General features: G+C 43.5%; 23 protein-coding genes, 3 long non-coding RNA genes, 4 pseudogenes and 10 gene segments (V, D, J or C); 29 read left to right on the top strand and 11 right to left on the bottom strand.

Annotated features, from left to right (window-relative positions):
• Nucleotides 1–40,299: 40,299 nt before the first annotated feature.
• LOC122734937 lies at nucleotides 40,300–40,888 on the top strand. The segment is given in 2 exon segments: nucleotides 40,300–40,408; nucleotides 40,539–40,888. Coding segments are annotated over 2 exon segments (396 nt in total).
• Nucleotides 40,889–55,714: 14,826 nt separating this feature from the next.
• LOC122734989 (zinc finger protein 333-like) lies at nucleotides 55,715–76,375 on the top strand. The gene is made up of 5 exons (XM_043976225.1): nucleotides 55,715–55,877; nucleotides 60,024–60,112; nucleotides 66,773–66,899; nucleotides 75,877–76,226; nucleotides 76,361–76,375. The coding sequence occupies exons 1-5, from the start codon at nucleotides 55,715–55,717 to the stop codon at nucleotides 76,373–76,375; spliced, it is 744 nt and encodes a 247-aa protein (XP_043832160.1).
• On the top strand, nucleotides 76,347–78,315 carry LOC122733786 (annotated as a pseudogene).
• A 2,685-nt stretch (nucleotides 78,316–81,000) lies between these two features.
• On the top strand, nucleotides 81,001–84,734 carry LOC122735064. The segment is given in 4 exon segments: nucleotides 81,001–81,100; nucleotides 81,231–81,576; nucleotides 84,384–84,533; nucleotides 84,707–84,734. Coding segments are annotated over 4 exon segments (570 nt in total).
• A 1,493-nt stretch (nucleotides 84,735–86,227) lies between these two features.
• LOC122733912 lies at nucleotides 86,228–86,849 on the top strand. The segment is given in 2 exon segments: nucleotides 86,228–86,336; nucleotides 86,467–86,849. Coding segments are annotated over 2 exon segments (396 nt in total).
• A 4,998-nt stretch (nucleotides 86,850–91,847) lies between these two features.
• LOC122735108 lies at nucleotides 91,848–93,835 on the top strand (annotated as a pseudogene).
• A 15,266-nt stretch (nucleotides 93,836–109,101) lies between these two features.
• On the top strand, nucleotides 109,102–120,229 carry LOC122735131 (immunoglobulin omega chain-like). Its single transcript, XM_043976459.1, has 4 exons — nucleotides 109,102–109,147; nucleotides 109,278–109,617; nucleotides 119,647–119,744; nucleotides 120,042–120,229. Exons 1-4 carry the CDS (start codon nucleotides 109,102–109,104, stop codon nucleotides 120,227–120,229), a joined length of 672 nt encoding a protein of 223 aa, XP_043832394.1.
• Nucleotides 120,230–123,261: 3,032 nt separating this feature from the next.
• Nucleotides 123,262–139,194, top strand: LOC122734013. The gene is made up of 3 exons (XR_006353982.1): nucleotides 123,262–123,288; nucleotides 129,957–130,083; nucleotides 139,151–139,194. It is a non-coding gene; the product is annotated as an uncharacterized LOC122734013 (long non-coding RNA).
• Nucleotides 139,195–139,719: 525 nt separating this feature from the next.
• Nucleotides 139,720–141,832, top strand: LOC122735172 (zinc finger protein 883-like). The gene is given in 2 exon segments (XM_043976531.1): nucleotides 139,720–140,619; nucleotides 140,672–141,832. Coding segments are annotated over 2 exon segments (2,061 nt in total).
• A 2,756-nt stretch (nucleotides 141,833–144,588) lies between these two features.
• LOC122735278 lies at nucleotides 144,589–145,154 on the top strand. The segment is given in 2 exon segments: nucleotides 144,589–144,674; nucleotides 144,805–145,154. Coding segments are annotated over 2 exon segments (396 nt in total).
• An 11,198-nt stretch (nucleotides 145,155–156,352) lies between these two features.
• Nucleotides 156,353–167,602, top strand: LOC122733998. The gene is made up of 3 exons (XR_006353980.1): nucleotides 156,353–156,441; nucleotides 160,185–160,311; nucleotides 167,559–167,602. It is a non-coding gene; the product is annotated as an uncharacterized LOC122733998 (long non-coding RNA).
• A 561-nt stretch (nucleotides 167,603–168,163) lies between these two features.
• Nucleotides 168,164–170,710, top strand: LOC122735299 (zinc finger protein 850-like). The gene is made up of 2 exons (XM_043976735.1): nucleotides 168,164–170,031; nucleotides 170,434–170,710. Exons 1-2 carry the CDS (start codon nucleotides 168,164–168,166, stop codon nucleotides 170,708–170,710), a joined length of 2,145 nt encoding a protein of 714 aa, XP_043832670.1.
• Nucleotides 170,711–179,480: 8,770 nt separating this feature from the next.
• On the top strand, nucleotides 179,481–952,952 carry LOC122733853 (immunoglobulin lambda-1 light chain-like). 4 transcript variants are annotated; one of them, XM_043974598.1, is made up of 5 exons: nucleotides 900,365–900,442; nucleotides 900,606–900,901; nucleotides 919,604–919,606; nucleotides 950,973–951,012; nucleotides 952,524–952,952. In XM_043974598.1, the coding sequence occupies exons 1-5, from the start codon at nucleotides 900,397–900,399 to the stop codon at nucleotides 952,841–952,843; spliced, it is 705 nt and encodes a 234-aa protein (XP_043830533.1). In that variant the 5' UTR covers nucleotides 900,365–900,396; the 3' UTR covers nucleotides 952,844–952,952. The 4 variants fall into 4 exon arrangements, with proteins under 4 accessions (XP_043830523.1, XP_043830516.1, XP_043830528.1 ...); XM_043974588.1 differs by lacking the exons at nucleotides 900,365–900,442; nucleotides 900,606–900,901; nucleotides 919,604–919,606 and adding exons at nucleotides 179,481–179,582; nucleotides 179,713–180,032 and having other exon boundaries at nucleotides 950,979–951,012; XM_043974581.1 differs by lacking the exons at nucleotides 900,365–900,442; nucleotides 900,606–900,901; nucleotides 919,604–919,606 and adding exons at nucleotides 179,481–179,582; nucleotides 179,713–180,031 and having other exon boundaries at nucleotides 950,975–951,012.
• On the top strand, nucleotides 198,022–203,761 carry LOC122736492 (annotated as a pseudogene).
• Nucleotides 207,713–223,480, top strand: LOC122733815 (zinc finger protein OZF-like). Its single transcript, XM_043974517.1, has 4 exons — nucleotides 207,713–207,907; nucleotides 209,768–209,812; nucleotides 217,423–217,518; nucleotides 221,644–223,480. Exons 1-4 carry the CDS (start codon nucleotides 207,769–207,771, stop codon nucleotides 222,915–222,917), a joined length of 1,554 nt encoding a protein of 517 aa, XP_043830452.1. The 5' UTR covers nucleotides 207,713–207,768; the 3' UTR covers nucleotides 222,918–223,480.
• Nucleotides 254,544–255,148, bottom strand: LOC122736504. The segment is given in 2 exon segments: nucleotides 254,544–254,893; nucleotides 255,024–255,148. Coding segments are annotated over 2 exon segments (396 nt in total).
• Nucleotides 266,612–267,200, top strand: LOC122733922. The segment is given in 2 exon segments: nucleotides 266,612–266,712; nucleotides 266,843–267,200. Coding segments are annotated over 2 exon segments (396 nt in total).
• LOC122736518 lies at nucleotides 276,059–276,578 on the top strand. The segment is given in 2 exon segments: nucleotides 276,059–276,104; nucleotides 276,235–276,578. Coding segments are annotated over 2 exon segments (390 nt in total).
• On the top strand, nucleotides 285,141–314,996 carry LOC122733757 (zinc finger protein 345-like). Of its 5 annotated transcripts, XM_043974470.1 has the most exons (3): nucleotides 285,141–285,275; nucleotides 287,435–287,578; nucleotides 308,737–314,996. In XM_043974470.1, exon 3 carries the CDS (start codon nucleotides 308,784–308,786, stop codon nucleotides 310,614–310,616), a length of 1,833 nt encoding a protein of 610 aa, XP_043830405.1. In that variant the 5' UTR covers nucleotides 285,141–285,275; nucleotides 287,435–287,578; nucleotides 308,737–308,783; the 3' UTR covers nucleotides 310,617–314,996. The 5 variants fall into 5 exon arrangements, with proteins under 5 accessions (XP_043830405.1, XP_043830389.1, XP_043830397.1 ...); XM_043974454.1 differs by lacking the exon at nucleotides 287,435–287,578 and having other exon boundaries at nucleotides 285,144–285,275; XM_043974462.1 differs by lacking the exons at nucleotides 285,141–285,275; nucleotides 287,435–287,578 and adding an exon at nucleotides 285,922–286,047.
• Nucleotides 341,489–366,161, bottom strand: LOC122733736 (vomeronasal type-2 receptor 26-like). Its single transcript, XM_043974411.1, has 7 exons — nucleotides 365,984–366,161; nucleotides 364,589–364,613; nucleotides 359,787–360,078; nucleotides 354,730–355,524; nucleotides 352,091–352,318; nucleotides 345,844–345,967; nucleotides 341,489–342,459 (listed from the first exon to the last, which is right to left on the bottom strand). Exons 2-7 carry the CDS (start codon nucleotides 364,597–364,599, stop codon nucleotides 341,489–341,491), a joined length of 2,421 nt encoding a protein of 806 aa, XP_043830346.1. The 5' UTR covers nucleotides 364,600–364,613; nucleotides 365,984–366,161.
• Nucleotides 380,628–443,419, bottom strand: LOC122736526 (vomeronasal type-2 receptor 26-like). Its single transcript, XM_043978811.1, has 8 exons — nucleotides 443,313–443,419; nucleotides 439,444–439,564; nucleotides 438,920–439,095; nucleotides 415,058–415,349; nucleotides 402,110–402,904; nucleotides 391,719–391,946; nucleotides 385,581–385,704; nucleotides 380,628–381,598 (listed from the first exon to the last, which is right to left on the bottom strand). The coding sequence occupies exons 1-8, from the start codon at nucleotides 443,417–443,419 to the stop codon at nucleotides 380,628–380,630; spliced, it is 2,814 nt and encodes a 937-aa protein (XP_043834746.1).
• Nucleotides 449,981–480,347, top strand: LOC122733684 (vomeronasal type-2 receptor 26-like). Its single transcript, XM_043974294.1, has 5 exons — nucleotides 449,981–450,235; nucleotides 466,415–467,209; nucleotides 467,704–467,931; nucleotides 475,141–475,264; nucleotides 479,413–480,347. Exons 1-5 carry the CDS (start codon nucleotides 449,981–449,983, stop codon nucleotides 480,345–480,347), a joined length of 2,337 nt encoding a protein of 778 aa, XP_043830229.1.
• LOC122733651 (zinc finger protein 883-like) lies at nucleotides 509,646–531,117 on the top strand. 7 transcript variants are annotated; one of them, XM_043974256.1, is made up of 5 exons: nucleotides 509,646–509,672; nucleotides 513,487–513,530; nucleotides 519,237–519,363; nucleotides 521,490–521,585; nucleotides 526,924–531,117. In XM_043974256.1, the coding sequence occupies exons 2-5, from the start codon at nucleotides 513,498–513,500 to the stop codon at nucleotides 529,023–529,025; spliced, it is 2,358 nt and encodes a 785-aa protein (XP_043830191.1). In that variant the 5' UTR covers nucleotides 509,646–509,672; nucleotides 513,487–513,497; the 3' UTR covers nucleotides 529,026–531,117. The 7 variants fall into 7 exon arrangements, with proteins under 7 accessions (XP_043830191.1, XP_043830200.1, XP_043830165.1 ...); XM_043974265.1 differs by lacking the exon at nucleotides 509,646–509,672 and adding an exon at nucleotides 511,218–511,244; XM_043974230.1 differs by lacking the exon at nucleotides 509,646–509,672 and adding an exon at nucleotides 511,584–511,834.
• LOC122733988 (zinc finger protein 883-like) lies at nucleotides 538,544–557,067 on the top strand. The gene is made up of 6 exons (XM_043974682.1): nucleotides 538,544–538,788; nucleotides 540,455–540,498; nucleotides 546,506–546,632; nucleotides 548,798–548,893; nucleotides 554,989–556,261; nucleotides 556,430–557,067. The coding sequence occupies exons 2-6, from the start codon at nucleotides 540,466–540,468 to the stop codon at nucleotides 556,752–556,754; spliced, it is 1,854 nt and encodes a 617-aa protein (XP_043830617.1). The 5' UTR covers nucleotides 538,544–538,788; nucleotides 540,455–540,465; the 3' UTR covers nucleotides 556,755–557,067.
• LOC122734005 lies at nucleotides 557,096–561,219 on the top strand. The gene is made up of 3 exons (XR_006353981.1): nucleotides 557,096–557,772; nucleotides 559,419–559,545; nucleotides 561,169–561,219. It is a non-coding gene; the product is annotated as an uncharacterized LOC122734005 (long non-coding RNA).
• On the top strand, nucleotides 564,128–587,968 carry LOC122733710 (zinc finger protein 883-like). 6 transcript variants are annotated; one of them, XM_043974337.1, is made up of 5 exons: nucleotides 564,128–564,372; nucleotides 566,036–566,079; nucleotides 575,149–575,275; nucleotides 576,899–576,994; nucleotides 584,409–587,968. In XM_043974337.1, exons 2-5 carry the CDS (start codon nucleotides 566,047–566,049, stop codon nucleotides 586,100–586,102), a joined length of 1,950 nt encoding a protein of 649 aa, XP_043830272.1. In that variant the 5' UTR covers nucleotides 564,128–564,372; nucleotides 566,036–566,046; the 3' UTR covers nucleotides 586,103–587,968. The 6 variants fall into 6 exon arrangements, with proteins under 6 accessions (XP_043830272.1, XP_043830309.1, XP_043830282.1 ...); XM_043974374.1 differs by lacking the exon at nucleotides 566,036–566,079 and adding an exon at nucleotides 574,980–575,025; XM_043974347.1 differs by having other exon boundaries at nucleotides 564,128–564,309.
• On the bottom strand, nucleotides 608,080–645,554 carry LOC122736538 (vomeronasal type-2 receptor 26-like). The gene is made up of 7 exons (XM_043978840.1): nucleotides 645,304–645,554; nucleotides 644,178–644,469; nucleotides 622,816–623,610; nucleotides 616,542–616,752; nucleotides 612,925–612,938; nucleotides 610,824–610,947; nucleotides 608,080–609,050 (listed from the first exon to the last, which is right to left on the bottom strand). The coding sequence occupies exons 1-7, from the start codon at nucleotides 645,552–645,554 to the stop codon at nucleotides 608,080–608,082; spliced, it is 2,658 nt and encodes an 885-aa protein (XP_043834775.1).
• On the bottom strand, nucleotides 657,214–657,774 carry LOC122736543. The segment is given in 2 exon segments: nucleotides 657,214–657,530; nucleotides 657,694–657,774. Coding segments are annotated over 2 exon segments (363 nt in total).
• Nucleotides 665,147–698,764, bottom strand: LOC122736557 (vomeronasal type-2 receptor 26-like). The gene is made up of 8 exons (XM_043978874.1): nucleotides 698,748–698,764; nucleotides 698,077–698,165; nucleotides 697,561–697,840; nucleotides 694,669–694,960; nucleotides 679,137–679,931; nucleotides 675,002–675,229; nucleotides 673,550–673,673; nucleotides 665,147–666,117 (listed from the first exon to the last, which is right to left on the bottom strand). The coding sequence occupies exons 1-8, from the start codon at nucleotides 698,762–698,764 to the stop codon at nucleotides 665,147–665,149; spliced, it is 2,796 nt and encodes a 931-aa protein (XP_043834809.1).
• LOC122733729 (vomeronasal type-2 receptor 26-like) lies at nucleotides 701,943–725,808 on the bottom strand. Its single transcript, XM_043974399.1, has 6 exons — nucleotides 725,600–725,808; nucleotides 724,542–724,833; nucleotides 717,385–718,179; nucleotides 711,534–711,761; nucleotides 706,483–706,606; nucleotides 701,943–702,913 (listed from the first exon to the last, which is right to left on the bottom strand). The coding sequence occupies exons 2-6, from the start codon at nucleotides 724,617–724,619 to the stop codon at nucleotides 701,943–701,945; spliced, it is 2,196 nt and encodes a 731-aa protein (XP_043830334.1). The 5' UTR covers nucleotides 724,620–724,833; nucleotides 725,600–725,808.
• On the top strand, nucleotides 739,489–776,455 carry LOC122736558 (vomeronasal type-2 receptor 26-like). The gene is made up of 6 exons (XM_043978875.1): nucleotides 739,489–739,739; nucleotides 740,572–740,863; nucleotides 754,586–755,380; nucleotides 761,057–761,278; nucleotides 771,622–771,745; nucleotides 775,485–776,455. The coding sequence occupies exons 1-6, from the start codon at nucleotides 739,489–739,491 to the stop codon at nucleotides 776,453–776,455; spliced, it is 2,655 nt and encodes an 884-aa protein (XP_043834810.1).
• LOC122736568 (vomeronasal type-2 receptor 26-like) lies at nucleotides 783,112–794,784 on the top strand. Its single transcript, XM_043978893.1, is given in 4 exon segments — nucleotides 783,112–783,259; nucleotides 791,534–791,605; nucleotides 792,186–793,025; nucleotides 794,762–794,784. Coding segments are annotated over 4 exon segments (1,083 nt in total).
• On the top strand, nucleotides 795,355–826,402 carry LOC122736574 (vomeronasal type-2 receptor 26-like). Its single transcript, XM_043978899.1, has 8 exons — nucleotides 795,355–795,419; nucleotides 796,408–796,496; nucleotides 796,733–797,012; nucleotides 799,613–799,904; nucleotides 815,150–815,944; nucleotides 820,194–820,421; nucleotides 821,829–821,952; nucleotides 825,432–826,402. Exons 1-8 carry the CDS (start codon nucleotides 795,355–795,357, stop codon nucleotides 826,400–826,402), a joined length of 2,844 nt encoding a protein of 947 aa, XP_043834834.1.
• On the top strand, nucleotides 828,076–828,686 carry LOC122736580. The segment is given in 2 exon segments: nucleotides 828,076–828,218; nucleotides 828,376–828,686. Coding segments are annotated over 2 exon segments (357 nt in total).
• On the top strand, nucleotides 832,968–947,165 carry LOC122733881 (immunoglobulin lambda-1 light chain-like). Its single transcript, XM_043974602.1, has 4 exons — nucleotides 832,968–833,048; nucleotides 833,212–833,506; nucleotides 945,240–945,277; nucleotides 946,734–947,165. The coding sequence occupies exons 1-4, from the start codon at nucleotides 833,003–833,005 to the stop codon at nucleotides 947,051–947,053; spliced, it is 699 nt and encodes a 232-aa protein (XP_043830537.1). The 5' UTR covers nucleotides 832,968–833,002; the 3' UTR covers nucleotides 947,054–947,165.
• Nucleotides 952,953–955,887: 2,935 nt separating the features above from the next.
• Nucleotides 955,888–957,848, top strand: LOC122735364. The segment is given in 2 exon segments: nucleotides 955,888–955,963; nucleotides 957,420–957,848. Coding segments are annotated over 2 exon segments (381 nt in total).
• Nucleotides 957,849–985,290: 27,442 nt separating this feature from the next.
• Nucleotides 985,291–995,986, bottom strand: LOC122736247 (protein DGCR6-like). Its single transcript, XM_043978368.1, has 5 exons — nucleotides 995,804–995,986; nucleotides 992,800–992,960; nucleotides 991,586–991,686; nucleotides 989,628–989,768; nucleotides 985,291–987,111 (listed from the first exon to the last, which is right to left on the bottom strand). Exons 1-5 carry the CDS (start codon nucleotides 995,911–995,913, stop codon nucleotides 987,028–987,030), a joined length of 597 nt encoding a protein of 198 aa, XP_043834303.1. The 5' UTR covers nucleotides 995,914–995,986; the 3' UTR covers nucleotides 985,291–987,027.
• Nucleotides 985,742–985,842, bottom strand: LOC122737697 (annotated as a pseudogene).
• Nucleotides 995,987–1,001,599: 5,613 nt separating the features above from the next.
• On the bottom strand, nucleotides 1,001,600–1,039,199 carry SCARF2 (scavenger receptor class F member 2). The gene is made up of 11 exons (XM_043978349.1): nucleotides 1,038,864–1,039,199; nucleotides 1,023,643–1,023,701; nucleotides 1,023,143–1,023,244; nucleotides 1,022,357–1,022,876; nucleotides 1,021,824–1,022,042; nucleotides 1,020,836–1,020,964; nucleotides 1,017,524–1,017,627; nucleotides 1,017,106–1,017,223; nucleotides 1,016,563–1,016,678; nucleotides 1,007,198–1,007,350; nucleotides 1,001,600–1,004,858 (listed from the first exon to the last, which is right to left on the bottom strand). The coding sequence occupies exons 1-11, from the start codon at nucleotides 1,039,043–1,039,045 to the stop codon at nucleotides 1,003,777–1,003,779; spliced, it is 2,784 nt and encodes a 927-aa protein (XP_043834284.1). The 5' UTR covers nucleotides 1,039,046–1,039,199; the 3' UTR covers nucleotides 1,001,600–1,003,776.
• Nucleotides 1,039,200–1,044,335: 5,136 nt separating this feature from the next.
• KLHL22 (kelch like family member 22) lies at nucleotides 1,044,336–1,074,298 on the bottom strand. Its single transcript, XM_043978181.1, has 7 exons — nucleotides 1,074,159–1,074,298; nucleotides 1,064,730–1,064,965; nucleotides 1,058,307–1,058,472; nucleotides 1,054,697–1,055,415; nucleotides 1,051,701–1,051,893; nucleotides 1,046,200–1,046,433; nucleotides 1,044,336–1,045,261 (listed from the first exon to the last, which is right to left on the bottom strand). The coding sequence occupies exons 2-7, from the start codon at nucleotides 1,064,954–1,064,956 to the stop codon at nucleotides 1,044,884–1,044,886; spliced, it is 1,917 nt and encodes a 638-aa protein (XP_043834116.1). The 5' UTR covers nucleotides 1,064,957–1,064,965; nucleotides 1,074,159–1,074,298; the 3' UTR covers nucleotides 1,044,336–1,044,883.
• Nucleotides 1,074,299–1,082,462: the final 8,164 nt, after the last annotated feature.

Here is a 1,082,462-nt window from a genome sequence, read left to right on the forward strand (position 1 = left end):
GATCTGCAAATTTTTGGTGCTTCCAAGGTGGTGTGATCTGGGGAGAGGTGTGATCACTGTTCTCCCCATCTGCACTCTGGGAAGGGGCCTTTCTTCCTCTGCAGCTGCAAGCACTAGCGCTCCTCATGGTCCTGGAACAATGAACAGGGTCCATGCTCTCCTGCAACCACCAGTGCTGGTGTTGCTTGGAACTGGGCGTGGGACCTCTGACCACAGGCACTCCTCTCTACCCTGGAACTGTGACCACAGGGTTCTAAAGGGTTGGAGTGGCTCAAGTCCCCATTCTGAATGTCTCCCCCACCCCTGCCATGGGGTGGCACTAATGGGTCGTGCCCCGGCTCCATCTAACTTTAATGGCATCAGTTTGCTTTTACAAGGGAACATTTCCTTTGAAGACAGAGCAACAATAAAAGTACAGACATTTCCCCCAAGCACCTCCCAGGCACATTCAGTCCCTGGGGAGAGTGGACTCAGCCTTAATGAAGTTAAGCTTCTCCCTGACACATGACCACAACTCTCCCAGAGAATATGGTGGGACACAGGGTTACACATGACATGACATCAATTCCATCAATTTCATATTCAAATGGGGCATCACTGCTGGATGAGTCTTCTTCTCAGTGACTGTGGGCGCTGGTCCCTGAAGGTCACTCCTGGGTCCTTGGCTCATTATGCTATGCTGACGCATGGATTTGATTCCTGGACACCAGCTCTCATCGAGGCTTATTCTCCTGACCTTCGAAACTTACCAGGTCATAGTTTCCAGATAAATATCCTTTCCCTATAGTGAAGGAACAAACACGGAGACAAAGGACTAAGGCTTGTATTCACGATGACCACATGTCAGCTTCTGAGGGGGATGGTGGTTCTCCCTCTAGCTACACCGTCACCACTATTCCAAGAGGCTCCTCTTCACCACATGGTGAGCCCACTAGAACTAATGGCCAAATGTCTATGCCTGCCCAAAGCTTCTCCCTGACACATGACCACAACTCTCCCAGAGGCAGGAAGCCCAGATTTTTCTATATGAGGAACTTCATCAGTGACATTCTGAACATGATTATAAGGATCAGCTTATTGATCAGTGCCACCTTTTTCTTCCTCTCCCTCCCCCCAGTTCTATGTTAGCATTTAAGGACAGTTAGGTAGTGCAGTGGATAGAGTACAGGGCCTAACGTCAAGAAGACTCCTCTTCCTGGGTTCAAATCTGGTCTCAGACACTTACTAGCTGTGTGACCCTGGGCAAGTGACTTCACCCTGTTTGCCTCAGTTTCCTTATGTGTAAAACAAACTGGAGAAGCAAAACCAGTCCAGGATGTCTGCCAAGAAAACCCCATATGGGGTCATGAAGAATCGGACATGACCAAAAGATTGAACAAAAGTACCTACTATATGCCCAGCGTTGTACCAAGTCTGGGGGCTACAAACAAAGACAAACAATGGTTCCTACTCTCAAGGATCTCACAGTCTGATGGGGAGATACCATGCAAACAACTAGATACAACCGAGGTATATGGAGAATGAATTGAGGGCAGCTCAGAGGGAAGGGCCTAAAATGAAGGTGGCCTGGGAGAGGCCGACTTGAGGGAAACCAGAGAAGCCAGGAGGCAGGAAGAGGGAGGGAGGGAGTTTCAGGCATGAGGGATGGCCAGAGAAAGCACTTGGAGTCAAGAAATGAGTGTCGTGTGGAGGAACAGCAAGGGGCCAGTGTCTTTGGATCCCAGAAAATTTGGCGAGACTCAGGGTTACAAGACTTCTTACATTCCTTTTTTTTCTTTTTTTCTTTTTGCGGGGCAATGAGAGTTAAATGACTTGTCCAGGGTCACACAGCTAGTAAGTGTCAAGTGTCTGAGGGCATATTTGAACTCAGGTCCTCCTGAATCCAGGGCCGGTGCTTTATCCACTGTGCCATCTAGATGCCCCCAACTTCTTACATTCCTAATTAGGAAGAAGGGCTTGTTCTTGACCTGCCCAGTCTCTCTGTGTGTAGCCAGCAGGAGCTGGGATGAAGAATGTGCTTGTTTGGACCCACTGTGAAAGCACGTGGTGTGGGGAGTGGCCAGCCCTGCCTAGTTAGGCCTAAATCCACACACCCACCCATCGGCCAGTCAGTCGGCACCAAGTAAGCACCTACTATGGGTCAGGCATAGCCGTGTTGGGTGCTGGGTCCAACTCTCTCAGAGTCACTTTTCTCATTTCACAGAGAGCTTGAGGGCCTTGATATTCTGGCTCTTCAGCTGGAAGGGAACTCGGGTCATTAGTCCAACCCCCTTATTTTACAGGCCATGTGTGACTTTGGGCAAGACTGCCCTGGGCCTCAGTTTCCTCCTTTGTTAAACACAGCCTCTGTGGTCCTCCAGGAGGATCCCTTCCCTCTGCCTTGGTTTCAGGATTTTGCCTTTTCCCACCTTAACCAGTTGTGACCCCTGAAACTGTAGCCAAGCCCCTAAGCTATACTGGCCAGGCAGGTTCAGAGAACTGACTTGTCTGGTTCTTCATTATCCATCCCCCTCCTCCAAAGGCTGCCAGGCACTTCCACTGTAGTGCCATCCTCTTCCCTTTCCTTCTCCCCTCCTTCCTCCTCTCTCTTCCAGACAACCCTTATGCACTTTCTAGGGCTTATTTACAAGGAAAAATAGAATACACTGACTCCCCAAGAGGGCAGTGAGGTGGCGTAATAGTGCACAGAACTGCGGGCCAGAGTCAAGAAGACTCATCTTCCTGAGTTCAAATCTGGCCTCAGACACTTACTAGCTGTGTGACCCTGGTCAAGTCATTTAACTCTGCCTCAGCTTCCTGTAGGCAGAAATAGCAAACTACTCCAGTATTCCTGCCAAGAAAACCCTAAATGGGGCCACAAAGAGTTGCACATGACTGAAAACAACTGAACAACAGCAACGTGGTCTGAGCCGTCCTAACTGGTGCCGGGCAGGGGCAAACACCTCTCTGTCAGTGGTGTTATGGAGCTAGCTTGAACTGGTTTGAAAGCTGATGGTCACATCTTTAGTGTTGTTCTGGTGATTGTCTAGACATAAGAAAGTGTTGGAGATTCAGTACCTTTTTTATCTTTTCTGGAGACCTGGTTGTTAAACATTTACCACAATGCCCCTGCACCAATCACACTTTACGTCCCATCCAGCCTCAGAAAATGCCTTGCCATATTCCTTGGCAACTTGTAAATGCCCCCCTCCCAACCCTTTCTCTCTGTTGCTCTGGAAATGAGAGTCAAACCCAAACACTTCTTCCTAGCAAGGGCATGATGTTCAACCCCCCTAAGTCTTCACTAACCATCCCTGTGATTTCCCAGCTCCAAACTCCTTTCTCTGACCACCACTCCCAGGAAATATCATCTCCCCCTTTAGAATGTAAGCTCCCTGAGGAAAGGGGATGTCTCCCTTTGCTGTTTGTTAGTCAAATGCCTGGGCTTAGTCAGTCCATTTGTGTTCATTCGTTCATAAGGGGCATCCTGCAATATAGTTTATCTAGATTGTAGCAAAGCATTGAATGCCATTCTTGTGGAGAGGAGAGAGAAAAGTAGATGAGGTAGTAATACAACCAGACAAGTTCAGAGCTGCTTGAATGAATGAACTTGAGTCACATCGTGTGTGCTTCTGGGACAGCATGGTAGGCTTCCATTGGAGTGCCCAGGTCTCTATCCTTTTCCCTATATATACTGTTTAAATTTATTATCACCTACTTGGATATTGTTGTAGGTAGCACGGTGGCCTTTCTGTGTATGTATATGTGTGAGAGCATATTTTACATGTATGTTTGTGTATGAGTGTGAGTGTGAGTGTGAGCGTACTTATCTATGTCTGTCTTGACCTCTCTACCATGGCTTCCTTCTCTTTTGGAGAATGCAGAAGAATGTCAGTCTTTTTTTGTTTTCCTTTTGTCTCTCAACAGGCCTTGAGAAGACAGCATGACCTTGGGTCTGGTCAAGGCCTGGAGAAGCTGGCGTGTGCCGATGTGGGTCTTGGATTACAGGATTATGCCTTTATGTGGCTGTTGGCATTTGAGAAGTAAGCAAGCAGTCATTTCCCATAGATCCACATGCTGGTACTGAGTTAGGAATCCCCACTGGTAGGACATGGGTTTGATTATTCCCATTGACTCTCTCTTTGGAGCAAAACTGTTTCTGCATGTTGGGGGCTCTGCTTCTGGGAGTTTGCGTGGTCCATGCCCAGGAGATGCTGGGGGATTTTGCCTCTGACAGACCGGGAGTGGCCAGGCCAGGCTCAGGCCAGTTCTCTGGCAGTTTTGGTTCACTGTTGGAAGGAAGAGTTGACAGTTTACTTAGTGATAGTAGGGGAAGGACATTTAGAGCAGACCCGAGGGTTGGGGCCTGATTTGACCGAGTGCAGCTTCCTTCTGCTGGAGCTGGTCACCCACTGGTCCTTAGACATGAACTGAAGGAAGAGCTGGAGCCCCAGGCAACCGTGTCAGCAGGCAGAGTTGGCTTCCTTTGATAATCAAGTCTGAAGGACTTGAATAGGACTGTAGTGGAAGCTGGCCCAGCCTCTGCTGGAGGGCTGAAGGAAATGATGCCTCCATCCCAAGGGCCAAGGATGCAGGGCCTTTCTCTGGAGGATCACAGGCTCTGGAATTGCACACCGGAAGCTCCCCACCTCTTCCCAATGCCAGTTCCTTTGGGCTGGTCTGATCTCAGATCTACTCCCAGCAGGCAGCCCCCATTCCAGCGCTCAGCCAGTCTTGCTTGGGATTCTGCTCCTCAATCCTGGGCTCCTGCCTCATCTTTTCCAGGATGTTTAGCATCTGGATTCTCTGCCTGGTTGCTTAGTGCCCCTGCTGAGGCTATATTGTGTCCTCAAATCTCGGACTCTTCCACATGTGGTTACAGCAACCATCAGACCCCCCTTAAGGAGCATCCAATCCAGCCTCGCCCATAACTCTATCATCCATTCTTAGCCTCCATAACAAAGGTCATTATGCATCCTCTGCTTATATACTTGTAGTGACAGGGAGCTCATTACCATCCCATCCTCGAACCACTTTAAAAGTTCTTTCTGAGATTGAGCCAAATTCTGCCTTCCTACGAACTCCGTTCACTGATCCTAGTTCTTCTTCTTGGGGACAGACAGAATCAGTTTTATCCCTCTTACCCATGACACTCCTTCAGGTAGTACACGACAGGCTCCCATTTACCCTAAGCCTTCTCTTTTCAGATACCCAGAGTCCAGAATACACCATGTGTGGTGCCGTGGTGTGAGGACAGAAAGAGGAAGGAGGCTTTGGTTTTGGGGAACCCTGAGTGCCCATGTCATAAGAGTGGTCTCTCTAAGACCTGGAGTCATCCTCCCTCACTTGAAGGAAGAGGGATGAGACGCAGGCTGTGAGGAGCCCAGACCCATCCTCAAGGGACCGCCCAGGACGTTTTGTAGTTCAGTGAACGGAGGCCCAGGAAAGGTAATCAGGGCTGAGTTGGAACCCAAACTTAGGTTCTTTGACCCCAAATAATAACAGCAAGCACTGTGAGTGTTTATATTTCTGTAGGCACTTTATGGTTTCCAAAGTTCTTCACAAATATACCATTTCATTTGGCCCTCACAGCAACCCTGGCATAGAAGCTATCATTAGCCTCATTTTGTGAATGAGGACACTGAGGCAGGCTGAGGTTTAGTGACTTGCCCAAAGTTACATAACTAATGTCTGAGGCTGGATTTGAACTCAGGTCTTCCTGACCCCAGGCCCAGTGCTCTATACCCTGTAACACCTAGATAGTACTTAGTCTCAAGGAGCTCACATTCTTTTTTTTTTTTTTTGTAGGGCAATGGGGGTTAAGTGACTTGTCCAGGGTCACACAGCTAGTAAGTGTCAAGTGTCTGAGGCCAGATTTGAACTCAGGTCCTCCTGAATCCAGGGCGGGTGCTTTATCCACTGCGCCATCTAGCTGCCCCAAGGAGCTCATATTCTCATGGAGGAAACAACACATATTTTCTTTTTTTCCATAAAAGTATTTTATTATTTTCCAGTTACATGTAAAGATAGTTTTCCACATTTGTTTTCATAGGATTTTGAGTTCCAAATGTTTCTCCCTCCCTCCTTCCCAAGAGAGAAAGTAGTCTGCTACAGGTTATCTATGTATGATCACATTAAGCATATGTTTGCATTCGTCATGTTATGAAAGAAGAATCAGAGCACAAGGGAAAAACCTCAGAAAAGGAAAGAAAAAAAGCCCCAAAGTAGAGACAGTCCGGTTCCGTCTGCATTCAGAATCCACAGTTCTTTTTTCTGATTGTGGTGAACATTTTCTATCACGAGTTCTTTGAAACTGTTTTGGATCGTTGCACTGCTGAGAAGAGCCAAGTCTATCCCCATTGTTCATCACACAATGTTGCTGTTACTATGTACAATGTTCTCTTGGTTCTGCTCCTCTCACTCAGCATCAGTTCATACAAGTCCTTCCAGGTTTCTCTGAAGTTCTCCTGCTCATCGTTTCTTACAGCACAACAGTATTCCATTACATTCATATACCACAACTTGTTTAGCCATTCCCCAATGGATGGGCATTTCCTTGATTTCTAGTTCTTTGCCACCACAAAGAGAGCTGCTATAAATATTTTTGTACACATGGGTCCTTTTTCCTCTTCTATGATCTCTTTGGGATACATACCTCGTGGTGGTATTACTGGGTCAAAGGGTATGTACAGTTCCATAGCCCTTTGGGCATAGTTCCAAATTGCTCTCCAGAATGGTTGGATCAGTTCATAGCTCCACCAACAATGCATTAAGTATTCCAATTTTTCCACAGCTTCTTCAACATTTATTATTTTTCCTTTTTGTCATATTAGCCAATCTGATAGGTATGAGGTGGTACCTCAGAGTTGTTTTAATTTGCATTTATCTAATCAATAGAACAACACATATTTTCTTTTCTTTTCTTTTCTTTTCTTTTTTTTGGTGCGGCAATGAGGGTTAAGTGACTTGCCCAGGCTCACACAGCTAGTAAGTGTCAAGTGTCTGAGCCGGATTTGAACTCAGGTCCTCCTGAATCCACCGCACCACCTAGCTGCCCCTAAACAACACATATGTTCAATACAAAAGGCCTGTAGTCCTTAGGGTACATGGCAAAGCAGATGTTCAGGCCCCCTCTCTTATGTCACTTCCTCAGAATGAAGAGCTATGGGTAGAGGTTTCTAGGAAGCTAATTCAGGGTTGATGTCAGGGAGGACTGTGCCAAGTAGAACAAGATATCATCAAAGATAGTGAGTCCTTCCCTCCATGGAGTGTGCACACAAAGATTAAGGGGCCACCTGTCAGCTATGTCAGAGAGAAGGTTCTTGCTCAGTTATGGAGGGACACAATGGCCCTGGTAAACCTCCAGGAATCAGGGACACCAGTGAGCTAAAGAAGGAAAAGCAAAGGCCTCAAAGGACTAAGAAGAGGAGGAGAGGGGCCCAGGGGCCCAGGTTGTGGTGAGGCCTGTGGGCTCAGGAAGCTTAGTGCCTCCTGAGCTGGTGTGGGTGGGGGGAAGGGAGGAACCTCCTGGGAGAGGCCTGCACAAGGCATGGGAGGGGTGACCCTGTGTCTGGGGGTCCCTTGGAGGCCCACCACAGAGACTCACAGGGACCTGTCCATCCCTAGGACAGCTGGAAACTGCTCCTGACTTCCCAAGGCACCTCAAGAGCCTGAGACCCTGGGGAGTTTTCACTTTTTCTCAGATCTGGACACCTTCTCTTTTATCCCATAGGGCAGGCTCATTCTGGCCATCACAGTCACCCAAGGATCACTGTGGTGGAAAGGACTCTGGGCTTGGAGCAGGACATTTGAGTTTCATTCCTAGCATGGATGGTGCCTGGCTGTGTGCCCCTGAAAGTTAGCTCATCCCCACCTCCTGCTGCTCCAATTCTTTGGGTTCTTCTCAGTGTGGTAGAGTAGAAAGGCCCCGGAGTAAGAGGACTCGTGTTTAAATTCTGTCCATGCAGCTGTATCGCTGTGTGACCTTGGACAGCTTATTTGACCTCTCTGGGCTCAGTTTCCTCATCTGTAAAATGAGGGCATTGTGCTAGACGGTCTCTGAGGTCCTTCCAGCTTTGCATCTGTGACCCTGAGTTGTAAAACTGTGACGATAGAACCCACAAAACCTACCTCGCAGGATTGCTTTGCTGTGTTGTTGTTTTGTTTGTTTTTAGACGAAGAATGTCCTTTAAAACTTCATATTCTATAACTGTGGATTTATGACTTGTCACATCATTAAGCATTCATTAAGCACCTACTGCATACCAGGCACTGTGGATACAAAGAAGGATAAATATACGTTTCTGACTTTAAAGAACTTATAGTCTAGTGGGGAGACAACACACAAATAGCTATGCACAAATAAGAGAGGGTAAACTGGAGATAACAGAGGGAAGGTACTCTCATTGATTAAGCACCTAGTGTATGCCAGGCTATGCTAAATCCTTGAGATACAATGAAAGACAAAACACAGGCCCTGATCCCAAGGAGCTCACAGTCTAGTGAGGGAGATAACATGCAAATTACAATTTATATACAACTATGCAGAAACAAGCAAATGGATGGTGAAAATGGATGAGCATCTTGGAGGAGCACTAGCTGGGTGTTGCAAGGGAAGGCTTCTGCATCAGGTGTTGTCATCCCTGTCTCTTAGTGCCATGCGCTGAAGAGCAATGATAGCAGGGGCATGGTGGCACCCATAATCTCAGTTATTGCAGGGAATGAGGTGAGTGGATTGCTTGAGCTCCGGAGTTCTGAGCTGTTGTAGGGCTAGAACAGATGGAAAGTCTCTACTAAGTCCCACAGCAATATGGTGGGAGGGAGGGGAAGTTTTTGTCAGGGAGCAGCAGAGAGGGAGAGAGAGCAGGTCCAAGCTTCCAGGCTGACTAGAACTAGGGTCAGCCAGGGAGTGGCCACTGTACTTACAAGCTGGGTGAGGCAGGGAAACCCAATATCCTCAAGGACAAACAAAGGAAATGAATGATGAACGAGTGAACAAGTGGGTGAGTAAATGACTGAATGAATAATGACAGCTAACATTTCTATATTTTGCACCAATTTAAGGTTTGCAAGGTACTTTACCTATATTACCCAGTTCTATTCTCACAACAAACATGGGAGGCAAGGGCTGCTTTCCTCCTGTGGTGTCACAGACACTTACTGTCTGTGTGATCCTGGGCAAGTCACTTCACCTCTTTCTGCTTCAGTTTTCTCACTGATAAAATGGAGATAATAATGCCACTTACTACCCAGGGCTGTTGTGAGGATCAAATGAGATGATATTTATAAAGCACTTTGTAAATCTTAAAGTACTATATAAATGCTACTTTTATTATTAATATTAATTTTACAGTTGAGGAAACAGGCTGAGAGATGTGAAGTGACTTGCCCAGGGTCACCTTGCTGATAATTGTCTGAGGCAGCATTCAAACAGGTTTTCCTGACTCCAAGTCCACTCGATCCAATAGACCATAATGCCAAACCTTTTATTTGTTGAGTTGAATTATTACCCAACTCAGCTCATTGCAGATCCCTCCTCCTCATCATTAGTGTCCACAAGGCTCCATTCTTGCATTACTTTCCCTGCCTCCCAGAAGTCCCTGAGAGGGTGACGCAGGGCCCTGTTGAGGGCTACCTCACGAAGGCAGTTTGGCTCAGGGGAACCGGGACACCCAGCGCCCATTCTTCTCCTTACTCACTTCCTCTGCTCACTCCCCAGGGGTCCATTCACCCCTGCCTGTTTCTCTTGGAGCTCAGGGGGTCTGTGAGTCCCCCAGACCCTGGTCTTTGTGTCCCCTGGCATGCTTTTTCCTGTTATTACCTGGGGGTACTCTGCTCAGGCCTGGGCTTGTAGCCTCTCTGGGCTGGGGGTACCAGGCCTCTTCTGAACACAGAGCCAGAGGAAAACCTGGGGCTCAGGTGTCAGGCAGGAAATGAGGACTGGGGGAGAGAGTGGGGATAGAAGTGGGCGAAGTGGAAGCCACACACACACACACCCCCCCAGGCAACCAACAAGCATTGATAAAGTGGCTCCTGGAGGCAGGCCGCAGAGATACGAAGTCAAAGGAAGCCGCACTCCTCAGATCACGGAGCTGCTGCTCCGAGCCTGTCCTTACAGAGCTTCCTGGGGAATGTTCTGTGGAGACCCTGCAGGGCCATAGCCTTTCCAACTTGTGCAGAGGTCGCCAAGCTCCCTGACATCCTCAAAGCTCTTCCTCCCATTCCAGCAAACACCTACGGGAGGTAGTCACATTCCTGAAGCCAGCACTAGTTTCATGGCCTCAGGCCCAGTCAGACTGGTTCCTTTTTGGTGACGGTGAGTCTGGAGGCTGCTGCAATCTAGCTGCAATTAAGGCTGCACAGCAGGAGAGTGGGTGGAAATCCTGGGAGAATGAAGGGGGGGGGCGGCAAGCTCATGGACTTCCGGGGCCCAGTGAGACCAGAGAAGCCATCCCGACTCTGCTTCACTGGGACACAACATGACGTGCAGTGTAAGGGAAAGAAAAAAAGAAGTCACAAAATCTTTGAGATGGAGGGGTCTTGGTGACCACATTGGACAAGGAAACCATCATTTGGAAACCTGGGGCCTTGTCCTTGATCCGCCCCCAAATCTCTGAGAGGCTTCGTACAAATCGTGTCCCACATCTTGGGACTGAGTTTCTCTGTCCCTTTTGTAAAATATGACTCTTGGGCCCTAGAAGCCTGCAAGGTCTACAGGAGCGGGGTTTGAGTCAACCTTGGGAATGCATTAAAGGAGTGTATTCTGTCTGATTCAGCCTGTTCCTCTAATCTGACGGGCCAGGACTGCCAGAACACAGGCTTGGCCCTCAGTGGGAGCCCTGATCTCTCTCAGATGCTTGTTTGTGCCAACGTACCCTGGGCGTCTCATCATCTGCCCTGCCCCTCTCTTCCTCCCCACACCAGGACCTCAAACACCCTGCCCTTTCAGCCTGGAGGACCCCACTGATTCAATTCAACTTAGCCAGCACTTAAATGCCTACTATGTGCTGGGCACTGTGTGAGGTAGTGGGCATACAAAGACAACAAGGAAACCATCCCGGCCCTTATGGTCCTTAAATTTGATCAATTGACCAAGCAACCAATCAACAAACATTGATTAAGCACCTGCTTCATGCTAGGTGCTGTCCCTATCAATTCCAAAGAAAAAGTGAAACTATTCTACTAGGAAGACACTCAAGTAAACACATAGGAATCAATACAAAGTCATTTCACAACATTCACTTCTGAAGTCATGATGGAGAAGAATGAGGACGAGGCAGTGCCCACTTCTTGGCCAAGACAGGGGCAAAACAGTAGCCATTCTTTCTTAGTCACACACAGCAAAGGGATGTGGATTGGCTTTACTTGGCTAAACAGATTTGCTGTGGGGTAGGCCTGCTATCGGGAGGTCAGGGTGCTGCGGGGTCGAGGAGAGGGCAGCGGAGACATTGCTCCCCTCATCCCTAAAAGCATCAGTCAAACAGATGGCAATGCACAGAAGAAAACAAAAACAAGTCCAGGACGCACAAATGGACACAGGGATTTTATTCCTTGTTGGACACGTATATATACACGTGTGTGGAGATAGAGGTATATTCATGTACACTTGGGCACATACACACACAGAGCTTTGTTTTTTTTGGTTTTGTTTTGTTTTGTTTTTTGGGGGTGAGGCAATTGGGGTTAAGTGACTTGCCCAGGGTCACACAGCTAGTAAGTGTTAAGTGTCTGAGGTCGGATTTGAACTCAGGTCCTCCTGACTCCAGGGTCGGTGATCTATCCACTGTGCCACCTAGCTACACACACATAGAGCTTTAAAAAGGAAAAAAAAAATGTGCATATATACACTGCGAGCTTGGTCCCCAGCTGGGATCCTGAGTTAAAATACACACACACATATACATCTCTCTCTCTCTCTCTCTCTCTCTCTCTCTCTCTCCATCTCTATATAGATATATGTGCACACATGTTTATATACACAATATATACACATGCATACACATATACATGCATGTCCATATATACACATGAACAATATATAACACACCTGCATGTATACATACCCCACAAAACAACATACACATGCACTTACATACATACACACACACGCGCACACACGCACACACACATGCACACACAGGCCTCTTGAAGAGGACCATGACATCAGGAAGTGCTGTCATGACTTGAAGTGAATTGGATTGAAGTGAGGGAAGGCTGTGCAAAGCCATCAGCCTCACTCTCTCCTCCAGAGCCATCTGGGTCCAGTGGTAAGACATACACCAGGACGACTGGAGATGGCCCCAGATGTGTAAAGCAATTGGAGTTATGTGACTTGCCCAGGGTCACACAGCTAGTAAGTGTCTAAAGTGAGATTTGAACCCAAGTGCTCCTGACTCCAGAGATAGTGCTCTATCCACTGTGCCACCTAGCTGCCCCTATACCTATATATGCAATATACTCTGTATACAACACACAATTATGCATACATACATATGCACACAGTTCAATATATAACACACATATCCATACCCACAGACATGCACAATACACATATACTTACATGTATCTACTCATACCTCTATATGCTTACATAGTGTACAATATACACGCATGAACCCATACATGCACACATGCCCAATATACACATATGAACATTTAAAAAACTTTTAAGATTTAAAGATTAAAAAAACCAGGAAAATATTTGAGAGAGTCTGTGTTTTATCTTCTCTTGAGCACCTTCTTTTTCATTCTCTCCTAAGTTATTGGTAAAATCCTCCCACTCTAGGTTCAGCTGACTTCCTGAAGAACAGGGATGCCCAGGGCTATAAATGGCTAAGGTTTCTGAGCCCAGTCTGACCCCGACTCATGGCACCTGGCCACCATACGGGACTGCTGTTCTGAACTATCCATTCAAAGAGGACCCCTGAGTCCCCACTGCCCCAGGTTGTAGGTGTGCCTCTGGCTAGGACAAGGATGGATCTAGGCGATTCAGTGAGTCCATATTGGCCTAGAAAGAGTTTAAAAAACAAACCTTTTGGGACATTTTTTCTTTGCCTTCGCATTATGAATTGTCTTGTCCCTTGACTGTATCTCTGAATATTGTGAAGTCCTTCCTTTGAAGGAATAGGGAAATTATATCACAGAATCACTGAAACACTCTTACCTCAATCTCTTCCACAAACTCTATCCCCACATTTCTTTCTTTCTTTTTTAAAAACAAATTTTCTCTTACTAGCTGTGTGACCTTGGGCAAGTCACTTAACACTCATTGTCCCCAATTTTTCTTCCTTTTTATGAACTTGACAAACAACATCTATCAATATTTCCACATGTGCCAAGTGCCTCTGGGACATGGAGAAAAACACCCTAAGGGTGTTCCCCCAGCTGGAGCAGAACCTTTGGGGTCGTGAGGAAGAGCATGAGTCCCTGGGTTCTGTGGGACCCTAGCTGAGGCACGTGAGCACAGGATAGGAAGGGGGGACGACAGGAAGGCAGTGGGAAACAGAAATTTCAACAAGCCTAGAGATAGTAAGAATGGGCAGCTGAAACTCCTCGAGCTTTCCCTGCTTATTGGCTCCTCTGCTGTGAAATGGGGATAGTTGTTACCAAAATCAAATGGGATAATCATTGTAAGGTGCCTGGCACTGAGTAAGGGCTCTGTAAGTGTCAGCTATTAGTAATAATAGTAATAGGCTTGCTGGGGCACTAGGTGGCGCCATGGTGCACAGAGTGTTGGGCCTGGAGTCAGGACACTATCTGACTTCACATGTGGGCTCAGACACTAGTTGTGTGACCCTGGGCAAGTCACTTAACTCTGTTTGCCTCAGTTTCCTCCTCTGTCAAATAAGCTGAAGAAGGAAATGCAAACCACTCCTACACACACACACACACACACACACACACACACACACACACACATATGTATTTTGCTCAGGGCAATGAGGGTTAAGTGACTTGCCCAAGGTCACACAGCTAGTAAGTGTCAAGTGTCTGAGGTCAGATTTGAACTCAAGTCCTCCTGACTCCAGGGCGGGTGCTTTATCCACTGCACCACCTAGCTGCCCCCCACTCTAGTATTTTTGCCAAGAAAACTCCAAATGGGGTCACCAAGAGTCAGATGTGAGTGAATTGATTGAAGGGCAGCAACAATAAGCTTGTTAAAAAGCAGGGCACTTTTCTCAGAGGCAAGAGGCCTCAGGGAGAGTTGGCTTCCTTTTTTGTTTCTTTTGAAGCTGGTTTGCAAAGGGTGAGGGGTTCAGTGCAAGACTGAGAGCTGCCTTCGTGATACCCGAGGGAGAAGCTGGGAGAGAGAGATCTGCCCAGCATTCCAAAGGGGGTGGGGTGGGCCAGGCTAGGGTCACAAGGAATAAGTGGTTCTATCCCTCTTTTCCATTTTCTGTCTTAAACTTGCAGACTCTGATAGACATCACCACCTGATGGATAAAAGAGGCAATCTCATCTGGGATAATTTCTTTTTTGTGGGGGGGTCATTTGGTTTTTCTCTGTTTGGGGAGCTTAGATAATATTTAAATTCTTTCTTCTTTTGAAACAGAATTTCCCTCATTACATGTGCAGGCATTGAATATGCCTGTACTACAAAATAATTTTTTTTTTCCCTGAAAACTGAACAGTGGATTTCAAGTTCCCATAGTGTCCCAGTCATTTTAGGGGAGACGTTAGGAAGACAACACCTCCGCAGCCTCTAGAATGGGGTTTGTTAACCTAGTTTGGGTCCTAGACCCCTTTTGGAGATCTGGTCAAACCTATGGACCCCTTTTCATAATGATGGTTTTAAATGCATAAAATAAAATAAATTGAAAAGGAAAACAAGTATAGAAGGATCTGCCCTTCAAGGACCAAGTGACAAAAACCTACCAATATTTAGGATCCATTTAAGTGACCTTGGAATTTCCCAAAGAAATTGCTATTCTCAGGGTAGATGGGAGCCGGGCTACTGAAGCCCGGTCCCTAGTACATGAGCAGAGTATCTGTCTGATGCCAGCCATAGGGAGAGGGTACAGGAGACCACTTCCAGTCATGTGACTGGTTGTGATAAGTAAGATGTCTAAGAGATTTATAGCTGTACTTTTTGTGGTAGCTCAGAACTGGAAACAAGGCAGATGATCAGCAATAGGGAAATGACTCAACAAATTGTGGCACAGGAATGTAATCGAATACTATTAGGCTGTAAGAAATGATGTGTGTAATGAATGCAAAGAATCACGGAAAGATCTCTATAAACTGAGGCAGAGGGAAGTCAGCAGAGCCAAGAACGCATGATGCTCAGTGGGCACAACAATTTAAATGGAAAGAACAATGACACAAGAACAAAATGATAAGCGGGATTCAAATGCAGAAATATGAGAAGATACCCCCAACCTACTTCTTTTTTTTTTTTTTTTTGCAGGGTAATGAGGGTTAAATGACTTGCCCAGGGTCACACAGCTAGTAAGTGTCAAGTGTCTGAGGCTGGATTTGTACTTAGGTCCTCCTGAATCCAAGTGTAACAATTGGAATGACGCCACCTGCTGGAGACTTACTGTAGAAAGGCTCCGCCATGAGGTGAAAGCCTCTGAGGGCAAGCCATGTGGTCAAGGTCCTTAGCATCAGGAAGTGACATTTGCTTGTGGGTACTGTCTATCAAGGCTACCAGCCAATAAAGTTGAGCCTCCCATTTCTGGGAGGGGGACACAAAGTAGGAAGCAGACGCTGGCGGAGGGGTTCTCGCTCTTTTGGTTCCTGACCTCACCATGGTGGGTCGGATGATAGGGTCTCTTAGAAATAGTTAGATTTTTACCTTTCTCTCTGATCCTAATGCTCTTTAACAAATACTTAAACATTTAAATACTCGTGCTAAAGCTTATAATTTATAGGTAACCACTCATTAGATTTTAGATGGTTCAGCTAGAATTTTAGCCCTTACACAAGGCCAGTGCTTTATCTACTGCGCCACCTAGCTGCCCCGCCCCCAACCTACTTCTGTATGGAGGGGAGGATCCCCAGATGTGACATATTTTGTATGATTTCAGACCTTTTCAATGTATCAATTAGTTGCACTTTTTCCCCCCTCTCTAAAAAAATACTATTTGTCATAAAGGATGGTTCTCAGGGAGGGCTAGGGATAAATAGAACACTATGGTAAGATTTAAGGACAGGTATATAGTGCACTGGTTAGAGCTGTGATGTTTAAAATCTATATTGTGGTCTCCTTAAATTAGAAGCTTCAGCACCAGTCTTTGGGCATTAAACATTTATTAAAGCATACAGATATTTAAAAGGAGTTCAGAAAGTTAAGAAAAAGAAGCCCTACCTAGCCTAGAGTTCCAGCCTGGTTGGGTTCTTCCTCAAGTCCTCCTCCACCAGCCTGCTTTAATCAGAAACTCTCTAGCAAGCTGATTGTGGAAGCTTTTTATAGGTCTGGAACAGAGGTGGTCCTTACACACTGCTTCAAGGTGATTGGTTGGTGTCATCCAAATCCATTGGTTCTGAAGGTGTTCTCAAGGTGTGATTACAGTCCAGTTAACTTGAAGTAGGCTAATCAGCAGCTAATCACTCTCACTTGATTCAATCAGTCTAGATTAATCTCCAGTTGGGTGTTTGAGTATCTGCTAAATCTCATTATTTCATCACAAAGCATTGGGTTTGGAATGAGGAAGATCTTGGTTCAAATCTAGCCTTAGACACTTACTAGCTGTGTGTCCCTGGGCAAGTCACTTAACCCCTGTTTGCCTCAGTTTCTCATTTGTAAAACACGGTCACACCAGAGAAGGAAATGGCAAACCATAGACAAAGTCCCTGGGGTCATGAAGAGTAGGATATGACTAACTAAACAACAAGAATGGTGACATACCAAACCCCAGAAAACAGGAATTAAAATATTTCTTTAAAAAAAAAAAGAAAAGAAAAACAGAAACCAGAATAAAATATGAAAGTGTGTGGAGATCTGATGAGTAACATGCTATTCCAGTCATCCTCTGGGCTTCTGGGTTGGTATCAATGAGGTTCCTGAATCTACAAAAGATGATTATATAAAATGACTAATACGGTCATGTTTTACATAATTGCAAATCTATAACCTATATTTGAGGGCTTATCACCTCAGGGAGGGAGGAAAGAAAGCAGGAAAGGAGGGATAAAATTTGAAACTCAAAGCTTTTTTTTTTTTAAATAATCAACATTTTTATTTATTGTTTTGGGTTCCAATTTTTATCCCTCCTTTCCTCCCTCTGCTCCCCCATGTGAGGCAGCAAGAAATATACAAATTATTGCCATAATTATCATTTTGTACAAGAAAACTTGATTAAAAGAAAAAATGAGAGAAAGTGAAAAATAGCATGCTTCAGTTTATTCAATCAATATCAGTTCTTTCTTTGGAGGTGGATAATATGTTTCATCAATAGTCCTTTGGGGTTGTCTTGTATCATTGTATTGTTGAGAAAAGTCAAGTCAAAGTTCTTCATCAAACAATATTGCTGTCTCTGTGCACAATGTTCTCTTGGTTCTGCTCACTACAAACATCATTTCATACATCTTTCCAGGTCTTTCTAAAGTCATTCTGCTTGTCATTTCTTATAACACAATAATATTCCATCACCATCATATACCACAATTTGTTTAGCCATTCCCCAATGGATAGGCATTCCTTTGATTTCCAATTCTTAGCCACCACAAAAAGAGCTGCTATAAATATTTTTATACAAATAGGACTTTTTCTCTTTTTGGGAATGTTTTTGGGCTCTAAACCTAGTAGTGGTATTGCTGGATTGAATGGTATGAACAATTCTATAGCCCTTTCGGCATAGTTCCAAATTGCTCTCCTTAATGGTTGGATCTTTTCACAACTCCATCAACAGTGGATTAGTTGTTCCAGCTTTCCCACATCCCCTCCAACATCCGATATTTTCCATTTTTGTTCTATTTGCTGCTCTGATAGGTGGGAGGTGATACTTCAGGAAAGTCAAAACTTTAAATTAAAATGTTTATTATTTTTAAAAACTCTACATAAGATGAGTTGATACCCCAATCTCTTATTCAATTACAAAAAGCAGCCATTATGTCCCCACAGAGCATGAAATGTAAAAAAGTAATAGTAAGAAAGTGACTTATCCTCAGATAGATTTTATGGGAATAGCATCATGGAATATGAGAGCAAAATAACGAGGACAGGAAAGGCAATTAAAAAGAAAACAATGAAAAGAACACTAATACTAAGAGCATGCTCAAAATTCGAAGCTATGTCCATTTCATGGAGTGAGGGTTGAGATTGACCAAAAAAGGAGGATTATCCAGGATGGCGGATAGATAGCACAGAATTTCTGTGCCTGGAGACAGTTCCGGCAGCTATGGTGACCTCCAGGAAGCCAGCAATGTTCCTCACTTGGGCTCTGGAGATGCCAGCATGCCAACACTTGCATCCACTGCTGGCTGACTAGGGTGAGTGCTGGGCCCCAGTGCACAGAAGAGGGTGAAGGCCACCCATAAAGCTGTAGCTAATGGAAGATCTCTGCTTTGGGTGGAGCCAATGTAACAGGCAGGAGGGGCCTTCTGGTTCTTCACTGCCTGAGATTTGCTTACAGAAGAGGGTTAGATTGGGGTCAAATAGTACTGGACCCTTTTGCTTTCTTTTGTTTGCTCATTGGGTCAGTTTTTCACAGCTTGGCCCCAGCCTTCCCCTCTTATTACACATTGCTCTCCTATCATTATGGTACGGTCAAGCTCTCTCTTGTTCTTCCTATGAGATGACCCATCCCCTAATCTAGTAGCTTCACTTTGGGTGCCCCCTCTGCCAGGAGTGCCCTCCATTCTCATATCTTATGAGCGAAGGATTCATATATGAATTAGTGTAAGATTATCCAGGCATAGACCTAGTTGAAATGACCTCCAGTTCACCCTTATGTGACTGGAATTTCACAACCTCCAAATTATCTTTAGTGTCCGGAGTAGCCTGAGAAGGAGAAGGATAATAACCTTGATGGACCCTGGCCAGGCCCTCCAGGCTGTGCCTGATTAAACTGTCCTTGAGTTCCCAAAAGTAGCCATTCCTGGGAATCAACATTAATTCTTCTGGGGTCCTGGCAGGGTTGGCCCCTCCTGGGACTTTATGTGAGGACTGACATTATTCCAATATTCTTGGCAGTGAGCCTTCTTTGTCCTCAGACTTTTTAAGCATGGACCTTCCCCAGTATAGCTGAGTCTCACCTATGGGGTGAGCGGGTGGGTTGCCCAGGACCTTCCTAGTCAGGACTCTAGAGGCCGCAAACTGGGACTCCCCAGCTAGAAAAAATCCAGATGTTGGTGCTCTCCCGACTCGGTGATGTTTCTATTTTCTGTTTCTTTTGGGAACCTCACCCATGGGGCAGACATGTCATTTCCTGGGACCCTCCTGATCGGGACTCAAAAGGTGTGAATAAGGGGTTTCCACAGCCACTAAATTGAGATTTGTTTCTTTCCTGCTTCAGTGATGTTTTTCTTTTCTTTATATATATATATACACACACACACACACATATATATATACATATATATATGTATATATATATATACATATATATATATTTGCAGGATTTGCTTTATGTGTAATCATACTAAGCTGTATTGGATATTTTCTTTATAAAACTGATCTGCTTTTACCTTTCCTTTAATTATTATTTGCTTTTACCTTTCCTTTAATTATCATATTCTATTAAAAATCACGTTAATCTCTGAGACCGTGTCATTTTGTAGGAGTGAATCAAAACCAAACTTCCTTAATTAAACAATGGGCTGAATGTGTACATTGAAATTCCCAGATGTGAGCACAGGGATCAGGCAGAGAGGAAGCCTGAGAACCTGGTACTTAACTCCTTGGGAAAGGACTGAAAATGACCTGGCACCTGGTAGGTGACTGACAGAGACCCAGGATCAGTAAGAAAGTTAAGAGCAAACATTTATACTGTCAATGCCAGTTCTTGTTCTTGTCAGTATCATGAAGTCCATCACTCTCCTAGCTCACCATGCACCCCCAGGTCTCAGAGGAACTAACACCTTGGGTTCCCTGGGATACAACAACAAAAGACTGAGGGTCCTATGTGGGTCCACACACCTCAAATTATGGGGTGCCAGACCCCCCCAATGTGTTTGCTTTCAGTATTCAGTGAGAGGACACAAGTGACTTGAAGCAAGGGTATTTTTCAAGTGGCATCACTGGGGAGTGATAATTTAAAAGCATTTCCCCCATAAACCTGGAGGGGACCCTCTTACAAAGATGCCCAGCATCAGTGGTCAGAAAGGGCACAGCCATGTAGAACATTAGGAGAGAGATACATACATAGGGAACCTGTGACCAAGGTTGCCCACTGCTGAGGCTCTGCAGGGTCCAAATGTCTTTACTCTTCAATGCATGCCAGTCCCCATGGGTACAGTCTGCCTCGTGATCCACTAGCATTTATTAAATGAAATTGTATTTCCAGCTCTGAGCATAATGCCAGGGATACAGTAGGTGCTTAACAAATGTTTATTATTGATTTTCTCCTCTCAGGACACTGGGGAACAGTCAAGACAATCCGAGCTAAGGAGCACAGAGCCTAAATGGGGAGACAACACGTAAATTCTTATGTACCAACAAGCTATGTAAAGGATAAACTGGAGATAATCCCTTGAGGAAAGACTCTAGAATTAAGAGAGATTGGGAAAGGCTTCTTGTAGAATGTGGGATTGGAGCTAGGACCTGAAGAAAGACAGGAGGTCAGCTTCCTCACACACATGACAGAGCTGTCGTCTCCTGAGCCAAGGCCGGCTCTGGCCATGTTGAGAGGTGCCAGCCCAGAGGCCTGGGGGCCTGACCTGTACTAAGGGATGGAGGGATCCATGAAGCTCATTGCACTGGCTTGCAGAAGCTCGAGCCACAGGGAGTCCCATGATTCCATCCATAAACTGGAATTTCTGGATTTGGGTAGGACTGCCACTGAGATATTCAAAGCTCTCTGTCTAATGCACCCACCTGCAAGTGGGGATTTACAACAATGCACTGACTCATCTTCTGACCTTTCCAAGGGGTGTGATGTTTGCCAGATAATGGGGAGAGACTCAACGAATCCTGAGTTCAGGCTGGTGACTCCTTACCAAGAAAGGCAGTCCTAGATAAGGGTCTGAGCACCTTCATCCCAACTCCCACTTTCACTAAACATCTCGGCTCATAGACAAAGTCTTCATCTTCTCTCAGGGTTCTGGGGGTTTCACTGAGCAGGTAGAAGAGTCTTTTTTTAGTTGTTTGGATTCAAGTTTCCTTGTGTTCTGTTCCCCTCACTTGAACTTTTCTAATGAACTACTCAATACAATTAGTTTTTTTTGTTTGTTTGTTTGGTTTTTTTTTGGTTTTGTGGGGCAATGGGGGTTAAGTGACTTGCCCAGGGTCACACAGCTAGTAAGTGTCAAGTGTCTGAGGCCAGATTTGAACTCAGGTCCTCCTGAATCCAGGGCCAGTACTTTATCCACTGCACCACCTAGCTGCCCTACTATTAGTTTTAATAAAGTGATATTTGCTGAGATGATATAGCACATACACAGGGTGAATAGTCCCCCTTAATAGCCAGAGCCTCATTCTCCTCTCTATGACCTAAGACAACATGGGCTCCACCAGAAACCATGTTGTATTGAGTCCATCTCACTAACTTTCTTCTTCCAAATGAGGACTGGCCCCTGGCTCAGGCCTTCCCCAAGTTCTACTGGCCTATGCCCATCCAGGCATTGCTTGGTTCTTGCTGCTTGACCTCTGGTGCTCGGTACCTTAGCAGCTCATCATTGCTACCGTTGGACTCCTAAGGGAGGGACCATCTCCCATACCTTTCACGTCAAACAGGGCAGCACAAACACCATAAAAGAACAGACCTCCCCCTTCACAGGCCATTTCTTGTCTCCTCCTTATCCTGAGGCTGCCAGCACATCCCTCCTCACACACACAAAGGAAGAAGGGCGAGAGCACAGGACTCTCCTTGGGTGAGGGGGCCTGGAGGATGCTCCCCAGCTCTGGGCCCTCAGCCAATCAAAAGGCTTCCCTCCTTCACCACTTTGTCAGGGAGGGGAAGCAGGGACAGAATGTGGGCACAGGTTCCATTCTGGGAGCAGGACCGGCCATTCCAGGCCCTCTGGTCCCTGTGGGAGCAGGTTCCCCAGGCTCTTCCATATGGGGATGGCCTCGGCAGGACATGGGGAGGATGATCCCAGACCCCTCACATCATCCCCTAACCCACTGACACTTTGATAAGGGGCTGTGTCTGCAGGTAACGGTCAGCTGATCTGGTGCATTGGGAGCTGGTATAATGGAGTGAACCACACAAGTGAGGACAGATTGGAAGGGAAACTGAGACTAAAGGCCTCAGACTCAGCCAAGAGCCTGTGTCAAGGCCCCTAGTGAATGCCCCAAGAGGGGCTGCCCTAGTCTTGGCCAGGGGAGCAGAGAAAGGCCTTGGAGATACTTAGAGATTATCACCCCTCTTTGCTGGGGTGTGGTCTTAGCATTCCTGATGCCAAGCACAGTCCCTGGTGCCGCGTGCAGAATTGGATAGATGTTTCATTGGTTCATTGATTGGCTGAACACCCAGGACACTGTGGCTTCTGAGAGTGTGTGGGGAGGCATCCAAGGAGGCCTGGGAGCTCAGGGGGAAGGGCCCTTGGTGGCCCATGAGGAGCTGAGACACCACAGGCTGGCCTGGCCCCAGGGATGAAGGAAGGAGGAAGGAGCCCTAGAAGGAGCCCAGGGTTTGCAGGAGGCCCTGGGGCATTATCAGGCTGTGCCCAGCAGGGAGGGCTGGGCTCTGGGAAGGTTCCATGGGCCTGGGAAGGTGAACCTGGTCCAAGGGAGGGCCAAGATTTGTGACCCTGGAGCTAGGCATGGATCCCTCCCTACTGGCTGAGGGGGTGAGTGCAGGGCCCAGCCCGGAGGAGGGGGCCAAGGACCAGGGCTGGTCTGGTGCCCAAAGCTGTAGCTCAAAGGATGGTTCTACCTTTGGGTGGGGGGAACAGAGCAGGTGTCAGGGGCTTCCTCTGACTGGGGGCCCCCTGAGTTTGCTTTCAGAGGTGGGGTGTATACGGGGCCTGTGGCCTCAGGGAGGCACTGTGGGGCTGGTCCTGGGCATTCAGGGTGGCCAGAGGAGTCTGGGGATGTCAGGTAGGGATCTACCCAGAAATATATACAGATACAAATATAATTTCACTTGCAAAATATATACAAAATAATTTATACAAGTTTATAAATAGAATCTTATGACAGAAATATACTAGAAAATTTTGCAGAGGTCACAATGAGTGGCAGGTTAGGACAGGTAGAAAAGAGCCTCAGAAGATGTCAAATTCCAGAAGTTTCATCTGGCCTTAAGGACCAGTGTCAAGTTCCTCCCCCTTGTTTCCTTAGCTCCATCTTTCCCAACTTCCTTTTGGATTTTGCCACTGAGAGGCACTTCTGACCATCGTCCTTACTGGCTCCAGCAGAAAGCTGACCAAGCTCCCAGGAAGCACATCTATGAAACAGTCTTTTAGGAGGAGTCCCTGGCTGGTTCTCAGGACCCTCATTAGAGACAAGGCGGCCATCACCATGTTAGGGCCAGATCTGAGGACGAGATTGTCCACTGATGGGCCTTGGCACAGTCAGAGTCTCAAAGGAGGAACCGAGACAAAGAGAGACTACCTGGTATCTGGGAGACTGGCTGCTTCTAGTTCTGTCCTGGAGGGGCTCCAGACTCTCTTCAATATCTGTCTCTTCCTGACTATCAGACCTTGGAATTGTGTCTCAAAGGGCACAAACCTACAGGTTGGGAAGCAGGACTAGAAAGCATCTTAGAGTAAAGATATAGAGAATATACCCAGAGAGTCTCTTAAGCCTTCCATCCATACGCCCTTCTCATTCTACGCTTTTCATCCCAGTGTCAAAGCATATTTAAACCTTCCCTCTTATCTGAACTGTGAACATTTAGACATAACCTTTTTGGGAACCTGAAAAGCTTTCCAGACTTTTCCCTAGCTTCTACCAAACTAAGTTCCAATTTCCCCAAGGGTTTTTGTGGAATAGTGAATTTTTGCCCCAATAGCTGGATCTTTGAATTTATCAAATCTAACTTTCTGTGCTCATTTGCTTCTGTATCTTGTGTGCCTAAACTGTTCTGCTGATTGACTTACCCATTTCTTATTCAATACAACATTGTTTAAGTTATTATGGCTTTATAGTATAGTTTGAAATCTGGTAGTGATAAACCATCTACCTTACAACTTTTATTTCCATTAATTCTCTTCACATATTTAACCTTTTGTGCCCCAGATGAATTTTGTTAGTCTTTCGTCTAACCCCCTAAAGTAACCCTTTAGTGGTATGATATCGAATACATAACTCAATGTAGGTAGTATTATCATTTTTATTATATTGGTTTGACCTTCCCAGAAGCAATGAATATTCCTCCACTTATTTAGATCTGTCTTTATTTGTGTAAAGAGTGTTTAATAATGGTGTTAATATGGTTCTTGTGTGTCTCAGCAGGTATACTTCCATGTATTTTACTTTGTCATTATTTTATTTTATTTTATTTATTTTAGTGAGGCAATTGGGGTTAAGTGACTTGCCCAGGGTCACACAGCTAGTAAGTGTTAAGTGTCTGAGGCCGGATTTGAACTCAGGTACTCCTGACTCCAGGGCCGGTGCTCTATCCACTGCGCCATCTAGCTGCCCCTGTCATTATTTTAAATGGAATTTTTCTTTCTCCTCCTGAATGATTTAGTTGATACTTTATTACATATACTGCATAAAATGCAGAGGGCAGTGTACATATTAATATTTTTTTTAGAAATATACAGGCAGGGGAAGCTAGGTGGTACAGTGGATAGAGCACCGGCCCTGGAGTCAGGAGGACCTGAGTTCAAATCGAGCCTCAGACACTTAACACTTACTAGCTGTGTGACCCTGGGCAAGTCACTTAATCCCAATTGCCTCAGAAAAAACAAAACAAAAACAAAAACAGAAATATAGAGGCAGCCTCATGATGGGAGAGTGGCTGGTGCCCTTTACATAGCTTCATCAACAGCGGCTGATGTGGGCACCTGCAGACCAGCTTTCTGTCATCCCTGATTAGAGCAACACCAAAGTCCCTCCAAGTCTAATGACCCCTGCCTTCCAGGGTCATCATGAGGATCAACTGAGATCATAGAATGCTCTGAAAACCCCAAAGTGGAATGTAAAGGCTAACTGTTCCTACAGTTGCTCTTTTTGCCAAGATCCTCTGAAGGGATGCAGTTGGTTTATCTGGTCAGGGGCTGGCTGGGCTGTCCTTAAGGACAGAGAAGGGGGATGGGATCCCAAGGCCACAGCCCAAAGACATGGGGCCATGGAACCAAACGACTGGCACATCCAGGTGTCTGCTCTAAGTCATCTGTCCTTGGTGTTTCTCATTGAGAATAGATGGCTTTGGGGGCTTGACTCCAGCAGGGGGCACTGTGGGACAACATGGGGTGTATTATGGAAGGGCATGATCACTGGAGGGAAACCATGACACCACAGGCCGAGTTGGCATTGCTTGGTCCTGAATGCTTGCTGTCCCTGCAGCTTTTTCCTGGCTGGCCCCAGTGGGGTATCCCCAGGGCCACTTCACTGTCTGCCCCACCTACCTCATTATTAACTCTAGAGCCAGCAGGGGCCCCAAACCAGGGTCCCAATACATGCAATGTTGAGTTATTTGCACCAGCCTCCCAGGGTGGGGTGGGTTGTGGGATAAGAGGGATGAGTGGGAGCTCAGCCCAAGGTCTGGGGACCAAGGAAGCAGAGGGTCTCCACCATGGCCTTGATTCCTCTCTTCATCCGCCTCACTCTCTGCCAAGGTTGGGGACAGATTCCTTGGGCTCTTGGGGGAGACAAAGGGGTGAGCTGGACATGAAGCTGGGGCATTGGGCAAAGTTGCTCCTGTCTCTACACCTGATATTTGTGTCTGTCTTGTTGGTTTCGGGGCTCAGTTCTCTGGCTGTGGTGACTCAGGAGCCATCTCTGACTGTGATCCCAGGAGGAACAGTTACCCTGACCTGCAGCTCCAGCACAGGGGCGGTCACCTCTGGGCACTATCCTTACTGGTTCCAACAGAAATCTGGTTAGAGTCCCAGGAGGCTCATCTATGATACCAGCAATCTCATATCAGGTGTCCCTGCCCGGTTCTCAGGGTCCCTGCTTGGGGACAAAGCTGCCCTCACCATCAAGGGGGCCCAGCCTGAGGACGAGGCTGACTATTATTATATGCTATGGTACAACAGTGGTACTCAGCCTCACACTGATACACTCAGCTGAGGAACTGGGACAAAAACTTTCTCTGGCCCAGAAAAGTCTCAGATGTAGAAGTTACCCACTATTGCTGAGAGCTCCAGCTTCTTGCCTAGGCTAAACCATGGATGACTTTCCATTCACTTCCATGTCCTTTGACCTGGCCTGCATGTATTTCCCAGGCCTGTCATTAGAGTGAGGTTTCCAGAGATTGGACCTAAGATGGTGGGGAAAGTAACTCTTACCCTTATAGACAGTTTCTGAAACCTTCCAGCTCAAAAAATTCTGAGGTCTCCATTCTCATCCCAGGCACAGCAATAGAGTTCTTTCCTGTCTCATCACCAGGTCTTTGAGGGCTAGTGAATCAATGCACTAACAATTAAAGAGGGGATGAACCTTCAAACACATCCTCATTCCCAGAGAAGGGCATCATTTATACAGATTTCCTTTACATGAGTTTTCAATCTAGTTTTAAAAGTAGAGTCTAGTAAGCTTGATTTTGATTCTGGTAAAAACTCCAGAATAGACTATCCCTCAATTTCTTGGAAATTTATTTTATTTTTAATTTATGTGATAAAACAAGCAGTTCCTTAATATAATACAAGAAAAGATGATTGCAAATGAAATTGTATACCTACTATTTACAAGTGACTATTCCTTTCAAATGTACAAAAGAAATTATCATGTGAATTTTTTCCTTTTTTTCCCTTCTCTCCCTTACTCCCCAGAAATGGCTACTATTAGACACAAATAGGTCTGTGTGTGTGTGTATACATACATACATACATACATACATACATACATACATATATTTAAAGAGTCAAATGTCTCTCATATATACATATATAAATACACACATATATATGTAAAATTATTATATGCATACTTCTTTTCATTAGTTCTTTCTCTGGATACAAATAGTATCTTTCTTTTTTTTTTTTTGTGAGGCAATTGGGGTTAAGTGACTTGCCCAGGGTCACACAGCTAGTAAGTGTCAAGTGTCTGAGGCCGGATTTGAACTCAGGTACTCCTGAATCCAGGGCCAGTGCTCTATCCACTGTGCCACCTAGCTGCCCTGTGGCATCTTTCTTTATAGGGTTTTTTTTTAGTGAGGCAACTGGGGCCAAGTGACTTGCCCAGGGTCACACAGCTAGTAAGTAGTAAGCATTAAGTGTCCGAGGCCGGATTTGAACCCAGGTACTCCTGACTCCAGGGCCGGTGCCCCATCCACTGCACCACCCAGCTGCCCCTCTTTATAGATTTTTTTTTTTTTAGTGAGGCAATTGGGGTTAAGTGACTTGCCTAGGGTCACACAGCTAGTAAGTGTTAAGTGTCTGAGGCCGGATTTGAACTCAGGTACTCCTGACTCCAGGGCCGGTGCTCTATCCGCTTCGCCATCTAGCTGCCCTCTCTTTATAGATTTTTAAAGGTAATTTGGCTTGAGTCAGTGGAAGATGAGATTTAAGAGACAAGTTAGGAGTGGGGGAAGGCTTAGAGAATTTAGACTTTGACAGTGCTCTTTTGGAATTTTAACCTGAAATTCACTTTTCAGTTCTGATGAAGTGAATGTACAACACTTTCTTATCAGAAACATTCATCATAGATTTGAGACAGTTATCACTGCCTAATACTTAAGTATGTTTGGTTTCTAAGCATTATACAATGTAATTCATAAGACCAATGCCAGAGGTTGCTATGATGTACAGAAACTGTCATAAGTTAAATTCAATATATAAAGCCTCAGGCAAACAAGCAAGATAACATTTGATTCACAGGGGTTCTATCTGCCAATAGAATGGGTCAATGGCTGCTTTGTTTAGTCAAGGAGCACAAAATGAAGATGAGATTTCCTTTTCATAAGCATAGAACAAAGAACAGAATAGGGTAGGTGAGGAAAAACACAATTGATTGTAAGCCTGGTGATATCATTGAGGACCACATGATTGGTTACATAGTTGAGGTGTGGGGAAAACATGATTGGTTAGAAACTTAGAATTAGGGGTTAGCAACAATGCCTTTCTTCCCTCCTGTGACTAAAAATGTTCATTGTTTGAGTCAACCTGCAAGAGCATAAATAGTGTTCCAGATATCCTTGAAGGATAGCTTGGTGGTGTAGAAATACTGGACCAGATTCCTTGGTATCCACTGTATTCCTTAGCAATGCCAATTCTTTTGAGGCAAGAATAGAAAAGTGATTTACCAGAGAACTAGTTTTCTAAATTTAAACTCTTTCCAGGCCAGCTGAAGTTCTGAACCCAGTTGAGGGACAAAAAACCATGACATACTTACAGGACAAAATCAATTCCTTGTAAACAGGATCAATTACAAATGATACAGAATCAAGTGAATCTTCTCAAAATGCAGTGACGACCACAAACAAGGAAACCCCCCTTGCCCCTCCCCAGATGGCCTTTTCCTCCTGCCCAAATACAGAGCTTAGCAATTGAATTAAATGAGTTAGCCAGGCAGCAGTCCAGAAGGTCACTCTATCCTTACTCTTCTATACTTTATGTATGGTGGAAGGATCTTAAAAAAAAACAACTTTTTTGGGGGTAAAAGACTAAATACTAAGAAAAAAATACCTTTTTCTACAATTCTTTCTAGATTCTCAGGGAAAGCCCCTTGGATTTGTGGGTAATAATTCTGGTATATAAAGGCCTTCCTTAGTAAAATGTATTGAAGGTTGTACCCAAAATTTTAGCAAAAGGTAACTGATCTCCTTTACATAAATGTCTCCTCATCCACCCGAGGTAGTTGCTTTTGCCCACCTTTCTTCATTGAGAAAGGCAATTGATTCCTTTAAAGGCAGCGTCATTGTTTACTTCAGGATTAGTGCAGGAGGGGATGAGATCTTGGCTATGTTTCTCACCTCTTCCCAGAACTTTCATTTACATATTATGATCTTTTTCTAGTTCAAAACTGAAAAAGAATTCCTCAAAACATGTTAGAAGGCATGGGAGAGAATTCTACATTGCACAGATCTGTATTATTATATATTCTTTCAAACCTAGGTATAAGTTTCTTCCATGCACTCAGATCCTTTGCACTGAATGGGCTATATGTTTTTGCTGTGCTCTTCTGCAGGTAGGGTCTGTAACATCCTGCAGGAGGAGCTGTTTCTGTTGATCTGATTCTAAAGACTGGTCTAAATCTGTTTCTGAACTCAGGTCATCTCCACTAGAGGGAGCTGTCTCAGTGTCTCTCTGACCATGTGGTCTAATATGGTCACATCCTTTTCTCTCTTTCCACATTTTTATGAAAAAATGCCACGTCACAATATTGCTAATAAAGAGGATAAAATTTATAATCACTAGAGCTATGATTATATTTGGATAGTAAAGTTCAAATTTAGTTGTAATGCCTCCAGTAATATTAAACATGTGCTCAGTGGGAAAGATAAACTCTCCCATACCATTGTTCCAAAGATTTTTTACTGTGTTTGTGAGGAAGAAGCCAGTAATGCTAGGAATAAGTATTGAACAGCCTATTAGTTTAAATTGGGACAATATGCTGTCCCCAAATATGCCAATTAGAATATACAAGGGAGGAGCCAAATATTCAATCATCGTGCAGTTTCAAATGGAGTGACTTTTCTCTGACCAGCAAGATAAATGCTAAGGTTTTTTAAGAGCAAGGGAGATTGCCTAAGGGGGCAGTGGGTAAGAGGCAAGAAGGTACCCCAGATTAGTTGGCTCAAGGCCAAATAAGGGGGAGGGGGGTTAAAGGAATTCACTAGGTTAATCAACTCCAGCCTGGCTTGTCAAAACTGTAGGGACCAATTTTTAATTGGGAAGTGTTAGCTATGTGGCTCGCCACAATATTGGGGCAAGTAAGCAGATGGACAGCCTCCCTCAAAAACAGAACAGGATTTATTAACAAGAATGAACTTAAAAAACATGAGCAAGATCAGTATAATTAAGGGAAAGGAAATAAAATGGGGGAAGGGATATGATACAACCTGAATAAACACCACTGTCCAGGAATCAGCTGAGAACACACATGGTTGCATCCTGTCGTCTTCCAGCTTCAAGCTAGAATGGTGAATCTCCTCCCTTCTTCTTCCCAGCAGACCCCAGGCTGACCACACACAGCCCCAAGTCAATTGGCTGGCAGCCCTGACTGACAGTCACATGACTACCCTCACTGGGCTTCCAGTCATTATAATTTTGCCAGGCCCATGTAGGTGTTGGCGAGTGGTGATGAGGTGAGGTGCCAGCACCATGGCGATGGCTACCACCAGTCGGTTGAGCACCATGCCTTTTGTGGAGGCACTGCGCCTGAGCCCCAGGCCAGTGTTCACACTGTTTTTTTTTTTTAATTCTAGCCAAAAGATGGGGTCATAAAAACCTCAAATAACAATTAATTGTTTAAAATTTAGAGGTCCTATGTAGTCCATTTGATTATTTATAATACGATAACTTAGTTGCTCACAATTGTCCTTTGAACAATATTGCTGTTACTGTGTATAATGTTCTCTTGTTTCCACTCATTTCACTCATTATTTCATGCAAGTCTTTCCATGTTTTTGTTTGTTTGTTTTTTGGGAGTTTTTTGTGGGGCAATGGGAGTTAAGTGACTCGCCCAGGGTCACACAGCTAGTAAGTGTCAAGCGTCTGAGGCAGGATTTGAACTCAGGTCCTCCTGACTCCAGGGCCGGTGCTCTATCCACTGCGCCACCTAGCTGCCCCCCATGGTTTTTGTTTTTTTTTAATAAAATCAACCAACTCGTCCCTCCTCACAGCCCAGCAGGATTCCGTTACAATCATACATCACAAAGTACTTTATCCATTCCCCAATTATGGTCATCCCCTCACTTTGCTCTTCTTTGCTGCCACAAAATCAATATTTTAGAACATGTAGCTTCTCTTCCTTTTTTCCTGAACACTTTGGCAAACAGACTTGAGTGCTGTTAATGCATCAAAGGGGATACTCAGTTTTCTAACTCTTGGGGCATTGTTACAGGTTTGCCTTCCAAAATGGTTGGTCAAGGGGGCAGCAAGGTGGTACAATGAATAAAGCACTGGTCTTGGATTCAGGAGTACCTGAGTTCAAATCTGACACTTACTGTCTGTGTGACCCTGGGCCAGTCACTTAACCCCCATAACCCTGCAAAAAATGGTTGAATCAGTTCACAGTTACACCAAGATTAGTATCAGTCTCCTAATTTTTCAACATTCACAGTCTCTCTAACCCTGCAGAAAAATAGGAGGAGAAGAGAATAAAGAGAGAGGGGCAAAAGAAGGAAGGGCAGAGTGGGGGAGGGGACAGACAGAAGCAAATCCCTTTTGAAGAGTGATAGGATGAAAGAAGATGGATAATAGAATAAATATCATGGGGAAGGGAATAGGATGGAAGGGAAACAGTTAACAATAGTAATCATGAAAAAGAGAAAAGGGGGAAAAATTGTACAAAAAATATTTATAGCAACTCTTGGTGGAGGCTAAGAATTGAGAATCAAGGGAATGTCCATCAATTGAGGAATGATGGAGACAGCTGTGCTATATGATTGTAGTGGAATGGTCTTGTGCTACAGGAAATGACAAACAGGATGATCCCCCCAAAACCTGGAAAGACTAATGAACATCAATGTATAGTGAAGTGAGCAGAGCTGGGAGTATTGTTCAATGAGCAATTGTGAATGACTTAACTACTCTCAGCAATGTGATGATCCAAGACAATCCCAAGAAACTAATGAGGAAGCTTACTCTGCACCCCTATAGAAAGAACTGATAAAAAGAACACTTGTGGATTGTACATATATAACCTGGTTGTGATCTTGTGGAGGGGGAAGGAAAGGGAGGGAGAAAAATTTGGAACTCTAAATCTAATGAAAATGAATGTTGAAAACTACCCTTACATGTAACTGGAAAATAAAATAAATGTTTGTTGCTGAAATAAAAGAAATGGGGGAAGCTGAAGGCAAAAAAAAAAAAAGACACCTCCTGCAGGAAGCCCAGCTGCTACCTAGCCTACCTTTCCAAACTACCTTATATTTAACTCCTATGTGTGTATACATATTTTTGTGTGTATAGAGAGAGATATTTATATATCTATATCTATCTATATATTTTTTACTTGATGTTCACTTTATGTATATTGGCTAGTTTTGTTGTCTCCCCCTTTAGAATGTAAGCTCTTTGTGAGTAGGGATCCATTCATTCTTTATGCCTACTGGATCTCCAGCAACGTGGCTGATACTAGATGGATAACTCTGTTGTTGTTGTTACAAATATAAAAAAAAGGGGCAGCTAGGTGGTGCAGTGGATAAAGCACCGGCCCTGGATTCAGGAGTACCTGAGTTCAAATCCGGCCTCAGACACCTGACACTTACTAGCTGTGTGACCCTGGGCAAGTCACTTAACCCTCATTGCCCTGCCAAAAAAAAAAAAAACAAATATAAAAAAAAGTTCCTTGATTTGGAAGGAACAACTGCCATTGGCTGGTTGAAAATTTGCCTCGTGGACACAGCTAGGGGGCACAGTGGATAAAACACTGGCCCTGGAGTCAAGAGGACCTGAGTTCAAATCTGGCCGCAGACACTTAACACTTACTAGCTGTGTGACCCTGGGCAAGTCACATAACCCTCATTGCCCCAACCCCCCCCCAAAAAAGAAAGAAAAAATAAAATGGAAAAAAAAATCAAAGAAGAGGCCTGGCCATCGGCTGTGCTGCTGCACCCTCAGGACCATGGACAGAGCCCATCTGACCAGCAGACAAAACCCTCCAGCTCAGTGGGAGCTCCTTGAGGACAGGAGCTGTCTTCATTTTCCACTTTTCCAGGCCTTAGCTTGGTGCCACCACGACACACACTTAATAGTTATTTTCCTTTTGTGTGAACAATCCATCCTTGTGGCTCTTACTAGACTCCTAGGGCAGAGGTGGGAAGGTCAAGAGTGCTTTGTATGAATCTGTCCCAGTGGATTCTCCTTGTTTGCAGATATGCCCCCAGTCTTCTTGGGGGCACCTATCACATTCAAAGGCTGACGTGGAGACATGACCTCTATGCATGTTGATGGCATCCTACCCTTTGGGAAAACTCTGGAAGAAGATGAGGAAAGATGCTGAAGGTGTTGGATCAGCCAGAAGAAAATGGCCTGAGACTTTTTTTTGTTTTTGTTTTTTGCGGGGCAATGGGTGTTAAGTGACTTTCCCAGGGTCACACAGCTAGTAAGTGCCAAGTATGTGAGGCCGGATTTGAACTCAGGTACTCCTGAATCCAGGGCCGGCGCTTTATCCACTGCGCCACCTAGCTGCCCCCATGGTCTGAGACTTTCAACAGTCAATGACTAGAGCTGTGCAGAGGCTGTTATAGATTTGACTTCATGTATCACAGGCAGGTGAAAACACATGCCCAGTGTAGACAGAAGTGCCCCTGACGACTCTATCCAAAGATCCTTTGAAACCTCAGAACTTCCTTCCCATTGGGGGTTACTCTTCACCACTGGTTAACAATGATGGAGCTTCTACCAAACCTCTAGATGTCCTCACTGGACCGTGGGTGACTGAAGAGTAATGAAGCAGAAGAACAAGAAGCAAACCTTTGTTTGAAAATGAGCTAAGCCTTTGGGTGACTATTGGAGAGTGAAAAAGAAGCCTCCAGGACCTGGTCCTGCCCTCACACATGCAGAAGGTTTTCCTCTCTTGAGCCCATCCACCTTTTGTCCTGTGGACAGATGCTACCTTGGGGGATGGGTGGGCAGTGAGCAGAGGTCTGTGGGGCTTAAAAGGATTGGGGTGGAGAGGTGGCCTGCAGCCATTAGGGGGCACTGTGGGGCTAGTCCTGGGCATTCAGGCCTGAGGAGCCTGGGGATGTCAGGTGGGGACCAGCCCAGCTGGCTGTGCCTGTGGCTGCCCTGACCCTGTGATGCCTCATGTGTGACATCTCAGCTGGGCGGGGCCAACATTTATCAATGAACCACCCCCATCCCCAGCATGACAGGCCCTGCCCACAGCACCTGTGACCCCATGGTTAGGATCCAGCCTTTATTGGAGAAGAGGCTGGATCAGACCCAGATTTGCATCCAGGCCCCTCCCACCCTCCCAACCCCCATGCCAGGCTTACAGGGGCAGGATAAGAGGGGAGTTTCTGTCTCAATTTCTGTCTCTTCTCCTCTGTCTGTCTGTCTCTCAGTCTCTGTGTCCATCTCTCTTTCTCTCTCTCTTTTTTTTTTTTTTTTTAGTGAGGCAATTGGGGTTAAGTGACTTGCCCAGGGTCACACAGCTAGTAAGTGTTAAGTGTCTGAGGCTGGATTTGAACTCAGGTACTCCTGACTCCAGGGCTGGTGCTCTATCCACTGTGCCACCTAGCTGCCCCCATCTCTCTTTCTCTTACATTCAAGGAGTTTCAATGACATCCTTGAGGTGTCACTGATAGTAAAAGCCAGCCACGGGCCTTGACCCCAGGTCACCTGACCCCACAACCAGTCCTTTCCCCCTGTTCCAAGCTGCCCTGGAGGATCCTGCCCACAGGAGGGGCTTTAACTGGGCCTTCTGGCTCCAGGATGGAGCTGACTGAGAAGAGGTGACAGGGAGGCCTCTGTCCTGGCTGCTCCAGCTGGGCCCTTTTGGCTCTCACAAGGAAGAGTCTTGTTGGGCCCAAATTTAATATATGGAGCATTAATTGGATGATTGGCCGAAATATTGGGGTCCCGGAAATAATGAGGGACCTCCGGGTTCAAAGCTCCCTCCCTGAATGGCCCTTTTAGATATTTCTCCCAGGCCAATAAGAAAGGAGCCTTACAGCTTCTTTTCTACAAAAGGATCAGATTTTATTACTTGGGAATTAATTAAACAACAAAGGTGAAATTAATAAAAAATCAAAGATAAGGAAATAGGGAAAAAGAAAAACAGATAAATCCTCGTAATTCTATCCTAAGTCTTTACAATCCCCAGATCATTTCTAATTAAGCTAATTCAAAGGAATGCAGGGTTTATTGTGTTCACTCACCACACCTGGAAAGTCTGCTAGCTATCTCCTCATCACAGGGAAGAACTGAGAGAGCCAGGGGGCTAGCGCAAGAGAGTTCTCAAAGTGACTAGTTGCCTCCCTTCAACAAGTGTTCAATCTCCCTCCCCCAAAAGGGGAGGTCCTTCAAAAACTGCCTATGGGGAGTTCTCCTGACCTTGGTAGCATACATAACTTCAGGGTGGGCCAGGTGTGGCCCCTCCCAAATGAGTCAGCTGAGTTCTAGTAATTTTTACCACAAATAATTTTTACCACATTCTGGTTTGTCTAAAGTGACCCCTTGGACACCTGCCACTTCTCATGAGTATGTGACCACACACACCTCCAAGGGGAAGGAAAGGGGCATCCCAGGCAGTGGAGAGGAAGCATGGACAGAGATCCTGACCTCAGCTGCTGACAGGGCCTGGCTATGTTTGCACCCCTGTGATCCAGGAGCCCCCCCTCCAACAGGCCTTGGCCATGAGGCCTCAGGGAGGCTGAGTCCCACACACTCCAAACCCCTCTCCCAAGTGTGAAACATCAGGCCAGCCCCCAACCAAGCTCTAGGAAGCAGGAGATGGTCCAGCACCCCCTGGCCCCTGGGTCATAGTGCCATGGCTTTCTACTTGGCCATGTCTACTCAGCCTCCACACCAATGAGCTCAATCCCCATCTGTCCCACAAAAAATTCAGGAAATGAAGAGCCAAGTATATTAGTGGTAAGGTCCTCCTCTTCAGGAAGTTTTGTGGGCTTGGGGATAAAGGGTCAGGACAACCTGACTTCAAAAGCAGCCTGAGGTAATTGATAGCTCTGGGACTTTGGCTAAACCACTCAAGCTTCCTGGGTCATTTCCCTAATCAGTAAGGCCAGCATAGTAATGTATCTTCCACTTAGTGTAGTTCTGAATACAAAGTGAGACAATGTCCATAAAGGATTGGCAAACTCTATATCTCTACATACACACTATTTGTTCTTCTATTTTCTTTTCCTACAATGGTGATGACCATGACCACAGGATAGCTGTGCGTGTGTGTGTGTGCGTGCGCGTGTGTGTGTGCATCTGTGTGTGTGTGTGCGCGTGTGTGTGTGTATGTGCATCCGTGTGTCTGTGCGTGTGTGTGTGTGTGTGTGTGTGTGTGTGTGTGTGTAGAAAATCAGGGAATGAAACAAAATCTTTCTTTGGGGAGCCCCTCTTTGTGCACTCCTTCAGGGGCTTGGCACAGGCTCTCCCATTTCCATGACAGAGTTGGGGCAAGATCTTTTCAGCTCCATTGGACTACATCATCACCAACTCTATGCACATGATTCTCAGATATCTCTGTCCAGCACTGCCCTCTCTCCCAACTTCCAGTCTCCCATATCCAACAGTCTATTGGTCATCTCAAAGCCAGTGTCCTATAGACATGTTTTAAAAATAAAAGTATTTTATTATTATTTTCCATCCTATAGACATCTTAAACCCAACACATCCAAAACTGAACTCATTCACTCTCTCTGTAAAACCCTTCAAGCTGTGCTAAGCTCTGAACAAAGAAAGGGAAATGACAATCCGTGTTTCAAGGAGCTTACCATGTAAAGGGGGAGACACAGTGTAAACTGCTGTGTACAGAGCCATGGACACTGACTACGCTGGAGGTATTCAGTGGAAGGAAGGTGCTGGAGCTAAGAAGGATGGGAAAGGCTTCCTGCAGGCTCAGATTTTATCTGGGAAGTGAAGGGTGTCAGGGAGCCAGATATGGGAAGGCAGAGCACTGCAGGCTTTGGAGGCCAGCCTGTGGAAATGCTCTGAGGAGGGAGATGGAGAGTCTGATGAGAGGAGCAGCCTCTCTGCTGGTCCCTGCCTCCCCTCAGCTCTCTAGGCCAGACAATAGGATGCAGTTTGTGTTGGTCTCTGCCTCTGTCTCTCTGCCTCTGTCTTCCCATCTCTGTGTGTCTCTCTCATACATTCCAGGAAGATTCAGTGAGATTCCCAAAGTCACTCTGATTGTAAGTGCCAGAAATGGACATTACCCTTAAAGCCAGGACTTCTGTCCCCAGAACCAGAACTTTCCCCTGTTCAGGTTCCTTGGCGGAGACTGAGCCTTCATGCCTCAGGATTTGGGTGGGGAAGAGGAGATGAGGGGGAGGCCTCTGCTCCCACTTTCCCTTGGAAAGAGCAATCTCAGGTGTCCAAGGTGAGCCCTTGGACACCTCCCTGTGCTCATGTAGGCATGAGGACAGACACCTTCAAGGGAAAGACAAGGGGCAGCAGAGACTCTAGAGGGGAAGTGTGACTGTAGCTCATGACCTCAGCGGTGACCATCCCTGGCCACATTTGCCGACCTTTGTGAATAAGCCCACACCCCCAGTAGGCCTTAAGAAGCATCCCCCTGGCCTTGTCAGTGCTCATGGGACCTGCAGACTCTTCTGGCCACAGGCAGTGCTCCTTTCCCTTGGTGCCCACCCAGACCTTGAGGCCTGCTCAGGCAAAGCTCAGCTCATGCTTCTGGGTTTGGCAGCTGGAGGGAGATGAGGGAACAAACCAAGTTCATTTCCCTCCCACCTCCACACCTGAGAATACAAGGTGCTATGACATGGAGAGAGGACCTGCCATTTATCCCACAACACAGATAGCACAGAGTCAGGGAAAGTCCACAGGATGTGTGGGTGTTTGTGGGGCAGGGAGTGACGCCTAACCCTGGAGGCCCCTTTGTCCTGGAGGGACCAGAAAATCATGTGAGGAGCAGAAGGCAAAGCTCTCAGACAAGAATGGGGTGGACTGCTGCCTGCGGCAGGAGCCCCCTGGGAATCACAGTAAAAAAAACAAGAAGTTTAGCATTTATACACGACTTTAAGGTTTGGCAGGCACTTTATAGATAAGGCCTCCTTTGAATCTCACCACAGCCTTGGAAAGTACATGCTACAAATGAGGAAACTGAGGCTGAGAGGATGCTTGTGATGCCCAGGGTCAAACAGCTAATATCTGAAGTGAGATTTGAACTCAGGTCTTCCTCATTTCAGGTCCAGCCAGGAACCTCCCTGGACCAAGATGTGCTCTCACTCCACTTGGTCTGGATCCCCTAATTCCTGTCCTATCCTGTGTCCCCTCCTCAGTCTCTGTCTCTTGCTGTCTCTGTCCCTCTCTAGGTACCATGTGTGAGCATCATTCCCAGCTCAGTAACCCCTGTCCCACCCAAGAACGACCTTGTCTGCCCTCTCCTGGACTCAGTGAAAACTGCAGGTGACTGCCCCACTGCTTGCATCCCCAAGGCTCATCACCTTTCCTGAATATGACAAGGGATTCTGGTCTAACACAATTTCCTAAAAAAAAAAAAAAAAAAAAAATCCAGGGGAAAGGTAGGTGGTGCAATGGATAAAACACTTACCATTGATTCAGGAAAAACAGTTCAAATCTGGCCTCAGACATTTGACACTTACTGGCTGTGTGACTCTGGGCAAGTCACTTAACCCTCATTGCCCCGGGGAAAAAAAGTTCATTAAAAAATCTAAATTTCCTTATTTATTTATTTTACATTAAAATTTCTGAACCATCTCCCTCCCTCCACATCCCTTACTGGAGAGGGCTACCTTTTGACACATACATACATACACACATATGTAGATACATACATACAAATACATACACACGTAATACCATAACATGTATGCTTCTATTTATTAATTCTTCCCCTTGAAGGTGGATGGCAATTCAGAGGTCCTATGGACTCCATTTAATTTTTTATTATACTTACAATTATGTAGTTGTTCACAATTGCTCTTTGAACAATAGTGCTGTTATTGTGTAGAATGTTCTGCCACTTCCACTCCTTTCACTCTTCATTATTTCATGCAAGTCTTTCCATGTTTTATCAACCAACTCAAGGAGGAGCGAAGATGGCAGAGAGAAGCCAGAAGTTGCCTGAGCTCTGCGTTTCCCTCCCATGAACATTAAATCAAGCCTCTACATGGATTCTGAAACTACAGAACCTACAAGAAGACAGAGATAAATCTTCTAACTTGGGACAATTCAGAAGACTTCAGGAAAGGTCGGTCTCCCTCGGGCAAAAGGGGAGCACGGCATAGCTCAGAACTGCAGAGTGGAGCATCGAGGGGGCTGGGCAAGTCAGCAGAAGGCTCTTGGCCACAGTGGAGCAACTGAGGCCCCTTGATCCTGGTTCAGCAAGCTGGTGGTGCATCGGGCCAGTTGTGAGTTCTACCAGCACAAGCTGAGAGGCCAGGCTGGCAGCTGGAGGGTCACCCACAGTCCCAGCCACCCCAGGGCCAGAAGCAAGCAGAGGGAGCAAGCCCAGGGTGGTGAGGAACCCACAAGGTACAGAGGCCTCAGAGCAGAAAGCCAGTGACACAGCCCCTATCCCCCAGCACAAGAAGCTTGAAATAGTGACCCTGGTATCCCAGGAGCTGACCACAATTAAAAAAAAATAAGCCACAATATGAGTAAGAAACAGAAAAGGGCTCTGACCATTGAGAGCCTCTGTGTCCACAGGGAAGGGCTAAACACATACTCAGATGAGGACAATACTCTCAAATTGCCCACATGGGAAGCCTCAAGAGGGAAGATGAATTGGTCTCAAGACCAAAAACGCTTCTTGGAAGAGCTCAAAAAGGATTTAAAAGATCGATTGAGAGGAAAGGCACTAAGCTTTCAGAACTCATGACATGATCGCTCCCAACCCCCTCCAAATAATGCCATAGGACAATTCCTGGAACAGCAAAAACCAGAAAGGAACAAGCTGAGATGATTCTCCAGCCAAAGATGGCTTTGAAGGTCAGCAGGAGGGGGCTTTGGGGTGGGATGATGGCCTGCAGCCACTAGGGGGCACTGTGTGGCTGGGCCTGGGGATGTCAGGTGGGGACCAGCCCAGCTGGCCCTGCATGTGGCTGCCCTGACCCTGTAATGCCTCATGTCTGACATCTCAGCTGGGCAGGGCCAAGGTTTACCAAAGAACCACCCCCATCCCCAGCATGATAGGCCCTCCCCACAGCACCTGTGACCCCATGTTTAGGACCCAGCCTTTATTGGAGAAGAGGCTGGATCAGACCCAGATTTGCATCCAGGCCCCTCCTACCCTCCCCATCCCCATCCCAGGCTTACAGGGGCAGGATAAGAGGGACCTGGAGGAGCCCAGGCCCAGCTGGGAGCTCTTTGGGGAGCAGAGCACTTGGGGTCCCCTGCACCATGGCCTGGCCTCTTGTCTGCCTCTTCCTGCTCACTGTCTGCTCAGGTCAGGGCTGCCCTCAGACCCCTCCCTGTCCTGCTCCCTCATCCCTGCCCCTGGTTCTCTGCTGAGGGTCTCAAAGCCCCTTCCCCATTTCTTCTTGTTCTAGAACATTAATGAGTATCTGTGTTTGCAGGTTCCTTCTCCCAGCTTGTGGTGACTCAGCCTCCCTCTGCCTCTGCATCCCTGGGAGCCACAGCCAAACTCTCCTGCACCCTGAGCGGTGGGGACAGCAGCAGGAGTATTTATTGGTACCAGCAGAGACCAGGGAAGGCCCCTCGGTACATCATGTATGTCACTAGCTATGGAAGTGCAGGCAGGGCCGATGGGATCCCTGATCGCTTCTCTGGCTCAGGCTCTGGGGCCACCAGATACTTGTCCATCAGCAACATCCAGCCTGAGGATGAGGCCGATTACTACTGTCAGTCCTATGATGGTGCTGGTGGTGGTTATTATCACACAGTGACACACTCAGTGGGGAAGTGAGACAAAAACCTCCCCTGCCAGCCCAGGCCCAAGTGCCCCCCCATCCCCCTCAGGGTCCCAGAGGTCTGCAGCCTCTGCAGCTCTGACCTTCTCTGTCTTTGTTTTGTTTTCTCAGTCTCTTCCTTTCTCTGTCTCTCCCAGTCTCTGTGTCCTTCTCTCTTTCTCTTACACTCAGGGAGTTTCAGTGACTTCATTGAGGTCTCGCTGATAGTAAAGGCCAGACATGGGCCTTGACCCCAGGTCACCTGACTCCACAGCCAGTCCTTTCCCCCTGTTCCAAGCTGCCCTGGAGGAGCGGGACTGCAGGAGGGGCTTTAGCTGGGCCTTCTGGCTCCAGGATGGAGCTGATTCAGAAGAGGTGTCAGACCCCTGAAATCATCTTCCTTGTCTTTTTTTAAAGCACAAAAATGTTCCATCACTGTCATATACCACAGCTTGTTTAGCCATTCCCCAGTGGCTGCACTGTCCTTTCATTTCCAATTCTTAGCCACCACAAAAAGAGCTGCTATACATGTTTCTGTACAGATAGGTCTTTTTCTCTGGGAGATGTCTTTGTCCTATCAACCTATAGTGGTATTGCTGGATCAAAGGGTATGCACAGTTGTGGAGCCCTTTGGGCATAGGTCCAAATTGCTCTCCAGCATGGTTGCATGCTTTCACAACTTCTCCAAGAGGGGATTAGTGTCCCAGGTTCCCACATCCCTTCCAACGTCCAATATTTTTCTTTTATTGTTATTTAAGAGGCATTTTAAAAAATTTTTGGAATGAAATAAGCATTTCAATTAAAAAAGTATAATGAAAAAGGTGATTACACATGAAATCTACTCTTCAGAACTTGCTATTCCTTTCAAGTATACAACAAAATTGCCATGTAAATTTAATTTCTTCCTGGTTGCCCATTGGGGTGGGACAGCCGAATCCTTACCCCCAATCCACTGGTACCCCTGTACTTACCCCCCCAGGCCAGCCATTCAGTCCAACCGCACGCTCAGTTCCAGAAGACACCGGTGCTGCAGCCGATTCAGAGGCACTGGGGCAAATTCCTCTGGCGGGTGTCTGGTGTGTCAGCCCGATTGTGTGGTTAGGCTTTATTCGTGGCCCAGCACGGCCCCCTGAAATCTATCTATAGCTGGAGAAAACTCTCAGCCCGTATTTTTGTGTGTTTTTCTACCCCAAGGGTTCTTTTATTGCTATTTTTGGGGTTATTGTATCAGGAGCCCTGTGAGCTTAATGTCTTTCCTCTGCCATCTTGGCTCTGCCCCTGCCCCTGCCCTAATCTTTTTGATATCATGTAGTCTCCTACTATCTTCTTTAGGATTTTTACATTCATATTCATTGTTTTTGCTCTTCCTCATTTAGATATCCATACCATGTCTGGCCCTATTCAGTTTCCTGCTTCCCTGCTACTGTCTTCCTTGGGCAGCCCAGCTGCCTCTCCTCACCAGCCCAGCCCAGCCTGGGCCCAGGCTGACCTGAGAGAATCCTTCAAACTCATTTTTGGGATTTGAATGAATCTGAATTCCAAGCACCACCTTTCTGGCTCGCTCTAGCTTCCCCAGGCTAAGTAGATTCCTAGTGTCTTTGGTCTCCACTGCTCTGCCCTTCTCTCAGGGACTTTCTCTGGCCTCCTGGTCATTGTCTCTTCCCATCTTTAAGTGAAGAAACATGAAACCCTCTTGCCCCCTCACCCCAGTACTGGCCCATTTTCAAACATTGATCAAAGAAGCCCTGTTGGTCTTAGCACAGTGCCTGGCACAGGGAAAATCCTGTTTTCTTGTCCTTTTAGAGGTCTTTAGTGGGGCAGCTAAGTGGCCCAGTGGTTAGAGCACTTGCCCTGGAGTCAGGAGGACTCAGACTCTTGACACTAACTGTGTCACCCTGGAGAAGTCACTTAACCCCAATTGACTCAAACATGCAGGGGTATCTCCAGTTGTCCTTATGTATTGTGTGAGGGAAAAATCCATCCTCTTCTCAATAATTCTCAGGAACTCAGCAGCAAAGTGACAAAGGCTCTTTATTTCATTCTCATGAGAAGGAGGCACCCTAGTGTGCAGCTAGTGGGTGCCCAGAAAGGGGGCTTGAAGGCCCTGTTTTATACCCTAGTCCCTAATGCAAAATGGACCCTGTGAGATTTAAAATTGGATATTAGATCATAAATCTCCCCTACTTAACCCTTCCCTTAATTCATCTCCCAGACTAGTAAATGGAAGAAGCTTCTGGTTTTCTAGATAGAGCCTTTATTGTATATAAGGTGTTGTTGATTAGAAGGATAGGAAAACAGAAATACAGTACAAATCGTCTTAAATCTAGGCTGTCTATATTCCTTATAAAAACTCACCAAACCGATTTAGGCCACCTTTGGAGTGAGTCAGACCGTCTGTGCCGCGCCGCCCGGAGTCCCGCCAAGCCGGCAAAAAAAAGGCTACTCCCGTTCTCTCCACCCCGGAAGTCAAAAAAACCCGGCAGGCAGTCTGACATGCGCAGCAGGCGCACTGTACCTGGCAGGCAGTCTGACATGCGCAGCAGGCGGACTGTACCCGGCAGGCAGTCTGACATGCGCAGCAGGCAGACTGTTCATCTCCTCCCCAAAAGGGTGGTCCTTGAAAAACTGGCGTCTTTCACTTATCCTAACCGACTGTTAAAAACTTTCATATTTTACCACATTTCCCCCCTTTGCTTCCTCAAGAAACGGAATGTTTCCTTGATGGAACAGTAAAAAGAATATAATAACTTTTGCTGACTAATAATATGCGAACAACAATACAGAAAAGGAAGAGAGGAAAGTTTTGTCCAGAGGGGCGATTTTTTTTTTTTCCTCATGAACCGACGCTTTGACATTAGTCTTGCAAAGGGAGAGCCTCTGCAGAGAGTACATGTTACAGATAGTATATAACAGAAAGGAGATAGTAAAAGCTAATAAAGCAAAACAGTTCATATAAAGTCTCTGAGTTCTCTTGTCTTCTTGAAGTGGTAAGATGTCATCAGGAGGAAACTGGATTCTGGTCTGGAAAACTGGATTCTGGACTCTGGTCTGGAAAGCTGGATTATCTTCTTTAACTGTTTGAATTGCTGTATTTTTAAAACCTTAGCATAGCATTGTCAATGATCAAATTAATAAATTCCATTACATTCCCTCCTTTATATGGTTAGACTTGTAATAGAGGGTTGAGGTAGTTATGCAATGTGTAACACTTTTTACCACCATGTGTCTGGATCAAAGCCAAATTTAGTATGTGTTCATGACACCTGAAAATGTTATGGAAAGGTTATCATACCATATCTCATGGTTCTGAGACAGCCAGTGATTGTGCTAGGCCACAGGTGAATTCAACTGAGTGAGATAAAAAGATAAATAAGTTCAGTTAAATTAGGTTAAATTAGGAGGGAGAGAGGATGAATACTGGACTGTGCCTAGTAATTGTGCTCTACATAGTCACCATCATAAGCAAACCATGGACTTACGTATACCTGTCTCTCCTTTTGTTGCACATATATTCTCTCCAGGGCCTGCGTCAGAGTTCACAGCAAGTTAGTCTCTGAAATGATAAGTTTCCATATTTCTGAAATCTCATTAATTTCACCAAAGACAATATGATGGTAAAAATGTGTGCTATGCTGCATAACTGAGAATATATTAGTGATATATACAATAATTCCAAACCATACCCAGAGTATAATGACATATAAATGATAAACGAATGTAAATAGCTGATTATATTAGACATTGTTACATAATCTTCTTTTAGACATTATTACATAATCTTCTTTTAGCAAGTAGACCACATCATCTTATACATGAATTCTCTGGTATAACAGTAGCAGATACTTAAAGTGGTGATTAATTCATCAAAAAGAAATAAGACTTCAATTAGCAAGATTCAATATTCAATGTTTTCAGTGAGGTATCAGGCAATTTCTGGTACTTTTTAGTTAAACAGAACAACATACAAGAGAAAGGAGAAAAATAAATAAATAAAACAAAACTCATTAGAACTCATGGTTCTCTCAAAAAGAAAGAGTAAATAAAAAAAAAGAAGAATTCTGGTAGCTTCTGAGGCCCGATAGCCTCACCCACAGCATATACTTAAAATGTCTTTGAATAATCACTTAGTCGTATGAACTATGGATGTGGTATTAAAAGGTATTTCAATTGCAGGCATAAAATTTCTACTTATATTAAACGTATTTTCCCAAAGATTCTCACGTATACTATTATACAAAAAACTTTTTGCTGCCTGAATGAGGAAAAAACCAATAATGTTATGAAGGACCATTGAATAAACTATTCCTCTAAGTCGGGATGTTATGCTGTCCCAATACATTCCGATGAGAAAAATCAAAGGGATGGTAGAATATTCGAGCATCTTGCCCTTTAAACTGGGCTGGCTTTTCTGTTTAAAGCAAGACTTTTAGAGGCTTAAAGTCTTTAAGGGAGATTAGACAAAGGGAAAGTCCGCGGGGGGGGGGGGGGGGGGGGGGGGTATTTGGAAAATCCACCGAATTAGCCGGCTTATGGCCAAACTAGGGAGGGTGGGAGGGTCCTTAAGGTCCCTTCGGGGTCGCCAAACTGTGAGATTTAAAATTGGATATTAGATCATAAATCTCCCCTACTTAACCCTTCCCTTAATTCATCTCCCAGACTAGTAAATGGAAGAAGCTTCTGGTTTTCTAGATAGAGCCTTTATTGTATATAAGGTGTTGTTGATTAGAAGGATAGGAAAACAGAAATACAGTACAAATCGTCTTAAATCTAGGCTGTCTATATTCCTTATAAAAACTCACCAAACCGATTTAGGCCACCTTTGGAGTGAGTCAGACCGTCTGTGCCGCGCCGCCCGGAGTCCCGCCAAGCCGGCAAAAAAAAGGCTACTCCCGTTCTCTCCACCCCGGAAGTCAAAAAAACCCGGCAGGCAGTCTGACATGCGCAGCAGGCGCACTGTACCTGGCAGGCAGTCTGACATGCGCAGCAGGCGGACTGTACCCGGCAGGCAGTCTGACATGCGCAGCAGGCAGACTGTTCATCTCCTCCCCAAAAGGGTGGTCCTTGAAAAACTGGCGTCTTTCACTTATCCTAACCGACTGTTAAAAACTTTCATATTTTACCACAACCCTCCCCTTTTTCATCACTGGTGGGGTTACAATCTACACACCAAAACTATCTAATGGGAACACAGTATTCCCATCCCTCTTCCTTGTATGGGAATAACTCAGGAGTGGACATTATACTTCCTTATATGGACACAACTCTGGAGCGGACCTTATTGAGACCAGGGCTCTTTGAACCATGTGACCTTGCTAACCTGAGGGGGAGGAGGGGATCTGAGACCTATGTCCTACAAACAGGTCAGGGGGAGTATGACTGACTGTTCTATCCACATTGAAAGGAGACAACTACCCATTTCTCACATATTGTTAATATACAAACCACCTGGATTTCATGGAGCTTCACTATTATCCAAAAGAATGTTGTAAAATCTTGGATGAATGAGATCCAAATGCCATCCAAGGGAACTCCAAGGTGAACCCAGACAATGTGCCCGTTAGTGGATATCAGGAACACCCCAGAGTCATTTGGGTGCTATGGATCAATTGTCTCCATTGTCTCTCTGAATATCTGGGAAAGCAAATTAAGTCCCTATCTACTGATCTCCTTACCTAGAAGAATGAGTAAACTTCATGGCTAACTCAGAAACACCTTCCTCTGCTGGAACCATGCTTGTAAATTGCTAACACTGGAATGAAGAGGGGGTGGAGGCTTCCTGCAGAAGGGGGGATTTCAGTTAGGAGTTAAAGAAGCCAGGAAGGCGAGGGATCAGAACAGTGGATGAGGAATATTCCAGGCATGGGGGACTGCTGTGATAGGGCCTAGCACCCCAGAAGTTCTCTGGGATAAATCAAAGAACCTGCCCCTTGAGAAACTAAACCAAAAGACAGACACACCTAAAGAGACAAGTGAGCTAGACCTGGGACCCCCACCCTTTATTCCAGTCTCCCCCACCCCTGGGGAGATAAGATTAGGTGTGGCTGCTACCTTTGTGGCAGGAGAAGAGAGATGACTTGAGATATCCACAGCCACCCCTCACCCAACTCCCCCAGCCACCACCAGTGGGGGATGGTCCTCCCCCAATAAGGGAACTTTCCCCAGTCAGAATGATGTGGGATGGAATTTGGGGTCAAATTGATTGTTAGTCCTCCCAAAAGAATGACAAGACTCAGTGACTCAGTTTCCCAAGTTTTATTGCAATACTGTGAGTGACCACAGGAAGAGAACCAGAATGGTGGAAAGGTATCTCTCAAATAAAGGAAATGAAAGACAGTTATATTTATAGTATGGATAAATGGATTATCAGGCTCATTATAATATTCTCCACCTTGGGGAGGTACAGGGGAGGGCTTCTCCTAATTTGGATTTCCTGGGATCCTAAGCCAACCCCTGAGGCAGGTACCTTTTTCTGTGAAGTTTTAGTTTTGGGGGTTTACATGTCATAAGGTGAATCTAGGGAGAAATTTGACCTTTTCTGCACCTGTCTCTTTCTGATTCCCATGGCTATTTTAAAAATGATATGGGGAAAATAGGGTAGGGGGTTCGGGATGGGGTAGGGGTTTGGGGTCCTTAGGAATTCCTCTTTAAAGAATTACACCCTCTTGCACACAAAAGCAATTAGAATAAGATAGTAGTTTATTTAGGGTCTGGGGAAGGGAAACCAAGAGAGAAATCCTTGCACCTCATGGGGATGATGTAGGAGGCAAAAAAGGGTTAATAGAAAACTATAAGACCCAAGCTCTAGTACAGACATTAGCTCTAAAAGGGAGTCAGATCCCAGTTAATGGATAACTTATGTTAGGTTCTCATACCCATAGTGATCAGCATCCATAATGGACCAGAACGGGTCAGGTCAAAATAACAATAAGGGAAAAAGACAACCTATAGAAATTCTAATGAAAAATGATTCTATTTTGAAACTAGCCATGGGAATCGGAAAGAGACATGCGCAGAAAAGGCCAAATTTGTCCTCAGATTCACCTTATGACATGTAAACCCCCGAAACACACCTCCACTGAAAAAGGTACCCGCCTCGGGGGTTGGCTCAGGACACCAGGAACTCCAAATTAGGATAAGCCCTCCCCTGAAACACCCCTAGGTGGAGGATAGTATAATGAGTAACAGGCCCTCCCCTCTACCTCCCCAAGGTGGAGATTATAATAAATATAAGCGTCTTTTCTTTCACTATTCCAGAGATACCTTTCCACTATTCTGGTTCTCTCCCTGTGGTCACCCACAGTATTGCAATAAAACTTAGGAAACTGAGTCACTGAGTCTTGTAATTCTTTTGGGACGACTCACAATCAATTGGACCCCCAAATTCCAGCCCACATCATTTTTCATTACAACTTTTACACATTACAAAGAGTTCCTGATTTTTTTAACCATTCCACTACAAAAGATTTCAAAGTAGCAGCATTTTCAAACCAGCTTTTACAATGTGATATGGTGTGAAAATGGGGTAAGGGTTGGGGTTCTTAGGAATTCCTCTTTAAAGAATTACACCCTCTTGCACACAAAACTTAGTTAGAATAAGGTGATAGTTTATTTAGGAGCAAGGGAAGGGAAGGGTGGGGGGAGGGAAACCATGAAAGAAATCCTTGGACCTTTCATGGGGAGATTTGGCATAAAGCACATGGCTCAGAGGTACCAAATCTCCTAGAACAGGAGACTGGAAGGTACTTTTATAGAGGACTAATGGGGGTGGACCATCTGCCCGTGAAAAGTTCCTTTAGTGAGAGAGGACCATCCCCCACTGGTGGTAGCTGGGGGAATTGGGTGAGGGGTGGCTCAAATGTTTTCTAAGGCTATTGTCATGGGGTGCAGAGCACCCCAGAAGTTCTCTCCTTGAGGAACTAACCCAGAGGGCAGATAACGCCTAGAGAGATGAGCTGAACCAAATCGGACTGAGCTATCTTGGGATTCCCACCCTTCATTCTGGTCTCCCTTACCCTGGGGAGATAAATTTGGGTGTGGCTGCAGCCTTTGTGTTCTGAAGAGGGATCCTTAGCCACCCCTCACCCAATTCCTTTAGTCACTACCAGTGGGGGATGGTCCTCCACTCCTCACCCAATTCCCCCAGCTACCACCAGTGGGGAATGGTCCACCTTCACTAAAGGAACTTTCCACAGGCAGATGGTCCACCCCCATCAGGTCTCTCTCTATAAAAGTACTTTCCAGTCTCCTGTTCGAGGAGATTTGGTACCTCTGAGCCATGTGCTTTGTGCTAAATCTCCCCATGAAAAGTCCAAGGATTTCTTTCATGGTTTCCCTCCCCCCACCCTTCCCTTCCCTTCCCTTGCTCCTAAATAAACTATCACCTTATTCTAACTAAGTTTTGTGTGCAAGAAGGTGTAATTCTTTAAAGAGGAATTCCTAAGAACCCCAACCCTTACCCCATTCCCCACCATAACATCTGGCGCCCGAACGTTGTAGGGACGTGGGATTTTCCTCTTAGCACACAAAACTGGGGGGTGGGAACCTCCCTTCTGGGTTTCCTTTCTCCCTCTCCCGGCTGACTCAACCTCTCGTTTGAGTCACAGAGAGGTAGAGAGAGGGTCAGCTTTCGCACGCGACAGTGGAAGGCAGCCTGAGTTTCTCTCCCTCACTGAAAGCTCAAACAGACGTCTGGACCACGCTTGGCACACAACCTGGAGGTAAGACCCTACCTTCTGGGTTTCTCTTCTCCCTCTCCCGCCTGACTCAACCTCCCCTTTGAGTCACAGAGAGGTAGAGACAGTCAGCGTCTGCACGACAGCAGAGAGCAGCCTGGGACTCCTAGATGTCCGAACCACGCTCGGACCCTCAGACTACACGTTTCTGGGTAAGAACATTTATGTTTATGTGTCTATCCCTTACCAGCTCTCTGCTCTTGGTTCAGACTATTCTCCTTAGACAGTAGTTATGGGACAGAAAGGGAATGTTCTGAAAAATTCACCTCTGGGGTGCATCCTAAGAGATTGGACTAAATTGGAACTTAACCTGAGAAAGAGGTGCATGATACATTTTTTTTTTTTTTTTGGTGAGGCAATTGGGGTTAAGTGACTTGCCCAGGGTCACACAGCTAGTAAGTGTTAAGTGTCTGAGGCCGGATTTGAACTCAGGTACTCCTGACTCCAGGGCCGGTACTCTATCCACTGTGCCACTTAGCTGCCCCATGATACATTTTTGTAACAATTTATGGCCACATTATCCTCTAGGAAGTGAAGGAAATTGGCCTGTACACGGCACCCTTAATTATAATACCATCTTGCAATTGGACAAGTTTTGCAAGCGTGAAGGGAGATGGACAGAGATTCCATACATATCGGCTTTTATGAGTTTGAGCCAGAAGTCAAAGGGAAAGGATAAGGTCCCCTTGCCGGTTGAGAATCACCACAAGCCCAAGCAATTCGCTAACTCTTCGGGCACCTACTCTGAGACCTCAGCCTCCCCTTCTCCTCAAACTCATTCCCTACCTGTTTCTCATTCCTCTCGTTCCACTCCTTCCCCGCCTGCTTCCGTACCTATGGGTCAACCACAGTCATATCACTCTATGACTGAGACCTCTCCTTGCCCACTGGCTGATCTCAGAACCAATTCCCTGTGCCACACGGGGAGTGGATATCAGTCTCCTTCTATCCTGCTCTACCCCATTTACAATGGGGGGGAACTCCAATATGTTCCCATTTCTCCTGTTTTTTCCATTCAGCCGACCCCATCTGCTTTACCTAATCTGCAGTCACCTACGGCTATCTCCCTTTCCCCATCTCCACCCATGCTGCAGCCAAAGACTGTTTCCCCTCCCCCACCTACTCCACAGCCAAAGGCTGTCACCCCTCCCCCACTGGGCCCTGCGCCCAATCCTCTGTCTCCACCTGAGCTATCTCCCCAACCCAGGTCTTTACCAGTGTCTCCCACTGCTTCCCTGCTTCCATTAAGGGAATTTCCCATTGGGAAGGGCACAACAGTAAGGCATGCCCCTTTTTCTATAAGCAGGTTATCTCGGATTAAAGAGAAATTGGGGAGCTACTCAGAGAACCCCACAAAGTTCATAGATGGCTTTAAGTCTGTGACACTGGAGTTTGACCTTTCCTGGACCGATTTGCAAATTATTCTTGCCAGCTGTTGTACCCCTGACGAGAAAAAACAGATTTGGGACCTGGCGGTATAAGTTGGGGATGAACACTCGCAGGTTGGAAATTGGGTTGGGGTCCCTGGTTTTACAGCTGTCCCGGTCATAGAACCGAGATGGAACTATGATAACAGGGAAGACAGGGCTCGTAGAAATCACATGATCACCTGCCTAGTTGAGGGAATGAGAAGGGGGGTTAAAAAACAAGTCAATTATGGAAAGGTGAGGGAGATAACACAGGGGTCTGATGAAAATCCTGCTGTCTTCATGAGCCGCTTAGCAGACTCTCTGAAGAAATATACTAACCTAGACCCCCAAAGAGATGTAGGAATTACTGTCCTCAATATTCATTTTATCAGCCAGTCTGCTCCTGACATTAGGAGAGAGCTCCAGAAGTTAGACTGGGGTCCCCAGATCCCATCCTCACAGCTACTTGACATTGCTTTTAAGATTTTTAATAACAGGGACCTTGCAGTAGCCAAAGAGAGAGAAAAGATGGCTCGTGCCGGCTCCATAGACCAAGCTTCTATAATAGCAGCAGCCATCACCACATCTGTTACCAGCAGAACTCCTGCTGGCCGAGATTCTGGCAGCTGCAATAAACCGGGACACAGAAGTGGGGGACACCGCAGGAAGGTGAGGCCTGCCCTCCTACCTCTTTGTCCCCAGGGCAGCACCCCAGAGATCAGCTTAGCAAAAATCCAGGGCTCTGCAGCTTGCTCTCCTGACCAGCATCGTGTCAGGTCTATGGCCAAGCTGGACATAGGAGGCAAGCCTAGGAATGGTTTTGGGGAGACCTCTGTCTTACTCTCTGGTTCAGGTCCTAGCATGCAATCAAGGCACAAAATGGGGATGGGATAAAAGGGACCCTTAATGTAGACAGACACTGCCTATCACAGAATTAGGCTTGAACTCCCTCCTGTAAAGCAGGCCACACCCTGTCCTGCAAAAAGGTCCCACTTGACTCCTGATCTGATAAAGTCCCTTTTTGTTTTTTTGCTCTGGTCAGTTTTAATTTTTTTGTTTAAGTCTGTTCCATCTAGGCTCAAGGATTCATGGCAGATACCCATTGTGACTGTGTGTTGACTCTGGACTCTCTGGGCCCCTCACAGCTCTGTGCACTCCAGGCCTTCTCCACTTCTCTCCCCTCCCCCTCCCTTGCGCCATAATTTCTTTGACCCCCGGTCAGCATGAAGCAGTTTCAGAAGAATCTTCGTCCCCTTTCCTCATATATAGAGAAGTGGGGAATGTCATGGGGTGCAGAGCACCCCAGAAGTTCTCTGGGGCATACCAAGGAATCTTCTCCTTGAGGAACTAAACCAGAGGACAGATAACGCCTAGAGAGATAAGCTGAACCAAACCGGACTGAGCTAGCTTCAGATTACTACCCTTCATTCTGGTCTCCCTTACCCTGGGGAGATAAATTTGGGTGTGGCTTCGGCCTTTGTGTTCTGAAGAGGGATCCTTAGCCACCCCTCACCCAATTCCTTTAGTCACTACCAGTGGGGGATGGACCTCCACTCCTCACCCAATTCCCCCAGCTACCACCAGTGGGGAATGGACCACCTTCACTAAAGGAACTTTCCACAGGCAGATGGTCCACCCCCATCAGGCCTCTATAAAAGTATTTTCCAGACTCCTGTTCGAGGAGATTTGGTACCTCTGAGCCATGTGCTTTGTGCCAAATCTCCCCATGAAAAGTCCAAGTATTTCTTTCATGGTTTCCCTCCCCCCCACCCTTCCCTTCCCTTGCTTCTAAATAAACTATCACCTTATTCTAACTAAGTTTTGTGTGCAAGAGGGTGTAATTCTTTAAAGAGGAATTCCTAAGAACCCCAACTCACACCAACCCGTACCCCATTTCCCACCATATCACTATGAATGCCTAGCAAAGAAGTTACATCCCAATTCCAAATTCAAAACTCTTAGGTAGACACACACCTATAAAGATATCCAGAAGTCAGAGACTTCCCTTTCCCCACCTTCAGAGCCTGGCCACCGCTCTGAAAGGCTATGGGGGTACAACCAAAAATTCCCCACAGATTGTACAACACAATTGCAACATTTGACAGACATGCATGAGACAACAAGCAGGCTAGCAGCTGCACACAGACAAGCAAACAAACAGCCAAACCTTAAATCTTTCTCTCTTGCAAATAAGTCCTTTTTACCCATGTCCAACTTTTTCACTTTTTTCTCCCTTTTTGTAAGGATACAGCTGAGGGGTCATGCAGAATGTTTTCTCTCCCTGTCCCTTTAAGGTAGGTTGGGCAAAGACCACACCTGTGAAAAATCCTACCTCAGACCTTGGGGGGCCACCCAAGGTGACTGAGGTTTCTGAGGCAACAGAGGGGAAAACCACAATGCATACTCCATCTCAGGGAATCCAAGAGCCCAATGAGGGGGTTGCTGTGGTCAGACAGTATTGCAATAAAACACCCATTTTCTTTTCCAGGTCAGTGCTATCAGACTTGTCCCAAGTTTTCAAGATACACCCCAATGGGGAGTTATTAGGGACGCTAGCCTCCTGATCCTTCTGTAACCTCCAGGAGGTTACTGGCACCGCACCTGCGTCCACGTGGGTGTCCCAAAACAGCAAAGAACCCAATCCAGGGCATCCCCCAGACTACTGGGTCTTGCCAACCAGGCAATTGCTTTCTTCCCTTTTCAGGAAAAAAAAGGAAACCCCTCAGGGTAAATCGCTTGATCCCAGATCACAACCACCAACTTTCTCCCTGCCTCCAATTTTCCAGGCTGAGTAGATTCCTCTGGGGCTTTGTTCCCCATTCATCTATGCTCTGGCCTTCTCTCAGGGACTTTCTCTGGCCTCCTAGTCATTGTCTCTTTGCCATCTTTAAATGAACAAACAAGAGACACCCTCTTCCCCTCACACCAGGACTGGCCCATTTAAAAAATTGCTCCAAGAAGCCTTGGTGGCCTTAGCACAGGGCCTGGCAGAGAAGATGCTGTTTTCTTGTTGTTTTCAAGGTTTTCAGGAGCATCTGACTCTTCAGGAACTCTTTTGGGGCTGTCTTGGCAAAGGTGCTAGAGTAATTTGCCATTTCCTTCTCCAGCTCATTTTACAAATGAGGAAACTGGGGAAAACAGAGTTAAGTGATGATATGGTGGGAAAATGGGGTACGGGTTAGGGGTTGGGGTTCTTGGGAATTCCTCCTTAAAGAATTACACCCTCTTGCACACAAAACGTAGTTAGAATAAGGTGATAGTTTATTTAGGAGCAAGGGAAGGGAAGGGTGGGGGGAGGGAAACCATGAAAGAAATCCTTGGACTTTTCATGGGGAGATTTGGCATAAAGCACATGGCTCAGAGGTACCAAATCTCCTCGAACAGGAGACTGGAAGGTACTTTTATAGAGGACTGATGGGGGTGGACCATCTTCCTGTGCAAAGTTCCTTTACTGAGAGAGGACCATCCCCCACTGGTGGTAGCTGGGGGAATTGGGTGAGGAGTGGAGGACCATCCCACACTGGTATTGACGAAAGGAATTGGGTGAGGGGTAGCTACGGATCCCTCTTCAGCACACAAAGGCCGAAGCCACACCCAAACTTATCTCCCCAGGGTAAGGGAGACCAGAATGAAGGGTAGGAATCCCAAGCTAGCTCAGTCCGATTTGGTTCAGCTTATCTCTCTAGGTGTTATCTGTCCTCTGGTTTAGTTTCTCAAGGAGAAGATTCCTCGGTGTGCCCCAGAGAACTTCTGGGGTGCTCTGCGCCCCATGACAGTGATGTGAAAAACAGCATTTTAAAAATTTTATGAAACACAGAGCTAGGATGTTAGAAAGAAAAAAACAACTTTATTTTACATTTTCACAAAAATGGGCTCCTCTGCCCCTAGTGGGCAGAGCAATGTGCAAGATCACAGGCCTGTTTTTATAACTGGGGATGCTGGGTAGCCCATCAAGGCAGCAGCATAAATTACCCCCCACCTGTGGACATCAGCCCTTGAGTGCCTCTTTGAATCTGAATTCACTTCTCAGACACTTAAGTCACCTGAGATTGTCCCCAGACAGTTTCAATTAACTTTGAGGGGGCCCACATTTTTCCTCACAAGTGACTTGCCCAGGGTCACACAGCAAGTAAGTCTCTGAAGTTGGATTTCAACTGGGGTCTTCCTAAGTGTAGGCCAGGTTCTCTATCCACTCACTGCACCACCTAGTAGGTGCTTAATTAATGTGTATTCCTGGGTTGGCCTGTTCTCCCTTATCAGCTGAGCTGCCCATGGGAGTGGATGGTGTCTGAGGTTCCTTCTGAATCTAAGAACCAGGAGCCTTGGTGCCCCTGCTCAGCTTGACTTCTTTTTCTTTTTTTAGATAGGCAATTGGGGTTAACTGACTTGCCCAGGGTCACACAGCTATTCAGTGCCAAGTATCTGAGGCCAGATTTGAACTTAGGTTCTCCTGCATCCAGGGCTGGTGCTTTATCCACTGCACCACCTAGTTGCCCCCCCACACCCCAACTTATCTCATTAGGTGTGTCTGTCTTTTGTTTTTGTTTTTCAAGGAGAAGGTTGTTTGATGTACCCCAGAGAATTTCTGGGGTGCTCTGGGCCTATAACAGAGTGAAACAATCTTCAGGCTTAAGGTTACCCAGAAGGTCTTCAGGAAAGACCTGTCTCACCTGGGCAAAAGGCCGAGAGGGAGGACCAAAACATGAAGGCAGAGGAGGACAACCGTGATAAAACAGCTGCCTGTGAAGCCTTTAAAAGGGCAGAGGGGTTGGTCCTGAGACCAAAAGGCCTCTTGGAAGAGCTCAACAAGGATGTGATAGAGCAAATAGAGGCAGAAGACAAAGTGGGTAGACACTGCTGCGCAGGTATTCAGTAAGCTTCCCCTAGCATCCCCCCTGCTTCTTCCTTGTCTGGAAGCCCAATTCCCCTCTCCTGTTCATTCATAACTAACAAAGAGCCCCTTCCCTTCAGGCTTCTGGTCTTCCCTGGGATCTGGTGGGAGTCTGACTTTCAAAACGTTTTGAAATGCTAATGACTCTCCCCAGAATCTGTCCTGCCCATGTCCCACCCCCTCCCCTTCTCCAACTCCCTGTTGGGAGTTTTTCCATGTGTTTCTCATCAATAGCCCCATTGATCTCTTTCTGAATCCATAGCTCTTGGAAGTTCCAGTCTGCTAATTACAGGAGATTGTGAGACCAAAAGGGTCCTTGTCCTGGGGAGTTCACCTCTAATGGGATGATATTGGGGTTGACACATAATTTATGGATATTGGGGAGATCTCTGGGGCATGGAGTGCCCTGACTCCTGGGAGGTGGTGCCAGATTCCTGAATGTCTGAGCTAGGCCAGATTTTGGAAATATTCTAATCCCTTCATCTTTGTGACTGGGGAAAGTGTCCCTGACAGCCTGGGTCTGAGGCAGGGCTGGAACCCAAGCCTTCCTGAGTCTATTGAAAACAATTCCACAGATCAAGCCTGTAGAGAGGACACAGATGGAAGGTGATCTCTGAGAGGAAGGCACTAGCAGCTGGGGAGGGAGGAAGAAAACCAGGGCAGGCCTTCAGAAGGGGGAGTTTGAGTAAAGGAGGAGGGGAGAGCCCTCCAAGCAGGAGGGAGCAGAGCTTGTGGGTTGTTTTGTTTGGCAAAGGGAGGGAAAGGCTAGTGAGTGTAGGACATGCCTGGAAGGGGGAATAATGGGAGAAGGAGAGGTGTGAGAGAAAAACTCAGCAGCCATGTGACAAAGGCTCTTTTATTTCCTTCTCTTGAGAAGGAGGCACCCTAGTGTGTATCTAGTGGGTACTGATATGGTGGGAAAATGGGGTATGGGTTGGGGTTCTTGGGAATTCCTCTTTAAAGAATTACACCCTCTTGCACACAAAACTTAGTTAGAATAAGGTGATAGTTTATTTAGGAGCAAGGGAAGGGAAGGGTGGGGGAGGGAAACCATGAAAGAAATCCTTGGACTTTTCATGGGGAGATTTGGCATAAAGCACATGGCTCAGAGGTACCAAATCTCCTCGAACAGGAGACTGGAAAGTACTTTTATAGAGGACTGATGGGGGTGGACCATCTACCCATGAAAAGTTCCTTTAGTGAGAGAGGACCATCCCCCACTGGTGGTAGCTGGGGAATTGGGTGAGGAGTGGACCATCCCCCACTGGTAGTGACTAGAGGAATCCCTCTTCAGGACACAAAGGCCACAGCCACACCCAAACTTATTCTCCCCAGGGTAAGGGAGACCAGAATGAAGGGTAGGAATTCCAAGCTAGCTCTGTCTGATTTGGTTCAGCTTATCTCTCTAGGCCTTATCTGTCCTCTGGTTTAGTTTCTCAAGGAGAAGATTCCTTGGTGTGCCCCAGAGAACTTCTGGGGTGCTCTGCACCCCATGACAGTACCAAGAAAGGGGGCTTGCAGGCCCTGTTTTATACCCTAGTCCCTAACATGAATGGACCCTCCCCTTTTTCATCACTGGTCTGATTACTCAATTTGTGGAATTGGGGGTTGGATTGGATGGCATAACATCCCATTTATATAGGGCATGGGGTTTTAAAAAGCCTTTGTTTCTGTGACAAAATCCATACTATTAACTTGTCCAGCATGAACATAACAGTGTCAGGGTGGAATCTGAGCTCTGGTCTTCCCTTCAAGGAGGCAGCTAGGTGGTGACAGGGTGGATGGAGCACCAGGCCTCTACAGTGTGTAAGACTCGCCTTCCTGAGTTCAAATGTGGCCTCAGACACTTTGTAGCTGTGTGATCCTAAGCCAGTCACAGAACCCTGTTTGCCTCAGTTTCCTCCTCTGTAAAACAACCTGGAGAAGGAAATGGCAAACTGCCCTGGTACCTGTACCAAGAAGCCCCCAAAGGAGGTCAGGAAGAGTTGTTCCTGCCTGAAAATGACTGAACAACAGCTTCCTTTCAGCATTCAATCCACTCCAAAAAAGGTGCCAGGCCCAGAGTTTCCTCATTAAAAAAAAGAAAACAAAACAAAGCCACACCTACCTGAAAGCCTTGCCCTCAGAGGGTATGATCTTTGAACTCTGACCTCAGCACAGTCTGCTCATGGACCACCCTCAAGTCCAGTAAACCAGTAGATTGGAAGGATGCTAGCCCATTAGCTTGGAGTTGTCTGGAAGGACCATCTCTCCTTCAGAGTGGGAGGTAGGTAGTGAGGCTCTCAGATGGGCTCATGGTGGAGGAAGAAGGAGGCCGGGCTGACCTCTACCTCTCCTCTGGGCTAGATAGGCCTTCTTCACTTCTGAGCCAAGTGTTGTCTCGACTAATATTTGGTATGCTCTTGTCATGGGGTGCTCTGCACCCCAGAAGTTCTCTGGGGCACATCAAGGAATCTTCTCCTTGAGAAACTGAACCAGAGGACAGATAATGCTTAGAGAGATAAGCTGAACCAAATGGCACTGAGCTAGCTTGGGATTCCCACCCTTCATTCTGGTCTCCCTTACCCTGGGGAGATAAATTTGGGTGTGACTGCAGCCTTTGTGTCCTGAAGAGAGATCTGTAGCCACCCCTCACCCAATTCCTCTGGTCACTACCAGTGGGGGATGGTCCTCCTCTCCTCACCCAATTCCCCCAGCTACCCCCAGTGGGGGATGCTCCTCCCTCACTAAAGGAACTTTCCACAGGCAGATGGGCCTCCCCCATCAGGCCTCTATTAAAGTACCTTCCAGTCTCCAGTTCGAGGAGATTTGGTACCTCTGAGCCATGTGCTTTGTGCCTATCTCCCCATGAGAAGTCCAAGGATTTCTGTCATGGTTTCCCTTCCCCCACCCTTCCCTTTCCTTGGCCCTAAATAAACTACCACCTTATTCTAACTACTTTTTGTGTGCAAGAGGGTATAATTTTTTAAAGAGGAATTCCTATGAACCCCAACCTGTAACTGAACTGTACCCCATTTCCCCATTACACTTTCATAAATGCCTAATGACCCAAACTGGTGCTAAAGCTTCTAATTTTTCAGTAGCAATATATTAGGAACCAAACCTAATTTTCCCTAACCTTGGGACAGAAATAAAGCACCCACATGTAATTTTAAATGCCACAGGTCACAGCTGCCTGACCTACATATCTCACCCCTAGTATCAGATGGAGGTAGACCTCTGGGTCTGGGGTCAATGGGGCACTGCCGGGTCTCTTCCATCTGGGATCCCAAGCCCCTTCTGCCTCCTGGGTCTCTGCAGGAGGATGGGGGAGGGGCATGAGGGCAAAAGGAAGGAATTAGAGGGGGGCAAGTCCCCTTCCTGTTCAGACCAAGTTCACTTCCAAGCCTGACCCTCTCTGCTGCCCTCCCATTCTGGTTAGAATCTCTCTCTCCCCAGAGGACAGGGCCTTTGTAAGTGCTCAGAGACTTTAAGCTCTGTAATTCCATGTTGGCCAGTGTCTATCCTAGGACAAAAAGGCTGTGGTAAAAAGTTTTAACAGTTGGTTAGATAATGGACAGATGCCAGTTTTTTTTTTTTAGGACCACCCTTTTGGGGAGGAGCCCAACAGCGTGAGCTAAGCACACCAGTCTGCCTGAGATGCATGCCAGATTGCCTGCTGAGCACTCAACTTCCGGGGTGGGAGCTTAAAAGGCAAGGAGAGAAAGGAAGTGGGGCCTTTTTTCCTGCTCAGCTGGTCTCCTGGCTCTGCTGCACAGACAGACGCTGACTGGAGTTTGACTCGGCCAGGCTCTCGGTTAACAGCACGCGTTTGACTTGGTCTCTCTCCCCAAAGGTGGCCTTGGGTTCTGGTGAGTTTTATACGGAATATAGACTAAGCCTAGACTTAAGATGATTTGTATTGTATTTCTACTTTCCTATCCTTCTAATCGACATCACCTGGTGACTACCATACAATAAAAGCTCTAACTAGAAAACCAGAAGCTTCTTCCATTTACGAGTCTGGGAGATAAATTAAGGGAAAGGTTAAAGAAGGGAGATTTATGATCTAATATCCAATTTTAATCTCACAAGGCAAAGACAATGTCTCCCTCACCCTGAGATCCTTTTCCCTCCCCAGGTCAGCTTGCAGACAACCAAAGGCTATTCCAAGGAGAGAGCCTGGAGCCAGAGAGAATGGCCCCTGGGACCCAGACACCCTCATCCCAGGTGAGTGCAGCCCATCCACAGAGCTGACCAGCCTCAGCAAAGGTGGAATCCAACAGAGCCCAGGAAGCTTTACCCTGTTAGACACAGGCTGTCCTCTGCAGTGCTGTCAGCAGAGCAGACATGGTCCCCCTGGATCTGCTCATTTCCTTCTGCCTCAGACCACCCCAGTCTTCCCTGGTCTCTCTGAATCATCCCTCTTTTGTTATTCTTAGGTCAAGTCAGTGAGCATTTAGACAGTGGCTCCTGTGCCAAGCACTGTGCCAACTACTGGGGATGCAAAGGGAGGTTTAAACAGTAACAGGCCCTGCCCTCAAGGGGCTCACTGTCTACTTGGGAGATGACATGGCAGCAGCTGGGTGCACACAAGGAGTCTCCACCATATAGATGGGAGACCCCCTCAGAGGGAAGGCTCCAGCAGTGTCAGGGACCAGGGAAAGCTTCTTTTCAGAAGGTGAGATTTTTGCTGAGATGTGAAGGAAGCCAGTGTTGGGGGGGCTTGTGACCTGGATCTGTGGACTAGCTCACCCAAAGAATCACAGGCTCTTCACGAATCTTGTGGTAAAATAGAAAATCATTCATTTCTTTTCACCTGAGTCCAGTTTTGTCCAAGTTTTTGAGGTGTTACATGCAAGGAGGGAGGGTCACAGTGTAAAGAATTAATTGTGATTTGAGGTTCCTATGACCCCATCTCTGGCTAAAATTAGAAGCTCCAGCATGTGCCCCAAGCTGGCCTCAGCCTCTGCCTCTGTGCCGGCACAGTGCTCCACCCGGCTGTGGCAGATCTAACAAAAAAGGGAAATCTTGGGTGATGGAGGGCATGTAAGAAAGCTGGAATTTCTCTTTCTATCTGGTGTTGCAGGATTGTTGGTAATACATAGCCACACTGGTGATTTATGTGGGTTTACTTTGTATCCTGCCACTTTGCTTTTTTGTTAACAATTTTGAGTATCTTTTCAGTTGATTTTCTAGGGTTTTGTAAGTAGAAATCACATCATCTGCAAAGAGTGGTCATTTTGTTTCCTTCTTAGCTATTTGAATTCCTTTCATTTCTTTTTCTGCTCTCATTGCTATGGCTAACATTTCTGTACAATATGAAATAATAGAGGTGATGATGGGCACCCCTGCTTCACCCCAGACCTGACTGGCACAATTCTCTTTGCCACCTAAGTGCATCTGTCTTCATTTCTAACATCAGAAACAGGATGTTTTCCCTTCAAAAGGTGCTGAGCCTATCCTGCAGGCTAGGCAACTCAGGCAACTAAAGCCTGGGGCTCTTGGTTTTGCCTCCTGCTCTCCTGATTTGTCACAGCCACAGTGAAGTCCAGGTGTGCCCAGGTGATTGGTTTATGTGATGGAGTCTGATGGGAGCCTCACTGAGCTGAGGCTGGTTGTAGCAATCTGGTAGTGACTTGCAAAGATAAGTCAATGGATCCAAGAGAGGGAGAGTGTGGAGGGAGAAGAATAGAGGGCTTAGAATGGAGCCTTGGGGAATATGTACCAGTCGAGGTTGTGGTGTGGTTCCTGGGCCATCAAAGGAGACTTGAAAAGTGTGGTCAGACATGTGAGAGGTAAAGCAGGAGAGAGAACCCTCAGAGGAGAGAGGAACCTGGGGGAGAGGGTGGTCAACAGTGTCTTCTAAGGAAAAGAGTTGTTAGGACTGAGAAAATACCATCATATTTGGCGATGAAGAGTTCAGTGCTGAACTGAGAGAGAGCACTTGGGGGTGAGGAGGGAGTGACAGAGGAACAGGGAGTTCAGACAGATTTTTCAAGGAGTTTGGTTTACAATAAGATGTGAGACAGGAGGATAGCTCATGGGGTGGTAAAAGTTTAGTGAATTTCTCCTTAAAGGTGGGGAACACTGGTATGTTTGAAGTCAGTAGAAAAGGGACCCTCCAACAGGGAAAGGTTGAACATTTGAGAGAGACAGAGGGCCTAAATTGTTGGAGAAGACAATGTGGGCTGGGGTCAAATGCCAGTGTAGATGGTTGCCAAAGAGCCTGTCTTTGCAAAGACAAGAACTCCCAATTTCTTAGAGAATGGAGGAAAGACGCCACTGTAAGGTGACCTGAAGAGGGTTTGAGTAGGAGACAAAGCAAGCAGTTATTCAATATACACTCAGTAAGTGCCTCCTCTCCAGCAGGCACTGTGCTCACAGGTGACAATAGCAGTGTCTGGCCCCAAGGAGCTCAGTCTCATGGGGAGACAAACAAGCACACAAATGTGAACAAAGGAGCTACGGACCAGTCCATAGGATGTGATTAAAAGAAGGAAGGCGCTATCTAGAAGAGGTGGGACAGGCTTCCTGTAGAAGGTGGGATTTGGGTGAAGACTTGAAGGGACTGAGGAGGCAGAACATTGCAGGCCTTTCAGAGCCAGAGAAAGTGCCTGGAGCCTAGAGTGTCTTCTTCCTGGCCTGGCAAGGAGGCCTTTCTCATTGGATCAAAGAGGAGGTGAAGTAAGGGATAAGAAGACTGAAATAGTAGGGGATGTGTAGGTCATGATGGGTTTTTTTTCTTTTTTGTTTATATACATTTTTAAAAATTGTGGGTTTTTGAAAGAAAATGTTACTCAAATGAGTGTGATTGGGTAATCAATGGTCAAGAAGCATGGCTTAAGCACCATCTATGGGCCAGGCCCTGGGTTAAGGCCTGGGAAGTTAAGGACAAGGCAGTCTTTCTTCTTTTGTATTTAAGGAGTTTTCATTTCCTTTCCTTTTTTTTTTTAAATAAAGTATTTTATTTCCTTTTTTCCCATTACATGTAAAGATAGTTCTCAACTTTTGTTCATACAAGCTTTCCAATTTCAGATTTTTCTCCCTCCCTCCTCCCTCCTCTAGACAGCAGGTAATCTGATATAGGTTTTAACTATATATATAACAACATTAAACATATTTCTGCATTAGTCATGTTATAAGAGAAAAATCAGAGCAATGACGAAAAACCTCAAAATAGAAAAACATCAGCACCAAAAACAAAAGAAATAGTATGGTTCATTCAGCATCTATACTCCGCAGTTCTTTTTTTTTTTTCTTGGATTTGGAGATCCTCTTCCACCATGAGTTCCCTGGAACTCTTCTGCACCATTGCATTGGTGAGAAGAATCTAGTCCATCACAGTAGATCAGCACTCAATGTTGATGATACTGTGTACAATGTTCTTCTGGTTCTGCTCATCTCACTCATCATCAGCCCACGCAAGACCCTCCAGGTTTCTCTGAACTCCTCCTGCTCATCGTTTCCTATAGCACAATAGTATTCCATTGTATTCATATACCACAACTTGTCCAGCCATTCCCCAATTGATGGGCATCCCCTCAACTTCCAATTCCTTGCCACCACATAAAGAGCAGCTATAAATATTTTTGTACATGTGGGTCCTTTTCCCCTTTCCATGATCTTTTTGGGAAAAAGACCCCAAAGAGGTATTGCTGGGTCAGAGGGTCTGCACAGCTTTATAGCCCTTTGGGCATAATTCCAAATTGCTCTCCAGAATGGTTGGATCAGTTCACAGCTCCACCAACAATGCATTGTTGTTCCAATTTTTCCACAGCTTCTCCAACATTTATTATTTTCCTTTCTTGTCTTTAGCCAATCTGATAGGTATCAGGTGGTACCTCAGAGTTGTTTAATTTGCGTCTCTCTAATCATTAGAGATTTAGAGCATTTTTTCATATGGGAATAGATAGCTTTGGTTTCTTCATCAGAAAACTGCCTGTTCATATCCTTTGACCATTTCTCAATTGGGGAATGACTTGGATTCTTATAAATTTGATTTAGTTCCCTCTGTATTTTAGAAATGAGGCCTTTATCAGAAGTACTGGCCATAAAAATTGTTTCCCAGCTTTCTGCCAGGAGTTTTCATTTTCAAGGGGAAGCCAACACACAACAGGAACCAATTTTTGGCAAAAGACACCACATACTGCGACCTGGGGAAGTCAGTCATTAGTCCCAACATAGTGCACCCAGGTAAGAAATGGCCTTCCCTCATGGTGGCGAAGTGAGAATGAGGGAGCATGGAGAATGAAAAAGATGTGGAAAAGCTTCTGATGAGAACAGGTTAAGGATTTAATAGATTTAAAGAGGGATTGCATAGATTAAAGGGTTTTAGATTAATTATCAAACAACAAAAGGGTGACCTTCCTACATGATTGTTCATAACTGATGTGAACAGTTATGGCAGGGGACTCTCCCTGAAACGGAAAATTGGTAATTTTGTGGACTAGCTAAAAAATGGTTAGACTCTTCCTTAATTGCTCCAATTTTCAATAATGGAAATAAATGAAACAATGAAATATAAGTTATAAATAGGACATAAATTACATATTTTTTGGTGTTCTTTTTTTGTGGGTCAAGGAGGGTTAAGTGACTTGCCTGGGGTCACAGAGCTAGTAAGTGTCAAGTGTCTGAGGCCAGATTTGAACTCAGGTCCTCCTGAATCCAGGGCCAGTGCTTTATCCACTGTGCCACAATTATGTATTTTGAGGAAAGCATAAAAATGACAAAAAACAAGGCAAAGATATGTTTATTTGTATGAAAAAGAATTGCTGCACACAATAATCCAGTACAATCCCAAAGGACGAAGGATCAAGCAATACTCTGCACCTCAAAAGAAACTGATTGAATCCTATTGATTGAACACAGACTGAAGCAAGCTATTTTTCAATTTCATTTTCTTTTTATTCATGTTTTCTTATACAAGATGACTAATAAGATAATGGTTTACATGATTGCACATGTATAACCTATATCTGATGACTTGCTGCCTCAGGGAATATTTAGTTTGGTTCTGATTCACTCCTACAAAATGACACACTCTCAAATAGAGATTAAAATTATTTTGAATAGAATATAATAATTAAAGGAAAGGTAAAAGCAGATCAGTTGTGTAAAGAAAATATCCAATGCAGCTTAGTATGATCACATTAAACAAATCCTGCAAATATATGTATATTAAGCAAAGAAAACATCACCAAATTGGGAAACAACTCTCAATTTAGTGGCTGATGGAACCACTTATTCAGAGCCTTTGAGCCCCAATCGGGAGGGTCCTGGGTGACAAGTCTGCCCCTCAGGGGAGGTTCTCAAAGGAAACAAAATAAAAACATCACCAAGTCAGCAGAGCACCAACATTGGATTTTTTCTAGCTGGGGTGTCCTGGTTTACAGCCTCCAGGGTCCTGACTGGGAAGGTCCTGACTGGACTACACTGGGCAAGGGCTGAGCTTAAAAAGTCTAAGAACAAAGAAGGCTCACTGCCAAGAATATTGGAATAATGACCTACCCTGCCAGGACCCCAGAAGAATGGATGTTGATTCCCAGGAATGGCTACTTCTGGGAATTCAAGGGCACTTTAATCAGGTGCAGCCTGGAAGGCCTGGCCAGGGTTCATCAAGGTTGTTATCCTTCAAGTTCTCAGGCTCCTCCCAATATAAACATGCACTGTATGAGAGTCGAGTCACACTAAAGATAATTTGGGGGTCATGAAATTCCAGTCACATAAGGGTGAACTGGAGGTCACTTCAACTAGGCCTATGCCTGGATAATCTTACACCAATTCATATGAGAATCCTTCAGGAAGGGAAGGAGGCAAGGAGGGGAAGAATTTGGAACTCAGAACTTTAAATAAAGATGCTAACTACCCTGAAAAAATTAAATAAATAACTAAAAAAAAATTGAAAAATTTAGGTTATTCAACCTAAATAAATATATTATTTTAATAAGGATTATTTAACAAGAAAAGTAAAAGAATTGCTCCAAAATAACAGAACCTCAAAGAGTGGATCATAACATTCTGATTGAAATGGAAGAGCATCACAACCCAGGTGCATTGGCCAAACTCAGGTTTTACAAGTAGCAGAATGGAAAAATAGATGACCCCTCCTATATATCAAAAGATTTGCTGCCCCCAACAATATTTCTTAAGAATCCCCTTCATAGCGGGCAGCTAGGTTGTGCAGTGGATAAAGCACCGGCCATGGATTCAGGAGGACCCAAGTTCAAATCTAGCCTCAGACACTTGACACTTACTAGCTGTGTCACCCTGGGCAGGTCACTTAACCCTTATTGCCTTGCAAAAAAAAAAAAAAGAGAGAGAAAGGAAAAAGGAAAAAAAATCCCCTTCATAATTGGGTAGGACTTTTTTTCAGCCTTTCAGGAAATTAACTGGAGTTTTTTTCTTTGCTCTCTTCTCAGTAGTGACTAGTAATATGTTTCATGCCAGAGCACACAGTATTTGATAATTTCTCACAAACTTTTTATAAAATTTCTCAACATGCCTTCTATGACATGTAACATCGTTTCTGGTGAGGAGCAATTTCACATCACCTTGCTTTCTTCTCCATAGACTCTCATACCTCACTCATAGAGCACATACCTTCTCCCTGAGTCTTTGGGGAGAAGCATTTCACAGTAAGACATTTCTCCAGCTTTTATTCTTCCAAAATGATTCTCACTTCAAATATAAAATGCTTTTCTCAACAAAGATTCCATCGGGCTCTTATGGGATATGGTGTCAAGTGTTGTCTCTGACCCTCATAAAGATTATAGGAGTTTGGGGTAAATCCCTTCTGGGCTGCAGTTTCTTTCTCTAAGTTGATGAGGGTTGGACTAGAGGAATTCTGAAGACTTTCAGCTCTAAGTCATGTGACTTTTGATGGTTTAGGAGTTGGTGACATTCAAGGATGTGGCTGTGGAATTCACCAAGGAGGAGTGGCACCTCTTGGACCATTCTCAGAAAGAGTTGTACAAGGAGGTCATGCTGGAGAATGCCCAGAACCTGCTCTCTGTGGGTAAGGACCTTTGCCTCTCTGAGCTACTAACATGGTAGCTCTTTGCTCCTCCTCCTGCCAAGGCATAGTGAGTTTATCCTGATTCTTCCTTCTTTTGTTCCCTCAAATTCCCATCTAGATGTTGGGAAAGGAAGAGAAAGGAATCAGCATTCATACATACCGGCTTTATATCCAGCACTGGGCAAAGTGAATTATACTTCTTGTCATTTGATCTTCACAACATCCCTATGATTTTGCTAGCATTTTCATCCCCATTTCATACTTGAGGGAACTGAGGCAAGCAGAGGTTATGTAAGTTGTCCAGGGGGACACAGCTACCACGTGTCTGACACTGGTTTGAAATGGGTCTTTCTGACTCCAGGGCCAGGGCCGTTACCACTGCAGTACCAGCAGCCTCCAATTTCTAGGTACTGGAAGCTAGGCAGTGTGTGCCCATCCTTCTTTTTTTTTTTTTTTAAATCTTTCAACAAACATTTATTTTATTTTCCATTTACATGTAAGGGTAGTTTTCAACATTCATTTTCATAAGATTTAGAGTTCTAAATTTTTCTCCCTCCCTCCCTTTCCTCCCCCCTCCACAAGATTGCAATCAGGTTATATATGTACAATCCGCAAGTGTTCTTTTTATCAGTTCTTTCTATAGGGGTGCATCGTAAGCTTCCTCATTAGTTCCTTGGGATTGTCTTGGATCATTGCACTGCTGAGAGTAGTTAAGTCATTCACAATTACTCATACAATGTCCTCTCAGCTCTGCTCACTTCACTATACATCGATGTTCATTAGTCTTTCAAGGTTTTTTGGGGGATCATCCTGTTTGTCATTTCCTGTAGCACAAGTCCATTCCACTACAATCATATAACACAGCTTTTTCCATCATTCCTCAATTGATGGACATTCCCTTGATTCTCAATTCCTTAGCCTCCACCAAGAGCTTCTATAAATATTTTTTGTACAATTTTTCCCCCTTTTCTCTTTTTCATGATTACTATTGTTAACTGTTTCCCTTCCATCCTATTCCCTTCCCCATGATATTTATTCTATTATCCATCTTTTTTTATCCTATCACTCTTCCAAATGGATTTGTTTCTGTCTGTCCCCTCCCCCACTCTGCCCTTCCTTCTTTTTCCTCTCTCTCTATCCCTTTCCCCTCCTATTTTCCTGCAGGGTTATAGAGATTACTTCACCCAATGGAGTGTGTACCTTATTCCCTCCTTGAGTTAATTCTAATGAGACTGAGGTCTTTGAGCCAATTTTGATGAGTGTTAGGCTCATTTGCTGTCCAGATTAAATAGATGACTTCAACCAGTTGGGTGTGTCTATTGGTCCCTCCTTGAGGCAGCTCTGATGAGTTTAAGATCTTTGAACCTTTTCTGATGAGGCTAAAATTCATTTACTGCCCTACACCTCTCACATCTCTTCCCCCACTCCATAAGCCTTGTCCTGTTACTTTCATGTAGGATTTCGCTTCTGCCCTTCCCCCTGCCCCAGTGAATTCTCTTCACCCCTCAATTTAACCCTAAAGATGTTATCATCTAGCTAAGTGACACAGTGGACAAATCATCACCCCTGGACCCCAGGGGATCCCAGCCAAAACCTGGCTTTAGACACAGGACAGTTGCCCACTGTACAACCCCAGGTATGTCCCCCAGCTCCAATTTTTTTTTTATGGTTCTCCAGGGTCTTGTATTTGAAAGTCAAATTTGCCATTCAGTTCAGGGCTTTTCATCACAAATATCTGAAAGCCTTTTTCGTGAAAGTCCCATTTTTTCTGCTGAAAGATAATGCTGAGTTTTGCTGGGTAGGTGATTCTTGGTTGTAATCCCATTTCCTTTGCTTTTGGAATATCATATTCCATGCCCTCCAGTCCTTTAATGTAGAAGTTGCTAGATCTTGTGCTATCCTGACTGGGGCTCCACAGTACTTGAATTCTTTCTTTTTGGCAGCTTGCAATATTTTCTCCTTGCCCTGAGAGCTCTGGAATTTGGCTATTAATATTCCTAGGAGTTTTCTTTTTGGGATCTCTTTCTGGAGGTGATTGGTGGATTCTTTCCATTTCTATTTTAGCTTCTTATTCTAGAATTTCAGGGCAATTTTCCCTGAGAATATCTTGGAAGATGGCCCAACTTCTGTATTAGCACAGCACCTCCCTCCTTCTGACCTTCCAAGCCTTTCTTGGTTAGAAGATGATTTCAGCACATTCTTCTGTGAGTTTTGCTACTCAGGGCATTTTCCTCTGACCTTATTTGGATGTTTCTTTAGCTATTGTGTCATGAGTTCGGGAGCTCACTGCCTTTCCTCTGCCATCTTGGCTCTGCCCCAGAAGTCCCCTGCCCATCCTTCTTGGAAAGGGGTAAATAAAGGTGAAGGTTTCTGATTCCAAATGGGCTGTGTGATGTCTGCCCATCTCCAAAGATCCCAGCATTCAATACCATGGGAACCATCCTGTCATCTTTGTTTACATGTCTTCTTTCCCTAAAGAGGAGTAACTTGTTTTTTCTCTCCATCCTCATCCCTTCCTTATTCTATATTCCCAAGACTTCCAGTTTTAAGAGAAGATTTGAGCTCCCCTTTCCAAGAAGGGGAACTACCAGGGATGGCAGAACAAAAAGGTCCAAGGAACTCCTGCCCAAGTCAGTGACATAAATGTGTCAAAGGGCTGTTATCATTAGACTTCTCTAAGTGTTGTGGCCAAGGGAGTGCTAGACTTGAGGGCAGGAAGGTCTGACTTGGAATTTGTTTTTAGACGCATTTCATCAGTGGGATCCTGGGCAAGTAATTCCCCTTTTACTTCCCTAGAAGATAAGATAAAATTCTATACCCTACTCAGTGTGTATCTTATTCCCTCCTTGAGCCAAATAAGATGAGAGTAAGGTCAAAACAATGCTCTCCCCTCCCTTTTCCCCCTTTTTACCCCTTAAGGGTTTTTTTTTTGTTAATATAATTACATAAGAATCAACTTATACCCACACTTTCTATCTCTCTATAGCCCTCCTATCTGCCTTGATAAAGAAAGATACAGTTCTCAAGAGATATCTTCTTCCTGTGTAGGGATGTAAACATTTTAACCTCATTGAGTACATCATTTGTTTTTTCCCCTTTTTACCTTTTCATGCATCTCTTGAGTCTTGTATTTATAGACTGAATTTTCTGGTCAGTTCTGGGCTTTTCTTTACGAAAGTTTTAAAGTCCCCTATTTCACTGAAAGTCCCTCTTTTGCCCTGAAAGATTATGCATAATTTCTTTGGGGAGTTCTCTCTTGGTTGTAATCCCAGTTCCTTTGCCATCCAGAATATCACATTCCAAGTCCTCTGATCATTTGATGTTCAAAGTGCCAGGCCCTGTGTGATTCTGATTGCTGTTCCAGGATATTTATTTATTTAAGTTTTTTTTTGTTTTTGGTTTTTTTGCTGAGGCAATTGGAGTTACACAGCTAGTAAGTGTTAAGGGTCTGAGGACAGATTTTTTTTTTTTAGTGAGGCAGTTGGGGTTAAGTGACTTGCTCAGGGTCACACAGCTAATAAGTGTTAATTGTCTGAGGCCAGATTTGAACTCAGGTAGTCCTGAATCTAGGGCCGGTGCTCAATCCAGTGCTCCACCTAGCTGCCCCTGTTCCTTCATATTTAAATGGTTTCTTTCTGAATGCTTGCAGTATTTAATCCTTTACTTGATAATTCTGGAATTTGGCTAAAATTCCCTGGAGTTTTCCTTTTTGGGGTATCTCTCAGGGGGTGATCAGTGGATTCTTTCAATGACTAATTTTTCCTCTGGTTCTAAGACATTGGGACAGTAACCCTTGATAAAGTCATAAAATATGCTGTCCAGGCTCTTTTTTTGGTCATGTTCCTCAGGTAGTCCAATAATTCTTAGGCTGTCTCTCCTGGATCTATTTCCCAGGTCTCTTGTTTTTTTCTGAAAAGGGATTTTACATTTATTTCTATTTATATATTCCCTTCATTCTGGTTACTTCTTTCTTCCTGTTGTCTCATTAAGTCATTAGCTTCTATGTGTCCATTCTGATTCTTAAGGTATTATTTTCCAGAGTCAGCTTGTGTACCCACTTTTCCATTTGTCCAATTGTATTTTTAAGGCATTATTTTCTTTTTCCCAGCTATTGACTTTCTCTTGCATAACTCTCATTTCTTTTCCTAATTTTTCTTCTACCTCTCTTATTTGGTTTAAAAATTCCTTTCTGAGGTCTTCCAAGAGGACTTTTACATCTTGAGACTCATTCTTCACCATTAAGGCTTCACATGTAGGCATTTTATCATTTTTGTCCTCTGAGTTTGTTTTGATCCTCCCTGTTGCCATAGTAATTTTCAGTGCTAAGGGTTTTTTTTTCCTGTTTCTTGGTCATACCTTAGCCTCTTCTTTACCTTTTAAGGTTGAATTCTGCTCCTGGGGTATAGCATGCACTGTCCCAAGCTTCTTTAAAGGGAGAAGGTAGGAAGGGCCCAGTCATCCACTCAGTGGCTTTCTGCTCTGAGGCCTCAGCAGCTTGTAGCTTGCTGACTACACTGGAGTAGCCCAGCCTAGTTTTGTGTGTTGGGCAGCAGATACCATATGTGGCAGATAACCTTCTGCATTAGTATGAGTGCTGGAGGTCTCACAACTGGCCTGCTGTGCCACTAGCTTGAGGACCTCAGGTCCTCAGCTGTATCTTGCTGGCTTGCCCAGACACCCTCTGAGCTGAGCTGTGCTCCCCTTTTACCCAGATGAAACAGACCTTTCCTGAAGATCTTATAGGTTATCTTAAGTCAAGAAATTATTGCATCTCCAGAATCTGTTGAGAGGCTTAATTTAATATTGTTTCTGAGGCAAATTTGGGAGAGTTCAGGCAGCTTCCTGGTTTTACTCAACTATCTTGGCTACTTATCAATTTTTTTTTTTAACTAAGTGTGTGACCTGAGGCAAGTCTCACTGAACCCCAGTTCCCTTAAATATTCTGGGTCATCTCCAGTAGTCCTGATATATGTCTTGTCACTGTACCATGTCATCACCCTAATTTCATGGTCCTCATTGAGAATGAAGGATGTACAACCACCTACCCTTAATCACTTTGCCTGAGGCAAAGTGAGACCTGAGAAAGTCCTTAATTGAAAAGGCCAAGGTCTCCTACTGCATTTAGGGCCATCTCCTGTTATACCGATGAATATCTTGCCACTGGACTCAGATGGCTCTGGAGGAGAGAATCAGTTTGGTGACTTTGCACAGCCTTTAGTCACTTTAATCCAATTCATTGCAAGTCATGACATCACCTTCTCAATATCATTGTCCTCTTCAAGAATGAAGAACAAACAACAAACTAACAACAAAAGAAACCAATTGTTTTTTGATAGCTAGATAAAAATAAAATTTATCTGGATGAGCAAAAAGTCAAGAATATCAAGGGAATTAATTTAAAAAAAATGCAAGGGAAGCTGGCCCAGCAATACCAGATCTAAAATGATATTATAAAGTAGCTATCATTAAAATTATCTGGTAATAGCTGAGAAATAGATTGGCATGGGGCAATTAGGTGGCAGAGTGGTTAGAACACCAGCCCTGGAGTCAGGAGGACCTGAGTTCAAATCCATCCTCAAGACATTTGACACTTACTAGCTGTGTGACCCTGGGCAAGTCACTTGACCCTCATTGCCCTGCAAAAACATAGATAGATAGATAAAGTTCTTATTTTGGAAATACAGTTCTGGCCTCAGACACTTAACACTTACTAGCTATGTGACCCTGGGCAAGTCACTTAACCCCAGTTGCCTCACCAAAACAAAAAATAAAATAATTTGTAAGAACACAAGGCATTCCCCAATGGATAAATGGTCAAAGAATATGAACAGGCAGTTTTCAGATTCAGAAATCCACATTACCTATACTCATATGAAGAAGTGCTCTAAAACCCTTGAGTAGAGAGGTGAAAATTAAATCAACTCTGAAGTACCACCTGGCTTCTATCAAATTGGCTAATATGACAGAAAAGGAGAATGATAAATGTTGGGGATGTGGGAAAATTGGAACACTAATGCATTATTAGTGGAGTTGTGAACTGATGCAATGCTTCTACAGAGCAATTTGTAACTGTTTCCCAAAGGGCAATAAACCTGTGCATAGTCTTTGACCCAGAAATAGCACTACTAAGTCTGTATCCCAAAGAGATTGTAAAAAAGAGACCTACATACTCCAACATTTGTAGCTGATTTTTCTTTGTAGTTGCACATAATTGGAAATGGAGGGAATGCCCATCAATTGGGGAATGGTAGAATAAGTTGTGCTATGGGAATGTAATGGAATACTATTGTGCTGTAAGAAATGATGAACAGGCAGATTTCAGAAAATCCTGGAAAGACTTAATTAAGTAGACTGATACTTAGTGAAGCAAGCAGAACTGGGAGAAAATTGTACACGGGAACAGCAACATTGTATGATGGTCAATTGTAATAGACTTAGCTCTTCTCAGCAATACAGTGCTCCAAGACAACTGCAAAGTCCTCATCATATGGTTTTTCCCCTAAATGTTGTGAGTGAGATTTTCCCACCCCTTAGATACAAATGATTTAATAGTAGTACTAATCAGTTTGGAGACTAGAAACTGATTGAAATTATTTAGATATTCTTGAGTAGCTTAAGAAAGTGATAATGAAGTAAGATAGATATTGAAAGGCATTAAGATGAATGCAAACTTGCCTACTTTACAGGCTTAAGCCCAGATTCCACTACCTGACTTCCAGTTGTGGTTAGGTATAGCCACCAATCCACATAAGGGTCAGATACCTAATAGAGTAACTTCTGAGGTTTAAGGGACCAGTCAGAGCTGGAAACAAGTTGAAAAGCCAAGCTTAACCAATATGGTAGAAAGTCTTGAAGTAGGCCAGAGAGGCTGCATGCAAGATGGGAAAGAAACAATCCAGAAGATGGCTTTTCATGCTACATGAGGCTGTTAAGTAGTAATAGTGTTATTTTGAGTAGGATATAAAGAATGGCAAGGGACTATGCTAGTATCCGACAGATGGTTTCTTTCTTCCTATCCCATACATACTCAATTTGTACCCCTTGGATTATGTTAAATAGTGGGAGGACTCATTGAGTATAAATATCCCTGAGTCTTGACATTTGGGATATTTGGGTCCTAGATGTGATACCAGCTTTATTGTGAGACAGGTTCCCTCTCTCAATAAACCTACTTTCTTTTGGCTTGGAGAAATGTATAATTTAAGATTCTAAATTTGGGTTCTAATCTGTTCCCCCAGTTTTGGGGGGGGAAACTGACTAAAATCACTGATGAAACGAGTTTAGGTTTTTAAGGGTTTATTGAAAGATAGAAAGAGAAAGATTGAGAACAGAATTCCAACAGCATGGCAATCCTATCTTTCCTCAATTTTCCTGTAAAGTCCTCTGCTGCCACCACCACCACCACCATGAAGTCAGAAACCAAAAGAGACAGACCTCTCCATGCAGGCCCTCCTTCCTCCTTTTTGTCCCCTCCCAGAAAATGGGAGACTCCTCAGGTTGATTGGCTGGTAGCCTTGATAGACAGTACCCATGCACAAGTGTTACTTCCTGACACCAAGGAAAAGCAGCATGGCCTTGCCCTCTGCAGCATTCTCCTCATGGTGGAGCTTTCCTATAGTCAGTCTCCAGTAGGTGGCTTCTTTCCAATCATTACAGAAATTTTCCCAACAGAAATTTTTCCCTTTTGTCCTGTTTCTTCTTTGACAACCTGACTAATGTGGAAATGTATTACACATGGTTCTACATGTATAAGCTATATCAGATTGCTTGCCATCCTGGGGAGGGGGAAGGAAAAGAAGGGAGGGAGAAACATTTTGAAACTCAAAATCTTATGGGAAATGAATGTTGAAGGCTATCTTTATATGAAATTGTAAGAAAGAAAACCCTCATAGAAGAAAATAAGCCAACTCTGTATGGGGCAAATTCAGTATGGGGATAGTTAATTGGGTGGCTCACTGTCATATTGGGGTTCAGGAAATAATGGGAGACTCCTAGGTCCAGTTTCCTCTCTTCCAACTGCCTTTTCTTTAGTTATTTCTCTCAGACTGATAAGAAAGGAGATTAACAGCCTCTTTTCCACAAACAAATCAGGTTTTATTTATGGGAACAAAATTTATAACACAAGTGAAGTTAATAGAGCCAGGGACAGTGAGAAAGGGGATAGAGAAAGGGAAAAATATGACCCAGTTCTCAGATGGTTAGAATCTAGATCTCTAGGGTAAATGGCCCCCAGGTACCTCAAATAAGCTCTGCTTCCTCAGCTACAAAAACTCTCTTAAATCCTAACCTTGCTTCTAGGTCAGCTGGCATAAAGAGCCAGCCTTGCTTCAACAACACAAACTCACCACCACCTGGAATCTGTATTTCCAAGGAGAATCAGCTGTGCAGTGTCTCCTGGTTTGATCCCAACCTCAACCACCACCAGCTCCTCTCTCTCTTTCTCTCTCTCCCTTTCTTCCTGCCTCTCCCACCAGAAGGGAGGTTCTTAACCCTGCTGAGTCTCCAATTAGTTCAACATACCCACTGACTGTCCCCATAATAATTTGGCCAGGCCCATGGGGGTGTGGGGGAACTCCTACTTTATCCTACTTTTGTTGGATACTTTGACTCAATAAATGTTCTTTGTGTTATTCAGTCTCACCTAATATACATGACAAATCTGATCAGAGCTCCTTTTGATTGTTCTCTGATCTCTTCAAGTACACACCCATCTTCTCTTAGGCTTTTCAAGATTACATCTCTTTAGTCTGACCATAATGAAGCAAAGATGGGGTCATGAAAACCCCAAGTCACAATTACTAAATCACCTTACATGTTGCAGGTATTTCCAAGGATTGTTTGTGCCCATTTTACTTTGAAAATTCTTCACATTGACTGAGGAAATGGAATATAAGTCAGTTGACATTATGCCACTAGGGAAAAGCATATATATTTAGGTGTACATGTCTTTCTATTAATACATACTTGTTTTCTTCAGGTGGACTGACCAAGTTTGAAGTGAAGGAGATGGCTACAAAGGTGAACATTTTTGTGGAAGAATTTAGCCAACATAGATTTGAGAGTGATGGTGCCTGTGACCTCACAAGAGAAATCTGTGACTCTAATTCCAAGTTGGAGAAAAATCCTAAGACAGTCTATGAGTTTGGTGAAATTGGAAAGGGATTCACACAGTCCTCAGTCCTAAATCACAGTAAGAGAGTGACTTCATGGAATGAGTCTTTTCAGGACACTGAAGATCATGAATGGTTTCCTAAACAAGTGGAGCCTTTTCAGTCTCAAGAGAAGTCACATGAAATGCAAATATGTCAAGGGAATCATCTGGAAATGGTGCTGAATTTGAATTCTGATCTCATTAAACATCAGAAAAGTGATACAGGAGAAATGCTTTATGGAAATAAGAAAAGTGAAAAAGCCTTCAGTCAGAACTCTAAGGTCATTAATGTTGAGAAAATTCACATTAGAAAGGAGGGTGTTGAGTATAATGAATTGAAAGCAGTGATACCCCATGACTTACCTCTTCCTTGCCATTCTGGATTTTACCATGGAATGAAAAGATATACAGGTTATGAGTGTGGAAAGGCCTTAACATGGAACTCAGATCTTATCAGGTATGAGAACATTTACAATGGAAAAAAGTTTTGTAAATGTAATCAGTGTAGACAGATTTTCACACAAAGCTCCTGTCCGGCTGTACATCGGAGAATCCACAGTGCAGAGAAACCTTATGGTTGTAATCAGTGTGGAAAGGGTTTCCTAAGCAGCTCCTGTTTTGATGAACATCAGAGAATCCACACTGGAGATAAACCTTATGAATGTAAGCAGTGTGGAAAGGCTTTCACACGGAGATATGGTCTTGCTAAACATCAGAGAATCCACACTGGAGAGAAACCTTATGAATGTAAGCAGTGTGGGAAGGCTTTCACACAGCGTTCTCATCTTACTATGCATCAGAAAATCCACACTGGAGAGAAACCTTATGAATGTCATCAGTGTGGAAAGGCTTTCAGAAACCACTATACTCTTGGTAAGCATCAGAGAATCCACACTGGAGAGAAACCTTATGAATGTAATCAGTGTGGAAAGGCTTACATATGGAGATCTGGTCTTGCTAAACATCAAATTATCCACAGTGGAGAGAAAACTTATGAATGTAAGCAATGTGGAAAGGCTTTCACATGGCGATCTGATCTTGTTGAACATAAGAGAATCCACACTGGAGAGAAACCTTATGAATGTAATCAGTGTGGAAAGGCTTTCACTCAGAATTCCAGTCTTGCTAAACATAAGAGAATCCACACTGGAGAGAAACCTTATGAATGTAAACAGTGTGGAAAGGCTTTCATACAGAGATCCCGTCTTGTTGTACATCAGAGAATCCACACTGGAGAGAAACCTTATTCATGTAAGCAGTGTGGAAAGGCTTTCAGACACTACTCTACTCTTGCTAAGCATCAGAGAATCCACACGGGAGAGAAACCTTATTCATGTAAGCAGTGTGGAAAGGCTTTCACACAGAGTTCTCACCTTGCTATGCATCAGAGAATCCACACTGGAGAGAAACCTTATGAGTGTTATCAGTGTGGAAAGGCTTTCACGCAGAGATTCAGTTTTGCTGAACATCAGAGAATCCACACTGGAGAGAAACTTTATGAATGTAATCAGTGTGGAAAGGCTTTCAGACACCACTGTACTCTTGCTAAACATCAGAGAATCCACACTGGAGAGAAACTTTATGAATGTAATCAGTGTGGAAAGGCTTTCACAAATAGTTTTCATCTTGCTAAGCATGAGAGAATCCACACTGGAGAGAAACTGTTTGAATGTAATAAGTGTGGAAAGGCTTTCATATGGAGATCTGGTCTTGCTAAACATCAGAGAATCCACACTGGAGAGAAACCTTATGAGTGTTATCAGTGTGGAAAGGCTTTCACACAGAGATCCAGTTTTGCTGAACATCAGAGAATCCACAGTGGAGAGAAACCTTAGGAATATAATCAGTGTGGAAAGGCTTTCACAGAGATTTCTCACCTTGCTAAGCATGAGAAAATCCACACTGGAGAGAATCTCTATGAATGTAAGCAGTGTAGAAAGGCTTTCACACTGCGCTCCCATCTTGATAAGCATGAGAAAATCCACACTGGAGAGAAATCTTATGAATGTAATCAATGTGGAAAGGTTTTCACAAGCAACTCCAGGCTTGCTAAGCATGAGAGAATTCACACTGGACAGAAACATTATGAATGTCACAAGTATGGAAAGACTTTCACATTGAGTTCCAGGCTTGTTGTTTGCTCCAACAAACCTCCACCCCTCTCCCACCTGGGCCACCACTACTCAAGCCTACTTCTTGGTTCCCAGCAGGGGTAAAACACCCAAGTTCTACCTCAGCTCTACCAGGGACTCTTGTAATACTCCCACTGGCCAACTGCTCAGCCTTCTCACCAGACCAGGAGCTTAGGGCTAGATGACAGTGTTGCTGCACCTGATTAAGAGGCTCCAAGGGTCTTTTTCTCTGGTGAGGCCTGCCTGGTACTGGATCTGTGTCAGCATGCCTGTGGGGTTGGACTTCACTCCTGCCCTGGCACCGCAGCATTTTGACTTGTAAGTTATCCATTAACTGGGATCTGAATCCCTTTCAGAGCTAATATCTGAATTAGAGCTTGGGTCTTAGGTTTTTCTAATAACCTCTTTTTGCCTCCTACATCACTAGGAGCTAGAATTACAAATGCAAGGACCACAACACAAAGCACAAATGATTAACAAACAGACCAAAGGGCAACAGGGACCCCAATACAATATAAATCTAAGAGTTCTATGAAAAACTGGGTCAAGCAAACAGTTGTGAACAGTTCCAGCCATCCAGGTAACCTCTGTACTGGAGCTCAACCTTCAAGAGGTGTTCTGAACCACATAGACTCCATCTCAGTCCAGGACCACATCTGCCAGAGAATTCAAGGACTCTTTCAATTCTTGTAACCCTCATGCAGTGGAATTAGAAATTTATTCTATTTCCAAAGTTAAATTGTAAGCATAATTTTATGTTCAAGGTACCCAACCCAGGGTCTAGTAAGGGCAGCAGTTTTTCAGACCCACCAAAGGAAATTATCCCAGGTTTCTCTTCTGACTCTAGAATGAGAAGAGGCAGTAGAATATTTCCTCTGAAATCCAAATAGCCCTTGGTGCCCTTGGCAGTACATAACAGAGATCTGACTGGGCAGATTTATGGTAAAATCTGAAACGCATAACTGTATCCCGTAGTTATTATCCTCCCTCTCATCAGAATGTGTTTGAGAGATAACCTGTGTTGGGCCCAAATTTGATATCTGGAGCATTCAAGACCTCTGTGAGTAGCAGCATCCTCAACACCAGGGGTCCAGTTTCTAGCTCTGTCATCATAGCCATCATCCATGAGAGTAATTCTTATAGAGGAGGGCTTAGCCATCTTTAATAACTGTCGGTCAACTGCCAGCTGCAGTTCAGATGAGCCAACCTGGCTGAAGCTGCTAACCCCCTCCCTTCAGGGAATATACAGGAGGTAGCTTGTGCCAAGCAAGTCAAAGCTCTAACACCACCTTGACCAGCCTCTCCCCTCAGCTCATAAGGACAGGGGTCCAGGAAATTGAACCCAACATCTTTAGGAATAGCAATGCTCCCAGCCCAGGGTCCATAGTCAGAGAGCTAAGATTCAAACTTGTGGAGATGCATGCTGGTAACTGCTGCTGCATTTACTACCGTCCCAATATTGGAAGACCCCCAAAGTGTTTAGTTCTGTGACATGGATTCCAGCACAAAGTGACCTCCTGTTATCAGCACAAGTGGTGCTAAAGAAGAGGCCTGGCCATCGGCTGTGCTGCTGCACCCTCAGGACCATGGACAGAGCCCATCTGACCTGCAGACAAAACCCTCCAGCTCAGTGGGAGCTCCTTGAGGACAGGAGCTGTCTTCATTTTCCACTTGCAGCCCCAGGCCTTAGCTTGGTGCCACCACGACACACACTTAAGAGTTATTTTCCTTTTGTGTGAACAATCCATCCTTGTGGCTCCTACTAGACCCCTAGGGCAGAGGTGGGAAGGTCAAGAGTGCTTTGTATGAATCTGTCCAAGTGGATTCTCCTTTTTTGCAGATTTGCTCCCAGTCTTCTTGGGGGCACCTCTCACATTCAAAGGCTGACGTGGAGACATGACCTCTATGCATGTTGATGGCATCCTACCCTTTGGGAAAACTCTGGAAGAAGAGGAGGAAAGACGCTGAAGGTGTTGGATCAGCCAGAAGAAAATGTCCTGAGACTTTCAATGAGCAATGACTAGAGCTGTGCAGAGGCTCTGTTATGGATTGGACCTCATGTCTCACAGGCAGGTGAGGACACATGCCCAGTGTAGACAGAAGTGCCGCTGAGTTAGATCAACCCAAAGATCCTCTGAGACCTCAGGACTCCCATCCCATTGGGTGGTAACTCTTCACCACTGGTTCACAATGATGGCCCATCTTCCAAACCTCTAGATGTCCTCACTGGACCATGTGTGACTGAAAAGTAATGAAGCAGAAGATCAAGAAGCAAACCTTTGTCTGAAAATGAACTAAGCTTTTGGGTGACTATTGGAGGGTGAAAAAGAAGAAGCCTCGAGGACCTGGTCCCTCCCTCACACATGCAGAAGTTTTATTGTCCTGAGCCCATCCTTCTTTTGTCCTGTGGACAGATGTTATTTTGGGGAATTGGTGGGCAGGGAGCAGGGGTCTGTGGGTCTCCTGATGTTGACTTAAATAGGGTGGAGTGATGGGCTTCAGCCACTAGGGGGCACTGTGGGGCTGGTCCTGGGGATGTCAGGTGGGGACCAGCCAAGCTGGCCCTGTATGTGGCTGCCCTGACCCTGTGATGCCTCATGTCTGACATCTCAGCTGGGCGGGGCCAATGTTTACCAACGAACCACCCCCATCCCCAGCATGACAGGCCCTCCCCACAGCACCTGTGATTCCATGGTTAGGACCCAGCCTTTATTGAAGAAGAGGCTGGATCAAACCCAGATTTGCATCCAGGCCCCTCCCACCCTCCCCATGCCCATCCCAGGTTTACAGGGGCAGGATAAGAGGGACCTGGAGGAGCCCAGGCCCAGCTGGGAGCTCTTTGGGGAGCAGAGCACTTGGGGTCCCCTGCACCATGGCCTGGCCTCTTGTCTGCCTCTTCCTGCTCACTGTCTGCTCAGGTCAGGGCTGCCCTCAGACCCCTCCCTGTCCTGCTCCCTCATCCCTGCCCCTGGTTCCCTGCTGAGGGTCTCAAAGCTCTTTCCCCATTTCTTCTTGTTCTAGGACATTAATGAGTGTCTGTGTTTGCAGGTTCCTTCTTCCAGCTTGTGGTGACTCAGCCTCCCTCTGCCTCCACATCCCTGGGAGCCACAGCCAAACTCTCCTGCACCCTGAGCGGTGGGGACAGCAGCAGGGATATTTATTGGTACCAGCAGAGACCAGGGAAGGCCCTTCGGTATATCATGTATGTTGGCAGTGGTGGAAGTGCAGGCAGGGGCGATGGGATCCCTGATCGCTTCTCTGGCTCAGGCTCTGGGGCCACCAGATACTTGTCCATCAGCAACATCCAGCCTGAGGATGAGGCAGATTACTACTGTCAGTCCTCTTATCATGCTGGTGGTGGTTATGCTCACACAGTGACACACTCAGTGTTGAAGTGAGACAAAAACCTCCCCTGCCAGTCCAGGCCCAGCTTCCCCCCTGCCCCCTGAGGTTCCCAGAGGTCTGGAGGCTCTGCAGCTCTGTCCTTATCTCTCTCTGTCTTGTTTTCTCACTCTCTTCTTCTTTCTGTCTGTCTCTCAGTCTCCGTGTCCATCTCTCTTTCTCTTACACTCAGGGAGTTTCAGTGACTTCCTTGAGATGTGACTGATAGTAAAGGCCAGACATGGGCCTTGACCCCAGGTCACCTGACCCCACAGCCAGTCCTTTCCCTCTGTTCCAAGCTGCCCTGGAGGAGCCTTCCCACAGGAGGGGCTTTAGCTGGGCCTTCTGGCTCCAGGATGGAGCTGATTCAGAAGAGGTGTCAGGCCCCTGAAATCATCTTCCTTGTCTTTTATTAAAGCCCCAAAATGTTCCATCACTCTCATATACCACAGCTTGTTTAGCCATTCCCCAGTGACTGCACTGTCCTTTCATTTCCAATTCTTTGCCACCACAAAAAGAGCTGCTATACATGTTTCTGTACAGATAGGTCTTTTTCTCTGTTTGGGAGATGTCTTTGTCCTATGAACCTCTAGTGGTATTGCTGGATCAAAGGGTATGCACAGTTGTGGAACCCTTTGGGCATAGGTCCAAATTGCTCTCCAGAATGGTTGCATGCTTTCACAACTTCTCCAAGAAGGGATTAGTGTCCCAGGTTTCCCACATCCCTTCCAAAGTCCAATATTTTTCTTTTATTGTTATTTAAGAGGCATTTTTTTAAATTTATGGAATAAAATAAGCATTTCAATTAAAAAAGTATAATGAAAAAGGTGATTACACATGAAATCTACTCTTCAGAACTTGCTATTCCTTTCAAGCATACAACAAAATTGCCATGTAAATTTAATTTTTCTCTCCCCCACCTTAGAGATGGCTACCATTAGATGTAAATAGGTTTATAAGCAGTATATATATATATATGTATGTATGCACATATGCATGTATAGATTTCTAGACACACACATATATGTAAAATTTTTCAATACATGCTTCTATTCTCTTTCAATTCTTTCCCTGTATGCAGATAGTATCTTTCTTCATACATCCTGTAAGGTTTAAAATCTAATTGCGAAGTCTAAAAATCTAATGAGGGGTCCCCTTAAATTAGAAGCTTTAACACCAGTCTTTGGTCAATAATAGTAGTAGTAGTAGGCTCCCACCAGTGGTGGATGACCACGGATCAGCGCCTTGAAGAGCCACAGGCCACAGTGTGGCTGTGCAGTCTGATAGGGGAGCCCTGGCTCCTGCCACAACGAGGACATCTGAAAACTGCGCTCTCTTGCCCGTCGGTTCCTGCATCTCATTCGCTTTTCTTCCTCCAGAGCTTGGAGGCCCATCTCAGCTGCGCACAAGCTGCTTCTGAGAACTGAACTCCATTGGGCGCGGTCCTTGGCCATCTCCCAGCTGCCGGTGTCCATTCCCAGAGCCCCCAGGTCTCGCTTGCAAACATCTCTACAGCGAAGCTGGGGGTGTCCAGCAGGCCTTTGGCCTGAGGCTAACTCGCCATAGAGCAGGTCTTTAGGAATGTGCCCATCTTGCATGAGGAGCACATGACCGAGCCAGCACAGCCATCTTTGTTTCAGTAGCGTGTAGATGCTCCGAAGTTGCGCGCCTTGGAGAACTTCTGTGTTGGTGATCCCATCTGACCAAGATATGCCAAGAATGCGCCGCAGGCAGCCAGCGCCTGTGGAAGCTGTTAAGCTTCTTCTCTTGTCTAGTCCATGTTTCACTGCCATACAGTAAGGTACTCAGGACGCATACTCTATAGATGGCAAATTTGGTTCCTCTTGTCAGTTTACTGTTTGCCCAGACATGCTTGGCAAGCTTACATATCACAGAGTAGGGGAAAGTCCAAAGGATGTGTGGGTGTTTGTGGGAGGTAGGGCAGGGAATGACACCTAACCCTGGGGGCCCATTTGTCCTAGGGAAAGTAAACCTAGGTCTAGAAAATCATATGAAGACCAGAAGGGGAAAAGGTGACGCTTCCCAAAGCTCCCAGAGAAGAATGGGGTGGACTGATGCCTCCAGTAGGAACCACCCTGGGAATCACAGTAAGAAGAACAAGTATAGGCACTCATACATCACTTTAAGTTATGGCACCACAGCCTTGGAAAGTACATGTTACAGATAAGGAAACTGAGGCTGGGAGGACTATAGTGATGCCCAGGATCAAACAGCTAATAATCTGAAGTGAGATCTGAACTCAGGTCTTCCTGACACAACGCCCACCCAAGCACCTCCCATGTTTCTATTTATTAATGCTTCCCCTTGAGGGTGGATGGCATCTTCAATCAGAGGTCCTATGGACTCCATTTAATTGTTTATCATACTTACAATTGCGTACTTGTTCACAATTGCTCTTTGAACAATAGTGCTGTTATTGTGTAGAATGTTCTGCCACTTCCACTCCTTTCACTCTTCATTATTTCATGCAAGTCTTTCCATGTTTTATCAACCAACTCAAGGAGGAGCGAAGATGGCAGAGAGAAGCCAGAAGTTGCCTGAGCTCTGCGTTTCCCTCCCATGAACATTAAATCAAGCCTCTACATGGATTCTGAAACTACAGAACCTACAAGAAGACAGAGACACAATCTTCTAACTTGGGACAATTCAGAAGACTTCAGGAAAGGTCGGTCTCCCTCGGGCAAAAGGGGAGCACGGCACAGCTCAGAACTGCAGAGTGGAGCATCGAGGGGGCTGGGCAAGTCAGCAGGAGGCTCTTGGCCACAGTGGAGCAACTGAGGCCCCTTGATCCTGGTTCAGCAAGCTGGTGGTGCATCGGGCCAGTTGTGAGTTCTACCAGCACAAGCTGAGAGGACAGGCTGGCAGCTGGAGGGTCACCCACAGCCCCAGCCACCCCAGGGCCAGAAGCAAGCAGAGGGAGCAAGCCCAGGGTGGTGAGGAACCCACAAGGTACAGAGGCCTCAGAGCAGAAAGCCAGTGACACAGCTCCTATCCCCCAGCACAAGAAGCTTGAAATAGTGACCCTGGTATCCCAGGAGCTGACCTCAATTAAAAAAAATAAGCCACAATATGAGTAAGAAACAGAAAAGGGCTCTGACCATTGAGAGCCTCTGTGTCCACAGGGAAGAGGCTAAAGACAAATTCAGATGAGGACAATACTCTCAAATTGCCCACATGGGAAGCCTCAAGAGGGAAGATGAATTGGTCTCAAGACCAAAAACGCTTCTTGGAAGAGCTCAAAAAGGATTTAAAAGATCGATTGAGAGGAAAGGCACTAAGCTTTCAGAACTCATGACATGATCGCTCCCAAACCCCTCCAAATAATGCCATAGGACAATTCCTGGAACAGCAAAAACCAGAAAGGAACAAGCTGAGATGATTCTCCAGCCAAAGAAGGCTTTGAAGGTCAGCAGGAGGGGGCTTTGGGGTGGGGTGATGACCTGCAGCCACTAGGGGGCACTGTGTGGCTGGGCCTGGGGATGTCAGGTAGGGACCAGCCCAGCTGGCCCTGCATGTGGCTGCCCTGACCCTGTGATGCCTCATGTGTGACATCTCAGTTGGGCGGGGCCAAGGTTTACCAATACCCCAGGATGAGGAAAGATGCTGAAGGTATTGGATCAGCCAGAAGAAAATGGCCAAAGAATTTCAACTGGCAATGTCTAGAGCTGTGCAGAGCCTCTGTTATTGATTGGACCTCATGTATCACAGGTAGGTGACAACACATGCCCAGTGTAGACAGAAGTGCCCCTGACTTAGCTCCACACAAAGATCCTTTAGGACCTCAGGACTCCCATCCCATTGGGTGGTTATTCCTCACCATTGGTTAATAATGATGGTGCTTGGGGCAGCTAGGTGGTGCAGTGGATAAAGCATGGGCCCCGGATTCAGGAGGACCTGAGTTCAAATCAAGCCTCAGACACTTGACACTTACTAGCTGTGTGACCCTGGGGAAGTCACTTAACCCTCATTGCCCCACAAAACAAAACAAAAACAATGATGGTGCTTCTACCAAACCTCTACATGTCCTCACTGGACTGAGTGCGATTGAAAAGCAATGAATCAAAAAAAAAAAAAAGAAAAGAAAAGTAGTGAAGCAGAAGATCAAGAAGCAGACCTTTGTTGGAAAATGAACTAAGCCTTTGGGTGACCATTGGAGGGTGAAGAAGAACAAGCTTCCAGGACCTGGTCCCTCCCTCACACATGCAGAAGGTTGTCCTTTCCTGAGACCATCCAACTTTTGTGCTGTGCACAGATACTACCTTGGGCGATGGGTGGGCTGTGAGCAGGGGTCTGTGGGGCCCTGATGTTGACTTACAAGAGTTGGGGTGGAGTGGTGACCTGTAGCCATTAGGGGGCACTGTTGGGCTACTCCTGGGCATTCAGGGGGATGTCAGCCCAGCTGGCTGTGCCTGTGGCTGCCCTGACCCTGTGATGCCTCATGTGTGACACCTCACCTCAGCAGGGCCAAGGTTTACCAAAAAACCACCCCCATCCCCAGCATGACAGACACAGCACCTGTGACCCCATGGTTAGGACCCAGCCTTTATTGGAGAAGAGGCTGGATCAGACCCAGATTTGCATCCAGGCCCCTCCCACCCTCCCAACCCCCATCCCAGGCTTACAGGGGCAGGATAAGAGGGACCTGGAGGAGCCCAGGCCCAGCTGGGAGCTCTTTGGGGAGCAGAGCACTTGGGGTCCCCTGCACCATGGCCTGGCCTCTTGTCTGCCTCTTCCTGCTCACTGTCTGCTCAGGTCAGGCCTGCCCTCAGACCCCTCCCTGTCCTGCTCCCTCACCCCTGCCCCTGGTTCTCTGCTGAGGGTCTCAAAGCCCCTTCCCCATTTCTTCTTGTTCTAGGACATTAATGAGTGTCTGTGTTTGCAGGTTCCTTCTCCCAGCTTGTGGTGACTCAGCCTCCCTCTGCCTCTGCATCCCTGGGAGCCACAGCCAAACTCTCCTGCACCCTGAGCGGTGGGGACAGCAGCAGGGATATTTATTGGCACCAGCAGAGACCAGGGAAGGCCCCTCGGTACATCATGTATGTCGGCAGTGGTGGAAGTGCAGGCAGGGGCGATGGGATCCCTGATCGCTTCTCTGGCTCAGGCTCTGGGGCCACCAGATACTTGTCCATCAGCAACATCCAGCCTGAGGATGAGGCCGATTACTACTGTCAGTCCTATTATTACGATGGTAGTGTTTATTATCACACAGTGACACATTCAGTGGGGAAGTGAGACAAAAACCTCCCCTGCCAGCCCAGGCCCACGTGCCCCCCAGCACCCCTCAGGGTCCCAGAGGTCTGCAGCCTCTGCAGCTCTGTCCTTATCTCTCTCTGTCTTATTTTCTCAGTCTTTTCCTCTGTCTGTCTGTCTCTCAGTGTCTGTGTCCATCTCTCTTACACTCAGGGAGTTTCAGTGACTTCCTTGAGGTGTCACTGATAGTAAAGGCCAGACATGGGCTTTGACCCCAGGTCACCCGACCCCACAGCCAGTCCTTTGCTAATCCCTGTTCCAAGCTGCCCTGGTGGAGCAGGACTGCAGGAGGGACTTTAGCTGGGCCTTCTGGCTCCAGGATGGGGCTGACTGAGAAGAGGTGACAGGGAGGCCCTTGTCCTGGCTGCTCCAGCTGGGCCCTGTTGGCTCTCACAAGGGGCAGTCTGGGTTGTCTAAGGTGACCCCTTGGACACCTGCTACTGAGGCCATGACCACAGACACAATCATGGGGAAGGAAAGGGGCATCACAGGCAGTGGAGAGGAAGCATGGACAGAGATCCTGACCTCAGCTGCTGACAGGGCCTGGCCATGTTTGCACCCCTGTGAGTAAGGAGCCCCCCCCTCCAACAGGCCTTGGCCATGAGGCCTCACGGAGGCTGAGTCCCACACACTCCAAAAGCCTCCCCCAAGTCTGAGACATCAGGGCAGCCCCCAACCAAACCCTAGGAAGCAGGAGAGGCTCCAGCACCCAGAAAGACTCATACATGAAATAGTGGAAGGTTATCCAGCCATAGGCCTAGTTGAAGTGACCTTACCTGACTGGAATTTCACAACCTCCAAATTACCTTCAGTGTGACTCACTCTCATCCAGTGTATGTTTATGTCTGGAGGAGCCTGAGAAGGAGAAGGATAACAACCTCGATGGACCCTGGCCAGGCCCTCTGGGGTCCTGGCAGGGGTCTTTAGTGGGGCAGCTAAGTGGCCCAGTGGTTAGAGCACTTGCCCTGGAGTCAGGAGGACTCAGACTCTTGACACTAACTGTGTCACCCTGGACAAGTCACTTATCCCCAATTGACTCAAACATGCAGGGTTATCTCCAGTTGTCCTTATGTATTGTGTGAGGGAAAAATCCATCCTCTTCTCAATAATTCTCAGGAACTCAGCAGCAAAGTGACAAAGGCTCTTTATTTCATTCTCATGAGAAGGAGGCACCCCAGTGTGCAGCTAGTGGGTGCCCAGAAAGGGGGCTTGAAGGCCCTGTTTTATACCCTAGTCTCTAATACAAAATGGACCCTCCCCTTTTTCATCACTGTTGGGGTTACAATCTACATGCCAAAACTATCTAATGGGAACACAGTATTCCCACCCCTCTTCCTTGTGTGGTAAAAAAAAATGAAAGTTTTTAACAGTCACTTAGGATAACTGAAAGATGCCAGTTTTTGAAGGACCACCCTTTCAGGGAAGAGACCAATGGCATGAGCTACGCACGCCAGTCCACCTGCTGCGCACGTCAGAGCACCAGCTAGCATTCCACTTCCGGGGTGTGAGCTTAAGAGGCAAGGAGAAAATGGAGGTGGGACTTTTTTTCCTGCTCTGCTGGTCTCCTGACTGCGCTGCACAGGCTGATGCTGATGAGAGTTCGACTGGGCCCAGCCCGCGGTTAGCAGCAGCACGGACTTGACACAGTCTCTCTCTCCCCAAAGGTGGCCTTGGGCTTTTGGTGAGTTTTATACGGAATAAAGACTAAGCTTAGACTTAAGAAGTGTGAGATTTAAAATTGGATATTAGATCATAAATCTCCCCTACTTAACCCTTCCCTTAATTTATCTCCCAGACTAGTAAATGGAAGAAGCTTCTGGTTTTCTAGATAGAGCCTTTATTGTATATAAGGTGTTGTTGATTAGAAGGATAGGAAAATAGAAATACAGTACAAATCGTCTTAAATCTAGGCTTAGTCTATATTCCTTATAAAAACTCACCAAACCGATTTAGGCCACCTTTGGAGTGAGTCAGACCGTCTGTGCCGCGCCGCCAGGAGTCCCGCCAAGCCGGCAAAAAAGGCCACTCTCGTTCTCTCCACCCCGGAAGTCAAAAAACCCGGCAGGCAGTCTGACATGCGCAGCAGGCGGACTGTACCCGGCAGGCAGTCTGACATGCGCAGCAGGCGGACTGTTCATCTCCTCCCCAAAAGGGTGGTCCTTGAAAAACTGGCGTCTTTCAGTTATCCTAACCGACTGTTAAAAACTTTCATATTTTACCACATTTCCCCCCTTTGCTTCCTCAAGAAATGGAATGTTTCCTTGATGGAACAGTAAAAAGAATATAATAACTTCTGCTGACTAATAATATGCGAACAACAATACAGAAAAGGAAGAGAGGAAAGTTTTGTCCAGAGGGGCGATTTTTTTTTCTTTCCTCATGAACCGACGCTTTGACATTTGTCTTGCAAAGGGAGAGCCTCTGCAGAGAGTACATGTTACAGATAGTATATAACAGAGAGGAGATAGTAAAAGCTAATAAAGCAAAACAGTTCATATAAAGTCTCTGAGTTCTCTTGTCTTCTTGAAGTGGTAAGATGTCATCAGGAGGAAACTGGATTCTGGTCTGGAAAACTGGATTCTGGACTCTGGTCTGGATTCTGGACTCTGGACTCTGGTCTGGAAAGCTGGATTTCTTCTTTAACTGTTTGAATTGCTGTATTTTTTTTTTTTTTTTACTAAACCTTAGCATAGCATTTTGCAATCAGTAACACTTTTTACCACCATGTGTCTGGATCAAAGCAAATTTAGTATGTGTTCATGACACCTGAAAATGTTATGGAAAGGTTATCATACCATATCTCATGGTTCCGAGACAGCCAGTGATTGTGCTAGGCCACAGGTGAATTCAACTGAGATAAAAAGATAAGTAAGTTCAGTTAAATTAGGTTAAATTAGGAGGGAGAGAGGATGAATACTGGACTGTGCCTAGTAATTGTGCTCTACATAGTCACCATCATAAGCAAACCATGGACTTATGTATACCTGTCTCTCCTTTTGTTGCACATATATTCTCTCCAGGGCCTGCATCAGAGTTCACAGCAAGTTAGTCTCTGAAATGATAAGTTTCCATATTTCTGAAATCTCATTAATTTCACCAAAGACAATATGATGGTAAAAATGTGTGCTATGCTGCATAACTGAGAATATATTAGTGATATATACAATAATTCCAAACCATACCCAGAGTATAATGACATATAAATAATAAACGAATGTAAATAGCTGATTATATTAGACATTGTTACAGAAGATTTGTATTGTATTTCTACTTTCCTATCCTTCTAATCAACATCACCTTGTGACTACCATACGATAAAATGTCTAACTAGAAAACCAGAAGCTTCTTCCATTTACTAGTCTGGGAGACAAATTAAGGGAAAGGTTAAAGAGGGGAGATTTATGATCTAATATCCAATTTTAAATCTCATACTTGTATGGGCATAACTCAGGAGTGGACCTTATACTTCCTTATATGGACACAACTCTGGAGCAGACCTTATTGAGACCAGGGCTCCTTGAACCATGTGACCTTGCTAACCTGAGGGGGAGGAGGGGATCTGAGACCTTTGTCCTACAAACAGGTCAAGGGGAGTATGACTGACTGTTCTATCCATATTGAGAGGAGACAACTACCCATTTCTCACATATTGTTAATATACAAACCACCTGGATTTCATGGAGCTTCATTATTATCCAAAAGAATGTTGTAAAATCTTGGATTAATGAGATCCAAATGCCATCCAAGGGAACTCCAAGGTGAACCCAGACAATGTGCCGGTTAGTGGATATCAGGAACACCCCAGAGTCATTTGGGTGCTATGGATCAATTGTCTCCATTGTCTCTCTGAATATCTGGGAAAGCAAATTAAGTCCCTATCTACTGATCTCCTTCCCTAGAAGAATGAGTAAACTTCATGGCTAACTGATGAGAGGGACATAGGGATGTGACCCTCCACTGAGATGGAAAGTGCCCCCCCCTTCGGCCTAGTGATCTGATCTCAAAGTCTTAGAGCTCCTTAGAGCCCCTTATTTCTCTCTCTGTTTTTTTTTTTTCTCTAGAGAGAGGCAATAACGGGAAGCTACTATCCCCCGTTCTAAATATCGGCATATCAACTTAAAAATTGCTTCATAGGGTCTGCACTGAGATATTATGTAGATATGATAAATTGTTGCTGAAAGAGGAAATTTTGAAAAATAACCTATGGCTGAACCCCTGAGGTTGGGGCACTCTGACCCAGGAGAGAGACTTATCGCTGAACATGCCAGGAGAAAGATTTATTGCTGAACATATAGTATTAACCTAATTACCTCATTTTGTTCAAATTAAATGTCTGTAAAGAGTATAAAAACTGCTTGGTTTCCTAATCTCGGTGTGCCACACCTCCTGGTTGTCCCAGTGAGTGTGGTACACCTTTCTTTCGAAAGAAATAAAATCAGTGCTTTGGCCTCTTTCTCCTCCAGTCTCTATTACAGGGGTCAGTGGGTGTACTTCCCATCCCACTCACTGAGAAACACCTTCCTACCCCATGACTTCTCTCTTCCTTGCCATTCTGGATTTTACCATGGAATGAAAAGATATACAGGTTATAAGTGTGGCCTTAACATGTTAAAAGCCTTAACATGGAACTCAGATCTTATCAAGTATCAGAACATTCACAATGGAAAAAAGTTTTGTGAATGTAATCAGTGTAGACAGATTTTCACACAAAGCTCCTGTCTGGCTGTACATTGGAGAATCCACATTGGAGAGAAACCTTATGGTTGTAATCAGTGTGGAAAGGGTTTCCTAAGCAGCTCCTATTTCAATGAACATCAGAGAATCCACAATGGAGAGAAACCTTATGAATGTAAACACTGTGGAAAGGCTTTCTCATGGAGATCTGGTTTTGCTAAACATCAGAGAATCCACACAGGAGAGAAACCATATGAATGTAAGCAGTGTGGAAAGGCTTTCACACAGAGTTCTCATCTTACTATGCATCAGAAAATCCACACTGGAGAGAAACCTTATGAATGTCATCAGTGTGGAAAGGCTTTCAGAAACCACTATACTCTTGGTAAGCATCAGAGAATCCACACTGGAGAGAAACCTTATGAATGTAATCAGTGTGGAAAGGCTTACATATGCAGATCTGGTCTTGCTAAACATCAGATTATTCACACTGGAGAGAAAACTTATGAATGTGAGCAATGTGGAAAGGCTTTCACATGGCGATCTGGTCTTGTTGAACATAAGAAAATCCACACTGGAGAGAAACCTTATGAATGTAAACAGTGTGGAAAGGCTTTCACACAGAGATCCCGTCTTGCTATACATCAGAGAATCCACACTGGAGAGAAACCTTATACATGTAAGCAGTGTGGAAAGGCTTTCAGCCACTACTCTACTCTTGCTAAGCATCAGAGAATCCACACTGGAGAGAAACCTTATTCATGTAAGCGGTGTGGAAAGGCTTTCACACAGAGTTCTCATCTTGCTATGCATCAGAGAATCCACACTGGAGAGAAACCTTATGAGTGTTATCAGTGTGGAAAGGCTTTCACACAGAGATTCAGTTTTGCTGAACATCAGAGAATCCACACTGGAGAGAAACTTTATGAATGTAATCAGTGTGGAAAGGCTTTCACACAGAGATTCAGTTTTGCTGAACATCAGAGAATCCACACTGGAGAGAAACTTTATGAATGTAATTAGTGTGGAAAGGCTTTCAGACACCACTGTACTCTTGCTATAAACATCAGAGAATCCACACTGGAGAGAAACTGTTTGAATGTAATCAGTGTGGAAAGGCCTTCACAAATAGTTTTCATCTTGCTAAGCATGAGAGAATCCACACTGGAGAGAAACTGTTTGAATGTAATCAGTGTGGAAAGGCTTTCACATGGAGATCTGGTCTTGCTAAACATCAGAGAATCCACACTGGAGAGAAACCTTATGAGTGTTATCAGTGTGGAAAGGCTTTCACACAGAGATCCAGTTTTGCTGAACATCAGAGAATCCACAGTGGAGAGAAACCTTAGGAATATAATCAGTGTGGAAAGGCTTTCACAGAGATTTCTCACCTTGCTAAGCATGAGAAAATCCACACTGGAGAGAATCTCTATGAATGTAAGCAGTGTAGAAAGGCTTTCACACAGCACTCCTATCTTGATAAGCATGAGAAAATCCACACTGGAGAGAAATCTTGTGAATGTAATCAATGTGGAAAGGCTTTCACAAGCAACTCCAGGCTTGCTAAGCATGAGAGAATTCACACTGGACAGAAACATTATGAATGTCACAAGTATGGAAAGACTTTCACATTGAGTTCCAGGCTTATTGTTTGCTCCAACAAACCTCCACCCCTCTCCCACCTGGGCCACCACTACTCAAGCCTACTTCTTGGTTCCCAGCAGGGGTAAAACACCCAAGTTCCACCTCAGCTCTAGCAGAGACTCTTGTAATACTCCCACTGGCCAACTGCTCAGCCTTCTCACCAGACCAGGAGCTTAGGGCTAGATGACAGTGTTGCTGTACCTGATTCAGAGGCTCCAAGGGTCTTTTTCTCTGGCGAGGCCTGCTTGGTACTGGATCTGTATCAGTATGCCTGTGGGGTTGGACTTCACTCCCGCCCTGGCACCGTAGTCCTCTCCTGCCAACCTTCTAAGCCATCTTTGAAGGAAAATGATCTCAGCATGTTCCTTTGTGGGTTCTGCTGCTCTAGGAATTATCCTATGGCATTATTGGGAGGTTTTTTTAGAGTGATCCTGTCATGAGTTCTGAGGGTTTACTGCCTTTCCTCCATCATCTTGGCTCCACCCCAGAAATCCACAAGATCCTCCTGAACCTTGAGTCCAGGCACTCTTTCTATCACCTCCAGTGTTGTTGTACATCAGAAAATCTACCCTGGAAAGAAACCTTATGAATGTAATCAGTGTAGAAAGGCTTTGACACAGTACTCACATTTTGCTGTACATCAGAGAATTCACACTGGAGGGAAACCTTATGTATTTAATTAGTGTGGAAAGAAGTTCAGGTGCAGCTCTAGACCTGCTGCACATCAGGGAATCCACACTGCAAAGAAACATTAGGAGTATAATCAATGTGATAAGACATTCAGGCCCTAATCTTCTTTTATTTCCCACCTGAGATTTCATATTATATAGATATCTTATAACTGTGACAAATGAGGAAATGCATTCACTTGTTGTTTAGAGCTTGTTCAAAATTAGAGAATTCTTTTTTTTTTTTTTTTTTAGTGAGGCAATTAGTGTTAAGTGATTTGCCCAGGGTCACAGAGCTAGTAAGTGTTAAGTGTCTGAGGCTCAATTTGAACTCAGGTCCTCCTGAGTCTGGGGCAAATGCTTTATCTACTGCGCCACCTAGCTGCTCCTGAGAATTCATTTTTCTGAGCAGCTGTATATGAACTCAATGTGGGAAGGCTTTCAGGCAGACACCTTATCTTTATCTTAGAGTACATCAACATCCTTCCTACATTTGAAAGGCTTTCCACACTGATTACATTCATAAGGTTTCTCTTCAGTGTGAATTCTCTGATGAGCAGTAAGATCTCTCCTATCTGGAAAAGCCCTTCCATATTGTAGGAAACACCCTGTGTTTCTTGAAGAAACAAAGAGGGGAATGTGATAAAAATGAAATTTAACAGATGCCTAGGGGCCCTACCTGCTTCATTTATGATTGTTTGAATTGGGTGAGAATGAGAAATGGACTAAGTACCTACTTGGGATTAGATATAGGCCACACATGGCCTGCCCTGAGCGATATGTTAGTGTACTATTGATATTACTAGGGTGACCACTCTCAGCCAAGCAACTTGAAGGATCTTCATTTTAGGGGAAGGAGAGGGGGAAAAAGTAGAAAAAGGGAATGCTCACTCGGAGAAGTTCTCTTTCCTTTTGGTGAGCTTAGAGAGCACACCAGAGAGGGACTGCACAGCTGACTCCCATTGAAACCATGGGCCCCAGGTGGTGAGGTATTATAAGCATGGCCAGCTCTTTGTGTTAGCTGAACTGGAAGCAAGTTTGGGGTTTGAGTCAGTCTTTGCTAGAGCTAGGGAGCTTATCCATTTTTCTCTTCCCCTATTTCCTTGTCCCTGGCTTTATTAACTTCACCTTTGTTGTCAATTTTATTCCCATTAATAAAACCTGGTTTGTTTGCGGAAAAGAAGCTGTTGACCTCATTTCTTATTAACCCGGGAGAAATAACTCAAAAAGGCAGTTTGGAAGGGAGGAAACTTTGGACCTAGAGGTCTCATTATTTTCTGAACCCCAATATTATGGTAAGCCACCCAATTAACTCTCCCCATAATAAATTTAGCCCCAACAATATTGAATGCATTCATATAGTTTCTCTCCTGTTGGGATTCTCTGACGTGTAGCACAAATTTCTCTCTCAGTGAAGTCACTGAGACCATTACGCATGAAAGTTTGCTTATGAAACAGCAGAGATGTCTTCTTTCATTCAATCACTGTGCCAGGGGAGGTCTTAGAAACACAAGGGCAAGGAGATGACCCCAGAGCTCTGTGTATTAGAATTCTGGGGCTTGTATCACTAAGGCCTTCTGAAATGCTTAATGACTTGACCCAAGAAATGGTAAGGGAGAAGGGGTTCAGAGAGATGTGGAAAGGCTTGTGAGACCTGAGGTAGGACAGGAGCTGCAGCAGAAGAACAATCTTTGCTCTGCTGACAACAGTGCAAAGGACAAGAGCTGGGGAAGCCTTCTGGACTCTGCTGCAGACCTGTCCAGACAAGACTCAGGTGCAAAGTGGTTTCCTGGACCTTTAGTTGCCACAAGGGAGAGCTTGGCCTCATGAAACAAAGAGGGAGAGAAGCTGTATGTTTGTGGGGGAACCATGGCAGATAGGCATTGAGAGAGCAAAGACATGATCCCTAGGGAACAGAGACTAATGAGTGCTCATCCTCATCAGTCAGTTCTATTGAGAGAGAACTTAAAAATAAACAGGGCAGGGCAGCAGTTTGGAGGCAGGGGCTTTGGTGCTCAAGATACCAAGGGGCCAATGAATCAGTTTCAAACACAGGAGCAGGGAGCAAGGTAGTGTTGTTACTACTTGGTTCAACTTAATGCCTGTTTTTGTAAAGAAACAATCCATAAGGAAGGTATTGCCAGCTTTCTAGACCTTCCCCTAGGTCTATGGGAATGGCTTCAGCTACTGGTGTTAGTAGAGTCTGTGCAGAGACTGCACTTACCTGAGGTGGGAGTCTGAGGCTCCCAGGGGGCATTCCCTCTAGCTCCAGTCTCCCTGTGTAGGTAGCGAAGTAACCAACATGACTCCATTTTGTAAAGTTTTTCCATCTTGTCCCTGGTCTTTATCTACCTCAGGTTCCTGCTTCCTCTACCCTTTGTGTTGCCACTAATGTAGCAATATCCAAAGCTCTTATAGATAGATGTCCCACCAAACCAAGAAGGTTTGGATTCTGTGCCTTTCCAACAACCATGAAAGAGCCTGGAGCCACCCTTCTTTAGCTCAGCATAGAAAAGCCCATCCCTGCCATCCTGTCATCTTAATCCCATACTGACTGCTTTTGTGCCCATACCCTGGGGGATTGCTCTTTGTTGACTCCCATAACAAACCTGAATGTGGGATGGACTTAGGGTGATCAGATTGATCATGAGTCATCCCCAAAGAATTACAAGACTCAGTGACTCAGTTTTCCAAGTTTTACTGAAAGACTGTTGACCACAAGGAGTGAAAGGGAAAGAAAAGACAGTTATATTTATAGTATTGATAAATTGATTATCAGTCTCAATATAATAATCTCCACTTTAGGGAGGTAGAGGAGAGGGTCTCCCTTCTTATTATAATAATCTCCACCTTAGGGAGGTCCAGGAAAGGGCTTAGCCTAATTTGGAGTTCCTGGGGTCCTAAGACAACCCCGAGGTGGGTCCCTTTTTCAGTGGAGGTGTGTTTTGGGGGTTTAACCGTCATAAGGCGAATCTGGGGACAAATTTGGCTCTTTCTGTTTCCCATGACTAATTTCAAAACATATTCATTTTTCATTTATTTCTGATCTAAATTTCTATAGGCTGTCATTTCCTTTTTTGTTCTTTGGCCTGACCCTTTATGGTCTGGTTATGGGTACTGATTTCTGTGGGTAAGAGAACCCAGCATTTTGACTTGTAAGTTATCCATTAACTGGGATCTGAATCCCTTTTAGAGCTAATATCTGAATTAGAGCTTGGGTCTTAGGTTTTTCTAATAAGCTCTTTTTGCCTCCTACATCACTAGGAGGTAGAATTACAAATGCAAGGACCACAACACAAAACATGAATGATTAACAAACAGACCAAAGGGCAACAGGGACCCCAATACATAATAAATCTAAGAGTTCCATGAAAAACTGGGTCAAGCAAACAGTTGTGAACAGTTCCAGCCATCCAGGTAACCTCTGTACTGGAGCTCAACCTTCAAGAGGTGTTCTGAACCACATAGACTCCATCTCAGTCCAGGACAACATCTGCCAGAGAATTCAAGGATTCTTTCAATTCTTGTAACTCTCATGCAGTGGAATTAGAAATTTATTCTATTTCCAAAGTTAAAATTGTAAGCATAATTTTATGTTCAAGGTACCCAACCCAGGGTCTAGTAAGGGCAGCAGTTTTTCAGACCCACCAAAGAAAATTATCCCAGGTTTCTCTTCTGACTCTAGAATGAGAAGAGGCAGTAGAATATTTCCTCTGAAATCCAAATAGCCCTTGGTGCCCTTGGCAGTACATAACAGAGATCTGATTGGGCAGATTTATGGTAAAACCTGAAATGTATAACTACATCCCCTAGTTACCATCCTCTCTCTCATCAGAATGTGTTTGAGAGATAACCTATGTTGGGCCCAAATTTGATATCTGGAGCATTCAAGACCTCTGTGAGTAGCAGCATCCTCAACACCAGGGGTCCAGTTTCTAGCTCTGTCATCATAGCCATCATCCATGGGAGTAATTCTTATAGAGGAGACAAAGTGTAAACTGTTGTGTACAGATCCATGGACATTGGCTATGGTGGAGTTATTCAATGGAAGGGAGGTGCTAGAACTAAGAAGGATGGGAAAGGCTTCCTGCAGGCTAAGATTTTATCTGGGAAGTGAAGGGTGCCAGGGATCCAGATATGGGAAGGCAGAGCACTGCAGGCTTTGGAGGCCAGCCCGTGGAAATGCTCTGAGGAAGGAGATGGAGAGTCTGGTGAGAGGAGCAGCCTCTCTGCTGGTCTCTGCCTCCCCTCAGCTCTCTAGGCCAGACAGTAGGATGCAGTTTGTGTTGGTCTCTGTCTCTCTGTCTGTCTCTCTGCATCTGCGTTTCTGTCTCTGTGTGTCTCTCTCCTACATTCCAGGAAGATTCAGTGAGATTCCCAAAGCCACTCTGATTGGAAGAGCCAGAAATGGACATTATGCTTAAAGCCAGGACTTCTGTCCCCAGAACCAGAACTTTCCCCTGTTCAGGCTGCTTGGGGGAGATTGAGCCTTCATGCCTCAAGATTTGGGTGGTGAAGAGGAGGTGAGGGGGAGGCCTCTGCTCCCACTTTCCCTTGGAAAGAACAATCTCAGGTGTCCAAGGTGAGCCCTTGGACACCTCCCTGTGCTCATGAGGGCATGAGGACAGACACCTTCAAGGGGAAAACAAGGGGCAGCAGAGACTCTAGAGAGGAAGTGTGACTGTAGATCATGACCTCAGCGGTGACCATCCCTGGCCACATTTGCCCACCTTTGAGAATAAGCCCCACCCCTCCAATAGGCCTTAAGAAGCATCCCCCTGCCCTTGTCAGTGCTCATGGGACCTGATGACTCTTCTGGCCACAGGCAGTGCTCCTTCCCCTTGCTATCTCTCTTCCTCTCTAGGTACCACATGTGAGCATCATTCCCAGCTCAGTAACCCCTGTCCCACCCAAGAACGACCTTGTCTGCCCTCTCCTGGACTCAGTGAAAACTGCAGGTGACTGCCCACTCTGCTTGCATCCCCAAAGCTCATCACCTTTCCTGAATATTACAAGGGATTCCTGTCTAACACAATTTCTTTAAAAAAAAATCCAGGGGGAAGGTAGTTGGTGCAGTGGATACAGCACCTACCATCGATTCAGGAGGAACTAAGTTGAAATCCTGCCTCAGATATTTGACACTTACTGGCTGTGTGACTCTGGGCAAGTCACTTAACCCTCATTGCCCTGGGGAAAAAAATGTTCATTAAAAAAATCTAAATTTCCTTATTTATTTATTTTACATTAAAACTTCTGAACCATCTCCCTCCCTCCACATCCCTTACTGGAGAGGGCTACCTTTTGACACATACATACATACACACATATGTAGATACACACATACATATATTTATACATATGTAAAACCATAACATGCATGTTTCTATTTATTAACTCTTCCCTTTGAAGGTGGATGGCATCTTCATTCAGAGGTCCTGTGGAGTCCATTTAATTGTTTATCATACTTACAATTACGTACTTGTTCACAATTGCTCTTTGAACAATAGTGCTGTTATTGTGTAGAATGTTCTGCCACTTCCACTCCTTTCACTCTTCATTATTTCATGCAAGTCTTTCTATGTTTTATAAAGTCAACCAACTCAAGGAGGAGCGAAGATGGCAGAGAGAAGCCAGAAGTTGCCTGAGCTCTGTGTTTCCCTCAAATGAACATTAAATCAAGCCTCAAAATGGATTCTGAAACTACAGAACCTACAAGAAGACAGAGACACAAACTTGTAACTTGGGACAATTCAGAAGACTTCAGGAATGGTCAGTCTCCCTCGGGCAAAAGGGGAGCACAGCATAGCTCAGAACTGCAGAGTGGAGCATCGAGGGGGTCTGGACAAGTCAGCAGGAGGCTCTTGGCCACAGTGGAGCAACTGAGGCCCCTTGATCCTGGTTCAGCAAGCTGGTGGTGCATCGGGCCAGTTGTGAGTTCTACCAGCACAAGCTGAGAGGACAGGTTGGCAGCTGGAGGATCACCCACAGCCCCAGCCACCCCAGGGCCAGAAGCAAGCAGAGGGAGCAAGCCCAGGGTGGTGAGGAACCCACAAGGTACAGAGGCCTCAGAGTAGAAAGCCAGTGACACAGCTCCTATCCCCCAGCACAAGAAGCTTGAAATAGTGACCCTGGTATCCCAGGAGCTGACCTCAATTAAAAAAAATAAGCCATAATATGAGTAAGAAACAGAAAAGGGCTCTGACCATTGAGAGCCTCTGTGTCCACAGGGAAGAGCTAAACACAAACTCAGATGAGGACAATACTCTCAAATTGCCCACATGGGAAGCCTCAAGAGGGAAGATGAATTGGTCTCAAGACCAAAAATGCTTCTTGGAATAGCTCAAAAATGAGAGGTAGCACCCTTAGAGACCTGTTTTTTGCTGATGATGCCGCACTTGCCTGTCATTCAAAGCATGAATTGCAAACCTTGATGGATCACTTCTCCCAAGCTTGCACGGACTTTGGCCTAACCATAAATCTTAAAAAGACAAAACTCATGTGTCAGAGTGCTATGTCGCCTCCATTGATACACATCGGTAGCTACCAGTTGGATGTTGTAAGCCAATTCTCGTATCTTGGCTCTATTGTCAGTGACAATTTTTCACTTGATTCTGAGATCAATCAGAGGATTGGGAAAGCTACTTCAATCATGGCTAAGCTTGCCAAGCCTGTCTGGGCAAACAGTAAACTGACAAGAGGAACCAAATTTGCCATCTATAGAGCACGCGTCCTGAGTACCTCACTGTATGGCAGCAAAACATGGACGACATATACTAGACAAGAGAAGCAGCTTAACAGCTTCCACATGCACTGCCTTTGGCGCATTCTTGGCATATCTTGGTCAGATAGAATCACCAACACAGAAGTTCTCCAAGGCGCGCAACTTCGGAGCATCTACATGCTACTGAAACAAAGATGGCTGTGCTGGCTTGGTCATGTGCTCCTCATGCAAGATGGGCACATTCCTAAAGACCTGCTCTATGGTGAGTTAGCCTCAGGCCAAAGGCCTGCTGGACGCCCCCGACTTCACTGCAGAGATGTTTGCAAGTGAGACTTGAGGGCTCTGGGAATGGACACCGGCAGCTGGGAGGAGGTGGCCAAGGACCGCGCCCGATGGAGTTCAGTACTCAGGAGCAGCTTGTGCGCAGCTGAGATGGGCCTCCAAGCTCCGGAGGAAGAAAAGCGAATGAGACGCAGGAACCGACAGGCAACAGAGAGCACAGTTTTCCGATATCCTCGTTGTGGCAGGAGCCGTGGCTCCCCTATCAGACTGCACAGCCACACTGTGGCCTGTGGCTCTTCAAGGCACTGATCCATGGTCATCCACCACTGGTGGAAGCCTACTACTACTCACAATAATTTAGTTGTTCATAATTGTTTTTTGAAAAATATTGCTGTTATTGTGTATAATGTTCTCTTTTTTCCACTCATTTCACTCTTCATTATTTCATGCCAGTCTTTCCATGTCTTCTTTAAAATCAACTCATCACTCCTTACAGCCTGGTAGTATTTCATTAAAATCAGGGGCAGCTAGGTGGCTCAGTGGATAGAGCTCTGGCCCTGGATTTAGAAGGACCTGAGTTCAATTCCAGCCTCAGACACTTAACACTAGCTATGTGACCCTGGGCAAGTCACTTAACCCCAATTCACTCACACACACACACACACACACACACACACACACACACACGAATCATATGTCACAGGGCAGCTAGATGGCACAATGGGTGGAGCACCAGCCCTGGAGTCAGGAGTACCTGAGTTCAAATCTGGCCTCAGACACTTAACACTTACTAGCTGTGTGACCCTGGGCAAGTCACTTAAACCCAATTGCCTTGCTAAAAAAAAAATCATATGACACAAAGTTGTGTTAAGGGTTAAAATTCTAGCTAGTCTGTCTAAAATATCTAATGAGTGGTCGCCAATAAATTATAAGCTTTAGCAAGAGTTAGGTTTTTAAGTATTTATTAAGGAGAATAAGAATTTGGTAAAGAGAGAGAGAAAGGCCTAGATTCCTATCTATTAAAGGGAGAGCACATTTCTAGCTCCCTTCTCCGCCAGCGTCCTCAGGAAAGAGAGCGAGACTTGAGTGCCAGTCTCTTCCTTCCTCCTCCCACTAGTCTGCGTCACTTCCTGATGCCTGGTCTTGCCCTCAAAGACCTTCGCTTCATGGGCAGAACTCTTCTACAGTAAGTATCCAGCAGGTGGCGTTATTCCAATCGTTACAGTTGTTTATCCATTCCCCAATCAATGGGCATCCTCTCATTTGCTCTTTTTTTCTGCCACAAAAATCAATATTTTAGAACATGTAGATACTCTTCCTTTTTTCCTGAACTCTTTGGCAAACAGACTTGATTGCTGTGGATGCATCAAAGGGGATAATCAGTTTTCTAACCCTTTGGGCATTATTACAGACTTGCCTTCCAAAATGGTTGGATCACTTCACAGTTTCACCAACATTAGTATTAGTGCCCTAATTTTTCCACATCCCTTCCTACATTTGGCATTTTCTTTTTTTGGCATATTAGCCCTTCTGATAGGTATGAGATGATATCTCAAAGTTATTTTAAATTGCATTTCTCTAATAATAATTTAGAGTATTTTCTTATGTGACTATATATTATTTTGATTTCTTTATCTAAAAATTACCTGTTCATATCCTTCAATTCTTTCTCAACTGGGGAATGGTATATATTCTTATACATTTTAACTTTATCATATATTTGAAAGGAAAAGCATGTTGTACATAATAGATTTGCAGATTTTGTGCACTCATCTAGGTGACAGAAATGCTTGTTTTATTCCATATATTAAAAGTAAAATATCCCCCCAAAAAAACCTCCCCAAAACACTACAGTGGATCAATACACCATCCCAAGATTCAAGATGTTCTTAATTAGTTATTACTCAATAAGAAGTTTTATCTTTGTAATGTTATACAACAAGGACATCTGAAGGAGAGACAAGACATAGCATGTGCCATACAAGTTGAACACCTATCACTACTGTGAGATTAAAATTGGATATTAGAGGCCAAGATGGCGGAGGAGAGGCTGTGACTCCCACAAGCTCCAGATAAACCCGTCCATTCACACCCAAATAATGCAGTAAAAATCAAAACCCAGAACAGCCTAATGCACATAAGAACAGAGTGAGACTATTTCTCCGCAAAAGAGGGCAATTCTGATCACCTACTGATCAGGCTGAACAGCTCAGCGTGCGGTCGGGATCCAGCCAGGGACACTGCTTCCAGCATATGTCAGAGTCTTCAGCACCAGCAGCTTCTGAGGCTCCGATCACGGACTGGTGAGGGGGTTCAGAGGTAGGCCGGGGTGAAGTGGAGGCAGTATCTGCTAGAGTTGGGGCAAAGCGCCCTGGGTCTAAACCAGTGGGCTGAATCGAGTGGTGGTGGCCCAGTGGGGGAGGGGTAAAAGCACGCCAAGCTTCCGACCATAGAGAATCAGAGTTCAATCAGACTTCTGTTTCCGGGTCAAAGAGAAAGCGGCTGTGATTACTCACAAGCCAGGCAGGCTGAGAAGAAGCCCAATCACCCCTTGGGCCACGCTGTAGCACGAACGGTGTGTCCGGGAAGCAGCGCTACACTTTAAGGAGTAAAAAGCCAAGAAACAGTAAGCCAGGATGAGTAGGCAGAGAAAGCAGAAGACCATTGAAAACTTCTTTGGGGGAAAGGTAGACCACAATACATCCTCAGAAGAAGAAGATAATAATAGGGTCAAAGCTCCAACATCCAAAGCTTCCAAGAAAAATATGAACTGGTCTCAGGCCATGGAAGCTCTCAAAAGGGACTTTGAAGAGAAAGTAGGAGAGATAGAAAGAAGATGTAGAGAAAAGGAGGAAAAAATGGAAAGGGAAATGAGAGTGATGTAGGAGAGTGATGAGCAAAAAGTCAACAGTTTGAAAAGCCAAATGGAAAAGGAGATTAAAAAACTGTCTGCTGAAAATAATTGCCTAAGAATTAGGATTGAACAAATGAAAGCTAGTGACCTTATGAGAAACCAAGACACAGTAAAGCAAATCCAATTGAATGGAAAAATAGAGGGCAATGTGAAATATCTCCTTGGAAAAACAGCTGACCTAGAAAATAAATCTAGGAGAGATAATTTGAAAAGCATTGGACTACCTGAAAACCATGACCAAAACAAGAGTTTAGACACCATCCTCCAAGAGATTGTGAGGGAAAATTGCCCTGATATTCTAGAAGCAGAAGCTAAAATAGAAATTGAAAGAATCCACCGATCACCTCATGAAAGAGATCCCAAAAGGAAAACCTCCAGGAATATTATAGCCAAATTCCAGAATTCCCAGGTAAAGGAGAAAATATTGCAAGCAGCTAGAAAAAAGGAATTTAAATACTGTGGAGCTCCAATAAGGATAAAGCAAGATCTAGCAGCTTCTACATTAAAGGACCAGAGGGCATGGAATATGATATTCCAGAGGGCAAAGGAACTGGGACTACAGCCAAAAATCACGTACCCAGTAAAACTAAGCATCATCTTTCAGAGGCAAACATGGAACTTCAAGGAGAAAGAAGACTTTCAGGCATTTGTTATGAAAAGACCTGAACTGGATAGAAAATTTGACTTTCAAATACAATACCCTGGAGAAGCATAAAAAGATAAACAGGAAAAAGACTTCATGAGGGATATTAAAAGATCAAACTGTTAACATTCCTATATGGGAAGATAATACAGAGGACACAGGTCTGAACTGAATACGAAGGGAAGTTATGTTTTGTTTTTTGTGGGGTGTCTTATGTATGGGGCCGAATTTGGGCTTGGGGCCTCCTGGGTCCAGGGCTGGTGCATTGTCCACTGTGCCACCTAACTAACCCATAATGACATCCTTAAAATAGGGTTGAGGTGTAGGAAAAATAGACTGGGGGAGGGGGAAGGGGAAGGGGAGAGATGGATTGGGGAGAGGTTGTTCACATGAAGGAAACAAGAAAAAAGCTTATGGAGGGGAGGGGAAGAGGGGGAAGGAATTGGGGAGTGATTGAACCTTAATATCATCAGAATTGACTCAAAGAAGGACTAACATACATACTCAAGTGGGTATAGTAATATATTTTGCCCTGAGGGAGGGGAGGGAGATAAGGGGGTGGAGGGAGAGGGGAAGGAGGGAAGGGCAGATTCTGGGAGAGAGTAGTAAAAAGCAAAATACTTTCAAGGAAGGTGAAAATGTTCTGCATAATGGAACAAGTATGAAATATTGAATTGCTTGATTTCATAGGGAGGGTTGAGGAGAGAGGGAGGAAGAAAATTTGGAACATAGAATTAGCTCAAAGACCTTAAACTCATCAGAGTTGGCTCATGGAGGGAATAACATTCACACCCAGTTGGGAGGAGTAATCTATTTAACCTTACAGGAAAGTATGAGGGGAAGAGGATAAGGAAGGAAGGGTGGAAAAAAAAGGTAGTGCAGAGTAGGGGAGGGGACAGTCAGAAGTAAAATACTTTTGAGGAAGAATAGTTTAAAAGAAGATGGAAAATAGAGTAAATATCATGGGAAGGGAATAGGATGGAGGGAAATAGTTATGATGACTTTGCTGGGCTAATATGAAGAAAATTCTTTGTCAAGTTTAAGGTACATTATTTAGGTTATGATGAACAGGATACTATTAGAAAAACCTGGAAAGACCTACATGAACTGAAGCAGAGTGAAATGCACTGTATACAAAATAACAGCAATAGTGTAAAATGATCTGCTGGGAAGCATGTGGTTATTTTCAGCAAGGCAATGGTCCAATATAACCCTGAAGGACTATGAAAATGGCAACCCATCTACAGAGAAAGAAGTGATAGTATCTGAAATAGATGGAAACACATTTTTTTTCTTTTCTTTTTTTTTTCTTTTTTGGTGAGGCAATTGGGGTTGGGTGGCTTTCCCGGGGTCATGTGGCTGGTGGGTGTTGGGTGTGTGGGGCCGGATTTGGGCTCGGGTGCTCCTGGTTCCAGGGCTGGTGCTCTGTCCGCTGCACCACCTAGCTGCCCCTGGAAACACATTTTTTAAAAAAATGTTTTTTCTCTTTGACAATTCCTCAGTCTGAAGTTTTGGGAGTTTTTTGACTGTTTTTTTCTCACAACGTAGCTAATGTGGGAATGTTTTCCATGACTACTCATGTATAATTTATTTTGAAATGCTTGAGTTCTAGTGGGTGGGGGTGGGAATAGAGGAGGAAGAGAAGTTGGAACAATTTTTTTTTTAAATTGATGTTAAAATTTGTTTTTACATATATTTTGGAAAATAAAATTCTATTCTAAAAAAAATAGAATGTAGTATCAAGCTATTAACTCCAGGCCTATGATGTGATAGATGCTATCAGAAAAAAGAGCCCATCTTGCTTTCAAGGAGATACAATATAAGGAAGGAACCAAGGTAGAAAAAACTATAGAATAAGATGGAAACAAGAGGACACAGAGGATGGAGTACTGGACTTGGAGTCAGGAGGACCTGAATTTAAATCCTGCCTTAAGTATGTACTAGCTTCGTGAGCCTAGGCAAGTCATTTAACTTCTCTCAACCTCAGTTTCCTCAACTATAAAATGAAAAGAATATCATTAATACTTAATAATGTTAAATTATTATTAATAAGAGTTAAACCTCCCAGGGTTGTTGTGAGGATCAAACAAAATAACATTTGTGTAATGATCTGTAAACTTTAAAGTGATGTATAAATCTTATGCATTATTGGTATGGAATAAAATACTATAACATTCAAAAAAAAATTGGATATTAGATCATAAATCTCCCCTACTTAACCTTTCCCTTAATTTATCTCCCAGACTAGTAAATGGAAGAAGCTTCTGGTTTTCTAGTTAGAGCTTTTATTGTATGGTAGTCACAAGGTGATGTTGATTAGAAGGATAGGAAAGTAGAAACACAATACAAATCCTCTTAAGTCTAAGCTTAGTCTGTATTCTGTATAGAACTCACCAAAAGCGGAAGGCCACCTTTGGGGAGAGAGAGACCGTGTCAAGCCCGCGCTGCTGCTAACCGCGGGCTGGGCCCAGTCGAACTCTCATCAGCATCAGCCTGTGCAGCGCAGTCAGGAGACCAGCAGAGCAGGAAAAAAAGTCCCACTTCCGTTCTCTCCTTGCCTTTTAAGCTCGCACCCCGGAAGTGGAATGCTAGCAGGCACTCTGACATGCGCAGCAGGCGGACTGGCGTGCGTAGCTCATGCCATTGGTCTCCTCCCCAAAAGGGTGGTCCTAAAAAAAAACTGGCATCACTCCATTATCTAACCGACTGTTAAAACTTTTTACCACACTACACTGACTCTTATCTCCCCACAGACTCTAAAGGGGAAAGCACAGAACCCTGAACACAGGAGCTTTGGAATAGCAATGCTTCATGAGCCACCACACCTACTTCTAGCATAGACCCCACAGCTATCCCTAAGGGGAGGCATCATTTGGGAGAAATGACCCATCATCCTCAGAATCAGAAGCAACAGCTGCTTACCAACTGCCACCAAAAGTAGACAAGCCCAAGAACCCTGTGAGTATCAGGATCCTCAACACTAGGGGTCCAGCTTCTAGCTCAGCCATCATAGCCATCACCCCTGGGAGTAGCCCTTATGGGGGATGGCTTGACCATCTTAGCAACAGTCAGTCAACTGCCACTCACAGGTCAGAAGAGCCACCCTGGCTGAAGCTAACCCTCTCGCCTCAGGGAAAGGACAGAAGGAAGCTTGTGCCAAGCAAGAAAAAGCAGTAACACCACCCTGAGCACCCTCTAGCCTCAGATCATGAAGACGACAGTCCAGGAATTTGAACCCCACAGCTTTAGGAGTAGCAATGCTCCAAGCCTAGGGTCCATAGTCATAAAGCAAAGATTCAAACTTTTGGAGATGCATCCTGGTCTTTACCTTTGTGACATGGATTCCACCATCAGTACAAGTGATGCTAAAGAAGAGGCCTGACCATCTGCTGTGCTGGTGCACCCTCAGGACCATGGACAGAGCCCATCTGACCTGCCGCTAAAACCCTCCAGTTCAGTGGGAGCTCCTTGAGGGCAGGGGCTGTCTTCAATTTCCCCTTGGACCCCCAGGCCTTAGCTTGGTGCCACCACAGTACACACAATAGTTATTTTCCTTTTTTGTATACAATCCATCCTTGTTGCTCTTGTTAGATTCCAATGCAGAGGTGGGGGAAGGTAAATACTCTTTTGTCAGCATCTGTCCAAGGGGATTCTCCTTGTTTGCACATAGGCCCCAAGTCTCCTTCAGGGCTCCTATCATCTTCAAAGGCTGATGGAAGTTACTTGGAGACATGACCTATATGCATGTTTATGGCATCCTACCCATTGGGAAACCTCTGAGGAAAGATTCTGAATGTGTTGGATCATCCCGAAGAAAATGGCCTGAGACTTTCAATGGACAATAACTAGAGCTGTGCAGAGACTCTATTATGGACTGGACTTCATGTATCACAGATGGGTGGGGACACATGCCCAGTGTAGACAGAAGTGCCCCTGACTTGGTTCCATTCAAAGATAATTTGAGACCTCAGGACTTCCTTCCCATTGGGTGGTTTCTCTTCACCATTGGTTAACAATGATGGTACTTCTACCAAACCTCTAGATGTCCTCATTGGACTGTGTTTGATTGAAGAGTAATGAAGGAGAAGATCAAGAAGCAAACCTTTGTCTGAAAATGAACTAAGCTTTTGTGTAACTATTGGAGGGTGAAAAAGAACAAGTTTCAAGGAGCTGGTCCCTCCCACACACATACAGAATATTGTCCTCTCCTGAGTCCATCCATCCTTTTGTCCTGTGGACAGATGCTAGCTTGGGGGATTGGTGGGCTGTGAGCAGGAGTCTGGGGGCACCCATGTTTGCTTAAAAGGAATGGAGTGGATTGGTGGCCTGCAGCCACTATGGGGCACTATGGGGCTGGCCCTGGGCATTCAGGGGGGCCTGAGGATGGCAGGTGGGGATCAGCCCAGCGGGCTGTGCCTGTGGCTGCTCTCACCCCTGTGATGCCTCATGTATGACATCTCAGCTGGGCGGGGCCAATGTTTACCAACGAACCACCCCCATCCCCAGCATGACAGGCCCTCCCCACAGCACCTGTGACCCCATGGTTAGGACCCAGCCTTTATGGAAGAAGAGGCTGGATCAGACCCAGATTTGCATCCAGGCCCCTCCCACCCTCCCCATGCCCATCCCAGGCTTACAGGGGCAGGATAAGAGGGACCTGGAGGAGCCCAGGCCCAGCTGGGAGCTCTTTGGGGAGCAGAGCACTTGGGGTCCCCTGCACCATGGCCTGGCCTCTTGTCTGCCTCTTCCTGCTCACTGTGTGCTCAGGTCAGGGCTGCTCTCAGACCACTCCTTGTTCTGCTCCCCCATTCTTACCCTTAGCTCTTTGGGGAGTATCTTAAAGCCCATTTTATCTTTCTTTTTATACAAAGCCACTAATGAGTTTTTATGTTTCCAGGTTCTCTCTCCCAGCTTGTGCTCACTCAGCCTTCCTCTGCCTCCTCCTCCCTGGGAGCCACAGCCAAACTCACCTGTACCCTGAGCAGTGGATTCAGTAATTATGGTGTTGGTTGGCACCAGCAGAGCCCAGGGAAGGCCCCTCGGTATATCATGTGGGTAAAAAGTGATGGAAGTGTAAGCAGGGCTGACGGGATCCCTGATCGCTTCTCTGGCTCCAGCTCTGGGGACAATCGATATTTATCCATCAGCAACATCCAGCCTGAGGATGAAGCCGATTACTACTGTGGGGCAGATTATACCATTGGTAGTAGTAAGGGTTATTCACAGTGGTACAGCCAGTGAGGAAGTCAGACAAAAACCTCCCCTGCCAGCCCAGTCTTAGCTTCACACCTGGCCCGAGGCTTCTCACACTCCCTGAAATACCAGGGGTCTATCCTGGTCTTTCTCTTTCTGTTTCTTTCTTTCTCTGTCTCTATCTCCCTGACTGTCTCTTTCTCTCATTCTGTGTGTTTGTGTTTGTCTGTCTTTCACTACAGAAATTATCTGATATACTTGAGATCATACTTAAGAGTGACAGAAATGGACCTTGAACCCAGATCTTCTGATCCCAGAACCAGTATTTTCCCCCATTCCCAATGCTACCTCTGAGGAGACTGATACCAGGCAAGGGCTTCAGGCTTTGGTTGGTGGAGATGGGATGAGAGGGGTGCTTCTACCATGATCTGCTTTCAACAGCTGGGCCTCTGCTTCTTGGAAAGAGAAATCATGTTTTCCAAAGATATACATTTGGACAATTGGCCCTGATGAAAAATAAGGGACATGGTATCTGGGTAATTTTATCATTTTATTCATATCTCTGGTTGGTTATTAATAGCATGATCTATCGCTTTCTCTCTCAGACTAAAGAGCCCTTATGGTTGGGGCCTCAGTTTATAGACCCTTCTAACTATAGGGAGTCTGTCCCATAGCAATCAAATCTAATTGGTTGACATGATTGGAGGTGGGTTATATTAAAATCAAGTCCAAGGATGACATCAAATAAAGAAATGCAAGAGCCCCATTCAAAGTGGTCAGGGCAAAATTTGTTCATCTAGGTGTGGCTTAATCTCATCAGTAAAGTGCTTCAGTTTATCCAGAGGAAGTCATCTGTCTTCATCCAAGGTTCCTTGGTTGAGCTTGGTGTTGGGTGGGGTTGGCCTAGATAAGATTTGATAGAATCTGTCAAGGAGAGCTCACTTTGAGTGGGGGGGGGGTAAAGGAGAATTAAGAAATCTCTAGGTCCTTCAAGGTATTTATCATTAATTATTATTTCTCACATAGTATGTGAGAATTGGAGCGCCACCACCCTGCTGTGAGAGACATTGCGAGAACCAGGGTGATGCCCCCCTGAAAAGAAAACATTTGACTAAGTGTCTGAAAGCTGTCTGAAGTCTGGAAGTTACCACCTGTAAGTCTTGTCTATCAATGTTATCAGCCATTTGGCTTGGAGCTGTATGTGTAGGGACCATGCCTGGGTGGGCCTGCAGAGGGCTTCCCTTTGAGAGAAGGTCCTTTCCATTGGAGGTGGCAGGAGGAGCAGCTACAGGTGCAGGGAGCTAGGGTTTTTCCTTTCTTTCTTTTTTGTTTTTGTTTCTGTTGTTTTTTTTTTTTTGTGGGTCAATGGTGGTTAAGTGACTTGCCCAGGGTCACACAGCTAGTAAGTGCCAAGTGTCTGAGGCCGGATTTGAACTCAGGTACTCCTGAATCCAGGGCCGGTGCTTTATCCCCTGCACCATCTAGCTGCCCCTTTTCCTTTCTTTCTACTCATGTTCCTTTTACTAACCCCTAATATACTTTAATAAATACTTAATGCCCAAAGATTGGTGCTATATGTTTCTAATTTAAGGTGACCACTGATTAGATTTTTTTTTTTTTAGTGAGGCAATTGGGGCTAAGTTGTGAGATTAAAATTGGATATTAGATCATAAATCTCCCCTACTTAACCTTTCCCTTAATTTATCTCCCAGACTAATAAATGGAAGAAGCTTCTGGTTTTCTAGATAGAGCTTTTATTGTATGGTAGTCACAAGGTGATGTTGATTAGAAGGATAGGAAAGTAGAAATACAATACAAATCGTCTTAAGTCTAGGCTTAGTCTATATTCCATATAAAACTCACCAAAACCCAAGGCCACCTTTGGGGAGAGAGACCGAGTCAAGTGCGTGCTGTTACCCGAGAGCCGGGCCGAGTCAAACTCCAGTCAGCGTCTGTCTGTGCAGTGCAGCCAGGAGACCAGCTGAGCAGGAAAAAGGCCCCACTTCCTTTCTCTCCTTGCCTTTTAAGCTCCCACCCCGGAAGTCTAGTGCTCAGCAGGCAATCTGGCGTGCATAGCAGGCAGACTGGTGTGCGTAGCTCATGCTGTTGGTCTCCTCCCCAAAAGGGTGGTCCTAAAAAAAAAACTGGCTTCTCTCCATTATCTAACCGACTGTTAAAACTTTCTACCACATTCCCCCCATTTGTTCCTCAAGAAACAAAATATTTCCTTGACGGAACAAAATGACTTGCCCAGGGTCACACAGCTAGTAAGTGTTAAGTGTCTGAGACTGGATTTGAACTCAGGTACTCCTGACTCCAGGGCTGGTGCTCTATCCATTGCACCACCTAGCTGCCTCAAAGAATTGAGTTTAAATCTGGTTTCAGATTTTTACTATCTGTGTTACCCTGGGCAATCACCTCACCCTATTTCCCACAGTTTCTTTGTTCATACAAACAGACTTGATGTAGGAAGCAAAAAGGGGTTAACAGAAAAACCTAAGGTCCAAGCTCTAATTCAGATATGAGCTCTAAAAGGGATTCAGATCCCAGTTAATGGATAACTTACAAGTCAAAATGCTGGGTTCTCTTACCCACAGAAATCAGTACCCATAACAGGAACAGAGGGAAAGAGGCCATGAAAACTTTAGACTATAACAATGAAAAAAATGACAGGCTATAGAAACTCAAACTAGGAATAAATGATAAATGAAGATGTTTTAAAACTAAGCATGGCAGGGGCAGCTAGGTGGTGCTGCAGTGGATAGAGCACCGGCCCTGGATTCAGGAGGACTTAAGTTCAAATCTGGCCTCAGACACTTGACACTTACTAGCTGAGTGACCTTGGGCAAGCCACTTAACCCCCCCATTGCCTCATAAAAAAAGAAAAAAGACAAAGAAATTAAGCATGGGAATCAGAAAGATACATGCACAGAAAAGGCCACATTTGTCCCTGATTCACCTTATGATGTTTTTGTTGTTGTTGTTACTGTTGTTTTTGGTGAGGCAGTTGGGGTTAAGTGACTTGCCCAGGGTCACACAGCTAGTAAGTGTCAAGTGTCTGAGGCTGGATTTGAACTCAGGTACTCCTGACTCCAGGGCTGGTGCTCTATCCACTGTGCCACCTAGCTGCCCCTCACCTTATGATGTGTAAACTCCCAAAACATACCTCCACAGAAAAAGGTACCTGCCTTGTGGGTTGGCTTAGGATCCCAGGAACTCCAAATTAGTTTAAACCCTCCCCTGTACCTCCCTAAAGCAGAGATTATAATAATGAGACTGATATTCAATTTATCCATACTATAAATATAACTATCTTTTCATTCCCTATTCGAGAGATACCATTCTATATTTCTTTTGGTTCTCTCCCTGTGGTCAAAAGTCTTGCAATAAAACTTGAGAAACTGAGTCGCTAAGTCTTGTAATTCTTTTGGGACGACTCACTATTGATTTGACCCTAAATTCAGCCTACATCAGGCTGAAGAAGGAAATGGCAAACCACCACAATATCTCTGACAGGAAATCCCCAACTGGGGTCACAAAGTGTTAGGCATGACTGAAAAGCAACTGAACACATCCTCGTAGCCTGAAGAGTGTGGCCTCAGATTGAAAACCATTGAGACATAATATTCAGGGCACAAAGGCCATTTCTCACCATGGTGTGGCCACTGCAGAAATACTTTTCCCAAACAGTCTTTGCTTCCTTGGGGCAGGGAATGGGTCCTCTGATGGTGTTCAAGCACCTGAAGTCTATTTGTTCTGGTGAGCCAGGTAGGCACTGAAAACAGATACAGCTCTAGAAAATGGTGGGAGCCACAGCTTTCCACAGAGATCTGTCCCCCAGTCATATACTCCTCTCCCTTTTCTCTTTTCAAGATCATATTAGTGAATTTTTATCTATTTCATTTATTTTTTCATAAAACCAACTCAGTTTTATTTATGAATTCACTTGTGGTTTTAGTCTCAACTTAATTAATCTAATCTAATTTTTAGGCCTTCCAATTTAGCACTTAATTGCAAATTTTTAATTTTTTCTTTTTCTAGTTTTTTTTTCCTTTTAATTGCATACCCTGTATTCCACATTTTATGTCCACCTGATTCACGCGACTCTTATGTCTGGTTCTAAGAAGTTGTAGCATACTCAGTGGGCACCTCCCAGTAAACCATTGGACAGACAGGATAAATCAGGGTATTGGTAATTGAGGACTCTGTGATGAGTAAAACTAAATGTGGTCACCTATTCCTGTCCTAAGTGTAGGGAAAATTAGCTGGGGTTTCTAATATATTTGTGTGAGGGAAAACAATGCTCTTCTCAATAATTCTCAGGAACTCAGCAGAGGTGTGACAAAGGCTCTTTTATTTCCTTCTTGTGAGAAGGAGGCACCCTAGTATGCAGCTAGTGAGTGCAAAGAAAGGAGGCTCACAAGCTCTGTTTTAAACCCTTGTCCCTAAAGCAAATGGACCCTCCCCTTTTTCATCATTGGTCCAATTACTCAAGGGCTACAATCTATGCGCAAAAACTAGCTAATCAGAATGCAGTATTCCCATCCCTAAGCAGTTCTTCCTTATATGGGCACAAATCAGGAACAGACCTTATTGAGACCAGGGCTCCTTGAACCATGTGATTTTGTTAGCCAGAGGGGAAGGAGGGGATCTGAGACCTTTGTCCTAAAAAACAGGTCAGGAGGAGTATGATTGACTGTTATGTGTTGTTTAAAAATCTAAATGTGGGTTGTAATCTGTTCCCCCAGTTTTGGGGGAAACTGGCTAAAATCATTGATAAATTCACCAAGAGTTTAGGCTTTTAAGGATTTATTAAAGCTTGGATCTATTAGGTATAGCCAGAGAGACAGAAATCTTTCCTAACAGCCCATGTGAAATCCTGCCACAAAGCCAATGTCTCAAACCAAAAAAGGAAGATCCCCTCTGCCAGCATCCACTTCCTACTTCCTGTCCTCCTCCCAGAAATGGGAGGTTCTTCAAGTTGATTGACTCATGAAAAAGGGGAGGGTCCATTTGCCATTCTTTTGATTCTGCTTGACTGATTCCTGGTGTCTCATGGATTCCTTATCTTCCAACTGTCCAATTTTAATTTTAAGGCATTGTTTTCTTCAATGAGATTATGCACCTTTTTTTTCCATTTGGCCAAATGAATTTTTTAAGGCATTGTTTTCTTCAGCGAAATTATGTACCTTTTTTTCCATTTGGCCAGATGAATTTTTTAAGGAATTGTTTTCTGCAGTCAATCTTTGTGCTTCATTTTCCAAGCTGCTGATTCTTTTTTCATAGTTTTCTTGTTTTGCTTTCATTTCTCTCCCCATTTTTTCTTCTACCTCTCTCAATTGATTTTTAAAATCCTTTTTGAGCTCTTCTAAGAAGGCTTTTTGTTCTTAAGACCAATTCACCTTCCCTCGTGAGGCTTCACATGTAGACCATTTGAGGGTATTATCCTCATCTGAGTTTGTGTTGGCTTCTTCCCTATTGATACAGAAGCTCTCAATGGAGAGGGCTCTTTTTTGCTTCTTATTCATTATTGCAGCTTATTTATTTATTTTTTAAGTTGAGGTCTGCTCTAGGAGCACCAGGGTCCCTGTTTTAGGCTTCTTGTGCAGGGGTATAGGTGCTGTGTGACCGACTTTTTACTCTGAGGCCATTATAGTGTGTGCATTTCGTCCCCCTGCACTTCCTGACTGATCATGCTAGATCAGTGGGCCTAGTCGTACCTGTCCCGTTCGTGGCCCTACAGCTGGCAACTTGCCCTCTCGGCTAGTGCAGGTAGGTTTTTCCACTGTCCTACTGGGCTACCAGATTTTTGAGCCAGGTTCCAGGGGCCTCAGTTGTTTGGCTGTGGCCCGCAGCTCCTGCTGACTTGCCCTGACCCCCTCAGCACTGGGCTGCTGCCCTGCGCTGTGCCTCCCTTTTGTCTGAGTCAGACCAACCTTTTTCTGAAGTCTAAATTATCTCTGGTTGGAAGACTGTGTCTCTCTGTCTCTTTGCAGGTTCTGTAGTTTCAGAATCTGTCCAGAGGCTTGATTTAATGTTCTTTTTGAGGGAACAGAAGGAGATCTCAGGCAGCTTATTGCTTCCTCTCCGCCATCTTGGCTCCACCTCCAATAAATCCAGCCTATTTCTTTTTTGTTGTTGTTGTTTCGTGAGGCAATTGGGGTTAGGTGACTTACCCAAGGTCACACAGCTAGTAAGTGTTAAGTGTCTGAGGCCGGATTTGACCTCAGGTTTCCTGAATCCAGTGCCAGGGCTCTATCCACTGTGCCACCTAGCTGCCCACCCCACCAGCCTATTTCTTGACTTTTAACTCCTTGTTAAGGTGGCACACTGGTTCCAGGGTGGAGAGCCCACTGTCTCAAGCTTCAGGGATTTTGAGCAGCTGTTCTTCAAGGTATTTCTAGGAGTTTGTAAGTTTTTAGTTCTTCCAAGGTGGTAAAATTTAAGAAGAGGTATGTTTACTACTCTCCTGGCCCTTGCTCTGGTCTGCAAGCAACCACAGACATGCTTTCCTGCCCTGGAACTATGAACAGAAAATTGTTCCCCTGTGGCTTCAAGCTCTTATGTGCTTGTTGACTCAGTAACTGAGTACCAAGGGCCTAATCTCCACAGACTATGGTCAATGGGAAAGGGCCAAGTCTACTCAAACCATAAGGCTCCTAAGACAGGGCAACTATTGACACACCTCTCCAATCTAAGTAGGTACATGTTAGCATATACACACATCATGGAAGTGGCCAGAGAATCCTTCTTCCTCCATTGGCTCCTCCAGGGCCAATGCTCTACCTACTGTGCCCCCTAGCAGCACCAACTCAATTGCCTCTTAATTCCACTGTGTCTCAGGGCTGTGTTTACAAATCTCCCTGTTAGTCCTAGCTAAAGGCTTCGTTCTACTATTGTTTTAGGCTGTACCCTTCCTCCAGGCCTTAAGGACAGCAGTCAAAGCCTCTGTAACTCATTGGCTTGATTCTGCCTGGTTCAGGACTAGGTCATTCATTCCTGCTGGTTTTTATAATATGCAGGCTGACTTGTTGATTGATAAGTATGTCACAACATTGCATGCACCAAGTTGGCGTGTTATTGGTGCTTTAGTAAAGCTTAGTTACCATTGATTGAGGCAGAGCATTTACTAGGCCATTGTTATATGTCTATCTAGGATATATTACAAGAAGCATATTCAAGAATTAAATATCTCCCAAATTGAAATAACATTGATGTTGCCTTCTTTTCATTTTCATGTAGCATCAGGCCTTTTAAAGGCAGCTGTAGAGCTCTCTCCAAGGAGAGAAGCTAGATAACTGTTCCCATCTGTCTCAGCTAGATAACAGCAGGGAAGAGATGAAAGATGGGAGACCGACTCTGGAAGCTACTGAAATAGAACAGGTACAAAAGTAAGTTTTGAACTGTGCAAGATGTCAAAGTAAAAGGGTGAATCCCAGAGACCTGGTAGGACTTGGATATGGGGATAAAAAGAAATGAGTCTTAGAGGTTTTACAGTATCTACTGTCAGTGCAAGAGAGATTAGCTCTTTGTAAGCACAGCAAATTCAACAGTTCCACTGCTCACAGTATTCTGTGGATGTTGAAGGCATTTCTTCAATGCTGTAAGATCTATAAAATCCATCCTCAGTTAGTCTTTCTGAGACCCTCACTTGGCTACCTGGTTCACATTTATTTCATTCTGCTTGAATTTCTCATCTCTCTCTCTCTCTCCCTCTGTGTATGAGTGTGTGTATATATATATATATATATATATATATATATATATGTAATCCCTCCCTATGCACAGCTTGGCTTTGGCAACCTCCTGAATCCAGGGCCAGTGCTCAGTGCTTTATCCACTGTGCCACCTAGCTGCCCCATAATATTTCTTATAGCATAGTAGTATGCCATCACAATCATATATTATAACTTATTCCCACGTTTACATTATCCCTGAAATTTCCAGTTCTTTTCTAGAGATAAAGGGTCTCTTTTCTAGCACACAGAGTGCTGTTATACACATTTTAGACCATATAAGTTCCTTTCCTTTTTCTCAAATCATGTTTGGAAATATATCTATTACTGGTATTCCTTGGTCAAAGAATATACCCCATTTAATAATTCTTTGGGGATAATTGCTCTCCAGTGTGCATTGTCTGCTCTAGAGTAAGAGTGGCTCTCCTTGTAACAACCTTTTCACACTGATTGCATTCATATAGTTTCTCTCCAATATGGATTCTCTGATGGGCAGCAAGATTGCTGCTGGATCTGAAAACCTTTCCACACTGGTTACATTGATAAGGTTTCTCTCCAGTAGGGATCTTTCAATGAACATCAACACTTCCTAGATTTGATATCCTTTTCACACTGATTACACCCATAATATTTCTCTCCAGTGTGGATTCTTTGATGTTTGGGAAGTGTCTCTCTGTGTAAAAACCTTCCACATTGATGTCATTCATTAGGTTTCTCTCTAGTGTAGATTCTCTGATATAGTGCAAACATAGAGTTCCATGTGAAAGCCTTTCCACACTGATTACATTCATAAGGTTTCTGCCCAATATGAACTGCCTGATGTTGGTTAAGACCAGACCTCCCTGTAAAGGCCTCTCTACACTGATTGCATTCATATGCCTTCTCTCCAGTGTGGATTCTCTGATGTTCAGCTAGACTGTAGCTGGATCTTAAAGCCTTTCCACACTGATTACATTCATATGGTTTCTCTCCAGTGTGGACTACCTGATGTCTCTTAAGATAATGCCTCAGTGGGAGCAGCTAGGTGGAATAGCACCAGTCCTGGATTCAGGAGGACCTGAGTTCAAATCTGACCTCAGACACTTGACACTTACTAGCTCTGTGACCCTGGATAAGTCTCTTAACCCTCATTGCCCTGCCCGCCCTGCAAAAACAAACAAACAAACAAAAAGCCTCTGTATAAAGGTTAACAGTCCATGGTTTCTGCATTGATTGGTTTTGGTCTGTTGAGAACACTTATGGAAGTGTTCAGCCCATCTCTCCAGAATCATGTCCTTATCACTAATCAATGTAGCTCTATCAGAACTGAGTAGTTGAGATGCATCATGGGTTTGTGGCCCATAAAAAGCTTTCAGGGCATCAGAAAAGTGCTTTGGGTTGTTCCTATATGTATACAACTGAATATCATCTGCCATCTTACTGATCCAAGAATCCTGCATCTCTCTAAGTTTCACTTGTATTTTAATTTTTGATTGAATTAAATTCTGCCTTCTCAGGGATAGACAAACTATCCTGCTTTTAAAACTTAAGGAGTGGGGGCAGCTAGGTGGCTCAGTGGATAAAGCATTGACCTTGGATTAAGGAGGACCTGAGTTCAAATCCAGACTCAGGTACTTGACACTAGCTGTGTGACCCTGGGCAAGTCACTTAACCCTCATTGCCCTGCAAAAAAAAAAAAAAAAGAAAAGAAAAGAAGTTTTTCCCTATGGCCATGAAGGCAGCTTAAGTAAGGGCTGGGCAGAGCTTGGGGAGACATCACAGACACTCGGGTCATCCACGACGGCTCAAGTCATTGCCAGTTGTCTTGGCTGTGTCCGGCCACTGGACTGTGATGACTCTGGAAGAGATGGTGAGGCCGATGACTTTGTGAAACACAGCCTCACTTTCATCCACTTCAGGCACCCTCACCATTTGACCATTCTGACCAGTCTCAGCATCCTGTGCAGCACTCAGGCAGCCTAGGTCATAGGGTCTTCTTCACACTGGAAGTCGCAGGAGGATTCAGGTGCCAAAGGAGCAGGGTGGATGAACTCAGGTCCTTCTGAATCCAGGGCTGGTGCTTTATCTACCACGCCACCTAGCTTGCCCCATGTCTTAGCCTCTTCTAACATGGTCCCAGAATTAAAAACTGATCCTCTTGTGGCACATTGATGAGAAGGTTCTCCAGGTCTCCATAGTTGTTTGTCATGGTGGGAGCAGAGGCACTGATGTTGGCATGGCATTTTCCTGCAAGTGGCAATCCCATTGTCATGAAGCTGTCATTCGCTCCTTTTGATAGGCATACGACCTTGCTGACTAGACAAGTTTTGATGGCTCCCTCTCATTGTGGCTGCTCAGCTCCAACTTCAGTGAGCTGGCCTTCACTCGCCAGCCTTGTTTCACTCAGGGCTGCTATTTGGATGGATTACTTCCTGAGTTCTCTTGCAACAAGAAAGGTTTGTCTTTCAGGTCTTCTGGATTTGGGGCTGTCTAGAAATGTAGGCTCGTTCTCCATAGTGATGGAGAGTGGAATCACCTTTGCAGAAGTTTCTCTTTTGTGTTTTGACCCCATGGAGGGGTCCCTGCATAGTGTGGTAACCCTGCCAGAGTCAGCTAATTTTTAGGGCACATTTTCTAGCTTCTTCCTCATACAAGCAGATGAGTTGACCCAGTCCTTAAAAGGCTGCACACACACCCAGGGGGCTCCTGAATCCTCCTGCGACTTCCAGTGTGAAGAAGAGCCTATGACCTAGGCTGCCAGAGTGCTGCACAGGATGCTGAGACTGGTCAGAATGGTCAAATGGTGAGAGTGCCTGAAGTGGATGAAAGTGAGGCTGTGTTTCACAAAGTCATCGGCCTCACCATCTCTTCCAGAGTCATCACAGTCCAGTGGCCGGACACAGCCAAGACAACTGGCGATGGCTTGAGCCGTCGTGGATGACCCGAGTGTTTGTGATGTCTCCCCAAGCTCTGCCCAGCCCTTACTTAAGCTGCCTTCATGGCCATAGGGACAAATTGTCTCATCTTCTCATTCCACCAGGGGATGCCATCACATGCTTGGGGTGGATGCCACCCTAATTCACCATCAGGTTTGAGACCCCTTGATTCCCCTCAGCCTGGTGTAGCCCGTGTGCCGAAATGGTTTACCAGGGTGTGTCTGCTGGATAGACTGCAGCTTCGTGGAAACAAGCTGAGAATGGGTGAAAGCAGCCCTCACACCAGAGGTACCAGTCTGCCCTGAATACACTCTATACCCCATTCCTGCTATAAATCCCACTTGGTCACGATATATAATCTTTTTTTTTTTTTTTGGTCAGGCAATGACAGTTAAGTGACTTGCCCAGGGTCACACAGCTAGTAAGTAAGTGTCAGGTGTCTGGGGTCAGATTTGAACTCAGGTTCTCCTGAATCCAGGGCCACTGTCCACTGTGCCACCCAGCTGACCTAATCTTTTTGATATCATGTAGTCTCCTACTATCTTCTTTAGGATTTTTACATTCATATTCATTGTTTTTGCTCTTCCTCATTTAGATATCCAGACCATGTCTGGCCCTATTCAGTTTCCTGCTTCCCTGCTACTGTCTTCCTTGGGCAGCCCAGCTGCCTCTCCTCACCAGCCCAGCCCAGCCTGGGCCCAGGCTGACCTGAGAGAATCCTTCAAACTCATTTTTGGGATTTGAATGAATCTGAATTCCAAGCACCACCTTTCTGGCTCGCTCCAGCTTCCCCAGGCTAAGTAGATTCCTAGTGTCTTTGGTCTCCACTGCTCTGCCCTTCTCTCAGGGACTTTCTCTGGCCTCCTGGTCATTGTCTCTTCCCATCTTTAAGTGAAGAAACATGAAACCCGCTTGCCCCCTCACCCCAGTACTGGCCCATTTTCAAACATTGATCAAAGAAGCCCTGTTGGTCTTAGCACAGTGCCTGGCACAGGGAAAATCCTGTTTTCTTGTCCTTTTAGAGGTCTTTAGTGGGGCAGCTAAGTGGCCCAGTGGTTAGAGCGCTTGCCCTGGAGTCAGGAGGACTCAGACTCTTGACACTAACTGTGTCACCCTGGACAAGTCACTTATCCCCAATTGACTCAAACATGCAGGGGTATCTCCAGTTGTCCTTATGTATTGTGTGAGGGAAAAATCCATCCTCTTCTCAATAATTCTCAGGAACTCAGCAGCAAAGTGACAAAGGCTCTTTATTTCATTCTCATGAGAAGGAGGCACCCTAGTGTGCAGCTAGTGGGTGCCCAGAAAGGGGGCTTGAAGGCCCTGTTTTATACCCTAGTCCCTAATGCAAAATGGACCCTCCCCTTTTTCATCACTGGTGGGGTTACAATCTACACACCAAAACTATCTAATGGGAACACAGTATTCCCATCCCTCTTCCTTGTATGGGAATAACTCAGGAGTGGACATTATACTTCCTTATATGGACACAACTCTGGAGCGGACCTTATTGAGACCAGGGCTCTTTGAACCATGTGACCTTGCTAACCTGAGGGGGAGGAGGGGATCTGAGACCTTTGTCCTACAAACAGGTCAGGGGGAGTATGACTGACTGTTCTATCCACATTGAGAGGAGACAACTACCCATTTCTCACATATTGTTAATATACAAACCACCTGGATTTCATGGAGCTTCACTATTATCCAAAAGAATGTTGTAAAATCTTGGATTAATGAGATCCAAATGCCATCCAAGGGAACTCCAAGGTGAACCCAGACAATGTGCCGGTTAGTGGATATCAGGAACACCCCAGGAGGCAGCTAGGCGGAGACAGGGTGGAGGGAGCACCAGGCCTCTACAGTGTGTAAGACTCACCTTCCTGAGTTCAAATGTGGCCTCAGACACTTTGTAGCTGTGTGATCCTAAGCCAGTCACAGAACCCTGTTTGCCTCAGTTTCCTCCTCTGTAAAACAACCTGGAGAAGGAAATGGCAAACCGCCCTGGTACCTGTACCAAGAAGCCCCCAAAGGAGGTCAGGAAGAGGTGTTCCTGCCTGAAAATGACTGAACAACAGCTTCCTTTCAGCACTCAATCCACTCCAAAAAAGGTGCCAGGCCCAGAGTTTCCTCATTAAAAAAAAGAAAACAAAACAAAGCCACACCTACCTGAAAGCCTTGCCCTCAGAGGGTATGATCTTTGAACTCTGACCTCAGCAAGGTCTGCTCATGGAGCACCCTCAAGTCCAGTAAACCTTTAGATTGGAAGGATGCTAGCCCATTAGCTTGGAGTTGTCTGGAAGGACCATCTCTCCTTCAGAGTGGGAGGGAGGTAGTGAGGCTCTCAGATGGGCTCATGGTGGAGGAAGAAGGAGGCCGGGCTGAGCTCAGTCTCTCCTCTAGGCTAGATAGGCCTTCTTAACATTCTCAGCCAACTGTGCTCTCGAGTAATATTTGGCATGCTTTCATAAATGCCTAATGACCCAAACTGGTGCTAAAGCTTCTAATTTTTAAGTAGCAATATATTAGAAACCCAACCTAATTTTCCCCAAACTTGGGACAAAAATAAGGTGACCACACAGGTCACTGTTGCCTGACCTACATATCTCACCCCTAGTATCAGATGGAGGTAGAGTTTCTAGGTCTGGGGTCAATGAGGCACTGCCAGGTCTTTTCCATCAGGGATCCCAAGCCCCTTCTGCCTCCTGGGTCTCTGCAGGAGGATGGGGGAGGGGCATGAGGGCAACAGGAAGGAATTAGAGGGGGCAAGTCCCCTTCCTGTTCAGACCAAGTTCACTTCCAAGCCTGACCCTTTCTGCTGCCCTCCCATTCTGGTTAGAGTCTCTCCCCAGAGGGCAGGGCCTTTGTAAGTGCTCAGAGAATTCAAGCTCTGTAATTCCAGTTTGGCCAGTGTCCATCCTAGGACAAAAAGGCAAAGACAATGTCTCCCTCACCCTGAGATCCTTCTCCCTCCCCAGGTCAGCTTGCAGACAACCAAAGGCTATTCCAAGGAGAGAGCCTGGAGCCAGAGAAAATGGCCCCTGGGACCCAGACACCCTCATCCCAGGTGAGTGCAGCCCATCCACAGAGCTGACCAGCCTCAGCAAAGGTGGAATCCAACAGAGCCCAGGAAGCTTTATCCCATTAGACACAGGCTGTCCTCTGCAGTGCTGTCAGCAGAACAGACATGGTCCCCCTGGATCTGCTCATTTCCTTCTGCCTCAGACCACCCCAGTCTTCCCTGGTCTCTCTGAATCATCCCTCTTTTGCTATTCTTAGGTCAAGTCAGTGAGAATTTAGACAGTGGCTCCTGTGCCAAGCACAGTGCCAACTACTGGGGATGCAAAGGGAGGTTTAAACAGTAACAGGCCCTGCCCTCAAGGGGCTCACTGTCTACTTGGGAGATGACATGGCAGCAGCTGGGTGCACACAAGGTATCTCCACCATATAGATGGGAGGCCCCCTCAGAGGGAAGGCTCCAGCAGTGTCAGGGACCAGGGAAAGCTTTTCAGAAGGTGAGGTTTTTGCTGAGATGTGAAGGAAGCCAGTGTTGGGGGGGCTTGTGACCTGGATCTGTGGACTAGCTCACCCAAAGAATTGCAGGCTCTTCATGAATCTTGTGGTAAAATAGAAAATCATTCGTTTATTTTCACCTCAGTCCAGTTTTGTCCAAGTTTTTGAGGTGTTACATGCAAGGAGGGAGGGTCACAGTGTAAAGAATTAATTGTGATTTGAGGTTCCTATGACCCCATCTCTGGCTAAAATTAGAAACTCCAGCATGCGCCCTGAGCTGGCCTCAGCCTCTGCCTCTGTGCTGGCACAGTGCTCCACCCGGCTGTGGCAGATCTAACAAAAAAGGGAAATCTTGGGTGATGGGGAGGGTATGTAGGAAAGCTGGAATTTCTCTTTCTATCTGGTGTTGCAGGATTGTTGGTAATACATAGCCACACTGGTGATTTATGTGGGTTTACTTTGTATCCTGCCACTTTGCTTTTTTGTTAACAATTTTGAGTATCTTTTCAGTTGATTTTCTAGGGTTCTGTAAGTAGAAATCACATCATCTGCAAAGAGTGGTCATTTTGTTTCCTTCTTAGCTATTTGAATTCCTTTCATTTCTTTTTCTGCTCTCATTGCTATGGCTAACATTTCTGTACAATATGAAATAATAGAGGTGATGATGGGCACCCCTGCTTCACCCCAGACCAGCCTGGCACAATTCTCTTTGCCACCTAAGTGCATCTGTCTTCATTTCTAACATCAGAAACAGGATGTTTTCCCTTCAAAAGGTGCTGAGCCTATCCTGCAGGCTAGGCAACTCAGGCAACTAAAGCCTGGGGCTCTTGGTTTTGCCTCCTGCTCTCCTGATTTGTCACAGCCACAGTGAAGTCCAGGTGTGCCCAGGTGATTGGTTTATGTGATGGAGTCTGGGAGCTTCACTGAGCTGAGGCTGGTTGTAGCAATCTGGTAGTGACTTGCAGAGATAAGTCAATGGATCCAAGAGAAGGAGAGTGTGGAGGGAGAAGAATAGAGGGCTTAGAACGGAGCCTTGGGGAATATGTACCTGTCTAGGTTGTGGTGTGGTTCCTGGGCCATCAAAGGAGACTTGAAAAGTGTGGTCAGACATGTGGGAGGTAAAGCAGGAGAGAGAACCCTCAGAGGAGAGAGGATCCTGGAGGAGAGGGTGGTCAACAGTGTCTTCTAAGGAAAAGAGTTGAGTTAGAACTGAGAAAATACCATCAGATTTGGCCATGAAGAGTTCAGTGCTGAACTGAGAGAGAGCTCTTGGGATGAGGAGGGAGTGACAGAGGAACAGGGAGTTCAGACAGATTTTTCAAGGAGTTTGGTTTACAATAAGATGTGAGACAGGAGGATAGCTCATGGGGTGGTAAAGGTTTAGTGAATTTCTCCTTAAAGGTGGGGAACACTGGTATGTTTGAAGTCAGTAGAAAAGGGACCCTCCAACAGGGAAAGGTTGAACATTTGAGAGAGACAGAGGGCCTAAATTGTTGGAGAAGACAATGTGGGCTGGGGTCAAATGCCAGTGTAGATGGTTGCCAAAGAGCCTGTCTTTGCAAAGACAAGAACTCCCAATTTCTTAGAGAATGGAGGAAAGACGCCACTGTAAGGTGACCTGAAGAGGGTTTGAGTAGGAGACAAAGCAAGCAGTTATTCAATATACACTCAGTAAGTGCCTCCTCTCCAGCAGGCACTGTGCTCACAGGTGACAATAGCAGTGTCTGGCCCCAAGGAGCTCAGTCTCAGGGGGAGACAAACAAGCACACAAATGTGAACAAAGGAGCTACAGACCAGTCCATAGGATGTGATTAAAAGAAGGAAGCTGCTATCTAGAGGAGGTGGGACAGGCTTCCTGTAGAAGGTGGGATTTGGGTAAAGACTTGAAGGGACTGAGGAGGCAGAACATTGCAGGCCTTTCAGAGCCAGAGAAAGTGCCTGGAGCCTAGAGTGTCTTCTTCCTGGCCTGGCAAGGAGGCCTTTCTCATTGGATCAAAGAGGAGGTGAAGTAAGGGATAAGAAGACTGAAATAGTAGGGGATGTGTAGGTCATGATGGGTTTTTTTTCTTTTTTGTTTATATACATTTTTAAAAATTGTGGGTTTTTGAAAGAAAATGTTACTCAAATGAGTGTGATTGGGTAATCAATGGTCAAGAAGCATGGCTTAAGCACCATCTATGGGCCAGGCCCTGGGTTAAGGCCTGGGAAGTTAAGGACAGGGCAGTCTTTCTTCTTTTGTATTTAAGGAGTTTTCATTTCCTTTCCTTTTTTTTTTAAATAAAGTATTTTATTTCCTTTTTTCCCATTACATGTAAAGATAGTTCTCAACTTTTGTTCATACAAGCTTTCCAATTTCAGATTTTTCTCCCTCCCTCCTCCCTCCTCTAGACAGCAGGTAATCTGATATAGGTTTTAACTATATATATAACAACATTAAACATATTTCTGCATTAGTCATGTTATAAGAGAAAAATCAGAGCAATGACGAAAAACCTCAAAATAGAAAAACATCAGCACCAAAAACAAAAGAAATAGTATGGTTCATTCAGCATCTATACTCCGCAGTTCTTTTTTTTTTTTCTTGGATTTGGAGATCCTCTTCCACCATGAGTTCCCTGGAACTCTTCTGCACCATTGCATTGGTGAGAAGAATCTAGTCCATCACAGTAGGTCAACACTCAATGTTGATGATACTGTGTACAATGTTCTTCTGGTTCTGCTCATCTCACTCATCATCAGCCCACGCAAGACCCTCCAGGTTTCTCTGAACTCCTCCTGCTCATCGTTTCCTACAGCACAATAGTATTCCATTGTATTCATATACCACAACTTGTCTAGCCATTCCCCAATTGATGGGCATCCCCTCAACTTCCAATTCCTTGCCACCACATAAAGAGCAGCTATAAACATTTTTGTACATGTGGGTCCTTTTCCCCTTTCCATGATCTTTTTGGGAAAAAGACCCAAAAGTGGTATTGCTGGGTCAGAGGGTCTGCACAGCTTTATCGCCCTTTGGGCATAATTCCAAATTGCTCTCCAGAATGGTTGGATCAGTTCACAGCTCCACCAACAATGCATTAGTGTTCCAATTTTTCCACAGCTTCTCCAACATTTATTATTTTCCTTTCTTGTCTTTAGCCAATGTGATAGGTATCAGGTGGTACCTCAGAGTTGTTTAATTTGCGTCTCTCTAATCATTAGAGATTTAGAGCATTTTTTCATATGGGAATAGATAGCTTTGGTTTCTTCATCAGAAAACTGCCTGTTCATATCCTTTGACCATTTCTCAATTGGGGAATGACTTGGATTCTTATAAATTTGATTTAGTTCCCTCTGTATTTTAGAAATGAGGCCTTTATCAGAAGTACTGGCCATAAAAATTGTTTCCCAGCTTTCTGCCAGGAGTTTTCATTTTCAAGGGGAAGCCAACACACAACAGGAACCAATTTTTGGCAAAAGACATCACATACTGGGACATGGGGAAGTCAGTCATTAGTCCCAACATAGTGCACCCAGGTAAGAAATGGCCTTCCCTCATGGTGGCGAAGTGAGAATGAGGGAGCATGGAGAATGAAAAAGATGTGGAAAAGCTTCTGATGAGAACAGGTTAAGGATTTAATAGATTTAAAGAGGGATTGCATAGATTAAAGGGTTTTAGATTAATTATCAAACAATAAAAGAGTGACCTTCCTACATGATTGTTCATAACTGATGTGAACAGTCATGGCAGGGGACTCTCCCTGAAATGGAAAATTGGTAATTTTGTGGACTAGCTAAAAAATGGTTAGACTCTTCCTTAATTGCTCCAATTTTCAATAATGGAAATAAATGAAACAATGAAATATAAGTTATAAATAGGACATAAATTACATATTTTTTGGTGTTCTTTTTTTGTGGGTCAAGGAGGGTTAAGTGACTTGCCTGGGGTCACAGAGCTAGTAAGTGTCAAGTGTCTGAGGCCAGATTTGAACTCAGGTCCTCCTGAATCCAGGGACAGTGCTTTATCCACTGTGCCACAATTATGTATTTTGAGGAAAGCATAAAAATGACAAAAAACAAGGCAAAGATATGTTTATTTGTATGAAAAAGAATTGCTGCACACAATGATCCAGGACAATCCCAAAGGACGAAGGATCAAGCAATACTCTGCACCTCAAAAGAAACTGATTGAATCCTATTGATTGAACACAGACTGAAGCAAGCTATTTTTCAATTTCATTTTCTTTTTATTCATGTTTTCTTATACAAAATGACTAATAAGATAATGGTTTACATGATTGCACATGTATAACCTATATCTGATGGCTTGCTGCCTCAGGGAATATTTAGTTTGGTTCTGATTCACTCCTACAAAATGACACACTCTCAAATAGAGATTAAAATTATTTTGAATAGAATATAATAATTAAAGGAAAGGTAAAAGCAGATCAGTTGTGTAAAGAAAATATCCAATGCAGCTTAGTATGATCACATAAAGCCAATCCTGCAAATTTTATATATATATTTTATATCAAGCAAAGAAAACATCACCAAATTGGGAAACAACTCTCACTTTAGTGGCTGAGGGAACCCCTTATTCACAGCCTTTTAGTCCCAATCGGGAGGGTCCTGGGTGACAAGTCTGCCCCTCAGGGGAGGTTCTCAAAGGAAACAAAATAAAAACATCACCAAGTCAGCAGAGCACCAACATTGGATTTTTTCTAGCTGGGGTGTCCTGGTTTACAGCCTCCAGGGTCCTGACTGGGAAGGTCCTGACTGGACTACACTGGGGAAGGGCTGAGCTTAAAAAGTCCAAGAACAAAGGAGGCTCACTGCCAAGAATATTGGAATAATGACCTACCCTGCCAGGACCCCAGAAGAATGGATGTTGATTCCCAGGAATGGCTACTTCTGGGAATTCAAGGGCACTTTAATCAGGTGCAGCCTGGAAGGCCTGGCCAGGGTTCATCAAGGTTGTTATCCTTCAAGTTCTCAGGCTCCTCCCAATATAAACATGCACTGTATGAGAGTTGAGTCACACTAAAGATAATTTGGGGGTCATGAAATTCCAGTCACATAAGGGTGAACTGGAGGTCACTTCAACTAGGCCTATGCCTGGATAATCTTACACCAATTCATATGAGAATCCTTCAGGGAGGGAGGGAGGCAAGGAGGGGAAGAATTTGGAACTCAGAACTTTAAATAAAGATGCTAACTACCCTGAAAAAATTAAATAAATAACTAAAATAGAAATTGAAAAATTTAGGTTATTCAACCTAAATAAATATATTATTTTAATAAGGATTATTTAACAAGAAAAGTAAAAGAATTGCTCCAAAATAACAGAACCTCAAAGAGTGGATCATAACATTCTGATTGAAATGGAAGAGCATCAAAACCCAGGTGCATTGGCCAAACTCAGGTTTTACAAGTAGCAGAATGGAAAAATAGATGACCCCTCCTATATATCAAAAGATTTGCTGCCCCCAACAATATTTCTTAAGAATCCCCTTCATAGTGGGCAGCTAGGTTGTGCAGTGGATAAAGCACCGGCCATGGATTCAGGAGGACCCAAGTTCAAATCTAGCCTCAGACACTTGACACTTACTAGCTGTGTCACCCTGGGCAGGTCACTTAACCCTTATTGCCTTGCAAAAAAAAAAAAGAGAGAGAAAGAAAGGAAAAAGAAAAAAAATCCCCTTCATAATTAGGTAGGACTTTTTTTCAGCCTTTCAGGAAATTAACTGGAGTTTTTTTCTTTGCTCTCTTCTCAGTAGTGACTAGTAATATGTTTCATGCCAGAGCACACAGTATTTGATAATTTCTCACAAACTTTTTATAAAATTTCTCAACATGCCTTCTATGACATGTAACATCGTTTCTGGTGAGGAGCAATTTCACATCACCTTGCTTTCTTCTCCATAAACTCTCATACCTCACTCATAGAGCACATACCTTCTCCCTGAGTCTTTGGGGAGAAGCATTTCACAGTAAGACATTTCTCCAGCTTTTATTCTTCCAAAATGATTCTCACTTCAAATATAAAATGCTTTTCTCAACAAAGATTCCATTGGGCTCTTATGGGATACGGTGTCAAGTGTTGTCTCTGACCCTCATAAAGATTATAGGAGTTTGGGGTAAATCCCTTCTGGGCTGCAGTTTCTTTCTCTAAGTTGATGAGGGTTGGACTAGAGGAATTCTGAAGACTTTCAGCTCTAAGTCATGTGACTTTTGATGGTTTAGGAGTTGGTGACATTCAAGGATGTGGCTGTGGAATTCACCAAGGAGGAGTGGCACCTCTTGGACCATTCTCAGAAAGAGTTGTACAAGGAGGTCATGCTGGAGAATGCCCAGAACCTGCTCTCTGTGGGTAAGGACCTTTGCCTCTCTGAGCTACTAACATGGTAGCTCTTTGCTCCTCCTCCTGCCAAGGCATAGTGAGTTTATCCTGATTCTTCCTTCTTTTGTTCCCTCAAATTCCCATCTAGATGTTGGGAAAGGAAGAGAAAGGAATCAGCATTCATACATACCGGCTTTATATCCAGCACTGGGCAAAGTGAATTATACTTCTTGTCATTTGATCTTCACAACATCCCTATGATTTTGCTAGCATTTTCATCCCCATTTCATACTTGAGGGAACTGAGGCAAGCAGAGGTTATGTAAGTTGTCCAGGGGGACACAGCTACCACGTGTCTGACACTGGTTTGAAATGGGTCTTTCTGACTCTAGGGCCAGGGCCGTTACCACTGCAGTACCAGCAGCCTCCAATTTCTAGGTACTGGAAGCTAGGCAGTGTGTGCCCATCCTTCTTTTTTTTTTTTTTTAAATCTTTCAACAAACATTTATTTTATTTTCCATTTACATGTAAGGGTAGTTTTCAACATTCATTTTCATAAGATTTAGAGTTCTAAATTTTTCTCCCTCCCTCCCTTTCCTCCCCCCTCCACAAGATTGCAATCAGGTTATATATGTACAATCCGCAAGTGTTCTTTTTATCAGTTCTTTCTATAGGGGTGCATCGTAAGCTTCCTCATTAGTTCCTTGGGATTGTCTTGGATCATTGCACTGCTGAGAGTAGTTAAGTCATTCACAATTACTCATACAATGTCCTCTCAGCTCTGCTCACTTCACTATACATCGATGTTCATTAGTCTTTCAAGGTTTTTTGGGGGATCATCCTGTTTGTCATTTCCTGTAGCACAAGTCCATTCCACTACAATAATATAACAGCTTTTTCCATCATTCCTCAATTGATGGACATTCCCTTGATTCTCAATTCCTTAGCCTCCACCAAGAGTTGCTATAAATATTTTTTGTACAATTTTTCCCCCTTTTCTCTTTTTCATGATTACTATTGTTAACTGTTTCCCTTCCATCCTATTCCCTTCCGCATGATATTTATTCTATTATCCATCTTTTTTTATCCTATCACTCTTCCAAAGGGATTTGTTTCTGTCTGTCCCCTCCTCCACTCTGCCCTTCCTTCTTTTTCCTCTCTCTCTATCCCTTTCCCCTCCTATTTTCCTGCAGGGTTATAGAGATTACTTCACCCAATGGAGTGTGTACCTTATTCCCTCCTTGAATTAATTCTAATGAGACTGAGGTCTTTGAGTCAATTTTGATGAGTGTTAGGCTCATTTGCTGCCCAGATTAAATAGATTACTTCAACCAGTTGGGTGTGTCTATTGGTCCCTCCTTGAGGCAGCTCTGATGAGTTTAAGATCTTTGAACCTTTTCTGATGAGGCTAAAATCCATTTACTGCCCTACACCTCTCCCATCTCTTCCCCCACTCCATAAGCCTTGTCCTGTTACTTTCATGTAGGATTTCGCTTCTGCCCTTCCCCCTGCCTCAGTGAATTCTCTTCACCCCTCAATTTAACCCTAAAGATGTTATCATCTAGCTAAGTGACACAGTGGACAAATCATCACCCCTGGATCCCAGGGGATCCCAGCCAAAACCTGGCTTTAGACACAAGACAGTTGCCCACTGTACAACCCCAGGTATGTCCCCCAGCTCCAATTTTTTTTTTTATGGTTCTCCAGGGTCTTGTATTTGAAAGTCAAATTTGCCATTCAGTTCAGGGCTTTTCATCACAAATATCTGAAAGCCTTTTTCGTGAAAGTCCCATTTTTTCTGCTGAAAGATAATGCTGAGTTTTGCTGGGTAGGTGATTCTTGGTTGTAATCCCATTTCCTTTGCTTTTGGAATATCATATTCCATGCCCTCCGGTCCTTTAATGTAGAAGCTGCTAGATCTTGTGCTATCCTGACTGGGGCTCCACAGTACTTGAATTCTTTCTTTTTGGTAGCTTGCAATATTTTCTCCTTGACCTGAGAGCTCTGGAATTTGGCTATTAATATTCCTAGGAGTTTTCTTTTTGGGATCTCTTTCTGGAGGTGATTGGTGGATTCTTTCCATTTCTATTTTAGCTTCTTCTAGAATTTCAGGGCAATTTTCCCTGAGAATATCTTGGAAGATGGCCCAACTTCTGTATCAGCACAGCACCTCCCTCCTTCTGACCTTCCAAGCCTTTCTTGGTTAGAAGATGATTTCAGCACATTATTCTGTGAGTTTTGCTACTCAGGGCATTTTCCTCTGACCTTATTTGGATGTTTCTGGAGCTATTGTGTCATGAGTTCGGGAGCTCACTGCCTTTCCTCTGCCATCTTGGCTCTGCCCCAGAAGTCCCCTGCCCATCCTTCTTGGAAAGGGGTAAATAAAGGTGAAGGTTTCTGATTCCAAATGGGCTGTGTGATGTCTGCCCATCTCCAAAGATCCCAGCATTCAATACCATGGGAACCATCCTGTCATCTTTGCTTCCATGTCTTCTTTCCCTAAAGAGGAGTAACTTGTTTTTTCTCTCCATCCTCATCCCTTCCTTATTCTATATTCCCAAGACTTCCAGTTTTAAGAGAAGATTTGAGCTCCCCTTTCCAAGAAGGGGAACTACTAGGGATGGCAGAACAAAAAGGTCCAAGGAACTCCTGCCCAAGTCAGTGACATGTGTCAAAGGGCTGTTATCATTAGACTTCTCTAAGTGTTGTGGCCAAGGGAGTGCTAGACTTGAGGGCAGGAAGGTCTGACTTGGAATTTGTTTTTAGACGCATTTCATCAGTGGGATCCTGGGCAAGTAATTCCCCTTTTACTTCCCTAGAGGATAAGATAAAATTCTATACCCTACTCAGTGTGTATCTTATTCCCTCCTTGAGCCAAATAAGATGAGAGTAAGGTCAAAACAATGCTCTCCCCTCCCTTTTCCCCCTTTTTACCCCTTAAGGGTTTTTTTTTGTTAATATAATTACATAAGAATCAACTTATACCCACACTTTCTATCTCTCTATAGCCCTCCTATCTGCCTTGATAAAGAAAGATACAGTTCTCAAGAGATATCTTCTTCCTGTGTAGGGATGTAAACATTTTAACCTCATTGAGTACATCATTTGTTTTTTCCCCTTTTTACCTTTTCATGCATCTCTTGAGTCTTGTATTTATAGACTGAATTTTCTGGTCAGTTCTGGGCTTTTCTTTAGGAAAGTTTTAAAGTCCCCTATTTCACTGAAAGTCCCTCTTTTGCCCTGAAAGATTATGCATAATTTCTTTGGGGAGTTCTCTCTTGGTTGTAATCCCAGTTCCTTTGCCATCCAGAATATCACATTCCAAGCCCTCTGATCACTTGATGTTCAAAGTGCCAGGCCCTGTGTGATTCTGATTGTTGTTCCAGGATATCTATTTATTTAGGTTGTTTTTTGTTTTTTGTTTTTTTTGTTTTTTTGCTGAGGCAATTGGAGTTACACAGCTAGTAAGTGTTAAGGGTCTGAGGACAGATTTTTTTTTTTAGTGAGGCAGTTGGGGTTAAGTGACTTGCTCAGGGTCACACAGCTAATAAGTGTTAATTGTCTGAGGCCAGATTTGAACTCAGGTAGTCCTGAATCTAGGGCCGGTGCTCAATCCAGTGCTTCACCTAGCTGCCCCTGTTCCTTCATATTTAAATGGTTTCTTTCTGAATGCTTGCAGTATTTAATCCTTTACTTGTTAATTCTGGAATTTGGCTAAAATATTCTGTGGAGTTTTCCTTTTTGGGGTATCTCTCAGGGGGTGGTCAGTGGATTCTTTCAATGACTAATTTTTCCTTTGGTTCTAAGACATTGGGACAGTAACCCTTGACAAAGTCATAAAATATGCTGTCCAGGCTCTTTTTTTGGTCATGGTCCTCAGGTAGTCCAATAATTCTTAGGCTGTCTCTCCTGGATCTATTTCCCAGGTCTCTTGTTTTTTTCTGAAAAGGGATTTTACATTTATTTCTATTTATATATTCCCTTCATTCTGGTTACTTCTTTCTTCCTGTTGTCTCATTAAGTCATTAGCTTCTATGTGTCCATTCTGATTCTTAAGGTATTATTTTCCAAAGTCAGCTTGTGTACCCACTTTTCCATTTGTCCAATTGTATTTTTAAGGCATTATTTTCTTTTTCCCAGCTATTGACTTTCTCTTGCATAACTCTCATTTCTTTTCCCAATTTTTCTTCTACCTCTCTTATTTGGTTTAAAAATTCCTTTTTGAGGTCTTCCAAGAGGACTTTTACATCTTGAGACTCATTCTTCACCATTAAGGCTTCACATGTAGGCATTTTATCATTTTTGTCCTCTGAGTTTATGTTTTGATCCTCCCTGTTGCTATAGTAATTTTCAGTGCTAAGGGTTTTTTTTCCTGTTTCTTGGTCATACCTTAGCCTCTTGTTTACCTTTTAAGGGTGAATTCTGCTCCTGGGGTATAGCATGCACTGTCCCAAGCTTCTTTAAAGGGAGAAGGTAGGAGGGGCCCAGTCATCCACTCAGTGGCTTTCTGCTCTGAGGCCTCAGCAGCTTGTAGCTTGCTCACTACACTGGAGTAGCCCAGCCTACTTTTGTGTGTTGGGCAGCAGATACCACATCTGGCAGATAACCTTCTGCATTAGCATGAGTGCTGGAGGTCTCACAACTGGCCTGCTGTGCCACTAGCTTGAGGACCTCAGGTCCTCAGCTGTATCTTGCTGGCTTGCCCAGACACCCTCTGAGCTGAACTGTGCTCCCCTTTTACCCAGATGAAACAGACCTTTCCTAAAGATCTTATAGGTTATCTTAAGTCAAGAAATTATTGCATCTCCAGAATCTGTTGAGAGGCTTAATTTAATATTGTTTCTTAGGCAAATTTGGGAGAGTTCAGGCAGCTTCCTGGTTTTACTCCACCATCTTGGCTACTTATCAATTTTTTTTTAATTAAGTGTGTGACCTGAGGCAAGTCTCACTGAACCCCAGTTGCCTTAAATATTCTGGGTCATCTCCAGTAGTCCTGATATATGTCTTGTCACTGTACCGTGTCATCACCCTAATTTCATGGTCCTCATTGAGAATGAAGGATGTACAACCACCTACCCTTAATCACTTTGCCTGAGGCAAAGTGAGACCTGAGAAAGTCCTTAATTGAAAAGGCCAAGGTCTCCTACTGCATTTAGGGCCATCTCCTGTTATACTGATGAATATCTTGCCACTGGACTCAGATGGCTCTGGAGGAGAGAATCAGTTTGGTGACTTTGCACAGCCTTTAGTCACTTTAATCCAATTCATTGCAAGTCATGACATCACCTTCTCAATATCATGGTCCTCTTCAAGAATGAAGAACAAACAACAAACTAACAACAAAAGAAACCAATTGTTTTTTGAGAGCTAGATAAAAATAAAATTTATCTGGATGAGCAAAAAGTCAAGAATATCAAGAGAATTAATTTTAAAAAAATGCAAGGGAAGCTGGCCCAGCAATACCGGATCTAAAATGATATTATAAAGTAGCTATCATTAAAATTATCTGGTAATAGCTGAGAAATAGATTGGCATGGGGCAATTAGGTGGCAGAGTGGTTAGAACACCAGCCCTGGAGTCAGGAGGACCTGAGTTCAAATCCATCCTCAGACACTTGACACTTACTAGCTGTGTGACCCTGGGCAAGTCACTTAACCCTCATTGCCCTGCAAAAACATAGATAGATAGATAAAGTTCTTATTTTGGAAATACAGTGATAATTGAGTGAAATTTATATGAACACAGGGCAGCTAGGTGGTTCAGTGGGTAGAGCAATGGCCCTGGATTCAGGAGGATCTGAGTTCAAATCTGGCCTCAGACACTTAACAAACACTTACTAGCTATGTGACCCTGGGCAAGTCACTTAACCCTAGTTGCCTCACCAAAACAAAAAACAAAAAAATTTGTAAAAACACAAGGCATTACCCAATGGATAAATGGTCAAAGAATATGAACAAGCAGTTTTCAGATTCAGAAATCCACATTACCTATCCTCATATGAAGCAATGCTCTAAAACACTTGAGTAGAGAGGTGAAAATTAAATCAGCTCTGAAGTACCACCTGACTTCTATCATATTGGCTAAAATGACAGAAAAGGAGAATGATAAATGTTGGGGATGTGGGAAAATTGGAACACTAATGCATTATTAGTGGAGTTGTGAACTGATGCAATGCTTCTACAGAGCAATTTGTAACTGTTTCCCAAAGGGCAATAAACCTGTGCATAGTCTTTGACCCAGAAATAGCACTACTAAGTCTGTATCCCAAAGAGATTGTAAAAAAGAGACCTACATACTCCAACATTTGCAGCTGATTTTTCTTTGTAGTTGCACATAATTGGAAATGGAGGGAATGCCCATCAATTGGGGAATGGCAGAATAAGTTGTGCTATGGGAATGTAATGGAATACTATTGTGCTGTAAGAAATGATGAACAGGCAGATTTCAGAAAATCCTGGAAAGACTTAATTAAGTAGACTGATACTTAGTGAAGCAAGCAGAACTGGGAGAAAATTGTACACGGGAACAGCAACATTGTATGATGGTCAATTGTAATAGACTTAGCTCTTCTCAGCAATACAGTGCTCCAAGACAACTGCAAAGTCCTCATCATTTGGTTTTCCCCTAAATGTTGTGAGTGAGATTTTCCCACCCCTTAGATACAAGTGATTAATAGTAGTACTAATCAGTTTGGAGACTAGAAAGTGATTGAAATGATTTAGATATTCTTGAGTAGCTTAAGAAAGTGATAATGAAGTAAGATAGATATTGAAAGGCGTTAAGATGAATGCAAACTTGCCTACTTTACAGGCTTAAGCCCAGATTCCACTACCTGACTTCCAGTTGTGGTTAGGTATAACCACCAATCCACATAAGGGTCAGATACCTAAAAGAGTAACTTCTGAGGTTTAAGGGACCAGTCAGAGCTGGAAACAAGTTGAAAAGCCAAGCTTAACTAATATGGTAGAAAGTCTTGAAGTAGGCCAGAGAGGCTGCATGCAAGATGGGAAAGAAACAATCCAGTAGATGGCTTTTCAAGGTACATGAGGCTGTTAAGGAGCAATAGGGTTATTTTGAGTAGGATATAAAGAATGGCAAGGGACTATGCTAGTATCCGACAGATAGTTTCTTTCTTCCCATCCCATACATACTGTATTTGTACCCCTTGGATTATGTTAAATAGTGGGAGGACTCATTGAGTATAAATATCCCTGAGTCTTGACATTTGGGATATTTGGGTCCTAGATGTGATACCAGCTTTATTGTGAGACAGGCTCCCTCTCTCAATAAACCTACTTTCTTTTGGCTTGGAGAAATGTATAATTTAAGATTCTAAATTTGGGTTCTAATCTGTTCCCTGAGTTTTGGGGGGGAAACTGACTAAAATCACTGATGAAACAAGTTTAGGTTTTTAAGGGTTTATTGAAAGACAGAAAGAGAATGATTGAGAACAGAATTCCAACAGCATGGCAATCCTATCTTTCCTCAATTTTCCTGAGAAGTCCTCTGCTGCCACCACCACCACCACCACCACCATGAAGTCAGAAACCAAAAGAGACAGACCTCTCCATGCAGGCCCTCCTTCCTCCTTTTTGTCCCCTCCCAGAAAATGGGAGACTCCTCAGGTTGATTGGCTGGTAGCCTTGATAGACAGTAGCCATGCACAAGTGTTACTTCCTGACACCAAGGAAAAGCAGCATGGCCTTGCCCTCTGTAGCATTCTCCTCATGGTGGAGCTTTGCTATAGTCAGTCTCCAGTAGGTGGCTTCATTCCAATCATTACAGAAATTTTCCCAACAGAAATTTTTCCCTTTTGTCCTTTTTCTTCTTTGACAACCTGACTAATGTGGAAATGTATTACACATGGTTCTACATGTATAAGCTATATCAGATTGCTTGCCATCCTGGGGAGGGGGAAGGAAAAGAAGGGAGGGAGAAACATTTTGAAACTCAAAATCTTATGGGAAATGAATGTTGAAGGCTATCTTTACATGAAATTGTAAAAAAGAAAACACTCATAGAAGAAAATAAGCCAACTCTGTATGGAGCAAATTCAGTATTGGGATAGTTAATTGGGTGGCTCACTGTCATATTGGGGTTCAGGAAATAATGGGAGACTCCTAGGTCCAGTTTCCTCTCTTCCAACTGCCTTTTCTTTAGTTATTTCTCTCAGACTGTTAAGAAAGGAGATTAACAGCCTCTTTTCCACAAACAAATCAGGTTTTATTTATGGGAACAAAATTTATAACACAAGTGAAGTTAATAGAGCCAGGGACAGTGAGAAAGGGGATAGAGAAAGGGAAAAATATGACCCAGTTCTCAGATGGTTAGAATCTAGATCTCTAGGGTAAATGGCCCCCAGGTACCTCAAATAAGCTCTGCTTCCTCAGCTACAAAAACTCTCTTAAATCCTAACCTTGCTTCTAGGTCAGCTGGCATAAAGAGCCAGCCTTGCTTCAACAACACAAACTCACCACCACCTGGAATCTGTATTTCCAAGGAGAATCAGCTGTGCAGTGTCTCCTGGTTTGATCCCAACCTCAACCACCACCAGTTCCTCTCTCTCTCTCCCTTTCTTCCTGACTCTCCCACCAGAAGGGAGGTTCTTAACCCTGCTGAGTCTTCAATTAGTTCAACATACCCACTGACTGTCCCCATAATAATTTGGCCAGGTCCATGGGGGCGTAGGGGAACTCCTAATTTATCCTACTTTTGTTGGATACTTTGACTCAATAAATGTTCTTTGTGTTATTCAGTCTCACCTAATATACATGACAAATCTGATCAGAGCTCCTCTTGATTTTTCTCTGATCTCTTCAAGTACACACCCATCTTCTCTTAGGCTTTTCAAGATTACATCTCTTCAGTCTGACCATAATGAAGCAAAGATGGGGTCATGAAAACCCCAAGTCACAATTACTAAATCACCTTACATGTTGCAGGTATTTCCAAGGATTGTTTGTGCCCATTTTACTTTGAAAATTATTCACATTGACTGAGGAAATAGAATATAAGTCAGTTGACATTATGCCACTAGGGAAAAGCATATATATTTAGGTGTACATGTCTTTCTATTAATACATACTTGTTTTCTTCAGGTGGACTGACCAAGTTTGAAGTGAAGGAGATGGCTACAAAGGTGAACATTTTTGTGGAAGAATTTAGCCAACATAGATTTGAGAGTGATGATGCCTGTGACATCACAAGAGAAATCTGTGACTCTAATACCAAGTTGGAGAAAAATCCTAAGACAGTCTATGAGTTTGGTGAAATTGGAAAGGGATTCACACAGTCCTCAGTCCTAAATCACAGTAAGAGGGTAACTTCATGGAATGAGTCTTTTCAGGACACTGAAGATCATGAATGGTTTCCTAAACAAGTGGAGCCTTTTCAGTCTCAAGAGAAGTCATGTGAAATGCAAATATGTCAAGGGAATCATCTGGAAATGGTGCTGAATTTGAATTCTGATCTCATTAAACATCAGAAAAGTGATACAGGAGAAATGCTTTATGGAAGTAACAAAAGTGAAAAAGCCTTCAGTAAGAACTCTAAGGTCATTAGTGTTGAGAAAATTCACATTAGAAAGGAGGGTGTTGAGTATAATGAATTGAAAGCAACAATACCCCATGACTTACCTCTTCCTTGCCATTCTGGATTTTACCATGGAATGAAAAGATATACAGGTTTTGAGTGTGGAAAGGCCTTAACATGGAACTCAGATCTTATCAGGTATCAGAACATTCACAGTGGAAAAAAGTTTTGTAAATGTAATCAGTGTAGACAGATTTTCACACAAAGGTCCTGTCCGGCTGTACATTGGAGAATCCACATTGGAGAGAAACCTTATGGTTGTAATCAGTGTGGAAAGGGTTTCCTAAGCAGCTCCTGTTTTGATGAACATCAGAGAATCCACAATGGAGAGAAACCTTATGAATGTAAACACTGTGGAAAGGCTTTCTCATGGAGATCTGGTTTTGCTAAACATCAGAGAATCCACACTGGAGAGAAACCTTATGAATGTAAGCAGTGTGGAAAGGCTTTCACACAGAGATCTGGTCTTGCTAAACATCAGAGAATCCACACTGGAGAGAAACCTTATGAATGTAAGCAGTGTGGAAAGGCTTTCACACAGTGTTCTCATCTTACTATGCATCAGAAAATCCACACTGGAGAGAAACCTTATGGATGTCATCAGTGTGGAAAGGCTTTCAGAAACCACTATACTCTTGGTAAGCATCAGAGAATCCACACTGGAGAGAAACCTTATGAATGTAATCAGTGTGGAAAGGCTTACATATGGAGATCTGGTCTTGCTAAACATCAAATTATCCACAGTGGAGAGAAAACTTATCAATGTAAGCAATGTGGAAAGGCTTTCACATGGCGATCTGATCTTGTTGAACATAAGAGAATCCACACTGGAGAGAAACCTTATGAATGTAATCAGTGTGGAAAGGCTTTCACTCAGAATTCCAGTCTTGCTAAACATAAGAGAATCCACACTGGAGAGAAACCTTATGAATGTAAACAGTGTGGAAAGGCTTTCATACAGAGATCCCGTCTTGTTGTACATCAGAGAATCCACACTGGAATGCACATACTACTCTACTCTTGCTAAGCATCAGAGAATCCACACTGGAGAGAAACCTTATTCATGTAAGCAGTGTGGAAAGGCTTTCACACAGAGTTCTCATCTTGCTATGCATCAGAGAATCCACACTGGAGAGAAACCTAATGAGTGTTATCAATGTGGAAAGGCTTTCACACAGAGATTCAGTTTTGCTGAACATCAGAGAATCCACACTGGAGAGAAACTTTATGAATGTAATCAGTGTGGAAAGGCTTTCAGACACCACTGTACTCTTGCTAAACATCAGAGAATCCACACTGGAGAGAAACTGTTTGAATGTAATCAGTGTGGAAAGGCTTTCACAAATAGTTTTCATCTTGCTAAGCATGAGAGAATCCACACTGGAGAGAAACTGTTTGAATGTAATCAGTGTGGAAAGGCTTTCACAAATAGTTTTCATCTTGCTAAGCATGAGAGAATCCACACTGGAGAGAAACTGTTTGAATGTAATCAGTGTGGAAAGGCTTTCACATGGAGATCTGGTCTTGCTAAACATCAGAGAATCCACACTGGAGAGAAACCTTATGAGTGTTATCAGTGTGGAAAGGCTTTCACACAGAGATCCAGTTTTGCTGAACATCAGAGAACCCACAGTGGAGAGAAACCTTATTCATGTAATCAGTGTGGAAAGGCTTTCACAAATAGTTTTCATCTTGCTAAGCATGAGAGAATCCACACTGGAGAGAAACTGTTTGAATGTAATCAGTGTGGAAAGGCTTTCACATGGAGATCTGGTCTTGCTAAACATCAGAGAATCCACACTGGAGAGAAACCTTATGAGTGTTATCAGTGTGGAAAGGCTTTCACACAGAGATCCAGTTTTGCTGAACATCAGAGAATCCACAGTGGAGAGAAACCTTAGGAATATAATCAGTGTGGAAAGGCTTTCACAGAGATTTCTCACCTTGCTAAGCATGAGAAAATCCACACTGGAGAGAATCTCTATGAATGTAATCAATGTGGAAAGGTTTTCACAAGCAACTCCAGGCTTGCTAAGCATGAGAGAATTCACACTGGACAGAAACATTATGAATGTCACAAGTATGGAAAGACTTTCACATTGAGTTCCAGGCTTGTTGTTTGCTCCAACAAACCTCCACCCCTCTCCCACCTGGGCCACCACTACTCAAGCCTACTTCTTGGCTCCTAGCAGGGGTAAAACACCCAAGTTCCACCTCAGCTCTAGCAGAGACTCTTGTAATACTCCCACTGGCCAACTGCTCAGCCTTCTCACCAGACCAGGAGCTTAGGGCTAGATGACAGTGTTGCTGCACCTGATTCAGAGGCTCCAGGGGTCTTTTTCTCTGGTGAGGCCTGCCTGGTACTGGATCTGTGTCAGCATGCCTGTGGGGTTGGACTTCACTCCTGCCCTGGCACCGCAGCATTTTGACTTGTAAGTTATCCATTAAGTGGGATCTGAATCCCTTTTAGAGCTAATATCTGAATTAGAGCTTGGGTCTTAGGTTTTTCTAATAACCTCTTTTTGCCTCCTACATCACTAGGAGGTAGAATTACAAATGCAAGGACCACAACACAAAACACAAATGATTAACAAACAGACCAAAGGGCAACAGGGACCCTAATACAATATAAATCCAAGAGTTCTATGAAAAACTGGGTCAAGCAAACAGTTGTGAACAGTTCCAGCCATCCAGGTAACCTCTGTACTGGAGCTCAACCTTCAAGAGGTGTTCTGAACCACATAGACTCCATCTCAGTCCAGGACCACATCTGCCAGAGAATTCAAGGATTCTTTCAATTCTTGTAACCCTCATGCAGTTGAATTAGAAATTTATTCTATTTCCAAAGTTAAATTGTAAGCATAATTTTATGTTCAAGGTACCCAACCCAGGGTCTAGTAAGGGCAGCAGTTTTTCAGACCCACCAAAGAAAATTATCCCAGGTTTCTCTTCTGACTCTAGAATGAGAAGAAGCAGTAGAATATTTACTCTGAAATCCAAAGAGCCCTTGGTGCCCTTGGCAGTACATAACAGAGATCTGACTGGGCAGATTTATGGTAAAATCTGAAATGTATAACTGTATCGCGTAGTTATTATCCTCTCTCTCATCAGAATGTGTTTGAGAGATAACCTATGTTGGGCCCAAATTTGATATCTGGAGCATTCAAGACCTCTGTGAGTAGCAGCATCCTCAACACCAGGGGTCCAGTTTCTAGCTCTGTCATCATAGCCATCATACATGAGAGTAATTCTTATAGAGGAGGGCTTAGCCATCTTTAATAACTGTCGGTCAACTGCCAGCTGCAGTTCAGATGAGCCAACCTGGCTGAAGCTGCTAACCCCCTCCCTTCAGGGAATATACAGGAGGTAGCTTGTGCCAAGCAAGTCAAAGCTCTAACACCACCTTGACCACCCTCTCCTCTCAGCTCATAAGGTCGGGGGTCCAGGAAATTGAACCCAACATCTTTAGGAATAGCAATGCTCCCAGCCCAGGGTCCATAGTCAGAGAGCTAAGATTCAGACTTGTGGAGATGCATGCTGGTAACTGCTGCTGCATTTACTACCGTCCCAATATTGGAAGACCCCCAACGTGTTTAGTTCTGTGACATGGATTCCAGCACAAAATGACCTGTTATCAGCACAAATGGTGCAAAAGAAGAGGCCTGGCCATCTGCTGTGCTGCTGCACCCTCAGGACCATGGACAGAGCCCATCTGACCTGCAGACAAAACCCTCCAGCTCAGTGGGAGCTCCTTGAGGACAGGAGGAGCTGTCTTCATTTTCCACTTGCAGCCCCAGGCCTTAGCTTGGTGCCACCACGACACACACTTAATAGTTATTTTCCTTTTGTGTGAACAATCCATCCTTGTGGCTCTTACTAGACTCCTAGGGCAGAGGTGGGAAGGTCAAGACTCCTCTGTATGAATCTGTCCCAGTGGATTCTCCTTTTTTGCAGATATGCTCCCAGTCTTCTTGGGGGCACCTCTCACATTCAAAGGCTGACGTGGAGATATGACCTCTATGCATGTTGAGGGCATCCTACAATTGGGAAAACTCTGGAAGAAGAGGAGGCAAGATGCTGAAGGTGTTGGATCAGCCAGAAGAAAATGTCCTGAGACTTTCAATGAGCAATGACTAGAGTTGTGCAGAGGCTCTGTTATGGATTGGACCTCATGTATCAGAGGCAGGTGAGGACACATGCCCAGTGTAGACAGAAGTGCTGCTGAGTTAGATCAACCCAAAGATCCTTTGAGACCTCAGGACTCCCATCCCATTGGGTGGTAACTCTTCACCACTGGTTCACAATGATGGCCCATCTTCCAAACCTCTAGATGTCCTCACTGGACCATGTGTGACTGAAAAGTAATGAAGCAGAAGATCAAGAAGCAAACCTTTGTCTGAAAATGAACTAAGCTTTTGGGTGACTATTGGAGGGTGAAAAAGAAGAAGCCTCGAGGACCTGGTCCCTCCCTCACACATGCAGAAGTTTTATTGTCCTGAGCCCATCCTTCTTTTGTCCTGTGGACAGATGTTATTTTGGGGAATTGGTGGGCAGGGAGCAGGGGTCTGTGGGTCTCCCGATGTTGACTTAAATAGGGTGGAGTGATGGGCTTCAGCCACTAGGGGGCACTGTGGGGCTGGTCCTGGGGATGTCAGGTGGGGACCAGCCAAGCTGGCCCTGTATGTGTCTGCCCTGACCCTGTGATGCCTCATGTCTGACATCTCAGCTGGGCGGGGCCAAGGTTTACCAAAGAACCACCCCCATCCCCAGCATGACAGGCCCTCCCCACAGCACCTGTGATTCCATGGTTAGGACCCAGCCTTTATGGAAGAAGAGGCTGGATCAGACCCAGATTTGCATCCAGGCCCCTCCTACCCTCCCCATCCCCATCCCAGGCTTACAGGGGCAGGATAAGAGGGACCTGGAGGAGCCCAGGCCCAGCTGGGAGCTCTTTCCGGAGCAGAGCACTTGGGGTCCCCTGCACCATGGCCTGGCCTCTTGTCTGCCTCTTCCTGCTCACTGTCTGCTCAGGTCAGGGCTGCCCTCAGACCCCTCCCTGTCCTGCTCCCTCATCCCTGCCCCTGGTTCTCTGCTGAGGGTCTCAAAGCCCTTTCCCCATTTCTTCTTGTTCTAGGACATTAATGAGTGTCTGTGTTTGCAGGTTCCTTCTCCCAGCTTGTGGTGACTCAGCCTCCCTCTGCCTCTGCATCCCTGGGAGCCACAGCCAAACTCTCCTGCACCCTGAGCGGTGGGGACAGCAGCAGGGATATTTATTGGCACCAGCAGAGACCAGGGAAGGCCCCTCGGTATATTATGTGGGTTGAGAGTGATGGAAGGGCAGGCAGGGGCGATGGGATCCCTGATCGCTTCTCTGGCTCAGGCTCTGGGGCCACCAGATACTTGTCCATCAGCAACATCCAGCCTGAGGATGAGGCTGATTACTACTGTCAGTCCTCTTATTACGATGGTAGTGTTTATTATCACACAGTGACACATTCAGTGGGGAAGTGAGACAAAAACCTCCCCTGCCAGCCCAGGCCCACGTGCCCCCCAGCACCCCTCAGGGTCCCAGAGGTCTGCAGCCTCTGCAGCTCTGTCCTTATCTCTCTCTGTCTTATTTTCTCAGTCTCTTCCTCTGTCTGTCTGTCTCTCAGTGTCTGTGTCCATCTCTCTCTTACACTCAGGGAGTTTCAGTGACTTCCTTGAGGTGTCACTGATAGTAAAGGCCAGACATGGGCCTTGACCCCAGGTCACCCGACCCCACAGCCAGTCCTTTGCTAATCCCTGTTCCAAGCTGCCCTGGTGGAGCAGGACTGCAGGAGGGGCTTTAGCTGGGCCTTCTGGCTCCAGGATGGGGCTGACTGAGAAGAGGTGACAGGGAGGCCCTTGTCCTGGCTGCTCCAGCTGGGCCCTGTTGGCTCTCACAAGGGGCAGTCTGGGTTGTCTAAGGTGACCCCTTGGACACCTGCTACTGAGGCCATGACCACAGACACAATCATGGGGAAGGAAAGGGGCATCACAGGCAGTGGAGAGGAAGCATGGACAGAGATCCTGACCTCAGCTGCTGACAGGGCCTGGCCATGTTTGCACCCCTGTGAGTAAGGAGCCCCCCCTCCAACAGGCCTTGGCCATGAGGCCTCATGGAGGCTGAGTCCCACACACTCCAAAAGCCTCCCCCAAGTCTGAGACATCAGGGCAGCCCCCAACCAAACCCTAGGAAGCAGGAGAGGCTCCAGCACCCAGAAAGACTCATACATGAAATAGTGGAAGGTTATCCAGCCATAGGCCTAGTTGAAGTGACCTTACCTGACTGGAATTTCACAACCTCCAAATTACCTTCAGTGTGACTCACTCTCATCCAGTGTATGTTTATGTCTGGAGGAGCCTGAGAAGGAGAAGGATAACAACCTTGATGGACCCTGGCCAGGCCCTCTGGGTCCTGGCAGGGGTCTTTAGTGGGGCAGCTAAGTGGCCCAGTGGTTAGAGCACTTGCCCTGGAGTCAGGAGGACTCAGACTCTTGACACTAACTGTGTCACCCTGGACAAGTCACTTATCTCCAATTGACTCAAACATGCAGGGGTATCTCCAGTTGTCCTTATGTATTGTGTGAGGGAAAAATCCATCCTCTTCTCAATAATTCTCAGGAACTCAGCAGCAAAGTGACAAAGGCTCTTTATTTCATTCTCATGAGAAGGAGGCACCCCAGTGTGCAGCTAGTGGGTGCCCAGAAAGGGAGCTTGAAGGCCCTGTTTTATACCCTAGTCTCTAATACAAAATGGACCCTCCCCTTTTTCATCACTGTTGGGGTTACAATCTACATGCCAAAACTATCTAATGGGAACACAGTATTCCCACCCCTCTTCCTTGTGTGGTAAAAAAAAATGAAAGTTTTTAACAGTCACTTAGGATAACTGAAAGATGCCAGTTTTTGAAGGACCACCCTTTCAGGGAAGAGACCAATGGCATGAGCTATGCACGCCAATCCGCCTGCTGCGCACGTCAGAGTGCCAGCTAGCATTCCACTTCCGGGGTGTGAGCTTAAAAGGCAAGGAGAGAACGGAAGTGGGACTTTTTTTCCTGCTCTGCTGGTCTCCTGACTGCGCTGCACAGGCTGATGCTGATGAGAGTTCGACTGGGCCCAGCCCGCGGTTAGCAGCAGCACGGACTTGACACAGTCTCTCTCTCCCCAAAGGTGGCCTTGGGCTTTTGGTGAGTTTTATACGGAATAAAGACTAAGCTTAGACTTAAGACGATTTGTATTGTGTTTCTACTTTCCTATCCTTCTAATCAACATTACCTTGTGACTACCATACAATAAAATGTCTAACTAGAAAACCAGAAGCTTCTTCCATTTACTAGTCTGGGAGACAAATTAAGGGAAAGGTTAAAGAGGGGAGATTTATGATCTAATATCCAATTTTAAATCTCATACTTGTATGGGCATAACTCAGGAGTGGACCTTATACTTCCTTATATGGACACAACTCTGGAGCAGACCTTATTGAGACCAGGGCTCCTTGAACCATGTGACCTTGCTAACCTGAGGGGGAGGAGGGGATCTGAGACCTTTGTCCTACAAACAGGTCAAGGGGAGTATGACTGACTGTTCTATCCATATTGAGAGGAGACAACTACCCATTTCTCACATATTGTTAATATACAAACCACCTGGATTTCATGGAGCTTCATTATTATCCAAAAGAATGTTGTAAAATCTTGGATTAATGAGATCCAAATGCCATCCAAGGGAACTCCAAGGTGAACCCAGACAATGTGCCGGTTAGTGGATATCAGGAACACCCCAGAGTCATTTGGGTGCTATGGATCAATTGTCTCCATTGTCTCTCTGAATATCTGGGAAAGCAAATTAAGTCCCTATCTACTGATCTCCTTCCCTACAAGAATGAGTAAACTTCATGGCTAACTGATGAGAGGGACATAGGGATATGACCCTCCACTGAGATGGAAAGTGCCCCCCCCTTCGGCCTAGTGATCTGATCTCAAAGTCTTAGAGCCCCTTAGAGCCCCTTATTTCTCTCTCTGTTTTTTTTTTTTCTCTAGAGAGAGGCAATAACGGGAAGCTACTATCCCCCGTTCTAAATATCGGCATATCAACTTAAAAATTGCTTCATAGGGTCTGCACTGTGATATTATGTAGATATGATAAATTGTTGCTGAAAGAGGAAATTTTGAAAAATAACCTATGGCTGAACCCCTGAGATTGGGGCACTCTGACCCAGGAGAGAGACTTATCGCTGAACATGCCAGGAGAAAGATTTATTGCTGAACATATAGTATTAACCTAATTACCTCATTTTGTTCAAATTAAATGTCTGTAAAGAGTATAAAAACTGCTTGGTTTCCTAATCTCGGTGTGTCACACCTCCTGGTTGTCCCAGTGAGTGTGGTACACCTTTCTTTCGAAAGAAATAAAATCAATGCTTTCGCCTCTTTCTCCTCCAGTCTCTATTACAGGGGTCAGTGGGTATACTTCCCATCCCACTCACTGAGAAACACCTTCCTCTGCTGGAACCATGCTTATAAATAGCTAACACTGGAATGTAGAGGGGGTGGAGGCTTCCTGCAGAAGAGGGGATTTTAGTTAGGAGTTAAAGAAGCCAGGAAGGCGAGGGATCAGAACAGGGGATGAGGAATATTCCAGGCATGGGGGACTGCTGTGATAGGGCCTAGCACCCCAGAAGTTCTCTGGGATAAATCACAGAACCTTCCCCTTGAGAAACTAAACCAAAGGACAGACACACCTAAAGAGATAAGTGGCACCAGATCAGGACTGAGCTAGATCTGGGACCCCCACCCTTCATTCCAGTCTCCCCCACCCCTGGGGAGATAAGATTAGGTGTGGCTGCTACCTTTGTGGCAGGAGGAGAAGAGAGATGACTTGAGAGATCCACAGCCACCCCTCACCCAACTCCCCCAGCCACCACCAGTGGGGGATGGTCCTCCCCCAATAAGGGAACTTTCCCCAGTCAGAATGATGTGGGATGGAATTTGGGGTCAAATTGATCGTGAGTCCTCCCAAAAGAATGACAAGACTCAGTGACTCAGTTTCCCAAGTTTTATTGCAATACAGTGAGTGACCACAGGAAGAGAACCAGAATAGTGGAAAGGTATCTCTCAAACAAAGGAAATGAAAGACAGTTATATAAGGATACAGCTGAGGGGTCATGCAGAATGTTTTCTCTCCCTGTCCCTTTAAGGTAGGTTGGGCTAAGACCACACCTGTGAAAAATCCTACCTCAGACCTTGGGGGGCCCACCCAATGTGTCTGAGGTTTCTGAGGCAACAGAGGGGAAAACCACAATGCATACTCCATCTCAGTGAATCCAAGAGCCCAATGAGGGGGTTGCTGTGGTCAGACAGTATTGCAATAAAACACCCATTTTCTTTTCCAGGTCAGTGCTATCAGACTTGTCCCAAGTTTTCAAGATACACCCCAATGGGGAGTTATTAGGGACGCTAGCCTCCTGATCCTTCTGTAACCTCCAGGAGGTTACTGGCACGGCACCTGCGTCCACGTGGGTGTCCCAAAACAGCAAAGAACCCAATCCAGGGGGTCCCCCAGACTACTGAGTCTTGCCAACCAGGCAATTGCTTTCTTCCCTTTTCAGGAAAAAAAAGGAAACCTCTCAGGGTAAATCGCTTGATCCCAGATCAATGAGAAATACCCTCACTGCCTTTGGTGAGCCGGCATGACTCCCAAAGGAGCCAAAAAAACCAAACCTGTGTACAGGAGGTTAAAAGCAAATCCCAAACTTACCTTTGCAAGATCTCACCCCTCTGAGTCTGGGACTTGAAGTCACATGGGGCACTAAATGATGTGGGCTGGAATTTGGGGGTCCAATTGATTGTGAGTTGTCCCAAAAGAATGACAAAACTCAGTGACTCAGTTTCCTAAGTTTTATTGCATCAGTTCCACTTTTCTCTTTAGGTGTTTCTGTCCTTCGGATTAGTTTCTCAAGGAGAAGGTTCTTTGGTGTACCCCAGAGAAGTTCTGAGGTAATCTGGGCCCATGAGAAAAACATCTTCATTTTTCTTTTATTTCTAGTCTACGTTTCTATAGCCTGTCATTTTATCATTGCTACAGTTGAAGGTCTTCATGGCCTCCTTCCCTCTGTTCTAGTTATGGGTACTGATTTCTGGGTAAGAGAACCCAGCATCCTGACTTGTAAGTTATCCACTAACTGGGGTCTGAATCCCTTTTAGAGCTCATATCTGAATGGGAGCTTGCACCTTAGGTTTTTCTATTAACTCGTTTTTACCTCTTACATCAACTTGAGGCAGGCGGCCCCCCTCCCCCAGCAGCTACTGTAATGGTCCAGATGTGAGGGGAGGGTGTTTTCCTGAGAGCCCATTGAGAAGCCTTAATGTGCAGTATAAATGGGAGGGATTCTAATTCATGATCATTTTGTGGGGAAGGAGGGGGTTGAGTGTGTGTGTGTGTGTGTGTGTGTGTGTGGTGGGGGGAACAAGCTAAAGGTCCCTGTCTCCTCCTCCCAGGCATGGAAGGGTCACTGAGATGTCTCTGGGGAGTCCTAAACCTGATTCCCTTTGGGGGAGAGGCACCTGGGATCACCCCCCAAGCCCAAGGAAGGAGGGGTCTGCTTGGAGACAGGTCCGCTTTTCTGGGGCAGGGGGGGCAGGGCTGAAGCCAGGCCACCAGACTAACCCAGGCTGGGTAAAGGCAGCTTTGGACATTCTGCCCTCCCCCCACCTGGGCTAGGAGGAGGCTGAGCAGGGTGGAGCCAAGTTTGGCCTTGAATGGCCAGGAAGGGTGAGGGGGTGGGGCAGAAGAGATGTAGATAATGGGAGGGTTGGGGGAGAGATTTCTGGAGCAGCCTCCATCTACCTTGTTTCAACTCTGGCTAGACCAAGAAGACACCAAAGAAGCCTGAGTCCAAGGCCAGGAAAAGTAAGTCTGGGTCTCAGGTGCTCCCCTCCCCCTCCCCCTCCCCCTCCCCCTCCCCCTCCCCCTCCCCATCTCTGGTGCTCACAGCCCCACCAGTATCTGCCCTCCTCCACACCCCAGGACCCGGAAATGAAGCATTTTTCAGAATCTTTTTACAAGTCTCTGAAGTTGGATTTCAACTGGGGTCTTCCTAAGTGTAGGCCACGTACTCTATGCAGTCTCTGCACCACCTAGTAGGTGCTGATTTTTAATGTGTATTCCTGGGTTGGCCTGTTCTCCCTTATCGGCTGAGCTGCCCATGGAAGTGGATGGTGTCTGAGGTTCCTTCTGAATCTAAGAACCAGGAGCCTTGGTGCCCCTGCTCAGCTTGACTTCTGACATGGGGGAAATGGGGTAAGGGGTTTGGGTAGGGATAGGGGTTTGGGGTCCTTAGTGTTATGGGCCCAGAGCACCCCAGAAGTTCTCTGGGGTACTTCAAGGAACCTTCTCCTTGAGAAGCTAAACCAAAGGACAGACCCAGCTAAAGAGATAAGTGAACCAGATCTGACTGAGCTAGTTCCTGGACCTCCACCCTTCATTCTAGTCTCCCTCCAACCTGGGGAGATAAGATTAGGTGTGGCTGCTGCCTTTGTTTCCTGAGGAGTGGGATGGCTTGAGAGATCCCCAGCCACCCCTCACCCAACTCCTCCAGCCACCACCCGTGGGGGATGTTTCTCCCTCACTAAGGGAACTTTCCACAGTCAGATGATCACCCCCTTCAGTCCTCTATTAATTATCTTCCTGTCTCCTGCTGGAGGAGATTGGTATCTCAGAGCCACACTCTGTGCCATGCCTTTCTACCCATGAAAGAAGTCCAATGATTTCTCTCTTGGTTTCCCTTCCTTTCCCCTGCCCCAAATAAATCACCATCTTATTCTAATTGCTTTTGTGTGCAAGAGGGTGTAATTCTTTTGTTTGTTTGTTTTGTTTTGTTTTGATTTGGTTTGGTTTTTTTTTTTTTTTGGTGAGGCAATTGGGGTTAAGTGACTTGCCCAGGGTCACACAGCTAGTAAGTGTTAGATTTCTGAGGCCAGATTTGAACTCAGGTACTTTTGAATCCAGGACGGGAGGGAGCTCTATATACACTATGCCACCTAGTTGCCCCGAGGGTGTAATTCTTTAAAGAGGAATTCCTGAGGACCCCTAAGCCCTTTCCCAAACCCCTATCTATCCCTATCCAACACCCCTACCCCATTTTCTCCAGGACATTAGGAATTCCTCTTTTAAAGCATCACACCCTCTTGCACACAAAAGCAATTAGAATAAAATAGTTTATTTAGGGGCTGGGAAGGGAAACCAAGAGAGAAATCCTTGGACTTCTCTCATGGGGAGAAGGCATGGCACAGAGCATGGCTCTGAGATACCAATCTCCTCAAGCAGGAGACAGGCAGATACTTTTATAGAGGACTGATTGTGGTCCAAGGAGGTGATGAGCTGACTGGAAAGTTCCCTTGAGTGAGGGCCCTCCCCCCTGGTGGTGGCTGGGGGAGTTGGGTGAGGGGTGGCTGCAGACCTCCAGCCATCTCTCCTCCTCAGGCCACAAAGGCAGCAGCTACACCCAATCTTTTCTTCCCTGGGGTGCAGCAGACTTGAATGAAGGGTGGGGTTCCTGGAGTTTGCTCTGCTGCCTTCTGGTTACACTTCTCTCTTTTTTCTTTTTAATTTTTTTTTTTTTTGCTGGGAAATGAGGGTTAAGTGACTTGCCCAGGATCACACAGCTATTAAGTGCCAAGTATCTGAGGCCAGATTTGAACTTAGGTTCTCCTGCATCCAGGGCTGGTGCTTTATCCACTGCACCACCTAGTTGCCCCCCCCACACCCCAACTTATCTCATTAGGTGTGTCTGTCTTTTGTTTTTGTTTTTCAAGGAGAAGGTTGTTTGATGTACCCCAGAGAATTTTTGGGGTGCTCCTGGCCTATAACAGAGTGAAACAATCTTCAGGCTTAAAGTAACCCAGAAGGTCTTCAGGAAAGACCTGTCTCACCTGGGTAAAAGGCCGAGAGGGAGGACCAAAACATGAAGGCAGAGGAGGACAACCGTGATAAAACAGCTGCCTGTGAAGCCTTAAAAGGGCAGAGGGGTTGGTCCTGAGACCAAAAGGCCTCTTGGAAGAGCTCAACAAGGATGTGATAGAGCAAATAGAGGCAGAAGACAAAGTGGGTAGACACTGCTGCCCAGGTATTCAGTAAGCTTCCCCTAGCATCCCCCCTGCTTCTTCCTTGTCTGGAAGCCTAATTCCCCTCTCCTGTTCATCCATAACAAACAAGGAGCCCCTTCCCTTCAGGCTTCTGGTCTTCCCTGAGGTCTGGTGGGAGTCTGACTTTCAAAACGTTTTGAAATGCTAATGACTCTCCCCAGAATCTGTCCTGCCCATGTCCCACCCCCTCCCCTTCTCCAACTCCCTGTTGGGAGTTTTTCCATGTGTTTCTCATCAATAGCCCCATTGATCTCTTTCTGAATCCATAGCTCTTGGAAGTTCCAGTCTGCTAATTACAGGAGATTGTGAGACCAAAAGGGTCCTTGTCCTGGGGAGTTCACCTCTAATGGGATGATATTGGGGTTGACACATAATTTATGGATATTGGGGAGATCTCTGGGGCATGGAGTGCCCTGACTCCTGGGAGGTGGTGCCAGATTCCTGAATGTCTGAGCTAGGCCAGATTTTGGAAATATTCTAATCCCTTCATCTTTGTGACTGGGGAAAGTGTCCCTGACAGCCTGGGTCTGAGGCAGGGCTGGAACCCAAGCCTTCCTGAGTCTATTGAAAACAATTCCACAGATCAAGCCTGTAGAGAGGACACAGATGGAAGGTGATCTCTGAGAGGAAGGCACTAGCAGCTGGGGAGGGAGGAAGAAAACCAGGGCCTTCAGAAGGGGGAGTTTGAGTAAAGGAGGAGGGGAGAGCCCTCCAAGCAGGAGGGAGCAGAGCTTGTGGGTTGTTTTGTTTGGCAAAGGGAGGGAAAGGCTAGTGAGTGTAGGACATGCCTGGAAGGGGGAATAATGGGAGGAGAGGTGTGAGAGAAAAACTCAGCAGCCATGTGACAAAGGCTCTTTTATTTCCTTCTCTTGAGAAGGAGGCACCCTAGTGTGTATCTTGTGGGTACTGATATGGTGGGAAAATGGGGTATGGGTTGGGGTTCTTGGGAATTCCTCTTTAAAGAATTACACCCTCTTGCACACAAAACTTAGTTAGAATAAGGTGATAGTTTATTTAGGAGCAAGGGAAGGGAAGGGTGGGGGAGGGAAACCATGAAAGAAATCCTTGGACTTTTCATGGGGAGATTTGGCATAAAGCACATGGCTCAGAGGTACCAAATCTCCTCGAACAGGAGACTGGAAAGTACTTTTATAGAGGCCTGATGGGGGTGGACCATTTTCCTGTGGAAAGTTCCTTTAGTGAGAGAGGACCATCCCCCACTGGTGGTAGCTGGGGGAATTGGGTGAGGAGTGGACCATCCCCCACTGGTAGTGACTAGAGGAATTGGGTGAGGGGTGGCTGCGAATCCCTCTTCAGGACACAAAGGCCACACCCACACCCAAACTTATTCTCCCCAGGGTAAGGGAGACCAGAATGAAGGGTAGGAATTCCAAGCTAGCTCAGTCTGATTTGGTTCAGCTTATCTCTCTAGGCCTTATCTGTCCTCTGGTTTAGTTTCTCAAGGAGAAGATTCCTTGGTGTGCCCCAGAGAACTTCTGGGGTGCTCTGCACCCCATGACAGTACCAAGAAAGGGGGCTTGCAGGCCCTGTTTTATACCCTAGTCCCTAACATGAATGGACCCTCCCCTTTTTCATCACTGGTCTGATTACTCAATTTGTGGAATTGGGGGTTGGATTGGATGGCATAACATCCCATTTATATAGGGCATGGGGTTTTAAAAAGCCTTTGTTTCTGTGACAAAATCCATACTATTAACTTGTCCAGCATGAACATAACAGTGTCAGGGTGGAATTTGAGCTCTGGTCTTCCCTTCAAGGAGGCAGCTAGGCGGAGACAGGGTGGAGGGAGCACCAGGCCTCTACAGTGTGTAAGACTCACCTTCCTGAGTTCAAATGTGGCCTCAGACACTTTGTAGCTGTGTGATCCTAAGCCAGTCACAGAACCCTGTTTGCCTCAGTTTCCTCATCTGTAAAACAACCTGGAGAAGGAAATGGCAAACTGCCCTGGTACCTGTACCAAGAAGCCCCCAAAGGAGGTCAGGAAGAGGTGTTCCTGCCTGAAAATGACTGAACAACAGCTTCCTTTCAGCACTCAATCCACTCAACTAACATTAAAAAAGGTGCCAGGCCCAGAGTTTCCTCATTAAAAAAAAGAAAACAAAACAAAGCCACACCTACCTGAAAGCCTTGCCCTCAGAGGGTATGATCTTTGAACTCTGACCTCAGCAAGGTCTGCTCATGGACCACCCTCAAGTCCAGTAAACCAGTAGATTGGAAGGATGCTAGCCCATTAGCTTGGAGTTGTCTGGAAGGACCATCTCTCCTTCAGAGTGGGAGGGAGGTAGTGAGGCTCTCAGATGGGCTCATGGTGGAGGAAGAAGGAGGCCGGGCTGACCTCTACCTCTCCTCTGGGCTAGATAGGCCTTCTTCACTTCTGAGCCAAGTGTTGTCTCGACTAATATTTGGTATGCTCTTGTCATGGGGTGCAGAGCACCCCAGAAGTTCTCTGGGGCACATCAAGGAATCTTCTCCTTGAGAAACTGAACCAGAGGACAGATAATGCTTAGAGAGATAAGCTGAACCAAATGGCACTGAGCTAGCTTGGGATTCCCACCCTTCATTCTGGTCTCCCTTACCCTGGGGAGATAAATTGGGGTGTGACTGCAGCCTTTGTGTCCTGAAGAGAGATCTGTAGCCACCCCTCACCCAATTCCTCTGGTCACTACCAGTGGGGGATGCTCCTCCCTCACTAAAGGAACTTTACACAGGCAGATGGGCTACCCCCATCAGGCCTCTATTAAAGTACCTTCCAGTCTCCAGTTCGAGGAGATTTGGTACCTCTGAGCCATGTGCTTTGTGCCTATCTCCCCATCAGAAGTCCAAGGATTTCTGTCATGGTTTCCCTTCCCCCACCCTTCCCTTCCCTTGGCCCTAAATAAACTACCACCTTATTCTAACTACTTTTTGTGTGCAAGAGGGTATAATTCTTTAAAGAGGAATTCCTAAGAACCCCAACCTGTAACTGAACTGTACCCCATTTCCCCATTACACTTTCATAAATGCCTAATGACCCAAACTGGTGCTAAAGCTTCTGATTTTTAAGTAGCAATATGTTAGGAACCAAATCTAATTTTCCCTAACCTTGGGACAGAAATAAAGCACCCACATGTAATTTTAAATGCCGCAGGTCACAGCTGCCTGACCTACACATCTCACCCCGGTATCAGATGGAGGTAGAGCTCTGGGTCTGGGGTCAATGGGGGCACTGCCGGGTCTCTTCCATCTGGGATCCCAAGCCCCTCTTGCCTCCTGGGTCTCTGCAGGAGGATGGGGGAGGGGCATGAGGGCAAAAGGAAGGAATTGGGGGGGGGCAAGTCCCCTTCCTGTTCAGACCAAGTTCACTTCCAAGCCTGACCCTCTCTGCTGCCCTCCCGTTCTGGTTAGAGTCTCTCCCCAAAGGACAGGGCCTTTGTAAGTGCTCAGAGACTTTAAGCTCTGTAATTCCATGTTGTCCAGTGTCCATCCTAGGACAAAATGGCAAAGACAATGTCTCCCTTACCCTGAGATCCTTTTCCCTCCCCAGGTCAGCTTGCAGACAACCAAAGGCTATTCCAAGGAGAGAGCCTGGAGCCAGAGAGAATGGTCCCTGGGACCCAGACACCCTCATCCCAGGTGAGTGCAGCCCATCCACAGAGCTGACCAGCCTCAGCAAAGGTGGAATCCAACAGAGCCCAGGAAGCTTTACCCTGTTAGACACAGGCTGTCCTCTGCAGTGCTGTCAGCAGAGCAGACATGGTCCCCCTGGATCTGCTCATTTCCTTCTGCCTCAGACCACCCCAGTCTTCCCTGGTCTCTCTGAATCATCCCTCTTTTGTTATTCTTAGGTCAAGTCAGTGAGAATTTAGACAGTGGCTCCTGTGCCAAGCACAGTGCCAAATACTAGGGATGCAAAGGGAGGTTTAAACAGTGACAGGCCCTGCCCTCAAGGGGCTCACTGTCTACTTGGGAGATGACATGGCAGCAGCTGGGTGCACACAAGGAGTCTCCACCATATAGATGGGAGGCCCCCTCAGAGGGAAGGCTCCAGCAGTGTCAAGGACCAGGGAAAGCTTCTTTTCAGGAAGTGAGGGTTTTGCTGAGATAAGAAGGAAGCCAGTGTTGGGGGGACTTGTGACCTGGATCTGTGGACTAGCTCACCCAAGGAATTGCAGGCTCTTCATGAATCTTGTGGTAAAATAGAAAATGATTTGTTTCTTTTCACCTGAGTCCAATTTTGTCCAAGTTTTTGAGGTGTTACATGCAAGGAGGGAGGGTCACAGTGTAAAGAATTAATTGTGATTTGAGGTTCCTATGACCCCATCTCTGGCTAAAATTAGAAGCTCCAGCATGTGCCCCAAGCTGGCCTCAGCCTCTGCCTCTGTGCTGGCACAGTGCTCCACCCGGCTGTGGCAGATCTAACAAAAAAGGGAAATCTTGGGTGATGGGGAGGGTATGTAGGAAAGCTGGAATTTCTCTTTCTATCTGGTGTTGCAGGATTGTTGGTAATACATAGCCACACTGGTGATTTATGTGGGTTTACTTTGTATCCTGCCACTTTGCTTTTTTGTTAACAATTTTGAGTATCTTTTCAGTTGATTTTCTAGGGTTTTGTAAGTAGAAATCACATCATCTGCAAAGAGTGGTCATTTTGTTTCCTTCTTAGCTATTTGAATTCCTTTCATTTCTTTTTCTGCTCTCATTGCTATGGCTAACATTTCTGTACAATATGAAATAATAGAGGTGATGATGGGCACCCCTGCTTCACCCCAGACCTGACTGGCACAATTCTCTTTGCCACCTAAGTGCATCTGTCTTCATTTCTAACATCAGAAACAGGATGTTTTCCCTTCAAAAGGTGCTGAGCCTATCCTGCAGGCTAGGCAACTCAGGCAACTAAAGCCTGGGGCTCTTGGTTTTGCCTCCTGCTCTCCTGATTTGTCACAGCCACAGTGAAGTCCAGGTGTGCCCAGGTGATTGGTTTATGTGATGGAGTCTGATGGGAGCCTCACTGAGCTGAGGCTGGTTGTAGCAATCTGGTAGTGACTTGCAGAGATAAGTCAATGGATCCAAGAGAGGGAGAGTGTGGAGGGAGAAGAATAGAGGGCTTAGAATGGAGCCTTGGGGAATATGTACCTGTCTAGGTTGTGGTGTGGTTCCTGGGCCATCAAAGGAGACTTGAAAAGTGTGGTCAGACATGTGAGAGGTAAAGCAGGAGAGAGAACCCTCAGAGGAGAGAGGAACCTGGGGGAGAGGGTGGTCAACAGTGTATTCTGAAGAAAAGAGGTGAGTTAGGACTGAGAAAATATCATCAGATTTGGCCATGAAGAGTTCAGTGCTGAACTAAGAGAGAGCACTTGGGGTGAGGAGGGAGTGACAGAGGAACAGGGAGTTCAGACAGATTTTTCAAGGAATTTGGCTTACAATAAGATGTGACACAGAAGGATAGCTCAAGGGGTGGTAAAGGTTTAGTGAATTTCTCCTTAAAGGTGGGGAACACTGGTATGTTTGAAGTCAGTAGAAAAGGGACCCTCCAACAGGGAAAGGTTGAACATTTTTAATAGAATATAATAATTAAATAATTAAAGGAAAGGTAAAAGCAGATCAGTTGTATAAGGAAAATATTCAATGCAGCTTAGTATGATCACATAAAGCAAATCCTGCTATATATATATTTATCAAGAAGAGAAAACATCACCAAATTGGGAAAGAAACAACTCTCACTTTAGTGGCTGAGGGACCCCCTTATTCAGAGCCTTTGAGCCCCAATCGGGAGGGTCCCAGGTGACAAGTCTGCCCCTCAGGGGAGGTTCCCAAAGGAAACAGAAAATAAAAACATCACCAAGTCAGCAGAGCACCAACATTGGATTTTTTCTAGCTGGGGTGTCCTGGTTTACAGCCTCCAGGGTCCTGACTGGGAAGGTCCTGACTGGACTACACTGGGGAAGGGCTGAGCTTAAAAAGTCTAAGAACAAAGGAGGCTCACTGCCAAGAATATTGGAATAATGGGCGACCCTGCCAGGACCCCAGAAGAATGGATGTTGATTCTCAGGAATGGCTACTTCTAGGAATTCAAGGGCACTTTAATCAGGTGCAGCCTGGAAGGCCTGGCCAGGGTTCATCAAGGTTGTTATCCTTCAAGTTCTCAGGCTCCTCCTGACATAAACATACACTGGATGAGAGTCGAGTCACACTAAAGATAATTTGGGGGTCATGAAATTCCAGTCACATAAGGGTGAACTGGAGGTCACTTCAACTAGGCCTATGCCTGGATAATCTTACACCAATTCATATGAGAATCCTTCAGGGAGGGAGGGAGGCAAGGAGGGGAAGAATTTGGAACTCAGAACTTTAAATAAAGATGCTAACTACCCTGAAAAAATTAAATAACTAAAATAGAAATTGAAAAATTTAGGTTGAATAAATGTATTATTTTAATAAGGATTATTTAAAAAGAAAAAAAAAAAGAATTGCTCCAAAATAACAGAACCTCAAAGAGTGGATCATAACATTCTGATTGAAATGGAAGAGCATCAAAACCCAGGTGCATTGGCCAAACTCAGGTTTTACAAGTAGCAGAATGGAAAAATAGATGACCCCTCCTATATATCAAAAGATTTGCTGCCCCAAACAATATTTCTTAAGAATCCCCTTCATAGCGGGCAACTAGGTAGTGCAGTGGATAAAGCATCAGCCATGGTTTCAGGAGGACCCAAGTTCAAATCCAGCCTCAGAAACTTGACACTTACTAGCTGTGTCACCCTGGGCAAGTCACTTAACCCTTATTGCCTTGCAAAAAAAAAGAAGAAAGAAAGGAAAAAGGAAAAAAAATCCCCTTCATAATTAGGTAGGAATTTTTTTCAGCCTTTCAGGAAATTAACTGGAGTTTTTTTCTTTGCTCTCTTCTCAGTAGTGACTAGTAATATGTTTCACGCCAGAGCACACAGTATTTGATAATTTCTCACAAACTTTTTACAAAATTTCTTAACGTGCCTTTTATGACATGTAACATCTCTTCTGGTGAGGAGCAACTTCACATTACCTTGTTTTCTTCTCCATAGACTCTCATACCTCACTCATAGAGCACATACCTTCTCCCTGAGTCTTTGGGGAGAAGAATTTCATAGTAAGACATTTCTCCAACTTTTATTCTTCCAAATTGATTCTCACTTCAAATATAAAATGCTTTTCTCAACAAAGATTCCATTGGGCTCTTATGGGATATGGTCTCAAGTGCTGTCTCTGACCCTCATAAAGATTATAGGAGTTTGGGGCAAATCCCTTCTGGGCTGCAGTTTCTTTCTCTAAGTTGATGAGGGTTGGACTAGAGGAATTCTGAAGACTTTCAGCTCTAAGTCATGTGACTTTTGATGGTTTAGGAGTTGGTGACATTCAAGGATGTGGCTGTGGAATTCACCAAGGAGGAGTGGCACCTCTTGGACCATTCTCAGAAAGAGTTGTACAAGGAGGTCATGCTGGAGAATGCCCAGAACCTGCTCTCTGTGGGTAAGGACCTTTGCCTCTCTGAGCCACTAACATGGTAGCTCATTGCTCCTCATCCTGCCAAGGCTTAGTGAGCTTATCCTGATTCTTCCTTCTTTTGTTCCCTCAAATTCCCATCTAGATGTTGGGAAAAGGAGAGAAAGGAATAAGCATTCATACATACCGGTTTTATATCCAGTACTGGGCAAACTGTATTCTACTTATTGTCATTTGATCGTCACAACATCCCTATGATTTTGCTAGCATTTTCATCCCCATTTCATACTTGAGGGAACTGAGGCAAGCAGAGGTTATGTAAGTTGTCTGACACTGGTTTGAAATGGTCTTTCTGACTCCAGGCCCAGGGCTGGTACCACTGCACTACCAGCAGCCTCCAATTTCTAGGTACTGGAAGGTAGGCAGTGTGTGCCCATCCTTCTGGGAAAGAGGTAAATAAAGGTGAAGGTTTCTGATTCCAAATGGGCTGTGTGATGTCTGCCCATCTCCAAAGATCCCAGCATTCAATACCATGGGAACCATCCTGTCATCTTTGCTTACATGTCTTCTTTCCCTAAAAAGGAGTAACTTGTATATTTCTCTCTATCCTCATCCCTTCCTTATTCTATATTCCCAGTAATTCCAGTTTTAAGAGAAGATTTGAGCTCCCCTTTCCAAGAAGGGGAACTACCAGGGATGGCAGAACAAAAAGGTCCAAGGAACTGCTGCCGAAGTGAGTGACATAAAAGCATGTGTCTGAGGGCTGTTATCATTAGAGTTGTGTTGTAGTCAAGGGAGTGCTAGACTTGAGGGCAGGAAAGTCTGACTTGGAATTTGTTTTTAGACACCTTTCATCAGTGGGATCCTGGGCAAGTAATTTCCCTTTTACTTCCCTAGAGGATAAGATAAAATTCTATACCTTACTCAGTGTGTATCTTATTCCCTCCTTGAGCCAAATGAGATGAGAGTAAGGTCCAAACAATGCTCTCCCCTCCCTTGCCCCTCTTTAGTAATAGGTCTTTTATGCCTCTTCTTGGGATGTGATTTACCGCATTCTGCCTTCTCTTTCTATTTCTCCCACTATAATCCTTTTTTTTTTTTACCCCTTAAGGTTTTTTTTTTGTTAATATCATTACATAAGAATCAACTTATAGCCACACTTTCTGTCTCTCTATAGTCTTCCTATCTGCCTTGATAAAGAAAGATACAGTTCTCAAGAGTTATCTTCTTCCTGTATAGGGATGTAAACATTTTAACCTCATTGAGTACATCATTTGTGTTTTCCACTTTTTACCTTTTCATACATCTCTTGAGTCTTGTCTTTATCGACTGAATTTTCTGGTCAGTTCTGGGCTTTTCTTTAGGAAAGTTTTAAAGTCCCCTATTTCACCCCTGAAAGGTTATGTCTAATTTCTTTGGGGAGTACTCTCTTGGTTGTAATCCCAGTTCCTTTGCCATCCAGAATATCACATTCCAAGTCCTCTGATCACTTGATGTTGAAAGTGCCAGGCCCTGTGTGATTCTGATTGCTGTTCCAGGATATTTATTTATTTAGGTTTTTTGTTTGTTTGTTTTTGCTGAGGCAATTGGGGTTACACAGCTAGTGTTACACAGGTAGTAAGTGTTAAGTGTCTGAGGCCAGATTTTTTTTAAATGAGGCAATTGGGGTTAAGTGACTTGCCCAGGGTCATACAGCTAGTAAGTGTTAATTGTTTGAGGCCAGATTTGAACTCAGGTACTCCAGGGCCGGTGCTCAATCCAGTGCTCCACCTAGCTGCCCCTGTTCCTTCATATTTAAATGGTTTCTTTCTGAATGCTTGCAGTATTTAATCCTTTACTTGATAATTCTGGAATTTGGCTAAAATATTCCTTGGAGTTTTCCTTTTGGGGATATTTCTCAGGAGGTGGTCAGTGGATTCTTTCAATGACTAATTTTTCCTCTGGTTCTAAGACATTGGGACAGTAACCCTTGATAAAGTCATAAAATATGCTGTCCAGGCTCTTTTTTTGGCCATGTTCCTCAGGTAGTCCAATAATTCTTAGGCTGTCTCTCCTGGATCTATTTCCCAGGTCTCTTGTTTTTTTCTGAAAAGGGATTTTATGTTTTCTTCTATTTATATATTCCCTTCATTCTGGTTACTTCTTTCTTCCTATTGTCTCATTGAGTCATTAGCTTCTATGTGTCCATTCTGATTCTTAAGGTATTATTTTCCAGAGTCAGCTTGTGTACCTACTTTTCCATTTGTCCAATTGTATTTTTAAGGCATTATTTTCTTTTTCCCAGCTATTGACTTTCTCTTGCAAAACTCTCATTTCTTTTCCCAATTTTTCTTCTACCTCTCTTATTTGGTTTAAAAATTCCTTTTTGAGGTCTTCCAAGAGGACTTTTGCATCTTGAGACTAATTCTTCACCATTAAGGCTTCACATGTAGGCATTTTATCATTTTTGTCCTCTGAGTTTATGTTTTGATCCTCCCTGTTGCCATAGTAATTTTCAGTGCTGAGGTTTTTTTTTTTTTCTGTTTCTTGGTCATACCGTAGCCTCTTGTTTACCTTGAATTCTCCTCCTGGGATATAGCATGCACTGTCCCAAGCTTCTTTGAAGAGAGAGGGTAGGAGGGGCCCAGTCATCCACTCAGTGGCTTTCTGCTCTGAGGCCTCAGCAGCTTGTAGCTTGCTCACTACACTGGAGTAGCCCAGCCTACTTTTGTGCAGATACCACATCTGGCAGATAACCTTCTGCATTAGCATTAGTACAACTGGCATGCTGTGCCACTAGCTTGAGGACCTCAGGTCCTCAGCTGGTGATCTGTGCTATGGTTAAGAGTCTTTTGCTGGCTTGCCCAGACACCCTCTGAGCTGAGCTGTGCTCCCCCTTTACCCAGATGAAACAGACCTTTCCTGAAGATCTTGTAGGTTATCTTAAGTCAAGAAATTATTGCATCTCCAGAATCTGTTGAGAGGCTTAATTTAATATTGTTTCTTAGGCAAATTTGGGAGAGTTCAGGCAGTTTCCTGGTTTTACTTCACCTTCTTGGCTACTTATCAATTTTTTTTTAACTAAGTGTGTGACCTGAGGCAAGTCACTGAACCCCAGTTGCCTTAAATATTCTGGGTCATCTCCAGTAGTCCTGATATATGTCTTGTCACTGTACCATGTCATCACCCTAATTTCATGGTCCTCATTGAGAATGAAGGATGTACAACCACCTACCCTTAATCACTGAATGGACATTGCCTCAGGCAAAGTGAGACCTGAGAAAGGCCTTAATTGAAAAGGCCAAGGTCTCCTACTGCATTTAGGGCCATCTCCTGTTATACTGATGAATATCTTGCCACTGGACTCAGATGGCTCTGGAGGAGAGAATCAGTTTGGTGACTTTGCACAGCCTTTAGTCACTTTAATCCAATTCATTGCAAGTCATGACATCACCTTCTCAATATCATGGTCCTCTTCAAGAATGAAGAACAAACAACAAACTAACAACAACAAAAAAAAAAAAAACCAATTGTTTTTTTAGAGCTAGACAAAAATAAAATTTATCTGGATGAGCAAAAGGTCAAGAATATCAAGAGAATTAATTTAAAAAAAATGCAAGGGAAGGTGTCCTAGCAATACCAGATCTAAAATGATATTATAAAGTAGCTATCATTAAAATTATCTGGTAATAGCTAAGAAATAGATTGGCATAGGGCAATTAGGTGGCAGAGTGGTTAGAACACCAGCCCTGGAGTCAGGAGGACCTGAGTTCAAATCCATCCTCAGACATTTGACACTTACTAGCTGTGTGACCCTGGGCAAGTCACTTAACCCTCATTGCCCTGCAAAAACATAGATAGATAGATAAAGTTCTTATTTTGGAAATACAGTGATAATTGAGTGAAATTTATATGAACACAGGGCAGCTAGGTGGTTCAGTGGGTAGAGCAATGGCCCTGGATTCAGGAGGATCTGAGTTCAAATCTGGCCTCAGACACTTAACAAACACTTACTAGCTATGTGACCCTGGGCAAGTCACTTAACCCTAGTTGCCTCACCAAAACAAAAAACAAAAAAATTTGTAAAAACACAAGGCATTACCCAATGGATAAATGGTCAAAGAATATGAACAAGCAGTTTTCAGATTCAGAAATCCACATTACCTATCCTCATATGAAGCAATGCTCTAAAACACTTGAGTAGAGAGGTGAAAATTAAATCAGCTCTGAAGTACCACCTGACTTCTATCATATTGGCTAAAATGACAGAAAAGGAGAATGATAAATGTTGGGGATGTGGGAAAATTGGAACACTAATGCATTATTAGTGGAGTTGTGAACTGATGCAATGCTTCTACAGAGCAATTTGTAACTGTTTCCCAAAGGGCAATAAACCTGTGCATAGTCTTTGACCCAGAAATAGCACTACTAAGTCTGTATCCCAAAGAGATTGTAAAAAAGAGACCTACATACTCCAACATTTGCAGCTGATTTTTCTTTGTAGTTGCACATAATTGGAAATGGAGGGAATGCCCATCAATTGGGGAATGGCAGAATAAGTTGTGCTATGGGAATGTAATGGAATACTATTGTGCTGTAAGAAATGATGAACAGGCAGATTTCAGAAAATCCTGGAAAGAATTAAGTAGACTGATACTTAGTGAAGCAAGCAGAACTGGGAGAAAATTGTACACAGGAACAGCAACATTGTATGATGGTCAATTGTAATAGACTTAGCTCTTCTCAGCAATACAGTGCTCCAAGACAACTGCAAAGTCCTCATCATAGGTTTTTTCCCCTAAATGTTGTGAGTGAGATTTTCCCACCCCTTAGATACAAGTGATTTAATAGTAGTACTAATCAGTTTGGAGACTAGAAAGTGATTGAAATTATTTAGATATTCTTGAGTAGCTTAAGAAAGTGATAATGAAGTAAGATAGATATTGAAAGGCATTAAGATGAATGCAAACTTGCCTACTTTACAGGCTTAAGCCCAGATTCCACTACCTGACTTCCAGTTGTGGTTAGGTATAACCACCAATCCACATAAGGGTCAGATACCTAAAAGAGTAACTTCTGAGGTTTAAGGGACCAGTCAGAGCTGGAAACAAGTTGAAAAGCCAAGCTTAACTAATATGGTAGAAAGTCTTGAAGTAGGCCAGAGAGGCTGCATGCAAGATGGGAAAGAAACAATCCAGTAGATGGCTTTTCATGTTACATGAGGCTGTTAAGTAGTAATAGGGTTATTTTGAGTGGGATATAAAGAATGGCAAGGGACTATGCTAGTATCTGACAGAGAGTTTCTTTCTTCCTATCCCATACATACTGTATTTGTACCCCTTGGATTATGTTAAATAGTGGGAGGAGTCATTGAGTATAAATATCCCTGAATCTTGACATTTGGGATATTTGGGTCCTAGATGTGATACCAGCTTTATTGTGAGACAGGCTCCCTCTCTCAATAAACCTACTTTCTTTTGACTTGGAGAAATGTATAATTTAAGATTCTAAATTTGGGTTCTAATCTGTTCCCCCAGTTTTGGGGGAAACTGATTAAAATCACTGATGAAACGAGTTTAGGTTTTTAAGGGTTTATTGAAAGATAGAAAGAGAAAGATTGAGAACAGAATTTCAACAGCATGGCAATCCTATCTTTCCTCAATTTTCCTGTGAAGTCCTCTGCTGCCACCACCACCACCACCATGAAGTCAGGAACCAAAAAGAGACAGACCTCTCCGTGCAGGCTCTCCTCCCTCCTTCCTGTCCCCTCCCAGAAAATGGGAGACCCCTCAGGTTGATTGGCTGGTAGCCTTGATAGACAGTAGCCATGCACAAGTGTTACTTCCTGACACCAAGGAAAAGCAGCATGGCCTTGCCCTCTGCAGCATTCTCTTCATGGTGGAGCTTTGCTATAGTCAGTCTCCAGTAGGTGGCTTCATTCCAATCATTACAGAAATTTTCCCAACAGAAATTTTTCCCTTTTGTCCTTTTTCTTCTTTGACAACCTGACTAATGTGGAAATGTATATACATGGTTCTACATGTATAAGCTATATCAGATTGCTTGCCATCCTGGGGAGGGGGAAGGAAAAGAAGGGAGGGAGAAACATTTTGAAACTCAAAATCTTATGGGAAATGAATGTTGAAGGCTGTCTTTACATGAAATTTTAAAAAAGAAAACACTCATAGAAGAAAATAAGCCAACTCTGTATGGGGCAAATTCAGTATGGGGATAGTTAATTGGGTGGCTCACTGTCATTTTGGGGTTCGGGAAATAATGGGAGACTTGTAGGTCCAGTTTCCTCTCTTCCAAACTGCCTTTTCTTTAGTTATTTCTCTCAGACTGATAAGAAAGGAGATTAACAGCCTCTTTTCCACAAACAAATCAGTTTTATTTATGGGAACAAAATTTACAACACAAGTGAAGTTAATAGAACCAGGGACAGTGAGAAAGGGGATAGAGAAAGGGAAAAATATGACCCAGTTCTCAGATGGTTAGAATCTAGATCTCTAAAAGAAAAAAAAAAAGAATCTAGATCTCTAGGGTAAATGGCCCCCAGGTACCTCAAATAAGCTCTGCTTCCTCAGCTACAAAAACTCTCTTAAACCCTAAACTTGCTTCTAGTTCAGCTGGCATAAAGAGCCAGCCTTGCTTCAACAACACAAACTCACCACCACCTGGAATCTGTATTTCCAAGGAGAATCAGCTGTGCAGTGTCTCCTGGTTTGATCCCAACCTCAACCACCACCAGCTCCTCTCTCTCTCTCCCTTTCTTCCTGCTTCTCCCACCAGAAGGGAGGTTCTTATCCCTGCTGAGTCTCCAATTAGTTCAACATACCCTCTGGCTGTCCCCATTATAATTTGGCCAGGCCCATGGGGGTGTGGGGGAACTCCTACTTTATCCTACTTTAGTTGGATACTTTGATTCGATAAATGTTCTTTGTGTTATTCAGTCTCACCTAATATACATGACAAATCTGATCAGAGCTCCTTTTGATTGTTCTGTGATCTCTTCCAGTACACATCCATCTTCTCTTAGGCTTTTCAAGATTACATCTTTTCAGTCTGACCATAATGAAGCAAAGATGGGGTCATGAAAACCCCAAGTCACAATTTCTAAGTCACCATACATGTTTCAGGTATTTCCAAGGATTGTTTGTGCCCATTTTACTTTGAAAATTCTTCACATTGACTGAGGAAATAGAATATAAGTCAGTTGACATTATGCCACTAGGGAAAAGCATATATATTTAAGTGTACATGTCTTTCTATTAATACATACTTGTTTTCTTCAGGTGGACTGACCAAGTTTGAAGTGAAGGAGATGGCTACAAAGGTGATCATTTTTGTGGAAGAATTTGGCCAACATAGATTTGTGAGTGATGGTGCCTATGACCTCACAAGAGAAATCTGTGACTCTAATTCCAAGTTGGAGAAAAATACTAAGACAATCTATGAGTTTGGTGAAATTGGAAAGGGATTCATACAGTCCTCAGTCCTAAATCACAGTAAGGGAGTGACTTCATGGAATGAGTCTTTTCAGGACACTGAAGATCATGAATGGTTTCCTAAACAAGTGGAGCCTTTTCAGTCTCAAGAGAAGTCACATGAAATGCAAATATGTCAAGGGAATCATCTGGAAATGGTGCTGAATTTGAATTCTGATCTCATTAGACATCAGAAATGTGATACAGGAGAAATGCTTTATGGAAGCAACAAAAGTGAGAAAGTCTTCAGTCAGAACTCTAAGGTCATTAGTGTTCAGAAAATTCACATTAGAAAGGAGGGTGTTGAATATAATGAATTTAAAGCAACAATACCCCATGACTTCTCTCTTCCTTGCCATTCTGCATTTTACCATGGAATGAAAAGATATACAGGTTATGAGTGTGGCCTTAACATGTTAAAAGCCTTAACATGGAACTCAGATCTTATCAGGTATCAGAACATTCACAATGGAAAAAAGTTTTGTAAATGTAATCAGTGTAGAAAGATTTTCACACAAAGCTCCTGTCGGGCTGTACATCAGAGAATCCACATTGGAGAGAAATCTTATGGTTGTAATCAGTGTGGAAGGGGTTTCCTAAGCAGGTCCTGTTTTGATGAACATCAGAGTATCCACACTGGAGAGAAACCTTATGAATGTAAACACTGTGGAAAGGCTTTCTCATGGAGATCTGGTTTTGCTAAACATCAGAGAATCCACACTGGAGAGAAACCTTATGAATGTAAGCAGTGTGGAAAGGCTTTCACACAGAGATCTGGTCTTGCTGCACATCAGAGAATCCACACTGGAGAGAAACCTTATGAATGTAAGCAGTGTGGAAAGGCTTTTACACAGAGTCCTCATCTTACTATGCATCAGAGAATACACACTGGAGAGAAACCTTATGAATGTCATCAGTGTGGAAAGGCTTTCAAACATCACTATACTCTTGGTAAGCATCAGAGAATCCACACTGGAGAGAAACCTTATGAATGTAATCAGTGTGGAAAGGCTTTCACACAGAGATCTGGTCTTGCTAAACATCAAATTATCCACAGTGGAGAGAAAACTTATGAATGTAAGCAATGTGGAAAGGCTTTCACATGGCGATCTGGTCTTGTTGAACATAAGAGAATCCACACTGGAGAGAAACCTTATGAATGTAATCAGTGTGGAAAGGCTTTCACACAGCATTCCACTCTTGGTAAACATAAGAGAGTTCACACTGGAGAGAAACCTTATGAATGTAAACAGTGTGGAAAGGCTTTCACACAGAGATCCCGTCTTGCTGCACATCAGAGAATCCACACTGGAGAGAAACCTTATACATGTAAGCAGTGTGGAAAGGCTTTCAGACACTACTCTACTCTTGCTAAGCATCAGAGAATCCACACTGGAGAGAAACTTTATGAATGTAATCAGTGTGGAAAGGCTTTCAGACACCACTCTACTCTTGCTAAACATCAGAGAATCCACACTGGAGAGAAACCTTATGAATGTAATCAGTGTGGAAAGGCTTTCAGACACGACTCTACTCTTGCTGCACATCAGAGAATCCACACTGGAGAGAAACTTTATGAATGTAAGCAGTGTGGAAAGGCTTTCAGACACTACTCTACTCTTGCTAAACATCAGAGAATCCACACTGGAGAGAAACTTTATGAATGTAATCAGTGTGGAAAGGCTTTCACAAGAAGTTCTCATCTTGCTAGGCATCAGAGAATCCACACTGGAGAGAAACTTTATGAATATAATCAGTGTGGAAAGGCTTTCACACAGAGATCCAGTTTTGCTGAACATCAGAGAATCCACACTGGAGAAAAACCTTATGAATGTAATCAGAGTGGAAAGGCTTTCACACAGAGTTCTCATCTTGCCAAGCATGAGAGAATCCACACTGGAGAGAAACTGTTTGAATGTAATCAGTGTGGAAAGGCTTTCACACAGAGTTCTCATCTTGCTAAGCATCGGAGAATCCACACTGGAGAGAAACCTTATGAATGTAAGCAGTGTGGAAAGGCTTTCACACAGAGTTCTCATCTTGCTATGCATCAGAGAATACACACTGGAGAGAAACCTTATGAATGTAAGCAGTGTGGAAAGGCTTTCACACGGAGATCCAGTTTTGCTGAACATCAGAGAATCCACAGTGGAGAGAAACCTTATGAATGTAATCAGTGTGGAAAGGCTTTCACATGGAGATCTGGTCTTGCTAAACATCAGAGAATCCACACTGGAGAGAAACCTTATGAGTGTTATCAGTGTGGAAAGGCTTTCACACAGAGATCCAGTTTTGCTGAACATCAGAGAATCCACACTGGAGAGAAACCTTAGGAATATAATCACTGTGGAAATGCTTTCACAGAGATTTCTCGCCTTGCTGAGCATGAGAAAATCCACACTGGAGAGAATCTCTATGAATGTAAGCAGTGTAGAAAGGCTTTCATACAGAGTTCCAGTCTTTCTGCACATCAGAGAATCCACACTGGAGAGAAACCTTTTGAATGGAATCAGTGTGGAAAGGTTTTCCTCAGCAGCTCATATTTTGCTGTACATCAGAGGATCCACACTGGAGAGAAACCTTATGAGCGTTATCAGTGTGGAAAGGCTTTCACACAGAGATCAAGTTTTGTTGAACATCAGAGAATCCACACTGGAGAGAAACCTTAGGAATATAATCAGTGTATTTCTCGCCTTGCTAAGCATGAGAAAATCCACACTGGAGAGAATCTCTATGAATGTAAGCAGTGTAGAAAGGCTTTCACACAGAGTTCCAGTCTTTCTGCACATCAGAGAATCCACACTGGAGAGAAACCTTTTGAATGGAATCAGTGTGGAAAGGCTTTCCTCAGCAGTTCATATTTTGCTGTACATCAGAGGATCCACACTGGAGAGAAACCTTATACATGTAAGCAGTGTGGAAAGGCTTTCACACAGAGTTCCAGTCTTGCTACACATTAGAGAATCCACATTGGAGAGAAACCTTAGGAATGTAATCACTGTGGAAAGGCTTTCACAGAGAGTTCTGGCCTTGCTAAGCATAAGAAAATCTACCCTGGGGAGAAACCTTATGAATGTAAGCAGTGTGGAAAGGCTTTCAACCCAGCACTCCACTCTTGCTAAGCATCAGAGGATCCTCACAGGAGAGAAGCCTTATGAATGGAAACAGTGTGGAAAGGCTTTCACAGAGAGTTCTGGTTTTGCTAAGCATGAGAAAATCCACACTGGAGAAAAACCTTATGAATGTAAACAGTGTGGAAGTACTTTCACACAGCGCTCCCATCTTGATAAGCATGAGAAAATCCACACTAGAGAGAAACCTTATGAATGCAAACAGTGTGGAAGTACTTTCACACAGCGCTCCCATCTTGATAACCATGAGAAAATCCACACTGGAGAGAAATCTTGTGAATGTAATCAATGTGGAAAGGCTTTCACAAGCAACTCTAGGCTAGCTAAGCATGAGAGAATCCACACTGGAGAGAAACTGTTTGAATGTAATAAGTGTGGAAAGGCTTTCACATGGAGATCTGGTCTTGCTAAACATCAGAGAATCCACACTGGAGAGAAACCTTATGAGTGTTATCAGTGTGGAAAGGCTTTCACACAGAGATCAAGTTTTGCTGAACATCAGAGAATCCACAGTGGAGAGAAACCTTAGGAATATAATCAGTGTGGAAAGGCTTTCACAGAGATTTCTCACCTTGCTAAGCATGAGAAAATCCACACTGGAGAGAATCTCTATGAATGTAAGCAGTGTAGAAAGGCTTTCACACAGCGCTCCCATCTTGATAAGCATGAGAAAATCCACACTGGAGAGAAATCTTGTGAATGTAATCAATGTGGAAAGGGTTTCACAAGCAACTCCAGGCTTGCTAAGCATGAGAGAATTCACACTGGCCAGAAACATTATGAATGTCACAAGTATGGAAAGACTTTCCCATTGAGTTCCAGTCTTGTTGTTTGCTCCAACAAACCTCCACCCCTCTCCCACCTGGGCCACCACTACTCAAGCCTACTTCTTGGTTCCCAGCAGGGGTAAAACACCTCTGCTCTAGCAGAGACCCTTGTAATCCTCTCCCTGGCCAACTGCTCAGCCTTCTCACCAGACCAGGAGCTTAGGGCTAGATGACAGTGTTGTTGCACCTGATTCAGAGGCTCCAGGGGTCTTTTTCTCTGGTGAGGCCTGCCTGGTACTGGATCTGTATCAATATGCCTGTGGGGTTGGACTTCACTCCCACCCTGGCACCGTAGTCCTCTCCTGCCAACCTTCTAAGCCATCTTTGAAGGAAAATGATCTCAGCATGTTCCTTTGTGGGTTCTGCTGCTCTAGGAATTGTCCTATGGCATTATTGGGAGGTTTTTTTGGAGTGATCCTGTCATGAGTTCTGAGGGTTTACTGCCTTTCCTCCATCATCTTGGCTCCACTCCAGAAATCCCTAAGGTCCTCCTGAACCTTGACTCCAGGCACTCTTTCTATCACCTCCAGTGTTGTTGTACATCAGAAAATCCACACTGGAAAGAAACCTTATAAATGTAATCAGTGTAGAAAGGCTTTTACACAGTACTCACATCTTGAGACATCAGAGAATTCACACTGGAGGGAGACCTTATGGATTTAATTAGTGTGGAAAGAAGTTCAGGTGCAGCTCTAGACCTGTTCCACACTGCAAAGAAACATTAGGAGTATAATCAATGTGATAAGACATTCAGGCCATAATCTTCTCTTATTTCCCACCTGAGATTTCATATTACATAGAAATCTTATAACTGTAACAAATGAGGAAATGCATTCACTTGTTTACAGTTTGTTCAAAATTAGAGAATTCATTTTTTTTTTTAGTGAGGCAATTGGGGTTAAGTGACTTGCCCAGGGTCACACAGCTAGTAAGTGTTAAGTGTCTGAGGCTGGATTTGAACTCAGGTACTCCTGACTCCAGGGCCAGTGCTCTATCCACTGCACCACCTAGCTGCCCCTGAGAATTCATTTTTATGAGCAGCTGTATATCAACTCAATGTGGGAAGGCTTTCAGGAGACATCTTTATCTCAGAGTACATCAACATACTTCCTACATTTGAAAGTTTTTCCATACTGATTACATTCATAAGGTTTCTCTTCAGTGTGAATTCTCTAATGAGCATTAAGATCTCTCCTATCTGGAAAAGCCCTTCCATATTGTAGGAAACACCCTGTGTTTCTTGAAGAAACAAAGAGGGGAATGTGATAAAAATGAAATTTAACAGATGCCTAGGGGCCCTACCTGCTTCATTTATGATTGTTTGAATTGGGTGAGAATGAGAAATGGACTAAGTACCTACTTGGGATTAGATATAGGCCACACATGGCCTGCCCTGAGCGATATGTTAGTGTACTATTGATATTACTAGGCTGACCACACTCAGCCAAGCAACTTGAAGGATCTTCATTTTAGGGGAAGGAGAGGGGGAAAAAAGTAGAAAAAGGGAATGCTCACTCGGAGAAGTTCTCTTTCCTTTTGGTGAGCTTAGAGAGCACACCAGAGAGGGACTGCACAGCTGACTCCCATTGAAACCATGGGCCCCAGGTGGTGAGGTATTATAAGCATGGCCAGCTCTTTGTGTTAGCTGAACTGGAAGCAAGTTTGGGGTTTGAGTCAGTCTTTGCTAGAGCTAGGGAGCTTATCCATTTTTCTCTTCCCCTATTTCCTTGTCCCTGGCTTTATTAACTTCACCTTTGTTGTCAATTTTATTCCCATTAATAAAACCTGGTTTGTTTGTGGAAAAGAAGCTGTTATCTCCTTTCTTATTAGCCTGGGAGAAATAACTCAAAAAGGCAGTTTGGAAGGGACAAAACTTTGGACCTAGAGGTCTCATTATTTTCTGAACCCCAATATTATGGCAAGCCACCCAATTAACTCTCCCCATAATAAATTTTGTCCCAACAATATTGAATGCATTCATATAGTTTCTCTCCTGTCGGGATTCTCTGATGTGTAGCACAAATTTCTCTCTCAGTGAAGTCACTGAGACCATTACGCATGAAAGTTTGCTTATGAAACAGCAGAGATGTCTTCTTTCATTCAATCACTGTGCAAGGGGAGGTCTTAGAAACACAAGGGCAAGGAGATGACCCCAGAGCTCTGTGTACTAGAATTCTGGGGCTTGTATCACTAAGGCCTTCTGAAATGCTTAATGACTTGACCCAAGAAATGGTAAGGGAGAAGGGGTTCAGAGAGATGTGGAAAGGCTTGTGAGACCTGAGGTAGGACAGGAGCTGCAGCAGAAGAACAATCTTTGCTCTGCTGACAACAGTGCAAAGGACAAGAGCAGGGGAAGCCTTCTGGGCTCTGCTGCAGACCTGTCCAGACAAGACTCAGGACCTTTAGTTGCCAGATGGGAGAGCTTGGCCTCATGAAACAAAGAGGGAGAGAAGCTGTATGTTTGTGGGGGAACCATGGCAGGTAGGCATTGAGAGAGCAAAGACATGATCCCTAGGGAACAGAGACTAATGAGTGCTCATCCTCATCAGTCAGTTCTAATGAGAGAGAAAATAAAAATAAACAGGGCAGGGCAGCAGTTTGGAGGCAGGGGCTTTAGTGCTCAAGATACCAAGGGGCCAATGAATCAGTTTCAAACACAGGAGCAGGGAGCAAGGCAGTGTTGTTACTACTTGGTTCAACTTAATGCCTGTTTTTGTAAAGAAACAATCCATAAGGAAGGTATTGCCAGCTTCCTAGACCATCCCCTAGGTCTATGGGCATGGCTTCAGCTACTAGCGTTGGTAGAGTCTGTGCAGAGACTGCACTTACCTGAGGTGGGAGTCTGAGGCTCCCAGGGGGCATTCCCTCTAGCTCCAGTCTCCCTGTGTAGGTAGCGAAGTAACCAACATGACTCCATTTTGTAAAATTTTTCCATCATGTCCCTGGTCTTTATCTACCTCAGGTTCCTGCTTCCTCCATCCACCCTTTGTGGTGCCACTAATGTAGCAGTATCCAAAGCTCTTATAGATAGATTTCCCACCAAACCAGGAAGGTTTGGATTCTGTGCCTTTCCAACAGCCATGAAAGAGCCTGGAGCCACCCTTCTTTAGCTCAGCATAGAAAAGCCCATCCCTGCCATCCTGTCATCTTAATCCCATGCTGACTGCTTTTGTGCCCATACCCTGGAGGAACCCATAACAAACCTGAATGTGGGATGGACTTAGGGTGATCAGATTGATCAAGAGTCATCCCCAAAGAATTACAAGACTCAGTGACTCAGTTTTCCAAGTTTTACTGAAAGACTGTTGACCACAAGGAGTGAAAGGGAAAGAAAAGACAGTTATATTTATAGTATTGATAAATTGATTATCAGTCTCAGTATAATAATCTCCACTTTAGGGAGGTAGAGGAGAGGGTCTCCCTTCTTATTATAATAATCTCCACCTTAGGGAGGTCCAGGAAAGGGCTTAGCCTAATTTGGAGTTCCTGGGGTCCTAAGACAACCCCGAGGTGGGTCCCTTTTTCAGTGGAGGTGTGTTTTGGGGGTTTAACTGTCATAAGGCGAATCTGGTCACAAATTTGGCTCTTTCTGTTTCCCATGACTAGTTTCAAAACATTCATTTTTCATTTATTTCTGATCTAAATTTCTATAGGCTGTCATTTCCTTTTTTGTTCTTTGGCCTGACCCTTTATGGTCTGGTTATGGGTACTGATTTCTGTGGGTAAGAGAACCCAGCATTTTGACTTGTAAGTTATCCATTAACTGGGATCTGAATCCCTTTTAGAGCTAATATCTGAATTAGAGCTTGGGTCTTAGGTTTTTCTAATAACCTCTTTTTGCCTCCTACATCACTAGGAGGTAGAATTACAAATGCAAGGACCACAACACAAAACACGAATGATTAACAAACAGACCAAAGGGCAACAGGGACCCCAATACATAATAAATCTAAGAGTTCCATGAAAAACTGGGTCAAGCAAACAGTTGTGAACAGTTCCAGCCATCCAGGTAACCTCTGTACTGGAGCTCAACCTTCAAGAGGTATTCTGAACCATATAGACTCCATCTCAGTCTAGGACCACATCTGCCAGAGAATTCAAGGACTCTTTCAATTCTTGTAACCCTCATGCAGTGGAATTAGAAATTTATTCTATTTCCAAAGTTAAAATTGTAAGCATAATTTTATGTTCAAGGTACCCAACCCAGAGTCTAGTAAGGGCAGCAGTTTTTCAGACCCACCAAAGAAAATTATCCCAGGTTTCTCTTCTGACTCTAGAATGAGAAGAGGCAGTAGAATATTTCCTCTGAAATCCAAATAGCCCTTGGTGCCCTTGGCAGTACATAACAGAGATCTGACTGGGCAGATTTATGGTAAAATCTGAAATGCATAACTGTATCCCGTAGTTATTATCCTCCCTCTCATCAGAATGTGTTTGAGAGATAACCTGTGTTGGGCCCAAATTTGATATCTGGAGCATTCAAGACCTCTGTGAGTAGCAGCATCCTCAACACCAGGGGTCCAGTTTCTAGCTCTGTCATCATAGCCATCATACATGGGAGTAATTCTTATAGAGGAGGGCTTAGCCATCTTCAATAACTGTCAGTCAACTGCCAGTCGCAGTTCAGATGAGCCAACCTGGCTGAAGCTGCTCACCCCCTCCCTTCACCTACAATGGTGATGATGACCACAGGATAGCTGCGTGTATGTCGGTGTGTATGTGCATCTGTGTGTATGTTTCTGTGAGTGTGTGTGTGCGTGTGCGTGTGTGTGTGTGTGTAGAAAATTAGGGAATGAAACAAAATCTTTCTTTGGGGAGCCCCTCTTTGTGCACTCCTTCAGGGGCTTGGCACAGGCTCTCCCATTTCCATGACAGATTTGGGGCAAGATCTTTTCAGCTCCATTGGACTACATCATCACCAGCTCCATGCAAATGATTCTCAGATATCTCTGTCCAGCACTGCCCTCTCTCCCAACTTCCAGTCTCCCATATCCAACAGTCTATTGGTCGTCTCAAAGCCAGTGTCCTATAGACATTTTTTAAAAATAAAAGTATTTTATTATTATTTTCCATCCTATAGACATCTTAAACTCAACATGTCCAAAACTGAACTCATTCACTCTCTCTGTAAAACCCTTCAAGCTGTGCTAAGCTCTGAACAAACAAAGAAAGGGAAATGACAATCCGTGTTTCAAGGAGCTTACCATGTAAAGGGGGAGACACAGTGTAAACTGCTGTGTACAGAGCCGTGGACACTGGCTATGCTGGAGGTATTCAGTGGAAGGAAGGTGCTGGAGCTAAGAAGGACAGGAAAGGCTTCCTGCAGGCTCAGATTTTATCTGGGAAGTGAAGGTGTCAGGGAGCCAGATATGGGAAGACAGAGCACTGCAGGCTTTGGAGGCCAGCCTGTGGAAATGCTCTGAGGAGGGAGATGGAGAGTCTGGTGAGAGGAGCAGCCTCTCTGCTGGTCCCTGCCTCCCCTCAGCTCTCTAGGCCAGACAATAGGATGCAGTTTGTGTTGGTCTCTGCCTCTGTCTCCCTGCCTCTGTGTTTCCATCTCTGTGTGTCTCTCTCATACATTCCAGGAAGATTCAGTGAGATTCCCAAAGTCACTCTGATTGTAAGAGCCAGAAATGGACATTACGCTTAAAGCCAGGACTTCTGTCCCCAGAACCAGAACTTTCCCCTGTTCAGGCTGCTTGGCGGAAACTGAGCCTTCATGCCTCAGGATTTGGGTGGGGGAGAGGAGATGAGGGGGAGGCCTCTGCTCCCACTTTCCCTTGGAAAGAGCAATCTCAGGTGTCCAAGGTGAGCCCTTGGACACCTCCCTGTGCTCATGAGGGCATGAGGACAGACACCTTCAAGGGGAAGACAAGGGGCAGCAGAGACTCTAGAGGGGAAGTGTGACTGTAGATCGTGACCTCAGTGGTGACCATCCCTGGCCACATTTGCCCACCTTTGAGAATAAGCGCCCACACCCCCAATAGGCCTTAACAAGCTTTCCCCTGCCCTGGTGCTCATGGGACCTGCAGACTCTTCTGGCCACAGGCAGTGCTCCTTTCCCTTGGGGCCCACCCAGACCTTGAGGCCTGCTCAGGCAAAGCTCAGCTCATGCTTCTGCCTCCTGGGTTTGGCAGCTGGAGGGAGATGAGGGAACAAACCAAGTTCGTTTCCCTCCCACCTCCACACCTGAGAATACAAGGTGCTATGACATGGAGAGAGGACCTGCCATTTATCCCACAACACAGATAGCACAGAGTCAGGGAAAGTCCACAGGATGTGTGGGTGTTTGTGGGGCAGGGAGTGACGCCTAACCCTGGTGGCCCATTTGTCCTGGAGGGACCAGAAAATCATGTGAGGAGCAGAAGGCAAAGCTCTCAGACAAGAATGGGGTGGACTGCTGCCTGCGGCAGGAGCCCCCTGGGAATCACAGTAAAAAAAACAAGAAGTTTAGCATTTATACACGACTTTAAGGTTTGGCAGGCACTTTATAGATAAGGCCTCCTTTGAATCTCACCACAGCCTTGGAAAGTACATGCTACAAATGAGGAAACTGAGGCTGAGAGGATGCTTGTGATGCCCAGGGTCAAACAGCTAATATCTGAAGTGAGATTTGAACTCAGGTCTTCCTCATTTCAGGTCCAGCCAGGAACCTCCCTGGACCAAGATGTGCTCTCACTCCACTTGGTCTGGATCCCCTAATTCCTGTCCTGTCCTCTGTCCCCTCATCAGTCTCTGTCTCTTGCTGTCTCTCTCCCTCTCTAGGTACCATGTGTGAGCATCATTCCCAGCTCAGTAACCCCTGTCCCACCCAAGAACGACCTTGTCTGCCCTCTCCTGGACTCAGTGAAAACTGCAGGTGACTGCCCCACTGCTTGCATCCCCAAAGCTCATCACCTTTCCTGAATATTACAATGGATTCTTGTCTAACACAATTTCTTAAAAAAAAAAAAAAATCCAGGAGCAGCTAGGTGGCACAGTGGATAGAGCACCAGTTCTGGATTCAGGAGGACCTGAGTGCAAATCTGACCTCAGACATTTGACACTTACTAGCTGTGTGACTCTGGGCAAGTCACTTAACGCTCATTGCCCTGAAAAAAAATGTTCATTAAAAACTGGTTCTTCTACCAAACCTCTAGATGTCCTCACTGCACTATGTGTGATTGAAGAGTCATGAAGCAGAAGATCCAGAAGCAAACCTTTGTCTGAAAATGAACTAAGCTTTTGGGTAACCATTGGAGGGTGAAAAAGAACAAGCTTCCAGGATGTAGTCCCTCTCTCACACATGCGAAGGTTTTCCTCTCCTGAACCCACCCATCCTTTTGTCCTGTGGACAGACGCTATCTTGGCGGATTGGTGGGCAGTGAGCAGGGGTCTGTGGAGTACCCTGATGTTGACTTAAAAGGTTTGGGGTAGAGTGGTGGCCTGCAGCCACTAGGGGGCACTGTGAGGCTGGTCCTGGGCATTCAGGGGAGCCTGGGGAGCCTGGGGATGTCAGGTGGGGACCAGCCAAGCTGGCCCTGTATGTGGCTGCCCTGACCCTGTGATGCCTCATGTGTGACATCTCAGCTGGGCAGGGCCAAGGTTTGCCAACACCCCACCCCCATCCCCAGCATGACAGGCTCTCCCTACAGCACCTGTGACCCCATGGTTAGGACCCAGCCTTTATTGGAGAAGAGGCTGGATCAGACCCAGATTTGCATCCAGGCCCCTCCCACCCTCCCAACCCCCATACCAGGCTTAAAGGGGCAGGATAAGAAGGTCCTGGAGGAGCCCAGGCCCAGCTGGGAGCTCTTTGGGGAGCAGAGCACTTGGGGTCCTCTGCACCATGGCCTGGCCTCTTGTCTGCCTCTTCCTGCTCACTGTCTGCTCAGGTCAGGGCTGCCCTCAGGCCCCTCCCTGTCCTGCTCCCTCATCCCTGCCCCTGGTTCTCTGCTGAGGGTCTCAAAGCCCCTTCCCCATTTCTTCTTGTTCTAGAACATTAATGAGTATCTGTGTTTGCAGGTTCCTTCTCCCAGCTTGTGGTGACTCAGCCTCCCTCTGCCTCTGCATCCCTGGGAGCCACAGCCAAACTCTCCTGCACCCTGAGCGGTGGGGACAGCAGCAGGAGTATTTATTGGTACCAGCAGAGACCAGGGAAGGCCCCTCGGTATATCATGTATGTCGGCAGTGGTGGAAGTGCAGGCAGGGGTGAAGGGATCCCTGATCGCTTCTCTGGCTCAGGCTCTGGGGTCACCAGATACTTGTCCATCAGCAACATCCAGCCTGAGGATGAGGCCGATTACTACTGTCAGTCCTCTTATTACGATGGTAGTGTTTATTATCACACAGTGACACATTCAGTGGGGAAGTGAGACAAAAACCTCCCCTGCCAGCCCAGGCCCAGCTTCCCCCCGTCCCCCTGAGGTTCCCAGAGTTCTGCAGCCTCTGCAGCTCTGTCCTTCTTTCTCTCTGTCTTGTTTTCTCAGTCTCTTCCTCTCTCTGTCTGTCTGTCTCTCAGTCTCTGTGTCCATCTCTCTTTCTCTTACACTCAGGGAGTTTCAGTGATTTCCTTGAGGTCTCACTGATAGTAAAGGCCAGACATGGGCCTTGACCCCAGGTCACCCGACCCCACAGGTAGTTCTTTCCCCCCATTGCAAGGTCCCCTGAAGGAGCCTGCCCACAGGAGGGGCTTTAGCTGGGCCTTCTGGCTCCAGGATGGGGCTGACTGAGAAGAGGTGACAGGGAGGTCCCTGTCCTGGCTGCTCCAGCTGGGCCCTGTTGGCTCTCACAAGGGGCAGTCTGGGTTGTCTAAGGTGACCCCTTGGACACCTGCCACTGCTCATGAGGATGTGACCACAGATAACTCCAAGGGGAAGGAAAGGGGCATCCCAGGCAGGGGAGAGGATGCATGGACATAGATCCTGACCCCAGCTGCTGATAGTGTCTGGGCCATGTTTGCACCCCTGTGAGCCAGGAGCTCCCCCCCTCCAACAGGGCTTGGCCATGAGGCCTCAGGGAACCTGAGTCCCACAGACTCCAAACCCCTCCCCCAAGTCTGAAGCATCAGGCCAGACCTCAACCAAGCCCTAGGAAGCAGGAGAAGCTCCAGCACCCCCTGGCCCCTGGGTCACAGTGCCATGGCCTTCTACTTGGCCATGTCTACTCAGAGTCCACACCAACGGGCTCTGTCCCCACCTGTCCCACAAAAAATTCAGGTCATGTAGAGTCAAGTACCTTCATGGTAAAGTCTTCCTCAGGCAACTTTGTGGGGTTGGGGATGGAGGGTTAGACCTGGGGTCAGGAAAACCTGAGTTCAAAACCAGCTTCAGGTGATTCATAGCTCTGGGACTTTGGCCAAATGACATAACCTCCCCAGGGCATTTCTGTATAAGTAAAACCAGCCTGAAAATTACATTTACCTCTTAATGTTGTTTTGAGGACAAAGTGATATAATATTCATAATGGATAACTGCTTACAAGCTATTTGTTCTTCTTTTTTTTTTTAATACAATGATCATGATGATGCCAAGTTCCAATTGTAGTCCCAGGTTTTGTGTTTGTGTGTAGAGAAGAAGGGAATGAAACAAAATCTTAACCTGTTCTCTGAGTAGATATTTGGGGAGCCCCTCTTTGTGCATTCATTCAGGGCCTTGGTACAGGCTCTCCTGTTTACATGGTAGAGTTGGGGAAGGATTTCTTCAGCTCCATTGGATTATATCATCACCAGCTCTGTGCAAATGATTCTCAGATATCTCTGTCCAGCACTAACCTCTCTCCCAACTTCCAGTCTCCCCTATCCAACAATCTATTGGTCATCTCAAAGTCAGTGTCTTATAGATGTCTTAAACTCAACGTGTCCAGAACTGAACTCATTCTCTTTCTTTCCAAAACCCCCCTGTCTCCAAGCTGTGCTAAGCTCTAAGGATACAAAGAAAGGGAGATGACAATCCCTGATTTCAAAGAGCTTACAATCTGTGTACCTTACCTGTGCCCCAGTGTGGGGGAAGCTAGCTAGGATTTACTTATAAATTAGAAGCTTCAGCAACAGTTCAGGCATAAAACATTTACTAAAGAATATTAGCTTGGGCAGCTAGATGGTGCAGTGGATAGAGCACCGGCCCTGGAGTCAGGAGTACCTGAGTTCAAATCCGGCCTCAGACACTTAACACTTACTAGCTGTGTGACCCTGGGCAAGTCACTTAACCCCAATTGCCTCACTAAAAAAAAAAAAAAAGACTTTATAAGAAAGAATATTAGGGGTTAGCAAAGAGAGAACACATGACATCTCTGAAAGGATAGGAAAGCCCAGCTCAGATCTACCGAAGAGAGAGAGAGAGAGAGAGAGAGAGAGAGAGAGAGAGGAGAGAGAGAGAACAGAGAGAGAGAGAGAGAACAGAGAGAGAACAGAGAGAGAGAGAGAACAGAGAGAGAGAGAGAGAGAAAGAGAGAGAGAGAGAGAAAGAGAGAGAGAGAGAGAGAACAGAGAGAGAGAGAGAGAGAGAACAGAGAGAGAGAGAGGAGAGAGAGCTGCTTCCACCTAACCTAACAGATCAAGCTCTCTGGAAGAAGTTCCTGAGTCTATTTGAGCAGAAGCTCGCTGTGGGGCAGGAAAAGGGGTGGTCCCCACACACGGCTCCAAGCTAATTGGCTGGTAGCATTCAAGTCCATTGATTGACATGACTTGAAGGTGGCCCATGAATCCTGAGGCAACTTCTAGATGCAGATTTGACCTCAGAAAGGTCACCTCATGCTTCTCGGCAGGGGGCCCTGGTTCTCACAAATCTAAAGGGGGAGACAAAATGCAAACAACTATGGGCAAACACAGTGTAGGCAGAATAAATTGCAAATAACAAATGGCAGGAAGGTGCTGGAACTGAAGGGGTTTGGGAAAAGTTTCCTATAAGGTTAGATTCTAGTTAGGAGGTGAAGGAAGCCAGGGAGGCTGACAAGGGAAGGAGGAGCATTGCAGGCTTTGGAGGACAGTCAGTGGAAATGCTCTGAGGAGGGGATGGAGCATCTGGGGGGAGGAGCAGCCTCTGTTGGTCCTGCCTCCCCTCAGCTCTCTAGGCCTGCTGCTCTCTGTGACTCAGCCCCTCCCTAGCTGTCCTCTCTGGGCCTTTCTCTCCTCTATCTTCTTTCACCCACTGTGACCTGGCTCCTCTCACTGACAGCCTCCCTGGCCTCCCTTTCCAGCCTGCATGCACTGCCCCTCTTATCCTTCACTCAATGGTTCTGTTGGGGGAACCTGTTGGTCCTTGGCCCCATTGGCACTGCCAGGCTGTCTTTCTGCCACCATCTGACTTGGTAACCTCTCCACCCTGAGGTATATTCAGTCTCTATTGATCATTCAATCCTTATTCTGGTGGCTGGTTTCTATTGACCTCCCTGACTCTGTCCAGACTGGGAATCTTGGCTCTGCCCTTCACTCATTCCCTGTGTGTCCTTGGCATGGCCTCCTGACACTGGTTATCTACTCTGTAAATGTAAATGTGAGCTTTGGTGGCCCCTGAGATCCTTATAGACTCAGAGATGGGTGATGCTCTGGCCAGGTTTTTTTTTTTTTTTAATAACAAACATTTTTATTTATACTTTTGAGCTCTAAATTTTATCCCTCCTTCCCTTCTTCCCCTTTTCCCTCCCTGATGTGGTAAGCATTCAGATATGGGTTATACATATGCAATTATCCAAAGTATTACCATATAAGTCATTTTGTACAAGAAAACTTGAATAAAAGAAAAAAATGAAAGAAAGTTAAAAATAGCACACTTCAGTCTGTGTTCAATATTAGTTCTTTCTTTGGAGGTGGATGGTATGTTACATCCTTAGTCCTTTGGGATTTTCTTGGATCATTGTATTGCTGAGAAAAGTTAATTGCTTCACAGTTCTTCATCAAACAATAGTGCTATACAACTTAAAATCACCTAGACAGAATTATCAGGTGAAGGAGAAAACATTGCAAGCAGCCATAGTCAGGGGGAGGAGCAAACCCTTTGTTGGATAATCACTCTCCTAAGCTCTCTAGGCCTGCCCTTCCATTTTAATTGCTCACTAGTTTTCCTCTCCGGGTCTTTCTCACTTCCACCATCTTCTTGCACCCACTGAGACCTGGCTCCTCTTTTTTTATTGTACCTTATTTTATTTTTTTCCAATTATATGTAAAAGAAAATTTTCAACCAATTTATTTTGATTTGGGGACCCTACCTTTGAGCTGAGATTAGAAAGTTTTAGGCCCTCAAGGTTTTTCCTATGTGAAGGGATGGTGCCCCTCCCCCTCCACTTCAGCTGACCCAAAAAGCCCCATGGGCTGAGACTCCAGGTCAGACAGCTGGGGGAGGGAGCCCCAGCTCCCTCCACACTGAGAGGATCTATCCAACAGATCCCGGGTTCATCCAGGCCAGCCTCTGGCATAGCCTGTGCAGAGGTCCCTGGGCGCACAGCAGGTGGCATGGAGGACTCTGGAGACTAGAGATGCTGAGAGGAGGGCTGACAAGACGAATGAAACAGAGTAGGACACTGGAGCACTAGGAGAATGGAAGGAAAGGTCAGTGAGAGAGAAACAGAGGGGTTCAGCGGTGGCAGTACGGAGAGGAAAGTTAGAAGCAGGGGGATCGACAAAGTGATAGGGGCTCAGAGTTAGAAGAAAGGAGCTGAGCAGTGAAAGTGGAACATACCCTAAGGGAAGAGGTGGCAACAGCCCTTATTGTATTAAAAAAGTTCCAGGCACAGCAAGTGGAAAGAGACACACTGGAACACAGTCAGGTCATACATTTTATTTCCCTGTATTTTTATGTTAAAATTGTATCTCATAAATAAACTCTGATTTGATTATTTGGTTAAGAGGCTTCTTAATCTTTAGCTTATCAATTTTGGGAGTGGAGCAGTGTGGTGGAACTTTTTAAATGGCCCATACTAAGTTAATAGCAGTCAGATAGCCAGTGAGTCAAGAGGCCACAGATTAGTCCTCCAGTCAGATTAGGCCCCCCAAATTAGGCCAGTAAATCAAAATATTTCAACACCTGCCAGCCAGACCCAGCTTCCCCCCTGGCCCCAGGCTTCTGACACTCCCTGAAGTGCCAGGGCTCTGTCAGATCTTTCTCTCTTTCTCTGTCCCTTTCTTTGTCTTTCTTACTATCTCTGTCTCTGTCTCTGTCTCTGTCTCTCTCCACAGCCAATGGAAAAAGCATCTCTTCCTCTGCACTTTGTTAGTGGAAGAGAAGCAGTAACAGACTGTGGGCATGGGCTCCATGCAGGGAGCAGGGCCCATCCATTACACCTCCTTGGGCTTTGGAGAGCAGGATCCCCAGGCTCTTCCAGGGGCTTCCTGGAGTGACCCTCTCATATTCATGAGGGGTTGTGTATTTAGCCAATGACTGACTGAGCTTGTGCTCTCAGGACCAGTGTACAAGGAAGCAGACCAACCAGGAGGGAAGACCAACAGGGAAACTGAGACCAAAGGAATCATACTTAGTTGGGAGATCCTGCCAGGCCCCTAATGAATGCCCATTGAGGGGCTGCCCAAGTCTCTGCCTGGAGAGCAAGTGGGTTTACACATGGGTTATCTCCTCTACAGGATGCCCCCTTTTTAAATTTTAATTATTTTAAGTAATAAACATTTTTATTTATCCTTTTCTCTTCAAATTTTGATCCTTCCTTCCCTTTTTCCCTCCTTGAGGCAGTAAGCAATCAGATATAGCATATACATGTATGATTGTGTAAAACATTCCCATCTGAGGCATTTCGTATGATGTGAGAAAATAATAAGAGTTTGGGGACTTCCAGGGGCCCCAAAACTACACCTACCTGCAAGGTTTGTTCCCGCTAGAGGACCTGTTCTCTGGGCTCTGACATCAGCATGACTGTGCTGAACTGCCCTCAGATGCATTGAACCAATAGATTTGAGTGATGGTAGCCAAGGAGCTTTGACAATGGTTAATGGGTGGTCTCTGCTCCTGCTCTCAGGGAGCTTGCAGAGACTCAGGGTCTCTTGGGCTCCAGAACTGGGTGAGTGCAGTCTCAGCCCTCTGGCATTCTCCATTTTCTCTCTTCTCTAGGCTTTCCTTTCTTTCAGAGGCACGTGTTCTCTCTTTACTAATATCTAATATACTTTAATGAATGCTTCATGCCCCAAACTGGTGCAGTAGCCTCTAATTTCTAAGTAACAAATATATTAGAAACCCCGGCTAATTTTCCTTACAGTTGGGACAGAAATAGGTGACCACACATTGAATTTTAAATGTCACAGTGAGAAAACTTGAGTAAAAGAAAAAATGAATGAATGTGAAAAATCGCATACTTCAGTCTGTGTTCCATCAACATCAGTGCTTTCTTTGGAGGTGGAGAGCATGTTTCATCAATAGTCTTTTGGGATTGTCTTGGATCATTGTGTTGTTGAGAATAGTTAAGTCTTTCACAGTTCTTCTTCCAACAATATTGCTGTCTCTGTGCATAACTTTCTCTTGGTTTTGCTCACTTCACTATACATCAGTTCATACAAGTCTTTCCAGGCCTTTCTGAAGTCATCCTGTTTGTCATTTCCTAAGAGCACAATAATATTCCATCACCATCATGTGACACAGGTTGTTTAGCCATTCCCCAATAGATGGGCATTACTTTGATTTCCACTTCTTAGTCCCCACAAAAAGAGCTGCTATAAAATTTTTTTGCACAGGTAGTTCTTTTTCTCTTTTTGGGGATGTCTTTGGGATATATAAACCTAGCAGTTAGGGAAGGCATGGGGTCAGTAAAAGAGCTTTGCAATTTCCTCAAAACCACTAATCTCGATCATTTTGTTCAACTCTGGGCTCAGCTTACAGTTCAGTATACATATATGTGTATATGTATGTATGCATGTATGTGTATGCATGCACACACATACATCCCAGAGAGATAAATACTCTAGGGTGTCCATCCAAATGTAGGATGAAATCAGTGCAATAGACAGATCATTTGGGGTCTTAGCTCATATAATTCTAAATGATCTTGATGGAGGGGTGGGAGACAATGGATTGGAAACAGCACCAAAGTGGCACTTTTCTCTTCCAAGTCCAGTGCTTTTTTGTCTTTGACAAACACCAAACTTGATGGATTCTCCTAATCGATACATATTGCAGCTAGCTGTGAGAGGTCAAAGATGTAGTTCTTTGTTGAGTAACCCTCCTAAAAACCTGCCTGTTCCTGGATGTTTTCATGTAGGATGCCCTCCATCCAGGTAGAGATGACTCCATGAGAGACTTTGTATAAACAAGAAATGAAGCATTTACGACTATTACTGAAGGATGGCCCAGTCACTCTTTTGTTGGTCTTGGTATTGAGAAGGCTCCATATGCTCTGCATGCCTTTCACATCTTCTCCTTCAGTTGCTTTGCATCTCAGGACCTCATTGACCTCACAATTGTATTCCCTTCCACCTGGCTCTCCTCTCCTTAGCTGTAGGCTACATTGAGAGGGAGGGTGTTCCCCATATAGGAGAGTGTTTCTGGCTCAGCTGGATGACCACTTTTTGAGTATGGAAGAGGAGGGATTCTCTGAAGGGTAGGAGCTGAACTGATTGACGTGAGGAATGCCTGGCAGCTCAGGTCTTGTGATTGCTGGATGTTAGGATATTTTGAGCATTAATGGAGGTCCATGATTCATGTTCGTTTTGAATTCATTGAAGTGTTGATGTTAAAAGAGATTTTTCTTGAGGCATGGAGAGGATGGGAGAACTTTGATTGTACTCAAGGTCAGTTCACAAAAAGTATAGATAGACATGGCCAGGAAGCTGTATGTTAACACCAAACTGTTGATATAAGGGGCCAGCTGTGACTGATCTATGTTGGCATGGAGTCAAATCTATGAAGCAGCACATGCACTTCATAGGAGGGGAATGAAATTCACAGGATATCCAGTCAGCTAGGATCTCAGTGAAAATCCCTTTTATCACTTCCTCAGTAGGTCACCAGACCCTGTTGGAAAGGGAAAACCATCCCCTCCTTGGGGTAGCCTTCTCTTTTTTTCTTAAAGTAGTAAACATTTTTATTTATAGTTTTGAGTTCCAATTTTTATCCCATCTTCCCTCCCCTCTCTCCCCCCAGGTGGTAAGCAATCAGATATGGGTTATGCATGTACAATTATGTAAACTATGACCATATTAATCATTTTGTACAGGAAAACTTTAATAAAAGGAAAAAAGTGAAAGAAAGAAAATAATAGAATGCTTCATTCTGTGTTCCATCACTAATCAGTTCTTTCTTTGGAGGTGAATAATATGTGTCATCATTAGTCCTTTAGGATTGTCTTGGATCATTGTATTGTTGAGAATAGTTAAGTCTTTCACAGTTCTTCATCAAACAATATTGCTTTCTCTGTGCACAATGTCCTTTTGGTTTTGCTCACTTCACTGTCTTTCCAGGCTTTTCTGAAATCATCCTGCTTGTCATTGCTTAGAGCACAATAATATTCCATCACCATCATGGGATAGCCTTTTCTACAGCTGTTTGCTATGGACAGTTCCAAGTGCTGAACAGTCTTTCTTCACATAGGACCCAATGTCCTTCTCTATGTCTTTCTGATTTCAAACTTCCACAAAGAATTCAAGGAAGGTCACCATTCTTCCTGGCTTCCCTTTTGCTGGTGTATCATCAATATATATTTGCACTACGCACAGGTCTTTGGTGCCAACAGTGTTCAGCAGACTTTATTGATTCTTACATTTGATGTGTGTCCAGTTCACATGGAATTAAGACATCTCCATAAGAGGAAAACTTTTATGTAGTGCAAATGTAGATCAACCTACCTCCACAAAAACCCAAGCTGAGGTCTGTGTTAGGGAGTATCTGGGAAATGACAGTACCAACTGACAGAATTCTACTTCTGAAGAGAGAGCTATCAGGAGATGGAGGTGATGCCCAACACCTCCTCTCTGCAATGCAGTTTTGGTATGATGCAAAGTTGGAGGAAGCCTTGCTGAGGCTACCCTTGCTCCCACACCACGGTCATGGACAACCCAGGTTGGCAATATTGGTCTCATCTTTGACTGACTGGTTGTAATATTGATGATACACCAGCAAAAGGGAAGTCAGGAAGAATGGTGTCCTTCTTTGAATTCTTTGTGGAAGTTGGAAATCAGAAACTTTCAGCATCCAATTGTGACTTATCACAAAACTTTCTAAGTCTGATGAAGAAAAAGAAAGTGAAGTCTCTAAGCTGTAGGGAAATAGATTTATTGAGAGTGGGATCCTGTCTCACAATAAAGCTGGTCTCAGGTCTAGGATCTGAAGACCCTGAGCAGAGCCAGGAGATGGTATTTATACTTAACCAGCGGGGCAGCTAGGTGGTGCAGTGGATAGAGCACCAGCCCTGGATTCAGGAGGACCTGAGTTCAAATCCAGCCTCAGACACTTAGCAATTACTAGCTGTGTGACCCCAGGCAAGTCACTTAACCTCAATTGCCTCACCAAAAAAAATGATAATATACTTAACCAAAGCTTAAAGGTATTTATACAATATTATCTTTAGATACACAACATAATCAGAATAGGGCATTTCTATAAGACAAACCACAAACCACTCAAAGTGGTGCACATTAGTGCATATTTGTAAGAAGAGTCACAAACAGGTGTTGCAACAACTGGTGCATGTGGTTCTACCAACTTCCAGTAGGTGACTTTTCCTCAATCACCTGATTGGTCTGTACTAGTCAGGAGTTACTATTCTTGGTACCTGACCTTTGAAGTTGGGGATTTGACTGATACTTATGTGTGGATTTAGCTAATAGTTATGTCATTGCAGAACCATTTCAATGTAATATGTGTATAACCCTACTAACATCTATCTTACTCCATTATTATTGACTTAAGTTACTAATAAAAATATCTAAATATGTTAAATCACAATTTTTAGTCAATATACTGATTATTACCGAAGTTAAATCAATTACATCTAAGGGGTGGGGAAAATCTCACTCACAGACTGATGGGGATTCTTGTCTCCCTCCATGTGTTCCTCAGAATTGTGAATGTGAAGAATATCTCAGTTTTAGACACTTCTATTGCTGATGTGTTCAGGCTCAGGAGTATCACAGTTGTTTCCAAACTTGAGTTAGCTGTCTACTTTTCTTCACCATTTGCCTAAAAATGGGAAATGATGGGAGGGAATTAGAATGATGTTCTAGGCAGGAGAGATCCAGGAATGCTTTTTTCAAAGTTCAAAGATAGGGGGCAGCTAGGTGGTGCAGTGGATAAAGCACTGGCCTTGGATTCAGGAGGACCTGAGTTCAAATCCAGCCTCAGACACTTGACACTAGCTGTGTGACCCTGGGCAAGTCACTTAACCCTCATTGCCCCGCCAAAAAAAAAAAAAAAGATCAAGCAAAGTTCAAAGAGATCTCTAATATTGGAAATACTCCTTACCCAATCCTTTTTCTACTTCTCAAATACATAGGAAGTGGTTTTTGCTTCAATGGATTTATGACCTCATTGGTGGAGAGAAATTACCACAAAAACGGGGATGCTACTCTGACTGCTCCATCCTGGGGTGTTTGTCCATCACTCACCATGCTGAGTCCTGCCTGTCATTGTACTGACACATGGGTTGGCCACATAAGGCCCCTCTAGGTCTCAAAGTGTATCCCCATTCCATCCTTACTGCTTATTCATCTCTTCTGTGCAACTTTTCTTTTATCCTAGTCTATCAGTAATGGATTGTGGTAGCTTCAGGTCCTCTACATTTCCTCTTCCTTGCTTTTTGAATAAGCCTCAATTTGCAGCCTACGTGGACAATGATCAGAGAAGGAAATCCCCCTCTGCAATGGACAGTAGGGGTTAGACCTTGCAGCCAAATTCCAACTGCTTCACTTCCTAACCTCATGGCTTTAGGCCAGCCACTTCTTGCTCTGTGCCTCAGTTTTCTTTTTTAAATGTGAGGGCTATTACACTACAGGGATACTCTGGTCTTTCCTCCCCGTATCTCGAAGTCGATGGACCTTTGCTGGTCTTGAAAAGGCAAATATGAGTATTCCCATGGGGAGCCTCTCTTGGGTCTGGAGCTTGTCTTAAGATTTGGACAGTAGCATCTCAGTCACTAGGTGGTACCATAGTACATAGAGTGCTGGGCCTGAAGTCAGGATGACTCAACTTCCTGAGTTCAAATCTGGCCTCAGCTCTAACATTAATTCTAACCCTAAATACTAGCTGTGTGGCCTTCGGCAAGTCACTTCATCCTGTTTACCTCAGTTTCCTCATCTGTGAAATGAGCTGGAGATATTTCAATGTCTTTGCCAAGAAAACAACAAATGGCTATGACTGAAAAATGACCAGAAAACATCTTAAATGGGTGCCATGTTGTATGAATCCCTTGACTATCTTGGGAAGGTCTTGTCATAGACTCTATTCAGCTATTCAGCTCAGATCTTTTCCTGAACATCCTCTCTTTCATTGGATTCCGATTTTTCCCCCTCTGACCAGCCTGTGCCCCTCCCCAACCTGGGCCACTGCTACTGGAGCCTACCTCTTGGTTCTCAGCAGGGGTGTAAAATCCAAGTTCTGCCTTAGCACCAGCATAGACCCCTGTAGTCTCCCCGCTGCCCAGGGCTCAGCCCACTCACCAGACTGTGAGCTTAGTTCCAGATGGCACTGATGCTTCAGCTGATTCAGAGGCTCTGTGGGTCTCCTTCCCTGGTGAGGCCTTCCTGGGACTGGATCTGTGTCAGGGTGACTGTGGGGTTGGGCCCGACTCCTGTATCAGCACAGCAGCTCCCTCCTTCTGACCTTCCAAGCCATTCTTGGTTAGAAGATGATTTCAGCACATTCCTTTGTGATTTTTGCTGCTTCAGGCATTTTCCTATGGCATCATTTGGATGTTTTTTGCAGCAATCAGTCATGAGTTCGAGAGCTCACTGCCTTTCCTCTGCCATCTTGGCTCCACCCCAGAAGTCGATTATACTCAGTTTTGCTGGGTGGGTGATTCTTTATTGTAATTCCAGTTCCTTTGCCCTCTGGATTATCATATCCTATGCCCTCTGATCCTTTAATGTAGAAGCTGCTAAATCTCGTCTTATCCTGACTGTGGCTCCACAGTACTTGAATTGCTTCCCTCTGGCTGCTTGCAATATTTTCTCCTTGACCTGAGAGCTCTGGGATTTGGCTATAATATTCCTTCAAGTTTTCATTTTGGGATCTCTTTTAGGAGGTGATCAGTGGATTCTTTCAATTTCTATTTTGTACTCTGGTTCTTGACTATCAGGGCATTTTTCCCTGGTAATTTTTTGGAAGATGATGCCTAGACTCTTTTTTTTCATCATGGGTTTCAGGTAGTCCAATAATTTTCAAATCATCTCTCCTGGATCTATTTTCCAGGTCAGCTATTCTTCCAAGGAAATATTTCATATTGCCTTCTATTTTTTTCATTCTTTTGGTTTTGCTTTATTGTTTCTTGATTTCTCATAAAGCCATTAGCTTCCATTTGTTCAATCCTAATTTTTAAGGAGTTATTTTCTTCAGAGAGCTTTTGTAACTCCTTTTCCATTTGGCTCTTCAAGGCATTCTTTTCCTCTTTGGCTTTTTCTACTTTTACCATTTGGACCAGTCTGTTTTTTAAGGTGTTATTTTCTTTATTATTTTTTGTGTCTTCTTTACCAAGCTGTTGATTTTTTTCATGATTTTTTTGCATCACTCTCATTCCTCTTTTGATTTTTTCCTCTTACCTCTCTTGCTTTATTTTCAAAGTCCTTTTGGAGCCCTTCTATGGCCTGAGACCAATTCATATTTTTCTGGGAAGCTTTGGATGTAGAAGCTTTGACTTTGTTATCTTCTGAGGGTTTATTTTGATCTTCCTTGCCATCATAGAAAGTTTCTAGGGTCAACATTTTTTTTTTGTTTGCTCATTTTCCCAGCCTATTTGTTGACTTTTAACTCTTTGTTAAAGTGGCACACTGGTTCCAGTGTGGAGGGCCCACTGTCTCAAGCTTCAGGAATTTTGAGCAGCTGTTTTCTGAGATATTTCTAGGAGTTTGTAAGTTTTTAGTTCTTCCAAGGTGGTATGATTTAAGGAGAGGTATGGTTACTACTCTCCTGGCCTGTGCTCTGGTCTGCAAGCAACCACAGCCCTGCTTTCCTGCCCTGGAACTATGAACAGAAAACTGTTCCCCTGTGGCTTCAAGCTCTTATGTGCTTGTTGACTCAGTAACTGAGTACCAAGGGCCTAATCTCCACAGACTATGGTCAATGGGAAAGGGCCAAGTCTACTCAAACCATAAGGCTCCTAAGAGAGGGCAACTATTGACACACCTCTCCAATCTAAGTAGGTACATGTTAGCATATACACACATCATGGAAGTGGCCAGAGAATCCTTATGCTCTACCCACTGTGCCCCCTAGCAGCACCAATTCAATTGCCTCTTAACGCCACTGTGTCTCAGGGCTGTGTGTACAAATCTCCCTGTTAGTCCACCTAAAGGCTTCGTTCTACTGTTGTTTTAGGCTGTACCCTTCCTCCAGGCCTTAAGGACAGCAGTCAAAGCCTCTGTAACTCATTGGCTTGATTCTGCCTGGTTCAGGACTAGGTCATTCATTCCTGCTGGTTTTTATAATATGCAGGCTGACTTGTTGATTGATAAGTATGTCACAACATTGCATGCACCAAGTTGGCGTGTTATTGGTGCTTTAGTAAAGCTTAGTTACCATTGATGGAGGCAGAGCATTTACTAGGCCCTTGTTATAGGTCCATCTAGGATGTAATGCAAGAACATATTCAAGAATTAAATATCTCCCAAATTGAAATAACATTGATGTTGCCTTCTTTTCATTTTCATGTAGCATCAGGCCTTTTAAAGGCAGCTGTAGAGCTCTCTCCAAGGAGAGAAGCTAGACAACTGTTCCCATCTGTCTCAGCTAGATAACAGCAGGGAAGAGATGAAAGATGGGAGACCGACTCTGGAAGCTACTGAAATAGAACAGGTACAAAAGTAAGTCTTGAATTGTGCAAGATGTCAAAGTAAAAGGTTGAATCCCAGAGACCTGGTAGGACTTGGATGTGGGAATAAAAAGAAATGAGTCTTAGAGGTTTTACAGTATCTACTGTCAGTGCAAGAGAGATTAGCTCTTTGTAAGCACAGCAAATTCAACAGTTCCACTCCTCACAGTATTCTGTGGATGTTGAAGGCATTTCTTCAATGCTGTAAGATCTATAAAATCCATCCTCAGTTAGTCTTTCTGAGACCCTCACTTGACTACCTGGTCCACATTTGTTTCATTCTGCTTGAATTTCTGAACTAACTCTCTCTCTCTCTCTCTCTCTCTCTCTCTCTCTCTCTCTCTCTCTCTCTCTCTCTCCCCATGTATATATATATTCCCTCCCTATGGACAGCTTGGCTTTGGCAACCATTCCCTGGTGTTTCTCACCAATGATTCCCTTATCCACCATTGCTGAGTGATTTTCTGGGTAAGACTGTGATTTAGAACTCTTGCTATGCTATTCCATGGTAACTGGGGGACAGCCTGTGATGGTTAGACAAAATAGATGCTCAAATACTTCATGTCCTTTGTAGTTAATTTGGGTGCTTATAATAGTCAAAATGACTTAATCACACAAAGATGTTCATGAAACAATATTGTGGTCACTGTATACAACATCCTCTTAGAGCTCAGTTTGCTCTTCATTATTTTGTGCAAACCTACCCATAGTTTTCCAAAATCAATGAGTTCAATATATCTTGGGGGTGGCAATGAGGGATAAGTGACTTGCCCAGGGTCACACAACTAGTAAGTGTCAAGTGTCTGAGGCTGAATTTGAACTCAGGTCCTCCTGAATCCAGGGCCAGTGCTTTATCCACTGTGCCACCTAGCTGCCCCATAATATTTCTTTTGGCATAGTAGTATGCCATCACAATCATATATTATAACTCATTCCCAGGTTTACAGTATCCCTGGAATTTCCAGTTCTTTTCTAGAGATAAAGGGTCTCTTTTCTAGCACACAGAGTGCTGTTATAAACATTTTAGACCATATAAGTTCCTTTCCTTTTTCTCAACTCAAACGTCCAGGGGTAACTCCAGTTGTCCTTATGTATTGTTAATATACAAACCGCCTGGATTTCATGGAGCTTCATTATTATCCAAAAGAATGTTGCAAAATATTGGATGAATGAGATCCAAATGCCATCCAAGTGAACTCCAAGGTGAACCCAGAAAATGTGCCAGTTAGTGGATATCAGGAAAACCCCAGAGTCATTTGGGTGCTATGGATCAATTGTCTCCATTGTCTCTCTGAATATCTGGGAAAGCAAATAAGTCCCTATCTACTGATCTCCTTCCCTAGAAGAATGAGTAAACTTCATGGCTAACTCAGAAACACCTTCCTCTGCTGGAACCATGCTTGTAAATTGCTAACACTGGAATGAAGAGGGGGTGGAGGCTTCCTGCAGAAGGGGGGATTTCAGTTAGGAGTTAAAGAAGCCAGGAAGGCGAGGGATCAGAACAGGGGATGAGGAATATTCCAGGCATGGGGGACTGCTGTGATAGGGCCTAGCACCCCAGAAGTTCTCTGGGATAAATCAAAGAACCTGCCCCTTGAGAAACTAAACCAAAGGACAGACAAACCTAAAGAGATAAGTGGCACCAGATCAGGACTGAGCTAGACCTGGGACCCCCACCCTTCATTCCAGTTTCCCCCACCCCTGGTAAGATAAGATTAGGTGTGGCTGCTACCTTTGTGGCAGGAGGAGAAGAGAGATGACTTGAGAGATCCACAGCCACCCCTCACCCAACTCCCCCAGCCACCACCAGTGGGGGATGGTCCTCCCCCAATGAGGGAACTTTCCCCAGTCAGAATGATGTGGGATGGAATTTGGGGTCAAATTGATCGTTAGTCCTCCCAAAAGAATGACAAGACTCAGTGACTCAGTTTCCCAAGTTTTATTGCAATACTGTGAGTGACCACAGGAAGAGAACCAGAATAGTGGAAAGGTATCTCTCAAATAAGGAAAGTTAAGACAGTTATATTTATAGTATGGATAAATGGATTATCAGTCTCATGATAATATTCTCTACCTTGGGGAGGTACAGGGGAGGGCTTCTCCTAATTTGGAGTTCCTGGGGTCCTAAGACAACCCCTGAGGCAGGTACCTTTTTCAGTGGAGGTGTGTTTTGGGGGTTTACATGTCATAAGGTGAATCTGGGGACAATTTTGGCCTTTTCTGTGCATGTCTCTTTCTGTTTCCCTTGGCTAGTTTGAAAACAATTCAAAGGAATTAGTGTTCACTCACCATACTTGGGATGTCTACAGTTGCTAACGCCACTGGAAAGGCAGAAGCAAGAGAGAGAGCTAGTGTTCCGGAAGCACCTCCGCCTCCCCTCAGGGAGCGTTCAATCCTCCTCCCCCAAAAGGGGAGGTCCTTCAAAAACTGCCTATGGAGAGTTCTCCTTCTGACCTCAGTAGCATACATAACTTCAGGGTATGCCAGGTTTGGCCCCTCCCAAAGGAGTCAGCTAAAACTCCAATAATATTTTACCACAAATAATTTTTACCACAAGGGCTTTCTGAGCCCCTGAGCCACAGCTGCTTTTGTTGCCAAAATCCTTCTTAAAGAGATTGTCCCTAGCTTTGGTCCACCAGCCTGCATTGATTCTGACAAAGGCACACATTTTACTGATTCTGTCCTATCTCAAATCTACTCTTTCCTGGGAGTAACTCCAAAGTTCCACACACCCTCCCACCCACAAAGCTCAGGGCAGGTGGAACATGTCCTTGCTTACATCACTGAGTTTGAGAGACTCTGGAGGACAGTGAGGAAAGAGGAATGAAAGTCTTGGCCTGGCTAGAAATGAACAGCCTAAAGCTTTCAATGGACATGTCCCAGAGTTGTGCAGAGCCTCTGTAGGGATGTGGGCCCCATTTGTCAGTGAGATGTGAGCCCTGGCCCCAAGGAGAGAGAAGGGCCCATAGTCATAAAGCAAAGATTCAAACTTTTGGAGATGCATCCTGGTCTTTACCTTTGTGACATGGATTCCACCATCGGTACAAGTGATGCTAAAGAAGAGGCCTGAGCATCTGCAGAGCTGCTGCACCCTCCGGACCATGGACAGAACCCACCTGACCTGCCCCTAAAACCCTCCAGTTCAGTGGGAGCTCCTTGAGGACAGGGGCTGTTTTCATTTTCCCCTTGGACCACCAAGCCTTAGCTTGGTGCCACCACAGCACACACTTAAGAGTTATTTTCCTTTTGTGTGAATAATCCATCCTTGTGGCTCTTACTAGACTCCTAGGGCAGAGGTGGGAAGGTCAATGCTCTTTTGTATGAATCTGTCCAAATGAATTCTCCTTTTTTGCAGATATGCCCCCAGTCTTCTTGGGGGCACCTATCACATTCAAAGGCTAACTTGGAGACATGACCTCTATGCATGTTGATGGCATCCTACCCTTTGGGAAAACTCTGGAAGAAGAGGAGGAAAGACGCTGAAGGTGTTGGATCAGCCAGAAGAAAATGGCCTGAAACTTTCAATAGGCAATGACTAGAGCTGTGCAGAGGCTCTGTTATGGATTAGACCTCATGTATCACAGGCAGGTGAGAACACATGCCCAGTGTAGACAGAAGTGCCCCTGACTTGACTTTATCCAAAGATCCTTTAAAACCTCAGGACTTCTTTCCCATTGGGTGTTACTCTTTACCATTGGTTAACAATGATGGTGCTTCTACCAAACCTGTAGATGTCCTCACTGGACCGTGGGTGACTGAAGAGTAATGAAGCAGAAGGTTAAGAAGCAAACCTTTGTCTGAAAATGAACTAAGCTTTTGGGTGACTATTGGAGGGTGAAAAAGAACATACTTCCACGACCTGGTCCCTCCCTCATACATGCAGAAGTTTTTAATCTCCTGAACTCATCCATCTTTTGTCCTGTGGACAGATGCTATCTTGGGGAATTGATGGGCAGTGAGTGTGGGTCTGTGGGTCCCCTGATGTTGACTTAAAAGGGTGGAGTGATTGCCTGCAGCCACGAGGGGCACTGTGGGGCTAGTTCTGGGCATTCAGGGGGATGTGGGGAGCCTGGGGATGTCAGGTAGGGATCAGCCCAGCTGGCTGTGCCTGTGGCTGCCCTGACCCTGTGATGCCTCATGTGTGACATCTCAGCTGGGCAGGGCCAAGGTTTACCAACACCCCACCCCCTTCCCCAGCATGACAGGCCCTCCCCATAGCACCTGTGACCCCATAGTTAGGACCCAGCCTTTATTTGAGAAGAGGCTGGATCAGACCCAGATTTGCATCCAGGCCCCTCCCACCCTCCCCACCCCCATCCCAGGCTTACAGGGGCAGGATAAGAGGGACCTGGAGGAGCCCAGGCCCAGCTGGGAGCTCTTTGGGGAGCAGAGCACTTGGGGTCCCCTGCACCATGGCCTGGCCTCTTGTCTGCCTCTTCCTGCTCACTGTCTGCTCAGGTCAGGACTGCCCCCAGACCCCTCCTTATCATGTTCTTCCGTCCCTTCCCTTGCTTCCCATGGGGATCTCAAAGCACCCTGTATCTTTCTTTTTCTTCTAGGACATTAATGAGTGTCTATGTTTGCAGGTTCCTTCCCCCAGCTTGTGGTGACTCAGCCTCCTTCTGCCTCTGCATCCCTGGGAGCCACAGCCAAACTCTCCTGCACCCTGAGCAGTCAGCACAGTGGATACACTATTGCTTGGCACCAGCAGAGCCCAGGGAAGGCCCTTCAGTACATCATGTATGTCACCAGCAGTGTAAGTGCAGGCAGGGGTGAAGGGATCCCTGATCGCTTCTCTGGCTCAGGCTCTGGGGCCACCAGATACTTGTCCATCAGCAACATCCAGCCTGAGGATGAAGCCATTTACTACTGTCAGTCCTATTATTATACTGGTAGTGGCTATACTCACACAGAGACACATTCAGTGGGGAAGTGAGACAAAAACCTCCCCTGCCAGCCCAGGCCCAGCTTCCCCCCTGGGTCCCTCAGGGTCCCAGAGGTCTGCAGGCTCTGCAGCTCTGTCCTCCTCTCTCTCTGTCTTGTTTTCTCAGTCTCTTCCTCTCTCTGTCTGTCTGTCTCTCAGTCTCTGTGACCATCTCTTTCTCTTACACAGAGTTTCAGTGACTTCCTTGAGGTCTCACTGATAGTAAAGGCCAGACATGGGTCTTGACCCCAGGTCACCTGACCCCACAGCCAGTCCTTTCCCCGCATTGCAAGCTGCCCTGGAGGAGCCTGACCACAGGAGGGGTTTTAGCTGGGCCTTCTGGCTCCATGAGGGAGGTGACTGAGAAGAGGTGACAGGGAGGTCCCTGTCCTGGCTCCTCCAGCTGTTTCTTGTTGTCTCTCACAAGGAGCAGTCTGGTTTGGCTAAGGTGAACCCTTGGACACCTGCAACTGCTCATGAGGATGTGACAACAGACCCCTCCAAGGGGAAGGAAAGGGTCATCACAGGCAGTGGAGAGGAAGCTTGGACATCGATCCTGACCTCTGCTGCTGACAGTGAGGCCATGTTTTTCACCCCTGTGGGCAAGGAGTCACCTCCAACAGGCCTTATCAATTAGGCCTCAGGGCTGAGTCCCACAGACTCCAAACCCCTCTCCCAAGTCTGCAACATCAGGTCAGACCTCAGCCAAGCCCTGGGAAGCAAGCAGAGGCTCCAGAACCCCTTGGCCCTGGGTCACAGTGCCATGGCCTTCTATTTGGCCATGTCTACTCAGAGTCCACACCAATGGGCCCTGTCCCACAACAAATTTAGGCAATGAAGAGTCAAGTACATTCATAGTAAAGTCCTCCTCTCCAGGGAGTTTTGTGGGGTTGGGGATAGTGTTAGACCTGGGGTCAGGAAGACCCGAGTTCAAAACCAGTCTCAGGCAATTCATAGTTCTGGGACTTTAGCTAAACCACATAACCTTCATAGGTCATTTCCTAGTCAGTAAAGCCAGCATAATAATAGCACCTGCCTGTTGTTGTTGTTTTAAGGAAAAAATGTGATAATATTCATAATGGACTAGTGCATACGGGCTATTTGTTCTACTAATTTTTTTAGAACTGCAATGAGGGTGATGGTGATCACCTTCAGTTGTAGTAACAGTGTGTGTGTGTGTGTGTGTGTGTGTGTGTGTGTGTGTGTGTGTGTGTGTGTGTGTGTGTGTAGAGAGAGTCAGGGAATAAAACAAAATCTTATTTGGGGAGACTCTCTCTGTACATTCCTTCAGGGGCTTAGTACAGTATCTCCAGTTTCCATGGCAGAGTTGGGGCAGGATCTCTTCTGCTCCATTGGATTACATCATCACCAACTCTATGCAAATGATTCTCAGATATCTCTGTCCAGCACTAACCTCTCTCTCAAATTCCAGTCTCCCATATCCAACAATCTATTGGTCATCTCAAAGTCAGTGTCCAATAGACTTCTTAAACTCAACATGTCCAGAACTGAACTCACTCTCTTTCTCTACAAAACCTTCCTGTCTTCAGGCTGTGCTAACCTCTGAGCATATGAAGAAAGGGAAATGACAAATCTAACTTCAAGGAGCTTACAATCTAAAGGGGGAGACAAAATATAAAAAGCTATGTGCAAATACAGTGTACATCTGGGGGGTAATGAATGCAGGGAAGGTGCTGGAACTAAAAGGGGTTGGGAAAGACTTCCTGTAGGGTAAGATTTTAGCTTGGGGGTGAAGGAAGCCAAGGAGCCAGACAATGGAAGGCAGAGCATTTCAGGCTTTGGAGGACAGCTAGTGGAAATGCTCTGAGGAAGTATGAGAGAGAGAGAAAGAGAGAGAGAGAGAGAGAGAGAGAGAGAGAGAGAGAGAGAGAGAGAGAGAGAGAGAGAGAGAGAGAGAGAGAGATCTGGTGGGAGGAGCAGCCTCTCTGTTGGTCGATCCTTCCCCTAAGCTCTCTAGGCCTGCCCTTCTCTTTAATTTAGCCCCTCCCTAGCTGTCCTCTCTGCTCCTTTCAGCCCTCCCCATCTTTTTCTACCTACTGAGACCTGGGTCCTCTCAGAGAACTGTGTGTTTCTGTGCTGTCTCCCCTTGAGAGAAGTCTGACCTCTCTCAGTTCCTTTCTTTAGTGCCCAAATAAAATATCATTTTATTCTAATTGGATTTGTGTGTAGAGGTTGTAATTCTTTAAAGAGGAATACCGAAGGACCCCACAGCATCTTCTTTCATATGTGTCCAAGTCTCTCCATGTTTTTTGTACATCAAACAGCTCATCATTTCCTATTTGTTGCAAATACCTGAAAGTCTTTTAGTTCATCAAATATCCATCTTTTTTTCCATTCAGGATGATACTCAAATTTGCTGGATAAGTTATTTTTGGATGCAACCACAGCTTCTTTGTTCTCCAAAATATAATGTTCTAAGATCTTTGGTCTTTTAGTTTAAAAGTTGCTAGTTCTTGTGAGATCCTGATTGTTTCCCCACAGTATTTAAATTGTAATGTTTTTCTCCTTGTTTTTGGCAATATTCTCTCTTTAACCTGGGAATTTGGAACCATGGCTAGGACATTCTTGTAAGTTTTCTACTTATGACCTTTTTCAGGTGGTGATCAGGGAATTCTTTCTATTTCTCCTTTATCTTCTTGTTCTAGAACTTCAGGACAATTTTCTTTAATAATTTCTTGTAATACTGTATCCAGATTATTTTTTTTTATTACAAATGTCAGGTAGTTTGGCAATTTTAAATTGGCTCTCCTTGATCTGTTTTCCAGATTGTTTTTCTAATGAGATGCTTCAGATTCCCAGAAAACAGACACACAGCCCTAAGCTAATTGGCCTGCAGCCCTGATTGACAGAATTAACAAGCTGCTCTACAACTGCCAGCCCCCCTTCAGATTGCAGATGATGGAGGTCACCTGATTGCCCTTACCCTGCTTCCAGTCATGGTGGGGCTGCCCTCATTATAATTTGGTCAGGCCCATGCAAGCTGGAAGTTATGCACCAGAGCGAGGTTGGGGTTCAAGGGGTTTCTAATTTTAGGCAAAGATGGAGTCATAGAAATCTTAAATCACAATTAATTCTGTACACCAAATGCCACCAAAAAGCAGACAAGCCCAAGAGCTCTATGAGTCATAATGCTAATATTCAATCTTGGGGGGATGCAGCCTGGCAACTGCTTCTGCAGGTACTATAGTCACAGTTTTGAAAGATGCCAAAGTCTTTAGCTCTGTGAAATGGATTTCACCACAAAGTGACATAATGTCATCAGTACAAATGGTGCTAAAGAAAAGGCAAGACCATCTGCTGTGCTGCTGCACCCTCAGGACCATGGGACTTGCTCATCCAACCTGCAACTACAACCCTACAGTTCAGTGGGAGCTCCTTGATGAAAGAGGCTGCCTTCACTTTCCCCTTGGACCCCCCAGTCCTTAGCATGGTGCGACCACAGTACACACTTAACAATTATTTTCCTTTTGTGTGTACAATCTATCCTTTTGGCTCTTACTGGATTCTTATGGCAGAGGTGGGGAAGATCAAGACTCCTTTGTCAGCATCTGTCCAACGGGATTCTCCTTGTTTGCACATAAGCCCAAATTCTCCTTCAGGGCACCTATCAACTCCAAAGGCTGATGGAACAGTTACTTGGAGACATGACCTCTATGCATGTTGATGGCATCCTACCCTTTGGGAAAACTCTGGAAGAAGAGGAGGAAAGATGATGAAGGTGTTGGATCAACTAGAAAAAAATGGCCTGAGACTTTCAATGGACAATGACTAGAGCTGTGCAGAGGCTCAGTTATGGATTGGACCTCATGTATCACAGGAAGGTGAGAAAACATGCCCACTGTAGACAGAAGTGCCCCTGACTTAGCTCCACTCAAAGATCCTCTGAGACCTCAGGACTCCCATCCCATTGGGTGTTACTCTTTACCATTGGTTAACAATGATGGTGCTTCTACCAAACCCCTAGATGTCCTCACTGGACCGTGGGTGACTGAAGAGTAATGAAGCAGAAGGTCAAGAAGCAAACCTTTGTCTGAAAATGAACTAAGCTTTTGGGTAACTATTGGAGGGTGAAAAAGAAGAAGCCTCCAGGACCTGGTCCCTCCCTCACACATGCAGAAGGTCGTTTTCTCCTGAGCCCATCCTTCTTTTGTCCTGTGGACAGATGCTATCTTGGGGAGATTGGTGGGCAGTGAGCAGAGGTCTGTGGTGCCCTCTAGTGTTTGCTTAAAAGGTTTGGGGGGGATTGATGGCCTGCAGCCACTAGGGAGCACTGCGGGTTTAGTCCTGGGCATTCAGGGGGATGTGGGGAGCCTGGGGATGTCAGGTGGGGACCAGCCCAGCTGGCTGTGCCTGTGGCTGCCCTGACCCTGTGATGCCTCATGTGTGTCATCTCAGCTGGGCAGGGCCAAGGTTTGCCAACACCCCACCCCCATCCTCAGCATGACAGGCTCTCCCTACAGCACCTGTGACCCCATGGTTAGGACCCAGCCTTTATTTGAGAAGAGGCTGGATCAGACCCAGATTTGCATCCAGGCCCCTCCCCCCCTCCCCATCCCCATCCCAGGCTTACAGGGGCAGGATAAGAGGGACCTGGAGGAGCCCAGGCCCAGCTGTGAGCTCTTTGGGGAGCAGAGCACTTGGGGTCCTCTGCACCATGGCCTGGCCTCTTGTCTGCCTCTTACTGCTCACTGTCTGCTCAGGTCAGGGCTGCCCTCAGACCCCTCCCTGTCCTGCTCCCTCATCCCTGCCCCTGGTTCTCTGCTAAGGGTCTCAAAGCCCCTTTCATATTTCTTCCTGTTCTAGGACATTAATGAGTGTCTGTGTTTGCAGGTTCCTTCTCCCAGCTTGTGGTGACTCAGCCTCCCTCTGCCTCCACATCCCTGGGAGCCACAGCCAAACTCTCCTGCACCCTGAGCGGTGGGGACAGCAGCAGGGATATTTATTGGCACCAGCAGAGCCCAGGGAAGGCCCCTCGGTACATGATGTGTCACCAGTGGTGGAAGTGCAGGCAGGGGCAATGGGATCCCTGATCGCTTCTCTGGCTCAGGCTCTGGGGCCACCAGATACTTGTCCATCAGCAACATCCAGCCTGAGGATGAGGCAGATTACTACTGTCAGTCCTATGATGGTGCTGGTGGTGGTTATGCTCACACAGTGACACATTCAGTGGGGAAGTGAGACAAAAACCTCCCCTGCCAGCCCAGGCCCAGCTTCCCCCCTGAGTCCCTCAGGGTCCCAGAGGTCTGCAGGCTCTGTAGCTCTGACTTTCTCTGTCTCTGTTTCATTTTCTGTCTCTCTTTCTCTGTCTGTCCTTCTCTGTCACTGACCACTTCTCTTTCACTTACACCCAGGGAGTTTCAGTGACTTACTTGAGGTCTCACTGATAGTAAAGGCCAGACATGGGCCTTTATCCCAGGTTACCAGACCCCACAGCCAGTCCTTTCCCCCTGTTCCAAGCTGCCCTGGAGGATCCTGCCTGTGCCCTGTTGGCTCTCACAAGGGGCAGTCTGGTTTGTCTAAGGTGACCCCCTTGGACACCTGCAGCTGCTCATGAGGATGTGACAACAGACACCTCCAAGGGGAAGGAAAAGGGCATCACAGGCAGTGGAGAAGAAACATGGACATCAATCCTGACCTTGGCTGCTGACAGTGTCTGGGGCATGTTGTACCCCTGTGAGCAAGGAGGCCCCCTTCCAACAGACCTTGGCAATTAGGCCTCAGGGAAGCTGAGTCCCACAGACTCCAAACCCCTCCCCCAAATCTGCCACATCAGGCCAGACCTCAACCAAGCCCTAGGAAGCAGGCAGAGGCTCCAGCACCCCTAACCTGTGGGTCATAGTACCATGGCCTTCTACTTGGCCATGTCTCCTCAGAGTCCACACCATTGGTTTCTGTCACCACCTGTCCCACAACAAATTCAGGCAATGGAGAGTCAAGTACATTTGTAGTAAAGTCATGCTCTTCAGTCAGTTTTGTGTGGTTGGGGATAGACAGTTATACTTGGGGTTAGGAAGACCTGAGTTCAAAAAAGAATAAAGTCCTTCACAGTTCTTCATCAAATAGTAGTATTGCTGCCACTGTTCACAACATTCTCCTGGTTCTGCTCTCATTGCTATATATCAGTTCCTGTAAGTATTTCCAGGCTTTTCTGAAATTATCCTGCTAGTCATTTCTTATAGCACAATAATATTCCATTACAATCATATACCACCTCCTACTCAGCCATTCCCCAATTGATGTGTATCCCTTTGATTTCTAATCACCACAGAAAGACCTGCTATAAATATTTTTGTACAAATAAGTCCTTTTCCCTTCTTTTGGAAGTCTTTGGGATTTCAATCTAGTAGTGGTATTGCTGGATCAAAGGGTATGCACAGTTTGATAGCCCTTTGGACATAGTTCCAAATTCCTCTCCAGAATGGTTGGGTCAGTTCACAACTCCACCAACAGTGGATTAGCATTCCAGTTTTCCTGCATACCCTCCAAAATCCAACATTTTTCCATCGTTGTTATATAAGCCATTATGATAGAGTTATTTTAATTCGCATTTCTTTGATCAGTAGTGATAGAGCTTTTTTATATGACTATAGATAGCTTTGATTTTTTGTCTGAAAACTGCCTGTTCATACCCTTTGGCCATTTATTAGTTGGGGAATGACTTGGATTTTTATGTTTCACTCAGTTCTCTATATATTTGAGAAACCAATCTTTTATCTGAGATGCTTGTTGCAAAAATTATTTCCCAATTTTCTGCTTCCCTAATAATCTTGGTTAGATTGTTTTTTGTTTGTGCAAAAGGGTTTTTTTTTAATTTTATATAATAAAAAAATGATGAGGAAGCAGATTTCAGAGAAACCTGGAAGGACTCACATGAACTGATGCTGAGTGAGATGAGCAGAACCAGGAGAACATCATACACAGTATCAACAACATTGTGTGTTGATCAAGACTTGACTCTTCTCAGCAACACAGTGGTCCAAGATAGTTCCAAAGGACTCATGATGGAAAATGCTCTCCAAATCCAAAAAACAAACCACCTTCATCACTCTCATATCCTGTCTGTCTCTTCTCCTTACAATAACAGTTTCTTTTTTTTCTCTTTTTTCTTTGGGGGTGGTGGTGGCATTAAGGGTTAAGTGACTTGCCCAGAGTCACACAGCTACTAAGTGTCAAGTGTCTGAGGTTGAATTTGAACTCAGGTCCTCCTGAATCCAGGGCCTGTGCTTTATCCCCTGCCCCACCTAGCTGCTCAGAGCTTTGCATTTCCAACAGCATTTTGTGTTTGATCCTGGAAGCAATAGAAAACCACTGGAGTTTATTGAGTAGAGGGGGCTGAAATGATGGGACCTGCTCCTTGGGAAAATCACTGTAGTTGCTGAATGGAAGCTGGATTGGAGTAGGAAGAGAGCTGAGGCCACCAGATCCACCAGGAAGGTATTGCAATGAGAAAGGTAGGAGGTGATGAGGGCTGCCCCAGAGTGGTGGCTGTGTGATCTGTCAAAGGGATTTGCAACCCTTAAAGTGATACAGAAATGCTTGATACTTTTAAAGGTCAATATTACCTTGCTTGTGTTCTCTCCCCTTGGAACCTTGTCCCTTTGAATCCATAGTCAAGCCCTGTGCTTTGTAAGTGTTTAATCCATTTACTTTCAACTCTCCAGGGATGTGCTGGTGCCAGATTGAACCAGCTGGGGAGGGCTGGTTGTTAAAGGATTCATGTGAACATCTAGTTCAAGGAAATCAGCAAAAGCTACAAGTCAGGACTTCATGGTTTTACTGATTGGCTAGACATAAGAAAGCGATGGCCTCAAAAGGAGGTGAGAGAGAATGATAGCTTAAGGGCTGGTGAGGGTCTAGTAAAGGGTCCCTGATGGATGGAGGAGGCAGCTGTATTTGAAGGCAGCAGGAAAGGAACCAGCTGGTAGAACAAGGCTGAAAATTGGAGAGAAGAGGGAGATGATTGAGGCTGCAAAGTCTTGGAAAGGCCAGGATAGGCTGGGATCAAATGGCCATGTAGAAGATTGGCCTTGGCCACGACAAGAGCTACCTCCTTAGGAGATCCTGGAGTAAAGAAGCTACTAAAAAATTACATGAAGAGAATTGGTATGGAAATCATGGGATCATTTAGCCATTCAATGAACATTTCTTAAGTGCCTACTTTGTGCCAGGCACTCTGCTTAGTGCTGGGCATTACCAAATAAGAAAGGTAAACAGTAGTGTGTGCTCTCAAGGAAAAATAGTACCTTAACCACACACCACAATTTGTTCAGCCATTCCCCAATTGATGGGCATCCCCTTGATGTCCCATCTTTGCCACCAGGGAAGAGCTGCTATGCATATTTTTGTGCATATTGGCTCTTTTCCTTTTTTATTTTTTAATATGTCTTTGGATATAGACCTATGAGTGGTATGACCCAAATGAATATTACTTTCAAGGAGAATTGGATTTTGGAGTAGGGGAAGGGGGGAAAAGGACTAAGAAAGAAGGGGAGAACACTGGGTTCCACCCAAGATACTGTTAACAATTATTTCTCACACAATTATATCACCCTCTAGAAATTTTTTTTCAAATTACAGCATTTCTTATTCAATGATTTCACAGGAGAAAAGTTAGAAGCATAATCATAACATCAGTGTTATAAAATGAAAAACTGAAACCAAATTACCAAATGCCATCAATTCAGTCACTGCTTTTCTGACCTATCTTCCATAGAAAAACCACTTCATCCGTCCATCCACCCGTTTGACACTCTATACTGATTGCATTCAGGGCAGAATAGAGTAATTCTGGTCCAACGACATTTGCTTCTTATTCCTACAGTCCCCAATCCTATGCCCGTCAGTGTATTTTGCATCAAGGTCTGATTTACTGGCAGAGATGACTTTCAGGCAGTCTGGAGCTGCAGCTGTATCCTGACAGTCTTTCTGTTCTGAAGGAGGAGGAGCCGAGTCTGGGAGGGAGGTGGTGTCTGCACTCCAGAGGAGGAGCCCTCAGAGGTGACCAGCCTGGTGGGTGGTGCCCCAGGTGGAGTTTGAGCACGGGGGCGGAGTTTGGAGGCCTGGGAGGAGTTTAAGGCAGAAGAAGGGATCATTACATTCTAAGTGATGGAGGGCAGGGCTTAGGGAGGAGAGGCAGTCACTGCTTGAGTCCTGGCCCTGGGTATGATTGGAGGAAAGGGCTCATCATGAGGACCTGGGGGCTGGATCAGGAGGCGCTCTTGGGACTAGGAAGAGCCTTCTTGAGTGGGCTGATGGGAAACCGGAAGTCTTTGAGCTGTGATCCCTCTGCCTTCCAGAAGCCCAGTCTGTGCTTGCAGATCCCAGGTAGGTCTGAGCCAGGGCCCCCACACACATCCTGGCTTTTGCTGGCTGTCCTTGTCATTGGGTCTCATCTTCCAGGTCTGCCAGAAGCACGCCTCCCTCCCAGGTCTGGCTCCTGGGCCAGCTCCCCCATATCTTCTTCAGGCTCCCGATCACTTCCTAGACATCCTGGCTCACCCTCCTGAGATTTACCTTTGGGTCCCACCTTCCCAAACTTCAGCCTTTGCCCTTAGGGACCAGGTATCCTGTTTCAAGCCTTCCCAGCAGGACTCAGGTGTCCTTTCTCCCTGACCCCACTTCCTGATCAGATTCAGTTGTTCTGCCCTCACACCCGGCCCCTGTCAGGGTGCACAAGTCCCACCTTCCAGTCCCCAGGCCCCTCCTTGAACACAGGAGCCAAAGCTCTTTCCTGGCTCCCTTTATCTGAATTCCTGGCTCTTTGGCTATTTTCTTTGAGGCATCCAAAGCCCGAGGACTAACAGAGGGACGCAGGAGTCCCCTCGGCTCCTATGCACACCTCAGGACAGAGTCGTCATGCTTTCCCAGGCTCAGCTGGGCACAATAGTGGAACAGTCCTGTCACTCCAGTGTCCCTGACCTCCCTGAGCTATACCTCCCAATCCCTCCCTCGGCTCCACTGCTCCAGCCCTCCTGTTTCCCTGCCCCCACTTCTCTTGGGGCTCTCAGGTGCCCTACAAGGGGCTGAATCCCAAACTGGGTTTTGTCTCCCAGTCTCAGACTTCCTCTGCTCATTCCCTGGCAGATCCATTCCAGAGCCCTCCCTATCAAGTTTCCCTAGCTTCCCTCCCTCCTGGATCAAGCAGTCTATTGTCTAGATGATGCCTGTGTGTTAGTTGGAGAGAGGGGATGCTGGGAGGGCAGAATACCAGTTGGATGGAGAGCTGGGACTCAGGGGCCACTGAGACTCTGACTGGTCTCATCCCATCTAGGGGTGAACCCTTCTACCTCTTGGGTCTTTGTAGAAGAATTGGGAGGGGGGGGGAAGAAGGGGAGTAAGAGAGGGGAGGGAGTAGTCTTCCTTTTCAGACCATCTTCATTTGCAAGCCTGACCCTCCCAGATCCTGCCTTTCCTCTGTATCTCCCCTGTAGGCTGGGCCTGGGCCTTTGTAATGCCTTTGAGACCTCAACTATTATAAATCCCCAAAGGCCAGCCTCCTGCCTAGGAAGAGAAAGGAAAGACCTTTCCCCCTCTGGGATTCTTCTCCCTCCCCAGCTCAGTCTGCAGAGGACATAGGACTGCCCCAAGCAGGTATAGGTTCAAGTCCAGACACTAAATGTGGGAGGGGAATTGGAAGTGTTATATAAGTTACAGCAGATAGCAACAACCCACATTATGAGCCCAGAGGCAGTCAACATGGCATTGAGACTATGGGGTGGGGGAGATGGGCTTTTCTGTGCTGAGCTAAAGAAGTGGGGGGGGGGCAGCTAGTGGATAGAGCACCTGCCCTGGATTCAGGAGGACCTAAGTTCAAATCCAGCCTCAGACACTTAACGATTCTTAGCTATGTGACCCTAGTCAAGTCACTTAACCCTCATTATCTCACCAAAGGAATGAACGAATGAATGAATGAATAAATGAATGAAAACAAACAAACAAAAATAAATAAATAAATAATTTAAAGACATGGGGAGGGGCTTTCCAGCTGGCTCCCTATGGTGTCATGGGTATCAGAAAGGCATAGAATTAAAACATTCCATCTGTTCTTAAGAGCTTTGCTGTTTGCTACCTTTGTGGGGCCATAAAGGGTGGGGGAAGCTGGTCCCTGAGGTAGATAAGAACTAAGGAGAAAATGGGGGAGCTTTACAAAATGGACTCACTTTGGTAACTTTGCTACCTACACAGGACTGAGAGGGAATGGCTCCTGGGAGCAGCAGACCCCCAGCCCAGGTGAGTGCGGTCCATCCACAGCCATGACCAACATCAGCAATCCAGGCCATTTCCATAGACCTAGGAGATTGTCTACAAAGCTGGAAATTCCTTACTTATGCGTCATTTCTTTACAACAACAGGCAAGAAATTGAATCTATTAACCACCCTGCTCAGCTCTCAACTTTCTGTGATTCACTGGGACCCTGGTGTCTTGAGCATTTTCCTCCCTCTTCCTCCCCAACCCCCCACCTCCCCATCCATGCTGCCCTCTCCTTTTGTTTTGAAGGTTCCCCTCTTTAAAAGTGAATGACCAGGGTGACCACTTCACTCATTAGTCTCTATTACCTAGGGATCATGTCATTGATGTGGTTGATTATGTTGGTTTTCTTAATATTGAACCAGCCCTGCATTCCAGGTATAATCCCACCCATTCATAGTGTATAATCCTTGTGATAAATTGCTGTAATCTCTTATTTTAAAAGTTTGCATCAGTATTCATTTGGGAATGTTCATTTTCTGTTTTGGCTCTTCCTGGTTTAGGTATCAGCACCATATATGTGTTATAAAAAGAATTGGCTAGAACTCCCATTTTTTCAAGTAGTTTAGATAGCATTGGAATTAAGAGTTACTTAAATGTTTAGAATTCACCTGTAAATCCATCTGGCCCTGCAGATTTTTTCTTAGGTACTTCATGGATGGCTTGTTCAATTTCTTTTTCTAAATTGGGGTTATTCAAGCATTTTATTTCCTCTTCTGTTAATCTGGGCACTTTATATTTGGGGAAATACTCATTCATTTCCTTTAGATTGTTAGATATATTGGCATGCAGTTGGGCAAATTATCTCCTAATTATTGCTTTAATTTCCTCTTAATTGGTGCTCAATTCACCCTTTTCATTTTTGATACTGGTAATTTGGTTTTCTTTCTATTGTTTAATTAAATTAACCAAAGGTTTATCTATTTTGTTAGTTTTTCCCCATAAAACTAGCTCTCTAGTTTTATTTATTAATGTAACAGTTTTCTTGCTTTCAATTTTATTACTCTCCTTTGATTTTCAGAATTCCAATTTGGCATTTAATTGGGGATTTTTAATTGTTCTTTTCCTTGCTTGTTTACTTACATGCCCAATAGATTGATCTCTTTCTCTATTCATATAAGCATTTAGAGGTATAAAATTTCCTCAAACAACTGCGTTAGCTGCATCCCATAAGTTTTGTTTGGTATGTTGTCTCATTGTCCTCTTGGATGAAATTACTGATTGCTTCTATGATTTGTTGTTTAACCCACTCATTCTTTAGGATGAGATTATTTAGTTCCCAGTTTATTTTTAGTCTATCTTTCCATGACCCTTTATAGACATACTTTTTATTGCATCATGATCTGAAAAGGATGCATTTATTATTTCTGCCTTTCTGCATTTGACTGTGAGGTTTTTATGCTCTAATACATGGTCAATTTTTGTGTAGGTGCCATGTACCATCATGAAAAAAGAATATTCCTTTCTATCCTCATTCAGTTTTCTCCAGAGGTCTATAATATCTAACTTTCCTAAGATGCTATTCCTTAACTTCTTTCTTGTTTATTTTGTGGTTATATTTATCTAGTTCTCAGAAGGGAAGGTTGAGGTCTCTTACTCCTATAGTTTTGCTGTCTATTTCTTGCTATAAGTTGTTGTTTCCTTTTCCAAGCTGTTGACACTTATTTTCATAATTCTCTTGCATAACTCTCTTTTTGTATTTTTTCTTCTACTTCTCATATTTGATTTTTAAAATCCTTTTGGAGCTCTTCCAAGAAGGTTTTTTTATCTTGAGACCAATTCATTTTCTGCTCTGAGGCTTCACATGTAGGCATTTTCACATTGCTGTCCTCTTCAGAGTTTGTGTTTTGGTTGCCCATAGTAGATTTGTATGTGGAGGGTTCTTTTCTGTTTCTTCTTGATATTTTAGCCTGCTTTGTGACTTTTATAGTTGAGCTCTACTCCTGGGGCACAGTGGGCACTGTCCCAAGCTTCTTGTGCTAGGGGCCAGGGCCCTGATCTTTGGCTTTCTACACTGGGGCTTCAGGGACTTGTGGCCTGCTCACTAAATAGGCCTGGCCTGGCCTAGTTGCATCTGTTATGTATGTAATATTCTAGATGTCAGTTTGCCTTCTATGTTGTGGCTGGGGCCCTCACAACTGCTCTGCTGTGCTACTAGCCCTCTGAGCCAGGACTGAGTGGCCTCAGATGTTGATCTGGGATGTGGCTAAGAGCCTAATGCTGCCTTTCCCAGACACCCTCTGTGCTGTGTGGCACTCCCCTTTTACCCAAGTGAGACAGACCTTTCCCTCAAGTCCTTCTAAGTTGTCTTTCTTTTTTTTTTTTGCAGGGCAATGGGGGTTAAGTGACTTTGCCCAGGGTCACCCAGCTAGTAAGTGTCAAGTGTCTGAGGCCGGATTTGAACTCAGGTACTCCTGAATCAAGGGCCGGTGCTTTATCCACTGTGCCACCTAGCTGCCCCCCTAAGTTGTCTTAAGCTGGAAGATTGTTTCACTCCATCTCTTTGTAGGTTCTGTAGCTCCAGAATCTGTTTAGAGGCTTGATTTAATGTTATCTCTGAGGGAAACTGGGGAGAGCTCAGGCAACGTTCTGGCTTCTCTTTGCCATCTTGGCTCTCCCCCCTCCCTTTCCCAACTCTTGTGTTATGGTGCTGGTGATGCTCATGTCCTTCTGCCTCAGGTCACACAAACCTTCCAGGGTTTCTCTGAATCCCTCTCCTTTATCAGTTCTTGGGTCAAGTCAATAAGCATTTTGGAAAGGCCCTAGCTATGCGAGCCCCAAGTTTCTAGTACAGAAAGCTCTGAGGACATCTCGCTGCTCTTGTGGAAGGCGTCTCCACTGCTCCAAAGAGGCCACTGGGATTCTCATCCCTGTCTCTGTTGTTCCTGGGCACCAGGACTAGCTTAACCCCATGCCAAAATACTATAGAAATTCAGCTTCCTGGTGGTATGATTTGATCTACTTTGTGCAGAGTGCCATGCAGTTCAGAGACCATAAGAGTAATAAGGAGAACAGGAAGGCCTGAGAGATCACTTAGTGTTTCAAGGGGCTTCAGGCAGTTTCTTGGACATGTTGATGCTGCTATAGGCTAGAGCAAATCCTGGGTTAACCTGGGCAGTGTATAATGGTTGGAACCGACTGACTCAAGCCAATACTCACTTTAGATGTTAAGCAAAATTCAGGCATTCTATTTAAGAAGGAAAAAGGAGCATTATCCAAATATAGCATTAAAAGGACATTCATTGAGGATACTGGAGTTCTTTCACTTGACTAGAAAAGGCTCCCCTCGCTTCCCTTTAGGCACTCATCTGGTTAGCAGCACAAAGTGAGGCAATGGGCCATTCTGGGAAATCTGTGCTGTCTGAAGGGCCCTGATTTCCCGAGGTTAGATTTTTATGCCTTTAGGCTGCCAGGCAGCCACACTCATTTCTCCAGAGGCCCCCAGACTGCTGCTTGAAGGGGAGCACATGGAGTTCTAGGTCTATACCTAGATCATTTATTTCTCAAAGAAACTAGAAAAATGTTTCTGATGGATGAGCTCAAACAATACCCAAGTTAATTAAATATTGCTTTTTTTAAGCAATAAGGGGACCCTCCTTTCTCCATTGTTGGTATTCAGTGATTTCAGTGATATTCAACACTTAATAAACCTATTTGGACTTTTTGGGGTGGGGGGACAGACAAGGGGGTGGTTTGCAAGGCAGTTGGTTTTGTAACTTGTCCAGGGTCACACAACTAGTAAATGTCAAGTGTCTCAGGCCAGATTTGAACTCAGGTCCTCCTGACTCCAGGGCCGGAGTACTATCCACCTTGCCACCCAGCTGCCCCAGGTTTGGGATTTTGTTGGCACAGATACTGGAGTAGTTTGCTATTTCCTTCTCCAGCTCATTGTACAGATGAGGAAACTGAGGCAAACAGGGTTAAATGACTTGCCAAAGGTCACACACCTAGTAAGTTTCTGAGGCCATATTTGAACACATAAAGTTGAATCTTTCTGATTCCAAGCCCAGTGCTCTATCACCTGTGTCACTTAGCTAGTCCTTCTCCATCCTAGTGACTCCTATTACTAAGTAACTTGATAATTAAGAAATATATGCTATCGACAAATGAAAACGATCATAAAGCAAAGGCCTAAACTGTTTTGCCTAGACCATAGCATACCCAAAGTGACCTCAAGTCCTCAATGTAATAACAGATAAATTCTCCTTCACTTTGTTGGAAACCATCTCACACCACACAGCGCAGCCCAGATTCTGATCACTCTCTCTTTTTTGTTTTGTTTTGTTTTTTGTGAGGCAATTGGGGTTAAGTGACTTGCCCAGGGTCACACAGTTAGTAAGTGTTAAGTGTTTGAGGCCGGATTTGAACTCAGGTACTCCTGACTCCAGGGCCGGTGCTCTATCCACTGCGCCACCTAGCTGCCCGATCACTCTCTCTTTAGGCTCTTGTTCCTGCTTTTAACCAGATAAGCCTTTATTTCAGCCATTCAGAAAGATCTTTTTAAAAACTTTATTGTCTACTAAGTAATGATATTAAATGTTTTTTTTCCTCCAGAGTGCAGTGTACCTGCCAGCTTCTTACAGACTTTTCTTTAGAATATATCATTTTCATTAGTTTTGGATAAGGAAGAAATTTCCCATCACCTTCTCTCTTTCTCTGCCACAGGTTCAACTTCCTCACAGATAGTACACAACTTTTCTCCTTTGTAATGATTGGAATGTTGCCACCTGCTGGAGACTTACTGTAGGAAATTTCCAACATGAGGAGAGGTCCTCTGAGGGCAGGACCATGCATCTTTTCTTTGGCATCAGGAAGTGACGTTTGCTGGTGGGAGGAGGAAGGGGGAGGCTGGTGCGCTGGCTCACTCTCTTTCTTGAGGACTCTGGTGGACAAGGGAGCTACAAATGTGCTCTCCCTTTAATAGATAGAGGAATCTAGGCCTTTCTCTCTGTCTTTACCAAATTCTTATTCTCCTTAATAAATGCTTAAAAGTCTAACTCTTGCTAAAGCTTATAATTTATTGGCGACCACTTATTAGATATTTTAGACAGGATAGCTAGAATTTTAGTCCTTACACCTTGATTGCAAAGAGAGACACATTTCATAGTAAAATGTTTCTCAGCTGAATTCCAACCAATGATAAAAAACGATTTTCTTAAAGTTGCATCAGGCTCTTACCGACTCGTTTCAAGGTTTGATTCTGACACTCATAAAGGGTTTAACCTTTGGGCAAAGCCCTTCTCTGTGCTTCAGTTTCCTCTGTCTAGTTCTGAAGTGTCTTTCAGCTCTTTGTCCTCTGATTTCTGATGATTTAGGAGACAGTGACATTCAAGGATGTGGCTGTGGACTTCACCCAGGAGGAGTGGGGCCTCTTGGACCCCCCTCAGAAGGAGCTGTACAAGGAGGTCATGCTGGAGAATGCCCAGCACCTGCTCTCCCTGGGTAAGGATGCTTTCCCTGCAATCAAAGGGAATATCCTTATTCCCTCTTGTGGAGGGTTTGGAGCATCTGTGAATTATTAGAGAGAGAAGAGTGCTGGTCTCCTGTGTCCATGAGACAGGTTCCTTCTGCTTTCTGGTTCTCCTATAGAAAGTCTTTGCTTTGTGTGATAGGAACCTGAGGGTTTCCTTTGTTGGTAACGAAGCTGCCTCTTACCCACCCTAGGTAACGTCTGGTTAAAGATCAAACCCATGTGGAAACATCTCAGACATGGATCTAATCTCAGGGGTTATTTAGTCTAACCTCTACCTGGACATGAATTTTGTCTGCCAAATCTCTGCAAACTGCTCAGGCAGCTTTTCCTTGAAATCCCTTCCTTTTGGGAGAAGTCTAATAAGCATACATTGGTCACCCACCGCTCTTAGTTGTACAAGGCCAGTGTTGCAGGTCTGTCCTTCAGTTTCCTTTTCACTACCCTAAAATACCATCAAAGATGGTAGGAAAGAAAGGGAAGGGAATAAACATCTCTATATAATGTGAGTAAGATTTTCCCCACCCCTTAGTTATAAGAAATGTAAAGAGATTTAATTATGGTAAAAATGAGTATATTAACTAAAAATTGTGATTCACTATATTTAGATATTTTATTTTACTTTATGAGTGGATTAAGTTAATAATAATGGATTAAGTAAAACAGATACCAGTAGAGCTAATCCCAATCCCCTATGATTAGCCAATATCAGGTGATATTCTGTTTCGCAAAGCTGTTCTGATTAGCCAATGTCAGGTGATCATCCAGTCTTGCTAGAAACCATCTCTAGCCATCATCATCCTTTCCATCATCGTGTTAAGTGTTTCATAATTACAGTTTGCTGATTGTGATATTCCCCACCAAGAGCAAGCAAATGGCTTTGGCGGGACAGCCTGTGGTCCTCCATGTATATGAACAAGCAAATTGAGAGGAAGTCTGGATGATCAACCTATGTACATGTATATGGATTGTGAATTGGGAGGGGTTTGTCTAAAAATAGTACGGTATAAATACAGCCCTGTTGGGGTACAAAAGCAACAGGGTGACACTACTCAGGGTCTTTCAGGTCCTGCCCCTGACTGACCGGCTTTATTGTGAGACCGACCTTCTCTCAATAAACCTATTTTCTTTGGCTTGGGGACTTTGCTGTTTCTTTTCTTCATCAGACTTAGAAATTTTTGTGACAGTACCTGCTACTTGACAGGTGCTTTCTCTCCAATATTAAGTTACTTCACCCTCACAATAATCTTCCAAGTTCAGTGATATTATTATTATCCCCATTTGACAATGGAGGAAATTGAACCAAGCAGGTTAATTGAATTGACCAGGGGACACCCAGCTGGTAACTGTCTGAGGCCAGCTTTAAATCCAGGCATTCCTGACTCCAGGCCCAGGGCTCTCTCCACTGCTGCTCTATCAGCTGCCTCTAATTTCTAGAGAGTGGGATCTCTGCAATGAGTCCTTCCTTTTATGAAGAAGGTGTATCAAGACCATGATCTTTCCCCCCAGCCTCTCCCCAAAGCTCCCTGAAATAAGTGCTATGGAAATAATCCTTCAGGCCTCCTGGGAACCATCCTGTGGGCCTTGCTTGCATGCCCCTGTCATTGGGAGGAAGAAGAAACTGGAGGAGAAATAGAATTTGGACCAACTAGGGTTTCTGGAGTTTGCCAGAAGGAGACTCTCCCCTGGAGAGGCAAACACTTCCTGAATGAACAGCACCCAAGGTTTACAAAGGTTTCAGGGAGTGAGGAGCAGGGTAGGGGGACAGGCCAAAAGCTGACTCATCAAGGTCCCTGTAGCTGGGACTCCAGGCTAATCTGGCAGCATGTTAACCCTTTTCCCTGGTTTTGGGGTTAGGAGTTTCTGAGAGAATGGAAGATGACAGAAGGGGGCAGAGGGTTTGGCTGGTTCTCAGGACAGGTTGTACAAGAGCATGATATGACACATCCTGTTTTGGGTTGCTTGCTTTATAAGCACTGTGGGGTGAGTACAGACCCATGTCTGAAAATAATGGAGTGATTCTCAAAATGGAGCAGCTGTGTATCCACACCCCTTTCCCTAAAGACAAGTAAATTCCAAGCTTCTCTCCTTGCTCATCCCCAACTGGTTTTCCCTGCCCAGGGCTTCCTGTTCCCAGAGAAGATGTGATCTCTTATTTTGAGCAAAGGGAAGCGCCGTGGATGCTGGAGCAAGCAGGCCTGAGGCGCTGCTGTGCAGGTGAGTGAGGTGACAGCAGGTAGAGGAGACTCATGATGACAAGAGGCTTCTATGTGTTGTGGTGAAGCAAGCACTCAATTTGGGGGCAGGAAGACCTGCCTTGGAATTCTTTGTCAGAAATTTTTAGCAGTGCCTTCATGGGCCAGTCCCTTGGACTCCTGAGCCTCAGTTTTCCCATCTGTACAATGAAGGGGTTGGACTTCATGGCCTTACAACTCCCTTCCAGGGATCAAGCTGTGATCCTATAGGAAGTCACTGTTTGTAATTTGGGGCATGAAACTCTCCTGAAAGTGTAAAGGGGCTAAGGCTTTTCAGTTTGAGCTCTTTCTTAGGCCTTCAAGTCAGCAAACACAGAAGGGCCTGCTACATGCCAGGCCCTAAGCACTGGGGTCCTAAAGAAATTCAAGGGCCATCCCCTACTCCCATGGAGCTCACAGTCTGGTAGGGCAAATAACACACCAATAACTATGTAGAAACACACTATGGACAGGACAAGTTGTGGAGCTGGTCAAGAGAGGGAAGGCCCTAAAGTGAAGGAGGGCTGGGGAAGGCTGAGTGTGGCAGGGGGGCTCTACCTAGGGCTTCAGGGAAGCCAGGGTGGGCATTCTAGCCAGCAGGGAGAGGGAGGAAAACCCCTGGTGTCAGGAAGTAGAGTGTCCTGTTCACAGAACAGAAGGGAGGCCCTCCCCACTGGAGTCTAGCATATCTGGGGGAAATCGGGTGAAAGAAGCTGGAGGAGTAGCAGAGGGGTAGGGGATGAAGTGCCTTAGCAGCCCCAGAGAGGGTTTTATGTGTCATCCTTTGGCTGGGCAGCCACTGGAGGTTGGTTTGTTGTTTTTTTTTTCATTTTTTCCTTTTATTTGAGTTTTCTTGTACAAAATGACTAATATGGTAATGTTTTACATAATTGGACATCTATAACCTATATCTGATTGCTTACAGCCTTAGGGAGGAGGGAAGGAAGAGGAGGAAGGAATATAATTTGGAACATAAAACTTTAAATAAAAACATTTATTATATTTTTACTTTTTTTTTCTTTGAATAGAATTTTATTTTCCAAAATATACATAAAAATAAAATCTTGCGGGGCGGCTAGGTGGCGCAGTGGATAAAGCACCGGCCCTGGATTCAGGAGGACCTGAGTTCAAATCCGGCCTCAGACACTTGACACTTACTAGCTGTGTGACCCTGGGCAAGTCACTTAAACCCCATTGCCCCGCAAAAAAAAAAAATCTTAACCAGTTGTTTTCATTTAATTTTTTTTTTTGCGGGGCAATGAGGGTTAAGTGACTTGCCCAGGGTCACACAGCTAGTAAGTGTCAAGTGTCTGAGGCCGGATTTGAACTCAGGTCCTCCTGAATCCAGGGCCGGTGCTTTATCCACCGCACCACCTAGCTGCCCTAACCAATGGTTTTAAAACTTTGTGTTCCAGCTTCTCTTCCCCCCTCCATTCCCACCCTCCACCCACAAGAACTCAAGCAATTCAAAATAAGTTATACATGAGTAGCCATGGAAAAATTCCCACATTAGCTAGTTGTGAGAGAAAACAGTCAAAAAATCCACATGGAAGTTGTGAGGTAGGTAGTGACATGGTCAGGTGAGAGCTTTAGGAAGATGAGCTTGACAACTGGGGGCAGGAATGACTGGACTGGGGGAACATGAGGCAGCCAGACCAATCAGCAGGTATGAGGTGAATGGCACTTGAAACAAGAGAGGGACAGTTTGGGGAGAGAAGGGGCCATCTCCGAGAGATGTCACACAGCTGGAATCACAGGACTTTGGAAGAGATTGAACATGGGGGTAGGGAGTGTGACTGTGGGAGTCCAGGCATGCAGGGCACTTCCTTTGTGAGCCTGGATCCTGGCGAGGATGCCTCAGTCATCATTAGGAATGTTGCAGGAAAGGACGGCTGGGGGAAAGAGGGTGAGATTCCTTTTGGACATGGTAAAAGGAGAACTAGGAGGAGGTGGATGACAGGATGGAATGAGATTCTGTGTATGATTTAAAGGGATTTGCTTTAAGGAGCAGAAAGATGATCTTGTTTTCTGATGCTGAGGTCAAAGAGGAAAAGAAGACATCTGATTGATGCGAGATGAGGAGGATGAGACAGCTCTTGATAAAGGCCCAGTTGTTTCAGTGAAATAAAGGCCACATTCTCAGGTGAGGTGGGGGAGGAGCCAGCCATAAGGGAGGTTTGAGGAGGATTGCAAAGATCTGGAAAAGCTGCTAGGGTGAGCGGCATAGGGAGTCAGGGAGATGGCAAAGCATTGCTTTGCCACAGTGGGGGCCCAGCTGAGATGACGTACCTAAATTTGTAGGGGATCCAGGAACCCTGCTTTCATGATTTTTATCTCCTCCAATCAACAATCCATGAGGAGGAGAGAAGGCTGCTGTCTTACTTGGAAGTCATCCAAGGCTAAGCTTTGCTTAAATCCTCAGCCCAAGTCCCTTTCTGGCTCCATCTCTGTTCCATTCTTACAGAATCCTTGGTCAGGCTCCTGCATCTGACAGCTAGGGGAGAGACCAGAATGTGGGCATTGTGGCCTGGGGTCAGGCCCGGGCCCAGTCAGGCCCTCAGTAAACACTGGTTAGGCACCTTCTGGTTTTGGTGCTGTGCTAAGCCCTGAGCATACAAAGGAAGGTAAAAGTCCCTGCTGCCACAGAGCTCACAGTCTACTATGCAAACATGGAGATGGTTTGAGAAGAAGCAACAGCTCATGAACCCCACTCACCCTTAGCTGATGTACTCAAAAAGAGAGAGTGTTGGAATGGACAGACATTTAATTCAACAGGGAAATAAGGGAATACAAAGGCTGGGCATGATAAAAGTTTAAGGAGAGCAGAATGAGGCAAGAGTAGAAATCAAAATAATAATGTTAAAAATAATAGCACCCTCTTCTTTTGTGGCTGCTGTTGAGGCTACAATCATGCCACATCCATGGCCATCCACTGGCCCATGTTCGTGAGCCTCAAGAAGGGCCAGGAAGTTACCAAAAACCTCTCGAAGCTGCAACACGGCTGCTGCCATGGGCACCTCACCAAACACACCAAGTTTCTGAGAGATATGATCTGGGAGGTGTGTGGGTTTGTCCCTTATGAGAGGCGGGTCATGGAATTGTTCAAGGTCCCCAAGAATAAGGGAGCCCTAAAGTTCATAAAAAAAAGGTGGGAACTCACATCCAAGCCAAGAGGAAGAGAGAAGAACTCAGCAATGTGCCAGCTGCCATGAGGAAGGCTGATGACAAGAAGGACTACACTGGACCCTGCCTGCCTTTGCTCAATTACCCAGTAAAGATTTAACAAACAACAGACAAAACAAAAAAATAGCCCACACTTATTCTTCAGTCATTTTTCAGTCTTTTCTCACTCTTTGTGACCCCATTAGGGTTCTCTTGGCCGAGATCCTGGAGTGGTGGACCATTTCCTTCTCTACCTCATTTGACACTTGAGTAAACTGAGGCAAATAGAAGTTAAGTCACTTGCCTGTGGTCACACAACTATGAAGTATCTGAGGCCACCGAGTTGAGCTCAGGAAGATGAGTCTTTCTGACTTTGGGCCTACCAAGGAGATAGCTTTTACATAGCAACTACTCTGTGCCATGCAGTAGATAAACATTACCTCATTTGATCTTTATAACTCTAGGAGGTAGGCACTATTATTATGCTCATTTTACAAATGAAGAAACTGAGGCAAAGAGAAGTCTTGGACCAGGGTCACAGTACTGGGAAGTTTCTGAAGAGAGACTTTCACAACATGACTAATGTGAAAATTTGTTTAACATGATCGTACATGTATTACCTATACCAGATGGCTTGCTCTTTAAGAGAGGGAACAAGAGAGTGGGGGAGGAAGATTTGGAACTGAAAATCTTAGAAAAATGAAAGTAGAAAACCATCATCACATATAATAAGAAAAAGGACTATTGAATAAGTAAAATCATCCTTCAAATGTGAGCTAATGACATTTTCAAATGGTTGATTCTTCCCATTTAAATTTGAAGCCTTTTCTCTTTGCCTGGGGGAAAAAGAATGTAAATTACTTTATATTCTGCCAGTAGAGGGAAGGGGATATAATTATATGTGTGTGTACATGTGACTGTATGTACGTTGATTTGTTTCTTTTAGGAGAGATCAGACTTGAAATAAAAGAGACTCCTGCAGAGATATGGCTTTCTGTGGAAGAAACTCAGCACCAAATATGCATAAATAATGATCCCTCTGACTTTGATAGGAGAGAAATCTGTGCTGTAACACACCAGAGAATTCACACTGGGGAGAAACCTTTTGAATGTAATCAATGTGGAAAGATTTTCACTTGGAAGTCTGATCTTGTAAAACATCAGAGAATCCACACTGGAGAGAAACCATTTGAATGTAATCAACGAGGAAAGACTTTTACATCAAGGTCCAATCTTGTAAAACATCAGAGAATCCACACTGGAGAGAAACCGTTTGAATGGAATCAATGTGGAAAGACTTTCACATGTAGGTCAACTCTTGTTAAGCATCAGAGAATTCATACTGGAGAGAAACCTTTTGAATGTAATCAATGTGGAAAGACTTTTATATCAAGGTCCCATGTTGTAAAACATCAGAGAATACACACTGGAGAGAAACCGTTTGAATGCAATCAATGTGGAAAGACTTTGACATGTAGGTCAACTCTTGTAAAACATCAGAGAATCCACACTGGAGAGAAACCGTTTGAATGTAATCAATGTGGAAAGACTTTTACATCGAGGTCCGATCTTGTAAAACATCAGAGAATACACACCGGAGAGAAACCCTTTGAATGCAATCAATGTGGAAAGACTTTCACTTGGAGGGACAATCTTGTTAACCATCAGAGAATTCACACTGGAGAGAAACCTTATGAATGTAATCAATGTGGAAAGACTTTTATATCGAGGTCCCATGTTGTAAAACATCAGAGAATGCACACTGGAGAGAAACCTTTTGAATGTAATCTATGCGGAAAGACTTTCACTCGGAGGGACAATCTTGTTAACCATCAGAGAATTCACACTGGAGAGAAACCTTTTGAATGTAATCAATGTGGAAAGACTTTCACTTGGAAGTTCGATCTTGTAAAACATCAGAGAATACACACTGGAGAGAAACCGTTTGAATGTAATCAATGTGGAAAGACTTTTACATCGAGTTCTGGTCTTGTAAAACATCAGAGAATCCACACTGGAGTGAAACCGTTTGAATGTAATCAATGTGGAAAGACTTTCATTCGGAGGGAAAATCTTGTTAACCATCAGAGAATCCACACTGGAGAGAAACCTTTTGAATGTAATCATTGTGGAAAGGCTTTCACTTGGAGGTCCAATCTTGTTAAGCATCAGAGAATCCACACTGGAGAGAAACCTTTTGAATGTAATCAGTGTGGATAGACTTTCACATCGAGGTCAGCTCTTTTTCACCATCAGAGAACCCACAGTGGAGAGAAACCTTTTGGGTGTAATCAATGTGGAAAGAGTTTCACATGGAAGTCAGTTCTTGTTAATCATCAGAGAATCCACAGTGGAGAGAAACACCTTATGAATGTAGTCACTGTGGTAAAGCCTTCATTGTAAAGCGAGCCCTCGTTTTTCATCAGAGAATTCATAGGAAATAGGAATCTTACATAACTGACATGAATGAGGAAAGGTCTTGAAATGGACTACAGAGCTTCTTTGACAGCAAAAAATTCACTCTGGTTATAAGTGTAGGCATTAAAATTAACCTCAGGCTCCCCAAGAAGAGCTGCCCCCCACCCCCCCCACTCCATTTTAGCTGGTGGGGTTGGGTGGGGCTCTGAGCTTAGCTAAGCTGCATGGACAAAAAGCACCAGGTGAGGCATGGCGCTGCCTGTGCGCACATCGGAAAAAGGCGCACCAAAAACTAGAGAGATGCTGGGGTTTGCTTCACCCAGCCTGAGTTTTATCTGAGAGAGGAGGTTAATAAAAAGAGATGCAGGGAGACATGGGCGGGGGGGGGGGGGTTGTCAGTATTGTACAGAGAGGGAAGTTAAATGGTAAGGGGGGACTCTAGAAGAGGACACTAAGGAGACACATGGAATGCAGTCAGGTCGTATAACTTTTCATTTCTTTACCCTTATCTTTTACATTTATTTTTATAAAGAAACCCTGCTTTGATTATTTAAATAAAAGAGACTGTTTCTGTAAAGAATTAATTGTTATTTGAGGTTTTTATGACCCCATCTTTTGGCTAGAATTTTAAAAAAACCTCCGTGCACACATTGGCCTGGGGCTCCACAAACTGCACAGTGTTCCACCCACTGGTTGTAGCCGTCACCATGGCGTTGGCATCTCACATCATCACCACTCACTGATGCTTACATGGGCCTGGCAAAATTATAATGATTGGAAGCCCAGTGAGGGCAGTCATGTGACTGTCAGAGTAGCCAGCCAATTGGCTGGGGGCTGTGTGGTCAGCCTGGGGTCTTCTGGGAAGAAGGGAGGTTTTTTCGCCATTCTAGCTTGAAGCTGGAAGGTGACAGATGCTGCTGTGTGTTCTCAGCTGATTCCTGGGCGGTGGTGTTGTTCAGGTTGTACCATTTCCCTTCCCCCATTTTATTTCCTTTCCCTTAACCCTACTGATCCTGTTTGTGTTTTTTTTTAAGTTCGTTCTTGTTAAATAAATCCTGCTCTGTTTTGAGGGAGGATGTCAGTCTCCTTCCTTGCCCCAATATTGTGGTGAGCCACCTAGCTAACACTCCCCAATTAAAAATTGGTCCCTACAGATTTGGCGAGCCAACCAGGAGTTGATTAACCTAGCGAATTTCATTAACCCACCCCCCCTCCCCCTTATTTGGCCACGAGCTAATTAACCTGGGGGACCTTCTTTCCCCTCCCCCACTGTCCCCTTGGGCAATCTCCCTTGCTCTTAAAAAACCTTAGCCTTTATCTTACTAGTCAGAGAAAAGCTGGTTCATTTTAAACTGCACCATAATTGAATATTTGGCTCCCTCTTTGTATATTCTATTTTTTGTGTGTGTGAGGCAATTGGGGTTAAGTGACTTGCCCAGGGTCACAGAGCTGGTAAGTGCCAAGTGTCTGAGGCTGGATTTGAACTCAGGTCCTCCTGACTCCAGGGCTGGTGCTCTATCCACTGTGCCACCTGGTTGCCTGCCCCCCACCCCTTGTATATTCTAATTGGCATATTTTGGGACAGCATATTGTCCTGATTTAAACTATTGGCCTGCTCAATACTTATTAATAATATCACTGGTTTCCTCCTCACAAACACAGTAAAAATATATTTGGAACAATGGTATGGGAGAGTTTATCTTTCCCACTGAGCACATATTCATTACAACTAAATTCGAACTTTACTATACTACTATAATCATAGGTCAAATGGCTATAAATTTTATTTTGTTATTGTCATTATTGCAATGTGGTATTTTTTCCAAAAAAGCTGTAAAGAGCGGAAGGGGTATGACCATAGTAGACCACGTGTTCAGAGGGATACCAGAACAGCTCCCTCTAGTGGAGATGACCTGAGTTCAGAAACAGATTTAGACCACTTTTTAAAATCAGATCAACAGAAACTGCTCCTCCTGCAGGATGTTACAGACCATACCTGCAGAGGAGCACAGCATAAAACATATAGCCCATTCAGTCCAAAGGATCTGAGTGTATGGAAGAAACTTATACCTTGGTTTCATCAGAATTCAAAGTCAGTAATTTCACAGTTAAGGTCTATATTTAATACACATCAACCCATTTGGGCTGATGTCACTTGTCTTATGGAAATTATACTATCCCCAAGTGAAATTGTAGATATTGTCATAGCAGGAAATTCCTTAGTAGCTTCAGGTGAAGCTTCCACAGAATGGGCTCTCCAGGAGTCAAACTGGGATTATAACAATCCACAGCAATTCTAAGAATTTAAAAAAAAAAAAACTAGGGAAAGGCTACTAAAAGGAATGGAATCTTGTTCTAAGAAATCTGACAACTGGCAAAAAATTTTAAAACTCGCTCAGGAGCCTAACAAACAACCTAATAAATGTTATGATAGATTTTGTGAAGCTGCTAGGCAATTTACAAGACCGGACCCACTAGAATGAAAAGACTCCTATATTGTGTGTAACACATTTGTATATCAATCCTTGACAGAAATCCGTAAGTATTTTATGACGCAGTGTCAAGGCTGGAAAGATATAGCTGTAGAAAGGCTTAAAGAAATTGCCACCTATATCGTTGAGGCAAATGAAGACAATACAGCTAAGCAAAGCATTCTGGCACCAGCACTTTCAGGTCAGGCATTTAAAGGTCAGTACAAAACCCCTAAGGTGTGTCAGTACTATGAAAAACAAGGATGCTCATTGAGAGAATGTAAAATCAGAAAGCAAGAACTCAGGTGGGCAGTAACTGAGGATCTGGAATATTTTTTTAGGAGAAACCAGAATAATTATGGAAACTTTTACCAAATAATTACAGGCCTTATTACAACCAGAATCAGTATAAAGGTAGACCCTATCAGGGAGGTACAGAAGGACAGAATCAGAATCGGGGTAACTCTAGAATCCCTCAGAGGGAAACACAGGACTGATGGTGTCCAGGGGAGGAGTGGAAAATAAATACAGAAAGCTTTACTTTTCTAGATCCTGAATTTTTGAACCCCCTTGTATCAATCTATTCACCTCCCCAGAGTAACGAACCCCATGTGACCCTCAAAGGTGGGGATACATATTATGATTGTCTGTTAGATACAGGAGCCTCTAAATCAGTCTTAGTGCATAAACCAGACCCTGGATGCAATGCTATTGGATCTTTAAATGTGGTAGGAGTCTCAGGTAAGGCCCAAAGAGTGGCAGAATACCCTTGCATGGTATCTATGGGGCCTTTAACTGTAGAACATTCATTTTTTTTTTTTTTTTTTAGGCATTGGGGGTTAAGTGACTTGCCCGGGGTCACACAGCTAGTAAGTGTCAAGTGTCTGAGGCCGGATTTGAACTCAGGTACTCCTGAATCCAGGGCAGGTGCTTTAACCACTGTGCCATCTAGCTGCCCCTAGAACATTCATTTTTACTTATGCCCGATGCCCCTGTAAATTTATTAGGTCGTGATCTCCTTTGTAAACTTAGAGCAACCATATCTTGTGCTCCAGATGGGGCTCTCTGCGGTTGCCAGAGGATACTGTTCATTTATTGCCAATTTTGACTGCAGATACTCAAGGAGCAGTAGGGGATACATCCAAAATCCCCTCTGACATTCCTGAGTCTCTATGGGCCTCATCCTCTACTGAAGTGGGGTTCCTTAAATCTGCTATGCCTGTTACTATTAAAGTTAAAGGGGGACCACCTCCATCCATTCCACAGTATCCATTGTCTAAAGAAGCTATAGAAGGGATCACCCTTATAATTGAGGCTCTGAAAAGTCAGGGTATTATTGTCCCATGCCATCATTCTCCATGCAATAATCCCATTTTGCCAGTTAGAAAACCCAAGCCTGGCTCAGATGGCAAACCTGTTTATCATTTTGTACAAGATCTTAGAGCAATTAACAATTATGTTATTCCTAGACATGCTATAGTCTGTAATTCTGCCACCAGTTTCTTCAATCCCATGTGAGGCTACATGATTCACAGTGGTAGACCTCTGCTCTGCCTTTTTCTCTAAAACAGTGCATGAGGACTTTCTAGTATTTATTTGCTTTTACCTGGAAAAATACACAGTGGACTTGGACTAGATTCCCACAGGGATTTGTAGACAGTCCTACATTATTTTCTCAAATTTTACAATAGGACCTGGCCTCTATTACTTTTAAAGCTTCCACTTTAGTGCAGTATGTTGATGATTTACTTTTAGCCTCCCCTGATGCTAACACCTGTCAGGAAGACAGCCACCATTTATTATTAGAACTATACAAGAGAGGCCACAAGGTCTCTAAGTCAAAGGTGCAATGGTGCTTACCTCAGGTAGAATATTTGGGCTTCATTCTGGCTGCTGGAACTCACTCTGTCTCTTCTAAGCGAGTCCAGGCTATTCAATAACTTGCTGCTCCCTCTACTAAGAAGCAGTTTAGAGTGAGCTCCTGAACTCATGACACGATCGGTCCAAAAACATCCAAATAACGCCATAGGAAAATGCCCTGAGCAGCAAAACTCACAGAAGAATGTGTTGAATTCATCTTCTAACCAAGAACAGCTTGGAGGGTCAGAAGGAGGGAGCTGCTGTGCTGATACAGGAGTCGGGCCCAACCCCACAGTCACCCTGACACAGATCCAGTCTCAGGAAGTCCTCACCAGGGAAGGAGACCCCCAGAGCCTCTGAATCAGCTGAAGCACCAGTGTCATCTGGAACTAAGCACACAGTCTGGTGAGTGGGCTGAGCCCTGGGCAGGGGGGAGACTACAGGAGTCTATGCTGGTACTAGGGCTGAACTTGGATTTTACACCCCTGCTGAGAACCAGGAGGTAGGCTTGAGTAGCAGAGACCCAGGTGGGGGAGGGGCACAAGGTCGGAGCTAACAACCACAACATACAAAGCTGGTTGATTAGCAAGTTGGTCTGGGGTCATCTAGGACCAGGGAACAGGCCGGGCGAGGGAAGAACCTGATTCTCCTTAAATCATACCACCTGGGACTTCTTAAGCTTGGGATACTGCAGCCTGGAAACAGTGCCCCACTTTAAGGAGCTAAAAGTCTAGTAAAAGAAAGGCAAGATGGGGCAGTTAGGTGGCCTAGTGGATAGAGCACTGGCCCTGGAGTCAGGAGTACCTGAGTTCAAATCCGGCCTCAGACATTTAATACTTACTAGCTGTGTGACCCTGGGCAAGTCACTTAACCCCAATTGCCTCACTCAAAAAAAATAATAAATTAAATAAATAAAAGGCAAGGTGAGCCGACAGAGAAAGGGGAGGACCATAGAAAGTTTCTTCAGTAAGAAGGAAGACCAAGGGGCACCCTCAGAAGAAGATGTCAACATCAGAGTCCCTATATCTAAAGCTTCCAAGAAAAATATGAATTGGTCTCAGGCCATAGAGGTGCTCAAAAGGGACTTTGAAGATAAAATTAGAGAGGTAGAGGAAAAAATGGAAAGAGAAATGAGGGTAATGCAGGAAAGACGTGAGAAAAAAGTCAACAGCTTGAAAAGTCAAATGGAAAAGGAGGTACAAAAGCTCTCTGATGAAAATAATTGCCTAAGAATTAGGATTGAACAAATGGAAGCCAGTGACTTTATGAGAAACTAAGACACAATAAAACAAAGCCAAATGAATAAAAAAATAGAAGGCAATGTGAAATATCTTCTGGGAAAAACTACCGACCTGGAAAATAGGTCCAGGAGAGATAATTTGAAAATTATTGGACTACCTGAAAACCATGGTCAAGGAAAGAGCTTAGACACCATCTTCCAAGATATTATCAGAGAAAATTGCCCTGAAATTCTAGAAGAAGCTAAAATAGAAATGGAAAGAATCCACCAATCACCTCCAGAAAGAGATCCCAAAAAGAAAACTCCTAGGAATATTATAGCCAAATTCCAGAGCTCTCAGGGCAAGGAGAAAATATTGCAAGCTGCCAAAAAGAAAGAATTCAAGTACTGTGGAGCCCCAGTCAGGACAGCACAAGATCTAGCAGCTTCTACATTAAAGGACCAGAGGGCATGGAATATGATATTCCAAAGGGCAAAGGAAATGGGATTACAACCAAGAATCACCTACCCAGCAAAACTCAGCATTATCTTTCAGCAGAAAAAATGGGACTTTAATGAAAAAGAAGACTTTCAGATATTTGTGATGAAAAGACCTGAACTAAATGGCAAATTTGACTTTCAAATACAAGACCCTAGAGAACAATAAAAAAATTGGAGCTGGAGGACATACCTGGCATCATACAGTGGGTGACTGTCTTGTGTCTGAGGCCAGGTTTTGGGTGGGATCCCCCTGGGTCCAGGGGTCATGATTTGTCCACTGTATCACTTAGCTAGATGATAACATCTTTAGGGTTAAATTAAGGGGTGAAGGGAATTCACTGGGGGAGGGGGAAGGGCAGAAGCGAAATCCTACATGAAAGTAACAGGAAAAGGCTTATGGAGTGGGGGAAGAGATGGGAGAGGAGCAGGGCAGTAAATGAACTTTACAGAAAAGGCTCAAAGATCTTAAACTCATCAGAGCTGCCTCAAGGAGGGACTAACAGACACACCCAACTGGGTGGAGTAATCTATTTAATCTGGGCAGTAAATGAGCCTAACAGCCATCAAAATTGGCTCAAAGACCTCAATCTCATTAGAATTGGCTCTAGGAGGGAATAATGTACACACTCAATTGGGTGGAGTAATCTCCATAACCCTGCAGGAAAATAGGAGGGGAAGGGGATAAAGAGAGAGGGGCAAAAGAAGGAAGGGCAGAGTGGGGGAGGGGACAGACAGAAGCAAATCCTTTTTGAAGAGTGATAGGATGAAAGAAGATGGATAATAGAATAAATATCATGGGGAAGGGAATAAGTTAACAATAGTAATCATGAAAAAGAGAAAAGGGGGAAAAATTGTACAAAAAATATTCATAGCAACTCTTGGTGGAGGCTAAGAATTGAGAATCAAGGGAATGTCCATCAATTGAGGAATGATGGAAAAAGCTGTGCTATATAATTGTAGTGGAATGGTCTTGTGCTACAGGAAATGACAAACAGGATGATCCCCAAAAAACCTTGAAAGACTAATGAACATCGATGTATAGTGAAGTGAGCAGAGCTGAGAGGACATTATGCATAGTGACTGCAGTATTGTTCAATGAGAAATTGTGAATGACTTAACTACTCTCAGCAGTGTAATGATCCAAGACAATCCCAAGGAACTAATGAAGAAGCTTACTATGCACCCCTATAGAAAGAACTGATAAAAAGAACACTTGTGGATTGTACATATATAACCTGGTTGTGATCTTGTGGAGGGGAGAGGAAAGGGAGGGAGGGAGAAAAATTTGGAACTCTAAATCTTATGAAAATGAATGTTGAAAACTACCCTTACATGTAAATGGAAAATAAAATAAATGTTTGTTGCAAAAAAAAAAAAAAAACAAGAAGCAGTTAAGGGCCATTCTGGGAGCAGCTGGTTATTACAGACAATGGATACCCTCTTTAGGTGAAATTACTAAGCCTCTTATACCTCTAACCAAAAATTCTGTCCCAGAACCTTTACAGCTGGATTCCCAGCATCTCTCAGCTATAACAGAATTGAAGCAGGCATTGTTATCAGCACCTGCACTATGACTCCCGGATTACAGTAAGTCTTTTATTCTTTTTGTGCATGAACAGAAGGGAATGGCTTCTGGGGTCCTGACTCAATCATTAGGTCCTGTCCAGTGTCCAATAGCTTATTATTCCAGCCAAATAGATTCTGTGGCCTCTGCGGTGCCACCCTGCCCCAGGGCAGTGGCAGCTACAGCCCTTTTTTAAGGGCTAAAATTCTAGCTAGTCTGTCTAAAATATCTAATGGGTGGTCGCCAATAAATTATAAGCTTTAGCAAGAGTTAGGCTTTTAAGCATTTATTAAGGAGAATAAGAATTTAGTAAAGAGAGAGAAAGGCCTACATTCATCTATCTATTAAAAGGAAAGCATATTTCTAGCTCCCTTCTCCGCCAGAGTCCCCAGGAAAGAGCGCGAGACCGAGCGCCAGTCTCTTCCTTCTTCCTCCCACTAGCCTGCGTCACTTCCTGATGCCAAAGAAAAGACTCCTGGTCTTGCCCTCGAAGACCTTCACTTCATGGGCGGAACTCTTCTACAGTAAGTCTCCAGCAGGTGGCGCCATTCCAATCGTTACAGTTCCCCGCTTTGTTTCCTCAAGAAACAGGACGTTTCCTTGATGAAACAGTAAAAAATAACAGAATATAATAACCTATGCTAACAATATGTTAATAACAATATAGAAAAGGGAGAGAAAAGTTTTGTCCAGAGGGGTGATTTTTTGTCCTCATGAACCAACGCTTTGACATTGGTCTTGCAAAGGGAGGGCCTCTGCAGAGAATACATGTTACAGATGGTGTATATTGTAACAGAAAGAGAAAAAGAAAAACAACAACAACAAAACAAAACAAAACTGTTCATTTAAGGTCTCTGAAAGTCTTTTCTCAGATGTCCTCTAGGTGTAGTCGTGGAATGGAAGTCTTTTCAGGGGTTGATGTGTGGATGCTGGTAATCAGCCAGGAAAATTTCCTACAAAATTGAGCTTAACACAACTTTAAAATAGCTTTATCAATAATCAAATCAAACAATGAAAGTTCTCAGAAACATGTCTAAGGGAATTCAGAATCTTAGTTGTTACACATGAAACATAATAAAACAAAAATTGAAACATTCTTTAAAATTAATATTAATATAGTCCCCCCTTATGGAGGGTAATTGAGAAGACAATTGCTGCGATATTAATTTCTAAAAATAATTTTTATCTTTGTTTCATCACTTTTTGCATCATCTGCCTAATTATCCTCATGCCATTATGAGAAATTTAAAAATCTAATATAATTGGTAACAGGTGTCAAGGCCAAATTCAACACTGTATTTATCATGACACCTGAGATAATTATGGGGGTTACCATAAAAGAACAGAAATGATGGGATATGAGCATTCCCACACTTGAGCAATATGTACTGCCCATGCAGTATGCCAGGCTTAAAACAGGTGGGTGGAATATATGTCCATGCCACCAAACATATTGGAGGAAACTGAGTCAGACTTAATCAGATGCATGGGATTCAGATGTCCATGGCATCAGGCATATAGGAGGGGGCATAGAAGCCAGGTGTAGAAGTGAGATGGGTGGGATCAAAACTTCCAGCCATCTGTACAGTATTGTGGGGAAAAATTAAATAAAATATTAAACCAAGAGAATCCAACCTCAACATTTGTCAAAAGCCATTCCCTCAGCCATACCTTGACTTCATGCATGTTTCCCCTCATGTGACAGTTCAGTCTCTGTTCTTGCATGTATTCCTCTTGTGACTGGATGGCATCTTGGCCAACTGGCATCTGATAACTCAGAATAAAGGCAATTAATGTCTTAAATGATAAGTTCCCATAATCCAAGTCTCATATGGATTTAAAAATTGAGGATAATAAATGATTGCAAAAAATGTGAATACATCTTGACTCAGAACACAATATATAATTATGCAACAATTTCAAATAATACCTTTTTTTTACTTAGTATACAATTACTTTTGTGAAAAATCAGAACATATTTAAATACAAGTTAAAGCACAACACAATCCTAAAGAAAACTTTTTTTTTAAATAAAGAAAACTTTTACAAATATTCCCCTCTTTCTTTTTATTTTTTTTTGAACATGCTTATCAAAAATAACACTTCTGGAATCAATTTACACTTGCCATGGCAACCAATTTGCCAGGGAAATGCTTTAAAGAGTTTGATCAAATAATCAGTTGAGAAAAAAAAATAACAAAAACAAACAATTCAGAAAATGGGAGCACAATACTCCTAGAATTAACATTGTATTATGAAATCAAAACCACATTTCAAAATTAGATAGATGAATGAATAGAAGAAAATACACGTGGAATAATAAAAGACAATGAAATTCAAACTAGGGAAATCTAAATGAATATGAACTTAATATTAATAAGAGTCTTATAAAACATAAACTTGATCACATGACTATAAAAAGCTTTTACAAATATTCTCCTTGTTTTAAAAACTAAGTATAAGACACAATCTCAAATGCATGAAAATCTCTATGAAAATAGACCCATACCATTAATTTCAAAATGTAGGTGTAATAGCATAGAAATCCTATGTAACCTCTGAACTGATACTATTACTCTGAGTGAATTTAGAACACTTTTGATTCTGATATCTAAAATCCTCAATATTCATATCAATACCTTGCTGCTTACTTCTACATTTCTGTAAAATATATACCCTTCCATGGCAAAAGAAGCAGAGTCTTGAACTATGTTGATGATTGTCATTCTTATTCAGCTTGAGTTTTTCTTCTTTAACCCCTCTATATTGTCTGTCAGTCTTTTCACCATACAAATGCTTTATAAGGTTACTAATTAAAGACAAAAGCAGGTTAGCAAAATTATGAAGAAAACGAGCATATCTGGAATTTAAAGGGCTTTTTAAGGTTGTCTCAGAAGCACAGCCAGGCTGGGGAAGGGCTGAACCTGAAGCTGCAAATGTAGGTAGAGAAAGTTGAGCATGGGCATCAGATCTCTGGACTTCCCAGGCAGGGGAAGCAATGGGCTTGGCCATGGGAGGAGTAGAGGGTGGGGTCTGGAGAGGAGGGGAGGGACCATCGAAATTTGAATCGGACTTGATTTTGAACTCAGGCCTGGATTCCTCTTTGCCTCTTAGCTCTAGGGGATTAAAAGCTTCTAGAGGGTGGGTCGTTGCCTCCAGGCATGCAAAATTAGAGCAACAATTAGTGTTAGAACTGGGAAAAGCTGCAGGAATCTCTTCAGGTTTCTCTGAAAAAGCATGGTTGGGAGAGGGGGAGATATTTCCTTGTGTGAATACATTGCTGGCTCTTCTAACAAAAATAAAAATAAAAATAGAAAATCCACAAAAACAAAGCATTAACATGATCTTATCTCCCATTTGTCTGGTTAAACAGACTAAAATCAAAAATAGGGTAATTAGGGAGTTTAAAAGGTCCATTTGAAAAAATTTAAAGGGAAAACACAGCCAGTACACCAGTACTTAGCAGTTAAAGGGAGAGGGAGGGGAAATTTCTTACCCAACCAGAAGATCAGAAGACTGAGGTTTAGCTTTCCTCTTTGTGGTCAGCCATCTGTTAAGGGCTAAAATTCTAGCTAGTCTGTCTAAAATATCTAATGAGTGGTTGCCAATAAATTATAAGCTTTAGCAAGAGTTAGACTTTTAAGCATTTATTAAGGAGAATAAGAATTTGGTAAAGAGAGAGAAAGGCCTACATTCATTTATCTATTAAAGGGAAAGTACGTTTCTAGCTCCCTTCTCTGCCAGAGTCCCCAGGAAAGAGCCCGAGACAGAGTGCTAGTCTCTTCTCTCTTCCTCCCACTCGCCAACATCACTTCCTCACACCAAAGAAAAGACTCCTGGTCTTGCCCTCAAAGACCTTTGCTTCTTGGGCGGACCTCTTCTACAGTAAGTCTCCAGCAGGTGGCGTCATTCCAATCCTTACACCTTTTGGTAGAAAAAGCCTATGATTTGGTCCTAGGTAATAGTCAAATTCTTCCCTTACCCCCACCTCGGCCAGCCATTCAACCTGACTGCACGCTCAGTTCTAGAGGATGCCAGTGCTGCTGCTGATTCAGAGGCTCTGGAGCAAATTTCTTGGGTGGGTGTCTGGTGTGTGGGCTCGACTGTGTGGTTAGGCTTTACTCATGGCCCAGGATGGCCCCCTTAAATCTATAGCTGGAGAAGACTCTCAGCCCATATTTTTGTGTGCTTTTCTGCTCCAAGGGTTCTTTTATTGCTATTTTGGGGGTGATTGTATCAGGAGCTCTGTGTGTTTAATGTCATTCCTCCACCAGCTTGGCTCTGCCCCCAACTCTGTCTTCTAGAAAGGGTTATTGAACCTTATTGCTTGATTTATAAGACAATGAACATACTGAGTCTCACTGATGTTTTATTTCCTTTTGATACATTGTTTATCATTTCAAGTACCTGTTATTGTCATTGTACTAGATAGAGAATTCATAGACAAGATGGTGTGGTTTACTTGCTTAATGAAGATTCTGTAATAATGTTTAATAATATCAGCCATTTACATTCATTTATCATTTGTATGTCATTGTGACTATGTATACTCTGGGTATGGTTTGGGATTATATATTTATATATATGTATATATATGTGTGTGTGTGTGTGTGTGTATATATATTTCAAGTATGTCCTTAGTTTTGCAGTGTAGCACACATTTTTATCATCATATTATCTTTGGTGAAATTAATATGAGATTTATAGAAACTTACCATTTCAATGACTAATTGCTCTTACAATGAGCTTGGTGGAGATGGTTCAACTCCACAATGCAGGCCCTGGAGAGAATATATGTACAAGAGGAGGAGAGACAGGTACACATAAGATACCCTGATGGAAGCTGAGAGAACAGCCAAATACATTCACAAAGTCCATAGTTTGCTTACGAGAGCGGCTGTGTAGAGCACAATTGCTGGACATAGTACAGTTTCTTCCTCTCTCACTCCAAAAATTGTCTGGTGTCATGTTAGCCCTAACACATACACCTGGTTTAACTTAACTTGGCTTTTTCACTCAGTCTGGTGGCATGGTCAGAATCCATCCACCTGAGGCTTAGCATAATTATTAGATGTGTACGCACCATGAGATGTGGTATGGAAACTTTTCCATAACATTTCCAGGTGTCATCACGGAAACTTTACTAAATTTGGCCTTGATTCAGACATATAGTGGTAAAAAGTGTTAGTAATGTCATAACTGTCTCAATTTTTTATTGTGTATGGATATGAGTATCCTCCAAAGGGGGGGACTCCAATATGCTGTATATATCAAGTTTAAATTTGTTTTGTATATTTTGAAGTACTTTCACTGTTTCTTGAAGAACTTTCATTATTTAATTTGAACATTTTTGGACAATGCTATGCTAAAGATTAATGAAAATCCAGCAGTTCCAGAGACAGCCAGAATCCAGACCAGAGTACAGTTCCCCTGATGACATCTCAACCCTCCTTTGAAGACAAGATTTTAAGGAATTTAAATGGACATTCTTGTTTTTTTGTTTTTCCTTCTGTTACTATATACATCATCTGTAATATGTATTTTCTCTTTCCTATATTGTTATTAGTATATTGTTTGTTAGCATTGGTTATGATATTCTGGTTTTTAAAATTTATTTATTGTTTATTGTTTATTATTTATTGTTCCATCAAGGAAAATACCCCATGTTTCTTGACCAAACAAAGGGGGGAATGTAAAGAATTAATTGTTTTTTGAAGTTTTTATGACCCCATCTTTTGGCTAGAATTTAAAAAACCCCAGAGTGTGTACAGGCCTGGGGCTTAGGTGCAGCACCTCCACACATGGCACGGTGCTCCACCCACTGGTTGTAGCCATCGCCATGGCGCTGGCACGTCATGTCATCACCACTCACTGACACCTACATGGGCCTGGCAAAATTATAATGACTGGAAGCCCAGTGAGGGTAGTCATGTGACTGTCAGTCAGGGCTGCCAGCCAATTGGCTTGGGGCTGTGTGTGGTCTGTCTGGGGTCTGTTGGGAAGAAGAAGGGAGGAGATTCACCATTCTAGCTTGAAGCTGGAAGGTGACAGGATGCAGCCTTGTGTGTTCTCAGCTGATTCCTGGGCGGTGGTGTTTAGTCACGTTGTATCATTTCCCTTCCCCCATTTTATTTCTTTTTCCCTAATTCTACTGATCCTGTTTGTGTTTTTTAGGTTCGTTCTTGTTAATAAATCCTGTTCTGTTTTGAGGGAGGCCGTTGGTCTCCTTCCTTGCCCCAGTATTGCAGCAAGCCGAATAGCTAACACTCCCCAATTAAAAATTGGTCCCTACACTATCCTTTGGGAAAACTCTGGAAGAAAATGAAGAAAGGTGCTGAAAGTGTTGGATCAGCCAGAAGAAAATGTCCTGAGACTTTCAATGAACTCGAGCTGTGCAGAGACTCTATTATGAATTGGACCTCATGTATCACAGTCAGGAGAGAACACATGCCCAGTGTAGACAAAAGTGACCTTGACTTGAATCTGTCCAAAGATCCTTTGAGACCCTAGGACTTCCTTCCCATTGGGTGGTTACTCTTCATCATTGGTTAATGTAAAGTTGCTCTCTACCTATCAATCCCATGTGAGGCTACATGCTTCACAGTGGTAGATCTCTGCTCTGCCATTTTCTCTATACCAGTGCATGAGGACTTCCAGTATTTATTTGCCTTTACCTGGAAAAATACACAGTGGACCTGGACTAGACACCCACAGGGATTTGTAGACAGTCCTACATTATTTTCTCAAATTTTACAACAGCACCTGGCCTCTATTTAGTGTAGTATGTTGATGATTTACTTTTAGCCTCCCTTGATGCTGACACCTGTCAGGAAGACAGCCACCATTTATTATCAGAAGTATAAAAGAGAGGCCACAAGATCTTTAAGTCGAAGATGCAAAGATGCTTACCTCAGGTAGAATATTTGGGCTTCATTCTGGCTGCTGGAACTCGCTCTGTCTCTTCTAAGTGAGTCCAGGTCCAGGATGGAGCTGATTGAGAAGAGGTGACAGAGAAGTCTCTATCCTGGCTGCTCCAGCTGTTTCCTGTTGGCTCTCACAAGGGGCAGTCTGGTTTGTCTAAGGTGCCCCCTTGGACACCTGCCACTGAGGCCATGAACACAAACACAATCATTGGGAAGGAAAGGGGTATCACAGGCACTGGAGAGGAAGCATGGACATCGATCCTGACCTCAGCTGCCGACAGTGTCTGGGCCATGTTTGCACCCCTGTGAGTAAGGAGTCACCCCTCCAAAAGGCCTTGGCAATTAGGCCTCAGGGAGGCTGAGTCCCACAGAGTCCAAACCCCTCCCCCAAGTCTGAGACATCGGGCCAGACGTCAACCAAGCCCTAGGAAGCCGGAGAGGCCCCAGCACCCAGAAAGATTCATACATGAATTAGTGTAAGATTATCCAAGCATAGGTCTAGTTGAAATGACTTCCAGTTCACCCTTATGTGACAGGAATTTCACAACCTCCAAATTATCTTTACTGTGACTCATGTGAGATTTAAAATTGGATATATGAGCATTAAACTCCCCCTTTAACTTTTCCCTTCTATATCTCCCAGACCACTAAGAAATAGAAGCCTCTGAGCTTTAATCAGTGAGGATTAGCTTTTGTTTGGGAATTCATTAGACAACAAAAAGGTGATACCGATTAGGGAAATAGGAAAGTAGAAATACAAATGAATAATCTTAGATCTAAGCTTAGTCTATATTCCATTATAAAACTTGCTGAATCCCAAACTACCTGCTAGGCCGAGAATGAGAACCAGCACCGAACACCAAAAGCGTGTGCCGTCACTGCTAAGCTGAAACGCCAGAGCGAGCGAGCGAGAGAGAGAGAGAGAGAGAGAGAGAGAAAGGCCTACTTTCATCTATTAAAGGGAGAGAGCAATTCTAGCTCCACTCTCCACCAGAGTCCCCAGGAAAGAGCGAGAGTCAGAGTGCCCGGCTCCCCCTTCTTCCTCCCACCAGCAAACATCACTTCCTGACGCCACAGAAAAGACTTATGGTCTTGCCATCAGAGACGTTCACCTCATGGCAGGGCTTTTCTACAGTCAGTCTCCAGCAGGTGGCGTCATTCCAATTGTTACACTTGACTCTCATCCAGTGTATGTTTATGTCAAGAGGAGCCTGAGAAGGAGAAGGATAACAACCTTGATGGACCCTGGTGTAGAAATATTTTGACTTACTGGCCTAAATGGGGGGGGGGTGCTAATCTGATTGGAGGACTAATCTGGGGACTTTTGACTGTTTGACTATCTGACAGCTATTAATTTAATATGGGCCGTTCATAAAGTTCCACCACACTGCCCCACTCCCAAAATTGATAAGCAAAAGATTAAGAAGATTCTTCCATTTTTTTTTTGTTTTGGTTGTTTTTTTTTAGTGAGGCAATTGGGGTTAAGTGACTTGCCCAGGTTCACACAGCCAGTAAGTGTTAAGTGTCTGAGGCTGGATTTGAACTCAGGTCCTCCTGACTCCAGGGCCAGTGTTCTATCCACTGCACTACCTAGCTGCCCCAGCCTCTTCCATTTTAACAGCAGAGGGTTTATTTATGAGATACAATTTAAAATTTAAAATTCAGGGGGAAAATAAAAAGAATATAGGGAAATAAAATGTACACCTTGACTGTGTTCCTATGCATCTCTTTCCACCTGCTGTGCCTGGAACTTTTTTAGCTTCCTCCTGCATACCAATGGAAGTTCTTTTAGTGTTCTCCTAGTGCTCCAGTGTCCCTGTTTGCTTAATCTTTGCTTTCTCCAACCTGTGCCCTGTGCTGACCACTTCTGTGCTCTCTGCCGCCCCACCCCCAGTTTCTCTAACCTCCTGTACAGTCTCCTCTTTATGTAGCCTCAGTTTCCTTAGCGTCCTTGTAGCCCCTTTCTGTCTGTTCCTTTCCAACCTCTTAACCTTCCAGCCTCTCCCTTCCACCTAGCTCTTTTTTTTGTTTTGTTTTGTGAGGCAATTGGGGTTAAGTGACTTGCCCAGGGTCACACAGCTAGTAAGTGTTAAGTGTCTGAGGCCGGATTTGAACTCATGTACTCCTGACTCCAGGACCGGTGCTCTATCCACTGTACTACCTAGCTGCCCCCACCTAGCTCTTAATCTCCTGTGTCCTTCTCTGTCCCCCTAATCTCCAGTGTCACCTCCCTTTATATATGTTGTTTCTCACCCCTCAAATCTCGGGTTCTCTGCGCCCCCCCCACACACCAAGCTAATCCGCCGGCCCTAGCACTGCTGCCAGGGGGGAGGGAACACTTGAGCGTCCCATGCATACCACACCCAGGGCTCCAGGGGCCCGTGCCCCCTGCTGTGCACCCAGGGACCTCTGCACAGGCTACTCCAGAGGCCAGCCTGCATGAGCCCGGGATCTCTTAGATAGATCTGCCCAGGGTGGAGGGATCTGGGGCTTTTCCCCACAGCTGTCTGACCTGGCATCTCAGCCCAAAGGTAGGGTCCCCAAATCAAAATAAATTTCCACACTGGCCAGGCCCTCCAGGCTGCACCTGATTAAACTGTCCTTGAGTTCCCCAAACTAGCCATTCCTGGGAAGCAACATCCATTCTTCTGGGGTCCTGGCAGGGTCGGCCCCTCCTGGGATTCTATGTAAGCACGGACATTATTCCAATATTCTTGGCAGTGAGCCTTCTTTGTCCTCAGACTTTTTTAGCTTGGCCCTTCCCCAGCGTAGCTGAGTTTCACCGAAGGGGTGGACGCATTGCCTGGGACCTTCCCAGTCAGGACTGGGGAGGCTGAGAATTGGGACACCCCAGCTCGAAAAAATCCAGATGTTGGTACTCTCCTGACTTGGTGATGTTTTTATTTTCTGTTTCTTTTGGGAACCTTACCCCTGGGTCAGATATGATACCCCGGACCCTCCTGATCCAGACTCAAATGCTGTGAATAGGATTTCCTCAGCCAGTAAATTGAGAGTTGTTTCTTTCCCGATTCAGATATATATATATATACAAACACAGACACACACACACACATATATATGTACATATACACACACCTATATACATACACATATGTACACACTCATATATACACATGTACACGCACACACACACACACACACACACACATATATATATATATATATATATATATATATTTGCAGGATTTGCTTTATGTGTGATGATACTAACCTGTATTGGATATTTTCTTTATAAAATTGATCTGCTTTTACCTTTCCTTTAATTATTATATTCTATTAAAAATCATTTTAATCTCTATTTGAGAGCGTGTCATTTTGTAGGAGCAAATCAAAACCAAACTTCCTTAACTACACACACCCTCTGGAACCTGGGTCATAGTGGCAGGGCCTTCTACTTACCAATATCAACTGAGAGTCCACATTTACGGGCTCTGTCCCCATCTGTCCCACAAAAAACTTGAGGGCAATTAAGAGTCAAGTACATTCTTGGTAAACTCCTCCTCTCCAGGCAGTTTTTTTGGGTTGGAGATGGAGGGTTAGACCTGGGATCAGGAAGAACTGACTTCCAAACTACCCTCAGGTAATGGATAGCTCTGGGACCTTGGCCAAACCACTTAGCTAGCCTCCCTTAGGCACTTCCTTTTTTTTTTTTTTTTGAGGACAAAGGGGATAATATCCATAAATGATTTTGCAAACTATATCTCAACATATATGCTATTTGTTATTCTAATTTTTTTTACTACAGTGATGATGATGATGCCCCAAAGATGGATGTGTGTGTGTGTGTGTGTGTGTGTGTGTGTGTGTGTGTGTGTGTGTAGAAAACGAGGGAATGAAACAAAATCTTAACTTGCTGCCTGGGCAGATATTTGGGGAGCCCCTCTTTGTGCGATCATTTATGGGCTTGTTATAGGCTCTCCAGTTTACATGGCAGAGTTGGGGAAGTGTCTTTTCAGCTCCATTGGATGATATCGTCACCAGCTCTATGCAAATGATTCTCAGATCCCTCTGTCTAGCACTGACCTCTCTCCCAACTTCCAGTCTCCCATATCCAACAGTCTATTGGTCATCTCAAAATCAGTGTCCTATAAACATCTTAAACTCAACATGTCCAAAACTGAGCTCATTCTCTTTCTCTCCAAAACCCTCCCCTCTTCAAGCTGTGCTAACCTCTGAGTATACAAAGGAAAGGAAATGACAATCCCTGCTTTCAAGGAGCTTACAGTCTAAAGGGGGACACAAAATAAAAGCAACTATGGCAGACGGTGTACACAGGATAAATTGGAAATAATTAATGGAGGTCAGGTGCTAGAACTAAGAAGGATTGGGAAAGGCTTCCTGTAGGGAAGTATATTAACTGGGAGTTGAAGGAAGCCAGGGCAGCAGACAAGGGAAAGTTGAGCATTGCAGGCATGGAGGACAGCCAGTGGAAATTCTATGAGGTGGGAGATGCAGAGTCTGGGGGGGAGGAGCAGCCTCCGTTGGTCCTGCCTCCCCTCAGCTCTCTAGGCCTGCTGCTCTCTGTGACTCAGCTCCTCCCCAGCTGTCCTCTCTGGGACTTTCTCACCTCCCCCATCTTCTTTCACTCACTGAGACCTGGCTCCTCTCACTGACAAAGCTTCTCTGGCCTCCCTTTCCAGCCTGGCTGCACTGTCCCTCTTACCCCTTTGCTCAATGGTCCTGGTGTGGGACAGTGTGAGGGAGGAGCTCTGTTCTTTTTTGTCTGTTAGTTCTTTGTTTCACTTGGGAGATAGTTACTCCCTTAGGAGTTTCAAGGGTAGGAATGATGACCTACTGAGGTACTAGGCACCAGAGGCCATGCCTAGCTTTATAGCCAGACAAGCAGCAAAGACCAACTACAGAATGTCCACAGTGGTTCCTGACTGGGGAGCAGGGCCAGACACTTAAATAGGCACATCATTCTGGATTTTGGAGGAGACTTACCGAGCCTCTCACAGGTGGAGCCTTCATCAGCTGAGCAGGCTGCCCAGTGGTTACCACCACTGCCCCTGCCTTTACATTTCCCCTAAGCACTGCTTTGGCTGTATCTCATAGAATTTGGCACGTTGTCTCATTATTGTCATTCTCTTGGATAAAGTTATTGATTGTTTCTATGATTCGTTGTTTGACCAACTCATTTTTTAGAATGAAATTATTTAGTTTCCGATTGATTTTCAGTCTACCTTTCCATGGCTCTTTATTACATGTAATTTTTATTGCATCATGATCTGAGAAGGGTGCATTTACTATTTCTGCCTTTCTACATTTGACGATGATGTTTTTGTGCCCTAATACATGGTTAATTTTTGAAAATGTGCCATGTACTGATGAGAAAAAGGTATATTCCTTTCTATCTCCATTCAATTTTCTCCAGACATCTATCATGTCTAACTTTTCTAGTATTCTATTCACCTCTTTCACTTCTTCCTTATTGATTTTGTGGCTAGATTTATCAAATTCTGAGAGGGAAAGATTCAGATCCCCCACCAGTATAGTATTACTGTCTATTTCCTCTTGTAACTCATTTAACTTCTCTAATAATTTGGATGCTATACCACTTGGTGCATACATGTTTAATATTGATATCACTTCATTATCTATAGTACATTTTAGCAAGATGTAGTTTCCTTCCTTATCTCTTTTAATCAGATCTATTTTTTCTTTGCTTTCTCTGAGATAAGGATTGCTGCCCCTGCTTTTTTTACTTTAGCTGATGCATAATATATTCTGCTCCAGCCTTTTACCTTTACTCTGTGTGTATCTCTCTGCTTCAAATGTGTTTCTTGTAAACAGCATATTGTAGGATTCTGGTTTTTAATCCACTCTGCAATTCGCTTGCATTTTATGGGAGAGTTCATCCCATTCACATTCACAGTTAAAATTATTAACTGTTCATTTCCCTCCATCTTCTTTTCCCCTTTGTACTCTTTTCCCCTTCTTTCCCCCTATTCCACTTAACCAGTGTTTTGCTTCTGACCACTGCCTCCCTCAATCTGCCTTCCCTTTTATCAGCTGCCCTTCTTTTTCTTGCCCCTTCCCCCCCCATTTGTGCCCTCCCTTCTATCAATACCACCTTTTCCCCCCCTTCCCTTTTGTTTCATTACAGAGTAAGATAAGTTTCTTTATACAAATGGGAGTGTATTTTATTCCCTCCCTGAACCAAGTCTGATGAGAGTAAGATTGCAACAATGCCCCCCTCCCTTCTTTCCCTCTGTTGTAATGGGTTCTTTTTGTGCCTCTTCCTATGATATAATTAACCCCATTTCACCTCCCCCTTCCTCTCCTCCCCCTAGTCTTCTTTTATTCTGTCCCTTAAGTTTCTTTATATCATGAAATCAAAGTTGATTTAATAACAAAACCTTTACAGAGATACAGATCTCAAGAGTTAAAAGTATTATCCTCCCTTATATGGATTCAAGCAGGTTAACGTCATTGAACAACCCTTTTCTCCCCCTAGTTTACCTCTTTATATTTCTCTAGAATCTTGTATTTGGAGATCAAATTTTCTGTTCATTTCTGGTCTTTTTCTTAGGAAGCCTTGGAAGTCCCCTAATTCAGTGACTGTCCATCTTTTCCTCTGAAAGAGAATTCTCAGTTTTGCTGGATAGTTGATCCTGGGCTGTAATCCAAGCTCCTTTGCCTTCCTGTATATCATATTCCAAGCCCTGTGATCCTTTTATGTTGAAGCTGCCAGGTCCTGTGCAATCCTGACTGTGGCTCCATGGTATTTAAATGGTTTCTTTCTGGCTGCTTGGAGTATTTTCTCCTTCACCTGATAATTCTGAAGTTTGGCTACTATATTCCTTGAAGTGTTCCTTTTGGGTTCTCTTTCAGGAGGTGTTCAGTGGATTCTTTCAATGATGATTTTATCCTCTAATTCTACAATTTCATGGCAGTTCTCCTTAATAATTTCCTGGAATATGGTATCTAGACTCTTTTCTTGATCATGGCTTTCAGGTAGTCCAATAATTCTCAGATTATCTCTCCTGGACCTATTTTCCAGGTCAGTTATTTTTCCAATTAGGTATTTCACATTTTCTTCTATTTTTTCAGTCTTTTGATTCTGTTCATCAAATTCTTGTTGTCTCATGGAGTTATCCACTTCCATTTGCTCATTTTTAATTTTTAAGGCCTTATTTTCCACAGTAAGCTTTTCCACTTCTTTTTCTGTTTGGCTAATTTTTTTCTCTCATTTGGCCAATTGTATTTTTTAAGGAATTGTTTTCTTCAGTCATTTTTTGTGCTTCTTTTTGCAGTGTAGCTCTCATTTCTCTTATTTCTTTTTCCATTTTGCTTCTACCTCTCTTATTTGTTTTTTAAAAGCCTTTTTGAGCTTTTCAAATAAGGCTTTTTGGTCTTGAGACAAGATCATCTTCCCTCTTGAGTCTTCACTTGTGGGTGTTTTGACAAACTCATCTGCATTTGAGTTTTGGTCTTCCCTTTCACCATAGAAGTTGTTGATGATAAGGGTCCTTTTTTGTTTCTTGCTCATGTTGTAGGCTATTTTTAAACTTATCAAGTTGAAGTCTGCTCCTGGGGCACAGGGTTCACAGTTGCAAGCTTCTTACTGCTCTTGGCCGCCCCACTCTTGGCCTTGTTGAGTTGCAACAGTGTTGAGCTGCCCACTGAGCCCACCTATGCTGAGATAGCTGACCACTAAGCCGAGCTTTGCTGAGGTGAGCTGCCAGCTGGGACGAGTAGTGCTGAGCCGCCCTCACCTTTTATCCCAGGTGAGACAGACCTTTTTTGAAGTCTTCTAAATTATGTCATGTAGCAGGATTTTGTCTCTCTTTTTTGTAGGTTCTGTAGTTCCAGAATCTGTTTAGAGGCTTGATTTAATGTTGTTTTTGAGGGAAATACAGGAAAGCTCAGGAGAGTTCCTAGCTTCTCTCTGCCATCTTGGCTCTGCCCCCAGATGTCCTACCTGACCTTTTAAGTTGCAGATTTGACTGATAGTTATATGTGGATTTAGCTAATAGTTATGTTGTTGCAGAACCATTTCAATTTACTATGTGTATAACCCTACTAACATTTATCTTACTCCATTATTATTGACTTAAGTTACTAATAAAAATATCTAAATATGTTAAATCACAATTTTTAGTCAATATACTGATTATTTCCATAGTTTAATCACTTACATCTAAGGGGTGGGAAAAATCTCACTCACAGACTGATGGTGATTCTTGTCTCTCTCCACGGGTTCCTCAGAATTGTAAATGTGAAGACGACTTCAGTTTTAGACACTTCTATTGCTGATATGTTCAGGCTCAGGAGTGTCAGAGTTGTTTCCAAACTTGAGTTAGCTGTCTACTTTTCTTCACCATTTGCCTAAAAATGGGAAATGATGGAAAAGAATTAGAATGGTGTTCTAAGTAGGAGACATCCAGGAATGCTTTTTTCAAAGTTCAAAGAGACCTCTAATGTTGGAAGTTCTACTTACCCAATCCATTTCCTACTTCTCAAATGCATAGGAAGTGGTTTTTGCTTCACTGGATTTGTGACCTCATTGGTGGAGAGAAATTGCCACAAAAATGGGGATGCTACTCTGCCTGCCCCATCCTGGGGTGTTTGTCCATCACTCCCCATGCTGAGTCCTTCCTGTCATTGCATTGACACATGGGTTGGCCACATAAGGCCCTTTTAGATCTCAAAGTATATCCCCATTCCCTCCTTAATGCTTATTTGCCTCTTCTGTGTAACTTTTCCTTTATCCTAGCCTATCAGTAATGGATTGTGGTAGCTTCAGGTCCTCTACATTTCCTCTTCCTTGCTTTTTGAATAAGCCTCAATTTGCAGCCTACGTGGACAATGACCGGAGAAGGAAATGCCCCACTGCAATGGACAGTAGGGGTTAGACCTTGCAGCCATATTCCAACTGCTTCACTTCCTAATCTCATGGCTTTAGGCCAGCCACTTCTTGCTCTGTGCCTCAGTTTTCTTTTTTAAATGGGAGGGCTGTTACACTACAGGGATACTCTGGTCTTTCCTCCCTGTATCTTGAAGTCGATAGACCTTTGCTGGTCTTGAAAAGGCAAGTATGAGTGTTCCCATGGGGAGCGTCTCTTGGGTCTGCAGCTTGTCTTAAGATTTGGACAGTACCATCTCAGCCACTAGGTGGTACCATAGTGCATAGAGTGCTGGGCCTGAAGTCAGGATGACTCAACTTCCTGAGTTCAAATCTGGCCTCGGCTCTAACATTAATTCTAACCTTAAATGCCTCTGACTCTAACTCTAACCCTAAACACTAGCTGTGTGACCCTGGGCAAGTCACTTCATCCTGTTTACCTCAGTTTCCTCATCTGTGAAATGAGCTGTAGATATTTCAGTGTCTTTGCCAAGAAAACAACAAATGGGGTAGTGAAGAGTTGGCTATGACTGAAAAATGACCAGAAAACATCTTAAATGGGTACCATGTTGTATGAATCCCTTGACTATCTTGGGAAGGTCTTGTCATAGACTCTATTCAGCTATTCAGCTCAGGTCTTTTCATCAAGAATGCATGAACATCCTCTCTTTCATTGCATTCCTATTTTTTCCCCTGAAGGATTATACACAGTTTTGCTGGGTGGGTGATTCTTGATTGTAATCCCAGTTCCTTTGCCCTCTGGAATATCATATTCTATGCCCTCTGATCCTTTAATGTCACAAAGGAGGCCAGTCTTCAGCCAGAAGCTTGGCACACCTAAGGGCATCTTCCAAATCTTCCAGTCTTACTTGCACACACTGAGGCAACAAAGGAGACTGGTCTTTGGCTGGGAGTTTGGCACAGCGAAGGGCATCTTCCAAAACTTCCAGTTTTCTTGGCATAAACTGGGGTTTCAAAGGAAGCGTGAGGATTTCTCCGCCAGCACTCTGTGTACTCGCCCTGTTCTGGGGATCTTTTCTGGAAACTGGCATGCTGGCACCTTTGGGCAATGTGAGGAGCCAGACGAGGTGGAGGCTTCCTTATCATCAGGCTTTTATCCTGAGTCCTTTTCCCTTGGAAGTTCTCCTTCCTTCTCAACCCTGTTACCACTTTTCCCCTTCTCTCTAAGGCTTGTCTGTGGGTGACCTCCAAATGAGGTTCCCCAGGGAGAAAGGGCAGGTCGGCCCTCTTAGCTGCCTTTTCCTGGAAGTTGCCCTAGGAAAAGAGCCTCTGCATCTGGCTAGAAGTCCAAGAGAAAGGCATTTCCCAGCGGGAAAACCGACCTTTGTTGTGCTTCCAGGAAGCTTGTCAGTGGGGCTGAGAGCTCTAGTTGGAATGTCTGCTCTGAGCAGGAAGTGCTGCCCAGGAGCTGGTGCTGGCCTTTTATAGGTGTCCCCCCCCCCACCCGCCAGCCAGCGCTCCCCTGCCTTGTCCCAGTGCCATGGAGGTGTGAATTCCCAACCTCAGCCTGAGGCTTCAACAGGGGACTCCCAGAGACACTTTCTAATGCCAGCAGGCAACTTCATGCAGCCAGTGTGGACTCCGTTGCTAGAGCCAACCTGGGACACGAACACACCTAGTGAGTGTCAAGTGTCTGAGACCGGCAGCTTGTGAACTCAGGTCCTCCTGAAGGCAGGGCCCCTGTTTGATCCACTGTGCCACTTAGCTGCCTGCCCCCTGTCCTCTCTCTTCTGGAGGCAGCTTGCAAGGCCATGAAACCTTCTGGTCAAAGACAAGAAGCCCACCACTATTAGAAAAGGGAATGTGACCACATACCAGCTAGAGAGACAAGCACACGCCCACTGGAAAGAAGAGAAGACATCTCTGCCCCATTACTTTGCCCAGGTGGCAGGTGCTTGTTCATTTTCATTTGCAGATCAGGCTGAGAGACTCATCACTTGGACTGACTTTATTCTTCCCGTTCAGCCTGTTGACTAAGACCGTGTTTTGCCTGAGATATCTGTCTGTTTGAATGGGGCTTGGGGGAGGGCCTGGGGCATGGTGATGGAGAACACGAACGTTTCAATAAAATTGTTTTCAAAGCACTACGACCTTTGTCACTCTGATGGTTTCAGGATTGTCTCTCTAAGTTTCACAAAGGAAGCTCCTTCTGTGAGGGTACTGCAATGTCAGTCCGTTGTCCCTACTAGCTAACTGGTGACAGGGCGATTGGCAAGCCTGTCCTGAAGCAGAGGCTGAAAGTTGCAAGGTCTTCTCTCCTCAATGCAAAGGCCGGGTGCGGAGCTGCAGCCCCAGACTCCTCGTGGACTGCAGTGCCTTCCAGGGGGAGCGACGGAACACCCCGCACGTTCTCAGAAGCTTCCCTAGCTAGTGACCCTGCGTGAGTCTCCTAACTGCAACCCAACTCCATTGGCTTAACTCTGCAATGGATAGAAGAATAGTGGGGACTTCGGAAGGTTTTCTTGAACATCCAGTGAGAAAATCCCGAAGACAGCTCAGCCACGTACTGGTCTCCAATTCAGTAGGTGCTTAGGGATTCTTACAGCTCCCATCGCTTCTATCTGCCTTCTCTTCTTTCTTCCTAGCCTCCCATTTCCCTTTTCCATTCCTCCTTGTTTCCAGCCTCCTCTTTGCTCTGCAGATGCCAGGTGGGAGGAATCCCATTTCATTTCGTTTGCCTTCTGTTGGCAGTAGCCATTGGAGTGAGGGGAGTGATTGACTGCTATCCCATCCCTTGCCTGTGGAAGGAGCTGAAAGAGAGCCAAGGCTGTGCTAAGGGAGAGGGCGAGGCTTTCTGTCCCCAGGGCAAGGACAGCCTTGAACAGGAGCATCATTGCAGCTTCCACCTCACTGGCTTTTCTTAACCACCTGCACTTTTCCATCCAGTTGTCAGGATCCTAGAACATGGAGCAAGCCCCAGGGCACTCCGTGAAAGACGGTCTTGCCACTGGACCTCTACCCTTCCAGAACTCCTTTGGGGCTTTGATCCTTCCACCACATACAAGGGCGAGGACACGGATGGCCTCTTCTCTTGGGCTTGTAGACAAAAAGAACATGAGAAACAATGTTCAGTGCTTGCCGAAGGAAAAAAAATAACCCAAGGTCAGTAGTAGAAGAAAGAATTGGAAGAAGAAGAGGGAGAACAAGTAGAAGGAAGAAGAGCTAATTTTCTGTTTTGATTGTATCTGAGATTCATATGTAACAACTGGACGTCTAATTGTCAAATCTCTAAAAGATTCTGAACTTCATTAGATAGATAATCTTTAAATTTGAATTTTAACTTTTGTGTAATAAACATTTTTATTGATAGTTTTGGGTTCCGTGTTTTCTCCCTCTTTCCCACCCTGTGCTCCCCCATGTGTGAGTCCACAAGCATTCAGATATGGGTTATAGACCTTTGATGATGGAAAATGTTACCACCTTTATCATTTTGTAGAAGAAAACTTGATTCAGAGGACCAAAATGAAAGACAGTGAGAAAGAGCCTCCTTCAGTGTGTTGCATCCATATCAGTTCTTTCTTTGGAGGGGTATAGTCAATTTCCTCAATAGGCCCCTAGGATTTTGTTGCCTCCTTGTCTTGTTGAGAATAGTTGAGTCCTCCACAGTTGTTCATCCAACAATATAGCTGTCTCTGTGCACTACGTTCTCTTCACTATCCATCAGTTCATAGGAGTCTTTGCAAGCTTTTCTGAAATCATCGTGCTTGCCATTGGGTAGAGCACAATAATAGTCGACCCCCATGGTAGAGCAGAGGTTGCTTTGCCCTTCCCCCACTGGATGGGCATTCCTGGGATTTCGGGACAAAGGCTCGCACTAAGGCTTCAAGATTGTGGCCTCCTTCCAGGGGTCGAGTGGAGTGGGCGTTGATGTCACGTGCCCATGCTCAGGGGGAGGGAGGTGGAGCTGCCAGCGGGGTGGTGCACTCCCTCCAAGAGACCTCTGCCTATATAAGGAAGTGGCACCCTGCAGCCTGCCATCGGGCTTTGGCTCAAGTTAGAGAGGTGGCCCAAGCTGGCTGGCCCTTGGCGAGGTGAACCCAACCTTCTGAACTGGGTCTTGCCTCCTTGCTCAGAGGGAAGGCTCCCCCACGATTTCTGGGCCAGCCATTTCCGAACTGCAGAGGCCAGCGGCGGACTTTGTGGTGGCTCCGGCAGTCTCGAGGTCAGGCAGACGGAGCCCAGAGACATGGCCCCGCTTGCCCAGCCGGCCCTACACACTCTGGGGACCTGGCCCTGGCGCTGACAGAAATCTTGGAGCTGCTGGCTTCCCGAGGTTCAGAGGCAGAGACAGGGAAGCAGGTGGCACAAGCCTCAGCAATGGCCAAGGAGAGCTCTGCTGCAAGGCAGCCGGAGGCGGAAGGCCATTGTCCTCCCTCAGCTGACCAGTATCTGTCTGTGCTGGAGGAGATTGGTATCTCAGAGCCACACTCTGTGCCATGCCTTTCTCCCCATGAGAAGAAGTCCAAGGACTTCTCTCTTGGTTTCCTTTCCCTAGTGACTAAATAAAATATTATTTTATTCTAATTGGATTTGTGTGCAAGAGGGCATCATTCTTTTTTTTTTAATGTATGAGGTATTTTATTCTTTCCGTTACATGTGAAGATAGTTCTCAACTTTTGTCCACACATGCTTTACAATTTCAGATTTTTCTCCCTCCCTCCCCTCTCTCCCCCCTCCCCCAGACAGCAAGCAATCTGACATAGGTTATATCTATATATCTCTATACATATACATATAGATATATATATACACACATAATAACATTAATCCTATTTCTGCATTAATCCTGTTACAAGAGAAAGAATCAGAGCAGTGATGCAAAACCTCAAAATAGAAAAAGAAAAACAACAGCACCCAAAACAAAAGAAATAATATGGTTCAATCAGCATCTATACTCCACAGTTCGTTCTTTCTTTCTTTTTTCTTGGATTTGGAGATCCTCTTCTATCATGAGTTCCCTGGAACTCTTCTGTACCATTGCATTGGTGAGAAGAATATAGTCCATCACAGTAGGTCAACACTCAATGTTGATGATACTGTGTACAATGTTCTTCTGGTTCTGCTCATCTCACTCATCATCAGCTCACATAAGACCCTCCAGGTTTCTCTGAACTCTTCCTGCTCATCATTTCTTACAGCACAATAGTATTCCATTGTATTCATATACCACAACTTGTCTAGCCATTCCCCAATTGATGGGCACCCTCTCAACTTCCAATTCCTTGCTACCACGTAAAGAGCAGCTATAAATACTTTTGTACATGTGGGTCCCTTTCCCCCTTCCATGATTTCTTTGGGCAAAAGACCTAAAAGTGGGATTGCTGGGTCAAAGGGTATGCACAGCTTTATCGCCCTTTGGGCATAATTCCAAATTGCTCTCCAGAATGGTTGGATCAGCTCACAGCTCCACCAACAATGCATTAGTGTTCCAATTTTCCCACAGCCTCTCCAACATTTATTATCTTCCTTTTTTGTCATTTTAGCCAATCTGATAGGTGTCAGGTGGTACCTCAGAGTTGTTTTAATTTGCATCTCTCTAATCATTAGAGATTTAGAGCATTTTTTCATATGGGAATAGATAGCTTTGGTTTCTTCATCAGAAAACTGCCTGTTCATATCCTTTGACCATTTCTCAATTGGGGAATGACTTGGATTCTTATAAATTTGATTTAATTCCCTATATATTTTAGAGATGAGGCCTTTATCAGAAGCACTGGACTCAAAAATTGTTTCCCAGCTTTCTGCCTCCCTTCCAATCTTGGACGCATTGCTTCTGTTTGTACAAAAATTTTTTAATTTAATATAATCAAAATCATCCATTTTGCATTTTATAATATACTCTATCTCTTGTTTGGTCAAAAACTGTTTTCCTTTCCAAAGATCTGATAGCTACACTATTCCTTTCTCTCCTAATTTACCTATGGTATCACCTCTTATGTCTAAATCATGTATCCATTTTGACCTTATTTTAGTATAAGGTGTAAGATGTTGGTCTATGCCTAATTTCTGCCATACTATCTTCCAGTTTTCCCAGCAGTTTTTGTCAAATACTGAGTTCCTATCCCAGAAGCTGGAGTCTTTGGGTTTATCAAACACTACATTACTAGTGTCATTTACTACTGCATTTCCTGAGCCTAGCCTATTCCATTGATCTACCACTCTATTTTTTAGCCAGTACCAGATAGTTTTGATGACTGCCGCTTTATAGTAAAGCTCCAGGTTTGGTACCGCTAATCCACCTTCCTGTGAATTTTTTTTCATTATTTCCCTGGATATTCTTGATTTTTTGTTTTTCCAGATTAATTTTGTTATTATTTGTTCTAGCTGTATAAAATAATTTTTAGGTAGTCTGATTGGTATGGCACTGAATAAGTAAATTAATTTAGGCAGTATTGTCCTTTTTACTATATTAGCTCTGCCTATCCATGAGCAATTGATATCTTTCCAATTATTTAGATCTGATTTGATTTGTGTGAAGAGTGTTTGGTAGTTGTGTTCATAGAGTTCCTGGGTTTGTCTTGGCAAGTAGACTCCCAAGTATTTTATATTATCTACCGTTACTTTAAATGGAATTTCTCTTTCTATCTCTTGCTGCTGGACTTTGTTGGTCATGTATAGAAATGCTGATGATTTATGTGGATTTATTTTATATCCTGCTACTTTGCTAAAGTTGTTAATTGTTTCAAGTAATTTTTGACTTGATTCTCGAGGATTCCTTAAGTATACCATCATATCATCTGCAAAGAGTGATAGTTTTGTTTCCTCCTTGCCTATTCTAATTCCTTTAATTCCTTTCTCTTCTCTGATTGCTAAAGCTAACATTTCTAGAACAATATTAAATAATAGGGGTGATAATGGACATCCCTGTTTCACCCCTGATCTTATTGGGAAGGCCTCTAATTTATCTCCATTGCATTTAATACTTGCTGATGACTTTAGGTAGATACTGTTTATTATTCTAAGGAAAGCTCCTCCTATTCCTAAACTCTCTAGTGTTTTTGTTAGGAATGGGTGCTGTACTTTGTCAAAAGCTTTCTCTGCATCTATTGAGATAATCATATGATTTTGGTTGGTTTTCTTATTAATGTGGTTGATTATGTTAATAGTTTTCCTAATGTTGAACCAGCCCGGGCGTCATTCTTTAAAGAGGAATTCCTAAGAACTCCTACACAAAATCCCTCCCTATTACCCCTCCCCCCCCCCATAACATGTTAGTGTGGAATCTCAGGAGGTATGGCCAAGTAGAAGGCCATGGCACTGTGACCCAGGGGCCAGGAGATGCTGGACCCTCTTCCTGCTTCTTAGGACTTGGTCGAGGTGTGGCCTGATGTTTCACACTTGGGAGAGGGGTTTGGAGTCTGTGGGACTCAGCCTCCCTGAGGCCTCATGGCCAAGGCCTGTTGAAAGGGTGACTCCTGGATCACAGGGGTGCAAATATGGACTAAGCCCTGTCAGCAACTGAGGTTCATGCTTCCTCTCCACTGCCTATGATGCCCCTTTCCTTCCCCTTGGAGGTGTCTGTGGTCATGGCCTCAGTAGCAGGTGTCCAAGGGGTCACCTTAGACAACCCAGACTGCCCGTTGTGAGAGCCAACAGGGCCCAGCTGGAGCAGCCAGGACAGGGGCCTCCCTGTCACCTCTTCTCAGTCAGCTTCATCCTGGAGCCCGAAGGCCCAGCTAAAGCCCCTCCTGTTGGCAGGCTCCTCCAGGGCAGCTTGGAACAGGGGGAAAGGACTGGCTGCGGGGTCAGGTGACCTGTGGTCAAGGCCCATGTCTGGCCTTTACTATCAGTGAGACATCAAGGAAGTCACTGACCCTCCCTGAGTGTAAGAGAAAGCGAGATGGACACAGAGACTGAGAGACAGACAGACTGAGAGAGGAAGAGAGACAGAAAATGAGACAGAGAGAGAGAAGGACAGAGCTGCAAAGCCTGCAGACCCCTGGGAGCCTGAGGGGGGCCAGGGGAAAGCTGGGCCTGGGCTGGCAGGGGAGGTTTTTGTCTCACTTCCCCACTGAATGTGTCACTGTGTGATAATAACCACTACCAGCACTATAATAGGACTGACAGTAGTAATCGGCCTCATCCTCAGGCTGGATGTTGCTGATGGACAAGTATCTGGTGGCCCCAGAGCCTGAGCCAGAGAAGCGATCAGGGATCCCATCACCCCTGCCTGCACTTCCACTGCTGCCGACATACATGATATACCGAGGGGCCTTCCCTGGGCTCTGCTGGTACCAATAAATAGTATTGCTGCTGTCCCCACCGCTCAGGGTGCAGGAGAGTTTGGCTGTGGCTCCCAGGGATGCGGAGGCAGAGGGAGGCTGAGTCACCACAAGCTGGGAGAAGGAACCTGCAAACACAGACACTCATTAATGTCCTAGAACAAGAAGAAATGGGGAAAGGGCTTTGAGACCCTCAGCAGAGAACCAGGGGCAGGGATGAGGGAGCAGGACAAGGAGAGGTCTGAGGGCAGCCCTGACCTGAGCAGACAGTGAGCAGGAAGAGGCAGACAAGAGGCCAGGCCATGGTGCAGGGGACCCCAAGTGCTCTGCTCCCCAAAGAGCTCCCAGCTGGGCCTGGGCTCCTCCAGGTCCCTCTTATTCTCCCCCTGTAAGCCTGGGATGGGGGTTGGGAGGGTGGGAAGGGCCTGGATGCAAATCTGGGTCTGATCCAGCCTCTTCTCAAATAAAAGCTGGGTCCTAACTATGGGGTCACAGGTGCTGTGCCTGTCATGCTGGGGATGGGGGTGGGGTCTTGGTAAGCCTTGGCTCCAATCAGCTGAGATGTCACACATGACGAATCACAGGGTCAGGGCAGCCACAGACACAGCCAGCTGGACTGCTCCCCACCTGATATCCCCAGACTCCCCTGAATGCCCAGGACCAGCCCCACAGTGACCACTAGTGGCTGCAGGCCACCATACCACCCAATCCTTTCAAGGAAACATCTGGAGACCCACAGACCCCTTCTCACTGCCCACCAATTCCCCAAGATAGCTTCTTTCCACAAGAAAAAAGATGCATGGGCTTAGCAGAAGACAATCTTCTGCATGTGTGCGGGAGGGACCAGGTCCTGGAAGCTTGTTCTTTTTCACTCTCCAATAGTCACCCAAAAGCTTAGTTCATTTTCAGACAAAGGTTTGCTTCTTGTTCCTCTCCTACATTACTCTTCTCTCACACACGGTCCAGTGAGGACATCTAGAGGTTTTGTATAAGCACCGTCATTGGTTTTTTTTTTTTTAATGTATAAGGTATTTTATTTTTTCCGTTACATGTAAAGATAGTTCTCAACTTTTGTTTATACAGGCTTTACAATTTCAGATTTTTCTCCCTCCCTCCCCTCCCTCCCCCCTCCCCTAGACAGCAGGTAATCTGATATAGGTTATATCTATATATCTCTATACATATACATATAGATATAGATATATACACACACATATACATATACACATAATAACATTAATCCTATGTCTGCATTAATCCTGTTACAAGAGAAAGAATCAGAGCAGTGATGCAAAACCTCAAAATAGAATAAAAAAACAACAGCACCAAAACAAAAGAAATAATATGGTTCAATCAGCATCTATACTCCACAGTTCTTTTTTTCTTTTTTTTTTTCCTGGATTTGGAGATCCTCTTCCATCATGAGTTCCCTGGAGCTCTTCTGTACCATTGCATTGGTGAGAAGAATCTAGTCCATCACAGTAGGTCAACACTCAATGTTGATGATACTGTGTACAATGTTCTTCTGGTTCTGCTCATCTCACTCATCATCAGCTCACATAAGACCCTCCAGGTTTCTCTGAACTCTTCCTGCTCATCATTTCTTACAGCACAATAGTATTCCATTGTATTCATATACCACAACTTGTCCAGCCATTCCCCAATGGATGGGCACCCTCTCAACTTCCAATTCCTTGCCACCACGTAAAGAGCAGCTATAAATATTTTTGTACATGTGGGTCCCTTTCCCCCTTCCATGATTTCTTTGGGCAAGAGACCTAAAAGTGGAATTGCTGGGTCAAAGGGTATGCACAGCTTTATTGCCCTTTGGGAATAATTCCAAATGAAGCACTGTCATTGTTAACCAGTGGTGAAGAGTAATCACCCAAAGGGAAGACAATCCCGAGGTCTCAAAGGATCTTTGGATGGAGCCAAGTCAGGGGCACTTCTTTCTAGACTGGGCATGTGTTCACAACTGCCTGTGATCCAACAGGTCCAATCCATTGTCCAGTGAAAGTCAGGCCATTTCCTTCTGGCTGATCCAACACCTTCAGCCTCTTTCCTCGTCTTCCGGAGTTTTCCTGAAGGGCAGGATGCCATCGACATGCATAGAGGTCACATCTCCGAGTAACTGAACCATCAGCCTTTGAGGATGATAGGTGCCCTCAGAGTGACTTGGCGCATCTGTGCAAACAAGGAGAATCCAGGTGGACACATGCCGATAAAGGAGTGCTTACATTCCCCACCTCTGCCACAGGAGTCTAGTAAGAGCCAGAAGGATTGGATGTCCACACAAAAGATACCAATACCCTGCTACAACAAAAAGACCTGCTATAAATATTTTTGCACAAGCGTGTCCTTTTCCCTTTTTCTGATCTCTTTGGGATACATACTGGTATGTATCACGTGGTCAAAGGGTCTGTACAGTCTCATAGTCCATTGGCCATAGTTCCAATTTACTCTCCACCAACAATACATTAGTGCTCCAATTTTCCCACATCCCCTCCAACATCTGGTATTTTCCATTTTGGTTATATTTGCCACTGTGATAGGTGTGAGGTGGCACTCAAGAGTTGTTTTAATTTATTCCAGAAACCCTCATTAGAAGATCTTGTTGACACCCAGACTTTGAGATGACTCTGGAGGACAGGAAGGACAGGGGAATGAAAGTCTGGCTAGAAGCGAATGACCCAGAGCCTTCAATGGACATATCCCAGAGCTGCGCAGAGACTCTGTAAGGGATGTGGGTCACATTCATCAGTGAGATGTGAGCCCTGGCCCCGAGGAGAGAGAAGGGCCCCTGACTTGGCTGTACCCAAAGACCCTTGGAGACTCAGGACTTTCTTTCACTTGGGTGGCTCCTCTTCACAATAGCTTGAGAATTATGCTGTTGTTGCTAAGCCTCCAGATGTCCTCACTTGAGCATAAGAGATGGAAGAGGAATAAATATGAAGGACCAGACACGTTTGTGGCATTGGCAGAAACATCAGCTACAGTATCACATTCATCAGGAAAGTGAGACAAAATCCCCCCTGCCAGCCATGGCCCCAGATTCCTGCCTGGTCCTGGGACTCTGACCCACCGCAAGCTGCCAGAGGGCGGCGAGGTCACACGGTCCTGCTGCTCACGGCTGGGACTTCGCCAGCAGAGGAGAAAGGGCCAGGCAATAGGATTCTGTTTGTGGTGGTCTCTGTCTCTCTATCTCCATCTCTGTGTCTCTGTGTGTCTCTCTCATATAGCCCAGGGAGATTCAGTGAGATTCCCAAAGTCACTCTGATAGTAAGCGCCAGAAATGAACATTGCCCTTGAAGCCAGGACTTCTGTCCCCAGAACCAGAACTTTCCTCTTTTCCAGAGTGTTTGGGGGAGACTGAGCCTTCTCACCTCCAGATGTGGGTGGGGGAGAGGAGATGAGGGGGAGGCCTCTGCACAATTTCTCCTCTTCTATGACTCTACTCCCACTTTCCCTTGGAAAGAGCAATCTCAGGTGTTCAAGGTGAGCCCTTGGACAGCTCCCTGTGCTCATGAGGGCATGAGGACAGACACCTTCAAGGGGAAGACAAGCGGCAGCAGAGACTCTAGAGAGGAAGTGTGACTGTAGCTCATGACCTCAGTGGTGACCATCCCTGGCCACATTTGCCGACCTTTGTGAATAAGCACCACCCCTCCAATAGGCCTTAAGAAGCATCCCCCTGCCCTCGTCAGTGCTCATGGGACCTGCAGACTCTTCTGGCCACAGGCAGTGCTCCTTCCCCATGGTGCCCACCCAGACCTTGAGGCCTGCTCAGGCAAAGCTCAGCTCATGCTTCTGCATCCTGGGTTTGGCAGCTGGAGAGAGATGAGGGAACAAACCAAGTTCATTTTCCTCCCACCTCCACACCTGAGAATACAAGGTTTTATGACACAGGGAGAGGACCTGCCATTTATCCCATAACACAGATAGCACAGAGTCAGGTAAAGTCCACAGGATGTGTGGGTGTTTGTGGGGCAGGGAGTGACGCCTAACCCTGGAGGTCCCTTTGTCCTGGAGGGAGTGAACCTAGGTCCAGAAAATCATGTGAGGAGCAGAAGACAAAGAGGTGACACTTCCCAAAGCTCCCAGAAAAGAATGGGATGAATTGCTGGAGCCACCCCTCGGGAATCACAGTAAGAAAAACAAGAATAGGCATTATACATCACTTTAAGGACTGGCAGGCACTTTATAGATAATGCCTCCTTTGAATCTCACCATAGCCTTGGAAGGTACATGCTACAGATAAGGAAACTGAGGCTGGAAGGACTATAGTGATGCCCAGGATCAAAGACTAATATCTGAAGTGAGATTCGAACTCAGGTCTTCCTGAGTCCAGGTCCACCCAGGCATCTCCCTGATCTGATTTCTGGAGGTGGATCAAGATGTGCTCTCACTCCACTTGGTCTGGATCTCCTAATTCCTGTTCTCTGTCCCCTCCTCAGTCTCTGCCTCTTACTATCTCTCTCCCTCCCTAGGTATCACATTTGAGCATCATTAAGAGCTCAATACCTACCCTCCCCTCCCCCGCCTTGAAGGACCTTGTCTGTCCTCCACTGGATGAAGCGAAAAGTACAGATGACTGCCCCACTCTGCTTGCATCCCCAAAGCTCATCACCTTTCCTGAATATTGCTATGGATTCCAATCTAAACAATTTCTTTTTAAAAAATGTACATTTTCTTATTTATTTATATTACATCTCCAGTTATTAACCTTCTCCCTGCCTTCCCATTCCTCACTGGAGAGGGTTACCTTTTCACACATACACATACACACATATGTACATATATACATATACATACATACTATACACATATATGTAAAACCATACCATGCATATTTCTATTTATTAACTCCTTTGAAGGTAGATGACATCTTCATTTAGAGGGTCCATGTAGTCCATTTGATTATTTATGATACAATAGCTTAGTTCTTCACAATTGTTCTTTGAAAAATATTGTTGTTGTTGTTGTGTATAATGTTCTCTTGTTTCCACTCATTTCACTCTTCATTATTTCATGCAAATCTTTCCATGTTTTTTTATCAAATCAACCAATTCATCCCTCCTCACAGCCCAGTATGATTCCATTACAATCATACATCACAAAGTTGTTTATCCATTCCCCAGTTATAGGCATCCCCTCAATTTACTCTTCTTTGCTGCCACAAAATGGTTTATAACATGTAGATTGTCTTCCTTTTTTTCTTGAACACCTTGGCAAACAGACTTGAGTGCTGTTGCTGCATCAAAGGGGACAATAAGTTTTCTAACTCTTGGGGCATTGTTACAGGTTTGCCTTCCAAAATGGTTGGGTCAAGGGGGCAGCTAGGTGGCACAGTGGATAAAGCACTGGCCTTGGATTCAGGAGTACCTGAGTTCAAATCCAACCTCAGACACTTGACACTTACCAGCTGTGTGACCCCGGGCCAGTCACTTAACCCCCATAAGCCCACAAAAAAATGGTTGGATCAGTTCACAGTTCCACCAACATTAGTATCAGTGTCCTAATTTTTCCATATCCCCTCAAACAAGTGTCATTTTTCTTTTCTTTTTTATTAGCCAATCTGACAGGTGTGAGATGGCATCTCAAAGTTGTTTTAATTTGAATCTCTCTAATCAATAATGATTTAGAGCATTTGTTTCATATCACCATATGTTGTTTAGATTTCTTTATCTAAACATTATCTGTTCATATCCTTTGACCATTTGTCAATTGGGGAATGGCATATATTCTTATACATTTTTAATTTTATCATATATTTGAAAGGAAAAGCCTGTTGTACATAATAGATTTGCAGACTTATGTGCACACATCTTTTATATTTATTATACTAGGTTACAGAAATTCTTGTTTTATTCCATAAATTAAAAGTAAAATACTGTCCCCCCAAACCCTCAAAGTGCTACAGTGGACCAATGCACCATCCTAAGATTCAATATGCCCTTAATTAGTTATTATTAAACAAGAAGATTTATCTCTGGAATGTTATACAACCAGGACACCTGAGTAAGAGAGGTGTAGCATATACCAGAAAAGATGAACCCCTACCACTGCACTGACCCCTATCTCCCCACAGACTCTAATGTAGATAGCACAGAACCCTGAACACAGGAGATTTAGGAATAGCAGTGCTTCATGAGACATCAGACCTACTTCCAGTCCAGACCCCTCAGCTATCCCTAAGGGGACAGATCATTTAAGTGAAATGGGGGGCAGCTAGGTGGCACAGTGGATAGAGCACCGGCCCTGGATTCAGGAGGACATGATTTCAAAGCCGGCCTCAGACATTTGACACTTACTGGCTGTGTGACCCTGGGCAAGTCACTTAACCCCAATTGCCTCACCAAAAAAAAAAAAATTAAGAAAAGAGAAATGAAGGGGAGGAAGCTAAGTGGCTCAGTAGATAAAGCACCGGCCCTTGATTCAGAAGGAACTGAGTTCAAAACCAGCCTCAGACAGTTAACACTTACTAGCTTGTGATCCTAGGCAAGTCACTTAACCCTCATTGTCTCCCCCCCCCCCCGCCGCAAAAGAAATATATGAGAAATGACTTGCCTTCCTCAGCATCAGCAGCAACAGCTTTTTACCAACTGCCACAAGAAACAAGACAAGCCCAAGACCTCTGTGAGTAGCAGCATCCTCAACACCAGGGGTCTAGTTTCTAACTCAGTTGTCCTAGCCATCATCCATGGGAGTAATTCTTATAGAGGAGGGCTTAGCCATCTTCAATAACTGTCAGTCAACTGCCAGCCACAGCTCAGATAAGCCAACCTGGCTGAAGCTGCTAACCCCCTCTCCATAGAGAATATTTAGGAGGTAGCTTGTGCCAAGCAAGTCACAGCTCTAACACCACCTTGACCACCCTCTCCCCTTGGCTCATAAGGACAGGGGTCTAGGAAATTGAACCCAACATCTTTAGGAATAGCAATTCTCGCAGCCCAGGGTCCATAGTCAGAGAGCTAAGATTCAGACTTGTGGAGATGCATCCTGGTAACTGCTGCTGCTTTTACTGCAGTCCAAATATTGGAAGACCCCCAAAGTCTTTAGTTCTATGACATGGATTCCAGCACAAAGTGACCTCCTGTTATCAGCACAAGTGATGCTAAAGAAGAGGCCTGGCCATCTGCTGTGCTGCTGCACCCTCAGGACCATGGACAGAGCCCATCTGACTTGCAGACAAAACCCTCCAGTTCAGTGGGAGCTCCTTGAGGACAGGGGCTGTCTTCATTTTCCCCTTGGACCCCCAGGCCTTAGGTTGGTGCCACCACAGCACACACTTAAGAGTTGTTTTCCTTCTGTGTGAACAATCCATCCTCGTGGCTCTTACTAGACTCCTAGGGCAGAGGTGGGAAGGTCAAGACTCCTTTGTATGAATCTGTCCAAGTGGATTCTCCTTGTTAGCAGATATGCCCCCAGTCTTCTTGGGGGCACCTATCACATTCAAAGGCTGACTTGGAGACATGACCTCAATGCATGTTGATGGCATCCTACCCTTTGGGAAAACTCTGGAAGAAGAGGAGGAAAGATGCTGAAGGTGTTGGATCAGCCAGAAGAAAATGTCCTGAGACTTTCAATGAGCAATGACTAGAGCTGTGCAGAGGCTCTGTTATGGATTGGACCTCATGTATCACAGGCAGGTGAGAAAGCATGCTCAGTGTAGACAGAAGTGCCCCTGACTTGGCTCTATTGAAAAAATTTTTGAGACCTCAGGACTTCCTTCCAATTGGGTGTTTACTCTTTACCATTGGTTAACAATGTGGTGCTTCTACCAAACCTCTAGATGTCCTCACTGGACCATGTGTGACTGAAGAATAATGAAGCACAAGGTCAAGAAGCAGACCTTTGTCTGAAAATGAACTAAGCTTTTGGATGACTATTGGAGAGTGAAAAAGAACAAGCTTCCAGGACCTGGTCCCTCCCACACATATGCAGAAGATTGTCCTTTCCTGAGACCATCCATCTTTTGTCCTGTGGACAGATGCTATTTTGGGGAATTGGTGGGCAGCTAGCAGGGGTCTGTGCGTCCCCTGATGTTTGCATCCCTAGGTGCCACAGCCAAACTCACTTGCACCCTGAGCGGTGGGGACAGCAGCAACAGAATTTATTGGCACCAGTAGAGCCCAGGAAAGGCCTCTCAGTTTATCATGAGGGTCACCAGCAGTGGAAGTGCAGACAGGGGTGAGGGCATCCCTGATTGCTTCTCTGGCTCAGGCTCTGGGGCCACCAGATACTTGTCCATCAGCAACATCCAGCCTGAGGATGGAGCCAATTACTACTGTCAGTCCTATTATAGTGCTGGTAGTGGTTATGCTCACACAGTGACAGATTCAGTGGGGAAGTGAGACAAAAATATCCCCTGCCAGTCCAGGCCCAGCTTTCCCCCTGCCCTCCTCAAGTTCCCAGAGGTCTGCAGGCTCTGCAGCTCTGTCCTTCTTTGTCTCTGTCTCATTTTCTGTCTCTCTTCCTCTGTCTGTCTGTCTCTGTCTCTGTGACCATTTCTCTTTCACTTACACCCAGGGAGTTTCAGTGACTTCCCTGAGGTCTTGCTAATAGTAAATGCCAGAAATGGGCCTTAACCCTGTATCATCAAACAAGAGTGGGCATTGAATTGTCACAGGAGGGGTGACACTCATAAAGTCTAGGTACTGCACTGCCTTGTCAAAAGCTGAGAGAACAGCCATTGGCAAGAGTTGAGGTTGGCTTCTTTTGGTTTTATTCCCCCCTACCCACCCCCTGCCCCCCATAGCCCCAGATGGCTCAGCTATGCCATCTCATTCTACTCTTGGCATTGATTCCCCCTCCTTATGCCTGATGACATCTCATTCCCATGCATCTGATTAAGCCTGACTCAGTTTGCCCTCCACACATTGCACTGATTGTCTGCAGAGCCACTAAGCTTGACAATGTTCATTTCCCTTACTTCTCTATTCTTTTGTGGTAACCCGATAATTATCTCAGATGTCGTGATGGATAAAATGTTGAATTGGGCTTTGACATCTGTTACCAATTATATTAGATTCTTTAATCTCTCATAATGGCATGAGTATAATTAGGCAGATGATATAACAAGTGATGAAACCAAGATATAAACCCTTTTTAAAAATTAATATCACAATTGTCTCAGCCCTGTATTAAAGAAGGGTATAATCAGCATAACTTATAGACTCTTTTGCAGGTAACTTAAGGAGACATCCACTTTTGTTGCAAGTTATTATAACTGAAATTGATCTGACAACTTTTATATTTAATTCTCCACAGGGGGTCTGCAGCAATATTAAGTTTTTTAAATGTTTCAATTTTTGTTTTTACTACATCCATTTCTTATTTAACAACTGGACAATCAATGATTGTAAAATCTCTAAAAGATTCAGAATTTCCTTAGATATATGTTTTTGAGAACTATCATTGTTTGATTTCATTATTGGCAAAGCTATTTAAAGTTTTGTTAAGATCAATTTTGTAAGAAACCTTCCAGCCGCATGGAGAACCAGGCAATCCCCAGTGTTCTCCAGGTACCTGATTCCAAATTCCATCCACACCTGAGAGACTTCTCTACAACCACACCTGAGACCATGACCAGAATCCAGAGGCAGAATCCACAGCTATACCCAGATGACATCCCAAGAATCATCTGAGATAAAACTTTTTTTGTTTTTGTTTTTTCTAGTGAGGCAATCGGGGTTAAGTGACCTGCCCAGGGTCACACAGCCGGACCTGAACTCAGGTCCTCTTGAATCCAGGGCCGGTGCTCTATCCACTGCATCACCTAGCTGCCCCCGAGGTAAAACTTTTAAAGACTTAAATGGACATTTTTCTGTTTTCCTCTTCCTATTGCATACACTATTTGTAATATCTACCCCTAAAGGGGACTGCCCCCTTTAGTTTTTTGTCAATGCATTGCTCAAATTCTTTTCTCTCTTTTCATTCCCCTGTACATTGTTAGTCGTCATATCTGTCATCACTGCTTCATTTAAGGAAACCTTCCATATTTTTTTTGAGTGAGGAAATTGAGGTTAAGTGACTTGCCCAGGGTCACACAGCTAGTAAGTGTTAAGTGTCTGAGGCTGGATTCGAACTCAGGTACTCCTGACTCCAGGGCCGGTGTTCTATCCACTGTGCCACCTAGCTGCCCCCCTTCCATGTTTCTTAATGAAGCACAGTGGGGCCTTTGAAAAAATAATGGGGTTTTGGGACTCCCAGAGGTTCCTGCTCAAGGGCCTAACACAGAGAGCCTTCCCAGAACTTTTAAGACCTGCCCAGAGCCAGGCAAGTTGGACTTTGGACTGTGAATACAGACAATAGAAGTTACCTCACTCAAAGCCACACCTACCTGAAGGCTTTTTCCCCTCAGAGGGCTCTGTACTCTGATATCACCACACACTGTGCCGAACCACTCTCAAATCCAGTCAACCAATAGACTTGAATGATGCTAGCCAATTAACTTTGAGCAACGTGTAAGGGTGGGCTCTCCTTCGGCCACAGGAAGCTTACACAGTGACTCATGCTCTTGGCCTGGGAACGAGGAAGGAGATCCACACAGCCCTTTTCTCTCTCTCTCCTCTGCCCTAGCTAAGTTTTACTAACTTTCTGAGCCATATGCTCTCTTTACCCATATTGAATATGCTTTAATAAATGTTTAATGCCCCCAAACTGGTGCAGTCACCTCTAATTTCTAAGTAACAAATATATGAGAAAGCCCAGCCATGTTCCCTAAACTTGGGACAATTTTAGGGTGATTACATATAATTTTAATTGCCCCAATTGCTATAGAAGCTGTGGGGAAGGTAAAGACTCCTTCATCAGCATCTGTCCAACTGGATTCTCCTTGTTTGCAGATATGCCCCAAGTCTCCTTCAGGGCTCCTATCACCTCCAAAGGCTGATGGAACAGTTACTTGGAGACATGACCTCTATGCATGTGTTGGTGGCATCCTACCCTTTGGGAAAACTCTGGAAGAAGAAGAGGAAAGATGCTGAAAGTGTTGGATCAACCAGAAGAAAATGGTCTGAGACTTTCATTGGACAATGACTAGAGTTTGCAGAGACTCTATTAAGGATTGGACCTCATGTATCACAGGCAGGTGAGAACACATGCCCAGTGTAGACAGAAGTGCCCCTGACTTGGCCCTATCCAAAGATCCTTTGAGACCTCAGGACTTCCTTCCCATTGGGTTGTTACTCTGCACCATTGCTTATCAAACCTCTACATGTCCTCACTGGACCATGTGTGATTGAAGAGTAATGAAGCAGATCAAGAAGCAAACCTCGGTCTGAAAATGAACTAAGTTTTTGGGTGACTATTGGAGGGTGAAAAAGAACAAGCTTCTAGGACCTGATCCCTCCCTCACACATGCAGAAAGTTTTCCTCTCCTGAGCCCTTCATCCTTTTGTCCTGTGGACAGATGCTATCTTGGGGGATTGGTGGGCTGTGAGCAGGGGTCTGTGGGGTCTCAATGTTTGCTTAAAAAGGGTTGGGGTGGAGGGGTGGCCTGCAGCCACTAGGGGGCACTGTGGGTCAGTTCCTGGGCATTGAGGGGGGCCTGGGGAGCCTGGGGATGTCAGGTGGGATCAGCCCAGCTGGCTGTGCCTGTGGCTGCCCTGACCCCGTGATGCCTCATGTGTGACATCTCAGCTGTTTGGGGCAATGTTTACCAGCACCCCACCCCCTTCCCAGCATGACAGGCCCTCCCCACAGGATCTGTGACCCCATGGTTAGGACCCAGTCTTTATTTGAGAAGAGGCTGGGTCAGACCCAGATTTGCATCCAGGCCCCTCCCACCCTCCCCATCCCCCATCCCAGGCTTACAGGGGCAGGATAAGAGGGACCTGGAGGAGCCCAGGCCCAGCTGGGAGCTCTTTGGGGAGCAGAGCACTTGGGGTCCCCTGAACCATGGCCTGGTCTCTTGTCTGCCTCTTCCTGCTCACTGTCTGCTCAGGTCAGGACTGCCCTCAGACCCCTCCCTGTCCTGCTCCCTCACCCCTGCCCCTGGTTCTCTGCTGAGGGTCTCAAAGCCCTTTCCCCATTTCTTCTTGTTCTAGGACATTAATGAGTGTCTGTGTTTGCAGGTTCCTTCTCCCAGCTTGTGGTGACTCAGCCTCTCTCTGCCTCTGCATCCCTGGGAGCCACAGCCAAACTCTCCTGCACCCTGAGCGGTGGGGACAGCAGCAACTATATTTATTGGCACCAGCAGAGCCCAGGGAAGGCCCCTCGGTATATCATGTATATCGGCAGCAGTGGAAGTGCAGGCAGGGGCGATGGGATCCCTGATCGCTTCTCTGGCTCAGGCTCTGGGGCCACCAGATACTTGTCCATCAGCAACATCCAGCCTGAGGATGAGGCCGATTATTACTGTCAGTCATATTATTACCCTGGTAGTGGTTATGCTCACACAGTGACACATTCAGTGGGGAAGTGAGCCAAAAACCTCCCCTGCCAGCCCAGGCCCAGCTTCCCCCCACCCCACCTCAGGGTCCCAGAGGTCTGCAGGCTCTGCAGCTCTGTCCTTCTCTCTCTCTGTCTCATTTTCTGTCTCTCTTCCTCTCTCAGTCTGTCTGTCTCTCAGTCTCTGTGTCCATCTCTCTCTTACACTCAGGGAGTTTCAGTGACTTCCTTAAGGTCTCACTGATAGTAAAGGCCAGACATGGGCCTTGACCCCAGGTCACCTGACCCCACAGCCAGTCCTTTCCCCCCATTCCAAGCTGTCCTGGAGGAGCCTGCCAGCAGGAGGGGCTTTAGCTGGGCCTTCTGGCTCCAGGATGGGGCTGACTGAGAAGAGGTGACAGGGAGGCCCCTGTCCTGGCTGCTCCAGCTGGGCCCTGTTGGCTCTCACAAGGGGCAGTCTGGGTTGTCTAAGGTGACCCCTTGGACACCTGCTACTGAGGCCATGACCACAGACACAGTCAAGGGGAAGGAAAGGGGCATCACAGGCAGTGGAGAGGAAGCATGGACAGAGATCCTGACCTCAGCTGCTGACAGGGCCTGGCCATGTTTGCACCCCTGTGAGTAAGGAGCCCCCCCCCTCCAACAGGCCTTGGCCATGAGGCCTCAGGGAGGCTGAGTCCCACACACTCCAAACCCCTCCCCCAAGTCTGAGACATCAGGGCAACCCCCAACCAAGCCCTAGGAAGCAGGAGAGGCTCCAGCACCCCCTGGGCCCTGGGTCATAGTGCCATGGCCTTCTACTTGGCCATGTGTACTCAGTCCACAGCAATGGACTCTGTATTCATCTGTCCCACAACAAATTTAGGCAATGAAGCTCCGAGTACCTTCATGGTACAGTTGTCTTCTCCAGGTAGCCTTGTGGTGCTGGGGATGGAGTGTTAGATCTGGGGTCAGGAAGACCTGAATTCAAAACCAACCTCAGGTAATTCATAGCTCTGGGACTTTGGCCAAACAACATAACCTTCCCAGGTCACTTCTGTGATCAGTAAAGCCATCATAATAATTCTATCTACTTCTTAATGTTGTTTGGAGGACAAAATGAGGCAATATTCATAAAGAATTGATGCATACACACCATTTGTTATTCCATTTTTTTTTACTACAATGATCGTAATGATGCCCAGCTCCAGTTATAGTCCCAGGTTTTGGTGTGTGTGTGTGTGTGTGTGTGTGTGTAGAAAATCAGAGAGTGAAACAAAATCTTATTTGGGGAGTCCCTCTTGTACCTTTTAGTGCATTCCTTCACAGGCTTGGTACAAGCTCTCCAGTTTACATGGTAGAGGAGACAAAGGATTTCTTCAGCTCCATTGGATGATATCATCACCAGATCTGTGCAAAAGATTCTCAGATCTCTCTGTCCAGTACTAACCTCTCTCCCAACTTTCAGTCTCCTATATCCAACAGTCTATTGGTCATCTTAAAGCCAGTGTTCCACAAATATCTTAAACTCAACACGTCCAAAACTGAACTCACTCTATTTCTGTCCAAAACCTTCCTGTCTTCAAGCTGTGCTAACCTCTGATTTCTAGGAGCTTACAGTCTAAAGGGGGAGACAAAATAGGAGCAGCTATGTAGAAATACAGTGTACACAGACTAAACTGGGGGTAATGAATGGAGGGAAGGTGCTGGAAATAAGAGACTTGGTAAATTCTTCCTGTAGGGTGAGATTTTATCTGGAAATTGAAGGAAGTTGGGGAGGCAGACATGGGAAGGCAGAGCACTCCAGGCATGGAGGACAGCCAGGGCAAATGCTCTGAGGAGGGGGATGGAGAATCTGGTGGGAAGAGCAGCCTCTGTTGGTCCGGCCTCCCCTCAGCTCTCTAGGCCTGCCCTTCTCTTTAACTTAGCCCATCCCCAGTTGTCCTCTCTGCTTATTTCATCCTTCCCCATCTTCTGCCCACTGCAACCTGGCTGCTCCTGCAGACAAAGTCTCCCTGGCCTCCCTTTCCAGTCTGGCTGCACTGTCCCTCTTCACTTGTTGGTCCTGGTGGGAGATGTGGGAAGTTCCATTGACACATGGATGCCTTGTTCCCAGCCCTGCTTGTCTATCCGTTTTGGGGGAGGGGTGTTATTTGGAGAAGGTGACAGCAGCTTTTTTGCCTTTCCTGCTCATTGTCAGGCTCTTGCTGCTAAGGGCTCAGCCCCTTTTACTGAGGTGGAACTATCTAAATTATGTTTAAATCTGTCAATAAAACCTGTCCCCAGCTGATACAACTCTCAACTGGGGCTGTGGTAGCCACAGTGGTCACACCCTATACACAATTTTGACAGATGGGTTAAGTCACATTGTGGGAAACCATGGGATCTCAAACCATCTGTAACATAAAGGGGGCATCTACAGCAAGCACATGAAGACTTTTCCAGAAAATTGGGTGGATGAAAAAAAAGTTGTCTAATGGCCATAGAGGCAGCTGAAGCAGGCAGTGTGAAGGCAAGGTCATGCACTGCATCTCTGGCCATTGCCAGTCATCTTGACTTTTGACTTCCCACTGGACATGGATTACTCTGGAAGAGAGAGTGAGGCCAACAACTCTGTGCAACTCTGCCTCACTTAAATCCAATTTAGGTGTGAGTCAAAACATATCACCTATACCATTTTTACCAATCTCTAAGTCCTGTGGTAAGAAGCAAGTAAGAAAGCAGCAGGTGCGAATACACTGGGAGCTGTGGTTACAACCCTGCACACAATTGGTGCAGGACACAGGGGCAATTTCCCACTGGAATGAAGCAGCAGTAGGATTAGGAAGCCAAATCTTTACTGATGTATATGATATTAATTAATAAAAATGCTTACTGCCAAACAGATGCAATGGAAATGAATATTTCAATAGCAATCAATAATTTTAAAAATATAGTGGTAGAAATAATTTTAGACAACACTGAAAATTACATCAGTATCTTGCTGGTTCATGCAGGTAGAGAACTTGAATATGTTGCTCAATGAAAGGCAGCAAAAATAAAAGAAGCAGAAAGAAGTCTAGAAAACAAAGATAAATGTAAAATTCTAGATTGTCTGAATCCGTAATCAAAGAAGAAATAAAAAATCTAAGGTGACTCAAAAAGTCAGAACAATGCAGAGATACAAATAAACAATTCAACATCATCAGCAGTTTGCAAGGTCTGAGGTGCAAGGGCAAAAATCCCAGGCAAGAGAAAACATAAAGAAGGGGGATGAGGAAGATTTCTGATATTTATTTGGTCCCTAGATTCAACCCAACAAACCCATGCCTTAGATCAAACTGGAAACAGAACGCTTCCCCTCCTCATGTATAAAAATGAATAATGGAAAAGTGACATCAAAGGGAAACTACAGGTAAGATCCATAATGATTGGTTCAAATACACTCCAGTGTTACATGAATAAATAACAAAGGTCCATGCCAGTTTCCCCTTAAATATAAGTGTAATCTCAGGGCGTGCTGGTAAATGTAAAACTAGAAGTCTCCTAAACAAAACAGAAAAGTATAACTGGATCCCATTTAAAAGTTTAATGGGCATTTAAAAAATTCTTAACAGATATATTTTAAACATTTCTAATTTAAAGTTTTGAATTCTAAATGTTATCCCTCCTCGCCACCTAACCTTCCCCCCTCCCTGAGACAGTAAGCAATCAGATATAAGTTATACGTATGCAATTATGTAAAACATTACCAAAGTAGTAATTTTGTAGAAGAAAACTTGAATAAAAGGGAGAAAATTGAAAGAAAGTGAAAAAACCCAGTATACTTCACTCTGTGTTCAATCAATATCAGCTTTTCTCTGGAGGTAGATAGTATGTTTCATGATTAGTCCCTTGTGTAGGCAGCAAAAATTGTCCCCAGTTAGGCTGCCCCTCTCCCAACACAACTGGCCCACACTGAGGCCTTGGGAGCCCAAGCCCCACACGGGAGGCCTGAGGGATGCCGGAGCTTGCTTCACCCAGCCCCCAGCTCCCGGCACTCGAAGCATGGGGTTCTACCCAGGCCTTGGGGTGGCCAGCCCGAGTTTCACCTGAGAGAGGGGGTTAATAAAAAGAGACGCAGGGAGACATAGAGGGGGCTTTTCAGTTAGAACATAGAGACGCTACCGGGGAAGTTAGATGGTGGAGGAAGACCCAAGGGGAAGCTACAGGAACACTACAGAGACAGAGAAAAGATGTAGGTAGAGATGTTGGGGGCAGACAGTGAAAGGACGTAGGAGAAGACACACTGTGGCTTTCGGCTAAGAGGAGAGTGGCTGACAGGGAAAGTGGAGGGGAGCTAGGGAGAAGGTAGAGATGGCAAGATGGCCACACCCACAGGCAAGAGACATGGTTGGGAAGTAATAAGCACAAGCCTTAGCACAAATGGCAGGAGAGAAAGTTTAAAACTGCAGTCAGGTTGTATTTCTCTTTGTATTTAATTCTAAGTTTATTTCATATAAATAAACCCTGCTTTGACTATTTTTAAAAAAGAGGCTGTTTGCTTATCACTTTGGGAAGGGCAGTGGGGGAATTTTTAAATGGCCCATACTAAATCAAAAGTAGTCAGATAGCCAGCCAGGATTCCACAGATTTAGGCACCAGTTAGTTAATAATGTATTTTTACACTTGGTATTGTCTTGGATCATTGTATTGTTGAGAGTAGATGAGTTGTTCACAGTTCTTCATCAAACAGCATTGCTGTCTCTGTGCACAATGTTCTCTGGGTTCTGCTCACTTCACTCTACATCAGTTCACATAAGTCTTTCCTAGCCTTTCTGAAATCATCCTGCTTGTCATTTCAATGAGATTCCCAAAGTCACTCTGATAGTAAATGCCAGAAATGGACATTTCCCTTGAAGCCAGGACTTCTGTCCCTGGAACCAGAACTTTCCCCTTTCCCAGGCTACTTGGGGGAGACTGAGCCTTCATGCCTCTGGATTTGGGTGAGGGAGAAGAGATGAGGGGGAGGCCTTTGCATGATTTCTTTTCTAAAACTCTGTTCCCACTTTCCCTTGGAAAGAACAATTTCAGTTGTCCAAGGTGAGCTCTTTGGGAAGAAAAGGGGAATCAGAGACTATAGAGAGGAAGAGTGACTGTAAATCATGACCTCAGCAGTGACCATCCCTGGATACATTTGCCCACCTTTGTGAATAAGTGCCCACACCCCTGCCCTTGTTGGTGCTCATGGAACCTGCAGGCCCTTCTGGCCACAGGCAGTGCTGCTTCCCCTTGGAAGGCCCTCCCATTCCTTCAGGCCTGCCTAGGTAAAGCTCAGCTTATGCTTGTACAAGCCGGGTTTGATAATTGGAGGGAGATGAGGGACCAAACTCAGTCCATTCCTTAACCATCTCCACACCTGAGAATACAAAGTTCTATGACACAGAGAAAGGACTTCCCATTTATCTCATAACAGAGATATCACAGAGTTGGGGAAAATTCAAAGGATGTTTGGGAGTTTGTGGGGGGAAGGGCAGGAAATGACACCTAACCCTGGAGGTCCATTTTTCCTGGAGAGAGTGAACCCAGGTCCAGAAAATCATGTGAGGAGCAGAAGGAAAAGAGGTGACGCTGCCCAAAGCTCCCAGAGAAGAATGGGGTGGACTGCTGCCTACAGCAGGGAATCACAGTAAGAAGAACAAGTATAGGCATTTATATATCACTTTAAGGTTTGGCAGGCATTTTATAGATAATGCCTCCTTTGAATCTCACCACAGCCTTGGAAGGGACATGCTACAGATAAGGAAACTGAGGCTGGAAGGGCTATAGTGATGCCCAGGGTCGAACAGCTAATATCTGAAGTGAGATTTGAACTCAGGTCTTCCTGACTCCAGGTCCACCCAGGCACCTCTCTGGTCTGATTTCTGGAGGTGGATCAAGATGTGCTCTCACTCCACTTGGTCTGGATCCCCTAAGTCCTGTCCTGTGTCCCCTCCTCAGTCTCTGCCTCTTACTGTCTCTCTCCCTCTCTAGGTATCACGTTTGAGCATTATTAAGAGCTCAATACCCCACCCCCCCAACTTGAAAGACCTTGTCTGTCCTCTGCTGGATGCAGTGAAAAGTACAGATGACTGCCCCACTCTGCTTGCATCCCCAAAGCTCATCACCTTACCTGAATATTGCTGCTATGGATTCTTGTCTAATGCAATTTTAAAAATCTAAATTTCATCATTTATTTATATTACGTTTAAAATTCTGACCCATCTCCCTCCCTCCCCTTCCCTCACTGGAGAAGGCTATCTTTTCACACACACACACATATATACATGCCTGTGTACACACATACAAACATACATACACACATGCATACATACATATGTAAAACCATATTATGCATGTTTCTATTTATTAACTCTTTCCCTTTAAGGTGGATGACATTTTCATTCAGAGTTCTTATGGAGTCCATTTGATTATTTATAATACAATAACTTGGCTGTTCACAATTGTTCTTTGAAAAATATTACTGTCATTTCTGTATACCATTCTCTTGTTTCCACTCATTTCACTCTTCATTATTTCATTCAAGTCTTTCTATGTTTTTATAAAATCAGCCAACTTGTTCCCTCCTCACAGCACAGCAGTATTCCATTACAATCATACATCACAAAGTTGTTTATCCATTCCCCAATTATGGTCATCCCTTCACTTTGCTCTTCTTTGCTGCCACAAAATCAATATTTTGGGACCGGTAGATTCTCTTCCTTTTTTTCGGAACACTTTGGCAAACAGACTTGATTGACGTTGATGCACCAAAGGGGATAATCAGTTTTCTAACTCTTTGGGCATTATTAGAGATTTGCCTGCCAAAATGGTTGGATCAGTTCGCAGTTCCACCAACATTAGTATGAGTGTCTTAATTTTTTCAAATCCCCTCCAACATGTGTCATTTTCCTTTTCTGTCATACTAGCCAATCTGATAGGTGTGAGATGATATCTCAAAGTTGTTTTAATTTGCATTTCTCTAATGAATAATGATTTAGAGCATTTGTTTCATGTAACTATATGTTGTTTTGATTTCTTTATCTAAAAATCATCTGTTCATATCCTTTGACGATTTCTAAATTGGCAATGGCATATATTCTTATACATTTTTAACTTTATCATATATATATATAAAAGGAAAAGCATCTTTTATTTTTATTATACTAGGTTACAGAAATGCTTGTTTTATTCCATAAATTAAAAATAGAATATCCCCTGAAAAGCACTACAGTGGACCAATACACCATACCAAGATGGCTAAAACTGCTAAGACCCCCCCACCCCCACCCCAGGGGAAAGACAAGAGGTAGCTTCTGCCAAGCAAGTCAAAGCTTTAACACCACCTTGACCACTCTGTCTCCTCAGATCATGAGGACAACCATCCAGGAATTTGAACCCCACAGCTTTAGTAATAGCAATGCTCCAAGCCCAGGGTCCATAGTCATAAAGCAAAGATTCAAACTTTTGGAGATGCAGCCTGGCAACTGCTGCTGCAAGACTGCAGTCAAAATAATGGAAGACCCCAAAGTCTTTACCTTTGTGACATGGATTCCACCATCAGTACAAGTGATGTTAAAGAAGATGCATGACCATCTGCTATGCTGCTGCACCCTCAGGACCCATGGACAGAGCCCATCTGACCCGTAGCTAACACCCTCCAGTTCAGTGGGAGATCCTTGAAGACAGGGGTTGTCTTCATTTTCCTCTTGCACCCCCAGGCCTTAGAATGGTGCTACACACAGTCTCCTTCAGGGCTCCTATCACCTCCAAAGGCTGATGGAACAGTTACTTGGAGACATGACCTCTATGCATGTGTTGGTGGCATCCTACCCTTTGGGAAAACTCTGGAAGAAGAAGAGGAGAGATGCTGAAGGTGTTGGATCAGCCAGAAGAAAATGGCCTGATGGGGGCAGTTAGGTGGCACAGTGGATAAAGCACCGGCCCTGGATTCAAGAGGACCCGAGTTCAAAGCCAGCCTGAGACACTTAACACTTATTGGCTGTGTGACCCTGGGCAAGTCACTTAACCCCTAATTGCCTCACCAAAAAAAAAGAGAATAAAATAAAGACAACTAATTAACATTCAAAATAATTTTTAAAAATGGCCTGAGACTTTCAATGGATAATGACTAGAGCTGTGCAGAGGCTTTTGGTCTCATGTATCACAGGCAGGTGAGAACATATGACCAGTGTAAACAGAGGGACCCCTGACTTGATTCTTTCCAAAGACTCTTTGAGACCTCAGGACTTCGTTGCAGTTGTGTGGTTACTCTTCACCATTGGTTAACAATGATGGTGCTTCTATCAAACTACTAGATGAATGACTATTGGAGGGTGAAAAAGAACAAGCTTCCAGGACCTGGTCCCTCTCGCACACATACAGAAGGTTGTCCTCTCCTGAGGCCATCCTGTGGCCTTGTCCTGTGGACAGATGATATCTTGGGGAATTGGTGTTCAGAGAGCAGGGGTTCTGTGGGGCCCCTCATGTTTGCTTAAAAGGGTTGGGGTGGAGTGGTGCCCTGCAGCCACTAGAGGGAACTGTATAGCTGGTCCCAGGCATTGGGGTGGGGGGGGGGGAGCCTGGGGATGTCAGGTGGGGACCAGCCCAGCTGGCTGTGCCTGTGGCTGCCCTGACCCCGTGATGCCTCATGTGTGACATCTCAGCTGTTTGGGGCAATGTTTACCAGCACCCCACCCATATCCCCCCAGTGATAGGCCCTCCCCACAGGACCTGTGACCCCATAGTTAGGACCCAGCCTTTATTTGAGAAGAGGCTGGATCAGACCCAGATTTGCATCCAGGCCCCTCCCACCCTCCCAACCCCCATCCCAGGCTTACAGGGGCAGGATAAGAGGGACCTGGAGGAGCCCAGGCCCAGCTGGGAGCTCTTTGGGGAGCAGAGCACTTGGGGTCCCCTGCACCATGGCCTGGCCTCTTGTCTGCCTCTTCCTGCTCATTGTCTGCTCAGGTCAGGGCTGCCCTCAGACCCCTCCCTGTCCTGCTCCCTCATCCCTGCCCCTGGTTCTCTGCTGAGGGTCTCAAAGCCCTTTCCCCATTTCTTCTTGTTCTAGAACATTAACGAATGTCTGTATTTGCAGGTTCCTTCTCCAAGCTTGTGGTGTCTCAACCTCCCTCTGCCTCTGCATCCCTGGGAGCCAAACTCTCCTGCACCCTGAGCAGTGGGCAAAGTGGCAACAATATTTATTGGCACCAGCAGAGCACAGGGAAGGCCCCTCGGTTTATCATGTATGTCACTAGCTATGGAAGTGCAGGCAGGGGTGAAGGGATCCCTGATCGCTTCTCTGGCTCAGGCTCTGGGGCCACCAGATACTTGTCCATCAGCAACATCCAGCCTGAGGATGAGGCTGATTACTACTGTCAGTCCTATTATTACCCTGGTAGTGGTTATGCTCAGACAGTGACACATTCAGTGGGGAAGTGAGACAAAAATCTCCTCTGCCAGCCCAGGTCCAGCTTTCCCCCAGCCTCCCTCAGGGTCCCAGAGGTCTGCAGGCTCTGCAGCTCTGTCCTTATCTCTCTCTGTCTTGTTTTCTCACTCTCTTCTTCTCCTCTCTGTCTGTCCTTCTGTCTCTCAGTTTCTGTGTTCATCTCTCTTTCTCTTACACTAAGGGAAGGTCAGTGACTTCCTTGAGGTCTCACTGATACTAAATGCCAGAAATGGACCTTGACCCCAGGTCACCTGACCCTACAGCCAGTCCTTTCCCCCTGTTCCAAGCTGCCCTGAAGGAGCCTGACCACAGGAGGGGCTTTAGCTGGGCCTTCAGGCTCCAGGATGGAGGTGATTGAGAAGAGATGACAGGGAGGCCCCTGTCCTGACTGCTCCAGCTGGGCCCTGTTGGCTCTCACAAGGGGCAGTCTGGTTTGTCTAAGATGACCCTTTGGTCACCTGCCACTGCTCATGAGGCTGTGACCATAAACACCTCCAAGGGGCCTTGGCAATGAGTCCTCAGGGAGGCTGAGTTCCACAGACTCCAAACCCCTCCCCCAAGTCTGCAACATCAGGCCAGCTTTCAACCATGCCCTAGGAAGCAGGAGATGGTCCAGTACAAGCTTGTCCCAGGTCATAGTACCATGGCCTTCTACTTGGCCATGTCTATTCAGCCTCCACACCAATGGGCTCTGTCCCCACCCATCCCACAACAAATTCAGGCAATGAAGACTCTAGTACATTTGTAGTAAAGTCCTTCCCTTTAGGGCGTTTTGTGGGGTTGGGGATAGAGGGTTAAACTTGAGGTCAGGAAGACCTGAGTTCAAAACCAGCCTCAGGTAATTCATAGCTCTGTGACTTTGGCTAAATCATAGAACCTTCCTAAATCACTTGCCTAATCAGTAAACCCAGCACAATAAAAGCACCTACTTCTTAGTGTTGTTTGGAGGACAAAATGAGACTGTTCACAAAGGACTTTGCAAACTCTACATCTCTAAACACAGGCTATTTGTTAGTGTATTTTTTTCTTACTGCAATGATGATGATGCCCACAGGTCGGCTGTGTTTGTATGTGTGTGTATGTGTATGCATCCGTGTGTGTATCTGTGTGTGTTTGTGTATGCATCTGTGTGCATATGTGTGTGTATGTGTAAGGATCTCTGTGTGTGTATATGTGTGTATGTGTATGCATCTGTGTGTGTATTTGTGTGTGTATGTGTAAGGATCTCTCTGCGTGTATATGTGTGTATGTGTAAGGATCTCTGTGTGTGTGTATATGTGTGTATGTATATGCATCTGTGTGTATATGTGTGTATGTGTAAGGATCTCTGTGTGTGTATATGTGTGTATGCGTATGCATCTGTGTGTATATGTGTGTGCATGTGTAAGGATCTCTCTGTGTGTATATGTGTGTGTTTGTGTATGCATCTGTGTGTGTGTATGTGTAAGGATCTCTGTGTGTGTATATGTGTGTATGTGTATGCATCTGTGTGTGTATTTGTGTGTGTATGTGTAAGGATCTCTCTGCGTGTATATGTGTGTATGTGTAAGGATCTCTGTGTGTGTGTATATGTGTGTATGTATATGCATCTGTGTGTATTTGTGTGTATGTGTAAGGATCTCTGTGTGTGTATATGTGTGTATGCGTATGCATCTGTGTGTATATGTGTGTGCATGTGTAAGGATCTCTCTGTGTGTGTATATGTGTGTATGTGTATGCATCTCTGTGTGTATATGTGTATGTTTGTGTATGCATCTGTGTGTATATGTGTGTGTATGTGTAAGGATCTCTGTGTGTGTTGTGTCAAGATAATGGAATGTGATAGATGAAATTTAGCAGATACTCAGGGGCCCACCTGGAGATTGATTTAAACTGATTGAATTGGATAAGGTGACTGACTACTGACTGGATTACTGGCTTACTTCCAGTTAACTAGATTGTAAACATATCTGGCTGGTACTTAAGGGTACTTAAGAAAGTAATTGTTCTCAGAAGCTTAAAAACTTTGAACTTTGACCACCTTCAGGTCCAGTGAACCAATGAATTTGAATGATACTAGCCAATAAGTTTGAAGAGCCTCCCATTTCTGGGAGGGGAACATGAAGCAGGAAGTGGACACTGGGGAGAGAGTTTTTCCTCTTTTCCTCAGGACTTTAGGTGGCTCTAGAAAAAATTTAATTTGCAGATGAGTTTGAAGATATTTCCCTATTACTGATGAAATCACATTCCTGTCTGAATTAAAAGTTGTCAAGTCATAATATTCAACTCAATTCCAGGTTTTGGGTGATTAGAACTGTTCATGAAGGGAATGGGACACTTCTAGAATTTAATTAAATTCACAAAATCAGGAAATCTAGACTTGGACGGGGTCTCATCGACAATGTAGTTCAACATAGATACCCAAAGATCTCACTAGAATATATTTAACAAGTGATCATCTAGCCTCTTCTTGAAACCCTCCAATTCTCAATTTCCTGATTCTGTGAATTTAATTCAACAAACATTTAACAAAGAGCTATTATTTACAAAGTACCATGCTAAGCAAGAGAAAGAACAAGGACAAAATGAAAAATTGTACCTGATCTCCAGGACTTTACATTCTCTCTACAAAAAATGTACTTCAGCATAAAAAAATGACTCTTCAAAAAAAACCAACAGGTTAGAACTGCCTATGACATTATAGGAAACTCATGGCACCTTAAGGCTCTTAAAAATGAAGAGATTTGCCAAGGGACACACAGTAGACCAAAGGCAGGATTTAAACTCACATGTCCCTGAGTTCAAACCTAGTCCTTTCTCTTCTGTGCCAACATGTTTTGTTTGTTTGTTTGATTTTTTTACAACAATGGTGTCAAACTCAAAAGGATCTCTAAAGTGACATATTGACTTAGACAACCACAAATTTACAGTTTCTATGTCAATAATATATTTTTACTTATTTTGTTAAATATTTCCCTATGACATTTGAAACCTCTGCCTAACAATATTTTTTTTTTTTTGGCAGGGCAATGAGGGTTAAGTGACTTGCCCAGTGTCATACAGCTAGTAAGTGCCAAGTGTCTGAGGCTGGATTTGAACTCAGGTTCTCCTGAATCCAGGGCCAATGCTTTATCCACTGCGCCACCTAGCTGCCCTGCCTAACAATATTTATACAGATAAATAAATATAAAGGAGGAGAAGGCAATGAGAACACAGTGCCAAGGATATCTCCCCAGTCCTGGCCACTTTCCTCCCCTCCCCCCAAATCCTCACTTATAGTTTGATTTGCAGAGGGAGATAGCAGTAAAAACTAGGATAATCTGGAATGGTTTCTTGGAAGAAGTGGCACTTGGGATGAGTCTTAAAGGATGTCATAGGATAGGCTCTCTGGCTCTAGTCTCTTTGGGCCAAGCAGGCTACATCTGTCCCCTCAGTGTTCCATGACACCCTCAAAGATTTTGGGGTATCTTTTCTCCCTATCATAAGACTGGCTGTATTCCTCCTATTCCAGGTGGCCAGTAACTAGCACCCAAAGTCCATTTAACTATTTAACACTATGTAACTTTTACAAAAGGGGTATGTACTTTGCAGATATTTGAGGGTCAGCCCAAAAACTAATGGAGAGGCATATAGTGGGAGCCCATGGCTTCTATCATATTACCAAAGAAGTCAAACAGGAAAAGAAAAATAAAAGAAGGAACCAGAGATCTATGGCCCAGAGAAGAGTAGTGATATAGCAAAAATGAGGTATAACAATATAGCTGTGGAAATTTATTTTGATTTGGGGACCCTGCTTTTGGGCTGAGATTAAAAAGCCTTAGGCCCTCAGGGGTTTTTTTCTGTGTAAGAGGGGCTGGTGCCCCTCCCCCTCTGCTTCAGCTGAGCCAAAAATCCCCATGGGCTTTATGAGATGCCAGGTCAGACAGCTGGAGGAAAAAGCCCCAGCTCCCTCTGCCCTGGGGGGGAATTTACCCCAGAGATCCCAGGCTCATGCAGGCCGGTTTCTAGAGCAGCTCGTGCGGAGGTCCCAGGTGCGCAGCAGGGTCACGGGCCCCTCGAGCCCCCAGCCACAGCACTAGTGTGGCTGGCAAATTAGCTTGGCATGTGCAGGGGCGCAGGGAGCCCGAGGTTTGAGGGGAGAGAAGGAACATATATACAGGGGGAGCTAGCGAGACAGTGAAGAGGGGGATGCAGGGAGGCTGGAAGATTAAGACAGATAGAGGAAGGGGCTTTTCAGGGGTTCATCACTACGGTAGTGAGAGAGAAATTAAAGAGTGAAGCAGGGGGCTATTCAGTGGGGGCTTTTCGAAGGGAGGACCAGAGAAGGACTCCGGAGGATAGAGAAAGTGAGAGAGAAGACACTGAGGGGTGCAGTCAGCACAAAGGAGAAAGTGAGGAAGGGCTATGATACAGAGATGCTAGAGACACCCGGGGTTGGCAACAGAGGTGAGGACACTAAGGAGCTTTTCAGGGGGTCAACGAAGTGAAGGGGGCTTGGAGTTAAAAGAAAGGAGCTGAGCAGTGAAAGCAAAGCTGGAGTGAAGGAGAAAAAGAGTGAAAGTTGGAGAAAGCTGGAGCATAACCTAAGGCAAGAGGCGGCAACTGCCCTTATATTAAAAGCAGACAGGTCGTATAATTTGCATTTCTTAACCCTTATCTTTTACATTGATTTTTATAAATAAATTCTTCTTTGATTATCTAATTAAGAGGCTTCTTAATCATTTGCTTATCAATTTGGGAGCAGTGTGGAGAAATTTTTAAATGGCCCATATTAAATTAATAGCAGTCAGATAGACAGTCAAAAGTCCCCAGATTATCCCCCCAGGTAGATTAGGCCCCCCAGTTAGTAAAAATATTTCCACATAGCTAAGGCCATTCTCTTGGCTAAGGCCACCCTCTTCCCCCACCCCTGCCAAAAGAGAGGGGTGGGTGCCAGGATAGCTGATAGACAACTCATATCCTTTCATATAATGTCAGGATATATAGAGGAAGTTTTTAAGCCTATGGTCTAAACCAACACCATTACTTTGACCACCAAAAAGGGTTCTTCAGGCCACCATCCTAGCTTCCAGTTTTGGGGAAGAGAAGGGAAGAACATTTATTAAGCACCTACTATGTGCCAGGCACTCTGCTAAGTAATTTTAAAATATTATTTCATTTGATTGTCCATTGTCCATGGGAGTAATACCTTGAAGAGGCCTATCCAGGCTTTCTGCAGTTGGTGCAGCTCCAATCTCCTTATCAGCCACTAAAGAAAGTTCTTGACACCAAAATCCTTGGCACTGACAAATGGCTCATTGGCAGAAATGGGTATGGTTTTACAGAGGAAATAGCATTAAAGGAAATGCACTACCAACAGCTTTCTTATTGTACCCTTAGTACTTCCAGGTTTTCCTATCTACCCTGCCTCTGGACTCTCCATTGTGAACTAACTCTTATATGTGTTGTAGGCAGGTAGTTAGAATAGTGTGAAGAATTTCAAGTCAGGAAGACCTGAGTTTGAAGTTTGTCTTAGACACATACTAGCTGTGTACCAATGGGTAAGTTACAAATTCTCTGTGACTCAGTTTCCTCATCTGTAAAATGGGGGTCATAGCAGCTATTATTTTTTAAAGAATAAGCATTTTTATTTAGAGGTTTGAGTTCCACATTGTATTCCTCCTTTCCTCCCTCCCCTCACCCCTCCCTGAGTCAGTAAGCAGTCAGATATGGGTTCTACATGTGCAATTAGGCAAAACATTATCATATTAGTAATTTTGTATAAGAAAACTCAATAAAAAAATGAAAGAAAGTCAACAATAGCACACGCTGCAGTCTGGGTTCCATCAATATTGATTCTTTCTTTGGAGATGGATAGTATGTTTCATCAATAGTCCTTTAGGACTTTCTTGGATCATTGTATTGCTAAGAATAGTTAAGTCATTGCCAGTCCTTCATCAAACAATATTGCTGTTTCTGTGGACAACATTCTCTTGGTTCTGCTCACTTCATTACACATCAGTTCATATAAGTCTTTCCAGGCATTTTTGAAATCATGCTGTTTGTCATTTCTTGTAGCACAATCACATTCCATCACCAACAGATACAGCAGCCTTTTTAGCCATTCCCCAATGGATGGGTATTCCTTTGATTTCCAATTCTTAGTCACCACAAAAAGAGCTGTATAGCAGCTATTTCACAGCCTTGTTGTATTAAACGAAGTGACATATAAAAAGCTTTTCAAGCCCTAAGGCACTACATAAATAGCTATTATTAAAAATAGATATAATCATAGCCATAATTATAGCTGTTATAATTAGTTATTATTTATCTATTATTACTTATAGCTATTATTATACTTATTATCTCCTGCATTAGAATGTGAGCTCCTTGAGATCAGGTTCCATTTAGATTTTCAGTCCGTATGCCCAACAATTGGTATATAGTAATTACTTAGTAACTGCTTTCTCATTCTGAGTCATCTTGGGTGCTCCCCCTCCCCTAATCTCCCATGGAGGAGTTTTGGTAGCCAATGGACAAGAGTTGACCCGGACTTGCCTCCCGAGTGTACCCAAAGTGACAGTGAAAAGGGTCCTTAGTCCGTGCCCCGCCCCCAAGGAGGCTTTTAAAGAAAGGCACCTTAGGAGCCGCCCCTATCCAGGTCGAAACTATGTTCTTGGAGTTCTTCTACATCTTCCATCTCCTTTTCTCCCTCCTCAGACAAGCCCGGTCCCCAAACCTGCCAGTCCTGAGAAGACAACTCCTGGGAAGAGGAGATCCCGAAACTGCAGGAAGCCCTGGGTGATCTCTTTAAGGATTCCAGTCTCCTTAGCTGCTCCCTTGATGAGCACCGCGGCCCTCTAAGCGGGACCAGCGCAAGAGGGGTGAATGGGGATCCAGTGGGTCACCAGTGGTTATAAAGAGAGCGGAAGAGAGACACCCAGCCCTCCACCTGTCTGCCGTCGCTCCTCCAGGTTTCCGTAGTTCCTTCTGGGGGAATCACATCGCACCCCAACTCTTGCATCCTCTATTTTCCTAAAAGAGCCACAGGGGATAGGGATTCCCAGCTGCTTCCCTCTGCTTTGAATTCTGGCAGCGTCTTGGGGGGAGGTCCCCTTTCCTTCCCTCCCCCCTTTAATTTTTCCCCCTTTGTTCCTGTGAAATGTCGATCTCTGTGAGGTTTTTCATGATTCACATGTTTTGGGGGAGGGCAGGAGCAGGGAAAGATGCAGTTTGGGAGTTCCCCATCTTGATTTCAAGACAACAGGAGGGAACTGCCTTCTTACCCCTGTCAGACTTCTGAGTTTGCTAGAAGCTGACAGTTTGGAACTCTAGTGGAAGGGACTATAGGCAAGCTCAGGGTGCGGAGCAGAGTTAGATTGGAATGAGTTGGTTAGCTCCATGTGCTGCCCTTCACCCTTTGGTCATAAGCCCCTCCTCCCAACTTTTCTTCAGATTTCTGAGAAGTTAAAAAAAAAATCTGTACAGCCAAAATAAGTTTTTCTGTCAAATGAAATGTGTGGGGTGAGATAAAACTGCACGGATGGGTTATAACCTGCATTAGGAGTGAAACAACCTTCATCAATGCTGGCTACTTACTAGGTGGGATACAGAAACCACAGCCTGCCCATATTTTTGTGGCTAAGAATCAGGATCCTCTTCCTAGGTGAAAGAATCTTTGTACATGTGAATCATGGTCAAAGACATTGTGTTCAGCTCTGACTGTTCCCTTAGGTCCAAAATTCTCAGTGCAGATACATTAAGACTTAAAACATTCTCATCCTCTAGCAGGCAATGGGTCAAATGAAATCTTTTTTTTTTCTTTTGAAGATCTAACACACCCCATGGACCACTCCCCTGATCTCCAAGAAAGGGTTCCCAAATCAGATGTGATCTGTTAGTTGGAGAAAAGAGAAACACCGTGGCTGTCAGAGGGAGAAGTCCCAAGAAGCACCTTCCAGGTGAGTGAGTGGGAAATAGGAAGAAGGAAGGTCTGTCATTCCCAACAACAGCTTTGATGACCAATTATGAGGAAGCACTTCTAATTTTGGACCGGGAGTTTTCCTCAGAGCTCTTAAGGTGTGTGGACCAGATTGAAGCTTGCCTAGTAGGTGCTGCTTCTTTTCCCCTCAACAACCCCCCAAATTATTTTAACTCTGTTGTCTTCCCTCGGTTAATTATTTCGTATTTATCTTGTACTTAACTTGCTTTGGATGTATTTGTATGGTCTTTTATTCCCCCCATCCCCACCCCCCTTAGATCGTGAGTTTCCTGAGGACAGGGAGTGTCTTTTGCCTCTTTTTGTATCCCCAGCTCTTAGAACAGTGCCTGATACATAGTAGGTGCTTAATACGTGTCTATCGACTGATGGATTTCCATTCACACACAATCCTCACCAGACGCAGAAGAAGAAATGCCTAATGAAGAGATCTTGATTTCTCCATGTTCTTTGCCATTGTCTCCTCATATTTCCCTAGATCATTCACTGGAGGCGGGGAGGAGGAGGCAGCGCCTCCCCCCGCCGCCAGCCGAGGGGCGGGGCCGCGCGCTCGCGCTCGCGCGGCCTGTTCAGCGCTAGGGGGCGTGGCCTCGCGGAGGCGCGCGCCCCCGGCCTGGCTCGCACGCTCCTGTGCCCGATCCCGCTCTCGCGGTGCTTGGCTCCGGAGCTCCCCCATAGCCGTCCCCGCAGAGGAGCTGGCTCCGTCCGGGCCCGAGGCGCCGCCGCTCGGCTGGTGAGTCCTGGGAGCGGGGCCGGGCTGAGGCGGTGCCACTGCCGCCGCGAGGCCGGGGCCGGGGAAGGGAGCGGGGCGGGGCGGGAGCCGGGCCCAGGTCAGGCGCGGAGGAGCGGCCGGGCCCAGTCCCCTCCCCTCCCCCACCCGCCCGGTGCCAGTGCGCTTGCGCGGCGCGGCGCAGCGGGGGGGGGGGCTGGGGAGGAGATGGGGGCCTCCTTTCCCTCCCCCACTTCTCCCCTTTTTCTTCTCTCTCCTGCGCCTCGGGTCGCCCCCCAGCCTGCCCCGGGCTCGTCTTCGATCTTACACTTCACCATGAACTTTCACCTGCACGAGTATCTCACCCCAGGTGCCCCCAACGAGAGCCCCGCCCCCCCAGGTTTTCGGGTTGGCCCCCGGGGAGCCCCCTTCCCCGTTCCATTTGACCAGATAGAAAGCATCGGAGGGGCCGGGACCCCCGCCCGCCTCCCGCTTCCGGCTAGTTTCGTCTGTCTCCTGGAGGCGCCCCCCCCCCCCTTTTGCTGGTAGTGCCCGGCGTGTAGCACGGCCACGTGAGGTCACGAGTGGAGGCGTTCAGGGGCGGCGTGGATCCTGGATGTGCTTGATCCACCCCCCCCCCCCCGGGAATACCGAAGGGCTGTCGGCTGTCCCCCTCTTGCTGTCGCACCCCCTGCCGGTCCCCCGAGCCTTCGAGGGGCGGACGTCACGCCCTGAGGCCCCCATCGGGAACCCGCGGGGATTGATCTCCGTCTGCCTCGGTTTCCTCGTGCGTGAGGTCGGTGGTGCCCGTGTGGGAGGGGAGCCCACGTCCCGGTGGCTCCCCCGTTTCCCGTTCCTCAGTGGCTTTCCTTGGGCTCTGAGGGTCATTTCCAGCCCGACCCTGGGGCGGCTCCTCACCCGATGGCCCAGACACTGGCCTCACGACCGTACCCCATTTCCTTTGGGGTCCTAACCTGCCGCTTCCACCGGGAAGCCAAGGTCAAGGCCCCGTCCCAGCCCCTCGCTGTGAGGGGTCGCCCGCCGGCTGGAGCAATTCCGCCGAGTAAAGGGGGCGTCGTGCCTGCTCCGTAGAGAGTGCGGCTGAGAGGGAGGGCCGGAATTTAGACAAGCCATTGGCCCTGCTCTCCTGCAGTCGGGGAAGACCCTTGTCTCAAATGCACGCGGAGCCCGAAAGCAGCCCACGCGGGACGGCTTCAGGAAGGGGCTGCCGTTGCCTAGTGGTGGGCACTTTGGATTGGAGCCGTAACGCGAGATAATGCTGAAAAGGTGTTGTTATGTGTCTCAGTTTTGCAGAACACTCTATGCAGGGGAGTGTCCTGCGGGTTGAGGGAAGGGGCTGTAGTTGTTGCTGACTGAGGAACTGACTTGTTGATGATGTAGTTGGCATGGGAAGAATGTAGGAAGAGCAGAGAGCCAGCCAAGAGAGAGCTTTGGGGTACACCCATGGAGAGGAGTGGGAAAGATGGTATAAAGGAGTCGAGAGGCAGGGACCGGACCTAGGGAGAGAACTTGGTGAATTGTGATTCCAGAGAAAGCAGATATATGGAAAGAGGGGATGGTCTCCATCCTTGTCAAACACTGGAAGATGTCAGGGGCTTTTCAAAAGACAGATTTGGTGATGAAGAGGTAATTTGGTGACCTTTGCTTTTGACAGGGAAGTTTTAGGAAAATGGGAGACACTAATGGGGTGTTTAAATAGATTCCTAGGGATTGAGGAGAGAGTGGGTGGTAATGAAATGGGGCAGCATTGAATATGTACAGATAGAGGGATTAGTTTAAGTAAGGAATAGAGAGATCTTTCTCAGGAGGTAGAGAGGAGAGAATTGTGTTGATGGTCTGAAATTTTGAGGCATAGAGGATGGAAGTTAAAGGCTCTCATGCTGGATTACCTCCATCTTCTGTGAAAGTAGGCTGAATTCTATGGAGGCAGAAGACAAATAGAACTGCCTCTAGGGCCTAGGCGGAATCCACCCACAGTACTGCTGCTGCTGCTGTTAGAAGGCAGCTAGGTGGTACAGCGCATGGAGCTTTGAGCCTGGAGTAAGGAAGACCTGAGTTCAAATTCATCCTCAGACACTCAGTAGGCAAAGAGCTTAAGTGATTTGTCCACAGTCTAGTAACTATTTTAAGCCAGATCTGAAAATAGATTTTTCTGACTTCAGGCCCAGCACTCCATCCACTAGGACACCTGGCAGTGTTGGAAACACTAGGAGTGAAGCTCCCAAGTGACATCTTTAGCCTTGATACAAGGAAAAGTTTCCTAGTTATGAGATCTCTGCAGAAGTGGAATGGGCCACCTCCTACAGGTAGTGCTTCTTCATTGGATGTTTTCAGAGAGGACTAGATGGATATTTATTGGGAATATTGTAGAGGAGACTCCTGTTCAAGTACCATTGATTGGTCTAATTCCTGTCAGTTTTGGAGATGTGACCTGTTAAGTGTTTTGCTTGTGTTTTGTTTTGGTTTTGGGGTATGTGTGTGTGTGTGTGTGTGTGTGTGTGTGTGTGTGTGTTTTGTTTGTTTTGAATTAATGGGTGAAAAGAAGTTACTGTTATGGTCTTGAAAAGAAGTTTTACACCTCATCTCCTGACAGAGAAGTGAACTTAAAATGAAGGAGACATACATTTTTGCATCTGACCTCAGACACTTTCCTAGCTATGTGACCCTGAGCAAATCACTTAACTCCAATTGCCTTAAACCCTGGGGCCCATCTCCAGTCCTCCTGATGTGTATCTTGCCACTGGACCCAGATGGCTATGGAGGAGAAAGTGAGACTGGTGACCTTGCACAGCCTCACCTCACTTCAGTCCAGTGCAGTGAAGTCATGATATCACCTCAATGTCATGGTCCTCTTGGAGAATGAACAACAACTGTTGAGAATAGCCAAATCATTCACAGTTGATCATTGTACACTATTGCTATTCTGTTATACAGTGTTCTGGTTCTGCTCATTTCATTTGCATTAGTCCATATTAGTCTTTCCAGGTTTTTCTGAGAGCAGTCTGCTTTCATTTCTCATAGGAAAACAATATTCCATCACAGTCATATACAACTTTTCAGCCATTCCCCAATTGATGTGCATTTCTTTGCCAAAACAAAAAAAAAGCTGCTATAAATATTTTTGTACATTTTTTTTTCCTCTCTTTGGGATACAGACCTAGTAGTGGTAATGCTGGATCAAAGGGCATGTATGGTTTTATAGCTCTTGGAGCATAGTTCCAAATTGCTCTACAGGATGTTTAAATCAGTATGCAACTTCACTAACAGTGCATTTGTATCTCAATTTTCCTACATCCCATACAACATTTGTCATTTTTGCCAATCTGATAGATGTGGAGTGGTAGCTCAGAGTTTTAAAATTTGAATTTCTCTAATCAGTAGTGATTTAGAGCATTTTTTCACATAACTATAGATAGTTTTGATTATTTAATCTGAAAACTACTTGTTCATATCTTCTGTTTATCAATTGAGGAATGACTCATTTCTTTAAAGTTGACTCAATTCTCTATATATTTGAAAAATGAAGTCTTTATTAGAGAAACTTGCTGTAATTTTTTTCAGTTATAAGTACTATATATTTGCCTCCATCCTATTTTCCCCCCTCTTTATCCTACTATCTCTCTCTTTTTGTCCTATACATTTTTTTTTAAATGAGGCAGTTGGGGTTAAGTGACTTGCCCAGGGTCACACAGCTAGTAAGTGTTAAGTGAGGCTGGATTTGAACTCAGGTACTCCTGACTCCAGGGCCGGTGCTCTATCCACTGTGCCACCTAGCTGCCCCTGTCCTATACATTCTTTTTTTTTTTTAAAGTGAGGCAATTGGGGTTAAGTGACTTGCCCAGGGTCACACAGCTAGTAAGTGTGTGTTAAGTGTCTGAGGCCAGATTTAAACTCAGGTACTCCTGACTCCAGGGCCGGTGCTCTATCCACTGTGCCACCTAGCCTATACATTCTTTTTTTTTTTTTTAATTTTATTTTTGTTTTTTAGTGAGGCAATTGGGGTTAAGTGACTTGCCCAGGGTCACACAGCTAGTAAGTGTTAAGTGTCTGAGGCCAGATTTGAACTCAGGTACTCCTGACTCCAGGGCCGGTGCTTTATCTACTGTACCACCTAGCCGCCCCTAGCCTATACATTCTTTTTTTTTTTTTTTAAGTGAGGCAATTGGGGTTAAGTGATTTGCCCAGGGTCACACAGCTAGTAAGTGTCAAGTGTCTGAGGCCGGATTTGAACTCAGGTACTCTTGAATCCAGGGCCGGTGCTTTAACCACTGTGCCATCTAGCTGCCCCTAGCCTATACATTCTTAAAAATGTTTTGCTTCTCACTTTTACCTCCCCCAGTCTGCCCTTCTTTCTATATCAGCCCCACCTTACCTTATTCTCTTCCCCACCTACTTTCCTATATGGTAAAAAAGATTTCTATACCCAATTGAGTATGTATATTATTCCCTCTCTGAACCAATACCAGTGAGAGTGAGTTTCATGTGCTCTCCCCAACCCTCATTTCCTCTATAATCCCTTTTATTGTAAAAGTTCTTTTGTGCCTTTTATGATGTCAGATGATTTACCCCATTCTCTCTATCCCTTTCCCCTTCTCCCAGTACATTACTTTCTCATCCCTTAATTTTATTTAATTTTTTTAGATAATCATCCCATACCCTCTGTCTATGTATATTCCTTTTAACTGCCCTAATAAAGAGAAAGTTTTTAGGAGTTACAAGTGTCATTTTCCCATGGAAAAATATAAATGGTTTAACCTAAATAAATCCCTTATTATTTCTCTTTCCTATTTACCTTTTTAACCTTGAGTCTTATATTTGAGTCAGATTTTATTTTCAGCTCAGGGCTTTTCATCAGGAATGCTTGAAAGTTCTTACTTTCATTGAATGTTCATTTCCCCCCCTGAAAGATTATACTTACATTTGCTGGGTAGGTGATTTTTGGTTGTAAATGCTTAGCTCTTTTGCCCTCTGACACATCATATTCTAAGCCCTCTGATCTTTTAAGGTAGAAACTGATAAATCTTGTGTTATTCTGACTGTGTGTCTCCTCGATATTTGAATTATTTCTTTTTGGCTGCTTGCAGTATTTTCTCCTTGGCCTGGGTGCTCTGGTATTTGGCTCTAATGTTCTTGGGAGTTTTCATTTTGGGCTCTCTTTCAGGAGGGGTCAGTGGATTCATTCAATTTCTTTTGTAGTGGTTCTAGAATATCAGGGCAGTTTCCCTTGATAATTTCTTTTTTTTTTTAATTAAAAAAATTTAAAAAAATGTTTAGTGAGGCAATTGGGGTTAAGTGACTTGCCCAGGGTCACACAGCTAGTGTCAAGTGTCTGAGGCCAGATTTGAACTCAGGTCCTCCTGAATCCAGGGCCGGTGCTCTATCCACTGTGTCACCTTGATAATTTCTTAAAAGATGATGTCTAGACTCTTTTTTTTGATCGTGGCTTTCAGGTAGTCTAATAATTATTAAATTAGCTCTCCTGGGTCTATTTTCTAGGTCAATTTTTTTTCCAATGAGATATTTCACAGTGTCTTCTATTCTTTTGGTTTTTATAGCTTCTTCCCCCTGTTAAGGGTTAAAATTCTAGCTAAACTGTCTAAAATATCTAATGAGTGGTCGCCAATCAATTACAAGCTTTAGCAAGAGTTAGACTTTTAAGCATTTATTAAGGAGAATAAGAATTTGGTAAAGAGAGAGAGAAAGGCCTAGATTCCTATCTATTAAAGGGAGAGCACATTTCTAGCTCCCTTCTCCGCCAGCGTCCTCAGGAAAGAGCCCCAGAGTCAGCGCCAGTCTCTTCCTTCCTCCTCCCACTAGTCTGCGTCACTTCCTCCCCGCCAAAGAAAAGACTCCTGGTCTTGCCCTCAAAGACCTTCGCTTCATGGGCAGAACTCTTCTACAGTAAGTATCCAGCAGGTGGCGTCATTCCAATCGTTACAGTCCCCCCTGTTGTTCCTCAAGAAACAAAATGTTTCCTTGACGGAACAGTAAAAACAATATAATAACTATTGCTAACTAATAATATGTGAACAACAATATAGAAAAGGAAGAGAGGAAAGTTTTGTCCAGAGGGGTGATTTTTTTTTTGTCCTCATGAACCGACGCTTTGACATTGGTCTTGCAAAGGGAGGGCCTCTGCAGAGAATACATGTTACAGATGGTGTATATTATAACAGAAAGAGAAAAAAAAAAACAACAAAAACAACAAATCAAAACTGTTCATTTAAAGTCTCTGAAAGTCTTTTCTCAGATGTCCTCTAGGTGTAGTCGTGGAATGGAAGTCTTTTCAGGGGTTGATGTGTGGATGCTGGTAATCAGCCAGGAAAATTTCCTACAAAATCGAGCTTAACACAACTTTAAAATAGCTTTGTCAATAATCAAATCAAACAATGAAAGTTCTCAAAAACATGTCTAAGGGAATTCATAATCTTAGTTGTTACACATGAAACATATAATAAAACAAAAATTGAACCATCCTTTAAAATTATATTATTATTATAGTCCCCCTTTATGGAGGGTAATTGAGAAGACAATTGCTGCGATATTAATTTTTAAAAATAATTTTTATCTTTGTTTCATCACTTTTTGCATCATCTGCCTAATTATCCTCATGCCATTATGAGAAATTAGAAAATCTAATATAATTGGTAACAGGTATCAAGGCCAAATTCAACACTGTATTTATCATGACACCTGAGATAATTATGGGGGTTACCATAAAAGAACAGAGAAATGATGGGATATGAGCATTCCCACACTTGAGCAATATATACTGCCCATACAGTATGCCAGGCTTAAAATAGGTGGATGGAATATACGTCCATGCCACCGAACATATTGGAGGAAACTGAGTCAGACTTAATCAGATCCATGGGATTAAGATGTCCATGGCATCAGGCATATAGGAGGGAGCATAGAAGCCAGGTTAACTCAGAATAAAGGCAATTAATGTTTTAAATGATAAGTTCCCATAATTCCAAGTCTCATATGGATTTAAAAATTGAGGATAATAAATGATTGCAAAAAATGTGAATACATCTTGACTCAGAACACAATATATAATTATGCAACAATTTCAAATAATACCCCTTTTTTTTACTTAGTATACAATTACTTTTTTGAAAAATCTGAACATATTTAAATAAAAGTTAAAGCACAACACAATCTCAAAGACAACTTTTACAAATGTTCCCCTCTTTTTTTTTTTTGGAATATGCTTATCAAAAATAATACTTCTAGAATCAATTTACACTTGCCATGGCAAACAATTTGCCAGGGAAATGCTTTAAAGAGTTTGATCAAATAATCAGTTGAGAAAAAAAAATAACAAAAACAAACAACTCAGAATATGGGAGCACAATACTCCTAGAATTAACATTGTATTATGAAATCAAAACCATGTTTCAAAATTAGATAGATGAATGAATAGAAGAAAATACACATGGAATAATAAAAGACAATGAAATTCAAACTAGGGAAATCTAAATGAATATGAACTTAATATTAATAAGAGTATTACAAAATATAAACTTGATCGCATGACTATAAAAAGCTTTTACAAATATTCTCCTTGTTTTAGAAACTAAGTATAAGACACAATCTCAAAAGCATTAAAATCTCTATGAAAATAAACCTATACCATTAATTCCAAAATGTATATGTAATAGCATAGAAATCCTATGTAACCTCTGAACTGACATTAATAATCTGAGTGAATTCAGAACACTCTTGATTCCGATATCTAAAATCCCCAATACTCATATCAATACCTTGCTGCTTACTTCTACATTTCTGTAAAATATATACCCTTCCATGGCAAAAGCAGAGTCTTGAACTATGTTGATGATTGTCATTCTTATTCAGCTTAAGTTTTTCTTCTTTAACCCCTCTATATTGTCTGTCAGTCTTTTCACCATACAAATGCTTTATAAGATTACTAATGAAAGACAAAAGCAGGTTAGCAAAATTATGAACAAAAGGAGCATATCTGGAATTTAAAGGGTTTTCTAAGATTGTCTCAAAAGCACAGCCAGGGCGGGGAAGGGCTGAGCCTGAAGCTGCAAATGCAGGTAGAAAAAGTTGAGCATGCGCATCAGATCTCTGGACTTCCCAGGAAGGGGAAGCTATGGGCTTGGCCATAGGAGGAGTAGAGGGTGGGGTCTGGAGAGGAGGGGAGGGACCAGAGCAATTTGAATCAGACTTGATTTTGAACTCAGGCCTGGATTCCTCTTCCCCCACTTTGCCTCCAGGTGCTAGGGGATTAAAAGCTTCTAGAGGGTGGGTCATTGCCTCCAGGCATGCAAAATTAAAGCAACAATTACTGTTAGAACTGGGAAAAGCTGTGGGAATCTCTTCAGGTTTCTCTGAAAAAGCATGGTTGGGAGAGGGAGAGATATTTCCTTGTGTGAGTAAGTTGCTGGCTCTTTTAACAAAAATAAAAAGAAAAATAGAAAATCCACAAAAACAAAGCATTAACATGATCTTATCTCCCATTTGTCTGGTTAAACAGACTAAAATCAAAAATAGGGTAATTAGGGAGTTTAAAAGGTCCATTCGAAAAAATTTAAAGGGAAAACACAGCCAGTACGCCCGTACTTAGCAGTTAAAGGGAGAAGGAGGGGAAATTTCTTACCCAACGGAAAGATCAGAAGACTGAGGTTCAGCTTTCCTCTTCGTGGTCAGCCATCTGTTAAGGGTTAAAATTCTAGCTAAACTGTCTAAAATATCTAATGAGTGGTCGCCAATCAATTACAAGCTTTAGCAAGAGTTAGACTTTTAAGCATTTATTAAGGAGAATAAGAATTTGGTAAAGAGAGAGAGAAAGGCCTAGATTCCTATCTATTAAAGGGAGAGCACATTTCTAGCTCCCTTCTCCGCCAGCGTCCTCAGGAAAGAGCCCCAGAGCGAGCGCCAGTCTCTTCCTTCCTCCTCCCACTAGTCTGCGTCACTTCCTCCCCGCCAAAGAAAAGACTCCTGGTCTTGCCCTCAAAGACCTTCGCTTCATGGGCAGAACTCTTCTACAGTAAGTATCCAGCAGGTGGCGTCATTCCAATCGTTACACCCCCCCCCCCATCCCCATTTTTGAGACATTTGGGGTTGTGACTTGCCCAGGGTCACACAGCTAGTGTCAAGTGTCTAAGTCTGGATTTGAACTCAGGTTCTCCTGATTCCAGAGTCAGTGCTCTATCCACTGTACCACTTAGCTGCCCCTATAGCTTCTTTTTTTTTTTAATTTTTTTTTTTTTTTTAGTGAGGCAATTGGGGTTAAGTGACTTGCCTAGGGTCACACAGCTAGTAAGTGTGTGTTAAGTGTCTGAGGCCGGATTTGAACTCAGGTACTCCTGACTCCAGGGCCGGTGCTCTATCCACTGCTCCCCCTAGCTGCCCCCCCCCATAGCTTCTTAATGTCTCAAAAAGTCACTAGCTTCCACTTGCCCAATTCTAATTTTTAAGGAATTATTTTCTTCAGCAAGTTTTTTGTACCTTTTTTTCCATTTGGTTATTTCTGCTTTTCAAAGCATTCTTCTTGTCATTGGATTTTTGTCCCTCTTTTGCTATTTGGCCCATTCTGTTTTTTAAGGTGTTGTTTTCTTCAGTATTTTTTGTGTGCCTCCTTTACCAAGCTGTTGACTCTTTTTTTGCATGATTTTCTCGCATCACCCTCATTTATCTTCCCAGTGTTTCTTCCACCTCTCTTCCTTGATGTTTCAAATACTTTTTGAGCTCTTCCATGGCCTGAGACCAATTCATATTTTTCTTGGAGGCTTTGGATGTAGCCGTTTTGGGCTTTGTTGCCTTCTGCGTTTATATTTTTATTTTTCATGTCACCGTAGTAATGTTCTATAGTCAGAATTTTTTTCTGTTGTTTGCTCATTTTTCCAGCCTGTTTCTTGACTTGTAACTCTTGTGATAAAGTGAGACTCTGCTTCCAGGTGTAGGGAGTACTGTCTCAAGCTTCAGGGGTTTTGTGTAGCTGCTTTTAGAGATAATTTTTGGTTCTGTGGAGGTCCTCTGATCTAAGGAGAGGTGTGTTTACTATTCTCCTGTGGTCTTTGGGCAGCCACAAGCACTTTTTTCCACTTTGGAACTGTTCCCAGGGTCCCAGCTACCCTGTAGTGCCCAGCCGTGTTGTGTTAGTGCTCCTCTTGGCCCTGGGACTGAGACCCAGGACGGTGTCCCAGGTCCAAGTATGGGCAATGCAAGAGTCCTGCCCCTCTGGCTGCAAAGGGATCCCCGGAATCTTCCTTCCGAGCAGTCGTCTGACTGAGGTCTGGACACTCCCACTGCCCCCCCTGATTCAGCGGCCCCCAAGACCTCCTGCCCCTTTGCTGGGGTTTGGCCTGTAGTGCGACACACTATTCCTGCTGACCTTCTGAGTTTTCTTGGGCTAGAAGATTGTTTCACTCTGTTTGTGGGTTTTGCTGCCCCACAATTTGTTTTGAGACACTATTTAAAGGTATTCGGAGGGCTTTCAGGAGAACTCAGGCATTTCCCTGCCTTTCTCTGGCATCTTGGCTCTCCCTCCTCCCCTCAGGTTAAAAAAAAATGTGTTGGGGTGTGTAATGATGGGGTAAAGGGAAGGACGGATTAATTTAAAAATAGAAAAAATGTTTGAAAAAAGAGGAAAAGTTTTAGAATTGTTGCTGTGTGGGGGTTCATGTCAAGTGTCAGTAAGAGTAGAAGGGCTAGGGAGCTGAAATGGGGATTCAGTTCTGGTCTGTTATACACGATCAATTTACAGTGCTTTAAGTCATGTCACAGAATTATAGAAAAGGAATTCTCACGGTGACATAGCCAACTTGTGGTGGAGGCCTTCCAAGAAAGGTCAGCATCAGGGGTTTTTGTGGCTTCCTCTAGGAGAGCTTGGGTTTCCCGGGCTTGGTGATGAGCGGATTTCGAGCTGTGGACTACTTTTTATTAAGCACTCGCTATGTGCCAGACGCTGAACCAAGTACTCGAGATACAAAGAAAGGAGTCAGATTGCAAACAAGGTAGACATGGGATAGCCTGGTGACATTCTCAGAGGAAAGGCACTAAGTAGCATTGAGCTGAATGGGAAATGGCTTCTTGTAGAAGCTGGGGTTTTAGGTGAGACTTGAAGGAAACCAAGAAGCAGCCCAAGCCCCTACTATGTGCCAGGCACTGGGAAGACGCCGGCATCCATTGGATTGGGAAAGGCTGTCTTTCAGAGTTGGAAGGAGACGAGATGAAAGGAAAAGGGCTGGGGAAAGGTTCCAGTTGGGACTTCTTTCTTTGAGGCATGAACAACTTCCTTCGCTTGTACAGGAAGCTTTCCCTCTGTTGACTGTGTCCGATATATTCTGTATAGAGCTTGTTCTTTGTTAATTGTTTGCCTGTCGTCTCCCTTCTTAAGACTTTGAGCTCCTTGAGAGCAGAGATGGACGTTGACCTGTCTTTCTGTACCCCAGGGTTAGCACAGCATGCAGCACGTTGTTTGATGAATGTTTATTGACTGACCTCGGAAGAGAAAGATGCGGAGGTAGAGAGGAGGGGACATGAAGGATGTTCCTCTGTGTCGTATAGGGAAAATGTGGGCTCTTGTATTTGAGGCATAACTGAGGTAAGTGAGGGGCTCTGGCATGATACCTGAAGTCACAAGAACTGAATCCAGGGGGTGCTCCTGGGGCCGGGCAGGTCTCCTTCATTCCTCTGTGCCTTAGGCAGCGCTTGGAAACACATTTTATCCTTGGGTCTGGCTCTAGGTGGGTGGAGGGAATGTTTGCAGTGGAAGTGAAATCCTTGGCTTTTGGGCTAGTGCTCCTTTTATATGTGCTGGTGGTGATGATAAAGCCGATTTATATTCCATTTCATTCTCAGTAAAGGACAACCAGTGTACCTCAGTTTGACTTTGATTCTTGCTTGCTACTTTCACTTTCTTTGTTCCTCTTCAAACTTTCTTCTTGATGTTGTGAAGTGTGTATTTATTCAGTGAATATTTTTTCAAGGTGAAATGGATTTCTTACACGTTCTGTGCTATCTTATTATGGTGTGAAGGCAACCTTGGAGATTTTTTGTTTTCTTTTTTTTTTGGTGACACAGTTGGGGTTAAGTGACTTGCCCAGGGTCACACAGCTAGTAAGTGTTAAGTGTCTGAGGCCAGATTTGAATTCAGGTCCTCCTGAATCCAGGGCCGGTGCTTTATCCACCACGCCATCTAGCTGCCCCTTGTTTTCTTTTTTTAAGGTAGCAGTAGGGGAATTGACTTGCAGGGTCACACAGCTGGAAAGGATTTGAAACTGGATTTGAATTCTGGCCTTCCTAACACTTAGCCTTTTATGCCACCTAGCTGCAATATCTGCAGTATTTATTGAGACTTTTTTTTGGTGGGGCAATGAGGGTTAAGTGACTTGCCCAAGGTCACACAGCTAGTAAGTGTCAAGTGTCTGAGGCCGGATTTGAACTCAGGTCCTCCTGAATCCAGGGCTGGTGCTCTATCCACTGTGCCACCTAGCTGCCCAATCTGCAGTATTTATTGATAGTTACCATATTAGTAAATAAAACAGATAAAATTTAAAAATATTTATTCTTTTAAAATAATAAACCCATTATATGCCAACATATAATATTTTATTAAAGTATTATATTTTAAAAATTCAGTAGAAGAGTGGCATTTTTTTTTACATATTTTTATACATTTCTTTATCATCTGACTTAAAAAGAAGATAGCTAGATTCTCATATCAGTTTCTGCATGTGTTGAAGTATATAAAAAGAATCTGGCCTCACTCAGATATATTGTTGGAAAAGACAGGAGTATTTTATTAGGAATCTTCCATCTCAGTATTATTTTTAAAATAGTTTTGACCTCAGGCACTCCCAGGCATCTGAGGGCCCCATTTTGTCAACTACTGCTCTACAGCACATTCATTACATCTTAATTTCCTTTTGTAACTGGGGTGTTCTAGTAACAAAACAAGGCTGAACATTTACAGATTACAGACATAAGTAATCCTGGTTTCCCTGCCAACTTAAGATCGTTAAATTCTTTATTAGATCCTACTTTTTGACTGGGTCTTACCGTTAATTCCTGTGTGGCCTGAATGTTAGATCAGTTCAAGGTTTATTTCTGGTGAATTTCATTTGGAAAGATTTGGGGATATCTAGAAACATCTAGGTCCTTCCAGAATATATTGTTCTAGGGACAGAAGCCCAGAGCTGCCAGCATTTTATATTCTTATCTGACCTCTTCCACTCCAGGGAAATAACATCTTTAGTGCTGTGGCCCTATCACCATCCGGTCTCCTTGGATTTCTCCCCTTGAGCCTCAGGTCCCCATCACTTTCCCTGGAGGTTGAGCCTTCAGTTTGAGCCCCGTAAGCTGTGTCCTCGAATTTGCACCGTTAGTGTGGGTGATAGAACGATCTGTCAGCTTTAGGGAGATTTCTGTTCTCTGTCCTTAGAAAGGTGCTCCTGTGGATCTCCTCTTCTGGGTGAAGTTGCCTTAGCTCCCTATTGCCCCAAATTTCAAGGCCTCTTTTTTAGAGGCTAGGAAGCCAGGCCCAGATGATTCTCCTCCCCAAATGAGTTTTTGCTCTAGTTTATCTGTGTCTTTTTGTGCCTCCCTTGGCCCCCATTTTATTGGTGCTGGGGAAAGCTGTCACTCTTTATTCTACTATCCCTCCTTGACCTGCTGCTGTCTCTCGACCCCCTACCTTCTTGTTAAGGGCTAAAATTCTAGCTAAACTGTCTAAAATATCTAGTGAGTGGTCGCCAATAAATTATAAGCTTTAGCAAGAGTTAGACTTTTAAGCATTTATTAAGGAGAATAAGAATTTGGTAAAGAGAGAGAGAAAGGCCTAGATTCCTATCTATTAAAGGGAGAGCACATTTGTAGCTCCGCTCTCCACCAGCGTCCTCAGGAAAGAGCGCGAGACTGAGCGCCAGTCTCTTCCTTCCTCCTCCCACTAGCCGCGTCACTTCCCGACGCCAAAGAAAAGACTCCTGGTCTTGCCCTCAAAGACCTTCACTTCATGGGCAGAACTCTTCTACAGTAAGTCTCCAGCAGGTGGCGTCATTCCAATCGTTACATTCTACCACCATACCTTAGACCTAGAGGCTAGGCGTGTAGTTAGAACAGTTCTTTAGCATATCCCTAACAGAGAACAGCAGAATAACAGCTTGGTAATACTTCATGAGAAAGTGCCCCAAAGAAAGTGGCTGAGTCGTTGAAGCTGTGTCTGGTGCCTGGCTGTGCCCGTCAGAACCCCCTCAGATTGCCCTTAATTGAAACCTACTTTGTGTGTGAATGAGAGAGAGCACCAGAATTCAGAAACTCCTGAAGGTTTTGGTTTTCTCTTTCTTAATTCTGTTGGTAACTTCCCCAAATTAAATCGTAAAAGAGGCCAGTGGAGCCTAAAAACCAGACAGAGAACACTCAGAAGGGCCCAGCACAGAAGGTAAAAGCAGCAGTTGCCCTGGCTTCCAATTGTTGGACACCGAATTTGCTTGTTAGTTTCTTGGCCACCCTTTGGGTCATGTGGTATTCTTTGACCAATCCAACAAAAGAACCTACAGAATCAGCTGTAAAGGCGCCCCTCCCTCCCCCTGCACAAAACTCAAGACAGACAAAGGCTGTTGGGGTAACTCTGGTCTTGAGAGCAGAATGTGAAACAGTCCCCAGTAAATGGCAAGTGGCCAAGTTCTTTCTTTTCAGGTCAAGGGTGCTTTGGGTTGTGACTTAGTGGTTTCCAGTGTCCTCTCCTGCAGGGCTCCTTTGGGAACTTGAGTGCCGCCGGAGACAGGAACTGGAGAAGATTTTGGGGGAGCTAGCGGATGCAGGGTTTTGGTCATGCTGTGCCCACTCACACACACTGTGATCCTGCCTGAATCACTGCCTTGGGGGTTTTCTCTTCCGCTTTTAACTCAGGTGGTTGGATTGGATGATCTCAAAGACCTTCTGGTTCTGGAATGGTTTGGTTATCTGGGAGAGACAGTGGTTGAGACAAGGATCCTTTTTTTGCCTCTTATTATTCTGGTTTAATAGAGGCAACTGGGGCAGCTAGGTGGCCCAGTGGATAAAGCACTGGCCTTGGATTCAGGAGAACCTGAGTTCAAATCCAGCCTCAGACACTTGACACTTAAACTAGCTGTGTGACCCTGGGCAAGTCACTTAATCCTCATTGCCCTGCCCCCCCCCCCAATAGAGGCAGCTAAAGGGTGCCATAAATAGAGGGCTGAACTTGGAATCACAAAGACTTGGGTTCAAGTCTTGCTTCAGACTCTGGCTCTGTGACCCTGGATAAGAGAATTAACTTCTATACCTTAGTTTTCTCATCTATAAAATGTGGATAATAATAGTACCTACCTTCTAGGGTTATTGTTAAGATCAAATTAAATAACATATATGTGTAAAGCATTTCACAAACCTTAAAGTACTGTGTGTAAGGGGCTAAAATTCTAGCTAGTCTGTCTAAAATATCTAATGAGTGGTCACCAATAAATTAAAAGCTTTAGCAAGAGTTAGACTTCTAAGCATTTATTAAAGAGAACAAGAATTTGGTGAAGAGAGAGAGAAAGGCCTAGATTCATCTATCTATCAAAGGGAGAGCCCATTTTAGCTCCACTCTCCATGAGAGTCCTGATGAAAGAGAGAGAACCACCCCTTCCTCATCCCACAAGCCTCCTGTGAAACTGGGAACATCCCATCCACACGCACACACAGCTCCAAGCTAATTGGCTGGTAGCTTTGATAGCTAGTACCCACGAGCAAACGTCACTTCCTGATGCCAAAGAAAAGCCACATGGCTTGCCCTCAGATGCCTTCTCTTGGCGGAGCTTTCCTACAGTAACTCTCCAGCAGGTGGCATCATTCCAATCGTTACATATGTAAATGCAATTATTATAATATAGGATTTGAACCTTGAAAGTCTAGAAGATGGAGTACCCAACATAGCCATTAGACTCTTATTCTATAGTACTAGATGTTTTATTTATTTATTGTTTTTTTTTTCTTTTTTTGGGGGGGTGGGCAATGAGGGTTAAGTGACTTGCCCAGGGTCACACAGCTAGTGTCAAGTGTCTGAGACCAGATTTGAACTCAGGTCCTCCTGAATCCAGGGTCAGTGCTTTATCCACTGTGCCACCTAGCTGCCCCCAGTACTAGATGTTTTAAGTCAACTTTTGGCAAAATACTGAAATTCTGTTTGTCAGAAGTGAGAACTATGTGCCTTGTGTGCCAGTTTTATGGGTTATTCTTTTATCAAGAACCATTTATTCAGCACCAAACACTTTTTTACTAGGCCCTAGGAATACAGAGGCAAAAGTCAATGTCTGCCTAAGAATTTGAAATCAAAGGAATGCCCATCAGTTGGGGAATGGCTAAACAAACTGTGATATATGATTATAATGGAATATTATTGTGCTATGAGAAATAACAAGCAGGATGATTTCAGAAAAACCTGGAAAGACTTATATATGAACTGATGTATAGTAAAGTGAGCAGAACCAGGAAAACATTGTACACAGTGACAACAATATTGTTCTATGAAAAATTGTGAATAACAACTATTCTCTGCAATGCAGTGATTGAAGACAATCCCAAAGGACTAAGGATGAAGCATACTGTTCACCTTCAAAGAAAGAGCTGATAGTGATTAAACACAGACTGAAACATGCTATTTTTTCACTTTTCTTGCATTTTTTCTCTCTTATTCTAGTTTTCTTATACAGAATGACTAATATGATAATGTTTTAAATAATTGCACATGTGTAACCTATATCTGAATGCTTACTGCGTCAGGGAGAGGGGAGGGAGGGAAGGAAGGAAGGATAGAATTTGGAACTCAAAACTTTAAATTAAAATGTTTATTAAAATTTAAAGAAAAAGAGAATGGTCAATCAGCAGAATAGATTAGGTACAAACCATTCAAAAACAAAAACAAAATACAAAACACCAAAAAACCAACCAACCAAGCAAACAAACAAACAAAGGTCAATGCCTGCTCTCAAGGAATTTAAAATAAATAGAGTTGTTTACATGTGTAAGTATTTAGAGTGTTTAAAAAGTAGATGTAGGGTGACTACGGAAAGCCTCTGCGAGAGGCTAACACTTAGATTGAATCTGGAAAAGAACTAAAGACCCAAAGATACAGAGTTGAGAAGAATGAATTTCAGGCATGTGACCCAGTTGGTACAAAGGTATGGAAACGAGGAACAGAGCACCGTAATAGAAGTCCAGTTTGACTGGACCATTGAAAGGGACCGATGTATAATAGGACTGGAAAGATAGGTTTAGGGGGCAGCTGGCAGTACCGTGGATAGAATGCTGGGCCTGGAATAGGGAAGAGCTGAGTTCCAGTCCAACCTTGGGCATTTACTAGCTGTGTGAGCCTGGGGAAGTCACATACTCTCTGTTTGCCTCATTCCTCAACAAAAAAATGGAACTACTGAGTCTCTCACAGGACTTTTGTCCAGTGATCAAATGAGATTAAATGGTACAAAGCACTTAGCACAGTGTCCCTCACATAGTGGATGCAATATAAATGCTTATTCTCCTCCCCTTCTCCTTCCGCCCTCCTCCCTGTCGGCACAAGTTGTGAAGGACTTTAAATACCAAACAGAAGGTGTTTTGTTTTTGTTTTTGAGCTTATCTATGGCCACTGGAGTTGATCAAGTAGGGTAGGGACATGACCCAACCAATGCATTAGGAAAGTTATTTTGTTACTTGTTTGGATGGTGGACTGTGGTAAACCTTGGGGAAGGGAGACTATTTAGGAGACTGGTAAAATACTCCTCCAAGAGGAGAGGCAGTGAGATCCTGAGCTAAGGTGGGAGCTGGTGTAGAGGTAGAAATGACAAAGATTGGCAGCTGATTGGGATGTCTGAGGCCAGCCAGAGTGAGGAGATCGGATGCATTGTACAGAAATCGAGACGTTCAGAAGGGCAAGAGGTTTTGTGGAAAGATAATGAAAAACTGGATATGAGCACATAAAGCCTGTTTTCCTTAGAAGGGTTCTTCTTAAACCTTGTAGGGATGCTTTTTCACAGTAGGCCAGAAACAACCAACCTGAAAACATTGTGGACGCAGGTGTTCCCCAGGACAAATTTCTCCATAGAAGAATGCCAGTATCGCTCCAGTGTAATTCTGATTGAAAATAAAACTGTCCTGAAGGTCCCACCTTAGTGAAATTGACACAAAGTTAATCTCCAAATAGAAAATGGAATTGACTGACTTGGCAAGTTTTTTGGACTTGATTTTCAGCGTGGACAATGCCTAGGAGATGCCCTAGCTGACTTTTGATGTAATTGTTTATTCAGATAGACTTGTTGGGTTAGTTACTGTCAAAAGTGTCTGCTGCTTAAAACCATGACATCAGTTTTGTCCAACTCTCACCATTCCATTTGGGGTTTTCTTGGCAAAGATACTGGCGTGACTTGCAGTTTCCTTCTCCAGTTGTGACTTGCTGACGGACGGTCACATAGCCAGTAATTTTCTCAGTCTGGATTTGAACTAGGACTTCTTGACTCCAGGTTTGGCACTATCCACTGTCCCATCAGTGAAGGTAATGGAGGTGCCCTGAGCCTTGTCCTAATGTGTGAGTCCTTCCCCCAACATCTGTATTACTTCTGTGTTTCTTCCTTCATATCCCTCAACTCCTGCCCCCGTTGGTGAGTTCAAAACAGATTTAGTTGTGGTCTGTTTCCTCTCAGTTTCTCCTGGACCTGCTTCCTCTTGGAGTCCTTGTTTTTTGTTCCTAATTCCTGCTATGTTTCCAAGACAGGCTTTCTTCTGGGTTGTTTTGTCCAGACGTCAGGGCAACTCAGATTTCACACAGTGTGCCACAGGAGAAAGAGCTCTGGATTTCTTTCAGTCAGAGGATCTGAGTTCAAATACTAGCTCTGGCTCTTATTTGCCTGTGTGATCTTGGGCAAATCACTGACCTTTAGTCCTCAGTGTCCTCTTCTGTAAAATAAGGAGTTACAATTAATTGATGCCTTTCTAAAGCTCCAGATTGTGAACCTTGGTTGAGGAAAACCCCTCCTCTTTACCCCTTTTACTCCTTGTGCATAAAGCAAGGCCAAGAACATCATTAATTAGGTTAAATAGATTTCATTTGTAGTTGTCTTTTTACCCCCTTTGTCCTCTTGAAAGATTTGGCATCATCATCAACAGGCATTTATTAAACACTTACTAATGGTCCAGTGTGTTAGGATTTCTGTGGATCCTGACCTCTCTCACAGTAGTCATCCCTCAACTATGTGTTACCTCCAAATTTGATAAACATTCCATTTATGCCTGTTTTCAAGTCATTGATAAAAATATTAGGGCCAATTCCCTTGATGCCCTTTTTCAAATTGACATTAAGCTGGGTTAGACTAGATTACCTTTTGAGTCTGGCCATGCAACCAGTTTTAAATCTGTGGTATTGTGCTCTCATGTTAACAGGCATTTCCACAAGAGTAGCATAACCAGGGCAGCTAGGTGGCGCAGTGGATAAAGCACCGGCCCTGGATTCAGGAGGACCTGAGTTCAAATCTGGCCTTAGACACTTGCTAGCTGTGTGACCCTGGGCAAGTCACTTAACCCTCATTGCCCCACCAAAAAAAAAAAAAGATTTGTGTAGATCGGCATTGTTTTGCTCATGTTAAGGTTCCAGAACAAGAATAATCTCTAGATGGAAAAGGATAAAACAAAAATGGCTTATGAGGAATTGAAACTCAGGATAAATAAGAAGATAGTACTATCTCTCTACCTTTGATGAACTAAATTCTACAGGTACTTAATGAACTAGCAAATAATACTGCTGAACTACTGTCAGTTATACTTGAAAGACTTTGGAGAGTGGGATGGTAGTGTGTGCCTGGGGAAGGGTCAAAGTCCCAATTAAGAAAAAAAGTTTGGGGGTGATGTAGGAGGGATCGATAGAGTTTGCAAACCCTATGCCAGTGGACTTGTCTTCAATTCCTGGGGAAACTTTCTGGAATAGATCATTAAAGATATGGTTAGTGAATAGCTAGAGGGGAAAAAAAAGTTGTAAATATAAAAAAATCATAAAACCAAACTAGCAAAACTAGCAAAACTAGCAAAATTTAGCCTTATTTGCCCTTAAAAAACAAACTAACAGGGTATTAAAGTGGATAAAGGTATATTTGTTGATAGAGGGTTACTTTTTGAGTTTGACGTCTGGGTTCGTTCTCCTTTTCTGACATATACTGGCTGTGTGATCTTTGTTAAGTCATTTAACCTTTCATCCATCAGTCACCCTAAAGTAACTCTCTAAGACTGTATTATAAGTTGTGAACAAATTTCCAGTCTTTATTGGGAGAGGGAGTTTTCTTATTGGGGAGACCCTTATCCTCCTAAACACTGGTCTGTCTGAATGCCTCCACACCTCCCTCCCCCGCAAAAAAATCCCAAAACTTAAATGGGTACGTCCAGGGGTATGCTGATAGCACTCTATGTATACCCAGTAGGTATAATTTCCCTTGATTTAGGGAAATTGTTTGATAAATATCTCATAATGTTCTTGTGGGAAAAAATAGAGAAATATGGACTAAATAAGTGAAGCTTTTAATAACTTTGGACCTTTGAATGGTTGCACTTGAAACAGTTGTTAGTGCTTCACTGTAAGCTGAGCAAGAGGTCCCCAGTAGAGTGCCCAGTCACCAGTGTTTGATCTTTAACTTTTTTTTTATTAACTTAAATAAAGGCATAGTTGACAAAGTGATCAAAATTGCAGATGATACAAAACTGATAGGGATAGCTCACCCAGTAATGTATTATAGTCAGGGTCCAAAAGGATTGTTGAGCTGAATCTAATAACAAGGCAACTATAGTCAGATAGGTGGCACAGTGGATGGAGCATTAGCCCAGGAGTCATGAAGAGCTGAGTTCAAATCATATCTCAGATGCAAACTAGCTGTCTCACCCTAGACAAGTCACTTAACCTCTCTCTACCTCAATTTCCCCATCTGAGTTGTTGCAAAGATCATATAAGGTAATATTGGTAAAGTGCTTTGCAAACCTTTAAATGCTATGCATTATTGATCTTATAGGTTATCTGGCAGCTGGTTTTTTGGTTTTTTTTTTGGTTTGTTTGTTTGTTTTGTTTTTTTTGCGGGGCAATGAGGGTTAAGTGACTTGCCCAGGGTCACACAGCTAGTAAGTGTCATGTGTCCGAGGCCGGATTTGAACTCAGGTACTCCTGAATCCAGGGCCAGTGCTTTATCCACTGCGCCACCTAGCTGCCCCATCTGGCAGCTGTTTGCTGGATGAATTAGAAGGTCAAGAGGTGGGAGGGGTTAGGCCAACTTCTCATTAGCAGCTCCTTGTAGGCATTATCTTTCCTTATTCCATTCAAATGGCAGCAGTTTACAGTACATAGTGTAAAGCCCTTTTCATCATTCTACTGCATAGATTTACATTGTAGCTTTTAGAAATACATTTTTCCTGAATTTCTATTACTTTTCAATAAGCTGTTTTGGACATTTTGCTTTTGCCTGGCATATGCCTAATTCCCTAATCCAGAGAGACACGCCAACAGCAGTTCATTCCAGACAGCTAGAGAGAGCATTCCAGAGACCTTGTGTTCACGAAAGCCCTTTCCTGAGTGTGGAGGAGCTGCAGAAATTGATAGCCCTATTCCTCTTCTTTCATTGTTTTCTTAATCCTTAGGGATGCATCCATGACAAATGAGGGAGATTTAGAAACCTGCAATCTTAGTCATGTCATCCCAACTTTCCAAACTTCTTTGTAACATTCTTTTAAATTATTTTTTTCAGTCACCAAAATTCCACCCTCCCTTTCTTTCCTCTCCCTTCTTAATTGAAAATGAAAGTAAAACAAATCTCTCCTTAAGTAAAACAAATTTCTGCATTGACCATGTCTAAATGAAAAATATACATAAATATATGCACACACAAAAGTATGGGGATGTTTTATGTCATTTTTTATTAGCTTTTTTTTTTTTTTTTTTTGCAGGGCAGTGAGGGTTAAGTGACTTGCCCAGAGTCACACAGCTAGTAAGTATCAAGTGTCTGAGGCTGGATTTGAACTCAGGTCCTCCTGACGCCAGGGCCGGTGCTTTATCCTCTGCGCCCCCTAGCTGCCCTGTGTTGTATGTCATTTTACACTCAGAGCCCTTCTCTCCATCTGGAGGTGGGCAGCGTGTTTCATCTGCTGATGAGAGTTCCTGAGTCTCTCAAAGTTGCTTGTTTCTACAACATTCTGTCACTGTGCAGACTGTTGTTATTTTGTTCACTTTATATCAGTTCCTAGAGTTGCCTAGGTTTCTCTGAAGCCACCCCCTTCTTTTTTTATAGCACAGTAATATTCCATCACATCCAGATACTGCAACCTGCTTAGCCATTCTCTGTTCTCCAAGATTGCTGCCCACCTTATTCTCCAAGTTTCAGACTAGATTAGAATCTGGAAGTGAAACCCTCTTCTGTTCTAGGGCCTGGGGACAGACTCTAAGCCACACTGCTCCTTCTTGTTTCTGAACTTGTTCCTTGCCTAGTACACAGCATGGGACCCAACAATGCCACACTTGTGTACAGACCCCTTCCTTAGTTCACCCTGTATCTGCCACTTAGGGCTGGGTACTTGGAGACAAAACTTCTAGATACCATCTGTTCCCATACCCTTTGGAGCCTCAGTGTGGTACCTTTTGCCCTGGTCTTGAACTGGATTGTTCCCAGCAGCCATGCTCTTGGCCAGACCTTGTCCTTTGTGTTCACAGACACACCCCCCCCCCCCCCGCCCTGTTTCCCTATGCTGATCTGGTTTGGAAAAATTACTCATTGTGACTTGTTCTTGGATTTTCCCATCAGGATTTTGTCTGGTACATTTTCTAGGTATGTTTGGACAAGTTTGGTGGAGCGGAAGGAAAGCGCACTGTACTGCTACTCTGCATTTGGCTCTGCCCTGATAATTTTTTTCCTGTATCATTCTTAAATGTTGGTTTTCCAGCTGTAGCATAAATATTTCTGGCTGAGAATGGATTTCTTCTATTGTGTACAGGTAGCATAGTATGTGAAAAGACTAGAGAAATAATATTATGTGGTAGAAAGAACCTTGGATTTTGGAGTTAGTAGAAGTTGTTTATTAATTGCAACTTTGGGCAAGTGCCCACTCTGAACCTCCCTCATTTGTAAAGTAAATGAATAACTACCATCTTTATGCAGTTGTTTCAGGGTACAGTATTTTATGAGCTATAATAACTAATAATTTATATTTATGTCACATTTTAAAGTTTGCAAAGCACTTTCCTTACAACAACCCTGCAAATGTAAGATTTTATTATTTGTCTTAATGCTATCCTTTGAGGTTAGAGAGTTGTTATTGATTTAGGGATTTTTTTTGTTTATTTTTGTTTTAATGGATATTATAAAGATGAACTATGTGTATAGTACAGGGAACAGAGGATTTTTTCCTCTTTCAGATTAGGAGACTAGACCAGAAACCAAAGTTACTATGGGGTATTGACATTTTTTCTTTCTTTCAGATTGGAAGATCAGGCCTGTAAACAAGAAATTCTGAAGCTGGGCTCCTATGGAAGAATCATCCCAGGAAAAATTCACAAGTGATGGTCCTTGTGACTCTAAATTGAGTGAAACCTGGGAATATGAAGCCAGATTAGAGGAGGAGCAGAGTGATGAGGAGAAAACGCAGCACGTAAAAATCATCCAAAGGAAAGCACCTAGTAAATTGAGAAGCCATGAATATAATAAATATGGTCGGCTCTTTGGTGTAGGATCAATTCTTTTTCCACAACAGAGAGTACCCATAGGAAAGAATCTTCCCAAATATGACCCACAAAGAAAGAGCTTCAGGAAGTATAATAAAATATCCTCAAAGAAGATATTTTCTAAGTATAATGAAAGTGGAAAATCGTTCAGTTATCATTCAGATCTTATTGAATATCATAGGCTACATACTGGAAAGAAACCTTACGAATGTGGGAAAACCACATTATGGAAAACACAGCTTATTCAACAACAGAGAATTCATACTGTAGAGAAACCTTATGCATGTATTGAGTGTGGGAAGGCCTTCTGCAAGAGGACACAGCTTACTCAGCATTTCAGAATACATACTGGAGAAAAACCTTATGAATGTAGTGAGTGTGGGAAGACTTTCCGACAAAGTGCCCACCTTACTCGCCATCAGAGAATTCATACTGGAGAGAAACCCTATGCATGTAATCTATGTGGAAAGGCCTTTAACCACAGCTCTTCCCTTGCTTCCCACCAGAGAATTCATACTGGAGAGAAACCTTATGGATGTGATCTGTGTGGAAAAGCTTTCAACCACAGTTCTTCTCTTGCTTCTCATCAGAGAATTCATACAGGAGAGAAACCTTATGAGTGTAATGAATGTGGGAAAGCCTTCCGCCAGAGCACTGAACTTACTAGACATCAAAAAATTCACACTGGAGAAAAACATGAATGCACTGAATGTGGGAAAGCTTTCCACCAGAGTTCACACCTAACTCGCCATCTGAGAATTCATACTGGAGAGAAACCTTATAAATGTAATGAATGTGGGAAGACCTTCAATTACAGTTCATCCCTTGCTTCTCATCATAGAACTCATACTGGAGAAAAACCTTATGGGTGTATTGAATGTGGAAAAGCTTTTGGTAAAAGGACACAGCTTATTCAACATTGGAGAATTCATACTGGAGAGAAACCTTATGACTGTAATGAATGTGGAAAGGCCTTCCGTCAGAGCTCACAGCTTACTCGACATCAGAAAATTCATACAGGAGAAAAACCTTTTGAATGTGATGAATGTGGAAGGGCTTTCCGCCAGAGATCACAGCTTACCTACCATCAGAGAATCCATACTGGAGAAAAACCTTACGAATGTAATGAATGTGGGAAGGCCTTCTGCCAGAGTACTGAACTTACTCAACATCATAGAATTCATACTAGTGAGAAACCTTTTGAATGTCATGAGTGTGGTATGGCCTTTCGCCTGAGTACTGGACTTACCCGCCACCAGAAAATCCATACTGGAGAGAAACCTTACGAATGCAGTGAATGTGGGAAAGCCTTCTGCCAGAGAGCAGAGCTTACTGTACATCATAGAATTCATACAGGAGAGAAACCCTACGTGTGTAATGAATGTGGGATGGCCTTTCGACAGAGCTCACAACTGACTCCACATCTCAGAATTCATACTGGAGAGAAACCTTATAAGTGTAATGAATGTGGAAAGGCCTTCAATCGCAATTCATCCCTTGTTTCCCATCATAGAATTCATACTGGAGAGAAACCTTATGAATGTAATAAATGTGGGAAAGCTTTCCGTCGGAGTACAGGACTTACTCGACATCAGAGACTTCACATTGCAGATAAATCTTATGAATGTAATGATTAAGGGAAGGTTTTCCTCCAAAACAGATAACTTCACATCAGTTCATTAGTGAAGTGAAAAGTCTTATAAATGTTTTGATCCTTTAAAAAAACCAAAACAACATACTACTACATTTTGACACAAAACATTTCCCAACAAATATCCTCCAGAAAGTTTTTTGCTTTTCTTAACAGAAAGAATCAGTATCCTATTTACCTCTGATAGCATGATATTAACATTGACCATTGTATTTGCCTAGAGTTTTGTTGTTTCATGATTCTGACTTTATTAACATTGTTGTAGTCTTTGTATATTTTCTGTTTTGGCTCTGCTTTCATTATTTTGCAATGCTTCACATAAGCCTTTTCAGTGGTTCTCTGATTTTTTTTATCCTTCATTCCTTACAGCAGAGTAATGTGTAATTACATTCATATACCACAGTTTGTTCAACTATTTCTTTGTTGAACACACACCTTGTTTCCAGATTTTTGTTATATATTTTGATGTTATGAATGTTCTTTGAGCACCTGGGTCTTTTTTGTTGTTGTTAATGCCCTATTTGGGGTATAGTCCCAAGAGTAGATTTTCTGTGTCAGAGGGTACAAGCAGTTTAGTAACTTTCCTTTCTCAAACGTTTCCCATATTTTGGGGGTTGAGGCGATTGGTCAGGGTTATTTTAATTTGAATTTTTCTGATTATTAATGATGTTGCACATCTTTCAGGTGAATTTTGTTAAACTATATCTTCTTTTGAAATCTGTTCCTATCCATTGATCATATGTCTATTTCAGAGTAACACTTAATCTTGTTTTAGGATGCAATAGTTTTATCAGAGATGTTTAAAGAGAATATTTTTTCTCCCAATATGTATGTTCTGAGTCTAGATGTATTGCATTTATTTGTGCAAAGGTGTTTGTGTTTTCTTTTGGTTGTCATTTAATTGATTGAAAATGTCTATTTTGTGTTTTATAAGCTATCCCATAACTGGTTCCAAATGTATCCCATTATCCTTAGTTATGAAAGAGACTCTTCTGTTCTCTTATTGGTTTTGTTTTGCTTTTTTTTTATGGTGTGACTTTTTATATTGTTAGTTGAGCCATTTAGAATATAGTGTGGTATATGCTGTAAGATGCTTGTCTAAATCTACTTTTGGCTAGATTTTCTAGTTTTTCCAGCAGCTCTTATTAAATAAAGAGTCCCTACTGCTGTAGTTGGTGTTCTTGAGTTTATCAAGTACTAGACTGCTTCTGTGTAATTTCTTTTCTAGGTTTTGCTTGTCTGGTCTGATCTATTGATATCCTTTTAATTTTTTTTTTAACCTTGTACCAGATAATTTTGGTAATTATTGTTAATAGAGTTTGAGATCTGATATCAATAAGTATCCTTCTAACTACTATATTTCCATGATTTTCTTTAATATATGAGCTTTGCACAAATTGTTTTTAAAAGGTTTTTCTCTCTACTATGAACTGATGTTGAAGAAGCAATAAAAAAGTAGAAATAGCTTCAGTAAAGTAGCAGGATATAAAATAAATACAAAAAATAATGCTTTTCTGTATAATAAAATCACAGGAGAAAAATTCCATTTAAAATAACAAAATGCATTAACTATATGGAAGTTAATTTACCAATATACATGTAGGACTTGCATAAATGAAAATTTTACAGAAATAAGTCCTAAGTAATTGAACAAAAAATTCAGTGTTAATGGCTGGGCTGTGCCTATTGACAAACTATATTTCATTGTATATCAACATACATACCAAAGGGATATTTTATAGATTTAGACAATATAAAATTAATTTTAAGGCATAAAACATCAAGAACATATAGAGAAATTTTAACAAGATCTTTAAATTTGTGAGGTTACATGATGTTTAGGAAAATTTAATGACAACAGCACTAAAATTGAACTGTGGCCATTGATTTTTCACATTATTATCCATGAGGAACTGACTGCACTGTGGACTGAAATGTGAATTGTTCTGAGCTTTGTGATCTGTTTTCTAAAATCCGGATGCACGTTGAATTATACATGGATATTTTTGGAACCCGTATGACACGGTCTCATGGCTATGAACAGTTAGAGGACCCCTCTTTTGATTGAATAGTTCTGGCTTATTCTGGCCTGATTCTATATGCCTATTCTCTATTGTTGCATCCTGTTAATGTTGTTTTACTCCTGTAATTTTTATCTTTGATATTTGATTTGGAATATGTCATCGTCGTGTAGTATATTACACTAATGCGATGGTCAGAGTTCTTGATTTGGGGATGGTGGGCCTGGGTTTGAATCCGAATTCTGGCCACTGACAGCCTTGGACAAGTCATTACCCCTTCAGACCTCAGGCTCCTCTGTAAGACGTCCTCAAGGTCCCTTCCAGTTCTAAGTCTATGATCCAGTGAAGGAGAAGTGGGACTGGGAGTTTAGGAAGAACAGAAAAGAGGAGCTTTGGAAATTTAATAAAAGTTCAGTAGATGAAAGGAACACACCATCCTCTAAGTACAGGATACTCTGCTGTAGCTATAAACCAATTAGACAGCTAGCTAAAACGGATGTGACGGCGTAGTAGCTTGTCTGCATGATGTATATAAGTAGTTTGATATGCCTTCAATGCATGGAGATTGTGGCATAGGTGATGTTTATAGCACTCTGGAAAGCACGCTACATACAGTATCATTTGATCCTCACACCTGATTGATGCTTTATCCACTTGATAGATGTGAAAACCAAGGCTCTGATAGGTTAAATGACTTATCTAGGATCCTATGCTAGTAGTGTCTGAGGCAGAATTTGAACTTAGGTTTTCTTGACTGCAACTACAGCACTTTCCACCATACTATGCTACCTCTTGACTCATTGGGAGAAGAATTGCATTGTTTTACCTATGGTAGTTTTGATCTTTGGGATTGCACACTGGTGCTAGAAAATATTATGGCTGTTTTGAATCAGCAAGTCACCAACAAATGAAAGCTCTTAGCAGATTGCTTTACTAAAGGATTTCTAAGAGACATTTGGAAGTCATTGCTAATCGTTCTGAACACTATCTAAATATTGACTCTGTCCTAGATGGGTGTATGAGAACAGTAGAAAAGGTTGGAGACATTAACCTGTGAAAGTCACAGCAAGATTTTTCTGGAGATTCCATTGTTCTCCCTCAAAAGAGCCAACTCTCAAGCTGGTTGATCACAGACTTTATTATATTCCTTGGACACTGGAAATCTATCACTTGAATTGACTGGATCAAAACACAATTAAAAGATATTAGGCCTTTAAAAGCAAGATCATTCTAATGCCCAGACCAAAATTTAGCAGACTGCAGCCCATTGTCAATACAAGAATGTCCTCCCTCCATGGGATATTCTATTTTTTAGAAAGTTAAATAATGGACTTTTTAAAAAATAAAGTCTTCTGTAGAAGTGGGGGGGGGGGAGTTTGCTAAGCCAAATTGATGTTTGAAGAAAACTGCAAAAACAAAAGAATACTTGGAGCATAGTTCGACCTTGGAAACTCACAGTGGCAGCAATGGGGAGAGGTGAGGTGGGGAGTAAAAGATGGGAGAAATATACCTGTGACAACTTCAAAATTCCCATAATTTTCCCTTTTTCTTCCTGTCCTCATATACACCTTCATTTATAGACCTTGTGTTCTTAAGAGCTCAATCCCTCAATTCCAGGATTAGCTAATAGAAGGCACAGTTGTGATAGTGGCACAGCCTCTGATAACCTGGATTGTAATTTGGAGTCCTGATCAGGCTTATGGGGGTAGTCTCCTGCCTTATTTTTTGTTGCTTATGGCTGTGGCACCACAAGCTCACCTATTCATGCCTCTTCAGTGACTTCTTATATAGTATACTTGAGGGACAAGTATGTGTTATCAAGGAGTAGACTAACAGCAGAAAGGCCAGTTCCTGTTGTAATTAACCTTCTATAAGGTAGACATATCAAAACTTGTTTTTATGCTTAAATTTTTTTCTCCAGGAATCTGCTTATTAGCTCCTGGCTTTCCCACCAGATTGACTTGAACTCCTGCTTCCTTTTTTGCAGGTGCTCAATACAAGGCCAGCTAGAAAGAATATTCACTTGAAACTGATTAAACTCAGGGTCATGGGTCCAGTTAAACTCCTTGGCTCTGAGGGAAATATTTATCTCAATACTTACCAACCTCTCAACTTTGGGGGGGGGTGGGGGATGAGCTTGGTTGGAGGGGTTCTGAGTCATTCCTTGCTTGCTAGTTCATGATCTAGTTGGTTTTCTTATTGGGACTCGTTGTGCCTCAATACTTGGGGATCTGAAGTCTGGGCTGATGCACGCCTGCTTAGACTGTTGGTCCAGGTTGACCTGCAGTGACCCGCACCCTGCCGATGGACAACCTGTTCCTGTTTATGCCTTTAATAAACCTCACTTGATTCCATAACAGCGTCTCTTGTGTAGTCACTTCCTATCTCATGATATGAGCCAGCTCACTGATCGTCTTGTCTCATCAGGTTCACACAGCCTGGAGTCATGTTTCCCACTTCTGATGCATGTTGGGAATGGGAACCTGGGGCAAGTCACTTAAATCCACTCAGTCTCTTGGTTTATCAGTTTCCTGATGTATGAAACAGATAATGACTGTAAGTGCCTGCCTCACAGGGTTGTTAGGAGCTATTAGTAGGTAAAGCACTTTTATCAATCTAAAGATATGCCATAAATGGCACTAAGTAACAGCTATGCAGGGGCACCTAGCTAGGTGGCTCTGCAGTGGATAGAGCACTGAACTTGGAATCAGGAAGACTTGTTTTCATGACATCTACTACCTCAGACACCTACTAGCTGTGTCACTTAACCCTACTTGCCTGAGTTTCCCCATCTGTAAAATGTGCTGTAGAAAGAAATGGAAAACCACTCCAACATCTTTACCGAGAAAACCCCAAATGGGGTCATGAAATATCAGACATGAGTGAAAAATGACTGGACAACAATGAAATTACCATCTTCACCCGTTGATAAACCCAAACTCAAATGTCACCTTAACAAAAGAAACAAACCCCAAACTTTATATTTGGAACTTTCAAAATGTGAAGACATTCACATATGTTAGTGGAACTTTGTTGAATAGTTTGTGAATAGAGACTGGCATTCTTGAATCTGAGTCTGGATGACTCAGGTTTGTTTGAATTTTGAGTTAGGCACTAGTTGTGTAATCCAAGCATTGACCTCTTTGAATTTTAGTTTCTTCATCTATAAAATGGATCAAATTAAGGTCTTCAAGATATTCTAGGGATCAGATGAGATGTTTGCACATCTAAAATTGCTATGGATATCAGTGATCTGTTTTGCCTGAAATCTCAGTTTTGAAAATTTCCCAAGTTTTCCAATGATCACGGTTTATTTTTCTCAGTTCTTTGTTTACAGAAGTTTTTTTATATAAGAAAAAAAATAGGACTGCCTTCCTAGACCCATGGATCTGGGCTATTAAAGGCAAGAAAGGGATAAGTAATTATGGTAGTTAATGCAGGGTCCTCAGTGGCATCTGACTTAGTGAGTTTATGAACATGATCCTGTCTGGTCAAGAGCTTCATTTTGCAAATCTGTTAAATTACCCAGGCAGAGGTTTTTCTTGTAGGTTGTATTATGCTTGACTAGATTTCTGTCTGCTAGTGGGTATTGCATAGTTTGGAGAAGAAAGATTCAAAACAACATCTGACAAGCATTATGTTTCTACCTTGTATTAGAGATAGGAAGAAAAACAACTCTGCCTTGTATCTTGATATTCTGGGAGAAAACAAGAAAATATGCCCAGTTATAGATTCCATTCTACTGATATTTTTTGGTGTGGAAATGTTAATTCACAGTAAAGACAATACATGGTAAGATTTTCCCTAAAGAAGCCAAAAAGTATTTCACCTGTTCAGATCCCTTCCCTCCCCTCACAAAACTCTACAGGTATCTCATTGATAAAATAGCATTTGGAATGTAACTAATGTCAAATGCTTTACATGCATAATCCCATTTGAGCTTCATAACCCTATAAAGTAGGCCTTGCCTAGATTCCCATATTCTGAGTGAGGAAACAGAATCTGAGAGAGGCTATAACTTGCCCATTGTAGAGACGGGCTTCCTAGTTCTTCTATACTCTAACCCTAGCATTCTTTTACTATATCCAGCCCAAGCAATTCATGTAGCTTCTCTCAGTCTCCACAGCTTAAAAATGATTGAGTTGGACCACACAACCATTAATGTGCCTTCCAGGTGTAAATGTGACCCTAACTCCTAATAAAAGTGCTTATGATCCCTGCCCCCCCCTTATGGTTATACTGGGGATCAGAATATTCCTTACACCCCAATGCCGCTTTTAGACTTTCCTTTAACACCCTTCCCAAAGCAAACTCTCCTTTGAGGATCATCATATCCAAATATGTCACCTGATCCAGATGATGGTAGCTGTTATCTAGAGACCGTCAGATAATTCCTCCTCTCTTAAAGGGTTCAACGTTTTACTCACAGTCTTTCCTCCCCATCCAACTTCATACTAGGAGATGGGAAAATAATACTGATATTCCCTCATATAGCCTGAGGTCTTAGTTCTTCTGTCCATATCATTCCAATTGTCTTCACTTGAATTATATTTCAACTATACAGAGTTGACCATTCCTTTGACATTGCCATTACCTATATAAATTCACTTCAGCATGTATATATATACACACTTACATATGTGTATGTGTATAGGAATGTGCACATATGTGTATAGATATATATTGTATATAGGATCTGTTCGTTGTTTTTATGTCTCGCGTACCAAACCATTATTTGAAATGTGATACAACATTCCTCCCTACTCAGCTGCTTCCTTTCTTATCCTAGATAAACTAATGTTGTTTGTGGAAAAGCTTTTCATATTCATATAATCAAAGTCATCTATTTTATCTTTTGGGAGTGCCTCCACCTCTTTTTTTGTTGTTCTTATTGTTTTAAAAAATAATCTTGTGCCAAGATGGTCGAGGGAGGAAGCAACCCACTGAAGCTCTCCTAGATCTCCTCTCCAAACCGACATAAACCTGCCTCTGAAGCATCCCAGGAACAGGGAAGCAGCCTACCAGCCCATCAGGAAAGGTCTGTCTTAGCTCGGGGTGAGGGAAGTGAGGTCCAATAGCAGCAACAGCAGCAGCTTCTGGGCTCACAGAGGGGAGCCTGTGAAGTAGGGCTCTGAGCCTGGGGCATCACACCAGTAATAACAGTTTCCGATCTGGGGGGCTGCTAGAACAGGTTCGGCACTGCTACAGGTAAGATGTTAAGGAAAAAAGACACAGAGACATAGGATGGGTTCAGAAGGGCCCCATGCACTTGGGTGGAAGCAAAAGGCAAAGTTTATTCAGACAGTCTGACCTTTTTATACTTGAGGTGAGCAAAAGGAATGTCTTTGAAGTTTGCACCAAAAGAATAGGAGATTGGTTTGTAGACCTTGGGCCATGTCGGCCTTATCTGTGATGAGGAGCATGTTTCTGTCCTTTGAAGTTTCCTTGGCACCTATGCAAATGCATCATCCTTGGTGCCCAGCAAATGCATCTGCATCCGGCAAGGATCATTGTGGTTTACAGCCTTCTTATCAAGGGCTAACTAAGAATCAGCGCATATTTTCTGGAAGAGGGAGACCTGTCTGTGAGCTTTGCTTGAACAGCAAAAGGGGAACTTCGTTAGCCCCTAACACAGTAAGGCTTCACTCACCTGCAAACCAGCAGCTCCCTGGCCAGGTGAGCAGTCTGGGCAGCATAGCAGGGACCCTCACCAGGTACCCAAAAGCTAGCACAGACCACCAGGGAGACTTTGACCCCACTGCTGATCAGTAGTGAAGCCCTGCCCAAGCAGGTCAACAGCAAGTTCCCCCTCCTGTGACCTCCCAGCAGAAATACTATTTCCAGGGCAAACCAGCTCCAGGGACTCAGCAGATCACGACAAAATTATGCTTCTAGGGCCTGCTAGCAGAGTGACTGGTTACCATAGCAACCAAGCAGCAGCCCCCCCCCCCCTCCACACACACACACACACACATTTAGGCAGATTAGCAACAAAATTACCCCTCCAGGGCCTGCTAACAGAGAAGCCCTGCTAACAGACCAACCCAGCAGCAAGGCACCACCCCTGGGGCAGAACAACAAGATCACTCCTTCAGGGCCAGCCACGAGAAAAAGTTTGTTGATTTTAGCAACCCAGCAAAAGTGAAAACCACCAATAAAACCCAGAGCCTCAGCACAAACCTTGGGACAGTCTAGGAAAAGGGCCCAAATAGAATGAAAATATCAAGGCACAAAAATGAGCAAAAAAAAAAAAATCAATGGAAAAAACCTTTACTATTGACAGTTACTATGGTGGTAAGGAATATCAAGGCATTTAACATAGAGGAGGACAGTAACAAAATGGCTACAGCTGAACAGTAAAGAAAAATGCAAATTGGTCTTAGGCCCCAAAAGAATTCCTGGAAGAGCTTAAAAAGGATATTAAAAATCAAATTAGGGGGTGGCTAGGTGGCGCAGTGGATAAAGCACCAGCCCTGGATTCAGGAGTTCCTGAGTTCAAATCTGGCCTCAGACACTTGACACTTACTAGCTGTGTGACCTTGGGCAAGTCACTTAACCCCCAGTGCCCTGCAAAAAAAAAAAATCAAATTAGAGAAGTAGAAGAAAAATTGGGGAAAGAAATAAAAAGAATGCAAGAGAACTATGAAAAAGAAATACAAAAATTTACTGAGGAAAATAACTCCCTAAAAAACAGATTTAGTCAAATGGAAAAGGAAGTACAAAAGGTCACTGAAGAAAATGATCTCTTTAAAAATTAAAATTGAACAAATGGAAACCAATGACTCTATGAGACACCAAGATACAAGAAGACAAAATTTAAAAAGTAAAAAAAAAAAAGAAAATGTAAAATTTCTCATTGGAAAAACAACTGAACTAGAAAATAGATCCAGGAGAGAATAATATAAGAATTATTGGACTACCTGAAAGCCATGACCAAAAAAAAAAAAAAAAAAAGCCTGGATCATATCTTTCAAGAAATTATCAAAGAAAAATGCCCTGAAATATTAGAACCAGAGGACAAAGTAGAAATTGAAAGAATCCACATATCACCACCTGAAAGAGATCGCAAAATGAAAACTCCCCAAAACATAATAACCAAATTCCAAAGCTTACAGATAAAATAAAAAATATTGCAAGCAGCCAAAAAGAAACAATTCAAATAGTGTGGGGCTACAGTCAGAATTACACAGGATTTGACAGCTTCTACATTAAAGAATCACAGAGTTTGGAATGTGATGTACCAGAAGGCAAAGGAGTTAGGTTTACAACCAAGAATCATCTACCCAGCAAAATTGAATATATTCTTTCAGGGGGGAAAATGTATATTTAATGAAATAGATGACTTTCAAGCATTTCTGATAAAAGGCCAAAGTTCAATAAAAAATTTGTCTTCCAAATGCAAGACTTAAGAGAAATATAAGAAAGAAATAAGAAAGAGAAATTGTAAGAAATTTAATAAGGTTAAACTGTTTCTAGTTTTATATGATAATATTTATGTCTTAATAACTTTATTATAAAAGCAATTATTAGAGAAATTAGAAGTATATGTAAAGAGGATATGGTAATATTGCAGGGATGATAACATTTGTACATCTTAACAACTTTACTATAAGAATAATTGGAAGGAGTATATGTAAACAGATGGTGTGGTCATAAGGTGACATTGATGAAAAAACACCCCAGAAAACAAAATAAAGGGGTAAAAGAAATTGCATGGAAGAGGAAGGAGGGGAGAAATGGAATGGGGTGAATTGTCACACACACACTCACACACACAGAAGCATAAAAGAACTATCATAATGGAGGGGAAGATGGGGCACATGGACAAAGATAAAACCTTGCTCTCATCAAACTTGGCTCAAAGAGGGAATAAGAAACACATTCAGTTGGATATAGAAATCTATCTTACCCTATAAGGAAGTTATAAAAAGGAGACTCAATAAAAGGGGGAGGGGTGGGGACTGATACAAGGGAGGGGATATTAGGAAAACAGTGATCACAAGTAAAATACTTGTGAGGGGGAGTGGTGGGGGGAATAAATGGGTGAAAAATAGCATGGAGAGAAGTAAATAGTTATCATAACTATAAATGTGAATGGGATGAACTCACCCATTAAACGGAAGCAGATAGCAGAATGGATTAAAAATCCAAAACCTACAATATGTTGTTTACAAGAAACATTTAAAACAGAGAGATATACACAGGGCACATGTAAGGGGCTGAAACAGAATCTATAAAGCTTCAACTGAAGCAAAGAAAGCAGAGGTAGCAATCATGATTTCAGACAAAGAAAAACAAAAATAAATCTAGTTAAAAGAGATAAAGAAGGAAACTATATCTTGCTTAAAGGTACTATAGACAATGAAGTCATATCAATACTTAACATACATGCACCACATGGAATAGCATCTAAATTTTTGAAGGAGAAGTTGAATGACCTACAGGAGGAAAAAGATAATAAAACAATCCTAGTGGGGAACCTTAACCTTCCCGTTTCAGAACTGGATAAATCTAACCAAAAAGTAAACAGCAAAGAAGTTAAGGAAATTACTAAAGTTCCTGAAAAGTTAGATATGATAGATTGCTGGAGAAAATTGAATGCGAATAGAAAGGAATATACCTTCTTCTCAGCAGTACGTGAGACTTACATGAAAATTGACCATGTATTGGGACATAAAAACCTTATAACCAGATGCAGAAAAGCAGAAATAGTAAACACATCCTTTTCAGATAATAATGCAATAAAAATTACATTCAGTAATGGACAATTGAAAGAGATATTAAAAACCAATTGGGGCAGCTAGGTGGCACAGTGGATAGAGCACCAGCCCTGGAGTCAGGAGTACCTGAGTTCAAATCCGGCCTCAGACACTTAACACACACTTACTAGCTGTGTGACCCTGGGCAAGTCACTTAACCCCAATTGCCTCACTAAAAAAAACCAAAAACAACAACAAAAAAAAACCCAATAGGAAATTAAATAATCTGATCCTAAAAAACAAGTAGGTCAAAGAATAAATCGTAGAAACAATTGAAGAAAATGACAATGATGGGACAACATATCAAAATTTATGGGATGCAGCCAAAGCAGTTCTTAGGGGAAAATTTACATCCCTAACTGCTTACATCAATAAAATAGAGAAAAAGCAGATTAATGATTGGGCATGCAACTAAAAAAAAACCCAAAAAACTAGAAAACGAACAAATTAAAAATCCCCAACTAAATACCAAATTGGAAATCCTGAAAATCGAAGGAAAGATTAATAAAATTGAAAGTAAGAATACCATTGAATAAATAAATAAAACTAGAAGCTGGTTTTATGAATCAATAAAATAGATAAACCATTGGTTAATTTGATCAAAAAAGGAACGAAAACCAATTACTAGTCTCAGAAATGAAAGGGGTAAACTCACCACCAATGAAGAGGAAATTAAGACAATTATTAGGAACTATTTTGCCCAATTGTATGACAAATTTGACAATCTAAATGAAATAGATGAATATCTACAAAAATATAAATTACTCAAATTATCAGAAGAAGAAATAAAATATTTAAATAACAATTTTCAAAAAAGAAATTGAAGAAGCCATCAATGAACTTCCTAAGAAAAAATCCCCGGGACCAGATGGATTCACAAGTGAATTCTACCAAACATTTAAAGAACAATTAATCCCAATACTATATAAATTATTTGAAAAAATAAGTGGAGTCCTACAAAATTCCTTTTGTGAGACAAATATGGTGCTGATACCCAAACCAGGAAAAGCCAAAACAGAGATAGAAAATTATAGACCAATTTTTCTAGTGAATGTTCATGCAAAAATTTTAAATAAAATACTAGCAAATAGATAACAGAAATATATCACAAGGATCATACACTATGACCAGGTGGGATTTATACCAGAAATGCAGGGCTGGTTCAATATTAGGAAAACTATCAGCATAATTGACCATATCAATAAAAAAAGCAACAGAAATCACATGATTATCTCAATAGATGCGGAAAAGGCCTTTGACAAATTACAGCACCCATTCCTATTAAAAACACGAGAGAGTATAAAAATAAAAGCAGCTTGCCTTAAAATGATAAGTACTATATCTAACACCATAAGCAAGCATTATTTATAATGGGGATAACCTAAAAGCCTTCCCAATACAATCAGGGTTGAAGCAAGGATGCCCATTATCACCTCTATTATTTAATATTTTATTAGAAATGTTAGCTATAGCAAGAAGAGAAGAAAAAGAAATAAAAGGAATTAGATTGGTAATGAGGAAATAAAACTATCACTCTTTGCAGATGATATGAGGTTATACTTAGAAAATCCTAGAGAATCAAATAAAAAACTACTTGAAATTATTAACAAGTTTAACAAAGTTGCAGGATGCAAAATAAACCCACATAAATCATTAGCATTTTCATATATGACCAATAAAGTCCAGCAACAACAGATAGAGAAATTCCATTTAAAATAACTGTGGCCAATATAAAATACTTGGGAGTCTACATCCCAAGTGAAACACAGCAAGTGTATGACCAGATCCACAAAACACTTTTCACAGAAATAAAGTCAGATCTAAACAACTGGAAAAATATTAATTGCTCATGGGTAGGCAGAGCCAATATAATAAAAAGGACAATCCTACCTAAGTTAATTTATTTATTTAGTACCATGCCAATCAAACTATCAAAAATATTTTATAGAGCTAGAAAAAATAATAAAATTCATCTTAAAAACAAAAGTTCAAGGATATCATGGGAATCAATAGAAAGAAAGAAAAAAGAAAGAAAGGAAGGAAGGAAGACAGAAGGTAGTCTAGCAGTATCAGATCTCAAACTGTATTGTAAAGCAGTAATTATCAAACAATCTGGTACTAGTGAAGAAATAGAGAGGTGGATCTGTGGAAAAGAATAGGTACAAATTATACTACAGTAAATGACTATAGTAATCTAGTATATGGTAAACTCAAAGATCCAAGCTTTTGGAACAAAAACTCATTGTTTAACAAAGACCACTGGGAAAACTGGAAAACAGTATGGTAGAAACAAGTTATAGTTCAATATCTCACACCATATACTAAAATAAGGTCAAAATGGGTGCATGATTTGCACATAAAGGATGACACCTTAAGCAAATTAAGAGAGCATGGAATTGTTTATCTGTCAGATTTATGGGCAGGAGAAGAATTTAGGACCAAAGAAGATATAGAGAATAAAATTTAATGTAAAATAGATCGTTTTGATTATTTAAATTAAAAAGCTTTTGCACATAGAAAACTAATGTAAGCAAGATTTCAAGGGAAGTAGAAAACTGGGAAAGAATTTTTGAAACAAATATCTCTGATAAAGGCCTCATTTCACAAATATATAGAGAACTGAGTCAAATTTATAAAAATACAAGTCCTCCAACTGATAAATGGTTAAAGGATATGAACAGGCAGTTTTCAGACAAAGAATTCAAAGCTATCTATAATCACATGAAAAAATGCTCTAGATCATTATTTGTCAGATAAATGCAAATTAAAACAACTCTGAGGTATCACCTCACACCTATCAGAGTGGGAAATACAACAAAAACAGATAATATTGGATGTTGGAGGGAATGTGGGAAAGCTGAAACTCTAATCCACTGTTGGTGGAGTTGTGAAAAGATCCAAACATTCTGGAGAGCAATTTGGAACTATGCCCAAAGGGCTATAGAACTGTGCATACCTTTTGATCCAACAATACCACTGCTAGGTTTATATCCCAAAGATATCCCCCAAAGAGAAAAAGACCTATTTGTACAAAAATATTTATAGCAGCTCTCCTTGTGGTGGCTAAGAATTGGAAATCAAAGGAATGCCTATCAATTGGGGAATGGCTAAACAAGCTGTGGTAAATTATGGTGATGGAATATTATTGTGCTATAAGAAATGACAAACAGGATGATTTCAGAAAGGCCTGGAAAGACATGTATGAAATGATGTATTGTGAAGTGAGCAGAATCAAGAGAACATTGTGCAGAGACAGCAATATTGTTGGATGAAGAACTGTGTATGAGTTGACTATTCTCAACAATACAATAATTCAAGACAATCCCAAAGGACTATTTATGAAACATACTATCCACCTCCAAAGAAAGAATTGATATTGATGGAACAGAATGAAGCATTCTATTTTTTACTTTCTTTCACTTTTGTTTCTTTTAATCAAGTTTGCTTATACAAAATGACAAATATGGTAATGTTTTACATAATCACACATGTATAACCCATATCTCATTGTTTGCCACTTCAGGGAGAGGAGAGGAGAGGGAGGGAAAGAAGAATAAAAATTGGAACCCCAAACTATAAATAAAAAAGTTTATCATTAAAATTAAAAATATAATCTTTCCTTATATGTGTAAGGTATATAACATGTTTCTCTTCTAATTAAAAAAAATCATGTCATCTTTAATGTTAAGGTCATATATTCATTTTGAATTTGTTGTGGAATACAGCATTAAATGTTAGTCTAAGCCTAATTTCTTTCTGCTAGTTCGATTTACAGTTTTCCAAGAAGTTTCTATTAAATGTGAAATTCCATCCTAATTATGCGTTATGTAGCACTCAGTTCTTTAGTTTCCTTGTTTCTGATTCTCCCTTGCCTAGTGTATTCCATTGATTTCTCATATTCAGACCAGTATAAAATGGTTTTGATGGCTACTGCTTTATAACATAATTTGAAATCTAGAAGTACTATTCTCCCCATTTCCCCACATCTACCTCTTTTTATTATTTCCCTTGATATTGTGAGATTTAAAATTGGATATTAGATCATAAATCTCCCCTACTTAACCCTTCCCTTAATTCATCTCCCAGACTAGTAAATGGAAGAAGCTTCTGGTTTTCTAGATAGAGCCTTTATTGTATATAAGGTGTTGTTGATTAGAAGGATAGGAAAACAGAAATACAGTACAAATCGTCTTAAATCTAGGCTGTCTATATTCCTTATAAAAACTCACCAAACCGATTTAGGCCACCTTTGGAGTGAGTCAGACCGTCTGTGCCGCGCCGCCCGGAGTCCCGCCAAGCCGGCAAAAAAGGCTACTCCCGTTCTCTCCACCCCGGAAGTCAAAAAAACCCGGCAGGCAGTCTGACATGCGCAGCAGGCGGACTGTACCCGGCAGGCAGTCTGACATGCGCAGCAGGCAGACTGTTCATCTCCTCCCCAAAAGGGTGGTCCTTGAAAAACTGGCGTCTTTCACTTATCCTAACCGACTGTTAAAAACTTTCATATTTTACCACATTTCCCCCCTTTGCTTCCTCAAGAAACGGAATGTTTCCTTGATGGAACAGTAAAAAGAATATAATAACTTTTGCTGACTAATAATATGCGAACAACAATACAGAAAAGGAAGAGAGGAAAGTTTTGTCCAGAGGGGCGATTTTTTTTTTTCCTCATGAACCGACGCTTTGACATTAGTCTTGCAAAGGGAGAGCCTCTGCAGAGAGTACATGTTACAGATAGTATATAACAGAAAGGAGATAGTAAAAGCTAATAAAGCAAAACAGTTCATATAAAGTCTCTGAGTTCTCTTGTCTTCTTGAAGTGGTAAGATGTCATCAGGAGGAAACTGGATTCTGGTCTGGAAAACTGGATTCTGGACTCTGGTCTGGAAAGCTGGATTATCTTCTTTAACTGTTTGAATTGCTGTATTTTTAAAACCTTAGCATAGCATTGTCAATGATCAAATTAATAAATTCCATTACATTCCCTCCTTTATATGGTTAGACTTGTAATAGAGGGTTGAGGTAGTTATGCAATGTGTAACACTTTTTACCACCATGTGTCTGGATCAAAGCCAAATTTAGTATGTGTTCATGACACCTGAAAATGTTATGGAAAGGTTATCATACCATATCTCATGGTTCTGAGACAGCCAGTGATTGTGCTAGGCCACAGGTGAATTCAACTGAGTGAGATAAAAAGATAAATAAGTTCAGTTAAATTAGGTTAAATTAGGAGGGAGAGAGGATGAATACTGGACTGTGCCTAGTAATTGTGCTCTACATAGTCACCATCATAAGCAAACCATGGACTTACGTATACCTGTCTCTCCTTTTGTTGCACATATATTCTCTCCAGGGCCTGCGTCAGAGTTCACAGCAAGTTAGTCTCTGAAATGATAAGTTTCCATATTTCTGAAATCTCATTAATTTCACCAAAGACAATATGATGGTAAAAATGTGTGCTATGCTGCATAACTGAGAATATATTAGTGATATATACAATAATTCCAAACCATACCCAGAGTATAATGACATATAAATAATAAACGAATGTAAATAGCTGATTATATTAGACATTGTTACATAATCTTCTTTTAGACATTATTACATAATCTTCTTTTAGCAAGTAGACCACATCATCTTATACATGAATTCTCTGGTATAACAGTAGCAGATACTTAAAGTGGTGATTAATTCATCAAAAAGAAATAAGACTTCAATTAGCAAGATTCAATATTCAATGTTTTCAGTGAGGTATCAAGCAATTTCTGGTACTTTTTAGTTAAACAGAACAACATACAAGAGAAAGGAGAAAAATAAATAAATAAAACAAAACTCATTAGAACTCATGGTTCTCTCAAAAAGAAAGAGTAAATAAAAAAAAAGAAGAATTCTGGTAGCTTCTGAGGCCCGATAGCCTCACCCACAGCATATACTTAAAATGTCTTTGAATAATCACTTAGTTTACAAAATTTAGTTTTAAAGAAAAGCAAAAGAAACAAAAGTAAAAAAAAAAACCAAAGCAAAACCAAAAATAAAAAATAAAAAGCAAAAGATTCGCTAAGCACCCTTTTGTGCTCTTAAAGAACTTAAAGGTGCAGTCAATTCCAGGTCTTTTCAGTGCCTTTCAAAAGTCAAAACAAAAACAAAAAAACCCAAAAATTAATAAAAAAAAAAATAGTTGAGGTAGGCCAGAAAACTAGGCCATGTACTTCAGTGCTTTTGCCTGTAGAAGGAAATGCTTGTTAAATTATAAGGTATTTAAGCTGCTAGAGTTTGGGGTATGCCACATTGTTTTAACTGGTTCCCCAATTCTCTGCATGCCAAAGTGGCAGGGGTTTCTGAATTGTCATTGATCTTTCTAATGCTGTCATAATGTTCTTTATGGTAGAAAATGTGGAGTTCTGTAGCATCAGTTTTGTCTGTGCCACTGATTTTCAATAAAGGCTGATTTAATTGATGAACCACAACATTCAGCTGATGCTGCTTAGCAAATGCTACAATTGTATCATTTCCTCCCCACTTTCCAAATTTCTTTAATTCATCAACATATTCTTCAAAAGGGGAGTCATTTACTATAAAAGACTCAAACTCTTGTCTATGGTTAATCATATAAGAAGCAGCTTCTTGTCTGTGTCTGAGATGATTTCTACAGTGACCTTCTAGCTGGTCTGCTAAAGCCCTAAAAAGGCAATTTCCGTCTCCTGATACTTTACGAAGACTGAGTCCCAAAGCATTTAACTGATCAGTGGGATTCTTAAATGGGAACTTCCTGTTTCCTCTGAACTTTCTTTGCTCTTTAACAGTTGCTATCGTTAGGGTTTTTACCTCTTTAGCGTCTACCTCAGGTCTATCTGAAATCTCTTCACCTATGAATGGTGCAGGCTTTATATGAGAGCAATGAATCCATGAGTCTTTTTCACCAATTTTAATGGCGGTAGGAGTTGTCAATAATACCTGAAAAGGTCCTTCCCAGGCAGGTTGAGTTCCACTGGTTCTCTGAAAATTCTTTACATATATTTTATCTCCTGGGTTGAAGTTATGCAATGAAAAGTCTAATGGTCCTGCCTGGACCACAGCTCCTGCCTCATGGAGTTCACGTAGCCTGGTCTGTAATTCCTGTATATAGGAAGCAACAGAAGTATCACCTCCCACCAGTGATGTATAAACTGGGGAAAAAGTTTTAGCTTGGATAGGAGGGTGACCAAAAAGCATTTCATAAGGAGATATATGAAGTTCTCCTCTTGGTCTACTTCGTAGATAGAATAATGCCAATGGTAGAACATCAGGCCATTTCAAATGGGTTTCAGTACATAATTTGCCAATCATACTCTTAAGCTCTTTATTCATACGTTCGACTTGGCCTGAACTTTGTGGATGGTAGGGCGTGTGGAATTTTGGAGTCACTCCCAAGAAAGAGTAGATTTGGGATAAAATCGAATCAGTGAAATGTGTGCCTTTGTCAGAATCGATGCGGGCTGGTGGGCCAAAACGAGGTACTATCTCTTTAAGAAGAATTTTGGCAACAAAGGCAGCTGTGGCTCGGGGGCTGGGAAAGGCCTCCACCCACCGAGTGAGCTGATCAACTATAACAAGGCAAAATTTATAATGTCCTGCTTTTGGCATAGTAATATAATCAATTTGTAAGTGCTCAAAAGGTGTATATGCTAGAGGACGCCCTCCATAAGCTTTGACCTTAAAAGCATACTGATTATAAGACTGACATGTGGAGCAGCCCGAGCAGATTCGAGATGCTGTATTAGTCACACCTGGTGCTATCCAGGTTCTCTTAATAGAGTCTACAATGCCTTGTGTACCAAAATGGCCTTTTCTGTGAACAGAGAGGCATACCTGGTGGTAGAATTTCCGGGGAAGAAATGGCTTACCTTCCGGAGACACCCAGATGCCATTGATCTGTTTCGCCTTAAATTTCTTTTTCCACTTTTCTACTTCAGAATCGTCATAGGTTAGGTTGGAAGGAATATCCTCAGAAGGTGAAAGGTTAAATACATGTTCAGGAGCTTCTAATGCAGCAAGCTTGGCTGCAGAATCGGCTCGTGCATTTCCCTTTGAAACAGGATCACTATTCCCTGTGTGGGCAGGGCAATGTACAACGGCTAGGGAAGAAGGCAGTTTTAGGGCATCTAAGAGGTCCTTGATAAGGTCCCCATTGGCAATAGCCTTGCCCGAGGATGTTAGAAAGCCTCGTTGACGCCAAATCATACCAATAAAGTGGCATATGCCAAAGCCATATTTCGAGTCAGTAAAAATGGTGGCACTCTTATCTTTAGCTATATTACAGGCCTGTGTAAGAGCCACAAGTTCAGCAGCCTGTGCACTAAAATGGGAAGGCAGAGAAGCTGCCCAGAGGGTGTCATAATCAGAAACTACAGCAGCTCCAGTAAAACGGGTTCCCTCTCTCATAAATGAGGAACCATCTGTATAGAGGACAAGATCAGGATTTTCTAAAGGTGTATCAAAAAGATCATCACGGGGTTTTTCAGCCATATCAACTAAAGAAGCACAGTCATGCAACGGTTCCCCCGAGAATGGTAAGTTAGGGAGTAGTGTTGCTGGATTAAGAACTGTGCAGCGTTTTAAAGTGATATTCTCATTACCTAACAGGGTTATTTCATACTTAGCCAGCCTTTGATCTGAAAAGGCTTGTGTCCTGTGACGTAGTAAGAGAGCCTCCACTTCGTGAGGGCATTGCACAGTTAGAGGGTTACCTAGGACCAAATCAGAGGCTTTTTCTACCAAAAGCGCTGTGGCCGCCACTGCTCTAAGGCAAGGTGGCGCTCCAGCCGCTACAGGGTCCAGCTGAATTGAATAGTAGGCTATAGGACGTTGGTTAGGCCCCAGTGACTGAGTCAGGACTCCAGAAGCCACCCCCCTTTGTTCATGCACAAAGAGAGTGAAAGGCTTACTATAATCTGGCAGTCCTAGGGCAGGTGCTGATAACAAGGCCCGTTTTAATTCTTTTATGGCTGAGAGATGCTGGGGATCCAACTGTAAACTGTCTGGAACAGAACTTTTTGTAAGAGCTATGAGGGGTTTAGTAATTTCACCAAAAGAGGGTATCCATTGTCTACAGTACCCAGCTGCTCCCAGAATGGCTCTCAACTGCCTCTTAGTAGTGGGGGCAGAGAGTTGTTGAATGGCCTGGACTCGCTTAGAAGAGACAGAGCGAGTTCCAGCAGCCAAAATAAATCCTAAATATTCTACCTGGGGCAAACACCATTGTACCTTTGTCTTGGAAACCTTGTGTCCTCTCTTGTGCAGCTCCAGCAGTAAGTGACGGCTATCTTCCTGACAAATTTCAGCATTAGGAGAGGCCAAAAGTAAGTCATCTACATATTGTACTAGTGTGGAGCCCTTAAAGGTAATAGAGGCCAGATCCTGCTGTAAAATTTGGGAAAATAATGTGGGACTGTCTACAAATCCCTGTGGGAGTCTAGTCCAGGTCCACTGTCTATTTTTCCAGGTAAAAGCAAATAAATATTGGAAGTCCTCATGTACTGGTATGGAGAAAAAGGCAGAGCAAAGGTCTACCACTGTGAAACATGTAGATTCATAGGGAATTGAGGAAATTATCATAGCCGGATTTGCGACTATAGAATGTCTAGGAATAACATAATTATTAATCGCTCTAAGATCTTGCACAAAGCGATAAACAGGTTTACCATCTGGCCCAGGCTTGGGTTTTTTAACTGGCAAAATGGGAGTATTGCATGGAGAGTGATGACATGGAATAATAATACCCTGGCTTTTCAAAGCCTCAATTATAGGGGTGATCCCTTCTATTGCTTCCCTAGACAATGGATACTGTGGAATGGAGGGGGGTGGTCCCCCCTTAACTTTAAAGGTAACAGGCATGGCAGACTTAAGGAGCCCCACCTCATTAGGGGATGAGGCCCATAAAGACTCAGGAATGTCAGAGGGGATTTTGGATACCTCCCCTGCTGTTCCTTGAGCTTCTGTAAGTAAAATTGGTAATAAATGAACAGTATCCTCTGGCAATTGTAAGGAGACAGCCCCATCTGGAGCACAAGATATGGTTGCTCTAAGCTTGCAAAGGAGATCACGACCTAATAAATTTACAGGGGCATCAGGCATGAGTAAAAATGAATGTTCCACTGTTAAGGGCCCCATAGATACCATGCGAGGATTCAATTTTGCCACTCTCTGGCTCTTTCCTGAGACTCCCACTACATTCAAAAATCCTACAGGTCTACACCCAGCATCTGGTTTGCTTACTAATACTGATTTAGAGGCTCCTGTGTCTAGCAGACAATCATAATAAGTCTCCCCCACTTTTAAGGTGACATGTGGTTCATTACTCTGGGGAGGTGAATGGACTGGCACAAGTGCATTCAAAAAATCTGGATCTGGGAATATATGGCTTTCATTATCTATGTTCCATTCCTCCCCAAGACACCATCATTCCTGTGTCCTCTTCTGAGGGGGGTCTTGGTTACCATTATTCTGGTACTGCCTTTCTGTATTCCTCCAAAAAGATCTATTTCTATTTTGATTTCGCCTGTAATTAGAATTAGAATTTCTTCTCCAAGTCCTACATTCTCTCAATTCATGCCCCTCCTTACGACAGTAACAACACACCTTAGTGTCCTTGTTCCGGTGTCCACATGGCTGACTAGGAATCGCTGGTGCCAGAATGCTCTGTTTAGGGTGATCTGGATCTTCCTCACGTGAGTCAAAGACATAATTTGCAAGTTCCTTAATTCTATCTACTGAGAGATTTCTCCAGTCTGGACATTGTTTCAGAAAGTATCTGCGTATTTCTGGCAGTGAATTATAAACAAATGTGTTGAGAATGATACAGGAATCTCTTAAATCTACTGGATCCAATCTGGTGTACTGTCTAGCGGCCTCACAAAGTCTATCATAAAATCTGTTTGGTCTTTCATTAGCCTCCTGAGGTAGGCTTAAAAATTTCTGCCAGTTTTCCGGTTTTCTAGAGCAAGATTCCATTCCCTTCAGAAGTGTTTCTCTAGCATCTTTTAATCTTTGGAAATCCCTATCATCATTATAATTCCACTCTGGATCCTTTAGAGGCCATTCCACATCGGCCTTACCTTTCGCAACAAGGGCATTTCCTGCTGAGATAATATCTGTAATCTCAGTTGGGGACAGTAAAGTTTCCAAAAGGCAAGTAACATCAGCCCAACTGGGTTGATATGCATTAAATATAGTCCTTAACTGTGAAATTACAGTGTTTGGATTTTTCTCAAAACTAGGGATGATTGATTTCCATGCGCTCAAGTCACTTGGTCTAAAGGGGCTATATTTTCTGACTTGAATTGGCACTCCCTTCTTACTATGTTCTATAGCTTCCTGCAGAGGGAGTAGTTTCTGCTGATCTGATTCTGAACTTGGATCATCTCTAGTAGAAACAGCCATTTTGAGGTCTCTCTCCATATGTGAGAGTTTCCCCCACATCATAACAATGATAATAACAAAAACAATGATAATAACAAAAACAAAAAAAAAACAACAAAAAAAAATAAAATCCTTAGTCGTATGAACTATGGATGTGGTATTAAAAGGTATTTCAATTGCAGGCATAAAATTTCTACTTATATTAAACGTATTTTCCCAAAGATTCTCACGTATACTATTATACAAAAAACTTTTTGCTGCCTGAATGAGGAAAAAACCAATAATGTTATGAAGGACCATTGAATAAACTATTCCTCTAAGTCGGGATGTTATGCTGTCCCAATACATTCCGATGAGAAAATCAAAGGGATGGTAGAATATTCGAGCATCTTGCCCTTTAAACTGGGCTGGCTTTTCTGTTTAAAGCAAGACTTTTAGAGGCTTAAAGTCTTTAAGGGAGATTAGACAAAGGGAAAGTCCGCGGGGGGGGGGGGGGGTATTTGGAAAATCCACCGAATTAGCCGGCTTATGGCCAAACTAGGGAGGGTGGGAGGGTCCTTAAGGTCCCTTCGGGGTCGCCAAACTGTGAGATTTAAAATTGGATATTAGATCATAAATCTCCCCTACTTAACCCTTCCCTTAATTCATCTCCCAGACTAGTAAATGGAAGAAGCTTCTGGTTTTCTAGATAGAGCCTTTATTGTATATAAGGTGTTGTTGATTAGAAGGATAGGAAAACAGAAATACAGTACAAATCGTCTTAAATCTAGGCTGTCTATATTCCTTATAAAAACTCACCAAACCGATTTAGGCCACCTTTGGAGTGAGTCAGACCGTCTGTGCCGCGCCGCCCGGAGTCCCGCCAAGCCGGCAAAAAAGGCTACTCCCGTTCTCTCCACCCCGGAAGTCAAAAAAACCCGGCAGGCAGTCTGACATGCGCAGCAGGCGGACTGTACCCGGCAGGCAGTCTGACATGCGCAGCAGGCAGACTGTTCATCTCCTCCCCAAAAGGGTGGTCCTTGAAAAACTGGCGTCTTTCACTTATCCTAACCGACTGTTAAAAACTTTCATATTTTACCACAATATTCTAGGTATTTTGTTTCTCCAAGTGAATTTTAAAAATTTTATCGAGTTCTGTATAGTATCCTCTTAATAATTTGATTGGTATAGCATTAAAACTATGGATTTACTTTAGTATTTTTGTCGCTTTAAAAATATTGGCATGGAATTTGGAACTTTGCCCAAAGGTCTATGGGGCTGTGCATACCCTTTGACCCCATAATACCACTACTAGGTCCATATCCCCAAGAGATCATAAACAAGAGGAAAGAAAGGACCCACATGTACAAAAATATTTATAGCAACTCTGTGGTGGCAAAAAATTAGAAATCGAGGGAATGCTCATCAACTGGGGAATGGCTGAACAAATTGTGGTATATGAATGTAATGGGATACTATTGTGCTATAAGAAATGATGAGCAGACAGATTTCAGAAAAACCTGGAACAACTTAAGTGGACTGATGCTGAGCAAAGTGAGCAGAACCAGGAGAACATTGTACACAGTAACAGCAACATTGTGTGATCAACTGTGACAGACTTAGCTCTTCTCAGCAATACAATGATCCATGACAATTCCAAAGAACTCATGATGAAAAATGTTCTCCACATTCAGAAAAGAGAACTTTGGATTCTGAATGCAGATTGAACCATATTATTTCTACTTTTGTTTTCTTTTTTGAGGTTTTTCCTTTTTGTTCTGATTCTTCTTTCACAACATGACTAAATCAGAAATATGTTTAATATGATTGCACACATATAACCTATATCAGATTGCTTTCTGTTTTGGGTGGGGGGAGGGAAGGGAGGAAGGGAGAAAAATTTGCATCAAAAATATTATGAAAACAAATGTTGGAAACTATCTTTACATGTAACTGGAAAATGATAAAATGCTTTTATGATTTAAAAAAATGAGAAAATAAAGTCTACAATTTAGAACAAGAAAAACAAACAAAAAACACACAACAAAGCAACCCCCCCCCAAACAAAAACAAAAACAAAAATTGGCATGGCCTAGTAAGAAGTATTGGATATTCATCCATCTATTTAAGTTGTTCTGTATTTAAAGAACATTTTGTAACTGACTCTATAAATGTCTTTTGTATGCTTTGGTAAATTGATACCCAAATATTTTATGCAATCTGTAGTTTTTAGAATGAGTTTTCTCTTTTTACCATTGCCTTTTGGATGTGTTATTATCCTATAGAAATGTTCTTGATTTTTGTGGGTGGCAGCTTACATTTTAATAAATGATATATGTTATGAATAATCAGGTAAATAGAAGATATATACAGCATAAATAAAAGATGTTCTTAGAAGCCCATGAGCAGGTTTGGTAATTAGGAAATGTTTAGAGTATACTCAAAGAGAATAACAAATACTAGCTTTTAAAAAAAGAGAGGAAAACAAGAACAGCTCTTAGTGATATGTGACTACTTTAAATAGAGGGTTTGTTTGATCCTGCTCTGTGATTTTATTTGAGTTGGGGAACTCCAAAGTTGGAAACTCCCTTGATCTTCCTGTTTGGATATCCCCTTAACAGAGGCAAATTAGTTAACTTCTCTGTAACTTAGAGTCTTGGAGAATTATATATCTTCATACTGAGCAATTAAGTAGCCTGCCAGTGGTTACACAGTTCTATCAGAGGTGTAATTGAGCCAATATCTTTCCAAGCCATGTCCTTTTATAATTTCACTACATGTTCGTTTGTTTTGTAAAAACAAAAACAAAAACCATTTATTTAATGCTAACTATCTACCAGGCCATGGGAATCCAAATATAACAGAAAGAAAAACAGTCCTTGCTCCCTTATGAGAGATATAGAGGGGCAGAATGAGAACAGCTAGAGACCCTCTCAAAGGGGTTCAGATCAGAGAGATATAGAGGACTGTTGGAAAGGATGGTGGAATCTGAAGATTTTACCTTTCCAGACCCTGAGATTTTTAGCCTTCTTGTATCCATTCACCTCCTCAAAGTAATGAACCACACGTAACCCTTAGGGTTGAAGATACTTATTATTATTGTTTATTAGATACAGGAGCCTCAAGATCAGTCCTAGTGAGCAAACATGACCCTGAATGTACATCTATTGGATCTCTTAATATAGTTGGAGTCTCAGGGAAAGCTCAAATAGTTGCAAAATTAACCCCTTGCATAGTATCTATGGGCCCATTGACAGTAGAACATTCATTTCTACTTATGCCCAACTCTCCTGCCAATCGATTAGGTTGTGACCTCCTTTGTAAACTTAGAGCAACAATATCTTGTTCTCCAGATGGTGGCATCTCCCTGGAAGTGCCAGAGGAAACTGTCCACTTACTGCCAACTTTGATCTCAGACACTCAGGAAACAGTGAGGGATACATTTGAAATCCCTTCTGATATTCCTGAGTCTCTATGGGCTTGCTTCCTCCTCGACTGCTGTAGGTTTCCTTAAATCTGCTGTGCCTGTTATCACTAAGACCAAAGATGGCCCAGCATCATCCATTGCACAATATCCCTTAACTAGGGAAGCCATTGAAAGAATTACTTCTATACTTTGACAAACCAAGGCATAATTGTCCCATGCCATCATTCCCTGTGTAATACTCTCATTTTGCCAGTTAAGATGCCCAAGTCTAGGCCAAATGGCAAACCAATTTACCATTTTGTACAGGATCTACAAGCAATTAACTTCTGTGGTATACCTACACATCCAATAGTGCCCAACAATGCTACTATCATCTCCTTAATCCCATGTGAGGCAACATGCTTCACAGTGGTAGATTTCTGTTCTGCTTTCTTTTCTTTTCTTTTCTTTTCTTTTCTTTTCTTTTCTTTTCTTTTCTTTTTTTTTGGCGAGGCAATTGGAGTTAAGTGACTTGCCCAGGGTCACACAGCCAGTAAGTGTTAAGTGTCTGAGGCTGGATTTGAACTCAGGTACTCCTGACTCCAGGGCCAGTGCTCTATCCACTGTGCCATCTAGCTGCCCCCTCTGCTTTCTTTTCAATACCAGTGCATCAAGATTCCCAATAACTATTTGCCTTCACCTGGAAAAATACACAGTGGACTTGGACCAGACTCCCACAGGGATTTCTTGACAATCCCACATTATTCTCTCAAATTTTGTAGCAGGATTTAGCCTCCATTTCTTTTAAAGGTTCCACTTTACTCCAATATGTAGATGACTTACTCTGTCTTGAAAATTTCTAAGTCAGACAAAGGAAAGAAACAACAAAGTTTCCAAGCTGAAGAACATAGGTTTATTGAGAGAGGGCTGGTCTCACAATAAAACCAGTCTCAGGCAGGGGTAGGACCTAAGAGACCCCGAGGCTTAGAATCCAGAGGTTTTTATACCCTTCCAAGGCTTACAAATTCTAGACAAACTTCTCTCAAATTTGCAATCATTGGCTGATAAGCCAAAATTTGCTTTCTAGCCATTAGCTTTGCCATTAGTGGGCAATACCATGATCTGCAAACTGTGATGTAATAGATGTTGGCTAGAAGCTACAGATGATGGCTAGAGATGGTTTCTAGCAAGACTTGATGATCACACAGCATTGCTAATCATCCAGCATTTGCAAATCATCCAGCATTGAGATTAGTTCTATTATTCACTTAATCTACAAATAAAACAGAATAAAATATCTAGATATAGTAAATCACAAATTTTAGTTGATATACTGATTATTATCATAATTAAATCTCTTTAAATCCCTTATAACTAAGGGGTGGGGAAAATATCACTCCAACTCCTGGCTGCACCTAATGCTGAGATTTGCCAGGAAGACAGCATCCATCTGTTATTAGAGCTGCACAAATGAGGCCATAAGGTCTCTAAGTCATTTTGTTTCAGCTGCTGACACACAATCCATCTCTCCTAAGTGTGTCCAGACTATTGAACAACTTTCTGCTCCCTCTACTAAGAAGCATCTAAGGGCAATTCTGGAAACAGCTAGGTATTACAGACAATGGATACCCTCTTGTGGTGAAATTACTAAGCCTCTTACATCTCTAACCAAAGATTCTGTCCCAGAACCCTTACAGCTGGATTCCCAGCATCTTTCAGCTATATCAGAATTAAAATGGGCCTTGTTATCAGCACCTGCACTAGGACTCCCAGACCACAGTAAGTCTTTTACTCTTTTTTGTACGTGAACAGAGAGAAGTAGCTTCTGGGGTCCTGACTCAAAAATTAGGACCTGTCCAGCACCCAATAGCTTATTATTCTACTCAACTTGATTCTGTAGCTGCTGGAGCACCACCTTGCCTTTGTTTCTTTTGGTAGAAAAAGCCTCTGATCTGGTCTCAAATAACCCTCTAGTCCTGTAGTTCCATCATGAACTTGAGGCTATCTTACTGTGTCATAAGACACAGGCTTTCTCAGATCAAAAGCTCACTAGGTATGAAGTAACCCTGCTAGGAAATGAATCACTTTAAAGTGCTGTACAGTCCTCAACCCAGCAACACTGCTCCCTGACTTGCCAGTCTCAGGGGAGCCTTTGCATGACTGCACCTACCTAGTTGACATAGCTGAGAAACCTCATGATGATCTTTTTGACACACTCTTAGAGAACCCTGATTTTATTTTCTATACTGAAAGATCCTCTTTTATCTGTGAGGGAACCCATTATACTGGGGCTGCTGTAGTTTCTGATTATGATACTATCTGGGCATCTTCTCTGCCTTCACATCTTAGTGCATAGGCTGCTGAACGTGTGGCTCTCACACAAGCCTGTTCTCTAGCCAGAGGAAAAAGTGGTACTATTTACACTGATTTCAGATATGTGTTTAGTGTCTGCCATGCTGTAGACATGCTTTGGATGGAAAGGGTATTTTTAACCTCTGCTGGCAAAACTATTGCTAATGGAGAATTTATTAAAGATTTCCTATCTGCTTTAAAACTGCCATTTGCCTTAGCTATTGTTCATTGTCCTGCTCATACTGGAAAAAAGCAACCCTGTTTCAAAAGGGAATGAATAAGTTGCTGCTGCTGCTAAGCTTGCCTCAGAACATGTATTTAACCTTTCTTCTGATGATGATGTTTCCATCTCTCTTATTTATGATAAGTCTGAAGTAGAGAAGTGGAAAAAGAAATTCAAGGCTAAAGAAGTCAGTGGGGTCTGGGTGACTCCCGAGGGGAAGCCACTTCTTTCTTGGAACTTCTACTGTCAGGTATGCCTATCTATTCACAGAAAAGGACATTTTGGTACACAAGGAAGTGTGAACTCAGTAAAAAGGATTTGGATTGCCCCTGGAGTTACTAATGTGGCCTCTAGGGTTTGTGACTCTTGTTCAGTCTGTCAGACTTATAATCAACATACTTTCTGGGCTAAAGCTTATGGAGGATGTCCTTTAGCATATACACCTTTTAAGCATCTATAAATTGATTACATTACAATAAGTTTTGTCTTGTAATAGCTGATCAACTCTCTTGGTTGGTAGAAGCTTTTCCATGTTCCTGAGCCATAGCTGCCTTTGTTGTTACAACCCTCCTTAAAGAAATAGTCCCTCCCTTTGGCCCACCAGCCCACATTGATTCTGACAAAGGTACGCATTTGACTAATTCTCTTTTATCCCAAATTTACTCTTTCTTGGGAGTTACTCTAAAATTCCATACACCCTACCACCCACAAAGTTCAGGCCAGGTGGAACATATGAATAAAGAGCTTAAGAGGATAATTGGCAAATTGTGCACTGAAACTTATTTGAAAGGGCCTGATATCCTCCCCTTGACACTGTTCTATTTGCACATGATTTTTGGCCATCCCCCATCCAAGAAAAACCTTTTCCCCCAGTATATACATCATTGGTGGGGGGAGATACCTCTGTTGCTTCCTATATACAGGAATTACAAGCCAGACTATATGAACTCCACGAGGCAGGAGCAACAGTACAGGCTGGCCCCTTGGACATCTCATTACATGATTTGAAACCAGGAGACAGTGTATATATCAAAAAATTTCAGCAGACTAGTGGGACCCAGCCAGCTTGGGAAGGTCTTTTCCAGGTATTGCTAACAATTCTGACTGCCATCAAAATCCGAGAGGACTCATGTATCCAATGCTCCCACCTAAAACCAGTCCCAGCACATGTAGACCATTGAATTTCATTTTCTCTTATTCTTCCATGTGTATTTTGTTCTATTCATCTATCTCTCCAATTTTGAAACAATGCAAGATGGTTTTGATTTCATAATACAATGTTAATTCTGGGAGTATTGTGCTCCCATATTCTAAATTGTTTGTTGGGGTTTTTTTCCAACTGATTATTTGATCAAATTCTATAAAGCATTTCCCTGGTAAATTGGTTGCTATGGCAAGTGTAAATTAATTCTAGAAGTATTATTTTTGATAAGCATCAAAGAGAGGGAAACATTTGCAAAAGTTTTTTCATTTTCATGCAATCAAATTTATTGTGGCCATAAATAGGGTCATATTGTATAATATAATAATATGTGATTTGGGGATTTTAGATATTGAAATAAAAAATGTTCTATAATTAAAAAAATTAATTAAAAAGTAATTTTAAAAGTCAGTTCAAGGGAACCTGCTGGGAGGAAGGTTTAGAACTTTTCCTCCCCTAACCAGAATAGGAAAACTATTTTATAGGGGGTAGATGGGGTGATCACCTAAGGGTGGAATGTCCCTTATTTTTTTTTTGTTTTGTTTTTTTGTTTTTTGGGAAGGCAATTGGGGTCAAGTGACTTGCCCAGGGTCACACAGCTAGTAAGTGTCAAGTGTCTGAGGCTGGATTTGAACTCAGGTCCTCCTGAATCCAGGGCCTGTGCTTTATCCACTGCGCCACCTAGCTGCCCCCTGGAATGTCCCTTATTGTGGGCGGGTTGGCAAAAGTTGGGTATGGGGCTATTGTTCTGAATCCTGGACCTATCTCTGTTTCCTTGGAACCATGCAGTCAGCAGACAGTCCTAATAGGATTATCTTCCTGAGGGTGAGGGGAGACTAGGGTGAAGAATAGTAGTCCTGATTGCTGGAATTACTTCAGTCCTTAGGGAGTGCCACTTATCTCCCTTGCTTCTTTAGCTGTTTCCATCCTCTGGTTTAGCCACTCAAGGAGAAAGTTCTTTGAATTCCCCCAGAAAAATTCTGAGGTACCTCAGGCCCATAACAATAAGCATCCCTTTGCTTAATCGCTTTTAAAGAATCATTGGGTCTTTGCATCATTGGGTGAAAGCCCAAGATGGATAAATAAGATAGCTTGAGATTGGTTGAATAGAGTAAGGCATAACCTGTGGAAATATGTGCACCACACCAAAGTTCCAGGAGTTCAATCCTTTAAGTTGTGATTGAATCCTGTGGTGAAGGAGTCCTAATGGGAATGAACAGTAGGTGTGGGGAATGAGAGTGTACACATAGCTGAGTCTCCCAATTCTCTATGCTTTAAGGGATGACTCTGAGAACTTCAAACATTCTAAGAATCTGGAGTTGCCAGATATTACTCGGTGCATTTATAGCAGCATCCATTAAAGTCAGTAGTGACATCTACAAACAGCAACAGTCAATGTCCTGAGGGGATCCAGCCTGTGAATGTGAGTGGCATTTGACAATGAAGCCAGAAGGATGCCACTCATTTGAGTTCAAACATCAACAAAATCAATAAATATGGCTAGGCCAAGTCAGTGTGGGCTATTCTTCAGACTTGCTGTTCCCAGAGCGGGAAGTGTAAGGCTGTGCTTTAGAAGACATCTTGCCTCTAGAATCCCATTTATTCTTGATCTCTTCCTGGGTGTTTCTATCTGGCTTCAGGAGGATCACAGAACATTTGGGAACAAAAATGCAGCCCAGCAGGCCAGCACTGGAGGCCAAGATGGAGAAGACCTCCACCACCACCATGGCCTTCCCTTTGGTGCTCTGGTATGTGGGCAGAAAAGAGGCCCAGACACTGCAAAACACCAGCATGCTGAAAGTGATGAACTTGGCTTCATTGAAGGAGTCAGGCAGGTTCCTGGCCAGGAAAGCTACAATAAAGCTTGCCAGGGCCAGAAAGCCCATGTAGCCTAGGACACAGTAAAAGGCAAAGACAGAGCCCTCATTACACCTCAGGATGATGTGGCCAAATTCTGAGTGTGTGTCTGCCTCTGGAAAGGGAGGATAGGTTCCCAGCCAGATGCCACAGAACATCACTTGGATCCCTGAGCAGATGAGAACAACATAGTTGGACACTCGAGGATATATCAGCTTCCAGATCCTATCCCCCGGCCTTGTGACCCTGAAAGCCAGAACCACAATGATGGTTTTGGCCAAAATGGAGGAAACTGCCACTGTGAACACAACTGCAAATACTGTTTGTTGGAGGAGACAGGTGACAGTGGTAGGATGGCCCATGAAGAACAAGGAGCAGAGGAAACAGCAGGTAAGGGAGATGAGGAGGGAATAGCTAAGGGGCCGGTTATTGGCTTTGACAATGGGAGTGTCTTGGAACTTCACAAAGACCCACAGGACTAGAGCTGTCAGTAAGGAGAAGGAAACAGCCACAGAGACCAAAGTCCTCCCCAGAGGTTCTTTCATGGTTAGGAAGCTCACAACCTTGGGGATGCAGCCATCTCTCCACTTATTTGGATATTCATCTTCTGGGCACTTCATACACTGCTCTGCATCTGTAGGAGACAAACAAGGGCTCAGAGTTTAGGCTCAAAAAATTATGCCCATGGGCAGATATAGCAAATAATCATGAGAACTACAACAACTGCTTCTGCCTCCACAGGACACAAAATCCTCTTTCCTCTTTGCTGAGAGACAGTGTCAGTGCCATGTTACACCAGGCCAACTTTGTCCATGTGCTTTATCACTGACTGGGCTTGGATCACATTGATTCTCTGTATTCCTTTTATTGGATTAATGATACATGTCCCTCCTAATTTATTCACTGAGCACAATAAATTTAGAAACATGAGCCTTTTTCTATCACATGTAAAGATGGCTTCTGTGTGTATGTCATGTTGTTCAACAACAAATCTAGTTGTACATTGTCTGCACTAATCTCCCCTTTTTCTTACCAGATCCCAGGTAACCCCTTCCCACAAACAAATTTGTAGATTCATGATGTGTCCTTCATTCTAATGGAAGCTTCTTGAAGGAAAGAATCATTTCCTTTGTATCTTTGTATTCCTACCATTTATCAACAATACAATAGTTGATTAATTATTTATTGAATACTTGGAGATTAATTATAGAGAAATCTTATTTTATTTTCTAAGTGGACTTCCTGTTAATCCTCATGAAATTGATTCCACTGCATGATTTATTCAATAGAGCATTCCATAACCTTTAATGCCTTAGTTTAATCAAATACCTTAAATTCTCCTTGGATCAAAGAATGACTTGTTTTTTTCACTTATTCTTTGAATAGTAGATGGACCATATTTTCACCCTCTCCTTCATATTCGCTTGATACTTACCTTGGAAATGGCTTTCCAAAGACCCCAACTGGCAGCTTAGACATACCCTTGCTGTCATCAATCTGTCTCTTCTAGAGACATTTCTATTACTCCTTCTTGTTTCTCTTTCTTTCAAGTCCCAAACAAACACTTGAATTGCTTCTGTGACATCAGAGGAGAAAATTCAAATGGATTTGTCTACAGGTGATGTCACAAATCCCTATAGAAAATCTTTAATTTTACTAAAAAGTATTGAGTAAGCAAATGGCAAATTGAATAGCAGAGCTTACACATTTTGCTTTAGGAAGTCAGTTAAGAAACAATCAGTAACTTGGCATTCTAATGCATACTTTATTTTTAAAACAATTGCAAAGCAGGATCAATGTGTTCTATTGTTAAATACCCTTCATGTAACTGGATATTCAGACTGAATTCTCTTTGGGCCAAAGTTCAGAAATTGTGAAACCTAATTATCGATATTCTTGGAATGTTTGATGTTGTTCATCATTCTAAAACATGATCAATGACATTGTTATGGGAATACAGTGGGACCCCAAGAAACCTAAAACTCCCAACCCCCAAGGCCAAGGGAAAAAACAGTTTTCTCTCCCACCTCAGGTATGAAGTATGATAGCACATGAGCCTGATATGCTGATAAGAAATACTGAGGTCTGCAAAAGGATATGCAGGATACAAATGGATGCTGCTATGCAGCATCCCAGCCAATATATACCCTACTGACATCCCATTATCAAAGATCCCCTCTTAGTTATCTGCCCCTAGCCTTTGCATCCCCCCTTACCTTGCAATTCCCTTCTCTTTCTTTGTTCTGTAAAGATACAAAAGATCAGGTTTTCTCTTACTGCAGTGGGACGGTCACCATGATGATCTGCACCCTGGTCATATTCCTCTTTCCTAATAAACATCTTTTTATTTTACAAGATTTATGATGGGCCTCCAATTCTTTGGGTGAGCTAGCCCCCTGAACCAGGTCACAAGTCCCCCCAAACAACATCATTAACCTGATTTCTTGACTTGCACGTGAATTGGATCTGAGTGAGGTATATCTGAACAATGCCATGAGCCTCACCCTCTTGTAGTAGCAGCCTGATGGGCCTGGGTCCAGTTAGGGAGACTCCGACTCTAAGGGGGACACTATGACCATGGAGAAATATGGTTGATCATCTTGCTGTGGTCAGTTAGAGATTATTCTTTCCTTGGAGAAGCAATGTAGTTAGTTAACCAGACAGTGGTTGGTCAAACAGATCATAAAACAGCCACCCAGAAAGCTGGACTCTTTGAATTTACAACATGAGCTTAGTTGGGAGCCAGTCATGTTTGCTATGTGATTAGGACCAGGTAGTGACAGTATTCTCAAGTTAGAAATGTGGAGTTTTTATTATTCATAGATCCAAATAACTAACATAATCATTTTAAAACTACTGTATCTTTTCAGTCTTAGTTCTCTACCCCAACCCACTTCTCACTTCTATAAAACTGTCATCTCTTTTGTTTGGGGAGTTGAAGTTACTCTTCTTCCTCCAGCCATACCTCTTTGGCTGTCTAAGGAACAAGCCTTAAACCTGTACCTCCCTAGGAGTTGAAGCCTAGGCTTCTTCTCCCAGCCATGCCTCTGTGTGCCAAATAAGAAAAACTTTTTCTTAAATTTTGATTGGGGGCAGCTAGGTGGCACAGTGGATAAAGCACCAGCCCTGGATTCAGGAGTACCTGAGTTCAAATCCCGCCTCAGACACTTACTAGCTGTGTGACCTTGGGCAAGTCACTTAACCCCCATAGTCCCGCCAAAAAAAAAAAAATTAAATTTTGATTGTATTGTCTGGGCATGTAATTTTTCAAAGGAGGATTGTTTTCAAGAACCAATCCAGTGGTAACACTCTCTTCCAGTTTAACTGGAGTCCAGTGGCAATACCATGGCCTGCCACCCTGGTGTTTGAACAGGAAAGCAATTTGTTCCAATGGCTTTTGTTGATTCATCTTACAACAAAGATCTCACCTTAAATCACATGCTCTAAACATCACTCTACACCCTCAGACCCTCAGACTTCCTCATTTCAATCTCCAACTTTGATGTACTACTTCAGTGAAACGTTTTTTCCTGGTTTTCCCTCCACAGTCATATTTTAGACTCAATCCCCCATGGAATCTAGCATCTGACAACCTTACACCTGGACAACTTTCATTCTGCCCTAGTACACTATCTAGATCTGTATCTTTATCTTTGATTTTATCTATATCTATAACTATCTATCTATTTTTATCTCTATCTATTTCCCTATATACCCTCTAGGCACCAACCATTGTATCTGGGACAAGGTTAAATGACTTTGGTTCATCCAAGAAATCAAGAAATGAAACAGCAGTTGTTTTTTTCCTATTGACTAAACTTCTCCTTTTGTATTAGGATCAGAGTCACCATGCCATAGGTAGTTATTTCAGGATATTGAACTAGTTTTCCTTGGTCCCATATAATCTTTTACTCAGACAATAATATTCCTGGGAGTTGTAGGTAACTGTATAAGAATAATCTGTTGCTTACTTTTTAAATCAGTGACTATGATAAGAGCATTGCCTACAGAAACGCACTCATCTGACTAGAAATCTCCCCTTCTGGACATGGGGAGCAGTCAAAGCAGCAGGCAGCCTTCCCCTCCAAAGGGATCTTCCTGAATCCAGGCGTACAACTGTCACTGCAGACCCCAGAGGGAACCTAAGATAGTAAGAGGAGAATAGAATAAACATCTTTAATAGAGAACTACTGGGGTAGCTAGGTGGCATAGTGGATAAAGCACCGGCCTTGGATTCAGGAGTACATGAGTTCAAATCTGGCCTCAGACACTTGACACTTACTAGCTGTGTGACCCTGGGCAAGTCACTTAACCCCCATTGCCCTACCAAAAAAACCCAGAGAACTACTGAGGTTTTGTGTAGAAAATGGAAGGTTATTTTCTATGTGACCCATGCTGCTACAGCTACTCCCACTGAGAGTGAGAGTGTAGATAGAATTCTAAACTTGGAGCCAGGAAGACCTCAATTCAAACCCAGAATCACACATTTTTTATTTGGCTCTGGGCAAATCACTTCATCTCTGTCTGCCTCAGTTTAATATACATGAAAATAAGAATAGTAGTAGTATTTACCTGAAAGGGTTTGGGGGAGAGGAAAGGGATCCATTTATATACCACCTGGGACAAATTAAATGGTCCTCAACAAATGCTTCTTCCCATCATCCTTCCTTTTATAAATCCTCAAGAGAGAATAGAATCCTAATGAAAGTGGAAGTTTTACCATTATTTTGTAGATCTCAATTGCCATGCCTGGGGGGGAGGGGGGGGACACTAAGCATATAGAAAAAACACCAAAATGACTTTTTTCTTAAAGACATTAAGGAAGTTTGGGTTTCGTTTTGCTTTTTTTGCTTTGTTTTATTTGGTAAAGAAACCTCTTGAAAAGAGAATTTAAGATTGTATGAGAGAGGGGGCAGCTAGATGGCGCAGTGGATAGAGCACCGGCCCCGGAGTCAGGAGTACCTGAGTTCAAATCCGGCCTCAGACACTTAACACTTACTAGCTGTGTGACCCTGGGCAAGTCACTTAACCCCAATTGCCTCACTAAAAAAAAAAAAAAAAAAAAAAAAAAAAAAAAAGATTGTATGAGAGGTGAGTGTTGGAAAAGTTATTTCAGAGCTTATAGGCCACCTTTGTAGTTGCCATTTATTGGTTGAAAGCCTAAGTACTTTCAACATAGTTAAAATGTTTAAATCTGTATTACTGTTGTTAATTTCCCTGGTAATTAATAAGACAACAAGTGGCAGTGATATACATTTAAGTTTGTGGTGATTTAAGGTGTGTATTTGTGTGTGTGTGTGTGTGTGTGTGTGTGTGTGAGAGAGAGAGAGAGAGAGAGAGAGAGAGAGAGAGAGAGAGAGAGAGAGAGAACACTTTGGAGGAATACTTGTCTCTTCAATGGAATATCAGAGTTAATTTTTAATGAAATAAATCATTTATTTATATTCACTTAGAAAATATCACAATATACTACTGGATTGCCTTAAATCTGAGATGAGTATGAATAGGGTAATGTATAATCTATCAGGCTGACAAGTAGAAGTTTGCAGAATTGTAGACTAATACATGTATGAGTCATAATCCCTGAAACCTGGATAACTACAAAGGTGATGAGATTTATACCTGATTCCAATGCAAAGGGATTCAAATATTCACTACTTGGAATGCCTAGGTGGCAACCCCACACTTACCACCAGATATGCGATTTTTTACCAACTTTTGAATTCTGGGAATTTCAGTTTTTAAAATGCTAAGTTAACTGTTTTATTCCTCACCTTAGACATACTTTGATTATAACTATACTATTGATTGTAATCACTCAACGGACTCCCAGAGACCCCCTCTCAAGGACATAACCCAGAGAGCCTTCCCAGAACTTTTAAGACTGGCCCAGAGTCAGTCAACTTGGATTTTGGACTGCCAATACAGACAATAGAAGTTATCTCATTTAAACCCATACCTACCTGAAGGCTTTTTCCCCTCAGAGGGTTCAGTACATTGACATCAGCAGACACTAAGCTGAAACACCCTCAAATTCAGTAAACCAATAGATTTGAGTAATGCTAGCCAAGTAGCTTTGAGCAATGTTTAAGGGCAGGCTCTCCTCTGGCCCTCAGGAAGCTTACAAAGGGACTCACTGGATGGGCCCTGGGAACAGAAGGAGAGCCACATGGCCCATTTCTCTCTCTCCTCTTTCCTAACTAGGCTTTCCTAACTTTTTGAGCCATGTGCTCTCTTTACTAATATTTAATACACTTTAATAAATGCTTAATGTCCCCAAATTCATGCAGTAGCCTCTAATTTCTAAATAGCAAATATATGATAAATGCCAGCTAGGTTCCCTAAACTTAGGACAATTATAGGGTGACCACATATAATTTTAATCTCCACTGTGTTAGACTAGAAGCTGTTGAAAGATTAAAAAATACATCTAATCTATTTCCATCCAGTCTGGAAGATCCTTAGAGTTGAAGGACCAGAAGAGTGAAGGGATAGCTCCACAATGAATATAACTTAATATAAACATCTTTGACAAAACAGCCCATTCTCTAACAATCAGAAATTCAGGCAATTTGAAGAAATATAAAATTCAAACCATTTTTCCTCTCCATAGAAACATACTCTGAAGGGCTCAATACCATGTCTTTCCCTGAATTAATCTCAAAGGATATTTTATTCTCATTCATATAGTTGTAAGACAGTGAATAGAATACTGAATTAAAGCATCTTGGGAAAGCAGCAATCTTTCAGTTTCCTGGATGAATCAAATAAAGAAAATAAACTAGATGGTGTTTTAATTCCCTACCAGCAGGGTAGTGGAATGAAGTCAAGGACTTGCATGAACTCTACAAAATCTCCGTCCAAACAATTTAAAAATAACACCTCAAAATGAATTTTCAGGGGGCAAACAAAATAAAAGGCTGAGTAAAATAATATTCAAGCCGAAGACAACATAGACTGTTGTCAGAAAAAGTCTCTCTAAATCATGAAGGAAGGGATTATAGTCCAGAGCATGTTTGCTGGGCAAGCCTGCAGTAAGGATCCAATCTGAGGCAAAAGCCAACATTGAGGCACAGAGCCCACCCTCCCACTAACTGCCCTGCCCCCACACATATACAATAACAAAACAGTGAGTTCTTGGTGGCATATGAAACTGTGCCAGCCACTTACTGAACTCTCAAGCCACAGATAGTAAGGAGGTAAGACAAATTGTCTATATGTAAATATAGTTTACCACAAAAATAAAATGCTGAGCAGGATGCTATCAGAAAAATCCAGAAAGGCCTACATGAGCTGATACAATGTGAAATGTACTGTATACAAAATAAAAGCAATACTGTAAGATGATCTGCTATGAATGACTTATTTTCAGCAATGCAATGATCCAAGACAATTCTGAAAGTCCTATGAAAAATGGAGTCCATGTACAGAGAGAGAACTGATAATGTCTGAATACAGATTGAAGCATAATTTTTGTTTGTTTGTTTGTTAGTTCTTTTATCTGAAGTTTTGTTTTTGTCTGTTTTGCTTCACAATCTGTCTAATGTTGAAATGTTTTTCATGACTGCTCATGTATAGCTTATATAAAATTGTTTGAGTTCTTTGTAGGGGGAGGGTGGGAGGAAGAGAATTTGGAACACAAAGTTTAAAAAAAATTTGATGTCAAAATTTGTATTTACATGTAATTGGGGAAAGCAAAACTTAATGGGAGGATAAAAAAAGAATAATGAGTGGCAGCTAGGTGGTGCAGTGGATAGAGGACCAGCCCTGGAGGCAGGAGGACCTGAGTTCAAATCTGACCTCAGACACTTAACATTTACTAGCTGTGTGACCCTGGGCAAATCACTTAACCCCACTTGCTTCACCAAAAAAATAATATATATATATATATATTGAAGCACAAGCAGCTTACATTCTAAGGTAGGGAGATAATTCATATGAGACTCTGAACATTATTGTTAGGCATCAAAGAGGCAAACTAGTCAGACAATAATTGGGAGTGAGTCTTTTATATCTTTATAGTCTTAAGAAAAGAATTGAAAGATGGGAAGAGGAATACATTGGGTAGGAAAAGAATGGAAAGATAGTGGATATTACATCATAATTAGGGTGCAATAGAAGCTATCTGTACAAACAAAGAATGGGATGGAGGGAGACTAACAATTCAACTTCACTATTATATGAACTGTTCAGAAAAGGAAAGATTAAAAACCTGGAAAGACCTACATGAACAGAAGCAGAGTGAAATGTACTGTATACAAAATAATAGCAATAGTGGGGGATGATCTGCTGGGAAGCATGTGGTTATTTTAAGCAAGGCAATGATCCAATATAACCCTGAAGGACTTATGAAGATAGCAGCCCATCAGCAGAGAAAGAACTGATAGTATCTGAAAACAGATGGAAACACATTTAAATTTTTTTTTCTTTTCCTCTTTGACAATTCCTTAATCTGAAGTTTTGGTTTTTTTGACTGTTTCCTCTCACAACTAGCTAATATAGGAATTTTTCCATGACTACTCACGTATAACTTATTTTGAATTGCTTGAGTTCTTGTGGGTGGGGGATGGGAATAGAGGGGGAAAGAGAAATTGGAACACAAAGTTTTAAAAAAATTGATGTTAAAATTTTGTTTTTACATATATTTTGGAAAATAAGATTCTATTAAAAAAACAAGGGGGAGAATAAGGAATTAGAGAGAAGGGAGATTGAAAGAGGGATAAGGCCAAAACAAAATAAATTGTCACTAACAACATATAAAAAAAATCTCTTTTTTAAGTGGCAAAGAATGGGAATCTGAGGTCTGTCCCATTAATTGAAAAATCATTGAATAAGTTTACATGTATATGTGTATATCGGTAAATGTGCTTATATATTATGAGGTACTATTGTGTTGTTATGAAGGGGTTTGTTTCAGAGAAACCAGGAGAGAATTGTACGAATAGATGTTAAGTACAGTGAGCAGAACCAGGGGAACTAATTCTACAAAAATAATGATATGGAAGAAACAAATGACTTTGAAAGGATTAGAAACTGATTAATTTAATAATAAACCACACATCTAGAGATTAATAATGAATATATTTCCCACTTCCTGATACAGATGTTAAGGACCCAGAATGCAAAATGACATTATTTTTATATGTAGTAAATGTGGAAATTTTTTTTATTGACTATACATGGAGTTTTTTTTCTTTTATTCTCAGTTGAGAAAAGAGAAAAGTTGAAGTGGGATGGAAAGAAATTTAAATTTTATGTTAAAAAATTAGACATATACACACACATATGTATATATGTTTTATATATGTGTATATATATATATATATCCTTTCATATATTCAGTTGTGCATAATCACTAAATGCCACCTAGGATGCCCATTGTCTATGTGACTTTCCATAAATAACTTACTCTCCATGATCATCAGTTTCCTCATGTGTAAAATGGAGAGTGGTATACTACATAGCTTGTGGGAGTCTATTCATAATTAATATGTATAATCTTATCTTTTATAATTAGTTATTAGTTGTACACAGTAACAGTAATACTTTTCAATGAAGAACTCTGAATGACTTAGCTATTCTTAGTAATACAATGATCCAAGGCATTCCCAAAGGACTAATGATAATCTACACTATACACCTCCAGAGAAAGAATTGATATTGATTGAATACAGACTAAAGCATGCTATTTTTCACTTTCTGACTTTTTTCTTTTATTTGAGTCTTCTTATACAAAATGACTATTATGGAAATGCTTTACATAATTGCACTTCTATAACCTATAGCTGATTGCTTAATGCCTCACAGAAGGGGAGGGAATGGAGGGAAGGAGGGATAGATTTTGGAAGTCAAAACTTTAAATAAAAATGCTTTTTTAAATTAGTCATAAGATGTCTTCAAATGATAAATATATGCAATGTGGCTGTTGTTCTATCATTTTTAGGTCATATCCAACACTTCATGACATTATTTAGAGTTTTCTTGGGAAAGATAATGGAACGATTTTTCATTTCCTTCTAGCTCATTTAATGGAGGAGGAACTAAGGGAAACAGGGCTAAGTGACTTGCTTAGGGTCACATAGCTACTAAGAGTCTGAGACTCAATTCCAAGTCATGAAGAGAAGTCTTCCTGACTCCAGACCTGGCATTCTCTCCAATGAATCAAGTAGCTGCCCATGTAAGCAATGTAAAGGAAGAAAAAAAAATAGATCAAGAATTGTTCCTGTGATTAGAAGCATGAAGTTCCCATTTAAAATATCTCTGACCTTTGACTCTGATATACTCCACACTATAGCATCCTCACAGACTGTGAAATCTTGACCAACTGGAGCCTCAGGGACAAACTGCCCTACTTTCAGCAGAACATCAGACCAATTAGGAAAGATCACGTAGTTCATAATGGCATATTGAGCCTCTGATCTTCTATTTTCATCCACAAACACCTGGTCACCAGCACTATTGTTAAACTGGGTATTTTTCAGGAAGGAGTGCAGCTGAAAGAGAAGGGAAATCTTCATCACTGGGTGCTACCTGAGGGAAGGTTTCCCTTATATGAGGGATGCTGGGCCTGTGAGAGACTTTCAATGTATTACTATTGAACTTCATCTTCTTCAGTTATTCATTTCAATGCTCTGACCTGTCAAAGAATTTCTAGATCATTCCTCTGTATCATTTTGAAGATATTCTTCTGCATAAAGAATTCCAGTTCTATGGAAAGAAGGAAAACCTTCTACATACATGAGAAGGAAAAGGGTAAGAATTAGAAGTGAATTGCTGGTTTAAAGTGACCAATGTTCTCAGAAGACTATATCTGAGATGAGGATTTGTGGGTGACATTATCTTGGATTCTTGAAAGTGTAATTGATTAGGAAGCTCCTTGGTGAGGAAACTCCTACAAATGCAGAATAGCAGCTGCCATATGCATTGGCAAATTACAGCCTTTCAGGATAACACTGGCCATGGAAAGGATGAGACAGTTGCCCAGGATCACAAAGTATGTATCCAAAGGGCAGATTTTAATCCAGGCTTTCCAGATTGGGAGATCCACTCAAACATTACTACAAAGCAGTGGTTTTCTAGATCACAACTTATTATAAGAATAAGGGGATGGATTGAACCTAAATGAGTGGTGATAGATGAGTGGTGATATCTTGCCATCTGGATATTTAATAAACATGCAAGGGATAAAATAATGCAAGGGATAGAGGAGAGAAATGCTTGTATATAATTAACATGACAAATATCTTGAAATTCAGGATAATTTTACAGAACAAGTGATATTTATTCCAGAAAAGGAAAGAATCAGGGAAGGCACAGTGAGAGTCTTTGAGGGTCTGAATGGATATCCTATAGAATGATCATATTCTGTCTACTGGCTCAGAAAATGTAACCGGGACCAAAGGCTGAAAGTTAAAGACAAAGTACTGCCACATATCATGGCATATGCTTATAGCACCTATTCTTGAGACTACTGAGACCACTGAATCATTAAGCTCAGAATTTCTGAGCTACAAGCAGGATTAAAGCTGATTGGGTGCCTGATCTAATTCTCTCAAAAATATAGTAAGCCTGTAAAAGAAGAAGGTCACCAGACTACCTAATGCCAAGCATCCCTTCTCAGGGTTTAAGGTAGGTAGGTTTAAGCTTCCCCGATGGGAAGAATTGGGATCAAGCCTAAGAGGGACAGTTACAAGCCTATCCCTGGGTATATATGGAAAAAGTTTCAAGGAAAATATGAATAGTAAAAAAAAAGAAAATCTAGTTTTGTTTTTGTTAATACAACCTACTATTTATAGAGCCCCTCCAATCCACAATAAAGTTATTAGTCATATATTTTAAAAGGAAATAAGATCATAGAGAGAGTCAGGAGCCATATAGAAACAGTCAAGGAAAGAGCAAGGTGTGAGGCACAGAAAGGACTAAGAGAATTTTCCTGAAAAACTGAGTAATTTAATTAATACAAGAAAATCTGAAGAATATTTTGAGAGAGCTGAGTTTACATCAGCCTGTGAAGTTATCCTGAGGAGAATTTTTCAGAGACTTTGATATCTGGAGAGAGTTGACTGGTGTGAATGCTTGTTTACATAAATGTCAAAAAAATTCAACAACTTCCATTAGTGGCTAAAGGTGATTTTATCCTTAATGTTTACCAATATAGATAACTTATTGAAACATTTTTGTCTAATTTGTTTAACTCAAAATGTATGATCAATAGAATTTGTGTTTGCCCAAGGCCATGATTGCACTATATTAATGAAACAGATCATTAAAGATCTATGGGAAAAGACATGTTTCTAGTACATTTGTCATGTGGGATAAGGGGTCAGATTCAATTAACTGAATAATGAGAAACTGTGCATCACTAATAATTTGTGAGGAATATCACAACATAAACTTCATTGCTTAAGAACCCAGAATCACAATTAGTGAGAAAATAACTTACAAGCAGGTAGATGGGTTATGAGGAATGCTCACTGGCTTGTCTATCAATCAGTGTAGGACATTGTATAGCCTTACTATCCTGACTTAGGGTAATGATGAATAGCTTTTCAACATTTACAACTGGCAGAAAACAGAATAAAATTACTTTGGAGGTGATAGGTTATTACATGAATGGAAGTAAGTTAGCAAAATTTTAGCAAAAGGGGAGCCAGTCCAGATACATCAATAATGACTAGATGGTACCTGACATCCTTTCCAACTCTAAGACTCTGTTAAAAAATAGTAATTATTAACTTTATATGTAAACCAACAAGCATTAGAAATGAACAATATAGTCTTAAGGATCACATAATTAGAAAACCTGACAGTTGGAAAAGACTTTATTATTCATCTTGTCCTACTTATGCCCAAAACACATCCTTACAACACCATAGCTAAAAAGTGGCCACCAATTCAATATCACCTGCCATGAATGAGGCACTGCTTGTTGTTCATCTCCCATTGATCGTTGTCTCATAAACATTTCATGGAGAGCCCAAGCCACAGCATAGATACTATTGTAGATCACATAACTGAAGCCAGACAAAGCCATATCAAAAGAGCACAGAGGCAAGGTCTCCAAGGAAGCATTTGGCAAACATATCTCTTGCTCTGGGTTTTCTGGTTGATCTGGGCACAGAAAAGCTGAGAGCCAGAATCCCCTAAGTAAAATGTCATCGGGGTATTTAGAAGGTGTAACTGTTTTCAGAAAAGTCTTGAACCCAGGAATTTCATTTGTCAAGTATGAAAATGTGAGAGCACCACGGAATTGATCACCTTGATACTGATAGGGTCTCATGGTAATGTCCCAGTGAGATGTGGCAATCCACACCTTTCCTGTTGGTAAAACAGGGACTTGTGAGTATCTCAGAATCATTAATGAATCTGTGTCCCCATGAATGACAATCACCTTGGTTGATGATGTTAAGATCCTGGGCACAAACATCTCATGAGATTCCATATGTCTTCTCTCACTGACAGGGATCTTCTCTGTGAAGGACACACAAACACCATTCTTTACCATTTCCCCTCTTATTTCCCAGAGGAATTCTTCCCCTCTTATATCATCAGAGGCAATCAGACCTATCCAGTTCCATTTAAAATACACCAGTAACCGGACAACACCTTGGTGAAGAGAAGAGTCTTTGGGGGCCATCTGATAGAGTGAAGGAAACTGGACCTTGTCACTAAGAACAGAATCAAAGGGACCATAGCTGACCTGGATGGGGAAAAAACACACATCAGTTTTATCATGGCAACTCTGAGAGGAGTGAAGCAAAATACAAATTCAAAAATGAACCCTTTTGACAACTGGACCATGGCAGAAAGGAAGCTCATTTGCAAATATTTCTTTTGATGAAAGTTAAGTATGATGTTTTAAATACCAATATTGCATAGTAACTTGGAATCTATGAACCAATTAGGCTGGATGTGGTGAAATAGGAGATAGAAAGATTAAACTTTAACATCTTGAGTGTCAATGAACTTAAATGGTCAGGAATGGGTGAATTTAATTCAACTGATCATTGTATATGCTACTATGGGCAAGGCTCCTTTAGAAGAAATAAAGTAGGGAACAGCTAGGTGGCATAGTGGATAAAACAGGCCTGAATTCAGGAGGACCTGAGTTCAAATCTGGCCTCAGACACTTGACACTTACTAGCTGTGTGACCCTGGGCAAGTCACTTAACCATCATTGCCCCACAAAACAAAAACAAAAACAAAACGTAAGGATGACAACCAAGAACAACCTAGGCAAAAACAAAAAAACAAAAAAATCAATTCACTCAATCCTTCAAGAGGAAAAAAAAACTTGATATTTAATGAGAGGATGTTAAAAAATTCCTGATGAAAATGTTATGGGCCCAGAGCACCACCCACCTTACAGACTAACCTGGCTCCTTCTCCCAATCCTCTGCCTCCGCCTTCACCCAAGCCACCTACTCCATTAGCCTCCCCATCCCCTCCCAAACCGGCTTCACCCAGGTCCATACCAGTGCCTTCCACTGCTCCCCTGATTCCATTAAGGGAATTTCCCATTGGGAAGTGTACAACACTAATGCATGTTGCTTTTTCCATGAGCAGTTTATCTCAGATTAAAGAGAAATTGGGGTGTTATTTAGAGAACCCCACAAAGTTCATAGATGGCTTTAAGTCTGTGACAATGAAATTTGACCTATCCTGGACCAATTTGCAAATTATTCTTGCCAGCTGTTGTACCCCTGATGAGAAAAAACAGATTTGGGACCTGGTGGTACAAGTAGGGGAGGAATACTTGCAGGTTGGAAATTGGGCTGAGGTTCCTGGGACTATCGTGATAGAGAGGACAGGTCTCATAGGAACCACATGGTCACCTGCCTGGTTGAGGGAATGGGGTGGGGGGGGGATTAAGAAACAAGTAAATTATGAGAAGGTGAAGGAGATCACACAGGGGCCTGAAGAAAATCCAGATCTTTTCATGAGTCGATTCGTGGACTCTCTGAAGAAATATACCAATCTAGATCCAGGAAGAGATGTAGAAATAACTGTCCTCAATATTCATTTTGTCAGCCAATCTGCTCCTGACATTAGGAGAGAACTCCAGAAGTTTGACAGGGGTCCCCAAACCCCACCCTTACAACTCCTTGATATTGCTTTTAAGATTTTTAATAACAGGGACCTTGTGGTAGCCAAAGAGAGAGAAAAGATGGCTCATGCTCGCTCCATAGAACAAGCCTTGCTAATAACAGCAGCCATCACATCTGCTACCAGCAGATCTCCGGGTGGCCGAGATTCTGGCAGCTACAGTAAACTGGGACACAGGAGTGGGGGACACCCCATGAAGGTGAGGCCAGCTCTCCTACCTCCTTGTCTCCAGTGCAGCCCTCAAGAGGTTGGCCTAGCGAAAACCCAGCTCCCTGAAGTTTGGTCTCCTGGCCAGCCCCTTGTCACTGACATCTCCAGGGCCAAGCCCAAGGCCAAGCTGGACATAGGAGGCAAGTCTAGGGATGATTCAGGGGCGACCTCTGTCTTACTCTCTCATTCAGGTTCTACCATTCAACCAAGGCACAAAGTCATGAGGATTGGGGGACAGACTCTAAAATGTAGACAGATACTGCCTTTAATGTGTATGCAAGGAGGATCACCAATTCCTTCATCCCTCCCTGGTTTGAACCTCTTCACCTGGGCCCTTATCAGGGTGTGATGTCAGGAAAAAAGCAAGTTCAGTGAGAAGTACCTAGCTTTTGAGCTTTTGGTTCACTGCAGAGACCAGAAGAAATACCTTTAGCTATCTCACAGTTGTTGGTCTGTTTACTGCTACTCTTAAAATCTTTCATGGTAGAATAGTTTAAATTGGGAATTATTTGGAATGTGTAAAAGTTGCAAAGAAAAATATTTCTTTTATCTAACCATTGAACTGCACAGAACTAAGCTTTGATCTGATTACTTAATTCTTGTAAGGCAGGCCATGCCCTGTCTTGCATTCAGCCTTGCATTCAGCTCACACTGGGGGAAAAAAAAGCAGCTACTTTACTCCTTATCTGATAAACCCTTATGCATTTTTTGCCCTGATTTCTTAAATCTTTGTTTAAGTTTGTTCCATATAGGCTCAAGGATTCAGCATGGCAGCTACCAACTGTGCCTATGTGTCTCCTCCCACCCTCTGGACCTCACACTTGGGACCAGGCCTTCTCCACTTCTCCCCTTCCCGTCTGCCTCACTGTGATCTCTTCTGCTCCGCTCAGCATGAAGAAGTTTCATGTGAATCATCGTACCCTTTCCTTATATAGAGAGAGAAAGAAGCAGAGAATGTTATGGGCCCAGAGCACCCCAGAAGTTCTCTGGGGGCACATCAAAGAACCTTCTCCTTGAGAAACTAAACCAAAGAACAGACACACCTAAAGAGATAAGTGGAACCAGATTGGACTGAGCTAGTTCTGGGACCCCCACCCTTCATTCTACTCTCCCTCACCCTTGGGGAGATAAGATTAGGTGTGGCTGCTTCCTTTGTGTCCTGAGGAGAGATGGCTTGAGAGATCTGCATCCACCCCTCACCCAACTCCTCCAGCCACCACCAGTGGGGGATGTTCCTCCCTCACTAAGGGAACTTTCCACAGTCAGAGGGTCACCCCCATCAGTACTCTCTAAAAGTACCTGCCTGTCTCCTGCTCGAGGAGATTGGTATCTCGAAGTCATGCTCTGTGCCATGCCTTTCTGCCCATGAGAAGAAATCTGAGGATTTCTCTCTTGGTTTCCCTTCCCTTCCCCTGCTCCTAAACAAACTTCTACCTTATTCTAATTGATTTTGTGTACAAGAGGGTGTAATTCTGGGGGCAGCTCAGTGGCGCAGTGGATAGAGCACAGGCCCTGGAGTCAGGAGGAGCTGAGTTCAAATCTGGCCTCAGACACTTAACACTTACTAGCTCTGTGACCCTGGGCAAGTCACTTAACCCCAATTGCCTCAGTAAAAAAAAAAAAAAAAAGAGGGTGTAATTCTTTAAAGAGGAATTCCTAAGGACCGCAAAGTCCTATCCCTATCCTAAACCCCCAACCCTATTTTCCCAATAACAAAAAGACCAGAAATGAATAGAAAATTTGACTTTCTAATACAAGGATTAAGTAAACAATAAAAAGGCAAAAATTAAAGAGAAAGGTGACTGAATAAACTCACAAGTGTTGATATTTCTATATGGAGATATAGTACATCTAACATCATACTTATGGTGCTCTCAACATTCCTTACCATAACTCATCACAGCTTTGCTCTCCAAAACCTGCACCTTCCACTTTTGAAAATAACACACTATTCAAAACAATAACAACAACAAACAACCCCAAAAAACTGAGCACTAACATTAATTGACTGATTTTAAAAGGTAAAACACATAGAGTGAGATATAATGGCTTTGATGATGATCCAACTGTGTGTCTGTATATGTAAGTTCTAGTCCCAACTCTTAAAACAGTGATTTGAGTACCATTGAGTAAATATTTTAATTTCTCCAATATATAATGATCTGATTGGTGTAATAAGCAAGTATATCCAGGTGTCCTGAACATCCTTTCCAGGAGAGCATTTTGTGGGTTAGAAGCTCAATGACTCTGATTCTACTCTTGGCTTGCAATCTGGGTGATGTTCTAGCATCATCTTCCCTGATGATTGAACCAGCTGCATGATGCAGTGGCTAGAGGGTTAATGTGGTGTCAAGGGGACCTAAGGCTAAATCCTGCCACAGGGACTTATTAGTGTCATGATATGAGACGAGCAACTTACCTTTTCCCAGTCTCAGTACCCTCCCTTGTCAAATAGGCAGAACAATTATACTTCCCTTATCAGTTTATTTTGATCATCAGAAGAAATACATGTGTAAAGTGCTTTTCCAATCTTAAAGCCCTCCATAAACACCACATATTGTTGTCGTCATATTATTACTCTTATTTTACTAATAAATATAGTTGTGGTGGATAAAGGCATAAAAAATATAAATAAATAACACTCACCTGTGGAAACTTGTAGAGGTCCAGCACTGTCCCCATCTGGACAGAGAGAGCTGATGTGACTCCTCCAATAACAGCCATAGCCTTGTCCTGTTCCTTGCATCTGTAGTTGGGGATGAACTGGCCCAGCCCAGACAGCCACTGCAGGGAGCTCTCCAAGGTTCTCTCATCACTGTGGTATGTGTTGTAGAGGTGGAATCCCAGGGAAATGTTGGGCAACAGATTGGGATTCCTGTTGATCTCCTCTATAGCAAATAACAGGGCCAGGACTTGCTGGTAATTTTTGTGCAGCCACCTGTGGGGTGCCATTTTGGAGGGGGGGCGGGAAGAGCAAGTGTCAAAGAACATTAAGAAAGCCTTCAAATGGAATAATTTTCACAAGAATGAAAACCTCAGGCATCTGAGTTAAGACTAAGGATTCCAAAGGTTCTTCAGCTCATTTCATTTGTATTAAAAATACCATCTCCCATGTAACTTGTTCCTATATCATTCCCTTCTGATGGTTCCAGAGATGTGAGGACTATTGTCTTTAAGTTATACTATTTTGCCTATATGAGCTACTCATTCCATAAGTGGATACTGAGCAACCAGTATGAACTAGGTATTCTAGATAGGATAGTCCTTGACCCTAGAAGGATATATATATATATATATATATGTATGTATATGTATATGTATATGTGTATATATATGTATATATGTGTGTGTTTACACTTATATATTTACATACATATGTATACATATATACATATGTGTATATATGTGTGTATACACACATACATACCCCCTCACACACATATACACACACACACATATATATATATATACATATATATATACACACATATATATACATATATATATATATATATAAAGAGAGAGAGAATGAATAGGTATACCAGTAACTGTAATACAAGGAAGCAGTACAAATGCTGAAGCTGAATGGCACTGAGATCTAAGAAAGGGAAGCCGAGGGAGGCCTCATCTCCTTAAATAAATAAGGGAAGCCTTCATGGCCCATGAAACTTAGGACGATTTTGATTTAAGAGTATTTGGGGAAGAGGTTGTTCCAAGAGGAGGACATTAAACAGCCTTACACAAGTGTAAGAATAGGAGATACTGCATATTTAGACCCCCAATATCTGAATCAGGTGCTATCTGATATCTCCAATGAAAGGCAAAGCTCTGAATCAGCCTTCTCTCCATCAACACTACCTTACAAGAATTGAGGTGAGAAGACTAGAAAACCAAGGGATTTCAAAGATTGTGATTTTGTACCAGGTCTTTAGCCAGGAAACCAATAGCAAAAACCAAATACCTCTCTTATTTTTAGTAATGTTTTAAATATATTTGCTGCCCAGGAAGATTCCTACAGAAGTTACCACTTCTCAGACAAACTGGACTTGTTTGTTTTTTTTTTTCCAGCAACAAACATTTATTTTATTTTTGCAGTTACATGTAAGGGTAGTTTTCAACATTCATTTTCATAAGATTTAGAGTTCCAAATTTTTCTCCCTCCTTCCCTCCCTTTCCTCTCTCCTCCACAAGACAGCAACCAGGTTATATATGTACAATACACAAGTGCTCTTTTTATCAGTTCTTTCTATGGAGGTGGATAGTAAGCTTTGTCATTAGTCCCTTGGGATTGTCTTGGATCATGACACTGCTGAGAGAAGTTAAGTCATTCACAATTGCTCATTGAACAATACTTTTGTCACTATGCACAATGTCCTCCCAGCTCTGCTCACTTCACTATACATCAGTTCATGAAGCTTTCCAGGTTTTTCTGGGATCATCCTGTTTGTCATTTCCTATAGCACAAGACCATATCACCACAATCATATACCACAGCTTCTTCAGTCATTCCTCAATTGATGGATCCCTTGATTCTCAATTCTTAGCCACCACAAAGAGTTGCTATATATATATTTTTGTACATCCCCCCCCCTTTTCTCTTTTTCATGATCGCTATTGTTAACTGTTTCCCTTCCATCCTATTTACTTCCCCCATGATATTTATTCTATTATCCATCTTCTTTCATCGTATCCCTCTTCAAAAGGGATTTGCTTCTGTCTGTCCCCTCCCCCAATCTGCCCTTCCTTCTTTTGCCCCTCTCTCTTTATCCCCTTCCCCTCCTATTTTCCTGCAGGGTTAGAGAGATTACTCCACCCAATTGAGTGTGTCTGTTATTCCCTCCTTGAGCCAATTCTAATCAGATTGAGGTCTTTGAGCCAATTCTGATGAGTGTTAGGCTCATTTACTGCCCAGATTAAATAGATTACTCCACCCAGTTTTGTGTGTGTGTGTGTGTGTGTGTGTGTGTTAATCCTTCTCTGAGGCAACTCTGATGAATTTAAGACCTTTCAGCCTTTTCTAATGAGTGTAAAATTCATTTACTGCTCTGCTCTTCCCCCATCTCTTCCCCCACTCCATAAGCCTTTTCCTGTTTCTTTCATGTAGGATTTTACCTCTGCCCTTCCCCCTCCCCCAGTGCATTCCCCTCACCCCTCAATATAACCCTAAAAATGTCATTATGGGTCAGCTAGGTGACACAGTGGACAAATCATCTCCCCTGGATCCAGGGGGATCCCAGCCAAAACCAGGCCTCAGACACAAGACACTGCACAACCCCAGGTATGTCTCCAAACTCCAATTTTGTTTTTTATGGTTCTCTAGGTTCTTGTGTTTGAAAGTCATATTTGCCATTCAGTTCAGGTCTTTTCATCACAAATGCCTGAAAGTTCTCTTTTTCATTAAATTAAAATTTTTTTCCTCTGAAAGATTATGCTCAGTTTTGCTGGATATGTGATTCTTGGTTGTAATCCCAATTCCTTTGCCCTCTGGAACATCATATTCCATGCCTTCCAGTCCTTTAATGTAGAAGGTGCTAAATCTTGTGCTATCCTGATTGGGGCTCCACAGTACCTGAAATCTTTCTTTTTGGCAGCTTGCAATATTTTCTCCTTGACCTGAGAGCTCTGCAACTTGTCTATAATATTCCTAGGAGTTTTCCTTTTGGGATCTCTTTCTGGAGGTGATCAGTGGATTCTTTCAATTTCTATTTTAGCTTTTGCTTCTAGAATATTGGGGCAATTTTCCTTGAGAATATCTTGGAAGATGATGTCTAAGCTCTTTCCTTAATCACCGTTTTCAGGTAGACCCATAATTTTCAGATTATCTCTCCTAGGTCCTATCTGACCTATTTCCCAGGTCAGCAGTTTTTCCCAGAAGATATTTCACATTGCCCTCTATTTTTTATTCATTTGGATTTGCTTTATTGTATCTTGGTTTCTCATAAAATCACTAGCTTCCATTTGTTCAATCCTAATTCTTAGGCAATTATTTTCACCAGAGAGCTTTTGTACTTCCTTTTCCATTTGGCCAATTTGACTTTTCAAGCTGTTGACTTTTTTCTCATGTCTTTCCTGAATCACCCTCATTTCTCTTTCCATTTTTTCCTCTACCTCTCTAACTTTATCTGCAAAGTCCTTTTTCAGCACCTCTATGGCCTGAGACCAATTGATATTTTTCTTGGAAGCTTTAGAGGGTGCACCTCGATCTTCCCTGTTACTGAAGAAACTTACTATGGTCCTCACCTTTCCCTGTCTGCTCATCTTACCTTTCTTTTATTAATTTTATTTTTTTTGCAGGGCAATGAGGGTTAAGTGACTTGCCCAGGGTCACACAGCTAGGAAGTGTCAAGTGTCTGAGGCTCTCTTGCCTTTCTTTTACTTGACTTTTAGATCCTTAAAGTGGGGCACTGTTTCCAGACTGCAGTATCCCAAGTTCAGAAGTCCCAGGTGGTATGATTTAGGGAGGGTCAGGTTCTTCACTCACCTGGCCTGTTCCCTGGTCCATAGATGACCCCAGACCAACTTTCTAATCAACCAGCTTTGTGTGCTGTGGTTGTCAGCTCTGATGAGCCTGTGACCCTCCCCCACCTGGGCCACTGCTACTCAAGCCTACCTCCTGGTTCCCAGCAGGGGTTAAAAACCCAAGTTCTGCCTCAGCACCAGCAGAGACCCCTGCAGTCTCCCCCCTGCCAAAGGCTCAGACCTCTCACCAGACTGTGAGCTTAGTTCCAGATGACACTGGTGCTTCAGCTGATTCAGAGGCTCTGGGGTTCTCCTTCTCTGGTGAGGCCTTCCTGGGACTGGGTCTGTGTCAGGGTGACTGTGGGGTTGGACTCCACTCCTATCTCAGCACTGCAGCTCCCTCCTTCTGACTTTCCAAGCTGTTCTGTGATTTCAGCACATTCTTCTGTGGGTTTTGCTGCTCCAGGCATTGTCCTATGGCATTATTTAGATGTTTTTTGGAGTGATCATGTCATGAGTTTCTGGACTTGTTTTAATGGAGGCAGAAGATAAGCAGGACAGAATACCAGCTGCTGGCTACCTCAATGAAAGTGATATGTTTCACAAAATTTTTAATCCTTTCTTCAGAAGTCTTTTCTATGCTTCTGAGAATGTAAGAACCTGTTTCCATTCCCTCCTTCATTCATTTTCCATTGAATTAGAATCAGGGAGAAAAGAAGAATAGCCCCTACCCATACTATGGAGTCCTATTCTCAAGACCAAATTCAAAGACTTCCTAGAGTTTTCAAGAGCCCTTTAATTACTACAGCTTTTTTGTTTAAAGGTTCAACAAGGGAGGGGAGAACTTTTTACCTCTAAGTCAAACCACTCATTCTGACTGGTTGGTGAATAATAAAGAAAAGCAAAGAAGCAGCAGCATATGGAAGTATTAAATGACTAAAATGATTTAAGGATTTTGTCCTTTAGACAACAAATAGAGACATAAAAACTTGTTACTCATGAGATGAAAGGAAGCTATAAGGGGAATTGAAAGAAATGAGAAGGATTTACAAAACAACATAAAATATGAGCTAGATAGACAGAAGGATTTGACTCTAGGGAATTAGAGAAGTCAGAATGCTCATCTGCCAAAGAACCATCCAATGAATCCCAGTCTGTCTCTCACAGGGGCAGCTGCCAACCTGTTGCTCCTCCACTATCACAAAGGGATATTTTTCAGATTTAGTGAATTTTAATCTGAACCCCATTTCTACAGTGCAGACTTACACAGGCCTATGTGTGAGGGTTGCATTTCTAGACACAGAGTGGCTGCTATCTAAAGCAGGGTTTCTCCAAAGGGAATTGAGAGGGGACAAAAGCCTGGGAGCAGCACAAATGTCAGTATAGCTTGTCAAAGTTCCAAAAATAAATACAATTACACTTGCCTTGGATGCCTCCAGTTCAGCAAAACTGACCTTGAGAAACAAAAACAAGTACTTCCCATATCACGTAGAGAGGATCAGAATTTTCCAGAGATCGCTGCACAACAGCAGACATTCCCCAGTTACAACTACAGCCTAGGCATGCCTCTCTCTTCCCAATAAACTCAAGTCTCCTGAGCCCTCAGTTTCAGACTCTGTCTCAGGCTGATCTAGTCAGCTTTCTTTTGGCTCACTAGGCTGAACTGCTCTGTCATGAACATGTAATGAGTGCCAAGAAGAATAGAGGAAAATGATAAATTGCTACACACATGAGGGAAGAAAAAACAACAGTATATTGAACATTCATGGGGGGTAGGGGGAAATACAACCTCTTCACTGAAGGAGGAGTTCCCATGACTCCCTAAAAGGTTGCACTGCCTCTTTCTCAGACTGACAAATGAAGAGGAAATATGTGAGCTTTAATTTTAAGGATAGGGGAGATTTCTCATTTCACAACTTCAGGACACTCAATAGCAGTAACTCTGTCCTAGAACAGAAAATGGGCACAACTTCTGTTGCTTCTGGGTATTAACCAAATTCCGGGGGCCTGGGTTCTTAGGACTTTCAGTACTTTCACTGTTTAAATATCAATGTGAGGTCAGGCCAGGGAAGGCAGGGTGATAAAATATTGAACCTGCTCAGGATTGAGCTTCCTGGGCTGGGGCTCTTTGGAGGTGCATATGAATGGGGAAGTAGAGGAAAGAGGTTTACTCTGTTTAAATTTGAAAGTCAAACATAGGAAAACTGATGGGAATGGAAATAATATTCAGAAACAGGAAGAGGTGCAAAGCACCCACTGTCTCCTGCTGCATGGCCCTGCCTTTCTGCTCCATCTATAAAGACCTCTTTTTAATTATCAAAGTGAAAATGAGCCCAGACAGATAGATACTTACTGATAAGGCTTACAAGCTTTGTTAGGAGGACTTTCAAACAGTTCTCTTCCTGTTTCACTGTTCACTTCAACTGAGAACAAGGATAAAAAGATGCCAATCAGCAGGTCCCCATCTTGGGAAACTATGGGGTTAAGCTGTTGAAAGCAGGGGAGTGTCTCTGTCCTGTGCCCAGAACCTGGAACCTGCAGCAGTAGAGATATGAGAAGGAAAGAAAGAAACTGAGAAATGCTTTTCTGAATATGGGGAAGCATCTCCCTGAAAATTAGCCAAAGTTCCAAGCCTGAGGAAACCAAGGAGCCACTGAGAATACAGCAAAGTCAGGTGACTCAATCATGAATTGATGATCCACCATCATATATCCATCTGTAGATATCCTCATGAATTGATGATCCACCATCATATATCCATCTGTAGATATCCAGGCTATGGTCTGCCTGCCACACTTGAGGAATCACAATGGAATACTGTTCAGGTCCAAGTCCAAGACAAGGACAAGGGTGCCAGATGAATAGATGTTTTATACTTTCACCAACTTGTAGCGTGAACTTTGTCTCACAGCACCTTTATTGCTATTCCAGTCTCCTACTCCTCCTAGTCTCCAAAGAGAAATCTTGGTTGCTGAAGAACTCTGGAGACCAGACTGCCTGGGGCATCTCCAGCTGAGCTTCTGCATCCAAGGGAAAACTTTAAGTACAAAATTATGTTTTGGACTCTCTTTCCCTTGATCCCAGCAGACACTATAGTACAGAAGTGCCTTCTTTGGAAAGTAATTTCTGTGACCTCAGTTCAGTAAATGGCCTGTGTGGATTGAACCCCATGGAAAAATAACCCAGCAGGTGATAACATTTTAAAAAACAAAACTTTCAGTGATGGCAATTTCCCTGTTAGGTGATAAAGCTTACTGCCACCCCCCTGCCCCTGCCACTTCAATCCTCTCTACTAGGTATAATGTAATAATGTAAGTTTCATACTCAGGACTGAGTCTAATGTATTTTGAAGTTCTGTTCCAGTTTGTCAATTTGTTGGTTGCTGTCCATCAACCTCAAAGAGGACCAACATGACAGCACTATGTGGCAGTCACATTATAATGTGTCTCACTGTGGCTGATCAACTGAATACAAGCGGGGAGGGCTCTACCATAAGTCTGGCACAAATACTCCACATTAACATTTGGGGTGGAGATGTCTCTAAATTTGTGCATCTCACATTTCTCTTGAGCAGCTGCAATGCACATAAATTCCTTCTCCTATTTCTCTCCTCACTCTTTGGGCAGGATCATAGCATTGGTCTCAGAGATTAAGAAAAGAGGTCTCAAAGGTTACTTAGTCAAATTGGTTTATGATAAAATTCCTCCTTCCAATGACTAGCATTTCAGACATGTGCATATTCTTTACCTGAAAGAGGCTACAATAAGGGTGTAGGGTATGGTCAGGCAAGACTAGTGCCTCTGGTGTGAGGGGTTGCCAAGCCCTTTTCAGGACTCCTTTCTGCCACTGGTGTCTACCTGATCCACCTGATTCTCCCTTGTGGTTCTAAGAAGCTGTAGCCTCATAAAGCATTTCAGCAGATGGGCAAAGCCAGTTTGGGGGTAACCAGGGGGCCTCAAACACATTGGTGACTTGAGGAGGTGGTGCTCTACCCCTAGCATGTGAATATGTTTTCTGTTGCAATGGGTGCATGAGAACAACTTGTTACAATGGTCATGAAGGCAGATCAAGGAATTGCTGTGGAGCCTTAGAGCTCAGTCACACTTTGAAGATACTAATGACAATCACTGCACTTGAGCCATCACCAGTTGTCTTTTTTTTTTATAATCAACATTTTTATTTGAAATTTTTAGTACAAAATTCTATCCCTCCTTCCCCACCCCCCTACCCGAGGTGGTAAGCAATCAGATATAGCCCATACATGTGCAAATATGTCAAACATTACCATATTAATCCTTTTGTATGAGAGAACTAAAATAAATGGAAAAAATGAAAGAAATAAGCTGAAAATAACACGCTTCAATCTATGTTTAATCAGTATTAGTTCTTTTTTTGGAATCCCCAGTTGTCTTGGCTCTGTCCTGCCATTAGACTGTGTCATGCCTCTGCCTCAGAAGACATCAGCTGTACCATTTTGCCATTTCTTACATATCTCAAATGCCTGTAGTGACAGGCAAGTGACAAAGTAGCTGTATCTGCACCAGATACATGGGGAGCTGTTGTCACAATCCTGCACATAGGCAGCCCAGGCCATACTGTCTTCTCACTGCAATCAGCAATGGGATATTGCAGGCCCCCAGTTGTCTGAGCAGCCTTTTAATGACCACAATGCTCACCTCCTCGTGAAAAAAGGACTTGAAAAAGTGCCCTGAAAATTGCCTGCTTACCCAACCCTGGCCTTTTTATCATGGCTGGCAGGTGGCCCACCCTGTGCTCAAAATACAAAAACCTTTTGCAAAGATGATCCCACTGATGATCAATACCTGCTTCCACTGATGATCAATATCAGTAAAACAATCAGGTTGGCCTTTCTTCCTGGTATAGGTTCTGTTACTGAAAGCATCCATCAGATACCATGGAGCATTCCCAAGCCTCTGCTGGTACCAGGAGATAGAATATCCACTAGAAGCTCTGCTCAGGACACAGGTTAGCTTGGCTATCATCCCTAGGGATGGGGATACTGTGGGTAACTGGGCCATCACAGGCTGGGACAGGGAACCTGGAAACACAATATCTCATTAGTGATAAAAGAGGGGCCTTGGTACTAGAGGGAAAGGGGTGGAATCCAAGTGAAGAAGGCGCTCCTGAAAGACTCTATTAGGGGCCCTGACCTGAGCAAACGGTGAGGGTCATGGGGAAGCCACAAGGCCAGGCCACAGATGAGGTTTCCCCAAGAGCTCTGCATGATGAGCCCTCCTAGATGCTCTTATATCCTCGCCCCAAGTCCTATCTGGGGAGGAGCAAGGGCTTCATGCAAAACGACTGCCCATTCCTGGATGTCCTACACTCTTCTTATTGACTTGAATCTGAGGCCTCAGCTTGTGGATGCTGTCACAAAGAGAGGAAGAGCTAAGGGAAGCTGGGAGGGATGTCTCAGAGTTTGCCAGATGGGATGAACCAAGGAGGAAGCAGCTGCCATGATCTCAAACAGACCAGTGAGCAAGAAGCGTTGCCCAGGGGACTTAGACTGTTTGGTTTGGATTCTCTATTTGGCCAAGCTGAGGCCCTTAAAGTGATCAGACACCCCGCCTCCCTCCCCGCTTGTGGCTTAATATTAGCATGACCATGTGGATGTTCTGATATCTGAAGCAAAGAAGCCTTGACTCCCAACCTGATTTTCTTTCACTGCATACACCTAATGCCATCAATCTATGAACATACAGTAAGTGCCAACTTCAAGCCACACAATGGGGATACAAAAATAAGACACAGTCCCTGCCCTCGAGAAGCTTACAGTCTAATGGGAGAGACAATATGCAAACAACTATATACAAACAAGATATATCTAGGAAAAATTGGAAACAGTCAATAGAAGGCCCTCGAATTAATGGGGGTCAGGAAAGGCTGCCTGTGGGAAGTGAGATTATAGGGGGCTTTAAGGGAACCAGGGAAGTCAGGAGGATGCAGGGATCCAAACCTATGGTACCTATTCTGCTGGGCTATTGTGAAGAAAATTCTTTGTCAAGTTAAAGGTACTATATAAGTTATGATGAACAGGATACTATCAGAAAAAACCTGGAAAGACCTACATGAACTGAAGCAGAGAGAAATGTACTGCATACAAAATAACAGCAATAGTGTAAGATGATCTGCTGGGAAGCATGTGGTTATTTTCAGCAAGGCAATGATACAATATAACTCTGAAGGACTTATGAAAATTGCAGTACATCTACAGAGAAAGAACTGATCATATCTGAAAACAGACTGAAACACATCTATTTTTTACAATTCCTTAATCTGAAGTTTTGTTTTTATCTGTTTTCTCTCACAACCTAGCTAATATAGAGACATTTTCCATGAATATTCATGTACAACTTACATTGAATTGCTTGAGTTCTTGGGGTTGGGGGTGGAAAGGGAGGGAGGAAGATAAGTTGGAACACAAAGTTTTTAAAAATTGATGTCAAAATTTGCTTTTACATGTAATTTGGAAAATAAAATTCTAAACAAAAAATATAAAACAAAAACAAAAACAAACAAAAAAGAAAACAAAGACAAAAAAACCCATGGAAAGTTCTTTCTCTGCAAGTGGATAGCCCTTTTCATAAATCTTTTAGAATAGTCTTGGATCATTGTATTGCTGAGAAGAGCTAACTACAGAGTTCACAATAAACAGATATATTACAAAAATTATATCAACAACAATACTAAGAGCCAGAATCTATATAGAGCTTTATGTTTTGCAAAATGCTTTACATGTCTCAGTTGATCCTTACAATAATCCTGGGTAGGAGGTGTTATTATTATTACCCCATTTTTATAGATGAGGAAACTGAGTCAGAGAAAGGTAAATCAACTCGTGTAGAGACACTCAGCTAATAATTGCCTAAGACTAGATTTCTGTTCATGTCTTCCTGACTGCAATCCAGTGCTCCAGCCACTGCCCCTCAGAATGTTAAACTCCTTGCCTAAAGTGTGACAGCTGATAAGTGTCTAAGTTAAGATTCTGACTCAGGCCTTCTTGATACCAAGTCCACTATACTACCAAGAGCAGGATTCCTCATTAATTACCAAAAATGAAAACTCTCTTGCATTATTACAGTGGTTGTAAGCAGCCCCTTTCTGGATTCCTTTAAGCCCCAATTAAAATCCACCTTCTTCTAGAAGCTTATCCTAACACTTTTAATTCTAGGGCTCTCTCAATTTCCTTCTTTTCTTATCTATAACTTGGTTTGTTTAATTTTTTTACATGTTGTCTCTCCCATTAGATTGTAAGCACCTTGAGGATAGATTCTATCTTTTTGTATCACCAGTGCTTATCTCAGTGCATGGCACATAGTAGGTGCTTAATAAATGTTTCTTGGATTAAATTGTATCAGTGGGACAGTGATCACCTTGGTTGAACTTTTCTCAGCCTCCTTTCATTGATAAAAAAATTTAAATGAAATATTTTAAGTGTTTGGTAAACTTTAAAACACAACATAAATGCTACCAATCATTATCATTGTTATTAAACAAATCTGAATCTGGTATGTATCCATCTTTCAGGCACTTTGCATAGCCATACCAACATGTCCTCTCAGTTTGTCTCCTTCAGTATAGGTCTCCTTTGTACATACTTGGTCTAATCAAGGTGCTTTTCCTATCTCTGTTTGCCTCAGTACAATTTCTACCTCCCTACAAGCACAGTTTGGTGGGTGATGTTATAGGCCAAGTGTGATGGGTCTATTGTTCTTGTTACTATCATTTTTACAGATCTTTTCCCACTTTCTTCAACTCATTGTCCTCCTTTTCAATCAGTATATTGTCTTGGGAAGACTTGACTTAAGTAGATTTCTTGCCTAGCTTTCTTTAACCTGTTTTTACCCTGCTATGCTTCTTCTGCTTTAGGAGATAATCCTGTTCTTAATCATCTTTCATCCTGCTTGATTACTTTTTGGTTTTGGTTTTTGTTTTTTTAACTGAAAGATTTTACTGTAGGAGGACAGGAGATGGATGTAGTTTGGATGATCCCATTGTGTTGGCCATACCCAATGTCCAAGGGAAGCTGGTCCTGGGCTTTCTTCTCTATATCACACCAGAGTTATGAGTTGCTCTTGCTCATGGAGCCTTTTAGGACTTGTTTGTTCAGATGCTTCTTGGTCTCAACATCCCCAGTAACTGCCTGTGTGTTGCTGTCTTCTGGTTCTTTCAAAGCAGACTCAGGGTTCAAGGGAAATTTGATGCTGGCACAAGGAATGACCTTTTTCCTCTGAAGGGCACTTTCCAGGGTGTATTTTGGGCTGAATTTCAAGGTGAAGTGTTTTAGGGGTGTGCAAGGAAGGGGATTCTCTTCTACCTGTGGCTCTGGACACCCTCCCACCTTCCATCTTGGGCTTCAGGACTTTGATTTGGCTCTATCCCTTCCTGTGAGAGGAGACAAGAGAAACCCAGGTACATAAGTATACAGACAGACCTGCCAGGTAATATGGGGAGGAGAAGGCCTTCACAGCTGTAGGTTGGAGGCAGCAGAAAAGACTTCATGCAGAAGTTGGGCTTGAGTAGTGGCTCCTTAGGAGAGGCCTCCTGCCCTCATTGTCTCCCCTCTCTCCCATCCCACCTGATTCCTCAGCCCCAATGAAGCTGAGGGGTGGAGGGGGCACAGGCCCCTGATGGGTAGCCAGCATTTAGCTTTTCCATAGAGCTTCATGGTTCACATAGCTCTTGACTTGGGTTAACTCATTTATTCTTGCCTATATGTGACACCTTTAAAGGAGGTCTTCTTATCATCTCTACTTTACAGAGAAGGAAACTGAGATACAGATAGGTTGTGGAACATGCCCAGGGTCACCCAGCTAGTAAGCATTAGAGACAGGAATGGAAAGCAGGCCTTCTTGACTCCTCATACCAATCTCTAACCACTGCACCCCCTGACTGCAGGATGGCTAGAAAACTGAGGCCTGTTACAGTGAGATTAAGCTCAAGAGGGCCAATCCCCAGCATGTACTGGGGCTTTCTTTAGCTGCTGCGTTGTTGAGCAATTCTATTGTTCCTGGAAGGCTGAGGCTTTGTCTTGGGTGTGGAGCTTTGGTAGTTTCAGATGGGGGTGGTGTCCTGGGAGTCTGGAATGAACTCACACCCCCCTAGCAAGACCTCATTCCCAGTAGCATTCCAAAGCAGTCCAAGAATGTCCTCTTCATGGGAAAAGTGCTCCCTTGCCTTTGTGATGAAATAATGGGATTTAGCAGATACTCAAAGGCCCACCTGAAGATTAATCTAGACTAATTGAATCAAGTGAGAGTGATTGACTTCTGATTAGCCTACTTCAAGTTGACTGGACACCTGGCTAGCCCTTAAGAAGGTATTGTTCAGGGGGCAGCTAGGTGGCACAATGGATAAAGCACTGGCCCTGGATTCAGGAGGACCTGAGTTCAAATTTGACCTCAGACGCTTAACACTTGCTAGCTGTGGGACCCTGGGCAAGTCACTTAACCTTCATTGCCCTAATAAATAAATAAATAAAAATAATAATAAATTAATTAATTAATTAATTAATTAATTTTAAAAAAGAAGATATTGTTCTCAGAAGCTAGACTGTGAACTCAACTTGCAGGAGAGTTCCTGATTGAAGCAGGCTCCTGATGGAGGACTTGAGGAAGAACCCAACCAGGCTGGAACTCCAGGCTAGATATGCCTTTTCTTAACTTTCTGAATTCCATGTGGATACCTGTATGCTTTAATAAATGTTTAATGCCCAAAGACTGGTGCTAAAGCTTCTAATTTAAGGCAACCACAATATAGATTTTAAAACATCACACCTTCTTCCTATTGGTTCAAATCACAGACACCCAACTTTGGTGACCTAAGGCTCTTGGGCTCCAAAGAACCTGCCCAGGATCTTTGATGGACATGGGTCCCTTTTGTTAGATCTGAGAGAAATGGTTATATCTCTCATATTAATAACCAATTATTAATTCAGATTAAGATTTTTTTTCATGGGGCAGCTAGGTAGCGCAGTGGATAGAGCACCGACCCTGGAGTTAGGAGTACCAGAGTTCAAATTCAGCCTCAGACACTTAACACTTACTAGCTGTGTGACCCTGGGCAAGTCACAACTCTAATTGCCTCACTAAAAAAAAAAAGGTTTTTTTTCTATTTCCTCACTCAGAAATAACCTCTTGTAGGTTTTACAGGCAGTCTTTGAAAGACATTACTGACCTAGCCCCAAAATTTACCCCACGTAAACCATCTTATTCAGGTGGAAATGTTACCCTAACCAACCAGAAACCCTTAAAAAGAAGATCTGCTCTAGGTGAATTTCAGCCTACTATATTCTAGGTTAAAACCTAGAGGTCACTTGTGCCCCCTTGTGGCCAAGAGGAGGGAATGATGAGGGCACATTTAATTCTCTCAGAAATGGTGAGCAGCATGCTCTTAATGAAACCTGGAAAATTTACATGAGCTGATGAAAGTGACATGCACTGTGTACAAAGTAAGAGCAGTATTGTAAGATGTTCAGCTGTGAATGACTTGGCTATTCTCAGCAATGCAATGATCCAAGACCAACTCAGAAGGACTTGTGGTGAAAAATGTGATCCATCACCAGAGAAAGAACTGATGTTGTCTGAATACAGATTGAGGCATACTTTTTTTAGTTTATTTTTCTTGAGTTTTATTGTCTGTTTTTGCCCCCACAATCAGATAAATATGGAAATGTTTTGCATCACTACACATGTATAATAATAATAAAAAACCTTAGCTCAGGTGAGCCTTTCTAAAGTAGAGGTGGCAAACTCACAGCCATTAGCTTAGCAATTCTCCCAACTACAATCTGACTCAAATTAAAATAAAATTGTGAAATGTCTAAAATATTAATAAAAATATAATATGCCATTTAAAACGATTGATTTAGAAGATACAATGGGAGACTGGGAGCAGGCAGGGTACATATTAAAAGATGGCCCCTCAGCTGGTGAAGCCATGGGGGTGTTGGGTGCAGAGTAACCAAAGTACAGGGATCTAGGGCCTTCACCCAAATAGCTGCAGGGTAAGGAGTGGAGTCAGAGATATCGTCTCAGCCATGGCAGGAAAAGGAAGAGGTGCGGTCACTTCAGGAGCAGTGGGGCTGAGCCCCAGCCTCAGGGAGGGAAATGGAGGCAGAGGAAGGGGTGGGGCCACTGCCTCCATGATCTCAGCAGCAGAGGCAGGGCAGGGCATCATGGCTAGAGAAGCAGGAGGAGGGAGGAAATGCAGCAGCTGAAGAGGGGGAGGGGACCAAGGAGGGATGAGGATAATCAGGTGAGAAGCCATAAAAAGCAGGTAGAAAGGGGTGATGAAATGGAGGACAGGGCAGGAAATACATGGGGTAAGGGTCTAGAAAAGGTGAGGGGAGAGGAAGGTGAGTCTGGGGAGATCCTGGAGGAGCAGAAGAGTTCCTAGTGGGAGGTGAGGCAGATTGGGAGGGTGGAAGCCCATCTGACAAGGTCTGAGTTGGGAGGCTGGGGGAGAAGCTGGGCACCAGTTCCCAGGCATGGTCTCCCAGTAGGTTAATCTGCTCCAGAGATACCAATAAATCTATTCATTGGGAGCTCTGTTTCCTATGAATAATTTAAAATCCCTCAGTGTTTGAAAATTAAAAGTACCTTATTTAAGCCACAAAGGTTCCCTTGATAACTTAAAGTAAGTTTTATATGAGATATAACAGAGATAAATAAGCTGCTGCTTTTTCCTTCCTGATTTGACTGCTAAAATACCTTTATCCCATTCTACTAGAAGTTTTTAAAGGGGGTTCTCTGACATACATTTTCCGTACTTAGTTTGGCCTCTATTATATGTCTTTAACTTAAAAGTGCCTTTTCTACATAGATAACCTAACAAAAATCCCCTTACGAACTTATTCTGTAAACAGATTTGGGTCTGACTTGTTAAGACAAAAAGCAATAATTCTCTCAGAAGGCCCTTTCCCTCATCTACATGCTTATGTCATGGGGTGCAGAGCACCCCAGAAGTTCTCTGGGGCACACTGAGGAATCTTGTCCTTGAGAGGCTAAACCAGAGGACAGATACGCCTAGAGAGATAAGTAGAACCAAATCGGACTGAGCTAGCTTCAGATACCTGTTTCTCATTTCACTTCTTCTTCCCCGCCTGCTTCTGTACCTATGGGTCAAACACTGTCATATCACTCTATGACTGAGACCTACCCTTGCCCACCAGCTGATCTCAGAACCAATTCCCTGTGCCACATAGGGAGTGGATGTCAGTATCCCTCTATCCTGCTCTACCCCATTTACCATCTGTGGGAACTCTAATACGTTCCCATTTCTCTTGTTTTTTCCATTCAGCAGCTGATCCCATCTGATTTACCTAATCTGCAGTTGCCTACAGCCATCTCCTTTTCCCCTCCCCCACCTACTCCACAGCCAAAGAACGTTACCCCTCTCCCACTGGGCCCTCCGCCCAATCTTTTCTCTTGGCCTCCACCTGAGCTATCTCCCCAACCAGCTTCACCCAGGTCCTTACCAGCATCTCCCACTGCTTCCCTGCTTCCATTAAGGGAATTTCCCATTGGGAAGGGTACAACATTAAGGCATGTTCCTTTTTCCATAAGCAGGTTATCTCAGATTAAAGAGAAATTGGGGAGTTACTCAGAGAATCCCACAAAGTTCATAGATGGCTTTAAGTCTGTGACACTGGAATTTGACCTTTCCTGGACCGATTTGCAAATTATTCTTGCCAACTATTGTACCCCTGATGAGAAAAAACAGATTTGGGACCTGGCGGTACAAGTTGGGGATGAACACTCGCAGGTTGGAAATTGGGTTGGGGTCCCTGGATTTACAGCTGTCCCAGTTGTAGAACCGAGATGGAACTATGATAACAGGGAAGACAGGGCTCGTAGAAACCACATGGTCACCTGCCTAGTTGAGGGAATGAGAAGGGGGGTCAAGAAACAAGTCAATTATGGAAAGGTGAGGGAGATAACACAGGGGTATGACAAAAATCCTGCTGTCTTCATGAGTCGCTTAGCCAACTCTCTGAAGAAATATACTAACCTAGACCCCCAAAGAGATGTAGGAATAACTGTCCTCAATATTCATTTTATCAGCCAGTCTGCTCCTGACATTAGGAGAGAGCTCCAGAAGTTAGACTGGGGTCCCCAGATCCCATCCTCACAACTCCTTGATATTGCTTTTAAGATTTTTAATAACAGGGACCTTGCAGTAGCCAAAGAGAGAGAAAAGATGGCTCATGCCTGCTCCATAGACCAAGCTTCTATAATCTCAGCAGCCATCACCACATCTGCTACCAGCAGAACTCCGGCTGGCCGAGATTCTGGCAGCTGTAGTAAACCGGGACACAGAAGTGGGGGACACTGCAGGAAGGTGAGGCCTGCCCTCCTACCTCTTTGTCCCCAGGGCAGCACCCAAGAGATCAGCTTAGCAAAAATCCAGTGCTCTGCAGCTTACTCTCCTGGCCAGCATCTTGTCAGGCCCATGGCCAAGCTGGACATAGGAGGCAAGCCTAGGAATGGTTTTGGGGAGACCTCTGTCTTACTCTCTCGATCAGGTCCTAGCATTCAATCAAGGCACAAAGTGAGGATGGGATAAAAGGACCCTTAATGTAGACAGACACTGCCCCTCACAGAACTAGGCTTTGATCTGATTACTTAACTCTGGTAAAACAGGCCATACCCTGTCCTGCATTCAGCCTTTCCAGCTTCCACTGGAAAAAAAAGCAGTCACACTTTACTCCTGATCTGATAAAGTCCCTTTTCATTTTTACTCTGGTCAGTTTTAATTTTTTTTTTGTTTAAGTCTGTTCCATCTAGGCTCAAGGATTCATGACACTGTGCCTACGTGTCGCCTCTGGATCCTCTGGGCCCCTCACAGCTCCACACATTCCAGGCCTTCTCCACTTCTCTCCCCTCCCCCTCCTTTGTGCCATGATTTCCTCAACCCCTGGTCAGCATGAAGCAGTTTCAGAAGAATCTTCATCCCCTTTCCTTATATATAGAGAAGTGGGGAAGTGTCATGGGGTGCAGAGCACCTCAGAAGTTCTCTGGGGCACATCAAGGAATCTTCTCCTTGAGAAACTAAACCAGAGGACAGATACGCCTAGAGAGATAAGCAGAACCAAATCAATCGGACTGAGCTAGCTTCGATCTCCACCCTCCATTCTGGTCTCCCTTAACCCTGGGGAGATAAATTTGGTTGTGGCTGCGGACTTTGTGTCCTGAAGAGAGGTCCATAGCCACCCCTTACCCAATTCCTCCAGTCACTGCCAGTGGGGGATGGTCCTCCCTCACTAAAGGAACTTTCCACAGGCAGATGGTCCACCCCCATCAGTCCTGTGAGAAATGGGTAATTGTCTCCTCTCAATGTGGATATAACAGTCAGTCATACTCCCCTGACCTGTTTGTAGGACAAAGGTCTCAGATCCCCTCCTCCCCCTCAGGTTAGCAAGGTCACATGGTTCAAGGAGCCCTGGTCTCAATTAGGTCCTCTCCAGAGTTCTGTCCATATAAGGAAGTATAAGGTCCACTCCTGAGTTATGCCCATACAAGGAAGAGGGGTGGGAATACTACGTTCCAATTAGCTAGTTTTTGCGCGTAGATTGTAACCCCGACCAGTGATGAAAAAGGGAAAGGTCCATTCGCGTTAGGGACTAGGGTATAAAACAGGGCCTGCGAACCCCCTTTTGGGGCACCCACTAGCTGTACACTAGGGTGCCTCCTTCTCATGAGAAGAAAATAAAGCCTTTGTCACCTCGCTGCTGAGTTCCTGAGAATTATTGAGAAGAGGATGGATTTTCCCCTCACAAGTCCTCTATAAAAGTACCTTCCAGTCTCCTGTTCGAGGAGATTGGCACCTCTGAGCCACGTGCCTTGTGCCTATCTCCCCATGAGAAGTCCATGGATTTCTTTCACGGTTTCCCTTCCCTCCTCCCCTTCCTTTCCCTTGGCCCTAAATAAACTACCACCTTATTCTAACTGCTTTTGTGTGCAAGAGGGTGTAATTCTTTAAGAGGAATTCCTAAGAACCCCAACCCCTACCCCAACCTGTACCGCATTTCCCCCATTACATTTAGAAGGCAAAATCAGACAGTTTGAGAATGAAATTCCTCAAAACTTAAGACAGAAACACCCATGGACCAAAACACCCAAAATATGGGCAGACATGCAGACACAGAAATGCTTATCTAGTAGACTGATTGAACATGAAAATTTGAAGCTTCAGGTTTTGAATACTCCTGTCTGGCTTTCCAAACTACATTTTTTTATTAGTTGCTATTTGGAACAGTTTTGGCAGTCATGATTGTATTATTTAATAATATTATATAGCAGTAAAGAAACTTCTCACAATCTCAGGTCATCAGACCTCCACTGTCCTAAGAGAGAGAGCCCAGAGTCAAAGAGTGTGCATGCCAAGAGAGAGAGCTCATGGCCTTTTCCAAAAGTCTTTTATCCTTTTTTGATAGAGTTGGGTCATTATACATTGATCAAATTTAATCTGTTAGCATCATACAAATCCATTGGTTGACATTATTTGAGGGTGGTCTCCATTAAAATGAACTCTACAGATGACTTCAGGGAGAAAAATATGAAAGACCCTTGCTGAAGGGTAAAGGCAAATTCCAGTATCTAGGTGTGATTTGTTCCCATCAGTACTTCCCTGAGCTACACAAAAGAATCAATTTCCATTTCTTTTGTCTCCTTGTGTTTGTCCCAAATAAGGTTTGCTGAAGTTCCTCAAGAACTGGACTTCCTGGAGTAGGGTAGGGGGAGAAAGAAATGCCTTATTAACAACTATTTTTTTCACATTAGGCAAATGTATAGGAGGAAAGAGGCAGGAGAAAAAATTGAGTAATGCTTGCACATGATGAGTTGGAAATGTTTGTGGGACATTGAGGTGGATATGTCCAGCAGGCAGGTTGTGATAGAAGACTGGGAATCAGGAGAGATTGTGGCTGTGTACAAAGATTTCAGAGTCAATCCTATAGAGATAATCACTGGGGAAGGCCACAGAGAACAGTGGAATGTGTGCCAACTCTAGAGACAAAGGACCTATGTTTGAATCCTCTTCTGAGGTTTCCTATCTGTGTGATGTTGTGTGTGTCACTTAAGCCTCTGGAACTCAGTTTCCTCATCTGTAAAATAAACAGCCTTACATGTTAATGGGGACAAGCATTGACTCTCCACCTATTAACTTCATCTCTTATATAAGCCAGTCACTGCCCTAGACTCAGGGAGTACAAGTCCACAATGGACCATAGTATTTGGTCTCATGGAGTCTACATTATGGTGGGGGGAAGCAACATTCAGGGGAGTCAGGAAACAGAAAGTATGCACACAATGGAGCCTCTTTGGGGCTGAGTCTCCCAACTCCACTGCCACTTACTCATTGAATCTCCAGTGAAATCACCAGACCTTTGTATATCAGGTCACAGGGAAATTGTTGGTGGGGGTCCTTAGGTATTCCTCTGTAAAGAATTAGACATCCTGATTAAAGATAAAAGAACCATTTTATTCAGTACAAAGGAACCTGCTAGGAGGAAAGTGTAGAACGTTTCCTCCCCTAACCATACTGAGAAACTATTTTACGGGGATAGATGGAGTGATCACCCAAGGGTGGAATGTCCCCTGTTGGGGATGGGTTGGGAGAAGTCATGTTAGGGGCAGTTGTTCTGATTTCTGGAACTATCTTTGTCCCTTGGCACCACTCAGGCTACAGACACTCCTAATAGGATTATCTTTCTGAGGAGTGAGGGAGACTGGAATGGAGAGTCTCCCACTTCTCCATGCTTTAAGGGATGACTCTGAGAACTTCAAACATTCTAAGAATCTGGAATTGCCAGATATTACTCTGTACATTTATAGCAGCATCCAGTAAAGTAAGTAGTGACATCTACAAACAGCAATAGTCGGTGTCCTGAGGGGATCCAGCCTGTGAATGTGAGTGGCATTTGACAACACAGCCAGAAGGATGCCACTCATTTGAGTTCAAACATCAACAAACCCAATAAATACGGCTAGGCCAAGTCAATGTGGGCTATTCTTCAGACCTGCTGTTCCCAGAGCGGGAAGTGTAAGGCTGTGCTTTAGAAGACATCTTGCCTCTAGAATCCCATTTATTCTTGATCTCTTCCTGGGTGTTTCTATCTGGCTTCAGGAGGATCACATAACATTTGGGAACAAAAATGCAGCCCAGCAGGCCAGCACTGGAGGCCAAGATGGAGAAGACCTCCACCACCACCATGGCCTTCCCTTTGGTGCTCTGGTATGTGGGCAGAAAAGAGGCCCAGACACTGCAAAACACCAGCATGCTGAAAGTGATGAACTTGGCTTCATTGAAGGAGTCAGGCAGGTTCCTGGCCAGGAAAGCTACAGTAAAGCTTGCCAGGGCCAGAAAGCCCATGTAGCCCAGGACACAGTAAAAGGCAAAGACAGAGCCCTCGTTACACCTCAGGACGATGTGGCCAAATTCTGAGTGTGTGTCTGCCTCTGGAAAGGGAGGATAGGTTCCCAGCCAGATGGCACAGAACATCACTTGGATCCCTGAGCAGATGAGAACAACATAGTTGGACACTCGAGGATATATCAGCTTCCAGATCCTATCCCCTGGTCTTGTGACCCTGAAAGCCAGAACCACAATGATGGTTTTGGCCAAAATGGAGGAAACTGCCACTGTGAACACAACTGCAAATACTGTTTGTTGGAGGAGACAGGTGACAGTGGTAGGATGGCCCATGAAGAGCAAGGAGCAGAGGAAACAGCAGGTAAGGGAGATGAGGAGGGAATAGCTAAGGGGCCGGTTATTGGCTTTGACAATGGGAGTGTCTTGGAACTTCACAAAGACCCACAGGACTAGAGCTGTCAGTGAGGCAAAGGAAACAGCCACAGAGACCAAAGTCATCCCCAGAGGTTCTTTCATGGTTAGGAAGCTCACAACCTTGGGGATGCAGCCATCTCTCCACTTATTTGGATATTCATCTTCTGGGCACTTCATACACTGCTCTGCATCTGTAGGAGACAAACAAGGGCTCAGAGTTTAGGCTCAAAGAATTATGCCCATGAGCAGATATAGCAAATAATCATGAGAGCTGCAACAACTGCTTCTGCCTCCACAGGACACAAAATCCTCTTTTCTCTGTGCTGAGATACAGTGTTAGTGGTATGTTATACCAGGTCAACTCTGTCCATGTGCTTTATCACTGATTGGGCTTGGATCACATTGATTCTCTGTATTCCTTTTATTGAACTAATGTTACATGTCCCTCCTAATCTATTCACTGAGAACAATAAATTTAGAAAAGTAAACCTTTTTCTATCATATGTAAAGATGGCTTCTGTTTGTATATCATGTTGTTCAACAACAACTCTAGTTGTACATTGTCTACACTAATCTCCCCTTTTTCTTACCAGATCCCAGGTAACCCCTTCCCACAACCAATTTTGTAGGTGAGTCATCTGAATATGTTCATATTGTATCCTTCATTCTACTGGAAGCTTCCAGAAGGAAGGAATAATTTCCTTTTAACTTTGTATTCCTACTATTTATCAACAAGACTGCCACATACAATAGTTGATTGATTAATGATTTATTGAATACCTGGAGATTAATGATAGAGAAATCTTATTTTATTTTCTAAGTGGACTTCCTGTTAATCCTCATGAAACTGATTGTACTGCATGATTTATTCAATAGCATATTCCATAACCTTTAATGCCTTAGTCTAATCAAATAACTTAAAGTGAATTTCTCCTTGGATCAAAGAATGACTTGTTTTTTTCACTTATTCTTTGAATACTACTTGGACCATATTTTAATCCTCTCCTTCATATTCACTTGAAATTTACCTTGTAAATTGCATTCCAAAGACCCCAACTGGCATCTTAGACTCACCCTTTCTGTCATCAATCTGTCTCTTCTCCAGACATTCCTATTACTCCTTTTTTTCTCTTTCTTTCAGGTACCAAACAAACACTTGAATTGCTTCTGTGACATCAGTGGTGAAAATTCAAATGGATTTGTCTGTAGACAAATGTCATGTCACAAATCCCTATAGAACTTCTTTAATTTTACTAGAAAGTAATGAGTAAGCAAAAGGCAAATTGAATAGGAAGAGCTTACACATAAGGGAGTCAGTTAAGAAATAATCAGCAACTTGGGATTCAAATGCATACTTTATTTTTCAAACAATTGCAAAGCAGGATCAATGTGTTCCATTGTTAAATACCCCTTACCAAAGTCTCCTTGTTCCCTCATATAACTGGGTGTTCAGACTGATTTTTCTTTGGGCAAAAGTTCAGAAATTGTGAAAGCTAATTATCTCTCTTGTTGGAATTGTTGTCATTGTTCATCCTTCATTCAAAAACAGGATCAATTAATTACATTGATATGAGAATACAGTGGGACCCTATGAAACCTAAAGATCCCAAACACCAAGGCCAAGAGTAAAAATGCTCTCTCTCCCACCTCAGGTATGAGGTGTGGTAGCACATGAGTCCAATATGCTGATAACCAATGCTAAGGTCTGCAAGAGAATATGCAGGATGTAGATGGATGCTGCTATGCAGCATCCCAGCCAATACATATCCTACTGATATCCCATTATCAAAGATCCTCTCTTAGTTATCTGGCCCTAGTCTGTGCATTTCCCCTTACCTTATAATTCCCTTCTCTTATTTTGTTCTGTAAAGATACAAAAGATCAGGTCTTCTCTTACTCCAGTGGGACAGTCATCATGGTGATCTGCACCCTGGCCATATTCCTCTCTCCTAATAAATGCCTTTTTATTTTACAATGTATGAGATGATTATGGATTTGAGTCAGATTAAACTCTGAGGCTGGAGTCTGAAAGATACCCAGCCCCATCCCCCAGTATAGTTAGTCTCTCACTTTGCCTAAAAGTTAATTGCTTGTTAAATTCCCACTGTCTCCTTTAAGTTTTATTGCCAATCAACCATATTTTCTTTTGTTTAGTCTTCCCAAACATCAGTGTATGAGATAAAGGACTTGGGTCAGTTCTGTAAACTCTGAGGATGAGGTTTGGAAGATATCCAGCCCCGCCCACCCCCCACCCAGTAAGTTTTATGGCTTGTCAGTTCTACCAATTAGCATTATTTACTTTACTTCTGCTTAGTTTCCACATGCCAGCTACACCTTAGTTTATGGCCTGTAATGTAAATAGTGTCTTCAGCTAGTTGGCTTGGTACTCAGTCCCTGTCCTGAATCAATTGTGGTCAGATAAGGGAGCGATTCCTTCCTCCCCTTTTTCTTTTACATTCCTGCACATGTCTCCATACACTGATCACGAGCTAAGCACGCACCCTGGGTGAGACAGGATTGGATATTAGATTGTGAGCTCACTCTGTGCATGTGAAGGTTTCCCCCCTCCTTCAAAATTACTATAAAAACCCCAAAGTTTGGGCCTAGCATTGCAACTCAATTTGTCATTGAGTTTGCCCATTCTTGCGAGAATATAATAAATCTGTCTCGGCTTGACTTGGTGGTATCCTTGAGTTATTTGTGTAAACTGAGGCAGTTTGTCCCAAACAACAAGATTCATGATGAGCCCCCCCACCCCCCCACCCCCAACAACATCATTATCCTGATTTCTTGATTTGCACATGAATTGGATCTGAGTGAGGTATATCTGAACAAAGTCATCAGCCTCACCCTCTTGTCATAGCAGCCTGGTGGGCCTGGGTTCAGTTAGGGATGCTCTGGCCCTGAAGGGGGCACTATGACCATGGAGAAACACAGTTGATCAGCTTGCTGGGGTCAGTTAGAAATTACTCTTTCTTTGGAGAAGCAATGTCGTTAATTAACCAGATAGTTGTTGGGCAAACAGATAATAAAACAGCCACCCAGAAAGCTGGGCTCCTTGAATTTACAACATGAGCTTAGCTGGGATCCAGTCATGTTTATATAGGACCAAGAAGTGACAATAATCTCAATTTAGAAATGTGAAATTTTTCTTATTCTTATATCCAAATAACTAACATCGTAATTTTCAATCCCCCACCCCCTTCTCATCTCTATAAAAGTGTCATTTTCTCTTTTGTTTGGGGAGTTGAAGTAACTCTTCTCCCCCCAGCCATACCTCCATGGCTGTCTAGGGAACATGTCATAAACCTGTACCTCCCCGGGAGTGGAAGCCTAGGCTTCTTCTTCCAGTCATGCCTCTGGGGGCCAAAGAAGAAAAAAATTTACTTAAATTTTTATTGGATTGTCTGGGTGAGTAATTCTTTGAAAGAGGAATGTTTTCAAGAACCAATCTAGTGGTAACCCTCTCTTCCAGATTAATTGGAGTCAAGTGGCAATACCATGGACCCCTCCCTGGTATTTGAGCAGGAAACCAATTTGTTCGAATGGCTTTTGCTGATTCATCCTAGAACAAAGATCTTACCTTAAATCACACAGTCTAAACATCACTCTACACCCTCAGACCCCCAGACTTCCTCTTTTCAATCTCCCCCTTTGATTTACTACCTGACTGAAAGGTTTTTTCCTGGTATTACCTCCACGGCCATATTTTAGACTCAATCCCCCATGGAATCTAGCATCCACCAACCTTACACCTGGACAACTTTCATTCTGCCCTTGTACACTATCTAGATCTGGATCTTTAACTTTGACTTTATCTATAAGCATATCTATATCTACTGTATCTATAAGTATCTCTATCTCTATCCCTATATACTCTCTAGACACCAACCCTTGTATCTGGGGCAAGACTAAATGACTTTGGTTCTTCCAAGAAGTGACACAGCAAGTTGTTTTCTTCCTATTGACTAAACTTCTTCTTGTGTAGTAGGATCAGGGTCACCAGGCCACACGTAGCTATTTCAGGATATTCAGCTGGTTTTCCTTGGTCTCATATAATTTTTTACTCAGACAATAATATTCCTGGGAGTTGTAGGCAACTGTATAAGAAGTAACTGTTTGTTACTTTTTACATCAGTGACTATGATAAGAGCATTGCCTACAGAAACGCACTCATCTGACTAGAAATCTCCCCTTCTGGGCATGGGGAGCAGTCAAAGCAGCAGGCAGCCTTCCCCTCCAAAGGGGTCTTCCTGAATCCAGGAGTACAACTGTCACTGCAGACCCCAGAGGGAACCTAAGACAGTAAGAGGAGAGTCAAATAAACATCTTTAACATAGAACTACTGAGGTTTTGTGCAGAAAAAGGAAGATTATTTTCTTTGTAACCCATGCTTTTACAGCCACTCCCACTGAAAGTGATAGTGTAGATAGAATTATAAAGTTGGTGTCTGGAAGACCTCAATTCAAACCCAGAGTAACATAATTTTTATTTGGACCTGGACAAATCACTTAATCTCTGTCTGTCTCAGTTTAATAAACACTAAAATAAGAATAGTAGTAGTACTTATCTGAGAGGGTTTTGGGGAGGAGAAAAGGAGACAGTTATAAACCACCTGGCACACATTAGGTCCTCAATAGATGCTTCTGCCCTTCATCCTTCCTTTTATAAATCCTCAAGAGAGAATAGAATCCTCACAAAAGTGGAAGTCTTACCATTATTTTGTAGAAGCTCTCAATTGCCATTCCTGGGGGCGACACTAAGCATATAGATAAAACACTGAAATAACTTTTTTTTGGAAAGACATTACAGAAGTTATTTTTTTTGGTAAAGAAACCTCTTGAAAAGAGAATTTAAGATTGTAAGAGAGGTGCATGTTGGAAAAGGTATTTCAGAGCTTATAGGCCACCTTTGTAGTTTACATTTATTGGTGACTGGCTAAGAGTGTTCACCATAGTTAAAACATTTAAATCTGTATTAATGTCAGTTTCCCTGGTAATTAACAAGACAACCAGTGACATTGATGTACAATTAACTTTGTGGTGGTGTAATGTGTGTGTGTGAGAGAGAGAACATTTGGAAGAATAGTCTTCTCCTCAATGGAATATCAGAGTAAATCTTTAATGAAATCAATCATTTATTTATATTCACTTAGAAAATATGACAACATACCACTGTGATGTAGGAGGCAGAAAGGGGTGAACAGAAAAACCTAAGGCCCAAGCTCTACTTCCATTGTGAGCTGTAAAAGGGATTCAGAACCCAGTTAATGGATAACTTAAGACTTGAGGCTTCATTAGTATAAGTCCCATACAAATCAGCACCCATAACAGGAACACACAGAGGCAGGTCAAAAAGACTCTAACTCTAACAATGATAAACTGACAGGGTATAGAAACTCAAACTAGAAATAAAAGATAAATGAAGGTATTTTGAAACTAGCCATGGGAATCAGAAAGAGACATGTGCAGAAAAGGCAAAGTTTTTCCCCAGATTCACCTTATGATATGAAAAACACAAAAACACACCTCCACAGAAAAAGCTACCTGCCTCGGGAGTTGGCTTAAGTCCCCAGGAACTCCAAATTAGGATAGGTCCTCCCATGTATCTCCCTAAGGTAGAGATTATCAATTTGTCCATACTATAAATATAAATCTTACTTTCCTTATTCAAGAGATACCTTACTATATTTATTTTGGTTCAGTCCCTGTGTTTAACAGTCTTTCAATAAAACTTGGGAAACTGAGTCACTGAGTCTTATAATTCTTTTGGGACAGCTCATGATCATTTTGACCCTAATTCCACCCCACATCAACTGGATTGCCTTAAATCTGGGATGAGAATGAATAGGGTAATGCATAATCTATCAGGCTGACAAGTAGAAGTTTGCAGAATTGTAGACTAATACATATTAAGAGTCATAATCCCTGAAACCTGGATAACAGCAAGGGTTATGAGATTTATACCTGATTCCAGTGTAAAGGGATTCAAATATTTACTGTTTGAAAACTCTAGGCCGTAACCACACCACCAGATGTGCTATTTTTTACCAACTTTTGAATTCTGGGGATTTCCGTTTTTAAAATGGTAAGCTAACTGTTTTAGCTCTCACCTTAGAAATGCTATGATTATGAATATACTATTGATTTTAATCACACAAGGTATTGTGAGAAAATAATGGGGTTTGGGGACTCCCAGAGGCCCCTGCTTGAGGACCTAACCCAGAGAGCCTTCCCTGAACTTTTTTTTTTTTTTTTGCAGGGCAATTGGGGTTAAGTGACTTGCCCAGAGTCACACAGCTAGTAAGTGTTAAGTGTCTGAGGCCGGATTTGAACTCAGGTCCTCCTGAATCCAGGGCTGGTACTCTATCCACTGCGCCACCTAGCTACCCCTTCCCTGAACTTTTAAGACTGGCCCACCAGAGTCAGTCAAGTTGGACTTTGGACTGTGAATACAGACAATAGAAATGATGTCATTCAAACTCACACCTACCTGAAGGCTTTTTCCCTTCAAAGGGTTCCATACTCTGACATAAGCACATGCTGACCTGAACTACCCTCAAATCCAGTAAAGCAATAGATTCGAATGATGCTAGCAAATTAGCTTTGAGCAATATGTAAGGGTGGTCTCTCCTTCAGCCTGCAGGAAGCTTACAGAGGGACTTGCCGGCTGGGTGCTGTGACAAGGATGGAGAGCCGCATAGCCCATTTCTCTTCTCTTTCCTAGCAAGGCTTTCCTCTGAGCCATGTGCTCTCTTTACCAATATTTAATATACTTTAATAAATGCTGAATGCCCCCAAATTGGTGGCCTCTAATTCCTAAGTAACAAATATATGATAAACCCCAACTATGTTCCCTAAACATGGGACAATTATGGGGCAAGCACATATAATTTTAACCTCCACAGTGTTAGACGAAAAGCTATGGAAAGATTAAAAGATACACCTAAGCTATTTCCATCCAGTCTGGAAGGCCCTTAGAGTTGAAGGACCAGAAGAGTGAAGGGATAGCTCCACAATGAATATAAGTTAATAAATATAAACATCTTTGAAAAAACAGCCCATTCTGTAACAATCAGAAATTCAGGCAATTTGAAGAAATATAAAATTCAAACCATTTGTCCTCTCCATAGGAACACATTCTGAAGGGCTCAATACCATGTCTTTCCCTGAATAAATCTCAAAGGATATTTTATTCTCATTCATATAGTTGTAAGACAGTGAAAAGAATACTGAATTAAAGCATCTTGGGAAAGCAGCTACCTTTCAATTTCCTGGTAAATCAAATCAAGAGAATAGACTAGATGGTAGTTTAATTCCTTACCTGCAGGGCAGTGGAATGAAGCCAGGGACTTGCATGAACTCTACAAAATCTCCCTCCAAACAATTTTAAAATAACACTTCAAAATGAATTTTCAGGGGGCAACCCCAAGAAAAGGATGGATAAAACAATATTCAAGCCCAAGGCAACTCAGACTGTTGGCAGAAAAAGTCTCTCTAAATCATGAAGGAAGGGATTATAGTCCAGAGCATGTTTGCTGGGCATGCCTGCAGTTAGGATCCAATCTGAGTCAAAAGCACACATTGAGGCCCAGAGCCGACCCACCCTCCCAAACTCTACTACCCCCCCACACATATATAATAACCAAATAGTGAGTCCTTGGTGGCATTTGCAACTGTGCCAGCCACTTACTGAACTCTCAAGCCACAGATTGTCTATATATAAATGTAGTTTACTACAAAAAAAAATATGAACAGGATACTATCAGAAAAACCCAGAAAGACCTATATGAGGCATTACAATGTGAAATGTTCTGTATACAAAATAAAAGCAATACTGTAAGATGATCTGCTATGAATGAATTGCTTATTTTCAGCAATGCAATGATCCAAGACAATTCTGAAGGTCCTATGAAAAATGGAGTCCATCTACAGAGAGAGAACTGATGGTGTCTGAATATAGATTGAAGCATAATGTTTTTGATTGTTTGTTAGTTCCTTTATCTGAAGTTTTGCTTGGATGTTTTCTTTCACAACCTGGCTAATGTTGAAATGTTTTGCATGACTGCTCATGTATAGCTTATATAAAATTGTTTTAGTTCTTGCTGGGGGGGGGGGAGGGAGGAAGAAAACTTGGAACACAAAGTTTTTAAAACATTTGATGTCAAAATTTATATTTAAATGTAATTTGGGAAAATAAACCTTAACAGGAGAATTAAAAAAGAAAAGAATAATGGAGCACAAGCATCTTACATTCTAAGGTGGGCAGAAACATGTGTCACTCTGAATGTCAAAGAGGCAAACTAATCAGACAAAACTTGGGAGTGAGTCTTTTGTTTTTGTTTTTGTTTTGTTTTGTTTTGTGGGCAATGAGGTTTAAGTGATTTGCCCTGGGTCACACAGCTAGTAAATGTCAAGTGTCTGAGGCTGGATTTGAACTCAGGTTCTCCTGAATCCAAGGACAGTGCTTTATCTACTTCATGACCCAGTTGCCCCTAGGAGTGAATCTTTTATATCTTGATGGTCTTAAAAGAAGAATTGAAAGATGGGAAGAGGAATACATTGAGTGGGGAAAGTATGAAAGGTTAGTGGATGTTATGTCATAATCAGGGTTCAATTGAAGATATCTGTACAAACAAAGAATGGGATGGAGGGAAACTAACACTCGAACTTCACTATTACATGAACTGTTCAGAAAAGGGAAGATTAAAGCAAGGGGGAGAATAAGGAATTAAAGAGGAGGCAGATTGAAGGAGGGATAAGGCCAAAACAAAATAAACCATCACAAAGCATGTATTCAAAAATCTCTTTTTTAAGTGGCAAAGAATGGGCATCTGAGGTCTGTCCCATTAATTGAAAAATCATTGAATAAGTTTACATGTGTGTGTCTATGTAGGTAAGTGTGCTTATATATTATGAAGTACTATTGTGTGTAAGAAGTTATGAAGGGGCTTGTTTTAGGGAAAACAGGAGAGAATTGTATGAACAGATGTTACTTACACTGAGCAGAACCAGGGGAACTAATTCTCCAAAAATCATGATATGGAAAAAAACCAAATAACTTTGAAAGGATTAGAAACTGATTAATGTAATAATCAACCACAAATCTAGAGATTAATAATTAAATGTATTATCCACTTCCTGATACAGATGTTAAGGACCCAGAATGCAAAATAACATATTATTTTTGGACATGGTAAATGTGGAAATTTGTTTCAATTGATTAAACATGGAGTTTTTTTTCTTTCATTCTTAGTTGAGAAAAAGTAAAAGTTGAAATAGGATGGAAAGAAATTTAAATGTTCTGATTAAAACAACTAGATATATACATACATATATGTATATGTGTGTGTGTCTATGTATATATGTGTGTATATATATATATATTCAGTTGTGTATAATCTCTAAATGCTACCTAGGATGCCCATTGTCTATGTGACTTTCCACAAATCACTTACTCTCCATGAGCATCAGTTTCCACATGTGTAAAATGGAGAGTGTTAAACTAGATAGCTTGTGGGAGTCTCTTCATAATTAAGATATATAATTTCATTTTTTACAATTAGTTTTTAGTTGTACACAGTCACAATAATATTGTTTGATGAAGAACTCTGAACAACTTAGCTACTCTTAGTAATACAATGATCCAAGATATTGTCAAAGGACTAATGATAATCTACACTATACACCTCCAGAGAAAGAACTGATATTGATTGAATACAGACTAAAGCATGCTATTTTTCACTTTCTGACTTTTTTCTTTTATTTGAGTCTTCTTATACAAAATGACTATTATGGAAATGCTTTACATAATTGCACTTCTATAACCTATAGCTGATTGCTTAATGCCTCACAGAAGGGGAGGGAATGGAGGGAAGGAGGGATAGATTTTGGAAGTCAAAACTTTAAATAAAAATGTTTTTTTAAATTAGTCATGAGATGTCTTCAAATGATAAATATATGCAATGTGGCTGTTGTTCTATCATTTTTAGGTCATATCCAACACTTCATGACATTATTTAGAGTTTTCTTGGGAAAGATAATGGAACGATTTTTCATTTCCTTCTAGCTCATTTAATGGAGGAGGAACTAAGGGAAACAGGGCTAAGTGACTTGCTTAGGGTCACATAGCTACTAAGAGTCTGAGACTCAATTCCAAGTCATGAAGAGAAGTCTTCCTGACTCCAGACCTGGCATTCTCTCCAATGAATCAAGTAGCTGCCCATATAAGCAATGTAAAGGAAGAAAAAAATAGATCAAGAATTGTTCCTGTGATTAGAAGCATGAAGTTCCCATTTAAAATATCTCTGACCTTTGACTCTGATATACTCCACACTATAGCATCCTCACAGACTGTGAAATCTTGACCAACTGGAGCCTCAGGGACAAACTGCCCTACTTTCAGCAGAACATCAGACCAATTAGGAAAGATCACGTAGTTCATAATGGCATATTGAGCCTCTGATCTTCTATTTTCGTCCACAAACACCTGGTCACCAGCACTATTGTTAAACTGGGTATTTTTCAGGAAGGAGTGCAGCTGAAAGAGAAGAGAAATCATCACTGGGTGCTACCTGAGGGAAGGTTTCCCTTATATGAGGGATGCTGGGCCTGTGAGAGACTTTCAATGTATTACTATTGAACTTCATCTTCTTCAGTTATTCATTTCAATGCTCTGACCTGTCAAAGAATTTCTAGATCATTCCTCTGTATCATTTTGAAGATATTCTTCTGCATAAAGAATTCCAATTCTATGGAAAGAAGGAAAACCTTCTACATACATGAGAAGGAAAAGGGTAAGAATTAGAAGTGAATTGCTGGTTTAAAGTGACCAATGTTTTCAGAAGACCATATCTGAGATGAGGATTTGTGGGTGACATTATCTTGGATTCTTGAAAGTGTAATTGATTAGGAAGCTCCTTGGTGAGGAAACTCCTACAAATGCAGAATAGCAGCTGCCATATGCATTGGCAAATTACAGCCTTTCAGGATAACACTGGCCATGGAAAGGATGAGTCAGTTGCCCAGGATCACAAAGTATGTATCCAAAGGGCAGATTTTAATCCAGGCTTTCCAGATTGGGAGATCCACTCAAACATTACTACAAAGCAGTGGTTTTCTAGATCACAACTTATTATAAGAATAAGGGGATGGACTGAACCTAAATTTGAGTGGTGATAGATGAGAGATGTCTTGCCATCTGAATATTTAATAAAGCAGGCTTTGAAATGCAAGGGATAGGGGAGGGAAATGCTTGTATATAATTAACATGACAGATAACATGACAGATCTTGAAATTCAGGATAATTTTACAGAACAAGTGATATTTATTCCAGAAAAGGAAAGAATCAGGGAAGGCACAGTGAGAGTCTTTGAGGGTCTGAATGGATATCCTATCGAATGGTCATATTCTTTCTACCTGGCTCAGAAAATGTGACCAGTACCAAAGGCTGAAAGTTAAAGACAAAGTACTGCCACACATCATGGCATATGCTTATAGCACCTATTCTTGAGAATACTGAGACCATGGAATCATTAAGTTCAGAATTTCTTAGAAGCAAGCAGGACTAAAGATGATTGGGTGCCTGATCAAATTCTGTCAAAAATATAGTGAGGCTATAAACGCAGATCACCAAACTACCTAATGCCAAGCATACCTGGTCAGGGGAACAGAGTAGGTTAATGCTTCCCTGATGATCAGTATTGGGAACAAGCCTAAGAGGGACAGTTACAAGTCTATCCCTGGGTATATAGGTAAAATTCTCAAGGATAATATTGTAAGTGGTTAAAATTCTAGCAATATTGTCTAAAATATCTAAAGAGTGGTCGCCAATTAATTAGAAGCTTTAGCAAGAGTTTAGACTTTTAAGCATTTATTAAGGAGAATAAGAATTTGAAGAGAGAGACAAAGAGGCCTAGATTCATCTATCTATCAAAGGGAGAGCACATTTTAGCTCCATTCTCCACAAAAGTCCAGCAGAAAAAGAGCAAACCACACCTCCTTCATCCCACAAGTCTCCTGTGAAACTGGAAATATCCCATCCGCTCGCACCCACAGCTCCAAGCTAATTGGTTGATAGCTTTGATAGACAGTACCCACCAGCAATGTCACTTCCTGACACCAAGGATCTGACCACATGGCTTGACCTCAGCCACCTTCTCCTCATGGCAGAACTTTCCTACACTAATTCTCCAGCAGGTGGCTTCACTCTAATCATTACAATATGAATAGTAAATGAAAAGAAAATCTAGTTTTGTTTTTTGTAAATACAAACAACTAGCTTTAGAGTCCCTCCAACCCACAATAAAGTTGTTATTAATATATTTTAAAAGGAAATAAGGAGGGGCGGAGCCAAGATGGCGGAGAGGAAGCAGCAAGCTGCCTGAGCTCTCCTTCTGTTCCCTCAAAACAAACATTAAATCAAGCCTCTGGACGGATTCTGAAACTACAGAACCTGCAAAGAGACAGAGAGACACAGTCCTCCAACCAGAGATAATTTAGAAGACTTCAGGAAAAGGTCGGTCTGACTCGGGCAAAAGGGAGGCCCAGCGCAGGGCAGCAACCCAGCGCCGAGGGGGTCAGGGCAAGTCAGCAGGAGCTGCAGGCCACAGCTGAACAACTGAGGCCCCTGGAACCTGGTTCAAAAATCTGGTGGCCAAGAAGGACAGTGGAAAAACCTACCTGCACTGGCTGAGAGGGCCACGAACGGTGGGATCAGATGCCGGGGTCTGGTGCCTGGCTGGCCTAGCGCAATCAGACAGGAAGTGCAGGGTGGGGGGATCTCCACACACCATAAAGGCCTCAGAGTAAAAACCCGGTCACACAGCACCCATACCCCTGCACAAGAAGCCCAAAACAGGGACTCTGGTGCCCCGAGAGCAGACCTCAACTTAAAAAATAAATAAGTAAGCTGCAATAATGAGTAAGAAGCAAAAAAGAGCCCTCTCCATTGAGAGCTTCTGTATCAATAGGGAAGAAGCCAACACAAACTCAGATGAGGACAATAGCCTCAAATTGCCTACATCTGAAGCCTCACAAGGGAAGATGAATTGGTCTCAAGAACAAAAAGCCTTCCTGGAAGAGCTCAAAAAGGATTTTAAAAATCAATTGCGAGAGGTAGAAGAAAAAATGGGGAGAGAAATGAAAGCAAAACAAGAAAACTATGAAAAAGGAATCCACAGCTTGGAAAAGGAAGCACATAATTTCACTGAAGAAAACAAAGCCTTAAAAAATTCACTTGGCGAAATGGAAAAAAAGGTGCATAATCTTACTGAAGAAAACAATGCTTTAAAAATTAAAATTGGACAGTTGGAAGATAAGAAATCCATGAGACACCAGGAATCAGTCAAGCAGAATCAAAAGAATGAAAAAATAGAAGAAAATGTGAAATACCTCATTGGAAAGGCAACTGATCTGGAAAACAGATCAAGGAGAGACAATTTGAGAATCATTGGACTGCCTGAAAGCCATGACCAGAAAAAGAATCTAGACACCATATTCCAGGAAATTATTAAGGAGAACTGCCCTGATATCATAGAATCAGAGAATGAAATCATCATTGAAAGAATCCACCGATCACCTCCTGAAAGAGACCCCAAAAGGAAAACTCCAAGGAATATTGTAGCCAAATTCCAGAATTATCAGGTGAAGGAGAAAATACTCCAAGCAGCCAGAAAGAAGCAATTTAAATATCATGGAGCCAGTCAGGATTGCTCAGGACCTGGCAGCTTCAACATTAAAGGACCGCAAGGCTTGGAATATGATATTCCGGAAGGCAAAGGAGCTTGGATTACAGCCAAGAATCTATTAGCCAGCAAAAATGTGCATTTTCTTTCAGGGGAAAAGATGGACATTTAATGACATTGGGGACTTTCAATCTTTCCTGGTGAAAAGACCAGAACTGAATAGAAAATTTGATCTCAACATACAAGACTCAAGAGAAGTTTAAAAAGGTAAACAGAGAGGGGAAAAAAAAGGATACCCTATTAAGTTAAACTGTTTATATCCCTACACAGGAAAACAATACTCATAACTCTTAAGAACTGTAAATGTATTTGGGCAGAGAGAAGGACTTTACATAGAGGGTATAGATATAAATTGTCTTTGATGTGATGATACAAAAGAATTAAGGGGTTAAAAAGGGAGTCTATGGGGAGGAGAGGAAAGGGGAGGTGGAATGGGATGAATTATATCATATGAAGAGGGGGGAAAAAACCTATTACACTAGAGGGAAAGAAAGGAGGGGGGAACATTGCTTCAACCCTATTCTCATTAGATTTGACTCAAAGAGGGAATAACATATACATTCATTGGGATAAAGAAACTTAACTAATTCTTTAGGGAAGCAAAAGGCGAAGGGAAAGGGGGGACTGATAGAAGGGAGGACAAAAGCAAGGGAGAAAAGGGTAAAGAAAAGAGAGGGGGGTGATAAAAAGGGAAGGCAGATCGGGGGAGGCAGGGGTAAGAAGTAAAACGTCAGTGAGGAGGAATAGGGTGAAAGAAGGGGGGAAAAGTACAAAGGGGGTAAATAGAATGGAGGGGAATAGACAGTCAGTAATAATAACTATGAATGTGAATAGGATGAACTCTGCTATAAAACGGAAGTGAATTGCAGAGTGGATTAAAAACTAGAATCCTACAATATGCTGTTTACAAGAAACACATTTGAAGCAGAGAGATACACACAGAGTAAAGGTAAAAGGCTCGAGCAGAATATATTATGCTTCAGCTAAAGTAAAAAAAGCAAGGGTAGCAATCCTTATCTCAGACAAAGTGCAGGCAAAAATAGATCTCATTAAAAGAGATAAGGAAGGAAATGACATCTTACTTAAAGGTACTATAGATAATGAAGTAATATCAATATTAAATATGTATGCGCCAAGTGGTATAGCATCCAAGTTCTTAGAGGAGAAGTTAAATGAGTTACAAGAGGAATTAGACAGTAATACTATACTAGTGGGGGATCTGAATCTCCCCCTCTCAGAATTAGATAAATCTAGCCAAAAAATAAATAAGAAAGAAGTGAAAGAGGTGAATAGATTACTAGAAAAGTTAGACATGATAGATGTCTGGAGAAAATTGAATGGGGATAGAAAGGAATATACCTTTTTCTCAGCAGTACATGGCACATTTTCAAAAATTGACCATGTATTAGGGCACAAAAACATCATAGTCAAATGTAGAAAGGCATAAATAGTAAATGCATCCTTCTCAGATCATGATGTGATAAAAATTATATGTAAGAAAGAGCCAGGGAAAAGTAGAATGAAAATAAATTGGAAACTAAATAATTTCATTCTAAAGAATGAATGGGCCAAACAAGAAATCATAGAAACAATCAATAACTTTATCCAAGAGAATGACAATAATGAGACAACATACCAAAATCTATGGGATGCAGCCAAAGCAGTGCTTAGGGGAAAATTTATAGCTCTAAATGCTTACATGAATAAAAAAGAGAAAGAGGAGATTAATGAATTGGGCATGCAACTTAAAAAGCTAGAAAAAGAACAAATTAGAAATCCCCAATTAGACACTAAATTAGAGATCCTGAAAATTAAAGGAGAAATTAATAAGATTGAGAGAAAAAAAACTATAGAATTAATCAATAAAACTAAGAGCTGGTTTTATGAAAAAACCAATAAAATAGATAAAATATTGGTTAATTTGATTTAAAAAAAGAAAGAAGAAAACCAAATTACCAGTATCAAAAATGAAAAAGGGGATGTTACCACCAATGAAGTGGAAATTAAGTCAATAATTAGGAATTATTTTGCCCAACTGTATGCCAATAAATTTGACAATCTAAATGAAATGGATGAATATTTACAAAAATACAAACTACCCAGGTTAACGGAAGAGGAAATAAAATCCTTAAATAAACCCATATTAGAAAAAGAAATTGAACAAGCCATTAATGAACTCCCTAAGAAAAAATCCCCAGGGCCAGGTGGGTTTACAGGTGAATTTTACCAAACATTTAAAGAACAATTAATTCCAATATTATACAAATTATTTGGAAAAATAGGTGAAGAAGGAGTTCTACCAAATTTGTTTTATGACACAAATATGGTGGTGATACCAAAACCAGGCAAAGCAAGAACAGAGAAAGAAAATTATAGACCAATTTCCCTAATGAATATTGATGCTAAAATCTTAAATAAGATATTAGCAAGGAGATTACAGCAAGTGATCACCAGGATAATACACTATGACCAGGTGGGATTTATACCAGGAATGCAGGGCTGGTTCAACATTAGAAAAACTATTAACATAATCAACCACATCAATAAGAAAACCAACCAAAATCATATGATTATCTCAATAGATGCAGAGAAGGCTTTTGACAAAGTACAACCCCCATTCCTAATAAAAACACTAGAGAGTTTAGGAATAGGTGGAGCTTTCCTTAGAATAATAAACAGTATCTACCTAAAGCCATCAGCAAGTATTATATGCAATGGAGATAAATTAGAGGCCTTCCCAATAAGATCGGGGGTGAAACAGGGATGTCCATTATCACCCCTATTATTTAATATTGTACTAGAAATATTAGCTTTAGCAATCAGAGAAGAGAAAGGAATTAAAGGAATTAGAATAGGCAAGGAGGAAACAAAACTATCACTCTTCGCAGATGATATGATGGTATACTTAAAGAATCCTAGAGAATCAACTCAAAAATTACTTGAAACAATTAACAACTTTAGCAAAGTAGCAGGATATAAAATAAATCCACATAAATCATCAGCATTTCTATACATGACCAACAAAGTCCAGCAGCAAGAAATAGAAAGAGAAATTCCATTTAAAGTAATGGTAGATAATATAAAATACTTAGGAGTCTACTTGCCAAGACAAACCCAGGAACTCTATGAACACAACTACCAAATACTCTTCACACAAATCAAATCAGATCTAAATAATTGGAAAGATATCAATTGCTCATGGATAGGCAGAGCTAATATAGTAAAAAGGACAATACTGCCTAAATTAATTTACTTATTCAGTGCCATACCAATCAGGCTACCTAAAAATTATTTTATACAGCTAGAAAAAATAATAACAAAATTAATCTGGAAAAACAAAAAATCAAGAATATCCAGGGAAATAATGAAAAAAAAAAACTCACAGGAAGGTGGGTTAGCGGTACCAAACCTAGAGCTTTACTATAAAGCGGCAATCATCAAAACTATCTGGTACTGGCTAAAAAATAGAGTGGTAGATCAATGGAATAGGCTAGGCTCAGGAAATGCAGTAGTAAATGACACTAGTAATGTGGTGTTTGATAAATCCAAAGACTCCAGCTTCTGGGATAGGAACTCAGTATTTAACAAAAACTGCTGGGAAAACTGGAAGACAGAATGGCAGAAATTAGGCATAGACCAACATCTTACACCTTATACTAAAATAAGGTCAAAATGGATACATGATTTAGACATAAGAGGTGATACCATAGGTAAATTAGGAGAGAAAGGAATAGTGTACCTATCAGATCTTTGGAAAGGAAAACAGTTTTTGACCAAACAAGAGATAGAGTATATTAGAAAATGCAAAATGGATGATTTTGATTATATTAAATTAAAAAAATTTTGTACAAACAGAAGCAATGCATCCAAAATTAGAAGGGAGGCAGAAAGCTGGGAAACAATTTTTGAGTCCAGTGCTTCTGATAAAGACCTCATCTCTAAAATATAAAGGGAATTAAATCAAATTTATAAGAATCCAAGTCACTCCCCAATTGAGAAATGGTCAAAGGATATGAACAGGCAGTTTTCTGATGAAGAAACCAAAGCTAGATAGCTAACCCTAACCCTAATTTTTTCATATTCCCATATGAAAAAATGCTCTAAATCTCTAATGATTAGAGAGATGCAAATTAAAACAACTCTGAGGTGCCACCTGACACCTATCAGATTGGCTAAAATGACAAAAAAGGAAGATAATAAATGTTGGAGAAGCTGTGGGAAAATTGGAACACTAATGCATTGTTGGTGGAGCTGTGAACTGATCCAACCATTCTGGAGAGCAATTTGGAATTATGCCCAAAGGGCGATAAAGCTGTGCATACCCTTTGACCCAGCAATTCCACTTTTAGGTCTTTTTCCCAAAGAAATCATGGAAGGGGGAAAGGGACCCACATGTACAAAAATATTTATAGCTGCTCTTTACGTGGTAGCAAGGAATTGGAAGTTGAGGGGGTGCCCATCAATTGGGGAATGGCTGGACAAGTTGTGGTATATGAATACAGTGGAATACTATTGTGCTGTAAGAAATGATGAGCAGGAGGAGTTCAGAGAAACCTTACAGGAGCTGATGATGAGTGAGATGAGCAGAACCAGAAGAACATTGTACACAGTATCATCAACATTGAGTGTTGACCTACTGTCATGGACTATATTCTTCTCACCAATGCAATGGTACAGAAGCGTTCCAGGGAACTCATGATAGAAGAGGATCTCCAAATCCAGGAAAAAAAAAACTGTGGAGTATAGATGCTGATTGAACCATACTGTTTCTTTTGTTTTGGGTGCTGTTGTTTTTTGTTTTTTTTTTTGAGGTTTTGCATCACTGCTCTGATTTTTTCTCTTGTAACAGGATTAATGCAGACATAGGATTAATGTTATTATGTGTATATATATGTGTGTGTGTATATATATATCTATATGGATATGGATATGATATATAGATATAACCTATATCAGATTACCTGCTGTCTAGGGGAGGGGGGAGGGAGGGGAGGGAGGGAGAAAAATCTTAAATTGTAAAGCCTGTATAAACAAAAGTTGAGAACTATCTTTACATGTAACGGAAAAAATAAAATACCTTATATGTAAAAAAAAAAAAAGGGAAATAAGAACATAGAGAGAGTCCACAGCCATATAGAAACAGTCAAGGAAAGAGCAATGGTGTGAGGAACAGAAAGGACAAAGAGCATTTTTCTGAAAAACAGAGTAATTTAACTAATACAAGAAAATCTGAAGAATATTTTGAGAGAGCTGAGTTTACATCAGCCTGTGAAGTTATCCCGAGGAGAATTTTTCAGAGACTTTGATATCTGGAAAGAGTTGCCTGGTATGAATGCTTGTTTACATAAATGTCAAAAAAAATTCAACAACTTCCATTAGTGGCTAAAGATGATTCTATCCTTAATCTTTACCAATATAGGTAAATTTATTTTATGGGTAGGCAATGAGGATTTTAGTGACTTGCCCTGGGTCATACAGCTAGTATGTGTCAAGTGTCTGAGGCTGGATTTGAACTCAGGTCTTCCTGAATCCAAGGCCAGTATTTTATCCACTGTGCCACCTAGCTGCCCCCTAATGTAGATAACTTTTGAAATATTTTTGTCTAATTTGTTTAACTCAAAATGTAACATCAATAGAATTTCTGTTTGGCCAAGGCTGTGATCAGTAGTAGTAGTAGGCCTCCGTCAGTCTCCGATGACCATGGATCAGTGCCTTGAAGAGCCACGGGCCACAGTGTGGCTGTGCTGGAGTGTCTTCTCCAGGGTGCTGGCCTGGGTGGATCTATATGGAACACAAGCTGTTGCCCATGCAGCAGGTTTTCCCTCTCCATGACATTAGTGGATCCAAAGGAGAGGCAGAGCCAGTACAGTTTGGCACCAGTGCCACCACAGAAGTTTCCAGAGGGATGTGATGTCCAACATCCAACTGCCTAAGGGACTTCGACTCCTGATTTTTCCTCAGGGTTAACTTCTGAAGCCTTTCTCATATGTGGCTATAGCCACAAGGCAGCAGAGGTTTAAAATCAGGGTTCCTTCCCCTAGGCGAGTTGCCTGCCAAGGCTGATGAGCCCCACCTGCCCAAAGAGACTGGTTTTAAGGTGCCAGTGACTTGCCTTTGCCCCTTCTCCTGTTAGTAGAACCAGTTCCGCCACGAGAAGGCCAGGAGTTGGGCAGATCAATAAAGTTCTGTGGGGAAATACATGTTTCTAGTATATTTGTCATGTGGGATAAGGGGTCAGATTCAATTAAATGAATAATGAGAAACTGCATCACTAATAATTTGTGAAGAATATCATAACATAAACTTCATTGCTTAAGAACCCAGAATTACAATTAATGAGAAAATAACTCATAAGCTGGAAGAGGGACTATGAAGACTGCTCAATGTCTTATTTATCAACCAGTGTAGGACATTTTATAGCCTTACTATCCCCACTTAGGATAATGATGAATAGCTTTTCAACATTTACTATTGGCACAACACAGAATAAAATTCCATGAATGGAAGTAAACTCGCAAAATTCTTGCCAAAAGGGAGCCAGTCCAGATACATCCATAATGACTAGATGGTACCTGACATCCTTTCCAACTCCAAGACTCTAAAAAAACCACAGTAATTATTAACTTTACATGCAAACTGACAAGTATTAGAAATCAACAATATATTCTTTTTTTTTTTTTTTAGTGAGGCAATTGGGGTTAAGTGAGTTGCCCAGGGTCACACAGCTAGTATGTGTTAAGTGTCTGAGGCTGGATTTGAACTCAAGTACTCCTGACTCCAAGGCCAGTGCTCTATCCACTGTGCCATCTAGCTGCCCCTCAACAAAATGTTCTTAAGGATCATATGATCAGAAAACATGAGAGCTGGAAAAGACTTCATTATCCATCTTGTCCTACTTATGCCCAAAGCACATCCTTACCCACCATAGCCAAAAAGTGGCCACTAATTCAATATTACCTGCCATGAATGAGGCACTGCATGTTCTTCATCTCCCATTGATCTTTGTCTCAAAAACATTTCATGGAGAGCCCAAGCCACAGCATAGATACTATTGTAGATCACATAACTGAAGCCAGACATAGTCATATCAAAAGAGCACAGAGGCAACGTCTCTAAGGAAGCATTTGGCAAACATATCTCTTGCTCTGGGTTTTCTGGTTGATCTGGGCACAGAAAAGCTGAGAGCCAGAATCCCCTAAGTAAAATGTCATCTGGGTATTTAGAAGGTGTAACTGTTTTCAGAAAACTCTTGAACCCAGGAATTTCATTTGTCAAGTATGAAAATGTGAGGGCACCATGGAATTGATCACCTTGATACTGATAGGGTCTCATGGTAATGTCCCAGTGAGATGTGCCAATCCACACCTTTCCTGTTGGTAAAACAGGGACTTGTGAGTATCTCAGAATCATTAATGAATCCGTGTCACCATGGATGACAATCACCTTGGCTGATGATATTAAGATCCTGGGCATAAACATCTCATGAGATTCCATATGTCTTCTCTCACTGACAGGGATCTTCTCTGTGAAGGACACACAAACACCATTCTTTACCATTTCCCCCCTTATTTCCCAGAGGAATTCTTCCCCTCTTATATCATCAGAGGCAATCAGACCTATCCAGTTCCATTTAAAATATACCAGTAACCGGACAACACCTTGGTGAAGAGAAGAGTCTTTGGGGGCCATCTGATAGAGTGAAGGAAACTGGACCTTGTCACTAAGAACAGAATCAAATGGACCATAGCTGACCTGGATGGGAAAGAAACATGCATCAGTTTTATCATGGCAACTCTGAGAGAATTGAAGCAAAATGCAAATTCAGAAATGAACCTTTTGTTGGTAGAAAAAAATATGTGTAAGTCAGTGCATAGTTCGTATGTGGTATTTTAGTCCTTGAAAGTCTCTATATTTATCTCTCTCAATGAATCCTCAAAAAGACAATGATTTAGTGAAGAGAGTTCTGAGATTCTAATGTTACCTGTACTCCAGTGATTGTGTCTTCTCTATGCTTTCCAAATAAAGAAGCATATATTCTGATTCCTATGAATGATTTGTGACCCACAGTAGATTTCCAGATTAAACCTTTTATACATTATTGATTTCAGGGTGCATTAGTTTTCTTTTTATAGTTAAAAAATAAGCCATATAAATAGCATCTTGTGTCTTGATTTTGGGTATTTGTTTTGTTGTTATTGTTGTTGTTGTTGTTGGTGGTGGTGGTGAGGCAATGAGGGTTAAGTGACTTGCCCAGGGTCACACAGCTAGTAAGTGTCAAGTGTCTTAGGCTGGATTTGAACTCAGGTCCTTCTGAATCCAGAGCAAGCACTTTATCCACTGCACCACCTAGCTGCCCCTTGTGTCTTGATTTTGGAAAACTATAATTTACCTATGCATGTGTTTACTAGTTTTAAATGGTGGTGTGTTCTTTTGTTTTGTTTTGTTTTGTTTTTGGAGTATGGAGTTTTGGTTGTATAAAACCAGGAATCCAATAGTGAAAAAGGAGCTAGAAAAATCTAAAACTATATAAAAAGGGATTCCCACTATAATGTATCTGAGTAATAGGCATCCAAACTATGATTCCAAACCTTGAATTAAAATAGCCTTCCTGTAAAAATATCTCATTCTTCTTCATGCAGAATTGATATCATGATAATTTGTAGGAAACAAGTCTTCCTTTCATCTCCTCTAAATCTCCTTTTATCTAATATATGTATGAACAAAAGAAAATACTGAGTGCACATCATGGTCCAAATATTGTCCTAAGCTGGAAGATATTAATACATGAATCAGTTTAGTCTTTCTTCCAATAGATTATATTTATATTGGAGAAGACAAGATATATAGTAGGGTACTATCTGGTGTAGGGGGCAAATTTTAATTCAGGAGTGTTAGCTAGCCAGTTTGCCACAATATTGAGGCAAGCAAGGAGACCAACAGCCTTCCTCAAAAACAGAACAGGGTTTATTAACAAGAATGAACTTAAAAACACAAGCAAGATCAGTAGAATTAAGGGAAAGAAAAAAAAATGGGGGAAGGGAAATGATACAACCTAAATAACACCACCACCCAGGGATCAGTTGATAACACATGGCTGCATCCTGTTGTTTTCTAGCTTCAAGCTAGAATGGCAAAACTCTTCCCTTCTCCTTCCCAGCAGACCCCAGGCTGACCACACACAGTCCCAAGCCAGTTGACTGGCAGCCCTGACTGACAGTCACATGACTGCTCTCACTGGCCTTCCAGTCATTATAATTTTACCAGGCTCATATAGATGTCAGCAAGTGGTGATGACATGATGTGAGGTGCCAGTGCCATGGCAACAGCTACACCCAGTGGGTGGAGGACTTTGCCATTGTGGAGGCAAGGTGCCTGAACCCCAGGCCAGTGCATGTACCAGGGTTTTTTTTTTTTAATTCTAGCCCAACGATGGGGTCATAAAAACCTCAAATAACAATTAATTCTTTACACCAAGGAAGGACTGTTCTGAAAAGTCATTGGGTTGCTGAGTGGAGACATGGAGCAAGCTATTCTCATGTCCTTCCCATGAATGATAGTGTTGATTTGATTCCTGTGTCCTGATGTGGAGGTAGAAAACAATGACTATTAGGAAGGAATTGAATAGAGTAGGGAAATTTAGGATCTGGACTGGACTAGATATGAAGAAATATCACCTATGAGAGGTCTCTGTTTTGAAATTTCTGGTTGGAGGCAGAAGCTGGTTATGCCAAATTTAATCATCTAGATTCAAGTGAGATGGTTAATGAATATTTGAATCACCTGGATTTGATGGAACTGCTTTATTTTCCAAAGGAGTTTTGTGAAACCCTAGATTAATAGGATTAGTAGGAACAAAATGCCCTTCAATTGAACTCCAAACTGAACTCAGATGGATGGCAGATTAGTCCCTATGTAGTGACTTCTTTTCCCTCAGGATAGAAAGTCCCTATCTTATGGTAACATCTGGGAATCCTCATCCTTGCCAAACATGTTTTTGGAATCCTATAATCTTATCATGATGCTTGGGTATTTCCTCCGTACTTTTTATAACTGAAATTGTTAAAGTGCCTTTGTTCCTATACCATATTATTGAAACTGACAACACTCTGTAACCAATAGACAAGACAAACCTTATATACCCTCAGAAAAATGAAGATCTTTGGGAACTTTCCTTTTGTAAAGTTCTCTGCATGTCATGCTTGCTTGTTATTGGGGGCAAAATAAGTCTGTGCTTAGTTTTCCTACCCATTCTCTGATCTGATTTTCTGTGAGGTTCCTACTTCTGTTAGGCTAGGCACAAATAGCCTTCTCTGAGCTGTCCATGTGAATTCGGGTTCTGTTTATCTTGTAGGAGGCTGGGTATGAAAACTATATTTAATTTTCAACAAGCTATAGCAAAGAGCCATGGGATACATGTAACTTGAGGATGGTGTAATTGTTTGGGATTACTAAGATTTTGAGTTTGTAATCCACTAAAATCTGATTTCTTGAGAAAAACTGCTACTGAATGCTGCCTACCTTATTCAGTACTGGAAAGGTTGGCCTTCAAAACAAAAAACAAAAACTAACTAACTAACTAACAAACCAATGAGAGGTTTTAGGTTTATACCTATTGATTTTTTTTTCTTTTTGTTTTAGAACAACATCATAAACTGTCAGGTCCATTTAGATCCTGTCTCAGTCATCCATCCTGTAAGTTGTAACCTCAAACTTTCTTTTACTTCTATATTTGATGAGAATACTGTCTATGCTATGAGAAAATAATTATGTATAATGAATTTCTTGGGCAGACCCAGAGAACAGCTCCTCAGTCCTTTCTCCTCCCCTCCCCCATTCCAGAAAGTTCTGATCTTGTCTGGGACAAACCCAAGGGAACAAAAGAAATGGAGATTGATTCTTTTGTCTAGCTCAGTGATGGGATCAAACCAAGCCTAGATTTTACTAGGCTACTAGATACTAGATTTTGCCTTTGCCTTTCAGTGAGGGTCTTTTACATTCTTCTCCTGGATGTCATCTGCAGAGTTCATTTGAATGTAGACCACCCTCAAGGCATTTCAGCCAATGGAATTGGAAGATCCTAACCAATTAGGTTTTTTAAATTTTTTTTTTGGTGGGGCAATGGGGTTAAGTGACTTGTCCAGGGTCACACAGCTAGCAAGTGTCAAGTGTGTGAGGCCAGATTTGAACTCAAGTCTTCCTGAATCCAAGGCTGGTGCTTTATCCACTGTGCCACCTAACTGCTCCTACCAATTAGCTTTGATCAATGTATAATGAACTGTCTCTATCAAAAGAGGATAAAACTCTTAGAAAGTCAGTGATCTCTCTCTCTGTCTCTCTCCGTCTCTCTCTGTCTCTCTGTCTCTGTCTCTGTCTCTCTGTCTCTGTCTCTGTCTCTGTCTCTCTCTCTCTCTCTCTCTCTCTCTTGACAGTCTCTTGGCTTGACTCTCCCTCCTAGGACAGCATAGGTTTTGAAGGTCTTCTGAACTCTCCTTGAGACTACATGGAGACAGCATGGGTCTTCAGGGGACAACAGCCCCTGCGATGCTGAAACTCTCTCCCCTAGTTTCTCTACCATGAAGCCTAAGACCATGAGAAGAATATGATAATTGCCCAAACTGGTGCAACAGCAATTAATTTTATTTTTTTGTGAGGTAATTGGGGTTAAGTGACTTGCCCAGGGTCACACAGCTAGTGTCCAGTGTTTAAGTCCAGATTTGAACTCAGGTCCTCCTGAATCTAGGGTCAGTGCTCTACCCACTGCGCAACCATATCTGCCCCAATAGAAATTAATTTTTAAAACACAATACCTTTATCAGAAGCATGAATCATATTGTTGGACAGCAGGGAGCTAAGAAGCTCCTCAAGATGCTCCACTACTTACTATGACATTAACTCTGAACTGTTAAAAACTCTACACCAACCAACCATTATTGTTGTCAATTCTGCATATCTGCTCCTATTCCTCTATATTATGCCCTCTCTATTGGCTCTTTAAGAATAGGATCATACATTTTATTAAATATTTTAAATTGAGTTGTTTTTATCTCAGCCTTTCTTCTCTTGGAAATAAGTAGGATTGATTTTTCATATTTAATCTGAGACTAATGCTTTGCAGTGTTTGTTAGTGACAACTAAAGCCACTCAACCCAACATTTGCATGTATTCCTTTTAAACATGTGTTTTTTTTTGTAATTTATGAAATAAAACAAGTATTTCCATAATATAATATAGTAAAAAATATTTCATATGAAATTGCAAATCTACTAGGGGCAATTTGCTATTCATTTAAATATACAATATTTTCATATAAATTTATTTTTTCTTTAACTCTTGTCCACACCCTAGAGATGGGGCTACTATTACACACAAGTATCTATCTAACTATCTGTCTATCTGTCTATCTGTCTATCTATCTATCTATCTATCTATCTATCTATCTATCTATCTGTCTGTCTGTCTGTCTGTCTGTCTGTCTGTCTTTCTCTCTCTCTCTCTCTGGCTGTCTATCTATCTATCTATCTATCTATCTATCTATCTATCTATCTATCTGTATGTATGTAGAGCTATTTCCTATGATTTGTGTTCTATTCTGTAAGTATGTGGTTTAGGACTGAGAAGGAAAAGCTCACCCAAAAGAGAGCACAGATGTTCTTAGCTCAGGCTGATGTTATGAGTGAGCCAATTTGGGAGAGCTTCTGAAATATCAATAATATCCAACATATCCATACCATGTACTTCTTTGAACCAGGACAGATGCTTAATAAAGAGAGAAATTCATAGGTTTTTTTTTAAAGAATATATGGGCCCTTTCCCTTTTTCTCTAATCATTTTGGGAAGTAGCCTTAGCAGTGCTATTGCTGGTTCACAGGGTAGCTACATAAGCCTTTGGGCATTAGTCCAGATTGCTCTGCAAAATGGTTGGAGTAGTTCATAATTCTACCAACAATGAATTGGTGTCCCAATGTGTCTACAACTCTTCTCACATTTATTACTTTTACCTTAAATCATTTTAGCCAATCTAGTTGGCGCAAAATCATAACAGAAATGTGTGGGATAGGTGGGTTTGAGCCAGTTCAGATCCTGAGGATGGGGTCTGGAAAATACCTAGCCCCTGGTCCCTGATACTGTCAGATCATTCTGTTTATGTCTTATCCCATATATTACAACAGAAATCATGTATCTTGCTTTACTGAACTTGATGTATCCTGGTACCACCAACCCCACTCACATTCCAAAGCCCCAGTCCTTGTTATGGGTTAGTTATGCCATTGCTACAACACACCTCATACTCCCCCCTTGTTCTGTGATCAGGCAGGAAAAGTTTTTTTCTACAAGTGCAGACCCCACCCAGATATTGCTTTCCTAAGACCTAGCTCCCAGTACCAGCTCCTGGTACCATCTCTCCCCTCTTCCCCAATGCCCCCTCCTTACATGGGTGGAGTGATTTCACCCTTCCCCCTCCTGTGGTTTAACCTTTTCCCCCTCCTCTTTCCCCCTCACTCTTGGATCCATACCATGATCACGAGTTGAACACACATACTGGGTGAGACAGGATTGGATGTTAGATTGTGAGCTCACCCTGTGCACAAGGGGACGCCCCCCCTCAAAACTTCCATAAAAACCCAACTCACGAGCCCATTAGTGCACGCCTCATCCCTTACATGGGGTTGCCCATTCTCATGAGAATGAAATAAATCTGCCTCTGCTTGACTTGGTGGACTCCTCAAATTATTTGGGTAAACTGAGGCAATTTTTTCCCAAACTCAAAGTTCTTTTAATTTGCATTTCTCTAATCAATAATGGGTTTTGGTTTTTTTTTGGGGGGGGGACGGTGAGGGTTAAATGACTTGCCCAGGGTTCACACAGATGGACAGTGTCAAGTGTCTGATGGCTGATTTGAACTCAGGTCCTCCTGAATCCAAGGCCAGCCCTTTATCCACTGTGCCACCTACCTGTATCCATCAATAATGATTTAGAACATTTCTTTATATGATTATGAATTGTTATCTTTTCTTCACTGGAAAACTACCTGTTCATAATCTTTGACCATTTATCAACTGAGGAATCATTCATATTCTTATAGGTTTTACAAATTTCTTTATAAAAGAGATATAAGACCAAATTTTATCTGAGAAACTGTCTAGAAAAATATCTCGCAATTTTCTGCTTTCCTTGTGATCTTTGTTACATTTGTTTTATTTGCACAAACCCTTTTCAATTTAATGTCTTTCATGTTACCCATTTTACACTCATATCTGCTTTCTACCCCTTGTTTACACAGGTGTTTTCACCTACTCATAAGTCTGATACATATGTTCTATCTTGTCCTAATTCTATTTTAACATCTCTCTTTATATCTTGACATTTTGACCTTATCTTCCTAAGTGGTATAAGATATTAGTCTCTGCCCAGTTTCTGCCATACTACTTTCTAGTTTTCCTGAAAAGATTTTTTACCAAATAATAAATTCTTAATCCCAAATATTAATTCCTTACACTTGTCAAATACAGTTCTTGTGTTTATTTGCTGCTATCAGTTGTTTACTTACTCTATTTCATTGATCTACTTTTCTGTTTCTTAGACAGTCTCATAAGGGTTTTATAATTAATGCCTTATACTATTATTTAAAATCTGGTTCTGCTAAAGCTCCCTCATAGAAACACATTTGACTGTTTGTGTGTATGTATATATGTTTGTGTGTATGTATGTATTTATATATGTATGTGTGTATTTATATCTATGTATATATTATGTATATATGTGTATATATTTTTTTCCTTTGTTATTCTTGACTTTTTGTGCTTCTAATTGAATTTTGTTGTTACTTTTTTTCTAATTCAGTAAAATAATTTTTGGTAAATTAATTGGGATAACATTGGATACATTATTTAGCTTATGTAAAAATGTCATTTTTATTATGTTGGCCCTGCCTACCCATAAACAATTAATATGGTATTCCATACATTAAATTATTTTCGTGCTTTTCATTTTCATGTTCCATTGGTTTGAATATGTTGCCTCAGAAAATAGATGTTCTTTTGAAAGGGAAAAAATACACAGTAAATTCTTAAAATAAAATTTACTCTAGACTAAACTCAGATTTTATCAAGATCATATTTGAGGAAAAAGCATAACCTGCATCATGAACACTTAATATATAAATCTCTTAGGAAATTTGCTAGTACTTAACTCTTTTCTAGAACATTTAACCACAAGGTGTGAGAAAATAATGGGCTTTGCCAAAGCCCAAAGGCCCCAGATTGATTTGGATTGATTGGATAGGCTGAAATTGACTGACTGTGCTGATTAACATACTTAAAATTGACTTGATTAAAACCACACCTGCCTGGCTCCCAAGAGGGAGTGTTCTCAGAAGCTGTAGACTCTGACCTGAACACAGGACCACCCTCAAGTCCAGTGAACTAATGGATTTGGGTAATGCCTAGACAATTAGCTTGAAGCAGGGTGGAAAGAAGCCTCTCCTCCACAAGTAGAGGGAGCTTGCCCTCTCAGTTCACATCTCAACCAGCCTCGTGGAGGATGACTTGGGAGAAGAACCAGGCCAGGTTGAATTCTTATCTCTCCTCTAGGGTAGATAGGTTTCTTAACTTTCTGAACTCCACGTGCTCTCTCTTTACTCTTAAATAAATGTGTAATGCAAAACAAAACAAAACAAAACCTGGTGCTAAAGTTTCTAATTTATAAGTAAACCCTAACTAGTTTTCCCTACAATTGGACAGGAATAATGAGACCACACATTTAATTTTAAATGTCACAAAGGAAAATAGATAACTTCATTACCAAAGAAATTTGTATTTATTATGCAATGTATACCACAACAATAAGTACTAAAGGATGTCTTTCTCCTATAAGAATGTTAACACCATCTAAAAGCTGAAATAAATTTCTCTGTGTCTTATTCCTGCTGAAGCAATGTTGGCTCTTTAAGCTCACTCATTGCTTTTCTAGATACAAAGTTCTCACTATAGATAAATGGACTGTTCCTCAGACCTTTATGGAAAATAATTTTTGGGCAATATGAATTTGCCTGCAGACATGAGGAAGGAATGAAGGGAAAGATAAAGGAAGGAAGCTTCATTCTGGTGATGGAATGAGGTCAGTAAGTAGTTCAAAGACACCTCAGGGCCACAGAGAGAGATGAGGAAAAGGGGCATCAGGGACAGTCATATGGAATTGAGAAGATGCAGTATGAGAACTGGGATGGCATGCAAAATTGGGCAAATATCTCAAGTCAAATCCTTGATCCCAAAGTAGTCCAGGTCTTTCTGTGTATCTGTTTTTCTGCTTTCAATTTGAGGGTATATTTTTTAGTTTTGTTGTTGATGTTATTGTTGTTGGAGTTTTTGAGAAGACACATAGCAGCCAGACAAGGGGCAGGAGCTGAGAGAGAGAGAGCCTAGTAGGGTATAGTAACATTAATATGTGTGGTTTTTGGAATGGAGATTTATTTCAGAATTCTTGATGTAAATTTTAATTTGCATAATGCACATTTGTATATACTGTCTGTGCACTCACTATTTAATGCTCCAGTCTAGAATCTCTTTTCCTAAAAATCAAAGTCAAAATCACTAACATAGAAGTTTAGTATTCCATAATCCTCTCTATTTTGGAAATCAAGAAATTTATTCTTCTCCACACTTGTAATATCTTTTCTATTTTTTGTTGTCACTTAGGATGTTATAGAATCTCCTAGAAAAATCAACTTATGGGCACTTAAATATCATGGGTTATACACAAATACTGTAATTGTGATGTCTCCAATGGTCACTCATAGAATATTATTCAAAAAAATGTGTGTGTGTGTGTGTGTGTGTGTGTATGTGCATACACACATGCATGGACTACTAAGAGGACTAATTAAGAAGGGTAGGACTGGGGGTAGCTAGATGGTGCAGTGGATAGAGCACTGGCCCTGGGGTCAGGAGGACCTGAGTTCAAATCCGGCCTCAGACACTTAACACTGTGTGACCCTGCACAAGTCACTTAACCCTAATTGCCCCGCAAAAATATATAAATAAAATGCTAAAAAAAAAAAAAAGAAGGGTAGCACTGATTGTACAAGAAATGATGGTCATGGGTAAGAGTCACTCAATAGAAAAGCATGCCATAGTGCATAGGTGTTTCTAAGGTGGAAATGAGGGTTTTGCAAGGGTGAATTATGTTAGTTTCTTTGAAATGACTCCACGGTAGTTTTTGAGATGTTACCTCACCCAAATTGGTGAACCAAAGAAAAAAGAAAGAAAAGAAGAAAGGCATCTCATTTTAGCTGTGAGTTCATTTGTAAACATATGCACTGTTTCTTTTAAATATGCATTTGTGGGCAGCTAGGTGGTGCAGTGAGAGCACCGGCCCTGGAGTCAGGAGGACCTGAGTTCAAATCTGGCCTCAGACACTTAACACTTACTAGCTGTTTGACCCTGGGCAAGTCACTTAACCCCAATTGCCTCACTAAAAAAATATGCATTTGTAATTATTTGCTCCTTCTCCCCATCATGCCTTGTCATGGTGAAAGTTGTTGCATAGCACAATGAAATTATGATCTGTGATGCGCAGGATTACTCAACTTGGATAGGTCATAATGGAGAGTTCTGATAAAATTTAATTCACTGGGGAAGTAAATGGAAGATCACTTCAGTATGTTTCCCCAGAAAATCTCACAGACAGGAGTAATAAAATAAAAGAAATAACATCAAAAGATAAACTCCTCAGATCAGAAGATGCTCAATACGTTACTGAGGAAGAGGGGAGGACAACTACAAGTAGTGCTTATACTAATAAAACAACTGCACCATAGCTAAAGGGAAGCTCAACTGCAGATGTTCATTTTGATGAAAGAAAAGGCTGAGGTTGTAAATAGCAACATTGCATAGTAACTTGGAATCTATGAACCAAGTAGGCTGGATGTGGTCATACAGGAGATAGCAAGATTAAATGCTGACATCTTGAGTGTCAGTGAACTTAAATGGTCAGCAATGGGTGAATTTAATTCATATGATCACTGTATATACTACTATGGGCAAGGCTACTTTAGTAGAAATAGAGTAGCCCTTATAGTCAATAAAAGGGTGAGAAAAGTACTACTAAAGTGTGATTTCAAAAATGACAGAATATCTGTTCAAATGCTAGGTGAACCATTCATCATCACTGTAGTACAAGTCTTTGCTCCAACCAGTGATGAAGAAGAGGCCAAAGTTAATCAGTTCTGTGAAGACGTACATCATCTAGAAATAAGACCAAAAAAGGATGTCACATTCTTCATAGGGGATTGGAAAGCTAAAGAAGGGAGAGAGAAATAAATTAGCAAAAGATAATTGGAATTACAGTCAAGTGTGACCCTAGAGTACAAAATGAAGCAAAGCAGAGACTAATAGAGTTGTGTCACGATAAGGCACTGGTTATAACACTCCTATTTTTCCACTGAAAGAAGACTCTACACAGGAACATCATCAGATAGCCAAGAGAGAAATCAGATTGATTATATATTTTGCAGCCAAAGGTGGAGAAGCTCTCTACAGAGTCAGTTAAAAGAAGACCTGGACCTGACTGTGGCTCCTATCATAGGCTTCTTATTGCAAAATTCACACTAAAATTGAAGAAAGTAAGGAAAACCATTACTTCCTATAAATATGACCTAAATAAAATCCTTTAGGGATATGAAATAGAGGTGAAGAATAGATTTAAAAGAATAAAAGTAGTATAAATATTGCCTAAAGAACTATGGAAAACAATTCCAATATTTCATAACAGGTAACAACAACAAAAATTTTAAATTTCCAAAGAAAAAGAATAAGAGGGGGCAGCTAGGTGGTGGAGTGGATAAAATACCAGCCCTGGACTCAGGAGGACTTGAGTTCAAATCTGGCATCAGACACTTGACACTTACTAGTTGTGTGACCCTAGGCAAGTCATTTAACCCTCATTTCCCAGAAAAAAAAGAACAATAAAGCAAAATTGCCTCTGATAACACTTTAGAAATAGCTGGGGAAAGAAATTGAAGTGGGGGCAGAGGCAAGATGACAGACAAAAGGCATTAAGCTCCCAAACTTACGACATGTTCACTCAAAAAATCCTCCAAATAATGCCATATGACAATTCCTGGAACAGCAAAACCCACGGAGGAACGTGCTGAGATCATTTTCCAACCAACAATGCCTTAGAAGGTCAGAAGTAGGGGGCTGCTGTGCTGAGACAGCAGTGGAGCCTAACCCCAAAATCACAGTGACACAGATCCAGTCTCAGGCAGGCCAAGCCCAAGAAGGAGACTCCCAGAGCCTCTTAATCAGCTGCAACATCAGTGTCATCTGGAACTAGGGTCATGGTCTGGTGAGAGGGCTGAGCAGTTGGCAGAGGGGAGATTGCAGGGGTTTCTGCTGGTACTGAGGCAGAACTTGAGGTTTTTTTACCTCTGCTGGAAATCAGGAAGAAGGCTTGAGTAGTAGTGGCCCAGGTCAGGGTAGGGAGCAGGATCATTGGAGCTAACAACCACTGCACACAAAGTTTTGCTGTCTGGTTAATTAGCAAGTTGACCTGGAGTTATCTATGTACCAGGGAACAGACCAGGCAAGTGAAGAACCTGACCTTCCATAAATCATGCCACCTGGGACTCCCTGAAGCTTGGTATAGTACAGTCTGGAAACAGTGCCCCACTCTAAGGAGCTAAACATCTCAGTATCCTCCCATTTAATATAGGCATAATAATTATACCTCCCTTATCAGTTTGTTTTGGTCATATGTGTGTGTGTGTGTGTGTGTGTGTGTGTAAAGTGCTTTTCAAATCTTAAAGCACTCCATAAACACTACCTATTGTTGTCATATTATTATTCTTATTATACTAATAAATATAATTTTGGTAGATAAAGGCATAAAAAATATAATAACACTCACCTGTGGAAACTTGTAGAGGTCCAGCACTGTCCCCATCTGGACAGAGAGAGCTGATGTGACTCCTCCAATAACAGCCATAGCCTTGTCCTGTTCCTTGCATCTGTAGTTGGGGATGAACTGGCCCAGCCCAGACAGCCACTGCAGGGAGCTCTCCAAGGTTCTCTCATCACTGTGGTATGTGTTGTAGAGGTGGAATCCCAGGGAAATGTTGGGCAACAGACTGGGATTCCTGTTAATCTCCTCTATAGCAAATACTAGGGCCAGTCTTTGTTGGTAATTTTTGTGCAGCCACCTGTGTGGTCCCGGGTGGGGGTAGAAGCAGGGCGGTGGGGGTAGGGGTGGAGCAAGAACATTAAAAAAGCCTTCAAACAGAATAAAGTTCAGAAGGATGAATCCCCCAGTCATATCCATTAAAAATAAGGACTACAATGGTTTTTCAACTCATTTCATTTGTATTAAAAAAATACTATCCTCCATGTAACTTATTCCTATATACTTCTCTTCTGACGATTCCTGAGATGGGGGGCGGGGGAGGGCTATTGGCTTTAAATTATACTATTTTGCCTATCTGAGTTACTCATTCCATAAATGGATATTGAGCTACCAGTATGAAATAGATATTGTAGATTAGATTGTCCTTGACCCTAGAAAGAATTCATATATATATATATATATATATATATATGTGTGTGTGTGTGTGTGTGTGTGTGTGTGAGAGAGAGAGAGAGAGAGAGAGAGAGAGAGAGAGAGACAGAGAAAGGGAGAGGAAGAGAGAAAAGAGATACATCAATAACTGTAATACAAGGGGGTGGTACATATGTTGAAGCAGAATGGCATTGAGATCTAAGAAAACTAAGCAGAGGGAGTTATTATCTCCTTAAATAAATAAGGCAAGCCTTCATGGCCCATGAATCTTAGTATGATTTTGATTTATGAGTATTTGGGGAAGAGGTTGTTCCAAAAGGAGGACATTAAACAAACAGCCTTACACAAGTGTGGGAATAGGAGATACTGCATATTTAGGCCCCCAGTATCTGACTGCTATCTGATATCTCCAATGAAAGGCAGAGCTCTAAATCAGCCTTCTCTCCATCAATACTACCTTCCTTACTATACAAGAACTGAGGTGAAAAAACTAGAAAACCAAGTGATTTCAAAGATTGTGATTTTGCACCAGATCTTTAACCAGGAAGCCAACAGCAAAGAACAAATACATCTCTTATACTTAGCAATTTTTAAATACATATGCGGCCCAGGAAGATTCCTCCAGAATATACCACTTCTCAGACAAACTGGACTTGTTTTAATGAAGGCAGAAGATAAGCAGGACAGAATACCAGCTCTTGGCTATCTCAATTAAGGTGATACATTCCACACAATTTTTAATCCTGTCTTGAGAAGTTTTTTTCTATGCTTCTGAGAATTTAAGAACCTGTTTCCATTTGCTCCTTCATTCATTTTCCATTGAATTAGAATAAGGGAGAACAGAAGGATAGCCCCTACCCACACCCAGGAGTGCTATTCTCAAGACAAAATTCAAAAACTTCATAGAGTTTACAAGGGTCTTTTAATTAGTACAGCTTTTTTTGTTTAAAGTTTCACCAAGGGAGGGGAGAACCTTCTTTTACCTCAAGGTCAAAACACTAATTCTCCCTGGTTGGTGAATAATAAAGAAAAGCAAAGAAACAACAGCATATGGAAGTTTTAAATGACTAAAATGATTTAATGATTTTGTCCTTTAGAAAAAATAGAGACATATAAACTTGTTACTCATAAGATGAAAGGAGGGTGTAAAGGGAATTGAAATAAATGAGAAAGATTTAGAAAATGACAGAAAATGTAAGATAGACAGAAGTATTTGACTCTAGGGAATTATAGAAGTCAGAATGCTCATCTGCCAAAGAACCATCCAATGAATCTCATAGCCTGTCTCTCACAGGGTCAGCTTCCATCCTTGTATTTCTCAACTATTACAAAGAGATATTTTTCAGGATTTCTGAATTTTAATCTGAACCCCATTTCTACAGTGAAGATGTACAGAGGCCTATGTATGAGTGCTGCATTTCTAGACACAGAGTGGCTGCAATGTAAAGCAGAGTTTCTCCAAAGGGAATTGCGAGGAGACAAAAGCCTGGGAGCAGCATGAATGTCACTATAACTTTTCAAAGTCCCCAAAAAAAGGAATACAATATCACTTGCCTTGGATGCCTCCACTTCAACAAAACTGACCTAGAGAAGAATTCTCCAGACATCACTGAATAATAGAACACATTCCCCAAAGACATCTAAAAATCTCACTCAGTACTTGTTACAACTACAGCCTAGGCATGCCTCTCTCTTCCCAATAAACTCAAATCTCCTGAGCCCTCAGTTTCAGACTCTGTCCCAGGCTGATCTAGTCACCTATCTTTGGGAATCCTGGGCTGGACAGCTCTGACTATCATGAACATGTAATTAGTGCCAAAAAGAATAGAGTAAAATTTTAAATTCCCATACACATGAGGGAAGAAAACCTAACTGTATATTTAACATTCATTGTGGGGGGGGGGAATGAAGTATAATATCTTCACTAAAGGAAGAGGTCCCATGACTCCTTAAAAGGTTGTACTCACTTGTTTTTAGACAGGCAAATGTAGAGAGCAAATATGGGAACTTTAATTTTAAGGCTAGAGTAGATTTCTCATTGACCAGTATCAGGACACTCAATAACAATAAATCCATCCTGCAATAGAAAATGACCACAGTCTTCTGTTGCTTCTGGGTATTAACCAAATTCCAGGGGGCCTGGGTTCTAAGTACCTTTAGTACTTTCACTGCTTAAATATCAATACGAGCCCAGGACAAAGAAGGCAGGGTGACAAAATACTGAACCTGCTCAGAACTGAGCTTCCTGGGAATGGGCTCTTTGGAGGGACATATGAATGGGGAAGTGGAGGACAGATATTTACTCTGCTTAAATCTGAAAGTTAAACGTAGGAGAAACTGAGAAAAATGGAAATAATACTCAGAAACAAGAAGAGGGGGAGAACACCCACTGTCTCCTGCTGCATAGACCTGCCTTTCTGCTCCATCTATAAGGACCTCTTTTTAATTATCAAATTGGAAATGAGCCCAGACAGACAGACACTTACTGATAAGTCTTACAAGCTTTGTTAGGAGGACTTTTAAACAGTTCTCCTCCTGTTTCACTGTTCACTTCAACTGAGAACAAGGATAAAAAGATGCCAATCAGCAGGTCCCCATCTTGGGAATCTATGGGGTTAAGCTGTTGAAGGCATGGCAGCTTCTCTGTCCTGTGCCCAGAACCTGGAACCTGCAGCAACAGAGATATGAGAAGGTAAGAAAGAAACTGAGAAATACTTTTCTGAATATGGAGAAACATCTCCCTGAAATTAGCCAAAGATGAAACCCTGAGGAAACCAAGGAGCCACTGAGACCAGAGCAAAGTCAGATGACTCAATCATGAATTAATGATCCAGCATCATATATCCATCTGTAGATATCCAGGCTGTGGTCTGCCTGCCACACTTGAGGAATCACAATGGAATACTAGTCAGGTCCAAGTCTAAGAGAGGGACAAGGGTGCAAGATGAGCAGATGTTTTATACTTTCACCAGCTTGTAGAGTGAACTCTGTCTCACAGCACCTTTATTGCTATTCCATGCTCCATTCCTCCTAATCTAGTCTCCAAAGAGAAGTCTTGGTTGCTGTGAACTCTGGAGACCAGACTGCCTGGGGCATCTCCAGCTGAGCTTCTGCATCCAAGGGAAAACCATAAGTACAAAATTATGTTTTGGACTCTCTTTCCCTTGATCCCAGCAGAGACTATAATACAGAAATGCCTTCCTTGGAAAGTAATTTCTATGACCTCGGTTCAGTAAATGGCCCGTGTGGATTGAATTTCATGGAAAAAATAACCCAGCAGGTGATAAAATTTGTAAAACAAAACCTTCAGTAACAGTAATTTCCCTGATGGTCCATAAGACTTACAGCCATGATGTCTCCCCACCCCACCCCTCCTCTCTACTTGGTATAATGTAAGCTTCATACTCAGGACTGAGTCTAATGTATTTTGAAGTTCTGTTCTACTTTGTTGATTCCTTGGTTGCTGTCCTTCAACCTCAAAGAGGACCAACATGACATCACTATGTGGCAGTCACATTACAATGTGTCTCACTGTGGCTGATCAACTGAATACAAGCTGGGAGGGCTCTACCATAAGTCTGGCACAAATACTCCACATTAACATTTGGGGTGGAGATGTCTCTGAATATGTGCATGTCACAGCTGCGATGCACATAAATCCCCTCTCCTATTTCTCTCCTCACTCTTTGGGCAGAATCATAGAATTACAGTCTCAGAGATTAAAAACGGGGCCTCAAAGGTTACTTAGTCAAATAGGTTTATGATAAAATTCCCTTTTCCAATAACTGGCATTTCAGACATGTGCATAGTCATATTCTTTACCTGAAAGAGGTTATAATGAGGGTGTAGGGTATGATCAGGCAAGACTAGTGCCTCTGGTGTGAGGGTGGCCAAGCTCTTTCCAGGACTTTTTACGACTGGTGTCTACCTGATCTGCCTGATTCTCCCCGGTGGCTCTAAGAAGCTGTAGCACCCACAGCCACCATAGGCTTATAAACCATTTCAGCAGATGGGCAAAGCCAGGTTGGGCGTAACCAGGGGGCCTCAAATGCATTGGTGACTTGAGGAGGGGGTGGTCTACCCCATGCATGTGAATGTTTTCTGGTGCAATGAGTACATGAGAATAATTTGTTACAATGGTCATGAAGGCAGATGAAACAATTGCTGTGGAGCCTTAGAGCTCAGTCACACTTTGAAGATACTAAGGACAATCACTGCACTTGAACCATCACCAGTTGTCTTTTTTAAATAATAAACATTTTTATTTGAAATTTTGAGTTCAAAATTCTATCCCTCCTTCCTTACCTCCCCATCCCCCTACCTAAGGTGGTAAGCAATCAGATATAGCCCATACATGTGCAAATATGTCAAACATTACCATATTAATCCATTTAAATGAAAGAAATAAACTGAAAGATAACATGCTTCAGTCTATGTTTAATCAGTATTAGTTCTTTCTTTGGAATCCCCAGTTGTCTTGACTCTGTCCTGCCATTAGACTGCGTCATGACTCTTGCCTCAGTCAAAACCTATTTCTGCATGAATCAAAGGACATCAGCTGTACCATTTTACCATTTTTTTACATACCTCAAATGCCTGTAGTGACAGGCAAGTGACAAAGTAGCTGTATCTACAACAGATACACCGGGAGTTGTAGTCACAACCCTGTACACAGGCAGCCCAGGCCATACTGTCCTCTCATTGGAATCAGCAATGCAATTTTGCAGCCCCCAGTTGTCTGAGCAGCCTTTTAAAGACCATACTGCTCACCTCCTGGAGTAAGAAGGGACTTGAAAAAGTTCCCTGAAAATTGCCTTCTTACCCAACCCTGACCTGTTTATCATGGCTTGCAGGCAGCCCACCCTGTGCTCAAAATACAAAAAGAAAATATATAAAACCTTCTGCAAAGATGATTCCACTCATTATCTATGTACAATCCACAAGTTCTCTTTTTATCAGTTCTTTCTATGGGGGTGGATAGTAAACTTCCTCATTAGTCCCTTGGTATTGTCTTGGATCATTGCATTGCTAAGAGTAGTCATTCACAATTGTTCATTGAACAATACTGTTGTCACTATGCACAATGTCCTCCCAGCTCTGTCCACCCATTATCAATATCAGTAAAACAGTCAGTTTGGGAATTTTCTACAAAGTAAAAGTAGAGAGGTGAGTAAGTCTGCCCAAGAGGGCTTGAGAAGCCTTATTCTTTTTTTATTTTTCTGGGGCAATGAGGGTTAAGTGACTTTCCCAGGGTCACACAGATAGTAAGTGTCAAGTGTTTGAGGCCAGATTTGCACTCAGGTCCTCCTGAATCCAGGGCCACTGCTTTATCCACTGTGCCACCTAGCTACCCCTAGAGAAGCCTTATACTTGGTGTTTTCAGGCAGAAGTCTTTCAGGTAAACTGAAGTGAGATATTAAAGAAAACTGCAAGAAGGATTTTTGCTCTCAGGTGATGTGAGTATCATGTTCACCAGGACTGATATCAGAACTAATGCCGTAGTGAGAGTGTAGTTGGGGTGGATTTAATTGATCAAATTCATCATGAGGTGTCCCAAAGAATTACAATTACTCAGTTTCCCAAGTTTTATTGAAAGACTGTTGAGTGACCACAGAGACCAGGAGGTGTCTCAATTTGGGAGATGGAAATGGTTATATTTACAGTGAGGAAAAAGTAGATTATATCTTCATTATCCTAATCTCCTCCATAAAGAGGTACATGGGAGGTTTTATCCTAATTTGTACTTCCTAGGGTCCTCAGATAACCCCTGAGGCAGGTAACTTTTTCCTTGGAGGTGTGTTTTTGGGGCGTACATGTCTTAAGATGAACTAAGGACACATGTGTCATTTGAAATATTGGAGGGAATCCTGTCCCTGTTCTATGTTATTGGGGAACTTAGTTGGGGTTTCTAATATATTGCTTCTTATAAATTAGAGGCTACTGCAGCAGTTTTTGCCTGCAAGCATTTATTTATTATTTGACTGCATGTAAACTCAGTATAGAATCCCAGGAAGTGGGGGTGTGTAATTTAAGATTCTAAATGTGGATTCTAATGTGTTCCCCCAGTTTGGGGGAAACTGACTAAAAATCACTGATAAAACGAGTTTAGGTTTTTAAGGGTTTATTGGAAAATAGAAAGAAAAAGATTGAGAACAGAATTCTAACAGCCTGGCATTCCTATCTTTCCTCAAATTTCCTGTGAAGTCCTCTGCCGCCACCACCATCAAGTCCGGAAGCCAAAAAGGCCAGCGCTCTCTGCGCAGGCTCCCTTTCCTCCTTCCTGTCTCCTCCCAGACCATAGGAGGCTCCTCCAGTTGATTGGCTGGTAGCCTTGATAGACAGCACCCATGAGCAAACATCATTTCCTGATGCCAAGGAAAAGCCACAATGCCTCTGAGGCATTTTCCTCATGGTGGAGCTCTCCACAGCAAGTCTCCAGTAGGTGGCGTCATTCCAATCATTACAGGGGGCTGGGCAGAGCCAGCCCCAGGTTAAGGTAATTCATAATCCGGGAGAGGCTCACCAAGAAGAGAGGAGCAGAGAGCAACCCCCCTCTCCCCAAAGATTTTTATCCTCTCTCAGGTAGAGGTGGGTCACTGCACATTGATCCAAGCTAATTGGACAATAACATTCAAGTCCATTGATTGATATGACTTTGCAAGTCATTAAGGTGGGTTAACTTCCTTTAGGTAGTCAGGAGGGTCAATCTACATTTCTTTTGTATTTCTACTGATTCTGGGATGGCTCTGAGGAACCAGCCAGAGTTCTTGAATAGGACTAGGGTCACTGGGTTTCCCCAAAAATCCATTATTAATAATCATTTCCTCACACATATTTGGTCTTTTCTGAGTATGCTCCTAAGACATGCTTGGGGATACAAAGGCAAAAAGGAAATAATTCCTGCTCTCAAGAGCTCCCATTCCAAAGGAGGAGACAACAAGAATATGTACAGAATAGGCATCTACAAAATATGTGTAAAATGCATACATATTAGGTGTGAATCCTGGGGAGCTTGGAAGAATGGGTAAAGATTAATGGAAGCAGGGCAGCTAGGTTGCACAATGCATAAAGCACCAGCCCTGGATTCAAGAAGACCTGAGTTCAAATCTGGCCTCAGACACTTGACACTTACTATCTGTGTGACCCTGTGCAAGTCACTTAACCTCATTGCCCTGCCCCCCAAAAAAGAAGAAAAAGAAAAAATATTAATGGAAGCAATCTACAACTAAAAATCTTATTGCACAATATAACAGATATGGAAGCAATATTTATACTTGATACTAAAACACTTCTGTTTCTAAGTTTGTTGTACTAAGAGAATAGGTTAAAAGGAAAGGTATCATCAGTTAAATAAAGAAATACAAGAGAATGGAAGTGCTCTAAGCTCAATTACTAAAAAGGAACATAAATACAGTAGGACTGGCCTTGGGGACCATGTTACATAGCAGTGACATTGTCTCTCAGTAAAGAGAGAAGGAGATTTTGCATCCTATGGAGGCAGAAGGAATTGTTGCAGCATTCATGATGATTTCTTACATGTCAGCATTGGGATGATCCTTTGAATCTAAGTTTTGAGCCTTATTTGTCTCCTGCAGATGCAGAACAACATATGAAGTGCCAGAGATTGAACATCCAAATAAGCAGAGAGATGACTGTCTCCCCTATTGGGGCCAAATTTAATATGGGGAAAGTTAATTGGGTGGCTCACTGTAATATTGGGGTTCAGAAAATAATGAGGGGCCTCTAGGTCCAAAGTTTCCTCCCCTCTGAACTGCCTTTTTAAAGTTATTTCTCCCAGGCCAATAAGAAAGGGTCCAACAGCTTCTTTTCTACAAACAAATCAGGTTTTATTAATGGGAATAAAATACACAGCAAAGGTGAAATTAATAAAGTCAAGGACAAGGGACTAGGGAAAGAGGAAAATGGATAATCTCCCTGGCTCTGGCAAAGGCTGTCTCAAAACCCAAACTTGCTTTCAGCTCAGCTAATTCAAAGAGATGGATTTTATTAACTCACCACCAGGGGTCCATAATTTCTATGGGAGTCAATTGTGCAGCCAGTCTCCAGTCCATTGCAAAAGCTCCTCCAAGGCCAGAGAGAGAGCTACTTCCTGTTGGGGTCCTTTTTTCTACCTTTTTCTCCCTCCCCAAAAGGGGAGGTCCTTCAAGTTGTGTGGTGGAGACTGGTCCTCTGGTGATGACGCAGTCCACAGCCTCTGAGGACACTCCTTCTCAGGGTTCGCCAAGTTAAACCAGGTTTAACAGGGCAGCCAGGTGTGGCTCAAAATCTAATAACCTTAAGTGGGGACTTAGTGGTTTCTCATTTATACCCAATTCAAACACTACTAAATCAATCAAGTTGGACCCCTGGGCGGCTGCCAAATTCCATTATTTTACCACACCCCCAAGGATGTGACCTTTCTAAATGTAAAAGAACCTTTTAGGATGACTTTGGACTTTGTGGATGGTTTTTTTATCTAGCAGCTTCTGAATTTCTCCATGGTTTTCAGCAAACTAGTCTTGATGTTTGTGAGTCTTACCCAGATAAGCAAATGCAGTGCTGTCCACCAAATCTCTGAAAGTTGCTCACTCCTTTTCTGCTCCAACGTTGCCAAGTGTATCTTGGCTCAACTTTCTCTCCAAGTTAGCAACAAACTATTCCCACTCATAGAATCACATCAATATGTTGACATTGACATTAAACCTTCTGCTAGTCATTTTGCGTTTGGGTCACCACTTTTGTTGAATTCAACTATTTAGCTTAGAGAGGAGAAGTCTATGATCAGTCCAGCACCCTGCATCTATACATTGGCTTCATAATTCTCACATTCTGTCTCTCTCCTCCTTACAGTCATGTAGCCTATTAAATGTCAATGTTTGCTATGAAGGTGCTACATGAAATTTTATTGCATTTAGGTAAGCAAATACAGTTTGGTTGATGAGAAGGTCATGAAAAACATAGGTCTAGTAGTAACTGACCATTGCTTGTTGCTGTTTCCAACTCCATTCCTCCCAAGTACTCCCTGCCATGTCCGCTAGTTTGAACCAACCCTAGCATTAAAATCATCCAGAATCATGAGTTTGTCCTCTTTGGGCATATTGGTGATGAAGGTCTCCAGGCTTTCATAAAATTTTTCTTTGACCTCATCAGAGTTTGTCATGGTGGGGGTATAGGCACTAATGATGGTGGCATGATGTTTACCTACAAGTGACAATTGAATTTTCATGAGCCTGCCATTCTCTCCTTTTGAAGATTGATTTGGAATCGATTGAACTGGGTGAAACAGAGACTGACTGAGAACCTACTTAAGGATGATTAAATTGAGACCACACCTGGCCAGCCCTAAGTGGGGTCTTGTTCTCAGAGGCTGTGAACTATGACATCAACAGGAGACCACTTTCAACCAATCAGCTTGAAGGACCTCCCCTTTCAGGGAGGGAAACAGGAAGTAGGAAGGTGAGGCTCTTGCTGAATCAGCCTCTTTGCGTTTGGGACTTTGGCTCAGTAGCAGAGAAAAAGGCAAGGTTTTCTCTCTGGCTATCCTGCATGGACCTAAGCTACAAGAAATCTGTTCTCTCTCTCTCTTCAGTAACTTCTAATACACTTTAATAAATATCTAAAAGCCTAAACTCTTGTTGAATTTATCAGCAAATCTTAGCTATGTGGGAGGGGGCAGATACGGACCCACAGTGGGCACACAAGCTTGCTGACTATATTATGTTTAATTCCAAAACCTGCACCAGCTTTTGGCACTCCCCTTTACCACAGTCACTCCAGAAAGAAACCATGTATCCACCTCTGGCTTAAGCAAGCTAGCCTTCATTTGCCAGACATGTTTCACTCAGGGCTGCTATTTGGATGTGATGTCTGCTGAGGTTGCTCACACCAAGAACTGTTTATCTCTCAGGTCTACTGGACTTTGTATTGTCTCTAATAGTGAGTGGAATCAGATTTGCAGAAGTTTTTGTACATTTTTGTGTGTATTTCAATAATACAGTGGGATTTCCTACCAGTCATTGTAAACAGCCCAGGGATGAGTAAGCAGATTATTTTAGGGCACCTTTTCTAAACCCTTCTTCAGACCAGGAGGTGAGCAGTGTGGTCCTTAAAAGGTCAGATACCCAGAGGGCTGCCAAATCCCACTGCTGCTTCCAGTGAGAAGATGACCCTATAGACTAAGCTGCCTGTATGTAGGCTTGTGACTAGATCTCCCAAGTCCTTTGGCCTTAGCTTGCCTCAGTGCCTTCCTGAGAAGTGCTGGGTCATAGTGAGGTGTTGATCATCCAATATGGCAGTCATATTCCCTTGGTTCTGCTCCCCTCCCTCTGCATAAATCCCTCTAAGTGTTTCGGGGTTTCTTTGGAAACCATACCATGCTTCATTCCTTTGAGCACCATCATATTCCATTCCAATCCTTGACCTGGGGTCAGTCTGTGTTGCCCTCCCTATGCCTAGTCCCTGGCACTTTGCAGGGCAAACCCTGAATTTCCAATGGTTAGCCACCAGAAGAAGAGTTTCCAGGAAGTTTGTTCTGCAAACTCATTCTTTCACATATCCTTGGATCTCTTTGGGATGAAGAGCTAGCAGTGGCATGTTGGCATCCTTGGATCTGCAGCGTTGGCTCCCAGTCGCTCTATGGTAAGGTTGGAGCCATTAAGCAGTGCAGGAAGAGCATGCAGAGTGTTCCTCTGGGGATTGGTGGTGTGGGTGTGGGTGTGGGTGGCAGATGCTTTTCTGGCTAGTCCTTCAGAAGTTGTTGGGCCATGGAACCAGCACCAGTTCTCAAAGACATGCCTTGGGTGAAGGAATGCAGCATGTCTGCCTCAGCTCTGTGGTATCCATCCAGCAAGTGAGCAAACCACTTGTATTTCTTCCTCTCTTTTCCAATTTCCAACCTGGCTAGGAGAGAGGTGCAGCTGAGCTACCAAGACTTCCACGTCATTGGCTGTGAGGTTTCTATTGGCCTTGAAATGGCCAAGGCCTGGCATTGGTAAGGCGAGAAGTGGACCCAAGACCTGGGCTTCCTCTTGACAGGTCCAACAGCCTTGGTTCTCTCTGCCACCACCTGCAAGGCCTGAGCAGGCAGTGGAGCAGGGCAGAGAGCTGGCACAGCAGTGTCCCTGAGTGGCAGTGGCTCTGCACAAGTCTCCATCTCAGTGGTGACCAAAGTCGGGAATTACTAGGGTGGGGTGGGAGGTTCACTGATACCTGTCCCAGCCCCTTCAGGGTGCTCTCATCACAGGCCTTCCAGCAGGTGGTCCAGCACCGGCCAGTAGCTGCCCGCAGAGGGAGTACACTCTCCTCTCCCCTCAGGGAGGCTTAGGGAAGAGCCCTTTCAGCAGCCATTCTGGCAGCTTCTGCCACTTGGCTCCTCAACTTCGACTCCAAACAGCACAAACTCAGCAGCTGCAAGATTTCTTCCAGTGCCAGGTCCAGGCACCCAGAGTCCAGTGGGTCATGGCTGGCAGGCAGGGCCATGTCTCTTGGCTCCATCGCCAAGCAAACCAGGGCTTTTCATAAAGCCTTGGCACCCCCCTGGCTGGCTGACCTCGAGACTGATGCTGGTCAAAAAATCTTGGGGGAGCCTTCGCTCTGAGCAAGGAGGCCAAGGTGGAAAGAGCAAGTTCAGAAGATGCCAAGGTCCACAAGCTTTGGCCAGTTCTCTGCCTCCAGGCAAACCGTGGGCTCCTGATGACATCCTGGAGGGTGTGGCTTCCTTATAGGTCAAGGGCTCACAATGCCCTACTGGGAGGGGCACACTAGCTCCCACTTCCTTCCCCAGCATGGATACATGACATTAACTCCCACTCTACCCTGGCCCTGAAAACCACCATGCAGGCCAGAACCTTGATGCCTTAGTTCAAGAAATTGTCCAGGAATCAATAGAATGCCCATCCATTGGGGAACAGTTAAACAAGCTGTAGTATATGACAGTGATGTAATATGATTGTGCTCTAAGAAGTGACAAGCAAGGTGATTTCAGAAAGGCCTGGAAAGACTTGTATGAACTTATGTATAGTGAAGTAAGTAGAACCAAGAGAATGTAGTGTACAGAGACAGCAATATTATTTGATGAAGAACTGTGAATGACTTAATTATTCTCAACAATTCAATGATCCAAGACAATCCCAAAGGACTATTGATGAAACATACTATCCACCTCCAAAGAAAGAACTGATATTGATGTAAAACAGACTGAAGCATACTATTTTTCACTTTCTTTCATTTTTTTCTTTTATTCAAGTTTTCTTGTACAAAATGCCTAATATGGTAATGCTTTACATAATTGTATATGTATAACCCATATCTGATTGTTTACCACCTCAGGGAAGGGGAGGGGGAGGGAACGAAAGATAAGAGTTGGAACCCAAAACTATAAATAAGTGTTTATTACTTTAAAAAAATAAAAAGAAATTCTCCAGGACATCTGACCTATCTCCAGAACCTGGAACTCCTTCCTGCCACTCGGCAGGCAGCATGTGGGCTTATTTTTTCGAAATGGAGAAAATGGCACTGGGAGTGGGGGGGGCAGGTGGGAGAGGGATGGGGAGGGGGGGGGGCTGGGACTGAGGGTAGGGGTGGTGTTCCTGGAGGCAGCCTTAGGAAAATGTGCTGTGAAAAAAGGAGAACCATCCATTTGGTTGTCCATAGGTAAGGTTCATTTTATTTGCTTGGAAGTCTTCAGTGGACCTCAGGTACCCAGAGCCCCGGAGTACATTTCAAACCAAACTAAGCCTCCAAACTCATTACAACATCTCCCTCTGCTGTCCACAGGACCAATGGCAGCACCAGGAAAAGTCAGGAGAGTTCAGGATAGAGCCTTTTCACTCTACTCATTCATATATATATATAGTGGGGCAATGAGGGTTAAGTGACTTGCCCAGGGTCACACAGCTAGTACATGTCAAGTGTCTGAGGCCAGATTTGAACTCAGGTCCTCCTGAATCCAGGGCTGGTGCTTTATCCACTGCACCACCTAGCTGCCCCCTCTACTCATAATTGATAACCCATCCCCTCCCCAAAATCTGGGGCCCAGTTCTCTCCTTGGTCCTTTTGCCTCCCCCTGCTTTCTATTCTTTTCTCGTCATCCCTCTCTCTCTTTCTAAGATGGGATCAATCACTTTCAGGCCCCTTCCTTGTCTGAGACTGAGTCCCTCAGGGCTTGATAAATACCATTTATCAGAATTCCCTTAACTGTATGAAAATGCAGTCTAACATCAGAATTCTTTGCAATGACAGAGGTTGAGCCTGGATGATATACAAAAAAGTGTCAAGAACCACTTGCCTATCAAAAGACATTTGGGGATAATGGGACAGCTAAATAGATTCTCATCTGAAGGGAACCTTCATCCTTGAATTATGACTTACTACAAAGCACTTTTTGTCTGCCACAGCCATCCTGTCTCACCTCCCCCAGACATCTGGAGTGTCATGGACTTTCCAGGAAAACATTTTTATTTGTGGAAAACCCCCCTCCTAATTCATATTCTCTTGTTATATTGTTTGCCTTCAAGTTTGTACTGTCAGACTGATTTGTACAGTGTTAATAGAACTAAGAACAAACGGTAAACCTGTGTGGTAAAAATTATTTGCGATATAGGCAGCTTTTGAAGGACCTCCCCTTTTGGGGGAGAAAAGATTGAATGCTCCCTGAAGGGAGGTTAAAGGGCATTTCTGGAGCGCCAACTCTAGAGTCACTCCCAGAATGTTAGTTCACTCTCTCTGGCTGGTGACTGAGGTCCTGGTGGTGCACAAGCAACCTTAGACTGGCAGGCTGTTCAGGTTGGTGAGTTTAATTACGGAAAACCCTAATAGGCTAAATTTAGAGTTAAAAGCATTTCTCTGTATTTCTATTTTCCTATTTCCTTATCTTTGATTTTTATGAGTTTCACCTTTGTTGTTTAGTTAATTCCCAAGTAATAAAATCTGATCCTTTTGTGAACTAAAGCTTAGAGGCTCCTTTCTTATTGGCCTGGGAGAAATATCTAAAAAGGGCAGTTCAGAGGGGAGAATAAAGTTGAAAGGTCCCTCATATTTCCGGGACCCCAATATTAAGGTGAGTCACCCAAATAACACTCTGTATATCAAATTTTGGCCCTCAGACCTGGGAAGCAGATAGTCAATCAATTCAGACCTGGCTGCTCCAGGTACTGTAGAACCCCCCACACACACACCCCCACACACCCCACCCCCCCACCCCCCAACTAGTTGAATAGTCTTCTCTTCAAAACCTCATTGGAATCTCTTTAGAGAGGTTTCAGAGTTGCTGAGAAGAATAAAAATGGGTGCTTGTCTTTATAATTGTGATTTGCTCTGCTTCGAGTTTTTTGGGAGTGTAGTAGCAGCCTGGTAGGCCTGGGCCCTGGTAGGGATGCTCTGGTCCTGAGGGGGACTCTGTGACCATGGAGAAATATGGTTGATCAGCTTGCTGGGATTAGTTAGAGATTACTCTTTCTTTGGAGAAGAAAAGTAGTTAATTAACCAGATAGTGGATTAGTCAAACAGGTAACAGAGCAGCCGTCCAGAAAGCTGGGATCCTTGAATTTACAGCATGAGCTTAGTTGGGAGCCAATCATGTTTGCGATGTGATTAGCACCAGTTAGTAGAATAATCTCAAGTTAGGAATGTAACATATTTACTATTTTATGTATCCTACTCTCTGAAAAGCTAACAGCATATATTCAAAGAGCCAATATCATTTTCCAGTCTTAGTTCTCTCCCCCACCCCCTTCTTGCCTCTATAAAATTGTCATCTCTTTTGTTCTGAGAGTTGAAGTTAGACTTCTCTCAGCCATACCTCTATGGCTGTCTGACTAAGGAACATGCCATAAGCCTGTACCTCCCCAGGAGTTGAAGTTAGACTTCTCTCAGCCATACCTCTATGGCTGTCTGATTAAGGAACATGCCATAAGCCTGTACCTCCCCAGGAGTTGAAGTTAGACTTCTTCTCCCGGCCATACCTCTGTGTGCCAAATAATAAAACAAACTTTTATTTAAATTTTGATTGGATTGTGTGAGTGAGTGATTCTTTAAAAGAGGAGTATTTTCAGAACCAATCTAGTGATAACAGGAGGAACAGGTTTTAGGTTCAGGGGCCTCATTACTGTCCTTTTTTTCTCTTTTTAGAAAATAAAAGTTTTTATGCATTTTTGACTACATACAAATACCCTAGCACAAACACATACTATTTGTACAAAAACTCTTGAGTCAAAGATTATGTCATTAGAACCTCTCTTCTGAATATCTTCATTCCTGAATCCCAGGTATTAATGCCATAAATTTAACTGTCCTGAGTATGTAGCTCTCATATTTGAGGTTTTTAAGGCAAATGGGCAGATTCTTTCCCATCAGTCTGCAAAGATAAGAAACTTTGCTCAATCCTTGGGCAATTATTGGCTTGTCCAATCAGTCTTCTCTCTATTTTATTTTTAGTGAGGCAATTGGGGTCAAGTGACTTGCCCAGGGTCACACAGCTAGTAAGTGTTAAGTGTCTGAGGCTGGAATTGAACTCAGGTACTCCTGACTCCAGGGCCGGTGCTCTATCCACTGCGCCACCTAGCTGCCCCAATCTCTAGTATCATTTTGAAGATTTTTTTTTCTACACAAAGACCTCCAATTCTATGGGAAGAAGGAAAATCTTCTATACACCCAATAAGGAAAAAAAGCCAAAAGTTATAAGTGAATTGTTAGTTCAAATTGACCAACTAGTTCAGAAGATTATACCTGAGAAGGTGAGGATTTTGGATTACATTATCTTGGATTCCTGTAATTTGTGTGATTGGGGAGCTCCCTGATGAAGAAATGCCTACTAATGCAGAACAGCACTTGCCACATGAGTTGGCAACTTATAATCTTTGAGTATAACTTGGGGCATGTAAAGGATGAGTGAATTATCCGGGGTCATATATTATGTATCCAAAGGGCAGATTTTAACTCAGATCTTCCTGACTGGGAGATCCACTCAAACATTACTACAAAACACTGCCCATCAAGATTGTATCTTAAATTAAAAGAATTAGGGGATGGATTGCACCTAAAAAAGTATATTTGTCTTGCCATCAGGAGCTTTAAGAAACCAGGCTCTGAAATGAAAGGAACAGATTGGGGAGAAAACTGCCTGTGTATAATTAACATGACAGATATCTTGAAACTGAAGGATAATTTTACTGAACAAGAGCTGTTTATCCTAGAAAAGGAAAGAATTAGGGAAGGCACAGTGAGGGTCTTCCAAGGTCTGAATGGATGTCCTATAGAAGAATGATCATATTATGTCTACCTGGCTCAGAAAACATAAGCATGTTCAAAGACTGAAAGAGAAAGAGAAAGTAAGCACTTGCTTACAGTCTCTACTCTTGGAGACAGTGAGGCTGTTGAATCATTAACTTCAAGACTTCTGAGCTGCTGCAGAACTACAACTCGGATGCCTGATCAAATTCTGTCAATAGTATGGTTAGCACATAAGGGCAGAAAGTCACCAGGCTACCTAGCAGCCCTGGTTAGGGAGACAGAATAGTTTAAATCTTCACTGTTGATGAATATTGGGATCAGTGTATGAGGGACCATTGCATATCTATCCCTGGGCATGTAGAGAAATAGTTTCAAGGATAGCATGAGTAGGAACAAAAGAGAATCTTATTTTCTTTTTGTAAATATAAACAGCTTTTGTAACCCCTCAAACCTAGAATAAAATTACTTCTAATGTATTTAAAAAGGAAATAGGATCACAGAGACAGTCAATTTACCAGCTATATAGGAGTCAAGGTGAGACTAACCATCTGAGGCACAGAAAGGACTAAGAATTTTCCTGAGAGACTGAGTAACAACTATTATGAGGAAGTCTAAAGAAAAATTTGAGATAACTGAGTTTTAATCAGCCTGTGAAGATATCATGAGGAGAATTTTTTGAGAGACTTTCATATCTGGAAACAGTTGACTGGTGGATAATTTCTGAAAGACTGATATCTGGAGAGAGTTGTTTCCATAATTTTGAAAAAAAAATTCAATAGCTTCCATTAATGGCTAGAGGTGATTCTATCCAGAATTTTTACAATCACAGATAACTTATTGAAATAATTATTTGACTAATTTGTTATACTCTTAATAAAATGTATGCTCAGTAGAATGCAATTTTGTCTAAGCCTATGATTATAGGTATTAATGAAAATGATCATAAAGATTTATGGGGAAAGAAATGCCTCCAATTCATTTATCAACTAGTTTGAGAGGTCAGATTCAATTAACTGAATAATGAGAAACTATGAATCACACATATTTTGTGGGGAATTACCATAATGTATTCTTCATTGTTTAAGGACTCAGAGTCAGAATTAATGAAAAAATAACTCATGAGTAGGTGGGGGGCTATGAGGACTGGCCATTGGCTTATTCATCAACCAGCTTAGGACATTTTATAGCCTAACCAGTCCCACTTAGGGTAATGACAAAAAGCTTTTCCACTATTATAACTCACAAAATGAAATAAGATGACTTTGGAGGTGATAGGTTGCCCCATGACTGGAAGTAAATTAGCAAAATTTTTGCAAAAAATCATTCCTGTTCAGATACATCAATGGCTACTAGATGATACCTCAAATCCTTTCTACCTCCAAATATCTTTAAAAGAAATAGTAACTATTAACTTAACATGCAAACTGACAAGTATAGAAAATTAACAATATATTTTTAAGAATCATATAATAAGAGAATCTGAGAGTTGAAAAAGACTTCATTATGCATCTTGTCCCACCTATGCCCTAAATACATCCTTGTTTCACCATAGCTAAAAAGTGACAACTAATTCACCATTACCTGCCATAAATGAGGTATTGCATATTCTTCATCTTCCATTGATCTTTGTCTCATAAAGATTTCATGGAGAGCCCAAGCCACAGCATAGATACTATTGTAAATTACATAACTGAAGCTAGACAGAGCCATATCAAGAGCACAGAGGCAAGGTGTCCAAGGAAGCATTTGGTGAACATATCTCTTGCTCTGGGTTTTCTGGTTGATCTGGGCACAGAAAGGATGAGAGCCAGAATTCCCTAAGTAAAATGTCATCTGGGTATTTAGAAGGTGTAACTGTCTTAAGAAAGGTATTGAACCCAGGAATTTCATTTGTCAAGTATGAAAATATGAGAGCCCCATGAAAAGAATAGCCTTGATAATAGTTAGGTCTCATGGTAATGTCCCAGTGAGATGTGGCAATCCACAACTTTCCTGTTGGGAAAACAGGTACTTGTGAGTATCTCAGAATCATTAACGAATCAGTATCACCATGGATGACAATCACTTTGCTTGATGATGTTAAGATCCTGGGCATGAAGTTATCATGAGATTCCATATGTTTTCTCTCACTGACAGGGATCTGCTCTGTGAAGGACACACAAATACCATTCTTTTTTTTTTAATGTATGAGGTATTTTATTTTTTCCATTACATGTAAAGATAGTTCTCAACTTTTGTTTATACAAGCTTTACAATTTCAGATTTTTCTCCCTCCCTCCCCTCCCTCCCCCCTCCCCTAGACAGCAGGTAATCTGATATAGGTTATATCTATATATCTCTATACATATACATATAGATATATATATACACACACACATATATATATACACATAATAACATTAATCCTATTTCTGCATTAATCCTGTTATAAGAGAAAGAATCAGAGCAGTGATGCAAAACCTCAAAATAGAAAAAAAAAACAACAGCACCCAAAACAAAAGAAATAATATGGTTCAATCAGCATCTATACTCCACAGTTCTTTCTTTCTTTTTTTTCTTGTTGTTGGAGATCCTCTTCTATCATGAGTTCCCTGGAACTCTTCTGTACCATTGCATTGGTGAGAAGAATATAGTCCATCACAGTAGGTCAACACTCAATGTTGATGATACTGTGTACAATGTTCTTCTGGTTCTGCTCATCTCACTCATCATCAGCTCACGTAAGACCCTCCAGGTTTCTCTGAACTCTTCCTGCTCATCATTTCTTACAGCACAATAGTATTCCATTGTATTCATATACCACAACTTGTCCAGCCATTCCCCAATGGATGGGCACCCTCTCAACTTCCAATTCCTTGCTACCACATAAAGAGCAGCTACAAACACCATTCTTTACCATTTCTCCCCTCATTTCCCAGAGGAATTCTTCACCTCTCATATCATTAGAGGCAATCAGACCTATCCAGTTCCATTTAAAATGTACCATTAACTGGACAAGACCTCGGTGAAGAGAAGAGTCTTTGGGAGCCATTTGAAAGAGTAAAGGAAATTGGACCTTGTCATTAAGAGCAGTATCAAATGGTCCATAGCTGATCTGGACGAGAAAAAAAAAACACATGCTTTAGTTTTACCCATGGCAATGATGAGAGAATTGAAGAAAAATACAAATTGAGAAATGGACCTTTTTGTAGATAGAAAAAATATGTATATATCTATGCACAGTTTGTTTGTAAGTGGTATTTTAATCTCCTGAAGTCTCTATATTTATCCCTCTCAATGAACTCTAAATGTGTAATGGGCAAGTATATCCAGGTTTCCTGAATATCCTTTTCTAGAGTTCCTCTCATGGGTTGGAAGCTAAATGACACTAATCCTACTCTTGGCTTATAGCCTATGTGAAGTTCAAGAAGGGGTTCATGTTCCCTGACAATTGAGTCAGCTTTGTGATCCAGTGGCTAGAGGGTTAAATGGTTGTCAAGGAGACGAAGTCAAATCCTGCAACAGGAACTTACTAGCTGCATGATCTTAAGTAAACAATTTAACTTTTTTCACTCTCAGTATCCTCCAATAGGTGTAACAGTTGCATTGTGTCTTATGGGTTTGTTGTGAGGATCAAAAGAAATATGTGTGTATGTGTGTGCGTGTGCATGTGCGTGTGTGTGTGCATATGTGCATGTGTGTATGTGTGTAAAGTGCCTTTAAAATCATAAAGCCCTTCATGAACAATATCTATATTTGTTGTTGTCATATTATTACTCATTATATTAGTAATTATTATTTTGGTTGATAAAAGCATACAACATATCAGGTTCACTAACACTCACCTGTGGAAACTTGTAGAGGTCAAGCAGTGTCCCCATTTGGACAGAGAGAGCTGATGTGATTCCTCCAATAATAGCCATAGCCTTGTCCTGCTTCCTGCAGGTATAGTTAGGGATGAACTGGCTCAGCCCAGACAGCCACTGCAGGGAGCTCTCCAAGGTCCTCTGATCACTGTGGTAAGTATTGTAGAGGTGGAATCCCAGGGAAATGTTGGGCAATAAATTGGGATCCCTGTTAATCTCCTCTACAGCAAACACTGGAGCCAGGGCCTGCTGGTAATTTTTGTGCAACCACCTGCGGGGGGATTAGAGGCAAGTGTCATAGAACATTAAGAAAGCTATCAGTAAAATACTTTTCAGAAGGTTGAATACCCCAGATATATGAGTCAAAACTCAATACTCCAACAGTTCTTCAGCTCATTCCATTTGTATTTAAGCAAGACCTTCCACCACATAGCTTGTTCCTATATTCTTCCCTTCTGGTGATTCCTGAGATTAGGAGCTTTAAATTATTATGTTATTATTATGTTATTTTTCCTATCTGAGTCATTCATTCCACAAATAGATATTGAACAACCAGCATGGACTAGATAGTGAAAAGGATCTGGATTTTTCTTGATGAGAGAGAGAGAGAGAGAGAGAGAGAGAGAGAGAGAGAGAGAGAGAGAGAGAGAGAGAGCAATAACAAGGAAACCTACTTAGAGAGAGAGAGAGCAATAACTGTGATACAAGGAGCCAGGGGATATTTTGAAGATGAATGCAACTGACATCATAGTGAGCTAAGCAGATTGAGGCCCCATCTCCCTGAATAAATAAGGGAAGGCTTCATGGAAGAGATCCTGGCCCATGAAAACTTAGGATGATTTTGATATATGAATATTTGGAGAAGAGATCATTCCAAGACCAGGATAGTGTATAAACAGCCTTATACATATGTGAGATTAGGAGATACTGCATATTTAGGCCCCCAGATATCTCCAATGAAAGGGCAGGTCCTGACTCAGTCTTCTATGCCTACTCACTACCTTCCTTTGCCATACAAGGGCTGAGATGAAAAAGAGTAGAAAACCAAAGTCATTTCAAAGATTGTGACTTTGTACAAGGTCTTTAACCAGGAAGACAGTAGCAAAGAACAAATAGTTCTTTTATTCTTGGCAATGTTTTAGATCTCTCTGTCTCTGTCTCTGTCTAACTCTCTCTTATCTCTCCCTCCCTCTCAGATCTAAGTAAGACTTCTCCAGCAGTTACCACTTCTCAGACAATTTGGACTTGTTTCAAGAGAGGCAGAAGATGAGCATGGCAGAATCCCAGACCCTGGCTATCTCAATTAAGGTGATAGCTTCCATAGAATTGTTAATTCTGTCTTTAGAGGTCTCTTGCTAGGTCTCTGAGAATTTAAAAGCCTGTTTCCATTCTCTCCTTCACTCATTTTCCATTGAATTAGAATCAGGGAGGACAAAAGGGTAGCCCCTACTTACACCAAGGACTGCTATTCTCAAGACCAAATTCAAAGACTTCATAGAGTTTAGAAGGGCATTTTAACTAGAACAAAATTTTTATTTAAAGTTTCACCAAGGGAAGGTAGAACCCCCAGAATTAGTCAAGCCACTAATTCTGCCTGATTGGTGAATATTAAAGAAAGAAAAGGAAAAAGAAGCATATTAAAGCATTAAAAAGATAAGTAATGATTAAAATGATTTAATGATTTTGTCCTTTAGGGAAAAATAGATATAAATACTTGGTATTAATAAGATTAAAGAAAGGTTTAAAGGGATTTGAAACAAATGAGGATTTACATGATGACAGAAAATGTAAGATATATATACAGAAGAATTTGGCTACAAGAAATTATTAAAGTAAGGATGCTCACCTGCCAATGAACCAACCAATGAATCTCATAGTCTGCCTCTCACAATCCCAAGGTCAACACTAACGTGCTACTCCTCAGCTATCACAAAAGGAACTTCTTCAGGATTTTGAGTATTTTAATCTGAATCCCATTTCTAAAGTGCAGACCTATAGAGGCTTATGTGGGGTGCTGCCTTTCTACACACAGAGTTGCTGCTATGTAAAGCAGGTTATCTTCAAAGGGAATTGATATAGGACAAAGCACAAAACTAAGGCCTGGCCAGCAGCACAAATGTCAGTACAGCTTGTCAAAGTGTAAAAAGGAAATCCAGTTCCACTTTCCTTGGATGTCTCCAGTTCATCAAAACTGACCTAGAGAAATAAAACAAGTCCCTCCCATATCACCTAGAGAAAATCAGAATTCGCCAGACATCACTGAGCAATAGCCAGGATTCCATAAAGATATTTCTAAATGTCACTTAGTACTTGTTACAACTTCAGCCTAGCCATATCTCTCTTTCCCCAACAAACTCAAATGTCCTGAGCAATCAGTTCTAGGCTCTGACCCTGGCTTGTCTAGTCAGCTTTGTCTTTTCTAGGCTGGAGTGCTCTGACTATCATGGACATGTAACTAGTGGCAAAAAGAATAGAGGAAAATGATACATTTCCACACTCATATGAGGGAGAAAACCTAATAGTATATGTAACACTTAAAAGGGAGGTAAAAGGAATATAATATCTTCACTGAGGAGGAAGTACCATGAATCCTTTAAAGGTTGCACTCACTTGTTTTCAGATGGGCAAATGTAGAGAGGAAATGGGAGAACTTTAATTTCTCTAGATGGGACAGATTTCTCACTGCCCAACATCAGTACACTCAATAGCAATAACTCTGTCATAGGATAGAAAAGGGGCACAGTTTTCAAGAACTTCTGCTTCTTCAGGCTATTAACTGAATTCCAGAGGTCCTGGGGTCCAAGGACTTTCAGTACTTTCCCTGTTTAAATATCAACATGAGCTGTCCTAGGCAAGGCAGGGTGATAAAAGAGTTAACCTGCTCAGGACTAAGCTTCCTGGGTATGGGTCCTTTGGAGGGGAGTGTGAATGGAGAAGTAGAGGATAGAGGTTTACTCTGTTTAAATCTGAATGCCAATAAGTCATAGGGAAAACTGACAAGAATGGAAAACTATTCAGAAAGAAGAAGAGGGGGAGAACACCCATTGTCTCATGCTTCATGGACCTGCCTTTCTGCTCCATCTCTAAGGACCTCTTTTAAATCATCACAGTGAAAGTGAGCCCAGACAGATAGAAAGGCACTTACTGATAAGGTTTACAAGCTTGGTTAGGAGGACTTTCAAACAGTTCCGCTCCTGTGTTCACTTCAACTGAGAACAAGGAGAAAAATGTGCCGATCAGCAGGTCCCCATCTCTGGAAACTATAGGGTTAATCTGGTCAAAGCAAAGGGGCTTCTCTGTCCTGTGCCCAGAGCCTGGAAACTGCAGCAGCAGAGATATTAGAAGGGAAAAAAGCAGGTTAGAAATACATTTCTGAATGTGGGGAAACATGTCCCTGAAAATTGTCCAAATTTCCAAGCACAAGGAAACCAAGGAGCCACTTAGACCAGAGCAAAGTCAGGTGCCTCCGTCATGAGCTGATGAGTAACTGTCCAGCATCAGAAATGACCTGTCATTTTGTATGTGTCCTGGCTATGGTCTGCCTGCCACATCTAAGGAATCACAATGGGACATTAGTGAGGTCCATGTCTAAGACAAGGACAAGGGTGCAAGATGAATGGACACTTTATTGTTTCACCAGCTTTTAGAGCGAACTCTGTCTTACGGCACCCTTATTGCTGGATGCCGACAGGGACAGGGACCACTCCTCCTACTCCAGCCTCCACTGAGGAGTCTTGGTGGGTGCAAACCTCTGGAGACCAGACTTCCTGGGGCATCTCCAGCTGAGCCTCTGCATCGAAGAGAAAAGTATAAGTACAGAATTATGTTTTGGACTCTCCTTTGATCCCAGCAGAGACTATAGTACAGAAGAGCCTCCCTACAAAAGTTATTTCTGTGCTCTGGGCTCAGTTAATGACCTGAATCTCATGAAAAATTCCCCAGTAGGTGATAAAATAATTTTTAAAAGAACCTTTAGTGATGGCGATTTACCTGTTAGTCTGCAAGACTTACGGTTTTGGTGTCTCCCACACACACACCATTCTCCTGTACCAGATATAATGTAAAACTCATACTCAGGACTTAGTATACTCTATTCTTAGGTTCCATTTTAGTATGTTGATTGATTGGCTGTTGTTTAGTCCATTAAAGTTCTCCCATTTCCTCTCTACATTTGCCCATCTGAAAACAAGTGAGTGCAACCTTTTAAGGATTCATGGTACCTCCTCCTCAGTGAAGATATTATATTCCTTTTACCTCCTTTTTGAGTGTTACACATACTATTAGGCTTTCTCCCTCATATGAGTGTGGAAATGTATCATTTTCCTCTACTCTTTTTGCCACTAGTTACATGTTCATGATAGTCAGAGCACTCCAGCCTAGAAAAGACAAACAAAGCTGACTAGACAAGCCAGGGTCAGAGCCTAGAACTGATTGCTCAGGACATTTGAGTTTGTTGGGAAAACAGAGATGTGCCTAGGCTGCAGTTGTAACAAGGACTAAGTGATATTTAGAAATGTCTTTATGGATTCCCAGCTATTGCTCAGTGATTTCTGGAGAATTCTGATTTTCTCCAGGTGATTTGGGAGGGACTTGTTTTATTTGTTGTCCTTCATTCTCAAATGAGCATCTAGATGGCACAATGGATAGAACACTGGCCCTGAAGTTGGGAGGATCTGAGTTCAAATCTGATCTCAGACATTTACTAGCTGTGCAATCCTGGGCAAGTCACTTGACCCCAAGTACCTTAAACATCCAGTGCCATCTCTAATTGTCCTGATATATATCTTGCCACTGGACCCAGATGGTCCCAGAGGAGAAAGTGAGGTTAGTGACTTTGAACAGGCCTCCTTCACTTAAATCCAATTCACTGCAAGTCATGAGATCACCCTGATGTCGTGGTCCTCTTTGAGATCAAAGGACAAACAACAACCATTCTCTAAGAAGACCAAGATGACATTGCTTTCTATGTTGGAGTCAAATTACAGTGTGTCCAACTGTGACAGATCAGCTAAATATGATTTGGGAATAAATAGTTCATATGAACATTTGGGGTGGGGATGGCTCTAAATTTGTGCATCTCTTCTTTCTTTTGAGCTACAGCAATTCACGGAAATCTCCTCTCCTACTTTTCTCCTCAATCATTGGACAGGATCATAGCATTGTAGTATTAAAGATGAAAAAGGCCTAAAAGATTGCTTAGTCCACTAGGTTTATGATAGAATTCTCCATTCCAATGCCTAGCATTTCAGACCCATGCATGCTCATATTCTTTATCTGTGAGAGGCTATAACAGGGGTGTGATCAGGGAAGACTAGTACCTCTGTCATGAAAACTGTTGAACCCTTTTCACAGCTTCTTTCTACTGTTGGTGCCTACCTGATCCATCTAACTCTCGCCTTTAGCTCCAAGAAGCTATAGCATGCACAGTGGCCACATCCAGCAAACCATCTTGGTAGAGGCTAAACAAGGTTGAGGGTAACCAAAGTGGTCTCAGATCATTCAGTGGGTTAAGGGGGTATCTACCCCAAGCATGTGAATATATCCCTGGTGTAATGGTGGATGACAGCAATTTGTTCCAACAGCCATGAAGACAGATGAAGCAGGTGCTGTGAAGCCTTCAGGCTTGGTCGGACATTAAAGATGCCAAGGTCATGTACTGTATCTTGTGCCATCACCAATTTTCTTGACTCTGTCCTGCCACTGTGCTGTGATGACACTACAAAAGAGAGTGAATTTAATGAGTTCATGCAACTCTGCTTCACTTAACTACAATTTATGCATGAATCAGAAAACATTACCCATACCATTTTAGAATATTTTTACCTATCTCAAAGTCCCATGGCAACAAGCAAATGGTGAAACAGCAGGTACAGATATACTGTGAGCTATACTCACAAGCGTACACATAGGCAGCTTAGGCTATAAGGTCATCTTCTCACTGGAAGCAGCAGTGGGATTTGGCAGCCCTCTGGGTATCTGAGCAGCCTTTTAAGGACCACACTGCTTACCTTCTGATCTGAAGAAGGGGTTAGAAAAGGTGCCCTAAAATCATCTGCTTACTCATCCCTGGCCTGTTTACAATGGCAGGTGAGAAATCCCACTGTATTGTTGAAATACACACACAAAAAAAATGTACAAAACTTTCTGCAAATATAATTCCACTCACAATTAGAGACAATGCAAAGTCCAGTAGACCTGAGAGATAAATAGTTCTTGGTGTGAACGACCTCAGCAGACATCACATCCAAATAACAGCCCTAAGTAAAAGAAGTCTGTCAAATGAAGGCTAGCTTGCTGAAGTCAGAGCTACATGGTTTTTTCCAGAGTGACTGAAATAAAGGGGAGTGCAATAAAGCTGGTGTAGTTTTTTCAATTAAACCTAATCTAGTCAACAAGCTTGCTACCAAAAGGAGAGAATGACAGGTTCATGACAATTTGATTGCCACTTGCAGGTAAACATTCTGCTACCATCAGTAGTGCCTATATTCCCACCATGATAAACCCTGATGAGGTCAAAGAAACATTTTATGAAAGCCTGGAGACCCTCATTGCCAATGTGCCCAAAGAGGACAAACATGACTCTGGATGACTTTAATATTAGGGTAGGTTCAAACTAGCAGACATGGCAGGGAGTACTTGGGAGGAATGGAGTTGGAAACAGCAACAGCAATGGTCAGTTACTACTAAAGATTTGTGCATATCATGACCTTTTCATCAACCAAACTGTATTTGTTTACCTAAATGCAATAAGACTTCATGTAGCACCCTCACAGCAAACATTGACATTTAATAAACTACATGATTATAAGGGGAAGAGACAGACAGGATGTGAGAGTGATGAAGCCAATGTGTAGATGGAGAGTGCTGGATTGATCATGGACTTCTCCTCTCCAAGCTAAATGGTTGCATTCAACAAAAGTCGTGACCCCAAGGCAAAATTTCTAGCAAAAGATTTAGTGTAAACAGATTGGTGTGCTTCTCTGAGTGGGAATAGTTTGTTGCTAACTTGGAGAGAAAGTTGAGCCAAGACACAGTTGTCAACAGTGGAGCAGAAAAGGAATGAGCAGCTTTCAGAGCTTTGGTAGACAGCACTGCACTTGCTTACCTGAATAAGAAAACTCACAAGCATCAAGACTGGTTTGATGAAAATCATGGAGAAATTCAGAAGCTGCTAGACAAAAAATGAGAACTCCACAGGGTTTACCATCCATCTCTAAGAAGGCAGCCTTTAACCCTATCAAAAGTAAAGTACAGGGCAGCTAGGTAGAGCAGTGGATAAAGCACTGCCCCTAAATTCAGGAGGATCTGATATCAAATCCAGTCTCAGACACTTGACACTTAGTAGCTGTGTGACCCTGGGCAAGTCACTTAACACTCATTGCCCAGAAAAAACCAACAACAACAAAAAAGTAAAGTACAAGAAAAACTGAGAGATGCAGGATTCTTGATTCTGAAAGAAGGGAGGTGAACTTCAGTTTTATGCTGATAGTAACAAGCCAAAGTGTTTTTATGATTCCCTGAATGTAATGGGGCAGTACTCAGTACTGATGGAGCCACATCGATTAGTGATAAGGACAAGATTACTGGGGGCTGAGCACTTCCACTGGGTTCTCAACAGAACATCATCAATCAAAACTAAAGCCATTGATTGTTTACCTCAGGTTGAAGCCAACCCTTTTCTAGATAAATTTAAAACTAAAGAAGAGGTTTTGACTGCCATTAGGCTCCTTTCCTAAGCATCTGGTAGTGATTCTATTTCAGTTGAGATTTAGAAGGTGTGTGAGTCTGTTGCTCATACAAAAGTTGACTGAAGGGGCAGCTAGGTGACACAGTGGATAGAGCACCAGCCCTGGAGTCAGGAGGACCTGAGTTCAAATCCGGCTTCAGACACTTAACACGTAACTAGCTGTGTGACCCTGGGCAAGTCACTTAACCCCAATTGCCTCACCAAAAAAAAAAAAAGTTGACTGAAATCTTTCAGCGTATATGGCAAGAGAAGGTTATTGTCTCTAAGTGTGAATACCTTCTATGTACTGATAGTGAGTAGGATCATCTTTGCAGAAGTTTTTGTACATTTTTTGCTTGTATTTCAACAACATGGTAGGATTTCCCACCTGCTATTGTAAACAGGTCAGGGATGAGTAAGCAGATGATTTCAGGGCACCTTTTCTAACCCCTTCTTCAGATCATGAGGTGAGCAGTGTGGTCCTTAAAAGGACCAGGCACCTAGAGGACTGCCAAATCCCACTGCTGCTTCCAGTGAGATAATCCTATAGCCTAAGCCACCTATGTGTAGGCTTGTGAGTATAGCTCTCATTATATCTATACCTGCTGTTTCATCATTTGCCTGCTGCCACAGGATTTTCAGATAAGTAAAAATATTCTCTTTGCTGGCACTGAGGCAGGACTCTGTTCTTCTGCCTATACTCAGATCCAGGTTATAGTCTTGGGTGGTGGTCCCAGGCAGGGGAAGAGCATAAGTACACAAGAGTTTGCAGCCATAGTGGAGCAGGCTTTATAGTTCCAGGGCAGAAAGCAGGCCCATGGTTGCTTGCAGATCAGAGCATAGGCCAGGAGAGTGGTGAACATATCTCTCCTTAAATCATACCACCTTGGAATAACTAAACACTTAAAAGTTCCTAGAAGTATCTCAGAGAACAGCTGCACAAATCCCATGAGGCTAGGGGTAGTGCACCCTCTACCCAGGAGGCAGTGCCCCACTTTAACAAAGAGTTAAAAGTCAAGAAATAGGCTGGGAAAATGAGGAAACAGAAAAAAATGCTGACCCTAGAAAGTTTCTATGGTGACAAGGAGTATCAAAATACTCCCTCAGAAAAAGATAACAAAGTCAAAGCTCCTACATCCAAAGCTTCCAAGAAAAACATGAATTGATCTCAGGCCATAGAAGCACTCAAAAAAGACTTTGAAAATAAAGTAAGAGAGGTGGAGGAAAAATGGAAAGAGAAATGAGAGTGATGCAAGAAAATCATGAAAAAAGTCAACATCTTGGTAAAGGAGACACAAAATAATACTGAAGAAAATAATACCTTAAAAAACAGAAAAGAGGTACCAAAAGCCAATGAATAAATGAATGCCTTGGAAAGTAGAATTGGCCAAATGAAAAAGGAGGTACAAAAGCTCTCTAAAGAAAATAATTCCTTAAAAATTAGGATTAAGCAAATGGAAGCTAATGACTTCATGAGAAATCAAGAAACAATAAGGCTAAACTGAAAGACTGAAAAATAGAAAGCAATGTGAAATATCTCACTGGAAAAACAACTGACTTAGAAAATATATCCAAGAGAAATAATTAGAAAATTATTGAACTACCTGAAAGCCATGATCAAAAAAGAGGCTAGACATCATCTTCCAAGTAATTGCCAGGTAAGATTGTCCCCATATTCTAGAATCAGAAGGTAAAATTGAAATTGAAAGAATCCACCAATCACCTCCTGAAAGAGATTCCAACATGAAAACTTCCAGAATTTTCAAGGACTCTATAACAGTTTGTTTACATGCAGGTTTTTGGTTTTGATTTTTTAACATGGGACTATGTTCTTATGATAAATCTCTTAGTTATTTCTCATCCTAATGTTTATCGCCTATAAAAGGATAGTAAGGCAATACAGAGCAAAGCAGTGCAGGAATTAATTATTGATCTTTTTCCTTTCACTTGTTGCCATAGTGCATTTTGTGATCAGGTATTACTGTTGTTTGCTCATTTTCTAGCCTGTTTCTTTATTTCCATCTTCATTGTATAGGGAGTGGGGTGTCCCAAGCTTCATGCTTGGTTACTCTAGGGATTTTGAAATTTTGAGTGTTTCCAGATGCTGTGGTGGCTAGGCCTCTGCTCTCTTGCTGTAGGAAATAATATTGTTCCTCAGGACTCCTCTTGCTCTCACTGTGAGAAAAATGAGTTGCACAAACTCAGAGAAACTTCTACCCAAATGGACTATTTGTGCCCGATTTGAGGTTCAGGGAAATTGCCATCATTTAAGGTTTTTAAAATATAATTTTATCACCTACTGTGGAAATTGTCATGAGGTTCAGTCCACACAGGCCATTTACTGAGCCCAGGTCACAGAAATTACTTTCCTAGGAAGGCACTTCTGTACCATAGTCTCTGCTGGGATCAAGGGAAAGAGAATCCAAAACAATTCTGTCCGGATGTTTTTCCCTTGGATGCAGAGGCTCAGCTGGAGATGCCCCAGGCATTCTGGTCTCCAGAGTTCTTCAGCAACCAAGGCTTCTCCATGGGGAGAAGGAGGCCAGAGTAGGAGTAGTGATCTCCGTCAGCATCTAGAAATAAGGGTGCTGTGAGACAGAGTTCACTCCAAAAGCTGGTGAAACTAGAAAATGTTCATTCATCTTGCACCATTGTCCTTGTCCTAGACACGGATCTGAGCAATGTCCCATTGTGATTCCTCGGGAGGGGCAGGCAGACCACAGCCTGGAGATCTAGAGGAGGACAGGTCATTTCTGATGTTGGACAGTTTCTTATCAATTCATGACTGAGAAACCTGACTTGGCTTTGGTCTAAGGAGCTCCTTAATTTCCTCAGCCTTGGGATTTTGGCTAATTTTCAGGGAGATGTTTCCCCATATTCAGAAAAGTATTTCTCAGCTGCTTTCTTCCCTTCTCATATCTCTGCTGCTGCAGCTTCCAGGCTCTGGGCACAGGACAGAGAAGCTCCCTTGCTTTGACCAGATTAACCCTATAGTTTCCAGAGATGGGGACCTGCTGATTGGCATCTTTTTATCCTTGTTCTCAGTTGAAGTAAACAGTGTAACAGGAGGAGAACTCTTTGAAAGTCCTCCTAACAAAGCTTGTAAGCCTTATCAGTAAGTGTCTCTCTATCTGTCTGGGATTATTTTCACTGTGATGATTTAAAAGCGGTCCTTAGAGATGGAGCAGAAAGGCAGGGCCATGCAGCAGGAGACAGTGGGTGCTCTCCCCCTCGTCTTTCTGAATAGTTTTCCATTCCTGTCAGTTTCCCCATGTCTGACTGGCATTCAAACTTAAACAGAGTCAACCTCTGTCCTCTATTTCCCCATTCATACTCCCCTCCAAAGAGACCATACCCTGAAGCTCAGTCCTAAGCAGGTTCAGTCTTTTTTCACCCTGCCTTCCCTGGCCTGGCCTCATGCTGATATTTAAGCACTCAAAGTATTGAAAGTCCTTAGATCCCAGGCTCCCTGGAATTTGGTTAATACCCTGAAGCAGCAGAAGTTCTTGAAGTCTGTGCTCCTTTTCTGTCCTAGGATAGTTATTGCTATTGAATATGCTGATATTGGGCAATAAGAAATCTGCCCCATACACAGGAATTAAAGCTCCCCTATTTCTTCTCTGCATTTGCCCATTTAACAAGAAGTGAGTACAACCTTTTTAGGGAGTCAGGGGACCTTCTTCAGTGAAGATCCCCCATGAGTGTTGAATATACTGTTAAGTATTCTCTCGTGTGAGTGTGTGAAGTTATCATTTTCTTCTCTTCTTCTTGGCATGATAGTCAGAGCCATCTAGCCTAGGAAACAAACAAAAAAAGCTGACTAGACCTGACTGAGACAGAGCCTGAAAGTCAGAGCTCAGGGGATTTGAGTTCATTGGAAGACAGGGGTATGCCCTGAATGCAGTGGTAACAAGTACTGAGTGGGATTTAGAAACAACTTTATGGAATGCCTTCTATTGCTCAGTGATGTCTGGAGAATTTTGATTTTTTTTCAGGTGATATTGGAGGGGTTTGTTTCTGTTTCTCTAGGTCAGTTTTTCTGAACTAGAGAAATCCAAGACAAGTGGGACTGGATTTCCTTTTTGAGATTTTGACAAGATAGACTGACTTTTATGCTGCTCACCAGGCCATAGTCTTTCCATTCCCTTTGCAGAAACCCTGGTTTACATAGCAGCAACTTTGAGTGCAGAAATGCAGCACACTCACATGTAAGCCTCCATAAGCCTGCACTGTAGAAACAGGATTCACACTAAAATACACTAATTCTTGAACAATGTCCCTTTGTGATAGCTGAGAAGGAATGGGTTAGTAATTAACCCTGTTTTGTTGTTGTGGGAGATGGACTATGAGATTTATTGACTGGTTCTCTGGCAAATGAGCATTCTGACTTCTATAATTTCTTGTAGCCAAATGCTTCTGTATATCTTTCTTACATTATCTGTCATTTTATAAATTCTTCTCATTTGTTTTTCTTCCCTTTAAACCTTTCTTTCATCTAATAAATAACAAGTATTTGTCTTTATTTTTGTTAAAAGGACAAAATCATCAAATTGTTTTAATAATTGATTATCTTTTGAATGCTTTAACATGTTTCTTATTTTCTTTCCTTTCTTTCTTATTCACCAAGCAGGCAGAATTAGTGGTTTGACTTAGAGGTAAAAGAAGGATCTACCATGCCTTGGTGAAACTTTAAACAAACATGTTGTTCTAATCGAGATTCCCTTTTAAATTCTATGCAGTCTTTGAATTTGGTATTGAGAATAGGACACCTTGGTGTGGGAAGGGACTATCATTATGAACTCCCTGATTCTGATTCAATGTGAAATCAATGAAGGAAAGAATGGAAACCTGGTTTTAAGTTCTCAGGAACCTGGCAAGAGTCTTCTCAACAACAAATTAAAAATTCTGTAGAACCAATGGCCTTAATTGAGATAACAAGCAGCTGATATTATCATCTTCTGCCTCCATTAAAATAAGTTCTGTTTCTGTGGAAAGTGGCAACTGTGGAGAAATCTTACTAGTACACACACACATATACATACATACACACACAAATATGTGTGTGTATATATGTATGTATGTATATGTGTTTATATGTATATCTATATATGTATCACCTAGTCTACACATGCAAATACATAATGCATACATAAACTATGTTTATATACACATATATACATATGTGCACATGTACATACATTTGCATGTAGATAAAAGTATATATATGCACAATCTTATTAAAAGGTGGGTGAATGCAATTAATCACATGATTAATTAATCAGAATTAATCACACACACATATATATGTATATATAAATACTAGTATATATACACAAGACATTGCCAAGAGTAAGAGAGGCATTTCCTCTTTGTTATTGGTTTCCTTGTTAAAGACCTGGTACATAGTCCCAAGCTTTGAAATGAATTTGATTTTCTACTGTTCTCACCTCTGTCCCTGTATCCTAAAGGAAGGTAGGGAGGAGGGAGGGAAGGATAAGTCAGGACCTTCTGTTTCATTGGAGATATCAAACAGAATCTGAGTAAGAAAGTTGGGGGCTAAATATGCAGTATCTCCTATTTCCACCCTTCTGTAAGGCTTTTGGTATAACTTCCTCCTCTTGGAATGATGTCTTCCCTAAATACTCACATATCAAAATCATCCTAAGTTTTCATAGGCCAGGATGCCTTCCATGAAGCCTTCCCTTATTTCTTCAGGCTGATGAGGCCTCTCTTTGCTTATTTCTCTTAGATGTCAGTGACTTCACCTTGAACATACTCCCTGCCCCTTGGATTATAATTATTGGCGTATTGCTCTCTACTGGTATATCTATTCTCTCTATCTATATCATAGTCCATGGGGCAGCTAGGTGGCAAAGTGGATAAAGCACTGGCCCTGGATTCAGGAGTACTTGAGTTCAAATCCGTCCTCAGACGCTTGACACTTAATAGCTGTGTGACCCTGGGCAAGTCACTTAACCCTCATGGTCCTGCAAAAAAAAAAAAAGAAAGAAAGAAGAAAAAAGAAAAGAAAGAAAGAAAAAGAAAAAAGGAAAACAATACTGGTAAAATCAGTGGTAAAAATCTGTTTAAACTAGGACACGTATCTATATCATAGTCCATCTAGGGTTAAGGACAATTCAGATTCTTTTCACTATCTAGTCCATACTGGATGTTCAATATCTATTTGTGGAATGAGAGACTCCAGTAGGGAAAATAACATAAAGCCAATTGTCCATCTCATCTCAGAAATCACCAGAAAGAAAGATTATAGAAACAAAGTATGTGCAGGATGATATTTTTAATACAAATCAAAAGAGCTGATGAACTGTTGGAGTCCTGGGTTTTGACTCAAGGCTGGGGGATTCATCCTTCTGAAAAGTATTCTATTTGAAGGCTTTGTTAACATTCTCTGACACTTACTCCTCATCCCCCTCCCTCCACAGATGGTTACACAAAAATTACCAGCAGGCCCTGACTCTAATGTTTGCTGTAGAGGAGATTAACAGGGATTCCAATCTTTTGCCCAATATTTCCCTGGGATTCCAACTCTACAATGCCTACCACAGTGATCAGAGGACCTTGGAGAGCTCCCTGCAGTGGCTGTCTGGGCTAAGCCAGTTCATCCCCAACTACAGACGCAAGGAACAAGATAAGTCTATCGCTGTTATTGGAGGAATCACATCAGCTCTCTCTGTCCAGATGGGGACAGTGCTGGACCTCTACAAGTTTCCACAGGTGAGTGTTATTGAACCTAATATATTGTATGTTTTTATTAACCAAAATTAGAGTTATTAGTATAACAAGAGTAATAGTATGGAAACAATAACAATATGTACTGTTTATGGAGGGCTGTAAGGTTTTAAAAAGCCTTTAAATATGGATTTTCTTTGACCCACAGAACAAACCCACGAGGCATTTGCAATTGTTAGGTCTATTTTATAGGGGAGGATACTGAGTTTTTGAAAAGTTAAGTTGCTTCTCTCAGATCATGCAGCCAATAAATTCCCATGGCAGGATTTGGCCTCAGGTCTCCTTGACACCAGTTTAACCCTCTAGCTACTGCATCTTGCAGGTGGCCCAATAGTCAGGGAAAATAATGCTGGAACATCATCTGTGGTATAAACCAAGAGTAGGATTAGAGTCATTTATTTTCCAACCCATGAAAGCCTCTCCTGGAAAGCATGTGCAGGAAACTGATATATGCTTGTCCATTACACAAATGAGATCATTAAAGATTGGGAAAATTAAGGAGTTTACTCAGTTTACAATACACAATTTACACAATAAACAGTACAGAATTCACTGGTTCAAAAGCTGGGACTAGAATGTATATACCCGGACTTCTAGTTGAATGATTGTCCAGTCCAGTATATTTTGATCTATGTGTTTCATCTTTCAAAATAATTTAGTTAATTCATGTTAGTTCTCATTTATTGAATAGAGTGTTATTTAGTAAAATTAACAGTGAGCATGAATGGTGAATGGTGTAAGTGCAACTATTAGAGAGCAAAGGTATGTTGAGAACATTGTAAGTATAGCAAGTTACATGTGAGACCTTCCCATATAGAAATGTCAACAGTTGAAGCTTATTGAGTCCCCTTTCTCTTTAATTTTTGCCTTTTTATGCTTTACTTGTTTGTTGGGCACTGACATTTTCTATTGAGCTTTATACCTTTTGTTACATTTGGCCAATTTTGTTTTAAACTGTAATTTTCACAAGTATTTTTGTTTACCTTTTATCAAACTATTACTTGAGTTTTTCCAATCTTCTTTGCTCTCATTGCTTTACTAATATTTTTCCTCTACCACTTTTATTTGAGTTTCTTTTTTTTTAAACTCTTCCAGGATTTCTTGAAATAATTTTTTTCTTTTTGTTTTTTCTTATAGCTGATTTGAATTCATTTTCATCTTTTGAGTTTATGCCTTGGTCTTCCTTGAGTTTAAAAAAGAAACTGGAGGGGCGGCTAGGTGGCACAGTGGATAAAGCACCGGCCCTGGATTCAGGAGTACCTGAGTTCAAATCTGGCCTCAGACACTTGACACTTTCTAGCTGTGTGACCCTGGGCAAGTCACTTAACCTCCATTGCCCTAAAAAAAAAAAAGAAAAAAGAAAAAAGAAACTGGGAAGCCTTTCTCTGGGCAAAGAAAAGTGCCTTTATTAAGAGAAATAAAGATGGAGTCTATAGTCCTCCCTGTAGGGTCTGAGTCCCTGAGATAGAGAATTCCTGATATTCATAGGCATCTTCATTCTTTTCTGGTGCAAAAAAGTCTTCTAGAAACTGATTCATGTAAGATTTCATTTTACAGAACTATGTTCTGATTTATTGTTGTCCTAAGTTTGTACTTTCCATGATATCTCAATCAGCCCTTACAACACTTACTTTATCATTTTAATATAAAGATTAATATAAAGGTATGGTTATTATGACCATATACTTAAGATACACACTTTTAAAAGATTTAGTTATACTTTTTTTTTTTTAGTGAGGAAATTGGGGTTAAGTGACTTGCCAAGGGTCACACAGCTAGTAAGTGTTAAGTGTCTGAGGCTGGCTTTGAACTCAGGTACTCCTGACTCCAGGGCCAGTGCTCCATCCACTGCACCACCTAGCTGCCCCATTTAGTTATACTTTTAAGGTTAACAAAGGAATTTTTGTTTTTTATTTTTTTAAACATAGGACTTTGTTCTTATTTTAAATCTCTTAGTTATTTACTATCCTAATGATTATAGCTGATAAAAAAAATAGTAAGGCACCACAAAGCCAAGCAACCAAGGGATTAATTATTGATCTTTTTCCTTTCACTCGTCACCACAGTACATTTTTGTGGTCAGGTATTCCTGTTGTTTGCTCATTTTCTAGGCTGTTTCTTTATTTTCATCTTTGTTTTATAGTTAGTATGTGTTTGTCATGTTGGAGTGGAGTGTCCCAAGTTTTGGGCTTGGTAATTCTAGGGATTTAGAATTTTTTAGTGCATCCAAGATGGTGAGATCACTAGGCCTCTGTTCTCTTGCTGTAGGAAGTCATATTGTTCCTCAGGGGGCCCCCTTGCTCCCACTGGACTACAATTACTACTTCTCTTCAGGGCCCCTGCTTTCTCAGGACCAAAAGCAGTCCTTTCCAGTCTTAAATTGTGACCCAGAATTGAATATAATCAATAGAGTTTCCTAATGGTGTCAGCTTCTGTGCTGAGTGCTAGCATATGGATTCCTTAGAATCTCCTTTTCAGTTGCCTGATCCTCTTACTATCATTAGCTTGAGGGCTGTCATGGATCCTGATGCTGCCATTGTCACCACCACCTCCCACCATTGGGAGGTGTTATATCCTTAAGACTCCCAGGCCAAGCTTAACCCTCTGTCACAGACTTCTTCTTATGATTGCTTTCATTACCTTGGGCTAGTAGAATTTCTCACTCTGATATTTAGCTGCATGATTTTTTTTTAGTGAGGCAATTGGGGTTAAGTGACTTGCCCAGGGTCACACAGCTAGTAAGTGTTAAGTGTCTGAGGCTGGATTTGAACTCAGGTACTCCTGACTCCAGGGCCAGTGCTTTATCCACTGCACCATCTAGCTGCCCCTTGCATGATTATTTTAAAGTCATCTTGATGACTGAAAATGTCGAATTTGACATTCAAATTCCCCTACAGTATAAAGGTTATGTAGGGAATGCAAAAACTTATATTCCTCCTTACACTTAATATGATAAAGTGGGTCCATGTGTCAAACCAGTAATTAGAGGAATCCAAGTCTGAGAGATTCATTTCCATTTTTTTGTACTAACTGTAACACTATCTGCTATGTATAAGGGAAATCATCAATTCATTTCAAACTTAATCAAACAAATTTTGTTGCTCCTCAATTGTTCAGTCCCATCCTACTTTTTATGAGCCCATTTGCCATATCATGCCAGGCCTTTGTACCCTCCACCATCTCTCAAAGTCATTGATTTCATGACAGTATTCTCTTCCATCTCATCTTCTCTCATCCTCTTTTCCTTTTGCATCCCAACATCAGGATCATTTCTAAGGAGTCTCTTTTCATTTTGTGGCCAAAGTATTTAAGTTTTAGCTTCACAATTTGATTATACATTGAATAGTCTGAATTAATTTCTTTAATTGCTGACTGATTTGCTCATCTTGTTCTCCAAGGGACTCTCAAGTCTTCCCCAGCACCACAATTTGATTATTTGATTTCAGCAGTGCTCAGCTTTTGTTGTACTTCATCTCCCACATTCATGCATTGCATTGCTGTAGGTTAAAAAAAAGCGAGAAAAAATACATAGCTTTACTTACACAGACCTTTGTCAGCAAGGTGATGTCTCTCTTTTTAGTATGCTGTCCATATTCACCATAGCTTTCCTTCCAAGGAGCAAGCACCTTTTATTTTCATGGCAACAGTATCCATTTGCAGTGATATTTGAGCCTGATATTATAAAATTCAAAACTGCTTCCAGGAAGTGATGGGAACAGTTACTATTATCTTGGGGTTTTTTGTTTGTTTTGTGTAATTTAAGATTCTAAATGTGGATTCTAATCTGTTCCCCCAGTTTTGGGGGAAACTGACTAAAAATCACTGATAAAACGAGTTTAGGTTTTTAAGAGTTTATTGGAAAATAGAAAGAAAAAGATTGAGAACAGAATTCTAACAGCCTGGCATTCCTATCTTTCCTCAAATTTCCTGTGAAGTCCTCTGCCGCCACCACCATCAAGTCAGGAAGCCAAAAAGGCCCCAGCGCTCTCTGCGCAGGCTCCCTTTCCTCCTTCCTGTCTCCTCCCAGACCATAGGAGGCTCCTCAAGTTGATTGTCTGGTAGCCTTGATAGACAGCACCCATGAGCAAACACCATTTCCTGACGCCAAGGAAAAGCCACAATGCCTCTGAGGCATTTTCCTCATGGTGGAGCTTTCCCACAGCAAGTCTCCAGTAGGTGGCGTCATTCCAATCATTACAGTCCCCCCTTTTGTTCCTCAAGAAACAAAATGTTTCCTTGACGGAACAGTAAAAAGAATATAATAACTATTGCTAACTAGTAATATGTGAACAACAATATAGAAAAGGAAGAGAGGAAAGTTTTGTCCAGAGGGGTGATTTTTTTTTTTTTTGTCCTCATGAACCGACGCTTTGACATTAGTCTTGCAAAGGGAGGGCCTCTGCATAGGGTAGATGTTACAGATGATGTATATTATAACAGAAAGGAGATAGTAAAAACGAACAAAACAAAACAGTTCATATAGAGTCTCTGATTTCTCTTGTCTTCTTGAAGTGGTAAGATGTCATCAGGAGGAAACTGGATTCTGGTCTGGAAAACTGGATTCTGGACTCTGGTCTGGATTTTGGATTCTGGACTCTGGACTGGAAAGCTGGATTATCTTCTTTAACTGTTTGAATTGCTGTATTTTTTACTAAACCTTAGCATAGCATTGTCAATGATCAAATTAGTAAATTCCATTACATTCCCTTCTTTATATCCTTAGACTTCCAATAGAGGGTTGAGGTAGTTATGCAATCTGTAACACTTTTTACCACCATGTGTCTGGATCAAAGCCAAATTTAGTATGTGTTCATGACACCTGAAAATGTTATGGAAAGGTTATCATACCATATCTCATGGTTCCGAGACAGCCAGTGATTGTGCTAGGCCACAGGTGAGTTCAACTGAGTGAGATAAAAAGATAAATAAGTTCAGTTAAATTAGGTTAAATTAGGAGGGAGAGAGGATGAATACTGGACTGTGCCTAGTAATTGTGCTCTACAGAGTCACCATCATAAGCAAACCATGGACTTACGTATACCTGTCTCTCCTTTTGTTGCACATATATTCTCTCCAGGGCCTGCATCAGAGTTCACAGCAAGTTAGTCTCTGAAATGATAAGTTTCCATACTTCCAAAATCTCATTAATTTCACCAAAGACAGTATGATGGTAAAAATTCGTGCTATGCTGCATGACTGAAAATATATTAGTGGTATATACAATAATTCCAAACAATACCCAGAGTATAATGACATATAAATAATAAATGAATGTAAATAGCTGATTAGACATTATTACATAATCTTCTTTTAGCAAGTAAACCACATCATCTTATACATGAATTCTCTAGTATAACAGTAGCAGATACTTAAAGTGGTGATTAATTTTTCAAAAAGAAATAAGATTTCAATATTCAATGTTTTCAGTGAGGTATCAAGCAATAGGGTTCAATAACCCTTTCTGGTCTTTTTTACTTAAACATAACAACATAAAAGAGAAAGGAGAAAAAAAAACTCATTAGAACTCATGGTTCTCTCAAAAAGAAAGAGTAAAAAAAAAAAAAGAATTCTGGTAGTTTTTGAGGCCCGATGGCCTCACCGACAGCATATACTTAAAATGTCTCTGAATAATCACTTAGTTTACAAAATTTAGTTTTAAAGAAAAGCAAAAGGAACAAAAGTCAAAAAAAAAAAAAACAAAGCAAAACCAAAACCCAAAAATAAAAAGCAAAAGATTTGCTAAGCACCCTTTTGTGCTTGTAAAGAACTTAAAGGTGTGGTGAATTCCAGGTTTTTTCAGTGCCTTTCAAAAGTCAAAACAAAACAAAAACAAAAACAAAAAGGATTTTAAAAAATAGGTATAGGGTAGGGAAAGGGTGGGAGAAATTGAGGTGGGCCAGAAAACTAGGCCATGTGCTTCAGTGCTTTTGCCTGTGGAAGGAAATGCTTGTTAAATTTTAAGGTATTTAAGCTGCTAGAGTTTGGGGTATGCCACATTGTTTTAACTGGTTCCCCAATTCTCTGCATGCCAAAGTGGCAGGGGTTTCTGAATTGTCATTGATCTTTCTAATGCTGTCATAATGTTCTTTATGGTAGAAAATGTGGAGTTCTCTAGCATCAGTTTTGTCTGTGCCACTGATTTTCAATAAAGGCTGATTTAATTGATGAACCACAACATTCAGCTGATGCTGCTTAGCAAATGCTACAATTGTATCATTTCCTCCCCACTTTCCAAATTTCTTTAATTCATCAACATATTCTTCAAAAGGGGAGTCATTTACTCTAAAAGACTCAAACTCTTGTCTATGGTTAATCATATAAGAAGCAGCTTCTTGTCTGTGTCTGAGATGATTTCTACAGTGACCTTCTAGCCGGTCTGCTAAAGCCCTAAAAAGGCAATTTCCGTCTCCTGATACTTTACGAAGACTGAGTCCCAAAGCATTTAACTGATCAGTGGGATTATCAAATGGGAACTGCCTATTTCCTCTGAATTCTCTTTGCTCTTTAACAGTTGCTATCGTTAGGGTTTTTAGCTTTTTAGCGTCTACCTCAGGTCTATCTGAAATCTCTTCACCTATGAATGGTGCAGGCTTTACATGAGAGCAATGAATCCATGAGTCTTTTTCACCAATTTTAATGGCAGTAGGAGTAATTCAGGAATAATACCTGAAAAGGTCCTTCCCAAGCAGGTTGGGTTCCACTGGTTCTCTGAAAATTCTTTACATATATTTTATCTCCTGGGTTGAAGTTATGCAATGAAAAGTCTAATGGGCCTGCCTAGACCACAGCTCCTGCCTCATGGAGTTCACGTAGCCTGGTCTGTAATTCCTGTATATAGGAGGCAACAGAAGTATCACCTCCCACCAGTGATGTATAAACTGGGGAAAAAGTTTTAGCTTGGATAGGAGGGTGACCAAAAAGCATTTCATAAGGAGATATATGAAGTTCTCCCCTTGGTCTACTTCATAGATAGAATAATGCCAATGGTAGAACATCAGGCCATTTCAAATGGGTTTCAGTACATAATTTGCCAATCATGCTCTTAAGCTCTTTATTCATACGTTCGACTTGGCCTGAACTTTGTGGATGGTAGGGCGTGTGGAATTTTGGAGTCACTCCCAAGAAAGAGTAGATTTGGGATAAAATCGAATCAGTGAAATGTGTGCCTTTGTCAGAATCGATGCGGGTTGGTGGGCCAAAACGAGGTACTATCTCTTTAAGAAGAATTTTGGCAACAAAGGCAGCTGTGGCTCGGGGGCTGGGAAAGGCCTCCACCCACCGAGTGAGCTGATCAACTATAACAAGGCAAAATTTATAATGTCCTGCTTTTGGCATAGTAATATAATCAATCTGTAAGTGCTCAAAAGGTATATATGCTAGGGGACGCCCTCCATAAGCTTTGGCCTTAAAAGCATACTGATTATAAGACTGACATGTGGAACAGCCCGAGCAGATTCGAGATGCTGTATTAGTCACACCTGGTGCTATCCAGGTTCTCTTAATAGAGTCTACAATGCCTTATGTACCAAAATGGCCTTTTCTGTGAATAGAGAGGCATACCTGGTGGTAGAATTTCCGGGGAAGAAATGGACTACCTTCCGGAGACACCCAGATGCCATTGATCTGTTTCACCTTAAATTTCTTTTTCCACTTTTCTACTTCAGAATCGTCATAGGTTAGGTTGGAAGGAATATCCTCAGAAGGTGAAAGGTTAAATACATGTTCAGGAGCTTCTAATGCAGCAAGCTTGGCTGCAGAATCGGCTCGTGCATTTCCCTTTGAAACAGGGTCACTATTCCCTGTGAGGGCAGGGCAATGTACAACAGCTAGGGAAGAAGGCAGTTTCAGGGCATCTAAGAGGTCCTTGATAAGGTCCCCATTGGCAATAGCCTTGCCCGAGGATGTTAGAAAGCCTCGTTGATGCCAAATCATACCAATAAAGTGGCATATGCCAAAGCCATATTTCGAGTCAGTAAAAATAGTGGCACTCTTACCTTTGGCTATATTACAGGCCTGTGTAAGAGCCACAAGTTCAGCAGCCTGTGCACTAAAATGGCAAGGCAGAGAAGCTGCCCAGAGGGTGTCATAATCAGAAACTACAGCAGCTCCAGTAAAACGGGTTCCCTCTCTCATAAATGAGGAACCATCTGTATAGAGGACAAGATCAGGATTTTCTAAAGGTGTATCAAAAAGATCATCACGGGGTTTTTCAGCCATATCAACTAAAGAAGCACAATCATGCAACGGTTCCCCCGAGAATGGTAAGTTAGGGAGTAGTGTTGCTGGATTAAGAACTGTGCAGCGTTTTAAAGTGATATTCTCATTACCTAACAGGGTTATTTCATACTTAGCCAGCCTTTGATCTGAAAAGGCTTGTGTCCTGTGACGTAGTAAGAGAGCCTCCACTTCGTGAGGGCATTGCACAGTTAGAGGGTTACCTAGGACCAAATCAGAGGCTTTTTCTACCAAAAGGGCTGTGGCCACCACTGCTCTAAGGCAAGGTGGCACTCCAGCCGCTACAGGGTCCAGCTGAATTGAATAGTAGGCTATAGGACATTGGTTAGGCCCCAGTGACTGAGTCAGGACTCCAGAAGCCACCCCCCTTTGTTCATGAACAAAGAGAGTGAAAGGCTTACTATAATCTGGTAGTCCTAGGGCAGGTGCTGATAACAAGGCCCATTTTAATTTTTTTATGGTTGAGAGATGCTGGGGATCCAACTGTAAAATGTCTGGAACAGAACTTTTTGTAAGAGCTATGAGAGGTTTAGTAATTTCACCAAAAGAGGGTATCCATTGTCTACAGTACCCAGCTGCTCCCAGAATGGCTCTTAATTGCTTTTTAGTAGAGGGGGCAGAAAGTTGTCGAATGGCCTGGACTCGCTTAGAAGAGACAGAGCGAGTTCCAGCAGCCAGAATAAATCCTAAATATTCCACCTGGGGCAAACACCATTGTACCTTTGACTTGGACACTTTGTGGCCTCTCTTGTGTAGCTCTACTAGTAAGTGACGGCTATCTTCTTGACAAATTTCAGCATTAGGGGAGGCTAAAAGTAAGTCATCAACATATTGTACTAGTGTGGAGCCTTTAAAGGTAATGGAGGCCAGATCCTGTTGTAAAATTTGGGAAAATAATGTAGGACTGTCTACAAATCCCTGTGGGAGTCTAGTCCAGGTCCACTGTCTATTTTTACAGGTAAAAGCAAATAAATATTGAAAGTCCTCATGTACTGGTATGGAGAAAAAGGCAGAGCAGCGGTCTACCACTGTGAAACATGTAGATTCATAGGGAATGGAAGAAATTATGGTAGAAGGGGAAGGCACTATAGCATGTCTAGGGATAACATAATTATTAATTGCTCTAAGATCTTGCACAAAATGATAAACAGGTTTACCATCTGGCCCAGGCTTGGGTTTTTTAACTGGCAAAATGGGAGTATTGCATGGAGAGTGATGACATGGAATAATAATACCCTGGCTTTTCAAAGCCTCAATTATAGGTGTGATCCCTTCTATTGCTTCCCTAGACAATGGATACTGTGGAATGGAGGGGGGTGGTCCCCCCTTACCTTTAAAGGTAACAGGCATGGCAGACTTAAGGAGCCCCACCTCATTAGGGGATGAGGCCCATAAAGACTCAGGAATGTCAGAGGGAATTTTGGATACTTCCCCTACGGTTCCTTGAGCTTCTGTAAGTAAAATTGGTAATAAATGAACAGTATCCTCTGGCAATTGTAGGGAGACAGCCCCATCTGGAGCACAAGATATGGTTGCTCTAAGCTTGCAAAGGAGATCACGACCTAATAAATTTACAGGGGCATCAGGCATGAGTAAAAACGAATGTTCTACTGTTAAGGGCCCCATAGATACCATGCGAGGATTCAATTTTGCCACTCTCTGGCTCTTTCCTGAGACTCCCACTACATTCAAAAATCCTATAGGTCTACACCCAGCATCTGGTTTGCTTACTAATACTGATTTAGAAGCTCCTGTGTCTAGTAAACAGTCATAATACGTGTCCCCTACTTTGAGGGTCACATGAGGTTCATTACTCTGGGGAGGTGAATGAACTGGCACAAGTGCATTCAAAAAATCCGGATCTGGAATATGTTGCTTTCATTATCTTTGTTCCATTCCTCCCCTTCCTCTTGTCAATCCTGTGCCCCCCTTTGAGGGAGTCCATGGTTACCCTGATTCTGGTTCTGTCCTTCTGTTCCTCCCTGATAGGGTCTACGGTTATTCTGATACTGTCTCTTTGTATCCCCCTGAAAAGATTTATATCCATTTTGATTCTGCCTGTAATAAGGCCTATAATTACTCCAGTTGTTTCCTTTCTGATAAGTTTCCAAAATTATTTCGATTTCCCCCAAAGAATTCCTCAAGGCTCTCGGTCATTGTCCTCTTAAGGTCTTGTTTTCTAGTTCTACATTCCCTCAAGAAGTGTCCTTGTTTTTTGCAGTACTCGCAAAATTTAGGGGGTTGATAACGATTTTCAGTTTTCCAGTTTCTCTGCCCTGTTGTTTCCTGTACTGGAGCTAAAATGTCCTGTCTGTTCCTTTCTTCTCTCTCATTTCCTTCGTAAATATATGTTGCTATTTCTTTAAGTCTGTCAGGACTCAAACTATTCCACCCAGGACATTGCTTTTTAAAATATTTCCGAATTTCTGGTAATGACTGGTTTACAAAATGAGAGCAGATAATATGGGCGTCTCTACTGTCTAATGGGTCTAGTCTAGCATATTGCCTGGCATACTTACACAGCCTGTCATAAAATCTATTAGGTCTCTCATCAGGTCCCTGAACTGTATCTATAAATTTTTGCCAGCTATCAGTCTTTCTAATACAGGATTCCATTGCCTTCAGCAATGTTTCCCTTGCATCTTTCAACATATCAAAATGCCTAGGGTTATTGGGGTCCCAGTCACGGTCTTGAATAGGCCACCCAATATCAACCTTTCCCATGGCTTCCAGGCTGTTTGCTGCAGCTACTATATCTGCTCTTTCTCCTGGGGACAATATTATTTCCATAAGGTCAGTAACATCATTCCAAGTGGGCTTATATGCTCTAAAAATTGCTCTAAACTGCCTGATAACTGCTGTGGGATCTTCATCAAATTTAGGAGTGCTTTGTCCCCATAAAGCCAAATCCTTGGGTGTAAAAGGTGTGTATTGTCTGAGCTTACGTATAGTACCTTTTTGACCATGGGCGAGGATCTCTTGAAGGGGAAAAATTTTTACTTTCTCTGTCTCCTCTACAGGGGAATCATTTCTTTCTTTCTTTATTTGTTTGTTTGGCATGGAGGAAGTAGAGGGTGAGGGAATAAGAGTTGGGTCATTTGGAATTTCAGTCTGAATGGCCTTGGATTGAGTTGTATTATTGGGCATTTCGGTTTGGCAGGCCATGTCTTTCTGCCAGTTTATTGTTTCAGTTTGGGTGGCAGACTCAGATGTAAACTGGGGCCTGGATTTTCCTCGTTTTATATTTTTAGTATGATAATTTTCACTTGCTCTGGCCCAGATTTTCCAATAACGTAAATGTTCAGGTGGACATCTACTTAGGGTTCTTTGCAAATGCCTCAATGTTTGGGGATCAAATGACCCATATTTGGGCCATTCTTCCTGTAATTCCTCATGCCACATAAAACACAGTCTGATAAACTCTCCTCTGGTCATGGTTGTATTTAGTCTAAGTTTTCCCTCATTCCAATCCATAAGTAGCTTTCCTAATGGGGAATCCCAGGGAATCATCTTTATTCTAACATTATCTAGGGCATGCCAAATTCTCCATACCATACCACAAAGCCCCACAAAACCAAAAAGAGTAATAAAAATATATTCCAATTCAAACTGGCCAACATCTCTGGTTAGTGAAGGTAAAGCTAGAAAAGGGGTACTTAGGATGTTTAAAAGATCCATTTGAAATTTAAAATAGCCTATACTTGGTAGTTCTTTCCAATTTAAGGGGACAAGGGAGGGGAAATCTTACCCAATCAGAAGATCAGAAGATGAACGTTCGGTTTTCCTCTTCGTGGTCAGCCAAACTGTGTAATTTAAGATTCTAAATGTGGATTCTAATCTGTTCCCCCAGTTTTGGGGGAAACTGACTAAAAATCACTGATAAAATGAGTTTAGGTTTTTAAGGGTTTATTGGAAAATAGAAAGAAAAAGATTGAGAACAGAATTCTAACAGCCTGGCATTCCTATCTTTCCTCAAATTTCCTGTGAAGTCCTCTGCCGCCACCACCATCAAGTCAGGAAGCCAAAAAGGCCCCAGCGCTCTCTGCGCAGGCTCCCTTTCCTCCTTCCTGTCTCCTCCCAGACCATAGGAGGCTCCTCAAGTTGATTGGCTGGTAGCCTTGATAGACAGCACCCATGAGCAAACATCATTTCCTGACGCCAAGGAAAAGCCACAATGCCTCTGAGGCATTTTCCTCATGGTGGAGCTTTCCCACAGCAAGTCTCCAGTAGGTGGCGTCATTCCAATCATTACAGTCCCCCCTTTTGTTCCTCGAGAAACAAAATGTTTCCTTGACGGAACAGTAAAAAGAATATAATAACTATTGCTAACTAGTAATATGTGAACAACAATATAGAAAAGGAAGAGATGAAGTTTTGTCCAGAGGGGCGATTTTTTTTTTTTTTTTGGCTTCCTGACTTGATGGTGGTGGCGGCAGAGGACTTCACAGGAAATTTGAGGAAAGATAGGAATGCCAGGCAGTTAGAATTCTGTTCTCAATCTTTTTCTTTCTATTTTCCAATAAACCCTTAAAAACCTAAACTTGTTTTATCAGTGATTTTTAGTCAGTTTCCCCCAAAACTGGGGGAACAGATTAGAATCCACTTTTAGAATCTTAAATTACACAGTTTGTTTTCTTTTTTTTTAATGTTAAACTTCAAGTCAGGTTTTATATGCTCCTCTTTTTCCCTCTTCAAGAGATTTCTTAGTTCCTCTTCCCACTTTGTCAATCTTAATGGCAAAAGTGCCTGTCTCAGATTGTTAATATCTCTTCTGGAGAACATAATTCCTAGTTTTGATTCACCCAGTGTGGCATTTCATGTGGCATACTTTTCAGATAAGTTAAATATCTATGGTGACAATATACAGCCTTGTCATACTCCTTTTCCAATCAGGTGTTCCATGTTCAGGAAGAACTGTTGTTTCTTGGCCCACATACAGGTTCCTCTGGAGACAAGTAAGATGATCTAGCCTCCCCATCCCTCTAAGGACTTGTCACATTTTCTTGTGATCCACACCATCAAAGGCTTTAGTAAAGTCAATAAATCACATATAGATCTTGGATTGTTTTTGAACCTCTGTTGCTTTCTCCATAATCTAGTGAATATTGGCAATTTGGCATCTAGTTCTTCTGTCTCTTTGAAAGCTAACCTGTTCTTTAGCAATTCTTGGTTCTCATAATGCTGCACCTTAGCTTGCAGAATCCAAAGCATAACTTTGATGACATGACTGCTATCTTTCACATACTTTGCCCATTGCTTGGCCCTACTATTAATTAGGATTGGAACATATACTGATCTTTTCCAATCCAGTGGCAATTATTTTTGCTGAATTTCCTGAAGTATGGAATACAACACTTTAATGGAATTTTCTTTTATGTTTTGGAATAGCTTAACTGAAATCCCATCACCTTCACTAGCCTTATTGTTAGCAATGTTTCCTAAGATCTTTCTTATGAGGTTTTTTCTATATTCATGCCACCTCTTCTTAGTCTCTTCAGCTTTTCTGTCACTGCCATTTTTGTCTTTCATCATGCCCATTTTTATAGGAAATGTCATCGTGATATTCCACATTTTAATAGAGATGCCTTCTTTTTTATTCTGTTATTTTCTTCTATTTCTTTACATTGCATTAAAAAAAACCTTCTTATCTCTCCTTGCTATTCTCTAGTATTCTGAATTCAGGGGGGGCACATCTTTTCTTTATCCTTTACCTTTCACTTTTTCTTCTTTCTTCAGCTATTTGTAAAACCTCACCAGAGCCCATAGTGCTTTCTTGTTCTTCTATTTTGTTGGAATGTTTTTTGTTGCTACCTCCTACAAAATATTGGAAACCAAGGTCCATAGCAATTTAGGCTTGGATGGAGAAGAGATGCTGACTCCCTTAGATAGATAGATAGATGAAAGAATCTTGGCCTCTTACTCTGTGATCACTAGATTCCAATGCACCTCAATAAAATGCTTAAAAGTCTAAACTCTTGTTAAAGCTTCTAATTTAAGGTGACCACTCATTAGATTTTAGACCGTCTCAACCTGCCCAGGGGGATGGATCTGTGCATCCTGGGCTGCGAGGTCATGAAAGCCGAGGTCCTGAGTGAAAAAGACCTCGCTCCTCCTTCCTCCTCACAGAAGCTTCTTGTGAAACAGGAAACAGGGCCATACACACACACACACACACACACACACACACACACACACACCTCCAAGCTAATTGGTTGGCAGCCCCTGATTGACAGAACTAACAGGTGGCTCTAGAGATGTAAGTTCTGGACGCTGGCAGCTTTTGGATGCTGGCCAACTTCCGGATGCTAAAGTCACATGGTTTCCAAATCACATGCTCTCTCCTCATAGTGGAGCCTCCCCGCAATATCTCTCCAGCAGGGGTGCCATTCCAATTCTCACAATTCAAAGTCCTTTTTAAGCACTTCCATGGCCTGAGACCAATTCATTTTTTTTTCTTGGAAGCTTTAGATATAGCTTTGAACTTGTTGTATTCTTATGAGGATGTATTTTGATTTACCTTGTTAACAAAGAACCTTTTGATGATCCAGAACCTTTTCTGTCCGTTCATTATCCTAGCTTATTTCTTGGCTTGTAACTCTTCTTAAAGTGGGCACTGCTTCCAAGATGCATTGTCCCAAGCTTCAGGGGGTCGCAGGTGGAACAATTTAAGGAAAGACTCATTCTCAGCTCACCTGGCCTATAAGAAAACAGGGACCTGATTGCTCTTTAAGCCAGAAGCAGAAATATGATTCTCTGTGGTTGCAAGCTTGGGGTGCCTGTGCCCCTCCTCCACTGGGCTACTGCCATTCAAATTAACACAACAGCACTCCACCTCAGCTTCAGCAGTGACCCTTGCTATCTTCCCTGGACAACCAATGGACCCCCTCACCAGTCTGTGAGCTGAGTTCCAGAAGTAAATACTGATGATTCTGAGGCTCTGGAGGCCTGGCCTGCCTGGGGTTGGATCTATGAGGCATGACTATGATCACCTCTCAACCCACTACAGCAGAACTTCCCTGCCACCCTTTTAAGCAATCTTTGTCTAGAAAATTGTCTCACTCTGTTCTTCTGTGGGTTCTGCTACTCCAGGAATTGTCTTATGGAATTATTTGGAGATATTTGGATGGATCACGGGGAGCTCTGAAAAGTTTCTGCCTTAAATCTTACATCTTGGCTCTGCGCCGACCCCCCCACCCCTGCAAGATCTTTTGTTTCCTAAGAACTATAATGATTCCAATTATATATGAAGAAGAATGGGCTGTTTTTCATGTTAAAATAATATTCACTGAAGGTTTTCCATTCTAGATTGGATGCCTACATTATGGTGGGAATCCCTTTTGAGTATTCTTTTAGATTTTCCTAGCTGCTTTCTCACTCAGATTCCTGTTTTCATACCATCAAAAATTGATACTCCAGTTTTATGAGAAAACAACTGGACTTTTTCGCTTGAAACAAAACATTTAAATCCAATAAAGACATGCATAGATAAATTAAAGATTTCCAAAATCAAAAACTAAAAAATAATATTCATTTGGTATTCTTTTATTATAAAATGAAAACCATTCCCTGAAACATGAATAACATATAATAGGCTTAATCTGGAAATGAGTTGTAGGCAAAAGAATCAAACAAAGAAGTAAGAACACATGATTCCTTTAGAAAGCATAGAGAAGGTACAATGACTAGAATAGAAGTAATATTTGAATCTCAAAACTCGGTCTTCACTAAGTCATTATTTTTAGGTCCCACTGACAGTGGAAAATATAGAGATTTTCAGAGATTAAAATGCAATTGAGACACCAAAAAAATGCAATTTAGATAAGTACATTTTGTCCTATCACATAAAGTATCCATTCTGAATTTGTATTTTGCTTCAATTCTCTCAGCATTTCCATGACTAAAACTGATGCATGTTTCTTTCTCATCCAGATCAGCTATGGTCCATTTGATTCTGTACTTAGTAACAAGGTCCAGTTTCCTTCACTCTATCAGATGGCCCCCAAAGACTCTTCTCTTCACCAAGGTGTTGTCCGGTTAATGGTACATTTCAAATGGAACTGGATAGGTCTGATTGTCTCTGATGATATTAGAGGGGAAGAATTCATCTGGGAAATGAGAGTAGAAATGGTAAAGAATGGTGTTTGTGTGTCCTTCACAGAGAAGATCCCTGTCAGTGAGAGAAGACATATGGAATCTCATGAGATGTTTGCACCCAGGATCTTAACATCATCAAGCAAAGTGATTGTCATCCATGGTGACACAGATTCATTAATGATTCTGAGATACTCACAAGTACCTTTTTTCCCAACAGGGAAGGTGTGGATTGCCACATCTCACTGGGACGTTACCATGAGACCCTCCCATTCTCATGGTTTTTCTTTCCTTGGGGCTCTCACATTTTCATACTTGACAAATGAAATTCCTGGGTTCAATACCTTTCTTAAGACAGTTACACCTTCTAAATACCCAGATGACATTTTACTTAGGGGATTCTGGCTCTCAGCCTTTCTGTGCTCAGACCAACCAGAAAACCCAGAGCAAGAGATATGTTCACCAAATGCTTCCTTGGAGACATTGCCTCTACGTTCTTTTGATATGGCTATGTCTGGCTTCAGTTATGTAATCTACAATACCATCTATGCTGTGGCTTGGGCTCTCCATGAAATGTTTATGAGACAAAGATCAATGGGAGATGAAGAATATGCAGTGCCTCATTCATGGCAGGTAACATTGAATTAGGGGCCACTTTTTAGCTATGGTGTGGTAAAGATGTATTTTGGGCATGGGAGGGACAAGATGGACAATGAAGACTTCCAACTCTCAGATTATCTGACTATATGAACCTTAAGAATATGTCATTAATTTTCGATACATGTCACTATGCATGTGAAGTTCATAATTACCACTTCTATTACAAGCTTGTAGTTGGAAAGAATGCCAGGCAAAAACAGACCTTGGTAATAGATTGGATAAAGGAGGTGAGAGATAATGAGGAGTTAAGGGTAAAAATGAAATTATGAAGTATGTATGTAAACATCTATGTAAGCAACACTGGGATCCAAAGGATTATTTCTGTGTCCCAAGAGACAGCCATATTTGATCCCACCTCCAGATAAGAATACAAAATACATGACAACAAAACAGGCCCGGTATCCCTCATATAAGGGAGTCTTTCCTTCAGGTACCACCCAATGATGAGCATTTCTCTTCTCTTTCAGCTGCACCCCTTCCTGAAGGATGCCCACTTTAACAACAGCGCTGGTGACCAGGTGTTTGTGGATGAGAACAGAAGAGAAGAGGCTCAATATGCCATTATGAACTACGTGTTCTTAGATGATTACTCTGATGCTCTGGTGAAAGTAGGGCAGTTTATTCCTGAGGCTCCACTTGGTCTAGATTTCACAATCTGTGAGGATGCCATAGTGTGGGGCTGGTCAAAACTAAAGGTCAGAGACATTTTAAATGTGAACTTTATGCCTCTAATCACAGGAACAATTCTTGCTCCATTTGTTTTGTTCTGCATTACTTATATGGGCAGGTAGGTGGTGTAATGGAGAGAATGGCAGGCCCAGAGTCAGGAAGACTCTGACTTTTAATCAGGCCTGAGACACTTAGTAGCTGTGTGACCCTCAGCAAGTTACTCAACCCTGTTTGCCTCAATTCCTCATCTGTAAAAGGAGCTAGAAGGCAATGGCAAACCACTCCAGTATCTTTGACATGAAAACCCCAAATAAGACGATGAAGAGCTGGATATGACTTCAACAGTGACTGAACAACAACTTAGCATATATTTAAAAATCAATGATGTGTAATGAGAATTTTAAAAGCAAGATAACAAAGAGACCTCACAAGACATCTAAACTGCCCCCCTCCATTCTACACATGAGGAAACTGATGCTCAGGGACAAGAAGTGATTTAAGCAAAGTCACACAGGCAAGAGCATGCTGGGTAGTATTTGCTGATTATACACATACATGTGAAAAGGTGTAGACATATGTATTTATATAACTAGCTTTATCAGAAAAACTAGTCTTCTCTCCATCCCACTCCGACTCTTCTATCTTCCCAATTGAAAATGAAAGAAAAGCAAAGTTCCACGTGTTTTCAAGCACCATAAACTTCCACATTTACCGCGCCCCAAATACGGCCTCATCTTGCACTCTAGGTCCTTCACCACTGTATAAGAAAGGGAGTAATATATTTCATTATTAATCCTATGGATTTCTGTTTGATTAGTACATTCATCATGGATCCTAACTCTTTCAAAGTTGTTTGTTTTTACTATATCATTCTTTTCATAGAATGAGTTCCCCTGCTTCTGCTCAATTCACCTGGCACTAGTTCTTACAATTCTCCCTTGGTTTCCCTGACACAAACCCCTTCATCATTTCTTACAAAACAATAGTACTTTATAATATATAAACATACCTACATACATACATACACACGCAGAGATAAATAGCTAGACATAAAGTAAGTTCTTCAACCTTCCTTCAATGGATGAGCACCATCACAGCTTTCCATCTTTTGCCACTTCAAAAACAGTTACTAATATTTTTGCACATGCTTAGTTACAGTTTATTTTCCTTTGGTCTTATCCCCTTTAATATACCTTCTCTCTAATTCCTCATTCTCCCTCTTGTTTTATCCTTCCCTTTCCCTTGATATTGAAGTTAAAGTGTCAGCCTCTCTCCACCCCTATGCCTTGTTTGTACAGATATCTTCCTGTTGACCTTGATTGTGAGATTATATCTACTAATGTTCCATTCCTCTCCCCACCAAGTATGTTCCTCTCCCAATCTTTCCATTTTTCTCTTAAGACCATCAAGACAAAAAATACTCACTTCCAGGTATTGTCTGATTAATTTACCTATATGATCCCTGATGATAAGCTTCAGAGTGACATATGAATTATCTCCCCACCTTAGAATGAAAGCTGCTTATGCATCATTAGTCTTTTATCATTATTCACTTGAGTTTACATGTTTATTATTCCCTTGTCTAATGTTTGGTTTTTTTTGGTTTTTTTGCTGGGCAATGGGGGTTAAGTGACTTGCCCAGGGTCACACAGCTAGTAAGTCAAGTGTCTGAGGCCAGATTTGAACTCGGGTACTCCTGAATCCAAGGCCGGTGCTTTATCCACTGCGCCACCTAGCCGCCCCCTTATCTAATGTTTTAATGTCAAAGTTTCCATAGAGTTCTGATCATTTTATGAATAATACTTTGTAGTCCTCTATTTCATTAAGGATATGTCTTTTTCTGTTAAAGATTATACTGTTTTTCTAGCTAAGTTATTCTGGGTAATTCACCAGAGTCCTGCAGCCAGTGCCAACTAAGGGTCTCTTGTAATCTCTTTCTGACAAGTTGTCTTACCTCCTTGCCATCTGTGACCAGATAGCTCAGGAAGTGGCTGCCACAGATTGTAATACTGTGAAGGCCTAACTATTGGCTTATTAAGAGGGGACCTCTGTATCCCAATGCTAGCTTTTGCAGTAAATTGAGTGCTTACTGCAAGTTTGCCCAGCAAACATGCTCTGGACTGTCCTCCCTTCATGATGGAGACAGACTTTTTCTGTCAAGTTTGTAAATTCTCATGGCCTTGAATATTATTTTATCCCATCTTTGTATTGGGTTTACAACTCCTGAAATTCATTTTGAGGTGTTATGTTAAAGTCATTTGGACAGGAAATTAGTAGAGTTCAGGAGAGCCTCTGACTTTAAACCACCTCTTTGCTTTACCTCCAGTTAGCACTTTAATTGCCATATAGTCTAATCTCCTTATTTGATTCATGAGGAACCTGAAAGATGTATACTTTCCCAAGAGGCTTCCCAATCTAGGACTCTTTCCATTGTCCTACAACTATGTGAATAAGGGCGAAGCATTCTTTGAGGTTAATTCAGGGAAAGAAATGGCATTCAGCCCTTCAGAGCCTTTGTTCTGATGGAGATGGAAAATGGTTTGAATTTTGTATTTCTTCGAACTGGCTGAATTTCTGATTGTTACAGGACAGTCTGTTTTTTTCAAAGGATATTTATATTAACTTTTACTCTACACTGATATTACTTCACTCTTCTGGGCCTTCAACTCTAAGGACCTTGAAAACTGGATGTAAACAGATTAAATGAAATACATTTTTTATCTTTCAATGGCTTTTTGTCTAATACATTGGGTGATTGACATCCATATTATATTTATAATCATAGCATTGCAAACCTGAGTTCCAATCTAGTTAGTTTACCATTCATAAAACTGAAATCCCCAGCTTTCAAAAGTTGGTAAAAAATAACACATCTAGTGGCAAGTGTGGGGTTAGTGCCTAGACATTTCAATTCTAGAATATTTGAATCAGGTAAAAGTCTCATAAGGCTTGATTTAGGTAGCCAGGTTTCAGGAATTATGACTCTTACAGGTATTAGTCATCACAAATCACAACAAACTTCTACTTATCAGCCTGATAGATGATTCATTACCACAATTATTCCCATACCAGGTTTAAGGCATTCAAATGGTATGTTACATTTTCTAATAAATGAATATAACAAAATAATTCATTTCATTAGCAAATTAGCTCTGATCTTGCATCCAAAACACTATTCCTCAAAAGTGTTCTCTCTCTCTCTCTCTCCCCCTCTCTCTCCCTCTCTCTCTCCTCTCTCTCTCTCTCCTCTCTCTCCCTCTCTCTCTCTCCCTCTCTCTCTCCCTCTCTTTCCTCTCTCTCTCTCTCTCTCTCTCTCTCTCTCTCTCTCTCTCTCTCTCTCTCTCTCTCTCTCTCTCTCTCTCTGTTGGTGTGTGTGTCTGTCTCTCTCTTTCCCTACCCCTTCCACCACCACAAATTTCGATGTAGATCAATGTTACTGACTATTTTATTAATCATTAGTAAAATAAACAATATTAATATACTTTTCAATGCTTAAAAAATGTTGATAGCTCATGAGCAGTCACCAATAAATTTCAACTTCAACTGGTGACCTCTCAGCTCTAGAATAACCTTTCCAATTGTGACATTTGAAATTTAATGTGTGATCACCTTATTCTTGTCCCAAGTGTAGGGAATCACTTATAAATTAGAAGCTTTAGCACCAGTTTGGGGGCATTAAGCATTTATTAAAGTATATAAAGAGATAATACATGCCTCTGAAAGATAGGAAAGCCTAGCTAGGATCTTCAGGAGAGAGAGAAGAAAAAGCTCCCTTCACCCATGAGTCTCAGGCCAAAAAGAGGAAGTTCCTGTGCCTATCAGAGAAGAAGCTCCCTGCAGGACCTGGAGTCAGGTGGTCCCTGTACACTGCTCCAAGCTAATTGGCTGGTAGCATTCAAGTCCATTGATTGACATGACTTGAAGGAAATCCATGAGTAGACCATGCTGAGGTCAGAGTTCAGATCCTCTGGCAGGAACTGGGCTTTGTGAGTTAACTTCCTGATGCCAGACTGACCTTATAAAGTCAGCCAAGCTCTCTCAGCAGGGGCCCCCTGGTAATAATTTTCTCACACTCCCCCCGTCTGTTAAGAAACATAGTTTCAGGGGCAGCTAGGTGGCACAGTGGATAAAGCATCGGCCCTGGATTCAGGAGGACCTGAGTTCAAATCTGACTTCAGACACTTGACACTAGCTGTGTGACCCTGGGCAAGTCACTAATCCTCATTGCCCCTCCAAAAATATATATATAGTTTCCTTAAATGAAGTAATAACATACAGATACTTATGACTAACAATGTAAAGGGAATGAAAAGAAGTTGAGAGATGCATTGACAAAAACTAAAGGGGGCAGTTCCCTTTAGTAGGTGGACATTACAAAGAAAAACCAAATGGGGTGGTCCCCTTTAGGAGGTGAATATTACAAATAGTGTATGCAATGGGGAAAGGAAAACAGTAAAATGTCCATTAAGTCTTTGAAAATCTTATCTCAGATGGTTCTTGGGATGTTATCTGTGTATAGCTCTGGATTCTGGCTCTGAATCCTGGGCATGGTCTCAGGTGTGTTTGTAGAAAAGTCTCTCAGGTGTGGATGCTGATGATCAGCTAGAAAGTCCCAACTGGAAAGTTTCCTACAAAATTGATCTTAACACAACTTTAAATAGCTTTGCCAATAACCAAATCAAACAATGAGAATTCTCAAAAACATATGTCTAAGGAAATTCAGAATCTTGTAGAGATATAATAAAAACAAAAATTGAAACGTTTTTTAGACTTAATATCACTGTAAATCCCCCTGTCGAGAATAAATTGAGGAGATGTAATATAAAATTTGTCAGATTAATTTCAATTATAATAACTTCTAACAAAAATGTATGTCTCCTCAAGTTACTTGTAAGAGAGTCCATAAGTTATGCTGATATACCCTTCTTTAATACAGGGCTAAGACAATTGTGATATTAAGAAAAGAATTTTTATCTTTGTTTCATCGCTTTTTGTATCATCTGCCTAATTATCCTCATGCTATTATGAGAAATTAAAGAATCTAATATAACTGGTAACAGATGCCATGGCCAAATTCAACATTGTGTTTATCATGACAACTGAGATAATTATGGGGTTACCATAAAAGAACAGAGAAGGAAGAGAAATGAGCCAAACTTCATGGCTCTGCAGACAGCCAGTGCAGTATGTTGAGGAGTAACTGAATCAGGTTTAAGCAGATGCATAGGATTGAGATGTCCGTGGCATCTAGCATATAGGAGGGGGAATCGAAGCCAGGCATAGAATGAGATGGCATAGCCCAGCCATCGGGTGCTATGTGGGGGGGAAATTAAACCAAGAGAATCCAACCTCAGTCTTTCCTAAGGTAGTATAGTACCTGGACTTCGTGCATGTCTCCCCTCCTGTGACAGTTCAATGCCTGTTCTTGTATGTATTCCTTTCATGTATGACTGGCATCTTGCCTGCTCTGATCTGATAACTCAGAATAAAGGCAATTAATGTCTCAAATGGTAAGTTCCCATAATTCAAGGCTCATATGGATTTAACAACTGATGATAAAGATGATAGCAAAAATGTGATTTGCTTTGATTCAGAATAGAATATACAATATGCAACAATTCCAAATAATAACTTTTTTAAGCTAAATATACAATTACCTTTGTGAAAAATCAGAACATATTTTAATACAAGTTATAACACAATCTTAAAAGAATGAAAATCTCTATGAAAATAAGCCCATACTCTTAATTTCAAAATGTAGATACAATAGCATAAAAAAGAAACCTTTGTGTAACATTTGAACTGACATTATTTCTGAGTGGATCTAGAACATTTTTTATTTCAATATCTAAAATCCCCTAATCTCATATTATTATCTTGCTGTCTAATTCTGCATTTCTGCAAAATATGTCCCTGTCTATGTCACTAGAAGCAGATTCTTGAAATATGATAATGATAAAATTTCTCTTGTTTTTCTTTAACCCTTTTATTTTCTCTGTTGGTCCTTTCATAACACCAATACTTTATAAGGTTATTAATTAAAGGCAAAAGCAGCTTAACAAAATGATTATGAACAAAATGAGCATTTCTGGAATTTAAAGGGTTTTCCTCTAAGGTTGCTTTGGGAGAATTAGAGCAGGTCCAGTTAGAATTACAGCATGGTTGGGATGGACCTGAAGCTGGCTGGGCAGGGGCAGAGGCAGCTGTTTGCTCTGGTAACAGAGTAGAAGCTAGAAATACAGGTAGAGGAATTGGCACATGTGCAAGCTCAGGACCTGAGTGGGGTGGATTAGACCTCATGACTGCCCTGATGGAAGAATCAAGGGGCATTGTCATGAGAGGAGCAGGAGGTGCAGTCAGGGGAGGATGAAGTGGGGTCCCAACCACCAGAAGAGATGCTGGAGGGGGCAGGACCATGGCCCCCATGTGTTGCACAGCTGTGGCATTCACATTCAAACTTGGCTGAAGTAACTTCCTGATGCCAAGCTGACCTTAAAAAGTCATTCAGGAGGCAGCAAGGTGGCACAGTGGATAAAGCACTGGCCCTGAAGTCAGGAGGACCTGAGTTCAAATCCAGCCTCAGGCACTTAACACTTACTGGCTATGTGACCCTGGGCAAGTCACTTAACCTTAATTGCCTCATAAAGAGGGAGGGTCAGGTTCTCATCAGGGGGGCACCTGGTAATAATTTTATCACACAATTGATGTTAAAGTCTCTTCTCAAGAGGTTTCCTTACAAAAAAAAAATCTTCCTTAGTCAACCTTTGAGGAAAAGCCCCTTTAGTCTTTTATCTATGTTCTTAGTCACCCTCCACACATGGCAATTGAGGACTTCTCCAAATAAAGGTGAACCTTCCACTTTCAATAGCATTCTCTTCATTCTTAGAGATTTATAAAAGTGACAGGGCAAGGAAAAACATTTTTGTGAAGCACCTAATATGTGCCAAGTGGTTTATAAATGTCTCATTTTATCCCCACAATAGTCCTTTCAGATAAGTACTATTATTATTCCCAATTTAAAGTTTAGAAAACTGAGGCAGACAGAAATTAAGTGATTTTCCCAGGGTCAAACAGAACATATGTGTTTGAACTGAGGTCTTCCTGACTCCAAGTTCAGAATTCTGTCTATAATACCACTTTCAGTGGAAGTGTCTATAGGAGCATGGGCTTTCTATCCAAAACCTCAGTAGTTCCCTGTTAAAAAAGTGTATTTCACTCCCCTGTTAATGTCTTAGGCTCCCTCTGGAGTATGCAGCGACAGTTGTACTCCTGGATTCAGGAAGACCCCTTTGGAGGGGAAGGCTGCCTGCTGCTTTGACTGCTCCCCATGTCCAGAAGGGGAGATCTCTAATCAGATGGGTGAGTTTCTTCAGGGAAGATCATTATTATGGCCAGCAATACAACTTCCAGGCACATCACTGTCTGAGCAAAGATTTATATGAGACCAAATAAAACCAGAGGAATATCCTCGAGCAAGTCCCCATGGATAGATGCCTCTAAGCTCACTACACAAAGAGAATTTTAATCTATAGAAAAAGTTTTGCTGTCTCCTTTCTTGGATGAACCAAAATGATTTAGTCTTCCCAAAGATATGTTTGTTGTCTAGAGGGTATTCAGGGATATAGAGATAGAGACAGAGATAGAGATAGAGATAGAGATAGAGATAGAGATAGAGATAGAGATAGAGATAGAGATAGAGATAGAGATGGAAATATAGATATGGATACTGTACTAGGGTATAGCCAAAGTTGTCCAGGTGTAAGGTTCTTGGATGCAAGATTCCATTGGGGATTTAGTCTAAAATATGGCTTTGGAGATAATACTAGAAAAAAGCCTTCCAGTCTGGCAACAAATCAAAGGTGGAGATTGGGGGCAGCTATGTGGTGCAATGAACAAAACACTGGCCCTGGAGTCAGGAGTACCTGAGTTCAAATCTTACCTCAGACACTTACTAACTGAGTGACCCTGGGCAAGCCACTTAACCCCAATGGCCTTAAATATTCAGGATCATCTCCAGTTGTCCTGATGTATATCTTGCCACTGGACCCAGATGGCTCTGGAGGAGAGAGTGAGGCTGGTGAGCTTGCCCAGCCCTTGCCCACTTAATTCCAAGTCAGTGCAAGTCATGACAACATCCTAAAGCCATGGTCCTCTTTGAGAATGAAGGACAAACAACAACAGCTTCAACAACAAATGAAAGGTAGAGTTTGAAATGAGGAAGTCTAGGGGTCTGAGACTGTAGATTGCTGTTTAGCTCAGGTCATTTAAGGTAAGATTTTTGGTCTACATTGAATCTGCAAAGGCCATTGGAACAAATTGCTTTCACGGACAGATTCAAGGGAGCCAGTCACCACGTTTTGCTCCAATAGGGATACTACACTTTCTTAGTTCTATTTCTTCCTTTATCATTACAACATCTGGAACTGTGGCCTGAGAGTTCACAAGTACATGGAAGATTTCATTTTTACTGGACCAGATCAGATTGTGTGAGCTTTGAGGGTTTGCTTAAAGAAGCTAAAAGCAAGCAGATTCCTGCTATCTACAGAGAAAATGAAAGGGGAGGGGGGCAGATATCTTCCCTGTATTCCCTCTAATCTTAATAAGGGATGTGATCCAACAGCTTTTGTTCATTACAACTACCCTTATGAAATTTTTTTTCATTTTTCTCCCTTCTCCCCACCCCCAGCCTCACCCCCACCTCCATCTCTCCTCTTTTTGGCTCTATTTCTTTCTCTCCTTTCCCTTCTTCTCTTTCTTCATGCCTCCCTTTCTCTCTCTCTTTCCCTCCTCTTTCTCTGTCTTGGTTTTCCATTTGTTTCTCTGTCTCTATCTCTGTACTCTTCCTCCCTACTCTCTACCTTAGGTGATGTCATGCAGGTTCTACTCCAATACGGAACTCTGATTAAACTTGGTATGTTACTTTAGCTCTGCTTCTTTCCAACTGGTTCAGTCCATCCACAAAGAAGCAAATATATATATAGCAGGGCAAGGATAAAATAACACTTTCTCTCTAGGACTTTGATTCTAAGAATAAATATAGTTAGGTTTTAGAACTTCTGAATTTTTGCCCTCAAAGAATTCAGGATGAATACCCAGATAGAAGAGGAAAGAAGGTGTCTTCAGTAAGGGGTACTCAGCAATGGAACTGGCAATGGATTGACTCTTTGACTCTGGAGAAGAAAGGGAGGCTGATGACTTTACATAGCTCTGCTTCACTCAAATCCAATTCTCATGAAAGTCAAGGTACCAGGCTTCTGATTATCACTGGTCCTCTTTGAGAATTAAAGAACAGAAAACAGGGGCAGCTAGGTAGCGCAGTGGATAGAGCACCAGCCCTGGAATCAGGAGTACCTGAGTTCAAATCCAGCCTCAGACACTTAACACTTACTAGCTGTGTGACCCTGGGCAAGTCACTTAACCCCAATTGCCTCACTAAAAAAATTTTTTTTTAAAATTAAAAAACAACAAAAAACAACAAAGGTTTCTCTAGAACATATCTACACAATGAGAAAGGCTACCAAAAAAAGGTATTGTGAGTTCATTCTTTGTCACAGATATATAAATGGCCTCACAGCTATTATAATCTAAGTTTAAGCTTACTCCTCCCATGGCTGCTGTGTATTTATGGGAAGGAGTCAATAAGGTTGTCAGAAGAAGGTTCTGTAATAATTGACTTTACCTTGTAAGCTGAGAGTAGTAGTAGTTGCCCTCTGGGAAACCAAGCTGTCAGTTCAAACAGAAGTTAGGAAATACTTCCATCATTGATGTTCTTCTCCTTTTTTCAAAAATATGGCAAAATTTGCTTTTGTCCTAACTCTGTAAGAGTTTGGACATTTGTGGTTTATTGAATTATACCTCTGAAAAACAGCCTTTAAAAAAAAAGGTCATTGTGTTTTAAATGGAGCTACTTGATTATGCCTTTTTAAAAGAAGTAATTCTGTTTTGTTTTGTTTTGTTTTGCAGGGCAATGAGCATTAAGTGACTTGCCCAGAGTCACACAGCTAGTAAGTGTCAAGTGTCTGGGGCCAAATTTGAACTCAGGTCCTCCTGACTCCAGGCCAGCACTACCTAGCTGCCACTTGATTAGGCCTTTACACAAATTACTCTTACTTCAATTGGATTGTCAATAATAGGCCCAGCCCAAGTCTCTCTGCTCATCATTTACATATACACAGTTTACAATGAGTGTAAATAGCAATTGTTTTCTGTCCTACCCCAAAGCTCTGAGGTCTTTCCCTCCCAGATTTATATCTTTGGGATGGTAAATTGAGCCATCTTTTTTTGTCTCAATTGTCATCTAGCCCTTTAGTCATTAAATGGACACAAGGGGCAGCTAGGTGGCATAGTGGATAGAGCACCAGCCCTGGACCCAGGAGTTCCTGAGTTCAAATCCAGCCTCAGACACAACACTTATTAGCTGTGTGACCCTGGGCCAGTTGCTTAACCCTAATTGCCTCACTAAAAAAACAAATAAATAAATAAATAAATAAAATTAAATGGACATGACCTCAAACAAACTGAGACTTGGGAAAGACCTTAATTTAGAAAAGCCAAGGTCACCCACTACATCCTGTGCCTTGGTCACTCATCTTCACCCAAGTCCTGCTACTGGATTCCAACTACACTGGAGGAAAGGGCAAGGCCGATGACATTGTGCAAATCTGCCTCATTCAAATCCAATTCGTGCGCAAATCAAGAAATCGGGCTTATGAGGTCAGTGATCCTCTTTGAGAATAAAGGACAAGCAACAACAATTCCAAGAATAAACATGCTTTTCAGAATTTCTCAACTTAGCATAATAAACTTAGAAACAGGGGTCCTTTTGTATCAACTGTAAAGATTGCTTCTCTGTGCATGTTGTGTGGTGCAACAACTCTAGGTGTAGATTGTCTGTATTAAACTTTCCTTATTCTCACCAGATCCCAGGTCACCCTCTCCCCCAACTAATTTTGTAGATCTCTATTCTGAGTGTGTTTATCTTATGTCATTCATTGGAATGGAAGCTCCCTGAATGGAGGAATTATTTCCATTTTTTCTTTGTATCCCTACAATTTATGACCAAGGTGATCACATACTATGGCTGATTGATTAATGATGTATTGTGTAATACCAAATTTAACAATCTAGATACAAGTGAGATGATCGAGGAATATTTAAACCACCTGGATTTGATGGAGCTGCCTTATTATCCAAAAGAATTTTATGAAACCTTGGATTAAGGAGAACCAAATGCCCTCCAACTGAAATCCAAACTGAACCAGGATAGGCAGCAGATAAGCTCCTCAGTTAAGTAAAAGCAATAGAGAGAATCAATGGGACCCAAGCCCAGGCATGAACAGAGTGAGTCTCGACTTGGGCACCAGGTAATTTACCACTGACTTTGTCTCTCAGCAAAGAGAAAAGGGGATTCTGTGTCCTGTGTGGACAAAAGGAGTTGTTTCAGCTCTCATGATTATTGCCTCTATCTGACCATAAGCATAATTCTTTGAATGCTTTTTCTCCTGCAGATGCAGAGCAGTGTAAGAAGTGCCCAGAAGATGAATATCCAAATAAAGAGAGAGATCAATGCCTCCCAAAGGTGGTGACCTTCTTACATGCAAAAGAACCTCTGGGGATGACTTTGGTCTCTGTGGCTGTTTCCTTCTCCTTACTGACAGTTCTGGTTCTGTGGGTCTTTGTGAAGTTCCAAGACACTCCCATTGTCAAAGCCAATAACCGGCCCCTTAGCTATTCCCTCCTCATCTCCCTTACCTGCTGTTTCCTCTGCTCCTTGCTCTTCATGGGCCATCCTACCACTGTCACCTGTCTCCTCCAACAAACAGTATTTGCAGTCGTGTTCACAGTGGCAGTTTCCTCCATTTTGGCCAAAACCATCATTGTGGTTCTGGCTTTCAGGGTCACAAGACCAGGGGATAGGATCTGGAAGCTGATATATCCTCGAGTGTCCAACTATGTTGTCCTCATCTGCTCAGGGATCCAAGTGATGTTCTGTGGCATCTGGCTGGGAACCTATCCCCCCTTTCCAGAGGCAGACACACACTCAGAATTTGGCCACATTGTCCTGAGGTGTAACGAGGGCTCTGTCTTTGCCTTTTACTGTGTCCTGGGCTACATGGGCTTTCTGGCCCTGGCAAGCTTTACTGTAGCTTTCCTGGCCAGGAACCTGCCTGACTCCTTCAATGAAGCCAAGTTCATCACTTTCAGCATGCTGGTGTTTTGCAGTGTCTGGGCCTCTTTTCTGCCCACATACCAGAGCACCAAAGGGAAGGCCATGGTGGTGGTGGAGGTCTTCTCCATCTTGGCCTCCAGTGCTGGCCTGCTGGGCTGCATTTTTGTTCCCAAATGTTATGTGATCCTCCTGAAGCCAGATAGAAACACCCAGAAAGAGATCAAGAATAAACGGACTGCCAGAGGAAAGACTTTTTCTAGAGCACAGCCTTAGACTGCTAGTTCTGGGAACAACAGGTCTAAAGAATAACTCGCATTAATTTGGTATAGACATCTTTGTCAGTTTTGTTGATATTTGACCCCAAATTAGTATCTTGTGGCATTCTTTCTGGCTACATTGACAATTCTCCTCATACAGATGGGCTGGATTACTCTCAGGACAACTGACTATTGCTGTTTTGAAGATTCTACTACTGATTTTGTTTGGCACTGCTACCAATACACTGAATAATATCTGGCAACTCTGGATTTTGAGAATATTTTAATTTCTCAGTGTCATCCCTTGGACAATGGGGGAGTGGGAGACCAAGAGTTATAAAGAAACTCTCATTTCCCATGCCTAGTGTTAATTCCCATTAAGGACACATTCACCACAGGATTCAACCACAACTTGAGTGGTTGAACTCCTAGCACTTGGGCTTTGGTATCTACACCTCCACAAATTATGTCCTGTTCAGCACTTCTCAGGGTATCTCCTTTATGGATTTTCTGCTTTCATCCAATGATACAAAAACCCAATGATTCTTTAAAAGTGATTAAGGAATTATTCATGCCAATTTACAGTGGATTTATTCAGCCAAAATGAGTTAGCATTTTATAATTAATTGTGGGGGTGGGGTAGACTTCTCATCTGTCAAGCTTATTCATACAATACTGCTATCCCTGTGTTCACTCTTCTACTGGTTCTCCTCACTCCCCTTTCTTTTTTTTTTTTTTAGTGAGGCAATTGGGGTTAAGTGACTTGCCCAGGATCACACAGCTAGTAAGTGTTAAGGTCTGAGGCCGGATTTGAACTCAGGTCCTCCTGACTCTAGGGCCGGTGCTCTATCCACTGCACCACCTAGCTGCCCCACTCCCCTTTCTTTACATTGGTTCAGCTAAGTGTTTCCAGGTTTTTCTGAAAATATCCTATTCAGCATTTTTAATGCCCAGTAGTATTCCATCATAATCTTATACCACAATTTGTTTAGCCATTCCTTGGTTTATGGGCATCCTCTCAATTTCTGAATCTGTGACACCCTAAAAAGAACTGCTATAAATCTTTTGTTTACATTTAGGTCCTTTTCTGTAAAAAAATAAAAAAAGATCTCTTTGGGATACAGAACTAGTAGTGGTTGTAATGTTGTTCATCCTTCACTTTTGAAGATGACCAATTACGTCACAGTATGATTTCTTGAAATTTTGTGAACTAAATTCATTGGAAATTAGAATGACAGATATCTCTTATTCAACCAACCTCAAAGCAAAAATAAATTTGTAAAATTGGAATTTATCAAGATTAAGTTGATACAAAATGTCTTTAACCTAAGTAGATCATAAGTACCTAGCTACCATCTCCCTTTCATCGAAAGGTATTTGCAATGGGGAGGAATTCAGTTTCTCCTAAACCAAAAAAAGAAAATGCCCAATTAAACTAGCCTTAAAAAATTACTCATGGGGCAGCTAGGTGGCGCAGTGGATAGAGCACCGGCCCTGGAGTCAGGAGTACCTGAGTTCAGGTCTGGCCTCAGACACTTAATACTTACTGGCTGTGTGACCCTGGGCAAGTCACTTAACCCCAATTGCCTCACTAAAAAAAAAAAAAAATTACTCATTATTATATCACTAAAACTAAAGAAAACTAATTACACTCCAGAATCCCACATAGATAATGAATATTTATGACAGTTTACTTAAACCCTGAGAAAATGATTAACATATATACATGTGTCCCTCTCTAAAGAAATTTCACATTCACCCCTTAAAGCAAAATTAATCTTTTAAGAGTGATGGGGTTAGTTGAGACTAAGTTGTTTCAAGATGTATATAACTTCAAGATGCATATAAACTCCACAAATTATAGATAATCAACTTAGGTAAAGTTCACTCTACCTTATAGTAGTCTTGAAATTTTCATTCCCATTCCACCATAAAGAAATACTCCTGCATAGATGGATCTAAGAATACTTGTGGATTTACAAAGAAAATTTTACAAGGCATTTTCTTAGTATAACTACCAATTTTCCCCTTAAAAAATATCTATGTAAATACTTGACTGAGCCAAATAACTCCAAATAGCTCAGTTAACAATCTCATAATTTCATAAATGATAATTTTAGGTGAATTTCCTCTTAAATATAGACAAAACATGGAAGCTCTTAAGTCCTTACCCTACTTCAGAAGACATGGTCAGCAGGGTTGATGGAATAATCCACAGCTTCCTAAACCATTCCTCCCCTTTTTAAACAGTACAGTTTTAAATTTAACAACACTTAGATTTTAAGAGAAATTGCTTTTCTATCATACCTTATACAGTATAAGAAAATTTAGAACCATTATACTTTAAACAATATTGTGGTTTTTTTTTAAAACTTGAAATAAAAACAATTAATCAGGTGACCTTGATATAGTTAAATGTGATCTTTCTCTGTACCACACACCGTAGTTAAAAACTTTGCAATCATGCCATCCCAGAAACAACTGTGGGTGGTAGATTCTATCATTATTAGATAAATAGAACTCTCTTGGGGCCACACAACTAGTAAACTGCTTAATGCCAAATATCTTTTTTTTTTTATGTTAGCTCCTAATTTACCACAATAATCCTGATACGAGAGTACACACTCAGACCACCTTCTTTCCTTTAGGGCAGATTTTTGGCCTAAATCTAATCAAATCTGAATTTATAATCACTAATTGTAACATTTTAATTTCTAAGGCCTAATACTCTTAGTGCTTAAAAGAAAAATATTATAAACCACAAATTCATATAATACATTTGCTTAAGACATGTGCTGACAATTTCCCATTTATGGATACATTTGTTTCCTACTGTCTCTGCCTTTAAGACATCAAATAACAAGCTGAAGTTCCTGCCACTTTTCTTCCTGAAGCATGTTTTTTTGACTACAAGTCCCAAACTCTAACCACTGCACAGCCTAGCTGCAGGATGGATGGAAAAGTGAGTCCTAGTATAGTGGTGATAATCCCTGGGGAGGCTAAAACCCTGAATGAGCTGATGCATTCTGAGAGGAGGATGTTCCTAAACCATCTTCTTCCCAGGGTCAAGTCCCTGACTTTCCATGAGGTCACTTTCTCTAGTATCAAATAAAAGACCATTTTAATCCTAAATAGACTGTGTGTGAGAGTGTAATTCTTTACAGAGGAATACCAAAGGACCCCCCACCTATTCCCCATGACAAACTATATTAGATTGCTTTCAGTCTTGGGGAGAGGGGAGGGAAAGGAGAGAGGGAGAAACATTTGGACCTCAAATCTTATAAAAATGAATGCTGGAAGCTATCTTTTTGCATGTAACTGGAAAAAAACCCAAAATACTATGAAGATTGAGGGAAAAAGAGAAGACCCTGGACATGCCCTAGTCCAGTCCCCCTCTTCTCACAAATGGAGAAGTCAGACCCAGAGAGGGGATGGGCCTGTCTTTCTTCCTCTGCAGCTTCGGGGGGAGGGCAGTGAAGGAGAACCCATGGAGGACAGCTGAAGGTGATGGGGAGAGAAGCTAAGATGGTGAAGGGAAGAGAATTAGAAGCAGAGCTGGCAGGGGCAGGAACCCTGGCCCTCCCCATAATGGAGGGTTGTCCTGGAGGGACTCACCAATGGCAGAAGGGGGCTGGGCTGGTGGAGTGGGATGCTCCAGGATGAGAAGGAGGCCCAGAATGAGAAAGCAGCTGAGCTGGGGTGACAAAGTCCAGGAGAGAATGACTCTGACTCCCATGATCTCAGAGTTGGAAGTGCCCTCAGGGGTCATTTTGTTGGCCCAGCCCTGATTGAACGAGGACCTCCCCCCAGACCACAGGAGCACACAGGGTCACCACCTGAGGTCCCTCTTCCAGGTCTCCAGAGCAGGGGCAGATTTGCATGAGGGGCTCCATCCTCCCTGCAGGGCCTGGGCTGCTCTTAAGAGAGCCCTGGGGTAGCCCAGCCTCAGCTTGGAGCCTCAGGACACAGAACTGATGGGGAGCCTTCACCATGACCAGGATCCTTCCATTGGTCCCATTGCGCACAATCTGCAAAGGTAAGGAGTCCCAGGATGCCCTGCCAGGTGCTCTGGCCTCCCTAATGCCCCAGGCCACCCCTAGTCTTTCCCTGAGGTCATCTCAGTGGCCAGGACCCCCCCTCAGGGTATAGACCCCTGGTCTCTCAATCCCTTCTTTCCTCTCCTTACAGGTTCTGTGGTCTTCTCTGTGCTCACTCAGCCCCACTCTGTGGGCACTCAACAAGCCTGTCCTGTGCTGGGGACAGTATTGGTAACTACTATGTATCCTGGTACCAGCAGAAACCTGGCCAGGCCCCTGGCCTGGTGATTTACAAGGACAGGAACTGGCACTCAGGGATCCTGGTCAGGTTCTCTGCCTCCAACTGAGGGACCATCTCTGGGCTCAAGGCTGAGGAGGAAGTGGATTACGACTGTCAGGTGAGGGAGAGTGATGCTGCTCAGTGATCCGGACTGATGGGGAAGGGAGACAAAAACCTCTCTAAAGGCCTTCTCCTGCTGCCCTTTCCCTCTGGGCTCCAGAGAGGGGCCTATTGAGGACAGACAGAAACAGCTTCTCCCTTGGGCCCCTTTCTCCCCTCCTCCCTCTCTCCTGCTTGGGTGGCCCCTTCCCTGTCCCTCACCCTCTTCCTCTAAGACTCCTTCCCCAGCTCCAGTCCCTCATCAGCTTCTTCCCTCTGCTCCAGGTGTTTGCTTCTCATTCTTTGAGCTCAGCTGCCCCCCACTAAAAGCTGATTTCAGTCTTTCTCTGGATGAAGCTCTGGACCCAGAGTCTCCTCTTTGCAGATCCAAGCTTAGGTGAGGGAGATTCTTATCCATAGCCCTGAACACTGAGGCCTCAGGATTAGATCTCATGTAGCCCAGCCTCACATTGTCAAAAGCAAAATTCAGTAAAGGAAAACTGAGGGAATTTTCTCTGAATAAGATAATATTTATTGACCGTGACACATATTGTTGTTCAGTCATTTTCAGTCATGACTGACTCTTCTTGGCCCTGTTTGGGGTTTTCTTGACGATGACAGTGGTGTGGTTTGCCATTTCCTTCTCTGGTTCATTTTACAGATGAGGAAACTGATACAAACAGGGTTAGATGATTTCCCCAGAGTCACAGAACTTATTAGTAATAAATGTCTTAGGTGGATTCGAACTCAGGTCTTCCTGACTCAAGGCCTGGTACTCTATCTATCTTGCCACTTAGCTGCCCCTGCGATGCAGATAGCTGTCAATAAATGGGTCAGTGGATTGCCTCAGTTTATGTCAAAGACCCAGAATTATTGTATTGCATGACTACTCATGTATAACATATTGAATTGCTTGAGTTCTTGGGGTGGGGGGAGGGGGGAGGAAGAGAAGTTGGAACACAAAGTTTTAAAAAAACTGATGGCAAAAAATTTTTTTGCATGCAATTTGGAAAATAAAATTCTAAATAATTGTTGTAAAAAAAATTAATCGTCAATCCAGGAAAAGCTTAATCTTTTGCTTCTAACTTCAGAGAGGGAGGTGGGACTTTTAAACACACATGCTTCTCTCACAGACAAAAAAGAGGCTGGAGGTATTCTAAAATACAGAATAAAGTTGCTAAGTAGAATCAATGACAGAGTCAAATCAAAAATAAAATACAGAATCAATGCTTGTTCTTTTTATCACCCAGCCCCTACAGTCTGCCTTAGTAGTCTGAGGAACAGCATGGGATGACCTAAGTTTCCCAAGGAAAATTATAGCCACGTGATTTTGTGAGAGAGGAGAGTGGGGGTGGAGTTGGGCACTTGAGAATCTAGAAGCTGGGCAGGAAACTTTCACTTAATCCATCTCTCCATCCCCTTCAGCCAGCCTTCCTTATTTCTTCCCTTTTGTGGCCCCACCCTTTGGTAAGGCCATCTGTAATAGGTGCCTCTGGCTCTCCTCCCTCTCTCTCTCCTTAATTCTCCACACTCTGGCCTCATGTACCCCTCTTCCTCTCCTTCAACTTCTCCTTCATGCCCCTTTCCTCCAAATCCAATGGGCAGCCAAGGCCACTTCTCTTCTTCCATAACTTCATCTTATACTCTCTGTTCTCACTTCTGAAATTTCCAGCACACCCTGGTGCAGACCTCGCTCACCTCATGACTGAACCATTGCTATATCTTTCTGGTTGGTCTTCCTTTTACAAATCTCTCCCAACTCCAGCTGTCAAAGTGCTCTTTTTAAAGCACAGGTGTACCAATGAAGAGGACATTAAAGCAATAATTAGCAGCTATTTTGCCCAACTATATGCCAATCAATTTCACAATCTAAATGAAATGGAAGAATATTTACAAAAAATATAAACTACCCAGATTAAAGGTAGAGGAAATAAAATCCTTAAATAAGCTCATTTTAGAAAAAGAAATTGAACAAGCCATCAATGAACTCCCTAAGAAAAAATCTCCAGGGCCAGATGGATTCACAGGTGAATTCTACCAAACATTTAAAGAACAATTAATTCCAATACCATACAAACTATTTGGAAAACAGGTGAAGATGGAATCCTACTGTGAGAAAACAATTATTAATAATAAATTTATAGGAGAAACCCAGACTTGTTAGTGTTAGCTGCTCTCTCCCCTTCTCAAGAAACCAACCTGGGATGAGCCTTCACGTTAACAAAAGGAATGCAGATAGATCCTCCTGATTAGCTAGGGAAAGAATTTGATCTCTAAGACTGCTCTCCCCCTCAAGTCATGTCACTCAATGGAGCTGAATGATGCTAACCAATTAGCTTAGATCAATGTGTGGTAACCCACCTCTACCAAAAAGAGGGTAAAAATCCCTGGGGACATGTGGGTTGCTCTCTGACTCTCTTAGCCTGAGTGCTTGCTCGCTCTCTCTGGCACCCTTCCTGCATGTCTCTCTCTGTCTCTGTCTCTGTCTCTGTCTCTCTGTCTCTCTGTCTCTGTCTCTGTCTCTCTCTCTGTGTGTCTCTCTGTCTCTGTCTCTGTCTGTCTCTCTGTCTCTGTCTCTGTCTCTGTCTCTGTCTCTGTCTCTCTCTCTCTCTCTCTCTCTCTCTCTGTCTGTCTCAGTCTCTCAGGAAAATTCTCTTAGTTGTTTCTGCACCTTACACAGTTCTCTTACCTTGCCTCCTTCTGTATGGCTGCCAAACTGATTCCATGACTCTATTTCTTTTTTAAAAGTAACTTTATTCTACATTGGAGGGTCTCTAAAGCTAGTAGTTTAATTTTACAAAAACAAAACTAGATTCTCTTTTTTACTACTCCTGCTGTCCTTGAAATTATTTTTCTATATATGCAGGGGTAGACATGTAATGATCCCTCGTAGGTTTGATTCCAATACTGATCACCAGGGAGAGTTTAACCTAAATTCTTCCCATGCCCAGGACTGCTTGTCATTAGGTAGTCTGGTGACCTTATACTATTACAGGATCACCATATTTTGTTTTTGTTTTTGTTTTCTGTGGGGCAATGGGGGTTAAGTGACTTGGCCAGGATCACACAGCTAGTAAGTGTCAAGTGTCTGAGGTCAGATTTGAACTCAGGTCCTCCTGAATCCAGGGCTGGTGCTTTATCCACTGTGCCACCTAGCTGCCCTCCGGATCACCATATTTTTGACAGGTCAGAGCATTGCAATGAATAATTGAAGAATATGAAATTCAAAAGGAATATATTAAAAGTTTCTCACTTGTCTACCTTGCCAAATAAAGGAAGGGAAAGGAATGGTGAGAAAAAGTTAATAAACATTTATTAAACAGTTATTATGTGCTAAAAACTGTGTCAAATGCTGGGGATCCAAAAGACAAACCTACCAAAGCTCACAGTCTAATAGGTGAGACCACAAGAAAAACAATTATGAGCAAATACAGAAAAAAAAATTAGGAAAGGATTTGGGCATCAAGGTGGGATAGTAAATAGAGGCCCAGGACTGGAGTCAAGAAGACATGAGTTCACATTTGTCTTCAGAAACTGTAAGTCACAGTTTACCTCAATCTCTTCAATTGTAAAATAAGGTAGAGAAAAGTGGTTTTACCACTCCAGTATCTTTGCCAAAAAAAAATTTAAATGGGTCCATGAAGAGTCAGACATGACTGAAATGACTAAGCAACAACAAATTGACATTCAGAGTGAAATGGTTAGAAGACAGTTGGAAATGTTTCATTGCTGAACAGCAGCTCTGAACAATATCTAGGGATATTCAAGTGGTCTGTGAAGCCAATATGATACAGAAATGTGAAAAAAAATGACCATGAAAGAGAAAGGTACCTTGGATAACATTGATTGAGGCACAGAGAAAGATATTTCTACATCTGGTCTTGTGTTCAATTTTGGCACCCTAGTTGAAGAAGGATATTAATATTTATCATATGATATTTAAGCTGGAGAATGTTGGAAGATGGCCACATGATAGGACCTCTTTCCTTATATCAGATGATAAAGACATCTTAGCAACCTGAGGACGCTGTCATTCAGTATATTAGCTGTCATTCATATTTGTGGTATCTGAATAATTAATAAAGATGTCTTCTTTGCATTTATCCCAGTCACTGATTAAAAATGTACTGAACAGTATCATATAAAAGACAGAGCACTAGATTCTAGGTGAATATATATGAGTGATTCACTGATTCATGCTGAGGGCTCTGGGTGGTGTTTCTAGAAAAGGGTAGCATTAAAAAGATGATGTTTCCATAGACTTCACACCAGGAAAATCAGAAGTACTCCATTGTGGCTTCTACAACATTAGGTGAGGGAAACTAGCAGGTGATGACACCATTAATTACTTGGGTGCTTGGTTGTGCTGGAGTCGGTTTATACCAGCTCCAGAGTGTCAATTGATTCCAAAGTCAACAAATATTCATGGGTTTGATAAACTCTTTTGATAGAGGGTGACCATGAATGAGAGAGAATGTTTGAATTCTTCCTGCCCAGGGAAGTAAGGTCAGGCTTCCCTTCCCAGGCGAGAGGAGCTCAGTTCCAGGGCTGCAGGTGAGGTGGGAACACTCTCCCCCAGGCCTATACCCAACATATCCACAGATATTCTCTCCCTTAGAGTCAGGAAGAATCTGCTGACATGTACAGGGTTGGTGATGCCAAGCTTGACCCAGGGGCCTTCCTCAGCACACAAAGGATGGTTCTCTAGGTCCCTCTAACCAAAGTCCTTACAGCTATAACCTCAAACCTTACATATATTTCTAGGTCACTGCCACCTTCTCCATAGATATTCTTCCAACCCTTTATCTCCATCTTCAAGACCTCAAATTCGCCCCTAGTCCATCTCTCAGAAGACCACCATGTCTCCTACTTTATTCAGAAGACTGAGATGGGAGGGGAAAGGAAATATGAATAAGCATTTATTAAGAGATTGTGCATGAATTTTTGTTCACAGATGATTCTGAACTCAATGCAGACTCTGAAACTGAGATGCAACAAAGTATGAATCAATTCTTCACTGCTTGTGCTAATTTTGGCCTAAAATCTACACCATGAAAGCACATGCATTCCACCATCTCAATTATCTTAGGAAGATTCCGAAGATCACCTGGCAGGGTAAGGTCCCAGCTATTGAGGTCTTTTCTAGAACTAAACTGCCAAGCATTCAAACTCTATTGCAGAGAGCATAACTCTGATGGGGTGGCCACATTGTATGAATGCCAAATGTACGCTTTATGGAGAACTCACACTAGGCAAGTGTTCATATGATAGTCAGAAGAAGTGATACAATCACCCTATGAAGAATTTTTGAATTGTTTGTATGACTTGGGAACCACTGGCACAGGACCTCCCAGTGTGGTGTGCCCTTCTCAGAGAAAGCAATCTACTCTATAAGCAAAGCAGAATTCAAGTAGCTCAAAAGAAATGTGAGATGTACAAATTTAGAGAATATGCCCCAAATGTTCCCATGAACTCTTTGTGATTGGTCTGATCAGCCACAGTCAGACCCACTATAACTTGATTCTAATATAATGATATCATTTGGATCTTCTCCTGGAATAAAGGACTGTGACAGCCATTTATATACTGCCAAGTATGGGCCAGGCACTGTGCTCAGTGCTTTGGACTAATATTATCTTTGGATCCTCCAAACAACCCTGAGAGCTGGGGACTATTATTTCCCCCATTTTATAGATGAGGAAACTGTGGCAGAGGTTGTATCTTACTCAGGGCCACACAGTAAGTACTGGAGGAGGCTGGATGTGAACTCATGTCCACCTGACCTCAGACCCCTTACTCTGTTCACTGCACCACAAGGTGACTCCAGACTATCTGATAATTTTTATAAACAAGAAAACAGGTTGAATCTCGTGGAGGTATGTGAGGCTGGGACTATAAGAGAATTAATTCTGAGGTCCTAGTTCCCTTGAGCTGTGGGTAAGGAACTCCTTGACCTGTGACTGGGGGTGGACCTGGAAATAGTAACTCCATTCGGGGCAGCTAGATGGTGCAGTGGATAAAGTACTGGCCCTGGATTCAGGAGGACCTGAGTTCAAATCTGGCCTCAGACACTTGACACTTACTAGCTGTGTGACCCTGGGCAAGTCACTTAACCCCAATTGCCTCACCAAAAAAAAATAGTAGTTCCATTCACAGCCTTCAAAGCTGGGGAGAAGCTAAGACAAGCTGTCAGGGGAGCAGCAGATCTCAAGGAATGAAAGGGGAGCACCTGGAGCAGAGGGAGAGAATGGTTGAGGAACTGGGGCTGGAGAAGGAGTGTGAGAGGGAAAGGATCAGAGAGGGGCAAGGGGCCACCCAGACAAAAGGTAGGGAGGGAGAAGGAGAGAAAGAAGTATGATGGGGAAGTCATTCCTGTCTCCTTCCTCACTAAGCACTTTTCTAGAATCCAGAGGAAGGGCACAGTGGGAACAGAAGCTAGTTGTGGATTTTATCTCACTTCCACATCAGTCAGTTTCACAGTGAGCATCAGCATCATTATCCCACACCTGAGAGTAATAATCAGCCTCCTCCACAGCCTGGAGCCCAGAGATGTTCCGTGTGCTTGTGTTCCCTGACTTGGCACCAGAGAAGTAGGCAAGGATCATTCTAAATCATCAGGACAGGGGACCTGCCAGGTGTCTGCTCAGACCACTGTAGGCACTTCCCGTTAATATTATCCCCAGCACAGGAAATTGTGGCCATCTACTTCTCCCCGGGGTCTTGAACACAGAAGGTGGCTGAGTCAGCACATTAGAGAGCCGCCGCCCCCCGCCCCCCCCCAACCTTCAAGGGTAGGAACGAAGACATTGGTCTGAAGCAGGGGGTCTTTCCTCCAAGGATATGCTGGCCCTTCAAACAGCTTCAGGATGAGCTTGGGGCAGGACCAGGCCTGGCCTGAGACATTGTGGGGTCTGATTCCCAGGGAGGGGACCTTGGGAGGTCTCCCTGTGTAGAGAGTGAGGAGTGGAAACAGCAGAGGAATCCAAGCCATAGTGAAGGTTCTTCCCAGAGCCCTGTGTCCTGAGGCTCTACAGATGGGCCTCCCAATCTTAGGCCCTACAAGGAAGAGAGGCTTCACATTAAAAATCCGTACCTGCTCTAGACATCAGTATAAGATGCCTCAAGTGTTGGCTGACCCTCTATGCTCCTAGGACCTGGAAGTAGGACTGGGTCATTATGGTCCCTGAGTCTTTGCCAACTTTGAGATTCTGGGATTCTGGGATCCTGGTATTCTAGGAGTCAGTTTATTCCTCCTCAGATTCTACTTCTTATGCTTTTGAACTATGCTGCTACAACTCAGGTCCTTCCTCATCCTGGACTTTCCCTATGCGCTGGGACCTTCTCACCATGGAATATGCATCCGCCATACCTCCCATTGGTGAGATGCCCCAGGATCTGCTCTGGGGACAGCCAGGCCTCATCCCCCTCAAGCTGTGCATCAGACTCTTCAAGTTTCCCTACCATGACCCCCTCAATGCATGCCACAGTTCTCTCTCTCTCTCTCTCTCTCTCTCTCTCTCTCTCACACACACACACACACACACACACACACACACGCACACACACACGGTTAGAGTTAGGTGTGTCTAACTTCTGTAATACACTCTTCTGAAATGTATCAGGTACCTCTTTTAAATTCACCCCAAAGTTTAGTTTAAGGTAGAATTCCAACTGAATCAGTTTGGGGCCAATACTCCCAACCGGCAACATTTTACTTTCTGTGGTTCTAATACACAGAAAATACCTGATGGGTGACTCAAAACTACAAAAGGACACTAGCCATGGGCGACTTTTCATGCGGATCTTCTATTCAACTTAGGGTATTAATAACACTTTCATAATTGTCAGAAATGATGATCAAATAATCTTTCATGACATTAAATCTTCACCAAACTTTTCTACACAGAAACCCCTCTATGGAACCAAGGGAGAGCCATGGAATTGGGCTTGCTAAGTAGCCAAAGCTACCTATAACCATATAAAAATGTTCTAAATCACTATTAATTGGAGAAATGCAAATTCTGAGGTACTTTCTCACTAGATTGGCTATTAGGATAGAAATGGAAAATGAGGGCAGCTAGATGGCTCAATAGATAGAGCACTGGCCCTGGATTCAGGAGGAGCTGAGTTCAAATCCAACCTCGGACAGTTGACATTTACTAGCTGTGTGACCCTGGGCAAGTCACTTAAGCCTCATTGCCTGACCCCCTGTCCCCCCCCAAAAAAAGAACTGCAAAAAAAAAAAGCCTGACTTTTAGGGGCAGCTAGGTGGCACAGTGGATAGAGCACCAGCCCTGGAGTCAGGAGTACCTGAGTTCATATCCAGCCTCAGACATTTGACACTTACTAGCTGTGTGACCCTGGGCAAGTCACTTAACCCCAATTGCCTCACCAAAAAGAAAAAAAAGAAATGGAAAATGAAAAATATTAGAAAGAATGTGGAAAAACTGAAACACTTTTCCAATACTTTTGGATTTGTGAACTGATTGAAACATTATGTAAAGCAATTTGGAACTATGCCCCAAAGCCTATAAAACCATGCATATCCTTTTACCTAGCAATACCACTACTCTCCAACATAGTATCCCAAAAGAGATCAAAAGAAAAAAGGGAACATATATAACCTTTATCAGATTGCTTGCTGTCTTGGGGAGGGAGGAGGGAGGAGGGAGGAGAAGAAGGGAGAAAATTTTGAAACTAGAAATTTCATAAAAACAAATGTTGAAAGGGGCAGCTAGGTGGCACCAGCCCTGGATTCAGTAGGACCTGAGTTTAAATCCAGGTTCAGACACTTGACACTTACTAGCTGTGTGAGCAAGTCACTTAACCCTCATTGCCCCACAAAAAAACAAACAAAAAACAAAAAGAAAAGAGGAGGCTGAAGAAGGGAGAAATTGACATCTGCTATTTTGAAATTGATCTTTTAAAAACAAATGTTGAAAACTATCTCTACATGTAACTAGAAAATAATAAAATACTTTTATGATAAAATCTTGGGAAAAACTGAACTTAGGGATTTCATAAATGGACTAATGGGAAAAGAATGAGAGGTTTAAGAGTCATAAATGTTGATGACATTGTTAAGGTACATTCATTCAATATTGTATATGATGTTTGTGGGGGGGAAAGAAATTTAAAAAAAAAGAAAAATGAAAAGGACCAATATGTAGAAAAATATTTGTAGCAGTTCTTTTCTAGTGGCAAAGAATTGGAAATTGAAGGGATAGCCATCAATTGGAGAATGGCTGAATAAGTTGTGGTATATGACTTTGATGGACTGTTATTGTGCTCTAAGAAGTAATGAGCAGTTTGCTCTGTGATAGGCTTGGAAAATATTACATGAACTCATGTAAAGTGAAATGAGCAGAGTGAGAAGAACATTTTATATAGTAACAGCAACATTGTATGATGATATCCTGTGAATAACTTACCTAATCTCAGCAATACAATGATTCAAGACAATTCTGAAGTACTTATGATGAAAGGTGCTATCCGTCTTCAGAGAAAGAACTGTTGGAGACTGAATGCAGATCAAAAATACTTTTTCAAAACTTTATTTTTTCTTGTTTTTTTTATTTTGTTCTGTTTTTTCAAAAAACATGACCAATATAGAAATATAGTTTGCATGACTATACGTGTATAACCTGCATCAAACTGCTTATGTTCTGAATAAGGGATTGGAAGGGAGGGAGAGAGAATTTGAAACTCAATTTATAAAATGAATGTTGGTAATTGTTTTTACCTTTAATTTGTGAAAAATAAAATGCTAAATTAAAAATATAAACAGTTTAACCTTATTAAATCTCTTCTGTTTTCACTCTCTGGTTTACATTTTTATACTTCTCTTAAATCTTACATTTCAAAATCACATTTTCTGCAGAGCCAAGAGGGCTGGAAGTTGCCTGAGCTCTCAAAAATTTCCCTGGGAAGCAACATTAATTTAAGCCTCTAAACAGATTCTGGAGCTATAGAACCTGCAAAAAGATGGAGTAAAACAATTTTCTGGCTTAAGATAACCTAGAAGGACTTCAAGAAAGGTCTGTCTTGGGGCAGCTAGGTGGCACAGTGGATAAAGCACCGGCCCTGGATTCAGAAGGATCTGAGTTCAAATCCGACCTCAGACACTTAACATGTACTAGCTGTGTGACCCTGGGCAAGTCACTTCACCCCCATTGCCTCTCAAAAAAATAAAAAGGTCCATCTCACTTGGGTAAAAGAGGAACACAGCTCAGTGAAGAGGGTGTCTGGGCAAGCCAGCTCTGAGATGCTCTTAGCCACAGCTTAGATCAGCAGCTGAGGAACCTCAGTCCTGGCTCAGCAGGCTAGTGGTATAGCAGGCCAGTTGTGAAGGCCCCAGCCCCAACACAGAAAACAACCTGCCAGCTTGGTTATATGTTAGACAACAGACCATCTAGATCAGGCCACTCCAGTGCACTGAACAAGTCTATCAGGAAGATAGTATGGCAGAAATTAGGCATAGACCAACATCTTATACCACATACCAAAATGAGGGCAAAATGGGTACATGATTTAGACATAAAGGGTGATACGACAGGCAAATTAGGAGAGAAAGGAATAGTTTACATATCAGATTTATGAAAAGGGGAAGAATTTATGACCAAACAAGACCTAGAGAACATTATGAAATGCAAAATGGATAATTTTGATTACATTAAATTAAAAAGGTTTTGTACAAAAAAAAAAAGGTTTTGTACAAACAGAAGCAATGCAGCCAAGATTAAATTAGATTAGAAGGAAAACAGAGCTGGAAAACAATTTTTACAGCCAGTGTTTCTGATAAAGACCTCATTTCTAAAATATTTAGAGAACTGAATGAAATTTATTAGAATACAAGTCATTCCCCAATTGAGAAATGGTCAAAGGATATGAATAGGAAGTTTTCAGATGAAGAAATTAAAGCTATATTTAGCCATATGAAAAATGTTCTAAATCACTATTAATTAGATAAATGCAAATTAAAACAACTCTGAGGTATCACCTCATACCTATAAGATAGGCTAATATGACAAAAAAAGGAAAATAATAAATGTTGGAGAAGCCGTGGAAAAAATGGAACACTAATGCATCATTGGTGGAGGTGTGAACTGATCCAGCCATTCTGCAGAGCAATTTGAAATTATGCCCAAAGGGCTACAAAGCTGTGCATACCCATTGACCCAGCAATATCACTTTTCGGTCTTTTTCCCAAAGAGATCATAAAAAAGGGAAAAGGACCCAAGGACCCATATGCACAAAAATATTTATAGCTGCTCTTTTTATGGTGGCAAGGAATTGGAAATTCAGGGGATGTCCATCAATTGGGGAATGGCTGAACAAGTTGTGGTATATGAATGTAATAGAATTCTATTGTGCTGTAAGAAACAATGAGCAGGGGGGCAGCTAGGTGACGCAGGGGATAAAGTACCGGCCCTGGATTCAGGAGTACCTGAGTTCAAATCCAGCCTCAGACACTTGACACTTACTAGCTGTGTGACCCTGGGCAAGTCACTTAACCCCCATAGCCCTGCAAAAACAAAAACAAAAACAAAAACAAAAACAAAAACAAAAACAAAAACAAAAACAAAAACAAAAACAAAACAAAACAAAACACAATGAGCAGGAGGAGTTCAGAGAAACCTGGAAGGACTTGCATGAACTGATGATGAGTGAGATGAGCAGAACCAGAAGAACATTGTATACAGTATCATCAACATTATGTGTTCATCAACTGTGATAGACTAGATTCTTCTCACCAATCCAACGGTACAAGAAAGTTCCAAAGGACTCATGATAGAAAAGGCTCTCCAAATCCAGAAGAAAAAAAAAAGGAACCGTGGAATATGGATGCTGATTGGACCATACTATTTCTTTTGGTTTTTGGTGCTGTTGGTTTTCTATTTTGAGGTTTTTCCTTTTTGCTCTGATTCTTCTCTCATAACATGACTAATGCTGAAATATGTTTAATGTTATAATGTATACATAACCTATATCAGATTACCTGCTGTCTAGGGGAGAGGGGGAGGGAGGGGAGGGAGGGGAGGGAGGAATAAAACTTTGAAATTGGAAATCTTATATAAACAAATGTTGAAAACTATTTCTATGTGTAACTGGAAAATAATAAAATACTTTTGTTTAAAAAAAAAAAGAATAAATGGGATTCAGGGGCAGCTAGGTGGCACAGTAGATAAAGCACCAGCCCTGGATTCAGGAAAACCTGAGTTCAAATAAGGCCTCAGACACTTAGCACTTACTAGCTGTGTGACCCTGGGCAAGTCATTTAACTCTCATTGCCCTGCAAAAAACAAACGAACAAACAAACAAACAAAAAGAATAAAGGGGATTCCAGAGGCAAAATTTTTTCTAGAGCACAGACATACTTCCAGTTCTGGGAATAACAGGTCTGAATACTGACCCACATTAATTTAGCATAGCCATATTTGTCAGTTTTGTTTATATCTTAACCTAAATTAGTATCTTGTGGAATTCTGTCTGGCTACATTGTCAAATGCTACTCACATGTATGTGCTAGATCCCCACAGGACAACTGACTGTTGCTGTTTTGAAGATGTTACTCAATATTGGTGGACACTGTTGCCGATGAACTAAGTAAAATGTAGAAACTCCAGCTCTTCAGAATGTTTGAAGTTCTCTGTCATCTATTGGAAAAAATAAGGCTGAGTGGTGTGAAGAGGCCAATGTGACGTCACTAAGTGGGTAGAAATAGTAAAATTGACAGGGCCTTCAGCTGCTTTAGGATCCAAGTCTCTCCAGTTCTGTAGAGGATGTGAAGAGGACATAGAGGCTTAGGGAAGTGAAGTGGCCTGTGTAAATTCACTAAACAGGTCCAAGACTAAATCTAACAAGATCTTCAGTGCCTTTAATGTCCAAACCCATTTAAATTTAAAAAAAAATCCAAAACCCTAATACAACTGGAGGGAAATCTGAGGAGCACAAGGGACTAGTGTAAGTTCATCTAAAGGGTTTTAGCATCAGAATACATGCCCTACTAGTGACTATTTGGAAAATATGAGGCTGGGGCGGGGGAGGGGGGTATGTGTGAAGAAGCTAATGTGACATCTTTTTTTGTTGTTGTTGTTTTGTTTTTTGTTTGTTTTTTTGCAGGCAATGGGGGTTAAGTGACTTGCCCAGGGTCACACAGCTAGTAAGTGTCAAGTGTCTGAGGCCGGATTTGAACTCAGGTACTCCTGAATTCAGGGCCGGTGCTTTAACCACTGCGCCATCTAGCTGCCCCTAATGTGGCATCTTTAACAGAGGCCAAGTAATAAAACTGAATGAGCTTTCAGAGCCTTTAGGATCCAAGTATTTCCTGTGCTTGTTTAGGGAAACTGAGCCTTAGGGATTTGAAGATACCTTATAAATTCAGTAAACAGGTCCAAGACTGAATGTTAGAAAGCCTTCAAAATTCTTAGAATTCAATCATTTAAAAATATAAATAATAATAAATTTTTTTTAAATATATCTAAACAGCTAATGATGTTGGAGGGGAAATAGATCTAGCATCCTCAAGGGACCCAGATGAACCTTTTCCTTTTTAATTTCCTTTTAATTTATTTTCCCACAATTATATGTAGAAACTATTTTTAACATTTATTTTTAGAATTTTGATTTTCAAATTCTGCAAAATATTTCCATATTAGTCATTTTGTGAAAGAAAATATAGACCCTCCTCAAAAAAAAAAAAAGAAAAAAGAAAAAGAAAGTAAAAAAAATATATGGTTCAGTTGGTATTCAGACACCATCAGTTCTTTGAATCAGGATGGATAGCATTTTTCATCATAAGTCTGTCAGAGATGTCCTGGATCATTAGATTGCTGAGAAGAGCTAAGTCATTCACAGCTGATCATCTTAAAATATTGCTGTTACTTTGTGTACAGTACATTTCCTCTTGCATCAGTTCATGCAAGTCTTTCCAGGTTTTTCTGTGTGAGTGAGATTTTCCTCAACCCTTAGATATGTGATTTGTCCCTTAGTGATCTAATCAGTATCATATACTACAAGTTGTGATTTAATAATCAGCATATAGTGTATAAACTGTGATTTAACTTAAGTATTTCTTATAGAGCAAATAAGGCAATGGTGCTTATAAAATGCTGTTAGATGAACATAAGATTGACTTTAACCTTGACAATATAGATATGAATTACTTATTCCAGACAATATCACACTTGTTTGACTCTGTGTTGAAGAAAGATATGTCTTTTTAGAAATACTAAAAAGTTAGACCGTCTTGCTGTCACAACAGCATGTCAAGTAAATTGACTGTTTATTTCTAGACTGCAAGTCCAGACATATATTATTTTGATTGACTTTATGTGTCTTGGTTGACTGTAAAATGGGAGGAGTTTGTCTAAAATTAGTAGGGTATATAAGCATTTAAGCCTCATAGGGGTATAAAAGTATTAGACCAGTACTGCTTGGGGTGTTTGGGTCCTAGACCTGAGATAGGCTTTATTGTGAGACAGGTACCCTCTTTCAATAAACCTATTTTCTACAGCTTGGAGACTTCACTGTTTCCTTTTCTTCATTAGACTTAGAAATTTTCACGACAATTTTGGTGAACCTGACGTGATCTTGCAGAAATTCTGTCGTTTGGGTTCCTCCTTTTCAACTCGGGACTCTGTCTGAGCTCAACCCTGGAGACATTTCCCCTCAGTCCCTTCTTGAAGGAGACAGGCCTGAACACAGGTGCTCCCTCAATTTCAGTTCTCACTCAATTGAACTGAACTGTCTTCCAAGCTGGATGAGTATTTTCAAGCTGCAGATTGAGATACTCATTTCCTTCCCTCTTTTCCTTTTTTCTGCCTTCTTATACTAAATAATTTAATTAATTGTGTCTAAAAATTTAAAAGCTAGCTGTAAATTATTCTTTGTGGTTCCTAGGTTTCGATTTTAAAAGAACTGCTTTTTTTGTGCTGCCTACTAGGTCTGTGGGAGGTCTCCTTTTTAAACTGAGCAATCATTGACTTTCTGTTAGAAGGAGAATTATTTATGATTTTAGCTTTTAAAAAGGAAAGGAGAAACAGAAATAAATTAGGACAATTAGAGATTTTAAATTGTTAAAAGGATAATAATTCATATTATTTTTAATTTATAGTTTGGATAACCATTAGAATTGAGGGAATAGTTGTGGATAGGCTGATGTCCCATCGACCAGCAACACCAGAGTCGGTATGCAACAGTAGGGCATAGAATCTGGACAGTCAGAGGAGCCTATTGTGGGAAGCTCATAAGGCATAGGATCTGTATAATCAGAGGAGCCCACTGTGGGAGACCCCTTGTAGGGAGGTATAGCATCTGGTTCTGTTTTGCCCAGTACAAGCCAGATCAGTCCTCCCCACTCTGTGTGACATGGGAACTAGGCTAAGTAGAATATCAATTCCTAAAGATTCTGTTAGAGGGGGCAGCTAGGTGGCAAAGTGGATAAAGCACCAGCCCTGGATTCAGGAGGACCTGAGTTCAAATCCAGCCTCAGACACTTGACGCTTACTAGCTGTGTGACCCTGGGTGAGTCACTTAATCCTCATTGCCCTGCAAAAATAAAGAAAAAAGAAAAAGAAGGAAAAAAGGTTCTCTGTTAAATAAATTTTTAGAGAAATTAGATAAAGGAGAACTAACTGTAGGCAAAGAAATAAACAGAGAAACTGCCATTAGATACTGTTTTTAATTGGTCTAAAAACCTTAGGAACCTCTGAAAATTGGAACTTTTGATCTTTATATTCTGGAAAAGTTAGAAAACTTCTTAGAAACACAGGAAAATTGGAAATAGAATATTTAGTTGGTTGAAAATGTGATCTACTATTATTTTTGAAGAAATTAGACAAAGAAAGGAATCTGTTACTCTTTTGTTTTGTAGGGCAATGAAGGTTAAGTGACTTGCCCAGGGTCACACAGCTAGTAAGTGTCAAGTGTCTTAGGCTGGATTTGAACTCAGGTCCTCCTGAATCCAGGGCCAATGTTTTATCCACTGCGCCACCTAGCTGCCCCAAATCAGTTACTCTTTATCCAGTAGTTAACGTACCATCAGGTCTTCCTTCTCATTTTAAACCTGAAGATTTGCTGCTGTGGTTACTGACTATGATGTGCTGTGGTCAGCTTTACTTCCATCAACTTTCAGTGCACAGGCAGCTCAATTTGTAATCTTAACAAAAGCCTGTCACTGTTGAGCTCATATGCTGATGTGCTACAAAGACAGCAGCCACTGAAAGTCTCATTTCACAAAATTCAGTGGCCAGACCTTAGTTACATAGACAAGGGAGTGGTAACCTGTATAAAATGGTATAATACTCAACAGATACCATGAGCTTGAGTAAGTGAAGAAAGCAGGCCTCCCTGGAAGTTCCTTCAGGAGATCATTATGGTGCACAGGCAATCACAGGTACAATAATTGGCAATAATTGGCTTCTTGTATTACAAAAAGTTGTTTGGAAGATTTAGTTTTCCATCAGTAAAAGGAAGGTGACATATGGTGGTCATCTTCTAACATATCTTCTATTTAAGTCATTGTAAATTGTTTTAAAAATTTTGACAAAGGTTAGACACCTTAAATACTGTTTGGTTCTTATTCATAAATTAACAAGTTAGGTGGAACTTTTTTCTGCTTCCAAAGCTGATGCAGCCTTTGCAGCCAAAACAATTATTAGAGAAATTGTCCTAAGATATGGCCTGCCTGCTCAAATTGATACAAATAAAGGTTCTCATTTTACTGATGTCTTTCTATAGTTTATACAAATTTGGGAATTGAACCACAATTTCATGCTCCTTACCATCCTCGATTTTCTGGACAGGTAGAGTGTCTGAATAAAGAAATTAAGCTTTGGATTGGAAAATTACATCAAGAAACTCATTTGGAATGGCCTGATGTATTTCCTCTAGTTCTGTTCCATCTTAGGAGTAGGCCCAGAGGAGATTGTCATATTTCTCCTCAAGAGATGTTATTTAGTCATAAACCTCTGAAAACAAGACCTGAGAGCAAGACCATTTGTGCCTGTATATTCCTCTATGTTGGGGGGAGATCTATCAATAGCTAAATATGAAGGAGAATTACAAAACAGGCTAAAGGGAATTGCAAGCTGTTAGAACATTATTTCAATCTGACCCTATTGATTTTTTCTTATATGATTTTTAATCTGGTGATTTTGTATACATGAACATTTTTGACATTCTAGTGGAATTCAACCTGCTTAGGAAGGACCCTTTCGAGTCTTTCTGACTACTCCTACATCATGGAAAAGTTCATGGATTCATTATTCACACATCAAATCTGCTCCTTTTACTTCTTGGAGTGGACCCCAATCTTTTTGAATTTGTTTCTGCTTTATGTGATCTGTACACAAGGTAATCTGCAAAGTTTTCCTAAACTTTTTAGCACAATTATATTATGGGTAGATTTCCTTCTGTTATTTATTTTGGGCTTACTTATATTCTAGTTTGAATTTATGAGACAAGTATTCAGAGGAATAGGATGGAATGTAACCTTACTTGAGAAGTTTATCTTTTTGTTCATTTGTTTTTCCCTGTGTCCATTAGATCTTGTATTTCACTTTATAAAAGTTATGGAAAATTTTCTTGTTATCCTCATGATGTCTCAAGACTATCATTCTTAAGTTTGAAAATTTGATGATTAAATGCACCACACTAATAGAGTTTCAAGTGTACCAGAACTTCCTCTTTTCTCTGTTAGCTGCTAATTTAACTCAAGGAGACACGCACTTGGAAAAGAAAAAAAACCACTATTCTAAAGTGTACCCAAACTTTTGAGAGAAATGTTTAATGTAAAACATCTCTGTGTTTCCTTGAAGGTATTATTTGGTCATAATCTTAGCAAATGTCAAGGATGTGTTAATTCAATTGGATTTACTTGTCCTTATGAAGCAATGCCCTGTTCCATTTATGTCTTAGTGGGTACAGTGTTAGGTTTTGTTGTTACATAATCTGCTCTTGTTTGATCATTCTAAAAGGAATTATGAGGATTTAGTCGTTAAAGTTGATACAGTATGGTTTGTGGAGGTTTCACTCCAAACACCACTGCTCTGAAAGGAGGGAAAAGATAATAGGTTAAGATAATAATTTATGATAATTTTTGATGGGATTTCAATTATTGGGAAAATTTGATTTTTTAAAAAATTCAATTTAATTTATTTTTTGAGATTTTAACTTTAAATCCTGAGACCTTCACTTTTAACTTATACAACATATTTTGGTTTCTAGACACAGCATGTTGACATTTTATTTATGGATTTTCCTATTAGTTTTGGTTCATTTAATTTTGGTGCTGCTTGGGAAATTTTTCATTGTTGTATTTTCTGGAGAAATATTGTCCCAATTCAGAAAAAAAAGCAATCAGGAAATTTTTACCATGGTATTCATTGATTTTGTAGAACTCATCACTTATAAACATTAGCTTATTGAACAGAAACAAGAAACTTATTGTGATTCTAGAAGCTTTCTAGATGTTACAACTCAAGATGAGTGATTCTAGAAATATATTGAAAGATTTCTATTATTGTTCTGATGAGAACATATATCAGCATGATACATGAAAGAAAGGTAATAGAATTACTTTCAAGTATTTTTATACTAAAGAGATCTTTCATACCTCACTTCTTTATTATAAAGATGATCAATGATCTGTAAATTCAGGAAAATTATCACATTTTGGGCCATTTGCACTATTTGTTGGTGCCGCATATAATCTTTCTGTGAAAACCTAAGCAAAAGTCTTCTCCAGTCAATTGATTTTAGAGTTATTCACTCTGAGTCTCTGTTTTCATTGATTAATTATTGATGGATGGAAATTGTACATTAATTAATATATTACTGATTATTATTATATAATTTGTTTATAATTGTAATTATATATTTATTTAATATTTAAACTTGTTCTATGTTACATTCTGAGTCAAAGAACCTATTTCACATTTTTTATTATCATTATTGTCCCCAATATAAATCCATATGAGACTTTGATTATTGGAAGTAATTAGGACATTTTGGGACTATTATTTTATTATTCTGAGTCTGACTCAGGTATGATCATCAAGGAATACTGTTAAACCAATGAGTCATGGTGCTAGCAACCCTAAGGGGTTCTACATTTATGAATTACAGGTTGTGGAACTCTCATGGGAAAAGTTGGAGAAATGACTCTTAGCAAGAGCTGAGGTAGGATTCTTCTGACTTGGTTTCCCCAAATATGACACATGGAGCAGAAATATCCCCACCTAGTTAACTTTGAACCTGACTCAATGCACTTGGCTATCTGCATAACTTTTGCCCGGAGTTGTCCTGGATGTTGGGAAAGAATACCTTCCCTACTATATAGTGTATTTCCCTAATCTATTGTTGTAACTTCCTATAATCATGTCAAATGTCATATAAAGAACACAATATTGGTTTTAGTCTTGACATCTGTTATTAGCTATGTTTTTTAAATTTCTAATAATGAGGATGATCAGGAGAATGAAGCAAAGAGTGGTGGAATCAGGATATGAATTTGTCTGTTAGTTAATGTCACATTTGTTTTTGTCCAATGTTAAAGGAAGATATGTCAACATAACTTTAACTTTTGATTGATTATGCCTTAAAAGAGATATCTATTTTTGTTAGAGGTTATTTATTTAGATATGGTTAATTGTTTAATTTGTTTCAATAAGTTAATTGATGAATACTATTGTGAAATTGATTAATTAGTATTATTAAATTCATTATATACCTGAAGTTAATATAACAACTTTTATATGATTTTGTTTTGTTTATATTGAAGCTTGTGCTGTCACCAATCAATCCTGTTGTAAACTATTCAGGTGATATTTGTGTTGTTTAAAATCTAAATTGTAGGTTCTAATCACACACACACACACACACACACACACACACACACACACACACACAGTCTTGCGAGGAAGCTGGCTAAAATCACTGATAAATTCAGCAAGAGTTTAGGTTTTTAAAGATTTGCTAAAATATATATTATAAGTTAGTGAAAAGAGAGAGATTGAGAACAGATTCCTTATAGCATGGAAATCCTAGCTCAGATCTAATTAGGTATATCCAGAGAGAAAGAAAGCAATTTCCTTTCCTAGCGGCCCACTTGAAATAATCTCTCACCACCAGGCTGGTGTCTGAATGACTAAGAGGCTCCCCCCACCCCCACCCCGGCCATTCTCCATCTGACACCATGCTCATTTCTCCTTACCAAAAAGAGATTTCTTCTATGAGCAAGGGTCCACTTCCTAGTTCCTCTCTCCCTCCCCAAAGGGGAGGTCCTTCAAGCTGGTTGGTAGAGAGTGGTCTCTTACTGACATCATATCAAACACAGACAAGAAACTGCTAATTATATGCTCAGTCATAAAAAGACTTTGATCCTTTTATAGAAAATTATATTCCCTTTGAAAAATATGTTGCTGATTTGAAAAAAGCTGGTACTTTCACTGGGAATGATGCAATTGTAGCCTTTCAAAACATAACCAACTGAATGTAATCATTCATCAGTTGAATAAACCCCTGTGGCAAATTTGTGGCACAGATAAAGCCAACACTAAAGAACTCCATATTTTCTACCATAATGATCATTATGACAGCATTAGAAGAATCAATGATAATTCAGAAAACCCTGCCACTTTGGCATGCTGAGAATTGGAGAACCAGTTTATAAAATGTGGTATACCCCAAATTCTAGCAATATAAGTTCTTACCTTAAACAAGCTTTTCCTTCTACAGGTAAAAAACTTCTCCACCAAGACTACATGGCTCTGCCTTCTACAAAGGGTTATTGAACCTTATTGCTTGGTTTGCAAGGCAATCAATGAACATATTGAGTCTTGCTGATGTTTTATTTCTTTTTGATAAAACTGTTTATCACTTCAAGTATCTTTTATTGTCATTATACTACATAGAGAATTCATGGACAAGATGATGTGGTATACTTAATGAAGATTCTGTAATAATGTTTAATATTATCAGCCATTTACATTCATTTATCATTTATATGTCATTGTGACTGTGTATACTCTGGATATGGTTTGAGATTATTGTATATATTACAAGTATATCCTGAGTTATGCAGCATAGCATGCATTTTTATCATCATATTGTCTTTGGTGAAACTAATATGAGATTTATGAATTATGGAAACTGACCATTTCAGAGACTATCTGCTCTTACCCTGAGCTTAACAGAGATGGTTCAACTCCACGATACAGGCCATGAAGGGGATATATGTGCAACAGGAGGAGAGACAGGTACAAGTAAAATGCCCTGATGGAGGCTGAGCGAACAGCCATTTAGCAAAACCTGGGGGTGGGATTCCCTTAGTCCAAATCCATTCAGGAAGTCCATCGTTTGCTGATGATAGTGGTTATGTAGAGCACAATTGCTGGACATAGTCCAGTTTCTTCCTCTCTCCCTCCAAAAATGGCCTGCTGTCACGGAAGCTCTAACACATGCACCTGGTTTAACTTGATTCAGCTTCTTCACTCCATCTAGTGGCATGATCAGAATCCATCCACCTAGGGCCTAGCACAATTACTGGATGTCTAAGGAACCACTAGATGTGGTATGGTAAACTTCCCATAACATTTTCAGGTGTCATCACAGACACAATACTAAATTTGGCCTTGATCCAGAGACATGGTGGTAAAAAGTATTATTGATACCATAACTGCCTCAACTCTGTATTGCATATGGGTATAAGTATCATCCACAGGGGGAATGTAATGTGGTGCATGTATCAAGTTTAAATTTTTCTATATGGGTTATATTTTGAAGAACTCTCACTGTTTAATTTGATCACTGACAATGTTATACTAAAGCTTGGTGGAAATCCAACAGTTCAACAGCTAAAGAAGTAAAGTATCCAGAGACAACCAGAATCCAAAGACTGACCAGAATCCAGACTCCCTGATGGCATCTTAATACTCAACAAAGACAAGATTTCAAGGATTCCAAATGGACATTTTGGGGGTTTTTTCCTTCTGTTATTATATAAAGCATCTGTAGTGCGTATCTTCTGCAGAGGCTTTCCCTCTGTAGACATTGTCAAAGTGCGAGTCCAAGAGGGACTGCCCCCTAGACAAAATTTTCCCTTTCTCCCTTTCCTACATTGTTATTAGCATATTGTTTATTAGCATAAGTTATGATATTCTGTTATTTTTTACTGCTTCATCAAGGAAACACCCTGTGATTCTTATGTTTTTTGTTTGTTTGTTTTTAGTGAGGCAATTGGGGTTAAGTGACTTGCCCAGGGTCACACAGCTAGTAAGTGTTAAGTGTCTGAGGCCGGATTTGAACTCAGGTACTCCTGACTCCAGGGCCGGTGCTCTATCCACTGCACCACCTAGCTGCCCCCAGACCCTGTGATTCTTAACAAAGAAAAGGGGGGAATGTAAGGAATTGATTGTGATTTGGGGTTTCTATGATTCCATCTTTGGCTAAAATTAGAAATCCCAGAGTGCTCCTGTATACACTGACCTCATGCTAGACACCTGCACACCTACATGGGCCTGACCAAATTATAATGAAGGAGGCCCCACCAAGACTAGAAGCCCAGTGAGAACAGGTCAGGTGATCTTTGGCACTCAGAAGCTGGGGGGCTGACATTTGTAAAGCCACTTGTTAGTTCTGTCACTCAGGGCTACCAGCCAATTAGCTTGGAGCTGTGTGTTTCGTCAGCCCTGTTTCCTGTGAGAGAGGGGGCTTCTGGGAGAGAGAAGGGAGAAGAGAGCAATCAGGCATGAGTGGGAGAGGGAGTGAGAAGCTGATCAGCTGGTCCTCTTTAGAAATGCTGATTTCCGGGTGGTGCTGAGTTGCAGTTTGTATTTTTTTTCCTTGCTCTATTCCCTTTTTCATTGTCCATAGTTTTATTAACCTCACTTGTGTTTTAAATTTGTTCCCATTAATAAACCCTGTTTTGTTTTTTAAAAGAAGCTGTTAATCTCCTTTCCTTACCCCAATATTATGGTGAGCCACCCAATTAACACCCCCCATATTAAGTTTGGCCCTTACATATTATTGATGATGTGGAGGAATTATAAAAATAATTGGCTAGTACTTTGCAAAATAGCACAGCATACTCATGTACAAGAGGGTTTTATGGATAGCCTCGTGGATCAGCAGTGGAGGCTTATTATAATATGTTTTAAAAATGGATCTTAAGTATCTTAGGAGCTTTTATTCTTGTTAAAATAATTGTGAATTGTTGTATCTCTCAATTCTCTAAATGTTAACTTGATTATAAGATATATGTTTTCTAAGTATATTTCCTTAGGTATGAACTTTTCTAAGAAACTACCCATATTCTAGATCCTATTTATCTTCCTGATATGACATCATTTGCAAGTATAAACCTACAACTTATCCTTCCTGACATCTGCAATGATAATTTGCTTTATGATCTGGACTCTAATCCTAGTAGACTTCATCTGATCTCTGATGTTTGGACTTTATCCTTTCTTTTAGTAATGATATTGGGGCAACTAGGTGGCACAGTGGATAGAGCACTGGCCCTGGTGTCAGGAGTACCTGAGTTCAAATTTGGCCTCAGACACTTAACACTTACTAGCTGTGTGACCCTAGGCAAGTCACTTAACCCCAATTGCCTCACCAACACCCCCCCCAAAAAACAAAAACAAAAAACAAAATAAAAAACAAACAAAAAAGTAATGACATTGAGCTGTTCAGCAAAGACCACCACCTGACACCTATTCTTGTGAATCATCTGAGTCCATTACATCCTGAACAGACAACATGAGAGATTCTGTTCCTGAAGCAAACAATGCTCAGTCTTCAAATGTCACTATTATTGCTCCTTTGGTACATTTATACTGTGTATGATTTGTGATAGGATAGCAAGTGGACTTGTTAAAAGAATACCATGCTGTATTAATGGTTATAACTTTTTTAGGAAGAATGTTGAAGCAACCTGTTCAGGAAGACCTATTACTGGCAATGTCTGTCCCAAGTCTTTTAAATGTCATGAGAGTCTAGAATTGATACATAGTTGTTATTGTAGAATTGAGAAATGTGTTCAAGTTGGCATGCAATTAGAGGCAGCTAGGTGGCACAGTGGATAGAGCACCGACCCTAGATTCAGGAGGAACTGAGTTCTAATCCAGCCTCAGACCCTTCACACTTACTAGCTATGTGACCCTGGGCAAGTCACTTAACCCCAATTGCCTCACTAAAAAAAATTAAATTAAAAAGTTGGCATACAATTAAAACTTTCTACCGTGAGGAAATAACAATTTGTGAACCTTTACGGCCCTCCATGTACAAAATGTCTCAGACCATCATATTTTGGAAATATTAAGGGTCTTTGTGGCACTGTTTGTCACTATTCTAATAAGTAATAGATATTAAGTTTGAGCTTTGCTGTATTTCTGATTTTTGTAACTGTATTTCAACTAAATCAATATACCTATACTAAGATAACTTGTACCCATTCACATTATCATGTATGTAATTTTGTGCCTCAAATGGGGACTGCCCCTCTCTGGAAATCGCACTGCCCATACAGGACTTCCCTCTATGTTTTCAACTTCTTTTTGATTGTTAATGATCCACGAGACAAATTTAGTATTTGTCTTTGGATCAAAGGAGGGGGCGGAGGAAAGGCAGTGAGCTCCCAAACTAATGACATGATCGCTCCAAAAAACAGCCAAATAAGGTCATAGGAAAATGCCCGGAGCAGCAAAACTCACAGAAGAATGTGCTGAAATCATCTTCTAACCAAGAACGCCTTGGAAGGTCAGAAGGAGGGAGCCGCTGTGCTGATACAGGAGTCCGGCCCAACCCCACAGTCACGCTGACACAGATCCAGTCTCAGGAAGTCCTCACCAGAGAAAGAAACCCCCAGAGCCTCTGAATCAGCTGAAGCACCAGTGTCCTCTGGAACTAAGCTCACAGTCTGGTGAGTGGGATGAGCCCTGGGCAGGGGAGAGACTACAGGGGTCTATGCTGGTGCTAAGGCAGAACTTGGATTTTACACCCCTACTGAGAACCAGATGGTAGGCTCCAGTAGAAGTGGCCCAGGGGGGGAGGGGCACAGGCTCCACGGAGCTAACAACTACAACACACAAAGTTGGTTGATTGGCAAGTTGGTCTGGGGTCATCTAGGATCAGGAAACAGGCCAGGAGAGGGAAGAACCTGATTCTCCTTAAATCATACCCCCTGGGACTTCTTAAGCTTGGGATACTGCAGCCTGGAAGCAGTGCCCCACTTTAAGGAGCTAAAAGTCTAGTAAAAGAAAGGCAAGATGAGCCGACAGAGAAAGGTGAGGACCATAGAAAGTTTCTTCATTAACATGGATCAAAGGAGGGATAATGTGAGTGAGATTTTCCCCAACCCTTACATACGATTTGTCTCTTTAGGTATAAGTGATCTAATCAGTATCATATACTACAAGTTGTGATTTGATAATCAGCATATTGTGTATAAATTGTGATTTAACATGATTAACTATTTCTTATAGAGCAAATAAGGCAGTGGTGCTTATAAAATGCTGTTAGATGAACACAAGGTTGACTTTAGCCTTGACAATAGAGCTATGAATTACTTATTTCAGACAATATCACATTTGTTTGACTCTGTGTCTTTTTAGACATACTAAAAAGTTAGACTGTCTCTCTGTCACAACAACATGTCAAGTAAATTGACTGTTGATTTGTAGACTGTATTCCAGACATATATTATTTTGATTGACTTTATGTGTCTTGGTGGGCTGTAAAATGGGAGGAGTTTGTCAAAAATTGGTAGGGTATATAAGCATTTAAGCCTCATAAGGCTTTGGGTCTTTGGGTCCTAGACCTGAGACTGGCTTTATTGTGAGACAGGTAGCCTCTCTCAATAAACCTATTTTCTACAGCTTGGAGACTTCACTGTTTCTTTTTCTTCATTAGACTTAGAAATATTGGGGGATATCTGAGAGCATAATGCTCATCATTTTTTATAGCACAATAGTATTCCATCATAACCACACACCAGAATTTGTTCAGCCATTCCCTAATTGATGGGCATGCTTTCAATTTCCAATTCTTTGCCACAACAAAAGAACTGCTTTGAATGTTTTTGTACATATAGGCTCTTTTCCTTTTTTTTTTTTTTAATATCTCTTTGGATATAGACCCTAGTAGTGGTAGGATCCAAATGAATCTTACCTGCAAGGAGAATTGGATTTTGGAGTAGGGGAGAGGAGAAAAAAGGACTAAGAAAGAAGGGGAGAACACTGGGTCCCCCCTCCAAGATATTGATGATTAACAATTATTTCAAATGACAGCATTTCCTTTACAAAGGAATCACACACATTTCAGTAGGAAAAAAGTTATAAGCATAACAATATTAATGTCATAGATTAAAACCATGTACCAAAATTACGAAAGGACATCAATTCATTTGAATGTATTTCTGAACTCTTACAGAGAACAATGGCTTCATCCATGCATCCATCCATCAGCTTGACAATCTACACTGATTGCATTCAGGGTAGAGTAATTCTGATCCAGTGACATTTGCTTCTTATTCTTACAGTTCCGAATCCTGTGCCCGTCAGATCACTTTGCAGCATGGTCTGATTTTCTTGCAGAGATTGCTTTCAGTTAGTCTGGAGCTGCTGTTGTAAATTGCAGTCTTTCTGCTCTGAAGGAGGCGGAGCCCAGTCTGGGAGGGAGGGAGGGAGGGAGGGAGGGAGGGAGGGAGGTGGTGTCTGCACTCCAGAGGAGGAGCCCTCAGAGGTGACCAGCTTAGTGGGCGGTGCCCCAGGTGGGGTTTGAGCAGGGGGGTGGGGTTTGGAGGCCTGGGAGGAGTTTAAGGCGGAAGAAGGGATCATTGCAGTGAAGGCATTCTAAGGGATGGAGGGCAGGGCTTAGGGAGGGGAGGCGGTCAGAGTCCTTGAGCCTGGCCCTGGGTGTGATTGGAGGAAAGGGCTTGATCCTCCTGAGGGCCTCAGGGCCTGGATAGGGTGGTGCTCTTGGGACTAGGAAGAGCCTTCCTGAGTGGGCTGGTGGGAAGCGGTAAGTCTTTGAACTGCAGTCTCTCTGCCTTCCAGAAGCCTGCTCTGTGCTTGCAGATCCCAGGTAGGTCTGAGCCAGGGCCCACACACACATCCTGCCTTTTCTGGCTGTCCTTGTCATTGGGTCTCCTCCTCCAGGTCTGCCAGAAGCACGCCTCCCTCCCAGGCCTGGCTCCTGGGCCAGCTCCCCCATATCTTCTTCAGGCTCCCAATCACTTCCTAGACATCCTGGCTCACCCCCCCTGAGATGGACCTTTGGGTCCCACCATCCCAAAGTTCAGCCTTTCCCTTAGGGATCCAGGTATCCCGCTTCAAGCCTTCCCAGCAGGACTCAGGTGTCCTTTCTCCCTGCCCCCACCTCCTGCTTAGAGATACAGTTGTTCTTTCTTCAGACCTGGCCCCCTGTCAGGATCCACCTTCCTGTCCCCAGACCCCTCCTTGGATGCTCTTTCTTGGGTCCCTTTATCTGAATTCATGGCTCCTTGGCTGGTTCCCTCTCAGATGCCAGGCCTTTGTCTCCCTTGAGGGATTCCAAGCCTAAGCACTACCAGAGGCTTCCAAGGGTCCTCCCTGGTGCCTATTTACACCTCAGGACAGAGTCATCTTGCTTTCCCAGGCTCAGCTAGAACAATTCTGTCCCTCCAGTGTCCCTGACTTCTCTGAGCTATACCTCCCAGACCCTACCTGTGCTCCACTGCCCCAGCCCTCCTATTTCCCTGCCCCCACTTCTCTCAGGGTTCTCAGGTGCCCTACAAGGGGCTAAATCCCAGGCTGGGTTTTTTCTCTCAGTCTCAGACTTCCTCTGGTCATTCCCTGGCAGATCCATTCCAGAGCCCTCCCTATCAAGTTTCCCAAGCTTCTCTCCCTCTTAGATCAAGCAGTCTATTGTCTAGATCATGTGTATGTTAGCTGGGGAGAGGGGATGCTGGGAGGCCAGAACACCAGTTAGATGGAAAGCTGTGATTCAGGGGTCATTGAGGCTCTGCCTGGTCTCATCCCATTTAGGGGTGAATCCCTTTTGCCTCTTGGGTCTCTGTAGAAGGCCAGGGAGAGGAGGAGGGGCTGATGGGGAGTAAGAGGGAAGGGAGTAGTCTTCCTTTTCAGGCCATCTTCATTTCCAAGCCTGACCCTCCCAGATCCTGCCTTCCCTCTGTCACCTGGACTGTCTCTCCTGAAGGCAGGGCCTGGGCCTTTGTAATTCCTCTAAGACCTCACCCTCAGTAAATCCCCATAGGCCAGTCTCCTGCCTAGGAAGAGAGAGGAAAGACCTCAGCCTTCTGGGATCCTTCTTCCTCCCCAGCTCAGTCTACAGAGGACCTAGGACTGCCCCAAGCAGGTATTGGTTCAAGTGCAGACACCAACTGGGAGGGAAATTGGTTTATTATAAGGCACAAGAAATAGGCATCCCCCAGAGTATGAGCCCAGGGTCTGTCAGTCAGCATGGGATTGAGAATATGGGGTAGGGAAGGTAGGTTTATCTGTCCTGAGCTAAAGGAGTGGGGAAGGACTTTCCAGGTGGCTCCCTACTGTCTCATGGTTACTGGAAAGGCATAGAATCAAAACATTCCATCTGTTAGTGAGAGCTTTGGCTGTTGGCTACTTTTGTGGGGCCATAAAGGGTGGGGGAAGCTGGTCCCTGAGGTAGATAAGAACTAGGGAGAAGATGGGGGAACTTTACAAAATTGGGTCACTTTGGTTACTTTGCTACCTACACAGATTGAGAGAGCATGGCCCCTGGGAGCAGCAGACCCCCAGCCCAGGTGAGTGCAGTCCATCCACAGCCATGACCAACATCAGCAATCCAGGCCATTTCCATAGACCTAGGAGATTGTCTACAAAGCTGGCAATTCCTTACTTATGAGTCATGTCTTTATAAAAATAGGCATGGGGAGGAGGGGGCAGCTAGATGGCACAATGGATAAAGCACTGGCCATGGATTCAGGAGGACCTGAGTTCAAATCTGGTCTCAGATACTTGACACTAGCTGTGTGACTTTGGGCAAGTCACTTAACCCTCATTGCCCTGAAAAAAAAAAAATTGGCATGGAATTGATTAAAGTAGTAACCACCCTGCCACGTTCTCAACTTCTGTGTTTTAAATTGATTCATTGGCACCCTGGATTCTTGAGCACTGCCTCCTCCACCCCACCCCCACCCAATGCTGCCCTCTCTGGTTTGTTTTTAAGTTCTCCCTCTTTACAAGTGACTGACTAGGGTGACCACTTCACTCATTAGTCTCTATTACCTAGACATCACGTCATCAATGTGGGCAACTATGTTGGTGGTTCTCATAATATTCAACCAGCCCTGAATTCCTGGTATAAATCCCATCCATTAGTAGTGTATAATCCTTGTGATAAATTGCTGTAATCTCTGCTAATATTTTATTTTAAAGTTTTGCATGAATATTCTTTAGGGAAATTGTTCTATAATATTCTATATCTGATTTCGTTCCTCCTGGTTTAGGTATCAGCATATCATAAGCATATCATATTATCAGTGTCACAAAAGGATTTCGCTAGAACTCCTCCTTTTTTCCCCCCATATTTTCCATACCATTGGAATGAATATTTCTTTAAATGTTTAGAATTCATTCATAAATCCATCTGGCCCTGCAAATTTTGTGTTAGGCACTTCATTGATGCTTGTTCAGATTTCATTTTGGTCATTCGAGCATCTTATTTCCTCTTCTGTTAATCTGGGCAATTTATATTTTTGGAAATATCCATTTCCTTTAGACTGTCAGATTTATTGAGATGTGGTTGGCCAAATGAGCTCCTAATTATTGCTTTAATTTCCTCTTAATTGGTGGTGAATTTACCTTTTTCATTTTGGGGATACTGGTAATTTGTTTTTCTTTTTCTTTTTTAATCAAATTAACCAAAAGTGTATCTCTTTTATGGGTGTTTTTCCCATAAAATTAGTTCTTAGTTTTACTTATTAATTCAATAGTTTTCTTGCTTTCAATTTAATTAATCTCTCCTTTAATTTTCAGGATTTCTAACTTAGTATTTAATTGGGGATTTTTAATTTTTCTTTTTCTAGTGTTGAACATTAACATAGCTTTCATACCTAACCTCCCACAATATAAACAAAACCAGAAACTCACATAGACAGATCAGAGAAGGCAATCCCTGCTTCTCCTAGAAGCGAACACCTCAACAAAACCAGATCTGAGAATTTGTAGGAAAACTAAGCTTTGATTTATTTCATCCTAATAACAAGCTAGCATGACATGCAGAGAACCTCTCAAAAAGAAAGATTCTCAAAGGTATTCCTCTTTTGACAGTATTTAAACCTTTTTTCTTTACTGTTTATAGGGTAACATTATTTTCTTATCATAACCAAAAACCGACCCAAAAGAGATGTCACAAATGTAAATCAGTCAAGCAATACAAATCAGTTTAGCATTAGATTATGTGGAAACAGGAAGGGTATTTTTCAAAGATAAGGGGATCTAGATAGTTGAAGTTTAGTCACAGGGGATGTTGAATACTCAGAGAAATTAATATAAGGTTTCTTTGCTCACTGGTTACAGGGTAATGTCAGTTTTATTAGCGTAATACAAATTAACCTAAAGCAAATACTACTAAAGACAGAGGAAGGGTTTACAAGGGACAAGGATGCCTAGATATTTGCTAAAGAGAACAATAAGACCCATTTACTCTCTTAGGAAAAGTAAACAGGGATTCTCTGGTTTCACTTTGGAGTAAATGCCAAAAGGCATTTTCCTTTTTTAGATGCATGCCCAATTCTTGATCTCGTTCTATATTCACATAAGCATTTAGAGATATAAACTTTCCTCAAACATCTGTGTTGGCTGAATCCCATAAGTTTTGGTATGTTGTCTCATTGTCATTCCCTTTGATGAAATTACTGATTGCTTCTATGATTTGTTGTTTGACCCACTCATTCTTTAGGATGAGATTATTTAGTGTCCAATTTTTAGTCTATCATGATCTGAAAAGGATGCATTTATTAATTCTGCCTTTCTGCATCTGACTGTGAGGTTTTTATGTCTTAATACATGGTCAATTATTGTGTAGGTGCCATGTGCCATTGAGAAAAAGGTATATTCCTTCCTATCCCCATTCAGTTTTCTCCAGAGAACTATCATATCTAACTTTTCTAAGATACTATTCACTTCTTTAACTTCTTTCTTGTATATTTTGTGGTTAGATTTATCCAGTTCTGAGAATGGAAGGTTGAGGTCCCTCACTAATATATTTATTCCTGTAACTCACTTAACTTCTCCTAAGAATTTGTCTGCTACACCACTTGGTGGATATGTTTTAAAAGTGATATTACTTCATTGTGTTTGGTACCTTTTGGCAAGTTGTAGTTCCTTATCTCTTTTAATTAGATCTATTTTTGCTTTTGCTTTGTCTGAGGTAAGGATTGCTACTCCTATTTTTTTTTTTACTTCAGCTGAAGCATAATATATTCTGCTCTAGTCTTTTACCTTTACAGTGTGTGTATCATTGCACTTCAGATATATTTCTTGTAAATAACATATTGTAGGATTTTGGGTTTTAATTCACTCTACTATCTGCTTCTGTTTTATGGGTGAGTTCATCCCATTCACATTCAGAGTTGTGATTACAAACTATGTATTTACCTCCATGCTATTTCCCCCCCTATTACATTTTTCCCTCACTTTTCACCCTCTCCCTCCTCACCAGTGTTTTGCTTCTGACCACTGCCTCCCTCAATCTGCCCTTTCTTCTATCAGCCCCCCTCCCTTTTCCCTTCCTACTTCTGACTTCCCTTCTATCAGTGTCCCCCTTTTTGTTTCCCCCTTCCCCTTCTAGTTCCCTATAGGGTAAGATAAATTTATTTACCCAGATGAGTGTGTATGTTACTCCCTCTGAAGCAAATTCAAGAAGAGCAAGATTCAAACAATGTTCACCCCCACCCCCATCTTTCCCTCTATTGTAATATGTCTTTTGTGCCTCTTCAAGTGATATAATTTACCTCAGTCTGCCTATTTCCTCTTCTCCCAGTACAATCCTTTTTTTACCCCCCCCTTTTTAATATCATCACATCAAAGTCAACTAATACCCAAACTTATACCCACATCCTCTGTCTATGTATACTCCTTCTATATGTCCTGAGACATATACAGATCTCAAGAGTTATAAATATTATCTTCCCATGTAGGGATGTGTAAACAGTTTAAGCTTATAGAATAACATGTTTATTTGGTTTTTCCTGTTTACCCTTTTATGCTTCTCTTGAGTCTTGTATCTGAAGATCACATTTTCTATTTCGTTCTGGTATTTTCATCAGGAAAGTTTAAAAGTCCCCTATTTACATGAATTTCCATCTTTTCCCCTGAAAGATTATGCTCAATTTTGCTGGGTAGTTGATTCATGGTTGCCTTCCAAAATACCATATTTTGAGCCCTCCAATCCTTTAATGTTGAAGCTGCCAGGTCCCCTGTAATGCTGATTACTGCTCCATGATATTTAAATTGTTTTTTGTTTGTTGGTGGGGCAATGAGCATTAAGTGACTTGCCCAGGGTCACACAGCTAGTAAGTGTCAAGTGTCTGAGGCCAGATCTAAACTCAGGTCCTCCTGACTCCAGGGCCAATCCACTGTTCCAGTGAACTGCCCTGGTTTGGCATTTTCTTGGCAAAGATACTGCCTGGAGTAGTTTGCTATTTCCTTCTCCAGCTCATTTTACAGATGAGAAAACTAAGGCACACAGGGTAAAGTGACTTGCCAACGGTCACACAGATAGTAAGTTTCTGAGGCCACATTTGAACTCATAAACATGAATCTTCCTGATTCCAAGCCCAGTGCTCTATCAACTATGTCACCTAGCTATCCCTTCTACATCAGAGTTACTCTTATCACTGTGTAATTTTATAATTAAGAACTATATACTATAGGGGCAGCTAGGTAGTGCAGTGGATAGAGCACCAGCCCTGGAGTCAGGAGGACCTGAGTGCAAATCCGGCCTCAGACACTTGACACTTACTAGCTGTGTGACCCTGGGCAAGTCACTTAACCCCAATTGCCTCACCAGAAAAAAAATATTAATAACAGATAAATCTTCACTTTGCTGTAAATTATCTCATACCACTAAGTGCCATCTAGATTCTGATCAGTATCTTTTTAGAATCCTGTTCCTGCTTTTAACCACATAAGACTTTATTTCAGGCATTCAGGAAGCTCTTTTCTTTAACTTTATTCTCTTCTAAGTGATCATATGAAATGTTTTTTACCCAGACTGCAGTGTATCTGCCAGCTTCTCACAAACCTTTCTTTAGAATATATCATTTTTGAGATAAGGAAGGAAACTACATCTTGCTAAAAGGTACCATAGATAATGAAGCAATATCAATACTAAACATGTATGTGCCTAGTGGTGTAGCATCCAAATTCTTAGAGAAGTTAAATGAACTACAAGAGGAAATAGACAGCAAAACTATACTAGTGGGGGATCTGAATCTTCCCCTCTCAGACTTAGATAAATCTAGCCATAAAATAAATAAGAAAGAAGTTAAAGTGAATAGAATGTTAGAAAAGTTACATATGATAGATGTCTGGAGAAAACTGAATGGGGATAGAAAGGAATATAAATTTTTTTCAGCGGCACATGACACATATTCAAAAATTGACCATATATTAGGGCACAAAAACTTCATGGTCAAGTGTAGAAAGGCAGAAATAGCAAATGCATCCTTCTCAGATCATGATGCAATAAAAATTACATGTAATAAAGAGCCATGGAAAGGTAGACTAAAAATTAATTAGAAACTAAATAAAGTGATTTTAAAGAATGAGTGGGTCAAACAACAAATCATAGAAATAATAACTTCATACACAAGAATGACAATAATGAGCCAACATACCAAAACTTATGGGATGCAGACAAATCAGTGCTTGGGGAAATTTTATATCTCTAAATGCTTACATCAATAAAGAAAGAGAAAGAAGAGATCAGTAAGTTGGGCATGAAACTTAAAAAGTTAGAAAAAGAACAAATTAAAAATCCCCAATTAAATACTAAATTACAAATCCTCAAAATTAAAGTAGAAATTAATAAAACTGAAAGCAAGAAAACTTTAGAACTAATCAATAAAACTAAGAATATGTCATTTTTATCAGCTTTTGATAAGGAAGAAATTTCACATCACCCTCTCTCTTTCTCCTCCACAGGTCCACCTTCCTCACAGATAAAACACAAAGCTTTCTCCTTGATTCCAAAGGGAGACACATTTCATAGTAAAATGTTGATCAGCATTATTCCAACTGATGATATGAAATGCTTTTCTTAAAGTTCCATTAGGCTTTTATTGAATAGATTCAAGGGTTTATTCTGACACTCATAAAGAGTATAACCTTTGGGCAAATCCCTTCTCTGTGCTTCAAATTTCCTCCTGTACATTGCTGAGGGTTGGACTGTTTAATTCTGAAGTGCCATTCAGCTCTTTGTCCTATGACTTCTGATGATTTAGGAGACAGTGACATTCAAGGATGTGGCTGTGGACTTCACCCAGGAGGAGTGGGGCCTCTTGGACCCCCCTCAGAAGGAGCTGTACAAGGAGGTCATGCTGGAGAATGCCTGGAACCTGCTCTCCCTGGGTAAGGACGATTCCCTTGCAATCAAAGGGAATATCCTTCTTCCCTCCTGTGCAGGCTTTGGAGCATCTATCAATTATTAGAGAGAGAAGAGTGCTGGTCTCCTGTGTCCAAGAGACAGGTCCCTTCTGCTGTCTGGTTCTCCTATACAAAGTCTTTGCATTGTGGCTATTGAAGCTGTTTTACCAAACCTAGGTAGCTTCAGGTCAAAGACCTAATCCATGGGAAAGCATCTCAGACGTGGATCTAATCTCAGAGGTTACTTAGTCTAACTTCTATGAGGACATGATTTTTGTCTCCCAAATCTCTGCTAACTGCTCAGGCAGCTTTTCCTTGAAAGCCTTTCCTTTTGGGATGGGTCTACGTTTTGGTATATTCTTCTCCTTAATAAGCATACATCGGACACTGGCAGCTCTTAGTTGTGGCCGGTGTAGCAGGTTTGTCCTTCAGCTTCCTTCTTACTACCCTAACATTCCAGCAGAGATGGTAGGCAAGAAAGGGAAGGGAAGAAGCATTCATGTAGAGCTGCCACTTTCCAGGTGCTTTCTTTCCTATATTAAGTTTTGTTTTTTGTTTCTTTTCTTTTCTTTTTTCATAAAAGTATTTTATTATTTTCCAGTTACATGTAGAGATAGTTTTCAACATTTGTTATTATGAGATTTCTAGTTTCAAATTTTTCTCCCTCCCCTTCCTATCCCATCCCAAAGACAGCAAGCAATCTGATATAGGTTATATATGTAAAATCACATTAAACATGTTTCTGCATTAGTCATGCTATGAAAGAAGAAGCAGAGCAAAAAGGGGAAAACCTCAAGAAAGAAAAACAACAAAAAAATTAAAATAGTATGGCTCAATCTGCATCTAGATTCCATAGTTCTTTTTTTCTGGATGTTGAGAGCATTTTCCATCATGAGTCCTTTGCAACTATCTTGGACCAAGGTATTGCTGAGAAGAGTCAAGTATATCACAGGTGATCAACACACAATGTTGTTGATACTGTGTACAATGTTCTCCTGGTTCTGCTCATCTCATTCAGCATCAGTTCATGTAAGTCCTTCCAGGTTTCTCAGAAATCTGCCTGCTCCTCATTTCTTACAGCACAATAGTATTCCATTACATTCATATTCCACAACTTGTTCAGCCATTCCCCAATTGATGGGCATCCCCTCAATTTCCAATTCCTTGCCACCACAAAAAGAGCAACTATAAATATTTTTGTACATGTGGGTCCTTTTCCCTCTTTTATCCAACATTAACTTCATCCTCATAATAATCTTCCAAGTTTGGTGATATTCTGATTTTTCCCCTTTGACAGTTGAGGAAATTGAACCAAACAGGTTAAGTGACTTGGCCAGGAGCACACAGCTAGGAACTGTCTGAGGCCAGCTTTAAATCCAGGCATTCCTGACTGCAGGCCCAGGGCTCTCTCCACTGCTCCTCTGTCACCCATCTCTAAGTGCTAGAGAATGGAAGCTCTGCAGTGAGTCCATCCTTCTATGATGGAGGTGTACCAAGACCATGGTCTTCCCCACAGCCCCTCCCCCAGCCCTCCCTGAAATAAGTGCCATGGAAATGATCCATCAGGCATCCTGGGAACCCTCCTGTGGGCCTTGCTTGCATGCCCCTGTCATTGGCAGAGAAATTGACTTTGGACCCGCTAGGGTTTCTGGAGTTTTCAAGCAGAAGATTGCCACCTGGAGAGGCAAACACTCCATGAATGAACAGCAGCCCAAGTTTACATAGGTTTCAGGGAGTGAGGAGTGGGGTAGGGGGATGGGGCAAAAGCTGACTCATCAAGGCTTCTGTAGCTGGGGCTCAAGGCTGATCTGGCACAAGAACCCTTTTACCTGGTTTTGGGGTTGAGTTTCTGCCAGAATGGAATATGTCAGAATAGGGGCAGAGGGTTTGGCTGATTCTCAGAACAGGTTGTACAAGAGGACAACATGGCACATCCTGTTGTGGGGTACTTGCTGGGAAGCAAGTACAAGTATAAGTACAGACACAGATGTTTGAATATAATGGAGCGATTCTCAAAATGGAGCAGCTGTGTATGCATACCCCTTTCCCTAAAGACAAGTAAATTCCAAGCTTCTCTCCATGCTCATCCCCAATTGGTTTTCCCTGCCCAGGGCTTCCTGTTCCCAGAGAAGATGTGATCTCTTATTTTGAGCAAAGGGAAGCACCATGGATGCTGGAGCAAGCAGGCCTGAGGCGCTGCTGTGCAGGTGAGTGAGGTGAAAGCAGGTAGAGGAGACTTGTGATGACAAGAGGCTTCTATGTGTTGTGGTGAAGCAAGGGCAGGATGTGGGGGCAGGAGGCCCTGCCTTGGAATTCTTTGTCAGACATTTTTAGCAGTGGCTTCCTGGGCCAGTCCCTTGAGCCACCAAACCTCAGTTTTCCCATCTGTACAATGAGGGGGTTGGACTTCATGGCCTTTCATCTCCCTCCCAGGGGTCAATCTATGATCCTCTAAGAAGTCACTGTTTATAACCTGGGGACATGAAACTCTCCTGAAAGTGTCAAAGGCCTAAGGCTATTCCATGTGAGCTCTTTCTTAGACCTTCAAGTCAACAAACACTGAAGGGCCTGCTACATGCCAGGCCCTAAGCACTGGGGACATAAAGAGATGCAAGGGCTGTCTCCTGATTCCCTGGAGCCCACCATCTGATGTGGCAAACAACACACCAACACCTTATGTAGAAGCCCACTATGGACAGGAATGTGGAAAGTGGGCTCTAGTTAGGGCTGCAGGGAAGCCACGGGGAGCATTCTAGGCAGTAGGGAGTGGGGGACAATCCCTTGGTGTCAGGAAGTAGAGTGACAGAACACATAGGAGGCCTGTACCCCTGGAGTGTAGCCTGTCTGGGGGAAATAGAGTGAAAGAAGCCTGGAGGAGTAGCAGAGGGATGGGTGACAGAGTGCATTAGCAGCCCCAGAGACAGTGTTATATGTGATCCTTTTGCTGGGCAGCCTCTGGAGGTAGTTCAGTAGGTGGGGACATGGTCAGGTGAGAGCTTTAGGAAGATGAGCTTGACCACTGGGGGGAGGAATGACTGTACTTGGGGGAGATGAGGCAGCCAGACCAAGCAGCAGGCCCTTAAATAGCTCAGCTGTGGGGGAGGGGCACTTGAACCAAGACAATGATAGTTTGGGGAGAGAAGGAGGAGTCTGCAAGAGATGTTACCCAGCTGGAATCCCAGAACTTTGGAAGAGATTGAGCATGGGGGTAGGGAGTGTGGTGGTGGGATGCCAGGCATGCATGGCACTTCATTTGTGAGCCTGGACTCTGGGGAGCATGCTTCAGAGAGCAATAGGAACATTGGAAGAAAGGAGGATTGGGGGAAAGATGAGGAGTTTCCTTTTGGACATGGAAAAAGGAGAACCAGGAGGTGGATGACAGGATGGAATGAGATTATTTAGCACATGTAAAAGGATTTGCTTTAGGGAGTAGAAAGATGATCTTCTTGTCTGGCACTGAGGTCAAAGAGGAAAAGAAGGCATCTGATTTATGTGAGATGAGGAAGATGAGATAATTCTTGATAAATGTCCAGTTTTTAATTTCTTTTTTAAATCATTTAAGTATTTTCTTATTTTCCAGTTACATGTAAAGATAGTTTTCAACATTTGCTTTCATAAGATTTTTACTGCCCAATTTTTCTCCCTCCCTTCCTGCCCTTCCCCCTCCCAAAGACAGAAAGCAATCTGATATAAGTTATATATGTACAATCCCATTAAACATATTTCTGCATTAGTCATGTTGTAAAGGAAGAATCAGGATAAAAGGGAAAAACCTTCAAAAAAAAAAAGTATAAATAGTATGGTTCCATCTGCCTTCAGAATCTACAGTTCTTTTTTCTGGATTTGGAGAACATTTTCCATCATGAGTTCTTTGGAATTTTCTTGAATCATTGTATTGCTGAGAAGAACTAAGTCTGTCACAGTTGATCATCACACAATGTTGCTATTGCTGTGTACAATGTTCTCTGGTTCTGCTCACTTCACTCAGCATCAGTCCACTTAAGTCATTCCAGGTTTTTGTGAAATCTGCCTGCTCGTCATTTCTTAAAGCCAATAGTATCCCATAACATTCATTTACCACAACTTGTTCAGGCATGCCCCAATTGATGGTCATTCCCTCAATTTCCAATGCTTTGCCACCACAAAGAGAGCTGCTATACATGGTTTTGTACATGTGGGTGTTTTTCCCTTTTTAATGATCTCTTTGGGATACAGACCTGATTGTGGTATTACTGGATAAAGGGTATGCACAGTCCCAAAGCCCTTTGGACATAGTTCCAAAATGCTCTCCAGGATGGTTGGGTCAGTTCACTGCTCCACCAACAATGCATCAATGTTTCAATTTTTCTACATTTTCTCTAACATTTATTGTGTTCCCCGTTTTGTCACATTAACCAATATTATAGGTGTGAGGTAGTACCTTGGTGTTGTTTTAATTTGCATTTCTCTAATCAATAGTGATTTAGAACATTTTTTATATGGCAATAAATAACTTTGATTTCTTCAACTTAAAATTGCCCAGTCACATCCTTTGACCTAAATGTCCTGTTTTCTTCAGTGAAATAAGAAGCCAAATTCTCAGGTGAGAAGCTGGGGGAGGTGGTGGAAGTAAGCCATAAGGGAGGCTTGGGAGTATTGAAAAGATTTGGGAAAGCTACTGTATCGAATGGTATTGGGACTCAGTCAAGGAGATGACAAAGCATTGCCTTGCCACAGTGAGGACCCACCTGAGATGATCTACCTAAATTTGTAGTGGACCCAGGAAGCCTGGTTTCATGCTTTTTTTTTTCTCTTTCCAAACACATGAGGAGGAGAGAAGGCTACTGCCTTACTTGGAAGTCATCCAAGGCCAAGCTTTGCCTAAATCAGCAGCCCAGGTCCCTTTCTGGCTCCATCTCTGTCCCATTCTTGGAGAATCCTTGGTCAGGCTCATGCAGGTGACCACCCCCTCAGTTTGGGGAGCTGGGAGATAGAGACTCCCAGGGGTGCATGGTATGGGACCCTTTAGGAGCCTGGAAAGAAGCCTCTGTGAACTTCACTATTGGGTCTGGTCAGATTCCATCAGGGTTAGAACCTGACAAAGGTGACACTTAAAGGTGATTAGGTGTCAAAAAGAGACAACACATGACTGAGGCCAGAATATGCACCTGACAATGAGGAAAGAGACCACAATCTGGAGGCTGTGGCCTGGTCTCAGCCCTGGGACTGTCAGGCAATCAGTAAACATTGGTTAAGCAGCTCACCTTTTATTTTTGGTGCTGTGCCAAGCCCTGAGTATTCAAAGGAAGGTGAAAGACAGTCCCTGCTGTCACAGAGCTCAGAGTATACTGTGCAAACATGGAGATTTTATGAAGAGGCAACAGCTCATGGACCTCACTCTTATCTGATCTCCTTGAAAAGAGAGGGTGCTGGAATGGACAGACATTTAGTTCAACAGGAAAGAAAGGAAGTATAATAATGCTTTAAGGAAAGCAGAATGAGGAAAAAGTAGAAATCAAAATAATGCTAAAAATAATAGCACACACTTATTCTTCAGTCATTTTTCAGACTTTTCTCACTCTTCTGACCCCATTTAGGGTTTTCTTGTCAGAAATCCTGGAGTGGTTGGCCATTTCCTTCTCCACTTCATTTGACACATGAGTAAACTGAGGCAAATAGAGTTAAGTGACTTGGCTGAGGCCAGAGTTGAACTCAGGAAGATCAGTCTTTCTGACTTTAGGCCTGGAATTCTATCCCATTGTAGTAAGTAGATAGCATTTACATAGTACCTACTATGTGCCATGCAATTTGCAAGTATTATCTCATTTGATCCTCATAATTGATCACCAGGGAAAATACATTATGCTTACAGATAAGTTAGATGATGAAATAATAGGAATATTTGCTATATGTATACCAAATGGCATAATGTTTATGAAGACAGTAAGAGTGAAGAGGCAAGATTCAAAGTGGAGACAATTTGTCTAGTACTGTGGACAAAGCATGCCCATTCACAAGGTTTGAGTTCTAGTCTCAGCTGCTGGTATTTGGGTCAAGACACTCTGAACTAATCTGAACTCATGCCCTGAGTGGTGAATGTAATGAGAATGCCCGTCCTGCCTATGCTACTGTTTTTTTGCAAAGACCCAATGTGATTGTGTATGAAGCTCTTTGTATATACACTCATCTTCTCTTCTCAGCAATACAATGACCAAGAGAATTTAAAAAGTCTCATGATGGAAAATGCTATCCAGATCCAGAGAAAAAAACTATGAAATCTAAATGCCGATCAAAACATGGTTTTCATTTCAAACTGCCTGTGGAGAGTCATTCCCCTGCTGACATCAGCAGTATATGTCACTCAGGACAGGCCAAGTGTGACCTATCTCCAATCAGTCTGCCAAATTCCATTATTTTACCACAAAATCAAGGGAACACCATTAATTGGGGAATGGCTAAACAAGCTGTGGTGAATCATGGTGATGTAATATTATTGTGGCATAAGAAATGACAAGCAGGATGATTTCAGAAGGGCCAGGAAAGACTTGTATGAACTGATGTATAGTGAAGTTAGAAGAACCAAGAAAACTTTGTGTACAGAGACAGCAATATTGTTGGATGAAGAACTATGAATGACTTAACTATTCCAAAGAATACAATGATCCAAGACAATCCTAAAGAACTATTGATGAAACATACTATCCACCTCCAAAGAAAGAACTGATATTGATGGAACACAAACAGAAGCATGCTGTTGTATGGGGCTAAAATTCTACTGATACTGCGTAAAAATCTATTGAGTGGTCACCATAAATTATAAGCTTCAGCAGGAGTTTAGACTTGCATAAAAATTTGGTGAGAAGAGAGAAACAGGCCAAGATTCCTTCATCTATCTATCTCAGGGAGCCAGCATCTCAACTCCACTCCACACGAAGTCCCCTCAAAAGACAGAGCTCACTCACTCCCTCCTTCTCCCAGAAACCTCCTCTCCAACAGAAACAGGGCCATACACATACACACACAGCTCCAAGCTAATTGGCTGATAGCTCTGATTGACAAGTCCCACAGGTGGTTCTATAGATGTACCTTCTAGACACTAAAGTCACATGGTTTCTAAATCACGTGCTTTCTCCTCATGGCTGAACTTCCCTACAGTATCTCTCTAGCAGGGGTGGCATTCCAATTCTCATACTATTGTTTACTTTATTTCATTTTTTTCCTTTTATTCAAGTTGTTTTCCACTTCTGCGAGGGGGGGAGGTGAGAGAGGGAAGGAAGGATACAAATTGGAACTCAAAGATATACATATAAATGTATATAACTAAAAAAAGGAGAAAATTATTTTTACATGTAATAAGAAAAATTACTATTAAGTAAATAAAATCATCTTTCAGATGTGAGCTAATGACATTTTCAAATGGTTGATTCTACCCATTTAAGTTTGAGGCCTTTTCTCTTTGCCTGGGGGAAACAGAATGAAAATCAATTTATATTCTGCCAGTAGAGGAAAGGGGATATAATTATATACGTGTGTATATGTGACTCTATGTTTATTTGTTTCTTTTAGGTGAGATAAGGCTTGAAATAAAAGAGTCTCCTGCAATGATAAGCCTTTCTATGGAAGAAACTCACCAGCAAAGATGGATGAATAATGGTCCCTCTGACTTTTCTAGGAGAGAAATCTGTGCTGTACATCAGAGGATCCACACTGGGAAGAAACCATTTGAATGTAATCAGTGTGCAAAGACTTTCACATTGAGGTCCAGTCTTGTTAGACATCAGAGAACCCACACTGGAGAGAAACCTTATGAATGTGATCAGTGTAGAAAGAGTTTCACATGCAAGTCCAATCTTGTTAACCATCAGAGAATCCATACTGGAGAGAAACCTTACGAATGTAATCAGTGTGGTAAGACATTCAGAAGGAGATACAGATTCACTGAACATCAGAGTATTCACACTGGAGAGAAACCTTATGAATGTAATCAATGTGGTAAGACATTCAGAAGGAGATACAGGTTCACTGAACATCAGAGTATTCACACTGGGGAGAAACCTCATGAATGTAACCAGTGTGGAAAGACTTTTGCATACAAATCCATTCTTATTAGACATCAGAGAGTCCACACTGAAGAGAAATCCTTTGAATGTAGTCAGTGTAGAAAGACTTTCAAATGGAGGTCCCAGCTTGTTAACCATCAGAGAATCCACACTGGAGAGAAACCTTATGAATGTAATCAGTGTAGAAAGAGTTTCACATGCAAGTCCAATCTTGTTAACCATCAGAAAATCCATACTGGAGAGAAACCTTATGAATGTAATCAGTGTGGTAAGACATTCAGAAGGAGATACAGGTTCACTGAACATCAGAGTATTCACACTGGGGAGAAACCTCATGAATGTAACCAGTGTGGAAAGACTTTCACATACAAATCCATTCTTTTTAGACATCAGAGAGTCCACACTGAAGAGAAATCCTTTGAATGTAGTCAGTGTAGAAAGACTTTCAGATGGAGGTCCCAGCTTGTTAACCATCAGAGAATCCACACTGGAGAGAAACCTTTTGAATGTAATCAATGTGGAAAGACTTTCACATACAAATCCATTCTTATTAGACATCAGACAATCCACACTGGAGAGAAACCTCATGAATGTAATCAGTGTGCAAAGACTTTCAGATGGAGGGCCTATCTTGTTAAACATCAGAGAATCCACACTAAAGAGCAATCCTTTGAATGTAACCAATGTGGAAAGACTTTCAGATGCAAGTACAATCTTGTTAACCATCAGAGAATCCACACTGGAGAGAAACCTTTTGAATGTAATCACTGTGGCAAGACTTTCACATACAAATCCATTCTTATTAGACATCAGACAATCCACACTGGAGAAAAACCTTTTGAATGTAATCACTGTGGCAAGACTTTCACATACAAATCCATCCTTATTAGACATGAGAGAATTCACACTAGAGAGAAACGTTTTGAATGTAATCAGTGTGCAAAGACTTTCACATGGAGGTGCCTTCTTGTTAAACATCAAAGAATCCACACTGGAGAGAAACCTTTTGAATGTAATCAATGTGGAAAGACATTCAGAATCAGATACAATCTCATGCTACATCAGAGAATCCACACTAGAGAGAAACCTTATGAATGTAATCAGTGTGGAAAGACATTCAGAATCAAATACAAGTTCAAGCAACATCAGAGAATCCACACTGGGGAGAAACCATTTGAATGTAATCAGTGTGCAAAGACTTTCACATTGAGCTCTGATCTTGTTAAACATCAGAGAACCCACACAAGAGAGAAATCCTTCGAATGTAATCAGTGTGCAAAGACTTTCAGATGGAGGTGCCATCTTGTTAAACATCAGAGAATCCACACTGGAGAGAAACCTTATGAATGTAATCAGTGTGGAAAGAGTTTCAGATGCAAGCCCAATCTTGTTAACCATCAGAGAATCCACACTGGAGAGAAACCTTTTGAATGTAATCAGTGTGGAAAGACTTTCACATGGAGGTGCAATCGTGCTGAACATCAGAGAATCCACACTGGAGAAAAACCTTATGAATGTAATCAGTGTGGGAAAAGTTTCAGATGCAATTCTAATCTTATTAACCACCAGAAAACGCACACTGTAGAGAAACCTTATGAATGCAATTAGTGTGGAAAGACATTACACAAGTTCACTGAACATCACAGAATCCACACTGGGGAGGAAGCTAATGAATGTAATCAGTGTGCAAATACTTTCAGATGAAGGTTCTATCATATTAGAAAACCCACAGTGGAGAGAAATCCATTGAAAGTAATTCATGTGAAAAAATTTTCACATCAGAGAATCCACACTAGGGAGAAACCTTATGAATGTGATCACTGTGGTAAAGTCTTCCTTGTAAAGTTAGCCCTTTTTTCTCATCAGAGAATTCATAGGAAATAGGAATCTAAAAACTGACATGAATGAGGAAAGGCCTTGAAATGGAGTAAAGAGCTTCTTTCACAGCAGAAAATTCCCTCTGGGTACAAGCCAGCTATGGACTCAGTGTGAGAAGGCCTTCAGCCAGAGATCATTTCTTGTCTTCTCATCCCAGGATTTGTACTGAAAAGAAACATGAATGTGCTCATCAGAGACATGCTTATTTTCTGGAACATTGAGGTTATTGGTAAAGGTTAACTTTTTTGTCTGATTGTAACAGAGTGGTAAAACAAAGGAAGTTCATGCATGGCAACCCTCCAGTTTGTAAAACAAACAAAAAAGGAGGCATCATCTCATGAACTGCAGGATTGTGTGAAAGAAGACATCTGGATGTTCTCAGAAATAGAATGTCTTCAGAATGAGGAAAAGGATTTGTGTCAGTATTATGTCAAGTGGGGAACAATGTTTGGTGAAGGGAAGACATCAGCATTGCATGACCAAGTGTATAAAAATTGGGGTAATTTAGAGGAATTTTGTGGTCTCCCACAGGCAACCTCTATGTATGGCCTACATTACATGTATGTATCAGCCTACATTGAGTCTATGTGCATGTGACAATCAAGAAACTTCTCATTACCTTGAACTGGTTTCAGCCTCTTGATTTTTGTGACTCACCAATCATGATTGGTGATGAGGAAGGGATTCCCATGATGGCCTTAAGGTAGAGCAGAACCATTGTGGGGGAAAAGCAGCCACTAGTAGGCAGGTAAGAGGCCCTGTGATTTTTATCCAGACATCCTCCCTTGTTTGCTCCTGCTCCTCCAGCCTGGAAGAGGAATCTCAATAACTAAATTCCACATGACGTGCATGTGGGCTGATTGTCACAGGCAAAGAGAACTTCAGGGACTCCTAGAGGAGATAATTCTGTGTCTTGGCAAATCCAAAGGGAGCTTTCCCTTTGGCCTGATTAGCCAAAGGGAAAAAAGAGTACAAAGAGAATGAAAACTTTTCTGTGCAACTTTAAAAGCATAGAGTCTCCCTCTGTTTTTCTAACTGGTCAAGCTGGGTAGGCAGACAAGACATGAGAGGGGTGTAAATCGCATTTCCAAGTCTGCTGAAATGGATGGCTTCATATACCAAAGACTAAATTTATGATGTTAGGAAGAAAGTGGGGTCAAGATGGTAAAATAAAGGCAGAAACTAACCTGAACTTTCTCACATTCTCCTCCAAACAACTTGAAATAATTCCTCAAATCAAATTCTAGAGGGGTAGAACCAGCAAGTGTTGGGATGAAATCATTTTTCAATCCAAGAAAACTTAGGAGACTGGCAGGATAGGTGGAGGTGGTTGGGCCTGGTGCACAGTGCAGTTCAGGCCTCACCACCAGGACAACAGCAGCAGCTTAGAGAGCTCTCAGCTCAGACAGTTGAGCAACTGGTCAGAAGGAGGTTACAAGGGACCCTTTGCTGGCACAGGGAGCAGGACTATCTTTACTTGTACAGAAACAATTTCACATCTCAATCCCAGGGTGAAGGGAAGAGGGAAGGAGAGTATTTGTAACTCAAAATTCTTTTTAAAATGATAAAATTGTTTTTACATGTAATTGGGAAAAATAAATATAAAAATCATCACAGAAAAACAAAATACTGCACTCAATATGCCAGGAAATTTGTAAAACTCCACAAAGGCCACTAGATTGGAAAAGATCAGTTTCTGTCTGAAACCTAAAGAAAGGAAACACAAAGCACCCAACAATTGCACTCATTTCACAAGCCCCAGAATGCAGTGTGCCCATGAGCTTCTCACAAACTTTTCTTTAGAATAGATCATTTTCTTTAAATTTTGGGGTTTTTTTGTGTTTTGGGGTGGTTTTTTGGTGTTTGGTTTTTTTGTTTTTTGTTTTTTTTTGCGGGGCAATTAGGGTTAAGTGACTTGCCAGGGTCACACAGCTAGTAAGTGTTAAGTGTCTGAGGCTGGATTTGAAGTCAGGTCCTCCTGAATCCAAGGCTGGTGCTCTACCCACTGCGCCACCTAGCTGTCCCAGAATATATAATTTTTATGAGTGTTTCATAAGGAAGAAATTTCCCATCACCCTCTCTCTTTCTCCTCCACAGGTCCACCTTCCTCACATGTAAAACATAAAGCTTTCTCCTTGATTCCAAAGGGAGACATATTTGATAGAAAAATATTTCTCAACTTTATTCCATCTGATGATATGAAATGCTTTTCTTAAAGTTCCATTGGGTTCTTAATGGTTTCAAGGGTTTATTCTGACACTCATAAAGGGTATGACCTTTGGGCAAATCCCTTGTCTGTGCTTCAAATTTCCTCCTGTACATTGTTGAGAGTTGGACTGTTTAATTCTGAAGTGTCATTCAGCTCTTTGTCCTATGACTTCTGATGATTTAGGAGACTGTGACATTCCAGGATGTGGCTGTGGACTTCACCCAGGAGGAGCGGGGCCTCTTGGACCCCCCTCAGAAGGAGCTGTACAAGGAGGTCATGCTGGAGAATGCCTGGAACCTGCTCTCCCTGGGTAAGGACGATTCCCCTGCAATCAAAGGGAATATCCTTCTTCCCTCCTGTGCAGGCTTTGGAGCATCTATCAATTATTAGAGAGAGAAGAGTGCTGGTCTCCTGTGTCCAAGAGACAGGTCCCTTCTGCTGTCTGGTTCTCCTATACAAAGTCTTTGCATTGTGGCTATTGAAGCTGTTTTACCAAACCTAGGTAGCTTCAGGTCAAAGACCTAATCCATGTGGAAGCATCTCAGACATGGATCTAATCTCAGAGGTTACTTAGTCTAACTTCTTTGAGGACATGGTTTTTGTCTCCCAAATCTCTGCTAACTGCTCAGGCAGCTTTTCCTTGAAACCCCTTCCTTTTGGGATGGGTCTAGTTTTTGGAATATTCTTCTCTTTAACAAGCATATATTGGGGGTCAGCTAGGTGGCTCAGTGGATAAAGCACCAGCCCTGGATTCAGGAGAACCTGAATTCAAATCCAGCCTCAGACACTTGACACTTACTAGCTGTGTGACCCTGGGCAAGTCACTTAACCCTCATTGCCCTGAAAAAATAAATAAAAATAATGAATATCAACAAGCATACGTTGGTCACTGACAGCTCCTAGTTGTGGCCAGTGTAGCAGGTCTGTCCCTCAGCTTCCTTCTTACTGCCCTAACATTCCAGCAGAGATGGTAGGAAAGAAAGGAAAGGGAAGAATCATTTATGTGTCCTTGCCACTTTCCAGGTGCTTTGCCAAGTGCTTTCTTTCCAATATTAAGTTACTTCATCCTCACAATCATCTTCCAAGTTTGGTGATATTCTTATTTTTCCCCTTTGACAGTTGAGGAAATTGAACCAAACAGGTTAAGTGACTTGGCCAGGAGCACACAGCTAGGAACTGTCTGAGGCCAGCTTTAAATCCAGGCATTCCTGACTGCAGGCCCAGGGCTCTCTCCACTGCTCCTCTGTCACCTGTCTCTAAGTGCTAGAGAATGGAAACTCTGCAGTGAGTCCATCCTTCTATGATGGAGGTGTACCAAGACCATGGTCTTCCCCACAGCCCCTCCCCCAGCCCTCCCTGAAATAAGTGCCATGGAAATGATCCATCAGGCATCCTGGGAACCCTCCTGTGGGCCTTGCTTGCATGCCCCTGTCATTGGCAGAGAAATTGACTTTGGACCCGCTAGGGTTTCTGGAGTTTTCAAGCAGAAGATTGCCACCTGGAGAGGCAAACACTCCATGAATGAACAGCAGCCCAAGTTTACATAGGTTTCAGGGAGTGAGGAGTGGGGTAGGGGGATGGGGCAAAAGCTGACTCATCAAGGCTTCTGTAGCTGGGGCTCAAGGCTGATCTGGCACAAGAACCCTTTTACCTGGTTTTGGGGTTGAGTTTCTGCCAGAATGGAACACGTCAGAATAGGGGCAGAGGGTTTGGCTGATTCTCAGAACAGGTTGTACAAGAGGACAACATGGCACATCCTGTTGTGGGGTACTTGCTGGGAAGCAAGTACAAGTATAAGTACAGACACAGATGTTTGAATATAATGGAGCGATTCTCAAAATGGAGCAGCTGTGTATCCACACCCCTTTCCCTAAAGACAAGTAAATTCCAAGCTTCTCTCCATGCTCATCCCCAACTGGTTTTCCCTGCCCAGGGCTTCCTGTTCCCAGAGAAGATGTGATCTCTTATTTTGAGCAAAGGGAAGCACCATGGATGCTGGAGCAAGCAGGCCTGAGGCGCTGCTGTGCAGGTGAGTGAGGTGAAAGCAGGTAGAGGAGACTTGTGATGACAAGAGGCTTCTATGTGTTGTGGTGAAGCAAGGGCAGGATGTGGGGGCAGGAGGCCCTGCCTTGGAATTCTTTGTCAGACATTTTTAGCAGTGGCTTCCTGGGCCAGTCCCTTGAGCCACCAAACCTCAGTTTTCCCATCTGTACAATGAGGGGGTTGGACTTCATGGCCTTTCATCTCCCTCCCAGGGGTCAATCTATGATCCTCTAAGAAGTCACTGTTTATAACCTGGGGACATGAAACTCTCCTGAAAGTGTCAAAGGCCTAAGGCTATTCCATGTGAGCTCTTTCTTAGACCTTCAAGTCAACAAACACTGAAGGGCCTGCTACATGCCAGGCCCTAAGCACTGGGGACATAAAGAGATGCAAGGGCTGTCTCCTGATTCCCTGGAGCCCACCATCTGATGTGGCAAACAACACACCAACACCTTATGTAGAAGCCCACTATGGACAGGAGTGTGGAAAGTGGGCTCTAGTTAGGGCCGCAGGGAAGCCAGGGAGAGCATTCTAGGCAGTAGGGAGTGGGGGACAATCCCTTGGTGTCAGGAAGTAGAGTGACAGAACACATAGGAGGCCTGTACCCCTGGAGTGTAGCCTGTCTGGGGGAAATAGAGTGAAAGAAGCCTGGAGGAGTAGCAGAGGGATGGGTGACAGAGTGCATTAGCAGCCCCAGAGATGGTGTTATATGTGATCCTTTTGCTGGGCAGCCTCTGGAGGTAGTTCAGTAGGTGGGGACATGGTCAGGTGAGAGCTTTAGGAAGATGAGCTTGACCACTGGGGGGAGGAATGACTGTACTGGGGGGAGATGAGGCAGCCAGACCAAGCAGCAGGCCCTTAAATAGCTCAGCTGTGGGGGAGGGGCACTTGAACCAAGACAATGATAGTTTGGGGAGAGAAGGAGTCTGCAAGAGATGTTACCCAGCTGGAATCCCAGGACTTTGGAAGAGATTGAGCATGGGGGTAGGGAGTGTGGTGGTGGGCGTCACACGAGGAACACAATGTTGGCTTTAGTCTTGACGTCTGTTATTAGCTATGTTAGATTTTTAATTTCTAATATTGAATATGATTAGCAGAATGATGCAAAGAGTGTTGAAATCAGGATATGAATCTGTCTGTTAGTTAATGTCACACTTGTTTTAGTCTGATGTTAAAGGAAGACATGTCAACATAACTTTAACTTTTAATTTCTTCTGCCTTAAAAGACACATCTATTTTTGTTAAAAGTTATTTATTTAGATATGGTTCAATGTTTAATTTGTTTCAATAAATTAATTGATGATTATTATTGTGAAATTGATTAATATTCTTAAATTCATTGTACAACTGAAGTTAATACAACAACTTTTATTTGATTTTGTTTTATTTATATTGAAGCTTATGCTGTCACCAGTCAATCCTGTTGTAAACTATTCAGGTGATATTATTGATGATGTGCAGGAATTATACAAATTATTGGATAATAGCACAGCATATTCATGTACAAGAGGGTTTCATGGATAGCATCATGAATCACCAGTGGGGGCTTATTATGTTTTCAAAGTGGATCTTAAGTATCTTAGGAGCTTTTCTTCTTGTTAAAATAATTGTGAATTGTTGTATCTCTCAATTCTCTAAATGTTAACTTGATTATAAGATATATGTGTTCTAAGTGTATTTCCTTAGGTATGAACTTTTCCAAGAAACTACTCATATTCTGGCTCCTATTTATCTTCCTGATATGCCATCATTTGCAAGTATAGACCTACAACCTGTCCTTCTTGACATCGGCAATGATCATTTGCTTTATTATCTGGACTTTAATTTAATTCTAGTGGACTTCATCTCACCTCTGATGTTTAGACTTTATCTTTTCTTTTAGTAATGACATCGAGCTGCTCAGCAAAGACTACCACCTGACACCTATTCTTCTGAATCATCTGAGTTCATTACATCTTGAATAGCCACCATGAGAGATTCTGTTCCTGAAGCAAACAATGCTCTCTCTTCAAATGTCACTACTATTGCTCCTTTGGTACATTTATGCTGTGTATGATTTGTGATAAGACAGCAAGTGGACTTGTTAATAGAATACCATACTGTATTAATGGTTATAACCTTTTTAGGAAGAATGTTGCAGCAGGGTTCAGGAAGACCTATTACTGGTGATGTCTGTCCCAAGTCTTTTTTTTTTTTTAATAAAGTATTTTCTTTTTTTCCTGTTACCTGTAAAGATAGTTCTCAACTTTTGTTCACACAAGCTTTCCAATTTCAGATTTTTCTCCCTCCTTTCCCTCCCTCCCCTCCCTCCCCCCTCCACTAGACAGCAGGTGATCCGATATAGGTTTAATATGTATATATATATGTATATATATATATTCATAATAACATTAAACATATTTCTGCATTAGTCATGTTATAAGTGAAAAATCAGAGCAATGATGAAAAACCTCAAAATAGAAAAACAATAGCACCAAAAACAAAAGAAATAGTATGGTTCATTCAGCATCTATACTCCACAGTTCTTTTTTTTTTTCCTGGATTTGGAGATCCTCTTCTATCATGAGTCCCCTGGAATTCTTCTGTACCATTGCACTGGTGAGAAGAATATGGTCCATCACAGTAGATCAACACACAATGTTGATGATACTGTGTACAATGTTCTTCTGGTTCTGCTCATCTCACTCATCATCAGCCCACACAAGACTCTCTAGGTTTCTCTGAACTCCTCCTGCTCATCGTTTCTTACAGCACAATAGTATTCCATTACATTCATATACCACAACTTGTCCAGCCATTCCCCAATTGAGGGGCATCCCCTCAACTTCCAATTCCTTACCACTACGTAAAGAGCAGCTATAAATATTTTTGCACATGTGGGTCCCTCTCCCCTTTCCATGATCTCTTTGGGAAAAAGACCCAAAAGTGGTATTGCTGGGTCAAAAGGTATGCACAGCTTTATAGCCCTTTGTGCATAATTCCAAATTGCTCTCCAGAATGGTTTGTCCCAAGTCCTTTAAACGTCACGAGAGTCTAGAATTGATACATAGATGTTGTTATTGTAGATTTGAGAAATGTGTTCAAGTTGGCATGCAATTAAAACTTGCTACCATGAGGAAATAACAATTTGTGAACCTTTAGGGCCCTCCATGTGCAAAATGTCTCAGACCATCATATTTTGGAAATATTAAGGGTCTTTGTGGTGCTGTTTGTCACTATTCCAATAAGTAATAGATATTAAGTTTGAGCTTTGCTGTATTTCTGATTTTTGTAACTATTTCAACTAAATCAGTATCCCTGTACTAAGATAACTTGTACCCATTCACATTATCATGTATGTAATTTTGTGCCTCAGATGGGGACTGCCCCTCTCTGGAAATCACACTGCCCATACAGGACTTCCCTCTATGCTTTCCAATTTCTTTTTGATTGTTAATGATCCAAGAGACAAATTTAGTATTTGTCTTTGGATTAAAGGAGGGATAATGTGAGTGAGATCTTCCCCAACCCTTTGATATATGATTTTTCTCTTTAGGTATAAGTGATCTAATCTGTATCATATACTACAAGTTGTGATTTAATAATCAGCATATAGTGTATAAATTGTGATTTAACTTGATTAACTATTACTAATAGAGCAAATACGGCAGTGGTGCTTATAAAATGCTGTTAGATGAACACAAGGTTGACTTTAGCCTTGACAATAGAGCTATGAATTACTTATTTCAGACAATATCACATTTGTTTGACTCTGTGTCAAAGAAGGGTGTGTCTTTTTAGACATACTAAAAAGTTAGACTGTCTCTCTGTCACAACGACATGTCAAGTAAATTGACTGTTGATTTGTAGACTGTGTTCCAGACATATATTATTTTGATTGACTTTATGTGTCTTGGTGGGCTGTAAAATGGGAGGAGTTTGTCAAAAATTGGTAGGGTATATAAGCATTTAAGCCTCATAAGGCTTTGGGTCTTTGGGTCCTAGACCTGAGACTGGCTTTATTGTGAGGCAGGTAGCCTCTCTCAATAAACCTATTTTCTACAGCTTGGAGACTTCACTGTTTCTTTTTCTTCATTAGACTCAGAAATATTGGGGGATATCTGAGAGCATAATGCTCATCATTTCTTATAGCACAATAGTATTCCATCATAACCACACACCAGAATTTGTTCAGCCATTCCCTAATTGATGGGCATGCTTTCAATTTCCAATTCTTTGCCACAACAAAAGAACTGCTTTGAATGTTTTTGTACATATAGGCTCTTTTCCTTTTTTTTTTTCTAATATCTCTTTGGATATAGACCCTAGTAGTGGTAGGATCCAAATGAATCTTACCTGCAAGGAGAATTGGATTTTGGAGTAGGGGAGAGGAGAAAAAAGGACTAAGAAAGAAGGGGAGAACACTGGTCCCCCCTCCAAGATATTGATGATTAACAATTATTTCAAATGACAGCATTTCCTTTACAAAGGAATCACAAACATTTCAGTAGGAGAAAAGTTATAAGCATAACAATATTAATGTCATAGATTAAAACCATGTACCAAAATTACGAAAGGACATCAATTCATTTGAATGTATTTCTGAACTCTTACAGAGAACAATGGCTTCATCCATGCATCCATCCATCAGCTTGACAATCTACACTGATTGCATTCAGGGTAGAGTAATTCTGATCCAGTGACATTTGCTTCTTATTCTTACAGTTCCGAATCCTGTGCCCGTCAGATCACTTTGCAGCATGGTCTGATTTTCTTGCAGAGATTGCTTTCAGTTAGTCTGGAGCTGCTGTTGTAAATTGCAGTCTTTCTGCTCTGAAGGAGGCGGAGCCCAGTCTGGGAGGGAGGGAGGGAGGGAGGGAGGGAGGTGGTGTCTGCACTCCAGAGGAGGAGCCCTCAGAGGTGACCAGCCTGGTGGGCGGTGCCCCAGGTGGGGTTTGAGCAGGGGGGTGGGGTTTGGAGGCCTGGGAGGAGTTTAAGGCGGAAGAAGGGATCATTGCAGTGAAGGCATTCTAAGGGATGGAGGGCAGGGCTTAGGGAGGGGAGGCGGTCAGAGTCCTTGAGCCTGGCCCTGGGTGTGATTGGAGGAAAGGGCTTGATCCTCCTGAGGGCCTCAGGGCCTGGATAGGGTGGTGCTCTTGGGACTAGGAAGAGCCTTCCTGAGTGGGCTGGTGGGAAGCGGTAAGTCTTTGAACTGCAGTCTCTCTGCCTTCCAGAAGCCTGCTCTGTGCTTGCAGATCCCAGGTAGGTCTGAGCCAGGGCCCACACACACATCCTGCCTTTTCTGGCTGTCCTTGTCATTGGGTCTCCTCCTCCAGGTCAGCCAGAAGCACGCCTCCCTCCCAGGCCTGGCTCCTGGGCCAGCTCCCCCATATCTTCTTCAGGCTCCCAATCACTTCCTAGACATCCTGGCTCACCCCCCCTGAGATGGACCTTTGGGTCCCACCATCCCAAAGTTCAGCCTTTCTCTTAGGGATCCAGGTATCCCGCTTCAAGCCTTCCCAGCAGGACTCAGGTGTCCTTTCTCCCTGCCCCCACCTCCTGCTTAGAGATACAGTTGTTCTTTCTTCAGACCTGGCCCCCTGTCAGGATCCACCTTCCTGTCCCCAGACCCCTCCTTGGATGCAGGAACCAAAGCTCTTTCTTGGGTCCCTTTATCTGAATTCGTGGCTCTTTGGCTGGTTCCCTCTCAGATGCCAGGCCTTTGTCTCCCTTGAGGGATTCCAAGCCTAAGCACTACCAGAGGCTTCCAAGGGTCCTCCCTGGTGCCTATTTACACCTCAGGACAGAGTCATCTTGCTTTCCCAGGCTCAGCTAGAACAATTCTGTCCCTCCAGTGTCCCTGACTTCTCTGAGCTATACCTCCCAGACCCTACCTGTGCTCCACTGCCCCAGCCCTCCTATTTCCCTGCCCCCACTTCTCTCAGGGTTCTCAGGTGCCCTACAAGGGGCTAAATCCCAGGCTGGGTTTTTTCTCTCAGTCTCAGACTTCCTCTGGTCATTCCCTGGCAGATCCATTCCAGAGCCCTCCCTATCAAGTTTCCCAAGCTTCTCTCCCTCTCTTAGATCAAGCAGTCTATTGTCTAGATCATGTGTATGTTAGCTGGGGAGAGGGGATGCTGGGAGGCCAGAACACCAGTTAGATGGAAAGCTGTGATTCAGGGGTCACTGAGGCTCTGCCTGGTCTCATCCCATTTAGGGGTGAATCCCTTTTGCCTCTTGGGTCTCTGTAGAAGGCCAGGGAGAGGAGGAGGGGCTGATGGGGAGTAAGAGGGAAGGGAGTAGACTTCCTTTTCAGGCCATCTTCATTTCCAAGCCTGACCCTCCCAGATCCTGCCTTCCCTCTGTCACCTGGACTGTCTCCCCTGAAGGCAGGGCCTGGGCCTTTGTAATTCCTCTAAGACCTCACCCTCAGTAAATCCCCATAGGCCAGTCTCCTGCCTAGGAAGGGAGAGGAAAGACCTCAGCCTTCTGGGATCCTTCTTCCTCCCCAGCTCAGTCTACAGAGGACCTAGGACTGCCCCAAGCAGGTATTGGTTCAAGTGCAGACACCAACTGGGAGGGAAATTAGTTTACTATAAGACACAACAAATAGGCATCCCCCAGAGTATGAGCCCAGGGTCTGTCAGTCAGCATGGGATTGAGAATATGGGGTAGGAAAGGTGGGTTTATCTGTCCTGAGCTAAAGGAGTGGGGAAGGACTTTCCAGGTGGCTCCCTACTGTCTCATGGTTACTGGAAAGGCATAGAATCAAAACATTCCATCTGTTAGTGAGAGCTTTGGCTGTTGGCTACTTTTGTGGGGCCATAAAGGGTGGGGGAAGCTGGTCCCTGAGGTAGATAAGAACTAGGGAGAAGATGGGGGAACTTTACAAAATTGGGTCACTTTGGTTACTTTGCTACCTACACAGATTGAGAGAGCATGGCCCCTGGGATCAGCAGACCCCCAGCCCAGGTGAGTGCGGTCCATCCACAGCCATGACCAACATCAGCAATGCAGACCATTTCTATACACCTAGGAAATTGTCTACAAAGCTGGCAATTCCTTACTTATGCATCATTTCTTTATAAAAATAGGCATGGGGAGGAGGGGGCAGCTAGGTGGCACAATGGATAAAGCACTGGCCATGGATTCAGGAGGACCTGAGTTCAAATCCGGTCTCAGATACTTGACACTAGCTGTGTGACCCTGGTCAAGTCACTTAACCCTCATTGCCCTGCAAAAAAAAAAAAAAGTTGACATGGAATTGACTAAAGTAGTAACCACCCAGCCATGTTCTCATCTTCTGTGTTTTAAATTGATTCATTGGCACCCTGGTTTCTTGAGCACTGCCTCCTCCACCCCACCCCCACCCAATGCTACCCTCTCTGGTTTGTTTTTCAATTCCCCTCTTTACAAGTGACTGACTAGGGTGACCACTTCACTCATTAGTCTCTATTACCTTGATGTGGCCAACTATGTTGGTGGTGCTCATAATATTCAACCAGCCCTGAATTCCTGGTATAAATCCCATCCATTAGTAGTGTATAATCCTTGTGATAAATTGCTATAATCTCTGCTAATATTTTATTTTAAATTTTTGCATGAATATTCTTTAGGGAAATTGTTCTATAATATTCTATTTCTGGTTTCATTCTTCCTGGTTTAGGTATCAGCATATCATAAACATATCATATTATCAGTGTCACAAAAGGATTTCGCTAGAACTCCTCCTTTTTTCCCCCCATATTTTCCATACCATTGGAATGAATATTTCTTTAAATGTTTAGAATTCATTTATAAATCCATCTGGCCCTGCAGATTTTGTGTTAGGCACTTCATTGATGCTTGTTCAGATTTCTTTTTGGTCATTCAAGCATTTTATTTCCTCTTCTGTTAATCTGGGCAATTTATATTTTTGGAAATATCCATTTCCTTTAGACTGTCAGATTTCTTGGGATGTGGTTGGCCAAATGAGCTCCTAATTATTGCTTTAATTTCCTCTTAATTGGTGGTGAATTTACCCTTTTCATTTTGGGGATACTGGTAATTTGGTTTTCTTTTTCTTTTTTAATCAAATTCACCAAAAGTGTATCTCTTTTATGGGTGTTTTCCCCATAAAACTAGTTCTTAGTTTTACTTATTAATTCACTAGTTTTCTTGCTTTGAATTTTATTAATCTCTCCTTTAATTTTCAGGATTTCTAATTTAGTATTTAATTGGGTATTTTTTAATTTTTCTTTTTCTAGTGTTGAACATTAACATAGTTTTCATACCTAACCTCCCACAATATAAACAAAACCAGAAACTCACATAGACAGATCAGAGAAGGCAATCCCTGCTTTTCCTACAAGAAGTGAGAACTTAAACAAAACCAGATCAGAGAATTGGTAGGAAAACTAAGAACTGGTTTATTTCATATCAATAACAAGCTAGCACATGACATGCAGAGAATCACAAAAAGAAAGATGCTCAAAGGTTTTCCTTTTTTGACAGTATTTAAACCTTTTTTTCTTTGCTGGTTATGGGGTAACATCATATTACTATCATACCATAAACCTACCCAAAACAGATAACACAAATGTAAATCAGTTGAGCAATACATATCAGTTTAGCAGTTAAAGTAGATGCTATGATTAGATTATGTGAAAACAGGAAGAGTATTTTTCAAAGATAAGGGGGTCTAGATAGTTGAAGTTTAGTCACAAGGGATGTTGAATACTCAGAGAAATTAATATAAGGTTTCTTTGCTCACTGGTTACAGGGTAATATCAGTTTTATTAGCATAATACAAATTAACCTAAAGCAAATACTATTAAAGACACAGGCAGGGTTTACCAGGGACAAGGATGCCTAAATATTTGCTAAGGAGAACAATAAGAATTATTTCCTCTCTTAGGAACAGTATATAGGGATTCTCTGGTTTCACTTTGGAGTAAATGCCAAAAGGCATTTTCCTTCTATCAATTCAGGGTCTCACAGAATCTATCTGGGTAATACAGCAGTTCCATCAAATCCAGGTGATTCAAATACTTATTAACCATCTCACTTGTGTTTAAATTATTACATTTGGCATAACACTAGCTTTTTTAGATGCATGCCCAATTCTTTGATCTCTTTCTGTATTCACATAAGCATTTAGAGATATAAACTTTCCTCAAACATCTGTGTTGGCTGAATCCCATAAGTTTTGGTATGTTGTCTCATTGTCATTCCCTTTGATGAAATTACTGATTGCTTCTATGATTTGTTGTTTGACCCACTCATTCTTTAGGATGAGATTATTTAGTGTCCAATTTTTAGTATATCATGATCTGAAAAGGATGCATTTATTAATTCTGCCTTTCTGCATCTGACTGTGAGGTTTTTATGTCCTAATACATGGTCAATTATTGTGTAGGTGCCATGTGCCATTGAGAAAAAGGTATATTCCTTCCTATCCCCATTCAGTTTTCTCCAGAGAACTATCATATCTAACTTTTCTAAGATATTATTCACTTCTTTAACTTCTTTCTTGTATATTTTGTGGTTAGATTTATCCAGTTCCGAGAATGGAAGGTTGAGGTCCCTCACTAATATATTTATTCCTGTAACTCACTTAACTTCTCCTAAGAATTTGTCTGCTACACCACTTGGTGGATATGTTTTAAAAGTGATATTACTTCATTGTGTTTGGTACCTTTTGGCAAGTTGTAGTTCCTTATCTCTTTTAATTAGATCTATTTTTGCTTTTGCTTTGTCTGAGGTAAGGATTGCTACTCCTATTTTTTTTTTTTACTTCAGCTGAAGCATAATATATTCTGCTCTAGTCTTTTACCTTTACAGTGTGTGTATCATTGCACTTCAGATATATTTCTTGTAAATAACATATTGTAGGATTTGGGGTTTTAATCCAGTCTACTATCTGCTTCTGTTTTATGGGTGAGTTCATCCCATTCACATTCACAGTTGTGATTACAAACTATGTATTTACCTCCATGCTATTTCCCCCCCTATTACATTTTTCCCTCTCTTTTCACCCTGTCCCTCCTCACCAGTGTTTTGCTTCTGACCACTGCCTCCCTCAATCTGCCCTTTCTTCTATCAGCCCCCCTCCCTTTTCCCTTCCTACTTCTGACTTCCCTTCTATCAGTGTCCCCCTTTTTGTTTCCCCCTTCCCCTTCTAGTTCCCTATAGGGTAAGATAAATTTATTTACCCAGATGAGTGTGTATGTTACTCCCTCTGAAGCAAATTCAAGAAGAGCAAGATTCAAACAATGTTCACCCCCACCCCCATCTTTCCCTCTATTGTAATATGTCTTTTGTGCCTCTTCAAGTGATATAATTTACCTCAGTCTGCCTATTTCCTCTTCTCCCAGTACAATCCTTTTTTTACCTCCCCCTTTTTTAATATCATCACATCAAAGTCAACTAATACCCAAACTTATACCCACATCCTCTGTCTATGTATACTCCTTCTATATGTCCTGAGACATATACAGATCTCAAGAGTTATAAATATTATCTTCCCATGTAGGGATGTGTAAACAGTTTAAGCTTATAGAATAACATGTTTATTTGGTTTTTCCTGTTTACCTTTTTATGCTTCTCTTGAGTCTTGTATCTGAAGATCACATTTTCCATTTCGTTCTGGTATTTTCATCAGGAAAGTTTAAAAGTCCCCTATTTACATGAATTTCCATCTTTTCCCCTGAAAGATTATGCTCAATTTTGCTGGGTAGTTGATTCATGGTTGCCTTCCAAAATACCATATTCTGAGCCCTCCAATCCTTTAATGTTGAAGCTGCCAGGTCCCCTGTAATGCTGATTGCTGCTCCATGATATTTAAATTGTTTTTTGTTTGTTGGTGGGGCAATGAGCATTAAGTGACTTGCCCAGGGTCACACAGCTAGTAAGTGTCAAGTGTCTGAGGCCAGATCTAAACTCAGGTCCTCCTGACTCCAGGGCCAATCCACTGTTCCAGTGAACTGCCCTGGTTTGGCATTTTCTTGGCAAAGATACTGCCTGGAGTAGTTTGCTATTTCCTTCTCCAGCTCATTTTACAGATGAGAAAACTAAGGCACACAGGGTAAAGTGACTTGCCAACGGTCACACAGATAGTAAGTTTCTGAGGCCACATTTGAACTCATAAACATGAATCTTCCTGATTCCAAGCCCAGTGCTCTATCGACTATGTCTCCTAGCTATCCCTTCTACATCAGAGTTACTCTTATCACTGTGTAATTTTATAATTAAGAACTATATACTATAGGGGCAGCTAGGTAGTGCAGTGGATAGAGCACCAGCCCTGGAGTCAGGAGGACCTGAGTGCAAATCTGGCCTCAGACACTTGACACTTACTAGCTGTGTGACCCTGGGCAAGTCACTTAACCCCAATTGCCTCACCAGAAAAAAAATATTAATAACAGATAAATCTTCACTTTGCTGTAAATTATCTCATACCACTAAGTGCCATCTAGATTCTGATCAGTATCTTTTTAGAATCCTGTTCCTGCTTTTAACCACATAAGACTTTATTTCAGGCATTCAGGAAGCTCTTTTCTTTAACTTTATTCTCTTCTAAGTGATCATATGAAATGTTTTTTACCCAGACTGCAGTGTATCTGCCAGCTTCTCACAAACCTTTCTTTAGAATATATCATTTTTGAGATAAGGAAGGAAACTACATCTTGCTAAAAGGTACCATAGATAATGAAGCAATATCAATAATAAACATGCATGTGCCTAGTGGTGTAGCATCCAAATTCTTAGAGAAGTTAAATGAACTACAAGAGGAAATAGACAGCAAAACTATACTAGTGGGGGATCTGAATCTTCTCCTCTCAGACATAGATAAATCTAGCCACAAAATAAATAAGAAAGAAGTGAATAGAATGTTAGAAAAGTTACATATGATAGATGTCTGGAGAAAACTGAATAGGGATAGAAAGGAATATAAATTTTTCTCAGCGGCACATGACACATATTCAAAAATTGACCATGTATTAGGGCACAAAAACCTCATGGTCAAGTGTAGAAAGGCAGAAATAGCAAATGCATCCTTCTCAGATCATGATGCAATAAAAATTACATGTAATAAAGAGCCATGGAAAGGTAGACTAAAAATTAATTAGAAACTAAATAAAGTGATTTTAAAGAATGAGTGGGTCAAACAACAAATCATAGAAATAATAATTCATACACAAGAATGACAATAATGAGCCAACATACCAAAACTTATGGGATGCAGACAAATCAGTGCTTAGGGGAAATTTTATATCTCTAAATGCTTACATCAATAAATAAAGAGGCGCAGCTAGATGATGTAGTGGAAAGAGCACTGGCCCTGGATTCAGGAGTACCTCAGTTCAAATACGGCATCAGACACTTAACACTTACTAGTTGTGTGACCCTGGGCAAGTCACTTAACCCCAATTGCCTTACTAAAAAAAATTTTTAAAAACAATAAAAAATAAAAAAGAGAAAGAAGAAATCAATGATTTGGGCATGAAACTTAAAAAGCTAGAAAAAGAACAAATTAAAATTCCCAATACTAAATTATAAATCCTGAAAATTAAAGGAGAAATTAATAAAATTGAACACAAAAAAACTATAGAATTAATCAACAAAACTAAGAATATGTAATTTTTATCAGCTTTTGATAAGGAAGAAATTTCACATCACCCTCTCTTTCTCCTCCACAGGTCCACCTTCCACACAGATAAAACACAAAGCTTTCTCCTTGATTCCAAAGGGAGACACATTTCATAGTAAAATGTTGATCAGCATTATTCCAACTGATGATATGAAATATTTTTCTTAAAGTTCCATTAGGCTCTTATTGAATGGATTCAAGGGTTGATTCTGACACTCATAAAGAGTATGACCTTTGGGCAAATCCCTTCTCTGTGCTTCAAATTTCCTCCTGTACATTGCTGAGGGTTGGACTGTTTAATTCTGAAGTGTCATTCAGCTCTTTGTCCTATGATTTCTGATGATTTAGGAGACAGTGACATTCAAGGATGTGGCTGTGGACTTCACCCAGGAGGAGTGGGGCCTCTTGGACCCCCCTCAGAAGGAGCTGTACAAGGAGGTCATGCTGGAGAATGCCTGGAACCTGCTCTCCCTGGGTAAGGACGATTCCCTTGCAATCAAAGGGAATATCCTTCTTCCTTCCTGTGCAGGCTTTGGAGCATCTATCAATTATTAGAGAGAGAAGAGTGCTGGTCTCCTGTGTCCAAGAGGCAGATCCCTTCTGCTCTGTGGTTCTCCTAAAAGTCTTTGCATTGTGGGTATTAAAGCTACAATAATGAATATTACAATATTGAATACAATATTGAAGCTACCAATCCTAGGTAGCTTCAGGTCAAAGACCTAATCCATGGGGAAGCATCTCAGACGTGGATCTAATCTCAGAGGTTACTTAGTCTAACTTCTATGAGGACATGATTTTTGTCTCCCAAATCTCTGCTAATTGCTCAGGCAGCTTTTCCTTGAAACCCTTTCCTTTTGGGATGGGTCTAGTTTTTGGAATATTCTTCTCTTTAATAAGCATACATTGGACACTGGCAGCTCTTAGTTGTGGCTGGTGTAGCAGGTTTGTCCTTTAGCTTCCTTCTTACTACCCTAACATTCCAGCAGAGATGGTAGGCAAGAAAGGGAAGGGAAGAAGCATTCATGTAGAGCTGCCACTTTCCAGGTGCTTTGCCAGGTGCTTTCTTTCCAATATTAAGTTTTGGGTTTTGTTTCTTTTCTTTTTTCATACAAGTATTTTATTATTTTCCAGTTACATGTAGAGATAGTTTTCAACATTTGTTATTATAAGATTTCTAGTTTCAAATTTTTCTCTCTCCCCTTCCTATCCCATCCCAAAGACAGCAAGCAATCTGATGTAGGTTATATATGTAAAATCACGTTAAACATGTTTCTGCATTAGTCATGCTATGAAAGAAGAAGCAGAGCAAAAAGGGGAAAACCTCAAGAAAGAAAAACAACAAAAAAATTAAAATAGTATGGCTCAATCTGCATCTAGATTCCATAGTTCATTTTTCTGGATGTTGAGAGCATTTTCCATCATGAGTCCTTTGCAACTATCTTGGACCAAGGTATTGCTGAGAAGAGTCAAGTATATCACAGGTGATCAACACACAATGTTGTTGATACTGTGTACAATGTTCTCCTGGTTCTGCTCATCTCATTCAGCATCAGTTCATGTAAGTCCTTCCAGGTTTCTCAGAAATCTGCCTGCTCCTCATTTCTTACAGCACAATAGTATTCCATTACATTCATATTCCACAACTTGTTCAGCCATTCCCCAATTGATGGGCATCCCCTCAATTTCCAATTCCTTGCCACCACAAAAAGAGCAACTATAAATATTTTTGTACATGTGGGTCCTTTTCCCTCTTTTATCCAACATTAACTTCATCCTCATAATAATCTTCCAAGTTTGGTGATATTCTGATTTTTCCCCTTTGACAGTTGAGGAAATTGAACCAAACAGGTTAAGTGACTTGGCCAGGAGCACACAGCTAGGAACTGTCTGAGGCCAGCTTTAAATCCAGGCATTCCTGACTGCAGGCCCAGGGCTCTCTCCACTGCTCCTCTGTCACCTGTCTCTAAGTGCTAGAGAATGGAAACTCTGCAGTGAGTCCATCCTTCTATGATGGAGGTGTACCAAGACCATGGTCTTCCCCACAGCCCCTCCCCCAGCCCTCCCTGAAATAAGTGCCATGGAAATGATCCATCAGGCATCCTGGGAACCCTCCTGTGGGCCTTGCTTGCATGCCCCTGTCATTGGCAGAGAAATTGACTTTGGACCCGCTAGGGTTTCTGGAGTTTTCAAGCAGAAGATTGCCACCTGGAGAGGCAAACACTCCATGAATGAACAGCAGCCCAAGTTTACATAGGTTTCAGGGAGTGAGGAGTGGGGTAGGGGGATGGGGCAAAAGCTGACTCATCAAGGCTTCTGTAGCTGGGGCTCAAGGCTGATCTGGCACAAGAACCCTTTTACCTGGTTTTGGGGTTGAGTTTCTGCCAGAATGGAACATGTCAGAATAGGGGCAGAGGGTTTGGCTGATTCTCAGAACAGGTTGTACAAGAGGACAACATGGCACATCCTGTTGTGGGGTACTTGCTGGGAAGCAAGTACAAGTATAAGTACAGACACAGATGTTTGAATATAATGGAGCGATTCTCAAAATGGAGCAGCTGTGTATCCACACCCCTTTCCCTAAAGACAAGTAAATTCCAAGCTTCTCTCCATGCTCATATCCAACTGGTTTTCCCTGCCCAGGGCTTCCTGTTCCCAGAGAAGATGTGATCTCTTATTTTGAGCAAAGGGAAACACCATGGATGCTGGAGCAAGCAGGCCTGAGGCGCTGCTGTGCAGGTGAGTGAGGTGAAAGCAGGTAGAGGAGACTTGTGATGACAAGAGGCTTCTATGTGTTGTGGTGAAGCAAGGGCAGGATGTGGGGGCAGGAGGCCCTGCCTTGGAATTCTTTGTCAGACATTTTTAGCACTGGCTTCCTGGGCCAGTCCCTTGAGCCACCAAACCTCAGTTTTCCCATCTGTACAATGAGGGGGTTGGACTTCATGGCCTTTCATCTCCCTCCCAGGGGTCAATCTATGATCCTCTAAGAAGTCACTGTTTATAACCTGGGGACATGAAACTCTCCTGAAAGTGTCAAAGGCCTAAGGCTATTCCATGTGAGCTCTTTCTTAGACCTTCAAGTCAACAAACACTGAAGGGCCTGCTACATGCCAGGCCCTAAGCACTGGGGACATAAAGAGATGCAAGGGCTGTCTCCTGATTCCCTGGAGCCCACCATCTGATGTGGCAAACAACACACCAACACCTTATGTAGAAGCCCACTATGGACAGGAGTGTGGAAAGTGGGCTCTAGTTAGGGCCGCAGGGAAGCCAGGGAAAGCATTCTAGGCAGTAGGGAGTGGGGGACAATCCCTTGGTGTCAGGAAGTAGAGTGACAGAACACATAGGAGGCCTGTACCCCTGGAGTGTAGCGTGTCTGGGGGAAATAGAGTGAAAGAAGCCTGGAGGAGTAGCAGAGGGATGGGTGACAGAGTGCATTAGCAGCCCCAGAGACAGTGTTATATGTGATCCTTTTGCTGGGCAGCCTCTGGAGGTAGTTCAGTAGGTGGGGACATGGTCAGGTGAGAGCTTTAGGAAGATGAGCTTGACCACTGGGGGGAGGAATGACTGTACTTGGGGGAGATGAGGCAGCCAGACCAAGCAGCAGGCCCTTAAAAAGCTCAGCTGTGGGGGAGGGGCACTTGAACCAAGACAGTGATAATTTGGGGAGAGAAGGAGTCTGCAAGAGATGTTACCCAGCTGGAATCCCAGGACTTTGGAAGAGATTGAGCATGGGGGTAGGGAGTGTGGTGGTGGGATGCCAGGCGTGCATGGCACTTCATTTGTGAGCCTGGACTCTGGGGAGCATGCTTCAGAGAGCAATAGGAACATTGGGAGAAAGGAGGGTTGGGGGAAAGATGAGGAGTTTCCTTTTGGACATGGAAAAAGGAGAACCAGGAGGTGGGTGACAGGATGGAATGAGATTATTTAGCAAATGTAAAAGGATTTGCTTTAGGGAGTAGAAAGATGATCTTCTTGTCTGGCACTGAGGTCAAAGAGGAAAAGAAGGCATCTGATGTATGTGAGATGAGGAGGATGAGATAGCTCTTGATAAATGTCCAGTTTTTAATTTCTTTTTTAAATCATTTAAGTATTTTCTTATTTTCCAGTTACATGTAAAGATAGTTTTCAACATTTGCTTTCATAAGATTTTTACTGCCCAATTTTTCTCCCTCCCTTCCTGCCCTTCCCCCTCCCAAAGACAGAAAGCAATCTGATATAAATTATATATGTACAATCCCATTAAACATATTTCTTTATTAGTCATGTTGTAAAGGAAGAATCAGAATAAAAGGGAAAAACCTCAAAAAAAAAAAGTATAAATCATATAGCTCAATCTGCCTTCAGAATCCACAGTTCTTTTTTCTGGATTTGGAGAACACTTTCCATCATGAGTTCTTTGGAATTTTCTTGAATCATTGTATTGCTGAGAAGAACTAAGTCTGTCACAGTTGATCATCACACGATGTTGCTGTTACTGTGTACAATGTTCTGTTGGTTCTGTTCACATCACTCAGCATCAGTCCATCAGTCACTCCAGGTTTTTCTGAAGTCTTCTTGCTCATCATTTCTTAAAGCCAATATCCCATAACATTCATATACCACAACTTGTTCAGGCATGCCCCAATTGATGGTCATTCCCTCAATTTCCAATGCTTTGCCACCACAAAGAGAGCTGCTATACATGGTTTTGTACATGTGAGTGTTTTTCCCTTTTTAATGATCTCTTTGGGATACAGACCTGATTGTGGTATTACTGGATAAAGGGTATGCACAGTCCCAAAGCCCTTTGGACATAGTTCCAAATTGTTCTCCAGGATGTTTGGGTCAGTTCACTGCTCCACCAACAATGCATCAGTGTTTCAATTTTTCTACATTTTCTCTAACATTTATTGTGTTCCCCGTTTTGTCACATTAACCAATCTTATAGGTGTGAGGTAGTACCTTGGTGTTGTTTTAATTTGCATTTCTCTAATCAATAGTGATTTAGAACATTTTTTATACGGCAATAAATAGCTTTGATTTTTTCATCTGAAAATTGCCCAGTCACATCCTTTGACCTAAATGTCCCGTTTTGTTCAGTGAAATAAGAAGCCAAATTCTCAGGTGAGAAGCTGGGGGAGGTGGTGGAAGTAAGCCATAAGGGAGGCTTGGGAGTATTGAAAAGATTTGGGAAAGCTACTATATCGAGTGGCATAGGGAGTCAGTCAAGGAGACAGCAAAGCATTGCCTTGTCACAGTGAGGACCCACCTGAGATGATCTACCTAAATTTGTAGTGGACCCAGGAAGCCTGGTTTCATGCTTTTTTTTTCTCTTTCCATTCAACAACACATGAGGAGGAGAGAAGGCTACTGCCTTACTTGGAAGTCATCCAAGGCTAAGCTTTGCCTAAATCAGCAGCCCAGGTCCCTTTCTGGCTCCATCTCTGTCCCATTCTTGGAGAATCATTGGTCAGGCTCATGCAGGTGACCACCCCCTCAGTTTGGGGAGCTGGGAGATAAGAGACTCCCAGGGGTGCCATGGTATGAGACCCTTCAGGAGTCTGGAAAGAAGCCTCTGTGAACTTCACTATTGGGTCTGGTCAGATTCCATCAGGGTTAGAACTTGACAAAGGTGACACTTAAAGGTGATCAGGTGTCAAAAAGAGACAACACTTGACTGAGGCCAGAATATGCACCTGACAATGAGCAGAGAGACCAGAATCTGGAGGCTGTGGCCTGGTGTCAGCCAATCAGTAAATATTGGTTAAGCACCTTCTAATTATGGTGCTGTGCTCAGCCCTGAGCATACACAGGAAGGTAAAAGACAGTCCCTGCTGTCACAGAGCTCAGAGTATACTGTGCAAACATGGAGATAGTTTGTGAAGAGGCAACAGCTCATGGACCTCACTCTTAGCTGATGTACTTGAAAAGAGAGGGTGCTGGAATGGACAGACATTTAGTTTAACAGGAAAGAAAGGGAATGCAAAGAGGGAGTATAGTAATGGTTTAAGGAGAGCAGAATGAGGAAAGAGTAGAAATCAAAATAATAATGTTAAAAATAATAGCACACGGGGCGGCTAGGTGGCGCAGTGGATAAAGCACCGGCTCTGGAGTCAGGAGTACCTGAGTTCAAATCCGGCCTCAGACACTTGACACTTAACTAGCTGTGTGACCCTGGGCAAGTCACTTAATCCCCATTGCCCCGCAAAAAAAAAAAAAAACAAAAAAAAACGAAAAATAATAGCACACACTTATTCTTCAGACTTTTCTCCCTCTTCTGACCCCATTTAGGGTTTTCTTGTCAGAAATCCTGGAGTGGTTGACCATTTCCTTCTGCACTTCATTTGACACATGAGTAAAATGAAGTAAATAGAGTTAAGTGACTTGCCTGTGGTCACACACCTAGCAGGTGGCTGAGGCCAGAGATGAACTCAGGAAGATGAGTCTTTCTGACTTCAGACCTGGAATTCTATCCCATTGTAGTAAGTAGACAGCATTTACATAGTACCTACTATGTGCCATGCAATTTGCAAGTATTATCTCATTTGATCCTCATAATTGATCACCAGGGAAAATACATTATGCTTACAGATAAGTTAGATGATGAAATAATAGGAATATTTATGATATGTGTACCAAATGGCATAATGTTTATGAACATTGAAAGTCAGACAGTAAAAGTGAAGAGGCAAGATTCAAAGTGGAGACAATTTGTCTAGTACTGTGGACAGAGCATGCCCATTCACAAGGTTTGAGTTCTAGTCTCAGCTGCTGGTATTTGGGTCAAGACACTCTGAACTAATCTGAACTCATGCCCTGAGTGGTGAATGTAATGAGAATGCCCGTCCTGCCTATGCTACTGTTTTTTTGCAAAGACCCAATGTGATTGTGTATGAAGCTCTTTGTATATACACTCATCTTCTCTTCTCAGCAATACAATGACCAAGAGAATTTAAAAAGTCTCATGATGGAAAATGCTATCCAGATCCAGAGAAAAAAACTATGAAATCTAAATGCCGATCAAAACATGGTTTTCATTTCAAACTGCCTGTGGAGAGTCATTCCCCTGCTGACATCAGCAGTATATGTCACTCAGGACAGGCCAAGTGTGACCTATCTCCAATCAGTCTGCCAAATTCCATTATTTTACCACAAAATCAAGGGAACACCATTAATTGGGGAATGGCTAAACAAGCTGTGGTGAATCATGGTGATGTAATATTATTGTGGCATAAGAAATGACAAGCAGGATGATTTCAGAAGGGCCAGGAAAGACTTGTATGAACTGATGTATAGTGAAGTTAGAAGAACCAAGAAAACTTTGTGTACAGAGACAGCAATATTGTTGGATGAAGAACTATGAATGACTTAACTATTCCAAAGAATACAATGATCCAAGACAATCCTAAAGAACTATTGATGAAACATACTATCCACCTCCAAAGAAAGAACTGATATTGATGGAACACAAACAGAAGCATGCTGTTGTATGGGGCTAAAATTCTACTGATACTGCGTAAAAATCTATTGAGTGGTCACCATAAATTATAAGCTTCAGCAGGAGTTTAGACTTGCATAAAAATTTGGTGAGAAGAGAGAAACAGGCCAAGATTCCTTCATCTATCTATCTCAGGGAGCCAGCATCTCAGCTCCACTCCACACGAAGTCCCCTCAAAAGACAGAGCTCACTCACTCCCTCCTTCTCCCAGAAACCTCCTCTCCAACAGGAAACAGGGCCATACACACACACACACACACACACACACACACACAGCTCCAAGCTAATTAGCTGATAGCTCTGATTGACAAGTCCCACAGGTGGTTCTATAGATGTACCTTCTAGACACTAAAGTCACATGGTTTCTTAATCACATGCTTTCTCCTCATGGCTGACCTTCCCTACAGTATCTCTCCAGCAGGGGTGCCATTCCAATTCTCACACTATTGTTTACTTTATTTCATTTTTTTCCTTTTATTCAAGTTGTTTTCCACTTCTGCGAGGGGCATGTGATATTTAAAATCGGATACTAGAGCATTAACCTCCCCTTTTAACCTTTCCCTTGTTTATCTCCCAGACTAGTAAATGGAAGAAGCTTCTTATCTCTAGTTAGAGCTTTTATTGTTTGGAAATTACAAGGTGATGTTGATTAGAGGGATAGGAAAATAGAAATACAAAACAAATAGTCTTAGGTCTAACCTTAGTCTATATTCTGTATAAAACTCACCAAAAACCCAAGGCCACCTTTGAGAGGGAGAGCCGCGTCAAGCACGTGCTGCTACTGCGAGCCGGGCCGAGTAGAACTCCAGTCAGAGTCTGTGTGTGCAGCGCAACCATCAACAAGGAGAGCCGACCAAAAGACCTCCCTTCTGTTCTCTCCTTGCCTTTAAAGCTCGCACCCCAGAAGTGGAGTGCCTAGAATATGGAGGTGGAGTGCACAGCCGTTTGTCATGGTCTCCTCCCCAAAAGGGGAGTCCGTCAAAAACTGGCGTCTTTCCATTATCACTAACTGACTGTTAAAAACTTTAATTTTTTTACCACAGGGGGGAGGTAAGAGAGGGAAGGAAGGATACAAATTGGAACTCAAAGGTATATATATAAATGTATATAACTTAAAAAAAGGAGAAAATTATCTTTACATGTAATAAGAAAAATTACTATTAAGTAAATAAAATCATCTTTCAGATGTGAGCTAATGACATTTTCAAATGGTTGATTCTACCCATTTAAGTTTGAAGCCTTTTCTCTTTGCCTGGGGGAAACAGAATGAAAATCAATTTATATTCTGCCAGTAGAGGAAAGGGGATATAATTATATATGTGTGTATATGTGACTCTATGTTTGTTTCTTTTAGGTGAGATAAGGCTTGAAATAAAAGAGGCTCCTGCAATGATAAGCCTTTCTATGGAAGAAACTCACCAGCAAAGATGGATGAATAATGGTCCCTCTGACTTTTCTAGGAGAGAAATCTGTGCTGTACATCAGAGAAACCACACTGGGAAGAAACCATTTGAATGTAATCAGTGTGCAAAGACTTTCAAATTGAGGTCCAGTCTTGTTAGACATCAGAGAACCCACTCTGGAGAGAAACCTTATGAATGTGATCAGTGTAGAAAGAGTTTCACATGCAAGTCCTATCTTGTTAGCCATCAGAGAATCCATACTGGAGAGAAACCTTATGAATGTAATCAGTGTGGTAAGACATTCAGAATCAAATACAAGTTCAAGCAACATCAGAGAATCCACACTGGGGAGAAACCATTTGAATGTAATCAGTGTGGTAAGACATTCAGAAGGAGATACAGGTTCACTGAACATCAGAGTGTTCACACTGGGGAGAAACCTCATGAATGTAACCAGTGTGGAAAGACTTTCACATACAAATCCTTTCTTATTAGACATCAGAGAGTCCACACTGAAGAGAAATCCTTTGAATGTAGTCAGTGTAGAAAGACTTTCAGATGGAGGTCCCAGCTTGTTAACCATCAGAGAATCCACACTGGAGAGAAACCTTTTGAATGTAATCAATGTGGAAAGACTTTCACATACAAATCCATTCTTATTAGACATCAGACAATCCACACTGGAGAGAAACCTCATGAATGTAATCAGTGTGCAAAGACTTTCAGATGGAGGGCCTATCTTGTTAAACATCAGAGAATCCACACTAAAGAGCAATCCTTTGAATGTAACCAATGTGGAAAGACTTTCAGATGCAAGTACAATCTTGTTAACCATCAGAGAATCCACACTGGAGAGAAACCTTTTGAATGTAATCACTGTGGCAAGACTTTCACATACAAATCCATTCTTATTAGACATCAGACAATCCACACTGGAGAAAAACCTTTTGAATGTAATCACTGTGGCAAGACTTTCACATACAAATCCATCCTTATTAGACATGAGAGAATTCACACTAGAGAGAAACGTTTTGAATGTAATCAGTGTGCAAAGACTTTCACATGGAGGTGCCTTCTTGTTAAACATCAAAGAATCCACACTGGAGAGAAACCTTTTGAATGTAATCAATGTGGAAAGACATTCAGAATCAGATACAATCTCATGCTACATCAGAGAATCCACACTAGAGAGAAACCTTATGAATGTAATCAGTGTGGAAAGACATTCAGAATCAAATACAAGTTCAAGCAACATCAGAGAATCCACACTGGGGAGAAACCATTTGAATGTAATCAGTGTGCAAAGACTTTCAAATTGAGCTCTGATCTTGTTAAACATCAGAGAACCCACACAAGAGAGAAATCCTTCGAATGTAATCAGTGTGCAAAGACTTTCAGATGGAGGTGCCATCTTGTTAAACATCAGAGAATCCACACTGGAGAGAAACCTTATGAATGTAATCAGTGTGGAAAGAGTTTCAGATGCAAGCCCAATCTTGTTAACCATCAGAGAATCCACACTGGAGAGAAACCTTTTGAATGTAATCAGTGTGGAAAGACTTTCACATGGAGGTGCAATCGTGCTGAACATCAGAGAATCCACACTGGAGAAAAACCTTATGAATGTAATCAGTGTGGGAAAAGTTTCAGATGCAATTCTAATCTTATTAACCACCAGAAAACGCACACTGTAGAGAAACCTTATGAATGCAATTAGTGTGGAAAGACATTACACAAGTTCACTGAACATCACAGAATCCACACTGGGGAGGAAGCTAATGAATGTAATCAGTGTGCAAATACTTTCAGATGAAGGTTCTATCATATTAGAAAACCCACAGTGGAGAGAAATCCATTGAAAGTAATTCATGTGAAAAAATTTTCACATCAGAGAATCCACACTAGGGAGAAACCTTATGAATGTGATCACTGTGGTAAAGTCTTCCTTGTAAAGTTAGCCCTTTTTTCTCATCAGAGAATTCATAGGAAATAGGAATCTAAAAACTGATATGAATGAGGAAAGGCCTTGAAATGGAGTAAAGAGCTTCTTTCACAGCAGAAAATTCCCTCTGGGTACAAGCCAGCTATGGACTCAGTGTGAGAAGGCCTTCAGCCAGAGATCATTTCTTGTCTTCTCATCCCAGGATTTGTACTGAAAAGAAACATGAATGTGCTCATCAGAGACATGCTTATTTTCTGGAACATTGAGGTTATTGGTAAAGGTTAACTTTTTTGTCTGATTGTAACAGAGTGGTAAAACAAAGGAAGTTCATGCATGGCAACCCTCCAGTTTGTAAAACAAACAAAAAAGGAGGCATCATCTCATGAACTGCAGGATTGTGTGAAAGAAGACATCTGGATGTTCTCAGAAATAGAATGTCTTCAGAATGAGGAAAAGGATTTGTGTCAGTATTATGTCAAGTGGGGAACAATGTTTGGTGAAGGGAAGACATCAGCATTGCATGACCAAGTGTATAAAAATTGGGGTAATTTAGAGGAATTTTGTGGTCTCCCACAGGCAACCTCTATGTATGGCCTACATTACATGTATGTATCAGCCTACATTGAGTCTATGTGCATGTGACAATCAAGAAACTTCTCATTACCTTGAACTGGTTTCAGCCTCTTGATTTTTGTGACTCACCAATCATGATTGGTGATGAGGAAGGGATTCCCATGATGGCCTTAAGGTAGAGCAGAACCATTGTGGGGGAAAAGCAGCCACTAGTAGGCAGGTAAGAGGCCCTGTGATTTTTATCCAAACATCCTCCCTTGTTTGCTCCTGCTCCTCCAGCCTGGAAGAGGAATCTCAATAACTAAATTCCACATGACGTGCATGTGGGCTGATTGTCACAGGCAAAGAGAACTTCAGGGACTCCTAGAGGAGATAATTCTGTGTCTTGGCAAATCCAAAGGGAGCTTTCCCTTTGGCCTGATTAGCCAAAGGGAAAAAAGAGTACAAAGAGAATGAAAACTTTTCTGTGCAACTTTAAAAGCATAGAGTCTCCCTCTGTTTTTCTAACTGGTCAAGCTGGGTAGGCAGACAAGACATGAGAGGGGTGTAAATCGCATTTCCAAGTCTGCTGAAATGGATGGCTTCATATACCAAAGACTAAATTTATGATGTTAGGAAGAAAGTGGGGTCAAGATGGTAAAATAAAGGCAGAAACTAACCTGAACTTTCTCACATTCTCCTCCAAACAACTTGAAATAATTCCTCAAATCAAATTCTAGAGGGGTAGAACCAGCAAGTGTTGGGATGAAATCATTTTTCAATCCAAGAAAACTTAGGAGACTGGCAGGATAGGTGGAGGTGGTTGGGCCTGGTGCACAGTGCAGTTCAGGCCTCACCACCAGGACAACAGCAGCAGCTTAGAGAGCTCTCAGCTCAGACAGTTGAGCAACTGGTCAGAAGGAGGTTACAAGGGACCCTTTGCTGGCACAGGGAGCAGGACTATCTTTACTTGTACAGAAACAATTTCACATCTCAATCCCAGGGTGAAGGGAAGAGGGAAGGAGAGTATTTGTAACTCAAAATTCTTTTTAAAATGATAAAATTGTTTTTACATGTAATTGGGAAAAATAAATATAAAAATCATCACAGAAAAACAAAATACTGCACTCAATATGCCAGGAAATTTGTAAAACTCCACAAAAGCCACTAGATTGGAAAAGATCAGTTTCTGTCTGAATCCTAAAGAAAGGAAACACAAAGCACCCAACAATTGCACTCATTTCACAAGCCCCAGAATGCAGTGTGCCCATGAGCTTCTCACAAACTTTTCTTTAGAATAGATCATTTTTTTAAAATTTGGGGGGTTTTTTGTGTTTTGGGGTGGTTTTTTGGTGTTTGGTTTTTTTGGTTTTTGGTTTTTTTGCGGGGCAATTAGGGTTAAGTGACTTGCCAGGGTCACACAGCTAGTAAGTGTTAAGTGTCTGAGGCTGGATTTGAAGTCAGGTCCTCCTGAATCCAAGGCTGGTGCTCTACCCACTGCGCCACCTAGCTGTCCCAGAATATATAATTTTTATGAGTGTTTCATAAGGAAGAAATTTCCCATCACCCTCTCTCTTTCTCCTCCACAGGTCCACCTTCCTCACAGATAAAACACAAACTTTCTCCTTGATTCCAAAGGGAGACACATTTCATAGTAAAATGTTGATCAGCATTATTCAAACTGATGATATGAAATGCTTTTCTTAAACTTCCATCAGGCTCTTACTGAATGGATTCCAGGGTTGATTCTGACACTCATAAAGGGTATGACCTTTGGGCAAATCCCTTGTCTGTGCTTCAAATTTCCTCCTGTACATTGTTGAGAGTTGGACTGTTTAATTCTGAAGTGTCATTCAGCTCTTTGTCCTATGACTTCTGATGATTTAGGAGACTGTGACATTCCAGGATGTGGCTGTGGACTTCACCCAGGAGGAGTGGGGCCTCTTGGATACCCCTCAGAAGGAGCTGTACAAGGAGGTCATGCTGGAGAATGCCTGGAACCTGCTCTCCCTGGGTAAGGACGATTCCCCTGCAATCAAAGGGAATATCCTTCTTCCCTCCTGTGCAGGCTTTGGAGCATCTATCAATTATTAGAGAGAGAAGAGTGCTGGTCTCCTGTGTCCAAGAGACAGGTCCCTTCTGCTGTCTGGTTCTCCTATACAAAGTCTTTGCATTGTGGCTATTGAAGCTGTTTTACCAAACCTAGGTAGCTTCAGGTCAAAGACCTAATCCATGTGGAAGCATCTCAGACATGGATCTAATCTCAGAGGTTACTTAGTCTAACTTCTTTGAGGACATGGTTTTTGTCTCCCAAATCTCTGCTAACTGCTCAGGCAGCTTTTCCTTGAAACCCCTTCCTTTTGGGATGGGTCTAGTTTTTGGAATATTCTTCTCTTTAACAAGCATATATTGGGGGTCAGCTAGGTGGCTCAGTGGATAAAGCACCAGCCCTGGATTCAGGAGAACCTGAATTCAAATCCAGCCTCAGACACTTGACACTTACTAGCTGTGTGACCCTGGGCAAGTCACTTAACCCTCATTGCCCTGAAAAAATAAATAAAAATAATGAATATCAACAAGCATACGTTGGTCACTGACAGCTCCTAGTTGTGGCCAGTGTAGCAGGTCTGTCCCTCAGCTTCCTTCTTACTGCCCTAACATTCCAGCAGAGATGGTAGGAAAGAAAGGAAAGGGAAGAATCATTTATGTGTCCTTGCCACTTTCCAGGTGCTTTGCCAAGTGCTTTCTTTCCAATATTAAGTTACTTCATCCTCACAATCATCTTCCAAGTTTGGTGATATTCTTATTTTTCCCCTTTGACAGTTGAGGAAATTGAACCAAACAGGTTAAGTGACTTGGCCAGGAGCACACAGCTAGGAACTGTCTGAGGCCAGCTTTAAATCCAGGCATTCCTGACTGCAGGCCCAGGGCTCTCTCCACTGCTCCTCTGTCACCTGTCTCTAAGTGCTAGAGAATGGAAACTCTGCAGTGAGTCCATCCTTCTATGATGGAGGTGTACCAAGACCATGGTCTTCCCCACAGCCCCTCCCCCAGCCCTCCCTGAAATAAGTGCCATGGAAATGATCCATCAGGCATCCTGGGAACCCTCCTGTGGGCCTTGCTTGCATGCCCCTGTCATTGGCAGAGAAATTGACTTTGGACCCGCTAGGGTTTCTGGAGTTTTCAAGCAGAAGATTGCCACCTGGAGAGGCAAACACTCCATGAATGAACAGCAGCCCAAGTTTACATAGGTTTCAGGGAGTGAGGAGTGGGGTAGGGGGATGGGGCAAAAGCTGACTCATCAAGGCTTCTGTAGCTGGGGCTCAAGGCTGATCTGGCACAAGAACCCTTTTACCTGGTTTTGGGGTTGAGTTTCTGCCAGAATGGAACATGTCAGAATAGGGGCAGAGGGTTTGGCTGATTCTCAGAACAGGTTGTACAAGAGGACAACATGGCACATCCTGTTGTGGGGTACTTGCTGGGAAGCAAGTACAAGTATAAGTACAGACACAGATGTTTGAATATAATGGAGCGATTCTCAAAATGGAGCAGCTGTGTATCCACACCCCTTTCCCTAAAGACAAGTAAATTCCAAGCTTCTCTCCATGCTCATATCCAACTGGTTTTCCCTGCCCAGGGCTTCCTGTTCCCAGAGAAGATGTGATCTCTTATTTTGAGCAAAGGGAAACACCATGGATGCTGGAGCAAGCAGGCCTGTGGCGCTGCTGTGCAGGTGAGTGAGGTGAAAGCAGGTAGAGGAGACTTGTGATGACAAGAGGCTTCTATGTGTTGTGGTGAAGCATGGGCAGGATGTGGGGGCAGGAGGCCCTGCCTTGGAATTCTTTGTCAGACATTTTTAGCACTGGCTTCCTGGGCCAGTCCCTTGAGCCACCAAACCTCAGTTTTCCCATCTGTACAATGAGGGGGTTGGACTTCATGGCCTTTCATCTCCCTCCCAGGGGTCAATCTATGATCCTCTAAGAAGTCACTGTTTATAATCTGGGGACATGAAACTCTCCTGAAAGTGTCAAAGGCCTAAGGCTATTCCATGTGAGCTCTTTCTTAGACCTTCAAGTCAACAAACACTGAAGGGCCTGCTACATGCCAGGCCCTAAGCACTGGGGACATAAAGAGATGCAAGGGCTATCTCCTGATTCCCTGGAGCCCACCATCTGATGTGGCAAACAACACACCAACACCTTATATAGAAGCCCACTATGGACAGGAATGTGGAAAGTGGGCTCTAGTTAGGGCTGCAGGGGGAGCATTCTAGGCAGTAGGGAGTGGGGGACAATCCCTTGGTGTCAGGAAGTAGAGTGACAGAACACATAGGAGGCCTGTACCCCTGGAGTGTAGCGTGTCTGGGGGAAATAGAGTGAAAGAAGCCTGGAGGAGTAGCAGAGGGATGGGTGACAGAGTGCATTAGCAGCCCCAGAGATGGTGTTATATGTGATCCTTTTGCTGGGCAGCCTCTGGAGGTAGAATATTTTTGCACATGTGGGTCCCTCTCCCCTTTCCATGATCTCTTTGGGAAAAAGACCCAAAAGTGGTATTGCTGGGTCAAAAGGTATGCACAGCTTTATAGCCCTTTGTGCATAATTCCAAACTGCTCTCCAGAATGGTTTGTCCCAAGTCTTTTAAATGTCATGAGAGTCTAGAATTGATACATAGATGTTGTTATTGTAGATTTGAGAAATGTGTTCAAGTTGGCATGCAATTAAAACTTTCTACCATGAGGAAATAACAATTTGTGAACCTTTAGGGCCCTCCATGTGCAAAATGTCTCAGACCATCATATTTTGGAAATATTAAGGGTCTTTGTGGTGCTGTTTGTCACTATTCCAATAAGTAATAGATATTAAGTTTGAGCTTTGCTGTATTTCTGATTTTTGTAACTATTTCAACTAAATCCCTGTACTAAGATATCTTGTACCCATTCACATTATCATGTATGTAATTTTGTGCCTCAGATGGGGACTGCCCCTCTCTGGAAATCACACTGCCCATACAGGACTTCCCTCTATGCTTTCCAACTTCTTTTTGATTGTTAATGATCCAAGAGACAAATTTAGTATTTGTCTTTGGATTAAAGGAGGGATAATGTGAGTGAGATCTTCCCCAACCCTTTGATATATGATTTTTCTCTTTAGGTATAAGTGATCTAATCTGTATCATATACTACAAGTTGTGATTTAATAATCAGCATATAGTGTATAAATTGTGATTTAACTTGATTAACTATTACTAATAGAGCAAATACGGCAGTGGTGCTTATAAAATGCTGTTAGATGAACACAAGGTTGACTTTAGCCTTGACAATAGAGCTATGAATTACTTATTTCAGACAATATCACATTTGTTTGACTCTGTGTCTTTTTAGACATACTAAAAAGTTAGACTGTCTCTCTGTCACAACGACATGTCAAGTAAATTGACTGTTGATTTGTAGACTGTGTTCCAGACATATATTATTTTGATTGACTTTATGTGTCTTGGTGGGCTGTAAAATGGGAGGAGTTTGTCAAAAATTGGTAGGGTATATAAGCATTTAAGCCTCATAAGGCTTTGGGTCTTTGGGTCCTAGACCTGAGACTGGCTTTATTGTGAGGCAGGTAGCCTCTCTCAATAAACCTATTTTCTACAGCTTGGAGACTTCACTGTTTCTTTTTCTTCATTAGACTCAGAAATATTGGGGGATATCTGAGAGCATAATGCTCATCATTTCTTATAGCACAATAGTATTCCATCATAACCACACACCAGAATTTGTTCAGCCATTCCCTAATTGATGGGCATGCTTTCAATTTCCAATTCTTTGCCACAACAAAAGAACTGCTTTGAATGTTTTTGTACATATAGGCTCTTTTCCTTTTTTTTTTTCTAATATCTCTTTGGATATAGACCCTAGTAGTGGTAGGATCCAAATGAATCTTACCTGCAAGGAGAATTGGATTTTGGAGTAGGGGAGAGGAGAAAAAAGGACTAAGAAAGAAGGGGAGAACACTGGTCCCCCCTCCAAGATATTGATGATTAACAATTATTTCAAATGACAGCATTTCCTTTACAAAGGAATCACAAACATTTCAGTAGGAGAAAAGTTATAAGCATAACAATATTAATGTCATAGATTAAAACCATGTACCAAAATTACGAAAGGACATCAATTCATTTGAATGTATTTCTGAACTCTTACAGAGAACAATGGCTTCATCCATGCATCCATCCATCAGCTTGACAATCTACACTGATTGCATTCAGGGTAGAGTAATTCTGATCCAGTGACATTTGCTTCTTATTCTTACAGTTCCGAATCCTGTGCCCGTCAGATCACTTTGCAGCATGGTCTGATTTTCTTGCAGAGATTGCTTTCAGTTAGTCTGGAGCTGCTGTTGTAAATTGCAGTCTTTCTGCTCTGAAGGAGGCGGAGCCCAGTCTGGGAGGGAGGGAGGGAGGGAGGGAGGGAGGTGGTGTCTGCACTCCAGAGGAGGAGCCCTCAGAGGTGACCAGCCTGGTGGGCGGTGCCCCAGGTGGGGTTTGAGCAGGGGGGTGGGGTTTGGAGGCCTGGGAGGAGTTTAAGGCGGAAGAAGGGATCATTGCAGTGAAGGCATTCTAAGGGATGGAGGGCAGGGCTTAGGGAGGGGAGGCGGTCAGAGTCCTTGAGCCTGGCCCTGGGTGTGATTGGAGGAAAGGGCTTGATCCTCCTGAGGGCCTCAGGGCCTGGATAGGGTGGTGCTCTTGGGACTAGGAAGAGCCTTCCTGAGTGGGCTGGTGGGAAGCGGTAAGTCTTTGAACTGCAGTCTCTCTGCCTTCCAGAAGCCTGCTCTGTGCTTGCAGATCCCAGGTAGGTCTGAGCCAGGGCCCACACACACATCCTGCCTTTTCTGGCTGTCCTTGTCATTGGGTCTCCTCCTCCAGGTCTGCCAGAAGCACGCCTCCCTCCCAGGCCTGGCTCCTGGGCCAGCTCCCCCATATCTTCTTCAGGCTCCCAATCACTTCCTAGACATCCTGGCTCACCCCCCCTGAGATGGACCTTTGGGTCCCACCATCCCAAAGTTCAGCCTTTCCCTTAGGGATCCAGGTATCCCGCTTCAAGCCTTCCCAGCAGGACTCAGGTGTCCTTTCTCCCTGCCCCCACCTCCTGCTTAGAGATACAGTTGTTCTTTCTTCAGACCTGGCCCCCTGTCAGGATCCACCTTCCTGTCCCCAGACCCCTCCTTGGATGCAGGAACCAAAGCTCTTTCTTGGGTCCCTTTATCTGAATTCGTGGCTCTTTGGCTGGTTCCCTCTCAGATGCCAGGCCTTTGTCTCCCTTGAGGGATTCCAAGCCTAAGCACTACCAGAGGCTTCCAAGGGTCCTCCCTGGTGCCTATTTACACCTCAGGACAGAGTCATCTTGCTTTCCCAGGCTCAGCTAGAACAATTCTGTCCCTCCAGTGTCCCTGACTTCTCTGAGCTATACCTCCCAGACCCTACCTGTGCTCCACTGCCCCAGCCTCCTATTTCCCTGCCCCCACTTCTCTCAGGGTTCTCAGGTGCCCTACAAGGGGCTAAATCCCAGGCTGGGTTTTTTCTCTCAGTCTCAGACTTCCTCTGGTCATTCCCTGGCAGATCCATTCCAGAGCCCTCCCTATCAAGTTTCCCAAGCTTCTCTCCCTCTTAGATCAAGCAGTCTATTGTCTAGATCATGTGTATGTTAGCTGGGGAGAGGGGATGCTGGGAGGCCAGAACACCAGTTAGATGGAAAGCTGTGATTCAGGGGTCATTGAGGCTCTGCCTGGTCTCATCCCATTTAGGGGTGAATCCCTTTTGCCTCTTGGGTCTCTGTAGAAGGCCAGGGAGAGGAGGAGGGGCTGATGGGGAGTAAGAGGGAAGGGAGTAGACTTCCTTTTCAGGCCATCTTCATTTCCAAGCCTGACCCTCCCAGATCCTGCCTTCCCTCTGTCACCTGGACTGTCTCCCCTGAAGGCAGGGCCCGGGCCTTTGTAATTCCTCTAAGACCTCACCCTCAGTAAATCCCCATAGGCCAGTCTCCTGCCTAGGAAGAGAGAGGAAAGACCTCAGCCTTCTGGGATCCTTCTTCCTCCCCAGCTCAGTCTACAGAGGACCTAGGACTGCCCCAAGCAGGTATTGGTTCAAGTGCAGACACCAACTGGGAGGGAAATTAGTTTACTATAAGGCACAAGAAATAGGCATCCCCCAGAGTATGAGCCCAGGGTCTGTCAGTCAGCATGGGATTGAGAATATGGGGTAGGGAAGGTAGGTTTATCTGTCCTGAGCTAAAGGAGTGGGGAAGGACTTTCCAGGTGGCTCCCTACTGCCTCATGGTTACTGGAAAGGCATAGAATCAAAACATTCCATCTGTTAGTGAGAGCTTTGGCTGTTGGCTACTTTTGTGGGGCCATAAAGGGTGGGGGAAGCTGGTCCCTGAGGTAGATAAGAACTAGGGAGAAGATGGGGGAACTTTACAAAATTGGGTCACTTTGGTTACTTTGCTACCTACACAGATTGAGAGAGCATGGCCCCTGGGAGCAGCAGACCCCCAGCCCAGGTGAGTGCAGTCCATCCACAGCCATGACCAACATCAGCAATCCAGGCCATTTCCATAGACCTAGGAGATTGTCTACAAAGCTGGCAATTCCTTACTTATGAGTCATGTCTTTATAAAAATAGGCATGGGGAGGAGGGGACAGCTAGGTGGCACAATGGATAAAGCACTGGCCATGGATTCAGGAGGACCTGAGTTCAAATCCGGTCTCAGATACTTGACACTAGCTGTGTGACTTTGGGCAAGTCACTTAACCCTCATTGCCCTGAAAAAAAAAATTGGCATGGAATTGATTAAAGTAGTAACCACCCTGCCACGTTCTCAACTTCTGTGTTTTAAATTGATTCATTGGCACCCTGGATTCTTGAGCACTGCCTCCTCCACCCCACCCCCACCCAATGCTGCCCTCTCTGGTTTGTTTTTAAGTTCTCCCTCTTTACAAGTGACTGACTAGGGTGACCACTTCACTCATTAGTCTCTATTACCTAGACATCATGTCATTGATGTGGCCAACTATGTTGGTGGTTCTCATAATATTCAACCAGCCCTGAATTCCTGGTATAAATCCCATCCATTAGTAGTGTATAATCCTTGTGATAAATTGCTGTAATCTCTGCTAATATTTTATTTTAAATTTTTGCATGAATATTCTTTAGGGAAATTGTTCTATAATATTCTATTTCTGATTTCGTTCCTCCTGGTTTAGGTATCAGCATATCATAAACATATCATATTATCAGTGTCACAAAAGGATTTCTCTAGAACTCCTCCTTTCCCCCCCACATATTTTCCATACCATTGGAATGAATATTTCTTTAAATGTTTAGAATTCACTTATAAATCCATCTGGCCCTGCAGATTTTGTGTTAGGCACTTCAATGATGCTTGTTCAGATTTCATTTTGGTCATTCGAGCATCTTATTTCCTCTTCTGTTAATCTGGGCAATTTATATTTTTGGAAATATCCATTTCCTTTAGATTGTCAGATTTCTTGGGATGTGGTTGGCCAAATGAGCTCCTAATTATTGCTTTAATTTCCTTTTAATTTGTGGTGAATTTACCCTTTTCATTTTTGGGATATTGGTAATTTGGTTTTCTTTTTCTTTTTTAATCAAATTCACCAAAAGTGTATCTCTTTTATGGGTGTTTTTCCCATAAAACTAGTTCTTAGTTTTACTTATTAATTCACTAGTTTTCTTGCTTTGAATTTTATTAATCTCTCCTTTAATTTTCAGGATTTCTAATTTAGTATTTAATTGGGTATTTTTTAATTTTTCTTTTTCTAGTGTTGAACATTAACATAGTTTTCATACCTAACCTCCCACAATATAAACAAAACCAGAAACTCACATAGACAGATCAGAGAAGGCAATCCCTGCTTTTCCTACAAGAAGTGAGAACTTAAACAAAACCAGATCAGAGAATTGGTAGGAAAACTAAGAACTGGTTTATTTCATATCAATAACAAGCTAGCACATGACATGCAGAGAATCACAAAAAGAAAGATGCTCAAAGGTTTTCCTTTTTTGACAGTATTTAAACCTTTTTTTCTTTGCTGGTTATGGGGTAACATCATATTACTATCATACCATAAACCTACCCAAAACAGATAACACAAATGTAAATCAATTGAGCAATACATATCAGTTTAGCAGTTAAAGTAGATGCTATGATTAGATTATGTGAAAACAGGAAGAGTATTTTTCAAAGATAAGGGGGTCTAGATAGTTGAAGTTTAGTCACAGGGGATGTTGAATACTCAGAGAAATTAATATAAGGTTTCTTTGCTCACTGGTTACAGGGTAATATCAGTTTTATTAGCATAATACAAATTAACCTAAAGCAAATACTATTAAAGACACAGGCAGGGTTTACCAGGGACAAGGATGCCTAAATATTTGCTAAGGAGAACAATAAGAATTATTTACTCTCTTTGGAAAAGTAAATAGGGATTCTCTGGTTTCACTTTGGAGTAAATGCCAAAAGGCATTTTCCTTCGATCAATTCAGGGTCTCACAGAATCTACCTGGGTAATACAGCAGTTCCATCAAATCCAAGTGATTCAAATATTCATTAACCATCTAACGTATCTAAATTATTACATTTGGCATACTTTAGTTGCATGCCCTATTCCCTAATCTCTTTCTGTATTCATGTACTTAAGTATTTAGAGATATAAACTTTCCTCAAACAACTGTGTTGGCTGAATCCCATAAATTTTGGTATGTTGTCTCATTGTCATTCCCTTTGATGAAATTACTGATTGCTTCTATGATTTGTTGTTTGACCCACCCTTTCTTTAGGATGAGATTATTTAGTGTCCAATTTTTAGTCTATCATGATCTGAAAAGGATGCATTTATTAATTCTGCCTTTCTGCATCTGACTGTGAGGTTTTTATGTCCTAATACATGGTCAATTATTGTGTAGGTGCCATGTGCCATTGAGAATAAGGAATATTCCTTTCTATCCCCATTCAGTTTTCTCCAGAAAACTATCATATCAAACTTTTCTAAGATGCTATTCACTTCCTTAACTTCTTTCTTGTATATTTTGTGGTTAGATTTATCCAGCTCTGAAAAGGGAAGGTTGAGATCCCTCACTAGTATATTTATTCCTGTAACTCACTTAACTTCTCCTAAGAATTTGTATGCTATACCATTTGTTCAGTCCTAATTCTTAGGCAATTATTTTCATCAGAGAGCTTTTGTACCTCCTTTTCCATTTGACTTTTCAAGCTGTTGACTTTTTTCTCATGTCTTTCCTGCATCACCCTCATTTCTCTTTCCATTTTTTCCTCTACCTCTCTAATTTTATCTTCAAAGTCCTTTTTGAGCACCTCTATGGCCTGATACCAATTCATATTTTTCTTGGAAGCTTTAGATATAGGGGCCCTGATGTTGACATCTTCCTCTGAGGGTGCCCCTTGGTCTTCCTGGTTACTGAAGAAACTTTCTATGGTCCTCACCTTTTTCTGTTGGCTCATCTTGCCTTTCTTTTACTAGACTTTTAGCTCCTTAAAGTGGGGCACTGCTTCCAGGCTGCAGTATCCCAAGCTTAAGAAGTCCCAGGTGGTATGATTTAAGGAAAATCAGGTTCTTCCCTCGCCTGGCCTGTTTCCTGGTCCTAGATGACCCCAGACCAACTTGCCAATCAACCAGCTTTGCGTGTTGTGGTTGTTAGCTCTGATGAGCCTGTGCCACTCCCCCACCTGGGCCACTTCTACTCGAGCCTACCACCTGGTTCTCAGTAGGGGTGTAGAATCCAAGTTCTGCCTTAGTACCAGCATAGACCCCTCTAGTCTCTCCCCTGCCCAGGGCTCATCCCACTCACCAGACTGTGAGCTTAGTTCCAGACAACTCTGGTACTTCAGTTGATTCAGAGGCTCTGGGGTCTGCTTCTCTGGTGAGGCCTTCCTGGGACTGGATCTGTGTCAGGGTGACTGTGGGGTTGGGCCCAACTCCTGTATCAGCACAGCAGCTCCCTCCTTCTGACCTTCCAAGCTGTTCTTGGTTAGAAAATGATTTCAGAAGATGGCAGAGGAAAGACATTAAGCTCACAGGGCTCCTGATACAATAACCCCAAAAATAGCAATAAAAGAACCGTTGGGGCAGAAAAACACACAAAAATACGGGCTGAGAGCTTTCTCCAGCTATAGATAGATTTCAGGGCGTCATGCTGGGCCATGAATAAAGCCTATCTCCGCAATCCAGCCGACACACCAGACACCAGCCAGAGGAATTTGCCCCAGTGCCTCTGAATCGGCTGCAGCACCGGCGTCTTCTGGAACCAAGTGCGGTAGGACTGGACAGCTGGCCTGGGGGGGGGGGGAGGGGTAAGTGTAGGGGTACCTATGGATTGGGGGGAAGGATTTGACTGTCCCTCCCCAGCGGGCAACCAGGAAGAAATTCTGAGCGGTGGGAGACCCAGGTGGGGGAGGGGGCAGGGGAACAGTCTCATCCAAAGCTGAGAACCACACCACAGAAAGCTTTGCTGGTTGGTTTCTTAGTAAATAAATAGGCCTGAGGTTATCTCCAGACCTGAGAACAGGCCCCCCTCAACCCAAAACACCTGGGACCCTCTGAAGCTGAGAATAGGAGTGGAGACAAGAAGCATCCCCCCCCCCCAAATGAAAGCGAGGCCAGGCAGGCTGAGAAGAAGCCCAATCATCCCCCTGGGGCCACACTGTAGCTTGAACAATGTGTCCTGGAAGCAGCGCCACACTTAAAGAAGGAGTTAAAAGACAAGAAATAGTAAGCCAGGATGAGCAGGCAGAGAAAGCAGAAGACCATCGAAAACTTCTTTGGGGGTAAGGTAGACCACAATACAACCTCAGAAGAAGAAGATAATAACAGGGTCAAAGCTCCAACATCCAAAGCTTCCAAGAAAAATATGAACTGGTCTCAGGCCATGGAAGCTCTCAAAAGGGACTTTGAAGAGAAAGTAGGAGAGATAGAAAGAAGATGTAGAGAAAAGGAGGAAAGGATGGAAAGGGAAATGAGAGCGATGCAGGAGAGTCATGAGAAAATAGTCAACAGTTTGAAAAGCCAAATGGAAAAGGAGATTAAAAAACTGTCTGATGAAAATAACTGCCTAAGAATTAGGATTGAACAAATGGAAGCTAGTGACCTTATGAGAAACCAAGACACAGTAAAGCAAATCTAATTGAATGAAAAAATAGAGGGCAGTGTGAAATATCTCCTTGGAAAAACAGCTGACCTAGAAAATAAATCTAGGAGAGAGAATTTGAAAATCATTGGACTACCTGAAAATCATGACCAAAACAAAAGCTTACACACCATCCTCCAAGAGATTGTGAGGGAAAATTGCCCTGATATTCTAGAAGCAGAAGCTAAAATAGAAATGGAAAGAATCCACTGATCACCTCCTGAAAGAGATCCCAAAAGGAAAACCTTCAGGAATATTATAGCCAAATTCCAGAACTCCCAGGTCAAGGAGAAAATACTGCAAGCAGCTAGAAAAAAGGAATTCAAATACTGTGGAGCTCCAATAAGGATAAAGCAAGATCTAGCAGCTTCTACATTAAAGGACCGAAGGGCATGGAATATGATATTCCAGAGGGCAAAGGAACTGGGACTTCAGCCAAAAATCATGTACGCAGCAAAACTGAGTATAATTTTTCAGAGGCAAAAATGGTATTTCAATGAGAAAGAGGTCTTTCAAGCATTTGTGATGAAAAACCTGAACTGAATAGAAAATTTGGCTTTTAAATACAAGATCCTGGAGAAGCATAAAAAGGTAAATAGGAAAAAGATTTCATGAGGGATATTAAAAGATCAAACTGTTTACATTTCTACATGCAAAGATAATACTTTGAAATCATAAGAACTATCTCAGTAAGAAATTCAGGGGCAGCTGGGTGGTGCAGTGGATGGAGTGCTGGCCCAGGACTCAGGAGAACCTGGGTTCAGGTGTGACCTTGGACACTTGACAATTGATGGCTGTGTGACCCTGGGCAAATTGCTTGGCCCCAGTTGCCTCACCAAAAAACAAAACAAAACAAAACAAAAATTCTTCACAAGAAATTCACAGAAGACAGGGCTGAACTGAATATGAAGGGATGATACCTGTAAAGCATTTATGTTTTGTTCTTTGTAGGGCAGACGGGGAGGGGTGTCTTATGTCTGGGGCTGGATTTGGGCTTGGGGGGCCTCTTGGGTCCAGGGGTGGTGCTTTGTCCACTGTGCCACCTAGCTAATCCATGATGACATCATTAAAATAGGGTTGAGGTATAGGAGGAATAAACTGGGGGAGGAGAGGAGAGATGGTCTGGGGAGAGGTATTTCACATGAAGGAAACAAGAAGAAAGCTTATGGAGGAGAGTAGAAGAGGGGGAAGGAGTTGGGGAGTGAGTGAACCTTAATATCAACAGAATTTGCTCAAAGAAGGACTAACATATATACTGAAGTAGATATAGTAATATACTTTTGCCCTGGGGGGGGGGAGAAGGGAAGGAGGAAAGGGCAGATTGGTGGAGAGAGCAGTAAAAAGCAAAACACTTTCAAGGAAGATGAAGATGTTCTGCATGACTGCACCAGTATGACGTATTGAATTGCTTGATCTCATAGGGAGGGTTCAGGAGGGAGGGAGGGAGGAAGAAAAACTTAGAACACAGAATTAGCTCAGGGACCCTGATCTCATTGGAGTGGGCTCATGGAGGGAATAGCTTTCATACCCAATTGGGAGGAGCAATCTATTTAACCCTGCAGGAAAATAGGAGGGGAAGAGGAGAAGGAAGGAAAGGTGAAAAAAGGGAGTGCAGAGCGAGGGAGAAGATAGTCAGAAGTAAGGCATCTCTGAGGAGGAATAGGTAAAAAGAAGATAGAGTAAATGTCATGGGAAGGGAGTGGGATGGAGGGAAATAGTTATGATGATTGATTATAATGGCAAAATGTATGGTACCTACTTAGCTGGGCTTTTGTGAAGAAGATTCTCTGTAAGCTTAAGGTACTATATAGAGGGTGTGATCAACAGGATGCTATTGGGAAAACCTGGAGAGACCTACATGAGCTGAAGCAGAGTGAAATGTACTGTATACAAAATAACAGCAATAGTGGGGGATGATCTGCTGGGAAGCATGTGGTTGTTTTCAGTAAGGCAATGATCCAATGTAACCCTGAGATTGCAACCCATCTGCAGAGAAAGAACTGATAGTATCTGAAAACAGATGGAAACACATTTTAAAATTTTATTTTCATTTCCTCTTTGACAATTCCTTACTCTGAAGTTTTGGGTTTTTTGACTGTTTTCTCTCACAAATAGCTAATATGGAAATTTTTCCATGACTACCCATGTATGATTTATTTTAAATTGATTGAGTTCTTGTGGGTGGGGGTTGGGAATGGAGGGGGGAAGAGAAGTTGGAACACAAAGTTTTTTAAAAATTGATGTTAAAATTTTGTTTTTACATATATTTTGGAAAATAAAATTCTATTCAGAAGAAAATGATTTCAGCACATTCTTCTGTGAGTTTTGCTGCTCTAGGCATTTTCCTATGACCTTATTTGGATGTTTTTTGGAGCAATTGTGTCATGAGTTCGAGAGCTCACTCTATCTCTTTTAATTAGATCTATTTTTGCTTTTGCTTTGTCTGAGGTAAGGATTGCTACTCCAATTTTTTTATTTTACTTCAGCTGAAGCATAATATATTCTGCTCTAGCCTTTTAACTTTACAGTGTATATCATTGTGCTTCAGATAGATTTCTTGTAAACAACATATTGTAGGACTCTTGTTTTTAATCCACTCTACTATCTGCTTCTGTTTTATGGGTGAGTTCATCCCATTCACATTCACAGTTGTGATTACAAACTATGTATTTACTTCCATGCTATTTCCCCCTATATTACATTTTTCCCTCACTTTTCACCCTGTCCCTCCTCACCAGTGTTTTGCTTATGACCACTGCCTCCCTCAATCTGCCCTTCCTTCCATCAGTGTCCCCGTTTTTCTTTCCCCCTTCCCCTTCTACTTCCCTATAGGGTAAGATAAATTTATTTACCCAAATGAGTATGTATGTTATTCCCTCTGAGGCAAATCCAAGGAGAGCAACGTTCAAACAATGCTCACCTCCCCACCCCCATCTTTCCCTCTATTGTAATATGTCTTTGGTGCCTCTTCCAGTTATATAATTTACCTCAATCTGCCTATTTCCTCTTTTCCCAGTACAATCCTTTATTTTACCCCTCCTTTTTTTAATATCATCACATCAAAGTCAACTAATACCCAAACTTATACCCACATCCTCTGTCTATGTATACTCCTTCTATATGTCCTAATAGTTATACAGACCTCAAGAGTTATAAATATTATCTTCCCATGTAGGGATGTGTAAATAATTTAATCTTATAGAATAACATGTTTATTTGGTTTTTCCTGTTTACCTTTTTATGCTTCTCTTGAGTCTTGTATCTGAAGACCACATTTTCCATTTAGTTCTGGTATTTTCATCAAGAAAGTTTAAAAGTCCCCTATTTAAGTGAATTTCCATCTTTTCCCCTGAAAGATTATGCTCAATTTTGCTGGGTAGTTGATTGTCATGGTTGTGTTCCAAAATACCATATTCTGAACCCTCCAATCCTTTAATGTTGAAGCTGCCAGGTCCCCTGTACTGCTGATTGTGGCTCTATGATATTTAAATTGTTTTGCTTTTTGTTTTTTGGTGGGGCAGTGAGGGTTAAGTGACTTGCCAAGGGTCATGCAGCTAGTAAGTTTCTGAGGCCATAGTTGAACTCATAAAGATGAATTTTCTTGATTCTAAGCCCAGTGCTCTATCGACTATGTCACCTAGCTACGCTTTCTACATCAGAGTTACTCTTATTACTGAGTAATTTTATAATTAAAAATATATACTATAGACAAATAAAAACAATCATAAAGCAAAGACATAAAGTGTTTTGCCCAGACCATATCATACCCAGAGTGACTTCAAGTCCTCAATGTAATAACAGATATATCTTCACTTTGCTGTAAACCATCTCATACCACTAAGTGCTGTCCAGATTCTGATGAATATCTCTTTAGAATCTTGTTCCTGCTTTTAACCACATAAGACTTTATTTCAGGCATTCAGGAAGATCTTTTCGTTAATTTTATTATCTTCAAAGTGACTATATTAAATGGTTTGGGTTTGTTTTTTTACCCAGGCTTCAGTGAATCTGCAAGCTTCTCAGAAACTTTTAGTTAGAATATATCATTCTTATCAGTTTTTCACAAGGAAGAAATTTCCCATCACCCTCTCTCTTTCTCCTCCACAGGTCCACCTTCCTCACAGATAAAACACAAACTTTCTCCTTGATTCCAAAGGGAGACACATTTCATAGTAAAATGTTGATCAGCATTATTCAAACTGATGATATGAAATGCTTTTCTTAAACTTCCATCAGGCTCTTACTGAATGGATTCCAGGGTTGATTCTGACACTCATAAAGGGTATGACCTTTGGGCAAATCCCTTGTCTGTGCTTCAAATTTCCTCCTGTACATTGTTGAGAGTTGGACTGTTTAATTCTGAAGTGTCATTCAGCTCTTTGTCCTATGACTTCTGATGATTTAGGAGACTGTGACATTCCAGGATGTGGCTGTGGACTTCACCCAGGAGGAGTGGGGCCTCTTGGATACCCCTCAGAAGGAGCTGTACAAGGAGGTCATGCTGGAGAATGCCTGGAACCTGCTCTCCCTGGGTAAGGACGATTCCCCTGCAATCAAAGGGAATATCCTTCTTCCCTCCTGTGCAGGCTTTGGAGCATCTATCAATTATTAGAGAGAGAAGAGTGCTGGTCTCCTGTGTCCAAGAGACAGGTCCCTTCTGCTGTCTGGTTCTCCTATACAAAGTCTTTGCATTGTGGCTATTGAAGCTGTTTTACCAAACCTAGGTAGCTTCAGGTCAAAGACCTAATCCATGTGGAAGCATCTCAGACATGGATCTAATCTCAGAGGTTACTTAGTCTAACTTCTTTGAGGACATGGTTTTTGTCTCCCAAATCTCTGCTAACTGCTCAGGCAGCTTTTCCTTGAAACCCCTTCCTTTTGGGATGGGTCTAGTTTTTGGAATATTCTTCTCTTTAACAAGCATATATTGGGGGTCAGCTAGGTGGCTCAGTGGATAAAGCACCAGCCCTGGATTCAGGAGAACCTGAATTCAAATCCAGCCTCAGACACTTGACACTTACTAGCTGTGTGACCCTGGGCAAGTCACTTAACCCTCATTGCCCTGAAAAAATAAATAAAAATAATGAATATCAACAAGCATACGTTGGTCACTGACAGCTCCTAGTTGTGGCCAGTGTAGCAGGTCTGTCCCTCAGCTTCCTTCTTACTGCCCTAACATTCCAGCAGAGATGGTAGGAAAGAAAGGAAAGGGAAGAATCATTTATGTGTCCTTGCCACTTTCCAGGTGCTTTGCCAAGTGCTTTCTTTCCAATATTAAGTTACTTCATCCTCACAATCATCTTCCAAGTTTGGTGATATTCTTATTTTTCCCCTTTGACAGTTGAGGAAATTGAACCAAACAGGTTAAGTGACTTGGCCAGGAGCACACAGCTAGGAACTGTCTGAGGCCAGCTTTAAATCCAGGCATTCCTGACTGCAGGCCCAGGGCTCTCTCCACTGCTCCTCTGTCACCTGTCTCTAAGTGCTAGAGAATGGAAACTCTGCAGTGAGTCCATCCTTCTATGATGGAGGTGTACCAAGACCATGGTCTTCCCCACAGCCCCTCCCCCAGCCCTCCCTGAAATAAGTGCCATGGAAATGATCCATCAGGCATCCTGGGAACCCTCCTGTGGGCCTTGCTTGCATGCCCCTGTCATTGGCAGAGAAATTGACTTTGGACCCGCTAGGGTTTCTGGAGTTTTCAAGCAGAAGATTGCCACCTGGAGAGGCAAACACTCCATGAATGAACAGCAGCCCAAGTTTACATAGGTTTCAGGGAGTGAGGAGTGGGGTAGGGGGATGGGGCAAAAGCTGACTCATCAAGGCTTCTGTAGCTGGGGCTCAAGGCTGATCTGGCACAAGAACCCTTTTACCTGGTTTTGGGGTTGAGTTTCTGCCAGAATGGAACATGTCAGAATAGGGGCAGAGGGTTTGGCTGATTCTCAGAACAGGTTGTACAAGAGGACAACATGGCACATCCTGTTGTGGGGTACTTGCTGGGAAGCAAGTACAAGTATAAGTACAGACACAGATGTTTGAATATAATGGAGCGATTCTCAAAATGGAGCAGCTGTGTATCCACACCCCTTTCCCTAAAGACAAGTAAATTCCAAGCTTCTCTCCATGCTCATATCCAACTGGTTTTCCCTGCCCAGGGCTTCCTGTTCCCAGAGAAGATGTGATCTCTTATTTTGAGCAAAGGGAAGGACCATGGATGCTGGAGCAAGCAGGCCTGAGGCGCTGCTGTGCAGGTGAGTGAGGTGAAAGCAGGTAGAGAAGACTTGTGATGACAAGAGGCTTCTATGTGTTGTGGTGAAGCAAGGGCAGGATGTGGGGGCAGGAGGCCCTGCCTTGGAATTCTTTGTCAGACATTTTTAGCACTGGCTTCCTGGGCCAGTCCCTTGAGCCACCAAACCTCAGTTTTCCCATCTGTACAATGAGGGGGTTGGACTTCATGGCCTTTCATCTCCTTCCCAAGGATCAATCTATGATCCTATAAGAAGTCACTGTTTATAATCTGGGGACATGAAACTCTCCTGAAAGTGTCAAAGGCCTAAGGCTATTCCATGTGAGCTCTTTCTTAGACCTTCAAGTCAACAAACACTGAAGGGCCTGCTACATGCCAGGCCCTAAGCACTGGGGACATAAAGAGATGCAAGGGCTGTCTCCTGATTCCCTGGAGCCCACCATCTGATGTGGCAAACAACACACCAACACCTTATGTAGAAGCCCACTATGGACAGGAGTGTGGAAAGTGGGCTCTAGTTAGGGCCGCAGGGAAGCCAGGGAGAGCATTCTAGGCAGTAGGGAGTGGGGGACAATCCCTTGGTGTCAGGAAGTAGAGTGACAGAACACATAGGAGGCCTGTACCCCTGGAGTGTAGCCTGTCTGGGGGAAATAGAGTGAAAGAAGCCTGGAGGAGTAGCAGAGGGATGGGTGACAGAGTGCATTAGCAGCCCCAGAGATGGTGTTATATGTGATCCTTTTGCTGGGCAGCCTCTGGAGGTAGTTCAGTAGGTGGGGACATGGTCAGGTGAGAGCTTTAGGAAGATGAGCTTGACCACTGGGGGGAGGAATGACTGTACTGGGGGGAGATGAGGCAGCCAGACCAAGCAGCAGGCCCTTAAATAGCTCAGCTGTGGGGGAGGGGCACTTGAACCAAGACAATGATAGTTTGGGGAGAGAAGGAGTCTGCAAGAGATGTTACCCAGCTGGAATCCCAGGACTTTGGAAGAGATTGAGCATGGGGGTAGGGAGTGTGGTGGTGGGATGCCAGGCATGCATGGCACTTCATTTGTGAGCCTGGACTCTGGGGAGCATGCTTCAGACAGCAATAGGAATATTGGAAGAAAGGAGGATTGGGGGAAAGAGGAGGAGTTTCCTTTTGGACATGGAAAAAGGAGAACTGGGAGGTGGATGACAGGATGGAATGAGATTATTTAGCAAATGTAAAAGGATTTGCTTTAGGGAGTAGAAAGATTATCTTCTTGTCTGGCACTGAGGTCAAAGAGGAAAGGAAGGCATCTGATTTATGTGAGATGAGGAGAATGAGATAGCTCTTGATAAATGTGCAGGGTTTTTTTTAATTTTTTTAAACTTTTTAAAGTTTTTTTTTTAATCATAAAATTATTTCATTATTTTTCAGTTACATGTAAAGATAGTTTTCAACATTTGCTTTCATAAGATTTTTACTGCCCAATTTTTCTCCCTCCCTGCCTGCCCTTTCCCCTTCCCAAGACAGAAAGCAATCTGATATAAGTTATATATATATGTACAATCACATTAAACATATTTTGGCATTAGTCATGTTGTGAAAGAAGAATCAGAATAAAAGGAAAAAACCTTTTAAAAATGGAGAAACAGTCTGGTTCAATCTGCCTTCAGAATCCACAGTTCTTTTCTCTGGATGTGGAGAGCATTTTCCATCATGAGTCCCTTGGAATTGTCTTGAATCATTGTATTGCTGAGAAGAGCTAAGTCTGTCATAGTTGATCATCACACCGTGTTGCTATCACTGTGTACAATGTTCTGCTGGTTCTGCTCACTTCATTCAGCATCAGTCCACTTAAGTCATTCCAGGTTTTTCTGAAATCTGCCTGCTTATCATTTCTTAAAGCCAATAGTATTCCATTACATTTATATACCACAACTTGTTCAGTCATGCCCCAATTGATGGGCATTCCCTCAATTTCCAATGCTTTGCCACCACAAAGAGAACTGCTATTTTTTTACATGTGGGTCCTTTTCCCTTTTTTATCATCTCCTTGAGATCAGACCCAGTAGTGTTATTACTGGATCAAAGGCTATGAGAAGATCCAAAGTCCTTTGGGCATAGTTCCAAATTTCTCTCCAGAATGGCTGATTAAGTTCAAAACTTCACCAAAAATGCATCAGTGTTCCACTTTTTCCACATTTTCTCTAACGTTGTTTTCCTTATTTGTCATATTAGCCAATCTGATAGGTGTGAAGTGGTACCTCAGAGTTGTTTTAATTTACATTTCTCTAATGTAGAATAATTAAAATATAACTTTTGTATCTACGTGTCTCCTACAAACAAATCAGAAAATAATCTGTAATCTTTCCTATAAAATTAATAAACAGATCAGAGAAATTATATCTTATAATATCTCCTACAAAAAAATACAAAAAGATCAGAGGCAGAAAAACATAATATGTATTTAATATTTTTGTCCCAAGAAGAAAGACATAACACATCATCGTGTGTGGAGTCTTTCTTCCTAAGAGGGAAGTTCAAAGCTCCCCTTCTTTCTTTTTGTTGTTTGTTTTGTTTGTTTGTTTGTTTGTTTTTGCAGGGCAATTAGGGTTAAGTGACTTGCCCAGGGTCACACAGCCAGTTAAGTGTCTGAGGCTGGATTTGAACTCAGGTCCTCCTGAATCCAAGGCCAGTGCTCTATGCACTGTACCACCTAGCTGTCCCCGCTCCCCTTCTTTCTAAAGGTTTTTAAGGTTTACTGGTTATAGGGTGAAGTTTGTTTTATTAGCATCATACAAATTAACCTAAAGCAAATACTGTAACAGGCAGCTTAAAGACACAGGAAGGGTTTACCAAGGACAAGGATGTCTAGATATTTGCTCTATTTACTCTTTGGGGGAAAGAAGATAGTGCATGAGGACTCATCAGTTGAAGTTTAGTCAAAAGGGGCATTTTGATTTGTTTACTCTCTTGGGGAGAGAAGTTAGTAAATAGGTAGTTATCTGCTAGGTATCTGGGTTCAGTCTGAAGTTATAGCCAAAGGGCATTTTCCAGGGTCTCATAAAATCCATTTAGACAATAAGGTGCCACCATCAAATCCAAGTGATCCATATGTTCATATTAACACTAATCAATAGTGATTTAGAGCATTTTTTCATATGGCAATAGATAGCTTTGATTTTTTCATCTGAAAACTGCCTGGTCACATCCTTTGGCCCAAATGTCCAGTTGTTTTTAGTGAAATAAGAGGCCAAATTCTCAGGTGAGAAGCTGGGGGAGGTGGTGGAAATAAGCCATAAGGGAGGCTTGGGAGTATTGAAAAGATTCGGGAAAGTTACTATATCGAGTGGCATAGGGAGTCAGTCAAGGAGACAGCAAAGCATTGCCTTGTCACAGTGACATACCTGAGATGACATACCTAAATTTGTAGTGGACCCAGGAAGCCTGGTTTCATGCTTTTTTTTTTCTCTTTCCATTCAACAACACATGAGGAGGAGAGAAGGCTACTGCCTTACTTGGAAGTCATCCAAGGCTAAGCTTTGCCTAAATCAGCAGCCCAGGTCCCTTTCTGGCTTCATCTCTGTCCCATTCTTGGAGAATCATTGGTCAGGCTCATGCAGGTGACCACCCCCTTAGTTTGGGGAGCTGGCAGATAGAGACTCCCAGGGGTGCATGGTATGAGACCCTTCAGGAGTCTGGAAAGAAGCCTCTGTGAACTTCACTATTGGGTCTGGTCAGATTCCATCAGGGTTAGAACCTGACAAAGGTGACACTTAAAGGTGATTAGGTGTCAAAAAGAGACAACACATGACTGAGGCCAGAATATGCACCTGACAGTGAGGAGAGAGACCAGAATCTGGAGGCTGTGGCCTGGTGTCAGCCCTGGGACTATCAGGCACTGACACTGGTTAAGCACCTTCTGTTTTTGGTGCTGTGCTAAGCCCTGAGCATACACAGGAAGGTAAAAGACAGTCCCTGCTGTCACAGAGCTCAGAGTATACTGTGCAAACATGGAGATGGTTTGTGAAGAGGCAACAGCTCATGGACCTCACTCTTAGCTGATGTACTTGAAAAGAGAGGGTGCTGGAGTGGACAGACATTTAGTTCAACAGGAAAGTAAGGGAATGCAAGGAGGGAGTATAATAACGGTTTAAGGAGAGCAGAATGAGGAAAGAGTAGAAATCAAAATAATAATGTTAAAAATAATAGCACACACTTATTCTTCAGACTTTTCTCCCTCTTCTGACCCCATTTAGGGTTTTCTTGTCAGAAATCCTGGAGTGGTTGGCCATTTCCTTCTCCACTTCATTTGACACATGAGTAAACTGAGGCAAATAGAGTTAAGTGACTTGGCTGAGGCCAGAGTTGAACTCAGGAAGATGAGTCTTTCTGACTTCAGGCCTGGAATTCTATCCCACTATGCCAAGTAGATACCATTTACATAGTACCTACTATGTGCCATGCAATTTACAAGTATTATCTCATTTGATCCTCATAACTCCAGAAGTTAGGTACTATTATTATGCCCATTTTATAGATAAAGAACCTGAGGCAAAGAGAAGTCTTTGACCAGGATCACAGTACTAGCAAGTTTCTGAAGTGAGACTGGAACTCCTGTCTTTCTGACTTGAGGCCAAGGATTCTATCCACTGGACCACCAGCTGTATTTTGACTTTTAAGTCGAATACTGTAAAAAGGTCCACACATGCATGGGGTGGGAAATGGAAGAATTGGACAAGCTCTCTTGCTGAGGGATGGAATTGCATTTTTTATTTTTAGTTTCTTAACCAGTCAATAAAATGACTTGCTGATTACTATATAAAAGATTTATTTTTCTATTGGCTCATGAAAAGTAGTATATTAAATCATAAATGGATCTGAAGGTCAATTGCACATATTACTTTGTTGTTGTTTTAACAGTGTTTATCTTTAGAACCACCTTTGTAGCGACTGAATTTCTTCAGGCATAGTTTGTGTTTTCTACCACTGGCAAACCAGCAACACTCTTACTGAAAGTCTACTGAATGAGTAATCTGTGTTGCAAACCAATTCCTTTGAGAAACTGCCAGGGAGACAAATAAATAGCAAGGTAAGTGCAAGATTGGGTCCAATGAGAAAACGTCTCAGCATTGCACTGAATGACAATTGAAGGTCTGTTTTTGTAGAAAGGTTGTGGGGATCCTTGATGGTTTCCTTGTGGCTTCTGATGGGCATGCCTAGCAGTCATGGTTTTCAGAGCTTGTTATCTCTGCAGCAAGTATGCAGACTTGTGTAATATCTGAATCTGGTGGTAACAGCTATGATGAAATGCAATTACAAGGCATCCCAGGAATGGGAGAACTATGAAGGTGTATTGACAGATACCCAATGAGGGTTTATGCATGTCTGTGACAATTTACACAGGAATAACCAACCTTCCTGGAAGTTTGGAGACAATTTGATGTTAAGTTGAGAAACTGAAAGACTATGTTGCACTTAGTTTGAAACAGAGTATGATGCAATCATTGCATGATCAAGAAATGCATTATATGCCTGATCATGATGGTTTGGAATCATTGCACAAAGAATTCTATTATGGTTAATATGTGCATGTTAGTTGTCCCAGAGGAAAAATATCTTTGCAACAAAATTGGGCCATTATTTACTGCTTAAGGTGCCGTTCACAAATTTTTGGTGCAACCCCTTGGACCACTGTCTAGAACCTCCAAGAGCTTTGTGAACTACTAAATGGGAAAAGGTGAGGCAAGAGGACTAATAGTGATGCATCCTGTCCACTTCCTTATGAAAGGATGCTGGGACCATACAATTCAAATTTGTATGAGACACATATTTTCAGACAGTTGTATTTATTACAAGGAACTCATTTTTGTTTTAGTGAGCAGAGACATTTAAAGATCAATTATTAAAAAGAAATACATAATGGCTAACCCCAAAAAAGTAATGAGCCAGAACAAAATCTCTCATGCCTCAGGTAAATGCAAAACATCAGTGTTGGCCTTCATCATTGTGGTTTAAGATACTGCAGCAAAAAAATAAATAAATAAAAAGATTGAAATTGATCACCAGGGAAATTATGTTATGCTTACAGATAAGTTAGATGATGAAATAATAGGAATATTTACTATATGTGTACCGAATGGCATAATGTCTATGAAGATTGAAAGTTCAGACAGTAAAAGTGAAGAGGCAAGATTCAAAGTGGAGACAATTTGTCTAATACAATGGACAGAGCATGCCCATTCACAAGGTTTGAGTTCTAGTCTCAGCTGCTGGTATTTGGGTCAAGACACTCTGAACCAATCTGAACTCATTCCCTGAATGGTGAATGTAATGAGAATGTCAGTCCTGCCTAAGCTACAGGATTTTTGTGAAGACCCAATGTGAATGTGTATGAAGCTCTTTGTAAATAAAATCATCTGCTCTTCTCAGCAATACAATGACCAAGAGAATTTAAAAAGTCTCATGATGGAAAATGCTATCCAGATCTAGAGAAAAAACTATGAAATCTGAATGCATATCAAAACATGCTTTTCACTTTTTTTGTTGTTGTTGGTTTTTCTTTCTTGTAGTTTTTCCCTTTTGGTCTGGTTCTTCTTTCACAACATGACTAATGTGGAAATTTGTTTAACATGATTGTACATGTATAACCTATACCAGAATGCTTGCTCTTTAAGGGAGGGGGGAAGAGAGGGAGTGAGAAAAATTTGGAACTCAAAATCTTATAAAAATTAATGCTGAAAACTAACTTTAACCTATTTGTACAAAAATATTTCTAGCAGCTCTTTTTGTGGTGGCTAAGAATTGGAAATCAAGGGAATATCCATCAATTGGAGAATGTCTAAACAAGCTGTGGTATATGATGGTGAAGGAATATTATTGTGGTATAAGAAATGACAAACAAGATGATTTCCTGATGTATAGTGAAGTGAGCAGAACCAAGAGAATGTTGTGCAGAGAGACAGCAATACTGTTTGATGAAGAACTGTGAATGACTTAACTATTCCCAAAAAGACAATGATCCAAGACAATCCTAAAGGACTATTGATGAAACATACTATCCACCTCCAAAGAAAGAACTGATATTGATGGAACACAGACTGAAGCAGGCTATTGTTTACTTTATTTCATTTTTTTTCTTTTATTCAAGTTGTTTACCACCTCAAGGAGGGGGGAGCTGAGGGAGAGAAGGAAGGATACAAATTAGAACTCAAAAAAGAGAAAACTATCTTTACATGTAATAAGAAAAATTACTATTAAGTAAATAAAATCATCCTTTAGATGTGAGCTAATGACATTTTCAAATGGTTGATTCTGCCCATTTAAATTTGAAAACTTTTCTCTTTGCCTGAGGGAAATAGAATATAAATCAATTTATAGTCTGCCGGTAGAGGGAAGTAGATATAATTATATATGTGTGTATAAGTGACTGCATGTTTATTTGTTTCTTTTAGGCAACATAAGACTTGAAATAAAAGAGGCCCCTGCACAGATAAGCCTTTCTGTGGAAGAAACTCACCAGCAAAGATGGATGAATAATGGTCCCTCTGACTTGTCTAGGAGAGAAATCTGTGCTGTACATCAGAGGATCCACACTGGGAAGAAACCGTTTGAATGTAATCAGTGTGCAAAGACTTTCACATTAAGGTCCAGTCTTGTTAGACATCAGAGAACTCACACTGGAGAGAAACCTTACGTATGTAATCAGTGTGGAAAGACATTCAGAAGGAGACACGGGTTCACTGAACATCAGAGTATCCACACTGGGGAGAAACCTCATGAATGTAATCAGTGTGCAAAGACTTTCAGACAGAGGTCCTATCTTGTTAAACATCAGAGAATCCACACTAAAGAGAAATACTTTGAATGTAATCAATGTGAAAAGACTTTCAGACGGAGGTCCCATCTTGTTAACCATCAGACAATCCATACTGGAGAGAAACCTTTTGAATGTAATCAATGTGGAAAGACTTTCACATACAAATTCATTCTTATTAGACATCAGAGAATCCACACTGGGGAGAAACCTCATGAATGTAATCAGTGTGCAAAGACTTTTACATTGAGGTCTGATCTTGTTAAACATCAGAGAATCCACAAAGAGAAATCCTTTGAATGTAATCAATGTGGAAAGACTTTCAGATGGAGGTCCCATCTTATTAACCATCAGAAAATCCACACTGGGAAGAAACCATTTCAATGTAATCAGTGTGCAAAGACTTTTACATTGAGGTCCAGTCTTGTTAGGCATCAGAGAACGCACTCTGAATTGAAACCTTATGAATGTAATCAGTGTGGAAAGACATTCAGAAGGAGACATGGGTTCAATGAACATCAGAGTATCCACACTGGGGAGAAACTTCATGAATGTAATCAGTGTGCAAAGACTTTCAGACAGAGGTCTAATCTTGTTAAACATCAGAGAATCCACACTGGAGAGAAATCTTATGAATGTAATCAGTGTGGAAAGACTTTCACATGCAAGTCCAATCTTGTTAACCATCAGAGAATCCACACCGGAGAGAAACCTTATGAATGTAATCATTGTGGTAAGACATTCAGAAGGAGACACAGGTTCACTGAACATCAGATTATTCACACTGGGGAGAAACCTCATGAATGTAATCAATGTGGAAAGACTTTCATATACAAATCCATTCTTATTAGACATCAGAAAATCCACACTGGGGAGAAGCCTCATGAATGTAATCAGTGTGCAAAGACTTTTACATTGAGGTCTGAACTTTTTAAACATCAGAGACTCCACAAAGAGAAATCCTTTGAATGTAATCAATGTGGAAAGACTTTCAGATGGAGGTCCCATCTTGTTAACCATCAGAGAATCCACACTGGAGAGAAACCTTTTGAATGTAATCACTGTGGAAAGACTTTCATATATAAATCCATTCTTATTAGACATCAGAGTACCCACACTGGAGAGAAACCTTTTGAATATAATCAATGTGGAAAGACTTTCCCATACAAATCCATTTTTGCCATGAGAGAATCCACACTGGAGAGAAACCTTTTGAATATAATCAATGTGGAAAGATACTCAGAATCAGATACAATCTCATGCTACATCAGGGAATCCACACTGGAGAGAAACCTTATGAATGTAATCAGTGTGGAAAGACTTTCACATTGAGGTTTGACCTTGTTAAACATAAGAGAATCCACACTGGAGAGAAACCTTATGAATGTAATCAGTGTGGAAAGACTTTCAGACAGAGGTCTAATCTTGTTAAGCATCAGAGAATCTGCAATGGGGAGAAGCTTTATGAATGTAATCAGTGTGGAAAGACATTCAGAATCAGACACAATTTCACTGAACAAAAGAGAGTCCGCAATGGGGAGAAAGCTCATGAATGTAATCAATATGGAAAGGCTTTGACACAGAAGAACAGTCTTAATGTACATCAGAGAATCCACACTAGGGAGAAACCTTATGAATGTGATCACTGTGGTAAAGTCTTCCTTGTAAAGTTAGCCCTTTTTTCTCATCAGAGAATTCATAGGAAATAGGAATCTAAAAACTGACATGAATGAGGAAAGGCCTTGAAATGGAGTAAAGAGCTTCTTTCGCAGCAGAAAATTCCCTCTGGGTCCAAGCCAGCTATGGATTCAGTGTGAGAAGGCCTTCAGCCAGAGATCATTTCTTGTCTTCTCATCCCAGGATTTGTACTGAAAAGAAACATGAATGTGCTCATCAGAGACATGCTTATTTTCTGGAACATTGAGGTTATTGGTAAAGGTTAACTTTTTTGTCTGATTGTAACAGAGTGGTAAAACAAAGGAAGTTCATGCATGGCAACCCTCCAGTTTGTAAAACAAACAAAAAAGGAGGCATCATCTCATGAACTGCAGGATTGTGTGAAAGAAGACATCTGGATGTTCTCAGAAATAGAATGTCTTCAGAATGAGGAAAAGGATTTGTGTCAGTATTATGTCAAGTGGGGAACAATGTTTGGTGAAGGGAAGACATCAGCATTGCATGACCAAGTGTATAAAAATTGGGGTAATTTAGAGGAATTTTGTAGTCTCCCACAGGCAACCTTTATGTATGGCCTACATTACATGTATGTATCAGCCTACATTGAGTCTATGTGCATGAGACAATCAAGAAACTTCTCATTACCTTGAACTGGTTTCAGCCTCTTGATTTTTGTGACTCACCAATCATGATTGGTGATGAGGAAGGGATTCCCATGATGGCCTTAAGGTAGAGCAGAACCATTGTGGGGGAAAAGCAGCCACTAGTAGGCAGGTAAGAGGCCCTGTGATTTTTATCCAGACATCCTCCCTTGTTTGCTCCTGCTCCTCCAGCCTGGAAGAGGAATCTCAATAACTAAATTCCACATGACGTGCATGTGGGCTGATTGTCACAGGCAAAGAGAACTTCAGGGACTCCTAGAGGAGATAACTCTGTGTCTTGGCAAATCCAAAGGGAAAAAAGAGTACAAAGAGAATGAAAATTTTTCTGTGCAACTTTAAAAGCATAGAGTCTCCCTCTGTTTTTCTAACTGGTCAAGCTGGGTAGGCAGACAAGACATGAGAGGGGTGTAAATCGCATTTCCAAGTCTGCTGAAATGGATGGCTTCATATACCAAAGACTAAATTTATGATGTTAGGAAGAAAGTGGGGTCAAGATGGTAAAATAAAGGCAGAAACTAACCTGAACTTTCTCACATTCTCCTCCAAACAACTTGAAATAATTCCTCAAATCAAATTCTAGAGGGGTAGAACCAGCAAGTGTTGGGATGAAATCATTTTTCAATCCAAGAAAACTTAGGAGACTGGCAGGATAGGTGGAGGTGGTTGGGCCTGGTGCACAGTGCAGTTCAGGCCTCACCACCAGGACAACAGCAGCAGCTTAGAGAGCTCTCAGCTCAGACAGTTGAGCAACTGGTCAGAAGGAGGTTACAAGGGACCCTTTGCTGGCACAGGGAGCAGGACTATCTTTACTTGTATAGAAACAATTTCACATCTCAATCCCAGGGTGAAGGGAAGAGGGAAGGAGAGTATTTGTAACTCAAAATTCTTTTTTAAATGATAAAATTGTTTTTACATGTATTTGGGAAAAATAAATATAAAAATCATCACAGAAAAACAAAATACTGCACTCAATATGCCAGCAAATTCTCTCCCAATCCCTTACAGCCCCCTTTCATATTCTGTCTTCCCCTATTATATTGTAAGCTCCATGAGGCCAGGGACTTTCTATTTGTTTGCATTGGAGTTCCCAACCCTTAGCCCAGAGCCTGGTGCACAGGAAGTGATGAAGAAATGCTGGTCCCCTTGGTTCCAGTGCAAAGCTCTGCATCCTGGGGCTGAATCATGTCCCCCTGACCATCCAAAGGGACAATCACAACAGAAAGTGAGCACAGACCCTCCCCACTACCACCACCACCACCCCCCTCCCCCAGGGTTCCCAGGGTTCCTGCTGCTCTGGCCTCCTAAGGGGTGGCAGGGGAAGAAAGCCGATCCCACCCTCACCATGTGTGAAATGGACTAGGGGATCCCCAGGGTCCCTTTCAGTTCTGGCCAAAAGGGGCCCGTTTTCATCTGCTTAGAATCATAAGCAGATTCCACAGACACCAAAGCCCTTAGGGAACCAGAGTTAGGGGCAATGATCCAGAAAATGTATTGGATTTCTTCTGTGCTTATCTTTATTTAATATTCAAGAAAGCAGGAAATTGACATTTCTCTGCATCCAATGTATCCTCTCAGACCCTCTCATCTCTTAGCTTCTGGGAATGATGCTTCAGGCTCTTTCCCTCTTCTCTCTTTTTTCCACCACTCCTCTATTCTCTCCGCCCCCCACCCTGCCCCTTTCCCTCCTTCTCTCTCTCTCTTCTCTCCTTCCCCCTTCCCCCATATCTCCCTCACCCCCTCCTCCCATTTCTCCCATTTCTCCTGCTCTTCCTGCCCCTTCCCCTGTTCCCACTCTCCCTCCACTTTCCACATTTCCCCCTCCTATGACTTCTCTTCTGCTACCCCCCCAACCCCAGCTCTGGTGTCTCCTCCAGCCCCTGCCCACCCTTCTTCCCCAGGTGGGCTTGCTTCATTGACAGCCCCTAGAAATCAGAATCACCCAACCCTTTTATCCTGGTTTCCATGATCCAATGAGGGTCAGAAGTGGAGGAGCCTGGGAATGGGCCCAGGAAATGGAGGACTCTGAAGCAGAGAGGTGGTGTCTTGGTCTCTGAGAGACCAGCAGGGTTTTCATGGGGCTTTGCCTTTTGTCTTTGCACTGAACTCTGAAGACTCAGGAAAACAGAGTGAGGCCAGTGACTTTGTGTCACTCTGTCTCACATCCAGTTCACTGTCAAGTGTGTAATGTCATTGGTCCTCTTTGAAAATGAATGACCAACAGCAATAGCTTGGACGCTCTCCCTCTTTTAATGTAGCCTGAGATCACGTTCCATTTTTGCACCTTTCCTGTAATGGTAAATTTTAGGATATTTCACAGTACCCCCAAACCATTCTCCAAGAGACTCTTATCTAACTGTGCCTGTCATATCTTCAACTGGTCTAGTCAAGTTCTTGAACCCATGTACAATATGTGTCCTTTATTCCATCAAAATTTCATTTCATTTGATTTAGCCCAGTATCCAAGCCAGGAAGACCATCCAAACTCAGCTCCACTGAATCCCAGCCATACTCAAGAGAATGCCCATCACAATGACAAGAAGCCATTCAGTCTGTGCCCTTCTTCTCTCTCCTAAACTTCCACAAATGGCTACTAGGTCAGTTCTCTAGAGCCCAATCTAACATGTTCAATCCATTCTCCATGTAATATTATTTATCCTGTGATGTTAACCACATTCCCAAGTTTTGCATCATCCAACTTTTAAATTTTTTTTTTACTTTTTTTTTAGAATTTTATTTTTCCAAAATTACATGTAAATACAAATTTTGACATCAATTATTTTTTTTTTGGTTTTTGGGTGAGGTAATTGGGGTTAAGTGACTTGCTGAGGGTCACACAGCTAATAAGTGTCAAGTGTCTGAGGCCGAATTTGAACTCAGGTCCTCCTGACTCCAGGGTCGGTGCTCTATCCACTGTGCCACCTAGCTGCTCCTTTGACATCAATTTTTAAAAAAAACTTTGCATTCCAAATTCTCTTCCTCCCTCACTGCCCTCCCCCCCAGAATACAAACAATTCAATATAAGCTATACATGAGCAGTCATGTAACACATTTCCACATTAGCAAGGTTGTGAAAGAAAACAGACAAAAACAAAACTTCAGATAAAGGAACTAACAAAAAAATTATGCTTCGATCTGTATTCAGACACCATCAGTTCTCTCTCTGTAGATGGACCTTCAGAGTTGTCTTGGGTCATTGAATTGTTGAAAATAACCAAGTCGTTCACAGCAGATCATCTTGCAGTATTGCTGTTATTTCGTATTCAGTACATTTCATGTTGCATCAGCTCATGCCGGTCTTTCCAAGTTTTTCTGATAACATCCTGCTCATCATTTTTTATAGCAAACTACATTTATATAGTACTTTAAAGAGATTTCCTTACAATAAACCCATGAGGTTGATTCTTAAAATAACAGTAATAAATAAAATTTATATAGCACCTTATACCTGACCAAGAATTTTCTTCACAGTAGCCCAGAAAAGTAAGTACCATACATATCATCATCAATCAAACCTTATCTTCATCAATTAGTCCTCATCATCAATCAGTTCTCATCATTAATCCTCCTCAATCAATTCTTACCTTCATCCGATCATTATCAATCCGTCCATTTCATGATTTTCCTGCATCACTCTCATTTTTTCCTCTACCTCTCTTTATCTTCAGAGCATCTCTATGGCCTGAGACCAATTCGTATTTTTCTTGTAAGTTTTGGATGTGGGAGCCCTGATGTTGCTCTCCTCTTCTGAGGGTGCACCTCGATCTTCCTTGTCACTAAAGAAACTTTCTATGGTCTGCATCTTTCTCTGTCTGCTCATCTTGCCCATCTTTTACTTGACTTTTAACTCCTTCTTAAAGTGGGGCCCTGCTTCCAGGCTGTGCAAGCTTCAGGGGGTCCCAGGTGGTACAGTTTAAGGAGAGGCACGTTCTGCACTCACCTGGTCTGGGCTCTGGTCTAAAAATAACCTCAGGCCTACTTGCTCTTCAACCGGAAAACAAAATTTTTGTTTCATTGGGTTGATAGCTATGATGAGCCTGCACCCCTCTCCCACCTGGGCCACAGCCGCTCACAGGTGCTCCCTGGTTCTCAGCTGGGGTAAAACAACTGAGTTCTGCCTCAGCAGCATCAGAGACCCCTTTAATCTCCCCCTGGCCGACCACTCAGACCTCTCGCCAGACCATGAGCTTAGTTCCCCATCCATAAGACTGTCTCTATGTTTTTGTGCAGACAGCATCCCCTTATGGGATATTCCCCTCCCCTTCAACCTCCTTTGCTTGGTTATTTTCCAGCATTAGAATGGAAGCTCCTTGAGGATAGGGCTTGTCTTTCTGTTTCCTTTCATCTGCGTCTCCAACACATAGTCCCCTACCTGTACATAGGAAGGGATGCCTGAAAGCAAAGGGCACCTAGGTTACCAGGTGGATCCAATGGTGGGCCCTGAGTCAGGGTGACTGCAGTTTAAGTCCAGCCTCAGACACTTGCCAGCTGTGTGATTCTGGGTAAGTCACTTAACCACTGCTGGCCTCACTTTCCTCATGTGTAAAATGGGGATCATGATAGCACCCACCTCCCCAGGCTTTTGTAACAATCAAATGAGATAATATTCATAGGGCTCTCAGCCTAGTGCCTGGCACATAGTAGGCACTTAATAAATGTTAGTTGTTATTATAATTTATTATTAAAATCCAGCCTTGGATACTTCCTAGAAACAGACAAGTCTATTTGCTCATGTGTAAAATGGGGATCATAATTGTACCCAGCTCGCAGGGGTGATGAGTCATTTTATTAATTATGACTAGTGAATAATTAATAAAATGGGGGTCATTTGGTCTTCTCTTGTAAGCCAAAGACAAGTTATGGAGACCTCTGGACACTGCTAAGCCCTTGGAAGAGGAGATCCCCTACAGGCTGCAATCCACTCTGATTGGTTAACAATTAATGAGAGAATAAATAGTTCAATGAGAGTTGGTTCCATCCTAATTAGGGCCTGGGAGAAGGAAACAGGACTTTGATTATGTCCCTCTTACTCCCAGCCTTGGTCAATCTAGAAAAAGGGATCTATCTGGCCTTTCCCCAAGCCTGTCAGAGTAGAACGCAATGGGTTGAAATTTACCTAGATCAGATTCTCTTTGTAAGGTTTCTACTAGGGTGGGGTAACAATTCCACCTAAATAAGATGGTCTAGTTGGGGTAAATTTTGGGGCAAGGTCAGTAATGTCCTTCAAAAACTGAATGTATAACCTGCAAGAAATTATTTCTGAATGAGGAAATAGAAAAAAATTTTAACTTGAATTAATAATTGGTCATAATATGAGAGAAATAATCATTACTCTCAGATCTAGGACCCTTGTCCCTCTGAGATCCCAGGCAGATTCCCCAGAGCCCAAGAGCCTTAGGTCACCCAAGGAGGGCCTCCGTGATTTGAGCAAATAGGACTCGGGCAAAGCAGCACTTTTCCCACAGAGAGGACATCCTTGGACTGCCTCATCCCCTTGCACTGATGGTGGGAATGATGTGAGTTCATGTCAGACTCCCAGGACCCCACCACCAGAGCTGTTACATGAGACCTGCAAGGCCCCAGACTGGAGACAAATCCTCAGCCTTCCAGGGACAGCTCAGTCCTGCTGGGCCTGGGCTCACTGTACCAGGCCTCACTCTTTTAGTCATCTTGCAGTCAAGGGGAGCAATGGTTAGAGGCTGTATGTGGAGTCAAAAAGGCCTGCTTTCCATTCCTGGCTCTGATGCTTACTAGCTCAGTGACCCTGGACAAGGATCCTAACCTGTCTGTGACTCAGTTTCCTTCTCTGTAATATGGAGATGATAATAGCACCTCCTTCACAGACGTCATATATAAGGAGGATTAAATGAGTTTCACCCAAGTCGAGTGGTTTGTGAGCCATGAAACTCTATGGAAAGACTAAATGCTGGCCACCCATCAGGGGTCTGCGCCCCCTCCACCCCTCAGCCTCATTGGGTCAGGAGCCAGATCATAAAGGATGGAGAATCAGGTGGGATGGGAGAGAGGGGAGGCGATGAGGGCAGGAGGCCTCTCCTAAGGGCCACCCCTCGAGCCCAACTTCTGCATGAAGTCTCTTCTGCTGCCTCCAACCCACACCTGGCAAGGCCCTCCCCTCCCCATCTTCCCCGGCTGGTCTGTATTTATACCTACATAGCTGGCTGTCTCCTGTCTCCTCTGACAGGAAGGGGTGGAGCCAAATCAAAGGCCTGAAGCCCAAGAAGGATGGGAGGGTGTACAGAGCCACAGCTAGAAGAGAACCCCTACCTTGCATACTCCCACAGACAGCCCAAAATACACCCAGAAAAGTGGCCTTCAGAGGAACAAGGCTGCTCCTTGTGCCACCACCAACTTTCCCTTGAACATTGAGTCTGCTTAGAAGAACCCAGAAGACAACAACACCCTGGTGGTCATGGGGGATGTCAAGGCCAAGAAGCATCTGAACAAGCAGGTCCCCAAAAGCTCTGTGGGCAAGGGCAACACAGAGATCTGGTGCAGTAGAGAGGAGAGAGCCCAGGCCCAGCTTCCCCGGGACGTTGGGTGTGGCCAAGACACTGAGGCCATCCGTACTACATCCAACTTCTCTCTTTGTACAGTGAAGCCTTTCAGTTTACAATAATAACCATGAAGCAGGATGAAAGCTGATTAAGAGCAGGGTTATCTCCCAAAGCAGAAGCAGCACAGGAGGGTGAAAGCAGGTGAAAGAAAGCTAGGCAAGAAATCCTATTTAGTTAAGTCATTCTTACAGGATGTACAGATTGAAGTGGAGGAGCACAGGGGGAAGAAAGTGGGACAAGATCTGTAAAAAGGACACTAACAAGGACAACGGAGCCCTCACACTTGGCCCATAACATCACAGGCCAAACTGCTGATGTCAGGAGCACATGTCACTCAGGGCAGGCCAGGTGTGGCTCATCCCAGTCAGTCAGCCAAATTCTAATAATCTTACCACCTTTCACAACATGACTAATATAGTAGTATGTTTTGCTTCATCGCATGTGTATAACCTGTATCAAATTGCTGGGTACTGTATCATCAGGCTAGGTAATCAAGCATAGTTTTTCACTGGTTTTACATAATCAGCATGCATTGTACCTGGTTGGCCCCTCCTTTAGTATAGTCATATCCTTGAGGGAAGAGAGAGGGTAGTGATCAACTTTAGAGACTGAATAGAGCCTTGCAAAGGACCTTACACATGGCGAGTTCCCAATGACTTTTCCCCTGATGAAAGGGGGCAGGTCACAGACCACAGAAGTGGGGAGAATGCCAAATATAAAAAGTTCACAGAGATGGCAGAGTAAGGGAAGGCCTCCTCCTGATGGTGCCACCCTCTGGAGCAGGCCCTCACCTTCTCCCCCTTTAGGAGTCTCTGCTGATTGGTCCCCTTGCTACAAGTCCCCCCCACTTTCCTCTACCCTCCATCCCCCTGTCATAGTGATCTTGCTAAAGCACAAGCCTGGCTACTCTGCAAACTCCAGTGGTTCCCTGTCTCCTCCAGGACCAAATGTAAAGTCCAGTGTTTGGCCACCACGGCCCATGATGACTGGCTGCCCCACCCCCACTTCCTGTTCTCCTTCCACCCTCCCCCATCCCCACTTCTTCTGCAGTCTGGTCAGTCGGCCTTCCCTGCTGTTCCTCACCCAAGACACTCCACTGGGGACTCTGGGAATTTCCCTGGTTATCTCCAGGACTCAAATGTTCTTCTCCCTCTCTACAGCCTCTTGACTTCCTGGGCTCCCTCAAAGCCCCCTATAATCTCCCTTCCCACAGGCAGCCTTTCCTGGCCCCCATTCATTCTAGTGCCTTCTATTGACTCTTTCCAGTTCTTCCTGGATATATCTTGCTTCTACATAGGCCTACATAGGCATTTGCACATTTGTCTCCCCCATTAGATTGAAAGCCCCTACAGGGAAGGGACACTTAGCTCAGTGCCTGGCTTGTAGTGGAACATTAAGGATTGTTCATTGACCAACTGACTGATGGCATTAGACATATGCAGTGAAAGAAAATCCCGTTGGGAGTCAAGGCTTCTTTGCTTCAGACACCAGAACATCCACATGCTCGTGCTAACATGAAGCCACAAGGTGGCGCTGTCTGATCACTTTAAGGGACTCAACTTGGCCAAACAGAGAATCCAAACCAAACAGTCTAAGTCCCCTGGGCAAAGCTTCTTGCTCACTGGCCTGTTTGAGATCATGGCAGGTGCTTCCTCCTTGGTTCATCCCGTCCGGCAAACTCCAAGACCCCCCCCCCCCCAGCTCCTCCTCTTTGTGACAACATCCACAGGCTGAGGGCTCAGATTCAAGTCCCTGGGAAGACTGAGGGACGTCCAGGAATGGGCAGTCGTTCTGCATGACGCCCTTGCTCCTCCCTGATGGGACCTGGGGAGAGGATATGAGAGCGGCTGGGAAGGCTCAGGAAGGGAGCTCTTGGGCACATGTCGAACCCTGCCTGGGCTGCTGACTTCCTCATGACCCTCACTGTATTCACAGGGAGCGCCCCTCATCGGGTCTCCCAGGAGCACCTTCCTCACTTGGCTTCCACAAGTCCCCTCTTTTATCACTAATGAGATTTTGTGTTTCCAGGTTCCTGGTCCCAGCCTTTGCTGACCCAGTTACCCACAGTATCCTCATCCCTGGGAACTACAGCCAAGCTCCCCTGGATCCTGAGCAGTGGTTAAAGTGGTTGGTGTATCCACTGGTACCAGCAGAGCCTTGGGAATGCTCTAAGGTTTCTGCTGAAGGTTTAATGTCTGACCAAATTGTAGGATGTGATTATGACGGACCGCTCTTGTGCTGTAAGAAATGGTGAGCAGGAGGCTCTCAGAAAAATCTGAAAGACTTACATGAGCTGATGCAAAGTGAAATGTACTGTGCACAAAGTCACAGCAGAATTGTAGATGATCAGCTGTGAAGGACTTGGCTATTCTCAGAGATACAATGATCCAAGACCAACTCTGAAGGACTTATGATGAAAAATGTTATCCGACTCTAGAGAAAGAACTGATGGTGTTTGAATACAGATTGAAGCATAATTCTTCAGTTTATTTTTCTTGAGTTTATCGTGTTTTCTTTCACAACCTGATTAATATGCAAATGTCTTATGTGATTCCACATGAATAACTTATATCAAATTGCTTGATTTCTTCAGTATGTGGAGGGAAGAGAATTTGGAGCACAAAGTTTTAAAAATGGATCTTAAAATTGTTTTTACATGTAATTGGGGAAAATAAAATTCTAAATGAACAAAAAAAAAGAATATGAGAATGCATATGTCTCAAATGCTAGTCATTGGAAAGGGGAATTTTATGATAAACCTATTAGACTAAGAAACCTTTGAAGCCCCCTTTTAAAATCTCTGACACTGTAATGCTGTGATCCTGTCCAAAGAATGAGTAGATAAATAGGAGAGGGGATTTATGTGCATTGTAGCTGCTCAAAAGAAATGTAAGACGCACAAATTCAGAGTCATTTCCAGCCCAAATGTTAATGTGGACTATTTGTGCAAGACTTTTGGTAGATCCCCCTCCCATTGTATTCAGTTGATCAGCCACAGTGAGACAAATTATAAGTTGACCGCAACATTGTGCTGTCGTTTTTGGTCCCTCTCTGAGAATGGACAGCAACCAACCAACCAACATAATATAACAGAACTTCAAAATAGATTAGATTTAGTCCTGAGTATGCAGCTTACATAATGCCTAGTAGAGAGAAGTGAGGAGGGGGCATCAGGGCTATAAGCCTTATGGGCTATCAGGAAAACTGCCATCACTGAAGGTTTTTATTTACTTATTTATATTTATTTTATTTTGGGGCTTTCCTCACTTTATTTTTTTCCTTAAAAGCATTTTATTATTTTCCAGCCACATGCAGAGATAGTTCACAACACCTGCTTCTACAAGTTTCAACCCTTTCTTCCTCTCTCCCCTCCTTCCCCTATCCCCAGGACAGCAAGGAATCCCATATAGGCTATACATGTACAATCACATCAAACACACCCCTGCAACAGCCATGCTGTGCAAGAAGAATCAGAGCAAAAAGGAAAAACCTCAAAAAAGAAAAAAATAGATATAGTATGGTTCAATCTCCATCCAGATTCCATAGTTCCTTTTTTTTCTGGATGTGGAGAGCATTTTCCATCATGAGTCCTTTGGAACTATCTTGGACCATTGTATTGCTGAGAAGAGTCACAGTTGATGAATACACAATGTTGTTGGTACTTCATACAATGTTCTCCTGGTTCTGTTCCTTCCAGGTTTCTCTGAATTTTGTTTTGTTTTTTTGTGGGGCAATGAGGACTAAGTAACTTGCCCAGGGTCACAGAGCTAGAAAGTGTCAAGTGTCTGAGGCCAGATTTGAACTCAGGAACTCCTGAATCCAGGGCCGGTGCTCTATCCATTGTGCCACCTAGCTGTCCCCCTGCTCATTATTTCTTACAGAACAATAGTATTCCATTGCATTCATATACCACAACTTGTTCAGCCATTCCCCAATTGAAGGGCATCCCCTCAATTTCCAATTCCTTGCCACCACATAAAGAGCAGCTATAAATATTTTTGTACATGTGGGTCCTTTTCCCTTTTTTATGATCTCTTTGGGAAAACAACTTAGTAGTGGTATTGATGGGTCAAAGTATATGCATAGCTTTATAGAATTTTGGGCATAGTTTCAAATTGCTCTCCAGAATGGTTGGATCAGTTCACAGCCCCACCAACAATGCCTTAGTGTTCCAATTTTCCCACAGCTTCTCCAATGTTTATTCTTTTCCTTTTTTGTCATATTAGCCAATCTGATAGGTGTCAGGTGGTACCTCAGAGTTGTTTTAATTTGCATTTCTCTAATCAATGGTGATTTGGAGCCTTTTTTTATATGACAACAGAGAGCTTTGATTTCTTCATCAGAAAACTGCCTCTTCATATCCTTTGACCATTTCTCAATTGGGGAATGACTTGGATTCTTATAAATTTATTTAGTTCCTGATATATTTAAGAAATGAGGCCTCTGTGAGAAATACTGGCTATAAAAATTGTTTCCCAGCTTTCTGCCTCCCTTCTAATTTTGGATACATTGCTTCTCTTTATACAAAAACTTTTTAATTTAATGTAATCAATATTATCCATTTTGCATTTCATAATATTCTCTATCTCTTGTTTAGACAAAAACTGTTCTCCTTTCGATAAATCTGAGAGGTAAACTATTCCTTCCTCTCCTAATTTACCTATTGTTTCAGCTTTTATGTCTAAATCATGTACCCATTTTGACCTTATTTTAATATAAAGTGTAAGATGTTGGTCTATGCCTAGTTTCTATCATACCATCTTCCAGTTTTTCCAGCAGTTTCTGTCAAATATTGAGTTCCTATCCCAGAGACTAGAGTCCTTGGGTTTATCAAACAGTAGATGACTAAAGTCATTTACTACTGGGTCTCCTGTGCCTAACCTATTCCATTGATCCACCAGTCTATTTCTTAGCCAGTACCAGACAGTTTTGATGACTGCTGCTTCAGATCTGGGACAGCTAGCCCACCTTCCTGTGTATTTTTTTTTCATTAGTTCCCTAGATATTCTTGAACTTTTGTTTTTCCAGATGAATTTTGTTATCATTTTTTCTAGCTCTATAAAATAATTTTTAGGTAGTCTGATTGGCATGGCACTGAATAAGTAAATTAATTTAGGTAGAATTGTCATTTTTATTATATTAGCTTGGCCTATCCATGAGCAATTGATATTTTTCCAATTATTTAGATCTGATTTTAATGTGGGATAGAATTTGGGTCAAATTGATCATGAGTCACCCCAAAAGAATTACAAGACTCAGTGACTCAGTTTCCCAAATTTTATTACAATACTGTGGGTTACCACAGGGAGAGAACCAGAATAATGGAAAGGTATCTTTCCAATAAGGAAAGGAAAGACAGTAATATTTATAGTATGGATAAATTGATTATCAGTCTCATTATGATAATCTCTACCTTGGAGAGGTACAAGGGAGGGCCTGTCCTTCTCATTATAATATTCTCCACCTTGGGGAGGTACAGGGGAGGGCCTGTCCTTCTCATTATAATATTCTCCACCTTGGAGAGGTACAGGGGAGGGCTTATCCTAATCTGGAGTTCCCAGGGTCCTAAACCAACCCCTGAGGCAGGCACCTTTTTCAGTGGAAGTGTGTTTTGGGGGTTTATGTGTCATAAGGTGAATCTGGGGACAAATTTGGCCTTTTCTGCATGTGTCTCTTTCTGGTTCCCATGACTAGTTTCACATTTTTTTATTAGAATTTCTACAGCCTTGTCTTGTGTCTCATTGTTATCTGACCTGACCCTTTACAGTCATGTTATGGGTACTGATTTCTGTGGGTAAGAGAATCCTGACTGTAATGATTGGAATGACACTACCTGCTAGAGAACTACTGTAGGAAAGCTCTGTCATGAGGAGAAGGCACCAAAGGGCAAGCCATGTGGCTTTTCTTTGGTGTCAGGAAGTGACGTTTGCTTGTGGCAGGAAGAGGGGGCGAGGTATCCACCAGAGGCCTAGCACAATTATTAGATGTCTATGTACCACGAGATGTGGTATTGTAACCTTTCCATAACATTTTCAGGTGTCATCATGGACACATAACTAAATTTGGCCTTGATCCATACATATGTGGTAAAAAGTATTAGTAATGTCATAATTGTCTCAATTTTGTATTTGTATTGCATATGGATATGAGTATCCTCCAAAGGGGGGACTCCAATATGCTGTATATATATCAAGTTTAACTTTGTTTTGTATATTTTGAAGAACTTTCATTATTTACTTTGAATATTTTTGGACAATGCTATGCTAAAGATTAATGAAAATCCAGCAGTTTCAGAGACAACCAGAACCCAGAGGACATGCCAAGAATCATCTGAGAAAAGATTTTCAAAGACTTTAAATGAACAGTTTTGTTTTCTTGATTTTTATTCCCTTCTGTTGTTATGTACACCATCTGTAACATGTATTCTCTGCAGAGGCCCTCCTTCTGCAGGCCAGTGTCAAAGCACCAGTTCATGAGGGACTGCCCCTCTGGACAAAATTTCCCCTTTCTCCCTTTTGCATATTGTTATCAACATATTGTTTGTTAGCATTGGGTATTATATTCTGTTATTTTTGACTGTTTCATCTGTAAAAAAAATAATTTAACTAATCCTAATTTTAAAAAATTTGTAAGTGTGGACTATATGGAAAATTATGATTATATGAAAAATTAAAACTTTAGAAAAATCATAATTGGGCCATAAGTCCTGCCACAATCACCATTCAAATGTAAAAATATTTTAACTTACTGGAGCCTAATTTGGCTGGGGGAGGGCCTAATCTAACTGGATAACTAATCTCTGGACTTCTGACTGGCTGGGTATCTGACTACTATTAATTTCCAAAGCCAATCTGTTAGGGCCTTTTAAAAATTTCTCCACACTTGCTCTGCTCCCAAGTTGGTAAGCAAAAGATTAAGAAAAGGGTAAAGAAATGCAAATTATACAACCTGTCTGCTTTTAATATAATAAGGGCCATTGCAGCTTCTTGCCTTAGGGTATGCTCCAGCTTTCTCTAACTTTCAATCTTTCTCTCCTTCACTCCAGCTTCCCTGCTCTTTCACTGCTCAGCTGCTTTCTTCTAACTCCAAGCCCCTTTCACTTTGTTGACCCCCCTTACCATCTAACTTTCTTCTCTGTACTGCCACACTGAACCCCTGTGTTTCTCTCTCACTGACCTCTCCTTGTGTTCTCCTAGTGCTCCGGCGTCCTCCAGCATCCTTGCTCTTAGCTTTTTCTCCATCTCCATCAGCCCCTCTCTACATAGCCTCAGTCTCCTTAGCATCCTTGTAGCAGCCTCCTTTCTGTCCCTTCCTCCCTTACTGTCTTCTTAATCTTCCGGTCTGTCCCAACCTCCATACGTCTGCCCCCTTATATATATGTTCCTTCTCTTCCCTCAAACCTCAGGCCCTGTGTGCCCCGGCACAGCCAAGTTAATGTGCCAGCCACGCTAGCTCTGTGGCAGGTGCTCGAGGGGCCTGTGCCCCCTGCTGTGTGCCTGGGACCTCCACATGAGCTGCGCTAAAGGCCAGACTGCACGAGCCCAGGATCTCTGGGGTAGATCCCCCCAGGGTGGAGGGAGCTGGGGCTTTTGGCTTTTTCCCCCAGCCATCTGACTTCACATCATGAAAAGCCCATGGGGCTTTTTGGCTCAGCTGAAGTGGAGGGGGAGGGGCACCAGCCCCTCTTACACAGAAAAAAAAAAAAAAACCCTGAGAGCCCAAGGCTCCTCAATCTCAGCCCAAAAGCAGGGTCCCCAAATCAAAATTAATTCCCACACATCAAGGAAACACCCCGCATTTCATGAAGAAACAAAGGGGGGACTGTAACAATTGGAATGACAGAACCTGCTGGAGAGCTACTGTAGGAAAGCTCCACCATGAGGAGAAGGCGCCTGAGGGCAAGCCATATGGCTTTTCTTTAGTGTCAGGAAGTGACGTTGGCTTGTGGGAGGAAGAGGGGGCAAGGCTGGTGCTCTCACTCTCTTTTGCCAGGACTCTCGGGGAAAGCAGAGCAGGAGAACTGTAGCTCCCCAAGAGAGATAGATGAATCTAGGCCTTTCTCTCTCTCTTCACCAAATTCTTATTCTCCTTAATGAATGCTCAAAAGTCTAAACTCTTGCTAAAGCTTATAATTTATTGGCAACCACTCATTAGATATTTTAGACAGACTAGGTAGTATTTTATCCCTCTTACATGACTTGTAAGTTATCCATTAACTGGGGTCTAACTCCCTTTTGGAGCTAATATCTGAATTGAAGCTTGGGTCTGAGGTTTTCCTATGAACCCCTTTTTCACCTCCTACATCAATTTGATTTGTGTGTAAAGTGTTTTGTAATTATGTTCATAGAGTTCTTGGGTTTGTCTTGACAAGTAGACTTCCAAGTATTTAACCAAGAGATATTATCTGTAAAAGACCTCTCCTGTTTCATATTCTCTTATCATGTTGTTTGCTTTCAAGATTTGAACTGTCAGTTTGATTTGTATCATAAAAATGGAATTAAGAGCACCCTTTTGGGGCAGCTAGGTGGCACAGTGGATAAAGCACTGACCCTGGAGTCAGGAGGACCTGAGTTCAAATCTGACCTCAGACACTTGACATTTACTAGCTGTGTGACCCTGGGCAAGTCACTTAACCCCAACTGATTCACACACACACACACACACACACACACACACACACACACAGAGCACCCTATTGCAAACCAGGAATCAGGGAATTAATCAATTCTTACCTGGCTCATGCAAGGGCTGTACAACCCCTCTTTCAACTGTTTAACTTCACTCCTTCCTAAAATCTTGGTGGACCTCCTGAAAAGGGTTCCCATGCAATTCATGGAATGGGACTGCTAATCAGAATTAAAAATGGGTAATTGAATTTATAACTGTGGTTCACTCTGTGTCTGGTTTTGAGTTGTGTTTTTTTTGTTTTATTTTTGTATGGGAGAGGGGTTATGAAACAGTTATCGGTATTTGGTGACAGTGCACAGCTCTGAATTGTAGGCAAGGCAACAAGCATTTCTTCATCACTTCCTGTTGTAGGGGCCAAAATTTAATATATGGAACATTAATTGGGTGACTCGCTGTAATATTGGGGTCCCAGAAATAATTAGGGACCTTTAGGTTCAAAGTCCCCTCCCCTCTGAACAGCCCTTTTAGATATTTCTCCCAGGCCAATAAGAAAGGAGCCTTATTGCTTCTTTTCCACAAAAGGATCAGATTTTATTACTTGGGAATTAATTAAACAACAAAGGTGAAATTAATAAAAATCAAAGATAAAGAAACAGTGGAAAAGAAATACAGATAAATTCTCTTAACTCTAAACTAAGTCTCTGCAATCCCCAGATCACTTCCAATTAAGCTAATTCAAAGGAATGCAGGGGTTTTAAAACTCACCACACCTAGAAAGTCTGCTAGCTTTCTCCCATCACCAGGAAACCGAGAAAAATGAGTCACCTAAAACTCCAATAATTTTTACCACACTGTGCATCAGACACTGTGCTAAGGGTTGGGGATTCCAATGCAAACAAACAGAAAGACAGTCCCTGACCTCATGGAGCTTACAATCTAATAGGGGAAGACAGCAGATGAAAAGGGATTTTAAGGGATGGGGAGAGAAGGCTGAGGCACAGGTCGGGGGTGGGGCGCACAGTGGGGCAGCCTGAAGGTCTAAGGCTCAGCTGGAGGGGAATGAAGCCTGGTTGTCCCCAGAGCAGGTCCTGGGGAAGTCATCAGTGGGGGTGGGGCTGGCATGGTGGAGGGATGTTCCAGCATGAGAAGGCCCCAGGGCATAGAGAAGGGGCAGGATGAGAAAGCAGCTTCCTTAGAGTGACAAGAGTCCAGGAGCATCAGACCCAGAGCCTGGGGAGGAAGGAATCTGACCCCCAGAATCCCAGACTCTCAGGTAAGGATGACCCCAGGGGCCAGGAGGGCCCAGCCCTGCCCCCAGGCCCCAGGAGCACACAGGCTTAGCCAAGTATCCCATGAAGCCCCTCCTGCAGGTCTCCAGAGCAGGGGTAGATTTACATGAGGGGCTCCTCCTCCCTGAAGGGCCTGGGCTGCTCTTAAGAGAGGCCTGGGGGAGCCCAGCCCCAGCTTGGAGACTCAGGACATAGAGCTGTGGGGGAGCCTTCACCATGGCCTGGATCCCTCTGCTGTTCCCACTCCTCACTCTCTATACAGGTGAGGGCACCTTCCCTGGGCTCAGACCCCACAGGGTCTCAGGCCAAGCCCAGTCCTGCCCTGGGCTCATCCTGCAGCTGCTTCAGGGGCCAGCATCTCCCTGGGGGAGAGAGGCCCCTGCCTCTGCCCAAGCTCTCCTGTCCTTCCCTTGCAGGTTCTGGGGCCTCCTATGTGCTGACCCAGCCACCTTCACTGTCTAAGACTCTGGGAGAGACGGCCTCCATCACCTGTGCTAGGAGCCAGCCTATTAAGAGGTAAAAGAGCTCCCAGGTCCTCCTTGCCAACATTTTCATTAAGGAGCTGGCCCATTCATCCTCAAATGTATAAAAAAGCCTTTGGTACTTCTCCAACATTGAGTCCCAGAAATTTTTAAATGGGGTTTCTCACAATTTATTTCTCACAGTGGAGTTGTAAACTGATTAAACCATTCTATAGAGTAATTTTGAACTGACCAAAGGGCTATAAAATCATGCATACTCTTGGACCTAGTAATACCACTACTAGGCTGGTATCCAAAAAAAATTACCAAAAAAGAGTTAAAGGACTTATATGTGCAAAAAATATTTCTGGCAGTGCTTTTCTGGTTGCAAAGATTTCAAAATTGAGGGGATACCCATTGACTGGGGAAGGTATAAACAAATTGTGGTATTTGCTTATGATGGAACATTATTATGTTGTAAGAAATTGTTAGAAATGGGTAAACTGAGGCAGCACTTCTATTCTAGTGCAAAGCAGGAAGGACAATTTTATTACCATCTTGCAAGAAAGGGCCTACACTTCCAAGGAAGTTGTGCTAAGCACACTTGTCACAGTGGACCCTTATATTCTGTTCCTAATGCAAGGATTCCCTCCTCCATTTTACCATTGGCTGGCTATTCTGAATGCACATTCTTTGTGACACTCCTGCTTCATATTAACTCCGAAACATGTAACTGCACCCTGATCATAGGATACATGTCAAGTTATAATGTTAAATCTCCAGCCAGGGGTGTGTTAGATACTATGTGTGAGGCTTATTAAGCAAGCACATTGCAATTTGGGGTTAACTGGGGGATACAGGGGGACTGGTTTGGGTTAGAATCCCAATTTCCCTGATTCTGAGGAGAAATCTCCCTTGTGGCCCATTTCCTTATAATGTTAGTGAGATTTTTCCCATCACTTAGATACAAGTAATTTAACAGCAGAACTAATCAGTTTATAGACAGTTATAGACTACAAATAGTGATTTAAAATATTTAGATATTCTTTAGTAGCTTAAGCAATACATTGACCACACCCAAAGTCTAAGGGAGGCCAGCCCAAACTTGGGACAGAAATAAGGCTACCACACATATAGTTATACATGCTGCAGTTCCAGGGAATATGAATCCATGTCTCTGAAGTCATCAAAACTGAGTTGTTTTCTTTGTTCTGCCACTTACACACTTACAAAGTAACCAAAATTATGTTTCAATCTGTAAGCAGACACCATTAAATCTTATTATGTTGAGGGGTGGCATTTTTCATAATAAATCCTTCAGAGATCTCTTATATCACTGTATTGCTGATAACAGCTAAGTCGTGCTCAGCTGATGATCTTACAATATTGCTGTTACTTTGTACACCATACATTTCATTTATATCAACTCCTGTAAGTTTTCCAGGGTTTTCTGAAAGCATTTTGCTCATCATTTCCTATAGCACAATAGTATTCCATCGTAATCACATCCCACAATTTGCTCAGCCATTCCCCAATGGATGGGCATCTCCTCAATTTTGAATTGAACTTTTTGGTTTTTATCTCTTTTTGGATACCAACCCAAGCTTCCAAACCACCAAGGGGGTTTATGCAGCTCTTTTCATAGATACTTCTAGGGACCTATAAGGTTTCAGTTCTTTCAAGATGGCATGATCTAAGGAGACGTGTGTTTACTCCTCTCCTGGTCTGTGCTCTGGTCTACTAGAGACCACAAGCCAGCTTTTCTTCCCTAGAACTGCAGTGAGGATTCCTCTCTTCTGTGGTTGCAAGCCCTGGTGTGTTAATGCTTCTCCCTGCTCTGGTACTGCCACCAAGGATGGGGACCTGGATCCAACTGGGAGCAAAGCAACAGAGTCCTGCCTCAGAGCTTGCAAAGAGACCCTTGTAATCTTCTCCTGGACAGTTGTTCATCCCCTTACTTTCTGTTTCCTGGGAGTTCCAGAAGCAGTTACTGCCTCTCCTGATTCAGTGGCTCACAAGGCCTGCTCCTCATTTGCTGGGGTTGGGTCTGCGCTGTCATAATTGCCCTGGACTGCACTCTACTCTCACCTGGGGGCAACATACATTTCCTGCTAACCTTTTATTTTGTCTTTGGCTGGAAAATTATTTGACCCCATCCTTTTGTTGGTTCTGCTTCTCCAGGAATTGTCAGTTGGCGTTATTTTAAAGTATTTGGAGGAGGCTTGGGGAGGGCTCAGGAGAGTCACTGCCTTTCATCCACTATCTTGGCTCCACCTTCTCTGAGCACTTGCTTGAAGGATAAAAATCACTTTTTATCAAAAAGACCAGAGTTGTAGCCTGCAAGGGCTGATGAGAAAAAGCTACCTTTGATTTTTTTTAAGGGGCAGGTGAAGTGTAATTTAAATTCATCTAAAACAGAACTAAATAGACACCAAAGGAATTTGTTTTTTCTGTACTTGAAGAAAGAAAGAAAAAAGGAGAAGCCAGCACCAGAAAAGGCAGATAAGTAATGGTCTTGAGTACATTTGAATGGGAGATACTTATAAGGAGCTTGACAAAATCCTAAACTGAGAGATGAGGCTAGGAAGAGACTGGAAAATATTACAGGAAAACAACCCTCTATTTTGGCTGGGATAGAGATGGGACCTGATTATTTTAGTCTGGTGAACTTTTTAAACTTGATTTTTATATCTAAAACCTGTGCTGGTGAGAGGACTTTCAAATGCCTATTGTCCTCCTTGTTTTAAGGGAAGGGAGATTCAGAGAAAGAAACAACTGTATAGGAGCTAAGGGAAGAACAACCAGCCAAACCTCCCAACCATCTAGGACTTTGATTCCTCTGTAAGTAGAATTTAGAATGCCTCATTTAATAAAGATTTTCATTTAAAATTCTTAGTTTCAAATTCTATCCCTCCCTTCCTCTCTAGCTGCTCCTCTCTCTGAGGTGGTAAGGAGTAAAATATAGGTTATACAAATACAATTATGTAAAACACGTCCATATTAGTAATTTTGTATAAGAAGAGTCAAATAAAAGGGAAAAAATGAAAGAAAATGAAAATCACAGGCTTCAGTCTGTATTCAGTCAATATCAGCTCTTGCTCTGGAGGTGGATAATATGCTACATCATTAGTCCTTTGAGATTGCCTTCGATCATTGTATTACTGAAAATAGGTAATTAATTAACATTGGAGTGATCACCTAAGGGTAGAATGTCTCTTATTGGGGATGGGTTGGGAGAAGTCAGGTGAGGGTCAGTTGTTCTGATTTCTGGAGTTATCTCTGTCCTCATGGTACCACTCAGGCAGCAGATATTTTTAATAGGATTATCTTCCTGAGGAGTGGGGGAGACTGGAATGAAGGCTGGTAGTCCTGATTTCTGGAGTTATTTCAGTCCCTGAGGAGTGCCACTTATCTCCCTTGCTTCTTTAGGTGCGTTTAGCTTCTCAAGGAGAAAGTTCTCTGAGTTCCTCCAGAAAACTTCTGAGGTACCCAAGGCCCATAACAATAAGCATCCCTTTGCTTAATCACTTTTAAAGAATCTTTGGGTCTTTGCATCATTAGATGAAAGCACAAGATGGATAAAGAAGATAGCTTGAGATTGGTTGAATAGAGTAAGATATAACCTGTGGAAATATGTGCACCACACCAAAGTTCCAGGAGTTCAATCCCTTAAGTTGTTATTGAATCCTGTGGTGAAGGAGTCCTAATGGGAATGAACAGTAGGTGTGGGGAATGAAAGTGTACACATAGCTCAGTCTCCCAATTCTCCATGATTTAAGGGATGACTCTGAGAACTTCAAACATTCTAAAATCTGGAGTTGCCAGATATTACTCGGTGCATTTATAACAGCATCCAGTAAAGTAAGTAGTGACATCTACAAAACAGCAATAGTCAGTGTCCTGAGGGGATCCAGCCTGTGAATGTGAGTGGCATTTGACAATGCAGCCAGAAGGATGCCACTCATTTGAGTTCAAACATCAACAAACCCAATAAATATGGCTCGGCCAAGTCAATGTGGGCTATTCTTCAGACCTGTTGTTCCCAGAGCAGGAAGTGTAAGGCTGTGCTTTAGAAGACATCTTGCCTCTAGAATCCCATTTATTCTTGATCTCTTCCTGGGTGTTTCTGTCAGGCTTCAGGAGGATCACATAACATTTGGGAACAAAAATGCAGCCCAGCAGGCCAGCACTGGAGGCCAAGATGGAGAAGACCTCCACCACCACCATGGCCTTCCCTTTGGTGCTCTGGTATGTGGGCAGAAAAGAGGCCCAGACACTGCAAAACACCAGCATGCTGAAAGTGATGAACTTGGCTTCATTGAAGGAGTCAGGCAGGTTCCTGGCCAGGAAAGCTACAATAAAGCTTGCCAGGGCCAGAAAGCCCATGTAGCCTAGGACACAGTAAAAGGCAAAGACAGAGCCCTCGTTACACCTCAGGATGATGTGGCCAAATTCTGACTGTGTGTCTGCCTCTGGAAAGGGAGGATAGGTTCCCAGCCAGATGCCACAGAACATCACTTGGATCCCTGAGCAGATGAGAACAACATAGTTGGACACTCGAGGATATATCAGCTTCCAGATCCTATCTCCTGGCCTTGTGACTCTGAAAGCCAGAACCACAATGATGGTTTTGGCCAAAATGGAGGAAACTGCCACTGTGAACACAACTGCAAATACTGTTTGTTGGAGGAGACAGGTGACAGTGGTAGGATGGCCCATGAAGAGCAAGGAGCAGAGGAAACAGAAGGTAAGGGAGATAAGGAGGGAATAGCTAAGGGGCCGGTTATTGGCTTTGACAATGGGAGTGTCTTGGAACTTCACAAAGACCCACAGGACTAGAGCTGTCAGTAAGGAGAAGGAAACAGCCACAGAGACCAAAGTCATCCCCAGAGGTTCTTTCATGGTTAGGAAGCTCACAACCTTGGGGATGCAGCCATCTCTCCACTTATTTGGATATTCATCTTCTGGGCACTTCATACACTGCTCTGCATCTGTAGGAGACAAACAAGGCTCAGGGTTTAGACTCAAAGAATTATGCCCATGCCCAGACATAGCAAATAATCATGAGAGCTGCAACAACTGCTTCTGCCTCCACAGGACACAAAATACTCTTTCCTCTTTGCTGAGAGACAGTGTCAGTGGTATGTTATACCCCTTACCTTGTCATTCCCTTCCCTTTCTTTGTTTTGCAAAGATACAAAAGACCAGATCTTCTCTTATTCCATTGGGACAGTCAGCAGGGGGACCTGTACCCTGGCCATATTCCTCTTTCCTAATAAATGTCTTTCTATTTTACAAGATTCATGACAAGCTTCTAATTCTTTGGATGAGCTAGCCCCCTGAACCAGGTCACAAGTCTCCCCAAACTTCATCATTAACCTGATTTCTTGACTTGCACATGATTGGATCTCAGTGAGACCATATCTGAACAATGCCATCAGCCTCACCCTCTTGCAGTAGCAGCCTGGTGGGCCTGGGTCCAGTTAGGGATGCTCTGGCCCTGAGGAGGACATTGACCATGGAGAAATATGGTTGATCAGCTCGCTGTGGTCAATTAGAGTTTATTCTTTCCTTGGAGAAGCAACGAAGTTAATTAACCAGAGAGTGGTTGGTCAAACACATCATAAAACAGCCGCCCAGAAAGCTGGGCTCCCTGAATTTACAGCATGAGCTTAGTTGGGAGCCAGTCATGTTTGCTATGTGATTAGGACCAGGTAGTGACAATAATCTCAAGTTAGAAATGGGGAATGTTTATTATTCATATATCCAAGTAGCTAACATCATCACTTTCAACCCCCACCCCCTTCCTGCCTCTATGAAATTGTCATCTTCTCTTGTTCAGGGAGTTGAGGTTCCTCTTCTTCCTCCGGCCATACCTCTATGGCTGTCTAAGGAACAAGCCTTAAACCTGTACCTCCCTGGGTGTGGAAGCCTAGACTTCTTCTCGCAGCCATGCCTCTGGGGGCCAAAGAAGAAAACCTTTTACTTAAAGTTTGATTGGATTCTCTGGGTGAGTAATTCTTTGAAAGAGGAATGTTTTTGAGAACCAATCTAGTGGTAACCCTCTCTTCCGGAGCAATTGGAGTCCAGCAGCAATACCATGGCCTCCCTCCCTGGTATGTGAACAGGAAAGCAATTTGTTCCAATGGCTTTTGCTGATTCATCCTGGAACAAAGATTTCACCTTAAATTACACTCTGAATATCACTCTACACCCTTGGCCCTCAGACAGCCTCATTTCAATCTCCACCTTTGATTTACTACCTAACTGAAAGGGGTTTTTCTGGTATTACCTCCACAGTCAGACTTTAGACTCAACCCCCCATGGAATCCAGCATCCACCAACCTTACAACTGGACAACTTTGATTCTGCCCTAGTACACTATTTATATCTGTATCTTTATCTTTGACTTTATATCTATAACTATATGTCTATCTATCTCACTATCGCTATCTCTATCCCTATATACACTCCGGACACCAACCCTTGTATCTGGGACAAGACTAATGACTTTGGTTCATCCAAGAAATGAAACAGCAGGGTTTTTTTTCCCTATTGACTAATCTTCTCCTCCTGCAGTGGCATCAAAGTCACCATGCCATAAATAGCTATTTCAGGATATTCAACTGGTTTTCTTTGGTCTCATATAATCTTTCATTCAGACAATAATATTCCTGAGAGTTGTGGGTAACACCTCAAGAATAACCTGTTGGTTACTTTTTACATCAGTGACTCTGATAAGAGTATTGCCTACATAAACTCACTCATCTGACTAGAAATCTCCCCTTCTGGACATGGGGAGCAGTCAAAGCAGCAGGCAGCCTTCCCCTCCAAAGGGGTCTTTCTGAATCCAGGAGTACAACTATCACTGCAGACCCCAGAGGGAACCTAAAACAGTAAGAGGAGAGTAGAATAAACATCTTTAACAGAGAACTACTGAGGTTTTCTGTAGAAAAAGGAAAATTATTTTCTATGTAACCCATACTTCTACAGCTACTCCCATTGAGAGTGATTGTGTAGATAGAATTCTAAACTTGGAGTCAGGAAGACCTCAATTCAAAACCAGAATCACATATTTTTTATTTGGCCCTGGACAAATTACTTAATCTCTGTCTGCCTCAGTATAATGTGAGATTTAAAATTGGATATTAGATCATAAATCTCCCCACTTTAACCTTTCTCTTAATTTATCTCCCAGACTAGTAAATGGAAGAAGCTTCTGGTTTTCTAGTTAGAGCTTTTATTGTGTGGTAGTTACCAGGTGATGTTGATTAGAGGGATAGGAAAGTAGAAATACAAACAAATAGTCTTAAGTCTAAACTTAGTCTATATTCCATATAAAACTCACCAAAAGCCCAAGGCCACCTTTGGGGAGAGAGAGATGAAGTCAAGTGCATGCTGCTAAAGGCGAGCCAGGCCACATCCAACTCCAGTCAGCGTCTGTCTGTGTGTCGCACCAGTCATTGGACCAGGAGAGCAGGCAAGAGAGATTCCACTTCCATTCCTTCCTTGCCTTTTAAGCTCGCACCCCGGAAGTGGAGTGCTTAGCAGGCAGACTGGCGTGCGTAGCTCATGCTATTGGTCTCCTCCCCAAAAGGGTGGTCCTTAAAAAAACTGGCATCTCTCCATTATCGCTAACCGACTGTTAAAACTTTTTACCACAATAATAAGTATTAAAATAAGAATAGTAGTAGTATTTACCTGAAAGGATTTCGGGGAGAGGAAAATGAGACATTTATAAACCAGATGACACACATTAGGTCCTCAATAAATGCTTCTGCCCTTTATCCTTCCTTTTATAAATCCTCAAGAGAGAAGAGAATCCTAACAAAAGTGGAAGTTTAACCATTATTTTCAAGAAGCTCTCAATTGCCATGTCTTGGGGGGACAGCTTCTAATTTAAGCTGACCACTCATTAGATTTTTAGACATCACAGTTAGAATTTTAGGCTTAACACTGCCTAAGAGATTTCAACATAGTTAAAACATTTATATCTGTAAGAATGTTAATTTCCCTAGTAATTAATAACACAACCAATGACATTGATGTACACTTAAGTTTGTGGTGGTATAAGGTGTTCATGTGTGTGTGTGTGTGTGTGTGTGTGTGTGCGTGTGTGTGTGTGTGTGTGTGTGTGTGTGTGTGTGTGTGTGTGTGTGAGAGAGAGAGAGAGAGAGGGAGGGAGGGAGAGAACATTTTGGAGGAATACTTATCTCTTGGATGGAATATCAGAGTTAATTTTTCATGAAATAATTCATTTATTTATATTCATTTAGAAAATGTCATAACATATCACTGGATTGCCTTAAACCTGGGATGAGAATGAATAGGGTAATGTATAATCTATCAGGCTGACAAGTAGAAGTTTGCAGAATTGCACACTATTACATGTAAGAGTCATAATCCCTGAAACCTGGATAACTACAAGGGTTATGAGATTTATACCTGATTCAAATGCAAATGTATTCAAATATTCACTAATTGAAATGTCTAGGCAGTAACCCCCACTTACCACCAGATGTGCTATTTTTTTTTACCAGCTTTTAAATTCTGGGGATTTCAGTTTTTCAAATGGTAAGCTAACTGTTTTAGCCCTCTCCTGAGAAATTCTATAATTATGAATATACTATTGATTGTAATCACCCAAGGCGTTATGAGAAAATAATGGATTTTGGGCCTCCCAGATGCCCCCACTTGAGGACCAAATCCAGAGAGCCTTTCCTGGACTTTTAAGACTGGCCCAGAGTCAGTCAAGTTGGACTTCAGGCTGTGAATACAGACAATGGAAGTTACCTCATTCAAACCCATACCTACCTGAAGGCTTTTTCCCCTCAGAGGGTTCTGTAGTCTGACATCAGCACACACTGTACTGAACCACTCTCAAATCCACCAGACCAATAGATTTGAATGATGCTAGCAAATTAGCTTTGAGCAATGTGTAAGGGCAGGCAAGCTCTCCTCCAACCCTCAGGAAGCTTACAGAGGGACTCCCATGCTGGCCCTGGGACAAGGAAGGAGAGCCATGCAGTCCATTTCTCTCTCGCCTCCTTCCAAGCTAGGCTTTCCTAACTTTCTGAGCCATGCATGTGCTCTCTTTACTAATAATTAATACACTTTAATAAATGCTTAATGGCCCCAAATTCATGCATTAGCTTCTAATTTCTAAGTAACAAATATATGATAAACCCCAGCTAGGTTCCCTAAACTTGGGACAATTTTAGGGCAATGATATATAATTTTAATCTCCAAAGTGTTAGACTAAAAGCTATTGAAAGATTAAAAAATACATCTAACCTATTTCCATCCAGTCTGGAAGGCCCTTAGAGTTGAAGGAGCAGAAGAGTGAAGGGATAGCTCCACAATGAATATAAGTTAATATAAACATCCTCCAAAAAACAGTCCATTCTCTAACAATCAAAAATTCAGGCAATTTGAAGAAATATAAAATTCAAACCATTTTTCCTCTCCATAGGAACATGTTCTGAAGGGCTCAATACCATGCCTTTCCCTGAATTAATCTCAAAGGATATTTTATTCTCATTCATCTAGTTGTAAGATGGTGAAAAGAATACTGAATTAAAGCATCTTGGGAAAGCAGCTACCTTTCAGTTTCCTGGTGAATCAAATCAAGAGAATAGACTAGATGGTAGTTTAGTTCCCTACCTGCAGGGCAGTGGAATGAAGTCAGGACTTGCATGAACTCTGCAAAATCTCTGTCCAAACAATTTAAAAATAACACCTCAAAATGAATTTTCAGGGGGCAAAGCCAAGAAAAGGATGGATAAAACAGTACTCAAGCCTAAGACAACTCAGACTATTGGCAGAAAGTCTCTGTAAATCATGAAGGAAGGGAGTATATAGTCCAAAGTGTGTTTGCTGGGCAAGCCTGCAGTAAGGATCCAATCTGAGGCAAAAGCCAGCATTGTAGTCCAGAGCCCACCCCCTCTCCTCACAAATCCCCCCCACCCCCCCACCCCCCCACCCCCACTGCCAATAACCAAACAGTGAGTCCTTGGTGGCATCTGAAACTGTGCCAGCCACTTACTGAACTCTCAAGACACAGATAGTAAGGAAGTAAGATAAATTGTCTCCATATAAATGTAGTTTACTACAAAAAATGATGATAAGGATGCTATCAGAAAAATCTGGAAAGACCTACATGAGCTGATACAATATGAAATGTACTATATACAAAATAAAAACAATACTGTAAGATGATCTGCTGTGAATGATGTTTATTTTCACCAATGCAATGATCCAAGACAACTCTGAAGATCCTATGAAAAATCCAGTCCATCTACTGTGAAAGAAATAATGTCTGAATACAGATTGAAGCATAATTTTTTTGCTTGTTTGTTAGTTCCTTTATCTGAAGTTTTGTTTTTGACTCTTTTCTTTCACAGCCTGGCTAATGTTGAAATGTTTTGCATGACTGCTCATGTATAGCTTATATAAAATTGTTTGAGTTCTTCATGGGGGAGGGAGGGAGGAAGAGAATTTGGAACACAGTTTTTAAAAAAATTGATGTCAAAAGTTGTATTTACATGTAACTTGGGAAAATCAATATTGACAGTAGAATTAAAAAAAGAATAATGAAGCACAAGCATTTTATATTCTAAGGTGGGGAGATAATTCATATGTCACTCTGAACGTCAAAGAGAAACTAATCAGACAATACTTGGTAGTGAGCCTTTTATATCTTGATGGTCTTAAGAGAAGAATTGAAAATGGGAAGAGAAATATATTGGTTGGGGAAAGAATGGAAGGTTAGTGGATATTATATCATAATCAGAGGGCAATAGAAGATATCTGTACAAAGACTGGGATGGAGGGAGACACACTTCAACTTCAATATTATATGAACTGTCCAGAAAAGGGAAGATTAAAACAAGGGTGGGGGAATTAGAGAGGAGATGAATTTAAGGAGGGACAAAGCCAAAACAAAATAAACTATCACTAAGGATGTATTTTGAAAAATCTGTTTTTTAAGTGGCAAGGAATAGAAATCTGAGGTCTGTCCATTAATTGAAAAAACATTGAATAAGTTTACATGTGTGTGTATGTAGTTAAGTGTGCTTATATATTATGAAGTACTATTGTCTTATAAGAAGTTATGAAGGGGTTTGTTTCAGATAAAACAGTCAAGAATTGTATGAGCAGATGTCAAGTACAGTGAACAGAACCAGGGGAACTAATTCTACAAAAATAATGATAGGGAAAAAACAAATAAATTTGAAAGGATAAAAACTGATTAATGTAATAATCAACCACAAATCTAGAGAATAATAATGAAAAATATTACCTACTTCCTGATACAGATGTTAAGGATCCAGAATGCAAAATAACATATTATTTTTGGACATGGTAAGTGTGGAAATTTGTTTTGATTGACTATACATGGGATTTTTTTTTCTTTCATTCTCAATTGAGAAAAGGGAAAAGTTGAAGTGGGATGGAAAGAAATATAAATTTTCTGATTAAAAAATAGATATATACCCACATATGTATATATGTTATATATATATATATTCTTTCATATATTCGGTTGTGTATAATCACTAAATGCCATCTAGGATGCCCATTGTCTACGTGACTTTCCATAATTCACTTACTCTCCCTGAGCATCAGTTTCCTCATGTGTAAAATACAGTGGTGGACTAGATATCTTGTGGGGGTCTACTCATAATTAATATGTATAAGCTTATCTTTTACAATTAGTTATTAGTTGTGCACAGTAACAGTAATACTTTTCAATGAAGAACTGTGAATGACTTAGCTATTCTTAGTAATACAACTATCCAAGACATTCCCAAAGGACTAATAATAATCTCTACCATACACCTCCAGAAAAAGAACTGATATTGATTGAATACAGACTGAAGCATGCTATTTTTCACTTTCTTACACATTTTCCTTTGAGTCTTCTCATACAAAATGACTATTATGGAAATATCTTACATAATTGCACTTCTATAACCTATAGCTGATTGCTTAATGCCTCAGGGAAGGGGAAAGAATAGAGGGAGGGAGGGAAGAAGGGATAGATTTTGGAAGTCAAAACTTTAAATAAAAATGTTTGTTTTTTTAATTAGTCATAAGATGTCTTCAACTTATATGTATATGCAATGGGGTTGTTGTTGAGTCATTTTAAAATCATATCCAACTCTTCCTGACCTTATTTAGAGTTTTCTTAGGAAATATAATGGAATGATTTTTCATTTTGTTCTAGCTCATTTGACTGAGGAGGAACTGAGGGAAACAGGGTTGAGTGACTTGTTTAGGGTCACACAGCTACTAAGTGTATGAGACCCAATTAGAAGTCATGGAGATAAGTCTTCCTGACTCCAGACCTGGTATTCTCTCCAATGAATCAACTAGCTGCCCATATGAGCAATGTAAAGTATGAAGAAAAAAGATCAAGAATTGTTCCTGTGATTAGATGCATAAATTCACATTTAAAATATCTCTGACCTTTGACATACTCCACACTATGGCATCTTCACAGACTATGAAATCTTGACCTACTGGAGCCTGAGGGACAAACTGCCCTACTTTCAGCAGAACATCAGACCAATTGGGAAACATCACATAGTTCATAATGGCATATTGAGCCTCTGATCTTCTATTTTCGTCCACAAACACCTGGTCACCAGCGCTGTTGTTAAATTGGGTGCTCTTCAGGAAGGAGTGCAGCTGAAAGAGAAAAGAAATCTTCATCACTGGGTGCTACCCGAGGGAAGGTTTCCCTTATATGAGGGATGCTGGGCCTGTGAGAGACTTTCAGTGTATTACTATTGAACTTAATCTTCTTCAGTTATTCATTTCAATGCTCTGAGCTGTCAAAGAATTTCTAGATCATTCCTCTGTATCATTTTGAAGATATTCTTCTACATAAAAATTCCAGTTCTATGGAAAGAATTAAAACCTTCTACATACATGAGAAGGAAAAAGCTAAAAATTAGACGTGAATTGTTAGTTTATAGTGACCAAAGAGTTCAGAAGACCATATCCGAGATGAGGCTATGTGGATGACATTATCTTGTATTCTTGTAAGTGTAATTGATTAGGAAGCTCCCTGGTGAAGAAACTCCTACAAATGCAGAATAGCAGCTGCCATATGCATTGGCAAATTAAACCCTTTCAGGATAACCCTGGTCATGGAAAGGATGAGTCAGTTGCCCGGCATCACAAAGTAAGAATCCAAAGGGCAGATTTTAAGCCATGTTTTCCAGATTGGGAGATCCATTCAAACATTACTACAAAGCAGTGGTTTTCTAGATCAGAACTTAAATTATGAGAATAAGGGGATGGGAGAGCAGAGAAGATGGCAGAGGAAAGACATTAAATGCAAAGAACTCCTGATAGAGTTACCCCAAAAACAGTAATAAAAGAACCCTCGAACAGAAAAACCCACAAAAATATGGGCTAAGATTATTTTCCAGACATAGACAGATTAAAGGGGGCCATGTTGGACTGCCAGTAAAGTCAAACCATGGGATCACACAGACAGAGACCCCAGGCATGCCTCACCAGAGGAATTTACACCTGAGCCTCTGAATCAGCTGCAGCACTAGCATCTTCTGGAAATGAGCTTGTGGTTAGGTGAGAAGGCTTAATGGCTGGCCAGGGGGAGGGGGGGTGGAGAAAGTGCAGGGGTGTCAGTGAGACCTAGGGAGGAATTCAGCTGTCCCACCCAAGCAGTGAAGCAGGAAGAAATACTGAGCAATGGGAGGCCCAGGTTGGGGAGGGGCACAGGCTTGTCAAAGATAAAAACCACAGCACAGAAAGCTTTGCTGGTTGGTTAATTAGTAAGTTGGCTTGAGGTTATCTTAGGACCAGAGAACAGGCCAGGTGGGAGAAAAACCTGCCCTCCCTTAAACTGAATCACCTGGACCCTCTGAAGCTTGGGACAGTGTACCCCCAGTGGGGAGTTAAAAGTCAAGTAAAAGACTGCAAGATGAGCAAAGCAAAGAGAGATGGCAATTATAGAAAGTTTCTTTAGCAAAAAGGAAGATCAAAGTGCACCCTCAGAAGAAGACAATAACCTCAGGGCCCCTATAACCAAACATTCCATGAAAAATATGAATTGGTCTCAGGCCATGGGAGCACTCAAAAGGGACTTTGAACAGAAAATAGGAGAGATAGAAAGAAGATTTAGAGAGAGGGAGGAAAGAATGGAAAGAGAAATGAGAGCAATGCAAGAGAGTCATGAGAAAAAAAGTCAACAGCTTGAAAAGTCAAATGGAAAAGGAGATAAAAAAAGCTGTCTGAAGAAAATAATTGCCTAAGAATTAGCATAGAACAAATGGAAGCTAGTGAGTTTATGAGAAACCAAGACACAGTAAAGCAAATCCAATTGAATGAAAAAATAGAGGGAAATGTGAAATATGTCCTTGGAAAAACAGCTGACCTGGAAAATAAAACCAGGAGAGATAATTTGAAAATCATTGGATTACCTGAAAATCATGACTAAAATAAGAGCCTAGACATCATCTTCCAAGAAATTGTAAGGGAAAATTGCCCTGATTTTCTAGAAGCAGAAGGTAAAGTAGAAATTGAAAGAATCCATCAATCACCTCCAGAAAGAAATCCGAAAAGGAAAACTTTCAGGAATATTATAGCCAAATTCCAGAGAAACCTGTTCAAGGAGAAAATATTGAAGCCACTAGGAAAAAAAAAGGAATTCAAATACTGTGGAGCTCCAAAAAGGATAACACAAGATCTTGCAGCACCTACATTAAAGGATTGGAGGGCATGCAATATGATATTAGAACTGGGACTACAGCCAAGAATCATGTACCCAGGAACACTCAGTATAATCTTCCAGAGTAAAAAATGGGATTTCAATGAAAAAGAAGACTTTCAGGCATTTGTGATGAAAAGACCTGAACTGAATAGAAAATTCGACTTTCAAATACAAGGCACTGGAGAATCACAAAACGGTAAACAGGAAAAAGAAATCACAAGGGACATTAAAAGGTTAAACTGTTTACATTCATATGTGAGAAGATAATACTTCCAAATCCTAAGAACTTTTTCAGTAAGGAATACACAGAGGACAAGGGTCTGAACTGAATATAAAGGGATGATATTTGTAAAGCATTTATTTTTGGTTTATCCTTGTTCTTTGGGGGGCAAACAGGGTGGGGGTCTCTTATGTCTGGGGCCAAATTTGGGCTTGGGGCTTCCTGGGTCCAGGGCTGGTGCTTTTTCCACTGTGCCACTTAGCTAACCCATGATGACATCTTTAAAATAGAGTTGAGGGGTAGGAGGAATAGACTGGGGGAGGGGGAGGGGAGAGGTGGAATGGGGAGAGGTAGCTCACATGAAGGAAACAAGAAAAAAGCTTATGGTAGGGAGGGGAAGAGGGGGAAGGAATAGCACAGTGAGTGAACCTTACTATCATCAGAATTGGCTCAAGAAGGGAATAACATACATACTCAAGTGGGTGAGGTAATATATTTTTGACCTGAGGAAAAGTGGGTGGAGAGAGAGATAAGGGGGGCTGGGAGAGGAGGGGAAGGAGGGAAGGAATCTTTGGGGGAAGGAGCTTCAAAAAGCAAAACACTGTCAATGAAGGCAAAGATGTTCTGCGTAACAGGACATGTATGACAAATATTGAGTTGCTTGATTTCATAGGGAGAGTTCAAGAGGGCGGGAGGATGAAAAATTTAAGAAAACAGGATTAGCTCAAAGAACTCATCAGAGTGGGCCCAAGGAAGGAATAACATACACACCCAATTGGGAGGAGTAATCTGTTTAATCCCACAGGAAAGTCGGAGAAGAAGAAGATAAGGAGGGAAAAGTGAATGAAGGGAGGGTAGAGCAGGGGCCGGGGACAGTCAGTAGCAAAACACTTTAGAGGAGGAATAGGGCAAAATAAGATAGAAAATAGAGTAAATATCATTAGAAGGGAATAGGATGGAAGGAAATAGTTATGATGATTGACTACAATGGCAAAACCTATGGTACCTACTCTGCTGGGCTATTGTAAAGAACATTCTTCATCAAGTTTAAGGTACTATATAAAAGTTATGATGAACAGGATGCTATCATAAAAACCTGGAAAGACCCACATGAACTGAGGGAGAGAGAAATGTACTGTATACAGAATAGTAGCAGTAGTGTAAGATGATCTGCTGGGAAGCACATGGTAATTTTCAGCAAGGCATTGATCCAATATAACTCTGAAGAACTTAAGAAAATTGCAATACACCTAGAGAGAAAGAACTGATGGTATCTGAAAACAGAGTAAAGCACATTTTTTTTATAACTCTTTAATCCAAAGTCTTGTTTTTATGTATTTTATCTCACAACCTATCTAATGTAGAGATGTTTTCCAGGACTACTCATGTATAACTTACATTGAATTGCTTGAGTTATTGGGGTTAGGAGTGGGAAGGGAGGGAAGAAGAGAAGTTGGAACACAAAGTTTTTTAAAAATTGATGTCAAAAATTTCTTTTACATGTAATTTGGAAAATAAAATTCTAAACAACAACAACAACAAATTGAAAAAAATTGAGAATAAGGGGATGGATTGAACCTAAATGAGTGGTCATAAATGAGTGGTGTCTTGCCATCTGAATATTTAATAAACCAGCCCTTGAAATGGAAGGGATAGGGGAGAAAAATGCTTATATATAATTAACATGACAGACATCTTGAAATTCAGGATAATTTTACAAAACAAGTGATATTTACCCCAGAAAAGGAAAAGATTAGTGAAGGCACAGTAAGAGTCTTCTAGGGTCTGAATGGATATCCTACAGAATGGTCATATTCTGTCTACCTGGCTCAGAAAATGTAACCAGGACCAAAGGTTGAAAGTTAAAGACAAAGTACTTGCTACACATCATGGCATATGCTCATAACACCTACTCTTGAGAATACTGAGACCACTGAATCATTAAATTTAGTATTTCTCAGCTACAAGCAGGATGAAAGCTGATTGGGTGCCTGATCAAATTCTGTCAAAAATATAGTGAGCATGTAAACGCAGGTCACCAGACTACCTAATGCCAAGCATCTCTGGTCAGGGAAAGAGAGTAGGTTAAAGCTTCCCTGATGCTGAGTACTGGGATCAAACCTAAGAGGAACAGATACAAGTCTATCCCTGGGTATATAGGGAAAATTTTTCAAGGATAATATAAATAGTAAAAAAAAGAAAGAAAATCTAGTTATGTTTTTGTACATATAAACTACTAGATTTAGAGCCCCTCTAACCCACAATAAAGTTATTATTAATATTTTTTAAAAGGAAATAGGATCATAGAGAGAGTCAGCAGCCATATAGAAACAGTCAAGAAGAGCAATGGTGTGAGGAACAGAAAGGGCTATAAGAATTTTCCTGAAAAATTGAGTACCTTAACCATCACAAGAAAATCTGAAGAATATTTTGAGAGAACTGAGTTTACATCCCCCTGCGAATTTATTTTTCAGAGACTTTGATATCTGGAGAGAGTTGGCTGGTGTGAGTCCTTGTTTACATAAATGTCAAAAAAATTCAACAACTTCCATTAGTGGCTAAAGGTGATTTTATCCTGCATCTTTACCAATATAGATAACTTATTCAAACATGTTTGTCTAATTTGTTTAACTCAAAATGTATGATCTATAGAATTTGTGTTTGGCCAAGTCCGTGATTACACTGTATCAGTGAAAGAGATCATTAAAGATCTATGGGAAAATACATGTTTCTAGTACATTTGTCATATGGGATAAGGGGCCAGATTCAATTAACTGAATAATGAGAAACTGCATCACTAACGATTTGTGAGGAATATCATAACATCAACTTCATTGCTTAAGAACTCAGAATCACAATCAATGAGAAAATAACTCATAAGCAGGTAGAGGGGCTATGAAGGCTGGTCACTTGCTTGTCTATCAACCAGTATAGGACATTTATATCCCAGAATTAGAGTAATGAATAGCTTTTCAACATTTACAACTGGTTCAAAACAGAATAAAATTACTTCGGAGGTGATAGGTTATTCCATGAATAGAAGTCAACTAGCAAAATTTTTGCAAAAGGGGAGGTAGTCCAGATACATCAATAATGACTAGACGGTACCTGACATCCTTTCCAACTCCAAGCCTCTGTAAAAAAACCTCAGTAATTGAGGGAGGAGGGAGGGAGAAAAATTTGAAATTGGAAATCTTATATAAACAAATGTTGAAAACTATTTCTACATGGAACTGGAAAATAATAGAATACTTTTATTTTTTTTAATTTAATTTTGAATTTAGGGCAGGTAGTTGGTGCAGTGGATAGAGCACCGGCCCTGGATTCAGGAGGACCTGAATTCAAATCTGGCCTGAGATACTTAACACTTACTAGCTGTGTGACTCTGGGCAAGTCACTTAACCCCAATTGCCTCATCAAAAAAAAAATTTAAATTTTTAAAACCCCAGTAATTATTAACTTTACATGCAAACTGACAAGCATTAGAAATTAATAATATATTATTATTTTTTTTTTAGTGAGGCAATTGGGGTTAAGTGACTTGCCCAGGGTCACACAGCTAGTAAGTGTTAATTGTCTGAGGCCAGATCTGAACTCAGGTACTCCGGACTCCAGGGCCGGTGCTCTATCCACTGTGCCACCTAGCTGCCCCAATAATATATTCTTAAGGATCGTATAATCAGAAAACATGAGAGCTGGAAAGGACTTCATTATCCATCTTGTGCCACCCATGTCCAAAATACATCCTTACAACACCATAGCTAAAAAGTGGCCACTAATTCAATATCACCTGCCATGAATGAAGCACTGCATGTTCTTCATCTCCCATTGGTCTTTGTCTCAAAAACATTTCATGGAGAGCCCAAGCCACAGCATAGATACTATTGTAGATCACATAACTGAAGCCAGACATAGCCATATCAAAAGAGCACAGAGGCAACGTCTCTAAGGAAGCATTTGGCAAACATATCTCTTGCTCTGGGTTTTCTGGTTGATCTGGGCACAGAAAGGCTGAGAGCCAGAATCCCCTAAGTAAAATGTCATCTGGGTATTTAGAAGGTGTAACTGTCTTAAGAAAGGTATTGAACCCAGGAATTTCATTTGTCAAGTGTGAAAATGTGAGAGCGCCATGGAATTGAACACCTTGATGCTGATAGGGTCTCATGGTAATGTCCCAGTGAGATGTGGCAATCCACACCTTTGCTATTGGGAAAACAGGGAGTTGTGAGTATCTCAGAATCATTAATGAATCTGTGTCACCATGGATGACAATCACCTTGGCTGATGATATTAAGATCCTGGGCACAAACATCTCACAAGATTCCATATGTTTTCTCTCACTGACAGGGATCTTCTCTGTGAAGGACACACAAACACCATTCTTTACCATTTCCCCCCTTATTTCCCAGAGGAATTCTTCCCCTCTTATATCATCAGAGGCAACCAGACCTATCCAGTTCCATTTAAAATACACCAGTAACCGGACAACACCTTGGTGAAGAGAAGAGTCTTTGGGGGCCATCTGATAGAGTGAAGGAAACTGGACCTTGTCACTAAGAACAGAATCAAATGGACCATAGCTGATCTGGATGGGAAAGAAACAATGCATCAGTTTTATCATGGCAACTCTGAGAGAATTGAAGCAAAATGCAAATTCAGAAATGAACATTTTTTTGGTAGAAAAAATATGTATAAATCAGTGCATAGTTTGTAAGTGGTGTTTTAGTCCCTCAAAGTCTCTATATTTATCTCTCTCAATGAGTCCTCAAAAAGACGATGATTTAGTGAAGACAGTTCTGAGATTCTAATGTTACTTGTACTCCAGCCATGGTGTCCTCTCTGTGAATTCCAAATGAACAAGCATATATTCTTACTCATATGACTGATTTCTGGCCCACAGTAGATTTCCAGATTAAACCTTAAACATTATTGATTTCAGGGGGCAATAGTTTTCTTTTTAAAATTAAAAAAAACATATAAAGAGCATTTTGTGTTTTGATTTTTGGAAAACTGTAATATACCTATGCATGTGTTTACTAGTTTTAAATGGTGGTGGGTTTTGGTTTTTTGTTTTGTTTGTTTTTTGGAGTATGGAATTTTGGTGGTATAAAAACAGGAATCTGAGAGCGAGAAAGGAGCTAGAAAAAGCTAAAACAATATTCAAAAGGGATTTCCACTATAATGTAGCTGAGTAATAGGCATCCAAAGTATGATTGAAAACCTTGGATGAAAATGACCTTCCTGTAAAAACATCTCATTCTTCTTCATGCAGAATTAATATCATGATAATTTTTAGGAAACAAGTCTTCCTTTCATCTCCTCTAAATATCCTTTTATATAATATATGTATGGAAAAATAAAATACTGAGTGCTTATCATGATCTAAACATTGTCCTAAGTTTGAGATTTTTTTCTTTTCTTTTCTTTTTTCTTTTTTCTTTTTTTTTTTTTTTTGCAGGGCAATGACAGTTAAGTTACTTGCCCAGGGTCACACAGCTAGTAAATGTCATGTATCTGAGGTCATATTTGAACTCAGGTCCTCCTGAATCCAAGGCTGATGCTTTTCCCACGGCACCACCTAGCTTCCCAGTTTGGAGATATTAATACAAAAATCAGTTTAGTCTTTCTTCTCAATAGTTTATATTTATATTGGAAAACACAAGATATATGGTAGGGTACTACCCAGAAAGGACTGTTTCGTTCTGAAAAGTCACTGGGCTGCTGAGTGGAGACATGGAGAAATCTATTTTCAAGAATTAATTCTTATTTTAGGTTTTTATGACACCATCTTTTGGCTAGAATTAAAAAAATAAAACCTCAGCACACACTGTCCTCCGGGTCTCCACAAACAGCACGGTGCTCCACCTACTGGTTGTAGCCATCGCCATGGCGCTGGCACCTCATGTCATCAACACTCGCTGATGCCTACATGGACCTGGCAAAATTATAATGATTGGAAGCCTAGTGAGGGCAGTCATGTGACTGTCAGAGTGGCCTGCCAATTGGCTGGGGGCTGTCTGGGGTCTGCTGGGAAGAAGGGGAGGAAATTCGCCATTCTAGCTGGAAGCTGAAAGGCAAAAAGATGCTGCTATGTATTCTCAGCTGATTCCTGGGCGGTGGTGTTATTCAGGTTGTATAATTTCCCTTTGCCATTTTATTCCCTTTCCCTTGATCCTACTGATACTGTTTGTGGGTTGTTGTTTTTTTGAAGTTCATTCTTGTTAAATAAGTCCTTCTCTGTTTTGAGGGAGGCTGCCAGTCTCCTTCCTTTCCCCAATATCACAGAGAGCTGCTTAGCTAACACTTCCCAATTAAAAATTGGTCCCCACACTATTCTCGTCCTTTCCATAAATGATAGTGTTGGTTTGATTTCTGTGTCCTGATGTGGAGGTGGAAAACAATGACTATGAGGAAGGAATTAGTAGAGTGGAGTAGGGAAATTTAGGATCTGGACTGGACTAGATATGAAGGAATATCACCTATGAGAAGTCTCTGTTTTGAAATTTCTGGTTGGAGGCAGAAGCTGGTTATGCCAAATTTAATAATCTATATTCAGGTGAGATGGTTAATGAACATTTGAATCACCTGGACTTGATGGAGCTGCCTTATTATCCAAAGGAGTTTTATGAAACCCTGGATTGATAGCACTAATAGGAACAAAATGCCCTTCAATTGAACTCCAAACTGAACTCAGATGGATAGCAGATTAGTCCCTACCTAGTGACTTCTTTTCCCTTAGGATAGTAAGTCCCTATCTTATGGTAACATCTGGGAGTCCTCATCCTTGCCAAACACTTTTTTGGAATTCTGTAATCTTATCATGATGCTTGGGTATTTCCTCCATACTTGTTATAACTGAAATTCTTAAAGTGCCTTTGTTCCTATATCATACTATTGAAACTGACAACACTCTGTAACCAATAGACAAAACAAACTTTATATACCCTCAGAAAAATGAAGATCTTTGAGAACTTTCCTTTTGTAAAGTTCTCTGTATGTCATGCTTGCTTGTTATTGGGGTGAAATAAATCTGTGCTTAGTTTTCCTACCCATTCTCTGATCTGATTTTCTGTGAGGTACCTACTTCTCTTAGGATAGGAAAAAATAGCCTTCTCTGGTCTGTCTATGTGAATTCTGGTTCTGTTTATCTTGTAGGAGGCTAGGTATGAAAACTATATTTGATTTTCAACAAGCTATACCAAAGAGACATGGGATACATGCAATCTGGTGATAGTCTAAGTTTTTTGGCTTATTAAGATTTTGAGTTTGTAATCCACTGAAATCTGATTTCTTGAGAAAAGCGAGAACTGAATGCTGTCTGTCTTATTCAGTACTGGATAGGTTGGCCTTTATAAAACCAATGAGAGGTTTTAGATTTATACCTACTGATTGTTTGTTTGTTTAAGAATAACATCATAGGGGCAGCTAGGTGGCGCAGTGGATAAAGCACCGGCCCTGGATTCAGGAGTACCTGAGTTCAAATCCAGCCTCAGACACTTTACACTTCCTAGCTGTGTGACCCTGGGCAAGTCACTTAACCCCCATGGCCCCGCAAAAAAAAAAAAAAAAAAAAAGAACAACATCATAGACTGTCAGGTCCATTACATCCTGTCTCAGTCATTCATCCATTGTAACCTCAATCTTTCTCTCATTTCCATATTTGATGAGAATACTGTCTATGCTGGGAGAAAATAATTATGTATAATGGATTTCTTGGGGAGACCCAGAGATCAGTTCCTCAGTCCTTTCTCCTCCCCTCCCCCATTCCAGAAAGTTCTGATCCTGTCTGGGACAAACCCAAGGGAACAAAAGAGATTGAGATTGATTCTTTTGTCTAGCTCAGTGATGGGATCAAACCACACCTAGATACTGGACTTTGCCTTTGCCCTTCAGTGAGGGTCTTTTACATTTTTCTCCCTGATGTCATCTGTAGAGTTCATTTTAATGTAGATCACCCTCAAGGCATGTCAGGCAATGGAATTGGATGATCCTAACCAATAAGCTTTGATCAGTGTATAATGATCTGTATCAAAAGAGGATAAAACTCTTAGAAAAGGCAGTGAGCTCTCTGTCTCTCTGTCTCTCTCTGTCTCTCTCTCTCTCTCACTCTCACTCACTCTCTCTCAGTCTGTGTCTCTCTGGACAGGCTCTTGGCCTCTCTCCTCAAGACCACATGCTGTCTCTCAGTGAGAGTCTTCAGGGGACAACAGCCCCTGCAATGCTGAAACTCTCTCCCCTGCTTTCTCTACCACGAAGCCTAAGACCATGAGAAGAATATTCTAATGGACAAAACTGGTGCAATAGAGGGGCGGAGCCAAGATGACGGAGAGGAAGCAGCAAACTGCCTGAGCTCTCCTTCTGTACCCTCAAAAAGAACATTAAATCAAGCCTCTGGATGGATTCTGAAACTACAGAACCTGCAAAGAGACAGAGAGACACAGTCCTCCAACCAGAGATAATCTAGAAGACTTCAGGAAAAGGTCGGTCTGACTCGGGCAAAAGGGAGGCCCAGCGCAGGGCAGCAACCCAGCGCCAATGGGATAAGGGCATGTCAGCAGGAGCTGCGGGCCACAGCCGAACAACTAAGGCCCCTGAAACCTGGTTCAAAAATCTGGTGGCCAAGAAGAACAGTGGAAAAACCTACCTGCACCGGTCGGGAGGGCAACCTACAGGTCAGGAGGGAATGGACGCCAGGAGCAGGCACCTGGCTGGCTGAGCGCACCCAGACAGGAAGTGCAGGGTGGGGGATCTCCACACACCATAAAGGCCTCAGAGTAAAAAGCTGGTCACACAGCACCTATACCCCTGCACAAGAAGCCCAAAACAGGGACTCTGGTGCCCCGAGAGCAGACCTCAACTTAAAAAATAAATAAGCTGCAATAATGAGTAAGAAGCAAAAAAGAGCCCTCTCCATTGAGAGCTTCTGTATCAATAGGGAAGAAGCCAACGCAAACTCAGATGAGGACAATACCCTCAAATTGCCTACATGTGAAGCCTCACGAGGGAAGGTGAATTGGTCTCAGCAACAAAAAGCCTCCCTGGAGGAGCTCAAAAAGGATTTTAAAAATCAATTGAGAGAGGTAGAAGAAAAAATGGGGAGAGAAATGAAAGCAAAACAAGAAAACTATGAAAAAAGAATCAGCAGCTTGGAAAAGGAAGCACAAAGATTGACTGGCCAAATGGGGGGGAAAGTGCATAATTTCACTGAAGAAAACAATGCCTTAAAAAATTCAGTTGGCCAAATGGAAAAAAAGGTGCATAATCTCATTGAAGAAAACAATGCCTTAAAAAATTCATCTGGCCAAATGGAAAAAAGGTGCATAATCTCATTGAAGAAAATAGTGCCTTAAAAAATTCACTTGGTCAAATGGAAAAAAAGGTGCATAATCTTACTGAAGAAAAAAGTGCCTTAAAAAATTCACTTGGCCAAATGGGAAAAAAGGTGCATAATCTTACTGAAGAAAACAATGCTTTAAAAATTAAAATTGGACAGTTGGAAGATAAGGAATCCATGAGACACCAGGAATCAGTCAAGCAGAATCAAAAGAATGAAAAAATAGAAGAAAATGTGAAATACCTCATTGGAAAGACAACTGATCTGGAAAACAGATCGAGGAGAGACAATTTGAGAATCATTGGATTGCCTCAAAGCCATGACCAGAAAAAGAATCTAGACACCATATTCCAGGAAATTATTAAGGAGAACTGCCCTGATATCATAGAATCAGAGGATGAAATCATCATTGAAAGAATCCACCGATCACCTCCTGAAAGAGACCCCAAAAGGAAAACTCCAAGGAATATTGTAGCCAAATTCCAGAATTATCAGGTGAAGGAGAAAATACTCCAAGCAGCCAGAAAGAAGCAATTTAAATATCATGGAGCCACAGTCAGGATTGCTCAGGACCTGGCAGCTTCAACATTAAAGGACCGCAAGGCTTGGAATATGATATTCCAGAAGGCAAAGGAGCTTGGATTGCAGCCAAGAATCTATTACCCAGCAAAAATGTGCATTTTCTTTCAGGGGAAAAGATGGACATTTAATGACATTGGGGACTTTCAATCTTTCCTGGTGAAAAGACCAGAACTGAATAGAAAATTTGATCTCAACATACAAGACTCAAGAGAAGTTTAAAAAGGTAAACAGAGGGGGAGAAAAAAAAAGGTTACCCTATTAGGTTAAACTGTTTATATCCCTACATGGGAAAATAATACTCATAACTCTTAAGAATTGTAAATGTATTTGGGCAGAGAGAAGGACTTTACATAGAGGGTATAGATATAGATTGTCTTTGATGTGATGATACAAAAGAATTAAGGGGTTAAAAAGGGAGTCTATGGGGAGGAGAGGAAAGGGGAGGTGGAATGGGATGAATTATATCATATGAAGGGGTGGAAAAAAAAACCTATTACACTAGAGGGAAATAAAGGAGGGGGGAACATTGCTTCAACCCTATTCTCATTAGATTTGACTCAAAGAGGGAATAACATATACATTCATTGGGATAAAGAAACTTAACTCATTCTTTAGGGAATCAAAAGGGGAAGGGAAAGGGGGGACTGATAGAAGGGAGGACAAAAGCAAGGGAGAAAAGGGTAAAGAAAAGAGAGGGGGTGATAAAAAGGAAGGGCAGATTGGGGGAGGCAGGGGTAAGAAGTAAAACATCAGTGAGGAGGAATAGGGTGAAAGAAGGGGGGGAAATTACAAAGGGAGTAAATAGAATGGAGGGGAATAGACAGATAGAGAAATCAGATTGATTATATACTTTGCAGCCAAAGGTGGAGAAGCTCTCTACTTAGTCAATTAGAAGACCTGGAGCTGACTGCAGCTCCTATCATAAGCTGCTTCTTGCAAAATTCACACTTAAATTGAAAAAAGTAAGGAAAACAATTACTTCCTATAAATATGATCTAAACAAAATCTGTTAGGGATATGTAATAGGGGTAATGAATAGATTTAAAAGGCCAAAGCTTGCATAAATATTGCCTAAAGAATTATGGACAAAGTTTCCAATATTTCATAAGAAATAAAAACAAAAAGAAAAAATTTAAATTTCCAAAGAAAAAGGACAAGAAAGCAAAATTGCCTCTGAAGAAGCTTTAGAAATAGCTGAGGAAAGAAAATGAAGTGGGGTGGAGGCAAGATGGTGGAGGAAAGGCAGTAAGCTATCAAACTCACAACATGATTGCTCCAAAAAACCTCCAAATAATGCCATACAACAATTCCTAGAGCAGCAAAACCCATGGAGGAGTGTGCTGAGATTATTTTCCAACCAAGGATGGCTTAGGAGGTCAGAAGGGGGCAGGTAGGTGGCTCAGTGGATAAAGCGCTGGCCCTGGATTCAGGAGGACCTGAGTTCAAATACAGCCTCAGACACACTAGCTGTGTGACCCTGGGCAAGTCACTTAACCCCCATTACCCTGCAAAAAAAAAGAGAAGGTCAGAAGGAGGGGGTTGCTGTGCTGAGACAGGAGTAGAGCCCAACCCCAGTCACACTGACAAAGATCCAGTCTCAGGCAGGCCAAACCTGGGAAGGAGATCCTCAGAGCTTCTGAATCAGCTGCAGCACCAGTATCATCTGGAAGTAAGCTCACAGTCTGGTGAGAGGGCTGAGTGTTTGGTAGAGGGGAGATTACAAGGGTCTCTCCTGGTGCTGAGGCTAAAATTGTGTTTTTCAGTCCGGCTGGAAACCAGGAAGTAGGCTTGAGTAGCAGGGGCCCAGGTGGGGGTAGGGAGCAGGATCATTGGAGCTAACAACGACTGCACACAACATTCTGCTGTCTAGTCAATTAGCAAGTTGGCCTTAGGTTAGCTATAGACCAGGGAACAGACCAGGCAAGTGAAGAACCTGTCCCTCCTCAAATCACACCACCTGAGAAACCCTGAAGCTTGGGACAGAGCAGCCTGGAAATAGTGCCCCATTTTAAGGAGCAAGGCAAGATGAGAAGACAGAGAAAGGTTAGGACCATAGAAAATTTCTTAAGTGATAATGAAGATCAAGATGCACACTCAGAAGAGGATAGCAATATCAGGGCTCCTACATCCAAAGCTTCCAAGAAAAATATGAATTGGTCTCAGGCCATAGAGGTGTTCAAAAAGGACTTTGAAGATAAAGTAAGAGATGTAGAGGAAAAAATGGAAATAGGAATGAGAATGATGCTGGAGGATCATGAAAAAAAGTCAACAACTCAAAAAGCCAAATTGGCAAAATGGGAAAGGAGCTACAAGAGCTCTCTGATGAAAATAATTGCTGTGAGAACCAGGGTGCCACCCCCTGATGAAAAGCATGTGACTAGCATCCTGGAAGTTGCCTCTATTCATAGAACTGCCTGTAAGTCATGTCAATTGATGCTACCAGCCAGTTAGCTTGGAGCTGTGTGTGAGGACTGGCCCTCTTCTGGTCCCACAGGAAGCTTCCACTCAAATGGCCTGAGAAACTGTCTCTTTGGTTCAGAAAGGAGCTCATGGTGGTAGAAGGAGGAAGCTAGCCAGGTTTCCTAACTTTCAGGAAATTCACTGTCTTGGAAAGCTAGGTGAAAGTAGCTTTTTTTCTCTCTCTTTGCTGACCCCTAATATACTTTAATAAATGCTTAAGAGTCTAAACTGTGGCTGAATTTATAAGTAAACCTTAGCTAATTCCCCACACACACTGGGGTGGGGGGGCAGGTAAGCACACACATTAAATTTTAAATGTCACATTGTCTAAGAATTAGGATTGAACAAATGGAAGCTAGTGACATTCAGAGAAACAAAGACACAATAAAGCAAATCCAAATGAATAAAAAAATGGAGGGCAATGTGACATATATTCTTGGAAGTACTGTTGACCTGGAAAATAGATCCAGTAGACATCATTTGAAAATTTTGGGACTACCTGAAAACCATGATCAAGGAAAGAGCTTAGGCATCATCTTCCAAGAAATTGTCAGGGAAAATTGCCCTGATATTCTAAAAGCAGAAGGTAAAATAGAAATTGAAAGACTGCACCAATCTCTTCCTGAAAGAGATCCCAAAAGGAAAACTCCCAGAAATATTATAGCCAAATTCCAGAGCTCCCAGGTCAAGTAGAAAATAATGCAAGCTGCCAAAAAGAAAGAAATCAAGTACTGTGGAGCCACAGTGAGAAAAGCACAAGATCTAGGTGCTTCTACGTTAAAGGAGCAGAAGGAATGGAACATGATATTCCAGAGGGCAAAGGAATTGGGATTTCAACCAAGAATCACATATCCAGCAAAACTGATTATAGTCTTTCAGTGGAAAAAAATGGGACTTCAATGAAAAAGAGGACTTTGAGGTATTTGTGATGAAAAGACCTGAACTGAATGGCAAATTTGACTTTCAAATACAAGACCCTGGAGAACCATAGAAAGGTAAACAGGGAAAATAAATTTAAAAGGGTGTTAAAAGGTTAAACTGTTTACATTCCTACATGGGAAGATGATACATCTAATTCATAAGAACTTTCTTAGCATTAGGGCAGATGATAGGAATAAATTTAGACAGAGGTCACAGGTGGGAATTGATTATGAAGGCATGATATCTGCAAAGTATTTATTTTTTTGTTTATCTCTTTTTGTAGGTTGGTTGAAGTTAGGTGACATGCCTGGGGTCATACAGTGGTCGAGTATGTTGTGTCTGATGCCAGATTTGGACTGGGGTCCTCCTGCATTGAGGGTGGGTTCTTTGCTGTGTCACCTTGCTAACCCATGATGACATAATTAGGATAAAATTGAGGGGTGAGAGGAATGCACTGGGTGAGGGGGAAGGGGAGAGGTAGCATGGGGCTGAAATCCCACATGAAAGAAACTGGAAAACACTTATGGAGTAAGGAGAGAGGGGAGGAACAGGGCAATAAATGAACCTTATACTCATCAGAATAGGCTCAAAGACTTAACAGAAGCAGAAGAGATGAAGATAGCTAAATGTGAAAAGGAATTAAGGAGTCTCTTGATGAGGGAAAAACAGGAGACTAAAAAAAGCTGCCTTGAAAATAAAAATAAATAACTGATGTGTAATTTAAGATTCTAAATGTGGATTCTAATGTGTTCCCCCAGTTTGGGGGAAACTGACTAAAAATCACTGATAAAACGAGTTTAGGGTTTTAAGGGTTTATTGGAAAATAGAAAGAAAAAGATTGAGAACAGAATTCTAACAGTCTGGCATTCCTATCTTTCCTCAAATCTCCTGTGAAGTCCTCTGCCGCCACCACCATCAAGTCCGGAAGCCAAAAAGGCCTGCGCTCCCTGCGCAGGCTCCCTTTCCTCCTTCCTGTCTCCTCCCAGACCATAGGAGGCTCCTCCAGTTGATTGGCTGGTAGACTTGATAGACAGCACCCATGAGCAAGCGTCATTTCCTGACGCCAAGGAAAAGCCACAATGCCTCTGAGGCATTTTCCTCATGGTGGAGCTCTCCACAGCAAGTCTCCAGTAGGTGGCGTCATTCCAATCATTACAGTCCCCCCTGTTGTTCCTCAAGAAACAAAATGTTTCCTTGACGGAACACTGAAAAGCTGGATTCTCTTCTTTAACTGTTTGAATTGCTGTATTTTTACTAAACCTTAGCATAGCATTGTCAATGATCAAATTAATAAATTCCATTACATTCCTTCCTTTATATGGTTAGACTTGTAATAGAGGGTTGAGGTAGTTATGCAATGTGTAACACTTTTTACCACCATGTGTCTGGATCAAGCCAAATTTAGTATGTGTTCATGACACCTGAAAATGTTATGGAAAGGTTATCATACCATATCTCATGGTTCCGAGACAGCCAGTGATTGTGCTAGGCCACAGGTGAGTTCAACTGAGTGAGATAAAAAGATAATTAAGTTCAGTTAAATTAGGTTAAATTAGGAGGGAGAGAGGATGAATACTGGACTGTGCCTAGTAATTGTGCTCTACATAGTCACCATCATAAGCAAACCATGGACTTACATATACCTGTCTCTCCTTTTGTTGCACATATATTCTCTACAGGGCCTGCATCAGAGTTCACAGCAAATTAGTCTCTGAAATGATAAGTTTCCATACTTCCAAAATCTCATTAATTTCACCAAAGACAGTATGATGGTAAAAATGCGTGCTATGCTGCATAACTGAGAATATATTAGTGATATATACAATAATTCCAAACCATACCCAGAGTATGATGACATATAAATAATAAACGAATGTAAATAGCTGATTACATTAGACATTATCACATAATCTTCTTTTAGCTAGTAAACCACATCATCTTATACATGAATTCTCTAGTATAACAGTAGCAGATACTTAAAGTGGTGATTAATTTTTCAAAAAGAAATAAGATTTCAATATTCAATGTTTTCAGTGAGGTATCAAGCAATAGGGTTCAATAACCCTTTCTGGTCTTTTTTAGTTAAACAGAACAACATAAAAGAGAAAGGAGAAAAAAAAAATAAATAAAACAAAACTCATTAGAACTCATGGTTCTCTCAAAAAGAAAGAGTAAAAAAAAAAGAATTCTGGTAGCTTCTGAGGCCCGATAGCCTCACCCACAGCATATACTTAAAATGTCTTTGAATAATCACTTAGTTTATAAAATTTAGTTTTAAAGAAAAGCAAAAGAAACAAAAGTCAAGAAACAAAGCAAAACCAAAAATAAAAATAAAAAACAAAAGATTCGCTAAGCACCCTTTTGTGCTTTTAAAGAACTTAAAGGTGTGGTGAATTCCAGGTTTTTTTAGTGCCTTTCAAAAGTCAAAACAAAAGAATTTTTTAAAAAATAGTTGAGGTGGGCCAGAAAACTAGGCCATGTGCTTCAGTGCTTTTGCCTGTAGAAGGAAATGCTTGTTAAATTATAAGGTATTTAAGCTGCTAGAGTTTGGGGTATGCCACATTGTTTTAACTGGTTCCCCAATTCTCTGCAAGCCAAAGTGGCAGGGGTTTCTGAATTGTCATTGATCTTTCTAATGCTGTCATAATGTTCTTTATGGTAGAAAATGTGGAGTTCTCTAGCATCAGGTTTGTCTGTGCCACTGATTTTCAATAAAGGCTGATTTAATTGATGAACCACAACATTCAGCTGATGCTGCTTAGCAAATGCTACAATTGTATCATTTCCTCCCCACTTTCCAAATTTCTTTAATTCATCAACATATTCTTCAAAAGGGGAGTCATTTACTATAAAAGACTCAAACTCTTGTCTATGGTTAATCATATAAGAAGCAGCTTCTTGTCTGTGTCTGAGATGATTTCTACAGTGACCTTCTAGCTGGTCTGCTAAAGCCCTAAAAAGGCAATTTCCGTCTCCTGATACTTTACGAAGACTGAGTCCCAAAGCATTTAACTGATCAGTGGGATTATCAAATGGGAACTGCCTATTTCCTCTGAACTCTCTTTGCTCTTTAACAGTTGCTATCGTTAGGGTTTTTAGCTTTTTAGCATCTACCTCAGGTCTATCTGAAATTTCTTCACCTATGAATGGTGCAGGCTTTATATGAGAGCAATGAATCCATGAGTCTTTTTCACCAATTTTAATGGCAGTAGGAGTTGTCAATAATACCTGAAAAGGTCCTTCCCAGGCAGGTTGGGTTCCACTGGTTCTCTGAAAATTCTTTACATATATTTTATCTCCTGGGTTGAAGTTATGCAATGAAAAGTCTAATGGGCCTGCCTGGACCACAGCTCCTGCCTCATGGAGTTCACGTAGCCTGGTCTGTAATTCCTGTATATAGGAGGCAACAGAAGTATCACCTCCCACCAGTGATGTATAAACTGGGGAAAAAGTTTTAGCTTGGATAGGAGGGTGACCAAAAAGCATTTCATAAGGAGATATATGAAGTTCTCCCCTTGGTCTACTTCGTAGATAGAATAATGCCAATGGTAGAACATCAGGCCATTTCAAATGGGTTTCAGTACATAATTTGCCAATCATGCTCTTAAGCTCTTTATTCATACGTTCAACTTGGCCTGAACTTTGTGGATGGTAGGGCGTGTGGAATTTTGGAGTCACTCCCAAGAAAGAGTAGATTTGGGATAAAATCGAATCAGTGAAATGTGTGCCTTTGTCAGAATCGATGCGGGCTGGTGGGCCAAAACGAGGTACTATCTCTTTAAGAAGAATTTTGGCAACAAAGGCAGCTGTGGCTCGGGGGCTGGGAAAGGCCTCCACCCACCGAGTGAGCTGATCAACTATAACAAGGCAAAATTTATAATGTCCTGCTTTTGGCATAGTAATATAATCAATTTGTAAGTGCTCAAAAGGTGTATATGCTAGAGGACGCCCTCCATAAGCTTTGGCCTTAAAAGCATACTGATTATAAGACTGACATGTGGAACAGCCCGAGCAGATTTGAGATGCTGTATTAGTCACACCTGGTGCTATCCAGGTTCTCTTAATAGAGTCTACAATGCCTTGTGTACCAAAATGGCCTTTTCTGTGAACAGAGAGGCATACCTGGTGGTAGAATTTCCGGGGAAGAAATGGCTTACCTTCCGGAGACACCCAGATGCCATTGATCTGTTTCGCCTTAAATTTCTTTTTCCACTTTTCTACTTCAGAATCGTCATAGGTTAGGTTGGAAGGAATATCCTCAGAAGGTGAAAGGTTAAATACATGTTCAGGAGCTTCTAATGCAGCAAGCTTGGCTGCAGAATCGGCTCGTGCATTTCCCTTTGAAACAGGATCACTATTCCCTGTGTGGGCAGGGCAATGTACAACAGCTAGGGAAGAAGGCAGTTTCAGGGCATCTAAGAGGTCCTTGATAAGGTCCCCATTGGCAATAGCCTTGCCCGAGGATGTTAGAAAGCCTCGTTGACGCCAAATCATACCAATAAAGTGGCATATGCCAAAGCCATATTTCGAGTCAGTAAAAATAGTGGCACTCTTACCTTTGGCTATATTACAGGCCTGTGTAAGAGCCACAAGTTCAGCAGCCTGTGCACTAAAATGGCAAGGCAGAGAAGCTGCCCAGAGGGTGTCATAATCAGAAACTACAGCAGCTCCAGTAAAACGGGTTCCCTCTCTCATAAATGAGGAACCATCTGTATAGAGGACAAGATCAGGATTTTCTAAAGGTGTATCAAAAAGATCATCACGGGGTTTTTCAGCCATATCAACTAAAGAAGCACAGTCATGCAACGGTTCCCCCGAGAATGGTAAATTAGGGAGTAGTGTTGCTGGATTAAGAACTGTGCAGCGTTTTAAAGTGATATTCTCATTACCTAACAGGGTTATTTCATACTTAGCCAGCCTTTGATCTGAAAAGGCTTGTGTCCTGTGACGTAGTAAGAGAGCCTCCACTTCATGAGGGCATTGCACACTTAGAGGGTTACCTAGGACCAAATCAGAGGCTTTTTCTACCAAAAGGGCTGTGGCCGCCACTGCTCTAAGGCAAGGTGGCACTCCAGCCGCTACAGGGTCCAGCTGAATTGAATAGTAGGCTATAGGGCGTTGGTTAGGCCCCAGTGACTGAGTCAGGACTCCAGAAGCCACCCCCCTTTGTTCATGCACAAAGAGAGTGAAAGGCTTACTATAATCTGGTAGTCCTAGGGCAGGTGCTGATAACAAGGCCCATTTTAATTCTTTTATGGCTGAGAGATGCTGGGGATCCAACTGTAAAATGTCTGGAACAGAACTTTTTGTAAGAGCTATGAGAGGTTTAGTAATTTCACCAAAAGAGGGTATCCATTGTCTACAGTACCCAGCTGCTCCCAGAATGGCTCTTAATTGCTTCTTAGTAGAGGGGGCAGAAAGTTGTTGAATGGCCTGGACTCTCTTAGAAGAGACAGAGCGAGTTCCAGCAGCCAAAATAAATCCTAAATATTCTACCTGGGGCAAACACCATTGTACCTTTGTCTTGGAAACCTTGTGTCCTCTCTTGTGCAGCTCCAGCAGTAAGTGACGGCTATCTTCCTGACAAATTTCAGCATTAGGAGAGGCCAAAAGTAAGTCATCTACATATTGTACTAGTGTGGAGCTTTTAAAGGTAATAGAGGCCAGATCCTGCTGTAAAATTTGGGAAAATAATGTAGGACTGTCTACAAATCCCTGTGGGAGTCTAGTCCAGGTCCACTGTCTATTTTTCCAGGTAAAAGCAAATAAATATTGGAAGTCCTCATGTACTGGTATGGAGAAAAAGGCAGAGCAGAGGTCTACCACTGTGAAACATGTAGATTCATAGGGAATGGAAGAAAGTATGGTAGAAGGGGAAGCCAATATAGCATGTCTAGGGATAACATAATTATTAATTGCTCTAAGATCTTGCACAAAACGATAAACAGGTTTACCATCTGGCCCAGGCTTGGGTTTTTTAACTGGCAAAATGGGAGTATTGCATGGAGAGTGATGACATGGAATAATAATACCCTGGCTTTTCAAAGCCTAAATTATAGGTGTGATCCCTTCTATTGCTTCCCTAGACAATGGATACTGTGGAATGGAGGGGGGTGGTCCCCCCTTAACTTTAAAGGTAACAGGTATGGCAGACTTAAGGAGCCCCACCTCATTAGGGGATGAGGCCCATAAAGACTCAGGAATGTCAGAGGGGATTTTGGATACCTCCCCTGCTGTTCCTTGAGCTTCTGTAAGTAAAATTGGTAATAAATGAACAGTATCCTCTGGCAATTGTAGGGAGACACCCCCATCTGGAGCACAAGATATGGTTGCTCTAAGCTTACAAAGGAGATCACGACCTAATAAATTTACAGGGGCATCAGGCATGAGTAAAAATGAATGTTCTACTGTTAAGGGCCCCATAGATACCATGCGAGGATTCAATTTTGCCACTCTCTGGCTCTTTCCTGAGACTCCTACTACATTTAAAAATCCTACAGGTCTACACCCAGCATCTGGTTTGCTTATTAATACTGATTTAGAAGCTCCTGTGTCTAGTAAACAGTCATAATACGTGTCCCCTACTTTGAGGGTCACATGAGGTTCATTACTCTGGGGAGGTGAATGAACTGGCACAAGCGCATTCAAAAAATCCAGATCTGGGAATATGTTGCTTTCATTATCTTTGTTCCATTCCTCCCCTTCCTCTTGTCAATCCTGTGCCCCCCTTTGAGGGAGTCCATGGTTACCCTGATTCTGGTTCTGTCCTTCTGTTCCTCCCTGATAGGGTGTACGGTTATCCTGATACTGTCTCCTCTACAGGGAAATCATTTCTTTCTTTCTTTATTTGTTTGTTTGGCATGGAGGAAGTAGAGGGTGAGGGAATAAGAGTTGGGTCATTTGGAATTTCAGTCTGAATGGCCTTGGATTTAGTTGTTCTGTTGGGCATTTCGGTTAGGCAGGCCATGTCTGTCTGCCAGTCTATCGTTTCAGTTTGGGTGGCAGACTCAGATGTAAACTGGGGCCTGGATTTTCCTCGTTTTATATTTTTAGTATGATAATTTTCACTTGCTCTGGCCCAGATTTTCCAATAACGTAAATGTTCAGGTGGACATCTACTTAGGGTTCTTTGCAAATGCCTCAATGTTTGGGGATCAAATGACCCATATTTGGGCCATTCTTCCTGTAATTCCTCATGCCACATAAAACACAGTCTGATAAGCTCTCCTCTGGTCATGGTTGTATTTAGTCTAAGTTTTCCCTCATTCCAATCCATAAGTAGCTTTCCTAATGGGGAATCCCAGGGAATCATCTTTATTCTAACATTATCTAGGACATGCCAAATTCTCCATACCACACCAAAAAGCCCCACAAAACCACAAAGAGTAATAAAAATATATTCAAGTTCAAGCTGGCCAACATCTTTGATTAGTGAAGGTAAAGCTAGAAAAGGGGTACTTAGGGTGTTTAAAAGATCCATTTGAAATTTAAAATAGCCTATACTTGGTAGTTCTTTCCAATTTAAGGGGACAAGGGAGGGGAAATCTTACCCAATCAGAAGATCAGAAGATGAACGTTCGGTTTTCCTCTTCGTGGTCAGCCAAACTGTGTAATTTAAGATTCTAAATGTGGATTCTAATGTGTTCCCCCAATTTGGGGGAAACTGACTAAAAATCACTGATAAAACGAGTTTAGGGTTTTAAGGGTTTATTGGAAAATAGAAAGAAAAAGATTGAGAACAGAATTCTAACAGTCTGGCATTCCTATCTTTCCTCAAATCTCCTGTGAAGTCCTCTGCCGCCACCACCATCAAGTCCGGAAGCCAAAAAGGCCTGCGCTCCCTGCGCAGGCTCCCTTTCCTCCTTCCTGTCTCCTCCCAGACCATAGGAGGCTCCTCCAGTTGATTGGCTGGTAGACTTGATAGACAGCACCCATGAGCAAGCGTCATTTCCTGACGCCAAGGAAAAGCCACAATGCCTCTGAGGCATTTTCCTCATGGTGGAGCTCTCCACAGCAAGTCTCCAGTAGGTGGCGTCATTCCAATCATTACACTGAACATCATAGCAACTGGTCCTATAATTTCCTGACAAAGAGAGTGAGAAGAAATGGAAGACATGTTAGATTTTACACTTGTGGTTCAAGGATCACTGCAAATGGAAACTGTAGCCATGAAAATAAAAGATGCTTGCTCCTTGGAAGGAAAGCTAATGCAAATATGGACAACATACTAAAAACCAATGATCTCACCTTGCTGACAAAGGTCTGTATAGTTAAAGTTATATTGTTTTCCAGTAGCAATAAATGACTGTGAGAGTTGGGGGATAAGGCAAGGTGGATGATGCAGAATTGAAGATTTCAAACTGTGGTGGTAGAGAAGACTTGAGAAACCCTTGCACAGCAAGATGATCAAGTCAGTCAATTCTCAAAGAAATGAATTTGTGCCATCTACTATAAGGTCACAAAGTGAAAAGAGGAGAGTCATTAGAAATACTCTGATGTTAGGATGGGAAAGGAAAAGAGGATGAGAGAAGATGAGATAGATAGTGTTATGGAAACAAAAAACATGAACTTAGACAGACTTTGAGAGGTAGTGGAGCATACAAGGGCCTGGCAAGCTATGGCCAATGGGCCCATAAATTGTGGGATATGACTGAATTCCTGATGAAAACCCAAACTTGTATGCTTATGTTTGAGATGAATTGAAGATTTCCCTAAGAAATAGCAGATCCTATGTTTGTATATTTGGGGTTTTTTTTTGTTTGGTTTTTGTTGTTGTTGATGATGGGGTTTTTTGTCAGACAATGATGGTTAAGTGACTTTCCCAGGGTCACACAGCTAGTAAGTGTCAAGTCTCTGAGACTGGCTTTGAACTCATATCCTTCTGAATCCAGGGCCAGTGCTTTATCCACTGAGCCACCTAGCTGCCCCCACTGCACCGCCTAGCTGCTCCAGAAATAACAGATACTGTTACACTTACTCCAAAAAAATTAAATGAATGGCTCAGGTTTCAGTACTTCTATCTACTGGTTCAAGGAATGTTCCCATTTTAAGGTATTAACTGTAAGAAGAATTATAAGATTTAGTTTTAAGAATATTTTTATGACTTACATTACCTTTAATTTGTAAGGGAATTCAAATGACAAAGTGTATGTTTTCAGAATTTAAGACAGCTGATTCAATCTAACCAGCTTTAAAAGAATGGCTCAAATCAAATTCTGGAGTAAGAGAAGGAAATAAATGTCAGAGTGAGAAATTCCACAAGCCCAAGACAACTAAATAATTCAAAAGGAGAAGTCTGTAACTCAGGGGTTAGGCCTGGTTTGGAGGTCTCATGGATACAACACCAGGGCTGGATATGGTGATGACATTTGGGGCAGCAGGATCTATAACAGCTCTCAAGCTAGAGATAGTAAGTTCATCAGCAAATGGTCAGAAGGAGAATATAGAGAAAGATGCTAGCACTGAAAACAGGACCAGAAACCATTTGGAAACTCAATTCTGGGTCAAAGTTTAAAGTTGGAAAGAACTGTTTTGGGTCTTAAGGAAGCAGAGTCCCTGAGGAGGAGGAGTAATTGTTTTTGTTTTGTTTTCTTTGTTTGTTTGCTTGTTTCTTGGTGAGGCAGTTGGGGTTAAGTGACTTGCCCAGGGTCACACAGCTAGTAAGTGTTAAGTGTCTGAGGCTGGATTTGAACTCAGGTCTTCCTGAATCCAGGGCCGGTACTCTATCCACTGTACCACCTAGCTGCCCAGAGTAGTAGTAATTGTAATTCAGTGGGATCAATGGCCCAGAGGAACAGTATCATTTTCTCCACCACGAGAACAGAGAGCTAGTTATCACTCTATCTGGGATGCACTCAAACTTTCAAATTCCCTTGAACTACAAAGCTTGTTACAATGTTGCAACCCCACTCCAACATGAGTTAAAATATCCTAATTTTAACATAAAAATCAAAGTCAAGAAACAGGCATGAAAAGTGCACAAACAACAAGAACAATAACAACAACAAGAAACAAACATGAAAACAAAAATCTACTGTGGTAACAAGCAAAATCAAGGAACAGTCAGAAGATAGAAAGGAAATGAAATTGGCTCCAAGAAGGGTCAAACAGGTGGTGCAGTGGATAAAGCATTGGCCTTGGATTTAGGAGGACCTGAATTCAAATCTGGCCTCAGACATTTGACACTTACTAGCTGTGTGACCCTGGCCAAGTTACTTAACCCTCATTGCCCTGAAAAAAAAATCAGCTACAAGAAAAAACTAAAAGAAAGAAAGTCCTTCATTTGAATAGAAGTTCAACAAGCATTCCTGGAAGGCCAGGAATAAAAGCTTTAGGGGAAAATTTGAGTAAGTGAGAGTGAGGGAAGATTAGAAAAAGACAATTAACAATTTGATAAAATATCCCCTAAAAACCAGAATTGGCCAAACACAAATAAATGTACAAAAAATCACTGAAAAAATAATTCTTTAAAAATTGAATTGGGCAAGTTGAAGCAAATGACTCCTTGAGCCATCAAGAAACAAGAAAATAATGTCAAAAGAACATCTTAAAGGAAAATTTTCCCCAAATCCTAGAACCAGAGGGTAAAATAGTGGTGGAAAGAATCCACCGATCATCCCCAAGAGATCCTAAAATAAAAAGTCCCAGAAATATTATAGCCAAATTCCACATTGCCAAAGTCAAAGAGAAAATACTTCAAGCACCTAGTGAGAAACCATGCACATATCCTTGAGCCACAGTAAGGATAACGTAAGATTTAGCAGCTACTACATCAGAATGGAATGGAATATGGTATTGCAGCAGGCAAAGAACCCAAGGATTAAAATCAAGAATAACCTAGGAAACAAAACTTGACTTAATCCTTCAAGAGTAAAAAATGGTGTTATTTAATGATAGAAGATTTTTTAGCATTCCTGCTGAAAATACCAGAGATGAAGAGAAAATTTGACTTTCCAATACAAGCTTTAAAGAAACAATAAAAAGGCAAAATGAAAGAGAAATGTGACTGAATAAATTTACAAGTGTAGACATTTCTATATGGGAATATAATACAAATAACATATCATACTTAGGGTGCTCTCAACATACCTCAGTATAACTCATCATAACTTTTCTCTCCAAAACCTGCACCTTCCACACCAATGCTCCTACTTTTGAAAATAACATACTATTCAAAAAACAAAACAAACACTGAGGATTAACATTAATTGACTGATTTTAAAAGGTAATACACATAGAGTGAGATATAATGGACTGGATGATCATTCAACTGGAGGTCTGGGTATGTAAATTCTAGTTCCAACTCTTGAACCAGTGGATTGAGTTCCATTGAGTAAACATTTTAACTTCTATAATATTTGATGACCTGATCTGTATATTGAACAAGTATATCCAGGTTTCCTGAACATCCTTTCTAGGAGAGCCTTTCATGTGTTGGAAGTTCAATGACTCTAATTCCACTCTTGGCTTACAACCTGGGTGATGTTCCAGCAGCATCTTCCCTGATGATTGAACCAGATGCATGATGCATTGGCTAGAGAGTTCAAGTATGGTCAAGGAGACCTGAGCCCAAATCTTGCCACACAGGAACTTATCAGCTTCATGATATGAGACAAGCAACTTAACTTTTCCCAGTCTCAGTATCCTCCCCTGTCAAATAGGCAGAACAATTATACCTCCCTTATCAGATTGTTTTGATCATCAAAGGAAATACATGTGTAAAGTGCTTTTCCAATCTTAAAGTGCCCCATAAACACCACATATTGCTGTTGTTGTCATAGTATTATTCTTAGTATGCTAATAAATATAGATTTTTCTGGATAAAGGAATAAAATATATAAATAAATAACACTCACCTGTGGAAATTTGTAGAGGTCCAACACTGTCCCCATCTGGACAGAGAGAGCTGATGTGACTCCTCCAATAACAGCCATAGCCTTGTCTTGTTCCTTGCATCTGTAGTTGGGGATGAACTGGCCCAGCCCAGACAGCCACTGCAGGGAGCTCTCCAAGGTTCTCTCATCACTGTGGTATGTGTTGTAGAGGTGGAATCCCAGGGAAATGTTGGGCAACAGACTGGGATCCCTGTTTATCTCCTCTATAGCAAATACTAGGGCCAGTGTTTGTTGGTAATTTTTGTGCAGCCACCTGTGGGGTGCCAGGGGGAGGGGGAAGCAAGTGTCATAGAACATTAAGAAAGCCTTCAAAGAGAATAAATTTCAGAAGGATGAATCCCCCAGCCACTTGAGTTAAAAATAAGGACTTCGATGGATGTTCAGCTCATTTCCTTTGTATTAAACATACCATCCCCCATATAACTTATTCCTATATAGTTCCCTTCTGATGATTATACACACACACACACACACACACAGAGAGAGAGAGAGAGAGAGAGAGAGAGAGAGAGAGAGAGAGAGAGAGAGAGAGAGAGAGATTGAATACCTAAAAGGTTGCGCTCACTTGTTTTTAGACAGGCAAATGTAGAGAGGAAATATGGAAGCTTTAATTTCAAGAATAGAGTAAATTTCTCATTGCACAACATCAGGACACTCAATAACAATAAATTCATGCTAGAATAGAAAATGGGCACAGGTTTCTGTTACTTCTGGGTATTAACCAAATTCCGCCGGCCTGAGTTCTAAGGACTTTTAGTACTTTTACTGCTTAAATATCAATATGAGACCAGACCAGGGAAGGCAGGGTGATAAAATACTGAACCTGCTCAGGACTGAGCTTCCTGGGTATGGGCTCTTTGCAGGGGCATATGAATGGGGAAGTGGAGGACAGGGGTTTACTCTGTTTGAAATTGAAAGTCAAACATAGGAGAAACTGACAAGACTGGAAATAATATTCAGAATGAAGAAGAAGGGGAGAGCACCCACTGTCTCCTGCTGCATAGACCTGCCTTTCTGTTCCATCTATAAGGGCCTCTTTTTAATTATCCAAGGGAAAATGAGCCCAGACAGATAGAAAGACACTTACTGATGAGGCTTACAAGCTTTGTTAGGAGGACTTTCAAACAGTTCTCCTCCTGTTGCACTGTTCACTTCAACTGAGAACAAGGATAAAAAGATGCCAATCAGCAGGTCGCCATCTTGGGAAACTATGGGGTTAATCTTTTGAAAGCAGGGGAGCTTCTCTGTCCTGTGCCCAGAACCTGGAAGGTGCAGCAGCAGAGATATGAGAAGGGAAGAAAGAAACTGAGAAATGCTTTTCTGAATATGGGGAAGCATCTCCCTGAAAATTAGCCAAAGATGTAACCCTGAGGAAACCAAGGAGCCACTGAGACCAGAGCAAAGTCCGGTGACTCAATCATGAATTGATGATCCACCATCATACATCCATCTGTAGATATCCAGTCTGTGGTCTGCCTGCCACACTTGAGGAATCACAAAGGGATATTAGTCAGGTCCAAGTGTAAGACAAGGACAAGGGTGCCAGATGAATAGATGTTTTATACTTTCACCAGCTTGTAGAGTGAACTCTGTCTCACAGCACCTTTATTGCTATTCCAGTCTCCTAGTCCTCCTAATCTCCAAAGAGAAGTCTTGGTTGCTGAAGAACTCTGGAGACCAGACTGCCTGGGGCATCTCCAGCTGAGCTTCTGCATCCAAGGGAAAACCATAAGTACAAAATTATGTTTTGGACTCTCTTTCCCTTGATCCCAGCAGAGACTATAGTACAGAAGTGCCTTCCTTGGAAAGTAATTTCTGTGACCTCTGTTCAGTAAGTGGCCTGTGTGGATTGAACGTCATGGAAAAATAACCCAGCAAGTGATAACATTTTAAAAACAAAACCTTCCATAACAGGAATTTCCCTGATGGCCCATAAGACTTATAGCCTTGATGCCCGCCCCCCCCCCATCCTCTCTATTAGGTCTAATGTAAGCTTCCTACTCAGGACTGAGTCTAATGTATTTTGAAGTTCTGTTCTACTTTCTGATTTGTTGGTTTCTGTCCTTCATCCTCAACAAGGACCAAAATCACATCACTATGTGGCAGTCACATTACAATGTGTCCCACTGTGGCTGATCAATTGAATACAAGCTGGGAGGGCTCTACCATAAGTCTGGCACAAATACTCCACATTAACATTTGGGGTGGAGATGTCTCTAAATTTGTGCATCTCACATTTCTCTTGAGCAGCTGCAATGCACATAAATCCCCTCTCCTGTTTCTTTCCTCACTCTTTGGGCAGGATCATAGCATTACAGTGTCAGAGGATTTTAAAAGGGGCCCTCAAAGGTTACTTAGTGAAATAGGTTTATGATAAAATTCCCCCTTCCAATGACTCGTATTTCAGACACGTGCATAGTCATATTCTTTATCTGAAAGAGGCTAATAATGAAGGTGTAGCATATGATCAGGCAAGACTAGTGCCTCTGGTGTGAGGGTGTCCAGGCACTTTTCTGGACATCTTTTTACCACTGGTGTCTACCTTATCCACCTGACTCTCACCTGTGGCTCTGAGAAGTTGGAGCACCCACAGTCAGCATAGCCTCATAAAGCATTTCAGCAGATGGGCAAAGCCAGGTTGGGGGTAACCAGGGGGCCTCAAAGGCATTGGTGACTTGAGTGGGGGTGCTCTACCCCATGCATGTGAAGATGTTTTCTGGTGCAATGGGTGCATGAGAACCATTTGTTACAATGGCCATGAAGGCACATGAAAGTTGTGGAGCCTTAGAGTCACTCATGGAAGATACTAAGTGCAATCACTGCACTTGAGTCATCACCAGTTGTCTTTTTCTATAATAAACATTTTTATTTAAAATTTTGAGTTCAGGGGCAGCTAGGTGGCTCAGTGGATAGAGCACTGGCCCTGGATTCAGGAGTGCCTGAGTTCAAATCTGGCCTCAGACACTTTACACACTTACTAGCTGTGTGACCCTGAGCAAGTCACTTAACCCCAATTGCCTCACGAAAAAAAAAATTGAGTTCAAAACTCTATCCCTTCTTCCCTGGCTCCCTACCCTCCTCCCTGAGGTGGTAAGCAATCAGATATAGGCCATATATGTGCTGGTATGTCAAACATTACCATATTAATCCCTTTGTGTAAGAAAATGAAAATAAAAGGAAAAATGAAAAAAGTAAACTGAAAAATAATGTGCTTCAGTCTGTGTTTAATAAGTATTAGTTCTTTCTTTGTAAACCCCAGTTGTCTTGACTCTGTCTTGACATTAGACTGTGTCATGGCTCTGCCTCACTCAAAACCTATTTATGCATGAATCAAAGGACATCAGCTGTACCATTTTACCATTTTTTACATATCTCAAATTCCTGTAGTGACAGGCAAGGCACAAGGTAGCTATATCTGCACCAGATACACCAGGAGCTGCAGTCACAACCCTGCACACAGGCAGCCAAGGCTGTAGTGTCTTCTCACTGGAATCAGCAATGGGATTTTGCAGCCCCCAGTTGTCTGAGCAGGCTTTTAAGGACCACACTGCTCACCTCCAAGTGTAAGAAGGGACTTGAAAAAATGCCTTGAAAATTGTCTGCTTAACCAACCCTGACCTGTCTACCACAGCTGGCAGGCAGCTCACCCTGTGCTCAAAAGACAAAAAGAAAATGTACAAAACCCTCTGCAAAGATGATTCTACTCATGATCAATATCAGTTAATCAGTTTGGGAATTTTCTACAAAGTAAAAGTATAGAGGTGAGTAAGTCTGCCCAAGAGGTTCTAGAGAAGCCTTATACTTAGTGTTTTCAGGCAGAAGTGTTTCAGGTAAACTGAAGGGAGATATTAAAGAAAACTGCAAAAAGGATTTCTGCTCTCAGGTGATGTGAGTCTGATGTTCACCAGGACTACTATCAGAAGTAAAGCCATAGTGAGAGTGTAGGGGGCAGCTAGGTGGTGCAGTGGATAAAGCATCAGCCCTGAATTCAGGAGGACCTGAGTTCAAATGTGGACTCAGACACTTGACACTTACTAGCAGTGTGAACCTGGGTAAGTCACTTAATCTTCATTGCCCCACCAAAATAAACACACACACACACACACCAGTAAGAGTGTAGTAGGGTTGGATTTAATTGATCAAATTGATCATGAGGTGTCCCAAAGAATTACAATTGCTCAGTTTCCCAGGTTTTATTGAAAGACTGATGAGTGACCACAGGGAGACCACCAGGAGGTGTCTCAATTTGGGAGATTGAAGTGGTTATATTTCCAGTGAGAAAAAGTAGATTATGTGTTCATTAACTTAATCTCCTTAGTTTGACTCAGTGTAAACCCAGTATAGATTCCCAGGAAGTGTGGGGCCAGGCAGAGCCAGCCCCAGGGTAAAGTAAGTCAGAATCTGGGAGAGGTTCACCAAGAAAAGAAGAGCAGAGAGCAATCCCCCTCTCCCCAAAGATTTTTATCCTCTCTTGGGTAGAGGTGGGTCACTGAACATTGATCCAAGCTAATTGGACAGTCACATTCAAGTCCATTGATTGACATGACTTCCTGGGTCACCGAGGTGAGTTAACTTCTTTTAGGTAGGCAGGAAGGTCAATCTACATTTCTTTTGTATTTCTACTGACTCTGGGCTGGCTCTGAGAAACCAGCCCGAGTTCTTGAGTGGGGTTAGGGTCACTGGGTCTCGCCAAAAACCCATTATTAATAATTATTTCCTTACACACATTTGGTCTTTTCTGAGCATGTTCCTGAAGACATGATTAAACTTGTCATACCCAGGGGGGCCCTGTGTTTTTCATGTCTCTTTATTTAATATCTGGTTTCTAGGTGTCCTGTCATCTAGGAATATTAATGGCTATTAATGGTTAATGGTCCCTGGTAAGTTTCTGTTGGTTGTATTGGTTGAAATTACTCAGTCCATTTACAGCAATGTCCACTAAAGTCAGTAGTAACATCTTCAAAACAGCAATAGTCAGTCGTCCTGAGGGGATCCAGGCTGTGAATATGAGTGGCATTTGACAATGTAGCCAGAAAGAATGCCACTCATTTAAGTTCAATTATCCACCAAACTAATAAATATGGCTGTGTCAAATGAATGTAGGCTATTCTTCAGCCCTATTATTCCTAGAACAGGAAGTGTAAGGATGTCCTTTAGAAGACATCTTGCCTCTAGAATCCCATTTTTTCCCCTTGCAACAAACATTTATTCTATTTTTCCAGTTACATGTAAGGGTACTTTTCAACATTCATTTTCATAAGATTTAGAGTTCCAAATTTTTCTCCCTCCCTCCCTTTCCTCCCCCCTCCATAACACATCAATCAATCTGCTATAGGTTATATATGTACAATCCACAAGTGCTCTTTTTCCAGTTCTTTCTATGGAGGTAGATAGTATGCTTTGTCATTAGTCCCTTAGCATTGTCTTACATCATTGTATTGCTGAGAGTAGTCAAGTCATTCACAATTACTCATCGAACAATACTGCTGTCACTACACACAATGTCCTCCCAGTTCTGTTCACTTCACTATACATTAGTTCATACGAGTCTTTCCAGATTTTTCTCCTATCATCCTGCTTGACATTTCCTATAGCACAATACCTTTCCACTACAATTGGGCGGCGTAATCTATCTAAACCTGTAGGAAAGTAGCAGGGGAAGGGCATGAGGAGGGAGGGGTGAGCGAGAGGAAGGCAGATTGATGGAGGGGGCAGTCAGAAACAAACTATTTTGAGGAGGGATCAGGTAAAAGAAGATAGAAAATGGAGTAAATATCATGGGAGGGTTAGGATGGAGGGAAACAGGCAATAATAACTGTGAAAAAAAATTTGAAGCAGACGCAAGAGTAATGAAAGATGATGATCATGGTGATGGGAGGTAGATGAGGGTTGATTGAAATTTCTGAAATGGCCCTAAACGTACTTGAGTCATTTTGTACTTTTGTATTTATGTAAAGCAGCGTTCTCAGCATTGATGATTATAAAATCAAAATATCAATCCACTCTGAAAATCATTAAAGATGCTCTCTGTCCTGCAGTATCAAATATTCTGACACAATTTAATTCCTTATGTAAAAATAAATAAGCACATCCATCTCATTAGTATTCAAATTTGGTAAAAATATATGCATATCAAAGAATTATTTTAAAATCAATTTCTTTTTGATTTATTATTAGTAAATGTTTGATTTGTATACTATCTTATATACCTACATACCCAGGGTCATATAAAATGTCTCAGGTGAAAAGAGGTTGTGAATGGAAAAAGTTTAAGAAGCCCTGATCTAGAGATGGACCCAGATGAGGGAGGAACTTTCAGTTAGGTCTGGGATAGCCATGTTTCCGTTAAGTATTGTATTTGTGTAAACAATCAGTTATTGGTTGTAGTTCATGAGGCTGATTCTAACCCCTACAACTTTTATAACGGGATAATAATCTTTGCTCTGGGAGCTGGGGAAGAATGCAGAATGTCTCTACATTGTAAATTTGACATCTTTTTCTTTTTTTTAAAGTATTTTGGGGCAGCTAGGTGGCGCAGTGGATAGAGCACTGGCCCTGGAGTCAGGAGTACCTGAGTTCAAATCCGGCCTCAGACACTTATCACTTACTAGCTGTGTGACCCTGGGCAAGTCACTTAACCCCAATTGCCTCACTAAAAAAAAACACACAAAAACAACAACAACAACAAAAAAAACAAAAACAACAAAAAGTATTTTATTATTTTACAGTTACATGTTCTTTCCTTCCTTCCTTGTCTCTTTCCTTCTCTTTCTTTCTTTCTTTTTCTGTTGGGCATGGCAATGAGGGTTAAGTGACTTGCCCAGGGTCACACAGCTAGTAAGTGTTAAGTATCTGAGGCTGGATTTGAACTCAGGTCCTCCTGAATCCAGGGCCATTGCTCTATCCACTCCACCACCTAGCTGCCCCCTATACAGTAGCTACTCTTTTATTTATTTATTTTAGTGAGGCAATTGGGGTTAAGTGACTTGCCCAGGGTCACACAGCTAGTAAGTTTTTTTTTAAGTGTCTGAGGAAGTATTTGAACTCAGGTGCTCCTGACTCCAGGGCTAGTGCTCTATCCACTGCGCCACCTAGCTGCCCTACAGTGGCTACTCTTAATGTGTTTTGTAGCAGAATAGTTTGGAATCAGGAATTATTTGTAATGTGCAAAAGTTTCAAAGAAAAAAGTGTTTTTTCTTTTAGTCTCTGACCATTGAACCGCACTGCCTAAGAACAGCCTTTAGCTTTGAATTACTTAATTGTGGTAAAGTAGACCATTCCCTTATCTGCATTAAAGACTTGCAGGCCACAAAGTCTGGGAGACCTGCTGAGAAAGAAAAAAAAAAGGTTGCTAAGCTTTAACTTGACTCCTTTTCTGATAAGTTTCTGAGGTATGGGTGGAAGCCTCAGTTCTTTACATAAATGGAGTAAAGTGTGAGAATTGGAATGGCACCTGCTGCTGGGAAAGAGATTGCAAGGAAGCTCCACCATGAGGAGAAAGTATGTGATTTAGAAACCATGTGACTTTAGTGTCCAGAAGTTACATCTATAGAACCACCTGTGGGACCTGTCAATCAAAGTTACCAGCCAATTAGCTTGGAGGTGGGTGTGTGTGTGTGTGTGTGTGTGTGTGTACAGCCCTTTTCCTGTTTCACCAGAGGTTCTGGGAATAGCCAGGGAAGCGTGGGTCTTTTGGGGTTCCTGACCTTGGCTTAGAGGGGTCAGATGCTGGGGTCTATTTAGATAGTTAGAGAGTTTGCCTTTTACCTCTTTCTCTCTCTCTTCACTGACTTCTGATTGTACCTTCATAAATGCTTAAAAGTCTAAACTCTTGCTAAAGCTTCTAATTTAAGGTGACCACTCATTAGATTTTAGACATTCTAACTAGAATTTTAGTCCCTTACAGATGTTGACCTTGACAGCAGAATGCTGAACCCTGCGATCTTCTGATCTTCCAGTTGGGTAAGGATTCTCCCCTATTTCCCATGTGCTTGTCTCTTTAAGTTTTAAATTGGCCACTAACTATATACTTTAAGTCAAGGACCTTTTTCTAAATTTTAGCCTCCTATTTCCAAGTGTTGCTCCCTTTTACATTTCACAATGGATCAGGGCCTCTGGGGTTTTAGCATTCTAAGTGTCCTTTCCTGGCTATTCACCAAGGGCAAGATGGACTTGTTGCTTAAGTTTGGTCCCTATGAATTCGAATGTTCTATTCCTATTCTTATTTTTATTCTTACTTTTCTTTGTGTTATGGTGAGGAAATTTTTGGATTACAAAACAGGGACTGATAACTGGCAAAAATTGATAGATACAGTTCAGGGACCTGATGAGAGATCTAATAGATTCTATGACAGCTTGTGTAAGCATGCCAGGCAATATGCTAGACTAGACCCATTAGACCCTAGAGATTCCCATATTATCTGCTCTCATTTTCTATACCAGTCCTTACCAGAAATTCATAAATATTTTAAAAGGCAGTGTCCAGACTGGAATAGTTTGAGTCCTGACAGACTTAAAGAAACAGCAACATATATTTATGAAGGAAATGAGAGGGAGGAAAAGAACAGACAAGGCATTTTAGCTCCAGTACAGGAAATAATGAGGCAGCTAGGCTGGGCAGTTGAGAATCACTACCAACCCCAGAATCAATATCAGCCCCCTATATTTTGCCATTACTGCCATAAACAAGGACAACTTATGCGATTTTGTAGAATTATGAAATAAGAACAAAACAGAAATTTATATAATTCCTCTCAGAGGGATACAGAGAGGCAGAACCAAACCAGAGATAGATCTTTCCAGGGGGGTGCAGACAAAACAGACCCTTTCAGAGAGATATAGGTGAGCAGAATGAAAACAATTACAGGCATCCTCAAAGGGGTGCAGAACAGAGAGATAGAGAAGATTGATGGTGTATGGGGGGGGCGGGGAAGGACCATAGAATCTGAAGGTTTCACCTTTCCAGACCCTGAAATTTTTAGCCCTCTTGTGCCAGTCCATTCCCCTCCCCAAAGTAAGGAACCTCATGTAACCCTGAGGGTTGGAGATACTTATTATGATTGTTTATTAGCTACAGGAGCCTCAAGATCAGTCCTAGTGAGCAAACCTGACCCTGAATGTACACCTATTGGATCTCTAAATGTAGTAGGCATTTTAGGAAAAGCTCAATCCCTTGCAAAATTAACCCCTCACAAAGTGAATCTGGGCACATTAACAGTAGAACATTCATTCCTACTTATGCCTGACTCTCCTGCAAACCTATTAGGCTGTGACCTCCTTTGTAAACCTCGAGCAACCATATCTTGTTCTCCACATGGTGGCATTTCCCTGGAAGTGCCAGAGGATACTGTCCACTTACTGCCAATTTTGATCTCAGACAGTCAAGGAACAGTGGAGAATACATTTGAAATCCCTTCTGATATTCCTGAGTCCCTATGGGCTCCCTCCTCTACTGATATAGGTCTCCTTAAATCTGCTGTGCCTGTTACCATTAAAACCAAAGGTGCCCCAGCACCATCCATTCCACAATGTCCCTTATCTAGAGAAGCCATTGAGGGAATTTCTCCTATAATTGAGGCTTTGACAAACCGAGACATAATTGTCCCATGCCCTTATTTCCCATGCAATAGCCCTATTTTTTTGTGGGCCAATGGGGGTTAAGTGACTTGCCCAGGGTCACAGAGCTAGTAAGTGTCAAGTGTCTGAGGCCGGATTTGAACTCAGGTACTCCTGAATCCAGGGCTGGTGCTTTATCCACTGCGCCACCTAGCCACCCACAATAGCCCTATTTTGCCAGTTAAAAAATCCAAGCCTGGGCCAGATGGCAAGCCTGTTTACCATTTTGTCCAAGATCTGTGAGCAATTAATTCTTATGTTATACCTAGACATCCGCTAGTACCGAACCCTACTATTATTATTTCTTCAATCCCATGTGAAGCAACATGTTTCACAGTGGTAGATCTTTGCTCTGCTTTCTTTTCTATACCAGTACATCAGGATTCCCAATATTTGTTTGCCTTTACCTGGAAGAATAGACAATGGTCTTGGACTAGACTCCCACAGGGGTTTGTTGATAGTCCCACACTATTCTCCCAGATTTTGCATCCGGATTTATCCTCAATTACCTTTAAAGGTTCTACCTTAGTCCAATATGTAGATGACTTACTCCTGGCTGCACCTAATGCTGAGATTTGCCAGGAAGACAGCCACCATCTGTTATTAGAGTTGCACAAAGGAGGACATAAGGTCTCTAAGTCTAAAGTACAATGGTGTCTACCTCAGGTGGAATATTTGGGGTTTGTTTTGGCTGCTGGCACTCGATCCATCTCTACTGAGTGTGTCCAGACTATTCAACAACTCTCTGCTCCCTCTACTAAGAAGCAGCTAAGGACCATTCTGGGAGCTGCTGGATATTGCAGACAATGGATACCCTCTTTTGGTGAAATTACTAAACCTCTTACATCTCTAACCAAAAATTCTGTCCCAGAACCTTTACAGCTGGATTCCCAGAATCTTTCAGCTATAACAGAATTAAAATTGGCCTTGTTATCAGCACCTGCACTAGGGCTCCCAGACTACAGTAAGTCTTTTACTCTTTTTGTACATGAACAGAAGGGAGTGGTTTCTGGGGCCCTGACTCAACAATTAGGACCTGTCCAGCACCCAATAGCTTATTATTCCAGCCAACTAGATTCTGTTGCCCCTGGGGCCCCACCTTGCCTCAGGCTAGTGGCAGCTACAGCCCCCTTGGTAGAAAAAGCCTCTGCTCTGGTCTTAGGTAACCCTCTAATTGTGCAATGCCCTCATGAAGTTGAGGCTCTCTTACCGCATCATAGGACACTGGCTTTTTCAGATCAAAGGCTCACTAGATATGAAGTAAGCCTGCTAGGAAATGAGAGAATCACTTAAATGCTCTGTACAGTCCTTGACCCAGCAACACTGCTCCCTGACCTGCCACTCTCAGGGAGCCTTTGCATGACTGCACCTCCCTAGTTGACATAGCTGAGAAGCCTCGTGATGATCTTTTGGACACACCCTTAGAGAACCCTGATTGTATTTTCTATACTGACAGATCCTCGTTTACGCATGAGGGTACCCATTATCCAGGGGCTGCTGTAGTTTCTGATTATGATACTGTCTGGGCAGCTTCTCTGCCTTCACATCTTAGTGCACAGGCTGCTGACCTTACGGCTCTCCCACAAGCCTGTTCTCTAGCCAGGGGAAAATGTTGAATATTTGCCAACTAAAGTTAAAGTAACCTTTAAAGTGGTGTGTGTGTGTGTGTGTGTGTGTGTGTGTGTGTGTGTGTGTGTGTGTGTGAAAAACTGGATATCAATTTGTTGTGGGGAAATAGGACAGGGGCATAGGGATAGGGGTAAGGGTTTGGGGTCTTTAGGAATTCCTCTTTAAAGAATTACACCCCCTTGTACACAAATCCAATAGAATAAGATAATAGTTTATTTAGGGGCTGGGGAAGGGTTAGGCATGTCTGCCCCAAGCCTGAGAAGACGTGTCCTGTGCAGCCACTTCAACTATGAGAGACGCAGTCCCTGGGATAATAAATGAGGATTTGTGCAGCTCTGCCTCACTTAAACCCAGATCACACAGAAGTCAAGAAAGGCCCTGTGATGTCACTGGCCCCACACACCAGGCATGGTGCTAATATTGTCTCATTTGATCATCCGAACAACCATGAGAGAGGGGGCTATTATTTGTCTCATTTTACAGTTGAGAAAACTGAGGCAAACAGAAGTAAAGTGACTTGCCCAGGATCATATAGATAAGTGATGTTTAAAGGCTAAATGTGTTGTCTAAAAAATCTAACATGTGCTTGCCTTAAATTAGGTTTGCTCTTATTTTTATGTGTTTATTGGGGGGGGCAGGGCAATGAGGGTTAAGTGACTTGCCCAGGGTCACACAGCTAGTAACTGTCAAGTGTCTGAAGCTGGATTTGAACTCAGGTCCTCCTGAATGCAGGGTTGGTGCTTTATCCACTGAGCTATCTAGCTTCCTCACTTGCCTTAAATTAGAAGCTTTAGCACCAGTCTTTGGGCATTAAGCATTTATTAAAACATACTAGGTATTAGTAAAAAGGAAAACACGTGGAGTTCAGAAAGTTAAGGCCTATCTATCCCAGAGTTCCAGCCTGGTCTGATTCTTCCTCAAGTCCCCCACCACGAGCCTGCTTCAACCATGAACTCTCCAGCAAACTGAGTGTGGAAGCTTTTTATAGGTCTGGAGCAGAGGCGGGCCTTACACACTGCTTCAAGCTGATTGGTAGGCCTCATCCACATCCATTGGTTCACTGGACTTGAACGTGGTCTGGACTTGAGTTCAAAGTCCTTACCTTCTTAAGGGACAGCCAGGTGTGGTAACAACTAATTACCTGCAGTAGTCTAATCAGTGAAGTCAATCACTCTCACTTAATTCAGTTTAGATTAATCTCCAGGTGAACCTTTGAGTATCAGCCAAATCCCGTTATTTTCTCACAGATGGTAAGTTCTGGAGGCTGGATTTGAACTCAGGTCCTCCTGACTCCAGACCCCCTCACTCTGTTCACTTCAACACCAGCTGCCTCAAGATCATTTAGTAATTTTTACAACTCAAAAAGTGGAGCCTTTGGGCAGTGAGGCTGGAACTGCAAGAAAGTTAACTGTGAGTTCTTAATACTCTGGGCTCTGGGCAAGGGGCTCCCTGACCTGGGGCTGGGCCTGGGCCCAGGAGCCCCACCCAGAGCTTTCAAAGATGGGGAGGTAGCAGAGCTCAAGGAATGAGAGGGGAGCCTGGGGAGGGAGGGAGGGAGCAGGTGAGAGGCTGGGGCTGGGGAGGGAGGCAGGGAGGGAGAGCTCAGAGAGGGGGAAGGGGCCTCCCAGGCAGAAGAGAGGGAGGGAGGAGGGGAGAAGTTTGTGTCTCTGTCCTCAGCAGGCCCCTCTCTGGAGCCCAGGGGGAAGGGCACAGTGGGGGCAGGACTTGGAGGGGTTTTTGTCTCACTTCCCCATCAGTCTGTATCACTGTGAGCCTTAGCACCACTATCCCACACCTGACAGTAATAATCAGCCTCATCCTCAGCCTGGAGCCCAGAGATGCTCAGGGTGGCCATGTTCCCTGAGCTGGAACCATAGAATCTTTCTGGGATTCCCGAGGGCCTCTTGTTATCTTCATAAATGACCAGCACTGGGGCCCTGCCAGGTGTCTGCTGGTACCAGTGTACATATTTACTACTAATCCCATCCCCCGCACAGGAGATGGAGGCCGTCTCTCCCAGGCTCTTGGACACTGAAGGTGGCTGGGTCAGCACATAGGAGGCCCCAGAACCTGCAAGGGAAGGACAGGAGAGCTTGGGCAGAGGCAGGGGCCTCTCTCCCCCAGGGAGATGCTGGCCCCTGAAGCAGCTGCAGGATGAGCCCAGGGCAGGACTGGGCCTGGCCTGAGACCCTGTGGGGTCTGAGCCCAGGGAGGGGGCCCTGGGAGGCCTCACCTGTGTAGAGAGTGAGGAGTGGGAACAGCAGAGGCATCCAGGCCATGGTGAAGGCTCCCCCACAGCTCTGTGTCCTGAGGCTCCAAGCTGGGGCTGGGCTCCCCCAGGCCTCTCTTAAGAGCAGCCCAGGCCCTGCAGGGAGGAGGGGCCCCTCATGCAAATCTGCCCCTGCTCCTGAGACCTGCAGGAGGGGCCTCAGGGGGTGACCCTGTGAGCTCCTGGGTCTGGGGGCAGGGCCGGGCCCTCCTGGCCCCTGGGGTCATCCTTACCTGAGAGTCTGGGATTCTGGGAGTCAGATTCCTTCCTCCCCAGGCTCTGGGTCTGATGCTCCTGGACTCTCACTCTAAGGAAGCTGCTTTCTCATCCTGCCCCTTCCCTATGCCCTGGGGCCTTCTCTTGCTGGGACATTCCTCCACCATCCCAGCTCCCTTCCCATTGGTGACTTCCCCAGGACCTGCTCTGGGGACAACCAGGCTTCATTCCCCTCCAGCTGAGCCTCAGACCCTTCAGGCTGCCCCACTGTGCGCCCCACCCCGGACCTGTGCCTTGACCTTCTCCCCCCATCCCTTAAAGCCCCTTCATGTTCTGTCTTCCCCTATTAGATTGTAAGCTCCCTGAGGTCAGGGACTGTCTTTCTGTTTGTTTGCATTGGAGTCCCCAGCCCTTAGCCCAGGGCCTGGTGCACAGGAAGGGATGGAGAAAAGCTTGTCCTCTTGCCTCCAGTGCAGAGCTGTGTGTCCTGGGGCTGAATCATGGCCCCTGACCATCCAAAGGGACAATCACAACAGAAAGTGGGCACAGACCCTGCCTCTGGGATCCCCAGAACTCCTGCTGCTCAGGTCTCCCAAGGGGCTGCAGGGGAAGAAAGCCGGGCCCACCCTCACTCTGGGTCTCCCTTGCCCAGGTGTAAAGAGAGGGGATTGGACCAGGGGATCCCTAGGGTCCCTCTCAGCCCTGGCCAAAGGGGGCCTGTTTTCGTCTCTGATTCTGAGCAGACCCACAGACCCCAAACCCTTCAGGAGTCAGACTTAGGAGCAAGGGTCCAGAAAATTATGGAATTTTTGTGTTCTTATCTTTATTTAATATTCAAGAAAACAGGAGATTGGCAGGTGAACATTTCTCCATATTCAAAGTATCCTCTTAGACCCTGTTATCCCTTAGTTTCTGGGAATGATGCTTCAAGCCAGATGGGGAGTAGGAGGTCTCTCTGGGCCCCCAGCATCCCCATCAGAGTTGGAGAGACCACCCAGACCCAGAGCTATGACACAGGCTGAGCCTCCCAGGGCCTGGGGAAGTCCTCCCTGCCTCAGATTATTCTGGAGCTCAGGTTATCCTCACTCTGCTAAGCCTTACTTCTCTACTCATCCTGTGGCTAGGTGGGCAATGGTTAGAGTTTGGGCCTTGGTGTTTGGAAGATCTGCTTTTTTTTTTTTGGTGGGGCAATGAGGGTTAAGTAACTTGCCAGGGTCACATGGCTATTAAATGTCAAGTGTCTTTGGCTGGATTTGAACTCAGGTCCTCCTGAATCCAGGGCTGGTGCTTTATCTACAGCACCACCTAACTGCCCCAAGATCTGCTTTTAATTTTTGTCTCTGAGGCTTATGAGCTGTGTGACCCTGGGCAAGTCACCTAACCTGTCTGGGGCTCATTTCCCTTGTCTGTAAAATGACTGATTTACTCTGTTTCTATTTTTTTTTGGGGGGGAGGGGGAACACAGTTCAGGTTAATAGACCTCATTGCTGGCCTTTCTTTTTTAGAAAACTAAAACTTTATATGTTGTTGACCACCTACAAACACCCTAGCATAAGCACATACTATTTCTGTGGAACTCTTGAGCCAAAGGTGATTTATTTAGAACCTTTCTTTTCAAAATCTTGTTTCCTGAGTCCCAGCTGTTATTGCCATTTGCTGAACAGTCCTGAGTTTGTACCCCCCATATTTGGGGTTTTTAAGGTAAAGGGGCAGGCTCTTTCCTATGAGTCTGCAAAGATGACCAACTTTGCTCTCTCTGGGGCATTTGGGGCTTGTCCAACCAGTCTTCTCTCAATTTACAATCCCACTGCCAACTGCTTCAACAACTTCCCTGCTCTTCAAACACTCCCCTCCCTCTTCCAAAGGAAATGTAACGTAAGTGAAAGTCACTGCAGGGAAGGAGGGGTCAAGACATTGAGTCCACACAGTTGTTTCCCAGAAGCTGTGGTGGCTTCAGACACGAAAACTTTCCAGACTGAAAAATGAAGATTTTCTGTCTGTCGTCAAATGTTAATTTATTGCAATATTCTCCTTTGTAGGTTCCCTTGCTGGGCACTCCACAGCACCACTGTTGATGTCCGCAAGGACATGGCGAGGATGCCTGCCCTCCGTGTTGTAGCCCACAGAATGGACTGTTCCAAGTGTCCCTTTAATGGGCCCAGAGAGGTCTCTTGCCAAGGGTCAGTGCATCTTCTGTGGAGTTGCCTCCTGGGCCATCATAAGTCATCTTGCCTTTTGTCTTGGCACTGAACTCTGAAGACTCAGGGAGACAGAGTGAGGCCAGTGACTTTGTGTCACTCTGTCTCACTTACATCCAGTTTACTCTCAAGTGTGTAATGTCATTGGCCTCCTTGAAAATGAATGAACAACAACAGCTTGGATGCTCTTCCTCTTTTAATGCAGCCTGAGATCACCATCCATTTTTGCACCATTCCTATCATGGTGAATTTCAGGATGCTTCACAGTAACCTCAAACCGTTCTCCAAGAGCCTCTCATCTAACCGTGCCTGTCATATCTTTAACTGGTCTAGTCAACTTCTTGAACCTATGTTCAACCTGTGTCCCAGGTTTGGCTGACCACCAAAGGATTTTTGAGGTGAGATTCTGATATGCCTTGTACTCTCTTAGTAAATGCCTTTTCCTTAGGGAGATGAACAGGTGAAGCTTTTGTTACGTGAGATGGGACCTTTTCTGAGAAATACCAAGTTAAAGTTTTGAGTCTCTCCTCCACCTGGAACTTCTGATTTTGCTCTTCAATTATCTCTGGGTAAGCTTAGATGTGTTTTATGTCTGTTTCTGTCTACGTATTTGGTGAACTTCCTCTCAAACTGCCTGATTCAGCTTTCTCAGCACTGGCATGGGGGTAAGGAGAGGGGCCTTCTGGAAGGATTGGAATTCTGTGGGGTCAGCCTGTGTTACTGCAGACCTCTCTAACAAGGGAGGCTTGAATCTTTCTACAGAACTTCATAAAAAGGGAGCCCTAAGATGAATAGGCTTCTGAAGTCAAAGACCATCAAGAGAATTCTTTGTATGTCTCTGCCTCTATTTTGTTTTTCTGTTTAGGATAGAGTTTGCATTTGTCAGGTAAGAAGGTGAGGATTCCACTGTGTAGAAAAGGTGATTTTAAAATTTCATATACATCTAATGGGGGCCAAACACAGTAAAGAGAATGAGCCTGCAGGACCCCCTGTCCGCTTAAAGGAAGTTCTTATAGAATGGAGTTAAGAAGGCCTTCTCAAGCAAACCAGGGCTGACAAAAAAGCTATTCATTAAGCTCTGTTCTACCTGGTTCAGGAATTTTAAAAATGTATCAAGGGAACCTTCACAGCCCAATTGTGGCTCTTTTGATGATCTGACACTGAGGGATTTCAAATTAGTCAAAGGGAATAGGAATGCCAATGAATTAAATTATTGGCAACATTGGAGTAGACAGATCCAGGCACCATAACCCAGCCACCTGGTGGCAAGTGCTCAGTTCTTTCCCCATCCTTCTAGCCTCTCTCACCAGCCTCTTCATGTACCCCCAGACTCCCCCCACATCTCTGGCTCCGCCTCCACCCTCCCAACCTGCCTTAACCCTTCCCCCTCCAGCTTCCTTATCACCTCCCCTCCCTGTCCCACCAGCTCTCACTTCTTTTGCACCAGCTCCCTTATCTTCCCCATCTTCTCTGCAGCCCCCCCAAATCCCTGACACCCCCGATCCCTTTCCTTCTACTTTTCCTGACCCTACCCCTCTTCCTTCTCCACTTCCTCCTCCCATTTTTCTCTTTCCCTCTTCTCCCTTTTTTCTACCACTCCTCTCTTCTCTTCTCCCCCTGCCTCTTTCCCCTCATTCTCTCTCTCTTCTCTCCTCCCCCCTTCCCCATATCTCCCCTATCCCCTCCTCCCATTTCTCCCCTTTCTCCTGCTCTTCCTGCCTCTTCCCCTATTCCCACTCTCCCTCTACTTCCTACATTTCCCCCTCCTCCCACCTCTCTTCTGCTACCCCCCCACCCCAGCTCTGGTGTCTCCTCCAGCCCCTGCCCACCCTTCTTCCCCAGGTGGGCTTGCTTCATTGGCAGCCCCTAGAAATCAGAATCACCCAACCCTTCTATCCTGGTTTCCATGATCCGATGAGGGTCAGAAGTGGAGGAGCCTGGGAATGGGCCCAGGAAATGGAGGACTCTGAAGCAGAGAGGTGGTGTCTTGGTCTCTGAGAGACCAGCAGGGTTTTCTGCGGTTTTGGCCTCCAACCCCACGTCTTTCCAAGAATTCTCCTGGTTCTCCCAGACCTGCTTCTCTGCTGTGTGTGAAGTGCTTTGAGGGGCTGTCAGGGCCCCACAGGGCTGGACTCCTGCCATACCTTCCTGTCCCATTTCTGCTGTAGTCGCTGGGGGGACTCTCAGCCATGGGGCCTTTCTCAGAGCTGACCTGGCCCAAGGATGGCCTCCTGGCTGTGGCTGAAGCTCTGGCCTGTGCTGACCTTGGTGGTGTCTGGATCAGGCCTCCCTGAGGAAACCTGGGGGTACCAAGAGCGCAAGTGAAAGAGCCCAGGACTGGAGGAACGGGGATGGGGGGTGTTAGACAGGGACTGCACATTGTACCCATAACAGCAATGTTGTTCTGTGGAGAACTGTGAATGACTCAGCTCTTCTCAGCAATGCAATGACCTAAGACAATCCCAAAGGACGAGTGATGAAGCAAACTGTCCACCTCCAGAGAAAGAACTGATAGTGATTGAACAGACTGAAGCTTGTTATTTTTCACTTTCTCTCTTTTTTCTTTTATTCAAGTTTTATGCAAAGTGACAAATATGGAAATGTTACATAGTTACATCTGCGTGACCCCTATCTCACTGCTTACTACCTCAGGGAGGGGGAAGGGAGTGAGGGAAGGAGGGAGGAAGAATTTTAAACTCAAAATTATAAATAAAAATGTTTATTAAAAAACAAACAGCAGGGCAGCTAGATGGTGCAGTGGATAGAGTACAGGCCCTGGAGTCAGGAGGACCCGAGTTCAAATCCGACCTCAGACACTTAACACTTACTAGCCGTGTGATCCTGGGCAAGTCACTGGCCGCTCCTTGTCCTCGTAAATGACTAGCACAGGAATCTGGCTCCCTTTCTGCTGGTACCAATGAGCATATTTTTTATCCAGCTGATCCCCAGCACAGGTGAGGCTGGCTGTCTGCCCCAGGGTCACAGACAAGGAGGGCTGCTGGGTCAGCACATAGGAGGCCAGAGAACCTGGAAGGAATGGAGGAAAGACCTTGTCCTGGGACTCAGCAGCTCGGGATCGGGAGGAGGGGAGAGCTCTGCAGTGCAGTCTCTCCCAGGGTGGGCTCAAGGTCAGCGCCAGGGCCCTGGAGGGCCTGAGTCCCAGGGAAAGGCACTGGGCACCTACCTGTGCAGACAGTGAGGAAGGAGAGGAGGAGAGGAATCTAGGCCATGGTGCAGACACCCCCAAGAACTCTGCCTCCTCAGGCCCCCACAGCTGGGGCTGGGCTGCCCCAAGTCTGTCTTATAGCCTCTCTAGGCACCAGAGGGTGGGACTTTCATAGAAATCCCTTGCCCTGCCCTCCCTTCATGTCCCAATCCCTTCCTCATGCCCAAGTTCAGAACTGTCCCCAGCACTGGGTGGGGCTTCTGCCTGAACAACTCTTAGTCTGCCCCCACGGAAGGGGCTGGGAAGGAAGCACCTGTCAGGGGTTCACACAGACCACAGAGCCCTAGGCAGGGTGCTCAGGACCTGAGGACCCTCTGACTCCCTGCCAGGCAAGCTGGATCACCAAGCTCAGGCCCACAACTCCCTCTGGTGACCCTCAGCTCAATGGCAGCTCCTGGGAGGGGCAGGTGACAGGCTGCTGAACCCCTGCACCAGCACTGAGGGCCCATCCTCTCACCCCCAGAGGCATCTGGGAAGGACTGGAGCCTCTTTGGCTGGTCAGCCATGACACAATGCATGGAGAGCTATAGGAGGGGGGATGAGGAGAGCTGAGCACAATCATGGGATGACTTCAGTGTTCTCAGTGAAGTAGAGTGCAAAGTGGCCTGCTGAGAGAAGGAAGAGAGAGGTGAGGGCTTGAGGAGTGTGAAAAATAAATGTCAAATCCTCTGTGGGGGGTGAGGTGGAGTCCTGGGGAGAGACCAAGAGGGTTTCTGTCTGTAGGGCAGGGAGGCTTCAGGGAGAGGCATCTGGGGGGACCTAAGGCAATTCTAGGACCTGGAGAAGAGGGTGGTGGTTCTGAGGTGAGGGCTGGGGAAGGACCCAGTGTCACCCTCCTCATGAGCATTTCCAGGGGGCAGATGCTGTGTGGGACCCAGGGGGAAAAGGCCTCCTTCCCTGACCTCCTGCCTCAGCCTGGGCTTCTCTCCCTTGGGCAGGGAGGCACCTCCAACTCTCCCTGTAGCACCATTCCCTTCACTCAGAAGGCCTCACTCATTCCTGGTTACTGTCTCATCCAGGCTTGGATCAGATCATGCCAAACTGCTCCATTCCTGGTTGTCACTTTGAAAATCAATCCCTTGCAAACACCAGAAGGTTCCCCCCTCTGTGCCAAGCCCTCTGCTGGCAGCTGGAGGGCTAGAATGTGTCCTGGGTAAGGTGTGGTCCTCAGGGTGGCTGCTGCTTCTTCACATCTCTCTTCCCTGCCCTGTATTTTACATGCCCAGGGGTGTCTTCCCTGAGGCTCCAAGCCTGGGCATGGCCATGATTCCCCGGAGAAGCTTCTGCCACAGCCAGGTGCTCTCCTGTGTGTCTGCTTCTGGCCAAGGGGCCCCTCCCGCCCAGCAGCTCCCAGCGTAGAATAAGGCATAACCTGTTAAAGTGTGGGCACCACACCAAAGGTGCTGGAGGTCAATCCTTTAAGTTGTGGTTGAATCCTGTGGTGAAGGAATCCTTAATGGGAATGAACAGTAGGTGTGGGGAATGAGAGAGGGCACTCATAACACTGTCTTCCACTTCTCCATGCTTTAAGGGATGACTCTGAGAACTTCAAACACTCTAAGAATCTGGAGTTGCCAGATATTACTCGGTGCATTTATAACAGCATCCAGTAAAGTAAGTAGTGAGTGACATCTACAAAACAGCAATAGTCAGTGTCCTGAGGGGATCCAGCCTGTGAATGTGAGTGGCATTTGACAATGAAGCCAGAAGGATGCCACTCATTTGAGTTCAAACACCAACAAACCCAATAAATATGGCTAGGCCAAGTCAATGTGGGCTATTCTTCAGACCTGCTGTTCCCAGAGCGGGAAGTGTAAGGCTGTGCTTTAGAAGACATCTTGCCTCTAGAATCCCATTTATTCTTGATCTCTTCCTGGGTGTTTCTATCTGGCTTCAGGAGGATCACATAACATTTGGGAACAAAAATGCAGCCCAGCAGGCCAGCACTGGAGGCCAAGATGGAGAAGACCTCCACCACCACCATGGCCTTCCCTTTGGTGCTCTGGTATGTGGGCAGAAATGAGGCCCAGACACTGCAAAACACCAGCATGCTGAAAGTGATGAACTTGGCTTCATTGAAGGAGTCAGGCAGGTTCCTGGCCAGGAAAGCTACAGTAAAGCTTGCCAGGGCCAGAATGCCCATGTAGCCCAGGACACAGTAAAAGGCAAAGACAGAGCCCTCATTACACCTCAGGACGATGTGGCCAGATTCTGAGTGTGTGTCTGCCTCTGGAAAGGGAGGATAGGTTCCCAGCCAGATGCCACAGAACATCACTTGGATCCCTGAGCAGATGAGGACAACATAGTTGGACACTCGAGGATATATCAGCTTCCAGATCCTATCCCCTGGTCTTGTGACCCTGAAAGCCAGAACCACAATGATGGTTTTGGCCAAAATGGAGGAAACTGCCACTGTGAACACAACTGCAAATACTGTTTGTTGGAGGAGACAGGTGACAGTGGTAGGATGGCCCATGAAGAGCAAGGAGCAGAGGAAACAGCAGGTAAGGGAGATGAGGAGGGAATAGCTAAGGGGCCGGTTATTGGCTTTGACAATGGGAGTGTCTTGGAACTTCACAAAGACCCACAGGACTAGAGCTGTCAGTAAGGAGAAGGAAACAGCCACAGAAACCAAAGTCATCCCCAGAGGTTCTTTCATGGTTAGGAAGCTCACAACCTTGGGGATGCAGCCATCTCTCCATTTATTTGGATATTCATCTTCTGGGCACTTCATACACTGCTCTGCATCTGTAGGAGACAAACAAGGCCCAGGGTTTAGACTCAAAGAATTATGCCCATGCCCAGATAGAGCAAATAATCATGAGAGCTGCAACAACTGCTTCTGCCTCCACAGGACACAAAATCCTCTTTCCTCTTTGCTGAGAGACAGTGTCAGTGGTATGTTACATTAGGCCAACTGTGTCCATGTGCTTTATCATTGATTGGTCTTGGATCACATTGATTCTCTGTATTCCTTTTATTGAACTAATGATACATGTCCTTCCTAATCTATTCACTTAGAACAATAAACTTAGAAACATGAGACCTTTGCTATCATATGTAAAGATGGCTTCTGTGTGTATGTCATGTTGTTCAACAACAGCTCTAGTTGTACATTGTCTGCACTAATCTCCCCTTTTTCTTACCAGATCCCAGGTAACCCCTTCCCACAACCAATTTTGTAGGTGAATCATCTGAATATGTTCATGTTGTATCCTTCAATCTACTGGAATTTTCCAGAAGGAAGGAATCATTTCCTTTGTATCTTTGTATTCCTACCATTTATTAACAAGACTGCCACAGACAATAGTTGACTGATTAATGATTTATTGAATACCTGGAGATTAATTATGGAGAAATCTTATTTTTATTTTCTAAGTGGACTTCCTGTTGATCCTCATGAAACTGATTCTACTGCATGATTTATTCAATAGCATATTCCATAACCTTTAATGCCTTAGTTTAATCAAATACCTTAAAGTGAAATTCTCCTCGGATCAAAGAATGACTTGTTTTTTTCACTTATTCTTTGAATATTACTTGGACCATATTTTAACCCTCTCCTTCATATTCACTTGAAATTTACCTTGGAAATGGCTTTCCAAAGGCCCCAACTAGGAGCTTAGTCTCATCGTTGCTATCATCAATCTGTCTCTTTTCCAGACATTCCTTTAACTGTAACGATTGGAATGATGCCACCTGCTGGAGACTTACTGTAGAAGAGTTCCACCCATGAAGTGAAGGTCTTTGAGGGCAAGACCAGGAGTCTTTTCTTTGGGAAAAGGAAGTGACGCGGGCTAGTGGGAGGAGGAAGGAAGAGACTGGCGCTGGCTGTCAGGTTTTTTTCCTTTGGACTCTGGTGGAGAGCGGAGCTAGAAATGTGCTCTCCCTTTAATAGATAGGAATCTAGGCCTTTCTCTCTCTCTTTACCAAATTCTTATTCTCCTTAATAAATGCTTAAAAGTCTAACTCTTGCTAAAGCTTATAATTTATTGGCGACCACTCATTAGATATTTTAGACAGTTTAGCTAGAATTTTAGCCCGTAACAGATGGTGACCACGAAGAGGAAAGCTGAACCTCACTTCTGATCTTCTGGTTGGGTAAGAAATTTCCCCTACCCTAACCCTTTAAATCCGAAGTACTGCTGAATTGCCAGGTGTTTTCCCTTTAAATTTTGTCAAATGGACCTTTTAAACTCCCTAATTACCCTATTTTTGATTTTAGTCTGTTTAACCAGACAAATGGGAGATAAGAGCATGTTAATGCTTTGTTTTTCTGGATTTTCTATTTTTCTTTTTATTTTTGTTAGAAGAGCCAGCAATGTACTCACTCAAGGAAATATCTCCCCCTCTCCCAACCATGCTTTTTCAGAGAAACCTGAAGAAATTCCTGCAGCTTTTCCCAGTTCTAACACTAATTGTTGCTCTAATTTTGCATGCCTGGAGACAATGACCCACCCTCTAGAAGCCTTTAGTCCCCTAGTGCCTGGAGGCAAAGTGGGGGAAGAGGAATCCAGGCCTGAGTTCAAAATCAAGTCTGATTGAAATTGTGCTGGTCTCTCCCCTCCTCTCCAGACCCCACCCTCTACTCCTCCTATGGCCAAGCCCATAGCTTTCCCTGCCTGGGAAGTCCAGAGATCTAATGCTCATGTGCAACTTTCTCTAACTACATTTGCAGCTTCAGGCTTAGCCCTTCCCCAGCCTGGCTGTGCTTCTTAGACAACCTTAGAAAACCCTTTAAATTCCAGATATGCTTGTTTTGTTCATAATTTTGCTAACCTGCTTTTGTCTTTAATTAGTAATCTTATAAAGCATTTGTATGGTGAAAAGACTGACAGACAATATAGAGGGGTTAAAGAAGAAAAACTTAAGCTGAATAAGAATGACAATCATCAACATAGTCCAAGACTCCGCTTCTTTTGCAATGGAAGGGTATATATTGTACAGAAATGTAGAAGTAAGCAGCAAGGTATTGATATGAGTATTGGGGATTTTAGATACCAGAATCAAAAGTGTTCTGAATTCACTCAGAGTGATAGTATCAGTTCAGAGGTTACATAGGATTTCTATGCTATTACATATACATTTTGAAATTAATGATATGGGTTTATTTTCATAGAGATTTTCATGCTTTTGAGATTGTGTCTTATACTTAGTTTTTAAAACAAGGAGAATATTTGTAAAAGCTTTTTAGTCATGTGATCAAGTTTATATTTTATAATACTCTTATTAATATTAAGTTCATGCTCATTTAGATTTCCTTAGTTTGAATTTCATTGTCTTTTATTGTTCCATGTGTATTTTCTTCTATTCATTTGTCTATCTAATTTTGAAATATTGCAAGATGGTTTTGATTTCATAATACAGTGTTAATTCTAGGAGTATTGTGCTCCCATATTCTGAGTTGTTTGTTTCTGTTATTTTTTCTCAACTGATTATTTGATCAAACTCTTTAAAGCATTTCCTTGGCAAATTGGTTGCCATGGCAAGTGTAAATTGATTCTAGAAGTATTATTTTTGATAAGCATATTCAAAAAAAAAAAGAAGGGAACCTTTGTAAAAGTTTTCTTTTTTTCAAAAAAAAGTTTTCTTTGAGATTCTGTTGTGCTTTAACTTGTATTTAAATATGTTCTGATTTTTCACAAAAGTAATTGTATACTAAGTAAAAAAAAAGATATTATTTGAAATTGTTGCATAATTATATATTGTGTTCTGAGTCAAGATGTATTCACATTTTTTGCAATCATTTATTATCCTCAATTTTTAAATCCATATGAGACTTGGATTATGGGAACTTATCATTTAAGACATTAATTGCCATTATTCTGAGTTATCAGATGCCAGTTGGCCAAGATGCCATCCAATCACAAGAGGAATACATGCAAGAGCAGACACTTAACTGTCACATGAGGGGAGACATGCATGAAGTCAAGGTATGGCTGAGGGAACGGCTTTTGACAAATATTGAGGTTGGATTCTCTTGGTTTAATATTTTATTTTCTTTTTCCCCACAATATTGTACAGATGGCTGGAAGTATTCATCCCATCCATCTCACTTCTACACCTGGCTTCTATGCTCCCTCCTATATGCCTGATGCCATGGACATCTCAATCCCATGCATCTGATTAAGTCTAACTCAGTTTCCTCCAATATGTTCGGTGGCATGGACATATATTCCATCCACCTATTTTAAGCCTGGCATACTGCATGGGCAGTACATATTGCTCAAGTGTGGGAATGCTCATATCCCATCAATTCTCTGTTCTTTTATGGTAACCCCCATAATTATCTCAGGTGTCATGATAAATACAGTGTTGAATTTGGCCTTGACACCTGTTACCAATTATATTAGATTTTCTAATTTCTCATAATGGCATGAGGATAATTAGGCAGATGATGCAAAAAGTGATGAAACAAAGATAAAAATTATTTTTAAAAATTAATATCACAGCAATTATCTTCTCAATTACTCTCCATAAGGGGGGACTATAGTAATATTATAATTTTAAAGAATGTTTCAATTTTGTTTTATTATATGTTTCATGTGTAACAACTAAGATTCTGAATTCCCTTAGACATGTTTTTGAGAACTTTCATTGTTTGATTTGATTATTGATAAAGCTATTTTAAAGTTGTGTTAAGCTCAATTTTGTAGGAAATTTTCCTGGCTGATTACAAGCATCCACACATCAACCCCTGAAAAGACTTCCATTCCATGATTACACCTAGAGGACATCTGAGAAAAGACTTTCAGAGACTTTAAATGAACAGTTTTGATTTGTTGTTTTTGTTGTTTTTTTTCTCTTTCTGTTATAATATACACCATCTGTAACATGTATTCTCTGCAGAGGCCCTCCCTTTGCAAGACTAATGTCAAAGCGTCAGTTCATGAGGAAAAAAAAAATCGCCCCTCTGGACAAAACTTTCCTCTCTTCCTTTTCTATATTGTTGTTCACATATTATTAGTTAGCAATAGTTATTATGTTCTTTTTACTGTTCCTTCAAGGAAACATTTTGTTTCTTGAGGAACAAAAGGGGGGACTGTAATGATTGGAATGATGTCACCTACTGGAGACTTGCTGTGGAAAGCTCCACCATGAGGAAAATGCCTCAGAGGCATTGTGGCTTTTCCTTGGCATCAGGAAATGACGTTTGCTCATGGGTGCTGTCTATCAAGGCTACCAGCCAATCAACTTGAGGAGCCTCCTATGGTCTGGGAGGAGACAGGAAGGAGGAAAGGGAGCCTGCGCAGAGAGCGCTGGCCTTTTGGCTTCCGGACTTGATGGTGGTGGCGGCAGATGACTTCACAGGAAATTTGAGGAAAGATAGGAATGCCAGGCTGTTAGAATTCTGTTCTCAATCTTTTTCTTTCTCTTTTCCAATAAACCCTTAAAAACCTAAACTCATTTTATCAGTGATTTTTAGTCAGTTTCCCCCAAACTGGGGGAACAGATTAGAATCCACATTTAGAATCTTAAATTACACATTACTCCTTCTTTTTTCTCTTTCTTTCAGGTACCAAACAAACACTTGAATTGCTTCTGTGACATCAGAGGTGAAAATTCAAATGGATTTTTCTACAGGTGATGTCATGAGTCCCTATAGAAACTCTTTAATTTTACTAAAAAAAAGTATTGAGTAAGCAAATGGCAAATTGAAAAGCAGAGCTTACACATTTTGCTTTAGGGTGTCAGTTAAGAAACAATCAGTAACTTGGTATTCTAAAGCACAATTTATTTATTTTTTTTTATTTTTTTTAGTGAGGCAGTTGGGGTTAAGTGACTTGCCCAGGGTCACACAGCCAGTAAGTGTTAAGTGTCTGAGGCCAGATTTGAACTCAGGTTCTCCTGACTCCAGGGCCGGTGCTCTATCCACTACGCCACCAAGCTGCCCCACAATTTATTTTTAAAACAATTGCAAAGCAGGATCAATGTATTCCATTCTTAAATACCCCTTACCAAAGCCTCCTTGTTCCCTCATATAACTGGATATTCTGACTGATTTCTCTTTGGGCCAAAGTTCAGAAATTGCAAAACCTAATTATCGATATTCTTGGAATGTTTGTTGTTGTTCATCCTTCGTTTATAAACATGATCAATGACATTGTTATGGCAATACAGTAAGACCTCAAGAAACTTATATATCACAACCTCCAAGGCCAAGGGAAAAAATGCTCTATGTCTCCCACTTCAGGTATGAAGTGTGCAAGCACATGAGTCCAATATGCTGACAAGCAATACTAAGGTCTGCAAGAGGATATGCAGGATATAGGTGGATGCTGCTATGCAGCATTCCAGCCAACACATATTCTTCTGATACCCCATTATCAAAGATCCTCTCTTAGTTATCTGGCCCTAATCTTTGCATTTCCCCTGCCTTGTAATTTCCTTCCCTTTCTTTTGTAAAGATACAGAAGGCCAGATCTTCTCTTACTCCAGTGGGACAGTCATCATGGCAATCTGCACCCTGGCCATATTCCTCTTTCCTAATAAATGTCTTTTTATTTTACAAGATTCATGATGAACCTCCAATTCTTTGGGTGAGCTAGCCCTCTGAACCAGGTCACAAGTCCCCCCAAACAACATCATTAACCTGACTTCCTGACGTCCACATGAACTGGATTTGAGTGAGGTATATCTGAACAATGCCATCAGCCTCACCCTCTTATAGTAGCAGCCGGATGGGCCTGGGTCCATTTAGGGGTGTTCTGGCCCTGAGGGGGCACTATGACCATGGAGAAATGCAGTTGATCAGCTTGCTGGGGTCAGTTAGAGATTACTCTTTCTTTTGAGAAAAAAAGTCATTCAGTAACCAGATTGTTGTTGTTCAAACAGATAAAACAGCCACCCAGAAAGCTGGGTTCTTTAAATTTACAACATGAGCTTATTTGGGAGCCATTCATGTTTGCTATGTGATTAGAACCAGGTAGTGACAATAATCTCAAGTTAGAAATGTGTTATTTTCATTAATCATTTATCCAAATAAATAACATCATTTTCAAACCCCCACCCCCTTCTCGCCTCTATAAAATTGTCATCTTCTCTTTTGTTTGGGGTGTTGAAGTTGATCTTCTTCTCCCAGCCATACCTCTATGGCTGTCTTAGGAACATACCATAAACCTGTATCTCCAAGTGAGTTGAAGCCTAGGCTTCTTCTCCCAGCTATGCCTCTGTGTGCCAAATAAAAAGTAAAAAAAACCCAACCCTTTTACTTAAATTTTGATTAGATTGTCTAGGTAAATAATTCTTTGAAAGAGGCATGTTTTCAAGAATCAATCTAGTGGTAACACTCTCTTCCAGATTATTTGGAGTCCAGTGGCCTCTCTCCATGGTATTTGAACAGGAAAGCAATTTGCTCCAATGGCTTTTGCTGATTCATGCTGGAACAAAGATCTCCCCTTAAATCACACACTCTAAACATCACTCTACACCCTCAGACCCCCAGACTTCCTTATCTCAATCTCCCCCTTTGTTTTACTACTTGACTCAAACGTTTTTTCCTGGTATTACCTCCACAGTCATACCTTGGACTCAGTTCCCCATGTAATCTAGCATCTGACAACCTTACACCTGGACAACTTTCATTCTGCCCTAGTACACTATTTATATCTGGATCTTTATCTTTAACTTTATCTATATCTATAAGTATATCTATCTCTCTATCTCTATCTTTATCTCTATCTCTATCCCTATATACCCTCTAGACACCAACCATTGTATCTGGTACAAGACTAAATGACTTTGGTTCATGCAAGAAATGAAACAGCAGATTTTTTTCCTGTTGACTAAACTTCTTCTTGTGTAGTGGGATTAACATGATCATGCCATAGGTAGTTATTTTAGGATATTTAAACCTATATCAGATTACCTGCTGTCTAGGGGAAGGGGGAGGGAGGGGAGGGAGGGAGAAAAATCTGAAATTGGAAAGCTTGTATAAACAAAAGTTGAGAACTAACTTTACATGTAATGGGAAAAAAATAAAATACTTTATTAATTAAAAATAATAATAAAAGGAAAAAACCCAGTATTTTACGATATTTAACTGGTTTTCCTTTGTCTCATATGATCCTTTACTCAGACAATAATATTCCTGGGAGTTGTAGATAACTGCATAAGAATAACCTGTTGGTTACTTTTTAAATCAGTGACTCTGATAAGAGCATTGCCTACAGAAACTCACTCATCTGACTAGAAATCTCCCCTTCTGGACATGGGGAGCAGTCAAAGCAGCAGGCAGCCTTCCCCTCCAAAGGGGTCTTCCTGAATCCAGGAGTACAACTGTCACTGCAGACCCCAGAGGGAACCTAAGAGAGTAAGAGGAGAGTAGAATAAACATCTTTAACAGAGAACTACTGAGGTTTTGTGTAGAAAAAGGAAGATTATTTTCTATGTAACCCATGCTTCTACAGCTACTCCCACTGAAAGTGATGGTGTAGATAGAATTCTAAACTTGGAGTCAGGAAGACCTCAATTCAAACCCAGAACCTCATATTTTTTATTTGACCCTGTACAAATCACTTCATCTCTGTCTGCCTCAGTTTAATAAACATTAAAATAAGAATAGTAGTAGTACTTACCTGAAAGGGTTTTGGAGAGAGGAAAATGAGACATTTTTAAACCACCTGGCACACATGAGGTCCTCAATAAATGCTTCTTCCATTGATTCTTCCTTTTATAAATCCTCAAGAGAGAATAGAATCCTCACAAAAATGGAAGTTTTACCTTTATTTTGGAGTAGCTCTCAATTCCTATACATGGAGGAACACTAAGCATATAGATAAAACACTGAAATAATTTTTTTTTTCTGAAAGATTAAGGAAGTTGGGTTTTTTTGGCAAAGAAACCTCTTGAGAAGAGAATTTAAGATTTCCAGTGTGACGTTTAAAATCTAATGTGTGGTTACTTTCATTCTGCCCCCAGTGTAGGAGAAAACTAGCTTGGGTTTACTTATAAGTTAGAAGCGTCAGCACAAGTTTTTGGCATTATGCATTTATTAAAGAGTAAAGAGAGAACATGTGGAGTTCAGAAAATTAAAAATAAACCTGTCTACCCTAGGGTTCAGCCTGACCTCTTCTTTTCCTTCCCTTCTCTGCCACCCACACAAGGTTTGAGAATGAAAAGGGAGCAAGATAGGGAGAGGGAGGGAGGGAAGGAGACAGAGAGAGAGAGAGAGAGAGTGCCACACCTCCTTCCCTGTGGGACAGGAAGAGGTGGGGTCCCCACACAAAGCTCCAAGTTAATTGGCTGGTAGCATTCAATTCCATTGATTAACATAAATTAAAGGTGGTCCATGAATGGTGTGGTAACTTCCAGTTGCTTATTTGACCACAGAAAGGTCACCTCATGGTTTCTCAACCCAGGAAATAATATTCTCACACTCCCCCCTGTGCTTCATGAACAGATTAGTAACTGAGGGAAACAGGGTTGAGTGACTTGCTTGGGGTCACACAGCTGCTAAGTGTCTGAGACCCAGTTAGAAGTCATAAAGATAAGTCTTCCTGACTCCAGACATGGCATTCTATCCAACAAATCAACTAGCTGCACATATAAGCAATGTAAAGGAAGAAAAAGGTAGATCAAGAATTGTTCCTGTCATTAGAAGCATGAAGTTCATATTTGAAATCTATCTGACCTTTGAATCTGACATACTCCACACTATGGCATCCTCACAGACTGTGAAATCTTGACCAACTGGAGCCTGAGGGACAAACTGCCCTACTTTCAGCAGAACATCAGACCAATTGGGAAACATCACATAGTTCATAATGGCATATTGAGCCTCTGATCTTCTATTTTCGTCCACAAACACCTGGTCACCAGCGCTGTTGTTAAATTGGGTGCTCTTCAGGAAGGAGTGCAGCTGAAAAAGAAGAGAAATCTTCATCACTGGGTGCTACCCGAGGGAAGGTTTCCCTTATATGAGGGATGCTGGGCCTGTGAGAGACTTTCGGTGTATTACTATTGACCTTCATCTTCTTCAATTATGCATTTCAAAGCTCTGACCCATTAAAGAATTTCTAGATCATTCCTCTGTATCACTTTGAAAATATTCTTCTATATAAAGAATTCCAATTCTATGGAAAGAAGGAAAACCTTCTACATACATGAGAAGGAAAAGGGTAAGAATTAGACGTGAATTTCTGTTTTTAAATGACCAAAGAGTTCAGAAGGACCATATCTGAGATGAGGCTGTGTGGATGACATTATCTTGGATTCTTGTAAGTGTAATTGATTAGGAAGCTCCCTGGTGATGAAACTCCTACAAATGCAGAATAGCAGCTGCCATATGCATTGGCAAGTTATGCCCCTTCAGGATAACCCTGGCCATGGAAAGGATGAGTCAGTTGCACAGCATCACCTGAAAACCATGACCAAAATAAGAACTTAGACATCCTCCTCCAAGAGATTGTCAGGGGAAATTGACCTGATATTCTAGAAGTAGAAGCTAAAATAGAGATTGAAAGAATCCATCAATCACCTTCTGAAAGAGATCCCAAAAGGAAAACCTCCAGGAATATTACAGCCAAATTCCAGAACTCCCAGCTCAAAGAGAAAATATTGCAAGCAGCTAGAAAAAAGGAATCCAAATACTATGAAGCTCTAATAAGGATAAAATAAGATCTAGCAGCATCTACATTAAAGCACTGGAGGTCATGGAATATAACATTCCAGAGGGCAAAGGAACTGGGACTAGAGCCAAGAATCATGTACCCAGCAAAATTTTGTATAATATTTCAGAGGAAAAAATGGGACTTTAATGAAAAAGAGGACTTTCACCACTTGTGATAAAAAGACCTGAACTGAATAGAAAATTTGACTTTCAAATACAAGATCCTGGAGAATCATAAAAAGGTAAACAGGAAAAAGAAATCACAAGGGTCATAAAAAGGTTAAATTGTTTACATTCATATATGAGAAAATAATACTTCCAACTTATTATAACTTTTTCACTAAGGAATACACAGAGGATACAGGTCTGAACTGAATATGAAGGAAGGGTATTTATAAAGCATTTATTTTTTGTGTATCTTCTTTCTTTGTGGAGCAAACCAGGTGGGATGTCTTATGTCTGGGGCAGATTTGGGCTTTGGGTCTCCTGGGCCCAGGGCTGGTGCTTTGTCCACTGTACCACTTAGCTAACCCATGATGACATCTTTAAAATAGGGTTGAGGGGTAGGAGGAATAGACTGGGGGAGGGGAAATGGGAGAGGTATACTGGGGAGAGGTAGCTCACATGAAGGAAACAAGATAAAAGCTTATGGAGGGGAGGGGAAGAGGGGGAAAGAGTGGGGGAATGAGTGAACTTTATTATCATCAGAATTGGGTCAAAGAGGAAGTAACTTATATACTCAAGCAGGTATAGTCATATGTTTTTGCCCTGAGTAAAAAATGGGAGGGGAAGGAGATGGGGGGGTGGAGAAGAGGGGAAGGAAAGAGGGGAAGGAGAGAAGGGAAGTTTGGGGGAGGGAGCTGCAAAAAGTAAAACACTTTCAACGAAGGTGATGTTATGCATAACAGTGCATGTATGGCATATATTGAATTGCCTGATTTCATAGAGAGATTTGAGGATGAGGGGGGAAGAAAAATTTGGAAAACAGAATTAGCTCAAAGACCTTACTTAAGCTCATCAGAGTGGACTCAATGAGAGAATAATGCACACACCCAATTGGGAGGAGTAATCTATTTAACCCTACAGAAAGGTAAGAGGGGAAGAGGATAAGGAGGAAAGGGTGAATGAAGGGAGGGTAGAGCAAGGGAGTAGGCAGTAAGTAGCAAAACATTTTGAGGAGGAATAGGGCAAAATAAGATAGAAAATAGAGTAAATATCATTGGAAGGGAATAGGATGGAAGGAAATATAATGATTGACAACAATGGCAAAACCTATAGTACCTACTCTGCTGGGCTATTGTGAAGAAAATTCTTTGTCAAGTTTAAGGTACTATATAAAAGTTGGGATGAATAGGATGCTATCAGAAAAACCTGGAAAGACCCACATGAACTGAGGCAGAGAGAAATGTACTGTATACGAAATAACAGCATTAGTGTAAGATGATCTGCTGGGAAGCACGTGGTTATTTTCAGCAAGGCAATGATCCATTATAACTCTGAAGAACTTAGGAAAATTGCAATACACCTACAGAGAAAGGACTGATGGTATCTGAAAACAGACTGAAACACATTTTTTTTGGACAATTCCTTTATATGAAGTTTTGTTTTTATCTGTATTCTTTCAAAATCTAGCTAATGTAGAGTTGTTTTCTATGACTACTATTTGGAAAATTAAAAAAAAGTAGAGACAAAGTACTGCTACACATCATGGCATATGCTTATAACACCTACTTTTGAGAATACTAAGGCCATTGAATCATTAAGTTCAGAATTTCTGAGCTATAAGGACAAAAGCCGATTGGCTGCCTCATCAAATTCTGTCAAAAATATAATGACCCTTTTAGTAAAAAAAAATAATAAAATCTAGGTTTGTTTTTCTAGATACAAACTTCTACTTTTAGAGTCTCTCCAATCCACAATAAAGTTATAAGTCCTATATTTTAAAAGGAAATAGGATCACAGAGAGAGTCAGCAGCCATATAGAAACAGTCAAGGAAAGAGCAAGGTGTGAGGCACAGAAAGGACTAAGAGAATTTTCCTGAAAAACTGAGTAACAACTATCACAACAAAATCTGAAGAATATTTTGAGAGAACTGAGTTTACATCAGCCTGTGAAGTTATCCCGAGGAGAATTTTGTAGAGAGTTGACTGCCGTGAATGCTTGTTTATGTAAATGTCAAAAAAATTCAACAACTCCCATTAGTGGCTAAAGGTGATTGTATCCTGAATCTTTACCAATATAGATAACTTATTGAAACATTTTTGTCTAATTTGTTTAACTCAAAATGTATGATCAATAGAATTTGTGTTTCTCCAAGGCCATGATTACACTGTATTAATGAAACAGATCATCAAAGATCAATGGGAAAAGACATATTTCTAGTACATTTATCATGTGGGATTAGGGGTCAGATTCAATTAACTGAATAATGAGAAACTGTGCATCAATAATAGTTTGTGAGGAATATCACAACATGAACTTCATTGCTTAAGAACCCAGAATCACAATTAATGAGAAAATAACATATAAGCAGGTAGATAGGCAATGAAGACTGCTCACTGTCTTGTTTATCAACCAGTGTAGGACATTTTATAGGGGACATTTTACTATCCCAACTTAGAGTAATGATGAATAGCTTTTCAACAGTTACAACTGGCACAACCCAGAATAAAATTACTTTGGAGGTGATAGGTTATTCCATGAATGGAAGTCAACTAGCAAAATTTTAGCAAAAGGGGAGACTGTCCAGATACATCAATAATGAATAGATGGTACCTGACATCCTTTCCAACTCCAAGACTGTATAAAAAGAAAAACTGTAATTATTAACTTTATAAGCACAGCAAAAAGCATTACAAATAAACAATATATTCTTTTTTTTTTTGGTGGGGCAATGAGGGTTAAGTGACTTGCCCAGGGTCCCACAGCTAGTAACTGTCAAATGTCTGAGGCTGGATTTGAACTCAGATCCTCCTGATTCCAGGGCTGGTACTTTATCCACTGCACCACCTAGTTGCCCCAATAAACAATATATTCTTAAGGATCATATAATCAGAAAATGTTGGAAAAGACATTATTATCCATCTTGTCACACCTATATCCAAAATAAATTCTTGCAACATCATAGCTTAAAAGTGGCCACTAATTCAATATTACCTGCCATGAATGAGCCATTGCATGTTTTTCATCTCCCATTGATCTTTGTCTCATAAACATTTCATGGAGAGCCCAAGCCACAGCATAGATACTATTATAGATTGCATAACTAAAGCTAGACATAGCCATATCAAAAGAGCACAGAGGCAAGGCCTCTAAGGAAGCATTTGGTGAACATATCTCTTGCTCTGGGTTTTCTGGTTGATCTGGGCACAGAAAGGCTGAGAGCCAGAATCCCCTAAGTAAAATGTCATCTGGGTATTTAGAAGGTGTAACTGTCTTAAGAAAAGTCTTGAACCCAGGAATTTCATTTGTTAAGTATGAAAATGTGAGAGCGCCATGGAACTGATCACCTTGATGCTGAAAGGGTCTCATGGTAATGTCCCAGTGAGATGTGCCAATCCACACCTTTGCTATTGGGAGAATAGGGAGTTGTGAGTATCTCAGAATCATTAATGAATCTGTGTCACCATGGATGACAATCACCTTGGCTGATGATGTTAAGATCCTGGGCACAAACATCTCATGAGATTCCATATGTCTTCTCTCACTGACAGGGATCTTCTCTGTGAAGGACACACAAACACCATTCTTTACCATTTCCCCCCTTATTTCCCAGAGGAATTCTTCCCCTCTTATATCATCAGAGGCAACCAGACCTATCCAGTTCCATTTAAAATACACCAGTAACCGGACAACACCTTGGTGAAGAGAAGAGTCTTTGGGGGCCATCTGATAGAGTGAAGGAAACTGGACCTTGTCACTAAGAACAGAATCAAATGGACCATAGCTGATCTGGATGGGAGAGAAACATGCATCAGTTTTATCATGGCAACTCTGAGAGAATTGAAGCAAAGTAGAAATTCACAAATGAACCTTTTTGTCAATAGAAAAAAATATGTATAAATCAGTGCATAGCTTGTAAGTGGTGTTTTAGTCCCTGAAAGTGTCTATATTTATCTCTCATTGAGTCCTCAAAAAGATAATGATTGAGTGAAGAAAGACAGTTCTGAGATTCTAATGTTACTTGTACTCCAGGCATTGTGTCCTCTCTTTGCTTTCCAAATGGACAAGCATATATAATTACTCCTATGAATGATTTATGACCCACAGTAGATTTCCAGATTAAACCTATTACACATTATTGATTTGGGGGGGCAATAGTTTTCTTTCTAAAATTTAAAAAAATCATATGAAGAGTGTTTTGTGTTTTGATTTTGGAAACCTATAATTTACCTATCCATGTCTTCATTAGTTTTAAATGGTGGTGTGTTTTGTTTTTTGCTTTGTTTTGGTTTGGTTTTGGAGTATGGAGTTTTAGTTGTATAAAAACAGGCATGTAATAGTGAGAAAGGAGCTAGAAAAATCTAAAATAATATAAAAAGGGATTCCTACTATAATGTAGCTGAGTAATAGGCATCTAAACTATGATTGAAAACCTTGAATGAAAATGACCTTACTGTAAAAACAACTCATTCTTCTTCATGCATAATTAATATCATGATAATTTTTAGGAAACAAGTCTTCCTTTCATCTCCTCTAAATCTCCTTTTATATAATATATGGATGAACAAAATAAAATACTGAGTGCTTATCATGATCCAAATACTGTCCTAAGCTTGGAGATATTAATACATAAATCAGTTTAGTCTTTCTTCCAATATTTTATATTTATATTGGAGAAGACAAGATATATAGTAGTGTATTACTGAGGAAGGAATATTTTGTTTTAATAATTCATTGCGCTGCTGAGTGGAGACATGGAGCAAGCTATTCTCATGTCCTTTCCATGAATGGTAGTGTTGATTTCATTTCTGTGTCCTGATGTGGAGGTGGAAAACAATAAGTATTAGTAAGAAATTAGTAGAGTGGAGTAGGGAAATTTAGGATCTAGATTGGACTAGATATGAAGAACTATCACCTATGAGAAGTCTCTGTTTTGAAATTTCTGGTTGGAGGCAGAAGCTGGTTATGCCAAATTTAATAATCTAGATTCAAGTGAGATGGTTAATGAATATTTGAATCACCTAGATTTGATGGAACTGCCTTACTATCCAAAGGAGTTTTATGAAACCCTGGATTGATAGGATTCATAAGAACAAAATGCCCTTCAAGTGAACTCCAAACTGAACTCAGATGGAGAGTAGATTAGTCTCTACCTAGTGACTTCTTTTCCCTCAGGATAGTAAGTCCCTATCTTATGGTAACATCTGGGAGGCCTCATCCTTGCCAAACCCTTTTTTAGAATCCTGTAATCTTATCATGATGCTGGGGTATTTCCTCCATACTTGCTATAACTGGAATTGTTCCTATATCATATTATTGAAGCTAACAACACTCTGTACCCAATAGACAAAAAAACCTTATATAGCCTCAGAAAAAATTAAGATATTTGAGAACTTTCCTTTTGTACAGTTCTCAGCATGTCATGCTTGTTTGTTATTGGGGTGAAATAAATCTGTGCTTAGTTTTCCTATCCATTCTCTGATCTGATTTTCTGTGAGGTACCTACTTCTGTTAGGATAGGCAAAAATAACCTTCTCTGAGCTGTCCATGTGAATTCTGGTTCTGTTTATCTTGTAGGAGGATTGGTATGAAAATCATATTTAATTTTCAACAAGCTATAACAAAAAGACATGGGATTCATGTACCTTGAGTACAGTGTAATTGATTATGAAGGGGTGACATCTGCAAAGTATTTATTTTTTTGTTTTTCTCTTTTTCTGGGTTTGGTGCAGTTGAGTGGACATGCCTGGGGTCATACAGTGGGTGAGTGTCTTGTGCCTGAGGCCAAGTTTGGGCTGGGGTCTTCCTGGGTCCCAAGTGGATTCCTTGTCCCCTGTGTCACCTTGCTGCCCCATGATGATATCTTTAGGGTAAAATTGATGTGTGAGAGGAATGCACTGGGTGAGGGGTAAAGGGAGAGGTAGAATGGGGTGAAATTCCACATGAAAGAAACAACAAAGGGCTTCTAGAGTGGGGGGAGAGATGAGAGAGTACAGTAAATGAACTTTACACTCATCAGAATAGGCTCAAAGGCCTTAATCTTTTCAGAGTTGGCTCAAGGAGGGATTAATATATACAACTCCAACTGGATGGAGTAATCTATTTAAGCTGGGCAGTAAATGAACCTAACACTCATCAGAATTGGCTCAAGGAGGGAATAACATACATACTCATTTGGGTGGAGTTATCTATCTAACCCTGCAGGAATATAGGACAGGAAGGGCATAAGGAGGGTGGGTCAAAAGAAGGGAGGGCAGTTCAGAGGAGGGGACAGTCAGAAGCAAATCCCTTTTGAGGAGGGATAGGGTAAAAGAAGATAGATAATAGAGTAAATGTCATGGGGAAGGGAATGGAATGGAGGGAAACAGTCAACAATAGTTATTGTGAAAAAGAGGAAAAGGAAAAAATTGTGCAAAAAATCTTTATAGCAACTTTTTGTGATGGCTAAGAATTGGAAACCAAGGCATATCCATCAATTGGGTAATGACTGAACAAGTAGTGGTATATGATTTTAATGGAATATGATTGTTCTATAAGTAATGACAAGCAGGATGATTTCAGAAAAACCTGGAAAGACTCATACGAAATGATGTAAAGTGAAGTAAGCAGAAACAGGAGGACATTATGCACAGCAACAACAGTAATGTTCTATGAGCAATTGTGAATGACTTAACTACTCTCAGCAATACAATGATCCAAGACAATACCAAAGGGCAAATGATGAAGCATACTAGACAATTTCAGAGAAAGAACTGACATTGATTGAACACAGACTAAAAACATTTTTTTTAAAGAGTCCTTGTGGATTATACATATATAACCTATATCAGATTCATTGCTGTTTTGTGGAGGGGGGAGGAAAGGGAGGGAGGAAGAAAAATTCGGAACTCTAAATCTTATGAAAATAAGTGTTGAAAACTAGCTTTACATGTAACTGGGGAAAATAAAATAAAGGTTTGTTATGAAAAAAACAGAAAATGCTCAGTCAGACAATAAGTTCTCATGAATAGGAGATAGCAAAGAGACTAATGTCACTTGATCACAGAGCATATCAAGGGGAAAAGGAAGCAAGAAGACTGAAAAGGTAAAAAGTAGCAAGTTTCTGAAGGGCTTTAAAAGGTAGGTCAAGGCTAACATGCTGCTGCCCTGATAGGATGTCTCACTTTAGGCTAATTCCTTGCACTAGTCATACTATTTGACTCTTACTTCATGCTTCCCCTTCTTCAGGTGCCTTTTTAACCCTTCTCCATGCCAATCTGTCTAAACTTTTGACGTTTTACTTTTAGGATTTGTAGTGGCAACCTAGTAGGCCTGGGTCCAGTTAGGGGACACTATGACCATGAGCAGGACACTCTGACTATGAGAAATAATACAGCTGATCAGCTTGCTGGGGTCACTTATAGAGTACTCTTCCCTTGGAAAAGCAAAACAGTTAACCAGATAGGGGTCAGTCAAACAGATAATGAAGTGGACTTGTCATGGGTACCCAAAAAGTTAAACACCTTGAAATTTATAACAGGAGTCTAAGTGGAACACAGATGCTCTTGTTATGTGACTAGGACAAGGTAGTGATGATAACCTTGAGGCTGCTGAATGTGTCAAGCACCCCCCTCCCCAACAGCTGTAACTTTTCAGCTTCAAGCCTCCCCCAATTCCCCTATAAAAGCATTGTCTTTACTTTGGCTGATTGAGGAATGTGCCATAAATCTGCTCTTCCCCCGGTGTTGAAGTTTAGACTTCTTCTCTGGGTCATATCCCCTTGTGCCAAATAATGAAAACTTTTACATAAATTTTGAAACAAAGGGAAAGAAAGTGAAAGGAGAAGGAGAAAAAAAGATATACCTCCAACCCAATGCAGAATGCCAGAAAATAGCAAGGAGAGATAAGGTTTTCTTAAATAAGCAATGTAAATAAATAGAAAAAGAACCCAATAGAATGAGAAGAAAAAGATCTCTTCAGAAAATTTGGAATATCAAGATAACATTTCATACAAAAATGGGCATGATAAAAGACAAAAATGGTAGGGAGTTAACACAAGTAGAGAGATTAAGATAGCCAAATGTGAAGAGGAATTAAGGAGTCTCTTGATGACAGAAAAAAAGGAGACTAAAAAAGCTGGCTTGAAAATTAAAATAAAAAACTGAACATCATGGCAACAGGTCCCATACCTTCCTGACAAAGAGAGTGAGAAGAAATGGAAGATGTGTTAGATTTTATACTTTTGGCTCAAAGGTCACTGCAAATGGAAACTGTAGCCATGAGAATAAAAGATGCTTGCTCCTTGGAAGGAAAGCTAATGCAATTATGGACAGCATACTAAAAACCGGTGACATCACCTTGCTAACAAAGGTTTGTATAGTAAAAGTTATGTTTCGTTTTCCAGTATCAATGAATGACTGTGAGAGCTGGAGCATAAGGCAAGGTAGATGATGCAGAATTGAAGTTATCAAACTTTGATGCTGGAGAAGACTTGAGAAACCCTTGCACAGCAAGATGATCAAGTCAGTTTATACTCAAAGAAATTAATTCATGCTACTTACTGTAAGGTCACAAAGTGAAAAGAGAAGACTCTGATGTTAGGATGGAAAAGGAAAAGAGGATGAGAGAAGATGAGATAGCATTATGGGAACAAAAATTATGAACTTAGATAGACTTTGAGAGATAGGGGAGCATACAAGGGCCTGGCAAGCTATGGCCAATGGATCCATAAACTGTAGGATATGACTGAATGGCAGAGGAACAACAAAACTTGTATGCTTATGTTTGAGATGATTTGAAGATTTCCCTTAGAAATAGCAGATACTATGTTTGTATGTTGGGATTTTTCATTTTGTTTTGTTTTTTGTAGGACAATGATGGTTAATTGACTTTCCCAGGGTCACACAGCTAGTAAGTTTCAAGGGTCTGATACTGGATTTTAACTCAGATCTTTCTGAGTCCACGGCCAGTGCTTTATCCACTGCACCACCTAGCTGCCACCACTGCAGATACTGTTACACTTACTAAAAAAAAACTTAAAGGAATATCTCAGATTTCAATCCTTTTATCTACTGGTTCAATGAATGTTCCCATTTTATGGTATTAAGTGTAAGAAGAATTATAAGATTGAGTTTTAAGAACATTCTCATGACTTACATCACCTTTAATTTGTAAGGGAATTCAAAGGACAAAGTGGATGTTTTCAGAATTGAAGACAGCTGATTCCAGGTAACCAGCTTAAAAAGAATAGCTCAAATCAAATTCTGGAGAAAGAGAAGCAAATAAATGTCAGGATGAGAAATTCCACAAGCCCAAGACAACCAAAGAACTCAGAAGAAGAAGTCTGTGACACAGGGCTTGTGTCTGGCTTGGTTGTCTTGTGGATACAACACCAGTGGTGGTTTTGGTGGTAAAAATAGTAGCAGCAGGATCTATGACAGCTTTCAAGCTAGAGATAGTAAGTGCATCAGGCAACTGGTCAGGAGGAGAATATAGGGGAAAGATGCCAGCACTCAATACAATAGTAGACAGTATTTGGGAATTCTACTGCCTATACTCAATTCTGGGTCAAAGTTTAAAGTTGGAAGGAACTGCTTCTGTTCTTAAGGAAGCAGAGTCCCTGAGGAGTAGTAGTAATTGTAATTCAGTGGGAGCCATTGCCCAGAGGAACAGTATAATTTTCTCCACCAAGAGAACAGAGACCTAGTTATCACTCTATCTGGGATGCACTCAAACTTTCAAATTCCCTTGAACTACAAAGCTTGTTACAGTGTTGCAACCCCACTCCATAAAAATATCCTAAGTTTAACATAAAAATCAAAGTCAAGAAACAGGCTTGAAAAGCCACAAAAATCTATTATGGTAACAAGGAAGGTTAAGGCACAAAGTCAGAAGATGAAAATGAAGTGAAATTGGCTACAAGAAAGGGCAACCAGGTGGTCCCATGCATAAAGCATCAGCAGAGGATCCAGGAGTACCTGATTTCGAATCTGGCCTCAGACACTTGACACTTACTGGATGTGTGACCCTGGGCAAGTCACTTAACCCTCATTGCCCTGCAAAAAAAAAATCAGCTACAAGAAAAATCTAAAAGAATGAAAATCCTTCAATTGAATAGAAGTCAAACAAGAATTCCTGGAAATCCAAGAAATTATGTTCAGTCTCAAATAAAAGTAATAGAGGAGGGTGCAGCCAAGATGGCAGAGTGAAGGCAGCAAGTTGCCTGAGCTCTCCTTCAGTTCCCTCAAAAAAAACCATTAAATAAAATCTCTAAACGTATTCTGAAACTACAGAACCTATAAAAAGACAGAGAGACACAGTCTTCCAACATGAGTTAATTTAGAAAACTTCAGGAAAGGTTGGTCTCACTCAGGCAAAAGGGAGATGCAGCACATTGCAGTGTCAAGGGAGTTGGGCCAAGTCAGCAGGAAGCTCTAGGCCATAGCTGAGCAACTGAGGCCACTTGATCCTGACTCAGCAAGCTGGTGGTGCAGCAGATCACTAGTAAGACCCAACAGCACCAGTTGAGAAGGCAACAGCACCAGATGAGAAGGCAGGCTGCCAAATAGAGGACCACCCATAGGACAGGCACGACCAAGCCTAGCTGTCAAAGCACACCAGAGAAAGTGCAGGGAGAAAGTCCAGGGTGGTGAAAAATCCACAAGCCTCAGAGGCCGCAGAGTAAAAAGCCAGTGACACAGCCCCTATCCCCCAGCACAAGAAGCTTGAAACAGTGACCCTTGAGCCCCAGGAGCAGACCTCAACTTTAAAAAAAATAAGCTGCAATATGAGTAAGAAACAGAAAAGAGCTCTTATCATCGAGACCTAGTGTGTCAACAGGGAAGAGCTAAACACAAACTCAGATGAGGACAATACTTTCAAATTGCTTACATGTGAAGCTTCAAGAGGGAAGATGAATTGGTCTGAAGACCAAAAAGCCTTCTTGGAAGAACTCAAAAAGGATTTTAAAAATCAATTGAGAGAGGTTGAAGAAAAAAGGGGGAGAGAAATGAAAGCAACACAAGAAAATTATGAAAAAAGAATCAGTAGCTTGGAAAAGGAAGCACAAAGATTGACTGAAGAAAACAATTCCTTAAGAAATTCATTTGGCCAAATGGGAAAAAAGCACATAATCTCACTGAAGAAAACAATGCCTTAAAAATTTGAATCGGACAGTTGGAATCTAATGATTCCATGAGATACTAGGAATCAGTCAAACAGAATCAAAAGAATGAAAAAAATGGAAGAAAATCTGAAATACCTAATTGAAAAGACAACTGACCTGGAAAACAGATCCAGGAGAGACAATCTGAGAATCATTAGACTGCCTAAAAGCCATGATCAGAAAAAGAGTCTAGACACCATATTCCAGAAAAATATCGAGGAGAATTGCCCTGATATTATAGAATCAGAGGATAAAAATCATCATTGAAAGAATCCACGGTTCACCTCCTGAAAGAGACCCCAAAAGGAAAACTCCAAGGAATATTGTACCCCAATTCTAGACTTATCAGTTGAAGAAGAAAATACTCCAAGCAGCCAGAAAGAAGCAATTTAAATATCATGGATCCACAGTCAGGCTTTCACAATACCTGGCAGCTTCAAAATTAAAGGATTGCAAGGCTTGGAATATGATATTCTGGAATGCAAAGGAGCTTGGATTGCATCCAAGAATCTACTACCCAGCAAAACTGATCATTCACTTTCAGGGGGAAAGATGGATATTCAATGAAATTGGGGACTTTCAAGGTTTCCTGATGAAAAGACCAGAAATTAATAGAAAATTCAATCTTAACATACAAGACTCAAGAGAAATTTAAAAAGGTAAATGGGGAAAAAGTTACTCAATAAGGTTAAACTGTTTACATCCCTACATGGGAAAATAATACTTATAACTCTTGAGAACTGTATATGTATTTGGGCAGACAGAAGGATTATACACAGAGGGTATAAATATAAATTTTTGTCGATGTGATGATATAAAGAAAATTAAGGGGTTAAAATGTTTATGGGGAGGAGAGGAAAGGAGAGGTGGAATGGAATTAATTCCATCATATGAAGAGGTGCAAAAACCCCATTACAATAGAGAGAAAGAAGGGAGGGGTGAACATGGTTTCAACCTTATTCTCATTAGATTCAATTCAAAGAGGGAATAACATATACATTCATTTGGATAAAGAAATTTAGCTTATTCTTTTTTGTTTTGGTTTGGTTTTGTGGGGTAATGAGGGTTAAGTGACTTGCCCAGGGTCACACAGCTAGAAAATGTGTAGTGTTTAAGGTTGGATTTGAACTCAGGTCCTTGTGAATCCAGGGCCAGTGCTTTATCCACTGTGCCACCTAGCATCCCTAGCTTATTCTTTAGGGAAGTAGAAGGGTAAGGGGCAAAGGGGGGTGATAGGAGGGCAGAAGCAGGAGAGAAAAGGGTAAAGAAAAGGGAGAAGGGCTGATAAAAGTGTGGGCAGATTGGGGGAGGCAGGGGTAAGAAGCAAAACATTGGTGAGAAGGAACAGGGTGAAAAGAAAGGTGAAAAAGTAAAAGGGGGAAAATAGGATAGAGGGAAATAGACATTTAGTAATAATAATTGTGATTGTGAATCAGATGAACTCTGCCATAAAATGGAAGTGAATAGCACAGTGGATTAAAAAAAAAGAATCCTATGATATGTTGTTTATAAGAAACACATTTGAAGCAGAGAGATATACACAGAGTAAAGGTAAAAGGTTGGAGCAGAATATATTATGCTTCAGCTGAAGTAAAAAGGCAGGGGTAGCAATCCTTATCTCAGACAAAGAAAAGGCAAAAAAAGATCTAATTAAAAGAGATAAGGAAGGAAACTACATCTTGCTAAAAAGTACATAGATATTGAAGTAGTATCAATACTAAATATGTGTGTGCCAAGTGGTATAGCATCCAAATTCTTAGAGGACAAGTTAAATGAGCTAAAAGAGGAAATAGACAGCACAACTATGCTAGTGGGGGATCTGAATCTTCCCCTCTCAGAATTAGATAACTCTGGACACAAAATAAATAAGAAAGAAGTTAAAGAGGTGAATAGAATGTAAGAAAAGTTAAATATGATAGATGTCTGTAGAAAACTGAATGTGGATAGAAAGGAATATACCTTTTTCTGTGGTACATGGTACATATTCAAAAATTGACCATGTATTAGGGCACAAAAACCTCATGGTCAAATGTAGAAAGGTAGATCATGATGCAATAAAAATTACATGTAATAAAGAGCCATGGAAAGGTAGTCTGAAAATTAATGGAAGCTAAATAATTTCATTCTAATGAATGAGTAGGTCAAACAACAAATCATAGAAACAATCAATAACTTCATCCATGAGAATGACAATAATGAGATAACATACCAGAATTCTATGGGAGGCAGCCAAAGCAGTGCTTAGGGGAAATTTTATATCTCTAAATGCTTACATGAAAAAAAAGAGAGAAAGTGATCAATGAATTGGGCATTATACTTAAAAACCTAGAAAAAGAACAAATTAAAAATACCCAATTAAATACTAAATTGGAAATCCTGAAAATCAAAGGACAAATTAATAAAATTGAAAGCAAGAAAACTATAGAATTAATCAATAAATCTAAGAGTTGGTTTTATGAAAAAAACAATAAAATAGGTAAACCTTAGGTTAATTTGATTTAAAAAAAGAAAGAAGAAAACCAAATTACCAGTATCAAAAATGAAAGGGGTGATTTCACCACTAATGAAGTGGAAATTAAAGCAATAATGAGGAACTATTTTGCCCAACTGTATGCCAATAAATTTGGCAATCTAAATGAAATGGATGAATATTTACAACAATACAAATTACCCAGGTTAACTGAAGAGGAAATAAAATCCTTAAATAAGCCTATATTAGAAAAAGAAATTGAATGAGCCATTAATGAACTCTCTAAGAAAAATCTCCAGGGACAGATGGGTTTACAAGTGAATTCTTTTTTTTTTTTTTTTGGCGGGGCAATTGGGGTTAAGTGACTTGCCCAGGGTCACACAGCTAGTTAGTGTTAATTGTCTGGGGCCGGATTTGAACTCAAGTATTCCTGAATCCAGGGCCAGTGCTCTATCCACTGCGCCATCTAGCTGCCCCACAAGTGAATTCTACTAAACATTTAAAGAACAATTAATTCCAATTCTATACAAATTCTTTGGGAAAATAGTTGAAGTAGTTCTAACAAATCCCTTTCATGAGACAAATATGGTGTCGATACCTAAACCAGGCAGAGCCAAAAAAGAGAAAGAAAATTACAGACCAATTTCCCTAATGAATATTGATGCTAAAATTTTAAATAAGATATTAGCAAGGAGATTACAGCAAGTGATCACCAGCAAAATACATTATGAACAGGTGGGATTTATACCAGGAATGCAGGGCTGATTCAACTTTAGGAAAACTATCAACATAATCAACCACACCAATAAGAAAATTAACCAAAATCATATGATTATCTAAATACATGCAGAGAAACCTTTTGATAAAATATAGCACCCATTCCTGATAAAAACACGAGAGAGCATAGAAATAGGTGGAGCTTTCCTTAAAATAATAAGCAGCATCTACCTCAAACCATCAGCAAACATTATATGTAATGGAAATAAGTTAAAGGCCTTCCCAATAAGATCAGGGGTGAAACAGGGATGTCCATTATCACCTCTATTATCTAATATTGTACTAGAAATGTTAGCTTTAGCAATCAGAGAAGAAAAAGGAATTAAAGGAATTAGAATAGGCAAGGAGGAAACAAAACTATGACTCTTTGCAGATGATATGATGGTATTCTTAGAGAATCCTAAAGAATCAACTAAAAAACTGCTAGAAACAATTAGCAAATTTAGCAAAGTAGCAGGATATAAAATAAATCCACACAAATCATCAGCATTTCTATACATGACCAACAAAGTCCAGCAGCAAGAAATAGAAAGAGAAATTCCATTTAAAGTAATGATAGACAATATAAAATACTTGGGAGTCTACTTGCTAAGACACACCCAGGAACTCTATGAACACAATTAAAAAACACTTTTCACACAAATCAAATCAGACCTAAATAATTGGAAGGATATCAAGTGCTCATGGATAGGCTAAGCTAATATAGTAAAAATGACAATTCTACCAAAAATAATTTGCTTATTCAGTGCCATACCAATCAGACTATCTAAAAATTATTTTGTAGAGTTAAAAAAATAATAATATTCATCTGGAAAAAAGTCAAGAATATAAAGGGAACTTATTTTTAAAATTCACAGGAAGGTGGGGTAGCTGTACCAAATGTGAAGCTTTACTATAAAGTGGCAGTCATCAAAAATATTTGGTATTGTCTAAGAAATAGAGTGGTGGATCAATGAAATAGGTTAGGCACAGGAGACACAGTAATAAATGGCTTTAGTAATGTACTGTTTGATAAACCCAAAGACTCCAGCTTCTGGGATAAGAACTCAGTATTTGAAAAAAAAACTTCTGGGAAAACTGAAGGATAGTATGGCAATACTGAAGGATACTATGGCAATTAGACATAGACCAACATCTTATACCTTATACAAAGATAAGGTCAAAATTGGTACATGATTTAGACATAAAAGGTGATGCCATAGTTAAATTAGGAGAGGAAGGAATAGTCTACCTTTCAGATCTTTGGAAAGGAGAACAGTTTATGACCAAACAAGAGATAGAGAATATTATGAAATGCAAAATGGATGATTTTGATTACATTAAATTAAAAAGGTTTTTTACAAACAGAAGCAATGCATCCAAAATTAGAATGGAGACAGAAAACTGGGAAACAATTTTTATAGCCAGTGTCTCTGACAAAGACCTCATTTCTAAAATATATCAGGAACTAAATCAAATTTATAAGAATTCACATCATTCACCAATTGAGAAATAGTCAAAGGATATGAACAGGCAGTTTTCTAATGAAGAAACCAAAGCTATCTATTCCCATATGAAAAAATGCTCTAAATCACTATTGATTAGAGAAATGCAAATTAAAACAACTCTGAGGTACCACCTGACACCTATCAGATTGGCTAAAATGACAAAAAAGGAAAATAATAAATGTTGAAGAAGCTGTTGAAAAATTGGAACAGTAATGCACTGTTGGTGGAACTGTGAACTGATCCAACCATTCTGGAGGGCAATTTGGAATTATGCCCAAAGGGCTATAAAGCTGTGCATAACCTTTGAACCAGCAATACCACTACTAGGTCTTTTCCCAAAGAGATAATAAAAATGGGAAAAGGACCCACATGTACAAAAATATTTATAGCTACTCTTTATGTGGTGGCAAGGAATTGGAAATTGAGGGGATGCCCTTCAATTGAGGAATGGCTGAATGAGTTGTGGTATATGAATGTAATGGGATTCTATTGTGCTGTAAGAAACAATGAGCAGGAGGAGTTCAGAGAAAGCTGGAAGGACTTGCATGAACTGATGATGAGTGAGATGAGCAGAACCAGAAGAACATTGTACACAGTATCAACAACATTGTGTGCTGATCAAGTTTGATGGACTTGACTCCTCTTGGAAATATAATGGTTGAAGATAGTTTCAAAGGACTCGTGATGGAAAATGCTCTCCAAATCCAGGGGAAAAAAAGAACTATGGAATCTAGATGCAGTTTGAACCATACTATCTCTTTTTTTGTTTTTTGTTTTTCCTTTTTGTTCTGATTCTTCATGCACAGCATGACTAATGCAGGAATGTTTAATGAGATTGTACATATATAACTTATATCAGATTCCTAGCTGTCTTGGGGAGGAGGGAGGAAGGAAGGCAGGGAGAAAAAATTGAAACTAGAAATCTTATAAAAACAAATGTTGCAAATTTTTCTACATGTAACTGGAAAATAATAAAATACTTTTAAGGAAAAAAGTGGTAGAGGAAAATTTGAGATAGTGAGAGTGAGGGAAGATTAGAAAAAGACAATAATTTGATAAAATATCCCCTAAAAACACAATTGGCCAAACATAAATAAATGTTAAAAAATTACTGAAGAAAATAATTCCTTAAAAATTGAATTGGGCAAGTTCAAGTAAATGACTCCTTGAGCCATCAAGATAAAAGATAACAAGGTCAAATAAATGAAAAAAAAATAATAGAAAATGTGAACTATCTCATCAGGAAAAAAAAAACTACTGATTTATAAAATAAATTAAGAAGGGATACCTTAAGAACTATCAGACTGCCTGAAAGCTATGATCAAGGAAAGAGTTTAGACTTAAAATTTCAAGAAATCATAAAGGAAAAATTTCCCCAAATCCTAGAACAAGAGGGGAAAATAGGGATTGAAAGAATCCACTGCTCACCCCGAGAGACCCTAAAGTAAAATGTCCCAGAAATATTATAGCCAAATTCCACATTGCAAAGGTCAAAGAGAAAATACTTCAAGCACCTAGTGAGAAACCATACAAATATCCTTGAACCACATTAAGGATAACATAAGATTTAGCAGCTACTACATTAGAATGGAATGGAATATGGTATTGCAGAAGGCAAAGAACACAAGGATTACAACCAAGAATAACCTAAGCAACAAAATTTTGCCTAATCCTACATGAAGAAAAAAGTTGTTATTTAATGATAAAAGATTTTTTAGAATTCCTGCTGAAAAGATCAGAGATGAATAGAAAATTTGACTTTCCAATACAAGCATTAAATAAATAAGAAAAAGGCAAAATAAAAGAGAAATGTGACTGAATAAACTTATGAATGTAGACATTTCTATATGGGAATATGGTACATATAACTTATCATACTTATGGTGCTCTCACCATACCTTACCATAACTCATCATAATTTTTCTCTCCAAAACGTGCACCTTCCACGCAAATCTCGTACTTTTGAAAAATAACATACTATTCAAAAAACAAATCAAAACACGGAGGACTAACATAAATTGACTGATTTTAAAAGGTAATACACATAGAGTGAGATATAATGGACTGGATGATCATCTGGAAGTCTGGGTATGTAAGTTCTAGTCCCAAATCTTGAAGCAGTGAATTGAGTACCATTGAGTAAACATTTTAACTTCTATAATATTTGATGACCTGGTCTTGGTAATGGACAAGTATATCCAGGTTTCCTGAACATCCTTTCCAGGAGAGCCTTTCATGGGTTGGAAGCTCAATGACTCTAATTCCACTCTTGCCTTACAACCTGGGTGATGTTCCAGCATCATCTTCTCTGATGATTGAGTCAGCTGCATGATGCAGTGGTTAGAGAGTTCAAGTATGGTCAAGGAGACCTGAGCCCAAATCTTGCCACAGACACTTATTAGCTTCATAATCTGAGAAAAGCAATTTAACTTTTTCCAGTCTTAGTATCCTTCCATTTAATATAGGCATAACAATTATACCTCCCTTATCATTTTGTTTTGATCATCAAAAGAAATACATGTGTAAAGTGCTTTTCAAATCTTAAAGTACTCCATAAACACTACATATTGTTGTTGTCATAGTATTACTCTTATACTTATAAATTTAATTTTGGTGGATAAAGGCATAAAAAATATAAATAACACTCACCTGTGGAAACTTGTAGAGGTCCAGCAATGTCCCCATCTGGAAAGAGAGAGCTGATGTGGCTCCTCCAATAACAGCCATAGACTTGTCCTGTTCCTTACATCTGAAGTTGGGAATGAACTGGCCCAGCCCAGACAGCCACTGTAGGGAGCTCTCCAAGGTTCTCTCATCACTGTGGTATGTGTTGTAGAGGTGGAATCCCAGGGAAATGTTGGGCAACAGACTGGGATCCCTGTTTATCTCCTCTATAGCAAATACTAGGGCCAGTGTTTGTTGGTAATTTTTGTGCAGCCACCTGTGGGGTGCCAGGGGAAGGGGGGAGTAAGTGTCATAGAACATTATGAAAGCCTTCAAAGAGAATAAATTTCAGAAGGATGAATCCCCCAGTCACTTGAGTTAAAAATAAGGACTCCAATGGTTTTTCAGGTCATTTCATTGGTATTAAAATACCATTCCCCATGTAACTTATTCCTATATGCTTCCCTTCTGATTGTATTTATACAGAGAGAGAGAGAGAGAGAGAGAGAGAGAGAGAGAGAGAGAGAGAGAGAGAGGGAATAGATAAACCAATAACTGTAATACAAGGGGGCAGTCCATCTGTTGAAGCTGAATGGCACTGGGATCTAAGAAAGGTAAGCAGAGGGAGGCCCCATCTTGTTAAATAAATAAGGGAAGCCTCCATGCCCCCATGAAACTTAGTATGATTTTGATTTATGAGTATTTGGGGAAGAGGTTGTTCCAAGAGGAGGAGATTAAACAAACAGCCTTACACAAATGTGGGAACAGGAGATACTGCATATTTAGGCCCCCAGTATTTTCCTCAGATGCTATAGGATATCTCCAATGAAAGGGAAAGTTATAAATTGGCCTTCTCTCCATCAACACTGCCTTCCTGACTACACAAGAATTGAGATGAGAAGACTAGAAAACCAAGTGATTTCAAAGATTACAATTTTGTACCAGGTCTTTAACCAGGAAGCCAATAGCAAAGAACACATATATCACTTATTCTTAGCAATGTTTTAAAGGTATTTGCAGCCCAGGAAGATTCCTACAGAAGTTACAACATCTTAGACAAACTGTACTTGTTTTAATGGAGACAGAAGATAAGCAGGATAGAATACCAGCACCTGGCTACCTCAATTAAGGTGATACATTCCCCACAATTTTTATTCCTGCCTTGAGAAGTCTTCTGAGAAATTAAGAACCTGTTTCCATTCCCTCCTTCATTCATTTTCCATTGAATTAGAATCAGGGAAAACAGAAGGATAGCCCCTACCCACAGCAAGGAGTGCTATTCTCAAGACCAAATTCAAAGACTTCATAGAGATTTAAAGGGCCCTTTAAATACAGCTTTTTTGTTTAAAGTTTCACCAAGGGAGGGGAGAATCTTCTTTTACCTCTAAGTCAAAACACTAATTCTGTCTTGTTGGTAAATAGAAAAGAAAAGGAAAGCAACAACAGCATATGGAAATATTAAATGACTAAAATGATTTTATCCTTTAGAAAAAATAGACATAAATACTTGTTTCTCATTAGAGGAAAGGAAGGTGTAAAGGGAATTGAAATAAATGAGAAAGATTTACAAAATGACAGAAAATATAAAATAGAAACACAGACACACTTGGTTATAGGAAACTATAGCCAAAGAACTGTCCCATGAATTTCATAGTCTATCTTTCACAGGGTGAGTTGCCAACCTGTTACTCCTCAGCTATCACAAAGGGATATTTTTCAGGATTTAGTGCACTTTAGTCTGAATCCCATTTCTACAGTGCAGACTTAGAGGGGCCTGTGTGTGAGTGTTGCATTTCTAGACAAAGAGTGGCTGCTGCGTACAACAGAGTTTTTCTAAAGTGAATAGAGAGAGCACAAAAGTGTGGTCAGCAGCACAAATGCCACTATAGCTCCTCAAAGTCCCAAAACAGGAATACAATATCACTTGCCTTGGGCACCTCCACTTCAACAAAACTGACCTAGAGAAACCAAAACAAGCCTCTGACATGTCACCTAGAGAGGATCAGAATTCTCCAGACATCACTGAACAACAACAAACGTTCCACAAAGGCAATTTAAAATCTCACTCAGTACTTGAAGTACTCTCTTCCCAATAAACTCAGATCTCCTGAGCCCTCAGTTTTAGACTCTGTCCCAGGGTGATCTAGTCAGCTTTCTTTGGGCTTCCTGGGTTAGACAGCTCTGACTATCATGAACATGTAATGAGTGCCAAGAAGAAAAGAGGAAAATGTTAAATTCCTACACACATGAGAGAAGAAGACATAACAGGATATTTAACATTCATTGGGTGGGGTGGGGGGAAAGAAATACAATATCATCACTAGTGCCATGGCTAGCTAAAAGTTAGCACTCACTTGTTTTTAGACAGGCAAATGTAGAGAGGAAATATGAAAGCTTTAATTTTAAGGCTACAATGGATTTTTCACTGCACAATATCAGGACAGTCAATAACAATAAATCCATCCTAGAATAGAAAATGGGCACAGGTTTCTGTTGCTTCTGGGTATTAACCAAATTCCAGGGGCCTGGGTTCTAAGAAATTTTAGTACTTTCACGGTTTAAATATCAATATGAGGCCAGGCCAGGGAAGGCAGGGTGACAAAATGCTGAACCTGCTCAGGACTGAGCTTCCTGGGTATGGGCTCTTTGCAGGGCATATGAATGGGGAAGTGGAGGACAGGGGGTTACTCTGCTTAAATTTGAAACTCAAACATAGGAGAAACTGACAAGACTGGAAATAATATTCAGAATCAAGGAGCAGGGGAGAGCACCCACTGTCTCCTGCTGCATGGACCTGCCTTTCTTCTCCATCTATAAGGACCTCTTTGTAATTATCAAAGGGAAAATGAACCCAGACAGATAGAGAGAGACACTTACTGATAAGGCTTACAAGCTTTGTTAGGAGGACTTTCAAACAGTTCTCCTCCTGTTTCACTGTTCACTTCAACTGAGAACAAGGATAAAAAGATGCCAATCAGCAGATCTCCATCTTGGGAAACTATGGGGTTAATCTTTGGAAAGCAGGGGAGCTTCTCTGTCCTGTGCCCAGAACCTGGAAGGTGCAGCAGCAGAGATATGAGAAGGGAAGAAAGAAACTGAGAAATGCTTTTCTGAATATGGGGAAGCATCTCCCTGAAAATTAGCCAAAGATGTAACCCTGAGGAAACCAAGGAGCCACTGAGACCAGAGCAAAGTCAGGTGACTCAATCATGAATTGATGATCCACCATCATACATCCATCTGTAGATATCCAGTCTGTGGTCTGCCTGCCACACTTGAGGAATCACAAAGGGATATTAGTCAAGTCCAAGTCTAAGACAAGGACAAGGGTGCAAGATGAATAGATGTTTTATACTTTCACCAGCTTATAGAGTGAACTCTGTCTTACAGTACCTTTATTGTCATTCCAGTCTCCAAAGTGAAGTCTTGGTTGCTGAAGAACTCTGGAGACCAGACTGCCTGGGGCATCTCCAGCTGAGCTTCTGCATCCAAGGGAAAATCATAAGTAGAAAATTATGTTTAGGATTCTCTTTCCCTTGATCCCAGCAGAGACTATAGTACAGAAGTGCCTTCCTAGGAAAGTAATTTCTATGACCTCGGTTCAGTAAATGGCCTGTCTGTATTGAACGTCATGGAAAAATAACCCAGCAGGTGATAAAATTTTAAAAACAAAACCTCCAGCAACAGTAATTTCCCTGATGGACCATAAGGCTTATAGCCTTGATGGCCACCCCCCCACACTTCTCTCTACTAGGTATAATGTAAGCTTCCTACTCAAGACTGAGTCTAATGTATTTTGAAGCTCTGTTTCAATTTTTGATTTGTTGGTTTCTGTCCTTCATCCTCAAAGAGGACCAAAATCACATTACTATGCAGCAGTCACATTACAATGTGTCTCACTGTGGCTGATCATCTGAATACAAGCTGGGAGGGGTCTACCATAAGTCTGGCACAAATACTGCACATTAACATTTGGGGTGGAGATGTCTCTGAATTTGTGCATCTCACATTTCTTCTGAGCAGCTGGAATGCACATAAATCCCCTCTCCTATTTGTCTCCTCACTCTTTGGGCAGGATCATGGCATTACAGTGTCAGAGATTGAAAAAGGGGCCTCAAAGGTTATTCACTCAAATAGGTTTATGATGAAATTCCTTTTTCCAATGACTAGCATTTCAAACATGGGCATCATCATATTCTTTACCTGAAAGAAGCTCTAATGAGGGAGCAGGCTATGATCAAGCAAGACTAGTGCCTCTGGAGTGAGGATGGCCAAGTCCTTTCCAGGATTTTTTTTTACCACTGGTGTCTACCTGATCCACCTGATTCTCACCTGTGGCTCTAAGAAGCTCTAGAACCCACAACCAGCATAGCCTCATAAAGCATTTCAGCAGATGGGCAAAGCCAGGTTGGGGGTAATCAGGGGGCCTCAAACACATTGGTGACTGTAGCAGGGGGTGCTCTACCCCAAGCATGTGAAGATGTTTTCTGGTGCAATGGGTGCATGAGAACCATTTGTTACAATGGCCATGAAGGCAGATGAAGCAATTTCTGTGGAGCCTTAGAGCTCAGTCACACACGGAAGATACTAAGGGAAGTCACTGCACTCGAGTCATCACCAGTTGTCTTTTTTCTATAATAAACATTTTTATTTAAAATTTTGAGTTCAAATTTCTATCCCTCCTTCCCTGGCTCCCTACCCTCCTCCCTGAGGCGGTATGCAGTCAGATATAGGCCATACATGTGCCAATATGTCAAACATTGCCATATTAATGCTTTTGTGTAAGAAAACAAAAATTAAAGGAAAAAATGGAAAAAATAAACTGAAAAATAATATGCTTCAGTCTATGTTAACAATTATTAGTTCTTTCTTTGGAATCCGCAGTTGTCTTGACTCTGTTCTGCCATGACTGTGTCATGACTCTGCCTCACTGAAAACCCATTTATGCATGAATCACAAGACATCAGCTATACCATTTTACCATTTTTTTTACATATCTCAAATTCTTGTAGTGATGGGCCAGGAAGCCCAGGCCATACTGGCTTCTCAATGGAATCAGCAGTGCAATTTTGCAGCCCCTGAGTTGTCTGAGCAGCCTTCTAAGGAGCACACTGCTCATCTCCTGGAGCAAGAAGGGACTTGAAAAAGTGCCCTGAAAATCACCTGCTTATCCAACCCTGGCCTGTTTACCATGGCTGCCAGGCAGCCCACGCTGTGCTCAAAGTACAAAAAGAAAATATGCAAAACCTTCTGTAAAGATGATTCCATTCATGATCAATACCAGTAAAACAACCAGTTTGGGAATTTTCTTTTTTTTTTCCCAGTGCAACAAACATTTATTTTATTTCTTCCAGTTACATGTAAGGGTAATTTTCAGCATTCATTTTCATAGGATTTAGAGTTCCAAATTTTTCTCCCTCCCTCCATTTGCTGCCCCCTCCACAAGACATCAACCAATCTGATATAGGTTATATATGTACAATTGCTCTTTTTTCCAGTTCTTTCTATGGGGCTGAAAAGTATGCTTCATCATAATAATGTCCCTTGAGATTGTCTTGGATCATTGTATTGCTGAGAGTAGTTAAGTCATTCACAATTGCTCATTGAACAATACTGCTGTCACTATGCACAATGTCCTCCCAGTTCTGCTCACTTCACTATACATCAGTTTATATCCTGTTTGTCATTTCCTATAACACAATACCATTCCACTACAATCTTATACCACAGCTTCTTCAGTCATTCCTCAGTAGATGGACATTCCCTTGATTACCAATTCTTAGCCACCACAAAGAGTTGCCATAAATATTTTTGGGGGGAATTTTCTACAAAACATAGAGGTGATTAAGTCTACCCAAGAAGGCCTAGAGAAGCCTTATTCTTAGTGTTTTCAAGCAGACGTGTTTCAGGTAGACTGAAGTGAGATATTAAAGAAAACTGCAAGAAGGATTTTTGCTCTCAGGTGATGTGAGTCTGATGTTCACCAGGACTGATATCAGAACTAACACCGTAGTGAGAGTGTAGTTGGGAAGGATTTCATTGATCAAATTGATCATGAGGAGACCCACATAATTACAATTACTCAGTTTCCCAAGTTTTCTTGAAAGACTGCTGAGTGATCACAGAGAGACCACCAAGAGGTTTGGGAGATGGAAATGGTTATATTTACAGTGAGAAACAGTAGATTATCTCTTCATTATCCTAATCTCCTTAAAGAGGTACATGGGAGGTCTTATCCTAATTCAGACTTCCTGGGGGCCTAAAACAACCCCTGAGGCAGGTAATTTTTCCTTGGAGGTGTGTTTTTGGGGTGTACATGTCATAAAGTGAACCTAAGGACACATGTGTCAGTTGAAATATTGGGGAAAAGCCTGTCCCCATTCTATGTTATTGGATAATTTAGCTGGGGTTTCTAATATATTGCTTCTTATAAATTAGAGGCTACTGCACCAGTTTTTGCCTGCAAACATTGATTTATTATTTGACCACATGTAAACTCAGTATAGAATCCCAGGAAGTGGGGGGTTGGGCAGAGCCAGCCCCAGGTTAAGGTAATTCAGAATCTGGGAGAGGCTCACCAAGCAGAGAGGAGCAGAGAGCAACCGCCCTCTTCCCAAAGATTTTTATCCTCTCTTGAGTAGAGGTGGGTCACTGCACATTGATCCAAGTTATTTGGACAGTAACATTTGAGTCCATTGATTGACATGACTTCCTTGGTCCCCAAGGTGAGTTAACTTCCTTTAGAAAGTCAGGAAGGTCAATCACATTTCTTCTGTATTTCTACTGACTCTGGGCTGGTTCTGAGAAAACAGCCGGAGTTCTTGAATGGGAATAGGGTCACTGGGTCTCCCCAAAACCTATTATAAATAATTATTTCCTCACATTCATTTGGTCTTTCTGAGCATTCTCCTAAGACATGCTTAAACTTGGCAGACCCAGAGGGCCTCTGTGTTGTTGATGGTTCTTTACTTAAGATCTGGTTTCTAGGTGTCCTGTCATTTAGAAATATTAATGGCGATTAATGGTTAACGGTCTCTGCTTAGTTTGTATTGATGGTATTGGTTGAGATTACTCAGTGCATTTACAACAATGTCCACTAAATTCAGTAGTGACATCTACAAACAGCAATAGTCAGTGTCCTGAGGGGATCCAGCCTGTGAATGTGAGTGGCACTTGACAATGCAGCCAGAAGGATGCCCCTCATTTGAGTTCAAACACCAACAAACCCAATAAATACAGCTAGGCCAAGTCAATGTGGGCTATTCTTCAGACCTGTTGTTCCCAGAGCAGGAAGTGTAAGGCTGTGCTTTAGAAGACATCTTGTCTCTAGAATCCCATTTATTCTTGATCTCTTCCTGGGTGTTTCTGTCAGGCTTCAGGAGGATCACATAACATTTGGGAACAAAAATGCAGCCCAGCAGGCCAGCACTGGAGGCCAAGATGGAGAAGACCTCCACCACCACCATGGCCTTCCCTTTGGTGCTCTGGTATGTGGGCAGAAAAGAGGCCCAGACACTGCAAAACACCAGCATGCTGAAAGTGATGAACTTGGCTTCATTGAAGGAGTCAGGCAGGTTCCTGGCCAGGAAAGCTACAGTAAAGCTTGCCAGGGCCAGAATGCCCATGTAGCCCAGGACACAGTAAAAGGCAAAGACAGAGCCCTCGTTACACCTCAGGACGATGTGGCCAGATTCTGAGTGTGTGTCTGCCTCTGGAAAGGGGGGATAGGTTCCCAGCCAGATGGCACAGAACATCACTTGGATCCCTGAGCAGATGAGAACAACATAGTTGGACACTCGAGGATATATCAGCTTCCAGATCCTATCCCCCGGCCTTGTGACCCTGAAAGCCAGAACCACAATGATGGTTTTGGCCAAAATGGAGGAAACTGCCACTGTGAACACAACTGCAAATACTGTTTGTTGGAGGAGACAGGTGACAGTGGTAGGATGGCCCATGAAGAGCAAGGAGCAGAGGAAACAGCAGGTAAGGGAGATGAGGAGGGAATAGCTAAGGGGCCGGTTATTGGCTTTGACAATGGGAGTGTCTTGGAACTTCACAAAGACCCACAGGACTAGAGCTGTCAGTGAGGCGAAGGAAACAGCCACAGAGACCAAAGTCATCCCCAGAGGTTCTTTCATGGTTAGGAAGCTCACAACCTTGGGGATGCAGCCATCTCTCCACTTATTTGGATATTCATCTTCTGGGCACTTCATACACTGCTCTGCATCTGTAGGAGTCAAACAAGAGCTCAGGGTTTAGACTCAAAGAATTATGCCCATGCCCAGATATAGCCAATAGTCATGAGAGCTGCAACAACTGCTTCTGCCTCCACAGGACACAAAATCCTCTTTCCTCTTTGCTGAGAGAAAATGTCAGTGGTATGTTACACTAGGCCAAATCTGTCCATGTGCTTTATTATTGATTGGTCTTGGATCACATTGATTCTCTGTATTCCTTTTATTGAACTAATGATACATGTCCTTCCTAATCTATTCACTTAGAACAATAAACTTAGAAACATGAGACCTTTTCTATCATATGTAAAGATGGTTTCTGTGTGTGTGTCATGTTGTTCAACAACATCTCTAGTTGTACATTGTCTGCACTAATCTCCCCCCTTTTCTTACCAGATCTCAGGTAACCCCTTCCCACAACAAATTTGTATGTTCATGTTGCGTCCTTCATTCGAATGGAAGCTTCCTGAAGGAAGGAATAATTTCCTTTGCATGTTTATATTCCTGCCATTTATCAACAAGAGTGCCACATACAATAGTTGATTGATTAATGATTTATCAAATACCTGGAGATTAATGAGAGAGAAATCTTATTTTATTTTCTAAGTGGCCCTCCTGTTAATCCTCATGAAACTGATTCCACTGCATGATTTATTCAATAGAGTATTCCATAACCTTTAATGCCTCAGTTTAATCAAATACCTTAAAGTGACATTCTCCTTGGATCAAGGAATGAATTGTTTTTTTCACTTATTCTTTGAATAGTACATCGACCATATTTTAATCCTCTCCTTCAAATCCATTTGACATTTACATTGGAAATGGCTTTCCAAAGACCCTGACTGGCATCTTAGACTCATCCTTGCTGACATCAGTCTGTCTCTTCTCCAGACATTCCTATTACTTGTGATGTTTTAAATCTAACTGTGATGTCTAAAAAATTCTAATGTGTGGTCTCCTTAAATTAGAAGCATTAGCACCAGTCTTTGGGCATTAAGCATTTATTAAAACATACTAGGTATTAGAAAAAAAGAGAACACGTGGAATTAAGAAAAGGCCTATCTAGCCTAGAGTTCCAGCCTGGTCTGGTTCTTCCTCAAGTCCTCTGCCACGAGCCTACTTCAATCATGAGCTCCCCAGCAAACTGAGTGTGGAAGCTTTTTATAGGTCTGGAGCATGGGCAGTCCTTACACACTGCTTCAAGCTGGATTGGTTAGCATCATCCAAATCCATTGGTTCACTGGCCTTGAAGGTGGTCTCAAGTTGAGTTCAAAGTCCTTAGCTTCTGAGAACAATACCTTTTGGGAGGGGGGGCACAGGACAATGGGGGTTAAGTGACCTGCCCAGGATCACACAGCTAGTAAGTGCCAAGTGTCTGAGGCTGGATTTGAACTCAGGTCCTCCTGAATCCAGGGCTGATGCTTTATCCATTGTACCACCTAGCTGCACCCCCCCAACAATACCTTCTTAAGGGTTAACCAGGTGTGGTTACAATTGAATTAACCTGAAGTTGGCTAATCAGCAGTCAATCACTCTCCCTTAATTCAATCAATTTAGATTTATCTCTAGGTGAGCCTTTGAATATCTGCCAAATCCCATTATATTCTCACATACTCCTTTTTGTTTCTTTTTCTTTCAGGTCCCAAACCAACACTTGAATTGCTTCTGTGACATCAGAGGTGAAAATTCAAATGGATTTATCTATAGGTGAGGTCACAAATCGCTATAGAAACTCTTTAATTTTACTAAAAAGTATTGCTTAAGCAAAGGACCAATTGAATGGGGAGAACTTACATATTTTGCTTCAGGCAGTCAGTTTAGAAACAATCAGTAACTTGGGATTCGAATGCATACTTTATTTTTAAAACAACTGCAAAGCAAGATCAATGTATTCCATTATTAAATACCCCTTGCCAAAGCCTCTTTCTTCCCTCATATAACTGGGTATTCAGCCTGATTTCCCTTTGGACAAAAGTTCAGAAATTCCAAAACCTAATTGTCTCTATTCTTGGAATGGTTGTTGTTCATCCTTCATTCAAAAACATGAATGACATTGTTATGGGCATACAGTGGGACTCGAAACCTAAAACTCCCAACCCCCAAGGCCAAGGGAAAAAGCTTCATCTCCCACCTCAGGTATGAGGTGTCTAGCACATGAGTCCAATATGCTGATAACCAATACTGAGGTCTGCAAGAAGATATGCAAGATACAAATGGATGCTGATATGCAGCATCCCAGCCAATATATACCCTACTGACATCCCATTATCAAAGATCCCCTGTTAGTTATCTGTCCCTAATCCTTGCATTTCCCCTCACCTTATAATTCCCTTCCCTTTCTTTGTTTTGCAAAGATACAAAAGAGACCAGATCTTCTCTTAATCCAGTGGGACAGTCAGCAGGGGGACCTGCACCCTGGCCATATTCCTCTTTCCAAATAAATGTCTCTTTATTTTACAAGATTCATGACAAGCCTCCAATTCTTTGGATGAGCTAGCCCCCTGAACCAGGTCACAAGTCTCCCCAAACTTCATCATTAACCTGATTTCTTGACTTGCACATGGGGAATGTTTATTATTCATATATCCAAGTAGCTACCATCATCACTCTGAGCCCCCCACCCCCTTCCTGCCTCTATGAAATTGTCATCTTCTCTTGTTCAGGGAGTTGAGGTTCCTCTTCTTCCTCTGGCCATACCTCTATGGCTGTCTAAGGAACAAGCCTTAAACCTGTACCTCCCTGGGTGTGGAAGCCTAGGCTTCTTCTCCCAGCCATGCCTCTGGGGGCCAAAGAAGAAAACCTTTTACTTAAAGTTTGATTGGATTCTCTGGGTGAGTAATTCTTTGAAAGAGGAATGTTTTTGAGAACCAATCTAGTGGTAACCCTCTCTTCCGGAGCAATTGGAGTCCAGTGGCAATACCATGGCCTCCCTCCCTGGTATGTGAACAGGAAAGCAATTTGTTCCAATGGCTTTTGCTGATTCATCCTGGAACAAAGATTTCACCTTAAATTACACACTCTAAATATCTCTCTACACCCTTAGCCCTCAGACTGCCTCATTTCAATGTCCACCTTTGATTTACTACCTGACTGAAAGGTTTTTTCAGGTATTACCTCCACAGTCAGACTTTAGACTCAATCCCTCATGGAATCCAGCATCCACCAACCTTACAACTGGACAACTTTGATTCTGCCCTAGTATACTAACTATATCTGTATCTATAACTATATCTATATCTATCTCACTCTCACTATCTCTATCCCTATATACCATCTAGACACCAACCATTGTATCTGGGACAAGACTATATGACTTTGGTTCATCCAAGAAATGAAACAGCAGGGTTTTTTTCCTATTGAGTAAACTTCTCCTGTAGTGGCATCAAAGTCAACATGCCATAAGTAGTTATTTCAGGATATTCAACTGGTTTTCCTTGGTCTCATATAATCTTTTATTCAGACAATAGTATTCCTGGGAGTTGTAGGTAACTGTTCATGAATAACCTGTTGGTTACTTTTTAAATCAGTGACTATGATAAGAACATTGCCTACAGAAACTCACTCATCTGATGAGAAATCTCCCCTTCTGGACATGGGGAGCAGCCAAAGCAGCAGACAGCCTTCCCCTCCAAAGGGGTCTTCCTGAATCCAGGAGTACAACTGTCACTGCAGACCCCAGAGGGAACCTAAGACAGTAAGAGGAGAGTAGAATAAACATCTTTAACAGAGAACTACTGAGGTTTTTTGTAGAAAAAGGAAGATTATTATCAATGTAACTCATGCTTCTACAGTTACTCTGACTGAGAGTGATCGTGTAGATAGAATTCTAAACTTGGAGTCAGGAAGACCTCAATTCAAACCCAGAGTAACATATTTTTTATTTGGCCCTGGACAAATTGCTTCATCTCTGTCTGCCTCAGTTTAATAAATATTAAAATAAGAATCGTAGTAGGATTTACCTGAAAGGATTTTGGGGAGAAGAAAATGAGACATTTATAAACCAGCTGGCACACATTAGGTCCTCAATAGATGCTTCTGCCCTTCATCCTTCCTTTTGTAAATCCTCAAGGGAGAAGAGAATCCTCACAAAAGTGGCATTTTAACCATTATTTTGGAGAAGCTCTCAAGTGTCATGTCTGGGGGGCAGCTTCTAATTTAAGGCGACCACTCGTTAGATTTTTAGACAGAATTTTAGGTTTAACACTGCCTAAGAGCTTGCAACATAGTTAAAACATTCATATCTTTACTAATGTTAATTTCCCTAGTAATTAATAAGACAACCAGTGACACTGATGTACACTTAAGTTTGTGGTGGTATAAGGTGTGTGTGTGTGTGTGTGTGTGTGTGTGTGTGTGTGTGTGTGTGTGTGTGTGTCTGAGAGAGAGAGAGAGAACATTGGAGGAACACTTGTCTCTTGGATGGAATATCAGAGTTAATTTTTAATGAAATAAATCATTTATTTATATTCACTTAGAAAATATCACAACATACCACTGGATTGCCTTAAATCTGGGATGTGAATGAATAGAGTAATGCATAATCTATCAGACTGACAAGTAGAAGTTTGCAGAATTGTAGACTAATACATGTATGAGTCATAATCCCTGAAACCTGGATAACTTCAAGGGGTATGAGATTTATACCTGATTTCAATGTAAAGGGACTCGAATATTCACTAATTGAAATGTCTAGGCAGTAACCCCCACTTACCACCAGATGTGCTATTTTTTTTTTTACCAACTTTTGAATTCTGGGGATTTCAGTTTTTAAAATGGTAAGCTAACTCTTTTAACCCTCACCTTAGAAATGCTATGATAATGAATATACTATTGATTGTAATCACCCAAGGTGGTGTGAGAAAATAATGGGGTTTGGGGACTCCCAGAGGCCCCCGCTTGAGAACCTAACCCAGAGAGCCTTCCCTGAACTTTTAAGACTAGCCCAGTCAGTAAAGTTGGACTTTGGACTGTGAATACAGACAATAGAAGTTACCTCATTCATACCCACACCAACCTAAAGGCTTTTTCCCCTCAGAGGGTTCTGTACTCTGACATCATTTTGCACTGTACAGAACCACCCTTCAAATCCAGTAAACCAATAGTTTTGAATGATGCTAGCAAATTAGCTTTGAGAAATGTGTAAGGGCAGGCTCTCCTCCAACCCTCAGGAAACTTACAGAGGGATTCAGTCCATTTCTCTCTCTCCTCTTTCCTAGCTATGCATTCCTAACTTTCTGAGCCATGCATGTGCTCTCTTTACTAATATTTAATACACTTTAATAAAGGGTTAGTGGCCCCAAATTGGTGCAGTAGCCTCTAATTTCTAAGTAACAAATATATGATAAATCCCAGCTAGGTTCCCTAAACTTGGGACAATTATAGGGCAACCACATATAATTTTAATCTCCACAGTGTTAGACTAAAAGCTATTGAAAGATTAAAAAATACATTTAATCTATTTCCATCCAGTCTGGAAGGCCCTTAGAGTTGAAGGACCAGAAGAGTGAAGGGATAGCTCCACAATGAATAAAAGTTAATATAAACATCCTTGAAAAACAGTCCATTCTGTAACAATCGAAATTCAGGCAATTTGAAGGAATATAAAATTCAAACCATTTTTTCTCTCCATAGGAACATATTCTGAAGGGCTCAATACCATGCCTTTCCCTGAATTAATCTCAAGGGATATTTTATTCTCATTCATCTAGTTAAAGGATGGTGAAAAGAATACTGAATTAAAGCATCCTGGTAAAGCAGTTATCTTTCAGTTTCCTGGTGAATCAAATCAAGAGAATAGACTAGATGGTAGTTTAGTTCCCTACCTTCAGGGCAGTGGAATGAAGTCAGGACTTGCATGAACTCTGCAAAATCTCTGTCCAAACAATTTAAAACTAACACCTCAAAATTAATTTTCAGGGAGTAAACCCAAGAAAAGGATGAATAAAACAGTACTCAAGCCCAAAACGACTCAGACTATTGGCAGAAAGTCTCTGTAAATCATGAAGGAAGGGAGTATATAGTCCAGAGAGTGTTTGCTGGGCAAGCCAGCAGTAAGGATCCACTCTGAAGCAAAAGCCAGCATTGAAGTCCAGAGCTCCCCCCTCCTCACAAACTACCCCCCCCATAACCAAACAGTGAGTCCTTGGTGGCATTTGAAACTGTGCCAGCCACTTACTCTCAAGCCACAGATAGTAAGGAGGTAAGATAAATTGTTTCTATGTAAGAGTAGTTTACTACAAAAAAAATTATGATAAGGATGCTATCAGAAAAATCTGGAAAGACCCACATGAGCTGATACAATGTGAAATGCACTATATACAAAATAAAAGCAATACTGTAAGATGATCTGCTGTGAATGATGTTTATTTTCAGCAGTGCAATGATCCAAGACAACTCTGAAGGTCCTATGAAAAATCCAGTCCATCTACAGAGAGAGAACTGAAGTTGTATGAATACAGATTGAAGCACATTTTTGTGTGTGTGCTTGTTACTTCCTTTATCTGAAGTTTTGTTTTTGTCTATTTTCTTTCACAACCTGGCTAATGTTGAAATGTTTTGCATGACTGCTCATGTGTAGCTTATATAAAATTGTTTGAGTTCTTCATAGGGGAGGGAGGGAGGAAGAGAATTTGGAACACAGTTTTTTTTTTTAATTGATGTCAAAAGTTGTATTTACCTGTAATTTGGGAAAATAATTCTTAACAAGAAAATGAAAAAAGAATAATGAAGTACAAGCATGTTACATTCTCAGAATGGGATATAATTCATATGTCACTCTGAATGCCAAAGAGGCAAACTAATCTGACAATACTTGGCAGTGAATCTTTTATATCTTGATGGTCTTAAGAGAAGAATTGAAAGATGGGAAGAGGAATACATTGGTTGGGGAAAGAATGGAAGGGTAGTGGATATTATGTCATAATCAGGGGGCAATAGAAGATATGGATAGAGAGAGACACACTTCAACTTCACTATTATATGAACTGTTCAGAAAAGAGAAGATTAAAACAACAGGGAGAATAAGGAATTAAAGAGGAGGCAGATTGAAGGAGGGATAAAGCCAAAACAAAATAAACTGGCACTAAGGATGTATTAAAATAAAATCTGCTTTTTAAGTGGCAAAGAATGGAAATCTGAGGTCTGCCCCATTAATTGAGGAAACATTGAATAAGTTTACATGTGTCTATATATAGGTAAGTGTGCTTATATATTATGAAGTACTATTTTGTTGTAAGAAGTTATGAAGGGGGTTGTTTCAGAGAAAACAGGAAAGAATTGTATGAACAGATGTTAAGTACAGTGAGCAGAAGAAGGGGAATTCATTCTACAAAAATAATGATAGGGAAAAAACAAATAACTTTGAAAGGATAAAAACTGATTAATGTAATAATCAACCACAAATCTAGAGATTAATAATGAAATATATTACCCACTTCCTGATACAGATATTAAGGACCCAGAATACAAAATGACATATTATTTTTGGATATTGTAAATGTGGAATTTTTTTTTGATTGACTATATATAGAATATTTTTCATTCATTCTCAGCTGAGAAAAGGGAAAAGTTGAAGTGGGATGGAGAGAAATTTAAATTTTCTGATAAAAATTAGATATATGCACATATGTATATATGTGTATATATATGTATTGTATGCATATGTATATATACATATATCCATATATGTATATTCTTTCATATATTCGGTTGTGTATAATGACTAAATGCCACCTAGGATGCCCATTGTCTATGTGACTTTCCATAATTCACTTATTTTCCATGAGCATCAGTTTCCTCATGTGTAAAATGGAGAGAGGTGGACTAGATATCTTTTGGGAGTCTACTCATAATTAATATGTATAAGCTTATCTTTTATAATTAGTTATTAGTTGTACACAGTAACAGTAATACTTTTCGATGAGGAACTGAGAATGACTTAGATATTCTTAGTAATACAATGATCCAAGAGATTCCCAAAGGACTAATGATAATCTATACTATATACATCCAGAAAAGAACTGATATTGATTGAATACAGACTGAAGCATGCTATTTTTCACTTTCTTACATATTTTCTTTTGATCCTTCTTCAAAATGACTATTATGGAAATGTCTTACATAATTGCACTTCTATAACCTATAGCTGATTGTTTAATGCCTCAGGGAGGGGAAAAGAATGGAGGGAGGGAAGGAAGGAGGGATAGATTTTGGAAGTCAAAACTTTAAATTAAAATGTTTGGTTTTTAAATTAGTCATGAGGTGTCTTCAACTTATAAGTATATGCAATGAGGCTGTTGTTCAGTCATTTTTGAGTCATATCCAATTCTTCCTGACCTTATTTAGAGTTTTCTTAGGAAATGTAATGGAATGATTTTTCATTTCCTTCTAGCTCATTTAACAGAGGAGGAACTGAAGGAAACAGGGTTGAGCGACCACTACTAAGTGTGTAAGACTCAATTAGAAGTCATGAAGATAAGTCTTCCTGACTCCAGACCTGGCACCCTTTCCAATGAATCAACTAGTTGCCCATATGAGCAATGTAAAGTAAGAAAAAGAATCAAGAATGGTTCCTGTGATTAGATGCATGAAGTTCCCATTTAAAATATCTCTGACCTTTGACTCTGACATACTCCACACTATGGCATCCTCACAGACTATGAAATCTTGACCACCTGGAGCCTCAGGGACAAACTGCCCTACTTTCAGCAGAATATCTGACCAATTAGGAAACACCACATAGTTCATAATGGCATATTGAGCCTCTGATCTTCTATTTTCATCCACAAACACCTGGTCACCAGCGCTGTTGTTAAATTGGGTGCTCTTCAGGAAGGAGTGCAGCTGAAAGAGAAGAGAAATCTTCATCACTGGGTGCTACCCGAGGGAAGGTTTCCCTTATATGAGGGATACTGTGCCTGTGAGAGATTTTCAATGTATTACCATTGACCTTCATCTTGTTCAATTATTTGTTTCAATGCTCTGATCTGTCAAAGAATTTCTAGATCATTCCTCTGGTATCATTTTGAAGATATTCTTCTACATAAAAATTCCAGTACTGTGGAAAGAATTAAAACCTTCTATATACATGAGAAGGAAAAAGCTAAAAATTAGAAGTGAATTGTTAGTTTATAGTGACCAAAGAGTTCAGAAGACTATATCTGAGATGAGGATTTGTGGATGACATTATCTTGTATTCTTGTAAGTTTAATTGATTAGGAAGCTCCCTGGTGAAGAAACTCCTACAAATGCAGAATAGCAGCTGCCATATGCTTTGGCAAATTAAACCCTTTCAGGATAACACTGATCATGGAAAGGATGAGTCAGTTGCCTGGCATCACAAAGTAATATCCAAAGGGCAGATTTTAAGCCATGTTTTCCAGATTAGGAGATCCACTCAAACATTACTACAAAGCAGTGGTTTTCTAGATCAGAACTTAAATTATGAGAATAAGGGAATGGGAGAGCAAAGAAGATGGCAGAGGAAAGACATTAAACACACAGAGCTCCTGATATAATTATCCCAAAAACAGCAATAAAAGAACCCCTGGAGCACAAAAACCCACAGAAATATGGGCTGAGATTATTTTCCAGCCATAGACAGATTAAAGGGGGCTGTGCTGGGCTCTTGGTAAAGTCCAACCCCGTGATTGCACAGACAGAGACACCAGGCATGCCGCACCAGAGGAATTTACCCCTGAGCCTCTGAATCAGCTGTAGCACCTGTGTCTTCTGGAAATGAGCTTGTGTTCAGGTGAGAGGGATGAATGGCTCACCGGGAGTGGTGGGGAGGGTTTGGGAGAGAAAGTGCAGGGGTCTCAGGAGGACCTAGGGGGGAATTCAGCTGTCCAACCCAAGCAGTGAAGCAGGAAGAAATACTGAGTGATGGGAGACCCAGGTTGGGGACGGGCACAGGCTTGTCAAAGATAAAAACCAAATCACAGAAAGATTTGCTGGTTGGTTAATCAATAAGTTGGCTTGAGGTTACCTTAGGACCAGAGAATAGGCCAGGTGAAAGAAAAACCTGCCCTCCCTTAAACTGAAACACCTGGGACCTTCTGAAGCTTGGGACAGTGTACCCCCAGTGGGGAGTTTAAAGTCAAATAAAAGACTACAAGATAAGCAAGCAAAGAAAGTTGAGAATTATAGAAAGTTTCTTCAGCAAAAAGGATGATCAAAGTGCACCCTTAGAAGAGGACAATAACCTCAGGGCCCCTATAACCAACATTCCATGAAAAATATGAATTGGTCTCAGGCCATGGAAGCACTCAAAAGGGACTTTGAAAAGAAAGTAGGAGAGATAGAAAGAAGATTTAGAGAGAGGGAGAAAAGAATGGAAAGAGAAATGAGAGCAATGCAAGAGAGTCATGAGAAAAAAGTCAACAGCTTGAAAAGTCAAATGGAAAAGGAGATAAAAAAGCTGTCTGAAGAAAATAATTGCCTAAGAATTAGCATTGAACAAATGGAAGCTAGTGAGTTTATAAGAAACCAAGACATATAAAAGCAAATCTAACTGAATGAAAAAAAATAGAGGGCAATGTAATATATCTCCTTGGATAAACAACTGACCTGGAAAATAAATGCAGGGGAGATAATTTGAAAATCATTGGTCTACCTGAAAACCATGACTAAAATAAGAGCCTAGACATCATCTTCCAAGAAATTTTAAGAGAAAATTGCCCTGATATTCTAGAATCAGAAGCTAAAATAGAAATTGAAAGAATTCACTGATCGCCTGCAGAAAGAGATCCCAAAAGGAAAACTTTCAGGAATATTATAGCCAAATTCCAGAGATGCCTGTTCAAGGAGAAAATATTGAAGCCACTAGAAAAAAAAGGAATTCGAATACTGTGGAGCTCCAAAAAGGATAGAACAAGATCTAGCAGAATCCACATTAAAGGACCAGAGGGCATGGAATATGATATTGGAATTGGGACTACAGCCAAGAATCATGTACCCAGCAAAACTGAGTATAAACTTTCAGAGTAAAAATGGGATTTCAATGAAAAAAGGACTTTCAGGCATTTGTGATGAAAAGATCTGAACTGAATAGAAAATTTGACTTTCACATACAAGACCCTGGAGAATCATAAAAAGGTAAACAGGAAAAAAAAATCACAAGGGACATTAAAAGGTTAAATGGTTTACATTCATACATGAGAAGATAATACTTCTAACTCATAAGAACTTTTTCAGTAAGGAATACACAGAGGACAAGTATCTGACCTGAATATGAAGGGATGATATCTGTAAAGCATTTATTTTTTGTTTATCCTTGTTCTTTGGGGGACAAACAGGGTGGGGTGTCATGTCTGGGGCCAGATTTGGGCTTGGGGCCTCCTGGGTCCAGGGCTGGTGCTTTTTCCACTGTGCCACTTAGCTAACCCATGATGACATCTTTAAAATAGGGTTGAGAGGTAGAGGAATAGACTGGGGGAGGGGGAAGGGGAGAGTTGGAATGGGGAGAGGTAGTTCACATGAAGGAAACAAGAAAAAAGCTTATGGTAGGGAAGGGAAGAGGGGGAAGGAATAGAGCAGTGAGTTTTCTGTCATCAGAATTGGCTCAAGAAGGGAATAACATACATACTCAAGTGGGTGAGGTAATATATTTTTGACCTGAGGAAAAGTGGATGGGGAAGGAGATAAGGGGGGCTGGGAGAAGAGGGGAAGGAGGGAAGGGAAGTTTGGGTGAGGGAGCTTCAAAAAGCAAAACACTGTCAAGGAAGGTAAAGATGTTCTGCATAACAGCACATGTATGACATGTATTGAATTGCTTGATTTCATGGGGGGAGTTCAAGAGGGAGGGAGGAAGAAAAATTTAAGAAAACAGAATTAGCTCAAAGACCTTAACCTCATCAGAGTGGTCCCAAGGAGGGAATAACATACACACCGAATTGGGAGGAGTAATCTATTTAACCCTACAGGAAAGTAGGATGGGGAGGAGATAAGGAGGGAAAAGCGAATGAAGGGAGGGTAGAGCAGGGGAGGGGGGCAGTCAGTAGCAAAACACTTTAGAGGAGGAATAGGGCAAAATAAGATAGAAAATAGAGTAAATATCATTGGAAGGGAATAGGATGGAAGGAAATAGTTATGATGATTGACTACAATGGCAAAACCTATGGTACCTACTCTGCTGGGCTATTGTAAAGTAAATTCTTCATCAAGTTTAAGGTACCATATAAAAGTTATGCTGAAAAGGATGCTATCAGAAAAACCTGGAAAGACCCACATGAACTGAGGCAGAGAGAAATTTACTGTATATAAAATAACAGCAATAGTGTAAAGATGATCTGCTGGGAAGCACGTGGTTATTTTCAGCAAGGCAATGATCCAATATAACTCTGAAGGACTTATGAAAATTGCAATACACCTACAGAGAAAGAAGTCATGGTATCTGAAAACAGACTGAAACACATTTTTTTCTGACAACTCCGTAATCTGAAGTCTTGTTTTTATCTGTTTTCTCTCACAACCTAGCTAATGTAGAGATATTTTCCATGACTACTCATGTATAACTTACCATGAATTGCTTGAGTTCTTGGGGGGGGGGGGAGTGAGGGAGGAAGAGAACTTGGAACAAAAGGGTTTTTTAATTGATGTCAAAATTTTATTTTACATGTAATTTGGAAAATAAAATTCTAAACAACAACAACAAATTTTTTAAAATTGAGAATAAGGGGATGGATTGAACCTAAATTTGAGTGGTGATAGATGAGTGGTGTTTTACCATCTGGATATTTAATAAACCATCCTTTGAAATGCAAGGGAGAGGGGAGAAAAATGCTTGTATATAATTAACATGACAGATATCTAATAATTCAGGATAATTTTACAAAACAAGTGATATTTACCCTAGAAAAGGAAAGAATTAGGGAGGGCACAATAAGAGTCTTCCAGGGTCTGAATGGATATCCTACAGAATGGTCATATTCTGTCTACCTGGCTCAGAAAATGTAACCAGAACCAAAGGTTGAAAGTTAAAGACAAAGGACTTGCTACACATCATGGCATATGCTCATAACACCTACTCTTGAGAATACTGAGACCATTGAATCATTAAGTCTAGAATTTCTGAACTACAAGCAGGACTAAGGCTGATTGGGTGACTGATCAAATTCTGTCAAAAATACAGTGAACATGTAAATGCAGCTCATCAGATTACCTAATGCCAAGCATCTCTGGTCAGGGAAAGAGTAGGTTAAAGCTTTCCTGATGCTGAGTACTGGGATCAAACCTAAGAGGGACAGTTACAAGTCTATCCCTGGGTATATAGGGAAAATTTTTCAAGGATAATATAAATAGTGAAAAAAAAAAGAGAGAAAATCTAGTTATGTTTTTGTAAATATAAACTATTAGATTTAGAGCCCCTCCAAACCACAGTAAAGTTATTATTAATACATTTTTTAAAGGAAATAGGATCATAGAGAGAGTCAGCAGCCATATAGAAACAGTCAAGGGAAGAGTAATTGTGTGAGAAACAGAAAGGGCTATAAGAATTTTCCTGAAAAATTGAGTACCTTAACCATCACAAGAAAATCTGAAGAATATTTTGTGAGAACTGAGTTTATATCAGCCTGTGAAGTTATCCTGAGGAGAATTTTTCAGAGACTTTGATATCTGGAGAGAGATGACTGGAGTGAGTGCTTGTTTACACAAATGTCAAAAAAATTCAACAACTTCCATTAGTGGCTAAAGGTGATTTTATCCCGATTCTGTACCAATATAGATAACTTATTAAAACATTTTTGTCTAATTTGTTTAACTCAAAACGTATGATCAATAGAATTTGTGTTTGGCCAAGGCCATGATGACACTGTATTAGGAAAAGAGATCATTAAAGATCTATGGGAAAACACATGTTTCTAGTACATTTGTCATATGGGATAAGGGGCCAGATTCAATTAACTGAATAATGAGAAACTGTGCATCACTAATGATTTGTGAGACATATCATAACATCAACTTCATTGCTTAAGAACTGAGAATCACAATCAATGAGAAAATAACTCATAAGCAGTTAGAGGGGCTATGAAGGCTGGTCACTTGCTTGTTTATCAATCAGTGTAGGACATTTATATCCTTACTATCCAGAATTAGAGTAATGAATATCTTTTCAACATTTACAACTGGCTCAAAACAGAATAAAATTACTTTGGAAGTGATAGGTTATTCCATGAATAGAAGTCAACTAGCAAAATTTTTGCAAAAGGGGAGGTAGTCCAGATACATCAATAATGACTAGATGGTACTTGACACCCTTTCCAACTCCAAGACTGTAAAAAACCCCAGTAATTATTAACTTTACATGAAAACTGACAAGCATTAGGAATTAATAATATATTCTTATGGATCATATAATTAGAAAACGTGAGAGCTGGAAAAGACATCATTATCCATTTGTCCCACCTATACCCAAAATCCTTACAAGCATACCATAGCTAAAAAGTGGCCACTAATTCAATATCACCTGCCATGAATGAGGCACTGCATGTTCTTCATCTCCCATTGATCTTTGTCTCAAAAACATTTCATGGAGAGCCCAAGCCACAGCATAGATACTATTGTAGATCACATAACTGAAGCCAGACATAGCCATATCAAAAGAGCACAGAGGCAACATCTCCAAGGAAGCATTTGGCAAACATATCTCTTGCTCTGGGTTTTCTGGTTGATCTGGGCACAGAAAGGCTGAGAGCCAGAATCCCCTAAGTAAAATGTCATCTGGGTATTTAGAAGGTGTAACTGTCTTAAGAAAAGTCTTGAACCCAGGAATTTCATTTGTCAAGTATGAAAATGTGAGAGCGCCATGGAATTGAACACCTTGATGCTGAAAGGGTCTCATGGTAATGTCCCAGTGAGATGTGGCAATCCACACCTTTGCTACTGGGAAAACAGGGATTTGTGAGTATCTCAGAATCATTAATGAATCTGTGTCACCATGGATGACAATCACCTTGGCTGATGATATTAAGATCCTGGGCACAAACATCTCATGAGATTCCATATGTCTTCTCTCACTGACAGGGATCTTCTCTGTGAAGGACACACAAACACCATTCTTTACCATTTCCCCCCTTATTTCCCAGAGGAACTCTTCCCCTCTTATATCATCAGAGGCAACCAGACCTATCCAGTTCCATTTAAAATACACCAGTAACCGGACAACACCTTGGTGAAGAGAAGAATCTTTGGGGGCCATCTGATAGAGTGAAGGAAACTGGACCTTGTCACTAAGAACAGAATCAAATGGACCATAGCTGACCTGGATGGGAAAGAAACATGCATCAGTTTTATCATGGCAACTCTGAGAGAATTGAAGCAAAATACAAATTCACAAATGAACCTTTTGTGGGTAGAAAAAAATATGTATAAATCAGTGCATAGTTTGTAAGTGGTGTTTTAGTCCCTCAAAGTCTCTATATTTATCTCTCTCAATGAGTCCTCAAACAGACGATGATTTAGTGAAGACAGTTCTGAGATTTTAATGTCACGTACTCCAGCCATGGTGTCCTCTCTATGATTTCTAAATGAACAAGCATATATTCTTACTCATATGACTGATTTCTGGCCCACAGTAGATTTCCAGATTAAACCTATTATACATTATTGATTTCAGGGGGCAATGGTTTTCTTTTCAAAATTAAAAAAAACATATAAATAGCATTTTGTGTTTTGATTTTTGGAAAACTGTAATTTACCTATGCATGTGTTTACTAGTTTTAAATGGTGGTTGAGTTTTGGTTTTTTGTTTTGTTTGTTTTTTGGAGTATGGAATTTTGGTGGTATAAAAACAGGAATCCAAGAGTAAGAAAGGCGCTAGAAAAATCTATATTCAAATATTCAAAAGGAATTCCAACTATAATGTAGCTGAGTAATAGGCATCCAAACTATGATTGAAAACCTTGGATGAAAATGACCTTCCTTGGGGCAGCTAGGTGGCACAGTGGATAGAGCACTGGCCCTGGAGTCAGGAGTACCTGAGTTCAAATCCGGCCTCAGACACTTAACACTTACTAGCTGTGTGACCCTGGGCAAGTCACTTAACCCCAATTGCCTCACTAAAAAAAAAATGACCTTCCTGTAAAAACATCTCATTCTTCATGCATAATTAATATCATGATTATTTTTAGGAAACAATTCTTCCTTTCATCTCCTCTAAATATCCTTTTATATAATATATGTATAAACAAAATAAAATACTGAGTGCACATCATGATCTAAACGTTGTCTCAAGTTTGGAGATATTAATACAAATATCAGTTTAGTCTTTCTTCCAATAGTTTATATTTATATTGGAGAAGACAAGATATAAAGTAGGGTACTACCCAGGAAGGACTGTTTTGTTCTGAAAAGTCATTGGACTGCTGAGTGGAGACATGGAGTAATCTATTCTCATGTCCTTTCCATGAATGATAGTGTTGATTTGATTTCTGTGTCCTGATGCAGAGGTGGAATTAGTAGAGTAGAGTAGGGAACTTTAGGATCTGGACTGGACTAGATATGAAGAAATATCACCTATGAGAAGTTTCTGTTTTGAAATTTCTGGTTGGAGGCAGAAGCTGGTTATGCGAAATTTAATAATCTAGATTCAAGAGAGATGGTTAACGAACACTTGAATCACCTGGACTTGATGGAGTTGCTTTATTATCCAAAGGAGTTATATGAAACCCTGGATTGACAGCATTATTAGAAACAAAATGCCCTTCAATTGAACTCCAAACTGAACTCAGATAGATAGAAGATTAGTCCCTACCTAGTGACTTCTTTTCCCTTAGGATAGTAAGTCCCTATCTTATGGTAACATCTGGGAGTCCTCATCCTTGCCAAACACTTTTTTGGAATTCTGTAATCTTATCATGATGCTTGGGTATTTCCTCCATACTTGTTATAATTGAAATTGTTAAAGTGCCTTTGTTCCTATACCATACTATTGAAACTGACAACACTCTGTAACCAATAGACAAAACAAACCTTATATACCCTCAGAAAAATGAAGATCTTTCAGAACTTTCCTTTTTTTAAAGTTCTCTGCATGTCCTGCTTGCTTGTTATTGGGGTGAAATAAGTCTGTGCTTAGTTTTCCTACCCATTCTCTGATCTGATTTTCTGTGAGGCACCTACTTCTCTTAGGATAGGAAAAAATAGCCTTCTCTGGTCTGTCTATGTGAAGTCTGGTTCTGTTTATCTTGTAGGAGGCTAGGTATGAAAACTACATTTAATTTTCAACAAGCTATAGCAAAGAGCCAGGGGATACATGTAATGTGAGGGCAGTGTAAGTGTTTTGGATTACTAAAATTTTGAGTTTGTAATCCACTAAAATCTGATTTCTTGAGAAAAACTACAACTGAATGCTGTCTGTCTTATTCAGTACTGGAAAGGTTGGCCTTTAAAAAAAACCAATGAGGGCAGCTAGGTGGCGCATTGGATAAAGCACTGGCCCTGGATTCAGGAGTACCTGAGTTCAAATCCAGCCTCAGACACTAGACACTAGCTGTGTGACCCTGGGCAAGTCACTTAACCCCCATTTCCCGGCAAAAAAAAAAACCAATGAGAGGTTTTAGATTTATACCTACTGATTGTTTTTTGTTTGTTTAAGAACAACATCATAGACTGTCAGGTCCATTTAGATCCTGTCTCAGTCATCCATCCATTGTAACCTCAATCTTTCTCTCATTTCCATAATTGATGAGAATACTGTCTATGCTGTGAGAAAATAATTATGAATAATGGATTTCTTGGGGAGACCCAGAGATCAGTTCCTAAGTCCAGTCTGTTATACAAGCTCTTTGAAAAATCAACTTAAGAATACTTAAAAATCATGGGTTATACACAAGGGCTATAATTGTGATGTCCCCAATGCCCACTCATAGAATATTATTCAGAATACATTTGCATGTGTATGTACATGCACACATGCATGGACTACTAAGAGAACTAATTAAGAAGGGTAGGACTGATTGTCCAAGAAATGGTGTTCTGGGGTAAAGATTCACTCAACAGAAAAGCATGCCATAGTGCAAAGGTTTCTCTAAGGTGGAAATGGGGGTTTTGAAGAGGTGAATTATGTTAGTTTCTTTGAAATTATCCCACAGTACTGTTTGAGATGTTACTTCACGCAAATTGGTGAACCAAAAAAATAAGAAAAGAAAGAAAACAAGAAAGAAAAGTAAAGCATCTCATTTTAGCTGTGAGTTCATTTCCAAACATATGCATTGTTCCTTTTAAATATTTATTTGTAATTATTTGCCCCTTCTCCCCATCATGCCTTGTCATGGTAAAAGTTGTTGCATAGCACAATGAAACTATGATCTATGATGTGCAGGATTACCCTAGATGGATAGGTCATAATGGAGAGTTCTGATAAAAGCTAATTCACTGGGGAAGTAAATGGAAGACCACATCAGTATGTTTTCCAGAAAACCTCACAGACAGTACTAATAAAAAAAGAGAGAGGACATCAAAAGATAAACCCCTAAGATCAGAATTTGATCAATATGTTACTGAGGAAGAGGGCAGGACAACTACATGTAGTGCTTAAATTAATAGAACAACGGACTCATAGCTAAAAGAAAGCTCAACTACAGATGTTAATTTTTTTTTCTGGGGCAATGAGGGTTAAGTGACTTGCCCAGGGTCACACAGCTAGTGTCAAGTGCCTGAGGCTGGATTTGACCTCAGGTCCTCCTGAATCCAAGGCCAGTGCTTTATCCACTGCACCACAAGCTGCCCCAGATGTTAATTTTGATGAAAGAAAAAGGCTGAGGTTGCAAATACCAATATTGCATAGTAACTTGGAATCTATGAACCAAGTAGGCTGCATGTGGTCATACAGGAGATAGAAAGATTAAACATTGACATCTTGAGTGTCAGTGAACTTGAATGGTCAGGAACGGGTGAATTTAATTCAGATGACCACTATGCTTCTATGGGCAAGGATCCTTTAGAAAAAATAGAGTAGCTCTCATAGTAAATAAAAGGGTAAGAATAGTAATACTGAAGTGTAATTTCAAAAATGACAGAACTCAAATCAAATTCTGGAGTAAGAGAAGCAAATAAATGTCAGAGTGAGAAATTCCACAAGCCCAAGACAACCAAAGAACTCAGAAGGAGAAGTCTATGACTCAGAGTTTAAGCCTGTTTTGGAGGTCTCATGGACACAACACCAGGGCTGGATGTGGTGGTGACATTTGGAGCAGCAGGATCTATAATAGCCCTCAAGCTAGAGATAGTAAGTTCATCAGGCAACTGGTCAGAAAGTGAATATAGAGAAATATGCTAGCACTTAATACAGGACCAGACACCATTTAGAAACTCTATTGCTTATACTCAATTCTGGGTCAAGTTTAAAGTTGGAAAGAACTGCTTTTGGTCTTAAGGAAGCAGAGTCCCTGAGGAGGAGTAGTAATTGTAATTCAGTGGGAGCAGTGGCCCAGAGGTACAGTATCATTTTCTCCACCAAGAGAACAGAGACCTAGTTATCACTCTATCTGGGATGCACTCAAACTTTCAAATTCCCTTGAACTACAAAGCTTGTTACATTGTTGCAACCCCACTCCAACATGAGTAAAAATATCCTAATTTTACCAAAAAAATTGAAGTCAAGAAATAGGTTTGAGAAGTGCACAAACAACAACAACAACAATAACAACAACAAAAAACAAACATGAAAACAAAAATCTACTATGGCAACAAGGAAAGTCAAGGAATAAATTCAGAACATGAAAATAAAATGAAATTGGCTATGAGAAGGGTCAGCCAGGTGGTGCAGTGGTTAAAGCATTGGCCTTGGATTCAGGAGGACCTGAGTTCAATTCTGACCTCAGACATTTGACACTTACTAGCTGTGTGACCTTGGCCAAGTTACTTAAACCTCATGGACCCAGGAAAAGCAATCATCTACAAGAAAAATCAAAAAGAAAGAAAATAGTTCAGTTGAATAGAAGTCCAACAAGAATTCCTGGAAGACTGGGAATAAAAGTTTTAGAGGAACATTTGAGTAAGTGAGAGTGAGGGAAGATTTGAAAAAGACAATTAATAATTTGATAAAATATCCCCTAAAAACCAGAATTGGTCAAACACAAATAAATGTACAAAAAAATCACTGAAGAAAATAATTCCTTAAAAATTGAATAGGGCAAGTTGAAGTAAATGACTCCATGAGCGATCAAGAAACAAGAAAACAATGTCAAATGAATGGAAAAACAATAGAAAATGTGAAATATCTCACCAGACAAAATTACTGATTTTTAAAATAAATTAAGGAAGGATAACTTAAGAAATATTAGACTTCCTGAAAGCTATGATCAAGGAAAGAGTCTAGATTTTAAAAAAACATAAAGGAAAAATTTCCCTAAATCCTAGAACCAGAGGGTAAAATAGGGATTGAAAGAATCCACTGATCACCCCCCAAGAGACCCTAAAATAAAAAGTCCCAGAAATATTGTAGCCAAATTCCACATTGCCAAAGTCAAAGAGAAAATACTTCAAGCACCTAGTGAGAAACCATGCAAATATCCTTGAGCCACAGTAAGGATAACATAAGATTTAGCAGCTACTACATTAGAATGGAAGGGAATATGGTATTGCAGTAGATAAAGAACGCAAGGATTACAACCAAGAATAACCTAGGAAACAAAACTTCACCTAATCCTTCAAGAGGAAAAACTTTGTTATTTAATGATAGAAGATTTTTTAGCATTCCTGCTGAAAAGATCAGAGATGAAGAGAAAATCTGACTTTCCAATACAAGCATTAAAGAAACAATAAAAAGGCAAAATAAAAGAGAAATGTGACTGAATAAAATTACAAGTGCAGACATTACTGTATAGGAATATATTACATATAACTTATCATACTTGGGGTGCTCTCAACATACCTCACCATAACTCAATATAACTTTTCTCTCCAATACCTGCACCTTCTACACCAATGCTCCAACTTTTGAAAATAACATACTATTAAAAAAACAAAACAAACACTGAGGGTTAACATTAATTGTCTGATTTTAAAAGGTAATACACATAGAGTGAGATATAATGGACTGGATGATCATTCAACTGGAAGTCTGGGTATGTCAGTTCTAGTCCCAACTCTTGAACCAGTGAATTGAGTACCATTGAGTAAACTTATTTGATGACCTGATCTGTGTAATGGACAAGTATATCCAGGTTTCCTGAACATCCTTTCCAGGAGAGCCTTTCATGGGTTGGAAGCTCAATGACTCTAATTCCACTCTTGACTTACAACGTGGGTGATGTTCCAGCATCATCTTCCCTGATGATTGAACCAGCTGCATGAGGCATTGGCTAGAGGGTTCAAGTAGGTACAAGGAGACCTGAGCCCAAATCTTGCCATGCAAGAACTTATCAGCTTCATGATCTGAGACAAGCAACTTAACTTTTCCCAGTCTCAGTATCCTCCCCTGTCAAATAGGCATAACAATTCTACCTCCCTTATCAGTTTGTTTTGATCATCAAAAGAAATATATGTGTAAAGTGCTTTTCAAATTTTAAAGTGCACCATAAACACCACATGTTGTTGTTGTCATATTATACTTGTTGTCTTATTATACTAATGAATATAATTTTGGTGGATAAAGGTATAAAATATATAAATAACACTCACCTGTGGAAACTTGTAGAGGTCCAGCAGTGTCCCCATCTGGACAGAGAGAGCTGATGTGATTCCTCCAATAACAGCCATAGCCTTGTCCTGTTCCTTGCATCTGTAGTTGGGGATGAACTGGTTCAGCCCAGACAGCCACTGCAGGGAGCTCTCCAAGGTTCTCTCATCACTGTGATATGTGTTGTAGAGGTGGAATCCCAGAGAAATGTTTGGCAACAAATTGGGGTCCCTGTTTATCTCCTCTATAGCAAATGTTAGGGCCAGTGTTTGTTGGTAATTTTTGTGCAGCCACCTGTGGGGTGCCAGGGGGAGGGGAGAGCAAGTATCATAGACCATTAAGAAAGCCTTCAAAGAGAATAAATTTCAGGAGGATGAATCCCCCAGCCATTTGAGGACTTCGATGGATCTTCAGCTCATTTCATTTGTATTAAACATGCCAATGCCTATGTAACTTATTCCTATATACTTCACTTCTGATGATTATACACATACAGAGAGAGAGAGAGAGAGAGAATCCCTAAAAGGTTGCACTCAGTTGTTTTTAGACAGGCGAATATAGAGAGGAAATATGGGAGCTTTAATTTTAATAACAGAGTAGATTTCTCATTGCACAACATCAGGAACTCAATAACAATAAATCCATCCTAGAATAGAAAATGGGCACAGGTTTCTGTTGCTTCTGGGTATTAACCAAATTCCAGGGGGCCTGGGTTCTAAGAAATTTTAGTAATTTCACTGCTTAAATATCAATATGAGGCCAGGCCAGGGAAGGCAGGGTGATAAAATACTGAACCTGCTCAGGACTGAGCTTCCTGGGTATGGGCTCTTTGCAGGGCATATGAATGGGGAAGTGGAGGACAGGGGTTTACTCTGTTTGAATTTGAAAGTCAAACATAGGAGAAACTGTCAAGAATGGAAATAATATTCAGAATCAAGGAGCAGGGGAGAGCACCCACTGTCTCCTGCTGCATGGACCTGCCTTACTGCTCCATCTATAAAGACCTCTTTTTAATTATCCAAGGGAAAATGAACCCAGACAGATAGAGAGAGACACTTACTGATAAGGCTTACAAGCTTTGTTAGGAGGACTTTCAAACAGTTCTCCTCCTGTTGCACTGTTCACTTCAACTGAGAACAAGGATAAAAAGATGCCAATAAGCAGGTCCCCATCTTGGGAAACTATGGGGTTTATCTTTTGAAAGCAGGGGAGCTTCTCTGTTCTATGCCCAGAACCTGGAAGCTGCAGCAGCAGAGATATGAGAAGGGAAGAAAGAAACTGAGAAATGCTTTCCTGAATATGGGGAAGCATCTCCCTGAAAATTAGCCAAAGTTCCAAGCCTGAGGAAACCAAGGAGACACTGAGGCCAGAGCAAAGTCAGGTGACTCAATCATGAATTCATGATACAGCATCATATATCCATCTGTAGATATCCAGGCTATGGTCTGCCTGCCACGCTTGAGGAATCACAATGGAATACTGGTCAGGTCCAAGTCCAAGACAAGGACAAGGGTGCCAGAAGAATAGATATTTTATACTTTCACCAGCTTGTAGAGTGAACTCTGTCTCACAGCACCTTTATTGCTATTCCCGGCTCCTGCTCCTCCTAATCTAATCTCCAAAGAGAAGTCTTGGTTGCTGAAGAACTCTGGAGACCAGACTGCCTGGGGCATCTCCAGCTGAGCTTCTGCATCCAAGGGAAAATCATAAGTACAAAATTATGTTTTGGACTCTCTTTCCCTTGATCCCAGCAGAGACTATAGTACAGAAGTGCCTTCCTTGGAAAGTAATTTCTATGACCTCGGTTCAGTAAATGGCCCGTGTGGATTGAATTTCATGGAAAAAATAACCCAGCAGGTGATAAAATTTGTATAACAAAACCTTCAGTAACAGTAATTTCCCTGATGGTCCATAAGACTTATAGCCATGATGTCTCCTCACCCCACCCCTCCTCTCTACTTGGTATAATGTAAGCTTCCTACTCAGGACTGAGTCTAATGTATTTTGAAGTTCTGTTCTACTTTTTGAATTGTTGGTTGCTGTTCTTCATCCTCAAAGAGGACAAAAATCATATCACTATTTGGCAGTCCAATTACACTGTGTCTCACTGTGGCTGATCAACTGAATACAAGCTGGGAGGGCTCTACCATAAGTCTGGCAGAAATACTCCACATTAACATTTGGGGTGGAGATGTCTCTAAATTTATGCATCTCACATTTCTCTTGAGCAGCTGCAATGCACATAAATCCCCTCTCCTATTTTTCTTCTCACTCTTTGGGCAGGATCATAGTATTACAGCCTCAGAGATCTAAAAAAGGGCCCTCAAAGGATATTTAGTCAAATAGGTTTAGGATAAAATGCCCCCTTCCAATGACAAGCATTTCAGACATGTACATTGTCATATTCTTTGCCTGAAAGAGGCTATAATGAGGGTGTAGCATATGATCAGGCAAAACTAATGCCTCTGGTGTGAGGGTGGCCAAGCCCTTTCCAGGACTTCTTTTTACCACTGGTGTCTACCTGATCCACCCGATTCTCCCCTGTGGCTCTAAGAAGGTGTAGTATCCACAGCCAACATTCCCTCATAAACCATTTCAGCAGATGGGCAAAGCCAGGTTGGGGGTAACCAGGGGGCCTCAAACACATTGGTGACTGTAGCAGGGGGTGCTCTACCCCAAGCATGTGAAGATGTTTTCTGGTGCAATTGGGTGCATGAGAACCATTTGTTACAATGGCCATGAAGGCAGATGAAACAATTGCTGTGGAGCCTTAGAGCTCAGTCACACATGGAAGATACTAAGGGCAATCACTGTACTTGAGTCATCACCAGTTGTCTTTTTTCTATAATAAACATTTTTATTTAAACTTTTGAGTTCAAAATTCTATCCCTCCTTCTCTGGCTCCCTACCCTTATACAAATTATTTGGAAAAATAGGTGAAGAAGGAGTTCTACCAAATACGTTTTATGACACAAATATGGTGGTGATACCAAAACCAGGGAGAGCCAAAACAGAGTGATATCCCAGCTCATCCAACAGTGCTCTCTATTGGCCAAGGCCAGTAAATTACAATTTGATGCATTGACTGTCCACAATGAATAAGGAACTATGCTATTCAGAGAGATAGAGAGTTTATATGCAAGTGTAAAACCAGCTAATAGTAATTAGGGAAACAGGAAAAATGATAGCCTAGAAAAAATCATAAACATGGAGTTTTCAGGGCTGAGAAAGATGGAGGTTCCCCAGAGAAAGTCAAACAAGCTGGGGTCTTTCCTCCTAGAAGACTATGGAAAATCAATATCACACCACTGGACCTCTACAGAGTAGACATGCTTGGACTCTTGGAATAGTACAATGAGAGGTAGGTCCATCCTAATGAGGGCCTGGGAGGAGGAAACAGGACTTTGATGATGTATCTCTTACTCCCACATCCCCTCTCTGCTCCACCCCAGTATTGGTCAATCTAGAAATCTGGCAACACTTGCCTGTGTTGCATCATGGGATTTCACTGCAACTGTGCTTATGGACACACTGGCACCAGGCATGCCATCATTCCATGGAACACAATGCCCATGAATGCTGACAGAAATACCTTGACTCCAGTGGAAGACTATTATATATGTGTGTGAATTGCAGTGTTTTTTACTGTACATAGAGTTTTCTGCTCTTATAAAAACATGAGTTTCATTATAGAAAACAAAGACTTTTAACATTTCCTGCTATCATTCCTCAGCATGGCTTGTTTTGTGTTAGAATGCTTGATTTTTGAAATTGCTGTTATCTCCTTCTTTTTCAGAGACATAAGTGTTTAATTGTAGCAACTAAAGACAGAAACTCTTTAATAATGTTTCTCTACCATCACCACTGTTTGCATGTGTAAGTGTGAACATCAGTTTTAAAAATGAAGCACAAACAAATGTAATTTCATAAACTCAAGCTAGGGTGTATTTGAGAAATTATTAGCAATATTTACTTATCTTGTAGGACAAAAATATTTTTTGGTGATGGGTGAGTGGTTTATTGTAGACAGAAGAGGTAAAAATACTGATGACGATGCAGCTGAGTCTTTGCTACCAGGTTGTAGTACACCTAAATTAACAAGAAAAAGAAAATGTGTTGAATTATTTGTGCAATATGGATTTACTTCTAATAATAATGATGGTATAAGAAAACCTCTTTGCTTAATTTGTAATGAAATTTTGATCATGGAGAGCATGAAACCAGTGAAACTAAAATGACATCTTAATACCAACCATGCAGCATGCTGTGATAAGCCAGAGAAATATTTTGAACAACTTTTAAAATCTTTAAATAGCTGTTTGGCAGTGGGCCGGGGTGAAGTGGAGGCACTCTCTGCTGGAGTTGGGGCAAAACGCCCTGGTTCTGAACCAGTGGGGTGAATCGTGTGTTAGTGGCCCAGTGGGGGAGGGGCACAGTCACATCAAGCTTTGGACCATAGAAAATCAGAGTTCAATCAGACTTCTGTTTCTGGGTCAATGAGAAAGAGGCTGTGGTTACTCACAGGCCAGACATGCTGAGAAGAAGTCCAATCACCCCCTGGGCCACACTGTAGCTCAGAACAGTGTGTCCTGGAAGCAGCAATACACTTTAAGAAGGATTTAAAAGGGGGCAGCTAGGTGGCGCAGTGGATAGAGCACCGGCCCTGGATTCAGGAGGACCTGAGCGCAAATCCAGCCTCAGACATTTGATAGTTACTAGTGGGACCCTGGGTAAGTCACTTTACCCTCATTGCCTCCTTTCCTCTCTGGTTGAATCCTGAAGCAAGGCCTGGAGGTTTGAAGGCAGAAGCAGCTGGTGGAGGGACCTTGGCTTCAGGCATCCCCCTCACTTCGGAACACTGGCCTAGGGAGGGACATGCTTGGATCATTGTATTGCTGAGTTGATCTGCACACAATGATGTTGATACTATGTTCCAATTATAACAGAAAGAGAAAAGAGAAAAAAAAAACAACAAAAACAAAACAAAACTGTTATTTAAAGTCTCTGAAAGTCTTTTCTCAGATGTCCTCTAGGTGTAGTCGTGGAATAGAAGTCTTTTCAGGGGTTGATGTGTGGATGCTGGTAATCAGCCAGGAAAATTTCCTACAAAATTGAGCTTAACACAACTTTAAAATAGCTTTGTCAATAATCAAATCAAACAATGAAAGTTCTCAAAAACATGTCTAAGGGAATTCAGAATCTTAGTTGTTACACATGAAACATATAATAAAAAAAAATTGAAACATTCTTTAAAATTATAATATTACTATAGTCCCCCCTTATGGAGGGTAATTGAGAAGACAATTGCTGCGATATTAATTATTAAAAATAATTTTTATCTTTGTTTCATCACTTTTTGCATCATCTGCCTAATTATCCTCATGCCATTATGAGAAATTAAAAAATCTAATATAATTGGTAACAGGTGTCAAGGCCAAATTCAACACTATATTTATCATGACACCTGAGATAATTATGGGGGTTACCATAAAAGAACAGAGAAATGATGGGATATGAGCATTCCCACACTTGAGCAATATGTACTGCCCATACAGTATGCCAGGCTTAAAATAGGTGGATGGAATATATGTCCATGGCATCAAGCATATAGGAGGGAGCATAGAAGTCAGGTGTAGAATGAGATGGGTGGGATGAATACTTCCAGCCATCTGTATAATATTGTGGGGGAAAAAGAGAATAAAATATTAAACCAAGAGAATCCAACCTCAACATTTGTCAAAAGCCGTTCTCTCGGCCATACCTTGACTTCATGCATGTCTCCCCTCGTGACAGTTCAGTGTCTGCTCTTGCATGTATTCCTCTTGTGATTGGATGGCATCTTGGCCAACTGGCATCTGATAACTCAGAATAAAGGCAATTAGTGTCTTAAATGATAAATTCCCATAATCCAAGTCTCATATGGATTTAAAAATTGAGGATAATAAATGATTGCAAAAAATGTGAATACATCTTGACTCAGAACACAATATATAATTATGCAACAATTTCAAATAATATCTTTTTTTTTACTTAGTATACAATCACTTTTGTGAAAAATCAGAACATATTTAAAAACAAGTTAAAGCACAACAGAATCTCAAAGAAAACTTTTTTTTTGAAAAAAGGAAACTTTTACAAATGTTCCCCTCTTTATTTTTTTTTGAATATGCTTATCAAAAATAATACTTCTAGAATCAATTTACACTTGCCATGGCAACCAATTTGCCAAGGAAATGCTTTAAAGAGTTTGATCAAATAATCAGTTGAGAAAAAATAACAGAAACAAACAACTCAGAATATGAGAGCACAATACTCCTAGAATTAACATTGTATTATGAAATCAAAACCATGTTTCAAAATTAGATAGATGAATGAATAGAAGAAAATATACGTGGAATAATAAAAGACAATGAAATTCAAACTAGGGAAATCTAAATGAATATGAACTTAATATTAATAAGAGTATTATAAAATATAAACTTGATCACATGACTATAAAAAGCTTTTACAAATATTCTCCTTGTTTTAAAAACTAAGTATAAAACACAATCTCAAAATCATGAAAATCTCTATGAAAATAAACCCATACCATTAATTTCAAAATGTAGATATGATAGCATAGAAATCCTATGTAACCTCTGAACTGATACTATTAATACTCTGAGTGAATTCAGAACACTTTTGATTCCGGTATCTAAAATCCCCAATACTCATATCAATACCTTGCTGCTTACTTCTACATTTCTGTAAAATATATACCCTTCCATGGCAAAAGAAGCAGAGTCTTGGACTATGTTGATGATTGTCATTCTCATTCAGCTTAAGTTTTTCTTCTTTAACCCCTCTATATTGTCTGTCAGTCTTTTCACCATACAAATGCTTTATAAGATTACTAATTAAAGACAAAAGCAGGTTAGCAAAATTATGAACAAAACGAGTATATCTGGAATTTAAAGGGTTTTCTAAGGTTGTCTCAGAAGCACAGCCAGGCTGGGGAAGGGCTGAGCCTGAAGCTGCAAATGTAGTTAGAGAAAGTTGCACATGAGCATCAGATCTCTGGACTTCCCAGGCAGGGGAAGCAATGGGCTTGGCCATGGGAGGAGTAGAGGGTGGGGTCTGGAGAGGAGGGGAGGGACCAGAGCAATTTGAATCAGACTTGATTTTGAACTCAGGCCTGGATTCCTCTTCCCCCACTTTGCCTCCAGGTGCTAGGGGATTAAAAGCTTCTAGAGGGTGGGTCATTGCCTCCAGGCATGCAAAATTAGAGCAACAATTAGTGTTAGAACTGGGAAAAACTGTAGGAATCTCTTCAGGTTTCTCTGAAAAAGCGTGGTTGGGGGAGTGGGAGATATTTCCTTGTGTGAGTAAGTTGCTGGCTCTTCTAACAAAAATAAAAAGAAAAATAGAAAATCCAGAAAAACAAAGCATTAACATGATCTTATCTCCCATTTGTCTGGTTAAACAGACTAAAATCAAAAATAGGGTAATTAGGGAGTTTAAAAGGTCCATTTGAAAAAATTTAAAGGGAAAACACAGCCAGTACGCCAGTACTTAGCAGTTAAAGGGAGAGGGAGGGGAAATTTACCCAACCAGAAGATCAGAAGACTGAGGTTTAGCTTTCCTCTTCGTGGTCAGCCATGTGTTAAGGGCTAAAATTCTAGCTAAACTGTCTAAAATATCTAATGAGTGGTCGCCAATAAATTATAAGCTTTAGCAAGAGTTAGACTTTTAAGCATTTATTAAGGAGAATAAGAATTTGGTAAAGAGAGAGAGAAAGGCCTAGATTCCTATCTATTAAAGGGAGAGCACATTTCTAGCTCCCCTCTCCACCAGCGTCCTCAGGAAAGAGCCCCAGTCTCTTCCTTTCCTCCTCCCACTAGCCCGCGTCACTTCCTTTTCCAAAGAAAAGACTCCTGGTCTTGCCCTCAAGGACCTTCGCTTCATGGGCAGAACTCTTCTACAGTAAGTCTCCAGCAGGTGGCATCATTCCAATCGTTACAATCCACAGTGAATTAACAATGTGCCTGTTTTCCCACAGTCTATGCAGCAGCATCATTTTCTTTTCTTTTGTATCCTCTGAGTCAATCTGCTGGGTGTTAGGTGGTACCTCGGAGTTCTCTTATTTGCTTTTATCTAATTATTAATGATTTTGTACATTTTTTCCCATGGGCATTTCCTCCTCTGAAAAATATCTATTCACACAAGAAAGGAAAGAAATTCTCCCATATCTAGACCAGGCTTTCTTAAACATTTTCCATTAACAACCTCTTTTCACCTGAGACATTTTATATGACCCTGGGTATGTAGGTATATAAGATAGTATACAAATCAAACATTTACTAATAATAAATCATAAAGAAATTTCTTTTAAAATAATTATTTTATATGCATATATTTTTATCTTTCATTAAAGATGAAAGCAAATATGAATACTAATGAGATGGATGTACTTGTTTATTTTTACATAAGGAATTGAATCTTGGCAGAATATTTGATACTGTAGGACTTAGAGCATCTTTAACAATTTTCAGAGTGGATTGATATTTTGATTTTATAATCATTGTAGGGGCCAAATTTAATATGGAGAGAGTTAATTGGGTGGCTTGCCATAATATTGGCACCCCTGGGCATCTGCCAAATTCCATTATTTTATCACATCATAAATGCTAAGAATGCCGCTTTGCATCAATATGTAGTACAAAATGACTCAAGTATGTTTAGGGCCATTTCAGAAATTGTTGGAAATCCTATCCTAACCCCAAGTGAAAATTCTTCTAACATTTTTTTAGGAAACTCAAGTTTTAAGTATGTTTCACTTGTTAACTTGGCAAATTCTTCTTGAACTTTTAATGACAGAGGACTGACATTTTTTTTTTCAATTGAGTATGGTTTATGGACCCAACTTGGTTTTTTAGAATCAAAATCTGAAGGGTAGCATTTCTGAAACTGTGTCTCCAGGCACTTCAGATGATCATATAACTCATAGTAAACTACATTTATATAGTACTGTAAAGAGAGATTTCCTTACAATAAACCCGTGAAGTTGATTATTGCAACAACAGTAATAGATAATGTTTATATAGGACCTTATACTGGACAAAGAATTTTCTTCACAGTAGTCCAGCACAGTAATGTTTTGTCATCATCATGATCAAGCATCATCAACCCTCATCACAATCAATAGATCCTCATCCCCACCATTCAATCCTCACCTTCATCATTCCAACTTCATCATCATTAACTAATCCTCATCTACCTCCCACGATCTTCATCACTGTCTTCCTCCTCACCGTTATCACTATCGTATATTCTGCTTCAAATTTTTTTCATGGTTATTACCTGTTTCCCTCCATCCTAACTCTCCCTGTGATGTTTGCTCTATTTTCTATCTTCTTTGACCCAATCCCTCCTCAAAATAGTTTGCTTCTGACTGCCTGTCCCCCACTCTGCCCTCCTTTCTTTCACCTGCCCTCCTCATCCCCATCCCCTCCTACTTTCCTACAGGTTTACATACCTGATGCCATCCAATGTAATCTGGGCAGTAAATGAGCCTAACTCATCAGAATTGGCTCAAAGACCTCAATCTCATCAGAACCGGTTCAATTGGTTAAATTACTCCACTCAATTGCATGGAGTGATCTCTCTAACCCTGCAGGAAAATAGGAGGGGAAGGGGATAAAGAGAGAGGGGCAAAAGAAGGCAGGGCAGAGTGGGGCAGGGGACAGTCAGAAGCAAATCCCTTTTGAAGAGGGATAGGGTGAAAGAAGATGGATAATGGAATAAATATCATGGGGAAGGGAATAGGATGGAGGGAAACAGTTAACAATAGTAATCATGAAAAAGGGAAAAGGGGGAAAAATTGTACAAAAAATATTTATAGCAACTCTTGGTGGAGGCTAAGAATTGGGAATCAAGGGAATGTCCATCCATCAAGGAATGACTGAAAAGCTGTGGTATATGATTGTAGTGGAATGGTATTGTGCTATAGGAAATGACAAACAGGATGATACGAGAAAAACCTGGAAAGACTCATATGAACTCATGTATAGTGAAGTGAGCAGAGCTGGGAGGACATTGTGCATAGTGACAGCAGTATCGTCTGATGAGCAATTGTGAATGCCTTGTGTACTCTTAGCAATACAATGATCCAAGACAATGCTAAGGGACTAATGACAAAGCATACTATCCACCCCCATAGAAAGAAGTGAAAAAAGAGCACTTGTGAATTGTACATATATGACCTATATCATATTGGTTGGTGTCTTGTGGAGGGGGGAGGAAAGGGAAGGAGGGAGAAAAATTTGGAACTCTAAATCTTATGAAAATGAATGTTGAAAACTACCCTTACATGTAACTGGAAAAAATAAAATAAACGTTTGTTGCAAGGGAAAAAAATGGGATTCTAGAGGCAAGATGACTTCTAAAGCACATCCTTACACTTCCCGTTCTGGGAATAATAGGTATGAAGAATAGCCCACATTAATTTGGCACAACCATATTTATTGGTTTGGTTGATATTTGAACTCAAATGAGTGGCATTCTTTCTGGCTACAATGTCAAATGCCACTCATATTCACAGGCTGGATCCCCTCAGGACAGCTGACTATTGCTGTTTTGAAGATGTTACTTGTAAGGAGATAAAATTCTAGCTATACTGTCTAAAATATCTAATGAGTGGTCACCAATAAATTATAAGCTTTAGCAAGAGTTTAGACTTTTAATCATTTATTAAGGAGAATAAGAATTTGGTGAAGAGAGAGAGAAAGAGGCCTAGATTCATCTATCTATCAAAGGGAGCATGCGTCTCCTGCCCCGCTCCCCCCTGAGTTCCTTGTGAAAGAGCCTGAGAGAGCCAGCCTCACCCTTCTTCAATCTACAAGCCTTCTGTAGAATCAGAAACATCCTGTACCCACACACATATCTCCAAGCTAATTGGCTGATAGCTTTGATAGACAGTACTCATGAGCAAACATCACTTCCTGACACCAAGGAGCTGACCATATGGCTTGACCTCAGATGCCTTCTCCTCGTGGTGGAGCTTGCTTACAGTAACTCTCTAGCAGGTGGTATCACTCCAATCATTACATACTACTGACATTAGTGGACACTGATGTAAATGCACTGAGTAATTTCAACCAATACTATGAACAGAAACTTACCAGGGACCATTAACCATTAATAGCCATTAATAGTCCTGGATGATAGGATACCTAGAAACCAGATATTAAATAAAGAGACATCAAAAACACAGAGACACTCTAGGTATGATGAGTTTAAGCATGTCTTTAGGAAGATGCTCAGAAAAGACTAAATGTGTGTGAGTAAATAATTATTAATAATGGGTTTTGCCTGGAAAGACTCATGAACTGATGTATAGTGAAGTGAGAGGAACTGGGAGGACATTGTGCATAGTGACAGCAGTATTGTTCAATGAATAATTGTGAATGACTTAACTTCTTTCAGCAGTGCAATGATCCAAGACAATCCTAAGGGACTAATGACAAAGCTTACTATTTACCCCCATAGAAAGAACTGATAAAAAGAGTACTTATGGATTGTACATATATAACCTGCTTGGGGTCTTGTGGAGGGGGGTGAAAAGGGAGGGAGGGAGGGAGAAAAATTTGGAACTCTAAATCTTATGAAAATGAATGTTTGAAAACTATCCTTATATGTAACTGGAAAAATAAAATAAATGTTTGTTAAAGAACTAAAAAAAAAATGGGTTTTGGCAGAGACCCAGTGACCCTAACCCCACTCAAGAACTCTGGCTGGTTTTTCAGAGCCAGCCCAGAGTCAGTAGAAATACAAAAGAAATGTAGATTGACTTTCCCCAACTACCTAAAGGAAGCTAACTCACCTTGATGACCCACTAAGTCATGTCAATCAGTGCACTTGAATGTTACTGTCCAATTAGCTTGGATCAATGTGCAGAGACCCACCTCTACCCAAGAGAGGATAAAAATCTTTGGGGAGAGGGGGGTTGCTCTCTGCTCCTCTTTTCTTGGTGAGGCTCTCCCAGATTCTGACTTACTTTACCCTGGGGCTGGCTCTGCCTGGCCCCACACTTCCCAGGATTCTATACTGGGTTTGCATGCAGTCAAATTAAGGAGGAGATTAGGATAATGAACAGATAATCTACTTTTCTCACTGGAAATATAACCACTTCAATCTCCCAAATTGAGACACCTCCTGGTGGTCTCCCTGTGGTCACTCATCAGTCTTTCAATAAAACTTGGGAAACTGAGCAATTGTAATTCTTTGGGACACCTCATGATCAATTTGATCAATTAAATCCAACCCTACTACACTCTTACTGTTATGTGTGTGTGTGTGTGTGTGCTTTTATATTTTGGCGGGGCAATGAAGATTAAGTGACTTGCCCAGGGTCACACTGCTAGTAAGTGTCAAGTGTCTGAGTCCACATTTGAACTCAGGTCCTCCTGAATTCAGGGCTGATGCTCTTTATCCCCTGTGCCACCTAGCTGCCCCCTACACTCTCACTATGGCTTTACTTCTGATAGCAGTCCTGGTGAACATCAGACTCACATCACCTGAGAGCAAAAATCCTTTTTGCAGTTTTCTTTAATATCTCCCTTTGGTTTACCTAAAACACTTCTGCCTGATAACACTAAGTATAAGGCTTCTCTACACCCTCTTGGGCAGACTTACTCACCTCTATACTTTTACTTTGTAGAAAATTCCCAAACTGATTTACTGGTATTGATCATGAGTGGAATCATCTTTGCAGAGGGTTTTGTATATTTTCTGTCTTTTGAGCACAGGGTGAGCTGCCTGCCAGCTGTGGTAGACAGGTCAGGGTTGGTTAAGCAGACAATTTTCAAGGCATTTTTTCAAGTCCCTTCTTACACCTGGAGGTGAGCAGTGTGGTGCTTAAAAGGCTGCTCAGACAACCAGGGAGCTGCAAAATCTCATTGCTGATTCCATTGAGAAGACACTATAGCCTTGGCTGCCTGTGTACAGAGTTGTGACTACAGCTCCTGGTATATGTGGTGCAGATACAGCTACCTTGTCACTTGCCTGTCACTACAAGAATTTGAAATATGTAAAAAATGGTAAAATGGTACATCTGATGTCCTTTGATTCATGCATAAATAGGTTTTGAGTGAGGCAGAGCCATGACACAGTCTAATGTCAAGACAGAGTCAAGACAATTGGGGATTCCAAAGAAAGAACTAATACTTATTAAACACAGACTAAAGCATGTTATTTTTTAATTTCTTTGTTCACTTTTTCTTTTTCTTTTCATTTTCTTACACAAAAGGATTAATATGGTAATGTTTGACATATTGGCACATGTATGGCCTATATCTGATTGCTTACCACCTCAGGGAGGAGGGTAGGGAGCCAGGGAAGAAGGGATAGAGTTTTGAATTCAAAATTTTAAATAAAAATATTTATTATAGAAAAAAGACAACTGGTGATGACTCAAGTGCAGTGATTGCCCTTAGTATCTTCCATGTGTGACTGAGCTCTAAGGCTCCACAGCAATTGTTTCATCTGCCTTCATGGCCATTGTAACAAATGGTTCTCATGCACCCATTACACCAGAAAACATCTTCACATTCTTGGGGTAGAGCACCCCCGGCTCAAGTCACCAATGTGTTTGAGGCCCCCTGGTTACCCCCAACCTGGCTTTGCCCATCTGCTGAAATGGTTTATGAGGGAATGTTGACTGTGGGTACTACACCTTCTTAGAGCCACAGGGTAGAATCAGGTGGATCACCAGTGGTAAAAAGAAGTTCTGGAAAGGGCTTGGCCACCCTCACACCAGAGGCACTAGTCTTGCCTGATCATATGCTACACCCTCATTATAGCCTCTTTCAGGCAAAGAATATGACAATGTACATGTCTGAAATGCTAGTCATTGGAAGGGGGAATTTTATCCTAAACCTATTTGACTAAGTAGACTTTGAGGGTCCTTTTTAAATCTCTGAGACTGAAATGCTATGATCCTGCCCAAAGAATGAGGAGAAAAATAGGAGAGGGGATATATGTGCATTGCAGCTGCTCAAAAGAAATGTGAGATGCATAAATTTAGAGACATCTCCACCCCAAATGTTAATGTGGAGTATTTGTGCCAGACTTATGGTAGAGCCCTCCCAGCTTGTATTCAGTTGATCAGCCACAGTGAGACCCATTGTAATGTGACTGCCACATAGTGATGTGGTTTTGGTCCTCTTTGAGGATGAAACACAGCAACCAACAAGTTTACAAAGTAGAAAAGAACTTCAAAATACATTAGACTCAGTCCTGAGTAGGAAGCTTACATTAGACCTAGTAGAGAAGAAGGGGGGGCAGGGGAGAGGGAAGCATCAATGCTATAAGACTTATGGGACATGACTGAAATTAGTGTTATGGAAGGTTTTGTTTTTAAAATGTTATCACTTGCTGGGTTATTTTTCCATGACGTTCAATCCACACAGGCCACTTACTGAACAAAGGTCACAGAAATTACTTTCCAAGGAAGGCACTTCTGTACTATAGTCTCTGCTGGGATCAAGGGAAAGAGAGTCCAAAACATAATTTTGTACTTATGGTTTTCCCTTGGATGCAGAAGCTCAGCTGGAGATGCCCCAGGCAGTCTGGTCTCCAGAGTTCTTCAGCAACCAAGATTTCTCTTTGGAGACTAGGAGGAGTAGGAGACTGGAATAGCAATAAAGGTGCTATGAGACAGAGTTCACTCTACAAGCTGGTAAAAGTATAAAACATCTATTCATCTGGCACCCTTGTCCTTGTCTTGGACTTGGACCTGACCAGTATTCCATTGTGATTCCTCAAGCGTGGCAGGCAGACCATAGCCTGGATATCTACAGATGGATATGTGATGCTGGATAATTAATTCATGATTGAGTCACCAGACTTTGCTCTGGCCTCAGTGTCTCCTTGGTTTCCTCAGGCTTGGAACTTTGGCTAATTTTCAGGAAGATGCTTCCTCATATTCAGAAAAGCATTTCTCAGTTTTTTTCTTCCCTTCTCATATCTCTGCTGCTGCAGCTTCCAGTTTCTGGGCATAGAACAGAGAAGCTCCCCTGCTTTCAAAAGATAAACCCCATAGTTTCCCAAGATGGGGACCTGCTGATTGGCATCTTTTTATCCTTGTTCTCAGTTGAAGTGAACAGTGCAACAGGAGGAGAACTGTTTGAAAGTCCTCCTAACAAAGCTTGTAAGCCTCATCAGTAAGTGTCTATCTGTCTGGGCTCATTTTCCCTTGGATAATTAAAAAGAGGTCTTTATAGATGGAGCAGAAAGGCAGGTCCATGCAGCAGGAGACAGTGGGTGCTCTCCCCTGCTCCTTGATTCTGAATATTATTTCCATTCTTGACAGTTTCTCCTATGTTTGACTTTCAAATTCAAACAGAGTAAACCTCTGTCCTCCACTTCCCCATTCACATGCCCTGCAAAGAGCCCATACCCAGGAAGCTCAGTTCTGAGCAGGTTCAGTATTTTATTACCCTGTTTTCCCTGGCTTAGCTTCATATTAATATTTAAGCAGTGAAAGTACTAAAAGTCCTTAGAACCCAGGCCCCCTGGAATTTGGTTAATACCCAGAAGCAACAGAACCTGTGCCCATTTTCTATTCTAGGATGGATTTATTGTTGTTGAGTTCCTGATGTTGTGCAATGAGAAATCTACTCTGTTATTAAAATCAAAGCTCCCATATTTCCTCTCTACATTTGCCTGTCTAAAAACAACTGAGTGCAACCTTTTAGGGATTCTCTCTCTCTCTCTCTCTCTCTCTCTCTCTCTCTCTCTCTCTCTCTCTCTCTCTCTCTCTCTCTCACTCTGTTTGTGTGTGTGTGTGTGAATAATCATTAGAAGGCACATATCTAGGAAAAATTTACATGGGGTATGGTATGTTTAATAAAAATGAAATGAGCTGAAGAATCATTGAAGTCCTTGTTTTTAACTCAAATGGCTGGAGGATTTATCCTTCTGAAATTTATTCTCTTTGAAAGCTTTCTTAATGTTCTATGACACTTGCTCCCCCCTTCCCCTGGCACCCCACAGGTGGCTGCACAAAAATTACCAACAAACACTGGCCCTAGTATTTGCTATAGAAGAGATTAACAGGGATCCCAATCTGTTGCCCAACATTTCCCTGGGATTCCACCTCTACAACACATATCACAGTGATGAGAGAACCTTGGAGAGCTCCCTGCAGTGGCTGTCTGGGCTGAGCCAGTTCATCCCCAACTATAGATGCAAGGAACAGGACAAGGCTATGGCTGTTATTGGAGGAATCACATCAGCTCTCTCTGTCCAGATGGGGACACTGCTGGACCTCTACAAGTTTCCACAGGTGAGTGTTATTTATTTACACATTTTATGCCTTTAACCACCAAAACTATATTTATTAGTATAATAAGAGTAATAATATGACAGCAACAATATGTGGTGTTTATGGGGTACTTTAAGATTTGAAAAGCACTTTACACATATATTTCTTTTGATGATCAAAACAAACTGATAAGGGAGGTATAATTCTTATGCCTATTTGACAGGGGAGGATACTGAGACTGGGAAAAGTTAAGTTGCTTGTCTCAGATCATGAAGCTGATAAGTTTCTGTGGCAAGATTTGGGCTCAGGTCTCCTTGAGCCCACTTGAACCCTCTAGCCAATGCATCATGCAGCTGGTTCAATCATCAGGGAAGATGATGCTGGAACATCACCCAGGTTGTAAGCCAAGAGTGGAATTAGAGTCATTGAGCTTCCAACCCATGAAAGGCTCTCCTGGAAAGGATGTTCAGGAAACCTGGATATACTTGTCCATTACACAGATCCGGTCATCAAATATTATAGAAGTTAAAATGTTTACTCAATCATACTCAATTCACTGGTTTAAGAGTTGGGACTAGAACTTACATACCCAGACTTCCAGTTGAATGATCATCCAGTCCATTATATCTCACTCTATGTGTATTACCTTTTAAAATCAGTCAGTTAATGTTAATCCTCAGTGTTTTGTTTTGTTTTTTTAATAGTATGTTATTTTCAAAAGTATGAGAATTGGTGTGGAAGGTGCAGGTTTTGGAGAAAAAAAGTTGTGATGAGTTATGGTAAGGTATGTTGAGAGCACCCTAAGTATGATAAGTTATATGTACTATGTTCCCATATAGAAATGTCTACATTTGTACGTTTATTCAGTCACGTTTCTCTTTCATTTTGCCTTTTTATTGTTTCTTTAATGCTTGTATTGGAAAGTCAAATTTTCTCTTCATCTCTGGTCTTTTCAGCAGGAATGCTAAAAACCCTTCTATCATTAAATAACATTTTTCTTCTTGAAGGATTAGGTCAAGTTTTGTTTCCTAGGTTATTCTTGGTTGTAATCCTTGGGTTCTTTACCTGCTGCAATACTATATTCCATTCCATTCTGATGTAGTAGCTGTGTAACGATTTGAATGACGCCACCTGCTGGAGACTTACTGTAGAAAAGCTCCACCATGAGGAGAAGGCCTCTGAGGGCAAGCCATGAGGTCAAGGTCCTTAGCGTCAGGAAGTGATGTTTGCTCTTGGTTACTCTCTATCAAGGCTACCAGTCAATCAACTTGAGGAGCCTCCCATTTCTGGGAGAAGGACACGAAGTAGGAAGCAGATCCTGGTGTAGGGGGCTGTCTTTTTTTTTTTGGTTCCTGACCTCGCCATGGTGGGTCAGATGATAGGGTCTCTTAGAAATAGTTAGATTTTTACCTTTCTCTCTGATCCTAATGCTTTTTAATAAATACTTAAACATTTAAATATTCTTGCTAAAGCTTATAATTTATTGGTGACCACTCATTAGATTTTGGATAGTATAGCTAGAATTTTAGCCCCTTACAGCTGCTAAATATTATGTTATCCTGAATGTGGCTCAAGGATATTTGCATGGTTTCCCACTATGTGCTTGAAGTATTTTCTCTTTGACTTTGGCAATGTGGAATTTGTCTATAATATTTCTGGGACCTTTTATTTTAGGGTCTCTTGGGGGTGATCAGTGGATTCTTTCTACCCCTATTTTACCCTCTGGTTCTAGGATTTGGGGAAAATTTTCCTTTATGATTTCTTGAAATTTTAAATCTAGACCCTTTCCTTCATCATAGCTTTCAGGCAGTCCAATAGTTCTTAAGTTGTCCCTACTTAATTTATTTTAAAAATCAGTAATTTGTCAGATGAGATAGTTCACATTTTCTATTATTTTTTCACTCATTTGAAGTTGTTTTCTTGCTTCTTGATGGCTCAAGGAGTCATTTACTTCAACTTGCCCAATTAATTTTTTAAGGGATTATTTTCTTCAGTGATTTTTGTGCATTTATTTGTGTTTGGCCAATTCTGATTTTTAGGGGATATTTTATCAAATTATTGTCTTTTTCAAATCTTCCCTCATTCTCACTTACTCAAATTTTCCCCAAAAACCTTTATTCCTGGTCTTCCAGGAATTCTTGTTGGACTGCTATTCAACTGAAGGATTTTCGTTCTTTTAGGTTTTTCTTGTAGCTGATTTGGGGGGGTGGGGGGTGGACAATGAGGGTTGGGCAACTTGCCCAGGTTCACACAGCTAGTGTCAAATGTCTGAGGCCAGATTTGAACTCAGGTCCTCCTGAATCCAAGGCCAATGCTTTATCCACTGCACCACCTGGCTGACCCTTCTTGTAGCCAATTTCCTTTCATTTTCATCTTCTGACTTTGTTCCTTGACTTTCCTTGTTACCATAGTAGATTTTTGTTTTCATGTTTATTTTTGTTGTTGTTATTGTTGTTGTTTGTGCACTTTTTTAGTATTTTTTTGGTGAGGCAATTGGGGTTAAGTGACTTGCCTAGGGTCACACAGCTAGTAAGTGTCAATTGTCTGAGATCAGATTTGCACTCAGGTCCTCCTGACTCTAAGACCAGTGTTCTATACACTGCACCACCTAGCTGCCCGATTTGTGCAATTTTCAAGCCTCTTTCTTGACTTTAATTTTTATGTTAAAATTAGGATATTTTTACTCATGGTGGAATGGGGTTGTAACAATGTAACAAGCTTTGTAGTTCAAGGGAATTTGAAAGTTTGAGTGCATTCCAGATAGAGTGATAACTAGGTCTCTGTTCTCTTGGTGGAGAAAATGATACTGTTCCTCTGGGCCATTGCTCCCACTGAATTACAATTACTTCTACTCCTCAGGGACTCTGTTTCCTTAAGACCAAAAGCAGTTCTTTCCAACTTTAAACTTTGACCCATAATTGAGTATAGGCAATAGAGTTTCCAAATGGTGTCTGGTCCTGTATTAAGTGCTAGCGTCTTTCTTTATATTCTCCTTCTGACCATTTTCTGATGTACTTACTGTCTCTAGCTTGAGGGCTGTTATAGATCCTGCTGCCCCAAATGTCACCACCACATCCAGCCCTGGTGTTGTATCTGTGAGACCTCCAAACCAGGCCTAACCCCTGAGTAACAGACTTCTCCTTTTGAATTCTTTAGTTGTCTTGGGCTTGTAGAATTTCTCACTATGACATTTATTTGCTTCTCTTACTCCAGAATTTGATTTGAGGCATTCTTTTAAAGCTGGTTAGATTGAATCAGCTGTCTTAAATTCTGAAAACATCCACTTTGTCATTTGAATTCCCTTACAGATTAAAGGTGATGTAAGTCATGAAAATGTTGTTAAAACTCAATCTTACAATTCTTCTTACACTTAATACCATAAAATGTGAACATTCCTGGAACTAGTAGATAGAAGGACTGAAACCTGAGACATTCATTTAAATTTTTTGGAGTAAGTGTAACAGCATCTGTTATTTCTGGAGCAGCTAGGAGGTGCAATGGGGGCATCTAGGTGGCTCAGTGGATAAAACACTGGCCCTGGATTCAGAAGATCTGAGTTCAAATCCAGTCTCAGACACTTGACACTTACTAACTGTGTGACCCTGGGCAAGTCACTTAACCATCATTGTCCCACAAAAAAAACCCATCAACAACAACAATGAAACAAACAAACAAACAAACAACCCCAAATATACAAACTTAGTATCTGCTATTTCTAAGGGGAATCTTCAATTCATCTCAATCATAAGCATACAAGTTTTGTTGTTCCTCAGGAATTCAGTCATATCCTGCAATTTATGGGCCCATTGCCCATAGCTTGCCAGGTCCTTGTATGCTCCACTACCTCTCAAAGTCTGTCTAAGTTCATGGTTTTTTTGTTTCCATAACACTATCTATCTCATCACTCTCATTTCTCTTTCCACTTTTTCCTCTATGTCTCTTACTTTGTCTTCAAAGTCCTTTTTGAACACCTCTTTGTCCTTAGACAAATTCATATTTTTATTGGAAGCTTTGGATATAGGAGCCCTGATGTTGCTATTGTAAGGGCCAAATTTAACAAATGGAAAGTTAATTGGGTGGCTCGCCAAAATATTGGGGTCCTGGAAATAATGAGGGACCTCTAGATTCATAGCTTACTCCTCTCCAAACTGCCTTTTTAGATATTTCTCCCCAGTCAATAAGGAAGGAGTCTTGCAGTCTCTTTTCCACAAACAGATCAGATTTTATTAATTGGGAATAAAATAAACAGCAAAGGCAGAATTATAAAAATCAAAAGTAAGGAAATAGGAAAAAAGAAATACAGATAATCCTCCTAGCTCTAACCTAAGTCTATACAATCCCCAACTTGCTTCCATTTAAGGTAATTCAAAAGAAAGCAGTGCTTTTGTGTTAACTCACCACCTGGAGCTTATAGCTTCAATGGAAAGCAAAACTTACAACCAGGCTTGAATGACTTGACTGCTGCTACTGCTGCTGCTGCTGCTGCTGCTGCTGTTTGTGCCACCAGAAGGGAAGAAGAGAGAAGAAGAGAGAGAGAAAGCTCCAGTATAGACTCAGACTTCCCTCAGCAAGCGTCTAATCTTCCTCCCCCAAAAGGGGAGGTCCTTCAAAAACTGCCTATGGAGAGAAGTTTCTCCTTCTGACATCAGTAACATATGTAACTTCAGGGTGGGCTAGATGTCACCACTCCCAAATGAGTCAGCCAAATTCTAATAATTTTACCACATTCCACCCCTTTGTTTCTTCAAGGAACACGGTGTGGTTCCTTGACAAAACTGTCAAAAATAACAGAATATAATACCCTATGCTAACAAACAATATGTTAATGACAATATAGAAAGGGGAAAGTTTGTCCAGAAGGGCAGTCCCTCATGAACCTGCACTTTGACACTGCCTGAAGAGGGAGGCCCTCTGCAGAGAATACATATTACAAATGGTGTATATAATAACATAAGGGAAAAAAGAAAAACAACAAAACAAAACTGTTCATTTAAAGTCTTTGAGATCTTGTTTTCTTGGAGTGGTGAGATGTCATCAGGAAATCTGGACTCTGGTCTGGACCAGGCCAGGTGTGGCCCCTCCCAAATGAGTCAGCCAGATTCTAATAATTTTACCACACTATCGTCTTCTGAGTATGCATCTTGATCTTCTTTATCACTAAAGAAACTTTCTATGGTCCTCACCTTTCTCTGTCTGCTCATCTTGCCTGTCTTTTACTTGGCTTTTAGTTCCTTAAAGTGGGTCACTGTTTCCAGCCTGCACTCTCCTAAGCTTCAGGGTGTCCCAGGTGGTATGATTTAAGGAAAGGCAGGTTCTTCACTCACCTGGTCTGTTCCCTGGTCCACAGATAACCCCAGGCCAACTTGCTAATTAACCAGACAGCAAAACTTTGTGTGCTGTGCTTGTTAGCTCCAGTGAGCCTGCTCCCTACCCTCACCTGGGCCACTGCTACTCAAGCCTACTTCCTGGTTTCCAGCAGGAGTTAAAAACACTAGTTTAGCCTCAGCACCAGGAGAAGCCCTTGTAATCTCCCCTCTGCCAACTGCACAGCCCTCTCACCAGACTTAGAGCTTACTTCCAGATGACACTGGTGCTGCAGCCGATTCAGAGTCTCTGAGGATCTCCTTCCCAGGTCTGGCCTGCCTGAGACTGGATCTTTGTCAGTGTGACTGTGGGGTTGGGCTCCACTCCTGTCTCAGCACAGCAACCCACTCCTTCTGACCTTCTAAGCCATCCTTGGTTGGAAAATAATCTCAGCACATTCCTCTGTAGACTTTGCTGCTCCAGGAATTGTTCTATGGCATTATTTGGAGGGTTTTTTGGAGCAATCATGTTGTGAGTTTGAGAGCTTACTGCCTTTCCTCCACCATCTTGCCTCCACCCCACTTCACTTTTTTTCCTCAGCTATTTCTAAAGCCTCATCAGAGGCAATTTTGCTTTCTTGGTCTTTTTCTTTGGATTTTTTAAAATTTCTTGTTGCTGTTACCTCTTATGAAATATTGGAAACTTTGTCTGTAGTTCTTAAGGCAATATTTATACTAGTTTTAATCTTTTAAATCTATTCATTACCTCTATTTCATATCCCTAAATGATTTTATTTAGATCATATTTATAGGAAGTAATGGTTTTCCTTACTTTCTTCAATTTAAGTGTGAATTTTGCAAGAAGAAGCTTATAATAGGAGCCACAGTCAGCTCCAGATCTTCCTTTAACTGACTCTGTAGAGAGCTTCTCCACCTTTAGCTGCAAAGTATATAATCAATCTGATTTCTCTATTGACTATCTGGTTATGGTCCTGTCTAGAGTCTCCTTCAGGGGGATAAATGTGTAGGCCTCCATCAGTCATGGATGACCATGGATCAGCACCTTGAAGAGCCACAGGCCATAGTGTGGCTGTGCAGTGCAATGTGGGAGCCGCAGCTCCTGAGTGACTTATAACCAGTAATTGCCACATCTTGTGTTGTATCTAGCCCCATGAGGAGTAGCTGGAGTGTCCTCTCCAGGGTGCTGTCCTGGGCAGATCAATTGGAAAACAAGCTATTGTCCATGCAGCAGGTTTTTCCTCTCTGCGACATTGGTGGATCCAAAGGAAAGGCAGAGCCAATACAGTTTGGCACCAGTGCTGCCGCCAGAGGGATGTGATGTCCAACATCCAAATGCCTAAGGTACTCCAACTCCTGATTTTTCCTTGGGATTAACTCCCGAAGCCTTTCCCATATATGGGTATAGCCGCAAGGCAGCGGAGGTTTAAAATCAGGGTTTCCTTCCCCTAGGCGGCTTGCCTGCCAAGGTTAACGAGCCCCACCTGCCCAAATTGACTGGATTTAAGGCACCAGTGACTCACCTTTGCCCCTTCTCCTGTTAGTGGAAACAGTTCCCCCATGAGAAGGCCAGGAGTTGGGCTTCGGTTGTCAGAGGCTACTTGAGATGCATGCTATTGGAGCATTTTATAGAGAGTGGGAGCTTATCCCCACTCCCACCCCAGCATGACAAACCTTTGGAACCAGGGGTTAAATAGGAGTGTTAAATAGGGATAAATAGGAGTGTTATAACCAGTGAGTTATATTGACACAACTCTATTAGTCTCTGTTGCACTTCATCTTGTACTCTAGGGTCACATTTGACTTATTCCAGTTATCTTTTGTCAATTCCCTTCTTTAGCTTTCTAATCCCCTATGAAGAATGTGACATCCTTTTTTGGTCCTATTTCTAAATGATGTTGTAGGTCTTCACAGAACTGATTAACTTTGGCCTCCTCTTCATCACTGGTTGGAGCATAGACTTGTACTACAATGATGGTAAATGGTTCACCTAGGATTTGAACAGATAGGATTCTGTCAAATTTGAAAGTACACTTCAGTATTACTTTTCTCACCCTTTTATTGACTATGAGAGCTACTCTATTTCTTCTAAAGGAACCTTGCCCATAGCAGCATATACAGTGATCACCTGAATTAAATCCACCCACGCCTGACCATTTAAATTCACTGACACTCAAGATGTCAATGTTTAATCTTGCTATCTCCTGTATGACCGCATCCAGCCTACTTGGTTCATAGATTCCAAGTTACTATGCAATATTGGTATTTACAACCTCAGACTTTTCTTTCATCAAAATTAACATCTGTAGTTGAGCTTCCTTTTAGCTATGGCTCAGTTGTCCTATCAATATAAGCACTACATGTAAGTGCCCTCTTCCTCAGTAACATATTGAGCACCTTCTGATCTTAGGGGTTTATCTTTTGATGTTATCTCTTTTATTTTATTAGTACTATCTGTGAGGTTTTCTGGGAAAGCATACTGATGTGGTCTTCCATTTACTTCTCCAATGAATTAGCTTTTATCAGAACTCTCCATTATGACATATCCATCTTGGGTAATCCTGCAAAAGGACCCATATATTCTTTTTTAAAAATACTCTGAATTTCTCTCTTTATTAAGCATCTATCCTGGTTCAAAGAAGTATAGGGTATGGATATGTTGAATATTATCGATATGTCAGAAGGTCTCCCAAATTGGCTCACTCATCACATCAGCCTGAGCTAAGAACATCTCTGCTCTCTTTTGGGTGAATCATGCCCTCTCAATCCTAAACCACATACTTATAGAATTGAATACAAATAGGAAATAGTCCTACTTTTTGCCAACAATTTCCAAAACTATTGGAATGTAAATTAACACTTAATGTAAAAGACTTCCACTTACAGGCTATGATGGATAAAAGTTTGAACCTTTTATTCCCCTATCCAAACTTCCTCCTCTCAGTCAGAAGTAAAATTAGAAAGGAAATAATAACAGGGGTAAAGGGGAGCTGTTTTTGTTGTTATTGTTGTTGTTGGTGGTGGTGGTATGGTCAGTGTTCTAAGGAAGCTAGGGGAAAATAGGTACTATGGACTACGGTGCAGTAGTCTTTTTTTTTTTTTAGGGACCTACATATTCTAAAATATTTCACCTTGCTTTGTGATGGGAAACAACTGGACATTGCAGGGATGCCCATCAACTGGGGAATGGCTGAGCAAGTTGAGCTATATGGATATGATGGAATACTACTATGCTATAAGAAAGGATGACCAGGGGCAGCTAGGTAGCACAGTGGATAAAGCACCGGCCCTGGAATCAGGAGTACCTGAGTTCAAATCTGGCCTCAGACACTTAACACTTACTAGTTATGTGACCCTGGGCAAGTCACTTAACCCCAATTTCCTCACCAAAAAAAAACAAAAAAAAATGACCTCGATGATTTTGGAAAAACATAGAAAATTTGCAGGAAATAATGTAAAGGGAAATAAGAATCAAGAGAACACTGTACTCAGTAAGAGCAAAATTGTCTTAAGAAGAACTTTGAGTGAATAAATTAGTTTGTCTCTTATAGATACTCAAATTAAGAGTAAAGGACACGGTGCAGATAGGTGGCACAGTGAATAAAGCACTGGCCTCAGATTCAGGAGGACCTGAGTTCAAATCCAGCCTCAGACACTTGACACTAGCTGTGTGACCCTGGGCAAGTCACTTAACCCTTTTAGCCCCACAAAAAACAAAAACAAAAAACAAATTAATAAAACAAAACCAAAAAAAGAGTAAAGGACACAAAAAGAAAGATGCTATTGGTATCCAGAGAAAGAAGTGAGAAATAGAAGTACATATAAAATAATTTTATATATGCATACATACAAACATACTGACAGACAGAGAGACAGGTAGATAGATAGATAGATAGATAGATAGATAGATAGATAGATAGACAGACAAACAGACAGACAGATAGATAGATACGTGCCTATTTGAGTGTAATAGTAGCCATCTCTAGGGTGTAGACAGGAGTTAAAGACAAAAATAAACTTATATGAAAATATCGTATATTTAAAGGAATAGCAAATTGCCCCTAGTAGATTTGCAGTTTCATATACAATGATCTTTTTTTTGTTATATTGTTATGGAAATGTTTGCTTAATTTCACAAATTAAAAACAAAATACATTTTTTAAAGTACATGCAAATGTTAGAATGAGTGGTTTTAGTTGTCACTAACAAACACTGAAAAGTATGTCTCAAATTAAATATGAAAAATCAATCCTATTTATTTTCAAGAGAAAACAGGCTGAGAAAAAAATCAACTTTAAAATATTTAATAAAATGTATGATCCTATTCTTAAAGAGACAATAGAGAGAGTATGATATAGAGGGATAGAAGCAAATATGCAGAGCTGACAACAATAATGGTTGGTTGGTTGGTGGAACATACATTATATTTTTTAACAGTTCAGAGTTCATGTCATAATAAGTAACCAGTGGAACACCTTGGGGAGCTTCTTAGCTCCCTTCTATCTAATATTGTGATTCATGCTTCTGACAAAGGTATTGTGTTTTTAAAATTAATTGCTACTGGGACAGCTAGGTGGTACAGTGGATAGGGCACTGGACCTGGATTCAGGAGGACCTGAGTTCAAATCTGGCCTTAGACACTTGACACTTCCTAGCTGTGTGACTCTGGACAAGTTACTTAACCCCAATTTTTTTGTTGTTGTTGTTTTGGGGTATTTTTGGCAGGGCAATGGGGGTTAAGTGACTTGCCCAGGGTCACACAGCTAGGAAGTGTCAAGTGTCTAAGGCCAGATTTGAACTCAGGTCCTCCTGAATCCAGGGCTGGTATTTTATCCATTGTGCCACCTAGCTGCCCCCTTGTTAACCCCAATTGTCCCACACACAAAAAAAAATTTTTAATTAAATTAACTGCTATTTCACCAGTTTTGTCCATTAGCATATTCTTCTCATGGTCTAAGGCTTCAGGGTAGAGAAAGCAGGGAGAGAGTTTCAGAATTGCAGGGGCTGTTGTCCCCTGAAGACCCATGTTGTCTCACTGAGGGACAGCATTTGGTCTTGAGGAGAGAGGCCAAAAGCCTGTCCAGAGAGACACAGATTGAGTGAGAGAGAGTGGGAGACAGAGAGAGAGAGAGAGAGAGAGAGAGAGAGGGAGAGAGAGAGAGAGAGAGAGCGCTCACTACATTTTCTAAGAGTTTTATCCTCTTTTGATAGAGACAGATAATTATACATTGATCAAAGCTTATTGGTTAGGATCATCCAATTCCATTGGCTGACATGCCTTGAGGGTGATCTACATTAAAATGAAGTCTACAGATGACATCAGGGAGAAGAATGTAAAAGACCCTCACTGAAGGGCAAAGGCAAAGTCCAGTAACAAGGTGTGGTTTGATCCCATCACTGAGTTAGACAAAAGAATCAATCTCCATTTCTTTTGTTACCTTGGGCTTGTCCAGGACAAGATCAGAACTTTCTGGAATAGGGGAGGAAAGGAGAAAGGACTGAGGAACTGATCTCTGGGTCTCCCCAAGAAATCCATTATTCATAATTATTTTCTCACAGCATAGGCAGTATTCTCATCAAATACAGAAATGAGAGAAAGATTCAGGTTACAATGGATGGATGACTGAGACAGGATCTAAATGGGCCTGACAGTCCATGATGTTGTTCTTAAACAAACAAAAAACAAGCAGTAGGTATAAATCTAAAACCTCTCATTTTTTTTTAAAGGCCAACCTTTCCAGTACTGAATAAGACAGACAGCATTCAGTAGTAGTTTTTCTCAAGAAACCAGATTTTAGTGGATTACAAACTCAAAATTTTAGTGATCCAAAACACTGACACTGCCCTCACATTACATGTATCCCATGGCTCTTTGCTATAGCTTGTTGAAAATTAAATATAGTTTTCATACCTAGCCTCCTACAAGATAAACAGAACCCGAATTCACAGAACCAGACCAGAGAAGGCTATTTTTTCCTATCCTAAGAGAAGTAGGTACCTCACAGAAAATCAGATCAGAGAATGGGTAGGAAAACTAAGCACAGATTTATTTCACCCCAATAATAAGCAAGCATGACATGCAGAAAACTTTACAAAAGGAAAGTTCACAAAGATCTTCATTTTTCTGAGGGTATATAAGGTTTGTTTTGTCTATTGGTTAGAGTATTGTCAATTTCAATAGTATGGCACTTTAACAATTTCAGTTATAACAAGTATGGAGGAAATAGCCAAGAATCATGAAAAGATTACAGAATTCCAAAAAAGTGCTTGGCAAGGATGAGGACTCCCAGATGTTACCGTAAGATAGGGACTTACTATCCTAAGGGAAAAGAAGTCACTAGGTAGGGACTAATCTTCTATCTATCTGAGTTCAGTTTGGAATTCAATTGAAGGACATTTTGTTTCTATTAAGCCCATCAATCCAGGGTTTCATAAAACTCCTTTGGATAATAAGGCAGCTCCATCAAGTCCAGGTGATTCAAATGTTTGTTAACCATCTCACTTGAATCTAGATTATTAAATTTGGCATAACCAGCTTCTGCCTCCAACCAGAAATTTCAAAACAGAGACTTCTCATAGGTGATATTTCTTCATATCTAGTCCAGTCCAGATCCTAAATTTCCCTACTCCACTCTACTAATTCCTTCCTAATAGTCATTGCTTTCCACCTCCACATCAGGACACAGAAATCAAATCAACCCTATAATTCATGGAAAGGACATGAGCATAGATTACTCCATGTCTCCACTCAGCAGTCCAGTGACTTTTCAGAACAAAACAGTCCTTTCTGGGTAGTACCCTACTATATATCTTGTCTTCTCCAATATAAATATAGACTATTGGAAGAAAGACTAAACTGATTTTTGTATTAATATCTCCAAACTTAGGACAATGTTTAGACCATGATAAGCACTCAGTATTTAATTTTTCATTCATATATTATATAAAAGGATATTTAGAGGAGGTGAAAGGAAGATTTGTTTCCTAAAAATTATCATGATATTAATTATGCATGAAGAAGAATGAGATGTTTTTACAGGAAGGTCATTTTCATCCAAGGTTTTCAATCATACTTTGGATGCCTGTTACTCAGCTATATTATAGTGAGAATCCCTTTTGAATATTGTTTTAGATTTTTCTAGCTCCTTTCTCACTCTTGGATTTCTGTTTTTATACTACCAAAATTCCATAATCCAAAAACCAAACCAAACAAAAAAACAAAACCCACCACCATTTAAAACTAGTAAACACATGCATAGGTAGGTAAATTACAGTTTTCCAAAATCAAAACACAAAATGCTATTTATATGTTTTTTTAATTTTAATAAGAAAACCATTGCCCCCTGAAATCAATAATGTATAATAGGATTAATCTGGACATCTACTGTTGGTCAGAAATCAGTCATATGAGTAAGAATATATGCTTGTTCATTTGGAAATCATAGACAGGACATAATGGCTGGAGTACAAATCTCAGAATTGTCTTCACTAAATCATTGTCTTTTTGAGGACTCATTGAGAGAGATAAACATAGAGATTTTGAGGGACTAAAATACCACTTACAAACTGTGAGATCTGTAAGATCCTGGCTGGCTCACCAAAACTGTGAGAGCCAAAATTTGATTTACGGAGCATTATTCGCACGACTCACCTTAATATTGGGGTCCTGGAAATATGAGGGACCTTTTAGGTTTATCCCTCCCCTCTGAACTGCCCTTTTTAGGTATTTCTCCCAGGCCGATAAGAAAGGAGTCTCTAAGCTTTAGTTCACAAAAGGATCAGATTTTATTACTTGGGAAATAATTAAACAACAAAGGTGAAACTAATAAAAATAAAAGATAAGGAAATAGGAAAATAGAAATACAGTGAAATGCTCTTAACTCTAAACTTAGCCTATTAGTGTTTTCCATAATTAAACTCACCAAACACCTGAACAGTCTGCCAGTCTAAGGTTGCTTGTGTGACACTTGGACCACAGTCACCACCCCAAGAGGACGAACATGCACCACCAGAAGAGCAGTCTCCCAAGACAGAGCACCACCACGGGGTGCCACCAGCACTAGGGCCCAGAAGGAAAAAGACCAAGTTCCAGAAGATGCTTAGCCTTCCAGAAGCAGCCTGCCTCCCTTCAGCAAGCATTCAATCTCTATTCCCCCAAAAGGGGAGGTCCTTCAAAAGCTGCCTTTCTGAGCTCAGTAGCATACGTAACCTCAGGTTGGGCCAGGTGTGGCCCTTCTCAAATGAGTTTAGCTAAAAAAAGGAATATTAATCTTTAACACAAAGAATTTTTACCACAAAACTCTGCAATGATATATACATTTTTTTTCTATCAACAAAAAGGGTCATTTCTGAATTTGTATTTTGCTTCAGTTCTCTCAGAGTTGCCATGATAAAACTTACGCATTGTTTCTTTCCCATACAGATCAGCTATGGTCCATTTGATTCTGTTCTTAGTGACAAAGTCCAGTTTCCTTCACTCTATCAGATGGCCCCCAAAGATTCTTCACTTCATCAAGGTGTTGTCCGGTTAATGGTATATTTCAAATGGAACTGGATAGGTCTGGTTGCCTCTGATGATATAAGAGGGGAAGAGTTCCTCTGGGAAATAAGGGGGGAAATGGTAAAGAATGGTGTTTGTGTGTCCTTCACAGAGAAGATCCCTGTCAGTGAGAGAAGACATATGGAATCTCATGAGATGTTTGTGCCCAGGATCTTAACATCATCAGCCAAGGTGATTGTCATCCATGGTGACACAGATTCATTAATGATTCTGAGATACTCACAACTCCCTGTTCTCCCAATAGCAAAGGTGTGGATTGCTACAGCTCACTGGGACATTACCATGAGACCCTTTCAGCATCAAGGTGAACAATTCCATGGCGCCCTCACATTTTCATACTTGACAAATGAAATTCCTGGGTTCAAGACTTTTCTTAAGACAGTTACACCTTCTAAATACCCAGATGACATTTTACTTAGGGGATTCTGGCTCTCAGCTTTTCTGTGCCCAGATCAACCAGAAAACCCAGAGCAAGAGATATGTTCACCAAATGCTTCCTTAGAGACCTTGCCTCTGTGCTCTTTTGATATGGCTTTGTCTGGCTTCAGTTATGTGATCTACAATAGTATCTATGCTGTGGCTTGGGCTCTCCATGAATTATTTTTGAGACAAAGATCAATGGGAGATGAAGAACATGCCGTGCCTCATTCATGGCAGGTGATATTGAATTAGTGGCCACTTATTAGCTATGGTGTTATAAGGATGTATTTTGGGTATAAGTGGCACAAGATGGATAATGAAATCTTTTCCAGCTCTCATGTTTTCTGATCATATGATCCTTAAGAATATATTATTAATTTCTAATGCTTGTCAGTTTGCATATAAAGTTAATAATTACTGGGGTTTTTTACAGAGTCTTGGAGTTGGAAAGGATGTCAGGTACCATCTGGTCATTATTGATGTATCTGGAATGCCTCCCCTTTTGCAAAAATTTTGCTAGTTGACTTCTATTCATGGAATAACCTATCACCTCCAAAGTAATTTTATGCTGTTTTAAGCCAGTTGTAAATGTAGAAAAGCTATTCATTACTCTAATTCTGGATAGTAAGGATATAAATGTCCTACACTGGTTGATAAACAAGCAAGTGACCAGCCTTCATAGCCCCTCTAACTGCTTATGAGTTATTTTCTCATTGATTGTGATTCAGGGTTCTTAAGCAATGAAGTTGATGTTATGATATTCCTCACAAATCATTAGTGATGCAGTTTCTCATTATTCAGTTAATTGAATCTGGCCCCTTATCCCATATGACAAATGTACTAGAAACATGTATTTTCCCATAGATCTTTAATGATCTCTTTCACTAATACAGTGTAATCATGGCCTTGCCCAAACACAAATTCTATTGATCATACATTTTGAGTTAAACAAATTAGATGAAAATATTTCAGTAAGTTATCTATATTGGTAAAGAATCGGGATAAAATCACCTTTAGCCACTAATGGAAATTGTTGAATTTTTTTGACATTTGTGTAAACAAGCACTCACTGCAGTCATCTCTCTCCAGATATCAAAGTCTCTGAAAAATTCTCCTCAGGATAACTTCACAGGCTGATGTAAACTCAGTTCTCTCAAAATATATTCTTCAGATTTACTTGTGATGGTTAAGTTACTCAATTTTTCAAGAAAATTCTTTTAGTCCTTTCTGTTCCTCACACCATTACCGTAACTTGGCTGTTTCTATATGGCTGCTGACTCTCTCTACAATCCTATTTCCTTTTAAAATATATTAATAATAACTGTATTGTCTAAATCTAGGAGTTTGTATTTACAAAAACATAACTAGATTTACTTTCTTTCTTTCTTTCTTTTACTATTTATATTATCCTTAAATTTTTTTCCCTATATACCCAGGGATAAACTTGTAACTGTCCCTCTTAGGTTTGATCCCAGTACTCAGCATCAGGAAAGCTTTAACCTACTCTTTCCCTGACCAGAGATGCTTGGCATTAGGTAATCTGATGAGCTGCATTTACATGATCACTATATTTTTGAGAGAATTTGATCAGTCACCCAATCAGCCTTAGTCCTGCTTGTAGCTAAGAAATTCTAAACTTAATGATTTGATGGTCTCAGTATTTTCAAGAGTAGGTGTTATGAGCATATAACATGATGTGTAGCAAGTCCTTTGTCTTTAACTTTCAACCTTTGTTCCTGGTTACATTTTCTGAGCCAGGTAGACAGAATATGATCATTCTATAGGATATCCATTCAGACCCTGGAAGGCATTCACTGTGCCTTCCCTAATTCTTTCCTTTTCTGGGATAAATATCACTTGTAATATAAAATTATCCTGAATTTCCAGATATCTGTCATGTTAATTATATACAAGCATTTTTCTCCCCTATGCCTTGAATTTCAAAGGCTGGTTTATTAAATATCCAGATGGCAAGACACCTCTCATCTATCACCACTCAAATTTAGGTTCATTCCATCCCCTTATTCTCAATTTTTTTTCTATTTTTTGTTGTTGTTGCTATTTAGAATTTTAATTTCCAAATTATATGTAAAATCAACACTTTGACATCAATTTTTTAAAAAACTTTGTTTTCAGACTTCTCTTCCTCCCTCCCTTCCCACCCCCCATCAAAGAATTCAAGCAATTCAATGTAAGTTATACATGAGTAGTCATGGAAAATATCTCTACATTAGTTAAGTTGTGAGAGAAAACAGATAAAAACAAGACTTCACATTAAGGAGTTGTCAAAAAAAATGTGTTTCAGTCTGTTTTCAGATACCATCAGTTCATTCTCTGTAGGTGTATTGCAATTTTCATAAGTCCTTCAGAGTTATATTGGATCATTGCCTTGGTGAAAATAACCACGTGCTTCCCAGCAGATCATCTTTACACTATTGCTGTTATTTTATATACAGTAAATTTCTCTCTGCCTCAGTTCATGTGGGTCTTTCCAGGTTTTTCTGATAGCATCCTGTTCATCACAACTTTTATATAGGACCTTAAACTTGATGAAGAATTTACTTTACAATAGCCCAGCAGAGTAGGTACCATAGGTTTTGCCATTGTAGTCAATCATCATAACTATTTCCCTCCATCCTATTCCCTTCCAATGATATTTACTCTATTTTCTATCTTATTTTGCCCTATTCCTCCTCTAAAGTGCTTTGCTACTGCCTGCCCCCCTCCCCTGCTCTAGCTTCCCTTCATTCACTTTTCCCTCCTTATCTTCTTCCCCTCCTACTTTCCTGTAGGGTTAAATAGATTACTCCTCCCAATAGGGTGTGTATGTTATTCCCTCCTTGGGACCACTCTGATAAAGTTAAGGTCTTTGAGCTAATTCTGTTTTCTTAAATATTTCCTCCTTGCTCTTGAACTCCCCCCCATGAAATCAAGCAATTCAATACATGTCATACATGTGCTGTTATGCAGAACATCTTTACCTTCCTTGACAGTGTTTTGCTTTTTGAAGCTCCCTCCCCCAAACTTCCCTTCCCTCCTCTCCCTCTTCTCCCAGCCCCCCTTATCTCCTTCTCCACCCACTTTTCCAAAAATATATTACCTCACCCACTTTACTATGTTTGTTATTCCCTTCTTGAGCCAATTCTGATGATAGTAAGGTTCACTCACTGCTCTATTCCTTCCCCCTCTTCCCTTCCCTACCATAAGCTTTTTTCTTGTTTCCTTCATGTGAACTACCTCTCCCCATTCCACCTCTCCCCTTCCCCCTTCCCCCTTCCCCAGTCTATTCCTCCTGCCCCTCAACCCTATTTTAAAGGTGTCATCATGGGGTAGCTAAGTGGCACAGTGGAAAAAGCACCAGCCCTGGACCCAGGAGGCCCCAAGCCCAAATCTGGCCCCAGACATAAGAGACCCCACCCTATTTGCCCCCCAAAGAACAAGAATAAACAAGAAATAAATGCTTTACAGATATCATCCCATCATATTCAGTTCAGACTCTTGTCCTCTGTGTATTCCTCACTGAAAATGTTCTTATGAGTTGGAAGTATTATCTTCTTATGTATGAATATAAACACTTTAACCTTTTAATGTCCCTTATGATTTCTTTTTTGTGTTTACCTTTTTATGATTCTCCAGTGCCTTGTATTTGAAAGTCAAATTTTCTACTCAGTTCAGGTCTTTTCATCACAAATGACTTAAAGTACTCTTTTTCATTGCAATCCCATTTTTTCCTCTGAAATATTATACACAGTGTTGCTGGGTACATGATTCTTGGCTGTCTTCCCAATTCCAATATCATTTTCCATGCCCTTTGGTCCTTTAATGTAGATGCTGCTAGATCTTGTTTTATCCTTTTTGGAGCTCCACAGCATATTTGGCTATAATATTCCTGAAAGTTTTCCTTTTGGGATCTCTTTCTGGAGGTGATCAGTAGATTCTTTCAATTTCTATTTTACTTTCTGCTTCTAGAATATCAGGGCAATTTTCCCTTACAACTTCTTGGAAGATAATGTCTAGGCTCTTATTTTAGTCGTGGTTTTCAGGTAGTCCAATGATTTTCAAATTATCTCTCCTGGATTTATTTTCCAGGTCAGCTGTTTTTCCAAGGAGATATTTCACATTACCCTCTATTTTTTCATTCAATTGGATTTACTTTACTATGTCTTGGTTTCTCATAAACTTACTAGCTTCCATTTGTTCAATCCTAATTCTTAGGCAATTATTTTCTTCAGATACCTTTTTTATCTCCTTTTCCATTTGACTTTTCAAGCTGTTGACTTTTTTCTCAATCTTCTTTCTATCTTTCCTTTTTTTCATTTTTTTTTAGTGAGGCAATTGGGGTTAAGTGACTTGCCCAGGTCACACAGCTAGTAAGTATTAAGTGTCTGAGGCCGGATTTGAACTCAGGTGCTCCTGAATCCAGGGCTGGAGCTCTATCCACTATACCATCTAGCTGCCCCTCTACCTCTCCTACTTTTTCTTCAAAGTCCCTTTTGAGTGCTTCCATGGCCTGAGACCAATTCATATTTTTCATGGAAGTGTTGGATATAGGGGCCCTGAGGTTATTGTCCTCTTCTGAGGGTACACCTTGATCTTCCTTTTTACTGAAGAAACTTTCTATAATTCTCAACTTTCTCTGCTCGCTCATCTTGCAGTCTTTTACTTGACTTTTAACTCCCCACTGGGGGTACACTATCCCAAGCTTCAGAGGGTCTCATGTGTTTCAGTTTAAGGGAGGGCAGGTTTTTCTCTCACCTGGCCTGTTCTCTAGTCCTAAGATAACATCAAGACAACTTACTGATTAACCAATCAGCAAATCTTTCTGTGATTTGGTTTTTATCTTTGACAAATCTGTGCCCCTCCCTAACCTGGGCCTCCTATCACTCAGCATTTCTTCCTGCTTCCCTGTTTGGGTGGGACAGCTGAATTCCTCCCTAGGTATTGCTGAAACCCCTGCACTTTTTCCCCCCACCTCCCTTTGGCTAACCATTCAGCCCTCTCACCTGACCACAAGCTCATTTCCAGAAGATGCTGGTGCTGCAGCTGATTCAGAGGCTCAGGGGTAAATTCCTCTGGTGAGGCATGCCGGTGGTCTCTGTCTGTGTGATCACGGGGTTGGAATTTTCCGGGAGCCCAACATGGCCCCCTTTAATCTGGCTATGACTGGAAAATAATCTCAGCCCATATTTTTGTGGGTTTTTCTGCTTCAGGGGTTCTTTTATTGCTGTTTGGGGGGTAATTGTATCAGGAGCTCTATGCATTTAACGTCTTTCCTCTGCCATCTTCTCTGATCTCCCATCCCCTTATTCTCATAATTCAAGTTCTGATCTAGAAAACCACTGCTTTGTAGTAATGTTTGAGTGGGTCTCCCAATCTGGAAAACATGGCTTAAAATCTGTCCTTTGGATACTACTTTGTGATGCCAGGCAACTGACTCATTCTTTCCATGACCAGGGTTATCCTGAAAGGGTTTAATTTGCCAAAGCATATGGCAGCTGCTATTCTGCATTTGTAGGAGTTTCTTCACCAAGGAGCTTCCTAATCAATTACACTTACAAGAATCCAAGATAATGTCATCCACATAGCCTCATCTCGGATATGGTCTTCTGAACTCTTTGGTCACAATAAACTAACAATTCACGTCTAATTCTTACCCTTTTCCTTCTCATGTATGTAGAAGGTTTTCCTTCTTTCCACAGAACTGGAATTCTTTATGCAGAAGAATATCTTCAAAATGATACAGAGGAATGATCTAGAAATTCTTTGACAGGTCAGAGCATTGAAATCCATAATTGAAGAAGATGAAGTTCAATAGTAATACATTGAAAGTCTCTCACAGGCCCAGCATCCCTCATATAAGGGAAACCTTCCCTCAGGTAGCACCCAGTGATGAAGATTTCTCTTCTCTTTCAGCTGCACTCCTTCCTGAAGAGCACCCAGTTTAACAATAGTGCTGGTGACCAGGTGTTTGTGGATGAAAATAGAAGATCAGAGGCTCAATATGCCATTATGAACTATGTGATGTTTCCTAATTTTTCTGATGTTCTGCTGAAAGTAGGGCAGTTTGTCCCTCAGGCTCCAGTAGGTCAAGATTTCATAGTCTGTGAGGATGCCATAGTGTGGAGTATGTCAAAGGTCAGAGATATTTTAAATGTGAATTTATGCATCTAATCACAGGAACAATTCTTGATCTTTTTTCTTCATACTTTACATTGCTCATATGGGCAGCTAGTTGATTCATTGGAGAGAATACCAGGTCTGGAGTCAGGAAGACTTATCTTCATGACTTCTAATTGGGTTTCATACACTTAATAGTTGTGACCCTAAGCAAGTCACTCAACCCTGTTTCCCTCAGTTCCTCCTCCATTAAATGAGCTAGAAGGAAATGAAAAATCATTCCATTATATTTCCTAAGAAAACTCTAAATAAGGTCAGGAAGAGTTGGATATGACTTTAAAATGGCTGAACATCCACATTGCATATACTTATAAGTTGAAGACATCTCATGACTAATTATAAAAACAAACATTTTTATTTAAAGTTTTGACTTCCAAAATCTATCCCTCCTTCCCTCCCTCCCTCAATTCCTTCCTCCTCCCTGAGGCATTAAGCAATCAGCTATAGGTTATAGAAGTGCAATTATGTAAGACATTTCCATAATAGTCATTTTGTACAGGAAGACTCAAAGGAAAATGTGTAAGAAAGTGAAAAATAGCATGCTTCAGTCTATATTCAATCAATATCAGTTCTTTTTCTGGAGGTGTATAGTATAGATTATCATTAGTCCTTTGGGAATGTCTTGGATCATTGTATTACTAAGATTAGCTAAGTCATTCACAATTCTTCATCAAAAAGTATTACAGTTACTGGGTATAACTAATAACTAATTGTAAAAGATAAGGTTATACATATTAATTATGAGTAGACTCCCACAAGATATCTAGTCCACCACTCTCCATTTTATACATGAGGAAACTGATGCTCATGGAGAGCAAATGAATTATGGAAAGTCACATAGACAATGGGCATCCTACGTGGCATTTAGTGATTATAAACAACTGAATATATGAAAGAATTTATATATGTATATATATATATGTGTGTGTATACATATGCACATACATACACACATATATAGAAAACACATATGCATATAAGTGTGTATACATCTATTTTTTATCAAAAAATTTAAATTTCTTTCCATCCCACTTCAACTTTTCCCTTTACTCAACTGAGAAAAAAAAATTCCATGTTTACTCAATCAAAACTAACTTCCACATTTACCATGTCCAAAAATAATATGTCATTTTGCTTTCTGGGTCCTTAATATCTGTATCAGGAAGTGGGTAATATATTTGCTTATTAATCTCTAGATTTGTGGTTGATTATTACATTAATTAGTTTTTATCCTTTCAAAGTTATTTGTTTGTTCTCTATCATTATTTTTGTAGAAATAGTTCCCCTGGTTCTGCTCACTGTACTTAACATCTGTTCATACAATTCTTTCCTTTTTTCTCTGAAACAAACTCCTTCATAACTTCTTACAAAAAAAGTACTTCATAATATACAAGCACACTTACCTACATACACATACATGTAAACTTACTCAATGTTTTCTCAATTAATGGGACAGACATCAATTTCCCATTCTTGGCCACTTAAAAAACAGATTTGTTTAAATAAATCCTTAGTGATAGTTTATTTTGTTTTGGCTTTATCCCTCCTTCAATCTACCTCCTCTCTAATTCCTTATTCTCCCTGTTGTTTTAATCTTCCCTTTTCTAAACAGTTCATATAATAGTGAAGTTGAAATGTGTCTCCCTCCATCCCATCCTTTGTTTGTAGAGATATCTTCTATTGCTCCCTGATTATGATATAATATCCTCTAACCTTCCATTCTTTCCCCAACAAATGTATTTCTCTTCCCATCTTTCAATTCTTCTCTTAAGACCACCAAGATATAAAAGACTCACTACCAAGTATTGTCTGATTAGTTTACCTCTTTGACGTTCAGCATGACATATGAATTATCTCCCTTAGAATGTATCATGCTTGTGCTTCATTATTTTTTTATTCTCCTGTTAAGATTTATTTTCCCAAGTTACATGCAAATACAAATTTTGACATCAAATTTTTTTTAAAACTGTGTTCCAAATTCTCTTCCTCCCTCCCTCCCCCCATGAGGAACTCAAACAATTTTATATAAGCTATACATGAACAGTCATGCAAAACATTTCAATATTAGCCAGGTTGTAATAGAAAATAGACAAAAACAAAACTTCTGATAAAGGAACTAACAAAAAATGAAAAAATTATGCTTCAATCTGTATTCAGACACCATCAGTTCTCTCTCCGTAGATGGACTGGATTTTTCATAGGACCTTCAGAGTTGTCTTGGATCATTGCATTGCTGAAAATAAACCTCATTCACAGATCATCCTACAGTATTGCTTTTATTTTGTATATAGTACATTTCACATTGTATCAGCTCATGTAGGTCTTTCCAGATTTTTCTGATAGCATCCTTATCGTCATTTTTTTTGTAGTAAACTACATTTATATAGAGACAATTTATCTTACCTCCTTACTATCTGTGGCTTGAGAGTTCAGTAAGTGGCTGGCACAGTTTCAAATGCCACCAAGGACTCACTGTTTGGTTATTGGGGTGGGGGTGGGGGAGTTTGTGAGGAGGAGGAACTAAACTACCATCTAGTCTATTCTCTTGATTTGATTCACCAGGAAACTGAAAGATTGCTGCCTTCCCAAGATGCTTTAATTCAGTATTCTTTTCACCATCTTACAACTAGATGAAGAAGAATAAAATATCCTTTGAGATTAATTCAGGGAAACACATGGTATTGAGCCCTTCAGAATATGTTCCTATGGAGAGGACAAATGGTTTGAATTTTACATTTCTTCAAATTGCCTGAATTTCTGATTGTTACAGAATGGGCTGTTTTGTCAAAGATGTTTATATTAACTTATATTCATTGTGGAGCTATCACTTCACTCTTCTGGTCCTTCAGCTCTAAGGGCCTTCCAGACTGGATGGAAATGGATTAGATGTATTTTTTAATCTTTCAATAGCTTTTAGTCTAACACTGTGGAGATTAAAATTATATGTGGTTGTCCTATAATTGTCCCAAGTTTAGAGAACCTAGTTGGGGTTTATCATATATTTGTTACTTAGAAATTAGAGGCTACTGCACCAATTTGGGGCCATTAAGCATTTACTAAAGTGTATTAAATATTAGTAAAGAGAGCACATGCATGGCTCAGAAAGTTAGGAATGCATAGCTAGGAAAGAGGAGAGAGAGAAATGGACTGCATGGCTCTCCTTCCTTGTCCCAGGGCCCAGCAAGGGAGTCCCTCTGTAAGTTTCCTCAGGGTTAGAGGAGAGCCTGCCCTTACACATTGCTCAAAGCTAATTTGCTAGCATCATTCAAATCTATTGGTTTACTGGATTTGAGGGTGGTTCAGTACAGTGTGTGCTGATGTCAGAGTACAGAACCCTCTGAGGGGAAAAAGCCTTCAGGTGGGTGTGGGTTTGAATGAGGTAACTTCTATTGTCTGTATTCACAGTCCAAAATCCAACTTGACTGACTCTGGGCCAGTCTTAAAAGTTCAGGGAAGGCTCTCTGGGTTCAGTCCTCAAGCAGGGGCCTCTGGGAGTCCCAAACACCATTATTTTCTCACAAGACCTTGGGTAATTATAATCAATGGTATATTCATAATCATAGCATTTCTAATGTGAGGGCTAAAACAGCTTACCATTTTAAAAACTGAAAACCTCAAAATTCGAAAGTTGGTAAAAAAAAATAGCACATCTGGTGGTGAGTGGGGGTTACTGCCTAGACATTTCAATTAGTGAATATTTGAATCCATTTATATTTGAATCAGGTATAAATCTCATAACCCTTGTAGTTATCCAGGTTTCAGAGATTAAGACTCTTATATGTAATAGTCTACAATTCTGTAAACTTCTACTTGTCAGCCTGATAGATTATGCATTACCCTATTCATTCTCATCCCAGATTTAAGGCAATCCAGTGGTATGTTGTGATATTTTCTAATTGAATGTAAATAAATGATTTATTTCATTAAAAATTAATTCTGATATTCCATCCAAGAGACAAATATTCCTCCAAAGTGTTCTCTCTCTCTCTCTCTCTCTCACACACACACACACACACACACACACATACACAAACCCCTTACAGCACCACAAACTTAAGTGTAGATCAATGTCACTGGTTGTGTTATTAATTACTAGGGAAATTAACATTAGTATAGATACAAATGTTTTAACTATGTTGAAAGCTCTTAGGCAGTGTTAAGCCTAAAATTCTAACTGTGATGTCTAAAAATCTAATGAGTGGTCACCTTAAATTTGAAACTTTGGCACCAGTCTTTGGGTATGAAGCATTTATTAAAGTTTATTATGGATAAACAAAGAGAGAGAGAGAGGAAAAGCAGCCTTCATCTAGCTAGCTAAGAGAAAGAGAGTGTGTCCCTACCACCAACAGCCAGTTCCTGAACCAAAAGAGAGAGAGACTTTGCCACTTCTCCCAGAAGCCCCCTGTAAAACAGGAAGCAGAGCCTCCTCACACACAGCTCTAAGCTAATTGGCTTATAGCACATTACATGACTAACAGATGGTAACTTCTGGATAACAAGCTGCTTCCAGTTGCTAAGTCACATGTTTTCTTTTCAGGGCTGAGCCAACCTGGTTCTCACAATGTCCCTCTTAGCAGGGGGTGGCTTTCCAATTCTCACAGCAGTCAACAAAGTCCAGCAGCAAAAGATAGAAAGAGATGTTCCATTTAAAGTAATGGTAGATAATATAAAATACTTGGGAGTCTACTTGCCAAGACAAACCCCGGAACTATACGAACAAAATTACAAAACACTTCACACAAATCAAATCAGACCTAAATAATTGGAAAGATATCAATTGCTCATGGATAGACAGAGCTAATAATAATTCTACCTATTAATTTACTTATTCAGTGCCATACCAATCAGACTACCTAAAAATTATTTTATAGAGGTAGAAAAAATAATAACAAAATTCATCTGGAAAAACAAAAAGTCAAGAATATCCAGGGAAATAATGAAAAAAAATGCACAGGAAGGTGGGTTAGCTGTACCAAATCTAGAACTTTACTATAAAGCAGCAGTCATCAAAACTATCTGGTACTGGCTAAGAAATAGAGTGGAGGATCAATGGAATAGGCTAGGCACAGGAGACACAGTAGTAAATGACATTAGTAACGTAGTGTTTGATAAACCCAAAGACTCCAGCTTCTGAGATAGGAACTCAGTATTGACAAAAACTGCTGGGAAAACTGGAAGATAGTATGGCAGAAATTAGGCATAGACCAACATCTTACACCTTATACAAAAATAAGGTCCAAATGGGTACATGATTTAAACATAAGAGGTGATAACATAGTTAAATTAGGAGAAGAAGGAACCATCTACCTTTCAGATCTTTGGAAAGGAGAACAGTTTATGACCAAACAAGAGATAGAGAATATTATGAAATGCAAATTGGATGATTTTGATTATATTAAATTAAAAAGGGTTTGTACAAACAGAAGTAATACATCCAAAATTAGAAGGAATGCAGAAAGCTAGGAAACAATTTTTATGGCCAGTACTTCTGATAAAGGCCTCATCTCTAAAATATATTGGGAACTAAATCAAATTTATAAGAATCCAAGTCATTCCCCAATTGAGAAATGGTCAAAGGATAGGAACAGGCAGTTTTCTGATGAAGGAATCAAAGCTATCTATTTCCATATGAAAAAATAGTCTAAATAACTATTGATTAGAGAGATGCAAATTAAAACAACTCTGAGGTACCACCTGATACCTATCAGATTGGCTAAAATGACAAAAGAGGAAAATAATAAATGTTGGAGAAGTTGTGGGGAAAATGGAACACTAATGCATTGTTGGTGGAGCTGTGAACTGATCCAACCATTCTGGAGAGCTATTTGGAATTATGCCCAAAGGACTATAAAGCTGTGCATACCCTTTTACCCAGCAATACCACTTTTGGGTCTTTTTCCCAAGGAGATCATAAAAAAGGGAAAAGGACCCACATGTATAAAAATATTTATAGCTGTGGCCGCTAAGTGGTGCAGTGGATAGAGCACTGGCCTTGGAGTCAGGAGTACCTGAGTTTAAATCCGGCCTCAGACACTTAACACTTACTAGCTGTGTGAACCTGGGCAAGTCATTTAACCCCAATTGCCTCACTAAAAGAAAACAAAATTATAGCTGCTCTCTTTGGGGTGGCAAGGAATTGGAAATTGAGGGGATGCCCACTAATTGGGGAATGTCTGAACAAGTTGTAGTATATGAATGTAATGGAATTCTATTGTGCTGTAAGAATCAAGGAGCAGGAGGAGTTCAGAAAAACCTGGAAGGACTTGCATAAACTGATGATGAGTGAGATGAGCAGAACCAGAAGAACATTATACACAGTATCATCAACATTGAGTGTTGATCAACTGTTATGGACTAGATTCTTCTCACCAATGCAAAGGTACAGGAGAGTTCCAGGGAACTCATGATGGAAGGGGATCTCCAAATTCAGGAAAAAAAAAAGAACTGTGGAGTATAGATGCTGATTGAACGATACGATTTCTTTTGTTTTTGGTGTTGTTGTTTTTCTATTTTGAGGTTTTTCCTCATTGCTCTGATTCTTCTCCTATAACATGACTAATTCAGAAATATGTTTAATGTTATTATATATATATATACATACATATATGTGTGTGTGTATATATGTATATATATATATGTGTGTGTGTATATATATATATATATATATATATATATATAGCCTTTCAGATTACCTGCTGTCTAGGAGAGGGGGAAGGGAGGGGAGGGAGGGAGGGAGAAAAATCTGAAATTGGAAAGCTTATATAAACAAATGCTTAGAACTATCTTTAGATGTAACTGGAAAAAACAATAAAATACTTTTATCAGAAAAAAAAAAACCTCACCTCTCTTGCAATCTTAAATTCTCTACTCAAGAGGTTTCTTTACCTTAAAAACAACAAAAAAAACCCCTCCTTAACATCTTTCAGAAAAAAAGTTATTTAAGTGTTTTATCTGTATACTTAGTGTCCCCCCCCCCCCAGACATAGCAATTGAGAGCTTGTCCAAAACAATGGTAAAACTTCCAAATTTTGTTAGGATTCTCTTCTCAGTAGACTTCCAGGGTTGAGCCAAGATGGCAGAGAAAAGTCAGTGAGCTCCTGAAGTCATGACATGATTGCTCCAAAAAACATCCAAATAACACCATAGGAAAATGCCCGGAGCAGCAAAACTAACATAAGAATGTGCTGAAATCATCTTCTAACCAAGAACAGCTTGGAAGGTCAGAAGGAGGGAGCTGCTGTGCTGATACAGGAGTTGGGCCCAACCCCACAGTCACCCTGACACAGATCTAGTCCCAGGAAGGCCTCACTAGAGAAGAAGACCCCCAGAGCCTCTGAATCAGCTGAAGCACCAGTGTCGTCTGGAACTAAGCTCACAGTCTGGTGAGAGGGCTGAGCCATGAGCAGGGAGGAAACTACAGAGGTCTATGCTGGTGCTAAGGCAGAACCTGGATTTTACACCCCTGCTGAGAACCAGAAGGTAGGCTCGAGTAGCAGTGGCCCAGGTGGGGGAGGGGCACAGGCTAGTCAGAACTAACAACTACAACACACAAAGCTGGTTGATTAGCAAGTTGGTCTGGGGTCATCTAAGGACAAGGGAACAGGCCAGGTGATCCTGGCCTCCTTAAATCAAACCACCTGGGACTTGTGAAGCTTGGGATACTGCAGCTTGGAAACAGTACCCCACTTTAAGGAGCTAAAAGTCAAATAAAAGAAAGGAAAGATGAGCAGACAGAGAAAGGTGAGGACCATAGAAAGTTTCTTCAGTAACAAGGAAGACCAAGGGGCACCCTCAGAGGAAGATGTTAACATCAGGGCCCCTATATCTAAAGCTTCCAAGAAAAATATGAATCGGTCTCAGGCCATAGAGGTACTCAAAAAGGACTTTGAAGATAAAGTTAGAGAGGTAGAGGGAAAAATGGAAAGAGAAATGAGGGCAATGCAGGAAAGACATGAGAAAAATATCAACAGCTTGAAAAGTAAAATTGGCCAAATGGAAAAAGAGGTATAAAGGCTCTCTGATGAAAATAATTGCCTAAGAATGAGGATTGAACAAATGGAAGCCAGTGACTTTATGAGAAACCAAGACATGATAAAGCAAATACAAATGAATAAAAAATAGAGGGCAATGTGAAATATCTTCTGGGAAAAACTGCTGACCTGGAAAATAGGTCCAGGAGAGATAATTTGAAAATGATTGGTCTACCTGAAAACCATGATCAAGGAAAGAGCTTAGACATCATCTTCCAAGATATTCTCAGGGAAAATTGCCCTGAAATTCTAGAAGAAGCTAAAATAGAAATTGAAAGAATCCACAAATCACCTCCAGAAAGAGATCCCAAAAAGAAAACTCCTAGGAATATTATAGGCAAATTCCAGAGCTCTCAGGTCAAGGAGAAAATATTGCAAGCTGCCAAAAAGAAAGAATTCAAGTACTGTGGAGCCCCAGTCAGGATAACACAAGATCTAGCAGCTTCTACATTAAAGGACCGGAGGGCACAGAATATGATATTCCAAAGGGCAAAGGAAATGGGATTACAACCAAGAATCACATACCCAGCAAAACTCAGCATAATCTTTCAGCAGAAAAAATGGGACTTTAATGAAAAAGAAGACGTTCAGATATTTGTGATGAAAAGACCTGAACTGAATGGCAAATTTGACTTTCAAATACAAGACCCTACAGAACCATAAAACACTGGAGCTGGGGTCATAGAGTGGCCAACTGTCTTGTGTCTGAGGCCGGGTTTTGGCTGGGATCCCCCTGGGTCCAGCGGTGATGCTTTGTCCACTGTATCACCTAGCTAGATGATGACATCTTTAGGGTTAAATTGAGGGGTGAAGGGAATTCACTGGGGGAGGGGGAAGGGCAGAGGTGAAATCTTACATGAAAGAAACAGGAAAAGGCTTATGGAGTGGAGGAAGAGATGGGAGAAGAACAGGGCAGTAAATGAATTTTACACTCATCAGAAAAGGCTCAAAGATCTTGAACTCATCAGAGCTGCCTCAAGGAGAGACTAACAGACAAACCCAACTGGGTGGAATAATCTATTTAATCTGGGCAGTAAATGAGCCTAACACTCATCAGACCTCAATCTCATTAGAACTGGCTCAAGGAGGGAATAATGTACACACTCAATTGGGTGAAGTAATCTCTCTAACCCTGCAGGAAAATAGGAGGGGAAGGGGATAAAGAGAGAGGGGCAAAAGAAGGAAGTGCAGAGTGGGGGAAGGGACAGACAGAAGTAAATCCCTTTTGAAGAGTGATAGGATGAAAGAAGATGGATAATAGAATAAATATCATGGGGAAGGGAATAGGATGGAAGGGAAACAGTTAACAATAGTAATCATGAAAAAGAGAAAAGGGGGAAAATGTACAAAAAATATTTATAGCAACTCTTGGTGGAGGCTAAGATTTGAGAATCAAGGGAATGTCCATCAATTGAGGAATGATGGAAAAAGCTGTGCTATATGATTGTAGTGGAATGGTCTTGTGCTACAAGAAATGACAAACAGGATAATCCCAGAAAAACCTGGAAAGACTAATGAACATCTATGTATAGTGAAGTGAGCAGAGCTGGGAGGACATTGTGTACAGTGACAGCAGTATTGTTCAATGAGCAATTGTAAATGACTTAACTACTCTCAGCAATGCAATGATCCAAGGCAATCCCAAGGAACTAATGAAGAAGCTTACTAAGCATCCCTATAGAAAGAACTGATAAAAAGAACACTTGTGGATTGTACATATATAACCTGGTTGGAATCTTGTGGAGGGGAGGAAAGGAAAGGAGGGAGGGAGAAAAATTTGAAACTCTAAATCTTATGAAAATGATTGTTGAAAAGTACCCTTACATGTAACTGGAAAATAAAATAAATGTTTGTTGCTAAAAAAAAAAAAAAAAGGATTCTCTTCTCTCTTGAGGATTTATAAAAGGAAGGATGAAGGGCAGAAGCATTTATTGAGGACCTAATGTGTGCCAGCTGGTTTATAAATGTCTCATTTTCCTCTCCCCAAAATCCTTTCAGGTAAATACTACTACCATTCTTATTTTAATATTTATTAAACTGAAGCAAACAGAGATTAAGTGATTTGTCCAGGGCCAAATAAAAAATATGTGATTCTGGGTTTGAATTGAGGTCTTCCTGACTCCAAGTTTAGAATTCTATCTGCACACTCACTCTCAGTGGATGTAGCTGTAGAAGCATGGGTTACATAGAAAATAATTTTCCTTTTTCTACACAAAACCTCAGTAGTTCTCTGTTAAAGATGTTTATTCTACTCTCCTCTTACTGTCTTAGGTTCCCTCTGGGGTCTGCAGTGACAGTTGTACTCCTGGATTCAGAAAGACCCCTTTGGAGGGGAAGGCTGCCTGCTGCTTTGACTGCTCCTCATGCCCAGAAGGGGAAATTTCTCATCAGATGAGTGCGTTTCTGTAGGCAATGCTCTTATCATACTCACTGATTTAAAAAGTAACCAAAAGGTTATTCTTGTTAACAGTTACCTACAACTCCCAGGAATCTTATTGTGTGAATAAAAGATTATATGAGACCAAGGAAAACCAGTTGAATATCCTGAAATAACTACTTATGGCATGGTGACTTTGATGCAACTACAGAAGGAGAAGATTAGTCAATAGGAAAAAAACCCTGCTGTTTCATTTTTTTGGATGAAACAAAGTCATATAGTCTTGTCCCACATACAAGGGTTGGTGTCTAGAGAGTATAAAGGGATAGAGATAGCAATAGTGAGATAGATATAGATATAGTTATAGATATAAAGCCAAAAATAAAGATACAGATATAAATAGTGTACTAGGGCAGAATCAAAGTTGTCCAGTTGTAAGGTTGGTGGATGCTGGATTCCATGGGGGATTGAGTCTAAAGTATGACTATGGAGGTAATACCAGAAAAACCCCTTTCAGTCAGGTAGTAAATCAAAGGTGGACATTGAAATGAGGCAGTCTGAGGGCCAAGGGTGTAGAGTGATATTCAGAGTGTAATTTAAGGTGAAATCTTTGTTCCAGGATGAATCAGCAAAAGCCATTGGAACAAATTGCTTTCCTGTTCACATACCAGGGAGGGAGGCCATAGTATTGCCGCTGGACTCCAATTGCTCTGGAAGAGAGGGTTACCACTAGATTGGTTCTCAAAAACATTCCTCTTTCAAAGAATTACTCACCCAGAGAATCCAATCAAACTTTAAGTAAAAGGTTTTCTTCTTTGCCCCCCAGAGGCATGGCTGCGAGAAGAAGCCTAGGCTTCCACACCCAGGGAGGTACAGGTTTAAGGCTTGTTCCTTAGACAGCCATAGAGGTATGGCCGGAGGAAGAAGAGGAACCTCAACTCCCTGAACAAGAGAAGATGACAATTTCATAGAGGCAGGAAGGGGGTGGGGGTTGAAAGTGATGATGGTAGCTACTTGGATGTATGAATAATAAACATTCCCCATTTCTAACTTGAGATTATTGTCACTACCTGGTCCTAATCACATAGCAAACATGACTGGCTCCCAACTAAGCTCATGCTGTAAATTCAAGGTTTCTGGGTGGCTGTTTTATGATGTGTTTGACCAACCACTCTCTGGTTAATTAAATTTGTTGCTTCTCCAAGGAAAGAATAAACTCTAATTGACCACAGCGAGCTGATCAACCATATTTCTCCATGGTCAGTGTCCCCCTCAGGGCCAGAGCATCCCTAACTGGACCCAGGCCCATCAGGCTGCTACTACAAGAGGGTCAGGCTGATGGCATTATTCAGATATACCTCATTCAGACCCAAATCATGTGCAAGTCAAGAAATCAGGTTAATGATGAAGTTTGGGGAGACTTGTGACCTGGTTCAGTGGGCTAGCTCATCCAAAGAATTGGATGCTTATCATGAATCTTGTAAATAAAAAGACATTTATTAGGAAAGAGGAATCAGGCGGGGGTACAGGTCCCCCTGGTGACTGTCCCACTGGAATAAGAGAAGATCTGGTCTTTTGTATCTTTGCAAAACAAAGGGAAGGGAATTACAAGGTAAGGGGAAATGCAAAGATTAGGGACAGATAACTAACAGGGGATCTTTGATAATGGGATGTCAGTAGGATATATATTGGCTGGGATGCTACATATCAGCATTCATCCATATCCTGCATATAGTCTTGCGGACCTTAATATTGTTTATCAGCATATTGGACTCATGTGCTAGACACCTCATACCTTTGGCCTTAGAGGGTTGGGAATTTTAGGTTTTGGGGGGGTCCCATTGTATTCCCATAACAATGTCACTGACCATGTTTTTGGATGAAGGATGAACAACAACCATTCCAAGAATATAGATAATTAGGCTTCACAATTTCTGAACTTTTGTCCTAAGGGAAATCAGTCTGAGTAGCCAGTTATATGAGGGAAGCAGGAGGCTTTGGCAAGGGGTATTTAACAATGGAACCCATTGATCCTGCTTTGCAATTCTTTTAAAAATAAAGTATGCATTAGAATCCCAAGTTACTGATTGTTTCTTAACTGACTGCTTGAAGTAAAATGTGTAAGCTCTCCCCATTCAACTGGCCATTTGCTTACTCAATACTTTTTAGTAAAATTAAAGACTTTCTATAGGGATTTTGTGACATCACCTGTAGACAAATCCACTTGAATTTTCACCTCTGATGTCACAGAAGCAATTCAAGTGTTTGTTTGGGACCTGAAAGAAAGGGAAACAAGGAGTATGTAAGAAAATAATGGGATTTGGCAGATACTCAAAGGCTCACCTAGAGATAAATCCAAACTGATTGAATTAAGTGAGAGTGATGTACTGCTGATTAGCCTACTTCAGGTTAATTAGATTGTAACCACACCTAGCTAGCCCTTAAGAAGGTATTGTTCTCAGAAGCTAAGGACTTTGAACTCAACTCTAGACCACCTTCAAGGCCAGTGAATCAATGGATTTGGATGATGCTAATCAATCCAGCTTGAAGCAGTATGTAAGGACTGCCCGTGCTCCAGACCTATAAAAAACTTCCACAATCAGTTTGCTGTGGAGTTCATGATTGAAGCAGGCTCATGGCAAAGGACTTGAGGCAGAACCAGACTCTAGGCTAGATAGGCCTTTTCTTAATTCCACGTGTTCTCTTTTTTTCTAATACTTAGTATGCTTTAATAAATGCTTAATGTCCAAAGACTGGTGCTAAAGCTTCTAATTTAAGGGGACCACACATTAGAATTTTGTAGACATCACAGTTAGATTTTAAACATCACAAGTAATAGAAATGTCTGGAGAAGAGAAAGACTGATGTCAGCAAGGATGAGTCTAAGATGCCAGTCGGGGTCTTTGGAAAGCCATTTCCAATGTAAATGTCAAGTGGATTTGAAGGAGAGGGCTAAAATATAGTCGGTGTGCTATTCAAAAAATAAGTAGAAAAAAAAAACAAGTCATTCTTTGGTCCAAGGAGAATTTCATTTTAAGGTATTTGATTAAACTAATGCATTAAAGGTTATGGAATACTCTATTGAATAAATCATGCAGTGGAATCAGTTTCATGAGGATTAACAGGAGGGCCACTTAGAAAATAAAATAAGATTTCTCTCTCATTAATCTCCAGGTATTTGATAAATCATTAATCAATCAACTATTGTATGTGGCACTCTTGTTGATAAATGGTAGGAATACAAACAAAGGAAATGATTCCTTCCTTCAGGAAGCTTCCATTCAAAGGAAGGACACAACATGAACATACACAGATTAGTCATCTACAAAATTTGTTGTGGGAAGGGGTTACCTGAGATCTGGTAAGAAAAAGGGGAGATTAGTGCAGACAATGTACAACTAGAGCTGTTGTTGAACAACATGACACACACACAGAAACCATCTTTACATATGATAGAAAAAGGCTCATGTTTCTATGTTTATTGTTCTAAGTGAATAGATTAAGAGGGACATGTATCATTAGTTCAATAAAAGGAATACAGAGAAACAATGTAATCCAAGCCCAATCAATGATAAAGCACATGAACACAGTTGGCCTAATGTAACATACCACTGACACTGTCTCTCAGCAAAGAGGAAAGAGGATTTTGTGTCCTGTGGAGGCAGAAGCAACTGTTGCAGGTCATGACTATTGGCTATATCTGGGCATGGGCATAATTCTTTGAGTCTAAACCCTGAGCCTTGTTTGTCTCCTACAGATGCAGAGCAGTGTATGAAGTGCCCAGAAGATGAATATCCAAATAAGTGGAGAGATGGCTGCATCCCCAAGGTTGTGAGTTTCCTAACCATGGAAGAACCTCTGGGGTTGACTTTGGTCTCCGTGGCTGTTTCCTTCTCCTTACTGACAGCTCTAGTCCTGTGGGTCTTTGTGAAGTTCCAAGACACTCCCATTGTTAAAGCCAATAACCGGCCCCTTAGCTATTCCCTCCTCATCTCCCTTACCTGCTGTTTCCTCTGCTCCTTGCTCTTCATAGGCCATCCTACCACTGTCACCTGTCTCCTCCAACAAACAGTATTTGCAGTTGTGTTCACAGTGGCAGTTTCCTCCATTTTGGCCAAAACCATCATTGTGGTTCTGGCTTTCAGGGTCACAAGGCCGGGGGATAGGATCTGGAAGCTGATATATCCTCGAGTGTCCAACTATGTTGTTCTCATCTGCTCAGGGATCCAAGTGATGTTCTGTGGCATCTGGCTGGGAACCTATCCCCCCTTTCCAGAGGCAGACACACACTCAGAATCTGGCCACATTGTCCTGAAGTGTAACGAGGGCTCTGTCTTTGCCTTTTACTGTGTCCTGGGCTACATGGGCATTCTGGCCCTGGCAAGCTTTACTGTAGCTTTCCTGGCCAGGAACCTGCCTGACTCCTTCAATGAAGCCAAGTTCATCACTTTCAGCATGCTGGTGTTTTGCAGTGTCTGGGCCTCTTTTCTGCCCACATACCAGAGCACCAAAGGGAAGGCCATGGTGGTGGTGGAGGTCTTCTCCATCTTGGCCTCCAGTGCTGGCCTGCTGGGCTGCATTTTTGTTCCCAAATGTTATGTGATCCTCCTGAAGCCAGATAGAAACACCCAGGAAGAGATCAAGAATAAATGGGATTCTAGAGGCAAGATGTCTTCTGAAGCACAGCCTTACACTTCCTGCTCTGGGAACAGCAGGTCTGAAAAATAGCCCACATTGACTTGGCCTAGCCATATTTATTGGGTTTGTTGATGTTTGAACTCAAATGAGTGGCATCCATCTGGCTGCATTGTCAAATGCCACTCATATTCACAGGCTGGATCCCCTCAGGACACTGACTGTTGCTGTTTTGTAGATGTTCCTACTGACTTTAGTGGATGCTGCTATAAATGCACTGAGTAATATCTGGCAACTCCAGATTCTTAGAGTGTTTGAAGTTCTCAGAGTCATCCCTTAAAGCATGGAGAAGTGGAAGACAGTGTTATGAGTGCCCTCTCTCATTCCCCACACTACTGTTCATTCCCATTAAGGACTCCTTCACCACAGGATTCAATCACAACTTAAAGGATTGACCTCCTGCACCTTTGGTGTGGTGCCCATACTTCAACAGTGACAGCAGTATTGTTTAATGAGCAATTGTGAATGACTTAACTACTCTCAGCAATGCAGTGATCCAAGACAATCCCAAGGAACTAATGAGGAAGCTTACAATGCATCCCCATAGAAAGAACTGATAAAAAGAACACTTGTGGATTGGATATATATAACCTGGTTGTGATCTTGTGGAGGGGGGAGGAAAGGGATGGAGTCGGGGAGAAAAATTTGGAACTCTAAATGTTATGAAAATGAATGTTGAAAACTATATGTGTGGTAGCCTTATTTCTGTCCCAAGTTTGGGGAAAATTAGCTGGGATTCCTAATATAGTTGTTACTTATAAATTAGAACCTTTAGCACAAGTTTTGGGGGCATTAAGCATGCACTAAAGTATATTAAATATTAGCAAAGAGAGCACACATATCTCTGAAAGGTAAGAAAAGGCTTATCTATCCCAGAGGAGAGAATAAAGCTCAGCCTGGCATGCTTCTTCCTCCAAGTCTTCTGCCACCAAGAGGACCTCCAAGAGAGTCTAACTGAGAGTAACTGTGTGTGGAAGCTTTTTCTGGATCCAGAGGAGAGGTGGTCCTTACACACTGCTCCAAGCTAATTGGCTAGCATCAAACAAATCCATAGGTCCACTGGACTTGAGGGTGGTCTGTGTTGAGGTCAGAATTCACACTGTCTGAGAACATACCCTCTTGAGAGCCAGGGAGGTGTGGTTTTAACTAAATTAACTTTAAGTGAGTTGACTAGAGAAGTCAGTCAATCCACTCAATTTTAATCCAATCAATCCCCTAGAGTGGGGGGGGGGGGGGGAAGGGCCTTTGGGCATTCCCAAAAGCCTATTATTTTCTCACAGAACTCTATGCAACAGAATATGATGAGCAGTCCTTCTTTCTCCCTGTAAATCTGTGTGTCCTCATTTGATGGTATTATATGTGATGTCCCAAAAATCTTCTTGTAGTTGTAAACTATAAAGCTTATAATTAGAATAAAATTTAGTTGTTTAGAAATTCTTCGAACTATAATCATGTAAACTTAGAAGTCTGCTTTGAAGAAAATAACAATACACTGGTATTCATTGCGGATATCAAAATCAAGATATTTAACAAGCAGGTTCTGCAAAGCTCTAGAACAGGGCTTCTTAAACTTTTTTCCACTTGTAACCCCGTTTTGCCCAAGAAAATTTTATGTTACCTTGGGTACATAGACATATAAAGCAAGTATACAGAACCTTTTACTGTTGCTAAATTTTCTGCAGGCCCCACATTCAGTTAGGTGACCCCATATGGGGTCATGGCCCACAGTTTAGGAAGCTAGGCTCCAGAATATCATTAAGGCCAATGGCAACACACAAATCTGGTGTGATAGAGAGAAGAAAGCCTAAAGCCAGCCTCCCTTCAACTTTGGGTATGGACAACATATTGCTTAAGCTACTAAAGAATATCTAAATATTTTAAATCACAGTTTGTAGTCTATATCTAAGTGATGGGAAAAATCTCACTAACATTATAAGGAAATGGGCCAATATCAGGTTAAAAATGGGTTGATTGCCTCACAGGGGCTGAATGTGTGATATAATCCCTCAAACTTGATATACAAAGGTCTGGTGATTTCACTGGAGATTCAATAAGTAAGTGGCAGTAGAGTTGGGAGACTCAGCCCCAAAGGGGCTCCATGGTGTGCATATTTTCTGTTTCCTGATCCCTCTTCATGTTGCTCCCACCACCACCATAATGTAGGCTCCATGAGATCAATGGTCCATATGGTCCATTGTGGACTTGTACTCCCTGAGTCTAGAGCAGTGACTGCCTTATATTAGAGATGAAGTTAATATGTGGAGGGTCAATGCTTGTCCCCATTATCATGTAAGGCTCTTTATTTTACACATGAGGAAACTGAGTTCCAGAGGCTTAAGTGACAGACCCAACATCACACAGATAGGGAACCTCAGAAGGGGATTCAAACCTAGGTCCTTTATCTCTAGATTTGGCACTCATTCCACTGTTCTATGTGGCTTCCTCCAGTGATTATCTCCATATGATTGACTCTGAAATCTTTGTATACAGCCAAAGTCTCTCCTGATTCCCAGTCTTCTATCACAACCTGCCTGCTGAAAATATCCACCTCAATGTCCCACAAGCATCTCCAACTCATCATGTGCAAGTAGAACTCAAACTTGTCTCCTGCCTCATTCCTCCTACTCACTTCCCTAATGTGAGAAAATAATTATTAATAAGGTATTTCTTGGGGGATCCAGATATCAGTTTCAGTCCTTTCTCCCCCTACCCTACTCCAGAAAGTCCAGTTCTTGAGGAACTTCAGCAAACCCTCTTTGGGACAAACACAAGGGACAAAAGAAATGGAGATTGATTCTTTTGTGTAGCTCAGGGAAGGAGTGATGGGACCTAGATAATGGAATTTGCCATTGCCCTTAAGCAAGGGTCTTTTATATTGTTCTCCCTGATGTCATCTGTAGAATTCATTTTCATGTAGACAACCCTCAAATAATGTCAACCAATGGATTTGAATGATGCTCACAAATTAGCTTTGATCAATGTATAAGGACCCACCTCTATGGAAAGAGGATAAAAACTCCTGGAAAAGGCCATGAGCTCTCTCTCTTGGCATGCACACCCTTGGCTCTGGGCTCTCCCTCTTAGGACAGTGGAGGTCTGAGATTGTGAGAAGTTTTCTTACTAGTATATAATATTATTAAATAATACTATCCTGACTGCCAAAAGTGTCCCAAATAGCAAATAATTTTTTTAAAGTGCAGTTTAGAAAGCCAGACAGGAGTATTCAAAACCTGAAATTTCTGATTTTCATCTTCAATCAGTCTACTGGATAAGTATTTCTGTGTCTGTATGTCTGCCCATATTTTTGGTGTTTGGGTCCATTCCTGTTTCTGTCTTAAGTTTTGAGGAATTTCACTGTCAAACTGTCTGATTTTGCCTTCTAAGCATGTAGATAAGGAAAAGGGCCTTCTGAGAGATATAGTGCTTTTTTACCTTATTTTATCCTCCTGAATCCAGTGCCAGTGCTTTAGCCACTGCTCCACCTAGCTGGGCCCCTTACAAAAACTTCTGATAGAATGGGATAAAGGTATTTTAGGAGTCAAACCAGGAATGAAAAAGCAGCAGTTTATTAATCTCTGTTACATCTCATAGAAAACTTACTTTAAATTATCAAGGGAACTTTTGTGGCTTAAATAAGGTTCTTTTAATTTTCAAACACTGAGGGATTTAAAATTATTCATAGGAAACAGAGCTCCCAATGAATAGATTCATTGGTATCTCTGGAGCAGATTAACCTACTGGGAGACCATGCCTGGGAACTGGTGCCCAGCTTCTCCCCCAGCCTCCCTACTCAGACCTTGTCAGATGGGCTTCCACCCTCCCAATCTGCCTCACCTCCCACTAGGAATTCTTCTGCTCCTCCAGGATCTCCCCAGACTCACCTTCCTCTCCCCTCACCTTTTCTAGACCCTTACCCCATGTATTTCCTGCCCTGTCCTCCATTTCATCACCCCTTTCTACCTGCTTTTTATGGCTTCTCACCTGATTATCCTCATCCCTCCTTGGTCCCCTCCCCCTCTTCAGCTGCTGCATTTCCTCCCTCCTCCTGCTTCCCTAGCCATGATGCCCTGCCCTGCCTCTGCTGCTGAGATCATGGAGGCAGTGGCCCCACCCCTTCCTCTGCCTCCATTTCCCTCCCTGAGGCTGGGGCTCAGCCCCACTGCTCCTGAAGTGGCCTCACCTCTTCCTTTTCCTGCCTTAGCTGAGACCATATCTCTGACTCCACTTCTCACCCTGCAGCTATTTGGGTGAAGGCCCTAGATCCCTGCACTGTGGTTACTCTGTACCCAACACCCCCATGGCTTCACCAGCTGAGGGGCCATCTTTTAATATGTACCCTGCCTGCTCCCAGTCTCCCATTGTATCTTCTAAATCAATCTTTTTAAATGGCATATTATGTTTTTATTAATATCTTTAAACATTTCACAATTTTATTTTAATTTGACTCAGACTATAGTTGGGAGGATTGCTAAGCTAATGGCTGTGAGTTTGACACCTCTAGTATAGAAAGTCTTACATGAGCTAAGTTTTTTTATTATTATTATTATACATGTGTAGTCATGCAAAACAATTCCATATTTGTCAGATTGTGTGTGTGTGTTGGAGAGGGCGGGAAATGGACAAAAAAATTCAAGAAAAATAAACAAAAAAATATGCTTCAATCTGTATTCAGATACCATTAGTTCTTTCTCTGGTGATGGATCACGTTTTTCATCATAAGCCCTTCTGACTTGGTCTTGGATCATTGCATTGCTGAGAATAGCCAAGTCATTCACAGCTGAACATCTTACAATACTGCTCTTACTTTGTACACAGTGCATTTCACTTTCATCAGCTCATGTAAATTTTTCAGGTTTCATTAAGAGCATGCTGCTCACCATTTCTGAGAGAATTAAATGTGCCCTCCTCAGTAGGCAGCATACATTATTTAAGTCCTGAGGGCTTCTTCTCCCCTGACCCCCCCATTCCCTTCCTTTTCCTGCTGAGCTAGCAGTTACAATTGAGAGAAACCAGTGGTTTATGTTCCCCTTAGATAGGGCAGGTCACATTGTTCAAATCCCAGGAGCTCCTCCCCCTCCCTTTTCCCCCTTCTCCTGAGCTGGCACTTACAGTTGCCTGGGGCAGATAACAAGAAGGCCCTAAAATCCCCATCCAATCAGAAGTTGTCCCACAAAGGAGATTTCTCCTCAAAATCAGGGAAATTGGGATTCTAACCCAAACCAGTCCCCCTGTGTCTCCCAGTTAAACCCAAATTGCAATGTGCTTGCTTAATAAGCCTCACACATAGTATCTAATACACCCCTGGCTGGAGATTTAACATTATAACTTGACATTCATCCTATGATCAGGGTGCAGTTACATGTTTAGGAATTAATATGAAGCAGGAGTGTCACAAAGAATGTGCATTCAGAGTAGCCAGTCAATGATAAAATGGAGGAGGGAATCTTTGCTTTAGGAACAGAATATAAGGGTCCACTGTGACAAGTGTGCTTAGCACAACTTCCTTAGAAGTGTGGGCCCTTTCTTGCAAGATGGTAATAAAATGTCCTTCCTGCTTTGCACTAGAATGGAAGTTCTACCTCAGTTTACCCATTTCTAACAATTTCTTACAACATAATAATGTTCCATCATAAGCACATACCACAATTTGTCTATATATTCCCTAGTCGATGGGTATCCCCTCAATTTTGAAATCTTTGCAACCAGAAAAGACCTGCCAGAAATATTTTTTGTAATTTTTTTTGGATACCAGCCTGGTAGTGGTATTACTAGGTCCAAGAGTATGCATGATTTTATAGCCCTTTGGTCAGTTCAAAATTACTCTATAGAATGGTTTAATCAGTTTACAACTCCATTGTGAGAAACCCCATTTAAAAATTTCTGGGACTCAATGTTGGAGAAGTACTAAAGGCCTTGTTATACATTCGAGCATGAATGGGCCAGCTCCCTAATGGAAATGTCGGGGAGCAGGACTCGGGAGCTCTTTTATCTCTTAAGGGACTGGCTCCGCCCTTCTTCCTTAATTAAAATCTTTGTGCCAAGACATTGGTGCCAAACACTAGCCAATTGGAATGAAGTACAGTCAAAGGGGCAGCCCTCTAAACTCCTCCCCCACCTGACCAGCCTTGGGTCTCTCTCATCATGTGATCCTGATTTCTGGGGAGGGGGAGGAAAGGAGCCATTAGTAAGCATCCTTCTCCCAGCTGAAATTCACCTCCCAGACATTCCCCAGACACCTTCAATCAGTTTTGGAGGGGGGCCCATATTTTTTTCATATCCATCAACAGTGCATTAATGTCTCATTTCCCCCATATCTCCTACAATATTTGTCATTTTCCTATTGTGAGAAAATCATTATTAGTAATGGATTTCTTGGGGGGACCCAGAGATCAGTTTCATTACTTCCCCCCAACCCTCTCCAATTCCATTCCCAGCACAGGTGGTGTAGGCCATCTTTCCCAGAGTCTTAGACACTGAAGGTGACTGAGTCAGCACATAGGAGGCCCCAGAACGTGCAAAGAGTAAAAAGAGATCTTTCAATGGAGTGGGGTTCAAGCCCCAAGGCAATCTTCACTTCTTAAGCAACTTCAGGTTCTGCTCAAGGCAGGATTCAGGGTAACCTGAGACATTGTGGGGTCTGAGCCCAGGGAGGAGGTCCTGGGAGGCCTCACCTGTGTAGAGAGTGAGGAATGGGAACAGCAGAGGGATCCAGAGGGATCCAGGCCATGGTGAAGGCTCCCCCACAGCTCTATGTCCTGAGTCTCCAAGCTGGGGCTGGGCTCCCCCAGGCCTCTCTTAAGAGCAGCCCAGGCCCTGCAGGGAGGAGGAGCCCCTCATGTAAATCTACTCCTGCTCTGGAGACCTGCAGGAGGGGCTTCATGGGATACTTGGCTAAGCCTGTGTGCTCCTGGGGCCTCTCCTTACCAGAGAGTCTGGGATTCTGGGAGTCAGATTCCTTCCTCCCCAGGCTCTGGGTCTGATGCTCCTGGACTCTTGTCACTCTAAGGAAGCTGCTTTCTCATCCTGCCCCTTCCCTCTGCCCTGGAGCCTTCTCATGCTGGAACATCCCTCCACCATGCCAGCCCCTCCTTCCATAGGTGAATTCCCCCAGGACCTGCTTTGGCTACAGGTAGGCTTCATTCCCCTCCAGCTGAGTCTCTGACACTTTAGGCTTCCCCACTGTGTGCCCAACCTCCAACTTGTACCTCAGCCTTCTCTCCCCATCCCTTAAAATCCCTTTTCATCTGCTATCTTCCCCTATTAGATTGTAAGCTCCATGAGGTCAGGGACTGTCTTTCTGTTTGTTTGCATTGGAGTCCCCAGCCCTTAGCACAGTGCCTGATGCACAGTGTGGTAAAAATTACTGGAGTTTTAGCTGACTCATTTTTCTCGGTTTCCTGGTGATACCAGAAAGCTAGTAGACTTTCCAGGTGTGGTGAGTTTTAAAACCCCTGCATTCCTTTGAATTAGCTTAATTGGAAATGATCTGGGAATTGTATAGACTTAGTTTAGAGTTAAGAGAATGTATCTGTATTTCTTTTTCCCTATTTCCTTATCTTTTATTTTTATTAATTTCACCTTTGTCGTTTAATTAATTCCCAAGTAATAAAGTCTGATCCTTTTGTGGAAAAGAAGCTGTAAGGCTCCTTCCTTATTGGCCTGGGAGAAATATGGAAAAGGGCAGTTCAGACGGGAGGGAGCTTTACACCTAAAGGTCCTTCATTATTTCCGGGACCCCAATATTTCAGCGAGTCACCCAATTAATGCTCCATATATTAAATTTTAGCCCCTACAACAGGAAGCGATGACGAAATGCTTGTTGCCTTGCCTACAATTCAGAGCTGTGTATTGTCAACAAATACAGATAACTGTTCCATCACCCCTCCCCCAAACAAAAATTTAAAGTTTTGAATTCCAAAATCTATCCCTCCTTCCCTCCCTCCCTCCATTCCCTCCCCATCCCTGAGGCATTAAGGAATCAGCTACAGCTTATAGAAGTGCAATTGTGTAAAACATTTCCATATTAGTCATTTTGTATAAGAAGCCCCAAATAAAAGAAAAAAATGTCAGAAAGTGAAAAATAGCATGCTTCAATCTATTCAATCAATATCAGTTCTTTCTTTGGAGGTGGATAGGGTAGATTATCATTAGTCCTTTGGGAATGCCTTGGATCATTGTATTACTAAGAATAGCTAAGTCATTCAGAGTTACTGTGTACAACTAATAACTAATTGTAAACAATAAAATTGTGTATCATAATTATTAAGAGACCCCCACAAACTATCTAGTCCGCCACCCTCCATTTTATACATGAAGAAACTGATGCTTATGGAGAGTAAGTGATTTATGCAAAGACACATAGGCATTGGGCATCCTAGTTGACATTTAGTGATTATACACAACCGAATATATGAAAGCATGTATACATAAGCATATTGCGGTATTTAAAATTATATGAGGTGTCCTATTTCTGTCCCAAGTTTTAGAGAAACATAGCTGGGGTTTCTGATATATTGCTACTTAGAAATTAGAGGCTAAAGCACTAGTTTGGGGTATTAAGCATTTATGAAAGCATATTAAATATTAGTAAAGCTAGAGCACATGTCTCAGAATGTTAAGGCCTATCTAGGATCAAGAGGGAGAGAAAAATAGAAAGCTGTGTCCTGCCTCTTTGAATGTACCCGCCAAGCCCATGAGAGTGGGCTATGTGGCTGCTCCCTCTGTGTCCTAGGGCCAAGAGAAACAGTGGGAGCATAAACTCTCTGAGGTTTTGAGGAATGTCGGCCCTTCCACACTGCTTAAAGAGCATTAGCATCCAAATCTATTGGTTTACTGGACTTGAGGGTGCTTTGGCACTGTACATGCTGATGTCAGAGTATGGAGGGCAGACCCTCTGAGGGGAAAAGCTTTCAGGTAGGTGTGGTTTTGACTGAGGTACCTTCCTGTAGGTAGTCAGCAAGGTCTGGCCTTAAGAAAAGTCAGGCAAGGCTCTCTGGGTTGGGCCCTTGAGCAGGGGCCTCTGGGAGTCCCAAAATGCCATTATTTTCTCACAATACACACACACACACACACACACACACGTATGTGTATATATCTAGTTTTTTATCAGAATATTTAAATTTATTTCCATTCCACTTCAACTTTTCCCTTTACTCAAATGAGAATGAAAGAAAAAAAAAACAAATTTCCACATTTACCATGTCCAAAAATAATGTCATTTGCATTGTATCAGGAGGTGGATAATTTATTTCATTATTAATCTCCAGATTTATGGTTATTACATTAATCAGAGTACCTAATCCTTTCAAGGTTGTTTTTGCCGTATCATTGTTTTTATAGAATTACTTCCCCTGGTTCTGCTCACTTTAGTTAACATCAGTTTGTACAATTATTTCATGGTTTCTCTGAAAGAAACCACTTCATAACTTCTTTTTTTTTTAGTTTTCAAAATGTGTTTATATAAGATTTCCAATTTCAAATTTTTCTCCCTCCCTCCTCTCCCTCTCCCCCTCACCTAGACAGCAGGTAGTCTGATATAAGTTATATGTATATACACATACATATATATACACATATATACATATATATAACATACATATATATAATAACATTAAACATATTTCTGCATTAGTCATGTTATAAGAGAAGAATCAGAGCAAAAAGGAAAAACCTCAAAAAAGAGAAACAACAGCACCAAAAATAAAACAAATTGTATGATTCAATCATCATCCATATTCCACAGTTCTTTTTTTTTTCTGGATTTGGAGAACCTTTTCCATCATGAGTCCTTTGGAACTTTCTTGTACCACTGGATTGGTGAGAAGAATCTAGTCTATCTCAGTTGATCAACACATAATGTTGATGATACTATGTAAAATGTTCTTCTGGTTCTGCTCATCTCACTCATCATCAGTTCATGAAAGTCCTTCCAGGTTTCTCTGAACTCCTCCTGTTCATCATTTCTTACAGCACAATAGAATTCCATTACATTCATGTGCCACAACTTGTTCAGCCATTTCCCAATTGATAGGCAACCCCTCAGTTTCCAATTCCTTGCCACCACAAAAAGAGCAACTATAAATATTTTTGTACATGTGGATCCTTTTCCCATTTTTATTATCTCTTTGGGAAAAGGACCCAAAAGTGGTATTGCTGGATCAAAGGGTATGCACAGCTTTATAGTCCTTTAGGCATAATTCCAAATTGCCCTCCAGAATGGTTGGATCAGTTCACAGCTCCACCAACAATGCATTAGTGTTCCAGTTTTTCTACACCTTCTCCAACATTTATTATTTTCCTTTTTTGTCATATTAGCCAATCTGATAACTGTCAGGTGGTACCTCAGAGTTGTTTTAATTTGCAACTCTCTAATCAACAGTGATTTAGAGCATTTCTTCATATGGGAATAGATAACTTTGGTTTCTTCATCAGAAAACTGCCTGTTCATATCCTTTGACCATTTCTCAATTGGGGAATGATTTGGATACTTATAAATTTGATTTAGTTCCCTATATATTTTAGAAATGAGGCCTTTATCAGAAGTACTGGCCATTATAATTGTTTCCCAGCTTTCTCTATCCCTTCTAATTTTGGATGCATTGCTTCTGTTTGTACAAATTTTTTTTAATTTAGTATAATCAAAATCATCCATTTTGCATTTTATGATATTCTCTGTCTCTTGTTTGGTCATAAACTGTTGTCCTTTCCAAAGATCTGAAAGGTAGAGTATTCCTTTCTCTCCTAATTTACCTATGGTATCACCTCTTATGTCTAAATCATGTATCCATTTTGACCTTATTTTAGTATAAGGTGTAAGATGTTGGTCTATGCCTAATTTCTGCCATACTATCTTCCAGTTTTCCCAGCAGTCTTTGTCAAATACTGAGTTCCTATCCCAGAAGCTGGAGTCTTTTGGTTTATCAAACAGTACATTACTAATGTCATTTACTACTGTTTCTCCTGTGCCTAACCTATTTCATTGATCCTCCACTCTATTTCTTAACCAGTACCAGAAAGTTTTGATGACTGCCGCTTTATAGTAGAGCTACAGATTTGGTATAGCTAACCCACCTGCCGTGCATTTTTTTCATTATTTCCCTTGATATTCTTGACTTTTTGTTTTTCCAGATGAATTTTATTATTTTTTCTAGCTCTATAAAATAACTTTTTGGTATTCTGATTGGTATGGCACTGAATAAGTAGATTAATTTAGGTAGAATTGTCATTTTTATTATATTAGCTCAGCCTATCCATGAGCAATTGATATCTTTCCAATTATTTAGATCTGATTTGATTTGTGTGAAAAATGTTTTGTAATTGTGTTCATAGAGTTCCTGGGTTTGTCTTGGCAAGTAGACTCCCACGTATTTTATATTTTCTACCGTTACTTTAAATGGAATTTCTCTTTCTAGCTCTTGCTGCTGAACTTTTTGGTCATGTAGAAATGCTGATGATTTATGTGGGTTTATTTTCTATCCTGTTACTTTGCCAAAGTTGTTCATTGTTTCAAGTAATTTTTTAGTTGATTCTCTAGGATTCTCTAAGTTTACCATCATATCATCTGCAAAGAGTCATAGTTTTGTTTCCTCCTTGCCTATTCTAATTCCTTTAATTCTTTTTTCTTCTCTGATTGCTAAAACTAACATTTCTAGTACAATATTAAATAATAGAGGTAATAATGGACATCCCTGTTTCACCCCTGATCTTATTGGGAAGGCCCCTAACTTATCTCCATTACATATAATGCTTGCTGATGGTTTTAGGTAAATACTGCTTATTATTTTAAGGAAAGCTCCAACTATTCCTATGCTCTCTAGAGTTTTTATTAGGAATGGGTGCTGTATTTTGTCAAAAGATTTTCTATAATTAAACACCAGGTATTCAATAAATCATTAACCAATCAACTATTGTATGTGGCAGTCTTGGAGATAAATGGTGGGGATACAAAGATAAAAAGGAAATGATTTCATCCTTCATGAAGCTTCCATTTGAATGAAAGGCACAACATGAACATAGTCAGATTAGTCATCTACAAAATTTGTTGTGGGAAGTGGTGACCTGGGATCTGGTAAGAATAAGGAGAGATTAATTCAGACGATGTACAACTAGATTTGTTGTTGAATAACATGACATACAGAAGCCATCTTTACATATGATAGAAAAAGGCTCATGTTTCTAAATTTATTGTTCTCAGTGAATAGATTAGGAGGGACATGTATCACTAGTTCAATAAAAGGAATACAGAGAATCAATGTGATCCAAGCCCAATCAATGATAAAGCACATGGACAGACTTTGACTAGCATAACATACCACTAACATTGACTCTCAGCAAGTGTAATGATTGGAATGATGCCACCTACTGGAGACTTGCTGTGGAGAGCTCCACCATGAGGAAAATGCCTCAGAGGCATTGTGGCTTTTCCTTGGCGTCAGGAAATGACGTTTGCTCATGGGTGCTGTCTATCAAGTCTACCAGCCAATCAACTGGAGGAGCCTCCTATGGTCTGGGAGGAGACAGGAAGGAGGAAAGGGAGCCTGCGCAGAGAGCGCGGGCCTTTTTGGTGGCGGCAGAGGACTTCACAGGAAATTTGAGGAAAGATAGGAATGCCAGGCTGTTGGAATTCTGTTCTCAATCTTTTTCTTTCTATTTTCCAATAAACCCTTAAAAACCTAAACTCATTTTATCAGTGATTTTTAGTCAGTTTCCCCCAAACTGGGGGAACACATTAGAATCCACATTTAGAATCTTAAATTACACAGTTTGGCTGACCACGAAGAGGAAAACCGAACGTTCATCTTCTGATCTTCTGATTGGGTAAGATTTCCCCTCCCTTGTCCCCTTAAATTGGAAAGAACTACCAAGTATAGGCTATTTTAAATTTCAAATGGATCTGTTAAACATCCTAAGTACCCCTTTTCTAGCTTTACCTTCACTAATCAGAGATGTTGGCCAGTTTGAATTTGAATATATTTTTATTACTCTTTGTGGTTTTGTGGGGCTTTGTGGTGTGGTATGGAGAATTTGGCATGCCCTAGATAATGTTAGAATAAAGATGATTCCCTGGGATTCCCCATTAGGAAAGCTACTTATGGATTGGAATGAGGGAAAACTTAGACTAAATACAACCATGACCAGAGGAGAGCTTATCAGACTGTGTTTTATGTGGCATGAGGAATTACAGGAAGAATGGCCCAAATATGGGTCATTTGATCCCCAAACATTGAGGCATTTGCAAAGAACCCTAAGTAGATGTCCACCTGAACATTTACGTTATTGGAAAATCGGCCAGAGCAAGCGAAAATTATCATACTAAAAATATAAAACAAGGAAAATCCAGGCCCCAGTTTACATCTGAGTCTGCCACCCAAACTGAAACAATAGACTGGCAGAAAGACATGGCCTGCCAAACCGAAACGCCCAATAGTACAACTAAATCCAAGGCCATTCAGACTGAAATTCCAAATGACCCAACTCTTATTCCCTCGCCCTCTACTTCCTCCATGCCAAACAAACAAATAAAGAAAGAAAGAAATGATTCCCCTGTAGAGGAGACAGAGAAAGTAAAAATTTTCCCCTTCAAGAGATCCTCGCCCATGGTCAAAAAGGTACTATACGTAAGCTCAGACAATACACATCTTTTACACCCAAGGATTTGGCTTTATAGGGACAAAGCACTCCTAAATTTGATGAAGATCCCACAGCAGTTATCAGGCAGTTTAGAGCAATTTTTAGAGCATATCAGCCCACTTGGAATGATGTTACTGACCTTATGGAAATAATATTGTCCCCAGGAGAAAGAGCAGATATAGTAGCTGCAGCAAACAGCCTGGAAGCCACGGGAAAGGTTGATATTGGGTGGCCTATTCAAGACCCTGACTGGGACCCCAATAACCCTGAGCATTTTGATATGTTGAAAGATGCAAGGGAAACATTGCTGAAGGCAATGGAATCCTGTATTAGAAAGACTGATAACTGGCAAAAATTTATAGATACAGTTCAGAGACCTGATGAGAGATCTAATAGATTTTATGACAGGCTGTGTAAGTATGCCAGGCAATATGCTAGACTAGACCCATTAGACAGTAGAGACGCCCATATTATCTGCTCTCATTTTGTAAACCAGTCATTACCAGAAATTCGGGAATATTTTAAAAAGCAATGTCCTGGGTGGAATAGTTTGAGTCCTGACAGACTTAAAGAAATAGCAACATATATTTACGAAGGAAATGAGAGAGAAGAAAGGAACAGACAGGACATTTTAGCTCCAGTACAGGAAACAACAGGGCAGAGAAACTGGAAAATTGAAAATCGTTATCAACCCCCTAAATTTTGTGAGTACTGCAAAAAACAAGGACACTTCTTGAGGGAATGCAGAACTAGAAAACAAGACCTTAAGAGGACAATGACTGAGAGCCTTAAGGAATTCTTTGGGGGAAATCGAAATAATTTTGGAAACTTTTATCAGAAAGGAAACAACTGGAGTAATTATAGGCCTTATTACAGGCAGAATCAAAATGGATATAAATCTTTTCAGGGGGATACAAAGAGACAGTATCAGAATAACTGTAGACCCTATCAAGGAGGAACAGAAGGACAGAACCAGAATCAGGGTAACCATGGACTCCCTCAAAGGGGGGCACAGGATTAACAAGAGGAAGGGGAGGGATGGAACAAAGATAATGAAAGCAACATATTCCCAGATCTGGATTTTTTGAATGCACTTGTGCCAGTTCATTCACCTCCCCAGAGTAATGAACCTCATGTGACCCTCAAAGTAGGGGACACGTATTATGACTGTTTACTAGACACAGGAGCTTCTAAATCAGTATTAGTAAGCAAACCAGATGCTGGGTGTAGACCTGTAGGATTTTTGAATGTAGTAGGAGTCTCAACCTAAACTCGTTTTATCAGTGATTTTTAGTCAGTTTCCCCCAAACTGGGGGATCAGATTAGAATCCACATTTAGAATCTTAAATTACACACAAGAAAGGGGATTTTGTGTACTCTGGAGGCAGAAGCAGTTGTTTTAGCTCTCATGACTATTTGCTACATCTGGGCATGGCATAATTGTTTGAGCCTAAACCCTGAGCCCTTGTTTGTTTCCTACAGATGCAGAGTAGTGTATGAAGTGCCCAGAAGACGAATATCCAAATAAGTGTAGAGATGGCTGCACTCCCAAGGTTGTGAGTGTGGGTACCAATTTTTAATTGGGGAGTGTTAGCTAAGCAGCTCAGCGCAATATTGGGGCAAGGAAGGAGATTGGCAGCCTCCCTCAAAACAGAGCAGGATTTATTTAACAAGAACAAACTTTAAAAAAACACACAGACACAAACAGGATCAGTAGGATCAAGGGAAAGGAAATAAAATGGGGAAAGGGAAATTATACAACCCGAATAACACCACCACCCAGGAATCAGCTGAGAATACACAGCAGCATCCTGTCGCCTTCCAGCTTCCAGCTAGAATGGCGAATCTCCTTCCCAGCAGACCATAGACAGCCCCCAGCCAATTGGCTGGCCACTCTGACAGTCACATGTTTGCCCTCAATAGGCTTCCAATCATTATAATTTTGCCAGGCCCATGTAGGCATTGGTGAGTGGTGATGACTTGAGGTACAGTGCCATGGCGACAGCTACAACCAGTGGCTGGAGCACCATTCCGTTTCTGGAGCCCCAGAAGCCACTGTGCGCCAAGGTTTTTTTTTTTTTAATTCTACCCAAAAGATGGGGTCATAAAAACCTCAAATAACAATTAATTCTTTACATGAGCTTCCTAACCATGAAAGAACCTCTGGGGATGACTTTGGTCTCTGTGGCTGTTTCCTTTTCCTTGCTGACAGTTCTAGTTCTGTGGGTCTTTGTGAAGTACCAAGACACTCCCATTGTCAAAGCCAATAACCGGCCCCTTAGCTATTCCCTCCTCATCTCCCTTACCTGCTGTTTCCTCTGCTCCTTGCTCTTCATAGGCCATCCTACCACTGTCACCTGTCTCCTCCAACAAACAGTATTTGCAGTTGTGTTCACAGTGGCAGTTTCCTCCATTTTGGCCAAAACCATCATTGTGGTTCTGGCTTTCAGGGTCACAAGGCCAGGAGATAGGATCTGGAAGCTGATATATCCTCGAGTGTCCAACTATGTTGTCCTCATCTGCTCAGGGATCCAAGTGATGTTCTGTGCCATCTGGCTGGGAACCTATCCCCCCTTTCCAGAGGCAGACACACACTCAGAATCTGGCCACATCATCCTGAGGTGTAACGAGGGCTCTGTCTTTGCCTTTTACTGTGTCCTGGGCTACATGGGCATTCTGGCCCTGGCAAGCTTTACTGTAGCTTTCCTGGCCAGGAACCTGCCTGATTCCTTCAATGAAGCCAAGTTCATCACTTTCAGCATGCTGGTGTTTTGCAGTGTCTGGGCCTCTTTTCTGCCCACATACCAGAGCACCAAAGGGAAGGCCATGGTGGTGGTGGAGGTCTTCTCCATCTTGGCCTCCAGTGCTGGCCTGCTGGGCTGCATTTTTGTTCCCAAATGTTATGTGATCCTCCTGAAGCCTGACAGAAACACCCAGGAAGAGATCAAGAATAAATGGGATTCGGGGCAGCTAGGTGGCACAGTGGATAAAGCACTGGCCCTGGATTCAGGAGGACCAGAGTTCAAATCCAGCCTCAGATATTTGACACTTACTAGCTGTGTGACCCTGGGCAAGTCACTTAACCTTCATTGTCCCACCAAAAACAAAAACAAAAACAGGATAAATGGGATTCTAGAGGCAAGATGTCTTCTAAAGCACATTCTTATACTTCTTGTTCTGGGAACAATAGGTCTGAGGAATATCCCACATTGATTTGGCCTAGCCGTATTTATTGGTTTTGTTGATGTTTGAACTCAAATAAGGGGCATCTTTCTGGCTGCATTGTCAAATGCCACTCACATTCACAGGCTGGATCCCCTCAGGACACTGACTATTGCTGTTTTGCAAAAACTGGTGCAGTAGCCTCTAATTTATAAGAAGCAATATATTAGAAACCCCAGCTAAATTATCCAATAACATAGAATGGGGACAGGCTTTTCCCCAATATTTCAACTGACACATGTGTCCTTAGGTTCACTTTATGACATGTACACCCCAAAAACACACCTCCAAGGAAAAATTACCTGCCTCAGGGGTTGTTTTAGGCCCCCAGGAAGTCTGAATTAGGATAAGACCTCCCATGTACCTCTTTAAGGAGATTAGGATAATGAAGAGATAATCTACTTTTTCTCATTGTAAATATAACCATTTCCATCTCCCAAACCTCCTGGTGGTCTCTCTGTGGTCACTCAGCAGTCTTTCAATAAAACTTGGGAAACTGAGTAATTGTAATTATTTGGGTCTCCTCATGATCAATTTGATCAATGAAATCCTCCCCAACTACACTCTCACTACCGTGTTAGTTCTGATATCAGTCCTGGTGAACATCCGATTCACATCACCTGAGAGCAAAAATCCTTCTTGCGGTTTTCTTTAATATCTCACTTCAGTCTACCTGAAACACGTCTGCCTGAAAACACTAAGAATAAGGCTTCACTAGGCCCTCTTGGGCAGACATACTCGCCTCTATACTTTATAGAAAATTCCCCAAAAAAAATATTTATGGCAACTCTTTGTGGTGGCTAAGAATTGGTAATCAAGGGAATGTCCATCTATTGAGGAATGACTGAAGAAGCTGTGGTATAAGATTGCAGTGGAATGGTATTGTGTTCAAGGAAATGACAAACAGGATGATACCAGAAAAACCTGGAAAGACTCATATAAACTGATGTATAGTGAAGTGAGCAGAACTGGGAGGACATTGTGCATAGTGACAGCAGTATTGTTCAATGAGCAATTGTGAATGACTTAACTACTCTCAGCAATACAATGATCCAAGACAATCCCAAGGGACATTATTATGATGAAGCATACTTTTCGGCCCCATAGAAAGAACTGGAAAAAAGAGCAATTGTACATATATAACCTATATCAGATTGGTTGATGTCTTGTGGAGGGGGCAGCAAACGGAGGGAGGGAGAAAAATTTGGAACTCTAAATCCTATGAAGATGAATGTTGAAAATTACCCTTACATGTAACTGGAAAAAATAAAATAAATGTTTGTTGCACTGGGAAAAAAAAAGAAAATTCCCAAACTGGTTGTTTTACTGGTATTGATCATGAATGGAATCATCTTTACAGAAGGTTTTGTATATTTTCTTTTTTGTACTTTGAGCACAGCGTGGGCTGCCTGGCAGCCATGGTAAACAGGCCAGGGCTGGATAAGCAGGCGATTTTCAGGGCACTTTTTCAAGTCCTTTTTGCTCCAGGAGATGAGCAGTGTGCTCCTTAGAAGGCTGCTCAGACAACTCAGGGGCTGCAAAATTGCACTGCTGATTCCATTGAGAAGCCAGTATGGCCTGGGCTTCCTGGCCCATCACTACAAGAATTTGAGATATGTTAAAAAAATGGTAAAATGGTATAGCTGATGTCTTGTGATTCATGCATAAATGGATTTTCAGTGAGGGAGAGTCATGACACAGTCATGGCAGGACAGAGTCAAGACAACTGCTGATTCCAAAGAAAGAACTAATAATTATTAAACATAGACTGAAGCATATTATTTTTCAGTTTATTTTTTCCATTTTTTCCTTTAATTTTTGTTTTCTTACACAAAAGCATTAATATGGCAATGTTTGACATATTGGCACATGTATGGCCTATATCTGACTGCATACCGCCTCAGGGAGGAGGGTAGGGAGCCAGGGAAGGAGGGATAGAAATTTGAACTCAAAATTTTAAATAAAAATGTTTATTATAGAAAAAAGACAACTGGTGATGACTCGAGTGCAGTGACTTCCCTTAGTATCTTCCGTGTGTGACTGAGCTCTAAGGCTCCACAGAAATTGCTTCATCTGCCTTCATGGCCATTGTAACAAATGGTTCTCATGCACCCATTGCACCAGAAAACATCTTCACATGCTTGGGGTAGAGCACCCCCTGCTACAGTCACCAATGTGTTTGAGGCCCCCTGGTTACCCCCAACCTGGCTTTGCCCATCTGCTGAAATGCTTTATGAGGCTATGCTGGTTGTGGGTTCTAGAGCTTCTTAGAGCCACAGGTGAGAATCAGGTGGATCAGGTAGACACCAGTGGTAAAAAAAAATCCTGGAAAGGACTTGGCCATCCTCACTCCAGAGGCACTAGTCTTGCCTGATCATAGCCTGCTCCCTCATTATAGCTTCTTTCAGGTAAAGAATATGACGATGCCCATGTTTGAAATGCTAGTCATTGGAAAAAGGAATTTCATCATAAACCTATTTGAGTGAATAACCTTTGAGGCCCCTTTTTCAATCTCTGACACTGTAATGCCATGATCCTGCCCAAAGAGTGAGGAGACAAATAGGAGAGGGGATTTATGTGCATTCCAGCTGCTCAGAAGAAATGTGAGATGCACAAATTCAGAGACATCTCCACCCCAAATGTTAATGTGCAGTATTTGTGCCAGACTTATGGTAGACCCCTCCCAGCTTGTATTCAGATGATCAGCCACAGTGAGACACATTGTAATGTGACTGCTGCATAGTAATGTGATTTTGGTCCTCTTTGAGGATGAAGAACAGAAACCAACAAATCAAAAATTGAAACAGAGCTTCAAAATACATTAGACTCAGTCTTGAGTAGGAAGCTTACATTATACCTAGTAGAGAGAAGTGTGGGGGGGGGGGGTGGCCATCAAGGCTATAAGCCTTATGGTCCATCAGGGAAATTACTGTTGCTGGAGGTTTTGTTTTTAAAATTTTATCACCTGCTGGATTATTTTTCCATGATGTTCAATACAGACAGGCCATTTACTGAACCGAGGTCATAGAAATTACTTTCCTAGGAAGGCACTTCTGTACTATAGTCTCCGCTGGGATCAAGGGAAAGAGAATCCAAAACATAATTTTGTACTTATGATTTTCCCTTGGATGCAGAAGCTCAGCTGGAGATGCCCCAGGCAGTCTGGTCTCCAGAGTTCTTCAGCAACCAAGACTTCACTTTGGAGACTGGAATGACAATAAAGGTACTGTAAGACAGAGTTCACTCTATAAGCTGGTGAAAGTATAAAACATCTATTCATCTTGCACCCTTGTCCTTGTCTTAGACTTGGACTTGACTAATATCCCTTTGTGATTCTTCAAGTGTGGCAGGCAGACCACAGCCTGGATATCTACAGATGGATGTATGATGGTGGATCATCAATTCATGATTGAGTCACCAGACTTTGCTCTGGTCTCAGTGGCTCCTTGGTTTCCTCAGGGTTACATCTTTGGCTAATTTTCAGGGAGATGCTTCCCCATATTCAGAAAAGCATTTCTCAGTTTCTTTCTTCCCTTCTCATATCTCTGCTGCTGCAGCTTCCAGGTTCTGGGCACAGGACAGAGAAGTTCCCCTGCTTTCCAAAGATTAACCCCATAGTTTCCCAAGATGGGGACCTGCTGATTGGCATCTTTTTATCCTTGTTCTCAGTTGAAGTAAACAGTGAAACAGGAGGAGAACTGTTTGAAAGTCCTCCTAACAAAGCTTGTAAGCCTTATCAGTAAGTGTCTCTCTCTACCTGTCTGGGCTCATTTTCCCTTTGATAATTACAAAGAGATCCTTATAGATGGAGCAGAAAGGCAGGTCCATGTAGCAGGAGACAGTGGGTGCTCTCCCCTTCTTCTTGAGTCTGAATATTATTTCCAGTCTTGTCAGTTTCTCCTATGTTTGACTTTCAAATTTAAGCAGAGTAACCCCCTGTCCTCCACTTCCCCATTCATATGCCCCTGCAAAGAGCCCATACCCAGGAAGCTCAGTCCTGAGCAGGTTCAGTATTTTATCACCTGTCTTCCCTGACCTGGCCTCATATTGATATTTAAACCGTGAAAGTACTCAAATTTCTTAGAACCCAAGCCCCCTGGAATTTGGTTAATACCCAGAAGCAACAGAAACCTGTGCCCATTTTCTATTCTAGGATGGATTTATTGTTATAGAGTGTCCTGATATTGTGCAGTGAAAAATCCATTGTAGCCTTAAAATTAAAGCTTTCATATTTCCTCTCTACATTTGCCTGTCTAAAAACAAGTGAGTGCTAACTTTTAGCTAGCCATGGCACTAGTGATGATATTGTATTTCTTTCCCCCCACCCCACCCAATGAATGTTAAATATCCTGTTATGTCTTCTTCTCTCATGTGTGTAGGAATTTAACATTTTCCTCTTTTCTTCTTGGCACTCATTACATGTTCATGATAGTCAGAGCTGTCTAACCCAGGAAGCCCAAAGAAAGCTGACTAGATCACCCTGGGACAGAGTCTAAAACTGAGGGCTCAGGAGATCTGAGTTTATTGGGAAGAGAGTACTTCAAGTACTGAGTGAGATTTTAAATTGCCTTTGTGGAACGTTTGTTGTTGTTCAGTGATGTCTGGAGAATTCTGATCCTCTCTAGGTGACATGTCAGAGGCTTGTTTTGGTTTCTCTAGGTCAGTTTTGTTGAAGTGGAGGTGCCCAAGGCAAGTGATATTGTATTCCTGTTTTGGGACTTTGAGGAGCTATAGTGGCATTTGTGCTGCTGACCACACTTTTGTGCTCTCTCTATTCACTTTAGAAAAACTCTGTTGTACGCAGCAGCCACTCTTTGTCTAGAAATGCAACACTCACACACAGGCCCCTCTAAGTCTGCACTGTAGAAATGGGATTCAGACTAAAGTGCACTAAATCCTGAAAAATATCCCTTTGTGATAGCTGAGGAGTAACAGGTTGGCAACTCACCCTGTGAAAGATAGACTATGAAATACATGGGACAGTTCTTTGGCTATAGTTTCCTATAACCAAGTGTGTCTGTGTTTCTATTTTATATTTTCTGTCATTTTGTAAATCTTTCTCATTTATTTCAATTCCCTTTACACCTTCCTTTCCTCTAATGAGAAACAAGTATTTATGTCTATTTTTTCTAAAGGATAAAATCATTTTAGTCATTTAATATTTCCATATGCTGTTGTTGCTTTCCTTTTCTATTTACCAACAAGACAGAATTAGTGTTTTGACTTAGAGGTAAAAGAAGATTCTCCCCTCCCTTGGTGAAACTTTAAACAAAAAAGCTGTATTTAAAGGGCCCTTTAAATCTCTATGAAGTCTTTGAATTTGGTCTTGAGAATAGCACTCCTTGCTGTGGGTAGGGGCTATCCTTCTGTTTTCCCTGATTCTAATTCAATGGAAAATGAATGAAGGAGGGAATGGAAACAGGTTCTTAATTTCTCAGAAGACTTCTCAAGGCAGGAATAAAAATTGTGGGGAATGTATCACCTTAATTGAGGTAGCCAGGTGCTGGTATTCTATCCTGCTTATCTTCTGTCTCCATTAAAACAAGTACAGTTTGTCTAAGATGTTGTAACTTCTGTAGGAATCTTCCTGGGCTGCAAATACCTTTAAAACATTGCTAAGAATAAGTGATATATGTGTTCTTTGCTATTGGCTTCCTGGTTAAAGACCTGGTACAAAATTGTAATCTTTGAAATCACTTGGTTTTCTAGTCTTCTCATCTCAATTCTTGTGTAGTCAGGAAGGCAGTGTTGATGGAGAGAAGGCCAATTTATAACTTTCCCTTTCATTGGAGATATCCTATAGCATCTGAGGAAAATACTGGGGGCCTAAATATGCAGTATCTCCTGTTCCCACATTTGTGTAAGGCTGTTTGTTTAATCTCCTCCTCTTGGAACAACCTCTTCCCCAAATACTCATAAATCAAAATCATACTAAGTTTCATGGGGGCATGGAGGCTTCCCTTATTTATTTAACAAGATGGGGCCTCCCTCTGCTTACCTTTCTTAGATCCCAGTGCCATTCACCTTCAACAGATGGACTGCCCCCTTGTATTACAGTTATTGGTTTATCTATTCTCTCTCTCTCTCTCTCTCTCTCTCTCTCTCTCTCTCTCTCTCTCTCTCTCTCTCTCTGTATAAATACAATCAGAAGGGAAGCATATAGGAATAAGTTACATGGGGAATGGTATTTTAATACCAATGAAATGACCTGAAAAACCATTGGAGTCCTTATTTTTAACTCAAGTGACTGGGGGATTCATCCTTCTGAAATTTATTCTCTTTGAAGGCTTTCATAATGTTCTATGACACTTACTCCCCCCTTCCCCTGGCACCCCACAGGTGGCTGCACAAAAATTACCAACAAACACTAGCCCTAGTATTTGCTATAGAGGAGATAAACAGGGATCCCAGTCTGTTGCCCAACATTTCCCTGGGATTCCACCTCTACAACACATACCACAGTGATGAGAGAACCTTGGAGAGCTCCCTGCAGTGGCTGTCTGGGCTGGGCCAGTTCATTCCCAACTTCAGATGTAAGGAACAGGACAAGTCTATGGCTGTTATTGGAGGAGCCACATCAGCTCTCTCTTTCCAGATGGGGACATTGCTGGACCTCTACAAGTTTCCACAGGTGAGTGTTATTTATATTTTTTATGCCTTTATCCACCAAAATTAAATTTATAAGTATAAGAGTAATACTATGACAACAACAATATGTAGTGTTTATGGAGTACTTTAAGATTTGAAAAGCACTTTACACATGTATTTCTTTTGATGATCAAAACAAAATGATAAGGGAGGTATAATTGTTATGCCTATATTAAATGGAAGGATACTAAGACTGGAAAAAGTTAAATTGCTTTTCTCAGATTATGAAGCTAATAAGTGTCTGTGGCAAGATTTGGGCTCAGGTGTCCTTGACCCCACTTGAACCGTCTAACCACTGCATCATGCAGCTGACTCAATCATCAGAGAAGATGATGCTGGAACATCACCCAGGTTGTAAGGCAAGAGTGGAATTAGAGTCATTGAGCTTCCAACCCATGAAAGGCTCTCCTGGAAAGGATGTTCAGGAAACCTGGATATACTTGTCCATTACCAAGACCAGGTCATCAAATATTATAGAAGTTAAAATGTTTACTCAATGGTACTCAATTCACTGCTTCAAGATTTGGGACTAGAACTTACATACCCAGACTTCCAGATGATCATCCAGTCCATTATATCTCACTCTATGTGTATTACCTTTTAAAATCAGTTAATTTATGTTAGTCCTCTGTGTTTTGATTTGTTTTTTGAATAGTATGTTATTTTTCAAAAGTACGAGATTTGCGTGGAAGGTGCACGTTTTGGAGAGAAAAATTATGATGAGTTATGGTAAGGTATGGTGAGAGCACCATAAGTATGATAAGTTATATGTACCATATTCCCATATAGAAATGTCTACATTCATAAGTTTATTCAGTCACATTTCTCTTTTATTTTGCCTTTTTCTTATTTATTTAATGCTTGTATTGGAAAGTCAAATTTTCTATTCATCTCTGATCTTTTCAGCAGGAATTCTAAAAAATCTTTTATCATTAAATAACAACTTTTTTCTTCAAGTAGGATTAGGCAAAATTTTGTTGCTTAGGTTATTCTTGGTTGTAATCCTTGTGTTCTTTGCCTTCTGCAATACCATATTCCATTCCATTCTAATGTAGTAGCTGCTAAATCTTATGTTATCCTTAATGTGGTTCAAGGATATTTGTATGGTTTCTCACTAGGTGCTTGAAGTATTTTCTCTTTGACCTTTGCAATGTGGAATTTGGCTATAATATTTCTGGGACGTTTTACTTTAGGGTCTCTCGGGGTGAGCAGTGGATTCTTTCAATCCCTATTTTCCCCTCTTGTTCTAGGATTTGGGGAAATTTTTCCTTTATGATTTCTTGAAATTTTAAATCTAAACTCTTTCCTTGATCATAGCTTTCAGGCAGTCTGATAGTTCTTAAGGTATCCCTTCTTAATTTATTTTATAAATCAGTAGTTTTTTTTTTCCTGATGAGATAGTTCACATTTTCTATTATTTTTTTCATTTATTTGACCTTGTTATCTTTTATCTTGATGGCTCAAGGAGTCATTTACTTGAACTTGCCCAATTCAGTTTTTAAGGAATTATTTTCTTCAGAAATTTTTTAACATTTATTTGTGTTTGGCCAATTGTGTTTTTAGGGGATATTTTATCAAATTATTGTCTTTTTCTAATCTTCCCTCACTCTCACTATCTCAAATTTTCCTCTACCACTTTTTTCCTTAAAAGTATTTTATTATTTTCCAGTTACATGTAGAAAAATTTGCAACATTTGTTTTTATAAGATTTCTAGTTTCAATTTTTTCTCCCTGTCTTCCTTCCTCCCTCCTCCCCAAGACAGCTAGGAATCTGATATAAGTTATATATGTACAATCTCATTAAACATTCCTGCATTAGTCATGCTGTGCATGAAGAATCAGAACAAAAAGGAAAAACAAAAAACAAAAAAAGAGATAGTATGGTTCAAACTGCATCTAGATTCCATAGTTCTTTTTTTCCCCTGGATTTGGAGAGCATTTTCCATCACGAGTCCTTTGAAACTATCTTCAACCATTATATTTCCAAGAGGAGTCAAGTCCATCAAACTTGATCAGCACACAATGTTGTTGATACTGTGTACAATGTTCTTCTGGTTCTGCTCATCTCACTCATCATCAGTTCATGCAAGTCCTTCCAGCTTTCTCTGAACTCCTCCTGCTCATTGTTTCTTACAGCACAATAGAATCCCATTACATTCATATACCACAACTCGTTCAGCCATTCCTCAATTGAAGGGTATCCCCTCAATTTCCAATTCCTTGCCACCACATAAAGAGTAGCTATAAATATTTTTGTACATGTGGGTCCTTTTCCCATTTTTATTATCTCTTTGGGAAAAGACCTAGTAGTGGTATTGCTGGTTCAAAGGTTATGCACAGCTTTATAGCCCTTTGGGCATAATTCCAAATTGCCCTCCAGAATGGTTGGATCAGTTCACAGTTCCACCAACAGTGCATTACTGTTCCAATTTTTCAACAGCTTCTTCAACATTTATTATTTTCCTTTTTTGTCATTTTAGCCAATCTGATAGGTGTCAGGTGGTACCTCAGAGTTGTTTTAATTTGCATTTCTCTAATCAATAGTGATTTAGAGCATTTTTTCATATGGGAATAGATAGCTTTGGTTTCTTCATTAGAAAACTGCCTGTTCATATCCTTTGACTATTTCTCAATTGGTGAATGACGTGAATTCTTATAAATTTGATTTAGTTCCTGATATATTTTAGAAATGAGGTCTTTGTCAGAGACACTGGCTATAAAAATTGTTTCCCAGTTTTCTGTCTCCATTCTAATTTTGGATGCATTGCTTCTGTTTGTAAAAAACCTTTTTAATTTAATGTAATCAAAATCATCCATTTTGCATTTCATAATATTCTCTATCTCTTGTTTGGTCATAAACTGTTCTCCTTTCCAAAGATCTGAAAGGTAGACTATTCCTTCCTCTCCTAATTTAACTATGGCATCACCTTTTATGTCTAAATCATGTACCAATTTTGACCTTATCTTTGTATAAGGTATAAGATGTTGGTCTATGTCTAATTGCCATAGTATCCTTCAGTATTGCCATACTATCCTTCAGTTTTCCCAGAAGTTTTTTTTTCAAATACTGAGTTCTTATCCCAGAAGCTGGAGTCTTTGGGTTTATCAAACAGTACATTACTAAAGCCATTTATTACTGTGTCTCCTGTGCCTAACCTATTTCATTGATCCACCACTCTATTTCTTAGACAATACCAAATATTTTTGATGACTGCCACTTTATAGTAAAGCTTCACATTTGGTACAGCTACCCCACCTTCCTGTGAATTTTAAAAATAAGTTCCCTTTATATTCTTGACTTTTTTCCAGATGAATATTATTATTTTTTTTAACTCTACAAAATAATTTTTAGATAGTCTGATTGGTATGGCACTGAATAAGCAAATTATTTTTGGTAGAATTGTCATTTTTACTATATTAGCTTAGCCTATCCATGAGCACTTGATATCCTTCCAATTATTTAGGTCTGATTTGATTTGTGTGAAAAGTGTTTTTTAATTGTGTTCATAGAGTTCCTGGGTGTGTCTTGGCAAGTAGACTCCCAAGTATTTTATATTGTCTATCATTACTTTAAATGGAATTTCTCTTTCTATTTCTTGCTGCTGGACTTTGTTGGTCATGTATAGAAATGCTGATGATTTGTGTGGATTTATTTTATATCCTGCTACTTTGCTAAATTTGTTAATTGTTTCTAGCAGTTTTTTAGTTGATTCTTTAGGATTCTCTAAGAATACCATCATATCATCTGCAAAGAGTCATAGTTTTGTTTCCTCCTTGCCTATTCTAATTCCTTTAATTCCTTTTTCTTCTCTGATTGCTAAAGCTAACATTTCTAGTACAATATTAGATAATAGAGGTGATAATGGACATCCCTGTTTCACCCCTGATCTTATTGGGAAGGCCTTTAACTTATTTCCATTACATATAATGTTTGCTGATGGTTTGAGGTAGATGCTGCTTATTATTTTAAGGAAAGCTCCACCTATTTCTATGCTCTCTCGTGTTTTTATCAGGAATGGGTGCTGTATTTTATCAAAAGGTTTCTCTGCATGTATTTAGATAATCATATGATTTTGGTTAATTTTCTTATTGGTGTGGTTGATTATGTTGATAGTTTTCCTAAAGTTGAATCAGCCCTGCATTCCTGGTATAAATCCCACCTGTTCATAATGTATTTTGCTGGTGATCACTTGCTGTAATCTCCTTGCTAATATCTTATTTAAAATTTTAGCATCAATATTCATTAGGGAAATTGGTCTGTAATTTTCTTTCTCTTTTTTGGCTCTGCCTGGTTTAGGTATCGACACCATATTTGTCTCATGAAAGGGATTTGTTAGAACTACTTCAACTATTTTCCCAAAGAATTTGTATAGAATTGGAATTAATTGTTCTTTAAATGTTTAGTAGAATTCACTTGTGGGGCAGCTAGATGGCGCAGTGGATAGAGCACTGGCCCTGGATTCAGGAATACTTGAGTTCAAATCCGGCCCCAGACAATTAACACTAACTAGCTGTGTGACCCTGGGCAAGTCACTTAACCCCAATTGCCCCGCCAAAAAAAAAAAAAAAAAAGAATTCACTTGTAAACCCATCTGTCCCTGGAGATTTTTCTTAGAGAGTTCATTAATGGCTCGTTCAATTTCTTTTTCTAATATAGGCTTATTTAAGGATTTTATTTCCTCTTCAGTTAACCTGGGTAATTTGTATTGTTGTAAATATTCATCCATTTCATTTAGATTGCCAAATTTATTGGCATACAGTTGGGCAAAATAGTTCCTCATTATTGCTTTAATTTCCACTTCATTAGTGGTGAAATCACCCCTTTCATTTTTGATACTGGTAATTTGGTTTTCTTCTTTCTTTTTTTAAATCAAATTAACCTAAGGTTTACCTATTTTATTGTTTTTTTCATAAAACCAACTCTTAGATTTATTGATTAATTCTATAGTTTTCTTGCTTTCAATTTTATTAATTTGTCCTTTGATTTTCAGGATTTCCAATTTAGTATTTAATTGGGTATTTTTAATTTGTTCTTTTTCTAGGTTTTTAAGTATAATGCCCAATTCATTGATCACTTTCTCTCTTTTTTTTCATGTAAGCATTTAGAGATATAAAATTTCCCCTAAGCACTGCTTTGGCTGCCTCCCATAGAATTCTGGTATGTTATCTCATTATTGTCATTCTCATGGATGAAGTTATTGATTGTTTCTATGATTTGTTGTTTGACCTACTCATTCATTAGAATGAAATTATTTAGCTTCCATTAATTTTCAGACTACCTTTCCATGGCTCTTTATTACATGTAATTTTTATTGCATCATGATCTACCTTTCTACATTTGACCATGAGGTTTTTGTGCCCTAATACATGGTCAATTTTTGAATATGTATCATGTACCACAGAAAAAGGTATATTCCTTTCTATCCACATTCAGTTTTCTACAGACATCTATCATATTTAACTTTTCTTACATTCTATTCACCTCTTTAACTTCTTTCTTATTTATTTTGTGTCCAGAGTTATCTAATTCTGAGAGGGGAAGATTCAGATCCCCCACTAGCATAGTTGTGCTGTCTATTTCCTCTTTTAGCTCATTTAACTTGTCCTCTAAGAATTTGGATGCTATACCACTTGGCACACACATATTTAGTATTGATACTACTTCAATATCTATGTACTTTTTAGCAAGATGTAGTTTCCTTCCTTATCTCTTTTAATTAGATCTTTTTTTGCCTTTTCTTTGTCTGAGATAAGGATTGCTACCCCTGCCTTTTTACTTCAGCTGAAGCATAATATATTCTGCTCCAACCTTTTACCTTTACTCTGTGTATATCTCTCTGCTTCAAATGTGTTTCTTATAAACAACATATCATAGGATTCTTTTTTTTAATCCACTGTGCTATTCACTTCCATTTTATGGCAGAGTTCATCTGATTCACAATCACAATTATTATTACTAAATGTCTATTTCCCTCTATCCTATTTTCCCCCTTTTACTTTTTCACCTTTCTTTTCACCCTGTTCCTTCTCACCAATGTTTTGCTTCTTACCCCTGCCTCCCCCAATCTGCCCACACTTTTATCAGCCCTTCTCCCTTTTCTTTACCCTTTTCTCTCCTGCTTCTGCCCTCCTATCACCCCCCTTTGCCCCTTACCCTTCTACTTCCCTAAAGAATAAGCTAGGGATGCTAGGTGGCACAGTGGATAAAGCACTGGCCCTGGATTCACAAGGACCTGAGTTCAAATCCAACCTTAAACACTACACATTTTCTAGCTGTGTGACCCTGGGCAAGTCACTTAACCCTCATTACCCCACAAAACCAAACCAAAACAAAAAAGAATAAGCTAAATTTCTTTATCCAAATGAATGTATATGTTATTCCCTCTTTGAATTGAATCTAATGAGAATAAGGTTGAAACCATGTTCACCCCTCCCTTCTTTCTCTCTATTGTAATGGGGTTTTTGCACCTCTTCATATGATGGAATTAATTCCATTCCACCTCTCCTTTCCTCTCCTCCCCATAAACTTTTTAACCCCTTAATTTTCTTTATATCATCACATCGACAAAAATTTATATTTATACCCTCTGTGTATAATCCTTCTGTCTGCCCAAATACATATACAGTTCTCAAGAGTTATAAGTATTATTTTCCCATGTAGGGATGTAAACAGTTTAACCTTATTGAGAAACTTTTTCCCCATTTACCTTTTTAAATTTCTCTTGAGTCTTGTATGTTAAGATTGAATTTTCTATTAATTTCTGGTCTTTTCATCAGGAAACCTTGAAAGTCCCCAATTTCATTGAATATCCATCTTTCCCCCTGAAAGTGAATGATCAGTTTTGCTGGGTAGTAGATTCTTGGATGCAATCCAAGCTCCTTTGCATTCCAGAATATCATATTCCAAGCCTTGCAATCCTTTAATTTTGAAGCTGCCAGGTATTGTGAAAGCCTGACTGTGGATCCATGATATTTAAATTGCTTCTTTCTGGCTGCTTGGAGTATTTTCTTCTTCAACTGATAAGTCTAGAATTGGGGTACAATATTCCTTGGAGTTTTCCTTTTGGGGTCTCTTTCAGGAGGTGAACCGTGGATTCTTTCAATGATGATTTTTATCCTCTGATTCTATAATATCAGGGCAATTCTCCTTGATATTTTCCTGGAATATGGTGTCTAGACTCTTTTTCTGATCATGGCTTTCGGGCAGTCTAATGATTCTCAAATTGTCTCTCCTGGATCTGTTTTCCAGGTCAGTTGTCTTTTCAATTAGGTATTTCAGATTTTCTTCCATTTTTTTCATTCTTTTGATTCTGTTTGACTGATTCCTAGTGTCTCATGGAATCATTAGATTCCAACTGTCCGATTCAAATTTTTAAGGCATTGTTTTCTTCAGTGAGATTATGTGCTTTTTTCCCATTTGGCCAAATGAATTTCTTAAGGAATTGTTTTCTTCAGTCAATCTTTGTGCTTCCTTTTCCAAGCTACTGATTCTTTTTTCATAATTTTCTTGTGTTGCTTTCATTTCTCTCCCCCTTTTTTCTTCAACCTCTCTCAATTGATTTTTAAAATCCTTTTTGAGCTCTTCCAAGAAGGCTTTTTGGTCTTCAGACCAATTCATCTTCCCTCTTGAAGCTTCACATGTAAGCAATTTGAAAGTATTGTCCTCATCTGAGTTTGTGTTTAGCTCTTCCCTGTTGACACACTAGGTCTCGATGATAAGAGCTCTTTTCTGTTTCTTACTCATATTGCAGCTTATTTTTTTTAAAGTTGAGGTCTGCTCCTGGGGCCCAAGGGTCACTGTTTCAAGCTTCTTGTACTGGGGGATAGGGGCTGTGTCACTGGCTTTTTACTCTGCGGCCTCTGAGGCTTGTGGATTTTTCACCACCCTGGACTTTCTCCCTGCACTTTCTCTGGTGTGCTTTGACAGCTAGGCTTGGTCATGCCTGTCCTATGGGTGGTCCTCTATTTGGCAGCCTGCCTTCTCATCTGGTGCTGTTGCCCTCTCAACTGGTGCTGTTGGGTCTCACCAGTGATCTGCCACACCACCAGCTTGCTGAGTCAGGATCAAGGGGCCTCAGTTGCTCAGCTATGGCCTAGAGCTTCCTGCTGACTTGGCCCAACTCCCTTCACACTGCAATGTGCTGCATCTCCCTTTTGCCTGAGTGAGACCAACCTTTCCTGAAGTCTTCTAAATTAACTCATGTTGGAAGACTGTGTCTCTCTGTCTTTTTATAGGTTCTGTAGTTTCAGAATACGTTGAGATTTTATTTAATGGGCTTTTTTGAGGGAACTGAAGGAGAGCTCAGGCAACTTGCTGCCTTCTCTCTGCCATCTTGGCTGCACCCTCCTCTATCACTTTTATTTGAGACTGAACATAATTTCTTGGATTTCCAGGAATTCTTGTTTGACTTCTATTCAATTGAAGGATTTTCATTCTTTTAGATTTTTCTTGTAGCTGATTTTTTTTTTGCAGGGCAATGAGGGTTAAGTGACTTGCCCAGGGTCACACATCCAGTAAGTGTCAAGTATCCGAGGCCAGATTCGAAATCAGGTACTCCTGGAACCACTGCTGATGCTTTATGCACGGGACCACCTGGCTGCCCCTTCTTGTAGCCAATTTCACTTCATTTTCATCTTCTGACTTTGTGCCTTAACCTTCCTTGTTACCATAATAGATTTTTGTGGCTTTTCAAGCCTGTTTCTTGACTTTGATTTTTATGTTAAACTTAGGATATTTTACTCATGGAGTGGGGTTGCAACACTGTAACAAGCTTTGTAGTTCAAGGGAATTTGAAAGTTTGAGTGCATCCCAGATAGAGTGATAACTAGGTCTCTGTTCTCTTGGTGGAGAAAATTATACTGTTCCTCTGGGCAATGGCTCCCACTGAATTACAATTACTACTCCTCCTCAGGGACTCTGCTTCCTTAAGAACAGAAGCAGTTCCTTCCAACTTTAAACTTTGACCCAGAATTGAGTATAGGCAATAGAATTCCCAAATATTGTCTACTATTGTATTGAGTGCTGGCATCTTTCCCCTATATTCTCCTTCTGACAAGTTGCCTGATGCACTTATTATCTCTAGCTTGAAAGCTGTCATAGATCCTGCTGCTACTATTTTTACCACCAAAACCACCACTGGTGTTGTATCCACAAGACAACCAAGCCAGACACAAGCCCTGTGTCACAGACTTCTTCTTCTGAGTTCTTTGGTTGTCTTGGGCTTGTGGAATTTCTCATTCTGACATTTATTTGCTTCTCTTTCTCCAGAATTTGATTTGAGCTATTCTTTTTAAGCTGGTTACCTGGAATCAGCTGTCTTCAATTCTGAAAACATCCACTTTGTCCTTTGAATTCCCTTACAAATTAAAGGTGATGTAAGTCATGAGAATGTTCTTAAAACTCAATCTTATAATTCTTCTTACACTTAATACCATAAAATGGGAACATTCATTGAACCAGTAGATAAAAGGATTGAAATCTGAGATATTCATTTAAGTTTTTTTTTGAGTAAGTGTAACAGTATCTGCAGTGGTGGCAGCTAGGTGGTGCAGTGGATAAAGCACTGGCCGTGGACTCAGAAAGATCTGAGTTAAAATCCAGTCTTAGACCCTTGACACTTACTAGCTGTGTGACCCTGGGAAAGTCAATTAACCATCATTGTCCTACAAAAAACAAAACAAAATGAAAAATCCCAACATACAAACATAGTATCTGCTATTTCTAAGGGAAATCTTCAAATCATCTCAAACATAAGCATACAAGTTTTGTTGTTCCTCTGCCATTCAGTCATATCCTACAGTTTATGGATCCATTGGCCATAGCTTGCCAGGCCCTTGTATGCTCACCTATCTCTCAAAGTCTATCTAAGTTCATAATTTTTGTTCCCATAATGCTATCTCATCTTCTCTCATCCTCTTTTCCTTTTCCATCATAACATCAGAGTCTTCTCTTTTCACTTTGTGACCTTACAGTAAATAGCATGAATTAATTTCTTTGAGTATAAACTGACTTGATCATCTTGTTGTGCAAGGGTTTCTCAAGTCTTCTCCAGCATCAAAGTTTGATAACTTCAATTCTGCATCATCTACCTTGCCTTATGCTCCAGCTTTCACAGTCATTCATTGATACTGGAAAATGAAACATAACTTTTACTATACAAACCTTTGTTAGCAAGGTGATGTCACTGGTTTTTAGTATGCTGTCCATAATTGCATTAGCTTTCCTTCCAAGGAGCAAGCATCTTTTATTTTCATGGCTACAGTTTCCATTTGCAGTGACCTTTGAGCCAAAAGTATAAAATCTAACACATCTTCCATTTCTTCTCACTCTCTTTGTCAGGAAGGTATGGGACCTGTTGCCATGATGTTCAGTTTTTTATTTTAATTTTCAAGCCAGCTTTTTTTAGTCTCCTTTTTTTCTGTCATCAAGAGACTCCTTAATTCCTCTTCACATTTGGCTATCTTAATCTCTCTACTTGTGTTAACTCCCTACCATTTTTGTCTTTTATCATGCCCATTTTTGTATGAAATGTTATCTTGATATTCCAAATTTTCTGAAGAGATCTTTTTCTTCTCATTCTATTGGGTTATTTTTCTATTTATTTACATTGCTTATTTAAGAAAACCTTATCTCTCCTTGCTATTTTCTAGCATTCTGCATTGGGTTGGAGGTATATCTTTTTTTCTCCTTCTCCTTTCACTTTCTTTCCCTTTTTTTTCAAAATTTAAGTAAAAGTTTTCATTATTTGGCACAAGGGGATATGACCCAGAGAAGAAGTCTAAACTTCAACTCCGGGGGAAGAGCAGATTTATGGCACATTCCTCAATCAGCCAAAGTAAAGACAATGCTTTTATAGGGGAATTGGGGGAGACTTGAAGCTGAAAAGTTACAGCTGTTGGGGAGTGGGGGTGCTTGAAACATTTGGGAGCCTCAAGGTTATCATCACTACCTTGTCCTAATCACATAACAAGAGCATCTGGGTTCCACTTAGACTCCTGTTATAAATTTCAAGGCATTTAACTTTCTGGGTACCCATGACAAGTCCACTTCATTATCTGTTTGACTGACCCCTATCTGGTTAACTGTTTTGCATTTCCAAGGGAAGAGTACTCTATAAGTGACCCCAGCAAGCTGATCAGCTGTATTATTTCTCATAGTCAGAGTGTCCTGCTCATGGTCATAGTGTCCCCTAACTGGACCCAGGCCTACTAGGCTGCCACTACAAATCCTAAAAGTAAAACGTCAAAAGTTTAGACAGATTGGCATGGAGAAGGGTTAAAAAGGCACCTGAAGAAGGGGAAGCATGAAGTAAGAGTCAAATAGTATGACTAGTGCAAGGAATTAGCCTAAAGTGAGACATCTGTGAGATTTAAAATTGGATATTAGATCATAAATCTCCCCTACTTAACCCTTCCCTTAATTTATCTCCCAGACTAGTAAATGGAAGAAGCTTCTGGTTTTCTAGATAGAGCCTTTATTGTATATAAGGTGTTGTTGATTAGAAGGATAGGAAAATAGAAATACAGTACAAATCGTCTTAAATCTAGGCTTAGCCTATATTCCTTATAAAAACTCACCAAACCGATTTAGGCCACCTTTGGAGTGAGTCAGACCGTCTGTGCCGCGCCGCCAGGAGTCCCGCCAAGCCGGCAAAAAAGGCTACTCTCGTTCTCTCCACCCCGGAAGTCAAAAAACCCGGCAGGCAGTCTGACATGCGCAGCAGGCGGACTGTACCCGGCAGGCAGTCTGACATGCGCAGCAGGCGGACTGTTCATCTCCTCCCCAAAAGGGTGGTCCTTGAAAAACTGGCGTCTTTCAGTTATCCTAACCGACTGTTAAAAACTTTCATATTTTACCACACATCCTATCAGGGCAGCAGCATGTTAGCCTTGACCTACCTTTTAAAGCCCTTCAGAAACTCGCCACTTTTTACCTTTTCAGTCTTCTTGCTTCCTTTTCCCCTTGATATGCTCTGTGATCAAGTGACATTAGTCTCTTTGCTATCTCCCATTCATGAGAACTTATTGTCTGACTGAGCATTTTCTTTTTTTTTTTCATAACAAACCTATATTTTATTTTTCCCAGTTACATGTAAAGCTAGTTTTCAACACTCATTTTCATAAGATTTCGAGTTCCAAATTTTTCTTCCTCCCTCCCTTTCCTCCCCCCTCCACAAAACAGCAATGAATCTGATATAGGTTATATATGTATAATCCACAAGGACTCTTTAAAAAATTTTTTTTAGTCTGTGTTCAATCAATGTCAGTTCTTTCTCTGAAAGTGGATAGTATGCTTCATCATTTGCCCTTTGGTATTGTCTTGGATCATTGTATTGCTGAAAGTAGTTAAGTCATTCACAATTGCTCATGGAACATTACTGTTGTTGCTGTGCTTAATGTCCTCCTGTTTCTGCTTGCTTCACTTTATATCAGTTCATATGAGTCTTTCCAGGTTTTTCTGAAATCATCCTTCTTGTCATTACTTATAGAACAATCATATTCCATTAAAATCATATACCACTACTTGTTCAGTCATTACCCAATTGATGGACATGACTTTGGTTTCCAATTCTTAGCCATCACAAAAAGTTGCTATTAAGATTTTTTGCACAATTTTTTCCTTTTCCTCTTTTTCACAATTACTATTGTTGACTGTTTTTCCCTTCATCCTATTCCCTTCCCCATGACATTTACTCTACTATCTATCTTCTTTTACCCTATCTCTCCTCAAAAGGGATTTGCTTCTGACTGTCCCCTCCTCTAAACTGACCTCCCATCTTTTGACCCACCCTCCTTATGCCCTTCCTGTCCTATATTCTTACAGAGTTAGATAAATAACTCCGATCAATTGAGGGTGTATGTTATTCCCTCCTTGAGCCAATTCTGATGAGTGTTAGGTTCATTTACTGCCCAGCTTAAATAGATTACTCCATCCAGTTGGGTGTATATATTAATCCCTCCTTGAGCCAACTCTGAAAAGATTAAGGCCTTTGAGCCTATTCTGATGAGTGTAAAGTTCATTTACTGTACTCTCTCATCTCTCCCCCCACTCTAGAAGCCCTTTGCTGTTTCTTTCATGTAGAATTTCACCCCATTTTACCTCTCCCTTTACCCCTCACCCAGTGCATTCCTCTCACACATCAATTTTACCCTAAAGATATCATCATGGGGCAGCAAGGTGACGCAGGGGACAAAGAATCCACTTGGGACCCAGGAAGACCCTAGCCCAAATTTGGCCTCAGGCACAAGACACTCACCCACTGTATGACCCCAGGCATGTCCACCCAACTGCACCAAACCCAGAAAAAGAGAAAAACAAAAAAATAAATACTTTGCAGATGTCACCCCTTCATAATCAATTACACTGTACTCAAGGTGCATGAATCCCATGTCTTTTTGTTATAGCTTGTTGAAAATTAAATATGATTTTCATACCAATCCTCCTACAAGATAAACAGAACCAGAATTCACATGGACAGCTCAGAGAAGGTTATTTTTGCCTATCCTAACAGAAGTAGGTACCTCACAGAAAATCAGATCAGAGAATGGATAGGAAAACTAAGCACAGATTTATTTCACCCCAATAACAAACAAGCATGACATGCTGAGAACTGTACAGAAGGAAAGTTCTCAAATATCTTAATTTTTCTGAGGCTATATAAGGTTTTTTTGTCTATTGGTTACAGAGTGTTGTTAGCTTCAATAATATGATATAGGAACAATTCCAGTTATAGCAAGTATGGAGGAAATACCCCAGCATCATGATAAGATTACAGGATTCCAAAAAAGGGTTTGGCAAGGATGAGGCCTCCCAGATGTTACCATAAGATAGGGACTTACTATCCTGAGGGAAAAGAAGTCACTAGGTAGGGACTAATCTGCTATCCATCTGAGTTCAGTTTGGAGTTCACTTGAAGGGCATTTTGTTCCTATTAATCCTATCAATCCAGGGTTTCATAAAACTCCTTTGGATAATAAGGCAGTTCCATCAAATCTAGGTGATTCAAATATTCATTAACCATCTCACTTGAATCTAGATTATTAAATTTGGCATAACCAGCTTCTGCCTCCAACCAGAAATTTCAAAACAGAGACTTGTCATAGGTGATAGTTCTTCATATCTAGTCCAATCTAGATCCTAAATTTCCCTACTCCACTCTACTAATTTCTTACTAATACTTATTGTTTTCCACCTCCACATCAGGACACAGAAATGAAATCAACACTACCATTCATGGAAAGGACATGAGAATAGCTTGCTCCATGTCTCCACTCAGCAGCACAATGAATTATTAGAACAAAATATTCCTTCCTCAGTAATACACTACTATATATCTTGTCTTCTCCAATATAAATATAAAATATTGGAAGAAAGACTAAACTGATTTATGTATTAATATCTCCAAGCTTAGGACAGTATTTGGATCATGATAAGCACTCAGTATTTTATTTTGTTCATCCATATATTATATAAAAGGAGATTTAGAGGAGATGAAAGGAAGACTTGTTTCCTAAAAATTATCATGATATTAATTATGCATGAAGAAGAATGAGTTGTTTTTACAGTAAGGTCATTTTCATTCAAGGTTTTCAATCATAGTTTAGATGCCTATTACTCAGCTACATTACAGTGGAAATCCTTTTTTATATTATTTTAGATTTTTCTAGCTCCTTTCTCACTATTGGATGCCTGTTTTTATACAACTAAAACTTCATACTCCAAAAACAAAACAAAACAAAACAAAAAACAAAACACACCACCATTTAAAACTAATGAAGACATACATAGGTCAATTATAGGTTTCCAAAATCAAAACACAAAACACTCTTCATATGGTTTTTTTTCATTTTAGAAAGAAAACTATTGCCCCCCAAAATCAATAATGTGTAACAGGTTTAATCTGGAAATCTACTGTGGGTCATAAATCATTCATAGGAGTAATAATATATGCTTGTCCATTTGGAAAGCAAAGAGAGTACACAATGCCTGGAGTACAAGTAACATTAGAATCTCAGAACTGTCTTTCTTCACTCAATCATTATCTTTTTGAGGACTCAATGAGAGATAAATATAGACACTTTCAGGGACTAAAATACCACTTAGAAACTATGCACTGATTTATACATATTTTTTTCTACCAACAAAAGGTTCATTTGTGAATTTGTATTTTGCTTCAATTCTCTCAGAGTTGCCATGATAAAACTGATGCATGTTTCTTTCCCATCCAGGTCAGCTATGGTCCATTTGATTCTGTTCTTAGTGACAAGGTCCAGTTTCCTTCACTCTATCAGATGGCCCCCAAAGACTCTTCTCTTCACCAAGGTGTTGTCCGGTTACTGGTGTATTTTAAATGGAACTGGATAGGTCTGGTTGCCTCTGATGATATAAGAGGGGAAGAATTCCTCTGGGAAATAAGGGGGGAAATGGTAAAGAATGGTGTTTGTGTGTCCTTCACAGAGAAGATCCCTGTCAGTGAGAGAAGACATATGGAATCTCATGAGATGTTTGTGCCCAGGATCTTAACATCATCAGCCAAGGTGATTGTCATCCATGGTGACACGGATTCATTAATGATTCTGAGATACTCACAACTCCCTTTTCTCCCAATAGCAAAGGTGTGGATTGCCACATCTCACTGGGACATTACCATGAGACCCTTTCAGCATCAAGGTGAACAATTCCATGGCGCTCTCACATTTTCATACTCAACAAATGAAATTCCTGGGTTCAAGACTTTTCTTAAGACAGTTACACCTTCTAAATACCCGGATGACATTTCACTTAGGGGATTCTGGCTCTCAGCTTTTCTGTGCCCAGATCAACCAGAAAACCCAGAGCAAGAGATATGTTCGCCAAATGCTTCCTTAGAGACCTTGCCTCTGTGCTCTTTTGATATGGCTATGTCTAGCTTTAGTTATGCAATCTATAATAGTATCTATGCTGTGGCTTGGGCTCTCCATGAAATGTTTATGAGACAAAGATCAATGGGAGATGAAAAACATGCAATGGCTCATTCATGGCAGGTAATATTGAATTAGTGGCCACTTTTAAGCTATGATGTTGCAAGAATTTATTTTGGATATAGGTGTGACAAGATGGATAATAATGTCTTTTCCAACATTTTCTGATTATATGATCCTTAACAATATATTGTTTAGGGGCAGCTAGGTGGCACACTGGATAGAGCACTGGCCCTGGATTCAGGAGAACCTGGGTTCAAATCCAGCCTCAGACACTTAACTTCCTAGCTGTGTGACCCTGGGCAAGTCCCTTAACTCCAATTGCCTCACACACACAAAAAAAAAAAAACAATATATTGTTTATTGGGGCAACCAGGTGGTGCAGTGGATAAAGCACCAGCCCTGGAATCAGGAGGACCTGAGTTCAAATCCAGCCTCAGACATTTGACAGTTACTAGCTGTGGGACCCTGGGCAAGTCACTTAACCCTCATTGCCCCACCAAAAAAAAAAAGAATATATTGTTTATTTGTAATGCTTGTTGCTGTGCTTATAAAGTTAATAATTACAGTTTTTCTTTTTATAGAGTCTTGGAGTTGGAAAGGATGTCAGGTACCATCTATTCATTATTGATGTATCTGGACAGTCTCCCCTTTTGCTAAAATTTTGCTAGTTGACTTCCATTCATGGAATAACCTATCACCTCCAAAGTAATTTTATTCTGGGTTGTGCCAATTGTAACTGTTGAAAAGCTATTCATCATTACTCTAAGTTGGGATAGTAAAATGTCCCCTATAAAATGTCCTACACTGGTTGATAAACAAGACAGTGAGCAGTCTTCATAGCCTATCTACCTGCTTATATGTTATTTTCTCATTAATTGTGATTCTGGGTTCTTAAGCAATGAAGTTCATGTTGTGATATTCCTCACAAACTATTATTGATGCACAGTTTCTCATTATTCAGTTAATTGAATCTGACCCCTAATCCCACATGATAAATGTACTAGAAATATGTCTTTTCCCATTGATCTTTGATGATCTGTTTCATTAATACAGTGTAATCATGGCCTTGGGGAAACACAAATTCTATTGATCATACATTTTGAGTTAAACAAATTAGACAAAAATGTTTCAATAAGTTATCTATATTGGTAAAGATTCAGGATACAATCACCTTTAGCCACTAATGGAAGTTGTTGAATTTTTTTGACATTTACATAAACAAGCATTCACGGCAGTCAACTCTCTACAAAATTCTCCTCGGGATAACTTCACAGGCTGATGTAAACTCAGTTCTCTCAAAATATTCTTCAGATTTTGTTGTGATAGTTGGTACTCAGTTTTTCAGGAAAATTCTCTTAGTCCTTTCTGTGCCTCACACCTTGCTCTTTCCTTGACTGTTTCTATATGGCTGCTGACTCTCTCTGTGATCCTATTTCCTTTTAAAATATAGGACTTATAACTTTATTGTGGATTGGAGAGACTCTAAAAGTAGAAGTTTGTATCTAGAAAAACAAACCTAGATTTTATTATTTTTTTTTTACTATTCATATTTTCCTTGAAACTTTTTCCCTATATATGCAGGGATAGGCTTGTAACTGTCCCTCTTAGGCTTGATCCCAATTCTGATCATCAGGGAAGCTTAAACCTACTCTGTTTCCCTGACCAGGGATGCTTGGCATTAGGTAGTCTGGTGACCTTCTTCTTTTAAAGGGTCATTATATTTTTGACAGAATTTGATGAGGCAGCCAATCGGCTTTTGTCCTGCTTATAGCTCAGAAATTCTGAACTTAATGATTCAATGGCCTTAGTATTCTCAAGAGTAGGTGTTATAAGCATATGCCATGATGTGTAGCAGTACTTTGTCTCTAATTTTTTTAATTATACATAATAGTAGTCATAGAAAACAACTCTACATTAGCTAGATTTTGAAAGAATACAGATAAAAACAAAACTTCATATAAAGGAATTGTCCAAAAAAAAATGTGTTTCAGTCTGTTTTCAGATACCATCAGTCCTTTCTCTGTAGGTGTATTGCAATTTTCCTAAGTTCTTCAGAGTTATAATGGGTCATTGCCTTGCTGAATATAACCACGTGCTTCCCAGCAGATCATCTTACACTAATGCTGTTATTTCGTATACAGTACATTTCTCTCTGCCTCAGTTCATGTGGGTCTTTCCAGGTTTTTCTGATAGCATCCTATTCATCCCAAGTTTTATATAGTACCTTAAACTTGACAAAGAATTTTCTTCATAATAGCCCAGCAGAGTAGGTACCATAGGTTTTGCCATTGTCGTCAATCATTATAACTATTTCCTTCCATCCTATTCCCTTCCAATGATATTTACTCTATTTTCTATCTTATTTTGCCCTATTCCTCCTCAAAAGTGTTTTGCTACTTACTGCCTACTCCCTTGCTCTACTCTCCCTTCATTCACCCTTCCTTCCTTATCCTCTTCCCCTCTTACTTTCCTGTAGGGTTAAATAGATTACTCCTCCCAATTGGGTGTGTGCATTATTCTCTCATTGAGCCCACTCTGATGAGCTTAAGTAAGGTCTTTGAGCTAATTCTGTTTTCCAAATTTTTCTTCCCCCCTCATCCTCAAATCTCTCTATGAAATCAGGCAATTTAATATATGCCATACATGCACTGTTATGCATAACATCACCTTCGTTGAAAGTGTTTTACTTTTTGCAGCTCCCTCCCCCAAACTTCCCTTCTCTCCTTCCCCTCTTTCCTTCCCCTCTTCTCCACCCCCTCCCCATCTCCTTCCCCTCCCATTTTTTACTCAGGGCAAAAACATATGACTATACCTGCTTGAGTATATAAGTTACTTCCTCTTTGACCCAATTCTGATGATAATAAAGTTCATTCATTCCCCCACTCTTTCCCCCTCTTCCCCTCCCCTCCATAAGCTTTTATCTTGTTTCCTTCATGTGAGCTACCTCTCCCCAGTATACCTCTCCCATTTCCCCTCCCCCAGTCTATTCCTCCTACCCCTCAACCCTATTTTAAAGATGTCATCATGGGTTAGCTAAGTGGTACAGTGGACAAAGCACCAGCCCTGGGCCCAGGAGACCCAAAGCCCAAATCTGCCCCAGACATAAGACATCCCACCTGGTTTGCTCCACAAAGAAAGAAGATACACAAAAAATAAATGCTTTATAAATACCCTTCCTTCATATTCAGTTCAGACCTGTATCCTCTGTGTATTCCTTAGTGAAAAAGTTATAATAAGTTGGAAGTATTATTTTCTCATATATGAATATAAACAATTTAACCTTTTTACGACCCTTGTGATTTCTTTTTCCTGTTTACCTTTTTATGATTCTCCATGATCTTGTATTTGAAAGTCAAATTTTCTATTCAGTTCAGGTCTTTTTATCACAAGTGGCGAAAGTCCTCTTTTTCATTAAAGTCCCATTTTTTCCTCTGAAATATTATACAAAATTTTGCTGGGTACATGATTCTTGGCTCTAGTCCCAGTTCCTTTGCCCTCTGGAATGTTATATTCCATGACCTCCAGTGCTTTAATGTAGATGCTGCTAGATCTTATTTTATCCTTATTAGAGCTTCATAGTATTTGGATTCCTTTTTTCTAGCTGCTTGCAATATTTTCTCTTTGAGCTGGGAGTTCTGGAATTTGGCTGTAATATTCCTGGAGGTTTTCCTTTTGAGATCTCTTTCAGAAGGTGATTGATGGATTCTTTCAATCTCTATTTTAGCTTCTACTTCTAGAATATCAGGTCAATTTCCCCTGACAATCTCTTGGAGGAGGATGTCTAAGTTCTTATTTTAGTCATGGTTTTCAGGTGATGCTGTGCAACTGACTCATCCTTTCCATGGCCAGGGTTATCCTGAAGGGGCATAACTTGCCAATGCATATGGCAGCTGCTATTCTGCATTTGTAGGAGTTTCATCACCAGGGAGCTTCCTAATCAATTACACTTAGAAGAATCCAAGATAATGTCATCCACACAGCCTCATCTCAGATATGGTCCTTCTGAACTCTTTGGTCATTTAAAAACAGAAATTCACGTCTAATTGTTACCCTTTTCCTTCTCATGTATGTAGAAGGTTTTCCTTCTTTCCATAGAACTGCAATTCTTTATGTAGAAGAATATTTTCAAAGTGATACAGAGGAATGATCTAGAAATTCTTTAATGGGTCAGAGCTTTGAAATGCATAATTGAAGAAGATGAAGGTCAATAGTAATACACCGAAAGTCTCTCACAGGCCCAGCATCCCTCATATAAGGGAAACCTTCCCTCAGGTAGCACCCAGTGATGAAGATTTCTCTTCTCTTTCAGCTGCACTCCTTCCTGAAGAGCACCCAATTTAACAACAGCGCTGGTGACCAGGTGTTTGTGGACGAAAATAGAAGATCAGAGGCTCAATATGCCATTATGAACTATGTGATGTTTCCCAATTGGTCTGATGTTCTGCTGAAAGTAGGGCATTTTGTCCCTCAGGCTCCAGTAGGTCAAGATTTCACAGTCTGTGAGGATGCCATAGTGTGGACTATGTCAGATTCAAAGGTCAGATAGATTTCAAATATGAACTTCATGCTTCTAATGACAGGAACAATTCTTGATCTACCTTTTTCTTCCTTTACATTGCTTATATGTGCAGCTAGTTGATTTGTTGGATAGAATGCCAGGTCTGGAGTCAGGAAGACTTATCTTTATGACTTCTAATTGGGTCTCAGACACTTAGCAGCTGTGTGACCCCAAGCAAGTCACTCAACCCTGTTTCCCTCAGTTACTCCGCTGTTCATGAAGCACAGGGGGGAGTGTGAGAATATTATTTCCTGGGTTGAGAAAGCATGAGGTGACCTTTCTGAGGTCAAATCAGCATCTGGAAGTTACCACACAATTCATGGACCACCTTTAATTCATGTTAATCAATGGAATTGAATGCTACCAGCCAATTAGCTTGGAGCTTTGTGTGGGGACCCCACCTCTTCCTGTCCCACAGGGAAGGAGGAAGTAGGAAGTGTGACTCTCTCTCTCTCTCTCTCTCTCTCTCTCTCTCTCTCTCTCTCTCTCTCTCTCTCTCTTGCTCACTCGCTCGCTCTCGCTCTTTCTCTCTCTCTCTCCCTCTCCCTATCTTGTTCTCTTTTCATTCCCAAACCCTGTGTGGGTGGCAGAGAAGGGAAGGCGAAGAAGAGGTCAGGCTGAACCCTAGGGTAGACAGGTTTCTTTCTTAATTTTCTGAACTCCACATGTTCTCTCTTTACTCTTTAATAAATGCTTAATGCCAAAAACTGGTGTTGACGCTTCTAACTTATAAGTAAACCCTAGCTAGTTTCCCCCTACACTGGGGGCAGAATGAAAGTAACCACACATTAGATTTTAAACATCATACTGGAAATCTTAAATTCTCTTCTCAAGAGGTTTCTTTGCCAAAAAAAAAAAAAACCCAACTTCCTTAATGTCTTTCAGAAAAAAAAAAGTTATTTCAGTGTTTTATCTATATGTTTAGTGTTCCTCCATGCATAGGAATTGAGAGCTACTCCAAAATAAAGGTAAAACTTCCACTTTTGTGAGGATTCTATTCTCTCTTGAGGATTTATAAAAGAAAGGATGAATGGAAGAAGCATTTATTGAGGACCTCATATGTGCCAGGTGGTTTTAAAATGTCTCATTTTCCTCTCTCCAAAACCCTTTCAGGTAAGTACTACTACTATTCTTATTTTAATGTTTATTAAACTGAGGCAGACAGAGATTAAGTGATTTGTCCAGGGCCAAATAAAAAATATGTGGTTCTGGGTTTGAATTGAGGTCTTCCTGACTCCAAGTTTAGAATTCTATCTACACCATCACTCTCAGTGGGAGTAGCTGTAGAAGCATGGGTTACATAGAAAATAATCTTCCTTTTTCTACACAAAACCTCAATAGTTCTCTGTTAAAGATGTTTATTCTACTCTCCTCTTACTATCTTAGGTTCCCTCTGGGGTCTGCAGTGACAGTTGTACTCCTGGATTCAGGAAGACCCCTTTGGAGGGGAAGGCTGCCTGCTGCTTTGACTGCTCCCCATGCCCAGAAGGGGAAATTTCTGGTCAGATGAGTGAGTTTCTATAGGCAATGCTCTTATCAGAGTCACTGATTTAAAAAGTAACCAACAGGTTATTCTTATACAGTTATCTACAACTCCCAGGAATATTATTGTCTGAGTAAAGGATCATATGAGACAAAGGAAAACCAGATAAATATCCTGAAATAACTACCTATGGCATGATGACTTTAATCCCAATACACAAGAAGAAGTTTAGTCAATAGGAAAAAAAATCTGCTGTTTCATTTCTTGCATGAACCAAAGTCATTTAGTCTTGTCCCAGATACAATGGTTGGTATCTAGCGGGTATATAATGATAGAGATAGAGATAAAAATAGATAGATAGTTATAGATATAGATAAAATCAAAGATAAAGATCCAGATCTAGATAGTGTACTAGGGCAGAATGAAAGTTGTCCAGGTGTAAGGTTGTCAGATGCTAGATTACATGGGGGATTGAGTCTAAGGTATGACTGTGGAGGTAATACCAGGAAAAAATGTTTCAGTCAAGTAGTAAATCAAAGGGGGAGATTGAGATAAGGAAGTCTGGGGGTCTGAGGGTGTAGAGTGATGTTTAGAGTATGCGATTTAAGGTGAGATCTTTGTTCCAAGATGAATCAGCAAAAGCCATTGGAGCAAATTGCTTTCCTGTTCAAATACCATGGAGAGAGGCCATGGTATTGCCACTGGACTCCAATTAATCTGGAAGAGAGTGTTACCACTAGATTGGTTCTTTCTTTCTTTCTTTCTTTCTTTCTTTCTTTCTTTCTTTCTTTCTTTCTTTCTTTTCTTTTCTTTTCTTTTTTTTTTTTTAGTGAGGCAATTGGGGTTAAGTGACTTGCCCAGGGTCACACAGCTAGTAAGTGTTAAGTGTCTGAGGCTGGATTTGAACTCAGGTACTCCTTACTCCAGGGCCAGTGCTCTATCCACTGCACCACCTAGCTGCCCCTAAATTGGTTCTTGAAAACATTCCTCTTTCAGAGAATTATTTACCTAAACAATCCAATCAAAATGTAAGTAAAAGGGTTGGATTTTTTTTTACTTTTTATTTGGCACACAGAGGCATAGCTGGGAGAAGAAGCCTAGGCTTCAACTCACTTGGAGATACAGGTTTATGGTATGTTCCTAAGACAGCCATAAAGGTATGGCTGGGAGAAGAAGATCAACTTCAACACCCCAAACAAAAGAGAAGATGACAATTTTATACAGGCGAGAAGGGGGTGGGGGTTTGAAAATGATGTTATTTATTTGGATAAATGATTAATGAAAATAACACATTTCTAACTTGAGATTATTGTCACTACCTGGTTCTAATCACATAGCAAACATGAATGGCTCCCAAATAAGCTCATGTTGTAAATTCAAAGAACCCAGCTTTCTGGGTGGCTGTTTTATCTGTTTGACCAACAACAATCTGGTTACTGAATGACTTTTTTTCTCAAAAGAAAGAGTAATCTCTAACTGACCCCAGCAAACTGATCAACTGCATTTCTCCATGGTCATAGTGCCCCCTCAGGGCCAGAACACCCCTAACTGGACCCAGGCCCATCCGGCTGCTACTATAAGAGGGTGAGGCTGATGGCATTGTTCAGATATACCTCACTCAAATCCAGTTCATGTGGAAGTCAGGAAGTCAGGTTAATGATGTTGTTTGGGGGGACTTGTGACCTGGTTCAGAGGGCTAGCTCACCCAAAGAATTGGAGGTTCATCATGAATCTTGTAAAATAAAGAGACATTTATGAGGAAAGAGGAATATGGCCAGGGTGCAGATTGCCATGATGACTGTCCCACTGGAGTAAGAGAAGATCTGACCTTCTGTATCTTTACAAAAGAAAGGGAAGGAAATTACAAGGCAGGGGAAATGCAAAGATTAGGGACAGATAACTAAGAGGGGATCTTTGATAATGGGGTATCAGAAGAATATGTGTTGGCTGGGATGCTGCATAGCAGCATCCACCTATATCCTGCATATCCTCTTGCAGACCTTAGTATTGCTTGTCAGCATATTGGACTCATGTGCTTGCACACTTCATACCTGAAGTGGGAGACATAGAGCATTTTTTCCCTTGGCCTTGGAGGTTGTGATATATAGGTTTCTTGAGGTCTTACTGTATTGCCATAACAATGTCATTGATCATGTTTTTAAATGAAGGATGAACAACAACATTCCAAGAATATCGATAATTAGGTTTTGCAATTTCTGAACTTTGGCCCAAAGAGAAATAAGCCAGAATATCCAGTTATATGAGGGAACAAGGAGGCTTTGGTAAGGGGTATTTAAGAATGGAATACATTGATCCTGCTTTGCAATTGTTTTAAAAAATAAATTGTGCTTTAGAATACCAAGTTACTGATGGTTTCTTAACTGACACCCTAAAGCAAAATGTGTAAGGTCTGCTTTTCAATTTGCCATTTGCTTACTCAATATTTTTTTAGTAAATTAAAGAGTTTCTATAGGGACTCATGACATCACCTGTAGAAAATCCATTTGAATTTTTACCTCTGATGTCACAGAAGCAATTCAAATGTTTGTTTGGTACCTGAAAGAAAGGGAAAAAAGAAGGAGTAAAAGGAATGTCTGGAGAAGAGACAGATTGATGACAAAAAGGGTGAGTCTAAGATGCCAGTTGGGGCATTTAGAAAGCCATTTCCAAGGTAAATTTCAAGTGAATATGAAGGAGCGGGTTAAAATATGGTCCAAGTACTATTCAAAGAATAAGTGAAAAAAACAAGTCATTCTTTGATCTGAGGAGAATTTCACTTTAAGGTATTTGATTAAACTAAGGCATTAAAGGTTATGGAATATGCTATTGAATAAATCATGCAGTGGAATCAGTTTCATGAGAATCAACAGGAAGTCCACTTAGAAAATAAAATAAGATTTCTCCATAATTAATCTCCAGGTATTCAATAAATCATTAATCAGTCAACTATTGTCTGTGGCAGTCTTGTTGATAAATGGTAGGAATACAAAGATACAAAGGAAATGATTCCTTCCTTCTGGAAGCTTCCAGTAGATTGAAGGATACAACATGAACATATTCAAATGACTTACCTACAAAATTGGTTGTGGGAAGGGGTTACCTGGGATCTGGTAAGAAAAAGGGGAGATTAGTGCAGACAATGTACAACTAGAGCTGTTGTTGAACAACATGACATATACACAGAAGTCATCTTTACATGTGATAGAAAAAGGCTCATGTTTCTAAGTTTATTGTTCTAAGTGAATAGATTAGGAAGGACATGTATCATTACTTCAATAAAAGGAATACAGAGAATCAATGTGATCCAAGCCCAATCAGTGATAAAGCACATGAATACAGTTGGCCTAATGTAACATACCACTGACACTGTCTCTCAGCAAAGAGGAAAGAGGATTTTGTGTCCTGTGGAGGCAGAAGCAATTGTTGCAAGTCATGACTATTTGCTCTATCTGGGCATGGGCATAATTCTTTGAGTCTAAACCCTGAGCCTTGTTTGTCTCCTACAGATGCAGAGCAGTGTATGAAGTGCCCAGAAGATGAATATCCAAATAAGTGGAGAGATGGCTGCATCCCCAAGGTTGTGAGTTTCCTAACCATGGAAGAACCTCTGGGGATGACTTTGGTCTCCGTGGCTGTTTCCTTCTCCTTACTGACAGCTCTAGTCCTGTGGGTCTTTGTGAAGTTCCAAGACACTCCCATTGTTAAAGCCAATAACCGGCCCCTTAGCTATTCCCTCCTCATCTCCCTTACCTGCTGTTTCCTCTGCTCCTTGCTCTTCATAGGCCATCCTACCACTGTCACCTGTCTCCTCCAACAAACAGTATTTGCAGTTGTGTTCACAGTGGCAGTTTCCTCCATTTTGGCCAAAACTATCATTGTGGTTCTGGCTTTCAGGGTCACAAGACCAGGGGATAGGATCTGGAAGCTGATATATCCTCATGTGTCCAACTATGTTGTCCTCATCTGCTCAGGGATCCAAGTGATGTTCTGTGCCATCTGGCTGGGAACCTATCCCCCCTTTCCAGAGGCAGACACACACTCAGAATCTGGCCGCATCGTCCTGAGGTGTAACGAGGGCTCTGTCTTTGCCTTTTACTGTGTCCTGGGCTACATGGGCATTCTGGCCCTGGCAAGCTTTACTGTAGCTTTCCTGGCCAGGAACCTGCCTGACTCCTTCAATGAAGCCAAGTTCATCACTTTCAGCATGCTGGTGTTTTGCAGTGTCTGGGCCTCTTTTCTGCCCACATACCAGAGCACCAAAGGGAAGGCCATGGTGGTGGTGGAGGTCTTCTCCATCTTGGCCTCCAGTGCTGGCCTGCTGGGCTGCATTTTTGTTCCCAAATGTTATGTGATCCTCCTGAAGCCTGACAGAAACACCCAGGAAGAGATCAAGAATAAATGGGATTCTAGAGGCAAGATGTCTTCTAAAGCACAGCCTTACACTTCCCGCTCTGGGAACAGCAGGTCTGAAGAATAGCCCACATTGACTTGGCCTAGCCATATTTATTGGGTTTGTTGATGTTTGAACTCAAATGAGTGGCATCCATCTGGCTGCGTTGTCAAATGCCACTCACATTCACAGGCTGGATCCCCTCAGGACACTGACTATTGCTGTTTTGTAGATGTTCCTACTGACTTTAGTGGATGCTGTTATAAATGCACCGAGTAATATCTGGCAACTCCAGATTCTTAGAGTGTTTGAAGTTCTCAGAGTCATCCCTTAAAGCATGGAGAAGTGGAAGACAGTGTTATGAGTGCCCTCTCTCATTCCCCACACCTACTGTTCATTCCCATTAAGGATTCCTTCACCACAGGATTCAACCACAACTTAAAGGATTGACCTCCAGCACCTTTGGTGTGGTGCCCACACTTTAACAGGTTATGCCTTATTCTACGCTGGGAGCTGCTGGGCGGGAGGGGCCCCTTGGCCAGAAGCAGACACACAGGAGAGCACCTGGCTGTGGCAGAAGCTTCTCCGGGGAATCATGGCCATGCCCAGGCTTGGAGCCTCAGGGAAGACACCCCTGGGCATGTAAAATACAGGGCAGGGAAGAGAGATGTGAAGAAGCAGCAGCCACCCTGAGGACCACACCTTACCCAGGACACATTCTAGCCCTCCAGCTGCCAGCAGAGGGCTTGGCACAGAGGGGGGAACCTTCTGGTGTCCGCAAGGGATTGATTTTCAAAGTGACAACCAGGAATGGAGCAGTTTGGCATGATCTGATCCAAGCCTGGATGAGACAGTAACCAGGAATGAGTGAGGCCTTCTGAGTGAAGGGAATGGTGCTACAGGGAGAGTTGGAGGTGCCTCCCTGCCCAAGGGAGAGAAGCCCAGGCTGAGGCAGGAGGTCAGGGAAGGAGGCCTTTTCCCCCTGGGTCCCACACAGCATCTGCCCCCTGGAAATGCTCATGAGGAGGGTGACACTGGGTCCTTCCCCAGCCCTCACCTCAGAACCACCACCCTCCTCTTCAGGTCCTTGAATTGCCTTAGGTCCCCCCCAGATGCCCCTCCCTGAAGCCTCCCTGCCCTACAGACAGAAACCCTCTTGGTCTCTCCCCAGGACTCCACCTCACCCCCCACAGAGGATTTGACATTTATTTTTCACACTCCTCAAGCCCTCACCTCTCTCTTCCTTCTCTCAGCAGGCCACTTTGCACTCTACTTCACTGAGAACACTGAAGTCATCCTATGATTGTGCTCAGCTCTCCTCATCCCCCCTCCTATAGCTCTCCATGCATTGTGTCATGGCTGACCAGCCAAAGGGGCTCCAGTCCTTCCCAGATGCCTCTGGGGGTGAGAGGATGGGCCCTCAGTGCTGGTGCAGGGGTTCAGCAGCCTGTCACCTGCCCCTCCCAGGAGCTGCCATTGAGCCGAGGGTCACCAGAGGGAGTTGTGGGCCTGAGCTTGGTGATCCAGCTTGCCTGGCAGGGAGTCAGAGGGTCCTCAGCCCCTGAGCACCCTGCCTAGGGCTCTGTGGTCTGTGTGAACCCCTGACAGGTGCTTCCTTCCCAGCCCCTTCCGTGGGGGCAGACTAAGAGTTGTTCAGGCAGAAGCCCCACCCAGTGCTGGGGACAGTTCTGAACTTGGGCATGAGGAAGGGATTGGGACATGAAGGGAGGGCAGGGCAAGGGATTTCTATGAAAGTCCCACCCTCTGGTGCCTAGAGAGGCTATAAGACAGACTTGGGGCAGCCCAGCCCCAGCTGTGGGGGCCTGAGGAGGCAGAGTTCTTGGGGGTGTCTGCACCATGGCCTGGATTCCTCTCCTCCTCTCCTTCCTCACTGTCTGCACAGGTAGGTGCCCAGTGCCTTTCCCTGGGACTCAGGCCCTCCAGGGCCCTGGCGCTGACCTTGAGCCCACCCTGGGAGAGACTGCACTGCAGAGCTCTCCCCTCCTCCCGATCCCGAGCTGCTGAGTCCCAGGACAAGGTCTTTCCTCCATTCCTTCCAGGTTCTCTGGCCTCCTATGTGCTGACCCAGCAGCCCTCCTTGTCTGTGACCCTGGGGCAGACAGCCAGCCTCACCTGTGCCGGGGATCAGCTGGATAAACAATATGCTTATTGGTACCAGCAGAAAGGGAGCCAGACTCCTGTGCTAGTCATTTACAAGGACAAGGAGCGGCCAGAGGGGATCTCTGAGAGATTCTCCGGCTCCAGCAGCAACAACGTGGCCACTCTAACCATCTCCCGGGTCCAGGCTGAGGATGAGGCCGATTACTACTGTCTGTCCTTTGACGATAATACCAAAGCTCACAGTGAATGAGGGAGCTGAGGAAGTGAGACACAAACCCCTGAGTGTCCCCTGGGCCTTCACCCTCCCCTTCATCTCCCTTTCCCTGCTGGGCCCAGGCAGAGCCTTCAGGGGCTGCATGCTCTGCACCCCCCCACCTTCTCCTTTAAAGAAAACTCCCTCATTCCTCAGGCCTGGATCCACCAGCCCCCTCAGGCTCCAGGGGACCTGGCCTGGGACCTGCCCCTCCTCTGGCTTCCCAGGCCTGCTGCCTCAGGCCAGGGCGTCCAGAGGAAGGAGGCCTGGCTCTCTGATGGCCCGGGTGACCAAGGAGGCCGAGGGGAGGATGTGTGAGTCTGGGCCTCCATGGCCTTCCCACCTGAGCCTTCCTGGTGACAGGGACAAGCACTGAGCCAGCAAACGTTGGGCTGCATCTGTCTGCTCCAAAGATAGCATTAATTGAATTCATTGACATTTCTATTCCCTTTGACTAATTTTAAATCCCTTAGCGTCTGATCATTAAAAGAGCCACAATTGGGCCATGAAGGTTCCCTTGATAAATTTTTTAAAGTCCTGAACCAGGTAGAACAGAGCTTAATGAGTAGCTTTTTTGTCAGCCCTGGTTTGCTTGGGAAGGCCTTCTTACCCCATTCTATAAGAACTTCCTCTAAGGGGACAGGGCGTCCTTTAGGCTCATTCTCTTTACTGTGTTTGGCCCCCATTAGATGTATATGAAATTTTAAAATCACCTTTTCTACACTTTGGAATTCTCACCTTCTTACCTGACAAATGCAAACTCTATCCTAAACAGAAAAACCAAATAGAGGCAGAGACAAAGAACTCTCCTGATGGCCTTTGACTTCAGAAGCCTGTTAATCTTACGGCTCCTTTTTAATGAACTCGTTCTGTAGGATTTGAGTCTCCCTTGTCAGACAGGTCTGCAGTAGCACAGGCTGACCCCCAAAAGCATCAAGCCTTCCAGGAGGCCCCTCTCTTCCCCCCACGCCAGTGCTGAGAAAGCTGAATCAGACAGTTTGAGAGGGAAGTTCACCAAACATGTAGGAAGAGAATGAGGTAAAACACATCTAAGCTTACCCAAAGATTATTGCAGAGCAAAATCAGAAGGTTCAGGTGGAGAAGAGATTCAAAATCTTGACTTTGGAATTTCTCCCTGAGGAAAAGGCATTTACGAAGAGTCTTCAAGGTAGATCTATCACCTCAAAATTCCTTTGGTGGTCAGCCAAACCTGTGACCCAGGTGGAACATGGAACATGAAGATATGACAGGCATGGTTAGATGAGAGGCTCTTGGAGAACGGTTTGGGGGTACTGTGAATCATCCTAAAATTCACCGTGGTAGGAATGGTGCAAAAATGGAAGGTGATCTCAGGCTACATTAAAAGAGGGAAAGCTTCCAAGTTGTTGCTGTTGGTCCTTCATTTTATTTTTTTAATTTTATTTTATTTGCGGGGCAATGGGGGTTAAGTGACTTGCCCAGGGTCACACAGCTAGTAACTGTCAAGTGTCTGAAACTAGATTTGAATTCAGGTCCTTCTGAATCCAAGGCCAGTGCTCTATCCACTGCACCACATACCTGCCCCTGGTCCTTCATTTTCAAGGGGGACCAAAGAAATTACACACTTGAGAGTGAACTGGATGTAAGTGAGACAGAGTGACACAGGGTCACTGGTCTCACTCTGTCTCCCTGAGTCTTCAGAGTTCAGTGCCAAGACAAAAGGCAAGACGACTTGTGATGGCCCTGGAGGCAACACTGCTCCACAGAAGATGCACTGACCCTTGACAAGAGGCCTCTCTGGGCCCATTAAAGGGACACTTGGAACAGCCCATTCTGTGGGCTACAATACGGAGGGCAGGCATCCTTACCATGTCCTTGCAGACATCAACAGTGGTGCTATGGAGTGCCCAGCCAGGGAACCTACAAAGCAGAGTATTGCAATAAATTAACCTTTGACGACAGACAGAAAATCTTCATTTTTCAGTCTGGAAAGTTTTCGTGTCTGAAGCCACCACACCTTCTGGGAAACAACTGTGTGGACTCAATGTCTTGACCCCTCCTTCCCTGCAGTGACTTTCACTTACGTTACATTTCCTTTGGAAGAGGGAGGGGAGTGTTTGAAGAGCAGGGAAGTTGTTGAAGCAGTTGGCAGTGGGATTGTAAATTGAGAGAAGACTGGTTGGACAAGCCCAAAATGCCCCAGAGAGAGCAAAGTTGGTCATCTTTGCAGACTCATAGGAAAGAGCCTGCCCCTTTACCTTAAAAACCCCAAATCTGAGAGGGCAGCTAGGTGGTGCAGTGGATAAAGCACCGGTCCTGGATTCAGGAGTACCTGAGTTCAAATCTGGCCTCAGACACTTGACACTTACTAGCTGTGTGACCCTGGGCAAGTCACTTAACCCTCATTGCTCCGCCAAAACAAAACAAAACCTCAAATATGGAGGTTACAAACTCAGGACTGTTCAGCTAATGGCAACAATAGCTGGGACTCAGGAATCAAGATTTTGAGAAAAAAGGTTCTAAAGAAATCACCTTTGGCTCAAGAGTTCTGCAGAAATAGTATGTGCTTATGCTAGGGTGTTTGTAGGTGGTCAACAATGTATAAAATTTTTGTTTTCTAAAAAAGAAAGGCCAGTAATGAGGTCTATTAACCTGAAATGTGTTCCCCCCCCCAAAAAAAAATAGAAACAGAGTAAATCAGTCATTTTACAGACAAGGGAAATGAGCCCCAGACAGGTTAGGTGACTTGCCAAGGGTCACACAGCTCATAAGCCTCAGAGACAAAAATTAAAAGCAGATCTTGGGGCAGTTAGGTGGTGCTGTAGATAAAGCACCAGCCCTGGATCCAGGAGGACCTGAATTCAAATCCAGCCAAAGACACTTGACATTTAATAACCATGTGACCCTGGCAAGTTACTTAACCCTCATTGCCCCACCAAAAAAAACAAAAAAAAAGCAGATCTTCCAAACACCAAGGCCCAAACTCTAACCATTGCCCCACCTAGCCACAGGATGAGTAGAGAAGTAAGGCTTAGCAGAGTGGGAAAAACCTGAACTCCAGAATAATCTGAGGCAGGGAGGACTTCCCCAGGCCCTGGGAGGCTCAGCCTGTGTCATAGCTCTGGGTCTGGGTGGTCTCTCCAACTCTGATGGGGATGCTGGGGGCCCAGAGAGACCTCCTACTCCCCATCTGGCTTGAAGCATCATTCCCAGAAACTAAGGGATAACAGGGTCTAAGAGGATACTGTGAATATGGAGAAATGTTCACCTGCCAATCTCCTGTTTTCTTGAATATTAAATAAAGATAAGAACATAAAAATTCCATAATTTTCTGGACCCTTGCTCCTAAGTCTGACTCCCGAAGGGTTTGGGGTCTGTGGGTCTGCTCAGAATCAGAGACGAAAACAGGCCCCCTTTGGCCAGGGCTGAGAGGGACCCTAGGGATCCCCTGGTCCAATCCCCTCTCTTTACACCTGGGCAAGGGAGACCCAGAGTGAGGGTGGGCCCGGCTTTCTTCCCCTGCAGCCCCTTGAGAGACCAGAGCAGCAGGAGTTCTGGGGATCCCAGAGGCAGGGTCTGTGCCCACTTTCTGTTGTGATTGTCCCTTTGGATGGTCAGGGGCCATGATTCAGCCCCAGGACACACAGCTCTGCACTGGAGGCAAGAGGACAAGCTTTTCTCCATCCCTTCCTGTGCACCAGGCCCTGGGCTAAGGGCTAGGGACTCCAATGCAAACAAACAGAAAGACAGTCCCTGACCTCAGGGAGCTTACAATCTAATAGGGGAAGACAGAACATGAAGGGGCTTTAAGGGATGGGGGGAGAAGGTCAAGGCACAGGTCCGGGGTGGGGCACACAGTGGGGCAGCCTAAAGGGTCTGAGGCTCAGCTGGAGAGGAATGAAGCCTGGTTGTCCCCAGAGCAGGTCCTGGGGAAGTCACCAGTGGGAGGGGGGCTGGCATGGTGGAGGGATGTCCCAGCATGAGAAGGCCCCAGGGCATAGGGAAGGGGCAGGATGAGAAAGCCCCTTCCTTAGAGTGACAAGAGTCCAGGAGCATCAGACCCAGAGCCTGGGGAGGAAGGAATCTGACCCCCAGAATCCCAGACTCTCAGCTGGAGATGACCCCAGGGGCCAGGAGGGCCCGGCCCTGTCCCCAGACCCAGGAGCTCACAGGGTCACCCCCTGAGGCCCCTCCTGCAGGTCTCAGGAGCAGAGGCAGATTTGCATGAGGGGCCCCTCCTCCCTGCAGGGCCTGGGCTGCTCTTAAGAGAGGCCTGGGGGAGCCCAGCCCCAGCTTGGAGCCTCAGGACACAGAGCTGTGGGGGAACCTTCATCATGGCCTGGATGCCTCTGCTGTTCCCACTCCTCACTCTCTACACAGGTGAGGCCTCCCAGGGCCCCCTCCCTGGGCTCAGACCCCACAGGGTCTCAGGCCAGACCCAGTCCTGCCCTGGGCTCATCCTGCAGCTGCTTCAGGGGCCAGCATCTCCCTGGGGGAGAGAGGCCCCTGCCTCTGCCCAAGCTCTCCTGTCCTTCCCTTGCAGGTTCTGGGGCCTCCTATGTGCTGACCCAGCCACCTTCAGTGTCCAAGAGCCTGGGAGAGACGGCCTCCATCTCCTGTGCGGGGGATGGGATTAGTAGTAAATATGTACACTGGTACCAGCAGACACCTGGCAGGGCCCCCGTGCTGGTCATTTATAGTGATAGCAGAAGGCCCTCGGGAATCCCAGAAAGATTCTCTGGCTCCAACTCAGGGAACACGGCCACCCTGAGCATCTCTGGGCTCCAGGCTGAGGATGAGGCTGATTATTACTGTCAGGTGTGGAGTAGTAGTACTGATGTTCACAGTGATACAGACTGATGGGGAAGTGAGACAAAAACCCCTCCAAGTCCTGCCCCCACTGTGCCCTTCCCCATGGGCTCCAGAGAGGGGCCTGCTGAGGACAGAGACACAAACTTCTCCCCTCCTCCCTCCCTCTCTTCTGCCTGGGAGGCCCCTTCCCCCTCTCTGAGCTCTCCCTCCCTGCCTCCCTCCACAGCCCCAGCCTCTCACCTGCTCCTTCCCTCCCTCCCCAGGCTCCCCTCTCATTCCTTGAGCTCTGCTACCTCCCCATCCTTGAAAGCTCTGGGTGGGGCTCCTGGGCCCAGGCCCAGCCCCAGGTCAGGGAGCCCCTTGCCCAGAGCCCAGAGTATTAAGAACTCACAGTTCACTTTCTTGCAGTTCCAGCCTCACTGCCCAAAGGTTCCACTTTTTGAGTTGTAAAAAATTACTGAATGATCTTGAGGCAGCTGGTGTTGAAGTGAACAGAGTGAGGGGGTCTGGAGTCAGGAGGACCTGAGTTCAAATCCAGCCTCCAGAACTTACCATCTGTGAGAAAATAACGGGATTTGGCTGATACTCAAAGCCTCACCCGGAGATTAATCTAAACTGAATTAAGTGAGAGTGATTGACTTCACTGATTAGACTACTGCAGGTAAATTAGTTGTTACCACACCTGGCTGTCCCTTAAGAAGGTAAGGACTTTGAACTCAAGTCCAGACCACGTTCAAGTCCAGTGAACCAATGGATGTGGATGAGGCCTACCAATCAGCTTGAAGCAGCGTGTAAGGCCCGCCTCTGCTCCAGACCTATAAAAAGCTTCCACACTCAGTTTGCTGGAGAGTTCATGGTTGAAGCAGGCTCGTGGTGGGGGACTTGAGGAAGAATCAGACCAGGCTGGAACTCTGGGATAGATAGGCCTTTTCTTAACTTTCTGAACTCCAAGTGTTTTCCTTTTTACTAATACCTACTATGTTTTAATAAATGCTTAATGCCCAAAGACTGGTGCTAAAGCTTCTAATTTAAGGCAAGTGAGGAAGCTCGATAGCTCAGTGGATAAAGCACCAACCCTGCATTCAGGAGGACCTGAGTTCAAATCCAGCTTCAGACACTTGACAGTTACTAGCTGTGTGACCCTGGGCAAGTCACTTAACCCTCATTGCCCTGCCCCCCCCAATAAACACATAAAAATAAGAGCTAACCTACTTTAAGGCAAGCACATGTTAGATTTTTTAGACAACACATTTAGCCTTTAAACATCACTTATCTATATGATCCTGGGCAAGTCACTTTACTTCTGTTTGCCTCAGTTTCCTCAACTGTAAAATGAGACAAATAATGGCCCCCTCTCTCATGGTTGTTTGGATGATCAAATGAGACAATATTAGCACCGTGCCTGGTGTGGGGGGCCAGTGACATCACAGGGCCTTTCTTGACTTCTGTGTGAGCTGGGTTTAAATGAGGCAGAGCTGCACAAGTCCTCATTTATTATCCCAGGGACTGCGTCTCTCATAGTTGAAGTGGCCGCACAGGACACGTCTTCTCAGGCTTGGGGCAGACGTGCCCTTCACTCACTGAGGGCTTTGAGAACTGTCCATAACCCTCAGCCTGGTTTCCTGCCAGCCCAGGTGGTTTCACCAGGGGTGACCCCTGCACATGCTACAGCTTCCTGCAGCCCAGGTGAGAGTTGGAGGACAGGTGGCCCCAAAGGTGGATGGGCCACCCTGGAGAGGCCTCAGCAGCCCTCACACCAGAGGAGATGGTCCTCCCTGCACACCCCATACACTCCCTGGTACACAGTAGGTGCTATATAAATGCTGATTCCCTTTCCCACCCATCTCAACCTGCTGACTAAAGTAGGAGCCATGGTGGTCTTCTGAGAGAAAGGAATGGGGATGGATTTGAGACCTTGAAGTTAGAGCCAAAAGGTTGGAAGAATGTCTGTTGGAAAAGGTGGTAGTCACCCAGACATATTTGTGTATGAGATGATTATGGATTTGAGTCAGATTAAACTCTGAGGGTGGGGTCTGGAAGGTACCCAGCCCTGCCCCAGTATAGTTAGTTTAAAAGTTTATTGCTTGTCAAATTCTCACTGTCTCCTTTAAGTTTTATTGCCAATTAACAGTATTTATACTTCTGCTCAGTCTCCCCACTTGTCAGCTACATCTTAGTTTTATCTGGAATCCATCATGTGTCAGAACCCCAGTCCCTGTTGAGTGGGTCAGGGAGTTTGCCCACCAATTCAATACTTGGGACTCAAGAAGAAAGGACGGGGCTCAGCACAGGATGTGGCAATTAAGTTGAGACCAGATGTTAAGTGATATGTCTCTTTTTCTCAGAGCAGAATCCCCTTGACCCTAGGGTCCCAACAATGGATTATTCTTTTATTCTTTATTCTATTTCTTTGATTTCCCAACATAGCTGAAGATAAATTTTAACCCTGTCATCCTTCTAAAATTAACACGACTACAAAACAATGCTGAAACACCTGAGTGACTCTTCCTGTTATTCAAGTTGAATATCTTTAGAGATGGGGGCCGGGAGAGAGGAGTCAGTAGGAACTGTGAGATCTGAAACATTTGACTGTCACTCCCCCGTTCCCTCTTCCTTCAGTTTGACCTTGTTCCCCCTCCCCTTTTCCCCCTTGTTCCTGGAACATGTATGCATGTCTCCATACATTGATCACAAGCTAAACATGCACCCTGGGTGAGACAGGATTGGATGTTAGATTGTGAGCTTGCCCTAGTGTATGGGGGACTTCCCCTATAAAAGGTCAAGGCATGTATTAGCTATTGCGACTCAGTTATTGAGTTTGCCCATTCCCATGGGAATGTAATAAATCTGTCTTTGCTTGACTTGGTGGTCTCCTCGAGTTATTTGGGTAAACTGAGGCAGCTTGCCCCAAACATATGGAAGGGTTACAGCTATAGGTATGAGGACTGGGGTGAGAAGGACATAGTGAATCTTCCCTTGGGTGGTGAGGATGGCTCCTGGGTCAAGCTTGAGCTCACCCATCCCTGGACAGGTCAGCAGTTTCCCCCTGACTCTGGTGGAGGGAAGCTCTGAAGGTCTGATTGGGAGTGGTCCTGGGGGGAATGCTCCTACCTCACCTGCTGTCCTGTGCCTGAGCCCCTCTCAGCTGGGCAGGGAAGCCCCTCCAGCACTCCTGGGTAGAGCTTGCCCCCCCTGTGTAAGGGCCAAATTTTAATGGGAAGAGTTAATGGGGTGGCTCACCTTAATATTAGGGTAAGAAAAGAAATTAACAGCCTCTTTCAAAAACACAAAACAGGTTTTATTAATGGGAACAAATTTAAAACATAAGTGAGGTTAATAGAGCTAGGAACAATATATAAATCTCTAGGGTAAAAAGGCCCCAGATGCCCTGAAACTGCCTCCAGCCCAGCCAGCTCCAAAGAGCTAGCTTTGCCTCAAAAGCACAAACTCACCACCACCTGAAATCTGTAGCTCTCAGGAGAATTAGCTTTGTAGTCTCTTCTGTTTTTGTCTGAAGGTCAAACAACAGCTCCTCTAACTGTCTACCTTCCTTCCCCATTTCTCTCAGAAAACTCTCCTCAGAAAAACTCCCCTCTCCCTCTTCCTCTAACTGCTTCTAACTGTCTCTCTCACAGAAAGGGGCGGTTCTTAGTCATGCTGAGTCTCCAATTGGCTCAGCACACCCACATGGGCTGTCCCCCATTATAATCTGGCCAGGCGCATGTGGGCTTGGGGGAGCTATTAGGGGAGGCTTAGTTACTTAGTTTCAATAAGTGTTCCCTGTGATCAGAGTTCCTCTTGTTTGTTCAATTATCTCCCAAAGTACACCCATCCTCTCTTAGGCTTTTCAAGCTCACATTTTTTTTAGTCTGACCATAATGAAGCAAAGACAGGGTTATGAAAACCCCAAATCATAATTAATTCCTTATACCTAGTAACTAAGACCTCAAAGGTACCCCCTCATTCCTGGTCGTCCTCCCCCAGGGAGTTTACAGCACCCATGATTGACCGGCTACTTAAGAATCCATCACTCACTCAGTAATATTCTCCTTTTCCATTTGGCTTTTCAAACTGTTGACTTTTTTCTCATGACTCTCCTGCATTGCTCTCATTTCTCTTTCCATTCCTTCCTCTCTTTCTCTACATCTTCGTTCTATCTCTCCTACTTTCTCTTCAAAGTCCCTTTTGAGAGCTTCCATGGCCTGAGACCAGTTCATATTTTTCTTGGAAGCTTTGGATGTTGGAGCTTTGACCCTATTATTTTCTTCTTCTTCTGAGGATGTATTGTGGTCTACCTTTTCCCCAAAGAAGTTTTCGATGGTCTTCTGCTTTCTCTGCCTACTCATCCTGGCTTACTGTTTCTTGGCTTTTTACTCCTTAAAGTGTAGTGCTGCTTCCCGGACACACCGTTTGTGCTACAGCGTGGCCCAGGGGGTGATTGGGCTTCTTCTCAGCCTGCCTGGCTTGTGAGTAATCACAGCTGCTTTCTCTTTGACCCGGAAACAGAAGTCTGATTGAACTCTGATTCTCTATGGTCGGAAGCTTGGCGTGCTTTTACCCCTCCCCCACTGGGCCACTACCACTCGATTCAGCCCACTGGTTCAGACCCAGGGCGCTTTGCCCCAACTCCAGTAGATACTGCCTCCACTTCACCCCGGCCTACCTCTGAACCCCCTCACCAGTCCGTGATCGGAGCCTCAGAAGCTGTTGGTGCTGAAGACTCTGACATGTGCTGGAAGCAGTGTCCCTGGCTGGGTCCGGACCGCGCGCTGAGCTATTCAGCCTGATCAGTAGGTGATCAGAATTGCCCTTTTTTGCGGAGAAACAGTCTCATTCTGTTCTTATGTGCATTAGGCTGTTCTGGGTTTTGATTTTTACCGCATTATTTGGGCGTGAATGGACGGGTTTATCTGGAGCTTGTGGGAGTCACAGCCTCTCCTCCGCCATCTTGGCTCCGCCCCCTCACTCAGTAATATTGACCAAGCCCCTACTTTGTGCTGGGTTCTTGGCTTGGCATTGGAGATGCTCAGATATGTCTCTCAGTCCCCCTCCACCTCCCAGCCCATTGTCCCAACCCCAATTTCCTTCATTAGCCTCTTGATGCTCTCCAGGTTTCTTCAGTGAGGCTCAAACCAGAGACCACCATGGCCAGCTCGGGCCAGAGCTTCAGCCACAGCTAGCAGTCTATGCAATACTGAGGTCTGGCAGGAGTATTAGTCCATGGCAGGCCTTCAAAGCACCTCACACCCAGGTCTGGGAAATGGAGAATGCTCAGGAAGCCACTCAGGTGATAATCAAAGACCTGTGACAAGCCCTACTGGTTACTCAGAGACCAATACAATAAGAGGAAACAGGGAATCTCCCAGGAACTCCTGCAATGCCAGGCTCTCCCAAAAGAAATCCTGGATCTGCTCCATTGGACAGCTCCCAACAGACCTGCCTTAGTTCCTGCCAGGGAAGCAGGGAGGGGAGACCGAGGCCAAGTCCAGGAGGTCCCTTTGGGCCTCAGCCCAGAGACCAGACTTCCCCTCTAGGGCTGGGTCATGTTGGCCCCTGTCATGACTGTGGGGACTGCTGGCATGTTCCTCCCTAGACGAGCGTTCCCATGTGAGGGGGGTGCCTGAAGTCAAGGTGCCTCCACCAGCTGCTTCTGCCCTCAAACCTCCAGGCCTTGCTCCAAGACTCAGCCAGAAAGGAGAAGCCGATAGTACCTGCCCTTTGTGGGCACCTGAATAAATTTAGGTGTGGCTGCTGCCTTTGTGCTGGAAGGAGGGGAAAGATGTCTTGAGAGATCCACAGCCACCCCTCATCCAGCTGCCCCAGCCACCACCAGTGGGGAAGGGTCCTCCCTCAATAGGGGAGCTTTCCACAGTCGGACAATCACCACATTGGACCACCATCACACCTCTATAGCTGTCTCCTGCTCTAGGAGATTGGTATCTCAGAGCCTCTCTCTGTGATATGCCTTCTCCCCATGAGAAGAAATCCAAGAATTTCTCTCTTGGTTTCCCTTCCCCAGCCCCTAAATAAACTATTATCTTATTCTATTGGATTTGTGTTCAAGGGGGTGTAATTCTTTAAAGAGGAATTCCTAAAGACACCAAATCCCTACCCCTATCCCTATTCCCCCTATTTCCCCACAACAAATTGATATCCAATTTTTCACACACACATACACACACACACACACACACACACACACACACACACACACACCACTTTAAAAATTACTTTAGGGGCAGCTAGATGGCACAGTGGATAGAGCACCGGCCCTGGAGTCAGGAGGACCTGAGTTCAAATGCGGCCTCAGACACTTGACACTTACTAGCTGTGTGACCCTGGGCAAGTCACTTAACCCCAATTGCCTCACTAAAAAAAAATTCATTCATTCATTCATTAAAAAAATAAATAAAAATTACTTTAACTTTAGTCGGCAAATATTCAACATTTTCCCCTGGCTAGAGAACAGGCTTGTGTGAGAGCCGTAAGGTCGGCAGCCTGTGCACTAAGATGTGAAGTCAGAGAAGCTGCTCAGACAGTATCATAATCAGAAACTACAGCAGCCCCTGGATAATGGGTACCCTCATGCGTAAACGAGGATCTGTCAGTATAGAAAATACAATCAGGGTTCTCTAAGGGTGTGTCCAAAAGATCATCACGAGGCTTCTCAGCTATGTCAACTAGGGAGGTGCAGTCATGCAAAGGCTCCCTGAGAGTGGCAGGTCAGGGAGCAGTGTTGCTGGGTTAAGGACTGTACAGAGCTTTTAAGTGATTCTCTCATTTCCTAGCAGGGTTACTTCATATCTAGTGAGCCTTTGATCTGAAAAAGCCAGTGTCCTATGATGCGGTAAGAGAGCCTCAACTTCATGAGGGCATTGCACAATTAGAGGGTTACCTAAGACCAGAGCAGAGGCTTTTTCTACCAAGGGGGCTGTAGCTGCCACTAGCCTGAGGCAAGGTGGGGCCCCAGGGGCAACAGAATCTAGTTGGCTGGAATAATAAGCTATTGGGTGCTGGACAGGTCCTAATTGTTGAGTCAGGGCCCCAGAAACCACTCCCTTCTGTTCATGTACAAAAAGAGTAAAAGACTTACTGTAGTCTGGGAGTCCTAGTGCAGGTGCTGATAACAAGGCCAATTTTAATTCTGTTATAGCTGAAAGATTCTGGGAATCCAGCTGTAAAGGTTCTGGGACAGAATTTTTGGTTAGAGATGTAAGAGGTTTAGTAATTTCACCAAAAGAGGGTATCCATTGTCTGCAATATCCAGCAGCTCCCAGAATGGCCCTTAGCTGCTTCTTAGTAGAGGGAGCAGAGAGTTGTTGAATAGTCTGGACACACTCAGTAGAGATGGATCCAGTGCCAGCAGTCAAAACAAAACCCAAATATTCCACCTGAGGTAGACACCATTGTACTTTAGACTTAGAGACCTTATGTCCTCGTTTGTGCAACTCTAATAACAGATGGTGGCTGTCTTCCTGGCAAATCTCAGCATTAGGTGCAGCCAGGAGTAAGTCATCTACATATTGGACTAAGGTAGAACCTTTAAAGGTAATTGAGGATAAATCCGGATGCAAAATCTGGGAGAATAGTGTGGGACTATCAACAAACCCCTGTGGGAGTCTGGTCCAAGACCACTGTCTATTCTTCCAGGTAAAGGCAAACAAATATTGGGAATCCTGATGTACTGGTATAGAAAAGAAAGCAGAGCAAAGATCTACCACTGTGAAACATGTTGCTTCACATGGGATTGAAGAAATAATAATAGTAGGGTTCGGTACTAGCGGATGTCTAGGTATAACATAAGAATTGCTCACAGATCTTGGACAAAATGGTAAACAGGCTTGCCATCTGGCCCAGGCTTGGATTTTTTAACTGGCAAAATAGGGCTATTGTGGGTGGCTAGGTGGCGCAGTGGATAAAGCACCAGCCCTGGATTCAGGAGTACCTGAGTTCAAATCCAGCCTCAGACACTTGACACTTATAGCTGTGTGACCCTGGGCAAGTCACTTAACCCCCACTGCCCCACAAAAAAAATAGGGCTATTGCATGGGAAATAAGGGCATGGGACAATTATGCCTCTGTTTGTCAAAGCCTCAATTATAGGAGAAATTCCCTCAATGGCTTCTCTAGATAAGGGACATTGTGGAATGGATGGTGCTGGGGCACCTTTGGTTTTAATGGTAACAGGCACAGCAGATTTAAGGAGACCTATATCAGTAGAGGAGGGAGCCCATAGGGACTCAGGAATATCAGAAGGGATTTCAAATGTATTCTCCACTGTTCCTTGACTGTCTGAGATCAAAATTGGCAGTAAGTGGACAGTATCCTCTGGCACTTCCAGGGAAATGCCACCATGTGGAGAACAAGATATGGTTGCTCGAGGTTTACAAAGGAGGTCACAGCCTAATAGGTTTGCAGGAGAGTCAGGCATAAGTAGGAATGAATGTTCTACTGTTAATGGGCCCAGATTCACTTTGTGAGGGGTTAATTTTGCAAGGGATTAAGCTTTTCCTAAAATGCCTACTACATTTAGAGATCCAATAGGTGTACATTCAGGGTCAGGTTTGCTCACTAGGACTGATCTTGAGGCTCCTGTAGCTAATAAACAATCATAATAAGTATCTCCAACCCTCAGGGTTACATGAGGTTCCTTACTTTGGGGAGGGGAATGGACTGGCACAAGAGGGCTAAAAATTTCAGGGTCTGGAAAGGTGAAACCTTCAGATTCTATGGTCCTTCCCCGCCCCCCCATACACCATCAATCTTCTCTATCTCTCTGTTCTGCACCCCTTTGAGGGTGCCTGTAACTGTTTTCATTCTGCTCACCTATATCTCTCTGAAAGGGTCTGTTTTGTCTGCACCCCCCTGGAAAGATCTATCTCTGGTTTGGTTCTGCCTCTCTGTATCCCTCTGAGAGGAATTATATCTATTTCTGTTTTGATCTCATTTCATAATTCTACAAAATCGCATAAGTTGTCCTTGTTTATGGCAGTAATGGCAAAATATAGGGGGCTGATATTGATTCTGGGGTTGGTAGTGATTCTCAACTGCCCAGCCTAGCTGCCTCATTATTTCCTGTACTGGAGCTAAAATGCCTTGTCTGTTCTTTTCCTCCCTCTCATTTCCTTCATAAATATATGTTGCTGTTTCTTTAAGTCTGTCAGGACCCAAACTATTCCAGTCTGGACACTGCCTTTTAAAATATTTGTGAATTTCTGGTAAGGACTGGTATAGAAAATGAGAGCAGATAATATGGGAATCTCTAGGGTCTAATGGGTCTAGTCTAGCATATTGCCTGGCATGCTTACACAAGCTGTCATAGAATCTATTAAATCTCTCATCAGGTCCCTGAACTGTATCTATCAATTTTTGCCAGTTATCAGTCCCCGTTTTGTAATCCAAAAATTTCCTCACCATAACACAAAGAAAAGTAAGAATAAAAATAAGAATAGGAATAGAACATTCGAATTCATAGGGACCAAACTTAAGCAACAAGTCCATCTTGCCCTTGGTGAATAGCCAGGAAAGGACACTTAGAATGCTAAAACCCCAGAGGCCCTGATCCATTGTGAAATGTAAAAGGGAGCAACACTTGGAAATAGGAGGCTAAAATTTAGAAAAAGGTCCTTGACTTAAAGTATATACTTAGTGGCCAATTTAAAACTTAAAGAGACAAGCACATGGGAAATAGGGGGAAATCCTTACCCAACTGGAAGATCAGAAGATCGCAGGGTTCAGCATTCTCCTGTCAAGGTCACCATCTGTAAGGGACTAAAATTCTAGTTAGAATGTCTAAAATCTAATGAGTGGTCACCTTAAATTAGAAGCTTTAGCAAGAGTTTAGACTTTTAAGCATTTATGAAGGTACAATCAGAAGTCAGTGAAGAGAGAGAGAAAGAGGTAAAAGGCAAACTCTCTAACTATCTAAATAGACCCCAACATCTGACCCCTCCAAGCCAAGGTCAGGAACCCCAAAAGACCCACACTTCCCTGGCTATTCCCAGAACCTCTGGTGAAACAGGAAAAGGACTGTACACACACACACACACACACACACACACACACACACACACACACACACTCACACACACACCTCCAAGCTAATTGGCTGGTAACTTTGATTGACAGGTCCCACAGGTGGTTCTATAGATGTAACTTCTGGATGCTAAAGTAACATGGTTTCTAAATCACATGTTTTCTCCTCATGGTGGAGCTTCCCTGCAATCTCTTTCCCAGCAGCAGGTGCCATTCCAATTCTCACACTTTACTCCATTTCTCTAAAGAACTGAGGCTTCCACCCATACCTTAAAAACTTAATAGAAAAGGAGTCAAGTTAAAGCATAGCAACCTTTTTTTTTCTTTCTCAGTAGGTCTCCCAGACTTTGTGGCCTGCAAGTCTTTAATGCAGATAAGGGAATGGTCTACTTTACCACAATTAAGTAATTCAAAGCTAAAGGCTGTTCTTAGGCAGTGCGGTTCAATGGTCAGAGACTAAAAGAAAAAATGCCTTTTTCTTTCAAACTTTTGCACATTACAAATAATTCCTGATTCCAAACTATTCTGCTACAAAACACGTTAAGAGTAGCCACTGTATAGGGGGCAGCTAGGTGGTGCAGTGGATAGAGCACTGGCCCTGGATTCAGGAGGACCTGAGTCAAATCCAGCCTCAGATACTTAACACTTACTAGCTGTGTGACCCTGGGCAAGTCACTTAACCCTCATTGCCACGCCCAACAGAAAAAGAAAGAGAGAGAGAGAGAGAGAGAGAGAGAGAGAGAGAGAGAGAGAGAGAAAGAAAGAAAGAAAGAAAGAAGAAAGAAAGAAAGAAAGAAAGAAAGAAAGAAAGAAAGAAAGAAAGAAAGAAAGAAAGAAAGAAAGAAAGAAAGAAAGAAAGAAAGAAAGAAAGAAAGAAAGAAAGAAAGAAAGAAAGAAAGAAAGAAAGAAAGAAAGAAAGAAAGAAAGAAAGAAAGAAAGAAAGAAAGAAAAAAGAAAGAAAGAAAGAAAGAAAAAAGAAAGAAGGAAGGAAAACAAGGAAGGAAAGAAAGAACATGTAACTGGAAAATAATAAAATACTTTTTTTAAAAAAGATGTCAAATTTACAATGTAGGGACATCCTGCATTCTTCCCCAACTCCCAGAGCAAAGATTATTATCCCTTTATAAAACTTGTAGGGGTTAGAATCAGCCTCATGAACTACAACCAATAACTGATTTTTCACACAAATACAATACTTAACAGAAACATGGCTACACAAAAACACACATAAACCCAAGAGCTGTGAGATCTTTTTCTCTTGGTTTCCCTGACTCCACCTCCTACCTCTCCTCCTGACTGAGACCTGCCCATCTCATTCCCCCCTGGTAGGATCCCCCAGAGCCACAAGGCATTACTTTCTGTCCTAGCGATGACCTTGTCTGTGCACAGATTTTTCCTGCCCCTGTGGCAGAGTCAGTTAGCTAGCTTTCCCTGCGTTCCTCAGTTTGCATCAGACTCCATTTAACAGTCTCAGGCTGGCAATTGCAAGTCAGAGGGGAACCCCCACTGTTAGAAACAGGTAAACTGAGGCAGGACTCCCAGTCTAGTGCAAAGACAGAAGGCTATTTTATTACAGTCTTGCAAGAAAGGGCATGCATTCCAGATGAATGGTGTCACTTGCCACAGTGAAGTTCCCCCTTTATCCTAGACCTAACTGAAACTTCCTCCCTCATCTGGGTCCATCTCTAGATCAGGGCTTCTTAAACTTTTTCCATTCATAACCTCTTTTCACCTGAGACATTTTATATGACCCTGGGTATGTAGGTATATAAGATAGTATACAAATCAAACATTTACTAATAATAAATCAAAAAGAAATTGATTTTAAAATAATTCTTTGATATGCATATATTTTTACCAAATTTGAATACTAATGAGATGGATGTGCTTATTTATTTTTACATAAGGAATTAAATTGTGTCAGAATATTTGATACTGCAGGACAGAGAGCATCTTTAATGATTTTCAGAGTGGATTGATATTTTGATTTTATAATCATCAATGCTGAGAACGCTGCTTTACATAAATACAAAAGTACAAAATGACTCATGTACGTTTAGGGCCATTTCAGAAATTTCAATCAACCCTCATCTACCTCCCATCACCATGATCATCATCTTTCATTACTCTTGCGTCTGCTTCAAATTTTTTTTCACAGTTATTATTGCCTGTTTCCCTCCATCCTAACCCTCCCATGATATTTACTCCATTTTCTATCTTCTTTTACCTGATCCCTCCTCAAAATAGTTTGTTTCTGACTGCCCCCTCCATCAATCTGCCTTCCTCTCGCTCACCCCTCCCTCCTCCTCATGTCCTTCCCCTGCTACTTTCCTACAGGTTTAGATAGATTATGCCACCCAATTGTAGTGGAAAGGTATTGTGCTATAGGAAATATCAAGCAGGATGATAGGAGAAAAATCTGGAAAGACTCGTATGAACTAATGTATAGTGAAGTGAACAGAACTGGAAGAACATTGTGCGTAGTGACAGCAGTATTGTTCGATGAGTAATTGTGAATGACTTGACTACTCTCAGCAATACAATGATGCAAGACAATGCTAAGGGACTAATGATAAAGCATACTATCTACCTCCATAGAAAGAACTGGAAAAAGAGCACTTGTGGATTGTACATATATAACCTATAGCAGATTGATTGATGTGTTATGGAGGGGGGAGGAAAGGGAGGGAGGGAGAAAAATTTGGAACTCTAAATCTTATGAAAATGAATGTTGAAAAGTACCCTTACATGTAACTGGAAAAATAGAATAAATGTTTGTTGCAAGGGGAAAAAATGGGATTCTAGAGGCAAGATGTCTTCTAAAGGACATCCTTACACTTCCTGTTCTAGGAATAATAGGGCTGAAGAATAGCCTACATTCATTTGACACAGCCATATTTATTAGTTTGGTGGATAATTGAACTTAAATGAGTGGCATTCTTTCTGGCTACATTGTCAAATGCCACTCATATTCACAGCCTGGATCCCCTCAGGACACTGACTATTGCTGTTTTGAAGATGTTACTACTGACTTTAGTGGACATTGCTGTAAATGGACTGAGTAATTTCAACCAATACAACCAACAGAAACTTACCAGGGACCATCAACCATTAATAGCCATTTAATATTCCTAAATGACAGGACACCTAGAAACCAGATATTAAATAAAGAGACATGAAAAACACAGGGCCCCTCTGGGTATGACAAGTTTAATCATGTCTTCAGGAACATGCTCAGAAAAGACCAAATGTGTGTGAGGAAATAATTATTGATAATGGGTTTTTGGCGAGACCCAGTGACCCTAACCCCACTCAAGAACTTGGGCTGGTTTCTCAGAGCCAGCCCAGAGTCAGTAGAAATACAAAAGAAATGTAGATTGACCTTCCTGCCTACCTAAAGGAAGTTAACTCACCTCGGTGACCCAGGAAGTCATGTCAATCAATGGACTTGAATGTGACTGTCCAATTAGCTTGGATCAATGTTCAGTGACCCACCTCTACCCAAGAGAGGATAAAAATCTTTGGGGAGAGGGAGATTGCTCTCTGCTCTTCTTTTCTTGGTGAGCCTCTCCCAGATTCTGACTTACTTTACCCTGGGGCTGGCTCTGCCCGGCCCCACACTTCCTGGGAATCTATACTGGGTTTACACGCAGTCAAACTAAGGAGATTAAGTTAATGAACACATAATCTACTTTTTCTCACTGGAAATATAACCACTTCAATCTCCCAAATTGAGACACCTCCTGGTGGTCTCCCTGTGGTCACTCATCAGTCTTTCAATAAAACCTGGGAAACTGAGCAATTGTAATTCTTTGGGACACCTCATGATCAATTTGATCAATTAAATCCAACCCTACTACACTCTTACTGGGGTGTGTGTGTGTGTGTGTGTGTGTGTGTGTGTGTGTGTGTGTGTGTGTGTGTGTGTGCGCGCGCGCGCGCGCGCGCTTTTTTTATTTTGGTGGGGCAATGAAGATTAAGTGACTTACCCAGGTTCACACTGCTAGTAAGTGTCAAGTGTCTGAGTCCACATTGGAACTCAGGTCCTCCTGAATTCAGGGCTGATGCTCTTTATCCCCTGTGCCACCTAGCTGCCCCCTACACTCTCACTATGGCTTTACTTCTGATAGCAGTCCTGGTGAACATCAGACTCACATCACCTGAGAGCAGAAATCCTTTTTGCAGTTTTCTTTAATATCTCCCTTCAGTTTACTTGAAACACTTCTGCCTGAAAACACTAAGTATAAGGCTTCTCTAGACCCTCTTGGGCAGACTTACTCACCTCTATACTTTTACTTTGTAGAAAATTCCCAAACTGATTGACTGGTATTGATCATGAGTGGAATCATCTTTGCAGAGGGTTTTGTACATTTTCTTTTTGTCTTTTGAGCACAGGGTGAGCTGCCTGCCAGCTGTGGTAAACAGGCCAGGGTTCATTAAGCAGACAATTTTCAAGGCATTTTTTCAAGTCCCTTCTTACACTTGGAGGTGAGCAGTGTGGTCCTTAAACGCCTCCTCAGACAACTGGGGGCTGCAAAATCCCATTGCTGATTCCAGTGAGAAGACACTACAGCCTTGGCTGCCTGTGTGCAGGGTTGTGACTACAGCTCCTGGTGTATCTGGTGCAGATATAGCTACCTTGTGCCTTGCCTGTCACTACAGGAATTTGAGATATTTAAAAAATGGTAAAATGGTATAGCTGATGTCCTTTGATTCATGCATAAATAGGTTTTGAGTGAGGCAGAGCCATGACACAGTCTAATGTCAAGACAGAGTCAAGACAACTGGGGTTTACAAAGAAAGAACTAATACTTATTAAACACAGACTGAAGCACATTATTTTTCAGTTTACTTTTTTCATTTTTCCTTTTATTTTCATTTTCTTACACAAAGGGATTAATATGGTAATGTTTGACATACCGGCACATATATGGCCTATATCTGATTGCTTACCACCTCAGGGAGGAGGGTAGGGAGCCAGGGAAGAAGGGATAGAGTTTTGAACTCAATTTTTTTTTTGTGAGGCAATTGGGGTTAAGTGACTTGCTCAGGGTCACACAGCTAGTAAGTGGGTAAAGTGTCTGAGGCCAGATTTGAACTCAGGTACTCCTGAATCCAGGGCCGGTGCTCTATCCACTGAGCCACCTAGCTGCCCCTGAACTAAAAATTTTAAATAAAAATGTTTATTATAGAAAAAGACAACTGGTGATGACTCAAGTACAGTGATTGTACTTAGTATCTTCCATGAGTTGACTGAGTTCTAAGGCTCCACAACTTTCATGTGCCTTCATGGCCATTGTAACAAATGGTTCTCATGTACCCATTGCACCAGAAAACATCTTCACATGCATGAGGTAGAGCACCCCCACTCAAGTCACCGATGCCTTTGAGGCCCCCTGGTTACCCCCAACCTGGCTTTGCCCATCTGCTGAAATGCTTTATGAGGCTATGCTGACTGTGGGTGCTCCAACTTCTCAGAGTCACAGGTGAGAGTCAGGTGGATAAAGTAGACACCAGTGGTAAAAAGATGTCCAGAAAAGTGCCTGGACACCCTCACACCAGAGGCACTAGTCTTGCCTGATCATATGCTACACCTTCATTATAGCCTCTTTCAGATAAAGAATATGACTATGCACGTGTCTGAAATACGAGTCATCGGAAGGGGGAATTTTATCATAAACCTATTTCACTAAGTAACCTCTGAGGGCCCCTTTTTCAAATCTCTGACACTGTAATGCTATGATCCTGCCCAAAGAGTGAGGAAAGAAACAGGAGAGGGGATTTATGTGCATTGCAGCTGCTCAAGAGAAATGTGAGATGCACAAATTTAGAGACATCTCCACCCCAAATGTTAATGTGGAGTATTTGTGCCAGACTTATGGTAGAGCTGTCCCCGCTTGTATTCAGCTGATCAGCCACAGTGAGACACATTGTAATGTGACTGCCACATAGTGATGTGATTTTGGTCCTTGTTGAGGATGAAGGACAGAAACCAACAAATCAGAAAGTAGAACAGAACTTCAAAATACATTAGACTCAGTCCTGAGTAGGAAGCTTACATTAGACCTAGTAGAGAGGATGGGGGGCGGGCATCAAGGCTATAAGTCTTATGGGCCATCAGGGAAATTCCTGTTATGGAAGGTTTTGTTTTTAAAATGTTATCACTTGCTGGGTTATTTTTCCATGACGTTCAATCCACACAGGCCACTTACTGAACAGAGGTCACAGAAATTACTTTCCAAGGAAGGCACTTCTGTACTATAGTCTCTGCTGGGATCAAGGGAAAGAAAGTCCAAAACATAATTTTGTACTTATGGTTTTCCCTTGGATGCAGAAGCTCAGCTGGAGATGCCCCAGGCAGTCTGGTCTCCAGAGTTCTTCAGCAACCAAGATTTCTCTTTGGAGACTAGGAGGAGTAGGAGACTGGAATAGCAATAAAGGTGCTGTGAGACAGAGTTCACTCTACAAGCTAGTGAAAGTATAAAACATCTATTCATCTGGCACCCTTGTCCTTGTCTTACACTTGGACCTGACTAATATCCCTTTGTGATTCTTCAAGTGGGGCAGACAGACCACAGCCTGGATATCTACAGATGGATATATGATGCTGTATCATGAATTCATGATTGAGTCACCTGACTTTGCTCTGGTCTCAGTGGTTCCTTGGTTTCCTCAGGCTTGGAACTTTGGCTAATTTTCAGGGAGATGCTTCCCCATATTCAGGAAAGCATTTCTCAGTTTCTTTCTTCCCTTCTCATATCTCTGCTGCTGCAGCTTCCAGTTTCTGGGCATAGAACAGAGAAGCTCCCCTGCTTTCCAAAGATTAACCCCATAGTTTCCCAAGATGGGGACCTGCTGATTGGCATCTTTTTATCCTTGTTCTCAGTTGAAGTGAACAGTGAAACAGGAGGAGAACTGTTTGAAAGTCCTCCTAACAAAGCTTGTAAGCCTCATCAGTAAGTGTCTTTCTATCTGTCTGGGCTCATTTTCCCTTGGATAATTAAAAAGAGGTCCTTATAGATGGAGCAGAAAGGCAGGTCTATGCAGCAGGAGACAGTGGGTGCTCTCCCCTTCTTCTTCATTCTGAATATTATTTCCATTCTTGACAGTTTCTCCTATGTCAAATTCAAACAGAGTAAACCCCTGTCCTCCACTTCCCCATTCATATGCCCTGCAAAGAGCCCATACCCAGGAAGCTCTGTCCTGAGCAGGTTCAGTATTTTATCACCCTGCCTTCCCTGGTCTGGTCTCATATTGATATTTAAGCAGTGAAAGTACTAAAAGTCCTTAGAACTCAGGCCCCCAGAATTTGGTTAATACCCAGAAGCAACAGAAACCTGTGCCTGTTTTCTATTCTAGGATGGATTTAGTGTTATTGAGTGTCCTGATTTTGTGCAATGAGAAATTTACTCTTTTCTTGAAATTAGAACTCCCATATTTCCTCTCTACATTTGCCTGTCTAAAAACAAGTGAGTGCAACCTTTTAGGGATTCTCTCTCTCTCTCTCTCTCTCTCTCTCTCTCTCTCTCTCTCTCTCTCTCTTTCTGTGTGTATGTGTATAATCACCAGAAGGGAAGTATATAGGAATAAGTTACATAGGGGATGGCATGTTTAATACAAATGAAATGAGCTGAAGATCCATTGAAGTCCTTATTTTTAACTCAAGTGGCTGGGGGATTCATCCTCCTGAAATTTATTCTCTTTGAAAGCTTTCTTAATGTTCTATGACACTTGCTCCCCCCTCCCCCTGGCACCCCACAGGTGGCTGCACAAAAATTACCAACAAACACTAGCCCTAGTATTTGCTATAGAGGAGATAAACAGGGATCCCAATCTGTTGCCCAACATTTCCCTGGGATTCCACCTCTACAACACATACCACAGTGATGAGAGAACCTTGGAGAGCTCCCTGCAGTGGCTGTCTGGGCTGAGCCAGTTCATCCCCAACTACAGATGCAAGGAACAGGACAAGTCTATGGCTGTTATTGGAGGAGCCACATCAGCTCTCTCTGTCCAGATGGGGACAGTGCTGGACCTCTACAAGTTTCCACAGGTGAGTGTTATTTATTTATATATTTTATGCTTTTATCCAGAAAAATCTATATTTATCAGCATAATAAGAGTAATAATATGACGACAACAACAACATGTGGTGTTTATGGGATACTTTAAAATTTGAAAATTTACATATATATTTCTTTTGATGATCAAAACAATCTGATAAGGGAGATATAACTGTTCTGCTTATTTGACGGGGGAGGATACTGAGACTGGGAAAAGGTAAGTTGCTTGTCTCAGATCATGAAGCTGATAAGTTCCTGTGTGGTAAGATTTGGGCTCAGGTCTCCTTGAGCCCACTTGAACCCTCTAGCCAATGCATCATGCATCTGGTTCAATCATCAGGGAAGATGCTGCTGGAACATCACCCAGGTTGTAAGCCAAGAGTGGAATTAGAGTCACTGAGCTTCCAACCCATGAAAGACTCTCCTGGAAAGGATGTTCAGGAAACCTGGATATACTTGTTCATTACCAAGACCAGGTCATCAAATATTATAGAAGTTAAAATGTTTACTCAATGGAACTCAATTCACTGGTTCAAGACTTGGAACTAGAACTTACATACCCAGACTTCCAGTTGAATGATCATCCAGTCCATTATATCTCACTCTATGTGCATTACCTTTTAAAATCAGTCAATTAATGTTAATCCTCAGTGTTTGTTTTGTTTTTTGAATAGTATGTTATTTTCAAAAGTAGGAGCATTGGTGTGGAAGGTGCAGGTTTTGGAGAGGAAAGTTATGATGAGTTATAGTGAGGTATGTTGAAAGCACCCCAAGTATGATAAGTTATTTGTATTATATTCCCATATAGAAATGTCTACACTTGTAAGTTTATTCAGTCACATTTCTCTTTCATTTTGCCTTTTTATTGTTTCTTTAATGCTTATATTGGAAAGTCAAATTTTCTCTTCATCTCTGGTCTTTTCAGCAGGAATGCTAAAAAATCTTCTATCATTAAATAACATTTTTCCTCTTGAAGGATTAGGTCAAGTTTTGTTTCCTAGGTTATTCTTGGTTGTAACCCTTGGGTTCTTTACCTGCTGCAATACCATATTCCTTTCCATTCTGATCTAGTAGCTGCTAAATCTTATGTTATCCTTACTGTGGCTCAAGGATATTTGCATGGTTTCTCACTCGATGCTTGAAGTATTTCACTTTGGCAATGTGGAATTTGGCTATAATATTTCTGGGACTTTTTATTTTAGGGTCTCTTGGGGGTGATCAGTGGATTCTTTCGACCACTATTGTACCCTCTGGTTCAAGGATTTGGGGAAAATTTTCCTTTAAGATGTTCTTTTGACATTGTTTTCTTGTTTCTTGATGGCTCAAGGAGTCATTTACTTCAACTTGCCCAATTCAATTTTTAAGGAATTATTTTTTCAGTGATTTTTTTGTACATTTATTTATGTTAGGCCAATTCAGGATTTTAGGAAATATTTTATCAAATTGTTAATTGTCTTTTTCTAATCTTCCCTCACTCTCACTTACTCAAATTTTCCTCTAAAGCTTTTATTCCTGGTCTTCCAGGAATGCTTTTTGGACTTCGATTCAACTGAAGGATTTACTTTCTTTTAGGTTTTTCTTGTAGCTGATTTTTTTTTCGGGGCAATGAGGGCTAAGTAACTTGGCCAGGGTCACAAAGCCAGTAAGTGTCAAATGTCTGAGGCCAGATTTGAACTCAGGTCCTCCTGAATCCAAGGCCAATGCTTTATCCACTGTACCACCTGTTTGACCCTTCTTGTAGCTAATTTCATTTCATTTTTATCTTCTGACTGTTCCTTGATTTTGCTTGTTACCATAGTAGATCTTTGTTTTCATGTTTGTTTCTTGTTGTTCTTGTTGTTGTTGTTGTTTGTGCACTTTTCAAGCCTGTTTCTTGACTTTGATTTTTATGTTAAAATTAGGATTTTTTCACTCATGGTGGAGTGGGGTTGCAACACTGTAACAAGCTTTGTAGTTCAAGGGATTTTGAAAGTTTGAGTGCATCCCAGATAGAGTGATAACTAGCTCTCTGTTCTCTTGGTGGAGAAAATGATACTGTTCCTCTGGGCCATTGCTCCCACTGAATTACAATTACTTCTACTCCTCAGGGACTCTGCTTCCTTAAGACCAAAAGCAGTTCTTTCCAACTTTAAACTTGACGCAGAATTGAGTATAGGTAATAGAGTTTCCAAATGGTGTCTGGTCCTGTTTTAAGTGCTAGCATCTTTCTCTATATTCTCCTGACCATTTGCTGATGAACTTACTATCTCTAGCTTGAGGGCTGTTATAGATCCTCCTGCTCCAAATGTCACTACCACATCCAGCCCTGGTGTTGTATCCGTGAGACCTTCAAAACAGGCCTAACCCCTGAGTCACAGACTTCTCCTTTTGAGTTCTTTGGTTGTCTTGGGCTTGTGGAATTTCTCACTCTGACATTTATTTCCTTCTCTTACTCCAGAATTTGATTTGAGCCATTCTTTTAAAGCTGGTTAGATTGAATCAGCTGTCTTAAATTCTGAAAATATCCACTCTGTCATTTGAATTCCCTTACAAATTTAAGGTGATGTAAGTCATGAAAATATTCTTAAAACTAAATCTTATAATTCTTCTTACAGTTAATACCTTAAAATGGGAATATTCCTTGAACCAGTAGATAGAAGGACTGAAACCTGAGCCATTCATTTAATTTTTTTGGAGTAAGTGTAACAGTATCTGTTATTTCTGGAGCAGCTAGGCGGTGCAGTGGGGGCAGCTAGGTGGCTCAGTGGATAAAGCACTGGCCCTGGATTCAGAAGGATATGAGTTCAAAGCCAGTCTCAGAGACTTGACACTTACTAGCTGTGTGACCCTGGGAAAGTCACTTAACCATCATTGTCTGACAAAAATCCCCATCAACAACAACAACAAAAACCAAACAAAAAAAAAACAAATATACAAACACAGGATCTGCTATTTCTTAGGGAAATCTTCAATTCATCTCAAACATAAGCATACAAGTTTGGGTTTTCATCAGGAATTCAGTCATATCCCGTAATTTATGGGCCCATTGGCCATAGCTTGCCAGGCCCCTGTGTGCTCCACTACCTCTCAAAGTCTGTCTATGTTCATGTTTTTTGTTTCCATAACACTATCTATCTCATCTTCTCTCATCCTCTTTTCCTTTCCCATCCTAACATCAGAGTATTTCTAATGACTCTACTCTTTTCACTTTGTGACCTTATAGTAGATGGCACGAATTCATTTCTTTGAGAATTGACTGACTTGATCATCTTGCTGTGCAAGGGTTTCTCAAGTCTTCTCTACCACCACAGTTTGAAATCTTCAATTCTGCATCACCCACCTTGCATTATCCCCCAACTCTCACAGTCATTTATTGCTACTGGAAAATAATATAACTTCAGCTATACAGACCTTTGTCAGCAAGGTGAGATCATTGGTTTTTAGTATGTTGTCCATATTTGCATTAGCTTTCCTTCCAAGGAGCAAGAATCTTTTATTTTCATGGCTACAGTTTCCATTTGCAGTGATCTTTAAACCACAAGTGTAAAATCTAACACGTCTTCCATTTCTTCTCACTCTCTTTGTCAGGAAGTTATGGGACCAGTTGCTATGATGTTCAGTTATTTATTTTTATTTTCAAGGCAGCTTTTTTTAGTCTCCTGTTTTTCCCTCATCAAGAGACTCCTTAATTCCTTTTCACATTTAGCTATCTTCATCTCTTCTGCTTCTGTTAAGTCTTTGAGCCTGTTCTGGAGAGTATAAGGTTCATTTATTGCCCTGTTCTTCCCCTCTCTCCTTACTCCATAAGTGTTTTCCTGTTTCTTTCATGTGGGATTTCAGCCCCATGCTACCTCTCCCCTTGCCCCTCACCCAGTGCATTCCTCTCACCCCTCAATTTTATCCTAATTATGTCATCATGGGTTAGCAAGGTGACACAGCAAAGAACCCACCCTCAATGCAGGAGGACCCCAGTCCAAATCTGGCGTCAGACACAACACACTCGACCACTGTATGACCCCAGGCATGTCACCTAACTTCAACCAACCTACAAAAAGAGATAAACAAAAAATAAATACTTTGCAGATATCATGCCTTCATAATCAATTCCCACCTGTGACCTCTGTCTAAATTTATTTCTATCATCTGCCCTAATACTAAGAAAGTTCTTATGAATTAGATGTATCATCTTCCCATGTAGGAATGTAAACAGTTTAACCTTTTAACATCCCTCTTAATTTCTTTTTCCTGTTTACCTTCTTATGGTTCTCCAGGGTCTTGTATTTGAAAGTCAAATTTGCCATTCAGTTCAGGTCTTTTCATCACAAATACCTCAAAGTCCTCTTTTGCATTGAAGTCCCATTTTTTTCCACTGAAAGACTATATTCAGTTTTGCTGGATATGTGATTCTTGGTTGAAATCCCAATTCCTTTGCCCTCTGGAATATTATGTTCCATCCCTTCTGCTCCTTTAATGTAGAAGCATCTAGATCTTGTGCTTTTCTCACTGTGGCTCCACAGTACCTGATTTCTTTCTTTTTGGCAGCTTGCATTATTTTCTACTTGACCTGGGAGCTCTGGAATTTGGCTATAATATTTCTGGGAGTTTTCCTTTTGGGATCTCTTTCAGGAAGAAATTGGTGCAGTCTTTCAATTTCTATTTTACCTTCTGCTTTTAGAATATCAGGGCAATTTTCCCTGACAATTTCTTGGAAGATGATGCCTAAGCTCTTTCCTTGATCATGGTTTTCAGGTAGTCCAAAATTTTTCAGATGATGTCTCCTGGATCTATTTTCCAGGTCAACAGTACTTCCAAGAATATATGTCACATTGCCCTCCATTTTTTATTCATTTGGATTTGCTTTATTGTGTCTTTGCTTCTCTGAATGTCACTAGCTTCTATTTGTTCAATCCTAATTCTTAGACAATGTGACATTTAAAATTTAATGTGTGTGCTTACCTGCCCCCCCACCCCAGTGTGTGTGGGGAATTAGCTAAGGTTTACTTATAAATTCAGCCACAGTTTAGACTTTTAAACATTTATTAAAGTATATTAGGGGTTAGCAAAGAGTGAGAGAAAGCTGCCTTCACCTAGCTATCCAAGACAGTGAATTTCCTGAAAGTTAGGAAACCTGGCTAGCTTCCTCCTTCTACCACCATGAGCTCCTTTCTGAACCAAAGAGACAGTTTCTCAAGTCATTTGAGTGGAAGCTTCCTGTGGGACCAGAAGAGGGCCAGTCCTCACACACAGCTCCAAGCTAACTGGCTGGTAGCATCAATTGACATGACTTACAGGCAGTTCTATGAATAGAGGCAACTTCCAGAATGCTAGTCACATGCTTTTCATCAGGAGGTGGCACCCTGGTTCTCACAGCAATTATTTTCATCAGAGAGCTCTTGTAGCTCCTTTCCCATTTTGCCAATTTGGCTTTTTGAGTTGTTGACTTTTTTTTCATGATCCTCCAGCATCATTCTCATTCCTATTTCCATTTTTTCCTCTACATCTCTTACTTTATCTTCAAAGTCCTTTTTGAACACTTCTATGGCCTGAGACCAATTCATATTTTTCTTGGAAGCTTTGGATGTAGGAGCCCTGATATTGCTATCCTCTTCTGAGTGTGCATCTTGATCTTCATTATCACTTAAGAAACTTTCTATGGTCCTAACCTTTCTCTGTCTTCTCATCTTGCCTTGCTCCTTAAAATGGGGCACTATTTCCACGCTGCTCTGTCCCAAGCTTCAGGGTTTCTCAGGTGGTGTGATTTGAGGAGGGACAGGTTCTTCACTTGCCTGGTCTGTTCCCTGGTCTATAGCTAACCTAAGGCCAACTTGATAATTAACCAGGCAGCAGAATGTTGTGTGCAGTGGTTGTTAGCTCCAACGATCCTGCTCCCTACCCCCACCTGGGCCTGTGCTACTCAAGCCTACTTCCTGGTTTCCAGCAGGAGTGAAAAACACAATTTTAGCCTCAGCACCAGGAGAGACCCTTGTAATCTCCCCTCTACCAAACACTCAGCCCTCTCACCAGACTGTGAGCTTACTTCCAGATGACACTGGTACTGAAGCTGATTCAGAAGTTCTGAGGATCTCCTTCCCAGGTTTGGCCTGCCTGAGACTGGATCTTTGTCAGTGTGACTGGGGTTGGGCTCTACTCCTGTCTCAGCACAGCAACCCCCTCCTTCTGACCTTTTCTTTTTTTTGCAGGGTAATGGGGGTTAAGTGACTTGCCCAAGGTCACACAGCTAGTGTGTCAAGTGTCTGAGGCCAGATTTGAAGTCAGTTCCTCCTAAATCCAGGGCCAGTGCTTTATCCACTGAGCCACCTACCTGCCCCCTTCTGACCTCCTAAGCCATCCTTGGTTGGAAAATAATCTCAGCACACTCCTCTGTGGGTTTTGCTGCTCTAGGAATTGTTGTATGGCATTATTTGGAGGTTTTTTGGAGCAATCATGTTGTGAGTTTGAAAGCTTACTGCCTTTCCTTCACCATCTTGCCTCCACCCCACTTCATTTTCTTTCCTCAGTTATTTCTAAAGCTTCTTCGGAGGCAATTTTGCTTTCTTGTCCTTTTTCTTTGGAAATTTTTAAATTTTCTTTTTGTTGTTACTTCTTATGAAATATTGGAAACTTTGTCCATAGTTCTTTCAGCAATATTTATACTAGCTTTGACCTATTCATTTCCCCTATTACATATCCCTAACAGATTTTGTTTAGATCATATTTATAGGAAGTAATGGTTTTCCTTACTTTCTTCAATTTAAGTGTGAATTTTGCAAGAAGAAGCTTATGATAGGAGCTGCAGTCAGCTCCAGGTCTTCTTTTAACTGACTCTTTAGAGAGTTTCTCCACCTTTGGCTGCAAATTATATAATCGATCTGATTTCTCTATCTGGTGATGGTCCTGTGTAGAGTCTCCTTTCAGGGGGATAAATAGGAATGTTATAACCAGTGAGTTATATTGACACAATTCTATTAGTCTCTGCTCTGCTTCATTTTGTACTCTAGGGTCACATTTGACTGTTATTCCAATTATCTTTTGTCAATTCCCTTCTTTAGCTTTCTAATCCCCTATGAAGAATGTGACATCCTTTTTTGGTCCTATTTCTAGATGATGTTGTAGGTCTTCACAGAACTGATTAACTTTGGCCTCCTCTTCATCACTGGTTGGAGCATAGACTTGTACTACAATGATGGTAAATGGTTCACCTAGGATTTGAACAGATAGGATTCTGTCAAATTTGAAAGTACACTTCAGTATTACTTTTCTCACCCTTTTATTGACTATGAGAGCTACTCTATTTCTTCTAAAGGAGCCTTGCCCATAGTAGCATATACAGTGATCACCTGAATTAAATCCACCCACACCTGACCATTTAAATTCACTGACACTCAAGATGTCAATGTTTAATCTTGCTATCTCCTGTATGACCGCATCCAGCCTACTTGGTTCACATAAAGAAAGATTCTATTTGTGTCCAGAGAAAAAACTGAGAAATAGAAGTATGGATAAAATCATTTTATGTATTCAAAAATACGGACAGACAGAGAAAGAGGTAGGGAGATAGATATATGATAGATAGACAGATAGATAGATAGATAGATAGATAGATAGATAGATAGATAGATAGATAGATAGATACATGCCTATTTGTGTGTAAGAGTTGCCATTTCTAGAGTGTAGACAGGAGTTAAAGACAAAAATAAATTTACATGAAAAATTGTATATTTAAAAGAATAGCAAATTGCCCCTAGTAGATTTGCAGTTTCATATGCAATGATCTTTTTTTTACTATATTATGTTATGGAAATGCTTGTTTAATTTCACAAATTAAAAAGAAAATACATTTTAAAAAGGAGTACATGCAAATGTTGGATTGAGTGGTTTTAGATGTCACTAACAAACCCTGAAAAGTATGTCCCAGATTAAATATGAAAAATCAATTCTACTTATTTACTTTTTTTTAGTGATGCAATTGGGGTTAAGTGACTTGCCCAGGGTCACACAATTATTAAGTGTTAAGTGTCTGAGGCTGGATTTGAACTCAGGTCCTCCTGACTCCAGGGCCGGTGCTCTATCCACTGTGCCACTTAGCTGCCCAATCCTACTTATTTTCAAGAGAAAACAGGCTGAGGAAAAAACAACTCAACTTTAAAATGTTTAATAAAATGTATGATCTTATTCTTAAAGAGACAATAGAGAGAGTATGATATAGAGGGATAGAAGCAAATATGCAGAATTGACAACAATAATGGTTGGTTGGTTGGTGGAACCTACATTATATTTTTTAATAGTTCAGAGTTCATGTCATAGTAAGTAACTAGTGGAACATCTTGGGAGCTTCTTAGCTCCCTGCTATCTAACACTGTGATTCATGCTTCTGATAAAGGTATTTTGTTTTTAAAATTAATTGCTAGTAGGGCAGCTAGGTGGCACAGTGGATAGAGCACTGACCCTGGAGTCAGGAGTACCTGAGTTCAAATCCAGCCTCAGACACTTAACACTAGCTGTGTGACTCTGGGCAAGTCACTTAACCCCAGTTGCCTCACTAAAAAAAAAAAAAAAAAATTAATTGCTAGTGGGACAGCTAGGTGGTACAGTGGATAGAGCACTGGCCCTGGAGTCAGGAGTACCTGAGTTCAAATCCAGCCTCAGACACTTAATACTAGCTGTGTGACCCTGGGCAAGTCACTTAACCCCAACTTTTTGTTGTTGTTGTTTTTTGTTTTTTTTTGGAAGGGCAATGAGGGTTAAGTGATTTGCCCAGGGTCACACAGTTAGTATGTTTCAAATGTCTGAGGCCAGATTTGAACTCAGGTCCTCCTGAATCCAGGGCTGGTACTTTATCCACTGTGCCACCAAGCTGCCCCCTTCTTAACCCCAATTGCCCCACCAAAAAATTTATTTTAAATAAAATTAATTGCTATTGCACCAGTTTTGTTCAATAGAATATTCTTCTCATGGTCTTAGGCTTTGTGGTAGAGAAAGCAAGGGAGAGAGTTTCAGCATTGCAGGGGCTGTTGTCCCCTGAAGACCCATGCTGTCTCACATGCTGTCTCAGAGACAGCATGTGGTCTTGAGGAGAAAGGCCAAGAGCCTGTCCAGAGAGACACAGACTGAGAGAGAGTGAGTGAGAGTAAGTGAGAGAGAGTGAGACAGAAACAGAGACAGAGACAGAGACTGAGACAAAGAGATAGAGACAGACAGAGAGCTCACTGCCTTTTCTAAGAGTTTTATCCTCTTTTGATACAGAGAGATCATTATACATTGATCAAAGCTTATTGGTTAGGATCATCCAATTCCATTGGCTGACATGCCTTGAGGGTGATCTACATTAAAATGAACTCTACAGATGACATCAGGGAGAAAAATAAAAGCCCCTCACTGAAGGGCAAAGGCAAAGTCCAGTATCTAGGTGTGGTTTGATCCCATCTCTGAGCTAGACAAAAGAATCAATCTCCATCTCTTTTGTTCCCTTGGGTTTGTCCAGGACAAGATCAGAACTTTCTGGAATGGGGGAGGGGAGGAGAAAGGACTGAGGACCTGATCTCTGGGTCTCCCCAAGAAATCCATTATTCATAATTATTTTCTCCCAGCATAGACAGTATTCTCATCAAATATGGAAATGAGAGAAAGATTGAGGTTACAATGGATGGATGACTGAGACAGGATCTAAATGGGCCTGACAGTCCATGATGTTGTTCTTAAACAAACAAACAAGCAGTAGGTATAAATCTAAAACCTCTCATTGGCTTTTTTTAAAGTCCAACCTTTCCAGTACTGAATAAGACAGACAGCATTCAGTTGTAGTTTTTCTCAAGAAACCAGATTTTAGTGGATTACAAGCTCAAAATCTTACTAATCCAAAACACTTACACTACCCTCACATTACATGTATCCCATGTCTCTTTGCTATAGCTTGTTGAAAATTAAATATAGTTTTCATACCTAGCCTCCTACAAGATAAACAGAACCAGACTTCACATAGACAGACCAAAGAAGGCTATTTTTTCCTATCCTAAGAGAAGTAGGTGCCTCACAGAAAATCAGATCAGAGAATGGGTAGGAAAACTAAGCACAGACTTATTTCACCCCAATAACAAGCAAGCAGGACATGCAGAGAACTTTACAAAAGGAAAGTTCTGAAAGATCTTCATTTTTTTGAGGGTATATAAGGTTTGGTTTTTGTCTGTTGGTTACAGAGTGTTGTCAGTTTCAATAAGAACAAAGGCACTTTAACAATTCCAGTTATAACAAGTATGGAGGAAATAGCCAAGAATCATGATAAGATTACAGAATTCCAAAAAAGTGCTTGGCAAGGATGAGGACTCCCAGATGTTACCATAAGATAGGGACTTACTATCCTGAGGGAAAAGAAGTCATTACATAGGGACTAATCTGCTATCCATCCATCCTCAGTTTGGAGTTCAATTGAAGGGCATTTTGTTCAATTGAAGGGCATTAGTGTTATCAATCCAGGGTTTCATAAAACTCCTTTGGATAATAAGGCAGCTCCATCAAGTCCAGGTGATTCAAATGTTCTTTAACCATCTCACCTGAATATAGATTATTAAATCTGGCATAACCAGCTTCTGCCTCCAACCAGAAATTTCAAAACAGAGACTTCTCATAGGTGATATTCCTTCATATCTAGTCCAGTCCAGATCCTAAATTTCCCTACTCCACTCTACTAATTCCTTCCTAATAGTCATTGTTTTCCACCTCCACATCAGGACACAGAAATCAAATCAACACTATCATTCATGGAAAGGACATGAGAATAGTGTGGGGACCAATTTTTAATTGGGGAGTGTTAGCTAAGCGGCTCTCCATGATATTGGGGAAAGGAAGGAGACTGGCAGCCTCCCTCAAAACACAAAAGGATTTATTTAACAAGAATGAACTTTAAAAAAAAAACAAACAGGATCAGTAGGATCAAAAGAAAGGGAATAAAATGGGGAAAAGGAAATTATACAACCTGAATAGCACCACTGCCCAGGAATCAGCTGAGAATACACAGCAGCATCCTGTTGCCTTCCAGCTTCCAGCTAGAATGGTGAATCTCCTCCCCTTCTTCCCAGCAGACCCCAGACAGCCCCAAGCCAACTGGCTGGCCACCCTGACAGTCACATGACTGCCCTCACTAGGCTTCCAATCATTATAATTTTGCCAGGCCATGTAGGCATCGGCGAGTGGTGATGACATGAGGTGCCAGCGCCATAACAAGAGCTACAACCAGCGGGTGGAGCACCGTGCTGTTTGCAGAGCCCCAGAGGCCAGTGCGCACATTGAGGATTTAAAAAAAAAATTCTAGCCAAAAGATGGTGTCATAAAAACCTAAAATAACAATTAATTCTTTAAAATAGATTTCTCCATGTCTCCACTCAGCAGCCCAGTGACTTTTCAGAATGAAACAGTTCTTCCTGGGTAGTACCCTATGTGTAATTTAAGATTCTAAATGTGGATTCTAATGTGTTCCCCCAGTTTGGGGGAAACTGACTAAAAATCACTGATAAAACGAGTTTAGGTTTTTAAGGGTTTATTGGAAAATAGAAAGAAAAAGATTGAGAACAGAATTCTAACAGCCTGGCATTCCTATCTTTCCTCAAATTTCCTGTGAAGTCCTCTGCCGCCACCACCATCAAGTCCGGAAGCCAAAAGGGCCGCGCTCTCTGCGCAGGCTCCCTTTCCTCCTTCCTGTCTCCTCCCAGACCATAGGAGGCTCCTCCAGTTGATTGGCTGGTAGACTTGATAGACAGCACCCATGAGCAAACGTCATTTCCTGACGCCAAGGAAAAGCCACAATGCCTCTGAGGCATTTTCCTCATGGTGGAGCTCTCCACAGCAAGTCTCCAGTAGGTGGCGTCATTCCAATCGTTACAGTCCCCCCTTTTGTTCCTCAAGAAACAAAATGTTTCCTTGACAGAACAGTAAAAACAATATAATAACTATTGCTAACTAATAATATGTGAACAACAATATAGAAAAGGAAGAGAGGAAAGTTTTGTCCAGAGGGGCGATTTTTTTGTCCTCATGAACCGACGCTTTGACATTAGTCTTGCAAAGGGAGGGCCTCTGCAGAGAATACATGTTACAGATGGTGTATATTATAACAGAAAGAGAAAAGAGAAAACAACAACAACAAAACAAAACTGTTCATTTAAAGTCTCTGAAAGTCTTTTCTCAGATGTCCTCTAGGTGTAGTCGTGGAATGGAAGTCTTTTCAGGGGTTGATGTGTGGATGCTGGTAATCAGCCAGGAAAATTTCCTACAAAATTGAGCTTAACACAACTTTAAAATAGCTTTGTCAATAATCAAATCAAACAATGAAAGTTCTCAAAAACATGTCTAAGAGAAATTAGAATCTTAGTTGTTACACATGAAACATATAATAAAACAAAAATTGAAACATTCTTTAAAATTATAATATTACTATAGTCCCCCCTTATGGAGGGTAATTGAGAAAACAGTTGCTGCAATATTAATTTTTTTAAAAATAATTTTTATCTTTGTTTCATCACTTTTTGCATCATCTGCCTAATTATCCTCATACCATTATGAGAAATTCAAAAATCTAATATAATTGGTAACAGGTATCAAGGCCAAATTCAACACTGTATTTATCATGACACCTGAGATAATTATGGGGGTTACCATAAAAGAACAGAGAAATGATGGGATATGAGCATTCCCACACTTGAGCAATATATACTCTCCATGCAGTATGCCAGGCTTAAAATAGGTGGATGGAATACATGTCCATGCCACCGAATATATTGGAGGAAACTGAGTCAGACTTAATCAGATGCATGGGATTGAGATGTCCATGGCATCAGGCATATAGGAGGGAGCATAGAAGCCAGGTGTAGAAGTGAGATGGGTGGGATGAATACTTCCAGCCATCTGTACAATATTGTGGGGAAAAATAAAATAAAATATTAAACCAAGAGAATCCAACCTCAACATTTGTCAAAAGCCATTCCCTCGGCCATACCTTGACTTCATGCATGTCTCCCCTCATGTGAGAGTTCAGTGTCTGCTCTTGCATGTGATTGGATGGCATCTTGGCCAGCTGGCATCTGATAACTCAGAATAAAGGCAATTAATGTCTTAAATGATAAAATCCCATAATCCAAGTCTCATATGGATTTAAAAATTGAGGATAATAAATGATTGCAAAAAAATGAATACATCTTGACTCAGAACACAATATATAATTATGCAACAACTTCAAATAATTACTTTTTTGAAAAATCTGAACATATTTAAATACAAGTTAAAGCACAACACAATCTCAAAGAAAACTTTTACAAATGTTCCCCTCTTTTTTTTTTTTTTTGGAATATGCTTATCAAAAATAATACTTCTTTACACTTGCCATGGCAACCAATTTGCCAGGGAAATGCTTCAAAGAGTTTGATCAAATAATCAGTTGAGAAAAAAAAATAACAAAAACAAACAACTCAGAATATGGGAGCACAATACTCCTAGAATTAACATTGTATTATGAAATCAAAACCATCTTGCAATGTTTCAAAATTAGAGAGATGAATAAATAGAAAAAAATACACATGGAACAATAAAAGACAATGAAATTCAAACTAGGGAAATCTAAATGAATATGAACTTAATATTAATAAGAGTATTATAAAATATAAACTTGATCACATGACTATAAAAAGCTTTTACAAATATTCTCCTTGTTTTAGAAACTAAGTATAAGACACAATCTCAAAAGCATGAAAATCTCTATGAAAATAAACCCATACCATTAATTTCAAAATGTAGGTGTAATAGCACAGAAATCCTATGTAATCTCTGAACTGATACTATTACTCTGAGTGAATTCAGAACACTTTTGATTCTGATACCTAAAATCCCCAATACTCATATCAATACCTTGCTGCTTACTTCTACATTTCTCTAAAATATATATCCTTCCATGGCAAAAGAAGCAGAGTCTTGAACTATGTTGATGGTTGTCATTCTTATTCAGCTTAAGTTTTTCTTCTTTAACCCCTCTGTATTGTCTGTCAATCTTTTCACCATACAAATGCTTTATAAGATTACTAATTAAAGACAAAAGCAGGTTAGCAAAATTATGAACAAAACGAGCATATCTGGAATTTAAAGGGCTTTCTAAGGTTGTCTCAGAAGCACAGCCAGGCTGGGGAAGGACTAAGCCTGAAGAGAAAGTTGAGCATGCGCATCAGATCTCTGGACTTCCCAGGCAGGGGAAGCAATGGGCTCCACTGGTTCTCTGAAAATTCTTTACATATATTTTATCTCCTGGGTTGAAGTTATGCAATGAAAAGTCTAATGGGCCTGCCTGGACCACAGCTCCTGCCTCATGGAGTTCACGTAGCCTGGTCTGTAATTCCTGTATATAGGAGGCAACAGAAGTATCACCTCCCACCAGTGATGTATAAACTGGGGAAAAAGTTTTAGCTTGGATAGGAGGGTGACCAAAAAGCATTTCATAAGGAGATATATGAAGTTCTCCCCTTGGTCTACTTCGTAGATAGAATAATGCCAATGGTAGAACATCAGGCCATTTCAAATGGGTTTCAGTACATAATTTGCCAATCATACTCTTAAGCTCTTTATTCATACGTTCAACTTGGCCTGAACTTTGTGGATGGTAGGGCGTGTGGAATTTTGGAGTCACTCCCAAGAAAGAGTAGATTTGGGATAAAATCGAATCAGTGAAATGTGTGCCTTTGTCAGAATCGATGCGGGCTGGTGGGCCAAAATGAGGTACTATCTCTTTAAGAAGAATTTTGGCAACAAAAGCAGCTGTGGCTCGGGGGCTGGGAAAGGCCTCCACCCACCGAGTGAGCTGATCAACTATAACAAGGCAAAATTTATAATGTCCTGCTTTTGGCATAGTAATATAATCAATTTGTAAGTGCTCAAAAGGTGTATATGCTAGGGGACGCCCTCCATAAGCTTTGGCCTTAAAAGTATACTGATTATAAGACTGACATGTGGAACAGCCCGAGCAGATTTGAGATGCTGTATTAGTCACACCTGGTGCTATCCAGGTTCTCTTAATAGAGTCTACAATGCCTTGTGTACCAAAATGGCCTTTTCTGTGAATAGAGAGGCATACCTGGTGGTAGAATTTCCGGGGAAGAAATGGCTTACCTTCTGGAGACACCCAGATGCCATTGATCTGTTTCGCCTTAAATTTCTTTTTCCACTTTTCTACTTCAGAATCGTCATAGGTTAGGTTGGAAGGAATATCCTCAGAAGGTGAAAGGTTAAATACATGTTCAGGAGCTTCTAATGCAGCAAGCTTGGCTGCAGAATCAGCTCGTGCATTTCCCTTTGAAACAGGATCACTATTCCCTGTGTGGGCAGGGCAATGTACAACAGCTAGGGAAGAAGGCAGTTTCAGGGCATCTAAGAGGTCCTTGATAAGGTCCCCATTGGCAATAGCCTTGCCCAAGGATGTTAGAAAGCCTCGTTGATGCCAAATCATACCAATAAAGTGGCATATGCCAAAGCCATATTTCGAGTCAGTAAAAATAGTGGCACTCTTACCTTTGGCTATATTACAGGCCTGTGTAAGAGCCACAAATTCAGCAGCCTGTGCACTAAAATGGCAAGGCAGAGAAGCTGCCCAGAGGGTGTCATAATCAGAAACTACAGCAGCTCCAGTAAAACGGGTTCCCTCTCTCATAAATGAGGAACCATCTGTATAGAGGACAAGATCAGGATTTTCTAAAGGTGTATCAAAAAGATCATCACGGGGTTTTTCAGCCATATCAACTAAAGAAGCACAGTCATGCAACAGTTCCCCCGAGAATGGTAAGTTAGGGAGTAGTGTTGCTGGATTAAGAACTGTGCAGCATTTTAAAGTAATATTCTCATTACTTAACAGGGTTATTTCATACTTAGCCAGCTTTTGATCTGAAAAGGCTTGTGTCCTGTGACGTAGTAAGAGAGCCTCCACTTCGTGAGGGCATTGCACAGTTAGAGGGTTACCTAGGACCAAATCAGAGGCTTTTTCTACCAAAAGGGCTGTGGCCGCCACTGCTCTAAGGCAAGGTGGCGCTCCAGCCGCTACAGGGTCCAGCTGAATTGAATAGTAGGCTATAGGGCGTTAGTTAGGCCCCAGTGACTGAGTCAGAACTCCAGAAGCCACCCCCCTTTGTTCATGCACAAAGAGAGTGAAAGGCTTACTATAATCTGGTAGTCCTAGGGCAGGTGCTGATAACAAGGCCCGTTTTAATTCTTTTATGGCTGAGAGATGCTGGGGATCCAACTGTAAAATGTCTGGAACAGAACTTTTTGTAAGAGCTATGAGAGGTTTAGTAATTTCACCAAAAGAGGGTATCCATTGTCTACAGTACCCAGCTGCTCCCAGAATGGCTCTCAACTGCCTCTTAGTAGTGGGGGCAGAGAGTTGTTGAATGGCCTGGACTCTCTTAGAAGAGACAGAGCGAGTTCCAGCAGCCAAAATAAATCCTAAATATTCTACCTGGGGCAAACACCATTGTACCTTTGTCTTGGAAACCTTGTGTCCTCTCTTGTGCAGCTCCAGCAGTAAGTGACGGCTATCTTCCTGACAAATTTCAGCATTAGGAGAGGCCAAAAGTAAGTCATCAACATATTGTACTAGTGTGGAGCCTTTAAAGGTAATAGAGGCCAGATCCTGCTGTAAAATTTGGGAAAATAATGTAGGACTGTCTACAAATCCCTGTGGGAGTCTAGTCCAGGTCCACTGTCTATTTTTCCAGGTAAAAGCAAATAAATATTGGAAGTCCTCATGTACTGGTATGGAGAAAAAGGCAGAGCAGAGGTCTACCACTGTGAAACATGTAGATTCATAGGGAATGGATTAAATTATCATAGCCGGGTTTGCAACTATAGAATGTCTAGGAATAACATAATTATTAATCGCTCTAAGATCTTGCACAAAACGATAAACAGGTTTACCATCTGGCCCAGGCTTGGGTTTTTTAACTGGCAAAATGGGAGTATTGCATGGAGAGTGATGACATGGAATAATAATACCCTGGCTTTTCAAAGCCTCAATTATAGGTGTGATCCCTTCTATTGCTTCCCTAGCAATGGATACTGTGGAATGGAGGGGGGTGGTCCCCCCTTAACTTTAAAGGTAACAGGTATGGCAAACTTAAGGAGCCCCACCTCATTAGGGGATGAGGCCCATAAAGACTCAGGAATGTCAGAGGGGATTTTGGATACCTCCCCTGCTGTTCCTTGAGCTTCTGTAAGTAAAATTGGTAATAAATGAACAGTATCCTCTGACAATTGTAGGGAGACAGCCCCATCTGGAGCACAAGATATGGTTGCTCTAAGCTTACAAAGGAGATCACGACCTAATAAATTTACAGGGGCATCAGGCATGAGTAAAAATGAGTGTTCTACTGTTAAGGGCCCCATAGATACCATGCGAGGATTCAATTTTGCCACTCTCTGGCTCTTTCCTGAGACTCCTACTACATTCAAAAATCCTACAGGTCTACACCCAGCATCTGGTTTGCTTATTAATACTGATTTAGAAGCTCCTGTGTCTAGTAAACAGTCATAATACGTGTCCCCTACTTTGAGGGTCACATGAGGTTCATTACTCTGGGGAGGTGAATGAACTGGCACAAGTGCATTCAAAAAATCCAGATCTGGGAATATGTTGCTTTCATTATCTTTGTTCCATTCCTCCCCTTCCTCTTGTCAATCCTGTGCCCCCCTTTGAGGGAGTCCATGGTTACCCTGATTCTGGTTCTGTCCTTCTGTTCCTCCCTGATAGGGTCTGCGGTTATTCTGATACTGTCTCTTTGTATCCCCCTGAAAAGATTTATATCCATTTTGATTCTGCCTGTAATAAGGGTTATAATTACTCCGGTTGTTTCCTTTCTGATAAAAGTTTCCAAAATTATTTCGATTTCCCCCAAAGAATTTCTCAAGGCTCTCGGTCATTGTCCTCTTAAGGTCTTGTTTTCTAGTTCTACATTCCCTCAAGAAGTGTCCTTGTTTTTTGCAGTACTCGCAAAATTTAGGGGGTTGATAACGATTTTCAATTTTCCAGTTTCTCTGCCCTGTTGTTTCCTGTACTGGAGCTAAAATGTCCTGTCTGGTCCTTTCTTCTCTCTCATTTCCTTCGTAAATATATGTTGCTATTTCTTTAAGTCTGTCAGGACTCAAACTATTCCACCCAGGACATTGCTTTTTAAAATATTCCCGAATTTCTGGTAATGACTGGTTTACAAAATGAGAGCAGATAATATGGGCGTCTCTACTATCTAATGGGTCTAGTCTAGCATATTGCCTGGCATACTTACACAGCCTGTCATAAAATCTATTAGGTCTCTCATTAGGTCCCTGAACTGTATCTATAATTTTTTGCCAGTTATCAGTCTTTCTAATACAGGATTCCATTGCCTTCAGCAATGTTTCCCTTGCATCTTTCAACATATCAAAATGCTCAGGGTTATTGGGGTCCCAGTCAGGGTCTTGAATAGGCCACCCAATATCAACCTTTCCCGTGGCTTCCAGGCTGTTTGCTGCAGCTACTATATCTGCTCTTTCTCCTGGGGACAATATTATTTCCATAAGGTCAGTAACATCATTCCAAGTGGGCTGATATGCTCTAAAAATTGCTCTAAACTGCCTGATAACTGCTGTGGGATCTTCATCAAATTTAGGAGTGCTTTGTCCCCATAAAGCCAAATCCTTGGGTGTAAAAGATGTGTATTGTCTGAGCTTACGTATAGTACCTTTTTGACCATGGGCGAGGATCTCTTGAAGGGGAAAAATTTTTACTTTCTCTGTCTCCTCTACAGGGGAATCATTTCTTACTTTCTTTATTTGTTTGTTTGGCATGGAGGAAGTAGAGGGCGAGGGAATAAGAGTTGGGTCATTTGGAATTTCAGTCTGAATGGCCTTGGATTTAGTTGTACTATTGGGCGTTTCGGTTTGGCAGGCCATGTCTTTCTGCCAGTCTATTGTTTCAGTTTGGGTGGCAGACTCAGATGTAAACTGGGGCCTGGATTTTCCTTGTTTTATATTTTTAGTATGATAATTTTCACTTGCTCTGGCCCAGATTTTCCAATAACGTAAATGTTCAGGTGGACATCTACTTAGGGTTCTTTGCAAATGCCTCAATGTTTGGGGATCAAATGACCCATATTTGGGCCATTCTTCCTGTAATTCCTCATGCCACATAAAACACAGTCTGATAAGCTCTCCTCTGGTCATGGTTGTATTTAGTCTAAGTTTTCCCTCATTCCAATCCATAAGTAGCTTTCCTAATGGGGAATCCCAGGGAATCATCTTTATTCTAACATTATCTAGGGCATGCCAAATTCTCCATACCACACCACAAAGCCCCACAAAACCACAAAGAGTAATAAAAATATATTCAAATTCAAACTGGCCAACATCTCTGGTTAGTGAAGGTAAAGCTAGAAAAGGGGTACTTAGGATGTTTAAAAGATCCATTTGAAATTTAAAATAGCCTATACTTGGTAGTTCTTTCCAATTTAAGGGGACAAGGGAGGGGAAATCTTACCCAATCAGAAGATCAGAAGATGAACGTTCGGTTTTCCTCTTCGTGGTCAGCCAAACTGTGTAATTTAAGATTCTAAATGTGGATTCTAATGTGTTCCCCCAGTTTGGGGGAAACTGACTAAAAATCACTGATAAAACGAGTTTAGGTTTTTAAGGGTTTATTGGAAAATAGAAAGAAAAAGATTGAGAACAGAATTCTAACAGCCTGGCATTCCTATCTTTCCTCAAATTTCCTGTGAAGTCCTCTGCTGCCACCACCATCAAGTCCGGAAGCCAAAAGGGCCGCGCTCTCTGCGCAGGCTCCCTTTCCTCCTTCCTGTCTCCTCCCAGACCATAGGAGGCTCCTCCAGTTGATTGGCTGGTAGACTTGATAGACAGCACCCATGAGCAAACGTCATTTCCTGACGCCAAGGAAAAGCCACAATGCCTCTGAGGCATTTTCCTCATGGTGGAGCTCTCCACAGCAAGTCTCCAGTAGGTGGCGTCATTCCAATCATTACACCTACTATATATGTTGTCTTTTCCAATATAAATATAAACTATTGAGAAGAAAGACTAAACTGATTTTTGTATTAATATCTCCAAACTGGGCAGCTAGGTGGCACAGTGGATAAAGCATCAGCCCTGGATTCAGGAGGACCTGAGTTCAAATCCAACCTCAGATACATGACACTTAGTAGCTGTGTGACCCTGGGCAAGTCACTTAGCCCTCATTGCCCCGCAAAAAAAAGAAAAGAAAAGAATAGAAAAGAAAAGAAAAAAATCTCAAACTTTGGACAATGTCTAGACCATGATAAGCACTCAGTATTTTATTTTTCCATACATATATTATATAAAAGGAGATTTAGAGGAGATGAAAGGAAGACTTGTTTCCTAAAAATTATCACGATATTAATTCTGCATGAAGAAGAATGAGATGTTTTTACAGGAAGGTCATTTTCATCCAAGGTTTTCAATCATACTTTGGATGCCTGTTACTCAGCTACGTTATAGTGGAAATCCCTTTTGAATGTTGTTTTAGCTTTTTCTAGCTCCTTTCTCGCTCTCAGATTCCTGTTTTTATACCACCAAAATTCCATACTCCAAAAAACAAACAAAACAAAAAACCAAAACCCATCACCATTTAAAACTAGTAAACACATGCATAGGTAAATTACAGCTTTCCAAAATTAAAACACAAAATGCTGTTTATAGGGGTTTTTTTATTTTAAAAAGAAAACCATTGCCCCCTGAAATCAATAATGTATAATAGGTTTAATCTGGAAATCTACTGTGGGTCAGAAATCAGTCATATGAGTAAGAATATATGCTTGTTCCTTTGGAATTCACAGAGAGGACACAATGACTGGAGTACAAGTAACATTAGAATCTCAGAACTGTCTTCACTAAATCATTGTCTTTTTGAGGACTCATTGAGAGAGATAAATATAGAGACTTGGAGAGACTAAAACACCACTTACAAACTATGCACTGATTTATACATATTTTTTTCTACCAACAAAAGGTTCATTTGTGAATTTGTATTTTGCTTCAATTTTCTCAGAGTTGCCATGATAAAACTGATGCATGTTTCTTTCCCATCCAGGTCAGCTATGGTCCATTTGATTCTGTTCTTAGTGACAAGGTCCAGTTTCCTTCACTCTATCAGATGGCCCCCAAAGATTCTTCTCTTCACCAAGGTGTTGTCCGGTTACTGGTGTATTTTAAATGGAACTGGATAGGTCTGATTGCCTCTGATGATATAAGAGGGGAAGAATTCCTCTGGGAAATAAGGGGGGAAATGGTAAAGAATGGTGTTTGTGTGTCCTTCACAGAGAAGATCCCTGTCAGTGAGAGAAAACATATGGAATCTCATGAGATGTTTGTGCCCAGGATCTTAACATCATCAGCCAAGGTGATTGTCATCCATGGTGACACAGATTCATTAATGATTCTGAGATACTCACAACTCCCTGTTCTCCCAATAGCAAAGGTGTGGATTGCCACATCTCACTGGGACATTACCATGAGACCCTATCAGCATCAAGGTGTTCAATTCCATGGCGCTCTCACATTTTCATACTTGACAAATGAAATTCCTGGGTTCAAGACTTTTCTTAAGACAGTTACACCTTCTAAATACCCCGATGACATTTTACTTAGGGGATTTTGGCTCTCAGCTTTTCTCTGCCCAGACCAACCAGAAAACCCAGAGCAAGAGATATGTTTGTCAAATGCTTCCTTAGAGACCTTGCCTCTGTGCTCTTTTGATATGGCTATGTCTGGCTTCAGTTATGTGATCTACAATAGTATCTATGCTGTGGCTTGGGCTCTCCATGAAATGTTTTTGAGACAAAGATCAATGGGAGATGAAGAACATCCAGTGCCTCATTCATGGCAGGTGATGTTGAATTAGTGGCCACTTTTTAGCTATGGTGTTATAAGGATGTATTTTGGACATGGGTGGCACAAGATGGATAATGAAGTCCTTTCCAGCTCTCATGTTTTCTGATTATATGATCCTTAAGTATATGTTATTAATTTCTAATGCTTGTCAGTTTGCATGTAAAGTTAATAATTACTGGGGGTTTTTTATTTTTTTTTTTTTTGGTGCGGCAACCGAGGTTAAGTAACTTGCCCAGAGTCACACAGCTTGTAAGTATTAAGTGTCTCAGGCCGGATTTGAACTCAGGTCCTCCCGAATCCAGGGCCAGTGCTCTATCCACTGTGCCACCTAGCTGCCCTCAATTTAAAATTAAATATTTTTTTAAAAAGTAAAAGTATTCTATTATTTTCCAGTTACATGCAGAAATAGTTTTCAACATTTGTTTATATAAGATTTCCAATTTCAAATTTTTCTGCCTCCCTCCCCTCCCCCCCTCAATTACTGAGGTTTTTTACAGAGGCTTGGAGTTGGAAAGGATGTCAGGTACCATCTAGTCATTATTGATGTATCTGGACTACCTCCCCTTTTGCAAAAATTTTGCTAGTTGACTTCTATTAATGGAATAACCTATCACCTCCAAAGTAATTTTATTCTGTTTTGAACCAGTTGTAAATGTTGAAAAGCTATTCATTACTCTAATTCTGGGATATAAATGTCCTACACTGGTTGATAGACAAGCAAGTGACCAGCTTTCATAGCCCCTCTAACTGCTTATGAGTTATTTTCTCATTGATTGTGATTCTGGGTTCTTAAGCAATGAAGTTGATGTTATGATATTCCTCACAAATCATTAGTGATGCACAGTTTCTCATTATTCAGTTAATTGAATCTGGCCCCTTATCCCATATGACAAATGTACTAGATGCATGTATTTTCCCATAGATCTTTAACGATCTCTTTCACCGATAACAGTGTAATCACGGCCTTGGCCAAACACGAATTCTATAGATCATACATTTTGAGTTAAACAAATTAGACAAACATATTTGAATAAGTTATCTATATTGGCAAAGATTCAGGATAAAATCACCTTTAGCCACTAATGGCAGTTGTTGAATTTTTTTGACATTTATGTAAACAAGCACTTATACCAGCAACTCTCTCCAGTTATCAAAGTCTCTGAAAAATTCTCCTCAGGATAACTTCACAGGCTGATGTAAACTCAAAATTCTCTCAAAATATTCTTCAGATTTTCTTGTGATGGTTAAGGTACTCAATTTTTCAGGAAAATTCTTATAGTCCTTTCTGCTCCTCACACCATTGCTCTTCTCTTGACTGTTTCTATATGGCTGCTGACTCTCTCTATGATCCTATTTCCTTTTAAAATATATTAATAATAACTTTATTGTGGGTTGGAGGGGCTCTAAATCTAGTAGTTTGTATGTACAAAAACATAACTAGATTTTCTTTCTTTTTTTTACTATTTATATTATCCTTGAAAATTTTTCCCTATATACCTGGGATAGACTTGTACCTGTCCCTCCTAGGTTTGATCCCAGTCTTCATCATCAGGGAAGCTTTAACCTACTCTCTTTCCCTGACCAGAGATGCTTGGCATTAGATAGTCTGGTGACCTGTGCTTACATGCTCACTATATTTTTGACAGAATTTGATCAGGCACCCAATCAGCTTTAGTCCTGCTTGTACCTCAGAAATACTAAACTTAATGATTTGATGGTCTCAGTATTCTCAAGAGTAGGTGTTATGAGCATATGCTATGATGTGTAGCAAGTACTTTGTCTTTAAATTTCAACCTTTGGTCCTGGTTACATTTTCTGAGCCAGGTAGACAGAATATGACCATTCTGTAGGATATCCATTCACACCCTGGAAGACTCTTACTGTGCCTTCACTAATTCTTTCCTTTTCTGGGGTAAATATCACTTGTTTTGTAAAATTATCCTGAATTTCAAGATGTCTGTCATGTTAATTATATACAAGCATTTTTCTCCCCTATCCCTTCCATTTCAAAGGCTGGTTTATTAAATATCCAGATGGCAAGACACCACTCATCTATGACCACTCATTTAGGTTCAATCCATCCCCTTATTCTCAATTTTTTTCAATTTGTTGTTGTTGTTTAGAATTTTATTTTCCAAATTACATGTAAAAGCAATTTTGACATCAATTTTTTAAAAACTTTGTGTTCCAACTTCTCTTCTTCCCTTCCTTCCCACCCCTAACCACAATAACTCAAGCAATTCAATGTAAGTTATACATGAATAGTCATGGAAAACATCTCTACATTAGCTAGGTTGTGAGAGAAAACAGATAAAAACAAGACTTCAGATTAAAGAGTTATCCAAAAATATGTGTTTCAGTCGGTTTTCAGATACCATCAGTTCTTTCTCTCTAGGTGTATTGCAATTTTCTTAAGTCCTTCAGAGTTATACTGGATCATTGCCTTGCTGAAAATTACCATGTGCTTCCCAGCAGATCATCTTACAATACTGCTACTATTCTATATACAGTACATTTCTCTCTGCCTCAGTTCATGTGGGTCTTTCCAGGTTTTTCTAATACCATCCTGTTCATCCTAACTTTTATATAGGACCTTAAACTTGATGAAGAATGTTCTTTACAATAGCCCAGCAGAGTAGGTACCATAGGTTTTGCCACTGTAGTCGATCATCATAACTATTTCCCTCCATCCTATTCCCTTCCAATGATATTTACTCTATTTTCTATCTTACTTTGCCCTATTCCTCCTCTAAAGTGTTTTGCTACTGACTGCCCCCCTCCCCTGCTCTACCCTCCCTTCATTCACTTTTCCCTCCTTATCTTCTTCCTCTCCGACTTTCCTGTAGGATTAAACAGATTACTCCTCCCAATTGGGTGTGTATGTTATTCCCTCCTTGGGAGCACTCTGATGAGTTCTTTGAGCTAATCCTGTTTTCTTAAATTTTTCTTCCTCCCGCCCTCTTCAACTCTCCCTATGAAATCAAGCAACTCAATATTTGTCATACATGTCCTGGTATGCAGGACATCTTTACCTTCCTTGACAGTGTTTTGCTTTTTGAAGCTCCCTCCCCCAAACTTCCCTTCCCTCCTTCCCCTCTTCTCCCAGCCCCCCTTGTCTCCTTCCCTACCCACTTTTCCTCAGGGCAAAAATACATTACCTGACCCACTTGAGTATGTATGTTATTCCCTTCTTGAGCCAATTCTGATGATAGTAAGGTTCACTCACTGTGCTATTCCTTCCCCCTCTTCCCCTCCCTACTATAAGCTTTTTTCTTGTTTCCTTCATGTGAGCTACCTCTCCCCATTCCAACTTTCCCCTCCCCCTCCCCCAGTCTATTCCTCTACCCCTCAACCCTATTTTAAAGATGTCATCATGGGTTAGCTAAGCGGCACAGTGGACAAAGCACCAGCCCTGGACCCAGGAGGCCCCGAGCCCAAATTTTGCCCCAGACATAAGAGACCCCACTCTGTTTGCTCCCCAAAGAACAAGGATAAACAAAAAATAAATGCTATACAGATACCATCCTTGCATATTCAGTTCAGACCCTTGTCCTCTGTGTATTCCTTACTGAAAAAGTTCTTATGATTTGGAAGTATTATCTTCTCATGTATGAATGTAAACAGTATAACCTTTTAATGTCCCTTGTGATTTCTTTTTCCTGTTTACCTTTTTGTGATTCTCCAGGGTCTTGTATTTGAAAGTCAAATTTTCTATTCAGTTCAGGTCTTTTCATCACAAATGCCTGAAAGTCTTCTTTTTCATTGAAATCCCATTTTTTACTCTGAAAGGTTATACTGAGTGTTCCTGGGTGCATGATTGTTGGCTGTAGTCCCAGTTCTAATATCATATTGCATGCCCTCCAATCCTTTAATGTAGGTGCTGAAAGATCTTGTGTTATCCTTTTTGGAACTCCACAGTATTTGAATTCCTTTTTTTTTCTAGTGGCTTCAATATTTTCTCCTTGAACAGGTATCTCTGGAATTTGGCTATAATATTCCTGAAAGGTTTCCTTTTGGGATCTCTTTCTGGAGGTGATTGATGGATTCTTTCAATTTCTATTTTACCTTCTGCTTCTAGAAAATCAGGGCAATTTTCCCTTACAATTTCTTGGAAGATGATGTCTAGGCTCTTATTTTAGTCATGATTTTCAGGTAATCCAGTGATTTTCAAATTCTCTCTCCTGGATTTATTTTCCAGGTCAGCTGTTTTTCCAAGGAGATATTTCACATTGCCCTCTATTTTTTCATTCAATTGGATTTGCTTTACTGTGTCTTGGTTTCTCATAAACTCACTAGCTTCCATTTGTTCAATCCTAATTCTTAGGCAATTATTTTCTTCAGAAGGCTTTTTTATCTCCTTTTCCATTTGACTTTTCAAGCTGTTGACTTTTTTCTCTTGACTCTCTTGCATTGCTCTAATCTCTCTTTCCATTCTTTCCTCCCTCTCTCTAAATCTTCTATCTCTCCTACTTGCTGTTCAAAGTCCCTTTTGAGTGCGTCCATGGCCTGAGACCAATTCATATTTTTCATGGAATGTTGCTTATAGGGGCCCTGAGGTTATTGTCCTCTTCTGAGGGTGCCCTTTGATCTTCCTTTTTGCTGAAGAAACTTTCTATAATTCCCAACTTTCTTTGCTTGCTCATCTTGCAGTCTTTTACTTGACTTTTAACTCCCCACTGGGGGCACACTGTCCCAAGCTTCAGAGGGTTCCAGGTGGTTCAGTTTAAGGGAGGGCAGGTTTTTCTCCCACCTGGCCTGTTCTCTGGTCCTAAGATAACCTCAAGCCAACTTACTAATTAACCAACCAGCAAAGCTTTCTGTGCTGTGGTTTTTATCTTTGACGAGCCTGTGCCCCTCCCCAAACTGGGCCTGCCATCACTCAGGATTTCTTCCTGCTTCCCTGCTTGGTTAGGACAGCTGAATTCCTCCCTAGGTCTCACTGACACCCCTGCACTTTCTCCCCCCACCTCCCCTTGGCTAGCCATTCAGCCTTCTCACCTAACCACAAGCTCATTTCCAGAAGATGCTAGTGCTGCAGCTGATTCAGAGCCTCAGGCATAAATTCCTCTGGTGAGGCATGCCTGGGGTCTCTTTTTGTGAGATCCCAGGGTTCAACTTTACTGGCAGTCCAGCATAGCCCCCTTCAATCTGTCTATGGCTGGAAAACAATCTTAGCCCATATTTTTGTGGGTTTTTCTGCTCCAGGGATTCTTTTATTACTGTTTTGGGGGTAATTCTATCAGGAGTTCTTTGCATTTAATGTCTTTCCTCTGCCATCTTCTCTGCTCTCCCATCCCCTTATTCTCATAATTTAAGTTCTGATCTAGAAAACCACTGCTTTGTAGTAATGTTTGAGTGGATTTCCCAATCTGGAAAACATGGCTTAAAATCTGCCCTTTGGATATGTAATGATTGGAATAACACCACCTGCTGGAGACTTACTGTAGAAGAGTTCCACCCATGAAGTGAATGTCTTTGAGGGCAAGACCAGGAGTCTTTTCTTTGGCATCAGGAAGTGACGCGGGCTAGTGGGAGGAGGAAGGAAGAGACTGGCGCTCGCTCTCACTCTCTGGCCTTTGGACTCTGGTGGAGAGCGGAGCTAGAAATGTGCTCTCCCTTTAATAGATAGGAATCTAGGCCTTTCTCTCTCTCTTTACCAAATTCTTATTCTCCTTAATAAATGCTTAAAAGTCTAACTCTTGCTAAAGCTTATAATTTATTGGCGACCACTCATTAGATATTTTAGACAGTTTAGCTAGAATTTTAGCCCTTAACAGATACTTACTTTGTGATGCTGGGCAACTGACTCATCCTTTCCATGACCCGGGTTATCCTGAAAGGGTTTAATTTGCCAAAGCATATGGCAGCTGCTATTCGGCATTTGTAGGAGTTTCTTCACCAGGGAGCTTCCTAATCAATTACACTTACAAGAATACAAGATAATGTCATCCACACAGCCTCATCTCAGATATAGTCTTCTGAACTCTTTGGTCACTATAAACTAACAATTCACTTCTAATTTTTACCTTTTCCTTATCATGTATGTAGAAGGTTTTAATTCTTTCCATAGAACTGGAATTCTTTATGTAGAAGAATATCTTCAAAATGATACAGAGGAATGATCTAGAAATTCTTTGACAGGTCAGAGCATTGAAATCCATAATTGAAGAAGATGAAGTTCAATAGTAATACATTGAAAGTCTCTCACAGGCCCAGCATCCCTCATATAAGGGAAACCTTCCCTCAGGTAGCACCCAGTGATGAAGATTTCTCTTCTCTTTCAGCTGCACTCCTTCCTGAAGAGCACCCAATTTAACAACAGCGCTGGTGACCAAGTGTTTGTGGATGAGAACAGAAGAGAAGAGGCTCAATATGCCATTATGAACTACGTGATCTTTCCTAATTGGTCTGATGTTCTGCTGAAAGTAGGGCAGTTTGTCCCTCAGGCTCCAGTTGGTCAAGATTTCATAGTCTGTGAGGATGACATAGTGTGGACTATGTCAGAGTCAAAGGTCAGAGATATTTCAAATGTGAACTTCATGCATCTAATCACAGGAACAATTCTTGATCTATTTTTTTTCTTAATTTACATTGCTCATATGGGCAGCTGGTTGATTCATTGGAGAGAATACCAGGTCTGGAGTCAGGAAGACTTATTGTCATGACTTCTAATTGGGTCTCATACACTTAGTAGCTGTGTGACACTAAGCAAGTCACTCAACCCTGTTTCCCTCAGTTCCTCCTCCATTAAATGAGCTAGAAGGAAATGAAAAATCATTCCATTATATTTCCTAAGAAAACTCTAAATAAGGTCAAGAAGAGTTGGATATGACTTAAAAATGACTGAACAAAAGCCCCATTGCATGTACATATAAGTTGAAGACATCCCATGACTAATTAAAAAAGCAAACATTTTTATTTAAAGTTTTGACTTCCAAAATCTATCCCTCCTTCCCTCTCTCCCTCCATTCTTTACCCCTGCCTGAGGCATTAAGCAATCAGCCATAGGTTATAGAAGTGCAATAATGTAAGACATTTCCATAATAGTCATTTTGTATGAGAAGACTCAAAGGAAAATGTGTAAGAAACTGAAAAATAGCATGCTTCAGTCTGTATTCAATCAATATCAGTTCTTTTTCTGGAGGTGTATAGTAGAGATTATTATTAGTCCTTTGGGAATGTCTTGGATAGTTGTATTACTAAGAATAGCTAAGTCATTCACAGTTCTTCATCAAAAAGTATTACTCTTGGGGCAGCTAGATGGCGCAGTGGTTAAAGCACCAGCCCTGGATTCAGGAGTACCTGAGTTCAAATCTGGCCTCAGACACTTGACACTTACTAGCTGTGAGACCTTGGGCAAGTCACTTAACCCCTATTGCCTGCAAAAAAAAAAAAGTATTACTCTTACTTTGTACAACTAATAACTAATTGTAAAAGATAAGCTTATACATATTAATTATGAGTAGATTCCCACAAGATATCTAGTCCATCACTCTATTTTATACATGATGAAACTGATGCTCATGGAGAATAAGTGAATTATGGAAAGTCACATAGACAATGGGCACCCTAGGTGGCATTTAGTGATTATACACAACCGAATATATGAAAGAATATATGTATATGTGTGTGTGTGTGTGTGTGTATATATACATATGCATACACATACACACATATGTATAAAAAACATATACATATGTGTGGATATATCTATTTTTTATCAGAAAATTTAAATTTCTTTCCATCCCACTTCAACTTTTCCCTTTTCTCAATTGAGAATGAAAGAAAAAAAAATCCTATGTATAGTCAAACAAAACAAATTTCCACATTTATCATGTCCAAAAATAATATGTCATTTTGCATTCTGGGTCCTAAACATCTTTATCAGGAAGTAGGTAATATATTTCATTATTAATCTCTAGATTTGTGGTTGATTATTACATTAATCTGTTTTTATCCTTTCAAAGTTATTTGGTTTTTCCCTCTCATTATTTTTGTAGAATTAGTTCCCCTGGTTCTGTTCACTGTACTTGACATCAGTTCATACAATTCTTTCCTGTTTTCTCTGAAACAAACCCCTTTATAACTTCTTTTTGGTTTGTTTTTTGTTTTGGTGAGGCAACTGGGGTTAAGTGACTTGCCCAGGGTCACACAGCTAGTAAGTGTTAAGTGTCTGAGGTCGGATTTGAACTCAGGTCCTCCTGAATCCAGGACCGGTGCTCTATCCATTGTGCCACCTAGTTACCCCCCCCTTCATAACTTCTTACAACACAATGGTACTTCAAAATATATAAGCACACTTACCTACATACACACACATGTAAACTTATTCAATGTTTTCTCAATTAATGGGACAGACCTCAGATTTCTATTCCTTGCCACTTAAGAAACAGATTTGTAAAAATACATCCTTAGTGATAGTTTATTTTGTTTTGGCTTTATCCCTCCTTCAATTCATCTCCTCTCCAATTCCTTATTCTCCCCCTTGTTTTAATCTTCCTTTTTCCGGACAGTTCATATAATATTGAAGTTGAAGTGTGTCTCCCTCCATCCCATTCTTTGTTTGTACAGATATGTTCTGTTGCCCCCTGATTATGATATAATATCCACTAACCTTCCATTCTTTCCCCAACCAATATATTTCTCTTCACATCTTTCAATTCTTCTCTTAAGACCATCAAGATATAAAAGGCTCACTACCAAGTATTGTCTGATTAGTTTGTCTCTTTGGCGTTCAGCATGACATGAATTATCTCCCCACCTTAGAATATAAAATGCTTGTGCTTCATTATTCTTTTTTTTATTCTACTGTTAAGATTTATTTTCCCAAGTTACATGTAAATACAACTTTTTTTTTCTTTTTTTTCTTTTTTTTTTTAGTGAGGCAATTGGGGTTAAGTGACTTTCCCAGGGTCACACAGCTAGTAAGTGTTAAGTGTCTGAGGCCGGATTTGAACTCAGGTACTCCTGACTCCAGGGCCGGTGTTCTATCCACTGTGCCATCTAGCTGCCCCCTAAATACAACTTTTGAGATCAATTTTTTTTAAAACTGCATTCCAAATTTTCTTCCTCCTTCCCTCCCCCGATGAAGAACTCAAACAATTTTATATAAGCAATACATGAGCAGTCATGCAAAACATTCCAACATTAGTGAGGTTGTGAAAGAAACGAGTAAAAAACAAAACTTCAGATAAAGGAACTAACAAACAAGCAAAAAAATTATGCTTCAATCTGTATTCAGACATCATTATTTCTCTCTTTGTAGATGGACTGGATTTTTCATAGGATTTTCAGAGTTGTCTTGGATCATTGCAATGCTGAAAATAAACATCATTCACAGCAGATCATCTTACAGTATTGCTTTTATTTTGTATATAGTACATTTCATATTGTATCAGCTCATGTAGGTCTTTCCAGATTTTTCTGATAGCATCCTTATCATCATTTTTTTTGTAGTAAACTACATTTATATAGAGACAATTTATCTTACCTCCTTACTATCTGTGGCTTGAGAGTTCAGTAAGTGGCTGGCACAGTTTCAAATGCCACCAAGGACTCACTGTTTGGTTATGGAGGCGGGGGGAGTTTGTGAGGAGATGGGGCGGGGGGAGGCTCTGGGCTTCAATGCTGTCTTTTGTCTCAGATTGGATCCTTACTGCAGGCTTGCCCAGCAAACACACTCTGGACTATATACTCCCTTCCTTCATGATTTACAGAGACTTTCTGCCAATAATCTGAGTTGTCTTGGGCTTGAGTACTGTTTTATCCATCCTTTTCTTGGCTTTGCCCCCTGAAAATTCATTTTGAGGTGTTATTTTTAAATTGTTTGGACAGAGATTTTGCAGAGTTCATGCAAGTCCTGACTTCATTCCACTGCCCTGCAGGTAGGGAACTAAACTACCATCTAGTCTATTCTCTTGATTTGATTCACCAGGAAACTGAAAGGTAGCTGCTTTCCCAGGATGCTTTAATTCAGTATTCTTTTCACCATCTCACAACTAGATGAATGAGAATAAAATATCCCTTGAGATTAATTCAGGGAAAGGCATGGTATTGAGCCCTTCAGAATATGTTCCTATGGAGAGGACAAATGGTTTGAATTTTACATTTCTTCAAATTGCCTGAATTTCTGATTGTTACAGAATGGGCTGTTTTGTCAAAGATGTTTATATTAACTTATATTCATTGTGGAGCTATCACTTCACTCTTCTGGTCCTTCAGCTCTAAGGGCCTTCCAGACTGTATGGAAATAGATTAGATGTATTTTTTAATCTTTCAATAGCTTTTAGTCTAACACTCTGGAGATTAAAATTATATGTCGTTGCCCTATAATTGTCCCAAGTTTAGGGAACCTAGCTGGGGTTTATCATATATTTGTTACTTAGAAATTAGAGGCTACTGCACCAATTTGGGGCCATTAAGCATTTATTAAAGTGTATTAAATATTAGTAAAGAGAGCACATGCATGGCTCAGAAAGTTAGGAAAGCCTAGCTTGGAAGGAGGCGAGAGAGAAATGGACTGCTTGGCTCTCCTTCCTTGTCCCAGGGCCAGCAAGGGAGTCCCTCTGTAAGTTTCCTCAGGGTTGGAGGAGAGCCTGCCCTTACACATTGCTCAAAGGAAATTTGCTAGCATCATTCAAATCTATTGGTTTACTGGATTTGAGGGTAGTTCAGTTCAGTGTGTGCTGATCTGTTAAGGGCTAAAATTCTAGCTAAACTGTCTAAAATATCTAATGAGTGGTCGCCAATAAATTATAAGCTTTAGCAAGAGTTAGACTTTTAAGCATTTATTAAGGAGAATAAGAATTTGGTAAAGAGAGAGAAAAAGGCCTAGATTCCTATCTATTAAAGGGAGAGCACATTTCTAGCTCCGCTCTCCACCAGAGTCCAAAGGAAAGAGCGTGAGAGCGAGCGCCTGTCTCTTCCTTCCTCCTCCCACTAGCCCGCGTCACTTCCTGACTCTTGGTCTTGCCCTCAAAGACCTTCGCTTCATGGGCAGAACTCTTCTACAGTAAGTCTCCAGCAGGTGGTGTCATTCCAATCGTTACAGTCCCCCCTGTTGTTCCTCAAGAAACAAAATGTTTCCTTGACAGAACAGTAAAAACAATATAATAACTATTGCTAACTAATAATATGTGAACAACAATATAGAAAAGGAAGAGAGGAAAGTTTTGTCCAGAGGGGCGATTTTTTTTTGTCCTCATGAATCGACGCTTTGACATTAGTCTTGCAAAGGGAGGGCCTCTGCAGAGAATACATGTTACAGATGGTGTATATTATAACAGAAAGAGAAAAAAACAACAAAAACAACAAATCAAAACTGTTCATTTAAAGTCTCTGAAAGTCTTTTCTCAGATGTCCTCTAGGTGTAGTCGTGGAATGGAAGTCTTTTCAGGGGTTGATGTGTGGATGCTGGTAATCAGCCAGGAAAATTTCCTACAAAATTGAGCTTAACACAACTTTAAAATAGCTTTGTCAATAATCAAATCAAACAATGAAAGTTCTCAAAAACATGTCTAAGGGAATTCAGAATCTTAGTTGTTACACATGAAACATATAATAAAACAAAAATTAAAACATTCTTTAAAATTATAATATTACTATAGTCCCCCCTTATGGAGGGTAATTGAGAAGACAATTGCTGCAATATTAATTAATAAAAATAATTTTTATCTTTGTTTTATCACTTTTTGCATCATCTGCCTAATTATCCTCATGCCATTATGAGAAATTTAAAAATCTAACATAATTGGTAACAGGTGTCAAGGCCAAATTCAACACTGTATTTATCATGACACCTGAGATAATTATGGGGGTTACCATAAAAGAACAGAGAAATGATGGGATATGAGCATTCCCATACTTGAGCAATATATACTGCCCATGCAGTATGCCAGGTCTAAAATAGGTGGATGGAATATATGTCCATGCCACCGAACATATTGGAGGAAACTGAGTCAGACTTAATCAGATGCATGGGATTGAGATGTCCATGGCATCAGGCATATAGGAGGGAGCATAGAAGCCAGGTGTAGGAGTGAGATGGGTGGGATGAATACTTCCAGCCATCTGTACAATATTGTGGGGGAAAATAAAATAAAATATTAAACCAAGAGAATCCAACCTCAACATTTGTCAAAAGCCGTTCCCTCGGCCATACCTTGACTTCATGCATGTCTCCCCTCATGTGACAGTTCAGTGTCTGCTCTTGCATGTATTCCTCTTGTGATTGGATGGCATCTTGGCCAACTGGCATCTGATAACTCAGAATAAAGGCAATTAATGTCTTAAATGATAAGTTCCCATAATCCAAGTCTCATATGGATTTAAAAATTGAGGATAATAAATGATTGCAAAAAATGTGAATACATCTTGACTCAGAACACAATATATAATTATGCAACAATTTCAAATAATACCCCTTTTTTTTAACTTAGTATACAATTACTTTTTTGAAAAATCTGAACATATTTAAATACAAGTTAAAGCACAACACAATCTCAAAGAAAACTTTTACAAATGTTCCCCTCTTTTTTTTTTTTTGGAATATGCTTATCAAAAATAATACTTCTAGAATCAATTTACACTTGCCATGGCAAACAATTTGCCAGGGAAATGCTTTAAAGAGTTTGATCAAATAATCAGTTGAGAAAAAAAAATAACAAAAACAAACAACTCAGAATATGGGAGCACAATACTCCTAGAATTAACATTGTATAATAAAATCAAAACCATCTTGCAATGTTTCAAAATTAGATAGACAAATGAATAGAAGAAAATACACATGGAACAATAAAATACAGTGAAATTCAAACTAAGGAAATCTAAATGAATATGAACTTAATATCAATAAGAGTATTATAAAATATAAACTTGATCACATGACTATAAAAAGCTTTTACAAATATTCTCCTTGTTTTAGAAACTAAGTATAAGACACAATCTCAAAAGCATGAAAATCTCTATGAAAATAAACCCATACCATTAATTTCAAAATGTATATATAATAGCACAGAAATCCTATGTAACCTCTGAACTGATACTATTACTCTGAGTGAATTCAGAACACTTTTGATTCTGATATCTAAAATCCCCAATACTCATATCAATATCTTGCTGTTTACTTCTACATTTCTGTAAAATATATACCCTTTCATGGCAAAAGAAACGGAGTCTTGAACTATGTTGATGATTGTCATTCTTATTCGGCTTAAGTTTTTCTTCTTTAACCCCTCTATATTGTCTGTCAGCCTTTTCACCATACAAATGCTTTATAAGATTACTAATTAAAGACAAAAGCAGGTTAGCAAAATTATGAACAAAACGAGCATATCTGGAATTTAAAGGGTTTTCTAAGGTTGTCTCAGAAGCACAGCCAGGCTGGGGAAGGGCTGAGCCTGAAGCTGCAAATGTAGTTAGACAAAGTTGAGCATGCGCATCAGATCTCTGGACTTCCCAGGCAGGGGAAGCAATGGGCTTGGCCATAGGAGGAGTAGAGGGTGGGGTCTGGAGAGGAGGGGAGGGACCAGAGCAATTTGAATCAGACTTGATTTTGAACTCAGGCCTGGATTCCTCTTCCCCCACTTTGCCTCCAGGTGCTAGGGGATTAAAAGCTTCTAGAGGGTGGGTCATTGCCTCCAGGCATGCAAAATTAAAGCAACAATTAGTGTTAGAACTGGGAAAAGCTGCGGGAATCTCTTCAGGTTTCTCTGAAAAAGCATGGTTGGGAGAGGGAGAGATATTTCCTCCTGTGAGTAAGTTACTGGCTCTTTTAACAAAAATAAAAAGAAAAATAGAAAATCCACAAAAACAAAGCATTAACATGATCTTAGCCCCCATTTGTCTGGTTAAACAGACTAAAATCAAAAATAGGGTAATTAGGGAGTTTAAAAGGTCCATTTGAAAAAATTTAAAGGGAAAACACAGCCAGTACGCCAGTACTTAGCAGTTAAAGGGAGAGGGAGGGGAAATTTCTTACCCAACCAGAAGATCAGAAGAAGACTGAGGTTTAGCTTTCCTCTTCGTGGTCAGCCATCTGTTAAGGGCTAAAATTCTAGCTAGTCTGTCTAAAATATCTAATGAGTGGTCGCCAATAAATTATAAGCTTTAGCAAGAGTTAGACTTTTAAGCATTTATTAAGGAGAATAAGAATTTGGTAAAGAGAGAGAAAAAGGCCTAGATTCCTATCTATTAAAGGGAGAGCACATTTCTAGCTCCACTCTCCACCAGAGTCCAAAGGAAAGAGCGCGAGAGCGAGCGCCAGTCTCTTCCTTCCTCCTCCCACTAGCCCGCGTCACTTCCTGACTCCTGGTCTTGCCCTCAAAGACCTTCGCTTCATGGGCAGAACTCTTCTACAGTAAGTCTCCAGCAGGTGGCATCATTCCAATCCTTACAGAACCCTCTGAGGGGAAAAAGCCTTCAGGTGGGGGTGGGTTTGAATGAGGTAACTTCTATTGTCTGTATTCACAGTCCAAAATTCAACTTGACTGACTCTGGGCCAGTCTTAAAAGTCCAGGGAAGGCTCTCTGGGTTAGGTCCTCAAGCTGGGGCCTCTGGGAGTCCCCAAATACCATTATTTTCTCACAACACCTTGGGTGATTACAATCAATAGTATATTCATAATCATAGAATTTCTAAGGAGAGGGCAAAAACAGTTAGCTTAGCATTTTAAAAGCTGAAATCCCCAGAATTCAAAAGTTAGTAAAAAAAAAAAATAGCACATCTGGTGGTAAGTGGGGGTTAGTGAATATTTTAATCCCTTTACATTTGAATCAGGTATAAATCTCATAACCCTTGTAGTTATCCAGGTTTCAGGGATTATGACTCATACATGTATTAGTCTACAATTCTGCAAACTTCTACTTGTCAGCTTGATAGATTATGCATTACCCTATTCATTCTCATCCCAGATTTAAGGCAATCCAGTGGTATGTTGTGATATTTTCTAAGTGAATATAAATAAATGATTTATTTCATTAAAAATTAACTCTGGGGGCAGCTAGATGGCACAGTGGATAGAGCACCAGCCCTGGAGTCAGGACTACCTGAGTTCAAATCTGGCCTCAGACACTTAACACTTACTAGCTGTGTGACCCTGGGCAAGTCACTTAACCCCAATTGCCTCACTATAAAAAAAAAAATTAACTCTGATATTCCATCAAAGAGACAAGTATTCCTCCAAAGTGTTCTCTCTCTCTCTCTCTCTCTCTCTCTCTCTCTCTCTCTCTCTCTCTCTCAGACAGACACACACACACACACACAAACACACATACACTAACACCTTACACCACCACAAACTTAAGTGTACACCAATGTCACTAGTTGTGTTATTAATTAATTACTAGGGAAATTAACATTAGTATAGACACAAATGTTTTAACTATGTTGAAAGCCCTTAGGCAGTGTTAAGCCTAAAATTCTAACTGTGATGTCTAAAAATCTAATGAATGGTTGCCTTAAATTAGAAGCTGTCCCCCCCAGACACGGCAATTGAGAGCTTCTCCAAAATAATGATTAAACTTCCACTTTTGTTAGGATTCTCTTCTTTCTTGAGGATTTATAAAAGGAAGGATGAAGGGAAGAAGCTTTTATTGAGGACCTAATGTGTGCCAGCTGGTTTATAAATGTCTCATTTTCCTCTCCCCAAAATCTTTTCAGGTAAATACTACTACCATTCTTATTTTAATATTTATTAAACTGAGGCAGACAGAGATGAAGTGATTTGTCCAGGGCCAAATAAAAAAATATGTGATTCTGGGTTTGAATTGAGGTCTTCCTGACTCCAAGTTTAGAATTCTATCTGCACACTCACTCTCAGTGGGAGTAGCTGTAGAAGCATGGGTTACATAGAAAATAACCTTCCTTTTTCTACACAAAACCTCAGTAGTTCTCTGTTAAAGATGTTTATTCTACTCTCCTCTTACTGTCTTAGGTTCCCTCTGGGGTCTGCAGTGACGCTTGTACTCCTGGATTCAGGAAGACCCCTTTGGAGGGGAAGGCTGCCTGCTGCTTTGGCTGCTCCCCATGCCCAGAAGGGGAGATTTCTAGTCAGATGAGTGAGTTTCCGATATGAGCCCAAGGAAAACCAGTTGAATATCCTGAAATAGCTACCTATGGCCTGGTGACTTTGATGCCACTGCAGGAGGAGAAGTTTAGTCAATAGGAAAAATAAACTTGCTGTTTCATTTCTTGGATGAACCAAAGTCATATAGTCTTGTCCCAGATACAATGGTTGGTGTCCAGAGGGTATATAGGGATAGAGATAGTGAGAGTGAGATAGATATAGATATAGTTATAGATACAGATATAGTTAGTGTACTAGGGCAGAATCAAAGTTGTCCAGTTGTAAGGTTGGTGGATGCTGGATTCCATGGGGGGTTGAGTCTAAAGTCTGACTGTGGAGGTAATACCTGAAAAAACCTTTCAGTCAGGTAGTAAATCAAAGGTGGACATTGAAATGAGGCAGTCTGAGGGCCAAGGGTGTAGAGTGATATTAAGAGTGTAATTTAAGGTGAAATCTTTGTTCCAGGATGAATCAGCAAAAGCCATTGGAACAAATTGCTTTCCTGTTCACATACCAGGGAGGGAGGCCATAGTATTGCCGCTGGACTCCAATTGCTCCGGAAGAGAGGGTTACCACTAGATTGGTTCTCAAAAACATTCCTCTTTCAAAGAATTACTCACCCAGAGAATCCAATCAAACTTTAAGTAAAAGGTTTTCTTCTTTGGCCCCCAGAGGCATGGCTGGGAGAAGAAGCCTAGGCTTCCACACCCAGGGAGGTACAGGTTTAAGGCTTGTTCCTTAGACAGCCATAGAGGTATGGCCAGAGGAAGAAGAGGAACCTCAACTCCCTGAACAAGAGAAGATGACAATTTCATAGAGGCAGGAAGGGGGTGGGGGGCTCAGAGTGATGATGGTAGCTACTTGGATGTATGAATAATAAACATTCCCCATGTGCAAGTCAAGAAATCAGGTTAATGATGAAGTTTGAGGAGACTTGTGACCTGGTTCAGGGGGCTAGCTCATCCAAAGAATTGGAGGCTTGTCATGAACCTTGTAAAATAAAGAGACATTTATTAGGAAAGAGGAATATGGCCAGGGTGCAGGTCCCCCTGCTGACTGTCCCACTGGAATAAGAGGAGATCTGATCTTTTGTATCTTTGCAAAACAAAGAAAGGGAAGGGAATGACAAGGTGAGGGGAAATGCAAGGATTAGGGACAGATAACTAACAGGGGATCTTTGATAATGGGATGTCAGTAGGGTATATATTGGCTGGGATGCTGCATATCAGCATCCATTTGTATCCTGCATATCTTCTTGCAGACCTCAGTATTGGTTATCAGCATATTGGACTCATGTGCTAGACACCTCATACCTGAGGTGGGAGATGAAGCTTTTTCCCTTGGCCTTGGGGGTTGGGAGTTTTAGGTTTCAAGGGGTCCCACTGTATGCCCATAACAATGTCATTCATGTTTTTGAATGAAGGATGAACAACAACCATTCCAAGAATAGACACAATTAGGTTTTGGAATTTCTGAACTTTTGCCCAAAGGGAAACCAGTCTGAATAGCCAGTTATATGAGGGAAGAAAGAGGCTTTGGCAAGGGGTATTTAATAATGGAATTCATTGATCCTGCTTTGCAATTGTTTTAAAAATAAAGTATGCATTAGAATCCCAAGTTACTGATTGTTTCTAAACTGACTGCCTGAAGCAAAATGTGTAAACTCTCCCCATTCAATTGGCCATTTGCTTACTCAATACTTTTTAGTAAAATTAAAGACTTTCTATAGGGATTTGTGACATCACCTGTAGACAAATCCATTTGAATTTTCACCTCTAATGTCACAGAAGCAATTCAAGTGTTTATTTGGGACCTGAAAGAAAAAGAAACAAGAAGGAGTATTTGAGAAAATGATGGGATTGGGCCTATCTGCCAAAGGTTCACCTGGAGATAAATCTAAACTGATTGGATTAAGTTAGAGTGATTGATTCCTGATTAGCCTACTTCAGGTTAATTAGATTGTAACCACACCTAGCTAGCACTTAAGAAGGTATTGTTCTCAGAAGCTAAGGACTTTGAACTCAACTCTAGACCACCTTCAAGGCCAGCGAACCAATGGATTTGGATGATGCTAATCAATCCAGCTTGAAGCAGTATGTAAGGACTGCCCGTGCTCCAGACCTATAAAAAACTTCCACAATCAGTTTGCTGGGGAGTTCATGTTTGAAGCAGGCTGGTGGCAGAGGACTTGAGGAAGAACCAGACCAGGCTGGAACTCTAGGCTAGATAGGCCTTTTCTTAATTCCACGTGTTCTCTTTTTTTCTAATACCTAGTATGTTTTAATAAATGCTTAATGCCCAAAGACTGGTGCTAAAGCTTCTAATTTAAGGGGACCACACATTAGAATTTTTTAGACATCACAGTTAGATTTTAAATATCACAAGTAATAGGAATGTCTGGAGAAGAGAAAGACTGATGTCAGCAAGGATGAGTCTAAGATGCCAGTCAGGGTCTTTGGAAAGTCATTTCCAATGTAAATGTCAAATGGATTTGAAGGACAGGGTTAAAATATGGTCGATGTACTATTCAAAGAATAAGTGAAAAAAAACAAGTCATTCTTTGATACAAGGAGAGTGTCACTTTAAGGTATTTGATTAAACTAAGGCATTAAAGGTTATGGAATACTCTATTGAATAAATCATGCAGTGGAATCAGTTTCATGAGGATTAACAGGAGGGCCACTTAGAAAATAAAATAAGATTTCTCTCTCATTAATCTCCAGGTATTTGATAAATCATTAATCAATCAACTATTGCATGTGGCAATCTTATTAATAAATGGTAGGAATACAAACATGCAAAGGAAACGATTCCTTCCTTCAGGAAGCTCCCATTTGAATGAAAGATACAACATGAACACACTCAGATTAGTCATGTACAAAATTTGTTGTGGGAAGGGGTTACCTGAGATCTGGTAAGGAAAAGGGGAGATTAGTGCAGACAATGTGCAACTAGAGCTGTTGTTGAAAAACATGACATACACACAGAAGCCATCTTTACATATGATAGAAAAAGGCTCATGTTTCTAAGTTTATTGTTCTAAGTGAATAGATTAGGAGGGACATGTATCATTAGTTCAATAAAAGGAATACAGAGAATCAATGTGATCCAAGCCCAGTCAATGATAAAGCACATGGACACAGTTGGCCTTATGTAACATATCACTGACATTTTCTCTCAGTGAAGAAGAAAGAGGATTTTGTGTCCTGTGGAGGCAGAAGCAATTGTTGCAAGTCATGACTATTTGCTATATATCTGGGCATGGGCATAATTCTTTGAGTCTAAACCCTGAGCCTTGTTTGTCTCCTACAGATGCAGAGCAGTGTATGAAGTGCCCAGAAGATGAATATCCAAATAAGTGGAGAGATGGCTGCATCCCCAAGGTTGTGAGCTTCCTAACCATGAAAGAACCTCTGGGGATGACTTTGGTCTCTGTGGCTGTTTCCTTCTCCTTACTGACAGCTCTAGTCCTGTGGGTCTTTGTGAAGTTCCAAGACACTCCCATTGTCAAAGCCAATAACCGGCCCCTTAGCTATTCCCTCCTCATCTCCCTTACCTGCTGTTTCCTCTGCTCCTTGCTCTTCATGGGCCATCCTACCACTGTCACCTGTCTCCTCCAACAAACAGTATTTGCAGTTGTGTTCACAGTGGCAGTTTCCTCCATTTTGGCCAAAACCATCATTGTGGTTCTGGCTTTCAGGGTCACAAGGCCGGGGGATAGGATCTGGAAGCTGATATATCCTCGAGTGTCCAACTATGTTGTCCTCATCTGCTCAGGGATCCAAGTGACGTTCTGTGGCATCTGGCTGGGAACCTATCCTCCCTTTCCAGAGGCAGACACACACTCAGAATCTGGCCGCATCGTCCTGAGGTGTAACGAGGGCTCTGTCTTTGCCTTTTACTGTGTCCTGGGCTACATGGGCATTCTGGCCCTGGCAAGCTTTACTGTAGCTTTCCTGGCCAGGAACCTGCCTGACTCCTTCAATGAAGCCAAGTTCATCACTTTCAGCATGCTGGTGTTTTGCAGTGTCTGGGCCTCTTTTCTGCCCACATACCAGAGCACCAAAGGGAAGGCCATGGTGGTGGTGGAGGTCTTCTCCATCTTGGCCTCCAGTGCTGGCCTGCTGGGCTGCATTTTTGTTCCCAAATGTTATGTGATCCTCCTGAAGCCAGATAGAAACACCCAGGAAGAGATCAAGAATAAATGGGATTCTAGAGGCAAGATGTCTTCTAAAGCACAGCCTTACACTTCCCGCTCTGGGAACAGCAGGTCTGAAGAATAGCCCACATTGACTTGGCCTAGCCATATTTATTGGGTTTGTTGGTGTTTGAACTCAAATGAGTGGCATCCTTCTGGCTGCATTGTCAAATGCCACTCACATTCACAGGCTGGATCCCCTCAGGACACTGACTATTGCTGTTTTGTAGATGTCACTACTTACTTTACTGGATGCTGCTATAAATGCACCGAGTAATATCTGGCAACTCCAGATTCTTAGAGTGTTTGAAGTTCTCAGAGTCATCCCTTAAAGCATGGAGAAGTGGAAGACAGTGTTATGAGTGCCCTCTCTCATTCCCCACACCTACTGTTCATTCCCATTAAGGATTCCTTCACCACAGGATTCAACCACAACTTAAAGGATTGACCTCCAGCACCTTTGGTGTGGTGCCCACACTTTAACAGGTTATGCCTTATTCTATGCTGGGAGCTGCTGGGCGGGAGGGGCCCCTTGGCCAGAAGCAGACACACAGGAGAGCACCTGGCTGTGGCAGAAGCTTCTCCGGGGAATCATGGCCATGCCCAGGCTTGGAGCCTCAGGGAAGACACCCCTGGGCATGTAAAATACAGGGCAGGGAAGAGAGATGTGAAGAAGCAGCAGCCACCCTGAGGACCACACCTTACCCAGGACACATTCTAGCCCTCCAGCTGCCAGCAGAGGGCTTGGCACAGAGGGGGGAACCTTCTGGTGTCCGCAAGGGATTGATTTTCAAAGTGACAACCAGGAATGGAGCAGTTTGGCATGATCTGATCCAAGCCTGGATGAGACAGTAACCAGAAATGAGTGAGGCCTTCTGAGTGAAGGGAATGGTGCTACAGGGAGAGTTGGAGGTGCCTCCCTGCCCAAGGGAGAGAAGCCCAGGCTCAGGCAGGAGGTCAGGGAAGGAGGCCTTTTCCCCCTGGGTCCCACACAGCATCTACCCCCTGGAAATGCTCATGAGGAGGGTGACACTGGGTCCTTCCCCAGCCCTCACCTCAGAACCACCACCCTCTTCTCCAGGTCCTAGAATTGCCTTAGGTCCCCCCAGATGCCTCTCCCTGAAGCCTCCCTGCCCTACAGACAGAAACCCTCTTGGTCTCTCCCCAGGACTCCACCTCACCCCCCACAGAGGATTTGACATTTATTTTTCACACTCCTCAAGCCCTCACCTCTCTCTTCCTTCCCTCAGCAGGTCACTTTGCACTCTACTTCACTGAGAACACTGAAGTCATCCCATGATTGTGCTCAGCTCTCCTCATCCCCCCTCCTATAGCTCTCCATGCATTGTGTCATGGCTGACCAGCCAAAGGGGCTCCAGTCCTTCCCAGATGCCTCTGGGGGTGAGAGGATGGGCCCTCAATGCTGGTGCAGGGGTTCAGCAGCCTGTCACCTGCCCCTCCCAGGAGCTGCCATTGAGCTGAGGGTCACCAGAGGGAGTTGTGGGCATGAGCTTGGTGATCCAGCTTGCCTGGCAGGGAGTCAGAGGGTCCTCAGCCCCTGAGCACCCTGCCTAGGGCTCTGTGGTCTGTGTGAACCCCTGACAGGTGCTTCCTTCCCAGCCCCTTCCGTGGGGGCAGACTAAGAGTTGTTCAGGCAGAAGCCCCACCCAGTGCTGGGGACAGTTCTGAACTTGGGCATGAGGAAGGGATTGGGACATGAAGGGAGGGCAGGGCAAGGGATTTCTATGAAAGTCCCACCCTCTGGCGCCTAGAGAGGCTATAAGACAGACTTGGGGCAGCCCAGCCCCAGCTGTGGGGGCCTGAGGAGGCAGAGTTCTTGGGGGTGTCTGCACCATGGCCTGGATTCCTCTCCTCCTCTCCTTCCTCACTGTCTGCACAGGTAGGTGCCCAGTGCCTTTCCCTGGGACTCAGGCCCTCCAGGGCCCTGGCGCTGACCTTGAGCCCACCCTGGGAGAGACTGCACTGCAGAGCTCTCCCCTCCTCCCGATCCCGAGCTGCTGAGTCCCAGGACAAGGTCTTTCCTCCATTCCTTCCAGGTTCTCTGGCCTCCTATGTGCTGACCCAGCAGCCCTCCTTGTCTGTGACCCTGGGGCAGACAGCCAGCCTCACCTGTGCTGGGGATCAGCTGGATAAAAAATATGCTCATTGGTACCAGCAGAAAGGGAGCCAGACTCCTGTGCTAGTCATTTACGAGGACAAGGAGCGGCCAGAGGGGATCTCTGAGAGATTCTCCGGCTCCAGCAGCAACAACGTGGCCACTCTAACCATCTCCCGGGTCCAGGCTGAGGATGAGGCTGATTACTACTGTCTGTCCTTTGACGATAATACCAAAGCTCACAGTGAATGAGGGAGCTGAGGAAGTGAGACACAAACCCCTGAGTGTCCCCTGGGCCTTCACCGTCCCCTTCATCTCCCTTTCCCGGCTGGGCCCAGGCAGAGCCTTCAGGGGCTGCATGCTCTGCACCCCCCCACCTTCTCCTTTAAAGAAAACTCCCTCATTGCTCAGGCCTGGATCCACCAGCCCCCTCAGGCTCCAGGGGACCTGGCCTGGGACCTGCCCCTCCTCTGGCTTCCCAGGCCTGCTGCCTCAGGCCAGGGCGTCCAGAGGAAGGAGGCCTGGCTCTCTGATGGCCCGGGTGACCAAGGAGGCCGAGGGGAGGATGTGTGAGTCTGGGCCTCCATGGCCTTCCCACCTGAGCCTTCCTGGTGACAGGGACAAGCACTGAGCCAGCAAACGTTGGGCTGCATCTGTCTGCTCCAAAGATAGCACTAATTTAGTTCATTCACATTTCTATTGCCTTTGACTAATTTTAAATCCCTCAGCATCTGATCATTAAAAGATCCACAATTGGGTCATGAAGGTTCCCTTGATAAATTTTTTAAAGTCCTGAACCAGGTAGAACAGAGCTTAATGAGTAGCTTTTTTGTCAGCCCTGGTTTGCTTGGGAAGGCCTTCTTACCCCATTCTATAAGAACTTCCTCTAAGGGGACAGGGCGTCCTTTAGGCTCATTCTCTTTACTGTGTTTGGCCCCCATTAGATGTATATGAAATTTTAAAATCACCTTTTCTACACTTTGGAATTCTCACCTTCTTACCTGACAAATGCAAACTCTATCCTAAACAGAAAAACCAAATAGAGGCAGAGACAAAGAACTCTCCTGATGGCCTTTGACTTCAGAAGCCTGTTAATCTTACGACTCCTTTTTAATGAACTCGTTCTGTAGGATTTGAGTCTCCCTTGTCAGACAGGTCTGCAGTAGCACAGGCTGACCCCCAAAAGCATCAAGCCTTCCAGGAGGCCCCTCTCCTCCCCCCACGCCAGTTCTGAGAAAGCTGAATCAGACAGTTTGAGAGGGAAGTTCACCAAACATGTAGGAAGAGACCGACGTAAAATACATCTAAGCTTACCCAAAGATTATTGCAGAGCAAAATCAGAAGTTTCAGGTGGAGGAGAGATTCAAAATCTTGACTTTGGAATTTCTCCCTGAGGAAAAGGCATTTACTAAGAGACTTCAAGGTAGATCTATCACCTCAAAATTCCTTTGGTGTTCAGCCAAACCTGTGACCCAGGTGGAACATGGAACATGAAGATATGACAGGCATGGTTAGATGAGAGGCTCTTGGAGAACGGTTTGGGGGTACTGTGAATCATCCTAAAATTCACCGTGGTAGGAATGGTGCAAAAATGGAAGGTGATCTCAGGCTACATTAAAAGAGGGAGAGCTTCCAAGTTGTTGCTGTTGGTCCTTCATTTTATTTTTTTTTATTTTATTTTATTTGCGGGGCAATGGGGGTTAAGTGACTTGCCCAGGGTCACACAGCTAGTAACTGTCAAGTGTCTGAAACCAGATTTGAATTCAGGTCCTTCTGAATCCAAGGCCAGTGCTCTATCCACTGCACCACATACCTGCCCCTGGTCCTTCATTTTCAAGGGGGACCAAAGAAATTACACACTTGAGAGTGAACTGGATGTGAGACAGAGTGACACAAAGTCACTGGCCTCACTCTGTCTTCCTGAGTCTTCAGAGTTCAGTGCCAAGACAAAAGGCAAGACGACTTGTGATGGCCCTGGAGGCAACACTGCTCCACAGAAGATGCACTGACCCTTGACAAGAGGCCTCTCTGGGCCCATTAAAGGGACACTTGGAACAGCCCATTCTGTGGGCTACAATACGGAGGGCAGGCATCCTTACCATGTCCTTGCAGACATCAACAGTGGTGCTATGGAGTGCCCAGCCAGGGAACCTACAAAGCAGAGTATTGCAATAAATTAACCTTTGACGACAGACAGAAAATCTTCATTTTTCAGTCTGGAAAGTTTTCGTGTCTGAAGCCACCACAGCTTCTGGGAAACAACTGTGTGGACTCAATGTCTTGACCCCTCCTTCCCTGCAGTGACTTTCACTTACGTTACAGTTCCTTTGGAAGAGGGAGGGGAGTGTTTGAAGAGCAGGGAAGTTGTTGAAGCAGTTGGCAGTGGGATTGTAAATTGAGAGAAGACTGGTTGGACAAGCCCCAAATGCCCCAGAGAGAGCAAAGTTGGTCATCTTTGCAGACTCATAGGAAAGAGCCTGCCCCTTTACCTTAAAAACCCCAAATCTGAGAGGGCAGCTAGGTGGTGCAGTGGATAAAGCACCGGTCCTGGATTCAGGAGTACCTGAGTTCAAATCTGGCCTCAGACACTTGACACTTACTAGCTGTGTGACCCTGGGCAAGTCACTTAACCCTCATTGCCCTGCCAAAACAAAACAAAACCTCAAATATGGGGGTTACAAACTCAGGACTGTTCAGCTAATGGCAACAATAGCTGGGACTCAGGAATCAAGATTTTGAGAAGAAAGATTCTAAAGAAATCACCTTTGGCTCAAGAGTTCTGCAGAAATAGTATGTGCTTATGCTAGGGTGTTTGTAGGTGGTCAACAATGTATAAAATTTTTGTTTTCTAAAAAAGAAAGGCCAGTAATGAGGTCTATTAACCTGAAATGTGTTCCCCCCCAAAAAAATAGAAACAGAGTAAATCAGTCATTTTACAGACAAGGGAAATGAGCCCCAGACAGGTTAGGTGACTTGCCCAGGGTCACACAGCTCATAAGCCTCAGAGACAAAAATTAAAAGCAGATCTTGGGGCAGTTAGGTGGTGCTGTAGATAAAGCACCAGCCCTGGATTCAGGAGGACCTGAGTTCAAATCCAGCCAAAGACACTTGACATTTAATAGCCATGTGGCCCTGGCAAGTTACTTAACCCTCATTGCCCCACCAAAAAAAAAAAGCAGATCTTCCAAACACCAAGGCCCAAACTCTAACCATTGCCCACCTAGCCACAGGATGAGTAGAGAAGTAAGGCTTAGCAGAGTGAGGATAACCTGAGCTCCAGAATAATCTGAGGCAGGGAGGACTTCCCCAGGCCCTGGGAGGCTCAGCCTGTGTCATAGCTCTGGGTCTGGGTGGTCTCTCCAACTCTGATGGGGATGCTGGGGGCCCAGAGAGACCTCCTACTCCCCATCTGGCTTGAAGCATCATTCCCAGAAACTAAGGGATAACAGGGTCTAAGAGGATACTGTGAATATGGAGAAATGTTCACCTGCCAATCTCCTGTTTTCTTGAATATTAAATAAAGATAAGAACACAAAAATTCCATAATTTTCTGGACCCTTGCTCCTAAGTCTGACTCCCGAAGGGTTTGGGGTCTGTGGGTCTGCTCAGAATCAGAGACGAAAACAGGCCCCCTTTGGCCAGGGCTGAGAGGGACCCCAGGGATCCCCTGGTCCAATCCCCTCTCTTTACACCTGGGCAAGGGAGACCCAGAGTGAGGGTGGGCCCGGCTTTCTTCCCCTGCAGCCCCTTGGGAGACCAGAGCAGCAGGAGTTCTGGGGATCCCAGAGGCAGGGTCTGTGCCCACTTTCTGTTGTGATTGTCCCTTTGGATGGTCAGGGGCCATGATTCAGCCCCAGGACACACAGCTCTGCACTGGAGGCAAGAGGACAGGCTTTTCTCCATCCCTTCCTGTGCACCAGGCCCTGGGCTAAGGGCTGGGGACTCCAATGCAAACAAACAGAAAGACAGTCCCTGACCTCAGGGAGCTTACAATCTAATAGGGGAAGACAGAACATGAAGGGACTTTAAGGGATGGGGGGAGAAGGTCAAGGCACAGGTCGGGGGTGGGGCACACAGTGGGGCAGCCTGAAGGGTCTGAGGCTCAGCTGGAGGGGAATGAAGCCTGGCTGTCCCCAGAGCAGGTCCTGGGGAAGTCACCAATGGGAAGGGGGCTGGCATGGTGGAGGAATGTCCCAGCATAAGAAGGCCCCAGGGCATAGAGAAGGGGCAGGATGAGAAAGCAGCTTCCTTAGAGTGAGAGTCCAGGAGCATCAGACCCAGAGCCTGGGGAGGAAGGAATCTGACTCCCAGAATCCCAGACTCTCAGGTAAGGATGACCCCAGGGGCCAGGAGGGCCCAGCCCTGCCCCCAGGCCCAGGAGCTCACAGGGTCACCCCCTGAGGCCCCTCCTGCAGGTCTCAGGAGCAGGGGCAGATTTGCATGAGGGGCCCCTCCTCCCTGCAGGGCCTGGGCTGCTCTTAAGAGAGGCCTGGGGGAGCCCAGCCCCAGCTTGGAGCCTCAGGACACAGAGCTGTGGGGGAGCCTTCACCATGGCCTGGATGCCTCTGCTGTTCCCACTCCTCACTCTCTACACAGGTGAGGCCTCCCAGGGCCCCCTCCCTGGGCTCAGACCCCACAGGGTCTCAGGCCAGGCCCAGTCCTGCCCTGGGCTCATCCTGCAGCTGCTTCAGGGGCCAGCATCTCCCTGGGGGAGAGAGGCCCCTGCCTCTGCCCAAGCTCTCCTGTCCTTCCCTTGCAGGTTCTGGGGCCTCCTATGTGCTGACCCAGCCACCTTCACTGTCCAAGAGCCTGGGAGAGACGGCCTCCATCACCTGTGCGGGGGATGGGATTAGTAGTTATTCAGTACACTGGTACCAGCAGACACCTGGCAGGGCCCCCGTGCTGGTCATTTATAGTGATAGCAGCAGGCCCTCGGGAATCCCAGAAAGATTCTCTGGCTCCAACTCAGGGAACACGGCCACCCTGAGCATCTCTGGGCTCCAGGCTGAGGATGAGGCTGATTATTACTGTCAGGTGTGGGATAGTGGTACTGATGTTCACAGTGATACAGACTGATGGGGAAGTGAGACAAAAACCCCTCCAGGTCCTGCCCCCACTGTGCCCTTCCCCCTGGGCTCCAGAGAGGGGCCTGCTGAGGACAGAGACACAAACTTCTCCCCTCCTCCCTCCCTCTCTTCTGCCTGGGAGGCCCCTTCCCCCTCTCTGAGCTCTCCCTCCCTGCCTCCCTCCCCAGCCCCAGCCTCTCACCTGCTCCCTCCCTCCCTCCCCAGGCTCCCCTCTCATTCCTTGAGCTCTGCTACCCCCTGAAAGCCCATTTTGGCCTCTCACCAGCTTTGAAGGCTCTGGATGGGGCTCCTGTGCCCAGGCCTAGCCCCAGGTCAGGGAGCCCTTTGCCCAGAGCCCAGGGTACTAGGAGCTCACAGTTCACTTTCTTACAGTTCCAGCCTCACTGCCCAAAGGCTTCACTTTTGGGTTTGTAAAAGTTACTGGGTGGTCTTGAGGGAGCTGATGCTGAGGTGAACAGAGTGAGGGGGTCTGGAGTCAGGAGGACCTGAGTTCAAATCCAGCCTCCAGAACTTACCATCTGTGTGATCTTGGGCAAGTCACTTCACTTCTGTTTGCCTCAGTTTCCTCAACTATAAAATGGGACATATAATAGCCCCCTCTCTCATGGTTGTTTGGATGATCAAATGAGACAATATTAGCACCGTGCCTGGTGTGGGGGGCCAGTGACATCACAGGGCCTTTCTTGACTTCTGTGTGAGCTGGGTTTAAGTGAGGCAGAGCTGCACAAGTCCTCATTTATTATCCCAGGGACTGCGTCTCTCATAGTTGAAGTGGCCGCACAGGACACGTCTTCTCAGGCTTGGGGCAGACGTGCCCTTCACTCACTGAGGGCTTTGAGAACTGTCCATAACCCTCAGCCTGGTTTACCTGCCAGCCCAGGTGGTTTCACCAGGGGTGACCCCTGCACATGCTATAGCTTCCTGCAGCCCAGGTGAGAGTTGGAGGACAGGTGGCCCCAAAGGTGGATGGGCCACCCTGGAGCCCCAGTCACTGGTCCAGGAGCCGAGTTTCAGAAGTAGCCGGTGACACTGATGATTCTGAGTTTCTGGAGGCGCGGCCTGCCTAGGGCTCCATCTGCCCTGCACTCTGTGCTCTTCTCTCACCCTGGTACAGCCGACCTTCCCTGTCACCCTTTCAGGCCGTCTTTGGCTGGAAAATGACCTCACTCTGTTCTTTTGTGGGCTCTGCTGCTCCAAGATCTGTCTTACAGCATTTTATTGAAGACATGTGGACGGATTGTGTCCAGAGCTCCAAAACTTACAGCCTTTCCTCCACCATCTCGGCTCTGCCCCCTGTTTGTTTGGGGTTTTTTCTTGTTTGGTTTGGTTTGGTTTTGGGGTGAGGCAATTGGGGTTAAGCAACTTGCACAGGGTCACACAGCTAGTGTCAAATGTCTGAGGCCGGATTTGAACTCAGGTGCTCCTGACTCCAGGGCTGGTACTCTATTCACTGCGCCACCTAGCTGCCCCCCACCTTGTTTGTTTTTTCAGCAACAAATATTTATTTTACTTTCCAGTTACATGTAAGGGTAGTTTTCAACATTCATTTTCATAAGATTTAGAGTTCCAAATTTTTCTCCCTCCCTCCCTCCCTTTCCTCCCCCCTCCACAAGATCGCAATCAGGTTATATATGTACAATCCACAAGTGTTCTTTTTATCAGTTCTTTCTATAGGGGTGCATAGTCAGCTTCCTCATTAGTTCCTTGGGATTGTCTTGGATCATTGCACTGCTGAGAGTAGTTAAGTCATTCACAATTGCTCCTTGAACAATACTGCTGTCACTATGCACGATGTCCTCCCAGCTCTGCTCACTTCACTATACATCGATGTTCATTATGTTTGTTTTGTAATAAACATTTTTATTTAAAATTTTGAGTTTCAAATTCTGTCCCTCCCTTCTTCACTCCCCTCCCCCTCCCTGAGGCAATAAGCAGAGAGAGGTTACACTGTGTAATTATGTGACATTTCCATATTAATAATTTTGCATAAGACTTGGATAACTGAAAAAAAGAAAGAAAGTGAAAAATAAGCTTCAGTCTGTTCAATCACTATCAGTTCTTTCTCTGGAGATGGACAGTTTGCTTCATCACTTGTCCTTTGGGATTGTCTTAGGTCATTGCATTGCTGAGAAGAGCTGAGTCATTCACAGTTCTCTACAGAACAACATTGCTGTTATGGGTACAATGTGCAGTCCCTGTCTAACACCCCCCATCCCCGTTCCTCCAGTCCTGGGCTCCTTCACTTGCACTCTTGGTACCCCCAGGTTTCCTCAGGGAGGCCTGACCCAGACACCACCAAGGTCAGCACAGGCCAGAGCTTCAGCCACAGCCAGGAGGCCATCCTTGGGCCAGGTCAGCTCTGAGAAAGGCCCCATGGCTGAGAGTCCCCCCAGCGACTACAGCAGAAATGGGACAGGAAGGTATGGCAGGAGTCCAGCCCTGTGGGGCCCTGACAGCCCCTCAAAGCACTTCACACACAGCAGAGAAGCAGGTCTGGGAGAACCAGGAGAATTCTTGGAAAGACATGGGGTTGGAGGCCAAAACCGCAGAAAACCCTGCTGGTCTCTCAAAGACCAAGACACCACCTCTCTGCTTCAGAGTCCTCCATTTCCTGGGCCCATTCCCAGGCTCCTCCACTTCTGACCCTCATCGGATCATGGAAACCAGGATAGAAGGGTTGGGTGATTCTGATTTCTAGGGGCTGCCAATGAAGCAAGCCCACCTGGGGAAGAAGGGTGGGCAGGGGCTGGAGGAGACACCAGAGCTGGGGTGGGGGGGTAGCAGAAGAGAGGTGGGAGGAGGGGGAAATGTAGGAAGTAGAGGGAGAGTGGGAATAGGGGAAGGGGCAGGAAGAGCAGGAGAAAGGGGAGAAATGGGAGGAGGGGTGGGGGAGATATGGGGAAGGGGGGAGGAGAGAAGAGAGAGAATGAGGGGAAAGAGGCAGGGGGAGGAGAGAAGAGAGGAGTGGTAGAAAAAAGGGAGAAGAGGGAAAGAAAAATGGGAGGAGGAAGTAGAGAAGGAAGAGGGTTAGAGTCAAGAAAAGTAGGAGGAAAGGATCAGGGGTGTCAGGGATTTGGGGGGGCTGCAGAGAAGATGGGGAAGATAAGGGAGCTGGTGCAAAAGGAGTGAGAACTGGTGGGACAGGGAGGGGAGGTGATAAGGAAGCTGGAGAGGGAAGGGTTAAGGCAGGTTGGGAGGGTGGAGATGGAGCCAGAGATGTGGGGGGAGTCTGGAGGTGCATGAAGAGGCTGGTGAGGGAGGCTAGAAGGATGGGGAAAGAAGTGAGCACTTGCCACCAGGTGACAGGGTTATGGTGCCTGGATCTGTCTACTCCAACGTTACCAATAATTTAATTCATTGACATTCCTATTCCTTTTGACTAATTTGAAATCCTTCAGTGTCAGATCATCAAAAGAGCCACAATTGGGCTGTGAAGGTTCCTTTGATACATTTTTTTAAATTCCTGAACCAGGTAAAACAAAGCTTAATGAGAAGATTTTGTGTCAGCCCTGGTTTGCTTGGGAAGGCCTTTTTACCCCATTCTATAAGAACTTCCACTAAGGGGAAAGGGGCCCTTTAGGGACATTCTCTTTACTGTGTTTGGCCCCCATTAGATGTATATGAAATTTTAAAATCACCTTTACTACACAGTAGAAACCCCACCTTCTTACCTGACAAATGCAAACTCTACCCTAAACTGAAAAAGAAATAGTGACAGAGACATACAAAGAACTCTCCTGATGGCCTTTGACTTTAGAACCCTATTAACCTTAGGGCTCCCTTTTTATGAACTCGTTCTGTAAAAGGATTTGAGCCTTCCTTTCTAGACAAGTCTGCAGTATCCCAGGCTGACCCCCAGAAACATCAAGTCTCCCAGAAGGCCCCTCTCCTTACCTCCATGCCAGTACTGAGAAAGCTGAATCAGACAGCTTGAGCATGAAGTTCACCGAACATGTAGAAAGACACTGACATAAAACACATCTAAACTTACCCAAAGATGATTGAAGAGCAAAATCAGAAGTGTCAGGTGGAGGAGAGACCCAAAATCTTAACTTGCTATTTCCCAGAAAAGGTCCCATTCCAGGTGACAAAGCTTCACCTGTTCAGCTCCCTAAGGAAAAAGCGTTTACTAAGAGACATCAAGGCAGATCTGTCTCTCACCTCAAAAATCCTTTGGTGGTCAGCCAAACCTGGGACAGTTAAAATAACAAGAGATACCAGTTTGGGGCAAGCTTTTCATCAACGTATTAATCTCTACCAGTAAGGGGTTGACAAAGCAGCTCCCTAGCGTCTCCCGGTCCAAAGAGAGGCCACGGGGCTACTTTCTCAGGTTTTGGTCCCTTTTCCATAAGAGCTGGGTCCTTAGACATCAATCAAATCTAGTTGGTTCACATAATTGAAGGAGGGTTTCATTAGGTCAGAAGGGCTAAACATCTACTTGCTTCAGGACAATATCTCTATAGGTGGTAATCAGTGCAGAGACCCCACCCCGACTCAGGCAGCAGTCTTGCTCCTATCTGAGTGTGGTCTTCAGGGGGCTAGACGGGCTGGCTGACAGTACATAACACAAAGGAGAATCTGAAGTTCCCACATAAGTGTCTGAAGTAAGATTCTGACTCAGGGCTTCTTGACACCCAGCCCACTTCTCCATCCACAGCAGGTTTCCTGGTTAATTACCCAGTGAAACCTCTCCTGCACTGAATAAGACAGTGGTTCTAAGCTCCCACCTTCTGACTTCTTCTAAGCCCCAACTCAAATCTCTTCTTCAAGAAGCCTTTCCTAACACCTCTTACTTCCAGCCCTTTCTCCTAATTATTTCCTATCTATGCTATCTGTACCGAGTTTTGTATAATTTTTTACATTTCCATCCCCGTTAGATTGTAAACATCTTGAGGGCAGGTTCCACCTTTTTGCCTCTTCTTGTATCCCCAGTGCTTATCACAGTGACTGGCACATAGTAGGTGCTTAATGAATCTTTCTTGGATTAAATTATGTCAGTGGGACAGTGGTCATCTTGGCTGACCTTTTCTCAGCCTCCTTTCATTGATAAAAACAACTAAATGAGATCTCATTTGAAGTGCTCTGTAAACTTTTAAACACATGGGGGCAGCTAGGGGGCACAGTGGATAAAGCACCGGCCCTGGATTCAGGAGGACCTGAGTTCAAATCTGGCCTCAGATACTTGACACTTACTAGCTGTGTGACCCTGGGCAAGTCACTTAACCCTCACTGCCCCACCAAAAACATAAAAAACTTTTAAACACACTATAAATGCTACCAATCATTATCATTGTTATTGAATAAGAGTGAATCTGGTATTTTTCCGTCCTTCAGGCAGCTTGCATAGCCGTCCTTCCACATCCTCTCAATTCTGTCTCCTTCAGCACAGGTCTCCTTTATAGGCACTTGGTCCAATCAAGCTGCTTTTCCCATCTCTGTTTGCCTCAGTACAATTCCTACCTCCCTACAATTGCTGTTTGGCCTGTGATGTTATGGGCCAAGTGTGAGGGCTCCGTTGTCCTTGTTAGTGTCCTTTCTACAGATCTTTTCCCACTTTCTTCCCCCTGTGCTCCTCCACTTCAATCTGTACATCCTGTAAGAATGACTTAACTAAATAGGATTTCTTGCCTAGCTTTCTTTCACCTGCTTTCACCCTCCTGTGCTGCTTCTGCTTTGGGAGATAACCCTGCTCTTAATCAGCTTTCATCCTGCTTCATGGTTATTGTTGTAAACTGAAAGGCTTCACTGTACAAAGAGAGAAGTCGGATGTAGTACGGATGGCCTCAGTGTCTTGGCCACACCCAACGTCCCGGGGAAGCTGGGCCTGGGCTCTCTCCTCTCTACTGCACCAGATCTCTGTGTTGCCCTTGCCCACAGAGCTTTTGGGGACCTGCTTGTTCAGATGCTTCTTGGCCTTGACATCCCCCATGACCACCAGGGTGTTGTTGTCTTCTGGGTTCTTCTAAGCAGACTCAATGTTCAAGGGAAAGTTGGTGGTGGCACAAGGAGCAGCCTTGTTCCTCTGATGGCCACTTTTCTGGGTGTATTTTGGGCTGTCCTTGGGAGTGTGAAGGTAGGGGTTCTCTTCTAGCTGTGGCTCTGTACACCCTCCCATCCTTCTTGGGCTTCAGGCCTTTGATTTGGCTCCACCCCTTCCTGTCAGAGGAGACAGGAGACAGCCAGCTATGTAGGTATAAATACAGACCAGCCGGGGAAGATGGGGAGGGGAGGGCCTTGCCAGGTGTGGGTTGGAGGCAGCAGAAGAGACTTCATGCAGAAGTTGGCCTTGAGTGGTGGCCCCTTAGGAGAGGCCTCCTGCCCTCATCGCCTCCCCTCTCTCCCATCCCACCTGATTCTCCATCCTTTATGATCTGGCTTCTGACCCAATGAGGCTGAGGGGTGGAGGGGGCACAGACCCCTGATGGGTGGCCAGCATTTAGCCTTCCCATAGAACTTCATGGCTCACAAATCATCTCCATTTTACAGAGAAGGAAACTGAGTCACAAACAGGTTGGGGTACCAGCCCCGGATCATCTAGCTAGTAAGCATCAGAGATAGGAATGGAAAGCAGGCCTTCTTGACTCCACATCCCAAGCTCTAACCACTGTACCCCCTGACAGCAGGATGGCTAGAAAAGGGAGGCCTGGTAGAGTGAGGTTAAGCTCAAGAGGGCCAAGGCCCAGAAAGAGCTGGCGTTCTTTCCCCAGCTGCTGAGCTGTCCCTGGAAGGATGAGGCTTTGTCTTGGGTCTGGGGCCTTGCCGGCCTCATGTGACAGCTCTGGTGGTAGGGTCCTGGGAGACTGGCATGAATTCACATCCCCCCTAGCTAGGGCATCATTCCCACTATTAGTGTAAGGGGAGTGTTCCCTTGCCCACATCCTATTGGCTCAAATAACAGACACCCTACTTTGGTGACCTAAGGCTCCCGGGCTCTGGGGAATCTGCTCTGGATCTCAGGTGGACAAAGGTTCCTTTTGTTAGATCACAGAAATCCAGGGCTGGAAGGGACCTTGAAGATTCCCTAGATCAATGCTCCTCTTTATACAGATGGGGAAGTCAGGCCCAGAGAGAGGACGGGCCTGGCTTTCTTCCCCTGCAGCCTCCTGGGAGACCAGAGCAGCAGGAGCTCTGGGGATCCTGGAGGTAGAGGCTGTGTCCATGGTCTGTTCTGATTGCTCCTTACAGGTAGAGATTGATCAACTCATAAAAAGCTTGCCCCAAACTGGTGTCTCTTGTAATTACTGAGAGACAGATCTGCCTTGAACTCTCTCAGTAAATGCCTTTTTCTTAGGGCACCCAAGAGGTGAAGCTTTTTCACCTGGGAAGGGACCTTTTCTGAGAAATACCAAGTTAAGATTTTGACTCTCTCCTTCACCTGAAACTTCTGATTTTCATCTTGCCACTGGACCCAGATGGCTCTGGAGGAAAGAGTAAGGTTGGTGACCTTGCACAGCTTTCCCTCACTTCAATCCAGTTCACTGCCAGTCATGACATCACCTCCCAATACCGTGGTCCTCTTCTACAACAAAAGACAAACAACATTTTTCATTGTAGCGATCCTTGTCAATATGATTAGTATGAAGCGGGTCTTCTGGATTGCTTTATTGAATTTACATTCATTTTGCAAAATGTAAAATGCTCCATAAATGTCAGTTATGGTTATTAATCCACAAATCCCAGTGCCTACACCAACACCATTCTGGAAGCTGTAAGGGCCAAATTTAGTATGGGAAGAGTTAATTGGGTGGCTCGCTGTAATATTGGGGTTCAGAAAATAATGAGAGACCCTTAGGTCCAAAGTTTCCTCCCATCCAAACTGCCTTTTTTAGTTATTTCTCCCAGACTAATAAGAAAGGAGATTAATGGCCTCTTTTCCACAAACAAACCAGGTTTTATTAATGCTAACAAAATTTACAACACAGGTGAAGTTAATAAAGCCAGGGACAACAAGAAAGGGAATAGGGAAAGAGAAAAATATGACCCACTTCCCAGATGATTAGAATCTAAATCTATAGGGTAAAAAAGCCCCAGGTACTTTGAATAATCCCCCTGGCTCTAGCACAGACTGACTCAAACCCCAAACTTGCTTCCAGCTCAGCTAGCCCAAAAAACTGGCCTCACTTCCACAACACAAACTCACCACCGTAGTTTCAATGAGAATCAGCTGTGCAGTCTCTCCCGGTTGGGTCTGAAGATCAACCACCCCCAGCTCCTCTCTCTCTCCTCTCTTTCTACCCCATTCCTCCCGGAGTTCTCCCTTCCCCATTCCTGCCTCTCCCACAGGAAAAGGAGGTTCTTAGCCATGCTGAGGCTCCAATTGGTTCAGCATACCCCCTGGGCTGTCCCCATTATAATTTGGTCAGGCCCATGTGGGTGTAGGGGAACTACTAGGGGAGGCTTAGATACTTAGTTTGATACTTTGACTCAATAAATGTTCTTTTTTATAATCTCTTCAAGTGCACACCCATCTTCTCTTAGGCTTTTCAAGATTACACTTTTTCGGTCTGACCATAATGAAGCAAAGATGTGGTCATGGAAATCCCAGATCACAATTAATTCCTTACAAAGCTTTGCCCCAATCCATAAATCCGTGTCTGTTCTTCCAGTATCACATCTCATTTTGTTCATCTATCTGTAATCATGCATCACACAGTAGTGGGTGTGTAGCTTTCATTACATGTCTCATCCCAATCTCCATTCCCCTCATCTAACTCAGGCCCTTGTCACCTCTCATCTGGATCTCCCCACCGACATTCTCTCCCCTCCACAAACTGTATTCTGCTCAGTCGCCATTTTCCTAAAGTGCAGGTTGGGCCATGCCAACTCCCTGTTCAATAAATGTCAGTGATTCATTATGCCCTGTCGGAACAAATATGAACTCTCCTGTTTGCCTTTTAAAACCCTGCACAACCAGGCCCCAATCAAATGCCATCGATGTGGATCAATGTGCAGAGCTGACTTGAGAGTCAGCACCTGCTTTGGATCTCCACTCTGCTATTTTTAACACTTGTGTGTCCCTGGGGCAGTCACTTCACTTCCCTATGCCTCAGTTTCCCCTTCTGTAAAATAAGATAACTGGGTAAGATGTACTACAAGGCCTTTAGGTTTTGTGAGGTAGGAAGCTCATCCTCAGTGGAATTCTTGTCAGGATGCTGCAAAGGGGATTCCTGTCTAGGTACAGATGGGAATAGATACCCATGAGCTCCCTTCTAGGTCTGAGATTTCTGGGATTCCAAGGTCCCTTTTAAATGCCCATCCAGGTTTGACAGTGCATGATAGAACAAGTCTCTCAGTGATTTCTTAGGGGCTAGTGCCCTCATCTGGTGGCCCTGGAGTGACAGGGCTGTGTCCTCTCCATTCCTTTTAAGCCTGGCTCTATGGTCTCATCCCTGAAAAAGACTCAGGCTTCAGCTTCATGGTACCCCCCTTATTGTGCCCACAGCACTGTGAGTACCCAAGCATGGAGGCCCAGGAAGGTGTCCATAACTTCCCCTGCAGGAAGACCAGAAAGGACAATGGTGCATCTGAGCCACATTTCTCATCATTGGCCCTGGGTCATGTCGGAGAGAGTTCTCATTCCTCCTCTGATTCATTTCATTGAACGTCAGTCCTGAAAGGGAATTTAGCATCACCTTCTCATCAACCTCATTTCAAAGCTGGGAAAACATAGCCCCACAAATCATTTCATGTAAAAACATTGCTCTGAGGATAGCAGGTATCAGACCCATGTAACCAGGAGGGCTCTGTCTTCCTAGAAAGACTTCTCCATGGGCTGGACCCATGGTGGAGTGAGAAAAGTACTTCATTTTGTGGTTTGAATCTTTGCTCTGACACCTAAGAGACCTTGGGGGGAAATTTCCCCTGCTTGGACCTCAGTTTTCTCATCTGTAATAAGGAGGTTGGATGGGTTCTCTCTAGCTGCAAAAGGAGAATCAGCTGACTCAATGGAGGCGCAAGACCCTGGGTTTTTGTCTCATGGCCTGTGCTGGGTGAAGGGCATGGCAGAAGCACCATTGCGCCTGACTCTTGGGTTTTTTTCAGGTCCAGTAGCCTTCTCACCAGGGAGTTGCCTCTGCCCTGTGGCCCTCTCTGTCTGACTGGTGAGTTCCTGCCCAGGACCACCATTTAAGAAGGTTCCCAACTCATCCATGCTCATTTATCTCCTGGATCCATTCCTGACTCACCAGTCTTGTCCATTTTCCCACCGTCCCCAATTTCCAGCTCTTTTTTTTTTCAGGACAGTGAGGGTTAAGGGACTTGTCCAGAGTCACACAGCTAGTCAATGTCAAGTATCTGAAATCAGATTTGAACTCAGGTCCTCCTGAATCCAGAGTCAGTGCTTTATCCACTGCACCACCTAGCTTTCCCCCAGATCTTTAAAAAAAAGAATGTAATCTGATTGCTTATGACCTCAGAGAGGGGGAGGGGAGGGAAGAAAGGAGGGATAAAAATTGGAACTCAAAACTACAAATTAAAATGTTTATTTTTTTTAAAAAAATAGAATGTAATCCCCTTGCCGTTAGAAACTTTCTCTCTTTTTTTTTTGCTAGTATAGCCAGAATTTTGCATCTTGCCTGGTACACAATAAGCACTTAAAAAATGCTTTATTTATCTGTCTATATATAAGAAAAATTAACTGGAATTCAAGTCAGAGAAGCTGGATTTGAAATCTGAGGTTTCTGCTGTGTGACATTGGGCAATTGGCTTCATGTCTCTGGCTTCAGTTTCTTCATTTGTAAAATGTAAGAGTTGGACAAGATGACCACTAAGATCCATTCAGGTTCTCAATACTATGGTTTTATGGGGTATGCTGAGTTCTTCCTCACCAGAGTCTTCAAGTAGAGGCCAGGTCACTTCTCATCAAGGGCACTGTAGGAGGGAATGTCATCTGTAAGTGGGTTGGACTGGATGCCCCTGAGACCTCACTCACCTGTAAATGCCATTGAAGGACAATACTCAATGACTACTTGTCAGAGATACCACAGCCGAGATTGCTGTTCCTAACCCTAACCCTGGCTGGTCTGAGATGCCTTCCAGCACTGGGATTCCACAATTCAAATTCCAGCTCCAACTGTCCATGCTCTGCCACTTTTCTGTATGACAACATGATAGAATGAGTCACTGGGTTATTTCCTACAGGCTGGCACCTGGTTGCTCTGGGAAGGGGGCTCACTGTGGTCCCCACTCCCTTCAGTCCTGGCTTTAGAGTCTAGCTCCTATAGCTCATGTTAGGGGGTTCCTGGTCCTGTCATGCTGCCCAGGGGGCTTAGCATGGAGACCCTACCAGCCCTGTGACCTCTTCTGGGGGTGGAGGGAAAGAGGGGAGGTGATATGATAGCTAGAGACCTGGATCCCATTGTGGGGTAACTCAGACTCTCAAGCTTGGCAGACATGGAAAGGCAGCTGTCCTCCCAGGTGTGTTGTTGAAGGTCAAGACAGGGAATTCTTTTAGGATCACCTGGTCCAATACTCAAGTGAATCAATGATCTCATTGCTGTGAATACTGTCACCAATGATGCAGCTCACAGCCCATCCCTGCTGAGCGTCTCCCATGACCATGGCCTCCCATAAATCCATCACAGAGAACCCCCAAGGACAGAAATCTGTAGGGGTGCAGGGGGGAAGGGTGCTTCATCTGAAGTCAGAAGGCCTTGCCTTACAAACTATCTCTGCAACTTTTTGCTGCCTGACATTGAGCAACTCATTTCCCTCCTGGGACTCAGTTTCCCCATCTGAAAAATACTAAGTTTGGATTGAAGATCTCTACCATCTCATCCAGCTCTGGCAGCCTGTGATTCTATGACCCAAGAATCTTCTCCCACCCCTGACCTAAGGATAAGCCCCTCTCAGCTAGACAGGGAGGTGCCTCCGAAGCAGTCCAGATTCCTGCCTAGGGGCAGATTTATCTCTCAGGGCCTGGGGAGGGGGTAAGAGAACAAACATTTCTTAGATGCTTACTCCATGCCAGGCACTGTGCTGGCACTTTATAAATATTTTCTCCTTTGGTCCTCATAACCCCCTTAGGAGGTATATGCTATTATTATCCTATTTTACAATTGAGGAAACTAGGGGCGGCTAGGTGGCACAGTGGCTAGAGCACCGGCCCTGGACTCAGGAGTACCTGAGTTCAAATCTGGCCTCAGACACTTAACACTTACTAGCTATGTGACCCTGGGCAAGTCACTTAACCCCAATTGCCTCACTAAAAAAAAAAAAAACAATTGAGGAAACTAAAGGAGACAGGGGTTAAAAGACTTGCCCAGAGTCATACACCTAATAAGCATCTGAGGTCAAATTTGAACTCAGGGCTCCTAGGAAGCAAAGCATTTAAAGATAGCTCCCCCATGGTCTGATTTTCCCTCCTCCTGCTCCTCAGTCTTTCCACAGGTAAGGCATCCTTGGAACAATTGTTGGGATTGGCCTTGACCTTCAACTCAGCCCTGGAACTACTACAGAGATCCAGACCCAGACCCACCCCCCATCGGTGAATAAAAGTGAGCGGTCTATGCACAGACCACCAATGCAGAGGTCCAGAATCAGGAGATGAAGTATGCTGCATGAGGAGCAGCCAGAAACTGTGTGGCTATGTCCCAGAGTGCATGGAGTGTGAGGTGTAAGAAGACTAGAAAGGTGGGGAGCTTGGAGTATCAGAGGCTTTTCTGTTTTCCTCTTTCAGAGAGGTGCCTGGAGAGGGCAGAGCTGCACTTTCCCTTCAGACTCTTGCCCCTCCCAGCCTCCTGGGCTTCCCTTTCTCTTAGACTCCTCTCTCTCTCTCTCTTTCTCTCTCTCTCTCTCTCTCTCTCTCTCTCTCTCTCTCTCTCTCTCTCTCTCTCTCTCTCTCTGCCTTCCCAGACCCCTGCTCCTCTGGGCCCTCCATAACACACAGCTCACTGGAGAGGCTCATCCTCTCATTCCTTGGGGTCTGCTGCCCTCTACAGGCCCCTTCCTGGACACCACTGTGGGAAAGCCTCGAGACCCTCTTTATAAAGACACTCAATTAAAACAAAGAAAAGTCTGCAGAGTTTCCCCACGCCCTGAAGGGGAAATGCCAAACTTCCACAAAAGAACCTTAGGAAGGAAAGGAGATACAGGATGACCGGATGGGGCTCCGGAGTCTGAGAAGGGAGTTTGTCCCGACAGGCCATATGCCTTCCCCTCTCTGGGCCTTATTCTTTGTGCTGTCTGCCTCTGATTGTGCTCCCATTCATCCAGATCCATGTGACTCCTCCTGTCTTTCATAATCCAGCACCAAACATCTTCTTCACATTCAGTCAAGAGCTGAGATCCTCTACCCATCGGACTTTGGCCTGAAGTGACTTTTCTTTCTTTCTTTTTCTTTCTTTCTTTCTTTCTTTCTTTCTTTCTTTCTTTTTTTTTTTGCGGGGCAATGGGAGTTAAGTGACTTGCCCAGGGTCACACAGCTAGTAAGTGTCAAGTGTCTGAGGTCAGATTTGAACTCAGGTCCTCCTGAATCCAGGGCCGGTGCTTCTATCCACTGCGCATCTAGCTGCCCCCTGAAGTGACTTTTCAAGATGAAGATGGGAGGGGGAAATAGAAAACCATGGCCAATATGGCTCCCATTCTAACTCACTGAAAGGAGCTGTTCACACTTCATAAAGGTATTAACTAGTGTGACTTTCAAGGACCGTTCCCTTTCATGAGCATGAGTATAAAATTTGCAAAATGAATACAAGATAATTGTGAATGGAGGGAAGGCACCGGCAGTTGGGGAATTGGTAAAAAAAAAAAAAAAAAAAAAAACAACCCTTCGTGTAGAAGATGACAAAGCTGAGTATTGAAGGAAGGGCAGATTCTAAGAGGAAGAGGTGAGGAGAGACCTTGCCCTGGGCATAGGAAGAGTCAGAGCAAAAGCCTGGAGATGGGAGTATAATATGTGAGAAATAGAAAGGAAGTCAGTTTGGCTAGATTGAAGTGAGAGATGGGGAATGGCTTATAATTAGGCTAAAAAGGTGGGTTGCAGCCAGGTTGTGATGGGGTTTGAGTGCCAAACAAAAGAATTGGTATGTTATGCTGGAAGTAACAGGAAGACCCTGGAGTTTATTAAGCAGGGGTGTGTCAGATCTGTACTTTAGGGAAAATCCCTTTGGGAGCTGTGTGGAGGCTGATCAGAGGGGGAGAAACTTAGTAGCTCAGTCAGGGCTACAGGTTCCTGATAGACACCGGGGCTTCCTTCCCACATGAGGTCTCTTTCCAGATCAAGCTTGTCCCCATATCTCTGCTTCCATTCCAAAAGGGGAGGAGAGGAGGGAATTCTAAGACTAGAGGAGGAGCAGTTAGGTGGCACAAAGGATAAAGCACCAGCCCTGGATTCAGGAGGACCTGAGTTCAAATCCAGCCTCAGACACTTAACACTAACTAGCTGTGTGACCTGGGAAGTCACTTGACCCCTCATTTCCTGCCAAAAAAAAAGACTAGAGGAGCCAAGGCAGAATTACAGGAAGTGGGGAATGATCCAGTAGGTATGGGTGAGGGTGTGAGGAAATAATGGGGTTCTGTGGGACCCAGGGAGCCTTCCTTGAACTTTTGGGACCAGCCCAGAGTCAGGTTGGACTTTGGACTGTGAATACAGATAATAGAAGTTACCTCACTCAAACCCACACCTACCTGAAGACTTTTTCCCCTTGGAGGGCTCCATATTCTGACATCAGCTCGCACTGCGCCAAACCACCCTCATATCCAGTAAACCAATAGATTTGAATGATGCTAGCAAATTAGGTTTGAACAATGTGTAAGGGCAGGTTCTCCTCTGGCCTGCAGGAAGCTTACACAGTGTCTCCAGGGACTTAGAGGGAGCAGGACCAGCCCACTATGGTGGTCCCTCACTTCTCTTCTTTCTGAGCTATCTCTTTACTAATATTTAATATGCTTTAATAAATGCTTAATGCTCCAAACTGATGCAGTAACCTCTCATTTCTACATAACAAATATATGATAAACCCCAATTATAGGGCACCCATACATTTTTATTCGCCACAAGGGGAATTAAACATGCTGGAGAGAGAAGAGCTGAAACTGCAGGACAGAAGGGCTAGAAGGGACTTTTGTGCTTAACTTGTCCCGCACTTCCTGCACTTAACAACAGAGGTCACTAAGCCCAAAGAGAAAGACTTGTCCAGGATCTGCAATTCTGTGGTTGTAACCCAAGATGAGTTCCTGGCTATTTTCTGTGGCAAGCAGCAGTGTGGTACCACAGAGAGAGCACTGGATCAAAAGTCAGGGGACCTCAATTTGGACCCTGACTGCACTCATCTGTGTGACCGTGGACAAGCCAGAGTCTCACTCGGTTTCCTCAGTTTTCCAACAGACCCTTGTACTCCCTAACCCTGTGATGCTGTGATCCTGCAATAGTATGTCACCTTCCCAGGGCTGCCAAATGAGGGCACTATCCCCTAAGAAACCATGACAGAACCATCAGAGTCAGGCATGTAGAACACAAGTAGCCAGAACTAAAATAGACCCTGAACATCATGGAATTTCAGGGTCAGCTAAGTCTGAACGCACTGGGATAAAGCTTCTGTAAGGATCAGACCCTGCAGTCCGGTTGAGGACAGAGGACCTTCCCAGGGCCTCTGAGTCAGAGCAACACCCCCTAACAAGGCACCCAGGGACTCATTCATTCCATCACACCCTCAAAGAGTGTTTACAACAGTCAGAGCTGGGTGGAAGCTCAGAGACTACAGGGGGCACAGTGGGAAAGAGCTCTGGGTTTGGAAGAAAAGGTCTGAAGACTGGAATTCAAATTCCAGCTCTGACACTTACTGTCTGCGTGACCTTGGGCAAGTCATCCAACTTTCCTGGGCCTCAGTTTCCTCATCTGTGATGGGATAAACCCAATTGCCTCTGAGATACCTTTCAGTCCTAGATCTACGATCCTATTATGTGGACCAGCCTGAACAGAAATACTCTCTACTGCTTCCCTATAGGTGGTTGTTCAGCCTTTATTGAAGACCCCGAGTGATGGGAAATTCACTCCCTCATATAAGGACCTATGGTATCATAGAATATAATGCTGGAATCAATCCAATATGTGTTAAGGGCCTACTGTGTCCCAGGCCCTGTGCTAGTCACTGGGGATTCAAAGACAAAAATCTGGCAGTCCCTACCCTTAAGGGGCTTGCACTCTAGAAGGAAGTCAATTCTCAACAATACAATGATCCAAGACAATCCCAAAGGACTATTGATGACACATACTATCCACCTCCAAAGAAAGAACTGATATTAATGGAACACAGACCGAAGCCGGTGATTTTTCACTTTATTTCATTTTTTCTTTTATTCAAATTTTCTTGTCCAAAATGACTAATGTGGTAATGTTTTACATAATCATACATGTATAACGCACATCTGATTATTTGCTGCCTCAGGAAGGGACATAGGGAGGGAAAGAAGGAGGGATAAAAATTGGAACCCAAATATTTATTACATTAAATAAATAAGTAAATAAATGAGTGAATGAATGAATGAGATTACACAGCATGCTGGGAGCCCAGAAACCTCTTCCATGGATATGGGAGACTGTGAACAACACCTGCTGCTCTGGTTCCAACAGAAATCTGAGAGAGGAGCTATCTGTGGTCCTGAAACTGTAGCCATCTTTCAGGACGAAGGATCAAAATATAAGGGTCAGAATCCATTAATAAAAGTCCATTTCAAATTTTACTTCATCTGGGTTCATGACAGAGTCATAAATTCTGGGGTGCCAAATGGTGATGAAGACAATCCAGAGGGAAGGACAGAGAAAGTTAGAATCTCACTGAGTCTCATCTGGCTGAGAATTCCTTGAGGGGCTGGTCCTGCATTTGGGGACATCAGGAAGGCACCAAGACCAAAAGCTAGGTGGTACAGTGGATAAAGTGTCAAGCCTGGAGACAAGAATAACTGGATTTCAATAAAACCTCAGACCTTACTAGCTTTGTGACCTTGAACAAGTCACTTAACCTCTATTTACCTCGGTTTCTCCATCTGAGACATAGGGATAATAATAACACCTACCAGCCAGGGTTGTTGTGAGGATCAAATGAGATAATAATTATAAAACACTTACTTCAGTGTCTGGCACATAATAAGGACTATATAAATGTCAGCTATTATTGGTTTTTATCTAGCACAATCATGTAGGAGCTGAGTGAGCAATAGCATGAGTTAGTGGCTATATCTTACTGCCCTTAAGATACTGTCATTACAAACTCTTAGACCAATGGTGTATGCTTCCCACCAGCTGTATATTTCAAAACTGGCTCACCCTACTCAATTTTTTTTCTTATTTTTTTTTTCATTTTTTCCACCCTACTCATTAGTACCTCCTATTCCACTTCATGAAATTCCTTCTTTATGAAGGAAAGCATCCCCCTCATCTGGTCCAGACAAGACTCCCACCTCATGGCACATAAGGTTTGGTGTAATATCTTCCTAGCTTTGACCATAAGGGACTCATTCTATGTCTATAATCTAACTGATATAACATTACCAACTGACTAGATTTTTTTAATGTGACTTTAAGAGTAAAACCTCATTTGAGAGACTATCAAAGGGCTATGATTAGAACACTCTATAATGAACACCATTCAACTCCATTTACTCTATCAATCAACAAGCAATAACCTTACATGTAAGGTTATTTAAGGCACTGTGAATATGAGACAACCTCTCTGTTGATCAGAAGTGGCAAAGGTTCCATGGAAGACTGCTTGATTTATTCAAATAACTTGGCTCAAATCTCACCCTGGGCCATTTATTCCATCTTTCTTTGGATATGTCCCAAAGTTCTCTCTATTTTCCAATTTCCTTATCTGTAAAATAAGAGGGATGGATTAGGTGAGCTCTAAGATCTCTTCCAGCTCTGTCTATGATTCTATGATCCTCTGGCAGAATCTCAGCCTGGATGGTTGACAAGCATCCTTGAATTTCATTCCCTGCATAGATGGTTTAGACAGATTCTAACATCTGTCTATGGTTGTGTTTGTTTTGGGTTTTTTGTTTGTTTGTTTTTGCAGGGCAATGAGGGTTAAGTGACTTGCCCAGGGTCACATAGCTAGTAAGTGTCAAGTGTCTGAGGCCGGATTTGAACTCAGGTCCTCCCGAATCCAAGGTTAGTGCTTTATCCACTGTGCCACCTAGCTGCCCTATGGTTGTGTTTGTATATACACCAATCAAATCCCTCAGTTTCAGCCCCTAATCCTTTTAGTCACTTACTGTGCTATATCTCATTGAACCATCTTACTAAGGTCATTAACTTTACAAAACATTCATTTAGTAAATCCTATTGCTTCTAGGATCAAACATAAATTTCTCTTTGGGGCATTTAAAGCCCTTGACAATCTGACCCTGAACTATCTTTCAGCCTTCTTACACATTATTCCCTTTCACGTACCCTAAGGCTACTCCTCAAATAAGATGCTTCATCTCCCATCTCTCTGCTTTTGTATTAGTTGTATCCCATTCCTAAAAGGTACTCCTTCCTCCCCTTTGAGACCTCTTACAGTTCCTAGTTCCCTTCAGCCCTCAGATGAAGCACCATATTCTTGATGAATCCTTCCCTGATCTTGCCAGTTGCTAATTCTTCTCCTTACCACTGGCAAATAGCCTGGATTTGTTGTTTATCTCAGCTAGATTGCAAGGAACTATTTCACCTCTATCTTTGCATCCCCAGCACGTAGCAGATATTTATTTTTTTTACTTTGATTGATTGAATAAAAAAATACTGTATCCTGCATTTGATCCTGATAAAAACAATTTTATTGTTATATTGCTCTGACTCTGAACATTTCTAGCCTAGAAAAAGAAATATCCAAATTGTCATACTCACCACATGTCCTCAAACATCTCTCTCCTTAACACAAGGACATTTTGAAGCAACTTTAGTAGGAATCTTGAATGAGGAAAATTTCTAAATATTAAAATACAGATATATTATTCAGAGAAAGGTAAAAATTAATAGTTTGTTTCATTAATCCAGGACAACAGTTATTTAATCTTGAAGAATCATTTCCCTAAAACCACTCAATCCTTTTTGTGACCATTCCCCTCAAGGGCCATCCTCCAACCTGGTCACAAGTAACCTGCAATAATCACAAGATCAGTAACTAGACATGAGGCATTTCTTTTTCTAAATCTGATTGCCACCCTTAGTCTACTTTCCCAGGGCCTTTGCTTTCATTTGAATGCCAATAATGAAACCCATGAAGCAGTCTCATCATTCAGATTTTCATTACATATTTTCGTTGACCTGGAATTATCAGATTGCATAGAATCAAATATTGTGAATTCAGATAATATGATGACTTAATGGGGGGGGGAGGATTTTAATGGAGGGGATTGTTTCCTGAGGAGTTTGATTAAGCACTGATATAAATTCCATCTTTTAATTAAATCTTGAAAGGATTTTAGGCTGAAAAAATAATTATTTCTCAATCTTTTCAACTGAACTTTAAAAAAAAAAAGCTTTGGGGGCAGCTAGTGGTACAGTGGATAGAGCACTAGCCTGGAGTCAGGAGGACCTGAGTTCAAATCTGACCTCAGCCACTTAACACTTACTAGCTGTGTGACCTGGGCAAGTCACTTAACCCAATTGCCTAAAAAAAAAAAGCTTTCTCAGCTCCTTTTGAAGTGGTTAAGAATTGGAAATCAAAGGAATGCTCATCAATTGGGGAATGGCTAAACAAACTGTGGTATATAGTGGTGATAGAATATTATTGTGCTATAATAAATAACAAGCAGGATGACTTCAGAAAGGTCTGGAAAGATTTGTAGGAACTGATGTATAGTGAAGTGAACAGAACCAGGGAGACAGCAATATTGTTTGATGAAGAACTGTGAATGACTTGATTATTCTCAGCAATACAATGATCCAAGACAATCCCAAGGGACTAATGATGAAACATATATCCACCTCCAAAGAAAGAATTGATATTGATGGAACAGACTGAACATGCTATTTTTTCACTTTCATGTTTTTATTTTTAATAAGTTTTCTTGTACAAAAGACCAAATATGGCAATGTTTTACATAATCATACTATATAACCCAAAAAAAGGCTTTTGATTCTTCCACACAGTTCCCCCTGATTTTGTACTGAGCTCGACTATTGCCAAGAGTGGTCTCTTCATCAGTTCCAAGATCTTTCTCCATTTGTTGGTCTTCAAGATACATTCCTCTAATTCAAGAGCTCTTAATCTGGGGTTTGTGAATGTGTTGTTTTTTTTAATATTTTTATAGGGGCAGCTAGGTGGCACAGTGGATATAGAGCATGGCCCCTGGAGTCAGGAGTAACTGAGTTCAAATTCGGCCTCAGACACTTAAACACTTACTAGCTGTGTGACCCTGGGCAAGTCACTTAACCCCCAATTGCCTCACTAAAAAATATATATATTTTTATAACTGGTTTTCAGTATAATGGTTTCCCTTTGTTAATCTATGAATTTTCATTTTATAAATTGAAAAACACTATGGCTATCCCTTCCACATTGCAACTTTTCACATCGAAGTTTTGATATATTGTGGGTAGGCATAAGAAATTAAATGGGAATTTGGGGGAAGTTTAGCAGAAGCCATAGATGACACATGAAGGTCCAGCAGGTCAACAGAGCCTATGACCAAATACTTAACCCAAATTTTACAATAAGGTACTGTAAACAACCCATAAAAGAAAAATTAAAAATCAGACTTATTCTCTGATATGAAGGAAGAGCCAAAAAATTTTATGTGGATTTTCCAGAGCACGGGTTCTGTGATCTCCCAAACCCAATGATGTGAAAGGGATAATTTTATTCTGAGAGGGATCTATAGGTTTCACCAGACTACCTCAGGTATCTGAGATACAAAAAGGGGTAAGAATTCCTGCTCTGGTTGGTTCATTATAAATATGAACATTCTCTTTAGTCTACTTTCATATACCCAAATGCAACAAAACAATGAGATGACAAGAACTTCTGTATAACAGCCAGGCTAAGTGTACTGAGATTTGAAAGCATCTTGTGGTATTTTTAAAAAGATCTGAGGGCAGTTTCTGGGTAATTTAATCATTTTTATTAATAAGGCCAGCATGTTTATTGATAAAAGGGTGGTCATTTGGACATCTCTCTTAGACCAAAGACCTTGGTGGAGGTGGGTTCACAGTTTACATGCCCTTGGAACCAGGTATTCTTGAGGGAGGCAATTGATTCTGATAGTTAACAATTAATGAGAGAATGTATATTACAATGAGAGGGTAGACTATAATTATAAATAATGGTCTTGGTGGTACTTGACTTGGATCACCCCAAATCTTGGTCCAAAGAGACTTATCAATTTCCATATCACCTGTCTGACAAAAGGAAAAATCAACACTTCTCAGACCTCAGCAGGAATGTACCCCTTAGCCCAACTTAGAAGTTTTTTCACTTTCCTTCTTTGATGGGATATCAGCCATCCTGGCTGGGTAAGTTCTTTAAAAAGATTTCCCACATTTGTTGATTTCTGGATGAGGAAGTAGAAAAGGGAAAAATATTTGCAAACCTTTGGTCCCAATACAATAATCAGTTATTCAATATAAGAGAAATAATCATTTCTCACATTGTCCTGAGCTACAGAAGGCAATACAGAAGGAAGAGACCAAACCTAGTTTTCAGACATACTTGAGTGTCCAGTACCTTAAATCTCCTGAAGAGTAGACAGAAAGTTCTACAGATTCAGGAAGTCAAATGAGATCAAAATGGTCTAATTTGATAGTCATTGGAATTTAAAAGTCACATTATTCTGTTGCTTTGTGGGTCAGCAGATAATCAAATTCCCTTAGCCATATGTGTGTGTATAAAACCAAAGAAATATTCTGAATCTATTTACTGATTCTTCTAGTATGGCTATAATTCTGATCTGGAGAGTGTGTTTACTATTCTTTGCTTGATCAAACAGATTTTATCATGTACTACATTTTCAGATTGTGCATATTATAACCAGATAGTTGTAAAAGTCAGAAAGTCCATGAATTTTCCCTTCGATATTAAATATCTGGCATTATCCTAGGAGCATTGACAAACAGCATAAACTGGTCTCTTCCATGGACTTCGTCTCCCCACATATCATGGAAGACTTTCATTCCATATGCATCATTCCAAGATCTCTGAGTCAGAATCCAGACTCCCTTCAGAGGGTCATATGTGTGGCAGGTGCATTTTGAGTGGCTAAATTTCCAATCTGAGAAACTCTAGGTATAATCCATGGCCATAAGTCAAAAGGAATTTTTAATTATTTGAACTATCCAGGCCACAAAAATGAGATAAATCATCTTAGCACAGAAATCATGAGCTCTCCCCAAACTACCTGAAGCTAATTGAATAGAGCTTCTGTCATAAGGACAGTCATGGGTGTTTTTTCCCAATTATACCAACTAGTGATCTTTTTCTAGGCCTTTATTTATATTCAACACTAAAAACATAGTATTAGCTTTATCATAAAGGTATCCAATTAAATCTCACTTCCCTTTCCTAGGCAATAAAGACACTCAGATACTACTAAGGTCACTGAGTTGTATCATTTGGACAGCTACAATCTTAGAGGGCAGCTAGGTGGAGCAGTGGATAGAGCATGGGGCCTGAAGTCCAGAAGACCTGAGTTCAAATCTGTCCTCAGACATTTACTAGCTGTGTGACCCTGGTTAAGTCACTTCATCTTGTTTGCCTCATTTCCTCATCAGTAAAATGAGGCTGGACAAGGAAATGGCAAACTACTCCAGTATCTCTACCAATAAAACCCCAAATGGAGTCATGAAGCGTCAGATGGGACTGAAAATGACTAAGCAACAACCCAGTCTTAGAGCAATGGTCCCGATTTAGTGTTTCACAAACTCTTTGGGAGCTTGCAATGATAGCCTAAGGAGTTCATGCTAAATATTCTTTAATGATACCTTAAGCACTAAATAATTGCCCAGTTTCATTATGAATATTTTTTCCTTTGTGACAATACACATGTTCCTGTTTGAAGCCTTATAGGTTTTGTTTCTGCAGTTATTCACAACCACCATGTGCACAGATTTTTCTGTTCCTGAAGTGATTATATCAAGCTCTGACCGTACTTGATGAAGCACAATATTTTCCTTCAGTTTCTCAACCTGTCATCAAATATTTTCCAAACCACCACAAGGGTTTCACATTTAAGTGCAAACCAATTATCCACAAATGGTCAGATGTAGTTACATAACCTCATTTGAGTTCTGCACACTGCCCCCAAAGTAGCTCCCTCATTCCCATCAGTTAGTTACACTGCAATAATACCTCATCAGCTGTGTCAGCATGATTAAGCTGCTATGAATGTTTGGTTCTTGGCACCAAAAATGTTAGGCTGTGAAAAACCATGATTGCTGGCCATGCACTTTACAAATCATCTCAAAGCCAACAAAGACCATCTCAAATTTTCTGCAGAAATTAGCCTTATATGGCCTCTCACTGAAGCATTAAAGTTGTTTTCCACTTTAAATCTATCTTCCACTTATGTTGTTATTCTTTTGCCTGGCAGATTTTTTTAATTAACCGGTTGGCACCACTAGTCAGTCTTTCAGTAGGGGTACTATGAGACTGTAGCAAGCACACCAATGGTAGAAGTGAAGAAAGTTACATCTGAAAAGATCATTTTCTTACAATGGTTAGTTTATCTATAGATGTTGTTTTTAAAAATGAAGCAAGATATGCAATATGCAACTTTAAATACATTAATCATTTAATAGTTTTGTCATTGGCCAATAGAAAAGAAAATGTTTTATATCATAACTAGCTATTCATTTTTGTTGATTGGTTAGGTGGCTAAAAATTTAAAGAATTTCCATCTCAGTAAGAAAGCTTGTAAATTTTCACCATTTTCTAATTCATAGTTTTGTGAGTGCAACATTTTCCTTTTTATTTGTGTTTTAAACTGAACATACAGAAATAAATTGATTCAAGACCAGAATTAAGACTGTGACTATCTCATGTTGGGTCAATATTGCAAAACTTTGTCAAATTTTTTAAAAACCTAGCATCAAAATTAAGTTTATATATTATTATTCCACCATATATAAACAATTTCCAAGTTGCCAATTTGTTTTATTAAAGTGTTATAGTCCGGGGCAGCTAGATGGTGGCAGTGGATTAGAGCACCAGCCCTGGAGTCAAGAGTACTGAGTTCAAATCCAACCTCAGACATTTAACACTTACTGGTTGTGTGACCCTGGGCAAGTCACTTAACCCCCCAATTGCCTCCACCAAAAAAAGTTATGGTCCAACAAAAAATTTGTAAAATAAAGAAATTTAACATGAAGTCTTGTAGATAATACTAACCATATGAGGTCTTGCTGAGTTACTTGTTAAAATTCTATAAAAAATAACTATATGAAATACATGCAATTATTTTACAATTAGTTTTATAATTTTATATTTAGAGATTTCATAATAATTTATAAAATATATTTTTATATTTTAAATTTGTATTATATAAATTTTAATTTAGAACTTTTTAGGGCAAAAGTTATCATTATAGTTATCATAAGCATTTAATGAGTAAAGAATATTATGAGCAGTATAGTAAATTACCCTGGGAGATCATTGCACAATTTTTTTGCTGAAAGAGACGCACAGAACAAAAAAAGAACAATGAGAGCAACAAGTTGGGGGCGGTTAATGTCCATTTTTTTAAATCCTAGCATAGCATTTACAACCATCTACTTTTCTTCCCAATTATGGAGTCTGCAGTAAAGTAGCAAGATACTTTACAAAATGTCATTAAGTGATCTTGATGTAAAAAATAGCGTCATAATCAATAATAGCAAATTGTGACTCCATCATCATGCTTTGTACACAATCATCCACACTTATCAATACCTTCTAAAAAGAATGTATTTGTGTTCACTACAGTAGAAAGGTACATAGTGATAAGGACAATTGGCTATTTCAAAGGTTAGACAATACATATCATATTTCCACATAAATCTTTCACTGTTCTTTATACACTAGCACTTTATCAGGTATTAATATAGAGACTTTTTGTCACAGAGGTGGTAGATACACCAGCATAAACATTTATTAAGCGCCCAGTATGTGCCAGACATTGCACTAAGCACACGGTATACAAATACAAATACAAAAGAAAACATTTTTTCTGCCCTTGAGGAGTTCACGATCTAATGGGGAAGACAACAAGCAAACACATTTTTATGAGCAAACTACATACAGCATGAATAGGAAATAATTAAAACATAAAAAGCACTGAAGTTAAGAGGGGTTGGGAAAGACTCCCTGTAAAAGGTGGAATTTCAGTTGGGACTTGAAGGAAGCCTTGGAATTCAGTAGGTGTTGATGAAGATGGAGAGCATTTGGGGCACGGAGACAGCCAGAGGAAATAGCCAGGGGCAACAGATGGAATGTGTGTGTAAGTGTGCTTGTGAGTGTGTGTGTGAGAGTGTGTGTATGCATGTGTGTGAGTGTGTGCATATGTGTGAGTGTGTGCGTGTGTGTGTGCGTGTGTGAGTGTGAGTGTAACACGCAGGAGGCCAGTGTCACCATAAAAGGGAGGGAATAAAGTGTAATCTCTACTTTGCCTAAGTACTGTAATACCAGAAGACACAGTCTCCGCTCAGGACAGCAAAGCCTCAAAAGACAATTTTGAGCAAAGGAGAAGTTGCCAAGCACAGTCACCCTGTCCTTTTGCTTCAGACTCCATAGTATCCAAAGTTCCTTTATAGTTGGACACCTGAAGTCATCAACGAAGACTCTGGCTTTCAGTGGAAACTTTTGTGGTTTGTAGTTAGTTGGTTGTTGTCCTTCATGTTCAAAGAAGACCAAAATGATATCACTATGTCGGGGTCGAGGTACAATATGCCCAACTGTGGCTGATCAGACCAATATGACCTTGGAAGGCTCTCCCACAGGTTGGGCACAAATAGTCCATGTGAACATTTGGAGAGGAGATGGCTCTAAATGAACACATCTCACATTTCTTTTGAGCTACACATTTCTGCTTTGCTCATAGAGCACAGCACCTTCTTTGAGGAGAACATGCTATGCTGGCTCATCTTGTGCTAGTGTCTCCCACATCTCTCAATTGATTCCATAGTTTTTCAGGAAGACTTTGAGAGTGTGCTTATATCCCTTCTTCTGACCTCCATGCAAGCACTTGCCTTGTGTGAATTCTCCATAAAATCATCTTTTAGGCAAATGTACATATGGCATTCAAATAACATGGCCAGTCCATGGGGTTGTGATCTCTGAAGTAGAGGTTGAATGCTTGGCAGTTCAGCTCAAGAAAAGACTTCAGTATCCAGTACCTTATCCTGCCAGGTGATTTTCAGGAACTTCTAGGAAAATTCATTTGGAAGTGATCCCGTTTCCTGGCATGACACTGGAAAACAGATTTTGCTGGCATACAACAATGAGGTCAGCACAATGGCTCTGTAGCCCTTTGGTTGGGTAGGCAGCCTGATACCTCTTCTCTTCCCCACTTTCCTTGGAGTCTAACAAACACTGAGCTAGCTCTGGCAATGTGGGCATAGATCTCATCATCTATGTAAACAGCCCTGAAGATCACACTGCCAAGGTAAGGGAACTTATCCATAGCATTCAAAATGTCTCTATTTGCTGTAATGAGAGAAAGGGATGGGGGGGGAGGTAGGAAGGAAGGAAGGAATTCTGAGATTTTCTTCTGCCATTTTAGGAAGTCTTGGCTAGAGATTCTCCAGCTAGCAAAAGATGAGGACTTTGTAGAGGTTCCTGTTTGACTGAAAAGCCACTTTTTTAATCTTCCTGCTGATCCTCTGTAACTGTCTATGGGCTTTCAAATCAAGTTACAAAATTTTCATCCTCAATCTTTCTACTTAAAACAAAGTCAAACTTCTACACACCCTTTCAATAAGCTAAAACCATTTGAAGCTGGTACAAGGGCACCCAGAGCAACTCTCCAGGGACAGTAGGGTTTTGGAGCATGTGGGCTTGCTACTGTCCATCTGCTGTGTGCAATCATCTGTCCCCCAACCTTATCTACCTTCCATAATTTCACTCAAGTCTTTATGTCTCTTTCTAAATCTCTCAAACCCATTTCTCAGACTACCCCACTTTCCTTTACATTTTAAACATATCCAAGATTGCAATGCTATTATTAAGCCAACATCTTACTGAAGTCCTACTTTCCCAAGTTATGAAGTTAATTTCAATCCAGGGGATTCTCTTCATTAATTTGCCTATCACAAAATTCAGGAGTTCTCTAGGAAATCAAAAAGCTCCATACCTCTCATTCTCCCACAGGTATAAAATGTCCCAATATAGGAATAAGTTTGTGGTATAAATCCTTAAAAGAAATTCGTTAAGATGTTTTAGTGATTACAAAAGCCTTTAGGAGACACACAGTGGCTTATGCTCCTGTTGAAACACAAGAGTGGGGTTCTGGCTACTCCAAAATCCCATTAATAGATTACAAAGGCCTTGACTACCTACTTACTACAGTTTTTCCAAATTAAAAATAGTACCCTCCTGTAATGATTGGAATGATGCCACCTGCTGGAGACTTACTGTAGGAAAGCTCCACCATGAGGAGAAGGCATCTGAGGGCAAGCCATGTGGCTTTTCTTTGGCGTCAGGAAGTGACGTTTGCTTGTGGGAGGAAGAGGGGGCAAGACTGGCTCTCTTGTGCTCTTTCGCCAGGACTCTCATGGAGAGCAAAGCAGGAGAATTGTAGCTCCCCGAGATAGATAGCTGAATCTAGGCCTCTTTCTCTCTCTCTTCACCACATTCTTATTCTCCTTAATAAATGCTTAAAAGTCTAACTCTTGCTAAAGCTTATAATTTATTGGTGACCACTAATTAGATTTTAGATAGTATAACTAGAATGTTAGCCCCTTACACTCCTTTTTGCCTTTCGCTCTTTACCTTTTAGAATCTGAAGAGAGTTAAGACTTAATAATTTACAAATCAAGAAAGGTGTATTTCTCTCACACCATTCACCAACATTACTTATAAAAAAGAAAGTTTTTACAACATAACACTGAAATCCTACAGTGATTACTTTTAAGGCTATAATACAAAAGCCCTTATAAAAGTGCCTTGCAAGGCACAAAAACTTACTTTTGCAGTTGTATACACATTGCCCTAATGTCTGATATATTTGGGGGGCAAAGACAGTTCTCTAGATTTAATTGAAACATAGTCTACAAACTTTAACTTTGGAATCTAATTAAACCCGAATTCATCTAACTTTGGAGTAACAAAAATTCTCTTGGCTTTCCCTCACCAGTCCTTGCTATCTTCAGGCTGATCAGTCTAGATCTTCTCAGTATAAAACTGCTGCTGGAGCTTTAGCCAAAGGAAAAAAACACTTGGAGTTGTTAAGATCCATTCTGGTTCTACTTGGGAGAGTTTCACCCTGCTTTTTCCTTTCTTAAATTAATCCTAGAAACCTTCACAGACAGGCACAAAAACAAACACGAATAGACAAGAACATAGAGAATACTCTCATAATGGCCTTAGTCCCTGATATAAAGCCCTGTTAAACAGAACTTCTCAAAAGCTATTTAGCAGACTCACTTCACCTGACAGCAAAAATCCTTTTGACACACCTCTGAATACAGCCTTCACATACTTTACTTTCTTCTACCTCTCACACACATATGATCCTGCCAGAACTCTTGGGCTCTTCTACCTGAACTTTCCTGCAAAATAATTTTAATCACACTTGAAACAAGACTGGAATGACAAAGGTTGATCTCATAGAAGTATAGGTCTTCCAAGTAGCCTCTCCAAAAATATTTTTTGCACAAAATATCAATCAATTTGTCTCTGTACCTGCGCCAAGGAGACCACCGCTTACTGTTGAAAGTAAAAAGTTCACCAAAGTCTGTAGTTGCACACACTTAGACAGGGACAGACATACAGACACATAGATGCTTACCCAGCTAAAATTTACTTACTGGTAAAAGTGAGAGTCAGATCACAGCCAGAGCCCTAACATAGAGCTCTACTTGTAGAGAAACTCTCCATGTGGGCCCAATTGATGGGAGCTCCTTATTGAGAATCTAGAGTGAAAAGGCTCTGATCCCTTTGTGGTCACCATAGCTGTAATTATCAAAAATTTGAGACATAGTTTCTAGGTAATTTAATCATTTTATTAATAATACCAGCATGTCATTAATAGAAGCATTGGTCATTTGGTCATCTTTCTCAGACCAAAGACCATCATAGGGGTGGGCCACATAGTTTATATACCCTTGAAATAGTAAGTGATCAATGGGGCCAAGAACTGACCCCTGAACAGAAAGATTATCTCCAGCCTTGAGTTATCAATTCAAAGAATGTCCTCCTCTTCAACAGGGTTCCCCCCACCCAGTGACACTCTCCCCTAACAGAGAAGTCTTTGGCTATCTAGATAAACAGATCTGTCTCCATCCAAGCTTGAGCAGAACACAAAGAAATTTCCCACCCTAGATTTCTTGCAAGCTTGGGATGGATCTGACCAAGACGAAGAGATTCAATGCAATCTTATTATGAAGAAGAAATTGGACCTCTAAAGGTCAGAACTTTGGAAGAAGGGGCAATCTCTGAATTTCTCCCCAATACATCAGTTATTAATAATCATTTCTCACAATAGTTAGTTCAATATAAAGTAAAAATTAACCGTATGTTTCATCAATAGGGGGTATCTAAGTGGCACAGTGGATAGAAATGCAGCCTCAAGACACTAGCTGGATGGCCCTGGACAAATCATTTATTCCTATTCGTCTCCATTTCCTCATCTATAAAATGATCTGGAGAAGAAAATAGCAAAGCATTCCAGTATCTGCCAAGAAAACTCCAAATAGGGTCACAAAGAGTAAGACACAACTGAAAACACCTAAACAATAACAACACTTATCTTAAACAGGAGACATCTGTAAGTCTGCCTGCGATCCTGAATTAATTCACCTGGGGACTTCAGCGTTCATTCTCAAAGTTGTACACACTTTCATTTTTAAGTTGGTGGGCATTAGTGAAAGGATTTTATTGGAAGATAGTGTTTCCTCAGATGCTTAATTAAGTAAAGATAATTTCCCTCCTTCAAGAAAATCTGGGTGGGCAGGACTTTAGATGATAAATATTTCTTTACTTCTTAATGGTTTCAGTTGAACTAAAAATGGGATTGTGATATACTTCCACAAATGACTGACTGAAAGCATTTCATCAAATCTATCAGAGAAGCCGAGCATGGTTATATCAGATCCCACCTCACCATGTGCATCCCAGACCTGGCACAGTCAGTCCTGCTCCAACCGGGAAGCAAGGAGGGCAGAAATCTAGTGGCTCAGCTCTGAGGCCAAGGTCCAGAAAATAGTTTTCACTCATGATCCAAGTCATTGTCTGGATGGTGCTATTCATTTCAGGAACTGTAGGACACCTGGGTTCTTGGCAGGTGTCTGCAGAGAGGCAGGCTGACTTGATTCCACTTTCTTAGTCAAAATCAGTAATTTCACCTTCCTACAGCTCTGAGGCATTCACACACTTGGTGATGGTCAAGGTTATGCTTTGGCCTTCTAGCCATTTATAAATGGGCAACTTGGTTCTCTCTTACCATCTCCCTCCTTTGGAAAGAATACTGGCTCTGAGGAACTGGGTTGGATTTCCATCTCTGACACTTATTACTTGAACTTGGACATTTCTTCATCTGAATGCATTTCATGTTCCTGGCCTCAATTTCCTCACTCATGAAATGAAGAGGTTGGACCAGCTGGCCTCTGAGGTCCTTTCTGGCCTTAAGTCTAGGATTCCATTATCCTATTTATCTTGGACACCTACTATTTTGGGCTTTATCCTCCCAAATTCAAAGAGCCTTCTAGGGAGATCCCAGTAATCTGGGTAACAAGCAGAGAACATTGGGAGAAGGGTTGATAACCCAGTAGGAGCAAGAGGATGAGAGGAAACTCACATGGAAACTTGGTCCACAAAGAAAATAGCATCAGGAGGAAGAGGTTTATATGCAGACACACTTTGCCAGGTTGCACCTCATTTTCCCAACATCCCTCTGATTTAGGGAGAGCAAGGATTTTACAGAGGAGCCAATTGAGGCTGACAAATGTGAAGTGACTTATCCCATGCCACATGCCAATAGGCCAACAATCATTTTAAGCACCTACTGTGTCCTAGGCACTGGGAATACAAGGACAAAGTTGAGACTGTCTCTGTTCTCAAGAAGCTTTCATAGACATGGAACTTGAACCCATATCCCCTAACTCAAGAGATGGTGCTATTTCTACCACGTGGGAGATGTAGGCAAAGATTTCCAAGAGACAGAGAAAATAGGATCTGGAAAAGGAAGGGCTCAGAAAAAAGACTGCAGGACACCTCAGCTGCTATCTATTTCAACTCACATTCAAAGGGAATCCTTTCTATGAATCTAACATTGCCTTCTGAGTGAGATCTAAACCCCTGGGGTAGGTAGGGGCCCCTAAGACTCGCAGAAGGCAGCAGGGAAGGCCATTCCAACAGAGACATCCCCGGGCATCAGTGAGGGAGAGGTTGGGACAAGCTAGGGCATTTCCTCAGAGACAGCTGAGGCTTTAGCCTCAAGTGGACCCCAGATTTTCATTGCTAGTCAGTACAGGATGTGGCTGTGAGTCTCTAGCAGCCTGACACAGCTGACAGGTGCTGTGTGGGGTGGAGAGCATCTGGTTGCCAAACCACAGGCCTGTGGTTCCCCTCCTTTGTCTCTGTCTAGGGATTTCCCAGGAGAAAATGTCCCTCGAGTGGCTCAGGGTAGCTACTGGCTCCTAGAAGGCAGAGGCCCCAGAGGGGTAGGACCTCGAACCCATGAGTCCAACTGAAACCCCAGATGGCAGGATCAAGGTTCTGGACTCTGGACCCTGGACCCTGGATCCTCACCCTGGAGTTTGAGATCTAGTTTAAAGGATCCGGACCCCTGGATTCTGGACTATGGATTTGGGGTTCTAGATTTTGGACTATGGGCTTTGAGTCCTCAACTCTAGAGCCATGGCCTAAGACCTGGAGTTGGCCAAGGATAGGACAGGGGTTAAACTCTGGTCTCTGTGCGTTGGAAATCTGAACTCTTCACAACTTGGCCTCTACCTGTTCTTTCCCTAGCCCTCGGTGCATGTTACTCCCATTCCTGGACTTTGTGATCCACCAAACTGTCCTTTCTCTGTTCTTTGCACATGCCACTCTAGAGTTTAAAGCTCTATGCTGGGTCTGGGCTCTTGTTTGCGGATCTAGGACCCTTCAGGGTCTGGGATGGATCTGAAGCTCCATGCTTTGGGAACTAGGTCCTGGGCTCTGAGTAATGGGTTCTGCTCTGTGTCCAACTCTTCCTCTTCAGCCCTGACATCTCTCCCTCAACCTCCAGAGAGAGCCCAGGAAAACACTCTGACCACACGAAAATTCCTTCTGCTGGAGTTCTTGGAGCCTCATTCCATTCCCTCAGGCAGCCCAGCCCACTTTTTACTAGTCCCCAAACTAGGCCCAAGCAAGCCTTCCTCAGGGATGCACTCTGACCTTCCCCCTCCCCTAGCCACCTGGCATGGTACAAAGCCCATGGGGGCTCATTGGGGACTCGGCACACAAAGGCCAGATGTCCATCTTGTCAGGGATATGGCTGAGATTTCTTATTCTAAGGAGACAGTATGGTAAAGGTGGTGGAATTCTGGGGGAAGGAAAAGGAAACAAGCATTTATTAAGTGCCTACTATGTTCCAGGCATTGTGCTAAGTGCTTTACAAATATTATCTCATTTATTAAATAGAATACTGGCACATCACTGAGTCTCAGTTGCCTCATCTGTAAAGTTGAACTACTAATAGCTCCTACCCCATGGGATGGTTCAAATGAGATAGTATATTGTACCTTGTAGATGTCTGAGTCAACTATTATCATCATTATCCTAGTCAGTCTTTGAGGAGTGTGGGGTGGGCCAGCAGGGTCTTCTCTGGTCTCTCCAAGATGCCAGTCCCTTGGCTCACTACAATGATTTACTGACTCTGAGAACTAAAGAGGATCTCATATAACTAGTTGAAACCCTGAACAACATCAACAAGCTATCTATGAGGTCCCCTGGTAAGTAGCTATAGCTTGGAGACTTCAAGGAACAGGGAACTCACCCACTCTCCAGGAAGCCCAGTTCACTTCGGATCGCTGAAAGTGTTTCAGGAGGTTTTTTCTCACACCCACCTCAGTGCTCAACATGGGAGGAAAGTCTTGTGCTCCCTCCCCCACCTAAAACACACACACACACACACACACACAACACACACATTCAGGCCTCTGGAAGCAAAGAGCCCTGAGAGGGGAAGAGAGGGGAGGAGCGTCCTTTCTCCAGAAATCAGTGGAGCAGTTAGTCACCTCCTAGGCAAGAGTTCAGTTACTCTGGAGAGCTCCTTAGCCTATCAATGTTTGGCCTGACTCCCAGTGGGCTCTACTCCAACTCTGGCATCTGTCTCTAGGGAACTCCCATTGGAAGCTCACTCAAGTGTCCCCTTCCTGCTTGATCCAACGGATCCAACACCCCCACAGGCTCCAGGTGTGTCCCCTCCACCCCAACCTGTGGGAGACGTGGAACCAGGAGGACACCCAGAGGAGGCGGTTGGGCCCAGACCCGACCACAGCAGAGCGTTGGGGACTTCTCCCCTGGGGTGGTGGTTGATGGTGACGGCAGCAAGCCCCCCAGCGCCCACTGGGCAAACATGATAAGGAAGCAGCTCCTTAGAACCCAATGTGGACAAGGCTCCTGGACAGAAGGAAGGCAGCCCAAGCCATATGAAGAGTGTCCAGAGAGAACAAGCAGGTCAACATCTCCAGAGAGCCTTCAGGAGACAGCACTTAGGGCTGGCCAAGGCAACTCCAGGCTCTGAGTGTGAATGCCCGATCCCAGTACGCAGCCATGGGTTCCTGCCAGGTCAGCCTTGAGGACTGGCCCCAGAACCCTGCTACTCCTGCTGCTCACTGCCCTCATCTGCCCTCTGTCTGTCCCCTGAGAAGGAGAGCTCAGAGCCAAGAGCTCCCAGGCTGGGGATCCCCAGGACCCCAAAACAGGATACAGCCCACAAAAGGCCAACCCTGAACTTGGCAGTAAGGGGCTCAGGTAAGAGGTACCAGGGGTGTATGAAAGTCTGACTTTGATCTGCTATGGGCAATAGGGAGAGGCATATGAGGACCTGGGTAAGAAACAGAGTATAATGGACAAAACCAAGGGAGGGTCTAAGACAGAAAGGACTCTGTGTGTGTGTGTGTGTGTGTGTTGTGTGTGTTGGTGTGTGTGTGTGTGTGTGTGTGTGTGTGTGTGGCTGTCAAGAGAGGTCAGGGACCCGGGACAGAGAAGATATGGTTGGGGAGAAATAGACATGGTGGGGGGAGGGAAGAGAGGGACAAAGACAATATTTTGTGTCGTGGAAAGACAGGAAAAAGGAGTTGGTGAAAACAGTTGGGGGGTTGGTAGAGGTGGGACAAAGAAGATACAGCATGAATGTGGGCGGGGGGGGGTGGGAAGGTTTCTGTACATTACAAGAGACAAGGAAAGAAAAAGAGTTGGGGAAAGAAGATGGAAGGAAAGGGGAGATAGAGAAGGAAGCAATAATAAGAAACTAGGCATGGGAGAGAGGGAATGGAAAAGAAGAGAGAGGAAAGAAAGAAGAGAGTAGGAGAGGCAGGGAGAAAGAAGGAGAGAGCCAGAGAGAGATGGAGAGAATAAAGAACAGCAAAAATGAGAAAAGCTGTGGAGTTGCTTGGGGAGAGGCATGGTGGCTTCTGCCTTTGTCAAACCCCATTTGGAGTATTGGGATCAGTTCTAAGCACTACAGTTGAAGAAGAAAATGGATAAACTAGAAATCAGGATGGGAATCAGGATGGGAATCAGGATGGGAAAGGGTGTATTAGCCAAAGCACTGGTCTTGGACTTCAAAGAGGAGGGTTTGAATTCCCACACATAGCAATGTTCAGTAATTGTGTAATTGTGGACAGGTGGCTTAATCTCCTCACCTGTAAAATGGGGATGTATACCCTGCTTATCTCACAGGACAGAGCTTTATAAACCTCAATGTACTATTTTTTTGCAGGGCAATGAGGGTTGAGTGACTTGCCCAGGGTCACACAGCTAGTAAGTGTCAAGTGTCTGAGGTCAGATTTGAACTCAGGTCCTCCTGAATCCAGGGCCAGTGCTTTATCCACTGAGCCACCTAGCTGCCCCTTCAAAGTACTATTTTTAAAAGTACTATAGGTGTTTTCATTATTGTTGCTGTTGTTATTTAAGAAGAGAAGGTGTTTCTTCTGGAGAAGAGGGGGTGGGGTACAGAGACGGGAGCAATGATTGCAATCTTTGAACAGCTGAAATGCCACTGTGAAGGAGAAAAACTAGACTTGTTCTGCATCTCCCCAGAGGGCAGGACTAGAAGCAATGGAGAGGAGATCTACAGATGTCACATGCCACTGAAACAACTCCCTAAGAATCAAAGCTGTTCAAAAGCAGAATGGAATCTCCCAGGAGGTTAGTGAGCTCCCCATCACTGGAAGTCTTTCAGCAGATAGTGGATGGACCACTTGTCAGGGATGATATATCTGTTATGTCTCCTTATCACATGTAAGCACCTTGAGATCAGGGGACAACTTCATATGGGGGGGGCGGGGATTGTCCCCAGTACTTGGCTCATAGAAGTGCTTAGAGATGTTTGTGATTCATTGAATTAGACAGAATATTTATTCAGGTTAGGTTGTTCTAAGTGGCTTCTGAGGTCCCTTATGACCGAGATTCCTGATTCTAAGAGAAAATAAAGAAAGAAGAACAGCTAACAATCCCTAGAATTTTTGTAGGGTTTTACAGTTTGCAAAACACTTTACATGTGATAGAAAGGAGAGGACATGAAAAAGATCAATCAAGGAGCCTTTATCGAGCCATCCATGGGGGTCACAAAGGCCAAAATGAAGCCCACTCCTGAGCCCAAGGAGTTTACATTGTATTGAAAGAAAACACATGCGCATGGGAGGGATGGGAGAGGAGAGATCACAGTTTGCTCAGACATTAATGCTAACGTATATGTAGTGCCAGGCACTGTGTTCAGTGCTTAAGATTATGATCTCATGTCACCTTCCCCACAACCCTGTGAGGTACGTGCTGTATAGATCTCCATTTCACAGTTGAGGAAACTGAGGCAAACAGAAGTGAAGTCACACAATTAGTAAGTGTCTGAGGCTGGATTTGAACTTGGGTCCTTCCTGACTCCAGGCCCAGAACACAAAGCAATGCACATGGGGCAGCTAGGTGGCGCAGTGGATAGAGCACCAGCCCTGGAGTCAGGAGGACCTGAGTTCAAATCGGCATCAGGACATTTAACACTTACCTAGCTGTGTGACCCTGGGCCAAGTCACTTAACCCCAATTGCCTCACCAAAAAAAAAAAAAAAAACAATGCACAGCAAATTCCTAATGCTACTCCAAATCCCTCCTGCCCCCTAATATCACTGAGGACTCTATTCAGGAAACCCCCCACTAATCCCTATGAAAGCCCTGAGCACCACTAACCCAGCAGATTCTGTTCCAGAGCTGAGGCAGATGTCAGAAGGGGATCAGTCATGGACTCAAGCTCCAGGACTCTTTTCCCTATTGTCCAGGCTCCTGGGACAGACTCCTCTGGCTCTGGGAAGAGCCTATCTCCCAGCAGGCCTAAGGTGCAGCTCAAGGTGAGGGCCCCCATTCATCTTCTCTGTTACTTCCGAGGCCTAATGAAGGTATCACAAAAGATCTCCATGCCTCTGTCCATGTGGAAAGGGGGCCAGGCTACACCCACCATAGATGATCAGAAGGGGCAGGTCTTGCTGTCAAAGCCATGTGTTTCTTCCTTCTCTGTGCCTCAGTTTCCCCCGTGTGAGAGGGTTGGCACTGGAAACAGCTAAAGTTACCTAATGTCTCTGTTTCCTCAACCTAGACAAAGAAGGGGACATAAATGACTCCAGGATGGGGCCCCAACCAGTTCTAAGGTGATGATGTCAAATAGTCATCAATTCAAGAGCACACACATTTCTTCATAAGAGCTCACCCTTAAATAGAGCACTGGAATTGGGAAAGCGCCAAACCCACCTTCTCTCATTTGAGTCGCCACAACAGTTACACTGGTAAATTATACATGTGTTGTTGTCTTCATTTGACAGAGGAGGACACTGAGGCTCACAGAGGTCACACAGCTATCAAGTGTCAGGGGTAAGATTAAAACCCAGGTCTTCTTAGCTCCAAGTGTGCTGTGTACAGTAAAGCAGTAGATAGAGTCAGCACCTGGAACCAGGAGGTCCTGAGTTCAAATTCAGGCTCAGGTACTTACTAATTGTGTGATTGTGGTCAAGTTACTTCACCCTCTTTTTGCCCCAGTTTCAGCATCCATAAAATGGGGATGATAGTAGCTCCTATTCTCCCAGGATTGTTGTGAAGATGAAATGGTACGGGGGTAGCTAGGTGGTGGTGCATGTATAGAGCACTGACCCTGGATTCAGGAGGACCGAGTTCCAATACAACCTCAGACACTTGACACTTACTAGCTGTGTGACCCTGGGCAAGTCCTTAACCCCTGTTGCCGCCAGAAAAAAAAAGGGAAAAAAAGATGAAATGGCCCAGCACATAGTAGGTGCTTAATAAATACTTACTAATGTTTAACACTAATGTCAGAAAGTCCAAGGACACCAAGACAGATACGGCATGGTCCCTGCTCTCAAGGAGCTTACAATCGAATAGAGGCTAAGGGTATGTTCGCGAGTAGCTATGAAGAAAGGGGAGAGATTGAGTTTGTTGAGAATGTCAGGTCCTGGGAAGGGCAGTAGAGCAAATAGGCTGGAACAGTAGGAGGGGGCCAGGAGAAACTCATCATTCTACAGCTATGATAGTATGTTGTTGATCTGTGATGCATTGCATGTGGTGAGCGATATATGTACTAAATGATGTGACACGAAAGAATGAAATTAGTCAAGAGACGATGGAAAAACTCTTAAGACTCTTGAGTAGGTGAATATCATGACCCAGGCATGCTCTAGGAAAATTGTCAAGTGATACGAGATGTCCCCAAAGCCCCTCCCAGCTCAGAGAATGTGAGCGTCTGTGTTCCTGAGATCTGAAAGGATAGAGCGTGGAAAAGGGTAGAGTCCTGTTCTGCTTGATCCCAGAGGGAAGACCCAAGATCAAGGGGGACAAGGTTGCAAAGGGGAAGGTAGCAGCTCCTAATGATGTGAGGTGTCCCAAAGAAGAATGGCTGCCTTGGCAACTAGTGGATCTCCCTGTCAGTGGGCAGGCTCCAAGCAGAGACTGGAGGACCATCTGTTGGGGATAATTGTTGGAGGGGAGCCTCTCACTGAGGTACGGGTTGGGCTGCATGGTTTTGGAGGTGTCCCTCAGTCGGCCCTGACTGAGATTTCAGGATTCCAAGGACTCTCTGAAGACTATGAGAGAAGCTGTGCAAAGGTAAAGAATGGAGACAGTGACCAGTGGTTGGGAGGCTCTTGCATGTTATCTTCACCAGAAAGGATTAGCTAATAGCTAAGTGCCTGATGACAAGAACACCTTGCCAGCTGTCAGAGAAAGGAGCCTGAGCAGGCCTGGGAAGGTTTTAGACACTTGATTCTGGGTCTTGAAGGACCAGTGCAACATGGATAAGCAGAAGAAAGAGTGGAAGAAATGCCCTAGACAGCGGTGCTTTTGAGACTCAGCCTGGTGGGTATAGGGAGGAAAATCTTCCAAAGAAGAATCTCAGCCAGCAGGCCCTATATCCAGTAGCCTGACTTCAGCCCTGGGGTAAGCACAGCCCTGGAGGCAGAGAGTGCAATGGGAAGCAAACCCTGTCTCCACCCCTAGGCTTCCCGCCTGCAACCCCTGTCACAACCAGCTCTTAGTCATGCCCTCCTGTCATACCTAGCAGGTTTCCAGACCAACCAGACCATAGCAGGCCAAGACGTACCTGCAGGGGGCCATGGTTTGAGCCCAACTCTGAATTCCACTGGTATGTCTTCGGCAGTGGGACACAAGTGACCGTCCTCAGTAAGTGGCCTCTGCCACTCCCTCTCCTTCCTATCTCTCTGGGTCCTTTGTGGGAAATAACCCTGTTTCTTCTGACTGGCTATCACCCACTTTACTTAGGGTCTCCCTTGTGCCAGGGGGCTAGGGGTGGGAGACCAATGTGGTCCCACCTACAACTGCCCATGGGGATGACTATGACCCAGAAAGTAAGGCACTCAGTCCTCAGGACACAATCTGAGAAAGGCATTGTCCCCAACTTGGAGACAAGGGAGAAGATTGGAGAGTAAGGCAGGGTAGAACCAGGCTTCCCAGCAGAGCAGTCAGAGAAGCAGCATTCCTTCCCCTTTCTAAACTGGGTCCCATTACATTAGGAGACCTCAGGAGACCTGGGGCTCACCCAGATTTGGGGACAGAGTGAGGCAAGCAGAGGCTTGGTCCCAAAGTCTTTGGCTTGTTGGGCAAGCACAGATAACATTCCAGCAGGATCTTCAGGGTCCTTATGAGCATCACAATGGAGAGATGCTAGGGTCTTGGCTGTTAGGCTGCTGGGGGGGGCCACCCCAAATGAGGAATTCCTGGAGGGACTTAAGCAGGAGGCAGTTACAGACTAGGAGCAGCAGCTCTCTGGGACCTCTGGTCTGAGGAAATGAAGGGGGTGATGGACAGAGCAGGGAGCCAAAGTCAGGCTTGGGAAGCATTGATCACAGATACCCCAAGGACTGAACAGTAGAGGCAGGGAAGAGGCAGTGGAAGAGAGGTTACTAGAGTCCTGGACTTGGAATTCAGAAGACTGAGGTTGGAATTCTGCCTTGGTACTTAATAATGGAGTGAATCTGGGCAAATTAATGAATCACTCCCGGCCTTAGTTACCTGATCTATAAAATAAGGTGATGGGAACTCAATGACTTAGAGTTGGGTTCTTCGTAGCTCTTAAATATCTGGTTCCCATGAAAAGAATGAGAGAGAATGCTAATTGGGTGGTTGGGGTAGACCCCAAGGCACAGCAGGCTCAGCAGAGGCTAGTACAAAAGTCCAGGAATTGAAGAGTGGAGAGATGGCAGAGGCTCTCTCTCGAGCTCATGCATGAGAAGAGTATGAGGAAAGGGTAAAGGATGGTCTTCCAGATAATTAAAGGATGATCTCACCAAATGGGGGAAGGGTCCAAATGAAGCAGCCTAGCTGTCCAACTGAGGGCTAGCCAGGGGGAGACTGGAGAGCGGGAGCCCCAGCTGGGCAGGGGTAGGACTCATAGAGAATAAAGAAAGATTCTTAGTGTTCAGAAAAGACTGTAGGTGACACAGGGAGGGAATCCGGGAATTAGGGTGTCATCTGTGCTTCCAACACCTTTAACTGACTTATTGTCTCCTTCCACAGAGGAGAAATGACTCACCAACATCAGACACCAGTGCAGTGGAAACCAGTCAGGGTCGAGAGAGGAAAAGAGGAACCAGGAAGAAGCAAGGGAAGGGGGTGCACATCTGAGAAGTCGCAGGTTCCCTGGCATCAGGAGAAGTTAGAAATGGAAAAACTACCAGCACAAACAGGAGCACTGAATGGGGTGGTCAATATGAATGTGAATGTGTCTCCACTCTGTGTAACACTGACTCCTTCCTCTATCTCTCGCCACACTCCCAGGTCAGCCCAAGGCAGCCCCCACCGTCCAATGTCTTTGCTCCATCCCAAGATGAGCTAGCCACTGGAGAGGCCACCATCGTGTGTGTCTGATCAGTGACTTCTACCCGGGTGCCGTGGAGGTGGCCTGGGACCAAGGATGGCTCCCCTGTGTCCCAGGGTGTGGAGACCAGCCGGCCCCTCCGCCAGAGTGACAACAAGTACTCAGCTAGCAGTTACCTCTCACTCACAGCTGACCAGTGGCAGGCAGCCAAGACCTACACCTGCAAAGGTCACCCATGATGGAAAGGTCATCCCAGAAGGAGGTGTCCTCAAGCCAGTGCACCTAGATGCCACATCCCTCCTGGACCCCCCCTCTATCCTGTAACGATTGGAATGACGCCACCTGCTGGAGACCTACTGTAGAAGAGTTTCCACCCATGAAGCGAAGGTCTTTGAGGGCAAGACCAGGAGTCTTTTCTTTGGCGTCAGGAAGTGACGCGGGCGAGTGGGAGGAGGAAAGAAGAGACTGGCGCTCTTTCCTGAGGACTCTGGTGGAGAGCGGAGCTAGAAATGTGCTCTCCCTTTAATAGATAGGAATCTAGGCCTTTTCTTCTCTCTTTACCAAACTCTTATTCTCCTTAATAAATGCTTAAAAGTCTAACTCTTGCTAAAGCTTATAATTGATTGGCGACCACTCATTAGATATTTTAGACAGACTAGCTAGAATTTTAGCCCTTAACAATCCCCACACATGGCTTCCCCAGCCCATCCTCCTCCCTCCTCTCTCTCCTGATTTCAATAAAGATCTTTCTTTTCTCATTCAACTGGCCTCTCATGTCTTCTGTGTCTCATCTCCCCTCCCCTTGACGGGCGATCACAATGTGGGGTCCCTGACAATGCCCATATCAAAAATTCCAGCTGAGGGCCAAGCCCCTGGTGGACTGGAAGCTGAAACTTCAGGTTCAGCCAACACATTGCCTTCTTCTCAGACTTTCCCTTCTGAGACCTGGAGAGAATCTGAAACAGCTTGTCTTCAAGGAATGGCTCCCTGTGATGGTGTAAGAGGAGGGATGGGAGAAATATAGGGTCAATGCATGAGCTCTAGACTTGGAGTCAGAAAAAACCTGAGATCAAATGCAGGCTCAGACACCACCCAGCTGTGGCTGACTTAAGTGAACGAGTTATTTGACCTCCTTCAGCCTCAGTTTCCTCACCTCTGTCTGACCTGAAGAGTCTGGCTTCTCCCCCTGTGTCTATACCCTCTCCTCTCTGCCAAACTCGATTATTCTCTCCAGATTAGGGGTTTCCAAGTTCCCAACAGTTCTTCCAAGGAAGCCATTTCTCCCTCGTCCAAACTTCCTCTTCCAGGCTTGATGCCTGGTTCTCCTATCATCAGTAACATCTCCACCCCAGGGCCCTGGGATGCCGACTGAATGAGCCACAGAGATGCCTTCATCTTCCTGCAGACACTGACCCATTGGGCAGAAAAGGAAAAGCCAGTAATGAGTCCCTGAGGGGCACAGGCTCAGACAAGGAAGGGGCCTAGCAGTGATTGGTCCAACATTAGAAAGAGAGGGAGGGATAAAGGGAGAAGAATAGGAAGAAGGGGGAAAGGACCATTGAGAGAACTGCAACCCCAGATGGGGGGATGGGCTCTCAGTTCTGAGTCAGGGGTGAAAAGCCTGTGTCCTGAGATCTCCTGACCTTCCCCGGGCTGGCACTGGGCCTGTGGCCACCAGAGGGAGACATAGGAATGAGTCTGGGGGATGAGTTGGGCCTGCAATGCCCCCATGGGGCTCTGGGCCTGGGGTCCTTGTCCTCTGCTCTGTGACCGGGTGAAGACTTCAGCTGGCGCTCCCTTCCTAGCCCCTCCCAGTGAGTTCAGGGCTGGTGGAGTACCTGCCCCCCAACAACCCACTTTCTACGGGACACTTCAGAATTTCTTTGGGTCCCAGAGTTTGAACCCCGTCCTCAGCTACTAAAAACATGCAGAACCATCAAACACCAAGCAATTGTTTGCACTCACCGTGTGCCAGGACAGTGCCATGTGCTGTGGGTGCTATGACAAAGGAGCATCTCTGTTCTCAAGGTGCTTCCCTTTGGCAGAGGAGACCACAGGCCCCTGAGTGTGAAAGCAGGACACAGAGATATGCCATGTAGGGGGAGCAGAGGGCCCTCTCAGCCATGGCAGGGGGGGCTGAGGAGAGACCCCAAGCAGAAGAGGAATCTGGGGTCTTGGCCCAAGAAGGGGCCTCCTGCACTCAGCCTTTCCCTCCACCTCACTCCATTCTCAGACCTTTGTCACTGTTTATTTAAAAAAAAGAAGGAGCCAACCAGACAAGACTTGGCCCTGATTCCTTGGGCATCCTTGGGACACATTCCTGGGGCAGGCTTCACACTGCTCAGGAGCCCACCCCCACCCACTCCCAGGACACTGGGTGCTGACTCTCCTTGCCTCTCTCCAGGAGATGTCAGGATGATGGATGACAGAGGAGGCAGGGGCTGGGCTAAGGAAATAGGACCCAGCAGGTGCACATGCTCATGAAGGGTGACCTCCCTTTCCACCAGGATTGTCCATGTCCCTTAGGACAATCTCAGCCAAGCACAACCAAGCCCTTGACTCTCTCACCAGTACATCAGATAGCCAGACCTCCCTGAGCAAATGTTCTCACTCCAGCCCCGGCGTCTGGGCTTTCAGTCACCCAAAAGGATCAGGACCTTCTCTCAGACACATCACAGTTCCCCAGGGCACACCAGGCTCGCAATGGGCACTGGCATCCAGCCAGCCATTTTCACAGCCCAGAGGCTATTGAAGAGGGAGAAGGGAAGGCCAGGCTTCTGGGAAGGACAGCAAGGACAGTGGGTTCCTGAACGTGCAAGTCAAGCTCACAACCTGCCAAAAATCACGTCACAAACACCTGGACAATCAGAAATCTCAGTCTGAACCTTGGGCAGTCACTTGCCAACTGCTTCCCAAACACTTCCCAAGACCCAATGGGCTCCCATCCATTAGGTCAACCCTGACCTCAATCTCTCCCTCCCCAGGACTATCTCTGCCCCAGCTCCCCAGTGCCCTCCCCCTCCACATATTCATTGGGGTGCTCTGCTCAATACAACCCTGGGAAACAATTCAGAGAGAATCAACCCCATTTCAGACGAGGAGCCTGAGGTTCAGGAGGGAACACACCTGGGGATGGTGTGACTCACCCCAGATCACAACAGGGATTCAGACTCACACCTTCTGCCCACCCTACCAAGTAAGTACCTGTGTGACTTTGACTCAGGCTTAGGTGCTTCCTCTCCAAAGTGGGAGGGAGGGGGAAGGCTCTACATCCCAACTTCCCCTCTATTGTTGGAAGATCAAAGAAGGTCATGAGAGGGAAGGGCAGTGGGGACACCCTGAGAAGCATCAGCCCTGACTTGGAATGGTCCCTCAGAGCTGGGCTAGGTGCCTAGTGATCATTCCAAGCCTGGATTCAGGGCAGAGCCAGCTCCCTGGTCATACATTGCCTCAGAACAGATCTCTTCCCTGAGAGGGGAGGAGGTAGCACAGAGGGGACCCTGCCCCTGCTCTCTGAAGGGAGGGGAGCATGGGAGGGCAGTTGCCCCTCTGGAGGCCCAAGGCTTCTGGGTCACGGTGCCTGGCTTCCCCTCTGCAGGTGGGGGTCCACAGTGTCTGGGCCAACTCACTGCAGGGGTTTATGCACAGGTCTGTGTCACTGTGTGCTGTGTTCGGCGGAGGGACCCAGCTGACCGTCCTTGGTGAGTCGCTCCTCTTCTGCTCTCCATTTTAGGGATGCTGGGGGCTTTGGGAAATTTTCTGGGCATTCCTTTTGGGTTCATGCTGGGAACTAACTGGGCTCACACAGCCCAGCTCAAATCAGAGATTCACAGTCTACTTACTGAAGTCTCCAAGTCTACTGGGGTCTCCAACCTCTGCCCTTCTGCCTCCTCTTCCCTCCCTCTTTCCCAGGGCTCTGACAGCCTTCTGCTCAGCTCCTTGCTACAGGGCCTTGGCTGCCCCATGGCTGTGACCATCTGCCCCTCAGCCTGCCTCTGGAGTTCTCTACCCTTTGGTTGTCCTGACCACCTTTGGGCAATGGAGGAAAGGGGTGGATCTAAAACTGAATTGGGAATAAGGGGAAAGTAGGCTGGGCACTAGCAGGACCTTCAGGGAAAGATGCCCTGCTGCCAGGCATTGGGGAGTCAGGGATGGCAACTGTGATTGGAGAGCTAAGAGACCTGTGTCAGAAGAGCCAACTTCTCCTCTGAGCCCGAGGCCAGGCCCTCCAGGGAACAGAGGGGAAGGCGAGCCATGGGGACCTGGGGGTGGACGGCCCCACAAGAGAGCAGAGATGGGGGGGCATGCACAAGAGTCAGCCTCTCAGCAGATGGCAGATGGCCCAGGACAGAGGAGCACAGGGAGGCCAGACAGAGGCTAGGGGACAGAGACACTGCCAAGACCCCAACTGCTGCCCACAACACACCAAGGGCCCAGCACAGACAGGCTCGGTCTCAGCACTGAGCACACATTGCCACAATTAGACCAGCCATGAAGGACGGGCACATCCCCAGCAAAAACCTGACACCTCGAGACAGAAGGAAGGCTCAGCATAGATGGGCAGAACGCCAGCACAGAAGGACCCCCAAAGAGACAGCGTCCCTAGGAGAGCAGCAGGCATGGGGGCTGGCAATCCCCCAGGAATTCTCAGCTGGACCCTCCAGCCTGGGCTTGAACAAGGTTTGAGGGGAGGGCTGGGGAGCCCTGGGCTCCAGGAGCACATGAGGTCAGGGCTGGAAAGGGAGTGCACACTTCAGACCTTGGAACCCCACACTGAGCAGATGAGGAAACCTATGCAGAGCAGGGAAGGAACTTGCCCAATTCTGTCCATGGAGTGAGGACCCAGGCCAGCAGCAGAGCCCTGCACTAGGGAGGGTCGGAGGGCATGGGATAGAATATTGGTGCAGACTCTTCCTATCTAGAAACTCACTTCCACTCTCTGGGACTCAGTTTCCTCATTGCTCAAAAGGGAAGGAATGGGCTCTGATGTCTCTTCTAGCTAGAGATCTCTGATAGTCTGATCCAGGGCATCCACTGACTGATCATGCTGGATGTGGACTGGACTCCCAGGTTTGGGGCACAAGGTTGTCCCTCAGCCTCTGACCTGTGCTCTTCTCTCCCTGCCTAACCTCTCCCTCTCTTTCACCCAACTCCCAGGTCAGCCCAAGGCAGCCCCCACCGTCAATATCTTTGCTCCATCCCAAGATGAGCTAGCCACCCCAAAGGCCACCATCGTGTGTCTCATCAGTGGCTTCTACCCGGGTGCCGTGGAGGTGGCCTGGACCAAGGATGGCTCCCCTGTGTCCCAGGGTGTGGAGACCAGCCGGCCCTCCCGCCAGAGTGACAACAAGTACTCAGCTAGCAGTTACCTCTCACTCACAGCTAACCAGTGGCAGGCAGCCAAGACCTTCACCTGCAAGGTCACCCACGATGGAAAGGTCATCCAGAAGGAGGTGTCCTCAAGCCAGTGCACCTAGATGCCACATCCCTCCTGGACCCCCCCCTCTATCCCCACACATGGGCTTCCCCAGCCCATCCTCCTCCTCCTCTCTCTCCTGATTTCAATAAAGATCTTTCTTTTCTCATTCACTGGCCTCTCTTGTCTTCTGTGTCTCATCTCCCCTCCCCTTGACGGGCGATCACAATGTGGGGTGCCTGACAATGCCCATATCAAAAGGCCAACTCAGGTCAAGACCCTGGTGGGCTGGAAGCTGGAAATTTAGGTCTAACCAACATGTTCACTGCTTCCCAGGGACTTTCTCTCCCTTCTGAGACCTGACGAGAACATGAAACTGCTTTTCTTCCAAGGGCTGGCTCCCAGAGGGAGGGAGTAAGATGGGGAACAATAGGGTCCAGGGATGGAGAGCTAGGCATGGAGTCAGGAAGACCTGAGGTCCTATTCCAGCCTTGGATACTTCCTTCCTGTGCCCACTTAAGTGAGCAAGCCTTTTCACCTACATCAGCCTCAGTTTCCTTACCTATAAAATGGGGAGAATGACAGCATCTGCCTCCCTGCATTGTTGTGAGTCTAAAATTAGTTAGTAACTGTAATGCACTTTACAGCAAAGTAAAACTTATAAACGTGTTTTATAAAAGCTAGCAATAATTATGATTAGTTTTTGTTGTTGTTAATAACACCTACCTCCCAGGGGTGTGGGGAAGATCAAATGATCTAGCATAAAAAGTGCTTTGCAAACCTTAAGGATCTACAGAAGGCTTAGCTGTGTGGGGGTGAGAATGAACTGGGGCCAGACTGGAGGCAGGGGGACCAGTGAGGGGGTGCTTGCCCTGACCCAGGCCTGGGATGGTGACCCAGACAGACAGGGTGCAAAAGTGTGAATGGAAAAAAAACAGGTGTAGGTGAGGGATGGTGTGAAGAGAGAAAGAACAAGATTGGGAGGGGGCTGAATAGGCAGAAGTGGCACTGAGGAGGAATGGAAGATGGAACCAAGCCTGTGGACCTGGCTGACTGGGAGCAGGGCTGCTCCCTTGGCAAAGGGCAGGACATCACCATGGCCACCTCCCTTGACCTTCCTCCAAACACTCTCCTCTATGACACTCCCCCCTTCTGGTTCCCAGATTTCCTTCCATGGCCAGGTCTTAGTCCTATGCAGCACTACCCCACACACCCTCCTACTGATCTGATTTCTTTTTGTTTGTTTGTTTGTTTTGGCGGGGCAATGGGGGTTAAGTGACTTGCCCAGGGTCACACAGCTAGTAAGTATCAAGTGTCTGAGGCCAGATTTGAACTCAGGTACTCCTGAATCCAGGGCCGGTGCTTTATCCACTGTGCCACCGAGCTGCCCCCCTGATTTCTTTCAAATAGTCTTCTCCACCAAAGCCAAGGTCTGGACATGCACCTCCTCTCACCAAGTCCCTGTGAGCCCAATGAGGCTAAATTGGCCTCCTTCTATCAGGCCTTCTGATGGTGCCATCAGTCCCCAGGGCACACAGACATTGCAAAGCAACAAGGAAGAGGCCACTGTCTCCATGGCACCACTGACCCCTGGCCACGCATGAGTGCCACATACAGGTGTGGCTTAATGGCATTCAGAGGATACATCACCATTGCTTCTGTCTCAGAGGTACACATTTATCTCTTCCCACTATCAATGCTCCTTCATGCACACACCAGAGCCACATATGTTCCCTGCACAGGGGTGCCCAGCCCACACTTCTCTAAGGACATCCACTCTTCCCACTGACAGTGCATGGATTCTCCCAGGTTTGGGGGAAATGTCTTTAGTTGCTACTTTTCTTACTCTTCTGTTTCATCAAAATGCCTTTGTTTTGAATGAGTTGCCTCATATGGCTGAGTAGTAAAAATAGAGACTTAGGTGGGGATTCATGAGCCATGGGGGATAGAGACCCACAGAGTGAACCTGGAGTAGCCATTACCTGGGGGAACTGCACTATGCCCTCTGAGTGGGGGAGGTGCCCCCAAGTGCAACGTGAGACTCCACTGAAATCCTACAAGGCTCCCTGAAAGATGCAGCAACAGAGATAAAGTTATTCAATGACCTTCTGATCATTTCTGAGCAGTGCATGAAACAGTGAAACACATGCTCACCAAAGGTCATTGAGAAGAATGTCCAGTGCAGAGTCTATATGAAAACACGAGCCCCCATCAGTGGTGAGGTCGCCCACAGACCCCTGCATATAACAATCTGGTGATTGCATCAGAACCTTGAAGATGATAGAGCCTACCCTAACCCTCCCTGCCTTTCTAGTCTCCTCCAACACTCTTCTCCAGCTAAGTGAATAGAGCACCAGAGAGGCAGCGAGGTGATGCAGTGGATAGAGCACTGGTCCTGATGTTGGGGGAACCTCATTTCAAATCTCACCCCAGACACTTACTAGCTGCGTGACCATGAGAAAGTTACTTTACTCTGACTGGCCCAAATTTCCAGGGCCATCTCAAACATCCTGATGTACACCTTGCCACTGGACTCAAATGACTGTGGAGGGGAGAGTGAGGTCGGTGACCCTGCACAGCCCGCCCTCACTTAAAGCCAATTCACTGAAAGTCATGATATCACCCTGATGTCATGATGCTCTTTGAGAATGAAGGACAAACAACAACAGAGCACCGGAACTAGGGCCAGGAAGAACTGAGTTCAAATCTGGCCACAGACACTTAATAGCTGCATGATCCTGGACAAGTCACAAGCTCTGTCTGTTTCCTCATCTGTAACATGGGAAAAGTAATAGCACCATTCTCCCAGGGTTATCATGGGGATGTTGTCAAGCACTTAGCACAGTGTCTGCCACCGAGTGGGCACTGAATGCATACTTGTTTCCTGACCTCCTTTCCTTCTCCACCCCCTCTATGAACCAGTCATCCTGGTCTACTCACTGGTCTTCTGGCCCGTCACTACATCTCCCATCTCTGCACCTTGGTATGACCGTCTCCACTGCCTGGATGCCTCTCAACCTACTCACTGCCAACTCTGAGAATCCCTGGTTGCCTTCAGGACTCAGCAAAGAGGCCAACGTCCGGAGGAAGACTGTTCTCGTGCTACCAGCATCTAGAACCGTCCCTTCCATGGTTACCTCCAATCTCATCTCCCCTGTCTGTATCTTATTGTTACCTATATACATGAAGGTAAATATATATATATATATATATATACATACATACATATGTGTGTATAAGAGAAGAAAAAATGAAATGAGAAGAAAGAAGGGAAGAGAAGAAAAGGGGAAAGCAGAGGAGAGAACAGAACAGGACAGAAGAGAATAAGGGTGGAAGAGAGGGCAGAGAGAGTGAGTGGGAGCCAGAGAAAGAGAAGAATGAAGTCTGTGCTAAGCTTAAGCACAATAATGCCTGGGGAAATTCCAGAAACTATTATAAATGGTATGGTCCATGAACAGCCAGAAAGGAAAGCTGAGATCACAAAGAGCCAATGTGGCCTCCCCAAGGACTATGGGAAACTAACCCACTGTCCTTTTTGTGACAGGATCAATAAACCAGGCAGTACAAGGGGAAACATGGGTGACTCTGACCAAGAGGGAGAAATGCCCTAACAGAGGGACATTTCAGGGGCAGCTATGAGATCAGCATTCTTGGGGGACCTTAAAAATCCCAACTCTACATGAGCTGCTCCTTAAACATGGCACACGGAATTCCTGCATAAGCCCCTGACATGGGAACTCATGTCTACTCAGAGAATGGGTTTTCTCTCAACTCTTGACTATAGGGCAAGTGTTCACTGGGATGGGAGATGGGGGACACCTGCCCAGCTCTCTGATGAAGGGTGAAGAGGCCTCTGGGCCCTGGTGAATCAGGTGGAGGGCTCAGTGTTCCTGTCTCACAGCTGCACAGAGGGGAAGGGGAGGGGGTGACTCTGAGACAAATAAATCACTGGGAGGTTTTTGTGCGGGTCTGTGTCACAGTGTTGGGTGTTCGGCGGAGGGACCCAGCTGACCGTCCTCGGTGAGTCACTCGGTTTTCCTCTCTCTTTATGGGATCTCAGGGGCTCTGGGAAAATGTCTGGTGATTTGCTCTCCTTAGCAGGGGGTCCTAACAGGGGCTACACTTGACAGCTTCTGCTAAAGCTTCAGGGTGTCCTGGGTTTCCTGGCCTCTGCCCTTGTTGTCCTCTCTTCTCTGAGACAGCACTGTCCTCAGGGGGCTATCTCAGGGGTTTGGGTGATCTAGGGAGATGGCCTTCAGTCTGGCCCAGCCCAGCTCTGGGGACAACAATGACCTGTAGGAATATGGAGACCTAAGATGTCAGGACTGGGCTGGGATGAAGGGACCCCTGAGGCCAGGGACAGGGAGGTCTAGAGCATGATGGTCAACTCTGGGCTGCCCTGGGCGGGGAGGTTCAGGGGGCAGGGAGGAGTGCTGGTCAGAAGCGTCACCTGGGCCTCTCAGGACAAGCCCAGGCCCTTCAGGGGACAAAGGGAGGGGTCACCCCTGGGAACATCAGGGAGGCAGGAGAAAAGGGATCTGGACACAGAGGAGAGCAGGGGTGGAGAACACACACCAGGACAGGGGGGAGCATCTCACACAAAGTCAGACAGTCAGACACCCAGGAGACATGGGCGAAATGAAGGCAGTTGGAACCTCTAGGCCAGAGGCTCTGCCCAGGACCCAAGGACCCCCCTCATCAGACCAACAGCCCAGTACAGATGCCCCAGCACAGGCAGACTCCCTCAGAGCAGACCCGCTGACCCTTCTCCACAACCTTCTCCACAACAGAAAACTCCCCAAAGCCAGACAGACTCCCGAGGACTCAGGCCCTGATTGCTCAAGGCAGACAGACAGCTCAAGACAGACAGGCAGACCTCCCATTCCCCCAGGACAGAAAGGACAGTGGGGCCTGGGGGAAGGTATGACAGGGCTTCTGGGGGAGCCTGGGAATCCACTGGAATGCCCAGCAGCACATTCTGGGCTCCACGGGGACAGTGTGCAAGAGGAAGGCTGAGCAGAACCAGACTTCTAAGAGAACAGAACATCAGGCCTGGAAGGGGAGTTGAGAGAGCAGGTTCACTCACCTAACCAGCCCATGAGGACCTTGAAGGACAGACAGGAGAGAGGCTGAGCTCATGGTGCCCCCCTGTTCAGCCCAGAGTCAACAGAAGGACCCACAGTAGCAGAGAGATCAAGCACAGTATTGGGGATCAGAGGACAGGGGTTCAAATCTGAACCTTACTTCTAATTTATTTGTGTGACTTTGGGAAACTCATTTCCACTCTCTGGGATTGTATCTTTTCATCTGTTCAATGGATGGAGCAATAGGAGAAAAGAACTTTCTAACCCAAGATCTCTGACACACAGATCCAGGACTAGCCCCCTCCCACCAAGGACATTCCAGACCTAACGTAATGGTAGCATCAAGACTGGACTCCCAGGTTTGGGGGCACAAGGTTGTCCCTCAGCCTCTGACCTGTGCTCTTCTCTCCCTGCCTAACCTCTCCCTCTCTTTCACCCAACTCCCAGGTCAGCCCAAGGCAGCCCCCACCGTCAATATCTTTGCTCCATCCCAAGATGAGCTAGCCACCCCAAAGGCCACCATCGTGTGTCTCATCAGTGGCTTCTACCCGGGTGCCGTGGAGGTGGCCTGGACCAAGGATGGCTCCCCTGTGTCCCAGGGTGTGGAGACCAGCCGGCCCTCCCGCCAGAGTGACAACAAGTACTCAGCTAGCAGTTACCTCTCACTCACAGCTAACCAGTGGCAGGCAGCCAAGACCTTCACCTGCAAGGTCACCCACGATGGAAAGGTCATCCAGAAGGAGGTGTCCTCAAGCCAGTGCACCTAGATGCCACATCCCTCCTGGACCCCCCCCCTCTATCCCCACACATGGGCTTCCCCAGCCCATCCTCCTCCTCCTCTCTCTCCTGATTTCAATAAAGATCTTTCTTTTCTCATTCACTGGTCTCTCATGTCTTCTGTGTCTCATCTCCCCTCCCCTTGATAAGGAGAACGGGGCCCCATCATAGGAACCCTGACATCCCTGCCCAGTGCTACTCTAGGCACAGGATGGACAGCCTGGGCTCACCCAGCATGCTGTATTCAAAGAGCACACACACCATGGGGCACCTGACTGCCCACCCTGCCATCATCAGGGAGCCAGGCAGAACCAGGCTGCCTTAAAGGGAGGCACTGACCTAAGACTCCTGTCACTCCTCTCAACAGAATCCCACAAAGATGTCCTTCAGAAAGAGGGAAGATGCCCAGGGTGCAGCTCAGGGGGAAGGGACCACCAGGGAAGAGGAAAGGAGGCCATGGGGCCACTGCTTATGGGATTGACCCCGATGGCCTCCACTGGGGGGAGGCCAGCAGTAGCCATGTCCCTCAGGTTACCCACAATGCAAAGCTCATCAAGAATGGGACATACAACCTTTTCATAGTGGCTAAGAACTGGAAATCAGGGGCAGCTAGGTGGTGAAGTGAATGAAGCACTGGCCCTTCATTCAGGAGGACCTGAGTTCAAATCCAACATCAGACACTTGACACTTACTAGCTGTGTGACCCTGAGCAAGTCACTTAACATTCATTGTCCAGAAAAAAAAAATTATTGGAAATCAAAGGAATGCCCATCAATTGGGGAATGACTAAAAAAACTGTGGTATGTGATCATAATGTAATATTATTGGACCATAAGAAATGACAAGCAGGATGACTTCAGAAAGGTCTGGAAAGACTTGTATGAACTGATGTCTAGTGAAGTGAACAGAACCAGGAAAACTTTGTGCACAGAGATAGCTATATTGTTGGATGAACACCTCTGAATCACTTAACTGCTCTCAACAGTGATCCAAGACAATCCCAAAGACTAATGATGAAGCATACTATCCACCTCCAGAGAAAGAACTGATATTGACTGAACACAGATTGGAGCTTGCTATTGTTTAACTTCTGTCTTTCATCTATTTTCTGTTCCTCAAGTTTTCTTACAACAAAGGACTAATATGGTCATTTTTTCCCTACCTGCACATGTATAACCTATATCTGATTGCTTAGCAGCCCAGTGAAAGGAGAGGGAAGAGAGAGAGGGATAGAATTTGGGATTGAATTTTTAAATAAAAATGTTTATTTTAAAAAGAAGAAGGAGCCAACCAGACAAGACTTGGCCCTGATAACTTGGGCATCCTTGGGACACATGCCTGGGGCATGTGTCACACTGCTCAGCAGCCCTCCCAGAGACACTGGGAACTGATTCTGCTTGCCTCTTTCTAGGACATGTCAGGATGAGGGACGACAGAGGAGGCAAGGGCTGGGCTAAGGAAATAGGACCCATCAGGAGTACGTGCTCATGGAGGGTGACTTCAGACAGCTTGGTGGTACAGTGGATAAAGCAGTGGGCCTGGATTCAGGAGGACCTCAGTTCAAATCCAGCCTTAGACACTTGACACTGCCTGGCTGTGTGACCCTGGGCAAGTGACTTAACCCTCATTGCCCCACAAAAAGGGAAAAAAGAGTGACCTCACATTCCACCAGCAGGTCCGTTACCACAATCTCACCCAAGCCCAACCAAGCCCTTGACACTTCCACCAGTACATCAGATAGCCAGGCCCCCCTGAGCAGAAGTTCTCACCCCAGCCTTGGCCCCCAGAAATTCACAGTCACACGAAAGGATCAGGCCCTTCTGTCAGACAGGTCACAGTCCCCTGGGGGACACCAAGACTATCTCTGCTCCAGCTCCCACAGTGCCCTCCCTCCACATCTTCCTTGGGGTGCTCTGCCCCCCCCACAAACCTGGGAAATAATTCAGAGAGAATCAACCCCATTTCAGACGAGGAGCCTGAGGTTCAGGAGGGAACACACCTGGGGATGGTGTGACTCACCCCAGGTCACAACAGGGATTCAGACTCACACCTTCTGCCCACCCTACCAAGGCAGCTTTCTCTCCACCCTCTACTCAACAACACTCCATGATTTCCCATTGCCTCCAGCTGGGAAAGCTGGGCTTCCCCTGCCCCACCCAGACTCCCACCTCCTCCACTCTCCTGAGGTCCAGCTCTTCCCTGTCCATCCTACAAGCCGGGTCCTCTCCCACCTTGGCCCTGCCTTCATCCCGCCCCCTCCTCCTCCAGCAGCATCTTGTCCATCCCTAATCTCTCCTCAGTCCTGGCTCTTCCAGGAAGCCTTCCATGATGACTGCCAAAGCCCCTGCACCATCCCAGAGGGCGCTTGGCTTTCCTTCCCTCCCTCACCTTGGCAGGTGTGTCCTGGATCTCATACACTCAGAATGGCTCCTGATCCATCTCCTCCCAGAGGCCCTGAGGAGCTGTCCAGCTGTGGAGTTCTGGTCCCATTAGGCTAACTAGACCTTGAGCCCCCAGGGCCAGGAAGCTACTTTCTCCTTGCCCTCCCTACCTTCTCCACCCTGGGGTCTGATCACACCTTTGACAGTAAGTACCTGTGTGACTTCGGACCAGGCCCTTACTTTGGCTCAGCCTTAGGTGCTTCCTCTCCAAAGTGGGAGGGAGGGGGAAGGCTCTACATCCCAACTTCCCCCTCTATTGTTGGGAAGATCAAAGAAGGTCATGAGAGGGAAGGGCAGTGGGGACACCCTGAGAAGCATCAGCCCTGACTTGGAATGGTCCTCAGAGCTGGGCTAGGTGCCTAGTGATCATTCCAAGCCTGGATTCAGGGCAGAGCCAGCTCCCTGGTCATACATTGCCTCAGAACAGATCTCTTCCCTGAGAGGGGAGGAGGTAGCACAGAGGGGACCCTGCCCCTGCTCTCTGAAGGGAGGGGAGCATGGGAGGGCAGTTTGCCCCTCTGGAGGCCCAAGGCTTCTGGGTCACGGTGCCTGGCTTCCCCTCTGCAGGTGGGGGTCCACAGTGTCTGGGCCAACTCACTGCAGGGTTTATGCACAGGTCTGTGTCACTGTGTGCTGTGTTCGGCGGAGGGACCCAGCTGACCGTCCTTGGTGAGTCGCTCCTCTTCTGCTCTCCATTTTAGGGATGCTGGGGGCTTTGGGAAATTTTCTGGGCATTCCTTTTGGGTTCATGCTGGGAACTAACTGGGCTCACACAGCCCAGCTCAAATCAGAGATTCACAGTCTACTTACTGAAGTCTCCAAGTCTACTGGGGTCTCCAACCTCTGCCCTTCTGCCTCCTCTTCCCTCCCTCTTTCCCAGGGCTCTGACAGCCTTCTGCTCAGCTCCTTGCTACAGGGCCTTGGCTGCCCCATGGCTGTGACCATCTGCCCCTCAGCCTGCCTCTGGAGTTCTCTACCCTTTGGTTGTCCTGACCACCTTTGGGCAATGGAGGAAAGGGGTGGATCTAAACTGAATTGGGAATAAGGGGAAAGTAGGCTGGGCACTAGCAGGACCTTCAGGGAAAGATGCCCTGCTGCCAGGCATTGGGGAGTCAGGGATGGCAACTGTGATTGGAGAGCTAAGAGACCTGTGTCAGAAGAGCCAACTTCTCCTCTGAGCCCGAGGCCAGGCCCTCCAGGGAACAGAGGGGAAGGCGAGCCATGGGGACCTGGGGGTGGACGGCCCCACAAGAGAGCAGAGATGGGGGGCATGCACAAGAGTCAGCCTCTCAGCAGATGGCAGATGGCCCAGGACAGAGGAGCACAGGGAGGCCAGACAGAGGCTAGGGGACAGAGACACTGCCAAGACCCCAACTGCTGCCCACAACACACCAAGGGCCCAGCACAGACAGGCTCGGTCTCAGCACTGAGCACACATTGCCACAATTAGACCAGCCATGAAGGACGGGCACATCCCCAGCAAAAACCTGACACCTCGAGACAGAAGGAAGGCTCAGCATAGATGGGCAGAACGCCAGCACAGAAGGACCCCCAAAAGAGACAGCGTCCCTAGGAGAGCAGCAGGCATGGGGGCTGGCAATCCCCCAGGAATTCTCAGCTGGACCCTCCAGCCTGGGCTTGAACAAGGTTTGAGGGGAGGGCTGGGGAGCCCTGGGCTCCAGGAGCACATGAGGTCAGGGCTGGAAAGGGAGTGCACACTTCAGACCTTGGAACCCCACACTGAGCAGATGAGGAAACCTATGCAGAGCAGGGAAGGAACTTGCCCAATTCTGTCCATGGAGTGAGGACCCAGGCCAGCAGCAGAGCCCTGCACTAGGGAGGGTCGGAGGGCATGGGATAGAATATTGGTGCAGACTCTTCCTATCTAGAAACTCACTTCCACTCTCTGGGACTCAGTTTCCTCATTGCTCAAAAGGGAAGGAATGGGCTCTGATGTCTCTTCTAGCTAGAGATCTCTGATAGTCTGATCCAGGGCATCCACTGACTGATCATGCTGGGATGTGGACTGGACTCCCAGGTTTGGGGCACAAGGTTGTCCCTCAGCCTCTGACCTGTGCTCTTCTCTCCCTGCCTAACCTCTCCCTCTCTTTCACCCAACTCCCAGGTCAGCCCAAGGCAGCCCCCACCGTCAATATCTTTGCTCCATCCCAAGATGAGCTAGCCACCCCAAAGGCCACCATCGTGTGTCTCATCAGTGGCTTCTACCCGGGTGCCGTGGAGGTGGCCTGGACCAAGGATGGCTCCCCTGTGTCCCAGGGTGTGGAGACCAGCCGGCCCTCCCGCCAGAGTGACAACAAGTACTCAGCTAGCAGTTACCTCTCACTCACAGCTAACCAGTGGCAGGCAGCCAAGACCTTCACCTGCAAGGTCACCCACGATGGAAAGGTCATCCAGAAGGAGGTGTCCTCAAGCCAGTGCACCTAGATGCCACATCCCTCCTGGACCCCCCCCCTCTATCCCCACACATGGGCTTCCCCAGCCCATCCTCCTCCTCCTCTCTCTCCTGATTTCAATAAAGATCTTTCTTTTCTCATTCACTGGCCTCTCTTGTCTTCTGTGTCTCATCTCCCCTCCCCTTGACGGGCGATCACAATGTGGGGTGCCTGACAATGCCCATATCAAAAGGCCAACTCAGGTCAAGACCCTGGTGGGCTGGAAGCTGGAAATTTAGGTCTAACCAACATGTTCACTGCTTCCCAGGGACTTTCTCTCCCTTCTGAGGACCTGACGAGAACATGAAACTGCTTTTCTTCCAAGGGCTGGCTCCCAGAGGGAGGGAGTAAGATGGGGAACAATAGGGTCCAGGGATGGAGAGCTAGGCATGGAGTCAGGAAGACCTGAGGTCCTATTCCAGCCTTGGATACTTCCTTCCTGTGCCCACTTAAGTGAGCAAGCCTTTTCACCTACATCAGCCTCAGTTTCCTTACCTATAAAATGGGGAGAATGACAGCATCTGCCTCCCTGCATTGTTGTGAGTCTAAAATTAGTTAGTACCTGTAATGCACTTTACAGCAAAGTAAAACTTATAAACGTGTTTTATAAAAGCTAGCAATAATTATGATTAGTTTTTGTTGTTGTTAATAACACCTACCTCCCAGGGGTGTGGGGAAGATCAAATGATCTAGCATAAAAAGTGCTTTGCAAACCTTAAGGATCTACAGAAGGCTTAGCTGTGTGGGGGTGAGAATGAACTGGGGCCAGACTGGAGGCAGGGGGACCAGTGAGGGGGTGCTTGCCCTGACCCAGGCCTGGGATGGTGACCCAGACAGACAGGGTGCAAAAGTGTGAATGGAAAAAAAACAGGTGTAGGTGAGGGATGGTGTGAAGAGAGAAAGAACAAGATTGGGAGGGGGCTGAATAGGCAGAAGTGGCACTGAGGAGGAATGGAAGATGGAACCAAGCCTGTGGACCTGGCTGACTGGGAGCAGGGCTGCTCCCTTGGCAAAGGGCAGGACATCACCATGGCCACCTCCCTTGACCTTCCTCCAAACACTCTCCTCTATGACACTCCCCCCTTCTGGTTCCCAGATTTCCTTCCATGGCCAGGTCTTAGTCCTATGCAGCACTACCCCACACACCCTCCTACTGATCTGATTTCTTTTTGTTTGTTTGTTTGTTTTGGCGGGGCAATGGGGGTTAAGTGACTTGCCCAGGGTCACACAGCTAGTAAGTATCAAGCGTCTGAGGCCGGATTTGAACTCAGGTACTCCTGACTCCAGGGCCAGTGCTCTATCCACTGCACCACCTAGCTGCCCCCGACAGGGATATTGTTTGATAAAGAATTGTGAATGACTTAACTATTTTCAGCAATACAATGATCCTAGACAATCCCAAAGGACCATTGATGAAACATACTGTGCACCTCCAAAGAAAGAACTGATATTGATGGAGCATAGTGAAGCATGCTATCTTTCACTTTCTCTTTTTCTTTTTAATCAAGTTTTCTTGTACAAAATGGCAAATATTGTCATGTTTTACATAATCATACATGTACAACCCATATCTGATTGTTTGCCACCTCAGAGAGGGGTCCGGGGAGGGAGAGAAAGAGGGATAAAAATCAGAACCCTAAATTATAAAAAAAAATTCTTATTTTTTTTTAAAAACCTTCAACAGGGAAACAGTTAACAATAGTAATCATGAAAAAGAGAAAAGGGGGGAAAATTGTACAAAAAATATTTATAGCAACTCTAGGTGAAGGCTAAGAATTGAGAATCAAGGGAATGTCCATCAATTGAGGAATGATGGAAAAAGCTGTGTTATATGATTGTAGTGGAATGGACTTGTGCTACAGGAAATGACAAACAGGATGATCCCCGGAAAACCTGGAAAGACTAATGAACATCTATGTATAGTGAAGTGAGCAGAGCTGGGAGGACATTGTGCGTAAGTGACAGCAGTATTGTTCAGTGAGCAATTGTGAATGACTTAACTACTCTCAGCAGTGCAATGATCCAAGACAATCCCCAAGGAACTAATGAGGAAGCTTACAATGCATCCCCATAGAAAGAACTGATAAAAAGAATACTTGTGGATTGTATATATGTAACCTGGTTGTGATCTTGTGGAGGGGGGAGGAAAGGGAGGGAGGGAGAAAAATTTGGAACTCTAAATCTTATGGAAATGAATGTTGAAAACTACCCTTACATGTAACTGGAAAAAATAAAATAAATGTTTGTTGCTGAAAAAAGAAAAATTTTTAAAAATTAAATTAAAAAAATTAAAAACAAAAAAATAAAAAACCTTCAACATTATAGAGCTGACCCTCATGATCCCTGCCTTTCCAGTATCCTCCATCACTCCTCCCCAGTTAAGTAAAAAGACCACAGTATCTAGAGCCAGGAGTACATGAGGTCAAATCTGGCCTCAGACACTTACTAGCTGCGTGATCCTGGCCAAGTCACAAGCTCTGTCTGTTTCCTCCTCTGTAAAATGGGAATCATAAAAGTACCATTCTCTGTGGGTCGTTATGAGGATCTTGTCAAGCACTTAGCACAGTGTCTGCCGCCGAGCGGGCACTTAATGCATACTTGTTTCCTGACCTCCTTTCCTTCTCCACCCCCTCTATGAACCAGTCATCCTGGTCTACTCACTGGTCCTCTAACCCATCAGCACATGCGCCATCTCTCCGCCTTTGTATGACCCTTTCCACTGCCTGCTTAATCTCTACCTACTCACTGCCAACTCTGAGAATCCCTGGTAGCCTTCCAGACAGCACAGAGGCCGCCTTCTGCAGGAAGACTGTTCTGGGGCTACCAGCATCTAGCTCCTTCCCTTCCATGCTTACCTCCCATCTCCCTTGTATGTAACTTGTAGGTACCTAAATATATAAATGGTTGGAGAGGAGAGGAGGGGAGGGGAGGGGAGAGGAGAGGAGAGGAGAGGAGAGGAGAGGAGAGGAGAGGAGAGGAGAGGAGAGGAGAGGAGAGGAGAGGAGAGGAGAGGAGAGGAGAGGAGAGGAGAGGAGAGGAGAGGAGAGGAGAGGAGAGGAGAGGAGAGGAGAGGAGAGGAGAGGAGAGGAGAGGAGAGGAGAGGAGAGGAGAGGAGAGGAGAGGAGAGGAGAGGAGAGGAGAGGAGAGAGATTAAGGACAGGAAAGGGGGAGGGGGAGAGGGAGCAAGGAAAAGAGAAGAATGGAGTCTGCACTCCATAGAGCAATAAGCTTCCTGGGAAAATTCCTATTGTAAAATATCTTATTGTAAAATTCACCTTTCGTAAAGGGTACTGTCCATGAACAGCCAGAAAGGGAAGCTGGGATCACCAAGAGCCAATGTGGCCTCCCCAGGGACAATGGCAGACTAACCCACTATCCTTTTGGTGACAGGATGAGTAATCAGGCAGTGAAAGGAGTAACATGGGGGACTCTGACATCACTCTTCCAGGGCCCCCTCAGGATTCTCCTGTGCCTTGAAGAAGTTGTAGAGTCATTTCCTCTGCCACAGAATATCAGCCCCCATTATAGAGGCCTAGTGATTAGCACCCCACTTCCATTTAACATCAGATTCCTTGGTTCAGAGAGATCTTTACTTCGAAGCTATATCTAGAAGCAAACACACAGACATTCCCCCAGGCCTGGGGAGGGGAAATGGGTCAGGGGATATGGGGCTCACAGTTTAGCTCAGCCCCTACATAGTTTTCGTCCCACCAAGGGAAAGTCCAAAAGCAACTTGCTCCTGACTTCCTCTGGCCTAGATTCACTGTTCCCCAGTTATTTCGATGCTAAACTGGCTGCTCACCCCATGAGCATTCCTTTCAAGTACAATAGAATCCAGACCTGCTTCTGGCTGCCAACTCTCATCTGCCTTGATTCTGCCCTGCCCCCTACGGCTGCCCAACTCTAGGCTCAGAATAGCCTTCCCTGGGGCCCCAGGGTGGGGACTGAACCACAGAGACAGACTTTCAGAGCAGGGAGAGAGAGCGCAGGGGACCTCTGGTCTAATCTGTACCTGAAAAAAGTGTCCTGAGAAGTGGCCATCCCACCTTTACTTGCAGGTCCCCAGTGAGGGAGACCCCTCTGCCCCCAGAGCAGCCTATCCCCCTTCCCTCCTGGGGACCTCTGATTATTCAGAAGTTTTTCCAGTATCAAGCCTCAACTTGGCGCTGCGTCTTCTTCTACTCATTGCCCTCAGCCAAACAGAAGAAATGTACTTCCTCTTACACATCACAGCCCCTTAAATATTGGAAAGAATTGAGGTTGTATAGCTTGGAGAAGACCAAGAAGGGACATGATAGCTGCCTTTAAGAATTCCAAGGGGAGGGGTGGCTAGGTGGTGCAGTGGATAAAGCACCGGCCCTGGATTCAGGAGTTCCTGAGTTCAAATCCGGCCTCAGACACTTGACACTTACTAGCTGTGTGACCTTGGGCAAGTCACTTAAGCCCCATCGCCCTGCCAAAAAAAAAAAAAAAGAATTCCAAGGGGGGCAGCTAGGTGGTACAGTGGATAGAGCACCAGCCCTGGAGTCAGGAGGACCTGAGTTCAAATCTGGCCTCAGACACTTAACACTTACTAGCTGTGTGACCCTGGGCAAGTCATTTAACCCCAATTGCCTCACACACACACACACACAAAAAAAAGAATTCCAAGGATTCCCATGCAGAGAAGGGATAAGGCTTGCTCTGTGTGGCACCATTGGCCTGAATCAGGAGCAATACGGTTCAGTTACAAAGAGGTATATCGTGGCTGAATAGCAGGGAAAGCTTCCTAAAAATGACAGCTGTGCCCAAGCAGAATGAACTGCCTGAGGAGATGCCGGCTCCTCCTTCCTTGTAGGTCTCCAGCCAGAGGCTGGCTGGCCACTTGTCCAGTATATTATAGTGGGGGTTCCTCTGTGCGCAGGTTGGACGAGATGCCCTCTGAGGGTCCTTCTGCCTCGAATCCTGTGATTTTGTGACCATATCCCCCGAGTCTTCTCCTCCCCACGAAGCGCCCCCATTTCTTTTCAGTTAACTCGCATGTGCTGTGGACTTCAAAGTCTATTTTCGCCATCTCATCCTTCTCTGCTGGATAGTCTCCCCCTTCTCAGTGTTCTCTCCAGGCACCGTAACAAACACCGTAGTGCCGTCCTGCCGCAGAAATTCCTGGAGTTTGAAAGTCTCCCTATAGTTCCCTCTTCACCTGAATCCCTCAGACAGTCCTTCTCTTTCTAATCCCTCCTGCTCCTGTCCTGTCCTAGGTCCTGGTTGATATCCATTCTCTCCCTCTCTCTCTCTGTCTCTCTCTCTCTCTGTCTCTCTCCCTTCCTCTTTTCCTCCCTCCCTTCTTCCCTCCCTCTCTCTCCTTCTCTCCTTCTTTCATCCCCCCCCCTCTCTCTCACACACACACACACACACACACACACACATATACACATGCACAAATGCACTCACACACATCCACACAGGCATGCACACACATGCACACATGCATGCACACACACAGAATCTCTCTATCTCTACTGCAGCCCCAAACCAGGGCTTTTTGTCTCCAGGGGATTAGTACCATCTCACACTGACACATTCTGGGAGAGGGAAAACAGCCCTGGACCTAGAGTGCAAAGCCCTAATTTAGAGTTCCAGCTGGGCCTTCTGTCTGAGCCTGGGCAAGACCCTTCACCTTTGTCAGACTCATTTTCTCCTTTTTATACCACCGTGATCAGACTTGCAGTCGTTGTGAAGAAAGGGCATTGTACCCCACAAAGTGCTAGAAAGTAACATCTTCCCATCCTCTGTTCCCCAAGTCCATGGCCTTGGAAAGAGCTCCCCAATTTTCCCTGAGTCTTGGATCTTAGAGGACTCCCCAAATGTACATATTTCTCATTGGAATTCATCAGAACAGAGAATGTATGGAAAGGAGCTTTAAAAAAGAGAATGACAAGTGGATAAAGCACCGGCCCTGGATTCAGGAGAACCTGAGTTCAAATGTGACCTTAGATACTTGACACTTAGTAACTGTGTGACCCTGGGCAAGTCACTTAACCCTCATTGCACCACCAAAAAAAGAAAAAGAAAAAGAAAAGAGAATCGCAAAGCTGGGAGAGACCTTAGAACAGAATGTCAGAATTGTAAGAAAAATTAAAACATAGAAAGTTAAATATGTAAGAGACTTTAGAACATAGGAATTGTCAGAGCAGGAGAAGACCTTAGGATATGGAATATCAGAACTTGAAAGTTCCTTAGAAAACAAAAAGTTACTGATTCTACTCAACAATACAATGGTCCAACATAGTTCCAAAGGACTCATGATGGAAAATGCTCTCCAATTCCAGAAAAAAAAAGAACTGTGGAATCTGGATGCAGATCGAACCATACTATTTCTATTGGGTTTTTTGAGGTTTTTCTTTTTTGAGGTTTTTCCTTTTTGAGGTTTTTCCTTTTTGCTCTGATTGTTCTCTCATTACATGACTAATACAGAAATATGTTTAATGTGATTGTACATATGTAACCTATATCAGATTACTTGCTGTCTTGGAGAGGAGGGGAGAGAGGGGAGGAAGGGAGAAAAATTGGAAACTAGAAATGTTATAAAAACAAATGTTGAAAACTATCTCTACATGTAACTGGAAAATAATAAAATATTTATATGGGAAAAAGAGAAAAAAAGAAAAGAAAAAGTCGGAGACTAGAACAAAGAACATCAAATGGTACAGCAGGAAAGTTCTTCAGACCCTAAAACAGTGGTGTCAGATTCAAAAGGGTCTCCCCCAAACTTTCAGGGCCTCAGATTGACTTAGAAAACCACATATTAACATTATCTGTGTTCTACTGCATGTTCGTTTGTTTGTTACCCTATAATCTGGCTTGGTGCCGAAGAGTGGCCAGACTTTTGCCATAGAGCACACAAGTTATGAGAGCCAGAAATGACCTTGGAACATAGAATGTCAGATTAGAGGGGTATGGGAGCTTAGAGACTTCATTTCACAGATCAGGAAACTAAGATCTAGAAAAGCAAAGTGATTTACCCAAGGTCACACAGCAAGAGCATGGGAAAGCCAGGGCTAGAGTCCCCATCTCCTGGCTCCTAGTCTAGGACTCTTTTCCTTAAACACCTGCCCAGAGATGTGAGTCTCCAGCTTGCTCTGGCGCTGACCACCTATTTATCTGGCCTGATCTACTGATGAATCCCCAGCAAGCAGCTCCCATCGACTGGGAGGCCACCTGGGGAGGCAGAAATAGCCTTGAATGAGGTCACCTGGATCCCACGTTCCTAGAGGAGTCGGTCTCAGGGATTCCCCCCCAACCTCTGCTTTGCTGGTCTATCATTGTACAATACTCATGTACCGAGCCCGACGGGCCAAGCTCTGGAACCGGACCGTGTACCCAGAATGGTCCAGACTCAGTTTGAAGGGCCCCCGGTGGGCAGAGCGTCCGCCTCCCCAGAGCCCCCGGGCGGCTCCCGCCTTCCCCCCCACAGCTGCTCAGGCTGAGCGCCTAAGTAACCTGATGTCTGTCCCTAAGATCCTGGCGGGACATCGGGGCACAGGTGGAGAAGGGGGCAGAGCAGAGAGAGGAAGCGAGAAAGCTCAACTCTGGCTCCCACTTGACTTTCTTCACTCCCGAGAGCAGCTGAGTCATCTCTGGGCCTCAGGTGCCCGAGGAGCTGAAGGAATGGCATCGGGGGTGCCCGGGGAGAGCGGGGAGGAGGGGAGGCAAAACCCAGAGGGCTCCTGGGAGGAGAGGAGTCAGGAGTCATCCAGTCTGGCCTGCATGTGTGTATACATGTATATGTGTAAAGGTATAGACATACATAGCTGTACATGTATGTAAAGATCTATACTGCCTGTCTGTACATGCATGTAAAGCTATGTGCCTGCGTGTTTGTACATTGTGAAGGGATGTGTAGCTAGACATATATGAAAATATCTGTCCATACCTATCTATACATATGTAAAGGTCTAACCGTGCCTATCTATGCCTGTGTGTAAAGATATACGCATGTGTGTCTGCATGTGTCTTTACGTGGAAAGATATATGTGCTTATCTATACATATATGTGAAGATACATGTCGCTTTTACGTAAAGATCTGAACATGCATGTATGTATCTGTAAAGATCTATATCTGCATGTCTATACATATATGTGAAGATCTATGTGCCTGTGTGTGTAAAGATCTGCATGTGCATGTATGTATCTGTAAAGATCTATACCTGCATGTCTATACAAATATGTGAAGATCTGTACTTACCTATCAGCCAGCCGGTCATCAAGCGCTTATTCAGCCTAATCTGGAGGCCCAGAGATGACTCAGCTGAGCACGGTGCTCAGTTCTGAGGCCACAAAGACAAGAATGTCCCTGTCCTTAGGGGGCTTACGCTATCCTGGGAGAGGGAGGGGCTTAGGGAATGCACTGACACACAGATACAGCATCCATACAAAATGAACACACAGCTGTGGGGAAAGACACTAAGGACTGGAGCCATCAAGAAAGGGCCTCTTGAAGGACATCAATCAAGCAATGTTATTAATGCCAAGCGCTGTGGTGGGGATCCAAGGAATTCGATCATCTCTCCTATTGAAATGGTGCTGGAGTGGAGCCATGAAGGGAGCTGCAAAAGGCAGAGGTGATGGGGGAGAGCTTTGCAAGCACTGGGGAGGGAGAACAGCCCATGCAAAGGTGTGGAGGCTGGAAACAGAATATTGATCATAAGGAACAGAAAAGAAAAGCGTTTAACTGGAATGCAGAGTGTCAGAGGGGAGGTAATCAACAGGAATGCCTTCAACGACATTTCCAACAAGCGGTTGCCCAAGCTTTCTGCCCAAGGCTCCCCAGTGATGAGGACTTACTGTCTCCCAGGAGGCCCACTCTACTTACGGAGACTTGTAACTTTTAGGAAGATTTTCTTCCTCTCTGCACCCTCTTCCACACATCCCTTCTTCTTTCCTTGTGGACTCATGCAGAACATCTACATGAAAGTCCTTCCATATTTGAAAACAACTATCATCTCCCCTGAGTCCCCATGTCCAGCTGGAGCATGCCCACTTCTCTCAGCTTATCCCATGGCCCTTCCCCAGCTTGACTGCTTTCCCCTGAATACCCTCTAACTTATCAATGCCCACCACAACTGAATGTAATTCTAGAAATGTGGTCCTTCCAGAGCTCTCTCTTCCCTCATTGAAGATGCACTACCTCTCTTAACAGAGACCCAGTTTAATGAGGCAACTCATTGACCTAGTGGCTAGGGCACTAGCCCTGGAGTCAGGAAGGCCTGAGTCCTCATTCACACTGATACTTACTGGCTCTGTAACCCTGAGCAAAGTCACTTAACTTCCTCCCACTTCAATTCCAGTTCCCTTATCTGTAAAATGGGGTGAATAATAGCACCACCTCCCAGGGTTGGGAGGATACAATGAAATGATATTTGTAAAATGCTTTGCAGAAAGGGCTTCCAAAATGCTAGGCAGCTTTAATAAACTCTAAGCTTGCATTAGCTTTTTGGTTGACTCATACTGGTCTTCTAAGGCACTGAAACTCCACAGCCCGTTTTTTCCCCATAGGAACCACCATCTAGCCACATTTCCTCATCCTGTGCTTTGCGGTTGATTTTTTGAACCCAAGTATGATACTTTACATTTAAAGCTATTAAACTTCGTTTTGTTAGTTTCATCTTTGAGCCCTATAAACTTCTTTTGGGATTCTTATTTCACCACCAGTGAAATAAGTATTGTATTTTAGTATGACTCAGCAAATTCAGTAGTAGCTACCCCTCCTTTCCCACTGGCGATCATCCACGAAGTGGACAAGCAGCATGGGGCAGGGGAAGGTGTACTGGGTCCAACATCTATGGAACTAGAAGCAAACTCACGGCCTGCCCTTGGGCAAGTCACCTCACCTCTAGGGATCTCTGTTTTCTCATGTGTAAAATGGGAGAGTTCACCTCCCATGTCTAAATGCATGATTCTCCTAGGCCTTCCCCCAAAAGTCCCATCTTGAAAGCTGGTAAGATTCCTTTGATGTGCACATCACTTGGTGAGAAACCATTAAGACCAGACAGTTCGAGTGGACTTTAATTCAAGAAATCCAGAGAGCTTCCCCATTCTGCCCCCTTGACTCACTGAGCTGTTCCCACTTGGGTTCAGCATGAATCCTTCAGCTCCCTGCTGCTCAATGCTACCTTTGTCCTTATGGTTGGGGTTCATGACCTTCTTAAAAAAGCCCCACACCTAAGAAGGTCCCAGTTCCTGGATCCCCTCATGTCTGGGAAGTGACTCCTTTCTCTCTCTCTCTCTCTCTCTCTCTCTCTCTCTCTCTCTCTCTCTCTCTCTCTCTCTCTCTCTCTCTCACACACACACTCACACACACACACACACCAGTGAATGTCCCAAGTCCCAGGCACCATCTTCCTCCTACTGTGGTCATGGGACCATGAGATAATAGATTTAGAGACAGAAGAGTCCATAAATATTAAGTGGGCCAAGCGCACCACTTCACAATGGAGAAAACTGAGTCTGGAGGTAATTTGACCAAGGTCCCTGAGCTGGTGGGCTGATCCTCAAGCCACTGCTCTTTCCACATCTCCAGACATAGATGCCAGGGATTGGATGCTATCTGCGGGACCACAGGTCTATAACTGGAAGGGAGGCCACCCAGCCCAACCTCCTCCTTTTACAAAAGGGGAAACTGAGGCCCAGGGAAGGGAAGAGACCTGCCAAAGTTCCCCCAGATGGTAGCATGGCCAGGGTTGGAGACCAAGTCATCCGACTCCAAAGCCAGAGCTCTTTCCAGATCTAAGACACTAAACCCATGGACAGGCTCCCAGATCTCCAACCAGGAAGGACCCAGAGGTCATCTGGTCCCACCCTGTCATTTTACAGAGAAGGAGAAGAACTCCCCCAAGGTCATACAAGAAAAGAGGCCAAGGAAGAGTCAGACCCAACTCATCCGACTCCAAATCCAAGACTCTTTCTACTTCCCTCTACCACCATCTCAATCAATCAATCAACACTTATTAAGCACCCAGTACGTGCCAGACACAGTGCTAAGCCATCTCAGATAACTTGTTCTTCAAGATGAGATGAGCCTCTTCCCCTCTCTGAGCCTCAGTATCCTTATCTATAAAAGAAGAGGCTCACTGTGTGATCTTGGATGAGTCACTTCCCTCACCTTTGCCTCAGTTTCCCCTCTGTCCCATGACAGGGTTGAACTAGATGGCCTCTGAGGTCCCTCCTGTTTTTATGATGCTATGACTGTTTTCATCTTGAGTCCTGAGCTGCTCAGGGAGGGTCAAGAATGGAGTGACAAGCTGGGCCCTGTGACTGTGCTGTCCACCACCCCTACTGCTTCCTCACCTGGGAGGGAAGGAGCTAGTAGACAGGGGATCAAGTGGGGAATCTGGGCTAGGGATGAGAGCGCCAAGATTTGATGTGGCCCTCATCCTTGGGCCATCTGACCACTAAAACCAGGCCACTGGACAGGAAGCCCTGGAGCCATCACATCCCAGGTGTGCAGAGCTGGGCAAGCTACTTCCCATCTCTGAGCTGGGTTTCCTCATTTGTAAAACGGACTTGCACCACCTCCCCCGCAGGGTTGTTGTGATCATCAATTTAGCAGGAGTATGTAAAACACCCAGTAAACAGGGAGCTGGAGAAATGCCAGCTGTTCTGATGACCCTCGTTGTTTTGATGTTGTTTAATCCTTATTTTGTCAACAAGCCCGGATGGGGGAGGGGAGCACCAGAGGCACAGACCCTGTGAGCCAGAGCCACCTCTCAGGTGGCTTCTCAAGCACATAGTCCAAGCCCCAGCAGCCTGAAAGGAATCCTCTCCAACACCCCAACAAGGGAAGAGCCAGATGCTACTGCTTGAAGTCCTCCAGGAATGGGTAGCTCACCACCTCCTGAGGCAGCCGGTCAGGGGATTGTAAGGGGTCTAACATATGGTCTGATTCACCTGTTTCACAGATGAGGAAATGGAAGCTGAGAGACAGAGACAGACAGAGAGATAGAGACAAACAGAGACAGACAGACAGAGACAGAGAGACAGACAGAGACAGAGAGACAGAGACAGACAGACAGACAGACAGACAGACAGACAGATAGAGACAGAGACAGACAGACAGATAGACACAGACAGACACAGAGACAGACAGACAGAGACAGAGACAGAGAGATAGAGACAAACAGAGACAGATAGAGACAGACAGAGAGACAGACAGAGACAAACAGAGACAGACAGACAGACACAGACAGAGACAGACAGAGACAGACAGACAGACAGACAGACAGAGACAGACAGACAGAGACACAGACAGAGACAGACAGAGACACAGACAGACAGAGACACAGACAGACAGACAGAGACACAGAGACAGAGACACAGACAGACAGAGACAGACAGACAGAGACACAGAGACAGACAGACAGAGACAGACAGAGAGATTGAACCAGATGCCACAGGGGATTGGAGCCTAAGTCTCCTGACTCCTAGTCCAGGGCCAGCAATCCAGCAGCCCTGCTGCATCTACTGCTCCTATGTCCCTTAATTAAAAGAAGACTGTTATATGCGCACAATCTGGCCATCAGTCAGTAAGCACTTATTAAGCACCTCTTATGTGCCTAGCACTGGGGACACAAAGTCTAAAAAAAAAGATAGTCCCTGCCCTCAAGAAGTTTAGATTCTTTGGAAGAAAATACATACGCAGGCAAATAGATATACAAAGCAAACTCAAGATCATTTTGGAAGAGGGGAGGCACTAACAACTGAGGCAGGGAGGGGAGTGTGACCTGTTAGGAAAGATCTCATGGAGGAGAAGACACTTGGGTTCTGAAAGCAGTTAGGCATTCTAAGAGACAGAGGAAGGGGAAAGGGCATTCCCAGAGGTCACCGTCTAGGGAGGGGACAAGGTACAAATAGGCCGACTCCAAAAGATCTGGGCTATTGGCAAACATCAAAGTGCTCTGGAAACAGTGTTGTCCCCATTATTATCTCCCCGCCAGGAGCCTTCCCTCCTCCCATGCCCCTCCCTGCCTTTCCTGCCTGTGGGACTCTTGTCTGCTGCCTCCTCTCTAAGTTCACCTCCCCCTCCGACAAATCCACTCAACCTGCTGGGGATCTCCCCCCTTTCTCTTGGCATCCTGAGGGCAGATGCCATTGGAACACTGGGCTGTCCATCAGTTGTCCCTCCCTCTTTCCATGTGACTGCTCCCACAATTCTCTGATGAGATCTTTCACATCGTTCTCCCACCCACCCACATCATTCCTGCTTGGTTAGACACTCCCTCCCTTATTCTCTGGGTAATTCTCAATCAAACAATGGGCAAATTTATCAAGCACTTACTATACCCACCAATAAAAAGGATAGAATCATCTCTGCTCTCAAGGAGCTTATAATCTAAGGGGCCAGGAGGAGAGACAACAAGTACATATATAACTGTGCACATAATAAGCATAAAGAAGCAAAATACAAATAAAGACAACATTGGGGAGGGGGCCCTGGCAGTCAGTGGATAAGGAAAGCCTTCATACAGAAAGACAGAGAGGCTGGAGTGGAACTTGAAGAAAGAGGACTCTGTGAGGCTGAGGGAAGGAGTGAGTGCATCCTAGGCATGGGGGATGGCCTCTGGACAGACAGAGGTGAAAATGGAGGGACATGTATGCAGAACAGAGAGAAGGCAGCTTGGCTGGATCCCAAAGGGAGGCAAAGGGAACAAAATCCAGTGAGTCTTGGAAGACAGGTTGGAGTAGGTTGAAGGGCTTTAGGGGCAGCTAGGTGCGCAGTGGATTCAGGAGGACCTCAGTTCAAATCTGGCCTCAGACACTTGACACTTACTAGCTGTGTGACCTTGGGCAAGTCACTTAACCCTCATTGCCCTGCAATAAAAAAACAAAAATGAAGGGCTTTAGAGAGATTCCATGTGTTTCCAGGAAGCAACAGGTAGCCCCTGAAGCTGTGAGCAGGTGCATGGCACAGTCAGAGAGTCTACCTGTAGATTTCCATGAATCCAAGCCATAGAAGAAGAATTGGAAGAATAGTGGGGTTAAAACGATGGGGGGAAACCTGGAAAGACTTAAGTGGACTGATGCTGAGTGAAGTGAGCAGAACCAGGAGAACATTGTACACAGTAACAGCAACATTGTGGCTCTTCTCAGCAATACAATGATCCAAGACAACTCCAAAGAACTCATGATGGAAAATGCTCTCCACATCCAGAAAAAAGAACTGTGGGATCTGAATGAAGATTGAACCATACTATTTATACGTTTGTGTTGGTTTTTTTTCTTTTTTTGAGGTTTTCCATTTTTTTCTGATTCTTCTTTCACAATATGACTAATGTGGAAATATATTTAATGTGATTGTACATCTATAACCTATATCTGATAGCTTGTCTTGCAGAGAGGGGAAGGGGTGAAATTTGGAACTCAAAATCTTATAAAAATGAATGTTAAAAACTATCTTTACATGTAACTGGAAAAAAATAAAATGTATTAAGATTTTTTTTAAGATGGGGGAAGGGCAGCTAGGTGTCGCAGTGGATAAAGCACCGGCCCTGGATTCAGGAGGACCTGAGTTCAAATCTGGCCTCAGACACTTGACACTTACTAGCTGTGTGACCCTGGTCAAGTCACTTAACCCTCATTGCCCCACAAAACAAACAAACAAAAAAAAATGGGGAGACCAGTGGTCATTGAAAGAATTCTGCCATTCCCCAAAGTCTATGCAATCCTCCTCTCTCCTCTCCCCGCTCAGTTCTGAACCCAGTTCCAGGTCCATTTGCAGGGTCCATCCAAGACATGTCTAATCAAGTGTAAGCTCTTTGGAGTCAGGCACTGCTTTGTTTTCATCTTTGAATTCCCAGGACTTAGCACAGTACCTAGCACCTGGTAGGTGCTCAATAAATGCTTATCAATTCCTGCGGGACGAGTTCTATGAGCTCTCTGTCCAAGGTCACAACCTGATGTGAAAAAAACTCAATGTTTTGTTTTGTTTTATGATATCTGAAGGAAAGTTCTTTATTAAGCCAATGTGAACTTTCTTTACAAAGGCCATGTATGCTTGGGGTTTTTTTCCCCTAAAAGCTTATCAAACAAAGCTCAATATTCCTAAAATAAATAAAACAAGGTGTGGAACAAAAAAAATAATATATCTGCTTTGATAAAATAATATAACCAGAGTGAAAAAATAATAGCATTGAGGAAAAATAGATAATAGGGAGGAAACAAAACTATTTTGATGATTGGACATTTTTCTTTTTTTAAGTATTTTATTATTTTCCAGTTACATATAAGGATAGTTTTCAACATTTGTTTTTATAGGATTTTTAGTTCCAAATTTTTCTCCCACCCTCCCTTCCCTCTCTCCTCATCTTAGCAATCTGATATAGGTTATATATGTACAATCACATTAAACATATTTCTACATTTGTCATCTTGTGAAATAAGAATCAGAGCACAAGGGAAAAACCTCAAAAAAAGAAGGAAAAAAATCCAAAAGTAGAAACAGTCTGGTTCAATCTGCATTCATAATCCACAGTTCTTTTTTCTGGATGTTGAAAACATTTTGTATCATGAGTTCTTTGAAATTGTTTTGGATCGTTGCACTGCTGAGAAGAGCCAAGTTCATCACCATTGTTCATCACACAATGTTTCTGTTATTGTGTACAATGTTCTCCTGGCTCTGCTCCTCTTAGCATCAGTTCATGCAAGTCCTTCCAGGTTTCTCTGAACTCCTCCTGCTCATCGTTTCTTACATCACAATAGGATTCCATTACATTCATATACCACAACTTGTATAGCCATTCCCCTATTGATGGGCATTCCCCTCAATTTCCAATTCTTTGCCACCACAAAGAGAGCTGCTATAAATATTTTTGTACATATGGTCCTTTTCTCTTTTCTATGGTCTCTTTGGAGAGAATGGTTGGATCAGTTCACAGCTCCACCAACAATGCATTAGTAACAAAACTCAATGTTAAGCAGGGACACAGTAGGAAGGGTCAGAGAAGCCACCCCAAGCATAGGCGGAGACATCCCTGGGCGTCCTCAGGGGGATGAGGACTTGCCTTGGGGCCTGAGCACAGATAGGTCTGAGTAAATATGTCTAGATGGTATCAAAGACAGTACCAAAGTCCAGAAGGGCCTTGAACACTGAGCAAAGGAACTTGAACTTGAGGAGCAATGGGGAATCGCTCCAGAATTTTGAGTTGAAGTCAGACCTTAACAAACAAAGCCTTATTCTAGCAGTGGAAGGAAGGTCTGGAGACAGAGAGAGCCAGGGGTGGCCACGGTCCGGACAAGCTGCCAGTGAAGACCTAGATGGGCAGCTATGGGACCAGGGAGGATCACAGGCCCCTCCCTCTGATGCTGAAGGAGCCTTCAGAGCTCAGCACATCCTACTATTCCATTTTACAGGCAGGAAACTGAGGCCAAGAGAGAGAGAGGCAAATGATTGGTCCCAGGACACACAGTACCAGGGAGAGCCCTGATTTGAACTCGGGCCCTGTGACTCCAATTCCAGCACTTTTGCCATTGGCAGGAGATATTGTAGAGGTCAAGAAGGCAGGACTTCAGAGCTGGGAGCCAAGGGAGGGGAGCTCCAGACAATCTCGGCCCCAGCAGCAGAGAGCTGTTTTCCAGCTGGGCCTGTCTTCCCCTTCCCCCACCCCACCCAATGCAGCTGATGAAACTGAGAGTCCCCGAACTCCCCTGAAGGAGTTAGGAGGGGGAGAGAGAGGGGGAGGGGGGCATAGAGGACCCCTCCCAGTCCCAGGAAGAGCAGCCAAGGCCCTGCTTCCTACCCAGCAGGATGGGGGTCCCGGGGGTGGGGGTGGGGGTGGGGGAGTCCTGGGATCAAAGCCCCTTAGAGGATTACAGTCTCACCATACACAATTTTAAAATCTTAGACACTTAGGATCACAAAATCAAAGACTTCAATTCTTGAAATTTTGAAGATTTAAAAACTGAAATCTTAAAATCTTGATATTATCGACCTAGAATTGCAAGATCATGGGTTGAAAGGGGGACTTAGAGAGGACATGATGCCATCCCGAGGTCTCTGCTCACTCCCTCCCAGGCCAGTCTCTGAAGCATCCACAGAATGAGAAAGTTCCATGATGTCAGAACTGGGGGGACGGGGTGGGGGGGGGCGGGGGCACAGCAATTCTCCAAGGGTGGGCCAGGGACCCCTGGGGGCCCCAAGAGCCTCTCAAGGGGTCCTTGAGGTCAAAACTATTTCCATTAATACTAAAACATTTTACTTTCTAATATGATAAACGCTGATAGACATAAATAATCCACATAAACCAAAGCCGTTTGTGGGAATCCTTGATTAGTTTCAAGGGTGTAAAGGAATCCTTGACAAGAAAATGTCTGAGACCCCTTCATGTAGCATGTCAGAACCAGAAGGGACCTTAAAACAGAGGATGCCACTGTTGGAAGGGGCCTTAGAACACAGAGGATGAAATGTCAGAGCTGACCCTGAGAGATGAAGATGAAACACCGACACACACACACACACACACACCGCCCTCCCCACCACCACCACCACCCCCCCACCTCCTGGGTGTGGCCCATGCGGGACTTCATTTTGCCCGGCTATATAGAGATAGATGTACTGAGGGGTTTGTTTTGTTTCTTTCATTCACTCCATGGGAAGCGAGATGATGATAGGGACAGACCAATTTTACAAATACTTATGAACTTGAAAAAAGTTTAATTTTAAAAGATTTTTAAAAAAAAAGAAACAAGGTCAGAGTACTCCAGCATTTCTGTTGTCAGCTTTGTGCTGGGCCCCCCACACTGTGTGAACAGGGTCCTCCTGGGAGGGACACGTTGCTGGACATAATCTGTCCTCTCAGATATTTCCAATAAAGCCATAGTTTAAGCAGAGCTATGCTGAGAAAGACTAAAAGGCTCAAATTCTCCTGCTTTCTTCTAAAGTTCCCTGAGCCTGCTTTACCCCCGGGACAGTGAGGACAGGCCCAGCACCCCACCCCCACCCCACCCCACCCCACCAGGGAGGCCCCTCCATTTTGAACAACTCTCGATATGAGCAAGTTTTTCCCGGCATCAAATCTAAGCTGGCCTTCCTGTAACTCCCACCCATGGTTCCTAGGTCTTCCCTCTGGGCCAAGCAGAGAAAGGCTTGGCTCTCTCCCATGAGAGCCCTTCAGATAGCTGTGCCCCCTGGAATCTTCTTCCGGGATGAGGCTTCTCACCTCCTTCAACCACTCACATACCCCTAGGCCCTTCCTCATCCTGAATTCCTCCTCTGGCTACTCTTTGTTTGGAGACTGAAGACAAGGCCCTAGATGTGGTCTGACCTGAGCAGAAGACAGAGGCACCCCCATAGCCTTTCTCCTTCCACTCCCAAGTGTGCTTGGAGATCAGTGTCTTCCACACCAGAGTGTTTTCTGAAGAGCCTGGAGACCAACCTCTCTGCCTCTTCTTGAACGATGGAACAGGGATGTTGGCTAGGGCTGTGGGAGGGGACATTGGAGCCAAGCTTGCCATCGACTTTGGCCGAGGACCACAAAGGTCTGGGTTGGGATGGGAACCCAGGGTCTAGCTTCCTAATGACTGGGACAGAGAATGGTGGTAAGAGAGAAATGGAAGCTCCAAGCTGGAGACCCCAAAATGTAATCCCCCTCATGGGAAATGTCAGGGAAAGGAGGCCCAGAGAAGAGCCCAGCTCATCCAAAGTCAGATAGAGACTCTTGACTGAGAGCCTCCCAGAGCTCTTTCCATTCTGTCTCTGTGGATGTCTGTGGGACTGTGGGTTTGGGTCCATGGTGGGGGTGGGTCACAGAGCCAGAAGGGAGCTCGGGGAGGATACAGTCTGGACCGCAGAGATGAAAGATCTCACAAAAGGCAGCATTTGACAAGGGAAAACAGAATCCAACTCACAGGATTTTAGTGATCACTCAGTACAACCTATGACTGAACCCCCAGCCCCCCACATCTCTGACAATGGTCCTTAGCCCCTGCTTGAAGACTTTTAAAGACCCCTCAGGCCTACTCTGGGCCAGCTCTCCCTGGCATCAAGCCTCTATGGGCCTCTCTGCAGTATCCACAAATTGATCTGATTTCTGGTCCAAACAGAAGAAATCTAAATCCAGCCCTTCTTCCAAATGCCAGCCCTTCGGTCCTTGAAGAGAGCTCTCCCCACCACCCCTGCCCACCCAGGCCCCCCAGCCATCCTCACATCACATGGACTCAAGAGCCTTCCCCACGCTGGTGACCCTCCTCTGGACTCTTCCAAAACATGGGGCCCAGTACATGATTTAGACATAAAAGGTGATACCATAGGTAAATTAGGAGAGGAAGGAATAGTCGACCTTTCAAGTCTCTGGGAAGGAGAACAGTCTATGACCAAACAAGAGATAGAGGATATTATGAAATGCAAAATGGATGGTTTTGATTACATTAAATTAAAAAGGTTTTGTACAAACAGAAGCAATGCAGCCAAAATTAGAAGGGAGGCAGAAAACTGGGAAACAATTTTTATAGCCAGTACTTCTGATAAAGGTCTCATTTCTAAAATATCTCGGGAATTAAATCAAATTTACAAGAATCCAAGTCATTCCCCAATTGAGAAATGGTCAAAGGATATGGACAGGCAGTTTTCTGATGAAGAAACCAAAGCTATCTATTCCCATATGAAAAAATGCTCTAAATCACTATTGATTAAAGAGATGCAAATTAAAACAACTCTGAGGTACCACCTGACACCTATCAGACTGGCTAATATGACAAAAAAGAAAAATAATAAATGTTGGAGAAGCTGTGGAAAAATTGGAACACTAATACATTGTTGGTAGAGCTGTGAACTGATCCAACCATTCTGGAGAGCAATTTGGAACTATGCCCAAAGGGCTATGGGACTGTGCATACTCCTTGACCCAGCAATACCACTTTTGGGTCTGTATCCCAAAGAGATCATGGAAAAGGGAAAAGAACCCACATGTACAAAAGTATTTATGGCTGCTCTTTTTGTGGTGGCAAGGAATTGGAAATTGAGGGGATGCCCATCAGTTGGGGAGTGGCTGAACAAGTTGTGGTATGTGAATGTAATGGAATACTATTGTGCTGTAAGAAACGATGAGCAGGCAGATTTCAGGGAAACCTGGAAGGACTTACATGAACTGATGATGAGTGAGACGAGCAGAACCAGGAGAACACTGTACACAGTATCAACAACATTGTGTGTTGATCAACTGTGATAGACTTAACTCTTCTCAGCAATACAATGATCCAAAATAGTTCCAAAGGACTCATGATGGAAAATGCTCTCTACATCCAGAAAAAAGAACTGTAGAATCTGGATGCAGACTGAACCATACTATTTCTTTTGTTTTGGTGCTGTTGTTTTTCTTTTTTGAGGTTTTTCCTTTTTGCTCTGATTCTTCTCTTATAATATGACTAATGCAGAAATACGTTTAATGTTACCCTATATCAGATTATTTGCTGTCTTGGGGAGGGGGGGAGGGAGGGGAGGGAGGGAAATTTGAAACTAGAAATCTTATAAAAACAAATGTTGAAAACTATCTCTACATGTAACTGGAAAATAATAAAATACTTTTATAATAATAAATAAATAAAAATAAAACATGGGGCCCAAGACTGAATACACTGCTCAGTTGAGGCCAGACAAGGTCAGGGAACAGCAGGATCATCACCCACGGGTTCCTGGATAGTCCAGCCTCTCCTAAAATAATCCCTAACACCTCCTTCTGGGGCTACCATAATGTCCACGCTGAGCATGTAATCCACCAACTTCCCCCAAGTCTTTTCCGGATTCACTGTTGTTTAACCGTGCCTCCCCCGGGATATTTTAGCCCTGACATTTGCCCTGTGGGTTTGGTCTTCATGGATTCAGCCCTGTACATTCCTGTCAGCCCATAGGTCAGCCATCCCTCCCAAATTGGTGTCATGCACACATTCCCTGGGCGTGCTGTCTAGACCCTGACTCCAATTTACTGTTCAGAATGTTAAATGTCTCAGGACGAAGGCCAGATCCACCCAGCCGAGGCTTGGCAGAGGGATGGGGGGGGGGGGAGATAGTGGTCAGTGCTTGGGTACCCACTGATGAGGACAAATCAGGCTGGGCATCCAGCCCCAACAGGCACGGACTCCCTGCAATCAAAGGACGTGGGCGCTCGCGTGCACACACACCTGCCAGAGTCACAAACATCCGGCCCCAGCAACACAACCCCTCCCTCCTCTTCCCCAACCACCAGCCGGCCCCCACCTGGCTCTTGTTTGTCAGGCCCTCCACGGCTGGGCGGCCCCAAGGATGCTCTCACTTCCCCTTCTCCGTCCTCTTTTGCTGCTCTGAGTTCTGGTTTCAGCCAGTGCCTGGTTAATTTTAGCCCCGGAATTTCCAGGCTCAGCAGCTGTGGACAGAGCTGGAGGTAATCACTCCCCCTCCCTCCTCTCAGGGATGCCAGAGGTCATTCCAGCTAACCCCCTGCCTCGCAGTCCCCCAAGGTCCCCCCAGCTCATGTCACTTGCTCACTGTCCCCACTAATGTCACTAAGTGACATTGGACAAGTCACTAAATTTTCTCCAAGCTTGTTTCCCCTCCTGTAAAATGAGGGGATTCTACTAGACAACCTCTAAAGCCCCTCCCCACCCCACCCCAGCTCTGACATTCCCTGTTCTGAGGCCCCTCCCAGCTCCACTAATCTGTTCCCATGAGTTAATATCTGTAAAGCACTTAGCATTATTCACAGACCTAATAGACATTTAATAAGTGCTCATCCCCCCCTTCCCTTCCCCTTAGGGTTTTCCCAACTCTGACATCCCCTGACCCACCCAGCTTTGGTGTCCAGGGATCCCTGGAACTGGCCCAGATCACCCCCACTCCCTCCCCAGGAACCAGAGCCTGTAATGCCTCCATGTAGGCACCCAAAGACTGGGCACTGGAGCAATGCCCACTGGCAGGAGGCTTACCGATGGGCCTTCTAGTTCAGTGAGCTCATTCTACAGATAGAGAAACTGAGGCCCAGAGGAAGGAATGGACTTTCCCAGGATCCCAGGCCATCAGTGAGAGAACCAGCACCAGGCTCTGTCTGACCAGGGACCCCAAAGGGACCTCAAAAGTCTGCCAGGCAAAAGAAGTAGCGCACCCTGCACAGGGCCTCAGCAGCCTCCCAGGGAAAGGAGCCTGTGAGTCCCTGGCTTCGAGGAGGGTCTGCCTAGTGCTGTTTGGAGTCACTGATGACAATGAGGGGCTTTTCCTTTTCTTTTTTCTTTTTTGCAGGGCAGCGGGGGTTAAGTGACTTGCCCAAGGTCACACAGCTAGTATATGTCAAGTGCCTGAGGTCGGATTTGAACTCAGGTCCTCCTGAATCCAGGGCCGGTGCTCTATCCACTGCACCACCCAGCTGCCCGAGGGGCTTTTCTAAAGAGAAAATCACCATCATTTCAGCAACAGCTGCCCCAACACACCTCCTTGTCTCTGTCCTCTCAATTGCCCCTCTCTCCCTTTGTCTCCTCAAGGCTCTTGGCTTCTCTGAGTCCCTTTCCCTGGGCCCAAGGCTCTGTCTCCCGCTCTCTCTGTCTCCCTATCTCCCTCTTTGTATGGGCTGCACAGGGCTTCCTGCCCCTCTCTTCTCTCTTCTCTCTCTCTCTCTCTCTCTCTCTCTCTCTCTCTCTCTCTCTCTCTCTCTCTCTCTCTCTCTCTCCTTTCTTTCTCTCCTCTCTTTACCTCTTTTTCTCTTCTCTTTTCCTCTTTCACATTCTCCTCTCCTCTTTCTGTTTCTCTCCTCTCACTCTCTTTACCTCTTCTTCTCTCCCTTTCTCTCACTCTTCTATTTCTCTTCTCTCTCTCCTCTTTCTTTCTCCCTCCTGTCTCCTCTCTCTCCTCTTCTCTCTTTACCTCTCTCCCTTCTCTCTTTATCGTTCTGTCTTTCCTCTCTCCTCTCCTCTTTCACCTTTCTCTATCTTTGTCTTTCTCTTTCCTCTCTTTCTCTTTCTCTCTCCTCTCTTCTCTTTACCCCTCTTCTCTTTCTTTTTATGTCTCTCTCCATCTCTCTACCTCTCCCTCTTTCTCCGTCTCCCTGTTCCTCTAGCTTTCTTGTTCTTCCTTCTTTCTCTGAGTCTTTATCTGTCCCCCCCATGTCCCTGTCTCTGTCTCACTGTTTCTGTCTTTCTCAATTTTTCTTTTCTCTCTAGTTCCCCACTCTCCTCCCTGTCTTTCTGTCTCTGTTCCTGCCTCTGACTCCCTGTCTCTATGGATAGTCCCCAGTTTGGACAAGAGCCTGTCCTGGCCCTCCCTATCCTTGGCCCAGACAGATCTGGTGATAGGCCCTATTCCTTTCCTCTTTTAGTCCCTATGATAGACTAACGGCTGGGGTGGGTCTCAGGAGGTGAGGGACTGGGAACCCAGAAAGATCAGGCTCAGGGGAGCCTTGAGCAGTGCCTGAAAGCAGCCTGAGTTGGGATGACCCAGGTCCGAGGGGACTGGAAAGGAGACTTAGGTAGCCTGGAGAAGATTCAGGGAGAGGGCAGTGTCTGTGGCATTTGTGTTTAGTTTTGCTCTGTTGGACCCAAAAGGCGAGGAGGAGGAAGGATGGGGCAAGGAGGAAGATTTAGGCTTGAAAACTGTCCCCAAGCAGAATCAGTTGCTTCAGGAGGAGCTGAGCTCCCCATCCCTGGAGGTCTACAAGCAGAGCCCCGAGGACTCACTGTGGATATTTGTCCTGGAGAGGCTCAGACTAGATGCCTCTGAGGGTCCTTCAGACGAGGGTGGCAGGATTCTGTGGATTGCTGAGGAGATGCTGGTGGCTGTCCCTGGTGGTCAATGCCGGGTAGGTCTGGGTAGAAGGGACCTTAAAGGTCAGCTAGACCACACCCTTCATCACAGATGGGGAAAATGAGGCCCCAGGAGGAGTCCAGTAACTGGGTCAGGGCCAGGTCCCAAGAGCATAAAGTCTTTGCAAGGGGGCAGCAGGTGGCGCAGTGGATAGAGCACCGGCCCTGGATTCAGGAGGACCTGAGTTCAAATCTGACCTCAGACACTTGACACTTACTAGCTGTGTGACCCTGGGCAAGTCACTTAACCCCTGTTGCCCAGCAAAAAAAACAAAAACAAAAACAAAAAGTCTTTGAAAGGCCTTGCCCTTACACACAGAGGTAGAGCCAGAGCCAGATACTGTGTCCTGTGTCATCTCCAGCCCCACAGCCAATCACAAAGACACACGATCACAGACCGTCTGCTACATGGTCCTCAGTGCCTGGAGAAGCAATGTCCCCTGGTGTCCCCATCTCTCCATTCTGGCCATGAGCTCATGTGACGACCATCCCCTCCAGCCCTGGGGTGGATACCAGCCTCCTACTACCCTGGCCCAGGGCTGAGGGGCCCTGGAGTATTGTTGGGGGGGAGGAGCTGAACTGGGAGCCAAGACCTGGCCTGGTGTCCACCAGGGCAAAGAGCTCTGGGCTAAGACCCCAATCTCCTTCCCCTTGGGGATTCAGTTTCTCCATATGGAAGGAAAGGAATCGGGTGGAGTGTTGGACAGTAGGGAGAACTGGAGTGAGAAAAACCTAGAATCATATCCTGCCTCCAGCTCTGAGCAGCTACATGGTCCTGGACAAGTCACCTAACTTTCCTGGCCCTCATCTGGCTTCATCATCTGGAAAGTGAGGACAATGACGTCGATGCTCAATAACTCAATAACTGTCCATTGCTTTTAGTTTGCAGCTCGGACGTGCTGGGAAATCTACACAGTTCTCCCAGGGTGTTAGGGGTCACTCGCTCACGATCCCTCTTGATCCCAAGAGTGCATGTAATGGGCAGCCATTAACCAGCATAGGCAATAGCCTTCAAGGGTCTCAGGTGACTCATGAGTTGTGAGGAGATCATAGGATCGAGATCCATGAGGCCAAAGGGCAGAGATGGGCCGAGAAGTGGAGAAGTGGAGGAACAGGAGGCCATGATGGGGACAGATCTTAGAGATAATAGTGCCCAGATGGGCGATCTGGGGGTGGCCTTGGCAGGGCATGGCTCAAGGTGCTAGAACTAAGCTTAGGAAGTGGGAGACCGGACTGTGAGGGGATCATCACCACAAATCCTGAAGTCCCCCAGGAAATAAAGGGTAGAGGTCAAACCTGACTGATCCCAGACTGAGACCTGATCCTGAGCCTCGACCTGACCCATAGACTGAGATCTCAGGCCCAAATTAAGCCTTCATCCTGACCCTGAGCACTGAGAAGCATCCTGCGGCCCCGCACGCGGGGGACGCTGAACCTTAGTGTCTGGGGGCCTGCCCATTTCCTAGCGGGGCCTGGAGGATCCCGGGATCTCCCCTGCAGAGCCAATGTTCTTCCCACAAGGCCGAACATGGTGATTAGGAAAAGCAGGGGAGGTCTGCAAGACAGGGCTGGGCCAAGGGATGCACAAGTACAACGGGGGCAGAAAGCAGGCGACGCTGGATTGAGGACACTTGTGACTCGACTCTGGGAATGGCCCCATGCCGAGATGGGACATCTCAAGGGAGCAAAGGGAAAGACCATTGAAACTGTTCAGAATTGGGGGGTCAGACTCTCATCTGCACTGTCCAGAATCCAAGCCAGATACTAAAGGCTCCGAGGGCAGGTAAGGGCCTGGAAGCTGGGAGACCAAGGCAGTAAGAATGACCTTCCTCAAAAGACGGAGAGGCAGCGAGGCTGGGAGAGCAGGAGGGGAGACAGGGTGCTGTGCACACAAGGCTTGTGGCCTCTTCAGAAGAGGAAAGGATTGAGGGCTGCTGACAGCTCGAGAGAGAGACCAGACGGGGTCCCCTCCCCTGCCCTTGGGAGTCCCTCAAAGGGGTGGAGGGGGGGGACGGGGCACGGGGTGGGAAGCGGGGGTGAGAAGAGGGCTCCCTGCACACATAGCCAGGGCCACCCACTGGGACATCCCTCCACCCTGAGAGCTCTTCACCGGCTGGGAGAGCGAGTCGGTCCCTCACTGAGGGAGGCAAACTCTCTGCCTCTACAGAGCCGGGTGGTAGGAGCATCCAGGAATGGGGAGGCAGTGACACCTCCTGGAGAAAAGGAGGCTCGACCCAGCCTGACTGGAGGCTGAGCTCGCCCTTGTCGGTGCCCACCCCTATCCGGGCCCATAGTCACAGACCCCACTTCCTGCCACCCACACTTTGCCCAGAGCCTGGTCTCAAGGTGTCACCGAGGTAGGTAAATGTGATCACTGGAAGGAGTGGCCACCAGTAAGGAAGCTAATATCACCTTCACTTAAGAGGGTGAGGGGCAGAAGACTGTAAGGCCGGGGCCGCTAAGGGACACAGTGCCTAGAGCACCAGCCCTGGATCCAGGAGGACCCGAGTTCAAATCCAGCCTCAGACACTTGACACTTACTAGCTGTGTGAGCCAGGGCAAGACTGTAAGCCCATTACTGCAGTCAGTTGGGGAAGTGGCCTGGGATGCCAACAGCCTCACGCATGGGTCGTGGGGCTTTCGGGGACCTCAAAGGAGAATGCTCCTGAGGGATGGGGGCAGAGGAGCAGAGTAAGCCTGCCACCCTCCTGCCTTTGTGGGTGCAGGGGAAGAAATTAGAAGTGGTGAGATGTTGTCAACAAATATCTAATGATAAAGAGCTAGCACTGGTAGAGCACATGAAGGTTTACAAACACTTTACACCTGTTACTTCATTTGATCCCCACAACTCTGCAAGGTCAGGGTTGTTATCCCAAATTACAGATGAGGAAACTAAGGCAGCGGGGTATAGGGACCTGCATCATACTGCTAGTAAGCACATAAGGCAAGATTCGAACTCAGTTCTTCCTGCCTCCAAGTCCCACACTTTGAAAAGTATGCCCCCTACCTGCACACTCTCTTACATGTCACACACTGGAGATAGAAAAACATAAATGAAAAGGCCTCTGTCCTCAAACAGCTTACATTCTCTCAGGAGACACATGCGCCTCTATCTACAGAACACAACCCGGACCAGAGCGGTGACTAAAACGGAGCGGCAGCACAGCAAGGCAGGTAACAGACTGCGAGCTGCCTTGGTGTCACGCAGCTAGTCACAGCCAGCCCGGACAGGTGCCAACTCCGAGCCTGCCTCAGTCACTTACCACGGCCACAGGCCAGGTACGACTCACTGGGAGGTCCTTGTGCCAAGGAAACGGCAGGAGAGCAACCCCTGGAGAAGCCAACATGATACCCCAGGACTTGTTGGCGGAGAATGCAGAATACAGCATGCTGTCAGTCACCATCGTGGCTGGCGTAGCTTAAATGTATTGGTTAGATAGGAAGCTTCAGTGCTTGGGAGGAGGAAGAATGCTGCGATATCCAGAAATTACCCGGATGTAAAGTCCAAAACATATCAATCTTTTTTTGGGGGGAGGAGGGGGAGGCAATGAGGGTTAAGTGACTTGCCCAGGATCACAGAGCTAGTGAGTATCAAGTGTCTGAGGCTGGATTTGAACTCAGGTCCTCCTGAATCCAGGGCTGGTGCTCTATCCACTGCGCCACCTAGCTGCCCCGTCAATCATTTTTTAATAAGAAACCACGTAACATTCTGAAATGATTTTGTAAACAGTTTAGTCTTGTTGATGGCTACATTTCTTTTTTTAAGTGACAGCTTAGCCCAGAACTTTTGCCCTAGGAGGCCGACTGCCCAGCAAGGAGGCCCAGGTCCCAGAGCTGAATCCTTTCCCCTTCTCAGAACCAACTCCAAGGAAGTCGGGAACAGTGGAAGCCTTCGGATTCAAGTGGGCACACGAATCCTGGGTCCCCTCCCCTGGCTGAGCTGGTGAGGGGCCATCTTGTGCCAGCCAAAGAGGTTGCTCAGCCCTGTACCCTGCCTGTCTACATGAGGACTGACAAAGCAGGCATCCGGCTGGCTGGGCTCTCCTGGGCCACGACTCACGTTCATCCCTTTATTCAATAAATAATCACGGGGAAAATAGAGTGCAGGGGGAAGAGCATTAAGACCAGGCTCCTGCCCTCGAGGAGCTCACAATCTAAAAGAAGGGAAAAGACGGGCGATACACTAATTCATAAACATAAAAAAAGTTTCAGGAATGTTTCAGGAACTTGCACGTCATCCTTGCGCAGGGTAATGCTAATCTTCTCTGTATTGCTCCAATTTTGGCGTAATATCGCTTTTGTTATTAATGAGAAGCGCCAAAGAGGACTATCCAAATTGCTGGATCGAATGGGAGGGGGGGACTTCTGATTAGGCAGATCCGCTAACAAGGAGGCTGGGGGAGGGGAGAAATTCTGAGAGGAGCTAACAAGGAGTCCAGGTGTCCCTCCCCGTCAGGAATGCCCATCCTTCCCCTGCCTAGCCAAACCCCAGACCAAGGGCACCGATTTCATGGACTAAGACTATTACTGAATAACTCTAGGGCAAGTCATTTCACCCCAGTCTGTTTGCCCCTCAGGAAAACAAGAACAACACTCAAGTGCCAGCCCTTGTAAGGTGGTTGTGAGCCAAGAGCCCCAACTCTATGCAGCCCTGGCCTCCACCACGCCCAACCAACCCACACAAGTTCACCCGGGATTTGCCTTGGGGATTTCCAAAATCTGTTATGGGTTCTAGGCTTACACCACTGTCCTGAGTGCAAGGTGGGTACCGGGGGAGGGGTATGCACTGAAGAGAGGCTGTCTGGCCCAGAATCCCACAAAAATACAGAGAAGCGGGGAGCCCTGAACCCAGGTCATCCTGATTAAGGCCGCTTCTCTGTGGGCAAGGAAAGTAAACACAGCCGCATCTTAACTTGACAAGGCTTGGCCAGGTCACAGCTCCTGCCGCCAGAGCAAAGATTCAAACCCTAGCCTCCTGTGGCTCCTCCGCTGTGCCAGGCTGAGCTCTGCCCTGGATGGTCCAGGACCAAGGAGGCTAAGGACACCAGAGCACAGCGTCCCGGGAGGGCTGGACGAGGAGCCTGGGAGACGAGAGACTCAGTAGCAGACACAGAGCCAGCAGTAAGAGCCCAAGGGCCCCCAGCCTGGCTCTGCCAGTACAGACCAGGCTTGCCCACCCGCCCACCCTCACTTCTCCCTGGCTCGGGCCTCAGGCCTTCCCTGAGTAGCACCAGAAGCAGGGAGGCCACCGAGGCAGCGGCCTCCTTTCTCGAGGTGGTCAGACCCAGAGAGCCTGGTTTGGGGCCACAAAAGGGGCTGGAGCAGGGGCAGCAGCGGATGCTCTTCCCAGCATGACCACCAGGGGGGGCACTTCTTCCACGTTCAGATTTTAATTGGAAACCCCTTCACCCAGGAATCCTGGAGACCGAAGGGGAGCAGAGCCCCAGAGTCAGGCAGGGGCCGCCTCTCTCCTGGAAGGAAGGACGGGATCAGGGGAAGGGCTTTCCGGGCTGGTATCCCCGCTGTTGTAGCTTCCGGATCAGCTCCAGCAAGTTCATCTGCAGGGTCAGCTCCTGTCGGCAGAGAAGCGGGCGTGAGGACCCGACTGCGCCCAGGCCAGGTCGGGACCGACAACAGCCAGCCCCGGCAGGGAGGCCGCCTCCAGTAGACCCCGAGTCCTGAGGCCTTTACCAGCTCGGGAAGAGCCCAGACTCACAGCATGGCACAGTGCTGGATTTGGGGTGGGCCTGGTAAACATCACACCTTAATCTGACATCTCTGATCTAAGTGATGTCAAAGTACGGAAAGGGGAGAGGGGAAGGGAAGAAGGACAGGAAGGGAGGGAGACAGAGAGAGAGGGAGAGAGGGAGGAAGGGAGAGAGGGAGGGAGAGAGAGAGGGAGGGAGAGAGGGAAGGAGGAAGGGAAGGAGGGAGGGAGACAGAGAGAGGGAGAGAGGGAGGGAGGGAGGGAGACAGAGAGAGAGGGAGAGAGGGAGGGAGGGAGGGAGGGAGAGAGGGAGGGAGGGAGAGAGGGAGGGAGGGAGAGAGAGAGGGAGGGAGAGAGGGAGAGAGGGAGGGAAGGAGGGAGAGGGAGAGAGGGAGGGAAGGAGGGAGAGAGAGGGAGAGAGGGAGAGAGGGAGGGAGAGAGGGAGAGAGGGAGGGAGGGAGAGAGAGAGGGAGGGAGACAGGGAGAGACAGGGAGGGAGGGAGGAAGGGGGAGAGAGGGAAGGAGGGAGGGAGGACTTATGAAGTGTTTACTATTTGTCCCGAACTGTGCTGAGCACAAATACCAACTCGTTTTATCCTCACAACCCTAGAAAGCAGGTGCTGTTATCTCCACTTTACAGTTGAGGAAACTGAGGCAGGGGTGATGTGATTTGCCAGATGTGAACCCAGGTCCTCCAGACTGCAGGCCCGGCCGGCCTCTCCACAGCTGCCTCAAAAGGCAGCAAGAAAATATTTGCTCCCAGAAATGTCGGACGTCGCTGTTGGCAGGCAATACTCCATTCAATCAACATTTCTCTAGTGCCCAGTCTCCACAAGGAGAGCATTGTGCTAAGAATGAACCAAGCCTCCCTCCTCCCCGCCCTCAGGTCCCTACAGGGGGTAGGGAGAAGAAACATCAGGGCGCAGGAGGGACCAAACCAAGGGGCTGGGGCAATTCAGGGAGGAAGTACACCTGGGGCAGTTAGGTGGCATGGTAGCTAGAGCACCGGCCCTGGATTCAGGAGGATCTGAGTTCAAATCTGACCTTAGACACTTAACACTTACTAGCTGTGTGACCCTGGGCAAGTCACTTAACCCTCATTACCCCACCAAAAAAAAAACTAAAATGTGATGGAAGGAGGGAAGGAGGGGAAAAGGAGAGAGGGAGGGAGGAAGGGGAGGACAGAAGGATGTCCTGGCTTTGCGGGCCCCAGAGCAGAGGAAGGCGAGGTTCAGGCCCCAGATGCGCCCAGGTGTGCCTGCTGAGCAGTCCTGCCCGAGGCCTCCTTTAGAAGGACCGCTGGGCCATTTAGTAGGCACTAATTAACCCCAGAAAGGTAACGCTCATTAGCAAGGGCTCTGTAGCCTTCTGCTGATTCTCTTTTCAAATGTGTTTAGAGAATGAAGATCCGGCCCCGTCCCCCTCGGCCCTGTCCCAGGAGTGGGGGGCCTCTCGCTGGGCGCCCCTTCCATGATCTGCTGTCAGGAGGCCTCCCAAGGGGGCAGATGGCTAAATCACCTGACAGAACGTGACGGCGCTTCGTGGGGCACACACAGTTCCCACTCCTGAGGACGATTTTGCCATTTGCCAGGCTGAGGAGTCTGTCTACATAGCCGTGAGTTCGTACCCATCCCTAGGACTCAGGAACACTTCTGAGTGATAGCCAAGGTCTGGACCAGCGGCAGCCCCAGGGCCAGGAAAGGGGCAAGATCGCCAGGCTCTGGAGCCACCAGTGGGAGGGGAATAGGGCAAAGGTCTCCCCAGTGAGGGTCCTGGTGTAGCAGGAGCCTGAGGGAGAGGGGGAAACTTCACTGAGAGCCGGCGGGAAGGGAGAGGACTCGAAGTTAGCTGCCCGGGTCATCCCCCCACAGCCCAGCCCTTACAGCTGTCCTCCAGGGAAGCAGGTCCTACAGCCAGGTGCCATGGGGCACCTTAAGTCTGCCTCGGGACTTCAGTCCAAAAGCTGGGGGCACAATGACAGCACCAGCCCAGTGCCCTCGGCCCGAATGCTGGGGATCCCAGCACTCAGCCTTCCTACGAATGCCTGGGGAGCCCCCGTAAGAACGTTGGCTCCACAAACATTAGCTCGCTTGGAACTCTGAGGCAGGCAGCAGTGAAGTGACCAGGGTCACCCGGCAGTGAATGTCTAGGGCCAGATCTGAGCTGCCTTCCTGACGCCAGGCCCAGCGCTAACCACTGCGCATCATCACCCGCCTCTGCCTCATTCCTGAGGGTGCCGGAGGGACACAGGCCCTCAGTCCGAGGTCACGGGCCAGGACATGGCGGGGCCCCGGCCCTCTGCCACGCTCCGTCTCCTGGTGAGGCTAAAGACAACGTGCCCACAGGAAGGAGGGGGCCTGCCCACAGTCCCTCGGCCCTGACCTGGGGATTCGTGGTGACGTAAAAGCCCGTGACGCCGGCTTTCTCCAGGGTGCTCTGCTGATCCACTACTTTCTGGTCCAACTCCAGGACGATTTTCTCATCCATCATCCGCTGCTCTTCCCTGATGCGGTGCTCCACGGCCTGCAGCGAGGGGAAGGAAGACACGTGAGTGTGGACAGGAAGCTGGACCCCGACAGGGCCCTCTGAGGTTGGCAAGATCGTCACAACAAAGGGGGTCTACAAGAGGAAACTCGGGCCCAGAGAGAGGTGGTGGGCCTTGCCCTGCTCCCCGAGCTGGTGAGCATCTTCCTGACTCCAGGCCCAGCCACCTCTCGTCAGCCCCTGCTAACCCAGGCCGAGCGAGAACAGGCCATGGCCCCATTCAGGGGAGTAGGACCCAGATCTCCCTAGGCCTCTGGATCTCCCTCCCCTCATCTTCTCTCCACACCGGGCAGTTGGGCAGCGATGGAGGAGGACCATGGGCAGAAGTGCTGAGGGGCCACCAGGGAGCCTCCTGGAGAACACCCTGGGTCCGCTCCCTCGGGACAGCCCGGGCAGTCGGGCAGTGCCGTCCACGCACCTCCCCGCCCCCACAGAGCCCTTCCACTCTTGCTGCCCCCAACAGAAGCTCAAGCCTGCGAAGGGGCCAAGAGGCAAGGAGGGAGAGCAACTCAGGGGGCAGCCTGCGGACCCAGGGCCGAGGGCGCACTGTGACCCTGGCAGTCAGAGCAGAGGAGCCAAAGACCTGGCGAGCGCAGCTGAGGCACCTCTCAGGGCTTAGACCATGGCTGGACACCCTTGTGGCAGCCCCAGCTCTGTCACTGGCTTCTCTTGTTGTTCCTTCCTACTTTCTGCCCTCAGGTTCACAGATAACCCCTGCCCGCCCTCCGCCCCAATCTTGCCCTCTCAGAGCAAGCCTGGCCCCCCACAGCAGCCCCTGCCACGTCACACCGTCCGGCTCGGTCATCTGAGCTGGCATCTTACCCTGCCCCAGGAGGCTGGCAAGAGCACCTCAGCCCAACCATGTACACACATCACAGCCCTGGGGCCTTCATCCGTGGTGCTTCCTCACAGCCTGGCCTCTTCCCCTCAGCCGGCGATGCCCCCGGGCCTCCTGGATGCCAGTCTGGGCCTGCTCCGCCCCGCCGGCAGCCCTTTAACCTGGCTCTCGTCAGCCCCCCAAGTGGTGCCGGCTCCTCTTTGCTCTGAAGTTCTTTGTCACCATGAGTCGAACAATTACCCAAACGCCAGCAATCCATACGCAGTAACCAAAGTCCCCTCCCAGGCTGGGGATCCTGGGGCCTGTTTTACCTTCACTGGCATCTCTCCCCTTACCCAGAGCTCTGTCTGGGCCCCTGCCCTCTGACTGGGCCCACATCCTTTCCCAGCTTCCCTCCTGTGCAGACTGTGCCCACATGGTCAGGCCCAGCGCCACTGCCACCACCTTCAGGGACGCTTCCCCCATGCCCTGTGGGCCCCAGCCTTGACCCTCCGAGCACACGTGAGCTCTCACAAGCTCTCAACTAGATAGTGAGCTCCAGGAAGGCAAGACTGAGCCTGGGGCCTAGACCCCTTCAGGGCCCAGCCCAGAAATGGGGCATTTTCCCCAGCCAGCCTCCAGCCAAGGCCAAGCCTCACTGGTGACATGTGGTCGGGCCCGAGAGCTGCTCAACCAAGGAAGAGGACTAAGGAGGATGAGCTTCCATAAGCCAAATCCCGACCAAACTCCAAGGAAACGTCCGCCCCTCGTACAGATGGGGATCTGAGGCCCAGAGAGAAAGGGCTCACAGCAGGTCAGTGGCAGACTCAGGAACTGAAATCGGTCTCCTCACCTGGCCCATAGAACCCATAGAACCCACGGCACCCTGCGGCCCGCCATCAGGAGCAGAGGGCTGGGAGAGCGGGCAGTGAGCACCCAGGGGCCAGCCCCACCCCTACCCGAGGCGGCCTCCACTCACCTCCTGCTCGCGCTGCTGGGCCGCCCGCAAGATGGGCAGGTTGTGGGGCCGGCAGGCTTGCTGGGCCTCCTTGTGTCTGTTCAGCAGAGTCTGCTTGAGCACTGCCAGGAGAAAGAAGCAGAGAGCTCGGCCCAAGGAGTTCACAGGGGATGCTGGAGGCAATGGGGAGCCACTGAAGTTTACGGAGCAAGCTCAGACCTGTGCTTCAGGGCGGTGAAGGGCTTGAGGCGGGGAAACCAGCTCAGAGGCTCTTATAAAATAGTCCAGGCGAGAACAGTGAGAGCCTGAGCAAGGCTGGGCCCACAGGCGTGGACAGAAAGGGACGTCATGAAGACAGGAACAAGATTTGGTAACTGACTAGCTATGAGGAAGCTCAGCGCAAGACCACAGTGGGGAGAGCACTGGAGTCCCGAGTTCAAATCTGGCCTTAGACACTTCCTAGTGACCCTGGGCCAGTCACCTGACTTCTGTTTCCTCCCAGGGTTGTGGTGAGGATCAAATGAGGGTATATCTGTCAACACGGTATGATCCTTGGAGCCTCCGTAGATGCTATGATTGTTATCACTGTCATCACTATTATGGGTGAGAGTACGGAGTCATGGATGACACACCAAAGCTGTGAAGCCGGTGACCTAGAGGGTCCTAGAAGGACAATCCTAAGGAAGTATTCAAGGCAATGCCCGTGTGCACAACCAGCTTACAATGCCAACAGGTGGTCAGTGCTCAGGAGGAAGACCAGGCCTGAGGCACAACGTGGGATTAGGTTCATGGAGACTAGAACTGAGCCCATGGGAGAGAGCAAAGGGAAGAGAGCTGAGGACGGAGCCCCAGGGGGTGTAGGGAGAGGGACAAAGATCCAGCAACAGAGCCAGAGGAGCAGATGGGAAACAGAAGTGGGAGAGCACCTAGAAAGAAGAGCACCCCCCATGGGAGTCTGGGGCCGGGCTTCTCGGAGCTCCCCTCCAGAACCGTGGGCTCTCAGTGCAGTGGTGTCCTAGGGGATCCCTCCTCCCCAGCCTTCGTTTGATTGGGAAACAGGGAGAGCCTCACTGGGTGCTCCGGCCATGACTGACAAGAAGACAGAGAAGGGTGGCCCTAATGGGACGCAGGGAGTGGCGCATGCAGAGGACCACCAGGTTACACTAGAAAGGCCAGAGTCCAGGGGTGCTCGGGTCAGTCCTTCCCCCCTCCCCAGAGATGGGCAGGCTGCTCACCTCGGTGCTCGTTCTGCAGTTTGAGCCGCTGGTTGTAAAGGCTTTTCTCTGTGAGATGCTGGATTTCTAGCAACCCTTGAACTATCTCAAAAACAGTGCCATCGATCAGCGCCAGGGCCAGGTCACTGAGGGTGGTGTGGGACAAACGCTGTTGGAAAGAACTGTGGGGAGAAGACAAGAAGAGTCGGGGTGACCGCAGGGCCCCTTCCAAGCTCTGCACACAAGCGAACAAGAAGCTCCACATATGCAGGGGTAAGAAAACAATGGGATTTGGCAGATACTCAAAGGCCCCACCTGGAGATTCATCTAAACTGACTGAATTGAGTGAGAGGGACTGACTTTGCCGCTTAGCCTACGTCAAGTTAATTAGACTGTAACCACACCTGGCTGCCCTTAAGAAGGTGTTGTTCTCAAAAGCTAAGGACTTTGAACTCAACTGGAGACCGCCTCCAAGTCCAGTGAACCAATGGATTTGGATGACGCTAACCAATCAGCTTGAAGCAGTGTGTAAGGACCGCCTCTGCTCCACATTCAGTGTGCTGAGCAGGCTCCTTGAGGAAGAGCCAGACCAGGCTGGAACTCTGGGCTAGACAGGCCTTTTCCTAACTTTCTGAGCTCCATGTGTTCTGCTTTTACTAATACCTAGTATACTTTAATAAATGCCTAATGCCCAAAGATTGGTGCTAAAGCTTCTAATTTAAGGCGACCACACATTTAGATTTTAAACATCACACAGGGCAAAGCCAAGGCCAAGCCCAGAGGCAGGGCAGGATGGTGGAGAGTGCGCCAGGCTCAGCATCCAAAGACCTACACATGGCACCGGCCTCTACTACCCATGACCCCCATGTGAAAAACACTTAAAAACCTTTTTAGAAAAACTGAAAAATCTTATTTCTCCAGTCAAAAACTCATTTCAAACTTTCCCTCTGGGAAAGTGGGTAGAAGAAAAGATTAGATGCTAACTACACTTAACTCATCTTTCTCCCATCATTGCCCCCGCCCCCCTGAAGTGGCTGGCGCTCGACCAGCTGAGAAAGGAGGAAGCCACTGATGGAAGGGGGCAGGGTCCTTTGTTTGACTCCTGCAGTGGGAGCAGCAGTCCAGGGGAAGGGCATCATGACTCAGTGGCTCCATTTTGGAATAGAAACCCAGACTAGGTACCTCCTCTCTTTGTTCAAGATTCCTAGAAATGCTACCTGAAACCTTCCTGGGCAGAGAGTCATGTCAGATGGCATGAAGGACTACTTCCGTCTGGACACCCCTCTTTTCAAGCTAGAAATGTCTTGGACATAGATTCATGACAAATAAAACTGTTTCTAGCAGACGTGAGCCCAGATTGCAGAATACAGTATCAGTGTGAATATCATTTGTCCAACACAGACGACACTCCAATGCATCCTCCTGTCAAACAAGGGCCCTGAACTGAACGGGAAGCCAAAGAGCCCGGGACAAAAAGGCCAGATGCGTGGGCCCGCAGGACCCACTGCTCCTTCCCATGGAGAAAGAAGGAAGGAGCCCAACTCCAGAATCTCCCAGTTCAGTGACTTCACAAAAGCCACCCAATCTAAGTCATACCTGTGCAGGAAGCTTTCCAACCAAATCCCCAGGAAGGACTCACCCAACTATGAATATTTTTGTACAAATAGGTCTTTTTCTCTTTTGGGGGGATGTCTTTGGAATATAAACCTAGCAGTGGTATTGCTGGATCAAAGGGTATGCGCAGCTCTATAGTCCTTTGGGCATGGAACCCACTGTTTTAGAATTCTGAGACAAAAACCCAGTGTTTCTGTGTGTCTCCTGTTGTATAGCCAGGTGACACAATGGATTGGGGGGGGGGGAGTATGCAGATGAAGAAGACCATAGTTCAAACTCTGCCTCAGACACTGACGAGGCAAGTCACCACTACTTGCCTCAGTTTCCTCATCTGTAAAATGGGGATAATAATAGCGCCTACCTCCCAGGGTTGTTGTGAGGATCAAATGAGATAATAATTGTAAAGCATTTGTTGTTTTTCAATTGTGTCCAATTCTTCATGATCCCACGACCCATATCATGCCAACACTGTCTTTGGGGTTCTCTTGGCAAAGATACTGGAATGGTTTGCCATTTCTCCAGTGAATTCAGGCAAACAGAGATTAAGTGACTTGCCCGGGGTCACACAGTCTGAGATTGGATTTGAACTCAGGTCTTCCTGACTGCAGGCCCAGCATTCTATCCATTGAGTCACATAGCTGCCTCAACTTGGCACACAGTAAGTGTGCCAAGCTATTATTATTACTGCTTAAATTTCCTTAAAGAGTATAAGGATAGCTTTAAATAAAGCTTCAGTCCTAGCCAAGTTTGAGTAAGTCCAAAAGCTGAACTTTAAATTCTCAAAACTGAAGTATGGATTTCTTTTTTTTTTTGGTTTTGGTTTTGGTTTTTTTGTTTTTTGGCGGGGCAATGGGAGTTAAGTGACTTGCCCAGGGTCACACAGCTAGTAAGTGTCAAGGGTCTGAGGCCGGATGTGAACTCAGGTCCTCCTGACTCCAGGGCCGGTGCTTCATGCACTGCGCCCCCTAGCTGCCCCCTGAAGTATGGATTTCTAAAGGGAAGCCTCGGTGCCTGAGGCAGTCGGCTTGAGAGCGCTCTCGTCAGGAAGCCGGGTGAGAACACGGCCAGCTGAGAGACGCTCCGAGCCGCCCCGACACCAGCCCGGCGCCCAGGAATTCTGAAACAGCCAGTGGGGTCTGCGGACTCTGGGAGCCGCCGGGAACCTCGGCAGCGTCTGGCCCGAGCAGCACCCCGAGGAGTCGGCCCTGACTAAGGCTCCTAACGCAGCGTGGGCCGCGCTGGAGGAGAACGAGCGGCCTGGTCGGAAGTCTACACCCGCCGCCGGCCCCGCCGCGAGATTTAAAGGACACTCATCCGCGGGGGCGGGGCCGGGGCAGGAGCAGGGTCAGAGGTCGCGCTCTCCAGGGCCCGGCTCCGCCCTCTCGGCCCCGGCGCCCCGTCCTGCGCTCACCTGGGCAGCTCCTTGACCAGCCCCTGCAGCGCCGACAGCAGCTGGTAGTGCCGCTCCTGCTGCCGGGTGCCATCCGCCGCCTCCTCGTAGCCCCCCGCGTAGCGATCCATAGGCACCGCGAAGGGCGCCGCTCCGGTCCGGCGCACCACTGCGCAGGCGCCGCTCCACAGCGAGGCTGCCCCGCCTCCTCTCGAGCGGGTTTAGGTACGTCTGCGCCTGTGCAGCACAGCCCCACCGTCTCCGCAGCCTTCTGCGCAGGTGCGAGTCCACAAAGAGGCTGCCCCTTTTCCCGGCCCGTACCGGGCGAGTTTTGTGCCCTTCTGCGCGAGCGCACTCCACAAAGGAGTGTCTCCACCCCTCCCTCTCGCTCACACCAACCCGGCCCTCAGCAGCTAAGCCCCGCCCCTGCCCCGAGGCTCCGCCCCTACCCGCCTCCCGGTTTCCTTCTAAAGTAGCCTGAAAAACATTCATTCGCTCAAGCCCTGCTAAGTGCCTACTGTGTGCTAGGCAATGCGCTGAGCAGAACGAGCGGTCCAGGCCCTCCAAGAGCTTCTGTTCGACACGAGCACAAAAATATTAAATGCGAAGTGATTTCCTAAAGATGAGGGACCGTGGGGTCAGGACGACCTGAGTTCAAATCCACCCTCAGACACTTACTAGCCGTGTGACCCGGGGCAATACGGTGACACTTCACCCTGGTTGTCCCGGTTTCCTCATCTGTCAAATGAGCTGGAGAAGGAGACAGCAAACCCCTCCAGTATCTTTGCCAAGAAAACCCCAAAATGGGGTCAGGAAGAGTCGGACCCGACTGAAAACAACCAAACCACAACAACAAAGATGAGAAGATGAGAAGGTGAGGAGGGAGGGCATGGCAGGCATAGAGAGCCAGGGCAAAGGCCCGGAGATGGGACACGGAGCATCATCGGGTTTGGAGAATCTCAGGCAGGGGTGGGGGGAGGTGAAGGGTGAGACAAGGCACACAAAAGTAAATGCAGGATTCAGACACTTGACACTTAACTAGCTGTGTGGCTCTGGGCAAGTCACTTAACCCTCATTGCCCCACCAAAAAAAGTAAATGCAGGGGGCAGCTAAGTGGCGAAGTGGATAAAGCACCAGCCCTGGATTCAGGAAGACCTGAGTTCAAATGCAGCCTCAGACACTCGACACTTACTAGCTGTGTGACCCTGGGCAAGTCACTTAACCCTCATTGCCCTGCCAAAAAAAAAAATGCAAACGGGTTCAGTCTGACCCACAGTACCTGGGGGAAGCACCAGCAACTGGCCCGAGAGGGATTCTCCCCATTCTACACAGGAAGAAACTAAGCCCTGGGTGGGGAGCTGCCCAAGATCACAAAAGTTGGGATTCCACCCTGGCTTTCTAATTCACAAACTCTGGATAGGACCTCCTAGGGCACCTGGTCCAACCTGTCCTTGGACAGTCAAGTCAAGTCAGAAAACATACTAAGTGCCCACTGTGTGCCAGGCACAGTTCTAATAAAATAAATAGAATAATAAAAAAATAATATTTTCAAATAAAAGAAAGCAAAAGCTGGTTCCTGAGCAGCATCCATTGCTCCAGGCTCTGTGCTCCGGGGCCCAGCAGAAGAGGGGAGGCCGTGCCCTCCCAGCCCAGAGCTGGTGGCTGGAGCTGAGGCCGGTACCAGAGCTGGAGTCGGGCTGCTGCCTCCAGCTGAAGAATATGAGCAGGCAGTGGGCCAGAGCCGGGATGGGCTCCGGAGGGCCAGGGGCACAGAGGCTGGAGCCTGGGCTCAAGCAGGGTGGAAACCTGGGATACCCACCCACCCACCCCCACTTTGTGTTTCCTTCATCCCTTTCCCCAGCCTGGTCCTCTGCCTGCTGTCTCTGGGCTGACCGAGTTTGCGTTCTCACCAGTTCTTGGGGTCAAACAACTCTTCATTGGGGGGCACATGTAGTATGCCCGGGATTTGCAGGAGCTGAGCTGGGGCCATCCCACTCATCATCACTGTGAGAAAATTATTAATAATAGGGGTTTGGGGACTCCCAGAGGCCCCCCGCTGAGGGGGGGCTGACTTTCTTAAGGCCAGCCCAGAGTCAGGTGGTTACCTCATCCAAACCACACCCACCTGAAAGCCTTGTTCCCGCCAAAGGGGCTGCCCTCTGGGCTCTGACATCAGCACGACTGGGCCAAACCACCCTCAAATCCAGTGAACCAATAGATTTGAATGATGCTAGCCAATGAGCTTTGAGCAGGGTGTAAGGGCTGCCTCTCGTCCTTCCCTCAGAGAGCTTACACTCACTGATTGCTGAGTGCTCTCTTGGCTTGGGAACTCAGCAGGGGAGCGACAGAGCCCAGTTTTCTTTCTCCTCTCTCCTAGCTCCATGTGTGCTCTCATTACTAATACTTAATGTACTTTAATTAATGCTTAATGCCCCAGACTGGGCACATCAAAGTCCCTTCTCCCCTTCTCCAGGACACCTGCCTGAGCAGGGAAAAGTCTCACCCAAGAGTTCCTAGAGAGGCTGTCCTTCGTGAATAAATGAAATAATAATAATAGCAGCTAATATAGTCATTAACTAAGCTTATATAACTATAAGTTAATAATAATGGTTTATGTAGCACTTACTATGTGCTTTAGCACAACAAACTTGGGAAGCAGGTGCTGTTAGTATCCCATTTAACAGATGAGGAAATTGACACAGACAGAGGTAGAGTGACTCGCCCACGGTCACACAGCCAGGAAGAGCCAGAGTCAACACCACATTGCTGCCCCAGGAATCGGTCATCCTTTGTTTTCAAAGAGGACCAGGGACATCACTGGTGATGTCTTGACTGGTCTATGAATTAGATTTAAGTGAAGCAGAGTTGGGCAAGGTCTTCAGCCTCACTCTTTCTTCCAGAGTCGAAGGAGGGAGGGAGGGAGGGAGGGAGGGAGACATCATATATCATTTACATACAAAGAATTGCGCTAAGCTCTGAGCATATAAACAGAAAATCAGAAAAGTGGGAACAGTCAGTTCGAGAGCTCGTCCTACACTGAGGGGGAGCCCACACAGATGGGACAGTTCAGCCGCATGTGGAAAGGCCCCTGGTGCACAGGGCCGATCGATCGCCCCTCTCCTTGAGTGTCTCCCTCAATCTGCTGCTGACCCAGCTAGGGAACAATGTCTCAGACTTTGACGTCCAGGTGGTCAGAGACTGTGGCTCGTGCTGGCTCGTGACTGCGGCTGGCCCCAGTGCGCCAGCTCCACCCCGCCCCCCCAAGGAAGGGCGATGGCTTCAAAGGTTCGATTGGGAGGTGCAGGGCTGGCCATTTGACAGGGTCGAGGCTGTCCCTAGGGCCCAGAGGCTTACCTGTCCATAAGCGGTCAGTGTATGCGGTTCTTCCTTCTGTGCCAAGATCACTCTGGGGGCCAGAGTGGCCTGGGGAGGCAGGAGGCCACTGCTCTGCCCGGGGCCCCTCAGTGGCAGCTGGTCAGTGGTCAGTGGATGTGGTGGCCAGGAAGGCAGCCCCCTTCTCCACTAGGGGAATCGTGGCTCCCGCTGGTGTGGGAACTGTCGGGGCAGGGCTGGGCTGAGGCTCCTGAGTGCCAGTCCTCAGAATCCTCACGTGGCGGGTACCCCACAGCTGAGAGACTGAAAGAAAACCCCCCTAAACAGAGGCTTCTTCCAGAGATCATGGTAAGATCATGATCTAGAGAGGGCCCTGGCTCCACTGAGGCCACGGGCTCTAAGAGAGATTCTCATTCAAGCCCGGGACAGCTGCACCCCAGCCCCATCCCTATACACACATATGGTCCCCAAGGGGGCCAAGAAGAAGCAGAGACAGACAGCCTGCTCCAGGCTCCAGACTGTGCTTCCCCACCTTCCCTCCAGGGAGGGTCCGACAGCCCTAGGGCCAACCTCCCTCCCCTGGGGGTCTGGGCGGAGCAATGGGAAGGTGTGTTCCAGGTGTGCACCATCTCTCTGAGCGTGTGTGCATGCGTGTGGCTGTTCGTGTACAGGAATGAGGAGGGAGCTCCCTTGGCTTATGCCCGTGGGGAAAGGTGAGCATTTGGAAGATTCGGGCATTACTGCGGTGGGGACCTATCGGAAGCTTGTTAGTCAGGGGCAGAGTAATGTGGGGAATACCACATGTACAGGGTGTATGTGTTTGGAACCTGTATGTGTGGGCAAGTACCTGTGTGTGTGTCTGGGGGAGGGAGATGGGGGGGACGGTTGAGAAGGGGTGTGCCGATGGGGTAGGTGCACAGCTGTGGAGGATGGGGGGAGGGGTGGAGGTGTCCATAGGCCTGCATGCTTGTGTGTGATGGAGGAGGGGGGGCTCTGTGTGTCTGTGTGCTTGGAAGCATGTCTAGCCCCTCCCTGAGCCAGGGGAGGGGGGAGGGGGAGGCTGTCTCCAGACCCCACAGGCCTCCCGGCTCCTCCATTCTTTCTGCTACAGAAAATATTTGCTTTTTTCCACGACTCGTAATTTCTCTCCTCTCAATAACTACCAGATGTGGATTCTGTGGCCCCACATCCCCATGGCAACCGGAGGCTCCCACCGCAGGGCTGGAGGGAAGTGGGGCGTCCCCTCTGGCTGCGGGCACCGTCCGTGCCCCAGCCCATCTCCTGGCTCCATCACGTCCCCCCTCTCCTCCTCTACCCCTCACCCTAAGACCCCAGGCTACAAGGACGGGCCTGGCAGCTAGGGTTCAGGAAGGCCAGGCGGAGCTGGGCAGCCCTTTGCTGCTGCCTGCCTCCCCGTCCCCCCACCCCCCACCCCCCATGTGCTTGGCAGCTGTCCGTGAAAGCCAGGGCAGAGGAGGAAGGGGGGGGGGGGCTGACCCTCAGGGCCGCTGTGCAGATCCCGGGTAAACACCAAGTCTAGCTCCCTGGGTAAGTGCTGGTGGGAGGAGACGCTGAGCTGGCACTGCCTGAGCGGGGGCACCCAGCAGGAAAGGGAGAGATAGGCGGCAGCCCCAGCGTCGGCAAAGGCAGTCCCTGGGCCATGAGCACTGAGAGTTTGGGCTTTGAGGACAGCCCAGCCTGAAAGGACCTTCCCCTCCCCCAGCCTAAGTGGGGCAGGACAAAGCCCAGACTCAGCAGCTATCCCAGAATCCCACCGGAGCCGCCCCCTGAGAAGGATGGGGGTGGAGACCTGGCCATCCTCTCCCCAAGTTTTCAGTCCCTTCAGGATCTGCCCCTGCACAGACAGAGGCTGAACCCGGGCTTGGTCCTGACAGCACATGAGGAGAGGGGAGGAAGAGACACACACCCTTGCCAGTCTCCTGTGCCAGGCTGCCCGTGGGGATGGCACTGGGAATGGCTTCCTGGAGGCTGAAGGATGGAGGGAGGTGGAGAAGCAGAGGTGTCTGCTCACCTCCCTGACCCTCACTCCGCATTCCTCTCACTGTCCCATCCGTGTAGACTCCACACGGGTGAACCCTGTCAGCTTGCTTCGAGGAGTAGGGACTAACAAACATGCCAGCAGAGCGTGGTCGGGGGGCTGAGGAAGGCAAGGTGGACGCTCAGTGTTGTCCTCTGCACAGTGGGGACAACCACCTGTGGACATGGTGGGATTCTTGTGGAGCCAGGGAAGGGACGTGCCTCGAGAGGCCAGGATCCAGGTCACCTCCTCTGCCCGCCCGTCAGGGGTCAGAGGACCTGGACTCTGCCCCAACACTTACTACCAGTGACCTTGGGCAAGTCCCTTAATCTCTCAGAGCCTCTGTTTACCCATCTGTAAAACGAAGGGTCAGACTGGGCTCCACATGGAAATCTGGTTTGGTGACTCCCCCAAGGCCAGTGTCCCGGGGACTCCGCATCTTGGGCAGAATGGATCCTGGATTCCAAGCCAGGAGAGAGCTCAGCTTGAGGTCTGGCCTCCCCTTACACCAGAGGTCAGATTCCAAGACTAAGGGCTAGACTCGGCTCTGAGGTCATTGAGGCCGACCCCAACATTTTGCAGATAAGGAAACTGAGGCTGGGGTTAAATGACTCACCCAAGGTCACACAGCTAGCCAACATCTAAGGGCTGATTCAAACCCAGGCCCTGTTTCTAAGCCCAGGCTCCTTTCCACAATCCTGCTGCCCCAGGAATGAAACCGCATCTTCTGGCCCCAAACCCAGGCTCCTTTGCCTTGTACTAGGTTGTGGTTGCGAATGAGGAAAAGACAGATTAAGCTGGGGCTGCCAGTGTAGACCCTGGAATGACAAGCTGAGGGGTGGTGTCAGCCTTTACATCGGGGTTGGTTAGGGGGACCCTGGGGGGCGAAGGGAGGATGAAGGGGAGCTGCATTTCAAAGTGCAGGGGGAGAGGCCCGGCTGGGAAGCTCCTGGACAGTTGGGCCAGACACGGGGGAGGGGGAGGCTTCCTGCCTGAAGACAAGGAATCATTGATGGAGGACAGCGGAGCTCTGTGCTGACTCTAGAGGAAGGGAGGAAGCCTCAGAAACCAAATGTTTGCGCTGGAAGGGGCTGAGCCAGGGCCGAGCCGGGCCAGGCTGCAGCTGCTGCTGTCTGGAGGCCCAGGCAGGGGTGGCAGAGAGACAGGAATGCTCCCTGGGCCCCGGGCACAAAGGCACGACCATCACCGGCTGGTCAAAGCTTGCCTTGCCTTCTCCACATTTTACAGATAAGGAAACTGAGGCCCAGAGGAGTTGTTACAGTCCCAAGGTCACAAAGGCAGTGTCAGAGGCAGGATTTGAACCCAGGCCCTGTAAGTCCACAGGAAGTCCTCTTCCCACGAAGCCACCTCATGTTACAGAAAAGGCGATGTGTCTGGGATCACATACACTTCATACCCAGGACCCCTCATTTCATAATCTGATGATGAGAAAGGACTCAGAGGCCAGCTCATCAGACCTGCCCCGGAACAAGAACCCCGCTGCATGACACACACCCCCCACACACACAGAAGCCCGACCCGTCCTGAGGCAGCCCTCATTGGCATCCTGGGCCAGCTCTCCTTCTGGGGTTTTCTCTTAAATTTGGGCCAAAATCTGCCTCCCAGCTGCTCCCCAACTGTCCCTGGGCCTGACCGCTGGGCCCAGCAAGAGCGAATGAAGCCCGTCTCGTCCCTTCTGGCGCTGATTCCATCCGCAGCTCCTACAGGAGATTGCCCCTGGGCACGTGCTCGGGACCGGTCTGAGCCGGCGGCCGGCAGGCAGGACTTCGGCCAAGCTCAAGAAAGATACACGTTTTTATTAAGAAAGCTTTTGGCAAAGGCCCCCCCCCCCCCACAAACACACACCTGTCGGAAACCCATCCTGCGGGGTCTCTCCGCCGGAGGTGCCTGGCTCCGCCGGGGCTAGCTCCTAAATACGCCTTTCCTGTGCGTGTGGTCACGGGCATCTCCTCCCGTGTCCACTGTGGAGCAGTCAAAACCAGCTTGACTGCAGAGGAAGGCGGGGCTGGGGGCGGGGCTGGCGCTGAGCAGGGGGCGGGGGGGGGGGATGAACATGGCACAAAGCTCTCCCAGCCACAGTGCGGGGAGGGGCTGGCACGGGGCAGGAAGCGGTTTCAGGAGCTTGGGAAGTCCAGCTCTCCTCCGCTAGGTACAATTAGCTGGGCCGCCAAGCGCGCCTGACCTTAGCCTAAAAGGTTCTCCTGCTTTGGGCGACTCCTGGCTTCGGCCAATGAGAAGCCAGACCATCCAGGGCTCTCCTGGCGTTGGCCAATGAGAAGCCAGGCTGGACAGAGCTCCCTTATCAAGAAGGCTCGCACCCGCCAGGGCTCTCCTGGCGTTGGCCAATGAGAAGCCAAACCGATCAGGCCTCTCCTGGTTTTGGCCAATGAGAAGCCAGACTGGCCAGGGCTCTACAGGCTGAGCTCAAACCCAAACCCAGGTACAAATTACAGACTACATCAGAGTAACAACAAACTTCTGGAGAAGACAGACAGGGGATGCAGCTCCCAAAAGCCCCGACGCAGGGCCTGAGGGCGGGGAAGAGGGGTTTGGTGGGGTGCGGGTAGGGCCCTGGCCTCGCTCCCCCCGCCCCCAGCGATGCCTAGGGCGGGGAGGCGACAGCCTTGACCTGCTCCCCGCTGCCGGCCTCCCGGCTCTTTTTCCGGGGTGGTTTCTGGATGGGGGTCTTTTTCCTGGGCACCTCGGCCAGGCCGGATGGCTCCTGGCTTGCCGACCTGCCAGTGTCCAGCTTCCCGGCTCCCGGCCCGAGGGCGTCCCCAGAAGCAGCCGGGGTCTCCAGGCCGGACGCCTGGGGTTTGTGATGGGCTGGGGAAGTGGAGGGACCAGCCTTCCGGGAGCCGGGCAAGCTGGAGCGCTTGGCCTTCTGGGGTGGGGCAGGCTTCTCCCGGTGGGGCTGGGGGGCCCCCAGCCCGTTCTGCTGGGTGCCCACCTCCCCCCGGCCAAGGCTCCCAGTCTTTTCCTTGAGCTGCGTGGCCAGGAGCACGGCTGCCTCGGGAGACAGCCGGGAGGGCAGCCCCTCAGCCCGGGGCCTGTCACCCGGGCCGCTGGCTCCCGGCTTCTGCAAGCTGGCATCCGCTGGCTCCGAGCTCCCGAGGCCCCTTTCCCGGACCCGAGGGAGCCCCTGAGCCAACAACTCCTCACTACCCCCTGGCCGGCCCTCGGGGACACTGGGGGGCTTCTGCCCCTTGTCGAGGCCCCTGGGGCTGCCTGGCTCCTCGCCCCGCCCGCGGAGGCCAGAGGATGTCTCGCTGGGGGTCCGTTTCCTTTTGCTCAGGCAGTGGCTGGCATCAAGGGCTTTGTTGGAGGCAGGCAAGGAATTGGACTGATGGGAATTGTACCTCCCGTGGATCCAGGACACCTTTGGCTTGGTGGAGGGGTCTGGGGGAGGGGGCTTTCTTCTCTCGGGGGAGGGGGACAGGCCCTCACCCTCGGCCAGAGGCTGCTTGGTAAGTCGGGCCACGCGGGCATAGAGGGCAGCTGGCGGGAGCTCTGGGCTGGAAGCTGACCTCTCACTGTCCGAGGATCCCAGCAGCACCGTCTCCCGGCTGTCAGCAGCCCTAGAGGAGCCCATGTTGGCATCTTCCCCCTCCCTGGGCCCCAGGACCACAGGCACCTCAGCCGGGGTGCCAGGGGGCTCTCCCTCCTGACTCTCAGGTACCGACTCTGTGAAGGGATAAGCAGAATCTTCTTACTTAAAACAGCGATTATGCAGAGACTTAAAGAATGACACACCTCAAAGGCCCTTAGACCATGAAATATCATAACTGGGAGGGGTCTGAGGACAGGAAGGGGCCTCAGAATATAATACTAGAGTTGGAAAGAACAGAGAATGTCCCTGGGAGTTCCCTTAGAGATCATTTTACAGATGAAAAAACTCAGGTGCAGTGCGAGGAAATGACTTGTCTAAGGTCACATGCTGAGCCGGTGGCCCAAGGCCCAGTGGAGCCCAGCTCTCTTGTCTCCTAGACCAGGGCTCTTCTCCTACCCACAGCTGCCTACAGGACCCCTGGCCTTCCCTGCCTTTGCCCAAGGATCCCCAGGTCATGCGATTCTTCCTGGACCCAGATCTCTAAGAACCCTCCCCTGCAGGTTATTTCTGAAGTTGTATGATCTTCTCTTCCCCCATGAATAAATTCATGAATCCAGAATCCAGGAGACAGACTTTCGGGGCTGGGGGGGGGGGGGTTTGAGACGATGGACGGTCGAAGCTGAAAGGAGGATGCATTCCAGGAAGAGGACCCCCTCACCCTGATTCCAGGAAGAGGACCCCCCTGGCTCTGAGGCCCCAGGCTGCGAAGGAGGCAAGGGGAGGGGGCCCCAGACAGCAGTAGCGGATCAAGAAGCAGAGCAGGTGATTAAGAGCCTGGCCGCAGATCTCAGCCCAAAGGAACCCTCAAGAACGTCCAGCCCACCTAAGAGCCCAAACAAGAGTCCCCCTCCAGCCTTCCTGAGAAGTGGGCAGCAGCCGGGCTCTGCTGCTCAAACACGCCCCTTCAAGGCAGCCAGCTCCTCTTGGGGAGGGCTGGTTGTGGCAAAGCTTTTCCTGAGAATCAGGCCTGAACCCACCACACTGTGGCCCCCACTCAGGACTCTGATTTTTCCCCTCTGAAGCCAAGCAGAACCAAGCTAACCCTGGTCTCCCGCACGCTGGAATCTCCAAGTGGAGGGAAATCCTTCCGCCCCAGTCTTGGCCAAGGCCAGATCCCGCCATTCACAAGGCCTGGGAACATCCCTGATTAAAAGCAATTAGTGGGCCAGAGGATCAGGCCTTGCTGATGAAAGGGGAGCCGAGGGCTGGGCAGAAGAAGAGCCACTGACTGAGTCAGGGTGTTTAGACACAAGAAGATATGTGGGATGGAGGAGGCAGGGGGAACAACAGCTGTTCCCCAACATTGGAAGGGCCACCAGAGGAAGCCCAGGTCTGTCAGCTCGGCCCCTGAGGGCAGAACCAGGAAAGGCCAGTGGATATAAGGATCACCGGGAAAGCATGAACACTGTGCCCAAAACCTAGGGATGGGCCAAGTGGTCTGAGCTTCCTTCCCCATCCACCCAGTGAGCCCTGTAAAGCAGGGCCTTGGTGACCAAGCTTGGGGCAGGGGACCTTAGAGTAGGCAGCCTCTGAGGTCACTCCTAAAATTCTGTGACTCTGGGAGAGGACTCACACCTGAACTGACATCTCTCCTGGTCCTGAGTGCAGGTGTAACCCGCTCCCTAGGGAGAGAGGACTCAGGTGAGCCTGGTCAGGGCTAACATTCTGAGAAGTGATGCTGCCCATGGCCAGCCTTGGAGCAGGACTCGGGATCGAGGTGGGGAATGGAGGAAGGGCATGGGGCGGCTGGGCCCACCGCCTTGTGCCTCATCCACACTCACATCTTTCTAGAGGGCCCCAGGTCTTTGCTCTAAAACTTCAGACACTCCCAGCTGTGCCAGGGGTGTCCTTCCTCCCATGAGAATGGCCGGCTGAGAATTGGCTGCCCTTTGCCCATGGTCTCTCTCCCATCGGAACGGAAGCCCCTTGAGGGCAGGGGCTGATCTGCTTTGTTCCTGGATCCCCAGCCCTTCACACCATCGGCACCATCACCATCTCTTGTCCCCCCTTCAGAGATGCATACTACGAATGTAGTGGAAATGGTTGGGCTACAATTGTAGGATCTCCCTACATTTCGGGGTGATGAGGAAGAAATTCCATTTTGCCCTAAAAGTGGCAAACTTGGAGATATTCAGAGTCCAAAAATAAAATTCTCATGTTTGAAAAAAAATGGCCCATTAAGGTTTGCATGGTACCTTACGTAGGTGATCTCCTTGCTCCTCACGACAATCCTGAGTGCTATTATTATCCTCATTTTCCAGAGGAGGAAACTGAGGCAAACAGCCACTAAGTCACCTGCCCAGGGTCTCACGGCCAGTCAGTGAAGGTGGGGATAATCTTGACCCAGGTGCCCCTGGGGGAGGGGAGACAGAGATGCTCCCCAGCGCAGCAAGGCCTCTCTGGGCTCACTCACCTTCATGGGGCACACAGTACACAGGCCCCTCATCCGTGGTGTCAAAGGAGGAAAATGAAGCCCGGGAAGACCAGGATGGGGAGGGCGGGTCCAGGACGGAGGGTGGCTCCAGAAAGCTGCAGTTCAGGGTGTTCTCCGGGTCATGATGAGCCACTGGGGAGAGAAGAGGGGGCGGCTGCAGCCCTGCCAGCTCTGGGAATCACCCAGCATGCCCACACGAGCCCCCACCACCCTGCTCCTCCAGGGTCCCCTACAGCCTGTAGGCCTGGGGGTTGCCAGCTCCCATCCCACTCTGGGGCCTGGGATGACCTGCCCGGGGCCCTGGCATCCCCACCTCTGCAGGATGGCCCTGGCCCTGGGAAGCTCTCCTCCAGGAGAAGATTCAGTTGTTTCTTGTCTGGTCCAAAGGCTTAACTTGGGCCGCCGGAAACAAAAGCTCAGTTAGCCAGTCACCAACCATTAAATACCCCAGGCACTGGGCTAAATGCTGGGGATACCGAGGAAAGCTGACACTGTCTGCCCTTGAGAGCCACAGAGAGGATGGAAGGTGGCTCGAGAGGGGATGGAAGGACTTTGAGCTGAAGCCTAAAGCCAGGGACTCCGCAGCAGGGGGGAGGCAGGGGGAACAACAGCTGTTCCCCAACATTGGAAGGGCCACCAGAGGAAGCCCAGGTCTGTCAGCTCGGCCCCTGAGGGCAGAACCAGGAAAGGGGGGAGGGGCGGAGGCATCCCGATATGGGGGGGGGGATGTACAGACAGGAAGGGGAGTGTTCTGGGTGAGGGGCAGCAAGGAGGTCTGTGGCTCGGGACTGGGTTGTGTGGAGGGAGGGAGGTTGAAAGCACTCGATGTGCTAAACGTTGGGTCCCAAAGGTAAAAGAGCTACAGCAGGCCTCAGGTTCACTGCCTGCTTCCCCACCCCACCCCTCAGCCCTCTGTAGAGATGAAGGAAACGGGTCCCTCTCTTGCCAGCATCCAGAGCCACCAGCTGACCCTGGCTGGGGAACACCTGGGAGCTCCCAGGGCCCCCACTCCAGGAACCCTCCACTTCTGGCTCAGCTCGGGAAGGTCCCCAAAGAGAACCCACTGGACACCCATCTTCCACAGAGCCACCCTTCCTCATTTCAGCGGAATCCTCCTCCCAGGAGGGAGCCTGCAGGATGGCACCCGGCTCTTCCACGCCTCCCTCCTTCTGGTCTGTCGCATCTTCCCTTCCTCCTCCCTCTCTCCTATCTCTCTGTGTCTCTCCCTCCCCCTCCCTTACTCTCTGCCCTCTCTGTCCCTCCCTCCCCCTCTCCTCTCTATCCTCTCTTCTTCCTCCCTTTCTCCCACATCTCTCTGTCTCTCTTTGTCTCTCTCATCTCCCACATCCTTCACAAGCCTTGTTCAAGCTCCCACCAGCACCTCTCTTGAATCCATCCCCTTCTCAGTATTCCCGTGCTCACCTCACCAGTATGACTGTGGTAACTCCCCACCTGGGGTGCCCGCCACCCCTCTCTCCCTTCTCTAATCTGTCCTTCACAAAGCTCCCAGCAGTCAGCAGTGCACTCATTCTGGAAAGCAGTTGGAATTCTGCCCCCGGATCACTAAATAGTGCCATCCCTTCTGACCCAACAACTCCACCAAGCCAATACTCAAGGGCCCAAATGTGCAATAGCCATGGCAGCTCTCTGTGCAAACTCAGAAGGTGCCCATCAGGTGAAGACTGGTTATACAAGTTGTTGTATGTGATTGTCACGGAATCCTAATGTGTTGTAAGAAACAATGAAGAGAAACCTGTGAAGACCCAGCCTTTGCTTGCATTACCTCCAGGGACGAGGAAATCGCTACCTTGTGATGTATTCCACTTTGGCCCAGCCAGCTCTGTGTTAGGGTTTAAATCTGCCTGTCTGGCTTCCCACCACTGTGCCTAGGTTAGGCCTCTCGGGTTATCCGATCAGAACACGTGTCAGATATCGTGTCTTCGTCATCATCTAGCCCAGCCCCTACCTGAACAAGTCAAGGCCTTGATATCAAATGGAGTTGATGTTTCCATAGTGATAGCTGGAAGGTCCTACCATGGGTTCAATGAGTGGACCAACCTCACAAATACAAGATGAGAGAAGCATGGTTAAATGGGAATTTGACTAAGAAAAAGATGTGGGGGTTAGAGTTGACCACAAGTTCCATCTGAGTCCATTGTGCTCCCAAAGCTACTGTGATTTGGGGAAGAAAGGCAGAGCTTTTAGGAATCAGGATATGACAGTCCCTCTGTGCCCTTCTCTGTTCAGATCAGCTGGGGTGATCAGTGACCAGTGATCAGTTTTGGGCCCCATGGTTTAGAAAAGATATTGATCACCTGAGTGGGGACTGGAGGAGGACAACCAGGATGGGAAGGGTCTGGAGTCTAGGGTAGAGCAACTGAAAGAAATGAGGACAGTGTATGATGGCTTCCGGGCACCTCCCCCAGGCCCAGGGAGCAGCTCCTCTGGGTTTCCCCAGGATCCCCTGGGCCCACGACACCAAAGGGAAGGGGGAGAGGGGACGGCGGCCAGACTGTGACTCCACATCTGGTTTGTGGACTCTTCAGATCCATCCCAGCTAAGCACAGCTGGGAGAACTCCGCCATTTCCTGTGAGGCGTGATGGGCTGGGGGAGGGGGAGCACGCCAACAGAGGAGCAGTGACTAGGGAAAGCCCTCCTGGCCAGCTCCAACACACACACACACACACACACACACACACACACACACACACACACTCTAACACATCTAAAGACAAGCTGAAGATGGGGACAGAAGTTGGCATGGGGAGCAAGCCAGCTTGGGGGGGCAGGGGAAGGAACAAGTAAGGGGGCAGCTGGGAGGTTACCTTGAAAATACCTGCCCAGGAAGCTGGGCATCTTGGCCTAGGGCACCAAAACCAGGCTTCCTGGTCCCCAGCTCCCTCCTCAGCCTCAAAGAAAGAAGTGAGCTACTCGGGACCTCTGAAAAGAGCCAAGCCTTGTCCCACACAGGGCCCCACCTGAGCCTGAGGCTCCAAAGAAGAAACCCGTGTGTCCATAGCCCCAATGGGTCACTGTACATGCCCAACCTAGCTGGGTCTCCTGGTACTTTGACTGGATCCCCACATGCCCCTCCTCAGGGCAGCCCAGACCTGCCTCCCCAAACCTCTAGCTTGTCCCCATCCCCCAGGGAAACCAAAGATGGGTCTTCAAGTCCCCAACACAGGGCAGGGGCTGGGAGACAAGCACTGCTCAATGGGCCCGGCCAAAGGAGGCATGCCCAACTTGGGGAAAGGGAGTGGAAGGGTCAGTACCGAACAGCTCAAAGGTCTCCAAGGACCAGGAGCCCACTCCCCTTCAAAGCAGACGGGCCCATTCTGGGACAGCTCTGGTCAGTTAGGAAGTTCTTTCTGACACTGAGCATCAATCTGCCTCTGTAACGTCCCCCCTTCATGCCCCAGCAGAGCAAGGCTGGTCTTGTTCCCACATGGCAGCCCCCTGAAGACCCCTGTGATGCCCCCTGAGGATTCTCAAAACCAAACATCCTCACTTCTTTCAACTGATCTCCCTATTGACATGACTCCAGGCCCTTCCAAATCCTGGCTGTCCTCCTTGGGACATTCTTCCGCTTATCCAGGCCCTGAAGCACGGGGCCCACAAGTAAGGGCAGTCCTCTGGGCCTTCAAACACACACATTTCTCCAGGCCGGGCTCTGACCAGGACAGAACACAGCAGAACCACCCCCTTCATCCCTAGGGCTGGCCTGAAGATGAGGTTAAGATCATTGGATGGAGGGTGTGTGCTTTGTTTTTGCCCTTGATACATCCTACTGACTTCTTCTGCAGAGCTTGTAGTCTGTTACTGGTACCTGACTATGCCTCCCCTCCCCTGGACTGTATGTGTAAAGTCGATTTCTGAACCCAAGTTCAAGGCTTTACATTTTCCCCATTAAATTGCCTCTTAGGAGATTCTGCCCAATGCCTGTCAGGATCTCCTACTCTCACCAGAGCATAATCACTACTTTTGATTTTCATCCCCTGCAGATTCAGCAAACCTTCCATCTACTCCACTGTCCAAATCACTGCCAGAAATGCTCAGCAGACAAGAGCCCTGGGACACAGGCCCCTCCCCAGGCTGGAGCAGAGAGCCCTGAGGAACGACGAAACAAAAAACAGTTTGTTCCCTTCTCCCTGCTGTCCTTCCTCATCTCTCTTGGGTTTCAATTCCCTAATGTTTGTTCTGTCCCTTCTAGTGCAAATAAGATTCTCCTTGGTGGAGAAAAGAAAATCAAAATGAGCTGAGTAGTTTAGCCTTCCCTATACCCCGTTACCTTTTGGCCTGTCCCCCCCTAGGCAGCATCTTTTCCCTCTGTTAATGCCCCTCATTACCCTTGCTGCACTCTGGAGGGAAAAAGCAAGCCTTGATTTACCCACATTCCCCTGCCTCAGTTCATCCCTTGCTGTGACTTTCTCAACACTCTTCTTATAGGCCTGAGCACACAAACATTTGCACGCCTCTGCTCTTTTTTTCTTCTTTAAAATATATCTTTAGGGGCATCTAGGTGGTGCAGTGGATAAAGCACTGGCCCTGGATTCAGGAGGACCTGAGTTCAAATGCGACTTCAGACCCTTGACACTTACTAGCAGTGTGACCCTGGGCAAGTCACTTAACCCTCATTGCCTTGTAAAAAAAAAATTAATATATCTTTCTCTCTCAATAAACTCAAATCCTTTTAAAAATAAAATTTTAGCACAATTTGCACTAACAAAAGTAATTTCATCCATATTGACTGAGAAGGCTAGTGACCATTAAAAAAGAAGTAATCCCACAAATCTTGATTTGCTAAGAAATCAAGAATTCCAAAGGCTAGTTGCTATGCAAATTTTGAAAACTAAAAAGGATTTCCTATTTTGTAGAATAGACTAAAGGTAGGTTTTTTCTTCTGTGTGTGTGTGTGTGTGTATAACTTTGGAAACAAAAATGTAAAATAGAAACACCTACTTTAAAAAAAAGTTAGGAGTTTCTCTATCTTTATTTTATTTATTTATTTGTTGGTTTGTTTATTTATTTATTGGTGGGGCAATGAAGGTTGACTGACTTGCCCAGGGTCACACAGCCAGTAAGTGTCAAGTGTCTGAGGTCAGATTTGAACTCAGGTCCTCCTGAATCCAGGGCTGTGCTTTATCCACTGCGCCCCCTAGCTGCCCCTGTTTCTCTATCTTTAAAGAAAATCAATTTCAGACAAAACAGAAACCCACATCATTTAATTTATCTACTTCATTAGTGAATGGTCTTCTCAGGCATACACAGAAGTAAATGACTGCTCTGTATCTTTGTTCCAACTACCATATTTTACTTTATATACACACAGAGACTTAAATTCTTAGAAAAATAAATGATAGGGGCAGCTAGGTGGCGCAGTGGATAGAGCACCGGCCCTGGAGTCAGGAAGACCTGAGTTCAAATCCAGCCTCAAACACTTAACACTTACTGGCTGTGTGACCCCGTGCAAGTCACTTAACCCCAATTGCCTCACAGAAAAGAAAAAAAAAGAAAGAAAAATAAATGATAAACAAGATTTAGGCACTTCTGTCTTCTGTAAAAATATCTTTAAACATCCGAGTTATTGGATCAACTTCCTAGGAACCCACATGACTCTAGCTCCTTTCCACTTTCTACTCATTGGAACTGTTTCTCTTTGCATCCTCAGGATCTTATTCTTGGCAGCTTCCCTTCCTTCCTGGTCTGCCTACCCTCATTCTAGGCCCCGGGGTTCTGCTGATCATTCCCCACACACACACCCCTTTGAAATCTGCTCTCCTGAAATCCAAGGTCCAGGTCAGACCCTGTCTGATTTTCCTCAAACCTTCACATGCTCCAGGATGGAGTGGTCTACTCCCTGATAAGTTGTCCTGATTTCTACATCAATAACCAGTATGGGAGAGAATCAGATACCCTATAGTGGGTTTTTTTTGTTTTTTTGTTTTTTATTTTTTTATTTTTAGTGAGGCAATTGGGGTTAGGTGACTTGCCCAGGGTCACACAGCTAGTAAGTATAAGTGTCTGAGGCCGGATTTGAACTCAGGTACTCCTGATTCCAGGGCCAGTGCTCTATCCACTGCGCCACCTAGCTGCCCCCTACAGTGTTTTTTTAATCTTTTAAAAAATAAAATCACCATTCAGGCCTAACCTAACAAAAAAGTTTTAGCTTGGGAAGAAACTAGCATACTGATGTACTTACTGTTGTTGAAACCAGGAAGTGGCCCAACTCCTCTCAATTTCACTCTGGGATTATGCAAGAAAAGTCATTCAAGTATCCATGCCCTTTGACCTGGCCACTCCAGTAGTGGGTCCCCAAGCCTCCCCCCACCCCAAGGAAGTCAAAGACAGAAACAATGGTCCCCTATATACCCGAATCCTTCCCAGCAGCATTTCTGGCATTAGCAAAAGCAAAGGAAAAAACCTGAAACCCAAAGTGGTGCCCATGGGTTAGGAAATGGTTAAAAAAAAAAATCCAGCGGAACATGAATGGGATGAGATATTCTTGTGCCAGAAGAAATGATGAATCACAGAAACTAAGAGAACAAAAGATGATTTCTATGGTCTTCCACAGGCCACAGAAGCAGATCAAAGAGACTAATATACACAATGACTGCGGCCATGGTGATGAAGAGATTGCTCAAAGCAAGCCAGGCTCGGAATGCTGGGAAAAAAAGAATGAAGCTCAGGGAGGAGAGAGCAAGACGTGCCAGAGAGGTGGGGGACTCCTCAGCCAGAACAGTGCATACGCTAGCCCACAACAGCACTACTGTGGATGTTTTTGCTTAATCGTTTTTCTCTGCCACTGGGAAGGGCTCAGTCTGAAGAAGGGAGTGGAGAATTTGGAGGGACTGACAAAAGGCACCAATAAAACTCTGCTCAGTGTTTGCTTTTGCAGGCACAGCCTCCGTATAAATAAAGCGCGTACCCAGAAGCCTCGGATCATCCCAAAGAAAAGTATCGACAGGATGAGAGGGACCAAAGTTGTCATTTCCTGGGTATAGAGAATGACCTGTCAGGTGAGGGGGCTCCCCCTACCAGAGGGCCAGTGCTCAGAAAGCTTGCCAGTAGGGGACACAAGCAAGGCTTGAACCCAGGGGTTCTAGAGGTTCTTGAACCTGTGGTACTGGGGGTAGCACCACGGCCAGTGCACTCTCCACTGTACTGCCCATCCAGGCCTGAAATAACAACAGATTTGAGGTTTTCAAAGGGCTCCCACTACGTGCGGGGTTTTATTGGTGGTTTGTTTTCCATTGTGTTTGGGGGTTTGGCCCCCTACGATTTCATTAGTATCCAAAGATGCAAATTAGCATCTTGGAGCTTCCAAAGGGATCTCCTAAACCACACACACCTGAATGCGCCACTACCCTACTCAAGAAACTCCATGGCTCCCTCTCATCAAAACAATGCTGCCTCAACCTAGCTTTCCAGCCTTTCTACACACTGTTGCCCTCCCTGCTCCCTCAGGTCCAGCCAAGTCAAGTCGGTCCAGCTCTCCTGCACCTTTGCCCTTCAGGAAGCCTAGTTTCCTTCAACGCTTCGCTCCAGCGCCCCGCCTCCTTGAAGCCCTTCCTGATTCCGCCAGCTTCTAACCCCTTCCCCATAAAGATGTATTTTGTATCAGCGTGTGTGCGTATGATGTCTTTCCAGATAGAATGTAAGCTCCTTGAGGACAGGGACTACTTCATTCTTGTCCCAGAGCAGTGTTTGCATCCACCCTGACTGAATAAGTGAGAGCATCCTGGGGCTCCAAGAGGTAAAGTGACTTGCCTAAGGTCCCACAGTCCCTACGTGCCAGAGGTGAGCCTAGAACCTGTGACAACCTGATTCCCCTAGGCGACGACACCTCTCTTTCCAGGAATCATCGTCTCTATTGAATAGAGGAACAAACCAGGCTCATGGACTTGCCCACAGCCACCCATCAGGGGAAGGATTCCAATGCAGGTTTCTTCCAATCCATTATAAAGCTCTGATTAAGTGCTTACTGTGTGCCAGGCACTGTGTGCCAGGCACTGTGTGCCAGGCACTGTGTGCCAGGCACTGGGGAGACCCCACCCACAAGGAGCTTACAACCCACAAATACCAAGGTCACAGAAGGTACAGAGAGAGCAGAAGGGAAGGCTACTGGGGGAGGGAAAGGCCTGGAAAGGCCTCCTGCAGAAGGTGGGGAGACCAGGAGGAGGAGGTGAGGTGGTCCAACATCAAAGAGCAGGGGGCATGGCCAGGCCAGCTCTGCCCTCCACACCAACACTCCTCCAATAACGGCAGCCGTCTCCACAACACTTGACGGGAGGCTGGTACCTTAAATGTCAATGTCCCAATCACACACTCACCACAAGGAAACGGCTTAGAGATGGTGAGTGGCTCCCTCGAGAATGTGCCAGGACTCCCGCCTCCAATATCAGTGCCCTTCCCATCACACACCCACCTTCCCCAGCAAGGAGGGACCAGCATTCCCTAACTCTTCCATACTAAATTCCCCAATAACTGTCCTTCCCCACCCCTGCACAACACAGGCACCCAGTAGCCCATAACATTCTCAGCGACCCCCAATGATGTGCACCCCCAGGCCTAGACCCCAGCCACAGGTGACACACATCCACTCCAGCTCAGACCTTCCAGAGCCTCCCTGCCACGTGGTCCGGCCTCTGCTTGGAGACCCACAGTGAGGGAGGGCCCAGAGCTGCCTCTCAGGGGGTGGCCAGCACCTACGACACGGGGACGCCTCTGCTTAGGAGCCAGTTCTTTCTGACATCAAGGAGGAAGAAAGCTGACTCTCTGCATCTCCCTCCACCAATGGGCTTCCCTGACACGGGAGGACAGAGTGCATCTAGGCCTCACTTCAATCCAATTCATGCCAAGCCTAAGTCACCTTGTGACGTGACTGCTCCTCTTTGAAAATGAAGGATGAACAATAACATGCTCTCAGACCCCTTCTCACACTTGAAGACAGAAGTCAACCCCCCTCACCCCCTTTTAAACACCCTCGGTTCTGGGTTCCTTCAAACAGCTGCTAAGACCTGGTCTCCAGCTCCCTCCCCAATCTGGTGATTTCTCCTGGGCCCCTAAGCAGCCAGAGCCGGCCCCCTCAGCCCCACTCCCCAGCATCACAACGTCCCACTGAAGAAAGGCTTGGCTGAAGTTGTGGCCTCGCCCACCACAGGTCTCCAGTTTGGGGGCTGCGGAGGGCAGAGGAGATACCCTCAGGACTAGAAGAGGAAGCTTCTGGAGGGGAGGCACCACCTCACCTTGACCTCTGTCACCTCAGAGCCTCGCACAGTGCCAGGCATGTAACAGTGTTCACGGACTGCCTGAAGAGCAGGGTCAGCCCCGGCCCCAGCCTTACCCACAACCTTAGGCAGCTTCTGTTTCCGCAGGGGGATCCGGGGCAGCTTCATGCTAATGCGGCTGAAGCGGCCACACAGACGCTGGGGACTCTTCTTCCTCCTTGGCTGGCAATCCCTGTGACCAAAGGGAGAAAGACTCAGGCTGACGACGAGCTGGGACAGTCTAGGGCAGCCAGGTGGCACAGTGGATAAAGCACTGGCCGTGGATTCAGGAGGACCTGAGTTTAAATCTGACCTCAGACACTTGACACTTACTAGCAGTGTGGCCCTGGGCACTTACTAGCTGTGTGACCCTGGGCAAGTCACTTAACTCTCATTGCCCCACAGAGAGAGAGAGAGAGAGAGAGAGAAACCACCCAGTCCAAACTTCCCATTTTATAGATGAAGAAGCTGAAGTGTGGAAAGGAGCTAGGACTTGCCCAGGATCACACAGCTAGCTGGGAGCTGGGAGCCGAGCTCTGACTCCAAAGCCTGGGCTATCCCAGTGGGCTCCAGGACAGCAGGAAGGAAGGACAAAGGAGGTGGGCCGCAGGTGGACTTACTGGCGGGCCGGGTCCTTGCTCCGGCAGACGCAGCAGCAGCCCAACAGCGAGAGGAGCAGGCCCAACAGAAGGATGAGCAGGGCCCCGGCCCCCATCACCCCCTGGCGCTGGTTGGTCTCTGTGAGAAGGAGAGATGTGGGAAGTTTAGGCAGGCCCTGGGTCTCTGGGGGAGAGGCCTGGCATCCCCTGGGTGGGTGGGGGGGCTTACTCTCCCAGGGAGGAAGGTGAGCTCCATCATAGACCGAGAATATCCAAGCAGGTGAGGGCCTAGGGACGGAGGACACAGCCCATTGGGCTCTCAAAAGGCACAGTGTTAGCCAGGGGCTGAGGCAGGATTCAAATCCAAGCCCCCGTAGGGAGTGGAACGTCCTGCCAAGTGCCCCCCACCCCAGCAAGCTCTCCAGCAGCTCACGCTCACCCATGTGGCAGGCACCCGTCACAGGGTCACATGTGTCCTCGTGACAGCTGCATGTGTGGGCACAGTCCACTCCGTGGTGGCCCGGGAGGCACGTCAGGTTACAGCTGCAGGGAGAGGATGGAATAGGGAAGGTCTGTGACAGATCTAGGAACTGGAGGGCAAAGGGGAGAAGCCCAGCCTTCCCAGCTCCAGCTGCCCCCGAGGAGGAGAGGGGCTCAGAGGGACCCAAAGGACTCGCTGCGGTGGGGTATGGCAGAGGTGGGGGCAGCAGGATCAGCTCAGGAATATCAGGGAGGCTGCTAAACACCCCCTTCCCCGTTATCTGCGCCCAGACATCCTCAGGGGCCTTCCTAACACACCGCCCAGAAGGACAGAACCCATTTGGGCTGTGGCCAGCTCTGTCCCTTCTAGGAGAGGCAGGCAGGCAGCTGCAGCCGAGCTGGGCCACCCTCTGAGCCCAGCAGCCGGGCCCTGACAAGAAAGGGCATCGAGGCGGGCTGCCCCACCAGACGGGAATGTCCCCCTCCTAGCCTCCACTTGGCTTCGGACTTGCTTGTCAGCTGGCCCAAGTTTGAGGTTTGGGGGGCCCAGGCAGGCTAGAGCCCAGACGGAGAAATGCGCTACATAGCCCTTCCCGATGCTGGTGTCCCGGCCTGGACACAAAGCAGAAGGGAGCGAGAAAGGGGGGTGGCTGTGGGGGGAGGAGGAGGCCACGGACAGAGGGCCGGGCCACCTAGGGACCCTCTGCTGATGGGACAATTCCCCGGAAGAGAATGGATACAGAGAAAAGAACAGAGCTGCCAAAATCAGAGAGCTGCAAAGACCTTGGGAGCGTGCTGTCCAAGCCCTCTGCTATATGCACACGTACACCCACTCACGTGCACACACACGTGTGCACATGCACACACATGTGTGCACACACACTACACGCACGCGCACCCATACTATACAGCTGGAAAACTGAGGCCCAGAGATGGGAAAGGACTTGCCCGAGGTCGAACAGCCATAGGCGAGAGTGAGGTCACAGGCGAGAGGAAGGTCACAGAAGAGAGTGAGGTCACAGGCGAGAGGAAGGTCACAGGCGAGAGCTGAGGTCACAGCTAAGGAAAGAGCTCCGGGTCACAGGGGAGACTGGAAGGTGAGCCCTCCCTCTGGCCGCTAAGTGAGCCCCACCCCAAGGATGGCCGCCCCCAAGGGGAGCCCCAGGCAGGGAGCTGGAGGCTGGCTGGCATCTGCCCAGTGTCCTCTGCTCTCCGATTGGACGGAGCCCGGCTGAGAACCAAACATGGCCCAGCCGGCCCAAGCGGCAGCAATGGTAGCAGTATCGGTAATTGACATTTAAATGGTAGGTAAGATTTTCAAAGGTCTCTACGTGGATTATTTCATTTGAGTCTCCCAACAACCCTATGAGGCAGCTAATACAAGTATTGTCATTCCCCTTAGAAAGATGGGGAAACTGAGGCTCAGAAAGGTACAATCATTTGCCAAGAGTCAAAATGACCCTAGTAAGTGTCAGAGTTGGGTTCGAGCCCCAGCCTTGTGACTCTCAGACAGCCTGGTCCATACAGTGACAAGCCCCGGATTTGAGGGAAGAGCCAGCCCCAGCCATGGACTTCTCTGAGGCACCGCAGCCTGTGGTGCCCCCAGGGATGCTGTGAGGCTTAAAGGAGGAGATGTCTAAAAGCCCTCTCCCCATGCCAGCTGTTCAGTATTCATTCTTCCCACTACACCCGCTCCCTCTAAACCGGATCCTGGCTCCTAGATGGAGGCACAGATGATAAGGGAATTGTTGGCCCCTTCTTGGAGATGCCCAGGAAAACCATCTGAACGAAAACGGTGTAGAATGCCCCCCTTGTGAAATTGACCTGACTCAATCACCCCACTTGGTCTCCATGAAACTAGCAGCATTCCACTAGCCCTATGGATAACACCCCCAACAGTACGGCCTTGGGGACAGGCAGAAGAGAAGCTTGTGGAAAACCATCCCCACAGGACCCAGTCACAGACTGAGCCCCCAAGGCAGTGCCTAATTCAGAGCCTCCCCCGAAGTGTCTAGAGCCCACAGCCAGGGCCAAGTGGAGACTCTCCTCAGTGCCCAGGCACAGAGTCCTCCCCCTATCATTTTTTTTAAATGAGGCAATTGGGGTTAAGTGACTTGCCCAGGGTCACACAGCTAGTAAGTGTTAAGTGTCTGAGGTCGGATTTGAACTCAGGTCCTCCAGACTCCAGGGCTGGTGCTCTCTCCACTGCGCCACCTAGCTGCCCCCCTCCCCCTATCATTACCGCCAAACACAGATGCGGCACCCATACCGGCCAGACCCAGTCTAAGCCCCTGGTCAGCGCTGCCTCAAAACCCCAGTCCTCAATACTGGTAAGACCTAACAGGGCTCAGACACAGAACCCCCCGCGGTGATCGGACAGACCCCCCCCCACACACACACACCCCACCATCCCACCCCCCCACCCCCCCGCCCCGCAGATGACACTGACCAGAAGCAGAGAATTGCGCTCCTGGGCACTGATTCCCACCCCCACGGTGTCCAGATCCCCTCCCCAGCCTCATAATGCCCAGATTCAGACATTCACCCACTCCTCCCCCCACACACAGTTGCCCCCCTTACTTCCTAGAGCCCCCTCCACAGTGCCCAGATAGATACCCTTTCTTCAGAGTGCCGAGGCAGAATTCCACCCCGCGCCCCCCCACTTTCCCTACATAGACACACATGTCACCCACTTCCCTGCTCCCCCAGGACATACCCACTCTACACTGGCCAGACCCGGACTGCCCTGACCAGAGTAATGATTCATAATTATGACTGAAGATTCAAAAAGTGCTTTCTATACATACACTATTATCCCATTTGATGCTCACCAAAACCTTTACAGGCCTTCCTGTCCCCAACCACTTGGGCCACCTAGGTATTAGACTCAGATCCCCGAGAGCCCCAGTCTCCCCTCAGCCTAGCCAGACCACGCCTCACCCCCCATTCTCCTCTCACTCCCCCAGAGGCACCTTCTCCAAGCTGGACACAGACCCCAGGTGTCCCCAGACACAGAGCATAGCTCGCCCTTGCCCCCACCCCACGGCCCTCACATCGTCCAGTGACTGACAATCCCCTCCCCATTCCCCCCCCCATATAGCCAATCCCTCCCCAGGCTCCGCACGGAGCTTGGCGTCCCCAGCCCAGCGCGCCCCTGCCCCCTGCACTTTGCCCAGACACAGACAAACCCTCCCTACTCCCCAACACGGCCGCCCCCACCCCAAATAGCACCGGTCCCTCTCCCCCAACGGGGCTCCGGAGCGTCACTCACTGGGGGCCATGGGCGCCCGCACTGCACAGGCAGCGCCCGGACTGGAAGTCACAGCGGCCGCTGCTACAGTCACTGCAAACGAAGGCGCAGTCCTCGCCATAGGTCCCGTTGCTGCACTTGGTCTCGCACCTGGGGAGGGGACCGGAGACGGCGACTCGCGAAGGCGCCCCCACCCGCACGCAGGGGCCCGGGGCCATCGGGAGGGAGGGAGATGGGCAGGAGCCCCCGGCTTTCCTCCGTGCCGGGGGCTGGACTGGATGACCTCTGACGTTCCGCCCGCCTCAGATGCTAGCGGGGTGGAGCCGTACAGAGACCCACCCGGGCACAAGAAAGGGGGAGGGAGCAGAACCCCGAGTCTGGAGTGGGGCTTCTTAGGGGTGGAACTCCCAGCGGTTAAGGCCCTTAAGGGGCGGGCTTATAGAGGCGAGGCCATGATGATGGACAGGCTCCGGAGGTGGGTCTAGGAGGTGAGGGGGAGATAGCATCCACGGGCTGGGCTATGACATGGGAGCGGCAGGCAAGCTCTGGGGACTAGTGGAGGGGGCTCGCTGGTGGAGGCCGGGGGATGAGAGGCTGCTGGCTCCGAGGGGCGGGGCTATTAGGAGAGCCGAGCCTCTGGGGGCGGGGCTGTGACGGGGCGGGGCATGCCCCAGGGGGCAGGGCAGGCTCCAAAGGGCGGGGCTACAATGAGTGCAGGCTCCCGGGCAGGGGCCATTAGGGAAGAACTGACTCCGGGGCGGGGCTGTAATGGGGCGGGGCAGGCTTCAAGGGGCGGGGCTATGATAAGGAGCTTCGAGGGGAGGCAAGCATCTGCGACCCGGGCTCTGATGAGGGCGGGTCCAGGGGGCGGAGCTATTGGAGGTACCGGGCTCCAGGGAGCCGGAATATTCTTGGGGGAGGAGATGACGGGGCGGGGCAGGCTCCAGGGGGCAGGAGCCATTGGGGAGAACAGATTCCGGGGGATGCGGGGGCGGGGCAGGCTCCTCACCGGTCCCCTATCCAGCCAGCATTGCAGCGCGTGCATTTGCCCGTGATGTGGTTACAGGTGTGGCCATCTCGGCAGGGCGGGCAGCGCTGCTCGCAGCCGTCCCCGTAGAAACCCGCCCCGCAGGACTGGTCGCACTTGGTCCCGTTCCAGCCTGCTTCGCAGGTCAAGCAGCGGCCCTCCGCCACCGTGCACGGCTGCTGGCCCTTGCACTGGCCGCACCTGCGGACAGGCCAGGAAGAGAGGGTGAGACTCGGGAAGCCTGGCACCTCCTTCCCCCCACCCCTGCACCCCGCAGCTTCCTGGCGTCTAGGACTGCGGCTGAGAGACCTGCCTACCCGCCTTGGGGAAAGGAGAGGGACCAAAGAGGGAGGAGAGAGGGTGGGCAGTACAAGGAGGCCTGGCCGGGTCACTTTACCGCCCTGTGCCTCGGTTTCCCTAGCTGTAACCTGGGAGTGCGGATCCTTGTCAGGAGGGTTTCCCGCGTGCTTTGGGCACCCCAGCGTCAGAGGGCGGGGTCGAGGGGGCAGGCTCACCTGCGGCGGCAGCCCGGGCCGTAGAAGCCGGCTGGACACGTCTCGCGGCAGTACTTGCCCCGGTAGCCCGGCTCGCAGGCGCACGTGCCGTCCAGGGGGTTGCAGCGGCCGCGATAACATTGGCAGTAGCGCTCGCAGCGCGGCCCGAACGTGTGCTCCCGGCACTGGCAGCGGCCGCTGAACTGCTCGCAGGGGGACCCGTTGCACGAGCACTGGTTGTTGCAGCTGCGGCCCCACCAGCCCGCGTGGCAGAGGCACGCGCCCGTCTGCGGGTCACACTGGGACGTCTGGCTGCAGTAGCAGGCGCTGGCGCACTGGGCGCCCCACCAGCCGGGCTCGCAGCGGCACGCGCCGCTCTGCGGGTGGCACGCGCCGTGCTGGCACAAGCACGCGTGCTCGCAGCGCGCGCCCCAGCGGTGCGCGTGGCACGTACACTGGCCCGTCACGTCGTCGCACTGCCCGTGCGGGTGGCAGCTGCACAGCTCCTTGCAGTCAGGGCCCCAGAACTGGGGCGGGCACTCTGGGGGGCGGCGGGGGAGGAGGGAGGAGCCCCCACGGGTCGTCTCAGCCTTGCCGCGACCCTCCCTCGAAGGCCCCACCTCCCTTACTGGCGACACCCCTAAATCCAGGTCCCACCCCTTTTCTGGGCACAGCCACACTGCCCTGGCTCCTCCCCCAACAGCTCCTGACTCCGCCCCTTTAAGGGCCGGAGCTCAGTCCCTCCATCCCCCCACACACAGCCCTAGGCTCAGTCCCCGGCCCTGGTCTTATGTCCTTGGCACTCACTAGTGTCACAGGTGGCTCCGAAGTAGCCGTGGCGGCATCTGCACTCTCCGGGGCGCACACACACCTCGTTCTCCGAGCACGTGGAGTTCCCCTCACACAGGGCTGTCAGTTTGGACCAGGCCCCGGACAGATGAGTGGACCGGAGGGAAAAACTTCGCTTGGAAAGCTCGGGCCTCCCCCGCCCCCAACTTCTTCCTCACCCGGGACAATGCCGAAGGTCCGTTCCCCTATCTCCAGCCTCCGAGGCTCTCTGCTCCACCCTAATAGGGGTCCCCCTTCTAGCCTCATCAGGGCTGTCCCCCAGGGTTCCCTCCCCATCTCTCCATCGGGGACCTCTCCACAGGGTCTTACCCCTGCCTTCCTTCCTCTGGGATCCACCCCCCCCCTTCCCCGTTGTAAGTGTGTGGAGAGGGCTGCTGGGACCCTAGGGCTCTTAGTGACTGAGGATCACACCCACACCCACACTTTGCTGGCCCAGACCAGCCTGGCACCCAACTTACCAGTGGTGCATTCCTCCCCTTGCTGTCTCCATCCTGCACAGCACGTGAGCACTTGGGAACTGTGGGGAAGGAAAGGCATAGGTTGAGTCCTGGCTACCTCCACACAAGAAGGGAAGGGAAGGGAACAGAGTTCTTCCCAGGACCCATCTGGAGCCCTCTGATTGCACGTGTACCCAGGTGTACACTCACGCGCACACATGAACACATTGGTGGTGGTTCAAAGAAGACCAATGACACCACAGCAGTGGAGTCAGGGTACAGTGTGTTGGGCTGTGGCTGATCAGCCCCAGTGGTTTGGAAGGCACTATCTCATGTTTCCTATGGGCTTCCACAATTCTGCTTTGTGCATGGATTATGGCACCTTCTCTGGTGCAGGCAAGCCATGTCCAATAGTTTCCCGTGTCTCACAGTCAATATTAAAGTTCTTCAGAGAGACCTTAAGAGTGTCCCTAAACCACTCCTTCTGACCTCCATGTGAGCCCTTGCCTTGTGTGAGTTCTACATAAAATAGTCTGTTGGAGGGGCAGCTAGGTGGCACAGTGGATAAAGCACCAGCCCTGGATTCAGGAAGACCTGAGTTCAAATCCGACCTCAGACACTTGACACTTGTTAGCTGTGTGACCGTGGGCAAGTCACAACCCTCATTGCCCTGCAAAAAAACAAAAACAAAATAGTCTGTTGGGTAAACATGCTGTTTGGCATTCGAACAACATGGCCATTGGAGTTGTGCTCTCTCTGCAGTAGAATTCGAATGCTTGGCAATTCAGCTCTAGAAAAGACCTGTGTCCTGTACCTTATCCTGCCAGGTGATCATCAGGATCTTTCTAAGACAATTCACATTGAAGAGATTCCGTTTCCTGGCATGGCTTTAGTAGACTGTCCAGGTCTCACAGGCACACGGCAATGAGGTCAGCACTACAGCTCTGTAGACCTTTGGTTTGGTAGGCAGCCTGATAACCTCTCTTCTTTTCCACACCGGCCTTCGGAGCCTCCCAAACACTGAGCAGGCTCTGGCAATGTGTGCATTAACCGTATCATCTATGTGGCCATCCGTGGAGAGTATACTGCCAAGGGAAGGGAACTTAGCCACACACACTCCTCCCTTTGTCTCCTTCAGTCTCAGAGCTGGAAGAACAAACATTCCTGACAATATCCACTATTTAACACAGTCCAGAGGGAGCCCAGTCCCACTTGGGGCATCTCAGTTATTAGAAAGCTCCCTTGACAACAATCTGGGAGCTCTAGCTTTGCCCGGGGGGCGGGGGCAAGCTGATCACAGATAATCCCTGTTCCACAGAGAAAGCTCTAGAAGTACTCAGATCTCCCTCCTCTACCCTATTCCAGGGGACGGAAGACTTTGGTCTCCTCTCCTCCAGGCAAAATGTCCCCAGTTCTTTCAGCTGCTTCTGGTAGGACACAGTCTGCAATCCCCTCCCTGTCCTGATTGTCCTGCCCCGGACATGATCTGACTTTATCAAAGTCCCTTTCTAAGGCCAGAATTGCCCACAAAAGATGTATTCTGTCTGCCTTGGCCAGACCCACCTCTGTCTCTGTCTCTGTCTCTGTCTCTGTCTCTGTCTCTGTCTCTGTCTCTGTCTCCCTCCCCCCCTCCCTCTCTCTCTCTCTCTCTCTCTCTCTCTCTCTCTCTCTCTCTCTCTCTCTCTCTGTCTGTCTCTCTGTTTCTCTCTCTCTCTCCCTCCCTCTCTCTGTCTCTGTTTCTCTCTCTCTCTTTGTCTCTCTGTCTCTCTCTGTCTCTCTGTTTCTCTCCCTCCCTCCCTCTCTCTCTCTCTCTCTCTCTCTGTGTTTCTCTCTCTCTCTCTCTCCCTCTCTCTGTCTCTGTTTCTCTCTTTGTCTCTCTGTCTCTCTGTTTTTCTCTCTGTTTCTCTCCCTCCCTCTCTCTCTCTCTGTTTCTCTCCCTCCCTCTCTCTCTCCCTCCCTTTCTCTCTCCCTCCCTCTCTCTGTCTCTGTTTCTCTCTCCCCCTCCCCATCTTTCTCTCTCTGTTTCTCTCTCTCTCCCTCCTTCTCTCTGTCTCTGTTTCTCTCTCTGTCTCTCTGTCTGTCTCTCTCCCTCCCTCCCTCTCTCTGTCTCTGTTTCTCTCTCCCCTTCCCCATCTTTCTATCTCCCTCTCTCCCTCTGCTCCTTAGTCATAGACACACTTTCCTTCTTAATGCAGTCTACACTTAGGTTTGATTTGTAGCTACCTCATGACATTCCTGACTCAGATTGAGCTGGTAGTTCATTAAGACGCCCAGACTCTTTTCACCCAGACTTTGGTCTCACTACACCTCCTATGCTGAATTGTTGCTGTTCAGTCTTTTTTCAGTCATGTTCAACTCTTCATGACCCCATTTCGGGTTCTCTCAGCAAAGATACTGGCGTGGTTTGCCATATACTTCTCCAAGCTCACTTTACAGATGAAGAAACCGAGGCAAACAAGGTTAAGTGACTTGCCCAAGGTCCACAGCTAGGAAGTGTCTGAATCCAAATTTGAACTCAGAAAAATGAGTCTTCCTGACTCCCAGCCCTGCACTCTATCCACTACACTACCTAGCTGCCCACTGTGCTGGATATTCATTGAATAAATGACTAGATGACCTCTGGCCCAGCCTTCTTTGACCATGGTTTAGGTCACATTATCCAGTCAGACACCATTGTCATAGATTGTAAAGGAGGCAAGGGGTGCTGCCCAAAGCCTAAAAACAGAGGTGTGAACATACTCCCTAGCAGGGCTGGAAGACCTGGTCCTGGACAAGCCTCCTTACTACCGACTTATGGCGTCCACTGCCTCAAGTCTGGAGCACTTTCCCAGAAGGTACAGCACAGAGTCATGGAGATAGGCTGGGATTCTGGTCCTGGTTCTGCCCTTGACTGACCATTCAACCTGAGGTTCTCTGAACATGAAGCATGGGACTAGCTGGTGCCTCTGGTCACTCTGACATTCCATAATTCTAGAACTGGTCATCTTTTCCCATTTCATGCCAAGATTTCAAAGCACATCACATGTCCCTTCTTGGGGAAGGAATGTCGGGATCCTTGATAAGCCTTGTAAAGTCAGAATGAGTGCTGGACCTGGCTACCTCAGTGCCGTGGTGAGGGCAGGGGAGAGAGGATTCACAGCTGCCAGCCAGATGTAGGAAGCCAAGAGGACTGACTGTTCCTGTCAGTGCTATCTCCCCTTCCCCCCAAACATTCTATAGAAGTCTCTCTGCACTCTAGTAGTCTGTGTTTTCAGTTCTAGGGCCCCCTTCCATCCTGACATTCCCTGTTCTAAGGCTCTTCCCAGCTCAGATATTCTCTGTTCCAAGACCCATTCCATGTTCAAAGTCCCTTGTATCTCTGACATTTTCTATTCTAAGGTTCCTGCCAGGTCTAGGGTCTGTCCCAGCTCTGATATTCTGTGTTCTATGTTGTAAGCTCTACTCCTGCTTTGATATTCTATGTTGGGTGTCCTGAGCATAGGCACAGTTCCTATTCTTGGGGATTGGAGGGGAAAGAGGGGAAAGTCATATTTCTAAGACTGAGCTCCACCCCTCAGCCCCCAGCCCCCAGCCCCCAGGGGACCTCAGGAGGCTCCCGCATGGAAAGCAGCTCGTCTCTTGTCACATGGAGGAAACTTGTCTGAGAACGACTCCCCCAAGGGAGAGGGTCAGGGCTGTCCTTTGGGGCCGTACCCCTGTCCTCCACATATCTCCTAATCCATGGTATCCCATCTCCCTCCTTTGGATCATAGCACAGAGAGTCAGTGTTAATATCTCTGGAGTTGATTTCCATATTAGCAAGAACAAGTTTGCATTCTCTGATCTACTTAAAGCAGTTTGGAGGCCAGCAGGACAGGACCCAGAGCATCAATCTGGATGGCTGAGGGGATAAGAGAGGGGAGGGGCCGGGAGCACAGAGTCCTGCAGGGGGAAGCCGGGGGGAATCAGACACTGAGGGCTGCATAAATCTGCCAGGCAACCCTGATCCACAGTCAGCCTCTGAGGCCCCGGGATGCCTGCTAAGCATGGTGACTGGGGTACCTCCCTCAGAATAAGGGGCATTCTCATCTGGATAAAGCTGGGCTTTCTAGCTTCACCTCCTACCCTCCTCTCTCTTCCTATGACCCCCCTCTACTGTAGTCCATACAGGTGCTCATGGCCACCCACCAGGGCTTCTCTTCTCCACTTTATCCTTGCTTCTTTCCATTACCCAAATTACTTTTTCCAAGCACAGATCTGCTCACACATCTGCCCTGGTTCCCTATGGAAAACCAGGTGTAGTTCAGATTTCCCATCTGGGGACCGGAGTGCCTCCAGAAACAGGCTCCAACCTGAGATCATGTTACCCCCCTCTTTGCTCCAGAAAAGCGGGGAGGCCGCCCCCGAGCATACCGGAAATGCTTCTGCCTTTGGGCCTTTCTTTGCCTGAGCAGTGCCTGCCCTGCATTTCCCCCACTCCCCAGCTAAGAACGGCCAGTTCTTCAAAGGCCAACGCCAAAGAAAATGTATATAAAGTGATTCGTAAACCCTGAAACACCATATAAATGCTAGTGGTGGTGGTTCCCCTTACTACACTGTGGGCTCTGTGAAGAAAGGGGTGACTGTGTCAAGTCCAAGTTTTCTTATCTCCCCCCCAACACACACACACACACCCTCCACAGTAAGTGCTACAGCAGGTTTGTTGAGGGAATACACGACTGTGCTCCTAGATCGTGGGTACAAGGATTAGTCTCCATTTTACAGTCAGGGAACTTGAGGCTCCAAGAAGACAATTTGTCTGAGGTCAGAACCTCATGAATTGGCCCCAGAGCTGTAGCTAGAGCAAGTAAGACATGGGCCTCCCAGGCATGGACCTCCCTGGCATGGGCCTCCTGGGCATGGACCTCCCTGGCATGGGCCTCCTGGGCATGGGCCTCCTGGGCATGGGCCTCCCGGGCATGGGCCTCCCTGGGTCCGGGGCTACAGGGCTGCTTGCTGAGTCTCCCTGCCCCATAGACTTGTAAGGTGACCCAAAAGTCTTCCTCCTCCCATCACCGCCCCTCACCACGGGATCACAGATTCAGGAGAAAAGGGACCTATTAGTCCTCGAGGCTAAACTGCTCTTTTTAAGGAAGAGGAAACAATCCCAGAAAAGCAACATCTCTTATATGGCCAAAACAAGATCTGAGCCCCCACCCCCTGCCTCTAAATCAAGCCCTTTTCCCACTGCTACCAGTATGGCCTCAGTTTCCCCTTTGTCAAATGAAAGCGCTAGCCTAGATCTCTGAGGTTCTTCTAGCTCAAACATGCTACCGCCTCTTCTTCAGTTCAATACTTCAAATAGGAGACTATACATCCCATGCTTTGCAAATCTTAAAACACCATAAAAATGTGGGCTACTTGGAGAGCAGATGGACAACCCCTCCCCATGCTCTTCCTCCTCCTCCTCCAGGCTTTCTCGGTTTGGCAGGAGCTGGGAGTCACAGCCTTCTAGACCGAGCCCAGGGTCACCTCCCAGCTGGGTGAGACATCAGAGGAAGAACTTTGTAGACGCTGGCCTCTCCCACATCAGGGCCCGAAGGGACCTGCCCAGATTGAGCCCCAGAGCCTCTTCCTAACATTGTGAGTTTAGGGATGCTAGCTCCTCGTTCTGGGCCTGTTTCCCCACCCCCACCCCACTGTCAAAGGAGGGTTATAATACTTGGACTTCCTATTTTAGGAGACTCTTGTGGCTGACATATACTCTCCCTTGTGAACACAATCTCCTACTTTTCCACAATTCCCACAGTCCCCCTCCTTCTGAGCCTGTTCACCACCACCCCAAAGTCCCCTTCTCACCACCATTACTTTGAATTTAATAATGGCTCTTATGATTATGACTAACTTTTATGGTACACTCACAACAATTCTGGGAGAGGGGTGAAGTTATCACTTTTCCACATTCATTACTTTGATACCTTTTACAGAGGGGAAAACTGAAAGTATGAGAGAAGTTAGGTTCTTGCCCAGGGTCTCACAGCTAGTAAGTGCTCAAGTCAGGATTTGAACTCGGGTCCTCCTGACTCTAAGTCCAGCTGATGCTCTGTCCACTGCACTACCTAGTGGCCCCAATTACATACTTGCAAAGAGCTTTGCAGACCTGAAAGCACTGTCTAAATGCTAGTTATTCTTATAGGTTAGATACTTATTTGTGTTTGTGTTCTTCCCCTTTGAAGGGAAACTCTCAGTGGGCAGAAAATGTCAACAGCACACAGCACAGTGCCTAGAGCACAGTTGGGACAGGGATTGAGACTAGACCTGAGATTTCAGTGGGTAAGGAAACTGCCTCTAGTTAAATGACTTACCCAGGGTCACACAGACAGGATTGTCAGATATGGGATTTGAACCCAGGTCTTTCCAGCTTTGAGGCCAGCTCTCTGGCCATTATATCCCTCCTACCCAGGAGACAGTTCTTGACTGATAAGTTGATTGACCCATATCCCAGCCTTCAGGGCTTCCCTGTTCTCCCAGATCCCTGGCCTTACTTCCCTCCCTTCAGTTCTCAGACCCTGCAGCTAACTATTTCAGCGAGCCTTCATCACTTGATCTCCATTAGTTGAAGCCCTTGTCCCTTTGTTTCTTTTTTTTTTTTGGTGGGGCAATGAGGGTTAAATGACTTGCCCAGGGTCACACAGCTAGTAAGTGTCAAGTGTCTGAAGCTGGATTTGAACTCAAGTCCTCTTGAATCCAGGATCAGTGCTTTTATCCACTGTGCCACCTAGCTGCCCCCTGTCCTTTTGCTTCTTAACCCTGGACCACTCTGCTCTCTGCTTGGCTCCTCCCTCCCAGCCACTTAATGCTGTTGGAAGGAGCCAGGTGTCCCTGAGTCCCCTAAAAACTTTAATATCAATGGGTCCTTCCAGAGTTGAGCTCATTATGTTCCCTGCCCAACTTTCTAGCACTGCCCTCAGAATGCTCAAGTCATCTTTGCCTCTTCCTTGACCACCCCATTCTAGCTTTCCAACCTCACAATGTCTCAACTTACGTGGCCCACGCCTGACTTCAGTTTTCAGCACCTCCAACCTGGACAGCAACACTCCTACTGTGTGTAGGGCACGCAGTATAAACTTGGCGGTACAGTTGAGTGAACAGAGTCAAGAAAAGTAGATTCCCATCTGGCCTCGACTACTTTTTGCCTGTGGGGTCATAGGTCTAGTTATAGAGCATCCGAAGGGAAATCTGAGACCATGGAGTCCAACCAATCCCCAAACAAGAATTCTCTGTACAGCATCCCCTGCCTTTGCTTGAGGACCTTCAGGGAAGAACCTGTTATCTCCCCAGGCAACCCATGCTGCTTGGGGATAGCTCCTATTGCTAGGAACTTCAGGGTTTTATTTCATTTGTCTGACAATCGGCCCTCCTTGAAATTTACATGGATTGCTCCTAGTCCTGACCTATTGGTTCGAGCACAAGTCTCATCTTTAGATTCTAGGTCATCATTTTAAAGCTAGAAGAGACCTCAGAGGTCATCAAGTCCAACTTCCCTGAAAGTCCAACCTCAACTAGAGAGGGAGTACCTAGCCATCATTTCTCTGTGAAGCTGATTTCTTGAGCTCAAGTATAAGACTTTATTTTTTTTTCCAGGACAATGAGAGTTAAGTGACTTGCTCAGGGTCACACAGCTAGTAAGTGTCAAGTGTCTGAGGCCGGATTTGAACTCAAGTCCTCCTGAATCCAGGGCTGATGCTTTATCCACTGTGCCACCTAGCTGCCCCTAAGACTTTACATTTTTTTTCCATAAAAGTATTTTTTATTATTTTCCAGTTACATGTAGAGATAGTTTGCAACATTTGTTTTTATAAGATTTCTAGTTTCAATTTTTTCTCCCTCCCTTCCCCCTCCCCCAAGATAGCAAGCAATCCAATATAAGTTATATATGTACAATCACATTAAACATATTTCTGTATTAAGACTTTACATTTGGGGGCAGCTAGGTGGCACAGTGGATAGAGCACCAGCCCTGGATTCAGGAGGACCTGAATTCAAAGCCAGCCTCAGACACTTGACATTTACTAGCTGTGTGACCCTGGGCAAGTCACTTAACCATCATTGCCCTGCCAAATATTTTTTAAAAAAGACTTTACATTTAACCCCATTAAATGACTTATTAGTTTTGCCTCAATGTTCTAACCTGTCAAGATGTTTATGAATCCTGACCTTGTGTTGGGTGTCCCAAATTTGTGTCACACACAAATTGGTTAGTATGTCATCCATGTCCTTATCTAAGTCACTGATACAAATTTTAAACCATATAGCACAAACCACGTGTCTAGGCAATTATTAGTCATTTGAAGCATTTTTTTCATGTGGTTATAAGTGGTATATAATTCTTCCTTTGAAAGCCATTCGCATCCTTTAACCATTTTTATATTGGGGAATGGCTCTGCATCCAGTAGAGATGTGCATCACTTAACCTCTTAGGGACTCAGTTTCCCTCATCTGTAGAAGGGGGATAATTAACTGTGATTCTATGAGAGAGTCACTTTGCAAACTTTAGAGCACTGTGGAAATGGGAGTTCATACCAGGAGAGTCCTCCCTGCCCTTCAAAAAGCCTAGAGTGTGGGGGCAGCTAGGTGGCGCAGTGGAGAAAGCACCGGCCCTGGATTCAGGAGTACCTGAGTTCAAATCCAGCCTCAGACACTTGACACTTACTAGCTGTGTGACCCTGGTCAAGTCGCTTAACCCCCTTTCCCCCAGAAAAACAAAAGCCTAGAGTACAGCGAGGGTCAGCTAACCAACAGCAGCACTGATAACAACAGCACACAACAAGACTTGAAAAGTCCATCCAAGAGGGCCAAAACAAAGGGTTCTAGGGTGCCCTTGTTGAACAGCACTAGCACCATGGAACTATTGCCCTAGCCTCCCAACTGGACTCCCTCCCTCCAGGCTCTCCCCTCTCCAGTTCATTGCCCACAGAACCACTAACATAATCTTCCTAAGGCATAGAGCTAATGGGGTCCCTCTGCTCAAAAGCCTTGCCTCTGACTGTCCCTCCCTAGCCTGGCCTTTAATGGCGGTAGAATCTGATCTCCAAGAGAAGCCTCATCCTTGGCTCTATCTACAATCCCTCGGACGTTGCTTCTCATGTGTTGGTGAAGCTGAATTGGATTGAATTAAGCTCTTCCACCATCTGAACAGCCTTAACAGCCTTATTTGAACATTATTCTCTCCCCCACTCTATGCTCTAGTTAGATTGAACTGCTAGCCAGTCACCAGGCTCAGCATTCCACTGCCAATTTCTTGGAATTCCCACAAACTGTCCCTTCTACCCAGAATGGCTTTAATTCCTGGGAAAACTTGAGAATGAATCATTAGAGAAATGGACAGTGAGCATCTGGAAAGGGAAGCAAAGATGACCAAGAGCCAGCAGAGCTTTGTCAAGAGCAGGTCTTGCTACACAAAGCTCATTTCCTTTCCTGAGAGGGCTCCTAAGCCAGAACGGGGCATACCCTGCATGACAGAGTTAGGATCTAAAATTATTTTGACAGGCCAGATGGTGCAGTGGAAACAACTGGGTTTGCAGTCAGGAAGACCATCTGGCCTCAGACCTGTTCTAGCTGTGTGACCCTGGGCAATTCATTTACCCTGTTTGCCTCAGTTTCCTCATCTGCAAAATGGGGATGATAATAATAGACCCTACCTCTCAGGATTATTGTGAGGATCAAATAAGCACTTGTAAAGTGCTTAGCTCAGCACCTGGCACATAGTAGGTGCTATATAGATATTAGCTATCATGATCAACATGATCAGCTTCCCTGGTCAGACCACATCTGGGATATTATGTTCAGTTCTGGGTACCAGAGTTTATGGAAAACTTAGATAAGCTAGAAAACACTCATAGGAAGACATCCAAGATGGCGAAGGGAGTTCTAGTCATGTAAGTAATTGGTTGAAGGGAGTAGGGCTATTCAGCTTGAAGAAGAGAATAGCAGCTCACATTTATAGAGCACTTCAAGGTTGACAAAGTGTTATAGATGTGGTATCTCACAGCAACTCTGAGAGATAGGCACTATTATAACCCCATTTTACAGATGAGAAAACTGAGACTCAGTGTGATTATATGGCTTGCCAAGAGTCACACAACTAGTGTTTGAGGCAGGTTTTCCTGATTTCAAGACCAACACTCTATCCACTGGGATGCCTAGTTGACTGAGAAAAGGATTTGGGGTAGGGGTTGGGGAGGATGATAGCCATCTTCCATTATCTGAAGGGCTATCATGTGGAGGTAGAATTAACGTTGTCTGTTTGGCCACATAAGGCAGAAGCAGAAGCTTTGGAAGAAATTACCATAAACTTCCCAATGATGACCTGAATGCAAAAGGAATGGGATGCTTCAGGAGATGATGGGTGCCTCTTCTTCATAGGACTGATACCAGCTGATGCTGGAGATCACTCATCAAGGATAGCTTAGTGGAGATGGCTTTGGGGCATGGGTCAGATTGGCCCCATATGGTCCCTCCCAATTCTCCAGCTCTGGGCTTCTGTAAATGTGCTCTTTCTTCTTTGCCCCCTCCCAGGACCCTTCTCATGTTGCCAAGCTTAGGGTAGTGGCACCCCTCCACACATGTCTCTCTCCTCAGTCCCAGTATTTAACTTCTCTGTGTCCATGTTCACAGAAGCATAAGACACTGCACTAGTGCTGGAAGTCCAACTCCCCTATTTTACAGCTGAGTAAGCTCACACACACACACACACACATACACACAGGAGTGTCAGTTCCATGAGAGCAGGACCTATTTCATTTTTTGTTTTGGTATACCTAAAGCCTTGCCCATGGGAGGGACTTAATGCCCTTTGAAATATAAGCTAGAAAGAGCCATATAAAGGGGAGTTGTGGTTTGGGGAAGGGGGGGTGATTGACTCTTATGCCTAATGAAGGAAGCCCAGAGAGTGGCCTCAAGATCAAAGACTGGTTGCCAGGCATCAAAGAGTCTGCCCTTTTCTGCCTCGGAGATTGCTCCATGTTCCTTACCCCAACGTCTTCTTCCACAGCCCCACATTCTCAAAGCCTGCAGCATCCCTGACTCACTGTTCCCCCCTCCTTCCCTTGGGTCACCCCTGGACAGTGACTATACTATGGGCTCCTGGAGGGCAGGGCCCTTTATCTCTCATAGCATCAGCACCAAACTGGGCACACAGGAGGGAGTCAATAAATACTTGTATGAATGAATGGGTAGATGAATGGATAGATGGATGGGTGAATGGTTAGAAGGATGGATAGATAGATAGGTAGATGGATGGGTGTATGTGTGTGTGTGTGTGTGTGTATGTAAATGGGTAGATAGATAGATGGATGGGTAGATAAAACATTACTTTGATCATATCCTTCTATTCATATATGGCTGCCTGATACAGAAGCCTAAGCCCAGATCCTATTTTCTGGCATTCTCATTCTGCCCATATTCCATATTCTAACATCCTGCCCCTTCCCCTCCTTGCCCCTTTCACTTATTCTTCACTTATTTGTATACATACACACTGTAGGTAAGCACAGGGACTGTTTCACTTTTGTCTTTGTACCCTGGCACCTGGCACACAGTAGGTGCTTAACAAGTGCTGGCTGAATTGAACTTAACTGAATTCCAGGTCCCATCTTGATCCCCCACCACTCCAGCCGGGCTGGGAGACCTTGTTGACCTACCTGAATTCCTGTGCATATATACATTATATCCATATAGCTGTCCAGCCTCTCCTTACATCTTGCTTTCAGGTAGCTAGTCCTGGTCTTGAAACAGAGACCGGATACCCACTTGTCAGGGATGCTGTAGTGAGGATTCCTGGTCAGGTTGTCTCTGAGGACCGACTCCTCCTCTCTAGAGAGTCTGGGTCTCCAATCAATGGTATTTGTACATCACTTTGCAAAGTTTTTTACATACCTCCGTGGAGCTTCACAACAATTCTACAAACTAAGGGCTGTAGATTTTATCTCCGCTTTAAAGAGAAAGAAACCGAGGCCTAGAGGGTCTCAATGACTTTGTCCAGGATCCTACAGTTTGGCTGGATTTGAACCTTAGTCTTCCTAACCTCTGTCTTGTCCTTTATCTACCACATCAGGAGCCTTGGGTACAGGATACACTTGACTGTCTGCCCCTTAGACTCCATTGCTCCCAGTTCTGATGGTCTTTGAAACTAGACAGAACTAGCACCTCATTGGCACCCAGGGAAGCAAGGCTGGGCTGGGGGGAGTTCTCAGGCTTCCTAGGTCCCTCATCCCCAACTCCCAAGGACAGCCTCCAGCCAGCTGGGTAGACACCCGGTTTCAACGACGGGTTTATGGGAAACATGAATAACAATCACACTAGATGTGAAGGCATCGAAAGATTTGGGTCTAGAACAGCTTCCTAACCAGGGGTCCATGAACTTTTGTGTGGGTACCTGCATATACACACATGCGTACCTAAATACATATGGGTGATAGGCAATTGCATTTCAACATAAATGGTTTTCCTAGATTCCTCTGCATTTCGTGTTATGTATTTAATAACATTATTCTGAGAAGGGGTCCATAGGTCAGGCAGCCAAGTAGCATTTCTTAAGCACCTACTACGTGCTAGGCACTGTGCCAAGCTCTGGGGCTTCAGCGCCACTCTACCAAGGGATCCAGGGCACACACGAAATATTCAGAACCTTTTCATCTGCACTAACACTCGGCAGTCCCTTCAGAGAGAGGGTGGGATAGGCTGGAGGAAAATACTTGGAAAGAAAACACTTTGTTAACCCTCCAAGCACTCTACTGATGCACAAGTCACTGTGCTGGCTTGCGATTTGTCTGTCCAATCCCCTCAGTTCATGTATGGAGGCTCAGGGAGGAGTTGTCCAAAATTACCCTCCATGTAAGTGAGCCGTGTTTCAGAAGCTTGGTCCCTGCAGGAAAAACCCGGGGCGGGGAGGGGAGGGTGTCAGCACCCACTGCCTCCTTTACCCTTGCTCTTTCTGGTTGTCTTTGTCCCTTAGGAACTAGGAAAGGCAGAGGATGATCCAGGGAGAGGAGCCCTGAGTACTTGGGCTACCCTCTCCTGAGAGGAGTCACTTCTCTGAGGAAGGGATGAGCCCAGCTTGGAACCTGCTGAAGGGCCAGGTAGGACTTGCCCCCTGAACCCAGGCTTCCTAGTCATGTCCCTCTCTCCCTGACTCTCCCCCCAGCCCAGAATCGGGGGAAAGACAATCATGAGGGACCTTCTTATATCAAACCTTTTTTCAGGCCTCTTTTACACTCCTAAAAATTATTTAGGACCCCCGCCCCGAGCTTTTGTTTATGTGGGTTATGTCTATTGATATGGTTTTCATAATATTACAAAAATTGGACCTCAGAGACCCCCTGAAAGTATCTCAGAGACTCTCAGGGTCCCAGGACACTTTGCATCTAGTCCAATTCCTTCATTTGACAGAGAAGGACCTGAGCCCCAGAGAAGAGGCCATCACTTTGCAGAGTCAGCGGCTGTCAGACTTCCATCAGAGGAGCTAACAAGGAAATGAGCATAGATGCTGTGTGGGGTGAGGGGCCCCCTAAGTGTACAGAGAAGAGGGGCAGAAGAAGAAGGGGTGCTGTGAATAAAGGACACTTGGAAGGAGGGGGCCCTAGCCTCAGAGCTCCCCAGGAGCCCAGCCCCACTGGCCCTGGAGCTTGGCCCCAGCTCCCAGGGTGGGCAGCAGGCAGGAGGGGATGCTAAGGCGAGCTGCCCGAAGGGTGGGCTCCACTCTGTGTGTGGGATAGTGGCTGGGGGTTAGTTTCGTTATGCCTCAGGCCCCTCCCCACCAGGCTGCAATCCTGAGCCCGAGAGGGGAGGGGTGTATGGGGAGCAGATGGCACAGTGTGTACTGACTGGCTGCTGGCTCCGGTGAACAGAGAGAGGGGGAAAGCTGTCGCAGAACTCCAGGGGGCCTAGATGGGGGAGGGGGAAGAAGCAGGGGAGGGGCCTAGAGGAGAGAGGGAGGGAGGCAGAAGGAGAAGAGGGCTTTTGTAGGAGGGAATTGGGGAGGTAAACGGGAAAGGGATGGGGCCGGAGCAGAGAAGGAGCTAAGGGGAGGGAGCTGCATGGAGACCCACATGCAGGGCGGCGGGTGAAACAAGGGAAACTTTGTAGTAAGTTACTCTATGTAATACACACACGCACAATATCTAGTCCCGTCTATCTACACATGCCCGGATAGCTACGTGATGCGTCCAATATAACATTGATCTGAGCTCACGCTTCCAGACCAGAAGTAGCCTCTGGAGCCTGGGAGGGAAGGACCGGCCCTGGGCGCGGATGGGGGCAGGGGCAGACGGCCCGTCATTCCCCAGGGCGCCGGCAGCCCAAGGGAGCCCAGGGGGGCCCTCGTCTTCCCCGCTCCTCTTTCCCTGCCGAATCAACCCTGGGCTCGCCGCCCGCTCCAGCACTTTTGTCTCCCTCCCTGCGTCCTGACCAGGCCCAGGCTCTTTCCAGCTTTGTCCTCAAACGTCAGAATCTCCCTTCCCATAAGAATCCCGGCCCCAGCATCTCGGACCCGCTCCTCACGCAACCAGGCATTTTCCCATTCCTAGATCCCGGCTCATTGCCGCCTGGCCCCTTTATCCCCCTTTCCCCATCCCGGCCTCTCCTCCATCGCCATTCCGGCCTCCCCCCTCCCCTAAATAGGCCTCGCTCCCCAGGCCTGTCTCTCCCCGCCACCCAGCCCCAGCCTGGCCTCCCCTCAGGTCAGCCCCCCTTGCCATCCCAGCCTCCCCTCCCGGATTCTCCCCACCGGCCTGGCCGAGCCCTGTGCCATTGCGGCCATTGCGACCCTTTCTGCCCATCCCGGGGCCCCGCTGCCCCCCTCTGCATTTTTCCCCAGCCCAGGCCCGCTCCCCCACCGGGCCTCTCCTTCCCTCCACACACCCCCGATCGCTCTCCAGTCTAGCCTCTCCTCCTCCCCCTCCACCCCCCGCCCCGCGCCCCATTCCCCATCCTGGTCTCTACCTCTTCTCCCCTCCCCCCCCCCCGCGAAACCGCGCTCCCCATCCTGGCCTCTTCCTAACGGATTCCACTCCCCTTGGGCGCCCCTCTAGCCCCGCGGTTATTCCTCCGGCTCCGACCTCTCCAAAGGGCCCTCCATCCGGCCCCCCGCTAGCCATCCTGCCTCTCCATCCTTCTGGGGCCCTCTCCCCTGAGCCCCCCGGGCGCCGTCGCGATCCCTGGGACGCGGCCAGGACCAGAGGCCGGGAGTCTCTAGCGAGCGCGCGCGTCCCGGGACTCAGTCCTACCCGGGCGCCCGGCACACATTGCGTCCCCGCGGGCTCAGCTCCTGGGCAGCTCGCAGCGGAGGCGGCAGCAGCAGCGGCAGCAGCAGCGGCAGCAGCAACAGGGGAGGCGGCGAGGGCTGCAGGGGCCACGGCCGCACGAGTGGCCCCGGCGGGCGGCCCGCGCGAGCCCCGGGGCCCCCCATGCCGGGCCGGGGGGCACGGGGCGCAGAGCGGCTGCAGGGAACGCGGCCGGAAGCCGAGTGCAGGGGGAGCCGAGGGCCGAGAGGCGAGAGGCGAGGCCCGGCGGGGCGGGCGGGCGTGCAGGGAGGGGAGAGAAGACTAGAGGAGGGGAGGAGAGGAGAGGGGGCCGGGCCGGGCAGGAAATTCCACTTCGGCTCCCCTGATCCCGGGCCAGCCTCGGGCCGCCTCTGCGTAGCGCCGCCCAGACCCCACCCTCGGCGGCGGGCCCTGCCCGGCCAGCCCTGGGACACTCCAAGAGGCCCTCCAACTCTGCCCCCAGCCCCCAGCTCCCCTCTGCCCCTGTCCCCCGCCCCCCTACTCAGTCCGGGTCCCCAGTGCTTCTTCCATCTGCCAGCGCCCCCCCCCCCCCATGCCTCCCCCTTCTCTGCCCAGTCCCCATCCAATCCAACAAGTACTTGTTGAGCGCCCGCTGTATGCTAAGCACGCCAGGCGATGGGGCTTCAAAGATAAAATGAGGCTGCTGTTACACCCGCTCCACTGTCACTTCATTTCTTTCCTCCTCTTCTCCCTATTTCTTTCTACTTGCCCTCCACCACAATATTCCTCCTCCCGAGTAGTGCCGCCCCCCCCCCCCCCCAGGATGATGAGAGAAGCCAAGGACCCAATGAAAGGCAGAAAGGAGGAGTGTAGACTTCTGCTAGGAACTTGAGAAAAGTAAGGCGTATTCCCAGGAGCAAAGAGATATAAGGCAGGAGACACCGGTGGCTGGTACCGGCTCCTTCCCATCCTTCACTTTCCTCTTCCCCGAAGCAATCCCGTGTCAAACATTTACTAGCTGGGTGATTTATCAGGGCCTCAGTTTCCTCATCTGTAAAATGAGAGGGTTGGCCTCCCGGTCCTCTAAGCTTCCTTCCAGCCCCGTCACTTTTTTTTAATGACCAAAAGCATTTTATTAAAACACCCGAGGGCACTGAGTCACCAGAACTCCAGTGGTCTTGGACACTTCCAGCCTCTTCCACCATGCCTTTCTTAGAAAGCTAAATGGCCATCCCCAGTGTTTCTGATAGCCTTGTTTCTTATTGCTGTGGCCTCTGGGAACAGGGTAGCTGACTGGTCCACGTTCATTATCAGTCCCTTCAAGAATTGACTCCTCTTACAGGGCTTGTGAAGCGGCACACCAACACTTTCCTCCCCTACACCCTTCAAACGTGTTTTTCGCCCAAAGAGCTTCTGGCTTCCTTTGAAGAACAACATTGATGGGGGAGTGAACACATACAGAACTCATCTCATAGGGAAAACCCAGGGTAACTAACACGTTTAGACTGCTGCAAGTTCTTCGGGGTTTCCCACCACTCGTCAACTTGGAGCCAGTTCCTCTTTCCAAGGAGCTCAACACTGATGTGTTGGAAACTCCTTGGGAGCATTCCTCCCCGAGCCCTCCTGGGACAGTCTCAGTCGGCTGGCCTTCCTTGTGGTCACAGAAAAGCCAAAGCCAGCTCTGTCAGTCAGGGTGGCTTAAGAACCAACCAGAGCAGAGTATTTCAGGATTGTGTGTCCAGGAAAGGCACTGCCCACAAGAATAAAATCTGGATTCTTGAAGTACAGAAGTCCAGGTTGTTTTTTTGCCCTTCTTTCTGGAAGAGAACCACGACATTGGGGTGCTCATGACTTGCAGCGAATTGGATTTCCGTGAAGGAGGGCTGTGCAAGGTCACCAACCTCACTCTCTCCTCCAGAGCCATCTGGGTCCAGTGGCAAGCTATGCTTCAGGATGACTGGAGATGGCCCTGGATGTTTGTGTTTTGTTTTGTTTTTAAGGCAGTTAGGGTTAAGTGACTTGCCCAGGGTCATACAGCTAGTTAGTGTCTGAGTTGAGATTTGAACTCGTCTTCCTGACTTCAGGGCCAGTGCTCTGTCTACTACACCATCTGGCTGTCCCGAAAGTTCAGGTATGAGTCAAGTGGAAACATGCCTGATCGCTAATGTTGGAGAATAAAAAGGAAGGGGGCATGGGAAGGCAAGTGGGACTGCCCAAAGCAGGGTCTTGTATGACTAGATCCCAAGACCATAGCTTGAGAGTGGCAAGGGACCTTGAAGGTCCCTCTGTCCGGGAGTCCTTCACCTCTTTTCTATCATCACAGCCCCCTTCTCAGAATGGTTGCTGTTCATATTCATAATGAAAGGAAATGCTCAATTTTAGGAGAGAGAAAACAGAGATGTCTCTTTTTCCCTGCCCAGGTTCTTGAAATCTCTCCCCAGAACTGCTGCTATCCGGTCCAACGTTCTCCTTTCACAGAAGGGACGTCACCCAAGGTCACAAAAGTCCAACAGAGCCAGGATCCGAGCCTATGTCTGTTAAGCTCCTTCCATCAAAGGCCAGGGAAAGGGATGGTGTCCTAGGACAGGAGGGTTGCACCGGATGCTGGGTTATTGGGAGAAGGGAGTGGGCACTTAGCTGTTGCTGCCCTAATTACATTGTAAGAACCCTGTTAGATATTGTGTGCTGACAGTGGACGAATACCAGATACCCAGTATAGGACTTCTGATTAGACTCAGGGCTGGGAGGGGCTTTATCAGACCATGGGTCTAACTTTGTTTAATTCAACTCAGAAGGAGGGGAGGGGGGAGTGCCAAGAAATCTTGATCATGGCACAAGGCAAAGTAGAACACAGCCAGGATGACAGCACATGCCCCTATCCTGCCCTCTCCCCTTTTCCTCACCCCCCACACTCCCATCCAGCAACCCATATGCACACATTCCCTCCAGGGGTCAACATTGATATCATGCCGTCTTGCAATTAGGAAGACCCAAATTCAAATCCTGCCTCAGACAATGTCACCCTGGGCAAATCCCAGCCTCAGTTTCCCCATCTGTAAAATGAGGGTAAAGATGGAGTGACATGGTTGGTCAGTTGTCCTTTGTAGAAGAGGATGAAAATGACATCACGATGTTGGGGTCAAGGTACAGTGTGTTCCACTGTGGCTGATCAGACCAATATGAGCTCAGAAGGCTCTACCACAGGTAGAGCACGAATAGTCCAAAGGAACCTTGGTGATGTCTTTTTTGTTTGTTTTTTATAACTTTTTTTTTTTTGGTGGGCAATGAGGGTTAAGTGACTTGCCCAGGATCACACAGCTAGTAAGTGTCAAGTGTCTGAGGCTGGATTTGAACTCAGGTCCTCCTGAATCCAAGGCCAGTGCTTTATCCACTGCGCCACCTAGCTGCCGCATTGGTGATGTCTTTTGATTTGAGCAATATGATGGATTTGACTCTTCCAGAGTCATTGGAGTTAAGTGCTTTGCAAACTTTAAAACATATAAATGCTAGCTCTATTCATTCCCAGCAGCAGCAATATCCCGCCCCCTCCAATTAGAGGCTCAGTGTTTTTTTCTACTACCACATCCTTATTCAACTATGACAATTGTAACGATACCTGTGTGACCTTGGGCAAGTCACTCCACCTCAGTTTCAAGATCCATCAAATAAGGGAGTTGGACTGGCCTAGGGCCCTACCCCTCATCCCCTCACACATGAACCTTCGGGCACAGCAATCCAAGTGCCACCTTCTCCATGAAGTCTCCACTGAGCAGTCCCTCCTCTGATGCTAAGAGGGTCAGCATCGATACATCTCTATGTCCCAATGGTCTGCCACTGGCGCCCTACACAGAGCAGAAACCCTGTTGCATTTGACTAGCTCATCCCCTTCTCCCAACAAAAAAGATCAAGCCAAACAGCTTTTACCCTCCCCCTACCCAAGAATAAAACCCCATACGCTCCCCACCCCCTCCACAGACTGATGAACATGTATGAACCCTTAGCATACAGGAAAGCAAAAGCAGCCCCTGGGGCTTCTGGGCACTTCTGGTTTCTCCTCCATACCAGAATGAGCCAGGGTCCCACTGGCAGAGGTTGGGAAGAGGAAGCCTCAAAACAGGGCTGACCCAGCGGGGATTGGGCGAGAAGGGCCTTGCTTTTTAGTGCAGTTCCTTTTAAAAATCCTAGTGAGGGGTTTTTGCTTCCTACCTGGGTCAGAGGGAGGGAGTGTGCCCCCATCAATCGGGGTGAAATCCGTTATTATCGATTACTTCTGTTTTTAGTTTCATTGTAGGACTGAGCTCCCTTCTTTAGGAAAAGCTAGCCCTCACAGCTAGATTCTCTTAGGTCTGGGTTACCTATAGATTTAGTCAATAGACTGATAGGACTATCATTGTAGCAGATATTTTCGAGTAAGACATCTCTTTGTAGAAACCAAATAATTCTAGGATTAAGACCTCTAGCAGCTAGAGAAAGGGGCGGGGGTGATAAGAGCTAAATTCCTCTTTCCAGTCTTAGAGATGGAATCCTCTCAGGTTGTAAGCTGGTAGACATGGGCAGCTGCTAACTAGACACAACAAATTCCTCTTTGCCAGGACGCTTTCTGGTTATAGAAGGCATTACCTGTAGGCAAGGACTTCTGGCCAAAATCTCACTCTGCCAGCTCGACGTTACTGTTGGGTGAAGGAAGCTGAGGAGAAGGGCATGATCAGACAGCCTGCCTTGGCCAACTGAATTAGGTTTAAAACAAGTTTCTGTCATGGTTTTTATTCCCCTACAAATCCCGTTATAAGAATCAGCTCAGTAAATCCTTCCTGTCTCTGACCTCATGCCTTCCACATGCAAATGCTAACTTTGCAAATTCAATCGTAAATGTTCAGTAATGCAGCACCTCAGTTTCTTTTTATTGCAGACAACTAACGGTGACAGGGATTAGCTCAGGATGGCGTGCCTTCCTTACCCCGTGGGCACACCTTCCCCTTGCAGGCCCCTCCTTCTACATCAAAGCAGGAACACGGCTCTCTCTCTCTCTCACTATGGCAGATGAGGGACCGAGGGCTCTGTAAATGGAGTCTGAAGGCATGCCAACTAAGGAGGCTGAGGTGTGGAAGGGAGGGGGAATGAGGCAGCCCAGATGTTCTCCCCAGGCCACACCTTCCAGGCTCACAGAGGGAAGCGAACAGTCACTCAGTTGGTCTGCTACTGGTTAGGGGTCCTTTAAAGTGCCTCGACTGAGGAAAGCCTCAGCTGCTTGTGTGAGGACATGGAGTCTGGCTAACGATGCAAGGACCCCACTCCTCCTGCCATGGTGGGCCTGACACTTCAGGGTACTGCCCAACTCAGACACAGGGCACAGAAAGAAACATCAAGGCCGGGTGCTGGGAATGCAATAAAGACCTGCCCGATTTTATTATTCCATTTATGAACTGTATGGTTTTGAAAAAGCCACCCCCACCCCCACCCCCACCCCCACCCCGGCAATCGCACTCGGTGCCCTTTGCATCTTCACAAGTGGTTCTAAGCCTCCTGCCTGCTGAGGCTCCTTCTGGCCCTTGGGGGCCTGTCCTCACAAGGCCAAGGTCTCCCCCATCTGGCTGCTTCCTGCTCCAGCAGTCAGCTGCATACCCTGCTCCCAGAAGCCTCTGCTTTGGGGGCTCTGGAGGAGGAGGGTTCCTTCCCCAAGGAACCTGGACAACATGACCGAGCCCAAGGCCAGCAGGGTGCCCAGGATACTGACAGCTGAAGGAGGGGGAGATCTACAAAGGTTTAAGGGTCCTTTGTTTGCACATCTTGTCAGCCAGGCCAAGTTTCTTTGCTCAAATAGCTCCTGGGGTGAGTTCTGAGTCGCACGTGGTCAATGACGACAAAGAGATTGAGAGGCCTTTTGCCAGCCTCCCAACTCTTCAGAGGGGCAGGGACGAGGTGAAGCATTCATTTCTCAATGGCTAAGTCTATCTGAGGTTTCTGCACCCTCGAGGACCCTGCCATCCTTCCCTCTAAAAACAAGAGGGGCCGCCTGCCAAGGCTCAGTCTTCACTGGAATTATCAAACTCCTCCCAGTCAGACACACTCATGACCTCGGAGCCCAGGTCAAGGTCCCGCTGCCCCCGGTCTGGGTGCCAGTCAGGGGTTCGCCGGGCAGGGTCTGTAAGCAGCGATCGGGGCAGAGTGAGCACGCAGGCCGCCAGGCCCGAGATGGCATTCTCCAGCTGAGGCCCGTCATCCCAGCAGTCCTTCTCCACATCATAGATATGGACGTAGCTCATGCGGCTGCCTCGGTTGTGGGAGCGGCCCCCCAGAACATAGATCTTATTGTCAAGGACAGCAATGCCTGGCTCACCATGCCCAGCAGGGAGTGGGCAGACTGCCGTCCATTGCCTGGTGCTTGGACTGTAATACACAACCTGTGAAGAAGAACACAAGCACTGAGATGAAGGAAGGAAGGACGCATTAAGCTCTTAGAACAAGCCCGCTCTGGGGATCCGAACAGTGAGGCCAGCCAGGAGCGGCCGTCCTGACAAGGGAGACGCCGCACAGTACCCGGGTGCAGCAGCCGAGTGGACGGTCATGCTCTTCTTCTACATCATCTCTACTGAAAAGAGCCCCTCCCTTTCTGGTGCTGAGCTGTGACGGCGGGGAGGACTTCAGCAGCCACAACCCTGCATCTCCCCAGGGTGAGCCACTTCCCAGCTCGACCTCAGACATGGGCACTGGGCAGTGCTGGGCTCCGAGCTGCCCGCGTAGTTGCCATCCTTCGGCCTCCCCGAGTCTAAGTAGGATCCCCCAGCCCACAACAACCTTGCCCATCACTCAAATTCCAACACTACCTCATCACTAAAGACTTCCCCCTGGATCCCCAAGCACATTGAGAGCGGAAAGTAGAGCACCTCCAGTGCCGTAGCAGCCTGCCCAGTGCCAGGGACTCCCAGCACTGCGCTCCTTCCCATCTGGTTACCTGACAGACTCACCGTTAACTGGAGGGGGAAGGGGGAGGCCTTGTCATTCCATGAGGCCGACTCAAAGCCCTATGGGGCAGGGGCCCAGCTCAACTCTGCATCTTCCTAAGTGTCTACCATGGGGCTCTGCACATAGTAGGTGCTTAATAAACGTCTGTTATAAGTGAACTGTCCAACTCGAAACAGAGTACCAGCTCTGGAGTCAGGCTGCCATGGCTGTTTCCTGTCCTGGCTTTAGCACTGCCTAGCTAGTGGTAAGTCCCACATCGTACCCTCAGCTCCCCATCTTCCAGGGGGGCTGGGGCCAGACAAATGTAAGGACAGAGAAGGCGGCAGTGAGGAGGGGAAGGCCCCCCCCTGCCCCCCTGCCATGCCTCCCCCCTCACCTGGTGCACGTCTCTCCGGTAACCCGAGTCATTGTTGCTGCCACCGATCACGTATAGTTTGCCCAGCAAGGTGGCCATGCCATGCCAGGCACGCCGGATGGGGCTGTTGGCCAGTGCCTCCCAGCAGTTGGCGTCTGGGTCGTAGCACTGCAGCTCCTTCAGGTAGTCCTCGCCTCGCCGGCCACAGGTGATGTACATCTTCCCGTCCAGAGTGGCCCCCGCATGGGCATACACCTACAAGGGACAAGGCAGGCAGCGTCAGGCAGGCGGGGGCAGGCAGGGATGGCCTCGGTCCTTTCTCTCACCGGGTCCAAGTGAAGAAGAGGCAAAAGACAAGCAGGCTTGGAGTCCAGCCCCTCACCTCTCTCTTTTGTCTCTGCAGCCCCAGTGACCAGGCATGCCTACAGTGGGGGCTGACTTGGTGTCACTCACCCCCAGACAGGGGCTGGTGATCATCTGTTGGTGAATCAATGAGCCCACGACCACAAGTCACAGGCCCCACATTTGAGCTGTTTCTGACACTCAGGAGAGAATTGGACAGCCTCCGGCAGTCATGGGAACCACCTTCCTTGGCCTCCCTCGTGAGGGGATGGCAGGGCGCGTGGAAGACGCGACCATGAAGGCTCTGCATGGGGCACACTGTGAGCAAGAACTTGCCCAGGCCGTTCCGGGCAAGCCCCCCAGAACATCCTGGTGTCGATGTACTCACACTAGGGATGCTCAGTGTCAGGGAAACACTGTCCTGGCTTCAAGGAGCCCCAGGTCTTACACAAGGGGTGTGGTAAGGGGGAACACTGATGAGAGAAGGGAGCACAGGATCAAAGGAGAGGTCACAGGGAATTCTGGGAGAAAGAAACCACTTTTGGCTTGGAGTAGGCAAGGACACGGGCATGGGCACAGGCACAGACACGGGGGAGGGAGGGCTATCAGAGAAGATAAGGCCTAGAGGAAGCAGAATTAGGCTTCTGAAGGAAGCCGTGCATTTCCTGGAGGTGCACACTCCCAACCCTGGGGATGGCCGCCCAGAGGAGGTGCGAGAGGGCAAGGAGAGGTGAAGGAGCAGCCAGCAGAAGGGAGCCGGCCACCCATGCCACAGCTTCTGGGGACACATCTGCTGGGTCACTGCCTGTGGCTCCCTGTGGCCTCTGGAATCAGATGGGCGCCGTTCTGGCCTCGAGCCTTTACAACTCAGGCTCAGCCTCCCTCTCCCTGACCCACCGTTTGGTCCAAGACAGACGAGCCACCTCCCACTTCTTCCCATAATGTCCCCATTGCCCATCTGTGACTGTGCCTGGGCTGCTCTCCTCCCCTCGGCCTTTTGTTTGGTTTTATTATGACGATTAATAATAATATTCAATCTTCTTATCTAGTTTCTCGTTCTCTTCAAGACTCAGCTCAAGGACCCCTCAGATGAGAGCCTTCCTCACACTCTCAGCTCCCAGCGCCCTGCCACCTTACTTTGTATTGATTCCAAACACACGCGTCTGTCTCATCAGCCTCCATCGTTAGCCCCAGTGTAGGAAAGGCCCGTTCCACCTCTGTCCCTGTATCCCCAAGACCTCCAATACAGGGTCTGATACACAGTAAGGGGCTCAGTGCTTGCTAACCAATGGCTCTGGTACACAGCAGGTGTTCGACAATGGCTGCACTCACTCTTCCCTGCTCTGCTCCCAAGTCTGGGGTCTCGAAGGGCCCCCCCCCCCCCCACACACACACACACACGCACTGATTTGGCTCGGCTCCAGCCTCTTGGGAGCCTAAACCATGACCCCTTGTGGCCTCTTCTATCAAACGGGTCCCACTCCTCACCCTGGTGTCCAATCCCCACCGGGACTCTAACCACTGCACCTTCCTCCCTGCTCTGGCCCCCCAGCACATCCTGCAATCGATTCTAGACCGGAAACTCCCTGAGGGAAGGCACTTTTCTCATCCTGCCCCAGTGCCATTTGCTGAACGAAGGACATCGAGCAGCCCACCAAGCCTATGTCTGCCTCTGCCGTCAGGGGAGCCCGAGACTCCTGCGGCATGAGCAGAGTCAGCAGGCCCAGAGCCAATCTCCGCCTTGTCATCTGTCCCTGACTATGGGACCCTGAGTCAATCGCCCGCCCTCTCTGCCAGACTCCGTTCCCTCACCTTCCTTTCTACGCCCTGTCCACCCAGGCCAGTTTAGGGTCCCCAGCGTTGAGATATTTAGAGTTGGAAGAGAGCTGAGAGAGCGCACCTCCACTGAGCAGGTAAGGCCCAGGGCAGGGAAAGGCCCAGCCCACGGTTCCCAAGGAAATCAGGCAGAAAAGAGAAGCATCCTGGGGGAACCTGGGAGCACGTCCGAGCTAACACTCAGGAGCAACTCCCTCAACCTCTCTGAGCCTCAGTGTCCCCAGCTGGAAAATGCAGACACAATGCCTGTCCTCTCCGAGAAAACCACTCTGCAAACGTGACCGAGCTAAAGAAACGAGGAGATTCCGGGGCTGCAGAAGTGCCTTCTGGGTCCTAAATACAAGGTACCAGGCAGGGCAACAACAAGCACAGATCGTGCTCGGCCTCCTCAGGAGAGAAGCTGATGGAACTGACAGCTGCTACGCCAGGAGTGGGCGCCAGGGGACGCCATCGTGCATAGCAAGGCAGGCCTGCTGCCCTGGGCCAGGCCCGTCAACCGACTGCCTCCCTCAGTTCCTCATCTGTCAAATGAGCTGGAAAAGGAAGTGGCCGAGCCCACCAACATCTCTGCCAAGAGAACCCCAAATGGGGTCATGAAGAGTTGGACACAACTAGACAACAAAAATCCCACTTAACAGAATACATTCTGAGGAGAGACACAGAGAGAGGAGGGAGAGGGAGGAAGGGGGAGACAGACAGACAGAGAGATAAGGCTTGCCTGCCCCAGGCCCAACCTCTGGCTTCAGCAGCTGCCAACTAGCCTCAATGATCCAACTTTAACAAAAATAGGGGGGCAGCCGGGTAGCGCAGTGGATAGAGCCCCGGCCCTGGATTCAGAAGGACCTGAGTTCAAATCCAGCCTCAGACACTTGACATTTACTAGCTGTGTGACCCTGGGCAAGTCACTTAACCCTCATTGCCCCCCCAAAAAAAACTAAAAAAATAAATAATTTTAAAAAGCTACTATCCACCTCCAGAGAAAGAACTGATGACTGAAGCACCTTTTTTTTTTGGGGGGGGGGAGGGACAGGCCCTCCTGAATCCAGGGTCAGTGCTCTATCCACTGCACCACCTAGCTGCCCCCTGAAGCACTTTTTAAATAAATTTTTTGGGGGGTGAGGCAATTGGGGTTAAGTGACTTGCCCAGGGTCACACAGCTAGTACGTGTTAAGTGTCTGAGGTCACATTTGAACTCGGGTCCTCCTGAATCCAGGGCCAGTGCTCTATCCACTGCACCACCTAGCTGCCCCCTGAAGCACTTTTTAAATAAATTTTTTGGGGGGTGAGGCAATTGGGGTTAAGTGACTTGCCCAGGGTCACACAGCTAGTACGTGTTAAGTATCTGAGGTCACATTTGAACTCGGGTCCTCCTGAATCCAGGGCCGGTGCTCTATCCACTGCGCCACCTAGCTGCCCCTGAAACACTTTATTTTTCTTCCTCCCCTCCCCTGCCAACATGGCTAAAGTGGAAACATGTTTTGCATGATTTCACATTGTGTAATGAGTGTCATGTTGTTTGCCTTCTCAATAGGTAGAAGAAGGGGTGGAGAAAATTTGGAACTGAAAAATGAAAAATAAATACATTTTTAAAATATACTTTTGCACAGTAAATCTGTCTAACTGTTCAGCTCATATCCACTGATTGCTTTCCTTTCAAGAGTTCTCATCTCGGGGCAAAGGCAGCACTTGAGCTAAAGAATCTAAATAAAAAGGTCATTTCCGACAAAAGCAGAAAGAGAAGGTGAATGATCACACAAGCAACTGCGAGTCCCATTCGGGTCAAACCCAGTGAGAAGAAGGAAGTGGTCCGCAGCAAGCCCAGAAAGGCAGGAAGCCTCTAAGCTGGGAAGGGGTTTGAAACGCCAAACTGGGGACTCTGTACCCAGGACAGGACAGTGAGCCCTGGGCAAACCCCTTGGGCAGCCGTACGAAAGGAGCAGAGCAGGGAAGTACTGGAGGGAAGGGGTGACGGTGGCAAAGACGCAGGTAAGAATCTATGAGGCCCTCACCTCAAGGGGGGCCACGTGAGCTGGGCAGAGAGAGACGGGCCATCAAAATGAGGGAACGTGAGGGGCTGAGGAAGGGTCCGAGATGGCCAGGCCGGATGACTGGCAGCACCATCCAAAGAAATCGGGGAGCGTAGGGGAGAGGCAAGGATAACATTTTGGCCACACTGAGCTTCCGATGCCTCTAGGCCTCCCAGTCTGAAATGTCCAAGAGACGCCTGGAGATGTGAGGCCGGAGTCCAGAGGACAAAAGGAGGACAAAAGGCTGTGGAAACCTAGGCCTCTAGACAGTGTCCAGGTCATCACTGGGCTGAGAGAGTGTAAAGAGGAGGGTCCAGAGCCAAGCTCAGGGGCAACCTCTCCAATGCACACAACTAAGAAGGGCCTCCGATGAGTCCCAGGGCAGAGGGAAGGAGACTCACTCAGCTAGAGGGCACCACAGTGCACAACACACTGCGCCTGGAGTCATCCTGAGTTCAAATCCAGCCTCAGACACTTTCTAGCTGCTTGTGACCCTGGGCTAGTCCTGGCACTTCAGTCGGCCTCAGTTTCCCTAACTGCAAAGTGGAGACAGTCACAGCACCTCCTCCCCCAGTACAGAATCAAGGACAAACGGGATCCTATTTGTAAAACACTTAGCACACCGGTCCGCACACAGAAGGAGCTTCATCAGTGCTTTGTTGTTGTTTGGTTGTGTCTGACTCCTTGTGTTTTCCTAGGGAGCTGCCATTTCCTTCTCCACCTGATTCTGAAGGTGAGGAAGTCAAGGCAAACAAGTGACTCGCCCAGGTCACACAGCCAGATTGCCTGACTCCAGGCCCAGTGCTCTAACCACTGTACCACCTGGCTGCCCTATTATAATCGATGTTTGCTCTCCCTGGAGCGAGGTGACTGGGAAGTCAGGTCCATAAGCTGAACCCCACCCCAACCCGAGCCAAATCCAGCCTCCAGGACGGTTTCCATGTATTTAAGGGGAAACAGGCCTGACTTGCACCGAGGGAGGTTTGCAATCTTGCTCCCAGGAGAGCATTCTTTACAGCACAACACGCCGCCTCCCTAGTCCAAAGCACCTCGTACCTAGAACCCTCCCCCCTCCCAGGGGAGGTTTCCTGCCTTGCCTTGAGCAGCAGCCTGGGAAGGGAACAGGAAAAAGAACGCCCCAGAAATCCCGGCCTGCTGCCGGGGAAAGGGACTCCCTGCTAGCTCCACCTCATAGGTCAGTGCCCGGCCTCCCGGCCGTTGCAGAGACAAGACAGTCCACCTCCCACACTGGTGCCTTGTCACTGGCTGCCCCCACAGGTGGCACCTCCCCCGCACCCATGCTGGTGGGCCCCTTACCTCTCTACTCAGGGGTGCCACGTAGTCCCACCTATTGGTATCGGGGTCATAACGCTCCACCTCCTTCAGGTCTGCGTGGTAGTCTCGCCCAGCCACGGCGTAGATGTACTTGCCCAGGACACACACACAGAGGTCGGCGTGTTCTCGCTGCAGGGACTGGATCTGAAACCACCTGTTGTGCCTTGGATCGTACCTTGGAAAAGGAGACCAGGAGACAGAGCTGGAACATCTCTGGGTGAGCAGGGGCCACAAGCCGTGCCCTGGGACAGAGTCCAGCCGGGCCCGACCCGCCTCTTCATCAGGGAGAACAGGACAGCCTCCTCGATGCTGCCCGAACCCGTCACATCCTTGCTGAGGTACGTCCCCAGAGAGCACCTCCCATCCACGAGGCCTTCCCGACCCCCCGAGACTCCCTGCGGTTTGCTTTTTATTTGCCCGTTGTTTCCCCAGAGGGAACAGAAGTGCTGGGTGCTGGCAGCACACAGGAGCTTCACTGGTGTTTGTTTAACCACACATGGAAGCCTGAGTCCATTCACCGTGCATGATGAGCAGAGGCCCCCAAACCCAACCAAGAGGCATTTATGAAGCACCTGCCCTGTGCAGGCCCAGGGACAAAAGGACAAAGAACGGACTCATCCCGCGTCTCCAGGAGCTGACACGCCACCAAGGATGTATCCACGGGATTAGCCCGCTGGTGAGGAGGAGAGCCCAGCCCAATCAGACTGGGAAGGGGCCTGCAAGGTTTCAAAGCTAGACCAGAGGTGAGAAGGAGACCCGGGAATTCAGAGTAGAGACGCGACACCTGGGCAGGAGCGTGGGGGATGGCAGAGATGGAAGAAGCCAAGGAGGAGGCCCGTTAGAGGTGACAAAGGCCCAGACTGTGCTAGGGGCTGCGTGAGACATGCAGCAGAGGGAGGAATCCAGACCACACTGAATCACGCAAATTGGCCACCTTGAAGGCGAGGGTCTCCAGGACCCCCAAGCAGAAATGTCCAATAGGCAGCTGGAGATGTGGTGCTATGCGGGGTAGGAACAGAAAGATCTGGGGGTCACCAGAGGAAGTCACCAAGAGCGTCTGGAGAGAAAGAGAAGCAGGCTGAGGGCGGGGCCCCTGCAAACACCTCCAGTTACGGGGTGTGGTCTGGAGGAGCCCCCAAGGGAACAGGGGCCCAGCAGGAGGAAAGGCCTCAGGGCGTAGTGATTATAACTGCACTGACACCTTTGGAGAGGGTGTGCCAAGCCAGCAAGGATGCCAGGAGCCAGGCTGCACAAGGCTGAGGAGGCGAGAGGACACATGCCATTGGGCCGCTGGCACCCACCGGGGCAGCGAAGGTCAAGAAAGACTGGGGAGAATCTCAGCGTGCCAGAGGGGACCTCCAGACCAGCCCAGCGCCAGCTCTGCCCAACAACACCCCCAAGCAGTGGCCGGCGGCCTCCACGTCAGGCTCCTTCGACCTTGGGGCGGCCCTGACAGTTGGGAGGCTCCACCGCTCCCACACCTGCCCATGGGGACGGGCAGAACAAGGCCGGCCTCGTCCCCATGCAGCCGTCCCCTTCCTGAGCCCCGCTCTCCAGGTTAAGCTTCAGGAGCTTATCTCAAAGCCTCTGCCTCGCCTGTGGCCCTGGCTTCATGTCTTGTGCCTAGAACTGAACACAACGCTCCAGGTCAGGTCTGACCAGGGCAGAGCACAGCAGGGCCCTCCCTCCCCTTCAAAGCTCCCGGCCGGCAGCCCCAACCTGGGATCTGTTCAATTCCTCTGCAGCTCGTGCCCATCCCAACTCAGCTCTTAGCCCGTGACCCTGGGCAAGTAGCAGCCTCTTCTAGCCTCAGTTTCCTCCCCTGTAAAATCCAGACATAACAGCATCTTCTGTGATGGAGGGGGCAGGGGCAGGGGCAGGGAAGCTCCTGGTGGAACTCGCTGCTCCCTCCCCTGGGGCCCACCCTGCCTACTCCCTGTGGCTGGGAGAGCACCCAGGGTGTAGAACCTATTTGCAAATAAGCCCAGCAAGACCCCAGGCCAAGGGCTGCGGGTACAAAGAAAGACAACAGTGCCCCGAGTCTGACCCTGAGGATCGGCCAATCGATGACAAGGCCGGCACCCCTGGGTCTGGGGGCAGGGGCAGAGTCGGGGGTTAGGGAAGCAGGGAAGGCTAACCCCCATCTTGGCCACACCCAGAGAGCCACGGGGTCTGCAATGCTGGAAGGGACGGTATCAGTTGTCCCCCCGCCCCAATACACAAACACACAGTGGAACAGTCAGGAAATCCTAAGTAGGAACATGTCCTCAGACCCTCGGGACCTGTGGCTTCACCTGTTTGCCTGGCTCCTACGCTGTAAGATGGGGTAAGAGCTACTGTCCTTCTTCGGTGTCCTAAGGGGCCCTCCTCATCACCTCCCTCCTTGCTCTGGTCCAGCCTGCCCTCCTGCACCTGTGCTGCTGTGCTCAGCTCTGTAGGAGGGACACCGGTCAGCAGGAGTCTGTCCAGAGGAGGCTCTGCAGCCATCGGGAAGACCAGCTGAACCACACGGGGCTGAGTCTCCGGAGGCCAGGAAGCTCTTTTCAAGGATGTCAGTTTCAAGAACTGATGCCCGGGAGGTGGCACTGACTTGGCAGAACAAGTAATGACTGACGGAAGCGGCAAAGAGGCGAATTCTGGCCAGACATCAAGAACCCAGGGTTTGAAGCCACACGGGCACCAAGCGGCCAGCCCGGGAGGCGGAACCATGTCTGGGCTCACCATCCTGAGACCTGGATGTCCTTCCCCCTCCTTTAGCCGCTGGGCCCTGCTGACATATTCAGGGACCAGAGGCCCCAAGGCCATGTCTCCTAACCTCTGGGGCCAGGCTGCCACATCCCTCAGGCCCTTTGGACCCTGAAAATGCATGTGTGAACTGGAGGGCGCCCGCTGAACCACACCCCAAAGGACTAAGGGGTTTCTTTCCTAAATAAGCTCCCACACCGCGGCCAGACAACAAGGCTTCCGAGGCCACCTACCTCCAACACCTGGACTCAGCACGGAATCCACGGACATTGTTATCCCCACCAATCAAATAGACGAAGTTGTGCAGCACGGCCACACCCTGATTGGACATGCGGGGCGCCAAGGCGGCGGTGAAGTGCCTCCACTCTCCCAGCGTCGGGTGCAGGTACTTGGCCTGGTCACTGAGGACCGTGGACGGCGTGGAGTGCATGCCCCCGAAGCCCACCACGCAGTGGCACTCGGAGCGCAGGGCTGTGTGGGGGCTCTGCAGGCTGGGCTGGAGGCTCTCGTGGCGGTGGTAGCGCAGGGCATCACCCACCGTGTCTCGCAGCGGGCACGGGCTGAGCTTATCGTGGAGCCTCTGCAGGAGCGGCAGCTCCATGAGCGGGAAGCGCACGGTCTCCAGCAGCTTGGGCGGCTCCAGCAGCGACACCTGGCCAGTCTCGATCTGCTCCTGGGTGTAGTGGTACAGGAGGGCCCCCTCGTAGACCTCATTCTCGCAGCTGACCTCCAGCCGGTCGCTGCTGAGCAGGGCGTAGACCTTCTCCAGGGGCAGCTGACGGTACTTGTCAGTCCTGCAGAAGGCCACAAAGTTTTTGAGGATGTACGAGTCCAGCTGCTCCGTCAGCCGGCCCAGCTCAAAGAGGTCAGCCAGCTTGTACACGTCGAGGATGTTCTCCTCGTCCACCCAGGACATGAGGAAGTCGCAGCAGAAATGGATGATTTCTGGGATCTGAGGGAGAGAGAGAGCAGCGCTCACTGAGGGAGGCCCAGCTGGGCCCCGTGGCCACCCCCACAGCCAAGAATCCTCCCAAGCGGCCCCTGATCCAGGAAGGCTCAGGATACCAAGCCTACCACAAGTAGCGGAGCAGCCCTGGAGACCATGAAACAGCAGCTCCACCGAGGGGCCTCAGGGGCCTCAGGGCTGGCAGAGTTAGGGGCCCGGGGCCGAGAAGCCACGCACCACCTCCCATTGTCATTTTCAGCCCCACTTTGCTGTGAACATATGGCAAAAATAAACCCACTGTCAAGGGCATCTGTTAAATGTTTTGACATTAAAAAGCTGGAAAATCTTGGGGATTTGGGAATCAATGATCTGATCTAATCCTACCATTTTACAACAGAGGAAACTGAGGTCCTACTTATGAAGTGACCTAAGTTCATCCAGCAGAAGTGACTCAGACTCGCTGACCCCAGGCCACAGCACCCTTTCCTACCCAAAGACCCACAGGGCCTACGCTCCCGGCTGTCAGGCAGTGCTCAGGCCTTGTGCTCCCCAAATATTCCACAGCTCCCCCCACCCCCACCCCTGTAATGATAACCAAGCCTGTTCTCAGGGAAAACACGAGACCTGAAGAACAACCCTGCTCCCAGAAGACTTCCCTCCACCCGTAAAAAGCCACAAGCTGTAGCTGAAAGGGGCCGTGCACAGTGTGCTGGGCCTGGAGACAGGAAGACTCTTCTCCCTGGGTTCAAATCTGGCCTCGGACACTTCCTAGCTGTGTGACCCTGGGCAAGTCACTTTGCCCTGTGTGCCTCAGTTTCCTCTTCTGTAAAATGAGCTGAAGAAAAGATGGCAAACCACTCCATTATCTCTGCCAAAAACCCCCCAAATGGTCACAAAGAGTCAATTGAACAACAACCTTTGAAACCACAGGGCCCGAGTTGGCCCCGAGGCAGGTCGGAAAGGCCGCATTCCCCCAAGGCTCCCCCTTCTTTGCTAAGTGAGGGGTTTCAGCTCCAGTGAAGTCAGTTCACAACCTTCCTCGATGTTCTTGGACACGGGGGTGTCTGCCATGAGCTGGGAGCCAAGGGGATTGAGCCTCACTCCCTGCTCTCCTACCAACCCGCTGGATGACCCCAGGTCACCTGACCTCAGTAACCAGGCCCCAGGTGCCAAGAAGGCAGAGCTGGCTAACATCCAGAGACTGTTGGGCCCATAAAGGCACGCCCAGCACTCTCTCCTGGGGCTCTAGCTCAATGTCTGACACACAGGATTATGGGATGGCCACTGTACACACATCAGGAAGAGAGAGCTGCCCTCCCACATATGTCTGTATGGGGGAAGCACAGGTTGGTTTAAATCAAAGGTGTCTAAATTCATGGCTGGGAGGGGGGAGGGTTGGTACAAGCGCCCCAGACCCAGGGCAGAGAGAAGCCTCCTGGCTTTACTGTGACAAGGTGTGGCACAGGGAAGGCTCCGGCCCCTCCTGACAACCACCTGGGATGTCCCTGCTGATTCCTCCCAGTGAGGCAGGTCCCTGGACCAATGCACGTCAGCTACTTAGTCTTCAAGAGATGCCTGGAACAGTGAGGCATGGAAGGATCCACCCTTGTCCCACAGACAGAGACAAAGGACACCCACAGGAGAGCACAAATCGATGCAGAGGCTACTGTATTATTGTTCTTCTGTCTTGTCCTACTGAGAAACCTTCGGAATTCCACAGAAAAAGGCGCCATAACTGGTCATGTGAAGACCCACCAAGAGAGCAAAGAGCTAGGATCCGGTTGGCACAGATGCCGAGGAGAACTCCAGCCCAACTTAGCAGACAGGCCCCTGTCTGCAAGCTGGCTGCAAAGGGGAAAACCTGTCTGCCCGCCCAGAACTGCAAAGGACAAAGCTGGTCGGAGCTGAGTGACCGTCACGCAGGCTGGCCAGCCGGCCGCCCACAGGAGGGGAGGGGGAGCAGAGCAGCCAGAATCCACCGGGGCTCCCCCACGTGCTCCTGCCCCTGATCTGCATCTGCTCCCCTTCAACCCAACTCCCCTAACTACACACCCTAAAAAAAGAAGTACGCGTTCCTCACTGCATCAAGGGAACAGCTTTCCGTTTCCTGTTCTTCGTTTTCAAAACTGCTAAGTGGAGCAGTACAGCTTCCTTTTCAGAAATTCTAGACTGAAGGAGTCACTGTTTCCCCAGATTTTATCCGTGGTTCCCCAGTACCATCAGAGACAGACTCAGACTCAGACAGAGACACAAGAGACACAGAGTCAGAGACAACGCAAACAGCCACACGTGAGCACAAACTGATGCAGAAGAAGTGTGGACGACCAGGAGTCAAAGGAGGAGGCGACCCTCAAACAAGCGTTACTGAAACAAAGGAGGGAAAGAGCTTCCAAAAAGCATAGGAGGGCAGAAAAGAGACAAGAACGTGTGTGCCCCCCCCCCCCCCCCCGACAACCTAGCAGCCACTCCCGACAGAACAGCAAAGATGGATGATCAAGTATTAGGAACTCTTGGGAGAAAGGCCTCTCTGGCAGTGAAGGAGAGGTGGCAGGAGGCAGCTGGGGCAAGCAAAGGAAAATCTTTCCTTGGAGCTATCAGAAGCGTGTGCCTAGCTAATGACAAAGGCAGATAGCAGTGGAGAGTGACTGAAAATGCCAGAGAAGAAGGGACGCAGGGTAAAAGCAGGGGCCCAAAGTGGGGACGGAAAGGATCATCTGGGAGCCAAGGCCAACACTCAGGGAAAACCTTCCAGTCAAAGGCCCCGGTGAATCATGGAGACCTCGCTTCTTCTGTGTTTTCAGCTTCATTTCCGTGGCATTCTCTGTGGCATCCTCCAGCCACCTCCAGTGCCCAACTCTGGATACCCTCAGCCCCTGCTCCACCCCGGGGGGTCTCACCTGAAGCTGGCAGGCGGCCACCAAGGTCTCCTGGACATTGTGCAGACTGAGTTCCAGCTCAGACGTGTAAATGAAATTGAGAATCTGGCACATGGCATTGTAGGAAACGCCGTGTATCAGGACCTCTTCCTGCTCCATCTCTCGTAGCCCCCCTGCAAACATTCCTCTGGAAAAGGGAGACACAAAGGAAGGGGAGGTTATAGCCACCTGGACCTGGGGACCCGTGCAAGAAATGTGCAAGGCCAGGAGAGATTAGACAGTGCTGGAGATGCCTGAGGACCAAGTCTGGAAGGTCCTTGGGGTGGGCTGGACTCTCCAGAATGCTGCCCCGAGGGAGTCAGTGGCCAGGACTGGACTGGCTGAAGGGAGGGAGGCCACACAAGCATCCACCCAAAGGTACCAGCTTTAGGGCCAGCCTTCGGGGTCCGAGCCTCTTCCCTAAACCGGGCAAGGCCCCAGAAGGCAGACCCACATTCTGACCCAGCGTGGGAGGGCCTGCTGTGGTGGGAACTCGGCCGGAAGGCCCTGGGATCATCTCCACATGGCCAACAAGCCGTACATAACCAAGCAGGAGGACCAAGAGCCCATCCCATACTTTACCAGCCAAACAACACACAGGAGACAAAACCAGCTCTTGTCATAACCTAAGCTAGACTGGTGGCCTAATTTACTTCTAGGTTAGAATTCAGTCAGACATTGTGCGTACTGACAGCAGTATTGTTCAATGAGCAATCGTGAATGACTTGACAATCCCAAGGAACTAATGAGGAAGCTGACTATGCACCCCATAGAAAGAACTGATCAAAAGAACACTTGTGGATTGTACATATACAACCTGGTTGTGATCTTGTGGAGGGGGGAGGGGGGAGGAAAGGGAGGGAGAAAAATTTGAAACTCTGAATCTTAAGAAAATGAATGTTGGGGCAGCTAGGTGGCACAGTGGATAGAGCACCAGCCCTGTTGTCAGGAGGACCTGAGTTCAAATCCAACCTCAGACACTTAACACTTACTAGCTGTGTGACCCTGGGCAAGTCACTTAACCCCAATTGCCTCACTAAAAAAATTAAAATTAAAATTAAAAAAATTTTTTAATTTTAAAAAAGAAAATGAATGTTGAAAACCACCCTTACATGTAACTGGAAAAAAGAACAATGGGGCAGCTAGGTGGCACAGTGGATAGAGCACCGGCCCTGGAGTCAGGAGGACCTGAGTTCAAATCCGGCCTCAGACACTTAACACTTACTAGCTGTGTGACCCTGGGCAAGTCACTTAACCCCAACTGCCTCACCAAAAAAAAAAAAAAAAAAAAGGGAGAAAGTTGGACGGAGGAAAGTGTAGGCTGGGTATCAGTTAGAGCTGGGTAATCAGATTTGGCCCAAAGTGGCATGGGCGGCCTGGGAGGTGAAGGGTTCCTTCTCCGTGGTGGATTTAAGGACTGGTGGGAAGACCACGTGTTAGGAATGCTGCGGAGAGGATTATTCTCAGGCAATCAGCGACTAGGTTCCTTCCAATAATCAACACCGACTTACTGGCTGACTTCAGAATTCTGTGACTCTGCACCTGGATTCTTTAGTTTTCATCCCTTACGCTTCGTATTATGATGGAAATTTTGTGGGATACCCAGAGGGGTGTAGTGTGTGTGTGTGTGTGTGTGTGTGTGTGTGTGTGTGTGTGTGTGTGTGTGTGTGTGTGTGTGTGTGAAAGAGATGGAGCTGTGTGTGGAGTCCAGAAGACCTGAGCTCAAATCTGGCCTCAGACACTAGCTGTGTGACCCTGGGCCAGTCACTTCACCTCTGTCTGCTTCAATTTCCTCATCTATGAAATGGGGCTGATAACAGTCCCTAACTCCCAAGTTATAATAATAGCACGACCCCAAGGCAGTTGTGAGGATTAAATGATATCTGCAAAGGGCTACATAAAGTTTATATCATATAAATAAATGAACACAAATTAAGTAAAATATTTGAAATATGTATATATCTCAAATAAAAAATAAATAAGTTTATATTAAAAAAAGAATTCCGTCAGAAAGAGATCCAGGGCCCATTGACAAGAGGCTCTGAAGGCCAGGTGCCCAGACCAGCAGCCGGCCCCCGGGAAGGCGGCTGCTCCCCAGGGGCCATGCTTCTCGTCTATCTAGCCATTATTTTCAATGCCCATGCCCATACTGCCCCACAGGTCCCTGATGGGGAAAGGGAGGAAAGGGGAAGAAATAAACATTTATAGTACACTTACTGTATACAGGCAACAGGCACTGTGCTAAATGCCTCATGATTATTACCTCATCCGAGTCTCACAACAGCCCTGTGAGGGAAGTGCTGTTAATGTCCCCACCTTACGGTAGAGGAAACCAAGGCAAACAAAGGTTAAGGTGAAGTGCCAAGGGTCACAAAGCAGTAAGAAGCCGAGTCCAGATTTGAACCCTGTTCTTCCTGACTCCAGACCTGGGTCCGCTACACCACCGGCCAGCTGCCTAGCCCAACAAGCCCTTCCAGGTCCGACCAGACCCTGAGGCCCCACAGGGCCCCTTCAGCTGCCTCTGTGACCACTGGGACGCATGGCTCTCACCTACTCATCCTGCTGGGGGCCTCTTCGCGTGCCTGGGGTAGGTACCCCCTAACTCAGCACAGGGTCTGGGGCCTGTTGGCTACCCTTAACATAGCTTAGCCCATCTGTCAGGATGGTCACTGTGCGTGCCGAGGAGAGAGAACGGGGTAAAGGCAAAGGTGGAGAAGCAGCCTTCCCACCAGAGGGGCTGGTCCTCCTGAGCACCCCACACATCCTAGTGGATAGAAGGCTACAAGCTGCGCAACCTCAGGAGAGTCCCTCATCTCTCTCATCTGCAGAAGGGGGACAAGGGTTGTTGGGAAGATCAATGACCCTCAGAGATACAGTGAAGTTTGGAAGAGTGGCAGGTTTGAAGGGGAAAGAGAACGCGTTCGATTCTGGCCATGTCGGGTTGAAAATGCGACCAGGATCAATCTCTCATCTGAAGCGTCTAACAGGCAGTCGGTGCTGCACAATGGGCACAGAGACTAGCGGGGGCCGCCCAAGTAAACCCATGGGGCCTGGTGGGGTTACCAAGAGAGGGCAGAGAGAGAAGAGGGCCTAGAACTGAGCCAGATGAGGGGCTAGCAAAGGAGCCAGAGAAGGGTTGTCAGACAGGAGCCATGTCACCAACACCCAGAAAGCAGATGCCGTCTGAGGCGGACAGACACAAGAGGCAGGGCGAGGGTCAGGACGAAGGAAAAACGCTCCTCTCTGGCATTTAAGACAGAGAACCAGTGACTTTTGGAAAGCAGGTGCAGGTGAGCGACGAGGTTGGGAAGCAGAGGAGAGGGAGTGCAGGTGCCTAGCAGAAACAGCTTTGTCAAGGAGTGTGGCCACAATGGGAAAAGAGGCATGGGACAAGTGGTGAGGTCCGGTACACTGGCGTGTGTTTGAATGCAATAAGAGGGAACAGTAGAGAGAGGGAGGGAGAGAGGTAAGAAAGAGACTGACCAAGAGAGAAGAGAAAGACAAAGACACAGAGGGAGAGAGAAGGGTGACTGAAGAACCAGTTTTCTGGGGAAGATGAAGGAGATATGGGACACGTCAAAGGCCTAGCTTTGTCCAGGAGAAAGAAGTTCTGAAATAGGTCAAAGGGTGTGAACAGACAGTTTTCAGAGAAAGAAAGCAAAGCTGTCAACTGCCACATGAAAAAATGTTCTAAACCACAGATGGTTTTGTGGTCCAGTTGCTTCAGTCGTGTCTGACTCTCAGTGACCCCACTGGGGGTTTTCTTGGCAAAGGTCCTGGAGTGCTTTGCCCTTTCCTTCTCCTGCTCATTTAACAGATGAGGGCATGGCAAGAGACAGGGTGATGTGACTTGGCCAGGGCCACACAGCCAGCAAGTGTCTGAGGCCTGATTTGAACTTAGGAAGATGAGTCTTCCTGATTCCGGGCCCAGAATTCTATCCACTGTGGCGCAATTTAGCTGCCCCTCTAATAATCAGAAAAATGTAAATTAAAATAACTCCAAAGTACCATCTCACACCCATCAGAATGGCAAAGATGACGGAAAAGGGAAAGGAAATATGCTGGGGGGCAAGGGGGACATGTGAGAAAGCAGGTACATTAAAGCACAGCCATGAACTAGTCTGACCACAATGTGGAACGGTATGCAAGAGGCTGTCCCATCCTTGGACCTAGCAAGATCAGGAAAGAGGAAAAGTAACCCCATGTACAAAAATATCGCCAGCAGCTCTTTTTGTGGGCGTGACAAAAAGAGAGCCTTGGTGTTAGGTATGTGTGGTATGTGATTGTAAGGGAATACTACTGTGCTGTAAGAAGTGAGGAACAGGTGGATTTCAGAAACACCTGGAAAAATGTACATGAACTGATCCAAGGTGAAGTGAGCAGAACCAGGAGAACACTGTACCCAGCAACAGCGACTGTGAAAGATTTGGGAATGCTGCACCATGCAATGACCTGGCACAACTGCAAAGAACGCATGGTGAAAGATGCTAGCTGCCCCCAGAGAAAGAGCTGATGGCCTCAAGGTACAGAGGGAAGGATGGTCCGTTGGTAGTTCTGTTGGTTGGTTGGTTCCTTCCTTCCTTCCTTTCATCTTTTCTTTAAGGCTAGGGCTAAGGCAGAACTGTGCTTTGCAGTGTGGAAATTTAGGCTGAGATTAGAAAGCCTTAGGCCCTCATGGTCTCTCCCCCACCTCCTCAGCTTCAGCTGAGTGAAAAAGCCCCGTGGGCTATACAAGACGCCAGGACAGACAGCTGGGGGGGGGGGAAAAAAAGCCCCAGCTCCCTCCGACCTGAGCGGAGCTATCTGAAAGATCCCGGATGGCCTGTGCTGAGGCATGAGGCTCGAGAGCACCGCCCCACCACCACCACCACCAGCTGCAGCTCTGGCTGGCGGATTAGCTTGGTCTGTAGGGGCGAAGGAAGCCCAGAGATTTGAGTGGAGAGAAGAAAAGGTACATATAGACCTGAGAGTTAGACAGGAAGAAAAGAAGGAGCGAGGACGGACTAGATAGAGAGACAAGATTAAGGAGAGGGGCTGACTAGAGGAAGACGGACTAGATAGGCTGACTAGAGGGGAGTGGGGACAAGGACTAGTTCGGAAGACCTGGCTGACAAGGTTACAGGCTTTAATACAAACCAGGGAAAGTGTAAGGTGCCCTGAGGCCGGAGGCGGCTAAGGCCCTTAATTATATTCAAGAAGTTCCAAGCAGCAGGTGGGAAAGAGACGCAGGAAAGCAGTCAGGTTGTACATTTTATTTCCCTGTATTCCTAATTTGAAATAGTATCTCATAAATAAACTCTGCTTGGATTATTTAGTTAAGAGACTTCTTAATCCTGTGCTTATCAATTTGGGAGTGGAGCAGTGTGGGGGAATTTTATAAACGGCCCATATTAAATTAAATGCAGTCAGATAGCCAAATAGTCAAAAGTCCCCAGACTAGTCCTCCACAGATTAGGCCCCCCAAAATTAGGCTAGTCAATTCAAAAATATTTCCACAGCAGACTATGCAATATGTAATGGTTTTTTGGTTTTGTTGGGGTTTAGGGGCAGGGATTCGCTTTTTTTGGCTTTTCATTGTGTGAGGGATGGAGGAGGGGGAGAGAATTTGGAACTAAAAAAAAGAATAAAAAAGTCAGTGTTTTAGGGGCAGCTAGATGGTGCGGTGGATAGAGCACCAGCCCTGGAGTCAGGAGTACCTGAGTTCAAATCTGGCCTCAGACATTTAACACTTACTAGCTGTGTGACCCTGGGCAAGTCACTTAACCCCAATTGACTCACTAAAAAAAAAAAAGTCAGTGTTTTTTAAAAAAAAATTCTGTAGAAATCAAAGGGATGCCCATCCATTGGGGAATGGCTAAACAAGCTGTGGTATATGATGGTGATGGAATGTTACTGTGCTTTAAGAAATGACAAGCAGGGTGATTTCAGAAAGGCCTGGAAAGACTTGTATGAACTGGTGTATAGTGAAGTGAACAGAACCAGGAGAACTTTGTGCAGAGACGGCAATATCGCTTGATGAGGAACTGTGAATGACTTAACTATTCTCTGCAATACAATGATCCAAGACAATGCCAAAGGACTGCTGATGAAACATACAATCCACCTTCAAAGAAAGAACTGATGTTGATGGAACACAGACTGAAGCATGGGATTTTTCACTTTCACTTTTTCTTTTATTCCAGTTTTCTTATACAAAATGACTAACATGTTTTACATCGTCACACCTGTATAACCCATATCTGATTGTTTGCCTCGAGGAGGGGAGATTTCCCCGCACTGGGGAGAGGCTGCACCAGATAACCTCTGAGCTCCACAGACACAGCTGAATCACTCATCCTAGAGTCAAGTCGTTCAAGCATAAAAGAAAAAAAAACAAAGAAAACTATGCCGTTGTGCCAAACTCACCGGAAGTAGTCACAGGACGCGGCCAGCAGGATGCGATGGGCTTCTATCTGCTTGCCTTCCACCACCAAGACCACGTCAAAGAGAATCCCGCTGTCTCGAAGAGCCAACAGCCCACTGAGCAGGGACTGGGAATGCTGGGCGCTCCGGTAAGTGTTACTGTTGCAGTGCTGAGCCATGGGCTCTGGCGGCACCTGACCCAGCTGAGGGGGCTCCTGGTCTTCTGCCATCCCGAGCAGCTAGGAGGGCACAGAACAGAAGGCACGAGGGTCAGAGCGGCTCCCAGAGTTCCCCATGTGCACACAAAGAGTCCCATCCCCTCCTGACAAGGAGCGCCTCACCAGTGTGCAGGCCAAGTGCTATGGGAGCCTTGTCTGAGCAGGTCTCCTTGGGGGAGCCCACACCCTCCCCCACAGCCCATTCTACTCTGGAATGGCCATCACCTGGGGCTCCCTACCTTTTCTGATCCCTGCAGCCCTTGGCATTCACTCTATAACCCTTCCCAGACCCCCTCATCCATTAGGAAAGAAAGTCCAGCCAGCATCTACCATGCCTATGCACGTGAATAATAAGGAAGATCAATTTCAATGGCGAGGTGGCCGTTTTTCTAAACGTTCACTGATAAATCAATTAACAAGCATTTATTAAGATCTTACAACATGCTAAGCCCCAGGGATCCAAAAAGAGCAATGAAACCCTCTGGCCTCAAGCAATGACACTCTAATGGGGGGGACAACATCGGTGGGAGAAGATGCATGTGAAGGATATGAAGACTAAATGAAAAGGAGGGGCAGCTAGGTGGCGCAGTGGATAGAGCACCGGCCCTGGAGTCAGGAGGACCTGAGTTCAAATCCAGCCGCAGACACTTGACACTAACTAGCTGTGTGACCCTGGGCAAGTCACTTAACCCCAATTCTCACACACACACACACACACACACACACACACACACACACACACGAAAAGGAAAGGCCTCCTGCCTAAGGTGGTAGCTGAGCAGGGTCTTGATGGGAACCAGAAATTCTCAGAGGTGGAAGTGAGAACATGAAGCACCCTGAGCATGAGGGACAATTAACCAGTGGGAAGCCATATTGGAGGAACATGTGAAAGGGAGTCATGGGTAAAAAGCCTAGAAAGGAAGGAAAGATCCAGGCTATGGAAAGTTTGGGTTTTTTTGGTTCTTTGGGGTTTTTTTGTGGAAAGTTTTAAACACTAAAGGAGATTGTAGATTTGATGCTAGAGGTAAGAAGGGGGGTGGGGTAGGGAGAGAGGGAGAAAGAATGGGTTGGGAGGGACTGACAAGATCATCCCCTTAAAAAAATACACTTTAAGGGGCAGCTAGGTGGCACAGTGGATAGAGCACCTGCCCTGGAGTCAGGAGTACCTGAGTTCAAATCTGGCCTCAGACACTTAACACTTACTAGCTGTGTGACCCTGGGCAAGTCACTTAACCCCAATTGCCTCACTATAAAAAAAAAATACACTTTAGAATTTTACAAGGAATTGAAGTCAAGGTCATGGGCAAAAACATGCAAACCCCATTCCGTTCCTTGTTCAAAACCCAGGACATCTTTTTGCCCTTCTCCAATCCTGCAGTATTTTTTCTATCCCGCCCAGGCTGGAAGCTCAGGGGGCTATTCAAGCCCCTGCTCGGCTCCGGAGGTGTAACCTAAGCCAGGTCAGATCCTTGGGGGACCTGGTGGCCCCTGCTCCCAAAGGCTCAGCCCATTAAAGCCAAGGTTAGAGCTGAGCCCACCAAGTTCTTAACGCCCAAGAACTCCAGCTCCACCAGCCTCACCCTTGCTTCCAGCACTAGGGATTATAGGCGTAGTGAGGCCCAGTTATCTAGGATCAAAAATCACTAATATTTGCTGCAAGTTTGGGGCTTTTGTGGATGTCTTTGAGGGTAAATGTAAAAAATGTTTGATAACAGAAAGATTAATTTTGAAAACTCCCTGCCAGAGTGGGTCAAGACTCCCACGTGCCAGTTTTGCACAGAGGCCTAGGAGGACACGGCTCACCTAGTATGGGGAGGGAAGACCTCCTCTCGCTCCCTCAAAGGCCTTACCACAACTCCCCCTTGGAGTCCATGGGAAACTCGATTTTCTCAGAAGTTTTTAAAGCCTGCTTGCCCTTAATCTAATCTTTCCCTTTTCCCTCTCCCCTCCTACTCACCAATTTCCTTGGTCTCACTTACCCCGCCCTCCTAGAACTAAGGCAATCTGTGCCTAAAAATGCCAACTTGTTACTTATTCCCCAGCCCTTCCACACAAGCCCCCAACCTCCTACCAAGTGGAGACAAGCCCTCCCTTGGCACAGTGCCTGGCATATAGCAGGTATTCTCCAAGTGCTGTTCCCCTTCCTTTCCCTTCCTAGGCTTCCTACTTCTCAGGCTTGTCATAGAGTCAAAATCACAACACAGGTAACTGCTTCGTAAGCAATAAAGTACTGCACTAGAATGAGTTTTTATTATCGGGCAGCAATTCTGCCTCCTGAGCCCAGGGGGCACCCTCAGCAGGAAGTACCCGGCATGTTTCCTGGTCAGCTCTGAGAAGCAGGTGAGATTCTGGGACTGCTGGGGGGACTCTGAGCTGGCTAAGAAAAGCTCAAAACTGTGGGTGGGTCAGAAGTCAAAAGAAGTCCAGATAAGTTCTGTCCCTGCCAGGCAACATAGGTATTTTTCCCTGGTGCTCAGTGTCTAATCAAAGAATAGAAATCATTTTAACTGCAGCAATATTCTCTTAAGTCTAGGCAGCCTAGGATATGAGCCAGATTTGTCCTTAGAATACAAAAGATATGGATTCTAATCTTGCTTCTGACACAGCCTGGCTATGTGACCCTAAGCAAGGGACATTCATGCATTGTTGGTGGAGTTGTGAACTGATCCAACCATTCTGGAGAGCAATTTATAGTTAAGACCAAAGGACTATAAAACTGTGCAGGTCCTTTGACCCAGCAATACCACTGCTAGGTCTGTACCCCAAAGCGAACATAGAAAAGGGAAAAGGACCCAAATGTACAAGAATGTTTATAGCAGCTCTTTTTATGGTGGCAAAGAATTGGAAACTGATGTGCTCTAAGAAATGACAAAGCTTCAGGATGGTTTCAGAAAAACCTGGAAAGACTTGTATGAACTGATGCAAAGTGAAGTGAGCAAAACCAGGAAAACACTGTATACAGTAACCACAACACTGTATGAAGATCAGCTACTCTGATCAAGACAACGATCCAAGACAATTCCAAATAATTTAGGATGCGATCCACCTCCAGAAAGAGAACTGATGGAATCTGAATGGAGATGAAATCATCATTTTTTCACTTTATTTCTCTTGTTTTGGGGGTTTGTTTTTTACAGCACGGCTAATGTAGAAACGTTCTGCACCATTTCACACATATAACTGATAGCACGTTTCTCGCCTTCACAATGGGTAGGAAGGGAGGAGGAGGGAGAGAATTCAGAATGCAAAAAAAATTTTAATGAATGTTAAAAATAAATAATAAATGTTTTGTTTTTAAGTTCTCTATTCTAATAAAACCATAGGTTCAGGCCCAAATTTTTTCAAAGAAATTATCTTGAAATAATTAGAAAGAAACACAACTAAAAAATCACTTCCATAATATCCTCAAAGGCCAGCCATCAGGGAGTAGATAATCACAACTCCACCACGGGGCTGGTCTCCATGGCCTCCCCTCCCAAAGCCTAGCCTATTTCACCACGGGGCCTTCTCCAGGACTCCCCTTTTCTTTCTGTCACAAGCTCTGGCCTCCTTCATCCTCCCCATCTCCCCCCCCCTCCCCCCCCCCCCACAGACCGTCCTTCACTCCATCCCCTAGCAGGCCCAACTGATCTCCCTCCTCTCCTCAGCCAACTCTGTAAAAGGCTCTCATCACTTCCCCCTTCTTCTCACCATCCAAGGCCTCCCTAAACTGCTTCATGGACCTTGGCCACCATTCAACGACAGCTGCTCTCAAGCATTTCCACCACGCCATCCCCTGACCTGTTCTCAATCCAGCTCCTCTTTGATCACTCTGAAACAACAGGCCTTATTCACCACAAACTCCCTCTACCTGTGGCTTCCTGACTTCTCTTCGTCTCAGTTAATCACTGGATTCCTTCTCCTTCCTCGCTAAACAGCTGTATTTCCCCAAATGTCTCCAAGCTTAGCACGCATGCCCACCTCTGCATCCCTCACCCTCTACACACATTTCGTTATCTCTGACTGCCGCCCTCAGCAGCCCTGGTGTGAGACTGCCCCTCCAGGCCGGGCCTGCCTAACACACCACCCAGATACCCAGTTAGCACTTCGGACACCCCAGATGACAAAACCAAACTCCCCTTTGCCTGCAAACCAATCCTTCAAAGTCTGTCAGACCCCAAATCTCAGCCTCTCCAGATAGTCAAAGCTAATTAATTAGCTCCTACATCATCACAGCTTCCTGACCCTCACCCCGCTCCGGCCTCTCTTGGTGCCACAAAGGCTGCCAGATTCATCTAGCAAAAGAAAAACCCTGACCAGGCCACACTTCTGCCAAAACAAACAGTCTATGGCTCCACACAGGTTACCAAGTGAACTCCCTGCCTTGGAATTCAAGGTCCTCTGAAATTGCGTGCCCCGCCCCCCCCCCTTTTCCAGTGCTTAGCCTGACCCCCTCTGGAGCTTGCTTTGTCCTCTCAAGGTACCAGGACCTACCACTAGCCTTTCCCCCAAGCTTTCTCTTACAGCTCCAGGCCACCACCTCAAAGAGACCTCAGAGGCCAGCTAATCTAGCTCCTCCCAACAGTCTGCCAGCATTCCAGCACTTGGGACTTTCTAAGTGCAGGCTTGTGACGCTTGCATTGTCTATTCGTATTGAATCTGATGTGTGCGTATCTTGTCTGCACGACTAGAGTGTAAGCTCCCTGAAGGCAAGGTTTATATTTCATACTTCCTTGTAACCCTCCTATGGAACTGATCTATAAGCAATAAGAATTTGCTCTATGTCCCCTCCCTACTCCAGGGAAAAAAAGTTTTCTAGCCTCTGTCCAGCATGGATTCCCCCATCCCAGGCCACCTCTCAAAATGTCCTGTCAGTATTTCCCAGCCTCCCTGGGGATCTTGCCCCCACATCCTCAGGCACATCACTCAGCACTTATTCAGGGCCCACTATCTGCCAAACATGCTGCTCTAGGTACTGGGGACACAAAGCCTTCCCCCCCGCCCACACACTCTCTCTCTCTCTCTCTCTCTCTCTCTCTCATTCTCTGCTGAGCATCTCTATCTGCCATTCAGGGGGACATCCCACACAGACATGGCCAGAAGAGAATTCATCTTCCCTGCCTGAACCCTCCCCTCTTCCCCATTTCTCTATAGACTCCCTGTCACTGAGGCGTATAACCAACCCCACGTTACCTTCGGCCTCTCACCCCATACATCCGACCCCCTGGGCATCCGGGCACTTCTGCCTTCCCAGTCTGGTGCAGGCCCTCAGCACCTCTCCCTACCTCAAGCCTCTCACATCACACCACTGCTCAGTGAGGTTCAGTGGCTCCCTGTTATAAAGTCCACTCAAAGTTCATCCGAGCTTCCTGGCCGTCTCACACCTGACACTCCACACCAGCCCCGCTGGGCTCCTGGCGACTGCTCCACTTCCCAACTGCAGGGATTTTCACTGGCTGTCCCCCATGGCTGGAACCCTCTCCTTCCTCACTTCCAACTCCTACATCAAATTGCTCACTATCTCACAGAGGAGAAAAGCGAAGGGAGGGGAAATTTGGAACTCAAAAATTTTTTAAATGAATGTTAAAAATTGTCTTTACATGTCATTGGGGGAAAAAACAAAATAGTATTTACAGAAAATAAAGCACCTGGAAAAAAGCAGAATGTGGGCATCTAGTTTCATTTTAAGTCCTCTGGAATTATAGTTGGTCATTATGTGGAACAGAGTTCCTAAGTTATCTGTCTTTACAATACTGTTGTTACTGTAGAAACTTCTCCTGGTTCTGCTCACTTCACTTGGCATCAGTTCATATAGTCTTCCCAGATTTCTCTGAAACCATCTCCCTCTTCAGCATTTCTTACAATGACCCTGGGCAAGTCATGTAAGCCCCCTTAAACATTGGGAGCCATTTCCACTCGTCCTCACTGGACCCAGCTGGCTCTGGAGGAGAAAGGTTGGTGACCTTGCATAGCCCTCCCCATGTAAATCCAATTCACTGCAAGTCAGGGCATCCCCCTGACACCTCATGGTCCTCTTCGAGGACAAACAGCAGCGATGATAATAATGCAATATATCCCTAGTTATTTCCATGATGTTTTCCTTAGAATGGTCAGAGATGGTTTTCTGCTTTGCCTCAGTGTCACAGTGCCTGGCACACAGCAAACGCCTGCTGATTAACACTCTGAGGGGTCAGGGTACAGCACATAGGCATCTAAGTCGATAACCTGGAAGGAGGGCCACTTCCCAGATGCCAGCTCTCCCTGTAACCGTTTTCTATCAGACAAGCTGCTTGGGGTTCTGGATTGCATTAGCAGCCCAAGCCCTTAGCTCAAGAACTCGCCTGAGGACAAGTACAAAGGCCTAACCCTTTAAGAGATCTCAGCTTTCTACACATCATCCAGTTAGAGGCTTCCAGCACCTCAGGGAAAAGTGCACTTAGGCCCGGAGTTTCAGAGACCAGGCAACAGGCTGAGGCAAGGTCAGGAACTTACCCCCCATCCCACCGTGAGGACAAACCACAGACCCACAATGGGCCCAGCTGTCTCCCACCCACTCTAAAGACACAACCACAAGTATTCTATGTGCCTCTTTCAACATAGGGGCCTTAGCCCAGTGGAACCTGGGGCAAGGCAAACAGCTGTTGAGGGGATGACTTGAAAAAGATGGAAGAACATCTGGAAATGATGCAGATAGGTCCTTACTGGAGAGAACAGGGTGGTGGTTCAAAGTTTGGACTTTGTGCCTCACCCACACAGTGAGGGCTTCTGACTGGGCAAGGAACATTCAGACCCATCTTCGTGGGCTCCAAGCTCATGCCCTGGCCGCCCCCCACTTCAGAGAAGAGGAACCAAATCACTAACCAGAAGCCTCGGCTCCTCTCCTCTGGTTTCTGTCCTCTCCAGGAGGGAGGGTCTGCCCCCAGGGCTTTCACAGTAAAGCACTTAGGTGCTTTTTCATTCGTAATGACTTACGTCCCCCTAAAAAAACTCCTAAATTGGCTTATTACTCCCTAATCTCTAACACAGTTTCTAATATTTCTACCTTTCGAGGTAAGCCCTGAGAAGGGCAGGTCAGGTGACCCACAGCTTCTTCAGCTCCCTCCACACCCTCCTGTGCCTGAAAAAGCTTCCAAACCGCCGAGCGGCCAGGTCGGTCCAGAGACCCCGCTGCATTATCTCGTGCACAAGGCGCTGCTTCCCAGGGCCAGGGCCGCAGGGCAGAGGGGCTGCAAGCATGCCTCTCGAGCAAAGGCCCCAGGCCCTCGGGCTCCATCACGCCGGCCTGTCTGCCTCTCCACAGACTGGCGGCTGTGGGTGCCGAACTTCATGACGCACAACCATTCCCAAGGCTCTTAGGCTCAAGGTCCGAGGGGGCAGGCCCCCCAGGGGGCCAGGCTGGTTCAGGTGTAGGGCAGCTGACCTGGGAGGGCGGGGCCAGAAGCAGGACCAGAAGTTCTGGTGCCTGCGTGACAGTTGGTGGCAGTTGGTCAGCAATTGCCGCTGCTGGTGGAGGAGGAAGGCGGTCCTTCCCTTCTCCAGGAAGACTGCTCCCCTCAATAGGGGCTGAGAGGTTCTTAGTTGGGGAGGGGGCACTGCATTCCCTGGACTCTGGGGTTCAGGGCCCTGGGCCGTCTCCATGCAGGGCAGATGGCTGAGAGGACGATTCTTTTTTCCTGTATGAGCTAAGATGAGCTCGCTGGGTCTCCTTCTACCTGGAAAATCCTAGAATTGATTAGGAAGGTTAAAAGGGAAAGTGGTGAAACTCCTAGACGAAGAGCATCAGCTAGGAACGTCAGCTGGGTTCCGGGTCTTGGACTGGTGGATAAACTGATGGATCTGGAAGACCCCAGTGGGCATCCTGCCTTAGTCACTTAATAGCTCTTTGCGGGATCCTGGGCAGACCAGGGCACCTGTGTGCCTCAGTTTCCTCCACTGTGAAATGGAGGCACTAAGAGCACCCACCTCTAGGATCACTGTGAGGATCAAGTGAGAGAAAACCTGGGAAGCCCTTCACAAACCTTCAAGCCCGAGAGAAGTACCGGGTGTTATTAACAATAACCTCGGAAGCGCCTCCTCCCCAAAGCCCAGTCGGGGCCACTGCCCCCAACAGCGCTCGCTCTGCCCATGGACCCTGGTCCGGGCCACTCAGGGAGGGGGAGAGGGGCTAGCTAATGGGGAAGGCTCCTTCCGCTTGTAAAGCCTATGGTCCGCCTTAGTGACAGGGGAGGAAGCAGCCGCCGGACCTCCGGCCACTTCCACGGGATGCCCTAAGAGAGGGGCTTGGAGGCGGTTGTGCCCACGCCTGGAAACCAAGCCAGGCCAGGGGATGTCAAAGTAGCCTCCCAATATCAGCCAACGAGTCAAAGTGCTGGGGGAGCAGGGGCAGCCAGGTGGCGCAGTGGAGAGAGCACCGGCCCTGGAGTCAGGAGGACCTGAGTTCAAATCCGGCCTCAGACACTTGACACTAGCTGTGTGACCCTGGGCAAGTCACTGAACCCCAATCGCCTCACTAAAAAAAAAAGAAAAGGAGCGGAGGCCAGGAGGCCGGGATCCGCGGAAGAGGAGACTTCGGGGGCGATGAGGGCGGCCCGGTTCTGCTCAGCCCGGGGGGGGGGGGGGGCGCAGGAGGCTGGTCTAGGGCCATTCGGGCGGATTCAGGGCAATGGGGCGCCCTGCGCTCCGGGGTCCGGGCCCCCCTCCCCCCCGGCTCTCCCGCCTGGGTCGGCGGCCAGTCCACCCTCCCGGAGGCTCCGGTCCCGAGCCTCTGCCCCGCCCGGGCCCCCCCCCCCCGCGGGTCGCCCCGCCTGGCATACAGCAGGTGCATACTAAGTGCCGGCCACAGCGCGGGCTCGTCCGCAGCTGAGACACGAGTGCCCAGGGCCGCGGGGGGCGCGGCCGGGACCCCGAGGTCAGGACCTCGATGCCCCGGCGGAGGGAAGCGGCCCGCGCTTGGAGATCCCCGCTCCGCCGCCTCGGGGCCACGGGAGCCCCCGGAGGCCGGCGAGGCCGCGACCCCCCCCAAGGTCATGGAGGAGGGGAGGGGGGAGGGGAGGGCCCCAGATGGGGGGGTCGGGAATCGGGCGAGCACGCCCCCGCCCGGGCCGGCCCCATTCATTAGGCGCCTGCTGTGTGCCCGCCGCGGGGGGCCCCCCTCTCTGTGGGGGGCCCGGGGGAGGGGAGGGGCGGGGGCGCCCCGGGCTCGGCCTTGCAGGCGCCCGGCCCGGCCCGCACTCACCCGCTCGGCTCCGGCTCCGGCTCCGCTCCCGCCTTCGCTGGCCCGCTCCTCCGCTCACCCCGGGGCCGAAGCCGCCGCCTCAGCCCGAGCTGCGAAGACGCCGCCGTCACCTCGGCCGCCTCTGCTCCTCCGGGGGCGGGGCCGAGCGGGGGCGGGGCGGCCACGTGACCCGGACTCCGCGCGCCGCGCACGCGCCCTGAGCTCGCGGCTGTCGGCCCGAGGCGGGGAGGGGAGGGGAGGGGGGAGAAAGAGAGAGACAGACAGAGACAGCGGGAGAGAGGAAGAGAGAGAAAGGGAGGGGAGGAGAGGTGGAGAGGAGGGAGAGAGAGGAGGAGGGGGAGAGGAAGAGAAAAAGAAAGAGGAAGGGAGGGAAAGAGGAGGAAGGAGAGAGAGGAAGGAAGGGGGGGAAGAAGCGAACGGGGAGGGGAGGAGGCAGGAGGGAGGGAAGAGGAAGGAGGAAAAGGAAAGATGGAGAGGAAGAGGGGGAACCGCAGGTCAAAGGAGAAAGGAAAGGAATAACTAACGCCCAAGGCTCTCAAGTTGGCCAAGCACTCTGCCCCTGTCATCTCCGCTGATCCTAAGAGGGGCCGGGGCCGGGCTCGTGGGCAGTCCTGTATCTGAGACCAAAGCTGCCGTCTGGGCTCTCGGACCCAGGCCCGGCCCGTCTCCATTTCACCACCAGAAGGGACCAGAAAGTCCCCCACCCCACCCCCATCTGTTCAAAGGGAGGGCCCGAAGAGGGGAGGGAGATGGACTGAGGGAGTGGAAGAGGAACCTGCCTCTTGAACAAGTTGAGCAGAGAGGACAGACAAGGAAAGGGAGGGAAGGGCGGCTGAGGGTGAGGGGCAGAGGGAGCTGTCCAGCCCTCCAACCCTGCCGGCCCTTCCTCCTGGTTTCCTGTATCTGCGATATCTCTCCCTCAGAAAATAGGAATGCCCACAATCACAGTTACACAAACCAAGGAGACGGGAGAAAATTGTGAAACAAAATGGGAGCTCTTCAGTTCAGTCTGAAGGTTGGAGCCCAGAACCACTGTGGAAGAGAGGGGAAAGCACCGGTTTTGGAGTGAGAGGACCTGAATTCAAATCCTGCCTGGACAAATCACTTAACCTCTCTGGACCTCAGTTTCCTCCTCTATGTGATGAAAAAGTTGGACTGTGCTTGAATCAGGTTAAAGAGTCATTGGGGGGCAGTGGATAGAGCACCGGCCCTGGAATCAGGAGTACCTGAGTTCAAATCCGGCCTCAGACACTTAACACTTACTAGCTGTGTGACCCTGGGCAAGCCACTTAACCCCAATTGCCTCACAAAAAAAAACAAAACCAAAAAATATATATAAAAGAGTCACTGGGGGAGGGGGGCAGCTGGGAGGCACAGCGGATAGTGCACCAGCCCTGGATTCAGAAGGACCTGAGCTCAAATCTGGCCTCAGACACTTAACACTTACTAGCTGTGTGACCCTGGGCAAGTCACTTAACCCCAATTGCCTCACACCAAAAAAAAAAAAAAAAGTAATCCTATGAACAGGGACAACTCTTATTTCTCAAATATTCAGATGGATCTGAGAGCTCCCCTCCATTCCATCATGCAGATCACCACCCCTCCATGCCTGACCTACCTGCCCATCCTTGTCCATGGCCTCTCCAAGGAGAGGCACCGGAACCCTGGGTATGGTAGTATCCCCTGAACCCCCATTCATTCCCACCTTCAGCCCAGCCCACTCAACTATCATCCATCTTCACCAGCTGCCAAGCCAGCCGACCTAGCTGTAGCCCAAGGCACTCTGAGGGAGAAAGAAGAGGTAGCATGTGCCAAGCAAGTATGATCATCATTCCCCCCTTAGACCACCATGTTCCCTTGGACCACAGTGAGGACAGGTCAGGAACCTGATGCCGAGGGCCCTATCAATAGTGACATGAAATCATTAAAGAACGCCATGGGCCCCTTGCATGTCCTTGGAGCCAGAACCTTCCATGTGTGTTATCTCCCCACTAAAAGGTGACTCTTTGAGCGGCATCTGACAGTAATTTATTATTTCTATCTCTAGCACTTACTTAGCACAGTGCTTCGCACACAGTAAACACTTAATAATTGCTTCACTCATTCATTCAAAGTCTGCCAGAGGGCAGGGGCTCCACCCAACATTGTGGGGGCCTCCCTTGCCTTCTCCCAATATCTCAAGGGTACCAGTGGGTGGGATCTGCATGCTCACTTGTCATCCCTTGCTCTTGCCACATGACAAGCCTGTCTTCTCTTCGTGTCATACAGACATATGTTGATGACATCCCTTATTCCTGTTCATCAGATGTTGGTTACCTGCTCACATCTGCTGCCTCCAAAGATGCGTGTGTACAGCTCATTACTGTGTACCCACAGCACCTCTGATGTTGTAGGAAAGGTAGACCTTGGCCAAACTCAGTAAAAAGATCTCTGCTCTCTCCCCAAAACAATCCAGTCCTCCCCCCTTCCTTTTCAACTCTAGGCCCAGCTTAATTTCTCTTTGTGCCATTTATATTGTTGGACAAGTTGGGCAGGGGCCTCATTCCCCACAAGGCCACGACACTCTGAGACTTCTCAAATCTCTCCCTGTCACCATCTTACAAGATCCTGCCAGCTTTGGGATTCTGCATTATCACCAGCCTCTGTCTCTTTGATGGAGGGTGGACCACAGTACCTAGCACCTACTAGGCCCTGAATACAGGTTGGTTGACTGACTGAATGATTGGAGCCATGAACTGCAAACCTCCATTTAAGGAGTTTAGCTCAGACACCTCCTCATTTCTTTTTTTTTTTTTTTGTGGGGCAATGGGGGTTAAGTGACTTGCCCAGGGTGACACAGCTAGTAAGTGTCAAGTGTCTGAGGCCGGATTTGAACTCAGGAACTCCTGAATCCAGGGCCAGTGCTTTATCCACTGCACCACCTAGCTGCCCCCACCTCCTCATTTCTTACCTGGCTAATAGTTTGGGGCTTCTCTGATTTTTCCATTATGCCCCCACTTTGGAACGCTCCCACAGTCCCTTCTTCTCTATTCTCCCCTCTCCCCTTTTCAGGTCCTTTTTTATATCTTCCTCTGTTAGATTGTAAGCTCTTTGAGGTCACGGACGTTTTTTCTTTTTCTTTTTCTTTTTCTTTTTCTTTTTCTTTTGTGTCTGTATCCCTAGCACTTCACACAGTGCCTGACACATAGTAGGCACTTAACAAAGGGTCCAGTGGCAAGATATACTTCAGGACTAATGGAGATGGCCCTGGATGTTTTTTGAGACAATAGGGGTTAAGTGATTTGCCCAGGGTCACACAACTAGTAAGTGTCTGAAGTGAGATTTGAACTCAGGTCCTCCTGACTTCAGGGTCAGTACTCTATCCACTGCACCACCTAGCTGCCCCTACATGTGAATCCCCAAGGCTTAGCACAGTGCCTAGCACATAGTAGGAAATTAATAACTTTTTATTGAATTGGTGGCCTCCTGGAGTCTCACGGGGCACCATATCACCACCTTCGATGAGAATGGATTTCACACAATCCAAAAACAGGCCTCCTGTAATGGACCTGTCTGCAGCCACTAATACTCTGCCTAGACAAACCCCTCTGTGACAACATATTCCTACTCCTTAAACTCTCCTTATCCCTGAGACTCGGATTCCCCAGTGGCCAGTGTATAAATCCAATTCCCCAGGGCCAAACTGGCCACTGCCTCACTTCTGTCCAAGGCAGCTTTACCCTCTCAAGGTCCCACTCCGGGTCTGTCTGCCCCTTCTACAATAATGAGTGCCTGAACGAATGCAAAAAGGCATTTATGGGGGTAGCTAGGTGGCTCGGTGGATAGAGCACCGGCCCTGGAGTCAGGAGGACCTGAGTTCAAATCCGGCCTCAGACACTTAACACTTACTAGCTGTGTGACCCTGGGAAAGTCACTTAACCCCAATTGCCTCACTTTAAAAAAAAAAAGGCATTTATGAACCACTTACTTTGTGCAGAACACTAGGCTCAGTGCTGGGGGACAGTACTGGAGACTGCATATGGAAAAGTAAGATAGGCCCTCCATGAGCTTCTGTTCTTATGGAAGGCAAGGTTTCAGAGGATACGGCCCTGTCCTCCTTGGAGTACTGAGGCGAAACAGATGCTCAGGCCTCAACTTGCACGGCTTTTCCCTGATAAAATGAGATCAGTGTCTGATAGAGAAACAGGATGTTCTGTTGGGGTCTTAAATAGTTGTGTGTCTGCATCTCCTCAGGGGCTGGAGCCAGGGCTGCTTCCAGGAGAAACATCCTCAAAGGAATGGAGAAGATTCCTTTGTCTAGCTCTGGGAAGGACTAGATAATGGACTTTGCCTTGAGCAACTTGAGTGAAGGGTCTTTTGCACCCTTTCCCCAGGTGTCGTTCATAGAGGTCATTTTAACTAGACCACCTTTAAGTCACTTCAACCAGTAGAGTTGAATGACCTAAGAGATTAGATTTGTTTGATGCAGAATGACCCAATTCGCTTTGATCAACAATCACCTGCCTCTATCAAAAGAGGATAAAAACCCTTGGGGGAGAGGTTTTGGGCTGTCTTTTGAGCTTCTCTTGGTTCTCGGAGACCCCATGGTCTCTGTCTCTCTCTCGCTAGCTCTCTTGGGTCTCCTTGAGATCACGTGCTGTCTCACTGCAGGACAGCCTGGTTCTGCTCGGGCTTTTCTCCTACTCACGCTAACCACCATGCTGAAGTTCTCTCCCTGCTTTCTCTACCACCTGCCTTAGACCATGAGAAGTTAGGGAGATGCGTGGCCTATCTTTTACTGGCATAATATTGAGAAATTCATAGATGCTCACCCCAAACTGCTAGCAATGGCAATCAATTGTCCGCAACCACATCCTAAGTTTCTGGCTCACTACTCTTGCCTGGCCTTCTTCCTATCTGTCTGGTTACCCTTCTGAGTCTCTGCTGCTGGATCATCAGCCAAGTCATGCCTACTAAAGGCAGATGGATGTCACGTAAATTCTGCTCTGGGTCCTCTCCCCTCCTCCTCCTATACTATTTCATTTGGTGACCACATCCCATGAGATTTGGTTATTGTCTCTATGCTGATTGTTGTCAGATCTAGTTATCCAGCCCTAACATTTCTCCTGGCTTCCTGGCCTACATCACCAGATGCCTTTGGGACTTTTCAAACTGAATGTCCCCTGGACTACATCTTAAACTCAACATATACAAAACTAAATTCATCAACTCCACCCCCCCCAAAAAAAACCCCTTCTCTTTTCCTAACTTCCCTATTATTGTGGAGGGTACTACGGGCTTCCCAGTTCCCTTGCTGTCTTCCCCAGCTTCCCGCTTAACCAGTCTATCTCCTCTGTCACCTCATCCTATTGATCCTACCTTAAGTAACCTCTCCTATTGATGTAGGATGGAATTAGGGTGATCAAATTGATCATGAGGCATCCCAAAAGAATTACAAGACTCAGTGACTCAATTTCCCAAGTTTTATTGAAAGACTGTGGACCACAGGGAGAGAACCTGAAAAATAGAAAGGTATCTCCCAAATAGGGAAAGAAAAGACAGTTATATTCATAGTATGGATAAATCGATTATCAGTCTCATTATAATAATCTCCACCTTAGGGAGGTACAGGGGAGGGCCTGTCCTAATTTGGAGTTCCTGGGGTCCTAAGCCAACCCCCGAGGCCAGTACTTTTTTCCATGAAGGTGTGTTTTGGGGGTTTACATGTCATAAGGTGAACTGGGGACAAATTTGGCCTTTTCTGTGCATATTACCTCAACTTGCCAAGGTCAGAGTGACCTGTGTTTTTCATTCCCAGGCCTAGTTTCTGGATATTAACATTTATCACTTAGGATTTCTATAGCCTGTCTCTAGGTTTTTGTTGTACCTAGGGTCTCTGTGACCTGCCTCTTTTTGTTCTCATTGTGTGTGTTGATTAATAGGGGTAATTAATAGGAGCCAGACCTCCAGGTACCACTTTGATGAGGGCCTAAGTCTTAAGTTATCCATTAATCCCTTTCAGAACTGGAGTCTGAATCCCTCTTAGAGCTCAATCTAAATTAAAGCTCAGGTCTTAGGGTTTTCTGTTAACCCTTTTTTACCTCCTACATCACTATATGCCCCCTTCTCTGATTCTGCCAACACCCCCCCCACCCCCGCCAAGCCCTCATCACTTCACATCTAGACTCTTCTGGTTGATATCCCTGTCCCTTCCCCCCTGGGAGGCCTACAATCCATCCTCTTGTGGTAAAATAATGGAATTTGGCAGACTGATTGGGATGGGCCACTCCTGGCCTGTCCTGAGTGACATATGCTGCCGATGTCAGCAGGAGAAACCACTCTCGGATGGAGTTTGAAAGACCCCCCCCCCTTTTGGGCGAGCGAGAGTAAACACTTGCTGAGGGGCGCGTACCTTCTTTCTGGTGGTGTGAGCTGCGGGAGCCGACAGAAAGAGGGTTTTTTTGGCAGTTTGTCCTGTGTGCCCTGGCTGCAAAGCTGTTTCCCATTGAAGCTCCGGACCCCAGGGGGTGAGTTAACATATGAGCTCTGCTCTTCTGAATTAGCTGAACTGGAAGTGAGTTTGGGGATTGTATAGACTTAGGTTAGAGTTAGGGGGATTATCCATTTTAAAAAATTTCTTTTTTGGTGAGGCAATGGGGGTTAAGTGACTTGCCCAGGGTCACACAGCTAGTAAGTGTCAAATGTCTGAGGTCGGATTTGAACTCAGGTCCTCCTGAATCCAGGGCCGGTGCTTTATCCACTGCGCCACCTAGCTGCCCCAGATTATCCATTTTTTCTTTTTCCCTATTTCCTTGTCTTTGATTTTATTAATTTCACCTTTGCTGTTTATTTTATTCCCATGAATAAAACCTGATTCATTTGTGGAAAAGAGGCTGTGAGGCTCCTTTCTTATTGGCCTGGGAGAAATATCTAAAAAGGCAGTTCAGAGGGGAGGGAGCTTGGGACCTAGAGGTCCCTCATTATTTTCAGGACCCCAATATTATGGCGAGCCACCCAGTTAACTCTCCCCATATTAAATTTGGTCCCCATACTCTGCTCAGTTATTACAGTGATCGTCCTAAACCACAGATCCATCCCCATTGAATAAATCCCTGTGGATCCCTAGCATCTCCAGAATCCAATATAACATCCTCTGCAAACTACTGCCTTTCCATCTTCTAAAACCTTCTTGTGTCCCTGGACTGTGAATTTCAGTGACGTGAGGCTGTGGATGACAGACTGAGCACAGGTCCCTCCATCTCGCTTCCACAAGATTCCTCTCCATCCTTTGTAGATGGGCTCCAGCTGAGTCTGCTGGCTTTGTGCATTTTCACTACCTGTCCTTCCTGCCTTCAGCCCTCTCCCTCTTCATGGCCACTTCTGGCTTCAAGGGCCAGCTAAAATGCCGCCTTCTACAAAAAAGCCTTTTCTTAATCTCAGTCTTTTCCTCTGAGATGGTGCCCAATTCATTCTATATGTGTCTTGTTGGCACATACATGGCTCTCAAGTATTGTCTCTCCCACGAGAGTGTGAGCACCTTGAGGGAGGAAGGATTGTGGGGTTTTGCCTTTCTTTGAACCGCCTGGTGGTTAGCGCAGTGCCTGGCACACGTGCAGTTCGGTTGTTTTAGAAGTAAGTGTTGGAGGCTGGCTTTTCCTCACTCTTAAGCCCAGCACCTTATCCCCTGCACCATATGGCCTCTGTGTGCATGATAAGAACTCCAAAGGAGAAGGGCCAATCCTGAACAAGGCCAGTGGAGTGCTGGTAAACATTTAACAACTTGTTCTCTGGCAAAAGAAACAAAAGTATACACAGCACATTTACACTTTAATCAGCATTATTAACATATTCTCCATTACTTTCTTAAGTCTAGACAACCCACAAAAGAAGAAATTAAGCCCTGACTTGTAGCATCTCCCAATTTCTGAGGCATAAACGCTCATGTTGAAATTTTAACAACCAGCTCTCAGTACAAACTGGCTATAGATCAGCCCTGGCAGGGCCTGAAGTCTCAGATCTCTCTACCCTTCCCCTCTATGCTCTGACTAGCTATAAGTTATCACAGAGGCCAGCAGCCCCAAGGACCCCTTGCCAAGCTTTGCTGTGTCTTATAATCTCAAGGAGCAAAGAGATGGGAAGTTCATTTAGTCAAGTCCAAGTTGCTTTGCTCCTGACCTCCTGGAATTAGAAAGCACCTTGTAAGGGGGCAGCTAGGTGGCGCAGTGGATAAAGCACTGGCCCTGGATTCAGGAGTACCCGAGTTCAAATCCGGCCTCAGACACTTAACACTTACTAGCTGTGGGCAAGTCACTTAACCCCAGTTGC

This window comes from Dromiciops gliroides, chromosome 1, assembly GCF_019393635.1.
Source record: "Dromiciops gliroides isolate mDroGli1 chromosome 1, mDroGli1.pri, whole genome shotgun sequence".
NCBI classification, from domain to species: domain Eukaryota; kingdom Metazoa; phylum Chordata; class Mammalia; order Microbiotheria; family Microbiotheriidae; genus Dromiciops; species Dromiciops gliroides.

Excerpts from the sequence above, each read along its gene's own strand:
- LOC122734989 (XM_043976225.1), top strand. The coding sequence starts at position 55,715 with ATGAAGGCAGAGGAGGACAACCGTGATAAAACAGCTGCCTGTGAAGCC. Across the intron at positions 55,878-60,023 it reads GGGTAGACACTGCTGCGCAG|GTCAGCTTGCAGACAACCAA; the intron begins GTATTCAGTAAG and ends TTCCCTCCCCAG. Across the intron at positions 66,900-75,876 it reads CCAGAACCTGCTCTCTGTGG|GTGGACTGACCAAGTTTGAA; the intron begins GTAAGGACCTTT and ends TGTTTTCTTCAG.
- LOC122735131 (XM_043976459.1), top strand. The coding sequence starts at position 109,102 with ATGGCCTGGCCTCTTGTCTGCCTCTTCCTGCTCACTGTGTGCTCAG. Across the intron at positions 109,148-109,277 it reads CCTGCTCACTGTGTGCTCAG|GTTCTCTCTCCCAGCTTGTG; the intron begins GTCAGGGCTGCT and ends TTATGTTTCCAG. Across the intron at positions 119,745-120,041 it reads GTTCTCTTGCAACAAGAAAG|GCTGCCAGAGTGCTGCACAG; the intron begins GTTTGTCTTTCA and ends CCTATGACCTAG.
- LOC122735299 (XM_043976735.1), top strand. The coding sequence starts at position 168,164 with ATGTTAAAAGCCTTAACATGGAACTCAGATCTTATCAGGTATCAGAAC. Across the intron at positions 170,032-170,433 it reads TGTGGAAAGGCTTTCACACA|TATTTCTCGCCTTGCTAAGC; the intron begins GAGATCCAGTTT and ends ATATAATCAGTG.
- LOC122733853 (XM_043974581.1), top strand. The coding sequence starts at position 179,537 with ATGGCCTGGCCTCTTGTCTGCCTCTTCCTGCTCACTGTCTGCTCAG. Across the intron at positions 179,583-179,712 it reads CCTGCTCACTGTCTGCTCAG|GTTCCTTCTCCCAGCTTGTG; the intron begins GTCAGGGCTGCC and ends CTGTGTTTGCAG. Across the intron at positions 951,013-952,523 it reads GACCCAGCTGACCGTCCTCG|GTCAGCCCAAGGCAGCCCCC; the intron begins GTGAGTCACTCG and ends CCCAACTCCCAG.
- LOC122733815 (XM_043974517.1), top strand. The coding sequence starts at position 207,769 with ATGAGGACCTGGGGGCTGGATCAGGAGGCGCTCTTGGGACTAGGAAGA. Across the intron at positions 209,813-217,422 it reads GCAGCAGACCCCCAGCCCAG|GGCTTCCTGTTCCCAGAGAA; the intron begins GTGAGTGCGGTC and ends TTCCCTGCCCAG. Across the intron at positions 217,519-221,643 it reads CCTGAGGCGCTGCTGTGCAG|GAGAGATCAGACTTGAAATA; the intron begins GTGAGTGAGGTG and ends TGTTTCTTTTAG.
- LOC122733757 (XM_043974470.1), top strand. The coding sequence starts at position 308,784 with ATGGAAGAATCATCCCAGGAAAAATTCACAAGTGATGGTCCTTGTGAC.
- LOC122733736 (XM_043974411.1), bottom strand. Across the intron at positions 352,319-354,729 it reads CAGTGCCTCATTCATGGCAG|CTGCACTCCTTCCTGAAAAA; the intron begins GTGATATTGAAT and ends CTTCTCTTTCAG. Across the intron at positions 345,968-352,090 it reads GGAGTATATCAGAGTCAAAG|GTTCCCTCTGGGGTCTGCAG; the intron begins GTCAGAGATATT and ends TTACTATCTTAG.
- LOC122736526 (XM_043978811.1), bottom strand. The coding sequence starts at position 443,419 with ATGGCTTTAGTTTTGATTGATGATGTTCTGTTGAGAACCCAGTGGAAG. Across the intron at positions 391,947-402,109 it reads CAGTGCCTCATTCATGGCAG|CTGCACTCCTTCCTGAAAAA; the intron begins GTAATATTGAAT and ends CTTCTCTTTCAG. Across the intron at positions 385,705-391,718 it reads GGAGTATATCAGAGTCAAAG|GTTCCCTCTGGGGTCTGCAG; the intron begins GTCAGAGATATT and ends TTACTGTCTTAG.
- LOC122733684 (XM_043974294.1), top strand. The coding sequence starts at position 449,981 with ATGTTTGCTGTAGAGGAGATTAACAGGGATTCCAATCTTTTGCCCAAT. Across the intron at positions 450,236-466,414 it reads ACCTCTACAAGTTTCCACAG|ATCAGCTATGGTCCATTTGA; the intron begins GTGAGTGTTATT and ends TTTCTCATCCAG. Across the intron at positions 475,265-479,412 it reads GGAGATCTCTAATCAGATGG|ATGCAGAGCAGTGTAAGAAG; the intron begins GTGAGTTTCTTC and ends TTTCTCCTGCAG.
- LOC122733651 (XM_043974256.1), top strand. The coding sequence starts at position 513,498 with ATGGCCCCTGGGAGCAGCAGACCCCCAGCCCAG. Across the intron at positions 513,531-519,236 it reads GCAGCAGACCCCCAGCCCAG|GAGACAGTGACATTCAAGGA; the intron begins GTGAGTGCAGTC and ends CTGATGATTTAG. Across the intron at positions 519,364-521,489 it reads CTGGAACCTGCTCTCCCTGG|GGCTTCCTGTTCCCAGAGAA; the intron begins GTAAGGACGATT and ends TTCCCTGCCCAG.
- LOC122733988 (XM_043974682.1), top strand. The coding sequence starts at position 540,466 with ATGGCCCCTGGGATCAGCAGACCCCCAGCCCAG. Across the intron at positions 540,499-546,505 it reads TCAGCAGACCCCCAGCCCAG|GAGACAGTGACATTCAAGGA; the intron begins GTGAGTGCGGTC and ends CTGATGATTTAG. Across the intron at positions 548,894-554,988 it reads CCTGAGGCGCTGCTGTGCAG|GTGAGATAAGGCTTGAAATA; the intron begins GTGAGTGAGGTG and ends TGTTTCTTTTAG.
- LOC122733710 (XM_043974337.1), top strand. The coding sequence starts at position 566,047 with ATGGCCCCTGGGAGCAGCAGACCCCCAGCCCAG. Across the intron at positions 566,080-575,148 it reads GCAGCAGACCCCCAGCCCAG|GAGACTGTGACATTCCAGGA; the intron begins GTGAGTGCAGTC and ends CTGATGATTTAG. Across the intron at positions 575,276-576,898 it reads CTGGAACCTGCTCTCCCTGG|GGCTTCCTGTTCCCAGAGAA; the intron begins GTAAGGACGATT and ends TTCCCTGCCCAG.
- LOC122736538 (XM_043978840.1), bottom strand. The coding sequence starts at position 645,554 with ATGCTTCCCCATATTCAGAAAAGCATTTCTCAGTTTCTTTCTTCCCTT. Across the intron at positions 623,611-644,177 it reads ACCTCTACAAATTTCCACAG|ATCAGCTATGGTCCATTTGA; the intron begins GTGAGTGTTATT and ends TTTCCCATCCAG. Across the intron at positions 616,753-622,815 it reads CAGTGCTTCATTCATGGCAG|CTGCACTCCTTCCTGAAGAG; the intron begins GTGATATTGAAT and ends TTTCTCTTTCAG.
- LOC122736557 (XM_043978874.1), bottom strand. Across the intron at positions 679,932-694,668 it reads ACCTCTACAAGTTTCCACAG|ATCAGCTATGGTCCATTTGA; the intron begins GTGAGTGTTATT and ends TCTCCCATCCAG. Across the intron at positions 673,674-675,001 it reads GGAGTATGTCAGATTCAAAG|GTTCCCTCTGGGGTCTGCAG; the intron begins GTCAGATAGATT and ends TTACTCTCTTAG.
- LOC122733729 (XM_043974399.1), bottom strand. The coding sequence starts at position 724,619 with ATGGCTGTTATTGGAGGAATCACATCAGCTCTCTCTGTCCAGATGGGG. Across the intron at positions 718,180-724,541 it reads ACCTCTACAAGTTTCCACAG|GTCAGCTATGGTCCATTTGA; the intron begins GTGAGTGTTATT and ends TTTCCCATCCAG. Across the intron at positions 711,762-717,384 it reads CAGTGCCTCATTCATGGCAG|CTGCACTCCTTCCTGAAGAG; the intron begins GTGATATTGAAT and ends CTTCTCTTTCAG.
- LOC122736558 (XM_043978875.1), top strand. The coding sequence starts at position 739,489 with ATGCTTCCTCATATTCAGAAAAGCATTTCTCAGTTTTTTTCTTCCCTT. Across the intron at positions 755,381-761,056 it reads CCGTGCCTCATTCATGGCAG|CTGCACTCCTTCCTGAAGAG; the intron begins GTGATATTGAAT and ends CTTCTCTTTCAG. Across the intron at positions 761,279-771,621 it reads TAGTGTGGAGTATGTCAAAG|GTTCCCTCTGGGGTCTGCAG; the intron begins GTCAGAGATATT and ends TTACTGTCTTAG.
- LOC122736574 (XM_043978899.1), top strand. The coding sequence starts at position 795,355 with ATGGCCATTGTAACAAATGGTTCTCATGCACCCATTGCACCAGAAAAC. Across the intron at positions 795,420-796,407 it reads AACATCTTCACATGCTTGGG|AAGCTCAGCTGGAGATGCCC; the intron begins GTAGAGCACCCC and ends CCTTGGATGCAG. Across the intron at positions 796,497-796,732 it reads AGACTGGAATGACAATAAAG|GGTTACATCTTTGGCTAATT; the intron begins GTACTGTAAGAC and ends TGGTTTCCTCAG.
- LOC122733881 (XM_043974602.1), top strand. The coding sequence starts at position 833,003 with ATGGCCTGGATGCCTCTGCTGTTCCCACTCCTCACTCTCTACACAG. Across the intron at positions 833,507-945,239 it reads GTGTGGAGTAGTAGTACTGA|TGCTGTGTTCGGCGGAGGGA; the intron begins TGTTCACAGTGA and ends TGTGTCACTGTG. Across the intron at positions 945,278-946,733 it reads GACCCAGCTGACCGTCCTTG|GTCAGCCCAAGGCAGCCCCC; the intron begins GTGAGTCGCTCC and ends CCCAACTCCCAG.
- LOC122736247 (XM_043978368.1), bottom strand. The coding sequence starts at position 995,913 with ATGGATCGCTACGCGGGGGGCTACGAGGAGGCGGCGGATGGCACCCGG. Across the intron at positions 992,961-995,803 it reads CTGGTCAAGGAGCTGCCCAG|TTCTTTCCAACAGCGTTTGT; the intron begins GTGAGCGCAGGA and ends TTCTCCCCACAG. Across the intron at positions 987,112-989,627 it reads ACGTCACCACGAATCCCCAG|GAGCTGACCCTGCAGATGAA; the intron begins GTCAGGGCCGAG and ends CTCTGCCGACAG.
- SCARF2 (XM_043978349.1), bottom strand. The coding sequence starts at position 1,039,045 with ATGGGGGGCCCCGGGGCTCGCGCGGGCCGCCCGCCGGGGCCACTCGTG. Across the intron at positions 1,023,702-1,038,863 it reads AATGTGTGCCGGGCGCCCGG|TTCCCAAGTGCTCACGTGCT; the intron begins GTAGGACTGAGT and ends CCTTCCCCACAG. Across the intron at positions 1,017,628-1,020,835 it reads GCGGGCGCCCATGGCCCCCA|CTGTAACCTGACGTGCCTCC; the intron begins GTGAGTGACGCT and ends CTCTCCCTGCAG.
- KLHL22 (XM_043978181.1), bottom strand. The coding sequence starts at position 1,064,956 with ATGGCAGAAGACCAGGAGCCCCCTCAGCTGGGTCAGGTGCCGCCAGAG. Across the intron at positions 1,055,416-1,058,306 it reads TGGCCGCCTGCCAGCTTCAG|ATCCCAGAAATCATCCATTT; the intron begins GTGAGACCCCCC and ends TCTCTCCCTCAG. Across the intron at positions 1,045,262-1,046,199 it reads ACCGGAGAGACGTGCACCAG|GTTGTGTATTACAGTCCAAG; the intron begins GTGAGGGGGGAG and ends TCTTCTTCACAG.